The sequence below is a fragment of the Ctenopharyngodon idella genome, chromosome 10 (genome assembly GCF_019924925.1).
Source record: "Ctenopharyngodon idella isolate HZGC_01 chromosome 10, HZGC01, whole genome shotgun sequence".
Classification (NCBI taxonomy): Eukaryota; Metazoa; Chordata; class Actinopteri; order Cypriniformes; family Xenocyprididae; genus Ctenopharyngodon; species Ctenopharyngodon idella.
Window position 1 is genome coordinate 12,216,262 of NC_067229.1, and position 1,070,311 is coordinate 13,286,572.

General features: G+C 37.4%; 37 protein-coding genes, 3 long non-coding RNA genes, 1 other non-coding gene and 1 pseudogene across 103 annotated transcripts; 18 read left to right on the top strand and 24 right to left on the bottom strand.

Annotated features, from left to right (window-relative positions):
* Window positions 1-1,641: 1,641 nt before the first annotated feature.
* On the top strand, window positions 1,642-8,360 carry tmem161a (transmembrane protein 161A). The gene is made up of 12 exons (XM_051910698.1): window positions 1,642-1,791; window positions 3,877-3,980; window positions 4,063-4,146; window positions 4,236-4,333; window positions 4,424-4,580; window positions 4,725-4,876; window positions 4,979-5,039; window positions 5,130-5,273; window positions 5,371-5,484; window positions 5,728-5,902; window positions 6,047-6,143; window positions 7,234-8,360. The coding sequence occupies exons 1-12, from the start codon at window positions 1,789-1,791 to the stop codon at window positions 7,527-7,529; spliced, it is 1,485 nt and encodes a 494-aa protein (XP_051766658.1). The 5' UTR covers window positions 1,642-1,788; the 3' UTR covers window positions 7,530-8,360.
* Window positions 8,361-13,071: 4,711 nt separating this feature from the next.
* On the bottom strand, window positions 13,072-29,668 carry mef2b (myocyte enhancer factor 2b). Of its 3 annotated transcripts, XM_051909339.1 has the most exons (10): window positions 28,200-29,668; window positions 26,679-26,744; window positions 23,976-24,059; window positions 23,089-23,292; window positions 20,864-20,986; window positions 20,590-20,770; window positions 16,214-16,377; window positions 14,512-14,608; window positions 14,301-14,403; window positions 13,072-14,063 (listed from the first exon to the last, which is right to left on the bottom strand). In XM_051909339.1, the coding sequence occupies exons 3-10, from the start codon at window positions 24,027-24,029 to the stop codon at window positions 13,739-13,741; spliced, it is 1,251 nt and encodes a 416-aa protein (XP_051765299.1). In that variant the 5' UTR covers window positions 24,030-24,059; window positions 26,679-26,744; window positions 28,200-29,668; the 3' UTR covers window positions 13,072-13,738. The 3 variants fall into 3 exon arrangements, with proteins under 3 accessions (XP_051765299.1, XP_051765298.1, XP_051765300.1); XM_051909338.1 differs by lacking the exon at window positions 26,679-26,744 and having other exon boundaries at window positions 28,200-29,661; XM_051909340.1 differs by lacking the exon at window positions 26,679-26,744 and having other exon boundaries at window positions 16,232-16,377; window positions 28,200-29,469.
* Window positions 29,669-31,730: 2,062 nt separating this feature from the next.
* Window positions 31,731-34,861, top strand: tmem221 (transmembrane protein 221). The gene is made up of 3 exons (XM_051909341.1): window positions 31,731-32,214; window positions 32,820-32,905; window positions 33,878-34,861. The coding sequence occupies exons 1-3, from the start codon at window positions 31,925-31,927 to the stop codon at window positions 34,378-34,380; spliced, it is 879 nt and encodes a 292-aa protein (XP_051765301.1). The 5' UTR covers window positions 31,731-31,924; the 3' UTR covers window positions 34,381-34,861.
* Window positions 32,950-38,994, bottom strand: borcs8 (BLOC-1 related complex subunit 8). 2 transcript variants are annotated; one of them, XM_051909347.1, is made up of 6 exons: window positions 38,526-38,946; window positions 38,245-38,357; window positions 35,431-35,495; window positions 35,247-35,354; window positions 34,969-35,054; window positions 32,950-33,762 (listed from the first exon to the last, which is right to left on the bottom strand). In XM_051909347.1, the coding sequence occupies exons 1-5, from the start codon at window positions 38,560-38,562 to the stop codon at window positions 34,991-34,993; spliced, it is 387 nt and encodes a 128-aa protein (XP_051765307.1). In that variant the 5' UTR covers window positions 38,563-38,946; the 3' UTR covers window positions 32,950-33,762; window positions 34,969-34,990. The 2 variants fall into 2 exon arrangements, with proteins under 2 accessions (XP_051765307.1, XP_051765308.1); XM_051909348.1 differs by lacking the exon at window positions 34,969-35,054 and having other exon boundaries at window positions 38,526-38,994.
* Window positions 38,995-39,218: 224 nt separating this feature from the next.
* rfxank (regulatory factor X-associated ankyrin-containing protein) lies at window positions 39,219-51,076 on the top strand. 3 transcript variants are annotated; one of them, XM_051909344.1, is made up of 8 exons: window positions 39,219-39,553; window positions 39,693-39,804; window positions 39,909-39,974; window positions 40,058-40,158; window positions 40,238-40,363; window positions 40,473-40,539; window positions 40,614-40,694; window positions 49,236-51,076. In XM_051909344.1, the coding sequence occupies exons 2-8, from the start codon at window positions 39,714-39,716 to the stop codon at window positions 49,268-49,270; spliced, it is 567 nt and encodes a 188-aa protein (XP_051765304.1). In that variant the 5' UTR covers window positions 39,219-39,553; window positions 39,693-39,713; the 3' UTR covers window positions 49,271-51,076. The 3 variants fall into 3 exon arrangements, with proteins under 3 accessions (XP_051765304.1, XP_051765303.1, XP_051765302.1); XM_051909343.1 differs by lacking the exon at window positions 49,236-51,076 and adding an exon at window positions 40,784-40,991 and having other exon boundaries at window positions 39,223-39,553; window positions 39,696-39,804; XM_051909342.1 differs by lacking the exon at window positions 49,236-51,076 and adding an exon at window positions 40,784-40,991 and having other exon boundaries at window positions 39,225-39,553.
* nr2c2ap (nuclear receptor 2C2-associated protein) lies at window positions 40,950-43,790 on the bottom strand. The gene is made up of 5 exons (XM_051909345.1): window positions 42,813-43,790; window positions 42,594-42,684; window positions 42,396-42,501; window positions 41,566-41,634; window positions 40,950-41,324 (listed from the first exon to the last, which is right to left on the bottom strand). Exons 1-5 carry the CDS (start codon window positions 42,848-42,850, stop codon window positions 41,203-41,205), a joined length of 426 nt encoding a protein of 141 aa, XP_051765305.1. The 5' UTR covers window positions 42,851-43,790; the 3' UTR covers window positions 40,950-41,202.
* A 21,622-nt stretch (window positions 51,077-72,698) lies between the features above and the next one.
* ncanb (neurocan b) lies at window positions 72,699-198,931 on the top strand. 2 transcript variants are annotated; one of them, XM_051910685.1, is made up of 15 exons: window positions 72,699-73,088; window positions 107,915-107,988; window positions 119,722-120,114; window positions 123,365-123,539; window positions 124,814-124,941; window positions 125,846-126,139; window positions 126,479-127,243; window positions 130,778-131,857; window positions 147,817-147,930; window positions 169,428-169,541; window positions 181,580-181,738; window positions 183,747-183,829; window positions 186,828-186,972; window positions 192,386-192,568; window positions 192,659-198,931. In XM_051910685.1, exons 1-15 carry the CDS (start codon window positions 73,030-73,032, stop codon window positions 192,775-192,777), a joined length of 3,885 nt encoding a protein of 1,294 aa, XP_051766645.1. In that variant the 5' UTR covers window positions 72,699-73,029; the 3' UTR covers window positions 192,778-198,931. The 2 variants fall into 2 exon arrangements, with proteins under 2 accessions (XP_051766645.1, XP_051766644.1); XM_051910684.1 differs by having other exon boundaries at window positions 72,704-73,088; window positions 147,814-147,930.
* A 7,415-nt stretch (window positions 198,932-206,346) lies between these two features.
* hapln4 (hyaluronan and proteoglycan link protein 4) lies at window positions 206,347-214,574 on the bottom strand. The gene is made up of 5 exons (XM_051910977.1): window positions 213,645-214,574; window positions 212,983-213,091; window positions 209,213-209,575; window positions 208,813-209,115; window positions 206,347-207,868 (listed from the first exon to the last, which is right to left on the bottom strand). The coding sequence occupies exons 1-5, from the start codon at window positions 213,648-213,650 to the stop codon at window positions 207,513-207,515; spliced, it is 1,137 nt and encodes a 378-aa protein (XP_051766937.1). The 5' UTR covers window positions 213,651-214,574; the 3' UTR covers window positions 206,347-207,512.
* On the top strand, window positions 214,316-214,388 carry trnaa-agc (transfer RNA alanine (anticodon AGC)). The gene has a single exon. It is a non-coding gene; the product is annotated as a tRNA-Ala (tRNA).
* A 1,741-nt stretch (window positions 214,575-216,315) lies between the features above and the next one.
* On the bottom strand, window positions 216,316-233,766 carry tm6sf2b (transmembrane 6 superfamily member 2b). The gene is made up of 11 exons (XM_051910978.1): window positions 230,207-233,766; window positions 229,898-230,051; window positions 227,397-227,500; window positions 221,470-221,567; window positions 221,281-221,384; window positions 220,714-220,796; window positions 220,504-220,634; window positions 220,311-220,412; window positions 220,129-220,221; window positions 218,738-218,857; window positions 216,316-216,918 (listed from the first exon to the last, which is right to left on the bottom strand). Exons 2-11 carry the CDS (start codon window positions 229,981-229,983, stop codon window positions 216,709-216,711), a joined length of 1,131 nt encoding a protein of 376 aa, XP_051766938.1. The 5' UTR covers window positions 229,984-230,051; window positions 230,207-233,766; the 3' UTR covers window positions 216,316-216,708.
* Window positions 233,767-244,716: 10,950 nt separating this feature from the next.
* si:ch73-63e15.2 (protein strawberry notch homolog 2) lies at window positions 244,717-292,127 on the top strand. 5 transcript variants are annotated; one of them, XM_051908002.1, is made up of 33 exons: window positions 244,719-244,929; window positions 245,766-245,874; window positions 258,608-258,790; window positions 259,803-259,882; window positions 265,448-265,565; window positions 279,441-279,578; window positions 279,813-279,896; window positions 280,188-280,287; window positions 280,393-280,553; window positions 281,047-281,180; window positions 281,290-281,380; window positions 281,510-281,653; window positions 282,337-282,454; window positions 282,541-282,646; window positions 282,737-282,890; window positions 283,631-283,807; window positions 283,897-283,994; window positions 284,273-284,355; window positions 284,445-284,630; window positions 284,772-284,893; window positions 285,001-285,132; window positions 285,222-285,357; window positions 285,472-285,584; window positions 286,365-286,436; window positions 286,531-286,639; window positions 286,732-286,803; window positions 286,894-287,037; window positions 287,121-287,215; window positions 287,595-287,687; window positions 287,817-287,948; window positions 288,118-288,194; window positions 288,282-288,472; window positions 288,616-292,127. In XM_051908002.1, the coding sequence occupies exons 3-33, from the start codon at window positions 258,689-258,691 to the stop codon at window positions 289,431-289,433; spliced, it is 4,380 nt and encodes a 1,459-aa protein (XP_051763962.1). In that variant the 5' UTR covers window positions 244,719-244,929; window positions 245,766-245,874; window positions 258,608-258,688; the 3' UTR covers window positions 289,434-292,127. The 5 variants fall into 5 exon arrangements, with proteins under 5 accessions (XP_051763961.1, XP_051763962.1, XP_051763964.1 ...); XM_051908001.1 differs by lacking the exon at window positions 245,766-245,874 and having other exon boundaries at window positions 244,717-244,929; XM_051908004.1 differs by lacking the exons at window positions 245,766-245,874; window positions 258,608-258,790.
* A 1,239-nt stretch (window positions 292,128-293,366) lies between these two features.
* tjp3 (tight junction protein 3) lies at window positions 293,367-312,248 on the top strand. 6 transcript variants are annotated; one of them, XM_051907660.1, is made up of 31 exons: window positions 293,367-293,532; window positions 299,423-299,479; window positions 300,368-300,492; window positions 300,665-300,767; window positions 300,871-301,138; window positions 301,214-301,317; window positions 301,393-301,582; window positions 301,664-301,733; window positions 301,808-301,902; window positions 302,073-302,154; window positions 302,787-302,878; window positions 303,041-303,125; window positions 303,415-303,518; window positions 303,605-303,692; window positions 304,459-304,535; window positions 305,212-305,299; window positions 305,386-305,465; window positions 305,598-305,670; window positions 305,838-305,902; window positions 305,993-306,056; window positions 306,763-306,919; window positions 307,010-307,118; window positions 307,250-307,469; window positions 307,589-307,788; window positions 307,909-308,004; window positions 308,108-308,184; window positions 308,283-308,493; window positions 308,613-308,713; window positions 309,006-309,536; window positions 311,537-311,583; window positions 311,688-312,248. In XM_051907660.1, exons 2-31 carry the CDS (start codon window positions 299,432-299,434, stop codon window positions 311,836-311,838), a joined length of 3,801 nt encoding a protein of 1,266 aa, XP_051763620.1. In that variant the 5' UTR covers window positions 293,367-293,532; window positions 299,423-299,431; the 3' UTR covers window positions 311,839-312,248. The 6 variants fall into 6 exon arrangements, with proteins under 6 accessions (XP_051763620.1, XP_051763616.1, XP_051763617.1 ...); XM_051907656.1 differs by lacking the exon at window positions 293,367-293,532 and adding an exon at window positions 297,092-297,296 and having other exon boundaries at window positions 301,811-301,902; XM_051907657.1 differs by lacking the exon at window positions 293,367-293,532 and adding an exon at window positions 297,092-297,296 and having other exon boundaries at window positions 301,673-301,733.
* Window positions 312,249-313,671: 1,423 nt separating this feature from the next.
* On the top strand, window positions 313,672-331,929 carry arhgap45b (Rho GTPase activating protein 45b). 3 transcript variants are annotated; one of them, XM_051907662.1, is made up of 23 exons: window positions 313,672-314,114; window positions 315,383-315,779; window positions 318,513-318,656; window positions 319,183-319,267; window positions 320,695-320,767; window positions 320,953-321,013; window positions 322,604-322,738; window positions 322,915-322,976; window positions 323,075-323,185; window positions 324,186-324,266; window positions 324,355-324,522; window positions 324,643-324,780; window positions 327,164-327,354; window positions 327,455-327,576; window positions 327,718-327,816; window positions 328,178-328,279; window positions 328,362-328,525; window positions 328,596-328,784; window positions 329,171-329,308; window positions 330,235-330,473; window positions 330,589-330,826; window positions 330,974-331,067; window positions 331,323-331,929. In XM_051907662.1, exons 1-23 carry the CDS (start codon window positions 313,863-313,865, stop codon window positions 331,637-331,639), a joined length of 3,600 nt encoding a protein of 1,199 aa, XP_051763622.1. In that variant the 5' UTR covers window positions 313,672-313,862; the 3' UTR covers window positions 331,640-331,929. The 3 variants fall into 3 exon arrangements, with proteins under 3 accessions (XP_051763622.1, XP_051763623.1, XP_051763624.1); XM_051907663.1 differs by having other exon boundaries at window positions 313,674-314,114; window positions 331,326-331,929; XM_051907664.1 differs by lacking the exon at window positions 313,672-314,114 and adding an exon at window positions 314,138-314,642.
* A 284-nt stretch (window positions 331,930-332,213) lies between these two features.
* On the bottom strand, window positions 332,214-337,181 carry polr2eb (RNA polymerase II, I and III subunit E, b). The gene is made up of 8 exons (XM_051907665.1): window positions 336,999-337,181; window positions 336,651-336,825; window positions 336,443-336,558; window positions 334,197-334,277; window positions 333,388-333,446; window positions 333,177-333,255; window positions 332,996-333,069; window positions 332,214-332,307 (listed from the first exon to the last, which is right to left on the bottom strand). The coding sequence occupies exons 1-7, from the start codon at window positions 337,053-337,055 to the stop codon at window positions 333,004-333,006; spliced, it is 633 nt and encodes a 210-aa protein (XP_051763625.1). The 5' UTR covers window positions 337,056-337,181; the 3' UTR covers window positions 332,214-332,307; window positions 332,996-333,003.
* A 594-nt stretch (window positions 337,182-337,775) lies between these two features.
* gpx4a (glutathione peroxidase 4a) lies at window positions 337,776-342,583 on the top strand. 3 transcript variants are annotated; one of them, XM_051907666.1, is made up of 7 exons: window positions 337,776-337,901; window positions 339,178-339,272; window positions 340,786-340,930; window positions 341,006-341,157; window positions 341,861-341,885; window positions 342,021-342,080; window positions 342,231-342,583. In XM_051907666.1, the coding sequence occupies exons 1-7, from the start codon at window positions 337,836-337,838 to the stop codon at window positions 342,261-342,263; spliced, it is 576 nt and encodes a 191-aa protein (XP_051763626.1). In that variant the 5' UTR covers window positions 337,776-337,835; the 3' UTR covers window positions 342,264-342,583. The 3 variants fall into 3 exon arrangements, with proteins under 3 accessions (XP_051763626.1, XP_051763627.1, XP_051763628.1); XM_051907667.1 differs by having other exon boundaries at window positions 337,782-337,901; window positions 341,864-341,885; XM_051907668.1 differs by lacking the exon at window positions 337,776-337,901 and adding an exon at window positions 338,806-338,979.
* Window positions 342,584-343,584: 1,001 nt separating this feature from the next.
* Window positions 343,585-376,587, top strand: pip5k1ca (phosphatidylinositol-4-phosphate 5-kinase, type I, gamma a). Of its 2 annotated transcripts, XM_051911255.1 has the most exons (18): window positions 343,585-343,897; window positions 354,968-354,999; window positions 355,109-355,195; window positions 356,074-356,204; window positions 356,281-356,398; window positions 356,510-356,662; window positions 361,532-361,831; window positions 361,910-362,115; window positions 364,677-364,760; window positions 364,881-364,929; window positions 366,554-366,638; window positions 367,055-367,216; window positions 367,302-367,443; window positions 367,518-367,547; window positions 368,105-368,209; window positions 369,211-369,367; window positions 374,716-374,805; window positions 374,937-376,587. In XM_051911255.1, exons 1-18 carry the CDS (start codon window positions 343,786-343,788, stop codon window positions 374,937-374,939), a joined length of 2,046 nt encoding a protein of 681 aa, XP_051767215.1. In that variant the 5' UTR covers window positions 343,585-343,785; the 3' UTR covers window positions 374,940-376,587. The 2 variants fall into 2 exon arrangements, with proteins under 2 accessions (XP_051767215.1, XP_051767216.1); XM_051911256.1 differs by lacking the exon at window positions 374,716-374,805.
* Window positions 376,588-378,789: 2,202 nt separating this feature from the next.
* On the bottom strand, window positions 378,790-385,785 carry hnrnpm (heterogeneous nuclear ribonucleoprotein M). Of its 2 annotated transcripts, XM_051911257.1 has the most exons (15): window positions 385,519-385,785; window positions 384,495-384,670; window positions 382,481-383,162; window positions 382,294-382,387; window positions 381,904-382,173; window positions 381,666-381,819; window positions 381,510-381,559; window positions 381,358-381,418; window positions 381,132-381,230; window positions 380,992-381,033; window positions 380,542-380,613; window positions 380,322-380,426; window positions 379,640-380,223; window positions 379,290-379,341; window positions 378,790-379,183 (listed from the first exon to the last, which is right to left on the bottom strand). In XM_051911257.1, exons 4-15 carry the CDS (start codon window positions 382,357-382,359, stop codon window positions 379,020-379,022), a joined length of 1,719 nt encoding a protein of 572 aa, XP_051767217.1. In that variant the 5' UTR covers window positions 382,360-382,387; window positions 382,481-383,162; window positions 384,495-384,670; window positions 385,519-385,785; the 3' UTR covers window positions 378,790-379,019. The 2 variants fall into 2 exon arrangements, with proteins under 2 accessions (XP_051767217.1, XP_051767218.1); XM_051911258.1 differs by lacking the exon at window positions 380,992-381,033.
* An 857-nt stretch (window positions 385,786-386,642) lies between these two features.
* On the bottom strand, window positions 386,643-398,773 carry marchf2 (membrane-associated ring finger (C3HC4) 2). The gene is made up of 5 exons (XM_051911259.1): window positions 398,594-398,773; window positions 395,698-395,968; window positions 395,338-395,542; window positions 392,670-392,879; window positions 386,643-390,361 (listed from the first exon to the last, which is right to left on the bottom strand). The coding sequence occupies exons 2-5, from the start codon at window positions 395,871-395,873 to the stop codon at window positions 390,203-390,205; spliced, it is 750 nt and encodes a 249-aa protein (XP_051767219.1). The 5' UTR covers window positions 395,874-395,968; window positions 398,594-398,773; the 3' UTR covers window positions 386,643-390,202.
* Window positions 398,774-400,651: 1,878 nt separating this feature from the next.
* Window positions 400,652-405,426, bottom strand: rab11ba (RAB11B, member RAS oncogene family, a). 2 transcript variants are annotated; one of them, XM_051911260.1, is made up of 5 exons: window positions 405,260-405,426; window positions 403,688-403,883; window positions 403,063-403,256; window positions 402,894-402,974; window positions 400,652-401,848 (listed from the first exon to the last, which is right to left on the bottom strand). In XM_051911260.1, exons 1-5 carry the CDS (start codon window positions 405,297-405,299, stop codon window positions 401,703-401,705), a joined length of 657 nt encoding a protein of 218 aa, XP_051767220.1. In that variant the 5' UTR covers window positions 405,300-405,426; the 3' UTR covers window positions 400,652-401,702. The 2 variants fall into 2 exon arrangements, with proteins under 2 accessions (XP_051767220.1, XP_051767221.1); XM_051911261.1 differs by lacking the exon at window positions 405,260-405,426 and adding an exon at window positions 404,326-404,344.
* A 2,594-nt stretch (window positions 405,427-408,020) lies between these two features.
* LOC127521799 (interferon-induced protein 44-like) lies at window positions 408,021-437,675 on the top strand. Of its 8 annotated transcripts, XR_007932475.1 has the most exons (9): window positions 408,021-408,181; window positions 408,857-409,400; window positions 409,547-409,607; window positions 409,685-409,880; window positions 409,990-410,142; window positions 410,227-410,398; window positions 410,536-410,622; window positions 411,055-411,688; window positions 420,060-420,921. XR_007932475.1 is itself a non-coding variant. In XM_051911242.1 (8 exons), the coding sequence occupies exons 2-8, from the start codon at window positions 408,857-408,859 to the stop codon at window positions 420,243-420,245; spliced, it is 1,413 nt and encodes a 470-aa protein (XP_051767202.1). In that variant the 5' UTR covers window positions 408,021-408,181; the 3' UTR covers window positions 420,246-420,921. The 8 variants fall into 8 exon arrangements, 2 of the variants coding, with proteins under 2 accessions (XP_051767202.1, XP_051767203.1); XR_007932472.1 differs by lacking the exons at window positions 411,055-411,688; window positions 420,060-420,921 and adding an exon at window positions 437,533-437,675; XR_007932471.1 differs by lacking the exons at window positions 411,055-411,688; window positions 420,060-420,921 and adding an exon at window positions 433,063-433,264.
* Window positions 428,732-430,802, top strand: LOC127521803 (interferon-induced protein 44-like; annotated as a pseudogene).
* On the top strand, window positions 430,903-437,998 carry LOC127521800 (interferon-induced protein 44-like). 6 transcript variants are annotated; one of them, XM_051911246.1, is made up of 9 exons: window positions 433,229-435,111; window positions 435,235-435,296; window positions 435,797-436,308; window positions 436,426-436,480; window positions 436,565-436,760; window positions 436,870-437,022; window positions 437,092-437,263; window positions 437,355-437,455; window positions 437,533-437,998. In XM_051911246.1, the coding sequence occupies exons 3-9, from the start codon at window positions 435,798-435,800 to the stop codon at window positions 437,716-437,718; spliced, it is 1,374 nt and encodes a 457-aa protein (XP_051767206.1). In that variant the 5' UTR covers window positions 433,229-435,111; window positions 435,235-435,296; window position 435,797; the 3' UTR covers window positions 437,719-437,998. The 6 variants fall into 6 exon arrangements, with proteins under 6 accessions (XP_051767207.1, XP_051767208.1, XP_051767206.1 ...); XM_051911245.1 differs by having other exon boundaries at window positions 435,256-435,296; XM_051911247.1 differs by lacking the exons at window positions 433,229-435,111; window positions 435,235-435,296; window positions 435,797-436,308; window positions 436,426-436,480 and adding exons at window positions 430,903-431,051; window positions 431,301-431,813; window positions 431,927-431,996.
* A 553-nt stretch (window positions 437,999-438,551) lies between these two features.
* Window positions 438,552-542,305, bottom strand: rabgap1l (RAB GTPase activating protein 1-like). 6 transcript variants are annotated; one of them, XM_051911236.1, is made up of 26 exons: window positions 542,193-542,305; window positions 533,377-533,560; window positions 533,069-533,225; window positions 532,087-532,294; window positions 530,463-530,637; window positions 530,221-530,381; window positions 529,918-530,028; window positions 525,826-525,892; window positions 524,826-524,928; window positions 522,516-522,682; window positions 520,799-520,925; window positions 511,574-511,667; window positions 511,286-511,436; window positions 472,265-472,378; window positions 471,065-471,139; window positions 468,023-468,148; window positions 464,976-465,119; window positions 461,329-461,370; window positions 453,874-454,002; window positions 445,765-445,857; window positions 443,129-443,239; window positions 442,946-443,050; window positions 442,770-442,853; window positions 442,463-442,534; window positions 442,191-442,388; window positions 438,552-440,078 (listed from the first exon to the last, which is right to left on the bottom strand). In XM_051911236.1, the coding sequence occupies exons 2-26, from the start codon at window positions 533,512-533,514 to the stop codon at window positions 439,944-439,946; spliced, it is 3,087 nt and encodes a 1,028-aa protein (XP_051767196.1). In that variant the 5' UTR covers window positions 533,515-533,560; window positions 542,193-542,305; the 3' UTR covers window positions 438,552-439,943. The 6 variants fall into 6 exon arrangements, with proteins under 6 accessions (XP_051767196.1, XP_051767198.1, XP_051767199.1 ...); XM_051911237.1 differs by lacking the exons at window positions 438,552-440,078; window positions 442,191-442,388; window positions 442,463-442,534; ... (1 more) ...; window positions 442,946-443,050; window positions 443,129-443,239 and adding an exon at window positions 445,147-445,671 and having other exon boundaries at window positions 542,193-542,250; XM_051911238.1 differs by lacking the exons at window positions 461,329-461,370; window positions 464,976-465,119; window positions 468,023-468,148; ... (13 more) ...; window positions 533,377-533,560; window positions 542,193-542,305 and adding an exon at window positions 456,303-457,536.
* gpr52 (G protein-coupled receptor 52) lies at window positions 494,945-501,091 on the bottom strand. Of its 2 annotated transcripts, none has more exons than XM_051911251.1 (2): window positions 498,949-501,091; window positions 494,945-498,393 (listed from the first exon to the last, which is right to left on the bottom strand). In XM_051911251.1, the coding sequence occupies exon 2, from the start codon at window positions 497,911-497,913 to the stop codon at window positions 496,801-496,803; it is 1,113 nt and encodes a 370-aa protein (XP_051767211.1). In that variant the 5' UTR covers window positions 497,914-498,393; window positions 498,949-501,091; the 3' UTR covers window positions 494,945-496,800. The 2 variants fall into 2 exon arrangements, with proteins under 2 accessions (XP_051767211.1, XP_051767210.1); XM_051911250.1 differs by having other exon boundaries at window positions 498,484-501,091.
* A 19,108-nt stretch (window positions 542,306-561,413) lies between the features above and the next one.
* On the bottom strand, window positions 561,414-574,760 carry tdrd5 (tudor domain containing 5). 4 transcript variants are annotated; one of them, XM_051911020.1, is made up of 17 exons: window positions 574,709-574,760; window positions 572,935-573,171; window positions 571,470-571,889; window positions 571,172-571,338; window positions 571,002-571,085; window positions 570,864-570,920; window positions 570,395-570,563; window positions 570,103-570,281; window positions 567,843-568,057; window positions 567,553-567,762; window positions 567,386-567,452; window positions 566,420-566,617; window positions 566,177-566,320; window positions 565,624-565,737; window positions 565,413-565,553; window positions 563,434-563,581; window positions 561,414-561,993 (listed from the first exon to the last, which is right to left on the bottom strand). In XM_051911020.1, the coding sequence occupies exons 1-17, from the start codon at window positions 574,722-574,724 to the stop codon at window positions 561,803-561,805; spliced, it is 2,757 nt and encodes a 918-aa protein (XP_051766980.1). In that variant the 5' UTR covers window positions 574,725-574,760; the 3' UTR covers window positions 561,414-561,802. The 4 variants fall into 4 exon arrangements, with proteins under 4 accessions (XP_051766980.1, XP_051766979.1, XP_051766981.1 ...); XM_051911019.1 differs by having other exon boundaries at window positions 561,414-562,002; XM_051911021.1 differs by lacking the exon at window positions 574,709-574,760 and adding an exon at window positions 573,404-573,544 and having other exon boundaries at window positions 561,414-562,002.
* nphs2 (NPHS2 stomatin family member, podocin) lies at window positions 573,015-578,289 on the top strand. Of its 3 annotated transcripts, none has more exons than XM_051911024.1 (9): window positions 573,015-573,140; window positions 575,409-575,780; window positions 575,863-575,966; window positions 576,084-576,156; window positions 576,651-576,733; window positions 577,100-577,303; window positions 577,380-577,435; window positions 577,512-577,590; window positions 577,681-578,289. In XM_051911024.1, the coding sequence occupies exons 2-9, from the start codon at window positions 575,474-575,476 to the stop codon at window positions 577,945-577,947; spliced, it is 1,173 nt and encodes a 390-aa protein (XP_051766984.1). In that variant the 5' UTR covers window positions 573,015-573,140; window positions 575,409-575,473; the 3' UTR covers window positions 577,948-578,289. The 3 variants fall into 3 exon arrangements, with proteins under 3 accessions (XP_051766984.1, XP_051766985.1, XP_051766983.1); XM_051911025.1 differs by having other exon boundaries at window positions 573,067-573,183; XM_051911023.1 differs by lacking the exon at window positions 573,015-573,140 and adding an exon at window positions 573,468-573,567.
* Window positions 578,259-587,089, bottom strand: axdnd1 (axonemal dynein light chain domain containing 1). Its single transcript, XM_051911026.1, has 25 exons — window positions 586,333-587,089; window positions 585,843-586,015; window positions 585,668-585,771; window positions 585,474-585,576; window positions 585,302-585,387; window positions 585,159-585,215; window positions 584,927-585,035; window positions 583,606-583,727; window positions 583,386-583,526; window positions 583,199-583,303; window positions 582,976-583,096; window positions 582,311-582,412; window positions 582,055-582,221; window positions 581,897-581,966; window positions 581,560-581,794; window positions 581,260-581,476; window positions 580,990-581,083; window positions 580,431-580,630; window positions 580,253-580,343; window positions 580,040-580,141; window positions 579,868-579,951; window positions 579,644-579,757; window positions 579,466-579,557; window positions 579,260-579,390; window positions 578,259-578,447 (listed from the first exon to the last, which is right to left on the bottom strand). Exons 1-25 carry the CDS (start codon window positions 586,424-586,426, stop codon window positions 578,320-578,322), a joined length of 3,042 nt encoding a protein of 1,013 aa, XP_051766986.1. The 5' UTR covers window positions 586,427-587,089; the 3' UTR covers window positions 578,259-578,319.
* Window positions 587,090-587,439: 350 nt separating this feature from the next.
* Window positions 587,440-598,473, bottom strand: nrd1b (nardilysin b (N-arginine dibasic convertase)). 2 transcript variants are annotated; one of them, XM_051910501.1, is made up of 31 exons: window positions 598,348-598,473; window positions 597,945-598,147; window positions 596,854-597,055; window positions 596,701-596,782; window positions 596,466-596,619; window positions 596,301-596,374; window positions 596,113-596,208; window positions 595,902-596,024; window positions 595,750-595,807; window positions 595,589-595,662; window positions 594,538-594,607; window positions 594,249-594,326; window positions 594,044-594,164; window positions 593,870-593,928; window positions 593,711-593,765; window positions 593,505-593,609; window positions 593,291-593,414; window positions 592,551-592,637; window positions 592,341-592,460; window positions 592,199-592,250; window positions 591,907-592,057; window positions 591,702-591,829; window positions 591,456-591,618; window positions 591,341-591,372; window positions 590,118-590,256; window positions 589,967-590,014; window positions 589,807-589,859; window positions 589,637-589,720; window positions 589,339-589,546; window positions 588,229-588,318; window positions 587,440-588,049 (listed from the first exon to the last, which is right to left on the bottom strand). In XM_051910501.1, the coding sequence occupies exons 2-31, from the start codon at window positions 598,130-598,132 to the stop codon at window positions 587,819-587,821; spliced, it is 3,249 nt and encodes a 1,082-aa protein (XP_051766461.1). In that variant the 5' UTR covers window positions 598,133-598,147; window positions 598,348-598,473; the 3' UTR covers window positions 587,440-587,818. The 2 variants fall into 2 exon arrangements, with proteins under 2 accessions (XP_051766461.1, XP_051766462.1); XM_051910502.1 differs by lacking the exons at window positions 597,945-598,147; window positions 598,348-598,473 and having other exon boundaries at window positions 596,696-596,782; window positions 596,854-596,986.
* Window positions 598,474-599,099: 626 nt separating this feature from the next.
* rab3b (RAB3B, member RAS oncogene family) lies at window positions 599,100-607,333 on the bottom strand. Its single transcript, XM_051910503.1, has 5 exons — window positions 607,056-607,333; window positions 606,197-606,421; window positions 601,918-602,036; window positions 601,711-601,835; window positions 599,100-601,080 (listed from the first exon to the last, which is right to left on the bottom strand). The coding sequence occupies exons 2-5, from the start codon at window positions 606,419-606,421 to the stop codon at window positions 600,896-600,898; spliced, it is 654 nt and encodes a 217-aa protein (XP_051766463.1). The 5' UTR covers window positions 607,056-607,333; the 3' UTR covers window positions 599,100-600,895.
* A 3,620-nt stretch (window positions 607,334-610,953) lies between these two features.
* On the bottom strand, window positions 610,954-615,597 carry atpaf1 (ATP synthase mitochondrial F1 complex assembly factor 1). The gene is made up of 9 exons (XM_051910957.1): window positions 615,365-615,597; window positions 615,174-615,282; window positions 614,956-615,003; window positions 614,786-614,848; window positions 614,631-614,681; window positions 614,398-614,445; window positions 611,856-611,951; window positions 611,670-611,777; window positions 610,954-611,580 (listed from the first exon to the last, which is right to left on the bottom strand). The coding sequence occupies exons 1-9, from the start codon at window positions 615,571-615,573 to the stop codon at window positions 611,404-611,406; spliced, it is 909 nt and encodes a 302-aa protein (XP_051766917.1). The 5' UTR covers window positions 615,574-615,597; the 3' UTR covers window positions 610,954-611,403.
* A 578-nt stretch (window positions 615,598-616,175) lies between these two features.
* Window positions 616,176-643,791, bottom strand: frem1b (Fras1 related extracellular matrix 1b). 5 transcript variants are annotated; one of them, XM_051911054.1, is made up of 37 exons: window positions 642,563-643,777; window positions 642,340-642,440; window positions 640,062-640,370; window positions 639,891-639,985; window positions 639,462-639,742; window positions 638,445-638,644; window positions 638,041-638,364; window positions 636,433-636,541; window positions 636,227-636,358; window positions 634,003-634,347; window positions 633,769-633,911; window positions 633,484-633,680; window positions 633,273-633,363; window positions 632,993-633,160; window positions 632,519-632,727; window positions 632,320-632,413; window positions 631,933-632,185; window positions 630,998-631,192; window positions 629,482-629,667; window positions 628,786-628,982; window positions 628,478-628,703; window positions 627,819-627,963; window positions 627,179-627,320; window positions 625,851-626,046; window positions 624,883-625,147; window positions 622,755-623,169; window positions 620,701-620,902; window positions 620,473-620,617; window positions 619,699-619,828; window positions 619,554-619,626; window positions 619,297-619,446; window positions 618,898-619,172; window positions 618,049-618,096; window positions 617,056-617,235; window positions 616,806-616,921; window positions 616,605-616,690; window positions 616,176-616,526 (listed from the first exon to the last, which is right to left on the bottom strand). In XM_051911054.1, the coding sequence occupies exons 3-37, from the start codon at window positions 640,293-640,295 to the stop codon at window positions 616,339-616,341; spliced, it is 6,435 nt and encodes a 2,144-aa protein (XP_051767014.1). In that variant the 5' UTR covers window positions 640,296-640,370; window positions 642,340-642,440; window positions 642,563-643,777; the 3' UTR covers window positions 616,176-616,338. The 5 variants fall into 5 exon arrangements, with proteins under 5 accessions (XP_051767014.1, XP_051767013.1, XP_051767015.1 ...); XM_051911053.1 differs by having other exon boundaries at window positions 618,889-619,172; window positions 642,563-643,776; XM_051911055.1 differs by lacking the exon at window positions 618,049-618,096 and having other exon boundaries at window positions 642,563-643,779.
* A 1,742-nt stretch (window positions 643,792-645,533) lies between these two features.
* LOC127520503 (uncharacterized) lies at window positions 645,534-668,276 on the bottom strand. Its single transcript, XR_007932138.1, has 5 exons — window positions 667,766-668,276; window positions 650,372-650,586; window positions 649,231-649,577; window positions 646,103-646,357; window positions 645,534-645,846 (listed from the first exon to the last, which is right to left on the bottom strand). It is a non-coding gene; the product is annotated as an uncharacterized LOC127520503 (long non-coding RNA).
* A 4,400-nt stretch (window positions 668,277-672,676) lies between these two features.
* nfia (nuclear factor I/A) lies at window positions 672,677-840,232 on the top strand. Of its 10 annotated transcripts, none has more exons than XM_051908655.1 (12): window positions 672,677-675,077; window positions 713,945-714,473; window positions 784,603-784,668; window positions 791,033-791,107; window positions 798,116-798,233; window positions 800,015-800,142; window positions 802,355-802,405; window positions 809,446-809,574; window positions 817,050-817,213; window positions 818,474-818,639; window positions 818,945-819,036; window positions 832,620-840,232. In XM_051908655.1, the coding sequence occupies exons 1-12, from the start codon at window positions 674,982-674,984 to the stop codon at window positions 832,632-832,634; spliced, it is 1,629 nt and encodes a 542-aa protein (XP_051764615.1). In that variant the 5' UTR covers window positions 672,677-674,981; the 3' UTR covers window positions 832,635-840,232. The 10 variants fall into 10 exon arrangements, with proteins under 10 accessions (XP_051764615.1, XP_051764614.1, XP_051764616.1 ...); XM_051908654.1 differs by having other exon boundaries at window positions 672,694-675,077; window positions 817,050-817,228; XM_051908658.1 differs by lacking the exon at window positions 672,677-675,077 and adding an exon at window positions 708,596-709,496 and having other exon boundaries at window positions 817,050-817,228; window positions 832,620-836,663.
* On the bottom strand, window positions 702,688-707,324 carry LOC127520504 (uncharacterized). Its single transcript, XR_007932139.1, has 2 exons — window positions 704,845-707,324; window positions 702,688-702,866 (listed from the first exon to the last, which is right to left on the bottom strand). It is a non-coding gene; the product is annotated as an uncharacterized LOC127520504 (long non-coding RNA).
* A 28,992-nt stretch (window positions 840,233-869,224) lies between the features above and the next one.
* On the bottom strand, window positions 869,225-882,252 carry tm2d1 (TM2 domain containing 1). The gene is made up of 7 exons (XM_051907587.1): window positions 882,086-882,252; window positions 881,438-881,511; window positions 879,284-879,392; window positions 879,090-879,181; window positions 875,220-875,293; window positions 871,656-871,775; window positions 869,225-869,645 (listed from the first exon to the last, which is right to left on the bottom strand). The coding sequence occupies exons 1-6, from the start codon at window positions 882,217-882,219 to the stop codon at window positions 871,665-871,667; spliced, it is 594 nt and encodes a 197-aa protein (XP_051763547.1). The 5' UTR covers window positions 882,220-882,252; the 3' UTR covers window positions 869,225-869,645; window positions 871,656-871,664.
* On the top strand, window positions 882,250-1,000,197 carry patj (PATJ crumbs cell polarity complex component). The gene is given in 49 exon segments (XM_051907584.1): window positions 882,250-882,288; window positions 883,500-883,554; window positions 883,656-883,834; window positions 889,008-889,181; window positions 889,289-889,428; window positions 891,490-891,670; window positions 898,916-899,044; window positions 902,328-902,564; window positions 903,400-903,502; window positions 903,605-903,693; window positions 903,969-904,110; window positions 904,860-904,991; window positions 909,512-909,591; window positions 909,910-909,966; window positions 910,506-910,640; window positions 911,637-911,813; window positions 911,966-912,034; window positions 912,349-912,570; window positions 919,634-919,843; window positions 920,230-920,337; window positions 922,487-922,786; window positions 923,180-923,252; window positions 923,335-923,431; window positions 925,504-925,581; window positions 925,688-925,759; window positions 926,291-926,468; window positions 926,991-927,101; window positions 927,994-928,053; window positions 936,474-936,603; window positions 973,087-973,283; window positions 975,800-975,891; window positions 979,539-979,611; window positions 980,095-980,196; window positions 981,362-981,448; window positions 982,043-982,111; window positions 983,966-984,092; window positions 984,403-984,509; window positions 986,058-986,141; window positions 986,979-987,172; window positions 988,111-988,258; window positions 989,288-989,374; window positions 989,680-989,803; window positions 990,653-990,690; window positions 990,775-990,897; window positions 991,087-991,191; window positions 995,715-995,818; window positions 995,947-996,040; window positions 996,042-996,071; window positions 997,977-1,000,197. Coding segments are annotated over 48 exon segments (5,817 nt in total). The 5' UTR covers window positions 882,250-882,288; window positions 883,500-883,532; the 3' UTR covers window positions 998,124-1,000,197.
* A 248-nt stretch (window positions 1,000,198-1,000,445) lies between these two features.
* pdzk1ip1 (PDZK1 interacting protein 1) lies at window positions 1,000,446-1,003,369 on the bottom strand. The gene is made up of 4 exons (XM_051907588.1): window positions 1,002,495-1,003,369; window positions 1,002,239-1,002,353; window positions 1,001,418-1,001,495; window positions 1,000,446-1,001,140 (listed from the first exon to the last, which is right to left on the bottom strand). Exons 1-4 carry the CDS (start codon window positions 1,002,559-1,002,561, stop codon window positions 1,001,068-1,001,070), a joined length of 333 nt encoding a protein of 110 aa, XP_051763548.1. The 5' UTR covers window positions 1,002,562-1,003,369; the 3' UTR covers window positions 1,000,446-1,001,067.
* A 4,311-nt stretch (window positions 1,003,370-1,007,680) lies between these two features.
* On the bottom strand, window positions 1,007,681-1,013,872 carry tal1 (T-cell acute lymphocytic leukemia 1). 2 transcript variants are annotated; one of them, XM_051907586.1, is made up of 4 exons: window positions 1,013,716-1,013,872; window positions 1,011,481-1,012,076; window positions 1,010,622-1,010,713; window positions 1,007,681-1,009,387 (listed from the first exon to the last, which is right to left on the bottom strand). In XM_051907586.1, exons 2-4 carry the CDS (start codon window positions 1,011,942-1,011,944, stop codon window positions 1,008,948-1,008,950), a joined length of 996 nt encoding a protein of 331 aa, XP_051763546.1. In that variant the 5' UTR covers window positions 1,011,945-1,012,076; window positions 1,013,716-1,013,872; the 3' UTR covers window positions 1,007,681-1,008,947. The 2 variants fall into 2 exon arrangements, with proteins under 2 accessions (XP_051763546.1, XP_051763545.1); XM_051907585.1 differs by having other exon boundaries at window positions 1,010,592-1,010,713.
* A 1,520-nt stretch (window positions 1,013,873-1,015,392) lies between these two features.
* On the top strand, window positions 1,015,393-1,032,920 carry LOC127521774 (uncharacterized). Of its 2 annotated transcripts, XR_007932469.1 has the most exons (6): window positions 1,015,393-1,016,583; window positions 1,016,683-1,016,842; window positions 1,020,168-1,020,327; window positions 1,027,414-1,027,450; window positions 1,027,699-1,027,791; window positions 1,032,131-1,032,920. It is a non-coding gene; the product is annotated as an uncharacterized LOC127521774 (long non-coding RNA). The 2 variants fall into 2 exon arrangements; XR_007932468.1 differs by having other exon boundaries at window positions 1,027,699-1,032,920.
* A 2,053-nt stretch (window positions 1,032,921-1,034,973) lies between these two features.
* ier5 (immediate early response 5) lies at window positions 1,034,974-1,036,638 on the bottom strand. The gene has a single exon (XM_051909482.1). The coding sequence runs from the start codon at window positions 1,036,322-1,036,324 to the stop codon at window positions 1,035,488-1,035,490; it is 837 nt and encodes a 278-aa protein (XP_051765442.1). The 5' UTR covers window positions 1,036,325-1,036,638; the 3' UTR covers window positions 1,034,974-1,035,487.
* Window positions 1,036,639-1,038,834: 2,196 nt separating this feature from the next.
* stx6 (syntaxin 6) lies at window positions 1,038,835-1,044,551 on the top strand. Its single transcript, XM_051909483.1, has 8 exons — window positions 1,038,835-1,039,038; window positions 1,039,645-1,039,813; window positions 1,039,901-1,039,996; window positions 1,040,331-1,040,393; window positions 1,040,481-1,040,609; window positions 1,040,727-1,040,833; window positions 1,041,447-1,041,541; window positions 1,042,094-1,044,551. The coding sequence occupies exons 1-8, from the start codon at window positions 1,039,004-1,039,006 to the stop codon at window positions 1,042,168-1,042,170; spliced, it is 771 nt and encodes a 256-aa protein (XP_051765443.1). The 5' UTR covers window positions 1,038,835-1,039,003; the 3' UTR covers window positions 1,042,171-1,044,551.
* A 5,143-nt stretch (window positions 1,044,552-1,049,694) lies between these two features.
* si:dkey-121a11.3 (uncharacterized protein KIAA1614) lies at window positions 1,049,695-1,067,353 on the bottom strand. Of its 2 annotated transcripts, none has more exons than XM_051910879.1 (10): window positions 1,066,961-1,067,353; window positions 1,062,591-1,063,516; window positions 1,060,038-1,060,107; window positions 1,058,512-1,058,652; window positions 1,055,665-1,056,866; window positions 1,054,515-1,054,662; window positions 1,053,854-1,054,112; window positions 1,053,497-1,053,621; window positions 1,050,891-1,051,063; window positions 1,049,695-1,050,811 (listed from the first exon to the last, which is right to left on the bottom strand). In XM_051910879.1, exons 2-10 carry the CDS (start codon window positions 1,063,480-1,063,482, stop codon window positions 1,050,618-1,050,620), a joined length of 3,204 nt encoding a protein of 1,067 aa, XP_051766839.1. In that variant the 5' UTR covers window positions 1,063,483-1,063,516; window positions 1,066,961-1,067,353; the 3' UTR covers window positions 1,049,695-1,050,617. The 2 variants fall into 2 exon arrangements, with proteins under 2 accessions (XP_051766839.1, XP_051766840.1); XM_051910880.1 differs by lacking the exon at window positions 1,066,961-1,067,353 and adding an exon at window positions 1,064,462-1,064,796.
* Between the last annotated feature and the right edge of the window lie 2,958 nt (window positions 1,067,354-1,070,311).

Consider the following 1,070,311-nt stretch of genomic DNA (forward strand, 5'->3'; position numbering starts at 1 on the left):
GAGCATTGAACTTTATTCTTAACGACTGATTGGCACATATAAGAAGAGTGCAAGGGGCATACTCATGTCTTTTAGCAACACAATTCAGAAGGTCAAGTTCAAGCACATATCTCAGCTCTCTCAATGCGTGTGACCAATTGTCATGCAAGTCGCGTGAAAGCCATGTGCGTCTGCAGCCCTACAGGGTGCGTTCAGTCGAAAACAGTTCAACTGGTTGGATCCTCCATTAAAAGGCGTTTAGTAATTCAACAATTTTTTAAAAAGTTGAAAAAAGTGTGGGTAACAGCATAAGTTAACACATTATAACATGTGTGTTCATTGAAATATAAATAAACATGAAAGATATAAATCAAAGTTTCATGACTTGATTTTAGAGCAAATGCCTTTGTAATCATTCTTATAAATATTATTAGGTTTAGACAATCTGGTTTTGTTTGCAATGATGTCCTTTTGCCAACAAAGACATTAAGCAATTGGCCAATTTCTTTGCAAATGTCTGTTTGCCACAGAAGAACCATTTTGGGGTCCCAAAGAACCTTTAAGTCAACAGTTCTTAAAAGAACCTTTTTTTTCTTAGTACGGGGAACATCTAAAGAACCTTTTCCACTATAAAGAACCTTTTGTCCAATAGAAAGGTTCCATGGATGTTAAATGTTTTTCAGGGAGCCTTCGATGCCAATGAAGTACTTTTATATTTAAGAGGGAACTGAGGAAAAAATGTGGCAGAAATAAATGTCACTTTCCTTTTAATTGGAATGTTTATTTAAAAGCATCACGAACAATTTAAGTTTCAAAAATCAATTTATACTAGTAGTACTTCAGAAAATCACACTGCTTATTTTAGGTTTTAATCTGTTTCCTAGAACCAATAATGTGTTGATCTGGGCTGCATTTCCCAAAAGCATTGTAAGCCTAAGAAGAGATCGTTGGTGTCAATGGTTTGATCTAGATTCTAGGCTTACAATGCTTTTGGGAAACACAGCCTTGCATGAAGATGTTGCATGTAATGTAACATCAAGAATTTTATCTAATCTTCAAAGAACCATACAAGCATAGCATCTCAAGAACCCTATACAACACACATGATTCTTGACAATAAAAGGGATCAATTTAGCATTAATATAGCATCAGTAAGTTACATTCCTAATGAAGAATCAAAAATATCGGAGGTCAAGATTCATTTACAGGCTTAGCTGTTAGCATGCTGCACATCAACCATCATCACAGCTGTAGCAAACATAAATCCACAATGGTTAAATATTGCTGTTAAAATCACTATCAAATTTCATAAATATTTCCATTAACATATTGGCTGTTTATGAATTTTCCACAGTGAAATTTGGGTTGACAAGAACTTTTGACTACAGAAAGCTCACATTTTAGGGAAACCTTATACAAAATACCAACATCTAAAGAAAGTATTCATAATTACAAACCATCCAGATTTGAAAGGTATATGAAATAAATACGCCATTTGAACGTTTGTGTTGTCACAACACCTCTCCGTTTGTCGTTGCACATCTTGACCCTCCCACAGTTTTATTTCTGTCCTTGAAGAAAAACTAACGACATTTACAGTTCCATCACGAGGACCAATCGAATTGTGGATGCGTTGCCAGTTCGGCCAATAGAATTGCAGCTCTCATGCGGCTTCGACATAGCCCAACCAGAGCGAGCGATTGTAGCATACGTCATCAAAATACTCCTTCAGCTGTTCGAACACTCAAGTGTCACCACGAGAGCTGCTACATGGGACAGAAACTCATTAAGTAAACTCACCAAACGAAGATGGTTAGTATATATTTACCTTTTCAACCGGTAAATCGACTTGCACATATGCTCTTTTACACGACTGATTCGGTTGATTGTTGTTTTGTATCTTCTGTATTGAAATCATGTTAGCACAGTGATAGCTTGCAGACTTGTTTGTGCTGGACTGGTTGGTGGTATTTTGAATCCACTGTATTTGTCTTACTTGTGTAAGTGACTGTGGCATTGCAATTGCACCGTTTCTGTGTTTTAGATCTCAATAGTAGCTCTTTAGTGTTATGTAGGATGGTTAGCTGTAGCATGTTAGCTAACTACCCATGCCTCCCCATGTCTTGGGGGTTTGCAATGCCACCACCTGCTCACTTGGACAGCATTGCTCCAGTGCTCATCTTGAGTGACTGGCACAGGCCCACAGTCGAGTAGCTTTCGCTGTGAAGTGCTGTAAATATACTAGAACCAGAGTTAAAAGGTTCAAAACAAGTAATCTCCTGTAACATGCTGTTTATTAACACAAAATGCAATTACGACCAGTATTTTAGTTTGTAAAGTAAACAAAAATCGCGTTTACTGTAGTCCTTTTACTATGGAACTCTATGGGGCATGGCTCGTCTCCGTGACAAACGTTAAAACACACACTATTTTTGTAAGTATGAAAGCCACCAGACTTAAACATTATACATGTTAAAGCGAGACTAGTGTGATAAAATCACTTACTAACCTTGTCATTGCAAACGTAATTCAATTTTCAACTCATCTAATGTGCAATAAAGCCGACAAACACAATAGCTTTCCCGCTACACGCCCAAGAATACCAGAAGACTGTTGTTTACATGGAATTAAATACAAAGTATGTTCATCCGCCTGTCAGTAGTCCCACCTCTACAAGATTTACACTATTTTACGTAAGCAATAAGGTACGAGAGGCTGTGCTGTATCGTGAATAAATCAATCTTTTATAAAACGGTTACCACACAATACAAATATTAAAGCCAAAAATATGTATCAATGCAACTTTAATGAAGTAAACTTTCAATAAAAGCCTTCCTTCCGCCGGAAAAAAAATAGTCCCTGACTGTGAACAGCGACAGAAGTTACATTATTACGCCATTAGATGGCGGCAAAGACTCTTTATGAATGTGTCAGTCAGTAGCGAAGACTTTTACATTGAAAAGACTGAATTGTTGTGAACACCGAACAGCTGACAAATGTTTTGACTAGCGCTGTCAGTCACGGGAAAACCTCTTAACTGTTAAAAGGACAAGATAATACATCGGACATTTAAACAGATTTTTTATTACGAACATAGGACTGACCTGAAGGAAAATGCTAAATCTGAATGCAGATAATAAACTCGCTCACTCAATCTTTTTATCACAATACTCTTCTGCATAATACAGTAAGCTTCAATGAACAATATCAATTGAGAACCTATAGTTTACGTTGCTAAGAGTGGTTGCTAAGGGTCTTGTGTAGCGATACACAGAACCATTGGGTGACGCGGTCATAGCTGTGTTTTATGGTGAATAACACAGCTATTGCCCAATCAGAATCAAGGACAGGAACTAACCATTTTATAAAGCTTAAATAACACACATTTTGTATGGAGTAACTAATATAAGTGCTTTAATAAAACACATTGCTATTTTTAACTCTCCAGAAGGCCTTGACCCATGCCTCCACACATAGACATTGACAACTTAATATTCAGTAATATTTGACTGCACTGACACTAGTGGATGTGAACAAATCTTAAACTGAATTGAGCTGGAAGATGACACCAGCTGCTTTATAGCTGATTCAACTTCATTTCATAATTGACATCGACACTGTTATTGAACTGAATCGAATCAATATTGAACTGCCTTTAGTTTATTAATGACACTATTGTCTTTGTTAGAGCTGCTTTACAGCAGAATTTAATTGCATCATTGATAATTATTTTCCTGTTTGTCCCTGTGAAGCTGCTTTGAAACAATCTGTATTGTTTAAAGCGCTATTTAAATAAAAGTGACTTGACATCTATTGTAAAATCAGTATTATAAATGCAATTTTAGTTTGTTTTTATAAACTGTAAATGTATGAGTCAACATTATTTTATCTTTTAAGGCTCTGATGGGGGTTCAGTTGGTGGTGAGCTTGCTGGCGGTCAGCATAATGCAAAGAATGGCCCCACATCTCTCCTTCGCGCGCTGGCTCTTGTGTAACGGCAGGTAATAAATGCACTTCTTTTCCATGAAAAGATGTATAAAACATCCGGTTCTTTCTAATACCCCAGCCTGTTGGTTTTCTCAGCCTTTTCAGGTTCAAACATCCATCTGAAGGCGAGTTGTGCGCCCTCGCAGGGAAGCAGATTCCTAAGAACAGCAGGCGAGACAGGTGCGAGCTTGATTCAGTTCAACTGTTGCCACTGTTACTTTTCTGTTAAGGAATTCAGTAACTTCTGCTCAACCTCTTGCTGTTTCCAGAAGACAAAATGGACATGGAGAATCCAAGCCGCTCACAGTTCCAAAAGACATCGATCTTCGCTTGGAGAGTGCGCCTGTAAATGTCTTGGATGCGCTTGGTAGGTCTTGAACAGCTGTAACTAAGTTTGATCTGATTTTGCTTGAAGAAAAGCTCCTTGGATGATCTTAACCTTTTCTGTTCCTCATAGTTTTGCGGTTCTTTGTGGAGTACCAGTGGCTGATTGACTTCGCCGTCTATGCCACAGGGATCTACCTCTTCACCGAAGGCTACTATAGTGTAGTGGATGCCAGCAAGGAAGTCAATATTGCTTCCATCTGGTGTGTGCTGACAGTTTTCTTCTGCCTGTATCCTCCAACACTGCAGTCCTTTGGATTAACAAACCTGAAGCTACCTGAGAAATTCAGATGTGACTTACCTCATCCTAAAAAAAGAATATAACTTGTTGTAAAGTCTTGTAGGCTTGTCTTGTCCTTGACTGAAGTTCTCAGGAGGACGCTGCATCTTCTTATGAGCCACTACTTCCGCTCCGAGGAGGGCGGCGAGCGCTCTGTGTGTCTTGCTTTCGGCTTCTTATCTCTGCTGATTGCGATGCTGGTTCTTGTAGTGAGAGAGGACTACCTAGAGTTTGGCCTTGAGCCCGGTATGTGGTTATCTGACCTGTATTTCTAGAAGTGAAAGAACATTTATTGACCTGTCGCAGTGATATTTTTCCTTATCCATTTTTTTTTTTTTTTTTTTGTAGGATTTACCAGTCTTTTTGACAATTTCGAGGTCTTTGCCAAACAGCAAGGTTATGAGTGGTCGTAAGTTATACATTAATGGTTAGACAACATTAGACATGTTCTATATTCTTTTATCATTAAAAAATTGACAATATTTTAACATTTTAACAGAGTTCCCTTCACCAAACTATCAGTGAAGTTGGGTCTGGCTGTCATTTGTGCCTTTATTGGAGCTCTCCTTGCATTCCCTGGACTGCGATTGGCCCAAACTCACCTAGACGCCGTTCAGATGAATGCAGACCGTCCAATCATTCAGTAAGACACTCAATATTGCATTGTATAAGAACTGAACATGAACAGAAATTACAGCATTGCATTTTGATATGCCACAACAACTTGTTTTGCCTTTTAGGATCCTTTTGCACATGAGTTTTCTATCGCCACTGGTCATTATTGTAATGTGGATTAAACCCATTGCTCGAGACTTCCTTGAGAATGCCCCAATGGGAAAGACCTCAGTTACCTTGTAAGTTGAGCAAATTTTAATTATTTATTTTATTTTCAATCATTTATTTTGTATTTTAATGCTTTTTAGTATATTTAAAAATTCTTCTATTTATTTATTAATTCTTCCCCCATTTATGTATTTTTATATATTTTGTTTTTATATTATTTATTTCATATTTTAATATTTGTATTTATTTTAAATTATTTTTTAATTTAAATATTTGTGTATAATTCCTTTTTTTTTTTTTTTTTTTTTTTTCAGACTTTCTAGTTCTGCCTTTAACTCGGTACGTCTATGGACTATCGTGGTGCTGTGTGTTTTGCGGCTGCTGCTCACACGCTACCACCTGCAGGCCTACCTCAACCTCGCTCAGAAGTGGGTGGAGCAAATGAAGAAAGAGGCGGGGCGTATCGCTGCCATTGACATCCAGAGAAAGGTGGGCTTGAAATGCGAAATAACGCTGTTTTATGTATATGAAATATTACAAATCACAGAGTGGAAAGTATTACAGTTTACAATAAATTCACTTTAATGATGTAATAAATATGATGATGTATTGTTTTCAAACCCGTTTATGTAGGTTACTCGAATTTTCTGCTACCTGACTGTGGTCACCCTCCAGTACGTTTTACCCATTCTGCTTGTGCTTTTCTCAACTTTGGCACTCAAATCTTTAGGTGGGTCACTACACTCTCACTGGCAGTTAAAGGTACACTATGTAACTTTTGGCCCTTTAGTGGTTAAAAAACAAAACTGCATGCATTTTGCGAAAGAACATTGTTTTGGTTGTGCTTTGGCTCTGCTTGACTGTAAATGGTTAACTGCTTATAAAATAGTCACTACTAGGTTTAAAGTGGTTTTTCAAATATTACCTTTCATGCAGTGTGTAATGTAGCTGTCTGTGAATGTAAACAGTCTGCAAAGTTGTAAAGTCGAAGGTGCACGATAAAGTTATTGTCTCCTAAATGAAAGAATTGACTCTGAACCACCTAAAAGAGTTGTCAGGAATTCCAGTCTCACTTCTGTGACCTGCATACGTAATGTGGTAACGCATTTGCATAATGCCCGCCTATGGTCTTCATTGGCTGCCCGAGATCAACGTCTACTTTGACCCTCCTCAAACACTTTAGCTGGTTCATGTTGTGTATACATGTCGAGAAGACACAGTTTTCTGCTCCGCAAAAGCAAAGTAGCCGGAGCAACTTTTCTTTATTTACGGATATGACAAGACACGCATGGGCGAGTGACGTATGTGCGCAATTTCCAATGAAAAACATCTCGCTAGGTCTAAAATATAAACACTTATAGTCAATGCAAGAAGGAGTGAATGTGTATTGACTCATTATTTACATTTTGTTAATCTTGAGTAAAAAGTTACCTTTAAACAACGGTATTAATAATGTAATAATTAATTAATTAATAATAATAATGTAATTTTTAATCATTTAAATGACATAAATTTTAGTTTGTGAGCAAATCTTTATTTTTATATATTTTGTTTATAACTTTTTTAAAAAAAAATACTTTTTATTAATTTATTTTTTATATTATTATATTTATTTTATATTTTAATATTTTTATTTAGTTAAAATTAAAGTAACTTATTATATTTTATTTATTAATACGTGACTTTATTTTATATTTTATAATTATATATTACTTATTTATAATAATATTTTTAAAAATATTTTTCATTTACTGATTTGATTTTTCAATAATTTTCTTAAAGAATATTTAATATATTAAAAATTCCAATGTACCCCTCAGGTGACTTCTCATGGGGTCTTGGAGCAGAAACTCCGGGTATAACCCCTGCTCCCATAGTCCCCACCACCCCTCCACCAGCCCCAAGACTGGAAGATGACGAGGACATGGAAGACATGGAGGAGGACGTCCAGGCCACCGTAGCCCACCTGACCGAGCTGTTCAATGCCTTGCGTGGAGTCCTCACGCCCCTTTTCTTCAGGGGCATCTTTGCCTTTCTCACATGGTGGGTCGCGGCCTGTCAACTCATTAGCAGCCTGTTCGGCATCTATTTCCACCAGTATCTGATGCACAACTGAAAAGTGCCCTGAAATGAAGCTCTGTGCACTGAATCCAATTCTTCAAGGTACCGCAGCCTCAACATGGACAGTCATGCAAACACATCTGACGCACCAGCAAGATGAAGGCTGGCCTTTGGAACAAACGCTCAAGTTTGAACCGACTTAATTTTGCCGGTACCTTGTGTAAAATTTTGTTAGGTACAATCAAAGCAAAGATGCTAGTTAACTGTACGCATAAGCTGTTTAGATTTTCATCATCATTTTCATCAGCTCCTCAACAATCCGTCAAACACCATGTTTGTTTGTAAAAACTTTTTACCCTAAGAAGTCTTCAATCAAATCACATGCGTCCCCTGTTGTGGTGATCATTTCATTGAGATGCAATTCTAAGGGCCTGGCAGCTCAGGGATGTGGTCCGAAATAGAGTTTCTTTCACCAGCACAATATCGTCAAGTGAAAATGAAAACCTGTAAAACAGTTTAGCGCTGTAGTTAATGGACTTGATTGTTCAAAAATGAAATTTGATTTAATTTTATGCCTTGATGAATTTTTTAACAGAATGTTATGGTGTATTTTAAGTACTGTGTTGGCTAAATGGCTGATGACATGTAACATATAGCAGTCCTAATCATTTTGCCCATATGTTTCGTGAATAATCATCTATGGATTTTTAATTTGTTTGGCTGTTATTCTGTTGACTTGGTTAGCTACCAGTGATCTACACTCAGAGGATCAGAGGAAGTCATCAGGGATTCATATCATTTTAGAAACAATTTATTTATTCATTTTCTAATGTCAATCAACTTTCATTTGATTCAAAACAATAAATGATGATTAAAAAAATTGAAACATGACTGTTTGTTTTTCCATGACACTTTTTTTTCCCCATGATTTATTGATGTCTTTTTTTAAAAAAAAATAAACACTCAAAGGGTTAGTTCACCCAAATTTCTGTCATTAATTACTCACCCTCATGTCGTTCCAAACCCCTAAGACTTTCGTTCATCTTCGGAACACAAATGGAGATATTTTAATGAAATCTGAGAGATTTCTGTCCTTCATTGACCGTCTACACAACTACCACTTTTACACTTTAAAGTTCATTTTTTTAGAAACTTGATCGTGTTATAATAATGAACAGATTGAATTTAGGCTTTTATTCACATATAAACATTGCTCAGCGAACATAGACAAAAGCTCAACCATACATGCTAGACGCACGAAAACAAACCTTGTGGAAGCTCAAACGTGCTGCATAACATGAGAACGAACCTCATTGGTTCTCATACGTCAAGCAAACATGCTTGAGCCGCTGATATTTGTGTTGATGAATGTTTATATGTGAATAAAAGCTTAAATTAAATCTGTTTATCATATAAAGTGATCGTGTCTCTTCAGAAAATTTGGACTGAACCGCTCGATTCATATGGATTTATCTTTATGATCTCTTTATGAACTTTTTGAAGCGTCAAAGTGGTAGTTGCGTAGACTGTGAATGGGGAGACAGAAATCTCTCAGATTTTATTAAAATACCTTAATTTGTGTTCTCAAGATGAGGGAATGTCTTAGGGATTTAGAACAACATGAAGGTGAGTAATTAATGACAGAATTTTTATTTTTGGGTGAACTAGTTACTCAAAAATGACATATTGTAGTAAATAACTATAGTACTACATAAAAATATTTGTAAACAGTGTGTAGTCTTCTGTTAAGGCGCTAAATTGTTACACAATCATGATCATCTCAAAATAGCCAAATATTTATATAGTTTGGTCTATCACTAGTAATTAATTCTGCAATGTTAAGAACTAATATATTAATATTAATTATTATAATAATTAACATCAGTGCATGGTCTCATTCAACTGGCATGCAAATAGCACATTTTTCAGACATAATTGAATTTATGTATGTATGTACATATTTATGTTTTTGAATGAAATGCAATTTTAAGGATAAAATGGAATCTATGCCATAATGACACACACACATACACCGTGTGCAGAATTATAAGGCAAGTTGATTTTCTGATCACATTTTCTTTTTTCAAGCACATTTAATTCCAAACCACATCAATCTTAATAACTACTATTAATTTTGTATTTAATCATTTATAAGTGATACATAATTGTTCATGAAGGCTGGAAATGAAAAACGCCTTACATTCAGGTGTGCATAATTATTAGGCAGGTTTTCTTTTACAGATAAAATGAGCCAAAAAAGAGATTTAACTTTAAGTTAGATTTAAATTTAAGTCAAAAATTATTAAATGCCCACGAGAAGGATGCAATACTAGAAATTACAACGTTAAAGCATGATAATTGGACAGTGAAATGCTCATTGGGTAAGACAAAAACAAGTGGAGAAGAAAAGACACATTAACTGCAAAAGAATTAAGAATCAAGGCGAAGAATTAAGTGTAAAACCATCAGGAACCCTTTAGTCTCCAGCGCCACCATTTTCCAGAACTGCAGCCTTCATTTTTAGTCCATCTCTGCCAAATGGACTTCAGGGTTGGAGATGGACTACAGTCTTCATGTATTTTACATACTTTTTTAATATATATATATATATATATATATATATATATATATATATATATAATTATTATTATTATTATTATTAAAATTGTCCTGCTGGCATCAGAACCCATATTCCTGCTTTGGTTTGCTCAGGCCTGTAGTTTTGTGTCTGAAAGATGACATGATTAATGGCTGATAAAATGTGACTTCCACAGTCAGAACAGACAACGTCCCATTCAAAGGGTCAGATGGTCACATGTCTGACTAGTTTATTAGCTGGTATGTAAGAATATGACTGGTTTAAGATGTTTATGACAATATGAACTAATAAAATTCGTATTTCTTTTCTGTATTCAAACCTATGGACTGATGTTTCTTCTTTAAATAATTTTTATTATGGTACATCTAAAAAAGTCAACCAAAAAATTGGTTGTGTGTTTGTTAATTTGTACATGGCCCATATAAATGTGTGACATTTTCATTTCTTTACATACATATTATTGGGGGGATATTTGAGGCATAAATGCACCATTAATCGGCTGGTGCATTTGTGTCTATATCCTCTGTCTCGCCAATAACGTCTCATCTTGAACTCAAGACGGATATTTTTTCCCACGTCGGGTTGGCTGATGACACGTCTGGAGGCCGTGTCTGGCTTAATGAAGTGGAGGGTGACGGGGTTGACATATCTATATAATCACATTAATTATGTGCATCTGTCAGGAGGCCCAGTCTGAGACCCACTGCAGCCCTGGCTGTTGCTATAGGGACTGGACCGAGGACCATTCAGACGTGCCCCACAGACTCGCCCCATCGGCCCCCTGAGACCTGCCCAGACGTGACCTCTGTAGCCCTCTTTTCAACTGTGGTAGGGTAGGGTGTGCTGACGAGATGGAGAGATGGGTAATTTCAGCCAATTTTCTGTTTTTTAATAGCTCAAGGGGTTCAAGATGGTGTGGATGGGTGTCTGAGAAATGGGATTTGAATATAATTGTGCGTAGACATAGTGGAAGTGTTCGTATGATCGTTTTAATGGTGATTATAATCAGTATTGTGTATAGTAACAGAAGTGATCTGACAGACATAACATCAGCTTGAATACCTGATAACACACTCATTCTGTCTATTTTGAAGAGCTTCAGCATTGTAGAGATGATGTTCATTTCTTGCTATTCATGTGTCTATTGAGGATTTAGTGTTTATTGTGATTTCAGCATTACACAAATTTTTACACAGCATTTTTTTTTGGACTGTAATACACTTCCCAGCATTTGAAAACGAGGCTGCGAGGGATAAACATATGTTAAAGGTTCGTTTAATAGGCGTTACCTAAACTTTGTAAATTAAGTCAATTAAATATATATATATATATATATATATATATATAAATGTATTTCTATTTTCAGTTGGCAAAAACTGGTTTCTTATACACTTTATGCCATATTTAATTTGCAAATGAGGCTAGGGATAAACATAGTCATGGCCAAAAGTTTTGGCAGTGACAAATTTTGTGTTTTGCAAAGTTTGCTGCTTCAGTTGTTGTGGTGTTGATTTACATTGTTTATGGTGCAGAGTGATCAGATGCATTTTAAAATAGCAAGAAGCTTTATGGGCCAGAAAATTGAACTTTAATCCCAAATTTTACTGTTTTTTTGGCCCTGGCACAAAATAAATAGCTAGCATCATTTCACTAATCATATCATCAGCACATGGGAAAGTGTGAATGAGTACTAGTCAGGTGAAATCACTCTATCATTCTGATTGCGGACTGTTTCTATAAAATGAATGAGTGAAGAATTGCTTAATGGTATCAAAAAGTCCTGCAAAAGCTCCTAATGATCCAGAGGCATATGGTGATGATTTGTGCATTTTCCAGCACGATGGAGCACCATGTCACAAGGCAAGAGTGATAAGTGGCTCAGAGATCAGTACATTGTAATTTCTGGATTTGTGACCAGGCAACTCCCTGGATCTTAATGAACCTGTGGTCAATCCTGAAAACAGGCAGAAGTCCCCAAAATGTGATCAACTCCGAGCACTAATAAGGCAAGAATGGATCGCCATCAGTCAAGAAGCTGATATCCAGCATGCCAGAGCGAATTGCAGAGGTTATGAAGAAGGGTCAACAATATAAATACTGACACTCGGCAAATATTGAATGTTTTGCCAATAAAAGCCTTTAAAACGTATTAAATGTGTATCATTGTTTTCCAGTATACCATAGAAACGTGAAAAAAATAATCTACAAATAGGCCTACTGAAGCAACAAACTTCGTCAAACACAGAATTTGTCACTACCAATACTTTTGACCACGACTGTTAAGTCCTATCAATAAGTGTACCTTGAATATTAAAAATACGCCTTTGCAAATTGTTTTCAGTTGGCAAAAAATGTGGTTTCAGACGGTAATGCATTTTACGCCATTAGACTACTTAATTTAGAAACGATGCCAATGCTACTGTGTTTAAAGTTTTACCTTGATTTCGTTAAGTCAAATAAACATTAAAAATACGTCTTTCCAACTTATTTTCAGTGGGCAAAACTCCGGAAAACAGTTTTGTGAAAAGTAAAAGTGATTTATGATCGTGCAAAACCCTAAACAGACTGTCTCTCACAACCTCGTTTCCTTACCTGTACCATGGTTCTTCGATTAATAAATACCATGACAGTAAAACACCAATATTCGTATTGGCATTGTACTTGAAGTACTTCATGCCTACTACCATGAGAAATGCCCAAATTTACCTCATTATCATCGCCTCACTACATACAACTAGCCTAATAAAACAAATGCTTATTGGTCAATACAGCACAGTCGATAGTAACAGCAATTCTGTGTGTTCTAGCATTTAATAGAATTAAATTATTTTATGATAACTTAGGCCTATTTTAAATAATCATTATCTTTTAGTTCGGTGAGGCCCTCTAGTGGCCCCCAAGTGCATGAACCACTGATTTAAGTAAAAGAAAGTGCTGGCAAATGATGCTCTTATATACCAACATGCGTTAATAAATGTATGGCATACTACTCAAGATGTACAATTGAAATTCTTTAATTATTATAAAATAAAGGGTAGGCTACAAGGTGTCACGTCAACAAGAAGCATTCAGATGACTGATATAGTTATGTGCCGCCCTCTTGTGGACATTGCAACAAACTTCAACTGACAACACTTCAGAATGGTACATGGTGGTATACAGCATAAACACAAAATGATAACACAAGCACAAGTGAAAAAACAAGCATAGAAAATAAAATATTATGTAATATATAGGTAATGCCAGAAATAATGCAAATTAGCAAACAATTAGCAAGACAACATTGTTTTCTCATTAAAAAAAAACCCTTTGAAAGTAGAAATGCAGTCCGTTCTGAGTGAAGATCATTTACATGAAAATCATTTTTGGCTCTACAGTAATTTACACTATGTGGGGAAAACAGAAATCCCCCTTTTCAAACAGGGTCAGAGCTGATTTTTGAATGCTGCTCTGGTGAAGTGATAATATTATTACATTTTTTTACTGGTTCTGATTAAAACATCTGAATTACTGCATGTATATTTAAATTCGAAAAAATAGCTGGGAAAGAAAGTGTGATGCATCGCCTGTTAAGTAAAACAAATATAATGCATGTTTCATTTAATATGAAGATTGCATCTCCCAATTAAAAAAAAGAATTTAAGACATTAAAAAAGATGGGGAAATTATCTTATCCATTCATTACTGATGTCATGTTGTTTCAGAGGCTGATTGCTTTTCCCCTCTCCGGAGTCTCTGTTTGGACCAGGCTGACTGGAGTAAGCGCCCTTCTGTATCCCGTCCCTCTCCATAGCTGTGTATTCCTCCGAGGTCTCTTTGGGCTCTTCCATTGGTGAGTGCTGCAGCATGTGATGGCTGGGGGTCGTGGCTGAGAGCATGTGATCAGGAGAGGTGCGCTCTGATTTGATGCTCAGGTTGAGGGAGTGGTGTGGCGGTGAGGACGGGGAAGAGCACTGCGAAGGATAGGAGCAGCTTCCTCCTGATGCCATCCTGTGGACAGTGACAGGAACATGATGTGCAGAGTGTCTTTGTAATAAATAATTATGAATGAAAAATAATTATTTATAATTATAAACTAAAAATAAATATCAATTAAATAACATAATAAACTAAAATATAATTTTTTTTTTTTAAATAATTCAAAACATTATATCCTGTTTTATTATGTTATGTATGATTAATATGTGTAATATGGTAAAAAAAAAAAAAAAAAAAAAAAAGTCTCACCCAGGGCTGATCATGGACTGGTGAGCATCTTGGTGAGACAAAGGTTGCCAGGTATTCATAGAATTGCGTTGAAAGCCTACAGTGTAACTCGGGTGGCTGTATTCTAAGACAGAACGTGACCGTTAATGCTTTCTTTTAACCGTATTAACAGTATTTTTGTTACTGTATTATTATTTTGCAGACTGTGCTCTGAATAAAGATTGGGCCCCACCTGAGGCCCCGTAATTGCCCAGACTGTGCCCCAGTAAGCCTGTCTTCCCCATTGCCATCATGTGACCCCCAGCATGCATACTCTGATAGAGTGCTCTCTAGATGGAAACAAAAGAACAAACAACATTAGTTTATTAAAATGATATAAAAAAGTATATCAGTATCATTAAGTTATGTTATATTATATTATATATAATGAATTAATAATAGAATATAATAATTTATAAAATTGATATGACAAATATTATTATTAGATTATTATTAGATTATATTATATAATTATATAATATATATTTTATAATGCATTTATGATAAAATATACTTTATTAAAATCATTATTGCATTGTTATTTATTGGACATTTAAATAGAATTATATAATATAATAATTTATAAAATTGATATGACAAATATTATTATTATACAATTATATTATATTATATTATATTATATGATATTATATAATTATATAATATATATATATACTTTATAATGCATTTATGATAAAATATAATTTATTAAAATTATTATTGCATTGTTATTTATTGGACATTTAAATAGAATAATATAATATAATCATTTATAAAATTGGTATGACAAATATTAATATTACAATTTAATACTACATTATGCTATATTATGAAATGTCTATAATATAGTATAATATAATATAATATTTATAAAATTGATATGACAAACATTAATATTATAAATTAAAACTACATTATGCTATATTATGAAATGTCAATAAAACAGGAAATACACACACACACACACACACACATTCATAAATACAATGATTTATAAAAATGTATATGAAAAATATTAATATTATAAATGTATTATTATGTACTTCAACGAATTTATAATATAATATAATATAATATAATATAATATAATATAATATAATGGTAATACTTATTAGTTAATTTATTAACTAACATGAACTAACCATGAGCAATACATTTGTTACTGTATTTACTAATCTTCATTAAAGGGATAGTTCACCCAAAAATAGAAATTCTGTCATCATTTACTCGCCCTCAAGTTGTTCCAAATCTGTATGAATTTCTTTGTTCTGCTGAACACAAAGGAAGATATTTTGAAGAAAGTTTGAAACCAGGGCGCTTTGGGGCACCATTGACTTCCATAGTAGGAAAAAAAAAATACTATGGAAGTCAATGGTGCCCCAGAATTGTTCAGTTTCCCACATTTTTCAAAATATCTTCCTTTGTGTTCAACAGAACAAAGACATTTATACAGGTTTGGAACAACTTGAGGGCGAGTGAATGATGACAGAATTTTCACGTTTTGGTGAACTATCCCTTTAATGTTAGTTAATGAAAATAGAGTTGTTCATAGTTTGTTCATGCTAACTAATGAACCTTATTGTAAAGTGCTATATAATATAATATAATATTGAAATATTATGCTCAGTTATGATATGTCTATATTTAGAATTATCATACATTAAATCATATTTTTCATAAATAAATACATTTGATTGTACATGAGCATCTGCTTTATTAAGCTTTTTATAATGTTTATTAATGATTTATTTACACAAAATAAATAAAAGGAGTTACTAGGAAATGTCCTCTAAGATAAAGTTGCCTCTTCCACTATACTAAAGTTATGTACATTGACATATGTAAAGTTATGTATAGTGACAACAATACAGTCATTTCTGTGTATAAGTGAGTACTTTTGTAGACTCTCTCACTGCATTGGCCAAATTGCTGCGGGTTCCACACAGTCCGCTGTGAGCATCAATGCGACGTCCATCACTGGTCATATTCAGAGGGGGCGGAGTCTTCATCTCCAAGGCCTTGCTCAGGTTGCCATGAGAAAACATTGAGTAGCCCAGACCTTCAGAGTCATATGGGAAGTGAAAAACAAGATGTGGTTGAAATTATATTTTCAGTTTCTCTCTCCCGTTCTCTCTGTCACTCACTGAAAGGAGAAGTTTTCCTTCTTAGACATTGTTTACTCGCTATCTATGCTTGCCACCTGTATGGAAACACATTTTACTGATAAGTGTAAACTTGTCTTGATGTGATGGCTTTGAATGTCTTGCTAAGTCTGATTTCATATAGCTAGCATTTATGTATCTGATATACACACAATCAAATGTTTTGCATAATTTGACAAAATTACAGATTGATTCGAAATGAAAAAAATTCACTTTTTAAGTGACATTTTTCTTGATTTCTCTTTGTTTTCTTCACATGTTACATTTTCTATTTCATCACAAGTTTTAAGCAAGTAAACTTACTTTTGAAAACACTTTTTTATGGACAGTATTGATGGACAGTCATTTTTGAAAATTTGGATCAACATTCCACTCAATAAATATTGAAATTAATTGTTTTTCACTTTTTATGTAGATAGTTTTAAAATGTAATGATAGTTTTTTTTATCATAGATTTTCATTTTTAAATAAATAAACTAATAAAAAAACAAACAAATAATTGAAGAACATCTCATATTTCATCACGACTCACAATGTTGTCTCCTTGGTAAACAAGTATGCTAACTTTTGAAAAAAACGTTTTATAAATATTTAAATGAATTGTTTATTGTTACTCTTTATCGTATTTAAAAATAATAATAATAATAATATTTCTCAACATGGAGTTTCATTTTTATCTCAATAAATAAATGTTTAAATAAATAGCATTTCAAAAGTACACAAAGCATTTCAAAGACCATTTTAATGTGACCTTTTGACCCAGAAAAAGAAATAATGTTCATGCAAGAATCAAGCCCTGGGACATAAAAGCAGCCATAGTTCAAGAAAAAATCCTCGCACGTTAAAAAGCCTGAACGTCTACCTCTACATCAAACTATTTTGTATCTCTTTTCAAAACCACCGTCACAATTAGAAGCTGCATTCTGATGCATGTGACACTTCTGCTAGCTTTTAGCGCAGGATTCTGACCACAGGTCTCTTTGAGTAGAATATTCCTATGCCGCACTACTAATAGTAATATGGAGGCGCTGCATCAAAGTCCAGCAGGTGTGACATTCTGCTCAGAAACCACAGCTCTGTCTTCAGCTACTGTTTCATATGTGTGTCTGTATGTATGTGTGGTTGAGAGGGAGGGCTGTTTCACATGAGAACTTCCTGTGCGCAAATACTAAAATACTCGACTCAGGGAGCTTTCCCCACTGCCTCTTAGTGTAACACCATCCGACAATGACTATAATAAGTACAATACGGTAAACGGTTTTAGTGGTTCGTCTCTAAAAAACATTTGGTGGAACAGAAATACGGTTTATGAGGTACATATATAGTAGTTTATGTAGTTAAAACCACACTATGTAACTTTTTTTTGTTCGAAACAAACAAAATTTAAATAATGACTGAGTACCCCAACTAACAAGGAACGTTCTCAGAGCTTTGGATAATGTTCTGGCAAGGTTCTCTCAAAGTTATAAACAAACGTTCTTCTAGTAATCTGGTCTTTAATAATGTTCTTAAAACATTGTTCATGGAACGTTTTACTTCTGAAATGTTGTTGGACATTTGTCTAACGTTTTTGTAAATATTACTGCTAGTTTCAGAACTTTCAAAAGTAATGTTCCCATAATGTTTGCAAGATGATAAAATGGAATGTTTCCTTAAAGTTCGTATAACAACAACAACAACAACATTATTTTCATAATTTAATGGAAACATTAACAAAATGTTCATTAGAACATATTTTTGTTCACTGGGTACATCATAAAGCCATCATCCAAACCGTGTTTTGCCTTACGCTAAATGATTATGTTAAGCCTATAACAGTTATTTGTATTTTAGAGTTGTCGAGACGGATTTCCAGGGAAACCGTGCGTGTTTATGTCATATAGGTAAATAATGGCAAGAAGGACAGGCTAAGGCTATATACAGAAGTAGCTAGAATCCACAACAACTCGAAACTCGAACGAAAATAGACATTTGGGTGTTGACATGTTTTGTGGGCGGAGCCTATTGGCAGTAACAGTCTGTGGAAGCCACGGAATAAAAGTATAAAAAAATTTAATTTCGAGTTTATCTCTTCATTTTTTTCTTTTTTCTTTGATAAGAAAAATCAGAATTGCAAGATATAAACTCGCAATTGCGAGAAAAAACTCAGAACTGTGAGATAAAAATGTTCTAGGCTAGGTTTAAATGTTATCCATGTAAAATGTTATAGGTTTTAGTATTATTTCATGCTGTAACTAGAGATAATACATTGCCCACATATGTGAATATTATGTAGATCTATTGTTTACATCAAATCCATGCTTTAATGGTAGGGCTCGCAACCATAAACGTCTGTGTTTCACTTCAAAGGGCGATGACTCTGTCTGTAAAAATGAAAAAGACCATCTTCTTTTTTTTACATTTCGATTCTAAAGGCACAACAAGTCATTTTTAGTGGTCAGATCCTGTAAATATAGAATCACAGGTGTATCTATTTACCTACTTCTCACTCTCTAGTGTCTAGCACCCTGACGAAGGCCTGTTTGGGCTGATATGCACTGGTGTTTTTTAAGATGTAGCCCTGTCTTATAATAAAGGCTTTTTGCCTTTCTAACTATGCAAGTGCCTGGACGTGGCTTTTCTTGCTTTACCGCAGGATCTACCTACCATTTTTGATATTTTTATCCACTTCTGGAGCACCCAGGTGAAAAAAAGTACACTTCTATAATGAACTTAAAGTGCTCTATTTCCGCGCACTAATTTTGTACTTAATATCCTAAAAATTCTTCTTTAGTACTTCTTAAGATAATCTTAAGAACATCTAAGTGTACTCAACTGTGCTATTTTGAGACACCATGAAATATGAACTAAAATGTGCTTTTAATATACTATCTCTGTATACCTGTAATACCACTTGTAGTACACTATGGGTTCAAATGTACTATAAGTGGTATCTAAATAAATTTTTTAAATACAGAGATAGTATATTAAAAGCACATTTTAGTTCATGTTTAGTTTCATGGTGTCTCAAAATAGCACAGTTGAGTACACTTAGATGTTCTTAAGATTATCTTAATAAGTACTAAAGAAGAATTTTTAGTACATTAAGTACAAAATTAGTGCGCAAAAAAAAGAGCACTTTAAGTGCATTATAGAAATGTACTTTTTTTTTTCACCTGGGCACCAATAGTTTTGTTTGTGAGATGTGCCCCTGGATGATATATTTTCTTTGATTAAGTCATTTTTTTTCTCTTATTTCGTGGATTTTCCTCCACTCGTTACCACTTTTTCTGCCATCACAATGCACTACCAAATGGTCTATAGACCTTATGTAGCCCCACCCATTTTCAGTGCTGCGCTCGTTGTGTTTTGTATTTTTGTATTTCCACAGCATGAAGGTAACATCTTACGGATTTATGAGTGAACCGCTCATTTTAAAATCTTCTCGTTCTACTGACATTTGTTATGACATTCAAACATTACAATGCACATGATACGTTCCTTAACTCTACAATAAGTAAATCCACTTCACCAGTTAATTACTCTTCTACAGCGACGCCATAGAAATATACAGAACTACCGAAAAAACGGAAGTTCAAAGACAAAATTCTAAAGATGTCTGCACACTTGTTTCTCTGGCAGATAAGGTCTATATATAGCAGGGGTGTCCAAACTCGGTACTGGAGGGCCACTGTCCTGCAGAGTTTAGCTCCAACTTCCCCCAACACACTTGCCTGGAAATTTCTAGTATGCCTAGTAAGACCTTGATTAGTTGGTTTAGGTGTGTTTAATTGGGGTTGGAGCTGAACTCTGCAGGACAGTGACCCTCCAGGAGCAGGGCTGTTTATGTTGGTAACAACGCCAATCTCTAAAGCTGTTCCTATTTTACTTGCCTATAAATCGCACTTGCCAAGTTATAGTGTCCACCGTTATCTGATATGAATAGCAATTGTTATGTCTACTGCCAGCATTGCCAAACTTTTGTAATGGTCTTTAAAAAAATTAATTGAAGTTACATTGTGTAGCTTTAAATATAGAAATAGCCTTAATTTTAATAGTGAAAGATAAGTCTAGTAATGTTATCAAATATTTAGAAATGTCTTGGCTGTTTTAAATGTCATGGACCTTACCTGCATGTGGTCCCATGAGAGCTGGATGAGAGTTGGAGCTGACAGAACCGGTTGAGCCCGGCCTGGTGCACAAAGGTTTGTAGGACGGAGTCCGATGGGCACCTAGGTTTGGATTGGAGGAGTTGCTGTAGCCGTTTTCAGTACTTGGACCCATAACTTCTGAAGGGAGGAGTGATGGAGCCTGTGAATGGATTTATAACATTACTTCAGAAGAACACATATGCATTTGGTTCATTTTCGGTTCAGAAATTGTTTTCTGAAAGATTCTACTAACAAAATAGCGTTGCCGAGCGATGGAGAGGTCCATGCCGTCGTGATATTTCTCCATTCCCATCGGCACGCTGTCTTCATGATCAAGCTCCGAACTGTCCAGCCCCAAACCTTTCCTTCTCAAAGTCTGGAGCGCTCAGAAAGAAAGAGGGTGGAAAAGAGGAGAAAAGAGAGAATAGTATGAAATTGGGGTGAAGGAGCAGAAATTGGATCAGGGCATAGGCCGAATTCGAACCTCCATCTCCAATATGAGCACTACAGTTCTGCTAGGCCACAGCTCTGATATGATTCGCTGTTCTATAATTCTCTAATGAAATAGTAAAAGACATGTAAAAAAAAAATAATATAATAAATTTTACTGTATAATAGTGTAATGAACCCCCCCCCCCCCCCAAAAAAAAACCCACATGTATGTATTTTTAGTTTGTGAACCCCTTGCAGAATCTGTGAAAATGTGAATAATTTTAACAAAATAAGAGGGATCCTACAAAATGCATGTTATTTTTATTTAGTACTGTCCTAAATAAGAATAAGATTTTTACACATGGTCCACAAGACAAAAAAAAGCAAAAAAAAAAAAAAAAAAAAAAAGCTGAATTTATAAAAATGACTACTAAATACTGTGTGTGGTTACCTGGATGATCCATGACTGTGACTGTATTTTTGTTTTGTGATGGTTGTTTTTGAGTCCCTTGTTTGTCCTGAGCAGTTAAACTGAGCTCTGTTCTTCAGAAAAATCCTCCAGGTCCAGAAAAATTCTTCAGTTTTCCAGCATCTTTTTCATATTTGAACCCTTTCCAGCAGTGACTGTATGATTTTGAGATCCATCTTTTCACACTGAGGACAATTGAGGGACTCAAACACAACTTTTAAAAAAGGTTCAAACATTCACTGATGCTCCAGAAGGAAACATGACACATTAAGAGCTGGTTTGAATTGTTTTTGAAAGGTAAATTGTACTTAATTTGTCTTCCAGAAAACATGTACATATCTTCTGTTGTTTCCAAAGGGCAGTACTAAATGAAAAAAATTGATATTTAAACAAAATAAGAAAAATTTGGACATCTTCATCCTGTTCAAAAGTTTTCACCCCTGGCTCTTAATGCATCATGTTTCCATCTGGAGCATCAGTGAATGTTTGAACCTTTTTTAATAGTTGTGTTTGAGTCCCTCAGTTGTCCTCAGTTTGAAAAGACGGATCTCAGAATCATGCAGTCACTGCTGGAAAGGGTTCAAATATGCAAAAGATGCTGGAAAACTGAAGAATTTGCAGGACTTGGAGGATTTTTCCTGAAGAACAGAGCTCAGTTTAACTGCTCAGGACAAACAAGGGACTCATGAACAACCATCATAAAACATAAAAACAGCCGAGCGTGGATCATCCAGGTAACCGCACACAATATTGAGAATCAAGGGTATGCAAACTTTTGAACGGGGTCATTTTTATAAATTCAGCAATTTTTTGTCTTGTCGACTATATGTAAACATCTTTTATGTAAAATATCTTATTCAGGACAGTACTAAATCAAAAATAACATGCATTTTGTATGATCCCTCTTATTTTGTTAACATTATTCAGACTTTCACAGATTCTGCAAGGGGTTCACAAACTTTCAAGTAGCACTGTATATATATAAGTGCAACAAAAATATATAGGCTATTATTTTATAACTAATATATATATATATATATATATATATATATGTATACACACACACACACACCATTCAAAAATGTGGGGTAGGAAAGTTTTTTTTTTATGTTTTTGAAAGAAGTTTCTTCTGCTCACCAAGGCTGCATATATTTGATTAAAAATACAGTAAAAAACAGTAATATTATGAAATATTATTACAATTTAAATAATACTTTTTCTATTTGAATACATTCTAAAATGTAATTTATTCCTGTAATGGTAAAGCTGAATTTTCAGCATTCATTACTCCAGTCCTCAATGTCACATGATCCTTCAGAAATCATTCTAAAATGCTGATTTGCTGCTTAAGAAACATTCCTTATTATTTTCAATACAGGCAAATCTACATGATGTTCAGGCCAGCTTCATTTTGATAAAATTCTTATAGTACATCTATATTGTGCCTGTTTAAAATTGGGACTTTGTTTGGTTACGTTACAATTAAATTAAGCAAAGTGAAACCGTAGCGGTAGCCCACCTGATTTGTTGTATACTATTAATGAAAACGATTCAGAAGGGAGAGATTTGACATGTACCTCCAGTATGTCAGTGTTTGTACGGCTCTCGTGAGGTTCACTGTATTCGGTGTACTTTAACAGAACTTTGTCCATATCAGTGCTGGCGTACTGGAAAAGACGGTTAGTGCTGTTGAAGATGATGAGAGCGATCTCGCAGTCGCACAACACGCTCAGCTCGTAGGCCTTTTTCATCAGCCCAAATTTGCGCTTGGTAAATGTCACCTTGAAGAAGAGAACAAACCACAGGACTATTGTTACAGAAATGTCTGATAGATGCCACAAAGCTATGATGGTTTGACTTCTCACGCTGTGTCTTTTTGGAGTCTTTTTTTGGACACGTTGTCTCTCCTTTAGCAAAAGCCGTGTTTCTCACCTTGAGATCACTTGCCCTGGATTAAAATATCGCTTTCTGATGTTGAGCAAAAACTATATTAATCGTTAATCGGGTGTGAAAAATTTAGTCCTGATGGTCTGAAGAGAAACAAAGACCCATGTTTTTGTTTTTTTGGCCCATTTGCGGAAGATAAAGATATATGGATTAAAGTACAACATGAAATCAAAATCAAAAGAAACATGCCTGGTTTTAGCTTGCACAACTGATCGTTGCATATCAGTCTAAATGAAAAAAACTTTGTTTTATATTATAAAAAAATTCTTAATTTAAATATTAATTTCTTTGTCCCTAAAACAACATTTCGGTTGCCAAAACCAAAGCTGTGTGGGCGGAATAAAAAAAACAATATTCTCTTATAATACAGGCTAACATCCACCAATCAAATCATGTTAAAATCAAGCCCCAGCCTACACAATTTCCTACTAAATATTCAGTTTTACACAGAAAACATTTGAATGTTATTTCATGTTGAATTTAAACAGCGTATGAAAAGAGTGAAAAGAGTACTGACCTGTCGATTTCGCTGGTCAAGAATCCGAGATATCTGTATTTTCTTCCGCCCCATGATGCTTTGTGTTCGGAATGGGGTTTTTTTCTAAACCAGCAGATGGACAGAAATGTAAAAAAAGTCATTTATTATAAGAATGTGTGGCATGTGAAACACTTTTTTTTTTTTTTTTAATGTTTATATAATTTACAGAAAATAACACCCGTGAGAAGTAGAGCATGATATATTAAAAAAATACAATATATTTTCTGTAGTATTTACAAAAAAAAAAAAAAATACAATATACAATATATTTTGTAGTAAAATATTATATATCTATATGCACAACAGTTCACAATACTTATATTTCTGCAGAAACATATGTATTGCTTTTGTAAATATAGTGGGAACTGCTCATGTGTGATGTTCAACCAATACCAATTTCCACTCCAACTTCCCAACCAAGGGTTACGGACATTTGTGTACTTATACCCTCCAGAGGGTTAGCTGGGAGTAAAGTTAGCCCAGGCGCGCAGGCTAACACCCCCACAGTCTGGGTTATCCCAGCTCAAACATGAGCGTTTCCACAGGGCACGGGTTAAAAATATGTCATCTCCATTTAAAGGTAGAGTAAAGATAGCATTAGCGTTACAACCGCACTTAGAATAATAGTGTTTCAATGAAGGGAAAGTTCCTGTCCACCCCCTGTTCTCCCATGAGCGAAATGGACACCAACAGTTGATTTTTGGGTCGGGGAGGGGTAGTAAAGCTTCTTAGTTTAGGGTCGTCATTCATCAGAAACTGAAAGGTTTTAACCAATCAGAGATCACTGGTGATGCATTCCACAGATCTTAGCCTGGGATTGCTAGTAGCTAAAGCTAACAAAAAACAAAACAAACAAACAAAAAAAGAAAACATTACAATTCTCCACTCAACAAATCTGCTTTGCTAGTTCAAAGCACATTTGATGGTGAAGTTGCACTAGAATAACTATTTTTAAAGCTAAAACGCTAGTAGCTAACAATTTGGTGAGTTACAGTATTGTAGCATCTGCTGTTAGCTGCATTTGATGACACTGAGATTCTAGTAGCTGACATAAAAAGCAAAAAAAGAAAATATCTTCATGTATCTGAACAAGAATAATAGTCATTTTATGTTGATAAGAAGCACAATTCATTTGACACAGCAAAAAATCAAGATGTGTACGCTAGGCTTGTAGCTTCACGTAGGCCTATAAATCAGTGAAATACAATCATAAATTTGGCTTTGCTAATGTATTAGCTATCAATTGCACTGGGAAATGCCTTTCAGACCTAGGCCTACCCCTGCTGATTGTTAGCATAGTGGCTAACTGATAAGCTAAAATCCCCATGGCTTCAGCTAGCTTTTTTTCTCTCATGTTAGGCATGTGTAACCACATCTATTTTTAAAATCTCAAAGCCAATGGTTTACAGAGAGAGCGCCGCTGTTCCCACGATCCATGAGTGCCCGCTGCCCTCACACCCACCCCTTGGCACACAGGCAGACAAGTGGAGGAATCCTTGTTTTGTGCCATTATAACCATATAAAGAGAATACCAGTATGATATTCTCCGTACACCCACAAACACACACACCTAAAGGATTTGACAGGTGGCCTGCATCAGGGTCGGGCAGTTGGTCATGAGATATAAATGTAATGCGGGGAAGTGAGAAGCATTTGTGACAAGATCGCTATCACCAAACTATGTGTTGGGCTAAGTTTAAAGTTCCTCAAATTTGTCAGTGCATTTGTTGCTCACAAACCAGTGCGACTATAAGCGAAATTACAATGTTCATCTTTAACTCTGGTTTTCAGTGACTTGTCTCAACAAACTGATTTGTGATGCTATAGTAGACATAACCACAGACAGAAATGTCATGCACAACACACTCTAATGGCAATTCATAACTAATTTAAGTTTTGGTGAATTGGTGGCGCATTTGTACATTCTCATTTGTATGTTTTCATATGATCTGCTTATGCTAACCAACGGTTATAGGGTGAAAGTCGCACATTTTCATATTAATCAAATTGTACGAACCCAACATATATATGTTTGTTTGTATATATATATATATATATATATATGTATGTGTATATATGTATATGTATGTGTGTGTGTATATATATATATATACTGTGTATATATAGTACACAAAAACATTGTAACATTTTCTCAAATAGTACGAAATTATATGAATTTGTCACTAATTCGCCATATTATAAAATAGTTAGCTACATTTTCTCATGAGATGGAGTTTTCTATTCAGATTCAAATTTTTGAGCCAAGTGTGAGACAAACGCTGAATCACCTTTAGTCATCAAGCTTGATAATAAATCTCTCTCTATATATATACAGTATATATATAATTATCTACAGCAATGCTATGCTAAAACAAATGCATTAAGAAAACTTCTATTTTACTATTTTAAATAGATAATAATAATAATAAATTGTTACATTTATATAGCGCTTTTCTGGATACTCAAAGCGCTTTACATATGGAAGGGCGAATCTCCTCAACCACCACAATTACAAAGTGACAAAATGTTAAAAAAATTGTATTGCTCAATTTACTTTAAATTAGCTAATACATACAGAAAAAAACTTTTTAAGTGTAATTTACTGATTCAGCTGGACTGCACATGAAATTACATTAAACAACAAATTAAAAGACGTAGTACGTAACAATGCAACTATTGCACCTCTGGATCCTGTCTGCCCTCGTGTACATTCAGCTTCCTGTGAGATTCTCCCAGAGGCCAGACAGACTGTGGAAAAGCATACACACAAACAGTGGCAGTGTTACACAGCACTCGCTCTGGGGCCGGAGGGAACTAATTGCTGGGTCTCTCATGGGGCAACACCACCAGAACTCCAACAACAAACACCTTTGTAGTGACTAGTCAAAGCTGTTGGAGCAGGGGAACGCAAATAAATGAGCTCTAGAACACTAGAGTAAATAATTATTTGCTAATGGACGTCAAAACTGTTTCAAAACCATATGCAACTGGCACCTGTAGCATACAGACACTTCAGCTGTTGGTGGCTGAAGCCAATGGTTTGTATGTGCATGTATCGGAGGGATGAGAAACCTGTGTGAGCCAAAAATAGTAAGTAAGACTTATATTTGCATACCAAATGACAAGAGCAAACGGTCTAAGAAGCTCAAGAAGCAAAAGGAAGGCTACATATGCTTTCTAAATGTTTACAGTACAACATTTGTGTTTTTATTATTATTAAAATGCCTAAAAATAAATGCACATCAAGTCAATTTTAAGATATGCGCTGGACGTATGGTTTCTGTATTTTGCAAAATGCAGCAAGGTCCCTGGGGTTTAAAATTACATCCAGGTGCAAGAACATATATTAGATAATACAAATGTGTTTTGTGCAGAATTTCACCCTTTGGTTGACCTTTGTAGGCTGTTCAAGTGGAAAAGCATGCAACTGCAATGTCTAGGTTTGATTCACAAGGAGTGCCCACACTACAAAATGTTTATTTGCAAAATAAATAAATAAATAAATAAATAATCTGCAAAATCAATAAATATAATTGCATATCCCAAAAGAATAAACATCTTGAAATAACACTAAAATGGTAAATCTGCACTAAACCAGTGTGTTAAGAAAAAAGCGTTAATAACACTTTATGTAATAAATAAAGCATTCTGCGTTAGTTTCTCACATTCTCAAGGTAACACACAGATGGTGGCTTGATTAAAACTAGTGAGCGAATGAAAGGCCTTGTTTTTGTGCTAATGTTCTATGCTTCAAATATTTAATTGTATATATTTATTTATTTAACTATGATTTTATTTTGATATAAAATATTATGCAATATATATATATATATATATATATATATATATATATTCATGTGTGCATGAAATATAAATAAATTATATATATGTGTATATATATATATATATATATATATATATATATATATTGGACAGGTTGAACTATTTATAGAACTTTAATATTTATAATAATATATTCACATATTATATATATATATATATATATATATATATATATATATATATATATATATATAATTATTATTATAAATATCAATACTTCTATAAATAGTTCAACTTGGCCAATAACTTTCCTATTCCAGGGTGACTCATATGTAAGACTAAACGCAAAACTATAGTTAGCTAAACAGTTATATAGTTAGCCTATATATAAATAGATTTGAAAACAACAATATATTTTACCTGGTTTTGACAATTAAACAGTCGGTTGAGTCGTTAAGAACAGCGTCACCAGTCTGCAAAAGAAGATGAATCAGTTGAATGAGTTGGTTGAGTTCACATCACCTGATGATCGTCGAGCGCTTTTGACAACAGCTCATCTCCAGCTGTTCATACTGTAGCAGCATCTTGCAGAGAAAACCACGCCCTCTCAGCGTTTGCATTGGCTGAAAGAGACGCCAATCGTCTCCAGCTGTTCCTACAGCAGCGTCACCATGCAGGAAAATGGCACTCCCCTCTGGCGTTCCCATTGGCTGAAAGAGACGCCCATCATCTCCGCCTGTTTTCACCGTAAGCAGCAGCCGACTGCTTCTGAGTTTTGCACCCGCCTCTGTCGAGTTTAATTGGCTGCAAAATACGCCATCACTTTTATTCTGTCATTCATGGAATAAAAACCTCATCCGATACTCTAAATAGGCACTTAAATATTAAGTGTACAAGGATTATAGTTTAATGGTGTAGTTAAAAAAGAAGAACTAGTGCTCTCTCCATAAGAACGCTGTCGTTTATAATGTGTAGCACATTCAACGTTATAAAACTACCGCGATGAAGCCATTAAGCAACTTTGAATCACCTTATAGCCTATTAAAATTAATAACACAATAGAGACATGACCACATTAATCGAGGATTAAACTGAAGCTCCAAAGCTAGATTTTCTGAGCAACACTTTATAATAAACTTTCATTAAGTTCATTATATTATATTTCATTATATTTGATCTTATCACTGACACCCTAGAATATCTGGAGTTTTGGCCTGTCAAATTTGCTTCACATTTCATTTTTAGAAAATAAATAAATAAATAAATAAATAGTTAACTTATATTGCATGTATAACACTGTTCCAGAAAAATGTCACTTTCTAAAGATTTACATTGATAAAATAAATCTAAAATTTGCTAAATACCTCTATCTTATTTTATTAGCTATAATTATTTTTACAACAGGTAATCTCAATATATATATAGCCTAGTCGATTTCATGCAGGGGACAAAACTTCATTGCAAGTATAATTTCATCTCAACATGTAATGTAACTTTAGCTATTTCCATTTATAGTGTAAACTGTCTTAGCAGAGTTGCACAGACTACTGTCCATAAAAAGTGACAATAAGATGCAAATCTACTGTACACACTGTAAAGAGGTTACCAATATCTCTCAGTATTTCTCAGTGGCTTTAGTTCCCCTCTGAGACTTTAATCTGCATGTCATCTGATGCAAGAATTAGCAAGTTCATGTCATGCTCCTGAAAGTCCCTCAGCATCCCTCCTGCAGGAAGCTCAATGTTTTCGGATTCCCTCCAGTCTGGAGAGAATGTAAACAATGATTTTAAAAGGCATATTGAAAGATTAAAAGAACCATTAATATTAATATTAAAAGAACCATTTTTTCCACTATAAAGAACCTTTTGAGCAATGTAAATAAATATTGCAAAAGGTAGTTTTACAGTGATGCCACTAGTCCCCCAAAGAACCATTTTTACGTAGTGTGAGGAACATTTTAAAAATCTAAAGAACCCTTTTTTCACTATAAGAACCTTTTGTCCAATGGAAAGGTTCCATGGATGTTAAAGGTTCTTCAAGGAACCATAGATGCCAATAAACCTTTATTTTAAAGAGTGTGTGTTCTGTAAAAAGCCTCTGTGACCAAACTCAAATGTCCAATAAAGCTCTTTCTGATTATGAAATAGGTGAGAAAGTTAAATAATCAGACAGAATCATAATTTTGTGACTTATATCATCAGCCTAGTGATTTCTGGGTTCTTTAAAGCATCATTATAGGCATCAAACTAGTTATTTGTGGTACTATAAATGTTCTCCTATGGCAGTGGGGTGTAAACACTTTTTAACTTTATGTAAAGTGTATAAAAAATTTATAGTGGTTATTAATGTAATTATAGCCTACATAACTGGGTCTCAATCAAATAAAGGAAACTCTGGAAAGTGTCAAGTGTCAACTTGTCTTTTTTTTCCCTGAAACTTCTCACTTCTGCTTTTGACAGCATCAGCGGCCTGAAGTTTTTGTACATGTGGTGAGTCTCTCGGATTCAGAAATAGCCTCTCTGGTCAGCGTTCATGTTTAGGCGATTCTTCAGGCGATGTTTTTTTTTAGTGTCACGCTTATCACGTTAAGCACAGCGGCAGACCTAGAGTTCCCATCAGCACATTCTGAGCAAAAAAAAAAAAAACCCAACTGTGCATTCAGAGTTAAGGTAACAAGCAACATTTCACCTTTATGCAACTAAGCTTAAATACGATATGACACTGAAATATATGGCAATTTTTAATTATATTCATAAATAAAACATTCAGATTATTACTAATAAAGGCCTACCGTTTGATGCTCTTAATGCTTTTACACCTGTAACATACAAAAAGAAAAAAGAAAAAAAAAAGAGTGAAGATGACAGTTTTTCCGTTTTGATCAGGATGCTTGTATAAAATGTCACAATGCTCAGATCAACTTAAAATCAAGCATATTCTCAGAAATCAAAACATGAATGACTGTGATGTAAGCTATTCTTCAAAAAGCTTTCCATTGCCTTAACTAAGCGTGCTCTGGAGTGCAATACTCGTCTCTAAGGCAACCAAAGCAAAGCTTTATCAGTTTTAAAAGGGAGCAACTGCTCCTCTATTTGCACCACTTTCAAAACACATTAAAAAGACAATGCAGCCACTGGGTCGCGTATACCTTAGTGCTCTCAGACTCTGGTCTAACCATTCTTCCCAATCAATCTTTCTTGTCATGTAGTTCATTTTTGTGCAAAATAATGATTCTCTATATATACATATTTTTGTGGATGCTGTGAATATGCACTGTTTTATGGTGAACTTGTCATGCAAATTGGCCCATTTTACTCAAACCCATTGAATGAGGGGAAAAAAGTATTCTAGAAAGTTTATAGTCGTAAAATAAGAAAAACTAGCTTTAGAAAAATAGAAATAAAAAAAGTCATTTGTTGCTGCTGATGAAGTTTTTTTTTTAAATACTGTGTATTATAGTATATTGTATTTATTTTATATAGTCCTATAAAGCAAAATAGGGGAAACTTCGACCATATTCTCGATTGCGTTTGTTGACAAACAACACAAACTTGTTAAAATATATTAGGCTCTACATTTTAAGAACTAAATAATAATGAGAATAATACAAATTTATAAAAATTATAATAAAATAATTTTAAATAATTAACAATAATAATATTGTCATTACTGTTAATAATAACAATATTATTGTTTCGCTAATGCTGATGCACGCAAATAGACTTTAATTAGTGCTTTACACCTGTTGCATGCACTGGATAACAAAACTTAGATGGCATAGTAAGCGCATTGCTTCCTTGAGAGAAGTTTAAACTTTTCAAAGGCCAAATAAGTGCAGGACGAGTAAGTTGTGGTATGTCTTAGGCGAATAAATCCAAATAAAAAGTCCATTGTTGCATGAAAATGCTTCTAATCTGGGGATTTAAAGTGGATCACATGCTCTGACTGAACAACAGCGGCACGAGAGCACGCGCATTCCACAGCAGCCTCTCGCGCATCGTTTGTTTTGCGCCTCAAGAAAACCGCGAACAGAAAACATAGTGAGAAGATAGCGAGGAAAAGTGGAAAAACATCATTTTTGATGGACTATTGCGGGTTTAGGGGTTTGTTTGTGTAGAAAATCGGACTTTTATTCACTGTCGGACATGACGCATTCCTACAGTCAGCGTTCTCTCTTGGTACTCACGTTTTTAGGGATTTTATCCGCAATAATGTCCGCGTTATCCGTCATTTTGATTTGCCAGCTCCAAACGCAACAGGCTGCTATAAAAGATTCGCCTACTTTCGTGTCGAGTGAGATCACAGCCGTGTTGATACCTGTTTCTACGGTCCTCTCAGCCTTGTCCCTAACACTCAACTTGAGCTCAGTTGTTGTGTGTTTGCTTCACAGCTATTTCGCGACTGAAATATGCCGAGGAGAACCAGATACACAAAGGTAATGGAGAAACTTCCTATGTAGTTACTTAATAAACTAATTACAGAATATCGAACCAAGTGAGTGACATAAGAAAGAGCGATAGTACAAGCTCACTTTTCAAGCAAAACAATACCCAGAAAAGTTTGTTAGGTCTCAAATTATAACACAGTAATACTCTTCAGACAAAATTGGATTTGGAAACAAAAATCATTTGTGGTTGTAGAACTTGAGTGGAACATTTCCATAGTACATGTGATAAATCACACCTGAGTGAATGTGAGGTAAATTGACTTCATACATCCTAAAAATCACCTTGAAAGTCATTGAAATGAAATGACTCAGGAAAGTTCAGCTTATTTGTGGCTCAGGTATCCAAATACTTTTGGGGGCCATTGTATATCAAACATAACTGACATTTACTGGACCTTTGAATGTCATATTGAGCTCCAGAACCTTTTTCTAAGCTATAAACCAGATTTTTAACATTTTAAATGATTTCTGATTCAAAGTACAAAGGACTTGTTGCTTTACATATTCTATCAGGTCTTTGAAATCCGTCTATTTGTTTTGCAAATTGAGGTCCTGCTATTAGTCCTCACAACTTATTTTGTTTATATCCTAAGGGCCGATTGGTTTCTATTGGATAGCAGGATTGTCCGGCATGTGACCATTGGACTGTTTTGCCTTGGAGTTTCAGTTTACTTAGCTGGTAAGTGCACATGAAAACCGAAAAGTCACAGAAAAGTCAAAACATAAATTATTAAACTGAAAAACTTTAATTATTCAATTCAGAATATACACATTTACAGAACATAGAACAAGTAGATGTATGGTGCAAAATATGAATAAACTGTAACCAAAACACCCAAAGCAGCTTATAAATATTATACGCCAATCCTTACATCTTTTATACAAAAAGATGTCATCTTTTTCTTTTTGGCTCTTTAGTATGGAAGCCCATTTCCATCTAAGAGTAAATAAAATAGTGGTAACTACGATTTTATATCTTCCAGTTGTGACTTTATATCTCATAAATGTGACTTCATATGCCGCAAGGTAACATTAAATCTCACAACTGTGATATTTTCTTCACAGTTGCAACTTTATATTTCCCAATTGTGACTTTACATCTCACAAAGTTATTAAATTTTGCAGTTGTGATTTTTCTCTCTCTCTCTTGCAGTTACAGCTTTATATTTCCCAACTGTGACTTTACTTCTCACATTGTGACTTTAAATCTCATAATATAACTTTATATATTACATTGTCAAATTAAATCTCGCAATTGTGATATTTTCCTTGCAGTTACAACTTTACAACTCACAATATTACTGACCTTACATTTCACACTGTGACTTCGTCTCATTTTTAAATTAAAAATTAACTTTTTTATTTTTAACTCGTAAATGGTGTTCCATACTTTAAAGTAGCATCAATATGACGTGGTGGCACCAAGTGAAAGTGGCATATGGTTTCATCCAGTTCTTCATCAGTGATCAAGTTTATATCCCAGAGCTGTGCTTTTCTCCTCCATCCTTAAGCATGCCAGGATCCAAAGCTCTTTTCCTGTAAAAAACAACAAAAATAACAAACAAACAATATGTTAGTGTATATATTTATCATTCAGAAGTCATAGTATGGAGTGATTTGACATTAATATTTGATTTTTTCCCCCTCACAGCCATGTCTATTTACATGTTATTGGTGTTTGAAGTCGAGACCGGCATAGCCAGTGTGTGCGTGCTCTCCTCGGGTGTTCTCATTCTGCTACTTATCGTTATTCACTCCCTAATACGGGCCGCACATACAGCCAAACACTTCCGTAGGGAACACACCCACACCATGTACCACAACGACCCTGAAAACAGCCTTGGAATCCATACATCGAACCTAAGCATTACGGAAAAGCCAAGGAGGCAACACAGCTTAGCCAGCCTTCATAGACATTTCATCAACCCTGCTCACATCGATCCTAAATCGCAGTACTCACCATCCAACGGGCCTCACGTTCACTCTAGCGATAAGGATGGCTACAGTGGTGGTGGGAGCGGACGGACACACCGGACACTTTCGACAGACTCTGGCCTGTTTCACACACAGGCAAAACCCTGGAACGGCGTCAACAGCGAGATGAGATCTATACTAGCTCGCAAAGCCACGGTCAAGGATTCAACTTTAGTATGAATAGTATCACATCTATGTGGCTATATATGAAGTGCCATATATATATATATATATATATATATATATATATATATATGTAGCACTTTATAATGTCTATACATTATTGTCTTAGAAGGCGGCTCAATTATTTATGTGACATTTAAAGCAAAATATGTAAAAAACTATTTTTTTTTGTACACTTAATATCACCTTATAGGTGTTAGAAATCACACTAATTGTTAAATTTTAAAATAATATTGTGAAATTACTACTGAAATACTTGAGAATTTGTGTAGCTGTTATTGGATAATGAATGTTTTCTTTTACTTTTGCTTAAAATACATGTTTATATGTGTTTATTCAATGCACTGCAGCAAACGTGATGTGCTACAGAAAACTACAACTATAAAAATGACACTTAAATTACATATACTACATTATAATAAATTAAACCGATTTTAATTGGTATTTAAAATGTGTCATAATAAATCATGAAATACAATGACAAAGTTTCTGAACTTTTAACAACAATTTTGTATATAAACCACTAAATTACTACTAACACTGCATGTGTGATGTAGAAAGACACAAAAATGAAGCAAAACTAACCTTGAAGAAAGATTTCCATGAGTCAAGGTGGTGTGACTGAAGTGTGTGTGGGTGTATCATTTGGATTAATTGCAGGTTTCACATCACTGAAGCCACATGCATGTTTAAAAACAGAAAAAGTGAGCAAATTAAAAATGAAGCAATCAAGCAAAGAAAAACTGAAGAAAGCATGAAAATGTCACATTTACATTTAAAAGTGAAGTGACATATAAAACTCCAAAAAAAAAAAAGAGAAAAGAATAATAGTGAATGGATTAAAAATGGATAGTGACTACAACCTTCGTCCCTGCAAGCTGCTCATCTGTTCCTTCAGTGAAATGGCTTGGCGCAGAAGACCATCAATGTTCTTGAAATAGAGGCTACTATTTGTCATGCTTTTAACCGCGCTGAAAGAAAAACAGCCATGAAGTATGTACATAATATAAATAATCAATTTGTCTGTTTATGTATCGGAAATCTCACCTGCATGCATATTCAACAGTGTAGATTGCGCCCTGACTCTGCTCCTCCCAGCTCTGCATGTCTGTCTACAAATTCATAATTCATTACAACACTAAAGACAGCTTAGGATGTACATGTGTTTAATTGTTAAATATTATTTAGCTGGCTAACAAAATAATAATACTACATTTTAATTATAATGTGCTTTTCTCATACCTAAAGCTCAATAAGAACAGAGTGTAAATACAAGACAATAATAATAATAAAAACAAATGCACAACATAGAATAGAAAACACTAACACCCTATTAAAAAGCATAAGTCAAACTAAACAGTATAGACAGGGGTGCACATAACTTTTTTGGTCTGGTTCTCAAGGGAGCACCTGGAGATGTTGCTTGGTATTCACACTTTACGTGACACACTTATCCTAAAAGCTGTCCTCATCACTTTCGTCCTGGCTGCTCTCCTCACTATCTTCTTTTCTCTCGAACATGGTTGATGATAATAATGATTTTTTTTTTTTAAATAACATTAATTTTCACTTTAAGAAGGAAAGCACGGACCGAAAACCTGACACACATCCGGTTTCTTTCTCAACTTGTTCATTTATGACATAACCGAGAGGTATTTTGCCGAGACAGGTATTTTGACATAATTTTGTGTGTATGTGTCCGTTCAAGGGCAAGTAAACGCAAATGAGGAATTAATTCTGTGTTCGAGTGCTGTCCGTCTCTTTCTCTCTTGCGTGCGCGCGTTTCGGGGGTGTGAGGCTGTGCTCACAGATAACAGCTCGTGAGGCACGATTTTCGCCTCTTCTTCCGCTTTTAAAATCGTTTAAATGTGTTAATTGGCGAGACAAAACACGTCCAAATGATAAACTTTCACTCTATGATGGGTAAATTTAGCAGTTAATCCGCAAATCACATCCGTGCTGAACCGTTGGACCTTATCCGTACGGATCACGGATTAACTGCGATCCGTTGTACACCTAAGAACACACTTATCAAGATTGTTATCTTACCAGAGACGCAGAAAAATCTCCATCTCCAGTAAGTAAACGTGTCCCTGTGAACCGGTCCTCAAAAATGCTGGTACTCAAAAGCGCTTCCCTCCATGTTTCTGGTGCGCAGCGTTTATTTTTACCGCGCATGCGCACCTGCGTACCACTTATGTATACCCCTGAATATAGACTATTTTAAAAAAGAAGAGTTTTTAATAATTGCTTAAAACAGATGAGGTTGTGCTGAAATTGAAGTCTTTAAAGGGTTAGTTCACCCAAAAATAAAAATTCTGTCATTGTTCCCCCCATCATGTCGTTCCACACCTGTAAGAACTTTGATCATCTTTGGAACACAAATTAAGATATTTTTGATGAAATCTGAGAGGTATATGATTCGTCCATAGACAGCAATATAATCAACACTTCCAAGGTCCAGAAAGGTACTAAAGACATCGTTAAAATCATACGCTGTTTACGTTCAGCGCTTCCAGGTTCTACGTCAGAACGGCGACTCGTTATTGGCCGGCTCCTGCGTCAGCATCACAGTCACACCCGTGCGTTGTGGTTCTCACGTGAATGGCGTCAATACTGAGCCCGAGTTCTGACATAGAACCTGGAAATGCTGAACGTAAACAGCATTTGAGAATGACACAGAAGAGAAGATATTGTTGAATAAAGTCATTATTTTTGTTTTGTTTTTGAGCATAAAAAGTTAAGGTCGAACCACTGCAGTCACGTAGAATATTTTAATGATGTCTTTAGTACCTTTCCGGAACTTGAAAGTGGTGGTTAAATTGCTGTCTATGGACGAGTCATATACCTCTCGGATTTCATCAAAAATATCTTAATTTGTGTTCCGAAGATGAACGAAGGTCTTACGGGTGTGGAACAATGAGGGTGAGTAATTAATGACAGAAATTTCATTTTTGGGTGAACTAACCTTTTAAAGCCTTAGTGAATAATAAACAAATCAGTAATATATTACACTCCAGGACACTGCTTCCAGTAAAATCAGTCTGTGAATTTATAAGTGCTAAAGTTATAAAAGATAAAAATATGCTGCAAAAAATCATTTATAATATTTGTCGTAAGGCAAGTCAACACCTGAAAATCCGTATTTTTGAGCCATGTGTGTATTCTATATTGTATCAAATGGAAAGTGAAATGCTTCTACTGTGGCATTTACTATTATAAGAAAAAAAAGTGAAATTAGATTCTAATATAGAAGCTAAAAGGTTAATAACTCGCAAATATCTTTCAAAATTACCAAATGACAGTGTTTGGGCAAATGTACTGTCTGTATCCCTTTAATATAGGCAGTGCTGGGTAGTAACTTATTATATGTAATCTGGATTAGATAACTAGATTCCAAAAATTAAATAATTGTAATTAGATTATATTACGTTTTAAAATACTCATAATCAGAATACAGTTACTTTTTTATGGAATTCATAATTACTTAATATTCACAAAATGGCAGTATATTATTCAGAATTCAATGATTCTGCCTAATTCTTTTTTTTTTATCTCCTAAATTTTCCTTTCTCAAAAGTTTTGTAGAATTGCACACAGTCTAGTCAAGTGACTATGAGAGGCTGCACAGCATAAACAAATAAAATATTTCATCTTTTTTTTTCTTCAAATTATTCATTTCTTATATAGTTTAACTTTTTATGATTTAATGAATTATTTTATTAATGTAATAGATTACCTTACTAACTACAGTTTTTATTATGCAATTTGTATTCAGTAATGGACTAAAATTTGTAAGTGATCTACTCAGCACTGAATATAGGCAAAGCAATATCAATCAAACGCATAAAAACAACGCACCTTATGTTGCACGAGCTCTGGTAGGGATCTCCTGACGTGCTCTTGTAACCTATAAAGCGCTATAGACGGTTCATTGGCCAACACATACATACTCTCGGTGAATTTATCAGTCACTGTAGCAGAAATAAACAAAACAAGCGATCATTATTTCTTCGTCAGCTTCGTAACAAATAAGATTTAAACACATAAAAGGTGTTTAATAACCTCAGTTATGTAAATTAAATCTCATGAAACATGAATCAACATGCATACGAATTCTGAATCTAGCTATGGTACGTTACCTCTTTTTACTTTTAACTGCATTTCTTGATCCTCCATTTTTATTATTAATATACAAAAAAATAAACGTACGACATAAATTTCCTTCTGTATTATCACAGCACCGCTGTTTCCCTATGATTGTGCTCCCAAAACATCATCCGTAGGAACACCAGCCCAACAACTAGTTCCTAGTCACTAGTTCGAATCTTCTGAATTGACTCAACAAAGAGATTCATTCACTGAATCGTTCAGTTGCTCTTTCTGCAAATGTACTACAACATTTATGAGTCATCGAACGATTCGTTAAAAATACCGACAAATAAATATTATTGAAATTGTTTTTCAACTCTACTACTAAGAGATCCCAGAAAGAGTATATAACAATTAAAGCATCATAAGCGTTCCCCTAAACAAGACAATAAAGAAGATTTGTTTTTCAGCTGCTGGGCTGACTATTACAAACTCTTGAAAAAGCAAGCAAGCAAACAAACATACGCCATTTTATATAGTTACAGTGCATGGTTATCAATCACTGTACACATTCATAATTCTCCCAGCCTAATAAAGATTAAATTCCGATTAAAAATATCTACGCAGTGAAGGGGGCGTATTGATTCAATTGATCCGACCAATGAAATGCTTCTCCCCAGCCCGCACTCAAATGCTATTGGCTCCAGCTATAGTCAGTCTTTGAAGGCAGGAAAGCAGTCACGCGCCTTAAAGAGTCAGTGCGTGAAAGAGAACTCGAACGATTCTTAAAAGATTCATTCAATCCCCCCGAATCGATCACGAAAACCACTTCCAGCTACAGTTCCAACACTAATTGTTAAGGATGCGATTAAGTTTGCAGCCAAAAGTAAAAAATATATATTGAGAAAAGTACTTAATCAGACTTTGAATCTGCGGGTTTGTGTTGAGCTCAATGCAATTCTCCTATTTCAGTTTCACTTTTGCAAACGAATCAGGAAACAAAAACAGCATATGTGATCTTACAAGCCTGTGAAGTTTAAGATAATAGTATTTGCTCATAAAGTGTAAGGAATCGAAGGTAAGATACTCCTAAGACACATATTTTATTAATTCATATTGGTATTAAAAATATAGGCTATGTAGTAATTTGTGCTAAAATTGTTTATCAGAGTTAGGCTATTTCTCTCTATTATTTTTTAAATTGCGTACATTTAAAGCAGGTGTAATGATCAGTGATTATGGAAAACAGACTTGACGAGAACCACTCGACTACTCTGACGAACAAACAGCGTGGAAATGAAGTCACAGTCCGACCGGCCACTTTAGATAGTGAGTCTGTCACCTGCTTCGATATGCATGAAACGAATTTTTCAAATGCAGAAATGTAAATAGTGACTTTTTAAACATAATTGTGTTTTAATTATGTCCTGTAGACCTCTCAATTCATCAGCTGGCAGCCCATGGAGAGATTTCTCAACTGGAGATACATTTATCCAAAGGTACCCATAAATAAATAATACACATAAGGGTATCCAACACTTGCTGAAATAAATGAATAACATATGTATCGGTACTCTTGCAGATAGCTCTCTGCTTGACAGTCAAGATGAGAGAGGTTTCACACCACTAATGTGGGCTGCCGCATTTGGAGAGATAATGATGGTGGAGTTTCTCCTTCAGAAGGTGAGAAAGACACATTTTTTAGCCACCAAGAGCGGGCAATATATTATTATATTATATTATATTATATATCATATATCAGGGGGCAGACCCAAGAACACTTGCTCGGGAACGAGAAAGTGCCCTGTCTTTGGCCAGCGCAGGAGGATTTGCAGATATTGTTAATATTCTCCTACAACATGACATTGATATTGATTCCTATGACTGGGTATGAGCTTTATACGTTTTTATTTTGATGAAAATTTTACAAAAACTATTTAAATTTTTTTACACAACCATTACTGAAAAACAAATCATGCTTTCGATTTTGAACACAGAATGGTGGGACCCCTCTTCTGTATGCAGTTCGTGGTAATCACATAAAATGTGTTGAAGCTCTACTAAGTAAGTCTTTTCAAAATATTCACACATTTTGTTTTACTATTTGTGATGACAAACTAAAGCAAGTTTGTGTTTAGGACATGGGGCAGATATCACATTTGAGGCAGACTCTGGATACAGTCCTGTTGCCCTTGCTGTTGCATTGGGCCACAAAAAAGGCAAGTCATTCCTTACAGTATATTGATATGCAAATAATCCAGTTTATTTTATTAATTAATCAATGACGAGTCTATCAACTCATTTGCAGTGCAAAAATTTCTTGAAGATCACATTTTGAAGCTGTTTCGGGGACCAGTTTCAGTGCCTGAGAACACATGAAGCAAAGGACTGCTCTTACAATTATGCTTTTACAACCTTACAATAATGCTGCATACTGTAGAACTTTATTTTGACATGAAAGATAAAGAACAATCTGTTTTTCTACTTTTTTTATTATTAAAAAACACTTTTACATATATGCAGTTCATGTGTGTTGACCTGAAAAGGCACGTTAATATAATCTGTAGAACCTCTGTAGAAATTAGATGTGATCAAAAGTAGCATCAGTTGATGCGTTCCCTGTGAGTAGGTAGGAATAAACTCCACATCTAGAGGTGAAAACTTGGGGGAAAAGCTGGTTGGCATTCCCGCCTCTTCATACTTCCTCTCTGTCCTTTTCTCAAAACATTACAAAACCTTTTCCCCCAGGATGTCCAATGTGTAAACAATTATTCTTCCAAAAAAGTCAGCACTGTTTTCAAACACTATTTTCAGCCTCTGCACCAAAGGGGCATCTTGAATGGGAAAACTGTGGGTGAAGAGTCAAGGATTTTATATGCTTGGGATAAAATGAAGACGAGGGCAATTAGGCCATTGGCCAGGAATGGACAGAAAACAAGGTGTAGAAGGCCACTGCACTGGAAATGTCCACTGACTCTGGTGGAGTTCAAATGACAGTCAATCTGAGAGAATATGGTGATTAAATGCATTTATAAGTGGAAGTAAAAATGGAAGGTGCTGAAGAAAAATATTGCACCATGTGGAAGGATATTTGTAGACAGTTGTTGTCCTCTGGATAGAAGTCTAAAATATATTTGAGATCCTCTTCTTTGGCAGAACCTGTAGAAGAGAAAGCATTTAGATGGCTCTTACTCATATGAACATAACTGTTTTAGGCTTGTTTCAGGCCTGTAGGCCTGTATATGTGTGATTTAATCTTTAGTCCAATGATGAGCATTACAGTATTCTCGTAAAAGACCACAACAGTGGCACTTTTAAAGTAATGTCATAAGTGGTTTCTTCGTAGGCGTTTAACTGTGACAAATTTTACTTCCACAATCTTGCACATTCAGAGTGAGAATATTTAAGAAAAATTACCAACAAAATGCAGTGTGTGACATTTTGAAATGTAGGCTAAGCAACATCACACAAGCAATCAATTTCCTAAGGACAAAATCAAGTCGCGCCCATTTTTTTTATTTTTGTTTATTTATTAAATGCAAGTCAATTTTCAACGAGAAACTGACATGGAAAGCTCAACACATCAAAGCCATATTAAATCCAAGACATGCCAAGGACATTTTCTCTTGTTCGAGAAGCCGTTTCACTCGGATATAAGTCACAAAAGGGAAGAAAAGATGATCGCAACTTTCCGTTTCATTGACGTGTATGAAATTTTCGATAATACAAAATAAAACAAAAATAGCATATAAAACACAAAAAGCTCTATGGGACTTCTGTAGTTAATCACGATTTTTCAAAACAACGTAAATATCACAAAAAAAGTATTCCGTCTACTACCATCGCTTAACAACCTCGGAGCTCATGGTAGGTCTATCTCTCAAGGTGTTACCGCTAAAAGCTGTTGTTTGTTGACTGACCTTCTAATTTACAAGACTTTCCTGAAAACCCTCCTTGGAACTGTAGTCTGAGCTCTGATACTTTCACAGACTGTGGAAACTCCAAGACAACCCACTGGGATTCACCCTATTAAAAAAAAAACGTTAGTAAAAAGGGTTACAAGGATGAGAAAACCACAATTGTTAGGCAATAACGTCGCACCATCTCGGCAAAATTACCTGGTCAGAATTCCAGCACGTCTCCTCATTGGAATCAAACATGAACTTCTTTCCGAACTGTTTGACATCTCTGTTTAGCACAGAACTCACCCTGTGTGTAAGAAACCTCGTTTACGCTGTTGTTCCTACTGCGTTGTTATAGTATGTGTTTTACAAAAAAAAAAAAGTATAGACCTAGTTAATATTTATGTTACTAATATGAAACACCCACGTTTTTACCTGCTTTGTGTGTTGTTACAAATCAATGACTCTGCCATCTTCGAATCGACCTTTCAACTGTGGGCAAAATACAGACATGCGTAATTTCACGACAGTGAGGGCAGTGTGTAATTCGCTTCTCTACCGTTAGATGTCAGTGTCGCTTTTCCAATGGCTAGCCCTGAAGAGTCATTTCCTATGTGTCAATTTTGGTCTCAATTGCGCGTGAACAGTTCAGAACCGGATGAAAATATCATCAAGAATCCAATCAAACTCAACGGTATTTTTGAGCAGAATCATTTGTTAAGACAGAAGCAGCCAGTTAGGCAGATGCCAACATGGACATGTTGCCTTGGAAATTATGAAAACCAAGGTAATGGATAATATGACTTAGCCTACATTCAATTCAGATTCCAGATAACGCTGTTCCTTTTCTCTTTGACCTTTCTCTTGTCATTCCCTCTCATTTTAATTTTCCATATTGTTGAGTTCATGCAGTTCATGGTAGCCTAATATAAATACATTTCAGTTTTTAATCTTAAAGGACAGCTGTTGTCACTTGATGTCTGTAAAATCTGGAACCTAAAGCAAAACCAGTTAGGAACAACACTTAGAGTCTTAGACTGGAATCTTATGGTAGAAAAAAATGACAATAATTTTAGACTTGTTTATGGTTTTTTTTTTTGAGGCAATACATCCTGTGTATTTATGACTGTGACTTGATAGAACATTTGATGTCACAATCTTCTCTCTTATTTGCATCAGTTACAGCTTTAATCTAAAACTCTGCATTTGGCTATTTTTGGAATAAATGTTCTTTCTTGTTGTAAATAGAAGCAAGATCAGAGAAAGAGAAAATTGACAAGATTATAAATAGCTCCAGTTTGTTTGATTTGGTCTTAAAGTGCCATATTATGCTTTTTCGAATATTACCTTTTATGCAATGTGTAATGTAGCTGTCTGTGAATGTAAACAATCTGCAAAGTTGTGAAGCCGAAAGTGCACAATAAATAAAGTTATTGTCTCTCAAAAGAAAGAATCGACTCTGAACAGCCTAAATGAGTCGTTAGGAATTCAAATCCCACTTCTGTGACGGCCACACGTCACAAAGTAACACATTTGCCTAATGCCCGCTTATGGTGTTCATTGGCTGCTCACGAACAACTTCTACTTTGACCCGCCCTCAAATGCTATAGCTGGTTCCTGTTGTATACATGTCGAGAAGACACTGTTTTCAAAAAAGCAATTTCTCTTTGTAAACACTATGTGAATTGTCCAAAGATTGGACAATAGCCACTTTATTTGGACTAACTTGCTCCTCAGAATCACAGCCTGTACATATGATTAATTATTGATGTATATATTTTCTACTGGGTTTTCAAAATACTTAGTTTTGTCTATATTGTGTATGTCTCCAGCTAACTCACGTTTTCACTGTCTTACTCAAATACTTCTGCAAATCAGCTGTTGGCCACTATTACCTAAAATTGTGTCCATTAATGCAGATTATCTGTCGTTCTAACTAGTCTGAGTAATGATAAAGGATGGAGCAAGATTTGTTTTACAAACTTTAATGTTACATCAGTCATTCACGTTAGTGCTCGGCTAACACTATTATTGATACAGTTAATTATGCAGTTCCCACATGTGCTTCGCAATAAATTAGAAATATACACATCGGTTTGTTGATGGACATACACTTGTTAATGCTGATGTAGAGGAATTACAGTTGCAACATCTCATACAGTTGCAACATCTCATTGATGTGCAATGTATATTTTGAGAAAACGAAAGCCTTTTTTTGACCTTTGATGCATGTTAACCTGTTATAGGAGACCTCCAAAACAAAATTAATAACTTTTAAAATAGCATAATAGGAGCACTTTCTATCTGCACTTAATAAAAGCAACAATTGAATTCTGGAATACTTAGACTACACAAATCTTTGCTATACTGTATGTTATACAATAACTGTGAAATGGCTGGCAGTTATGTTATCAAAAACTACCTAATTGACCCTTTGCTAAGCTCCGCCTTACTTACTGACCAATCCTTACTTAGCAATTGTTGCCATGTGTCATGTTATAGACAAGCTTTTTCTCTTTTCCAGTTTATGTTAATGGTAAATCTGTGTGTTTTGATCATTTTAAGCTGAATTTTACAGAAATTATTTAAAAACAGAAAACATGCTGTTTTTTCCCCCTGCAAATTAAACTATGCATCAGCCCTCATTTCCAAATGAATATTCACATTTGTTTCAAGGAAAATTAATGTTATGTCAGAGCCAGGACCTGAACTCGGGTCTCTGGTGTGAGAGTCAGACTCTTAATCCTTGAGCCACTGGAGGATGTAGAAACCAATAGTAAGACGCACTTAAGAGAAGTTGAGATGCAGAATTATTTTAATAAAAGTTCAAGCAACAAAAAAGCCACAGCTGAAGCAAAAGCAGCAAAAAGTAATTTTCAAGTAACAAAACCAATCCAAAAAGGGCAGTCCGCAAAAATATTCCAAATATCTTAAAGCAAAAACCACCAAAGAAGAAAGTCCACAAAAAAATAAAACAAAGAAAGATATAATCCAAAGGCAAGAGAAATAAAAAAGTCTCAGAGTTAGAGAACACTTACTTGGGCAACTGGCTTCAGAACAACTAAACACCAAGCAAAGAGACTAGGAGACAGAGTCACTTAAATACACACAGCTGAACGAAACACATGTGAACATAATAACACTAATTACAAGTTGAGTAAGCTGGGCATGAGAGCACCATGAGGACCTCTAGAGGCCAAAACACAACACAAGCATAATACTGACAGGACCCCCCCCTCCCCCAGGAGGAGCTCCTGACGTTCCTCCCAGAAAGATCGGTTTTTATGAGAGTGGAAGTCCCGAATTAATTTGAGGTCCTAGATGTCTCTGGCAGGAACCCAGGAGCACTCCTCTGGGCCATAGCCTTCCCAGTCCACAAGATACTGAAGTGATTCTCGCACCCGACGGGAATCCAGTATTTGGTGGACCATGTAAGTTGGCTGGCCTCCAATGATGCAAGGGGAAGGGGGAGGTTTACCTGCCGGAGCAAAAGGAGAAGACAAAACAGGTTTTAGAAGAGAGACATGAAATGTGGGATTAATGAGTCGCTGGGAGAGTTTGCGGGACTCCACTCGTAAGGGAAGGTTTTTCTGTGAAAAGCCAGACTCTCTGTCCAAGACGCAGAGTGGGGGCAGGTCTGCGTCTAACATTAGCCTGTCGCTGGTAATGTAAAGAGACTCTAAGAAGCTTGTGTCGAGCCTTCTTCCAAGTCAGACGACAGCGATGGATGAACTGCTGTGCGGAGGGAACTCCAACTTCAACTTCTTGGTCTGAGAACAGTGGAGGGCCATAACCAAACTGGAACTCGAAAGGAGACATGCCTGTAGCCGAGAACAGTAGAGTGTTGTGGGCATACTCTGCCCACATATTGAAGGACGACCAGGACGATGGGTTATTGGCAGCCATGCACTTCAGAGTAGTCTCCAGATCCTTGTTTTAACCTCTCTTTGACCATTGTATTCAGGATGGAATCCAGAAGTTAGGCTCACTGTCGCCTCCAAAAGTTGACAGAATGCCCCCCAGAACCTGGAAATCTGAGGGCCTCGATCAGAGACAATGTCCTGTGGTATGCCAAAGACTCTAAAAACATTGTTAATGATCAGCAGTCTTTTTAGCAGAGGGTAATTTGAGAATTAATCTGCCAGCCTTTGAAAATCTGTCAACAATGACCATAATGGTGGTGTTACCTTAGGATGACGGGAGTCTGGTAATGAAATCCATGGAGAGGTGTGACTAGGGTCTTCGAGGTATAGAGAAAGGATGGAGCAACCCCTGAGGTGAGCAATGAGAGATCTTCCGCTGATTGCATGTGAGGCAGGCACTTACAAAGGTTTTGGTATCCTCCTTGATGGTCGGCCACCAAAACTGTCTCTGGAGGAATTCAAGGGTGTGAGTAGTGCCTGGATGGCAGGTCAGATGAGAGGAGTGACCCCACTGGAGAACCTGGGAGCGAAAAGCTTTAGGGACAAACAAGAGGTTGGCTGGCCCCCTTCCTGGGTCTGGTTCCCGGACTTGAGCTTGTCTTACAGTTCCCATCTTACAGGATAATGGGTGTGATAGGATCTTCTTGGTTACTGCTTGCATGTTGTGACAGAGCATCAGGTTTAATATTTTTGGAGCCAGGGTGGTAGGATATCATAAACTGAAACAGTTGAAGAATAGAGACCAGCGTGCCTGACAAGGGTTGAGTCGCTTGGCCTGCTGAATGTACTCTAGATTTTTGTGGTCAGTGAGTACTTGAAATGAGTGTTTGGCCCCCTCACGCCAATGTGTCCATTCCCCGAGTGCCAGTTTAACAGCCAATAACTCATGGTCTCCCACATGGTAATTTCTCTCTGTAGGTGTAAGGCAGTGTGAAAGGAATGCACATGGATGATGTCTGTTATCCTCCACCCTCTGGGAAAGCACTGCTCCAACACCCACATCCGAAGCATCCACCTCCACAATGAAGAGTTTTTCTGGAAGAGTAAGAATGGGTGCTGAAATAAAGTGGAGTTTGAGTTCATTGAAGGCAGACTCTGCTTCAGAACCCCAGCAGAAACCAGCACTATTCCCCTTAGTGAGATAGGGGTGCCACCACAGAACTGAAGTTCAAAATAAATTTGCGGTAAAAGTGAGAAATCACTGCACCTCCTTAACAGACAAGGGAGTGGCCCAATCAGTGACTGCTTGAACTTTCTGAACATATGAATATGGCCAGGCTTATTGATGAATCCCAGGAACTGTACTTGGGTCACATGGAATTCACACTTCTTGGTTTTGACATAAAGGTAATTATCGAAGAGGCGCCTAAGAACCATCCTGACATACTCCACATGCTTATAGATGGAATTTGAAAAAATTAGAATATCGTCCAGGTAGATGAATACAAACTGATTGAGCATGTCTCGGAGAACATGATTTATCAGAGCATGGAAAACTGTGGGAGCGTTGGTGAGGCCGAAGGGCATGACTAGGTACTCATAGTGCCCCATTGGTGTGTTAAATGTGGTCTTCCACTCATCTCCTTGTCTAATGTGCACACGATGGTAAGCATTGCGCAAGTCAAGTTTGGTGAAGATGGAAGCCCCCTGCACTATCTCAAAAGCTGTGGCCATAAGCCACAGCTTTTGCGGCCACAGCGGCAATCCACAGCGGCAATGGGTAACAGTTCTGGATAGTGATCTTGTTGAGGCCTCTGTAATCTATGTGGGGTCGAAGGCCCCCATCCTTTTTACCCTCAAAGAAAAAGCCAGCACCAACAACATAACACAAGTATAATACTGACATGTTAATAATAATTTAATGTTAATTAATTTAATTCAGGTCAAAGTAGACTTCAGCTATTGATTCAGGTCAACATAGAGGCCAGAGTAGCTGAAGAGTTCACAGTATAATCAGACTGTATGAGTTATATTGCTCAATATTTAAAGTTAAGAGCAGTAAACATTCTTGTGAAGAAGAAAATCTATATCTTAAAACTGATTATCTCAATTTCTTGAGTTCTGCTAACTTATTAGGGTGTACAGTGTAGTGAATGCATTGTAGAAAAGTTAGGAACAGTTCTTTTAAACTTACACTTAAAGTTGTCTCTTGTTATAATTGCTTTCATGTTAAGCTTCTCTCTTTTCAGTCAACTGATTCTGATTTGCAGTCTTTGCAGTTTTTAATCATGTTACTGCTTCATTTAACAATTTCTTTCAAGACAAATGGCAAATGAAATGCTTGCAATGCCACACTTCATTCCAGCTCATGTATGAGTAATATCTATTCAATTTTTACCACTTTATGAGCACACAAAGAACTCTTTCTAATGGGATGTTTTAAAGCTTGTCTTGAGGTTTTTTTTTTTTTTTTTTTTTCACAGGTCATTAGTGATGGGTGCTTTCAGAACACACTTTGTGAAGCTTTGAAATCTTTGTGAATCATTTCACATGATTTCAGGCTTTGTTACATCATAACTGTTTTAAAATGTTTCAAATTGTTAAAATTTAAAATTGTTTTGCCGCAAGGGGATGATCTCTGTGAACCCATAAACAGGTGTCTATATGGTTTTAGTTACCTGATAGTATAGTTATAGTTACCTGATCTCAGATCAAATTTATACTTTTGTAGACATTTAATGACACATTTGTATGATAAAAAGGAAGAGTTGTAGTTAAAAGTTCTCCACAAAACAATTTTATAAAATAACATATTTAAAGACAATTCATATTTAATAGTATTAAATGATTTGTTTATTGCATTTAATTGATCACACCTTCAATAAAACATTTGACATTGGTTCGTAAAAAGCTTCGGAACAGTGAATCATTTTACGAAGCAATTGGTTCAGTTGATTCAAAGTTTCGTAAACCTTTGTTTCTTCCATCACTACAGGTCATTCAAGGTCAGGACTTAAGAAGATTCATTGAAAATCAAGAGCAACAAAAAAAGAGTTTGTGGTTTCAAGCACAGGATTGGTTAGTAAAACATTTAGTGCTGTTTGAAAATATTGCAATAAATTACAGCCATTTTACAGTGAAATTCAATTTGTGCAATATGTTAAGCATGAAGAAGCCATACAATCTGTTATATTGCTGTTGATTTTCAATCATTGTTCTGTGTTGAAAATCACCACTCAAAGAATGATATATGGATGGCATTTTCTTTTTGCATGCCGTAGGTTGATACAATATTCACAGCCAATCAATTATTCTGAATGCCATTTGATGTCCCACAAGGCACTCTGTGCTTTAATAAGCTGAAAATAGCTCCAAATAGAAGACACATCTGTTTGCTCTGGAGCAATTAGCGATATGTCTGAGCCGTTCCATGGTTTTTGGCAAGTCTCGTACTTGTCCCCGGCACCAGAATTTTCTGCTTCAATATTAGCGCAACTCATAATTAAACCCTTTAGGAGCGAAGCATTTGCACAATATGCTCGGCTGCTTCCGTTACAAAGTGCAGTCACTCGTGCTTTATTCTCTTACAACTGCAAGCAAAAGATTTCGATTATTGTCTCTTTTCCAGTACATTGTCTTAGAGAGGCTGGCAGTCATTTTTCAAGGTGTGTGCTACTGCCAGCACTAAATTCGAAATAAGATTGATGGACGCAGAAAAGAAGATTGACGACGAGGAAATGTTCAGTATGTGCCCTAATCACTGTTTGTTAAATAGAAAGCTTTCAGTTGCTAATGGATGTTTTATTCTTTGTAATGGTGATGTTAAAGGGAAATCAGCTTTAAAATGTGGTTGTCAACTATAGGTATTTGCCTAGGTGCATATTTTCCATAACTGAAACGATGAAAGCAGTTTTCTTCCTGTTGGAGATAAAAATCACAAGACTGGTCTTGTTAACACCAGCAATGAGATTAAATGGAGTGATTCTGTCAATCACCAGAATTTCGTCCCCTTGGAATACAAGGTTCTATCTGACATTTTGGTCAAAATTGAGTTATTCACATATTCTTATTCTGAGACAACTTATTTACAGTATGTGATTTTTTTTTTTTTTTTTTTTGGTTTTGGGACTTTTTTTTTTAGAAAACAACAAGGTTCTGTCTACAAAGTCGAACTCTAACTTGTTTCTGTAAGGTTCTATCTATGAGCCATTTAGCACTTTGAATGCACACAAGAGGACCAATCAGGATCAGCTTTCTTTGTCATGTCACCAGACTGCTCCGTGACAGCGGAAAAGAGAGCAGAAAATGCGAAATCATTGAAAACTAAACAATGCCATGCAACGCGATGTTTATTAGAATCCTCATAATTGACTATTTTATTTATGATCTTGTCAATGACAGCAGCCCAAATTGCAGGGAATTTCAGTCTCTTTTTTGTGTTTTGCTTTAGCTATTGCTGAGAAGTTATTTTCATAGTTAGACACCACGCTAGCCAGCAGCGCTATTGAGAGGTAAGACTAAAGGGTAGGTTCAGGTTTTTCAGTCTATTTGCTGTATTCCAGTCATGTCATTGTTATACGAGAGAGGTTATGTTTTAACCTTGATCCATCCTGTGTACTTGTATTGAGCTGTTTGTAGCTATAAAGCTCTACGATATGGCATACCGGATTAAAGTGTATAAACTATGACATTAAGTGAGATGAAATGTTTAATTTCACATTGTTGGTAAAAACTGAGTTGTTGCATAGTTTAAATAATTTAAATATTTTAAATGTGAAATATTTTTAATTATATGTAGTCAGTGAAACATTTTTCAAAGTTTATTAAACTTTGCTGAAGCATTGTCTGTTTTCTTGCAGTTTTTTTTAATTGATGGGGTCTTAATTTAAAAAAATTATCCCAAGCTTTACTCACCCTCAAGCCATATGCGTCATATTTATTAATATTTATTATATATATTCTGACAGATGCGTCAGAATATTTATTAATATTTCTCTGATTGTGTTCATCAGAAAGAAGAAAGTCGTATATGACTTTCTTCTTTCTGATGAACACAATCAGAGAAATATTAATAAATATTCTGACGCATCCGAGCTGGGAATCAACACGTATGAGCTGAAGAAAGTGCCTCCATCCACATCCATCCATTATAAACACAGCTCCGGGGGGTTAATGAAGGCCTTCTGAAGTGAAGCAATGCATTTGTGTAAAAAATATCCATATTTAACTACTTAAAAAGAAAGTGTAATACTCTCGCTGTTCAAAATGCTTACGCTACTTCCTATGCCTTCCGTATTCAACTTACGGAAAAAACTTAACTGACGTGATGCCAGTTTACACTTTCTTCATAACTTGAATACGGAAGACGGTCTGACGGAAGCAATACATTTTACTTCATAACTTGTTAAATATGGATTTTTTTTACACAAACGCATCGCTTCGCTTCGCTTCAGAAGGCCTTTATTAACCCCCCGGAGCCACGTGGAATGTGGATGGAAGCACTTTCTTCAGCTCATACTCGTTGGTATTGCTCAATGCCATTATAAAGCTCGGATGCGTCGAGATTGTGTTTTTTGTCCCTCGTTTTCTTTATAAAAAGCAAACATTACGGTAGGTTTACAGTGGAAGTGAATGGGGCCAATTTTTTGGGAGCTTTTAAAAGCAGAAATATGAATCTTATAATTTTAAACATGCACTAACATTAATTCTTGTGTTAAAACTTGTATTACTTGAGCCGTAAAGTGGTTCAAATCATAATTTTTTACAGTTGTTTTAGGGTTTATGGTTTCGTAATGGCTACAAAGTTGTAAAATTGGTTAGAACTGTACACAGAAAAGTTCAGTCTATGTTTTTTCCCAATGAAAATCTCTCATATAACACTCATATACTGTTAAGTTTTGTGGCTATACTATTGAAACGGTGAGTATTTTGACGTTAACGGATTGCCACATTCACTTCCATTGTAAGTGCCTCACTGTAACTCAATTTTTTTCTTTTCTTTTAAGAAAAAGAGGCATAAGTTGAAATTCATTTATTCAATATTATGCCTCAAATCCTGAGATTAACTTTTGCTGAACCTGGGATATTTCTTTAAGTCTCCTGTTTCTCTGATTTTGATCCTCAGAAAAAGACTCAAGTTATCTCACATGTGCAATTTTCCTCTGGGTTAGATCTACAACTGGAGCAACGTCAGCTTCATCTCTATATAGTATAACTGCAGGGCTTACTATCACCTTTTGGCAAATGACAGACCTCAGCAGCGCTGTCCTGTTGTCAGGCCATTGCACTTTGTCATGGTACGTTGTGAATAGAGCAGTAAATCCCCTTGGCTATTGGTTCTACTGTAAAAACGACCTGCATCAGCAGGGTTTGTGAAGTGTGCCCACTTTGGTTTAAATACTCCACTGGTGCTCGACCTAAATCGCCCAAGGGCTAGTAGAAGAAGAACCTGCTATATTGAAAAATTTTACACTGCTCCATTTGGGACTAGTGCCAGGTTACCACTGTGATTTGAGCTGTTACAAAACATAGTGAGCTGTCTACCTAGACAGCATTTTAAGGCATCATCAACATGCCCCTCCTGATGCAAAGACAAAATTAAAAAATTCTTTTACAATTTCAACTGATATTTATCTGCTATGCACTTTTTATGCTTATTAGAGTATTGAGGTGCATTCACACCATGTTACCGTAATTACGAGATTCCGACTAACTAGTGGTCACGTCCTCGTACAACTCAGAATCGCAACTTGTGAATTCAGAATTTTCTGAGAGCTCCTTGTACGTGACCACTGTACCACCTGACCAAATTTTGGTGTTGATAGTGTTACCATAGAAACGCATAATTCAGAGTCTTGGAAAGTGAACAACTCTGAGTAGAACATCACGTATTGTCATCTCGTAATTACGGTAATCACGACATGGTGTGAATGCAGCATTGTGTCATTAGCTTAGCAACATGCTAACAGTTGTAAATAAAACAAAGTTTATTGGAGTATGTTTTACAAAAAAATACTTTTTCAAAATGTATCGTTTTGTGTTACTTGCCATTTCTTCATAATTATTTATTTGTTTCAAAGCCATTTCAGTTTATGAGCTTTTTGAAAACTATAACGTTATTGTCTCCACGTAAACTACAAAAATGTGAATTTGTGAAAATGGTGACATCATGCGCATGCGTATTACGTGTTCAGTCTATAGGTGTGTAGTGCTTCTTTACAAAGTGACATTGCCAACTACTGGCCTGGCAGAATAATACAGCATTTTTAAGTCATTTTCACGGATCTGTGTAAACAGGGATTGTTTTGACAATGTTGTTGCTGTAGGCGAAAAATGGTAAACCTTTTCTGTTTTTAGTACATCGTTGTCATGTAAATGTACCCTTAGAATACAGGTGCCTACCTAGGATGTAAGGGTGTGTCCCAATTCGCATACTTATGCACTATTCTATGATGTTTTAAGTACAAATAGTGCGGGCACAGAAAATTTCAAAAAGGAAAAAGTGCACTTTAAATACCCGGATGATGCACTAAATTAACGGAAAAAGTGTGGAATGTTGGACACTTCATGCACTCAACTGGCACAGCTTTAATTATGTTGCGGAGCGGGAGAGGGATCAGACTCCAATGTTTAATGACAAAATAAAATTATAAAATTCATACACTGGGATGCAACTGTAGACAGCAGCACAGCTCATTGGGCCTTCCATACCACAGATTCCTCATGCCTTTAGTTATTTTAGAATTTATTGAAGGACATAAGAGGTCATTTGTTGTCATGGTGATTCAATTTGCGTGTTGTTAAACCCTTGCGCTGTGCATGAGAGTAATGTGTTGCAGATCAAATGGAAAATAAACATCTAGAGTGCAAATTAAATTAATATGAGTGCCATTTCAAAGCGTTGTTTAAAACGTCATCAAGGCTGTTTTAGTCAAAAAACCCTTTTAACATAAAAGACAAATCATTTGCCGAACGCACTAAATTCTCACAAGGTCATGTTGTTATATGAACAAATTGACCACTGTGTTCTTTTTGAAGGTCTTTTTGTGTGCTTTTCAGGCTGTGCGTTGTATTCGATTACAAGTTTCTCCCCAATGCATTTTCTTTCTCAATGCCTTGAATGAAAACAGCTGCCTCTCACGGTCGCCTACAGCTGTGAGAGACAAAGGTGTGAATCCTTGCTAGTTTCGCACTGGCGCCTTTTAATTGAACTTCAGTTTAACCTTGCAAATTGCTTTTACTGCTTTTATCATAGAATTACACCTTGAATTAGGATGATTCCATCTTATTAACCAAGATGTTCACATATCATGACAGCAGTGAACACCTGGGTGGTTCAACATGCTCTCTGCATGAAATGTTTGTGGAGGACTGTTTGAGAAGCAGATAATACCATGCCATGAAAAGAGTCTACCTCTAATAGGGAGCCACTGGAACATTGTGAGTCTGTATATTTGTAGAGAGGTGGTGGTCTCGAAGTCCAACAGCTGCCAAAAGGACTTCATCATGTCAGGGTCAATTCAGTTGCTGCTAATTCAATTCAAGCTCTAATATTGTCCAAACCAATTGATTTCGCTTCTCAATGGATCCAATTTCACCTCATAAATGATCCAATTTCCATGCAAACTCCATTCAAACTCTTTCACTTTATATCCAATTTCTTCAGCTCATCCCCACATAATAGATGCATCTACGCTCTCATTGCAGCTCCTCAAATAAAATGATGAACCCTCCAGACACTTGGACCTGGTCTGTGTCTACATTTCGCATTGCTTTAGGAAGTCAGACAATGCTAGTCTTTCTAGTGAGTATGCCCTTGTGATTAATATCTACTGCATTGTGGGAACACTGTGATATTGCTGTCCATTGCAATGCAATATTTTACGTGTAACTGTGTGCCAATAATAACCGTGTTTGAGGAGGCTTTTGACCAGTACCTGGAGGCTATCTTGAGGGATTCCAATGATAGCGTTTTTTTTTTTTTTTTTTTTTTGACTGGCTGGGCGGAAAAATGACTTTTGTCAATATTTTGACTGTTTTGTTCCACAGTCTTCCTCTTTATAATCAACAGATAAGGCTACTATTAAAGTTGGCATGGAAATTAACCCTTTCTATTTTCTAAATGCATGTTATTGGTCTTCTTGTGAACGATTCATCCATGCATGTGTCATTTTTTTTTTTTTCAAAATGTCAACTTGATTTGTGGTGAAATGACAGTTTTCTCTCTGGTGACGTATGCTGGACTTCTCTGTTTCGTCTGCATAATCCCAACCCCTTTCTTACAATCTACTGCAAGCTCGCATTCAGATCAGCCTCCATCCAATCGATTGGATGTATTGAACTGAGACCATGACAATCTGTGTCTGTGTCACAACATGGAAGACAAGATCTGTGGCTACTTCCACTATATTTGTGACTTTAACCATAGAATAACCTAATGTGCTCTATCCTCTATTATAAGAGGCTACAATTAAATAGTTTAATTCATCTGATCTTTGATACCATGTCACTGAGTTAACCCAGCCATTTAACATAGCACTGGCATTTTGGTGGGGAGTCATCGGATCAATGGTTTGGAAATGTCACTGGACGTAAGACTGTGTATGACAGAAGAGGAAATTATTTGTTAGGCCATTCCTTATTCTCTTAGTCTTTCTGAGTCACGCTGAGCAATTTCCTGGCAGTAGGACAGTAACCCTTTGGTTGAACCAAAGACCAGAAGGATGTCTCATTCGTTCTTGGTAGCTTAGCAACATGCTGAACATCTTTCAAGTCTTCAGATGCAGATATGTAAACATAGTTTCAGGTGAATTTACATAACGCAAAGACGTTAAATCCTGATGTTAACACATAATTAGCTTGTCTGAGTGCTTCTCGAATGTTAAAACAGAAAGGAAAACACTTTTTTGCAGTTGGAAAACATTAAGTGCAGTTGGAAGAGTGTTTGCTTAACATTTTAGATAAATTTGGAGGTTTCAGCATTCTGGGGAAAAGTTTGTTGTACTAGTCGTGGAATCTCATCTTCAAAGAATCCCCTACAAAAAACACAATTGAATTATGGAAAGCAATGTGTTTATATGAATAAATAAAGTGCTGACTTAAATGACCCTTGAAACCAATACCAAATCAAATAGAATTGCACCCTTGTTACTGTAAACATATTTTCAACCAATTATGTCAAATATTTAAGACTGAATTTTAATAGGATTACGGCGTGACAATCCATGGCCCCGCAAATCTGAGGGCTTGGAACTAGATTAAGGCGAGAAATTGGATTGCCCGTTATATATATATACACACTATCCTTACGACTTCTCGGCAGCCCGACTTTTGGAGCAGGATTTGGAGAGAGACAAACTAACTGACTCAGCTGCATTTCATGGGAATCCAGTTATTGTTCATGGATCAGATTAAGTGAACAGACAGGTGTGTAATAGAACTCCAGGATCCCAAAGTCACAAAAAGTTCTTCTCACCAATGAATTCTTCAAAGAGAAACATTCAAGGACTATTCTGGCAACAAAGAACAAGTTAATTTGTTATGAGAAGGCCCAGACTTCATTTCTTTGCGACAACAAATGTTGTGCCGCTACTGTTCTCCATGCGGTGGAGTGCTTCATTTGTTGTGTGGTGTCAAATATATCTTATCTTGTTTTGGAAAGAATGAAAAACACATTATGTTCCATCGAGGTTGATATCGTGTAAATCCTTTCCCCATCATTGAGTGTAGTGAAACTCGTGTCTTTATCTAGAGTGGCCAGACACACTCAGACATCATGTATTACACCTGCTTGTTATCTTGTTGGGATCTTCTTGAAACTACTGTGTTACAATGAAAAGGATGCTTGACTGTAGAAGGTAAGAAGCTGTGCATTTAAAAATAGGCTCTAGTGCTCATTCAGGATCATCATTGCCAGGGATACCTCAGGAACTGTATAAACATGCTGCTAAGCATCTCATTGAAAGCAAAGAAGTCATATGGGTTTGGGACGAAATGAGGGTGAGTAAACAGAATTTTCAGTTCTGGGTAAACTGTTCCCTTAAAGATAGAGGTGAGCTTTAATCTTTTGATGGGTTTACTAAGCAACCATAGCAAACTATGCTGTTCTGTGATCCAGAAAGTCACAAACAGCTTCTCCAGGCTTATCTGATTCCAGTTTGCATTTCCGACGGATCATCACACACAGTAGCTTCCCTCTACTTTCGATACACATCGCCACTTATAGTTACGAACGCCTTGACACTCTCTGCAGTGCTTTGGTGGATTGTGTCTATTTTTTCCATTCTTCCACTTTTGCAGATAACTTCTCATTCTCAAGGCGAATGCTCACAAGGATCCATAGACTCATTACTATGAAAGAGATCAGGGTTGAAAGCATTATTGTTCAGGGAAAGGGACAAATACGTTTGACACCAGGCACACGGTTCAAACCGGCACACTCATTAAAGCTTGAGACTTATTCTGTTGCCTTTGATATGATGAGTTGTCCTTCGGAGACGCAATTTAGGCCCCATACAAACCGCAGAGATGTGTCTCTCTCACGCTATTAAAGACTAAATAAATCTCCCCTCGGGCCATGGGAACTTTTTTTTTTTTTACAGAGGGTTCCTTTGATTAGGGGTAAGCAGACTATACACATGACTAGCAAAACTGTGGCAGAAAGCCTCATTTGGGTTAAACAATCTCAAAAGGGAGTTGATCATTAAATTAAAATATGCCCACAATCTGTTGTGAAAACTATTCAGCAGAATAAGAACAATGTAACACAATCTCCAAAACTCATGGAGCTTTTATGAAGATGAAAAGATAGGGAGAAAGTTAACATCACAAGGCTGTAAATTCTGGACAATACAACAGACAGATAAATCTTGTAGGCCACACTATCAAAATGCAAACATTTGTCCATTTTTCCCCCTCGGCTTTCAGCCTGTTTTTTTTTTTTTGTCTTTTATTACGTTCATTTTGAAGTCTGTGTCGTGGCTTAGACATGTCATTTTTTACTCTCTATGTGAATTTTAGGAATGTCCTAATGGGTTGTGCAGGGACAATGCCAATTAGCTTACTGCTTTGTAGATGAAAGGGTGATTCAGATGAACGGTCAGGTTAACAAAGCCGTCAAAATGAAAGAGGAAAAAGAGGGAACAATCGCACTGTCATGGCTTTGAAAAGAGAATTGTCTTTGGGGGGTGTTTTGGGCATGTGATGTGACAGATCTTATTGTTATAATATCAAAAGCCCTGGAGTACCTCTCGAATTCACAGGGATCTATCTCTGAGGGCATCAACATCCTGAAACCTTCAAGTTTCAGAAAACATACTATACATATCCTATATATTGACCAAGCTGCTGTATGCCTGCTTGCTTTGTACCTGGTCCTTTTAGGGATAGTCCAGCCCAAAATGAGTGTTCTGTCATTATTTACTCACCCTCATGTCACTTCAGACCTGTATGACGTTTGTTCTTCCATCCATAGAACGCTAATGGAGAAGTTTTGAAGAATGTCTGAGCTGTTCAAGAGACTTTCAGGCTCCAAAAAGAGAAGATCATATGACTTTCGCACTATATTCCGAAGCCGTACGATAGTTATGTGTGGTGAACAGACTGAAATTTAAGTTATTTACTGAATCTTGATTGATATCTATAGTCACCATTTACTTTCCTTGTATGAAGAACAGCAGCTTGGACATTCTGCTATAAACATCAGTTTTATAAAGTCACATGTGTTGTTAAAGACATGAGGATGAGAAAATGATGAAAAAACTTTAATATTTATGTGAACTATCCCTATCGGCTAAAGAACATCTTGTCTGAAGTGGAAACAACTTCAGCAGCCCTTTAAGCACTTTAGAAATGTGTTTTTAGTGAGATGAAAATAACAGCAAAATACTTGAAAAATTCTGTGGGTTGCACTTAGAAACAACAACCACACCAGTAAATCATCCAAAGCTTGTGTTTGAGAAAGCAAATAAAAACACTGTAAACATTGTTATGCGCTATCTACTAAAAAAATATTGTAACAATATTAAACATGATATTTTTGAGTAGTTTTTATAGCTTGATTTCTTTAATGGAATCTACCTGAACAAATCATGAAAAAAACTGTGTCTATGACACAATGAATTTAATATTTTTAGTGAAATGTGCTTTTATTTTAAATTGATTCTCAATTTCGATTTTGAGTGAATGGAAACTATTGCTCATTGAACAAAGCAACATGCTTCATAATACACTGCTCAAAAAAATGAAAGGAACACTATGAAAACACATCAGATCTCAATGGGGAAAAATATCGTGCTGGATTTCTATACTGATATGGACTGGGTAATGTGTTAGGAACGAAAGGATGCCACGTCGTTTGATGGAAATGAACATTATCAACCTACAGAGGACTGAATTCAAAGACACCCCCGAAAATCAAAGTTAAAAAATGATGCAGCAGGCTAGTCCATTTTGCTAAAATTCCATTACAGCAACTCAAAATGGTACTCAGTAGTTTGTATGGCCCCCACGCGCTTGAATGCATGCCTGACAACGTCGGGGCATGCTCCTAATGAGACGACGGATGGTGTCCTGGGGTATTTCCTCCCAGATCCGGATCAGGGCATCACTGAGCTCCTGGACAGTCTGAGGTGCAACCTGGCGGCGTCAGATGGACCAAAACATAATCTCCCAGAGGTGATCTATTGGATTTAGGTCAGGCGAGCATGGGGGCCATTCAATGGTATCAATTCCTTCATCCTCCAGGAACTGCCTGCATACTCTCGCCACATGAGGCCGGGCATTGTCGTGCACCAGGAGGAACCCAGGACCCACTGCACCAGCGTAGGGTCTGACAGTGGGTCCAAGGATTTCATCCCGATACCTAATGGCAGTCAGGGTGCCATTGTCTAGCCTGTAGAGGTCTGTGCGTCCTTCCATGGATATGCCTCCCCAGACAATCACTGACCCACCGCCAAACCGGTCATGCTGAACGATGTTACAGGCAACATAACGTTCTCCATGGCTTCTACTTTCACGTCTGTCACGTGCTCACAGTGAACCTGCTCTCATCTGAAAAGCACAGGGCGCCAGTGGCGGACCTGCCAATTCTGGTGTTCAATGGCAAATACCAATCGAGCTCCATAGTGCCGGGCGGTGAGCACAGGGCCCACTAGAGGACATCGGGCCCTCAGGCCACCCTCATGAAGTCTGTTTCTGATTGTTTGGTCAGAGACATTCACACCAGTGGCCTGCTGGAGGTCATTTTGTAGGGCTCTGGCAGTGCTCATCCTGTTCCTCCTTGCACAAAGGAGCAGATACTGGTCCTGCTGATGAGTTAAGGGCCTTCTACGGCCCTGTCCAGGTCTCCTAGAGTAACTGCCTGTCTCCTGGAATCTCCTCCATGCTCTTGAGACTGTGCTGGGAGACACAGCAAACCTTCTGGCAGACATGTATTGATGCGTCATCCTGGAGAAGTTGGACTGCCTGTGCAACCTCTGTAGAGTCCAGGTATCGCCTCATGCTACCAGTAGTGACACTGACCCTAGCCAAAGCAAAACTAGTGAAAAACAGTCAGAAAAGTTGAGTAGGGAAAAAAATGTCAGTGGCCTCTACCTGTAAACCATTACTGTTTTGGGGGTCGTTTAATTGTTGCCCATCTAGTGCACGTAACTGATTAACAGCCCCCTCTGATACTTCACTGACCAGATCAATATCCCAGGAGTTTAACTGACTTGATGCTATTCTCTGATTAAAAAGTGTTCCTTTAATTTTTTTGAGCAGTGTATTAGTACATGCAGTTATCCACAACCTAACCATAAGCTCTACTCTTCTGCACAATGGTAATGATCAAAACTTTAAAATAACAGAAACTCTTTCAAATGCCAAACATAACTGAACATTAAACATTAACAGATATTTCCCATCAAAACATAAAATAACACTTAATTTCAATATTTACTCTCCAGGTAGGTATAGGTAGCCTTCTTTCCTTTATTTTATTAGCTTAATCGGTTCCTCAATTTAAGCCTTAAAACTGCTTAAGTTTCCTTAAAAAATGAGGAAAAAGTATCTCTTGGTTTGTTCTATACAACACAGAACCACAATTTCCTTAATAAAATATACATATTATTTTTAATTATCACCTAAATTGTTTCAGGGTGACAATTTTTAGCATGTTGCTATAGAGTTGCTAGGGTGTTCTGAGTGGTTGCAAAGGTGTTGCTTGATGGTTGCTGTAGTGTTCTGGGTGAAACCTTTGTAGGTGGGTAAGGAAAATTGGTGGGTAATTTTTATCCCATTTTAGTGATGTTACACAAAAGCAGTATTTTTTAAAGACTTGGCTCTTATAGCGAGAAGCTCTTAGAGAATGAAGCACTTGGGCTTTTTTCAGGCTGTTGTGCTTTGACCAAGCATAACTGACAGAAGTGTTTCCTCTGAGACAAGCAGCCTGAATTGCTGTGGCCATCCCCCTGGCTTTCACAGTTTCTAGCCTTGCTGGCTTAATGGGCACTACCGCTCTCACAGAAGCTGCTCACTGAGTCCATTCCACGTCTGAAAAGGACAGTCGCGTAGAATCACAGAGTGTTTCCCATTAACACAAGCTTTCCCTCACACATAATAGGGTGAGGCTTTTTTTAACCCTGCTGTTGTGAAATGTCAGCTTGACAGCTGTCGGATTGCTTTCATTGCATGATAAAGTGTAAACCATGAAATCCTCACTCGCTCAGGTATCGCTCTTGGCAACAATGTGTTTTGTCAGAGAATCTGAACCTCAGGAAATTTATTTCCAGATGTCCTATGGCTGCTTACTCCCTTTTTATTTGCCAAAGTCCTTTCAGCTGTTGAGAGATTGTTTTGGTTTACTTGGATTAAAGGTGTATAGCAGAGTTAAAAGAAGGCTTTATCGACAGCATCTGTGGCTTGCCGTTGCCAATTTCAAATCATCCTTTGTTTAAACAAGCAAATAATTGGTTACTGTTCTGGGTGAATTAACATCTGGTTTAATAGTGTATTTTTTATTATGCATTATTTGCATATAACTTGGCATAGACCGAGTAGTGATTTTATCACGCGACTCATATTAACACTTATATACAACAATTCTGGCTGTACCGATACAAACACCATTTTTCTATTTATTTTTAATTTATTTTATGTTATGACGAATAACTACTAAATAGCCGATATTAAAGGATTAGTTCATTTTCAAATGAAAATGACCCCAAGCTTTACTCCCCCTCAAGCCATCCTAGGTGTATATGACTTTCTTCTTTCTGATGAACACAATCAAAGATATATCAATAAATATCCTGACGCATCCGAGCTTTATAATGGCAGTGAGTGAGGATCAACGATTATGAGCTGAAGAGACTGCCTCCATCCACATCCATCCATCATAAATATACTCCACACGGCTCCGGGGGGTTAATAAAGGCCTTCTGAAGCAAAGAGATGCGTTTGTGTAAAAAAAATATCCATATTTAACAAGTTATGAAGTAAAATATCTAGCTTTCTGTATTCAAGTTACGAAGAAAGTGTAAACTGGCTTCACTGCAGTTAATTTTTTTATGTAAGTTGAATAAGGAAGCCGTAGGATGTAGCGTAAGTTTTTTAAACTGCGAGAGTTTTACACTTTCTTCGTAAGTAGAATACGGAAGGCGGTCTGTCGGAAGCTAGATATTTTACTTTATAACTTGTTAAATGTGGATATTTTTTTTTACACAAAAGCATCGCTTTGCTTCAGAAGGCCTTTTTTACCCCTTTCGGAGCCGTGTTTATGATGGATGGATATGGATGGAGGCAGTTTCTTCAGCTCATACTCATTGATCCCACTCACTGTCATTATAAAGCTTGGATGCGTCAAGATATTTATTAATATATCGATTGTGTTCATCAGAAAGAAGAGTGTCATATACACCTATGGCTTAAGGGTGAGTAAAGCTTGGGCTAATTTTCTTTTGAAAGTGAACTAATCCTTTAAGATAAGTTAAAAATAAAGTGATAAAACTAAAATTATTTATTTTAAATACTAAAAAGGAAATTATGCATCAAAGCATTTTATAATATACAGTGTGAAAAATAAAAATGAATATGCATTTTAAGATTTGCTGAAGTTTACATTTAATAGTTTTTAAATATTTAACTTTAGCGAGCATTTGATGACAGCAAAATGTCAAAATTAGTGGAAACGATCATGCATAACTGAATGTTCAGTATCTACCAATAAATTCAAAATAATCTAAAATATTGTCTGAAATGGTACCGTGCATCCCTAGTTATAATGTTTTTAAACTGTGTATTTTAAGGCTTATCCTGGTGCAATGCCTTGCCCCAGACTTCCGTTGTAAGTGCATTACTGCAAACATGGCTTTTGATTGTTTTTAGAAACTGTGGTAATCAACAGCATCTGTGCCATTAGAGCTTGACTTGTATTAAACCTGGAACATTCCGTTAACAAGTATGACACAAGAAGGGATAATTTGAGATGAAATCTCTTTCTGTTCTTTTAAAGATAAGCAATGTTTCCCTTGGGCAGGAAGCAATAGGACATCTGGTTGCATCTCCATCAAGGAGGCATAGCAAGAGACATATTTAATGTTCTTTTTTTAGATTTCAGGGCACCGTATGGGAACACATCTGTGTGACACAGAGCATGTTGTTAACAAAATGCAACTTAAAGGATATACTACATGCCTGCTTTCACTCCTCAGGCTTAAGAATATGATAAAGCTAGAGAGGATTTTTATCATGGGTATTTGTGTTTGTAAATGGCTGTAGGCATATATGTTGCATTGCTATTATTTGTAATTGTGTGTTTGCTTGCAGTGAGTCTGTGTATGTGTGTTTATGGCTGGTGGAATTAAGCTTTGCCCTCTGTGTGTAACACAAATCAGCCCAAGGACACTCTTTGATCCCGGCATTGTCTCAGCCTGGAGGTAAGGAAGAGAGTTTACGAAGCCTGATGGGTTAAATCTGCCAATTATGATTTCTTAGGCCAAAATCCACCCACATGGTTTGGCTTTTCCATCTGCTGTGAGGCCTGGGTCTATTCTGTATAATATATTCAGTGTGCTGCATTATGTCAGCATTAAAGATAATTGTTGTTTATTATTTCCTGATCCAAAGTTAGTTTTACATTATTTTCTTCTTTAAAGTAATACAGATGTCATCATTTACTCCTTTTCAAGTTGTTCTAAACCTCAATGATTTTGTTTATTCTGTTTATTTGTGTGCCCACGCTGCTCTTTTCCACACTGTAAAAAAGAATTGTTGGTTTAACTTAAAAAAGTAAGTTACCTGGTTGCCTTAAAATTTTGAGTTCATTGAAATCAAAAATTTGAGTTAATACAATGAAGTCGACTGATTTAATCAACAGAAACTCGAAATATTATGTTATCTGAACTACATTAATTATTGAAGTTGATTTGACAGAAGAAAAAATGTTGAGATAACATCATGAAAATAATTTTTTACAGTGCATATAATGAAAACATTAAACTGTTAAGCTATAAAAATCACAAAGAAGTACCATAAAAGTAGGATATGTTGTTACCGTATTGGTAATTGGCAGATATTAAAGATTTCAAATTTATTAATATCGGTTGCTGTTGGATATTTAATTATACATGCTCATTTGGATGATTAAGTGAAATAAAACCGAAATTGCGATTATGGCAATATACAAAATCTGCGATTTTATTAAATAAATATACAGTATTTGCTGCATTTTTGTGAATGAAGCGTGGCATTGTGTTCAGCTCATGAGCCAAAGAGAAGCTTTATTATTTGTATTATTGTATTTTTATTAAATACTTATCTTTTATTTTACAGTGAAATGTTACAATAGTATTATTTCTTATTCATTTGAATTTATTTGGTATAGTAATAATCATAATAAAATAATAAAAAATGATAAAAATCACATTTTAAATCACAATATATAAATCACAGGAAAATCGCAATTTGTTTTTTTTTTTCCCCAACATGTGCAGCCCTGCTTATAGTTAATCTTTAATAAATAGCTTTAGCAAAATTTTTACAGCTTTAGCAAATCTCAAAATGAATATAGGGGGTGTGAAACTTTTTGAACTTGTCCACTTTCAACCACTTCCAGAGGTAGTTTGACCAGTAGATTTGACCGGATTGCTTTTGTAGTGTAAACGCTCTTGTGGTCAAAATCCCATCTGGCTAAGCGTTCAAACAGCCACAAAAGTCCGCCTACTCTCCGCCTACTGACCTAACGTGTAAACATTATGGAGCGCATTAGCCAGACGGGATTTAAACTTTGTCAGCTGAAGACCTAAGTTTGGTTTGAAGACAAAAACATACCAAGCACAATGTTCTCTCATCATTACTGATTTCTAACACACATTCACAGCGTTCGGCCGGCCTTGCTGCTGTCAGAGCAGAAACGAAAGCTGATGCTCTCCGTATGTTTTTCCGTTGCCTCCAGGCAGGTTCATATGTAAATTGCGTGAGCTTATTTTGTCCATTAAATCAAAAGATCTGAAAAACCCATTTATTCACCCACCCATAGACCCTCCCTTTGAAGAAATCTGGACATAAGTGGTTGAAAGTGGACAAAAGAGATGGATTAAAATGCCAGGTGTAAACAGGTATGTGTCACCCTTGTCCACTTCTGATCCAATCGACCAAAACGCATCTTAAAACCAGGTGGAAACAGGGCCTATGATGCATTCTGGTCAATTGAATCACAAGTGAAAGATGCTAAATACAGGTGTAAATGGGGTATAAAACATTTTGAGCTTGTCCACTTTCTACCACTTACAGAAGTAGCTGAAAACGCGTTCGACCGGATTGCTTTCGTAGTGTAAACGCTCATGTGGTCGAACAGCCACTAAAGACTGCCTACTCTTCACCTACTGACCGAACGCGTAAACATTATGGAAAGCGAGCTAGCAAGACAGGATTTAAACTTTGTCCACTGAAAACCCAAGTTTGGTTTGAAGACGAAAAATGTACCAAGCACAATGTTCTCTCCCCACTCCTGATTTCTAACACACACTCACACCGTTTGCCGTGGTCTTGTGGCTATCAGAGCAGAAACGAAATCTGCTGTTCTCCATATGTTTTTCCGTCATCATGGGTGTGTTCATATGTAAATTGCACAAGCTTATTTTGTCCATTATATTGAAAGATCTGAAAAAACAAACAAACAAACATACATGTACCTGCCCAGACCCTCCCATCGAAGAAATCAGGACAGAAGTGTTTGAAAGTGGAATGTGTCTCCCTCTTCTACTTGTGATCTGATCGACCAAAACGCATCTTAATACCAGATGGAAACAGGGCCTTTGTGATGCATACATTCACTTGTTGCATTTAAAACAACTTTGTGTTTTAGTGTTTTAAAAGGCATTTATTTAGACAAAAGAATTTTCATATCGGCCATTTATCAGTTATTGGTACATGAATACAGTAGAATTTTTAAAGCCAAGTACTTATTCGCTGGAAATCTTCTCAAATGTCATTTGCACACAAATATGCTTCATATGCCAGTCTCATATCTGATTTTGATGTGCCAAGTGTAAATTTCTAGTCATAAAATCTAGCCAGTCATTCATATTCCATATATAGGCAACAGAAATAAAACAATTCTTATTCTTCAGTAACACAACGCAGCTTTGATAAAGGGCAAAGTCTCGGCAAGGTTAACACAGAGAGCACATCACGCCTGTTTTGTTTCTGTTGTTTATTTATTTTTAATGTTTGTGCTGGGGGATACTGTCACTCAGCTATTTGTGTAGCGATGACAGTTAAATAAATTTCCGGAGGATGTTTCCAAACCAGCAATATTTCCTTTTGATCATGTGTGCTGTGCTTACCTGAATTATAGCCTGACACAATGATTATTATAGACTGACTGACTGACTATAACAGCAGTAAGGATGACATCAGACAGATTTCATTGCACTGCAGCTTTTGCTTTATCTATTTTTATGAAGATTGTCAGCCATAGAGTTGATATGCTGAAGCAAAGGGGTGGGTGAGGTAGAATACAGTTAAACATGACATTTCATTTATTTCGTCGTATTTTAAATTCATTTAATGCAAATCTAAGCTCAATTTATAAATTTGTCTTGACTGCTGAGCACAGTACAAATCGTGACATTTAAACTAAGCTTTTTTGTTATTTAAAGGGATAGTTAATTCAAAAAATGTGTGTCAATAGTGTACACCATAGAACGAGGTTTAATTTATGGTATTTAAATAAAATGAAAATAATTAAAATACTCAAAAAAGTAAAAGTAATAAATAACAATGATAACAATCTTACTGCTCAATTAAAGGTTATTTTGAAACAGTTTTCACTCAGAAATTGCTGGTAAATTTCACAAGCAATTAAAGAAACAGCAAGTCACACGTTACATTTTGAAGTAGAAAGAGTGTTTTTTTGTAAAACGTACTACAGTATACTTTGCAGTTACTGTTTTATTTATTTCAATCCTTGTCCAATGCCTCATGAAAGCTGTAATGTCTTTAGATTTGCATGACTGGCACATTATTACATATACTTACCTGCTTTGGAGCCTGTGTAATTGCTAATTAGGCAGAATGGTAATCAGTTGTATGTCTTTTGACATTATGCCTCTTCACATTGGGGATATTTTCATTTATAAAGCTCTGTTAATGTGTTGTGGGGCATTTTTATTATGTTCGCCTGTAGATTTCGTTTAGTACCGCACAGTGGAGTGCAATTATGAGAGGTCTATATAGGTATGCAATTAAAAATCCAATAGACACCAATCTCGCACAACGAATCATCCAAAATGCAAGCCAAAGGCAAGCTGTAATTTCTCACCGCTGTAGTGTGTTTATCATTTACACCCGACGAGTCTCCGCATTTCACCCTCATCAATTATGGATCAGCTGGGCCCCCCATCCAAGCAGCTTCATTTCATTCTCATTAGGATCTTGTGCTGACACTCTTCTTTTCTCCACGGTCCATGGCTTCTCCGTGGCTCCCATAAAGGTCTTTAACCAGGCAGCCAACACGGCATCATTACCAGGCTTTGTTCCCCCATCCTCCCCCTCCAGCCGATGGCAAGTGACCAAGATGAGATGGGCGACCACCGTTAAGTGCTTATGTCAGTGGTTTCTGGGTCAAAGAGCTGTGCGGTAGACCTGGCCCCATGCCAGAGTCAAGTCAACCCCCCGCCAGCCACAATGTTAGTGGCTGTGGAGAAAGGTAAGGCTGTAGAACTGTAGATTTGCAGTTTCCCAACACAGTGGACAGTGGATAAATGGATTAAAGGGAAAATTAATGGATTTACAATCAATCAGGAATGTCCACAGTTCAGAGTCTCTACAAACTCTGCAGACAAGTATTCAAGCACAAATTTGTAAATAAGGGACTGATGATGGGAGCGATGATGGAGAGGAAAGTGTGGAAATTGTCAGTAAAAAAGAAATGATATTAAAATAGTCAGCCGGTCAACCATTGAAAGTCGTCCATATTGTGTTTTGTTTTGTTTTTTTCAATTTTTTTTCAATTATATTTTATTTTGAGGGACACTGCGAGGAGTCCTTTGTTCATTGACTATCACATGTCAGCTGTTTAAATAAATAAATCCTTTAATTTTTTATTTTATTTTAATTTTTTAATTATTTTTTTCCACTTTATTTAATTATTAAAACACTTTTAATTTCAATATTTTTATGTTTTGGATTTGTTTAATGCTGGTTTTATGTTGTATAGTGGCAACCAACGAAACAGGAAAACCAGATATTATTTCTTTCAAAAAACAATTTGGGTAAAAATAACATTTAAAAACAAACTTTGAAATGCTTTGAGTTTTATAGATACGTATATATTATTTTATTTAATTATTTATTTATTAAAGAAATCATATGTTTTATAAATCTGTTCACAGACCCCCTGCAGGTCTAAGAAGCTGCAGGGGGTCTGTGAACAGATTTATAAAACATATGATCGAAAACCATGCTTTAGAAGTTCAGACCCTTTTTTGATTATATTGTAAGACCAAATAGTACAAATTTGAAATAAAAGATCAAATAGTTACACAAATGCATTACAAGTAATGTGAGTTAAGTAATCAGATCATTTATTCAAGTAACTAGTAAAGTAAGGCATTACTTTTAAATTTACAACAACATATCTGAGTTACTTTTTCAAATAAGTAATGCAAGTTACTTTGTTTTCCCTTTGTTTTTCACTGACAGCTCTCCAGTCTCCACATTGAGAGGAATCGTGAGTAAGTGCAGAGGCGTTGTTGTGCTGTGTAAACATGACGGATCTTGTAGTTCTGGACTAAATGTGAACATGCATTTACTCATCTCACTTGCACAAAAACAGAGTTTCGGCCCGACGCAGTTATCATTTTCACGTCCTGCGCCACTGGTCTGAAAACAAGGTGTGTTCAGGCACATTGTTGGCGTATTGCTATTTTGAGGCAACTGAAAACGACTGTGCCATTGACCCACAAAAACCTGGTCTAATGTCAATGATGCAGTATTTTTTTGTTATTTAAAGGGCGCGTTAATAATATGCGCCTATAGGCGGGTGCACAACGTGTACACTCTGCTTGTTACACACACAGGGACGCGCAGCAGCACACAAACATGCCAAATATTAAAAATAATAGGATTATAATGTAAAAGATTATTATTGTGTACAAATGCCTACATGTCATAATGGATAGTCATTGCATGTATCAGAATTACCAATTTGCAGTAATGATGAATGAAACTGGCTAATTATTTGACCAATCGTGGCAATACACACATATATTAAACTGGTTCGTCAGGTTGAGGGTGTCTATATTCCACCATGTAAATAGTGAATCTGCCATGGTGCAAGCACACCTGGCTTTAAAAAGGCAAAGGGAGATGACACTCTGATTGGTTTACGCCCAAAACACACCCATGACTCATTAAAAGACATGACTCATTAAGAGCCCTGAGTGCATCTGTGCCATGCGCTTCAGACCATGCACTTAGATCGTTAAAATAGGGCCCTTGGTGTGAAAGTGCCTTTGCATTTGCCAAAAATAGAACTTTTTTTGTTATTAAAAAACAAACATCAAGCCCAGCACAGGTGAGAAAAAGCAGTGCAAAAGTAGTGTAACATTACTTTCCAAAAAAAGTAACTAAGTAATGCAATTAGTTACTTTAACTTTATAATAAAATAATTTTAGCTATTTTAATATATATATATATATATATATATATATATATATACTGTATGTATATATATATATATATATATATATATATATATATATATACTGTATGTATATATATATATATATATATATATTATAATGGACTAGATTCATACCCATATACAATGGTGTAGCGTAAATCCGTGTGGCCCCCCCACCGAACCGCAAGTCCGGGGGGAAGGGGGGATGGTTATTGTGGGGCCCCCCAACATGCATCCCTGCTTGCCCGTTCGCTACACCACTGCCCATACAGTATAAGTTGTATTGGATAAGCATCTGCGAAATGAATAAATGTAAATATTCAGAGCACATTTTAACACATAGTGTTTCAGCATTATTTTCTCCAAGCATCATATTCTGCTGTGTAGCAGTTATTATATGCATCTAGTTCCCCAGATAAAGGCAATGCCAAGTCTGTGCCTATTTTTGAATGGTTAGATCTTGTTCACTGCCTTTTAACAAACTGCTATTTTCCTTAGAGATGTTCTTGTAACGGGCTGCTGAAATCGGACTTGCAGCGATGATGGAGAGGAAAGTGTGGAAATTGTCGGTAAAAAAGAAATATAAGATATTAAAATAGTCAGCTGGTGAACCATTGAAAGTCGTCCATATTGTGTTTTTTTATTTTTTATTTTGAGGGACACGGCGAGGAGTCCTTTGTTCATTGACCATCACATTGTCAGCTGTTTAAATAATGGATTTGTGTGGCAGTATGTATTATGCTTTAGCCAGCGTCCCTTGACAATACCGTTTTGAGGGAGTCTGGAACAATAGGGCATTTTTTTTTTTTTTTTTTTTGGAGACTATCTGTTATATTTATGTCACCAGGGTATTTTCTCCCCATGCGGTTAGTCAGAGAAATCTTATTTCTCATGTTCATGCTTTTTTGGTTAGCTATAAAGCCACGGACAGCCATTATGAAGCCAATTAGCCTACTGTTTTAAATCCCCAACATTCCCCTTCAAAGAGGCCTGCTGCCAAGATTATATTTAGCTTATGATTGGCATTTATTCAAACATTCTGTATAAGAAATAATCTCTTTTCAATGAAGTATAATGGTTATTGTTTCCCTAATGTAAGCTAATGATCATCTGCAACATTTGAGGGCTTCAAAGCAAAAAAAGAGTGTTTTATTTTTCACCATAGACTGGGCAGGAAAAGCTGCTATGCTCATTATGGGATGCAGCATCACAACAGGAACACTGAGAAGAGGCTTTGCGGTTTGTTGTGATTTGTTTACACAGTAACATCTGTAATCGAATGACAGTGATAAATGTGCTGAATGACTGAACTGGGGGTAGTGTTAAGTGAGTGGGCTTCTGTGGGTCGGGTGAAATGTGTGTCAGTGGACCACGGCGTGGCCTCTAGGAACAGATTTGCAGCATCTCGAGGGACATCATTATTCTGTCATAAAACAGGGGGCAGGTCAGGTTTTTCAGAGCTTTTTCTAAAGGCTCCTCGTGACGCTGAGATGATTTATTCATCTGCAAACAGAAGAACTGGTAGATGGGACGGCATACAAAGAATGGCTATTCGTGTGGACATTTGTCAAAAAAGAGACAATGGAAAGATAATCTGACCGATGCAATAAATATACACGTGTAAAGAGCAAAGCTGCCAATAGAAATGATTAAAATGAACTTACAACAACAATACAAATCATAACTATAGATAAAACTATGTATAAAAATAGCCATTTTTAGGTGAATTTGGACATATCTTGGAAATGTATACAGTTTTTGTTGTTAAATCTGACATAGGCTAATTGTTTGGTGGAACAGGCTATTATTTGTTTGTAATGAACAGGTTAAATAGTCATTAAATGTTTGATCACATTATGATAATTTTATAAAATCTAGAGAAGATATTTGTGATAAACACTTTAAAAAAAAAAAAAAAAAAGGAATAATAATTTTCGTACAGTGTTTTGGCGATGCATTGCGTCCTACTGGCTTGAGCGGCGAATGGTTTCTATGGTTACCTCAAACGCGACTTCTGTTCGCTAGCGTCTGTTTTAGCGCATTATGACGTACTAGTAATAATATAACTTTTGTGTTACTTGGTGATTTAAAAACACTGATTATATATTCATTTATTTGCATATTTACAAACAATATACTTTTGGGGGATAATTAGAGTAGTAAGATCAACCCACCAAATTTTTCATAATTCGCAGCCTGTAAAACATAATAAATCTGCCCAATCAAATAACCAAACAAAGGACGGAATCGCTGATATATTGTGCAAAATATTATCCATCCCCCACCGAAGTCCACAGAGAATTGGCTATAACGTTACCATCTAACGCACACTCTTGCCTCAGCATCTGCTCCGTTCTTTTTGGTGAGGTGAGGTGAGGGGGGAAACGCTGTGAGCCTCCGCACGCGCTTTTGTTCAGTGTCTCCTCGCGACCGGCGAAGTGCGCGCCGTTTCGAGCTCTTCTCTGCGCGAGCGCTGCACGAGACGCAGGCTGAGGAGAAATATCGTGCTTTTTGAATTATTTTAACGAAGGAGTCAATTTTAACACATTTCTGAGGCTGAACAGATTTATACATTTTGAATGGTTTACCTCAGCGGCTGTTATCACCTACTCTGCTGTATCTGATGCGAAGCGGCATTCCTGTGGACTTTCTGAGGCGACGACACGCTTTACTTCAGGGAAGGTGAGAACAAGGGAAATTATTATGCTTAACTGATTGCGTCTTGCTTCATTATCAAAGTATAACGTGGTGAAGGATATTTTGTGTTCAGGACAGGTTACGTACAGCCCCCTTGCCAAGCGCAGTACCTCAGTGAGGACAGTCAAGGGGACAAAACCAGGAGCACTACGATATTGAATGTCTGTTCAGTGCAGAAGTCTATTGCAATGTTTTTACTGACATCATGTGTGTTCTGGTAAGATATCAAGTCTGTGAAGAGTAAAGCGCTAGTCTATATAAGGTCTAAAATCAAATATTTGTAGTTAATTACTTATCGTCTCAAATATTAAGAGATTTGGAAAGTATCTAGTATGATTAAATGTGTCTCTTTTAGATACCTACATTGCTCTATAGTAACATTATGTGCATGAATGTTCATGTGTGGATCTGGGGAAAACAGGACAAGTGACTCATTTTCCTTGCCTTGATATAACCCCCCACTTGCAAGCTGTCATTGATGTGAAGTGGTTAAAATAAACCCCATCAGAAACAGCAAGTGAGAATTTTGGGATGGAAAGGGACCCCGCATTGTTTTTCTCATTTGCAGAGTGTCAGCTGGATGCTGTTTAAAGCTGACAAGTGCTGAGCGCTGCCAGTCTTGTGCCCGCCTCGACGACAGCGTGTAGCTGGTGGGAGAGGAAGACAGACCCGAATTTCGCTTGGCATTCTGTCATGACTGTCTCTGTTGTCTCTGTTCGGTCTGAACCCCTGAGTCTCTACCTGACGGAGCACACCAGGTGCTTTTTGCATCAGTCTGCAACAAGTCTTGATGCTGACAAGAGAAAAGTACAACAGAGTGACTTGTGAATGTTGAAGATGTGTGTTATTTGTCAAAGAGCATCAGAAATAGAAAGTGGTGCAAGTTGTGGCTTCAGGTGCCCTGGGGAAATTTCAGGCAGCTGTTTGCAGCAAATTGGTTGCTGTGTGGTAAGGTTCTTAGATAGCGTTGCTTCTCTTCTCTTCTCTTCTCTTCTCTTCTCTTCTTGTGATTTTTAACTTTTTTCTTGTATACCCTATGTGACAAAGTTCGAGCCCAAGTTTTTGCAAATGAACCATCCAGCGACCACCAATGGGAATGCGGACAGTCAGATTTTGCGGCATAGTTGGAACTAACGGTACAAAGATTTACCAAAATACCAGTTTTTGTAATTGAAGCCATCCAATAGATGGAGCTTTCTTTTGTGTGTGTATTTTAATTCACCAAATAAACATATGGGTGTCTGCTGAGGCTATGTCACTAAACTCACACCCTGTCACCCTCAAGCAACCCTGTGCTGGTTGCAGCTATATCAGGGTGAGTGCTCCGATACGGCGGTTCCAGGTTCAAAGACCTTTCTTTCCAACCCTTAAGTCCCAGTGGAGCAGCGCAGGCTTGCCAAACCAAGCAGCCTTTCATGTTGGCTTCAGAACCTCGGTATATCTCCTTGGGGCATCCATTCTGCTCTTTATCTGAGCGCCCTCTTCTTCTCCCTGTATAATCATAAATGCCAGCGGAGCACCTCTGAGCATGTTGTCTCTTGAAGAAAAAGTGGAAATTGCCTTGGAGTGCAACCGTTTTGGCGTTGGGTGACTTTTAGAGGGCACTTGATTGATTCTCACATTTTAATAATGCGCGTTTCCGCTCGACTGCGTAGTTTAGTGCCAACAATCATATGAGGGGGGGCTGGGCTGACAGGTGGAATTGAAATTGTACTTGAATAGCATCCAGACAGCTAAATGCCTTTGAATTCCTGGAGATAATGTCCTTGTCGTAAATTAGCATGCTCCATGCTTAATGGACCAAGTCTCCTAAAATTACTCAGGAAATTTTTGCTAGATGCAATTTAGGGAAACTTCATGCTAGTTTTGTGTTTGTGCATAAGTTACGCTGAAGAATGCTGACTGCTTCCTTTGTGACGAAAACGTGACAAAGGCTGTGTTTAATTATGCAAAGTTGGCAGTCTGTAAATGTCTTAATTTATGCCTGCATTTATCCAGGTTGGTGTCTTACCGTGTGTGCACACGCTCTTGAATGACAGCTGACAAGAGAGAGTAGCTGTGTCTAATCCCATGAGCCAGAGGAACTGGTTGGCAGCTGCTGTCTCTACTACATGTGTCAGCCGCCAATCCGTCTTCACCCAAAGCCTGAATATTTATCGGCGCCCAGACCTGGAATACATTATTCATAACAGGCATTTGCCATCTTAAACAACGTAAATGAATCATGACACCTGGTCTGTGTTTTGCTGGATTCGAAATGGAACTGTAAGAGTTTAACTTCACAGAGGGAAAAGAAAAGATTAATTTTAATTTCTTTTCAGCATTAATTCTTTTTCTGTCTTGAATAGATTCCATTTGGCTCGCAGGTCTGCTAAGACAAAAACACACTACCTTGCGGTTTAAAGATTCATTTAGAAAATGTTTTATCGCTTACCCTGTGAGAGAGGTCCAGAAGGAAAAGAAGCTGATAATTATGCCAGCAATTTGCAGAGAGCTACTTGAGGAGCTCAGTTCTCCTTGTTTCCTGGTATTTTTATCCTGTGTTTTCAGCACTGGACAGTTCCCAGGCTTTGGCCATTGTGAGCACAGCTGCTGGCTGCTAATAAATGAACAAGACCAGCAGCATAGCTGAAAATTATATTTGCTCCAAGAAGAAAATGGCCTGTTCCTCTTTGCGTTTGCATTCGGGACGACAGCAAAGCTGAGAAAAGACTGATGAATGGTGGTTCACAGGACAAATGGCCTTGTGGCTCCAGCTGCATTCATCTTAGCCTCACAAGTGCTTGGAATGTTTTGGATTGTCCACATCCATGTGCTGAAGAGGGATGGAATTCATAGGATTTTTTTTTTCATCTTTTTTTTTTCTGTGGAACAAAATATATTTTTAAAAGGTTGCAGTGGTTTTTAGTCCATATAATGAAAGTCAAAGGGTGTCCAAATCAACACTGGGCCCCATTGATTTTCATTTTGTTGGCAAAAATGTTCTTCAACTTAAAGACAAAGGGCCCTATCATACACCCAGCACAATGTGGCGCCAGGCGCGATGCAAGTGTTTTTTGCTAGTTTCAGCCCGACGCAGTTATCATTTTCATGTCCTGTGCCACGTTGTTTAAATAGCAACTGCATTTGCACCCCACTGGTCTGAAAACGAGGTGTGTTCAGGCGCATTGTTGGCGCGTTACTATTTTGAGGCAACTGAAAATGACTGCGCCATTGACCAGCTAAAACCTGGTCTAAAGTCAATGGCACAATATTTGTTTTGTTATTTAAAGAGCGCGTTAGTAATGTGCGCCTATAGGCAGGTGCACAACGTACACTCTGCTTATTACACACACAGGGACGTGCAGCAGCACACAAACATGGCAAATATTAAAAATAAAAGGATCACAATGTAAAAGATTATTATTATGTGCATAAAGATAAAAATGCTTTGGTGGAATCCGACTTTTCCTGTAGATGGTCTGCTCGTGTGCTTTAACCTCGCGCACAAGCAGATCTGTTTCCTCGCTAGAGAAGCATTCAGTTTTTCTGCTTGCAAATTCCCCCGTGTAAATAGCGAATCCGCCATGGCGCGAGCGCAACTGGCTTTTAAAGGGAATGGGAGATAAGAATCTGATTGGTTTATTTCACGTTACCCCCAAAACAGACCCATTACTCATTAAGAGAATAGGGACAACCCTTTTAGGCCACTGACCATTTTCCCCATCGTTAAACTAGCAAAAGTGGATTCAGACACGCCATAAGTGCACTTGCGCTGTGCGTTTAGACCATGTGCTTAGATCATTAAAATAGGGACCAAAGAGGGGTGCATTTCCCGTACAATGAATTAACTCGCTGCATAACTAGTATAGTATGATGCATCATTGGAGAAACTAACTAGTAAGTCCAAAACCACAATAATGTCACACATCTATTGTTCAAACAATATAGAAGAAGTGTCATTAATGCCATCACTCAGGTGTCAGGGTAATAACTCCTAATTAATAATTCTGAGATCAAATTATTGTCAGTTTATTGCTGTAAATAATAAAATGGCATCTGAGGAATACTTCGCAATTTTTGTTGTTTTGCTTTATTTCCAAATATTTGGTTCCATCACACTCTTCAAAAATGGATTGACAAAATAAAACGCAGAATGAAATTCATAAATGTATGGAATAAAACATATAGATTGTACTGCTTGATAGCTTGCTTATTTCGCTTAAGAGTGAAACGATGGATCTAACCATTCGAGAGCTGTAGTTCAAACCACACACCTTTGCGATGCTGTTTGCGAATGTTCGATGGAACTATGCTTTCGGTAAACACCGAATCATTGAACCTTGTTTGTAACAATGGAACCATAGTTCGATTCTTTTGGGAAATAATCCCTTTAAGCATACAAATATTTACTGCATGACTGTACTTTAAATCAAGGAGGTTTGAGACGAGGAAACCCAGTCGCTCTGCGTGTCTTGCATTTATTAATCCTCTTCTTAGTCTCTTTGTCTATGCATTAGAAGCACCTCAGTAATCTTACAACTACTGTCTTTGCACCATGGGAAAAGCACAGGGAAATAGAATCTAATTAATTTCTTTCAAATCCCTGTATTCCTGGTTGGACCCCATCATTCTGTTTCCATCAGGCTTCATAAATGTAATCTGTGCATGCCATATCGTTCTATCAGAGATTAGTTTGCCTTGACAATGAGGTTTTCTCCTTGCCAGATATTTCAATATATCATTCATTAACATGGAAATGACTTTTATAGAGGTTCAGATTGTGTCGTTGGGTTCATACTATTGCGTGGTATGAGGAACAGTTCATTTTTTTCAGTTATTGATTCGCTCTGCTTGATGAGAAACATGTTGACGCACGTGAGCACGTATTTGTTTCTCTGGCAATGAATTTAATGGGATAGATGTTTGTAGATTTATTAGATTTCAGTGCATGCAGATACAGTGCATTGTTCTGTAGTTTTTCACAGTAACTAACTGCATCATGTTGTCCCTTTCTTTTGAGGAACACAAAAGAAGTAGTTTTCTCTCTTTTCTATGCAATTACAATGTGAAAACACCATGAATGTATCATGAAGGTAATTAAATGGCTTGGAAGACTGAATAATACTAATATTACTAGTTTTAAAAGTTTCTGTTTTAGTTAACAGTAACAACACTGTTATGAACTACCGGAGGTGAGTAAATGATGACAGAATTTTCATTTTTAAGTTAAGCAATGCTTATATTAAGGCCCTGCTGAGCTGCACCAGATGATTGAGATGTGACAGTTGAGGATTTTATGTCAAGACCTCTCTTGTCCTCCTGGTGTCAGACCACAGCTGGGATCAGCCGTTCTAAGATCAGTCTGTCCACCTTGACAACCTCTCCAGACTGAAACATACACCACTGACTGAACGTGTAAGTCTCAATTTGCCCAGTGCATCTCAGGTCAAAAGTTCTCACAGAGGTTTTTCTTCGCTTTTAGTGGGCTGTAATGCGATTTCCAATGCCACACTTGAGCGGTTTAACACAAAGACACAAATTATGGCTTTTATAAGATTTGTGTGTCGCCTTACGTCAGAGTCTGAAACTATGACACGAATCGTGCGTGTAGAGTCATTTAGAAGCTTATGTTCAAGTTTTTTCTACAGATGCCATGTTATTATAGATGAAGTGAAGGATGGTGCTTTGGAATTGCAATTTCCTTCTGAATTATTACACTGTTCTTAGTGATGTCATCAAAATAAACAGGCCTTCAGTCTTACTCTAGAATAAAATTGTTCATATGCTACTCTCATATATACAGGATGAAGGGGATTTGGCGGATTGGTCATTGACATATTAATACCAGAGAGCCTTTTTGCACACTTTGAAGTGCACTTGCCATGCACTTCTAGTTCACAACTTCAAAGGACCAACTTTAATGTCCTCACACATATAATCATAATCCAAAGTAGCATTTAAGATGCATTTCTTCCCACTTTTTTCATTTTCTCCTCCTTCAAAATGTGTTGTTACCATTATCTACAACCATTATTCTCATTAGTTAATTCAGAGTGGCTTTCTTCAGTGCCCTTCTGAGTGTCTTTTATGTGTGCACTACAAATGCAAAATATTAGGAAGAACAGGTCTCGGTATCCACCGCTGGTGGGCTCTCTGCCATTTCTGCCCACCTTTGTGTAATTAACAGGCCCTGAAATTTATCTCTGTCTAAGGTTTAATTATCTAGAGCCGATACTCCGAACTCTTTGACTTTTCTTATGGCGCCTATGCCAAGTGTGCTTGACTATAAGACAAGTGGAATACTTTATTTGCTCTTTTTTGCATCGATCAGGGATGTTTATAACAGTAAGAGGTTAATCTTAAAATCTTAAAATGTCAGTCCTGTTACCATTATTTTGTATGGTAAACAACTGAAAAATTTACATTAAAAATATTTTTTATTAATTTAAATAAAGCTGAAATATAAATATTAGTTTAGATATGAAGTTTAGAAGAACTTGGCAACTAATTAAAATAAAATCAGTTTAAGTTAATGTACTAAAATTACTAAAATTGAAATAAAAATAAATGTAGCTAAATAGAAATTTTTAAAATATAAAAAAGCAAAAGCACATAAAACTGAAAATAAAAAAATAAAAGTTCATTCAGAATATTAATTAATACTATAATAGTATGGAAATAACACTCTAAAATAACACTCGAGAGGGTACAAAACAATTTAAAAACACCAAATATTGTTTATTTGTGCGATAGAATGTTTATAATCTTCTAAAATTCACAGAATGACCCTCATGACACTTGGATCACAGAAATGAAATGGAACTACCTTGCACTTTACAAAGGAACCTTTTTTATTTTCTTACATTTCTTAAAAACACTACCAACCCTCCTGCAGTTTTGCCCTTTGATTAAATGCGTGAGTCTCCACGCCAGTGCTTGATCTAAATTCCACCTCATTTTCAGTGACCTTCTGACAGCAAAAGATCAAAGCGGGTCAGATTGTCCTTCATTTTCTCCCTATACTGTGAAGCAAAAGAAAGAACACTGATGAAGATAATTGGTGCATCTATTTTTCTTGTCAGTTAGTTTTATACAGCATTAATGGCAGGCTGATGAAGAAAATCCACTGCCCACACCTTCCCGTCAATCAATATGCAGGAATAATATCAGGGCCAAAACCAATGCAGAGCCACACATGGTATTAAGCTGAAGTACAATATCTATTGAACATTTCGATGCCATTTTTTCATTACTCAATCAGTGGTTAACGACAAATACTTTGGGCCACTTTGGGCTTTTTAGAGGACTGAAGCTCAATTGAAAGCAAAAATCTAGTTACATTGTGGCATTTACAGTGGAAGTGAATGGAGCAAGTTTTTGAGAATGTGAAGCTCATGATTTTATAAATGTGCTTACATTTATTCTTCTGTTAGAACTTGTGTATTGTTTGAGCTATAAAGCTGTTGAAAGAATTATTTTTAAAATCATTTAAGGGCATTATCATGGCAAAAACTGTAAAATTGGAGTTTAACGTTACATAGAAAAGATTAGTAAGGGATTTTCACATGCATGTTAACACTCATTGTTTGTGCCTTGTAGCTATACTATTGAAACAGTGATTATTTTAGTGCTTATGGATTGACCCCATTCACTTCCATTGTATCTGACTCATTGTAAAGGTGCATTATTGAAACTTCAGCAAATTTACACAGACAAAAAAGTCCATTGTCTACCGTCAATAGTGTGGCGATGTATGTCACTTTCAAACCAAGCAGCTTTCTGTCAACCAACTTTAACACATTGCGAAATCTGCGTGGGGAAATCTTTCGCCCTCACGAAAATTCAGATTGCGTGGATTTCTACTGAAATGATTGAAAATTCACAGAACAATGGTAAATCTGTCCAGACCTGGATATTTAAGAAAAGGAAGGATAAAATAAATTTTTGTTGTAATTAACATTTATGCCACACTACTGCCGGATGCTTTTATTTCACTGTACACTATGTTGTGCTCTCTTTTGTTGTTTGTTGATGAGTGAGAATTCATTATAGCATCTTCAATGCAGCAAAGAAACAGATTCATCTCCTTCTGGTCGTGATGAGAAGGTCAGAATGTTGCTTTGGGGAGCTGCTTAGGGGAGTTTAGCGTCTGAAATGCAATCACGCCGCTTGATTACACTGGCATTCATCATCGCCACACAAAGCTACTGTCCCTCTTCTCGTCTTGCAGTCAAAGACGTCTCTTCGTACAGTAGGTGCTACACATTCATAAATGCTTGATCTTGTAGATGGACCACTGGAATGACTTTTATGAATTAATTAACCACACTTGTGACAACCTACTCCCCGTACTTGGCACAAATGGGAATTTTAACAAAAAGTATGTAATATTTTCTGCTTGGTCCTAAGAGGTAGAGTTTGGATGACATTTGCTTTCCTTTAGTAGTGTGGCGATAGTAAAAGTCAGAGCTGAATGAGTGATTCCTTTGAGCCAGTTCTTTTTAGTGACTCTCACAGTGCATTATGGGTGTTCTCTAGTCGTAGAGTGTACATTGGTTGTACACTCATTTTTGCAGTGCATTGTGGGATTGAATGAGTGCGTTCCATAACGTCCACTATGGTTTCAGACACCACTACAAATGGCTGTTCCCTCAAATAGTGCCCTATTTAAGAGACTGTCCTCCAAAAAACGACCCTATAGGTCGTTTTCAAGCACCTTTTTACAACCTATATTTATGTTTTAAAGTCATGCGCCCTCTAGCTGGCATAAAAATAATGACAGTGTCGGGTTACGTCTGTCGTCATGAAATGTTCATTTAAATGCTTTTTACATGGTCCCATTTATCCTGTTTCCATTTAGCAAAACTCAATTTTTTATTAGTGACTACACCTACCCCAACCCTAAACCTACACTTTATGAGCACATGTGTTCCCTGGGATCGAACCCATGATTGCATGATCACATGATTGCATATTATTGTATATTGCAATGCTCTACCAATTGAGCTACACGAAACCCAAAATGTGATGCAGATAAAAGGGTACAATGCATTAAAATGAAAAAAAAAAAACAGAAAAGAAAAAAAAAGTGTCCTGTTGTCGATAGGGGCGCAACTTTAGTAAACGCTCCTATGGGTCGTATTTCAGGGAAGTGACAAACGACCTATATGGGCGTATTGGTTGGAGGACATGTTGCTATTTAAGGGTATAGGGGCTTATTTCAGACAGTTTAACTACAGTTAAACTGTTTAGTGTAGTCTGATTCACTAACATTGATTTAGGGAATTAAAAACATACAGTGCAACCAGTGTAATCTGATTCACAAATGAATGACTCTTGTGAGCTGCTTATTTTTTAGTGAATTAAACACATTTTGCTCAACCAGTGTAGTTCAATACACAAACAAATATCTCTTATGGAATCAGTATATTCCAATGAACAAACAAATGCTAACTTCAGCCAGTTCTTTTTGGTGAGTCAAAAACATACAGCACAAACTGTGTAATCTGATTTATGAACAAATGACTCATATGAGCTGCTTATTTTTAGTGAATTAAAGATGTACAGCTCAACCAGTGTAGTTCGCTGCACAAACAAATGAATCTTATGCAAAGAGTGCAGTCTGATTCACAAACAAATTAATCTTATGAGCCAGTTCTTTTTAGTAAGTTAAAAACATACAGCGTGAACAGTGTAGTCTGATTCACAAACAAATTATGTATATTTAAAAGCATATTAAACATTATATGTTTGGTGATGTTGTACTCATCCCTGCTTTCCTTCTCAAATCACAGTGTTATTCCTCTTGCAGTCACTATTGCAGTGAATTACATGGCCGCTTCAAAGGAAGTCCCAGTGCTAAGCTATAGGCCGTTTTATGAGGCTTTTGTCAAACTTGTATTTGCAAAATAGTTTGAGTGGACTCCCTTCGTGTTCCTTATGCTTCCTCCCTCACTTTTTCTCAGCCAGCACCACTGTTCGCGTTTAATTAGCCTGCGGGGAGTAGCCCTGTCTTCCCTCCTTTGAGCGGGATTATGTATCACTGTGTTGGGAGTAGAGCTGTTCTCCCTTCATTAATTATACACAGCATATCCAGCAAACCGTCCAGTTGCCAGGCCAATAAATAAATAAAACCCCCGTTATGAGATGATAAAGTCGACACGAAACCCAGCCGCTCGCAGCAGTCCGATTTTGCTTTTTAAAGTTTTAGACCGCCAAGCTGCCCGAACCAACTTCAAAATACCACTTTCTTAAAAAAACAAATGCATTCGCTGCACCGTATGGTATACTGAACATTATAATATCATATTATAACACCTGCTTGTTGATGCAAATATGCATATCCCATTTGTAATTCAAGTATAGTTTCCATCATGCACTTCCTGGCTGTTAGTAGCATGAGGAAACAAACTCTTTCAGAACATTTGAAGCATCAATAAAGACTGAGACGCTCCCATAAGGGGCTGAAACAGTTGGCGTCTCTGACAGGATGACATTCATCAGACCTGTTAGCGCTGGATTGTTTCAGGTTGCACAGACAGAGAGAGGAATCGCACGCTGTCTCCCCAGGCGAGTTGCGTGAAGAGTTTGGCGTGGAAGTGGGACTTCAACAGCGAGAGATGATTAACACGGATATCAGCTCGAATAGTTCTTGCAAAAAGTTGGCAGAGGGGAAGGTGAGGGACCATGTGACACGGTAGATTAAGGTTAGTGACTGGTGAAGGGCATTGAAATATTCCTTTGTTCAGTTCGCTTTCAAAGTTTAATAAGTGCAACTGAATATGATTGGTTGATATTGATTTGTGTAATACACAGGGGTGTCACACTGTTGCGGTTTATCCTGAGTCAGTCATTGCAACATCTCTGTTGTGTGCTAATGAAAGCTTTAAAATGTCCACCTCTTAAATAAAATCTAGAGCTGGGTACAAATATTGATTTCTTTTGAATGATCCTGAAAGATATTTATTCTTACAATCCCATGTTTGATCATTTATGACCAGTGTAGGCTGGTTTACAAGCTAATGACTGTTATGAATCGGTTCTTTTTAATGAATCAAAAACATACAGCTTGAAAACTGTAATGGTTCATGATCGAATGATTCATATGAGCTGCTTCTTTTTAGTGAATTAAAAACGCATCTTGACCAGTGTAGTCCAATTCATGAACAAATGACTGTTATGAACCAATTCTTTTTAGTGAGTCAAAAACATACAGCTTGACCAGTCTAGTCATGAACAAATGACTCTTATGAACCAGTTCTTTTTAATCAGTCACAAACATACAGCATAACTAGTGTAGTATGATTCATGAACAAATGACTCCAAGCATTTCTTTTTAGAGAAACAAAAACATATACAGTGTGCCCAGTGTAGTCTGATTAATGAACAAATGACTCTTGTGAGCCGTTTCTTTTTCACGAATCAAAAGCATATACAGTGCAACCAGTGTAGTCCGATTCACAAAAAATGGACTCTTTTAGAAGCTTCTTTTTAGTGAATAAAAAATTATCCAATGTGACAAGTAGGTATTGTTTGATTCATAAAATTATGACCTCATGACTCTCATGAGTCAGTTCTTATAATGAGTAATTCAGAAAGATTGAATCAGTCTTAAACTCTGCCCTGTATAATTTACAACATTAGCAGAGAGAAAATGTGTTTAGCATATGAAAAAGCAAAACCAACTATATACTGTAACTCAGTGGTTCTCAAACTGGTGTACACTTACCACTGGGGGTACGAGAACAAAATGCTGAGTTTTGCCAATCATTTAATTCTACCCACATTAAAATAACATTAAAACAGGGTGGGTATTTTTAACAGGCAAAATGCCATGAAAGGTCAAATACATGACATCCAATCAAATAACCTCATCTTTTGCGATCAAAACTGACTGCATCCACACCAGCAGTGTGCATATGATAGGTTGCGTGTAGAGTATGCTGCCTTAGCAAATCATGCTACATTACTGCCGTTCTCGACAATGTACCTTTGTAAAAGTGGGAATTTAGCACTTACTAGCATGAAGAACAAATATAGACACAGACTGTGCATAAAGATCGAAACTCTCTTTGATACAAAAACATACCCTGTGTGAGTTATTGTTTTTCATGTTGATAATACATTATACGAGCAAGAATGCAGTTTTTCCCAAATATCCACACGATTGCAAATGTGACATTGATTTTATACAACAGTTCAGCAAACAAAAAGGTTATATTAAGTGATGTACATTTTAAACAGTATTGTCAATATTGTTTGCTCTATTTTGAAACGAAATAATACTTCCAACGAAAGCCACAGCAGAACACAGCGGTGTTTCGTAAACAAACCTGCGGCTTTGAACAAATCGGGAGAGTCAATGATTCAATGACCCATTCATAAATACAGCCACTTGCTTGGTTACTGAATTAATGAATGACTCGATGACTCACTCATTAACACGGTGACTTACCTGCCACATACTGGTGGTTTTAGTTTAATATTTAAAAGTATCACTTCGTTTTTACCATCATTGAATATTGCCCTATTGAACATTTTTTTTTATTTAAAACATTATTTATTTTAAAAAGGTATTTATAAAGGTAAAAAATGCTCTGGAGAATCAGTTTAAGGGGGCAAATATTGTCCCCTAATAGAAAAGGTGTGACTGCAGTTTAAGTGGAAGAGAAGAAGGATGTTAAATGCCTCATGCGGTACACCACTCTAAAACTGCTGTAACTGGAATATACCCGAATGAATCTGAATCTAATCAAGAAATCTGTACTGATACCCAGCTTTAACAAGTACACTGTATTATTCCAGTTTGAACTGAGGTATCAAAACATGTGACCTCCACTGGAAAATTAAAATCCTGGAGGCATTTCAAGGCTTTTTGTGGGCTACTGCACTTGCCGGTTATTCAGATATCAAGGTTAACATACTGCTTGCACAAGTTTGAATACATTGTGGCGATAACTAAAGTTGACCTGAAAGATGAGGACTCATAATAATATGAGTAAGAAATATTCCTTTTCTGGGCATCTCTTCTGATAGCTCAAGGCTCATGGATACCTCATGACTTTCTGCCTCAGTTTGTGTTATGATGGAAATAATCAAGTGGGTGGGGAGTATGATGGTTGGTATAGCTGGTGGAAATCTGAGCGAATCCCTTGCAGCGTTACCATTCATCAGACTTCTGCACTCCCATCTGACACACTCATATGGTTCTCGGCAGGAGGGGAACAGAAAATCCAGGCAGATAGGTGAAGTGGGAGAGACTATGTATCATGTTATAGACAGTACCTGTCACAATCTGAGGTACCGAGCACAAGGTTTCCAGATTGAATTCACTTCTCGTTGCATTCCTTAAAAAATGCAGTTGATGAAGACTAGTGGTATGAAGTCTGGTCCCATTGCAGCATTTTTAGGCCAAGAATTGCCCTTTTGGACAGGAAGAGGCAATCTGATGAACATGTAAAAAAGTGCTTTTATAAAATGACGTTTAGGGGGTAATATTATAAGCAACTGCCTAGCAACACCCTAGCAACCGCCTAGCAATGCCCTAGCAGCACAACACTGTTATCAATAGACAATGGACCTGTTTTGCCTGTTTTTTGCTATTGTGACTGCACCTTATGACAGATACAACCTCAAAATGCAGCTTCCTGTAAACCAGTGTTTCTCCAGCACAATTACAGTAGATGACGCAGTAAGTGCAAATGTCTGATCGACAGCCTGTGCATTGCGCATTCTGTGTACGTTCGTCTGCCGGAAGCTAGTTATTTGAAATGATAAAGTTTTAAATATGGATATTTTTCACTTCAGAAGGCCTTTATTAACCCACTGGAGTCGTATGGATTATTTTTTTTATGGATGGTTGCATTATTTTTGACTTCAAAACACGGCCCCCCATTCACTGCCATTATAAATGTTGGAGGACTAAGGATATTTTTATATATATCTGTGATTGTGTTCATCTGAAAGAAGATAGTCATATACACCTATGGTGTATAGGATGGCTTGAGGGTGAGTAAATCATGGGATAATTTTTTATTTTTGGGTGAACTAACCCTTTAAAGACAGAACGCATTCACGGGGTCCCGTGAATGTGTAGATGTCCGGTAACAAATCTTCGTGTCAGATTTCCTAATCTGAGAAATACCAGTGTAATTCTCCATTGCAGTTGCTAAAGGAGATTAATTAAACACACAATAGGATTAAATGCTATTACCTCCAGTCCCACATGCTTTGGGATCAGGCAGCAGCATTATGAATGAGAACATCTGCCCTACCCTTCCACTCTCATCAATAACACTGTCTCTGTGATCAATGCAGCGCATGTGCCATGTGGGCCGCGCCGCTTGCTTTATATTGCATTAATTAGGCCAGAGCCTGAAACCTGTTGCGTGATATTTGGGTTAAAGACATTTAAATGACAAAAATGATGGCAGTGCATTTACAGTTTATAAGTGAATTTGATGTTTATCAATGTCCATAAGACCACATCTGTCCACTTTTGTCTACAATTAGTTCATTTTGGAGCCTAGTTTTTATGTAACCGAGTGCAATTTTGGTCTAAATGAGAATTGAGATGGGAACATAAGATATTAATTTGGCTAATATTGAAGTTACACTCATGTAAAATTATTCACTGGAATTGCCTCTTCTTTGTTATTTAAAATATGTCTAGCATTTAATATGAGGGGGGCTTTTTCCTAAATCTGTTTCACTTGCGCATAAGGAATCAAATAAAAAACTTTATTGCGAGTCCTAAGATTTTTACAGTCATCTGTGCGATATCCGTCCTGTGTTGTAAAGTAAAGAGACACTTTAAAATGATAAAGAGATGTCTTTTTAATATTCATTTGCTTGAAAAATAGCAGCCAGACTACTGTAAAGAGAGACTTTAAATGGGGACACGGCGTATTGAATTATTCCCTGCTCAAATAAAACAGGATCTGCACATTGTTATAAAGATTTAGAGCTCTGAATAAGGTGATATCACATCATTTAGATTCGTCGAGAAACTGCACTTTGTCACATTTAATGTGGAGCAGCTGTTTTCATGTTTGCAAATTTGTTCATTACCATTTTTGTCGCGAACAACCAAGACAAAGCCCTTGAGATGCGCTTGTAAAGAATTTGTTACCACTTTCTTGCTCTCTTGTTGTTTCTTGAACACTCTGTCTCTCTCGCTAACAATACCATTTCAGCGGTCTGAATTATTGGAAGAATACATTAAATCTGTTGACAGATGGCGTGACACCGTCAGACAGACCAGCATGTTGCTTTATGCTTTTAAAAATGTGTTAGAAAGACTGCCAACTTATGTTCCTTGACAAAAACCATGGCAAAGAAAAGTCAACACAATATTGCACCAATGAACATCTTTCTTTCTTTCTTTTTCTTTCTTTCTTTCTTTCTTTCTTTTTCCTTCTTTCTTTCTTTCTTTCTTTCTTTCTCTTTCTTTTACTTATTTTATTTTATTTTTTTTTTGCTTTTTCATTTATTTATTTTTTTTGTTTATTTAATAGTTTTTATTTGATTATATTAATTTATTTGCTATTTTTTACTTTATTTTTTATATTTGTTTTGTTTTATTTGCTTATTTTCTATTTTTATTTGAACCTTTTTGTATTATTTATTTTATTTTTTATTTATTTTTATATTATATTTATTTATTTGTTATTTATTTATTTTACAAACAATGAAATTATATTTTGAATCAAATATTTTTTTTACATTTTAATTTTTTAATTAATTAATTTTTTTATTTAGCAGATGCTTTTATCCACAGCATCCCCCGCCCCATAAATAACAGTTTTCATAAGGAATGTTTATATTAATTATTTTATGGCCTTATGCTAATTTGACTATTTATCTGTTTTTTTCCTGCGCACATTTTCTGTTTGGCTGATGTGTCAGAAGCAGGACTTTTATTTTGACAGTGCTGAGAACGCCAACACCTGAGGACACAGCACTCCCTTTCTTCCCATTCATTAATTTATGGTTTCTTTTAGTTACCAGTTCTGTCTAATACTTAATAAGATAAGATAATAAGATAATTAATAAGAGCTAAACAAAAGTAAACAGTATACAAAGAAGTATTATAGTGTTTGCTTTTATGTTATTATTAATCGAAAGGGGAGCGCTATAATACTTTCTCATTCACCTTCAGCATTCAGCAAATACACATTTATATAATTTAAACAACTTTGGATATCTAATAAACATTTAATTTCACAAATCTTGCAGACTTTGTCGAATCCAGCTGTAAGATCTTTTGAAGTGTGCATTTGTAGCCTGCATAAAAACGCATGTATTCTGTCCACGACGGTCGGTCCGTGCAAATTGAATGTGGACAGGAAAGTAAAGACAAGCTTTAAATCCTTGATTTCAAACTATGCTGCGCTATATTCATTTGGCCATTATGTCATATTCATGTCATTTTCACTGTGCTGTATGTAAAATTAGTGTTACCTTGGCTTTATTTGAAAAAATACGATTCCCAGACAGTACACACAAACTCACTAGATTACTGAGTGCCCTGTTGGTTACAGTGTTTACTTCCTATTTATTCATTTTTTTTAACAATTTCTTTATTTGTGAAAAATACTATAATAGACTACAGAGTCAAGAAGTTGCCATCTAAAGTTTATTTTACAGATTTATTTTTGAATTCATTGTTCCATGTATATTGAATTTATATTTTGGCCACCCTGCTCTCTAGGGAATCGGCCATCAAAAAATATGAAAATTAATATCGGCTGACCACTAATCTAGTTAGATGCACAGGTCATGACAGGTGTTTTCTTTAGTATATAAAGTGTGTATTATGCAGTAACTTGTCGGACTCTTTTTACTTCTCCTCCTCTCATCTCTCTCTTTTTCTTTCCCTTCATCCCATCTCACCTTTGAAAGCAGGCAGAGCTTGATAAATGCATTGGAGACTTTGATTCTTGTCACTAATTATTTTGAGAATCTTTTGAACTGTTTAAACCTAATTATTAGGATTTCTATGCCGTGTGGCTTCAAAAAATATACTGAGGAAAAACTTGCATTGACGCTCCAACACAGAAGATTTGGAAGGGCAGAAGGGCTGGATAAATTGTGCCCTTGGGAACAAAAGCCAGCAGTCAAGATTCTCTCACAAAGCCAGAAATAGTGCCCTGGATTTCTAGTGACTTACTTACTTGCGACACAAGAGGTCCATAAGATGGCATGTTTTGTCTGGCTATTGGTGTCCTAGTATAGTTCACCTAAAAATGATAATTCACTCGTTCAGAGCCTGTATGGCCTTCTTTCTACCATGGCACACAAAAGGAGATAGTTTGAAGAATGTTCACGCCGCTCTTAACCAATAAAAACACAGTGATCAGGGGCTGTTAAGCTCCAAAAAGGACCTTGTCTATCGAACCCAATAGCTTTGTGGAGAAACAGACCAAATTTATCACTGTAAATCCTGACATATGAAATAATTAGTCATAAAAATCTTTTTATAAGCTGAATAGTTTATTGAACATGTAGTAAAAATATAATTTAAAAAAAAGTTTGCATATGTGTTCTTTGTTGAGTATCATATTTCATACATCAAGCTTATATATAGTATAGTATGTATTAGAAGAATATTAAGCTAATATTTCAAGGAGGAAAAAAAACACCTAAATTTTATTCCGAGGCTCAAAATGAGTAAATATTTTGTGCAATTGCTGATATTTATATGACCAGAAAGTACGGTTGATTTCTGATAGTTTGTAATGTACTGTAAATCAGTAAGTATAGCAGAATACTTACAGGAAATGCATATACAGGTGCTGGTCATATAATTAGAATATCGTGAAAAAGTTCATTTTTTTATTGTAAATTATTTTAACAAATGAAACTTTGATATATTCTAGATTCCCTACATGTAAAGTAAAACATTTCAAAAGTTTTTTTTTTTAAATTTGTTGATTAGAGCGTACAGCTAATGAAAGTCCAAAATCCAGTATCTCAAAATATTAGAATATTTACATTTGAGTTTCATTAAATGACCATCCCTACAGTATACATTCCGGGTATCTTTTGTTCTTTGAAACCACACTAATGGGGAAGACTGCTGACTTGGCAATGGTCCAGGAGACAATCATTGACACCCTCCACAAAGAGAGTAAGTCACAGATGGTCATTACTGGATGGGGTGGCTGTTTACAGAGTGATGTATCAAAGCATATTAAATGCAAAGTTGACTGGAAGGAAGAAATTGGGTAGACAAAGGTGCACAAGCAACAGGGATGACCGCAAGCTTGAGAATACTGTCAAGTAAAGCCGATTCAAACACTTGGGAGAGCTTCATAATGAGTAGAATGAAGCCGGAGTCAGCGCATCAAGAGTCACCACACTCAGACATCTTCAGGAAAAGGACTACCAAGCCACTTCTGAACCAGAGACAACGTCAGAAGCATCTTACCTGGGCTAAGGAGAAAAAGAACTGGACAGTGAACAGTGGTCGAAAGTCCTCTTTTCAGATAAAAGTAAATTTTGCATTTCATGTTGAAATCATGGTCCCAGAGTCTGAAGGAAGACTGGAGAGGCACAGAATCCAAGCTGCTTGAAGTCTACTGTGAAGTTTCTGAAGTCAATAATGATTTGGGGGGGCCGTGACGTCTGCTGGTGTTGGTCCATTGTGTTTTATCAAGTGCAAAGTCAATGCAGCCATCTTCCAGGAGATTTTGGAGCACTTTATGCTTCCATCTGCTGACAAGCTTTATGGAGATGCTGATTTCCTTTTCCAGCAGGACTTTAGCATCTGCCCACAGTGCAAAAACCACTTCCAAGTGGTTTGCTGACCATGATATTACTGTGCTTTATTGGCCAGCCAATATGCCTGACCTGAATCTATGGGATATTTTCAAGAGAAAGATGAGAAACAGTCGATCCAACAATATACAGATGATCTGAAGGCTCAATAGTGCCTCAGCAGTGCCACAGGCTGATCACTTCCATGCCACACTTCACTGATGCAGTAATTTGTGCTAGGATCAAGTCATTTGCTGTAATATGTCCTGCCGATCAAGTATTGAGTGCACAAAAGAACATACTTTAAAGAACTTGAACTTTTCTGTTTTGCAAATCCATTTTTTGATTGATCTTAGGAAATATTCTAATATTTTGAAATACTGGATTTTGGACTTTCATGAGCTGTACGCTCTAATCATCAAAATTAAAAAAAAAAAACTTTTGAAATGTTTTACTTTACATGTAGGGAATCTAGAATATATGAAAGTTTCATTTTTAAAAATAATTTATAATAAAAAAATGAACTTTTTGATGATATTCTAATTATATGACCAGCACCTGTAAATATCAGTTGTCACTCTGTATCTCCCAATAATCTGTCTTTTTAAGATGATATTTAAATGGTTAATTTTATGATAAAAGTTCTGTAGTTTTTATTGTGAGGGGGCAAAACATACTGCACAGCAATACAATGATGATTGAGAGCTAAGCAAATTAACATTCCTCAAAAATGATGTATGGATAATCAAGTAAACCTAATTTGCCTCGGTTCAGTAAGCGTTCATAATATTGAAAAAGTTATTCTTTTGTTTACTTTATAAAAAGATTTCACAGCAAAAACACATGTGAACCATGACCTGAAGGTGGACATTTTTACAATTAATGCCTTTTATTAATAAAAAGAATAAACTATCAATCAGATGACAGAAGACATTTAGTATATTGTGTACAACAGGGTTTTCAGCAAGGTTTTGATCAATTTAGAGGCCTTAGAAATGTGCTTATCAAGTGGAAAAGAGCAGATATTCTCCCAGATATCTGCTTTAGTTTTCCACAGAAGAAAAGAAAAAAAGAAAGAAAGTCATACAGGCTTGGAATGACATGAAGGTGAGTAAATCATGCCAGAATTAGCATTTAAATCATCCTTTTAAATGAGCAATGAATTCTGTTCCATTCTGTATGCTGGGGAATACCCAAGACATGCCATTTATTTTGACAACGTCGCTCATGGCGGTTTGCCATACGTCCTCGAAAATGAGAAAACGTTGCTTTGTTGGGTGCTCTTATTAGGTTTTACATCAAACTGCTGGAGATAAGTAAATAAAAAGCTGCAAATGGAGCTCACACCGCTGCTCTCGTTTTCGCAACGAGTCGATGCTTCTGAATCAATATGGCACCAGGGGTCCATTATGTCTGACTGAGACAAAGAAATATTGGTATGACCCTTACACTTTTGAACGATATCGTTCTGTGTATTTTTTCCTCTTGTCTTCTTTCTCACCTCTCGTTTTCATTTGAAAATCCTCCTTTAACACCTCAGTCGCAGACTGGAGACATCTACAGCTTCATGAAACTCATTAAGAGCTTTAAGTGTGAATATTTAAATGAGCACGGATAATACAGCTTTTTGAGTCTTAATCCCTCTGTTTTGTCAACTTCTTTGTCTTGTTTGTTTTTGTTCGGATCTCTTGAAAACCTGTCCTCTTCCTGTCTCGCTTCCTCTCTTTTTATGTTACCCTTTCCTCCCTCCAAATCCATCACTTTATTTCTGCTAGATTGTTTGTCTTTCCCCTGCCAGCTCTTTTTCTCCCCGAGCGCATGTCTCAAAGAAAATTGAATCGAAGCGCTTGCCACAGTAGTGCTCGATAAATATATATAATGCATCGTTTTATATTTTGGTATGTCAGCAGCACGGCGTCAAAATAAGATACGGTCAGACTTTGTTATTTTCCGCCTGAATCTTCTTGCTTGTCGTATCAAAAATGCAATTCACTTTCTGGTCAGCTTCTTTTTTGATGTCAAATGTTTTGCTGTTCACCCCACGTGTCATAAATTCATGAAAAACAATTCAAAGCTGTCGCACACTGCTGCTATTCAGCATAAAAAGACATGCGACTTACTGTTGAGCGACGGACGTGTGCGAATGTGATTTTCGGGGTGGTTGGCCTCCGTCCCTCCCCATCTGTCAGAGTGTGTTGGAGGTCAGAGGGGAATTCCTTTTGTGTTTTGGTGTGATTTCGATTAGTTTTGTGTGATTTTAGGGGGGGATACGCAGTGGGCTCGCCATATGCTTGCCAGTTAATAGTTGGGGGATGACGGAGTCGTGTTTTCATAAAGGGATCCGGAGAAGTGGAGCGGGCTGAATGAATAAAAGCTGTTCTGACACCTGTTCGGAGAAACCAGCTCATATAAACACTCACACACACACCTACATGCTCCATTATTCCTGCCAGTTTAAGGGATTCAGTGCACCAGCAAGACAAAGCTGGCACTGGCACTCCAGTGGCTCAATCACAGTTTGTGGCTTCCACATTCGATGAACTCAAACAATGAGTGTTCATGAAATTACACTGATTATCCTTACAGAAATAGTTCATCACCATTTGCACACCTTTGTGTGGTTCCAAACACGTATGACTCTTTTTTTTTCAGCTGAACCCAAAAAGTGGCGCTCTTTTCCATATAATGAATTGAATGATTGAAAAGGACCATCAAAGTGATTCACATGACATTAAATAATAGCTTTTCATGAGCAACAGACTGAATCTAAGGTGTAATTTACTGAAATCTTCCCCTCCAGAGAGATGTTAAAAGCTGCAACTGGAATGAATCAGTCCACTTTGAATCATCATAACGAATCGTCATATTGATCCATTAGAAAGATTTAATTTAAAAAACAATTCATTTATGAATGGGATGTTGGACTTTGTGTTTTTTGGCACTTTTTTGATGTCAAAACTGGAGAAAAACTTGTTTTTTAAAGGGTTAGTTCACCCCAAAATGAAATTTCTGTCATTAATTACTCACCCTCATGTCATTCCAAACCCACAAGACCTTTATTCATCTTCAGAACACAAATGAAGATATTTTTTATTGGTTGAACCACTGTAGTCACGTTGACTATTTTAAAAATGTTTTTTCTACTTTTCTGGACCTTGAATGTGGTGATTTCATTATTTTCTATGGGAGACAAAAAAAAACAAAACACAAATTTCATCAGGAAATGTTAACGAAGGTTAACGAAGATCTTACGGGTTTGGAACGACATGAGGGTGAGTAATTAATGAAAAAAAGTCTCATTTTTGGGTGAACTAACCCTTTAAAATCTCACAAACATGGCATGTTTTCTTGCATTTTTGAATCAGTGATTTTTTACATGTAAACACAGTTATTGAGAGGATTTTTTCCCCTGCCTGTATCTCTTTTTTTTCTCATTACAAGCTTTACAAGGCAAAAATTCTAACTACCATAACTGAAGGTGTAAAAAGGTGGCTTCAGTTATAGGAAAGATCACAAAAGGATCCAAAAACCTGGGTTGGATCAATAGGAAGATGCTGCCAGGGCTCAATCTCTCACATAGCATATGTCATAATCTTTGCCTGATGTTTGCTGCAATGGCGTTTTGTCAATTTCTGTCTCGCATCTGCTGAATTTGGCGACATAACATGAGTTTCCTGCTGTAGAAAGGTTTTTTTCTGGTTTTTCATGTGCGCTGGGGAAAGCGTGGCCCTGAGTTCAAAGCCACAGTTTTGATGCGCGCTTCCTAGATGTGATTCAAAGCCGACAGTCTGGGAACTTTGATTAACTGAGGCACCTTTACAGTTCCAGTCAGAAGCAGGCAGAGCTGGGTCATTTATATCTGCTTTTTGTTGTTGGTCGTTTTCTCCCATGGCGGTTCTGGACTGAAAGTTCCTGTTTGCTAATTTTGATTCATTGTGGCGACTTTTACGTGACGCTCAAAGTACACACATGGCATTTGTACTGACTGCTCAGCATCAACATGTCTTACTCGCAGTGCTTTCTAGTCACTTTATTCCACAGGGAGGGACCTTGATGCACAGAAGAGCAAGTTAAATATTTCCCATCGTCGCCTGTCGAAAGTGTCGGCGTGCCTGAAAGTGCAAATTAAAAGCAGGAAATGTTTGAAATTGCCAGTGCCGAGCCCCCGCAATGTAAGCTCCCTGTCACCTCATTTTTCAAAGCTACAGCTTTGGCTCCAAGACGTTGAGATGGAGAAACTCATTTCATTTGGAGTTTCTTTTGGAGACAAGTCAGCTGTCTCGACCAGTCAAGCAGTTATTGCCAAGCTCAATTAGCTACTGGATTTCCCATTTGAATCAAGGGAAAGATGTAGTCAATCACTTTTAGGTTGCTGTTGGTGGTTGTAAAAAGGGGAGGACGCCTGATGCCACATTTTGTCCTTGACGTCCTTTCTAAGATCTATAAAAGGCAAATTACTCAATGGTGCTTGTTAACTGAAATCAATATTTTCATTTCACTTGGGTTTGGATGATTAAGTCATGACTTAGCAGTTTGTGCTCTGATGCGATGAGCTTTGGTGCTCATTTGGACAATGCAGGTTTGAATCCATGCCTCAAATCTCCTGAATCCAGCTTTTTTGTGCCCCTCAAATCTTGCCTTTTCTTATCTACTGTCAGTGCTGAGTACTAACTGAATATATGTAATCTGGATTACAAAAATTGAATACTTGTAATTAGATTACATTACATTTTAAAATGCTCATAATCAGAATACAGTTACATTTTTATTGATTACATGATTACTTAATATTTACAAAATGGCAGTAAATTATTCAGAATTCATTGTTTCTCCCTAATTCTTCTTTTTTATCTTTTTAATTTTCATTTCTTAAAAGTTTTGTGGAACTGCACACACACACAGACCAGTCACTAGTCAGGTGACTATAATTAGATGGAAAATTGAGAGGCTGCAGAGCATAAACAAATAAAATATTTAATCTTTTTTTTAGTTAGTGTTTTATTTTGATTGTTTTCAAATGATTTATTTCTTATAATTTAACTTTTATGATTTCATTACTTATTAGCTTTTCATAAATTTATGAACCTGCTGCAGTTCCTTCTCAAACCTCAGTCTGGGAAACCCTGATGTAATATAATGTTTAATGCACTTCATGTTGTTGGTAACAAAAAATAGAATCATTTTTCTTTCTCTTTGTATTTTTATATCAGTATGGTACAAGATTATCCTATTCAAATCAATGTTATAAACAAGTTAGGTCAAAAGTAATCTAAAAGTAATCAAAAATGATTATATTACCTAAATTGTGCAACGTAAAAGATTGTTAATAACTACAATTTCTACCATGTAATTTGTATTCAATTTATATGTAATCTATCCAGCACTGTGAACTATATCTACACTTAAAATTACAGTAAAAAAAAAAAAACTTTGTTTACTGAAATAATGTTAATATACCAAATAATTAATACATTCTATATTTATATACTAATAAGAAATAACTCAGGAGAAACAGAAAAAAAATAAATAAAAAAAATAAATAAATAAACATAAGCTGTCACAGAGATTACAGGGAATGTCAATTCACTTTTTTTTTTCTCACTGTACAGTGTACATTATTAGATGACTTGTTCTGTTCCACTTCCAAATTTAATAGTATTTTGCTGTAAAATTATGTGAAATGTCAAATTAGATATATTAATTCTTTTTGAAAATAGTAATTACTATTACTGTAATACTGAGTCAACTGAGTTAGGATCCATGTGCAGCTTTATTAACAGATATTCGTAGAACAAACAGGCAGGGGTCAATCACCAGAGTCAGGTACAAACAGGGCAAAGCTTAAAGACTTAATCGTTAACCAGGCAGTGGATCAGGACAGGCAGCAAACAGTATAATCGTAATCCAGGCAGACAGAGCACAGTAATCAAGGCAGGCAGCAAGGTATCGGTGACACCGGTCATGATATCCTATTGGACTGGGGCTATAACAAGTGTGGGTAAAATGATGGGTTCATTAGAAAGGGTAACTGCAGAAGATTCAAACTGCCTGGATAAAGCGTCTGCTTTGATATTCTTGGAGCCGGGCCGATAGGTAACTGTGAACTTGATTCGGGTGAAGAATTGGGTTGAGTCGTTTAGCTGAGCGCAGATATTCCAAGTTGTGATGATCAGTTAGCACCAAGAATGGGTGTTTAGCTGCCTCTAGTCAATGTCACCATTCCTCGAAAGCTGCTTTCATGGCTAGCAGTTCGCGATTTCCCACATTATAGTCCTGTTCTGCTGGGTTGAGTTTATAAGAGTAGAATGCACAGGGGTATAGTTTGGGTGGATTACCGTGTCTCTGGGAGAGAACTGCTCCGATGCCAGTGCTGGATGCATCAAATTCAACAATGAATTCCAGTTCAGTGTCAGGGTGGTGCAGAATGGGAGCCGTGGTGAAACGTTCCTTCAGCAGTTGAAAGGAGTTGGTGGCTGCCGCGGACCATGGTAGTTGACTTCCCCCCTTCCTAAGCATGGTGGTCAGGGGAGCTGCAATGGTACTGAAACCTCTGATGAAGCATCTGTAAAAGTTGGCAAAACCGAAAAATCGTTGGAGCTCCTTTACCGTAGTTGGTTGGGGCCAATTCAGTACTGCCTGCACCTTGGAATCGTCCATGGTGACCCCTTCTGGACTGATGATGTAACCCAGGAACGCGACAGAAGTTTGATGGAACTCACATTTCTCTGCCTTGGCATAGAGCTGGTGCTTGATTAGACTTTGCAGCACAGAGCGCACATGTCTCTCATGGTCTTCAAGAGAGTTAGAGTATATGAGAATGTCGTCGATATAAACTATGACCCACCGATTCAGCATGTTTTGGAAAACGTCATTGATGAAGGCCTGGAACACAGAAGGACTATTGACCAGCCCGAACGGCATTACCAAGTATTCGTAGTGGCCAGTAGTTGTGGAGAAGGCCGTCTTCCATTCGTCGCCCTCACGAATGCGGATCAGGTTGTAAGCGCTGTGCAGATCAAGTTTGGTGAAGTATTTGGCAGAGCGGAGTTGTTCAAGAGCTGCAGGTACTAGAGGCAGAGGGTAACGGAACTTGACAGTAATTTCATTGAGTCCACGATAATCAATACAAGGATGTAAACCGCCATCTTTCTTACTCAGGAAGAAGAAGCCTGCTGATGCTGGAGAGGTGGATGGGTGGATGAATCCTTTGGTCAATTCCTCTTCGATATATGCCTTCGTGGCATCAGATTCAGGTTGGGAGCGAGGAAAAATTCAGCCTCTAGGGGGCATTGTTTCTGGTAGCAGTTCAATGCCACAGTCGTTGTCTCGGTGAGGGGGTAGTTGAGACGCTTTGATTTTACTGAAGGCCTCAGCAAGATCGTGATATGCTGGAGGGAGCTCAGAGAAGATAGGTGGATGCTCTTCAATGGGAGCTATGGTGTCTTGGTTGGGGGAGATGGGCTGCATGCAATTGAGCAGACAGAAATCTGACCAGTGGGAAATTTGCTTTTCTGACCAGCAGACTTGTGGGTTATGTTTCTGGAGCCAGGGGAAGTATGAGTGGATTTTGTGGTGAGTTTATCTGGAACAAATGGATAGTTTCCTTGTGTAAAGCTCCAATCTGAAGAGAGAGATCTCCCGTGGTGTGATGAACATGGCCTGTCCCCAGGGGGCGTCCATCTAGCGCTGCCACTGCCAACACAGAGTCACATGGGATTAAGGGAATGTCATGAGATCTTGCAAAATCAGCGTCAATAAGATTAGCGGCAGCCCCAGAATCTATCATGGCTGTGGTAGTAATTATGTTACCATTTACAGTGAGTACTACTGGTAGTTCAGCATTACTGGAAGTGTGGAGATGTGTACTCACCGCAGACGGATTACTTTGGGCAGGACGAGTTGGGCATGATGCCCGTAGATGAACAGGCTGACCACAGTAGAGACAGAGTTTCTGACGTATACGACGCTCCTTTTCTTCGGGTGAGAGACGCATATAGCCAATCTGCATGGGCTCGGGATCCGATGAGGCTGAAGGAACAGCTGCGAGCGCGGAAGAATCCCTGGTTGGGCATCTAGAACGAATTAAATTATCAATACGAACGGACAGATTGATAAACTGATCCAGATTCCTCCCCTCGTCGTGACAAGCAAGCTCTGACTGAAGTTCTTGATTTAATCCTTTCTGAAACAACAGTTTTAGGGGGTCATCCACCCAGCCAGTTAGAGCATACTCCTTGGCAGTGCTTTTCCCCTGACAGAGAACTAACAACTGCTCCCCAGCTTCTTTACCTCCCTCAGGATGTTCAAGAATCTCACAAAATCTTTGCAAGAAACTGTCATATGTTGTGAAGGTCGGTCGGCCATCGCTCCAGACAGCTGTTGCCCATTCTAATGCCTTCCCCATTAACAATGAACAAACAAATGAAATACGGCTTACATCGGTGGGGTATAATGCAGGTTGTTGTCTTATAAACAGAGGGCATTGAAGTAAAAAGCCCTTACATTTGACTGGGGATCCATCAAATTTCTCGGGAAAGGCCAGGCGAGGGCTTGTTGTTGTTGTCGTCGTCATGGTAGAAGTGTTAATCACAGGAGTTACTGGCGTTTGGCTTGCTTCTGGAGCGGGGAGGCGAAAACTAATTCCAGCGTTTTGACTAATTCGTCCGTTAGCGAGGTCAAACGGTTCAGTTGTTGCTGATGGGCTGCGAGGATGTTAGCTTGTGCTGAGACTTCTGATGACAGTCGATATAAAGCCGCTGGATCAATTTCTGGTGAAGTTTTCTGTAATGCTGGGCAAAGCAGAGATGTAATCATTAACCAGGCAGTGGATCAGGACAGGCAGCAAACAGTATAAACGTAATCCAGGCAGACAGAGCACAGTAATCAAGGCAGGCAGCAAGGTATCATCACAAGGTAAACAGTCCAGGGTCATACACAGGAATATCATAAACAGGGATAAACGCTCAGAGTTGTTAGCCAAGGCAAAACAAAACTTCACAATGAGCGTGTGTGAGAGTGCTGGCTAAATAGTCCACGGGACTGGCTACAGGTGTGCGTGTAATCAGCACCAGGTACGGGATGATGGGAAATGAAGTCCATAAGAGAGATCAATACTCGGGTGATGGTGCCCTCTGGTGGCGATCGAAGGGAGCCACAGAGGCTTGATTTGTGACAATTACACAGAAATGCATACTCTTTCTAGTAGATTTTCAACCTTTGCAATAATTCTAATCTTGCATATTAGTTTGCATATAAATACTGTACAGTTTGCGTCTGTCAATATAAAAGCGTCTGTCGTTGCCTTGGTAACACAGCGGTTTACTTATGATATGAGATGTAAATAAAGACTGCGTTTTATTTAATTTTATTATTAATTTGTGTTTACGTCGCTCAAATAGAGCGCTTAGCCAGCTACAGAGAAACTGGTAGCCAGGCAACAGACAAGTGACCAATCGACATCACTTCACGGATCCTACCAGCACGATTCAGCACGGTTAGACAACCATGTCGAGAATTCCAGGCCGAGAACAGTTTGTAATCGTGCCGTGCCGTATCAGGCTCAAGTGGAAACACAACTGGAACTGTTCCTTACCGTTCTAAGAACCATTCGGCCCGACGGTGGAAAAGCAGCTATAGTATGCCACAGGTGTTTTCAAAATGTGCATCCATGCAAGCTTTTTTTTCAGTTCACAAACTATCTGTACTTTTTTTATGCGCACTTTGAAAGTTGCATACTTTTGGCATACTATTTTCAACATTCTATGATTTGGGGTGCAATAAATCTAATCTCACAAGGTGCGTCCCAATTTGCATACTATGACATTTTTAACAATGAGTAGTGTATTACCACAGAAAATCCCAAAAAGAAAAAGTGCACTTTAAATACCTGGATGGTGCACTAAATTAACGGAAAAAACTAAGTGTGGAATGTTGGACACTTTATGCGCTTAACTGTTGCAGCTTTAATTACATAGCGGAGGGGGAAGGGGCTGTTAGACTTCGATATTGAATGACAAAATAACCTTATGATGAGTACATAGTGCATAAGTACATAGTGTATAAGTGCATAGTGTATAGTGCGTCATTTGGGATGCAACTAAATACTATTTAGGACATAAATAAAGATGCAAATTGAGCCTATAAGAAAAGAGTTGCGCCTTCTGTTTTTACATCAGCCAGACATATTATTTCAGAAATATTTTCTGTGTCAAAATCTCACGATCTAGATGGTGAGAAAAAATGCACTTTTTTTTTTTTTTTTTTTTTGCTCAGCAGGGTGAGAGACTAGTCTGTGAACATCATAAGGACGAAAAGGAAAAAAGTGAAAGGAACGGACATCTTGACACTTTCTCAGCGAAAACAAACACCCGTTCCCTCATTCACACACTGGCAGCATCCTGCTATATTAAAGGCAATCAGTGCCCATTGAGATCACGGAACAGGATGTGTGAAAACCGCTTCAGTTTGTGTCTGTGGGTGACAGCATTCTTGCACCAGTGTTAATGTGTCGACCGCCTCTCTGCCCGTCTCCTGCTTAATTGCATCTTTTCATGTCAGTGAAATAAAACACACACACACACACACACACACACGTGTAAACACACACGACAGGCTTTCAGACGAAAGCAACACGCACCCACATGCTTGAAAAGTCCAGTAATGAGGTGAGATACAGATATTTCAATCTACTCAAATCAAATTTTTGACTAAGACAGCAATTATGAGTGCAAACATCTTAAATATTCATCCATTCTGCTGGCCAGGGAGTGGAATATCCCCAGTGTTGTGCATCTGACCATATGGTGTGCTTGAGTGACTAGTCTGAATGCATCTGCAGGAGTTTTACTGCACAGTCTCACAGTCCCAGATGGCAGCGAAGCCTCCGCATCAGTATCCAGCTTCTTCATGGCACTCTATATGTCCCAAATGCCAGGCTGGTTCGTGTTGCAATTTGTACTTCTGGATATGTAAATTAGACTTGCTGCATTTTTTAACCTTGGCAAAGGGATGCACAATTTCATAAGAAACTTGTAGCCAGAATCTACTGTTCATTATTTGTATTGTTTCTATCCTTCGTTCTTTCTTTCTATCTATCGTTCCATCCATCTATCTATCCATCCATCCATCCATCCATCGTTTCATCTGACTTTGATTCTTTCTGTTATTAGTTTTATGACTGTTGTTCGTTTTATGACTGTCGATCTTTCTGTCGTTCATATGACTGTCATTCTGTCATTTGTTTTATGACTGTCTTTCTGTTGTTCGTTTTATGATGGTTCTTTCTGTTGTTTGTTTTATGAGTGTTGTTCTTTCTGTTCGTACTTTGTCGTTCATTTTATGACTATTGATCATTTTATGACTGTCGTTCTTTCTGTTGTTCTTTTTATGATTGTAGTTCTTTCTGTCATTCGTTTGATGACTGTCTTTCTGTTGTACATTTTATGAATTTTCGTTTTATGACTGTCTTTCTTTCTGTTGTTCGTTTTATGACTGTCTTTCTGTTTGTTTTATGACTGTCATTCTTTCTGTTGTTCATTTTATGACTTGTTCATTTTATGACTCGTTCTTTCTGTTGTTCTTTTTATGATTGTCGTTCTTTCTGTCATTCGTTTGATGACTGTCTTTCTGTTGTTCGTTTTATGACTGTTGTTCATTTTATGACTTGTTCTTTCTGTTGTTCGTTTGATGACTGTTGTTCTTTCTGTTGTTCGTTTGATGACTTGTTTGTTTTATGACTCGCTCTTTCTGTCTTTTGTGTTATGACTGTTCTTTCTGTTGTACATTTTATGAATGTTGTTTGTTTTATGACTGTCTTTCTTTCTGTCGTTCATTTTATGACTGTCTTTCTGTTCCTTTTATGACTGTCATTCTTTCTGTTGTTCATTTTATGACTCGTTCTTTCTGTTGTTCTTTTTATGATTGTAGTTCTTTCTGTCATTCGTTTGATGACTGTCTTTCTGTTGTACATTTTATAAATGTTGTTCCTTCTATGACATGTTCTTTCTGTTGTTCATTTGATGACTTGTTTGTTTTATGACTTGTTCTTTCTGATGTTCGTTTTATGATTTTCATTCTTTCTGTTACTCGTTTTATCTGATTATTATCGTCTACAATCTGTTGTTCATTCTGTCTATCTGACATTCTATTTATAGTTTGTTCTATCGTTTGTTCTAACATTCTATCTTTATATGTAGCATTCTATCTATCTAGCTATTGTTTGTTTGTTTGTTTTGTCTATTGTCTATCTGTCATTCTTGTTTGTTCTATTGTTCTATCTTCCTATAATTTTATCATCTAACAATCAATCATTTGTCTGTTCATTCAGTCGTGCTTTTTGCTTTTTGGAACTGGGTCTACCAGCATAAACCCACCTACCCAGTTCCAAAAAGCATTTAGACCACATTAAGCTGGTAAGACCTAGTTTTTATAGGAGGCTACTGACGCTGAGGTTTCAAAGCCTTCAACCAGTCTGCAATGGCATGGAAATGAATGCTGGTCTTTGTTTTGTTTTCCTTTTTTCTTCTCTTTTCTTTTCAACCTTCAGCACCAGGTCACTCCACTGAGTGATTGACACTTCCTGTCTGTGTTGATACCGGTGTCGTTGCTAATGGCGACAGGCTGACCCACCATCTGTATCAACCATACAATAGACTATGTGAATGCACAGTTTTAGTGCTCATATTGTGGTGCACATTCTTTTTTCTTTTCTTTTGCTCTTTTTCTATTGCACACAAACACTCAGAAATGAATGTCTGTGATTCATTTATTTGTTTGTTTGGTGCATTTATGGTGCCCCTCAAGGCACAATGTGTTTGTCTTGCATCACAAATAGAGATCTGGGGGTTTAGACGTGAGCTTTTAACCCACTCGTGAATTGTCTTGGAGAAATGCCACAATTTGTAAAGACAAAGCAAAAAGATACAATAAACGTTTCAGGGAAGCCGATAAAAGACCCGCTTTGCAAATGTACCATGTAAAAGACATTTACAGGAAACTGTGTTATGTCTTGCCATGGGAAAAAATATGCTCATATCTCCTGTGTTTGTATTGAAGTGCGATGTGTATGTGTGCGTTTTGAGGGAGCAACACTTTAGCTTGATTCAAGACTGTGTCCAATAACTCACAGTGGCAAGGCTGCCAATGACGGATGCATTAAGATGTTTTGTAACTGTTCTCCTTGAGTTTCTTCTCATAGGAAAAAAAAAATCAAAGAACATTTTCTTTCGTTTCTCCTGTGATAATAGATGGGAAAAAAAAAAAAAAAAAAAAAATATATATATATATATATATAATGTATTCTATTTAAATACACATTTATATATATATATATATATATATAATGTATTCTATTTAAATACACATTGACTGTGATACTTTTTTCAGGTTTCTTTGATGAATAAAAAAGAACAGCATTTATTTAAAACAGAAATCTTTTGTAATGATATACACTACGTTCAAAAGTTTGGGGTCAGTATTTTATTTTTTTTTCTTTCTCTTTAAGAAAAGAGAAAGAGAAATTAATACTTTTATTCAGCAAGGATGTGTTAAATTGATATAAAGGGATAGTAAAGACTGATATTGTTAGAAAAGATTTCTATTTTGAATAAATGCTGTTCTTTTTAACTTTTTATTCATCAGTGAATCCTGAAAAAAGTATCACAGGTTCCAAAAAATATTAAGCAGCACAACTGTTTCCAACATTGATAATAACTGAGTATCAAATCGGCATAATATAATGATTTCTGAAGTATCATATGACACTGAAGACTGGAGTAATGATGCTGAAAATTCAGCTTTGCATCACAGAAATAAATTATATTTTAAAGTATATAAAAAATAGAAAACCATTATTTTAAATTGTAATAATATTTCACAATATTACTGTTTTTTTGTTGTTGTTGTTGTTTTTTTATAAATGCAGGCTGCTTAATATAAATGCAGGCTTAATGAGCATAAGAGACTTCTTTCAAAAACATTAAAAATAGGAATGTTTCCAAACTTTTGACCAGTACTGTATACACACACCAAGTCATGAAACTCTAGATGACGCAAGCTGATGGGTCCTTAACGCAACCTGATGATACATCATTAACAACATGGCACATGCTGATTGGTTCCTGTTGCATCTTCAGCTCAACATTTAAGTAGCTGGTTAGCGTTCACTATAGAAGAACCCTCCACCTTCCCCAGCTCCACCTGTATAGATCTATGTGTAATTCTATATATGATATTTGTACAGTATCTGTATCACCCAAAACCCTAAATATTCTGGTCACTAGTTAAGGTTGGGTCCCACCTTCAATGTAACTCTATGGGATTTTTTTTTTTACTTGTTTAATGTCCACCAAGTGGAAATAAGTAATGGTGCACCTCTAACCCCAGGTTTGAGCAGTAGTGATGCATGCTTTAGCCCTAACAAGACTGACTCCGGATGAGTTGATGGAGGCCAGAGGCTGTGGGAGTCTACAGAGGTCTGGCGTGATGTTTTGCCAGGATCAGAGAGCCCAGGCTGGGCAAGACAACAGCAGGATTAGAGCATGCCAGCGCACAATTGCCTTCCCACAGTGAAGAGGAAGTGGGCAGCATCTAAACCGTGCTTTTTCTTAAAAAAACCTTCGGGAAAGAAAATCTTTTACGATACAAACAGATTCATGGACTGAGCTGTAAGGGACTCTGTTTGTAGGCATTTATACGCCAAACCTTCCACCAGATCCTTTGTCTGCAAGCTTGTTGACTTCCTTTTGTTTGAGTATCGGTTTCTTTTAGTATGTGTGTGGGTTTTTGTTTGTGTACGCTCGCCTACCTCCATGTAGGAGGTTCTTGGTTTGTCATCTGTCACCTGCCTGTGACAGCCAGCGAAAACTGCATGGCTCCAACCTGCAGATACAATTACAAGATAGACTCCCATGATTCCTGGCTGAGATGTAAGTTATGGAGGTCACACAGACAGGAGCATACCGTAAAATATACCTTCCACCTGTTGGAAATGGAGAAAGAGGTATGAGAAGAAAGATACTAGAAGCTTTGATTGAATTGACATGCTGTCCATTTAACCCATTAAATGAGATCAAATTAATTTCGAGCAATTAATCGACTGTGCGGTCGCAAATGAACCGATTGTCTCATTCATTTTGATGCATCTCTCTATTTGTCCTTGCGCTCGTCATTGACTCAGCAGGTGAGCGGCCTGCTGTAACGTACACTGGTTATCCCTGTCCAATCTCTCAGACAGCGGCTTGTATTTCGCCCTTGGCTACAGCGAGTCGAATCTGCAGCATCTATTATTTACTGGTGGATCTTTGTCTCTCTCACACTTGGTTTGTACTGAAGACTTTCCAACTGTAATACTGTAGATTGGGGATGTCAGGCATTTAATCTACTTGGTGGCCCTAAAAAATTAAAACCTAGTTGAGTGATTTGTAAATGTGGGATCTCAGGTAGTCAGTGCGATCTGTCTGCCTGTCTGTTTATCCATTTGTGTATCTGTCATTCTGTCTATTTCTGTATTGTTCTGTCTATTTGTTCTGCCTGTCATTCTGTCTGTCTTCATTCTGTCTATCTATTTGTCTGTCCTTCTGTCTGTCTGTCGTTCTATCTATGTCTATCATTCTGTCCATCTTGTTTTTCTATCTCGAGATCATCAGCCAGTCCTCTGAAACTGCATTACATCAAAAAAACATGCTTTCCTTTGAAAGATTTACGAAAGTGATCTGTTGCGAGTTATTTCACTGCTGTTTACATCCTGTAAAAATGCTGTACTCTTGAAAACTGCAGTGATAGCTAATGATTGTGCTTAACATACAACATTCAAATGTAGAGACACCTCATTCAGGTTAAGTTCAGTACAAATGTTTGTTTGTTTGTTCAATAGGGCATCAAGACAGTTGAGACGCCTGCTCTAATTATTTTGACCTATCAAGCCTTTTATAGGTTTCTTGATTCCTATAAACTGAAAAAAGAGTGAAAATGCACTACCAGTCTTTGGTAGTTTGATCTTAATTAATTTTGACTTTATAGAAATGATAATTAATTCACCTCTCTCTGTCTTTTTCTCTGTGTTTGTCCTTTAGGATGCTGGGGGAGCTCCGCTTGACTGCGCTCCAGCCTCTCCTGGCTGTGTGTCTGCTCTTCACCCTGGAACACAGTGAGTCATTCTCTCCTGAATCTCAGCATTCATCTACTCTTATCTGTTCAGTAGTGGGAAGCGCAGTTGTCAATCAAATGCCCGCGTTGACTCAGTAACAACTTTTTCAAATGTCAATAATCCGAAACCAACAGCTGAAGTGAAACCTACCCTGTCTGTCTGTTGTCCATCTGTTTGTATATCTATCCGTCATTCTGTCTCTCTCTCTCTCTCTCTCTCTCTCTCTACCTATCGGTTGTCTTTCTATCTGCATCATTCTGTCTATCTGTCTGTCGTTCTTTCCAATTTTCTGTCTGTTGTTCTGTTTCTCTAGCTGCTCAAAACTAATTATGATCAAACTATCAAAGAAACTGCTAGAGCATTTTTACTCTTTTTTTTTTTTTGTAACATTATTTTTGGCGGCCTACCCTATTGAAAGAACTTGTCGTCGGTAAAGAGACTCAGTGTTTTCCCCTCTGCCATGTTCCATTAACACTCTGAATCGGGAAACGCGCCGGCGCGTTTTGCAGGATTTTTTTCACATTGCAGCGAAACAGACTTAAAATACTCCGTCATTTTTTGTCATAGAGACATAAGTAATATATCAATTGAAACTATAGAATATCTTCTTTTATTTGTGTACACTCAGAGTAAAAACAAAATGTTGTGCTTTTTGCAAAATAAAGAAAACTAATATGATGCGTGATCAGTCGTCTCCCTCTGAACGAAGTCCAATCTGATAGTTCTCAGAAAATGAACTGTAACTTAGTGAATACTAATCAGAAAAAAATTAGACTTATGTCTAAAGAAATGTTGGAATGTCAGGTTTTAAATCATGTAAGTCAAATTGAAAACAAATATTCTCTGTTTATGTAATCTGTATGAAAACAGAGCCATGTCAGATGCCCGTGATTCAGCTCATTATCCGCTAATGCAGCCACGCCCACGGAGGGAGCGCTATTCAGACGCAAGTTCTGAGGCAATACATGTATACATCATCGCAATTGTGTATTTATTATCTTTAAAAGTGTTTATGTGCATGTTATAGCCATGGTTAGCGATCTCTGGAAGCCTCTGTTAGTTCCTGGAATGTCACATGGCCTGTTCTTCTTTAGAGTAATTTGTGGACTAAAGGTGCACAGAGCGCCCTCCGGCTGCAAGTATGAATTGAAAACAGAGTATCCAGCGTTCACAGTGATGACAACAAATATTGAATAAATATTACTCCTCTGTATAGAAAATTGAAATAAACATATGAGAATCCATCAATATTTCTCCAAATGTGCATGCTTTTAAGCTAAAAGCCTGTATGAAATGCCATAGAGGTAACATGACTGTTCAGACGCTGTGCATCACAGAAATACATTATATTTTAAAGTATATAATAGAATACCATTATTTTACATTGTAATAATATTTCAAAGGATTGGTGTTTTTTCTGTATGTTTGATATACAGCATGATGAGATTGAGACACATAGGGTTTTTTCACATAGCCTACCTGACTGAAAGAGCTCATTATTATGCAGGTCATTAGCTCATTATGTGGATCTTTTGTCTTCTCAGGTGTGAATCACAGCATTATTCATGAAGATTCACGCCTCCACGCATACTGTGTTTCTTGACAAAAAGTGTCTTAGAAAATTTAAATCTCTCTATTGTTGTATATGAACGAATAGGCAGGATCATTTTTACATCATTTTGAAGCAAAAATTCTAGTCTACAACCTCCAATACCCAGAAGTCTTGTGAACACAGATTTAATTTTTTTTTTTTTTTTTTTGCCCTTATTTCATTGTTCAAGTTTTTTGATTTTTCAATAACCACGCATAAACGTTATTCCTTCAGAAATACAAACATGTACGTACATGTTGTTTACCTATTATGGTAGCCAAGTTCGTGCTGAATATAGTGTAATGACACTTTTGCCATTAATATGTTTATGAACACCTGAAAAAAGCACAAATGTCAGGGCATGTCAAAACTTCTCCAGGGCCCCAAAACAGCCTCAGACTCCAGAGGGTTAAGGGATAGTTCACCTAAAAATGACAATTCTGTCATCATTTATTCACCCTCATGCCATTACAAATGGTATGTCTTCATTTCTTTTGTCAAACAAAATGTTTTTCTTTGTCCATACAATGAGGGATGTTGTTTTTGGACCCTATTGACTTTCATTGTATGCACAAGAAGTTCAAAATATCATCTCTTGTGGTCCACTGAAGAAAGAAAGTAATAGAGGTTTGTAACAAGGTGAGTAAATGATGCCAGAATTTTCATTTTTGGGTGAACCATCCCTTTAAACAGTTTTTCTCTAGTCCTTTCATCTTGTGGTAATTACCGTCGCACACCTTTCCCTGACCAGGCACTGATGAGCCTTTTTGGACATTGGTGATAAATCCCCCTCAGCTGGATTCTGCTCTCCATTGCTTCCATCTGCAGTAAATAGAGAGTGCGCAAGGAACACTTTCATCTGTAGAAAGCCTCATTTCCTCACATTGCCACCTAAAGACTTGTCATCACTCACTCTAATACCTGTATTGGCTCTCAGTAGTGGCGATACCGTGCCCACGTGCCATGAAAAAGGAAGACACTGATGCAAAGCTTGTGCAGGCTGAATCCTACACCGTAAAAAGCCTTTTGTAGATGCAAGCGCTTCATGCTCAGCTGTGCGAGACCAGGTCCCAAGTCAGAACTTTGGCAAAGCTGTGTTGCATGCACTGTTTCATAGACCGGCCTCCTCTGATTTCAGGCAACACCAGGTTCTTATCGGGCACTTGCAGGGTTGGAGGCTGGGCTGTGGCCTCTCAGGAGCGGCAGCGGGAGTCTCTCTGTCCCTGACCTGCTTGCTACCATCTGCACCAGTTGCTTGGAGTCTGGTCTGGCACTTGAGGACCACCCGCACTTTTCTTTTTTAGCATCAGCAGAAGTGAGAGAGACAGGCTGCGCATAATATGCATAAAGATTTCCTGGCCCTCTCAGCTTCTCTCTCCATCGAAACCCCTCACATGGGATGCCCATGGTGTAAATAAGGACACTTTGTCACCATGAGTGTTAAATATTTTTTACTGCAGATTCCCTTATCTCATTGTCTACTAACTAGGGTAAGGTTGCACCAGTCCATCATGAAATCTATTTTAGTGATATGTAACATATGTAACATTTAGTGGTGTATTTTAATACGAAATTAGTTAGTACAACAAAGTGGAAAATTCAGTAATTCATTTATATTCATTTATTAAGTTATATTTCATCGCTGTCGGGAGGAAACCTTGTTTGTCCAAAACCGCTACTTTTCAGGAAATGAAAGAAAAAAAACCACAGTATTTTTTTAAATAATTAAACACTGTGTTGTCAAAGTGTGATATCGTGGTTTATATGTAGTCAGACACTTGCATGTGTCATTATATTATTAACATTCTACCAAAATCAAGCTCAAATGAAGTTATAAGGTTTTTGACCAGCCAATGTCAGACATACATGTGTTTTGTCCGTCATTAAAACTGACGCATCCAAGGCAGTAAGTGCATCACATTATGTTTTCATCAACTTACAGTTTACTTTAGCTATGTGGGCGCTCAGTTTTTACTGTCATTTGGCCAAAATCTCATCTTATAAAAGATGAAGTGCTACACAGAGGCTTTTTAAGACAGTACTGGCTATGACTCAATGACAAATTCTAGACTAAGACACTCTTCTTCTTATATATTAGGGGTGTAACGATACACAGAAGTCAAGGTTCGGTACGTACCTCGGTTTTGGGGTCACGGTTCGGTACGATTTCGGTACAATAGGAAAAATGGTCACACTTTAGTTTAGGGTCCAGTTGTCACTATTAACTAACTATTAACTTCTGCCTCAATAAACCCCTAATTACTATTAATAGTTTGTAAGGTAGTTGTTAAAGGGTTAGTTCACCCAAAAATGAAAATAATGTCATTTATTATTCACCCTCATGCCGTTCCACACCCGTAAGACCTTCGTTAATCTTCAAAACGCAAATTAAGATATTTTTGTTGAAATCCGATGGCTCAGTGAGGCCTGCATAGCCAGCAATGACATTTCCTCTCTCAAGATCCATTAATGTACTAAAAACATATTTAAATCAGTTCATGTGAGTACAGTGGTTCAATATTAATATTATAAAGTGACGAGAATATTTTTGGTGCGCCAAAAAACAAAATGGCCGATTTCGACACAAAAGATTCACAACGCTCCGAAGCTTAATGAAGCAGTGTTTTGAAATCGACCATCACTATATAAGTCGTTATTTTGTTTTTTTGGCGCAAGCAATGCTTCTGTTGTATATTTCTGCTTCTTCTTCTTTTTCTTTCTAGATTGCCGGAAAATTCCGTTAATGGGGGGAATGAGTTAAAATGTGTAACGCATATGTCGACATAGTGTACATTATGTCTAAAGGATTGAAATCTTGAACCATAAACAAGTTTACAATGGACAACTTCAGTACTGGAGGGCCACTGTCCTGCAGAGTTTAGCTCTACCATAAACAAACCTGAACAAGCTGATCAGTGTCTTCAGAATTACCAGAAAGCTACAGGCAGGTGGTTTTTAGCAGGGTTGGAGTTAAACTCTGCAGGACAGTGGCCCTCCAGGACTGAAGTGACCCATTCCCGATGTACAGTATTCAATCAGTCTGCTATTTCTGTAAATATTTAATTTATACCTAGTTTCAAGTTTAATGGTACTATGCTTAAATATTTTGTCATGCATAAGTTATGCAGCTGCTGCCCCAGTTTATGTGGGAGGTGGGTATATTTTTTGTTTTTGGGTACATTTATATTTTTTGAGGACTTGGATGAGGTAGCATTCCCGTATCACACTAAATAAATGTGCCATTACCTAGCAGAGAGCAGGAAATGTAGTCAAGCCTCTGGACTCGAGTATCTTTATGCATGTGTGTGTATTTGGGCAAGAGACAGGAAGGAAGACAGGGGATATTGAGCTCAGACACCCTGGGCTCAGTTAATATTCATGGCGCTGTGAATATGTCGGGAACCTCTGGGGGGTTTCCGGGGGAGAGCATCTCATGCGAGACGCTTTCAGAAAGGGAATGTCATTACGACGGCCCGCATGCGCTTGACACCATATAAGCACACCTGTTCATTTTTAATCCAATGATTCCACTTCTCAAACACCATTTTGGAGGCCGTATCTGCAGTGGCAGAGGATGAAAGACACAATTGGAGGTCCCACTTAAGAGTGGGAATCAAACAAACAGTCCTTATTCTCTGGAAATGGCGCATATGTAGATTTACTTCAAGGCTACTGGCTCCCACCGCGAACGTTTTCGCAAGTTTGTCACAAACGCTTTGGATACATGGACACATGCTTGTTTCGAGCTCAGTGGGTGCGTGCATTGCAATTGCTTGTACGCAATTAGACACCACAGGACAGTCTTGGCCTGTGGTTGAGTAACTGAAAGAAAGAGCAAAGGGAAAATGGGCAATTTGCCAAATGATGGCCTGTAAAAATGGCCACGGCACGAAAGAGAAATCGCAGTACATATATGTATTCGTCATTGCATTAGCTGTTCTTATGTAAACCATTTAAGGAAGTCCAGTAGTTCACATTTGCAGCCAAATTAACATCATAGAAGGCTGTCTGTCTTTTTTTCAAGGGAAGGTCATGTAAAGAAAGTAGCAGACTTCTTTATTAGTATTGGGTTTATTTTGGGTCTTTTAAGGTCTGTTCACACCAAGAATGATAACTATAACGATAACTATATTTGCATCCACACCAGTGAACGATAATGGTCTGTTTATTCTAAGCTCACGCGTTGCGGTTTCAGAATGTGTACAACATTTTGTGTTCTTGTTGCATTTACACGGCTTTAACCAGCAGATGTCCTCAACATGCTATGTTTCGAGTGAATACAGTAGTTAGTGTAATCGATCTAATCTAACAGTGAATTTAGCTGACGAAGTCAATAGTGTAATAAAACAACACATGGAAGCAAGACAATGTTGTCGAAAACTAGGGCTGGATACCTGAGGTAAATTTATGTTACATTGCTAGCCTAGCATAATGATGTCATCGTTAATACTTCTCACCATTTATTCCGAGGTTATGACCGATTGTTTTCCATATATTCATTTTCTTTAAAGTATCCTTGAAAAGGGTGGTTTGATTTGTCAAACAGTGGTGGCTTTTTCTGGACCTCTGCGATTAACTTCTCCGCAATGTCATCTGCCATTTTAAATGCGCAAGCCCTTAAATTAGAACGGATTCTGATTGGCTGTCAGTGTTTTATCGTTGAACAGCTGGAAATAAAATCGTTCTGAAAGTGATCCCAACGATATCCTTTCTCTGTATCGTTATCATTATAGCTATGGTGTGGACTCTGCTATTCTTTTATATTTAGAACGATTTTTAGAACTATATCTTTATCGTTATCTTTATCATTATCTTTATCGTTATCGTTCTTGGTGTGAATGGGCCTTTAATGTCTTTTTTGCGGTTTATTTTTTAAAATCCAACTTTTGTTAGCATTAGTTCCTGTTAGTCACCATTATTATTCCTTAAAATGTATGCATTCATTCATTCATCCCTTTTTATAATAATAATGATTATAATAATAACACACCAAATGGAAAACAAGCTGATTTATCATTGTATCAGCCGTTAACTTTACCTGAATTAATATAATAATTTATATAATAATAATATAATAATAATTATTATATTAAATAAATAATATAATATTTAAAATTTAAAATATAATTTTAATTAAATAATAAATAATTGTTATTTTTTTCTCATTATTATTATTATTATTATACACAACAGTATATGCAGAAAACAAAAATCTCCTGTCATTTTTAAGATGAAGGTTGTGTGAAGAAAGTAGGTAGCTTTTTCACTTGATAGAATTAGGCTCATTTTGGCCTTTTGATGCCATCTTATTACCTTTTTTTTTTTTATATCTGACTGTATTATGTTTTACTGTTATTAATTGCAGTGTTCCTTTCGTTCTGCTTGGTAATAAAAGGCCCATTATTTCATAAAATCCTTCAAATATCACTGTCGAAAGGAATGAATGAAATAACTACAGAAGGCATAATCGTCAGCATAACCCCAGCCTGCAATCGATCAGTCATTTTGTGGCTGCTGGGTAATTGAAGACAATAAGGCCACTGTCAGCAAGCAGCCAATTACATTAGCCTGCAGAAAAAGAAAGGGAGAAGGACAAAAACGTCCATGTAGGAGATGCGTACGAGCGCTGTTGCTTTGTGTTTCCTGTTCTGGGTTGATAAAGGCTTCTGACAGCACTTAATGCATTTCAGGTGTTCAAAGAGGATGGCAAATACTCAAAATACATCAATGAGGGGAAAAGCAGTGGCGAGTGGTCACTTTTTTATCCCTTTGTATTTTTTCAAACTCTTGCTTGCCTTTCCCCCCATAACCCTCAATATTTTTTTCTTTTTGGCTCGACCTCAGACGGACGAGGAAAGATTAAAAAACAACGGCAGAATTTCAAACAAAAGGATGATCTCCAGGGGGTTATGCTTGTAAAAACATTTCCATCTAAATGCAGATTTGGTATATTTTGCCATGCTTCTTACATTCATTATTTACCCATGTGGGACCAAAGCAATTTTTTATTTCTTGACTGCGAGGTGTAATTTGTTTTTTAAGGAGGTATCTGCATTTGATTTCTGGTTATTTAATGTGGCAAATTAGATCACGCTTGCACACAAAACATTACAGAAGAAACAATTTTTCACACGGTTGGCACAACTGCATCCGGAGAGCAGCGTAATTTACTACATATCTGTTTAAATGCATCTAAGAAACATGCATAAATGCAATTATAAGTGTTTGCATGTGGGCATTGAGGGTTTGGGGAGACAAAAAGCCACGCTCTTCAGTCTCGCTGAATTCAGGCAACAGGAAGGTAATTCAGTGCCTTTCCCTTATCGTGAGCATAACTTCCCTGGAGACGGAGGACAGAAAGGAAGGAAAGCATGGGCTTTGAGACAAGATCTGGCGGAAGGACTGGAGAGGAGGAGTCACATACAAACAAATTATAATTCATAATTTAGTGATTTCAGTTGTCCTGCTGCTTTCAAACCGGCAAACAGTTTTTGAAAATGCTTTTGATAATGTTATTAGATAATCAGCAATTTATAGTGTAATATATATAATACATGTTATATATTCTTTGGAAACTGGTAATATATGTATATATATATATACACACACTGCTCAAAAAAATTAAAGGAACACTTTGAAAACACATCAGATCCCAATGGGGAAAATATCATGCTGGATTTCTATACTGATATGGAGTGGGAAATGTGTTAGGAACGAAAGGATGCCACATATTTTGGTGGAAATGAACATTATCAACCTACAGAGGACTGAATTTAAAAAAAAAAACCCCGGAAATCAAAGTGAAAAAATGATGCAGCAGGCTAGTCCATTTTGCTGAAATTTCATTGCAGCAACTCAAAATGGTACTCAATAGTTTGTATGGCCCCCACATGCTTGTATGCATGCCTGACAACGTCGGGGCATGCTCCTAATGTCCTGGGGTATTTCCTCCCAGATCTGGACCAGGGCAACACTGATCTCCTGGACAGTCTGAGGTGCAAACTGGTGGCATCGGATGAACCAAAACATAATCTCCCAGAGGTGATCTATTGGATTTAGGTCAGGCGAGTGTGGGGCCCATTCAATGGTATCAATTCCTTCATCCTCCAGGAACTGCCTGCATACTCTCGCCACATGAGGCCGGGCATTGTCGTGCACCAGGAGGAACCCAGGACCCACTGCACCAGCGTAGGGTCTGACAATGGGTCCAAGGATTTCATCCCGATACTTATTGGCAGTCAGGGTGCAATTGTCTAGCCTGTAGAGGTCTATGCGTCCCTCCATGGATATGCATCCCCAGACCATCACTGACCCACCACCAAACCGGTCATGCTGAACGATGTTACAGGCAGCATAACGTTCTCCGTGGCTTCTCCAGACCCTTTTACGTCTGTCACATGGGCTCAGGGTGAACCTGCTCATCTGAAAAGCACAGGGCGCCAGTGGTGGACGTTCTAATTCTGGTGTTCAATAGCAAATGCCAATCGAGCTCCACGGTGCCGGGCAGTGAGCACTCCTCAGGTGATCATGATCATAATTAAAGCGATCAGATAATCAGATAATCAGTCCACAGTCTCCAGTTTAAGTCTATCTGAAACAACAAATCACAATTAAAGACAATACTAGGAATAATCACACATCTGGCAAAAAAACAAAAAAAAATCACAACAACAGTGACCACATGGAAGATATAAATCTGAAAAAGTGTATATATATAAATATATATATTATGAGAGAGAGAGAGAGAGAGCAGATTTACATTTGTATTTGTTTGCAACTCCACTTTCTTTCTCAATAAATAGTGTACGACCTTTCGTTGACCACCACTACTGATTCGGGACCATCAACAGAGCACACTCAAATCTAACCTTTCCTCTCGGCTAACCGATTTGCTTCGTAAAATGTTTGTGAAGATATGAGCCTTGATTCAACAAGAAAATTGCTGGTCCATTTACCCCTCGCATTGATGTTGTCAAGCCCTCACTCTCTAGCGTTTTCACCTATGTACAGTCCATTTCTGTGGGGACAGAGTATAAGTGCCGTTCCCGGCTGCAGTTAGATGAGTGGGCTGCCATCATTTCTACCAAGATAGTTGCTATTACTCCCTGCAAATGACTGTTGCCCGTTAGAGAGGACATTATCCTTCAGGCTTTAGCTAAATGTCATCATAGATGAATTTATGCCATCATATTTACTGTAAATATACACCGCAACAGCATGGTTAGGTAATGATGATGCTGTTTACTTTCAAATTAGCTGTGTTTGTAAAAATATGTAGGCCATATATATATATATATATATATATAACTGAAATGGGTTATAAGGCTTACAGTTTGGTCACTTAAAGTGAGATTTTAAAAAAGCTGAACAACAGTTATGTATCACTTTGTTGTTTATGATTCAGATTCAGAATTCAGTCAGTGAACACTTCCGATGTTCTCCGTGGTGACGAATCAAAACGCCTCTGATTGGACATTATATTTATACTCTCAACAGAACGTGTGTAAATGGTTATAATGCTCAACGCTGCGAACTGCACTTAAAAAGAAATCTGATGCAACGTGAGCAAATGTACTGTAAATGTAATGCCTCAATCACTTTTCATTCATTTCACATTTCATTTTAATCGTGACAGCCATAATAGATCTAACTTAATTGTGTGGGGTCATTTTTTGCCCCCTTATCTTGAAACTGGGGGGCATTTTTGTTCATTTTAGTGGCATTTTTGCCCCAAAAACCTTGTTAATTTCCAGCCCCAACTCCTTTTGGCATTCATACCACTTATGAAATATATCCATACTCTAAAATAGCTGAAGTAAATGAAAAAGCCCTTTAAAGTCAGGATAGAGTCACCCCCTGCACTCAGCTTCCCAATCTCTCTGCGTAATTATGGTGGGGAGTTGTTGGGCTGGGAGAGATGAAATTTCCCTGTGCTGTTAGAAGACTCCATTCTTTACATTTAAATCAAATCAAATAACGGCAGGGCAAGGCCAGACATGAGGTGCTGGGCAAAAGCCCACTCTAATGAAAATAAATCAATGAATTTTTGCGCTCTCGCTCGGAATAGTCGGCACCCTCTCTTCCTCCGCTGTACCTCATGTCATTCATTCAATCTGTCTTGCAGCAATTATATTCTCACCTCCCCATATGCAAGTGAGAACGATGACTGGGCGCTGCATTGCTTTGTGATAAGCTATGATGCAAGTGTACATAATAGGAATTGCGTTTCACTTGGGGATGAGAAAGAACCGTTATAGTGTGCTGTGCTTGGCGTTTTCCGTCTATGCATCAACCCCCTTTTTGCTCATGTCTCCTATTGATTTTTATTTTTATTTTTTTTCACCTCTGAGGCAAAAAGGATTATTACTAGTGAAATAACTCCATTTGCCTGTGCGGTTATACTGCTGCCAGTGTTTGCTGAATTTATAAGTCATACTGTAAATAAGGAGAGTAAAAATAATGAATTGTTTACTATTGTATAATGTATTAATATTGATTTTAGCTAAATAACTTTGTATGTCTCTCTTGAACAGCACAAATCTGTATTTTGCCTACTTTTATTGATAGTAGAAAGTAATATATTATATAAACAGGATACACTACCATTCAAAAGTTTGGGGTTGGTAAGATTTTTTTATATTTTTGAAAGATGTGTCTACATGTTTACCAAGGCTTCATTTATTTGATATACAATACAGTAAAAACAGTAGTATTGTGAAATACTATTACCATTTACCGTTTTCTATTTTAATATATTTTAAAATATTCTAATATGGATTATCATTCTAATATGCTGATTTGCTGCTCAAGAAACATTTCCTATTATTATCAGTGTTGAAAACAGTTGTGCTATTTTTCTGGAAACCGTGATACATTTTTTCATCCAAACCCAGCCATGTTGTTTGCTTTTTTTAAAAAAAGATATAGAAGGAGCCTATTTATTAGTAAGTTTTTTTATATATATATATATTTTTTTATACTTTATATTTTGCTATATTTTGCTATATTATGTTTATTTCTTGGTTATTTCCTACTGATTCCAGTTTTGAACTGCAGCCTCACGTTTATTATTGTGCCTATTGAGAAACTATTCATTAAAATGCTTAAATATGATCAGTTTTGTTGTTTTCCTCTTTCCTCAGGCACAGTGAGCTGTGACACTGTGGTTAACATGCGTAAAGTGACTCACCAGAGGGTCCAGGAGCCTCTGTCGGGTACGGCCCTCCTGCCATGTGTTTTCACCCTGCGCCCGAGTCCTTCTCACGAACCGCCCCGCATCAAATGGACCAAACTGTGGGGTCAACGTGGCGCGGACGGCCTACAAAAGCAGCAATCTATTCTGGTGGCTAAAGACAATATAATAAAGGTGAAGAAAGCCTTCCAGGGTCGCGTCACCTTGCCGGGGTACACGGAGAACCGCTACAACGCCAGCTTGGTTCTGACAGGCCTGAGATCCAGCGACTCGGGAATGTACCGCTGTGAGGTCGTGGTCGGCATTAATGACGAACAAGATACAGTGCCTCTTCAGGTCACGGGTAATGTAGCGCTCCACGGAATGCTAATCCACGCAGCTGTGATTATAGTAATTAGATTCACAGTTGACTTCTTTCTTCTTAACGCTTGTGTTTTGTGCAAAACTTGTCTCGCAATTAACTTTTTCAGTGGTTTTGCAGGCCTCTGAGTGAAACGCTCTCGCTGAATGACTTGATATATTATTTAATCTGAAAAACTGGTGTAATTACAGTCCTGGATTGGTTTTCCTGCACATCTGGTGACTTTTTCCATCAGATCAGACCAAGGAGGCATGGATCAAACAGCTGCTGCATTTTCTGCATGCTCAGATTCCTGCCAAAACCTTGATGAAGTTAGTCAGACTTCATTCGCTGCCAATATGCACTGCAGTGCTTGCATTCACACGAGGCTGTGGAGCGGAAATGTGCATGGGGCGAATTCATCAAACAGCATTTTTACGTGCATTTCAGTGCAAAATCCTGCATCTTGTTTACTAAGCAAACTGGTTTAACCAGGTGCTAAATGCACTGCAGTAATGACACTCCAGTTAAAGGGTTAGTTCACCCAAAAATGAAAATTCTGTCATTAATTATTCACCCTCATGTCGTTCCACACCTGTAAGACCTTCGTTCATCTTCGTAACACAAATTAAGATATTTTTGATTGGTTAAACCACTGTAGTCACATTGAGAGGTATATGACTTGTCCATAGACAGCAATATAATTAACACTTTTAAGGTCCAGAAAGGTACTAAAGACATCGTTAAAACAGTCGACATGACTGCAGTGGTTCAACATTAATTTTATGAAGCGACGAGAACACTTTTTGTTCGCAAAAACAAAACAAAACTAATGACTTTATTCAACAATATCTTCTCTTCTGTGTCATTCTCATACGTTGTTTATGTCCAAAGCATTATTGGCTGGCTCCTGCGTCAGAATCATACGCATGCGTCGTGCTGCCCATGTGTGCAGCTTTGGCCATTACTGAGCCAACATTTGGACATAAACACGGAAGCCTTCACTGTGCTTACTGCGTCACCTGCGTAAGGATAATGACATAAATGAATAAAGTCGTTATTTTTGTTTTGTTTTTGCACACAAAAAGTATTCTCGTCGCTTCATAAAATTAAGTTTGAACCACTGCAGTCACGCTGTTTGTTTTAGCGATGTCTTTAGTACCTTTCTGGACCTTGAAAGTGTTAATTATATTGCTGTCTATGGACAAGTCATATACCTCTCGGATTTCATCAAAAAATATCTTAATTTGTGTTCTGAAGATGAACGAAGGTCTTACGGGTTTGGGACGACATGAGGGTGAGTAATGACAGAATTTTCATTTTTGGGTGAACTAACACTTTAAGTCAGTCATTTTTTTTAAAGGCAAAAGTAGATGATCATTCTAGATTTGCAAAATTTCACTGAATGTGTAAATGTAAGCTAATGTAATAAAAATTATAATAAAAGTAATGTAAATATAAAACAAAAATATAAAAAACAAAAGGTATAACGGGTTAAAGGTCCAAATTGTAGTTTCACTGCAGTTTCAACGCGCTCTACACGATCCCAGCCGAGGAATAAGAGTCTTATCTAGTGAAACGATCAGTCATTTTCTAAAAAAAAATAAAAATTATATACTTTTTAACCACAAATGCTTGTCTTGCACTGCTCTGCGATGCACCACGCATTACATAATCACATTAGAAAGGTCACACGTGACGTAGGTGGAAGTACCACGGTAGGGCTAAAAATAAATTATTTTTTATTTTATTTTTTTAGAAAATGACAGATCGTTTTGCTAGACAAGACCCTTATTCCTTGGCTGGGATTGTGTAGAGCCCTTTGAAGCTGCATTGAAAATGCAATTTGGACATTCAACCTGTTGTACCCCAGTGAAGTCCACTATATGTAGAAAAATGCTGGAATGTTTTCCTCAAAAACCTTAATTTCTTTTCGACTGAAGAAAGAAAGAAATAAACATCTTGGAAGACATGGGGGTGAGTGAATTATCAGGAAATTTTAATTCTGATGTGAACTAATCCTTTAAAAATGCATTACGAGATTCCAGTGCATTATTGATACTATACAAGCAGATACTCATGTACTTTTTGTCAAAACAGAAACCTCCTCCTATGTGAGTTTGAATGGTTAATTAGCTCAGGCTCACCAATTAAAACAAAATTCCTATTACTGTTGCAAGCTTTAATGGAAATCGCAATAACCGTGTTACGTCCTCAGAAAATATTCTCGATTTTTTTTTTTTATTCCGTAATCGTGAAATAATTTAAATGCACAAAGGTGCAGTCTAATTAATTTAATAATTTTGTATTAATTAAACAAAGGCTGCATTATCTAACACAATAAATGAGTGAATTTTTGCTAATCTACAGAAATATTCTGTGATATTTTACAAACAATTAAAAAAACAGTTTAGCTAACTGGTCATATATCTGACCCTTCTCAGATTATGTCTTCAGGAAATGAGATGTGGAAATTCTGACCCCTTTTTTTAATAAGATGCAGCATCCCTCAGTGGACGAGAGTCCCACATATCTCATCCCCAGATGTTTGTCGTAGACAGTGAATATTTTTAAAAGCTCAGAGCCTGTCCTAAACTCCAGTGGGAAGCAAAAAAAGAGAAGTGGACGAAAAAAGGAAGGAAGCAAATAAAAAACGAAAGAGACGTCTTTCTCCCATGCCCCTTTGAAGTGGGGCGTCATGCGTAGCTGGCACGGTTGGGTAAGAAACGGGTTGTATTGCTCAGGAGACTAAAATCTTTCCCCTCAAGACGTTGTCTGAAGTGTTTCGCCATAAATTGGCCCACCTATCTTTGAGGATTTTCCTTTGTCCCTTTCACGTTTGTTCGTTCTTGCGGGATGGCAGCTGACAGTGGAGGTTATAGACGTGGAGTTTGGAGTAGAGGACGAAAAGGACTCCAAACCGATGTGAAATGGGAATAGCAGACGGACAGTTCAAAAGCAATCCCAGGAATCTCATTTCTTTGTACAGCGGACTGGAAGCCCGTCCTCTAACTGGTCAAAGAACTGGTGCTGGGATCTCATTTCTCACTTCTTTTGTACTATGTTCCTGTCTGTTGTCATTCTCAGAGGATTGAGGAATGGCGGAAAAGTAGGATTGAAAGTGAAATTCAGGAAATAAAGCCATTTAGCGAATCTCAAGAGTTAAACCTATAATTGCTTTTCATTGGGGAAATAATTTATGTACAGGTATAGTTCCCATCATGCACTTCACTCTCTGTTTTCTCCCACACAGGAGTGGTTTTCCATTACCGCGCGCCCCACGACCGCTACGCGTTGTCCTTCTCAGATGCCAAACGAGTTTGTGTGGAGAACTCTGCTAACATTGCAACACCGGCCCAGCTGCAGGCCACTTTTGATGACGGATACGACAACTGCGATGCCGGTTGGCTGTCGGACCAGACTGTGAGGTCAGAACAAGATTAGTCAGTTTTTTGTGAACCAGAATCGAAAACATGCATGTATTTTTAGTATTTAAGATGTCTTTGAATGTGGTTGTGTAATTCTGTTCCGAATTGTAACATTAATTTATTTTTATTTTTTATTAATTATTTAATATTTTAATATTTTTAACATTTTCTTTAGTGTATTTATAATATTTTATTGAATATTCTTTTTTCTTTTTTTTCCAACGTGACAATTTTATTGAATGTTTTTATTTATTTTTATTTAATTTTTTTAATTTTATTTCATTTTATTTTTAACTTGACAAAGTCCAGTATTATATTTATTATGGTTGCAACATTAAAAATGAAAAAAAAAAATAATACAGTTTACAAAGGTTACAGGTCTATAACATAAATAGTATACAAGGTATATGATAAAAAGTTTTAAAAAGATAGATTTACTTTACACTTGAGTCCTTCAATTTTGCTGACCAGATTCAGAAACTTTCACATATTTGGCAGTAAAGAGGTCTTTGAACATGTTTACATAATTCTGTTCCCCAGCGAATCTCTTAATCTTCCTTTTAATGTCACTTCTAAATCTATCACTTTGTAGATCTGAACATATTAGACAAAAAATATTAGCTGCCTTGCAGATAAATTGGTCCCCCTGGCATGAAAAAGAATAACGCAGCTTTCTTCCGAAGGAATCCTGGGCTCAAAGCGATTTAATAATCAGCCGTTCTAATTAATCGTAATATCTATTATGTATTGACTGTATTACAGTCCCATTTCTTCAGGCTTGCCACTTTTCCATGGCTGAACGTCAGGCGGCTATTGATTTCAACATTCATATCTACTGCATATTGTCAGCTCGTAATTGAGCCGCGAAGCCCAGCCCTCACCGAATAAAAGCGTGAGCGAGTTTTTCCCTCCCTGCCTGGAAGAACTCTAATTGGGCCATCTCCAGAGAAGCTTGGCTACACATCAGTGAAGACGCAAACGTGCAATTAGCGCAAGCGTATGGAGACATCAGAGATCTCTAGACTGGGATGGAAAATATGTGGGCTGTTTTAATGGTTTTATATAACTGACTTCAATATTTGGGCTGTGCAAGAACCCCCATTGCTATTTCTCTTCGGAAACCCTGGAGTGCCGTGTATAATCTCTTAATCAGACTTTAGCCGGCACCCCTGCGCCTTCCAAATCGATGCGCTTTCGAGTAATTGCACAGTTTATCTTACTCACTCCTCCCCTCTTTGGAAATAATTCCTGGTTTATTTTGGCTCCCTACCCAGGTATCCCATCCAGTCCCCTCGGCCTGGCTGCTACGGCGACAGGGAGGACTCACCTGGCGTAAGGAACTACGGCAGCCGAGCCCCCGATGAGATGTTTGATGTGTACTGCTTTGCCAACAGCCTGCAAGGTATCACAGATGCCTTCAGTTACAGCTCAGTCATCCAAAAACTGTGTCTTTAAATGTCCTCATGAGCCTCAGACGTCGTAGATGCATGTACCTGCTTGTGTCTCAACTCCCAGGACATCTAAGTAGGTCACCATACTTTCAGCTCAGCCCAATGGTTTATGCCACAATGGGTACAGTATAACATGGTCTCTTTTTAAAGTGCACATCCATGTGTTTCAGGCAGGAATGACAGTCCTGTCTCCTGCTATGTATTATTCCAAACCGTCTTTAAAGTTTAATGCCTGGCATATTTTTTTTAATTGACAAAACATAAAAAAATAATATAAAATTATGTAAATAATAATAATATTTTATTTTATTTTGTACTTTTCAATACAGAACAATACAATACAAACATCCAGTTTAGAATAAGGAAGAGAAATAAGAAAATACAATTTTAATAATACACAAGTACAAAATACACAAGAATGGAAGTGGTACAAGTATAGAAGATAAATGATATACAAAGTACTTAATATAAAGTTTTAAAAAGAGATTTTGGGCAAAAAAAAATTTTTTGCTTTAATTTCCCCCCCAGTTCTGTTAGTGTTTTAAAGTAATAACTTTGCTATTGTGAAAATAATTAAACACCACTTTCCCTTAAAAGCACTTCAGTATTTAACTTCACACTAGAAAAAAATTTATAAATAGTAATAAATAAAATAATATAATAAGTGAACAATACTAAGTCTTTCCTAAATCTTGCAATCACCTGTTTCAATGCTTAGATTCTGTAAACAATTTTATATATATACAATTAATTAATAAGCTTTATCTATAGTTCACATGTTGCAAACAGCAGCAGTCTTATGGGGAATAAGCACTTATACATAGTATGTGCTCTCCGTCTTTCCTGTCTCTCCAGGTGAAGTATTCCACACCAGTGTGCCGGAGAAGTTGAGCCTGGCATCTGCCTCCACTCACTGCCACATTCTGGGAGCTCAACTAGCCACAGTCGGGCAACTTTACCTGGCCTGGCAGGGTGGTCTAGACCGCTGCGACCCCGGTTGGCTAGCCGACGGCAGCGTGCGTTATCCAATCAACGTGCCCCGGCGTAACTGCGGAGGGGATGAACCAGGAGTACGGACCGTTTACCACAACCCCAACCGCACCGGCTTCCCAGACACTACTGATCTCTTTGATGCCTACTGCTATCAAGGTTTGTTGATCTAGTGGCCTTTCTCTGTTTCTGTACAGGCATATATTCATACAAATGTCTTTTTCTTTTCGTTTTTTTGACCTCAGTGATGAGTTGAAGAAGCTTTCTTTTCCACTTTAAAAGTTTCATAAAGAATTCTCTTACATCTGGTATATATAATTTTGGTAGCTTATTTCAGAATAATTTATACCCGTAACATCAAGAGTTTCACGAAAAAATCTGAAAAATGAATAAAATGAGGCTTAGGTTAAATTCATTTCACGGACTTCCGTACAGATATCTGCTTTGTAGTTTTTTTCTGTCAGTGCTGCCAATAATGAGACTATCTTACTCCTTCAGAGAAGAATTTTGAAGAGCAGGCGGCGATACTCCACATGACTCTAGAAAACTCCACTTTGAGCTCTTCAAGCGCTGAAGAGGTGCAGCTCCAAAGAAACGGAGTCTTCCCTGAACCTTCAACTTGGACCGGTCTGGTCGATCTGGAGAAGGAAGATTTCAAGTCCATCATAAACAACGAATCTTCAGAAATCTCAGAGGAGCATGTTGTAATCCATCTTGAACCTGAAGAAAGGTCTGTAGACTGGGAAGACGATCCCAAAGATGCTGTGGAGAAGCAGGAGAACCTTCAAGGAGGTTCAGCGAAAGAGGAAACCGATGATCCCGATGGTCCCTATGTATCTCCTGACCCATCCTCAACTGCGCCTTCCTCCTCTACGCAAGCTCAGACCAGCAACAGCGTCATTTCCAACTTTGTGAACACAATCATGAAGCCATTTCGGTACTGGACCGGGACTGGAGAGCCTCAAATACCAGCCACAGAGTCCAGTCTCTACAGAGGAACCTCAGAAATGGTCCCACCTGCCAGGACGAAGCCAAGTAGAGGGAAAACAAGCAAAGGAGGTGCTGATAATGCCATTGTGGAGCCAAATACTAAGGGACATTCATATGACCCTTCCTCATCAGATCCAGAAGAAGAGCTCCTGGAGCAGGAGAAGGAGGTGGTCCTAATGGCTGCACAGCAGGAGATAAAGAGTCCAAGCAATTCTCATATGGATCATCCATATTCACAGGCCTTCACAGACAGTTTCACCGGACCATCCAAAGGTACGACAGGCTCATTCAGAATTTATGCACAAGAGTTTAAGTATATAACATTATTCAAGACTTCTCTTCTTAATTGAAGTTTGTCTAAGGTGATGCATGTGCTTAATTTACTCCAAGTAGGGCTTAATTACATTTTGTATTATTTTAAACGTGTATTACATAGAACTGGGTGATGTGAAACTAGAGTTTCCTCTATTGTTGATTTCCCAGGTCAGTCTTATATTTAGGTCTCCTGTAGGTCATTGGGGGGTATAAGGGTGTTTCTTCAACTTTATGTCCCATGGGTTGATTTTTATTAAAAGTTCATAGACTTTTTCTTTTTGTAATATCAAGGTCATATTAAAACCATAATCTTTCCATACCTTCCTAATTTATTTTTTCTACTTTTAGAAGACTTGTTTAAATAGCTTTTGTTTAGCTGTTTCCCAGTTGCAAATTTTCAATCTTAAAATATGAAAATCAATCATAATGAATGAGTACGTTTAACATTCTGATAATCCAAACATATATTGAAATAAACATAAAGTAGAATATTTATTGTGTGAATATAATTTTATATTATTCTTTTCTATTTTAATTTATGTCTGTCCCTCAGTTGTGGTGTCATTTCCTCTATAAAGAACAAATTTGTTAGTATAGAAATTAAAAAAACAAAAGTGAGAGTATGAAAACTGTGTTTAAGTCTAAAGGTGACCGTAGTTGAAGAAACTCATGAATGCAAGTGAATAGAACAAAAAACACTCTACTTAATTTGTCATGAATGAAAACAAGGCTTTCAAGGCAAGCAGTACAGTCTGTTCAAAATGTCATACTGTCTTAATGTCCTACATTAGTTTTTTTTATTCGCTGTAAATTACTGGAAGGATGTTTTTGCAGTATTTCTTCATTTGAACCCAGGTACACCAATGAACGAACTGTACTTCTAGCCTTCAAATATAGCGTCCACTTGGTCCAAAAATGCCCTCAGCATACTATGTTCTACAACAACTTACGGTTGAATTTTTCATTGTTTCTGAAGAAAAACAATATGGCAGCAGTTGGTTCTTTAGGCGCAGCCATCGAAAAGGAAGGTTGCCAACATGGCTCGTTCTTTGGAATACGAGAGTTGGAGGGTCGCTGTAGAGGTCACAGTGCTGAGATGTATTCCTGCTTCCTGCTCTAGGGCTTTTAATGGATATCAATGTCTGTCATATCCATGCCAAGTAAAGCTGCATAGTAGGAGAAAGCAAAATGAGATCCAACCTCTGAAAATTTAGACCATTGCGAGCCTTAGGCTGGGATTGAAGCATGTCTAACCGGTGTCATTTTAGCACGATGGGTTTTGGCAGCAGTCCATTCTCAAGGCATCATCAGTACAAATATCCTCCCCGTGAACCAAATTCAACAGGGAACATTAATGTTTAATGCCGGGTGAAAATCCAGCTTTAGTCAGCATGCATTATTTACATCCGAATCTAATTAATGTGCTTTGGCCGAAAACCGCAGGCACGTCACAAACTCCAAGTCTCTCCCAATTATACGAGGCTTGATCATCGTCAGGGACAAAGAGTGTGTGTGAAAGGACTATCTGGACTGAATCAGGCTCTTTCCGTTCATTTTTCCTCCAGCAGAGGTCATTTAGCAGAGTTCAGATTCACTGGCTATTTCACCCTTCGCTGCATGCCGCTCCACCTCTCCCCTTGTTTCGGATTTCATTACATGGAGACTGTAGAGAATTCAGAATATCCAACCGTCTCTTATGTAAACTCGCTGCCCATGTCCTTTGAGTTCCTCAAAAAATTGTATACGGATAAATCTGTGCTATGAAGAAACTCTGAAATGCATACATCCTATAGAACAGGGTTCCTCAAATCTTGCCCTGAAGGGCCAATGCCCTGCAGAGTTTAGCTCCAACCCTGATCAAACACACCTGAACAGGGCAGCAAACTAATCAAGGTCTTCAGGATCACTAGAAAATCACAGGGCTTGAGCTAAACTCTGCAGGGCAGTGGCCCTCCAGGACCGGATTTGAGGAACCCTGCTATAGAACAATGTGTTCAAGTATATATTTTGTTGAGTCTCCAGATGCTTGAGGTATATTTCCACTGTATAAGTGGACATATTCAAGTATTTGCACACTTAAACCAAAAAATGCATAAATGTCATTGCATAAATCACAACATAACAAACCAATATCTCACAATTGTGGTTTTATGTCTCATAATTTTGTCTTTACTGTTGGGACTTTATATCTTACAATTGCCTTATAATTTGGGCTTTTGTGTCTCCAAATTGTGACTTTTTCTCCTAACTGGGACTTTATATCTCCCAATTGTGACTTTATATCTCATAAATGTGACTTTGTATCTCAAAATCGGAACATTAATTATTTCTCACAATTGCAACTATAGCTCACAGTTAGGACTTTTTCTCATAACTGGGACTGTATATATCACAATGCAACTTTATATCACAAAACTGTGACTAAAAATCACCAACAAATTGGGGGGGGGGCACTGTTTATAGGTAATTTTCCCATTGTTAAATCCAGTCTTGTTTTAATGGATGAATCTATTTAAGTAACTGCTTTTATACATCACTTGGACATGTTTAATACCATCACAGTCGTGTGATGGCAGAGAGTAATCAGTTATTCATATCATTAACTGCTCAATTACTTGGTTATGTAAATTGCACCACGTCTATGTGACACTGCAACAGCAGAGTCCTGAATTATTCATTATCATTTAATATTTCATGGTGTGTACCGAACATATGGTCTGTGAATATCTATTCTCGTGGCTTAAACACTAAGCGTTGCTTGTTTCCTTTAAGGCAAATCATGTTACCTAAGCAGATATCTGAATTATCCATGCACAAGTTTTAAAGTAAATACTTAAGCTAACCAAACACCTCTTCCACACAGCCAGCGAAATCTTTGTTTAGGACTGAGGATTGGTTTAGTACTGCAGTATGCTTAATGACGTAATAATAATAATGAGTCAAGTGCTTGCGGCATTTTTATTTTATTGCACACTTCGTTACAAAAATCAATATCTATTTGCTTTTTGAACGTAATGATTTGTGTCTTATTTTGCTAAGATTTACTGTTAGAAAGAATCGGGAATTACCGGCACTGGACAGGTGCTTGATGAACGAGTTCTTTGTGCCAGGGCAACATAAAGAGAAAAAGCCTTATTACCTGGATTGCTTTCAAAACGAATGTACATTTCATCCCCGTTTCAGCCGGGAGTCAAATGTTACCCTCTGGGAAGAAAGTAAAGGTCATTTTAGCTACGCTTGTAGTTCATTTTTCCTTTGAAACGGGTTTGATTAAAAGATAGGTGTGTTGAGACCGATAGATTAATTGCTGGATATCTCCAGGGCATTGACGGATAAATAATGACAGTTCTATATCGAGCTGCACGCATTAAAGTTAATTACCATAGTTCTGGGGCGGGAGTTAGCATATTTTGCCCGCTAATTAAACATATATTTAAATGAAACAATCTCCTCCCTAGCTATGTTAATCACAGAGTCTTGTCATCCCTGCAGGAGCAATTGGATCCGGAACAGCAGATCCGACTCTTTCTTCAAGTCCTTCAGCATCTAAAAGCTTCGGTTCAATGAGGAGCAGCCAACAAATTTGGGCGCTAAAGTCCTTGAAAGTCGCCCCAAGCAATAATAGGCATTTCATAACTCAAACAAGCAGTCCAATGGAAGCCAAAAGGGGCGTTTTGGAGATTATGACCATTCCTGTCTCCAGGAACAACCCTGAGAACTTCTCCGGGGAAGGGAAAGATTTGAACGAGGACAGTTATCCTATTCCCAAAGGTCCTCTGCCGTCATTATCTGCAGAGGATGAAAAAGATGCAGAGGGAAGTGGAGGGAAAGACATACCATTCACCCATGACAGCCAAATGAAAGGATCCGATGACCACGGCATCCCGCTGGAGACCACTGTCAAATGGCAGCTTACGAGTCTCCAGACGACTCAACCTACTGGTGCGTCCAGTTCTTCTGAACCTAAGCACATGGAACCGGCCAGCACAGCTGAGGAAGCCAGGGGGGAAATTGCGTACGTCCATCGGCCTATTGAAAAGCGCAAAAACAATCCCTCGAACAAAGTCAATGTGCCTTTCGTTAAACGGAAGCAAGATGTAGAGTTGACCAGGGCACCGGAAGTGCACACTTACAACATGCCTACCACATCAAGTCCTGTCGTTCCCAGCAAGGTCGAGCTAGCAATTACGTCAACCAATAGGATCCCCCCTTTCCAGTCTGGAGAAGAAACCACTACCGAAGACATTTTGTGTACTCCAGATCCAGCCATTTCCAGCACGTGGTTACCTGTGGTTCAAGAGGAAGTAGATACTCCACAACCGAAAGTTCCTACGATACCAACGACCCAAGCTGGACCTACGGTTCAGCCAACAAGTCCAGATCCAAACAATGCTTCGCATCAGGCTGAGTCCAGGTCAGGAGGGTCGGAGTCGTTTGTGGGGGCTCATGGCTGGATAACATCCAAACCGGTTCCTATGGAGGAGCCTTCATCCCAGACCACAGGAAGTCCAGAGAAAGACACCACAAACACAACTGCGGCTGGATGGAAAAACAGCCCCTCCAGAAGTTCAGGTAAATCAGTCTTCAGTTGTGTTGTTGGTAGAAGTGCAGAATCTAAAGGCCTGTTCACAACATGAACAACATTTAAGTGTTCTGAGGTTTGTTTGTTTAATGCATTACTCTGTCTTTTGTTTTTCCATTCTATCGTGTTTCTTTTTTCTTTTGCTCATTCTTTTGTTCTTTTTCTTCCATTCATTATTGTTCATTCTTTATTTTGCTTTTTATTTCTCTTTGTTCTTTCTTTTTTCACTTGTTTCTTTCTACCATTCTGTCATTTGCACTGCATTTCTTTCTTTTTCAGTTTATTCCTTCCTTTCGTTCATTTACTTTCTTTTTGTCCATTCTTTCTTTCCTTTCACCCTTTTTTGCTCTTTCATTTTTCATTTTTCCTCTTTCTTTCTTTCTTTCTTTCTTTAGTTCTTTCTTTTGCCCATTCTTTCATTTTATTTTTCTTCCATTCTTTGTTCATTATTACATTCTTTCTAACATTATTTCTTTCACCCTTTTTCTCTTTTGCGCTTTCATTTTTTGTATTCTTTCTTGCTTTCTTCTCATACTTTCATTCATTCTCTGTTTCTTTGTTTATTTCTTTAATTCTTTCTTCCATTATTACTTTCACTCTATATTTCCTTCTTTTGTTTTTTCGTTCACTCACTTATTTTGCTTCTCAATTCGTTTTTGTTCTTTCTTTTGTTTTTTTTCTTCCTTTTGCTAGTTTATTTCTTCCTTTTGTTAATTTATTTTTTTCTTCAATTATTCCTGTCTTTCTTACATTCTTTTGTTCTTTAGTTTTTTAAATTCTATCCTTAGTGCTTCCATACTTTCTTTCAATCTGTATTTCTCTCTTTTGTTCTTTTTTTCTTTTCTTTTCTTTTCTTTTCTTTTTTTTTTTTTGAGTGGTAAACAAACAAATTGCAAAGAGCTAAATTGCTGCAGCCTCAGAGTAATTAGAGGGTTAGGGCCAGTGCAATTAGAGATTCTCGGTAAGGCAGAGATCTTAGTCTAAAACAAATCAATGTTGACAGAAGCCAGTAGATGTGTTCAGTAATTGACTCTAGTCTCACTCGAGAATATATGCATGTTTAAAATGGTGCTCTATATATAAGCTCAACCTCCCCTTGTTCAAATCGATTTCTTAGGGTGGGAGTTTCAAGGGTCCAAGACCCCAGAAACGCACTTCAGCAAACAAAGTAATGATCTTGAAAGCAGCTTTATAGACCTCTGGCATGGAATGAATGTAAACAGACATGTAAGTATACAAAAGAATGAATCAGTTAACCTGACCACACAGACATTTTCCTGCTTTTGATACATTTTAAAGTATATAACAACAGAACAAAAGGTTTTTCAAGGTTAGATTTTGTCTGTCTGTTTAAAAAAATAATTGCTGCAGAGCTTTGAATGTTTAGCATATAAAAACTATGAAAAACTTTGGATTGCATGGCAACAGACATGACAAAACAGACCTCTCCAACAACTGTTTTCAACTGACAGTGCAGCTCAGGAAGAAACTAGCATTTGAGTGGATTTTTGCCAGAGGATTTCTATCCAAAAACCTGGTTGCTTTTGAGCACAGAGAGCAAAGAGTCCTGTTTGTCCTCCTTTTCCTCCAGCGCAGGTGGAAGTTCATAAGCCTTTTTAATCAATGATCTGCCGGTGGAGAGGCTGCTGTTCTCTGCCTCCCCCGAGGCCTTTTAGGCATCAGAGAAGTGGTTTTTGAAAAATAGCCGCCGTCACGGTAGTCATAACACCAGCACCAGACCGGCCTGCCCTTAATTAGGGAAGCACGTCGCTCTGCGATAAGACGAGGAGGTGCTGTGTCTTATGTGACTTTGCTGTTCCATCACTCTCGCTGACACGGCTTGGAGCTGTTTGCACATGGAAACAGACATGTTCATCGGTCTTTGTGCGACAGACAGGTGCACTCTACAGACTCACACACATATACTACATACGCTCTTACAGACCCACACTGTTTTATTCTTCGGGTTAATAACTGAATTACTGTGAATTTTTATTTTTTTTAATTTTTATTTTATATATATTTTTTGGTAACACTTTACAATAAGGTTCATTAGTTAACTACATTAGTTAACATGAACTAATAATGAACTGCACTTATACAGCATTTATGAATCTTTGTTAATGTTAATTTCAACATTTACTAATACATTATTAAAATCTTGTTAACATTAGTTAATGCACTGTGAACTAACATGAACAAACAATGAACAACTGTATTTTCATTAACTAATGTTAACGAAGATTAGTAAATACAGTGACAAATGTATTGCTCATGGTTAGTTCATGTTAGTTAATACATTAACTAATGTTTAACTAATGAACCTTATTGTAAAGTGTTGCCATTTTTTTTTTTTTATTAAAGCATATTCATTTTAATAAAGCATGATATACATGTAAACAGACATATTCATCAGCCTTTATGGGACAGACAGGTGCCTTAACAAACTCACACACAAGTACTACATACAGACCTACATTATTTTTGAGTAGGTTAATAAATGAATTATTTAGTGCAAAAATAAAATAAAATCCACAGTTTTATTTTATTTTATTTTATTTTATTTTATTTCGCATATACCACATACTTAATTCTTTTATCATGTACTTAATTTGCAACCGATTGTGTGCTACTGTTTTTGAAACTCTGAGCAAGACTTGCATTCTGCTCACTGCCAGACTCTAAATTATAAAGGTGTTCAGGCAAACAACAGAAAGCTTGAGTTATTATCCTCCAGCTCCTTAAGATGAATCACCCTGCTTACAAGGTAATACAGAATGAATATATGATCACTGTAGTAAATTCAGTGAGGAAAAGTTTCTAAAAACATCATCTGTATTAACTCACAGTTAGCATGGGGAAAAGTCCCGCCTTACTTTTTTTTCCTCATTAAATATTCTGTTTTTAGAATTTATTATTTTCCTATAATGCCACAGTAGTTCACTGCATGTACGAATCTGGCTTTATTAACATGTGAGTTACTCACACTAGCCCTGAAAGCCAGTTCAGCGGAGATAATGATTGCATCAGAGGCGAGGAAGCTAGAACGACTGCTTCCAATGTACCTTTCAGTCTCCATGGAAGCTATGCGTGCTGCATTCGGGCTTTGATCATGTGAGCGCCGAGCGCTACTACTGTTTGTCGACAAGCTAACAGTTGTACTTGCAGCTAACTGAGCTGCCAGGCTCTCTCCAGGCAAACATCACCCCCTCCTTCAGATGGTTTGTTTACTGTCTCACCGCCCACACGATCCACTGGGTGGTCTTATGTTTAAAGAACCATGATGTTTGTTATATGTGCGCGCACTAAAGCAGCTGTAAAAATCGAAATGTCAGCTCTTAGAGTGCAAGTGTTTTGATATATTTTTTAAAATACTAATTTAAGGACAGGGAAGAAAATGTTTCTGTCATCCGTTTATAGTTTTAGACTAGGCGAGATGAGAAAAAGAGCAGGAACAAGATTGGGACTCGAACCTGCATCACTCACATGAGAACTAAGGCTCTAAACATGTGCGCTATATCACTACACCATGGATCTAACAGCTTTCTTGCTTTATTAGCAGTGGTGTTTGAATTGGACAAGTTAAAAAAAAACCTATCAGTGCTTTAGAAATGACGCCTTAGCAACGAGGCTTGCTGTGATAGTTGGTGTTACCGGTGTTACACATGTTCGGACGTACACCAATTACATTGCTTGCCCACCGCCGCACCGTCCCCCACTGACATTTTGCTTTTTTTATAGAAATAAAAACCATTTAGTACAGTTGGATAGCGGAGGCTACAATTATAAACTGAAAGCGTCTGCTCTGCATACAGCGCGAGCTGCAGAGTCGCAGCACAGTGCAGCAGGTGTCAGATTTCACTTATCACATGACAAGAGCATGGAGGGATGACTGACAGCACGATGGTGAAGGATTTGGTGCGCAAACAGATCCTGAGCATCATTGGCAGATATCTTATCTTGTAAAATGTGAGATCTGTACCACCGTTCCCTATAAACAGTATACGTGATCGTGAATTCAAAAGTGAAAGTGAAAAGCGAGCGCACATTCAAAAGCAGATTGATATCGGCTCCCTAATGATTTTCCATTTGTTTTTGTCATTTTTATTATTTTTATATGTCTATGTAGTTTCTATTATTTCAGTTTTAGTTTGAATTCTTTCAGTACATAAAGTTAAACTAAATTTAAAGTTTAAGCTTTTTTAATATTTTATTTTATTTCAGTTAATATTTATTTAATAATAAAGTAGCATTTTTTTATGGTTTGATATTAAACTTTTGGTTTAATAATCTTTTGGTCATAAGCTATTACTCATCTTCCATCATCCAATGCTCAGCGTTTTCATAAACATAGTGCGAGTTCTGCCTGGTCGGAAATTGAACCAAAAGCCTGATGTTCCTGATATCCAACGGCCTCATTGTCAGCGCCGTCGAGCATGCGCTGCTGACCTGGATTGAGTCGGGAACACGGTGATGAAGTATCCTCTTATATCTGATTATACGTGCTGCTTCAGGTTCCCTGCCGACTGGGCTGTATCTTGCCGGAACTGAATAGACCAGACAGCTCCGACTCCCTCCACACCCCACTGAGATGCTTATTTTAGCAACATGGCATTTTATTCTCCCCTATCACTTTGAAAGAGAATGTGTTCCAGCATTTAATGTGCTTTATAATGTACATGCACGCAGATAAGCCGCCATGCATCATTAAATCTGACTTTCTTACATTTGTTTTATTTGTTTTGCGTTTTTTTGCTGCCAAAATCCAGTAATTTCAATAGGAATCTATTCGCCACGTTGACCAACAGAAAGCTACTTGGTTTGAAAGTGATTTCTGTGTGAGCTGTGCTTCATACATCGCTACACTATCGACAATAGACAATGGACCTTTTTTCCTGCAAAATTTCATTAATGTAATCTTCTGATGACAATAAAATTTTAATTTAGTTAGCATTTCGTCATGTCATATTCGTTAATTTTGGTTAGGTTTACTCTGACTAAAATGGCATTTCGTCATATTTTCGTCAACAGTATTTTTTCAAATTAAAACCATTTAATCATCGTCATTTTGTTTGCCGCATTTGTTTCTGTGCAGTTTTGTTGTTGTTGTTGTTTGTTGTCACATTTACTGCTGAGAAGTGACTTTCAAACAGTGCTTCATACGTTGCTACTATGGCAAGTCGTTTTGACTTTTATTCATTCTCACGATATGAATTCTTGATATCAACAATTCAATTCTTGATATCAGGAATTACATTTCCACTATTAACAATGGCAATTTTTGATATCAGGAATTACATTTCCACTAGTAACAATGTTAATTCTTGATATCAACAATCAATTCTTGATATCAGGAATTACATTTCCACTAGTAAAAACTAGAATTCTTGATATCTGTAATTGTATTTTCACTAGTGAAATGTCACCATAGGCTGCCATTCGAATTCAATTGTTGATATCAAGAATTGATTTCTTACTAGTTGAAATTCCAATTTCACATATCAGAAATACAATTATTACTAGTAAAAATCTTAATTTTTTATATCATTAATTACTTTGTTACTAGTGCAAATATCTATTCTTGATATCGACAATTGAATTGCTATTAACAATGTTAATTTTTGATATCAATAATTTGATTGTCACTAGTGACAATGTTAGTTTCTGATATTATGAATGTGATTGTTACTAGTAAGAAAGCCATTTTAGATATCTGAAATGATATTGATATCAGAAATACATTTTCAGATATCAAAAATGAACATTTTTACTAGTAGCAATTCAATTGTTGATATCAAGAACTGACGTTTCAACTAGTGTCAATTGAATTCTTGATATCAAAAATTCGTATTTTTACTAACAATGTAACTATTGATATCAAAAATTATGATTTTTACTAGTAAGAAATGTATTTCCGATATGTGAAATAGGAATTTCATCTAGTAAAAAATCAATTCTTGATGTCAACAATTGAATCTGAATGGCAGCCTATGGTGACATTTCACTAGTGAAAATACAATTACAGATATCAAGAATTCTAGTTTTTACTAGTGGAAATGTAATTCCTGATGCCAAAAATTGCCATTGTTACTAGTGGAAATGTAATTCCTGATATCAAGAATTGAATTGCTGATATCAGAAATTGAATTGTTGATATCAAGAATGAACACTGTTACTAGTGGAAATGTAATTCCTGATATCAAGAACTGAATTGTTGATATCAAGAATTCATATCCTGAGAATGAATAAAAGTCAAAATGGCTTGCCATATGCTACGCCATTGAAAACTGGCAATGTGACCGCACCTTACTCATTAATTCAGTTGGCAGTCCCATTAATAACTGAACTCAATATGTACAGGACCAGATGAATCACTCAGAAGAGGAGTGACTCCATATTTAGTAGTGGTGTATGAGGACATCTTGATTCCACTTCAAGCTTGCAGATGCGTTTTGTGCATAAACAACAGCAGCTTTATCAGAATACTCTTCAGATACAAACTCAGCAACATCAAATTATGTTCAGCAGGGCACATCAGCCGAGACAACCAGGAGATGGAACGGGAAAATGAAAGAAGGAGAGAAGAGGCACAAACAATAAGGGCTGTTGATGTGCCTAGCAGCCTGAAGCCTCAAGCATGGAGGAGCTTCAACCATTAACTGTGTGTCAGACTCTCCAAGTACTAACAATAGCACAGACACTCTTCTCTTTCTCTCTCTCTCACTCTCATCCCCTTCTTCCATATTTCATATTCATAGGGAGATGAAATCGGCTCTTGTCTCTTGTACCAAACTCTTGTACATCAGAGTTTTGTTTTAGCATCAGACCTATTAATAGGGATGTTTAGTGTGAGATTTTGAGTTATTTATGCAAATCTCAAGATGCGTGTGACACCAACAGGCTTTAATCTTTTCGTTGTAGTGCTGAGGTACGTCAAGACGGGGATATTATTGGAACGCCGTGGTGTTCAATGTCAGGATTATTTTAGGATTTTCATTGCCAGGATGAAGTTTAGTGCCTTTCTAGCTGAAATCTGACCTCAATTTGCAGGTTTTAAGTGTTTGAGGATTATGTGCCCGTAAGCGCTTTGAATCGTCTCTTTTTCGTGTTTCTTAACTTCTTGCATCTAAAAAAAGATTTTTGAAACCGCTTGCAGGTAAAAATCAAGAAAGAAGAGAACATCATGCTGTTTTGACATAGTGTCAACTCTTATTTCTGTGATTCACTTGCGTTTTTTAGACACCATAATCCCTGGCTGTAGGATTTTCAGCTAGTGTTTTTGTGTGGTGAGATTTACTGTAGTCATGTTGGCTCAGTGATCTCAAATGTTGGCACATCAGATTTGCTTTTAGCATTTCTACCTGAAGTGTGTTGTATATATAGCATAGTTGTCTGCTTTTGAGTGGAACATCTGCTGTTATAGAAACAGTGCTGGCAAGTAATGAAGTAAACGTAGCAACACAAAAAGTTTTCAGTAGTGACAGCAGTAGCTCAGCTATTTCAAAACAGTGTCGCTCTTCCAGTCATGACCACTAGTGGTTCATTCCAGTAAATTGGATCAGCTTACATAAATTAACCACTTAAAAAACAAGCTAGTTGTTTTTAGCTTTTTAGCTTGGAATGCTAAAGTTTCCAATCGTTTATCTTGTTATCGCTTTAGAAGCAAAGAATTACATCTTTATCACAGATTCCTTGATCTGCTTCAGATTTACAAGCCACCGATTGGACTCAACCCAGCAATATTTTAGCGAACAGCTGAACTTCCTAACTAATTACTCCAGTTTTGCTAATTCCTGCAAACTTTCTCTGCTTTTCCTCAGCGAGTGCTATCAGGATTTGTTCCACTGTGGCGCAAGTTACGTCATCCCACCATAAACGGCAACTCCAGCCTTCCTCAGCTTCATTCTTCCAGCAGCATTAAATCACTGCTTGCTCTGTGCCAGTAGATTGCTGTGGTCCACAGGGATGCAGAGTTATCTGTGTTGCGGTAGAAATAGGTCTGGGCTTCCCAAGGTGCACACTCAGCTTACCTCCACTGTAATTGCAACCTCACATTCAGTGAATGATGTGCGCTGGTGATTTGACCTCCAAGGCTCAGAGGATGGTGTCACGTATAAACTTTATTGCAAGAACCATGATAAACTAATTTAGAGAAATGTGAAAATCTGTAATTTGCCTCAGAATTGTATGTGTTTGTGTTTTTTCTTGCATTTCTTGCATTCACTTGTTTGTATTGTGACTAATTGTAGCATTTAATTTACTTAATGATGAACCACCCACAGCGGTTTTATTCACAGCAATAGTTACTGTGCAGTGTTTCAGTGAAACCGGGACAGCTCAAGTGCAGAAAATCTGGAATAATGTTTATTTCCAAGTATTGGTTAATTTATGTGTAACATAGTGTAGTTTCCACAATTCCTATGAAACTTAAATGCTGTATAAGCTTCAAACATAAACATAATAAGAGGAAGCATACAGACAACTTAGAAAAATGAATATAAGAACTATATGGCGGCTCTAGAAATGGAAGTCTCGCCTTTGAGTTAAAAGAGCCACTCAATTTTCTTAGAGTTTGTTTGCATGCATTGACTAGATGCGCCTGAAATGTTTTTTGCATGATTTGAGCAAAAGCAGCTACATTTATTACTTTTTTGTAAAATTTTAATGTTGATTTTTGAAATATATTATTGAAACACAATCCTGACAAACTTTTCTGGAGATTTCAGTCTTTCCTACATAGAAAACAGGTAGGCCCCTAAATTTAAATATGTAAATAGTGTGTAAATACGTGACCCGTGCTGTCAAAATGAGCCGGAATGCACAAGGGCTAATTTCGAGCTACAGGGAAAACAAGTGAAAAATGTCAATTTTGGTCTGAATTGAGGTTTTCACAAAAATGAGTTCATTAAGCCCTCGTCTAGCGATCCCAATGCTCCAAATAGCAATTAAACATCTAAAAGTATCTTTATTTGTATGTTTTCTGAGAGAAGTACCTTTCCTTTGACCATGAAAAATGACATTTTTGCTGCTCACTTCTGGAAGACTGGCACTTCCCTCAGCACAAGTTTAGTATCATTGTAAAGCGCAGCATTCCAACTTTGTGAATATTCATAGCGAATTCTCGATGGTATGAGTCTGATGTAATACTCATGCTGATGTAAAGAAAACGATCTTACTCGCACTGACTGACAGATCCGAAGCGCGTGCAAAAAAGACACCTCAGACAGCACGCGATCCCTATTTATACATACAGTATACACAGAATTACAGTATTTCAAAAAATCTGTCTTGGCGAGTATTCATGGAAACATTATCTGTTATGTCTTAAGTGAAGGTTTGGTTTACTGTTGGGGAAAAAACATCTGATGTGTAACATTATATTAGATACGTGTGGTACAGTAGGTCTTAATATATAGGCTGTCTGTTTCAACAATGTTAATCAAACAATTGTGGAATCATGGAAAAAAGTTTAATATATATATATTTTTCCTATAGATATGGGCTTTGACTTGGTTTGTGCTAAATGGTATTACCAGGGATTTTAAAGTGTGGTTGCTATGTGATTTTGTTTTGAAACCTTCAGAAAACTTTAACTCGATTTTTCTCAAAATTGACTTTGCTGACTCTGTCGACTTCAAACAGCTGTAGCTCAGTATTTTTTTGTCAGATTCCAACAAATCATACATCATTTTGAAGGTTTTGTAATAGAGAATGTGAGAATAGCAATAACTCATTTTTGAAAATTTGCTCATTGCAACTCACATATGACAAGCTTCAGTGAAAGACATTGTGGAGCCTGATCCATTTAATATTGAGAGAAATCATAATGCAAGGTGGTTGAAGGAATTTAATACTGCATTCAAAATATATTTACAAATTAAAAGCATGTGAACGCCATCACAAAGTCGTAATTGGAAACTCAGGATTTTCTTTGAGCATAGAGTTTTTGAGTTGGGGGTGTGAGAAAATATGGTGGACGCTATGGATGCAGTGTCTGTTTTAACAGTAAATTAAATTAATGAATTTACTTTTTTGGTTTAGAATAAAACTAGCTATGTTGTAAGTACAAAATACCATAGTATTGTACAATTACAACAGAATATAATAATATAATGATTCAGGTTACAGCGCCTTCATAAATTGAGTAAAAACATTAAAAAGCAAAAAACATGGTTGATGCGCATTGCAGAACTAATTTGTACAAGTAGAGTAGTTATTTATGTGTTACATGCATGCGCATTAACTGTAAAGACATAAAGTGTAAAATACTTAAATAAACTAAATTTAAGATGCATTTTTGATATTGAATATATTATTGAAACACAATCATGCCTGTTCAGAGTTTTCAGTCTTTAATACATCAGAAATAGTGCTGAGAGGCATTTTCAAGATGGCCGCCAAGTGACTTACCTTAAAGGGGCAGGCCAGAGTTTGTTGTTATAAAATACACTTAAATAAGGAAAATTGGAGGGGATGTGAAAGATCAGGGGGTGTTAACAAAATGTCACCTAGTGGACATGAGATGCAGTAAGTTCTCGCAACACTTTATTCCTTCAGAGAGATTTGTTTGTGCGGGCCAGTCACTATAATCTATCTATTGTTTTCAAGTGTGAAGATCTTGGAGGGATTTGATTGGATCTTACTGCAGTGAAGTCTGCAAGTATTTCTCCCTTAACAAGGGCCTCAGTGTAGCATCATAAACAGCTTGTTTATGAGAGAATGGAGAATGTACACTTAAGAGTCGAGGTGGTGAAGCACTGTATAAGTATTTTATGTTCCTAGAGACTGTCCCTCGTGGCTATGGACTGTGTTTTTAAGATTAACCGGCTGAGATCGCAGTTTAATAGGACGGCAGCTGCTTTGGAGATCAGTAGCTTTTTCTTAAAAATTCCAATTTCTACAAGTAGTCTTGTTATCTTTGTTTCAGGGTAGCTGTTTGGTTCAATACATAGTGAGTTTGGTTAGTACTAGAGATGGGACTGATGATTCATATGTTTGACACCCATTTGTGAGTCTTTTTTTTAAAGTGATTTATTAAAAAGTCATGCGATTCAGATGCTGCTCGGTACAAGTTGCAACATAGGCACTTGATGCATCAAAGCTCTTTTGTAATCAAGCGTTTATCATGGCAAATGGACTATTATCCACTTAACACTGTTTGTAGTGTAGATAGTGTGAGCAGTCGTTTTCATCTCAGGATGAGCTCCATTCAGGGTCCGCTGAGACCACAAACAGCGCATGGACTGTAGTAAGAAAGTCAGGGAGAAATAGAAAGAGACGGAATTGGGGAAGAAGGAACTATTTTAAGCTCGCTGTGTAATTAATCATAAGCCAACCACACGAAACAGAAAAGGCTTTTAACTGCTATTGCTCAACCCTGTTCCTTTGTTTTTTTTTTTATGTTAGTTTTTTTGCTGTTTAACCATCTTCCAGCTAATTCACTACATTAGCTACTCTTTTGTTTGCTCATTCACAATGTAAAAAGACATTTTACTATGCTTAGTCACTTCATACATCTTCATTTATCAGATCGCCATTCAATCTATTTACACCTGCAAAACATATATAAATCCAATCTACTATTCCAAATATAATTTCTATGATGATGCTAAAGGCAGTGAAATTTTCTGTTACTTTATTTTTAGTAAGTTTTATTTAATTTTATTATTTTTGTTGTTTTTAATTATTTTTGTTTAGAATTGTATTTATAATTTTTGTCATTATCATTTATCATTATAGTTTTTGTTGAAAGGATGAAAGAGAGTAGAAATGGGAACAGAAAACACCAAAGGCCAGATTCTAACCATCATATCTTAATGTGTGTTGATCGATCGTATAATGTATAAATATCTGATTGGTATGTACATTCAGTTTACACTTGCAAAATGGATCTAAGTGTTCTAATAATCTTTATAAAATGGATAGTTCCGGTCCTTGATTATGATTGGTTGAGCCACGTTCGAAGCCATTTTAAATTACTCTACAAACATACACCTGTGACCGCATTACATCAGTATTACTACTCCACAGTATATACAGATTTAACTTCCATTTAACTTCAAGCTAATGCTGAACAGCAAAATTTTCTCTTGAGCTCTGCTTTCATCCTATTTTGACTTAGTGTTGCTTTGTCCATGATTGCTTGATCACTTGCGTATTGTGAAACTCCTACATTTTCCATGCTAGTGTAATTCCATTTGGTATGAGTAAAGCTTACATTTGTTGTCTGAATAACCCAATGCATTTACATCTTAAACCACCTTCTGAGGTATTTCCACATGATCCACAACTTAGGGAACCAATCTCAGTTGGGACTAGTGATCTGTGCAGGAAATGGCCTACGTCGTGACTAATTGTTTGGGACCTGAATGTTTTTTCCCCTGCACCGTTCCCAGCTTAGTGACAAGAGCTCTCCATCCTCTCAGAAAACGATCCGTTTGACGGGATTTGGGAAGAAAAAGCTCTCGAGTGGGAGCTGAAGAGTTCATTTCATCATGATGATGACGAGGAGTCCTTGAACTCTGTCGCTCTCATAGAGTTGTGTGCAAGAGGAGGCAACGGTCCGGGCGGCATTCATTAAAATTGGTCAATGCGGATCTTTATGTCATCGTGCTCTGCTCCGAGAATTCACAATAGCCCAGCTGCCTCTCTCTGAGCCGAGCTGACTTTGAGAGCTCATGAGAGAGCGGGAGAATGTTTATCCGCTCCTTTTTGCTATGAAGCAGCAGTCACTCATGTGTCATATACTTGTCAATCTCAGCCATGCAACTAGGGGTTTCTGCTGTCTGTTGTCTTTGGACTAAAAGAGCAACTGACTCCATAATGCAAAATATTCACTGTTTCCAACTTTTGACTTTCATATTCTGTCCTTCATGATGTTCTTTGTCTATAGTTTTCATAAATATGTGGATTTTATATCGTTTTAGTTTACATTTGGTCACTTTTCAGTGTGAATGTGGCCTTAAACCAGTTTAACAAATGAATAATTTACAATAAAAAGGAAATTGGTCGATTAAAAAGGCTTTAAAAGTATTGTTAGTTCATGTTAACTATTGAGTAGGATAATGTTAATGGTTACACAACCTTATTAAAGTGTTCCAGGTACATTAAACATACAGGGCCCTATCATACACCCGGCGCAATGCGGCAAGTGTTTTTTGCTAGTTTCAACCCGACGCAGTTATCATTTTGACGTCCTGCACCACATTGTTTAAATAGCAAATGCATTCCCGCGCCCATGGACATGCTGGTCTGAAAATGAGGTGTGTTCAGGCGCATTGTTGGCACGTTACTATATTGAGGCAACTGAAATAGACTGCGCCATTGACCAACTGAAACCTGGTCTAAAGTCAATGGCACAATATTTGTTTTGTTATTTAAAGGGAGCGTTAGTAATATGCGCCTATAGGCGGGTGCACAACACGCATACACTCTGCTTATTACACACACAGGGACGCGCAGCAGCACACAAAAATGCCAAATATTAAATATAAAAGGATCACAATGTAAAAGATTATTATTGTGTGTATAAAGATAAAAATGCTTTGGTGGAATCCGGCTTGTCCCGTAGATGGTCTGCTCGTGTGTTTTAACCTCGCGCACGAGCAGATCCGTTTCCTCGCTAGAGAAGCATTCAGTTTGTCCGCTTGCAAATTCCGCCATGTAAATAGCAAATCCGCCATGGCGTGAATGCAACTGGCTTTTAAAGGGAATGGGAGATGAGACTCTGATTGGTTTATTGCACGTTATGCCCAAAACACACCCATTACTCATTAAGAGAAAAGAGACAACCCTTTTAGACCATGCGAATGGCGCGCCGACCAAAAGTGGATTCGGACACGCCCTAAGTGCACTTGCGCCGTGCGCTTTAGACCACGCGCTTAGATCGTTAAAATAGGGCCCACAATGCTTCCATGGATGGACTATCCTAGAATATCATGCACTTTCCCAACTAATCCTATACTAACTTTTATTCACGGAATAGTAAGTAAAGCCCTCTTTGTTCTCTTTATACAGAACATTTTCCTTATGATTCTGAAAGAAAACGTGCCGGGTGTCTACTGTTGCTATAGTAACGAACACAACTTTCATGCTCATCTGATTGATAAACCGTGCGCTCTTATTTCAGTGTTGTTAATGTTGTAGTTATTTCAGCAGTTTCCTTCGTACATTCAGTTTAACAACATTAAGTTATTTATCATTTATCGGAACTGTGCGTATGTATTTTAGACACTTACATTATGTGTTTGCTTCATCCATGCAATAAATGCGTGACCTTGAATAAGCGGGGTTTTACTTCAACTGCTCAGGTAATATCAATGGTATGACCCAATTCCGTAAACATTCAGTATTTTATCTTATAGAAAATAACGGTGAAGTTTCCACGCAATGAAAGCGTTTTATTTCAACAGTATTACCACGCAATGACTTGGGAGCTTGATCAATGGCTTGAGCAGTTTGACTTAAAAATGTGTCGATGAGATATACGGACGGAGCGCGAGCGCAATCCAAGTGAAGGTGGTAAAGAGTGCAGTGCAAATCTGTGAAGGAGAGCTGTGAGGGTGCGAATGACAGTGCACAACATCTCCATTAATTCGTGCATGTAGTAATTTAATGTTTATATATTTTAAAGCACTGAATTAAACGATTAATTCGATTCTTAGCTTTTTAAATCGATTATTGACTGAAAACAACGATTCACAATTCAAAAATACATTTCAAGATTGATGCATATGCATCATCAGGATTTGTAATCGATGCATCTAGAAAACGAGTGAATCGTTACACCCCTAGTATCTATCTATCATTTATCTATCATGGTTATGATTGTCCAGGCCAGCACTGACCATTATAAACCCGCCTGAACCAACATGCGTTTCATGCTGATTTTTCCAGCAGGGTAAACTGAGCTGAATGCTGTCTGTAAATATAATTAAATAGAAGACAAATGTTGTACGTACAGTAGCTACAGAACACAATCACAAACCTTGCCTTTAATCTGATTTCATACTTTGCCCGTGTAGCATTGTGTGTATTTTCGGTTTGCTTAAGGAATTGTTTACTTCTAGAAAAATCTGTTAGAAGAGAGAAATAAAACAAGCTGTCATAACATAGTACAGTTCATTTCTGTTGAAGAGCTCCCAAGGCCTGTAACAAAGTAAAACTTGATAAGATGTGGGAAGTCTGACGCACACGGCGCGTGTTGTGAGACCGTGTTGCGATTTATCTCCCCTGCTGTAAATAATTGCGTGTTTGGAATTATACCGGAGGAGACGTGGGGTGTTTGATGCACTGTCAGATTGCGTCTCGTGGTTGGAAACGGATTATAAAGCAGCACTTAATCAATTTCCAGTGCAAGTCGTACGCCGACGTCCTTGTAAAAGTTGCCCGTCCGTAAGTTGATGTAATTATGACTTAATCTGTGAAATTTTCCATTCATCACCACACCCCAAAACATTTTGCCGTACAGGTTTTTCAAGAGTCGTAGCTCACAGAAATAAAGTGTGTTTATGACCCAAGAACGGTATGGTAATGTGCCATAAAAATAGAGGAAAGCGTGCGCTGCTACTCTAGGCGATGATCGGATAATTTATGAAGGCCGGAGATCATCAGAGGCGGACATGGTGAATCGCATTGTCCTTCCCTGCGGAGCATCTGTCATGATGAACGGGGGATGACATCAAACTTGTGCTAATCTCTCACCTTGTTGAAAGTCATACTCTCAAGCTCCTCTCCGTTTTTTCAGTTGGGAAAGTGGAAGCTTTCTGCTCATGTTTCATGAATGAGGCCCAAACTTGGGTTTACCGCACATACGCACTACATTATCCAGAAACATTGAGCTTTGGTGCTCATATGGGAGATTCTGTTTCGAATCTGGCCGTAAAACGTTATATCTGTCGTACAATGTTTCAAACCTGGTTCTCTTCTTTGTGTTCTGTCTCTACAGCAGAAGATGATCCCTGCCAGACCAACCCGTGCCTGCATGGTGGGAGCTGTCTGACCGAGGGGGAAGGATATAGTTGCCTTTGCCCTCAGGGCTATTCAGGAGAGAGCTGCGAGATCGGTAAGTGGATTAAGAGAGAGGTCAGGGTTGGGACAAAAGAGGTCAAGGACATTTGAAGGAGCCCACAGCAGCTCTGGAAGTGCTCTTGAATTTATGCGTAGAGCTAAAATTGGATATAAAACCACTGCAAGCGTTTCTTTTGAGGGTTATTCCTTTGACCCCTGATGCAGAACCAATGAATATGATTACTAGCAAGTCGAAGACTTAAAATGTCCTCCAAGATTTAGTTTACCAGTGTCTCGATCAGTTGCTATCGATTTGTGTTGCTGTTGTTGTTTTTCATTTTTCCCAATTAGGGGTAATATAGGAACTGTAAGTGGTTTGTTTAAAAAAGAAAAGAAAAGAAATAGCAATAACAATTATGTATAATAATGATAATACTAACTACCTTCATTATTGTTATTATTATTAATATGAGTAGTAGTAGTAGTAGTTGTTGTTGTTGTTGTTGTTAGGGTTGTTGGTAAATATAACTTAATACACTTAAATATATTTACTAAATCAAATTAGAAATAATAATATATAGTAATAATAAGATTTGCCCTAATAACAATATTAATAATAATTAGTAGTGGTAGTTGTTGTTGTTGTTGTTTCCGTTGTTGTTACTAACTTGCGCATGCTGTGAGAAGATTTTTATGTATATTCTAGGGGCTCTATATTATCGATAAGCCCCCACCTTGAGTTTTCTTTTAAGGCGCCCGTTATTTTAGAGCATTATTTTAAATTCCCCCGCGACGGGACATTCTAAAGCGCTTAACGTGAAAAAGCTTAATGTGAAAAAGCTTAACGTGGCTTAATTTACTAAGACAGTGTTATTAACAAACCAAACTTAGTAAACACCATACTAATAAAGCATACTACATACAGAAAAGCAGATGAGCCCAGAATATGAACGCAACAAGTTTAATTCCTCCCATAAAGAAAACGCTTAACGTGGATTAATGTACTAAGACAGTGACATTAAAAGACCAAACTTAGTAAACACTATACTAATAAAGCATACTATACAGAAAAATTGGTTTGTGCAGAATTTGATCTTTTAATATCACCTATAGGCTACATTAAGCGATGTTAAACGTTTTCTTTATAACGGTTTTCTATGTGAGGAAAACGCTTAACGTGAATTTAAACGCGTTGCGTTCAAATTCTGGGCTCAACTGCTTTTCTGTACATAGTATACTTTATTAGTATGATGTTTACTGAATTTGGTCTGTTAATATCACTGTCTTATGTTAAGCGTTTTTCACGTTAAGCGTTTTAGAATGTCCCTTGGCGACGCGTCATGCAGCCACAATACGACAGGTAACGCGTTTATTTCGTTTTTCCTCTTTTATTCAAAATATTCACAAACTTTTTAACTATATCATGAATTATATGATATATTCCGATTGTCAAATATGTGGAAGTGAATGTGTTTTGATGTTTAACACCTTTATAATGATCATGTTAGTTAAAACAGAGGATCTGTCGGATTTACATCACGTAAATTCATCAATTTTTCCCAAAATACATAAATGTAAGTGGCTGGTAAACTGGGAGAAGAGAGTAAACTTTATTGTTTCATAATGTATCTGATATGAATAAAAAACTTCATCAAATTATAATTGAAAGGATTATTGCAGCTTCCATATCAGTGTATGGAATTTGCATTTAACAAACTATAAATGTCTTTTTTATATATAGCCTAGTACTTCATTTAAATGTCTATTTAAATGTCTGAAACCCCAAATAAACATTATGTGGTTGAAAACACTGAATAGTTGTGAAAAATGAAAAGCACTGAGCGCGTCCATCTCTGGCTCAGCGCCAGAAGCGCGAAAGCAGGTTTGAATTTAGCAGTGATGCACTGAACGTTTAATCACACTGGTGTAATCGCACGCGTTAAAGGGTTAAAATCGATCGCGTTTCGGGGGTGAAGGGGAGGCAAATTGAAACTGAGGGGGCACTGATCCGTGTATTATGTCTTAAAGAGACAGCAGCCCTTGCATTCCTGCTGTCTGAATGTGTTTTTAATGTTAATCAAACAACAAAAGAAGAAAATCACTCATTGCTCATAACTGAATAGTAACTGTAATTAATAATGAGTGATCTTTAATTTATACAGTGAAGATTACATGCAATGTTGTTTTACATTTTATTAGCTACTTTATTCAATTTCTGTACCTGAAAACTGGATACATGAAAAACCTAACTAATGAACCTTATTGTAAAGTGTTACCATTATTACTAGTTTATTTTTGTAATATTTGATATAACACCTAAAAAAATTAATTATTAAGTTGGTAAATATGCTTAATAAACTTAATATACTTAAATATATTAAAAACAAATTAGAAATAATAATAAATATTAATAATTAGCTTTGCACTAATAATGAATAGTAGTAGTTGTTGTTGCTGGTAATAAAATTATTATATATTATTAGTAAATTATTTTTTTAAATTTCATAAAACTCCTAATAATTATTTGTAGTATTTTCACATTTTTCACAATTCAACATATATTAATTATATATTACATATATAGCAAATATATTACATTTTGAAATGGCTTGAAAAAACTCAAGGGGTACTGGTAAATCATTTTGGCTATAGGGGTTCAGCTGACAGTAAAATTTGGGAACCCCTGGTGTAGTCGATCTGCCATGGGAGCTCTGCAGAGGAAGATAGTTTACAGAAGCAGAGAGCCCTGACAGCAAACTGCGAGGTGGCATGTACGGGAAGTGGCTGCATGATCTGACAGGGCTGCACACAGCTCATTCTTCTCTGTCAGACAAGAACAGGAACAGGTGAAGGGAGAGCTGTGCTGGAGGTTGGAAAGGTTTTGAGAAAATGAGAGCACACTCTGAACAGGAGGGCAAGGCTATGCTGTGGAGAAAGAGAGAGAGATAAAGAGGTAGAAAAGACAGGAATAATATATATGGAGTAGCTAGAACTGTACCCACTTGAAGAGAACATGAAATGACAGTGTTTATAAAGCACTTAACATTCATAATATGGTGTATTTCTGAGTAATAATATAGGATGGAGTTTTATCCATTCAAATTGGATTGAATCATGAAAAGAGGATGTTGCAGTTGCTCATATGATTTTCCCCACATATATGATAAAAAGGGCCTGGCATCCACCCATAACTCCCTATTATCATGTCAACAATTTTTTATTTTTTTATTTTTTAGAAGCAGAGAATTTGTTTTTAGAAGATAAATGTCATTTAGTCAAAATGGCCGACACACCAAAAATTGATTGTCTTAAAAATTTGATGTGTAAAACAAAATGACAAATCAATAAAAATGAAATAATGAATCAAAATTATTTTGGTATTTTCTGTAGATGAAATGCACCAAATACTGTGTGAAATGCATAAACAGTCTTGGACGAATTCAAGAAAATTCTAAATGGCCGTAAAATTTTAAGAACAACAATGACTAACAGATTCAAAGGGGATATGAAATGAACTGATTCTAGCTCACACAGTTCCAGAGTTATTAGCAAAAAGGTAAATCTGATCATTATTGCACCTCCTAATGTCTGACTGAAGTACATACAGCTGAGTGGGTGGGATTTGGGACCATCCTACCTAGTTCTACAATTACAGTCTTTGACAAACAGTTTTAGGGCTGAAAAATAAGGGAGGATGAGGAGAAAATCAGAACAAACACTTATAATATCACTTGTAATGCTGGCAACACTTGTAAATCTGTGCATTTATATTTATCTCTAACTAGACTTATTGTTGTATTAGGAGCACAGGACCACTTTTGTGGTCATCTTATGAACATTATAGACTGAACAGGCAGCTGAGGCCCTAATAAGGTGCCATTACGGAGCAGTGTCTGGATGTCAAAGGTCCCAGCTGTGTTATGGTGGAGAGGTCGAAGGTTATCAAAGCTGCATTATCCCTGGTCTCATTATCAATCTTTTCACGTTCCAGCTGCAGAGTCAATATGTGAATTATGCTAGACTACAACAGTCAATTTGTCGCTAGCACTTGTGCTAGTAATCATTACAGTGTGATGCTAACTGTAGTGTTTGCTAATAACCCGTTCGTTATTCAGTTCACAAACATGTTTTCATACTATTCTGCACTGCCTTAGGGATCCATTTTAGGTTTTTGACGTAAATGGCATTCAGAAGAAAACAATTCATGTTTATGTAATTCCGACACTTTTAGACGTCGCAAGTTCCTTCGGGTGATTTAGTAATTGGCTTTTCCTGGCTACTGGCAGAGCATTCTGTGTTAGCAGTGTGTGTGATATTAATTACAGCCAAAGGCACAAGGTTAATTGCATATTACTGCAAAATCTTGACCACATTTTGTACTAACCTAATACTTGATCCCTCCAGTCAACGTGTCATCCGACGAAAGAAGGGTGAATTATGTAGGGAAAGTGTTCTTTGATTCCCTTTTTGTATTCATATTCATTAGCAATGAAGACTCGCCTTACACCGTTTATGCTACAGACATGAATGATACTGTACCTCAGATTGGATGTTTTATGGAGGAAAGATGTACTTTTACAAATATTTGGATTGGATAAAACTTGGTGGAGAACGTGGGCAAAAAACATATATGTACTTATGTTGAACAAGGAACCCTGAGCCATATCTAGAAACCACAATATCACAGACTTAGATGGGTTCTTTTCGACTTACATAGCAACACCCTAGCAAATTTATTGCAATGCCTTAACAAACTCTACCACCGCTCTCTATCTTAGTAACAAAATGCATAGCTAAATGACACTGCAACACGTTATCCTTGGACTCCGTCCTTTGGGACTCAGGTTGTGCTCAGCAGTTTGGGAAGAAGCATTTAGGATCCTTGCATAATTTATTGACTGCGCATCTGCCGGGCAATTGAAACATTTATGAGAAAGAGCAAAGAGGCTCGCAGCAGGGACAAGATCACTTCCTTCAGATGCACCACATGCCAACATCAGCGAGATTAGGCTGTCCATCAATCTACAGGGGCCTCCCACTCCAGGTGATAGATGAGCTGGATTGAGACACGTCCTGAGTTTGGTTATGTTCAATAATTTAAGGAACTTGAAGAGTTCACACATTCATTTGAGACACAAAATGGTGGAGAAATACCTTGACAGGTTTGGATTGCTGTTCATACTGTTTGTAAGCATGAGCTACAACTCAAAACATTCTGCTTCTGGACACATCATCAGTTAAAGATGTTTTGTTTACAGCTTGTTAAAATGGATGTAAAATGCATTTATAGTTTGACTTCAAAAGAACTATATAAATGCTCCAGGTTCAAAACACGTTTTTATCGACAAAGAATAGTCGATTACCATAAACAATCATTTTGATGTATCCCTCAGTGTTTGGGAAAAAACGGTGATTACAATAAAAGTTTATGGGACAAAGTATTCTGGAGGGTTTTGGAGAAATGTAAAGCGATTACTTTAATTATTCCATACAAAAATGTGTTATTTGAGCTGTATAATGTAAATATGCTATTTATATACTGCTGTGATTAGCAGCATTATTTGAATATTATTCTCTCAGTTACAATTAAGATTGTATCTCTTCATTTTCTACATTTCAGAGTTAAAGGTCCACCACAAATCAGCCATGGTTAGATCAACAAATGAGTGTGGAGGTTACTCAATGACTTATGGGTCACAACTGCTGCAAAGGGGGATTGGGTGGTTGCTCGGTGCATTAAAACAATTGAAAAGCCAGATACAAATGCTGGCCGTCAGATTTATTCAGCCTGCAGGGTAAGTGGCTGATGTTTCTGGGAAGCTGAATAGCGCAAATACAATTTTACAGTGCAAATATAATGAAGTCATACTGAAGCACACCCATATGATTCAATACTCATTCACTTTGTTTCAAGCAGTCGATATGTACAGTCGACAGCTTATAAATATACACTACCGCAAACAATTGTAACTGGATCCTTTGCCTAAAAAGGGACAGAATTCCATGTCTTGGCACTCTCATAGATTTTAGTATTTAAAATGCCTTTATTTGTAGGGTTACATATTAAAAAACATCAACACGTATTGGCCCAAACAGGCATTCAAATATACACTACCATATACATTATACCGTATACATTATATATATATATATATATATATATATATATCTCCCACTCTTTCTCTCTCACAGTCTTCACTCTACTCCATTCTCTTTTTTAGTGCTGCTCTCTCGACCCCTGTCCACTCTGGCCTGTTGTTATTTGCCAGAAAGGCTGTATGAAAATTGCAGTGCACTTCCAAAATGGAGTGAAAGCAGCCCTTTCGGCCCCACAAGCCTTTTTCTCCAGTAATACATTGCATTTGCCTCAACCAGACTGCCATATATTTTCTCCACCCTTAACCTCATATGCATTTCCTCCATGGCTTAGTTTGGTCGCTCTGTCTACCTGATGAAATACGCAACATATTGGCAGACATGGAAACACATTTGAAACCAAGAAGTTTTTACTAGTGCTATCAACTGATTAAATGTTTTTAATAGCATATATAGACTGTAGACTTTGTATATTATTATTATTATTATTATTATTATTAATAATGATAATATAAATATTTATAAATTATTTTAATAATTAAGTTTATTTCCCCAGTTATTTATTTATTTCCAATAGATAGAAAGACAGAATGACAGAACAGGAGACAGATATATAGACAGATAGACATAGATAGATAGATAGATAGATAGATAGATAGATAGGGTTGCTAATAGGTTTATTTGGTATGATAGATTTTTATGAATCATTTTTATGGGTTATTATAAAATATTATAATCTTCAGGTTTAACAAATTGACAATTCTTTGTATATTGTTATATTTAAAATATCAAAATAAACCCTTCAGCAACCCTCTGTTGCATTGACATCAGATGCCATAATTGCATTTGAAAGATGAATGAAGTTTGGCCTATTAATACTTTTGCCCTATAACCCCAGAGAGCAACTTTCTTGTGGGACATTTCCCGAGAGGAAACTCAGCCCACTGCAGCTTCGGTGCGCCTGTTGATTGATGTCTATGTGGGCAAGCCAATCCCCCTGTGCCCGGTTGCTCTTTACACGAGATGATTGGCCCCGCCCGTCACCAGTGGCTCATTAAATCATCCCTTGGCACATTCTATCCTGCATGGAGAAGTGATCAACAAATCATTGACAATCATTCTTCATTTGCTGACAAGTACCGCGGCGCGAGGGGCTATGTGGATCCGAGCACCCTCGGGCTGTCAAAAAGGGCCGGCGCACACAAACAACCTCAGGTCCATCTGCTCCATCAGACTAATGTTGGCAAAGACAGGTAGAGGGCGGCCCAGTTGGCAGTCCAACAAGACAGCAGGGGGCGGGGCAAAAGAAAACACAGATCTGGAGATTAACGAGTTTTTATGAGTTTGGCTCACCAGGCGATCACAGAAGTTGTATACACCTGCTACTGTCCATAAAGTCCTGGACTGCCACATTGCTACAGTTTACAGCAGCTAAAGCCAAGCGCACACTTCCATACCGAAGCTCATCGCCCTTTTGTTTTTCAAGCTGGCAACAAAAAGCCTCGATTTGCACTCGTCACATGCAATAAAAAAAATTCACAAAAATTTGGCATTGTAAAACTTACATTATGGTTTTGAAATAAAAAAGGCATAACATTTATTAAAATAATTTGAAAGCAATTTGAAAGAAAGAAATTGAACTTGATATTATTCCATACATATTATTCCATACTTGATATTATTATAAATAAATATGAATATATAAATATAAATAAAATGTGACAACTTGATCTAAAATCTGTAAAAAAAAAAAAAAAAAAATAAAAATAAAAATTAAAAATCTACTTAAAGGTCACCTATTATGCTAAATCTACTTTTACAAGGTGTTTGGATATAAATGTGTGTTGGCAGTGTGTGAACACAACCACCCTACAATGATAAAAATCCAACCACTCCTTTTTTTTTTTAATCCCCATTAAAGGGTTATTTCACCCAAAAATGAAATAATGTAATTTATCACTCACCCTCATGCTGTTCCACACCAGTAAGACCTTCGTTCATCTTCAGAACGCAAATTAAGATATTTTTGTTGAAATCCGATGGCTCAGTGAGGCCTGCATAGCCAGCAATGACATTTCCTCTCTCAAGATCCATTAATGTACTAAAAACATTATTTAAATCAGTTCATGTGAGTACAGTGGTTCAATATTAATATTATAAAGTGACGAGAATATTTTTAGTGCGCCAAAAAAACAAAATAACGACTTATATAGTGATGGCCGATTTCAAAACACTGCTTCAGGAAGCTTCGGAGCGTTATGAATCAGCGTGTCGAATGCTCCGAAGCTTCATGAAGAAGTGTTTTGAAATTAAATTATTTTCATTTTGGGGTGAACTAACCCTTTAAACCAAAGCAGTCTCATTAGCAAGCCGTTTTGATTCTCTGAGTAATGTGACGTCACATTACTCATGCCCCGCCCATGGCCGCTAACTGACAGTCCTGTATTACCACAGTTTCCACCCTCATGGGGCGTTCACACCAGACGTGACTTGCGCGAATAAATCGCGCTATTCGCGTGTAGCTTGGACGCTTGAACATTTTGGGTTTACTCACTTCATTCGCGCGTGAAATTCACTTCACAACAGACGCGAATTCGCGTCATGAGAGGGGCTTCTGCCAGGCGGCTCCAGTCTCGTTTCTGCACACTTCCTCTGAATAAACACATCAACTCATCAGCGGGAAAGTAGTTGTAAAATACGGCAAATAAGCTCAATTTGCCAGCTTTAGCTAGCATGTAGTCTCAATATGTATATATATAGCTCAAATTGAGTAAAGAGCGTTTTTTTACAACTTACCAGATTGTCTGACCTCATCACTCACTTTCTTCCAAGCAAGATCCTTTTTATTCCTGTTTCTATAAAAGTACAAAGATGTATCGTACAGCGACGACGATTTCGTCCTCCATTGTTGTTTCGGATTTCTGCCTCCGCTCGCTACGTCGTAATCACGTCACTACTAGAGCAAGCTCGTGATTGGTTAACGCGGCGCAAATATTCGCCAAAGTTCAGATTTTTCAACTCGCGCGATTTGCGCGGATCACGCGTTACACGCATCAAACGCCCAAAACGCTCAATTCGCGCTGCGTCATTCATGCGAATCGCGCCACAGGATGTCTATTTGCGTCTTTGCATTGACTTAACATGTAAATCACTCGCTCTTAACGCTTCGCGTCTGGTGTGAGCGCACCATCAGCGAGCTGTACGCTGTCCGCCATTTTCTCCGCCATCGAGCGGATGTAGTGACATCAATGTCTAGTAAGTAATTGAGATGTTTTGTTGTTGGATGTAAGAGTGAACATAACAGTCTTGATTTACTGACATCTGAGCCGCTGAACGCAGTAGATTAGTTTTATTTTTGAAGGGAATGCACCACAGATCTAATATACACATACGATTTCTGTGACGTTGCCTGCTATTTATGTTCACAGACATAACTGACTGTGTTTATGTGAACTGTGTGTATTTGACAGTTTAAACAAAACAAAAAATGTGAAGGAGAAGTTACTCACGAGACTTGACGTCTGACATCCAGCTGTCTGTGTGTTTGTGCTTCAGACAAGTGCGCTCAGAAAACGATCCATTAGAAGTTTAAACTTCTAATGTGACAGTGTTCGCGATATAGATGATAATCAAAACCAAACAGATGTCTTGTTTGTATTTGGCAAAGAATCCGATCGAGGCAGGAACTGTGATCGTGGAGAGGGGGCGGGGCACAGCAGCTCATTTGCATTTAAAGGCACAAGCCTGTTCTTGACTGTAGTCAGAAATGGGTATTTACAACATGGATTTATAAATGATCTGTGAGGTATTTTAAGCTAAAACTTAACAGGCACATTCTGGGAACACCTGAGACTTAAATTACATCTTGTAAAATGGGCATAATAGGTGACCTTTAAAATTCTAAAAAATATTATACTAAATTATTCTTTAGACATCAACATTTTTATTCTGTTCTGTAGTCCTATTATTGTACAGGTTTCACAAATATTTTTTTTTAAAAGCATATAAACAAAGAAAGTAAACACTGCAACCAACAGAGCAGAAATTTAATCATTTGTTGTTGTTGTTGTTGTTGTGTAAAATGAAAAATACATAATATTTACTAAATTTGAAAAGCAATTTAAAAAAAAATGAACTTAATATTAAAAACAAAATTTTTCACAAATAGACAAATTGTTAAAAACATGAAAAAGTAAAGTGTACTGTGTACATACAGTACATAGTGAATGCGGGATTGTGGTCAATATGACATAAATAATAATGTTTGTCTTTTTATTATTAGACAGGACAATTAAAAAGACAGAGAAGTAATGAGGACCAAGAGAGAGAATAAAACAACACAAAAACAAATGTGCACAAGCCAGGGCAACAAGCTTCAGTGTAATGGTGGATGGTTGGCTTAACGCTCTACAGATGAGGGCACGAAATGATGTGTGCTGGCCTCTGATTGGATGCTGATTCAGCAGTGTCAGTCATCGTCCATGTGACAGTCCTCCGCAGTAGGATGGAAACAGAATTTGTAAAGCCCAGTCATTTACTGTACATTTGGTGACAAATTGATTTCCTATGAAGTCAGTGTCTGGGTTTTGGAGCCTCTTATCGCTGTGGCAGGTGGATGGACGTGTTGTCCTGGGAATGAGTTCTGGAAATGAATTATTGGGGGGGGGTCTCTTATCTCTGCTTTACCGGGACCACTATCATGTGAATGTGTGCCAGTGCTTTGAGCTTTCATGCCGTTCTGCGTTAAATCACAAATGCTTATCACAGATGTCTGTGCGGAAGAACGGAGATGCTAATGCTAATGCTAAAGGACTGCTAAACTTCACTGCAAAGTGGTTAGCTGTTATGTTAGTAACCTTTTTAGGTGTCTCATTAATCTGAGACCCAATTCGGAATTTACAAGAAAACCACATGAATTTAATTTATGAAAATTGTGATTTTAGGTGTGTAACATTTTTGGAACCAAATTTTTTACTTTAGCTTCCTAGCTATATAGCATTTTAAGGCGGTGTAGATCCATTCTCAGCATGAAGCGTCAAGTATTTATAATTAAAATACCTGTCTGTCTGTCTGTCTTTCTCTCTTACTTCAGCATCCTAGCTAGACTGCATTTTAAGGCATTGGAGATCCATTCCAAGCATGAAGTTTGTTCCAAAATGAGGGAATCAACCTTGTTACCTTGTAAGATATCTTGTTATTTATTTATTTTATTTTATTTATTGGTTAAGGCAACATTGCATGTATTTTTTACAGAAAAGGAATCCAAGAATGCATTGCAACAAAATCGACTCTGCTCAAATATTTATTTTTATTTCATCCAGTACCAAGAAGTATCAATACATATATACAAAAAATAGTATACACAAATATTGAGTAGAAATGGTCAATTTAATTGGATTTAAAAATACATAGTTTAATATTTTTTAGTTTTAAGCTTAGCAACATGCTAACATCAAATTCTATTGGAGTCACTTGAGATGTACAGTATATATGTGTGATTAACATGTGACAGTCATGTGAATACTGAGCACTCTATTAGTAAGCTGAAGTGAGAAATTCATGCAAAATATTCAGTGCTGCGGGGTCCCCGGGAGAAGGATTGAGAAATTGTGTGCTACACAGCTTCCTTGATCCTATTCTTCTGATCCAGGGTTCATCCATCTCCTGATATCTGATTGATTTTGGCGATTTTGAGGGAAGTAAGAGGTGACTTTTTTTGTTCCCACACGTCTCTATTTATATCCAAGTTAGTCAGCAATATCTGATCTCACACATTGATTAGAGCTTCGTTGAGTTTCAAAGCGTGCAGTGAAAATTCCCCACCTGGAGAAATATGGCAAATCTCCTCATTCCTGCGTGATCCCCCAAGCTGTGTGGATTGCATCACAGCCAGGGTTAGAGGGGGTTTACAAAATCCATCCTCAGCTGCGTAAGCCCTCAGGCCGTCTAGATTACCTGACTCGGTCGGGGGAACTTGAGCGCTGCATCTCACTCTATTCCTCTTGGTTTTTCTTTTTGCCACATTGCGCTCCTCTATACCCCCCCCCCCCACACACACACACACACACACTCTCTCTCTCTCTCTCTCTCTCTCTCTCTCTTGTTCTCTGTTTGAAGACAGCTTTGAGAGCAAGTTTGACCTCCCCACGCCAGAGAGAGAAGAGAGGCGCTGTCAGATCTGAGGAGCAACAGTCTGAAATGTTGTGACACCTCTGCTCATTAGCTCCTGCAACGCTCCCTGAGATGTTGCACTAGCCCTGTCAACAGTGGCTTGGACACTGCCTGACTTCAGCTCACTAAGATGCTGCCCCTAGCCAAAACCCAAGCACTTTACACTCGACCGAAACCATCATAATAAATGATCAAGATAACATGATCATTTCCCTCAAAACTGCATTTCCTCATTTCCTCAAAACTGATTTGTAAGTACACATGGCAGATGTCTATCTATCTATCTATCTATCTATCTATCTATCTATCTATCTATCTATCTATCTATCTATCTATCTATTTATCTATCTATCTATCTATCTATCTATCTATCTATCTATCTATCTATCTATCTATCTATCTGTCTGTCTGTCTATGTGTCTGTCTATCTATGTGTCTGTCTGTCTGTCTGTCTGTCTATCTATCTATTTATCTGTCTGTCTGTCTGTCTGTCTATCTATGTGTCTGTCTGTCGTCTGTCTGTCTGTCTATCTATGTGTCTGTCTGTCTGTCATCTGTCTGTCTGTCTGTCTATTGTCTGTCTGTCGTCTGTCTGTCTGTCATCTGTCTGTCTGTCATTTGTTTGTCTCTGTCATCTGTCTGTCTGTCTGTCTGTCTGTCTATCTATGTGTCTGTCTGTCTGTCTGTCTATTGTCTGTTGTCTGTCTGTCTGTCATCTCTGTCTGTCTGTCGTCTGTCTGTCTGTCGTCGTCTGTCTGTCTGTCATCTGTCTGTCTGTCATCTGTCTGTCTGTTTATGTGTCTTGTCTGTCTGTCATCTGTCTGTCTGTCATTTGTTTGTCTCTGTCATCTCTGTCTGTCTGTCTGTCTGTCTGTCTATGTCTGTCATCTGTCTGCCTATCTATGTGTCTTGTCTGTCTCTTATCTCTGTCTGTCTGTCTATCTATGTGTCTTGTCTGTCTGTCTGTCTGTCTGTCTGCCTGTCGTCTGCCTGTCTGTCTGTCTATCTATGTGTGTGTCTGTCTGTCTTTGTTGTCTGTCTTTCTGTCTGTCATGCATCTGTTTTGTGATTTTGCCCCTATATCTTTCAGACCACATTTGACTAAAGCAGACAACATGTTCATTTGGTCCTTTTAACCTTAATCAACTTTAATAACAGCAGTAAATCTTACTTGTATATAGATATCTATATTTATCTCAAAACTACTTTATCAATAACTGAATGGCTTCTATTGATTGAAGCACACCCATGTGGTTTGTGCAACTGAATGTATCAATCTTTTGGCATGGCAGTCGCTGTCAGTGGTCTGAGATCCCTTAAATGAAGAAATGTCAGAGCAGTATTGATGCATGTGAATGTCAGTCGTCATCTATCTATCTATCTATCTATCTATCTATCTGTCCTATCTATCTATCTGTCTGTCTGTCTGTCTGTCTGTCTGTCTATTTATTTAAAACACTGATTAATTAAAATATTTTATAACTTTTTTATTTTTAATATTTATTTTTATTTATTGCATTATTAGTATAAATATTCAAATTAATTAATCATAAAATCTGACAACCCTAGTAAAAATTAACACAAACAAACCAGAACCTGTTGCAAACCCAAAGTTATGATGAAATTAAATGAAACTCGGCTGAAACATGACAATTTCCAGGACTCATCATGTTAGCATTATTAGGAGGGTCTCAAGAGACTCTTCTTAGACGCAAATTGACGACTCCTTTTCATCAGTGTTCTGAAAGGAGGGTTTGTTCCCGCTTATTGTAGACCGCCGCCTCAGTAATAGCAACTTGAGGAAAAGATTACAAGTGCTTGGCAGTGCTCTGTCCTTTTACTCTTATATATTATTGTTTCATTTTTGTTTGCTCATCAACTGCTCCCATTTGCTGATTATCCCACTCCCAGGCACACTCCATAAAGCTATCCGCGCTGAAAAAGCCATTCTCGCACCGCCGAAAGCAATTACAATGAAGACAATCAACAGAAACAGGGCACACGCCTCTCTGAAAGAGTGTGATTTATCTTTCAAATGTTAAACAGTTATAAAATAATGTCACTGAAAGCTCAGAATTTCAGCGCACTCATTTTGAAAGTCATCGCTGACGACTGCAGCGATTCTAATCCTTTGAGGAAATGTCAGGGGTGTCTTGTCTTTGTCATACATCTTCAGGGCTCTCCTAAACTCCTCCTTCTCGGGGGAATTGGAGCACTTTGGAAAAAGTTTTCTGACAAGAAGCGGAAGGTCAAAACAGAAAAGTTGGAAATGGATTATATAAACATTGGGGGGGGGCGGATATATTGAATTTTTTCTTTGTGTCGAAGAATTTTAGAGTCGTCACCTTCCATGGTGTACTTTCTGAGTCTGCACAAAGCAGTGGAGCCAACAGTTCAGTGTCTGTACACGGACAAGATAGAAGAAGTGCACTTTGATGGCTTTGAGCAGAGGCTTCGAGGTGCAAACAACCCGAGGACAGAGAGGCACTGAGTCCCAGACAGCTGATGCATTGCAAATCGGCCACTGTCAGATCCGTTCACATTTTCAATCATTATTATTTGAAGCCAGAAGCACGGCGTGATAAAATATCATCTGAGAGAAGTTGTGGAGAGAGTCCTTGCTTTGTGGTATTGATCTTTCTCTTCTCGGAACGTTATTAGATTCTGATCCCATGAAAAAATGCTGGATGGATCATTTGGCCGTGAAATAGTTGATTGCATTTGAGGTCTCATTTATAAGGGAAGGGAGGACTGTTTACATTTTATTTGGCACGTCATTTACAAATGCCCCAGCAGCCGCTGAAATTGAAAACATAAATCTGGCCAATGCCAAACTAAGCATCTTCCCTCCAGCTCTTGGAAGCTGCGGAAAACACTCGAAAGCCAATGTCAGAAGGGACAGGGTTGAATGGCTAAGGCTGCCCTCAGCTGTACAATGTTTTCAGCACAAAATACTGGCCCTGTTTGTCTCACATGGCCTCTTTTCCTGTCCGGTGAGCTCTCGGGACACTTGTTTTACTAAGGCTGTTGCCAAAATACTGTTCGTCTCCAGGGTAAGAAAGATATACCCAGTCAATATGTGTGTCTAAAGAGGCCATTCAGGTGCAAATCCCAGTTGTCCATTTGATGTTTACTCAGCGTTAAAGTCATATGAGCACCATTTTTAGTTCATTTCAGACGCGTGTGGTTTTCTTTGACCAGTTTGATCCATTCCGGAGGATTTGCAGACCTGGTTGGGAACATTTTAGGTGAGCATCCTTGCATTGACAGAGTGATCTGAGAATCAGTGGGATAGGGATTTTTGAGAAATTTAAAACTGCTAAAATTTAATTTGATTTAAATTTAATGCAAAATATGCTTTACACAGAGTTTTTAGGGACTTTTAATGACTTTTCACAGACCTTTTAAATATAGTATTATTTTATATATTAAAGTCTGGCACAAAAAAAGAAATAACTTTAGTAAGTGACAGTGCTCCAATTGATTCTTAAATGTGTTTGATTCACTGAAAAGAACTGCTCATAAGAATCATTGATTCATGAATAAAACTACACTCGTCACACTGTGGGTTATTGATTCTTTGAAACGAACTGGTTCATAAGAGTCATTTGTTTGGGAATTGAATTACACTGGTTGTGCTCTTTATTTTTGATTCACTGAAAAGGACCTCTCATAAGAATCATTTATTCAGGAATCAGACTACACTTGTGTGATAGTATGATTGTATTTAACTGAAACTAAATGGTTCATGAGAGTCATTTGTTTGGGAATAGAATTACACTGGTTATGCTGTTTTGTTGTTGTTGTTTTGTTTGTTTGTTTTTTGATTCACTAAAAGGAACCACTTGTAAGAATCATTTATTTGCGAATCAGACATTTTTGATTTACTGAAAAGAACCAGCTCATAAGAGTCATTTGTTTGGGAACTGAATTAAGCTGGCCGTGCAGTTTATTTTTGATTCACTGAAAAGACCCACTCATAAGAATCATTCATTCAGGAATAAGACTACATTGTACATTGTACAATTTCAATTCACTGAAAAGTATGTGCTCATAAAAATGTTATAGTTGACTCCTGCATTGTACTGTAGAAGTGTACAATGTTTGAACGTATCAATGAGAGAAGGATGACTGTTACTCACATACTGTAAAACACAGTAAGTACAGAATAATCAAAACATTTAAGCAAACTAACTCATTTTTGTTAAGTTAGTAGAACTTAAAATTTTTGTGACAAGTGGAGCAGGGCCAGATTGGTGCACAGGTGTCTCTCATTAACAATCAGGTCACCAGCATCCCTTCACTCCCACAGTTCTCAGCCTTGCCCAACTCATCATACTGTTAATTACATACAGTTCATTTACATAAACATCACATTTAGATCTTGGTTAAATGTTAGATAGCAAATAACACATGCTATTTTAACTAAGAGACTGTCATAATATAACTAACATAACAGATCCCCCTGTAAATCCCAACATAACACAACATTAAACACCAATTTATGTCTCCCTATGTTAATCTTGTGCAAAAACACACAAAATAACATGTAATTTCAACATTATTAATACAATCTAACGTAAAGCATGCTGGGAATTAGAAATCTGCTGCAACTCAACTCAATCATATTAAGTTCAGCTTACTACAATGAAATTTTGAGTTCACTCAACTTTTTTTCTATTAAGTATAATGAACTTTCATTATTATTTGAGTGAAACAAACTCATTTCATTGAATTAATTTCACTGTTCGGTTTTACAGTGCACTCTATAATCCTGGGATTGGGCGTCTAGACATGCTCGAAATCAGCTGACCCTTTGACTCTGTGATAGCGCTACCACTGTGTTGCTTTGATACAGCGGAGCTCCACTTTCATCCCAGCATGTTTCTTCTACCTCTAAAACCTCATTAATCCAGCTATGGGTGTTTTATACTCCAGGCAAAGTGGAGATGATCCAGCCGCCCTCTGCCTTTGCCCTCTCTGCAGCCCAGGAGATACACTCAGATGGTTTGTAGGCTAGAGGCTCTCGTTTGCCAGCTGTGTCTTAATTGATTTTGCCCTCAAGCTCGGAATGAGCAGAAGAAATGGTTGCAGGCAGGTGGACTATTGGATTTAGAATATGTGTGTCTATGTCTGCATGCACCCCACTGACCCGGGTCTAATTTTATATGTGGATATCTATTTTTATGTGTGTAAATACAAGGATGAGTGTTTGAGAAGCTTTTACAATGGAAATTTTGTTTCAAAGCTCAAGAATTTTTAACTTTCTATATTTAGCAGTAGGCCTACCTGTTCTTCTGCTTAATGCCAAAAGCATGTTTGTGTTTGTTTATTTAAAACGTATACAAGTTATTTATTATTTATTTTTAAGCATTTTTAATATTGTTTCTATATTTAATTATATTTATGCAAAACTAAAATAAAATCACTGAATTATTATATTATATTATATTATATTATATTATATTATATTATATTATATTTATGCTGATATATTGTCATATTTCTTCAGGGATTTCTACATTTTATTAACCACAAATACAAGTTTGTTTAATTATATAAGTAATTTAATATAGTTTTTATATTGATATATAAGAATAAAATGTAATAAAAATAACATACATGCATACAGACATACATAAATAACTGTTTTATATTAAAGCTATATTATAACTCAAAACATGTCAATTTCATGTCCATTTATGTATTCCCTACTTTTTTGTTTAAGTTATTATGAAGTTTTTATTTTGATTTATTCTCAGTTGTTTATTTATTTATTAAGAATTTGTAGTTAAATATTTAATCTTTATATTTCTACAGTACGTTTTAATAACCACAAATGGAATATTACACCATTTTTACCTGGTGGTAAATAGATGCTTGATGAAAATCACGTTCGAATTGATAACCATAGCAACAGGAATCAGGATTAAGATAATTATTGGATGGAAAATCACAATATATATAAATACTGTCATTATTTATCACTTATTATAGACGGTGTTGGGGAAATTACTTTTAAAAGTAATGCGTTACTTTTTATGGAAAGTAATGTGTTACGTTACTTTTGCAGTACATTTTCTCACCCGTGCTGGGCTTGCTTGTTTGCTTTTTAATAAAAAAAAAAAAAAGTTCTACTTCGACAAATGTAAAGGCTCTTTCACACCAAGGGCCCTATTTTAACGATCTAAGCGCATGGTCTAAAGCGCACGGTACAGGTGCACTTAGGGCGTGTCCGAATCCACTTTTGCTAGTTCAAGGATGGGAAAAATGGTTGGCGCACCCGGTGCAAGGTCTAAAAGGGTTGTCTCTATTCTCTTGATGAGTAATGGGTGTGTTTTGGCTGTAACGTGCAATAAACCAATCAGAGTCTCATCTCCCATTCCCTTTAAATTCCCTTTATTTGCTATTTACATGGCGGAATTTGCAAGCGGAAAAACTGAACGCTTCTCTAGCGAGGAAACGGATCTGCTCGTGCGCGAGGTTAAAGCAGACCATCTACCACCTCTGGATTCCACCAAAGCATTTTTATCTTTATGCACACAATAATAATCTTTTACATTGTAATCCTTTTATTTTTAATATTTGGCATGTTTGTGTGCTGCTGAGAGTCCCTGTCTGTGTAACAAGCAGAGTGTACCTGCATATAGGTGCATATTACTAACACACTCTTTAAATAACAAAACATTGGTTACATTTTATTTACATTGGTTAATAAAATGAGATTAAATACACAAGTATATTTGTGTAATTTAACATTTAATTATCACAGGTTTTCTTATTATTCTGAGTTTGCATTTCACTCTTTTTATTCATTTCGAAGAATACTGAATCTGTTTTTTGCAAGTCAGATGAGTAAATGCATGTTCACATTTATTCTAGAACTACAAGAACCGTCATGTTTACACAGCGCAAACAACGCCTCTGCACTTACTCACGATTCCTCTCAACGTGGGGACAGTAGAGCTGTCAGTCAATAAATGGGAAAACAAAGTAACTTTTGTTACTTATTTGAAAAAGTAAATCAAATATTTTGTTTTAAATCTAAAAGTAATGCGCTACTTTACTAGTAACTTGAAAAAAGTAATCTAATTACATAACTCACATTACTTGTAATGTGTTACTCCCAACACTGATTATAGATTTACATATCTTAAATATATCACGTTAAAACTAGTGTTTTAAAAATCTACAAGATACAGTACATGGCATTTGGCTTAATGCACTAGGGGCACCAAAAACAATTTGGGCTACATAAGAAGAACCTCAACAGATTGCACGCCAAAGATTTCTAATAAAAAGCTGATGTCCAAGTCATTATGTAATTTGCACACTGCATATTTACAGTTAACTTTTATGGTGCATTAACTTGCAAAATGAGATTACAAAATGTAAAGTTTACTATCACAGCTGTCATCCTGAAATATCTGGAAATATGCCAGTGATGTTTATGCAAATGTGCTTTGTATGGTAACCTTTGATTTGAGTTAAACTAGTGTAAATAATGCAAATGGGTTTGATACATTGTTCTTCAGATTGAAAACCAAAATATATACAGTATCTCACAGAAGTGAGTACACCCCTCACATTTTTGTAAATATTTTATTATATCTTTTAATGAGACAACACTGAAGAAATGACACTTTGCTACAATGTGAAGTAGTAAGTGTACAGCTTGTATAACGGTGTAAATTTGCTGTCCCCTCAAAATACTCAGCCATTAATGTCTAAACCGCTGGCCACAAAAGTGAGTACACCCCTAAGTAAAAATGTCCAAATTGGGCCCAAAGTGTCAATATTTTGGGTGGCCACCATTATTTTCCAGCACTGCCTTAACCCTCTTGGGCTTCACAGGTTGCCACTGGAGTCCGCTTCCACTCCTCCATGATGACATCACGGAGCTGGTGAATGTTAGAGACCTTGCGCTCCTCCACCTTCCGTTTGAGGATGCCCCACATATGCTCAATAGGGTTTAGGTACCCTCAGCTTCTTTAGCAAGGCAGTGGTTGCTTGGAGGTGTGTTTGGGGTCGTTATCACGTTGGAATACTGCCCTGCAGCGCAGTCTCTGAAGGGAGGGGATCATGCTCTGCTTCAGTATGTCACAGTACATGTTGGCATTTATGGTTCCCTCAATGAACTGTAGCTCCCCAGTGCCAGCAGCACTCATGCAGCCCCAGACCATGACACTCCCACCACCATGCTTGACTGTAGGCAAGACACACTTGTGAGAAGACACTGAGTGGAACCTGTCCTGTTAAACCGCTGTATGGTCTTGGCCACCGTGCTGCAGCTCAGTTTCAGGGTCTTGGCAATCTTCTTATAGCCTACGCCATCTTTATATAGAGCAACAATTCTTTTTTTCAGATCCTCAGAGAGTTCTTTGCCATGAGGTGCCATGTTGAACTTCCAGTGACCAGTATGACAGAGTGAGAGCGATAACACCAAATTTAACACGCCTGCTCCCCATTCACACCTGAGACCTTGTAACACTAACGAGTCACATGACACTGGGGAGAGAAAATGGCTAATTGGGCCCAATTTGGACATTTTTACTTAGGGGTATACTCACTTTTGTGGCCAGCGGTTTAGACATTAATGGCTGTGTGTTGAGTTATTTTGAGGGGACAGCAAATTTACACTGTTATACAAGCTGTACACTCACTACTTTACATTGTAGCAAAGTGTCATTTCTTCAGTGTTGTCACATGAAAAGATATAATAAAATATTTACAAAAATGTGAGGGGTGTACTCACTTCTGTGAGATACTGTAAATGTAAAAATGCACTTGATCTTGTTCCAAACATCTGATGAAAATATGATATGAGAGAAACAACATAGATCATAGATGTATGTTCAGTTCTTGAAGAAAGATCAGCAAGGCACAGCAAATACATTTTCAGCACAACTGGCTGATTTATTCCCCCCACATATACAAACATTTGATATTCCCAGCTGGTCCGCTCTCATTTGAATTCTTTTTTTGCACAAAGTGTTTGTAAAAATGGTCCAGCTCATTATTATAGTGATTTTTGTCCACGTGTTGTACAAGTTCATTGCTGTAACCCCAGCAAGACATTTTACCTCAGTAATTGGAAATATAGCAATGTTAGGACATATGTTAGTTTGAAAATAGAAAAATAATGAGAACAGAATCGCAACTTTCTGGTGTGCCATTTTTATAACACCTGCGGTACTTTCTCGGCTCTGATGAAAAGGTAAAACAAGCTTAACACAATGTGTTGTTTCAGAATTTAATAATCTCTGTCTCTGTTTGTTCTCACAGATATTGATGATTGTCAGTCCAATCCATGTCAGAATGGAGGTACCTGCATTGACGAGATCAACTCTTTTGTATGTCTGTGTCTGCCCAGCTATGGTGGAGCCACTTGTGAGAAAGGTAATTAAATAACACAAATGCACACTTACATGCAAATTATAAGAATGATGACAGAGATTTTGGAGGTGGGGGAAATTCCTGGTCTGGAATAATCACCAGATAGCCCAGGTGAGTCCTGTCAAACTAAACAAGCTGCACCTGTACTGAGACCAGCAAATTTAATCCTGGTGTAATCCACAGCAATGTCAGACCTCCACAGCATGCTTGCTTTCTCCAGCCTGAATGTGTTTGCTGTACCATCCTATGGCCTTACAACCAAGCGTTCAGCTGCAAGGCAATGAAGCATGGGCGATCAATCCTGTCCCAGCCATGAGAGAGAGTAAGTGAGACAGAGAGGGAAACAGGAGTGAGAAAATAGAGGAAGCAGTAGGAGAGATGCAGTCGGACTTGCAATCGCTCTGGTGGAGCGAAACGCACCTTCACCCAAATCCTCCCCTCCAAATGCAGCCTCCCTAAGAGAGTGGGGGGAAGCCTTCCCATCATACACACACTTTATGTCTTGTAAAGTGGGCTGGAGAAGTGGGAGCAGCAGCCTGAAACAGGCTCATGGCTGGCCTTCTGGTGATGACAATGTTAATTTTCCATTAACATGCAGGAACACTTTCGGTGTGTAATATTTCATTTATTTTTTATTTTGTACAAGTGCTTATTTAAATGTTTGATTTTGATTGGACAAAGCATGTGGCAAAAGATTGTACAGTGCAACGATCAGTGCAAAAATCAATTTCAATTTCTTCAGAAGAACTGACTTTAAAGGTCTTCTAGTGATAACTTAAAAATCAGTTCTTCTGCTGCAGAAAATTTGTTTTACTACATTTAATGAATATTAATAAATGTGAAACTACTTTACATTTGTATTTATATCTGAAAACTGTGCCATAACTTTAAATCAATAGTTTTATGTTTTGACAGTTTTTAATTCAATTATATAATTTGCAGTGCTTCGTAGGAAATACTTGTTTTTGCTTCCGGAAGTAAAATTCCTAATAATTTTCTCCAGAAGAACTGATTTTTTTTAACTTATTTAATGAATAAATAAATATGAAAATACATTACATATGTATTTATATCTGAATATTGTACAATACATTCAAATATATTGTTTTATATGTATTATCAACAACTCTAAATCAATAGATTTATGTTTTGACAGTTTTTAATTTGATCGTTGCAGTGCTTCATTGGAAATACTTTTTGCTTCAAATCAAAGTTTGTAATGTCGTGTTGTTTATTTGGTTTGGAGGGCTACTTGGTTTGGTTCATATCTTAGAATTCTATAATGAAGATTTAGTTTTTTTTAATTCCTATTGAAAATGAATGGGAAAATGTGGTGGAGAAAGCGGGCAGGTACTACATATAGCCTATAAAATAAAATATATATGTTTAGAATTTTTTAGGTTATTTATTTTGCTATTAATGTATATATTTATGACATATATATGACACTCACTACACTGCACATCAGGCTTGCATCACCGCATTGTCACGATTTCTGTTAAACATAAATTCCTCACCTGAAATAGCTTTTTTAAATTACACCTTGAGAGGACCAATATGGATGTTTTGTGCGAGAACAGTGGTTAATGTACAATCACACACACCCCTTCAATAAGAATGATCAAAGAGGAGCTGAAGCCCGTGTCAGGTTAATTTGTTTGCTCGCCCAGTCTCCGGTGTAATGTGATTCAAAGACTGTCTGTTCTCATCACAACCACATCAGTCCTTTGAAGCTTACCTGCTTCCAACAGAAACCTCCAGTTTCCATGGCGACCACTAACGATGTCAATACACCTACAACACCACCAAACTGGCAGGTTCAGAGGCCAGCTGTTCGATACACAGTGTAGTGTGTATCAACAGACCCACTGAGCCAATTAATACGTTATGCTAATTGCAACTCTTCCGGATGCTCAAACTGAGGTAACAGCATTTTTAACACATTAAAACATTGCATTAAAACATTATAGCATTTCACAGAGATCCTTAATGTATGTTTGTGGGGGGAAAAGTCCTCCATTGTCTTTAACGCCAGTTAATTACCATGCAGCGTTCACTCTGAAGAAATGTAACTTTTAGCACCGGTAATTTTGTCTCAAATGCTTCCCTGCCGGTTCCTCCCTCTAAATCTACTCTTGTCAAATCTTCAGGAGTACATGTACCTGGTAATTTCTGCTCAACTGGCTTTCTTAAAATCGAACAAAAGAAATGCATAAACATGCATGGCGTGCTACAAACATCTTCTATTCTTTGTGTGAAGCTAATCATTTGTGAATTGAATAAAAAGCTGATTAGCATGTGACATGCTTAATTAATCCTTGTGCTGTAGAATGCACTTCAAAACGTGTTTCATGCCACTTGCATATGTTAATATCATGCAGTTGTTCAGTTCTATAACTTCTCTTTTTAAATCCCAATCCGTAACGTAAATATTTGTTCAGAGAGAACAGGAAGTGCCTTTGGATAAAGGTGCACAATCATGAGTGAGAATGAAGGGATATTAATGCTGCCTGTGGCTTGCCGAATCACATTTTAAACCAATGCTTTCGATGCACGAAACCACCTGCAAAACTCCCAAGACCCACACACACAATTTCGGCATATATCTCTCCCTTCCTGCTCAATTTAGTGACTGCAAGCAATTCCCACCGTATCTGTTTGACTGTGAAGTATTTGTTAAGTCAAATGTGTGGGGAAGATTTATGAGCTGGAGTCATGCCTGATGCTTATTAACTTAGACCCACCACAAAATCATTTTGTTGTCATAGTCGAGTTTGTCCTCGGCCTAGTGTGATGACATAAACATCCCAGCATATTTTGTTGTTCTCTTCACACAGCCTTACTATTAATCACAGGGGTTGGACAATGAAACTGAGGGGGCGTTTACATAACTCCTTTTCAACTAAAAATGGAAAACTATTTATGCGTTTGGCCATTGATTTACATGACAACAGCGTTTTGGGGTCCCGGAAATGCAAGCTTTTGAAAACGTGTTTCATAGTGCAATTTTTTTTTAAACGATACAGTTACAGATACAGATGTGTTCAGTCTATGGGCATGTAGTGTTTCTTTAAAAAGTGACATCGCCATCTACTGGCCTGGCATGAATAATACAGTGTTTTTAGTCATTTTCGCTGATCCGTGTGATCTAGGATCGTTTTGACAACATTGTCGTCTGTACGTGAAAACGCAAAGGAAAAACTTTTCCGTTTGTAATACATCGTTGTAGTGTAAAGTTACCTTGAAACTCTGGCCAATGTAGTGTTGGAGGTTTCACGTCTATATATGCATGGCCTGGTGGCCAATCTTCATTGATTTTATATTCTACTAGAATGTAAAATCAATGAAATAATGAAATAATAGAATGTAAAATCAATGAAGATTGGCCACCAGGCCATGCATATATAGACGTGAAACCTCCAACACTACATTGGCCAGAGTTTCAAGGTAACTTTACACTACAACGATATATTACAAACAGAAAAGTTTTTCCTTTGCGTTTTTCACGTACAGACGACAATGCTGTTAAAGCAGAGTGAAGGTTGACCAACATAATTGGAGACATATCAGAGTTCAAAAGGGGACAAATTATTGGTGCATGTCTCTCTGGCTCATCTGTCACCAAGACAGCAAATCTTTGTGATGTTTGTCGACATACCACCACATCGGACAAACCACATCCAACAGGAGTAACTGTTGACTCAAGAGGAAGCTGTCTGAAAAGGATGTCCAGGTACTAACCTGGATTGTAATAAAAAAAACATAAAACCACAACTACCCAACTCACTGCACAATTAAATGCACTCATCGGCTCTCCTGTCTCCACCAAAACATCTGGAGCTCCACAGAGTCAGTATTCATGGTCGGGCTGCTGTAGCCAAACCTTTGCTCATTCGTGCCAATGCCAGATGTTGGTTTCATTGGTGCCGACAGTGCAAATCTTGGGCTGTGGACAATGTGAAACGTATTGTTATCTGATGAGTCCTCCTTCGATGTCTTTCCCACATTTGTGGGAGTTACGGTGTGGAAAAGCCCCCAAAAAGCTTAATACCTGGACTGTTGCTGCCCAGAGTGAAGGGGTGGATCAGAGATGGTTTGGGCTGCAATATCATGACATTCCCTACTGTGCTTGATGGACACGTCACTGCCAAGGACTAACGAACCATTCTGGAGGACCATGTGCACCTAATGGTTCAAACATTGAACCCTGAAGGTGGTGCCATGTATCAGCATTATAATGCACCAATACGTGCAGCAAGAATTGTGACAGAAAGGTTTGAAGAACATGAAAGTGAAGCTGAACATCTCCCATGGCCTGTACAGTCACCAGATCTAAATATTTTTGAGCCACTTTGGGGTATCTTGGAGGAGCAAGTCAGAAAATGTTTTCTTCCACCAGCATCAAATAGTGACCTGGACACTGTTCTGGAAGAGGAATGGCTCAAAATCCCTCTGGCCACTGTGAAGGACTCTGTCATTCCCAAGACAAATTGATGTTGTATTGGCCGCAAAAAGAGGCCCTACACACGAGCATGCACGGTAATGCAATGCTGTTTGCTAACCACCGTAACAGGAAAAAGCAGAGAAAAAGAAGAAAAGGCGATCTAGATATGCATGTAATCTCTCAACCAGTGTTTCAACCATGGAAAAAATATCTTACGTAGCACATTTACCTCAGGGAAGTCATTTACTGTCCACAGCATGTTAGTTCACTAGAGAAATGAACTCTATGCACTATATTAGCTTATATATTCATTACCTGTTAGTAATGTCTTAATTATTTAATGTTTAAATAAATTTGTCATGAAAACAAGTTATGACAAAAACTGTGCAAAATATATTTCAAAAATGAATTGGAGTAATAATTTTATAACTAGATTTAGAAGTTAGTGCTAAACCTGAGTGTTAATTATTATATCTAAAAATAAATAGCAACTGAATTTAATAGTTTGGTCTCTGTTGTTAATTGTAACCTTTAATATTATAGTAATGTGCAAGAAAGAGCTCCCTGTATATATAGTTCACAGCATAAGCTTTTTTTTATTCTTAAGAAAATGTTAATTATAATTGAATTTATTTAAAGAGAAAGACACAAATTATTAAATAAACCAGTTTATTAATAAAAAGAAGCAATTTTATGTTTAGTTTTCTCCCCCCTGCTGTACCAAACCCGTACCGAACTGTGACTTTAATACTGAGGTACGTACCAAACCATCATATTTGTGTACCATTACACCCCTAATATATATATGTGACCTGTGCTGGCAATAGGAGTCGGAATGCGCACGGGCTAATTTCGAGCTACGGGCAAAACAAGTGAAAAATGTCAATTTTGGTCGAAAAAATTCACAAAAATGAGTTCATTAAGCCCTCGTCTAGCGATCCCACTGCTCCAAATAGCAATTAAACATCTAAAAGTATCTTTATTTCTACATTTTCTGAAAGGAGTACTTTTCCTTTGTCCATGAAAAATGCCGTTTTCCTCTGCTCGCTTCTGGACGACTGGCGATTGGTATCGTTGTAAAGAGCAGCATTCCAACTTTGTGAATATTCATAGTGAATTCTCGATGGCATGAGTCTGAACCAATGAAATGTGATTTTCAAACTAATGCTGATGTAAACAAATCGATCTTGCGCTGACTGACAGATCCGAGGCGCGCGCACAAAGACGCCTCAGACAGCGTGCAATCCCGATATACACATATACACAGAGTATTGTGTATATATCTTGGCGAGTATTCACGCAAACATTATCTGTTATGTCTTATTTGAACGTTAGGTTAACTGCTGGGGAAAAACATCTGATGTGTAACATTATATTAGATCCGTTTGGTACAGTAGGTCTTAATATATACTGTAGGCTGTCTGTTTCATTATTGTTAATCAAACAATTGTGAAATCATGGAAAAAAGTTGAATATATATATTCTTCCTATAGATATGGTTTTGGTTGGTTTGTGCCAAATTTGGTGGTATTACCAGGGATTTTAAGGTATGTTTGCTATGTGATTTTGTTTTGGAACCTTCAGAAAACTTTAACTCGATTTTTCTCAAAATTGACTTTGCTGACTCTATCGACTTCGAAACAGTTGTATCTCAGTCATTTTTTGTTGGATTGCAACAAATCATACATCATTTTGAAGGTTTTTTAATAGAAAATGTGAGATTAACAATTTATTACATTATTGCGACTCATTTTGCCAGCACAGGTCACATATATATATAATGACATGCCATGTAATGTCATATAATGACACACACTATTATGCATGTCATTAGGTATACCTCTGTAAAATTTTCTGGCTGATGGCGGTGATGCATCTGAGAACCATCATGTAGTCTCAATCCATTCTTTCATGCTAGAATGCAGGATTTGTCAATATTTGTAATAAATATTTGGCAGGTTATTTTTGTATCTGGCCGTGTTGACTCATATTGAGGGAAGAAATACACATTTTGTAAGAAAACAGAAGAAGCAGGAGCTTGCACTCAAAATAGGATGAATACCTTAAAGAGTTAAACCAATTCATCTAAAATAATTAACTGATACAGAATATTGTGAATATATTGCAGATGCACTTATAATGAGGTAGTTGAATATATTTTACCCCACATATCTAGAGCATTTTTGTGAAATTTTTCCCCAAGCACTGATTATGATTATTTTTGAAGTTTTCCTACAAGAGAAAATGGCTAGTTATTGAAGTTTGCGTGCTTGTAACAAGGTTAAACAATGCACCAATCCAACCTGATGGCAATTTCTTTTATCTTGAAGGAAGTTTTGTCAAGACTAGCAGATTGATTGACAGCTGAAAAGAGTGGTGGGAATGTTACATGCCATCTAGTCTGAGCTGGAGGGAGGCAGATCTGAAAATAATCAAGACAGACAGTGAGTTGTACCACTGAGGTCCTGCATCAACTAATATTGAGCACAGCTAAATTAATCATGGCCTTCTGGGTCTTTAGATAGTGTTTGCACTAATGAAGATTTCTTAATTATAACATCACATCAACAGGAGCGTGTGGTGAAGAGTGCTAAAGAGTTGAGTAGAGGAACACATTTCTAGCTTGTCTTTTTACCATTTTTTTTTTACAAGCAATTTTTTCTTTATGAATGGCAGTCAAAAACCCTGACTGCCAGTCAGTATATTTAATAATTGTATATTTGTATTTGACTTTAGGCTGTGGTCGGATTCTTTGTTTAGCCAATCAGAAGACACTTGCTGTCTGACAGTTATTTTGCATATTCCATATATGGCAATCAGGAAGTTGAAGGTCTGATAACTAAAGCATATTAATGAGGTTTAAGGTTCAAAGGTTCAAAATCATTAGCAGTTGTCGCATGTTAGTTTGTTGTTTGAGTAAGGTGGATTTTGAGTTATTTCAAAATGTCTAAAATCACTTAGGCTAGTATTATTTAGATCAGTGGTTTTCAATCCTAATCCTGGTGACTCACTGCTCTGCACATTTTCTATGGCTGCATCTGAAATCACATACTTCCCTACTGTGTATTGAGCGAAAAACAGTATGTGACAAAAGAAGTATGTCCGAATTCACAGTACTACTGCCTAAAAGAGTAGGCAAAATGTACCCAATGACCTACTACTTCCAGCGAGATTCTGAAGTGTGCATTCGATGTACACTTTACTATCCTGTGAGGCCACAGGAGAGGATTTGTGAATGGTGACACGACACAGCTGACAATAGTGATAAGGGCAACATGGCAAATTTAGTACGCCCAGTTTACTGTACATTCATACTTATTCAAAATAAGTACCTGCTTAAGAAAGCCTGCGATTTTGGACGCAGCCTATTTCTCTCTTATCTGACACGCTCAGTTCAGTTCATAGAGCTCTCACCTAATGAGCAGATTACCTGAATCAGGTGTGTTAAATAAGGGAGACATACAAAATGTGCAGAGCGGTGGGTCCCCAGGACCAGGATTGGAAACCACTGATTTAGATTAAATACTGTAATCAACATTGTCGAGTTGTTCTGGAGAGTTTTTTGGCATAGGTCTACGTCGATAGTCGATACGCTACCTAATAATCTGTGGCAGACACACTTAGGGGGACGAATCAAGCATTCATCAAGCTTCAGTCTTCATGCATCAGAGAGCCACAGCATAAAGATTTTTTTTTTTTTTTTTAAGGTTACCAATCAGGGCTGTGAGCCAGTGAAAATTTCTCCCTTCTGTTGGTGCGAATATGATGAATGCTGCAGAGTGTTAGTGTTACTGAGGCATCTCTCTGCGGCAAAGACCAGCTTGGATTTCCAGGCGGGATGATGCAAGTTACTGGTGGTTTAGTGCTAGATCACAGCAATGCTGGCATTTTAGGGTTCCTGTGGGTCCATAAAATATCTTAAATGAATTTTTCAAACTTCAAGGCCATATAAAAACTGCTTATGATGTCCCAAAGAGTATTTTACATTAATTATACTAAGTTTTAGTAAGGGTTGTGTGCCATCTCTGAATCTCTGATAGATAGATAGATAGATAGATAGATAGATAGATAGATAGATTGATAAATTGATAAATTGATAGATTGATTGATTGATTGATTGATTTTATGTGCTTTAAATTGTATGTAAATTTTTTTATGCACAGTTTAGGAAATCCTAAATCAGACCCCGGATGGATCCTATACCAGTTGCAAAGCCGTAAAGCCAAGCGTTGTAATGGGCTCCCCACGGACGGCCTATAATTGCTCTCAATAAACCAAGCTGATGCACCTTGTGGCTATGAGTGTGAGTGCATGAAACCCGAGTGCTTTCGGCTCGCATCAGCTTTAACAAGCGCCAGCCCCTTTAAATCAAGTGTGCCAGCAGCCCGTACCGTTGAGGCTATACGCATGCATCTCCCTAGAAGTTTTTTTTCTCACCGATACGGATGATCTCTGTACACGAACGGAAATGGCAACATGTTTGTCGCCCCTTGTTCCAGCATTCACCCCTCTGCTCTCACTCCATCACTTCCCCATCTGTGAAAGTGCACTTATTACTCCTTGCTCTGGGATGATCTTGACTGAATCATCCAAGACAGAATGAGGCGGCTGAGACAGTAATCTTCACTATCGCTTCTTGTGTCTACTTACGCTTACTTACGGCCTCCATTCTCGCAAAGAGCAAAAATGTGTTCCACGAAAATGGCGTCACCTGAAAATAAACCCCCCCAAATGCTTCATCATCAGGGGTGTCGAAAACACAGCACTAAAATATCACATTATGATGGGAATAAATGACCCAATCACTCAGTTGGAAGCACTTGCCCTTTTTATTTTTAACTGCTGCTCATTCACTTGCCGTGCATTAATCACGAAACGTTCCAACCGTCAGCGTGCAACACTCGGAAGGAGCTCCAGATAAACTATAAATGTCCGAGACAGTTAGCTAGCCTCTCGAAGAAGAGGCTCTGTATTTATTTATTTATTTATTGTTACTTATTTTAATTGGCTTTTTTGCCTGAAAATAACAGGACAGTGGAGAAGCAACACTGTGCCACAGCTCTGACAAAAACCTGTATTTGATAGTCTGAGTGGTTTTCTTTTGTTTTGCTTTGCTTTTTGCACAGCCTTTCACATCAACAGCAAAATATATATGGCAATCATTTTCTCTATTTTGATGAATTTTAGTTTATTGTTGCATTTAATATTTACCTTTAGCATTTTTTCCTTGCTATTCTCGACCCTATCAGACCTGCAAACCATTTTTGTTTCATGACCCACCAGTTGAGCCTCTCGAAGAAGAAACAAATGAAAAGGACTCCTCTCGGCCACAATTCCACAGGTCTCTTTTTGCAAATATTTGCGGTAGGACTGGTTTAATGAACGCAGGATATAAAAGCAAAGTCTGCCGTGAGCAATATCATCTGCTTTGAACATCGTCAGGCTGCTTTCTTCAAAGGATTGCAACCCCCACTAGGCTTTAGGGCGAAGGCTTTTAGGTGGAGGACTGGTGACAACCGCCCATTCCTAAACCGGGCTGGGTGCCAAGGTATGCCAACGGTGACTTGTAATGCCTCCAGCATCTCTATTCTTCCTGCGACTAGAGATAAGAGAGCAGGCTCTGCTGGAGCACACCAATTTGGATGTGTTCCCACTGTATTACAATACACTGTCAACAGTGCTGAATGGATCCGGAAGCTTGTACGCAGTGTGGTTCCGGTCTCTTGGACTGATCAAATTGCAATGCTCAACAGAGTCTACTGCTCTCTCTTTTCATTCTCCCGGTTGACAGAACTTTAATGCACAGAATGAAACACATTTAAATTCACATTTAGCATTGTTTTTTCCCCTGCTATTCTCAACCCTATCAGACCTGAAACCCATTTTTGGGTCATGACCCACCAGTTGAGAATTATTGTTACATTAAAGATTAACTCTCGCCTTAAAGATTAGCTAACGCGGTTTATCCTCCTTTGGGAAACTTGACGTGTGTTGCCTCTGTTCCAGCCTCAGCAGCAATGAAAAAGCAGCCAGTCTGTATTCTCCCCAGAGAACAGAAAGCCACTTGAATGCCAAAGCGTATGAGAGAGAATCTTTTGTTCTGGGCAGTATTTTCTTTCAGGTTAGCTTCAGGCTAGGTCCCTCTGACTCAGGTTAAATGGGGCTGCCCTCAAAGTTTAGCTCTAAATCTCTTGAATTAGTGGTAATCAGAGAATGCAAACATGTGGATGTGGTACAAAACAAGAAATACTATACTGTATACTGTATTATACTGTATTTAAATGAAAAGGTTGTTTTAGAAAACAACTCTGTTAGTAATATACCTAAACAGGATCCAAAATGTATTTTTAATTGTTACACCTGCAAGCGGCAGGTGAATTGAGAATATTGCATATTTGTACATTGTATGTTAATAGAATGCTAATGTCGTAAGAATGCAAAGAAAAAAATAGTAATTTTGTTGCTAATATTTTCATTTTGGTGACATAATGTGAAGAATATTTCATGTATGTGTCACCACATTATATAAAAACCTAAAAATTACATGAATAATTTAATGATAAAATTTCTGCTGTTTTATTTAGCTACCAAATCCAATTGCTATTCACATTTTTCCCTAGTAAGTGTAAATTTTGGACATTTGACTACTATATTGACTACTATAACCAGCTTTACCAAAGGAAACCTATTCTGGTTCACTAGCACAATCTAAGATAGTATTTGTAATGGAGAAAAGCAAATTATGGTTACATTTTCATTCTGATCAAGACAATGAGGAAGTAATGTGATTGACAGTTGGCGTTAACATTTCGGACACGTAGACCCATGGCAACTGCAGTGGTTGTGGCCCCTTAAATACTTTCTTGCGGTACATTCTGTTCCTCTGCCCTGTGTTCAGGCAGCTCTCGCACCCATCTGCATGCTAAACAGTTGCCCATACGGGCCAATTTGCAGCAGCCAATTTACCAACGTCGCTTTGAATTTGCTAGGAGTGAAAACGGCAGCAAAGTGCTTGCAGTTTCATGAAATGGGGAGTCTGGGAAGGCTAAAATCTTCCCCCTTAAACACAGAGACAAATGTACGAAGCCACACACGCTCAGAAAAGTACAGATTATCTGTTCGTCATGTGCCCAGATGCGGTAGAGTCCCAGAGGGTTAGAAAGAGGCAGTTCTGACAAGGATGTGACAGGGCTTAATTAGCCGTTGAACTTAGCGACAGAAGACATTTCTCTAGATTGTTGTAGCTTGAATAGATTAAGACGTGTTTTTGCTAACGCTAAACTGCTTATGCTCACAGCCATGGATTAGAGTGACACAACAAAGGGAGCGAATAAAATGCGTGGATGTGTCACTTCAGAGGAGCTAAAGTTGAGTGGGCTAGCATGTAGCTATATGTGAGATTATTGCTGAATGGCCTTTTTAAACACCATGACAAACCAAATACTAAGAAATTCATGCTAATCTTTCATTCAGTTAAACTCTCACTCACATTGTTATGCTAATTGTGATGAAAAATGCTAAATGCTAACTAGTAGCATTTTCGCTAATGTCTCAGATTCATTTCTGTGCCTCAAGCTCTCTTTCTCTGTCAATGCAGATACTGAGGGTTGCGAGCACAACTGGAGGAAGTTTCACGGCCACTGCTACAGGTACTTCACCCGTAGACACACATGGGAGGACGCTGAGAAGGACTGCAGAGAGCACAGCGGTCACTTGGCCAGTATCCACTCCACGCAAGAGCAGGACTTCATTAATGGTCAGTATCTGCTCAATTTAAACAAATGCACATATAAAGTTCTGCAGGTTCAATATGCTAGTGTACTTCTAAATCTTTTTTGTAACATTATAAATGCATCCTTGATGAATAAAAGTATTAATTTCTTTAATAAAAACGTCTTACTAACCCCAAACCTTTGAACGGTAGTGTATATGAATTTAAAATTTAAAGTCTTTCGTACAGGAAAATGTACCAAAATTTTGATGACTCATCCTGGACTACACATTTTTGTCTAATCAAATGCTTTCTAGAATAAAATTGTCGGTCCTTCTAAAATCAATTGCAAATGATTAGCCAAAACTTGCTGTTTTAACAGTAAGTACAGATAGGCAAAAGAACACTTAATTTCTCAGAATTGCATTACTTACTGAATTTCTATCAATAGAGTGCAACAGTCGGGTTCCAGAAGTAAAAATCCCATGAATTTTCTTCGTAGAGGAATTGGTTTTTATCAATAACTTATTAAAGTCAAACAGACCTACTGTGGACTACGAGATTAATTGATAATTTATGCTTTTGTTGAAGCTGTCAGCCTGCATTGTTTCAACTTATTTTTTTTTTAAATAATCATGTTTAACACCGGAATTCCAGGTATAAAATCTCCACCAATCACAGAATCGCGACAAGCAAATTGCACCAAAAGGACAATTGTTGTTGTTCTTTCCCTTATTCGCTCATAAGTACACGGTCTTGAACCTTTGTCTTTTTGTCCGATTTTCAAATTGTTTTTTCAAATCAAAGTTTATGATGTTGTGGTTTACTTCGTAGCTGGTTATGCTGGTTTGTTATATAACTCTTTTTATATGACTTCCCTATGGGAAAATTACTTCAGAAACCAAGGCAACTGAAAAAGTGGGAGGGCACTCAGTAAAGTTTCATATTTTTTAATCTCCACTTCCTGTCATTCAAATTCTGCTTCCTGTGGGGTCAGTTTATTTAAAATTCACACTCATGATTTGAAATGAAACCAATTCTTAAATTCTGTATTTTGTGAAACCCTGTTTTTATGGGTTATAAAACAGCCAGTAACTGTGGCTAATCTGTATTTGTTTTACCCAATTAGCTTTGAATAAAACTATTTGCATAGCCTAGATTCATTAATAGCAAGCCACATAACTAAGATAAGAGACAGGACTGCTGACCTCCCAAACTGCACAGATTGCATTATGTCTGCCGCCCCTGGTCGAGCCTAAATCCAGCGTAATGATGCTCGCCGTGGCCTCTCACAGCATGCTGTCTGCTGCTGTCTGCTCACAGAGCCACAGTGCTCACCAAAAAGTGTGTTTAATCGCCTTGAAAATGGACATCTCCACCCTTGCAATAAAGGGGGCACAGCCATTAGGAAGATTAATGGGCCCTGTAATGATGTTAATCAGTAACACCATGATTGAAATTCCATTACACCCAGACCCCAAAAAAAAAAAAAAAAAAAAAATCCTCACAAATGCATCTTGGGGACGATCTGATGGCTTCTGGCTTGAGCTTGAATTGTGATTGTGATAACACCATCAGTCGGCTCCCAGTGGCCCTGTAGAAGATATAAAGCAGACTACAACTTAAAGGGGAAGCATTATCACTGCATTTTATGACACTAAGTCCCTATTTACACGTAGTGTGAACCAGTTCTTCTAGGTTGTTGGCAAAGTCTTATGGCAAAAAAGAATGTTTAAATATTTAAATATTTTTAAATATGGTTGTCCTACGAAGCAAAACTTCGAAATTAATGCAGAAAATATAGTATGTTTTAATAGAAAAAAAAATAATAATTTGAAATGTTTTGTGCTTTAAAAACATTAGACTTGTTTTATTTAGTCATTAACATGTGAAGCATGTCCCTCTCTAGTGGTCCAGACCATGATGGACCTGTTCTGGAGAGCCAATGAAACCCATTTCTCACTGTCAATTGAAATCCGTTCCATAATTCAAAATATACTATGTTTTTAATTAAAAAAGAAATCATTTGAAATGTTTTGTGCTTTTAAAACAGGAATGAGCCATGAGAACACATGGATTGGCCTGAATGACAGGATGGTGGAAGATGACTTCCAGTGGACCGATAACATGGATCTGGTGAGACTGGCACAAAATACATAAAATAAATAAAATTTGCTTTGTACATTTTTATTCATATATTTAAAATAGACAATATTTATATATTGCAGTGCACAGTATAAATGAGTACACCCCCTCTGAAACTTAACAAATTTGGCAATTATTCTTTACTTAGAAGTCATGTTAGGGTTATTTATAGATATAATGTTCCAGCAAGTCTGCTTGATCAATTACCAAAGAAGCATGTCAAAATTATATTTTTATATTTTCTTATCAACGTGACAAAATGTTGTGTTGCAAAAATGAGTACACCCTCCTGAAAGTTACTAAATAAAACTAAATAATTTTTTCTGGTGTAACTTTAAGGCAATTTTTGATCCAAAACATTTAAAGATAAGTAATTTCTTGAGAAGCCCGCTTAATCATTCTCAGAATTAAAGGGTTAGTTCACCCAAAAATGAAATTTCTGTCATTAATTACTCACCCTCATGTCGTCCCAAACCCGTAAGACCTTCATTCATTTTCGGAACAAAAATAAAGATATTTTTGATAAAATCCAAGGGTTTCTGAACCACATATAGGCAGTGACGTCATTGCACCCTTTGAGGTCCAGAAAGGTATTAAAGACATCGTTAAAAGAGTCCATGTGACTACAGTGGTTCAACCTTAATGTTATTAAGCGACAAGAACACTTTCTGTGCGCAAAAACAAAACAAAAATAACGGCTTTATTTAACAATTTGAACTGTTGTCATATGTAGTTGACGCAGTGCAGGCTTCCGTGTTTACATCCAAACGCCGGCTCAGTATTGGCCAATGCTGTACATTTGAGCGTGCCTGTGATGCTGACACAAGAGCCAGCCAATAATGAGTCGCCATTCTGACATAGAACAGGGAAGCCTGCACTGCGTCAACTACATATGACAACAGTTCAAATTGTTAAATAAAGTCGTTATTTTTGTTTTGTTTTTGCACACAAAAAGTATTCTCGTCGCTTTATAACATTAAGGTTGAACCACTGCAGTCACATGAACTATTTTAATGATGTCTTTACTACTTTTTTAGACCTTAAAAGGTGCAATGATGTTGCTGCCTATGTGTGGATTAGAAACCCTCGGATTTCATCAAAAATATCTTCATTTGTGTTCCGAAGGTGAATGTGAGTAATTAATGACAGAAATTTCATTTTTGGGTGAACTAACACTTTAATGCTGACAACAATAGAAGCACTTGGGAGAGAACTGTCAGAAGACTTATTTCTTAGCACAAAAGAGGACAGTGGCACAAGAGGATTACCAAGTCATTGTTTTAAATGTGAAAATACAGCAAAGTAACACAGAAATTCAAAAACAATCAACTTGTGACAAGGCCCCTGAAATAATCAGGCCTTCATTTTAAGCTTTCTTTTAGTGATGAGTGATTTTTTTTTTTTTTTTTTGCTAGACAAAGAACAGGAGAAATTCAAAGCGAGAGTCTCAGAGCCAGCAAAAGCTATGAAAAGAGTGACTGTTTATCTCACAGAGTAAGATGCAGCCTGCAGAAGAGACATGCATGGTTGCTGTCCTCACTGGAACATGTATTTCTCCCAATCCTAACACTCTTGAGCTCCTGTGGGGGATTCTGTAGAGACGAGTTGAGCAACACTAGCCATTAAAGATCAGGGCATTTAAGGAGGTCATCATCCAGGAGTTAAAAAGGACAGATGTGATTATTTGTCATGAACTTGTACACTGTGCCAAGAAGGTTCAGAGCAGTATACTTAAAATTATGGAGGACATACTAAGTACTAGAATATTATACATTCATTGAATTAAATCTAGGGTGCACTCATTTCTGCAATCCTTCATTTAAACAAAATTGGCTAATTTACTTATTTTACAGATATTAATGACATATATTTCTCTGTTTTTATTATGTATATGTTTAATACATTTCAGTTTTGCCATCTTTCCATGAATTGTATTAGTGATCGTTAAGAAAATACATCTTTTGTATTTGTTCAGAGGGGGTGTACTCATGTATGCTATGCACTGTGTGTGTATATGAGAGAGAGAGAGATTTGTGTTACCATTTGCATAATCTATCTGATCATACTGCCTGCATTATCATACTAATCTAAGTGATTAATTGTACTGTATGTTCTGATACTTGTATTCTTCTGATACTATACATATACACACTGAACAAAACTATAAACGCAACACTTTTGTTTTTGCCCCCATTTTTCATGAGCTGAACTCAAAGATCTAAGACTTTTTCTATGTACACAAAAGGCCTATTTATCTCAAATATTGTTCATAAATCTGTCTAAATCTGTGTTAGTGAGCACTTCTCCTTTGCCGAGATAATCATCACCTCATGTTGCAGCATGATAATGCACGGCCCCATGTTGCAAGGATCTGTACACAATTACTGGAAGCTGAAAACATCCCAGTTCTTGCATGGCCAGCATACTCACCAGACATGTCACCCATTGAGTATGTTTAGGATGCTCTGGATCGGTGTATACGACAGCGTGTTCCAGTTCTTGCCAATATCCAGCGACTTCAATATCCATTAAAGAGGAGTGGACCAACATTCCACAGGCCACAATCAACAACCTGATGAGGTGGATGGATTATCTCGGCAAAGGAGAAGTGCTCACTAACACAGATTTAGACAGATTTGTGAACAATATTTGAGAGAAATAGGCCTTTTGTGTACATAGAAAAAGTCTTAGATCTTTAAGTTCAGCTCATGAAAAATGGGGCAAAAACAAAAGTTTTGTGTTTATAATTTTGTTCAGTGTGTATATATATATATATATATATATATAGTATCAGAAGAATACAAGTGTCAGAACATACACTCGTAACCATTTAGGTACCAAACAAGTTTATATGATATATTATATCAGACACATTAGATGTATCTGAAAACCCATTTGTAATGCAATGGATATGTAAGACGGTACACTAAATACCTAGTAAAGCCATGGGATTGGATTTAGCCCTGAAATATTCCCATTCCTCCTCCAGCAATATGAGAACTGGAGAGAGAACCAGCCGGATAATTTCTTTGCGGGCGGAGAGGACTGCGTGGTGATGATCGCCCATGAGAATGGCAAATGGAACGATGTGCCCTGCAACTACAACCTGCCCTACATCTGCAAGAAAGGCACAGGTGATGAGCGAGAGAGAGAGAAAGAGAGAGAGGAGGCTTTTGGAAAAGAGGACAAATACTGTACCGCTTTGCTTTATACCTCACTGTACTGTTTCCTTTATTTCTGACCTCCTTTTGTAAACTTAATTCACACATGTGCATGTTCTTCATGAGATGTTCCTCATATCCCTTCCTTAGATTTAAATCCATCCTGCTTCTTTAAAGGGATAGTTCTGTCATGTCATTCAGAACCCATTTGACTTTATTTCTTCTGTGGAACACAAAAGGATTCATTTTGAACAATGAACTGGTCACGCTTTACCATGCAATTACAATAAATCAGTGAGTTGAACTCAAGAACCTGATCAGTGATGATTCATGAACAAAATGGATCAACGATTCATTGAAAAGATTCGACTCACAAGAACGATTTGTTCTCACACAAAGCTATTATCACATGACTTCAGGAGACTTGAAATATAGTTCATGAGTCATATCAACCAATTTTGTGATACTTTTACATGCTTTTGTGTCCTTTTTGAAGCTTGAAAGCTAAAGGGATAGCCCTCCAAAAAATAAAAATTTCGTCATTATTTACTCGTCCTCATGTTGTTCCAAACTGTATTACTTTCTTTGTTCTGTGGAACATAAAAGAAGAATGCTGGTAACCAAACTGTTTCGTGTTCCCATTGACTTCATTGTATCGACAAAAAAATACAAAGGAAGTTGTATGGAAATCGAAACTGTCTGGTTACTAGCATTCTTCAAAATATCATACTGGTTTGGAACAACATGAGGGTGAGTAAATGATGACTGAATTCTCATTTTTGGGGTACTATTTTTGTAACAAAATCCCATATTCCACATTCATTCCCTTCCACTTTTTCTTTATGTCACTCTGAACTTGTCATGTCAGTTTGTACGGCTTCATTTTCAACAGTTCCCTCTTCACCAATTCCTCTCACGTCTTTCGCCATCAGACAAGGTCCTCAGCAATAACTGTCACTCATTTTGTTCTGAGGATGTGATGGTGGGTCCTCAGGAGGGCTGCGTGTTCAAAGCCTCGATCATGACATGACGGACATGACTGGTTCTCTTCAGCCACTTTTAGCTGTCTAGCTCTGACGCAGTCTGCTTCACCCACACCACTATGGACTCATTAGACTTGTTTTATCTGGTCATTTACATATGAAGCAGACTGAGGGTATGGAATCCATCGAGCCCGTCTGCCCTAGCTAGATTTAAAGAGGCACCTCTGGTTCACGAGGGCCAACCGGAGATCAGGTCCATCAGAGAATCCCTCTCAAGGGGTCCAGACCATGACGGGCCTGGTCTGGAGAGCCAATGAAACACGTTTCTCACATCCAATTGAAATCCTCACCTCCGTTCCATAATTCATTATTAAAAATCTGTTTGAGCTTATGTGGTAGGCTTACTTGGCACTTTATAAAAATTTGCTACAAAAAAATCCCCCAAACCAACAATCAGATTTCAAATGAGATGTTTAATTTAAAGGGTTAGTTTACCCATGAAATTCCTGTCATTAAGTACTCACCCTCATGTCGTTCCAAACCCATAAGACCTTTGTTCATCTTCAGAACACAAATTAAGATATTTTTGATGAAATCCGAGTTTTTTTTTTTTTATCTCCCATAGAAAGCAACGAAATTACCATATTCAAGGTCCAGAAAAGTAGTAAAGACATCTTTAAAATGATAAAAGCAAAAGAATACTTTTTGTGCGCAAAAACAAAACAAAAATAACGACGTTAATAAATAAAGTCGTTATTTTTGTTTTGTTTTTGCGCACAAAAAGTATTCTCGTCGCTTTATAACATTAAGATTGAACCACTGTAGTCATGTTGACTATTTTAACGATGTCTTTACTACTTTTCTGGACCTTGAATATGTGGTATTTTGTTGCTTTCTATGGGAGATATAAAACCCCTTTGGATTTCATCACAATATCATAATTTGTGTTCTGAAGATGAATGAAGGCCTTACAGGTTTGGAATGACATGAGGGTGAGTACTTAATGACAGAAATTTCATTTTTGGGTGAACTAATCCTTTAAATGTCTATATTTTTAAACTAAATATTTAATTGAAATCCATCATCAAATAAAATATTATATTTAATATACATATTTAAATGAAACAAGTCTTATTGGCTTTCCAAAGTAGGTCCGTCATGGTCTGGGACTCCTGAGATGCGTCCTCTGATGGACCTGTTCTCCAGGTGGCCCTTGTGAACCCTTGTGAACCTCTTTTAATTTTGCTCATTTAATCTTGCAAACGGGCTGGACGAAAGCTATTAAGTTCTCAGAAAATCACACAAGTACACATATACATTAACATGGTTATTGTAATAGTGTGCACAGGGGTTACTCTGGGCAACAGCCACTGATTTTAATCGATGGTGGGCTTGTTCAATTTTAACAAACAGTCATATGGCTGCATACACAGCTCAGCCAGCTGTCATTTGCAAGACCACCTGGGAAACATTTTCAACCACCCCCACCACCTGCCTCGCTGTCCCTTTTTGTCCATCAGCCCTCCCCCAGCCATTCTATCATTCAAACTGTCACCGCTATTGATCATGCAATCCCTCCAGTGAAGCCTTAATACAATAATAGAATCCCTTAAGAAGAGCATAGAGAAGCAATGCATGATATTAACTCATGAGATATGTGCTTTAAACAGACCTATTGCCAGTATGCTTCTCTTGTGTTGTAATAGTTTTTATGCTGAGCTACAGATATTGCTGGAGGTAAAGATGCCTGAATCCAAGTCTCAGGGTGATGCTGACTCAGTCGAAGAACCCCTATCTATGTCTGTGTTATTGAATCACCTTGACTTTTCCCTGCCAGTTTTGATATTTGGATGAATGAGGTGTGATGCATCTTTAGGCATTCGGGCACTCTTTAGGTGTGATGCATCTTTGGGCATTCTTTGGGCATTTATAGCACTGCTATAAAGAGCATGCAAAAACAAGTGAGAACCAATGAAATATTAATAACTGAGGCTTTTTTTTTTTTTTTTTGCATAATAAAATAAAACTAAATAAATAAATAAATAAATAAATAAATAAAGTCAAATAAATAACTTAAGTTCAGTGTTTTGGTCTTCCATCATATTTAAAATATATAATATATATATATATATATATATATATATATATATAGTTTTAATCGAACTTGTAAGGTCATTAAAAACAAATATCAATATATAATAAACATTTTAAAATAATATATATATATATATATATATATATATATATATATATATGTCTTCTCAGTGAAAATATATAATTCAGTGACATTCATACATTTTTAATCATGGCTTAGTTGTCCAAATACTTTTTGAGTCCACTGTATTTGAGTGTACAGTGTGTCCAGAATTGAGTATTGATTTTATGGTCTATTATTTATTTATAATGTATTGCTGAATCGGAATTGGGCTTGTGTGGATCGAGGACGGTTGCTTAGTGCCGGAGTAAGTTTTTTAAGTGTGACATTTGCCTGCTGTCCTCAAACTAGAAGGTCATATCACTTTCTCTCCAGACAAAGAAGCCCCCCCACCTGAAAAGACATACAACAAAACTCATCAAGCTTACAACCAGCCTGCTGACTTCCCAGATCAATTCCAGCTCATACCATCACTGATTAGGTGGCAATTCCTGCCCGTACTGAGCTACAGATAACCTGCAGTTCCTTGCCAGAATTGATTTGATTCACAGAGGTTAATGGCACGACTTGCTCTGGAGCATTTGATAAAGAAAATCTTATGTGAAAGGGAAAAACTAAAGTGCCAAGGCCATAAAGTCTGCTGGAGTGAAGACATTAAACACTCAAATCACAGGTCAGCTTTATGATGTTTCCAACCAAATGAACAAGCTGAGGTGATTATAGCGGCAGCCTTTGATTATAGCTTTGCTGTTCAGAGTGTGAATGTATGGGGAGCTGTATACCACAGGCTAATTGTTTGTGCCTGCGCCCTGATTGGTTCCCTGTGGTGTTTACTGGCCCACTGCAACAAAATAACAGACCGACTTGCAGCAGCTTGCATCCTCAGTCAAACGATACACTGAGGTTCAACTCCAAGGGCGCCACCTAATGAAAGCAAAAGGAACTGCAGTGAAACGAGGTTTTTAAACCTGTTTAATTAGTTAAATGTCACCACGAGGCACTGCTGTAGATGGTTATGTCACTGGGCTGTGGTGCTTTAGGGTTGAATCAGAATACAGCAGGGAATGAAGTTCTTTTTTTTTTCTTCATACTCCACCTCTGATTTGTCAAGCTATAAATCTCGAACATGAAACAGCATTTGAAACCCATTTCCTCTGTAATGTGGGAGTTAAACTGAGTATTCAATAAAAAATGTTAGGTGGGACTTGATTTTATCCATCAAGAATTGATTATATCTTTAAAAGTGGGATCTATCTGACAGGTGGTTGGGGAAAACATTTTATTATTATTATTATTACATTTTTTATTTTTATATTTTTTATTATTTGCAGTAAGATTCACAATAAATCATTCACAATGACACCAGGAACTATGGATGCATCACTTTATATTGTTTTTATATTATAAATAATTAATTATTTTAAAATACATAAATAAAAATAAAAAATACAAATTAATTTATTATTATTTTTTATTATAATTATTTCTAATTTATTATTTATAAATAAATATCAATATAAAATGATTTATTTATTTATTAAAATTAATATGTTTAATTTGTTTTATTTTATTCTATTCTAATTTTATATAAGTGTTCTTTTAATTTTTTGATGTATTTTTATTTTTAGCTTTGCCTCCAACTAACAGCAATTAAAAGTTAAGATGTAAAAAAACTAATTTAATAAGATTGTTAAATGTAATCTTTAGCAAATTGTAAAATAAAATAATTTTTCATACTGTACATTGTAATGTTGTGTTGTAATGATACCTTAAGCACAAATATTTTTTATTATAAATTATACTTTATATTATAATTATTTTGTATTTTGTATAATTATTTATAAATGACAATTTTATATAATAAAAAAAAAATCTTTTAATTTTTTGATCTATATATTTTTAGCTCTGCCTTCATCTAATGGTCATTAAAAGTTCATTTTTAAAAACACTAATTTAAATAACACTGTTAAATGTAATCTTTAGGAAATTGTTTAATAAATATTTGCAAAGTTGTGTTGCCAAAATTTACTAGCATTTAAAATGATTGATTTTAGCTTTTAGTGTTATATTTTTATTTTATATGAACAAAATAATATAGCCATCGGTTATTGCTCATCATCCTTACCATGAAAATTAAAGGAATATCTGACAGAATTGTAAAAATTTCCAGGAACATATATTAAGAAAGGATGTTGATCAAGATTCATTTATGTTTTCGTAATCCAACATTATTGTCTTTTTTTTGCAGTACTATGCGGAGCTCCGCCGGCCGTGGACAATGCTTTCCTGATTGGTAGGAAGCGTTCGCACTACGACATACACTCTGTGGTACGTTACCAGTGCGATGATGGTTTCCTCCAGCGCCACATCCCTACCACTAAGTGTCGTGCCAATGGCAAATGGGACCGACCCAAGATCATCTGTACAAAGTGTGAGTGTCCAGATTTTATTAGCTAAAAGTCAATATCAAGAACCAAATTACCAGATTCATTCACACTTGATTCTTTTCTTGTATTCTCAGCACGGAGATCTCACCGCTACAGACGCCACCACCACAAGTCCCACCACGAGCGCAGAAAGCACAAGAGGCACGGTTCAGGAGGTCATCGAGGTCAACAGGAGGGTCACGGCCATTTCTAACCAAATAATCCCCTCCTTTCCGCCAGCCTTTCACCTAAACCTCCTTATCTTTGATATCCGACGGCCTTTCACCTTTTCCCTCTTCTCGCCTGGGTCAGTCTACCCCCATTATGATCAGAGGGGGCACTGCTGGACCTCACAAGGACTATAACAATTTTACTTTTCCGTCTCTTTATCCGTTAATGTTCCATCTCATTTTAGTGAATCAACCGTGAGGAAAGTTCTTTCGTACCTTCAATGTAGAAAACACTCTAGGTAACTGTTTATGTATTTTTACATAAGCATTAATGGAGCGGGAGAGTTGGTACAACATGTAAATATTGTATTTCTTTTCAAAATGCAGGATCAAATCAAAACCGCCAGGAAATGCTTGGTATCCGTTAGCTCATGCAGTATTTCTTGACCGTTTTGACGTTGGTTTGCTCTTTGTAAGACATTAACCTAATTTATACAGTATTTCTGAGTATTGATGTGTTTTGGGTTGCGAGGAGTGGTGCTCATCCTGATTTTCAGTGCATAAACTGCGCAATTCACGCAAAAATAAAAAGAAAATTCATCCTCATGTTGTTCTAAACCCATACGACTTTATTTCCTCCATTGAAGCGCAGAGATGAGTGAATGGCAACATTTCAAACTTCAAAAAACTTCAAAAAAGCAGCATAAAATTAGTTGTTTTTTGTTTTTTGTAGCCGTACAATAGATATGTGCGAGAAACAAAGGTTTTTAATAATCAAAAGCCGTTATCGTTAATCTCCCCTCAATTGTAACTTTCACAAAAATGTGATGTTTGATGTCAATGATGTCAAATCTGGCAGCTTGATGACAAACGAGATTTCAGACCCATATCGGTGGAGTTCTCTGTGAATAATCATTTAAATTTCACATTTAATAAGAAGGATATAGAACACATATAGTCATACAAACCACTTTAATGATCATTTTACAGTACTTTTAGTCATTTTAGGAGCTGTTACAGCCCGGGTCTACATCCATTTTTATTGTATGGAAAAGAGCAGCTTGAACACTCTGCAAAGTGTCTTCTTTTGTACTCCACAGACAAAAAAAAAAAAAAAAAAAAAAAGGTAATACGGGTTTGGGAAGACATGAGGGTGAATAAATGACATACTTTTCATTTTTGGGGTCAAAATATTATGTTATGTTCTACAGCCCTTAACTAGCAATTAACACAGATAAATATCAACCCTTGACTGAATTAGACAAGATTTGACAAGAATTAGGTAAAATATGCCACTGTAAAATCCCCCCTACTAGTGGTCCCTCAATCTGTTATTGATAGTCTATGTCATGATCTCCTACTTTCTCACCCACAGAGGAGAAATTGTTCTGTCAGAGACTGTCGTCGAGAAAAAAAGCGAGAATTAGAGAGACGGAAAGAGAGGTTCGACTTGCCGGTCTTAATTGCACTCGGCTACATATACGGCACATCAAACTGAGCCAGTGACAAGGTACTTTTAACAGCCTCGGGGGTCGAACGCTACGCCTGTAATTAGCTTCTCAATGTGGCACAGTTGGGGAAGAAATAAAATAGGGATGGATTCCCATGAGTGGGACGAGAACGAAAACAAAGAATCCAGATGGTGTGATATCACATACAGGTTAGATGTTAAAAGTGCTCATGGGTAAATTTCAAAGGCAGGGATACCTCCAGCACTGAAGATCAGAAGGTTAAAAAGGAAAGGCTCATGCAGAAGAAAGCCAGTTGAGATTCAGCATTTGGCCTTCTGTTCTCCTCAGAGCGAAAGATGTGATCTGGGCTCACTGTGGTTTTATAACGCACACTTTTTTTTCTTACCTACCAGGTGCGTGTCCTGTTTTTCAAAGAGTACTGCGACAGCTGACTCAAAAATGAGGACTGCTCCTTATTCTCTGCCCTCTCAACTATCCTCCTTACTTTAAAAAAGGGCAGAGTCTTTATTTTGCAGAGCATTTTTTCTAATGCCGAGGTTTGTGCTTATCTCGCGCTGTTCCTCTCTCAATTTCCCCATGAGATTGCAAACGTAGCCCAGTTCTCCGCCAACTTCTTTTCAACGTCAGCGCTCCCTCATCATTCCTTCTCTACCTTTATCCACCTTTTTTAATGAAATATCCCAAAATTCAGAGACTGTGAAAAGCCAGTAGTCTGAATATCTGAACGATTAATCTTTTTTTTTCAAGCAAGCTTAATTAATGTTGAGGTTACTGACAATTTTTTTTTATAAAGAAGGAATTGACTTCAAGAAAAGGATGATTTTAATTTTGAAAAAAACTGTTTTTGAACATTTTGAAGTTTAGTCAAAACCAGAAAAACGTATTATAGGGTTAATTTCACAAAAACAGAAAAATCTAGGTCATATTTCACCCCAATTTAATAAAATTTGACTAACATTGTAGTAAAAGAAATAATACCATAAATATTGTTATAATTGTTATTTATGTTTTTTTATTCATTTTGTGAATATACACACTATATTGCCAAAAGTATTGGGACACCCCTCCAAATCATTGAATTCAGGTGTTCCAATCACTTCCATGGCCACAGGTGTATAAAATCAAGCACCTAGGCATGCAAACTGCTTCTACAAACATTTGTGAAAGAATGGGTCACTCTCAGGAGCTCAGTGAATTCAAGCGTGGTACTGTGATAGGTTGCCACCTGTGCAATAAGTCCATTCGTGAAATTTCCTCACTACTAAATATTCCACGATCAACTGTTAGTGGTATAACAAAGTGAAAGCAATTGGGAACAACAGCAACTCAGCCACGAAGTGGTAGGCCACGTAAAATCACAGAGCGGGGTCAGCGCATGCTGAGGCGCACAGTGCGCAGAAGTTGGCAACTTTCTGCAGAGTCAATAGCTGCAGACCTCCAAACTTCATGTGGCCTTCAGATTAGCTCAAGAACAGTGCATAGAGAGCTTCATGGAATGGAGATGGGATGAATTAGGGCGGAGACTGCGAGCCAGGCCTTCTTGCCAACATCACTGCCTGACCTCACAAATGCCCTTCTAGAAGAATGGTCAAAAATTCCCATAAACACACTCCTAAACCTTGTGGAAAGCCATCCCAGAAGAGTTGTAGCTGTTATAGCTGCAAAGGGTGGGCCAACTCAATATTAAACCCTACGGATTAAGAATGGGATGTCATTAAAGTTCATGTGCATGTAAAGGCAGGCATCCCAAAACTTTTGGCAATATAGTGTATATATATATATAAGCAATAAGGTACGATCGAGGCTGTGCTGTTTCATGAATAAGTCACGGCTGAAGGGCGTTGTTAGGCATGACGTGAAGCGGAGCGTTATTCACGATACAGCACTAGCCTCGAGTACCTTATTGCTTTTATAAAACGGTTACCACACAATACATATATTAAAGCCAAAAATATGTATCATGCAACTTTCATGAACTAAACTTTCACTAAAAGCATTCCTTCTGCCGGAAAAAATAGTCCCTGACCGTGAACAGCAACAGAAGTTATATTATTACACCATTAGATGGCGGCAAAGACTGTCTTTATGATTGTGTCAGTCAGTAGCGAAGACTTTTTTTACATTGAAAAGACTCAAGACACAACTGACAAATGTTTTGACTAGCGCTGTCAGTCAAGGGAAAACCTCTTAACTGTTAAAAGGATAGGATAATACATCAGACATTTAAACAGATTTTTTATTATGAACATAGGACTGACCTGAAGGAAAATGCTAAATCTGAATGCAGGTAATAAACTCGCTCAATTGATCTCTTTCTCACAATACTCTTCTAGTCTTACATAATACAGGAAGCTTCAATGAACAATATCAGCTGAGAACAAACAGTTTACGTTGTTAAGAGTGGTTGCTAAGGGTGTTGTGTAGTGATACCCAGAACCGTTGGGTGAAGCGGTCATAGCCGTGTTTTATCGTGAATAAAACACAGCTATTGACCAATCAAAATCAAGGACAGGAACTAACCGTTTTATATATATATATATATACACAGTATCCTTAAAGAAAAATATTTTTTTATTTTGGGGTGAAGAAGGACCATATTCTAAACAGGTTTTGCGTGATTCATTCGAATGCCTATGCATGATTTGCATTGAACAGGAGGTGTACCAGTGTTGTGCAATTTGTCTGTCAAAATTGGAGTCTCGTTCTGATACCCAGTATCCTAATAATCCATATTAGCTGCTAATGTACCTCTATATCACACTAATAGCTCTTTACAGCCCTCAGCTCAGGCTAGCTAAGGAAGGCAGATGGCTAACAATGTGGCAACTTAATTGCGAGCCTTGATTATAAAAATGAACCTCTAAACAAAGAATGTTCACAGCTGTCTTTTGGCAAGCATTCTGGAGAACCGTAAGAGGCAGCTGTGGGATTTTCTTGTGGCAAGTTCTCTGACTAATTGCCACAGAGCAATTGCTATCCCAGAGGTTGTTATGCTTGCTGCACCACCCCTTTGTAGTTACATTTGTGAAACATAGTGTTATTTAGGCTTGTTTGCATGACTCATTCAGCCAGATTTGTCAACTTTCTCACAAGCAAAATATGCGAAATACTCTTGCGCATCTCACAATAGCTGCCAACACTTTGTTTGCAATCTGCCGCTGCAGTCGAGTATGGTGTTTTTCCATTTACTCCGTTTTGATACAATGTGCACGTTGTAACGAGAGTTTAACCTTGTCCTTTTCGTATTCACATGATTGTTGGAGGTAAAGAGGAAGCTGTGGAGGTGAGACAGGAGCACGATGTCCTCTGTTTAATCAGGACTGCAGGTAATACACCACATCCATCATCACCTTCAGGAGTATCACAGCAAGAGTAGCACATCTGAATTTTTAGTGGGTTATCTTCGTCTGCTGGAAATGTCTTGGATTGGATGGTGTCAGAAAGGGAATTACCATGACAAAGAATGCCAGTTCATCTGCTGGTGGCAGTGCAGATTGTTCTGGAAATCGCAGCTGCTTAGTATACTTAACCCGAACCTCCAGCGTTCCCTGTTCACCTAAACCGTGCTTACATAGTCTGCCCTTTACCTCATATAAATCTCTATTGGCACATAATCCTATCTGTAAATTCCATCCCAGCCGGCTGTCATATCATTACAGCCAACTTTGTCATGCACATGGTTCTTGGGATGTTAGCGCTGTAGAAGAGGACCTTAAAAAAGATTCAGTGATACAGATTAACATATTGTAAGTTTTTTTTTTTAGGTTTCCATGCTCCATTGATGTCCTGTGTAAATGAGTTACACCTCAGATCATGAGACATATTGAGGAAAGGTGTGCTATTTCTTTTCTAAGTGGTTGGAATTTCGTGATAAAACTGAAAAGAAAAAAAAGTGTAAACTCACATTGAAGGAGAGACCCAAGCCATAACATCATAGAGACTTAAAGGTGGCGCTTTCGACTTGGTTTAGTAAATAACCACCCAAAACACCCTAGCAACCATGATAGCAATGTGTTAAATACCGCTCATCATTCTACCGAGTTTTGCCCAGGTAATTTCACATTTTATCTTGATATGGTTGTGTGTTTAGCTTTACATTGATATCCAACGTTTTCAAACTTATTATGAGATCATCCAGTCACATTTATACCTTTCGTGAAAAATTGTAGTTTTTGTTTAATTTTCATCTAAAGAACCAAGACTATAAGATTTTCATGTATATTTACAGTTAACGCTGTTATTTCTGTATATTTATTATTCAACCCAGCATTCCCCAGCATTCTCCTAAATTCATTCCTTCAGCAGTAGCAAAGCAACCTTTCGACACCACTCCTCAGCTCTGTGATGTACAGACTTTGTTTTCGATTCTTGACGTTTTCCTTCATTTTTTATGTATGTATGTATTTATTTATTTTTCACTTTTTTAAAATGAAATCTGGATGTGTTTGAGTCCCTGGACCTTAGTCACACAGGCTAATTCTCCGTCCGTTCTCCAATGCTAGGCAGAAAACACCACTGCTGCTGCATCAAACATTAAACACAATCTTCTACATTGAGATACTGTTGTTTTTTAAAACATTTTCTTCAGCAGGATGACCGAGTTAGGCTGTGTGAATGCTGTCCATGTGTGTTATTCAATATTTATTGATGTTCTTATGAATTCTAGTTCTGTCATTGTATCATATTCTTTACCAAACAAGTGTTCAATTAAAAACATTGGATGGGATTGGTAATATTATTTAATTGCTTTTATCTTTTGCAATTGTTTTTGTTGCAAATTACACTTAGTTCACCCCAAAAATGTCATTCCAAACCTGTAAGACCTTCTTACCCCCATAAAACACAAAAGGAGAAATTTTGAAGAAAGCTCACGCTGCTGTTTTCCATATGATGTGAGCATATTGTGACCAAGAAAGCCATACAGGTTTGAAACCTCATGAGGGTAAGTAAATGATGCCATGATTTATTTTATAGATGAATTATGAGGTTTTAACAAACTTATTACAGATGTGGCCTAATGGTTAGAAAGTCGCACTTGTAACCCAAAGGTCATGTGTTCGAGTCTCAGTACCGGTAGGAAGTTTAGGTAGGTACTCTAATTACCCACAACTGAGGTGCCCTTGAGCAAGGCACTTAACCCCCAATCACTCCCCGGGTGCCGCAGCAAAAATGGCTGCCCACTGCTCCGGGTGTGTGTGTGTTCAATACTCACTGCTGTGTGTGTGACCTTGGATGGGTGAAATACAGAGCACAAATTTCGAGTATGGGACACCATACTTGGCTACACGTCACGTCACTTATACACTTAAAGGGCACCTATTATACATAATTCACTTTTACATGGTGTTTGTAAATAAATGTGTGTTGGCAGTGTGTGAACGCAACCACCCTACAATGATCCACCCACTCCTTTTTTTTTAAACCCCATTAAACCAAAGTAGTCTCATTAGACATGCCGTTTTGATTCTCTGAGCAGTGTGATGTCGCACTGCTCAAGCCCCGCCCACAGCCGCTAACTGACAGTCCTGCATTACCATAGTTTCCACCCTCAGCGAGTTGTACGCTGTAAGTTGAGTCTCTCCATCAGTGTCCGACTCTGGTTTGAACAATGGCTGAACCCCGCTACTGACAATCATCATTTTGGTTGCGTGAGATTCTCCAGTTTTGTTGTTGTTGAATATCTGAAGCGCAAGCTGTTAAAGCTCCACCCTCTTCTGGAAAGGGGGCTGGGAGCAACTGCTCATTTGCATTTAAAGGGGCACACACAAAAACAGTGTTTTTGCTCACACCCAAATAGGGGCAAATTTGACAAGCTATAATAAATGATCTGTGGGGTAATTTGAGCTGAAACTTCACAGACACATTCTGGGGACAACAGAGACTTATATTACATCTTGTGAAAAGATGCATTACCATATCTTATTTGCTACTACAAGTGTTTTTTTTTTTTTCTTTCTCTTTCTCTCCATCACTGGATGGTTCTTCTTATCAAGCCATTGGCTCACAAGAAGTGTGTGGTGAATAATTCATACACGCTGTGTATCTCTGACTACCTCTGCTTTATCTCTTCATGTCAGATTCAAGGTCTTTGATGTTCCATCTTCGCACTGAGGCACAAGACATTGTAAATATTCCTGTATCTGCCTCTGTACAGAGCTATGATTCTCACGTTTAATAAACAGGCGAGATCAAGACTCAGAAGAGTAGAGAAACGCAACAAAACATGGTGTTAGCTATGCAGTATCAAAAGAGTTTTATTCATCCAGACATACAATTTAAAAATGAATTGTGTATAATGAAAAAGCACCCTGTTGAGATCAAGTTTCACCTCAAATAGGTCAAATATTAATAAACACGGCTCTTAAAGGAACAGTTTACCCAAAAATGTAAATTCTGTTAGTAATTACACCCTCTCCCCTCCCAAAAAAAAAAAAAAAAAAATGTGGTCCATGCGACTTATTAAATATATTCTGTCTTCTGAAATCTTCATGCAATAGTTTTGTGTGAGGAACAGGAAAAAATCATAAGGGTTAGTTCACTAAAAATTTTAAATTGCCATCATGTAATCACCCTCATGTTGTTCCAAACCCAAATGCTGTTCTTTTTTTCAATAAAAGGACAGTTCATAACTCCACAGATGTGGTCCGTACGACCTATGCACCATATTGCAAGTCATCTGAAGTCATACCATAATTTTGTATGTGGAACAGCATGAAATTTAAAGGGATAGTTCATACAAAAATTGAAATTCTGCAATCATTTAATCACCCTCATGTCATTCCAAGCCCAATTGTTCATCTTCAAAGCACAAATGAAGATATTTTTAATGAAACCTGAGAGATTTCTTTCTTATCAAAAGTCTATTCCACAAATCCGTTGATGCTTCAAAACGTTAATAAAGAGACTGCAAATGAAATCCATATGAATCAGGCTGTTGTAATGCTTTTCTGCTGAATAAATTCCTTTCTTGAAAAACATTTAATTTAGGCTTATATTCACATATAAACAATGATCACATACATAGAACTCATCAAATATTGAAAACACAAGCTCACGTAATGCACAAGAACCAATAAGGTTCATTTTCGCACCTCAAGCAAGTTCCACTGACCGCATCTCTCAAGTTTCATTAAAAATATCTTAATTTGTTTTTCAGAGATTAACAAATGGGCTTGGAACAACATGAGTAATTTATGACATAATTTTCATTTTTGGGTGAACTAAAAGGGTTAGCTCGCCCAAAAAAAAAAAAAAAAAAGACATTTCTGTCATTAATTACTCACCCTCATGTCGTTCCAAACCCGTAAGACCTTCGTTCATCTTCAGAACACCAATTAAGATATTTTTGATGAAATTTTGCATTAGTTTTTTTTTTATCCCCCATAGAAAGCAATGAAATTATCACATTCAAGGTCCAGAAAAGTAGTAAAAACATCATGAAAATAGTCAAAGTGACTGCACCTGCATGTGATGCTGACGCAAGAGCTGGCCAATACTGAGCCGGCGTTCTGATGTAGAACCTGGAAGTGCTGGACGTAAACAGCGTAGGAGAATGACACAGAAGAGAAGATATTGTTGAATAAAGTCATTATTTTTGTTTTGTTTTTGCGCACAAAAAAGTATTCTCGTTGCTTCATAACATTAAAGGGTTAGTTCACCCAAAAATGAAAATAATGTCATTTATTACTCACCCTCATGTCTTTCCACACCCGTAAGGCCTTCATTCATCTTCGGAACACAAATTAAGATATTTTTGATAAAATCCGATGGCTCGGTGAGGCCTGCATTCACAGCAATGACATTTCCTCTGTCAAGATCCATAAAGGTACTAAAAACATATTTAAAACAGTTCATGCAAGTTCAGTGGTTCTGCCTTAATATTATAAAGCGACGAGAATATTTTTGTGCGCCAAAAAAACAAAATAATGACTTTTCAACAATATAGTGATGGGCCGATTTCAAAACACTGCTTCGGAGCTTTACAAATCGAATCAGTGACTCGGAGCGCCAAAGTGATTTCAGCAGTTTAGCCGTTTGATAGGAGATCCGTCACTGATTCGATTCGTAAAGCTGTGTTTTGAAATCGGCCCATCACTATATTGTTGAAAAGTCACACAAAAAGTATTCACGTCGCTTTATAATATTAAGGTAGAACTACTTGCATGAACTGTTTTAAATATGTTTTTAGTACCTTTATGGATCTTGAGAGAGGAAATGTCATTGCTGTGAATGCAGCCTCGCTGAGCCATCGGATTTAATCAAAAATATCTTAATTTGTGTTCTGAAGATGAATGAAGGTCTTACGGGTGTAGAACGACATGAGGGTGAGTAATAAATTACATTATTTTCATTTTTGGGTGAACTAACCCTTTAAGGTTGAACCACTGCATTCACATGGACTATTTTAACAAAGTCTTTACTACCTTTCTGGACCTTGAATGTGGTAATTCCGTTGCTTTCTATGGGGGATAAAAAACCTCCTGGATTTCATCAAAAATATTTGTGTTCCGAAAATGAAGGTCTTACGGGTGTGGAACTAACCCTTGAAGTCGTTATACACTAAAAATCTTGTCACCTTCTGTATGCCAAGAAAAAACAGACTGATCTCACAAAAAATCATATTGAAAAAGTAAAATCATGTGGGTTCTGAATGACATTTGTTGGAGTAGATGACAGAATATTCTTTTTTGGCTAAAATGTTCCTTTAAAACATTTCTACATTTAACTGTTGAAACTCTATGTTCTCTGGTTTGAATAAATTCCAAGCTGGTTTAATTTCGCAGCTGTAGCGGGAGATCTTTCTGCCCGACTGATCTGCATGTGCTAGACTCTCCCAGCGTTCCAAGGGCAAGCTGTCCTCATTAGACGTCAAGCTGTGGAATCCAGTTAGTTTTGCTCTTAAGATGACCTAGGCATTTTTCCAAGTGCAAAAACACATTCCTGATTTACTGTGCTGCTATCTTTTGAACCAGTTACTATTCTGGGAGGGATATGAATTTGAAGACGTTTTTTTTTTTTTTTTTTTTGCTCAATAAATATTAAGCATCTCATCCAAGAACTTTTTCGCTGACTGAAGCTAACTGTGCTAATAGCATCTGAATTGCCAGATACTCCCGGATTTACTTTCTGAATGCGTTCCTCGTCGTGAACCGACAGCATTTTGAAAAATTGTGACAGTCAACTATCTTCGCACTCCTCCGGCGTGCTTCTCATTTGGGAAATGCGTTTATACAGTTGCCATATTAGCATCGTGAGTCAGTGCTAAGGTTAATTCCTATTCTTAAGTCCATTTATCATTCCAGTAGGTAAATTGATGAATACACAAGGTCTGCTAAGCCTTTGCAAGAGCCGCATTTAACAGGATAATGATGTTTGTGCAGATGGTTGCTGAGTCCTTAGCTGTGCTAATAGCTTTTTAAAGTACTGCAGGATGCAAAGCAGGCCAAAAATGAGTCGCAAACTAAATAAAAAAACATCCTTCTGCTCGAGTCCATCTGGGCTGCTGAGGGTAGATGCACATGGCCAGTGTACATTTGCTGTGGATCTACAGTTGACGATCCAGAAACATTCCTTCATTAGGCAGCTTCTGTATAACAGGATTTTCACACATTGGTGACTTCGGGGATAGCTAGTCTATCAGATTCCTCTTACTGCTTACTGGAAAGGCCACTTCTTAGTGTTTCATAAAGCAGGCTGTGGGTTTCATTGCTGCGACTGTAGTGTCCAACTCCTGACTTGACCTGAATCGATACATTGTATTCTTATACTTTAGACTAAAAGCAAGTACTTTGCTGGTGATGGGAACATATGCAAGACAAGATGGTGATTTATCTAAATACAACGTGTTCTAGGATCTTTTGTTGGTTCTGGACCTTAACCTAACCCCTAACCCTCAAGTGTCCTTCATATAGCAGCCCTTAATTGACAAATTTGGGCACAAAGGTGTGATCCCAATTTTTTTTTTTTTTTTTTTTTTAATAAATGTCATATCACTAGCATCTAAACAATCAATTTATGCATTTATTTTGTGATTTTTTGGGGGGTATTTTTTAATTTATTTACCTCTAAAAGTACCATATTTTTTATGTAAAATATGTTTATTTTTGTTATATTTAATATATTTTTAAATATTTAAAAAAAAAAAAATATTTTCATTCCAGTAAGTTCAGACAGCCAAAACCTCAAAATTTGGCATACTTTGGTGACATCTGTTGTTATAAAATAGCAAAATAGCAAAAATATCAATGGCCACAATAGCTGTAGTCTAAATCTATAAACCATTGTTGTAACAAATTTAACCTCTTAAGTTTTAGATTTTATCACAAGTTAAAAGTGTAGAATATTTTGGCATCTTTGTATAGTCTCACCCAACTCAAATGATTTATTTGTGTTGGGTGAGACTATACAAATATGCCAAAATATGCTTACAGACAAATATGACCATGCTATAAGGAAAAGACTAAGTAGGAGACAGAGTAATCATTTATTTCTAACAAAAAATATAAAATTTCAATAACTCAAAAAAGAACCAAACAGGTAAAAATAAACAATAAACCTAACAATTAACTCAATAAAAGTAAATGATAACAAACATTCAAGAATGTACAACGTTTTGCTTGGAAGCATCAACAAATCTTGCAGCAGGACTTGTTCTGACTTTGAAGTGTGTGTGTTTTCACAGTGGCTGATTGGCACATTTTAAAAAAAAATTGCTCAGTTATTGGCTTATTCAATTCCTTTGTGTATGTGTGAGTGGCTGTTTTTTATCTGATAAATTAAAAAAAAACACGCTCTGTTACAGGCTCATTCAACGGCTTTCAATGCAATGCTTTTGTATGTGTGTGTGTGTGTGTGTGAGTGAGAGAGAGAGAGAGAGAGAGAGTAGCTGCAATTTTTTGCAATGCTTGACTTTTCTTTTAAAAAAACATGAACGAAAATGTTCTCTTCTGTTGTTTCATATTTGCAGAAAAAAACATTACACCGTATTTTGTACATACTTTCCAGTTTTTAAAAATCACGTAACTTTCTTTTTCTCCTCAGGTCATGCTCAAGATCATATTCAAAAGCAGTCAATAAATTAAACAGCTGCATTAACCTTCTGCCCCTTCTTTTCCACTTCAGTCCGAGTTCTCTCAACACAAACCGGCGAGCGAAAACAGCATACTTGCTCTTTATCTGTACCTGCGGCCGCTTCCGATTGGAACAAATCAGCAGGATCCGTGTTCAAAGCTTCAAGGGACTAAACAAACAGCAAATGCTCACTGTTCACTGCTGGAGGCTTATTCAACAAAGCAAAGCCTTTACTCATTACCTGCCGAAATGAGCCAATCAGTGTTACAAACACTTCAGCCAGACATGATTCAATTTTCACTTTGTTTTTTTCCTTTCAGCAGGTAAGAAATTAGACAAATGTTGCACATTTTCAGTTCTGATTCAGTTCTGTTTGGCCAAGAGGACATGCTCAGTTGTTAAGTGCCCATTAATTTGGACATGTTCATGTTGAGGGAAGATCAGGGATTCAGTAAAAGCTAATGCAACCATTTGAATATAAATACTTTAAATTGTCTTTTTATACATGTTCCTCTTAGAGTAGCACAACATATGAGCTAATATTGTCAACTGTCCAATAAATTTTACTGTTTGTAAAGGTTTTGTGCATTTTTTGTGTTTCTAAGAAATAGTCCTGCTCCTTATATATTGAGAGAATTAAGTGTTTCTGGATTGTTTAAAATGCATTCAAACATGCTACAGGATGCCAAATGCAACCAGAAATGCTAAGCATATAATGAAAGCTATCAGAGTAAACACAGCCTAATTTCAGCAGTTTAACATGACTGTTGCTTCATTATAGCTGTTACTATGGAAATGTAAGGTTCACTTATGTTATTTTGGCAAAGCAACCAACATTTTCTCAAGTGTTTTTGCAGGCTGTAGACACAAAGCGCAGCATCACCGGGTGCTTGTGCCCAAGACAAACCAAAATAGCAATCTGCAATTTCCTAGAGCCATATTCAGCCATCGTCATGGTTACAAGCGACATCATGTTTTTCTTCCCTTTTTGTGTCAGAGGTCAAGCTTTTGTGTTCACAAGCAATTCTGTGCCCAGTATCCACAGTATTTAGAGCACTGAGAGGCAACGCAAACAGGTAAATAACTTTATTCTAAAATGCATCATCATTAACAATACTGTGCAATACTGAACGAACAGTGCAATTGTCAACCACTAAGAGGTAGTAAAGCAGCTTATATGTAAGTCTGTCATTCACAATATTTTAGCTTTATCAGTGTAATAAACATCTAAAAATATCATGCTTAATTCTATTATTGCTTGCAAGGTCATTCAAAAATTATCAAAAATGAGTGTTATGTGCATAGTAATTGGCAAAGCTAATCAGTTTTGCTACTTGCTTAGGTGGCAACAACTGTGAAAGTTCATTTTAATAAGCAAGCTAAGCCCAGCCAAGCTAGCCAGTTCATGCTAGCATCTGATGCGAGTTTTGTCCTTTATCGCTTTCTCATCATCAGGTCAGTGAGGGCTATTGTATAAAAGCTTGTTTTCACCATGGAATAAAAAAAAATTAAAAGATGATCACGACTTTTCATCTCACAATTCTGACGTTATAACTTGCAATTACGACTTTATATCATGCCATTCTGACTTTATGACTCGCAATCGTGACTTTGTATTTCAGAATTGCGACTTTTTCTCTCAAAATTCTTATTTTTTCTCGCAATTGCAACTTTATATCACACAATTCTGACTTTATAATACGCAATTGTTACTTTATATCTCGCAATTTTACTCAGAATTGCAAGACTTAAACTCGCAATTGCAAGAAAAAAAGTCAGAATTGTGAGATAAAAGGTCTCAATTACCTTTTTTATTTTTTATTCTGTGGTGGAAACAAGCTTCCATATTATTGCTAATTTGCTACACTTACTATAAGGCTAAATTAGCTCTCCTATTTTCTTAGCATTAATAAACGTTGCTTTTGTTTTCCTTGGGAAACAGCAAAAACAAAACAAATTGAAAACCTCAAGGCTAAGTTCTGCTTTCTCTGCATGCAGGGTATACTGTGAAACATTTAAGCTTATACATTGTGCCATAGTGATGTCTCTGAGGAAAAAAGTTGCTAAATTTCACAATGTAGAGATGATTGACACCTCATTACAATTGAATGAAAATATACAAGCTCAATTATGCCCCGAGTTCAGCGCTAGCCTAGCTGCCTAGTAGCCTAGCAAGTGTGCAAAAAAGCCTTTTCTGTCAAACATGAAAGCCAGGATGTAATTATTATTTTGCGCTTTCAGATACTTCTGGTGCTGTTGGCTGGTTTGGATGTGGTTTCTTTCGGAGCCTGTGTTGACTGGACATCAGTGTTTCTGCGGAAGCAGTAGACTCCATAGAGGCGGAACTTCTTATCAGGGAAACCTAGGTTTCGGACACCGGGTTCTAGGCCCCCACAGCGGGTTCGAGGATTGACAATGGGGTAACGAATGCTGCCATCTTCCACCCATCCTGCCTCACAACGGTCCAAGAGCTGGATTTTCCAAGCGGCATACAGTTGTCCGACTTTGGCTATCACTGCATCATCACGTTGACATGCCTTTACTGCCTCAAGGTAGTTTACCTTCTTAAAACGTTTGAGAAAGTAAACATGTCCTGCAACAGAAAACACAATTTTATGAAAGAAGCTATGAGAAATTATTGAATAGCTCACCATAAATGACTGAAATGCTGCAGTAGTGAAGAAACATGTTCTGGTTAAATGCCGCAAAAGTTCTGACAAAAATGCTCATGAAATCCTTACTAAAAGAAGACAATTTACTGTATCAAATCTCAAAATTTGCATCATGATTTCAGAAGCTAACGTTATCATGTTATCAAAAAACAAGAAAAGGAGGAAAGGACAAAGAAAGAACGAAACATTTCAGACTGCCACCTGTTTTTCAGGAGTCGTGTATTGATTTTCTGTTTGTTTATGTGACTGCTGACTGTTAGGACAGCACATCGTCTCATATTTCCCACTGGGCCATTCTGTAAATTTCCAGCAGCTGGTCAGTGTAGGGGTATTATTGAAAATTGCCCTAGCTATAAAGATTTCAGGACAAACTGTCCTCTCTAATAGCCCACTTGGGGATGAAAAGAAAAGCCTTTTGGCTCTCAATGACTCAACTGCAAGTGGGTTTGAAGATCCGGGCAAGTCTTGTGTACCCACTGGATCATGCAGCACTTAGTAACAAATGGCCTGAGCCTGGGCCAAAAATACAGTTTTCTTCCTGAAGAAAACTTTCAACTTTCAACTGCGCAAATGCCTATTATTCCCACAAGAATGGGACTCAAATGTCATAAAATGACTCTGCACCCCAGAAGCTGTATTAAATCATAGTTTCCCTGAAATTTGATTTGATTTGGCCAATTTTCCAGGAACTGATGCATTGCTCAGTTAAGACTCCTTCATTTGTGGCACTGGCACCATTTGTTGGACATGTATTAAATGGAAGGCAGTGAAAGGAGAAGCAGGATGAACTTCTCAAAACCTGGTCCAACAGCCTTAGGCCAAAAGTGGTTACTGAGAAGCAATCCCTCCCTAGGCAAGAACTCACCGTTGAGGTTCGAGGTAAAGCAAAAAGCATCATAGCGTTCGTCATCTTTGTGCCTGTAGCCATAGTTGCGGACACCGGGAGGGCTGTCCTTACGGCCACATTGGTCTCGAGGATGGGAGATGGGGTACTGGACCGAGCCATCCTCTAACCAGCCGGCATTACACCAGTCCAAGCCCTCCAGCCAAGCCTTGTGTAGTTGTGCATGGGAGGCCAGAATTGCATCTTGCTGTCGGCACACATCCTCAGCCTGGTGGTAGTTTAGTTTGTAGCGTCCGGATGGAGGGTAGTATGGAAACACAACACCTTTGAAAAGAGGTTCAGAGAAATTGGTTCAGTAGAAATATGACTCTTTATTCAATCTTAGTCACTACAATCAAAACACCTAGCCAAACCCCCTGACCTTCAAGGTCTAGATTGACAAATCCTGTGTCGTCCTCCATGTCATTGGTGACCTCACACTCATAGCGGCCATAGTCTTGCAAGGTGATGTTGTGAATTATAACCGAAGCGTCTCCTGGCCCTGCCCTCTCCAGAGACACACGGCCACGGTAGGACCCAAATACCTTCTGTTTTCGCCCCAGTGCTACAAACACGTCTTCAAACTGGAAAGCGTCAGAAACTTTTGTCCATTTGATGCGAATGCGGTGAGGGTCGACGTTCTCTGGTTCATGGTGGTAACGGCAGGGAAGGGTGATTGTGCCACCACGATGGGTGACCACCTTACCTGGAGCAGTCTGGACTATCACTGCCCCAGTATCATCCTCTAGGGAAAAAGAGAGAGATGTAAAGTAATCACTACACACATTGCACTGCATGCATTCAAGGTATCTGTGTGTTTCTAGGAATCAAACCCATGACTTTTGAGTTCCTAGCAGCAACTTCAGAAACCAGGAGGGCCACGTTCAAACCAAACTAGATTCAAGGTTCTGCAATTATATTTCTGTCATGACAACTCTCGGAGTGTTTGCCATGGTAATGGGTATGACAATGTTGGTATGTTTGGTCTTGGCGGAATAGATCTGCTACGCTGCTGCTGCTTTTAATGTTGCTGCTGCTGTAGGTTATTGCTGCTGCTGCAGGGCAAGTACAGGATTTGCTACTGCCAATTCATACACAACACGCTGCTGTGAACAAGTAAGACATGCTGTTGTACAATATAGCATACATGAATTACCTGTAGCAGCTCTATACTGGTGGAGCTGGGGAAGGTAGAGAGTTTCTGAAAGTGCGCTGCACTGCTAAGGCAAATGCTTCCAAAGTATTTTGAAGGTTGAGCACACAAGCTCATTGGCTACTGATACAGCAGGAACCAATCAGCTGTGCCCTATAGATTACGATGTGATTACAACCAGGTTGAGTTAAAGGACCTATTAGCCTGTGCCATCTAGAGTTTCATGACAGAACTTTGTATATCAAGGCTCGACAATAAGGACTGCCCGATGGCCCGGGGTCAGTGAGAATGACGCTCGGGACAGTTGACAGAACTGTCACTTCCCCGATCGGGCCAGTGCTGTAGGGGTGTGCGTTATATATCGTCTGTGACATCGTAATTGTTGATTTAACAATATGACATAATTGAGGATGTCCCCCACTTTACAAAAACCAAACAATAACACACCCATTGAGTGCACGCATACACTACATGACGTGGTCTAGTAGGTTAGACTAGTGCGCATGCATATTTAGAGTGTACGCATTCACTGCGTGATTTAGTCTATTAAAATGCATTTAGAATGCCCCCAGAATTCAAGATAACTGGCAAAAATGCCTCTGTATGTCTTTTATATGTATATAATTTACTATAGTTAACCTATATTACACGAAGAGTGCCATTTTTCTCCAAATATCAGCATGATTACAAATGTGATATTGATTTTATACAACATACATACAGTTTAATAAACAAGCAATTTATATTAATTGACTTACATTTTAGACACCAAATCGCTTGTTTCGCTCTATTTCGCCAACGGTCCACAGCATTGTTTTGAGTCTCTGAGCAACACTTCCTGAATGAATCAGCCGTTGTAATGAATCGGTTGAATCTCAATGACTTGCTCATTAACAGTGATTCGCTGCCACCTACTGGCAGGTTTTCACATTTAAAGTATCTTTTCATTTTATAAATAATTTCAAATAACAGTATTTAATGTTTTATATTTTCAGCATTTCAAAAAATTATTTATGCATCTGTAACTGCTCTTGACTGATTAACTTCAATAAAGTTTAATCTATAGTTATACATTAGATTACAATTTCTGTACCTGAAAATTTCCTGTTTAAGCCTACATAAAAAACCTGAAAAGCACAGTTTATTTCATTTATGTTTATTCTGTTGTATTTATTTGTGCTATTACTTGTAATTTGATTATTTGTTCCTATTTTATTACTGTTCACTTGTCTAACAATATTTAAAACTTAAGTGAGTTAATCTAGTAGCTTTTGGTGTCATAACCTTATTTATTAAGGTTACATCTATCAAAAACAATAAACAATAACTAGGCTTATTTTATAGGCCCATTTTCTTTTCTTTTACTTTATTAATTTTTTTATTGTGGGGCCAGTGAAAATTTTGGCAGGGCAAGTAAAAATTTGAACCACTGGCTCAACCGGGCCAGCAGAAAAAATCCTTAGTGTTGGGCCCTGTATATGTATATAAATTACAGGTGAATTCAGGTAAATTGGACCACTTTTTCACAGTCATTCTCAATGTCAAATAATGGCCCAATTTAACTGAATTCATCTGAATTCACCCTATATTTAACCAAGAAACTTTTCTTAAAGGTTTCCAGACTTTGTCGAATACTAAGGTTTGGGTGAAAATGAACCTGATTGTGAAACTCGGGACTGTCAAAAAGTATGTAATTTTGTGGTTTTCTTTTTCATGCAATTCATGTGCAAATAAGTTCATTTCCATTTCAGATATATCCACATCTGTCATTAGTTTTGTGGTTTGTCCTTTTCGATTGAGAGAACTCAACTGCCGTGTCAAATCAGCTTAAAATCTCCATTGTGTGTTATTATCTTTTAAGAGTGCCAGTTGTAATGCAGATGCAGCCTACCTGCTGAGTACCTTGGCTCTGTTACCTGGTACCTGTTGAGCTACAGGAACATCTGACCCAACTAAGACATATGAATAACTATGGCATCGAAAACAACACTGAAAATGCTTAAATCCTTAGCCGTTTCTTTTATTTCCCACAGAATCCCTTGCTTTTGTCTGAAGGCTGTTCAAAGGCACTTGAAGCATAGCTGGAACTGAAAGTGACGAGTGCTCCTCCAAGCCACCAAGTCTTAAGGGTGTGAACCATAGCTATCAAACAACACCTTTTCTAATAGCTATCCAAGATCTTCCTGACAGACCTTAAGGGCCGTAATCAGCCTTGACATCTGCTCATTTAAACTGTCAGCTGGAAACCTGGCACTCTGAAAAGTTTGTTACCAAAACACCTTTTCATTTGAAAGCAGGGTTGCCAAACATGTACAATCATTAATTCAGCCAGAGACAGCTAAAGAACCAGTATTTCATCTGAAGAAAACGAGTCTAAACTGAAAGCAATGTCACTGTAACCACAGACTTTTTGAAAGTAATTTGCAGCTGCCAAGTAAATGTTGGGGCCATGCTGTGAGAGGACAGCTAGTGCAACAGCTATTGGCAATTAAAGGCCGTTTTTCCTTGCTTAAATAAAAATGAATACCAAATAAAGAAAGAGACCTAGTGGACCTGAAACTGATTATGCATTATGTTTACTTGCTTTAGTGGCATCATCCTATTATATAAATATGTAAAGAGTACCAGACATTGCATATTGCTTGTATTTATCAAAGCCTGGAGTAGCCACTACAACTGGGGTTTGTAAGAGATTTTCTTTTAAGACATCTGGTGGTCAGCTACTGAACTTGAGAAGTGAGATTATACATTAAATGATGACTCTTGTGGGTGGAGTGTCTCTAGGTCAAAATTTACATGAAGTGCTCTGCATAGCAATGCACTTACACAATAATGGTATTTATTTGTTGGTTGCATGTTTAACATGGTAGCAGCAGAATGCAAGTAGGCGGTTGTCAGTAGGTATCATGACCTTGTTCTGATTACACTGCATTCACAGATTTGCATTACTTACATTGTGATCTGGGACATCAGTGTGGCACAGAAGAAAAAGTTCTTACCCATTACATGAACCACTCTCCTCCGTCCTTTTTCCAAGTCGGCTGGGTAGGTGGTCACAAAGGGTGAAAGGAACAACAGTGTGCAGGTAATGGTTTCCAGGCCCAAGATCTTTTAATAATAATAATAAATCATAAATAAAAATAAATATATAAAACAAACACAGTGAGTGAAAGAGAGAGAGAACAACTAGGCTTTGTTCATTTTGTGCACAAATTAGTTTGGTTTTCAAATCTTTAAAATTGTTTTCACTGATATTTTTGCATGTGACGAAATACAATCTGCATGTTCAAACAGTGTAGTAAATATCTGAAACATATGGATGCAGTTTGGATCAGGTTTTTTTCATGCTACAAAAACTATTTTGTTATGTCAAAAACAATCAGATTTTTTATCTGATCTGAACAAAGCCAAGCAGTGTTCGTTTACAAATGTGGGCCTTTATTCCATCTTCATTTATGTAACATGATCCAAACCACACATACACAATACTACTACTACTACTGCAGCACTGACACCAGCCCAAACACATTATATACTACGACACAGCTGACCACCATCATCCTCAACTCCTTACAGCATCTTTGAGCATCCCCTACCGCAATGCACTGCGCATTATCAAGGTTACAGAAGTAAAACCCACACACATGCAATCTGAACTCACCATCATCACGAAAGGACGCGTTTTATGTTGAGATGAGATAAAGTTATTATTGCTCCAGTGGACGGACGCGTCTTCTAGTGCAGCTGTCCCGTTCCTGACTCGGTATCACTGCAGATGTCTGTCGCGTCTCATCACACTGCTGCTGACGGTATCAGCAGTGGAAGACTCTCTCATTTACGGCTGAAGAAAAGTCCTAGGCTGTTGTAGTGTGACTGTGATGATAAAGACAGTCGGCCGATACGGACGTCATTTTATCGTACGCTATACTGTAAAGTTGTATTTGTATAGCTTCCTTTGTTTTTGGCTGCGTACGTTGCAGACCTCGTGAATTTGTTAAACTCGGTGCTTGTACCTTTTCTCGATAAGTTTATCTGGTAAATTATTTCGTCGTAAATATTTAACCTCAAATCTAAGGAAAACTTATTTTTTTAACCTCGGAGCCATTTCCCATGCAATATGTTATCTCGCTTTGCAAGTATATTTTGAGTCTGGATATCTGGTAAATGGAGTATGTTGTATAGTAAAAAATGTGTTAATATAATGTCTTGGCTATAATGAAAGAATATATATGAACTAATTTTCGTTTTAGACGAGCGTGTAAGAGTCGCATACAGTACTTAGTATTTAGGGTAAATACTAAGTACTGACAGACATGACGTCTCAAACAGGAAGGGGAATTAGCTCAAATGGTAGAGCGCTCGCTTAGCATGCGAGAGGTAGCGGGATCGATGCCCGCATTCTCCAAAGTTTTTTTTTTTTTTGCTGTCCGAAAATGTACATTAGCAGAAATGGTATTAGCAGATATTATTATGGAATTGGTATTAGCAGATATTATTATTATACCTAGATGTTGCACACACAGAAGAGGCGGTGTTTTCTGGTGGCACATACAGTATTTTATTTCTGTCACACTCTGCAAAATCAACAAATTATAAGAAAAATAATCAAAAAACTATAAGAAATTCGTTTTTGTTTCAGTGTGTTGAAATGGCTGGCAGTGTGATTTCTTCATATCAAGGTGAAACTCTCGTTCAATAAACTCAAGTTACACACACCCCTGATATACACTATGTCACAGAAAATGAGAACAATGTATTCCACCAAATACTAACTTACTGACATTAGCATTAATGTCTAGCATTAATTAACTATTTAACACTGGATGTAAATTCTCTTCAACAGCATCGTAACAGTCACCAAACAATGACAGAATGTTATATAGGCCACAAACGCCTTTAATAAGCAAATGTTACTCGACTATCTTTACAAACAACAGCCTACAATCTCGGACGACATCATTCTGTCACGTCGCAATCCCTCGCGCAGCAGCAGCCGCGGGTGCGCCGATGAGGTTATTTTTTATCGATTTAAAAATACAAGTACATTGTAAGTACAAAACGTACAAGTGACATTGTACGTTTTGCATATGCCAAGTAACGTTACATAAATCTGCCCATCTCGCTCATTGACAGCAAACTGATTCTTCAATTCTTCTTACTTTCGCTGCTAATGCTACGACTCTTCTTGTTTTCAATGTGTTCCTTCATTGGTATGTTCCTCATTTCGTTTTTCTCCTCTAATAGCAAATTTGCCCATTTTAATCCCTAAGTTTACAAAAATGGCTACTATTGGAATTCTGCCAAAGCGCGCGCTTGCAAGTGTTCGTTAACTGAGTACTCAGTATATAGTAGGTCTGCGCATGTCTGAAAATAATAGGCCTAATGACACCAAAATCATTGTATATGACAAAAAACATTATAGTTCAAACTTATATTTAATTTGATCCATTTTAATTTAATTTAAAAACAAAAATAAATTGTAAAACTGGAATTTATTTTTTAAATGTGGTCGGCATATCGTGGGCCGCGTGACATTCGTGACGGGCCGTGGGTTGAGAACCACTGGTCTACAATGTCCATGTAGCAGAACTAATCGTAGCCTGTATTAGCCTACTTAGGAACTAATGCACTGTCTATTTAATGTTTTTGAGCAATTAATTACAGTATTATGTGTAACATTTTATTGATGCCATTCATAGCTCGACTTCTCCTTTATTAAAACAGTATTATTATGATTATATTTGAAGTAATGAGAATTTAGAAGAAAAAAAAGTGTTAGGGTGAGTTGTCACATGTTTTAGGAGTTTTATATTTATTAATAATATTTGTTGGCCAAATAATATTTGTTGGCAAAGTGTTTTACTGTGGAAGGTTCCAGTGTGACAATATGACCTGCTATTGTTGTATGTGTTAAATTTGTTTTTGTTTTTTTTTGTTTTTTTTTTTTTATAGCCAAGACTTGTATGTCTATACAGAAATTGATTTAAAAAAAAATAAACCAAACCTAAGAAATATTCACTGGAGAAAAAGGGCTAGTTAGCCCAGTCTGCCCTATATATGTGATATATAATACATTATGTCCTCCACTATGTCAACACTGAAATGATCGGCTAGGTTAGTCTTTTTTGTGTAGCTTGACAGACTTCTTTTCTAATTCCACTGGAACTGATTGGATCCTGCACACAGTGCTGTTTGTGTGTGCAAGCAGAAATTTTGTGCATTGCTCCTTATCAGCATGAAAAAGCTGCTGAGCAAGTGTTGCTTTTAAGGTTAGCAGTTGTAGAACTCAACCCTGCTGACCTAATCATGTATATACAACGTATCCAGATGAATGATGATTTGTAGAGTAATTATTTATTACCTATGAGACCAGCCAATTATTCAAGAAAGAAGTTCTGACATTTATATAATTTAGGATGTAGCTGATATTTGTGTGGAACAGACAGATAGAACTAGGAAAATGCACTGGAATAAGGAAACACAACAGATCTTTATAGTAGTGAACAGAAGGCAAATAAACTGCAATGATAAAGGTCTTGTCTTAATTACCAAATTAACAGGAACCTACTGGATGTAATTGCCAAGCACTGTTGTGCCCATTAAATACAGTAAATCTGTTTTGACATGTTTTCTAAAGGATTAGTTCACCTAGTTTGAGTAAATGATGACAGAATTTCAAAATTTGTGTGAACTATCCCTTTAAAGTTGATGTTTTCTTAGTCGGTTTAACGCAGTTTCTTCTCATTGTTAGTTTGGCCCACAGGTGCGATGGAAAGGAAGTAGTCTGGCTCTCGTTTGCAACGCAGGGCAAGCAGCACAGGACCGACTGCATACAGCAGGTTGAGAAGGAGGATGGGCACCAGGACCGAGGTGGGAATCCTGTACATTTCTGCAGTGCGTGGGTGCAGGGATGCTCCGATATGAGACCACTGGCACTGCGGTGGACAGAAGCACAAGATGTTTTTTGTGGGTTAGGGATAAAACAATTCTCACCTGGTATAGATGATAGAATAGGTGAAAAAAAATCATTAAATTTGAAGGATGGACCAGAGCTTGTATATTATAGAAACTTAACTTGGGCCAGTACACAACCACCCAGTAATGCATTTCCTGTACAAAGATGTAACTTGATGCTTAACCACCCTAGTATTATGCATCTTTGGAGAAATGAACTAACTATACACAACTGTTTCCCAAAACCATAGTAAAATGGTCACACTTCCACTACTTTACTATTTTTGTTTCTATTGTTTTACTGTATTTGATATTCGATTCATTCGGGTCCTATCTTACATCACACTCTAGGGTTCCTTTACACATATGTGCACTCTTTAAAAACACTAATTGCTGACACGCTAAAATATACAGAATGAAATGCACTGTATCTATATATATATATATATATATATATATATATACACCGATCAGGCATAATATTATGACCACCTTCCTAATATTGTGTTGGTCCCCCTTTTGCTGCCAAAACAGCCCTGACCCATCGAGGCATGGACTCCACTAGACCCCTGAAGGTGTGCTGTGGTATCTGGCACCGAGATGTTAGCAGCAGATCCTTTAAGTCCTGTAAGTTGCGAGGTGGGGCCTCCATGGATCGGACTTGTTTGTTTAGCACATCCCACAGATGTAACTGATGCACACACACCTGACCATCCACGTGATGTAAAAGTAAACATGATTCATCAGACCAGGCCACCTTCTTCCATTGCTCCGTGGTCCAGTTCTGATGCTCACGTGCCCACTGTTGGAGCTTTCGGCGGTGGATGGGGTCAGCATGGGCACCCTGACTAGTCTGCGACTATGCAGCCCCATACGCAACAAACTGCGATGCACTGTGTATTCTGACACCTTTCTATCAGAACCAGCATTAACTTCTTGAGCAATTTGAGCTTCAGTAGCTCGTCTGTTGGATTGGACCACACGGCCTTCGCTCCCCACGTGCATCAATGAGCCTTGGCCGCCCATGACCCTGTCGCCGGTTCACCACCAGAAAAAGAGAAAATATCCAATGAGCAGCAGTTCTGGGGGCGAAAATGCCTTGCTGATGCCAGAGGGCAGAGGAGAATGATGGCCAGACTGGTTCAAGCTGATAGAAAGGCAACAGCAACTGAAATAACAGTATATATACCCTTAAGAACTGCATAGCAACACAAATCCAGCATATCCTAGCATTGTGTAGTTCTGGACAGCCTGACACCACTCATAAAATGCTAGAGTCTATATATTGTTTTATATTGCACTCTTGCACAGTTTTATATTGCACTTTTGTAAAGTTTAATGATGGGGACTCATTCAGGACCTTGACATGTATTTTTAGAGGCTTCTGCCTATGGGTAAGTAGATTAATAGACTGCAATGACATCCTCTCAGCTTTGAGGAGGCGTTCATTAGTATGTAGAGTTGGAGATCTACAGTGAAACTCCTAGAGAAACTACAGCGAAGCCCTGTTCTACTGGAGGTCTTTGATTAGGAATGCTGACTGCTCAGGCCTCATACTGGGAGTTAAAGGGGTGCTGGATGAACTTGTTCAGACCAAGGCTTTGATCGTGGTACTGTCTGATGGTGCCTTTCTGTAACATCAGCATACAGTAGATGAAAATCTCAGCCAGAAACTATGGAGGAGGTATACCTCAGATGTTAGAAAAACGTAGACGTATAATTTCATTCATTTCATTTCATGTTTTCTTGATTTCGTCTTACAGATTTGGCCAAATATTGGAGATGATTTCCAAGTCTTACCTGTAAAATGGCACCTGCAAAATATACCGTCCAATCAAGCATCCAAGTGCAGCCAGGTGTGCACAGCCCATATGCAAATGAACCTAGCATTGGAAGCGCATGGAATAGGAGCAGCAACATCTGGAGCAGAAAAGACATCATGCAACAAGTATTATTTCAGTCTGAGTGTCAACACTACATGCCTTGCCTCTACACGCCAGTGCTTTGATGGCAAATTAATGCGGTCCAACTCAATCCCCAAGGGCACCAGTGCTGCCGCAGCAATGCACTCCTGCTGAATACAGATCAGCCCGACTGCATTGAGTTTACACCATCATTCATACTTATTGAGGCTTAAAAACACAAACATCAAAGCATTACCCACTATTAGACCCTAAACAGAGCCTGTTTGTGTTGCATAGGACGTGGTGACTTTTGATGGAGTTACAACAAGCTGTGAAAGTCATGTTTGCCAGTCATGGAATCTAGATACACCTGTAGAGAATTTCTTTTTATTGCTTGATTTTAAATATCATTATATTGACAATGAAGGACTGGGGCCAAAAAAGTTTTCGCTTCTCAAACATGCTTATTAAAATAAACAAACAAACAATCAAATATATATATAGTGATTATTTTATGTTTATATTAAGTTATAAGCATTCTAAACTTTTAATACATTTAAGTTATATTAAAAAAGAATAAAATGTTATGTATATAAATAAACAAAGTGCTTATTTATATTAAGTTTCTATAATTATAGTTTAAATATTTAAAGGAATTTAAATCGAATCAATTTGAGAGGAAATAACAGTATAGAGGAATTTACTCTGCCCTATACATATAAATATACTCACCAACACTCTTGCTTCCCTAAGCGCACAGGTATTATGCGATCGAAGCAGGTCTCTGTCCCCTGTACAAACATGCGTGTCGGTGTGCCTTCATTCCTTATCAAACACATTACCACGCATGTCACACTCTCTCTGACACGTCTCCTTGTTTGAGTTGATGGAGGGGCTCAGCCAGGACTCATGGGTGGGATTAGCTTATCAAGTTCTCACAGCACATCTCCTGCCTGATCGATGGGCCACCATTGTGCCTGGGCTCCAGCTAGAACAAGGACTTTTGATAACCTATTGACCAAGCTAAAACCCCAATCTAAACAAAAACATACCCTTGATACCTTTGTGGAGGGATATTCTTGGACTACTACCCAAGGTGACAATAAGCCAGCCACCTTATTGAGTGCTAATGATGAGTAATACCTGTCTAGAAGGTACCGTACAGTCATTTAGAGGAGCTTAATGCTATAAAGCTTAGGGTATTAAGAAGCAAAGTATGCTTGAGGGTTGCCATAAGCAGATCTGCCTGAATGTGATTTCTTCCAGCATACGTGAATATGTGCTCACCATAACTTTGGGGAAGCCCACGGGATCCTTCAGATAAGGTTCATATTCTGTCACATATCTGTTGAGGATTTCCAACGGGCAATCAAGAACTGCCTAGATGGATAGAGATAGGAGTTTTTTGTCCCAACAGATTTCGACTGAATTAGAGATCATAACCAAGCATATGGTGACCACCAACTTACCAGTCCTCTAAAGACAGTGAATCCCATGGCAGCCACTAGATAAACCACAAAGAGCAGGTCCAGGGGGCGCCATATTAAGGCTTTTTTCTGCTCACGTTCAACCTGATGGATACAAGCACCATTGTTTAAATGTTACTGATCTGTGAGGAAAATACTAACTATTGACCAAGGTCAGCGGTGTCTGGTTCTTCACCTTGGATGCACCCACAAAAGGCATAGGCCTATCCCTTGGCCTGGAGAACAGGGACACCGCTCCCCATATGGGCACCAACAAAAAGGGCATGTTGAGCCAGAAGGCAGGACGGATCTCTGAGCCATATTTACCTGCATATAAAATGTATTTGAGAAGCATCTTATATAATGTTAAGCAGGAATATTGAATCTTTTATGTACTTTGACTCACCAACTACAATTCCAGGTACAAACACAATCATGTTGGCGCACAGTGATCCAGCCCAAAAAAGCCCCAATGTGCGATATTGTTTCCTGGGACGACAAGACACACTAATTTAGGTATATCAACCACCTTTTAAACATCACTGCATGAACTTTCATGTCATGTTCATGCCAGATAGTGTCACCACCTTATTTCTAGTTGATCCAATCCTTAAAAATGCAATAATTTTTTTGTGGTCTAATGTTTTGGTAGTCATGATGATTCAGTCTTATTAAATTTTTTTTTTTCCTTTTTTTTTTTTACTAAAACCTCTTAATTTAGATGTTACCACATAAAGCAACTTTTAAAAAATTTAAATAGGAGACTTAACATTTATTTTACTCTCCAATGGAATAGATATTATATTTTAAAGAAATCATATTAATTTATATAATTTATGGCTACTTTTTAAAAAAGCATAAAACATAATAATAATTTAAAAATATGTTCATCCTGCAGGATAATTCGGGTCTGAATAGGCTGAATTATGCATAGAGCACTAAATAGAGTACAGAGTAGAACTAAATTTCAGACCTGTTTGACATGCGGTGTACCAGTATCAGGTAGATGATAAAGTGCACTACACCATCCCAATAGCACATCATGATAGCATAGGGTGTGCCGAGATACGGCTCCCCCTGGAGAACCAGCGAAACCATCGTCAGACAGGTTAAGACCAGGTAATCGATAACATCAACTCAGCTTTCTCCTCACAGTACTGACCGTTTTCTGGTAGAACTCCATGAATCCTGAGGCGAAGCCATCATATTCTAGAGCGCTCGTGAGGTCAATGACACATGTGAAGGAAAACTCTGCAAAAACTGAACAAAAAAAAGTCTTATGTATACACAAATACTTATTTGTTCTTTTGTTAAGTATTGAAATGTATTGGTTTTTGGTTGCTGGCAACGTTTTAGTGTATGTACGTGTAGAGCTGCCCTTATGAAAAAGAAGTATACATTTTATGAAGTATACTTAATAATGTTACAGAATATTTTTAAGTATACTTTATAAAATAAATATACTAATAAAATGTATTAGTAGTAAACTTGTAAGTGTACTATTTCAATACTGCTTAAGACTAAATTGGCCCACTTTTCAGTATATAAAAGTATACATTTAAAGGGTTAGTTCACCCAAAAATGAAAAATCAGTTACTCACCCTCATTTTGTTACAAACCATAAGACTTTCCTTCGTCTTCGGAACACAAATGAAGATATTTTTGATGAAATCCAAGAGCTTTCTACCCCTCTATAGACATCAACACAACTACCACTTTCAAGACCCATAAAGGTAGTAAAGACATTGTTAAAATAGTCTATGTGACTAAAGTGAATACTTTTTGTATTTTTTGTAAAGGGAATGCTTTTTTGTTCTTTTTTTGGGTCTATGATGATGTTCACGTTGTAAACACAGTTCAGCGCTCCCGGGTTCTATGTGGGAATGCTGGCTCAGTACTGGCCAGCTCCTGCATTAGTGTCTGAGATTGACACAGAAGAGAAGAAATTGTTGAATAAACTGTTTTTTGTTTTTGTTTTTTGCGCTCAAAAAGTATTCTTGTCGCTTCATAAAATTCAGGTTGAACCACTCACATGGACTATTTTAACAATGCCTTTACAACATTTCTGGGCCTTGAAAGTGCTAATTAAATCGCTGTCTATAGAGGAGTCAGAGAGCTCTTGGAATTCATCAAAAATATCTTAATTTGTGTTCTGAAGATGAACAAAAGTCTCATGGGTTTGGAACAAAATGAGGGTGAGTAATTAATGACATACATTTTAATTTTTGGGTGAACTAACCCTTTAACTTTGGTCTACAGGCTCTCTTGAATACTACTGATGTTCAGCGGTCTCCGGTCACCTGCTTCTAGTTATTTTAGCTAATAGCTGTAGAAAAACTGTCCGTTATGATGCTTGATATTGCAAACTGTTATTTATCGTATTATTTTAAATTATTATCGTAATCAAACACACTGGTTTGTAGTGCAAATTATTTTACCATTTATAACATTTTGTTATTCTTCCAGTTATTTGTGAATCGAAAGTGCTCATACAATCACAGAAAATAGCTAAGGTGAATAATTGTTTTGTAGGCCACATAAATGGACTATTTTTAGTGGAAGCTTCAAGATACAGGTAGGATTCTAAAATAATTTTTACTAAAATTAATATACATGATGTTTACATTTGTCAAGTAGTGTAATAAGTGAAACAATGTAGTCAGTCACGTGATTGGCTGACTGTATATTATAGTATATTATCCCTTACATATTCTTAAATAGCACATACAATTAACGTTGTTAAACATGCAAAACTGGTCTGAAATAAAACAATAGAACATTTTCTTCCTCACAAAGTGACAACTGCTCTTGGTTATAATAAAAGAGGAATTTTTAATCACTTTGTTCCATATTATTTGCAGGCTTTACAAGAAAATGTTGGATTATCAGCTCGGCTTCATTATCACTTTCGAAACACCTGAATTGAAATGTTTTCGTCTTTAACTTTAAGCCTTCTGTGATGTGCCGTGAAAAAACCTCACTAATAAGATGTTGCAGTGCTCAACTGCTCTATCAAGAGTTAACCAGCCTACCTTTATTCTCGCTTTCTTTATTAAAAACATTTCACTTTTACCGACTATTGATTTCTAGCAAGGTGGAAGAGGATAATGATATCTGCTAGTGGAGGTGTGAACAAGAAATTTATATTTGGAGCCATTTGTTGGGTTTTTTCAGGTTTAAAGTGCAGCTGTGCCAAAAGGGCACTTTGCGGAGACAGCGAATACCCCATATGGCATTTCCTAAGCATCTGGGTGACAAATAATGAGTGGCAGGGGACATGAAGAAAGAAAAGTCTTAAGCATGGAGGCAAAAATAATGACTGTAAATGTCACCACTGAAAGCTCAGACACTGGATTTAAAGGAATAGTTCACCTAGACATGAAAATTCAGTCATCATTTACTTCACCCTCATGTCATTTTAAATCCGTATCCCAGCTAACAAAAATATATTCTAAAGAAGAGTCCACATCACAATTATAACGATAACGGCACTGAGAAACGATGTTGTTGGAATCACTTTCAGAATGTCCAGCTGATGAACAATAAAAACAATGACAGCCAATCAGAATCCATCCTGCTTTAAAGAGCTTGAGCATTTAAAGAGACGGATGACAAAACTGCAACAAAAATGATATCGTCCGCTGGTGTGGACGCTAATATAGTTATTGTTACAGTTATCTTTACAATTATCATTCTTGTTGTAAATGGGCCCTAAGAATGTTTTGCTAACATTCCCATTAGCCTAAGTTATGAAAACATTATTTCTGAATGTTCCCTGAATGTTCCCTGAATGTTCGAAACGTCCAGTTTTTTTTCATGTTTTAAAAACTTTTTTTTTTTCCCCCTTGGTTGTATGATTGTTAAGGGAACATTCCATTTTATAATTTTACAAACAGTATGGAAAAGTTACTTTTTAACGTTCTGAAGCAAGCAGTAACATTTTAAAAAAGTTAGACAAATGTCCAACTAAAACATTTCTGAAAAAAATGTTCCATGAATGATGTACAAATAAAGTTTTTGTTTTGAGAACATTATTAAAAACCACTTTGAAAAAAAAAAAAAAAAAAAAAAAATTCTATTAATCTTACTGGAAGAACATTTGTTCATAACTTTGAGAGAACCTTGCCAGAAAGTGCAGAGAATGTTCCCTATTAAATGAGTTCTATTTTCTGTGGAACACAATAGAAGCTTAGTGGAATGTTCATATTGCTCTTTTTCATAAAATAAGTGAAAGACAAAATGACAAAAAGCACAATACGTGATTGAATAACATAACATTTTCATGTCTAGGTTACCTATTCCTTTAATAATCTTCTTTTCCAAGCGAAGCATTCAGAAATATGGAATTTGCTGCTTATTGCGAAGGAAACCGAGGGTGTAAAAGTAAAGACAGGTGTGTTATTGTAACACAAATACTTTCCTTGTATCCAATTTCATGGTTGGATTCCCAGACTAGATATTGTCCACTGCTATTCTTCTAGCTTTCAAGAGTATCTGACTGACAGCTTCGAAGATATGACTGCTCAAAGAGAAGTGTTGCATTGCCGTCGGCCAAGCACAGATACAGTCTGATACTGACATTCTCCCTCTCTGTCTTTCACGCTTTCCTTTTTCTCCCCAAGCCCTTTTAATCCATAGGGGTCTTGGTTTAGTTTACCTGCATTACAGGTGTGATAGTGGAATTATCTTCTCTTTCATCACGGCAAGGGTGGAATGACATGCTGTGCCAGAACACATTGTCACCTCTCAGTCACTCTAACCCATAATAACGCCGCTATCTTTTTAGCATTACATTGCAAAATTGGACATTTTTCTACTGGAGTGGGAGATTGATAACACACAAAAGAGTTTGTGTTTATTGATTTGGGGATTTTTACACACGAAACTCTCTTTAAAACAGTTTTCGACCTTGTTTATTTAATTTGTCCACAGCAAACAACAGTGGACATACATACAGTGTCCCAAAGGAATTCTGTCATTCCTCGTGACAAACATTTTTGTCATTCCTTCTGACACTTTAAACATTTTTGGGGAAACCTGCCAAGCATTTTGTGTATTGTTTATATACACACAATTAAATAATATTTTTATTCTTAGACAAATAGGAAAAATGTCTTTTTTAGGGAGTTAATCCTTCTGAAGTCCTTCGTCAAGTCCTTCTGAAGCGAAGCAATGCGTTTGTGTAAAAAAAATATCCATATTTAATAAGTTATGAAGTAAAATACACTATATTGCCAAAAGTATTGGGACACCCCTCCAAATCATTGAATTCAGGTGTTCCAATCACTTCCATGGCCACAGGTGTATAAAATCAAGCACCTAGGCATGCAGACTGCTTCTACAAACATTTGTGAAAGAATGGGTAGCTCTCAGGAGCTCAGTGAATTAAAGCGTGGTACCGTGATAGGTTGCCACCGGTGCAATAAGTCCATTCGTGAAATTTCCTCACTACTAAATATTCCATGATCAACTGTTTGTGGTATCATAACAAAGTGGAAGCAATTGGGAACAACAGCAACTCAGCCACGAAGTGGTAGGCCACGTAAAATCACAGAGCGGGGTCAGTGCATGCTGAGGCGCACAGTGCGCAGAAGTCGCCAACTTTCTGCAGAGTCAATAGCTACAGACCTAAAAATTCGTCTGGCCTTCAGATTAGCTCAAGAACAGTGTGTAGAGAGCTTCGTGGAATGGTTTTCCATGGCTGAGCAGCTGCATCCAAGCCTTACATCACCAAGTGCAATGCAAAGCGTCGGATGCAGTGGTGTAAAGCACACTGCCACTGGACTCTAGAGCAGTGGAGATGTGTTCTCTGGAGTGACGAATCACGCTTCTCTGTCTGGCAATCCGATGGACGAGTCTGGGTTTGGCGGTTGCCAGGTGAACGGTACTTGCCTGACTACATTGTGCCTAGTGTAAAGTTTGGTGGAGGGGGATTATGGTGTGGGGTTGTTTTTCAGGGGTTGGGCTTGGCCCCTTAGTTCCAGTGAAAGGAACTCTTAATGCTTCAGCATACCAAGACATTTTGGACAATTTCATGCTCCCAACTTTGTGGGAACAGTTTGGGGATGGCCCCTTCCTGTTCCAACATGACTGCGCACCAGTGCACAAAGCAAGGTCCATAAAAACATGGATGAGCAAGTTTGGTGTGGAAGAACGTGACTGGCCTGCACAGAATCCTGACCTCAACCCGATAGAACACCTTTGGGATGAATTAGGGCGGAGACTGCAAGCCAGGCCTTATCGTCCAACATCACTGCCTGACCTCACAAATGCGCTTCTAAAAGAATGGTCAAAAATTCCCATAAACACACTCCTAAACCTTGTGGAAAGCCTTCCCAGAAGAGTTGAAGCTGCTATAGCTGCTATAGCTATATGGGATGTCATTAAAGTTCATGTGCACGTAAAGGCAGGCATCCCAAAACTTTTGGCAATATAGTGTATCTAGCTTCCGCCAGACCATCTTCCGTTTTCAGCGTACAAAGAAAGAGTAAAACTCTTGAAGTTCAAAAAGCTTACGCTACATCCTACGCCTTCCCTATTCAACTTACGGAAAAAATTTAACTGATGCGACAACAGTTCCATTTTTTCGTAACTTGAATATGGAAGGCGGTCTGGCGGAAGCTATCTAAAAATATCCATATTTAACAAGTTATGAAGTAAAATATCTATGTGGAATATGTTTATGATGAATGGATGTGGATGGAGACACTTTCTTCAGCTCATACTCGTTGATCCTCGCTCACTGCCATTATAAAGCTTGGATGCGTCAAGATGTTTATTAATATTTCTCAATTGTGTTCATCAGAAAGAAGAAAGTCATATTCACCTAGGATGGCTTGAGGGTGAGTAAAGCTTGGGGTAATTTTCATTTGAAAGTGAACTAATCCTTTAAATGTGCTATTTACCTCAGGTGTCTCTTTTTGAAAAAAAAAACTTTAATCGTGGCAAAATTTACTATGGTGAGTTTAAATTGCTTTCGCATTCAGTGCAGTAACAAAACAAGTAATTCATCCAGATGTGTGTGATTCATCCGGATGTGTGTGGCATATTTCAAGAGTCAACCAATCAAATCAGTGTCAGAGCTCATACCATAGAACAAATAATCTTTAGGAGGATTGTAGCGAGTAGCAAGGTAGACCATGAGAAACACTGCCACAAGAACAGCCACCCCGATTTCCAGAATTACCACTGGCCTGCAAATACACAACATTACAAACATGAGTTAACATCTAATTGAACTTTCTGTGACTGTCAATCTCTGTAAATAGTCAAATAAAATGTGGCCACGGTCAGATTTCTGCCTGTCAATTATTTTGCGCATTTCACAGCAAACAGTCCATATATGTACAGGGGAAGCTGAGAGCGTGAAAATGAACTTGAAATACTTCAGCTTGGAGTGGGAAATTGACACAAATTTCACAATTCGAGCTTGCGCTTCGATTTTCATGTTGATTCAATATCTATTCATTTGGATATAGCCTATGGTATATTACATGTTAATTTTTCTCAAGGAAAAGAAATCTAATGTTGTAAATTACACGGGGAACCCTGTCAGCTGGTACATTATTATTAAAAGTGAATTAATAACTGATTTGTAGGCCTATAGGCTACAATTATTTATATGCTAAAATGCCGTTTTTATAATAATAATGTTAAGATAGCGTAATAAAAAAAAATGGTAGCCTATTAGAGTAAAACCGTAATGGATATGTAAGTAATAGTGCATAATCCTCTCTAGAGTACATACGCTAACTCGCTAACTATACAGTTTATGGACAATGAATGGCTTTTCTAAGGTAAATTTAACGTTATCTGACACTATTTTCAATCTGTTTTATCCGCGGGTGAAACACTGATTGAGCGATTACATGAGATATGATACATTTCAGTAAGTTGTAGGCCTGCTGGTTCTTTCAACATACCCTCTTATGTCAATTCCTGTTTGTTTTTACTGTAACTAGTAAAGAGGAAGAGATGATCGGTTCACGTGCGCTATAGCTTTGCTTGAACTGAGGCGCTACGGCGATCTGTCACGCCCAGGTCATGCCACATAAAGAGCGCCAAAATGGTATTTATTGTTTTAATTTCGTAATAAAACGTACAAAATTTGAAGGCTGAGACTTTGTTTCATATAGAAAGTAACCTGCACTGTCTTGTCTGTCAGCGCCGTGTCCTCTTTTGTTCTGCAATGTGGGTAAAGCTTTTTGTCGCTGGAGGAGCTTTAACGATCTTGAAAACAGACATTTTTAGCAAGTAGGCCTATTATTGTTACTATTATCATTGTAGTATTAATGAATATTAAATATTTATTCAAGAATATACCTTTTCATCTTGAAGGACACCATGTTTGCATTCTTTAAAAAATTAATTTCTGATTCATTTTGCACAACGTCTTGTCCCCAATTACTATCCACCGTGTATTCGGCTATTCTCTTTCCTGTCTTCAGTAAGTGAGCAGAGATTAATGGTTTGGCAGCTAGGAGTGTAATTATTCCAACACCAGAGCACCAAATGAGATGGGAGAGCATGTGATAGTCATCCTGCCTTACTAAGACATAATTACTGTTGTATGAGCTATTCAGAGAACAAGTCTTAAGTCGATATGAGAGTCAAAACAGCCTTTAACAGATACTGTGGTTTTTGTTTATTGTAAATAAATATAAAACTGTATAAAATGGCATACAGTGAAATACCACTGAATTTCCATGACCTTTACAGTTGTTTTTGAGATAATTATCCAAATGACCCAATGATAATCAAATTATCATTGGATAATTTAATTAGTCTATTGTTTAAACCATTCAGATCAACTGTGAATCAGTTCAGCAAAAAGAAAGAATGATTCAGCAAATTGGTATCACTAATTGGCGTTTACCGTTGACTTTCAGTATAAGAATAGCAGAAACTCCAAATGAAAATGTTGCGAATTGTAATTCCAATTTCAGGCAGTCATATTTTAGCTTAAAATTTAATTGGGCTTCTTTTTGTGATGTTAAGACCAGCCTGGTGAGAGATGTGCACACAAATGTCTGCCAAGCTTGGTGTATAATTTTCTTGTCCTGTACTGCTATTTATTATTATTAAATTAAAGCTATTGTTTTTTTAGGAAGTAGTTCATTTAAGGCAGTAGCTTTAGTCTAGAAGAAATCAATCACTATTTTTCAACTCTGGTGTGAAAAACCCCCAATAAAATTAATTTTAATTTAAATCTATGTGATACTGTTGTTTAGTCAATAATACCATATCCTTTCACTGCCCTCAAGTGGAAGAAATAAAGAAATAATAGCCAACGCATTTGAGTAATAGATGATCAGCATGCTTAATTTGATGATTCATGCTAAATAAATTCTGTCACACCAGTCTACTAATTATTCTTATAGTATAATCTATGTTCTCCATATACAAGATCTAAATATGATGTACAGATAGACTTCTATAAAATAGGACTATGGCATTTGGTAAAATACAATTAATGTGACCAAAGAGGTTATTCTTAAAATTATTAGCACTGTGTGCTTTTCAAATAAGAATTTATTTTATAGGATTCTGTTAGCCTTGCAAAGAATTCAAGAATTTACAAGAATACTCACTCTTGAAATGCTGGAACGTTGTTCATAGTGTAAAGGACACCAAGAGCCGTCAGGGAAAACAGAAAAACGCATATCTCCTGTGCCATGATGTCTGCTTGAAATCTTTTATTGAATTATAATCAGTTGTTCAGTCCAAGGGTCCACAGCTGAGGATCTAAAAGTTGTTAGAGTCAGATATGTTGACAATATTAGCATTCATTTCTATATCTGTTACATTAAAATGTACACTTGAAAGTCTAGGGGACTTTGCAAGTCAATAAATATTGTGCAGGTCTCTTGAGTTATAGTCTAAAATAAACATCTACTTACCAAGGACACCCTCTCCAAAAATTGTGCATAACCCAATTTACAATGGCCCTGTGTGGGAATTGTAGGAGAATAATCGAGCCAAACAAAGGCGCTTTTTGGAAAAGTGTACATAATTTGATTTTGTCATACATTTACATAATCATGTTTACTTTTGGTCTAATTTGTCAAATGCTTGTGTGCCAAAAAAGGAAAGCTCTGCCAAAGCCGTGGCAGCCAAAGAGGCTTTTGTGTCGTTCTGTAAGCTAAAGAATGTACTTGTGAACAAGACTAAGGAGATTTCTAAAATTATTTGGTAGATAAAAACATTTTCTAGATTGATTAATATGGGACCTATAATTATTCTTACAAGAAGAATTTGTGGCATTGAATAGCATTAGTGCACTAACTATATTTACACTCACCGGTCAGTTTATTAGGTACACCTATTCATCTGCTCAGGTGTAACACAAATATCTAATCAGCCAATTACATGGCAGCAACTCAATGCATTTAGGCATGTAGACATGGTCAATCTGCTGAAGTTCAAAGTGAATGCACAACACATCAAATCTTAAAGTAGATGTTCTACAGCAGCAGAAGACCACACCGGTGCCACTCCTGTCAGCTAAGAACAGGAAACTGAGCCTACAATTCACATGGGCTCACCAAAATTGGATAATAGAAGATTGGAAAAACATTGCCTCAACTTGCCTGGTCTGATGAGTTTCAATTTCTGCTGCAACTTTCAGATTTTATGGTCTGAATTTGGTGTAAACAACATAAAAACATGGATCCATCCTGTCTTGTATCAACAGTTCAGGCTGCTGGTGGTGTAATGGTTTCTTGTCCATGGGTTCTCTATACTCAAATGGAGTCCAGAGTCACCAGATCTCAACCGAACAGAACAACTTTGAGATGTGGTGGAATGGAAGATTCACATCATGGATGTGCAGCCGACGAAATCTGCAATGACCGTGTGATGCAGTCATGTTGATATAGACCAAAATCTCAGGAATGTATGTTTTAACCTTGTTGAATCTGTGCCACAAATAATTAAGGCAGTTCTGAAGGCAAAAGAGGGTCCAACCCAGTACTGTCAAGGCGCACTTAATAAAGTGGCCAGTGTGTGTATACAATTCAGTACTATACTGCACTATACTATACTGTAATCTACTGGAATGACCTTTATACTGCAAAACAAAACTGTGGAGATAATGCTGCATTCACGTGCTCTCGGAATTATCGTAAATACAAGTTTAGGCTACTAGGTAAAAATTGCACATGAACGCCCTACCATTTCGAAACTTGAATGCGATGAGCTCGTAATCACGACTTCAGAAGTGGGAATTATTAAATTTCCGATAGCACGTGAAGGCAGCATGAGTCTACAGATAACCGTTCCTGCGATACACCATATATCCACTAGGGTGCACTGTAACCAAAGAGATGGCCAAACGCTTAAAATTTACAGTATATCTCTGCACCCTCTGCACTTACAGAGACACTTATTTATTTATTTATTTATTTATTTATTATTTTGGAGAACAACTAAACATAATTTAAGCAAAGGCAATCGCTAGCTCAAAACACACCCAAATTTGAATACTTCTTGTGAATCCAACTTTTGAATAATTTTTTATTTTAACTGAATCGTCTCAGGACAAGAGTGTTTTTATAGGCTGGGCCGGGGAAAGCTGTCACACGTGTTTGTTGTAATTTTATTTAACTCAGTAATTAAAGTTCATATGTTTATGCCAGCTTTTACATTATTAGCCTACTGTTTCATGCATTGATTTGATTTGTTCTTCATAATACATTTTAAATACATGAAAAACAATTAAATATCCTAACATTTAATTTAGTTATTATTATTATTATTATTATTATTATTATTGCTGAAGTAACAGTGCGTTCACTCGGGGCGTCAGCGTTGACGCTTCTTTTTTTATACTTTTATTTTTTAATGCAACAACACCACATACAAAGACAAGACAAAACAATAAAGAACAATATTACACAATAATAAACAATACAGAGGGTTATAGCCTAATACAAAAAAACATTACGTAAATCTTAGATATTACAGATTGACAAGTTTCCTCAACCTCTAATAAAGCAGAGTATATAGAGTACCTCAGGGATGACGTGTTTTTGTAGGCCAACCCGGAAGTTAGCGGCGCACAGGTTCCCTCGATCGAAACCAATGCATATTTCCCATAGACTTTTGGAAAATTGCAAAAAATAAGCTCTGTGTTTAACAAAGGGTTATGACACTTACACATTTTGTCTATCAAGATAATCTTAACAAGTTAACACAACATTTATACATTTTGAAGCCTAAATGAAGTCGTCAGATATAAAAAGCAGTAGGCTATAAACGGACTACAGCACACCATGGTCGCAGGATCAACGTCACCACCAAGCTTCCTCAAACTTAATTTAGAAAACAACTTTATTTAAAAACATGTTCGCTGATTATGATCTGGGTTGTGTATGAATACTTATCCACTTTTTCATGAGAAATGCTGTCCAAATGTCCTGTTTGTCATGATGACGTCTAAAGTCCCCACCAAAGGAAGTAGTCCCTTTTAGCGATTGGTTAGCAACCGCCGTTTTTAAGACACAATAAAGGTTTAAAAAATCTCAAGCGGGTTATAACTGGTGTGTTTTATGTCATAGATCAAAACGTGAAAATACTTAGAGGCTTTGTTAACCACAGACCTTATTTCAGGCGATTTAGCAAAAACCCCTTACAAAAGACCCATTGACTTCGGGGCGATGGAACCGGAAGTCCTAAAATGCTAACTAAGAGCAAACAGAAAGATTAGGAAACATTAGAACAATATGACAGAACTGTAACGAGTGAGTCAGTACATGACATCCTGTAAATGAAAAAAAAAAATTACTTGTTCAACGAGATTGGGGTCATTCAGGGGAAAAAAGATGTAAAGTAAAAAGAAATAAGAACAAAAATCAAATGTAAAAAGGGTCAAAATAATAATAATTAAAATAATAATAATAACAATCAACAGATGAATCTCAAAATGACTTCTTTTTCTAATAGTCTGTTAACCTTTCAGTAAACAGCTTAAAGTTTGTGAACAGATATTTAAGTCAAAAACATGACAATAAAGGCAGACCATTACCACTAGCAAGAAATTATGTTTTAATAACAAAATTCGGGAGGAGCAACGTTCAAATAATCAGACTTATCATCATGTCATTTCAGCCAGCTGTCAACAATCAGTAATCAACATATCTACCCAATCAGCATGAGTGAAGGCCTATATATAAACACAGTCGACTCACCCATATTCCTCGACAGTGTTTTCCAGCATTTGGTCTGCCAAATCAGTGTAATGTCAGAGATTCAACTCTTCCCTTCCGACGACGAGTCCCTCGTCTCCCAAGATTCTTCTTCTCATTCCACCGAGGTCAGGAGCACCTGCGCTCCACTGGACATTGTTACGGAATCCCCGGAGCCTCTACGCGGACGTCAGCCCATTTCCCGTACTCCACGATCGCCTTCTCCAACAAGACACCAACCAGCATCTCCAGCGTCTTCTTACGCCTCGGCCCATCCAACAATTCCTCCAAAAGAGAAATGGACAGTATTAAGTCTAAAGGCTGATTTATACTTCTGTGTCGGACCTACGCCAGAGCCTCTGCGCCGTAGGCTACGCGTCTGTTTTCTTTTATACTTCTGCGTCGTTGTCCGCATCGACGTGCATGCAGACCACTAGTAGGCAGTGTCCACGGTCATGTTGAGTATCAAGGCAAAAGCCGAAGAAGCAGCTTGTCATATACGTTGTCTGTCAAACAGCAGAGAAGCGGCAAATAGGTAACGACTTTTGTTGCAGTTTGACTGCATGTGTCCCCTGAAACAGAGTGTTTTTCATTCCTATGGAAGTTGAAAATGCTCACTCTTCTACTATTGCTCCTCGCCAGTTTTTTGACCAGCGGGAGGGGTTCTAGCAGACCAATCACAGCGCTTGCGGTCCGCGTAGAATTGACGCGTTGTTACATTTTTAAAGAGGTGCACGTCAGGCTACGTCGTAGGCTATGCGTGGTACAAACAGCCTACGCCGTAGCTACGGTGTACACTCGACGCAGAAGTATAAATCAGCCTTAAGGTAAGCGCTTATCAGCGCGGACGTTAATTTCTCTAGGAGAATGACCTGAAGCACAATTATACAATCTGTATGTGTCCTTGAAATCAACCTTACCTTCTCCCAAATCCACTTCTTCCTCCAAGATCGCTAAAGCGAGCACGAATCGCAAAGCCCTGTCTTCGCGTCCGCAGAAAACACTGTCTCCTTCACTCGCAAGACCAGGCCTTCCTTGCGTGTCAGGCTGTGGCAGCAGGCCTTCGGCAAGTTTGGGCCATGCCCCAGACTCCGCAGCTGCCAGGCCTAACTCTCCTCTTCCTCCAACGTGAGTATGACTCCGTTAGAAGCACAGGCCCAGCCGTCGCAACTTTTTTCTGACGCTGTCTTTAATCCTCCTTTCTGTCCGTGGCCTGCAGCCCCATCGTCAGACCCTAGCACGAGGCTGCCTCCACTAACAGCGCAGGTCCAGACGCTTTACTTTCCTTCTCAGCTTACCGCATTTCCTAACATCTCCATTCCTCCTCAGGCTCCAGGGGCTGACCTGAGCGGGAGGCTGCCTCCGCTAACAGCTTCTTTTCCTTCTAATACTATCCCCCAAACCAAAACGCCCTTCACTTTGTCCTCCGCAATGCAGATGCCCGTCCCACCAAATGCAACAGCTCTGGAACCTATCTCCGTTGCCAACAACATAAGGACACAGATTCTCTCAGGTGAGGATGTTGATCTATCTTCCCTACTATCTCTACTCCCCCCATCCGTTTAAGATCGCCAAATTGAAGTAGGTGACTTTTCAGTTACTTTAAAGAATTCGGCTGTTAATCCATCTCGCCTCCTTTCTTTCACTGAATCCTCGATCGCCTTTAATCGCTTCAGCGAAATAATTTGTTTCACATTTCCCCACAGGAGACGAGAGCTGAGCAATTATCTCGCGGTAATTGCTGAGCTTGCGTTGTCTTACGGAGGTTCTCATTTCTATACGTATCACAAGCTTTTCTCAGCAAAATGCGCCGTGCGTGTTTCCCAATGGAACCAGTGCCCTTACTGGGAAGCTCTGGACACAGAGCTTCACAACAGGGTGTTCTTGGGTTGCAGTAATATATCTTGTGCTGTCTGCAGATCACTCGCTCACTCCACCATATCATGTCCTTTGGTTAATCCTTCAATTCCCCCTTGCCCAGTTCCATCCCAGGAAAGATCTACGAGTTACGTCCCACGACCAGTACATTTCGACTCTTCAGCCAAGGATTGTAAGAAAATTTGCTTTCAGCTCCCGCAATCAAGTATGCATTAACTTCAACTCGTGGGGATGCTCACGACAGCGGTGCCGCTTCCTGCACATCTGCAATTACTGTGGCGGCGCTCATTCCCGCACCATATGCCCTGTAAAGAGATCGCAAAATAAAAATTCTAAAAATTACTTGTCAACTACCGTGAATATTTCTCGTCTGTCTGCCAAATTGTCTCACCACCCTGACACTAACTTTACTGAGTATTTACTGTCTGGTCTCGACCACGGTTTCAAACCCGGAGTGGAAAGCCTCCCCACTCAAAATATAATTTGCGATAATCTTCAGTCTGCTTTTGCTGAACCTGACACAGTGAGCAACTTGATCAAAAAGAAGTAGAATCAGGTTTCATGATCAGCCCATAGTCCAGGTGATTTGTGAACAACAATTTTCACTTTTTCATAAAAGCATGAAATTTGGTACACTTGTACAGTTTGGGGCCCTGAACATTTTCAGAAATGGAGCCATCACAAAAACGCCTCGTGGTCACCATGGCAACCATTTTACTTTCTGCCATAACCCAAGTATGTATTTTGTAACTTATCTTCTGAATCAAACATGATAACACAGAAAAAGTGATGTCTGCCCCTATGTTTTGATGGTCAAGGATTACAATGATACCATATAAAACATCATAAACTGTTCAGGTGAATAGTTAATGGTGAATTCAGTGACGTGAAGAGGAAATCACAGTAGGCTATCTGAGAACCTAGGCTAGATTTTATAATATGTGACCCTGGACCACAAAACCAGTCATTAGGGGCAACTTTCATCTGAAAGCTGAATAATAAGCCTTCCATTGATGTATTGTTTGTTAGGATAGGACAATATTTGGCCGGAATCAAAATATTGAGAAAATTGCCTTAACGTTGTCCAAATGAAGTCCTTAGCAATGCATATCCACTCACAAAAATACATTTTTGAGATATTTATGGTAGGAAATTTACAAAATATCTTCATGGAACATGATCTTTACTTAATATCCTAATGATTTTTGGCATAAAAGAAAAATCTATCATTTTGACCCATACAATGTATTGTTGGCTATTGCTACAAATATACCCGTGCGACTTATGACTGGTTTTGTGGTCCAGAAACTGAAGTTGCAGGCTGATCCAACTTGCATTAAGTTCATCACAGCAACTCATAATGTAAGTCAGTAGTGTGTAGGGCTGCACAATGAATCAAATTTCTAATCTTGATTACAATTACAGATGCCACAATTATGTAATCTTTCAAAAGTACAATTACAAAAATGTTGCTGTTTTTTCTTTTTACAGGTTATTGTTTTAATTTTAGTTAACATTATAATACCATATATTTTTACTCTTTTTAAATAAAAAAATAAATAAATAAAAAAAAAAAAGAAACCAAACCAATGACATTTGAGGCTTAATGTTAAGGAAAAGTAAAAGCTTTTCAGGAAGAGTGCAGCTTGCTTATTTTCATATATTCATTTCAACATGGCATGCAGTTGCTTCAAATAATCATATAAAGCTATTCAAAACATAATTCAGTGTAAACTGTGCTAATCGTAATTAATAATTACAATTACAATTTCAAGGGAATTATCGAAAATTATGTTTGTCATAACCGTGCAGCCCTAGTAGTGTGTATGGCCCCCATGTGCCTGTGTGCGCTCACAACATCTGGGCATGCTCCTGATTAGATGATGGATGGTGTCGTGGGGGATCTCTTCCCAGACCTGGATCAGATCTTTGGAAGCTCCAATACATAATGTCCAAGAGGTTTTCATAAGGTGATCATAAGGAAGTTATTTCAAACACTCACTGGTGTCTGAAAGTGAGCTTTTAGCTGAAAATTGTTTAAAATGTCTTAAATGTTGAAGTTAGCTGGTAGCCTGATATAATAACGTGGGAAATGAGCAGCGGTGTTGACCATCTCCTGACTCAGGTAAACTCTGCCTCTGTTCATGACCACTCCTCAAGCTTGAGTTGGCCCACTTTGGAACAAAGTATTCGGTGGGCCAAAAAACCCTGGCCGTTGGCCCCGAGGAAACCCAGATGAGGCCTGATCAAGCCCCGGAAGTGACAGTGGAAACGCGATTGGCCCTATCACGCTCTAGCACGCTCGCCTTTGGCCTGACAGTGGAAACGCAGCCAATGTCTCCATCACAGTCACCTCTACATTGACACAGAGCTGTGCATTTTAAGGAGGCTTTTTTTGTATTGCAGCCACAACTTAGGAGTGGACTAGCTTGCCTGTGGAAGTGTTGACCACAATGGTCTTCAATCGCTTGGGTCCATCCAACCCCGAACTGAGATGGCATATTTGGTGCCACCTCAAATACTTGTCCCCAACAGTGTCCTCCTTGGTAAACTGGTCTTTTGAGGTGCTGCACCAGTGCATCCTTAGATGAGGGGATTTGTTCCATTCCTCTTCCTTTCTTTGTGAACAACGCAAGATGAGCTTGATCGATGTTGAGTTGACTGCTGGTGTGATAATAGAGGAGAATTGTGAAGTGGTTCATAATGGAAATCACCTCCTCTGGAATGCTTTTTGGAGCCTTTGACAGGGCATTGAAGGCCTCTGTTGTCATGTCATCTGCAGTCCAAGTATCCTCTGTTGTCTTCTTGCCCCTGGTTGCAAATGTAGATGCTGTGTCACAGCCAGGGAAGGCATGGAACACAGAAAGGGTCTTGGATTTGTCAGGACCCAGAGACTTGGTAGTCTCATGGGCAGGTATGTATCTGAAGTTCTTGCCAGTTCCAAATGCCACCCACATCTCCTCAATGTCCAGCTCTGACATGTGTAATGGCTAGGACCGTGACATCTGTGTCCACAGTGCACAGGGTGATTTTTATAAATCCTTTTCTTGCAGAATCTGCCACGTCATTGTTACATGTGTTACATGTAGTTACTCCAGTAATAACTCTAAAGTATGCATAATTACATGCAACTAACCTTAAACCAAACCGAACCCCAATCCTAACCCTGTAGTAAGTACATGTAGTTACTTAATATTACTTAGCACTTAAATGTATAATTGCAGTGTAACAAAGACACCTTAAAATAAAGTGTAACCCTTTCTTGCTGTCTCATGGTACACCAGTTGTTAATGGTGACAAGCAGATTAGCAGATAGTCTTGATTCAGTGTACTGGTTGTAGGCCCATGTCATCAGGATGTGAAGATTACTGGCAGTTACAAATCAAGGCCCTTCTTGTTTTCTATGCCAACCAGGGGCAAGAAGATAGCATGGGATACCTGGAATCCAGATGACATGACAACAGAGGCCAAATCCCCCCAACTAAGTATGTACTGGTGGCAACAGACTGGGGTTGGTTGGACCCAAGCATTTGGAGATCACTGTGGTCAACTCTTCCACAGCCATGCCAGACCATCCTTAAACTCTTAAGCGGTGGCTGCATGAAAGGCTGCCGGTCTGCACTGCAAATATAAAAAGCTTCTTTAAAGTGAACAGCTCTGTGTCAATGTGGAGGAGACTGTGAAGAAGACTGAAGAATAGGTTCAACAACAAAACAATCAAACAAATGTGTTTCTGAAATAGATTTTTTGAAGTAAATCTTTGTGTCTGACATTCTTTTTAAGCTATGTTGCTACAGTCATATTGAATATTCTACTCTTTATAGTCACTGTATTGTCAGGGTTAAGGATTAAGCTTTTGAAACTCTACACAACATGCATGCAACAGACATGATATGTGACCCTGGACCACAAAACCAGTCATAAGTCTCACGGGTATATTTGTAGATATAGCTAACAATGCATTGTATGGGTCAAAATGATCGATTTTTATTTTATGCCAAAAATCATTAGGATATTAAGTAAAGATCATGTTCCATGAAGATATTTTGTAAATTTCCTACCATAAATATATCAAAAATGTATTTTTGTGAGTGGATATGCATTGCTAAGGGCTTCATTTGGACAACTTTAAAGGCGATTTTCTCAATATTTAGATTTTTTTGCACCCTCAGATTCCAGATATTCAAATAGTTGTATCTTGGCCAAATATTGTCCTATCCTAACAAACCATACATCAATGGAAAGCTTATTAATTCAGCTTGCGAGTGAAGGAGAAAGTTGACCCAAATTTACCCTTATGACTGGTTTTGTGATCCAGGGTCACATATTATAAAGTCTAGCCTAGGTTCTCAGATACGGTGATTTCCTCTTCACGTCGCTGAATTCACCATTAACTATTCACCTGAACAGTTTATGATGTTTTATATGGTTTCATTGTAATCCTTGACCATCAAAACATAGGGGTAGACATCAAATTTTCTGTGTTATCATGTTTGAATCAGAAGATGCGTTACAAAATACATAATTTGGTTATGGCGGAAAATAAAATGGTCGCCATGGCGAACACGGGGCATTTTTGTGATGGCTCCATTTCTGAAAATGTTCAGAGCCCCAAACTGTACAAGTGTACCAAATTTCATGCTTTTATGAAAATGTTTCACCTCAAATTTTGCACATATCACCTGGACTACCAGAAGTTTGAGCACGTAACACTGACGAACAAAATGAAGGTGAGGAGGAAAATGTGTTAGGGGTCTGTGTATCTTTTCGTCATTCGTTTTTTGATTTAATATAGAAATTGGAAAAATGAAAAACGCCACCTTTTTCGTTTTTCTTTTTTTTTTTTCAAACAAAACGAAAAACAAGAATTCAGCTTGATTTTTAGTTTTTTGTTCAGGGGTAGAAAATGAATAAACAACTTGAATATTTGATCTCTACATGTGGGCGGGAATGACCCCTTTCCGCTGATTGGTCAACCAAACATTAAACCGTGCTGTCATCAGTTCTTCTGCAGTTAGGCTATTCCTTTCACTTTTGGTGTGAAAGGGCCATTACATTTGCCAAAATCAAACCTTTTTTTACATTTAACCAATTTAAGTCCACATTCACAGTAGTGAACACACATCCAGAGGAGTGGGCAGCCGTTTTGCTGCAGTGCCCATTAGGGCACGTCATTTGTGGGGAGATGGTCCTCACCATAGGTCCTCACTGCAGAACATGAGATCCAGGGGGCTGGATCTAGATCCAACTCCTCCCACTTTACATATCCCTAAACCTACCCGTCTCTGCCCCCTGGATCTCTTGCGTTCTGCAGTGAGGATAATGAGTTACCCACAGTTGTGGGTAATGAGAGTGGAAGAGAGCACTGTTCATTCACTGTTCATTTACACTCATGTTAAGACGTGCTATTTTGCTTTGCAGGCAAGAAATTGACTTTATCTGTGAACCAAACCTGAGAAATGTTCACTATAGTTTTACATGAAGGAAGAACATGAGGTATTTTCACTGTTTTATTACTTTTTAGTGTAGTTTATTAAGGTCAAGGTCAAGGTCACTTTTATTTATATAGCACCTTTAAACAACATTTCTGCTGACCAAGGTGCTTCACAATAAAACAATAAAAAGATCATACAAAACAATCATACAAGAAATAGTAAGTATGAAAATCAACAACATAAACCATAAAACCAAATAAAATCAAGACTAAGATTTTAACTCACTAAGACTAACAGATCTAAAAATTATGAATAGGCCTGAGAAAAAAGATATGTTTTTGTACGTTAATGTACTTTAAAGTATGTAGGATGTATATTCACATACATTTTTATTTATCCAGAGTGTGAAAATCAAGTACAATTTCAAGTATATTGTGTGTCCCTCTTCCCATATTTAATATCTTACCCTGAATTGCCTGACTACAAACTAAAAGCATACAAGAAAATAACATCTCACATAATTTAAGAAGCACAAATCCTCCCAGCTATTTAAGTCTAACAGAGAAATAACCAGAAATAGGCCTAATGACATTTTTAATTAATATGATCCCACAAGCAGTAAATGTTCACATAACCCCATCAAGGTTGATGCGATGGTTGTCAGAATTCCTCCCTTACACCTCTTTCAGCAGCATTCCATAAGGCCGAATCGCGTTCTCCACAATCGCTTTTTCATTTTCGTGATTAGTGCCATGAGGAATCTCAATCAGCCAATAGTCCTGGCTTTTTCTGCACACTTTCCGCATTTTCGGATTGATTCTGTTCTGCAACAAGACTTTATATCTTTTTCCGGTTTTTTCACATGTAAATATCTTGCTGTATCTTTCAGCCACGTTGATATCGTTGGTGGAATAAATCCTCTTCCATACAGTTCTCTAAGGCCTGCTTCGTAGTTGGATTCAATGATGGATTTAGCCCCAATCATGCTGGTTCCATGATAGGATACAGGCCACTCACCATCCACAGAGTGACTCCTCCATCCATCCGTGCCCAACCAGGCATTTCCATTGGGATACTTATCCAGGACTTTCAAAGCAATGCGTTTCCACCCATAAGGGCGGATGTATGGTTCATTCCCACGTGTAAAAGCGGTGTCATCTTTTATATTTGTGCAATCATAATCAAACTTTCGGTCAAAGAATTTGTCCATATTCACAAATAGCTCCTTGCATGAACCTGTGTTGAGAATTTCCAGTGGCGTTGAGGCTTGGAGTAGGAAACTTGTGAGCTCATCACCCTTTGGCTTTTCCAAATCGGTGTAAGCCTTCACGGCAACACCTGTGAAGCTAGACAACGCCTGAAGTAGAACGCTGCTGTGCACTAGAGCCATACTTAATGAACAGGGAAGACAAAAAAGATGTGACGACTCGTCAAACAAACTCTTATTTATACTCAAACAGTGGAATGGGAAAGTGATTATTTGGAATTCCAGTTTTGCTGATCTTGACTAAACCAAGGAAGAGGAGCTCAAATTCCAACACACACACCACAATTTTTTTCCCCCCAAAGTCATCTAACTTCCTTCTAGAACAGTGACAAACATTCATGAACTATTTGTGCATCTGTCACATGACAAATAATGAAAGACTCATCATTAGTGTTTCTTATAATTTATCTTTGGATGCATTATAATGATTTCCTAATTCAGAATAAGTTCAAAGATTGCATCCTGAAATATAACATTTTAACAAATCTCAACTGAATGAATCAACTTAAAGATTAGCTAATTTTGCTGAACAAGACGGAAAGATCAAGTTAGTAAAATTAAAATTATCCAATGCATCACTACTGAGTACAAATGGTTACACAAACACAACTCGTATAAGGAGAGCTTAATTTATATATAATCATTTGAACTGCAATCATTGAGATTATCATCCTCGTTCTGATTTCAGAAAACATCTTTCTTGTTAATCTCTCTGTCTCTCTCTGGTCGCTTCTTTGACAATTGCCCCTCATGTCAGGTTGGTCTGGTAGTTTGGCCTGATCTTATTAGTGCAGAATTCTGTTTTCTTTTGGACACAGTCACGAGAGATAATAAATAAGTTTGAATACTTTATAAAAACATTATTTGAAACATTTCCCCTTGCACTACCAGAATATTAGCATTACTTTTTCTGTGTACATTCCAAACAATACTTCCTTTTCAGTTGACTTATTGTGTAAATGATGCCAGGGGCAATCACAGCAAGGGGCGACTAGCAACACATAAAATATCTACAGTTACACTTATTCAGCATTAAGCACAGAATAGTTCTTTCTTTGCGTATGAAAAAGAGGTGTGATTATATCACATTTTGGGAAATTTAAAGTCAGATACATCAACACAAAGTCACTGCATCAACATCTCTCATCATATAAGGGGGGGAGATTTCGACAGCTGTAAATTTTGCCATCGAATTCTGTTCCCCCTACCTCTCATGAGGTTCTAATATTTATCAAACTAGCTGGTTTGCAGTTCCCAATAGCCTTGTGGACAGTGTGCTGACATCTGGTGCTGTTGTGCACCAGGAATCCTGAGTTTGAGTCCTGCCTCATGGACTTTTTCGGATCCCGTCAGCCTTCTCTCTCCAATTTTGCTTCCTGTCAACATATTTCATATCATAATAAATGGCAAAAGGCAAAAAATTAACTTTTAAAGGGGCTATATGTAGAATTCAGAAACCCTTGTAAGCGACACCGGTGACCGTTAAGTGAACTGCAGCCAGCAACTTTTTGCTCGTGCTCACACTCGTGCACAAGTACAAGAGAATGAAAGTGACTCAATGCCCCATATACTAATGCAAAGTTCTTTTAAGCCTTGTCTGTGAAACTGGGGTTTAGTGTATTTACATGTGTGTGTACAGTTGAACCCATAGCCTTTCAAAGTATACTGGCATCTGTTGTTGTTGCAGTCTCCGGTATTTTTTGTTGTTGTTGCTCTGTCTCTCTAGTTTCGTTTTCTACTGTGAAACAACATACTACTCTGGTGACGAAATCTGCATCATGCACAGTACATGGACCCTCACGTACGTGTAAAACCTGAAGTATATTTGGCTTTTATTTTAAGTGTTTTTTTGCTTTTATATTGGATTGTGGTATTATATTTTAACAGATGCATTTCAGACAAATGAGCTATGTTCGTAACATGCTTCTCTTAATGTATGCTTGTAATCTGTATGGATAGTTGTGTAATGTTGAAAATAAATACAGTATTTTTTTTAAGAAATGTTTTTGCTTATTGCCTTACTGGTTTTAAAAATCTACAATTTTAATGTTGCTAAAATGTATATATAAAAGTCAGCTTATAGTTTTTCAAACTGAAATGTAATTTTAACTGGGATAAATTTTATCAGGTTTTTAATCATAGTTTTTATCAGGATTATTTAATTAAGATTTTATTTATTGAAACACCACTGCATATACTGCTTTCATACTGCTTTTATAAAGCTTTCATTTAGACAAAATCATGTTAAAATCAACATGAAGTCACGTGACAAAAAGCATAAATCCAACATATAAAAATCATATTATATGATATGAGACAAAAAACCTGTCATTTAGCTCTGTATCCACCAGGGCTCGCAACAAACGAAGAAATGATACCTAAAACAGTAAAACACTCTGAAACATTTTTTAAACAACATACAATTATATATAGTGTTTATTCGGACTATCTGACAAAAACACGACTATTTAGTTATTTCATGCGTCATTTGTTAATAATACCTCTTGCCAGCGAGAGACGCGACGCAAACGCGACAGTAGAATGCTCGCTTCATAATCCACGAATCATTTCACTCGGCAACGAACACGTCGTCTTTGATTGGCCATTGCATTGGGCGTTGACGTTAGAGTCCTGACAGACGCGTCGCGTTTATACACTAGTTGGGTTGACTCGCGTCCAGTCAGACGTGTCAGGGCAGCCGCGGAAGTATCGGCTTTCAGTTCAACATGGCTTCAAGTGTGACGAGCTGAGAAAAAAAACCCATCACAAAAACAGGGCCATTCTTTTTTTCACCACTCCCAAGGCGTCAAACGAGGGAAAAGACCTGGGAAATATATTCGAGAGCTACTTTTATTCAAGTAAGCAAGTCTTAAGTCCTGTTCCTGTCAGAGTTACAGAGTTGTTTGTGTGCCGGTGTCTAAATTGTCTGGCGCATGCGCAGTGCGTGTGGGTAACGCAGTCGGATTGTCAGTTACGAAAACGTCAAATTATTTAACGTTTAAATATATTTTTTGTGCTGTATTGTGCTATTTTATGCCTTTGTGTATTTATAAAAGTATTAGTTCGAACATTTGGTTAGTTTCAATGTCTGAAGTGCTGTTATAAAGAGTCACTGGGACGAGAAAAGTTTTGAGAGACGAACAGAAGTTCATTTAGTTGTGTTGCGTAGTAAAGAAATAAAATTAAATGTGTAAATACCTCTAATAAACAGGTTTTAAACTAGTAAAATAACTATTTGTTTTTATGTTGACCGTCAATTTCGACTCTTAACTGAAAAGTTTCTGTTAGGGGTTGAACTTTCTGTTTTCATTTGAGTAACGTTACTTATCTGTCTTTGCGTAAAGTTGATATTTCTTGTCAGTATGTTGAATGGATCTCTAATACAGTACGTAATAAATGTGACATTTCTAATTTAGTGGATGAAATAGGTTTATTAATAAGGGATGAGTGATATTGAAACCAAGAGTGTAAACCCTTCAGGCTAGAGCTGGGCTTGTCTGAACTCATATTGTACTGTAAATATATACATACTGTAAACAACTTGTTGTTTAGTTTGGTATCCAAGTGATTTTTCCCAGACCACTAATAAATCATTGGTATATTGTATGTTTCATAACTGTACCATAAATTTGACTGTAGCTCTTTCACTTCTCTGACTGGCCAGTCATTACTGGGAATTATAATATTTCCACAGAATTGTTCTGATGAAAACTAACCCTTCCATGGAAAGGCGATGAAGGGAGGATCACAGTTTTGGTGGATCACAGTGCCTGTCATTCGTTCTCAGTAAACTTTTTGGAGAAGTGAGTTTTAATAGTGTTTATGCCTTTATTTATTCTGGTCTTATCAGCCTTGTTGGTAAGATATGACAACGGTGTACACATGATTGTGTAACTGCAGAAGTCACGCAAACCTCCCTCTTCTTTCTTTGCCAGCAGAGTGTAGAGAAGTTCAATTAGAAGTCTCTTGTTCTCCAACGAATGACGCAAGCTGACATCACTTGGTCTAGACAGGGAAACAAAAGCAGTTATGGCCATGTTTTGTTTTGTAAAGACAGAATATCACATGTAAAATAAAACTGAAGCCTTGTTAGGATCATTTAGATTTTTTTGTATTACGACATTATTTTAATGTCATTTAAGCACCCTGGTCAGTGACAGATAAGGAATTGTTATAGATTTGTTTTTATTTTTATATTTTTTTTAAAATTTTTTCATTATGTGTATATTTAAACTTTATAAATAAAGTTTAAAATTAAAGTATATTAAATTAAAAAAAAAATTGCCAACTAAACTCTAAAAATAACATTTAAATTAAAAGTAAAAAAAAATAACATTCTTATAATTTTACTTATGTGGAACTAATTGTTCAATATTAGATGATTATCACATGAAACTGATATTTTTTTTTTAAAGGAAAATGCATGACTGATGAATTATTACCTAATAAATCTTCTGTAGTTTTTCATTTTATTAAAAAAATGTTGCTTTCTCCTTGACAGTGGCATCTAGCCTAAATGTAAATGGTAATCTTGTAAAAATGAAGACAAAAATAAATGTTTAGCAATTAAAAATAATTACATATAATTTATTCAGCCAGAAATAGTACAAATTATCCATCAAAATGTGACAGTTTAATGCACTTCAGTTTATGATACTGGTTATTTATTAGCTGTTCCTTTGTTAGTTTTGGCTCAAAGAGCTAGTTCGTAGTTTGGTGCACAAAGATCTGTTGTGTAGTACAGGGAGGGAACAAATCTCTCTAGCAGCGATTTAACTCAAGATAGTAGTCTGGGACACGGAATATGAACCCTTCCTGCTTCCGTTTAGCTATCTTGGATGAGTGTTTTCCGTTGTTCGGCCCCTATTGAATCTCATTCATGCGTTTCAGTGAGAAATAGTGCGGCTGTAATGTCATCATTGCTGTTTATGGTATATTAATATTACCCTATCAATGCAAGATTTCAGTTTCTGGAATTTAGGTAATGGTTTATGTATTAAGTGTGAATTAGTGTCAGGAAGAAGTGCCATGGGTGCATGTGTCAGCATGGGTTTCCGCCGGGTGCTCTGGTTTCCTCCACACAGTCTAAAGACATGCAGGTTAGGATGATTGGATATGCCAAATTGGCCGTAGGAGTGTGCGAGTGTGTTCCAGCACTCTCAGTGCTGGGTTGAGTCAAGAAAGGGCATCCAGGGTGTAAAAACTTGTGCCAAATCCGACGTGTGTGCAGATAATTCCGAAGAAGTGGACCCTGCAAATGAGCTGGACTAACACTATAAATAGATGGGTTTAGTTTAAAGGGTTAGTTCACCCAAAAATTAAAATTCTGTCATCATTTACTCACCCTCATGTCGTTCCAAACCCATAAGACTTTCGTTCATCTTCGGAACACAAATGAAGATCTTTCTGATGAAATCTGAGAGCTTTCTGGTGCTTCAAAAAGTGCACAAAGATATCGTAAAACGAATCCATATGAATTAAGCGGTTTAGTCCAAATTTTCTGAAGAGACACGATCGCTTCATATGATGAACAGTTTGAATTTAGGCTTTTTACAGTTGTGGGAAACGGAAGCTCAAGCATGTTTGCTTGACATGCAAGAACCAATGAAGTATATTCTTGTGTGTTACACAGTACATTTGAGCATCCACAACAACCAATGAGATTTGTTCTCGCAGGTTCAGTTAAGCTCAGTTGAGCTTCTGTTTATGTTCCCTGATTAATGTTTATATATGAGTAAAAGCCTAAATTAAATCTGTTCATCATAAAAAGCGATCGAGTCTCTTCGGAAAATTTGGACTAAACCACCTATTCATTTGGAGTAATTATTGTCATGACGCATCAAAAGACAATAAAACCCATTATAATCAGTGATATTGTCTACACTGGATGCGGCGCGAAGCAACACAACAAATTCCTGACAGTAAACGGATTCCCTGTTCTATTTTTGACATAGTCCGAGTGCTTTGCAATGGTCGGTTTGTCGCGTTCAGTGTAGACAGCTTTCAGCTGCTGCGGCGCAATACGAATCGACAACGGTCGCGTCTGGTGTAGACATGGTGTAAGAGTTCATCAAAAACATAGGCGGAGTTTGGGGGGTGGGCGCTCTCTTCTCGTTCTGTTCCCGCTAGTTGAGGCGTATGCTAAATAGCAGGCTAACTAAACTAAATGGATATTTATTAATCGTTTTTTTTTTTTTAAATAAACCCACAACCAAAAGGAGAGAGGGCTCTAACTTTGATGCTTCCACATATCAACATCTACGCAACTTGGAAAAGAGGAGGCTTCCTCTGCATTATGTAGGCCTAAGATGTGCTTTTGACTCTTTGTATGGCAGTCGTTCATTATAAATTTTAAATGTAGAAGATATGATACATGTAATTGTATGAAATGTAGAGTATAGCCTAGATATATAGCCACCACAGATATTTAGAGGGTCAATCCCTTAATCCTTTTAATACGTTGTGGCCCGTCTGTCGGTAGGTGCCCCCCCCCAAGCACAAATGTGAAACTCTGCCTATGATCAAAAAAATCTTCATTTGTGTGAACCAAAGTCTTACGGGTTTGGGACGACATGAGTGTAATTAATGACATAACTTTCGATTTTGGGTGAACTAACCCTTTAATTTTTTCCACTAATATTTATATTTTATTTTATTTCAGCTTTATTTCAATTAACAACAGAAGTGTTTTTAATAGTTTTAGTTTTAGATAACTATAATAACCCTGCATCCTGGTTTGTTTCAAAACCCCTGCTGTAGAGTGCAGTTGAAGCGCTGGTGACTGTTCCTCTACTGAGCGCTGATTGTGCCTATGGAATGTGCACTCAAGGAATGTTTAACTCTGATAGTGAAATTCAGAGCACGTACACCACAGCAGAACTAGATGTGACGTCTTCATGGTCTTCAATCGTAACATCTGCTGATTAGTGATCCATGTAGTTCCTGCAAAGTCGGTACTGGAAGTAAATGAGATTTCAAGGCATCATTTGCAGGTCTTCAGAAGGAGCGTTGTGTTCTGGGAAACCTGTGTGATGTGGAAAGATAAAGACTGTACAAAAACAGTAGCTGCATTTACATGGACCCTAATAATCCATTTGTAATTGAACTAGTAGCGCAGTTGAAATAAGTCACATGTAACCACGTGTTTTTACTGCTTGATAATAAATATAAGCAGCATGGCACAAAGCTTTGTGTGTTCATCGTCTCCTAATTAGGATTCAAAATAGATCAATATAAAGTCTGCTTTTTAAAACAAAGAAAAGAAGCAATGGTAGAAGGATGGTGCGTATGCACCGACAGCGAGAAGTGCTGTATATTCTTTAGGGCTGTAACGATACCCTCATGTCACAATTCGATACATACCACAATACTGAACTCACGATACGATTTTATTGTGATACTCCAAGACATATGGTAAAAAGGTTAACAAAAAAAAAAAAAAATGCACTGTTGATTAAAATGCTAAATTTGGTATTAAGAAAGTAGGGGAATCTTGAGAATTATTGAGAAATAGGGTTATGAAAGAAATAAGGAATGAAAGAAATAGTTTGAATAAAAATAAAAATACCCATATTGGGAATGAGAGTACTTCTGGAGTCAAATCCTCACATCCTCAGGTTCCTTTTGTATATAGTTGAGGGGAAAAAAAGTAGCAAGTAGCCAAAACTGATAGGTGGATTTGGCACACAAACTACCAACTGAGTAATAAATATACTCAGCTAAATGTTTATTGATTTACAAAAAATGCTGTATTACTATAATAGCAAACATTAAAACACTAAACTAAACACTAAAACTCTGTAAACTTGAAGTTTTCATTTTGGGTGAACTATGTACAATTCAGATTGTCACTATCCACGTTACATATTGTTGCATTTTTGTATTACGATATATTGTGACATGATATATTGTTTCATCCCTAATATTCATGCATTGAGCGCATGTCAAAAGATCAAATCTGATTTGAAGCTTGTGACATGTAGATGTGCACATCAACCCGATCACTTATTTAGCTTTCATGTAAACACTATGTTCGGAATGATTTGATTCTGATTGAAACAAAAGGTGTCCATGTAAATGTAGCTAATGTTGTTTAATGCTGATGATGTTATTGTTTGTAAGTGGAAGGGATTTTTAGAGTTGTTCTGAGGTCAGGAAGACTGGCTTCAAAATCTTGTGGTGTTTTGTCCACCCCCAGTTTTCCCATAGCTAGCCGCTCAATCAGTTTCTCTGTGAAGAAGCCCTTGTTTTCCTGTATAAGATCACTTCACCAATGCAATTGCATTTTCATCTTGAACAAATAGTTTGAGGATGAAGTCAGTGGTATTTTTAGTGATCCATCCCTGAATATCTGCCCTCTAAATATCTTTATTAGCTTTCCTTGGGTCTCTTTTTACAGTTTATGTAATATTATGTAATGCTTTTTTCCTTTGGATGCAAATTAGGGCTCTTCTTGGTTTTGACGGCACCCCAGGAACGTGCGTGTGGCTTGTTTTGCTGGATGCAGCCTTCTCTCTGTCATTTAGTCAGATCAGCAGAAGTGCGGTTCAGTGTTGGTTTCGTGACCCCAGGCAGAAATGAAGGCCCTCGGTTGACCGGAGTTGCTCGGGTTTGGAGGGGATTGAGAAGGCGTCACCCTCTGCAACTGGGTCAGAGTTGTGCTGGAAGAGGGCGGCAACTGACAGTAAGACAGCGGAGAGACCAGTGAGAGAAAGAAAAGGCAGCATACGTTTGTGTCACCATAGGTTTATTTTAAGCATATCTAAATGCATATTCAGAGAAACATGCCATTTGTTAGAACCATGAGAGGTTTTAAGAGCCCAGTGTTGTTGATCAGCTCCTGAATGTTTATTACCTTGTCTTGGTTTTCATGACTGGTCGTTTTTGTCACTAATAAATCCATATAACTAATATTTAATATTGCAAACCACAGTTTTGACTATCGGTTTGTTGTCTGGTTCATTTTTCTACAACAAATTAGAAGCTCATTAAAATTGTGCCGCATCATTCCATTCTTCAATTGTTGTTTTTTTTAATAAGAATTTTTTTTTTTTTTTTTTTCTTGGTTATGCAAATGTCCTTTAAAAGTTTGCTGGAGAATGCATCCAGTTTTTTTTATTAAAGTACTTTTTTTTTTTTAAATACAGATATTATCCTCCCAACCTTCCCCAAGAAATTTTATTCATGTTTATATTAATTCAAATCATAAAAACAAGTAAAACATAAATTAACATTAACATGAGTTTGTGGCGTGAGTTTCCATGACCATTTTTATTGGTGCATGATGCCATAAACATCACATTTGGACAAATCCAGTAATTATATATTTTTTTTCTCAGAAGCATTAGTTTTAACATCCTGATAACTTCAAAATTAAACATTAGAGCAGCGTTTCTCAAAGTGTGGGGCGCGCCCCACTGGTGGGGAATAGAGACATGACAAGTGGGACGCGACAAACGGGAGAAAATTTGGTCCTTTTTGTGCCCATCTCTATTAACCTTTTGAGCGGTACGGTCCCACATATAGGATTTTTATTTCTGTGCCCCTGAGAGTATGGTCCCACATATGGGATTTAGAGCGTTCAGAGACGTCACTTAACTGCCAGATTCAAATACTGCTTTCGCACTTTGGCTGGCGCTGAGCCAGAGACGGATGAGCTCAACGCTAGTCATTTATCACAACTATGCAGTGTTTTCAACAACAATGTTTATTTTAGGTTTCAGACATTTAAATATACATAAGTACTAGTAAAACAATACATTTAGAGTTTGTAAGATACACACTGATGTCTATGGAAGCAGCAATAACAATCAATTTGCAGACGTGTTTTATTCATATCAGATACACATAGTGTAAGTAACTATAAAGTTTACTCTATTTTTCTCGAAGATCACCGGCCACTTACATGGATTTCAGGAAGAATTCACGTGCTGTAAATCTGACTGACAGGACTCTCTGAACAGCTGTGCAAACAAACATGGCGGCGTGATCTCGCGTAATAGATCAAGATCATTTATAAAGGTTTTTAAACGACAAAACACACTCATACATATTTGAGAATTGGAATATCAGATAGTTGATGACATGGTAAGCAAGTTTGTGAATATTTTGAATAAAAAAGGAGAAACGAAATAAAAGCGATACATCTGTCATACAGTGTTAATGCGGCTGCGGTGTGTGACTGACAAGCATGACGCCTCGTCGCCATGGAAACATTAAGGGGAAACGTTCTAAAATAACGGTCGTGTTAAAAAAACTTAGCTAGAATATTTTAATTTAAACTCATTAAAGGGTTAATTCCTATTTTAATTGCATTATTATTATTTACTTTTGAACAAAGTCTTTTCATGTAAAGTGATAATATAATTGCACTTTTATTTTCTCTATTTGAAAGTTTCTAATGTTGTTATTTGATGTTGTGTTTTTAAAATGTGATGTTAATAAAATACATTTTATTAAATTTTAACAGTTAGTTTATTACCATTTTGCTGGGGCGATTGGGGACAGGTGGGGCTCGGAACCCTTCCCTACCACCAAAAAGGGGAATGGCAGAAAAAGTTTGAGAAACACTGCATTAGAGGGACCTTTTTAGTTTTAGCTTCGCTAATATTGGAAGATTTACTTCTAGACCGTGGCTCCAATTTGCTCTCATTTTCAACACCACATTTCTTCTTATTTTCAATCATGTATTATTTAGCTTAATGTTGCTGATGTGCTGAACAAAATGAATCATTAAGTCTTTTGGAAAAAGACTTCATAAAGCCACCAACTACGCATATCCTTTTTAACGTGGTTTAGCTTTGAATAGCCTCCATTGATTTTAGCTTCTGAATGACATTGGTAAACCTCTGAGATGGCTCTCTTCTTCAATGAAATGAAAGCCTGGTATGACTCACAATGACTTCTTAAAATTCATTCTGCTGATGCTTGATAATAGTAAATGTCCCACCCAGATAGACAATATTGCCTGTAATCATGATTATACAAAGCTATAAGCTGGGTAGGAATATAGAAATACACCTTAAGTAGTGTAGTTTTCTTTTGAATGAGTCATTTTGAGTATTATTACTGCCATGGTTACCATTTGCCTTCAGCTGTTTAGATTATTCACAGAACTCTGGAACAATCTGCCTTTCTGTTCCGTTTCACTTTGAATCTCTCTTTTGACTGCTTTAATTTTTACCACTAGAATTAAATGTCCAGTGTTAAAATACTTTCTCCTATCCTGGCTTTCAATAACAAAGTTTAACCATTTAAAGGTTTATTTTACCAAAGAGTATAAACACTGTGCCTCTGTGGTGCACAATACTCTACCAATCAAAAGTTTGGAGTCACTAAGATTTTTTTATGTTTTTGAAAGAAGTCTGTTATTCTCACCAAGGCTGCATTTATTTGATCAAAAATAAATTTAAATACAATTTAAAATGACTGTTTACCATTTTAATATATTTTAAAATGTAATTTATTCCTGTGATGTTAAAGCTGAATTTTTAGCATCATTACTCCAGTCTTCAGTGTCACATGATCCTTCAGAAATCATTATAATATGCTGATTTGCTGCTCAAGAAACATTTCTTATTATTATCAATGTTGAAAACAGTTGTGCTGCTTAATATTTTTTCGGAAACTGTGATACATTTTTTTTCAAAATTATTAAAAAGAACAGTATTTATTTAAAATGGAAATTGTTTGTAACAATATAAATGTTTTTACTGTGACTTTTGATCAAATTAATGCAGCTTCCTAAATAAAAATATTAATAAAAAAAAAGCTACAGTCCCCAAACATTTGAATGGTAGTGCACGTCAGTGTCGTATCAGTTATCTTTTTTAAAATTAATTCATATATTTTAATTATTTTTTAAATGTATTGCTATTTTCCCCTATTTATACATTTAGATTACTTTTGCAATTATCTAACACTCACTCAAACTTAATCTTTAAAAACTAATAATTTAACAACACTGTTATGTTGTAATGTTTAGCCAGTTTTAAAAATGAATATCCATTTTTCAATGTTGTGATGCCTAAATTTGCTTATAGAATTTAAAACAATTAATTTTAGTTTTTAGTGTTCATACTATTTTGTTTAAATAAATTAAAAGTAAAGTAAAGTAACACTTTATTTCGATAGTCCACTTTAGACATTCTACTAACTTTGCAACTACATGTCATCTACCTGTCTGGATATTATCTGGCAACAATTTATTTTTATGGTCCCCTAACAGACATTCTACTCACTATAAGTAATTTGGTTAAGTTATCGGCCTATCAGTATTAGCTGGAATTTAGAACATCATGCATCACTAGATGGGGGAGCTTAATTAAACAAAACAATTTTTTTAGCCCAAATACCCCATTAATCTTGCAGCATTTTGAATGTGACAGCACTAGCAGAGTAACTTTTTCCCCTCTTGAATATTTAATCTCTTAATCAATGTGTCTGGCTTTGCCATTGCAAACACGTTTGGCCGCATTTAGCATGCTTAGTTTGTTTCTCTAATTGCATTAGCTTCGACTGTTTCCAAACAAGTGTCAGCATGATTTTCCTCTATCTCCTGGGATCGTCTGCCCTCGCAAGCTCGGCTTTCCTAGCCTGTCATGTGAGACCCGTTGAAGTCGGTCTCTGTGGCCAGATAACACACTCGTTTGGCGCTTCCTAGTGTAGTCACCCAACAAGACCTTTACCCAGAGATGAAGGGCTGAGACAGACAAAGAGCAAACGAGGACACACGATGCATCTCAGTTTTGGCACCGGACCACATAAAGCAAAAAGAAGACAAAAACTATGCCATGTTTGCTGACCTCCTCTAAATCAGTGTTAAGGGGTTAGTTCACCCAAAAATGAAAATTCTGTCAACAATTAAATGTCCTTCCAAACCCGTAAGACTTTCGTTCATCTTTGAAACACAAATGAAGATCTTTTTGATGAAATCTGAGAGATTTCTGTCCCTCCATGGACAGCCATGCAACTACCACTTTGATGCTTCAGAAAGTTCATAAAGAGATCAAAAAACAAATCCATATAATCCTCATTTTCTGAAGAGACTCGATAATTTTTTTTATGATGAACAGATTGAATTTAGGCTTTTTATTCACATATAAACATTGATCAGCGAACATGAACAGAAGCTCAACCGAACCTGCTTGTCGTGCGAGAACAACGAGAATCCTCTTCCGTAAGCTCAAACGGAAAAGCTAAAATTAGTTTTATGATCTCTTCATGAACTTTTTTGAAGTGTCAAAGTTTCAGTTGCATTTCTGTCTATGGAGGAACAGAAAGCTCTCAGATTTCATCAAAAAGATCTTCATTTGCATTTCGAAGATGAACGAAAGTCTTAAGGGTTTGGAATAACATGAGAGTGAGTAATTAATGACAGAATTTTCATTTTTGGGTGAACTAACCCTTTAAATCACAACCCCTCCTTACTTGATTATATGCATAAACTGTTACAGAACAATTTCCTCCCTTCTAGATAATTTCATTCATCAGAACGTAAGAGGTTCATTGATCCAAGAACATCGGGGAACCTTGAGCTGACAAAATCTGGAGCTTTTCCCTTGTGAAAGCTCACGAGGATGAGCGACAGAGCGGATTACCGGAGTCACACGTTCCTGGATGACTTCCACGCGCGCCGGCTCACTGTGACACATCAGAATGTGAGCGGTGACCTTAACTAACTCTTGAGGAAAACATGGGGAACCCCTGATTGTGATCCATGCCACACCGCAAGCCTGAGGACTACTTTCCCTTACATTATGCATGTTTCCTTTTCTTTCCATTCCCTGAAAGACGAGAGATCCCATTGCGAGAGATCAGAGAAGATTAGAGGAACCGCGTGAGGCATCCATCAGGCCTTGTGCCTCAGGCACCCTGCTGTGGCAACAGTCTCATGTGCTGAGGTCACGAAATAATCTCCTTAGCTTTCGTAATTCACACCATCTGCAAGCCTCTAATGTGACTATCAGACAGGAACTTTTTGTCCAGACCTTAAAGGATTAGTTAACTTCAAAATTAAAATTTCCTGATAATTTACTCGCCCCCGTGTCATCCTATGTCTTTCATTCTTCAGTCAAAAATAAGTTAAGGTTTTTGGGAAATACATACATATACATATAGTGGACTTTAACGGCTATTAACGGGTTGAAGGTTCAAATTGCAGTTTCAATGCAGCTTCAAAGGGTTCTGCACGATCCCAGCCGAGGAATAAGGGTCTTAAATCCTGCAATGTTTTCCTCAAAAACCTTAATTTTTTTTTTCGACGGAAGAAAGAAACACATAAACATGGATGACATAGGTGTGAGTAAATTATCAGGAAATTTTAATTCTGATGTGAATTAATCCTTTAAACTTAAGTTCTTTTAGCTTGGTTGGTTTTGAAAGCCAAACCGAAGGATTTTCTTTCTTGTTTGAAGGAATTCCCCCTCCTTGTCTCCGCCAGTGCTGATTTTCATCCTATTTTTAGTAAATAATGAATCCTCCTAAATAATGAATCCTTTTATTGAAATACAGTGCGTTTAGATGCAACATGTTTGCAACATGATCAGTCCCAACACAGCAATTCTAATTAAATAATGTCAACTTTATCTTCAAACCTATTTTTAAAAAGGTTATTTATAGTAATAGTTTGCTGAATTCTTCAAGATTATTTTTCGCTAACTTCTCATTTCTTTTCTTTTTTACAGTTTATTTTTATACATTTGAAACAAATTGCAAACAAATACATAAACATTCCTTGAGAATAGCAGTGGCCCCATAACATACAGTATGGAGCAAAGAAAAAAGAAAGAAAACTCAAAAAATTATGAGATGGTCAAGTAAAAGGTAAAACAGGGAATATGTCCAAATTCCATACTGATTAGTTAATTTACAGTGCATCAAGATACATAATATCAAATATTGAGTTTCAATTGGAGTTTTGGCTTCCTTCTCTTTGAATACAACTTCCCAGTTTGTTTCCTTCAATAGGCCTTTTATGTGTTTTTTAATTTTCTGGAATGTTATTTCAAATAAACCAGTGTACGCTTTGTTCCTTGAAAATATCTATCCTGGGTGCTTTCTCATCTTTTTTTTCCCCTTGTCTTCCAGTAAAGATAATGGTGTTTTACTGGAAGAGGACATTTGGGAGCTCAATAGTAATCAGTATTGATTGTCTTTTGTGGCAGGGGGCTAGATAGATGGACACCTCCTCTTACTGGGATGCATTGACTGCCCAGGCATTCGATGGCGTACGAAATATGGATGTAACCTCTGAGTGTGTGGAGTGTTTTTAAAGACAACATGAAATCAAAATAATCTTGTTTACTTTCAGATGTCCCTGGTCTCATTATGCATGATTTATCAGTGCACATTATTAGAGAAAAACATATTGTATTCATAATCTTAGACTTTTTGCAACTTTTCTTTTCAGCTGACATAATCAAGGCTGTGCAGGTAGGGAAAAATAATATTAACCAATAAAATTAAATAATATTATTATTATTACCATTTCCTTTGTCTAAATGTGTGGTCCCATTTACTGTTGTTCTGCAAATTTTTCATGGGCGAGATCCGGTCATTTAGTTGGTCATGCAGATTCGTCACATTGACCAAGAGAAAGCTGCTTGGTTTGTAAGTGACTTCTGTATGAGTGGTGCTTCATACATCGCTCAATAGACAATGGACCTTTATTGCATGTGAAATTTTGCCGAAATTTGACTATTGTGACCGTGCCTTAATGTCCACTTAAATTTAATCTTTAAAAACAGGGATCATTTTCTAACACTGATAATAATAATAATAGAAATGATAATGATAGAAATGATAATAATGATGATAGTAATGATACTCAAAATGAATATCCTTTTTCTAGACTGTATATAATAATGTTGTGATGCCTCAATTCACTTATAGTTTTTTAGTTTAATTTATTTAAACAAAATAGTATAGAATTTTAATATCAGCCGTAACATGAAAATAACTATATCGGCTTGTTTATTGTTGCCTTTTGACTGTTCACTGGCATATTATCAACTTCCTAACAAGAAACACAAGTTGTTTTGTTCTTCAGGCTTCTGAGAATTTCCCTTGCATTTCATTTGTTGTCCCTTCATGTGATTCCAAGATGTTTGTTCTCTTAATTTTGAACTGCTCCATGTCTCAATTTTGTATGTTTACAAAGAACTCTATTTAAATATTATCCTTTTGTACATAACAGCCAGCACGTCTCTTATGTCTCAGGTCGCATAGTCAATGAAAGCTTTCATCAATGAAAGCCTTCATAAAGGTTGTCGTGTGAACCTTTACGCTCCTTTAGTTGATGATAATAGATCTATTCAGAGGGTTTGCAGAGCAGGAATGAATTATTTTATGTTATAATAATAACAATTCTGTCATCATTTATTCACCCTAGTGTTGTTCCAGATGACTATTTGTGTCAACTGAGTCTTTCTTCCTGTTGAGAGTCTTTACACTGACAGCATAACTGATTCTATATGGTCACCAACTTGTTTTTCCACCGTTATGGATGTGCCATGTCTACTGTGTTTGTGTACTCAGGTCATGGTGGGAAGACTTTGACCGGATCGCTTAGGTTTATACAGTGTGGGCTTCGGCCGTCATGTACGAGACTGCAGTCTGATGCCATCGCTCTCCATTCCGCCTGCTATGGACGGGCACAGCTTCTCACATTCAGACAGACCTCAGCTGGATGCCGGGGGGTTCGTCCTGCCCCCCCCTATGGTAACTCAGATTAGCTCTCTTTCATTTAGCATCATGTGTAAGTGTGTGAAAGTGGTCGCACCAATCACTAACATGACCTAGGTTCGAACCTTCAACCTTTTGGTTACCAGCCTGGATTGTTAACCACAACACTACACCACCCTCTCGGTATAGGATCAGCACATTTGTTGTGGCAAGACACAATGCTAAGCTACTGTACCTAGCCAAATACTCATAATCGTAATGTTCGTCACTAGTTTCCTTTTTCAAAAACTCGGGTCATTCATTCTGATATCTGGCAAAACCTCAAGACTTTGGTGTATGTGGGTGCCAGAATGACGTCTTTGTGGTGACAGAGTCATTTTAACAGTCGGTAGACACAATTCCTGATAAAGCGATGCTTTTTCTCGCTGTTTCATTCGAACACCTTTAACCTTGTACTGTGACAGTGTTCATTAAAATTCAAAGAAAAAGATGGTTTTAAACAGGAAAAAGGAACTGTAATGTCAAGATTTGGGCGGTGTTGGAGTACAGTGATGTCATCATGAGTTTAAATATTATTTGTGTAAATGAAGGGGGTTTCCTGTGGACACACATTTTGGATGTAGACAGAATGACTCACTATTTTTATGCAGGCTACATTTGGCTCTGCTCAACATTTTAATCGTTTTTTGTTTTGTTTTGTTTTTCCCGTTTTAGTTTCTGTTTGATTTGGTGTGTTCTTATTTTCGTTTTCACTTGGTGATTGTTAGTTTTAGTTTTTATGTGTAGTTTTTCTAGTAAATTTCCTTTTAAAAACGGCTTTAGTATTTATATAAATATAAATATGTTTAATGCCATCATTTTCATATTTTTTTTTTATTAGAATTTTAGTATAAAATTTTCATATCAGCTATTTTTTGGTTATCAGCCATAACATAATAGTTGTATCTACGCTTTTTAGTTTATTGTATCAGCCAGTAATTTAGTAGCGGTGCAATTCTACCTAACACCTAAACTTTCACCTCTAAACCTTTCACTTCCTCTATTTCAGAGCCACGTGTTTGCCAACAACCCTTGGAGCTTCCCCCATCAGACCTACAGCTTACCCTGTCCTGTGCAATCTGAAAACCAGTAAGTACCCAGACTTCTGTCTAATCATGATACCTGATAAGGATGATTGACTTGGAGTGTTTTCCAAACCTCTTGGAAACCTAAAAGTGAAGAAGAAACCAAAACTTTACTTAATTAGCATGTGTTCCTGGTGTTACTGTTCACGTTATTCCAAAGAAGAAAAAAAAACATTTTTGAATAAATGACTTTCGATTTTGGCTGCCCATATTTTGGTATGCAATGCCTTTTTTTTTTTTTTTTCAACTATCCAATCAATCCCTGACATTATCCCAGCTAGGCATGGGCTGGTTACCGGTTTCAAGGTATACCGCGGTTTGAAAACGTCACGGTTTCAAAACCACTCAAATTTTCCGTGATACCATTCCTGCGGTATGAGCTGTTTTTTATGTCTCGTCAAAGACAGAAAGTGCAGGAATCCCTCAGGCTGTGTGCAGGTAGAGAGTAACAGGACCACTCCCCCTCCGGTTGGTGCGAGTAGTCAGTCAGTCAACTGTGTGGATGGCCGAAGAAGGTGAACCCCTCGAAAAAGACGAAGGGGGTGGCTGGTAACTGTATGATGATTGAAATCGCGAAATGGCCTTAATCACTAAATAAACTGCAAAATGTGATGTTTTCTAATACATTAATTTCATGGACAGATTGCTTGAAACAGCACTGCACAAGCTTGCGCCACCATTTGCGGGACATTATTAACGTTTGCCAGGGTTCAAAGTGCCAAATGCGAGTAAAAATAGGCGCTGAAGCGGTGTTATTCACCAGTTGCCCGGTAACTTTTTAATGATTTTTGACGATGCATGGATGTGAGGATGTAATGTGTCTTAGTACGATCTTCAAATCGCAACGGTTGTGATGTAATTATTGTAGCTCAATGATTTAATGTTTGAAAGCAAGAAATGAAGACATCCATAAATGTTAGTATTGTAAATTTACTGTTGTTCTGTAAAATAAAAAGTAATATTAATTATTATTTATATCATATCATAATAACTATATTAATACTTTTTAATATATTCAGTATAACTATTAATACCTTCTTTTTTGTCTTTAGCTGATCACATGCCTGGCTCAACTTGACTTCAACTTTTTTGTTGTTGTTGAAGTGGAAAAAAATAGTTTTTTAGCCAGACATTTAAAAATTACACATTTTAGAGCTGTAACCACAGTACCGTGATAATGTGAAACCGTGATACTTTTGCTTAAGGTTATCATACCGTCAAAATCTCATACCGGCCCATGCCTAATTCCAACCTACATATGTATTTTGTTTCACTCACACATGCATCAGATTATGTAAGTAAAGTGACTTGCAAATGCCATTTGACGTTGTCTTTAAGAAAAGCGTGTTGCCATTGTATTGTGTCTACCATTTCCACAGGGGAAGCCCTTTTGCAAGTTGAGGCAGTGGTTTTCGGACTTATTTGGCGATAAAGGACTGTATTGCATTTGTAAGCTTGATACAGGATGTCACAACGAGTCTCTTCATGTCTACATGACCCAATAAGACACAAACTAAAACATCCCTAAACTTGACATGACATATGATAGGAACTTTATCACCCGGCTTGGTCTGTAATTTTAGTCTTCGCAGTGAAGCCCTTGCCACTCCATAATGACTTTTCCTAGAAATCTGTTCTGTTGCGACCCAGTTACACAAAAGACCTGACTCAGTGGGTTTTGTTTAAGAAAAGATTGCAAAGTTAAATGCCAACTTCAAGTTGACCCAAAAATAAAAATCCAGTTGTCATATAGTTTCCAAAACTTGAACTTTTTTTATTGCTGGAGGAACACAAAAGATGATATTTAAAAAAAATGTTATACAGTGAAAGTCAATGGGGTCCAAAAACAACACTGTTTGGACCCCATTGACTTTCACTGTATTAAATTTTTTTTTTTAAATATCATCTTTTGTGTTCCTCCAGCGATTCATTTCCTCCATTGACTTTCATTGTATGTACAAAAACTGTTTAAACATTCTATCTTATGCTACTTTTGCTATCAAAATGTCTGAAAAACAGCTCAAAGAATGTATACAATTCACCACGCATACTTCTCTAATGATGTGTCATCATTCGGGAACTGTTGCTATGTCTGATCATTTCATGTTTTCATGTGATCAGGTGCCATCAGAGGTCACGTGAAAGAAGGGGTGTTTTGTTTACAGAGACTGTGGGAAGTCCTCTCTGTATTTATAGCACACAGTAGCGTTTTGCCAAAGAAATATGGCACAGGGAAAAGAGGAGTACGAGATATATGTGAGCAAAGGTCAATGCGTTTGAAAACGTCGAAATAAGGGTCTCGGTTTTAGAAAGAATAACAGTTTGTGGTTGATGCTAGCGTCAGTGCTACATCCTGTCCACCCACTCCCTGGTGGAAAAAACATCGTGAAGCATTCACAGAATTTCATTGCTAGCTATGTGAGAACCTCTAATGGTGCTTTGAAATATATATATATGTGTGTATATATATATATATATATGTGTGTATATATATATATATATATATATATATATTATTTTTATTATTTTTTTTTTTTTTTTAAAGCATCACCTTTTGCAGACAGAATAGGAAAATACCAAACTTCATGGTTATCAGTTTATGCTTCATATTACATTCTTCCAGAGCAAGACACCAGATACCAATTTTCCCACTTTAATGAGTCATAGCTAAACAGATGATTCAAATCTCTTGGTGTTTTTAGTTCTGACAACATTGTTATTATATTATATTTTTAAATTGAAGCAAATATATTATTACTGTTGTTGCTGTTATTGTCATTAATAATAATAATTTGATGCACTATAATATTTTATATTTTAATATTCTAAATGTATTATTTTATATATATATATATATATATATATATATATAATATTTATATATAATATTTATATAATACTACTAAAATACTGTTCATATTATTATTTTTTTTTATTATATGATTAATAATAATGGCAAATGAAAAATAATGATATTAGGAATGATACCGATGATGATGATAATAATAACTAAAATTATTGTCATTATTATTAATTATTATTAATGATAAGAATACTTACTGTTAGTTAAAAATAAAACTAACAAATAATAATAATAATAATAATAATAATAATAATAATGGAAATAATAATTAAAATTGGATCAGTGATAGACAACCAGACAAGTAGGAATCTCACCGTTACAGTCGAAAATACTTCTGGTGCCATATTTAATTTAACACGATGAAAACAAGCATTGAAGGATAGTTGTACAGTCTGTTTAACATATTGTGTACCTGGTAGTTGAATGGGCAGCATATAAAGGTGTCTAGACTTGTATAGTGAATGTTGTTTACCTGATCGCCACAATCTGTCTGAAAGCACTAAAATAGTCAGACAAAAACAGAGGTTGTTTCAAGAGACTATATACTTTATTAGCATTTATTTACTAGACTGAAAATGATTTTATAGTCCATTTTCCTCCACCGTTTGCTGCAGATACAAGTGATTTTTCTCAGAGGGATATGATTACACAAGACAGAGACGGGGCATTATGGGATGGGTTCAGTGTTCCAGAGGTCAGTGCCGAGAGAGTCGTATTGTGTTGATGGAATGTGCCTGAATCGATGTGCCAAGCCTGCGGTGCAATATCATATGAAGGGGATTTCCATATAACCTCTGAGTCTGAGGATATTTAAATATGGACCATTTTATTTGAGGAACACAAATGCGCTGCACTGCAAATTCGTGGTTTTGTAATTAAAATGAATTAAATATTTACTTTACTTTATTAATAAATACCCCTGGTGTTATAGTGTAATGTAGTGCAAATTTGTTTTAAGAATCTTTTATTAAAATGCAACAACTTTCACCTGAAACAGTTACTTTTTATCTGTTGATGTAGCCAAGTCAGTATGAGCAAAATTTATATGAGCAAAGATTATAAAATTATATAAACCAGAAATATCATAGCCTAGCATGTTTCCATCCAATCAAATCCTGCATATATTAGGTACTACTTAATATTCCATTTCACTGATTTCAGATTTGCCATACACATTTCTTTGTTCATTAAAAATACATAACAAAACTATACTAATAGTATCAACAGTTATTGTCCATTTTGGTAGAATAATTTTTGCCAGATTGTCTTGGTTCAGTATGATGCATACAGTACCATTCAAAAGTTTGTGGTTGGTGAGATTTTTTTTAATGTTTTTGAAGGAAGTCTATTCTGCTCACCACGGCAGCATTTAATAATATCGATTATTATTGCATTTAATAGTTTTGATTAAAATTACAGTAAAAACAGTAATATTGTGAAATATTATTAGAATTTAAAAGAACTGTTTTCTATATGAATATATTTTAATATATAATATAGTTTATTCCTGTGATGATTTCCAGCATCATTTACTCCAGTCTTCATGATCATACTGATATGCTGATTTGCTGATCAAGAAACATTTCTGATTATTATCAATGTTGGAAACAGTTGTGCTGCTTAATATTTTTGTGGAAACATGATACATTTTCTCATGATTCTTTGATTTTTTTTTTTTTTTTTTTTTTGAAAGTTCAAAAGAACAGCATTTATTTGATATATAAATCATTTGACATTATAAAAGTCTTTACTGACACTTTTGATCATTTATGTGTCCATTTATGTATCCTTGCTAAATAAAATAAAATAAAATAAAAGAACAAAAACTGACCCTAAACTTTTGAACGGTAGTGTATATGTATATTATTCATCAAGTGGGTGCTTCTATTTTATGTTTTTATAATTTAATATAATTTAAAAAAAATTATAAAATTAAGTTACATAATCAGCACAACCATTTCAATGACAGATTGAAAATAATATACATTTTTCCTGTTACATAATTATTTATTTTGCACCATAATGCCTCTTTGTTTTACATTGTTCAACATTCTGTAACATTCTGTATATTTAGAAATGTTAAATCCCAGATGTTGAAAGTCACATATGCTCAATGGCAGCTTGCAGTCTAATATATCTTCCTAACTAGCAACGCAACAAAAATATCCACCTCGGAGTGAAGCTTCCTGAAATGTAATGTGGTGATTTCCTACAAAGTGAGAGACAGAGAACTGAAAGTGAATGTCACATGACGCGCATGACTCGTACGTATGGTAGTTAATGAATGAATGTCACATGATGGGAGGCCGTCGGTGGAGGTACTTTAATGATCTTAAACACACTGATACCTACAGTCTATTCAAATATACACATTTGTGAAACGCATAGTTCACACAAATTGAAAATGTAGTCATAATTTTCTTATTTTTTATGTACGGTCTCTTTAAATATGTGTTCTAATGTGTCATTCACATTGACTTGTTTATAATGTGCACTTATAAAAGTCATTGTGTGTATTTGTTTTTTTTTTATGTCCCATCCTGACTTTTTTCGGTCACATTGCTGTCATTAGGATGTGACTGTTTGTTTTCATGACACCAAAAACTGTGAATTTCCTCCTTCCTTTTTTTTGTTTACTCTGCTCGTGATCCGTCATGAAGCTAACTCCTAATGCTGCTCTTACATTCATTTTGTCTCATCTCTCAGGCAGCACCTTTTAAACGGCCAATCAGACATGCACACGGATTTGTTTCCCAATGGCCCCAGTGACTTCGACTTCGACTTCCCCGGCTTGGATCTCTCTCGGAATGGAGACCTCTTTCAGGTAAGGCCCTGCTGTTTGGGATGTTGGCGTGTCTTGAAGGCTTTGATCCTCCTCGTGTTGCGTTCACAGCTGATGAAATGGCGTCTAGACAGGATTAAGACTGTGTTTGTCATCTCACAAAGACTCGTCATTGATGAGCGGATATAGTTACATGGCTGTTTGAGAATTAAATATCTGTAGTATTTTTTTCTTTTTGTTGTCTTTTATAATTATCACAGTTTTGTATGTAAGTTTAAGTTTTCAGTTTTATCTTTATCTTTTTGAAGAGATTCAAGCACACAAAGTCTATAAATGGTGTTTGAGTGGATTAGACATAAAATTTTTTGCTACTAAATAACATTTTTTTTAGCTTCTGTAAAACAATCATGATTATGATTATTGCCATAAGCAAGCATTACCTATTTTGGGCAATATTGAGATCACAGCTATTTCACATAATCAGTCATTTATTGAACTTTAAAAAAGGGTCATGACATGGATTTTTTTTTATGATTTTAATATGTTCCTTGAGGTTCATTAAATTTTTTTTTGCACAAAAAGCTAGTTATTTGAATTTATAACATTTTAAATATAGATATTTTTGTTACAAAAACACATCGCTTCGCTTCAGAAGGCCTTTATTAACCCCCTGGAGTCGCATGGATTACTTTTTTTTTTTTTTTTTTTTTATGGATGGATGCATTATTTTTGGCTTCAAAATGCGGCCCCCCCATTCACAACCATTATAAACCTTGGAGGACTAAGGATATTTTTAATATATCTCTGATTGTGTTCATCTGAAAGAAGATAGTCATGTACACCTAGGATGGCTTGAGGGTGAGTAAATCATGGGATAATTTTCATTTTTGGGTGAACTATCCCTTTAAATTCTTTGTTTATAATGAGGAGGACATTTTAAGCTATGAAACTTGCAGGATGTTTTAATGGTACACAGACCTCTTATATGTCAAAAGATCAAGGCAAATTTGATCTCTCATGTCATGACCCCTTTAAACATATAGTTTTTCAGACAGGTGAAAAATATATTAAATGCAACTAGCCATATTATCATGTGAGTTTACAAAATAAATACACTTTTGCACAGTTGCACTCTCTGGTACTTTGTCACAAATCCATCCGTCGCTTGTACGAGTTGCCTGACATCTCAGTGTTTTGTGATGATTTTGTAATGATTGGAAGATTTTTTTTTTTTTTGGTGCCGCGTTTGGTACTGGATTGCCACGTCAGAACCATGTTTTGAAAGAGCAGGAGTGTAGAATGAGAAACCTTAACCCCAAAGAAACATTACAGCAAAAAAAAAAGCTCTTCATGTAAATATTTTTTCAAATATAAAACAGGTTTTTGAACAGGTTTTCCCCGTCTGCCATTGTTCCACTCTGCCATGCTTCCACTTTCATTTTTATGTAACAAATCATTTTTAAAAGAAAAGGTGCCTCCCAAACAGGACAGACCAAAAGACTCAAGCTGCCTGACATGATTCATTTCACTCATCACATTTGGACCTGCGTCCTGCCACCTATAAGTAGAACATAATGGGGATTAAATCTGGATCCACCCACTGTGTAGGAGTCAAGACACCAGCGACAAGTTTTCTGGCTCTGGGCAGCGCTGTAGCGCTTTAATCGCCACGCGTTCTGACACTGTAACAGAATCACTCAAGCAGTGGTTTCGGGTTCCCGCCTCACCGTAGCTAAGTTTAAGTGTTTGTAATATTACAGGAACATTACCTCAGTGACTAAATAAAGCTGTAATAAAATGACAAAAAATAAAGCTATATTAAGGCATATTGTCACCTGTTTGTGAGTGCGGGATGATGGGAAACTCACCAAAGAGAAAAACACTCAAGTGAAGAATTTAGACTGGATAATTAAGCCAAAAAGTATATTTATGGAATTATATTTATTGAATATTATATGAAGCTTGACAAATATTATTTAAATATTTTATAAATAAAAAATATTAGAATATTTATTATTTATTATTATATTATTTTGACTATATTTTATTTATATATATTTTATATGATACAGTATATTAATATTAATTATTAATATTAAATCATATTTTTTGCCTTTTTCCAATATTCAAAATATTTCTTCAATTTCAGAGAAAAGCTGACAAATATGATTTATTATTTAATATTAATATTAACATTTAATATTATTTAAATAAAATATTATTGTAATTTCATAATTATTACTTAATTTGGACATTTTTTTATTATGATTAATAAATAATTTTTCATATTTAAAATCATATTAATCATATTATCTTGAAAGTTAGATAAACTGACAAATAATTATTTACATATTTATTTAAATATTATATAAATAATCAATTATACAATTTTATTTAATATTATATTATTATTTTTGACTCTATATAGCAGAAATGGCTTTAAAATTTAAATAATGTGTTGTATATGTTTCTCTTGCTGTCCCTCCTCCAAGTTTCTCAATGTCTTAATGATTCATTGGAACAAACAGTTAAAAAACTGAATCTTGGAAATAAATCCAAATACCCAAATTTAATGATTTAGTGAGTTTAATTAGCAATGCTAAGGTCAAATAAAAAAGCACATTTTTATTAGTGTCAGATGAAATCTACTGTTTGCTTTGTCTAACGTCAGGGCTTTGGTCTAGTATAGTTGGATTTAAACGTGTCTGGGTGATTCAGACTCAAGAAAGGTGGATGGTGAGTAATACCCCCTCTGTTGTGGTTAGTGCCATGCTCTCCTTCAAGAGATCACAGTCATGGTGCCCAGCTGCTGCTAGGGAAGACACTCATGAGACAATGACAGTAGAGCCCTCCACTACTGCAGACTCAATCTGTAAATAAGCTTTCAAAGCTGTGAGCTTGTTCAGGATGTAGTTCCTCATCATGTAAAGCTTTTTCAGGATTTCCTCTTTTTGTTTAGACACGAGTTGTTGTTTACAGGATGTACGACCGTACAATCAAAATAAAGATGCACCACAAATCTTCTAGCCTCCCACCCACAGCTTGTTGCTCTATTTAAGATGCACAGGTTTGCTTAGTGATGGGTCCCTAGTTTTCCAATAACTGAGTAGTGATTTTGACTAGTTTATCCATCTTTTTTTTTAATTCTTTCTTTTTTTTTCAATAATATAAATTTATTATATTATACTATTAATAATACTATTAATTGTATTATTAGTATTATTTATACATTTTCATTATATATATATATAGTGATAAGTTTATATATTTTATATATATATATATATATATATATATAATTTATCAGTATTTAAATTCTATATTTTATAAATTTGATATATGCTGCATCATGTTTTGGACTTTTTTTTCTGCATTGTGGTGGATATTTATAATCTACATACAGTCAGGCTACATGTTAGCCTGGACAATGGATATTTTTGTGTATTTGAAGTTAAGGGTTTGTTGACATTAATTTATACTTTTTTTTCCCCCCTTTTTTTCTCATTATATATTTAAACCACATTGACATTAGGTAGTGGATGTGAATGATCACACAGCAATCTCACATCAACTCTTTTTAGCTTCTTTCTGTTGATCATCACCTGTCACATGTATTGTAGTCATGCACCTGCCCTGAGATTGTAGAAAAGTGTGCAGCTGTGCAAAAGCACAGAGCTCTACTGAACCCAGCCTAGTGCATGAAGAGACAGTGGCTAAACTAGAAAATGCACTGATTCTGTATACGCTCATGCATGCACCTGCATTTATAAGCAATACGAAATGTAGTAATGAATGCAGGTGCATTACAAATGCGCATAGTGATTTTTTTAAATGTATTTTTTTATTTTTTTTTCCTAGCACAGCTTTGCATTTTGCTTCTAATTGACTAAAAATATTATTTTTAAGGACAAAGGAGGCATTTTCATGAGCTAAAATATTCATTTGCTTCTCTGTTTCGTGAGTGGAAGCATTCCTCTTGTTTTTTTTTGCTTTGATGAACACGTAAGAAGTCACTGTGTTTCGCAAACTAAAGAAAAAGAGATCTTACCTGAACTCTACAACACAAGAGAATGTGAAACCGCAGGCCGACCACAAAGCTCACATCTACATGCATTTGCGTACTCCTGTCACAGGCACGTTTTGTAGGGCATGCATCATCATCGTCATCTCTGGGAGGGTCTTTGGAACGCCTTTTTTTCCCCCTCATGAACTACTTAAAGCATTTGAACACTCTGCAGAGATTCATTTAAATGTTCAGATGGCTTTAGGTGGGAGGTTGCCAAAATTAAATTGCTGTAAGTGGATTTTAGAGGAAACGTGCAGTTGTTAATTTAGCCTACACCATTTAGACTTAACTGGAAGCCATTTTCCTGTACACCTTCAAGGAAGGAAGATTAATCTGTTTATCTTCCTCATTGCATTTCTTTCATTAAGTGTCTTGGATATCTATTTTAAAAAGTCAGTTGTTTTAAACAATCAAATTTTTCCCAGCCTTGCATTGGTTACTATGTAAAAAAAAAAAAAAAAAAAAAAAAAAAAATATATATATATATATATATATATGCGTGTGTCTGTGTATATAAACTTTTTCATCACTTGCCCACCGTGGCACAGAGGCCATTTTTTTTTTCGTTTAACACGTTAAAAATATTTAACACAATTAACGAGGTATCCGTTTTTCTGCGTTATATGATCAAGCTCTAATTCATGCAAATACTTTTAAATCATTCAAGCACGACAAGACAAAGGAGAACACACTGTCTGTGAATGTCCTGCCTATGTGACACACACACAAAACGCGTGCCAGTATTGAGTTCTATTCCACGCTTGAACGAACCATAGCGCACACAAATTATGCTAAAATGTCGTTTTGTTGAGTGTCCTCATAAGAGCAATCTTAAATAAGTTAAAGTCTTAAATGAACGTAAAGATTTGTGAGAAAATGGGAAGTGTGTCAGATCCGTGTCATGTGCAGCAGCGGCAGATCTTAGTGTTATTAATGTTAATCAAAGAACAAAGGTAAGAGAGAGAATTACTCACTGCTCTTGACTAAAAAACTTAAACATTCTGTTCCTTATTTATTTGGTTCCACAGTTTCCACGATTTGATTTTCAGTTTTTTATATAAACATTGTGTAAGTTAGCCTATTTGTTGTTTTATATTAGGCCTAGCATTGTGTATTCCTATTCATTTTGTTAATAAAAGTTCTGTTTAATATAAGTGAGTTGTACTGTTTTGTTGTTGTGTTTTTCAGTAAGAATAATAACTCACCATTCAAGCAATTGCCACTAATTTGAAAGTGAAAGTAAAATGCACACGACCACACCGGCATTCATAAGCGATTAAAAAAAAAAAAAAAAAAAAAAAGGTGGAGGCCATGCCCCCTGGTGACACTCGTATTACCGGTGTTGTCACATTATGATTAACCGGTGGGAAAATGTTTTAATTCAATAAAATAATGTATTTATATACTTTAATATATAAATAATACAAAATAATAAGATATATATATTAGGGCTGTCAAGTGATTTAAACATTTTAATCTATTTAATTACATGATGAATTAATCTAATTTATCACAATTTAATTACACATCAATTTTGGCTGAGAAATTTACCTCCAAAAGATAATTTGAAGTCATTATTGTGTAAAGCATCAAAGAGACATTACAAAAAGTAGCTTCAGAAAGAATTTTTTTTTATTCAATTCAACATAGAATTTTTTACACATGAACTTTTGGACCATGAGGTTGAGTAAATGATGACTGAATTTTCATTTTTGGGTGAACTATTCCTTTAAGTTTTGTTTAATTAATATGGAAATATGAAGGTGGCGGTAAATGTCTTAATGTCAGAAATGAAACACTGCTGTGCATTGCACAGAGACGAACAGTTCTGCTTTGTCTTTATATTTCCATTGGCAAAATTGAACAAAACAGTCAATATTGTGTCTAAAATAACATATATATATATATAACTTCTTATTTACTTAACTGTTGTATAAAATCAGTATTGCATTTGCACTCGTTATATAGGCTATGGGACAAAAATAGCACTTGTTTAATATTGCACTCGTTACTCATGTGATATTGCTTAACTCATATGATCTAAATACGAGACATAAAACTTAAACGGGCATTTTTGCCCCCATACCTTGAATTTTAGGGCCAATGTTTATCAATGTTGATCATATAAGTTTATAGTGTCAAATAATGGCACATCTTTCTCATACCTCCCCCTCAGTGAAAGGATATTAACTGTGCTGGAAGCTAATAAGTGAGTCATGTTTACTGATATCTCCGTAATACTGATTCACACTGATTCACAGGCGCCATTCTGTCGTCGGGGCTACCGGTCACTGGCTACTTACGGCCATGATGTGCCTCCACAAGACATCGATTTCTATTACAAGCCATTGCGGGACTCCAAACTGATTAGGCTACCTTAGATGGCCTTTTTTTCCCATAAGCAACCCAGGCAGGTGTTTATTCCAGTCTGATGCGTTTTGGGAAACCAGCCAATTGGACATGACTTCATTTAGCATCTATGATGCGTTTAAAACCTGCACTTCAGTCATGAAAATATGACTGTTAACTGGTCTGCTCTGACGTAAAACTAATAGGCCTGATTGTTTTCCATTCATAAGTGATGAACACAAAAGGGCACAGCCCGGACTGAAATAAATGCGCTCAGCTGGGAGCCACTAAACATAATAATCATTAAATAATGATCTGCCAGCGTTAAACAGATCCAGTGCAGCCGCCACAGCGCTCTGGAGAACCGTAGCGCTGCACTGTTTACACTACGAATGCGGTTGAGTTACACCATGTACTGTAAAGAGGGCCTGACTGCCAGTAACTCTAGTCACTTACCAACAAAAGCATCATTTCCTGAAAGCTCCTCCCCTCCCCTCCCCCTCGCTCAGCTCCCCTCCCCTCTCAACCACCTTTAGCATTGAGGAACTAAACCACAATCAATATGAGTAAACCTCCATGCACATACCTGTCACTCCTCTTTTACTAGGAAGGGCACAGGGGTCTCTCAAGAGCCTAGAAACATACCTGTTGTGCCAGCGGGAGAGTTGTTATTCTTTCCGCCCATCCTACTTTGGGAATGTTGCAGCTGTGAGTGTGCCGGTTCTTTCTTCAGCACATGGAAAGGATCTGTTGTTTCCAGGAGGTGAATGATAGTGACTGGACCCATGTCACTCATGCAGTTTTGGACTAAGTTTTATGCACAGCTGGGACGTCCTCCGCCCAAGGTAGAGCATGTAAATCTCTTTAATATGATCCTTGTTAGAATTTTGATCACTTATATCAGAAATATATGATGTTACGGCGTATAAAAAGTCAGGTTTGATTGCCAGAAGAAAGACGTTGACCTAGTGCTCTACATTATTTCCTTCAAATTATTTCCTTGAACATATAAGAAACATCTGTCGCTGAGCTGTCAGTTTGCTATAAACTGCCATCATTTTGTCGTTTTTAATGATGGGTGTTTATCACCTGCATTTATTTGCAGTCATCTTGTCAGTGTTTACTATTAGTGATCAGCATGACAATCACAGTTTTTATGTTTTGTCGAGCCTTGCTTTGGTAAATTTTAAAAATAAATACTTCATGTAATTGTATATAAATATGAAATAATAATAAATATATTTATCTGTATAATATATTTTTCTCAATTACATACTTTTTATTATGTACTTTTATTATTATATTTGTATATATTTTTTATATTTTAATTTTATAATTTATTTTTTATCACTTAATGTTTTTTTATAAAATAATTTATATATATCATTTATTATAAATGTATTATATTAGATATATGTAATACATATAAAATATATTTTATATATAGATATTTTAGTAATGTACTTTTTATCATTATAATATGTATTTTATATAAATTATAAAATTTATATATTTTTTAATAATTTTATTTTGCAAAAAATATTGTGTGTGAGAGTGAGAGTTTCTAGATTGATCTTTTGCATACAATTTTGCATTTAAAGCATCACTCTGTTTACAAAAGATGGCTGTAACACTACAATAGGCATGACAATCACCACTGCTAGTTTCCAGTAAGAGGTGGACGCAGGTGATTTCTTGGATTTGGCTCAATTTTGTATTATTGCTCTCTCTCTCTCTCTCTCTCTTTGTTTTTTTTTTTGTTTTGTTTTTTGCATTAGTTTTGCAATCTCATTGCTGTTAAAAAGCATTTATGATTGCGTCAATCTCAGGAAGTGGACGAACCACAGCAAAAGATTTTGAAATTTGACATGATTTTTGCAGTGCACACAGATCTCTTAGTTGTCGAATGAATCTTAGATGAGAATGTCCTGTGTTGCATGAATTTATACTGGAGGGCACTTCCCTTTAATTCTGGTCATCATGATTTGTCTGTTATCAGAGGGGTTTGGGCCTCTATTTTGGGCCTGTGGCAGGGCGACACTTGTGTTTTACGGGAACAGTGTGATGTAAAATGCTGTTAAGGCACAATGAGCCTTCGCTTCCCAAACCAGCGACCTTCAGCGCTGCATGACATCAACCACATCTCCCTTTTGTACAGTCTTTTTTCTTGCACCTTTCCTTCTTTTTGTTTTTGTTTATTTCTTTCAGTTGTTTGTCTGACGTTTCGCTTTTCCATTCTTTTATTTGTCTGTTTCGTTTGACCATTCTTTTTTAATTTGTCTGTTCTCGCTTTCTTTAGGTTTGCATATGTTCTTTTGTTTGTCTGTTCTTTTCTTTGTTCATTCTTTTTTAGATCATCTGTTCTTTCTTTCTTTCCTTGTCCGTTTCCATTGCTTGTTTGTTCTTTCGTTTGTTTGTCCGATCTTTTAGTTTTTAGTTTGTCTGCTCTTTTATTTATTGATTTGCCTTTCTTTCTTTCTTTCTTTTTCTTTTTCTTTCTTTCTTTCTTTCTTTCATTTTCTCCTGTCCTTTACCATCTTTTTTTCTTATCTATTTCCTTGATCTTAATCTCCCTCCTAACTAAATGAAATAAATAGGACATAAAACGTATCAGGAAGCTTGATGTGGTAATCTGGCAGTGACGCTTTAGGCTTGTCTGCAGTTTTCCCGTCAGTGCTTGTTGGGAAGGTTCAATAAGTGTCATGTTGTGGTGTAACCTGACACATTGTCGTAATAATCAGGCTTTATTACAGTACGGGAATGTCAGGAGATGTTTGTGTGTATTTTTCCCCCCTTGTACACACAAGCTTTATTTGTCTTGCACAAGAGTGCAGCCCCCAGCTTGTCTTGCAGGTGCATCTTTTTCCTTATATTTCATACAGGAAACATTTACACAGACTTACAGTAAATGATGCATTTCTGGTGGTCCCCACAGATGAGCGCTGCCACCTCATCTCTACCGGGTTTGTCTGTTTCCCCCCGGCAATGATTTTCAAAGCTCTTTTGCTGTAAATCACTGGCTGAGAGGTTTTTTGTCATTTTCTTGTCATTTCCAGCTTCTGGTTGTTAAATGTTTATGCTGACAATGCATGGTGACGCCTGCTGAATGGAAAAAAGGCTTTAGGAAACTCTACCATCTTTGCCCAGCTCACCCCAAACCAAACAGACAATTCAGCATGCTTCAAAGAAGCCATGGTTTTACAGAGCACCGCATCCAAAAACCAAACAGAACTGAAATTGTCCGTTTACAAGGCTGGAAAGTGTCGAAGCATTGCAGGATTTTTCTTGGTGACTGCAGGTTATGGAGTTCAGGTTACCCTGCCTTGTGGATGAAAAACCATGGTGGGATCTAGAATGGATAGAAAACGAATCCTCAGTTTATGTGCCTCCTTTGTGACCACATATTATTCCTGTAAATGCAGAAGTGACCATGTTAAGACACAGTGGTCATGAAGTCACATGTTTTAAGTTTTAAGTAATAACTAAATTTGACGGTTGTCGGTCCTGTATTTGAGTCCTTAATACGGTTACGTTCACACATAGTATGTTTATTTACGGGAGTGACAATCGCATTCTATAACCGAACTCACACCCGTAAATTTTCAGGACTCACAACCACATTCTCGGAAAACCCGCGCTGTGTGAACGGAACCGGACTGGACGACTAGTTGTCTGTCACATCATACAGTGCGAGAGATCCGCTCTGCGCTGCACAAACGCGTCTACCTTCTGTTGCGGGTTTTCATGTGTGGTTTCGGTAAATTACAACGACGGCGATATGAGCTGTGTGTCATCTGAAGGTTTTAGATCCAGTCACTGTTCTCCACTGAGCCGCTCCTGTCAGTTTTGTGTTCTGCGCATGGATTTGACGGATGAACTTGGGTTCAAACTTGGATGTATCAAAAGTGATAAGACGTTTCAGTTTTATGGATGTTGCCATCTTTGAAATTACTTTGGTCACTGTCATTATGGTTACTGGTAAGAGAATACTGGCTTGACTCCCGTTGCACTTTCATACAGACGCTACTGCAAGTTGCCGTGTGAACGGGACATTTCGAGACTCGCACCTGTAAGTAAATCCGGTTATGAATCCCAAAATACATAGCCTATGATTGATTGACAATGAAGTATTTTACAACAAAAGTGTCGTTTAATCGGTCACTGGCTGTTAGATCGCACTATTTTGCATAATGTAAATGATATTATAAGGATATAACAGTAAATGTATTTTCCTTCATGGTAATTTTTTACTACATGGCATCACTGATCAAGGTTTTATGTGCAAAAACTTGGCTTAAACATGCCGAAATTTGTTGTTGATTATTTTAACTATCGATTAGTGGTTACAGCTCAACATAAGTATAATGAAAGATCAAAGAAACCAAAGAACAATGATGGATTTCACTGGGACAGTCAGTAAGTGACCCTCAAACCTTGAGGGTTGAACTGTTACTGTTTATTTACAGGCATTTTTACCTCGTGATCATGTGAAAGGACTCGATTTAGTCTGGCAAACATCCATCCTCTCGCTCAGAAACAAAAGATGGTCTCATTCAGCTGAGGTCACTGAGTTCATGTAAGGACAATCAGTAGAGGGGAGAATCAGTTCATTTTTGTACATATTCTGTGTGTACGTTACATTGACCTTTATCATAAACATTTTAAAAGGAAAAAAAAAAAATTCCATTGTTGATCAGTTTTAATATTTCTCATTTATTAGTTCCAGCGTTTTAGTTTTGCTGTTCTATTTAAGCAAATACATTTCAGGAAAATTGAAATGTTAACAGCATTCATCAATCCAATGCCACTCCGTCATCCTGAAGTGGGGGAATCCCTGTTTGCTGGCTCAGCAGTGGAGAAAAGGAGTGGAGAGCAGAGAGAGGAGGTGGCCTGGCCTTCCAGGAAGTCTCGCCTTGTTCCTTGTGGTTGCCCGAGAATGTACAAAGTCAAATTATGCTGTTGCCAGTTGCTAAACAATATCCAAAGTCATTTTGCTTAGAGAATTTTGTTTTTGTTCTCTCATTGGGAAAAAAAAGTTCACTTCTGGGATTTCTTTGTTCTGTTTGGCAGTGCTCTACAAACGTGTCCTCAAAAGATCAAAGGAAGCATAAAATACGTTACAACATGATTCGGATAGCAAATGACGACCACAGCTGTTTGATCAGTGTAAATGGGCAGGTTTGTGACCTCAGGTTTCAGAATCCCCCACTGATGTTTTTTGGCAGCACTTTCTGAAGCACCGTCACTACTGAATTGAGTGTTTCCTGGGTTTTCAGTGGGAGTAGAGCAGAGACGGTCTATATATCAGGTCCCTGATGGAATTTTGCCATTCTATATATGGGCATAAATGTGTTTTTGTCCGTTGTCAAGTCATTCTGTCTTCCACAAGCACTTCATCCTTCCCAGCACAATGAAATCAATGAGCAACATCATTTGAATGCGGAAAGACGTGTTAACCACTGCCTGGAGACTGGAACAGACTGTTGCTTAAACAGTTAGCTTATTATGATGTGAATTAGACTTACACTTTTACTAAAAGCTGGTTCACACTATTATAGTTATGCCAAAATTTGTTCTTTAAAAATAAAAAATTACAAAAAAAATAAAAATAGTGATATGAATGAGATCAGATAAAAACAAAGCGATGCATGATGGTCGAGTTTTCAACTCTCAGTTTCATGTCACTGCTTTTAATCTTTGTGTACTATCTCCTTAATCAAGTATAGAGGAAGTACATTGACTTTGAATTTGTGGCTTCTGACAGAACTAGTATGCATTTGTTTTTTAAAAACTTTTTTCATTTTGAAAGAGCAAGCAATAAAACTCAAATGTTCTCACGATACTGCCATGACCCAACTAACATCACAAACAACATACACACCTTTCATATTGCAACAAAGTCATGTTTCCCAGTATCTCTGAAACTGCTCGTGCACACTAGCAGTGATTTTATGCACATAATTGCAGGTATCTAAAGTATCAATACAATATTGTGAAGAAAAATCCTAGTGATATACCGCAAGACTGCATCAGCACAACCCAGAAATTTGAGCATGTTTCAGATTGTAAATGGTGTCTACTTCAATCTGACTCACTTTTCTTCTTAACATTTAGAAACTGTTCCCATTAATGAAATGGATGGAATACCATGGCCCCTGGCCACCCTCCAGTTCTTAGTTGTTTACCGTTCGCTGGTTTTCCTTGAACAGTGAAGAGTTCTTGGAAAATCTTGGCTGTACGGAGAGCGTCCCAGGCCCCTTCAGATCCCTCACACATTCCACTTGTGTACAACCACAATTTTACTACAAAAGCTTCTGATTAGCTGAGTGCATTGTCCTTTAAAACCATATCCAGATCATAATGCTGTAGTGTTGCCTGCGACATACCATCTCTGGACTTCATCTGCTTAATACACTTTGCAATTAATTAGATTGCTGGTTCAGTGGTTTAAGGTAGATTTACTGTACAAATGTTTCCCAGCCATCTTTAACCCTGATCTGAAGCATATGGTTCTTTATTGCGAAACCAGATAAATTTATGCATTTTAAACTGCATAATTTGTTTTGAATGTTCCGTAATCTCCACCTAGTATTAGCATGTGTTTCAAAGACAGATATTTTAAGAAGTTTCTTAAGGTCATTCTTAAAGTGTTAGTTCACCCCAAAATGAAAATTCTGTCATTAATTACTCACCCTCATGTCGTTCTAAACCTGTAAGACTTTCATTCATTTTCAGAACACAAATGAAGATCTTTTTGATAAAATCTCAGATGTCTGCTCAAACGTCCTGCGTAACACACGAGAATGAACCTCATTGGTTACGCGGCACATTTGAGCTTCCGGAAGAGGTTTGTTCTTGTGCGTCATTCATGTTCAATTGAGCATCTGTTTATGTTCACTGATCAATGTTTATATGCGAGTAAAAGCATAAATTAAATCTGTTCATCATAAAAAGTGATCAAGTCTCTTCAGAAAATCTGGACTAAACCATACAATTCGTATGGATTAGTTTTACAATCTCTTTATGAACTTTTTGAAGCGTCAAATTTTTAGTTGCAAAGGCAGTCAATGGACGGACAAACATCTCTCAGATTTCATCAAAAAGATCTTCATTTAGAACGACATGAGGGTGAGTAGTTAATGACAGAATTTTCATTTTGGGGTGAACTAACCCTTTGTGTTGTCATTTACCGTTGCTCAGTGAAATTTTGTAGGCGAAATCCAGTCATTTCAATAGGAATTAATGTGATTGGGAGTTTTTCATCAGGATGAAAAAATTCACCACAGATTTTGTTCATGTTCAAGTTGGTCATGCAAATTCACTGCACTGACCAACAGAAAGTAACTTCTGTGTGAGCGGTGCTTCATAGATCTCTATGCATTTTTGAGAATGGACCTTTTTTCTGCGCACTTTTAGTTTCCATGAAATCTTTTGCATTACTTTGGACCAAGTGGGCAATTAAACAGTGATTGGTAAATTGTTCTTGTTTTCTTTCCTCTCAGGACCTAGATGATCTGCAAATCTTCTCCCCTACGACCGACTCCTTATCCGTCTACACCAATTCTGACATCATCAGGACTGACATGGCACCTAATGTACCCACAATATGGGACATCAAAACACCAGCATCAGTCCAAGAGGTAAGGTTAATTCCTGACTGCAAATACACACTCAAATGCTGATGTTAAACGTAACTGATGGTTTATCGGTGGTTTTTGGCATTTGTGTTGAATTATTATTAGCATAGTACCAGAAACCACACCAGACACACCCACGAAATGAACCTTTGTTCCCACTCTGATAGTAAAGCATGTGATCTTTGTTGACTTTAACATTTTTCCTCTCTATATTCTGTTTCTCTTGTTCCTCATCAGGTGAATTCTAACAGGTTTCAAGGTTTAAACTCTTTGGATGACATCACTGCTATAATTAATACACCACCCATAGGAAGTTATCAGGTAACTCTCAATCAACAGTTAATTGTTCTTAAAAATAATAATTTAAATGAAAAATAAAGTAGAATTGTAATTAAATAATATAAAAAATATATTATTAGTATTGTAATTATTAATGTTTTATTTTTTAAATACATTTAAATACTTTTAAATATTTTAAATAAAAACATAAAAATGTAATTAAATAAGTGAGATTTTACCTCTGTAAGGTAAGTCAGTCAAACACCAAATTGTGTCTTTGTTACTCTTTTTGTTTTTTCTTCTCTATTTTAATCTTATCACGTGTTTACACAGAGACCCCAAACACAGCCAGAAGAGGAAGAGGAAGTCGAGGTGGAGGAGGCAGAAGAGCTGGGTCATGTTGACACCTATGCAGACTACAGGCCCTCTAAATGTGAGCATTGTTTTTTTTTTTTTTTTTGTTTTTTTTTTGGGGGGGGGGGCTATTAATGTCATACTGGAAGATTCATAACGTTTTTGCTCTGTTTTTCTGCCTCAGCCAAGATAGGAATATCCCACCCAGATCGAGTGGTCGAAACCAACACTTTATCCAGCGTCCCTCCTCCAGATATCACCTACACCCTGTCCATCCCAGAGACCACCATAAATGGCGGCCTGCTATCTGCTTTGCAGCTGGAGGCCATCATCTATGCCTGCCAGGTACCCCTGAATAAACTTTGCCTTTCTTTTCCCACAACATTGCCTTTCTTTTAAACCACATGCACAACATATTGAAAGGAAATAACGGACTGAACTCTTGCCATGTGAACTCACACGTATAGTCCAAAGTACCTAATAAATAATTTAATTTATTTCTTTATTTTTTGGCTGTTTACAAACAATTTTAAATTGTTCAGATCCTGCACTATTTATTTGTTTGTTTTGTTTTATTGAATTTCAATTATTGTTCAATTATTTTGATACATTCAGGTAAATGTTTTTTTTTTTTTTTTTTTTTTTATACTATGTTTTAAATGTTATACAGTATCATTCAATTCAGCATTGGCTTTTGTTTCTCACAAACCCCTCTGAAGTTCCATCACAAAGCCAAATTCAGCTTCAAATTCAACTCTTTGTCTGCAAATATTTTTTACTTTCTCATCATACTTGGTACAAGCAGGCCATTAATAGTCTTCTTTATAATACTCAACAGCAACATGAAGTGATTCTGCAGAACAACCAGCGGGCCGGATTCCTCATTGGGGACGGCGCTGGAGTGGGCAAAGGCCGCACAGTGGCTGGCATCATTTTAGAAAACTTTTTAAAGGGAAGGAAGAAAGCACTATGGTAAGCCATCTCCAGCATCAGCAAGCCCTAAAAAACCTGCACCATTGACTCTTCCACATCAAACACAGACTCTGGATCAGTTGCCTCATCCCTCTCATCTCTCCTCCAGGTTCAGCGTCTCAAATGACCTGAAATATGACGCAGAGAGAGATCTCCAAGACATCAATGCACCCAATATACAAGTGCATGCCTTGAATAAGGTCACTATTACTGCGTGGCTCAATATGGCAGCCCTGTTAATGGAGATTATGTTTCCAGTGTAGCTCATTCTCACAGACTTTCCCCATAGCTCTGCTCGACACATCTAACTGTAACTGTTTTCCGTGCAGATAAAGTATGGAGACACAGCTACCTCAGAAGGGGTCCTGTTTGCGACCTACTCAGCACTGATTGGGGAGAGTCAGGCAGGCGGCCAACACCGTACGCGCCTGAAGCAGATCCTAGACTGGTGTGAGCCGGGTTTTGATGGAGTTGTATCCTTCACCCTATAAAGAATTACGTGCATAAAGTAGATTTTTTGTTGCCCTTAACCCTTGCAAAATAAAAGCATTATTAAAGATAAAATAATCTTATATATTTTCACTTTTAAAATATTATACTTATTAAAATATTTATTACAGTTTTATCTGGAAAATATTTGTAATAATTATATGAAGTCCTTTATATGTTATTTTATAATATTAAAATATATATAAATAGAATTAATATCATTTAATATAATATATTAATATAATAAATATATTTTACAATATTTTTTTATATTTTTATATAATTTCCAAAATATTTTTTTCTAACCAGAATTAGAATATTATTCTATCAATGTCATCATTCAATTTAATTCAATACTATTTTCTTTGAATAGAACTTTTTACAGTAATATTTTTTCAAATCAGCAGTAGAGGTGTTGTTAGTGGTGTATTTTATTTAATTATTTTATTAATTTAAAATATATATTTTTATAACAAATGTATGTTATTTTGTTTAAAACCATTCTTATTTCTTACTGTTAAAATACATTTTGTAAAATTTATTTTTATCTGTGGACTTTTTGTGGGGTCTGTTTCCAACCCCAGCTTTGTTTTTTTTGACAATCGTCTGCAAAAAATGAAGGTGAACAATAATGTTGGCTTTACCCTTGACCACAAGCGACCCGTAGATTATATTTGATGAATGTCACAAAGCCAAAAATGCAACGTCCACAAAGATGGGCAAGGCCGTGCTGGATCTCCAGAACAAGTTACCGTTGGCCAGAGTGGTGTACGCCAGTGCCACAGGTGAGTCTCTGCACTGCAGAACACTGGCAGTACCCCATATTATGCCAAAGGTTTGCCATAAAATTGAAGGACTCTGTGTCTCTCAGGTGCCTCAGAGCCAAAGAACATGATCTACATGAGCCGTCTGGGAATCTGGGGAGAGGGAACCCCCTTTAGAACCTTTGACGACTTCCTCCACACCATTGAGAAGAGGTTTGTATAGGACCAAAAACTTGTTGCTGGCAAATATGAAAACTAATCTTTTTTTTGTACATGTAATCTGAATGTACTCTTCATGTATAGGGGTGTGGGGGCCATGGAGATCGTTGCAATGGATATGAAGGTCAGCGGGATGTACATTGCACGCCAACTCAGCTTCTCAGGAGTCTCTTTCCGCATAGAAGAGATCAGCTTGGATGATGATTTCAAACTTGTGTACAACAAAGCTGCTAATCTTGTGAGTTGCAGGGAAAATCTGTGATGCATTTTTTTAGGATTCTTTGGTGAATAGAAAGTTTTTATAACATTATAAATGCCTTGACACTCACTTTTTATCAATTTAATGCATCCTTGCTAAATAAAAGTATTACTTTTATATAATAAAAGCTCTTCTTAAAAGTATTTTTTTTTTTTTTTTTTAAATCATACTGACCCCAAACTTGTGAATTGTAGTGTACGTTGAAATTAACTATTTGAATATGGCATGGGTTGACTAGGGCTATAGGGATAGGGACTAGGACTGTTAAGCTCCAAAAACTTTCTGAAGCCATACCATACCATTATTAAACTGAAAATATATCCATTTACTGATAATCTTCCCCTGAAAAGACCAAGCTACTGCAGAGGGCAAGATTTTCAATGAACAATGGCTAAATTTCAGTCTGTTCATCACACAAAACTATTGTATGGCTTCAGAAGACATTGAATACAGTGCAATTGTAATATGAACCACTTATACCATACGTTAAAAGTGCATTTTTTAATATTGGAGCTTGCCATCTCCAGTCCCCATTCACTTTCATTGTATGAAAAAGAGTGGCCAGGATATATGGGTTTGAAACAACATGAGTGGAAGTAAACGATGACCGAATTGTCGTTTTTGAGTGTAAATGTAGTACAGCAAATCAAGTATCTGAATTGGTCTGTAAAATGGGACACTCTGCTGTGTGCGCATATCTGACACAATCTCTTCTGCAGTGGGCGGAAGCTTTGGCCGTGTTCATGCAGGCCGCTGACGAGCTCTGCATGAGCTCCAGGAAGTCCCTGTGGGGTCAGTTTTGGTCATCCCACCAGCGTTTCTTTAAATACCTCTGCATCGCCGCCAAGGTGCGCTGCCTGGTTGAACTGGCCAAAAAGGAGTTGGAAGCAGGGAAGGTCAGTCACATTAGAGAGCCTGAACTCATCCTGATAAAAGATTATTTGCTGCAATAAGCATTTTACACTCTTTTTTTTCTTCTCTCTAGTGTGTTGTGATAGGGTTGCAGTCAACAGGTGAGGCTCGAACCAGAGAAGTCCTCGACGAAAACGACGGACGCTTGGACAGATTTGTGTCTGCTGCCGAGTAAGTGAATTTTGGGCATCATTGAAATCTTTCTAAAATATACAGCCACCTTATGACTACTTCTTTCCAGAGTAGTGCTCTTGCAGTTTCACAATGATAAAAAGGTTTCTAAATATTTGTGTGACTGTGGTCATCTCACAGTCCATGTATCATTCTGAAACCTACAAGTAATTGTTGTTTGATAAGAACCACTTCCTTAAGCCATTGGCAATTACACAAAAACACTTTTTCTGCACTTTTTCTGCCTTAACATGATAACGTGTTTGTGTGTTCCTCAGGGGTGTGTTTCAGTCTCTAGTCCTCAAACACTTTCCGTCAGAGAAGCAGAGGAGAGAAAAAGGAGCGGGGAACAAGAGGAAACGTGAGTTGTGTTGCACACTAGTAAAGTTGTCCACACGTTGCCCCGTCTTTGCTTTCTGCCTCATGGTTTGATTGAACGTTCTCCTGCAGGTAAGCCACGGGGCCGACAGCCAAAGCAACCCCGACATGGCACTGATGTAGCTGGAGTTATCAACATCAGCGATGACAGCAGCACCGAGTCTGACGCCATGGACAGCGATTCCAACTCCTCACCTGACTCGGTCCAAGACAACAGTGATGATGTCATCTTTGTCGATCAAACTAGCTATCAAATGGGTATGTTGAATGTGTATTTTATTGCACAACTCATATTATTTTCATTTATCCTGATTTTTTTTTTTTTTTTTTTTTTAAAGTCGCTTACAGCACCTTTAATGTAAACATAAGCAATCATTTTTTGCTCTCATCCTTCCTTAGCACGCTTAGAGGAGATGAAACAAGGACTTCTCAACAAGATCGCTGAGTTAGGAAAAGAACTACCTCTCAACACACTGGATGAGCTCATTGATAAATTTGGAGGTCCAGAAAAAGTATCAGAGGTTATTATTTATGTTATTTGTTCTAGTGGTCCAAGGATGGTTATACCCTTAAAAACAAAAAACAAGGTTGTGTTAAAACGCTAAACATGCTTTGTGTATGCGCCCAGATGACAGGACGTAAAGGCCGAGTGGTGCGTCGGCCTGACGGCACTGTCCAATACGAGTCCCGCGCTGAGCAGGGCCACACCATCGACCAAATCAACATCAAAGAGAAAGATCGCTTCATGAATGGAGAGAAGGTGAGACCTTCTCAACAAGGAAATATGCTACCTTTAAACTCTGATTTCTTTTGTGCATCCGGTGAAACATTTCGCCTTAATCCCTTCAGCTGGTAGCCATCATATCAGAAGCGGCCAGTTCAGGGATCTCACTTCAGGCTGACAGAAGGGTGAAGAACCAGCGTCGAAGGGTTCACATGACCCTGGAGCTGCCTTGGAGTGCAGACAGGGCCATCCAGCAGTTTGGTGAGTAGCATTATCTCATGTCTACCAACTTCTGACCTTGTCATCAAAACTCTCTTTCCATAAACAGTGAAACCAAACCACAACCACTAACTGACAACACTTTGTGTTCTTTAGGTCGCACTCATCGTTCTAACCAGGTCACGGCTCCAGAGTATATCTTCCTTATCTCTGAACTGGCAGGCGAGCGACGATTTGCATCCATTGTGGCAAAGAGGCTGGAGAGCCTGGTGCGTCCCTGACATGCTAACTCCTTTTTCTGACTGCAAATGGTTCATAAACACTGTTTAACATGAATTATGGGCCATTCATGTGTTATGCTTATAATGGAGCGATATTGGAATGAGAGATGTTCCAACTAGGGATATGCCCGAAGCCTAAATCGGAATTCGGAAAGGCACAGAGTAACGGGTTCTACGGAGCCCCTAAAGGGACATGATTAGGCTTGCTGCGGTAGTCAGTTACATTACAGTACATCAGATTTCAATTGAAGATAGTAAGGAGAGATAACTGATGTCGGATGATTTGCTGCGCAACAGATCCTGAGCGTCACTGACAAATATCTTATCTTGTGAAATGAGTGGTCAGTACCAACGCTCTCTATACACAGAGTATGTGTGATCGTAAATTCGAAAGTGAAAGTAAAAAGCGAGCATGCATTCAAAAACAGTTTCAGTACCCTGGATATTGATATTGGCTCCTTAATACCCGCAAATTAAATACAATATAATTACACAACTATATAATTGCAAGAGAACGCAAAAGCATTGAAATGTATATTTTTCCTGCCATCTCATATTTTTTTCCCATCACCATGTCCTTTTAGGGGCCTCATAGAAGGCATAATTTCCTTTCCCAACAAAGTATTTGGATTTGGGCACATCCCTAGTTCCAAAACTCTGTTCTACTTCCACTCCATACTGGTCACATACTCTGTGTGTAAAATCTTAAAACATTCAAATCTCTCCTTTGGCGCTGACATTTCTAATCTTTGTGATTGTTTTTCACAGGGAGCTCTTACTCATGGTGACAGGAGGGCTACAGAGTCTAGAGACTTGAGCAAATACAACTTTGAAAATAAAGTGAGTAACTGTTTCAAAAAGAACAGTGACACTGCTAAATATACTTAGACAAGTCATGGACTAATCCGTGGTCTGTTTTGGCTGTTCTTCACAGTATGGCACCAAAGCTCTAGATAAGATTACCAAAGCCATCCTTGGTCAGATCGAAAGCAAGGTACCCCCTCCAAAGGACTATCCTGGTGGTGACTTCATGTTCTTCAGAGGTAAACGGGCTCTATTTGTGCATTACTCTGTTAAGATGTGGATCAGCTAGAACATTTATCTCACCAAAGCCAACAATGCCTCCCAATCTTAGATATGAAGCATGGTATGAAGGACGTAGGCATGCTGTGCACTCAATCACGCTTGGGCATCAACACTGAAAAAGGTGAAGTTTCCACAAGAGTCATATCACACATTTCTTCACAGGCACACATACACGTATTTCCCCTGACCATGTGACTCCTCTTTGTTTCAGACTGCAATATCACCAAGTTCCTCAACCGGATCCTAGGCCTGGAGGTGCACAAACAGAACTCCCTCTTCCAGTATTTCACGGACAATTTCGACTACTTGATCGAAAAGGACAAGAAAGAGGGCAAATATGATATGGGAATACTGGGTAGGCAGCACTTCTTCTGGTGGTGTGGTACTTTAAGTTTCCCTGATCTGCTTAGGTGACAACAAGTATCTGCTTTCTCCCAGATCTGGCTCCAGGCAATGATCAGATCTACGAGGAGACACAGGAGAAGTTTCTGACTGCGGGAAACCCTCAAGATGGTCAAGTTATCATGTATAAGGTCCGTCTTATTAAGAAGTGTGCATGAAAGTTGAAGACACACCAAGTTGAACTGATTCTTTAATGTAAAGGTTCATACAAAGCAGCTTTTTAACGGCTGAGAAATCAGAAAACACGCCTAAGGCACGGGTGTTTTATGCGTGACACACACTATCTCTTCCACCAAGAGCAACGTTTATTTGACAGCTTACGCAATGGGGACTGTTTTCCCAGCCGTTAAATACTTCCTTGACTGAGAATAAACCACAATGTGAGAACTTTCTCTTTTGCATAGATTTTGGATTTGAGCATAGCCAGAACATTGTCAGACATCTGTCCAACGATTATGGACAAGTTTGACAAACATTATCTCTGACAGAACTGTTTGTTTTGTTGCACAGATAAGTGTAGATCGAGGTATGCCATGGTTGGAGGCTCTCCAGAAGGTCCAAACTCTCAGCAACCCAGATGAAGGCTTCTACTTATCCCATAAAGTGAGTATTTGCAAAAGATGATTCCTTGGAAGAACCTTCCTGTTCAGGGGTGAAGGAGGGTTCATGTGTCATTAGAGTTCTTCCTTAGTTGTCTGATGTTGAACATGTTGGTGCCTGTCTCCTTTGCAGTTAAGAGGTAACTACCCATGCGTGCTGCTAGCTGTGCAGGGCCGGGAGCACAACATGATCATCTACAAACCAAACATTGGCAAGCAGGCCCAAATGGAAAGCCTTGATAAACTCCAACAAAAATACCACAAGGTGTGTTCAAACTATTCACCATATATGTAACATTCTCTAAATAAAATGAAAAAGGAAAAAGAGACCTTCCTGAATGTGACACACGTAGAGCTGTTGTGAAAACCTCTCTGCTGCCATCTAGCGGGCATTTACGACACTGTCTGAGTGAAGTTTTCTACTCTTGCTTCAGGTCACACCAGAGGAGGCACAGGATAGCTGGGAAAACCAGTTCACTTTCTCCTTCAAGAAATGTAGCCATGCTAACTGGTGAGAAAAGAGACTGTCCCAGCTTCTGACTTGGTACTAGCCAAACTGAGCTCAGAGAATCTTAATGTGTGTGTATGTTTCATGCAGGAATGGGAGATGCAAGAAGATAGAGGAGGGTCAGGAGTGCTTAATGGGCACTCGGTTGCGTCAGTACCACATGTTGTGCGGCGCTCTACTCCGTGTGTGGAAACGAGTATCTGATGTGGTTGCTGATATCACCAACTCCAGCATTCTGCAAATTGTCCGCCTCAAGACCAAAGACAGCAACAAACAAGTTGGTGAGTTAACCTGTTGACTCTTCTTGAGGATTTCCTAACTAGCAGATTGTGATGTTCTGGGCTGATAACCAAAAGGTTGTAGGTTCTGACCCTACAAGGACACCACTGCAATCATTTTAATCATTGTTCTCTCTGTCACCAAGGTATAAAAATCCCAGAGACTTGCGTGTCAAAGGTGCGTCAGGAGTTGCTAAGGATGGATGCCGAGGTGAAGCAGCGACGCAGAGAGAAGGAGCAGCAAGCGCAAGAGCAGCGTCAGGCTGAGGAGCGTCAGAGGCTGATGGTGCAGCATCAGCAACAAGAGTTCTTGTCAAATTTATTCACCCAGTCTTTGCCAGCTCCCAGCCTGCCCAGCTTACCCACCCCTTACATCTCCTTCTCCTCATTTCCTTCCCTAAAAAACCCCTTGGAGGAAATCCTGGATCTGACAGTTCACAGTTCCTCTCCCTCCTCCCAAGTTAGCACTCAAACTGCCCTGGGTATAGACAACCTCACCGGGCCACCCGAACCTTCGGTGGATGACTTTAACCTTGAAGCCTTTATTCAAGAGCATCAGCAGCAACAACCACAGCAGGAGAGCCAGTCCACACAGGAAAGCAGTCCAGCACGGGACACCGACCTGCTAGACATGTTACTGTCCTTGAACTCATTTATACCAACTTCTAGTCAAAATGTCCCTGCCTCTTCCTCTTTAGATGCACCTTTGTCAGTACCCATGGTCTTGTCAAGTTCCTTCTCTTCTTCGTTGTCCCAATTCACTCCAACGCTCACACCATCCTCGACTTCTTCCTCGTCTTCTTCCTCTTTCTCTCTCCCCCCTACAGACCAGAACATGCTCCCGTTACCGAACAGCCACTGCAGCTCTGAAGCCATTATAAATGTACGGGAAGTTTTGAACAGCATGCTGCAAAGTGGAACAGAACCACGCCAGTCCGTCATTCAGTACCAACAACCCGAGTGAGAAGCTTCCAGTCGGAGTCTCTTGTAAATGCACACCCTCAGGGCTGTAGTCTGACCACTGTCGGCACTCTGCTCCACCACTGGCCTTGGACCCACAAGCATGAGATTCTGCTTCACAAGATGGAGGAAGTTTGATGTTTGCTCTGTTCTCGAGTCAAGTATGATCCCTACACAGTTTTCCTTGAAACTGCATGCCAGAACTTCAGGAGAGTTACTAAGGTGGTCATCCCAGTTTCAACATCCTGAATTTTATACACTGGGGGTTTAAAGAGTATTGATTTACCAAAAATAGTTCAAGTCTGAAAATTATTTAAGGTTTGTATAGGTTATATCACTCAGCTTATTTTGGTTAAGTTCTTTAAGATGTTGCTTTAGATGGAGTATGCAGGAATGAAAAGATACTTAAGGTACTGTTTTGATTCATCACTGGAGGAACCCTCTGGAGAACCTCCAGGCACATTTGAAGGTGCCTCAGATGATCTTTTGAGTCCTCAAAGATCTTCAATATATATTTTAAATGCCTCAAAGATGTTCTTTTATAAAGGGGTCACTGGAGAAACTGTCTTCAGAGTTATGAACTGTTTGTATGTTCCTCATGGGGCATTCCTGACTCTCCATTTAAGAGTGTGCCTAGAAGTTCTTCAAAGGGTTCTGCCAGGGTGCCGACCTGAAGAAACCCGAATGGTGCCACAAGTATCTTTTTTCCTCTAGTATCATTTTTGTGGCCAAACATTCCGTGTGGGCCTAGCTAAAGTACAAACCTTACATATGCAAGACGTACCACAAAGTTCACTTTGACGAGGAGCTTAAGCTTTGTTTTGCGTTGGACAATCATCAGCTTTACATTTCCATGATGAACTTCTGTTAGACAAAACACTTTTCCTGAGGAGCAAGAGAACAGGCTACTGTCAAAATGTGCCTTTGGAACACACAGTGGAATGTAGACGTAAACACATACTCCTGTACCGTTCATGTGCAGATGTTTGTAATGTATTTATTGCCTTTATTTATCAGGCCTTGAAACAGTGTGCTAGTAGGAGAGCGTAACTACCTACAGATCCTGTGCAGCTGTCTCTCTGTTGTTCTAAAATAGAACAGTCTGTCCTGCTGTCCCCCATCTCGCAATGTAATGCAAAACGGTAATAATCTATTAGCTGACTGATTGGTTGATCCCAGAAGGGCTTTAGTCAGACTTCATCCCTGTAGTACAATGTTTTTATTGTGACCTTAAGATACTTAAGCGTTTGATGCAATGTGAAATGCATCCAGGGTACAGTTAAGAAAGGGCAATAAAATGTTTATCTAGTTGAATTTAAGCCCTTTATTTTATATGTTAATTAATAAAAATAAAAAAAGTTATGTTTTAAATCTTTGTAACATCTATAAGAATTACTTGATTTATTTTTTTATTTAATTTTAAAGGGATATGTTTTATATTATTGTTTCTATTTTATGTTAACGATACTATGATATTTGTAATTGTGCAGACAGAAGACAATCTGGCTAGCAAACAAAATGACAAACAATTCAAAGCAAAATTTTTGTGAAAGTTTTGCTCTGTTCTTTACTGCTGCACTGGATGGTTGAATATTTTTCAGTTTATCTTCATTCTTTTTTACAAATGATACATTCTTAAATATTTTCACTGCAACATTGAATTGAAACCCAAATATTAACTTCAAGAGTTCATAGCTCTATGGCGTTAAAACCACTCCCTATCTCAGGATGAAATTTATGAACAATTAGTTAAAGATGTTTATATATATATACATATATATATATATATATATATATATATAAAATATCTTTAAATCGGAAAAAAAATGTATCCGAATGTCTGCGTAAATATAAGGTTCTTGTATGTTAAATCCTGTCAATGACAGATCAAATATTATTTATTTATCCTTAATTGCTTATTCTCTGCACAGATTTCTTATTTTATTCTTTTCATTAAGGGAAATTCTTTCAGCCACATTTGCACTTGAAAAATTTTGTGTGAAATTATTCAGTTTCTCTCTCATGCAAATAGTTGTTACACATTCAGCTTGTAATTCCCATTATATTGAATGAAATTTAAGCATTTGCTTAATTGTTCCATAATATTTAGTCCATCTAATAGTTTAAACCTTACAAGTGATCCACTGTGTATCCAGTAAGTCTGTTTTCTCAGTGCCTCCCCAAAAACAGCCAATGAGAAAGACGAACACGGGACTTAAATTTCTGTTATGCATTCTAACAAAGCATCTTATGCAACAAAAGCACTATACGAAGTTTGTTTCTGTGTATGATTTGCACTAAAACAGCGTAAATGAGTTTCTGTCTGGTGTGCGTGATCTAGTGCTGCCAAGTTTGTTTGCTCATGGCACTTCATGGGAATGTTCAATACTGTAAACATCTCGATTCCTTGGCTTCGCTTTTATATCAATATGACATTTACATAATTTATTGCTATGAAAAAAAACATGCTACTGACTGTATCTTGAACCGTTTTATTCCTGTGTTCTTATTGGTTATGCTTTTGTCATTTTCTATAGGCCTATTTATAATTTAGATTCAATTGTATATATTGTAAAAACAAAATGTGCCTTTTGACTGTTTCTTAAAGAAATTGTTTTCTACATGTATCTAAAGAAAGGAAAATATTACAGTTCAAACTTTATTAACAAAGCAAAAAATAAAATGTTCAGATTCCTGAGTTTGTGTTTTTGGTGAATTATTTAAAATTATTGTATTGTTATATGTTTGTGAACTGAAATATTTGCCAATACAAACATTTTAGTTCACTGCTGACAGTTTTTTTTTTTTTTTTTTTTTTTATTAATTGTTTGTTTTTGTTTTTTGTTTTCCACATTTTAAGAGCTTAACTTAGCTGATGTTTTTTTGTTTTCCTCAAATATTAATGTCAGTTTATGTGTTGAATTATGAGATGTTTAGTGGTTGTAACTTTTTCATTGTTTAATAGTAATTTATTTTAATATATACATTTAAAAAAAAAAAAAGTTTTAGGAGACAAACTTCCCCTTTAGAAGTTTACTGGGGGCCCCTAGTGGTCACCGGTCCCCTGGTTGAGAACAATTGATCAAATGATTATTTAGGTATTTCAAAAGGATACCATCATGGTTTTACCATGGTACCAATGTAAAATAAATAAAAATACAGTAACACCATTATACCTTTTGAAAGTTTATCAAATGTCAATTAAAATTGTATGGGCTACCATTACACTTGACACCACTGACCAAGTTCAGTTCAGTCCTACTAAAGTATTTTCAAATGAGACTTGCCACAGAAAAGATAAGAAAAAGTTAATCATCACAGACTGTGTAAGGAACAAGCAAATACGGTGGTCACAATAGTGCATATATAATAGCGCATATATCATGTCTGGAACCTGTGAACACTCACGTTTTTCCCGGGAGTCTCCCGTATTTCACACCCATTTGTAAAAGAATCTTACCTTATTCCTTGTTTTGTAATTTTGTTTAGATATGAGGGACAGGGCTGAGAATTCATTTACTTGAGGATAACTAGCAGCTAACGCTAGTTATCAGATGTGTGATCGCTTTAATACCATGCTTTTCCCACTGGGGGCGCTATAGCGTAGGAGAAAAAATGCACTAAATAATAAAAATACTTTCTCAGAGGCATGTAAGCGTATATAACCAAACGAAAAATCTAAAATAAATAAATTAAAATATCTAAATTAAAAAATTATAGCAAAGCAGGTATTAATTTACGAACAAATTAAGTTCTTGTCTTATTTTAAACTGTTAGAATCTTCAGAGAATTTTACTCAATTTAGCCTATTTTTATACACTCAATTTTATACATTCCACAACCATTTGTTGAGACAAAGTGAAAATAAAATCAATATGCCACTGTAGTGTGTGTAGTAGAAACTAGATTAAAGACGAAACTGCCCAACCGACCTGTATTAAACCCCTCCCACTACTTGCAGGTACATGATCAGGTGCTGTATAGATGCAAGGGAATATAACGAAACCTTATTGATAAACTGCAGGTACTAGGCCCTGTAAGGCCTCCAATACGGAATTAACTGTGAATTTTAGTATTAGCTTTTAAAGGGGACACATAATAAGGTATGTGAGTCGAGAGTTTTCTTTCCTCCTCTGCTTTGTTGTGTTTATCGATTGTTTGCGTTGGTCTGAGTCATGTTTCACGTTTTGCTGAAATGTAAGCTGTTTGGCTGGACGTTACGCTAAATAATTGGCGACATGTGTCATGGACGATTCTGAATTTATAACTGGTAAATTAGATCATGTTTCTTAGGCTACATGTTTCTTATATTCTGCTATAGATACTTGGTCTTCGTAATAATGTGTTGCCTGATTGTTTTTTGCTAACAGACACTTTTGATAATTTACTGTTTCTACAATTTATAGCTATATCTTCGTTAGAAACGACTTTTAGAAAAGGAAACCTGTTGACAGCTATATGTGAATAATGTGGATGCACTTTTGTCTCACATTTGTCTCATTCATATGGGAACCTTTGTTAATAGTGGTTATTGTTGTTGTGGTTATAAGTCTTTTCATAAAGATTAGCTATGGCGATGTACTTAATTCTGAACCTTTATTTCTATATCCTGAAAATTTGTATCCACCGTGTTATTTAGCAATTGGAAATTCAGACTTGTTGACAGCTAAATGTGAACGTTGATGCACTTTTATTTGTCTAATTTATGTAAGAACCATTGTTAATTGTAAACATTTCCTAAACATCACAGCAATAGATGTCCGATTCGTTCGAATCGTTCTTTTGAATCGGATCTTCGGATCTTTTTATGAATGAACCCATTGAGCCACAAACCCTTTCTTAGCGACTCGTAGGCGTAGCAAAATCGTACTAAGTCAGTAAAGATTCTCGAGTCAGCAATTGACTGAACTGAACTGAGAACCGTTTTTTTTGGAAATATCCGTCTCTTAATTAACCAAGAACCAGTGAGTGACCTGAGAGTAAGATTTTTGAAGTGAACTAAAATGATTAATGGGCCGAAAACTGAGTTTAATAGCAGTACGTTTACATCATACTAGTACGTTTGCAGTGAAGTGGTACTTTAATCGATTCTTTTGTTCGAAAGAACCGATTCGCGGGACCAATTGTTGAAACAGTGCTGCAGCACCCTCAGACTCATCTGGCTTAACTGGTTATGCCACTCATTTGAGTCAATACGTGCTTTGTAGTTTCGCTGTGGTTTCGAGAAACAGCTTTCCTATTTATCCACATTTCTCTTCGATGATGTCTGTGAGTCAAGGATAGGCTGCTAGTTTTGAAAAGCACTTTTTGTGTGGTTAGTAGTATAGTATGTAATCCTATCAACTGTATTCAATTCTTTATTTGTCATTGTATGAGTTTTATGCTCTGAAACTGAGGTGTGTTGATGTCTTAAGGTTTAGGCCAGACTGCCCATACAAAAATGTTTTGAGCATGTTTTGCTAACGTTCCCATTAAGTTATCTGAACGTTCAAAATTTGCCAGGATGTTAGCCAAAGTTCTAAGAATGTTCCCTGTAAGCTTGATGTGTAAAAACAAACCATATGTTCTTTGTTTCTCAGTGTTCTGTTATGAAGCAGAACAACAAATGTAAACAGTTGTGAAGAACTGGGCTGGACCACCAGAAACCCATGGTCTCCTATTGTGGAAGCGTTAATGTTTAAGGGGGCACACCTTAACACAACACCATCTGACATTTGTGCATTCCTCCTACATTTCCTGTCAAGAGTGTTAGCCTGAGGGTGTGAAATGATTCCAGTAAAATGACCAAACTTGAGTTTTTGGGAAAAGTGTGCTTTGATTTCATCTCTTCCTAAATTGGTGTAACCACAGAGATGAAGCCCTCCTCTTTTTTTTATGGGAAATCCAGCTGTATTCCTCTAAATCTTGTTTTTATTGTTGTTGAGTGTTGTTCTTATAAGGTGTTCAGTTTTTAGCACGTTGCTATGTGATTTCTCTTGTGATATTGTAGGCTCTAGACATGGTTGAGCTCCGACCTTCAATGCAAGTCTGTGATTTTTTTATTTATTTATTTTTTCACCCATAAATTGTCTGTTAAATGATTTAAAGGGATAGTTCACCTTAAAATTGTACTCACATTCATGGTGTTCCAGACCTGTATGATTTTCTTTCTTCTGCGTAACACAAAAGAATATATTTTGAAGAATCAGAAACAGTTTTCATTACCATTTACTTCATTAACCATTGAGACTCAAAATATCTTCTTTTATGTTGCACAGAATAAAGTGGTTTGAGACAAATCACATGGGCCAGTGCAGATTTTTTGTTCAGGATCCATTCATTTATTCTAAAATACTTCCTAAAATAAATTCCTTTCGTAAATACAGTCCTTTAAATACATGTCATCAATGATGAGCATGTCTGTAATTTCTAAATTAAAGTTCATTTTTTAAATATTTTTATTTAAAGAACAGAGGGGGGAATAAAGACAAAAATATGGTGTGACTAAAATGCAAAAAAAACAGGAATTTATGTCAAAGAGAGGACCCCTGCGGACCCTCATAACTGTGTCAAGGTCAAGAAAAAGGTCTCTCAAAATGTTTACTTTAATGACAAGGCAAAGTTCAGGTTGTAAAATGTCATGTGGTGTGACCTCAAAATGTAATGATATTTTTTTATTTTTATTTTTTTTGTACCTTGATTTTGTGGTTTGTTTTTGAAAATAATGATTGTGTACACACATGTATTCAAGGTGTAGGGAAATATGTTCTTTGCATGTACTTGATATGTTATGTACTTGACAGTTGCACCACATGACATTTTTAGAGTTTTTAATTTGACACTTGTTGAAAATTATATACGTTTTTCGAAACCTACATGGATACAATGAGTACATTTCTAAGAATTTGGATATATATTTTTTTCTTTATTGTGGACAGTGTTATTATTGTTAACTAATAGTAAAACTATTAAATTACTTTTGAAAGTTGGAAATAAAATAAAACATTCTTTAAGAGGCACTTCTTATATTTTTATATAAATATATATATTTTAATATATTTTAAAAACCTAATAAAATGACAAAAGTACATAACAAAATTACTAAAACTAAAATGAGAACTGAAAATATAAAAATAAAATCGAATTCAATATTAATACATACTATAATAGTATATTAATAATACTGAAATCACAATTGTGGACTTTATGACACTGTCTGTCACTGACCCACATGCTGAAGTGTAAGTGAAAGCGTCAGTCTTTGTGTTCTACTTCCTCAAGGCCAATATATGCAGAAACATTCTCTGGGCCAGTGTGCATATTAAACATTAACAGACTGAGGTAATGATTGTCAGTGTAACCAAAGTGCTGCACAAATCAACGTCCTTCAGCAACTCGCTTTTGTGAGGGATTGTTATCAGAATGAAACATTGCTTTTTTGGGGAAAAAGACATTTTTAAAAACTGGATAAAGAATTGTATATAAACACATCTTCCATCCATCAATAGTCTTCATAAAGTGGCATTGCCTCAGTGAATGGAGACCATCTCAGCTAGATTTCCCAGTTCCTCCTTAATTCCTTGAGGGAAGATTAATATCAGAAAGTACCAAAGGATTTGTAGAGCTATAGTGGGCGGAGCTTTCCATGGGCTCAGGTGGGGGTTTGTAATATACACAGTTTGTTTTTTTCCCTCATTAACCATTCAGTAAGCCTATGTGTTGCCATATTTCCTGTGGGCTACAGAAAGTGAACTGCTCGTAATGTTCATCTTTAAAAATGGAGATATTATGTTGAAACAAATTATTTGGATACCCTGATTTGTGTACGCTCCTATTCTAATGAGGTGCTTAGTTCTGTCTGAAAATGGAAGTGAGATTTAAAGGGACGGTGAGTACATAATGTATCTAGTTGTTTATGCTAGTTGTTGAATGTGCTTAACATGAGCTGTCTTAAGTTTACTAAACAGCGTTATGTGTCATCTGAGCTGTGTAATGACAACTTTACGGAGAGGTAAATACTGACTTGCACCTGTTGACTCGAGTGTGTTGCTTTTGTTTCTGTGGAGTAAAATAGCCTAAATTACATACAGACTGTGTACTATAAATTGGTAAATGGTGTACTTATTTGTAGTACACTAATTGCTAGAGTCATGTGCTTTGCTCAAGGACATGGTTGTGATTTCAGTCATTTTCTAGTTGCTTACTTGCTGTTAACCTATGACTTAGCAGCTATGACTCTTAAAGAGATACTTACTCACCCTCATGTCATTTCAAACTCGTATGACTTTGTTTTCACATGACACACAAAAGGAGATATTTTGAGGAATGTCCTGGCTGCTCTTTTCAGTATAATGAAAGTGAAGGGGGACTGGGGCTGTCGAGCTCCAGCATGATGAAAATGCATCATAAAAATGGTCCATATGATTCGAGGATTGTGCTGGTTAAGCCCTGGGTATACTTAGTTTTTTTTATGCGTACGCGCACAGTCGAATGCACAGCCTTGGAAAGTATACTTCATTCGACTCGTACGCGTACACAGGCATTCGACGCATGCACGATTTTGAGCAATCTCTCGCCACAAATTACTACCCATGTAAACATCTTTCATGCTAGAGTTTCTAACCTCTATGCACAATCTCTCATCTATGTAGGCCTCAATCGTCGCTGTAGCGTTCCAGTCTGTTGTGTTTATGCAGATTTTCTTCAACTACCTTGTGAATCAACGGCCCTAGGCCACGGTTGCCACCTTGTAGATAAATTAATTACTGCCAAAAAAATTAAACGAATGTGTGACTTGTTACAAAACAGTTAAAAAAATCCAGCGGCACGTGTACTCAACGTCCTCAACGTGTACTCAAATGCGTACTCTTCTGTTGACGAAATTCGCGACGCACACACTGTACAATGACCCCCGCGTACGCATAAAAAGTGAGGTATACTTAAGTGAGTTTACATAAATTAAGGGAGTCTGGTGACCCATTCACTCATGTCTGTAGGGCTTTAGAGGTGGTGTGCAGTGATGTATTCATAATCATAAACTACAGCATAGTATGTTAGAACAGGTGTAGGATCACCGGACTGTAAGAGTCCAACATATTCCATGAAAGGAGTTCCCTAGAAAAGGGTAGTGCTGATATTTGCATCGCTGGTTTCCTCAGTGCAAACCACTTCCTTTATGACTACCGTTGTTGACATCAACAGTAGTCATAGTTTGTTTCATATCAAAAACCTACGCAATTTCAAAGTATTACTAGTGACCTAAAGCTATTTTGCGGAAACTGTGATACATTTGTTTCGTTTTGCTAAGATTGATCATCTTTGTGAACACAGACTCTCTCTGACCTTTGCTTGCTGACAGCAGCCAATAAAAACATGGGAAGCATTCCAGGAATTCTCTAGTCCAATAGAAACCGCTCTCAAAGTATGTTATGATGGTTGCAGTTCTTTGTTAGGGGACACGTTCAACAGTTTGGCTTCAAATCAAATGTGAAAAAATAAAATAATTCAATTTGAGTGCAAATATTATGATTCAGTCCTTGTTTTTTTTATTTACAATACAGAAATTAACTTGCATCAGCCGTACTAAATATGAAATATGAATTGAGTAGTAGTCAATGGTTGGTTTCAAAATCAAATGGCATGCCAGTGATTTTAGCCACTCAACGAATGTCTGCTGAGAGACGTGTATTGTCAGACTGTTTATTGGTTTTGGTGAGCCGTTGGTGAGGAAGTGTCCGGTATCACTGTTGTCACGCGCTGGCTCCGCCCCCTTGTACCTGTATGGCAGGAATTCAGCAGGTGGGAGCATGCTCAGCTAGAGCCATTCCTTCTCATGCTCAGCCGAGCTGACAAACAACAGCCGAGTGCTGGACGTCCAAAAAGAAGTGAGGCCCTCAAAAACTGGTGCTTTTCGTCTGAACAGTTTTCGTTTGGCAGTTTGTAAATGTTTGGATATTTTGTTGTTGTTTGCTTGATGTTTGTCAAATAAATGTAAACACTTCTTTATCATTTCAGAAAACAGACATGGAGGAGATGACGATATGGGAGCAGCATACGGTCACGTTATCGAAAGTAAGTTGCGGATAAGGGTTTAATTCGCCTTAGCCACACCTTATCTAGCTTTGTACAGGTGTGTCAGACAATGTGATACCAGGTTTACAGTTTCCCAAACAATTGAAAGTCGAGACTGATTGGAAGTTTAGTGAGCAATTGTGAAACCATGATTGTCGAAAGAGTTTTTTCCACCTGTCACTAGGACACACCCGAAATTGTGGAATGTCAAGTTTAGGGTCATGTGGTGCATTTCATCATCGAAAGATATTGCCTTTATTTAATTTTTTTTGTTTGTTTGTTTTGTTCAGTCTTTTTTCGTTCGCTTGTTTGTTTTAATCCATTTATTCATTTATTTGATCTTTTTCTTTTGTCTTTCGTGCCATTTATTTATTTATTTATTTATTTATTTTTTTTTTTTTTTTTGATTCTTTGGTTTGTTGTTTCTATCATTTGATTGTTCTCATTTTTCTTTTTCACTTGTTTTTTTTTTTTTGTTTTTTGTTCAGTTGTTTTGAAATTTTTTTTGCTTGTTTGTTCATTTGTGTATTTGTTTTCTGTTGTTTTTTTTTTTTCTTGTTCATTCTTTTGTGTTTTGTTTCTTTTGTTCTTTTTTTAGTTTTTGTTCTTTATGTTTTCATTTTTTAAATTTGTTTTCAACACATTTGTTCTTTATTCAGTTATTTTTGTTTTCTGTCTTTCGGTCTGTCTTTCGGTCTTTATTTGTCTTATCTTCTTTCTGTCTGTATGTCTTTCTTTCTTTCTTTCTTGGTAATTTCTTATATTCTTTTTGTTCTTACATTCTTTTATACTTTTTCACTAATTTGTTCTTTCTTTTTTTTTTTTTTTTTTTGCTTGATCATCCATTCTTTCATTCATTCATGTGCTTGTTTATTCTTTTGTTCACAGGATTCCAAGGTCGGCTTCGGTTTTGCGGTCTCAGGTGGACGAGACAAGCCCAACCCAGTAAACGGGGACACAGCAGTGGTGGTCTCTGATGTGCTTCCCAGCGGCCCCGCCATGGGCCGACTTCAGTGAGTACACGTCCACTCAGACATTCAGACCCACACTACTTCCTCCCACACATCCTGTGTAATCCTGTCAGACCTGTCAAGTTTGTGTACAAGATGGAAAAACCAACATACTCAAAACATATTTGGCAGATGTTTTTTTGTGATAGAGACTCACATGATTTATTGCCCACAGTACACGAGATCAGATAGTTATGGTGAATGGTGTTTCCATGGAGAACGTCACCTCACTCTTCACTATTCAAAATCTGAGGAACTGTGGGAAATTGGCAAACATTGTAAGTAAAAACATTACCAAAAACATTCATGAAACATAGCCAGAACAAATTTTTAGGTACATTTTTTTGCGGTTTAAAACAATTCTGTTTGTTCATTTTGTAGACTATAAAGAGGCCACGCACAATTCAGATCCCTGCGAGCAACAGACCTACTCGTTCTGCCTCACAATCAAACATACTAGACGATGATGGACCTCAATACAAAGGTCAGCGTGGCACTGACACCAGCCGTAACCGACGAGCTCGAAGCGTCACACCTGACCGCAACGGTCATGACCTCCCCATCATGTCCGGCTTCAAGAGGCTGCCCAGTCAGGAAGTGCAAGATAGACCCATCAGAACAACCCTGATCAAGAAAAAACCCACAGATGGTCAGACTCTCATTGCTTTGCATTGAGTAATTATTTGTGGTTCTTGCCAAGATTTCAACCTGTTTCTCTCTGCAGAGTACGGAATGAAGCTGGGGAGCCAGATTTTCATCAAGCACATGACTCCCACCGGTCTGGCTGCCAAACAGGGCACACTTCAGGAAGGAGATCTTGTTTTGAAGGTGAGGAGCAGGTTCTTTAGGAACCGTTCTATTGCACTTAGATGTTGTGTAACCTTTTTAACACTTCTCATTTAGATTAACGGCATGACGACAGAAAATCTGTCCCTGCTGGAGACCAAGCACCTGGTGGAGAAGTCTAGAGGTAAACTGACCATGCTGGTGTTGAGGGACGACAGAAAATTCCTGGTCAGCATTCCTGAAGTGGAGGACAGTCCTCAAAACAGTGCGGACGAGAGGAGGGAAGACAGCAGCTCCGAGCTGGAGGGTGAGAGTAGTTGTTTTTACAGCTGATCTAAGGCACTATTAACATGGGTTTTGATATTAACTTTTCAATTTTTGCCTGGAGAAATCTCAGACCTGGATTCTGACAACCCCACAAATCGAAAATCCCGTCCAAGAGACCGACGTTCTCGCAGGTGAACACCTCAACTCTGACCTGATCTCTTTTAGTTAAATGGCCTTTGCACTAACAGAGCTCATTGATCCACAGAAGTCGTGCCAATCCTGTGTCGAAACCACGCGAATCTCCCCCTTTGCGCTCTACGCTCACAAGACCACCTACCCAGTCGATGCCCCCTCGCAGAGGTGAGCCTTAGTGCAAAAACTCAGTGGCTGTCATTTATGAAACACAAGCAAAGCAATGAAGAACATTTTGTCAGATTAATTATCAATTGTCATGGTCAAGAGGTTTTGACCCATACTTTGCCCATAGTTGTTTATGTAATTAGCTGACTGATGCTTTGGCTTTTGTGCAGTTCCCTCAGAGTCTGAATCGGACCGCAGCAACTCGCCGCCATCTTCAAGACACGACACTCTCGATAACAGAGACCGATACAAGTAAACATGGTTTCATGTGTATTCAGCTCTGCAGAACCATAGTTATATGTTTTGTTTCGAAATTATGATGAAACTGAACTAATAAATGGCTTATAAAATTACCTTTTTATCTCTTTTATTTTGGCAGGGTTTTTCGTTTTGTTTCATTTTTAGTTTTTTTCTGTCTAGGTTTTTTTTTTTTTTTTTTTTTTTTTTTTTCCAGGTTTTTTTTTTTTTGTATTTTGTTTGTATTGTTTTTTTGTTTTTCTGCCTGTTTTAAAAAATTTGTAGTTATGTTTTTGTTTTTTGTTTTGATATTTTTCATGATACTGTTTGTTAGGGTAAGATGCATGGCTCACATTAGTTATTTTTTATCTAATTTTTTGTTGCTTTTTTTTTTTTTAGGGTTTTTGTTTGTTTGTTTGTTTTGTTTTTCTTATTTTATAGTTTTTTTTTTGTTTTTGTTTTTTCTCTCTGTTCTGTTCTGTCTTTTGTTTTGCAGTCTTTTTTCTGTTTAAATTTTTAGTTGTGCTTTTTTTTTTTTTTTTTTTTTTTTTCTTCTTCTTCTGTGTGTGTGTTTTTGTTTTGCTTTTTTCATGCTGCTGTTTGTTTGGGCGAGATGCATGGGTCACATGTTTGTTTGTCTGATTCAGGGTACTCTCAGGGATCTCCACACTGCCAAACCCTCGAGCCTCACCCGTCACGCAGAACTGGAGCTCCTCCACTGCCTCACGACCTCACAGAGGTCTGCCTCAAAATCTTCTAACACAACATAGATTTTACCATATTAATTATAAACCAGCTCTGGAATCAAATACTTCACCGAATGATTCAGTTAATGATATGCACAAACCTTGAAGACAACTGAATTTCTATAGTTTAATGACTGTTTGTTTTGTGTGACCAGCTGTTTCTGAGTCCGATTCAGACCGGAGCGCCTCTCCGCCTCCCAGACGTGAGAGTCCTAGACCTGAAAATCACTCCAGATACAAGTATGTGTCCACATCATGAGCAGTAGACACCAAATGCAAATACAATGTGACACATTAAGCACATTTTCCGTATCGACAAGTTATTGAATTGTTTGAAAGACAATCTCAAGTATGATTGGAAACAGAAAAAAATGTTCTTTTTCCCAACAAGTTTCATTCTTGAAAAAAAATGACCAGATCTGAATGATGTTCATATAAGTTAACAGTTCTCAAACATGCACTGTGATACCCTTTTTCACTTCATAGGTTTTCAATAATGTATTTACCATTGCCTCTTCTCTTCTCCCAGGGTGCTTCCCGATCTCCCTCCTCCAGGAATGAAGTCTTCCTCTCTTAGCATGTCTCAGGATTTCCCTCGCCGCATGGCCTCCCCTTACAGGCCTCCACCCAGAGGTGATTTTCACCCCATACAGCACTTCTTTTTCATTTCTGTATGCCATTTTAGCAGACTCATTCAAGAGCATGTCTTTTCCATACAGCTGCATCAGAGTCTGAATCGGACGATAGTACCGGACCTCAACGCAGACAGGGGACTCCAGCCAGCCAGGAGTCCCGCAATAGATACAGGTACACATGAGGGACGCCTCACTGCCACTTTTAATGCAGCTCGCATCGGACTCTTTCATTAGGGCCAATCATCTGCCTGTACACGATGAGACAAAAGTTTATTCTGTTGTTTTTCATTTATTTGCTTTATTTTTTTGTGTTGAATTATGTTGCTTGTATGCATTCATGTATTTTTCTTTCATTGTAATATCTGAAAATGTGATGTGTGATCTTTTAAAATAAAAGACACCAAATCAACCTGAGTTTTCTCCTGTAGTATGTTGATTTATGCCACTTGAAAAGGAAATATTGCTCCTAAGATCTAGATAATCTTGTATCTAATATCTAAATTCATAAGTATTCAATCAAATTATCCACATAATACGATAAGCACCATTTATAAACACATTATATAAGATTTTATTTATATTATTTAAGGTTATTTATATATATATTATTTTAAGGTTATTTATTCTCAACAACCAGTGGTGTAATAGAGATGGGGGTATCATAGATTTGGATCCAATGATCTTTATGATACGTTTAGTTTAGTACTTTCTTCTTGTCCATATGAATAATTAATTTTTGAGACTTGACCCTATAATTAGTTATGGCAGTGGATAGCCCACCCCTTTCAATGAGAGAGACCCCCAGAAACCCTGAGGTGAATATTTCCCTCAATGATTTAACATTAGTTCCCCCTCTCCTCAAGGACAAGCATCATTTAGTATCCCTTTATCCTCATTTTTTTTCTCTCACCCTCCCATCTGCCCTCTTTCTCTTGCAGGGCGACCCCTGAGGTCACTGCAGTCCCTGTAATGGAACCCCCAAAATGGGCGAAACCCTCAACCCCTGTACAGAGAGGTATGAGCGAATCATAAAGGGAATATTCTAGGTTAAATATTGATTCCATTAAAAATAATTTAAAATATTACACATTATTTTCTAAATATTAATGTGTAAATTCTGTAAGTACACATTATTATTTTCATATAAATTTTCCGTAATATATAATTATATATTGGTGGCATGAAATAATTTTTCTGTCTTTTTTTTTTTTTGTACCTTAATTTTAAGTATGAAAAATATTTTTTAAATATGAATGTGTATATATTAAATATTTCAATATCCATGTGTACGTTATTATGTTATTTCAATATTAAAGTGTAAATTACTTTAAATTCTGTAATTGTTCATACACATTTCACATTAATATTTACACATTAATTTTCCATGATATATAAATATGGCATGGAAATATTTTTTTTCTGTATTTTTTTTTTTTTGTATCTCAATCATAAGTATACATTTTTTTTTAAATAATAGATAAATATTAAATATGTAAATATTCATGTGTACATTATTTAAATTGTCATTTTTTTCATACACATTACAGAATATATACACATTAATTTTTCATACAAGTCATATTTACTAATTCTTTAGCGATTAGAATTTTAAATGATACTTTGCATTTTAAATTCACTGCCTTTGAGTTGCTAGCAACCCATAATGGTCTCTAATTTGCATATTCAATTAGCCCCTTCAGAATCCGAGTCAGATGCAAGTTACAACTCTCCTCCGAGATCACAGTCTCCAGTCAGTAAAAACTCAAGAAGCAGACAAGAGTAAGATATATTAATGCTGTTTTATTTATTTTTGATTATTATTCTGCATATAAATATAAATATTTGAATTTATTGTTTTGTCTCAGGGCTAAAATGCAAGTGCCAATCATCAACAACCGACAAGATCCCCCATTCAGAGCCTCTCCTGCCAGACCACCACCTGAAGGTCTGTATAGTGCACTTATTACATGTCTGAGTGGTCGTTGGAGAAATATGCCATGCATGTTGCCATATTTCTAGATCTGTACATCCTTTTTTTTTTTTGGTCTTTGTAATGTTGTTTTGGTTCATTCGGCAGATTCCTCTGAATCAGAAAGGGCCCCGTCACCTCTCAGGAGATCTGACAGTCCCAGCCGCAACAGCGATCACAGGTTCAGAACGTCTCCTATGATCTATATTTATCTAATCCACACTTAAGATTATATCATAGTGAAGGTCAGCAAACACTTTGGTTGCAACCAAACAATTCCTCAAGACATTTTATGGAATCAAGTCGCTTATTGGGTGAATGTGAATATCGATTGACTCTTTCTTTCAGTTACCCACATGCTAATGGCACTCTCCGCTCTAACATGTCCATTCCCAAACACACCACATTGAATTGTGAGTATCATTAGTCCAAAAACACACCCATAATGCATTGCAACTTACTGAGTGATTGTAGGGTACTAAATTGTATCTGTTTTATCTCAGCGAAACCTGTAGAGGAGCCACTTTATTCACTTCCTCCAGATGCAGTGCCAACACCAAACCCGGGGTGAGAAATGTAATGTTTCTTTGTATGCAGATCAAAGACAACACATGAGTGGGTCATATTTCACCCCAAAATTAAATGAGGAAAAATTAAATTTTTCTTCATGACAGTTCAAGACTTAAAAGCATAAAGACAAAACAACAATTACTACATGTATACATGATGTATAAATACTTTGTTCTTATTCAATTGTTTATATGTATTATATTATATATTTTATATATAAATGTATTAAATTATATATTTGATTATATTATGTTTTATTTATAATTAATTTTAAAATAAGCATAAATTAAAGATTACAATAAATATTACCATGGTTTATAAATACTTTATATTTAATTTATATTTTAATCATTTTATATTTATAATTAATTTAAATAAGCACAAATTAAAGACAGTAAAAAAAAAATAAACATAATGTATACATACTTTATACTTTGTTTTATTATTTTAATAATATTAATATTTATTGTTAAATATAATTTAAATAAGCATACATTTAGATTATAAAAATAAATTATTTAAAATTATTTTTATTTATTATTTATTATATTACATTTTTAATTTACAATTATTACAAAGTACAAAAACATTACCATAATGTATAAATTAAATTATATTTAATTTATATTGTTTTTATTTATATTTAATTAAATAATGTATCTTTTTTTTTTTTATGATGTTTTTTTTTTTTTTCCTATATCAGGTACAGCTCGGACCAGAACCACATCAGCTTTGTGAAAGAGGGCAACGTTGGGTTGCGGCTGGTGGGAGGAAATGATGTTGGCATCTTTGTTGGTGGTGTCCAGCCCAACAGTCCAGCCCAGAGGCAAGGCATGACAGAGGGTGATCAGATACTGGAGGTAGGACCAAAGAATCATGTACATGTCATACATGATCAAACCTTTCAGCTATATTCTCCATTCTTCAAGACTCTGTGTTATTTTTGGTAGGTAAACGGCATAGACTTTAACCACTTCACCAGAGAGGAGGCAGCTATGTACCTCATGAACATCCGTGCTGGGGAGCGTATTGATATTCGAACTCAGAACAAAATGGACAGTGAGTGCCTTTATGTTCTGATATTATAAGTCACAATTCTTTGCAGTATTCCAAACAAAAATGTCACATTGAGGAAGTAAAATGGATTACGAATGCCATTTCCAAATTAATTTCTGCTCTTGTCATCTCAGTCTACAAAAAAATTTTGAAGTCCAGCCTCGGTGACTCTTTCTACATCCGTACACACTTTGACCATGTGGCTGATAGCAGCGTCGGCTTGAGCTTTACCAGAGGTGAGGTGTTCAGAGTGTTGGACACCATGTATCACGGGAAGCTGGGAAAGTGGCTAGCTGTGCGCATGGGCAATGATCTACACGAACTGGACAAAGGCACCATTCCTAACCAGGCCAGGTTTGTTAAAGTAGTAGTTTTTAAGTCTTTCATCTATAGATATGGATAGTTTGTATGCTTGTATGTTACATTGCAGTTCCTACCTGTACTCTAGGTGTCTGACTCTCTCTCTGTTTTAGGGCTGAAACTCTGGCCAATTTGGAGCAGACACAGAGAATTAGTGCAGCCGAGCGCCAAGCCTCCGGCCCCAGAGCCGAATTCTGGAAGCTACGGGGCCTAAGGGGGGCCAAAAAGAATACCAGAAGAACCCGCGATGACCTCCTACAGTTGACGATTCAGGGCAAATTTCCAGCATATGAGAAGGTCCTGCTGAAAGAGGGTTAGTGTTTGATGGAGAAAAAAAAGTACCATTTCGTACGGATTGCACCCATTTTAATGATAGTGGACTATTACTGATGGAGTCTATGGTTATAACATGCGTTTGTTTGCTCATATGCAGCCAATTTCAAACGGCCAATTGTCATTTTGGGTCCTCTGAATGACATTGCGAATGAGAAGCTAGCCCGAGAGTTGCCTGATGAATTTGAAGTTGCAGGTATGAAAAATTGGATTTAGGTTTTGAGATAAATATTTTTTAATTTTTCAGTTGAAATTTCTTCTCTGTTTCCATTCAATGTTTCCATTTTGTTGGTTTGTAGAAATGGTAGCCAGGAGTGGAAGTGATAGTTCATCCAGTGTCATAAAACTGGACACGGTTAGGCGGATAGCAGAACAGGTAACCTTTTCTTATTATATATATTTAATGCTGTCAGTATAAGCCAAACACCAACTAGTTTTTTTTCAGTCAACTAAGTAACTTGCTTTGACTTGCAGGAAAAGCATCCCCTGCTGGACATTACACCCACTGCGGTAGAAAGATTGAATTACATCCAATACCATCCCATGGTGCTCTTCTTGGATCCTCATAGTCGGAAGGATGTGAAGGCCATGAGGCAAAAATACATGCCAGGCTCCAACAAGAGCTCTCGTCGCCTCTACGCTCAGGCCTTAAAGCTGAGGAAACACTATAGCCATCTATTTTCCGGTAAACCTTCAAAGCCTATCTTCAAAGTTTAAATTCTCTGCTTGAATCATTTCTGAAAATGCTTTCAGAAATTTATGTACTCTGAAAGGCAATCTCTGGTTTTTCGGATTCCTTCACAGCACGCATTGATCTTCAGCCTGGTGCGAATATGTGGTATGACATTTTGAAAGACAAGATTCGGCAGCAGCAGGCTAAACCTGTCTGGGTTTCTGAAGTAGCGGTAAGAGCCGTAGAGTGGCATAATGGTACGCTCACGTCTTGTCGAATTAATGTAATTACGTTACGTTAAAAACCTTACTTGTCTTTGCTGAACTTTTTGGAAACTCAAAACTTTGTGAATGCTCCAACTTGACCATTGTGACGTCATGCAAAACAGCCCAAAACCAACAGCTCTGAAACAAATCTCTGCGATCTCTCAATTGCAATAATTCTGACAAGACGTGAATGCAAAATTGGTGCAGAACCTGCATGTCATACTTGAATTGGTTAATGAGGATTTGGTCTTTGTTCAGTTGGAGGGAGGCGGAGAGGAGGAGCTTGACGCATTGAGTCGTGCAAACAACTCTGACTACCTCAGCGGTGCCAGTGACTACGAGGACACTGACGGTGAGGCCTTCACAGATGGCGAAGCCTACACAGACAACGAGGACCTGGAAGAGCACACAGAAGGCATCTCCAGACACCGTAGCAGTGCACTAGCCCGCTCCTCAGAGCCTGCCACTGGGCAGAATCCTAGTCCTGAACCTTCCTACAACCTAGAGCCATATTTGGAGGAAGAGCCTGAGTACACCCTACTTCCCGGTGAAGTACCTCCTATCCTCCACGTTCCAGAGCCCCGTTCTCCACGCGTTGCCGCTGGCTTTCCCCAACAAGAAGACGATGTCCCCTCGCAGCGCAGCTTCACGGATTCAGACTTCAGCACCGGTGAAATGGCCGCACCACCAACACCTTCCGATGTACCACCCAACTTCAGGGCACCAGATCCCAAAGAAGTCCAATCAGAGACCCCTCCACTGTCAGCCATAGAGGAGAAACTGCAACAGGTACCATATATACCTAATACCCACGCCAATGACCAATCGACAACATGTTTTAGTTAATTAGGACATGTCTCGAGTCTTGACCATTAACGCAGCAAGCCATATTATTTGAAAATTGTATAAAATAATCCCGAAAAAAAGCACAAACACGGCAGAGATGCCAAATTCAGCGGCTGGAATTAGCTGAGGTAAAGTGACGGCTCACAGACAGCAGCGGCAATTGATCTGTCACTCAAGTGACCATGCCCTTAATTATGCAGAACTTTAAGGCTTAATATAATTTAAACAGAAAATTAGCAGTATAGACCAAAACAACAATTTGTACCAGCTGTAAACATGTTTTTTTTCTACTGTAAAGTTGGCCATTTTAACATGGGGGTCAATGGGATTCTGCTCTCTTTTGGAGCCTGTCCCTAGCAGCCAGTCGATGAATTGCAGTTTAAGTCACTTCCGTACTAGTCAAGTAGGTCTGGTTGCTGGATCTACATCCTTAGTAGGACCAACAAAACCCAAACCCTTACACTAAACATAACCTACACCTAAAAGCAGACATAAACAATAGATTGATAATGTTCTTTATGCCCCGAATCCCAGGGTGACTGTGATTTTTTTTTTTTTTTTTTTTTTTTTTTTTTTTTTTTTTTGCCATATGGGTCAACATATTTTGTTGATCCTGGAACAACATTCCTGTCCGAAAATTTAGTTCTAACCCTATCTCTACCCCTAAACCTAACCCTACCCATAACTTATCCCTAAATTCAGAGGGAAATGAGAGGTGAATAACACTTATGTAGAAGCACCTAACCCTGGATGTAAGCCTAAACTTGACATAAACTCTAAACTTGTCTCACAAATCCGATTGGTTGATTGAAATGTTGATCCAGGAACATGTTGCACTTTGTGAAATCACGTTCACCTGATCCCAGAGGTAATCTTGACGTACCTTAGGAATCTTCCTAAAATCTGATTGGTAATCAGGTACCAATCTGATTGATTGGTAAATCCACTGAATTCCGGTTTGAGTGGTACGGCATGATTTAATCAAATTGGACATGTCTATGGACCAACAAAAGCCAATCCTTTTCCCTTACCCTAACTGTAACCTACTCTAAAATCTGATTGCAGGACTTAAAAGGATGTTGATACAGGAACATGTTCTACCTTATTAAAGGGTTAGTTTACCAAAAAATGAAAATTATATCATAATTTACTCACCCTCATGTTGTTCTAAACCCGTAAGACTTTCGTTCATCTTCTGAACACAAATGAAGATCTTTTTAATGAAGTCGAAGAGATTTCTGTCCCTCCATAGACAGCTACACAACTACCACTTTGATGCTTCAAAAAGTTCATAAAGAAATCGTAAAACTAATCCATATGAATCAGGCAGTTTATGAATTTAGGATTTTATTCACATATAAACATTGATCAGCGAACATAGACAGAATCTCAATCGAACTTGCTTGACGTGCAAGAACAAACCTCGCTGGTTCTTGTGGAAGCTCAAACGTGCTGCCTAACATGAGAATGAACCTCGCTGGTTCTCACACGTCAAGCAAACATGCTTGAGCTTCCGTTTACCATAACTGATGTGTATGTTGATGAATGTTTATATGTGAATAAAAGCTTAAATTAAATCTGTTCATCATATAAAGTGATTGTGTCTTCTCAGAAATTTTGGACTGAACCGTTTAGTAAAACTAATCCATATGAATTAATCTCTTTATGAACTTTTTGAAGCATCAAAGTGGTAGTTGTGTAGAATGTCAATGGAGGGACAGAAATCCCTTCGATTTCATTAAAAAGATCTTCATTTGTGTTCTGAAGATGAACGAAAGTATTACGGGTTTGGAACAACATGAAGGTGAGTAAATAATGGCAAAATTTTCATTTTTGGGTGAACTAACCCTTTAAGTCATGTTGAGGTATTTTATTACGTTTAATATTACATATCTAGAAATATTTGGTGGAGCTATTCATCATTTTATGCGTTGTTGTTTCAGGCCCGTATGGCAGAACCAGAAAGGAAATCTTCCCCTTCATTTATAGTGTAAGTATTTCTATTTGATCTGTCAACTTATGCTTGAGGAAGATAAAGTACTATATCAATTTTATTTTTTATTTTTAAATGCATTAATAAATCTTTTCTTTTAGATTGGCACATCATGAAGCCATGCAAATGCGGAGAACACAAATCCGAGGAAGCGACAGTGACAGCGATGAAAACGACAAAGATGATGATGATTTTAGTATTGACGATGATGAAGCTGATGACATTGAATGGGGACCTGCCACAGAGCTGTAATATAAACGGATCATACTAACATCACAAGCACATGGACACAGGCACATGGACCACTCATGTTTTAGTCTGGACCTGTACATTTACACAACCAAACTGGAAATAACTTCTTTTTTTGTGTGTGTGTGTTTTTTTTTTATCAAGTGTTCTTATGGACTTGTTATAGATAACTAGTCTTGGATTGATTTTGAAGATTTGTGAGCGGAATTTCTTCCTTGTGTGGGTTTCGTTGTTGTAACGGATGTGCTGAGGTCTTCCTCAGGATTATTTCAAAAAGAAATATTACCAGTTGTAATAAAGACCATTTGGGTATGTTTTACCCTTTTTAGTAACTGAATATATATTATATTTTAATTTTTTTTTTAATGTATTTTGAAATAAATGGAAAAAAGCATTAAAGCTGAATGGATGAATAGTGTTGGAGAGTGTATTGAAATTGACAAGTCTTCTCCACAATTTTCTACCGTTAATTTTCCTCAACCCACTTAAAGGGTCAGTTTGCCCAAAAATGTAAATTCTGTCATTGCTTCACTAGCGTCGCTTCATAAAACCGAGGTTAAACTACTGGAGTCACATGGATTATTTTTATGTCTTTACTACCTTTCTGGGGCTTGAAAGTGGTAGTTGTGTAGAATGTCAACGGAGGAACAAGAAGCTCTCAGATTTAATCACAAAGATCTTCATTTGTGTTTCAAAGATGAACGAAAGTCTTACAGGTTTGGAACAACATGAGGGTGAATAATTAATGACAAAATTTTCATTTTTGGGTAAACTAACTCTTTTAAACCGTAAAGTGGAATTCCCCTAGTGGAATCAAATGGAATTGCAACAAAACTAAATTTAAGTATGTTCCTTGAACTTTCCCCCATCTCCCACTGGACAGACAAACAGATAACCCTTACACAAACACATACAACATTATTTGAGATCATATTGCTTTGTTAGGTTGGTCAGGATGCACAAAAGTGGTTATAGTTGCAATGTTTTGAACACGCCACAGTGACACAGTTTTGGGTGAAATCAACCCACAAATGATATTATAGATAGTTATAATAGATCTGTTCAGTCAATTTGGTAGCCAACCTAAGAAGGCTAATTCACCATGAGTTCCCTCCTAGGGTGTCTCAATCAGCTCCCAAGTTCAGTAGTCAGGGCACGGATGATCAAGGATTTAAACGCTGTCTCATTTGCAAAATCCTTGTGCAAAATGAAATGTTGCTATTTAAAAAAAAAAAAAAAAAAAGAACAACCCACAATGCAGTGTAAAAACCAAGGAACAACGATGCTCACTATGTTCCCTCAACAGAAAATGTCACAGCTCACATTGTTCCCTCAACAAAAAATATCACATTTTCTGAAGCGAGAAACAAACAAAAAAAAATGTGACCCTTTTAAAAGACAAACAGTTATTTAATTACATTTTAGAATAAACAAATATTGCTGGACAGTGAACATAATCTAGTTATCCATAATTAATTTACAACTGAAATGTTGCAGAGATATGTAACAATAACATATATATATATATATATATATATATATATATATATTGCTATTGGTCGGCTTTCCTGGATTTATTTGCAAACTGAATTCTAATTGGCCTTGCATTACAAAGGTTGCTATGCTCTGTCTTTTTAAGACACGTGCTAAAACCTTAACACTATTCTTTTAACACTGGCATTTCATTAAAATTATTTGAAAGTGTAGTTAAAATCAGATCTTTTGCCAAACAAAAATATCTCAAGATATGTTTTGTCGCGAAAGTGGGCGGTGTTTTAATATTTAATTAAACAGCAGCAGGTGACAGACATTACCGACGTGGGTCAGTTGGCGAAATCTTATTTTTGCGAGTTAAAATGGTGAAACTCGCTGTATAAAGGTTGTTAGTATCATGACAAGCATGTATCATATTATCCAGCCCACATGTTTCTACATGGCAACGCAGTTTCACTTGTCAAAGGGACTGAGAGTGAAAAAACTGAAAAGCGGATGCGCCTCAGACTGATGTGTGTCAGTAGATTCAGTCAATGTGCGATCATTTTAGAGGAGTGAGACAGAAGCTCGAGCTCGGAGTGTGTAAACCTCGCATCAGCGCTTTGAAATGGGGAGCCGGGGGGTGGGCAGGGGGGTTATATCGTAAATTAAAAGAAATACGCGGCGGATCTAAACATCTAAAGCTTAAAATGTTCTCTAAAAGGACAAGAGAACTGATGAAGACGCACTCGATGTCAAAGAAGAGCCGAACAGGAAACAGCCCAGCGCCTCTCAACTCTCCATCAGTAAGTCGCACAGCATCTCTCGTCTTTTCCTCCTGCCAATCAAGTTGATTGACATTTCACACTCGCGCTCATGTTTTCGTGTCGTTTTCGACGTTGTCGAAACATGTGAATTTGATCAGTGTTTTCAAACACAAATATAGACTTTAAGTTTATTATTTAGACCGTTATGTTGCAAAGAAAAGGACGGACTAAACTTCCTCAGTGTGATATGGCGCAGCAAGGTGCAAGAAGTTCAGGTTTTGCCTTTCTTTAGGCATTTGTCATTTTCATTCTGGTTTCAGGATTTTCTTTAGACTTGATTAGTTTATTTTTCTAAGGTTTAATGGCGTATATTGTATTAAAATTATGATGTATGATGGATTACAGTGTAGAAAGTTAATTTTTAACGCACAGTAGCTGGAAATGTTGAAGCGTGGATCAAGTAGCAAAAGCTACAGTCCTTACGCGACGAGTCAGAGAGTGAAAAAATCAAACAGCAAATCTAAATTGGACATCTTGCCAAGCAGAACAAACGTCTGGCTCAAACAGGTGGGTTTTATTGAAAACTACTGTAAATATTTGTATGTTACTGTTGAAAATATGCATGTGTCGTGTTATATGTATCTACGGTTTTAGTAAATACTTGTACACAGTTGACAAGTCAACCAGAGGTTGTAAAATTATTGTACGTGTTGTCTTATGACCTCAATAATTGGCTACATGGAGTGTTGTTTTAAATAATTTGTCATGATGATCAAAGTGAACTGCAAAAATGTAGGTATATTCTTTAAAATGTGTATATTGTTATTTATTGAAGTGTTTTATTTTTATTTAAACATATATCTTGCTGTTGGTGATGGGGAAAGAATATAAGTAAGCTTCTGTTTGAATTAAATGTCCTTTTTTGGGATAACACCATGTTTGTGGTCTTTTGACACTTATTTATTTGTGTAGCGCATCATTTTTAGGTGTGTTCTTCGTTATATCCATTGAGCTACAGAAATGGTGTTTTTAGTTGCTTGTCCTTGTGTTCACGTTCACACTTTTGAGTGTTTGTGGGCCTGAGCGAGGCCTGTTAGTGTGGCATCAGCTCTTTGGGGTGTGACAGGAAGTAGGCCACAGTTACACAATCGCTCTTGTGAAAGAAGTTCTGTTTACTAACAGCCGTCTATTGTAGTCAGTCACAGATCTTGTGCTCTGTCCGCAAACCCACTTTCTACCTTAAAGTTTGCGTGCCATGTTTATCAGTTTGCTCACACTGTTTCCCTTTTTTTTTTGTCATAATCCAGCTCTCTGCTCTTCAAGAGCAGCCTCGGAAAGATACAGTCGATGGCACCTCTTCTTCATCCCACACGTCTTCCAGTCTGTCTCCATCCATCCTGGATGTCCCGTCTTCCTGTCCCGGTACACCTTTGACCCAGCACACTAAGCTGGTGGGCTGCCCGTCCCCAATGGGCACCCTGAAGCGGCCAACTTCTCTGAATCGCAATCCTAGTGCAGCAGGCTTCCCTATCCAGTCTTGGGTCTTCAGTAAGGGTGCAGGAAAATCTGTCATCGCCCAGAGTCCTTCGCCAGATACGCCCGAGTCCACAGTGGCTATTGAGGTGGAAGACATCCCATCACTGCTACGCATAGTGGAGCGGTTTGCTAAAGCTGTGGAGAAACTGAAAGATGTCGTGCTTGAAGGTAAGATGAAGATTTTGTTGGAGAGAATCTTACTTGACATGGATTATTTGGGGTTTAAGGATGAAAACATTTTTTTAAACATTTCCTATACATTTATTAAATGTTTCTTGGGATTTGTTTTTTAACTGAGATACGCACAACAGCACTCCATACTAATCCACCACATGACGATTTGCACGTCGTACCGCAAACATCACCTTCCGCTGTGGATCATGTGATCGCGGAGGAGTGAAAGGGGCGGGGCTGAGTTTGCTCAACAGGCCATGTTCTTCCTGTAACTGCAGTGAGCTTGAGTTCCTGTGGTGCGCCACATTGGTACAGGAAATGGTACTCTCAGAAGACACCCCGTTCTGCTCTCAGGACTCGTAAAGCAACGTCATTTAACTTCAGCAGGAGGATTCTTATAAAAAGCACTTTGTTGATACCATGATAAAGTAATGGTCATACCATGGTACTTTGAGATATTCTGTTGCAGGGTTTTTTAGAGTTTTTTTTAAAACTTAAAATATGATGACTCCAATATGAGGCAACCCCTTCTTAAAATAAAAAAGCAGCTATATATTTTTCATGTCTTGGGATCCATTTTGCGTTTGATAGTTATTTGTTTATATTTTTAATTGGTTTATTATATTTATATATTTTTTAATCATAGTTTATTAATTAAAGCTACAATTATTTAAATATTAAAGTTATTTAAATATTTAGTGTGTACTAAACTGATATTTCTTTTTTCAGTTACATATATAAATCTGAAAATAAATATTGATGAAATCAATATCAATTCAAAATTTATTTGTATCGAACTTTTCACAAAAATGTTGTCTCCTAAAAAGAAATTCTTTTCAACAATTCTTGAAAGTTGTGTTGCAAGTCATAGTAAAGAGAAAACACAAATATTTTAGGAATCAGTCAAAAACTTGTTTAAAACTAAAAATGTTATTGTCATTTATTAGGCAAATAACAAACTGAAGCAACTAAACAGTCTTTATTCACACATAATAACCCAAAAATTATATATTTTATTTTATTGTATGGCTTTGATAACAGCTTGCATTCTTGCTAGCATTGTTTTTATGTACTTTTCCACAGTTTCTGTTGTTATTGACTTCCAAATAGTTTCTAGTTGTTCCCAAAGACTTGCTTTTGATAACTTTTGTGCAATCTATCTTTGAATCCATTAAATCCCAACAATAATTATATTTTAGCATTAGAAACACTACTGTGACTAAAGAGCTTACACATACAGGTGTGGATTAACCATTACAGAATCATAAATTATTTTGGTAATCACCAATACTGTTAAAATAAAGTTTAGGGCAGCTGTGGCACAAATCTTACACTGGGTGGTGCTCTAATAAATTTAAGCACTAAAATATATATATATATATATATATATATATATATATATAAATTATATAATGTGTACGTGTGTGTGTGTATGTATATGTTTGTGTGTGTGTATTGTCAAAATACCATAGTGTTTTTGGTTAGAACTTCTTGCATTGAAAATTTCACTTAAAAAAAAAAATGTAAAGTGCAACTTAACTTTATTGTCCATTCTGTTTGTCACAGAGCAGAAATTCATCTTTGATACTGATATCATACATGTAAACATTTAAAGTTGTAAATATTTATGTATACGTATTGAGACAGACACAGAATTAATCAGAGTTACACTAACTTCATAATTCCTTGACACATATCAAGCATCCCATAATAATATTAAAAAGCTTAATCTGAACAGTAAATTAAAGTAGTGCCATAATGCCAAGCATTCTCTTGGATTAGTTTAAAAAAAAAGTTTAAATCTTATTTAAACATCCTTATTTCAGTAATTTTGTCATATTTTAGAAAGGTCCACAGTACTGCTTATGGCATGGGTTTTAGTGGTTGACCCATGCCACATTTTCCACCAAGCTTTTCTATCTTCTTTTTTCTTTTTCTTTTTTTGGATTTGTTGCAAGTGGCCTACTTTCTTTGATTTTTTTTTTTTTTTTTTTTTTTAAACTGTTGTTAATGCTTCCCATTGCTGTATAAGTTAGGTTAAAGAGAAACTCAACAATAACAGTTGTAGCCTAGGGGTTTTTTACTTAGAATTACAGTTAGGAGCCATGACTGGAGGAAGTGGCTTGTAGACGTGCCGTGGCAGACGAGAAAGCAGTGCAACACAGTGTTAACAAATGGTCTGTCTTGCATCATCTTGACTGTTTTAGGATCAGTGCAGATTTCTTACTCTTCCTGTCAGCATGACGTGTCAGTTAAAAGTTTATTTGGTTCACAAAGAAATATCCATGTCAGATTGTACCCTATAATCAAAAGAAAAATGTTGAGAAATTGTTTAAAAAATTTAAGCCTGTCAATTTATTTTACTGTTTATTTTATTTGTTCAGTTTTGTTGTTGTCAGTTTATTTAATTTTATTGATTATTCTTTGTATTTGTTAAAATATTATTTTTAGTCTAATTTGTATTTATCTTGTTATATTTTTTTATTTAGTAATATTTATTCATTTGTTAATTTTACTTTTTGATCATTTATATTTTGTTTTCTTTTTGTTCTATTTATTTATTTTATTTATTTATTTTAATTCTATTTATTTTATTTTGTTTGTTTGCATTGTGAAAAGCAGAGTTGTTCATCATTTGGCACAAATTAGACTACTTAAACTGAAATGAAAAGCTTGTGTGACTGTAACCTAATTTCAGCTGATAAGAATGGATGTTTTTTTTCTCAGACAAACAGGAGAACCGGCGTCCGTTGGCCCATGAGTGTCTGGGGGAAGTTCTGCGCATCCTGCGGCAGGTCATCAGCATGTACCCCCTCCTCAACACGGTGGAGACGCTCACTGCTGCCGGCAAACTCATCTCACAGGTCAAAGGTTAGAGCAATCACATATGCTAAAATACCAAAAAGGAATGTGACATTTGATTTAAAGGATGGATTTGTTTTTTATTTATGTCAGTAGTGCATCCGGTTTGTAGAGTAAGGGTACGTTTACACGACAAGGATGTACTAAAAATGGAAAAGTTTTTTTTCATTGTCAAAACGATCCACGTTCACACGGATCTGCGAAAACGATTAAAAGCGCTGTATTATTGATGCCAGTAGATGGCGACGTCACTTTGTAAAGAAACACTACGCATGTGCATGATGTCACCATTTTCACAAATTTGTGTTTTTGTTACGATACGATAATGGTTTCATTTTCAAAAATTTGCACTTTAAAACCCGTTTTCAAAAGTTTGCATTTTCAGGCCACCAAAATGACGTTGCCATGTGTAAATAAACGGCCAAAACACATAAGTTTTACGCTTTTAGTTGAAAACAGTGTCGTGTCAACGGCCCCTAATACATTTCTGTTGTTGTTTTAAACTAAACAACATAATTTTGTTTTTTTCCTTCAGGATACCACTATGAAGTGTGCAATGAAGCAGACAAGAAAGATTTTGAGAAGGCCATTGAGACCATTGCTGTAGCTTTTAGCAGCAAGTGAGTATGGAGAGCTCAATGTGAACTGATTACATGCTATCAGCGCGTTTCTGACTCGATAAGAAAAGATGTATAAAGTAGATGTGACTTTATATCTCATATCTACTTATGTCTCATCATTGCGACTTTTGCAAATTTTACCACACAATTACCTTTTTTACTCTGAGGATGAAAGGGGTTTACATATTTTGCAGTATGCATACTGTGCACTAATTTGCCTAATGAATAGAATACCTGGATGACGTATTACATTTACTGAAATGTGCGGTACACAGCTGGAGAACAGTGCTTGGAATACTGTATCCCACGATGCAATGTGCACAACTTTATTTTAAATATTGGATATGATAAATGAACTGGTAGTAATTTCAGCCACGATTTTCTCCTTTGAATAACTTGATCGAACTGCCAAGAGTGAGTCATTTTAACATAATTATTTTAAATATATATATTTTAAAATAAGAAGTCATGGAATAATCTTGCACACTTTATTTATTTATTTATTTTCAGTTTATTCAGGGCAGGGGGAAATTACACATTGTTCCTTTGGTATTTAATTTATTTATGTATTTATTTAGCTTTTCGATTTGCTCAGGTAAATGGCACATTGTCCTTTTTGTATTAATTTTTCCTTTTAGATTCATTTAGGGGGAAATTACACTTTGTTTCTTTGGTATTTATTTTTGTTTTTGTTTTTTTTTCTAAAAAAAAAAAAAAAAAATGTATGATTCATTCAAGGGGAAATAGCACATGGTTCCTTTTGGAATGTTGTTTTTTTTTTTTCCCTGTTTACTTTATTTTTTTTTTCCCAATCAAAATGAATAAATGTCCACAGTAACGTAGTGCCATGTGGCGTACTTTGCATGCATTATGAAATCATCTCTATTGAAATTTTCTGTTAGATCATTGACATTAATCGTAGCTCTACAGAAATAACAGGAAGTTGATTTGTGGCTTCTGCTCTCTTACACTAACAGCCCCAAACCCTCAAGAATCTGTTTTTGAGATCGAGCTGATAATTATCATCACCTGTAGTATTTTCGTTTTCACGTCTAGTGTTTTAAAACTGATTCCTGATGATGTTCTGCTGTCATATTCATTGTGATACACCTCTGAATGACAGCACTAAATGTTGCTCAAATGTTCATGAGAATATCTTGCATTAATTTCCTGTGGCCAAAACATTAAATCATGCACCAGTGCAGCATGATGCTGTTTTTGTGGCAAGGATGAAGTAAAGAGGAAGTTGTTAACCAACACTAACACTGGCATCTGATCATTTGCCCTAGTTATTATAGGCATTTTAGTCTATAATTAAATTGCATGTTGACTCAGTTTGCCTTTAACATTACATTCTGATACGATATTACGTTCAGAGAAAGCTGTGACGTTTTTAGTGTATAAACCTCATTTTTTTCTTTTCTCAGTGTGTCTGAACTGCTGATGGGAGAGGTGGACAGTAGCACACTGTTGTCAGTTTTGCCCAGTGAGAAAAGCAGGGTGAGTGTGTCAGTTTCACTGCCTGTAAAGAGCGGATGTTGGCAGCAGGTTTTGACTTCCTGAAAGTGCAGTTCTGTGATTAGTGCTACTGCTCTGTGACGCAGCTGTCCACTGAAATACAGTATGAATCACATGGAACACATAAGAAGATGTTTTATATATTTTTGTGTGTGTTCTCTCTTCAGTCTATGGAGAACCTCTCGGGTCATGAGCTTTCACACACGCGGAGTGATTCATCCGAGCTGGGTACATTTTGACAAATTCAGACATACAGAAAATCAAGTAGAAATGCACTGATGTAGAAATTATTTTAAAGATATTTAAAGTCTCCTGCAGAACATATACTTAAAAATTCTTATTTTTATAATATTGCATAATGATAATTATTATTAATTTTATTTATTTATCCATTCATTATAAGAAGGTGTCCTGCAGAACATATATTTAATAATAATAGTATGTACTTAGTTTTTACTTATTTTAGAACTCATAATTGTAAAATATAATATTTATTTAGAGATCTTTAAAAAGTCTCCTGATAAACTCGTTTAATATTAATATTTATTTTTTATTGCAATAAGAGAACTGCAGAACATATTTATAATAATAATTATGTATTTTATTTACTTTAGAACTTCAAAAAGTAAGAGTTAAAGGATTAGATCACTTTCATATAAAATTTTCCTGATAATTTACTCACCCCCATGTCATCCAAGATGTTCATGTCTGTCTTTCTTCAGTCGAAAAGAAATTAAGGTTTTTGATGAAAACATTCCAGGATTATTCTCTTTATAATGGACTTCAATGGTCTCCAAACGGCTGAAGGTCAAAATTACAGTTTCAGTGCAGCTTCAAAGGACTTTAAACGATACCAGACAAGGAATTAAGGGTCTTATCTTATCTATTCAACTTATGGAAAAAACGGAACTGGCGCCGCATTCATTCCGTAAGTTGAATAGGGAAGGCGTAGGATTTACGGCGTAAGCTTTTTGAAGAATACGAAAGTATGGTTTTGGCGGAAGCACTTGGAAGGCAATCATTTGTTTATGTAAAATATATACATTTAGATTTTTCCGAAAATGACTGATCGTTTTGCTAGATAAGACCCTTATTCCTCGTCTGGTATCGTTTAAAGCCCAATAAAGCTGCACTGAAACTGTAATTTTGAGCTTCAGCCATTTGGAGGCCATTGAAGTCCATTATAAGGAGAATAATCCTGGAATGTTTTCATCAAAAACCTTAATTTCTTTTCGACTGAAGAAAGAAAGACATGAACATCTTGGATGACATGGGGGTGAGTAAATTATCAGGAAAATTTTATATGAAAGTGAACTAATCCTTTAAATAAGAGTTCTTATTATATAATGATGACTAATAGAATATTATTACATTGTTATTATAAAATTTTTATTTATCCATTTGTTATAAGATAACTTGGTCCCCTGCAGAACATATATTTGATAATATGTATTTTATTTATTTAGAGATATTTAAAAAGCCTCCTGAAGAACATGTTTAAAATTATTAATTATAATATTTATTTTTATTATTGTAATAAGACAACTTTAAAGTCTCCTGCAGAACATATATCATTAATGTTTGTTGCATAACATGTATTAATAATAATAATAATAATAGAACTCAATAACAATAATAATTATGTAATATTAACTTATTACAATAAGATTATTATAATATTACATAAGACATGAGACATAATAGTAATATTAATAATTATTATTATTTCAAATATTAGATATATTTCCTTTGTTTTTCCCCCTAATGTGAAATGTTGTGTGTGTGACATAATTGTATTGCTGTGCATGTGTGCTGCAGCGATGAGCGCTGAGGAGGTGGACATTATCCTGCAGCGCAGTGAAGGGGGTGTGGACTCCGCTCTGATGTACGCTAAAACCATCTCCAAGTACATGAAGGATTTGATCGGCTATGTTGAAAGGAAGCTCGCATTGGGTAGGATCATGTGTGGTTTCAGTGATATGACCGCTTGATTTACATTTGTTTAGAAGTGTTATGTGAGAGATTGAAACAAATAGTTCTGATTCTAAATTCTGATCAGTTGATCCACGTTATGTAGTTATTTAGGTTTTACTTGTTTAATAAGTAAATTGCAATTGATATTTATCTAGAGCTGGAGTTCTCCAAGGGCTTACAAAGGATCTATCAGTCATGTAAACAGACCATCACACAGGTGAGATTTAATCATTGTCTGCAGTTCTCAGACTGTCTGTTGTTTGTTTTTGTTTGTTTGTTTTTGCCTCCTCATCCATCTTTTTTTGTGTCCATCAGCCACACATGCCCTTCTTCTCCATCTACTCTCTGGCTCTGGAGCAGGATCTGGAGCAGAGCTCTGGGATGCATCAGGCAGCCTCCACCCTGAACAACCAGACCTTCATCATGGTAAAACAGCACTGGGGCCATCTTTTGTCATCCTTTTCAACAACAACAACAACAACAATAATATTAGCTCATTATTATTATTATTATTATTATTATTATTATTATTATTATTAATATATATTTTATTATATCATATGTTAACTAATTATAGAATGTTATTTTTTATAAAAGAGATTTATTTTTAATGTTTAAGATAACTTTGTCTCCTGCAAAACTTACTTTATTAATATTATTATTATTAAATATTATTCATGTATTTACTTTAGAACTTTATATAATTTAGTTTTTTTTTTTTATAAGGGATCTTTAAAAAAATATTTGTAGAATATATTTATAATAATGTTTTTGTTTTTATTCATGTATTATATGTAATTGTTATTAAATATATGCTAATAATAATGAATAAATTGAATTTATTATTATTATTATTATTTAGTATTCATTATTAAGAACAAATATTATAATAATTTATAGCTAATTATTTGATAGAATAATTAAGTATACCAAATTAAAAATAATAGTATAATAAAAATAATAATAATAATAATAATAATAATAATGTATTATTTGTATTAGTATTATAATTTATAATAGTTAAATATATAATGTTAAATAATTGATTATAGTTATTTTAGTATTATTAATAATAATATATTGTTGTTATATTTAATATAATAATTGTTAAATATGAATTATTAAATAGTTGTTGAAAATAATTGTTGTTGTTAAGTGTTAATCGTAATATTATTAAATGTTAATTTTTGTTGAATAATGTTCTACATGATACTTTTTAAAGTTGTCTTGTGGTTGTTGTTGCTGTTATTAAATAATGTTAATGTTGTTGAATGTTCTGCATGAAGTTTTATTATTATTATTTAATGTAATGACAGTAATTATAATTTTTGTTCTAATTGTTCACTAATGTTTTTAATTTCTTGAAACCTGGAGCATGAAGTATTTTAGATTTCTGAAGAATTATGTGCTTTGTGTTCATCCACAGCCTCTGCTGCTCCGCAAACAAGAGCATGAGAAGAAACGCAAGGAGATCAAGGAACAGTGGCTGAAGGCCAAGAGAAAACTGGTAACAAGCCAGGATGTGTCTACAAACAGAGAACAGTACAAGATATTAGCAGCACGGGTATATAAACGTTGTGTGTGTTTGAACACAGATGGAGTGTGAAGTGAACTTGCGCAGGGCTAAGCAGGTCTACATGGCCCGCTGCGAAGAGTACGACAAGGCGAGGACTGCGGCTAACCGGGCTGAGGAGGAGGGCGGGAGCTCCACCACCAAAGCGGTAGACAAGAAGAAACGACTGGAGGAAGAGGCCCGCAATAAGGTCAGCATTCCCACAATGCATCTCCCTGTCGGTTATGCCACTTAAGATACTGTAGGAAAAGTTTTGCAAATTCATTGTTTGAGCAGGTTGTGTTTTTGAAACGGTGTGTGTTTGTCTCAGGCTGAGGAGGCGGAGGCCACATACCGAACCTGCATCGCAGATGCCACCACACAACACCAGGAACTGGAGCACATGAAGGTCACGGTTCTGCGGCAGATCCAAGAGGTCATCAAGCAGACGGACCAGACGATTCGTTCGGTATGTGCGTACATAAAGCTCAAAATGAACACTTGCTATATCAAATGTTAAAGGGGACCTATTATGCCCCCTTTTACAAGATGTAAAATAAGTCTCTGATGTCCCCAGAGTATGTATGTGAAGTTTTAGCTCAAAATACCCCACAGATAATTTTTTATAGCATGTTAAAATTGCCACTTTTTAGGGGTGAGCAAAAACGCGCCGTTTCAGTGTGTGCCCTTTAAATGCAAATGAGCTGCTGTGCTCGGCCTAAGAGGGCGGAGCTTCAAGAGCTCGTTCTCCGGTGTCAGGAGTCAGTCAGGATGCACTATAATGTCAGAAACTGCGAATATATGCTGCATGGAGATAGAACAGGTATAGTTTAGTTTAATTACGGTTATAACTTATATTGTCTTCTAGTTTTTATCCACTATATTAGTACAAGCCTGTTTACCAATGAGTTTTATAATGTTTATTGTACTTCACACAAAATATGAAGCGTCTGTTTTCACTCTAGAAAATCACTGTAAGAGCTCAATAAAACTCAGTGCAAGTGTGCATTAAAATATCCATAAACACTCTCTCTCCCTTGCATTATCAGCAACATACATAGCGAAGTACAGAGAAACACTCGTTACAACTAACAGTAAACAAATATATAAAGACCTTATGCTTTTTCAGGTGGTGCTTAATAAACTGGTAAACTTTATATCCATAAAACAACTCCGATGAACTGTAAAGTGCTCTCACCTTCATTACTGCTGTATCCAGTATCACTCTGGAGGATGTAAGCTGGATCACGAACAGTTTGTACTTATATATCCTTGAGTAACAAATTTTTAGCATAACCTCTGTTTTGTATTGTCCCTTTGTATTGACATTCGTTCACAAAGCAGTTCAGTGTAAAATGATTCGCGCAGACATAAACAAATTTCGGTAGAGTTGAGGGAGCATTTTCTTCAAAAACAAAATGAATCCACCTCGTCTTCAGCAGCTCAGATTTCAGGAGTAAATTGAGAGAGCTATGTGGATTAATCCATCCAGCTACAGAACACCTAAAACGCTTGGGAGACATTCTCGTTAGTGCAGCAATGGCGGACTTTGTACAACTGGCTGTGAACTCGCTCAGGGCGGGTCTATGTAAAAACGCCAGTGTCTGTCAACATTCGTGGGCGGGGCCTGTGGCTAATGTGACGTCACATTGCCAGGAACCTGCAAACGGCTTATTCTGAGACAATGCTTGTTTATGGTGATTTTTTAAAAAAAAAAAAAAAAAAAAGGAGTGGGTGGATTTTTATTATAAGGTGGTTGTGTACACACACTGCCAACACACATTTATGTCCAGACACCATGCAAAAGTGAATTTTGCATAATAGGTCCCCTTTAACAATTGCAACATAATACAGTGTTTAAATCGCATTATAAGAATAATAGTCAAACTCTCTCCAAGCTAAGTGACATTAGCAAATCAAATTGAAAATATTCAAATGCCCTACAAAACAAAAGATCAGTTACTGTTGCTCGTCTTAAAACAACATTCATCTTGTGGAATTTACCATCAGAATTTATACTTCTGTATTTTTTTTTTTTTTTTTTTTTTTTTTTTTAATTCCTTTAAGTCCTATAACATGAGATCTCCCTTTGAATAAACATTTCACAACAGAAAATGAGAAACAAAATCTCTGAGAAACAGATCTTTGTCTTTATTACAAGAGGTGTTTCACACACTTTTTTGCTAAATAATTCATCTGTCAAAACAATTTTAATTAAACAGTAAAATACAACAAATATTTTAGGATTTTAAAAAATACAGCAAATATAGAGACAGTATTTTAGCACAGCAAATATATTTAAAAAAAATTAATACATCAAATATATTTAAATATTAAACTATACTGCAAATGTATTAAGAAAATGTGTTAATACAGCAAATATATTTAAAGATTAAAAAAAACAGTATTTTTTAAGTATTGTTAAATACCCTCAATATGAAGGAAATGTTGTAAAATAGTATTTTTTTTTTTTTTTTTTTTTTTTTTTTTTAAAAAGCAAATTCATAAAGTAAATATTTTAAAATACAGCAAATTTAATATTAATATTTTAAAATATAGCAAATATAATATTTTTTACCAGTGATTAAACTGTATTTTAATATTTAATAAAATAAATATTTAATCAAATAAATGTAATATTTATGGCCAGTAAATACTCTCAATTATGGCATAAAGTTTTTTAAACTCTGAGGACATTTGTAGAGCTTGTTTGCATGCTTGGCCAATGACCCAGTCATGCATTACTTGGATTAAACAGACTCAAATAAATGCTGAAAAACAGCCAAAGAAAAACAAAAACAAAATCTAAATCCAGCTTGAGTGGGTTTTAACTGTGGAAAAACTCTTTCCAGGCCACCATCTCCTACTACCAGATCATGCACATGCAGACTGTAGCGCTGCCAGTGCACTATCAGACGCTGTGTGAGAGCAGTAAACTGTACGACCCTGGACAGCAGTACGCCACTCACGTCAAAGACCTTCAGATGAATGAAGAACCTGAGACACATTATGAGTTTGAGGCCTATTCTGCCTCCTCCAGCCAGTAAGAAACACTCCTTTTGCTTTCACACACACTTATCCAAAGTATCATATTTAATGGAACTGGAGGTAAATATTACATTAACGCGTTCTCTTGAATTCAGGCCATCAGCCAGAGCGCGTACCGACAGCGCTAACACTGATGCTCCGAGCAGTGCTGAAGTACCACCGAACACAGGAGAGGTGGGAGATACAAGTGCCTCTCAGAAAGATGAACAGAAGAGAGGTATGTGCATATAATATATATAATTTATTATTATTATTATTATTATTATTATTATTATTATTATTATTATTATTATTATAGTAATAATTAGTATTTAAAATAGGTATGCACATGGTTTTGATTAGTTTTCTATTGTGTCAGCTCGAGGTCACATGACCCACAAGTCCTGGGGCTCCACAGTGAGTGACACAGACAGTGTGGGAGGAGGAAGTGGCCTGGGATCCCCGACTACCAGCACGGGTACAACTTCTTTGCATGACTATATTAAACTTGCATATGTACTATATCAAGGACATCATATTTATTTATTTACACTTTAATAAAGGCTTGTGTTTGAAATAAACCAGGCTTATTAATTTATGTATTTTATTTTATAATGTATTTTATTATATTTTTAAAAGTAAGATTTATTTGTTTGATTGCTTGCTCTTAAATAAAGTTTAGGACTTGTGTTTGAAATTATCAGGCTTATTAATTAATAATAATATCTTTTTTTTTTTTTTTTTTTTTTTAAAGTAGTATTTGTTTGTTTTTATTAGTAACTTTTAGTAGTAAACTTGGCATTCCTTGGCGTTCATTTTTTTTTTTTTTTTTTTGGTAGGTGACATAAGTAAAATGGCCCGGACATCATCTACAGGAACTATGTCATCAAACGAAGATGTAGATGAGAAAGATTCAAATGTTTCTTCCTTTGAAACTCCAAGTAAGATACAACAGTGCACATGTTTTCCTTGCTAATCTGTGCCTGTCATTTAGTTTCTCACTGCCCGCTCAACATTTTGCAGATATAAACGGCATCGAGCCTGAGATTGTGGTGCCCACTGGGCCATTTCGGAACATCGGGTTGTCGAAAGCTGCTCAGACGCACAAACTGCGTAAACTGCGCTCCCCGTCCAAATGCAGGGAATGTGACAGCTACGTTTATTTCCAGGGAGCGGAGTGCGAGGAGGTGAGGTTTTGTGTTTACTCTTGTGTTTAAAATAAGCCAGGCTTATTGAAGTCTGATTTCCTCTCTGCAGTGTTTCCTGGCTTGTCACAAACGCTGCTTGGAGACTTTGGCCATTCAGTGTGGCCACAAGAAACTCCAGGGTCGCCTTCAGCTGTTCGGACAGGATTTCTCACAGGTGTCCGGCAACAGTCCAGACGGCATCCCCTTCATCATCAAGAAGTGCATTGCTGAGATTGAGAGAAGAGCGTTGAGAATGAAGGTACGCAGGAGACAAGTCAGATCCAGCAGGTCTCGGCCAAATAGAAATGCAAGATCATAATGATCTCTCTCTCTCTCTTTCTCTCTCTTTCTCTTTTCTCTCTCTCTCTCTCTCTCTCTCTCTCTCTCTCTCTCTCTCTCTCTCTCTCTCTCTCTCTCTCACTCACTCACTCACTCACTTTCACTCACTTTCACTCACTTTCACTCACTTTCACTCACTTTCACTCACTCACTTACTCACTTACTTTCACTCACTCACTCACTCACTCACTCACTCACTCACTTACTCACTTACTTTCACTCACTCTCACTCACTCACTTTCACGCACTCACTCACTCACTTTCACTCACTTTCACGCACTTTCACGCACTCACTCACTTTCACAGGGCATTTATCGAGTGAATGGGGTGAAGACGCGGGTGGAGAAGCTGTGCCAGGCGTTTGAGAACGGCAAAGAGCTGGTGGAACTGTCACAGTCCTCACCACATGACATCAGTAATGTACTGAAGCTTTACCTGCGGCAGGTGAGCCACCATTATATGTAAACATTTAGCAAAATTATTCAATATAATATTGTGGAGATGGCATTTTGGGGTTTTGTTTATTTTCTATAATATGAAAATTACATTTTTATTAATAAACATTTAACAGAATTTCTTTTTTCTTTTTTTTCTTTTTTTTTTTTTCCATCCAAATGTAACTAATTTATTAATAATATAATTTAATTTTTTATATATTGTATTTTATTATATTTGAATTTATATTACTAATAAAGCATTTTGGGGTTCCTCAAAGTTAACTAATTTATTAATAAAATAATTATTATATATTATATTCAGCTAATTTAACTTTTGTATATTTTATTCTATTAATGAAAATAGAACAGAATATGAATTTGTAGGTTCCCCCAAATTTAACTTATTACATTTTTAATATAATAGAATGCAATATATAAAAATGTGTGAAAATAAAATATGACAGAATTTTTGGGTTCCCCAAATTGTACTAATTTATTAATAAAAGCCATTTAATGTTTATATATTTATTGTATCTAATTATATTAAAATTAATTGTAACAGTGTGTGTGTGTGTGTGTGTGTGTGTGTGTGTATTTATATTTATATTTATAATATATATATATATATATATATATATATATATGATTTATATTCAAATTATATAAATACAGAATTTGCATTTGTAGAGTTCACCCAAATAACTAATTTAGTAATATTTATTAATAATAAACAAATTGCATTTTTTGGGTCCCCCAAGTGTTACTAATTTATTAATAGTATAATTTATTTTTGATAATGTATTTTATTATATTATTATACATATAATTATTAATTATATAATAACAAAATGCATGGTTTTCATATCTTTATCTGTATTACACATTCTCCGACAGTACAACATTTTTTTTTTTTTTTTTTTGTTTGTTGCTCAGCTTCCGGAGCCCATCATGCCCTTCCGTCTGTACAACAGTCTGATGGGTCTGGCAAAAGAAAGCCTGGCTGTAGTGGGTCCAGAGGGGGCTGAGGCCGGTAAAGGGCCCGACCTGGTGGACCACGGCTCTGAAACGGACCCTGAACTCTTGGCCCTCGTCGAAAGACTTAAAAATCTCCTTAAAGAGCTGCCCAAACCAAACACCAGCACTCTGCGCTACATAGCGCGCCATCTGAGAAGGTAAAAAGTATAGAATTGACTTTGCATATTTAAGGGCTATTTAACTTACCTCGGCAGACTCGATTAGCAGCCATTTATTAAACTTTTTAAATGTTTAATATTGCTCTGTTTTCAGGATTGCTGAACTGGAAGAAGACAATAAGATGAGCCCGAGTAATCTGGGCATCGTGTTTGGCCCCTCACTGATGCGGCCCCGGCCCTCGGGGGCCACAGTGTCTCTGTCCTCTCTGGTGGATTACCCATACCAGGCCCGCATAGTGGAGACCCTCATTGTGTTTTATTCTTCCATTTTCCACTCCGATTCCAGTCGGCCTGCATGCAGCAGCACAAACCGCGCACAATCCCTACAGCAGGTTTGTGATTTAATGTGCAGTGTTGGCTGCTGGGTAAAACCTCATGTTGTCTAATAAGTGATCAATTTTAATAAATTTTTTTTTTTTTTTTTTTTTTTAGAAAGTATTAATGCAGGAAAAAAAAAAGTAATGTTTTGGTCTGTGCAGGAAAACAGCATTGAAGAAGAACAATGTTTGAACCATGAACAAAGCATCATGGATGAATCTGGAGCTGCAGAATCAGAAAAGTTCGAGGGCCATGGTATTACATTACATTTCATTTCATTATGTACTTTATACTATTTATATTATTTTTTGAGTACGAAGTATTATGAGTATAATGTATTAATTGTGAGTATTAAGTGTGTGTATGTGTTTTATATTTATTTATTTATATATATATATATATATGTATATGTGTGTGTGTGTTTGTTTTTATACCTTTTTGTTTTATTTTGCCACGATTGAGTTACTGTGTGTATTTGTGAAAAATACATAATGTTGTATCATGTGTCAGCAGAGAGTTCTACAGGAACCCCTGGTTCTCTTGAACACAGTCTGGACTCCGATTCAGATCCAGACGAGGAACAGGGCAGAAGTGAACTGCAGCCCCCCAGCCCTACAGATCAGGCACTCGACGGGACCACCGAAGACCAAATGAGGCCGTCCGTCCTTCTGGTGAACCTGCAGTGCCCGTCTGGCTCAAACGATCCCCCTGCCCTCCCTGAGAGCGAGCCACCCGAGTTAGACGAAACGGAGGAAGTACCAACAAGCCCACTGGCAGCGTTAAATATCAATCAGAATAACAATACCACCAAAACACTTGCGCTCTGAGTTTATCCCACACTCAAGACCGCGGGAGTTTGTTTGTGATGTTTCTATGTATTTTTAAAGATGCGTTTTAATATTTAAAATACTTCACCTTAAAATCTTGCTACAATTATGCAGGGTTTTTTTTTTTTTGTGGTTTACAGCTTTGTTTTACAGTGGTATGCTTCTGGTGTCATCAGGCAACAATATTATGCATTGTATCCTATGAAATCACATTATACTCAGTTTGGAATATCTTATTAAATTTTTGCATGTGCTTATCTTTTAATAAAAAATAAAAAAATTCAAAATAATCTCAACTTTATAACCAATGCAAACTAACTTGAAGTCATGGTTACATGCAAATACCATGGTTGCCAGCAAGGAAGAGGTTGTTAACTTAAATATGTGTGTTGCAGTAAATAATGCTTAGTTCATTAGTGAACAACCGTTAACACGATCCTTTTTTTCACTGAACTTGTGGACGATGGCTTTCAGAAAGAAGGTGGTGAGTACTTTCTTTTCTCAGCTTATTCAGGACCAAATGAACAGGAGTTAATATGGCAAGCTGTCAAATGAAATGACACAGAGAGAGAGACTGGCTAACAGAACCATATTTATTAGTTAAAAAAAAAAATATTAAAGACAATTCAGACCATGTTCACTTTCAGCAGTTGGAGAAGATTTTGAACCTGTCAAAGAAAAGATGAAACAAATATCATTAACTTGGAGCAGCATTAACCAAAAAACATTTGTTAATTGGAATATATGTAAATAGAAATATTATATCACAAAAGAATGGAAACTGAATTCAGTTGCAAAAACACTCAACTTTGTTTAAAGATGAGGTGCTAATTAATAAAACTGGAATTTAAAAAAAAATTTAAAGTCTAAAACAAAATTACTAAAACTTTAAAAATAAATTGTGAAAAGAGTTTAATAATACTAAAATAACATTAACAGAATGGCATCTTGAATTTAGATCAATGCTGAAATGCAAATCTTGACTGGGGTATTACAGGGAACATGAGGGAAAAGACTTTCGATTCCCCGTTTCAGTTCCATACAGTCAGTAATACAATAAACATGCAAACTAGCAATAGCACATAATACAGCTGAACAAAGTTCAAAAATTAAGATCAAATGTAAAATAACACTGCATAGATTTTTTTTATAAATAAAATACAAATCCTCATTAAAGTTACAAAAGTTATTCAATCAAGACCAGTGAGTGATTTTCTTTCTTTTGTTCTTTGATTAACTGTAATGACAGACTGCAGCAGGTTTATTAGACTGCTGTCACTTTATCCCATACCACAATTGGAATCGATTTTCAATTCCCAACCCTACACTCTAGTGAACTACAACAGAAATACTTACTTCGAGCATTACTGGACCAATCTGTATGTGATGTACCGTCCAGCAGTTTCACTCGGTCTGATGATCTTAACAACCTGAAAAACAGGGCACAAGTCACTTACACCTGTAAACATCAAATATAAATGCTTAAACTATCAGATTTAGTTATCAAAAAAATCTGCACATTAGACTGATTTCCCACCTGGCCTCTTTTCAAGCCAAAGTAACGGGCAACAGGATCCCCAGCTTGAATTCTGGGAAGCTGGCTTTCCTTTAGTTTACTGAGGAGGTGCTGGTTAAGGCTAACCAGCAGTATCCGATCTAAAGCTATAACTAGATATACTTCTATGGTAAACCATTCAACTGTGTGTGTAGAGAAACATGACTATACGCTTCCAGGTACAAAAGGATACTACCGCGCCAGCAACTCAGTTACTTCCTCTTTAGTCATCACTATGTGCTCTGGAACAAGCTGAAAAGTATAAAATCACATTATTGCAATTAAAAAAAAACCATCAAAACATAATGACTAGTAACTAAAAATCTAAAACAAGCTTAACCCTCTGTGTTGTTCATTTGGATGTCACACGTGACAGAACACCTAAATAGATAACACTATTTTCAGTAAAATCAGTAATATATTTGTTTAATAATATTGTTTTATTTTATTTTGTATTTCATGGTACTAATTAGTATTTATGCATAATTACGATCATTTTCCCCTTTGCAAATACAAAAATTATTTTCTAATATTTTTTATTACTTTTCAATTAAAGCAGTATGTCATGTTTGAAGGCAAATTAGTGCCATCTGGTGGGAGTAAAAAAAGAAAAACTTATGTAATGCCATAGTGTAACAAAAAGGATTACAAGTTCTCTCATTGCTGTGCACTTTTTCTGCATCATGGCTGATTTGTAGATTGTGTGCACAAATTCTCTGTATTTTCATATTTTTGCATATTTCCCATTTCCTCATTTTTGACTGCGAACAATACTCTTTTTGTGTGACTTTTTTTATGACCATTTAGCTTTTTCAAATCAAGTCCACCATTTATTTATTTTTTGGTCACATAGTAACTGCCGCAAAAATCACAGAGTTTCATACCATTCCAATGACATAGCAGTTTTTAAAATTTCCACACAAAAAAAAAAGAAAAAAAAAAAAATTCAGTCTAAAATGACCTAACAACCCCAGAGGGTTAAAAATGCAGGTTTCTTCTCACCTCGTGTTCAGTAATGTTGATTAGAAGCTCCTGCTGAAGAAACTGCTCAAGTATGTACTTTGGTGCCATGTCTACCAGAGACTGAAATTTGAAAGACAAAACATGTTAAATGTTTTGAGTGATAGTTAATAGAGTGGTGCAGGGATGACGTATGTTTGTAGGCCAAAACCCAGAAACGAGTTTTAACACTTCCAGTTCCATCGTCCTGAAGTCAGTGGGTTTTTGGTTCACTTTTTCTTTCATCACATAAAATACATCAGTATTACCGGCTTGTGATTTATTTTAAAGCTTTTACTTGTCTCGAAAAAAAAAAAACGGTTGCTAACAAGTGGCTAAATGGGAATGCAGAGGTTGTCTGACATATTAAACGTCGTCAGCCAAACAGATAAACTACTCACTAGTCCTCTTTCACAGCCTCGTTGTGTTTATAACTGCAAACTATTTTACCTCGAACTTTCAGGGAAAATGTTTTTGAACATTGATTGAAAGTTGTCAGAAGCTTAATGGTGGTGGCTTTGTTATAGCCTACTTTTAGCTTTTGACTTCTGCCGATTGTATCTGGCTTTAAAACTCATAAAAGTGGTGTTAATTTAAGATTATCATGATGAAGAAAACATGCATGAATCATAAACTTTTACTGGTCACAGAGCTTATTTTCTGCAGTAATCCAAAATCCAATCCTATAGAGTGCATTAATTGCAACATTACAAACTTTTATTTGAAGCAAAAAGGTATTTGAAAATTGGACATAACCGAGTACTTAATAGCTTTGGTGAGGGAGAGAACTACAATCCCATGAAGCATTGCAAATGACAGTTGAATTAAAAACAGTAGGTGTGTTTGACTGACGGCGCTGTGCAAACTGATCGGTGTATAACAAAAATACCGCGAGAACGCTTAGAGCTAGCAGACAGTTTCATATGCTTTCAAATCACACACTGATCGGTCTGCACAGTGCCGCATAAAGCCAAACACAGCTGATTTATATCATTTGTGGCTCTTTATGGCTGCAATTTGCTCACTACAACTCTGATTGGTGGAATTTTCTGTATAGCATCATGGGTAATGTAGTTTTTCACACAAATTAAGCTGTTAAACAATTCTTTAAAAAATGTTGAAATGATGTTAAAGGGTTAATTCACCCAAAAATGAAAATGTCATTTATTACCCTCATGCCGTTCCACACCCGTAAGACCTTCGTTAATCTTCAGAACACAAATTAAGATATTTTTGTTGGAATCCGATGGCTCAGTGAGGCCTGCATAGCCAGCAATGACATTTCCTCTCTCAAGATCCATTAATGTACAAAAAACGTATTTATATCAGTTCATGTGAGTACAGTGGTTCAATATTAATATTATAAAGCGACGAGAATATTTTTTGTGCGCCAAAAAAACAAAATAACGACTTATTATAGTGATGGCCGATTTCAAAACACTGCTTCAGGAAGCTTCGGAGCATTATGAATCAGCGTGTCGAATCATGATTCGGATCGCGTGTCAAACTGCCAAACTGCTGAAATCACATGACTTTGGCGCTCTGAACCGCTGATCCGAAGCTTCCTGAAGCAGTGTTTTGAAATCGGCCATCACTATATAAGTCGTTACTTCGTTTTTTTTGGTGCACCAAAAATATTCTCATCGCTTTATAATATTAATATTGAACCACTGTACTCACATGAACTGATTTTTTTTTTAGTACATTAATGGATCTTGACAGAGGAAATGTCATTGCTGGCTATGTAGGCCTCACTGACCCATCGGATTTCAACAAAAATATCTTAATTTGTGTTCCGAAGATTAACAAAGGTCTTACGGGTGTGGAACGACATGAGGGTGAGTAATTAATGACAGAATTTTCATTTTTGGGTGAACTAACCCTTTAACAACCTCAGACCTCAAAGTAGGACTGTCTTAAATGATTTATAAGTTACTGTTCAAATAAACTGACCTATAGAGAATATTAAGGGAGTTTTTACTTCCGGAACCTGGCTATTGCCCTTTATAGCCTACTTTTACATTTAATTAGGCTTCAAAATTCATAAAAGTTGTTCATTTGTGAGGATTAAGATAATGAACCAAATGTATAAGAATCATAAACTTCTGTTGGTCACAGAGCTTCTTTTCTGCAATAATTCAAAAGCCAATGAAAAACGGGTTGTTGTTTTTTTGGCCTACAAAAATACGTCATCACTGCAGCGTTCTAATAACCACCCATAATGAAGTGAATATGCTTGGCTTGATCACCTGTTTGGCGGAGGGCGTCATGCCCATCTGGACTACAATAATGGCCCGAGTGATGTTTTCTTCCTGCATACGCTGGCAATACATCTTTATGGTTTTGATACCAACCTTTGGTTCCTCTGAAAGCAAGATCACAAATATGATGTAAGTAACCAGTCATGGACATCCGAAAAATATCTAACATCCATTAACACTTGAAGATACAACATACCAGGGAAGAACACAAACATCTGGTCGGTTGGATCGTCGTTGTGGGCGACCAGGACGGTGAGGTCGGTTCGTCGTGGTCGACCCTCGCTGGGTTTGTCTCCAAACTGGCTTCTGAATTCATCAAGAGTCTGATCCAGCTCATCTTGCGTCACCAAATAACCACGGTCGTGGCAAAGCTACACGGTACAGATACAGATCATAATAACATTGAATATTTTTGTTATTTGGATGTGTACTGTATTCTAAGAGATCCTAAATCATTAAACTCATGCGGTTCGGAATAAGCGAACAAACTATTTACGCAGCATGGCAGTTGTACTATAAACAAGTCATATTGCTTTTTATTTACCTGCATTATAGTTTTCCTAATTTTCCATAGTCTGTAAGTCTCTTCCTCATCATCCATATCGCGCTAAAAAGATGATTAATACAAAAATATTACGATCAAAACAGACCGCTGATTCGATCCTTCTACTGCACGTTTGAGTCCCGCTGATGGCGCGTGTATATGACGTCGGACATTACGCCACACACAGCCTAATGCGCACTTTGATTTCGTATGTACAAAACAATACGCACTTAACTTTTTTTGTATGCTTTTACTAACTTCATGTATTAAAATGTATTATTATTATTATTATTATATCATGTTAATAGCTAATAAATGCAATATTAAATTAGATTGGTGGTTTTTATTTCAAATTACAGCTATCCTTCATTAATTTATAGTTATCGATTTATTTTTTGAAAACAAACACGAAAAGAAAGGAGGTTTTGTAACAATCCAGAAACATTTCTGATTATCTGAAATTTCATGTGGGAAGTGCGTGTGATTTCAGCAAATAGATTCGTTCGAACAGTTCGTATCAAAGAACCGGTTTACAAAATGATTCATTGATTCCTTTGTCGTCCCTACCATCCTATCATTAAAGCAAGCATAATATATTCACTAAAACGTTCAAGTATTTCATTAACTGCGTTTTATTAGTATACTGGAGTTTATTGTAATTTCATGTGTCCTCTTATTTGACGTTCGGATCATTACGAATCAGACACCGAGAAACACTTCGAAGGAGTCGTTCTGTGAACTGGTACAACCCATTCAATGAAAAGAATCAACTCAAAGGGACGATTCATTTAAAAGTTGTGCATCACACTGGACTTTGCAAAGCGAAAAGAACAAAAAATGGGTTTTATCCATCGCGTCTTGCTGTTCGGGGCTTTATCGAGCAGTGGGATCATTGGTGCAATGGTATCGTAAAGTTAAATACTTCTGTAACTTACATTTGCTAATCTGATTACGTAATCTGGTAAATACGAGGTTATGTGCTGCATGTTTTATCATCAGTACACACACAGTCAGTCCTAATGTGCAAGATAAGATTCTAGTTTCACTGTATTTAGGTCTTTAGTCTTTGTGCCAGTTACCCTTGTCTGTTATTTAAATAATGCGCAATAACAACTATAGTAATCTAATCTTTTTTTTTTTTTTTTTTTTTTTTCTATTTTGGCACACATCACTAGAAACGTAGTTCTTTAAAATATGCTGTGAAATAGGCTGTTTCTATTTGAAATATGAACTGTATCAGTTTATATTTTTGTATCCATCCATTACAAAAACTTCACGTATCAAATTGTAATATTCACGATATATTGATATATAAAATAAATAGGCTATTATTAACAGAACATCATGTCCAAAAAATATTACACAACCTTGGTGCATGTCCAAAAATGCCATTAACAAATGCCAAAGTACTTTTTTGTTAGTGTTAATATATTCATGACTATTTTATTGAAATAAATGTGTCAAAACATTATTTTATTTATTTTTAGCCTATCCTTGCAGCATGTATCCGTCCCTGAAGGCAGTGTCTAAGTCAATATCCATATGAAATATCATGTTTACTATTCTACTACATTTGCAAAATAGTATAATTTATATAATGCATGCATCAGTGATTATCTAGTATATGGACCAAGTGCCATCATGCACATCATGCTATCGACTTTATCAGGTTGTGTAAGATTTGATGACCTTTGACCTCAAAAGGATTTACCATCAAATACCCCGCATGTAGATGAGCTACAAGCATGTAGTCAGCAAAAATTCAGCCTATAAGGAAGAAACAGCCACCGTGTCAAGTTAATGTTTATTTGAAGCCCTATATATGGGGGGTTTCAGTGTTCTGGGTGTTTCTTGAACATAAGGTACTTAGCAAGAGGATTTGATCGAACACGCTGCCTGCCATTTCAGTAGTTAGTACTGAAAGGCAGCCATGCGTTTTTTAGGCTCTGCTGTCGTTTTCTCCCTAGTGTTGCAGACAATGGTAAGAATGGTTTTGAAGTGTATGAATGTGAACACTGGACTAACAGGTTTTCAGTTGCAGTTGGAATTTAAATACTCAGATTTGTATATTTAATATTTGGTTGAGGGTGTTATAAGCTGTTGCTTTTTTTTTTCGTTTACGTGTGTAAATATATTCAAATATATCCTACTGTTTATGCCAGCTTGTTTTTTCTCTCAGTCTGGACAGCTAGAAGATTGGCAGACGGCCACATCCATTTATGACTTCACAGTCACGGATATAGATGGTAATGAAGTTTCCCTTGAAAAATACAGGTGAGAGATGGAAATCAGCATGTCAGAAATACAACAGCTTTTTATTTCACCTCGAGGTGTTAAGCCTTTTTGTTCAAGACTGAAATAAACTAAAATGTACAGTCTAGAGTAGTCAGTGCTAACTGATGAAAGTCAGAGACAGTTTGCAGTTTTTGGGCAATCAGAGTTGACATGTTTCTATGAAAGCCCATTTCTGCCACATAAGAGGAAAAACTCAACTGGTAAAAACTGCTTTGGTAAATCATAAAAATGAGATCAAGTCATAAATATAACAAAAAGTCAAAATTATGAGAGGAAAAGTCGAAATTATGGGTAATAAGATTTCATTAGTTAACTTAGTTAACTATTTTAGTTAACATGAACTAAGAATGAACAATACTTCTACAGCATTTACTAATCTTTGTTAATGTTAATTTCAACATTTACTAATACATGATTAAAATTTGTTAACAATATTTAATGCACTGAACTAACATGAGCAATCAATGAACTGCTGTATTTTTATTAACTAACATTAACAAAGATTAATAAATACAGTAACAAATGTATTGCTCATTGGTACTTCATGTTAGTTAATACATTAATGATAACAAATGAACCTTATTGTAAAGTGTAATCAAATTATGATATAAAAAGTCGAACATATGAGATTAATTGACAGTCGAAATTGACGTAAGTCACAAGTACATACTAAGACATAATAAGTCATAAATATGACAAAAAGAGTAACAGTTATGACAAAGAGTCAAAATTGTGAGATGAAAAGTTGAAATTATGATATATAAAGTCAAAATTATGATATGAAAATAATGAAATTTTGAGATGAAAAGTCAAAATTATAAGATGAATTGAGTCGAAATTGACAAAAGACAAATAAATTACAAAAAGTCAAAATTATGAGATGAAAAGTCATAATTATGACATTAAAATTTGAAAAATCAAAGTTGACTGAAAGTCAGAATTTGTGACAAATCTTGACGTTCATTATGACTTTTGAATTATGACTTTTTATCTCATAACTTTTTATTTAATAAATTTGACTTTTTCTCATTATTTCAACTTTTTATCTCATAATTATGGCTTTTTCTCATAATTTTGACTTTTTATCTTCTAATTGACTTAGTATGTCATAATTATGACTTATGAAATCTACTTCTAATTTTAACTTTTTACGTCATAATTGTAACTTTTATGTCATAATTATGATTTACCAAAGGATGATTTGAAGGATGAGTGTTGAAAATGGGCTTCCATAAATTTCACAGAAAATCGTATAGTGTATGATGGGCACAGACTTTTATATCCACTTGGAGGATATCAAACAAGTTACATGTTTTGAGCCGATTTTAAAAACAAATACTGTTTTCATTCATCATGCTTCTCTTAGCAATGAGGCATATGTTACATATGTTATTTGTTACAGTATCCTCAGTTGTTTAGTGTATGATGCATCGTTCCTTTTGCATCACTGATTTTGTAACACTAACAAAATCCCATTTACTGTATATTTCAGGGGAAAAGTTGTCATCATCACAAACGTTGCCTCAAAGTGAGGCAAAACCCCAGTAAACTACTCTCAGTTTGCAGAAATGCACGCCAAGTACGCTGAGAGAGGTTTACACATCCTGGCCTTCCCATCCAACCAGTTTGGACGTCAGGTACAAGGAGCAAAAACGTTTTTAATGCTCTTAAATCAAATCAGTTCAATGATCCAATAATATGTTTTTGTTCAGGAACCAGGAACCAATTCCCAAATCAAAGAATTCGCCAAGTCTTACAACGCAGAGTTTGATATGTTCAGCAAGATTGACGTGAACGGCGACACCGCGCATCCTCTGTGGAAGTGGCTGAAGGAACAACCCAATGGAAAAGGATTCTTTGGAAAGTGAGTTGCCAGATAGTTGTCTTGCAAATTATGTGTAAATAAAGGCTTATTTGGTATCATTCAAGGGATGGTCCAACCAAAAAATGAAAATTATGTCATATTTAGACACAGTTTTGGTTCCCATTGACTTTCATTGTTTTCTGGGGGGGGGGGTTGTCCATACAATAGAAGTCAATGGGAACTGAAACTGTTTGGTTACCAACTTACCAAAAGAAGAAAATCTTCTTTTATGTTCAAAAGAAGAAAGAGAGTCCAACAGGTTTAGAATGACATGAGGGCAAGTAAATAGTGACAGAATTTCTGTCATAACAACTCTCGGAATAGGTTAGCATGGTGATAGATATGACACTGTTAATGTATTTGGACGGAGTGGTGGGGGGGTGTTGTGGGTTTCTCCCTTGGCTGAAATCGCGTTCCGGAGGGGGGGGTCGATTGTTCTCCCGTGGTAGAAATTGCGTTCCGGGGGGGCAGAAATGGGAACGCAGGGGTACCGCGATGCGACCACAAAGGGCAATTTCACTTTCGCGATTTTTTTTTTTTGATCACTTTCGCGATCAAAGGGGCGATCAGCCTGCGCCATGTAGAGTTTCATGACAGAACTTGGCATTTTAATTTTTGGGTGAACTATCCCTTTAAAACAGCTGATGCTCTCTAACAAATTATATTTAGATGTCTATTGACTGTTGTTTTTATTCCATTATAGTAGCATCAAATGGAATTTCACAAAGGTATGTGCTTTTTGCCTTTTAATTATGCTAATTAAAAGCCTTTTATGAGTTAAATCTTGTTTTTTAAATAGTTAAATATTTTGTGGCTTCATTAAAATAAATCCTTAAAATCAGTATTTTGGGTTTTATTTTCAGTTCCTTATTAACCGTGAAGGCCAGGTTGTGAAGAGATATTCTCCACTGCAGGATCCAAGTGTACGTTGTTTAGATTCTACTAATCTTTGATTGTATTTTAGTCTGGATTGAGTCATAATCTAGGTCATGTTAGTGATTAGCTACAGTATCTAATTGTCACAGTGATATTGGCACAAAATATGTCATTTTTATCAGCTATTTCTCTTTTAGGTGGTGGAAAAGGATCTGCCCAAATATCTCTAAGGAGTATAATTAGCTGACTGTCAAATGACCCCACGCTGCCCTGCCGCCCCTCTTCATTCTCCCCGACTGACAGCTGGGTATCAGTGATGTCGTCTCACGGACTAATGATGGTTTGTTTCAAAACCCGTCTTGAGGAAAAAACAGACCTGATGCATTTGGCGTGCAATCCTTCCTGAGAGCATCATCTCTGAGCCGTCAGTCTGGAAAGAGACCCCCGTCCTTCTACTGCCCCTGTGCTTTTACATGAAATAATGTACATTTCTTCAGCACTAAACATGTTGTCATGGTGTAACATTTCTTAATAAATGCAAAGACACTGATTTTTGAAAATTTGTGGATGTTTTTTGTTGGTATTGGTGAGCTAGTGTTGTTTTAATAACATTGAGATACAATTATTTTATTTTGTTAGTTTATTAGTATATTTTTACTGTTTTTGTATTTTCAGTAGTTAGTTTAGTTAACTATAATACCCTGCAGTAAGCTTGAAATATTTTATATATGATTGCCTAGGAAAACTGAAAAGCCATCACTGAGGTAATGATTCTCTAATATAGTCTTAAATATATTATATATATATATATATATATATATATATATATATATAATACTGAAGAATATTTAAGAGATTTACAATAATATTTGTATTATATACGCTAACTGCTTCATTTAATGCAAATGGAGAATTCACTGAACACTCTGAACACTATTATTGCTGTTTGTTCATCAATTAATATTTTGTATTAACGACCATAAAAGTGAAAACAAAACAATGCTGATGGAATATTATATTATATATTTAAATATATGGTAAATAATTTAACACATTTGAATTATATCTTTTTTCTGAGCCTTTTGTCTTACATGCTTTATGAATTATGAAGATTCGCCAACAGAGAGCAGCAGCAGCCTCATCAAAACACTCAGCAGAAGTGTGATTCATTCTTACGAATCGATTCATTCGGTTCGCGTCAATGAACCAGTTAAACGATCAACTATGTTTCGAGCAATCGTTTTCTCAAAAAGTCCGTTGTTTATCACTAAGATTTTATTTAGATATTGTGTCAGAAGTTGTTTTCTAATTTCTGGCAAAAATATATTTTTCGTCAAAATACCACATTAGTTACAGCTAATGCTGTAAAACTCTAATAGTCACTGTAAAAGCTTTCAGAATATCTGTCATAATTTCTTTCTTAATTTCTAGTACCAAGTTACCACATCTGCTGACAAACAGCAAATCCAGTCCAAAATTATTTGTTGGAGGCTTTTCGAATCAGTTCATTTGAACCATTCAGTCTGTTCAAACCAATGATTCGTTCGCGAATCGAACATCCCAATCCTGTGCATGACAGCTCAGAGGAGAGGAGGACCACGACGCTCAGGAACAGTCTCCAATCTCCCACATTATTTTTTGTCAGCTAGTCAGATCCATATAGATTAGAAGGCAAAGCGGTGTATTGTTTGAAATATTCGCTATCATCGGTTGGCAGCGCTCTCGCTCGGAGGATTCATCCCGGGATTTTGAATGGAAGCGGAGGCTGAAGGGGCGGCCAGCTTGTCTGAGGCCGGGGATGGGAGTCCGTTATCCGGGGCAACAGCATCCGAGGACACAGGGACGATGGACGGCGGGGACGCGGGTAACTAACCACTCGGGGTTTGATTCGATAGACGGGTTAGAAAGACTTCAGTTCATGCAATCTCTTCTGTTTGATTCATAGGTGGCTGGGATGCACATGGATAGAGCTAGCAAGACTAGCATTCATGCATGGATAAGGGACACTGATGCATGTGATATATCATTCCTGCATCAGATTATTAGGATTCACATGCAGCCAGAGAGAGAGTCAGAGTGTGTGCAGTTATAACAGGCTATATAGTTTTATGGGCATGTTGTCAGGGTGGATGATTTGATATTACGAGTTAAAACCAGAATCAGCTCGCTAGTCATCAGCATAGCAGGGACACTGGGTAGATGACAGATGGGATGATGGGGGTTTCAGGTGAGAAATAGGGTAAAGGGTTGTATTGCATCTGTTTAGAATAAATGCCATAAAATGTTTATTGCATATGTAAATTTGAATGCACAAAAGGTGTTTTTGTAGACTAGATGGCATTTTACAATCAGTCTTTTGTAGACTAGATGGCATTTTTTTTTCTGAATGATTTATTAATGTCCCTTTTCTTCCTTAATTTATTTGAGTGTGCGCAATTGCTTAGTATGTCTTAGAAAAAAATTATAACTCTTAGAAAAAAAAGTAAGTAAGGTGTTACCATGGTGCAATGATGGTAAATTGATATTTAGCTATTCTTTTTTCACTTCTATTTTGCATTTTTGTTATTTTATTTATTATAAATAATTTAAAAATATTTTATCAATTATAAATATATATATATATATATATATATATAATTGGTCTTTTGTACAATACAATTCAGATTTTCAATTGTTCCTTTTTGATCAGTGACTTCTAATAGTGCAGAATCTTAAATATTTCTTATTAATTTGTCTTATTAATAACTTATTAATAACCTTTTTGTTTAACATTTTTTTAAATCCTAAAACTTTGTTTCTTCAAGGTTTAAATTCGATTTTGAAACCCACTGTATACCATGGTGTATTAACACACACACACACACACACAAATCCTTGTTGAGCCTTGCACTTGGTTCAATCTGATAATTTCAGATTTTCACTTTTAAAACAGAGTTACTTTATCTAACAAATACACTTGTTTCTGCCTCTAAGAGAATGTGCTATTTTCTTCTTGGTTCCCCATTTGTGTTTTTCTGGTGTTAATAAGTCACGTATTTGGCAATAAGTGCGTTCACATGCACAATATGCAGATAACCATCGAAAATCGCCTCATTCTGTAAACCCAGAAAGGAAAGAAAGCTGCATTTTAAATGATCAGTTATTTCTCTGCTTTTAACATCAATATGTAAACAGATATACACACAAAACAAACCAAAACAATTTTCTTGGGTTATTAAACATAATCAGTGTAAGACTGTGCTTGTAAACAAAAAATTATTGAAGAGCACAAAATGTGATCCGCTTCATAAAGTGCCTATGTTCAGTGGTATGGACTTAAGATTGACCTTTACATTGTGGTTACTGTTTTTCAAAGACATAAATGTCAACGCAATTGGCTCATAGTAAATGTCACACTCTCTTGTAGTCTCATCATCTACTCTTTAATTGCTAAAACTTAATCCAAACACTCCCTGAATTCCCCTGGCGTCTCCTGCCTCGGCATCCTCCTGTTTTCATTGGTTTGCTCCCTGGCGTCTCTCCCGTGTAGATATGTGTGGGAAAACATGCTAACTGTTGAGCACGCAATCACATGACACATGTTTATGGGGTCTCACAGTGGCCTGTGAGTCATTTTCTCACCTGAAGTGACATGGGCGCACTCATCCACCCCTGTTTTGTTCCTAAAATCAGATTAAATTTGGGCGAGTCGCAGGTTTTAATAGAGTTCTTTAACAGTGTTTATATCCAAAAATGTCGCTACCTCTCAACAGAATGGAATTAAATGTTTACATTTGTTAAACACTTATTAATTTTTCTAAAAATTTGCTTTAAGTGAGTGTTAGATGGCAAAAGTAATCTAAATGTCAATATAGGGGAAATAATGCACAGTTGAATATCCAAATTTTATATTCAACTGTGCATTAATTGTGTATTATCAGCCAATAACCAATATGATAACCAATATTGGTCACAATATGACCAATTAGAAGTATAGTAAATGGTAAAACCATTTGCACTACCAACCAGTGTGTTTATGATTATGATAATAAATTAAAATAATATGATAACAAAACACCAGTTTGCAATATCAAGCAGCATAACAGACTGTTTTTGTACAGCTAAAATGACTGGAAGCCTCACACATTCAGGTTAAAATTGCCGCGTTTGCTTTTACGTAAAAATGTAATACAGTTATAGTTTTTTTCAAAGCTTCAAGTATGAGCATTAATAATACTCTTTGCATGTGGTAATACAATTATTGCTCCTGTTTCAACCCATGAATGATAAATATCTGTGTTGCTGTTCTGTTCAGTGGCCGTCTCGCTCGGCTCATTAAGAACAGCACTGAATCGATGAAGGCCAAGATAGGAAAAGATCTTTATTATAAATTAATTATAAAACAGTTTTAAGGTTATTACCACCAAATGGACCGTCTTAAGCACCACTTCATTATTATCATGTGGTGGTAAATGTACACAATTAATGCATCTGTGAAATGGATTTCTCGGTTTATACAAATAACATCCCATGAGATGCATATATAATCAAACCCTATGCGATACTCAAATCTGTAATAGTGTTGTGCTCGCTGATATCGCTTTGCAGAACGGCAGGTCTGTCTGCACACTCCATCTATTTCCTCAACTCGTGTTATTCTAATAGCTCAGACTGCTGGGAGTTTTCAAGCTCTGGTGGGAAATGGAAAACAAGCAAGAATTGCATAATGGTGTCTCTCTGTATTCCTTGCCCCCTCCTCTCGCTCATGCCCCGAAGAGGATGGATCTTTTTATAGGCCTGCAGACCAGACCACAGTATTGGAAGACATTCAATCCCATTGGCACCTCAGAAGGAGTAGGGGGTCTTTTATGAGAGGATACGGAGTCCTCCATTGATGTATTTGTGTTCAAGGCATCGTAACCAACCATTGTTTACGAAGAGTTACCTTATGTATGTACAATCAGATAGAGTTGTCTAATCATTCACATGAACAGCAATTGTAACTCGTTCCCAGAATGTTGCCAAATAGTTGCTAAAGTGTTTTAGCACATTGTTGCGTTGTTGCTACAAAATAGGGTTTCCAAAAGGGGCGTTCCCTTTCGAGGGAACTCGCATTGCGTCGAAGACGCTGTGGGAACACTTGGCGTGATTGCGTCATGAATCACAGGTGAAATCAGTCATAAAGCATGCCCAAACAGTGCAGTGCTAGCTTCTGTATCTTCAGTAAGAGCTATATGTGAAATCGTATCTTGTTTGGTGTTGTTTGTCTACCTCCATTCATTATATTATTACATGGCGAGCAGACAGCAATTTAGGTTATGTGTTCCTCCCTGCCTAGGCTACATCACGGTTGGGGATACATACAATCTTTGCGTTGTTTGTTTGGGAGCGGAGCACCGAGGGTGCTGGCAGTGCAGACTGTAAACAGCTTCCACTACGAACGCTCCACTCCCGCCTGGCGCTCTTTGAGAAGAGCACTCAGGCTCACATTCCCCTGGGTTCGGGTCCCGCTGCTGCCGAGGCACAGCGGTGATCTAGATCCTGGGGATAGCAAATGGATTTATCAGAGGGGTTAGAGATGGTCCCAGCTCTATCTCTGCCCTCACCTGATAGATCCAGCGCCTTCTCTCAGTAACAGGAAGCACACTTTGCGGTTCCTTCCGCACTGAGTGAGGCACCAGTGCTGCAAATGTCCAGCTCTGAGGAGTTGGATATCGAAAGCATCGAGGCAGAAGATGTTAAGGAGTCGCCGCCTCACTCTCCTGCATATGAGGAACTGGTTGAGGTTATGATCGTGGAAGAGACCGGTCTCCTATAGAATACATAGTGCACAAACTACTCACTATTCCACTATAGTTGGCCATAATGAACATGGATATGGGGCAATGCCTAAGGTGGAAGAGACTGCATCACCCCTAAAGGCCCCGACACTGCTCACCAAGCCAGTCAGAACAGCATCAGCTTTGGTGGGCAAAGCATATAGAGCGTCTGGTCAGGCTGCAGCTTGCCTTCACATTATGGGCTTGCTGCAAGCCTACCAGGCTGATTTGCTAGGAGATCTTGATGAGGGTGGGCGTATTGGCCCTGACGCAGTCACAGAGTTGTGTCGGGCCACTAAAGAAATGGCCAGGTTTATCGGCCATGCTATGACAGCCCTGGTGGCCACGGAGAGGCACTTATGGTTGAATTTAAGCACCATTAAAGAAAAAGATAAGAGCAGGAGGCCAGTAAGCAGGCAGCACGTTCACCACTGCGTCTACAAGGCATACACATTCTGAACTACACCTGGCGATTGGTTGATATTAGCTCAGTCACATTAGCTAGCAGTTTGGCATAGAGATGTCGTTCTCGCTCAAATGGAAAGATTGGGGTTGAGGTCGAGCGCCAAAAAGAGTGTGCTTTCTCCAGCTCAGAGGACCACTTTTATAGGCATGGTATGGGATTCGACTACAATGCAGGTAGTATTGCAAGTATTGAGTCAATCCTGTCAGCAGTAAACTGAATAAAGCTAGGCCAGTCACTCACTGTGAAACAGTTTCAGAGACTGTTGGGTCTGATGGCAGCAGCATCCAATGTGATACCTTTTGGCCTGCTGTACATGAGACCCTTACAGTGGTGGCTCAGGACCAGGGGGTTTTCCCCGAGGAGCAATCCTTTTCACATGATCAAGGTCATCCTGTCGAGGCAGGGGCTGAGGCCCGGGGAATGGAGGCTCCACCCCGAGGTCGTAGAGCAGATATGGAGGGTGTTCAGCCAGGCTCAAGTGGATCTTTTTGCGTCTTGAGAGACTACTCACTGTCCACTTTGGTTCTCCCTCACACATCCAGCTCCTCTTGGACTGGATACTATGGTTCAAATGTGGCTGAGGCTACATCTGTACGCGTTTCCCCCGATCGCTCTGCTCCCGGGAGTTCTGGGGAGAGTTCACAGAGACAACGTTCGTCTCATCTTGTCAGCCCCGCGGTGGCTGGGCAGGGTATGGTTTTCGGATCTTGTGTCTCTCCTCGACGGCCCTCCTAGGGAGATTCCGGTCAGGAAGGCTTGTCTCAAGCAGGGGGCTCAATACTTCATCCCCGCCCAGAACTATGGAAACTGTGGGCTTGGCTTCTGAGGGGGCCCAGCTGATAGATTCTGGTTTCTTAACTGAGGTTGTTGAGACCATCCTCCACTCCAGAGTTCCCTCCACAAGGAAATTGTATGTCCTGAAGTGTAGAGTCTTCGCTTCTTCGCTTCGCTTCTTCCCACTTCCGTGGGACTTTGAGGCTGAGGCCTGCAGTAAGCACTAGGGTGCCGGCTTGGGACTTGGCTTTGGTGCTACAAGGCCTGTCCCTGGCTCCTTTTCAGCCTACTGAAGAGGTTCCAGTTGCTTGTCCTCCCGCGGTAGAAATCGCGTTCCGGAGGGGAGGGGAAATGCGTGCTTCGGATGAGTGAACAAATCTTCTCCCAGCGCGCACATAAGTTCTCTTTCGCGCCTTGCACTCGAATGTTTAAATTGGCAAGACTTAAATGAGTTTAGTTTAAACGCAGATAGCAACGTGTGCTGTTCAGGTTTCACCTGCGCTCGCGCGCTATCGACACCCGGGTGATGACAGCGTAAATGACTGGTCATATAGAGCATGCGGCACACACACTGAACAAAGTTTAGAGGAAGCCAGAATGCATATCCATCGACAGAAACATACATTAGCCTAACTCTGTCTGTTTTATTTATTTTCTACAAACCATATTATAGATGCGTATGCGTCGTTAGATATAAGATGAACCGTGGTGCAAGTGCGTGCCAAACCGAGTGTGCAGAACGGTACGGTTCGATTTTTTACCGAGAACCATTTCACCCCTAGTACACATACAACCAAGCGCACAGCCTTTCAAGCAAACACCATTTGATAGAGTGTGTAAACACGTGAACTAGACTTATTGTCCACTGTTTGCGCTGTTTTTTCCAGAAGTTATGAGCAATAGAAAAAATCTTGAACTTTGAATAATAGCATCTGTTGAATGGCTTGTTACTTGAATGAAATTTGCAAGAGGAACTCTCAGATCAGAAGTGAGCAATGAAAATGGTTTTGTGGCCTTACTGGTGGGTTTATAGTTTCTTGTTTCCTTTGGTTTGCTTTATACAGTTCTGTTTTTCAAGTTTATAAGCAGTTGTTCATATGTTGTCATGGTTTTGTTTCCAGTATTTAGATTTTTGCTATCATACCACATGATATCATTCACCCATAGTAGCATTTCTATATGCTAAGTCCTTGGTAAATTTAGTCTCATATAATGAATGTTAGCTTGAGGTGTCAGGTGACACCTCAAAGGTTCTGTCATCAAGTTCTTCATTCCAAGTCAATTTTGAGCTGGCTGTGATCACACCTACCCAAAGCATGTGGAATTTCAGGAGGTGTTTTGCTAATTCATTAGCACTGGAGATGTTTTGAGCTCTAACCCGTATTTTAGAAGTTTGTCAAGTTCATTATGGCTTGACCTAAGTTAAGAAGTGGCTGAACATCATCTCATAATAGAATAAGAATGCTATGTTGTTTACGTTTAGCCTTAAAGGGTTAGTTCATCCATAAATGAAAATGGGTTAACAAAGGCCTTCTGAAGCAAAGCGATTGGTTTTCGTAAAAAAATCCATATTTAAAACTTTATCAACTATAATAACTAGCTTCCAGCAGACATCCATACGCATTGATTTGTGGCGGAAGAGTAACCCCTGACCCGATGCATGACATAATGTCAAACGCGGAAGCGCAGAGGTTAAAGCAAAACAAAACGCCTGTCATGAAATACAAACCTGATTCCAAAAAAGTTGGGACACTGTACAAATTGTGAATAAAAAAGGAATGCAATAATTTACAAATCTCATAACTTATATTTTATTCACAATAGAATATAGATAACATATCAAATGTTGAAAGTGAGACATTTTGAAATGTCATGCCAAATATTGGCTCATTTTGGATTTCATGAGAGCTACACATTCCAAAGAAGTTGGGACAGGTAGCAATAAGAGGCCAAAAAAGTTAAATGTACATATAAGCAACAGCTGGAGGACCAATTTGCAACTTATTAGGTCAATTGACAACATGATTGGGTATAAAAAGAGCCTCTCAGAGTGGCAGTGTCTCTCAGAAGTCAAGATGGGCAGAGGATCACCAATTCCCTCAATGCTGCAGCGAAAAATAGTGGAGCAATATCAGAAAGGAGTTTCTCAGAGAAAAATTGCAAAGAGTTTGAAGTTATCATCTACAGTGCATAATATCATCCAAAGATTCAGAGAATCTGGAACAATCTCTGTGCGTAAGGGTCAAGGCCAGAAAACCATACTGGATGCCCGTGATCTTCGGGCCCTTAGACGGCACTGCATCACATACAGGACTGCTACTGTAATGGAAATCACAACATGGGCTCAGGAATACTTCCAGAAAACATTGTCGGTGAACACAATCCACCGTGCCATTCGCCGTTGCCGGCTAAAACTTTATAGGTCAAAAAAGAAGCCATATCTAAACATGATCCAGAAGCGCAGGCGTTTTCTCTGGTCCAAGGCTCATTTAAAATGGACTGTGGCAAAGTGGAACACTGTTCTGTGGTCAGACGAATCAAAATTTGAAGTTCTTTTTGGAAAACTGGGACGCCATGCCATTCGGACTAAAGAGGACAAGGACAACCCAAGTTGTTATCAGCGCTCAGTTCAGAAGCCTGCATCTCTGATGGTATGGGGTTGCATGAGTGCGTGTGGCATGGGCAGCTTACACATCTGGAAAGGCACCATCAATGCTAAAAGGTATATCCAAGTTCTAGAACAACATATGCTCCCATCCAGACGTCGTCTCTTTCAGGGAAGACCTTGCATTTTCCAACATGACAATGCCAGACCACATACTGCATCAATTACAACATCATGGCTGCGTAGAAGAAGGATCCGGGTACTGAAATGGCCAGCCTGCAGTCCAGATCTTTCACCCATAGAAAACATTTGGCGCATCATAAAGAGGAAGATGCGACAAAGAAGACCTAAGACAGTTGAGCAACTAGAAGCCTGTATTAGACAAGAATGGGACAACATTCCTATTCCTAAACTTGAGCAACTTGTCTCCTCAGTCCCCAGACGTTTGCAGACTGTTATAAAAAGAAGAGGGGGTGCCACACAGTGGTAAACATGGCCTTGTCCCAACTTTTTTGAGATGTGTTGATGCCATGAAATTTAAAATCAACTTATTTTTCCCTTAAAATGATACATTTTCTCAGTTTAAACATTTGATATGTCATCTATGTTATATTCTGAATAAAATATTGAAATTTGAAACTTCCACATCATTGCATTCCTTTTTTATTCACAATTTGTACAGTGTCCCAACTTTTTTGGAATCGTGTTTGTAGAAGTCTAAAAGAGAAGAGGAGCTTGAGTTTGTTGCACAGGCCTATTTGTTTAAATCGTGAGAGGCGTCTAAACTTACGCTACTCCTACATCCTGCATCATACATCACGTCACGGGTTACTCTTGTGGCACAAGTCGACTTGTGTAACTAGAGCCATATGGATTACTTTTATGATGAATGAATGCACTTGTTTTGGCTTCAAAATTGGGCCCCCCATTCACTGCCATTATAAAGCTTGGAAGAGCTAGGACATTTTTTAATATAACTCCGATTGTATTCGTCTGAAAGAAGAAAGTCATATACACCTTGGATGGCTTGAGGGTGAATAAATCATGGGGTAATTTTAATTTTAATTACTATCCCTATAAGTAACCTTTAAGAATTTAGGCTATTTTAAGGTAATTTTTGTAAAGCTTTAGCTCTGTTTAACACAATTTACCTTGTTTCACCAGATGTTTTATACAGAATTCCTTCCCAAAATCAATTTCTGAACCTTGACATTTATAACTTCCTTTAACAGTTTATACATTTTGTGTGTTAAAGATGTAGCTTAGTGGTTAGTGCATACTATATGCTCAGACACTGTCTCAAGTGGGCAGTCTGAATCTTAGTCATTTTCTGTCTTTTCTTCTGTACCTATAAATAAAAATAGAATTAAAAAACAAATTTTTGCTGGTCTAATGGTCTTTATTAGATATGTGGTTGACCTTGGGTAGTGGAGTATAGCAGAAATCCTACAGCATGTTTGCGCGCACCGGCTTGAACTGAGGCCAAACCTAACATCAGTGAACAGGGTCTAGGAAAAAGCTCTTTTATGGAGAACCACAATGTTGCCCAAACAGTCCATAACAGTTTCAGGAGCCCACATTGAAAGCTGGATCCAGAAATAACAGGAACTAACTTGGTCATGAGGCTTGTTGGTGTGGATGTGCTATTTCAGAGGTGAAATGGAAAATTGATTTTGTTTGGGACATTGCAGCCTTTATGTTTTTCCTAACTTCCAACTTCCTTCCATAGATGTCACAAAAACAAATTTACCAAAAATGGGAAGCTTGCTGGTGGAAAATCTAGCTGGTAATGAATTTCTAGCTGGTCCAAGTTAGCCATTAGCGCTGGTAACTGATATAACATCTTGGACTAGCAACAAACCAGCTTCCAGTTGGTTATGTCATCTTAGCTTGTCTACCACCCAACCATCTTCACCAGATGGTGATGCAGATGGTTGGCCAGCTTCAAACCTGCTGTCATTTTTCAAAATACAGTTATCAGCTCAAAAGTATAGTTCACCAAAAAATTGTTATTTACTAATCATCTTCCCTTCAGGGTAGCTGGTATTCCTGAAACTGTATCAGTGAGTCAACATGTCAAGAACTGATTCAGTCTGATTTGTGAATGAATCATTCTGAGTGGTTTCATATGATTCATTGAAGATCGGACTCAAAAGAATGATTCGTTAAACAATCAAAAGCTAATGTATTTAGGGCAGATGTTAAGATTTTCCCCTCCAGTTAGCTACTAATAATTTTGACTGGACCAAAAGTCAAGAACTAATTCATTCTGATTTGTGAACGAATTGGTTTTTGTGAACCATTTCAAATGATTAATTGAAGATCTGACAACAACAACAAAAAAAAAATCAGTAGAATTTTACAATTGTAATGTCTTATTTTGTTTTTTATTACCTTATATTTTTATTTAGTAATATAAATACTATTTTTTTTATATATAGCAATTTATACTAACCCAAATCGTGCAGTCCTAATATGAACCACTTTTATGCTTTCCTATTTGAAGAATAAAACCTCCAGACTCCAGATTCTTTGTAAAGGCATTGAATAGAATAAGCAGCACATTTCTCAAAATTTCTCCTTTTCTGTTCTATAAACAAAAGAAACTCATACAGGTTTGGAATGACATGAGGCTGAGTAAACGGGGGCAGAATATAAATTTTTGGGTTGACTTTTCCTTTAAGCTGTTTTTAGCTGGATTTTCCAGCATGCCCGTCATCTTCGTTTTGCTATTGCTTTCTCACTGCATGGCTATGAGCTGCTCTGTCTAGCGGCCAATGCCCTATTTAGAGCAGCATGTGTCTGTTGATGCCACATGTATATGCAAACTCCGAGAAAGCTTGTTGACCTTGATTGGGATGCCATGGAAACCGAGGAACTGAATGAGAGCGTGTGCAGATGCATCTGGGGCAACTGTGGGGTGAGAAGTACAGCTCAAGGAATCCAGCCGTCATCTTCACATGGTGTATTTTCATCAAACCATCTTTGTCAACAAACATCCTAGTCGCCGTTGACAGCTGCTGCTGATGCTTGAGGGGCGGCATTGGAATATAAATGGAGACTGAATAATGAAGTCAGCTGATGCTGTCTGCGCTTTAGAGGGTGACCTGTTGACTCTTGAAGTCTGTTTATAATTTCAGATGAACATCTCGTAATCATAGACACACAAATCTGGTTTCAAATCACGATCTTTAGGACTGACTGTCTGCATTTTCATTTTGCAACCAATGATGATCCTTTTATTTAGATGTTGTCAATACCCGGTTAATCACTATTCTTTTTCTTTCTTAGACACTATGTCAAAAAAGGCTTTCATCACAGAGGTACGTTCCTTTACCACATATCAAGAATATCTACTATTAGACTGCAAGCAAACCTGTTCGTGTAGGGAGTGCAGGTTGGTGGTATCTCATATTTTTCTTTTTATACCAGATGCCTTCATCGTCAGGCCAGCCGGCTCATGGGAAGAAGATCGGCCACAGGGGAGTGGATGCTTCAGGAGAAACCACATATAAGAAGGTACATTGCGCCGAATCAATTTCAACAACTTTTTCTAGATTCGATATTGATTCCATTTAAAATATTTTATTTTTTATTTATTTATTTTTTCAATGTTTTATATTGGCTAATATTTTATTTTTAATTGGACATGCTCATGTCCTCTCTTTTTACATTTAGATTGTTTGCCGTCATCTAACGCTAACATAAAATTAGTTAAATCAGTTTTAAAAACTTTGCTAGATTCGATATTGATTCCATTCAGATTATTTTAGTTACTTCTAGGGACACACTATATATATATATATCGGTATCATATCAGTCAATATTAGTTTTTTTTTTAATGTTTTCATTTTTTAACTTTTCAATGTTTTATATCGGTTGATATTGTATATTTATGCTTATTTTCTCTCTTTGCATTTAGATAACCATTGCCTCTAACACTAACCTAAATTTAATCTATGAAAACACTAATACTTTAATAACACAGTGAAATGTAATCTTTAGCAAATCTTAAGATGAATATCCGTTTTTCATACTATATATTTGATTTTTGTAAAGCCTAAATATACTTTAGCATTTAAAACAATTGATATTAGTTTAACTTATTTTTAATTTTTTTAATTTTAGACAAAATAGTGTTGATTTTTAAAATGTAACATTTACCATTTAATATATAAACATAATTGCATATAATAATAATAATATACAAACTAATTATCGGTTTATCTGCATCAACCAGAACTGTAATATTGCTAATAAGCTAGATCTGCAGAAATGTGGCACTAGGCGACATCAGAACAAAAAACGTAGATTAAAAGATCAATCTCTGGGTTAATATTTAAGAAAATATGTCTCTAGTCATTTATATCTGTTTTGTTTTTGTTTGTTTTTTTCAGACCACATCTTCAGCACTCAAGGGGGCCATTCAGCTTGGGATTGGCTACACAGTTGGCAACTTGAGTTCCAAGCCTGAGCGGGACGTCCTAATGCAGGATTTCTATGTGGTTGAGAGCATCTTCTTCCCCAGGTGAGCTATCTGTCTGAGGTTGAGTGTGGATGTAAAATTTCACATGAAATAAATGATCTTCTCCTTGATCTTCTAGTGAAGGGAGCAACCTGACACCAGCCCATCATTTCCCAGACTTCCGCTTCAAAACCTATGCTCCCGTGGCCTTTCGTTACTTCAGAGAGCTCTTCGGGATACGGCCGGATGACTATTTGGTGAGAAATATAAAGGCTAGTTTTTTATAATACATGCTTGGATTTATGTAGGACCACTGAAGAATCACTCAACCAGAATTCATCTGTATCTATATTTGTGTTCGACTTTAGTATTCGCTCTGTAATGAACCACTGATTGAGCTGTCCAACCCGGGAGCCAGTGGCTCAGTCTTCTATGTCACCAAGGACGATGAGTTCATCATCAAGACAGTTATGCACAAGGAGGCGGAGTTTTTGCAGAAGCTTCTTCCTGGATATTACATGGTGAGTTGCTGTATTTTGACTAATGCATTTTAAATTGGGTTCCCAATGTCCGATCACGATATCTAGAAAACAGGGTGTATATATTATACAATACATAATAACAGGTGCTTATATAATATTACTGCATTATATAACATTTTATTGACAGCAAATGATATGTAGCCTACATAAAACTACAGGTGCTGGTCATATAATTAGAATATCATCAAAAAGTTGATTTATTTAACTAATTCCATTCAAAAAGTGAAACTTGTATATTATATTCATTCATTACACAGACTGATATATTTCAAACGTTTATTTCTTTTAATTTTGATGATTATAACTGACAACTAAGGAAAATCCCAAATTCAGTATCTCAGAAAATTAGAATATTGTGAAAAGGTTCAATATTGAAGACACCTGGTGCCACACTCTAATCAGCTAATTAACTCAAAACACCTGCAAAGGCCTTTAAATGGTCTCTCAGTCTAGTTCTGTAGGCTACACAATCATGGGGAAGACTGCTGACTTGACAGTTGTCCAAAAGACAACCATTGACACCTTGCACAAGGAGGGCAAGACACAAAAGGTCATTGCAAAAGAAGCTGGCTGTTCACAGAGCTCTGTGTCCAAGCACATTAATAGAGAGGCGAAGGGAAGGAAAAGATGTGGTAGAAAAAAGCGTACAAGCAATAGGGATAACCGCACCCTGGAGAGGATTGTGAAACAAAACCCATTCAAAAATGTGGGGGAGATTCACAAAGAGTGGACTGCAGCTGGAGTCAGTGCTTCAAGAACCACTACGCACAGACGTATGCAAGACATGGGTTCCAGCTGTCGCATTCCTTGTGTCAAGCCACTCTTGAACAACAGACAGCGTCAGAAGCGTCTCGCCTGGGCTAAAGACAAAAAGGACTGGACTGCTGCTGAGTGGTCCAAAGTTATGTTCTCTGATGAAAGTAAATTTTGCATTTCCTTTGGAAATCAGGGTCCCAGAGTCTGGAGGAAGAGAGGAGAGGCACACAATCCACGTTGCTTGAGGTCCAGTGTAAAGTTTCCACAGTCAGTGATGGTTTGGGGTGCCATGTCATCTGCTGGTGTTGGTCCACTGTGTTTTCTGAGGTCCAAGGTCAACGCAGCCGTATACCAGGAAGTTTTAGAGCACTTCATGCTTCCTGCTGCTGACCAACTTTATAGAGATGCAGATTTCATTTTCCAACGGGACTTGGCACCTGCACACAGTGCCAAAGCTACCAGTACCTGGTTTAAGGACCATGGTATCCCTGTTCTTAATTGGCCAGCAAACTCGCCTGACCTTAACCCCATAGAAAATCTATGGGGTATTGTGAAGAGGAAGATGCGATATGCCAGACCCAACAATGCAGAAGAGCTGAAGGCCACTATCAGAGCAACCTGGGCTCTTGTAACACCTGAGCAGTGCCACAGACTGATCGACTCCATGCCACGCCACATTGCTGCAGTAATTCAGGCAAAAGGAGCCCCAACTAAGTATTGAGTGCTGTACATGCTCATACTTTTCATGTTCATACTTTTCAGTTGGCCAAGATTTCTAAAAATCCTTTCTTTGTATTGGTCTTAAGTAATATTCAAATTTTCTGAGATACTGAATTTGGGATTTTCCTTAGTTGTCAGTTATAATCATCAAAATTAAAATAAATAAATATTTGAAATATATCAGTCTGTGTGTAATGAATGAATATATTATACAAGTTTCACTTTTTGAATGGAATTAGTGAAATAAATCAACTTTTTGATGATATTGTAGTCAAATACTTATTTTACACAATATTTAATTTATTTTAGAACTGACACAGTGGTGAACTAATATTTATGTCCAAATATTAACCGATTATCTGCCTTTCAGATATTTGTTGGTGTATCACTAATACAGCCTTCTACTTTTTATGTTTCTAAGCTACAATAAGTTCACAGTAAATACACAGTTTATGTTGTTATTTTGTTACTTTTTGTGAAACTACATATCGGTTGGATAACGGTTATTTACTGATTTATCGGCTACCATTTTTGTGCAGATTTATTTTTAGTTAATTCTGACAATATATTATCAGTTGGCCAGAGCAAAGATAATCATCGGCCAGAATTTTAATAGTGTGCATTTTATTTGAAAATAATGGTCATCCAATGTGTATTTTCAATGTCAATCAAGTCACCTTTATTTATATAGGGCTTTATACAATACAGATTGTTTCAAAGCAGCTTTACAGTGATAACAGGAAAATGATGCATTTCAGCTGTTGTTCAGCCCGAGTCAGTTCAGTGTTGATTCAATTCTGTTGTAAAGATTATCAATTATTAAATTAGTTCATTTCATCTATAAGCAGTTCTGCAGAAAACAGTGATGCCATCGTCCAGCTCTGTTCAGTTCTCATACAACAGCATCAGTACAGTCAGATCAATAATATTGTTGAATATTAAGTGTCTCCAACTAAGCAAGCCAGAGTTCGACAGTGGCAAGGAAGGAACTCCATCAAGTGACAGAATGGAGAAAAAAATCTTGGGAGAAACCAGGCTCAGTCAGGGGGCCAGTTCTCCACTGGCCAACAAACAAACACTGTGTGATTATGATTCAGGCAGCATCACATGCCAATATCTGTAGAGCAGGGCAATAAATACTGCATGATATAATAGTTTAATGATAGCAAACAAGATGTAGCCTAGATAAAATGACTGAAGTAATTATTTTACACAATTTTCAATACAATTTAGAAACTGACACAGTTGTGGGCTAATATTAATTGCCAAATATCGGCCGATTATCAGCATGGCCAGTGTTTTTTGGAGAACTCTGCTATTTGCATTTTTGAGCTACAATAATTTCACAGTAAATACAGAGGTTATGTTGTTATTTGTTGGTATGTTATTACTTTTTGAGAAATAATGTATTGGTACATATCGATTATTGACCAATTTTTTTTTTTTTTTTTAATTATTGGGCAAAATGTCTTTGTGAATTTTTCACACATTTTTCCATTTTATTTTTAATAAATTTTGACAATAAATTATTGTTATTGGCCATAACGTGAAAAGGGTTATTGGCTTATCAGTATCAGACAGAACTGTAATATCATTATATGCTTTTTTGGAATTGATGGTTGACCAATATTGGTTTTCAATGTCCGATAAAATGTCTTGAGCAGAGTGGCTGATGGTTAATATAATGCTGATAATTATGATACAGTACATGTTATAATACAACATAATGATAGAAAATGAGATGTAGCCTTTATAAAATTACTTTATATTATATTCTATATATATATATATATATATATATATATATATTCTGCTACAATAAGGTTTAAGCAAGGCTAAAATACACAGTTTATGTTGTTTTTCTATACTTTTTGAGAAACATGCTTTCCAGCCTATTATCACATGCTGTCACAAATCAACCACCTGGTTAAACAACAACACTGCTGATTACCCAACAAGCTATTTTGAACTAATTTCTCCCCTGAGGTGATTTGTCTGCTATTTACCTAAATAACAAAATAAATGACACAATTAGCATTTACACCGTGCTTGTTCCAGCTTTCTGTCTCCATTGGACCAATTCAGTCCACAATTTAAGTACAAAAGGGTTTGGTTTCCAAGAGAACATGAGTTTTTCTTTCAGTAGATGATGCCTAAATGGGTTCTCAGTGTCAGCAGAGTCTGACCAGCGACCGGCTTGGCTTGTTCCATCCATTCAGCTGGAGCTAATGAGCCCATGAATAGTGACGGATCAGTTGTTGTTCAGCAACAATGCTGACCTTGGCCAGTTCGCCTACAGAAATCTGTCTTTAACAATGTCTGGCTCTTTTCCTCTTTCTGTTTCTCCTCTTTGATCATATCTTGTAGGACATGTCACCTTTGGGAAGGTGATGGTCGTTGCACAAAGCTCCTCTAGGTTGGATATCTGCTTCATTGCTTTGCCTTTGTGTGGTGCTTTTTTAGAGGATATAAACTCCAATCTAATTGGAATCAGGTGGTTTTACTACACTCTGGAACATTATCTGGCAAACTGAATGCCATTGCCTTGAGGAAGCCTTTTTTGGGGGGTTGAAATGGTGTGTCTTGATTCTGGAATGATGTTTACTTCAACCTAATGCATTAATGCTGTTATTGAAGTTATAGAAGTGGTCATCAGCAAACGTGTGGATTGCATGTGATATAAAAACAGGTTTTTGTATTAAACAGATGTGTGTTGTAATATTGACAATTTTAAGGAATAGTTAATTAAAAAAAAAAACTGCTATCATTTATTCATCATGCCGTTCTGAATCCGTTCTGACTTTTTTCTTCCGTGGAACACAAAAGAAACTGCTCTTTTCCATACGGTGACTGTGAACTTGGACGCCATCAAGGTTAAAAAAAGTGCGAGGGAAAGGCTGAAAAGATGAGCTTATTTTCTGTTCCGTGTAACACAAAAGAAGATGTTCTGGAGATTATTCAAGCTGCTCTTTCCATATGGTGACAATGAAACTGAATGCCATCGAGATTCAAAAAATGACAAAAAATCTAAATTAAAGTACTTCTTTTTGTGCAAAGGAAAAGGCAGAAAAGTTGTTATTTGCTGAATATCTCATTTATATTTTTCGTATTTAAACTTGCAAGTTCGTCAAACCTGACACAGCAAATTTTGGAGCACAAAATTTCAGTATCGGGTAAATAAATGATGACAGAATTGTAACTACTCCTTTAAAGAATAAATTCATTAATTGCACAATGCATGTAACCTACAAATACTAATACAGTGTTTTTCAACAGATTAGTACCATTGCATGGATGACTTGCATTTGGATATTAGTTCACTCTGACTGGGCATTTGATTTGTTTGTTTGTTGGATGTTTGTTTTCCTGCAGAACTTGAATCAGAATCCTCGAACCTTATTGCCCAAGTTCTTCGGGCTGTACTGTGTACAGTCGGGTGGGAAGAACATTCGAATGGTGGTCATGAACAACGTTTTGCCCAGGGTGGTGCGCATGCACCTCAAATACGACTTGAAGGGATCCACCTATAAACGACGGGCCTCTAAGAAAGAGCGGGAAAAGGCGAAGCCCACATTTAAAGACCTCGATTTCATGCAGGACGTACCAGACGGTCTCATGCTTGATACAGACACGCACAGCGCTCTGGTCAAGACGTTACAGAGGGACTGTTTGGTAAGTTCTGTACAGTGTGCTGGTGTCTACAGTGGATGTGTGAATGGGAGCAAATATTGATGTGGTTTTGGTGTTTAGGTCTTGGAAAGCTTTAAGATTATGGATTACAGTTTGCTGCTGGGAGTTCACAACATCGATCAGGCGGAGAAAGAGCAGCAGATGGAGGGATCTCAGGGCAGCAGTGATGAAAAGAGGCCGCTGGCACAGAAGGCGCTCTACTCCACTGCCATGGAGTCCATACAGGGAGCGTCGGCCTGTGGAGAGGAAATCGACACTGATGACACGTGAGAATGCACATTTTTTGCAGTAAAGTGGAGTAGATTGTATGTTTTAACTTTTTTTATTATTATTAGGGCCCGAGCACCAATGGTGTGAGGACCCTGTTGTAATTGCTGGGTCAAATATTCTTCTTCTCCGAAATGAATCGCATTTTTGTGGGCCTAAACATGCTCGAAAACTCATGAAACTTTGCACACACGTCAGAAGTGCTGAAAATGTACGTCTGATATGGGGTTCAGAATTAGGTTTGGCAAAATGGCTCCTACACCTACAAAATTTCAATTAAGCGCCCTTCGCTCTGAATTTCACATACAAGTATGAAATTCGGTACACACATGTAACAGCCTAATACCTACAAAAAAGTACCCGGGAGCAAAATCTGAAAACCCAACAGGAAATGAGATATTTAAAAAAAAACATCTGCAAAATTTTTGCAGTTTTTGCCATTTCCAGTTGTTGTACTTTAACGAACTCCTCCTAGAGCTTTAATCAGATCAAAATCATATTTGGTCAGTCTAATCTAAAGGCCTTTGTGACGTTAAATTACGAAGATCTGGAGTTTTCGCTGAAGGGCGTGTCCGTGGCGGCCTGACAAATTAGATGTTTCGCAATGAAACTGGAAGTTCTTGTAACTTGGGCATACAGTGTCCGATCTGCCCCAAACTTCACATGTTTTATTAGAGTCCTGGCCTGAAAACATCTACATGGAAATATTCAGTTACAGTCATAGCGTTACCTGCGGGTAAAGATGTATGCGATTTACGCCAAGAAACAGGAAGTTGTTGTAACTCAGGCATACAATGTCTAATCTGCCCCAAACTTCACATGTTTGAGAAGATTCCTGCCCTGAACACATCTACATGACAAAATTCAGTTATAGTAATAGCACCACCCACTGGCAACACGAAGTGTCGTGTTTAACACTGTGATGGACTACTAGCAACATACTAAAATATGCAATTGATTGCTAAAGCATGCTATTATCGTCATGAAACAGGAAGTTGTTGCACACAATATCCAATCTGCCTCAAACTTAACATGTTTGATAAGTGCCCTGGCCTGAAGACATCTACACGCCAAAATTAAGTTATAGTCATAGCACCACCAGTTGGTAGCAAGAATTGTGGCAAATACAAATGACTGACGTAGTCCTCCTATATTTATATACTTAAATGCATATTACCCACCGTGCTCTGTTTTCCTATGGCCATCGGGTGGTGGTGGCACGGGTGCGAGGGCCCTTTCATCGCTGCTTGCAGCTTTAATTATATGTTGAATTTATGTTTATAGAAAAGATGCCACAGAGTGAGATGTCATATCATGACCGTTGCAATGTGCATAGAAATTTTGTGTGCTCAAAGTCTAATGCAGTGGTCGGCAATAGGCGGCCAGCGGGCCAGAAATGGCCCGCCAGCAATAATATCTGGCCTGTGCCCGCAGCCAGATTATTTTAATAGCGGCCGGTTCTGAAAAAGATCTTCATCTCGTGGTGCCGTCTAATATTATCACCGTGTCTACACCAGACGTGCCGCGCCGCGCCGCAACAGCTAAAAGCTGTCTACACTGAACGCGACAAACCGACCGTTGCAAAGCACTTGGACTACGTCAGAAATAGAACAGGGAATCCGTTCACTGTCGGGAATGTGTTGTTGCTCTGCGCAGCATCCAGTGTAGACAATATCATTATAATGGGTTCTATTGTAGTGTCGCGTTGCACCGCTCGCATCCGGTGTCAGTGTTATATTCTTTGAAAACAGCAACAACTTCATTGCAGATAAGACCATAGTTGAACGCATAGTTGTCTTTCTATTCTTCTTTGTATGCCCTATTTTCGCTGACAACTTTCCTCTTTAGACTCTTTGATAGTGCCATTTTCTCTCACCAGCTAGCTAAAATGTTAGCATCACTCTGCACACAACGTAATAGTGTGTAAAAGTGTAAAAGTAGGCTACGTGAAATAATTATTACAATAAGCTAGGATCCGTTGTGTAACAATATATGTATTCCGCATCTCCCACATAACACACATATGTGGGAGATGCGGAATGGGTGTTTGCCAAGCTTTCGATTAAATTTCATATTTGAAATCACCAATGAAGTATGACAACAACTGTCTCATAAATTTTGTTTCTAAACACTCGAATCATGACAAAAACTGTATTTTTCAGGCTGGATCAAGCTAATGCGCATGCGCAGTCCTAAATGCGCGTCTCTTATGCCTTATTTCGGAGGTGCGCGTCTGACTGTTTCTATAGGAACCAGAGCTTCTAACGCCGCTGCAGTGACGCAATGACTTTACCAATCGGCGATTGGCTCTTATTTAGAAGGCAGGACTTATTCCGCCATATTGCGCGTTGCATTTTCTCCCATTCAAAACAATACAAGTGACGTGTCTTGTGTTATTCTATAGTCTTTGACTTCAGGAAACACTTTTAAGCGCTATTACAATTTTGTTCCCAAAGATATAGCTAAGCATTTCATTTTAGTATTTAGCAAGGTTTAGAATTTAGGCCCTGAAAAACTTTTATTTCATTTCATTTATTTTCTCATGTTTTTTCCCCGTCAGGATGGGTGGCATTCCTGCAGTCAATGGAAAAGGAGAGCGGCTGTTACTGTACATCGGAATAATCGACATCTTGCAGTCTTACAGGTGCTTGCGTCAACCTCTCCGACTCATGTCACTTATGATTTACATCATGAGGCGTGTGATTCATTGCTGCCAGTATGATTTAAAAGCACCATGGAGTGACTTTTTTCTTTTTCTGTTCAGGTTAATAAAGAAATTGGAGCATACGTGGAAGGCTCTAGTCCACGATGGGGTGAGAATTTTGTTGAATTTCAATGGCTGTTATCTAGAAAAGACCTTTTGAAATATATCAGCATCATTGTTCCATGCAAGTCGCTCCATCTCTTGTCACTTTGGATGAAAAGCTTTGGCCAAGTTAACATCCAGCTGTGTTTTGAGACTCTGTGGTCTTTGACCTTCACTATAATTCTTCCTACTTCCTTCATTTTTATATTAACAAAGCAGGGTCTGCTGTGGTATGTTAGCATGAATGGAGTTTAGTGAGAATTATGGGGTTTTGGAGGAAATGCTTGTAAAATGTGCACTAATTTGGGACCATTTTTCTCAGGGGATGTGCCAATTGGGCTATTGCTGGATATGAGACGCACATGCACATACCACACACACACACACACACTCATTTTCTCCTCAGCTCGGCTGTAAATAAAGGAGATTTCTCCAACCCTGCCTGTGACGCATCAGTCTATGCCATACTATGAATGGCTCAAGATTCATTTGCATGCTAATTAAGATATTTATAGTCCTAGAGCTGGTATATCTTATATACCAGCATCAGCTGGAAGTGTTAACTGGTGTCTTCATGAATAATGTATGTTGAACTGGAAACTTTAAGTTTGACTTAAAGGGGACCTATTATGCAAAATTTACTTTTATTAGGTGTTTGAACTCAGATGTGTGTGTGTAAACAACCAGCCTGTAATGGTAAAAATCTACCCACTTTTTTTATAATTCACATAAATCATAAACAGTCTCTTCAAATGAGCGTTTCCAGATTTTCTCATGTGACTTTTTTTTTTTTCCAAACCAGTTCAGCAAAAACTCCGCCCTGCAGCCGATTCTAAAGATTTTATTGGTCATGTCAATCACAGTACTGATTGCCTACACCAAACACTGATCCCTAAACCCGTCACTCTAACCTTAACCAACCACAGCAAAAAAAAAAAACATTGCAAATGTTCAGTTATTGGATGTACCAACGAACATAAGTCTCCATAGACTTTCGGCATCTGAGCTACTGAGGACACCGTGGTTGAATTTCTTTTATGAAGGAAATGTGCCGAAGAAAGTCGGTAAAGTGTTATATATTTGCACATATATTTTTACTGCTTCACAAACGAGGGTCAGTTCAACGCTGGATTTAAACAAAAGATTAACATGACAGTACATGCTAGTCGATGAGTTGAATCAACTTAACTCTACAACAACTACATAAATTTATCCACTTACTATTCAGAAACATCTAGTTTCGTTCTAAAAGTTGTAACTTCTTCCTGAGTCTCTCCATCAGTGTCCGACTCCGGTTCGAACATGTAAGGCTGAACACAGCTACTGACAATTTCTTACATTTTGTCTGCATGAGATTCTCCAGTTTTGTTGTTTTTGAGTATCTTAAGCATGAGCTGTTAAAGCTCCGCCCTCTTCTGGAAAGGGGGTCGGGAACAGCAGCTCATTTGCATTTAAAGGAACACACAAAAATGGTGTGTTTTTGTTCACACCCAAATAGGGGCAAATTTGGCAAGCTATAATAAATGATGAACAGTATTGAACTGTAAGTTTCCATTTTGTCAACTAGAATAAGAATGTATTTCAGATGTATTCAGATGGTTCACTTATTCGCTCTCTCTTTCACTCTTCAGGACACAGTGTCTGTTCACAGACCGTCTTTCTATGCGGACAGGTTCTTCAGGTTCATGAGCACTACTGTATTCAGAAAGACTTCATGTGAGTGAACTGATTCTGAGAATTTATATTACTGAATCACATAGATTCATTTCATGTTCTGCATGAAGAATTAATGATGAAGTAATAGGGATGCATCAATTTTAAGATTCTGACCGATAAGCTGATAAATATTTATTGTAATGACTGATAACTGATAAATGACTGCTATTTGGGCTATATAAATAAAAAATAAAACAAAAACTAAAATGAATCATTTTAAATACTTCAAATTAATTTAGGCATAATGTAGAGTATGAAAATGGATATTTACTTTGAGATTCCTAAAGATTACATATAACAGTGTTATTATTTTATTAAATAATTTGTGTTTATTCACCTACTTTCATGATGCTAATTGCCAAGACATTGAAACTATTTTTAATATTTAAATGCATTTGTAAACCTGTTTCTTTCAGCATTAAAATCCTCTCCGTCAAAAAGGGGTCGTGGGGGTCTAGCCGCAGCCAAATATGGCGGGCCTGGAGCAGCCTGGTCGGCCAGCCAGCTGCCCTTCGTGAGAGACGAAAACATCTACGACTTGAGAGGAGCCCGTAGCTTCCCCACACTGGATGATGATGGTAAACAATATGGGAAATACATTCTTCATTCTCAACTTGAGGACTTTTGGTTTTAGTCACATATTTAAATTCTGCCTGGTTTCAGGTCGGGCCGATGTGCTTCCCTGCACCCCTCCCTCATTCGAGGAGGCCACCACAGCCTCCATCGCCACCACGCTCTCCTCCACCACCTCTCTGTCAATCCCAGAACGCTCCCCCTCAGACACCTCCGAACAGCCGCGCTACAGGTAAGACCCTGTCTGTCGCTCTGTAATATTCCAGCATAGCGGGTACAATATAGTCTCTGTTCTCTTCTGTACAGGAGACACACCCAGTCCAGTCATGAAGAAACGTAAGTAAAACAGAGCAATATGTTGTAGTACATGTTGACTAACCTAAAATACTACTTTTTAGAAGTGAACAAAGACATTGTTTTTTGTTTTTGTTTTGTCTTGTTTTTATTTATTTATTTTTTTTGCTTGCTTTGTATTTATCTTATTTATTTTCTTCTGAAAGGAGTTAGCCAACTTTGGGAAACACTTTTTTTTTTTTATAGCAATTTTATTCCCGAAGGTATAGGTATACATTTCATTTCAGTACTTGGACTTTTGAGTGGGGTTTTGTGTGTGTGTGTGTGTGTGTGTGTGTATGTGTGTTTTGTTTTTACCTAATTTTTTTATATATATTTTTTTATTTAGTCTTTATCAGCCATTTTTCTTCTGCTATATACGATCACTTTTTGCAATGAACAAACCAAAATTAGTCTGAACAGACCAAATTTATGTTTCTTTAGCAGACTTTACAATGTTTATTCCCCTCTTGGGCTTGATCTTCTTAATGGAAGGGGAATGATTTGTTCTTAGTGATATTCGTATGGTTTGGTTGAGCCCTCTGCTGGTGTCGTTGTAGAATGCAGGATGAGGACCAGCAGACCATCACAGTGGAGGTGGAAGTGGAGGGAAGATACGACAGTGAGCCCACCCTCGTGGCTCCCCAGGTATCGCCGGAGAACAGGTACGCACTAAAAACTGAGAAACTACCTGCACAGATATGAGCACTTATTATATATTTACTTTTCAACACTAGATATTCTTGAACATGTTGAAAAAAATATGAGTTGTAATGGAATTAAGGGCAGTGATTTAAATGCAAATGCACTGTGTCGCTGAATGAAGAGCAGTGTAGATGTAAGATCAGGGGTATCATGGGAATGAGGAATTAGACATCTGCTCCATTCAGCTGAGCTCACCTGCTCAAGCTCCTCATAGTGATGGCAAAACTACACCATGGAAACTGCCACAAAGGAACATAACCAAACAGGAAGTGCTTAATGACACTGGCACTAAGTAACCAAATGTTTTTGTGCTTGACAGGACCAGTGTCAATATATATATATATATCTTATATATTGTTTATATATAAATTTTTTATTCATTATTGCAAATCTATATGACTTTGAAATTTTGAAGAAAGTTCATGCTGCACTCTTCCTTACAGTGTTGACTTAATTAAAACTATTAAAAATAATTTTCAGTAATTGAAATAAAGCTGAATTGAAACAAAATACAAATAAAAAACTTAAACTTAAAATACTATAAAAAAATTTGCTGATAACAAATAAATAAGTTAAAATTACTAAAACTAAAATAAAAATAAATTAAAGCTATATAGAAATATTTTTAAAAAACAAAAACTAATAAAACTGACAAAAGCACAACAGTTCTTAAAACTAAAATTAAAATGAAAACTGAAAATATAAAAAAAAGCCAAATCAAAATATTATTAAATACTATAATAGTATATAAATTATACTTGAATAACACTACATACAACAAAAGCTGTCAATTGGACAAAAAATCATAAAACTACAAAAAAAAGGGGCCCATAAGATTAAGGCTCTATATTCCAGCTTTTCTGAAATCATTCGAAAGTTTTGTGAGATGAACAGATCAAATTTTGTTTTATTTACTAAAAATCTTTAAATAATTTAATTTTCTTTTCTTTTCCACATGTAGTGAAGCTCAAGAGACGTTTCCAGAAGCCTCGTCCTTCTCCGTCCCAGCGAGCCCCAGGATAGTCGTAGAATCTGACAGCGCCAGTCAGGCCTCAGGCTGTACAAGTCGTGCCTCTGTGGACGAGGATGATGATGTGCCAATTACAGACATTTATTTTGTAAGCCCTTCACTCATCTGAACTAAAAATTTGTATCAAAAAATGCATGAGAACCACCTGATGACCTAATGTCAAAGCATAAAAGAACATAATCAGATGTGTCTGCACTGCAAAAAATAATTATTTTTGTCTTGTGTTCCGATGAAAGTATCTAAACGTCCTTAAAATGTGATAAATTTACTTAAAAAGCAAAACAGCTATTGCATTAAGATATTAAGACTTATTAATAAAATAAATCTTGAATTAAGTTTATTTTTGTAACGCATTGTCAAATATTTTTCTATTATTTTAAGCATAAATTTATTTATATATTTATTGAGGTTTATAGTTAAAAATCCGAGAAAAAAATTACTAATGCTGTAACTTTAAAATTCATGATATATTCTAAGTTTTGTATTTATGTATTTATTTACTTGATTGATTGAAGGATGTTTATGTATTTTTACTCGAATACAAGAAAAAATTGCCTGGGTCATATTTCATTTTTAAAAGAAAAAATAAACTATATGTTGCATAAAGAAAAATGAAGAATATTTTAGAACTAATAACTTTTTTTTTGCAATATTTTTATGACAATTATGAACATTCCCCCTCTAATTTTAACAATACTATTAAATGTCATGCTCAGAATTGCCATGCGGAAAACTAGGAATGCACGATATGTATTGACCACCATATCAGTATCGGCCGATATATGATCATTTTTAAGGTTATCGTTATCGACCCGATAAGAAAATTTGGCCGATATATTAAAGCCGATAAATAATTGATTATTATCTTCAGCTAAAATGCTTCAGATGCACACTGTACACCATGATGGTTTTGAATTGCTTGAAATATGATTGGAATCACCTCAAAAAAGAAAATACAGTTAAGTTTAACATGTAAGTCTGTTATATAAGCTACATAAAATTATAATGAAAATACTGTAAAAGAATGTTGTGAATTCTTTGTTCGCCCGTGTTTTAGCACCAGGAAGAGCATATCCACAACAGAGTTACACCTTCATGACAAGAATAAGTTCGCTTGTGCCCTCGCAGCCTTTTGTTTTGTGCAATTGTAAGTTTTAATATTACGTTTATTTTGTGTATATATCTGATTTATCTCATATAGGTTGCGTTTGATTAAGAATTAAAGTGGTAGTAAAGCGCTTACCATCTTTAGCTTCAGCGCACACAGCTCAAACAGCAATGTACAACATTAATAACTATGATTGGGACTGTCATATACTGTACATAACATTATAAAGAGAACAGCATTTTAATGAAATGTTGTGAATTCTTTGGGTTTAGTTGCCATCTTTCAGCCAGTATCCAGGAAGAGTGCATTCAGGAGTTAAACATTCTGACTAGCACGTATCTTAGTTCAAGTGCATTCATGTCATTTTGTGCAGATATAAGTTGTAATATTATGTTTATGTTGTATAAATATATGATTAATCTTATATAGGATGAGTTTGTTTGAGTTAATAAATTGACCCACTAACAAAGCGCTTCAATTTCCCCGTGTTCATTAACTCTTCAGCTTCAGCGCACACAACCCAAACAGCGATGCTTTTTCATTTTAGATGCCTTATTTAGGCATTATTTTATTTATTTGTAAGGCATTAGATTTTGTTTGTTTTCATAAAGAAAGTTGGCCATAGGAGTGTAAAATTAATTTTTAAAACATACACTGGTTCAAACTAGGATACTGTATATGTTTGATTTACGTTGAAGTGCTTGGGACGTGGCTTATAATGGTGAGACTTTTGTTTTTGTAATCAGGCTCTCAAAAATTATATAAAAATTAGAATTTCGATTTATCGGCAAATATATGGGTTATCGGTTTTCAAATATCAAGAATTATCGGTATCAGCCAAATTTTCATATCGGTGCATCCCTATGAAAAAATTGTATGTATGTATATATTATGATGCTATTTGATATACTTTTCATTTAATCTTTTTAATTTTTATTTAATAAGAAGAAAAATCATGTTCAGAGCTCAGAAAATCTACATGCATTATGAGAATGAAAATGAGGTTTGTTTTTTAAATGAGAATTTAATTGTCATGGAAATAATGTCACAATGATACTAGGAAAAGATTTTCTTCTTTCTAATATTTTCTTAATGTAAAAATATATTCATTTTGGGGTTAAACATGACCACGACATGTTCTTGATAGACTTTGTGAGATAGTTTGTGAGTAGTAAACAGTGCTAATGTGACCATTGTTGAATTAATGGTGACTAAAGGAAACGTCTCCAATACGGGACAGAAGACAGAATCTCACAGAGGGTCTCTGTTGGCACGTGGGTGGGTGGGTGTTTGTGTGCAGAGGTGTTAGGAGCTCCTTTAGCTCTTATTTTTATCTTCAGTTTCTGTACGACTGCATAAGACCCATTTAAATGAAGGGTACTTTTGTTTATTTCTAAATGCTAACGATATCATGATGTGTGTGTTAAGTTTGAAAAACACCAATACAATGGACACATTCTGGCCCATGAACGACAAAACAACTGGATGCATCCACGGGGATGTTTCTGAGTACAGCCAAGAAAACTGAGAAATGGTGATCATTATCATTTGTTAGACACATTGAGGCCCTTAAACTCAGTTGTATGCTGAAAAGAGCCCTAGAGACACACAAGCGCCACCTCTTGAATTATTCATCTATTAACACCCTACACCAGCTGCTCCGTCACTCTTTCCTCTTATTAATGGAGCTATCAATTTTTTTCATTTATCGACTGCTAAACTGCACTCCATCTCCTTGACTTTTTCCATTACCATTCTGCCATCTTTCATTATTTGTCTGCCGTCTCTGTCCATCTCTCTTTCTCTGCCTCTTGTAAGTTCTCTGATGGCAGCGTCTGTGTTTGTCAGCCCATCTCACACAGAAGAAGGCACAATGTAAGTTTTTATAGCTTAAAGCAGTTGAAACTAGTTTTAGAATTAATTGGCTCAAGCTAGCCTCTGAAGTTCACTGTGTTTTAGACTGTTATAGCTTTTTTTCTACCCTTTGACTATTAGAATTAAACAGGCTGTTTTTGTTACTGTACCATTAAGACTTTTATATCCAAAGGAGCCCACCATAATAAGTTTGAAAATGTTTTAAAAGATTTGAGGTAAACAATTGCAACTGCTCAGTTTATACAACCATATATGTCAAGTCACAGTCTCAAAGATTACAATACGTTGTTCCAACGTTGTGAAAATGCTTACATAGTATGGTTAGTACAATTTGCCATTATTGTCCACTTCAAAAACTAATTTTGGAGCCATACACATCTGTTTCTAAGACACAGGAAATAGGAAACACAATCAGGTGACATAAAAAGACTAAAATCACTCCTTTATTAGTTTACTAGCTGCTAACGTGATATTAGCAAGCTTTGTGCCTGTTTTATCAATGTACCTGGTCTTATTGTGCAGGATTTACTAGAAATGTTTAGAAAGATTTAAGGAATGTTTTATACACTGAAAAAAATAGTGCAAAAACATTTTATTGTGAAAAATTGTGTAAACGTCACAATTAATTACAAAGAAACATCAAATAACATAGAATTAGACAGACTGAAATAGAAACTTTAATAAATTATTTTTTACAGTGTAGTCTTTAGTCAAAATATAACCTTCCCTACAACTGAAATGACTTTTCTTGTTTGCTGATGTAATGAGTGGGTGGGGGAAAAATAATAGTAGCCATAGCCAATTATGTCAATGTTAGTTTTTTGCTATCCAATCAAATCCTGATGGATAAAATTCCTGCCCTATAGTATTTTCTACTAATTCTGTTTGAAAATACTTGTGTTATATAGTACTAAAGTAAAACATGTTGCAAATACCGTATTTACATTGTCTATTATAGTTTGTGATTCTGTTTTTCTTTCACTTCACTTATTTCTCATTCGAAGTTTCTTTCTTTTTTGACTCACCAGATTACAGCTTTTGTTAATTTAGAAAGTCTAGACTTTCATCTTTGCGCAGTGGCTACAAAAATATACATTCTGATAAATTTATAGCAAACAATATAGAAGAATAATTTTCCAGCCTTATTAATGTTAACAACAAATCTCTTACTTGTCTTTCTGCGGGGCTGCACATGACATGCGGAAAAATATTGTGGCCACGAATTAAGAATTTGTACACGCAACTTATTAATTAGTTCCCTCATTTTAGTAAATTGTGGCCACGTTGAACTAAGACGTTTACTCATTTTGATTTAAAAGGTTAGTTCACCCAAAAATGAAATTTGTCTTTAATTACTCACCCTCATGTCGTTCCACACCCGTAAGACCTTCATTCATCTTTGAAACACAAATTAAGATATTTTGATGAAATCCGAGGTTTTTTTTTTATCCTCCATTGAAAGCAACGAAATTACCACATTCAAGGTCCAGAAAAGTAGTAAAAACATTCTTAAAATAGTCAACGTGACTACAGTGGTTCAACCTTAATGTTATGAAGCAACGAGAATACTTTTTGTGTGCAAAAACAAAACAAAAATAATGACTTTATTCAACAATTTTTCCTCCTCCCTGTCTGTCTGGTAAGCAGTTGCCGCAGTGCTGCATTTCCGTGTTTACGTCCGAACGTCGACTCATTATTGGCTCCTGCGTCAGCATGAGTGAACAGCCATTGGCCAATACTGACCCGGACATACAACCTGGAAGCGCTGCAACGAAAATAGCTTAGCAGAATGACAGGGGAGAGACGAATTTGTCGAATAAAGTAGTTATTTTTGTTTTGTTTTTGCGCACTCGTCGCTTCTTAACATTAAGGTTGAACCACTGTAGGCACGTTGACAATTTTAACAATGTTTTTACTACTTTTCTGGACATTGAATGTGGTAATTTCATTGCTTTCAATGGAGGATTTAAAAAAACCTCGGATTTCATCAAAATATTTTAATTTGTGTTTCGAAGATGAACGAAGGTCTTATGGGTTTGGAACGACATGAGGGTGAGTAATTAATGACAGAAATTTCATTTTTGGGTGAACTAACACTTTAACTAAGTCAATGGAAGGAATTATTACAACATGGCCACGATTTAGCAAAACAAGGGAACAAATTATTATATTGTGCACACAATTTACTTAAAACGAGGGAACGAATTAGTAAAACGTATTAGCAATTCATGGGAACAAATTGTTAATTCGTGGCCACTATATACAATTTTTTTTTCACTGCATGTCATGTGTGAAGCTCTATATCTATCTCTAGCCACTGCATTTCTAATATTCCTCTCTGGCACTCTTGTCTTCCTGTCTGTCTTTCTTTTTCTCTGCATATTTCTACTGGCTGCCTCTGTGTGTCTCCGCCAATTCTGGCTCCCTCTGCTGTCTTGGTTGTGTACCGGCAGCCTCCAGAAGACAAAAGCTGGGTGTATTCTCCTCTGCACTTCAGCACAGGGTCTAAGACCCTTCCAGAGGACGAAGAGGAGAGTGAAACAGTAAGTGCATACCGTGTCATGGTCGTCCTGGGTTTATAATTCTTGATATTGACAGCTGACGTTATTCCTTGCGCATTAATTAATTTACACCTAAGGCTCAGTATTCAAACAATGTTAATGTGTCCCAACAGTAATCAGACCTCAGGAGAGAGGAGCAGCTACAAGATTTGGACTCTTCAGACTCGTCACGTTCGGAAGCTCTACTGGTCGGATGCTACTGTCGGAATTTTCGCAACTCCAGCTTCATTTTCGTCGTTCTATCACCCACTTCACAAACAACACCAAGCGAGTATTAATAGCAATGTCCAGATGTATTTATAAGTAAAAATTAATATATTTAATTATTTTATTTTGTTTAATTGTTTTTCATTCATTGTCTAATTTACATATTGTGAGCGTGTTCTACGATTTGAGCTCTGGGATGCAAGACTCCTCCTAAGAGTGGGCTGTATGCTATTTTTTTTATTATTATTATTCTTTTGGGCTGTAGGTTATGTGACCTTCATTAAAAAAAGAAAGACGTTTTATAGTTATGATTTATTTATGCTACTCTGGTTGTTAATGCACTTTGGTTATCAGGTAGCTTCGTTCGTTAGCTGTTGAAAAAATTCAAAATCATTTGTTTTATTTGAAATTAATCTGCATTATTGCAAATGACCCCAAATGACAGTTCATATTGTGTTCCATTTCTGGTGCAGTCCTTTAATACTAATTTTAATATATATTCATCAGCTAGCAATAGTTCAATGTTTAAGATTTTTTTTTTTTTTTTTTTTAAATACATTCTCCTATCCATAAAAGTTTTAATTAGTTTTAATTAATTAAATCTGTTCCATAGAAATCTGCAGATTTCCCCCCCAAAATCAGTACAAAGTCATCAGGGCTATTAAGATACTGTATGTTAAGCCGGAAGATGGGACCAAACTTGATATGTGGGAGGCCAAATATGTAAAACAACTTGTTACCATATCACAATCATTTCACTATCAGAAATATTTAGGTTAAAAAATTTTAAATTGTAAATCAATATGTATAGAAATTGTGTGTGTGTGTGCCTATGCATTGAGCGTGTTTGTGGGTTTGAGTAACTGAGTGTATCATTTTACAATGGAAGTGTGTGACTGATTCTTATAATGTGCAGTGGCCAGTTGCTATTAATATTGCTGTTGTATCTAAAATAAAAAGGCTACTGCAGCAATATATTTGTAAAGTGTAGCGCACACATATTTTGGTTGCCTTAATTATTTTTTGCCAACCTAAATACTATTGTAGTTATAAAATATTCACTGATTCAGTCTTTTTTTCTGGTTCACGAATGATAGTGTCTTAGAGAATTTGTACATAGATCTTTAAATACATATAAAATATATTTTAAATGTTATTTGAACTTTTATTTTGTATTTTATTTTACAAAAGATGTCCTATCCTAGGTCTACCCCCACCCACCCATTCTTCCAGCATCAAGGACATGCGCCATTTCTTGTAAGTCTAGGCTTTGTTTGTGTTGTATGTGTAAACTTTACAGTTCGAATTGTAAAGTCTATACGGTCTCAGACATACAACTGTATCAATCGCTTACTCTTCCAACAGTTGAGCTGTGTTTGTGTGTGTGTGTGGTCAAAAAGCTGTGTGCCCCCCTCAATATCAAGAGCATGACAAAACGTGAGTCTACTTACATCGATGTACAGCATAGACATTTATCCTACAAAAAGACCACAACCAATGGACCGATGTGTGTACATTTGTTCAGACCCTTAAAATAAATACAACTCTTGATTCACAGTTTTCTTGTTGATTTTTTTTTTTTTTTTTTTGTAAATTAGTTGTTTTTTGTGCCATTCGGATTTTACACAGAAGTTCAACAGAAAAAAATACCTCAAATTAAATGACAAAAACTACAATATAACCATGAATTTTTGGTTTTGATTCGGCAAGTTTTACTATTTAAAAGGTTTAAAAACTCCTGATATCTTTTGACCATAATGCAGCAACATAGTGTGGCCCAGATCCAGCCCACATCTGGTCTGCATGTAATCCACAATGTGGGCCGGATCTGGGCCACACTATGTTGCTGTCTGGGCGACTACAATAAAAGTTTTGCGCATATTTAAACATGAACGCCATTAAATTATACTAAAAAAGCACTCATGGTCCTGCTGATTTAAGAACACCAGGGGCCTCATTTATAAAATGTACGTACTCACAGATTTGATCTTAGAGTGTGCGTACTCTAAAAACCACGCCAACGTTCATGTTTATAAAAACGGGCTGTATCCAAAATCACATACTTCTATGGAGACAGAGTGCATTTAGGCCACGCCCACACCGGGGACAATCCAATCTTCTCCATTGACTTGACTTGTATTGCGTGAAGCTGCCTCCTTGTCATTTCTTGCTTCTAAGAAAAGACAGAACAATGCCTAAAAGCTGCTGTGTGACAGGGTGTACAGCAAACAAGCTACAAAACCCAGAACTAAGTTTTTATAAGATACCGAACTGTAAAAGCCAGCCTTTAAGGAGACAAAGGTGGACACAGGCAGTAAGTCGAAGCATCAGCAAGAAGAATGGGTAAATTGTGGGACCCTGACACTCAGAATGCCTACATGTGCAGTAAACATTTTGTCACTGCCAAGTCAAATATCCAAATGTCAGTTTTATATATTATATTTCCTGTTGCCGATTACGTTCCCCTCCAGTGGGCATAGTACTCAGAGTATTATGACACATTGCGCTCTGTCTCAATTGCCTGTATCCACTTTTGTGTCCTTACATGCTAATTTTTTTGGGGGGTCGACAGTTTATAAAAACTTAGTTTTGCTGTACACTGTCACACAGCAGCTTTTAGACATTGTGTTTTTTTGTTATAAGTCAGAAATGTCAAGGAGGTAGCTTCTTGCAATACAAAGTCAACGGAGAGGGCTGGATGGTTTCCCCCCCAGTGGGCGTGGTTTTCAGATGACACGTGCTGCTGTTTCTATGGAAGCTTGTTTCCACCGTAAAATAAAAAAGGTAATTGCTACTTTCGCTTGCAATTGCAAGTTTATATCTCACAATTCAGCTTTTTCTCAGAATTGCGAGATATAAACACAATTGTGAGGGAAAAAAGTCCCAATTATCTTTATTTTTTATTTAATGGCAGAAACAAGCTTCCATACTGGAATACTCTGCAGGTATTAGATAGAGTAATGGATTTGGATGATAAGTGGTACTCTTATGCTAATGACATTAATTAGGCAGCATTTAAAGGGCAGAGATTTGAAACCATTCAGCTGCGCACAATTTATAAATCATATATCATTAGAGAAATGATTATAACATTAAGTGTAGGATAGTTTCTACGCAACATTTTAAAATGAGGCCCCAGCATATTGATATTGCTTAACACTACATGAAAATGTAATAACCAGAAACCGGATATATAAATCAATTTCACAGAGAAATGGCTGAACCATTTCATGACCAACTTTAGTTGAAACACTTGCATCTTTAGCATTGTTAAAAATGTGTGCACAACTTTTACGATGAGTGTCAAATTGACTCCAATTGGATTAATGCAATACACTAGGGAAAAAAAAAAAAAAAAAAAAAAAAACCACTTTAAAATTAACACTTCACATGCATTACAAAAAAATTTATAAACTATTTAGCATTCATTTTTAAACTACCAATAAAGGCATCTTCCGAATGAATAAATGCAAGTACCCTCAGAGCAGGGTTGCCAGGTTTGCGTAACAAAGCCAGCCCAAGCGCCTTTCCATAAAAAAAAAAAAAAAAAAACAGACTTAGCAACACTGCCTCAGAGGGTAGTTTAGAAATTGACTATCTGCCGCAAACAATCTCAATACAATTTGTGGGCACATACCAGTGCCAACACTTTGCAGGAATGTTCCTGACCCTAAATTATAAGTCAGTTTTCACTAGCCGCACCAGAAGTGCAAAGATAATGCCAAACATGACTAAAAAGGACCACACAATATCACTATGTAGGTTCTCAAAGTTGAGATTTATTAGCAAACCTTTAACAAAGGCAATTTCTTGGAAAGCATCACAATAAAAAGTGGGGAGAAAAAAAAAAAATTTGGTCTCTAAAAAGTCATAAGCAAAACTAAAAGTGTACCATTCGGCACAAATACAAATATGTAACTTGACAAATTAATTGGAAAGCATAGTGAGTGGGGTGGAGGGATTCAATTGTGGAAGGCAAAAGATGACGATTATGCATTTCTGTCAATCCTGACATCAATCTCTCGCCCATTTAGCCGGTAGCCGTTCATGGTACGACAGGCTCGCTCTGCAGTCTCAGGACTATCAAAGCGCACCACACCACAGCCCTTGGATTTACCGTTCTCCATCTTTATGTCTGCATACTGCACAATGCCTGTTTGAAAAATGCACATTTCATTAACGATTAATCAATCAGAAATGTCGCAGAAAATTGATGGGTTTGCTAGATAGAGAAAAAAAAAAAAAAAAAAAAGACTCACCACATGAATTGAAAGTGTCCTTCAACATCTTCCAGGTGAAGTCAAAGGGCAGCTGTAAAAATAGACAATTACATTATAAATGTGGGGAATTTATACGTGTATATATACAAACATTTAAAAATGTTTTTATAGTCTTTCGTCAAATTCTAACTCCACAACTGAAAGGACTTGTCTGCTGATGTTACAAAGGCTGTGTGGGCGGGAACAAATAATATAGCCAATAATATCAACTTTGTTTATCCATCAGGATTTGATTGGAAAGCACAGTGAAATAACAGTTTGTGATCATACATACTCTTTTGTTTAAAGATATTAATAAGAAATGCAGAAAAGCAAGATCAAAAGCTTACATTTCTGACAAAAATCTGGCAGCCCTTCCTGGCATTGGCTCCACCAGCCCCTGGCCCTCCTTGTCCAGACCCACTGAAAGGAGTGCCAAAGTTGCCACGGTCCATATCAGCAGGTCTGTCAAACTGACCACCGACGCCACCAGAGCCCATACGATCCATGCTGGTACCCATGCGATCAAGGCCTGAGGAGGGAAAGCGGTCCATGCCACCGGAGCCCATGCGGTCGAAGTTTGAACCCATTCGGTCGAGGCCCGCGTTCATCCTGTCCATGCCCATAGGAGAGGCAAAGTCCATTCCGCCACTCATACGATCCATGCTGGACGGGCCCAAGCGGTCAAACCCACCAGGGCCCATGCGGTCCACACTGGAGCTCATGCGGTCAAGGCCTGATCCCAGGCGATCCATACTGGGCCCTAACCGGTCAAGCCCTGAACCCATTCTGTCAAAGCCAGTTCCCAACCGGTCCAGATCAGACATGCGGTCCATGCGATCCATTCCCATTCGGTCTAGTCCTCCCATGCGGTCCATGCCACCACCAAGCCGATCCATACCAGAATTCATGCGATCCATTCCCATGGTGTTTCCTGGCAATCAATTAAAAAAGCAAAATTGAATATAAAACTTTTTTTTTTTTTAAATGAAATGTTCGTTTAATAAATGTAAATGAGGAAAGATTAATTACCCATTCCTCGGTCAAAAGAGTCTCCGAAGTTGCTACGGGCCATTCCCATGTCATTACGGCCACCAAATTCTCTATCAAAGCCACCACCAATTCCACGATCCATATCTGCAATTAAGAAATAAAAATAAAGTTTCAAACTTAAAACTGAACAGCAAACAAGACTTAAATTTAAAGAAAAAAAAAAAAGAAAAAAAAAAAAAATAGCCGTTAACGCATTTACCATTCATTCTTCCCATTCCAGAGGGTCCAAAACGATCCATGTTGTTCATACCTCCTCCAAAATTATCAATCCCTGAAATAACATTTTAATTAAATTTTCATACTATATAAACGATGCAACGAATAAATAAACACGTTATAGAACTCAATTCTTAGTACATAAAATAAGCAGCGACTTATAACAAATTCTTTAAGATAAAATGCAGCAACTTAATTGAAAAATATATATGTAAAAACACTGAAGATAATTCAGTACTCTTCTGCTCAGGAGTTACTGCACAGTTAGTATGTAGTTGCAGTTCGGATACCACCCATCCAAACGAACTACAGCATACAAATCACACCCCTGCAGGTTCCTTCCAGATCCACAAAAATGTCCAAAACAGGCAAAAAAAAAAAAAAAAAAAAAAAAAAAAAAAAAGGCTGATGAGATGTCCTGAGAAACACATACCTCCCACTCTACCCATGCCACCAAAGCCCATTCCATCCATTCCTATGGAGAAAATTAATTCATGGAGAGGGGTGGGGAATGATGGTCAGTGTGTACAAGCAAAAACAATCCAAAAAGTTCAACAGGCAACATGCTTTTACCTCCTGGGCCCATGTTGCCCATTCCACCCCGGTTGAGCTGGGTAGCATCGATGGGTTGACCGCCGGGTCCCAGACCAAGACCGACACCGCTCAGACCACCTGCATGAGATTGTGGAAATTGGTTTAGAGGGAAGGGAGAGCAGCAGCAAAAAAAAAAATAAATAAAATAAAAAAATAAATAGACATCTCTTCAGATAGCAAACATGCATATGAAGTCATCACTTACGAGGAAGTGCTGGAGGACGATCTGGGGGCGCAAAGTCACCTTTGGGAAGGGATTTCTCATCCTGAAAAAACAAAGACCGGTGTGAAGGGGCAGATCTTGATGAGCTTACATTGGCAATATGATTGTATCGCTAAACCTATGTGATTACTCACCAGTTTGACGTGCATGACCCTGTTGAAGAGGAGCTGTCCATTGAACATGGCTAACATCCATTAAGGAAAACTTTAAGCATTGCACATTTTATATTGCACATTAAATAACCTTAATCCAACCAATACCACATATCAAAAGCTACTATGAAAGGATACAGACTGCTTGAACAGCCTCAATGGGCATCTCAAACGTAACCGTTCCCATGCCTCTGCTTTTCCCGTCCTTATCCTCCAGGATATCAGCACGCACAACCGCTCCAGCCATTCCGAACACCTCTTTGAGCTTCTTCCAGCCAACCTTGTAGTCCAGCTGTGTAGACAGATGCCATATGAATAGTCAGGGGTCACATTTCAAAACTTGAAGTTTGGTTACAAAGTGAATTCAAAGTCTTACATTGGCCACAAAAATGGTGCTTCCGATTTTTCCAGACTGGAGTCCATGGATGATCTCATTGGGAATGTTGGGGTTGTTCATGAGACTGGGAGGGATGTTGACCATTGGAGGAGCGCCAGGCCCTGGACCCATCCCCATGCCCATTCCTCCACCCATGCCGCCTCCCATGCCACCTCCCATTCCTCCACCCATGCCTGGGGGTCCACCGCCACCACCACCACCCCCATGAGCCCGATTAGCTTCACGCTGGGCAATCACTCCATCTGGATCCTGAGAAACACAGAGGGATTATTTATAGTTGGGCCGAGAAATTGAATGTCACCAAAAGACTGGAAATAGATCCTTTTAGCTATATTCTCCAAGTTTTATTCATCTACAAGATGCACTCACCTCCTTGACCTTGAGAGGACGGCCATTCATGACATGTTTGTTGACTTTCTCTACAGCCTTTTTCATGAGTTCTTCAGTTCTGAACTCAACCACACTTTGAGAAAAAAAAAAAAAAAAAAAGTTAAGAGTTGTGAAAAAGCAGAACTGACAAATATAAGAAATGATCGATGGGCTGAATGATACTTACGCACAACCCTTTATTCAGTCAGCACATCAGCCAGGATGAACGAACAAATAAAACAGGAATGAGAGAGACAATTAGCAAAAAGCCATAAGACATCATTGATAACTGACTCAGGAAACACTTAAAAATTCGGGCACACTAAATTGATAAAATATATATATATATATATTCATATAATACTTCTCTCTGTGGTGTTCACTTAGTGCAAAACAGTTACATTTAGTGCATAATTACATCCAAACTCAAAATGGCTGACAGGATTAATTGACGACCAGAATACACAACCGGCCTTCAGTTCTAATTACACATTCAAGCTCCATTTCTGTTGTTATCTCACTGGAGTCGCTCAACAAATCATTGACGCCATGTTATCCTTGTTTAGTTACTGAACACCACCTGAAGTCCGAAATGAGACTCGCAGTGCAATAAAGCTACCTCTAAATCAAACGAAAACCAGAATTACTATATAACTGGTTCCACTCAGAACCGCAGTCGGCGTCCATTTTTGTTCGAATGCCACCCAAGACAACACATTTTGAACTCTCAACCCAGTCCTGAACATCCCACATTAAAATCTAAGAGTACATGTAAGAACTCAAGCGGACAAAGGGAGGTTCGTCTCTTGCACTTACCCTTGATTTGCCTTCTCCGTCCATTAAGTGTTCCACGTACGTTACCTCACCCACTACAAATCAGATTCCAGACGACACACACCAAGGGGAGAGAAGCCGAGAGAACAATTGGGGTTTAGAGCAGACACAAACGGGGGGACGGTGAGAGTGAGCTCGGCCTGCGAGTCCAGAGCCTCCTCCCCCAGCACCTCAGCAGCACAAATTCTGGTACAGGTCTACAAGAAGCAAGCTGTAAAAGGTTTTAAGGTAAACTTCTTAAGCTGTCCTTGCTGGGATCCTCAACATCCAAGACTGACCAAAAAGATTTGACCTCCCGAGCCATTGAAAATTGGATGGATTGCCAACTATGGCCTTTGTTGGACGTCAATGAAAACGTCTGTTAATGTTAACACGTCTTCAGCTACCTCCAAAACATTCAACACACCTAAACCGTGTCGATAAGTCAAAAAAAGTAACTAAAAAATAATAGCTAAACCTAGATAATAAAATAAATGTTTTAAAATTACAGAAACTGGAACCTCATCCACCTGGAACCAACTTGGCTTCCCAACTAAACAATTGACATTGAGACTCTTGAATTTATTCGATTAGCCAAACCAGCTCCAACAAGTCCCGTTGGATGAACACTCAAGAATAGGATTAGATGCTGACTTTGCATCCGATGAGACTGCAAACCCAAACAAGGTCTAGTCTGTTTGTCAAAAACTACATCGAAGAACCACCTGGCATTTCTCCAGCAAGAATGTCTGTCCATAAGATAAAACAAGGACCAGCTTAAGAAGCTGCTTTACTCTGTAGACCTGTACCCCCAGAAATCAATCACACATCCATTTTTTTAAGGGCACAATAATGAAGATCTGCTGCAACAACATTCACTCTGGCAAACCTAAAAAAGAAAATGCAATTTAATTCTACAAGCAACAATTTCCACATGAAATTCCCCATGCGTAAATCATTAGGCATGGAGGGGGTACTACACATGGATTGGGAAAAATGTGACCACTCATGGGTTGTTCTGAAATACTATCCAACAGGTTAGGGTGAAATCTACACACTTTCTCCAAAGCCAAAGAGACCGATTGATGGCATCAGATTCATATGAATGGATTATACTCGATTCTAAATGTATGTGTATTTCGCACATAAGTTTAAAAGTGCCATCCAGCCACATTAGCAATCTTGAATAATTTAACATTTTCCACAACAGCCTTTTTCCTTCAAGACACTTTTCAAACAGCCTTTTTTTTCCAAGACCACTTCCCCATGATGGGATGTTTATCCTCTGACCTAAAGCAACTGTGTAGGTGGCCACCTTCAAAACCCCCAAAACTAAAAAAGGTCCCAACCTAACCAAGGACATACACCCAAGCAGCACAAAACCTTACCTTTTTCCTTCATGAGATCTTTCAGTGTTTGCCATTTAACATCATAGGGAATGTTGCTGACAAACACACGGTATCTCTTGTTGGGGTTTCCGTAAGGTTCAAATCGTCCCCCGCCACCACGCTTCTGGGGCCTCTCCTTTCTGGACTCATGGTTGGACTTGCCGTTCACTGAATTCCTGTATGGAAAGAAAAATGTGCAAATCAATAACATTTTTTCAACCAACAACAGGAGATAAAACTACATTTTATGGGAGCAGATCGTTTTCTATTTGTGTTCTATGGAGTTTGAATTTTTTCCACCCTAAAGTTTAAAGACTCAATTTGTGACGTTTTCTATGTTCTAGAAATAAAATGCATTTAAAGTGTAACATTTTGCCTAAATTAAGTTAGTTTGCGACAAAATGTTTTTGTAGTTACAGAAATTATACTTGCAAATACTATAAAAATATATATATTTTTTATTTATTTCCTGAATTCGCAGTTACAGAGATAGGTGAAACTGTTAGAAACTGTAATAGAAAATAAAATCTAAATGTACCATCAATTTATTGAATAGAAAATGTTTTTTTTTTAAATAAAAAAAACTTTAAGTGAAGGGTTTCTTAGATGTTAATGTGCTTAAAAAACAATTCATCATATCTAACGAGGGCAACAAACTGAACAGACATGAATTTAGAATTTAGGCCAAGCAACAAACAAAGGAGACTCGTCTTGTGCTTGTTACCCAACAAAAAGTCTTCCATAAGTAGTTATATGCTTTATTTCGTGTATAAAACACGTTTCACATTGTATGATGCTTCCTTAGCTCGATTCCTGCCGTTGTGAATTCAACGACTCTTTGTTTCAGCAGGATATGAACCAACCAAACGAGTTTATCCTTAAGGAATAAACGCTGGTATTTTACTGCAACTAAACTACTATGATTATGAATTGTTATTATTTTTAAAAATGCACTATGCATCTACTAATTTTCTTAAATATAAGCAAAATATGGAGGGGAAAAAACAAGTAGTTGTCGCGTTACCCTTGGCCTGGTTTCTCTGGTGAAGCCTCAGTCGACATTTTGCCTTCAGATGTTCGCCGTTTTCCTTCTTTTTCAGATTAAGCTGCTCTAAACCACTCAAGCTAGGTCTAGACAACGATAAACGCTAATTTAAAGTCTTAAAAACAATGCTCCGTCGCGTTGCTGTCCCGTTGAGGTGAGGTGTCGCCACTACCGCAAAAAGTATTCAGACGCTGTTTGAGTCCTTCACCTGGTGAAATGGCGGCGATGCTGAGGGGGCGAAGTTGATATTGGAGGCGAAGAGAGGCATGATGGGAAATGTGTGACGCGTTCTAGTTTAAAACTCCCAGCTTCTCTAAGCGGTCCTAGTTGTTGTCATAACCATCATATCATGACATTAATAGGCTGATTTCTATTTACAAACAGATTTCAACCTCTTCTTTTTGTTATCTGAAGATCTATGGAAATAAATGAAACAAATACGAAATTAAATGTTTAAAACCATATTCTAAACAAAGAGTGAAATAATTCATTATTTATTATTAAAATGACGGCTTTCCCGTAATTTCCACCACACTGAACAATTTTGCTCCAAATAATATATTTTCAGTGTCGATAAGAGTGTTTGGTAAAAAGTCTGAATTGAAATAGCCTATGTGTGAAGATGTGTGAACAGAATATTGTTGTCACTTCCATTCAAGCTTTAATATTGTCAAATTATGCATGTGTGGAAAATATTCATTTGTATTTAGTATACACATAATGCTAATTATAAAGGTATCTGTTGGCATGACAAAAGATTCTCCATGTTTTTTTTTTTGTTTGTTTGTTTGTTTTTAAATGTCATTTCTATCACAGAATGCTATTAAACAATGTGGTAGAAATGACACCTTGGTGAGAAAATTCATGACTATCAAATGCACGTAGGCACACTTTTGGACAGTAGTGTTGATTTTCTTTGAATTGCAATTCAGTTCAAATTTATCATCCTGTGGGAGGTTTTAAATTCCTATGAAATGTACAATGTAATATCAAAATGTAGAGCTTCAGCTCATATAAAAAATAAAAAAAATTAAAAAAAAATGGTTGTTGTAATTATGAATTGTGCGACCTTTCAGCAATCTCTAGAAAGAACAACCGCACAGTTATCAGATCCAGAGCATCATTTTTAATTTGCTTTGCACACTTTCTTGGCTGATTTAAAGCACCAACATATTTTGGTGAGGACAATACAGACATCTTTCTCTTAGCCACTGCACAACATAAACATTGTAGTATTTCAAAAGTTCAGAGTGATAAAAATCCTGTGCTCGATGAACAAATGAAAACAAAACAGAAGCAAAATGATATACAGTATGAATACATTAAAACACACACTGGCAAAATGAGAGATTTCAACTGAATCAAACTATGTGAACATGTTTACAATTAAGCTTTGGAAATGTCTCCTTTTTAAAACTGCAACAAAAGTTAAACCCCCCCTCAGAAATTTACAACAGAAACCGCATTTCCATTATAAATTAGTGAAAGTGCCATTGTATTTAAATAAGAAAGCATGCATTGGAGGAACAGATGGTTTCAGTTTCATTAAAAACAACATCATCTGAGCTGCTGAACTGCTCTTGCAGGGTTGCATATTGTGGCCAGCTCATTGGCATCCACTGCAAGTTAATAAAAAATAAAATTATGAGTTCAACATTGTCCCTCTACTCCTAAAGTCCTTCATATGCAACAACATCTACATCTATGTTTATATCATACAGGTATGGTTAAGGTTATAGGTAAGAATTGCATTGTAATATTTTTGAAATTGCACTCTTGATGTATAACCTTACATTGCAAAATAACCAGGGAATGGCCCAAAAAGTGAAGAAAGCAGGTGGAAGCACAACAATGAGACAGCATTGTTCAAGTTAGCAGTAAGCTGGTAAAGTTGCCTGTCCTTGGGGATCCAAGACCACTAGTTAAACCTCTTTGGTTTGAAATAATGGTTCAAATCAGCACAAAAGAGCAACTACCTTCTGAAAACACTGAGCAATGGGAAAGACGACGACGATGATGGATTATTCCTAAAACCCTTTAAAAATATAAAAATAATTAACCAATAATGCCATTATAGTTTGTGAATCTATTGCACAACTTTTTCCCCTTACCAAAAAAAAAAAAAAATTGAGAGGAAAACGTTTCCCTCCCATTCTCCAAACCAAAATGAGCTCACGGGAGACGGGGTGTCGGATGAATTTGAGGGAAAAACCTTTTGCATGTTTGAATTTCCAACTACAGAAGCACCTTTTGGTTTCAAACTCTTGTTTTTGGCACTGAACTTTGTCAGCGCCGCTCCGCCGCATTAACTACAAGCGTCTAATCACAGGCTGATCAGCTGCGTCCTTTAAAAAAGTGGTCAGCAAATAATTCAGACATTCATGGGCCTGTCTGCTCCACACACACACACACACACACACACACACACACACACACGCACACGCACACACGCACACACAACCCTGGACCTACAGCACACAACACTTCTTAATAACAGAGACATCAGTTTATCTACACATTTACAATTGAGACATCAGAATTTACAATAAAAGAATTCATGGACCTACATATTCTAGTTAGCTCATTTTATTAGCCTTAAAAGGCCTCAACTCTGTCATTATTGACTCACCCTCATGTCGTTCCAAACTCACATGCTGTTATTTTTTTTTATGTAAAACCCATAAGGAAGATTTCTGATGAATTTTCACCAGAATTTTTCACCAGTTTTCCAGAATGCCTAATTTTAAGCTGTAATTCACTGGAAAACTTTCAAAAATAAACTAGGCATGGCAAATCAGTTATTTCTGACTCTAAACATGAATGCAAATTAGATTTCAGAGCTTCAAGGAAGATTACCTCTTTATTTTCGTTCTGGTTCTCGCACAAAACGACCATATGGACTTGGAAACGAGCACATGGTTTATATGAACTGCTTTCATTGTGATCTTGAAGCTTGACAGACTAGGTCAATACAAATTGACATTGTACAGATAGAATGATTCCTCAAAATTGTTCAACAATTAAAACATCAGCAGTTAAGTTTGGAACAACATAAGGGTGAGTAAATAAGGACATTTTCAGGTGAACAATTACTTTAGTGACCTTTGCCGCCAAAAGTTTAAGCCTCAAACAATTTTGCACACTTTCAGACTTAGATCTTCCACAGAAAGTGCATAAGGCGCAAATAGTCCACTTTAGGAGTGGCAAATGTGCAATTATTACAACACTGCATATCCCAGAGAACCATTCCCTTAGGTTACACGTTACGTCACCGTAGGGAAACGAAAAGCTCTGACGGTTGGTGTTCTGCAGATTCTCGCACAAATACGACACAGCTAAACGACGCCTTTACTTGATACTGTAGTGCCATTCATAGACGACGGTTTTATTACTGGTCTGGCAATGATGTTTAACTTCGCAACTCCTTCTTCCTCTGTGGCTTGACCTGCATCTTTCACAAGATAAACTGCTACAAAATTCCAAGTATGCCATCCTTAACCTCAGCCATTTTATACTAACTAAACAGCACAAAGAGCCAGAGCTTACAAAATGCATACTGTAAACACACATACACATTCATCTTCATACAACACTCACCAAAAAAATGAAGGAAAAAAATTATTAGAGCCATTTGAATGTGATTCAGAACAATGAACTGTAGAGGTCTGTTTGCATCTGCACTTACCACAACTCAACAACAACAAATAAAGTTGCCACATATTTGCATTCCAAAAGCGTACACGTATCTACATTTTATCAGCTCACATCTAGGCTACGTTGTCAGAAAGTGCTACGACTTTAGAACCACCGTGTGCTGTTTTACGTTGTGTGGATTTGGAAAAACAGCCTTTGATTCATACGCGAACAGTCACCAATTTGATGAGATTTGCAAAATGAAATAGGCATGCATGAAAACCTGCGTGTGTCCACGGCAGAATCATGCCAATGGCGGCGTGTTATTGCACTTTTTTTTTCGTCAACTGCCTACATTTTGAACGTCCGCTACATCGCAGCAGAAATACATCAGCCTCCACATTCATTGCCCAGGCCACCTCACAAAGCACAAAGGGCCCTGTAATACTCACGTCAACTGAAGCTTAGAGCTTACTCGTTCACTTAGTGTGTATATATTTATACATTTATATTGACTAAATCACATAGGAGCCGCAAGGACTAAGTTCGCGAGATTCGCTTAGGAGCGACTCCGTCGGGTTAAGATGGAAAGTACATGAAGGTAGATGAGTACAAAAACAATACATCAAAAATGAAAGAAAGGTTTGGTTTTAAGCTTCAGCAGCCGTACGTATTTGAGTTGTAATCCCTTGCCGCTGTGCTCAAAGGAATTGTCTATACACATAAGTTAGATTTCTGATTGTTTCAAATACAATGCATACTGAACGTATGGGGCCTCAGCCTGGCTGTTCAAGCCCCCAAATAAATAAAAGGTTTTTTCAAACAACACACTTATAAAGGCTCAAAAAAACATTTAAAAGAGACTGATGAACAAAAAAATAAATGAAGTGCTCACATATCTAGATAAAAAGGATTAAATAGAAAAGAATGCATCCAAAAGTGCCGCGGCTCTAGTTGACGACGCTGCGTCAAGAACCGGAAGCACGCTAATACCACCGCGATCGGGCCACGTTCCCCCGCACCACGTCTCTCATACTATGGTCTCGTCAGCTGTCTTTTTCAGCAGCTTTGTGGAAAGCAAGGAATGCTGGGTAGAGTGTGCACCCTTGGTGTCAGGAATGAGCAAGCGGACTTTCTGATTGGTTCGTCTCCACTCGGAGTACAACTGACAGTGGTAGCGGAATGAGACCTGTAAAACAAGGACAATTTGGTTTTTACATTTTTGGTTTAATAACCAGGTCCTAGAGATTAAAATGGTGAATCTCATGAAGAACATGCCTGGGTGACATTTCAAGCCAAAATTTAAATTCTGGAGTATGAGAATCATGTCAGGGCAAAAGTTTTTTTTTTATTATTATTATTATTATTATTATTATTAAAATCATTATAAATTAAAGGCATTACAAAAAATATTACTACGTAACACTAAACAATTTACATTTGTCTAAAAATTACAGTAATGACACAGGGTTTTTTTTTGCATTATGACAATGAGCACAAGATTGTTTTGCATTACAGTAATGAGAATGAGATTTTTTGCCACTGCAGAGAGGAGGAACATTTACACCACGTGTCAATCTCCGCTCCTGGAGGACCACAATACTGCGTACACATAATACTGTGTAGCTCCAAAATACCTGCCTGGAAGTTTCTAGTAATCCTTAAGACCTTGGCTGCGTTTAAGTCCAATTTTTTTATTTCCTTCCCTCGCTAACTTCCCTTTGATTGATCCACTCGGATGTACGTTATTGCTTACGCTGCACTAGTGCCCACTACTGACAGAACCCTTGCAATGGGTTTAAATGGAACGCCCAAAACCCTTGATAGTCCGCTATAGACGTGATTTATTATTTACAGTTTTTCCTTATGAATTTGTATATGCACTATTCTACTGGCCTGTTTGTACGCTTGGGCTGTTGGAGAAAATTTTAAAAATTACACAAATGAAAATGATAATGCAATAAACTAAATCAGTCAGCTTAAGGTAGCTACAAGTCTTATGCGGTTAAAGGTTGCATTGGGGTCTATGGATCTGCCTGAAGTGTACATATTGAGTAGACTCGCTCCATCAGTCAAAATCGAGGGGTCGAGGGTCTGTCCAAATAAACTTCCCTCGCCCACTTCAAGTTTAACACACTTCAAAACAGCGGCGGGGATTCCCTCGAGGGAAAGTGCTTAGGAAAGTTGGCGAATGTTTGTCTAATAGTGGAGTTAAACGCAGCCCTTGAATTAGCTGGTTCAGGTGTGTTTAAATGTGGTTGGAGACAAACTCTGCAGGACAGTGGCCCTCCAGGAACTGAGTTTGACGCCCTGATTTACACTGTAAAGGAGCAGTTACAGTGTTGGGAGCGAGATTTTTTGCATTATGGTAAAGAGAACTAGATATTCTTTTGCATTAAAGTAATAACATTATATTTGTTGTATTAAAGTAATGAGTACAAGGTTTTTTACATTATGGTAAAGATGATGTTCTTTGCATTGCAGTAATGAAAACAATTTCTTTGCATTAAAGGGTTAGTTCACCCAAAAATCACAATCAGAGTTATATTAAAATATATCCTGGCTCTTTTTCAAGCTTTATAATGGTAATGAAGGTTTGAGATTTTGCCCAAAAAAGTGCATCCATCTATCATAAAAATAGTCCACAAGGCTCCAGTGGGTTAATAAAGGCCTTCTGAAGCAAAGTGATATGTTTTTTTAAGCAAAATATCCATATTTAAAACTTTATAAACCATAATAACTAGCTTTCAGCAGTCAGCCGCACACATCGATTTACAGTGAAAGAGTAACCCCACTCAACGGATGACGTATTGACGAACGCGCAAGCACAGAGGAGAGAGCAAAACAAAACACCTATCACGAGTTAGAAGACTAAAATAAGAATTTTTAAAGAGAAATATCAGAGGATTTTGATATAAGAGAAGAGGAGCTTAAGTTTGTTGCACAGCCCTATTTGTTTGACCCGCGAGAGGCATCTAAGCTTACGCTACTCCTACATTCTACGTCACGTCAGAGGTTACTCTTTAGGAGTAAATCGATGTGTACGGCTGTCTGTCGGAAGCTACTTATTATAGTTTATAAAGTTTTAAATATGGATATTTTTCTTACAAAAACCCATCAGAAGGCCTTTATTAAACCCCTGGAGCCGTATGGGTTACTTTTATGATGAATGGATGCACTTTTTTGGGCTTCAAAATCTCAAATTATCAAGCTTGGAAGAGCCAGGATATATAACTCTGATTGTATTCATCTGAAAGAAGATAGTCATATACAACTAGGATGGCTTGTGGGTGAGAAAATCATGGGAAAAATTTTCATTTTTGGGTGAACTATTTCTTTAAGGTAATGTGAATTTTAAACATTTAACACAAAGCATTTTTTCTTAATTATTTTCTTTTGATTTTGGGGTGAAATATGACCCAGACATGTTCAGACAAGGCAATTTATGCATTCTGAATAAACATGTAAACCCATTTGAATCTTTTGTAATACACTACCAGAGTCCAGAGGACGTAGATGGTGAAGAGTGCGATGGTCAGAGCGATAAGGCCGACTGCCTCCAGGCGACTGTTGAAGTGCAGGTGGTCCTGTGCGCCCCGTAGACACAGCCAGCCAGAGATGGCCGCCAGGGGCGTTATAAACAGGAAGCACACCATGTCACAGAAGAGGGTGCGCTTCTCATTCCGGGGGCCAGGGTCCCTGAGCCACTATTGAAAGATGATGTGAGGTTTAGTGATAATGAACTGAAAAGTGCCCAACAATGCTATTCAAATGTAAAGTAACTTATTTAAATGCATTGTTTGAATAATTTCTCAACTGAAAAAATGCGTAGCTTAACAATTAGACATGACAAGTCAAAGATATAAATAAATAAATAACTTTGCAGAAGAGATGGCATAAATAACAACAATAGTGATAATTAATTTTTAAAAAATGTATATATATCGGCCGATTCCGATTTCCATTTTTTTGTAAGTGTGATCTGCCGATACCGTTTTTTTTGCTGATTCTGATTTTCTTTCAAAGAACTATAATTGACTGCATATACAAACAACTTTTCTTCAATGCAAAAGTTTATTTAAAAAAAAAAAAAAAAAAAAAAAAAGAAGATTAAAAAAGTAAGAACAAATAAATTTCAAACAACAGCACAAATAAATGCAATAGAATAAAGAGAGATATGAAATAAACAGTTTTTCCAGGTGGGTCTAACAGTATATACAGTAGTCAACATTTGAAGTGGATCAAAAAAGTTCATCAAAGTTGTCCTAAGAAGAAGGTTTTAGGACAACTTTGATGAAAGGTTTTGAACCACTTCAAATGTTGACTACTGTATTCAGGTAAGAAATACTACAGAAATTAAAGTAATCAAATGTAAAATAACACTGGATAGTCTTCACTGTAAAAATTAAATACAGATTAACGCTTACAATTAGTTACAAACCCGATTCCAAAAAAGTTAGAGGCCTACTTCAGGTAGGCCATTTCAGTACCCGGATCCTTCTACGCAGCCATGATGTAATTGACACAGTATGTGGTCTGGCATTGTCATGTTGGAAAATGCAAGGCCTTCCCTGAAAGAGACGATATCTGGATGGGAGCATATGTTGTTCTAGAACTTGGATATACCTTTCAGCATTGATGGTGCCTTTCCAGATGTGTAAGCTGCCCATGCCACACGCACTCATGCAACCCCATACCATCAGAGATGCAGGCTTCTCAACTGAGCACTGATAACAACTTGGGTTGTCCTTGTCCTCTTTAGTCCGGATGGCATGGTGTCCCAGTTTTCCAAAAAGAACTTCAAATTTTGATTCGTCTGACCACAGAACAGTTTTCCACTTTGCCACAGTCCATTTTAAATGAGCCTTGGACCATGGAAAACGCCTGCGCTTCTGGATCATGTTTAGATATGGCTTCTTTTTTGACCTATAGAGTTTTAGCCGGCAACGGCGAATGGCACGGTGGATTGTGTTCACCGACAATGTTTTCTGGAAGTATTCCTGAGCCCATGTTGTGATTTCCATTACAGTATGTCAGTCCTGTATGTGATGCAGTGCCGTCTAAGGGCCCGAAGATCACGGGCATCCAGTATGGTTTTCTGGCCTTGACCCTTACGCACAGAGATTGTTCCAGATTCTCTGAATCTTCAGATGATATTATGCACTGTAGATGATGATAACTTCAAACTCTTTGCAATTTTTCTCTGAGAAACTCCTTTCTGATATAGCTCCACTATTTTTCGCCGCAGCATTGGGGGAATTGGTGATCCTCTGCCCATCTTGACTTCTGAGAGACACTGCCACTCTGAGAGGCTCTTTTTATACCCAATCATGTTGCCAATTGACCTAATAAGTTGCAAATTGGTCCTCCAGCTGTTCCTTATATGCACATTTAACTTTTCCGGCCTCTTATTGCTACCTGTCCCAACTTCTTTGGAATGTGTAGCTCTCATGAAATCCAAAATGAGCCAATATTTGGCATGACATTTCAAAATGTCTCACTTTCAACATTTGATATGTTATCTATATTCTATTGTGAATAAAATATAAGTTTATGAGATTTGTAAATTATTGCATTCCTTTTTTATTCACAACTTGTACAGTGTCCCAACTTTTTTGGAATCGGGTTTGTACAAAAGTTATTCAGTCAAGAGCAGAGAGTGATTTTCTTTGTCTTTTGTTCTTTGATTAACATGACAGACAGCAGCAGGAATATCAGACACTGTCACTTTAAAAGTTTATGCATGGACCCAATATACTGTTACACAACATGCATCTCTTTTTTAACTAATTAGGCTCCAAAACTGACTGTGTTTAACTGAATACTCACCAAGACGGACATTTTGACATAATTTTGTCTGAACGTTTAAACGCAGTAAGCCACTCATTTTGGTACTTGCGACTCAGTCTGTTTGAGACTGAGAACTGGCTTGTGCGCTCCACTAATATAGAAACCTGCGTGAATTAGTAAAATCTTACTAGTGAGAGAGAGAACACGCAGCTGACATTATTGCCTGCGCCGCTGGCAACAAAACGGATCGGCAAGCTGTGGGACTGACTGGCCGGTTATCATTTCTAATATAGCCTATAATGTACAGATGAGATGTACAATGGAAAAATGAGGCCAAGCCATGCAGACGTGGCTAAAGGCGTTAACCTTTGTTACCTCTGTGAGGGGTCGGGGCCGGCGCTCGATGGTGAACTCAGTGTGGCACAGCTCACAGTAGCTGGTGTTAGAGGAGGACAGCCACTTCTCCAGGCAGCTCTTGTGGACCGTGCCCAAAGTGCCTGTGCAGTCACACGGTGATAGAAGCCCCTCACTGTTGCACACATCTTGACCCTCATGGCAGATCCGACAAATTGGCCGATCACTAACAGAAAACAAAGTTAACAGCTTTTATCTCTAGCGGCATGTGACTATTTGTCAAAACTAATATGTTAGGTGTACAATTGTTTAAATTTCATGTTTAATATAAAACAAGGCTTTGTATTATACAAAATCTTGTTTCGGTTTTGATTTGTTTACCTCTGGGTGCCTAGGGCTTTGATAACAGTAGATAGTAGACGTCCATCCTTGGCCGTGACCTGGGTGACGTATTGGGCCCGGCGGTTGTCAGCCTCCTCCACGGTTTTCGACAGGGCAGCGTTGCCAGTGCAGTCACACAGGGAGCCTGGGAGGTGGCAACACTCCCCTGTGGTCATTTCGGGGCCGTCCAGGAGGGCGGGGGGCAGGGGAACACCGGGGGGAATCAGGGAGCAGCCTCGCTCCCACACCTCAAGTCACAAAGACCCTACCACTGCAGAGAAGAAGAACATTTACACTGTAATATTGGGGGGCAAATTTTGGCAAAATTGGCAATTGCCAAAAATGGTACATTGTCTTTCATCAATTATGTAGTGATGTATGAAGCACAGCCCACACAGAAGTCACTTTCAAACTAAGCAGCTTTTTGCTGGTCAACGCTGTGAATCCATGTGACCAAATTAAACCAATGCAAAATTTGCACGAGTAAATATCTCACCCACATGCAAAATTTCAGATTGTGTAGATTTCTATTCAAATGACTTGATCTCACTCATGAAAAATGGCTGAACAACAGAAAATGTGACTTCACCTTAATTATATAACTATCATTTTCGCTATTAACAAAATATTACGTGTTCAATACAAGTTCAGCTCAAGAAACAGCATTTTTGGAATAATGTTGATTACCACAAAACTAATTTCTGTTTCTTATAAAATAATGTATTTAGAAAGATTACATTAAAAACATACATTTTAACATTAGACGTTTTGATGTTAAATCCACTATTGTTTTATATAGAATAGTTCTATATAGTCTAGAATTTAATGCAATTACATCAGAAGTAACTAATTAAATTACTGAAAAATTAAGAGTAATCGATTACTTTACTTTTTCAAGGGAAAAGTAATTAAATTACAGTAATTAATTACTTATTAATGCATTCCACCCAAAAACCGATTATAATACACATACAAGCACACAAAAAAAAAAAAGACATTGAGGTTAAGTCTATTAATTGTACACTAAAGAAAACTTAGTCAGAGGTGTAAAGTACTTAAGTAAGTGTAATTAGTTACTGTACTTGAGTATCTTTTTGGCTACTTTGTAGTTGTACTGAGTATCAAATATATTGGCAACTTTTACTCTCTACTTGACTACATTTTTGAGCAAGTAAATATACTTTTTACTCCACTACATTTGTGATGAGTAATGCAATTACAAATTACATTTTTCATGGCAACTAACTTTTTCTGCAGCAGTTTGTTTCTGATTTAAGGAAGCGATATCACCATCTAAGGGCATTGAAGGTACTATATCTTGTGCATTTTGTCAGCAAGGCTACTAACGTGAATGTGAGTGCATTAGCAGGTAGTTGCTGTTTTATTTATTAGATGAGGAAATGACTGCAGCCGGTGATGAGGCTCAAACCAGCACATTCAGTAGACTTTGACTATTTAATTTTACCTAACATTGTTTTATTTATCTGCTATATTGACAAGACCGTTTTGAAGGATATTGGTTTACTTATGGCCTTTTTGTGCACTTGAGCTTAACTGAGACTTGAGAGTTTGTAGACGTTTAAAAGGTTGTTGTGTCGACCCTGATTTATTGCAACATTGAGGTGTTCAGTTTTATTTTGATTTTAGAAAATAAACTTGATTTCTCATCTTACAAATCAATTGTTTCTTATTTTCACTGGCATGTCTCTCAGGTGTTGTTGAGGGCTAGTGCATCTCTGAGCCTATATTCAGCATGAGTAAAATACTTAAGTACTGTTAAAATCATATACTTTAATACTTTTACTCAAGTCGTACTGGAATTGGTTACTTGTAACTTGTAGTGGAGTCATTTTTGATGTAAGGTATCAGTACTTTTACTCAAGTATGGTTTTCAGGTGCTCGTTACACCTCTGAACTTAGTGAGCTGCCTACCAAGACACCATTTTTGGGCACTATAGTTTTTGAAACATCATTTAACATCTTTTGTGGGATGGCAACTTGCTGGACTATGAAATCTAAGTATTGTCTACTGATCAAACCAGCAACATCATAACCTTTTCTAATATGGGAGACTGTATGGACAGAAAAAGAGACAAGAAAATGATCAGCATAAATGCACTGCCATTTTAGATTTAAATGCTCTCCAAGCTGCAAATTAAACACACATTTCTTCAAATGTGTCGCTAAATCTTTTATATATTTCAGACTATTCGTTTAAATAGAAACAGAAAACACAGAGCTGCTTCGGAATTTTCGTAAGCAGCTTTGTGAATAACCGACATCCGAGAAGTGCCTATTGTTATGATTATTTCTAAGGACTGTTCAATGCACATGTGGAGCTTTATGTGTTGTGAAGGAAATATGGTTTGATTTGAGAATCATTCTTTAATTTAAATACTTGTCTTTTTGGTCTTTGACAAGTATTTAAATTAAAGAATTAAACATGTATTTATGCGTTACTTCCTGTAATATTTCATTTTTCAGTTTTTGTGTGTGAACGTGCACTTTTATTCCCTGTCTTTTTTTGTTTGTATCCCCCCCGAGATATTAAATCCACTACTTGTGCTGCCATAGAGTCAGTCCACATTGAAACCATCTGATCTGGGCTGATCTGATCTATCAAGCTGTCTGACACTGGTCTTGGGTGGGCCTTTGGCACACATCACAAGCTGCAAATGAAACATAAATGTCCTCCAATTATAGCGCTAAATGTTGTATAGATGTCAGACCATTCGTTTAAATACAAGTTAAAACGATTCAATACATATTAAGACCCAGTCAGAGTGAATGTGGAATAATGCAGCTGCATTAGGCTGCTAGTTACATTAGCCATGTAGCAAAATATGCCATCAAAGCCTGGGATTACAGATTAAACCATCATTTCGTCTAATCTTACCTTCTGAATATCCATGCTGAGCTGTTGTCTTTGAAGGTGAATTCCTTTCGAAAGTGGCGCTTGCTTACAAACGATAAGGTAAAAGTACAAGCCTTGTTTTGGGTTTGATCCTTTCAGCAAACGACTCGACTCGGCTCGGCCTCCTACCGACGTCTCTGATTAGCGCCGTGTACGATAAGAGCGTAGAGGGAGGCGCTTCTGTACGCAGAGCTGCCTCGGAATTTTCGTAAACGGCTTTGTGAATAACCGACATCCGAGAAGTGCCTATTGTTATGATTATTTTTAAGGACTGTTCACTGCTCATGTAGAGCTTTATGTGTTGTGATGGAAATATGGTTTGATTTGAGAATCATTCTTTAACTTTATCATTTTAAAGTAAAATTTTAACTTTAAAAATACTTGTCTTTTTACAAATTGAATAAGTTTATGCCTTAAACTTAATTTAATATTTCATTTTTAGTGCTTAAGATACACTTTTATTCCTGTGCTTTGAAGAACTGTCATCTAAAAATCTTAATTTTATTTCTTTAATGAGAACAAAGTACCACACATCGTGACACGCAGTAAAAAAAAAAATCATAGGAATTTGTAGAGACTTAATTTTTTGGCCACCTTTCATTAATTCCTTCCCTCCTTTTTGGTTTATTCGTGGCCATTGTTTTTGAACAAAATTAATGTTTTTAGATAATGTGTCTAAGGTCAAAATATTTTGTGTGTGTGTGTGTTTAAGCAAATTATTAATTATTTATTTTTGCATGTAATTTTTATCAAGTCTTGAATTAAAAACACTTGAATTAAAACACTAGTTTAAAATCCTGAATTTAAAATCGATAGCAACTGTATAATGCTTTTTCTGATTAACAAAGCCACAAGAGGGAAAAAAAACATCAAAGCATCAATTTTGACATATGGCTAAAGCATTGTTATTTTAGTTTTTATTTTATTAGATTAATATTTTCAAGCTTTTATTTTTATATATTTTTAGTTTTCATGTTAATTTTTGTTTAATATTTAGTAATTTCATTACGTGCTTTTGTCATTTTACGTTTTTTTTTTTTTTAATTTATTTTTATTTCAGTTTTTATTTCTTCCCAGTTAATAATTTTAGTGCTTCAACAAACTTTTTTCAGTTTAATGCCAAGGCAACATTTCTAATTTCGTTTAGTTCAAGTTTTTCAAAGACTATATTTATGTTTTATTTTATTTCAGCTTTATTTTAATTAACATAAATGTTTTTAATAGTTTTAGGGTATGTTTACACGACAACAATGTACTAAAAATGGAAAAGTTTTTCCTTTGCATTTTTCACATACAGATGACAACATTGTCAAAACGAACCTCGTTCACACGGATCCACGAAAATTATTAAAAATGCTGTATTTATGTTGCCAGGTCAGTAGTTGGCGATGTCACTTTGTAAAGAAACACTACGAACACATGCTAGGCATGCACGACATCACTGTTTTCACAAACTCATATTTTTGTAGTTTACATAGAGACGATACTGGTATCCTTTTCAGAAATGTGCACTTTGAAACCCTTTATCAAAAGTTTGCAGTTTCAGGCCCTTAAAAGCCATTGTTGTGTAAAGGGGCCGTTTACATTACACCGTTTTCACCTAAAAATGACAACGCCATTTTGAGGGCCTGAAAATGCAAACTTTTGAAAATGTGTTTTAGAATTTTTGAAAACAATACTGTTACTACGAAAACATGAATTTGTGTGTGTTATGTGTTGTCTATAGGTTTTTTTTTGTTTTTGTTTTTTTTTTAAACAAAGTGACATCGCCAACTACTGGCCTGGCATAAATAATACAGTGTTTATAGTCATTTCGTGGATCCATGTGAACAGGTATCATTTTTACAACGTTGTCATCTGTACACAAAAAAAATGAAAAGTAAAAACTTTTCATTTTAGCACACTGTTGTCGTGTAACCATCAACAGACCAATGAGTCATGCCAACCATGGCGCACATGACACTTATTTTAGGTACAGACACGCGTGTCATGCTTTGACAGGCGTGTTGTGCAATATGGAGTCAAAAAAAGAAATCATGATTGCAATTCTGACAGTAATTTGGTTTATTTTCCATTTTGATGTAACCTGATAAAAGGCAAAACAACTGTTGTGACTTCATGGATGTGTAAATGTCACATAACCACACTTGAAAAAGGCATCTTAATCACAGTATGGGAAAACATAAGGCATTTCCAAAATAGCCATATCACTTAAAGTCAAACAATCAAATATATAGTGACATTTTCACAGACCGGAGAAACAACTGACCATCTAAAACACTGTGGACCATTGCATTTTCTTACTGAATATAATACCTCAGCAATGCAATGAAAAGTTTATATATATATATATATATATATATAACTGTTATTTGAATAATTTCTCATGAAATGCTTAATAGATGCATTCACATAACTGCTATATATACGGCAATCTGAACGCGTCGATCAAATTGCGCAAATTCACACCTGTCAGCCCTGGTGTAAAATATTGCAGAATAGGACTAAGGGTGTGATGCTTGAAATGTTTAAGAATTGAAATAAAGATGACAGCAGCCCTCCTTTGGTATCCACGTGATCCAAACAAGACGAATTCGCAAAACACACACTTTTATTCCTAAGAACTTGCCCATTCAAGCTCAAATCAGACATCCCCTCTGAGATCTGGCTCAACAGACGGCGGGCGTTTAGTGTGGATCCCAGAGAATAACCATCAGAGTGGCTGGAAGCCAAAGACACACTGATCCCTCACCATCCCTTTTCCGTAGGAGCGGATCACACGATCAGCGCCCGAATAATCACTTCCAAGAAAAAACATTTTGCCGAGCAAACATGACTTCAGACAGTGGATAATAGTAAAGAAAAAAAAAACAGGGACAAACAAACACACCCCCCCCCCCCCCAAAAAAAAGGAAAAGGAATGTTACCTAGAGATTCACGCTTCTAAGGGATGTCTAGAATTAGCGTGGAAATCACAACGAGGTAAAAAGAGGAAAGAGCCGTAGCCATAGCACAACACACAGGAGCAAAGCTGAGATAAATAGAGGGGAACTGAAGCCCAAGGGTTGGGGTGGAACCGGGGGAAGTGGGGTCACAGGTTCTGACAGCACTGAAATTTGTTGCCCTTTAACCCATCGGTAGTGGGCGGCACGCTGATGTCCACTACGTTGTTCCCAGGAGACTCGTCATGCACGGACCTGTCGGCGATCTGCTTTTGTGACACGATCCTATAGATTTCTGCAACAAAAAGAGCCGAGTTACGTTACAAGACATTTCATTTGAGATTCCCAATGGGAATGTGATAAAGGGTTAGTTCACCCAAAAATGAAAACTGTCATCATTTACTCACCCTCATGTCATTCCAAACCCGTAAGACTTTCCTTCATCTTCAAAACTTTTTTTGATGAAATCTGAGTGATTTCTGTCCCTCCATTGACAGCTACGCAATTGACAATTTGGCGCTTCAGAAAGTTCATAAAGAGATCGTAAAACTAATCCATATGAATCGAGTGGTTTAGTCCAAATTTTCTTAAGAGACTTAATCGCTTTATATGATTAACAGATTTAATTTTAAGCTTTTATTCACATATAAACATTCATCAACTCACACATCAGTTGCGGTAAACGGAAGCTCAAGCATGTTTGCTTGACCTATGAGAACCAATGAGGTTCATTCTCCTGTGTTACGCATCACATTTGAGCTTCCGGAAGAGGTTTGTTCTTGTGCGTCATTCAGGTTAGGTTGAGCTTCTGCTTATGTTCACTGATCAATGTTTATATACGAGTAAAAGCCTAAATTCAATCTGTTCATCATAAAAAGCAATCGAGTCTCTTCAAAAAAATTTGGACTAAACCACTCAATTCATATGAATTAGTTTTCCAATCTCCTTATGAACTTTTTGAAGTGTCAAAGTTGCATAGCTGTCAATGGAGGAACAGAAAGCTTCATCAATTTCGTCAAAAAGATCTTCATTTGTGTTTCTAAGATGAACGAAAGTCTTACAGGTTTAGAACGGCATGAGGGTAATTAATGACAGAATTTTTCGGCGTGGTCACATTTAACATTATTTGCAAATTTTCAGGCAATTTCAATAGGAATCCACGCAATCAGGAATTTCATGAAAGGGCAAAATATTTCCCAATGGGTTTGTTGATCAAGTAGATTCGCCACGTTGACCAACAAAAATCAGTCTCACTTATAAAATTGCTTACGTTTTGGTTGGCTAAATTGTTCCAAAATTTCACTAATGTGACTGCACCCTTAATCATGATCAGGACCCACCTGTTAGTATGTTTTTAAATGCCTCCTCCACATTTGTGGAGTCCAAAGCCGATGTTTCGATGAAGGAGAGATTGTTCTTCTCTGAATGAAACAAGACGAGAGATATTTTAACACCTTAAGCAGATCTGTTCTTATCAAACATCATGAAAATGCCACAGGAGAGGCTCACCTGCAAAAGCTCTGGCCTCATCGGTGGGCACAGCCCTCAGGTGCCTCAGATCGCTCTTGTTGCCCACCAGCATGATGACAATGTTGTTATCCGCATGATCCCGCAGCTCCTTCAGCCAGCGTTCCACATTCTCGTAAGTCAGATGCTTTGCGATGTCATAGACCAGAAGAGCACCAACTGCACCCCGGTAGTACCTATAAGAGAGATCAAAGAGATTTTTATATTTTTAAGGTTTATAGAATTAATATTGATTATACTATAATTAAATCATTTTATCAGTAACTATAAAATTATTTTATAGTCATTACAATTTTAACAATATAATTCTTAAATTACTTTAGTTATAAATTGTATATAATTGTTTTATCTTTAATCATTGTATATTATCAACTATATTTCTATGAAATAAATAAAATTAACCTTTTATTAAATTAAATTAAAATTATACTTCATACTTTGTGTTTTATACAATTATTAATTTTTATATATTTGTTATTGTTTAGTTATTTTACCTTTATTGTTATTATTGTAATTATTGTTGTTATTATAATAATATCACAAAAAAAGCATTTTTTATACCTTATTTGGGACCTGCTGTGTGTGCTGCCAGTGCTAATGTACTCACGCTGATGTGATGGCTCTGTAGCGCTCCTGTCCTGCTGTATCCCAGATCTGAGCCTTTATGGTCTTGCCGTCCACCTGGATGCTGCGGGTTGCGAATTCCACACCAATGGTGCTCTTGCTCTCTAGGTTGAACTCATTCCGAGTGAAACGGGACAACAGGTTACTCTTCCCCACACCAGAGTCTCCAATGAGTACCACTAGAAAACATAAGAAAACATGAGGCTGTTTCGAGCAAGGCTACAAACCTGATATCTAACTACGCTTCACTGCTGCTTTTATAAAAGTCATATTCAAAGGGAAGATATTACAGCCATCCATCACCATATGTAACAAAACATAAAATGAAGGCCAAAAAACATTAGAACGGTCCTGGAAAGTAGACCACAAACCAAAAAGTGCACCCAAAGCATATACAATGTCATCATTTGAAAAGCAGAAACACTAGATTAGACAGTCATCCTGGTTACTTCAACATGACGAGGCCAGAGAGATAAGAGAGAAGCCATAATCTACAAACACACACTTCCACTGTCATTTTCCCGTTGCTCCATTAATTCGACACCATAAAAACTGAAATATAGGCTAAGTCAAATTGTAAAAAGAACCAGAAATACATAGAAAAGATCAATCAGCTCATACTGTGTCTGTTGCAACGTGGTCACCATTCACTTTTTCTAGATGAAACCTGAAGTAATTCACAAAACAATTGTAGATAAACTGGAGAAACAGGTCAAAGATTTTTAACAAGAAATCTTAAGAATAACAAATGTGGCAAATCTGTGAAACCTCTACAAACACCTATCTGGGGTTTTCTCACTCATTCAAACTTTTTAAAGGCTCAGTGTAAAAACAGGAACCCAATGTTGAAAGGAACAAGACGTATTTGAATGGGCATATATATCTCCAAATGTTTTTAGACTGACGTCATGATCTACTGTTGTCAACTTCACATTGCATAGCTCATCTGTCAGCTTAATGATTTAACTAAATTACGAGTTGTAAATAAGTCCCAAATACGAAAGTGCTTACAATTGCAGGTTAATTACCAAATTTGGCCTGTTTGAACATCAAGAAGCGAATCTTGTGTAATAAACGACAAAAAGTTTCATATGGCCTAGCAACACAACCACACTAAATATTAAGCAACACATTACTAAACGAATAGAAAGTTACCAATTTAACAGATTTTGTTTATAGTTTAGGTACGAACTGCTTATATTAAAACAGATAAGTTAGTTTATTTAGTTCACTTTAGCTTTTTCTGCTGTTTGAGAGCTATGTAGCTGCTTAGCTAACATAATGCAAACTAAATTCGGTGAAAGCATAATGGTTTAGTGAATACTGTCGAAAGACTATGCAAATCATGAAAATCACTATTAAAATGTATTAATCAACTTTCAACTTTTGATTCTTTGAAAGTCACCGGTTAATATTTCGATAGCTAATGTCAGTTCACTAGCATTTCAGCTAAACCAGCTAGCTACAGTCATCAGGAAACTTGCTGATTTCTTTTATAATAAAGGAAAACAGAAAACGTCTATTCCTTCTCTTTTACACTATATAAATCACTGACCTTTAAACAAATAATCGTATTCGTCGTCACGGGTCCCCATGGTTGGTTTACCGCACCGAAATGTTGTTGTTAGGCGACGGATCTCTCTTGATTAGCGATGTCCGATTCGTAAACGAATCGCTTAAGAGTCGGATCTTTTTAATGGCCGTTTGAACCGGTTCACTAATCAGACTGAATTGATTCGTTGACAAACCGACAATATTGCCTTTTACGTCGGACAGAGTTGGTTTTGCAGTTTTTCTCAATCGCTTTGGCTCAGTTCTCTGATGAGACTTTTTTTTTCTCAAAACAATAAGTTCAGATCTCTGAACAGTTAGTTTCTTGTTCACATAAGATATGGATTTCTTATTGATTTAAGCAAATTGCATGTGTTTTGGCACGTATGCAAAAAAGTACAACTGTCTACAATTTGCACAATAACTAATTGCACATGGCTTGTTGATCAAAATTGATGAGTTGATTCTGTCAGTGAAATTGTCAGACTCTTCAACTTCTAAACATTCTTTCATCTTGTGAGCCTTCACATGCAAAATGAGCCATTCAGTTGTTAAAATCTGTCAGACAATCATGTATATTCCATAAATATCTGACATGGAATATTTGTATTGTCTGCTAAATTGACCTGTCATTGTAATGAAATAGGAATCACAATCAACCAATCAAGTCTGTAAGCATATATATGGAGTTTGTCCAACACAATCACTGCCATTTTTGAACATGGAGGAACCACAGTGGAACGCCACAACCCTAAACAGCAACAGCAGTACTGTATAAATACATTTGTATTCATACAGTACATTCATTTTTGTAGAAATGTTACATGTAAACTGAAAATTCACATGCAGTTGTGTTATTGTGCAAGAGCAATAGGAAAATAGAATGTGTGATATAAGAATGATATAAGAATATATGGTGGTGGTGGTGGTGGTGATGTTAGGGGAAAACTAAAAGACTTTCAAATCACATAAGACAGTATTTTATTTACAATAGAACATAGATAACAAATGTTTAAACTGAGAAATTTTACACTTTTATCCACTGAATGAGCTCATTTCAAATTTGATGCCTGCTACAGGTCTCCAAAAAGTTGGCATGGGGGCAACAAATGGCTGAAAAAGCAAGAAATTTTGAAAAGATTCAGCTGGACATCTAGCAACGAATTAAGTGAATTGATATCAGGTCTGTAACATGATTAGCTATAAAAGGGATGTCTTAGAGAGGCAGAGTCTCTCAGAAGTAAAGATGGGCAGAGCTGTGAAAGAGTGTGTAAAAAGATTGTGGAATACTTTAAAAACAATGTTCCTCAATGTCAAATTGCAAAGGTTTTGCAAATCTCATCATCTACAGTGCATAACATCAAAAGATTCAGAGAAACTGGAGAAATCTCTGTGGTAAGGGACAAGGCCGAAGACCTTTATTGGATGCCCGTGGTCTTCAGGCCCTCAGGAGACACTGCATCACGCATCGGCATGATTGTGTCAATGACATTACTAAATGGGCCCAGGAATACTTCCAGAAACCACTGTCGGTAAACACAGTCAGCCGTACCATCTGCAGATGCCAACTAAAGCTCTATCATGCAAAAAGGAAGCCATATGTGAACATGGTCCAGAAGCGCCGTCGTGTCCTGTGGGCCAAGGCTCATTTAAAATGGACTGTTTCAAAGTGGAAAAGTGTTCTATGGTCAGACGAGTCCAAATTTGACATTCTTGTTGGAAATCACGGACACCGTGTCCTCTGGGCTAAAGAGGAGGGAGACCTTCCAGTGTGTTATCAGCATTCAGTTCAAAAGCCAGCATCTCTGATGGTATGGGACTACAAACTCTTCAGCAGCTGGAAAACTATATCAGGCAAGAATGGGACCAAATTCCAACACCAAAACTCCAGAAACTCATAACCTCGATGCCCAGACGTCTTCACTGTTTTGGAAAGAAGAGGAGATGCTACACCATGGTAAACATGCCTCCATCCCAACTATTTTGAGACCTGTAGCAGGCATCAAATTTGAAATGAGCTCATCTTGTGCATAAAATTGTAAAATTTCTCTGTTTAAACATTTATGTTATCTATGTTCTATTGTGAATAAAATATTGGCTCATGTGATTTGAAAGTCTTTTAGTTTTCATTTTATTCAAATTTTAAAAATGTCCCAACATTTCCGGAATGCGGGTTGTAAAAATGAACAAGCAACTATAAATTTTCATTTTACATATTACTGTAACACATTTCTACAAAAATAAATGCACTGTATAAATACAAATGTTCATTTTCTTTTTGTGTACTACAGTATTGACTTAAAAAAAATAATAATAATATTAAATAATAATAATAAATAATAATACAAAAATAATGATGTCACATGAAGACTTCTCTCATCTTTGGAAAGAAGCAGATTGGCCTTGGAAAATGTTATATCTTGCCTCTGATAAAGGGTTGACCATCATTTGACAGGTTGCCACATTTAGAGATGGGTGAGAAAAGAAAGACCTAATTGTGAGAAACTGGGGGTGAATCTTACCAGAGAGTTAAGTCATGTGGTTATTGCAAAATAACAGATAAGAAAATGGTATAAGAATGGCACCCTAACCAGAGACGAACTCACATGTTCTGCAGGCATCTTGGCTTGTTGCTTTGTACAATAAAGTCTTATTTGACTTATGGAACTCTGCCTCTTGAGCTTTATTTTCAAGGAAGAGATGACTTTTCTCCACAACCATAGATGGATAGATACATAAATCAACATACACATACATACATAACATGTGGTCACTGTCCATTGGTAATTTCGGCTGATACCTTTAGTAGGCTATGTTATTAAGGAAAGGGCAGATAAGTGTTTGAATAGGAGGAGCTTCACATTCTGCTGGCGTGATCTTGTACGAAGAGCATTTCAGTGTTTATGCACAAAGATACCGCTAAAAGGTAAGCTTCATAGGCGATATAAATAACTTAAATCATGAATTTTAATGTTAAAAAATGTAAGCTCTATAATTTTAAACAAATTTATCGTAGGCCTAATGATATCGTTTTCAAACACGAAAGTAGTTTCTCAGGTCATAATATTTACCTTTTAACAAACTGTTATTACATTTAAATGATTAACTAAAAATGCATTCATTCAGTCAGTCAGTCAGTCATTCTTTGCCGTACAGATTTCAGTTTCGTTTCTAGTTAAACGGTCTAGCATCTGACAGAGCGTCAGCCTTGTATGCAAATATTGTTTGTTCCACCCTGAGCTTCATCTGCGATATGTTAGAAAATTATGTTAACGTAAACATCTTACAGTGTTAAAAATGTATTAGTTTATGTTGACGTGCATTAATTAAAGAACTGTTCGCTGTTATAGTCTAAGATAACAGTTAAGTGTGGTTACTTCTTTGAGAGTAAAAACTGAACGACAACCATTTTTTTAGGGATTATTAATTTAGCCAATACTGCTGCCTTTAATATGTATTCGTAAAGATAACAATAGCCTAAATGATTGACTAAAATATAAGAATCAATAAAAAATTAACAACAAAGTAAATTAAATTTGCATCTGTTATACGTAAAAGATCTGTAATTTATTTTTGCATGTCTTTTTGTCTTGTCTTAAAGATGAAAAAAAGGCTGGGAAATCTAAGTTCGGGCTCCCTCACTTCTGATTTAACAGAGGAGAAAAGAAAGCAGCTCTGTTCCTTGCTGGGGAATGTGGAACTGACTCTTCTCTACAAAGCTTCTGTTCATGGATATCATGCTTCTGTCTTCCACCAGCGATGTGACCGTCAGGGTCCAACATTACTTGTGGCCTACAACCGTTCAGGCTACATCTTTGGTGGATACACTAGTGTAGATTATACTCAAAGTGGAGAGGAAATTACAGATGAGAGCGCTTTCCTGTTCAGCTTTCAAGGTGTTCATCGTTCAAATCCTCTCTGCATCAAAATTAACAGTGCACGTTATGTACGTTATGATGATGCTGGAGGACCCAGCTTTGGCGAACAGTTATACTTTTGCTACAACAACCAACCAGTTGTGTATAGTAAAGGAGGGAGTGGATCATATTATAATGCGGGGTTTAATGCATTCAATTTTAGTCCTGCCACACTACGTGGGAATGACACTCAACTAACTGAATGTGAGGTGTACAAAGTGGAACAGAGTAAGTCATTTATCAGAAAAAAAAGTTTATCGCTTATTGTAGTTGAAACACACATGTAGTTGTGTACAGTAAATTATATAAGTTCAGAGTCCAGTATCTTAAAATGTACTGCTGTTAACATTAGTTGTATAATAAAACTTCCTCAGAAAAAGATCCTCAGATCAGTGCCAAGGTGAAGCCATGGAGGAATGTTCAGTGGACAGCAAAGTAAGTTTTCACTCAGTGTTATTTTGCTGCTGATTTCATACAGTAGTGTAACAATCCATTTGTGATCTCTGTTGTAGACGAAGAGACGAGCTCATGAAAATGATCAGGAATTATAAACCCATGCTGACGTCTGTGAGTCGGGTCAGAATCCTAATGATCGGTCCTGTAGGTGCAGGAAAATCCAGTTTCTTCAACTCCATCAACTCCATCTTCATGGGCCGCATGACCAGTAAAGCCATGTCAGGATCTGCAGGCACTAGCCTCACCACACAGGTACAGATTCAACAGGATTCATAGTGTTTCCTACAGAAGTCTCTCTTCAGGTTGAGGAGCAGCTCTTGATGGCTTCAGGTCTTGATGTGTTTCTCTTCTTGGTTGGTAGTTTCGCACATACCCAGTGAAAGACGGTCGTGAGGGAAAGCCACTGCCGTTTGTGTTGTGTGACACCATGGGACTCGAGGAGCAATCAGGTGCAGGACTGGATATTAAGGACATCAGCCGCATTCTTCAAGGTCACGTACCAGACCGCTATAAAGTAAGTGCACTCGTCTTCACAATGAATGAAGATTGAAGTATGAATGATAAAATGTTTGTTTCATGCTAAATCCTCTGAACTCAGTTCAACCCCATGACACCATTTCAACCGGATGAGCAAAAGACCTCCAGACCTGCATCTCTACAGGAGAAGATCCACTGTGTGGTGTACGTGATAGACGCCACCAAAATCTCCCTCATGTCCGACAAACTAGAGGAAAAACTTGCTGCCATACGCAGAAAAGTGAACTCACTGGGTAAGTGAACAACATTTTTAAATAACTGTTATATCAAAGATTCATTTTAATCTAGTGACTAACACTAATACTTGCAGTTTTTTGTATAACTCTTGTCTTATGCCATGACTGACTAATAGTTATTTACACATTTTCAGGTTTTGATGGCAAAAGTAGATGAAGCATGTCCTGATGTGGAGGAAGATCTTCAAAATGTTTATATCACTTCCTACATCAAGACGAAGGTGAGACATTCGGAAGGGCTTATCCTTATGCCCTAATCCCTTCAAAGGGTTTACTTTCCAGAGTGAGAGCTTCGAAGGCATGGAGTCAAAAAAACTTAACGAGACAATCAAGGAGGCGCCTTTAGCGCACATTTTGTATGTTGGTTGACCCCACAAAAAACACCCTCTGAACGATAGATTGTGCAAGCTGCGCCTTTTGCTAAATGTTAGTTTATTTATTTATTTTTGGTTTATCGCACCAAGGCCTTTTACGTTAAATATAATGTATACTGTGTCTATGTATTTGAAACATTTGAATGGACTGATAAAGGTAGCTGTAAAGTATTTTTTGTTGAAGTACAATGTCGTTTTGACCATAATAATGTACCAAATCTAACTCAGAAAAATATTACAGTAGTATAGAAAAATACTATACATACTGTACATTTATAGGTAAAATCGAACTTCGAGCCTCCTGTACCCATTCTGTGATGCCAAACAACTTCCCTGTGCAAAGGATCTTGAGGGCCCGTAGTGTTCATCAGTTGTACCCTTCGAGAGCACTTCAGTTTGGAACGACCCTTCAATATGGCGGCCATGATTGTTTTCACTCCAAAGTGCCCTTCGGAGGGCGATATATCCTGTTTGAAACGCACGGATAGTCACATGATCACATGAACACTTCCTTAAGGACTCACTTCACATCAAGGCACAAAGTCACTTTCCAAAACCTTCACCCTCTCTGCTCCTCTCTGGTGAAATAAGCTGCCAACCTCCACATGAACTCCTGAGAGCATCGCAACTTTTACAGCGTGGCTAAAGACACACCACTTCTGCAAAAACTTAACCACTCCACAACCTTAAACCAATATGCTTACACAAAAAAATCATATTTTTTTTCTGTTCTGCATTCCTCCTCTTCTCTACCTTGTTTCCTAATCTAATTTTCTAACAAACCTGGCATTGTATACTATAAACATTGTTGGCTCTGTGACAAATTGATTATGTTCCTCTATTGTTAGTCACTTTGGATAGAAACATCTCCTAAATGCATAAATGTGACTGAGATGTTGTTTCGTCTCTGCAGGTTCAGGAGGTGAGCTCTCGGTTGGGTGTGCCGGTGTCTTGTGTGTTACCGGTGAAGAACTACAGTCAGGAGCTGGAGCTGGAGCTCAACTGTGACGTCCTGCTTCTCACCGCTCTACAGCAGATGCTAAACTTTTCAGATGATTATCTGGATGATGCTGGTCCTATTTAGGACAATCTTATAAAGTGCTACTAGTGGAGTTTTTTCTCCCTTTGTAGCTGATTTAATGTTATATTTGTGTGTAATCTTATATTGGTTTGCTATTTGTACTACTTTAGATGTATATCTCTAGATAACCACAATAAGTCATTTTAAGATTATTCTGTTCTGTTTGTCTATGCCAATTCTTTCAGAATCATATATACCCATTCAAGAAAATGATAGGAAGTTCAAACAAAGAACTTATCACTTAAGCATGTTGCATTGTTGCTGTTGTAGTTGCTTGTTATATTGTTATGCCACAATAGATAAAAGTATAATAATAATGATGTGTTAGTACTGCAAATAAAGAGAAATACACACTAAAAACTGTATAAGCATTAAATATGTTTCTTTCGATAAATGGGAAATTTGTGATTCTGTTTGAAAGTTTTGTTAAAAAACTTAAAAAATAAAAATAAAAATAATTTATATACATTTTTATGACTAAATTACTTTTACTTCTGTATAGAAAAATATATTTAATTAAATATACTTTATGTAATGATAAAAGGATAGCCTATATTTTATCATTTTGGAACAACTGAATGATAAAAGCCTTGAACTACAGTCATGACGTTGCATATTTACCTACATGCTTAGACATTTAATACATATTAACTTTACTGAAACCCAATCACAGAACTAAATAAGCTGGAAAAAAATTACAGGGGCATTTCAGGGGCAATGTGGGAGATTTGTGGTAAATCTCTAGTGCTATTGCTGTCTCACAAGGTATCTACTATCCAACTTCATCTTACAGCTGCCATAGACATATAAATACATATTGGCGGGCAACTTGCCACAACACAGTCGAGTACACTTAGATGTTCTTAAGATTATATTAAGAAGTACTAAAGAAGAATTTTTTATATATTAAGTACAAAATTAGTACGTGAAAATAGAGCACTTTAAATACATTATGGAAATGTACTTTTTTTTTCCACCTGGGGTTGCAATCAACCCCCCGGAGAATTTACAAATGTAAGCTTTTCTAAAGATACAGAGTTTTTTTGTTTTTGTTTTTGTTTTTTTGCATCTATAACAGTTTAGTGGCAAATTAAAAGTGATAATGTCAATATATAATCTAATGCTTTTGAGTTATAGGATTTTTGTGTAATACAGCTGTGTCATAATTATTCAACATCTATTCAATGCTGCTGTCACTTATTTGTATGGTATGGTACAAAATTGTGTTAAAACACAATTAAGTCTTTGGAAACTCTGTAACAAAAATCAGTTAGCTTGTGCTGTTACACATACATACATTTATCCCATGCATGTGCTAAAGTTGCAAATATGGCCAAGTCAATAGAGCTCTCACAAAACCTATAGAGAACAAATTGTTTTATTACATTAGAAAGTCTATGACAACAAGTAGATTTCCAAAACACTAAAACTTCCTAGAAACACAGCTGGCAGCCTTATTCATGTTTACAAATTTGTTGTACCAGAAAACCTTTAAGGGTGTTGAAGAAAAAGCACAATATGAATAAGAGCAACTGAGAACAACCCTCAATTTACTACCAAAGACTTGCAAGATGACCTGATGAAAGGAGAAAAAAACATTTCAATAGAGAGTATAAGAAAAACACTAGATAAGCATGTTGGGACAGGTTGCCAAATGCCACTCTTGACCAAGAACATAAAAAGCCGACTGGAATATGCTAAAATTCATTTGGATAGACCTGTGGAGTTCTGGAAGAATGTTTTATGGAGTGATGTGACTAAACTGGAACTTTTTCCATGGTCAAACATAGAGGTGGTCCAGTCATGTTATGGGGGTGCTTTCCTGTTGCAGGAAGAGGATCTTGACTGTATAAAGGACATCATGAATTCTTTGAAGTATCAAGCCATTTTGGCTTGAACATAAGCAGAACATAAGCAGAAGCTCAACTGAACTTGAATAACACACAAGAACAAACCTCCTCTGGAAGCTCAAGTTCAGATGAGCTTCTGCTTATGTTCACTGATCAATGTTTATATGTGAGTAAAAGCCTAAATTAAATCTTTTCATCATAAAAAGCGATCAAGTCTCAGAAAATTTTGACTAAACCACTCAATTCATATGGATTAGTTTTACGATCTCTTTATGATCTTTTTGAAGTGTCAAAGTGTTCGTTGCAAAGGCAGTCAATGGAGAGAGGGAAATCTCTCAGATTTCATCAGAAAGATCTTTGTTTGTGTTCCGAAGATGAATGAAAGTCTTACGAGTTTGGAATGACATGAGGTGATTAATTAATGAATTAATTATTGTTTTAAGGGTGACCTAACCCTTTAATTTTATAAAGCGACGAGAATACTTTTTTGTGGGCAAAAACAAAACAAAAATAATGATTTATTCAACAATTTCTTATCTTCCATGTCTGTCTCCTACGCGGTTGAAATAGTAAACAGTGCAGTGCTTCCAGGTTCTACCTCAGAACGCCGATTCAATATTGGCCAGCTCTTGTGTCAGCATCACACGCATGCGTTGTGTGGCTCAATACTGAGCCGGAGTTCGGATGTAAACATGGAAGCGCTGCACTGTGCTTATTACGTTAACTGCGTAGGAGACTGACATGAAAGAGAAGAGATTGTTGAATAAAGTCATTATTTTTGTTGTAGGATAATCCCTGAACGAAGCCCACCAAATGAGCACAACACCACATTCCAAAGATCACAGCCGAATCCACACCGAACCATTAATGAGTCATAAAAATGAACCATGGTGCTAAACTGCTGAAGGAGACCGCTCTCCCATGCCTGCTTAATTTCAAACCAGGGTTTGTATTAACAGAGCTGATCAATAAAGAAGACCCTCCTTTGTTCTACAAACTTTAAGACCAGATGACTAAGCAACACCTGCATAAATCCACAACCTTATCAGGAAACGGAGACTTGCGGAGATGTCCCAAGGCACAAATCATCACAGGCCCACACAGTGACATTCTCCAAGACACCTCCTCTGCCCAGATGTCCCTTGTATATAGCCTATGTATCATGTGCAACTCTTATTAAGCAAACAAACTAAGGTTGAATTGCTATGTTAATTCTCTCAGGTTGCAGTCAAAGAAATAATGTTTAACGCTAGACATTTGGGACTCCATTCATCCTTCGTAATATCACAGTATCACAATTTCCCTGTCACTGTATGAATGAATGTGTGTGTTTTCGTTAGATTAGTTTGTTTGTCCAATAAAGTCGTGTTGATTTTTACATATATGTAAGTGTCTTGTGCTGTATGCTTACAAATTACTGCCTTAGGGGCCGTTCACATATCGCGTCTAAAAACACGTGAAAAGTGCGGCCGCGCCGCTTTCTCCTTCTTTCCAAAGTGCTTGCACTCCCGTGGCGTCTGTCATTGCTATGCAACCATGAACTGCGCTCTCCACTATGACGAGGAAGTTTCAGCAAATGATAAATTGTTTTCTAGCCCTTGCATTAGCTTTAGATATATTTATGGAGATGAGATATAAAAACCACCCTGTACAGCTATGATCAGCTGTTCGGCTGAGCTTTCGATGTTTTGTTACGTAAAGGCCGAAGCTGATCGGTTGGTTCTTGTCACATGACCTGCGGTGCGCTTGCGGCATTCTGAAAAGTTGAGATGTTTTCATCTCGATGCGCCTGGAAAATGCACCGCATGCGCGTCGCGACCGCATCACTTCCATTTTGAGCGCGTCTGCCCCGTGGCTACATTTAAAATAATGAATTTGAGCACGCAAAAGACATGATATGTGAACGGCCCCTTAAACTTTTTGTTACCTTGCTCATAAGCCGTAATCATAACTTTATATTATTGCCGTTGGCCACGGGATAATATTCTGTCCAGAATTGGTAAAATACTCGAATCTCAACTTATCGGTGGACGAATAGTTGATAAAGTATTAAATATTAAATATTAATTCTGAATCATTTACAAACCTGAATCCAAAAAAGTTGGGACACTGTACAAATTGTGAATAAAAAAGGAATGCAATGATGTGGAAGTTTCAAATTTCAATATTTTATTCAGAATACAACATAGATGACATATCAAATGTTTAAACTGAGAAAATGTATCATTTTAAGGGAAAAATAAGTTGATTTTAAATTTCATGGCATCAACACATCTCAAAAAAGTTGGGACAAGGTCATATTTACCACTGTGTGGCATCCCCTCTTCTTTTTATAACAGTCTGCAAACGTCTGGGGACTGAGGAGACAAGTTGCTCAAATTTAGGAATAGGAATGTAGTCCCATTCTTGTCTAATACAGGCTTCTAGTTGCTCAACTGTCTTAGGTCTTCTTTGTCGCATCTTCCTCTTTATGATGCGCCAAATGTTTTCTATGGGTGAAAGATCTGGACTGCAGGCTGGCCATTTCAGTACCCGGATCCTTCTTCTATGCAGCCATGATGTTGTAATTGATGCAGTATGTGGTCTGGCATTGTCATGTTGGAAAATGCAAGGTCTTCCCTGAAAGAGACGACGTCTGGATGGGAGCATATGTTGTTCTAGAACTTGGATATACCTTTCAGCATTGATGGTGCCTTTCCAGATGTGTAAGCTGCCCATGCCACACGCACTCATGCAACCCCATACCATCAGAGATGCAGGCTTCTGAACTGAGCGCTGATAACAACTTGGGTTGTCCTTGTCCTCTTTAGTCCGGATGACATGGCGTCCCAGTTTTCCAAAAAGAACTTCAAATTTTGATTCGTCTGACCACAGTACAGTTTTCCACTTTGCCTCAGTCCATTTTAAATGAGCCTTGGCCCAGAGAAAACGCCTGCGCTTCTGGATCATGTTTAGATATGGCTTCTTTTTTGACCTATAGAGTTTTAGCCTGCAACGGCGAATGGCACGGTGGATTGTGTTCACCGACAATGTTTTCTGGAAGTATTCCTGAGCCCATGTTGTGATTTCCATTACAGTAGCATTCCTGTATGTGATGCAGTGCCATCTGAGGGCCTGAAGATCACGGGCATCCAGTATGGTTTTCTGGCCTTGACCCTTACGCACAGAGATTGTTCCAGATTCTCTGAATCTTTGGATGATATTATGCACTGTAGATGATGATAACTTCAAACTCTTTACAATTTTTCTCTGAGAAACTTCTTTCTGATATTGCTCCACTATTTTTCGCCGCAGCATTTGGGGAATTGGTGATCCTCTGCCCATCTTGACTTCTGAGAGACACTGCCACTCTGAGAGGCTCTTTTTATACCCAATCATGTTGCCAATTGACCTAATAAGTTGCAAATTGGTCCTCCAGCTGTTCCTTATATGTACATTTAACTTTTCCGGCCTCTTATTGCTACCTGTCCCAACTTTTTTGGAATGTGTAGCTCTCATGAAATCCAAAATGAGCCAATATTTGGCATGACATTTCAAAATGTCTCACTTTCAACATTTGATATGTTATCTATATTCTATTGTGAATAAAATATAAGTTTATGAGATTTGTAAATTATTGCATTCCTTTTTTATTCACAATTTGTACAGTGTCCCAACTTTTTTGGAATCGGGTTTGTACATATTAATTCGGTTCTTATTCACTGTAATTCAATCACCTTTGAGTTATATCAAAGTCCCTTTAAGACAAGTCATTTCACTCGGCGGCCATCTTTGAAACGCCTTCAAGTGCAGCTCCTGTCACTTTGAATGGGGAAACATCAAATTCTCCAAAGCCGTTTCCCAAGCTTTCAATTAAATTTCATATTTGAAATCACCAATGACAACAACTGTCTAATAAATTTTGTTTCTAAACGCTTGAATCATGACAAAAAATGGTATTTTTCAGGATGGATCAAGCTAACTCTTGTCTTGTCTCTTGTCTCATTTCAGAGGCGCGCATCTGACTGTTTCTATAGGAACTGGAGCTTCTAACGGCCGCTGCAGTTACGTGATGACTTTACCAATCAGTGATTGGCTCTCATTTAGAAGGCGGGACTTATTCTGCCATATTGCGTGTTGCACTTTCTCCCATTCAAAACAATACGAGTGACGCGTCTTGTGTTATTCTATAGTCTTTGGTTATATTGATCCGAGTTCCCTTACATTGTTTTTGCGCACAAAAAGTATTCTTGTCGCTTCATAACATTAAAGTTGAACCACTGTAGTCACGTGGAGTATTTTAACAATGTCTTTAGTCCCTTTCTGGGCCTTGACAGTGGTAAATAAATTGCCTGTCTAAGGAGGAGTCAGAGAGCTCTCGGATTTCATCAAAAATGTCTTAATTTGTGTTCTGAAGATGAATGAAGGTCTTACGGCTTTGGAATGACATGAGGGTGAGTAAATAATGACAGAAATGTCCTTTAAGCATCAGAATCAGAAGAATGAGCTTTATTGCCAAGTATGCTTACACATAGGCTACAAGGAATTTGTTTTGGTGACAGGAGCTGTCAGTGCACAGACAGAATGACAGTGACAATAATAAAATAAAATAAGTGAATGAAAATAAATATATAAGCCTATATAAAAATACACAATATATAAAATAGAGACAATATGTACAGGATGTTGCATTGTTGCTGTTGTAGTTGCTTACATTCTTGTGCCATGAATAGGTTTATAGTATAACACCAGAATGATTAAAAAAAAAAAAAAAAACTGCATAAGCATTAAAAAATGCTTTTTTCAAAAATGTTTGATTCTGTGCTTCAAGTTTCTTTCAAAGCTGCAAGATTAAAATGAACAATTATAGGCTACACATTTCTATTACAAAACATTTGCTTTTATTAATTTCATATATAAAAATATATTTTATGACATAATTTGAAATGTCTAAATAATTAAATAATAAATTTTATTTAATAATTTATTTTCAACTGAACACATACTGTGGAAGTACCAAATGATTAATTTCCCTTTTCAAAACGTTTCTTATTTATCTAAATGCTAAAATAGATATGTTTCTTCTTTTTTTTTACTAACTAACTTTACATAACCCCAATCACAGAATGGAATTATAATATAACCATAATATAGTTTGTTATTCTTCTGGCACAATCATTTTATTAGCATAATATCTCACTACTTACTGGTGCGTCCAGGTTGCACTCAATTGCCATTGCGTTCATGTGCCACAGGGCAGCTACTGCGAGTAGATTTTCTGTCATATTTACAGGAATGTAATATGAAGAATGTACAAAGTAACATTTATCTTTAGCAACTCTGTATTATTATTTTCAAATACCTCAGTTCATCCATTATGGAGAGCATCTTAAGAATGATCAGTTTTCGCAGGATAAAAAGCCATCTCAGTGTGGAAGGAAGGCCAAAACGTAGAGAAAAAGATGCATTTTCAATTCGGATTAATTTAGATGTAGCCTTATACACACACTTATCTTAAGATTCAGATTAAAGTTTTTCAATTCACACACTGAATTATCTTGATTCAGTTCAACCCCATCACACCATTTCAACCGGATGAGCAAAAGGCCTCCAGACCTGCATCTCTACAGGAGAAGATCCACTGTGTGGTGTACGTGATAGACGCCACCAAAATCTCTCTCATGTCCAGCAAACTAGAGGAAAAACTCGCTGCCATACGCAGAAAAGTGAACTCACTGGGTAAGCAAGGTAACATTTTTAGATGTATGTTGCATAACTCTTATGGCAAATGTTCCATGACTAACTAATGGTTATTTACATATTTTATTTTTCAGGCATTCCCCAGATGTTTTTAATGACAAAAGTAGATAAAGCATGCTCTCTAGTGGAGGGAGATCTTCAAAGTGTTTATGTCAGTTCCTACATCAAGACGAAGGTGAGACATGGTCACATGATCACATCAACTGTTCTTACATGACTTCACAACAAAGCACAAAGTCACTTTCCAAAACCTTCACCCTCTCTGCTCCTCTCTGGTGACATGAGCTGCCAACCTCCACCTGAACTGCTGAAAGCATCACAACTTTCAAGAAGCAGCTGAAGACACACCACTTTTGCAAGCACTTAACTACTCCACATTATTAAACCAATGCACTTAGACCAAAAAAAAATCCTCTCATTTTTCTTCTCTGCATTTCTACCTTGTTTCCTAATGTGACTTTCTAGTAAACCTGGCTGGCATTGTATAGTATGGCATACTATGAACATTGTTGGCTCTGTGACGAATTGATTATTTTCCTCTATTGTTAGTCACTTTTGGATAGAAACATCTGCTAAATGCATAAATGTGACTGAGATGTTGTTTGTCTGTGCAGGTTCAGGAGGTGAGCTCTCGGTTGGGTGTGCCAGTGTCTTGTGTGTTACCGGTGAAGAACTACAGTCAGGAGCTGGAGCTGGAGCTCAACTGTGACGTCCTGCTTCTCACCGCTCTACAGCAGATGCTATACTTTGCAGACGACTATTTGGATGATGTTTGTCCCGTGGAGGACAAACCCAAATAAAGAGCTGTGTATTATAGATCAGGATATTTACCTCTTGATCAGCACAATAAGACATCTTAAGTTAGAAAATTATTTTGTTCTGTTTGCCTGTTCTAGTTCTTTTGTAGTCATAGAAAATCCATTCAAGAAAATGCAAATAAGGTACTGTAAAGTTTCATGCTTTTGTTAGTTGCTTGTTGACTGTTGTTCCACAATCAGGTTTATAGGTTATAATACTAGAATCATGTGTTAGGCCTGCAAATTAACAGAAAAAACATGGAGAATTCAGTATGCTAAAACTGTATAAGGACTATATTTAAAAATGCTTCTTTTGATAAATGGATCACTTTTTTATTATATGCTTTAGGCTTAAAGTGTCTTTCAGAATTGTGCAAGATTAAAATAAAATTAATTATACAAATTTTAGACTTTATTGTTTCTATATATAAAATGTATATTTTAATGAAATATGAATATAAATGAATTTTAAATTTAAAAATTTCTAATTAAATATTTTTTTTCCCAACAAAGCACATGCTTTGGATCACAATCGAATGTATGTATAAATAGGCCATGACAATGCTTATTTACCTACATGTTAAATCAGACATTTTATTTCTACACTTTACAACAGAATATCAGAACAGAATATTCTGAAAAAAATTATATTGACAAATAAAGTACATTTTTATCTCTAGTGCTGTTTTTGTCTCACTAGGTGTCTATGCTTCTTCCTGAGTTACAGATGCGATCAATTATGAGGATAATAATGACGAGAAGGTAATTTCTTTCACAGAGAAAGCGGACTGTGAAAGGTAAGCTATAGAGTCGACAAAATTATTTCACATTTTTAAGTAGTTGAGAGCTATAAGAACATGTACACGCAATTTCATTGCAGTGCTATTTCATCTCACTATTCTAAATCGTTAGGTTGTTTTTATCTTTTATTAGAACTTTTATAAGCTTTTAAAGATAAACTTGGTAATTTTTACCTAATTAAAACATTTTACACAAAGAAATGATTAGTAGGCCTATGTTTAAAATATATTTAACCCTCATGTTGTGTTCCAGTCATTTTGATGCAGAGAGGATTTTATTTTTTAGTGTTGAACCTTTTTAGAATTGAGAACATATGCTGACTGCATCCATCAAATGGAGCCCCTCTTGATAATTGCTTTATAGATGGCACTGTATGTCCCATTGCCAGACCAGGTGTAACACAGAGGATCCTATATAATGGTCACAAATGCATTCACAGTCTAAAATACCAGGCAGTAGCCATTCCTAATAGTTTGATTGCCCATCTGTACGGCCCTGTAGGTAAGTGAATAATTTGCCATCTTTGGAAACATTGTCATCACCTTTAAAATTGATTTAATAATAATAAAAAAAATCTTTTAACAGAGGGAAAGAAGCACGACTCTGGAATGTTGACATTGCTGGAACATCATGCTCTGTTTGTAGATGATCAAATGTGTGTGTACAGGGAACCAGCATACCCACTGAGTATGCATGCAAGCCCCATTTCGACGTGTTCACCTCACCCCTCAAATGATGGAATTCGACAAAAGAATGAGTGAAGTCAGAGTGTCTGTGGAGTGGTTGTTAGCAAACTACTTCAAGTTCATGGATTTCAAAAAAGAATTAAAAAATTTGTTTGAGTAATGCTGAAAAACTATGTTGTATCTGCTTTGTTAAAGCCCGCTGTAGTCAATTTTATCCCTTAAAATCTGAACTTTGATCACCAAAATGAGATATTTTAACACTTTTTATCCTTGAAATTTTTTTTTCATGCCTTAAAATAGCTTGAATGTAACTCTACACCCTTGTCTCAATTAGTATACACGGTTCTATGAATATGCAAATTAGCCCCGACTCATTCACACCAGTTCAGAGATCTACTCGTTGGCAATCATACGTTGACGTGATTGGTTACAAAGTAGTTTGTGACGTCAGAAACACCAACGATTTCTTGTGAGTTAAAATGATGAAATGTTAAAAAAAAAAGCAGTTTTTACAAACAGTCAAAGAAACTGTCACTTTATCTACTAAATTTGTGCCCTCATGTCCTGTAAAACATTTTTAAATCCTGCTTTGACTTTTCATACAAGGTTATGTATTCACAAAAAAAAAAAAAAAAACGTAAAATGCAATATGCTCTTTAAAGAGAACATACTCTGCAATGGTGTTGACTTATGAATTTGCACATGGTTTGTCTTAAACCATATTAAAAACACCACATATAAACAATATTAAAAAACTTTATTTTCATTACAGGGGGACCTTTTGACGTTCCCTCAGTGGCTGTTGCTAATGCTGCCTTCACGTGCTCTCGGAGCATGGGGGCCGGTGGACAGAGGAGACGCAGGTGTGAGAGAATACCCCGGTGAAGCCTGAGGAATGGAGGAGTCCGACAGAGCCAGAGGGGTGGAGGGCTGGAGCGCAGCAGACAGCCCGGAAGTCCGTGGCGATGATGTGGCGACGACTGACCCAGGTGGAGCTGGTGGGATGAGGAGCCAGGACGAGGCCGATTGGTCAACGGTCTGAGGTGGAGCTGAGGGCTTGGAGGGAAGAGGCTGAGCCAGGGAATCCCCATGCCATGGAAGAGCTGGTGACTCAAAGTCCCAAGGTGGATCCAGGTTGTAAGGTGGAGCCACTGGATGGGCTGAAGGACTGAAAGTAGCCAGCGGAGACGGGGTCGAAAGAATGGCTGGCTCTGGTGCAATAAAAAAAAGAGAGGAAGATTGGGTGCAGAGACAGACTTGGAAAGGGACAGGGATGGTAGCGGCAAAGGCAATACTGTGCTGGATTCCAGCAGTGAAAATGACGATTCATGGATTGGCAGAATTTCAAATGGCATCAGAGGTTCTTGGGTGGGAAACAGGGTGGGAAGCATTACCTCTGCACTCTAGTCTATAAGCCAATCATTCTCCTCCAGCTCCACTAACACTCTCACTGGCACTGATGATGATGGCCGGCTTATACACCTGGTCAGCCGGAACCTCAGGCTTCTTGGAGAACGTTACACCCCTAATACATACCATCTGGTTCTAAGCATTCCCCAGATTGTCTCTGGAAGATCTTCAAAGCCTTTATGTCAGTTCCTACAAGACGAAAGTGAGACATGATCACATGAATCATTCCCACAGGACTCAGAGTGACTGAGATGTTGTTTGTCTCTACAGGTTCAGGAGGTGAGCTCTCGGTTGGGGTGTGCCGGTGTCTTGTGTGTTACCGGTGAAGAACTAAACTTAGGAGCTGGAGCTCAACTGTGGTTAGGCATGTTTTGAAACATGGAAGCTAGTTTGAGCTGGTTTATGCTGGTCCTTAGCTGGTTTGAGCTGGTTTTTGCTGGTCCTTAGCAACTAGCTCCAGCTTAGGACCAGCTTAAACCAGCTCATGACCAGCTAAGGACCAGCATAAACCAGCTCAAATCAGCTTCCATGCTTCAAAACATACCTAACCAGCTGTTTTTTCAACAGGGAAGCACAATGTTCTCTCACCATTTCATAGCGTTCAGCGTGGTATTGTGGCTATCAGAGCAGAAATGAAAGCTGATGTTCTCCGTATGTTTTTCCGTCGTCTCTGGGCGCGTTCATATGTAAATTGCGCAAGCTTATTTTGTCCATTAGGTCGAAACATCTGGAAAAAAACATGCATTTTCCTGCCTATAGACCCTCCCCTCGAAGAAATCAGGTCAGGAGTGGTTGAAAGTGGACAAAAGGAACAGATTAAAATATCAGGTGGAAGCGGGTATGTCTCCCTTGTCCACTTGTGATCTGATCCACCAAAAGGCATCTTATTACCAGCTGGAAACATGGCCTATGATGTCCTGCTTCTCACCGCTCTACAGCAGATGCTCAACTTTACAGATGACTATCTGGATTATGTTTGTACCATCGCGAACCCCTTCCTTTAAATCTCTGCTGGTGGAGAGTTTTCTTTTGAGGCTGTTAACACTAATGGTTTTTCATTCACTAAGTGTTAATGAATAATTGTGTTACTGTCTTTTTCCCAGAGGCACGTATGATGCTCAGTTGTAGTATTTTCCTTTGCTCCTATGCTAACAAGTTTCACTGAAATTTAATTTGGAAATATTTCTTAATTTACAGAAAGATATTGGCTATTAAATCGAGCACGTTAAAGGACACAAGTGTTATAACCATCCCTGGTCTCTCCTAATATTATGTGAATGTGTATTATGTGTATCACTGCCCCTTTAAATCCTTTGTGGTTCAGTGTCAACGTCAGTGTTGGAAAAAAAAAAAATCTCCAAGATGAATGCTTTTATAGACACGTTTTTTATAACGTTAATATAACCTTTACAAACACACCAAAGCAAACATCAGTGCTGTTAAACATGAACCTTACTTGCTAGTCAAAGTCCACAAGAGAAGCAGAAGCGTTTGGAGGTTTCTTGCAAAGAGCGAGAGTTCTACGTAAACGTAAGTTACAAAGCTAGTTTGTTCATCGACAGCAACTATTTGAATATGCACCAAATAACTTATACAAGTACTAAAGTTTTCAAACTAAGTTATATGATATAAAATCAGTGTTTATCTTCCAGCAAACGGAACAAATTAGATTTTCAGTGTTTATTTTCAGTTTCGATTCTCAGGACATGACATGGGTAACGATGAGTTCATATAGAAGTTATAAGCGTCGTTCATGGATGTGCCAATTCAGAAGTTGTTCGATGGACACTGTCAAAACTACAGTAGGACGTGTGATAAATTTAGAGTTTGTAGTGTCTAATGGTGTTTTGAATGACTGATTCGTGCGATTACTGTTATACTTTACGTATCAGAAAGAATAAACTGTAAGTGGGTCAATAACGCTATTGAAGTTATTCAAAAATAAATGAAAAATTAAACTCATACAGACAGTGACTCAAATATTTCTATAATGGACATGTTTTACAATTCTGATTAAAAAAAAGTTTTTTTTTTTTTTTTTGTGATGCTTAAAAATATCTAGATGATGTGAAGTCCAGTTTACAAGTGTTTTTTGTGTTCCACTGCAGTTTTTCTTTTAAAATTATTTCCTATGTAAACATGCAGTCAACAGACAAGACCATTATTATTTTTAGAAAGTCTTCTTTTTTTAATTATGTAAAATTGACTTTTGATTTTGAATTTTGATTTCACTCCTGCATATGTCAGAAAAGACAGTCAAATCAAGAATTCTGCATTTCTCTGAACTGTATAAAACATTTTATATAAACTACATAATGACAGTGTAAGCATAATTCAGTTTCAATAAAAGCAAACATAAGTTAGAATCCAGCTTGATTATATATAACTAATTCAATAAAGCAAATATGAACATTTAAAATTGCTTAAATTTTGTTTACATACACTAAACAGTTAAGTTTCTCAAATGATAATCTTTTTATTCCTTTTATCAGTATTAAGCCATGTCGACACAAATGGCACTTTCTCCTAAGAAGGCAGAAGACTGCAATAAAGATTGTGTCAGGGTTGAGGGATGAAGCGAGGACTCATTTGCAGGAAGTTTTGGGCTTTTATTGGTTACAAAAATCAAACAAAAACTACCCCTTGAGGGAAACAAGGCCAGCAACTGGACAAGGCAAGACAAACAAGGGCAGGGCAGGACATGAGAGGTACATTCAACTACAATCTGGCACAGGACTGCAACCACAAGGAGAATAAATAGGCAGCAAATAAGACAGGTAATGAGGGAAAACAGGTGGAGCAACTGAATCAATAATCAGATAACAAGATAGGTGGGGTCAAGACAACAGACATGAGAGCACGCCATGTGCTCAGACAAACAAAAATACAAGCACATGCCCACTGAAAACAATCACAAACCATGTGCTCACACAAACCAAGATATCAACACAACTATGAGAAAAACTCACAGACTCTGTGTTCACACAAAACACAACGACATGAAAGTACCCGGTCAGTGTAAACACAAAACAGCATGCTACAAAGAACACAACAACAGAGTGCCTGGCCAGGGGGCGTCCCTTTAGAGGGGAACACCGAACACAAGACAGAAAAAGTTCAATGACAGAGACAAGGAAGGGAAGGAGTGAAGCCAAGTCAGTGCCAGCAGAACAGCCCAGAAAGTCCTTAGAAGGTCCAGAGACCAGGCAGATGACCAGGGAGGGTTGAGCCAGGAGGATCAAATGGGTCTGGAGTCCTGGCAGAAGGCCAGGGAGCATCAGGCAGGTCTGGAGTCCTGGCTGAGGACCAGGGTGGTGTAGGCAGCAAAGGTGGACAAGCCATGGCACACAGCTTAGGCAGAGCTGGCAGGGCAAGCAGTTTAGGCAGAGCTGGCAAGGCAAGATGCTTGGGTGGAGTCAGCAGGGCAAGATGTTTGGGTGGAGCGGCAGGGAAAGATGCTTGGGCAGAGCTGGCAATGCAGGGAGAGCAGATAGGTCAAACTTGGGCATGACAGGGACCAGGGTGAGGAATGGGAACATGATAAAGGATGATAGTCCCAAGGGGAGTTTTGCTAGTGTAGTGGGCATGGGTCTGGCCAGCCTTCAGGATGGGGACAAGAGTCATGGTGGAGTGCTCCCAGGGCTTAGGAGTGGGCTCTCCAGGCCAGAAAGGGGCTCTGGGGCAGCTATCAAACCAGCAGCTGGCTCTGGGACAGCCTCCAGGCCAGTAACATGCTCTGGGATGGCCTCTGGGTCGGCAGCAGGTTCAGGCTGGCAAACAGGGCTGGAAGAAGCCAGCTGAAAGCTGTACCCTGTGCAGGCACACAGGATAATCATGACTTAAAAGGTGAAGACTGCCCTTTTGGCCATGGCAGGACAGACAGGGATAATTGGTGACTCAAGAATGGTCTCTAAGGCCATGACTGACAGAGCAGGTGGTTCAGGAGAGACAGGTGCTAAAGTAGCTAACTGAGAGACATGTGCGGCCCATACACACATAACAGCAGCAACGTACAGGGAGGGGGCAGCCTCTTCGAGTAGTCTGCTTGAGGATGGCCATATCAGTGTGAGCAGGCTGCTCGGGGATGGCCTTTGTGGTCGTATCAGTGAGAGCAGGCTGCTCAGTGACAGACTTCGTGGCCATATCAGGGAGAGCGTGCTGCATCGTTGAACCCCAGCCCCTCTGCAGCACCACTGAACTCTGGGGCAGATTTCCTCAGATCAGTCCCATGTTGATGGAGGGAGCTCAAGGCCTTGAATTGGAGAATGCATTCGTAGAGGGGGCTGGAGAGAGTGGAGGCTGGTGGATGGCGTAAGTCCTTCTTCCTCCGAGTCCTCATTATGGCCAGATCATTCTGTCAGGTTTAGGGTTGAGGGATGAGGCGAGGACTCATTTGCAGGAAGTTTTGGGCTTTTATTGGTTACAAAAATCAAACAAAAACTACCCCGTGGGGGAAAACAAGACCAGCAACTAGACAAGGCAAGACTTGGCAAGGCAAAAAAGGGCAGGACACCAGAGGTACATTCAATAAGGATCTGGCACAGGACTGCAACCACAAAGAGAATAAATAGGGCAGCAAACAAGACAGGTAAAAAAGGGAGAACAGGTGGAGCAAGATCAATAGACATGATCAAAATCAATAGATATGGGGTCAAGACAAAACAAAAACACAAGCAAGTGGCCAATGAAAACAAAACAATTGAAAAACAAACCATGTGCTCACACAAAACAAGATATGAACACACAATTATGAGAAAAACTCAGACTGCGTGTTCACACAAAACACAACGACAAGAAAGTACGCGGCTGGTGTAAACACAAACCGTGTGCTACACAGAGCACGACAACACAAGAGCACCTGGCCAATGAAAACAAATCAAGTGCTCACAAAACAAGAGTGCACTGTGAGTGAATGAACACACAACCCGTGCACTTACATGAGAAACAAGACACGGAGCGCTAGTGCTTGAACCCCGACACCGGACTGAAACTGAACTAGACATGAGTGCCGGAATCCCAAGACCATGCTCCGAACATGAAACAAGGCACGCAGACAAGAGAGCGTGCAGCTCGAGCCCACTCAAGACCGCACACTTACACAAAGACAAGACAATACAGGAGTGTCAGGGCTCTGTCACAAAACCAAGAATAAACTAGACTGAAGTGACAGAACCCTAACAGATTGTATTTGGTAATAAAGATTGTTTGAAGAGATTTGTATTTTAACTTGTATTTTCTTTTGGCAGATGCAAAAAGCCAAAGTTAGAAAAGTCAGCACGGAGACCCTCACTTCTAATTTACCCGAAGAGCGAAGAGAACAGCTTTGTGCCTCACTAGGGAATGTGGAACTGACTCTTCTCTACAAAGCTTCTGTTCATGGATATAATGCTTCTGCCTTCCACCAGCGATGTGACCGTCAGGGTCCCACCTTACTTGTAGCCTATAACCGTTCAGGCTACATCTTTGGTGGATACACTAGTGTAGATTATACTCGAAGTGGACAGGAAATTAAAGATGAGGATGCTTTCCTGTTCAGCTTTCAAGGTGGAACCTGTAGCTATATCAAAGTTAACAGTGGATATAATGCACGTTATGATGATGCTAAAGGGCCCAACTTTGGCCAACAGTTGTACTTTTGCTACAACAATCAACCATATGTGCATTATCAAGGAGGGAGTCCATTCAACATTAATACCTCATCAATGTATGGGAACGACACTCAACTGAGTGAATGTGAGGTGTACAAAGTGGAACAAGGTAAGTCAATAATCAGCTTTATTAATGTATTTTACACACAAAATCATGTACAAATTAATTTCTCTTTAATATGATTAACTTAGTGTCTTTTAACATTACTCCAATAAAAAGTTCTATCTTTATCCGACAATTCCCAGAGCTTCAAGCCAGCATTGAGGAGAAACCATGGAGGAATGTTCTGTGGACAGCTGAGTATGTTTTTACTTTATCTCTCTTTTGCTAATTTCCTATTGTAATCTGAAATAATAAAACTGACTTCTGTTGTAGACGAAAAGATGAGCTCATGGGATCGATCAGGAATCATAAACCCCTGATGACGTCTGTGAGTCGGGTCAGAATCCTAATGATCGGTCCTGTAGGTGCTGGAAAATCCAGTTTCTTCAACTCCATCAACTCCATCTTCACTGGTCATGTGACCAGCAAAGCCATATCAGGATCTGCAGGCAGTAGTCTAACCGTACAGGTACACATCAACAGGACTTCAGGACCTGCTTATAAAACAACAATTGTTTCACAATGGTTACTGTTTGTTGGTAGTTTCGCACATACCCAGTGAATGATGGTCGTGAGGGAAAGTCATTGCCATTTGTGTTGTGTGACACCATGGGACTCGAGGAGCAATCAGGTGCAGGACTGGATATTGAGGACATCAACAGCATTCTTCAAGGTCAAATACCAGACCGCTATAAAGTAAGTGTATAGGTTCATGTTTCTGGGCTTGGAAATGTATATTTATTAGTAAAATTAATCTTTCATTTCTGTTACTCTCAATTCAGTTCAACCCCATGGCACCATTTCAACCGGATGAGCAAAAGGCCTCCAAACCTGCATCTCTACAGGAGAAGATCCACTGTGTGGTGTATGTGATAGACGCCACCAAAATCTCCCTCATGTCCAGCAAACTAGAGGAAAAACTCGCTGCCGTACGCAGAAAAGTGAACTCACTGGGTAAGTAAACATAATTATGCCAATCTTGTGACTAATCCAAAGTAGGTTGTTCATTGAGCTAACTGCATGTGACGTACCTCAACATTTTCAGGCATTGCTCAGATCGTCTTGATGACAAAAGTAGATGAAGCATGTCCTCTAGTGGAGGAAGATCTTCAAAGCCTTTATGTCAGTTCCTACATCAAGACGAAGGTGAGACATGGTCACATGATCACTTGAACCGTTCCCACAGGACTCAGAGTGACTGAGATGTTGTTTTGTCTCTGCAGGTTCAGGAGGTGAGCTCTCGGTTGGGTGTGCCGGTGTCTTGTGTGTTACCGGTGAAGAACTACAGTCAGGAGCTGGAGCTGGAGCTCAACTGTGACGTCCTGCTTCTCACCGCTCTACAGCAGATGCTTCGTTTTGCAGATGACTATTTTGATGACATACGTCCTGTGGAGGGCAACCCTATATAAAGTTTTTTTTTTTTTCTTTTCTGAGTTCTTGTGGCTAAGGCCAAATTGAAAGCTCTGCAAATCATTTACATAGCTTACGGAAAGCTAATCACACTGTAGCCATTCAATGTCATTTGCTTTTATGCAGAAACATTCAGTACTTTTATACTTGTGGTCTTAGTCAAATATGTCATTTACATCATTTACTCACCCTCAAGTTGTTCCAAACCTATATGAATTTATGTCTTCTGCTGAACATAAAAGAAGATATTTTGATGAATGTTGGTAACCAAACAGTTGATGGGCCTCACTGACTTTTAGTATTTTTTCCACCATATGCTTAAGTATTATTCTTTGGAATGTGTTGTTTACTACTGGTGAGTATTAAATATTTTTTAAAAATATTTTATTAGCAAATTCTTGTGTAATTTTAAATATAGGCTGCATATAGAGCAAAAGAGAAGAAATACAGTATTTTGGAGAAAATAACAATTCAGAAAAAAATAAACTGAGAAAATAACATACATTCCTCTTATTGTGTTGTTAAATTATTGAAATGAAAATCTCAGGGGGTAGTTCAAGTAAATATTTTAGGGATTTGGCTGACAGAAATACCAGGCCTAAAGGGATATTATTTATAGCATCTTCTGGAGTTAGATTGCGGGGTGATGTCGTTTGATTAGAGGGAAGAGAGTGACGTTACTACGCGTTCGGCTGCGGATGTGGAAGCAGCGTTTCAGTATTGTCTTCAGAGAGAAAGTGGACTGAGAAAGGTAAGATGGGCCTACATAGTCGATATGATTTTTAAGTAAAAACAAATATTGCGCGCAAATATACAATATTTATATACAATAAATAAGGCTTTGTATTTCATTTGAGCATATTTTGCTTTTAGTTTCAGTTTCGATTCCGGACAATCGGCTGAGCTTTCAGAACACAGTAGCCTAATTTGACTGCGCGTGTGTGTCAATCTGTGTAAATCACACAGAACTCAAATAATATATATCCTTTTTCTTGTTTAGATGTATACTTTTGGTGGTTCCGGAGCGACCAACACCTCTAAATTAACCGTAGAGCAAGAAAGGAGCTTTGTGGATTACTGGGGAATGTGGAACTCACTCTTCTCTACAAAGCTTCTGTTCATGGATATCATGCTTCTGTCTTCCACCAGCGATGCGACCGTCAGGGTCCAACATTACTTGTAGCCTACAACCGTTCAGGCTACATCTTTGGTGGATACACTAGTGTAGAGTATGCTCAAAGCGGGCAGCATATTAGAGATGAGAAAGCTTTCCTGTTCAGCTTTCAAGGCAATAATCCTATGTGCATCAACGTTAACAGTGGATGTAATGCCCGTCTTGATAACACCGGAGGACCCAACTTTGGCCAAAAGCTGTACTTTTGCTACAACAACCAACCAGCTGTGTATGATCAATCAGGGCTAATATATGATAATGCATTCACTTTTAGTCCTGCAACACTATATGGGAACGACACTCAGCTGACTGAATGTGAGGTGTACAAAGTGGAGCAAAGTAAGTCAGTCATCAGAAAAATATAGTTAATGATATTGTAAATTATTATTATAAACTCCAATCTCTTTCAATTAAATTTAAAAACTGACAGTTCTTTATATATTTTCCAACAGGAAGTACTCTGTCAAAGCTTCAGGTCAGTATCAAGGAGAAACCATGGAGGAATGTTCTGTGGACAGCTGAGTAAGTTTTTCTGTTGCTGAAATAATTAATAAAAGATAAAATTCCATTTTGATTAAATTAAATTTGTGATCTGTTTTGTAGACGAAGAGACGAGCTCATGAAAATGATCAGGAATCATAAACCATTGATAACATCTGTCAGCCGTGTTCGAATCCTAATGATCGGTCCTGTAGGTGCTGGAAAATCCAGTTTCTTCAACTCCATCAACTCCATCTTCATGGGCCGCATGACCAGTAAAGCCATGTCAGGATCTGCAGGCACTAGCCTCACCACACAGGTACAGATTCAACAGGATTCATAGTGTTTCCTACAGAAGTCTCTCTTCAGGTTGAGGAGCAGCTCTTGATGGCTTCAGGTCTTGATGTGTTTCTCTTCTTGGTTGGTAGTTTCGCACATACCCAGTGAAAGACGGTCGTGAGGGAAAGCCGCTGCCGTTTGTGTTGTGTGACACCATGGGACTCGAGGAGCAATCAGGTGCAGGACTGGATATTGAGGACATCAGCCGCATTCTTCAAGGTCACGTACCAGACCGCTATAAAGTAAGTGCACTCGTCTTCACAATGAATGAAGATTGAAGTATGAAGGATAAAATGTTATTTCATGCTAAATTCCTCTTTTAATTAAGTTCAACCCTACAGCACCATTTCAACCGGATGAGCAAAAGGCCTCCAAACCTGCATCTCTACAGGAGAAGATCCACTGTGTGGTGTACGTGATAGACGCCACCAAAATCTCCCTCATGTCCGACAAACTAGAGGAAAAACTTGCTGCCATACGCAGAAAAGTGAACTCACTGGGTAAGTAAACATATTTATGCCAATCTTGTGACTAATCCAAAGTAGGCTGTTCATTGAGCTAACTGCATGTGACGTACCTCAACATTTCCAGGCATTGCTCAGATCGTCTTGATGACAAAAGTAGATGAAGCATGTTCTCTAGTGGAGGAGGATCTTCAAAGCCTTTATGTCAGTTCCTACATCAAGACGAAGGTGAGACATGGTCACATGATCACTTGAACCGTTCCCACAGGACTCAGAGTGACTGAGATGTTGTTTTGTCTCTGCAGGTTCAGGAGGTGAGCTCTCGGTTGGGTGTGCCGGTGTCTTGTGTGTTACCGGTGAAGAACTACAGTCAGGAGCTGGAGCTGGAGCTCAACTGTGACGTCCTGCTTCTCACCGCTCTACAGCAGATGCTATACTTTGCAGACGACTATCTGGATGATGTTGATTCCGTGTAGGGCAACTTTTTAAATAAATGCTTTTCATAGAGTTTTTCCTCAGTTCCTGCTGAGATGCAGCCAGATTGCTAAATAGCATATAGGTGGCTTAGTTTCCATCTCTGTACAATAATGTATTTTAAGCCAGGAGATTGGTATATTACTTGTATTACATTTATATTGCAGCTCATTTAATGCAAGAATGCTGTAAGATCAATCATATCAAGTTTGCAGTAGCCTATAACATTACAAATTAGGACTGTCACAATGTTCTAAAAGAAATGCAGCTTTCCATGAGTAAAGTCCTTTTTGGAATGAGCTATTCCTTATTTGAAAGCAAAAACTATGTAAATCAATTCTGTATGGCTTGCTGATTGCAATTAAATATTATACTAAGTTATTGCGTTGTATCACAATGGAGGCCTGTATGATGCTTCTTTTTGCAGTAACAAATGCTCATTTTTCTCTGCTCTGAAACCAACAGGATTCACGGATTTATTTAGGTAATTTGCCCAAGGTTATACACAGATTTATCCTTGATATGCAACTTTCGACCCATAGGTGAAAATGTCAATGAACTTTTATGGTACTGGGGATATAATCCCAAAGTCTTTCACTGACTTGATTATAAAATGCCAAAACATTACCAATATGTTACCAAGATTACCAACTTTCTGTTTAGCATATCAAAATGTTTTTAATATATTTTATAAAATGGTTAGTTCCTGTCCTTGATTCTGATTGATCAATAGCTGCGTTTTATTCACGATAAAACACGGCTATGACCGCTTCACCCAACGGTTCTGTGTATCACTACACAACACCCTTAGCAACCACTCTTAGCAACGTAAACTGTTTGTTCTCAATTGATATTGTTCATTGAAACGTATTGTATTATGTAGAAGAGTATTGTGATAAAAAGATCGAGTGAGCGAGTTTATTACCTGCATTCAGATTTAGCATTATCCTTCAGGTCAGTCCTATGTTCATAATAAAAAATCTGTTTAAATGTCTGATGTATTATCTTGTCCTTTTAACAGTTAAGGGGTTTTCCCGTGACTGACAGCGCTAGTTAAGAGCATTTGTCAGTTACGTCTTGTTCCGTGTTCAGAACAATTCAGTCTTTTCAATGTAAAGACTTTGTTACTGACTGACACACTCATACAGACAGTCTTTGTCGCCATCTAATGGCGTAATAATGTAATTTCTGTTGCTGTTTACAGTCAGGGACTATTTTTTCCGGCGGAAGGAAGGCTTTTAGAAAAAGTTTACTTCATGAAAGTTGCATTATATTTTTGGCTTTAATATTTGTATCGTGTGGTAACCGTTTTATAAAAGCAATAAGGTACTCGAGGCTAGTGCTGTATCGCTTCACGTCGTGCCTCACAACGCCCTTCAGCCATGACTTATTCACGATACAGCACAGCCTCGAGTACCTTATTACTTACATATATATCATACTGTCCAATGGACAGCTTTCTTCATGTATATTACAACTCTTTAGGTGAAACAGGAAACAATACACAACTGAAAATTATATGTGACAGACATGGAGACCCCTGGTGTTCACTATGAACAGTTACTAATGTCTAATCAAAGAGAACCTGTTTGCTCATACACAAAACCAGGTGATGCATCGATGGGCGGTTCCCACACGACAAACGGGTACTTCTGTTTGTTCAAACTATTAGTGCAGTTTTTCCATCTCCCTCAACACACACAGTTTTAGAGACCTAAGAATTCATTAATGCTTTATTGATGAATTTCAATGCTAAAAACGTTCCTGTATTACAGGAACGAAGGAACTTGACAGAACAGGTTTGACTTGGGTGTAACATCCTACGAACAAGTGAAGCACTTCACTTGTGTTACTTTCACACAGTGAGTGCTCTACGAAAGGTAAGCTACATGTACAAATTATTAGAGTATAAAATATTACATAGAAATATTCTAAATTGGTTTTAATTGTGTTTTACTGATTAGTGTTCGGAATGCTGTGAAATGTATGTTTTGATCTGTCAGTTCATATAACTCTCTGTACAGTGGCAGTTCACAGAAGCAAAGAACAGCAAGTTTAAAGGAAAGTAAGTACGAAAAGAATAAAATTTAACTATGTATTAGTACATCAAACAAACAAGTTAATACACAAGCCACAAACGGGAAAAGTGACTTTTTTTTTTTCTTTTTTTTTTTACTTTTTCAACAAATGGCCACTCAAAGAAGGTACTTAATCTTCAGAAAATATTGATCATGAGCAGGACATCAAAATAAATATAAGCTGTTTTATTTTCCATTCATGTTATTGATTTTGCAACCCTGCTACCAAAATTTGGGACTCTAAATACAGTTTAAAGCCCTGATATGATCTAATTTGGGACCAAATATCATATATAATACTTTATAATTAAAGCAAAATATTGGTTTGGTCATTTTTTCTTACAGTAGATTTGGTAACAGGGTTGAAGGGTTAAGGTTTATGAATGCAGTGAGCACAAGTGTACCCTGTTAGTTGAATGTGCTGACTGCAAATATTAGCTTATGAAGCTCAAGTTTATATTTGTATTTGCATGTCTTTGTCTTTAAGGATGCATAAAAGACAAGTCAGAGATGATACCACAAACTCCCTCACTTCTGATTTAACAGAGGAGAAAAGAAAGCAGCTCTGTGCCTTGCTGGGGAATGTGGAACTGACTCTTCTCTACAAAGCTTCTGTTCATGGATATCATGCTTCTGCCTTCCACCAGCGATGCGACAGTCAGGGTCCAACATTACTTGTGGCCTACAACTGTTCAGGCTACATCTTTGGTGGATACACTAGTGTAGATTATACTCAAAGTGGCAGGCAAATTACTGATGAGGACATATTCCTATTCAGCTTTCAAGGCAAGATCCCTGTGTGCATCAAAATTAACAGTGGATATAATGCACGTCTCGATGATGCTGGAGTACCCAACTTTGGCCAACAGTTGTACTTTTGTTACAACAACCAACCAGTTGTGTATAATCAAGGAGTGAGTGCATTTACTGTTAATGTGGCAACAATGTATGGGAATGACACTCAAATGACTGAATGTGAGGTGTACAAAGTGGAGCAGAGTAAGTCAGTTATCAGGAAGTGTTTTTATATGCACATGTAGTCGTGTACAATAAGTTTTAGTCTTTTTAAATAATCTACTTTAATCTTTATTGTAAACATTTTATTTATTGTGCCAGGCTCTCAAATCAGTGCAGAAGAGAAACCATGGAGGAACGTTCTGTGGACAGCTGAGTATGTTTCTGCGCAATCTCTTGTTCGCTCAATCTGCGCAATCTCTTGTTCTATTGTAATCTGAACATGTGACCTCTGTTGTAGACGAAGAGACGAGCTCATGGAATCGATCAGGAATTATAAACCCATGCTGACGTCTGTGAGTCATGTCAGAATCCTAATGATCGGTCCTGTAGGTGCTGGAAAATCCAGTTTCTTCAACTCCATCAACTCCATCTTCATGGGCCGCATGACCAGTAAAGCCATGTCAGGATCTGCAGGCACTAGCCTCACCACACAGGTACAGATTCAACAGGATTCATAGAGTTTCCTACAGAAGTCTCTCTTCAGGTTGAGGAGCAGCTCTTGATGGCTTCAGGTCTTGATGTGTTTCTCTTCTTGGTTGGTAGTTTCGCACATACCCAGTGAAAGACGGTCGTGAGGGAAAGCCACTGCCGTTTGTGTTGTGTGACACCATGGGACTCGAGGAGCAATCAGGTGCAGGACTGGATATTGAGGACATCAGCCGCATTCTTCAAGGTCACGTACCAGACCGCTATAAAGTAAGTGCACTTGTTTTCACAATGAATGAAGATTGAAGTATGAATGATAAAATGTTTGTCTCAATTCAGTTCAACCCCATGGCACCATTTCAACCGGATGAGCAAAAGGCCTCCAAACCTGCATCTCTACAGGAGAAGATCCACTGTGTGGTGTACGTGATAGACGCCACCAAAATCTCCCTCATGTCCGACAAACTAGAGGAAAAACTCGCTGCCATACGCAGAAAAGTGAACTCACTGGGTAAGTAAACATAATTATGCCAATCTTGTGACTAATCCAAAGTAGGTTGTACATTGAGTTACCTGCATGTGACGTACCTCAACATTTTCAGGCATTGCTCAGATCGTCTTGATGACAAAAGTAGATGAAGCATGTCCTCTAGTGGAGGAGGATCTTCAAAGACTTTATGTCAGTTCCTACATCAAGACGAAGGTGAGACATAGTCACATGATCACTTGAACCGTTCCCACAGGACTCAAGAGTGACTGAGATGTTGTTTGTCTCTGCAGGTTCAGGAGGTGAGCTCTCGGTTGGGTGTGCCGGTGTCTTGTGTGTTACCGGTGAAGAACTACAGTCAGGAGCTGGAGCTGGAGCTCAACTGTGACGTCCTGCTTCTCACCGCTCTACAGCAGATGCTAAACTTTTCAGATGACTATCTGGATGATGTTTGTCACATGGAGAGCAACCCCATATAAAGGGCTGCTGTTATTTAATTTTCTCAACAATTCTGAGGCCAGATGCGTGTTATATATGATACGGGTTTAGACTAGAATATAGGAACACTGGTGTCTTGTCAATTGAGGTATTTTATGTTAGTTTACAACAATAATGGTCACTTTGTACACTTGTATTGTGTCAATTTATCAACCATACAATCAGCTTTAAAATGTAATAATGAAATTGTGAGAAAAATATATTTAAAAATGTCAACACATACACTGTTTGTTAATAGCTATTAAACATCACACTGACTGAGGTTGTCTACTGGACTGCTATTTAACATGCGCGTGATTTTAAGACGATGCGCCAGGATGTTTTAGTGCTTTTTATTCACTAACATTTTAGCGAATATGGACATTTACAAATAATTCTTAGGAACATTTGGGAATTTACCATACATTCGTATTCTGAACGAATTATCGCGATAAGTAGTATCGCGCGATACCACACATTTGGACGATTTGCCATAAGTGTGTTCAATTCATTCTTTACAGTTTACATAAAATTATTATTATTAATGTTAGAATTTTATTATACAAAAAAAAAAAAATTATTTCTGAATGTAGGCTATATAAATTTCTTAATTTTCACTGAGTTTGCATCTGAAATGGAGAAGTACTGCTTCGGGCGACGCGAGTTCGAATCCCGACTCGAAGTCCTCCTTTTGCTTTCGGTCTTCCATTGCACTGTCCTATGAAATAGAGGCCAGAGTCTAAAATATAACTTTAAAAAAAATTATAAGAGGAAACGTAAGTGAAGCCGAGGAACTAGCAGAAGAACAAAGTAAAGATAAATATACAAACTACAGTTGAATTGCCGTTACTGTTTATTGAAACAACGAAAGGTGTGAATCAAATGAAGTCAAACATGGACCAAGAACTATATATTTACTGTCAGATAGTTACTAGACAGACAACATCTGCAGGCTGGAACAGTGAAACTGAGGAACCGACAAACCAGATGCACAGAAGACACGTCTTCTGTCCTAAAGATTACGATATAAAAACACATGTAGCCATCCGCAGAAACCCACAGGGCAGCTATCAGTTCATATTAAACTGGCATCTCTTTCTTAATTTGTATAATTAGTTTGGCATTTTTTAAATCAGTTTCAAAAATTACAAAATAGGAGACAATAACATTTTTTTTTACATCAGTGTAAATATGGCAACTTGTTAGCGTGAATAAGAGCCATGCAGATTATTTCAATCCGCTTGGTGAAATATAACACGTATAGGAAAACTATTAATATGGAGATCCTGACAAGTAGCAGATGAAATGAATCGCAGTTGTATATTTTGTCTCCATATGGCTTTTAAGTTGCTCTGACACTAGCGATGCATCTGGCGACCCGGTTTGCTTTTCTCCTTAAAAAAGAAGACATCTTGACATGTTTGTGATTTCTGCATGGCATCTGTCACTGAATCGCTCATGTATATCTGTTAAATAACATAAAATAAACAATATGTGCAACTTGGCATGAATATCGTGTGGCCATCGCAACGTCTATGAACAGTCTATGGAAAACTGCGAAAATGGACGGAAAGGGAATGTCACTGCTTGTTTCCATACATGGTCAATTTTCTGTGCTTTTCGGTATTTGACATTTATAAAGAGGATATTCATATTCAAAATAGTAAAAAATAATGAAACACTTCTTTCAGAACTGTACAAGATTAAAATAAAAATCAACATTTAGTTATACATATTTATAAGCCAAAACTGTTACATTTATTATTTCTATATAGAAAAACAAAAAGATTTTTTTTTTTACTTTTAATTGTTAGCTGAATGCAGTATTCCCTCAGAGAAACCCCCCCAAAACAATTAGACCCTTTGAATTGACGGTCTAAAGGTCATAGATTATGTACTTGCATGCTAGAACTGACTGTTTGCCAACAAAAACTCCATCCACAGAAGTGGATAACTGGGTGAATATGGGTAAAAGTAATATATATATATATCACTCGAGTACTTGTTACTATCCACTAGGTGGCATCGCAAGCAAAGGAAATTGTAACAGTAGTAAGTGCATCTGGGTGGAGAGGTTTGTTCAAGTCCTTCATTAGTCCACGTGAGGGAATACTGCATTGCCATGTTGCGTTGCTAGTAGTGTTCATTAGGGAGCTTGTTTTCTACTCCGATCGGCCAAGTGGAAGGGTCACGCTCCTCTACCCTTTGGTTAAGCCCTTGGCGAGTCCTATTGGCCCTCTTTGGGTGAGGAGGGTGACTGGTTACTGGAGGAATTCTTGAGGGAGCCCAGTGTTTTACTGAACCAGGAGTTTTTGGCAGCTTGAACCTCAGTCATCAAAACGCCCCTCTGATGCTCTAGTTCCTGGTACATTACATAAACAAATAACATTGAAGTTACTGTAAACTGTGACATAGCTACAGTTAAACCAAAATTTGTTCAGACACCTTGAACATTTCATTCATTAATACAGTTTATTCACTATAATGGTAATAAAATATGACAAGATCTCAGTTAAAGAGTTAAACCGTGTCAGAAAAAAATAATCTTAATTATGTCAGATAACACTTAAGCAAAACATGGTCAGGTCAAAGTGTCAGAATAATTTTTGGTACCAAATTTTTATCAATTTTACTGGTAGTCCACTGTATGAAAATTTTTTGGGTATAATGTCACAGTTTACTTTATTTTGCTATCCTCACTTACATAAATGAACTATAGTGTCCTGCACCCACTAGTAAAAATGTATCAAAAATATCAAAAATGTCTGAATAATTTTTGGTTTTACTGTACATTTGTTACTGTAAACTGTGACATATATATTATTTCTCAGAATAACAAATGTTTAAGAATAGCATCTTAACAGTACACGATTAAACAAGTAAAAATTACAAGAAGTAAAAATTATGATATTAAAGCAAAAGTATGTGAACAAAGTCAAAATGACAAGATTTAAGTAAAAATTACATGAACAAAGTCGTAACATTATGAGATTAAAGTCAAAATTATGAGATTTAAGTTAAAATTACAAGAGTAAAGAAACATTGTGTGAACAAAGTCATAACATTATGAGATTTAAGTAAAAATTACATGAACAAAGTCGTAACGTAACATTGAGATTTAAGTCAAAATTACGTAAACAAAATCCTAACGAGATTCAAGTCAAAATTGCGTGAACAAAGTGGTAACATTTTGAGATTTAAGTCAAAATTACAAAGTCGTAACGTAACATTGAGATTTAAAGATGCAATGTGTAAAATTTGGGAGGATCTATTGACAGAAATGCAATATAATATACATAACTATGTTTTCAGTGGTGTATAAAGAAGACTTTACATAATGAACCATTATGTTTTTATTATCTTAGTCCAACCCTGCTCCTGGAGAGCTACCATCCTGCAGATTTCAGCTCCAACTCCAATCAAACACACCTGAACCAGCTAATCAAGGTGTTCAGGGTTGCTTGATAATTACAGACAGGTGTGTTGGAGCAGGGTTGGAACTGAAGTCTGCAGGACAATAGCTCTCCAGGAGCAGGGTTGGACACCCCTGCCTTAGAATGAGCCATTTTTATCTCATACACCGCGGGTCCCCCCCTCCATGATAAGTCGCAATTTTGCGGCAGCTTGTTTCTACAGCAGCCCTAAACGGACAAAGACTCTACAGAGCGAGTTTCATTACTATGTTGTTCTTCTAAATCGTTTGTGTTTTTAGAGGCAGCTTGCATCGTCACTACGTTGAATACGCACGAAGTAGTAGTAGTAGTAGTCGTCGTCGTTGTCTGGTTTATTAGAAGCAGAGACCGTTCTTTGTTAGAAGTAAGAGGAAACCTTATTGCTTGAATGGCTAACGTACTCTCTGCTGTCTCAGACAATGACACGAACAAAGCCGTAACATTCAGATTTAAGTCAAAATTACACAAAGTCGTAAAATTGAGATTTAAGTCAAAATTACGTGAACAAAGTTGTAACATCACAGGTTAGTCAAAATTCTGAAAATAAATTTTTTAAATTCAAGATAAAAGTCGAATTTATGTGAATCAAGTCGTAACACTATGAGGTTATAGTAGTAATACTTGGAAAATAAATCTTAAATTTTGAGCATAAAGTTACAAATTACAAAGTTGGGATATTATGAGAAGTTGCAAGGAAATCAATATCAAAGTGATGAAGTGAAAACATTACGACTATTCTAAAAATGTTACAAATAGTAATGTTATGACTTTATTATGTACTATTAACATGGCACTAAAACTTAGTGAGATACAACTATATCTATAACACTGATTTCAAATGTGTTTATTATAAACTAACAAGTCAAGAGTTTAGAACAAATTACTAGTAGCTAGTCACAAATCTCCCTTTAAACAGAAATATGTTGATTTCGACCTGCAGCTGATGAGCTGATTAGCTAGAGTAGCTGAGTCTATAAATCTATCTTCACCGCTATGATGTTATATATGCTGTGACGACTGACCTGGATCTTGCACTTGGCCTCCACCAGCTGGAGTTTGGTTTGTGCCAGCTCTAGTTCTAGTTCTCTCAGCTGGGCCTTGAGCGAGTCCTTCTCCTCATCCATGTCTGTGTCCCGGTTGTCCTGACTCACCGCCGGGATCTGCAGGGGTCCGTCTTTGCTGAACACTTCCCTACAGCGCTCACACGCCATCACTTTAGCCTGGAAGAACAAGATATTCTGTTCGTCACATACTCAATAGGCTGCATAAGAGCAGTCAAAGACTAGTTACCCACCTTAACTATATCCAGTTCCTCTTTTGTGGACGCTTGTTGTTTCTCCAGCCGCGTACTTAACTGGGAACATATCTAACACAAACAAAAGACCAAATTTCTTATTATACTCTATCAATCACAATAAATACTATAAAAGATGTAAGATCCTGAAGATGTGTTATTTTAATATCATCGTAAGTTTAAACTTATTTTATTTCAATTAGTTGCTTGCCAAAGAAACATTTCTAATTTTCATTACTATAATACCCCTGCCCTGAAATGTGGAGTGAATTTAGAGGATTATGGGATTTGGGACACTCAAGCAAACCTGTTTATACTCTGCTATGATGGCTGTGGTCTTCTTGATCTCCAACTCTGCTTTCTCCAGCTCTCTTCTGAACACTTCCTTCAGCTGAAAAGCAAAAACAGTCCCGTTCATGTCTATAGCAGGCAAGTTAAATACTACATAATGTCAGGGACATTTACAGTCCTTGATCCTCGTACCTGTGCCGTCTCCTCCTCTTGTCTTCTCTTCTCCTCCTCGGTCTCTACAAGACGTTGTTTAGTGTTGAGCAGTTCTTTGTTTAAAACATCAGCTTTGTCCTCGGCCTGAGAATGCAACACTTTTTAACACACAGGATCTAAACAAAAGCCAAATGTATAGCGTGTTAACTAGTGTAGAAATACCTGGTCCAGGTCATTCCTCAATGCTATCTTGCTGGTCACCAGTTCATGGGCAAGATCATCGTTCTCCTGCTCCAGACGCATGCTGGCCTCCTGTAGTCGGCGGTTTTCTCTCTGCAGGGACACATACACAGTTAATTTATTACTTTATATAGGGGGAACTCTTCCAGGTTAACAGACAGAGACTGAAAAGACTGCAAGGCTAGCTTTGCAAAAGCTACAAGACTTAAATTTCCTAAGCACTCACATGTAAGCATAACAAATGTCTATGAAAGAACATGATTGTGTAAACTGCACCATTTTGCAATACATGAATGCAACAAATTAAAATGGCATATGCTAATTTTGTCGTTAAAATTCTCCTATGGAACGTTTTAATATTTTTGACAGTTTACATTTTCTGTCACTTCTGTTATTTACTTTTTGCCAGCACAGAGAGCACTGCTATATAAAAATAATAATAGTAACTATATATGTATATATACATATATATATACACATATATATATAAAATAGTTACTATAATTATTTTTATATAGCAATGCTCTCTGTGCTGGCAAAAACTAAATAACAGAAGTGACAGAAAATGTAAACTGTTAAATACTACATATAATCTATATATACTATAATCTACATATAATACTATATATAATCTTTTACTACTATATATATTTTTTAATAAGATTTTTTTTAGTAAGAAAAATTTATAGTAGTAAACGATTATAATATCATTAAAAATTATAGATAGGTGATAAATATTAAAATATAATAGGAAATAAAGTAGTATAAAAACAGTAAAAAAAAAAAATCTAAAATAGCAAAAGATTGTAATAACAGTAAAAAATTAAATATAGTAAATAAATTAAGATAATAACTGCAAATAAATAATAGATGGTTAATAAATCAAGTAATAGTCAAATAAATAAAAAAAAAAAATGCACAAAATAGTAGAAGATTATAATTATAAAAAAATATAGATAGAAAATTAATATATTGGCAAATAAAGCTAACAATATTAAAAAACAATAAAATAAAATTGTAAAAGTTATAGATAAGTAATAAATTAAGATAAGAGCAAGATAAGATAAATGCATGTTTGTATATTAAATATTTTTAAAAAAAAGTCATTTAAATTATATTCCACATAACTCATAATTCAGTAGACTGGCCCTCCCACCTCCCAAACAAAAACAGGAAACACCAAAAAAGCTGCACATTGACTACAAGACACTAAAATGACACTATAGACCAGGGGTGTCCAAACTCTGTCCTGAAGGGCCACTGTCCTGCAGAGTTTAGCTCCAACTTACAACAACACACCTGCCTGGAAGTTTCCTGTATGCCTAAAAACCTTGATTAGCTGGTTCAGGTGTGTTTAATTGGGGTTGAAGCTAAACTCTGCAGGACAGTGGCCCTCCAGGAGCAGGATTGGACACCCCTGCTATAGACTAAGAGCCATATGTAAAGACAGTTAGATCACATGCTGATCTAGGATCAGTTTTTCAACATCCAGTCTTGAGAAATCACACTAAATGACCACAGTGTGACTTCTGCATTGCCTGATTAGAGAGCTGGCGTTGTCTCCCACTGCCTCACATGACACACATTTCCTTATCAGGAAGGGGAAAGCTGTCATCTGACTTCCATTTACACAAACACACACACATTGCTGGTTAGGTTGCGCACAGCGGTTGATGTAACATGGAAGGCTTGAGGCCATCGTGTTAAATGGATCAGAGAAACAAACACACATGCAGGCAGATGTTAGTAGCCAATGAGCGCTGGTGGGCTGAAGGCTTACCTGCACCGTCGACCCCAACACAGTCAACACTACAACCACTAGAACAAGAACCGCAGAGGCCTTCCCCATCCAGCACCGCCCGACACATACAACATCGCTTGTCCATGCTCCACCCCCCGCCACAGATCATTGGTTAAATGGGTGAGTGAGGGAATCTCATTGGTTAGATGGGTGAGTGAGGGAGAGGGTAAACAGGAAGTGACAGCAAGGAAACCACTGAGTAATGGAGCTTCCTTTAATAGTATGCTAGGTTTTTCAACACTGCATGTTGCTTGTGAAAGCACACATTCATAAAAATATTTAAAGAAAAAGTCAAAAAGTTATACATACTGCTCAGGATTACACATTTAATTTTTTTCCATGTGAAGAATATAAACTTAAAAATTTTTTAAAAAACTATAATACATTCAATAAATGCGATTAATTTAAATAAAAAAAGCATGTTTTTTTGCCTCTTAAACATTCCAGTTAATGTAAACATGACTCAAATGTGCCAACACAAAAGCTATGTGACAGCTTTTTTTTTTTTTTTTTTTTTTTTTTTTTTAATTTATGATCAAAAATAAACAAGGCACTTAAATAAAAAATGTCACTCTTTCCTTCATTAAAATGCTCAAAAAATAAATTAAAATATTTGGTGTACAAAACAAGAATCTACAATGCGAATGTTTGGCGAGCGTTTTGCTCTTTCCCTGCGATGTACAGCGTCTGTGGTTTCCAGTGCAGCCCGCTACACAGTCCTGAACTGAGACAGAGTGAGACGAAGAGGAAGATGAACGTAGGAAGTGAGGATGAGGACTGGAGAAGGGGGAGGGGGCTAAATCAGGTTCCTGCTTACCTGATATCTGTCTATGGGGTCTTCCTGCTGCAGTTGGCTCTCTCTCAGAGACTGATACTCCTTCTCAAACTTCTTCAACTTCTTTGTCGGCACCTAAAAAAGACAGGAAATCAGAGATCAGGTTTGTAAAACGTACACAATCACAAAAAAACATCCATAAACATGTTTAATACTGTTTAAAATAGTCAAAGCTTCCCCCCACCAACACAATTATACACACATTTACCATTAAAGTGTTAGTTCACCCAAAAATGAAAATTCTGTCATTATTTACTCAGCCTCAAGTTGTTCCAAACCTCTAAGACATTCATTTATCTTTGGAACACAAATGAAGATCTTTGAAATCTGTCCCTTCATTGACAGCCTACGCAACTACCACTTTCAAGCCCCAGAAAGGTAGTAAAGACATCATTTAAGTAATCCACGTGACTCCAGTGGTTTAACCTCAATTTTATGAAGTGACCCAAATGTTTTGTTTGTTTGTTACAACGTAATTTAAAATATTTACAGTGCACAGCATAAATGAGTACACCCCCTCTGAAACTTAAAGGGATAGTTCACCCAAAAATGAAAATTATTCCATGATTTACTCACTAACTATCCCTTTAAATTCAGCAATTACTCTTTTCTTAGAAGTCATGATAGGGTTATTTATAGATATAATGTTCCAGCAAGTCTGCTTGATCAATTACCAAAGAAGCATGTCAAAATTATTCAGAAAAATAAGATATTCTTACCAAAAGAAAATCTTTATCAAAAAAAAAAAAAAAAAAAAAAAAAAAAAAGTACACCCTCCTGAAAGTTACTAAATAAAACTAAATAAAATTTTTCTGGTCTAAGTTTGAGGTCATTTTTGATCAACAGGTAAGTATGTTGAACTAAAACATTTAAAGATCAGTCATTTCTTGACATTTAAAAGTGTTATATAGCCCACTGAATCATTAATGCTGACAACAACGGAAGCATTTGAAAGAACTGTCAGAAGACTTATTTTTTAGCAAAAAAGAGGACAGTGGTACAAGAGGATTACCAAATCATTGTTTTAAGTGTGAAAATATAGCAAAAGTAACAGATATTCAAAAACAATGGACTTGTGACAAGGCCCCTGAAATAATCAGGCCTTCATTTTAAGCTTTCATTTAGTGATGAGTGATTTTTTTTGCTAGACAAAGAGCAGTAAAAATACCAAGCAAGTGTCTTAGAGCCAGCATAAGCTATGAAAAGAATGACTGTTTATCTCACAGAGTAAGATGCAGCCTGCAGAAGAGACATGCATGGTTGCTGTCCTCACTGGAAGTACCTACTGTAGCCAAAGTCAGTTAGCCTTTTCCAAGGCTCACATTTACAAAATACAGACTTCTGGGAATCCATACTCTGGTCTCAAGAGACCAAGTCAATCATTTTTCCCACAGTAAAGTTCAGTGCTAGTAAAGCTCTTATATAGGGATGTATGAGTGCTGAAGGTGTGAGGAAGTTGTGCTTTATCAGTGCTGTCATGAATTCACACACCACTGTGATGTAATACAAAAACGTGAAACAGAAGATTTTTTCCAACATGACAATGATGATATGCATTCTCTCAAGGTGAAAAACCTTCTGTGGACATGTATTTCTCCAAATCCTAACACTCTTGAGCTCCTGTGGGGGATTCTGTAGAGACGAGTTGAGCAACATTCCCCATTAAAGATCAGGGCATATAAGAAGCTCATCATCCAGGAGTTAAACAGGACAGATGTGATCATTTGTCATGAACTTGTACACTCCGTGCCAAGAAGGGTCAGAGCAGTATACTTAAAATTATGGAGGACATACTAAGTACTAGAATATTATACATTTGTTGAATTAAATCTAGAGTGTACTCATTTCTACCTTAATTTAAACAAAATTGGCTAATTTACTTATTTTACGGAAATTAAAGACCTATATTTCTCTGTTTTTATGTTTAATACATTTCAGTTTTGCCATCTTTCCATGAATTGTATTAGTGATCGTTAAGAAAATACATATTTTGTATTTGTTCAGAGGGGGTGTACTCATTTATGCTGTGATAATATATCCAAATATATAAAGACTATTCACTACTATAAAGAATGAAAAATTATAAATAAAAATCATATATTAATATATTATATATATATATATATATATATATATAAAATGTTAATATGCTGATTTGCTGCTCAAGAAATATTTCTCATTGAAAACAGTGCTTGATATTTTGTGGAAACCATGATACACTACCATTCACTACAATTTCTTTTTTTTTTTTTTTTTTTAAAGAAATTGTATTCAGCATATTATAAAAGACATTTATTATGTTACAAAAGATTTCTATTTCAGATAAATAATTCTCTTTTGAACTTTCTATTCACCAAAGAGTCCTGAAATAATTTCTACAAAAATGTTATGCAGCAAAAATTGTTTTCAACATTGAGAACCATTTTTAATAACAGAGTATCAATAATAACTGAGCATATTAGAATGATTTCTGAAGCTTCATGTAACAATAATGACTGGAGTAATGGCTAATATGTAATTTTTCCACATATTTGGTAAGATACTGATCGACAAACAACAACGTGCAGCATTATGAGCTTCCAAAACAAAATGATGCTCTTACTACACTTCCTTAACTAAAAAGCAAAACCATCTCTGGAGCCTTTAAATGCGCAGCGCTCCTGTCCGTTGCTATGGCAGCATAGCCGGAGTTAGCATGGAGTCTCTGAGGGTGGAGCGCACTCAGTGAAGCCAGTCCTGAGGGGATCTCTTCATCCGGGTTTACTCGCTGCTTTACTGCAGGGGACTTTGTTTATTACACTCTTCATTCAGCAGGTCTGGGATCAGTTTTCATAAAGCCTTTCATAATTGGCTTCTTCATTTGAGTTTGAAAATGCTCTCACACAAAGCAGAAATGTGTATTGCCACCACAACAGCATTTTGAAGGCAAACAAAATGACACGACATGCTTGCGAAACGTGTAGCACATCAACAGTGTTCACACTTCAGAAAGTCATTTCGAGTCTCCATGTTTCTGCTTTATTCAGGTCCAAACACACAAAAAGACCCTTCTTTTTTTCTGTTATTTCAATCTGCATCACTTCTTCTGAACAGGAGCTCATTGTTGACCGTCACCCATGGGACCATACAGTGTGTTTGACCTCTGACCTCAGGATGAGGGTAGCCGGACCAAGAAACTGTTGCACCACTTGTGTTATCAATGAAGCCATGGTGGCACTCAAGTTTTTTTTTTTTTTTTTTGCAAAAGCAGTTGTAACAATGACGAGGCAAAAGCTTGTGCTTGGGTAAGCTTGACTTCTCCTTCTGCGAAAAAAAGGCTTCAAACAGCCACCTTTGCCTTTCTACTCCAGCACAAAGTGTCCGTTGTACTGTTCGGAGGAATGTGAACATGATACAAACTCTTCAGAACAGAGTGCACTAGGAGGATAAGCAAACAATTGATTCATAATATCAGGACAGCAAAAGAAAAGAGACAGGAAAAGAGAAAGGAGGGAATACAGTTGCTAGGGGGTTTTGGGGTAATGCTATAGGGAACTGGGTGTTAGGGCCTCGCTATGCGTTTTCTAGGGAGCTTTGGGTTGTTGCTAGAGTGCTGCTAGTGGTCCAAGTGCCCACCTCCAAGTCTATATGATATTATGGTGTCTAGATATCTCTTAAAGTATGTTTTCTCTCTATTTTATCAAAAATATGAAATACAGAAGTTTGTGCCAGTGTTTATAAATACTTATGGTTAGGCTTAGTGATGCTTGCCTTAGAGGAAGAGAGGAGTAGAAAGGAACAGGCACCAGCCTATTAATCTGACAGTCAGTGGTGCAGATAAGAGACCAGGCTTCATTAGACGAAGAGATGTAAGAAGAACGCGCAGTCCGGATGTGCTGTGTAGCCACAGACCACAGAATGACACGTTGAAATGGCACAACCAACATGGAAGTCAAATTCTCAGCACAAACATTCATTCGGTTTAACACTCAAAGCCATATAGATACGGAAAGTTTGTCAGGGAGATTTCACCTCAACATACATGGTCGGTGTAAATGACGAGTTTATATATACACAAAACACCTACACAGGTATGAATGAGTAGCTGATCTTCAGTTTCCATTCAAGTTGACGTTGACAGCTCGTTGTTTCCTACGAATGTGGATATACAGCAACTGAAACACGTCTCGATACTAAAATGAGTGATTTCCCACTAACTTTTACAGTACATATACTGAAAACTGCCACGGCAACTGTTTTACACTCAATTCTTGTTGCTACAAACAAAGAAAGAACTGCAAAGCTTAATTTTGGTTTACTGTAATTTGTTAAACCAGTGCATTTGCCCGGACAGTGTTTGAATATTCAGGTCACTAGCCTCATCTGAGTATTCAAAACATCTACTTGAGGGAAAAAAAAAAAAGTCATAACATGCAAAATTGCTTTAGGTCGACAGGCATTCGCTTGCTCCTGAACACAGCCATGTTCATCTTCTTACCAACACACACACACACACACACACACACACACACAGTATTTTCAACTCCGGACTTGGCATTCCTTGGAATAAGGACATAATGTGGAAAATTGTACAGCCTTGTAATTTCATTACATGACATTTCTCACAGAGCGGAAAGCCTGAGACAGTATCAAACGAACAAGCTCTACAAAGAAAAAGGCTTGTACAATGAGACTAGATGGCATTCTTTCTGCCAAATAAAAAAATAAAGAAGGTAAAACAACCATTTGAGTGAGACTTACCACCGGTTTAGGTTTGGAGTTGGCCACTAGACTGGCAAAGAAATCCTCTTCATTGATCTGATTGATAACATGAGCGTCGTAAGCCACCGTTATCGACACTTCCTGCATCATCTTGGCAAAGTTTCTGCGAGGAGCACTGAGTGAGACAGGTGAGCTTTGAGAAACGAAGGAGGGAGGGAGGAAGGAAGGAGGAGGAGAGAGCTGACAAAACTGCAGAGACCGGGACCAGTTGACAAGTTTCTTTATGGGTAAAAGCCGGCCCCTTGGGCGGGAAATAAATGCAGGGGGGAAGAACCATAGAGGAACATGCACTCACAACCTGGTTTTGTCTTCCAAGGATTTTGTATTCCGCTCAATTCCTTCAAAGAGATGAAGCTCTGTGCTTGTCCACAGACTCTAAATTGCAAGTTGTGCAGGGACGACTCTTACCGCCACGGTCTCATGGGTAGAGGTGGTTACCACTGGAAATATGAAGAGCGAGGCAAGCGGAAAAGGTTGAGAGGCAAGGGAAATTTGGGTTTGTCAGACAAACCACAAAAGGGGTCTTTTAACTCCCCTGGTAGTTCTCGCATTATCTTCTCATCTAACTGCCCGAGCCTTGTTTTTCCTCTTAAGAATTGAAGCCGGTCTGTTCCTGGTTTAATAAGTATCCAAACGCAAACATCTACAAGCCAAAGACTCAAGATGGCATGTGCTGGAGTTCTCCAAGGCTGATTCCTCTAAGCTGTTTCCATTCTCAAAGCATGTCTCCTTTCGATTAAGTCCCCTTTCAATATCAAGAGGATGTGAAATTTGGAATTTGGCTCGTAATCCGCGGAGGGGAAAGTTTGTACAGCTTGTGCTTTCGACGTGAGCAGGTGCCTGTGAAATCCATCACCCTGTAAGCTTATTACCCAGCGACTTGATCCTCTTTAAATTCACACCACTTCAAAAAGAAACGACCGCTTTGCATTTCCTCTTCTTGAACATGTGATTGGAAATGGTCGGGATCACGGGTGGCAGAAGTAATCTGTGCACAGCCTCATGGTGTGTGTGTCCAGGTCTGATACAGAGATACAGCAACGAGGCTTCCTGTCCTTGCCACATAATCTCCTCCCTCCCAGTCGTATCATAAAAAATATCCAGATGACATCCCAGTGGCAGAATCTTCTAGAAACCAACAAGATCAGTATAAAAAGGGGGATGGTGAGTATAAAAATAACAGTTTTGAGGTGGAATGGCAGTTTAAACGTTGTTTATCCGCCCAATCCAGCGCTGATTTTGGATGAAACACCTCATTGATCTGCTCTCCTGCCTGCCTTTCACTTTTGTTTGTAGAAGATAAAAAGGAGAGTGTGACTAAGTACACATTCGCACACAAGGGCGGCAATGAGGCGTGGTCAACGCAGACGCTGGGAGCAATGACGGTGCAGAACTCATTTACGTGGGCAAAACGCCACTTGGCATGATGACGAGAAAATCCAGTTGCAAAATAAGAAGGATCAAGCGGATTGTGCTTATGGTCTTCTCTCGGAAGGAATAAAAACAACAGATTTGAGCGAAATGCAAGTAGTCCAAACAAAGTGCATGGTGTAAATGTTGCAGGTGTAAACCCATCCGTCTCATTAGGGAGTGGAAGAGACGTGGATCAAGGGTGCATGTAGGTGGGTGTGGACTGTAGGGAGTTGAAAGTGCCATACAAGGGAAAAACAAAGGATGGTGATCCTACAGACGGGTGTAAAACGAAGCTTGTCTCTCTTCACTGAATCATTTGTAAGCTGATGAATGCACCTGTTACATCACCTCTCACTCAGGTGCTGGTTTCCCACAGAGTGCATCTGCCTCTCTGGTTTCTTATTTCTCTCTCGCTGTGTACTAAATTCTGCCAAATACATGGTTCCCTGTCCAATCTCAAAGAATAGTCAATTTAGCACTGCACATAAGATACTGATAAATAAAATAGTAGGAAGTATACAACATGAGTCAATCTCATGTAAAAAGTTTTTTGGCATTGCGAAATTATTATTATGATGAAAGTATATTTTGCCTTGAAATTCTAATTACTGGAATGTGTCCAGATGTAAGTTTTTATATTTTTTCTTGAATTTTCAAAATTCTCATAAAAAAATATGTAAAATATTACAGAAAATTACTAAGTTAAAATTAGCAAAAATTAAAAGAAGTACAAATACTAAACTGTAACATTACAAAATAATTTATTGTTTAATTTAAATTTAATTATTTATTAATGAAATAATTATTTAAATAACTTTTTTCAAATTAAAAATATATAAATATACATAAAATTATTATATATAGGCTGTTTTTATTTACATGAAGATTAAGCACATTTTATAAATATACATATACATATATATACATATACATATATATATATATACATATATATATATACATATATATATATATATATATATATATATATATATATATATATATATAGTATACAGAATGCACAGACAGCAAAGAGTGCATACTTAGTAGCTACATCTGAGAAAATATCCCTTTAACAACACTGTTTGGACAAAACATTCTCAATGTCGGAATTAATTGTAGTGTACAAACTGACATCTCCAGTTAAACACTGCGTTATACAATTACTGCATTACTGAAGCACAGCAGTGAGTGACTGGGGGCACAGGAAATCCTGCTGTTAGTGCATTTACAGAGAGGAGAGAGAGAAATAAAGGGGGTGGGATGAACCCAGTATCATCTCAATCTCTACCCCTCCTTCCTTCCTGAACATGCACACTCAACAACACACCCTTGCCCCAAACAAAAATAAATCTATAGAAGAGGCACCAACTCCAGAAGAAAGTGGGTTAGAGCGTATAGAAGTCCTGTGGAATGGGTTTGAGACAGAGAATCGTGTTTATCCTTGAGTTCTAACGCCACCTTGCCACAATGGAGCCTTGAAACGCAGACAAGGTCTCTGCATTCTCTGAATAACTGCATGCTCGGCTTTGTGGTGTAGCACTTCAAATTTCTCAAACAATGCAATAGCGACCTGGAATTGCATAATTTACTCCTTCAATACAAGTCTATACATTTTCACCTATTTCATCATCTGTCAGGCATAAATCTGACTGCTTAGACAACTAACAGCATACCTCTTCACTATAGACCACACAATCTGAAATATCATTCATGTTCAAAGCATAAAAAAGTAAATATAAAGTATAAATGTTTTAATATAATATTTATGGTTGTGGGTTTGTTCAAATCAATAGAAATCAACTAATACTGGCACTAAAAAGATAGTAAATGATAAAATAAAAATCTATTAATAAAGGCACATTGTTTCTGATGGCGAGTGCTTTTAAAGATGTTTTGAGTAGATTTTTTTTTTACCTTGATATTGCAGGCTTGCTCCATAAGGCGCCGAGCGTTCTCTGCCGCCCTGTAGCGTTTCGGGAGCTGGACCCGGAAAAATTTCAGTGCACCCTCAAAGTCGGCCTGAAGCAGGTCTTCCTTGGAGGTCTGCATGCAAACAGAAAAACAGAACTTGTTTAGGGTCATTTCAGGAAATTACCCTGACAAGCAGCCTGAAAAGGAACTTAGCCTGGTGATTATTTTCCGCATTGTGCTTATATTGTGCACATCCCTTTTGTGATGTCAACCTGACAACTGCACAACATTTAACAGAATTCATTATAATTCGTCATAATTTGTCAAATCTGATATTAAAACAATATTTGCAGCTACTAAATAAGTCCATCTATCCAATGACAAAGAGTAAGGAGACTTGCACAGTTGCAACATCATGACTAAGGAAGTACCAATATTAAGATCAAATAGGTTTCTGAACCACATATAGGCAGCAACGTCATTGCAACTTTCAAGGCCCATAAAGGTATCGTTAAAATAGTTCATGTGACTACAGTGGTTCAACCTTAAAGGAACACTCCACTTTTTTTTGAAAATAGGCTAATTTTCCAACTCCCCTTGAGTTAAATAGTTGAGTGTTTCCGTTTTTGAATCCATTCAGCCAATCTCCGGGCCTGGCGGTAACACTTTAGCAGCAGCTTAGCATAAATCATTGAATCTGATTAGACCGTTAGCATCTCGCTCAAAAATGACCAAAGAGTTTCTTCTGTAGTTACATAGTGTACTAAGACCGACGGAAAATGAAAAGTTGCGATTTTCTAGGCCAATATGGCTAGGAACTATACTCTCATTCCGGCGTAATAATCAAGGAACTTTGCTGCCGTACCATGGGTGCAGCAGGCACAATGATATTATGCAGCGCCTGAAAATAGGCTAACTACCTGCAACTCTGCAACTACACAAACTTAGTGCCGGTCACGTTGGAAGTTACTTAGCTGGGGACTATTTTCAGGCACTGTGTAATATCAATGCGCCTGCTGAACCCATGGTACGGCAGCAAAGTTCCGTGATTATTACACCAGAATGAGAGTATAGTTCCTAGTCATATCGGCCTGGAAAATCGCAACTTTTCATTTTCCGTCGGTCTCAGTACACAAAGTAACTACAGAAGAGTCAAGTTTTAAATAGGAAAAATATCGAAACTCTTTGGTCATTTGAGCGAGATGCTAATGGTCTAATCAGATTCAATGATTTATGCTAAGCTATGCTAAAAGTGGTACCGCCAGACCCGGAGATCGGCTGAATGGATTCGAAAATGGTAAAACTCAACTGTTTAACTCTAGGGGAGTTGGAAAATGAGCCTATTTTGAAAAATAGTGGAGTGATCCTTTTATGTTATGATGCAACTAGAATCCTTGTGCGCAAAAACAAAACAAAAATGACTTTATTCAACAATTTCTTCTCTTCCATGTCAGTCTCCTACGCTGTTTACGTTGTAGAGACTTCCGGGTTCTACGTCAGAACGCCAACTCAGTATTGACAGGCAAGAGAAGAAAAAAGTCGTTATTTTTGTTTTGTTTTTGCACACAAGAAGGATTCTTGCTGCTTCATAACATTAAGGCTGAACCACTGTAGTCATTTGGATTATTTTAACAATGTCTTTATTTTAACAATTTTCTCTGGACCTCAAAAGGTGCAATGACGTTGCTGTCTATGGGTGATTTAGAAACCTCTCGGATTTCATCAAAAATATCTTAATTTGTGTTCCGAAGATGAATGAAGTTCTTACGGCTTTGGAACGACATGAGGGTGAATAATTAATGACAGAAATTTAATTTCTTGCTGAACTAACCCTTTAAAAAATAAAATGTTTGTATGCTGCAAGTGAATGTATCACATTGAAGCATTAAAGCATTATGAAAAAATAAATACACATAAAAATAATAGAATGTTGTAAGTGACTTCAAGGCATTAAATAAATAAATAAATAAAAATATATTTTTTTAAAAAATTAAAAATAGTTTGCATGCTGCAAGTGAACTTAAGGCATCAAAGCATTTTTAATACAATAATAAATAAATAAATAAATAAATAAATAAAACGCTTTAAAATGAACATAATAGTTTGCTGCAATTGAACTCAAGACATCAAAGCATTAAATAAAAGCATAAATTAAATAATTAAAACACTAAAACAAAAAATGTTTGTATACTGCAAGTAAACATAAGGCAATGCATTATTAATAAAATAAATAAATAAAAAATATATTGCTAATATAATTACATCAAAAAAGACATTGTAAAACAATTGCCTTCAACAGGATGACAAATAAAGCCCTTTCCTACATAAAACACATACAAAGGTTAGACAAGCAGTCTGGTAAGAGTCACATATCATACAAAAGAAATAAACAAAGGTGAAGATGACTTCTATTTGCAGCAGCTGCCCCTCACCGCCAGCAGACGGGGTACAAACAGGCGGTGACCCATGCCCAGCAACCCCATGACTCTATCAGTACAGTCATTGACCGGCCCAGCCTTGTCCTCTCCAGCGCCCCCTTCCTCCAGCCTCCGCATGGCGGGTGGTATCTGAGCCCATAGAGGTGGTGAAGGCAAATCTCTCTCTGGGGTCAGAGGTGAAAGAGCCTCATGGGCTCCTCCAGAATCCCCAGCATCGTCCTCCCACAGAGGCTCTGGGGCTGACTTGGAGTCAGCCACGTTGACGTCCCGAGACGGAGCCCAATCTTGGAAAAGTTTAGTCCAGGCGGTTGATTTGGTAGCACTAAAGCAGTCTCGGTAAGTGCGACGGTGTCATTCGATCATGATTCGATGAGCTTGAGCATGTAGCATCAAAAACCGGAGGAGGGAGTCGCACTTATACTGATCCATTTTAGGGTCTGCAATGTAAACACTATTGGAGACCACGCCTAGTTTAAAAGACGCCAGAACCAAATCAAACCAAAAGTGGCTTTACATGCTTCAAGAGACATAAGGAAATAATGCTACAATCCTGGTATATCATTGGCCGGCTCCTCCCGAATTCCCAAATTTGCAATCTGTTGCCTGGCAACAGGCAGGAGGAGAGTCGCGTGGTGCTGTCGAGACAGCACGTCTTCCGTGTTTTGCTCGTCTTCAAAGGATCTAAGTCCTGGATCTAACGAGGCAGAAACAAGATGAAGTTAAGTGCCTCAGAGTTGTTGTCAGGTAGATTCTGCTCTCTGTCAAGGGTCCAAAATGCATCAAGAGGGTGGGAAACACGGAGTTGGATTCAAGCGAAGTCCTCGTTCTCGTCCAATTGAGCCTGCAGATAAGAGTAAACGGACAACACCACTTGTACCATCCTGTCGCGGTCAAGAAGTGACTGAAAGGACCATCCAGAATCCCCAACTGTGGGATGAAGGTGGTGAGATGTGAGACTGGGTGGTTGTTGTCTTCTTGTCTTCAGGCCTTCATTATTCCAGCTACAGTGGCTTCTCTGCTATGCTTTCCTGATCGAGCCAGTCAGAGCATCAGTAGGGAAAGTCAACGAGCGCATGAGAGGAAAACGGGGAGGGAGAGACGCGCACAGAGATGCTGTCGATGCTAGAAAAGGTGGCGGAGTGGCGGAAAGGGAGGAGGAGAGGAAAATAGGAGGGGCGTTGTGAGGGAATGGGAGACCGTGGACGAATGGACAGTGGACATAGTCGAAGATCCAACGCAACTCATGCTAAATGCTAATTGCTGCTGTATGCTTGCTAAGGGAAGAGGCGGACAGGCAGGGGGACATGTGGAGAAACAGAGTGCGGGGGGGGGGGGGGGGGGGGGGGGGGGGGTGTTGGAGCAGGAGGGACAGAGAGAGAGAGAAAGGAGGAGGAGGGGGGGGATTAGGAGCCTTCGGGGAGAATGTCGTAATGGTTAGCCAATAGGAGCGAGGCAGTGCAACCCCCTCTATCTCCCCTCATGCTCTCTCTCTATTAATGCACATCCCTTGCACACACATTCACATCATTCAATGCTCTGCTTCTGTCCACCTGCCTTCACTGTTTTTTATGTTTCCATTTAAACATAGTGGGAAAATAGCATAACATGCTAACAATATTTTTCACAAGCTCCCTACTTATGTATATTACAGGAAACATTACAATTTAATCATTGAGGAAATGACAATAAACATACTATGACAAAACCTGTCAAGAATATGCTTCAAGGAAATAACTAAAATAATAATTAATATATTAATTTAAACATGAGCCTAAAAACATTACAAAAAAATGGAATACAGTAATGAAAAATAATTACATACAATCTCCACAGAGAAATGAGACAAAAAACAAACATACATTCCAATGATTATAATAAAGTAATAAAAATGCTTTATTATATTAATTTTTTTAAAATATATATTATATATATTTAATATTTAAATAATATCTATCTATCTATCTATATCTATCTATATATATATATATATATATATATATTTAATATTTAAATAATATATATATATATATATATATATATATATATATATAGATAGATAGATATATATATATATATATATATATACACACACACATACATACATACATACATACATACATACACACAAAACATTTAATCATCTAATTAAATTTTCTAATGTAGTCTTATATTTTATCTTTTCTAATTTGTTTGTCTTTTACATATATATTTTAATGATGTATATTAACTTAAATAAAATGGAATTACATATAATTTAAATAACTTTTACAATCAACACAAATTCATGAATATCGATTACAAAATAATATTAAGATGCATTATGACAAAGAGAAAAGAGAATATCATATATAGGACTTACAATACAACATTTAGATGCATTATGACAATGGGAACAAATCTAAAAAATTGAAATGAATATAAAAAAATTAAAAAATTCACACCTGTGTTTAAATATACACCTAATGAGTCAAGTCACATTTATTTGTATAACACTTTTTACAATACACATTGTTTTAAAGCAGCTTTACAGAAAATCATGATGTTTACAATACCTTAATATCTTCATGCCCTATAGTTGCATTTAGCAGATTAGAACTGGGTGATAACGGTTTATATTTTTGAGATGATATAAACAATGACATGAGAGAACATTTGTCATGACTAATTACATAAAAGACATTGTTTGTCTTTAAAATGACAAATTATATCATCAGGCTTGTGTAATTCTAATACCCTGAGATTTGAGGTTTATTTACAAATATCCTCATAGTTCCTCTTCAATGAACACCTGGAGTTTGAAAAGCCTTAAAAAGAAACTAGAGAATACTATTCTGGTTGTCACATCTGCTGTAATTACAGAACAGGGAAGTGGAGTCTATTTCTCAACATTAAAATGGTGGATATATCCCCGTCTCCTCTATAGGTTAGCTCAGACACATTCAGGGCAGCACAGCCCGCTCTTGCAATAGCTCCATTTGTCATTCTGTCATTGCAGCTTACACAAAGGTGTGGCTTTGTGGATGAAGCTAATGTATTTGTGCTGAGAACACCATTGGAAAGCTTTGCAGCAGACAGTATTGGCCAACCGATAATGACACACCGCCTTTTAAATCGCAGTGGAAGTTAAATATACAGTACACTTTATACACAACCACTATAAGAGACTATGAAAATATTTGTAGTTTATAAGTGGATTTTGTTCCAAAAAGCATGTTTTCCCTTCAAATGTAATCAATTTTGAGCTTTGCTTGTAAATCTCTAAAAAGCACTTGTCCGCAACTATACTATAGTCCTAACACACCACAAACAGTGCTGTATCAACAGAGCCATAGTGGCATTACTGGGCTAATGACCCACAGCTGCATACTGTGTCATCCACCGTGTCGCCAATGATCAATAACGCCACAACAACAAACCCAAATGCACGCATACATCACTCCGACAGCAGCCATGCGGCTTGGATCAAATTTGTTATTATGTTGTGTTAACGAGCCAATGCATCTTATGAAAAGAAAAATGCCATTTGCAGTTAGAAAAAAACTGCACGAAAAGTGATAAACTGAGGTTATTTCCTGTTTACACAGCATTTCTTCCATTGTCCATGTGTCACTTATATATATATATATATACACACACACACACAGTGCTGGGTAGTAACTGATTACAAGTAATCTGGATTATGTAATTAAAGGGATAGTACTTTTTTTTCTTTTAAATTTAAGGAGTGTTTTCTCAACATTGCAAAACGACAAGACTAATCAGCACCTGATTGACAAATTAATTATTATTTGAATTATCACTCAGTGAGTCATTTATCCATGTATTACTGTCTTTGGAAGGATTTTGTCTTTCAAACGCATTAAAATATACAAATTCACATCATTTCATATTTGTATGCAATGCAGGGATATTGTATTTTTATATCGATATGGTACAAGATTATCCCATTCAAATCAATTTGATAAACAAGTTAGGTCAAAAGTAATCTAAAAGTAATCAGTTTATATTACCTTAAATGTGTAATGTAATGATTACGTTATTAAGTACAATTTTTGTCATGTATTTTGGAATCAGTAACCGACTACAATTTGTAAGTAATCTACCCAGCACTGAGTATGTGCATATAATTTAATAAATGGATTCAGAAATGTCAAAGAAAAGTACTTGATTACAATAATAAATATACTATCATAATATATTTTATATATAAAGACTGTGATATATATGTGTTATGTGTTTCAGTAATATTACTCATGGAAAATCATTTTAGTCTCATGTGTGTACATTAAACTAATGGATAGGTCTGTGAACAGCTGCATACAAACATTTGGATTTAAAAAAAAATCAAGGCAATATTTCTTCTGACCGGCAGAGGGAGACACACTCAATATGATTTTTTTTGTTGCCTGCGGAGCTGCTGTATATTCAACTAAAAGCATTAAATCTTCCACCAGTTTCCCCACACATTTTAACCACTGAATTTCCATGATTAGGATCAAAATTTCTGCACTCACAAACAGTGTTGTTATTGTTAAATGAAAATTAGAAATGTTGCCTTGGCAACTAACTGAAATAAGTTAAAGTTGAAGTACTAAAATGACTAATGACTATAGAAATATTTTAAAAACAAACTAATACAAATGATAAAAGCACATAAAATCACTAAACTTAATAATAATTCTAATTATTAATAAATATTATAATAGTATATAAATAATATTAAAATAACACTGCTCACAAAGATCAATTTGTAGCTAATAGTTTAAATCTTAAACTAGCGTAACTTATGGATTTTATAAATTTACATAAGCTTTCCAGTTGTTCATAATTAGGATGTTTTTAAAAACATAATAAATTTAAAGAAGATTACACTTACAAAGAGCAATTTCTAAACAATGAAATATTTAAAACCCAAGCATAACTAGATACATTTGCATTACTTTTTATGGATTTTATTTCTTTCCCTCACTTTTCCGAACCATTTAAAACAAAGAAATGTAAGCGTAGTGAGGTGCAGTACCTTCAGAAGAGCCAGCGCCACATTGAAGATGATGTTCAACCCCTGTGAAGACATTGAAAAAAAAAATTATACACACAAAAACAAATACAGAAGAATTTATTTGAACATCAAACCGCTTGGAACTACAAAACGGGCCACATACAAGGGCGTTTTATTGTAATAAAAACCATACAATTTGGAATAAATGGTTCGGAAGGACTGCAATGCTGTCTTTGCGCTCTACTAGCAATGGGAAGTGCGATGTCGAAAGCATTTGCATTTCCTAAAATAGCTTGAATCATACAAAGAGCTCAAATGTGTGGGAGTGACAGGAGCTGAAGGAAGAGGCAAACAATCTCGCTCGCACACGCTCAGGTGGACTGACAGGCAGGTTGATGTGCACAGGCACAGTGAAGGACGGCCGGTAGTTGAGGCGGAGGTGCTCTGTGTGTGTGTGTGTGTGTGTGTGTGTGTGTGTGTGTGTGTGTGTGTGTGTGTGTGTGTGTGTGTGTGTGTGTGTCAGAGGGGAGCAGGTGGCATCGCAGTAGCAAGCGGAGAAGCAATGCTGAAGTCAGCTCCGCATGGAAACACCCGTCTCGAGCATCGCTTAGACGACCCGTTCACATGGCAACACAGAGCTAAAAATATCCCGTGTTCTCTATTAATAACAGACAGCACAAAGTATCTCTTCCCAACAGGCTCTAGATGGCGCTAGGGGGCTAAATGGAAATTGCAGGGGGGATAATTGTGTGTCTGCATGTGTGTTTGTTTGTTGAGGGAGGGATAAGACTTTCCCCCTTGGCTTTGGAGATGAACTCTTTGGTTATGCAAGAAATATGATTTTAAAAGTCAAGTTGATTCACTACGATAGCTTGTTGGCACTAGTGGAACAGCATGTCAAGGTAAAAATAATGATAAAAAAGTGAAAAAAATGAATAAAATAAATATATAGACATTTTAATATAATATAAAAAATTTGCAGTAATTAATTTCTATTGAAAAATATTAATAAAGTAACTATTGAGAATAATTTTTGTGCGCAAAAAAAATAAAAAAAATAACGACTTTATTCAACAATTTGAACCACTGTCATACGTAGTGAACTCAGTGCAGGCTTCCTTGTTTGCGTCCGAACGCCAACTCAGTATTGGCCAAAGCTGAACACGTGAGCAGCATGATGCATGCGATGCGATGCTGAAACAGCATTCGGCCAATAATGAGCCGGCATTCGGGCATAAACAAGGAAGCTCTGCACTGAGTTCACTATGTATGACAATGGTTCAAATTGTTGAATAAAGTTATTTTTGTTTTGTTTTTGCGCACAAAAAGTATTCTCGTTGCTTCATAACATTAAGGTTGAACCACTGCAGTCATGTTGACTATTTTAACCATGGTTTTAACTAACTTTCTGGACGTCATAAGGTGCAATGACGTTGCTGCCAATGTGTGGATCAGATACCATCGGATTTCATCAAAAATATCTTAATTTGTGTTCTGAAGATGAACGAAGGTCTTACGGGTTTGGAACGACATGAGGGTGAGTAATTAATAACAGAAATTTCATTTTTGGGTGAACTAAACCTTTAAAATAACTGGTTTCAATTTTCGCATATTTTAAAATGTAATATATTCCTGTGATAAAAAGCTGAATTTTCAGCATCATTACTTTTTTTTTTTTTTTCATGATTCATTGAATAGACAGTTAATCAAACAGCATTAATTTAACCAGCATCTGACCCCAAACATTTGAACAGCAGTGTATTTATTTATTTAGTTTTTTTCTTTCTAGAAGTAGTGAACCAAGATTTGTTGATTTTAGATGGTTCTTGAAGGACTGTCTGGGTAAGGATGGGAAATAGAGGCTTGAGTTAATCGTTCACAAAATGTTTTGCTTTACAGTGTATTGCCATTCCTAACCTAATTCATTTTAATGTTGTCTTACTGAACAAATAGTGAATAAAAAAAATTTGATTCCTAGAAAGTTGCAAACAGATGAGTACGCAATTTTAATCTGTTATGGTGCATCGGCAGGGTTTAAAGAAAAAAAATACAATCAAATAAATATATACATTTAATATAATATAATATAATATAATATAATATATGAATAAACATGAATTAATTCAAAAGGTAGCTTGGCAATTAACAGAAAAATGTGTAGTGTTTTTTTTTTGTTTTGTTTTTTTTTAATTAGAACTACTTACAGGTATCTAGTTAACTAGTTTGAAAAGGTATATTTCAAACATTTTTTGCTAGTAACCTTAGTCCAAGTCCAACTGTTATTTAATCCTCAATAGCGCTTGCTGTGCCAACCCAACTTTGTTTCCCAATGGACTGATAACAAATCCTGTGAGCCCTTGGTCCCGGGAAATATTTAAAGGTAGCCAATCAGATTAGAGCTTGCCAAAGCAAGAAAGTGCTTTCCGGTTTTGTGCGCGATAGCATTAGATGATCAGTGAACGATTTTCATTGGATCAGTATATTGGGACAAAACGGAATACAAATAAATTGAAATGTAAATAGGGAAAGATGAGTGCATGAATAAGAAAGACTTCAATTATAATGAGTTACTCAAAAGTAGAGACAGAGCCTCAAAAGAAGGGAGAACACTAAATGAATTAGAGATGAACTGATAGATGGATACGGAGAGAGAGCGAGAGAGGTGTCTCGCAAGCATCTAACAGATTCTCATCATGCGATTCATTGACTGAGACAGGCTGAGGAAACTTTTAATTGTCTTGCCTCGGGCTACCACAGACGCTGAATGAAAGGAAAAGGGGAGAAAAGCAATGGGAAAAAAATAAAAGGAAAAGCTCTCAGAGGAGCAGAAAGGTCGAAGCGTTTCTTTTGGAAAGACACAAAGCCCATTTCTAAGAAGTCAAAGATGCTTGCTTTGGGAAATCTAACAGAGTTCAAGAAGTTTAGAAACAACTGAACTTTCCATCAGTTCCATGTGCTATTTAAAACCCAGCACAACTACACTATTTATTTAGACAGAAAAGAAATACATTTTAAAAACCTAGAAATAAAAAAAAGATTCAATCTGTTAACAGTTTTTCTTTAGGTTTAGTATTAGATATCATGAACTAACAAAGGTTAAAATAACAACAATACACAGTATATTTAGAAATTAACATTAACAATTACTAAATGCAAACTTATGAAACTTATGCACTTATGTCCTGCAATAAACCAGTGCCGTATCGAAATGTTACGCTTTCGTCCTAACCAGACACGAACATGGCAAGCAATGCACAAACAAAACTTTCGGTCTCATTTACTAATAAGTGTGCAAGTTGCGTTCTAGCACAAAAATTCCGGTGGATTCACTACAGGTCCGTATAACTGGTGCGAATGCATATCAATTTGTTCTTATCCTCATTTTAATGTTGATGAATCCAGTCCTGCATCTGAATATGCCTACTTCCCTAATATATAGTATGCAGTGTGTCAAATGTGTAATATGTCCGAATGCATAATATTGATTCTAAAGTAGGCGAAAAATACCCACTGATGTGTGGAATAAAGACAGTTAGCGAAAGACACCCAATGTCGGTGGCTCGATTTGTATTCATGTTGTGTTACAGTGACATCTCATTGGTTAAATGATTTGGTTAGGACACAGTTGCTGTAATTTTGTGATTGGACATTGGAGGAGGATTTATCACCTCGCACAGGAGCAGGTCGGTGATATGGAAAACCATGCAGAGAGGGAACTTGGCGGTAAACAGTGTTAAGAACCACTGGGACGCGTACATATGGGCCTCCAGGTTCAGGTCCTGGAAGTGAGACCACAGGTCCGGCAACTGCTCCTGGAAAGAGGAAGGAGAGAAACAGGGATGGTTAGTGCAAGGGAAATTAAAAGGCATTATAACTGTTTTAATTAATTGCGTTTATTTTTGGAAGCAAAGGGGGTGGAGCTTGGGAGTATGTCAAAACAAAAAGAAAAACAAACAATAGAAAGAATGATTGAAAAAAATTATAGAATTATAAATATAGAATGATAGGCAGACATATAGATATGTAGATTGAAAACAATAGACAGACAGACAGACAGATAATAGATAGATAGATAGATGATAGATAGATAGACATAGATAAATTGACAGACACAGTTAAACAGACAGACAGGCAAGGCAATTTATCTGTAAAGCACCATTAAAAATAACAGTTAGTTGACCAATGTGCTGTACACCTTTTAAACACGTACAAACATGCACAAAAAAAAAAAAAAAAAAATACATTACACACCAATATTAAACAGCACAGAGACATCTGACTACGCAACATTAAATGACAAAATATCACTAAATAAAAACCTACAAAAAAAGCCAGGGAAAAAAGATGAGTTTTCAAAAGGGATTTGAAAGACCCCAGTGTGGAAGCTGTTCTAATATTTAGCGGCAAACTGTTCCAGAGTCTCAGAGCCATCACTGAAAAAGCATGATCACCCCATAATTTACATTTCGCCTTAGGAACAGTCAAAAGTTTCTGGTCAGTGGACCTAAGTGATCTGGATGGTGAGTAAGGTAATAAATCCGAAAGATATGGTGGTGCAAGGCCATTTAAAGATTTAAAAAAAGTAAAAGATTTAAAAATTTAAATAGACAGATGGATAGACAGACAGACAGATGTAGACAGACATATAGATAGAACAAAATGATAGAAAACAATAGACAGACAGACAGACAGACAGACAGACAGACAGATAGATAGATAGATAGATAGATAGATAGATAGATAGATAGATAGATAGAACAAAATGATAGAAAACAATAGATAGATAAGGGCTTTTCACACTTGAAATGGTTAACCCTGAGTCATTCTAAACTTCTTAATCTTCCTTTGCATTTCACACTGCTCATAATTTACCCAGGGTTAACAATTAATCCTGGGTATTCATAAGCTGACATTTCACATTGTACATTCCTAAACCCTGGGTTAACGTTCTTATTTGCATTTTTGCAGTGTCATTGTCATTGATTGGATAAATGCAGCATGCGATTTGTTTACATAGCACTACCACTGCGCATCCTCGTATTGCCAACTGTACTATCGAGTTTATACTGAATGGACATTTCGGACTATAAAAGGTAAGAATGAAATGGTCTCTTCTTCATTCAAATTGTCACATTTCTGTCAGCATTTGACATTTTTCCTCACAAACGCTGAATTTACTGTTTATATACAATGCGCAGTGTTTCCAAGACTGTCTAAAGCATGTGAATATGAGGCACGCGATTGGTTGTCTGGTGCTAAGCATCTGGCTGTAACATTCTAACACCGCATCATTTTACACTGTACAAGTTTGGCACCACAATGTAGAGTTAACACTGTAAAAGCGGTGCTAAGGCTGCTCCGGAGCAGGGTTTCATAACCCCAGGTAAAAAGCAGTGCTAACCCTGCTTCTAAATTACAAGTGTGAAACGTTCCTTTACCCGGGGTTAAAAGCGCTGTTTAGAACGATGATAACCCGAGGTTAAGCGCGCAGTGTTAAAAAAGCCCTATAGATAGATAGAACAATAGACAAACAGATAAAATGACAGTTGGAGAGCTAGATAAACAGACAGAAAGACAGATAGATATGTAGACAGACAGACAGATAAAATGCTATATAGAATGTCAGACAGACTGACCCTTTTCTTTCCGCCTGGTTTTAAAGCATTTGTTTTGGGAGCGTAATACTATTGAACTACAGCAACGGGTCAAGAGTGCAGTTATGAAGCACCTTAAACAAACAGCATCTAAATCAAAGACCTACATGGGCTTTGATCTCCTTTTGCTCCTGCATTTATAAGAATGTGTTTGTTTTTAAACCATAACAAATGACTTCTTCTGAGGTTATGAGGAGTATCAGTATCATTGTTTTCCTGAGGGGATATTGAAGGAACATAAAAATAAAGTAACAGTGGGAAAACCCAACAGTGAGGGAGCACTTCTTTTTCTTTCTCAAGACACACTGAACCACTGTAAATCAAATCAATTGTTTGGAATTTGCAAAAATCACTTTTTAAATCTCATATTGCATATTCATTTTTTATTTAAAAAAACAAAACACACCTCTTTTCAACAAGCTAAGCTACAAAATTTGAGGTAACGTTCATGTCTATAGCAGGACAAAGTACATCTAACCAAAGTTAGGGGTTTGTTCAGATCAATAACCCTAAGTATGAGAAACAGCAACAGTGATGCTTGCCTCAAAAAAGTGTGTTACTCTATGTATTCAGAGACCAAGCAGAGAATAAATCAAAGAGGTAACCGACATCTACAAAGGCACATCTTAAATTAGCATCTCAAAAAGAGAGATAGGAGCTGGATAGGATCTTCCGGAGCAGGAAGACTGAATATTTTTCTGGGGTAAATTGCATTATTAGATCAGAGAGGTGGGAGCATTGGGTTAACACATGCTAAGTAAATGACGATGGAGGAAGAGATGGGAATCCTTCCAGAGAGTGCCGTATGGCAAGTTTTACGTGATCGATGCTAACACTCTTGCAGTAGCAGAGCTAGTCGATACTAACCAGGTTGGGTTTAGCGCCGAAAGAGGCTACTTCAGGCCTAATTGCATTTCAGCACAAAATTAAAACCCATTTTCCAGCGCATTGAGCCTAACAGCTTACAAGAGGGCCACCGCTTACACTCGAGACACTCATGAGAGGTGAATGAGGTTGTGTGCCACACGATCTCTCAACTAACACTCAAAGCAAGGCCAAACCTGCAGCAGGCGCTCCAGCTGGTAGAACTTGCAGTGAAGATCTTCAAAGTTGTTTTTGTAGAGCTCTCGGAGACCGTAGTTGTACATAATCTTCACCAGCACGCAGAAAGCTTGCTCCTCTGGCATCTATGGAGAAAAAGTCAGAGATATCGCCACAATATTTTAGATTCTTTCAGATGCTACTGATTTCTAGGGATCGAACACAACCAGCCCATGATGTTTAAATGTGTCAGCTGCAGCGTCTGTCCGTCTGCTTGTCTATGGCAGTCTGCTGTGATGAAATCAGAGTTTGTTTGTGTTTGTGAGACGGCGAGTGAGACAGACAGAGAGCCGGGTATTAAATCACACAGACAGCGTGTGTGTCCCGAGCTCAATGGGCTCCTGCAGGTACACGGGCTCCGTCATTAATATTCCTGACAGCTTCTGAGCTTCCTGGGCAAGGCCACGAAAAAGACACTTACACTATATTACAGAAATCCCCAAACGCACTCTAATATCAGGCCCCTTACGGGCCGCTGTCACAGAGAAAAAAAAAACGGCATCTTATTCAGCCCTCGCTTTAATTAAATATGGAATTAACCATTTCATCAATGTCCTTCCCTTGCTTCCTGTTGCTCTCTGCCTACTGTGACTGTAGCTCCTCAAAAAGTCAAAGATAAGGCACAACAAGGAAGCTTTTTATTTTCACTATTATTATTGCTATTATTTAGCTAACTACTGTAGCTAGTTATAAACTAGCTTTATAAAAAGTATAGTGAACACGGTCTCAAAAACACTGTTCAAATTGTTGATTCGCCATCGAAGTAGTTCAGCGTTTATGTAATGTCCGGTAAGAGAAAGTAATGCATTTCCGTCGTGGTGTAAATTCTGACAGCTTTTGAAATGTGGACAGCAGTGTCCAAAAAAAAAAAAATATATATATTTATATATATATATATATTATTGGCCGATATATCGGTGCATATATATATATATATATATATTATATATATATGCACCGATATATCGGCCAATAATCGGTATCGGCCGATAAAAGCAAATTTTCACACTATCTGCTATCGGCCGATAGATTAAAAACAGTCGATATATCCTGTCAATCAAAAGAGGGCAGGAAAATGCACTTAATTTTGGCTTTGTGTAAATTATATGAATTAATAACATTCAGAAAGTTAATAAATATTAATTTAATCTTCAGAATTTAGTTAATGTGTGTTAATATTAATTTGAGTAATGTGTTTATGTTTATAATTGATATCAGTTACTCTGAAACAAGTCGATGAAATGGAGAGAATAACATTTTTATTTGCATTTCTTTCTAAATATATTAATTAAAAATATAATGATTAATTATTAATTATAATGAAATTATCATTAATTTAAAGAAGGTATAAAAGGCAGAACCCCCAAACTATCGGTATCGCCAGATATCATTCCGAATAATCGGCTATCGGTATCGGTGGAGAAATTCAGTATCGGTGCATCTCTAAAAACAAATAATTAAAAACAAATATAAATAAACTAAATATTTAATCAAAAAATAAAATGAATAAAAATACATTCAAATAAAATAAAATAATAATTAATGAAACAAAACAAAAACAAACAAAACAAAAACACTAACCCAAAAGTACTTTTTGGGTTAGTGTCTCAAAAAATAAATAAATAAAATAAATAAAATAAAATGAAACATTAAAAACAAATATAAATACAGAATATCAGGGCTCAACGCTAAGGATTTTTTCTACTGGCCCAGTTGGGCCAGTGGTTCAAATTTTTACTTGCCCTCTCAAAATTTTCACTGGCCCCACAATAAAAAAAAAAGTAAATAAAAAGAAAAGAAAACGGGCCTATAAAATAAGCCTAGTTATTGTTTTCGTTATTTTTGAAACATGTAACTTTAATAAGGTTATGACACCAAAAGCTACTAGATTAACTCACGTAAATTTTAAATATTGTTAGACAAGTAAATAGTAAGTAGAACAGAATAAACAAATGAAATAAACAGTGCTTTTCAGGTTTTTATGTAGGCTTAAACAGGAGATTTTTAGGTAGCCTATAGAAATTGTAATCTAATGTATAACTATAGATTAAAGTTCATTAAAGTTAACTATTTATAAAATGAAAAGATACTTTAAATGTGAAATTAAACCCGCCAGGAGGTGGCAGCAAGTCACTGTTAATGAGCGAATCATTGAGATTCAACCGATTTATTAAAACGGCTGATTCATTCAGGAAGCGTTGCTCAGAGACACCAAACAATTCTGTGGACTTACTTTGGAACTATTTTCGTTGGCAAAATAGAGCGAAACAAGCGATTTGGTGTCTAAAATGTAAGTTACTTAATATAAACTGCTTGTTTATTAAACTGTACGTTGTATAAAATCAATATCACATTTGTAATCATGCTTATATTTGGATGAAAATGGCACTCTTTGTGTAAGATTGGTTAACTATATTAAATTATAGAAATATAAAAGACATACAGGGTCATTTTTGCCCCTTATCTTGAATTCCGGGGGTATGTATTTTAATAGACTAAATCACGCAGTGAAATCGTACACTCTAAATATGCACGCGCACTAATATAACCTACTAGACTACGTCATGTAGTGTATGCGTGCACTCAATGGGTGTGTTATTGTTTGGTTTTTGTAAAGTGAGGGACATACTCGATAATGTCAGATCGTTAAATCAACAATTACGATAACAGACAATATTTAACGCACATCCTACAGCACTGGCCCGATCGGGCAAGTGACAGTTCCGTCTACTGTCCCAAGTGTCGTTCAGACTGGCCCTGGGCCATCGGGCAGTCCTTATGTCAAGCCCTGAATATTTATACTAAATACAAAATATTTACAAATACTTATACAAAATATTTATACAAAATACTAAATATTTAATAAAAAAAATAAATTAATAAAAATACATTCAAATAAAATAATAAAATAAAATAAAATAATTAATGAAACGAAACAAAACACAAAACAAAAATCACCTCTCTTCAACTAGATTTGAAGTAAATTCGGGGTAAATACTTACATGCAGAAGTAATACGGCCGCCAAAAATGATTGGCCTTGGCAATAACCAATCTCCTCATCATACACAGAGTAAGCCTGTGGAAAAACACATCAGTTAAATATTGTGCACTAAAACAAAGCTTTCTGAAACTAATATGAAGGAAGACAAGGCTTGTTTTCATATTTATTGTTCATCAGAATGTATTGCTATTTCTTAATTTCTGAATTAAGACGTTTTTTTTTTTGACGTAATTTTAAAATATTAATAAAGTTTATTTATATTTATATTATATTAAATAAAGTTATTTAGAGAAAAAAAAATTTAAATCGAAAATAATGTACACAAATTACTTTAAAAGAACAGTGTTAGATGTATAAAATCTAGTCCTGCCCTACATTAATTAGCGCTAAATATTTTTAAATGAATAAATGTGTCGATTTAATGTTACATGTGTTGTGAATGCTGCTTCATGCTGTTTTTAAATCACAAGCAGTTATAATACTGCTTCGTCATATGTAAATGACTGGAAACACTGATAAACGTTCTTGGCAACACATGCCGCTGTGAGCTGAGGGGTTTTGTATCCAGGATTAGCTGGATTGAAGGTCTTTTGCACAATTTAGGAGCCTTTTAATCTGTCAGTGCCAATCAGCTGATGGAGAACCTCTTAAGACTCCTCACAAAAGAGATTTAACAAAGAGCAGGACCACCGCACCCCTTTTCTTCTCCACTCAACGCTTTTCTCCTGTTTTTCCATAACACATCGTTTTATGTACATTTTTTTATATTATTCTGGCAAGCGATATAGTTCTGGTCAAAGGTGTCCACGCTTTAAAACTGCTTCTTACATGGCTCATTCATTCAGATTTTAGAGCCAGAACCATCTGTTTAATTATATGGATATAGATGTTTGCTTAACTGGGTAATTGCTTGTTAGATAACTGCATTAGTTATTACTCCAGCTGCACTTCTAAATATAATAATGGATCCATGATGTGTAAACTAGCATTTTGGACAAGTTTCACCCATCTCAGGGACGTATATTTGTAACTGAGAGCAGGAAGAACGGAGGCGAGTACAGCACATGTGGCTGGTTATCTACCAAGGCCGTTACAGCAAAACAAAAGGTCAGTGGAAAGAGATGTTGCAGCGTGTCGTGATGCTTGTTACCAGACAGCAGGAGTGAGTCATGCCTGGAGGATGTGCAGCTTTCACCTCACCTTGCAGATCTTGTAAAGAGAATCTTGGCCATCGCCGCCCGTGTCTTTGAAGTAGTCGTGAGCAGGGAAGGTGCGATGGATGTCTCTAGTGATGACGGCTTCCTGGGCGGAGTCCTGTGGGTTGAATCAAGAGTTACAATCAGACATTTTTTGGGCCTTTTTATATTATCATAAAAATATTTTGTATTATTATTTTATTTATTTTTATTTTATAATTATTTTATATTATTTATTTTATTTTTATTTTATATTATCATCATCACTATTATATAACTTATAACACATAATTTAACTTATTGTATTTATTTAACTTATTATTATTTATTTTATAAATAAATTAATAAATATACTTTATTATTATTAAAAATATTTGTATTACTATATTATTTATAATGATTTGTATCAATAAATTAATAAATAAAATAGTGTTTAGTAATATTAGTAATTATATTATACAATATTTTTACTATTATTATTATTATTATTATTAAGTAATAATTAGTTATACATTTAAATAATTAAATTTAAAATAAATTAAAATTAATGTATAATAATAACAACAACAACAACAAAGTAATAAAAATATATAAATAAAATGGTTGTATAATAAAATAAGTATTAATTATTAGTTATACTTATGTAAATAAATATTTCATAATAATTTTTCATGATTTTATTATTTACTTATTGTTTATAATTATTCTTATAAATAATAGTTTTAATAAAACACTACAGTATTATAAGCAACCCCTTCAGCTGTGACTTATTCACGATACAGCACTAGCCTCGAGTTCCTTATTGCTTTTATAAAACGGTTACCACACAATACAAATATTAAAGCCAAGAATATGTAACAATGCAACTTTCATGAAGTAAACTCTTACTAAAAGCCTTCCTTCCGCCAGAAAAATAGTCCCTGACTGTGAACAGCAACAGAAGTTACATTTTCATGCCATTAGATGGCGACAAATACTGTCTTTATAAGTGTGTCAGACAGTAGCGAAGACTTTACATTGAAAAGACTGAATTGTTGTGAAGACGGAACAAGACGCAACTGAAATGCTTTGACTAGCACTGTCAGTCACAGGAAAACCCCTTAACTGTTAAAAGGACAAGATAATACATCAGACATTTAAACAGATTTTTTATTATGAACACAGGACTGACCTGAAAGAAAATGCTAAATCTGAATGCAGATAATAAACTCGCTCTCTCGATCTTTTTCTCACAATACTCTTCTACATAATACAGGAAGCTTCAATGAACAATATCAATTGAGAACAAACAGTTTACGTTGCAAAGAGTGGTTGCTAAGGGTGTTGTGTAGTGATACACAGAACCGTTGGGTGAAGCGGTCATAGCTGTGTTTTATTGTGAATAAAACAGCTATTGACCAATCAGAATCAAAGACAGGAACTAACTGTTTTATAAAATAATTTAATTTATTATTGTTATTTAATTATTAGTCATGGTTATTTATCAACAACAACGGCCCAAAATAAAATGCAATTTTTATACAGTTACTTTTGTGAAAATAAACCAAAACAGATTCTAGACTTTGTGGCCTTTCTGACACTTTTTTTTAAAGGAACAGTGACAGATACAACAGCAAATGTGTACAGGCAACAGTACAGACGAGGTACTATCATACATGTAGAGCCTGCACTGGAGAAGCTCAATTACTACCCATGTAATAGTCATTTTCTCTACGGTCTTTGATCTCCATCCATATTCCTTTGAGCTCCAATACAAACTTGAATACAAGGTTGAGCTTAACTGAGGACAGTGAAGGAGCACGTATAATGTGTATTTTGTCAAGAAGATTCCTTGAGTGAAGGAATAACCTTGTGTGAAGTGTTTACAGAGCTGAGATAGATTAAGAAGCGCAGGAAAGTGTCTTACTCAGCACAGCGCACTCTTCAAAGCTGGACGCAAATCGAATTAACAAGTCAAATGCAGACAGCGTTCCAGTCACATGATGGAGAACATGAACAGACTCTGACATGCAAAGCAGGGCTGAAATTCTGGACCAGAGCCAAGAGAGACACTTAAAAGCATCTACTCTGGACCAAACCGACTCCAGAATGAGCGTTTTGCCATGTAGAATTATGGGAAATGTAGTTTTGCAGCACAAGCCTGTCATAAACTGGCTGAATGAGCAGAATATTTATCAGTTGTCCTTCCTATCAACTCTTGAGTGAACAGATCGGTGGAATTCACGCCGTGGCAACATCAGACGGTGACTGCGGAAATGTCTCTGACAGGCTGAGTTGTAATAAGGTCCATTCCATTAACAGCGTGTGTCAGGGCTAATTAAAGGCATCATTAGTCAACTAATGCGAGAGAGGGAAGGACAGGTTTCCACCTCCCCTCACCTGTTTACACTGCGTCTGAGAGTTTGTTAAAAGGTGGACAGAATAAAGCCTGACAGACGATGAAAGTAAATCTTATGAATAAGGTGAATCACATGATTCTTATTTGCATCTAAATGGGCCTTCTATCTATCTGTCTGTATGTCCATCCATCCATCGCTGAATTTGACTTACTCTTGTACATCCTGATTAATGTAACCTTCCTTTTTCTCTTCAACACACGCTATGAATAATGCAGCCTTCTTTTCTGCCATTTTTCCATGTACATGATCCATATAAATTCTTGCTAATAGTACAGAGCACTGCACACCCATTTGTGTAACCTGCTTCATCAGTTTACGTTTATGCATGAGACAAACGAGGCCATAAAGGCCGTTTCCCATGAAGGTTACCACAGCATATGTGGAAGCGATAACATTGTGCTTTTTTTCTTGATGGATTAATCAAGAGCAAGCACAAACAGAACCATTACTTATTTTGGTTATATTATATTATACTGATATTTTTTAATTAGATTTTTTAATAATGTATATTATAACAATATATATAATAATATAGATTTTATATTATCAGGTCAAAAATGTTTTCATTTAATGTTTATATTTAATTTTAGCTTTATTTAACTGAATGAAAATGATTATAATAGTTTTAGTTAACTATAACAACGACAAAAAAAAAAAATCTTTATATTTCAAATAAATGTTGGTCTTTTGAACTTTCTACTCAACAAAGAATCCTAAATTTTTTACACAACTGTTTTCAACATTGATAATAATAATAAAATCAGCATATTAGAATGATTTCTGAAGGATCATGTGACATTGAAGACTGGAGTAATGCTGCTGAAAATTCAGCTTTACCATCACAGGAATAAATTACATTTTAAAATATATTAAAATAGAAAACAGTTATTTTAAATTGTAGTAATATTTCACAATATTTCTGTTTTTACTGTATTTTGGATCAAATAAATGCAGCCTTGGGGATCAGAAGACACTTCTTTTAAAAACAAACCAAAAAATCTCCAAAAAAAAATAAAATAAAAATAAATCACATTTCAATCCCAAACTTTTAAATAGCAGTATGTGTGTGTGTGTGTGTGTGTGTGTGTATATGAATATATTATATATATATTATACACACACACACACACACACACACATTCATATATTCCATGATTTGATTTGATTTCAATTCACAACTAAATATGAACAGGAAAAATCTCAATCGTCATACCAGCCAGCTGTTATCAGGTATCAGAAACAGCCATAACTTCTTGATCATTGCAACCCTAATAATAAGCTGCATGTCACACCATAGCAAGCTCTGACCTTTGCTCAGCAACGACCTTTAGATGAGAATATATAAAATCTGCATTTTTTACAGTGAGTGCCATATTGGTGTGTTTTGCAACAGCAACAAAAAGACTCGAAGCTGTAATTTTGTCACAGTATGGGGTTAATCACACCATGGTGTATGATTGAGTTCAGCGGGCTGTTTCACTGTTGCTCCCTTCCTCTCTTTGCATCCCTCCCTCTCACCCCCATCACTCTCGCTTCTCGCAGTGTGCATGAAAATGAAATGCTGCCTCATAAACTGCGAGTTAGTGACAAATGGTATTCATAAATAAAGCCAGAGATACAGGCTGCGAATGGTAATGTGGCCACTAAACATCTGTGAGGCTCGGCAATAGCAAAACCGTTCAGACCAGAGACCTAGGGAGGGGATAAACAAAGGGATGCAATCTGATTACATCCATGGCAAAAGCTTGCGTAAACTCACTGCCGGCCTCCCGACAGGTTTTGGTCTGTGCGCTGCTGTTGACTGGATGTGTGGTGGCAAATAACAGAAGGACAGTCAGATTTGTCCAGGCTCCTGAAGAAAGATAAAACCACTGACCTTCAGGGACATTGATCTGAGGGATCTTCAACACGGGTGGGAGTTTATTAGAAGGATGCAAGTATCCTGGGTTTGTCCTCATGAAACTAAACCAGCAGAGCAAGGCACTAGCTAGCAACGTAAAGGTTATGGGTTCAATCCCCAGGTATGTATAAACTGGTAAATGGCCAATGTTAAATCAAAATTTTAGTGAAAACTAAAAATCAATGGTTTTAAACAGTTAATTTACAGAGATTACATTTAACAGTGTTATAGGGATAGTTCACACAAAAATGAAAACTATCCCATAATTTACTCACAATGACATGGCGTACTACACGTTATAATGTAGGACATAGTAGTACATCATGGTGCAGCATAGAACATCATGTCATTGTGTACTACGTCGCGGAAGTTTAGGCTTTTTGGACTTAAGTCGAATGCGTATGGCTGTTGCACTGGAAGCTTGTTATTTTACTTTATAAAGTTTTAAATAAGGATATTTGCCATGTGGAGCACGTTTTATGATCGATGGATGCACTTTTTTGGACTTCCAAATCTCATCCTCCAATCACTGCCATTATAAAGCTTGAACGAGCCAGAATATTTTTAATATAACTCTGATTGTGTTTGGCTGAAAGAAGAAAGTCATATACAACTAAGATGGGTTGGAGGGTGAGTAAATTATGGGCTAATTTTCATTTTTGGGTGAACTATCCCTTTAATAAATTATTAGTGATGGCCAATATTAAAATTCTATGCTATAAATAATTGAAATTCTGAATAATATGTTAAAAGTTACACCTAAAACATGAAAAAAAAAAAAAAAGAAACATAAAAATTAATTAAATTAATAAGTAATTAATTTATAATTTACATTATTGAATGATGTAATAAAAATAAACACTAAAAACAAAAATCAACATCATTTTAAATGCTACAGCCAACACATTAATGTACAGTTTGAAAAATGGATATTACGATTCTATACTACAAATAAAATTCTATATAAATGAAAAAACTACAATAATAAATATCATTAATGAACGTTATCATTTAAAGCAATTGCTTTTCTAGAAAGACTAAAGATTGGGTATCACCTAGTATCACACTAATAAAAATGAGAGGAACTATATGCTTAGTACAGTTTGACATGCTGCCTTGTGTGAATTGGGCCCAACAAATGAGCTGCCACAAAAGGGCATCAACAGATGTGTTCTTTCCACAGTGCATTTCACCCTGAAGCTCTCAGGGCTTTCGCTCATCTCGTTAACGCCTCAAAATGACAGGCAGTACTGTACCTCAGCGCGTCCTAGAACTCTGAAAGCCGGTCGGTTCGGTCACAGCAACACCGAGGCTAAAAGCTCCAAGCAGAGTCTCCCGCAAGAACAGAGTGAGTCGCTCTGAAATCCGAGATGACAGCAAACAACATTAGTGCAAGCTGGACTGAGAGATGCAGCATGACAAGCTGGTGTGGAGGCGCAGTGAGTGAGACAGGCGCGCTGTCTCCGAGAAGCTGCCGTCAGGCTCGCTCAGTCACTCTAGAACTTTCCGAGGTGGGCACACAGTGCGAAAGAGCCTCTGAAGTTTGTGCCGGGCCTCCCACTGGGTTCTAAGCCAGTCAGCGCCGATCTTGTGCCGGTCTGACAACAAAGCGGCTGTCGCCAGAGCCCCACCCGGGGCGAGCTGACCTATTTCTCGGATGTGACACCAGGAGGAGAGAGTATATAAGTGCCGTGATGCGCTATCAAAAACCGAATCTGCTCCAAGTGGAGCAGTAGATGTTACTACGGGGATCCGAATCTGCTCCGTCAACTCATGATGCTGTAATATGCAACATTATAGGTCAAGCCGGGTCTGTGGAAACCGATTACATGATCTCATGCTGTTCAGCTGCGGAAGACGGAATAAAGATGTTGACCATCGTTGTTGTGCTGAATAGAACATGAAATAACCTGAATAGCAACATGAACAGGAAACTGAAGTCTTAAATGTCAATTATACTAGAATTTTGTTGAATTTTTTACACTTTGGTCCACTTATAATTGCACAGATATTAAAAAATTCTACAAACTTTTTCACGTTATGGCTGATATATTAAAATTCAATACTATATTAAGTAAACATTTTTTAAACTTTAAAAAAATGTAAATATTTTAAAAGTGCTAATAAATAAAAATACTAATAATACTACTAACAATAAAATACTAAACTAATATCAATTGTTTTAAACGCTACAAATAAAATGAGGCATCATAACATTATAATGTACAGTATAAAAAACGGATATCCATTTCGAGACTTTGTGAAAATCTGTGAGAAATGATTCTGAGTTGAATTTATATTAATAATCACAAATTCATTTCACGTTCTGTACGAAAAACTTATGATTATGTAATAGGGGTGCACCGATAAGCCGAAAAATATTTTCATGTTATGGCTAATAAACCGATAAATGTCCAATACTAAAATTCTACAATATTTTGTGTAAATTAAAAATATTCAGGCATCACAAGATTATAATATACAGCATACAAATGAATACATTTTGAGATTTCCTAAAAAAATTCTAATATCGGCCAATAACCGTCATGATACAGATATATGTGAACCTTCAAACTGATGTATGATTTGTTGGAATCCGACAAAAAAAAATGACTGAGCTACATCTGTTTGAAGTCGATAGAGTCAGAAAAGTCAATTTTGAGAAAAATCATGTTAAAGTTTTCTGATGGTTCCCAACAAAATAACCTAGCAACCATACCTTAAAATCCCTGGTAATACCACCAAATTTGGCACAAACCAAGTCAAAACCCATATCTATAGAAAAAAATATATATATTCAAATTTTTTTCCATGACTCCACAATTGTTTAATTAACATTAATGAAACAGACAACCTATATATTAAGACCTACTGTACCACACGTATCTAATGTTACACATCATATGTTTTTCCCCAACAGTAAACCAAACGTTCATTTAAGACATAACAGATAATGTTTGCATGAATACTCGCCAAGACAGATTTTTTTTTTAAATACTGTAATTCTGTGTATATGAGTATATCGGGATCATGCGCTGCCTGAAGTCCGGAACACGCCAAGCCGATGCCGACGAACTAGTGGCGACAAAAGCAGACCGCGGGGTTTAGCTCACGTCGGCAGCGTCTGGGTCAAAAGTTGCCCTGACACACCAAACCGACGCTCAACACCCGAAGGCCAGGTAGCACGTCCATTCTGCTCCTGCGTAAGATGAAATGCCTTTCCGTACCAACAGGTGGCAGTAGCTGAACAGCCAATCACAATGATCAGATGGCCCGACGAGCTCCGATGCCGATTCAACATGTCAAATCGGCCGAAAAAAAGCCAACGAGGACCAACTGCAGCCGACGGTGCGGAACACGCTGAGAAAAACTTAGTTGGCTGATGAACAAAAACTGCCTGACGGCCGACCGTCGGCTTGGTGTGTTCCGGGCTTGAGGCGTCTTTGTGCGCGCGCTTCGAATCTGTCCGTCAGCGCGAGTAAGATCGTTTTGTTTACATCACCATGAGTTTGAAAATCACATTTCATTGGTTCAGACTCACACCATCGAGAATTCACTATGAATATTCACAAAGTTGGAATGCTGCGCTTTACAACGATACCAAATTTGTGCTGAGGGAAACGGCAGTCATCCAGAAGCGAGCAGAGGAAAACTGCATTTTTCATGGACAAAAGAAATGTACTCCTCTCAGAAAACGTACAAATAAAGATACTTTTAGATGTTTAATTGCTATTTGGAGCATTGGGATCGCTAGACAAGGGCTTAATGAACTCATTTTTGTGAAAACCTCAATTTCGACCAAACTGACATTTTTCACTTAGCTTGTGCACATTCCTACTCATTTTGCCAGCACGGGTCACATATTGTGTAGCCTATCCCTTCTTATAATGTCAGCCAAGATGACTCCTTTTTACAGCTTAGTTTCTATAAATGTTCTAGGTGGACATAAAAAGTAGCTTTGCGATGAGAACGTTATATGTCTACATGCAGAAAATCCTCTTTTGTATGATAAAGCACATCCCCTGACCCTTTTAACCCTCCTTCAATGAACCTCGGAGTGGTGGAGGTTAAAATTAGAAGTGAGGGAAAAGGCGAGGCAGAAAAATCGCAGGTGATTGACAGTAGGAATATTACCTCCTCTATTTCTTCCCTGGCTGGAATCGGCGCAGTTCAAAGGGGGCCGTAATTGAAATTGACAAACTGCAGCATTAGCCTGATCACAACAGCCAACCTTGCAGCAGCAAAATAAAAGGTGCCTGAGAGAAGGAAGAGAAAGGGAAAAAGAGAGCGAGGAAGAAGGGCTGAAGTGTTCTCTATGCTTCGCAAGCACCAAGACAGATTAATCTTGTTCATGCATAATGCATGCCAGCGCGGTGTGTGATCGCATTGACGGCCGGTTATTAACTGTGTCACAGTGCGAAAACACACCCGAATCAACAGACCTCACATGCATATACAATCCATGGCTAAACTACTGCAAAAGACCGAAGACTTTGTGCAAAAGGCGATAAAAAAAAACTGTAATCATCAAAAGCTGGGGACTGACTGACTCAAGGCGTACGCTAACTTGAGTTTAAAAATGCAGTATTGAATACTTGAAGATGCAAATTTGATGATATCCCTTCCATTTGATCTAAATGTACACATTTTCTGGATTATGAGTTTCACAACTTTCACCAAATGTTGAGACTGTGTCACCAAGTTCATTAAAAACCAGAGAGCCTGCGGAGCTCCGTTCTGTCATGGCTCTTCGAGGATTTTTAGGTCTCCCGAGGGTCTGCAACATCTGGTCCTCAGGACAGACTGTTAACTCGTCTGTCAGTGTGCCGTCACTGCTCTTTTAATTGCCAGTGCTGTGTTGCATGCTAATTCATTGGGCACGCTAATGATCTAATTCGAAAGAACACTTGCAATAGCTATAGATACAGCAACTACAACTGTCAAAAAAGCAAAATCATTGATATCGATACCAGTGAGATTTTAAGATTATAGATACTAATTTAAATACCACAGCAAAAACTAGCATGTTATTGAACATTATTTAAACAGTACTAAATACTGTATTAAATAAAACAAATATTTTTTAATTTAAATTAAAACAATGACATGTAGTGTTCAAGTGATTCTCAATTAAATAAAACAAAGTTTTTCCAAGTAATTATTTAAGTAAACTAGGGATCCACAGAAATTTTGACCAATACCGATAACCGATATATTAGCTGATTTTAGACATCAGTCTACACTCTCTCTAAGTCTGGTCTCCACATGCTTTAATTGACACCAAACATCATACAAATCTATAATCTATCATACAAACTATTGCTAATTGAACTAAAACTGAAAAAAAAGAAAAAAAAAAGAATAGTAGATTAAAAAATTTTAAACTTTAAAACTTTGCAACTAACTGAATAAATGTAGGCTGAATATCTTATGATTAAAATATCTCTTAAGTATATCCCTATTCATACATTATTTACATTTTTTAGCACACCAGTGTGACTAGGAACATGAAATCGTCCAGCTATGACTTCCTGTTTCAAAGGAATATAAATATGAATGAGGAAATACAAAGGTCAAATTCCCTTAATCATCACAATAAGTAAAACCAAAGAATATAGTTCTGATATGCAGAGATTGTTGAGCTTTACAAATTAGAAAGTGGCTGTAAGAAAATAGCTAGAGCATTGATAATTGCCATTTTCACCATCAGGGCAATAATTAAGCTCCGTTTAAATAAAGATGTTATGAATCTGCCTGGAAAAGGATGTGTGTAAGGAGGAGAGTTTGAGTGGACAATGTCTCCAAGGAACACAGCTGGAGAATTGCAGAAAATAGTTGAGTCTCTGGGTCAGAAAGCCTAAAAAAAATTTATCAAACAGCACCTACATCACCACATGTTGTTTGGGAGGGTTTTAAGTTGGGATTCAGTTGGCAGAGACTACTGGAACTTCAAACGGGACCGGGTTTTATGGTCAGATGGAACTAAAAAAAAAAAAAGAGCTTTTTAGCAGCAAATACTCAAGATGGATTTGGTGCACACAGGGGTAAAAAGTACCCCTTTGTGAACAATGAAATATACTGCTGTATCTTTAATGTTGTGGGCCTATTTTTCTGTCGAAGGTCCTGGACATCTTGAATTCTTGCAAATACCAACAGATAAAAAAAAAAAAAAAACCTGACCGCTTCTGCTAGAAATCTTATAATGGGCCATGTTTGGATCTTCCATCAGGACAATGATCCAAAACAAACATCAAAATCAAAACAAACTGAGCACTGAGCACAAAACCAAACTTCTGCCATGGCCGTCCCAGTTCCCTGACCTGAACCCTACAGAAAATGAGTGGGGTGAACTGAAGACTAGAAACACCAACATGGAGCTGGGAATCTGAAGGATCTGGAGAGATTCTGTATGAAGGAATGGTCTCTGATCTCTTATCAGGTGTTCTCCAAACTCATCAGGCATTATAGGAGAAGACTCAGAGCTGTTATCTTGGCAAAAGGAGGCTGCAAAAAGTATTGAATAAAAGGGTATGATTAATTGTGTGTGTGTAATTAATTGGGTATGATTAATATAATAACCACCAAATAAAAGAACAACAACAAAAATCTTTACTATCGCACATTCAATACTTATGGCTAACTCTTTATTACATAAAAGTTCAATTGAAATAATACTAATATTGATAACATTGAAAAGTCATTTATCGGCTGATACCAATATGACAACCGATATATTGTGCATTTCTTAATAAAAGGGTAACAAAAAAAAAAAAAAAAATTTTCTTGGCAATACTATTGTTTGATTAATTTCACCAAAAATAAATAAGACAGTGGGTTGCCTGATGCACAAGACTGCTTGTTTGCATTTACTTAATGGCTTAGCGTAATACCAATACTGCAGAAAAATGTTATTGCTTTTTTATTTTAGTATGGACTTAACAATACTTTCAACATCTCTATCAGCCACTATGTAGGTTTTCAGTTGTGGAGCCTCGCAGAATGGTGGCTATATTTGTCTTTTCACCTGGGGACAGTGGATGTTCTTTACCTATCCATTTGTGATGTGAGTGCCTAGATGGAAGGTGCCCTTTATGCCTTGGGCCAGTTTCCTCTTTAGAAAACGTAAACTTTACTGTTATGGAAGAAAAAGGCCACACAGGTCACAGACCAGTGAAAAATGGGCGACGGCAACTAATGCATGACCCTTCAAGACATCCCAAAGAAATCTGAGAAACTGAAGTACTGTATGTGGATGCAGGCAGCACTTTACACATGGGAATGTAGGGAACACGTATTGGATGTGAAACTAACCCAGATGACCTTTGAGAAACCGACAACTTGAGAGGACACACTTAGATACAGGATGTGTCCCAAACGGCATTGCTTGATGTGTACTTGTGGTCTTCTGATGGCCATGTGTCCCACTTGACACTTTAGGTTTCATAAGGATGCTATGAACCCTCAAAGAACACCAAAGAAGGACCACAAGGGCAAAGGGCGACATTTGGGACAGGACCTCAAGAATTACAGGCTCCAGACGCCTGGTAATTCAGAGAACCGCTACTGATTAAAGTATTAGGAGGAGTTATTAGGATCAGCATCTCAACTCCTCCAAAATGGCATATAGATATTATAAGCAGAGAGTTTCTATTTTAATGGCTATTATTTTTCAGCCTAAAAAAAGGATACTCTCAAAAGTCTTCCTGAATTAAGTTGCCATAGCTACAAGACTTGAAGTCTTGGGGGCTGATGGGAAAAAAGCCCTGAGAGCTAGTGACAGGAACTCTCGTCTTGTCGATACTTCATTCAAATGAACAACTAATCCCACATTTACACAAAGAAGCAAAGGTAGAATCTGTTTCCAAGGGGAAAGTACGGACCCAGAAGATTCACCTCAGGTCAAGTAGATTAAACTATGACAGATCTGGCCGAACCCACAGAGATGATTGGAAATAAGAGCGTCGTCTCAGAGGGGAATAGGGCTTTTCATACAGTCGGTGATGAATTAAAGGGCTGTGAGTGGAGCCTGGCTGATAAGGGAACAGTGGTGTCGAAGCGATCCTTGATTGTTCTTGGTGACCTGCTTTTCCTCACAAGGTGTCAAGTCCACAATTTGACTCAATCTGTCTCGCTCCTTCAACCCAAACCTGTGTGACAAAGGGGCAACCTTTAGGGAAAAGGTACAACGACAATCTTTATTTCTCTCCACACGACCAATTTAACTTACTCCTTGTACGGTTCGGACCAGTAACCTTCTAGCTACCAGTCCTAAGGGATAGTTCAGCTTTTAAAAATTTAAATTTTGTCTTTCCAAACCTGTATGACATACTGTGAAACACAAAATAAGGTATTTTAAAGAATGTTTTAACTGTTTTTATCCAAACAAATAAAGTCAGTGGGGTCCAAAACAACATTGTTTTCACTGTATGGACAAAAAAAAAAACAACACCACATTTTTTCCCAAGTATTTTCTTTTGTGTTCCACAGAAGAAATAAAGTCATAAAGGTTTGGAACGACATGTGAGTGAGTAAATGATGACAAAATTTTTGGGTGAACTATTTCATCTACAGAAAAAACAAAAAAACAAAACAAAACTGTTGAAACATTCACATTTATGTACTTGTGACCTGCTTCCGAATTAAACAGGACATTCAAAATGTAACAAATCAGAAAATATCAAAAAGGAAAGTCAAGCAAGGGACGCAACAAATCATTACATTTTGATGAAAGACTACAAAGTATTTTTTCTTTGGAATAACGTTTTGTCTACAAAATTACTGATAAAAATGATTGTTAACAGGTTTTTCCCTCAACAGTAATGAAGACGAGATGAGAACTGTGCATCTTGGGGTACTTTTACACGACAACGATATGCTTAAAAAAAAAACGGAGAAGTTTTTCCTTGGAGTTTTCCGGGTACAGACAACACCATTGTCAAAACGATCCCCATTAATACGAATCCGTGAAAACAACTAAAAACGCTGTATTAGATAGCGATGAAACACTATAGACTGAACATGTAATGCGCATGTGCATGACGCCATCGCTTTCACAGATTCGTGTTTTTGCTGTTTACACGGAGACCGTTTTCAAAAATTTGCACTTTGAAACCCATTTTCAAAAGTTTGCATTTTCAGGCCACCAAAACGCCGTTGTTGTGTAAATGGACGGGCAAAACGCATGAAAAGTTTTCCATTTTTAGTTGAAAACGGTGTTGTGTAAACAGCCCCTTGGTATTAATTAAGCAATTTTAATTAAAACATACTATTGATGAAAATGTGACAGGGGGAAAAACAACACCGCAAAATAATAATGTTTTCTAAAGAACAAAATCTAGAAAGCATATGATTATTTCAAATAATCCAATCATAATCAATAATCTTGGAGATTGACCCACTTGATAAACTAAAGCAATCTGCTATTAGGTTAATTAACTCATCCAAACACATCCTATGCAGAAATTAGATTAATCTAATAAATACACAAAATAAATGTAATATAAAATACTAAAATGTTAATTACCTGACTAACATTAAATTATTTTTGGTCAATGTTAGTCTGACTAAAATTATTAATTGAATTCCTTTAAAATGTAATGATTCATTTTAGTTGACGAAAATAACATTTCAGTATTTTTTACGATTATGTTGTGTATCTGATCTGATGATTATGGCATAACAAAATAGAGTAAATATAAAACAAAAAAGTGACTAAAAAAATTTGTTCATAAGACCAGTAATGTGTAAACCAAGGCCAAAGCCAATTCTGATTTCATATCTCAATACGAGCTTCCAGACACACATAGCTACACTGCAATGGCAGGATGGATGAGTGGCAAAAAAGTGCTTGGAAAGTGAAGGCATTTGTAAATGGCTTGGCATGCCGTGAAGTCTGTTCAGAGGCAGCCTGCCAGAGCGTGGCAGGAGACAAGTCCAGAGAGAAAGGTGGAGAACGAGAGATAGAGAGCAAAGGTTTGCACAAATGAGAGAAAATTCAAGGGGAGAGAAACAAAAAAAGACAGAGGTCGGGGCCTCGTCTGGCTTGTCTGTGGAGACCTGCAGAGAGCGAATGCTGTCTCATTACCATCAGGGTCATTAGCTTCGGTCTGATCTCTCCGCAACACGCCAGCACAGCAACCCCCGGTAGAACATGTGAAAACACGCTTTCCAAAAGTGACACTTGTTCTGCCATTAAGTCATGAAGATCTCAAGAGCGCGAGAACAATTCCTCTGGGACACACGGTACGCTTTCCCCCTGTCCTTCTCACTCCTCCCCTTGTGCGTTTTCATAACCCGTTTGTTCACCCGCTAATGACATTAGCTGCCATTTCAGGCTCAGACACATGATCCCTTGGAGGTTTTGCATTGAAAACAATAGGGAGAGAAGTGGTGCTATGGGAAGCAAACGGGCCTGTGGATGCACGTCATCCTGCTCTCGATGATTTTAATTAATTTCCCATGATCAAAAGTGAAACATCGGTGGGGTAAAATTTCCTCGTGGTTTCCATGACAATGTAAGATGACTGTGTTCTCCCCTCCACATCCGAGGATTTATTTGAAGAATTTGCAACCCGGAATTATTAATATTCAAATATGCCCAAAAATAGACTGGCACAGAACTAGACTTTTGATATTCAAGTGCCGGGATTCTGCAAGCGCTCTCCAACCAATCCATTTAACAGAGACACGGAAATGGTTTTTGTTTTAACCTTAGCTCACACACAAGGGTCACAATAAAAATGTAATTTAACAACATATTTGTTTATATTTTTTATCTTGAAAAATGTATTTAAATTTAAAAATAAAAAAAATGCAATTTATACATACAATGACTTGAACAATCTTAGTCTATAATGAGTTACATTTTAATAAATATAAATTAATTTTTTTTTAAAAAATGCAATTTATACATAAAACGACTTGAATCATAGTCTATAATGATTTGTTACTAGTGTCCACAATAAAAATTATATTATATATTCTTATCTAATATATTTTAACATACATATATATATATATATATATATATATACACACACACACACACACACAATATACAACAATAACATCATTGACCCACAAGTGTGCTGCACAGGATCTCCTTGCCTAAAATAGATGCTCTTCCGTTACCCTCCAACTCCACCTCCTCCTTTCTTCCTCTCCCTTATCGTTCACAGGAACATCTGGAGATCTCCTGCCTCCACTGTGGCACCAGATGTCGTAACAGTCTAGCAACAACCACCTGAAAGCCCCATATCCAAAGAGATAGGACAGGAAAGGGCGCTGCACATGAGAACAATGTCTAGGCACTCATTTTCAGTTAAAATTAATCCACATCTCAAGGCAAGTCCAGAGCAGGAGGGGGTCCCATGGATGTTCTCTGGGGAAGGCTGCTTAGCCGCCTGGGTGGCCGCTGTGGTGCAGCCAAATGAAGTCTGGTGATACTCCAAGGACCCTGCTGGAGACGGAACGGATGTCTCACGGTATTTCATTTAGAGCAAGATATCCGAAATCCCTTGGAAAGCAACGTGGTTTAGCATCCCAGCAGAGGTGGCCTCACCTGAGAGAATGGGGGAAGTAAGTGTGAAGACATGCCAAGTTTGGAGCCTGCATGCTGGGGATGGCAGGTCTGCATGAGCTGCCAGGACTGAACAGCTGGGTTCACTCCTGAGGGAGCTGCAATGGCACTGGCATCAAGCCAGTGGGTATGAGCTAAATATATATTAGCCTTATAAACCAGGGCTCGACAATAATTTTTCTGCTAGTTCAGATTTTTATTTGCCCTGCCAACATTTTTTTTTTTTTTACCAGAAAAGTATGATCATTTTTTATTTATTTAGCAATGCATTCATATTCATATTTACCGACATCTACATCAACCAGCTAGATAGCATTATCTTGGCGACAAATTGGCATAAATAAAAAAAACAACATGCATCATTTTTTCCCCCTTACACAAACCTTTGCACGCACAGAAAATGTGACCAAACAGAGATCACTGGGGACAACTGATACAAAATTGTGTCCAAATCCAGCAGGACTAAAAATAAAATCATATAATTAAAAATTATTACACCATTCTGCTCTCCAAATTTTCAATCTGTGATGAATGCATTGCAATTTTGGATAGCTGGTACAAAATTTATACTTATCAATATTATACTTACTGATGGAAAACCATCTCAGCTTTGGAAACCATGGTCATGACGCACACACACACACACACACACACACACACACACACACACACAAAAAAAAAAAGAAAAAAAAAAAAGGCTCCTCCCCAACCTCCCAAAATTCCTCAGCTCCAGCATGTACAAACGGACAGATGGCGGTATTCTCGGATGGGCATGCGACCAGCCTAATAGTGAGGAGTGGACAGCTGTCAGTGAATGTTACCATCAACAGACCGCGGGCCATTCAGCTGCTCATGAGTGGGTCAGGGGCAGCAGGACAGAGTCGGAGAATCCTCAGACCTCACGGCTATATCGCTAATCATCTGTGTGGGATCTTTGTGCCGTATTGCATAATACATCAAAAACCATTATGCAGCTTCATTACAGATGAACAGATTAATCCGGGTAGGGTTAACAAAAGGAAGAGTTTTTCTTAGGTTAATGCCACTGGGAACAGAGCTGTGAGCAAAACTAATATGGGAGGACCAGGAATGGCTGTAACACTATCAGTTAAACCACTTTTTGAAATTTGGTACAGGGATGGAATCCCAATCATAAAGGATGACCATCATCAAAGTGGTTTTTCATGTGCTTGGGTTAGTTCACCCCAAAATGAAATTTCTGTCATTAAGTACTAACCCTCATGTCGTTCCAAACCCGTAAGACCTCCAAGAGTTTTCTTAACTCCCTATAGACAGGGACCAATGACCAATTTCAAGGCCCAGAAAGGTAGTAAAGACATCGTTAAAATAGTCCATGTGACTAAGGTGTTTCCTTCTCATTCTCCTTTGTGTTTACTACGTCAACAGCATAGGATAATGACAGGGAAGAGAAGAAATTGTTGAATAAAGTTTTTTTTTTTTTTGCGCACAAAAAGTATTCTTGTCGCTTCATAGCATTACGGTTGAACCAATGTAGTCACATGGACTATTTTAAAGATATCTTTACTACCTTTCTGGACCTTGAAATTGGTTATGACATTGCTGTCTATAGGGAGGTCAGAAAGCTCTCGGATTTCATCAAGAATATCTTAATTTGTGTTCTGAAGATGAACGAAGGTCTTACGGTTTTGGAACGACATAAGGGTTAGTAATTAATGACAGAAATTTCATTTTTGGGTGAACTAAAGGCTGATTTATACTTCTGCGTTGGACCTACACAAGAGCCTCTGCGCCGTAGGCTATGCATCTGTTTTCATTTATACTTCTGCGTCGTTGTCCACGTCGACGTGCATGCAGACCACTAGGAGGCAGTGTGCGCGGTCATGTTGAGGATCAAGGCAAAAGCCGAAGAAGAAGCAGCTTGTCATGTACGTTGTCAGAGAAGCTTACAAATAGAAGCGACAGAGAAGCGGCAAATAGGTAACGACTTTTGTTGCAGTTTGACTGAATGTGTCCCCTGAAACAGAGTGTTTTTTCATTCATATGGAAGTTGAAAACGCTCGCTCTTCTCCGATTGCTCCGCGCCAGTTTTTTGACCTGAGGGAGGGGTTTTAGCAGACCAATCACAGCGCTTGTGGTCCGTGTAGAAATTGATGCGTTGTTACATTTTTGAAGAGGTGCACGTCAGGCTACATCGTAGGCTACGCACACACAGCCTACGCCGTAGCTACGGCGTACACTCGACGCAGAAGTATAAATCAGCCTTAACCCTTTAAATGTTTCCCCGCCATTGACGGAATTTTCCAGCAATCCAAACAAACAGTTTTCACTGTTATACAGTAGGGGGCGCTATTATGCACATTCTGAAAGAGTACAGACTCTCCAGATCCAAAAACAAGCAAAGAAGCATAAACAAGCGACAGAAGATTGCTTATGCATATGTAAGCTAACGCGATCATCAAATATTAAACAGCACACAAAACAAAACTACCTGATGTTATCGAATGAAATGTCAACCCAGGAAGAGGTATAGGACTGTGCAAGCTTTGGGGGTGTTGATGGACTCGTTCTACTCCATCTATGTTTTGATTATCATTCTGAATCCAATCCAGACATAGTCTTTGACAAAAACATGATTTTCTCAGCTTTATGTTCAAAATGTTGCCTTTTTTTTTTTTTTTTTTAATCAGAGGCTCTGTTCTTTCCTTTGATATATTGTATGCTAAGATACTCATACAACAAAATAATCTAGGGGCTATAAACCTTTTGTAAAAATGATCAAAAATGCTGGCGATGGCAATGGCAACTTTGTATAAAAAAAAAAAAAAAAATCTTTGTACTTTACAGTAATTTTCATAGTTTAAGATTGAATTCAAACAGCTTTCATTTGTAGCAGATAAATGTGGGAAAATAGTTTGAGTCAAAAAAAAAAAAAAAACGAAACCATTCTAGTTGTAGAATCCTTTGGTTTTGCTCTTGAATGCGGATTGGTTAATAAAGTGCCCCAGATGTTCTATATACAATATTTTTAGCAGTTGACGTCAAAAGCAGTGTTGAAACAAATATTTTTGCGCAAAAAAGAATTACTTCGTAAAAATCATTTCTTGAAAACAACAACAAAACTAAACAAAAATCTATGAAAAAGTGACCGTCTGCATCCGTAATCGCGTCTGAGTAGGTACTACATTTACATTTGAATTTACTTCGCAACCCTTAAAAAAGTATGTTCTATATAGTGTGAATATGGGTAGTATGAATTAAATTTGGACATACTACCTACGTACTATCCGCCATGTTGTTACTGTCATGTAACCTACCAGCGTCAGCTGCGTCACTTCAATGCCATTCACAAATCCTCTCCCGTGGCCTCATGGGATAGTAAAGTGTCCATTGTATGTGCACTTCAGAATCTCAGCGGAAGTAGTAGGTCATCTGGGGACTTTTCGTCTAGGAATACTATGTATTCGGACATACTACTCTTTTGCTGTACTGTTTTTCGCACACTATATATTATAGTAAGGAAGCATCCAATTTTGGACGCAGTGCAAGACTACATTAAACAAAGTTTCTTGCCCAAAAGCACAATAACAATCTTTCATAGACTGTCCCTTGTGGGGTTACAACCCACAACCTTTCTGTTACTACTACAGATCTAACCACTAACCTATACCATGCACAGATGACAGCATGAAGAGTACCTGGGTGGGTCTGGCATCCTTTTAAACTCTCACTTTACACAAGAAGTACCAATATCCCTCTTAGAGAGAGAAGCCCTAATAAACAGCCATTAGGCCCAGAGACAATGGTGATTAGCATTGTGTCCAATGAGGTCCGGGAGTGCTTCACCTTTGATTAGCGACAGAAAGGGGCAGGTGTTCCTCCCGCTCACCATCATGCAACTCAGATCCTTTTGATGGAGGAGAATGCCTCTTGAAGCTGTGTGGCGGCACAGATTAATATTAAAAGGAATTCATAATATGGCACGCAGAGGATTTTCATAAATATTCACAGGCCTGGACGGTAAGCTCCACTCGGTTATGTCCATGAATATGGATGAAAGACTGGCAGGGTGAACAAATGTCTTCAAGTATACGAGAAAAGAAGCAACATCAAGAGAAATCACGAAATTGTTCGCTCTTACAGGCAAATGCTACTTTTGTGATGGATGTGATTTTGAACACCAGTAGCTGCATATTATTGGTGAGCTGTGACTTCTTTAATTGGGTGGTGTGTCATGTCGTGTCGTGTCGTGTCATGTCATGTCATGTCATGCCGCCCCCCCCCCCCAAAAAGAAAAAAAGCCCGATATGATAGATGGTTTTATTATAAGCGAGACGCTTGCATTCGCTCTAGTCTAGACAGAGTTTTAGCTACACAGTTGCTTACTCTCATGACACATAGCAACACAGCTAAAAGTAATTCTGAAATATGGGACCTTTTATAGGGACAATGATGACGATACATAACAGAGCATAGGCGCCAAAGCTGTTGTGGATCCACTTTCCCAAAACCCTCTGTAACTTGCAGATTTGAAGAAAATAAACGTCAAACAGTACGTATTACCAAAATTTTATCATGTAAGCTTTATGGTATACCTCAAACAAAGGAATTCATTTTAATTTATAGTGTTAATACTAATTAGCGAAACCACAAATGGCTTGAGTATGCAGAGCATTCACAGCTTATATGGACCACACAGTCCTGAGATATCCGTGGTCCTATATATTTTAGGGATATATATTATATATATTAGGGATTTCCCGAGCCGATCTCAAGGATTGGGATCGGGGCCGATTAATCTTTTTTTTTTTTTTAACTGATCAGTACTGGCTATCTTAAGCTCGATCCTTTATTTTACGTGCAGTAGGTGGCGGTATGCACCTTCAAGTGGGTTTGCCAAACGGTGACAGCAATTAAAAGGATTCAAGCTTCCTAGCACATTTGATGCTCACTTTTGTAAGGAATCATTTGAAAGTAATTTATTTATTGTTTATTTTTATCTGCCGTCAGACTATCTGAGACATTGCCATAATGCGTTGCTGTGCGTTGTGTCTTGCTTCGGACTTGACAGCCTGGCATTCTGACACCGTGAGTGCCATGTTTTCTAACCTTAAATCCAATTAAAAGTAACACGACAGATTAATACAAAAGGAACTGTGTAAAGCATTTTGTAAATATGTACTTAAAACTTTCACACACATCATGAGGATAGTATAAAGCCTGCTTTGCTTTTAGCACCTAACCTCAAATCTTAGTCTGAAAGTGCAATAAAAAAGGTCAGAGGCATGACAGAAGCATGACCGGAGTGCGGTCTAAAAATACATTACGTGGACCAGCACTCAGTTATCCTCAGCTCAACCTGCGCCAGCATCTCGCTGACATTAGCCTTTCTTGTGCAGGCTGCATCAGCAAGAGTCTCGAACAGAGGAGCCATAATGAGACCCTGAAACATGAAGAACCACACAACACCAACAAACTCGTGGTCCTGTTTCAAATAGGTGTACAAATTGTATTGGTATAAAAGTACACATTATTTCTAGGCTGAGTTAAAATATCCATTTAATTGCATCTTCATTTGAACAACTCAATATTGAATCTTAAATGTGAAAAATTACAAAATTACTTTTTCTGCATCAATGAGATTGAATATGAGATAAAAAAAAGTGTTTGTACAGCAAATTATTGCCAAGAATAATGTCTTTCTCACAGGCTGCACGCATTGAGCATGAGCAATGTAGTCCAATTCACACAAATGAACATACAACTCGATCAGCGTAGTCCGATTCACGAACAGTTGGCTCTTTTGAGACGGTCCACTTACTGAATCATGATAATTGAATAGATAATTGTAATGATAATTTTAAAGTTGAATTTAATATGTAATATCAATTCTAAAACATTTCAAAATAACAAATTACATCTGTTGATTAAGCTAACAGCAAAAAACAGAAACCAAGCGACAGTACAAAAAAATGCCAATAATTAACTTTTAACAGTCTGTTAGAAGTCTATTTTGTGTCAGGCCAAAAATAAAGCCTGAAACAACCTGTACTAAAACATTTGCCAAAAAAACAAGCCCTCTTTTGTCAGCGTCTGTGACAAGGCATGCATTACCTTCAATGTCGGCAAAGGGCAGTGCCCCGGAGCAGCTGTGCCGGCCAAACATCGTTTCACACGGCCATTAAGATGCGCTAGGCTCTCAAATCTCCCACAGCAAGAGAGGTACCACTTTTAAATTAAACCTCAGCCTGGTATCCACAGATATGAAATTGTCACTTCAAATCAAAGAGAAAAAGGTATTTGGGTTGAGTAACGATAAAGATGCAAGAAGGATGTCGTACGCATTTTAAGGTCACATAACAAGTGTAAGCAAGCGGAATGAGACGTACTGTTAGTGACCGCTGAGAGCACTCATGTTTTATTCATGCTGGTGCCAAGGTCCAAAGCCTCCCATGATCATGGAAACATTTGATGTGCTCATTAGATTTCAAAAAGGTCACTTCATTTTCCCCCTCGCTCTAACTGCACATGTGTAATTTCCCTTCTGAAGGGAGCTGTAACCTTTTTAGAGGCAGCCATCGAGTGCCAGCCCTGCTGCGCGTGCAGTCTGGGGCCACTGCGCTGGGATCGGTTTGCCCTGATGCCTTAGAGGACATGGGCAACTTAAACTTTGACCAGTCTCTACGGACCGCTCTGGAAACATTGCACAGTTGGTCGACATACTTTGAAATGGAGAAGGAATCAGGATCTTTACCAAGCTGAAATCAAAGAGAATGAGAAGTGATAAAATCCAAATTAACTACAGCCAAAAGATGCAGTCATCGCATATCAGTGTTTACTGTTCACATTTATTGTAATGGCAGCGACAGCAAAATCAAATTGTCTCACAAAAAACAAACAAAACAAACCTCTGAACTAAAAAATATATATATATTGTATTTTTATTCTCTTTTGTTTCATAATCAAGAAAAAAATGAACAGAAACATCATAGGTTTATCAGCAAAATAAATACAGGAATATACTGCTATTTCATCAGTTTCACATCCATTGGATGTTGAAAAATAAATAGTCAATTTACTCTAGGTTTTTAAGAATGAAAAAATAACACCCTCATCATTTAATCTGAACATAAGTGAGTCTATTCTTATTATCTTTTTCTTTTCTTCATTATCTAATGCACATCAACTAGCCTAGTTGTATTGTGTTTTTAGAGCTGTGAAGTTCAGCAAGTACAGGGCTATAACATCCACCAGCAAATAAAAGTTTACAAGCATGAACAAACAAATATGAAAAAAAAAAAAAAAAAAACCCAAAGAACATTTTTTTTATTAAACCACCCATACTCATTGCAGAAATCAATATGACAGTAAGTATTATGCTCCAGAGACAGTCACTTAACTGGGCAGTAAATCACTGGAAAAGAATTGGAATGTAAAAAAAAAAAAAAAAAAAAAAAAAAAAAAAAAAAAAATGGAATTATAATGTATAGACTAATCTTACAAAACAGAATAACGTAAAAACAAAAACTACATAATTTGTGTATGCCTGTTTTTTCTGCAGCTTTCATGCCAAAAATAGCTGTAAAATGTACATGTATTTGAATGTGAAAAACAATTAAATTCTCCCATCACTCATTTAAAACTCAAAAAACACTTAAAAATAAATAAATTACTCAACATATCTATTTGAAATAAAACTAAAAATGCAACTAAAAATATTTAATGAAAGGTTAATTAATAGACTTTAGACAAAGAAAATAAGTTTTGGACATTCACACATTAAAGTGAGTGAAAAAATCTCAGCTGAAGGTAATGTGAACATCAAGTTAAGTTAAAGCTGATCTGGCAAAAATATAAATTAAAAAATAAAACATGCTGTGTTGCATGTTTCTCAAAGGGTCACTGCAGGCAAATAGGTCTAATTACAAACAGCTAAGGCTTTACACCACTGGGGATCTAAACTACAGTCCACAACTATTCCAGGCATTTGTTGATATTGTGCGCATGTGGCATTTCAAGATTTCCTACAAAAAGATCAGATCTAGAAAGAAGAGTTTGAAAAAATAAAGACAGACCAAGCTGTTTGTCCTTTGCTACATCGCTTTTGACATGATTTGCCTGTGTTTATTTTAGATTCAAAACACACTGGACCATAAAAAGCCACTAGGAGAAGACCTTTGCTAAAATTAACTAGTTAACAAGGTCTTTAAGCTCTCATTCTTTTGAAAAGCAACTGTTTTTATAGTTACAGTCGCTACACAAAACTAATTCAACAAATATCAAAAAAACCAAACCAGCAACATGGGCAATGGGCCTAAAAATAGCAAGTGTGCTCGATATTTAGAAAGAGCTAGCACAAGCAAGAGCTTTGAACCCACCCCCTGGCTTTGTCTTGTTGATATTTTTCTCACAAACGCTCTAAACTGCATATCTCTAGGTTGTCGAACAGGTTGTGGCCCGTGACCGTTCAGTGGTATTTACAGGACCAAGGCAAGTGTCATCTTAATATTTAGAAGAAATGTAGATTACATGACTACTAGACAACTTCACCCTCACTGTGGATAGTTTCTATAATCACTGTGTAAGTTTCAGTTCAAGTTATAATTTGCATTAAAATCTGGGTCAAATCCTTTGCAACAACATTTAGCAGCGTAAGACTGATCCAAGTAAGCCTCTGCAGATCTTCAGATGGAGCAGGAGTTGGCTCTCTTCCTCGGCTTTGGCTCTCCAAAGTCCTTGTCATCATGAGTGCATGGGCTGAAAGAGCAGGAGGAGCAGAGCGTCTGCGAAAGTCTACGCATCCCCAGCCGGAATACACTGTTGGACAGGCTATAAATGACGCAGTTGCAGAAGCTGTTGCTAATTGCTAACCAGGTGGTCACAAAGGAGAGGGCAGGGCTGTCCAGCACATGGGAGCTCTCCAGAAGGAAATAGAAAATGTAGGGGAGCCACAGCATGTAGAAGACACTGGTGATGCGAAAAAGCACCATGGCATACCGTCGATCTGGCCCATGACCTGCGTGGTTGCCGCCTTCAGCAGTTTCCATCTCCTGGCTGGGAAAGCGTGCCCGTCGCTCGCTGATCTCTCGGTTGTGCTGCTGGCAGATGCGAAAGATGTGGAAGTAGGTGAAACAGACCACTAGGGCCGCAGGGGCGTACAGCAGGCAAACAACAAAGCCAGTGAAGAGTGCAGATGTTGGCCAAGAATGGGCACACCATTCAAAGATATCCCCATGGTACCCCGGCTTACCCCAGCCAAAGAAAGAAGGGAGAAACACTACGCAAGAGTAGATCCATATGAGTATGATGCAGCAACGAAGACGGCAGGGTGTTACCAGTTGGTTGTAGGAAAGGGGTTTGGTAATAGCCAGATAGCGGTCCACGCTAATGCAAGCCAAACAAGCCATTGAAACACTCTTGAGCACAGAGATGACGTAGCTGAACACCTGACAGGTGATTGGCTCTTGGACACCAGCTGGGTAATGGAGTAGCGAAAGGGTGGGAACCAGGCAACTTAGCCCCACCAACAGATCCGCATAGGCCATAGTCTGGATGAAGTAGCTGGTGGTGTAGTGGTGTAACAACGGGGCACAATGAAACACAAAGATTACTGTCAAATTCCCGGCGATGATGAGTACTGTCAGCAACACGATGACCGCAGTCTCTAAGACGCAAGCCTCCACGGCTTTGTTCTGTGCCCAGCTTAGGGGGCAGGAGTGGTTTAGGGACACGCTAAAGTGACTGCTAAGGCTGCCATTCGCAGTGGGGACCGGTTCGATCAGCCCTGACCAGTTCATTGTCCCGGACCTTGTCCACTTGTATAAGGTTCCGTTGTCCTAAATGCAGTACAGATGGCCTGTAACGTGATCCTGTGTCTGTGCCTTCTCAGTAATCTCTTCCAGCAGAACTCAATCTTCTGTCTTTTCCCCTTTACCTCGGTCTTTCACATGGCTGGATCTCAATGAAATGAGCATTGGCGAAAATCAATACAGTCCGTAAGGAGAAGAAAAAAAGGTTCCCAGTGCTCCTCTGAAATCAGTCATGCTTAGGAGCAGTTCAGTAATTATCAGACAGAGATATTTCCTCCACAAACTAAGGCTGTAGGATACATGAACAATCACAAAAGGTTTGCATGTCTGTGCTGAAGGCCAGACGTCAAAATTGTCCACAGCATCCGCAATGAAGTCAACCAATTCCTTAAGTTGTCCTCTCAAGGGTAAAATGTGCAGGATTGGAGAAGGGGTTGTTGGATAAGGAAACGAAGATCAAACGGTTTCCTGTGACCAGTGAAGACAATATAAGAAGGATTAAGCATCTTATAAGATAAAGGTAACAAAAACAATATCAAGAAAGTTCTTGGGTCATACCTACTCCTGAGTCCCACAAAACTTGAATTTCAAGAATTGCAAATGTCTCAAAAAAATCCAATCGTATTAGCTTGTCACAGAACAATAATATGCACCATGTTTTCCTTCTGGAATAGGGACCTCTTGGCCACTGAATCGACCCCCTTTGGGTTTCTATAGTCCGAATGAAAACACAGACAGACACTCTAGACAAACACAGGACAGCATATGAGAGTTGCCAGAGCTATCACTGCACAGAGCGCTGCTCATAGCCTGCAGGAGTCTGAGGCAAAACGGAACTAATCAAAATTTCAAGACCAGGTTCTGGGGGGGGCACAGCAATGGCTTTGGTCTTCTTTTCTCCCAATCCATTTACTTTTCATGAACTTTACAACGCATATCGGATAAAAGCAGAGCATGTAAAAAAAAAAAAAAAAAAAAAAAAAAAGGAGAGACCTGTGTTTTCCAAAAGAGATGGCTGCTTACATGAAGATGTCTCATCAGATAGTATCAGGACAGCATGCTGTGGGCATCCTGTCTGCAATCCACATGTTCTCAGTTTCCATCAACTGTTCCGTCCAAAGCTTTGCACATCACATGGCATGCCAGTCTCTGCATCTGATTAGTTGTACATGCCCAGCTTCTTTCTTTCTGAGGTAGACTTCGTCGTCTCTTCACCAACGTCCCTGTGACACATTCCGTAAGAAAGTCTCCTCTGAAACACTCAGTCCGTTAACAAAAGTGAAAGATCTGCGTATCGCTACTGTCCTTGTCAGCTTTCTGCGACCTGTGAGGCAAAGCAGGTTGACAGCAGTTCCCGCCGAGAATGCAGAGTGCAAAACGCACTTTGAAATAAATCATTCAAAATTGATGCAATTAAAAAGGTGAGAACAGTAAGACTTTGAACAGATCTAATCCAAACCGTGCGGCAAAGCAGAAATGAGCCGAGGAAAAGAGAGCAGCCCCTCACTGCTGGTGCTCAGAGATGCTGAGTGGCTCACAGTTTCCTCTCCCCCTTCGCAGTCTCGCTCTCTCTTCCACTGTGCCTCTCGATCACATTCGCTCCCTCCTTCCCTTCCCCTCTCACTATCTCTCCAACTCTCCTCCCTCCCCTTTTGGCGGCACCTGAGGTCTTCTTTCTCACACCACACCTCGCAGCACACTGCTCTCTCTCTCTCTCTTTCCTTCTTTCCAATGTTCTCCCTCTTTTCTCATTATCCTCTTCTTCCTGCACACCCTGAAGATGTTTCCCCATTCAAAAATAATCAAAGATTTCCATCTCTCCCTGTTGTCTCCTACAGCTCCCTGTTTTATTATCCCTCATCCTCGTTTTCCTTCCTGCTTCAAGTCACTTACACAGACCAGTGCCCAAGCGCAGCAATGCCTGCCCCTTGGTTACAGTTGCCAGGCATTTCAGTTAGCCAGGACCCTCCCTCACAGCAGATGACATGGTGCAACAAACAGGAACAAATTAAGAGGGGGGATTTTATTCCCCTGGAAGGATATCATACTCTAACACAATCACAAATGCAGATCTTCAGCAGATTTACTGACAAGTTTGCTAGACATAATTACAACAAGAGGAGCTCATAAAATACAAAGGGATTACAAGAATGACAGCCAATGTTTCCTGCACAGCTGCACTGCTGCTAAATGTTCAAGCCCTGTGGCAAAACAATTTCATATTTTAGCCGAGTTGTGAGCTTGCAGTCCTGAACTGAATGTGATGACAAAAAAATGGTGCCTGGAAAAAATAAACTAAACAGACAACACATATGCAATGAAGTCTATAATTCCCAGAGAAAGCTATCCTTTAGCATCCCCATTCATCTCAATGGGAGTTGCTTGGCTGACGCAAGACAAAGTGGAAACAGGGTTCCGTATTCAAGAGACCTAAATTACTGATTACAAAAATTGGTGCAAAAATAGTACTGGTTATTATTTAGCATGTTTTTATGCCAAATTAAAAAACAGAATTCTGCAGGAAACACTGGCACACGTCGGCGAAATTGATAAATACCATGATCCATAACTTGTGGAACAAGATACTACTGAACAAAAGTGGCAGCTAGAGGCCTGTATAAATGATTCATCACAAAGGAAAAGAAAAGGCTGGAGAAAACAATGACCATAATCCTCTTCATCTGTCGGTGCCTGAGCTTTTGATCCAAGTGACTCTGACTGTACAGGGACAGGCAGGGCACTCTGGCTCTCATCATTGCACTGGCTGTACAAGTACAGGTCAATATGACAGCTGGACTTGATTTGGCAACATTTACGGCAATAATCAGGGCTTTGCTAAATCCACTGCTTTCAAAGACAACATGAAATCAAACTGGACCCTATTTACATCATAATTTAATTTTAATAAATGCATCTGGTCTTAGTGTCCACAATTAATAAGTGCATGTTATTCCAAGTTTTTCAAATTATGACAGATTTCTCTGAAAATCCTTTCATTTTTTCTGAAATAACCAAGACCGCATGGGTGGAGAATAAAATTTTTCACCAATAATATAAAAGTCCAATTTTCAAGTGCTGTTATTAACTAAAACAATCTTAAAATAATTTCTGTTAATTAAAATAAATATGTAATAAAAATACATATAAATATTATATGAAAAACTAAGACTTAAAAACTTAAATTGCAAATACTGCCTTGGTAACTAACAGAAATTTAGTACTAAAACTGCTAAAAATAACAATGAAATAAAAATAAAGCTAAATAAAAATATGACAAAAGCACATAAAATTAATAAAACTAAAATTAAGATGAAAAATTAAAATATAAAAATAAAAGCAAATTCAAAACACACTATAATAGTATATAAATAATACTAAAATAACGCTTCACTTAATCCAATCAATCTCTATTAATAAAATAATGTCTCCTGTGAACTGTGGAAAATGAAATAAATCTGCATATAAATATAAAATAAAAATATTTATATGCTTCGAATGCTGTTTCATGTTGTTAGCAGACTAAACAAAAAAGATTTTTACTAAAGATCAAGTGTAAACAGCACTGCATCAAGAAAATTATCACCATAAACCTGACACGTAAAGTTCACTTACGCCTTATAATCACATCATAGTCGGATTCAAAAGTTTTCATCTTTACAATTTTGCACAAACATCTTGCAGTCAGTCCGGAGGCATGCGTGTAGCAGTGATTCAAACCTTTGCACACATGACCAGAGGAGACGAGTGCATGAAGTGTGTCTCTCAGTAATACAAACTGTCATTTCTGTGTCAGCAGTGAGCCGACCCTGGCGACACAGTCCGATACCACACGCTATCAAGGGGGCCGACCCCATCTATGCTACAGTGCAGATAGGGGCCAAAATCTATTCCAACATTACAGCGCCATAAAGCGAGGCATGTGTAAAAACAAATCCAAAATGCTTTCTCATTGGCGACTGGCGTGTCATTGCGAGAATGAAATGACGTTGTTTTGCGGGTTATTGATTCTCAGGGATGTGGAACGGGCGTATGATGAGGCCGCTAATAGAAGCCTTATAGTGCAGAGTGAATGGCAGCTCAGTCACTAGATGTTGACTGCATTAAGATACATGTCTGCCTGTGCTGGGAACAGAGGTCTATTGTGAGGGAGGGACAGCTGGTCGGAGGATACTGGGATGGTATTGTGGGCAAGTCTCAAACATCTCATATACTGGGAAAACGGCAGCTCACTTACTGGTCCAAAGACCAACCGTTGAGTACGCTGAAAAAAATTTGATGCATCGTAAAGCTAAATTTTGTGTTAACTAACAGTAAATATGAACGCTCCTTTATCACTGTGATAGGAAATCATATAGCTACATTTTTCCATTTTCCGAAGAAAAAAAAAGTGCCCTCCCCGAGGTGTTTCATTCAATATAGTTATATGGGATTTTTTAAACCAGACAATACTTCACAAAACCAACCGCACAAACAAAAACAAAACTATTCTTACAATTCCAGAATATGCACAAAATATTGCATTGAAATGATCCTCCATCAAAGATTTCATTACATGCTCCATAAAGACTGTAATCTACTTAAGGAGGCTTGTGAAGACTACATAATCAATCCCACGAGCCATTTGAAATGGAAGGTGGTACAACCGAGGCTTGTTGAAAAATTTATATTAATACGAAATGCTGGACACAGCCCAGCGATTTGTCTAAGTGGCTGAAAGGATCCTTCTTGGCATGAGACAGTCGGGATGTTTCATGCTCAGTTACAATCTTGTAATCAAACAATTTACTTCAGCCTAAGGATCCATGTGCCTCAGCTGAGTACAATGACTTACCATTGTGCTTTCACATGTGTCTTTAACTTGTGATTAAATAAGTAAAACACTTAAATCAATCTTATAAATTGTAGATTCATTAAGAAAAATGCATATTTTGCATAAAAGAAAATGAAGCCTACTTTGAGGGAAGAGTTATAATATTTATTTCTAATAATGTCATCAAAATGTTATTTTCAGCATTTTTTTTTTCTTTTTAAATCTTTTTAAGCCCTGACTCAAGAGAATAGCACCTTTTGTAGATCCCTCATGCATCAGAGAAGTAAAGGTTGTGAAAATGTCAGTTTCACGCTTTTGGAAACACCACACGGGTTGCATTTTCATTGATCCACAGCAAGGACAATGCACACTCAAGAGAGTGTTAAAACAACATATGGTCAGACACCATTACAGACAGGTTGGAAAGAAAAGGATCATGTTTTTGATGAGAAAAAAAAAAGCATTAGACAAGATAAAGAATCTGACTGATGTGAAACACCAAACAATGAACTCCAAACTCCCTAAATGGTTGTGAATCAATTCACGAAACTGAATTTCTAAATTAATTAATTTCAAATTAATAATTTACAAATGCAATTAAATCACATGTATTTGCTGGGGAAAGCCATAAAAAGTAGACAGACGGAAATAGCACCACAACTGTTATACTGACATGACCTGTAGTGAAGAATACATAAAATTAAATTAATGAATAAATTATACTTCTCCATGCCCCATAACACTCAAGGCAGTACAGTGTATGGTTAAAAGCCAGACAGGAGAAACTGTAGGATTTACGCTACCTGGCAAAATCTTTCCTCTCTCTCTTCCTTTTCGGTTTTTTCACTCATTCTTTGACTTCACTCACACACCATTCGACACTCTCTTGCACTGCTGAGGTATTTTATGGTGCCCGTTCACCATCATTCTCGTTGCCTGGCATTGATTATAGCGCTGTATTTCAGGAGTTGCTCCTAAAGCAATGATTATTGGCTTGCACATAAAGAAAAACCCAAGTTAACCAAAAAATATCTCCATCAGCATACAAAGGAGCATCTTGCTCACTACAATGTTGTTGTTGATGCAGTATTAAAATAAAACTCAAAGCCATGGGTGTTTCTATGCAGGGTTGCATGTTCAAAAAGCCATGGTGAGCGTTGGGGGTTATGGCTGGGGGGGTAGGGGGTCTTCTACCACTGACCAAACAGTAAATTGATAGTGGCAGGTCAGAATGAGGGCATGCAGGGATGTTCTGGAGTATCCTTACCTCCAGCTGACCTCTGGTCACCGTCATTACACTGCTCGAAAGTCATTTAGTCTTTTGACATTCATTTTAGTCAATTTAGAAACAAACCCTAGGAAACCCAAGGCTTGAAAGTAGAAACTGCTCTAGCTGCTGAATGCAAAATGACCTGCTTGGGCTTCGGACAATGAATTCATTTGCTGATAAATTTACCACAAGGCACACCACAATTTTATTATTTGTCTATAATATATATATATATATATATACACACACACACACACATATACATATATTTGTCTATTATATATATATATATATATATATATATGCCAATTAATATAAAAAGTAAGTAAAATAATTAGTAAAAATTGGTTTGCACACAGATATATTTTACATATATAATATCTTCACTCAATACATATAAATATGCTGTTCATGGTGGTTAATCAGTGTGCATTTATAAAAGTCGGCATGAAACATAAGTTGTGATAGCCTTTTCTTCCCTATTATGTTTCAAATATCCAAAAACGTAGGGCGGGACAAGGGTTGGGAATCAAAAATTTATTCCAATTCTGGAATCGGATACCGGTTATAAAATTAAAATTTTGATTGCTCTTATTGATTCCTTTATGTGCATTTTAATATGACTTTAAACCATTTAAGCACAAGAAGACCTGCGCACTGTTTTCTGTGCTGCACACACATGCAAAACGTGAGCCGCCTCTCATACTGAATAACGCGCGATACTGAACTGAGTTATTTTTCGTGAAAAAGAGAAGTGTCTTTTAGTGTCGTTTTGCACTTGAACAGACAAATACACACAAAAATATGTCAAAATATCCTCTTATACATATTGGTTGTCTTAAGTGAACGTAAACAGTTGACAAAGAAAATGCATAACAGTATATTGGATCCGTGCAGTTTTTAAAGCGACAGCAGCCTAATATTCCTGCTACCGTTTCTATAATAATATTAATCAAACAACAAAAGACAAGAAAATTCACTCGCTGTTCCAACTTTTGTAACTATATTTGTAATGTATATTTTATATGTAAATATTTTATATGGCTCCTGTCGATTGCTCCTGTCTGCCTCGCTGCTCAGATTGGTTTGCGTCTGTAACTCCGTATAGCTTTGTTTTGAATCTCTTACTTTTATTCATTGTTGCTTATTTTTTTTATTACCGTATATGTAATATTGCCTACCACACTAATCTGACGTCGCTAGCTTGTAATATTTGAATCTAAATCGCTGTTACAACGCATTTGCATTTGCAGCGCTAGCTTGTTAAACTTGTTAACAGTCGCTCGCGCGCTCCTTTTTCAACGCGTTCTTCAAACAGCTGTGGTAAGTCGGATCAGTCTACAAACACGGTGAGTCATGTCATCCTCTCCCAGCATTGCTACCTGTTCCATTTGCCACATGTTTACCATAGCTCTCTCTGTCAGTGATGAGGGATTTACATGTCATAAATGTAGGGAAATAGTCAGGCTGACAGAGAGAATCTCAGAATTAGAGACACGCATCCAAACTTTAATCGAGGATAGTAAGAATGCAAGGGCTTCAGATACTGTTTTGGATGCGACTAGCTTAGTGAACTCTGTACATTGTTCGGTTCCGGCTGTAGAGCCCGCACAGCAGGGCACTTGGGTAACGGTGAGGCGGCCTAGCCGCGAAAAACACCACTCTTCCGTTCCAATAAGAACATCAAACAGGTTCTCCCCACTCAGTGATACACCCACTGAGAATCCTGTTGAAAGTGCCCTAGTTATTGGCGATTCTATTACACGGAACGTGAAAATAGAGACACCAGCCACCATAGTCACATGTTTGCCGGGAGCCAGAGCACCTGACATCAAAGCAAATTTAAAAGTGCTGGCTAATGCTAATCGTAAATACTCTAAGATTATTATTCACGTCGGCACTAATGATGTTCGACTTCGCCAGTCGGAGATCACTAAAATTAACATTAAAGAGGTGTGTGAACTCGCAAGTACAATGTCAGGAGAAGTAATTTGCTCTGGCCCCCCTTCCTGTTCGTCGGAGTGATGAGATAGTTAGCAGATTATCATCACTCAATGGCTGGCTGTCTAAGTGGTGTCCGCAAAATAATATAGGTTTCATAGATAATTGGAAAAGTTTTTGGGGCAGACCTGACCTGTTAAAAAGAGATGGTATTCATCCCTCCCGGGATGGTGCTGCTCTTCTCTCTAGTAATATGGCACATAGTCTTAGAACTGAAACATGACAAACTGGGGCCCAGGTCAGAAAGCAGCAGACAAACTGGCTAAACCGACCGTCTGCTAGCTGCCTCACGTTACAGAAGTCAGAAAATTCAGATAACTCTCAACACATAGAAACTCTTACACCTAGATATTTTCAAATAGAGACTGTGTCTGTACCCCGAATTAGTAAAAACAAAAAACTTCCAAACCCATTTAATGGTAAAAATTTAATTGATGTTCAACAAATAAAAAATAGAGATAATAATGCTAAACAAATGATAAAACTCGGGTTGTTAAATATTAGATCCCTTTCTTCAAAATCACTTATTGTTAATGATATTATCAAAGATAATAATCTAGATGTGCTGTGTTTGACAGAAACTTGGCTAAAACCGGACGATTACATTACTTTAAATGAGTCTAGTCCTCAAGGTTATGATTATCGACACAATGCCCGTCAGAAAGGCAAAGGGGGAGGTGTTGCTGTAATCTATAGTAATATTTACAGTATTAGTCAGAAGTCTTTCAAATATAATTCCTTCGAAACTATGGTACTTTACGTAACATTATGTAAGTTGACATTTGTGCTGGCTACTGTATACAGGCCACCAGGACACAATACAGACTTTATCAAAGAATTTGCTGACTTTCTATCAGAGTTAGTACTAGCTGCAGGTAAAGTCCTTGTTGTTGGTGATTTTAATATTCATGTAGATAATAAAAAAGACGCATTAGGATTGGCATTTGCAGATATTCTAAACTCTATTGGTGTTAGACAACATGTGTCAGGACCCACTCATTGTCATAATCATACTTTAGATCTAATATTGTCACATGGAATCGATATTGATGCTGTTGAAATTCTGCAGCAGAGTGACGACATCTCAGATCATTATCTAGTCTCGTGTATACTACATTTAGTCAAGGCGGCTAAACTGCCTCCATGCCATAAATATGGTAGAACCATCACTTCTACCACTAAAGATTGCTTTATAAATAATCTTCCTGATCATTTTCATCGCCTTAGCATACCAGACAGCTTAGAAGACCTCGATGTTGCAACAGAAACTATTGCCTCTGTCTTTTCCAGCACATTAGACTCAGTTGCTCCTTTGCGTTTAAAAAAGATTAAGGAAATTAATCCAATGCCATGGTACAATGACCACACTCGGGCCCTAAAGTTAGCAGCCAGAAAAATGGAGCGCAGCTGGAAGAAATCAAAACTAGAAGTATTTCGTATTTCGTGGAGAGAGAGAATGATTGAGTACAGAAAGGCCTTAAAATCTGCTAGATCTGCCTATTTTTCAAAACTCTTAGAAGAAAATAAACACAACCCTAGGTATTTATTTGATACAGTGGCTAAATTAACAAGAAATAAAGCTTCAACTTCTGATGTTTCCAAAGAGCACAGCAGTAATGACTTTATGAACTTCTTTACTTGCAAGATTGATAATATTAGAGAAAAAATAATAACCATGCAACCGTCTACTACAGTATCGTGTCAGATAGTGCATTGTAGTGTCCCTGAGGAAAAATTCAATTCATTTACTGCTTTAGGAGAGGAAGAATTGTCTAAACTTGTTAAATCATCAAAATCAACAACATGTATGTTAGACCCTATACCGACTAAGCTATTGAAAGAAATGCTTCCAGAGGTCATAGACCCTCTTCTCAATATCTTTATCATTAGGATACGTACCAAAAACTTTTAAGCTGGCTATTATTAAACCTCTTATTAAAAAACCACAACTTGATCCTAGAGAATTAGTCAATTACAGGCCGATCTCAAATCTCACTTTTCTGTCAAAAATACTAGAAAAGGCAGTATCATCACAGCTATGTTCCTTTTTAGAAAGAAATGGTATCTGTGAGGATTTCCAGTCAGGATTTAGACCGTACCATAGTACTGAGACTGCTCTCATTAGAGTTACTAATGATTTGCTCTTATCATCAGATCGTGGTTGTATCTCTCTATTGGTGTTACTGGATCTTAGTGCAGCATTTGACACTATTGATCACAATATTCTTTTAAATAGACTCGAAAATTATGTTGGCATTAGTGGAATTGCATTGTCATGGTTCAAATCATACTTATCTGACCGTTATCAGTTTGTAGTAGTAAACGAAGACATGTCATATCGATCACAAGTTCAATATGGAGTACCACAAGGCTCAGTACTAGGACCGTTACTGTTCACTCTGTACATGCTACCCTTGGGAGATATCATTAGGAAGCATGGCGTTAGTTTTCACTGTTACGCTGATGATACTCAGCTCTATATTTCTTCGCGCCCTGACGAAACTTACCAATTCACAAAATTAACGGAGTGCATAGCTGATATAAAAAATTGGATGACCAGTAATTTCCTACTACTAAATTCAGAAAAAACAGAGATTCTAATTTTTGGACCAAAAACTTCTTCACGTAATAACCTAGAATATTGTCTAACACTTGATGGCTGCTCTGTTAAGTCTTCGTCGTCAGTTAGGAACCTAGGTGTGCTCTTTGATACCAATCTTTCATTTGAAGGCCATGTTACTAGCATCTGTAAAACCGCATTCTTCCATCTTAAAAATATATCTAAACTACGACATATGCTCTCAATGAAAAATGCAGAACAGTTAGTTCATGCGTTCATGACCTCAAGGCTAGATTACTGTAACGCTCTACTGGGTGGTTGTTCTGCTCGCCTGATAAATAAACTACAGCTCGTACAAAATGCAGCAGCTAGAGTTCTTACTAGAACCAGGAAGTTGACCATATTAGCCCAGTTCTGTCAACACTGCATTGGCTTCCTGTTAAACATCGTATAGATTTTAAAATCTTGCTAATTACTTACAAAGCACTAAATGGTTTAGCTCCCCAGTACCTGAGCGAGCTCCTAATTCATTATAGTCCTTCACGTCTATTGCGATCTCAGAATTCAGGCCAGCTGATAATACCTAGAATATCAAAATCAACTGCAGGTGGTAGATCCTTCTCCTATTTGGCACCTAAACTCTGGAACAATCTTCCTAGCATTGTTCGGGAAGCAGACACACTCTGTCAGTTTAAATCTAGACTAAAAACGCATCTCTTTAACCTGGCATAAACATAACACATTACCAATTTATATTTCCAAATCCGTTAAAGGATTATTAGGCTGCATAAATTAGGTCAGCCGGAACCGGGAACACTTCCTATAACACCTGATGTACTCGTTACATCAGAAGAAGAATGGCATCTACGCTAATATTAGTCTTTCTGTTTATCCCGAGGTTCACCGTAGTCAACCGGATCCGGGCCGTATCCAGGTGAGACCAAGGACCTGCACCTTGACACGACCACAACGCAGCCCTGAAGTATCAGCAGAGATTGAGTCAACTAGATCATCCCCTGTGAAGGCCTCATCGACACGACAGCCACGACACAGTTCCTCAACAACCGTCCATACCGGCGTGATGAATACGATCCTCAATTGGATGGAACTGAAATAAATACTTTTAATGTTGCGATCCTATTGGACTTATGATAGCAACCTGAATTGTAACAAAGCACTGTTGGCCAGAGGAGAACTGGCACCCCGACTAAGCCTGGTTTCTCCCAAGGTTTTTTTCTCCATTTTAACACCAATTTGCCACTTGTCTGCCACCTGATGTCACCTGATGGAGTTTGGGTTCCTTGCCGCTGTCGCCTCTGGCTTGCTTAGTTGGGGACACTTGACTTGACATTTTGATATTCAACAGTGCTTTTGATCTGCCTGCATTGACACTATTCTTTAAGAGCTGCTGTGCAGTCAAACAATGTACCAGATATCAATGTAAAGCTGCTTTGACACAATCTACATTGTAAAAAGCGCTATATAAATAAAGGTGACTTGACTTGACTAAAGTGCAGTGTTATTTTACATTTGATTACAGTTTCTGCACCTGAATACCTGAAAATCTTAAAACACTTTATTTCAATCGTATCTTTGTTCAGTTGTATTTATTTGTGTGATTGCTAATTTGTTTATTCTTTTGTTAATTACTGAGTGTTAACTTGTCTTTAATAATGCTTGAAATTTATATTAGTTAGGCTAGTTGTTTTTGCTATGGTATCTTTAAACCATAGGCAAAAGTTTGTTGTGTAAGTGTCCTTTTGCCAGTTGATTTTTATTCATGGTATTCAGCTAAAATTAAATGTTTTGCAATAAGACTTAGAATAAATTTGAATGATATCTAAGTTTTTTTTTTTTTTTTTTTTTACCTTATTGGAATCGAAATTAGGAATCGCCAACAAATAAAAAATAAAAAAAAGTGGAGAACAATAAGCATCAGAGCTGAAATGTGGATTACTGAAATCATTTCTTACCAAATTAGTGGCTGAATACCACAATCAAACTCTAAGCCACATTTCCGACTGAGTCTATAGTTGTTGGTTCAGTGTGGGAAAGTTCCAGTCATTGACCACGCTTGGCATGAGAACCAGTCTGACCGCAAGAACAACATGAAAGAAATAGCTATTCAAACATGTAAAAAAGCTGTAGCTTGCAAAAAGGGAACAGTCCTATCCCAGATAATCAGCCGTCTTAGACCTGTAGTTGTGCTGTAATCGCTCAAATTTGCTGTGACATTGCTTTTGGAAAAAGCAATTAGATGCGCTCTCAGCACCGCTAAAACATTTGACTAGCTCTGTTTCCATGAGTTCACAGGGTTAAACGAACATCTGAGCGAAGCATCAATATGGGTAGAAAATATGTTTTGTAAATAAACAGCCTGCTATACTAAGGCTCATCCTGCTGACAAAATGGAAACTAGTAAGTAAAGATCATCAATTTTACCCTTGAAAAACACAGTTCTTCAGACCGCTGCCTTTCCTCACCAAAAGCACTTTGAAAGACCAAAGCAGGAATTTCACTCAAAACCAACCAATGCGTACAACATGGTTCAACTTGCTGTTGAGCATTAGTTAAATTTACTAAAATAGCAATGAACAAAAAATAAAAAGACCTTAAATGTGGATTTGCGCCTGCATTGTTGAGGAACGTGTTCATGCTAGTTGGATAAAATTGGACTTTTTGAAAACAAAAAACAGCTGTAACGGTTGTCAACTCTTACCTTGGTGATGAGGATGCGGTATTGCTCTAGCAAAGCCTGATCGTTGTGGCAGCCAGACAGGAGCTGCCATACTTCAGCTCGTAAGGCCTCGGGGATCCCAGGCTTCACCAGAGCAGACAGACCCTTTGGTCGCGCCAACAGGTTTCCTTGCCTGACAGGTGGAAGACAGACGGTGTCATTGCAGCACAACAGACTTCGTTTTCTGCAGTTATGTTCAATATGGACTGTGCGCTCCAAATCTGGCCATACCACAAACTTAAATGTCTTAAGTCGAGCCAAAAGTCTTACCATCTCTTGAGGATCCCTCCCCAGGATTCCAGAATCATCTCGGGACAGTCCTTTGACACGTCTCCTGTCCCACTATAGATCTCACTGTCGCTATCTGTACAGCGGGGGACAAAGAAAATAATTTGTTACTATTTGTTTTTCCAATAATTAATATATAACGAGTTTGAAAAATTGTGACATTTTAATTTAAACATACTGTAGGCAAAAATATAACAAGAAAAAAAATACCACCACAAGATATTAACAATGCACTTAAGGGTGCTCTGATCAAGATTTTTGGGGATGATCACAGATTACCAATCACTAGAAGCAGTATTGGCCGATATGATCACAGATACAGATCACAGAAATAAATTACACTATTTTTAACAACAATGTATTTTAAGTACAAAAATTAACTGATGAGAAAGTATCATGAATTGACAACTTTTTATTTATTGGCAAGCAACACGTGATATTCCCTTTCTTAGAGGTGATTAGGAACAGCTTAGAGATTAATAAATATAGCATTCCTGTGAAATAAATAATAAAAATTAAAAAAAACAGAACGATCTTTATCAACAGAAAGTAATCAAATGTAAATAACACTGCATTACTGTCTTTACTGTATAAATTAAACAGAGATTAATCCTACTACATCTACTAAAGAGCAATGAGTGATTTTCTCTTTGTCTTTTCTTGACTGATTAACATTAATAACACAGATGGCAGCAGGAATATTAGGCTGCTGTCACTTTAAGACCGATTGCACAGATCCAATATACTGATACACATGCGACTATTTCCCAACTGTTTATGTTCAATTAAGACATATCCAGGGGCGGACTGGCCATCTGGAGAACCAGGAGTTTTCCCGGTGGGCAGTTGGACAATGTGGGCCGGCCTGCTGCTACGTAAATATATAAAGAACGAATTATAGTACATTTACGTATTCCGTCGGACCATGCGAAAGATCGCGCGGCCCACATGACTCAGAATGACTCAAAATGATTCAATCAAAAGTTTTCAGGCTTTAAATGCATTGTTTCTCCTTCTGGAGCATCAGTGAATGTTTGAACCTTTTTTAATAGTTGAGTCCCTCAATTGTCCTCAGTGTGAAAAGATGGATCTCAACATCACACAGTCACTGCTGGAAAGGAAGGGTTCAAATATGCAAAAGATGCTGGAAAATCAAAGAATTTGCGGGACCTGGAGGATTTTTCTGAAGAACATTGGGCAGTTTAACTGCTCAGGACAAACAAGGGACTCATGAACAACTATCAAAACAGAAAAACAGTCATGGATCATCCAGGTAACAACACACAGTATTAAGAATCAAGGGTACATAAACTGTTGAGCTGGGTCATTTTTTCATAAATTCAGCTATTTTTTATTTTTTTTGTATTGTGGACTATATGCAAACATCTTTTATGTAAATTCAGGACAGTACTAAATAAAAAAAAACCATGCATTTTGTATGATCCCTTTTATTTTGTTAAAATAATTAACATTTTGCAGATTCTGATTCACAAACTTTCAAGCAGCACTGTATATAAAGCTATTTTCGGCCCATAACGATCGGAGGCCGATCAATCGAGCACCCTTCAGAATGTAGCAAAATCTAAAAAGAATATGATTGTTTCATATAATCCAGTCTTAGTTGTGGATTGTTGTGGAATGATTCAATATGTAGCTGTAAACTAAAGCGCTTTGACAGAGGGTTAATGAACTCACTGAAACGCAACTTGTACACATGAAAATAATAAGATATGTTGACAACTAAAAACATAATATTATGTAATAATATTGCAAATGCATAAGAACTTGAACAAAGTTACGTGCTACTCAAAATGTTTAAGTAAATCATAAGACAGTGAACTAAGGCATAAAGAATTCACAATACTCTTACAATAGTGTAGTTTTGTTAGATGATACGTTTAAATGATAAAACATATGGGTTCATTTTGAACTTTATCGTCAACTAAAATTCCATTCCATTGACTAAAATCTGATGGACTAAACATATTACTAAATATTACTAAAAATATATTGTTTTCAAAAGACTATGACTAAATAGTGTGGTCACATTAGCAACATGTTTGTGAACTTTTTGCAAAATTTTGCGGGGGAAAAATAAAATTCATTATTCATTCACAATAGTGTAGTGATGTATAAAACACCGCTCACACAAAAGTCACTTTCAAACCAAGCAGCTTTCTGTTGGTTAACAAGAATTTGCATGACAAACTTGAACCAGTTGCAAAATCTGCTTGGGGGAAATTTTTCTCCCTAATGAAATTCGCAAAATTCCAGATCGCATGGATTCCTATTGAAATGACTGGATCTCGTGGAGGTAAATGTGACCGCACCTTAAAATTAAAAAACAAACTGGCGAAATAACACTGACTCCATCAATCATGGCTCATGGTGGGCATTCTGCTTAGAGAGAGATATTTAAATGTAACCAATGATTATTAAGAACTAAAAGCTCAGGTGTACTTAATTTTCTGTCTTGTGCACAGTAAAACGTGCAAGCATTTCAGCATGTACACACTAGTGGACCTTTCTTTTCAAGCGCTAAAAATCACTGTCCGGACGGTATCAGTGGATTGTACTTATTACAAAGGCTGCATCCAAAATCACATACTCTGAGTAGGTACTTATTTTGAATAATTACTTTGTGACCATTCAAAAAAGTATGTTCTATATAGTGTGAATGTGTATGAATGTAATCTGGACCTACAGTGCTTAAAGGGTTAGTTCACCCAAAAATGGAAATTATCCCATTATTATATGAATATCTTCTTTCAGACGAACACAATGAGAGATATATTTAAAAATATCCTGACTCTTCCAAGCTTTATAATGGTAGTGAAATATTCATATTTAAAACTTTATAAAGTAAAATAACTAGCTTCAGGCAGACGGCTGTACGCATCGATTTGCAGCGGAAGAATAACCCCTGACCCAACGCATGACGTAATGACAAATGTGGAAGTGCAGGGGATAGAGCAAAACAAAACACTGGTCAAGAATTAAAAGTCTAAAACAAGAAAATTTAAACAGAAATGTCGGAGGATTTCGATTTTGGGATTCAAAACACACCCCCATTTACTACTATTATAATGCTTGGAAGAGCCAGGATATTTTTAAATATATCTCTGATTGTGTTCGTCTGAAAGAAGGTATCGATATGTATAAGAGTCATACACCTAGGATAGCTTGAAAGTGAATAAATGGGATAATTTTCATTTTTGGGTGAACCCTTTAAATCTATTAGACCACCTGTCATAATAAAGAAAAAATAAAATATTTTAGGAATGTGCCAAAAACTGGTTTAAAATTAAAAAAATGTATTGTCATTTATTAGGCAAATAACAAACTGAAACAACTAAGTAGTCTTTATTCACACATAACCAAAAGTGTATCTATTTTATTTTGATTTTGTATGGCCTCTTTGGCCTTGATAACAGCTTGCTTTCTTGCTGGCATTGTTTTTATGTACTTTTCCACAGTCTCTGTTGTTATTGACTACCAAATAGTTTCTAGTTGTTCCCAAAGACTTTCTTTTTGTGAAACGTTTGTGCGATCTATCTTTGAATCCATTAAATCCCAACAATAATTCTTTTTTAGCATTAGAAACACTACTGTGACTAAAGAGCTTACACATACTAGTGTGGATTAACCATTACAGAATCATAAATTCTTTTGGTAATTACCAATACTGTTAGTTTAGGGCAGCTGTGGCACAAACCTAACATTAGGTGGTGGTCTAATAAATTTGTTAAGCACTGTACTATATTCGCCATGTTATCATTATCACGGATCAATTGATTGTTTCTTGGACTGAGATTGATTGCTTTCACCTGTGAATAATTATGTCTATTGCCAAAACGTTGGTATAATAAAGTATTTGCAAGTGAGTGTGAGGTTATATCTCCTTTATACATTATTACGTGACCTACCAACGCTAACTGCGTTGCTTCACTTCCATTCACAAATCCCCTCCCATGGTCTCATGGGATAGTAAAGTGTCCATCATATGCACACTTAAGAATCTCAGTAAGAGTAGCAAGTCATCTGTACTTTTTGCCTACTCTTTTATGTACATTGTGAATTCAGACATACTTCTCTTTTCACATACTGTTTCACCTACTATATAGTAGGGAAGTATGCAATTTCGGATGAGGTCTAAAACTACATCACAGAGACGGTCCACGTGCCGGAGCGAAACGAGGATAAGGAGCACTCAGAACTCACTTTAAGCTCAAGTCATGACCCTTTAGTGAGAGTCTACGCCCTGAGTCTCAAGGTACAAGATATGTACATTGTAGGCAAACATCACTCCTTCAACTCCTTGCAGGGCAGCACTTTGAATGACACCATTCAGGCATGTTAGGATGCTGCACAACTCCCATGAAACACAGTGTTCAGACGAAATTATAGAATTGTCCTTGCAGCATCCAGAAGAGCGAGGTGAGTTATACGCCGTACGCACCTGCATTAGTCAGGGCCGCGGAGTGCCAAGATTACTGTCACGCCTTGAGGTGATAAAGAAAATGTCTTGGACTTAATGTCTGCAAAGGTCATTAACAGCCGACCAGCAGACTCTCTGCCCATATCTCAAGGTCTGTGTCCACAAAATGGCCGCCCGTAAAGATGTTTGGAGAGAAAAGTGAAGGAATGCATCTGGTGGTGACAACTATGCAAGACCAAAAACACTGGTAATACTGTGATTAAATATATGGTAATTATGGCAAGAAGCATGTTTTATTGTAATGATCTTCAAATAAAGAACAAAAACACTTCTACTCCTAAATGCGGGGATGAATTTATGGGTCACTGAACTGAGGACTCACAAGGCACTGCTTTTTGAGCCCATTTACAATGTTCATGACCTCCAGCGAGAGTCTCAAATGCCGTACGTTTTACAATCCCCGATGTGAGGTCTGGAACACAGTGGTTTCTTTTGAAATGCTTTAAAAGGGCTTCTTTTTACATTTACTGCACAAGTACCTTGGCAACGTTGCAAGAAGAGAGAGAGATAGAGATAGGGACAGGGAGAGAGCGCAAGGGAGAGAAAGACAGACCAGCCTTGAGCAGAGCCTCTGTCGCAAGGTGACATGGCGGTTCGGTAGCAGATGTGGGCGGATGAATCTACTTTTCCATCTGGCTCCCCAATTGAGCTCAAAAATGGTAGAGAAAGCTGGTGAGGGCGAACACTTCCAAAAACAACAATGACTTTCTTGTACAGCCCAGAATAAATTGCACAAACCAAAAGATGAGATTCAATGAGAATGGCTGAATAAAAAGGAATCATTTGTTTATTTTGCAAAAGATCCACAGAGAAGCTACACACAACAAGTTTTGATTGATTAAATGCAATAGAAGGCTGAAAATATTTTGTGGTAAAGAAATTATGCATGACAATATATCTGTGACCATTTCAGTCAATTTTATCAATATTGCTCATTCTCTGGATTATGGATTTTAACGAACCACCTTAGGAACCACCCAGAATGCTTTAGCATTGTGGCATTGAGTTTTGCACTGGTATATTGATCATAAAATGTAAAAAAAAAAAAAAAAAACAGCAACAGTTGATGGTAGCTATTGACTTCCATAGTAATTTTTTTTCCTACTATGTCAGTCAATGGTTGCCGTCAACTGTCTGTTTACCAACATTCTTCAAAATATCTTCTTTTGTTTTCAACAGAAGAAACTCAACAAGTTTCATTTATAAGTGAGTAAATGATTACAAGGTTTTTATTTTTGAGTGAATTATCCCTTTAAGGGCGATTTGTCAGCTAGTCTTTGACAACTTTTCAGCTATTTAACATATGTTTATACATATGTTCTTTTTAAATGTTCATATATTCATACATTTTTCAAACGATTTATGAGTTACAACAGTCCAATTAGTTCTACATCCTTAATGTTATCAAATATAAGACCTGACCATGTGGAAAAAGTATTTGCTTAATCTATGGAAATCTATCCATAACAAGACATACTTGCATTTTATTCCAGCTTTGTTTTGCCAACATATGTAGTCCCTGTATTTATGCTTTCTAAAATACAAACAACCTCCAAATCTGGCAACCTTCAACTTTACCTATATTATGTGAAAAGTCTCCAGCTCCAAGTATATTATACAAGTGAAAAAGCTAAAAATGTTCTAGGAATATTAAGACAGCATTTGTGCCATAATGGACACCTAGCAAGCAGACAGCACCGCAAATAAACATTTAAAATATGCAACTATCACAATGTTAACGGATATTAGGTGGTAAATAACTCAGAATAGTCCTTTAAGTTATATTTAACATGCTACTGAAACCCATGTAATCATTATTCCATGTTGTATGAAAAAACCAATTGAGCAGAACCCAAGACAACAGAAGAAAAAAGAAAACACGGCCAGTTCCAGGTGGTCAGATGACACACAGAGACCGAGAGCCAATACCACTTAACCAAATTGGAATCCATTCTTCTGAAATGGGCGCTGATAACCACTTGAAAGCCGCCAGGGTTTCACATCTCCGGCTTGTGGCACCCTGTCAAAAACACAGGCCGTCTCCGCTTGGGGAAAAAGACAGACGGCTGATACACTTCACCTAGAGCTATGGGCCGAGACTAAATTAAAGCTTGCGATGGATTTGTGCTGCCAAACCGCAGGCAGGAAAAACGTAAGGGGCACGAATGTTGATCATGTTAAAATTTGGTGGGGAAAAATCTGGACGGATGATCTCATTCACATGATGTGTTAGCATTGACATTTAAAGAAAAAAACAGCATAACAAATGGCCCTGCTAAAGCTTTGCTGCCAAGGCAATCTGTTCTTTTTACGTCTGCATGTACATACATAAGTTCACTCTCTCTCACTCTGAAAAGCCATCTGAATAAGCTCAGAGTTCATTTTTCCCTGTATTTGTGAGACTGGATGGGGGTAAGTGGGGTATTTATATTTTACAGTATTTACATGTTATTTGTTACATTTTATTCTTTTATGTAACAACAGAGCTCACTTAAATATAGAAGTCTTAAAGGTACAGTAGCCACAAGCCTGTTTAATTCTTGAAGTCGGCACGAAATGGAAGTTGCGATAGTCTTTTATTCCCTATTGTGACGTATATGTCCGAGTGAAATGGCTTCTGTAATGAGAAAAATGTAGGGCGGGGCTTGATTTCATCCTTCAGGAATTGATTGGATCGGAGGAAGTTGGCTGTTGCTAACTAAATGGAGGCAGATCTGAATGGTTTCCAGTCAGTTGTGGAGGATATATAGTGAGTATGGGTGTCGCGATATACCGGTATTGACAATAACCGTGATATTCAAAACATGAAATATCTATATTGTGTTAATTAAGGGTGTGACAATATATCGGTATTGGCGATAACCGTTTAAATGTTTAAAATGAATAGTACACATATGATATAACATGACACGTAAATAACGCACCTGGTTGACATCCCAAAGTACAATAGGTAGTGGTATCGCACCTTAACGCTGCCATCTGTCAAAGCACATGCAATCACTTACTGCTCTTGACTGATTAACTTGTGTAACTCTAATTGATTAATCTTTACATTTTTGATTGCGTAGACTTTCAATGGATAGACAAAAAAGAAGTAATATTAAAAATATCTAGATGACAGTATATACAGTGTTTTTGGTATCGAAAATGGTATCAAATATCGATACTTTCGAGGTATTGTATCGAAGTTAGAAATTCCAGTATCGTGACAACACTACTATACAGAGAGTACTGTAAGTTGCAATTATTTTGCTAGTTATACTATTTTCATAAATTCCATAATTCCATAAAGTTATTCTCATATATTGAATTTTGATGCTGTGCTAAGCTAAAAACGGTTAGCATTTTAATCTCCTCTAAATGAAATCACATAGCATGGTCTTAAAAATGTTCCATAAACCTCAGAATTTTATCATTGATTTAAAGGGTTAGTTCACCCAAAAATGAAAATTCTGGCTTTTATTACTCACCCTCATGTCGTTCCACACCCATAAGACCTTCGTTCATCTTCAGAACACAAATTAAGATACTTTTGATGAAATCCGATGGCTCAGTGAGGCCTCTGTTGCCAGCAAGTTAATTTACACTTTCAGTGCCAAGAAAGGTACTAAAACATATTTAAAACAGTTTTGAATATTGTTTTGAAATCGGCCATCACTAGATATTGTTGAAAAGTCATTTTGTTGTTTTTTTGGCACACAAAAAATATTCTCGTCGCTTCATAACATTAAGGTTGAACCACTGTAATCACATGAACTGTTTTAAATATGTTTTTAGTACCTTTCTGGGTATCTGCAAGTGTTAATTATCTTGCTGGCAATAGAGGCCTCACTGAGCCATTGGATTTTTTCAAAAATATCTTAATTTGTGTTCTGAAGATGAACGAAGGTCTTACGGGTGTAGAATGAAATGAGGGTGAGTAATTAATGACATAATTTTCATTTTTGGGTGAACTAACCCTTTAATTAATTCTGACAATATGACAACAATCTGCCAAATGTTTTCTTTCAAATGAGTCTACCATGTTTGAAGTACAAAGTCTTAATGAACTATGTATTTTAATTTGGGTATGCTTTCTTGGATTTGGGTTCCAAATGGGGACGCAAGTTAACAGGTGAAGGTGTTAGTTGTGCTGTTAAAGCTTATTTATAAAACTGTTGAACCTGACAATATTTTCTCTCTCCTGGTTATTTCTTAGGCAGTGTCAAAGAATTGGCCAAAAAAGAAAGCAAAACACAAAATAAAGTAAAGATGAATTTGACTGATAACATTGTTTTTTTACCCCACGGTTTCTATAGATATCGCGATATATCATTACTGTGAATTCTTTTGGCCACGATAAACGTGGTGTGAAAAATATGATATCGTGACAGCCTTAATAGGGAGGTTAACATTTTATTAAAGATTACGAGGTATATGAATAAAAAATAAAGAAAAAATGATGTGCACAGATAAATAATTTATATTAAGCACTGCAACATTCAGTGAAAAAAACTAAGAATTGTCAATTTTGATTTCATGGTGACTTTAAAATCAGAAATGGTGAGAAAAATGGTCCAATAAAGTTAAATGACTAACATTGTAAGTAGACTTACAGACTACAAAAGTGTGGGGTTCCTTTAAAGGAGTTCACCTTAAAATGGAGGCCTCAAAATGGCAACAAACATAAAACACAGAAAAGCACTCTGATAAACTAGACGGTGACATACCTTCCTCTGGTTCCTCTTCCTCCGTGGGAGACTGCAGGCGGACACGTGTTCCAGCCGCACATTCTGTATGTTTCTGCAGGCTGACCACTTCATACATGGCATCTCCCTGGCTGCCCTTTACAGTGCCCTACAAACATATAGAGCAACCACATACTGCGTGTCAAAGCCATAGAGATGCATTACAAATACTTTGCAAGTGCATCACCATCAGTATCTAATAAAAAAAAAAAAAAAATATATATATATATAAAAAAATAAATAAATAAAAAAACACACAGAGAACACCAAAATGAACCTCATGTCGTTCCTAACCAGTCTGACACAAAACGAATGAAAATAAATAAGGGACTAAAAGACAAAAAAGCACCATAAAAATTCTTCAAAGTTCTTCAAATGCTTCAAAGCATTCAAAGTTAGCTTCACCTTCGCTACCGCTTCAGGGGAAATGACAAATACATAATTACACACGCAGGAGGAAATTAAAACAAGTGGCGATAGAAAAAGAGGTTTGCCGAGATTACACCCGTACTACTCTGCTTCAAGTCACTCTTACAAACATTTCTATTGACAATGCTTCCCTCGCGCCATGTGGCTCTTATGTAAACCATCGTTTCCATTTTTAATTGCAAAGGGGAACTGTACTACAGGCAAAGAATGATGTTTACAGCCAGAATAATTACACGCTAATTCCTCGCACCTAATGAGCAGCGTAAACAAATACGGAATAATAAAATAACGTGGAGAATGGGCTGGGTCTATCGCTAACGCCATAATATTATCTTTTAATTAGCTTTTAACTACAGCCCAGGCATTCTTTCTCTCTGCGATAAGATAGCTACGGAGGCAATCAGGCAGAGATGCAGGCTGCAAGCTCTAATTACTTGAGCATGATAATGAGCGCCGGGCCTCTTATTAAGCTACGAATTATACAAAGCCTCCATTTGCCGCTTCACAGCTTCCAGGAGTTACTGCTCCTATTCACCCTTCACAAAAGCTCACTTCCTTCCTCAAGGTTTGTTCTCCAATCTGTGCAACCGCTATATCGCAGTCTATAACTGTTCATAGGCGGTTCACGGGCTTCACAAGAAATGGGTGAATCTTACAAAGCCTGTCAAGATTGTTTCCAGGTCAAATTTCAACTCCTAAATATAAGAATTTTTATTTTGAAATCCTAATAACTAAAAGATTTTTGCCACCGTCACATTATTTTCATAACAAAGGTGATAATGTTTAATGAAATAAAATAATTGATGAAATAAAAGGTGTATATATAAATATATATACATAATTTTTTTTTTTTTTTTTTTTTTAAATATGTTCTCTGAACCCAGCTTAATATATTTCTTATTCTTATTTATTTTATTATAATTAATTAAATATATTTATTGGTGAAATGAAATGAAGAAGTGCATAAGATAAATTAAACACTGTAAACTCTAACGCTCAAAATAATTAATTGGTTTGAGTAGGACAAACTTAAATTAGTTCCATCAAATCAACTTTTATGAGTATTTAGCACTTTCTTTTTCTTTTATGTTCACAGAACTGATATTTTAAGTAAATTGGTTTGAGTTTTACGAACTTATTTCTTTTAATTTAGACAAACTTATGGGACTCGAAAGAGAGAGTAAATGTTAAAATTAAGTGTAAAACTTAATGGAAAGTCATCCAAATATTTGTGTGTAAAGCACTTGAGTTGAGGGGTTCAGGAGTGTACCTGTTTGAGCTTGAGGTTAAAAGTTTCAGAGAAGGCCTTTCTGCTGAAATACCAGAACCTCTCATTAGCCGGATAGACCCTCACTAGCGCCTCCATGAGGAACCGAACAGGTTCTACAACCTCGGTCACCACCAGGTCCACTGCCACCGTCATGTATACCTGCTTATCTGGAGGGGAAAAAGTTCACAGTTAAAGACAAAACTGCCTCGATGTAGGCGGGGAAAATATTAACCAGTAGCATCACAAACCCACTTTTCATTATCCAATCAAATTCAAACAGATAAAACCAAGCCCCGCCCACATTATTTCCCCATTGCATATTCTTCTCAAGGAAGTATAAAAGTTTCATGCATGTTTCATCTCATTTTCACTGAAACTAAGAGTCGAATTAGATTAGTACAGCAAAAAAGTAACATTTTCTAAAACTCTGGTTATACATCTCCATGTAAGTGTGGCAAGATGTAGCATTCTGGGAACTGCTATTCTCTCTCAGATGAGCCCTATAATTATGAAACAAACCAGACCGCTAAGAGAAACAAATAACAAATTATTAGTGAAAACCAGCCTGTTTCACACTAAGGGGTTTCATTATATCGATTAACAGGAAACAAGAACGGCAATAGTTAACAGATTTATGAGGGAAAGGCTGAAAATAGATTCCAATTACGATAGAGTCAGGTCAGAAAAGGTGGCGGTGAGAAAGATGGGAAGGTAAATAATAGAAGATCTGTGGTGAGTCCCGATTGAGACTTATAAACGGACACAAAACCACGACGAGGTTTGTGAAATGTTTTACTGAGAGTGTAATAAAGTGTAGACTTGAAATGAGAAACTCAGTTCATTCAGGTCGCTGAATTATACGTTATTAAAACTGAGGTGGTTATCTGAATCTACCAGACTGGAATTTAATTTCTAAGTAAACTCCATATAATTTCACAACAGAACATTAAAGCTGCAGTTTCACTGCTTCCAGTCTGGCCTCCTACCAAATAAACTATACATACACTATGATGAGGATTACTCATACTCTAGTCATTTGAGTCATTAAATAAAGGGGCCATTACTGCTTCCTGCTTCCAAGTTGGTCCACTCAGACATCCTGATATATATATTTTTAATCATTATGTTTTTTGTCATCATCATTACAAACAGCCTTGTTAATTGTCAATGAATGTTCAAATATTTTAGAGAGAATTTTGAATATTGTGTGTGTGTAATATATATATATATATATATACACACACATACATACATATATATACACACACACATATTATATATATATATATATATATATATTATACACACACACACAATTAAAGCATATGAATACATATGTATATTCAAAAGTATATACTTTAAATATATTTATATAAAACTGCATAACATTAAATTATAAAATTATATATTTTTTAATATTTTATGACTTTTTAAATAAAATTATTAAATAAATTATATAAAATTAAACATTACAATTTTTAAAAAGTATTTAAAAATATATATTTTTTAAATTAAACAATATCAATTCATAATATAATGTAATATAATAATAATATACATATAATATAATGTATGCACTATATAATGTATGTCTAACACACACATTCTATTTTGTAATTTATTAGTAGTTTTAGTTATAATTTAGAATAAAAATTATATAAAATTAAACATTTAGACACACACGGACATACATTAATAATTGTAACGTTAAATGTATTTCAAAATCCATATAATTATTATATATATATATATATATATATATATATATATATATATATATATTGGTATTCATGTTCCATTAAAAAGTTAGTTCCGCGTTTGGACATAAACACGGAAGCTCTGCACTGTGTTCACTGCGTCAACTGCGTAGGAGACTGACAAGTAGGAGGAAAAATTGTTGAATAAAGTCTTTTGTTTTGTTTTTGCACACAAAAAGTATTCTCGTTGCTTTTTATGGGAGATAAAAAACCTCTCGGATTTCATCAAAAATATCGATATGAGGGTGAGTAATTCATGACAAAAATTTCATTTTAGGGTGAACTAACCCTTTAATGAAACCCTTATTAGTCAACCTCTAGTTCAGGTCATACTGAGATGAAAATTTATTCAAACTGTATTGCTGTCAGTGAGAGATGCCACACATTTTGAACATGACAAGAAAAGCTGCTGGAGAAAAAAAAAAAATAGATGACAAAAAGTGTGAATTTCTGTGAAAACCGTAACTTGGTTACAGCTTGATGTGCAATGAAAAGAACTAGAGACACTTGAGAAGTGTTTCACAGTTTCAAAGGATTGTGTATTAGCTCTCACCTTTTGGCGTGTCCTCGTTCAGCGGCTGGAAAGCCGGAGTGTTCGGATCCCAGGTGCCAGTAATCACATACGCCTTCCCATCGGCACTCTTGCCCATAGACTCCTTCAAACACAACCACACAAAAATGATCAAGTTTTCATCACTTCTATAATAATTAGAGCTACTGGATTACATCAGAGTTTCATTAAATATGTTTAACAGTGGTAAATTTAAGATAGCAAATGCATTTATCTAATTTGACAAGCGTTTATTCATTTGGGTTGAAGGAAATTAAGGAGACAGACTCTTTTAATAGCTAATTAAATATCTATAAATCAAGCCAATATGGGACTTTTATTAAAAGTAAAGTCATTTGCAGTCTTTGCAAAGCAGAATTTCATTGAATATTATTAATACGCCACAAATATAAAATACAATCAAATGAAAAACACCTGCTATAGCATTAATAAGACATCTTTCTTATTGTTTTGTTTCTTTAGAAGAGGAATGGAAACAGCGTGCAGTATATTTTAAAAGGGAAAATATGTAATTAGTGTCAAATTGCAGCGATTTTGAGATTAATTGCGTTAACGAATCTAATAAAAATAATGGGATTAATTATGATTATTTTGATCTATTGATGGCTCTAATTTAGACATTTTTAGGCAAAGTATCAATTGATGACATTTGTCTAAACCATCCAGATGGTAAACAAGCTTCCTGCAGAAAAGTATTACATTAAGCCTTGTAAAATGTTGGATTCAAGAGTCCCTGTGAACCCAATTACGCTTGATTGAACTGCTAATTGTTTTTAGACTTGATGTGCAAATCGCCATAGCTTAACTTGCTCAAGGGCCTTTGTAAAATTATGTTTTTAATGAATAATAAAAAGCCTATATTTCCATTAAGTGTTTCTAAAATTGGCAACAGAAAGGTAACTGAAATGAGTCGAGATAAAAGAAATTAACATATAATATTGAGCCTGAGGGGGGTGGGGGGGACTCCAGAAACGTGTCTCACCATGTCAAGGAGGTGCATGTCACTGTTACGAACTTTCTGACCAGGACTCAGCAGCATCCCAAAGCACCTGGACAACAAGTAAATGGTTTAGATTGTGAGGAAGAAGAATTATATACAGTGCTCAGTGTAAATGAGTACATCCCCTTTGAAAAGTAGTCATTTTAAACAATATCTCAATGAACACAAAAACAATTTCCAAAATGTTGACAAGACTAAGTTTAATATAACATCTGTTTAACTTATAACATGAAAGTAAGGTTAATAATATAACTTAGATTACACATTTTTCAGTTTTACTCAAATTAGGGTGATGCAAAAATGAGTACACCTCACAACAAAAACTACTACATCTAGTACTTTGTATGGCCTCCATGATTTTTAATGACAGCACCAAGCCTTCTAGGCATGGAATGAACAAGTTGGCGACATTTTGCAACATCTATCTTTTTCCATTCTTCAAGAATGACCTCTTTTAGAGACCGGATGCTGGATGGAGATTGATGCTCAACTCGTCTCTTCAGAATTCCCCATAGGTGTTCGACTGGGTTCAGATCAGGAGAATCACTTTCACCCTGTTCTTCTTCAGAAATCCAACAGTGGCCTTAGATGTGTGTTTAGGATCATTGTCATGTTGGAAAAGTGCACGACGACCAAGGGCACGGAGTGATGGTAGCATCTTCTCTTTCAGTATAGCAGTACATCTGTGAATTCATGATGCCATCAATGAAATGCAGCTCCCCGACACCAGCAGCACTCATGCAGCCCCACATAAGGACACTGCCACCACCATGTTTCACTGTAGGCACCATGCATTTTTCTTTGTATTCCTCACCTTTGTGCCGCCATACAGTTTTGAAGCCATCAGTTCCAAAAACATTTATCTTGGTCTCATCACTCCAGAGTATAGAGTCCCAGTAGTCTTCATCTTTGTCAGCATGGGCCCTGGCAAACTCTAGGCAGGCTTTTTTGTGCCTGGGCTTTAGGAGAGGCTTCTTTCGTGGACGGCACCCATGCATGCCATTCCTCTGCAGTGTACGCCGTATTGTGTCACGGGAAATAGACACCTCAGTTTGGCTTTCTACTTCTTTAGATAACTGCAGTGAACTTGCATGCCGATTTTCTTCAACCCTTCTCATCAGAAGACGCTCCTGTTGAGGTGTTAACTTCCATAGACGACCTAGACGTCTCTGAGATGGTTGCAGTTCCATCTTTTTTTAATTTTTGTACCACTTTTGCTACAGTATTCTGACTGATAAGTAAAGCTTTGCTGATCTTCTTGTAGCTTTCACCTTTCTGGTGTAAAGAAATTACTTTCTTTCTCAGGTCTTGTGACATTTCTCTTCCATGTAGTGCCATTGCTGACAGCATGAAATGGGAAGTGGTTTTAACACCCTTTTATAGTCAACTGTCTGCTGGACACCTGTGTAATGAATAATTAGACTCACCTGTGGTTGAATTCTTGTTAAATTACACATTTGTAGTCTAAAATGTAGCTTTGCTCCAGAGACTTTTAGTGGGGTGTACTCATTTTTGCATCACCCTAATTTGAGTAAAACTGAAAATTTTGTTCTCTAAGTTATATTATTAACCTTACTTTCATGTTATAAGTTAAACAGATGTTATATAAAACTTAGTCTTGTCAACATTTTGGAAATTGTTTTTGTGTTCAGTGAGATATTGTTTAAAATGTTATTTTTCAAAGGGGGTGTACTCATTTACACTGAGCACTGTATCACATAATATTTTGACAGTGTGATTTGGAGCTTCGTTCATTATGTAATACACTATGAAATAGCAGCATTAGTTTTATCAGACAGGAGCTGATGTCACTGTGAGGTTTATTTAGAGTGTGGCAACATTTGTGATGGGCTCATTTTCATAGCAAGTCTCACAAAGTGAGGAGGATTGTCTCTACTGTGACTAGAGCGACATCAAGTGGTTGCACAATGAATCACACTTATCTGTTTCAACTCCAAATTCATTTATAGATCAAATGTATACATTTCATGTAATATGACATGTAATATACACACACACACACACACACACACACACACACACACAGTACGGTGCAAAAAAGTTTTAAGCCGGTTCTTTACATCTTTGGCTGTAGTGTGTCTGTAGGAAATATCACATTTCCAAACATTTCTTTTGCCATTAATTGTAATGATCCAGTGAGATTTTTGTAGGCACAAGGAATCTGACAACAGCCGGTATGGTCCACACGGAGATCTGATCTCAATCATTATTGAGTCTGTCTGTGATTACATGAACAAAGAGAAAAAACTGAGACAGACTAAATCTGGAAGAACTGTGGCCGTGTCTCCAAGACTCTTGAAGAAACTTACCTCCAAAGCTACAGTACTATGAAAAGTTTTAGGCACTTGTATAAAAATGCTGTAAAGTGAGGATGCTTTTAAAAATAATGTCATAAATAGATTTGATTTATCAATTAACTTCTATGAACTAAATCAATTGTGTCCTGGGTACACTGGGTACATACTGTGAAGTGCATTTTATATATATGTATGTGTGTGTGTATATGTATTTATGTGTGTGTGTGTGTGTGTGTGGACGGTGGATATATATATAAAAATTAAATACATAAAATTAAACACATTTATATATATATATATATATATATATAATTTGTTTCATTTTATGTGTACGCGTATGTATTAAAGATTTTTTAATTTATATATATATATATATATATATATATATATATATATATACACACACACACACACACACATCTTGGTCTTACATGATATTTCATCTAATAATTCCCATTAAAAATGTAAAAATGTGTCGGATTTTAAATACCTTGGAGTTATGTTAGACACTCACTTAACATTTGAAAAGCATGTTAAAAAAATTGTACAGTTACACCCCAACTTAGGAATTTTAAATTTATACGGAGTCAACTTTCAGCAGAAGCTGCAAGAATTTTTTTTGCACCCTTTGATCTTTTCTCATTTCTCTTACTGTATTACTTCATGGTCACAAGCAGGAAAATCTACTCTTAGACCTTTACATATTTTATACAAACGTGCTATAAAAGTGTTTGATAAGAAATCTGACAGACATCACCATTGTCTTATAACTCAAAAGCATAATCTTTTTTACCTTTAACAACTTTGTAATATTTCACAATTGCTGTTTAATGTATAAAATTGTAAATGATCTTGCACCTCCACCTTTAAAGACATTTGTTTCGTTGCACACCGATAACATAAGACAAGAGCCTCGTTAAAAGGTGACTGTGAAGCGCATTTTAGAAAAACAGATTTTAGTCGATCAGCTTTTTCTGTTAGAGCTGTTAATAATTGGAATAATTTACCAACTGATATTAGACAGTGTACTACCTTTGTGCAGTTTAAATAGCATTTGAAAAGATGATTAAAGGCAAGCCAGGTTTGTGATCATTGATTATACAATGTAATGATTTTTGAATATGTTATACATTTTGTATTCTATTGTGTTTATATTGTATGGTATTTTTATTGATAATTTGGTTTACTCCTGCCCAGGGACAGCAGATAAAATTTAGCTCTGTAGCTAATTCTGGGGCAATACTCTTTTATTGTCCATTGTCCCTGTCAAATAAAGAATTATATAAAATAAATAAATAAATAAATAAAACAATATAATAAATTACTATACAATAATGCAAATAAATTATATATTTTTATATAAATAATTAAATAATGTATATGTATAAATTAAATAATTTAATACATTGTGCAAATATGTATAAATAAATGATTTCTAAATAAATACATTATATAATTTATTTATATCTATGCCTAAAACAAGAAATGTCCCCTATTGTCTGCTTTTGACTAGCAATATCAAGTAACTAATTGTGGTTCATGGCTGTAACACCAACTATAGCCTATTGCCAATCTGTAGAAAAAACCCTTACGTGTGTTCCTCCACTTTCAGTTTCATTTTTTTGTAAATCATCTGCCATTTTTATGGAGTCTTTAAAGGCAAGACCCTGGCAGTCAATATAAAGCTAAATATGGTTCAGTGAAATGTCAAAACATCTGAATTTCTGACCTCTGGTGGCCACATCCCAGAACCCACCTCTCTATTACCAGCTCCTGGTTGTACATCTGCTGGACAGTGACAGACACTTTTTTATGTACACCCTGCCGCAGCTTGAAGTAATATTTATCTCTGTCTTTAGGTACTGGACTGCAAAATGTAGAGGAAGAGAGAGGGAAAACAAAAGTGAGAGAGACACGATTACACTTATATTTTGCTTGCTTAACCCAAATAAACAATAGAAAACAAATAATGCAACAGTTCATGAATAGCAACAGTAAAAACAAACAGAGCGAGACGTAGGCAGAACTGAAGCTTCTCTAGAAGTGAGTAATGACAGACCTGAAGTTTCCTTTGCCATCATCTTCTCTTACTTCTAGAGAAACGGTAAAGGTGAAGACGTCACTATCAGGGGAAAGTGGCAAGGCAGAGTCCCGCATATCTGTGGCAGCTTTTGAAGATCGCTTGAAGGCCGTTGAGAAGCTATAGAGGATGCGACTAACCTAAATAAGGAAAGGAGGTTGAGCTTAGTTGATTTCTGCATTTCAAGACTGACTCTGAACACTGAACATTACTGAACTCACAGCCTCTTTGATATGGCAGGAGAAGACGTGGATTTGAAATTCCTCTGAGCTGCGGTAGCTCTCGGTAAAGGAAAAGCAGTCGCTTTCGGCAGACCCCTCGTGTCCTCGTGCACAGAACAACACCTTATAGATGGGAAAAGATGCAATTTCTGTTCCTGTGACCTGGTCGACAATCCTAGAGTGGTTAAAAACATAAAAAAAAAAAAAATGTTATAACTAAAGTCGAGTGCATTTTGTTTTGTCCATTGTGATTCAGATCATACAATATGACCCCGAAAAGATCGCAAGACAAAGCCAAGGTATCACATAATCGGAAATCTTTTACAAAAAAAACGTAAGGTTTCTGGAGTCAGCAAAATAGGTCAAAACACTTTTAGTGTGACTGCTAACACTAAATAGGATATTTACTTATAAATATAGTCAAAATAAGTACTGAAGATATTTTAGATGTAGTACTTTAACAAATAATGATGTGCTAAGGCACTAAAATGTTGTTCAGTGTCACCAGAATAAAAGCAGCACATTCCATGTGCATCAAAGTTTGCTTAGCTAACTTAAGAGTTGGTTCTGAGGTTTACACAGCAGAAAGAGTGAGATGATCGATCTGAGGTTACACCACAGTTCCTGAGAAAAAGTAAAAAACACACAGGGTGAGAAAACAGAAGTGCTACACCACGCTTGCGAACCTGAAAGCAGGAGCTAAAAGCAGCTCATGTGACAGCTGTGTTAGTTCTTGACAGTCAAACACACACCATGAAGATCACAAGGACTCTTGTCTCTAGAAACTAGAGAGAAGTCACATTTTACACTCCCATTTAAATGTGGTTCGTCTCAGAGCAAGAAAGCTAAATGTGCTCAATCTAAAAGCTTTTATGAATCCTCAGGGGGAAGAAGTGCAAATAAACACATTATGACCGGTTGTGAGATGCATCTGATGTAATATACACAGTGGCGTCCAAAAGTCTGAGAAAACACTGAAAATTAACATAAATCTGCTAATCAAAATAAAAATGGAAAGCTTAATAATATAGTATTAAATTATTTAAAAAAAAAAAAGATAAATAAATCTGGAATAAATTAAATTTGAAAAAGAAAAAGAATCTTTTAAGATAAATGTAATGGGAAAAAATTTATTAAAATTAGAAAAATGCAGGATTATTCAGGATTTCAAAAAGCTATTTGAATCTGAAAGTAAACAAAGTTTTAGATTATAATATTTAATAAAAAATTGTAAAAAATCTTGTAAAAAATTGAAATTAGAAAAATCATATTACTATATATTAATATATATATATTTATATATATAGCTAGGTTAGATTAGCCTTTTTAGAAGATCATTGCAATGAAAAAATAAATACAATGTAAAAATGCCAAATAAATCTGGAATAAATGAAATAAATGGAGAAATCTAGAAACAAACTGAACTTTTTAAGATATACATGTATATAATACAAAATACAAGCTTTTTCACTGATCTGTACAAAAATTACTTTTAAAATCTGACATTAAGGTGTTAGAATATAATTTGCAATGAAAAAAAAGAAAAAAAAAGAAGTAGTAGTATTTTAATAGAAAAATACAAAATGAATGTTTTTAAACTAGTGGTCTATGGCAAATGACTGACCGGACACAACCGTCTGGGCCGTTGGGCACATGGAGGGTAATGGGGATGGGGATGGAACTCTCTGCCCGCAGGGTGGCCATGGCTTTCTGGGCCTCCGTTTCGTTACGTGGGGCCTTCACCCAGCCGCAGCCAAGATAGGACAGTTTACTGAACTGCACGCTGTCTTCCTCCTGTACTGTCTCACTCTCCAAAACCGCTGCCGACGCTTCTGTGGATATAGACAACGAAGTGTCAGTACAAGGTTGAAGAAACGTGTCTTTTTTTCTTTACAATGTGTTTTTATTTTTAAGATGTTATGCAAATCAAGTGTCTTATCCAATCAGATTTTAGAGGTGGAACAATGTGTTTTATGACAACTCATTCTTTTGTTGACATCATACTGCAATCCTCAAACAATAAACTTGTTTTATCTAAGGGTCCATTGTCAAGAGTGATTGAAAGAGGAAGTCTGTACAAGGTAGAGAGGAAGTGTGTTCAGAGCCCCCTAGTTTTAGCACTTGGCAACAGGAAGCAGATAGCTAGTTTAGATGGCATCCACTGAAACCCCTGTGTGCTCCTTAAATATCTTTTCTACATCTGCATAGTATTTCTAGGATTTTCTTGCATGTAAACCTGCTTACCAACATTTTAAGATATTAAAAATAAAAACCATATTGACTGCTTTGTATAAACAAATAAATAAAATAAATATTTATTATTATTATTATTTATATAATCTATTACATTGAATACATACAAATTAAGAACATTATATTTGTATCAAATATTTAAGATTAAATATAATGTGTATGTGTATATATATATATATATATATATATATTTAAATAATAGCCCTGAAAATGAATACTACTACTGCAGCTCTGCCTAATATTTATAGGTGTGCTTTAACAAGGATCAAAACAAATCCCAGAGTTACATGATTAAAACAGAGTTACTTCCTAGTTTTCTTGTCTGTTCGTTTGTTACTAGTGGAAGGATGTACCATGAGGGGCTGTGTCCAGAGTCAGGCTGGGTGGTCTGATCTGAGAGCTGAGTGCTGTAGGACTTCCTTTCTCTTCTGTAGCTCCTGGTCCATCACCAACATCATCCAACACCTCCTCCATCGCCCGCTCCAACTGCTCACTCCCATTCCACGACATCTGAGACAAAGAGATGGCAGATATTAAACATTCTTGATTATTTTCTACTTCATTCTTATTGACAGGATACTATCACATTAAAACAAATGAGTAATGCATGCTTAGTGCACATAGTATATGATGCTTAGCAGGCTGTAGAAGAAAGAGACACCTTGAGTCTGGGCCTCCCCTCTGAGCCGGAGGGGGAGCCCCCAGCAGTGGGCGGCACAAGAACAAACTCCTCACTGGTGACGGTTGACACAGATTCAGTTGAGCCGCTCACTCTGCCCAGAGAGGAGCTGTCATCCATGATAGCCTGGGACAGTCCGCCCGCTCGGCCCGCTGCTGCTGCAACCCTACCAACAAGACAGACCTGTTACACTGGGTACATGCTGGATTATATCATCTAAGACCGACTGTCAGGGTACTTTAACATCCTTAACTTCAAATATTGATTGATTGAATTGTGTTTTCTGCATAGGACTTCCTTGCATCTTAAAAGTGTATTGCCTGCTTTGCTAAATAGGCAAATATATATATTTCTTCAATATTATATAATATAAAATATCAATTATATTGCAAAAGTATTATTATAGTCTATGATATTTATTATATTATATTTATTTATTATATAGTATCCTGGAGAGCCACAGTCCTGCAGAGTTTTGCTTCAACCCTAATCAAACACACCTGAACAAGCTAATCAAGGTCTGAAGGGTTACTATGGCCTGGTCCCAAATGGCACCCTAAACCCTCACGGTCTTCCTCTGAGGCCCTGTCCCAAATGGCACCCTAAACACTCACGGCCTTCCCACGAGTCCGCGCTTTCGTGACGTAACGTCGCTTTGACTGTCGGGAAGAAGTCTGCCGCGAAGCTCGCACCAATGCGGGCTCAGCAAAAGTGCGCATCGAGGGCGCATATCGGCCGCAAAGGGCGCGCTCGCAAGCACCCTTCTGAAGCCTAAAATTGACAAATGGGACACCCTACGGTCTCGTGGACTTAACGGACACGCGCACGCGGCAGCCATTTGTAAGTCCATAAGACCGAAAGTGCATAGAAGTGTGCCATTTGGGACAGGGCCTGAGTCCACACTTTCGTGACGTAATGCCGCTTTGACTGCTGGAGTCCTCTGCGTAGCTCGCAGACTTGCGGGCTCAGCTGAAGTGTGCATCGAGGGTGTATAGTCGCCGCAAAGCGGGGGCTTGCGAGCACCCTTCTGAAACCTAAAATGATGAATGGGACACCCTATGGCAGGGGTCGTCAATTAAGTTTGGCATCGGGCCAAAAAACATTTTCGCCACTAGATGGCGGGCCAGAACATAGTCAAAGGATAATTTAAGAAATTAGTTGAAAAATGCAACTAGAATTGCCTGTGAAAGACGGTTACAGTGTCTTTTGTAACTGGTAGTTAGCTGTTACTCTGTGTTAAATCCTGTAGTACGACAGTCATTTACAAAAAGCCACATTTGTGTGGCGGTGTCCGGGTTTTACACTGGATAAATTAATAAAGCAGAGTAGTGACACATAACCTGGCAAGTATCTTCATTCACCAACTTTCAACACAGACCGCCTTGCTAAAACACACCTATGTGGGAGATGCGGAATGGATAAAAATAACTTGAATAAGCCCATTAATGGCATGTTCGAGTCATGCTCTTAACGAACTATGTTTTATTTCCTCTTTCCATATTGTGAATAATAAATGTGTAACATTTTAATTTGCTTGTTACACAATGGATCCTAACTTACTGTAACAATTTTTTCACGTAGCCTACTTTTACACTCAGAATTATTCCTTGGCATCCTCACGTACTAAACTGCATTTTTTAAAATAGTTTGTGTGCTGGAGGTACGCTATTACGTCGTGTGCAGAGTGATGTTAACATTTAAGCTAGCTGGTGAGAGAAAATGGCACTATTAAAGAGTCTACACTGGATGCGGCGCGACAACAAATTCCCGACAGTGAACGGATTCCCTGTTCTATTTCTGACGTGGACCAAGTGCTTTGCAACGGTTGGTTTGTCGCGTTCAGTGTAGACAACGTTTAGCTGTTGTGGCGCGTCTGGTGTAGACACAGTGATAATATTAGATCTATTTCAGAACCAGCTACTATTAAAATAATCTGGCTGTGGGCATGGGCCAGATATTATTGCTGGCGGGCCAGTTTTGGCCTGCGGGCCACCTATTGCCGACCACTGCCCTATGGTCTTGTGGACTTAATGGACACGCGCACGCGGCAGCCATTGTAAGTCCACAAGACCAAAAGTGCATAGAAGTGTGCCATTTGGGATTCAGCCTAGAAAGCTACAGGCAGGTGAGTTTTTATCAGGGTTGGAGCTGAACTCTGCAGGACTGTGGCTCTCCAGGACCGGAGTTCGCCACCCCTGATATATACAGTAGTGGTTCAATGGATCACAAAACTCACAGTTTGGATCGTATTACGATTTTTGAGTCACGGATCGGATCGTTTTCAGATCAGCAAGAAAAAAATATTTTGGGGGTGGGGGTAACTTTGCTTTCCATTTAATACTTAAAGCACACTTTAAGTACTCTTTCTTCTGCTGAACACAAAAGAAGGCAATGGAAGGCAATGGGGCGCATTAACTGTTTAGTTAACCATATTCTTCAAAATATCTTCTTTTGTGTTCAGCAGAAGAAAGATATTCATACCGGTTTGGAACAACTTGAGGGTGAGTAAATGATGACAAATTTCATTTTTGGGTGAACTCTCTCTTTAAATTCTCTATTGCCTCTTCTAGCGCTGGAATGGTTTCAAATCTATTGATCTACTCAATGTATAAACTAGCAAGACAACACACGTGCAAATTATAAACTTTCAGTCTGTGGTGGTTAAACTTGAAATTAATCTGCGAATCACATGCATGCTGAACCGTGGGTCCTGGTCCGTACAGATGACGGATCAACAACGATCTGTTTAACCCCTAATATACAGTACTGAGCAAAAGTCTTAGGCCACCATTAGATGTTGTTTTAGCAATGGTATAATGACCATATGTAATTATTTCTCAGTCTATTTATTAGAATATAACCAGAAAATACAGGAAATCAGTATGCAGTATTAAAAAAAAAATCAGGGAAAAAAACAAAACAAAAAAAAAAATCAGAAAAAACTGCTTCTATACGCTAAAGTAGCAAGTATTTAGTGACCTCCCCTTACACTTGAGCAATAGCAGGAACCTGGCTCTCTTAAACCTAAATGAAATGAAAAAGGACTGGAAGGCCAGGAAAACTTTCAAAATCTGATGAGAAGATTCAGAGTTCCTTCTCTGAGAAACTGGAAGAAGTCCAGGAGGTCACACTAAATACTGATTTTTGCTCAAAGAAGCCATTTTGTTTTCATTTTTGTACATATTTCCTGTGTTTTCTGTTTGTGTCTTAATAAAGAGATAGAAAAATAATTATATGGTTGGCCATTAAAACATTCATAAAACAACAAAGCTGGTAGTGGCCTAAGACTTTTGCACAGTAAATATATATATGCACAGTATATATATGTGGACTTGTGGACTTGGAGCACTGTGACTTGTCTATAAAACAAGTAAAAACACATTTTAATGATTGTGATTGCTAGGCTATGATTTTTCCACAACCACAAGGCCTTGATGACATCAACAGAAAAGTCACTTCAGAAGGTGAGAAAGTTATTATACTTCAAATGAAATTATAAAAACATTTTTCCTTTAGAATAGGGAACAGAATTATGCATAAGACATAGGAAATTTGTTTAAAAAAAAAAAAAAAAAAGTAAAAAGGGTCCATTTTGACATTTGACATTTCATGTCATCGTAGCTTCAAATAGTCAGGTTTAGACAGGTAGGAGCTAAATCAAGAAAAAAAAGTGGATCGAACAATCAATCTGCACTAAAGCACCAGTCACTTCTGAAGAATTTCACCAGTGTCATCTGAAAACGATATCACTCATCCAGCATATCGCACATGTTTTTGCTGATTCAACAAGCAAGCTCACATTTATCGAGGTATCATCTATCGGAGTGCATCTTCACGGCCTAAAGCAGCTCAGAGCAAAGACTATCAACTAAACCACCAGTGATGTTCACACCTAGTGTGAAGCTAATTTTCACAAGTCAGATCACACATTATAACAGAAGTGACATAATGGTCACACAACAGCGGTGGTAATTGTGATGAACTCCAATAAGCAACGAGCCAATAAAGCAACAGCAGTAACATTACAGTGGGTTCCTTGAGTTCATGTCAGGGGGTCACGCCACAGTGGGTGAAAAGGTCTTCACATTCACACGCAGAGCAGTCATGTGGCCATCATTCTCTGTCAATTACAGCCATTGAAAAATGAAGCGGATAAAACCGAAAGCTAACAGAAGGTCTCTGTGCGCCCTTAATTTTCATTATGTACCAGTTCCACACTCAACATAAATAAAGAATGCACTTAGCCGTTTGCCAAAGAGTACCAGTTAGTCATTCAAATTGAATTATAGAGCCGAAACGCTAAGAAAGACACAAACTTTAAGCAATTACAAACTCATGGTCATTATTTTGGAGTTACTATAAAGACTGCCATTCATTTCTTTGGATGTCCATTAAAGAATTATTGTTCAGTCTTGCTAAACTATATCACAAGTTTTCACAAAAGTCTAGAATTAACTCTGGTAGCTTTGTAAAGAACCATAAAGTTTTCATGCACTATATTCCAACACTTCTGAAGCCATTCGATAGCTTACTGTGAGGTACAAATGTTTACAAATATTTAAATCTCTTCTCAGTCAATCTCCATTCAGCTTTCAAACAGCATGCTGCGTTCGGTTAGGACAAACTCACTCCAAGATCAATGTTAACATTATTATACTTTATTTGTAGATAAAGGTCTATGGTTTTGCATAAAGGGACTTTATCTTGCTGGAGTTTATTGCTTTTTCTAAATCATGTCATCTTTCTCCAGGGTGTCTGTCAGATCACAACACTGGAGTAGAGAGCACTATGAATTGTTCTTCACACGCACAGTAACTGAAATTTAAAGGCCCACTGAAGTGCCTTGACACGCCCAACATTATTCAATGTGTTGATGTAGTTTCCACTGAAACAGAAAGACAGGGCAGGACATATCAAACAGTTACTACGCTTTTTTAAAATAGCCAATAGTGCACGTTAAAGCCACAGTTTCCTCTTAATTTTACCGTTTCTTCTCCTAATATCTCTATACCGCTTTAAAATATAGCATTCTATGCAGAATTCAAATAGGTCCGTTACATTTGTCTGCGCCAACTCGCACATATGATCCGCTCTGTGCTGACTTCATTCGCCCCAATACAAAGCATATTTACTGAGTCTGAATCGTTCCCTATCCCCCATATCCCCCTACAATACAAAAAGCAATGTGGAACATTTTCCCTTTTGTTTTATTTTTGTTTGTTTTTTTCACTAAATGTTCAGATTTTATAAAATTATTCTGCAATCATGATTTTTCTATAGAATAACTTTTGCTGTTGAATTATCCACTAACCTCATTTATAATAATATTTTTGCCATAGATTATGAATATAGCCTTGTCTTACTGTGGCAGTTTAAATCTTTGCAAATAAATATCTTCCAGAATTTGTTTTGACAGAGATGGTTGGTTGTTTTAATTTTTCAATTCCTCAGAAAGTGACCTGTGTGTGAATGCACAGGATTCTTGGGTGGGTAGGTGTTTAACCACCGGGGGAAGGGGGCTTAGTACATGGGAAATAACCCATGGGCGATGCCCCCTCCCCTGTGGAAACAGGCTTGGAAATAACTATACAATAATGCTTAAAATGTTTACAATTATAGTGATATATATATAGATTATCTATTTAACTGAAATAGTGTTGGAGGTTTCACACCTATCTATGTTTCACACCTATCACACCTAATTACCGATTGCATACAGAAAACATAAAACCACAACTACAACTCACTGCAGAGTCAATATTCATGGTCGGGCTGCTATAGATGAAACCTTTGGTCATTCGTGCCAATGCCAAATGTTGGTTTCTTTGGTGCCAACAGTACAAATCTTGGGCTGTGGACAATGTGAAACGTATTGTTCCCTGATGAGTCCACCTTCGATGTCTTTCCCACATCCGTAGGAGTTGTGACAGAATGATTTGATGAACATGAAAGTGAAGTTGAACATCTCCCATGGCCTGCACTGTCACCAGATCTAAATATTTTTGAGCCACTTTGGGGTATTTGGGAGGAGCAATTCAGAAAACATTTTCTTCCACCAGCATCACATAGTGACCTGGACACTGCTCTGGAAGAGGGAATGGCTCAAAATCCCTCTGGCCACTGTGAAGGGCTCTGTCATTCCCAATTCATTCCATGAATTGATGCTGTATTGGTCGCAAAAGGTACTAATAAATTATTGTGGTCTAAAACCAGGACTTTCAGTTTCATTGTCCAACCCCTATATATACACAATATATATATTTGATATATTTAAATAATATGGGCTACATACTATTAAAATATAGGCTAATCAGAACAATAATTTAAAATCCTAATTTGAAAAAACAATGTATCTATTGTATTGTAATCAATTATATATTCTGATTCGTTAAAAAATTTCAATACAAAAAAAAAAAAAAAAAAAAAAAATCAAACAAACATTCATAAAACTGACATCATAGTCCTTTAGCTGTAGTGATCAGAATTAAACACCACCCAGCTCTGCTAAACAGAGCCTACGTGTTCAACCAAGATAAAACTTGGGCAGTTAACTTATTCTAGGCGTGCATGATCTACAATACACACACACACACACACTGTAGGCCACAGCAGGAGAAACAGGCTCTTCAAACAACAGTTTGTCCTCAATGCTTTCTGTAACTCACGCCCATCATTTAAAGACAAAAAACAGATACTGTATCAGGTTACCAAAGACTGCGTTACTACAACACAGCATAAATCACATGCCACCATGATCCACACTGAACTACTGAGAAAAAGCCAAGTTTTTCCGGCTGTCCAACACAGTGTTGAAAGTTCAAAATGGTCTGATCTGATGAGTGCACTCCTGAGTTACTGGTCTCTCTGCCTGAGTTCTCCTACATGAAGTAATACGAGAAAATCTGCCCAATGACATCACCCAGCAGAAAAGGAAGAGGACAGTGCTTGGAGCAAACAGAGGAACTATATAATTAAGCAATAAGGTACAAGACTGTGCAGTACATAGCAATGGCTAATATTTATTTTTTAGTAACTTTTTAGTATTTATTTTAGTGTACATTTTTAGTTATTTTTGGAATTGGAGCCTAAATATTATTAACATTAATAATGATAATAATACTAACATTTTCAATATCAATATTAATATTTCTGACTTTAGATTTGTTTTAATAAGAGTTTTGCCTTTCTTTTTTTTAAACTGAATCTATAGCATGTTTTTCTCTGATGTACATGAAAAAATACATCACAATATAGAATATATAGCCTAATTGCTTTTATAAAACGGTTATTATAAAATTATATTATAATATTACATAATATATAAAATTAAAATGATCTATCATCTATCTAAAAAGTTAATACATGTTTTGAAATTATAATAAGTTTTTTTTGTATTGACTAATATTTTATTGTTCTGCATATTTTTAACCTAATATTTAGATCATCACCTAATACTAACTTAGATTACTTATTAGTTATAAAGGTGTGTTTTATGTATTATAAATATATAATATCAGCCATTTATAAATAATCAGCTATATGAAAATAATTAATCCCACCTGGAATGCTGTATTGACCAATCAGAAGCCAATGTCAATCACCATCACCAATGATGCTTTGCTTTCGCAATGATTTGTTATTGTGGTCGCATTAACTAATTTTCAAAAATTGTAGACTAATTATTACTAGACAGATTTTCCAATATTCTTCTCAGGCTTTTGATGAGTGATGGCCTTTAATGTTTATAACACAGTTGAAGAGTTCATGGCTAGTACCGGCTCCACACTGTTTTAAACAAACTGACATATTTGCTTAACCATCCCGAACCCTTTCAAACATTAGCCACACAAACTAGAAACCCTGAAATAATGAAATAAAGTTCCTTTAAATTATGCAAATCATAGTATTTTACATCATACTTGTTCCTTATAGTCATCTAAATGACTTGTTAAACAGTCTGTGTGTGTATATGTATGTATGCATGCATATATGTGTATAATATATTATATATTATATTTTACACACACACACAATTTACCCAATTTATTTTAAGGTACATTTATGATATAAGTTTACAGTGAATGTGTCACCTTAAAATAAATTGGGTAGACTGATTGATTGTAATTGTGTGTGTGTGTGTGTGTCTGTGTGTGCATTATCTACCTACACAATCTACCCAATTTGAGAGAAAGGTAACATATTTACTTAATATTTATATCATAAATGCACATGTACAGTGACATATGAATTGACACTTGTAATTAAGAAATTTAGTGTCAGTAACGGTATATATACAGTACAACAAAACAAAACCAGTTTTACCCAGCTGACATGTCCAGCTATTTAGGACAGATAACACTTAAATAAACACGAAGATGACTGCAAAAAAAGGTCAAAATATTAGCGATCTGACTAAACAGGGATTAAAAATAACAGACAGGAAACGCCTTCAACAGCACAAAATAAGGGTGATTCGTACAACTTACGTTTTTCATACCACACACACAAAACGCATCATAAGAGCTGGTTAAAATCCTTAACAAAATGTGTGATGTCAGTGAGAAGCAGCCTAAATAAACTGAAGCTAGTCAGTTAGCCAGTTAGCCACTGCTAATCAACAATTAGCTCATTTTCTGCCACTTTAACTTTAAAACATTCGCTTATGACCCTCAAAAGCTTTTAAACACACCGACATTGGATATAAATGAAACCCAAGAGCGTGTTCGATGTCAACGCGGACGTTTTCTGTCATTTTTGTGTTTGTTTTGAGTTTCCTGAGAGGGTAAAAATCAACTTACTTGCTGTGAGTCTGTCAGCTGAGGGACGCGCGTGCACACGCAGAAACATCCGCAAACCTCATCAGAGCTCGCGCCGCATTCACATGGCGCAGGCGACGTCATCACCGCCGCTGGAAAGAGTCACGCCCACCTCTTTAAATGAGCGCGTCAGTCCAAGTGGGGTGACAGGAGCACCTTCAGTTGAGTCACTAGTTTTCTTTTTTAAAGTAGGATAATAATAATTACATATATTATGTTATCGTATTATATTATTGTATTACGTTTCATTCAATAGCCTATATAATTAAAAGAAATAAAATGAAATAAAAATACATAAGCAAAAACACAACAAAAAACAAATGTGATTAATGCAAAATTATGATCAAAATGTCAATATAACAAATTCTAATAAACTCTTATTTCTGTGAAAAATACAAAATATAATAATAACGTATACAAAAAAGTGGTAGAGCCAAGATATTATTAATATAGGCCTATTAAATCTTTTTGTTATCATAACTGTTTTGCTTCTTTGCACTGCACAGAGTAATATGTATTCTTCATTTCTTTATTTGCTCACTGGTTCATTTGTAAAACATTGCTTATGTTCTAAAGACATTACAGTAAAAAAACATATGCCTAAACACAGAATTCAATTGCTACCAATTTCTATCATCACATCCTTGTCATTAACAGATAAAATTATGATGAAGCATCACAAATTTACATAAACTCAAACAAGTGGAATACACCCTGGGCCATTGTTTGACTAAATAAAGGTTTGGTGAAATCAAGTTTACAAATAAATACATAGACTATTTTACATATTCAACTTTTGCATGTAATAAAAAGAAAAGTATATCATAAATATATCAATACATTACATCAAACATCTCGTCATGGACACTTAAATCCCTCTACTGTACCTACAGTACGTTAAATTGAACTTGCATAGAGACCGCTAAGAAAATCGTTTAGTAAAAGGTGAAATCTCTGAACCTCTAGCGCCACCAAGTGGTATTGCAAATAATAAAATCAAATAAAATATGTTTTATATATGTTTGTAAAATAATTTTGTGGCACAATAAGTAAATGCCCAGAAAATGTGAGTTCTTGTGTAGGATAGCCCTCATACATTAGCCCATTACAGGAAGCCCAAAATGTCAAAATGTCTGAAAGGCCTTAAATCAAAAGCCCCAGACAGTTGTTGAAGGCCGCTTAGAAAACTAGGAGCCCTTACCTTCTAATGCAAAACAATATTTTTGTCTTGTTTTCCCGTAAAAACATTTAAACACCATTAAAAGTATCATAAGATGTTCAAACAAATCTTCATTTGTTTATTTAATGTTTGTTTTTCAAAATGTTTATTTTTTTCTTTAGTTTTATTTTATTGTTTATTTTTTGATATTTACTTTTGTTTGTTTTTACTTTGTTCCTTTATTCCTCCTTTTATTTTATTTTTATGTTTTTGAAAAATGGCAGATTTTTTTCTTGTTTTAAGCACAAATCTAACTTTAATCTAAACTACTGAAGTCTACTAAAACAAGAAAAAAATTCAAAATAAACTCAATTCAAGATATATTCTCTGAAAACACGCCTTATCTTGCACAGCTTTGATTCTTACGTATATTTATCTTGTTTTAAGAATGCTTAAATATTCTCATTTGAAAACAGGACAAAAATACAGATTTATAAAATATTTTTCAGTGTTAAAGGGATAGTTCACCCAAACCTGTAGGACATTCATTCTTCTGTTGAACACAAAAGAAGATATTTTGAAGAATGTCGGTAACCAAACAGTTGCTGGTCCCCATTGACTACCATAGTATTTTTATTTTTTTTTACATACTTTGGAAGTCAATGGGGACCATTAACTGTTTGGTTACCGACATTCTTCAAAATATCTTCTTTTGTGTTCAACAGAACAAAGAAACTCATACAGGTTTGGAACAACTTGAGGGTGAATGAATGATGGCAGAATTTTCATTTTTGGGTGAACTATCCCTTAGAGTCAAATAAATTCAGGAAGAACACATTTGTATCAATTTCTATAAAACATTATATATGATTATTGATTTCAATTTACTTCTAGACAGATACAATGTAAAAACTGAGTCATTGTCCTTTGGTCCCCATTCACTCTGTTCTGTCTATAACGCTCAGGTATACAGAAGAAACATTAGGGGTGTTTCTGGTGGATGCCACTGATCAGACATCAGTGCTTATGGCACGTGTGTTGGAGTAGAGGTCTGGTCGGCATCGAGAGCTCAATGACGCAGGAAGGGTGAGAGACAGGGACGAGCTGTTGTAGTGGGACGGCATGTAAGTGATCCGTTCGCCCCCGTTCCGCGTTTCGTCCATGGTGCTGATGTAAAATGGAGAGCTGTATGGGGAGCAGGAGGGGCAGAAGCTCTGCGGTGGCGTGGGCTCCGGTGACAGGGAGAGCGGGGTGGAAGCGATCCCGTCCACCCGGGACATGTTGCATGCGTTGCAGGCAAACTGGGGCTGTGGGCAAACAGCATCTGGATCGGATCCATTCTTCTTACAGCAATAATACTAGAAGCAGACAGTCAGTAAGAGAGTCAGGTTTACAGAAAATACAAATAATTGCTGGTTTATTACAGGAGCACAAACTTTTCCATTCAGTGTCACCAAAACCAGAGAAATATGGAATTCATTTAAATCTACAAAATAAGATAAAAAAAAATTAAAATAAAATAAAAGACAATTCCTTCACTGAATCAATTTAAATCTATCAAAACATAAAAATTATAATATAAAATGTAATTCATTTAAAAAAACTACTTCCTGCTCCACAATTGTTGTTATAAATCAAAAAATAAAATCAAGTTTATAAAGAATCTACATCCTACTCCGTCATTATTGATATTGTTATATATAAAAAATAAATAATTTATAAATAAGATAAAAATTCATTTAAATCTATCCATATAAAATAAAACCCAACTAATTCACTGTTTATATAAATAAAACAAATGCATGCTCGAAATTCATTTAAATCTACCAAAACAAAAAATTAAATGAAAATATAAAAGTTAATTAAATGTAAAAATCCACATTGTACCGTTGCACTAATGTTATCATATAAATAAAAATAAAAGCAATGGTTTATAAATAAAAAAAAAATTAAAAAAAACATTCTAGTCTTTCAAAGCAAAACAAAAATATTAAATGAAAAATTCTGCATCCTACTATTTCACCATTGTTATCATTATAAATAAATAAGATTAACAATTTTTATAAATAAATTAATTCACAATATTCATTCAAATCTATCAAAAAACAACAAAAACAAACTGCAAATTCTTTAAAATCTTTAAAAACAAAATTGCTAAAATAAATTATTAATACATTATCATTTTTATTTAAATTAAAAAATCTACATGATATAGTTTCACTATTGTTATCATTATAGCATATCAAATAAAAAACTAAAACTTAAAATCTGTTTTTTTTTTTTAAATAAAACAATTTATTCAAATCTAAACAAAAAGTAAAATAATAATATAAAATGTAATGTTATATTATTATAGCAGATGTTGTCTATTCATCTCTCCTTTAAGGCCTAAAAAATGAATAGAGGAAAATAACTGTCATTATTCTTTTGCCTTATTTGTCGAAACCACAGGTATGAATGACGCTCGCCTGAGGCGCGCGCGCACTCACCTGAAGGCGACAGTAACACAGCACGACAATGATACACAGGAGTATCACCGTTGCGAGAATTCCTCCGGTTATAACCACAGTTCCAGCTGTCATCCGACCAGATCTCCATGAAACTCTAGATGCAAACAGACAAAGAATGACTTTCAGACCACCTGTACAAGTGAACAGGCCAGATGACCACTTTGAGGTCAATTTCTTTGGGCGCAATATCAGAATGTCCGCAAGATGGCGCTGCAACAACAACAAAACCATCCATAGGGCCAACATTAATGTAGGAACTGTGCAGACAGACACATCGTCAGTGTTCGGTCAGTTAGAAGCTGTCAGTTTCATTAAGCACGTGCTGACAGAGGAAGTGTCGGGTCAAGCAGCCCGGCAGGATTGAGTTTGACCAGCACTGCAGATTTGATTAAGGAGCTGCACTGATGAAATGCAATCATGCAGTCGGAGGGGAGAAATGAAGCCTCACAGCGGGCTGACAGAGAGAGAGAGAGAGACACACCTGCTCCTCTCTCGCGCGCGCGCTCTCTCTCTCTCCAGCCACACCCATCGCTTATATGCCCAGACACATCTGCTCATGCTGTCTGGGAAATTACATCTATTTTTTTAATATAAGTTTGCTTGTTAGGAGCACTAGCCTTTTCATCCAAGGTCACAGAATGATAATTAAGTCCAATTTATCAAAATTAAATTAAATTAAATATAAAATAAAACAAAATATTTTAATATATATTTTTTATTTTTATATAAAACATAACTTACTATTTCACTGCTCAATGTATCAAGAACCAAATTAAAATAATACAATTAAAGGTGCAATATGTAAACTTTAGGAGGATCTATTGACAGAAATGCAATATAATATACATAACTATGTTTTCAGTGGTGTATAAAGACCTTACATAATGAACCGTTATGTTTTTATTACCTTAGAATGAGCCATTCATACACCGCGGGTCCCCTTACATGTTAAGTTGCCATTTTGCGCTGTCATGTTTCTACAGTAGGCCTACACTTCTATAGAGCGTGTTTGCTTGATTGACTACTCTCTGCTGTCTCAGACGACGACATACTTGTCCTGTGTTAGGCTTGGGAGGGTTACTTTAAAAATATATTCCGTTACAGTTACAAATTACTTCATAAAAAAAGTATTCAGTAACATAATCCAAGTACCACAATATGAAAGTAATGTAATCTGATTACTTTTGGATTACTTCAAGGTCACACACACACACATATATATATATATATATATATAAAGAAAGAACAAAAGAAAGAAACAGAGAAATTGGGGGGGGGGGGGGGGGGCAACTTTACTATAAATAAATTGCGTTTTTAAATTTAATTGTAATTATTTCTTCTCAATTTTTGCAAGTTTTTGTAAATGTTACACGTTCCATACTTTTGAATGGGTCTCAACAATAAAAATATTTTACAAATCTGATTAATTTTCTATTGCAATATTATTATCGTTGTTGCTTAAAAATATAAAAGTCACATCAGATCATAAACAAACTGAACAAGCTCGGATCAGACATTTCTGTTTATGTTTGTTCTGCTTTAATTTTAATGTTTAGCATTTTGGTTACTTTTAAAACCCATTAAAACTAAGCAATCATGTCTCATTTCCATAACTTGGGAATACACAGCCCTGAATATATATATATATATGTAAAGGGATATTCAGACATCTAGTGGCTACAGTATGGTATTACAGATTATTTTTTAGTTCTTTGAAAAAGAAAGTGTTTTTGTAGCAGGAAGGCAGAGTTTGCACTGTACAACCATGTTGTTTGCATTTTCTTCTTTGAAAACAAAATAGCAGCGAAATTTTCATGAATTGAAAGCGTTTATCCCCGCGGGAAGCATTGTTTCAACTAGCAGCAGTGATTCAATCTGCATCTGAGGAGATTGTAGACGGGTGTTATTTGCGCATGCACCAGCGGGTGGCTCACGTGAGTCATCACTGGCAACAGAACCAGGAAATACTGTATAATCAAGCAGCACTTAAAATGTGTTATTATGGCAAAATAATGATTTATTTAGTTTTAAATGAAACTAATGTAATCCTGATAGTATCCCCCCTTTTTTCAAAATGTAACTGTAATCTGATTACTACATTTTTTGACGTATTACAGTTACTGGATTTTTGTATCCTGATTACGTAACGCCGTTACATGTATTCCGTTACTCCCCAAACCTGTGTGTTAGCCACCGTAGCTTCTCTGTATTGCAATTTGCAACCTCACCACTAGATGCCACTAAAATTTACACACTGCACCTTTAAATGAAAAGACTATTCCTCAACCTAACGTTTTACTATATTGTTATAAATAAAATAAAAATTCATTAAAATCTAACAAAGCCAAAAAAACAAAAAAAACAAATGCATTCAAATTTATCAAAATTTGATCAAAAAATCTGCTGTTTTAAACTCCCTATCTTATAATTAATGTAAATAAAATATATAAAATATACATATATAAAATACAAATGCTATAAAAATCATTCATATCCATCATATAAAAATAAAAGCATTCAAATATATCAAAATTCAATCATTTTAAGTAATTTCTGATAAAAGCTCCTAAATGAATATATGTAAACGTAAACCATAACAAACAATAAAAAAGATACTAAAATATCTTTTCTAAAATAATTTCTCTCAAAATAAAGCAAAAACAAAATAACATCTACACATGCAAAAATAATATAATTAAACTGTTTTACTGTAGTTATATAATATAAAAAGCATTCAATTTTATCCGAGAAACACACACACACACACAGAAAGAGAAATGCATTCAAATCCATCAATAAAAAAACATCTCAGAAACCTTTTCTAAAATCAATTCTATCAAAATAAAGCAAAAAATAATAGTATAATACAGTTTTAAAAAATGCTCAAACCTACTTCCCTGCACTTTTCAATAAATCGCATGTGTTTTAATATCCTTAATTTGTAAAAGCATCTGCTAAATGAATGAGTGTAAAAGTAGATCTTTCCAGTATAAAGTATTTCATCAGCCTGGTGCAAAAAGCACAAACTATAATAACTTGACGATGGCAGTGAGCAACTCCTACCCATAAATCCAATTCCAATCATTCCTAGAAGACAAACATGTGGTGCATCTTTTAGCAATTCCACTCACCACATGAAACGAACAGCAGTCGGTATACGGGCCGCTTCGGCTCAGATTATACAGCAACAATACAAGAACACAAGACTGCTGAGGGGATAAGACATGCAGGCTAGCTGACACATGCATCAGTATTCGGACCCACCTGCAAAGATACTAAACTATTAATGAGCACTTTATGAATTATTATACACTGCTGTACTTCTTTGCATTGTTACAGGAACCTATAAGTGCTTAAAATGAAATGGAGCTTGACAGTTTAGAAGTGCAATTAATCTGGAGAAGTCGAGGATGAATGTAGAAACGCTAGTGGAAAGGCTGCAGTTTGTGTCATTATTCATATTAATAATACAAAGTATGTATAATAATATTACACTTTTTTATAGGGATGAGTATACATTTTTAAAAAAGTGCCTGCATAGGAATTCTCTCCAGCATTAAGCTTAGAGATGCACTGTGGTGCTGTGTCCCAGAATGCAATTGACTTCTACTTGACCTGAAATAATAACCTGAAAAAACATATTATTTAAAGGGCCCTGTTTTTTTTTTTGTTTGTTTTTTTAAATATTACCTTTCATGTAGAGCAATATAGCTGTTTGTGAATGTAAAAGCTACATGAAATTACATGATAAATGGAGTCATTGTCTTCTAAAAGAAAGAGTCGATTCTGAACTGCCGAAACAAGTCTTCACCAGTCTCACTTCCTGTTACAGACTTATGTAACAATGTAATAAGTTTGCATAATGCCAGCCTATGCTCTTCAACAGGAAGAGTTTGGTTCACGTTGTTGACATGTCGAGAAGATGCTGTTTTCAGTGCTCCAAATCCACTTTACATGCACTTCCAAAAGATAAGGATTTGCGCTGGAATTGATACGGAAAAACGATGCCATCTAAACTGTTCGCATCAGTATGGAAGCTTGTTTCCTCCACTGAATAAAAAATTTTAAAAGGTAATTGTGACTTTTTATCTTCACAATTATAAACTCGCAATTGCGAGAAAAAAGTCATGAATTGTGAGTTTATATCCCGCATTTCTGACTTTATAACATGCATTTGCAAGTTTATATCTCGCAATTCTGACATTATAATTCGCAATTCTGAGAAAAAAGTCAGAATTGCGAGATGTAAACTCGCAATTGCAAGTTATAAAGTCAGAATTGTGAGATAAAAAGTCGCAATTGTCATTTCCACACGCCCTTCAACGAAAACTCTAGATCTTTGCAATTTATCATCCCTAAAGCCTTAAGATTAGACTGACCATATATGATGATGTTCTGGTTAAATCTTTATGAGAAATTAATCACAGTGTAAAACATGCCATTTCCTGTTGCCCACAGGTGGCGCTATTATTGTAACTAAATATTTGCATGTAGATGTCTTCAGACCAGGACTCTAATAAATCATGTGAAGTTTCGGGCAGATCGGACATTGTATGCCGAATTACATCAACTTCCTGTTTCATGGCGAAACAACAAAATTTGTCAGGGCGCCACGGACACGCCCTTCAGTGAAAACTCTAGATCTTCGCAATTTAATGTCGCAAAGGCCTTCAGATTAGACCGACCAAATATGACGTTGATCTGATTAAAGCTCTAGGAGGAGTTCGTTAAAGTACAACGTCTGGAAATGGCAAAAAGTGCAAAAATTTTCCAGACAAAATACAAAATATCTCACTTCCTGTTGGTTTTCAGATTTTGCACCTTTTTTGTAGGTATTGGTCTGTTACATGTGTCTACCGAATTTCATACCTGTACGTAAAACGTGGTGCGAGGGGCACTTCGTTGAAATTTTGTAGGTGGCGCTATCGAGCCATTTTACCACGCCTAATTCTGAGACCCATAACAGACGTAAATTTTCACCACTTCTGATGCGTGTGCAAAGTTTCATGAGTTTTCGAGCATGTTTAGGCCCTCAAAAATGCGATTCATTTGGGAGAAGAAGAAGAAGAAGAAGAAGAAGCGGAATAATAATAAACGGAGCAATTCCAATAGGGTCCTCACACCATCGGTGCTCGGGCCCTAATAATGAGGTCACAATACATTTTTATGTAATCTTATTAATTTAGCACTTTTTTTATGAAAAAAATGAATGACTTGTATACAATATATACATATACAACACAGTATAAACAGTATGTGGGCATAAATATGCAATAATCTCCATGTTCACTTCCTCTCTAAATCTCATTCAGTGCTGTCCTCCTTTTCATACATCATTCCACAATCCTTTCTTTTCTTCACTAACCGTTTTCCTGTCGGTTCTTTTGTATGATGGCATTTGCAGTCACAGTCATGTGATCACATCCCAGCATATTCAATAGAAACAGGGATTTTATTTTATGGTCTGTATATTTTGGATGTCTTGTTGAGAGTGATAACGGTTAGTTCAATTACAGCCAACAGAGAGACTTGGAAATGTTTTTTCTTGTTGCCAGAGAGCTTTCTCATAAAAGAAAGTCATTCTTCCAAATGTGAAAGTTCACTCAAAAATTCAATTCTGTCATCATTTATTTACACTTATGTTCTTCTGAACCTATATGACTTTCTTTCTTCTGTGGAGCACAAAAAGAGATATTTTGGAGAATGTTAACGCTGCTTTTTTCCCCATATAAATAAAGCATATAGTGACCACAAGCAGTCAAGCTTCATTATAATAATTATTATTATTGTTATTATTATTACATGCACTACATGCTATTAGTAGTAGTAGTAGTAGTTGAATTGGTTTAATTATTATGATTATTATTTTTTTTAAATATTCCTTATCAGTTGTTGTTGACTACATCTTAATACCTTGAGGAGGATATAAAATGCAGAACTCAAACTAAATTTCCAAACTCCAAAAAATATATTCACCATCCATACTGTGCCCTTTGAAACGTTCATAATTTTGTGTCTTAGTAGAGTTCGTCAAAAGCTTGGGCTGCTTCCCTTTTCAAAAAACTGTCCAATCTCATATTTTTTGCCTGGTGTTTTTTATGGCATTCACCTCAGTTGGCTGCCTGTAATAGATATTTTGGAAAGCAGTCATGGTTTTAAAAGATTAAAGAGCAAAGTAAATATCAAATAAATCTAATATACTGTTACTTCACAAACCTGTGGATGGGCATTTCTTGTCATTGATTTTCATGAACATTTTTCATATAACCAACTGCTGGTGCGTTCACATTTACCATTGCTCAGCGAAATATCATGGGTTTTCACATAAGGTGAAACTTTTCCAGAAAGTTTGCTTTAGCAAGCTGTTTCCGAAACTCCCCAAAACGAACACAAAATGAATTTCGTTTTAGCCTGATTTTGTTCAAAATTACGTCACACCAATTTGTTCTTCGATTTTGCTTGAAGTGTATTGGGACCTTTAAAATGTAGACATTTCTAGGTGCAAGCTTGATTTTACATGTTTCAAAACACAATTAAAAATGCAAGTTGCACTTTCTGCTTTCCTACGGGGGGCACTAAAGTGCGCAACAGCCAGGTTCCGGAAGTAAAAACTCTAATCTTTTTTCTCCATAGGAAATTGATTTTGAACGATAACCAGACAGACCTTCTGTGAGCAATGAGGTTGTTAATCGATGGTATTTTCTTCCGCTGAAGCCATCAGTCCGCTTTATTTTAACTTATTTCTAAAATGATCGTGTTTAACAGTGGAATTCCTGGTGAAAAACTACATTACGCATGATGCTGTACAGAAAATTACACCAATCAGAGTCGAAAAAAGCAACACGCTCCAAAATAGCTCTTTAGCTCCGCCCACTCCCATGAAGCACTGAGAATGGTGGAATTGAGTCAATCTACACTCTCAAAATACTTAAATGTTTGTATAATATATGAGTAGTTTTATATTTCTCCATCGTTTTTAATTTTAACATGGGATTGTAGTTCTTTCCCTCACTAAAGGGTTAGTTCACCCAAAAATGAAAATTATCCCATGATTTACTCACCCTCAAGCCAGGTGTATATAACTATCTTCTTTCAGACAAACACAATCAGAGATATATTTAAAAATATCCTTGGTCCTCCAAGGTTTATAACGGTTGTGAATGGGGGCGCCGCGTTTTGAAGCCAAAAATAATGCATCCATCTATAAAAAAAAGTAATCCATACGACTCCAGGGGGTTAATAAAGGCCTTCTGAAGCGAAGCGATGTGTTTTTGAAAATATCCATATTTAAAACTTTATAAATTCAAATAACTAGCTTCCGGCAGACAACCGTATGCAGAATGAACAAATTAATCAATGTTTTTTTTTTTTTTTCTCAAATGCCCTTTTGTTTTATGGCTACGGATCTGTTGGTTCACTGTGTAGCCATGCTGGAGGAACTAAATGTGATTCGCAGACTAAGTAGTAATGTAATTTAAGTATGTAATTCTGTTATCGTTATTTCCAGCTGGCTATGCACCTCTGCAAATGTACGTGTTTATGTGAAACATATACTGTGTGGAAACTGTAATAGATAACTAAAACTCAATGGTCTTTGACAAAGGATCATCTTGTGCATGCGTCGTACATCTGCCCAGTTCTGCACGTTGTGGCTCGTTCAAATACAGTTAAAGAATAAACATGCTGTTTAAATTCAACAGTGACCTATAATGTAACAATCCGTATTCTGTTCTACTCTCAGAGTCGTGCTCAACAGTCAGAACACATACTGTATGAGCCTACACGTCCTCCACAATCCCATCATGCCTCTGCTTGTAGCCTGGGGGTGCATGTGCCTGTAACTCCAGGATTTATAGAGGTTTCATATGAGAGTCCCATTCCAAGGTCAATCCCAACTGTATTAGAGAGCAGCTCCAATTTCAGACAGGTTTAAACTACTGACCTCTTATTCAGCATTTAATAAGGGACAGTGCCATTTGGAAGTGTATTTCATTTCACACGCCAACAAACCAGGTGTAGGCCGCTATTAGTGATGTACAGGCTGCCGACGTGATAATATGGGTGTAGTTTTGAAAAATCATGGAAAAAGGGGAAAATCATTCTTTCAAAAAAGTGAAAAAGGATTATTGTGTTTTATCATCCTAATAGTCGCCCTGTAGGAGAAATACTCGTATATATAATATTTGTATTTATATTTAAATAATTAATAATTATAATTACAATTTAATCAACCTGATAAGCAATTAAAAATGGAAAAATACTAAATAAATAAATTATAATTAATAACTAAATAACACAAAAACGAAATAATAACTAAACAGATAAAAATAAAAACAGAATGTAATTTTGACTATTTTAAAATATATTTTATATTAATATTAAATGATTTAATGTATCATTTTGAAAAATTATTCATATTTATTATATATTTAAATAATTATTAGAATTAATAAATCATTTTAATAGTAATTATAATTATTTACACTGGAAAAAATAACAGTAGATTACTGCAGAATTAAATTGAGCTATTTTATAAATATTAATATATTTATATATTTTATATGAATATTAAATGCTTTAATTGATCATTTTCATCATTTATCATTATTCATATTTATATTTCAATCATTAATAATTAATCATTATACTTAATTATTTAATTTATTAATAATTAATTTTAATAATAATAAACCAATCACTGCAAAATTCAATTTTTATCTATTTTATAAATGTTATTTAATACACATTTATATATTTTATATTAAAATTAAATACTTAAATACTATAATTTATTTTACATCATAATAATTCACATTTATATTTCAATAATTAATAATTAATTATAATAATTATTAAATGTATTAATTTTCATAATAATAATAATAGAAAAAAAACGAAACCAATCACTGCATAATTTAATTTTGATCTATTTTATAAATATATTTAATATATAATATAGCCTTATATTTAATATTTAATATAGCCTATATAATATATATATAATATATATATATATATATACACACGTTAAATACTTTATTTATACAATATTCATATTTATATTTCAATAATTAATTATCATAATTATACCATTTATAATTTAATAATAATTAGAAAAAATAATACAACTAAACCAATCCATATAACTGCATTTAATGTTGTTCTATTTCATACATTTCATTTTATACATATTTATATATTTTATATTAATATTAAATCCTTTATTATTTTTAATCAAAAAGAAAAGAAAAATGTAATCTATGCCACAATAAAATGATAAATTGCTTAAAAAAAAAAACAAGAATTAAGTGTTTTAAATGCAATCCAAAGAAAATGCCACATTTTACGGGCAATATTGTCTCAAAATAGTTATAGCCATTTGGTGGTATAATCTCTGGCTCTCAATATTAGTTGTTGGCTCTATTATGAACTGGCTTTAATTCCTTTTTACTACACTGTCTACAGAGGGCTGGGAAGCAGCTCACTGCATTAACCAATTTCCAGCCTCTAGAGTCCATAAACCAACACACAGTGTTTGTATGCCAGCACAATGACCTTTGTAAGACTGATATCTTGTTACAACACATGTAACTCAGTGAATAGAATATGAACTCCTCACTTTTTACATAGCATTTACACAATAAGTGTGCATTCTGTATCAGTCTGTAACTAATGAATTATTTATGATCTATTTTATAAATAGTTTTAAGTGATGTTATCTTGTAAAGCAATCGACTTAGTATACACGTACTGGTTATGCATCATTGTAATCACAGCGTTTTTAAATGAGACAGTCACTGTCTTTGCAGAATCACAGTGAGCCTTCATCTTCTCAATAATTCAAAATAGCACTCCAACAACAATATTCTTCCATCACCGGGCAGTTTTGGTCAGGTATATATGAGCTCACGTGACACACTCTGGAAAAGCTCTTATTTTCGTGTGTTATCTGACAGATTGCATTTGTATTTTTGTTTGCCACAAAGCCCAGATGCAATCAGCATCTATTTTAGAAAAAGTCTCCTTTGAGATTAGTGCAAAAAGGGATGTAGATCCATGTAAATTATATGACATGTAATCAAAAAATATAGCATAGGGATCTAAATAGAGATTAAACCCCACTGTTGTCCAGTTGGACATGACATGATGATCCTGAAATAACATTTCTATTAGATTTAGGATTACGTTTAGGTTTAGGGTCTGAGTATTACACTTAGGAATGTGGATAGAATTAAGCAATAAACCACAAGAAGCAGTGGATTGCAGTGAATTTAGAACAGTTAAGGGGCGTTAGGCACGACGTGGAGCGAAAAGTCCCTAGCACCCCTGTAGCTGTTCTGAATTCACTATAAATCACGGCTTTACAGGGCTTATAAAACGGTTATTCCATATACCTCTCAAGGTTTCATTAAATAAGCACACAGACACAAAAACGTAATGCTAGTATCCACCTTATTCCAGCACCCCATGACGCTTTGCGCGAATTATGAGTGTAACTTCCATTAAATTGTAAACAATCAGTGAAAGGCTCGCTCTATGAATGCAATAATATGTTTTTAAACTGGGTACAATGAGATGGTACTACTCACCCTTCAACCATCGAACATTAAAAGGACATTTAAAAGTGTAAAAGCATCAACAAGGTACTTGAATAACCCCAAAAGCGTGATTCTTTCCACAGCAATAACGGACGGGTTAAATATCACTGTAGCAATATAAATCTGTATTATGTGGCACGCATTGCCTTAAAGGTGGGGTAAGCGATATTTCAAAAACGCTCTGACACAACAACAGATGTGTAACCAATCAGCATTAAGGGCCGTATGACGAGATTTGAAGAAACACTGCAGAAAGAAAAATGAGACAATACAAAAGAGAAAAGAATATCACTGGAATGAAGGGTTATGACTGGGCAAGGTCTTTAGGACCCGCGTTTATATTAGAAAAGCGCTGGAGAGAGCTAAGCGGGAAAACCTGAAAACAGATGCGGAGGCTGCTTTGATTCCGCTTCACATGTGAGTATCATGGAGTGTCATTGACTGTCTAGAGCTGCTGTGCTGTTGGCAACTAACAACGAACTCTTGTTAGTATTTACTATTGTGTATCATATGTTCATTTTGTGTGCTTTCTTGTCATTCGTTCATCATCTGCGCTTTATTTTTCGTGAAGCATTATTTTGTTGCGCATCAGCTGTGATAAACCATCATCCATTCTCGCATTGCATAACAGAGGCCAGCTAGTGAGAGCTGTGCAGGTCAACCTATCTCAAGAGACGCACTGATGGCCACTAGAGAATGTGTTTAGCGTCATTGTTAGAGCACTCGCCTCGCATGCTGGCGGGCGGGGTTCGACACGGACTCTGAGCAGGGTGGTTAGGATTGGAGGGTTTGTTTTGGAGGCGGAGCAATGAAGAGAGGGGTGTGTTTGTTTTGGCTTATTTCAAATATCAACAATGTCCAACAGCGTTTTTGAAATATCGCTTATCCCACCTTTAATTAAAATGTTCATTCACTTCAGCATTGCATTTAAAAGTGATTTCCATCATTTTGACAGATAATAAATTGTATTTACCTGTGAAAACAAACCTGGAAAGAGAAGTGAGCATTTGAGGAGAAAAACGAGAGATTCTTCATGCATTCCAGTAAATTATTAATGGGATGTATCGTAAATTAAATCGGGCGAACAGACCACAAATGTGCAGTATATGCTGTCCTTTTTCATAGGCTACTATTACAGCGGAATGCAAAGGGAAAAATGTCACGATAAAATACCAAGTGTTACGTTATTCTCATGAAGTCTGAAAATAAAACAAGAAGGAAAATTGACGGCTCATTCAGTCAAACTGACGGATAAGCTTTATTTGCAGGACAACCTTATGATTTGAAATGATTCGTTTCAGTCTTTTTGAATGGAAGTTCCCCAAACCGGAAGTGACACCCATAATTCAAAACGCAGTAAGCTTGTCAGGAATGGCCACAACAACTTGACTACAAAGTAGCTGAGCATTTCCTATTGGCTAGTGAAAAAATACATTTGTCCTTAACTATAAGCTACGTTATAAAGTCGATTCTTGTCTAAATATGTCGCTGCGGTTTGTCTTCTGTATAGTTCAAGAATTTTGAACCATATATAAGACCAGTCCCACATTTGTGTAATTAGACTTTCTACCAATATAAAGTAATGAAAATATAAATTAATACAAAATTCCCAAAAAAACTATGGTCATACAATACAAAAAATATTCCATCAAATTAATTTGGATAAAGAAAGAATCATCCCAATCTATTTTTTAAAGAAATATACAAATAAAACCCAACTGAACAAGAACCGCGACCTGAAAAGACAAACCCAATCCTACCTTCACTGAATGTCTTTTATGTTTGGAGAGAGGTCTGGAGACGAACGCTCGATCACACCATCTCTTATCCAAATAATTCCACACAAAGGGGCTAAAAACTTGTTCTCCAGACCTGAAATCTGTCAGGCTACATGTTTAGATCTCTCAAGCTTGCGGTAATGCCCATGCAAGAAACAGAACTAGAGAAAGGAGGAGTTACTCCCTTCGCGTGGAGAGAGACTGGAGGAGACGCGCGCACTGAGATGAAGCATCAGATGATGGATACACTCTATAAAGGTCAGAGGCGATCATATGTCAGGAAGAGAAAATCGACTAAAATGTTATCGGAAAGTCTCAAACGTATCGTAAAACCTAGATTAAGACATGTTCCACTTCTTTTAGATTTTATTTTGCAATATTACAATTGCAAGAGTGTTGCCAATAGTCAGTATTACGTCTGTAAATGATGTTGCTTTTATACAATAATTCATTAAACAAGTCGAGTTACTTACGTTTCAGACAAAAATTCGTCAGTTTGTTTGTATAATTCTTCTCCAAAAGAAGCCAAGTTCTGTGCATTAATGGAAGCATTCTAAGCATTAATGGAATTACGTATGTAAGTGGAACGGAGCGACAGCGATTTCCTCTCCCCCGCTCAAAGCGTTCCATAACCACGCCAGCTGTAGATCCAGTCCGGGTTTTCCGTAACCATTAATTTAATCCACCTTGAAAGAAACTTCCTGTGCCACCCGCTTCCAGTTATTGTAGCTGTACAAAAACTGCTTGATGTTTTATTTTAATATATAAATTACTGGGTTGTAGAGCAAATATTTTTTACTGCATCAAAATTTCACACACGTACAGGATTCGAAAGTTTCGCACATTCACAGGAAATGCTTATTCCACATGGAAAGTAAGGCGGATATCGCTGATTCTTGACGGAAATTTGTTTTCTGTTCATTTGTTGTTGCTATTTTGTTTTGAAACCAACATACAAGTGCGTAATTTAGTTTTCTAAAAACCTTATAGTTACTGAGGTGTATCTTGTTATTAGTCTTCTCTATAGCCTAGTTAGTAAGCCCACATATCGACTCTTTTCCAGAGTACCACAGGAAAACCAGGGGGTAGGAGAACAACATCTCTATGGTAACCAGCGGCATCTTGGCAGGGAAAAGGTCTGTGTGGGTCAGTTAACCAGGGTAATATGATTTTCCATGCAGCAGTGTGCTTTAATTCGATCCCTATCAGAGCTCCCTTCCCTCTTGCATTACGAAGACCCTCCTAATGGCATGAATTACTGCGTCATCCGACTCATGAGAAAGGTACGTCTCCGAATGCTCTCTAAGTATCAGTAAACGGCTTTCAAGTTTCAAAAACGACACAAAAGCATCATAAAACAATCCGTTTGGTCATGCTAATGACGCAGTGATTTTGTTTTGATGCTCCATAGTGGCAGAATACAGAGATTTGATGTGAAATGAAAAGTCCTTGTGTAATTTTTATGGTTTGTCACATGGATAACAAACAGAAGTGTCACCAACAAAAGTGACTCACTGCCTTGTTTTGCTTATCGGGTTCATCTTCCATTATTGGAGCTGGCAGAGGTTAGCAAAAGATATTAGAATTCATCAGCTGTGGCAAAGCGTATTATAAGCTTGAAGGAACAGGGAGCAGAAAGGCCCAGACTGCTTTTTGACTGCGTGTGATTTGATTTTATGCTTCATATTCAGCAAAATAGTGAAAAAATGCTGACATGCATTACATTTCATAACACGAACCAGTTAATGGAAATGCAATCAGAATATTCATGAAAGTAGTCACCTGTTCCTTTATTTGTGAATAATTTAAAATGACAGAAATCTGACAGACAGGAGAGTCCTAAGCCATATTTAAGGATAGTCAGCATGACATGTCATAATTATGAAAACTTTAAAATGATGACATACTAAGTCATAAGTCAATTATTACATTGCAATTATTGCAAGTTGGAATTGAGATATAAAAAAAAAAATAAGATAATTTTACATTTAAGTCATAATTATGAAATAAGTAAAATTATGACAAGTCAGAATCTTGATAAATATGACTTACCTATTCAATAAAAGGTTAAAATGATGACACACCAAGTAGTAATTATGAAAGTCAATTATGACATATAGAAAATGATATACTAAGATAAAATTGACAAAAAGGTAAAATCATGACACTAATTATGAGATAAAAAGTCAATTATGACAAGTCAAAAAAAAATTATTATGCCTTTTCAATTTCAACTTTTTGTCATGATGACTTTCTATGTCATAATTATGATTTCCTAAAGCACAATTTATTTTCTTGTGGCAAAGTGGCAGAAATAGACATGAAAAATCATAATTATGACAATTTACCAAAGTATGTTTTTTTTTTTTATGTGGCGGAAATAGGCTTCCATGATTCAGAAAAGCACGTTTCTTCAATTAAACTTCATTAGTTTAGTGTCCAATGCTAATTTGGTTTCTGCAACATTCAGCTTTTTTTCTCCCAGTTTAAATGAGGTAATATTCTTCGCTTCTCCAGCTGGTCTTGTTAAGATACCAGGCGTCTTGAAGAAAGCTCATTAAGATGCCATTAACAGTAATTGGACCAAACAAGGAAGATTCAGGACCGGCGGAGTGCTGCCAACCTGTACCCTTTCCTTGGCCGCTGTTTATGCAGCATGTTATGGATGCACTTGGTTACACGACATCCTGTTTGAGTAATTTAATATTTCAACAAGTTCAGTGGAGCGCGGATCCTCCCACGGAGAATGTTGGGTCAAACTAAATATGCAAAGGCGGAAAGCAAGAGTGGGTGGAATTGATCAAAGGAACGTAAACTAAAACAAACCACGGGTGTTGGAAAACCACTGTGTTTGTGTACAATATTGTGCGTTTTTCTAAACAATCCAGTGAAACTAGAAAACATCGGTCACGGTAAGATGAATAGCACATCGGAAGCACATCCATGCGTGTATGAGATCGTATCGGAAAAGAAAGTTTGACATTGTCTTGTCTTCGCAGGTCCAGAACGGCTAATTTTCTGTGAAAGGTCCCAGAAAAGCAGTTGGAGCCAGTAAATTTGCCTGTAAACTGCACTCACACAAATACAACAGCTCCAAAAACTATTCAGACACTTATGTCACACCTAAAATGATATTATCACAAAATAAACAGACACAATTTTCAGTGTATCCTCCTTTTTTATCCCATTTTCTTCTTTATAAAACTTTTTTTGTATATAAAAGAAACATTCTGAATTGAACTTTGAACAAGCAACTTAATAACAAATAAAACAAATGTCCAATTTGGTCCATAGTGCAAACATAAAAACATACAAAACTTTAGCATTGTGCACTCAAATAAATAAAAATAAAGAACAATCTGCTGCTGGAGAGACATTACAATAAAATGAACAAGAAATATATCTGCTCTGACGTGTCCTTTTGTGTCCTCCGCTGCTTGTATTATATCATTTGATATAAGTTGCAGCCAAATGAAAGAACAAAAGTTTCTGAACATAACGAAAGTCCAAAATAGGTTTGAAACCAACACGCACCGCTTCTGGCTGGTCAGACTATGTGGTTGGAGCGCCAGTGAAGGATGTTGGCCCCAGCGGACAGGCGCGCAGCTGGTCTTAGAGCTAACGGAGATGTGTGCTGCCGGAACGGAGTGTTTGGACCCTGTCCCACACAGACTGGACTGCTGAAGAAATGCATTATGAGGTGGGAAACCGGGGGCTGGACCGGATAAACAGGTACACCTGGAAAAACTAGGAAAACTAAGGGTGAACTGTATCAAGTCAAAGCAAACAGTGTAGATTCAACTTGCATATGAAAACATTTTTAACCCATTCTATTTAAATAAAAAAAAAAAAGCCCAAAAATATTACTTAATATATAAATCATAAAAATACATTTTATAATTTGTACTATATGTATAGTAGTCAACATTTGAAGTGGATCAAAAAAGTTCAAAGTTGTCCTAAGAAGAAGGTTTTTGGACAACTTCAATGAAAAGTTTTGATCCACTTAAAATGTTGACTACCGTACAGTATATCACCGACTTGCTGAATATGCCTACTTCCATACTATATATCGGGATGTCCAAACTTGGTCCTGGAGGGCCACTGTCCTGCAGAGTTTAGCTCCAGCTTGCCTCAACACACCTGCCTGGAAGTTTCTAGTAAGCATAGTAAGACCTTGATTAGCTGATTTAGGTGTGTTTAATTGGCGTTTGAGCTAAACTTTGCAGGACAGCAGCCCTCCAGGAGCAAGATTGGACACCCCTGCTATATACATTATGTGAGTAGAGTAGCATGTCTGAATTCATAGTATTCATAAAACAGTAGATGAAAACTGAACACTTTACTATACCATGAGGCTATGGGAAAGGATTTGTGAATGGTGAAGCAAGTCAACTGACGCTGTAGGTCACATGACAGTGACAAAACGGATGTAGTACAAATTTCATTTACCCTACACATACTGTATTCATACTATATAGTACATACTTTTTTAACAGTCACGAAGTAAGTTTCAAACCAAATGTAGTACCTACTATAGTAAGCAATTTCAGATGCAGTGACTATGAATGGGTCACTGAATCACTGGCTCACCCTATTTGTTAAAAAATGCGGATTCATTCAGTAATGAAACACTGCTGTGTTGCTCGGAGACCCAGAACAGCTCTGCTGTAGCTTTGTTTGGAACTATTTTCACTGGCAAAATTGAGCAAAAACAGACAATAGTGTGTCTAAAATGTAACATTCTTGTTTATTGAACTGTTGTATAAAATATCCCAGTTGCAACCGTGCAGATATCATATGCTATCATAACTATCATATAAATATAAGACAAATACACATGGGGGCATATCAAATCTTCAATTTTAGGGGCATTTTAACTACATTCTAATAGGCTTCATCATGCAGTCAGTCATTGCCCTGCATGTCTGCATGCAACTAAATTGCATGCAGTGTAATATGATGTACAGGTCTGGGCTGGTACAATGTGCGTTAAAATCATTCATTTTAATGAATAATTTTTTTCCATAATTAAATCACACCATTAACAGGTTAAATTGACAGCCATAATATATAGGTATATAGCAATAGCGTATATAGCAATATTTAATAAATAGAAAAATAAATTATATTTAGAAATTATATTTTTTGCTTTATGACAACAGTGATGTGCTCTACCTGGAAATATGCCGTTGATCTGGATCGGGCCAGGGGTGTGGGGGCTGGTGCATGTGGTTGAGACGGGCTTTGGTTTAGCTGGAGTCACACACATCTGCAGTTCACTCACTGTTGCTTGAACAGGTGGAGGAGTAGACACAATCTCAGGCTATGTAAAAAACAAAAAACAAAAACATGAATACTATTAAACTAACACAGTGTCTACACCAGACACGAGGAGCGCGACAAATAGAACCCTTTATAATCACTGATGCCCCGTTCTATTTCTGATGTACTTCATGCACTTGTGCTACTTCTAATACGAAGGACAAATAGATTTGCTAAGGCCGCTTTGTCGCGTCCGGTGTGGGCAGCTTCTATCTGTTACGGCACGACAGGACAACAATGGTCGGTGTAGACATGGTGTAATGTGGCAATGTAGATAATTAAATTTTTTAAATTGTTTAAAGTATCACCTCAATTTAAACCTTTTATTCAATTTAAACATTTTTTGCCTTTCTAATTAGTTCACTTCTGAATTAAAATTTCCTGATAATTTACTCAACCCCATGTTATCCAAGATGTCTTTCTTTCTTCAGTCGAAAAGAAATTAAGGTTTGAGGAAAACATTCCAGGATTATTCTCCCTATAGTGGACTTCAATGGGGTTCACCATGTTAAAGGTCCAAATTGCCGTTTCAGTGCAGCTTCAAAGGGCTCTACACGATCCCAGATGAGGAATAAGGGTCTTATCTAGTGAAACGATTGGTCATTTTCAAAAAAAAAATAAAAAAATAAAAATGTATATACTTTTTAACCACAAATGCTCATCTTGCACTAGCTTTGCGATCCGCACGCATGATGTAATCACGTTACAAAGGTCATGCGTGACATGGGCGGAAGTGCTGATCCAGTGTCTACAAAGCGAATGTGCAAAGATTAAGCCAAACGCCCTTTACAAAAAAAAAGGAAAAACAATAATATCGGATGATTTTGATGTTGGAGAAGAAAATTAGATTAATTTTTTCGCCCTACCGCGGTACTTTCGCCTCCGTCACGTGTGACCTTTCAACGTAATGCGTGGAGCATCGCAGAGCAAGACGAGCATTTGTGGTTAAAAAGTTTTTTTTTTTAAATGACCGATCACTTCACTAGACAAGACCCTTATTCCTCACCTGGGATCGTGTAGAGCCCTTTGAAGCTGCACTGAAACTGCAATTTGGACCTTCAACCCAGTGAACCCCAGTAAAGTCCACTATATGGACAAAAATACTGGAATGTTTTCCTCAAAAACCTTAATTTCTTTTCTACTAAAGGAAAGAAAGACATGAACATCTTGGATGACATGGGGGTCAGTAAATGATCAGGAAATTTTCATTCAGAAGTGAACTAATCCTTTAATAGTTAGTTAACAGTGAGAATTGAACCCTATGTTACCAAAGTCTTAATTGAAAAAATATTAATAATATTAAGTATTTTAGCAAGAATTAAATATTTTTTATGAAAATATTTCAAAATATTTTCAATATTAACAATACAAGAAGAATATTGGCAATTAAAGTATTTTAGAACTTATTTTAACACAAAAAAAAAAAAGCAATTTATACACTAGATTCTGAAATTTCATCCTGCAAATTGCTGAAAATGACTATTGCATGTCTCTCTTGTAGAAACTTGCCTTTTCCGATGAACGGTTCAGTTGAATGATTAAGCAGATGAACCTCTGCAGAAAGGCTAATTAACATTCTCATCTAATCAGCGCACAATTAAGATCAACTGCCTCCCAAAGGGCTCAGTGGGAGAACGGGGCTGTAATGGGGAATAATACGTCAGGAGATTAAATCTCCAGACGCACAGCACCTCATGTCATTCTGAGCGACGACTGTGTGCTAAACGCTGTGACTGTGAGGAATGAAAGCCTGGAGGTTTATTCATGAGCAGATTTTACCTCAGCTTTTACTTCAAAAAACATTTGACACTCAAAAAAGATGGCGTTCTTACTTTTGATTCGTCTTCTGTCTTGACGTCAGGTTTATGTTTCGTCTTATCTGTTTTGTCCTCTGCTGTCCAACCCTGATTCCATTTACTGCAGCGTAATGGGTTTTTACCCTGCAGAGCCTCAAACGGAATTACTTTCTCACTCTGAAAGAAAACATGAGGTTTAAAGAAATGAATCCAAAATATTATTGTACATATGTGGAATACGGCTCACTTCAGCCGCAGCGTTGACGTCAGGAACATTTATAAACTCGAGGGCAGGAAGGTCCAGGTTTGGGTCCACATCAATGGAGGAGAAGTTGCTTTCTCCATTTTCAGAGCTGGAACCCTGGAAAAAACAAACCAGAGTTCAAAATGAACACTCGCAAATTACTTTGGTCATTTGGCCACAAACTTTATTAGAAAGTTACTGTGATATAATAGAATGTTTAAATTAAATTGTTACAACTGCTTGTCTCACATTTGGAAGTTGTTTCGATGAGTGAGTTACATAAAATCGTCTACCAGATCATCTATGTAGAGATATGCAAGATCATTCCTTTTGTAAAACTGACAAATTCTGCATCAGAGTCACTTCTGAGCAAAAACCGATATACGTCCCCTTAAACAGCACCCATAGGACCCATAATATTCCTCAATTTACAGCCAGACAGACCTGCCCTCCATCAGCCCAGTTGAAGAGCACTGTAATTCATAGAGAGCTCGGGCAGGCTGGCTTACGGCCCATCAGTGCTGTATCATGACACTGGATGCTTGATTAAAGGTACCGTTTGAGAGGAGCTTGAAGAGCCATTTCCCTGAGAGCGGATCTCTATATCTGGAGAAGATGGGGAGGGTGTGAGAGACTCCTGTACATCCTCAAGCTGATCATCTCCGAAGTAAGACGTCAATGGATTGAACTGCTCTGACATCTAAAAAGCCAAAGGAAAAGAAACAAGCAACCAATGGAGACCAGATTTTTTTATCAGATTTTATGGTTATTGGGACTAAATGAAGATTTGTGTCCAGACCAATCCATAAGCAGTAATGCAGGGAAGGGCGTGGCCCTCTTTCTGTAGGGCGAGGTGAACGTAAACATCCTCCTCCGTGTTCGTGTCGCACAGGAAGAGCAACAGGAAGTTGTCCTGGTAGCTGTGAATGGCGGCCACCAGAGTGCGCTCACAGCACATCCTCTGGAAAGAGCTGATTGCACTCTGAGTCCAAATGCTCTGAGAAGAAAGCCAAGACATGATCCAGTCTGTATTTGAAACATCATCACTAGAACAACACTACTGCATGAAAAAAAAAAAAAATGTATAATATATATATATATATATACACACACACACACACACATATATATATACACACACATACATACACACACATACATACACACACATACATACACACACACACCAACAATTGTAGTGAGATTCACAAATAAATGACTCTTGTGAGGCGGGTCTTTTAACGAGTCATTCAAAAAGACTCACTCTGCTTCCAAAATCAAATTCTTCCCCGGATGACCTACTACTTCCACCAAGATTCTGAATAGTGCATTCGATGGACCCTTATTATCCCATGAGGCCACAGGAGAAGATTTATGAATGGCAGCGAAGCGATGCAACTGACGCTGCAGGTCATGTGACATTAACAACATAGCAGATTTACAGTAGTAGGTCCGAGTTTCATTCATACTACCATAATTCATACTATATAGAACATACTTTTTTTAACAGTCATGAAGTAAATTCAAATGTAGTACCTACTATTTTGGTCGCACCGATAAATTTAGCAGTTGGTTTGAATCAGCCTGACGAATCATTCTCTAAGAATCACTAAATTCATATTATTATAGTAATATTATACTTATAGTAATATCATATTTTTTATTAATATTTTGAATTAGCTATTATTTTTATATTTTCAGTTATTTTATTTTTAATTTAAAATGATTTTTAATAGTTTTAGTTCACAATAACAACACTTCTTACCGTAATGGGCCGAACTCCAGATAACATTGCTGGGACAGCCTGAGCCGGGAGGTCAGCATAACAAGCCCTGGAAAGATTTTCAGATTATACAGAGCAGCAGAGATACAAACATATATGTCCTAACACATGAAATGGCAGTTTTGATTTATAACAAATGATGAACTTACTTGAGAAATCTGAGGCTGTTTCGTTCTACTTTTGTGATGTCTCCGAAGTCGACGTAGTACACCTTTACTTCAGTACCACTGAACACCTCATGGATCACCACCCGGTAAAACCACATGTCTCTTGGGGCCACACAGCACACCTGACCCGGCCGCACATAAGCATCAGGTAGCCGGTATCTCTCCGCCACATCTGGGTAGGAGTAACAGCTCCTGGAAACAGGAGTTGGGCATGATTGGAATGACATACTACTCAATCCCAGCCCAAATAATGAAATTAGTCAGTGAGATACCTCATTTCTATCATCATGTTCTCCAGGGCTCTGGCCTCCTTGTTTTGGCTGAAGCGGATGTAGAAGTGGCTGGGTGACTCTGTCTGCTCCACCAGGACTGGCACCAGCTCTCTCTCCTTCCTGCGATTGGGCGGCTTCAGCTTCTGGCTGCGCACTGCGTCTGGAGGAACCACTGAGACATGGCTCACCATCAACTCTGGGAAAAGATCCCCCATCTATGACAAACAGCCACATACGCGTTGTGTGAAATGTCACATTACATCCTTATAATGTTTATAATTATAATGTTACATTGCATTTTATTAAATATACACAATACTTATACACATGTATTCCACACTTCATACATACACACATACATATAACTTTTCTGTTATGTGATTAATCATGATTAATCGATTTGCCAGAACTTACAGTTAGCAATTTTATTTATATATACACACACACAGGTGCTGGTCATATAATTAGAACATCATCAAAAAGTTGATTTATTTCACTAATTCCATTCAAAAAGTGAAACTTGTATATTATATTCATTCATTACACACAGACTGATATATTTCAAATGTTTATTTCTTTTAATTTTGATGATTATAACTGACAACTAAGGAAAATCCCAAATTCAGTATCTCAGAAAATTAGAATATTGTGAAAAGGTTCAACTTTGAAGACACATGGTGCCACACTCTAATCAGCTAATTAACTCAAAACACCTGCAAAGGCCTTTAAATGGTCTCTCAGTCTAGTTCTGTAGGCTACACAATCATGGGGAAGACTGCTGACTTGACAGTTGTCCAAAAGACGACCATTGACACCTTGCACAAGGAGGGCAAGACACAAAAGGTCATTGCAAAAGAGGCTGGCTGTTCACAGAGCTCTGTGTCCAAGCACATTAATAGAGAGGCGAAGGGAAGGAAAAGATGTGGTAGAAAAAAAGTGTACAAGCAATAGGGATAACCGCACCCTGGAGAGGATTGTGAAACAAAACCCATTCAAAAATGTGGGGGAGATTCACAAAGAGTGGACTGCAGCTGGAGTCAGTGCTTCAAGAACCACTACGCACAGACGTATGCAAGACATGGGTTTCAGCTGTCGTGTCAAGCCACTCTTGAACAACAGACAGCGTCAGAAGCGTCTCGCCTGGGATAAAGACAAAAAGGACTGGACTGCTGCTGAGTGGTCCAAAGTTATGTTCTCTGATGAAAGTAAATTTTGCATTTCCTTTGGAAATCAAGGTCCCAGAGTCTGGAGGAAGAGAGGAGAGGCACACAATCCACATCGCTTGAGGTCCAGTGTAAAGTTTCCACGGTCAGTGATGGTTTGGGGTGCCATGTCATCTGCTGGTGTTGGTCCACTGTGTTTTCTGAGGTCCAAGGTCAACGTAGCCATATACCAGGAAGTTTTAGAACACTTCATGCTTCCTGCTGCTGACCAACTTTATGGAGATGCAGATTTCATTTTCCAACAAGACTTGGCACCTGCACACAGTGCCAAAGCTACCAGTACCTGGTTTAAGGACCATGGTATCCCTGTTCTTAATTGGCCAGCAAACTCACCTGACCTTAACCCCATAGAAAATCTATGGGGTATTGTGAAGAGGAAGATGCGATATGCCAGACCCAACAATGCAGAAGAGCTGAAGGCCACTATCAGAGCAACCTGGGCTCTAATAACACCTGAGCAGTGCCACAGACTGATCGACTCCATGCCACTCCGCATTGCTGCAGTAATTCAGGCAAAAGGAGCCCCAACTAAGTAATGAGTGCTGTATATGCTCATACTTTTCATGTTCATACTTTTCAGTTGGCCAAGATTTCTAAAAATACTTTCTTTGTATTGGTCATTAGTAATATTCTAATTTTCTGAGATACTGAATTTGGGATTTTCCTTAGTTGTCAGTTATAATCATCAAAATTAAAAGAAATAAACATTTGAAATATATCAGTCTGTGTGTAATGAATGAATATAATATACAAGTTTCACTTTTTGAATGGAATTAGTGAAATCAACTTTTTGATGATATTCTAATTATATGACCAGCACCTGTGTGTGTGTGTGTGTGTGTGTGTGTGTGTGTGTGTGTGTGTGTGTGTGTGTGTGTGTGTGTATATATATATATATATATATATATATATATATATATATATATATATATATAGACATTATATATCAACATTATAAAAGTGCAACACTTTGTAAGTTTACTTTAGATTATTATAGAGGAGGGAATGATAATGGATTATTGCTAATGGCTCTCAACCTGATGGATGGTTTTATTGGTGACTCTGAGCTCAGCATCAGACTCTTGGGGGTCTATGGATTGCTCCACCTCTTCACGCTCCCAGGCAGACTCTGCACAGCTAAAGTAATAGGCTTTGCTGGAGGGATTCTGGGATTCGTCCGTTGGACTAAAAGTGGTGCCGTGACTCGGGGATAATTCTTGCAAAAGAAATATATCACAATCAAAGTCTCATTAAAGGTGATCGATGAATGTGAAGCACTCGTTTGTTTTTTTCTCTAATTAATGTGACACAAATAAGAAAGGGAAGTACCAGATTTAGTGGGTTGTGTGTCATTTGGTTTGAACTCCACGACCATCCAGTGGTTTTCACTCTCGTCAGCACCTCTTTGGATGGAAAATGTATCGCTTAAAGCACCAACCATCTCAGTCACGCTCAGAAAGCCACACTGGCTCACCGGCAACTCCTCACCATACATTCGCTAACAGCAAAAAACAGACCACAAGTTAGAATGGCGCCATCTAGCAACTCAAAAATAAAGCTGAGGATAAGATGTTGTAGTTTTCATAGTGATACAAGATTCTGACCATCATGTCATGGTTTATTTTGCGATAACCTCTGGCTGACAACATATTATATTTTATGCAAAAATAAACAAGCAAACAAAAAAAATTTTAATGCCCCCAAAATAGGTTTTATTTTCTGTACGCACAATACAATTTCTTAATTTCTTCTTCAGATATTACCTCAGATATGTTCTAGACAGGCTTTGTGATAATACCTTGTATTCTGTGGGTAGATTGTGAATGGAGATCCCATTGCCATTTTCAGCTACAACCTGAAATAAGATCCATATCTCATAAGCCAAGGTGAGAAGATGAGACATGAAAGGCTGAGTTTTAAAGCTGTTATGTCTGACCTTCCGTAGCTTATCTTTCAGCTCGCGGCTGACGGTGCCAGCGGTGCCCTTCTCGAGAATCTGCTGTCTGAGCTCCTCTTCAAGCTGTAAGAAGATTTACCCTGACAGTATTGATTTATTTATAGAAATATCATATTTACTTCATATAAGCGCTTAAACAATATCCAAACCTTAAAAATGGTTTCTTCAAAAGAGTGCTCTTTCTCCAAAAGCTCTGGTTTAAGAACAGCAGGGTCAGCAGGGGACAAGGGCGAATTTTGCTGGTTTGTCTCTGGCGGTGAAGTTGCTTTAGGACTGAATCCCACAAGCTTCTGCTTAGCCACCAAAGGAGACGGCACTGCAGAATAAAATAAAGAGCATCCATCATGCAAAAGATCATCAAATTAGGCTTTTATGTAATCAGTAGATCCGGACCAAAAATGAGTATGATCCTATCAATCTCCATAAATTCCAATTTCATATACATACACTTCTTGGAAAGACTCGGCATCAGATTTTGTGGCATTACGGAGCTTTTCAGAAGTAGTTGCGAGCCAGTGCGACTCTGCTGCATAATTATGAAATCCGTGGCAGCCGCAAGCATCTCGGAAATGGAGTAGAAGCCATATTGAGTGATCTGGAGAGGCTTTCCGAACTGTGCCATATACCTGGATTCCAGCTCTGATAATCTGACCGGCCCATGAGATAGTAATTGTTTTAGTTGGCTGCGCAGTTGAGCAGGCAGGGCGGGCTTTGCTTGGCCACGCCGAGGGAGAATAACGGGCTGATGGCGTGGGTAAGAGGTGTGGAAGTTCACTAGATTTCCCCTCCGATTGTTGACTTTGGGTTTGTGGTCACGTTGCTTAGACACCAGCTCTTCGATGCCTTTAGTGCTCTCATCTCCAATGGCTGCACATGGGGAAAAAAAAAAAAAAAAAAAAAAAAATTAACTAGGTGTAACAGTACAAAAAAAAAAATAATAATAATTACCTCAGCTTTTTAGAGACAGTTCAGTATCTTTTCAGTACAGCAAGGGAAAAACAAAACAAAACAAAAAAGATGTACATAAATATTTATTTTGTGGAACACTAATTGAGATTATTAGAAAAATAACCCATCTCTGTAAATTAATATAATGCAAGTGGATGAGTGCTTCAAAGTTGACACTTCAAAAACAACACATAATGATCATGACAGTAATCCATACAACCCCAGTAAATGAATCAATGTCATCTGAAGCAAAATAACAGGTGTGTGAAAAAAAAAAAAAAAAAAAAAAACTAATATTTTGAATATTTTGAAATTGTAAACCATCCATTCCAGCCAAATGTCATACATGTGTGCTTGACGTAAGCGTATTGTAAAACTCACGAGAGAAGAGATGGTCCTCTGTGTTTCCTGCATGAGTTTCACAACACGCTTTCATCAGGTTTCACAACATGCTAGCATTTATGTCCAGCGAACACACATTTGACAGCTGACCTGAACCGATGGTTTACAGTTTAATACGTTTACAATATTAGTATTTTTCCTCACTAAAAAAAAAAAAAAAAAAAAAACTAATAATAATAATAATAATAATAATAATAATAATAATATCTCTGTTTGTGTTCCAGTCAGAGAAGAAAGAAATTCATATACATCTGAGATGGCATGAGGGTGAGTAAATGATGAGAACATTTACATTTTTTTGGGTGAAGTATCCCTTTAACTAATATAAAGTCAAAACGAAGCAAAAGTATTGATAACTTATCTTGAACTCAGGGGCTTATTCAAATGTTTGTCCAATGAAATGCTCTCTAGACTGAGAAAGCCCCTCCCCCTAATACCAAGCACTTTGTATGATTTGCTACTTAAAGAAAATAAATTTTAGCATGAATATGCACTATAGACATTCTCCAGGCCACAAACAATGATTTACCAGCAAACAAAAGGGATAAAATAATAATATTACCTTTTAAAATTATGCTGCCATCAAGGTGGTACTCCAAGTGCACAACGTCCGGCATTTCCTTGACCATATCCAAAACAGTTCTGAATCCCAGTAGCCTGAGGGGAATGGGGAAGCCCAGCATGGTCTGGTAGTCTCTCTTGAGCTGCTCAGGGGTCAAGCCATGCTTCGCTGAGACCAAGAGAGAGCGGACATCCTTCTTCAAACCCGTGAGGAGCTGATCTTGGGTCATTCTGACAGCTAAAAACAGAAGTGGGACAGAATTTACTTACTAACAGCTGACAAAAACATGACAGTTTTTAAGTAAATATTAGTTCATGATGATGTCAACATACGAGCTAACCAGCGAAATAACAGACAAAACAAATCACTGTTCATTTTATTTAGGCCTATTGACAATATTGCTTTAACGCAACGTCTTTAAAAGCATACTTTATATGTATATTATTGTCGTTTATGGACAACTGATTACCTTTTGTGCAAGACAAACGCGTTTTATCGTTCCGTGCAGATGACACGACAGGCCACGTTTCTTAAAAAACGCGAATTTTGCATCACAGGTGCATTCAATGGAGGCGTCAGTGGAGCTAAGCGGACGTCAAAAATATTCTCCGAGATGAACTTTTAAAAGTGCAGGTGAAACTCTATTTCATTAGCGTCTCTGTGGGCAGATACAGCAGACTTCACGAGGCACGTGCTTTATCAGCATTCAATCAAGCTGCTCGTGCTGAGACCGCACTTTCTGAGTTCACACATAGCTTCAAATTGTTTCTGTGGAATACTTTTACTTTAATTCACGTGATTTTTTAAGTAGTAGTGTAATTTTCCATTTTACTTAAATTAAATAAAACTATACAAATTGTGATACAAAACGGGAGCCACGTGTTAAAACACGTCACATGCATGTATTATTTTATTTAAAAGTCATTTTTTATTTAAAAAATCTTTTTTACATAATTTTTTAAAGCAAATGATTATTATTTGCCAATTTATATTTAAATAAACTGAAGCATTTGGCAAAAAAAAATAAAAAATAGAGTCAGACTTATTAGCAAGAAAAAAATGATACATTTTGTCAGATTTAGCTAAATAGTTTATTTTTTAAAAGTCTTACTTTGTATATATTTATTGTTTTAGTTGTTTTATGTTTATTTTATCCTTAAAAATACACACACACAGAGAGAGAGAGAGAGAGAAATATTATACAAAGATCTTCAAAAGAGAATATCAACTAATGGTCTTTCTATTAGTAGTAAACTGAATAGCCTACATTTTTATAAAAGACAAATGTATAAAATTGTTGTTTTATTATTAATAAGTGGGTCATTGACGAATAAGGTTTTTAAAAGTGTAAAAAAACATAATGGAGATATAATTAATTTTAAAGTTTTATTAAGTGTTGACAATGAGATTATGTGGTTTTTATAATCAGTTAACACTCCTTTAGTCATTTTTTACAAGATGGACAAAATTTGTCACCAAAAAAGTCATTCGGTTTAACCAAAATTTCGGTTTTACCAAATGACACTTTGGTTATACTGAATGACGATATTTTCAAAAAATGCTAACAGGCTGATACTGTATCTAGCTAGTTAGTTAGTTTGATAGCTAGCTAACAAAAGGACAATCAAACATTTTATATTTCGTACAAATTTTAAAATCTTACAACATTTTCCATGTTTTATAGCGGTTGTACCGAATGACCTGATGTTTCGGGACATGCGTATGAACAAGTGAAAACATTAATTTTTCAAGTAGTTAAAAGAGAGTTAGTTACTTTGCTTCACGACCATGTGGTCCTTTGCAGGTGTCTGAATGATGTCACATCCTGTCACATGATACTGACTGCATGACTTGATCCAAAATGGTCCCTTTATATTGGTTACTCCGAATCACATCAATGAAATTTATTTTTCTGGACATTCTTTCTCATAACAAAGCAACGACTTCTACAAATAATTTTAATACCATTTTGCACTATGTTAATATATGATGTTTAAAAAAATCATGCCAGAATAAAAAATATATACATTTATTTCATTTTAAGATGTTTTAATCACAAATGAAATGGCTGTATTGGCCTTTGGACGGTTAAACCGAATGACCTTTTGACACTTCCAAATCTTTAAAATACCTTTATATGTAGCAAAATATAATTAAAACCTTTTGGATTCAATAAACAAGATCTAGTTGTACTTTGTTTTTTATTATTATTAAGGCCTTTGGACAAAAAAATGACATGTCACGTCATTGACCCATATATATTTTTCTTTTTCAGACAGATAGATAGACAGATAGATATATAGAGGACATTCAGAGAACAGGCGAATTAGACTTTTTGTAACATGTTATTTTACATTCAGTGCATCTAACAAAACTGCGTAGGAGGCTACCATTGTGTAAAATTCATTAGAAGAGTTCAAACACTCCCACATCCTCATAAACCTGCACAGGCCTAAAGAGATACTCCCCTTCAGAACACAGGAGCTGACCGGACACCAGATGAAACCTCACAACAGATGCTCCTCTCGTTGATCACCGGATGCTTCTCGCCGAGATGGAGAAAAGAGCAGAAACATCTCATCATTCTGCAAGATCTGTACGCACAAAGAGGGAGCCATCACCTTCTACTAAAGAGAGAAAAACCAAAGCACCCAAATCCGTCAAGCTCCAAGAGCCCAACAAGAGAAAAGAAAAACCAGAAGTAACAGAAGAAGAAAGTGGTGAAGCCAAAGAGGCTCAAATCATCTCCAGCAGCACTGTTGTAAATGTAGACAGCGTGAGGGAGCAAATAAAAGAAGATCGAGAGGAGTTATTGGGGTTATTGGAGACTGAGGGGCCTGGAGAAGGTAAGTTTGGACAAGAAAATCTCAAAAAAAAAGATGGAGAACCTGGGTTCTTCTGTCACTCATCATTCATTTTTCTCAAAAGGCTTGAAGAAGAGATACCTTGGAGTTTGTGAGCTGCTTCTCATCGTTTTGGTCCTGTCTGTGGTGATCTTCTTCTTTCCTATTTTAATCTGGTTCTGTCTGAAGGTATGCTTTCAGTTTTTGGGATTAAATATTACAAAATAAGATTTATTTGGTAACTCTGTTCATTTCCTATAACTATCACTTATAACCGTTATCATATAAAAAATTGTTTATTTGTAGATTGTGAGAGAACATGAGAGAGCTGTGATATATCGGTTGGGGCATCTATTGCAGAAGAGACCCAGGGGCCCTGGTACAACACTTTTACAGTATATTTGCAGTTTTTATGTGAAGAATTTATTATACATTTTTTTATAATAATGTTGATAATTAATACATCTAATTTTAAAATATTTTATTATTAACAGTCAGTGCTGTCAAATTAATTGCGATTAATCACATCTAACATGTTTGTAAATATATGTGTGTGTGTGTGTGTGTATATATATATATATATATATATATATATACAAACGTATATGTTAGATGTGATTAATGGATTTGACAACACTATTAATAATTATTTGATTTTAAAAAATTTATATCAATTTATCAGTTAATGTTACTTTAACATTTCCATGCTAATATCAATAATTAATAATTGTTACTTTAATATTTTAGTGTTAATATTAATTTTATTTTGCTATTTTAATGTTAATGTTAATATTAATTAGAAATCATTTTAACATTATTGTAATAATTTAATATTTTTGCATTTTATTACATGCATGTTTAATTTTGCCGCAGGGCTGATGTTTTGTCTTCCATTTTTGGATGTGTGCCATATAGTGGACATTCGTCTGAAAATACTGAAGATCCCTCCTCACACGGTAATGTAACAAAAAACCTCCATATTTTCTACATGTGAAAGTTTGCGTTGTATCTTCTGAGACGACCTCTAAGTCATTAAATTAAGTGCACTCTAAAAAGCTGACTACGACAAATACCATCCCACTGACGCACGTATTTAAACATAAGGGAGGCAGTTAATCGAAAACTAGCCCCCCCTCCCCCCCCAAAAAAAACACCCTTGAGTCTCTAGACTAGGCTTTCATGTAGCTCATGGGTTTGATTCCAGGGAAAACAACTGATAAAATGTAAATGTGTACCTTGAGTCACGTCAATAAAATTGCAATCCTGCAAAAGAATAAACACCTCTGTTTAACAAGCCATATGACATGTCATTACATCTTCAGGTGGTGACCAAAGACCTGGTGTGTACCGAAGTAAGTGCGGTGTGTTACTATTGTATCGAGAATGTGTCTGTGTGTCATTCCTCCCTCGCCGGTGTCCCAGATGTGCTGCAGGCTCTGACCCAGGTCTCCGTTAGAGAGATACTGGCCCATCATGCCTTCACTGACATTTTGCTGGACAGGAAACGGATGGCCCAGGAGATTCAGGTAGACCTCATCACATACAACACCTCATGAGAGCCTGAAATAAGAAGTTTTTATGAAGTTTTCATTTGTTGCGCAGGCTACTTTAGATTCGATAACCTGCAGGTGGGGAATAAAAGTGGAAAGAGCAGAAATGTAAGTACGTAAATAACAGATTAAACCCCAAAGGACGTTCCATCAAGTTAATCATAACGTATGTCCACTGTTGCAGAGAAGAAATCTGTCTTCCACCAGAGCTGCAACACAACTTTGCTGTGGAGGCCGAAGCAAGACGTCAGGCACAAGTCAAAGTAAGGCCATGTGTGCAAAATGGGATTCAAATCTACAACCCTATAGTTACCAACCCCGCTCTATAACCACTGCGCTTCGTTGTATCCCAGGTGATCGCGGCGGAAGGAGAAAAGGCGGCTTGTGAGGCTTTGAAGGCCTCTGTGGAGTCTCTCTCTGGTTCTCCGCTGGTCGTGCACCTTCGACTCTTGCAGCTTCTCCACAGTCTGCGCTCAGAGCAGCCCGCTGTGGTCCTCAACATACCTCCTGATGTCCTGACCCAATCCATCGACTTCGCCAGTTTGACCCGACCTGCTAATCAAGGCCTGACGACAGGTGACGGCTCAGAAGATGGTACCAAAGACTCACCCATGATGTAAATAAAATATGATTGTCAGTGTTTACTTATGAAGTCATGAACAGTTTCATGCGACTAATTTTACATGGGTATGCATGATATATTAGTACTATATCAGTTAATGGCCAATATTCAAGATTTTTTTAATTTATCAGTATGGGTCGATATTTAATTGTTCATGCTCATTTCCTCTGTTTTTATATTTAGATTATCTTTGCATCTTCTAACGCTCACTTAAAGTTAATATTTAAAAAACACTATAATTTAATTACACTGTTAAATATAATCTTATTCATTAATATGTGCAATACAAGTACACTTCAAATACAGATGTGTCTATTAAATACTTTATTATTTTGCCCCACATGAAGTCCGGTATTGTTTTTTTTTTAATTTAGCGTTTCTTGGTGCCTCTAGACAGTTTCGGGCTGGCCTCAGGTTTCTGATTTCTTGTCTTAGCTTCAGAAGTTGCGACAGGGGTACTGGGGGTCTTGGGTGCTGGTGTAACGTTCTTCTTGCTCACTGTCAAAAGGGTATATATAGGCAGAAAATAAAAATAGGTCAGTTCATATCATAATTACAACATTAACATTAATAAAAAAGGACAATTTTATTGGTTTCGTTTACTAATTTGACCATCTGTGAACTATATACCAGGGTTGCCAGGTTTTTACAACAAAACCTGCCCAATTGCTACTCAAAACTAGCCCAATCCCGTTTCAAGGGGGGTCACCCAGTAAAAATCGTGTCCTGTGGAGTAAAATCTGTGTTTTTTGGCAGGGTTTCCCTGGTAAAATTAGCATTCCAGGGGCTAAATATCACGTTATTGGGGTCGCTTCAACCCGCGGACATCCTGTTAAAGTAGCCCAATTCCGCGGGAAATCCACGGACTTGGCAACACTGCTATATACTGACACCTAGTGGTGTGGATGCAGCATTAAAATGTTGTAAAATGTTGTTAAAATTGGAAGAAATTACTTTAAAGCCCATTTTAACGACTAAGAATAAGAACTAAAAAGATCTTCCAACACAAATTAAGGTGCGGTCACATTTACCATTGTTCTGCAAATTTTCATAGGCAAAATCCAAAGTAGGAATCTACACGATTGGGAATTTGGGGGGGAAAATTTCCCCACACAGATTTCACAACAGGTCACACAAATGTGTCATGTTGACCAACAGAAAGCTGCTTAAATTGAAAGTTACTTCTGTGTGAGCAGTGATTCATATTTTGTTACACTTTTGACAATAGACAAAAGACAATGGACCTTTGTGCCCACAAAATATGTCTTGTTCGGTATCTGAAGTGTAAAGGTAGCCTCTGACACACTTACACTTGGTCTCCACACTGGGCCGAGCATGTAGCTGCCTCTCCAGATCTTGTATCTTGTCCAGAGCTGCCTGCAGGTCTTCCTCTGCCTTTAACGCTCGTACCTCCGCACTGATAGCTCGTGTTTCTACCTCTCTGGAAAATATAGCTTATGTAGAGAACTATAGATCTCATTAAAGAAAAATTTAAGATCACAATGCTAGTACTTACAGAAGCTCTTGCTGAAGAGTTCTCACTGTTTCTAATGCATTGAAGGCATCCTGGGCATTTTCAGTGTGAGGAGACAGCACAAGTTCTTCAGTCTAGAAAAGATGAAGATTTTGATGATTGATGCTTTACACTATGTAGATGGGAAGCTGATCACATGGAGACGATACAGTATACTCACCCCTATAAGTTGAACAGTGTCCTCTCCTAAGTTCTTCTCAGTGATATTGCCATCATGGCCAACTAATTTGATGACTGAGCCATTTTTGTCATGTCTGCTGGCCTTTTCATCACCCTGTGGAGGTGATTTGGTGGCATTTAATAGTGTTATTGAGTGCTAATCCATTGGACCAAGCTAGCTATGAGACTAGCAAGCAACAGCTTATATGAAAAAGTGTTAGTTACATATTCATCAGCTCTTTGGAAAGAATAAGGCCCGATGGCTGGTTCCTCTTCTTCTTCGGTAGGTTCCTCTGGTTGTTGCTCAGGCTACAAAGATGTACAAGGAAGATATTCACATTTTATACTACTTAGCATAGCTGTATTCTACCAGAGAGTCCATGCTGATGTCACTCACAGGCTTTGTTACAGTTTTTCCAGACAACTGCAGCTCTACCAGGCTTCCCTTCACATTTGACAGTAGTATCCGGCAGGTGTCCACCCACTCGCCACACTCTTTCTGAACAAACACAGTGCAGAAGACATAATGGCATTCCGGGCGGGATGTCAATCTGTATTGCTACTCAAGAAAGAGATCTTAATTGAGATGATCAGAGGGATTGCTAAGCACCTGAAGTTTGGCTAGTTGGTTCAACTCATTCTCTGTGTCATCCTGAGTCGAGTTCTTCCGGATCGCCTCTTCTACAATAGCCTGACAAGAGCTGCAGGACAAGTTGTGTAATGAATTTACGGTTAACTACAACCAGCTAAGGTGTATCCTCTCAAGATGTTGAGTTTAGTGGGGTTACCTTGTGATATACTTGGAAAAGTAGTCAAGCTTCCCCAAGAGGTTCCTAGCATCCTCTTCCAGCTTTTCAACAGACACGTTCACTATGAAGTTCAATTCGGGCGTCGGAAGATAAGGTTCCTGCTTATCCGAATGGACTGGCACCATTAGTAGCAGAAGGTCCACCATCCAGCGAATCAGCTTAGTGTGAAGTGAAGTTACCTGCCAATACAACATGAGATCATTACTCATGGCTTAGGGCAGGGGCATCCACTCCTGCTCCTGGAAGTCCACCTTACTGCAGAGTTTCACTTGAATCTTAGGTAACACCTGAACCAGCTAATCAAGGTCTTCAGGATTACTCTAAATGTCCAGGGCTTCAGGATTACTCTAAATGTCCAAGTAGATTGTAAAGACCATTGACTTACAATGCTTTTAAGAAACACAGCTGTCCTGCCCTAAGCCATGAGTGATGATGCTTGTCTTGTCAAACCCAGGTCAGTTAAACTCTGAAGGGAGGTGACTTTTCAGGAACCCTGACTTAGGGCATGAAAGAAACATTACACAGGCCTGGGTTGTACCTCGTCACGAAGCCTCATATTTTCACAGTCGAAAAAGTTTTCTTGAGAGAACATGAATTCTTTCATTGTCTTGAAGACATCATCCAATTCAATCCTGTCACAGATACATACAGGGAAATTGGACAGTTTAACCAGAAACATGAATCAAGTTTTGTGTTTCATGCATTTTGTTCCAAGTTTCTAGCCATGTAGATCATTCCAGTAGATTAACAAGGTACTCACTAGGTTTTTCAAGATAGCTATAATGTTTGTCCCTTGCATCTCTCTTACTTGGTGTGGGGTTTCTGTTTAGCCCTGTCACGTTCTAACTGTGTGCTGTCCACTAGCAGAAGAGCCTCCTCAGACAGATTCATCATGTTGCTGAGAGCTTCTTCCAACTTAAGCGAATCACCAGAAGACTGCTCCTCTGGAAGTTCACTCAAGGCCTTTAACTTTCTCGACCAGAACTCCATACTTTCAATAAGCAACATTAGCGTTGCGTGAATACCTGCATTAACAACCAAGAGCAGACATTGATATCCATTGGAGAAAAAACAGACTATGTCAGGAACCAAAGGCCTTGGTTCTCACCACTTTCTCCATTGATACGGATTCCCAGTTGATTCTGGAGTTCAGTGATGGTCTTTGCCAGCTCCCTCATGGCCTCCTGGCCTTTAGGTGGCACTCCATCTGCACCAGGATGTCTTCTAAAGAGCTGGAGACAAACCTCAATCCAGGACTCTTGTAGGTTTGTTAACATTTCAAGTGTTTCCTGACCAGACACTAGGTCCTCGCCTCCATAACGCTCACACTGCTGTGTCAACACCTATGGTTGGACATAGATAGATATAATTTTAACATTTAAGTAAAAAAGTGAAATAATTTTAGAAAGATAATTGAATAGGAAATATAAAAAAGGATTGCTAACCTTTGACCATTGCTTCAGGTCTTGAGACAGCTCATCTTCTGAAGATTTGTCAACTTTCATATTAGGGTTCCTAATGAACCATAAGAGAGCCAATAAAAGTCAATAAAAAAAATAAAAAAAATTCAAAGAAAAAAAAAAACAGAATTTGCTTCACTGACCTTGATTTGTCTTCATAAAATTTGTGCCACTTGTTAACGTTAGCGTTGACAGATTTGATGGTCTCACATTGGTTGCTTTCAGCCTTTCTGAGATTCTTCATGAAGTTAGTCATTTTATCTTTCCATCGGTCAGTCAATTCCATGATATGGGATACATCCTCAGAGTCCTATGAATAAAAATAACATGAATATAACCATTAGTTTACATGTTAAGGTCTTGACAGACTGAGGTAAGAGGTATTATAAGTGTTTGTACCTTTGTTGTTAGAAAACCAATGAAACGATCTGCAGTCTTGGCCCAGGTCTGCTCACTAATATTTAGCCGTCTGACCAGATGAAGTTTATTTATCTTTATTATCTGAAAGAAATATGTGAGACATTTAGACTCAAATATTATAAATTCTGTCAATACGAGAGTCAATTTTGAGTTAGTGACTTTAGAGTAAACAAACATGGCGGACAACGGGCAAGAAAAAAATGGCGATAATAATATTTGGACTGCTTTTTACAGAAAACTAGCAGAACTAAAAGAGAAAGGTTTGGATGAAGTCATTGAGATTGTTTTGCTTCCGTCTTGCGTCAGCTCCCTTCCTGATTTGGTATCGTTTTGTTCCACATGACAATCCACAGAGTATTTGCGCTTTGTCCTCGGAGTTCCCCCCACACAACATGATTTTTGATCGTAAATATTCAACATCTTGGATATTTACGATTTGAGATCAGTGCGGCCCAGACGTTCTTCCGAGCAGATTCAATCACTCTTAACACACCTCACACCACAGGAAAATCTGAAGAACCATCAAGATAATCAGGACTTTACCTAGGATTGTCGGAAGGGGACAATTGGGCCCAAAAGCGGCCCAATTATCTTGTAGTGTGTGAGTGCCTTAACATGTCAAGGAGAATGTCACAAATGGTCACCTTGACTGCAAGACTGTAGGTGGCTTTTCTCCAAAGGTCTCTTTCATCATATAGCTGGGACATCTGTCCTTCAAGTCTCCTCCTCTGCAGCTCATAAAGATCATGGTACTCTGCTACAATACTGCAGAAAATAAATGTTATTTCAACCAGACAGATCTAAAGTGTGAATCTGTAGTAAACACTCTGTTCACATATAAACAGGTTTAATGATTAATTCACGCACTTTGCATTGCGCTGTGACTCCTCCAGGGCTTTAGCAAGCTCCTCTTTGGCTTCCTCCGCCTCTTTGGACACATTCTCATCATGTTGTTTCAAAGAACTCAGTTCCCTTTTACAGGTTAAATATACACATGGTTGAAACAAACAAAAATCATACCCAATTGTCAATTTTTAAGTTGTGTTAAGCTTACATATTAAGCTTTGCAATGGAGCTTTTGAAGTGAATGATCTCTTCAGTGAGCCGGCGGTCTAGAGCCTTCTGTGCTAAGGTCTCTGTGTGCAGACCCTTCACCTGCCGTGGGATACGGTCGAGTAGAGACACATACCTCTGCCTAGACAAGTGGAAGAGGAAGTAAGGTCACTCTCTAATGAAAACACAGAGAAAAAAAGAGGTAAAACAGTGATGGAGACCTGAGCTTGGCGAGGAGCTGACCCCTTTCGGCACATTCAACGCTGACCTGCCGGATTAGCTCGTGGAATACTATGTTGTAGATGTTCTGCTCAATTCGAACCAGCTCCAGTAAATTTTCAACCTGAAACGCAATACATATTCTATAAAGATACACTTTTCTATTATTGTAAATCATTATATTTAGTCATAATTGTAAAAAATATTATTCTTAATTTACCAACCTACATGAATCTGAATGATACCTTTTATTTGTTTGTTTAATCCTATTAAATTGTTTACTTTTAAAACCATTAAAAACACATGTGAGAGTTTGGTAAAGGCATTTTGGTGACTATATTTTAGTTGTGTAAATTATTATTGTTAATATACTACAAGAATCTGAATTATTATTCATTCATTCATTCATTCCATTCAGCTACATTTTTTACACTTAAAGGGGTCATGATATGGATTTTTTTTATTATTTTAATATGTTCCTTGTTCACTTATAATGCTATAATAATTTTTTTTGCACAAAAAACAAAAACAAGTATATATGTGGAAAAACTTATTTTCAACCTTTATTCTGACTCTTTGTCTGAAATTATCAATTTTTAAGGAGTGGCTCCTTTAAAGCTTGTCAGTAAACAGCCACTGTTATGATTGGCTAATGTCATTGCATAGTAGTGTTGTCAAAAGTACCAATCACGATACCAAGTTGGTACACAATGGCCAATCAGAGGTGTTTACAAATCCACTCAACAGCGGTCAAAGCGTCATTTTTAAAATTTTAGTACTGACTTGGTATCGTGATCGGTACTTTTGACGGTACTTTTGACAACACTATTGCATAGGAAACAGAATCAACGCCCGCTCGCTATTGCATGTGAGTAAGTGTTTTGAAAAAACAAAGACAAAGCATTATGAAATCATTTATGATGCAGCTGCTGTCAGATCCAATACAGCTGGCTGCTTCATCTTTCAACAAAAGTTTCTTTGCAAACTCCCCATTACACTCTGCCTCGTTTACAAAAAAAAATGCTCAGAACAAACATAAACGCAATCCAGGACGCCATTAAAATAAACCATCCACTTGTTTCCGATCCTTCTGAAGTCTGTACAGAGACAGAAATGATCTGTTTAAACTGGACATGCCAAAGCAAACGTTCTTTCACTCTTCCATTTGTCCTGTTGTTTACAGACTCAAGCGTGTGGAGTATGTCAGAAACTGAATGAAACTTGCAGGATGTTTTAATGACACAAAGACCTCTTATATGTCAAAAGATCAAGGCAAATTTGATCTCATGTCATGACCCTTTTAAAAAACTCCTAAAAACTAACCTGCGAGAGTTCGGTTAGCTCTTGAAGCTCTTGATTGACACCTGCTTTTTCCAACATTTTGTCCATCACCTTCAATAACTGCATCACCTCAAGACGACCACTCGGTTTCCTAGTTGTTGTATAGAAAATATTATAAATATTTAAAATATTGATAATTTTAAAATGAATGAATTTTAAATTAATAAACAAACAAATAAATGAATGAATAAATAAATATGTTAGAGCAACTTACATGGCTGGAAAGACTCTTAGCTTCTTCTTGTCATCTTCTAGGAGAACTGTGAATTTGCTAAAAAATTAAAAATACATAAAGCAAACATTTAGCTGTAGTACAAAAAGATAGATATTCTTACTGACCAAAGCAGACTCACTTACTCATCATAGCACTGCAGTCCCTTAAGGCCTTTGTTTTTTATGATGTGATATTCTTCTGGGATTAAAGTTTCCAGAGAACTCACGTCCTTCAACCCAAAAACAACAACATGAAGTTACAACATGTACAAAGACACTGTGTGCATCAAATTCAGGTTATTCTCCTGTCACTTGCATTGTGATCTCCTTGAAACTGAGCAGAGCTTCGTTCAGCCATTGGTGGGAGAGACGCTCTGTCCCTCTGAGACACCAGAGCATCACAGAGAAAGGATATGTCTCTGTTCAGATTCAAACAAACACAGTGAGCTAGAAAATGTCTCAGTGTATTATGAATAAGCATATGTGTCATGTGTAACGATTCGTTCCAACCTTCCAGCTCCAGTCAGAGAGGTCGGCTGGTTGAGAAAGTATTGGTATTTCTTGCGTCTTGCGGGATGGTGCCACACTGCATCCGGGCGGTGCATTAAACATACCTGGTGAAAGAGGTCAAAAGAGCTGATTCAGTTACTAGAAACAATTTGAAAGGTACTCAAGCGCCACAAACCTTTAAGTCCTTAGGAGTTTTGGTTAATCTGAGGGGTCCGAGTCTGTCTTGGGGATATGTGGTGGACGTTAAAGTTGCAAGGAGCTCGTCTGGAATTAAATCGTCACGCACTTGCAGGCTGCTTCTGTCGTTTATAGGTGTCCTCTCCCTCACCTGAGGAAGCTCTGTGGCCACTAGACAGATAAATAACATTAATAAATAAGTAAATAAATAAGAATAACAGAAAAGGTTTGTAATGTGGCATATGTAAATGAATATTAGGAATAACAAAAAACTAATTTGGTGATATCACATGAATAAATTAATAAATAGGCTACTAAGAATAGTAAACATTAAGAATGAAGCTGAAATAAATTAATTAAATGAATAAATATTAAGATTAAAGTTGGTGATGTAGCATTAAAATAAATAAACACTCAAACAAATAAATATTAAGTCTAACAAAGGAAAAAAGTGGATGATGTAATTATTGATAATCGAGTTTCCTCACTGTTATTGACAGCAGTAGTCGATCTCTTCGTCCTGCGACTCTCGGGTTTTACTCCATCCGGAGGAGACGGGCTGCACTTGACAGACACCGACATACTGAGGCTGTCTAAACTCGCTGGACACTGTCTACACACAAATAACCGCAGAAAAGACGCAAACGCGAGAAAACATTAAACCTTCTGCCGTTATCCATACTAATGCTTCAGACAACGCATTTTCCGTTCGCTACTGTGCACGAGCTCCTACTCCAGTAGAGCAGCTAATAAAAGTTTGTTGCCATGGACGCGTCGCGTCTCTATGTAACTTTCCACAGTTACAAGATCACACTCGAGAGACTAACCTGAAGAGAATACTTTGATAAAACAGTTTTTATTCTCTCATACGTTTTTTGCTGTAGTAAAATTACGCCTTTTAAATATTCATAAGTTGTTTTATGAATAATTTAGCGGGTCATTGATGTCATGGCAGCCAAACAAAGCCTAAACTGGTTGCTGGCCACTGTTGTTGTCGATGCTAACTAAAACTAAAACTATTAAAAATAATTTTCAGTAATTGAAAAAAAAGCTGAAATAAAATAAAACATAGATATTAGATGTAAAGCTAAAACTGGATGGAAAAATTGAAATAAAATTAGGTTTAAGTACTAAAACAATTCAAACTAAAACTTAAAAAAAATAAAAATAAATAAAGCTTAGGCCTATAGAAATGTAAAAATAAAGCTATATAGAAATATAACTGCAAAAATAAATGAAAGCTATATAAATATACCCCTCCCCCAAAAATGAAAATTAAAGCTATATAGAAATATAAAACGCTATAAAAAAAAGTTATAAATATAAAAAAATGATGAAATTACTAAAAATTAAAAAACTAAAATAAAAACTGAAAATAAAAAATATTTAAAAATATTAATACTACAATAGTATATAAATATTAGCAAAACAACACAGTTAGCCTGGTTTTACTTTCTTTCTTTTTTTTTTTTTTTTTTTTTTACAAAAAGTCATTAAACTTATTAGTTCAATTTTTTTTATTATTAAAATGAATATTTAATTGTTAGACAGTTGAAACATACTAAATACCATACCATCCAAATATGACATAAGGCTTTGTGTCCACATCTATTTTTATTCACAAGGAGAGTTCCAGTTGAAATACATTCTTACTTTAAAAAAGTCTTCAAGCAACCACTCATCTTTAAATAAAATCTGTTATATTCAGTCTATACATTTTAATGATATGCACATATATTTATCCCTGATCACCTAACACGTGTATATGCTATTTAGATTTTTTTTTTTTTTTTTGTCCTCTAATATACATGGAAAAACTGGATTACTCCAACAACAGAGTTCTTAGGTGTCACTTGATTAAATGCAATACCCACTTATATTTAACGTAATCGATTATGACAGACAAAGTGTTTTTCCACAGTTTTCATAGAGAGGTAGCCATGGCTCTTCAATGTAGGTCACTCTGAGCGCACTTCAGTCTACTGGAGGAATTTTATGATAGGGGTGTAGACTGAGGGAAGACGTGAATGTGCGGATGTCTGTTATCACGGTGGCTTTGGCGAGGACGGGTGAAGCAGGGAGGAAGATCAGCTTCGACACGTTCCCATATGAGGAAGTCTTTGTTTCTGCATCCTGAGTCTCTGAGGCAGAACAGGATTGATCATCTCCGTGGGTTTCCTTCTCTTTCTCTCCGAATCCAACCACCTGCACAGATCATAGAGTCATTTGGTAGATGTTAACATGATCAACAGTTTCCTGTCTGATGCACCAAAAATAGTTGTGGTTTCATTTATAATGACCATTTTCTACCATCTCAATGACCCTTTAAAAATTCAAAAGGCCTGTTTATAATAGATTACAATAGAAACAAATAAATAACATACATGTATACTTAGTTTTCTACTGTTTGCGTGCCTGTGCTCCATGAAAAAAGATACCAGTTCCTCTTTGGTGACCTCTTTCAGGACTTCAATCTGTTGGGTAGAGTAACAATGTGATGTGATATTCTCACAGAATAAAAATCATCTTAAATAATGCAGAATAAAGAATAGGAATAGAAATGCACCGACATAAAAATGTAGGCTTTTATATATTACTATTGACAATGTTATATCTGACAACCAATAAATGGCCAGTTTTAAAATTCTATATAACTTTGTTTAAATAAATAAAACAATAAAAACTAAAATGAGTCATTTTATTTGCTACAAAAATTAAGGCATTAATAAATAAATAAAGACTACCTAAAAAATAAAAATGTGGATTGAATATTTAAAATAAATAAATGGCAAAAAAAAAAAAAAATGATGGCGATGTGGTCTAAATATATAAAATAAATAAATAAATAAACTAACAAAAATTGGTTGTTGAGGCACAAATAAATCTTTTTATTTTCAGTTTATTTTAATTTTAGTTTAACTTAGTAATTTTGTTATGTGCTTTTGTCATTTTTTTCAATTAGTTTTTTGGGATTTTATATTTCGATATAGCTTTAATTAATTTATTTATTTCAGTTTTTATATTTTTTTTATATTTGTATATAGCTTTATTTATTTTTTCAGTTTTTAGGTTTTTATATTTTTATATAACTTTATACCAAATAAATAAAACAAAACATTGAAAACTAAAATCAGTCATTTTCAATGCTACAAGTGAATTTAGGCATCACATTATAATGTACAGTATGAAAAACAATATACATTTTGAGATTTGCTAGATTACATTTATAAGTGTTATTAAATTATTAGTGTTTTTAAAGATTAACTTTAAGTGATGGCAAAGATAAATTAAATTAAAAAAAAAAAAAAAAAAAAAAAATAGAGGAAATTAGCATGACCAATTATCCAGTATGGGTTAATATGATAATCTGTAATGCTGGACAGCAACCGCTATGGTACCAGTATATATATCCTGTACCTTTAAAGAAGAATCTATGAACAATAAACTAGCATTTATAACATTAAAGAAAAAGAATATATGGACTGATTTCTCACTTCTTTATTGATCCTCTCAAAAACATACTGCTGCGTGACCACTTCAAACCAGTTCCTGTCCACTTCGTCCCCGAGTTGCATGTCTTCACACTCCTTCAGTTTGATCAGAGCGCTCACTTGAGTTTGAAAAGCCTCGTCCGATAAGTTAATCATCTTCTCCCCAAAGCTGACTAGAAAAGCTTCAATTTTACCTTCCACAAAGTCAGTGCTATGAGAGTACATGGCAAAAAGAATATGTTATTGATATTCACAGAGAAAATGGACTGGTTAAACATCTAGTTTTCCACATAAACCTTGCCTGAACTTGGTCGCCTGAGTCTCGACAGTCACTGAAAAGCCAAGGACACCGGAGGTGTTTCTGCAGATGGGATACACCTGATACCTGAAGGAAGAGTCAAATAAGATCCGTTGAAGCAGAAACATTTAGACATTGAAAGACAGTCTGAAGGACGTCGCTTTATAACTGACCCTAGAGTTTCCTTTGTCCTCAGGAAATCAAAGCAAGGTTCTTCCATGTGCATCTGGCAAACACACACACAAAAAAAACAAGTGCATTTAGGTATTAAAAAAAGAAAAAGAAAAGATGGACAATAAAAATACTTTCAGTTTAAGTGACAACCAAACTCACCACAAGCAGCTCCATCAGTGTATGTTCTCGCAAGTTCTTCAGTCCTGTCTAAAAAAAAAAACAATGTTAAGTGCAAAATTTTGGTATATTCCTTACATAAAGCTATGAAAGAATTTCAAAAGATCTAAAATATAGTCACATGGACCTGTACCTGATAATATACTGTGACTTCTGAGTTAGCGTCTGCTCTGTTGAGGGACTGGACTTTACATAAGTGGTGCGTCTGTGGTAACTCCACCACTCTAAACAGGACAGGAGGTGCAGCTGGAGGAGGTTTATACTGGAGTTTGCTGTTAAACACCAGGATGTTTTATTTTTTCAGTAAATAAATTAAATACATTTAAAAAGTGTTACTTAATTAAAAAAGATATTATTCTATAAATTCTACATGTAACTAACCCAGCAGTTCTTTTTTTTTTTTTTGCACTTCCTTCTGCACCTCATCCCCCATAATCTGATTCTTAAATATATAATTTAAATTTATACACTTTTTCTAAGTAGAACTTTTTCTAATTAAAGTGAATAAATAAGCAGTAATTTTTTGTTTTATTTAGATATTTATCTAAATAAATTATAGTTACATTTTACTTCCAAAAAGTAACCTGATAATGTAAAGCAGATTACATGTAACACGCTACCTCAAAATTAACAAAAAAATTTTTTTTTATAAAATATATCAAATTGACTTTTGTAAGTAGTAATTTTTGTAAGTAAATTGAATAAAAAAGTGATTTTATTTTGTTTTTTTTTTCTTCCAAAAAGTAACCTGATAACGTAAGATTACATGTAACACTACCTCAACATTATTAACAAAAAAATTATTTTATAAAATATATCAAATTAACTTTAAGTGGTACTTTTTGTAAGTAAATTGATTAAAACAAAAAGTGATTTTATTTTGTTATTTTACTTCCAAAAAGTAACCTGATAACGTAATGCGAATTACATGTAACATGCTAACTCAACATTATTAACAAAAAATAATTTTATAAAATTAACTTTTGAAAGTAGTACTTTTTGTAATTAAATTAAATTAAATTGAATAAAATAAAATAAGTGATTTTATTTTACTTCCCAAAAGTAAACTGATGATGTAATGCACATTACATGTAACACACTACTTTAACATTATTAACAAAAAATAACTTTATAAAATATATAAAATTAACTATTTGTAAGTAGTACTTTTTGTAATTATACTGAATAAATTAAGAGTGATTTCATTTTGTTATTTTATATCTAGAAAGTAACCTGATAACGTAACGCGCATTACATGTAACACATTACCTCAATATTATATAACATAAAACTGTTAAACTACATTCTACTTCTTCTATATTTACATTTAACAAATATAAAAAGAAGGCAACTTACTCTATAAAATACTGCAGAAATTCCTTGGATTCCTGTTTGTGCAAAAATGATATAAAAATGAGTGATTATAGAGTTAATACTTGCTCAAAATGACATAAATAGTCACAAGACTCACGGCGCTTGTTAAGTTTCCTTGTATGAGTCCTTCTATGTATAACTCGGCCTTGAAGTGATTTGCAAAGTCCATGAGATCAGCCACACTGAGGTCCGCCATAATGGCTTCATACTTCTGCATCACAGACCAGCGATAGTGCTCCAGGATCTGCAGTCGAACATCTCTGAAACATAGAAAGTCAGACTTCATCTGCATCTAATGATGCAAACACAGATCGCTGGTCGTTTGAGATCTGCGGTTACCCACTTTCCAAGTCGATCTGGCTTAATAAGGATGATGTAATAGGTTTTCTTCAGCTGCTCAATGAACATACTAAACACTTCTGGAGTGGTGCTGAAGTCAGCCAGATGGTCTACGATCAGGTTCAGAAGCAACTAAAGAATTAACAAAACTGGCAGAATTAGTTTGTTCAAATGAATTCAAAAAGAATCAAAGACACTATTCAACTCACAGGCAGTTTGTGGTTGAATCCTTTGAGTCTGATGAACAGGCCGTGGTCTCCAGGAATCAACTTATACTCCAGCTGAGCCACATCAGCATCGTATGCCGGCTCCGCCAGATTATGAGCCAGAATATTCACGAAAAGATCAAAGAGGACCAGACTAGCAGAGGAAAAAGACAATTCATAGTGTTCATGTAAAATGTGGCAGGTCTCCAAAGATGTCTTGCCTTTTTACAGTAGAAAGCAAGCAGGAAGGGATTGGAAGAGAATTATGAATAACATTTGTTGAGGAACAACTTACTTTTTAGGAGACTCCTGTATGAATGGAGTGAGCAGCTGGAAGCGTGCGTAAGCTATCAGAAAATACAGACACAATGACATAATTATGGATTTCACTTTGGGTTTCATTGGATTTTTCATTGGGTTACACATGATCAAGGTACCTTTGGGTATCTTAAACTTGTTGTCCTTTCTGAACCAAAGGCAGCCTCTCTCGTTGTCGATTATTTTGACTGGGAAATCCGAGTCAGGGCAGCCTGATGTTTTGAGGGTGAAATCCGTGGCTGTGGATGGGTAAGAACAGACGTGGATACAGAAGTGAAAACTGCTGCAAAGAAAGGAATGAACAGCCAGTGAATGGAATGGGAACTGACCTATAAACTTGTTCTCAGCTGGGAGGTGAAGGTCAGGGTTCAGCGGGAAATCTCCAGCCCATAGGTCACGGTAATCTTGTGGAATATCTGTATAGGTATAACACTTTATGATTATTAAGTCAAAAATGCGTGATATATATCAGTACCATATCGGTTATCTATCTATCCGTCCAACATCCATTATCCATCCATCCATCCATCCATCCATCCACCCACAATCCATTCACCATCCATCCATTATCCATTCACTATACATCCACCATCCATCCATCCATCCATCCATCCACTATCCATCCACCATTCATCCATCATCCACTATCCATTCACCATCCATCCATCCACCATCCATCCTTCCATCAATCCATTCACTATCCATCCATCCATCCATCCACCATCCATCCATCCATCCATCCAAAATGACAATTTTTTTATGTTTTATTTTTTATTTAAACAAAATAATATAGTGAAAGTGGCCATTTATTGGTTGATAAAATTATCAGCCAGGATTTTATTACTCTACTTCTATTATATCATATCTAATGAATATAAAAAGCAGTCAACTTTTTTTATTCTGCATTATTTGAGATTATATTTATTCTGTGAGAATATCTTTGTACAAGTTTATTTTTCAGTGTATTATATTTAATTTATTTCAGCCAACAGTATCTGCCAGAATATTAACATCTGTGCATCCCTAAAAATAAAGCCAAACCTTTCCCGGATCTATTGTTGAGGTTTACCTTCAATACTGTACTGCGTCCCAAACCACTTCTCCTTTAGCGGACAGAGACCATCATGTTTGGGTGACATCAGTAATATGTTGGCTGTCATTGGGGTCAAGAGTGTCAAAGGAGCTGCGATGACCTTCAACGACAGATATATCAGATTAAACATCAGAACAACGGTCATAAAATATTTAGCATTGTAAGTTTTGTCCAAAAGACAATGCCATGCCTCTGGGTTGTATTCAATCATAAGCTGGTCTCCACACAGGAAGTCCTCTTTGGGGAAAAGTTGCATGTTCTCACAAATGTTCGCCACAAACTCAATTGTTTCCGTCTGGTACAAAAAAACATAAATATGAGAGTTGAAGGCCTGCGACTGTTCTATCTATGAATTTAGATGATTTCACTCAAGAGAATTAAGGCAAAACAGGTCACCTGCTCCTGATAGTGAAACTCATTGGCTTCAATCTTTTGGATTTCCTCATAGATCCTGAGAAATCACATAACCAAGAGAACATTGAGGTTTTTGTTTCAAAAGGATTGAAGGACATTATCGAAACTAAAAAAAGAAGGTTTCAATGATCTGCTGCCCACCTCTGCTGAGGTCCAATGGACTGAAGCATCTTCAGATACTGGAAGACTGTATGAATGACCTACAACCACATATATATATAATGAGATATATAGATATAATGAGGAATAAAAGGAATCACACCACATAAAAACAACTGAGGACTTAATTGAGCCAACATGAAGAGATTTTCAGACCTGGAAGAAGTTCTGGAAGCCCTCGTCGCTCAGGGTGATTGAAACGCTGAAGATAGAGTAGGTGGTGTTCTGATCGAAACCCGTCTCACTGTTTCCTGCAAACAGACCCATAGCCCAGCATCTTCAGATGCAGAGCATTTCATTTGATTCTCATTTCATTCAAACTGATTTAATGATAAAAGTATGAACAGAAAGTCTAACTCACTTCTTTCTGAGTAAAGACAGCACACTTCCAGCTCCTTCATGACCAATCAGCCAGGAAATGTAATGCAGCGGTTTCACTCTACAGCCCAACATGTACAAACACAAACACTCTTTATTGCCATAAGCTAAATGCAAACTTGTACTATTGTGTCATGTTGTCTTGCCTGGTGGCCACCAGAATCTCATGCTCGTCTCTTAAGCAGAGTATACGTCACTGTCTTGGCCTCAGCAGGGTAAGACACTTTCACATGGTGGATAGATTTTGACAGCTGTCAGGATGTGTTACTGACCTGTAATGTTTGCCCTGAGGTGGAAGAGCCCAGCTGATGGTGAGCGCATGAATCTTTCTCACTGGCACCACTGTAAATGCCACATATAGTTATGAAAGCTTCCAAAAGTTCATTTCAATTCACCAACACAAGAGGCACTGAATCATAAATAATGATATTCAGTATGTTGTTTAATAATTCAATAGCATAAAATTAAACCTAAGTGATTAAAATAAATTCTGTTTAATTTTATTATTTAAATACAATTTATATAAATATATCATTATATTTAAATGTTATTGTATTAAAAATAGTTCTTAAAATTTTATTTAGTTTTAGAAATTATATTTATAAAACTATAATATAATATAATAATCATACAATATAATATTTTAATATTTCTGATAATATATTTATATAATTTAATATAACAATAATTCTTACTTGTAAATATTTGTAAAAAAAATCTAAATGTAATAAAATTAAGATAATTTATATTAAAATTATGTACTAAATGCATTCAAATATGCTTTTAATATATTTCACTTCTTAATGTTATTAAAATAACAAAATAAAAAAATAACAAAAAAACAATAATTTATAATTAAAATGTAATTTTATTTCCAAATATACCTTTGATAAAATCATTAAATACATATAAAATAATAACAAAAAATTATTTATTTTTTAAAATGTATATCAATATGCTTTTACTACTACTACAACTTATAATAATAACAATAATAATAAATAAAAAAACAATAACAACAACAAAAAACAACAATAATACTATTATTTTAATAGTAATACAATAATTTATTTTAATTTTCAAAAAAAAAAAAAAAACTAATAATAACAAAATAAACTTTTACTTTATCAGATGTATTAAATCTTTTTTAATAACAATAATATATTATAATTTAATATATTTCTAAATCATTATTATTGTCATATTAATTATTACTATAGATTGATAATATTAATAAAAACAATAATATATATATATATATATATATATATATATATATATATATTACATAATCTATACAATCCAACTGAAATCCAACACTACCTCGGTAAAGCTTGTTGAAATCTGGGGTATCAAATGGATCCTGAAGGTCTGAAAAATCCGCCCGTGGCTGGCCACTATGGGGAAAAAAATGAAAATAATGACATTAAAATAAATCCTGGGTGACATAAATGCCAAGAAATGTGACTGTTTAGCGAACGTACTTGTTTGGGATATTAATAAAGATCTCTCGCACCCATTCTTCCAGGGTATCAAGTGTCTCTATGAGGATAAAGTGTCCAAAATTAGACTCGTGATTTGAATATGAGGTTGGTACTGTTTATTAATTCAGAGACAAAAGATTTATTCTCATTACCTCTGGACTGCACAGCGAGCGTCATGTAATGTGCAGAGTAATACCTCCTCCAGAACTCTCTCAGACGCTCATAAGTGTTGATATTCTTCTCTCTGGGTTCGTTTTTTAGTGTTTGAGCATTTCCTGGTGAAAGATCAAGGGATGAACAAATATCATGAGCATCATTCTTTTGTTTGGCATAATCTCAGAACATTATGAACATGTGACTGACCCCAGAAGAACTTGCTCATCGGATGACTGGCTTTTGCTAGACTTCCAAACAGCATCTCTTTGCGGGTAGAGTCTAATGGTTGGGCCATCTGGTACTCTGTTGACAGGTTAAAGAGAATTTAGCTTCATTACATTCATTAACTTTAGTTAGCGTCGACAGCGCAGTTTTTGTGACATGTTTTTACTGACCGCTGTCTACGGCTTCCACCTCCCTGTCAACTGCATCAGGACTCATCAGGGGGCAGATGAAAAACTGTGCCCATCTGTGGACAAATAATGCAAGTGTATATTTTTAAAGGGGCAGTTCACCCTAAAATAAATAAAAATGTGATTGATAATTAATATTTAGTTCACCGATCCAGTGCTTCTTTGAAGTATTTCTTCTGAACATCAAATTGGAAGATGGTCCGCTCGCAGTCCGTGGAAGCGTTGTCACTTCCTCCGTGTTTTTTCAGGAAAGCATCAAAGCCATTTTCGTCCGGGTACTTCTCACTGCCCATGAAGACCACTGGAAAATAAATAATGTGAATAAAAAGAAAATAAAAAGGTAAAAAGAAAATAAATGAACGCTTGCTGTCAATCACCGCACTGTGTTCGAGGAAATGGGCGAGACCAGGTAGATCCGCAGGGTCACTGAAGCTTCCCACGCTGATACAGAGCGCAGCTGCGGACTGAGAGAATATATAAGATATTTTGTATTATATACTGAAAAATGAAGTAACTGTAAAGAACTGACAGTCACCTGCTTCTCTGAACGGCAATTCTTCTTCCTCTCTTCACTGCATTTATTCACGTCATTCCCGTCCTCATCAGCACCCTCAGTGTCACCATTCTCTTCCTCACTGGGATCTTCCTGTTCTTCGTCAGCTGGCTCTTTGCTACTCTCTGATTGGGTGAGGTCTGATATGAGCAGTGCTTTGAGTCCATTCCTCAGCTCAATGTACCTGGAAAAGGTTTAATTACTTCTTATCAGAAAAGAAAAAGCATTCAAAAATAAATATGTGTGAATTAGAAAGCATTTATTTATTATTAAAATAATAAAATAAAAAGGTTTTTGTAATGAATTAAAAAAAAAAAACATTTGATAATATAAAACAAATGAAATAAGAACTAATTATAACAAAATAATATTTTACATTTTACTTCATACATTTTAATAATTTAATATTTATCATTTTATTTTCAATATGAATTAAAAAAATAAATCAAACTAATAAAATAATAATTTACTTTATAACATTTAATTGATGTTTTATTAATAATAAAAAGGTAAAAAGAAAATGACAAAAGATTTTAACAATTTCATAATTTTATTTTTAAATGTACACTTGATAATATAATTTCATATAAATAAAATAATTATTTACAAAATTAATTTTATTTAATATTCTTTAAATATAAATAAAATAATATAATACTCGTATTATCAAATTATTAATATTATTGAATTATTAAATTAATAATAACAATAATCATTTTAAATGTATACTTTTATTTTTAAATATATATTTGATAATATAATTAAATATAAATGAAATACAAACTAATATCAAAAATAAACATTTACATTATAAAATGTATTCAAATGTATTCAAATATGGTTTATTATTATTATTAATACTATGTATATGTGAACAATAACAACATATTTAATAAATGTATTATCATCATAATAATTATTCATATAAAAACTGATAGCATTAATATGATAGTTGTTGTTATTATTAGGCCTATATTATTCCATATATATACACACACATTATTGTTGTTGTTGTTGTTGTTGTTGTTATTATAATGCTATTTTTTATTACAGAGCTTAAAATGTCTCGTTACCTGTATTTTTTCGGGTCGCTTGGTGATTTGATTATTATCGGGTCACTTTGATCAGACTCTCCGACACCGTCAGTTCCAGGCTGGGAGACTCGTGGTTCTGTTCGAGCTGGCGGAGGTTCTCCGGTTTCTGGAGCGGACACTTCACAGGCAGATCCACTGGAAGTTTTAGCCTTATTTGTTTGGGGCATTTTGACTCAAACACTCTGCGTATAACAAACCAAACATTAGTGTTCAAGCACTGACGTACACTAGATTTAACATGATTGACAGCTGTCATGAACAAACTTTACGTTAAAACTCCAGCAGTTACTAAACCATTCCAGGACTTGCGATAAGATAACACCACACACACACAAACAAACCTTTTTTAATAATTAAACTTCTGCATATTTAAATAACATACCTTCCTTTCTGTTGATGAATGGATTACGGATGTTACGCCGTTAACGCTCATGTTGAGCAATGAGCACATCTAATACACTAAAATCTCATTGGCTGATACAGCGTGGGATAAAAAACAAGAGCCAATGTGATTGGTCGAGCCAACCGGCGCTGTGACAAATGGAACAGGTTGATCTGGTTCTCATTTAACCCTACAGATCAGAACTGTTATTGTTAACTAAAACAAAAACTAAACCTAAAAATAATTTTCGGAAATAGAAATAAAGCGGAATTAAAATAAAATATAAGAAATATAAGATGAAAAACTTAAATTTTAGTACTAGAAATACTAAAATTGAAACTGAAAAAAAAGGCTATATAGAAATATAAAAACTAATAAAAATGACAAAAGCACAAATTATTATTAAAACTAACTAAAATTAAAATATAAAAATGCAATGCAATTCAATATTAATAAATACTATATTAGTACTATATAAATAATACTAAAATAACACTGCTACAGATGAACAAGTATTCATTGTTTAATATAAGACCATGAATTAAGGTTGTTTCTTTTTTAACACTGAACTTTATGCATGTGAAGAATAAGGATAATTCAAGTTTTTCTTTTGTGAATTTTGAGTAAATATAGTTTCAAATAAGTTTTCATTTCACTTCAGCAATTTTTGTTTGCTATCATATATAGTCTATTTGCTATAGTATCCTCATTATACTGGCCATCAGCATTAATGACAGACACTTGCATACATATTATCATTATTATATGTGATTTGTGCTTTTATTGTTACAAATTGCATCTAAAAGTAACATTCACAACTGTACAATCACTGTACGCCCCAGTGCAAATTGTCTACAAATCAAAATACACTGACAGCAAAGGTACAACTATATATTCCAGCAGCATAAAAATAAATATCTACTCAGGAAACAAAAAAGTAGCCTATAACATCTGAATTAAAAATATCTCATTTGGAATAATTTCGACTATAGTTACATAAAACACCCATACGTCACTTGATAAAAAACCAAGGTAGATTATACATACACGAACCCACAAGGATTTGCTACAAGTTTCTGAAATATAAACACATCCTGGCACGAGTTCACAATAAATCTCGACTTTCTGCTCGAGGATTTGAGCGAAGAAGAATAATATCTTTCGTAACAAACCGAATGTCGCCTGACTAATGTGCTGATTGTGTTTAGTCTATTATTACACACAACTGTTACATGTGGTTTCTGACAATACTAAGCTTAACATGAATTTAATGTCATATTTTTGTGCAAGACATGAATTTTATTTTGCGTATCTAATTATGAATTTACTAAACATCACATTTTTTTCTCTCAACATGAAGATAGCTTAAACAAGTGCTTATATTCTCAAAACACGTACTGTGCCAGCAGTTAATAGATGGAGTCCAAAATACAATGTGCATCTGCTTCTGATCCAATCAGATCAGAGCATTGAAACCACCCTGAAAACTCAATTTTGCATAATGGCCATTTTGCAAAAGTCTGAGTTTATTTGTGTGCCTTTTAACAGATTATCCACCATTTTACCTCCATTAAAGTACTACACTAAATATACAGTATAATTCATAAGATTAGCGAGATTGTGCCACAACAGATTGTGTTTTAAATCTAGTTTTGGCAGTGAACACTGAAGTTCTGAGAGCCAAGTAGTAGTTTTGTGCTTTGATCTAGTCCCTGCGTTAAGTTTCCTATGGACTGATTAGGTTAGAAGTGTACTATTATTACTGAACTACTTCACGTGTTTGACAGCTACAAACGAACAGGGGTGCATTTCCCGAAAGCAATCGTTAGCTAACTATAGTCACAAGTTCCTTCGTTACCAACATAGTTCAACGATTCGGTGTTTCGTGAAACCATAGTTTCAATGAACATACGCAAACAGCGTCGAAACCTTGTGAGGTTATAACTACAGCTCTCGACCTGTGGTTTGAAGTGTAGTTTATTGTTAGTGTGAAATTTTATTCATTTTATTCTATGTATTTTAGCACTGTTTTAGAAGAGTGCGTATGTCTTAAATGCGTAAGGGAATCTTGGATGAATCAAACAAAAAAAAAGTAAAATGAAGATAAAAATTTAAGTAGTCCTCAGATGCCATGTTTAGCATCTCGGAGATAAATTACGTTGTGGGAAAATTCCTGACTGATTGAAAACTGCATGTTAATGTGATTTAAAAAAATGAATCTCACATCAAAAGTGATCTTGAATCAGTTACTTAGCAGAAGTTATTTCTCCACAACCTGTGTATTGTCTTTAACTACATTTCCTATATTGTTGATCCAACGTGGTTCAAACAACAAAAGTGTGACTATGTTGCAATGATTTCGGGAAACAGTTGTGACTAACTAGTTAATTTCTCCAATGATGCTTCATACTATGGAGGTTAAGCAGTGAGTGACGTTGTTGCACAGGAAAAGCACCCCAGGTCGGTTCCGATCGGCATACAACAGAACGTTAAACCAAACAACATCGGATCCGCTGCTGATAGGTTGGCATATAAGTAGAGACAGAAATCAGCAACAATTCTGAGGTAGCTGGGGCGGCTTATCGGTTAGCCGGGTGGTTTTGGCACCGGTGACTATGGATGGATCCGTATCGACTCTCTCAGACATCTTCACGCAGATTATGTCGACTAAGCGCTCAAATACTTGTCTGACGTTGATGTTCTCCTTGGCGCTGGCTTCGTAGTACTCAAATCCTGCGAGAAAGAATCAAAATACAAAAAATCTGATTGAATCCCAATGAATCAGATTAGAGGGGTCCTATTATGCTTTTTTTTACATTTTCAATTTTCTTTAGTGTGTAATGTTGCTGTTTGAGCATGAAAAGGTCAGCAAAGTTACAGAGCACAAGTCAATCCAGCGGGAGTTATTCTCTGTATCAGTGCGCACAGTTTCAGATCAACCTGAAACACCTCGATCGTTTGAGTTTTCTTCAGGGAACAAACATGTCACAATATTCCTCATTTAAATAATTCCCGCCCAAGGCATACGCAAAATTAAGGGGGCGAGGACTGTGTTGAAACTTGAGGTTAAGGTAAGGGGCGTGACATTTCCCCAAACATGCTCAAAGCAGTTGACCAATCACAACACATTGGTCCAGTTGACCAATCAGAGCACACTATGCTTTTCGGAAGGAGGGACAAGAACTAAACAGAGCATTACTGACAGACTGGGAAAAGAGGTGTTGCAACAATGTAAAATATGTGAAAAAGAATGTTTTTTGGAACATTCCAGCATGAAAACATATTCTAGGAGACCCAAAATCAAAATCAAGATTTGAAAAAGGGCATAATAGGTCCCCTTTAAAAATTGGGCACATAACTTACCTAACTGGTCGGCCAAGTGTTTCCCCTTCTCCAAAGGCACCACCCTCTCCTCATCCATGTCACATTTGTTCCCCACTAATATCACCTGAGCGTTATCCCACGAATAGGTCTTAATCTGTGTTGCCCTGAAAGGAAATAGTCATTTATAGCAACTTTATCAGTGCATTATGGACAAAAACCTATGAATTCCGGAGTAAAACTGCTCACCAGTCCTGCACTGCATTGAAGGACTCTTCATTTGTGATGTCGTACATAAGTATGAAGCCCATGGCTCCTCTATAGTAAGCTGTAGTAATAGTTCTATACCGCTCCTGTCCAGCTGTATCCTAAAGACAACACAGAAAATCACAGACTTATTTATTAGGAATATCATGACATGCTTTGGAAAAATACAAATAGATTTAAGGCCATTCACACAAAGAACGATAGCTGTAAAGATAACTATAACAATATTAGCATTCACACCAATGGACGATAACACTTCTGTCGTCTGCCACTTTAAATGCTCAAGCTCTTTAAAGACAGGTGGATTCTGATTAGTTGTCCATGTTTTTAGTATTCATCAACTGGAAAAAAATATCATTCTGAAGGGGATTTCAGTATTATTGCTACTCAGTGTCATTATCATTATAGTTGTGGTGTGTACTTCTTGTAGAAGAAGGTCTCAAATTCTCATAGAATTAGAACAAACTTCATCGTTATAGCTATCATCATAGTTATCCTTAGGGTACTTTGTGTGAAAGGCCTTTTAGAGACCAGAATATCATGTAGCAACACATAGCAACGGCCTGGCATCCACCCACAACACCCTTAAATTGTGTCGCATCTCAATATGTTAAATGTGCGTTAAAAAAAAAATTATTTTGTCTGAGCCCTGGAGGTTATTCCAGAAAGCAGGTTGTGAGACATAACCGGGTAAGTTTATTCACAGTAAGCGAATAACCTCAACTTTCAGTTCCAAAAATGGAGGTAACTTTCAGGGTATGTAAGTAGCCATAGCAACTTACTCTCTGAACGTAACCTGCTCCGGAGTTAATTCTTGTTCAAAGTAATAAAAAACTGATTAAAGAAAGATTAAAAGATAAGTTTAAAAAAGATTACAAAACCACACACTAGCTGGCGATATGCACTAAGAATGTAAATCATCATTAAACAAAAGAAGAAAAAAGAAGTTCTTCTTAGCGTCTGTTTCCATTGTGACTCATGAATTCTGTGCTTGGTTGAGAACGTCTTTGTGTGGTCACAATTAAATTTCATACTCAGGTTGACTGAACTTACTTCAGACAGCAGTTTTGGAACCTGCATACCTCGAGTAAGCAAGGTTTGGGTTAATCAACCGAGAGTTCAGGGTATATGTGCTGGTAAGTTAAAGGGTTAGTTCACCCAAAAATGAAATATTATGTCATTAATTACTCACCCTCATGTCGTCCCAAGACATTCGTTTATCTTCGGAACACAAATTAAGATATTTTTTATGAAATCCAAGGGTATCTGAACCACACATACCGTAGGCAGCAACGTCATTGCCTTTTGAGGTCCAAAAAGGTATTAAAGACATCATTAAATAGTCAACGTGACTACAGTGGTTCAACCTTAATGTTATGAAACGATGAGAATACGTTTTGTGATGCTGACGCGGGAGCCGGCCAATACTGAGCCTGAGTTCAGACATAAACATGGAAGCCTACACTGCATTCACTATGTCAACTGCATATGACAACAGTTCAAATTGTTGAATAAAGTTGTTACTTTTATTTATTTATTTATTTATTTATTTTGACAAATAGTATTCTTTAAAGGAACATAGGCTCATTTTCCAACTCCCCTAGAGTTAAACAGTTGAGTTTTACCGTTTTCGAATCCATTCAGCCGATCTCCGGGTCTGGCGGTAGCACTTTTAGCATAGCTTAGCATAAATCATTGAATCTGATTAGACCGTTAGCACCTCGCTCAAAAATGACCAAAGAGTTTCGATATTTTTCCTATTTAAAACTTCTCTTCTGTAGTTACATTGTGTACTAAGACCGACGGAAAATGAAAAGTTTTGATTTTCTAGGCCGATATGGCTAGGAACTATACTCTCATTCTGGTGTAATAATCAAGGAACTTTGCTGCCGTACCATGGGTGCAGCAGGCGCAATGATATTACGCAGCACCTGTGACCCCCTGCTTGCACAGGGAGAGTGCCTTGCAACCATGGAGACATTTGTGAGAGACGCTGTGTAATATCATTGCGCAAAATATAGGAAAAATATAGGAAAAATATCAAAACTCTTTGGTCATTTTTGAGGGAGATGCTAACGGTCTAATCAGATTCAATGAACTATGCTAAGCTATGCTAAAAGTGCTACCGCCAGACCCGGAGATCGGCTGAATGGATTTGAAAACGGTAAAACTCAACTGTTTAACTCTAGGGGAGTTGGAAAATTAGCTTATTTTCAAAAAAAGTGGAGTGTTCCTTTAAGCTTCATAACATTAAGATTGAACCACTGTAGTCACGTTGACCATTTTAATGATGTCTTTAATACCTCTCTGGACCTCAAAAGGTGCAATGACGTTGCTGCCTATGTGTGGTTCAGAAACACTTGGATTTCATCAAAAATATCTTAATTTATGTTCCGAAGATGAACAAAGGTCTTAAGAGTTTGGGACGACATGAGGGTGAGTAATTAATGACAGAAATGTTATTTTTAGGTGAACTAACCTTTAATCTTGCTTTTTGGAATACCTGACTTGTGTATTGGTTAGCACACAACTAGTCTCGCGTAGCCAGATCTTCAGACTGACAGCAGAAGGTCTGGACTCTAACACAGCTTTTATTGGCCAAGGACCGCCCAAAATAATGTTTGACTGACATGTAACGCAACCAATCACAGTTTATTTGGTTCCGAGTCATGTTTAGGGGCACGAAAATGTAAAGTCGATGTCCCTACAATAACAGACCGGCGTGCATCTAATAAATTATTCATTCAAGAACATTGTGCAAGTTTACTGCAACAATGGAGCCACGAACTTCACATACTTTTAAAAATCCAGCGTTTAGTTGATCCTGGTAAGCGCTCATTGTCACGGCATTTATTTCCGGGCGGACTGTTAAAGAACGCAACACGCGTCTCCCGGACATCCTGTAGAATTCAACCAACCAGATGACGACTTCGAAACTCCTGAAGTGTTTCCAGATAAGTGTGCCATATGCATCAGACGTTCAGCCACCGGTCTGCGGGCGTGACGTCTGAGGCTGAGACTAGCACACAACAAACTACACATTGAGCTGTGATGCTCATGCAGGAGATGCAGGTTTGAAGCCTGAACACATTCCCTCTTTTCCCCATTATTTCCCGTCATCACTCAATTTTCGCTGGTTTTTTTTTTTTTTTTTTTTGCTAGGGTAGTTTTATTTTTTTACATAAAAATAAAGAAAAAGGCTAAAATATAATAAATAAACTATAAACTAATTTATTTTTTATTCCTTCCAATTATTTTCATTATTTTTCATTTATTCAGAAAAATGTAAAAATTACTACAATTATCTCATTATAAACTAATCTCAATTTATTATTTTTATTCAGTTTTAAATTGTATTTAACCTATATTAAACTATACAAAAGTACTAACTTTTGTTTTTTTATATATTATTTTTTATCCATTTATTATTTTAAAAATATAAAAAATAACAAAAAAAATATGTATACATACAAATATATACTGTATATATAAATATAAATTGTAAGTTAATCTTAAATTATTATTTTATTATTTTTTACTTTTCCAATTCTGAGATGCAATATAAACCTTGGTGGGACTTTTATTTATAACAGTGTGACGTATCATGACCTTCAATGCTCCATGAATGCAATAGATACTAAACATGTGGAGGACAAACTAAATGAAAGGTTTAGTGAAATGTTGTAATTTCTCTATTTTGGACCCATGATTATTTAAAGCCCATTTTGTTTTGTTTCACTTGGCACCAGTTTCCCTGCAGCTGTTTTGAATGAGAGCCTATTTTTAAACACCTTGCGATCAATGAGCCCAGATTATGAATTATCACAAATTGTGGCTGTGTCATACTTGTCACTCCGGCACTCGTGTGCTTTCAAACTCTCTGCCCACCCCTCTTACCCTCAGGGGCCGCTTTAATTGGCTATGAGGATCTCTCTCTGCCAGGGAGCAGTATGGAGTGCTGCTTCCATGACAACCAGCATCGATGATGCATATGGGGGGGAAAAAAGAAGGCGCTTGCTTTCTTTTCCTCCAGAAAAAGATGGCTCTCAATCACAGGCTGGTGGAAGGTGAATGTGGAGGGAAGAGGATGTGCAATTCACATGATACAGCTGGATGCAGTTTGAGTTTAATGATGTCAGCCAATCACATCAGAACAACAAACAATCTGGGTCTAAAAATATCATAATTTTCATTCACATATTGCATGATTCATGCATTATTAGGGATTCAATTACACCAATAAACCTGCTCCAGCACTCACCCATATCTGGAGCTTCACTCTCTTGTCATTCCTGTAAACTGTCTTCACCTTAAAGTCGATGCCGACTGTGCTGACAAAAGAGTTGCTAAAGGAGTCATCTGCATATCTGAATAAAAAGCTGGTTTTTCCTACACTGCTGTTGCCAATGATCAGGAGTTTGAACATGTAGTCAAAGTTCTGATCAGATCCATCTCTCTGCCCAAAGCGCTGGTCTGCTTTTGCCATCTGTGAACACGGACAAGAGTATAAATACAGGTTTAATGTTAGCCAAGAATAGACTGCTATCAGCCCTGTTACTGAGATGCAGTAGCATCTACTACAAATAAAATAAATATATTAAAATTGTAGGCTAATTAATGTAATAACATTTAATAAATAAAATAAATTTTAATAAGCACAATGTATAGGCTATATATACACACATACATTATATATATGTATATATATATATATATATATATATATGTGTGTGTGTGTGTGTGTGTGTTAAAAAACAGGTACACCAGCTGTATGTGTGGTCTATGTATCATCAAAACAAATCTTGAATGATGCATATGCCAATGCATAATTTTGCGCCTTCATCTCGTTTTACAGTGGCTTGTTTGGCAAGAACATAGTTAAAGCATCACAGAGTCAACATAACAGGTCCAAATACAAGTGATATTTTTCAGCTTTTACCATTCACAAGCACAAATATCATTGCATAATCAGAGGACGCTATTTTGACCACGTACAGTAAACACACGAGCTCATTCACAATTTTCATTGAGACAATAACGGCATCTTGACGACATTCACCGACAAACATCCATAAATGACAAGCACCCGTCAATTAATGGCATATGATGGAGATGCTCACCTCGGATGTAAGCGCAGCTCTCGTCTGGTGCTGTTCTAGGTGGGCGTTTATGGACGCTGCAGCACCTGACGACGCGTGTTCACTTACTCGACTGTTAACGCGCCCAGAACGCCTGCTTTACGCGCGTATTAACGCGTATGATAGCGAATGACAGCGGTTTAAATGGATATTTATTATCGGGTTTATTTGAAAGCGTGCTGTGTACATAGGGTGGGGCATCGGCGACATTTAACCGGCGTTAACAACGCTGTCGGTCTAATTCAGCGCTGAATGTAGGCTGAACGATTAAAATCAGCTTATAATCATACAGTGACACTTTTAATGCCACTACATTAGACAGAAAATTATAAAACTCGGCAACAACAACAAAATAAAATAAATTATAAAAAGGTAGCATACTTTTCACAAAAAAGCTTTAAATTTTAAAATAATATTAGCCTATCTTTCAAACCAAGCAGGGTTTTTTTTGTGTGTTTTTTTTCGTGGAATTTCGCGAGACTTCTTTTGCGAAGTTTGAGAATTCTTTCGCCCTCACGTGAAATTCTCGATCGTGTGAATGAGTGGATTCTACCTGGCTGCGAAAACAATTATGGAAGTATTTTCCTAACAAAATTAAAATGAAAATTCAAATGCTTAAAAAGATCAAATAATAAATAAAAGTTTCAAAACAGCTGCTCAAACGATAAATCTCAAATGCAATTTCATTTCCTCATTCGGGGAAGCATGAACTGTATCAAAAATCAAATTAAAACTAATTTGTATTTGATTTTTAATTTTCATTATCAACCCAGTATAAACCTGTCATAACTAAATCTATAATTCAATGCTCAAATCATAAAACAAATGCTCAAAATAAACATCGAAAATGGCAAATCAAATGCTCAAACGGACATCGCAAATAATAAATGAAATGCTCAAACAGATGATAAATCAAATGATAAATCAAATTCTCAAACTGACAATGCAAATGATAAAGCAAATTCAAATGAGGCGTGTCAATCAAGTGGCGTGTGGGCGGAGTTTTGAGGAGACTTTCTTGTGCGCAGTTAACTGCCACACTTGAGTAAAAAATATGATTCTGTAAATCATAATAATGAGAAACTTTCTCGTAATTATGACCTTTTCTCATAATAATGACTTAGTTTCTCATAATAATTAGAAACTTTCTCGTATTACTTCAAAGCATGCGTGGCACGCTAGTGACATCCGCTGGTCAAAACCGTGTAAAAGGCGTGAACACAGTAGGCATTGCACGTTCTGTAAAACAGTAGTTTTCGTTAAAGTCAGTGTAATATACAAAGTGTAATCTATAATCTATCTATCAATAAATAACATTATTGATAAATGATCAGTAGGCCTACGAGAACAGAGAACTGTCCGTCTTGTCTGCACTTTTTTCACTCCTCCCCTAACTGCAGCCGCCCACATTTCAGGCGAGGCTAGGCGCATCTCAAACAAGCCTTCTTTCTCCAGACGCGCGTCACGTGTGCGTGTCCACTGGCGCGGAGCAGAGCGAGTCATTCTATAATTAGGGGTACATGTCATGTCCATGGACTCTATTATCAATTTTACTAATTTTTCATTAACTTTTCACTTCAAGCAATGATCACTTTTATATCAGGAGACATTTCTAATTCATTTAATGCAAAAATCCAACAGATACCCATCTTTTATCTTGCAAAAATGGCATATTCTATACTGGAATTTGCGTTTTTTGTGCTGTCTTAATTTTTTTTTTACGGTTTGTTTTTGGTTAGCCAGGAAAGTTTTCTAAATGGACATAGAACGTTAGAATAACGTTCTACAAACCAAAAACTAACGTTATTTTAACATTCCTATAACGTAATGCTAACGTTCTCCTAACGTTATTCTAACATTCCCCTATCGTTATTATAACATTCCCCTAATGTTATTCTAACGTTCCTATAACGTAATTCTAATGTTCCCCTAACGTTATTTTAACATTCCTATAACGTAATGCTAACATTCTCCTAACATTATTATAACGTTATTCTAACGTTCACCTTATTCTAACATTATTCTAACGTTATTTTAACGTTCCCCTAACGTTATTATAACATTCCCCTAATGTTATTCCAACATTCCTATAATGTAATTCTAATGTTCTCCTAACGTTATTCTAACATTACCTTAATGTTATTCTAACATTATTCTAACATTCCCTAACATTATTTTAACATTCCTATAACGTAATGCTAACGTTCTCCTAATGTTATTATAATGTTAATCTAACGTTATTCTAACGCTATTTTAACGTTAAAATAACATTCCCCTAAAGTTATTCTAACGTTCCTATAATGTAATTGTAACATTCCCCTAACGTTCTCCTAACATTCCCATAATGTAATTCTAACATTATTCTAATGTTATTCTAACGATCCCCTAACGTTATTCTAACATTATTCTAACGTTATTTTAACGTTCCCCTAACGTTATTCTAACGTTCCCATAACGTTATTCTAAAGTTCCCCTAACGTTATTCTAACATTATTCTAATGTTATTTTAACGTTCCCCTAACGTTATTTTTATGTTCCCTTAATGTTCCCCTAACGTTATTCTAACATTAGAATAATGTTATTTTAACGTTCCCCTAATGTTATTCTAACGCTATTTTAATGTTAGGGGAACGTTAAAATAACATTCCCCTAATGTTATTCTAACATTCCTATAATGTAATTCTAACATTCCCCTAATGTTCTCATAACGTAATTCTAACATTATTCTAACGATTCCCTAACGTTATTCTAACATTATTCTAAAGTTCCAATAACGTTATTCTAAAGTTCCCCTAACGTTATTCTAACATTATTCTAACATTATTTTTTACGTCCCCTAATATTATTTTTTACATTCCCTTAATGTTCCCCTAACGTTATTCTAACATTAATCTAATTCTAACGCTATTTTAACATTAGGGGAACGTTAAAATAACATTCCCCTAATGTTATTCTAACGTTCTTATAATGTAATTCTAACATTCCCATGTTATTCTAATGTTCCCCTAACGTTCTCCTAACGTTCCCATAACGTTATTCTAACATTATTCTAACGTTCCCCTAACGTTATTCGAACATTATTTTAACATTCCCCTATCGTTATTCTAACATTATTTTTACGTTCCCCTAATGTTATAACATTCCCCTAATGTTATTCTAATGTTTCTATAACGTAATACTAAGATTCTCCTAACGTTATTCTAACACTCCCTTAACGTTATTATAACGTTATTCTAACGTTCCCCTAACGTAAAATAACATTCCCATAATGTAATTCTAACATTATTCTAATGATCCCCTAACGTTATTCTAACGTTCCCCTAACTTAAAATAACATTCTCCTAATGTTATTCTAACGTTCCTATAATGTAATTCTAAGATTCCCCTAACGTTCTCCTAACGTTCCCATAATGTAATTCTAACATTATTCTGTTATTCTAATGATCCCCTAACGTTATTCTAACATTATTTTTACGTTTCCCTAATGTTATTTTTACGTTCCCCTAACGTTATTCTAACATTATTCTAACACTATTTTAACATTAGGGGAACGTTAAAATAACATTCCCCTAATGTTATTCTAATGTTCCTATAATGTAATTCTAACATTCCCTTAACGTTATTCTAACATTATTCTAACGTTCCCCTAACGTTATTCTAACATTATTCGAACGTTATTTTAACATTCCCCCATCGTTATTCTAACATTATTTTTACGTTCCCCTAATGTTTTTTTAACATTCCCCTAATGTTATTCTAATGTTTCTATAATGTAATACTAACGTTCTCCTAACATTATTCTTACATTCCCCTAACGTTATTATAATCAAATAATTAAAGGGTTACCGTAGTGATTTGCAAAAAGAATTAGGTACATCAATACTGCCAAAATGTTAAGTTTTATTATGAATAACATCACAATGGAAGTGGATCCACAAATATCTAGTGGAGCCACCAATATCTAGTAAAGAGGACTTATTTTTGTGGGAAACATACAGTATCTAATGCATCTTAATCCTAATAATAAGCTTCCTTTTTGCATTTTAAACAAAATAATCATAAAACCACAAGATTACAGTATTTTGCGCCATATTCTAATGGGAACATTTACTGGGAGTTAAATGAGAACTAATCAGAATCTGAATCTGCATACATGGTAGCAGATATTTGTCTGTTAAGATGTCTGTTTAACTCATCAATGCTAAAAGGCAACACATTATCTTCTTATCTGGCTGCAGAGACTCTCGCGGGACTCCATACATAGTTACAGAGTGTTTCCTTCCCAAGGCGACAGTCCACATTAGGCAACACCATATTTAATGCCTTTGGATTAGTCTGTTGTGACTGCTGGTCCAACACCACTCTGTTCTAGTTCTGCTATCACAGACATGTGTTTAAACTCTTCTGGTTTGTGGTTGAAGGCCTCGACCAATCGGAAAGTCTCAAGCCGTTGCGATCCGTAAAACAGCTGCACCTGATTGGCCAAGCACTGTGCCTGGTGAACGGTCTGAAAGAGGTTTACAAAAAAGGTATTCAAATTTACATAGGCTGCTTTTTTGTTTTACTAACTTGTTTTTGTAACTTAATTTAACTTACCACAAATTTGATATCCATCTCAGCGGTCATCAGCACGATGCCTTTTTCCTTCTGCAGGTCTGTATAGTGGTATAAAATAAGATGGCTGGGTGCATTTTCTCCCATAGTCTGAAATAAAAGCCATTTTTAGTACCTAAGCCAGAAGACAGTGTGCAATTTATATTAAAAGATTTAAAAATATAATACCTGAACATTGATTAAAGATGTGAAGTGCAGCTCATGACCAGCCCACTGGCCGACAAAAAACTCATATCCCTCCTTCTGGGGTAGAGCATATAGAAACTGCGCAAAGATTGACAAAACACATAAATACTGAGTATTATTCAGTGAATTTCAGTTTAAGGCAATATAAATGCTGGTAAGCAGTGCTGGGTAGTAACTGATTATATGTAACCTGGATTACATAATCAGAATCCAAAAATTAAGTACTTGTAATTAGATTACATTACATTTTATGGCCCGGTTTCACAGACAGGGCTTAGACTAAGCCAGGATTAGGCCTTGGTTCAATTAGGACATTAAAGTAGCTTTTATAAATGTGCCCTAGAAAAAAAACATTACTGGTGTGCATCTTGAGACAAAACAATGGCACTGACATATTTTAAGATGTCAGTGCAAGTTGCTTTCAGTTAAAACAGCTACAATATGCATTTTGGTCTAGGACTAGCTTAAGCCTCGTCTGTGAAACCGGGGGTATATCTAATGAATTTTCCTTTCTAAAAAGCCTTATATACATTCGAAAGGTCTTCCAGGTTTGTGGAATTACACACATAAACCAGCTATTGAATACTGAGACCCACACAGCATTAGATCACATTAAAATGTACAAATTCACGTCATTTCATATTTACATGTAATGCAGAGATTCCCCAGCTTTGTCAGCTGAAACTCTTTGCCCTAATATATTTACTTAAAGTAAGCCTTTAGATTTTAAATTAATAAGTTAGGTCAATAATAAAATTAAGTCGGTTAATGGTCACATGACATGCAGGTAAACAAATTTTTTTTTTTTTTGAAAATGTTTTATTTTGATTGTTTCTATTTCAAATTGATTTACTTTCATTTTACATTTTTAATGATTTAATTACTTTAAACTTACAAACCCCCTGAAGTTCCATCATGAACCCCAGTCTGGGAAACCCTGATATATAGGTTATAACCCCATCCTTGACTTAGAGACAAACTAAAAAAAAAAAATCCAATTACATTTCTTTTTCCAAAGATGATTTCTGCCATTTTAGGTAGTTCTTATCATGCTGACATATGTTCAAGTGTTTGTTTTTCCAATAAGTTTGGTTTTAGTTATTTATTTAATTGGTTATCCCAGTTATTTAATGTCGCTGTATAAACAGCTGTGCTTGTGATTGAGTCTGCGGGAGCAAAAGTATGGTACCACCATGATACCACGGCTCTATCTCAGGAACAATACTGCGCAGACTCAGGCTCCAAATGATGTAATCAGCAACGACTGTTTCTGGGACATTTGGCTTCATTTTTCTACAGTGGAAGCAAGTGGGAACATGTTGTCCTTTTTTTTTTTTTTTTTAACAGTATGGTGTAAAACATTAAAGGCACAATATGTAATTTTTGGCCACTAGAGGTCACTTATTCAAAACAAAGCCGTAGCTTGATGATGTATCCCGTAGCGGGATGTGTTGTCTTCACATCTACAGCCGGTGGAAAAGAATCCGATGGAACGCGGGCAGAAATCATATTAAACGGATGAGCTAATGTATTAAAGATTTATTAACATTACTGTAGTATGAAGCAAGGTGTGGCTGAAAGCCGTTGGAGCGGAACGAGGCCGCTGGAGCGATTGCTAATGAGAGACGAGCGCGATACGCCTCGCGAGCAGCAGAATTTTTATTATGCCACAGTCGCCGCTTCCGCTTCTTCCGGTCAAGCGTAGGTAGGGTAAAGTAGCGTTGTTTATCATATTAGATACATTTGAGTGTGTTGAAAATGATGTTATAACGTTACTATGAGTGTTCGCTCGGCGGCTGCTATGAGACACTTACTGCAGTAAGCTAGATCATTATTAGTTATGGTAAAACATGGTACTCGTTGTAAATCAAGGAAAAAAGAGATTTAAAGAATAAGACTTACTGTGTTGAGCTATATAACAATGATTAGTTTTCTGTCGATTAATGTATCCAGTTCAGTTGCTCACCTGTCTAATAAAACACATAATATATTAAAGTGTCTTTGGTGTTTCTATGGTTTCTGAAAAATCAAACCGGAAATCAAGGGTAACGCAGGTATGATGTCATTGATAGGTGACGCACAGACACAGTCCGTGTCCTGGTTAAAATGGCTTATTTCTCTGAATTTAAACATTCTTGGAAACATTTGGGATAATGTAAGTACACAAGTCAACAAAATATATAACATTGTTCTAGCATTTTTTGGATATTTTAATCCAAAAATCTTACATATTGTGCTTTTAATTGAATTGAATGTCACATTGTTCTGGTATTTACTCAGTTCCCAACCCTATTGGCAAGTTTTATAGAACATTGTCACAGATATGATCAAGATATTTAAAAGACGAACTAAAAGATCCTCGCTCAGGACATCCATGACTAAAGCCACTCTTGAAAGCATCTACTGCCACTAAGTGGCCATTTAGCATTTTGCAGGGTTTATTGTTTGGTGGTATGACATTTTACTTGACCATTTAAAAACATGTACTTCAAGATTTTCTGTTTCAGAGAGGTAAAATTCTTACCGTTGGGCAAGATTTGGAACGGCCAAAAATAATATCAAATGTTGAGCCCTATAATAAAGAATTACAAGGTCATTCATCTCTGGTGAAAACATTATAGATCTGATACTCATCAAAATAGACTGAACTGCAGTGAAATAAAGCATTACATATTAAATTAAAAACAGTTTATTCTATTACCATTATTGTTACAGAAGTTAATGGACTGATAAGAGAACATATATAACAGAACTTACTGGTATAACGGCACTGATTGTGTCTTTCTTTGAGAAGTACTGCATCCAAAGCTGCAACAACAAAGTAAAGGATTTGATTGAGCCAAAAGTAAAAATTAATGTTTTTACAAATTATTTTACATATCAGTGCAGACTGTAAATATGTGTCGTTTTACCTCTGCAATTTCAGATCCGGATTTCCCCTGAACCATCTCAAGGTTAAGAATAGATCCTAATGTCTATTTAAAAAAAAGAAAAAAAAAGAAAAAAAAAAGTTGCAAATAATAAAATCCAAGTCTCAAAATCACAATATGAAATTACATACTAATTAGGCTTGATTTCTCACCTTATCTTTAGTGAAGCCCCCTGTTTCTGCTTTACCGCGTTTGTCCAACTAACAAATATGACAACATGAGCAAATTATATGTCTTTGTCTAATTTGAAACACTAGTTTGGAAATATAGGCTGATATGTATTTAAATAAATTGTATTTGAACTCATAATAAATTAGAATTAATTTAATGAATACATTTCGTGAAAATCAAATGTAAATGTGCTCATCACCTCTTTCTCCATATACTTCACGAATTCTGCTTGTCTGGACTGTCCGAGCGGCTCCGTCTTCATCTCACTGCGCTTCTCTAGTCGGGCTTTATATTCTTGAGGTTTTGAACTGATGTTACAGTACACAAACTAGATTAATGCTAGACAATATTGTACTATATAGAAACCATCAGCATTTGACAGCTCCTCACCTGCGCAGTTTCCTGATCTTCTCTTCATATTTACTATAATACGGATTTTCCTCCAACTCCGGTTCTTTCTTTATGGAAAACGCCCTGAACTGAGATGGCACAAGTCCTGGAATTAGCGGTCGGATGCCAGTGGCCCTGACCGCCAACATCCCACGGTACAAACATGACATTTGTACCATGGCCGCCGCCATCTTTTCCCCGTCCCACATATGTGAGTGTCCGGGCGGAACCACGTTTAATATATGCACTACATATATTAGTTCCTACTCTAGATTATTTTATGATGTCTCCTAATGCAAAACATTATTATTATTATTATTATTATACAGTTATAAACATATAATAGATATTATTAATAGGTATTATATATTATTTATATGTTTAATTATATTATAAAAAAAAAAAAACAAGAACCAAGAAATATATATGAATAAAATATATTGGTTCCTTGTCATTTTAATGTATATGTCCCTGTTTGATGTTGAAACCAAAATATATTATAAAATTAAAATAAAACAATAAAAGTGTAATTAAAAATAATGAATAAAATATATTGGTTTCTACCTTAAGGAATGGATTATTTTATGATGTCTTCTCTCAATTATACATCTCCATCCATCCATCCATCCATCCGTCTGTCTGTCTGTCTATCTATCCATCTATCTATCTGTCTATCTATCTAATCATAAAATCATAACATATTTAGTTCTTCTTAAGTTTTTTTGTAATAATGGCCTCTTTTTATTATTAATTCACCAGTCAAGTTTTAAAAACCTTTATACAGTCCACAAATAAACAACTCCATAAAAGGTTACATTTTAACAAATTTATTTTATATTTATCAATTGCATTTATTTTAATAACACAAGAAAGCATGTCATTGCAAGCCGAAATGTAATTAATCAGTGCTTTGACAGCTGAAATGCATTTTAAATCATTAAGAAAAAAAGACCATTATAAATTAAATATCTGTTTTAACTGATTTGTGCAGGTGCTGAACAAACGTATCTGTGTTCGGATCCATCAGTGCAACTTTGAGGAATCCATATCTTCTGGCTCTGAGCTAAAACACAGGCAGAGCTTGTGTGATCCTTCCTGAGTTTGGAGAATGTCAGCGGTTTTCCATCTATCCAGGACCACTGCTTTGGACCCCCTGTGAGCCCTGCACAAATATAGGGGAAATTTTACATTCAGTCTTTACAAAAAAGTACCGTACAGGATATACATCTCGTTTGATTACCAATCCAGAATGACTGCTTTCCAGCAAACTTCCATATCCACTTCATATCAGTCTTTGAGTGGATACTTGACAATTGACTTTCAAGCCTAAATGTTGGAGTAACAACATTAATATTTAGTAGTGGAAAAGGCAAATGCATATGTAGTATGAATCCATGCATATATATACATCTGTATATATAGAGAGAGAGGTATAACGTACAGCATGCAAGCCTGTTGTGCGCTGCTCCAGCTAGCAACACCAGGCCCCAAAACATAACAGTTCCTCCGGTAGTGAGTCCAGCCATTAGGACAACCTATACTAACAGACTTCTGAGACTTTAAAAAGAGAGGAAAGAATTATGTAAAGAAAGCTCAATAGAAACTTTGAATCTATATTGATAGATAAGACATACGGTAGGACACAAAGATACACAACAGTTAATTTACAGTGTAGGGTTAAGCTTTAATACCTTGTGTTGTTGCACTCCTGAATCAATTACAAAAGAGGCGGAGTCCCGCTGGGGAGTTTCGACTGATTCAGCGTCAGCGGCATATCCTGGCCAGGTCCAGATGGGAGTGATCTCCAGTTCAGAGTGGACACGAGGTACTGCCACCTTTTCCTCTAGTCTCACTGGGATCAGTCCATGGAACTAACGGATGAAAGAATGATAACACATTTTGAGTCCCTCACACGGCACATTATGATGTATGCATGTATGTATGAAAATGAATGAATGAATAAAAAAATAAAATGTAATATTAAATTATATTAAAATAAGAAATATTATTGGCAATATTCTAAATACTGAAACCAACAGATATATAAATATGAATAAATAAATAATACTAATTATTATTGAAAAATAAATGAATAAACAATACCATACCAATAAACAAATAAAACACTAAATGCATAATAATAGTAATACATAAATACAACAACCAGGTAATGAAATAAACAAAATACAATATTAAATATTAAATAAAATGTAATATTAAATTATAGTAATAATGTTATAAACACTGAAACCAATAGATATATCAATAAATATTAATAAATAAATAAATAATAATATTAAACAAATAAATAACACTAACACTAAATGCATAATACTACTAATACATAAATACGACAACCAAATAAATAAATAATATAATACCACTACTATAATCAAATAATACTACAATCAACCAACCTAAATAAATAAATAAACACTACTACTACTACATAAATAAATATTACTAAGAAATAAACAATGTGGAAATAAATAAAAATAAATACTAAGAATTAAATAAAGAAATAAAAACAATACTAAATATTTAATACTTATAAATAAATACTACTTATACTAAAAAAAGACAACCAAACATCCCCTCCCCCCCAAAAAAAAATCTAAACAAATAATACAACTAAATAAATAACACTATTTTCTAAACTAACAAGTAAAACAAATAAAACTTACTCTCCAAACTCTTTCTTGATTTCTGTTGTTCGTTTCTGACATGTGTGCCTAAAACCACAATCAGATGTTAATATTTAAAGGGATAGTTCACCCAGAAATGAAAATTCTGTCATTAATTACTCACCCTTATGTTGTTCCAAACCCGTAAGACATTTTGATCATCTTTGGAACACAAATGAAGATCTTTTTAATGAAATCGAAGAAGTTTCTGTCCCTTCATTGACAGTCTATGCAACTACCACTTTGACGCTTCAAAAAGTTTATAAAGAGATTGTAAAACTAATCCATATGAATGGAGTGGTTTAGTCCAAATTTCTTGATCGCTTTATGATGAACAGATTGAATTTAGGCTTTTATTCACATGTAAACAATTATCATTCACAAACCAATGAGGTTCATTCTCATGTTACGCAGCACGTTTGAGCTTCCAGAAGAGGTCTGCTCTCAACCGTCAAGCAGGTTCGGCTGAACTTCTGTTTATGTTCGCTGATCAATGTTTATATGTGAATAAAATCCTAAATTCAATCTGTTCATCATATAAACCGCTTAATTCATACAGATTAGTTTTATGATCTCTTTATGAACTTTTTGAAGCGTCAAAGAGTCAGTTGCGTAGACTGTCTATGGAGGGACAGAAAGCTCTCAGATTTCATCAAAAAGATCTTAATTTGTGCTCCGAAGATGAGTGAAGGTCTTACGGGTTTGGAACGAGTAAGTGAGTAATTCATGACAGAATTTTCATTTTTGGGTGAACTAACCTTTTAACTACTACTACTGTAATATTATTATTTTAATACCACACTAGGTATTAGATGAAGTTAATGTTGTAGCTGAGGTGACCTGGCTCACTCTGTGTCTGTTTCTGCCCAGGATCCTCAGCTGTCTTTGGCCTTGACTGTGAAAGACCTCCTGGTCCTGAGGTTCTCCCACACTGAAATGGCTGAAGTGAGTGCGATATGGGACGTCGCCTCTTGGCGGATAGTTCTCCCAATGGATTCCGCTCCTTGGGTCTGGAGTGTATTCCTCAAGTAGGGGTGGTTCAGGCTCTTGGATGTGTGGTGGGCTTTGGAAAGGATGTTGCTTCTCATCTTCTTCAACAACAAGGTCACCTGGATTACATTTGCCTGGAAGATGGAATTATTCTCAGGTTATATATATATATATATATATATATATATATATATAAAAAAAAAGAGCAGAATACGGGCTTGTAGAACTGCAAGATTTTAGAAGACGACTCCTTTCTACCATTTCTAGGATCCACAATCTCAACTGTGGCCTTGTTCCTCTGTCCCAAAACAGTGTTTTTTGGAGTCTTCAAAACCACATCAAATTTCTCATGGTTCTCTTCTAGTCCATCATCTTTGAGGTAAATGTTCCACATTTTGACATGTACACCTAAACTCAGACATAAAGCACAGATTAAGAATGTTCTCAAGATAAAAAAAAAAAAAAAAATAATCAAAAAGTACATGAAAACAGCTGAAGTTGGACAAGATAACCACCTGGATCAAACTGTATAAGACTGGCAGAACTGTGAGTGAAGTCTTTTCCAACTTTGGCTGTTCCCTCTTCCACCTGTAAGACAAAAGTATTTAATCAAACTCCATCTATGTAGGATAGTAAGGTTAGATAAGATATTTACCGGACCTGTATACCGATGTACGCTGGATCTTTGCTGTTCCCGCTGCGCACCACCTGCACAGCTAGAGTTCCTGCATTCTCACAAACACGATAACAGGAAGCAGACAGCTCCACACGAGACCACCTCAATTCCATCCTGTGTTGGCAGTCGAAAAAGCCAAAAATTACACTGGGTCTGAAATTATATTGTCTAGAATTCAGACAGATTCCCAATCATATTTGCAAATGTGGAATACAAGCTGTCAACTGTCCTACTTGTAACGAAAAAAATTAATATAACATTAATAAATACAGTACAAAATGTTTATTTATCTGTATCATTATTTATATTTTGTATATTTTTATTGTAATATATTATTATTTATTATATTATCTTAAATATTTATGGTTTATATTTTATAAAACTGCCAAAAATCATACCAAATGACTCACTGAATTATTCATTTTATAGAAAAATAACAGTATATTATATATATAATATATATACACACACACAGAAATCAGTGAGTCATTTGGTAAAATTTTTAGTCTTTTTTAAAGGTTCACATGTGTACTTTTTTGTCCATTTCAAGCAATCTTGGACCTTCCCAAAGTAAATTAAAAAGCATTTTTCTAATTTTAGAAAATACAGAATACAGAAGAGTAGTATTTCTCTCTTTCTTTTTACATTAGAAGGTTACTTATGCACCTTTAATGTTCAGTAACTGCACTGTACACATGTTAGGAAAAAGTTTAGTACTGATATCTAAACAAATGATCCATAAAAGAGAATATATATACACTTCAGGAAGCATGGTGTTTCCTGCAGGGTCTGTGACTTGGAACTCAAAGCTGTCTGCTGTCACTTCCATATCTGCAGCTATGACATAGCGCACTGCTTTCTGGTCCAGATCCTTCTGGGTAAAGCGTCCTTTGATATAGGCACCTAAAATAGGAAGAAAATTCATTATAATCTGGACACAATCTGTGAATATTAATAAGACATTCATCAGTGACCCGTGCACCTGCCTGTGAGGGCATTTTCAAGGTAACCGAAGTGTGGCGGCCTTGTGATTGTGAACTCGAGTGTGTCGTCGGGACTGTCTGGATCTGAGGCTTGCAGTTCTTTGAAGGTGATGTAGATGCCCTGTTTGCCACCCGGAAGATTCTCCACAGTACTTGGAATTCCTTTGTTTACAATACTGGGTGGTGTTTTGTCCATTATCTCTATCTGTGAAGATATCATAGCTCAGTACAATCTACAGAGAGCAGCCATTTAAACTGCATTCATGATACACTACCACTAGAGGGAAGCATTACAGTATACAAAGCAATCATTTCACAGCCATTGCTTACTGTAGTAGTTTAAATCTTGTTAAAAAAAAAAAAAAAAAAAAAAAGTTATCAAGTGCAAATGTAAATAAAATTTTATTAACAGTGGACCTAATACAAAAATTCAAAATGATAAAAAAAAAAAAAAAAAAAAAAAGATTAGTAAAAAACAAATGTTATTATAAATTAAATATAAAAATATATTATACATTATTTAGGGGAGACCAGGACTAGCTGTCAAACAACTTTTTATTACAATAAATATTTCTCAGTTTTATTTTTTAAGTCATAGCACTGTAGTTTAAATCTTGTAATGGTGTGTATTTGCTTTTTCCTTGTCTACTGATTTTGTAAATCTAAATACACACCTTATTTTAACACTTGTATTTATTTAATACATTTACTTTTTTCTTTTCTTTTCTTAACATTACTATAACATTTCAAGATGAAAAATATCTGATTTGTAAAAAAAAAAAAAAAAGCAAGTGAACAAAGCAAAAAAACAAAAAGCAAGTGCACTATTAGTTTTAAAAGAATTATTATATATACACACACATATATATTTATGTCCACAAATACTGACTAATAAACTGCATATATGTATAACATCAAAACATACAGTCTACATGACAACTTGCCATATAGCCTATATATATATATATATTGATGTTTAAAAAATGGCGCAATAGGCTACTAGCCTACATTGTCTACACGAAAAATCATCACTCAACTTAAGGCACCTTAAAACACAATTTGTGCTATTGTTGTGTCGTATGTATGTATTATCGTATGTAAAGTCATGTGAGGGGAGGAATGTATATTATTTATGACCATCCCGGTCTCAGGGGTCGGGCAGTTAGACAAGCACGCGCCGCATTTTTGCCTTAACTTTAGTAAGCAATGCGCGTCTTCAGCCAAGTGACGGTGTGCGCGCGCTCCCACGGGGCAGGGACAAAGTTTTCGGCTGATTCACCTGTGCAGGCGGGAGCGGTTTTCTCTCTCGGTTGCTCAGAGCTGGATGTGCTGGCCAGCGCGTTTGCCGCCTCGCTGACCGCTTCAACAGAATATTAAATTGGGGCGCGGGCCTCGAGAGAGCGACGCTGTGACATGGTGAATGGCACCGGACCTGCACGAGCACCTGGCCAACAAAGTCTTTCCGTTTAACATGCAATACAACAGGGAACGCATTGTTAACCCGTTGCTCTCCTGCTGGGCTCAGTGGTCTGTGTGGAAGCCGTTTATTTGACAGTTATGTTAACTATGATACAGAAAAGAAATCGTTTTCCTCACAGAAAAGTCCTGACAGAAGCTGTACGGCAAACTATAGTATAACGTAGCCTCATAATAAGTTTTATTATGATTTTAAAGACTATAAGAATAAATTATAAAATTTTGTTGCTTTTAGCCCAAATGTGTTAGCTTTGAGTCTATTTATATGCTATTGCTACCCCATAAAAGCTGACACTTTTCACCTTTATGAGATACATTATACACATTTAAAATGAGGTTTTTCTCATCAACAAAAACTAAATCAAAATATTGATTCTCCTCCCCTTAATGCCACCGAGTCACTATGGTATTTTGAAGTAAACGGTTTACCATGGTACTTTTTTTTTGTAAGAGGTTGCAGTAAAAATCTGTATTTTACTAAAGTAAGTTGTAGGTGTACCTATTAACATATTTTAGAGTATTTTCCTAGTTTTTATTTCTATTGGTTGTGGGTGAATATCCCCAAATAATAAACAGCCTACCTGTATGGTGAAAACAGCAGGTTCACTCTTCAGCTGTCCATACTCCAAATAACCTGCATTAGTTCCATCAGTAGGCTGAAAGGTGAACCTGTCGATCTTGGCTCGCCCATTTAGATGATGGTAAGCTAGATCCATGTTGTTGATGTCCAGTTGTGTGAAATGAGGCTTAGAGAGGGGTAAACCTTTCAAAAGCAACTTTCCATATTGTGGGCTTTGAATAACGATGTAGGTGAGATTCTCCAGAGCTGTGTCTGGATCAGTCAGTTTCAGGTCATTAGTGGAAATGGTCTTCATAGAGTTCTCTGTGAGTTCAAGGCCTTTGTTGATACTCAGGGTTGGTGGAATACGGTCACTGTGTTCCACAGCGAAAAGAATAGTACTGCTTCTGGACGTCACACCATTGGTAACGACAAAGCTGCATGAGAGATATTTTTCATCATAAAAGAGGTAGAAAAATTTCTGATATGTGTACAGTTTATTGAAGGTATAACTCTTTTGTCACATTGCTTTTGGTAAAACCATTATAAGCCACTCAGACATAACCATAACCTTTAACCATAGTAAAATCACAGTAACGCACAGCCTCTCATGCCTTATCGCTTTATTCTAAGGTCAGTTTTAGAGCATGTTCTGAGCTGCTGCCCTCACCCAACATGGTTGATGTGTTGGAGCAGAAAGACAGGACAGGGAGGGGTGCGAGTCGAGCAGAGTCCCCATTCTACCCTCTGCCAAGCCAATCTGCCTCCCAACACATATTGCCCTGAAGCTGATAATTGCCAGCCATGGTAAACAACACGACTGCCACCTCGCACTAGACTCGCAACCAAACACGCAGGTCCACTCTCACAGCCAAACTGGTGCAACATCTGGCATTGCCATTGTCCCATATTTGCTCGGTAATTGTGCCCAGGGATCCCTGTCTCTGACTACATCTCTTAGAGCCGTATAACCAATGCCAGGCCGAGTTATTACTCTCTTAATAATGGCCATTTATCATCAGCTGTCACAGCAGAGCAGAGGGAGACACAAGGCTCCCTGAAAAAAACAGTCTCCCTGTCTCTTTTGGCCCCCGCTGTCGGCCTAGAGTTTGACACACAGGTGTTTGCTCAGGTGTCTCTCCTGATCAGGGAGACCGGCTGTCGCAAGCTGCATTTTTTTTTGCTTCGAATTAACACAAATACAAGCTGTGAAGACACAAAAACCATTTCAAACAATAAGTCTGTTAGATATTATGACCGAGTTTTTCCCTAGTCTCTTGTGATTGTGTCGGAATTGCTAATTGAAAGTACTCAGGGCCCACATGACTGACGCTGTAGTGTCCATGTGCTGTGATTGGACCCCATACCACCCCATGCTGTGCTGACTGAACACATTGGCACAGACTGCTCCCTACCCTCTCCGAAGGGCCACTCGCCCCTCGTCAGGCTTGGCTCAGGAAGGTTTGTTTGCTCCCAGATGACCCAATGATGAAACCAAGCCAGAGTTTTGGGTGTCAAAGATTCACATGAGAAAGGCAGCACAGGTCAACTGTATGCCCTGACTGAAGTCAGCCTTCTGCCAAATTGGCTGGAAACCCATGCAAACAAAGCAAAAATTATCCTTTTCGTTTTTCCAGTCTCTTGCTTTTACATAATTTCGTATTAAAAATACAGAGGTGTTGCCGTCTATGAGCTAGACCAAATTGGGATGGATGAACACAAAGATAGATTGATAGATCGACAGACAGACAGATAGATAGTACAGACAGATAGTACAGACTGATAGATAGTACAGACAGACAGACAGATAGCACAGACAGACAGATAGATAGTACAGACAGATAGATAGCACAGACAGACAGATAGATAGTACAGACAGACAGATAGATAGTACAGACAGACAGACAGACAGTACAGACAGACAGACAGTACAGACAGACGGATAGATAGATAGATAGATAGATAGATAGTACAGACAGACAGATAGTACAGATAGATAGTAGACAGAACAGACAGACAGATGTATGTACATATGTCAAAACAGTTGGATTTGCCTTTAGTGAATATAAACAGGTTAGAGCAAAAAATGTATCTGTGCATTTGGCCTTACAGTCTATTATAATTTAAAAAGAACAATGAAAACCACTGACCTGAAAGAATCACGGTCAGCAAAACGGCTGTTGTCATGAGTGTAGCATATCCGGTTGGCAGCCACATCCATCTGGGAGAAGGAGAGCACTGGAACCCCTGGAATTTGGACCATGTGCAGGTGACCATGTTCAGGTGGGACTGATACAGTGTATATGAGCTCATTTGGCTTGCTTCCACTGTCTGCGGCCGTCAGAATGTCAGTGGTCAGAATGACTCTCTCCCCCTCCATCAAGGTCACAGGTTTAGTGATTAGAGCAATGTCACCTGTATGTGGCAAGAAAGTCAACAAAAGAGGCATATATATACACACATTTACATACATATTTGTAATATGTGTATGTATGTAAAGCTTTGAAGAATAGCGTGTTAAGTCTAAAGGAAGTTGTGTGCAAGTAAGCTTGCTGATGTTGTGTGAGATTTGTTTGTGACAGCAGGGACAGTACTGGGATCTAGGGCCTGGACTACAGATGTTTGGCCCCAGCTCTGTTAATAATTCATGCTGGGCGTTTAAAGGTGGCTCATCCTTTGTGGCAGAACATTCTCACCTCTGTTCCTCCAGGATAAGCCAGAACGGAGCCAAGAGGACAATGGCTACCATGCTTTCAATGTTCACCCAACTGGCAAAGTCATTTTGGCCATAGGGAAAGCCAATGTTTTTAATTATACATACACAGATTTAATCTGTCAACATAGTTGTTTTTTCTTGGACTTTGATTGAGGGAAAAACAAAAGCAGCGATGACTGAGTCACAAAATGTAAACTGGCCTGTCAGTATGCCAGGGCTATAAAGTCACAGGATTTGGACGGTCATAATATGTCACTGCAGTCTGCCGAACTTCATAACCCTGGTGCTTCAAAACTGAAAAATAAATGTGAGGTGTGAGCCTATGTTAAATTGTTGGTTTTGAGCCACGCTGAGTTCCTACTAGGTGTATAGTTATTTTATTTTGTTCACAATAAAACGTACCCTTTTGAACAGTGCGGACAGAGATGAAGAAACTCTGTGGAGGTGTTCTGTTTTCCCCATCACTGAGAACAAAGTGAAACCTGTCATGGCCTTTGAAACCATTAACTGTAGTGTGAGTGTACCACAGGCGATTCATCTCCACATCTTCCTGGGTAAAATTCTGACCTGGACTCAGATCAATCCATCCAGCTTCTGTCTGCAGAAAATCAAATTATTACATACACTCTTGAAGCACAGAGTGTCACACTAAAGGCTGGAAATGGAATACACTACACGACTTCTGCCCAGGTTTTTTAACTGATTTGAATTCTGGAGGAGTTTGCGCTAGTTGCAAAATGTCAAAGCCAGTCATTTGCCAGATATTTGAGCTAAATGAGGAGCATGTTTCTGTGCGAGTTTGTTATGTTTGGAGTGACTTGAAATTCTGGTAGTGTGTGATCCTCAGTGTGTCATGGCGTGTATGATGCCCACTTTTTCCTCTGTAAACATTTACAAAGTCGGCAAGTATATGACTAGTGTTTTAATTTGTTAAGATTCAGAAGTCATGTAGTGTATTCCAGTCTTAAAGGGTTAATTCACCCAAAAATGAAAATTCTGTCATTAATTACTCACCCTCATGTCATTCCAAACCTGTAAAATCTTTTGAATGAAATCTGAGAGATTTCTGTCCCTCCATAGACAGCCTACGCAATTGAAACTTCAAAAAGTTCATAAGGAGATCGTAAAACTCGTAAAACTAATCCTTATGATTTGAGTGGTTAAGTCCAAATTTTCTGAAGAGACTCGACTGCTTTTTATGATGAACAGATTGAATTTAGGCATTTACTCACATGTTAACATTGATCAGCGAACATAAACAAAAGCTCAACCATGCTGCTTAACCAATGAGGTTCATTCTCGTGCGTTACACAGAATGATTGAGCTTCCGGAAGAGGTTTGTTCTCGAACGTCATTCAGATTCGGTTGAGATTCTGTATATGGTTACTGATCAATGTATATATGTGAGTAAAAGCCTAAATTCAATCTGTCCATCGTAAAAAGCGATCGAGTCTCCAGAAAATTTGGACTAAATCGCTCAATTCACATGGATTAGTTTTACGATCTCTTGACTTTATGAAATTTTTGAAACGTCAAAGTTTCAATTGCGTAGGCTGTCTATGGAAGGACAGAAAGCTCTCAGATTTCATCAAAATGATCTTAATTTGTGTTCCGAAGATGAAGATGATGGGTTTGGAACAACATGAGGGTGAGTAATTAATGACAGAATTTTCATTTTTGGGTGAACTAACCTTTTAAGGAATAACAAAGGACTATTTGTCCATGCTAACCCTGAGTTGAAGGATGCCAAATCTGGGACCTGCATTGAGGATGTAGAGAATATGGTTGTTGGGCGTGTCATTATCTCCTGCCTCCAGCACTACACTGGAGATGACTCTCTTCTCCAGGGCCTCGACCTCCACACCTGCATTTCTAAGAAGAAAGATCGAGACGCTTTGGACACTAAAGGTACTGGTGCCAAGTCTGCATGCTAAAATCCGGAATCCTAAATAAATAAATACACAAACAGCTGCTTCTAGAAGGAAGGAACGCAAGCAGGACGGGCCTGTTATCCTAATCCATGAGGAGTTTGAAACAAGGAAGCAGGCATCTGCCAAAAAGACACATTACTTCTGCTGTTGTGGAGTTTACATGCACACCCTCAGATCTTGCTGATCTTAAAGGAAGAAGATGTAATAAAAATGAGCAATTTACTCAAGGATGTAAGTTAAATCCCAGTTACTCAGTCAGGGAGACAGATTCCCCAGCCACATGTGCAATACAGGTTGTGTTGACCCCCCCCTTCCATAAACCCCATCCAGGATTGGCCTCCCCCTTCTGTTCCTGTCCAGTCTCCACCACTAAAATCCCTCCCCCGTTCCCGCTTTCATCCGCCTTTTTGGCTCTGAATTTGTCCCAGGGCGTCCTTACTTTAGTAGCCATGGCTTTTCATCATTGACTGGTATGATGCGGACACACGCAGTCCCCTGGACTGTGTGCCCACCATCTGTCAACTGTATGGTGAAAGCGTCCTTGAGGGTTTCTGTGTCGTCATGCATATACATGATCTTCATTCCTATGGATCGACACAAGAGAGAAAAATTCAAAGTATGTTTTGGTTGATTAAGCGTTTAGTGACACTTAGGTTATAACAGTCACTAGGCACTTGCTTCCTGGTAGCCTTTGACTGATACAGCTAGTTCTACCACTACTATCAAGGAGGACATCAGTGTACACGTTCCATTTTGCCAACGACCTGCTCACCTTCGTTTCTATGGCTCTTTATCACTCGCTAACAAGCAAAGCTGTGCAGTCACCAAGTACCTCATGCACGGTGACATAATTGCGCAGAGAGCAGTTGGAAAGACTTTGCAGATGAAGCAGAAGCACCACAGGCACACTGTGACCTTTGTCTACTGCAACATCTGTTCTGCAAGCCTGGATACCCACAGTGAAAGGCACCGAGGGGTGGCTGGACCAGGGAAGTGACACTGTCCTCACAACCTTCCTCAAGAAGCAGATAGTGGTACCCCAGAAGTTAGGGGGGAAAGTTTTGTGGTACAACAGATCATGTGGATTCCAGAACTGACCTTGTTGTAGCTCCTGCAAGGTGAAAGACTGGATTGCTAAGGTTCGTTGGAGGACCTCTGGGTTCATGTTTTTGTAACGTTTCATCTCAAGACCATATATGCCATTGAGCAGTTTGCCATGGGTTGGGGGAACCAGGATGGTCAGGATAAGAGTATCTGCTGGAATATCAATGTCCACTGCATTTAGAATATCAGGACTGAGGTCTTTCATCCCTCCTTCCATGACCTATCGAGAGGTGTGGAGCAAAACAATAGTTAGCCGACAGTTTGCTTATCAGATAATTTTATCTCCAAAAACCGTATCTTACTGTGAAGTTGCTAAGCAGCAGTGATGGGGTCTCATCATTGGTAGGGTTGATGATGACGTAGAAGGGCAATGGTGCTGATCTCTGAATCCCATCACTGACACTGATGGTAAAGAAGTCTGCTGTAGGCTCCACACCCTGGTGCACCGACTGGACATAGTTGATGAAACCCGAACTGAGGTGGAGCTGGCTGAAAGAAACTTTATTTATACAATATGACTTAGTGGTCTGAAAGATAAGGTCTTATACTAGGACATTTAAAAAGGGCACAACAAAATATAAATTGTGATTTTGCCAAGTAGGTCATCTTCCTGCATTTTAGGAATAGAGTTAAGGATAGCGTCTCAGGGTAGGTGTTGGGACTTTCTGTGTCTCAATCTCTTAAATGCCATTTCAACAGTTTCAAACAGTTTTTTAGGTCTTTTTTTGTGTTTTTTTACAGAAAAAAGTCAAATGGTTTGGAACAAATGAGGGTGAGTAAATGATGACAGGATTTACATTTTTGGGTGAAATATCAAAAGTACATGTAAACAAGGTCACTGATTAACGTTAAGTTTGAAGTTAGGGATAGAGGACAATGTTTGTTTGACAGGAATGTTGTTCCATGACCAACAAAAAATGTTAATACATGAACATGTCCTGCTTGGCATAATTCACAGTAATTGGGTATGTTTACAGAGCCTCTGGAATACCACTGACCCACTTGGAGTCCAGCATTGCTTTTCTCAAAGCCAGGGGATGGAAGGGTGTTCTCCAGGAACCCATATTGTGGTGGGGTCACCAAGTGAAACATGAGCTGGTCTGGATGACTGTCAGGATCAGTGGCCATCAACACACCCCCACACAGACATGCACTGGCACCCTCATCTACCACAAACATGTTACCTGACGGAACAATATATAGCACAACGTACAGTAAGTAGTAATATTGGCAGTAATCATAGAGATCTCATTTTAGTCAGCTGAAAGTGCCTTCACAGAAGCATGCTTATTTTTTTTTCTCAAGAGTGTGTCCCAATATTTTTCTTCTTCCTCTAATTTACAGGCAGCTCCCCTCGCTCCCTTCTTTCCTCACGCCTGCTATGCCTAACACTCCCTCTCTTCCCCTGCACTCTCACTCGGCTCTCGGCCAGCCCGCTGCCACCTGGGTGTTGATAAAGCCATCATGCCAATGCTTACTGGCATCTGCTTCCATTTACTGCACTGATAAATAATGAATGGAGAATGGGCACTGATGAGGTTGTGCTTGGATAGAGCTCGGAAACAAGGGGAGGAATTAATGACCGCCAGTCTGGAGTAAAAGTGATAAAACTCGTCCCATAGCAAGGCAAGAGCTGGATTTTCCTTGTGTTCCTTTGCTTAAAGCTCTTATGCCAACCCAGTCTTTAGTCAATGCAAATTAATTAAATGACTACTTTTTCCTCACAAACCAGTCTAGATCTACTACACGGTGGCAACACTGGAAAATCCTCCTTTTTCTGATGGGGATTAACCGAATTAGGAGATTATAATTGTGATTGAATGAGAAAAGGGATAGAAGACACAATGGACATGTCGTCTTTTCCAAATGCGGGACTGTCTATTGTCTTTTCCTTGGTGTCCCTATTGTCCAGTTGTTCTCACGGGAACATGTATCTCTTTCTACTGTGGTTTTTCACCACACATGCTCTGCTCTCTCCCTATAATCCCAAACAGCTGTGTGTACGTCTGCCGCCCCACATGCACTGAAAACAAGCATGCTAGGATTTCCTGCGAACGTCTCACCGGCACCTAGCTGCCGTCTTCTGCTCATTGTCTTGCTCTGGTCACTGTTCTCCATTGATAACTGCAAAGTTTCTGGCATTAAGAGTGAAATCCCCATCTTGGCGAGACGTCTCCAGCACCCTGCCTCGAAACGTATGTACGGGGGAATGAAACGCTTGCATTAGTGACACTCCCTGAGCTGGGTGTGTAAGACTGCGATTAAGTGATACATTCACCAGTCTGCGGTCCATCACCTGCCCTGAAAAATTCCTGGTTGCTTGATTGCTTGATTTAAGCGGATTGTCATTACGATGAATTAATTACACCTTAGCCAAATGCTCTGGCGATTAAATCTAGATTAGAGAGCATCTTGTTTTAATCCATTCGGTCCCTCAACACAAAGCAGTGCCAGTATATGAAATGTCCTTTGTCCACTAAAAGATTTACTACAGGCCCTGTGGTAGATGTTTACCCAGTGTTATGGTTGGGACCTGGTTGTTGACAGGCATCACAGTGATGTTGAGGTCATAGACCGGAAGCGTGCCATGCAGGGGGACAGGTGGGGGGACAGCATCCTCCTGGCAGCAGCCATCCATTGTTCCAGCCTCTCCATCTGACACAATGAGAGTGACAGTGTCCAAGACAGGATCTGGTCCAATCTCACCACCTAGTGAATGGGGAAATGTATGTATGGTCATTTAATTAATAAAACTCACATTTAATTTACTATCAATCATTAGACATTCACTATAAGGCTCGTTTCAAATATCCGGCATCAACAGACATTTTTTAGGGATGCATGATCATTACCATCGGTTACTGTTTATATATAGCATATCTCAAAATAAATATCCATTTTTCATACTGTACATTATAATATTGTGATGCCTAAAATGCCTAAAACTATTCTGTGTTTTTTTTGTTGTTTTTTTGACAATATAATATAGTATCTATATAATATCTGACTTTTATTGCTATCGACCTTATTAAATCATTTAAAAAATATTAAAAAATATATTATTTTATATTTTATTTAAAAATATATGATTATTATTTTATATTAATAAATATTAAAATAATTTGGCTTATTAGTATCAGCCTGAATTTTAATAGGTTTTATTTATTATTTATATTATTATCAGGCTGATACTGATAAGCTATCACACTTTTTTTTTTTTTTTTTCCCAAACAATGGGTGAATATTTTGCTACATGATTTAATATTATGACGTAAAAGCCTATATTACAAAAGATCACTTTCATAAACTAACTTATTGCGCATTTTCATTATATTTTCATAAGACTATGCGCAGTACACCTGCATGATGTGTGAAACAGGCCTACAGTAAGTGACACCTAATTTTCATGTATCAAGTATCACTAACTAGCCTCCTGTCTTGGGTATAACCTGTGTGCAGGTAGAAGATGAGCCCATTGAGCACATCCAGCTGGGAGAACTTGTCCACGGTGACCCCATTTCGCTGTAGCACCCCACGTGCAGGTGTTCTGGCAAGCATGTATGTTAGCCGAGTGTCCTCGCTGTCAACATCTGTAGCAGAGAGGTACTCAACCGTAATTTGGACCTGACCCCCCTCTTTGCAGGACAGTTCAGCCCTCAAGTTGGAGCCTAACTGTGGGGGCTCGTCGTTCACGGGCAGGATCTAATAAAACAGGCAGATAAGAAGCACTAAGGAAGCATTTTAATAAGGGATTGCTGTATGGAAATACAATGCAAGTACAATACAATGTGTCAAACGTCAGTACAATTTTTGTTTTTGAAACAGAAGAAAATTACCTGAACAAAAAGCATTCCATGTGCAGAGTTGATTCCATCTGTGATAGTAAGACCAATGCTATCCTTCAAGGTCTCAGAGTCATCATGAATGTATCTATTGCCAAAGAGAGGGTATTGTAATGTTCAGCAGATTATAAAATCTTTCCAGGTTTTAAATCTTACAAAATTAATTTCTAGTTACATTTTTTTCAATTCATACCTGACCCTCAATGCTTTGAGGTCCTGCAGACTGAAGCTGTCTCCCACTAGCAGTGCCGTGCCTAACAGCTCCAGTCTCCCATGCTGGGGTCGAGTCTTCACATGTACCCTGAGCTGATCTTCTGAACTGTCCACATCCTGCACCAACAGGTGCTCCTCCATCAAGAAACTACCGCCACCTTCCTCGACCCTCAGCAAGTTAGTGAACATCTATGAATGAAGGTTTGGGAAAGTTAGACTTATGTTTTAAAAAAGGAAAAAAAACGCCTCTTGTCAAAGGCTATGGATCCATCTGAAACTCTATGGTTTTATGCTGCAATCTCAGTTGTCAGTTAGTAAAAACTAGCTGAATGAGGTAAATGCCATCATAAAGAGAGCAGATAACATTTCATCATCAAAAACATTCTCTAGAATGCTGGACCATAGTAACAAAGAAAATAATAAACCCTAATAAAATGAGGAGTAAGCAACTCACTTCTGGGGCCTGGTTGTCAACAGGTGTGACTGTGATATTGAAGGTGAGTCCTGTGAGAGCGCCGCCCTGCTGGTCACTCACAGAAAACACAAACTGCACAAAAAGAGGCTCAGGGCCAATATCCTCAATTGGAGGCATGTAAGCCACTTTGTGGTGGTTCACTGCATGCTGCATAAGACAACAATGATAACATCTTACTAAACAGACATGTATTACAATAGCATGAGTATTGCAATAGCGTGCAACCTTTAGGGAACTGATTTGTGTGCATGTTTCAGACCTGGGTAAAGGACTTAAGCACTGGAACCATTGCATCTTTTTTCATGGAGTTTGTGCTGTCAGTATAAAACAGCCTGCCTGCATCTGATAACCTGCAAGAATTTACAATAGAAGTAAAATTAACATGAAAAGACCCATATTCTTAATAATATGCTGTGCAATATATATACATATCATTATTACTGTCATAGGGAGGAAATGCATAAGCATACCTGGTGTTTCCTGGACTAAAGCAAGGATGAGTGATAACATACATAAGGTCAGTATCTGAATGCTCTGTATCTCTAAAGTGCAGATGGCTCTGAGTGATATAAACAACTTCGGTTTCCTTCACTGTGATGGAGCGAACCGTTCCGGAAACTTCCTCAGGCAACTGGTCCTTCACTGGAAACACGTGGATCACCACAGTCTATTTTAAAGGAGTTACAAAACAAACATTCCTGTTATAAATATTCACACTGAAATGGAAATTAATAAGAAAACAGATACAAAGTTACATGTCTGTCCGATAGATTCGGAGGCTGATGGACATCTGACAGGATGAAATCGAATGAGTCCTCAAACACTTCCTCCCCTGAGTGCTTGTAGTAGATTAGACCTTGAAAAAGGTCCCTCTGCAGGAAGCTCTTCACTGGGACACCTAGTTGACATGACATCATCTAATGTAAGTCACCTCAGATAAGTTGAAACTTACTGAAATATAACCCATGTTGGCATTAAATCCAACTGACCTGGTTCATGTGGAGAAGACTTTTTAACCAGCTGTCCCGCTCTGGGAAAAGTAATCAGCTGATATTGAATGTAGTCATCACTGGAGTCCAAGTCTGAGGCCATCAGCATGTACTCCTCCACCCTAACCATGCCACCTTCTTGGACCTCAAAGGCCACGTTATTGATTAAAAAAGGAGGGGTGTCATCTTTCGGAAGAACATAGATGGGGAATTTGTGTCTGATGCTGTGGCGGCCATCTGTGATTCGGAAGACGACATAATCCCTGGTGGTGTCGCTGTCCGAATGATGATAGACCACAACGCCCTCTCTGAGATCCTTGACCTTAAACATGAAGCCTTTTCCACCTTTGGATGAAAAAGAAAGGATTGGTTACAAAATATGGTTTGGGCCTGTTTCAATGTTTGATAAATGAAATTCCAGGTCAAGTTAAAGGGATAGTTCACCCAAAAATGAAAATTCTGGCATCATTTACTGTACTCATGTCATTCCAAACCTGTATGACTTACTTTCTTCTGTAAAACACAAAGAGGTTTCGAAAAATGTCTGGTTTTTTTTGTCCATAGAATGAAAGTAAATGGGGTTGAATGTTGTTGTTGTTTTGGACCCCACTGACTTTCATTTTATGGACATAAACAGTTTGTGTGGACAATAATGTTGACTAGTCGTCAATATAATCTGAAATTATTTTCAAACCCATCTATACTACTGTATAATTTGCATTTTCATTCATTTGGCTTGATGCAATTGTGAAAAGTAAGTTTTGTTTTTCGCCTGAAGGCACAAACGTTGGCTCTGGCTTCTCCCCATTGCGAAAAAATAAAAAGAAAGATGGCGTCCTTCCCAGGCAATGGCTGCTGCCCACAGTGAAGCTGAGTTTCTCTTGCTTGCCAGGGAGACAGAAGGGCAAGGTCACCAGACAGATTGAATGATGACTGGTTGCACAGCAAACCTAATTAGCAACTTTATCAGGGGGAAACGGCCACAAGTCCAATGGAGAAAAAAAGTAAGTAATTGGGCCCAAAGGTGGCTGTGGGCATCAGGCCCAAAAAAACAGTCTCCATATAGATACCTGACGCAAGAGGACATTGGGCGGCAGCTTTCCATTTGGCCGAAGGCTGACTGAAGACTTTCCCAAGGGTCGGAGTCCCTGAGTTCGAGGTCTACATGAGCAATTCCCAATCCACATCTAGGTTCTCCAGAGAGACCAGTGCATTCTGGACCAGAACTTGCTGTTCAGCTCAGTCTTTGTGTAGTAAAATGAGGTGCTTTTGGAGTGGATTTGGAGCCAAAGTTATGGGACGATTCTATTCTCAGCCAGAGGGATCACAAAGCGACACATCAACCCTAAAAACGTAAACACCAATTAAATAAAGGGTTTGGCTTAAAGCAGGAGCTGCTGTTTGAGTAGGCTGGAGGCTTCTGCTGATCAGGTGGTCTTCTGTCAGGGAATGACACAAGGAACGTGGCCATGGGCCTGGAAATCCTCCAAACCAGGAAACACAAAAACAACCTACTGCAGCTTTCATGGGAGAATGCATGCAGCAAAATACCCCATTCAATCCCTGAAATTGCTATTTGGCCAGTTCCTTCCAACAAACCAAAGATTTAGAGGAATAGTTCACCCAAAAAACTATTATTCATGTCATGTCATTCAAAACCTGTCTTTTTTCTTCTATGGAACACAAAAGATGTTTATGTAACTATATTTTGTTTTAGACTTTTTGGGTGAACTATCCCCTCATACAGAGCTTTTGAAACTCTGGAACATTCCCATGAATAAAACTTTTCAGATAGACACATGATTGTCACCAGTTCTCGAAGCTTGCTAAGATAATGATCTGAAGGAAGAGAAATGACCTTGTGTTGGACATCTGGCATGAAATGCCATAAGTCTTTACAATCTGCTTCATTCAGGGTCTGTGCAAACAAAAGTCTGCTGGAGTGGAAGGACAGCCGCTATAACTCTAAAGACATCTTTGGTCGACGGCCCCTGGCAAAGTGTCGCCGAAGCGTTTTACACCTGATTAGCAAACCCACGCAGGCCACCCGGACATATGTTTCTTGAATGATGCCCACATGATGAATGGTTACCACATGGATAGAGAAGGAATAAAAGAGCGGGTTTACACTTACCATGACAAATCAGTGAGACAAAGGTCTTGGGAATTGCATTTGGATTGGCTTATACTTTCAGAGAGGTGACAGATTAGTAGATTCCTTTACCTCTAACACTTAAGTGTCCATTAAGAGGGCCATCCATAGCTATCAGGGTGACGGCATCTATGTTGTCATTATCAACAACCTGTAGGTGCTCCCATGTGATTGGTCTTGATTGGCCTTCCAACAAATCCAAGCCTGTAAGGATAAACATGTTCAGCCTCATTCTCTCATTTAGAAGATGATTTATTTTAGCAAATGTGCTAACGTACCCATATTCCACGAGACTCGAGGGGCATTGGTCTCTGCAGTGCGGATAGAGATGTGCATCAAGATAGGAAGACTCGGCACGAATGAGCCATCGATGGCCTGAAACTCAACCTAGACAAGAAATGAAGTAAATAATAAATAAATATAATAAAATTTTGCTGAATTTTACATTATTTTAATGGAATTCGACATTTCATTTTTCTTTCTGAAACTCTGGTATGAAGTCATATTAAATATGAATTAATTATTTTGACAGATAAGATGCAAACAAACACAACAACAAAAAATAGTGTCAACAAGTGTACACTGAAAAGTACATATTTTCCAGATAATCTAAACAGTTTATAATACTTCTACACATTTATATATTATATATATTATTTTTATATATTATTCTAAATATTTAAAAATCTAAAGGTTTATAGTAATGTTTATGATACTTTTTCCACAGTATAAGGAAGTATTTTAGTATTATTTATTTACTATTATAGTATTCATTCATATTTTGAATTAGCTTTAAGTTTAATGTAAGTTTTAGTAATTTTGTTATGTTCTTTTTTTATATTCCTTTTAGCTTTAACCCTAAAACAGGCAATGTGTACCACGAGATACATACTCTTTAGTGTGTTGTTTGGGGCATAAGAAAGATTTTTTCATTAAATCCTTTTATTTAACACCTGAAAAAATCTTAACGCAATATATACAATATATAATTTTCTAATAAGTAATTTTGAAGACTTTGGTAAGATCTTTCTGGTGTGTATGATCAGGGTTGGAGCTAAACTCTGCAGGACAGTAGCCTTCCAGGCACAGGGATGGACACCCCTTTTCTACCATAAAATGAGCTGTGGGAAACTCTGCAAGAAAATATCTAGTTAAAACTCCAAAGATGTAGTCAACTAATCATAATAATATCAGTTTTACGAGTAAATATTAACATTGGCACATTTTTTAAAACTGACAACACAATCGAACCGACCCCTCACTCATCACCCCGGAATTCGCAATAATGCAATGACCAGTGCAGGGAGCCCAGTTTACCTTGAAACACCATTCATTGTCAATACTGTGGATAATCCCTTTTTTATCCCCTAAACAGGCAATGTATCTCAGGAGATACAACTCATAAAATCCAAACTACATCAAATATTTCAAAAGTAAAACATATCAAAAGGAATTTAAGTCCAGATGATATAAAAAAAAATGACATGAAATTATTTTTTTGCTGATCATTTTCCGGTCTTGCCTGTTTAAGGGTTAATTTATTTCAGTTTTATTTTTAGTAATTTTAGTACTTCAGCTTTATTTTAGTTAGTTGCCATGGCGACATTTCTAATTTTCATTCATATGTTTCAAGTTTAAGTTTTTCATCTAATATTTATATTTTATTTTAATTTCAATTAACAAAAAACTATTTTTAATAGTTTTAGTTAATAATAACAACACTGGTATAAAGGGGGTCTTTATAGAAATAATATATTTGTAATAATATAAAAAATAAAAAAAATAGAGTATTAGTCATGTTTTTTGATCTCATGTTTTGACAGGGGGAAAAAAAAAAAATTGCCTTTCAGACTTCCCTGAACAACAGTTTATCAGCACTTACTGACCTCATAGTTCCTCCTGGCTGTGTGGCTGCTGTTTGGGGGCTGATAAGCGATTTTCATCTCATTCAGGTCTTGCCATGAGAAGGATGATGCAGTTTTAGTGTGGTCGTCCAAATGAGTTATATATCCCTCTGCTGGTGGTTTGGTCACGTTAAAGATGAGTTGGGCCTGAGAGGTCTCATCATCTTTGGCATCCAGGGCAGCAGTGGTCATGGGGGTGAGGATGAACTGATCCACCTCCAGGATGAATGTAGACATGAAGGCAGCATGGGGGGGTTGGTTCTGCATGGCCCCCTGGATCAGTACAGGTATCCAGATACTCTCAGTCTAAGAGAGAAAAAGGGAAGGGGAACATTCAGTGGCCTGTGTTATGTTTTCATACAAGCCTGATTCTGATGTCGTTTTACCTCCAGCAAGGCTCGGGAGTTCTGGTCCCTAAACTCCACCCTGATTGGGATGTAATCAATCTCAGGTGATGGAGGACTGAGATGCTGGTACTTCAGACCTGAAGTGAGGAACTCTGCGCAGTCGGTCTTCAAGAACTCTACTTCCCTTGTGTTGTGGTCACACGCTTTATTTCCAGGGCAGGTGATTCCAGTATGACGTCCTTGAAAAGTTTGAATACAGATGTAATGGTTTTGTGTGGTTTTGGAAAAAAAATCTTTTACTTCACTTTTAAGAAAAAAAAAAAAAAAAAAAAAAAAAAAAAATCAAAAAGTGTCATGTGGTATAACCATTAAGTTCTCTCCATATTTTCATGTTAACATATTTTAATCATTAGTTTCAAAAAAGTTTTTAAATAAAAATTTTCAAGATAAAAAGTAATTTTTTTCTACAAATATAATTATTAATTCATTCAAATTATGTTTTAGGGTGTCATGACATGCCATTTTTGTATAAATTTTAGGCAATATTTAAAAAAATAATAATAACAACATTTATTTTTCATGGTAAAAAGTTTTTAGTTCAGTTTTTTTCTTTATAAATATCATGAATTATTAATTGATAAATCATTTTACATTTTTTTTTTTTTTTTTTTTTTTTTTTTAAATATGTTAAGAGAATTTTTATAGACTTTGACACACAGTCAGGAGGATCCTGTTCAATGTTTCTTTACTGCACGTTGATTGCACCACATGATTTGGTTGCACTTCATTTTACAGTACATGTACTTACCTAAGAGAAATACTGGGTAATATAAGGTAACTATAGGGGTTAAGGTGAGGTTTAGGGGTAGGTTCAGGGTTAGTACCTAGTTATTACCCAATTATTGTAATCACTGTAATAGGTACATCATACTGTATGTACATGGGGAACAGGATTGTAAAATAAAGTGCTACCCATAATTTTGTCGGTCGCACTACCTGACTTTGATTTGGCAGACAAAAAGCTTTTAAAAAGTTTCATTATTAATTTTGTAATACCTTTTCTTGGTCCAGCCTCAGTGGCTAACATTGTTTCAGGATCCTCAACGACCAGTTGACCAAGCATTGGAACGTTGATCTCAGGGCTGAGAAGACGTACCGTGCAGATCACATCAGGCTGGGTTTTAAAGGTAAGGACACTACTGTTGATGGCATTGGAAAGGCTGTAGAACTCAGGAACCACCAGAGGAACATTTCCAAGCTCTGTGAGGCTCCTCTGAGGTTCCACCACATGTACCTTTAGTAGCACAGTCTCAACAAAAGTCTGGGTTTCTGTAAACCTAAACACAGGCACAGAAAAAAGCATTTTGGTATGGAAATTACATTAGGCCGTGGAAACTGTTTTTTGCAGCTCTCAAAAGCCCTAATTGAAGTAACAGCCGTAAAATGTTGATGTTGGACAAGTATAATGACCACACAATGTTTCACCTGTAGACCCTCAGCATGACCATGTCCTCCTCAAGAAGAGGACTGCCATTGTGAACATATTTCACCTCGTCAGGTAAAAACTGGCAGTCAAAAACCTGGAAAACAATAAAATTAATTTTCCTGTTTTATATATAAAGCCACAATGTGCTGAATCTGGATTTGTTTTGTTACCTGAGGAGTCAGCTTCCCCACTCTTTGTGTGACAGGCTCGGTAAGCACCACTTCTACCTTACAGGCCTCAGATATCCAATCCTTGTGGAACTGAAGTTCACCAACCGTGACAAACACAGACTGGCCTCTGGCTACCCGAAGACCTGCATTTATCCGAACCAGACTCGAAGCTTGGACATGTGACCACAGATGACTCAAGGAGAGCAATGTCAAAGAGAGAATGAACACCCCCATCTTTTTGGTCAGTTGCTTGATATCTAAGATTATCTTCTTCAGATGAGCCGTCTTGCTTTCATTTCCAACAGTGTGCTGCATGAAAATAAAGAATGTGGAAAATAAACCAACACATAAGTATTAAATAGTACAATTCTTACGGTTGTTCATAATTAAAGGGTTAGTTCACCCAAAAATGAAATTTCTGTCATTAAGTACTCACCCTCATGACATATCGTTCCACACCCATAAGACCTTCATTTATCTTCAGACCACAAATTAAGATATTTGGATGAAATCTGAGGGTTTTTTTTTAATCCTCCATCGAAAGCAACGAAATTATTACATTCAATGTCCAGAAAGGAAGTAAAGACATCGTTAAAACCGTCGACGTGACTGCAGTGGTTCAATCTTAATGTTATGAAGCAACGAGAATACTTTTTGTGCGCAAAAACAAAACAAAAATAATGACTTTTCCTCTTCCCTATCAGTCTGTTAAGCAGTTGGCGCAGTGCTGTGTTTCCGTGTCTATGTCCGAACGCCGGCACATTATTGGCCGGCTCCTGCTCCTGCCAATACTGAGCCGCCGTTCAGACGTAGAACCTGGAAGCTGCAAAGATAATAGCGTAACAGAGGAGACACGGGGAGAGACGATTTGTTGAATAAAGTAGTTATTTTTGTTTTTGCACACAAAAAGTATTCTAGTCATAACATTACGGTTGACCCACTGTAGTCATGTTGACTATTTTAACAATGTTTTTACTACTTTTCTGGACATTGAATGTGGTAATTTCGTTGCTTTCAATGAAGGATAAAAAAAAAAAAAAAAACTCTCGGATTTCATCAAAATATCTTAATTTGTGTTCCGAAGGTCTTACGGGTTTAGAACGACATGAGGGTGAGTAATTAATGACAGAAATTTCATATTTAGGTGAACTAACCCTTTATTTAAGAACAATGACAGACTACATAGTGGACTACATTAAAAAAAAAAAAAAAAAAAAAAAAAAAAAATCACTTCTTAATGAGTTTGAGTTTTTCATTTTTCTTTTTTAACTAGTTGAAAAATATTTGAACACGTAGATAAGATATTATATAACATAAAATATTAGAGGTAAAATGTAAACTTGGCAACTAACTGAAATAAAATGTTTAAGTTGTAAACTACTGAACTTACCAAAGCTAAATGGACATAGAAATTAAAAAAAAAGAAAGAAAAAAAAGAAAAGAACATCATAAAATTAAACTTAATACTTAAAAAAAACTAAACAGATTAAAAAAAAAAAAAAAAACTAACAAAAATGACAAAAGCACACAGCAAAAATACTAAAACTTAAGTTAAAATGAAAAGCTAATTTAAAATAATGAAAACTATAGTATATGAACAATACTAAAATAACACTTTCACTCAAGCTGACACGCATCTAAAAGCATTTAAAGCTAAAACTATGTGGCAACAAAAGGGTTAATCAGTCTCATGCTGCCTCAGTGCTGGAAATGGAATCAAGCATCAAAGGAGCATGTGAACTGCAGTAATGTTGTTGTTTTCTATTCAGAAAAACATCACAGGTGCTACCAGACAAAGGTTTTGATACAAGTTCAAAGTTTTAGCCACATCGAACATTTCATTGCTCAATACAAATGTGAATGTGCTAAAGGACTGTTAGAGTTAAATATACACTTATCATGTGTTGTTAACACAGTCTTACCTCATGGTGCAAACATGCTCTCTCAAAATGGTTTGTAAATGTTTTGACATTCGAGAGAAGCTTCAAGCTTCAATAATTCATCTAGATGTTTTAAACCTGCATGTTTAAACATGACTCATGCACTCTTTTTACGAAAAAACACAGATGCTAACGTGTTCAGACAAATAATCAACCTCTTTCTGAGAAGACAATAAAAGGCTTTTAGAAAAGGTTGGTAACTAATAAGAAGCAACTGTTCGTGTTAAGAACCAATAAACCTGCGAGAAACAGGAATTTAGTCCTATTTTGCAAAGTTTTAATCTTCTAAAACACAGAACCGAAGATGGAGAGACAATACAGAAGAATTCTTAACATACCTACAGCTGAATCCAGAGTTGGCCTGTAGTTCCTTCAGTGTGTGTAGAACAGAACAGTTCAGCCCTCCTCAAACAGTGGAGGTTTACCCTCAACTGCCCCCCTAAAAACCACAAAGAACTGTTACCAAAACACAAACAGACCCTGAAAGAGAGATAAGGAGTCAGAGAGAAGAACAAAAGATGCAAGAATCAAGACTGTTTGCCTTTGCTTCTCACGTCCTACCTTGAAGCAGAGCAACAGAACTCAGCAGAGCGAAGGAAAAGACATGAAAAAAGGGGAGGAAAAGTTCAATCTCCTCACACAGGAAACGTGCAGACCAGTTCCAAAGGTTTCTACTTCTCACAAACCCAGATGTTCTTATCCCCTGAAGATGGAAAGACCCTCCTGCTCTCAAAAAGAGTAAGGTTAGATGAAAAACAGTGAAATTAGTAACAGCCTCTAGTAAGTTTTTAATTTTTCAAATGTCTGAAAGGCAACCCTGTTCGCTTTGATCTTTTACGGCCCTGCAGCCTTCGTGAAAGGAAATGGAAGTTGCGTTTTTTTGGCTGGGGAAACAGAAGTAACCTTAACACAAAGGTGTTTTGACAAACTGCACGTCCACACTTACACGATTCAAAAACACAGTCTACCCGCGTACACCTTCCTCTTGCCCCAGGCTGACCCATGGGACAAAGGCATGCCTCTTCCCTGCTGTGCAACTCCGTTCAGGCCAGACTGATAAATGTGGGCCGGTCAGTCTTGTCTACCCCCCGCTGCCTCTGCATGGGGGTGAGAAACTCAGTTGCCATGCCACTCACTCATTTTTTTTTTTTTTGGTTTTCAAGAAGTTATTCCAAAGGAAAACTAACAAACCGGTTAAGCAACTGGAGAATATTCAGTATTTCTCAAAATGATTAAAAACAGTGAAATGCAAACTCAATATTACACAAACCTGCAATAATTAAATATGTTCAATTACACAAATATCCTTTATGTATTTAATCTCACTTTATTAACCAATGCTGCTGTGCTCTGATGATCCAAATCAACCATAGGAATAAGCAAAAATGAAAAAACATCACATTTGTGTTTATCAGATATCTCTTTCACTAAGATAAGTTCTTACCCTACTTTTCCTGCTTTCTTTAGATGTTCAAGAGATCCAGCAGTGACTGCAGGAGAGCTTACGTTCTCATACATATATCAAAAGCCTCCAGGGAGCTCAAGTATTATAACACATGCTGCAATGAAAATACAGCTTCTTGTCCTGCCCTAGTTTGAGTCCTGCATTTCCTGCTTAATGACGGCACCCCTCACTTGCTGGATTCCTTTGAGTAGACCTAATTTTTGCTCTTTTTTGGTGTTTTTTGGCTGAAAAAACTAGTAAATATCCTTTGAGGATTTTAAAATGAAAATTACATATAAAATATGGTGATTTTCAATATCTAACTCCCTCTCTCTCTCCGACTCAGTGAGCGGTTGAGTAACAGATCTGAGGCCGCACGCAGACAGAGCCGATGGCTCCGACATGTCGGTTCTAATTAATCCAGTGCTGCATCCAATCAAGAATGTGTTGAGGCATGTTTAACGAGATCATGACTCAAAACACGGTCACTTGTTTCCAACTCAGCCTGAGCTGCTGGCTGAAATTAGTCTCTGTCTTTTGCTCCAAGACAACTTTCAAGGTGTTTCATGTTCTTATGTTTAGTTTTCAAGTGATCATTTCTGCTCTTTTGTATTGCAATGGCTTTTAACTTGGTCCAAATGGAATCTGCAGTAGTGTTGTTATTGTTAACTAAAACTAAGAATATTAAAGGGTTAGTTCACCTAAAAATGAAATTTCTGTCATTAATTACCACCCTCATGTCGTTCCAAACATATAAGACCTTCGTTCATCTTCAGAACACAAATTAAGATATTTTTTCCATAGACAGCAATTTAATTACCACTTTCAAGACCCAGAAAGGTAGTAAAGACATTGTTAAAATAGTCCAAGTGACTGCAGTGGTTCAACCTTAATGTTATGAAGCGATTAGAATACTTTTTGTGCGCAAAAAAACAAACAAAACAAAAATAATGACTTTATTCAACAATCTCTATTCTTCCATGTCAATCTCCTACACTGTTGACGTAGTACACACAGTGCAGCGCTTCCACATTCTACGTCAGAACGCCGGCTCATTATTGGCCGATGCCATTTACGTGAGCATGACGACGCATGCCTGTGATGCTGGCGCAGGAGCCGGCCAATAATGAGCCGCCGTTCTGACGTAGAACCTGGAAGCGCTGCTTGCCTACTACGAAGTGTCTACTATGCAGGTCTTACGGGTTTGGAACGACATGAGGGTGAGTAATTAATGACAGAATTTTCATTTTTGGGTGAACTAACCCTTTAAAAATCATTTTGGGCAATTGAAATAAAATGAAATATAAATATTACATGAAAAAAATGAGTAATGTCTTGACATCTAACTGAAATATGTTTAAACTGAAGTACTAAAATCACTCAAACTAAACAAAAAATAAAATAAAAAATAAATTAAAGCTATATTGAAATATAAAAAACAAAAGCACATAAAAAAAAAAAAAAAAAAAAAACCTAAAACTAAAATAAAAATATAAAAGAAGAAGCTAAATCTGTTCTGCAGCCTTTTATCCCCACATTTATAGCTAGGTCCAAATTTAATATGCAGCAGTGTTATTGTTAACCAAAATTATTAAAAATCATTTTCAGTAATTGAAAGAAAGCTGAAATAAGATAAATATAAATATTAGACGAACATTTTGACTTTGAAAATTAGAAATGTTGTCTTGGCAACCAACTGAAATAAAATATAAAATAAAATATAAATAAATTAAAATATATAGAAAAAATTTAATTACAAAAGCACATAAAATTACTAAAACTTAAAGTCATTAAAACTGAAAATATAAAAAATTAAAGCTGATTCAAAATATTAATAAATACTACTGCATAAATAATACTAAAACAACACCCATATTTCCTGAGCTAATTTCAGATAAAACTCTGAGCTAAGAGTAAGGATCAGGGGACATGTAAAAATTTGTGACTGATTGCATTTCAAATCTGCAAAATGTTGTGAAGTTATTACATGTGAACCCAGTTACAGAAAGTGGACCCTAGTTAGTATTAGCATTGGAGATAAAAACAAGCTTTGAACATGTATTATGTATTAACCCCTTCAAAAATGGCTTAACTTTCTGCAGTCTTTATTGCAGCGTAAAAAACAGCGCCTTTATTTTACAATCTCATCTTTGCGAATATGTTTGACACTGTCACAGAGTTGAGAGGATGCCAACAACTTGTATACGCTTTAGTTTTAATGCCATTTGAAGTGTCCACTCACTCCTGATATGTTCTGACTGCTACCCTTTCGCAGTAGCGGCACTGGCCGAGTGCCCACCTTGGCCTTGGGCAACTGTCATATTTGGGCCTTGACTTTTTGTCTGGAACCAAGTTAATGTAGCTTCTTGACCATTGATTCGGGAAAGGCAAGCCCAGTGAGCTGCAAAAAATAACATTTGGTTAGCGTGTGCACAGAAGTTTACAGACAACTGGCTAATTGTTATTTATGAAAATCTACATAAATGGTTTCCTACATTACATTTATGTGACAACATCCCATTCTAGCACAGTAATGTGCAATGATTATTGTGTTTAAAGGGAGTTTTGATCAATAAAGTGTGAGAAGTTGGCACAAGAGAATCACTTTCGTCATCGCACTGCTGGAAGAACTTTTTTAATTAACAGGTAATACTCACATTATCACTGGAGACTGGGAGGATGAGGATGTTGATTTTTGCGCCTCACGATCACAGGATCAAATAAGGTGATATTCCTTATTCGTTCAGCTAATCAACAGTAGTAGGATTGGTGATGCTGGCATGGTATCTGACCCTGAAGCCCAATGGCAGCCGTTTCACTGCACCAGCTTTGCCAGTTGTGAACAGATAATGCCGTCTTTGTGGTTTTCCTCACTTCCTTACAGATCTTATCGAAGATATTTCTTGTTGGAGCTAGATGCAATAAACAAATTGAGAGGTGCTTAATTAAAACCAAAAAGTTTTAATTAACAAGTTTATAAAGTTGACTCTGTTATTTCTATGAGATATGATGGAAATGCCTGAGATTAATTAGCATACTAGTGCCAGAGTAATGTTTTAATAACCCTAACTAACAAAAAGCTACATGCTATTATAGTGTTTTTGAGCATGTTAGCATTGTGATACCATGTTTTTGTTTGGCATTTACTGTAGTATGGTAATACTATTTGTTGTTGTTGAGATATATACACATACCGTTCAAAAGTTTCAGGTCAGAAAGAATTTTTTCTAATGTTTTTTTTTTCATTGATAAAGTTCAATTCAAAGTTCAGTTCAAAAAACGGCATTTATTAGAAATGTAATTTTTAAACAATTGAATGCATCCTTGCTGAATAAAAGTATTCACTTCTTTATAAAAAAAAAAAAAAAAAAAAAAAAATCTTACTGACCCCAAACTTTTGAACAGTACGGTATCATGGTAAAACTATAGTTGTGGCGTATCTTAAATTACAATGGTATTACCATTACAGCCACATTACATTCTTAAAAATAAAGGCTATTTATTGGAATCTATGGTATGAAGAAACTTTAACATCCATAGAACCTTTTCATTACACAAAAGGTTTTTTTATATAGTGGAAAAAGAACCTTTAATTTTAAAACTTGTACCATTTGTACTATTATCGCTAAATGGGGCCCTTTGAATGCTAACGTCCACCTGGGGATTGTGGGATCTTATAGGGGTTGCTCTGAGACAAGCCTGGAGTGTGAGAGCGACTCAACAGGCCACCAGAGGATAATTGACAAGTTCCTGCAGTGAGGACTTGTCAAATGTAATGAGCACTGATGAATCATATGTGATTTCATCATGTAAAGACAGAGGGATCAGGGATAAATGAAGAGTAAACCCGTAGAGGGTCTGCCCACAGTCTTCCCTGAGGTATCAGGTAAGGGATTCTGCTTCATGCTGGGTATTAGGAGAGCTATGTGAGAATTTTGGGAAGTGGGGAGAGGGGGCAGTGGTCTTGAGGAATCATGGGAGATGTTGACCATCACTGGCAGTAAAAAGGGAGTAATCCCATGATTATGCAAATGAGGCTGACTTTGATGCAAAGTGCCCCAGACTGGTCACTAATGTTCATGGCTCGTGAAAGGGCAACACTCCCTAGGAGAAATAACGCATGGTAGATGAGTGGATGAAGAGAGAGAGAAAGTGAGAGAGAGGTGGATTAGAGCAAGGAAACAAGTAGGGTTGCATGGACTCTTAATGAGAGTCGTAGGCGACTCCTCTAGCACAATACATTATCATATTTCCACGTAATTAGTTTGTTTTTCCACATGAAATGAAAAAGCGGGTCGACGGTGCATCCAGTGCTGGAGGGTTAAGATGGGGTGCCCACCCTGCATCCACCTCTTCCATTTGAAATGAACTATAACCCCACCAGATAACAACAACAACAACAACCCCCAACATCCATTCTGTGGCCATGACACATTCATATTTGGATAAATGTAATTAATGTACAGGGAGATTAAGTTTTCTCAGTTATGGATCTCATGAATAGTGTATGCAAGCCAATCAGTATGGGTGAGGGGCGTTTTAGGAAGGTGAGAGGATTTGTTAAAGTGAAACGCGAGCAGATGACTGCTGGCACTATAGCTCTATATCAAAGCCCATGAGATGCCTCAGGGCTCTAGATTGGGACCGCTTTACTTTGAAGAAATTCACTAAAACATTTCAATTGAACATAAATGGAAATCCCTTAGTGTTCACTCTAAAAAATAAAATACATACAACACTTGATAATATGTCTTGATTAAGGTGCATTGAGTAATTTCCCCCCTCAAAAATTTGGAAAAATGAATGAAGACTCATCATATTAGCCTAATAATTTTACTCTACATGCCTACTTATTTTACTCTACATGGAGTGGATCATCTCATTGATCAGCTAATTCTTGTTAACCCCATGTTATTCCTCATGAAATAAATCAACAATGGCTGACTGTGAATAGCATATTTCTATAACGGCATCCGTAAAAAAAGGTGTCAGTGTAAATTAATTTCCAGTTAAACATTGCAACAAAAAATTATTGAATATGCCTTTAAAATAATATTCAAGACGTTGTTATAAAGACACTGCCCATCAGTGAAAGATTTCATAGACATTTACAATAAAATTTGGTCATATATGGTTAAAAAAAGGAGAATGTTATTTGTTTCTTTTATCACTGGTGTTTCTTTAATCACTTCATTTGGAAAGGGTGTAGTTCTTGGTCTTATTTGCGTTCAACTATACGTCGAATTGGCGAAAGATGCGGCATAAGTCGTGTGTTGTGTTCTGGATAGAGGTCCGATGTGACAGCCACGCACAGATTTACCAGCGGCTACGGTAGCCACGTGTCTCCTTTAGTGCGCGCTGAAGCAGCAGCACAGTAACTTTGCATTAGAGAGAATGGCCGGAGTAAACTTGGCCACAGTCCTAGCGTCATGCCTCATCACTTACTGCCTAAAGAGGATGGAAGCTTCTGCCTTTGTTTTTTGAATAAATCTTAGATAAAGTGCATTAAACTTTGTCTGGATGAAAATATAGGCAGAGAGGCTTTATACTAATTGTATGCAAAGACATATTTTAAGAATCTAGATTGTAGAGTACATTTACTGATGTGGCACACTATAGTGTGCAAATAGGTAAAATTTAAATGTAAAAATCATGAATATTATGGATGTAATTGCATACATTTAAATAAAAAGGGAAACCAATTAGCCACAAGTTACAAATCTACATTTTATAAATAAACCATTGCAATCTCTCACTTTCTTTTTTGTTGCAGATTTACTCTCACCAGGGCGGGAGAATCTTGGAGGGGTGGCTCGCGCAGACAAGGGCAGCGTGGCGTGGGTCCAGAGCTCTGGCCACATCCCAGTTCAAGCTTAATCACAGTCTCTGGTCAGTACAAGGCCCCTTCCCTTTCACAGCCAGCTGACATCAGAGCGGTCTGGGACAGGGAAGCAGGGCTGGCTGCCATCCGCATGACTCTGCCTCTGTCCCTGTCCCTGGCTGCTCGCGCATGCCAGACAGGTGTGTAATCTTCAGTTGGAGACGATGGAGGATGGTAGGCACTTCAGATCAGCACACATAGCCCTGGCAAAGAGGGGGTCTGGGTGGGGAGGGGAGGTGGAGTGGGAGAACCTGCCAAAACCACAAGCACAGATTGTGTGGGAGAGCCAAGCCTGGGCCTGCCAAGCCTGGGTGACCTAGTCGCTATCTCTGTCCAGACGTTGGGTGTCTCAAGGTGTCAAGTGGCTTGTGTATTTGTGTACAATCAGAATGTAAATGCATCTTAGGTTATGCTGTCCATGTAAAGAAAGGAGGCTGACTCATTCTGATTAAAACAGCGAAGACAATGTTATACAGACAACCAGAATACGTCACAAGTTCAAAAATGCAAGATCATCAAAAGCCATTACTCCTCTAACATTTTTTTTTTTTTTTTTTTTTAATTTTCCATGTTCACGCCCACTTACTGGGATATATCTAATTTAATATTTTGGTATCTGTAAGTATCTGTTGTTTAGTATTTCTCCCTCACTAAAAGGGAAAAAAATAAAGTTGATACATTCAAAAGACTGATAATGTATAAAGACATCCAAGACAAAATGCAAGTTTCTTTGTTAATTGTTAAAATATATATATATATATATATATATATATATATTATGTACCTGCAATCTATGAAATGTTTGTCTTCAAATGACCTAGAAAGGACGAACTTGAGACTTTGACTCAGAGAGGCAGTTATAAGTCTCCACTGCGAATATGTGCTCCAAATAACATGTCAGTAATTATTGGCTACATGTCGTATACAATGTACAACTCCTATGATTATGATTACGTTTATGAACACTCGGGGTAAGTAAATAAATAAACAGTCTGATTTGAAGGCCATGTATGCAAATGAGTGAAGAAATGTCAAATTTGCATACATTTTCAGTGACCCCCGTCGCTGTCTCCCTCCCAGCGAACACTGCCATCTCCTCTGACAGCTCGGGCCATTGTCCAGACGCCCTGTTTTGAATACTGCATGTCAGAGAGAGTGAGTCTGATGCGAGGTGACAGCAGATCCAGCCTGAATGACTGACCGGCCACTGACACACACCCACACACACACCAAGGATGTGCTCTGGGCCTAGCTGAAGTCCTATAAGAAATACAGAATAAAAGCCACTCAATTATGCAAATGTTTCTGTTAATTTAATCAATTACATGTTGACTGTACATCAAAAAATATACAAGTAACCTGGAGGTCTCATATGCAAAGAGGCTTTTGACTGATGCTAGAACAAGGGGACAACAGCAATCTTATACGATCGTATGTGCATGGACAGGGTGTCAGTCAAAAACGTCTCTTTTAGTCTTGTTTTTAATACAAAACATTTGACAGTCATTTTATATATTAAATGCATTTAATTAAGTGCTATATTTAAGATCATGATTTGAGTTTAAAAACAATACAGGTTTTTTTTAATTGTTTTTTTTTTTTCTTAAATGGTTAAAAACTATACAGGAGACAATTTAAAGTCTCTGAACACACCTCGATTAAGGTGTTTTGCATTTGGATTCCCTCTGCTGGACCTCACTGGCAATGCAGCAGGATGAATCCTTGCGATTGTGCTTCATTTATTCAGACAGTCTATTATAGTCCGACTCTGATTAAATAAACAAGGAAGCAACTCAGTTGACAACTAAGTTCTTTAAAATGCATGAAGGTTTGGATTTATGGTATTTGTAATTTAGATCTGCTTAAAGTAGGCTAGCATTTCAGAAATGCAAATAAGAGGACAATGATTTGATCTGCACGATTAATATATTAATTTATGTCCCAGGTCCCCACCTTGCATTACACTATTTAATTCTGAAGTCTAGCCTAGAGCTAATGAATTTTATAAGCCAAATATATAAATGATAATGTTAAATTTCTGGTGGGCTGGTTGCCAAAAGAGAAAAGAAAATGCAAATAAGAAAAAAGATTTTGGTAACACTTTACAATAAGGTTCATTTGTTAACATTAATTAATGTATTAACTAACATGAACTAACCATGAGCAATACATTTGTTGATTGAAAATACAGTTGTTCATTGTTTGTTCATGTTAGTTCACAGTGCATTAATTAATGTTGACAAGATTTTAATAATGTATTAGTAAATGTGGAAATTAACATTAACAAAGATTAATAAATGCTGTATAAGTGCAGTTCATTATTAGTTCATGTTAACTAACGTAGTTAACTAATGTTAACTAATTAACCTTATTGTAGTGTTACCAAGATTTTTTTTTTTTTTTTTAAATGTACAACAAAATCGGTTCAATCGGTTTTATTTCATTTAATGTAGGCAAACCATCTGCCAGCATCTATATACTGCATTAAAAATATTGTATTAATTGTGTAATTTATTATATTAATAATTATATACATAATACTGTATAATATGTATAATAATTTAATGTCATTTAAATTATAATAAAAAAATCATTAAGTGAACTTATTTAATAATTTTACTACAAACTGATAATTGAAGCAAATAAAAATAGTTTAATTAAAAAAAAAAACAGTAATAGAATAGTAATTTCATATTTGTCGTATTTAACAAAAATATATTTCTTAAGAAATGTGGGCATTATTGAGTGTTAAAATCAAACTCTTTTAAAATTAATCAATATCACTTTTGAGAGGAACCACACATCTGTTTTATTTTTGCTTCAGGACATATTAAATTCTAAAACCCTTAAAATTTTTTTAATGTAGTCTAAATGTTTTTATTTTTATATTTTATAGTTTTGTTTATGATTTTCGAGAACGAGGGCATGTCACGCAAGCTGTCATTTTTGGCATATGACAAATTTGGCTGCTTCTACTAAATGTGTCAAAATACCATAGAGTTTGATTGGACATGACTTGACAAAAAAACAAAACAAAAAAAAAACAAACTACGTATGATTATACATTTAGTTTTATTTTTGCATTTCACATTTTTCCCCACTCTTGTTCCTGAGTCCCAACCATACTCACTATAGTTGTGTACTACAAGACATCTTACGGACTTCTGCCAAGTGCTTCGGTCTCTGCGCTCTCGGTTTGCAGAGGTGTGTGGAGCGGATATAATTTTATTTGACTGCTGCACAGTTCACCTGAGGCGTCAGCTGCTGCCTGACACACGGAGCATTTAGGGAGCTAACACATCTATTATATATATATGAAACCTAACTTGGCCACGAACAGCAGATGTTGCCAAAGACGCAAGTTTTCTTGTAGTCTTAGAGCAGGGAATTGCATAAATAGGACATGTTGGAAGCCCATGTACATTTGTATTGCTTGCAAATGGACATACGTGTGAAACACCCCAAGTAAGTAGACCCAAGGCCCTGGATGAGATAAGAAACAGCAGTGAATGTGGCTGGACAGTATGGGAGCGGAGATATTGGCCTCAGTTTGAAGACCTGGCTTTGAGCTGTGCGGACAGGAAACAGATTTCGCTCCTCAAACACAGCGTTTCTCAGCCAGATCCAAACTGTGGGTTCGCTGCCAGCCACTGTTCATAACCAGCCTGGCCACAATCACTGTGAAAACCCATTCTGTTTGTTGTGTCAATGTGCTGTACCAAAAAAAAAGAATAAACTTACAATCCTAAAGTGGGATAGCTAAGGGGGGTTGGGTTGCCCACATGGGACAGGAGCCATCTCAAGCTGGACAGGTTCCCCATCATATGGCAGTCTTACACACAGCACATGGTTCTTGCTGAACATGACAGCCACAACAATTCTAAAGCCAAAGACACCAAGCTAGTTCTCTGTGCCATTTTGGAACAGGCGGATGGCTTGTCTTCAGTTGATGACTCGAGATAGCATGCAGTGTCTTGAGTGCAGATCCTTTGTCTGAATGTTTGATGACATTGAGCCTTGAGTGGAGCCAAAGATGTCGTACAACAAAAAGAACAAAGCTGTTTCTTTCATAACTTATGGTTTATAAATAATATTTTCTCCATGTGTGGTCACACTTTGAGAGTTAAAGGCCCAAAGGAAAGAAAATTTTAAACAATTAGACCTTTTGTAGTATCTTAAAACAAGCTGTTTCTCATAAAGAAAAAAAGCCTTATATTATTGCCCAGAAAAATCCAGTAGTGACCCTAGTAATCTTACATCTCTCTTCTCAAAAATGCCTCAAACTGCTTTCTGTAATCAAAAGTCATAGATTTTAAGATAAACTCACAATTTTCTCTGTATATTTAGCTGAGATAGTGAAAAAGTATTTTAACATGAAAAACCCCTATAAAAATTAGAAATATTTAAAAAAAGTAAAGACATCCTTAAAAAAATGTTATCACGATATCTAAAAAATATTAAGGAGCACAACTGTTTTCAACATTGATAATAATTAGAAATGTTTATTAAGCATCAAATCAGCATATTAGAATGATTTCTGAAGGATCATGTGACACTGAAGACTGGAGTAATGATGCTGAAAATTCAGCTTTGCATCAAAGGAATAAATTACATCTTAAAATATATTCAAATATAAAACAATTGTTCGAAATTGTAATAACATTTCACAATATTACTGTTATTACTGTTTTTGATCAAATCAATGCAGCCTTGGTGAGCAGAAGAACTTCACTTCAAAAACATTTAAAAAACTTACTGACCCCAAGCTTTTGGATGGAAATGTATATATAAAAATGTTAAACAATTTTTTATGTATATTTATAAAACCTATATAAAATTATCTGAGCTTTTATGTCCATTTTAAATTTCTATACTTCTATACTCCATAAATTTCCATTTAACATATCTTGAATTTGCAAATATAGGCCCGGTTTCACAGACAGGGCTTAGACTAAGCCAGGATTAGGCCTTAGCTCAATTAGGATATTTAAGTAGCTTTTATAAACGTACCCTAGAAAAACAGTACTGGTGTGCTTTCTGAGACAAAATAATTACACTGACACATTTTAAGATATGCCAATGCAAGTTGCTTTCAGTTAAAACAGCTCAAACATGCATTTTAGTGTAGGACTAGCTTAAGTCTTGTCTGTGAAACTGGGGGATTGTGTATTTTTGTCTATTTTTTTCCCCTCCTAAAATGTAATAATTCTAAGATTTACTAAGAATTACAGCATAATCACAAAAAGAATACTGTGTGAACCTTTAAAGAATCTAAATGACTGGCCCTCCAGTGAATCTAAATTGTTGCAATAATCTCAGTATTATCAGGAAGTTTGATATTTAATTACTCTTTATGACCAAATCAATAATTCAGAGGATCTGCTGAAGAAATGAAGAACAAATCTTCATATACTTCATATGGTGAGAGATGCAGGTCTTCACACACCTTCAGAAAGGCCCTACAAAACACTGACTATTGTTACAAAACCATTATACAAAATAATGACTATTGTCAAACATTTAATAATGAAAATAATGAAAATGATCAAACAGGTTTCCCAAACACTCCCCATCTACAGTATCATTGTTTGGTCAAACAGATAGCCCCTCCCCAAAATCATGCAATTGGTCAATGTTGCTGTGCCGACAGTCACAGAGCCACAGTATTCACGCTTTTCTGAAAATTCTCTGTTTAGGAATAGCTTACTTTTAGTTGTCTCTATACACTAAATAAAGTATCTTCATCGAAAAATAGAAAAACACTGGGGAAAAAATGACAAATATCCTCAGCATTTGGCAAGTAGGGAAACAACAAGAACAAAGCCATGAATTTTTACTGGGGCCAAGGGCCGATTTCTAGCTCAAACGCCAAACCTAGAGGCAGTAGGAGGATGATGGGATTGCAGCAATGGCCAGTTGGAAGCAGCATTCAAGTGGAGCTGCTGAAGCCTGATAGCGCTCAAGCCAGCATAGAGTGACCAGGGCCAAAAAAGAAGAAAAAACGCTGGCCTTCTCCTGACACAAAACTTCAAAGATGACAACATGTTCTTGCAATTTTTAAAAAGCAAGATTACGCCGATTCTGATGGCGTGTTGGACTGTCTAAACATCTGAACCTGAATCCTTTTTCTATCTGCCTAGCCAGACGCTCCACCATTCCGCACCAGATTGCCAGGCCCCCTCTCTCCGCCACACATCAGTACCCAGCCTGCTGCCTGCTCCCTGAAGGATGGACCAACACCTGCTGTTGGCAGGCACTGCCTCCCCCTTCTTCGTTTCCCTGTGCACTGTCTTCATGAGCTCCAGCGCTTCAGGGTGAGATACCATGGGGAAAGAAAAGGCTTTTGGGAAGAAGGAGGGGTTCTGCGAGACCCTGCTTGCTTCGTTCTGTTGAACCGGCTGAAGGTTCTTCCTCTTCATTGCCCGAAGCCCCCAGTGTTCCGTCCATATGGTTGTCGCATCTTTTCTTTTCTGTTTTTTTTTTTTGTCTTGGTGGAATTACTGGATGGTTGACCTGACCTGCATACATTTAAGATGAAGGGGTGAAACTAACCAGAAAAAAAGAAAGAAGGAATAAATACAGCATGTGGTGAATACGCAGTCATGCGCAGGAGTCAATGAGCCCCCATCTTCATTGACTAATGGGTCATATTATTGTGCAATAATCCTGCTTCACATTAATTCATGGATATGGTTGTGTACTTAGTTCATTGAGGTTAAACAAAACTACTCATCAAAATGAACTTGCTGGAAAATTTCTCATCCTTATGTCATTCAAAACCTATATGATTTTTTTTTTTTGTGGAAAATACAACATGATGCACAAAATTTGAAATGGCACATATTTAAAAAATCTAAAACAAACAAAAATATTCCAGTCTGTTCCTCACAAATAACTTCAGAAAACTTTATAAAACTTAACTTAGTATAACACAATTTGTTTAAACTGCTTTGCCATTTTTGGTCACCATTCACTTTCACTAAATAGAAAAGAGCAGCGTTAACATTCTGCTGAACTTCTCTGTTTTGTGTTCCACAGAAGCAAGTCAAAAGGGTTTGAAATGATATGAGGGTGACTAAATGATAAACTAAAGCCCACATTTACAGTACACTGCAGGGCTTGATGCCCAATTCCAATGACTTTCTTCAATTTTTTTGACGACCAGCTTACATCTTTTAAAAGACCCATATCTGATATCTGCATTTACACTTTACACTTGGCGAAACAACCTAAGGCAGACGTACTGACCCGGAAAAGCTTAGGCCGAAAAGGAAGTAAAAATGGTACGTTTTGCAATGGATGCAGATGGAATGATAATACAAGCTTTTGCTTTCTGCACCATCTTTAAGGTCAGCAAAACACTGGTCTATTTAGGGCTGCAAAATTATTTGAATTTCTAATTGCGATTATGATTACGGATGCCACGTTTTTGTAATCGTTCAAAGACCAAAAAAATCCACTTACATTATTCTGCGTGTTTAAGAGGTCTGTTTAGAGTATGTTACATTGTGAGAGGCGAATCAGGACTACTTCAGAGTGTAAAAGGTCTAACCCAGCACAAAAGGAACTACAAGTGCCGTAATTGTACACTTACAGCCTATATATTTACTCCACGAACTAACTCTACAAACATGGAAAACAGTGATAGATGGACCTCTCCAACTTACTAAGAAGAAAATCCAGCACGACTTTGAGCGGACCAAGCGAAACATAATTATGTATTTCTGCTCGGCTAGCACCATTGGACATTAACCACACGGCAAAAGCTAATACTTTTTCAGGCTCAGGCGCTGGCTGAGCTGTTCTCAGCGCTGTCAAAATAAAAGTCACAACAACAAGCACAGTTTACGTCACTTCAGAGTTCCTACTTTTTTTTATTTTTATATTAAATATAGCTTGCAGTTTCTTCAATCAATGGTATAAAGCTATTCAAACATCATTCAATGTAAATTGTGATAATCGTAATTAATAATCGCAATTACAATTTCAAGGCAATAATAGACAATTATGATTTTTGTCATAATAGTGCAGCCCTAGGTCTCTTAAAGGGTTAGTTCACCAAAAAATTATATTTATGTCATTAATTACTCACCCCCATGTTGTCCCAAACCCGTAAGACCTTCGTTCATCTTCGGAACACAAATTAAGATATTTTTGATAAAATCCAAGGGTTTCTGAACCACACATAGGCAACAACATCATTGCGCCTTTTGAAGTCCAGAAAGGTACTCAAGACATCGTTAAAATAGTCTGCGTGACTACAGTGTTTACGTCAGAACTCTGACTCACTGGCCGACCAATAATGAGTCAGCGTTCTGACGTAAACACAGAAGCGCTGCACTGCGTTCACTTCGTCAACTGCATAGGAGACTGACAGGAAGGAGAAGAGATTGTTGAATAAAGACGTTATTTTTGTTTCGTTTTTGTGCACAAAAAGTATTCTCGTTGCTTCATAAAATTAAGGTTGAACCTCAAAAAGCTAAAAGTGGTTCTTGGCTCGTAATCATAGGGGAACCACTTTTGGTGTTATGTAGCACCATATCTTTAAAAGGTGCTCTACAGCACCTTTGTCAAATGGTGCTATGTAGAACCCATGAGAGGTGCCATATCGCATTTTATTTCTTCAACAAAATTGGTGCTAAACATCACCAACAGTGGTTCTTTGGCTCGTAAAGAACCTTTAAAGGGGCTTAACAGGTTCTTTGTACAGCAGTGGTGCTATATAGCACCTTAGCTACCCTAAAGAACCATATTTTTTTTAGAGTGTATAGGCTATTTTAACAATGTCTTTACCTTTCTGGGCCTTGGTTGTGGCCGTGTATAGGGAGGTCAGAGGTTCAGCTCTTGAATTTCATTAAAAATATTTTAATTTGTGTTCCGAAGATGAATGAAGGTCTTACAGGTTTGGGACGACATGAGGGTGAGTACTTAATGACAGAAATTTCATTTTTGGGTTAACTAACTCTTTAAGGGGGAGAAAAAAAGAGAAGAGGCCTTGATGCAGCCTGGGTGAAAGTAGCAATGATCAGTGCTGTAATGGCTATGGTTGGTGTCCACCTTTGACATAATTTGACACCGTCGCTTTTCCAATGACGTACGACTCGCAATGACGGGAATATCTGACCTGTCCGATTACACGGTCGATGCAAATGCACATATCTGATTCATATCAATTTATTTCCACATATGAATGATGCCTGAAACAGATCTGAGAATATCAGAATCCATGTGCTTTTTTTCTGCTTACACGTTCGTGGGCCATATCCGACCTGTGCCACATGGGAGGAAAAAAAATTGGAATTGGGTCACTTGAACCATTTTATGTAAATGCGGCCTAATACTTTTTTAATGATTCAATTCCATTTAACATATTTTTGGCATCCATTTTGATGTGGAAAAAAAGACCATGACCCTCATTCATAAACTAAACTAAAATAAATAAATAATAAATAAAATAAAATTACAATAATGTAATAAAACATAAATAAAATCTTACAGAACTGCCCGCAATTATAGTGTTTTTCTTTTATGATGTTTCATTAATGCATCCTGAATTATTCATGTTCATTTTGCATCAACATATTAAATCTAAACGTGAGCTAGAATAAACATGGATATCTAGATATTCTATGTCCAGGTCTTGTCTGAATATCAAATAACTGGGGGTTCAGTGACAAGATGGAGTTTCAGCAGCCTATCAATGGCACTATAAAGACAAGACAAGAAACCTAATGGGATTTTTGAGACCAAACGCAAATTTGAAATTCCAGAGTTCTTGCCAAAAAAAAAGGAAAAATATAATTTATTTTTTTCCTCCTGAGGCAATACCTCAGAAAGGCCATTGAGCTCTTGCTAAGAGCATCTGCTGGCCTATGCTAATTTCAGGCCTGAAATTTGGATGCCCAGTATGAAAGAGTCCTTTGGCTATATTTCATGCACGCATCTAGGTTAAAGGACATGGGGTGTTTCAAATGACCCGAGTAGACACAAAGGCCAATAATGGCCCTGATCTTTAAACCCCACACAGGAGGAACTAGGACACGTGATGGAAGAGAAAAATAGAGTAAACGTTTTAGCGTTCATGTTCATATACAACCGAAGAGAAAGAAAAGCAGACATTTGAGTCTTTACAAAAATACATAACCAATTAAGAACATGAACTAATGAAGTTAACTCATTACTGCTGGCAGCTCTCCTTAATCATGTAATTTAACCACTTATTACCCAGCATCTGTCTGAACGCAACGTAGAACAGCCGGAAAATTAGTACAAGAATATCTGACGTCAGCCATTGTTGCTTCAGCTTGGCTAAATGCAAATGTGCTCCTTGATTAATAACACTCATATTAAGCTGATGTTCGTAAAAATAGGCCTGCATTTACTTGAAAAGGTCCTTCCTACTATGCTAATACTATATATTAGTTAGATTTACTGTATTTCATAATACCATAATATCACAATTAAGTGAATAAAGTGGTAAATAAAATGACCAATTCTGCAAAGCACTTGTAAAATAAAAAAAGGAATTTTTAAAGAAATATTTCAGTTGTTTTCCCTGATTAAAATGCTATAGTCATCATGAAATCAAAATGATATTAGTTTTCTTGTAAAATTCATCAATGCATTTTTCAAAACAAACAAACAAAAAACAAACAAAAAAACATCGTAATTGTCTTTGTTTTGATATGTAACACACATTTCAAATAATTCAACCATTTAAATAAAAATTATAATTAATAAAGTTTAAGTACTTGAGCATGACCAAAGAATAGCTCAGATTTTTTTAAGCAATTTTATAAAAAGACTTCCTCAAATTATTATGCAAGCCAATTTCTAAAAGCAGCAAAGTTCAAAAGGTACTGCGTTGCAGTAATGACCCAAATACAAACACAGTTTCGCTTCGTGACTATGTTGAGCGATGTGAGCAGAGGGAGCGGTTTAGACGCATAATTGAACATTTAAAGAGGACAAGCTTGGGGTAATTACGCTAATTAAGAGCAGTAACTAATGAAGCCATCCCTCCTGCGACACAGTCACAGTCCCTCGTACCATTACTCGCCATTAATCTTCCATAATCACCTATGTCGTGCGTTAGGGACATTCAGACACGCAGCAAAGCATTATGTGACAGCCCGCCAATGGGAGGAACATTTCAATCCTTACAGTGGCTTATAACACTGTCCAACTGGACTAAAATGATGAATAAAATAGATTTTAAGAGTATCGTTTACAGACCAGGCATACTAATTCAGCATGGTACTGAAGCACTGACTGCCAAATAAACTGGTACACACGGTCTCTTTCCAAAGTGATCTGAACTGTTAACTGCAGGGCATTCTGGGCATAGACCACCACTCCAAAACAACCCTCAGTGGCTGCCTTCCAGTTTCTACTACTTTTTTTCCCACAGTTTGAAACATAAATGACAGCACAGAGCCAACAGTGTTTTACATAATAATGGACAGTGGCTGGACAACGGCCTTATAATTCTGGTAAAAAAGCTCACGTTATACACATCATTGAGAGTATGGAAGTACAATCATAGTCTAAGACAGGGGTTCTCAACCTTATGCAAGCTGGGCCCCCCCAAAGCTGGTTCATTGCAGTTGGGGCCCCAGTGCAACACCTTGCTTTACATGCTTTATTGTTGTTGTTATTATTATTATTATTATTATTATTATTATTATCAGTAGGCCTATTATCATTACTAGGATATTGCTATAATTGGGAATTGGCACCAGACCTCTGATATTAATTTATGCTTTATTATTGTTATTATTACTAGGCCTAATAGTAGGCATCATTTGCATTTTTTACAGAAGCTTGCAGGTAAAGGAAAGCTTTAACTGTAGCCTATCTATAAAACTATACGTTTTATACGTTTGCAGCCTCTGAAACTTCCGTCCGTCATAAAAATTAATTCGGATGGTTCGATTTTCTGCATTTTTCGCATCCGTAGCAAATATTTTGAGGGGTGTTTTTGACAATTGAGAGCCACCAAATGACGAATATGAAAAAACGAATACAGTTTCGGACTCAGTCAGGGTGCAAGGACCTTAAACTTTTGAGGCTTGCGCAGCTTCTTGAGGAGAAATCAAACAAATGAGCGCCGTTTTCTAAAGTCTATGAGCGCAGCACACACAAATAAACTAAATTGACATACTGCAGTTAAATTTAAAAATGTGGTGTTTTTATATTTATAACATTTGAATACAGTTCAGCAACATACATCACACGACCTGACGACTAAGAGAGCTGACAATTGACCATCACTTAATTTACCATCACCTCGCTATTGAAAATGTGACACTGATATGACAGTTCAACAAACAAGTTAATAATATTAAGTCACTTACATTTTAGACAAAATAATGACTGTTTTGGTCTATTTTAGCAGCGAAAAAAGATCCGATGAATCCAAACAAAGATCACAACATAGCGCATCTCACAGCAACACTCAATCGTGTTTTGAATGATTCAGTGTTTTGAACAAATCGTTTGAGTCAAAGATTCAATGACCCATTCACAAACATCTGTCTCATTCTTGATGAATCGGCCGTTTGAACGAATCGTGAATGAGCGACTCAATGACTCGCTTAATAAAACCGCTTATCACCTGCATTTGCGCTCACTATCGACAAACCAATCAAATTTGTTCAAAACTTTTTTTTTTAAATCAGTCCAAACACATTTTAATTTTATATGCAAAACTATAACTTTTTATGACAGTAGTTTAGTGATAAAAAAAATTGCACATTTTTTTTTTTCCAGGTTTTTTTCCCTCCCATCCTGTAGCCTACTCGCGCCCCCCCCGGTTGAGAACCACTGTAAGACATTATAAAAGGTAGGAAATGGATTAATGGTACAAAAATTAATAGCAGAAATGAGTTAAAAAAAGAGAGCACATTAAATGGACCCATCTGAAAAGAGTGTTTAGTGTGATTTGAGCTAAAAGAAGAAAATTTAGTGACAACTGATTTTGTCACTGAAATGCAATCCCCTTATCGAACAATACTTTTGTACAATACTTTTGTAAGAGAAGCTTGTGCTCACTATAGCTAAAGCATTTACAAATAGTTTTCCTTCTAACTCATTATTTCTATCTCCAGTTTTGCTTTCTCTTGCAAAATAGTTTTTCCTCCAACCAGTTTTGAGTTTGCTCACAAGCATTGTGCTCTAATGCAAAACCTTTGTATTTTCCTCCCTCATCATATTATTTCTATCACCAGATTTTTGTTTCCTTGCAAAAGTATTGCATTCCACTTTGAGTTTGTATGCAAAAGCATAGAAACATTTTTGGAATTTGAAGTGAAATGTTCCTCTTATCTCATGTCCCTTTAGGGGCTCACAGATACCCATTTGAAAACTGTCATTATTTAGCAGTCAACCAAAACTACACTAACTTTAGATACACAATTATTATTATTTACACTTTTATTTATGGGTCAATGACGTGGCGCGTCACTTTTTTGTCCAAAGGCCTTAATAATAATAAAAAACAAAGATATGACATCCAAAGTATGTACAACTAGAGCTCTTTTTTTTATTGAATCCAAAAGGTTTTAATTATATTTTGCTACATAAAGGTATTTTAAAGATTTTGAAGTGTCAAAAGGTCATTCGGTTTAACCATCCAATAGCCAATACAGCCATTTCATTTGTGATTAAAACATCTTAAAATGTAATAAATGTATATACTTTTTATTCTGGCGTAATTTTATAACACCATATATCAACATAGTGCAAAATGGTATTAAAATTAAGTGTAGAAGTCGTTGCTTTGTTATGATAAAGAATGTCCGGAAAAATGAATTTCATTAATATGATTTAGAGCAACCGATACAAAGGGACCATTTTGGATCCAGTCATGTGGTCAATATCATGTGACAGGATGTGACATAATTCAGACACCTGCAAAGGACCACATGATCTTGAAGCAAAGTAACTAACTCTCTTTTAACTATTTGAAAAATTCATGTTTTCACTTGCTCATACGCATGTCCCGAAACATCAGGTCATTCGGTACAACCGCTATAAAACATGGAAAATGTGTTAATATATTTTAAAAACTTGTACTAAAAATAAAATGTTTGATTGTCCTTTTGCTGGCTAGCTAGCAAGCTAACTTGCTAGCTAGCTAGATATCAGCCTGCTAACATTGTTTGAAAATATCGTCATTTGGTATAACCAAAATTTTAGTTGAACCGAATTACTTTTTTGGTAACAAATTTTGTCCATCTTGTAAAAAATGACAAAAGCAGTGTTAATTGATTATAAAAACCACAAAATCTCACAAAACTTCAAAATTAATTATATCTCCATTATGTTTTTTTTACACTTTTAAAAACCTTATTCGTCAATGACCCTTATACAACAGTGGAGGAAGTACAGGAAATAATGCAGCGAGAAGGGAGGGGAGGAAATCTCAACCCGGATTCAAACCTGCATTTCCCACATAAGCACCAAGGCTCAATGTGCCACAGAGCATGCAACAACCACTAAGCCACAGCTCAGTTAAATATTTAGTAACTCGTCTGCATTTTCTTTTCAGGCCTTAGGTTTCTCAGGCTACAGCTCAACACTGATCTTGGACAGTGATGCCACCTATTAACATTTAAACCTAGTGGACGGCTGGATGTAAGAAGAATCACTTTACAGGCCAGCAGTGGCAGTCTTTAAGCATTGGCCCTGGTGTTCAAGCCCAAGACTGTTCCAGCAGTCACCACCTGAATCTGACACCAGACCTGAAGGCCTGCACTGAGGTAACAAGGTGCTAGGGAAGCTCTCCAGGCAGCTAAAACCAGCCAACTAGACTGAAAACAAACTAAAGCAGGTTTGTTTAGCTAAATATATCAGTATATAACTTAGACACTGAAGGAACTTGCATAACTCAACAAAGACTGCAGGGAACACCAGATCAGAGAGCTAAAACACACTTTTGTTGTCAAAGCAGCAAGGTGATTTTGGAAATGTACCATCCTTTGGGTTTGTGAAAGGTGTTATTTCAGAACAGTGGCAATATCACAAAGTGCAGAGGCTTTTTTAATGCCGTCTCTTGGGGGGACGACGCTACACCAGGCCAGTGTGACTGCCAGACAGCTCTGCTTGTCTGTTAATCTGCGCTTGCTGTGAAAGGGGGGCAAGCGGATGGCGCTGCCAAACACGAGACGCACTGCAGATGGCAACACTTCCATATTCTGTTTCTTTTCTGGCCGACTCTCCTTCTCACCCACCGTTATTCATATGCATGAATATGTTGTGAATACAAGTATCATCACTTTCCCTATATTTCCTGTTTTGCTGATTTCCCCCCCTCCATCCATGCTTATCGGATGACAATTTTGCATTCGGCGAGGTTCGGACGCACTGCGTTTTTTGAAATGTCGAGTGTAAATGTCTCAAACGAGCACGATGGAGATGTTACAGCCAGAGCAAAGCATGCCCATGGCACACTAGCTCAAAGTGCTTGTGATGCCCGCATGCTTTTTCTGGGTTTGTGCCGCAGCACTGCGATGGACATCTGCTGGGGCTTGGTGAACATATGTTTCCACAGCGCTCCATTTCCAAAATGAAAAACATAATGTCTGTCCAATTAAATATGCAAAAAACAAACACCTTTTTAACTAGCTCAAAAGACATTTTGTCATTTTGAAGTTTAATATTTTGATTTCGTGACTCTTTGGGAACTTTTCTGAGATATGACTTTTAAAAGAGTTTCTGACCAGATATTATAAATTTAAGAGAGATTCAACTGTACTTTAAGCCTTTTTAAAAGTATTTTATTTTTCCACCTTGACATTACAAAAAAACGTTTGTTATTGGGCAGGTTGTGAAAAGTCTCATTCATTAAAATGCAAACATTGTATTTAAGCGAACAGTTAAAAGTAGCTTTTTTTATGCAAACATGTTGTATATACAGTAGATTAGATAAACAAATAATTCAAATTTCTAATAATTATACTTTACTCATCACCAACAGCGCAAGCTATTGTTATGATCCCAACCACGACAAAATTAATTGCATTGTTTGGTCCCAGCCAGTCCAGCATGAAGTCTGTCATTTGTCCAGTTAGCACATGGATATGATTAACTGTGGCAGGAGGCATGAAAGCGTTGAGCCTTACTGTAGGCTGATCAAATTAATTATGCTAAATAGTAAAAGAGGGAGAAGGCCAAAACTACATTGTTCGCTGTGATCGGGGCTTAGTCCATATACCAGCCGCTCAAAACCACACTGACAAGCAGTGTAGAAGCTACAGCTCTTTGAAATTAATACTATCATAGCATGCAATTTTCAATGTTTTATGTCACAATATGTGAGCCTGGACCACAAAACCAGTCATAAGTCACACGGGTGTATTTGTAGCAATAGCCAACAATACATTGTATGGGTCAAAATTATTGATTTTTCTTTTATGCCAAAAATCATTAGGATATTAAGTAAAGATCATGTTCCATTAAGATATTTTCTACATTTTCTACCGTAAATATATCAAACATGTATTTTTGTGAGTGGATATGCATTGCTAAGGACTTCATTTGGACAACTTTAAAGGCAATTTTCTCAATATTTAGATTTTTTTGCACCCTCAGATTCCAGATTTTCAATCTCAGCCAAATATTGTCCTATCCTAAGCATATATACATCAGTGTAACCATACATCAATGGAAAGCTTATTTATTCAGCTTTCAGATGATGTATGAATCTCAATTTCAAAAAATTGACCCTTATGAGTGGTTATGTGATCCAGGGTCACATATATAAAAAAAGCACCAAGATTTTGATGTATATGTGACAAGGAACATCAAGTTTTATCTCCTAAAAAATCTGGAACACTGTAAAATAATTGGTTGACCTTTCAAAAAACAAAATTGATTGCTTTAAAGTAAATATACTCTATTCAGCTCACATAAGTTCAAAATAAGTATTCACAGTAATAAAACTAGTAAAAAATATTGAATGCGTTATATAAAGGAAATGACTAGAAAATATTTACTTTTGTATGGAGAAATATAGTTTAACCAGTTCACCATTTCACACATAATACAAGTTCTAACAAACAACAGTCAAAGAGTTCAAACTTAACATTAACTACTATTACAAGTTCCTATGCTTAGACCAAGCATACATAATTAAATTATTGTTGACTCAAGTGATTATGTCCCACAGCCTCAATAACCTAATGAATGCATTAAAAGTGGGATTTCATTTTTTTAAAGGGTTAGTTCACCCAAAAATGAAAATGATTCCATAATTTACTCACCCTCAAGTCATCCTAGGTGTATATGACTCTCTTCTTTCACCTGAACACAGTCAGAGTTATATTAAAAAATATCCTGCTCTTCCAAGCTTTATAATGGGAGTAAATGGTACCTTAGATTTTGAAGTCCAAAAAGCACATCCATCCATCATAAAAGTAGCCCATACGGCTCCGGGGGTTAATAAAGGTTGTCTAAATTGAAGTGATGCATTTTTGTAAGAAAGATATCCATATTTCATATTCCATAACTTTAATAAACTATAATCACTGGCTTCCAGTAACGATACCATTCACTCCCATTATAAAGCTTGGAAGAGCCAGGATATTTTTTTTTTAGCCTAACTCTGATTGTGTTTGACTGAAAGAAGAAAGTCATATACACCCAGGATGGCATGAGGGTGAGTAAATTATGAGATCATTTTCATTTTTGGGTGAACTAACTCTTTAATGACTTTTTTGTCAAAACGACTCACAGAATGCCTGCTCAAGAGTTTAATCTGATAAGTTTTTGGCTTTGTTTAATTATGTTGTGTGTCAGGGGATCACCTTCAGTTGCCCACTGTCCTACTCGTCCCCTCCTTTCTACAGTACCTTTCTCCATTTTTCTTGATTTACTCTCATTTTTCTCTCCACACCTTATCTTGCACATGAGGCCCTCTGCCAAAATCTCAATATGTTGTGCACCTATAGTGACGATTTTCAATTAATGCCTCCATTCATCACCATAGTGATCTAATTCTGGATGTCCCTGTTCGAGAGGGAACAGTGTGCTACGATTTATTATGCCCTAATGGATACAGTAGCTCGGTTTACCTTGATAGACTTTTCCATTCAATCACATAAATTATGTCAAAAAGGCCTACAGAATCCTTTTTTTTTGTTGTTGTTTGTTTGTTTCTTTGTCAGCCAATTACACACTGACTGAAAGGCCATCATAACAATGTATCAGTTGTGTGTTTCTTCAACTATGGGTACTTTTACAAAATAAACTAAGTAGTTTACTTAATTTGTCCACTAACAATTTCCAACAGTGAACATACATTATTTTTCTTGAAACATCACGAGCATTTTCAGTGTCATACACAGCGTCAAATATTTTTTACACGTTTTGCATAACTTGACAAGATTCAAAAAATTTGGGAACAACGCACAATAAAATATTGTAAAGGGATATTTACCTTGATTCTTGAAGATGAAGAAACAGGAAGTATAACACAATATGGTTTTAGGCTAAAGACGCTACGGAAATCATTTATTTTATGGCTGCACACAGTAAAAATGGCGTCTTTTGGACGCCCAAGGACATTTAAGACACCATTACGAATCATTTCAAGTTATTCAACGCAGAGACAAACATTTCTAGGGAATATTCAGTAGCCACGAACGAAAAAGGTGTTGTGTGGATTTGTGCGCGTGCGCGGTACATCTGTTTCCCGCCCAGTGCTCTGCGCGTGAGAAACTTTTTACATCTGCCAAGCGTACTTGTTGTTAAAAGTGTTGTTTAACTGTTCATCGGAGATAGCTGAGATAAATCTTCATTTTAAGAACGTATTTGTATATTTAAGGTGCTTTTTTAATCTAAAGTTAGTTTGTGAATATATTTTAACTGACAGAAATGTCGCTTTTTTCGCGTTTTGTCAACTACGACGCGTTCCGTACACTGAGGTAAAAAGCATAATTGACGCTTTATCTGAGGTAAGTTACAGTATTTATTGCACACACTTATTTGAACTCGCATCTCATTTCATTTAAATCTATTACATGCCAAATGTTGGGTACACTTTCCCTACCATATTATTTTATAATATTGTGTTTTAAGTTTCAGGTACCATCGTCATACATTGATATTTTTGGACCATTTTTTACCATATTTTTTAAGTAGCCTACTTCTACATGTAAAGATATAACCTCCTGAAAACCAGGGGGAAAAGTTTTGTGAATTTAGTTTTTATTATTATTATTGTCATTACATTGTTTGGAGCATAATAAACGAAATGAAAAAAAAAAAAAAAACATTTTTGAAAAAAGATATTTTAATGTTATGCTATGTCTACTGTAGTGGTAGCACTGGACTCAGTTATTAAAAAAATAAAAAGGCATGAAAAGACATATATGGGCAAAAACAATGGGTTTTCTTTTTCATTCACCAATCAATTTTTAGGATTCAGGATTTTCTTTAACCAAACATTGTATAAAGATGATTCTCTACTATGTTATGAACAGAATGATTTGATATACTATTTTACTTTATGTGATATTTGTGTAAAATGGCCATAAATGGGTAGTCCCCTTCTATACATTGCATCTATACATTGTATCTAATTTGCATATGTGTTCTTGGGGCAACATGTAAAGAAAAAAGAAGTGTAATAATGGGAGTAATAATTGGCAATATTTTCATTAGAATATCTAATATTTCATAGGAAAATTGATATATAATTTCTTTCCCTATTCACTTGTTGTGTCTCCCAAAATGCCTGATTTACATGCTCTAAGTCCTAGTGTCCACTACAGCCCCATAACAATTTTCTAAGATGTTGATTTATGACAAACAATTTGAAAATTAGTCTAATTTAAATGATAATAACAAAATATTATCATATTTCCATAAAAGTGTTAAATTTGATCATTCAGTTAATGTCAGTCATTTTTAAATACCAAGGAGAGGGAGCATTTGGTATCACTGAACATTTGGTATCACTGAAAATCACTGAATGTGCTCTTTACAAGACATCCAGACATAAAACTGTGACACGTGCGTTGTCAGAGAAATTTGCTAAAATATAATGTCCACTAAAGTGGACAAAAGTCTGTGCTTGGGTCTCATGAGGATATGGCAACCCAAATATGTTTGGTACTGTATGTCATATGTAAATATATGTTGTATCTCATACATAAAGATAATTTATAAAAAATATATTTTAATTTTTTTTTTAAATAAATGAAAAATGTGTGTGTGTGTATATATATATATATATATATATATGAGATTTTTTAAATGACATTTTTTATAAATTATTATTATTATATATATATATATTTTTTTTTTTGCAGAACTGAAGAGATGGGGTAATCAGTGGGAAGATAAGTGAAGGTCAAGACAACAGTGCTGAGGATGCTGCTGGCTGACATGGGACATCTCAGTGACAGCTTTGGCCGCCATTCATCGCCATTCTATGTGATTAACTATGATGTGCCAGGATGGACATCACTGAGGCGGGTATATTGTAGGGCAAGAGCCCTGCACCACACAAACCGCCTATTGCCTTAAATGGCAGAATGGCACCACATCTTGTTTTGGGGAGATGCAGCACTGTGGCATTTGGCATACCTTATCAGCATTTGGCCGCTGTTCATAGTGTCTGCAGGGCTTTTTTTCTTCCAGCGTCCCAGTTTTTGTACTCATGCAACATAGCAAATCCTTCAAAAGTTGTATGTTTTTCTTGACTCAGCCATCAACTTTCCACTAACAAAATTGATGAATGCCTTCAAATGATGCATTATGATGTCTTTAAAGATTTGTGGGTATAAATAGCACTGAAGGACACTCCTGAAACACTCCCAGAGAAAGGTTATCTGCCAACCAGTCATTAATCTGTTGCATGGGGTTAATTGTCTTGGAGTTTGTTTCCGTGTCAACTCGGTAACAAAATGACCATCGCATTAAAGGCATTCATCAACTCCAATATTTAGAGGAAAAGTTGCCTGGGTGTGATTATAATGAACGTGAAGCTGATATAGCACATCTTGGCCATGTGTAGATGCTTGAAGCAGATGGTCCTCATGGCCGTAGCTCAAGCCTCTTCTCTTTACTCGACTTTCTTATCTCTGCCAGGCCCTTAGTCTCAGGCTGTGCGCTTCTGGCACCCGTCACGCACAATATTCCATTTTCACGCACACAGGATTTATCAACCATAAACACATCCATGTGCGTATTGGGACCAGCTGTCCCTTTCGATTCACATTCTTACTTTTGTGAATTTTACTTCCACACCTTTTTGAATCAATATTCGAACACTCGCACCAGTAAATGTCCGCCTTGAATAACGGCGGCAGTGTTTTTCCAGACACATGCAGTGTAGCTCCAGTAAATAGTTCTGGATTCCATTCTCATTGATTCCAGACAGGTTTTTTCCAACAATGGGTGCATTATTGGATGGTTTTCCCTGGCTTCCTCTGGCAAATTGAAACATTTTGGACCGCACTAGGGCAGACGACCATGCGGTGTGTTTCTAATTGGTGGAGCGCATTTGCAGCAGGTCCCTATTACTTTCTTTGTTTAGCGTTTGTCTAGCAGGCGAATTCAAGCGGAAGTTTTCCACAGTGGCATTAGGCTTCTATTTCTCTCAAGTTAATCTCTTATTGGGAAGTATTTCTGTCATCGCTTGTCTACAGTAGTTTAAGCTCTCATATCTTGGAGTGTAGCAGGCCTGCATGTGACATTTCAAAGACATTGTTGAGGTATCAGTCATAACAGCCGAGTAATATCAATGCTAACATGACCACAGATGACGAGGAACTGTTTATTTGGCTTCATGCAATTCCCTTTACAGTTTAATAACCTGGAACATAATGGCATCTGCCAACAATCAGAAGGGAGAATGCATGGAAATAAACACTGGTGCTTCCTGGTTTTGGCAAGGGCCTTAAGTTTGCTCTGCTGGACATTTTCTTTTGCTTATAGAATTAGGCTTTCTAGGATGTTAAAACTAGTTCAGGCCATGCACAGCAGTGTTATTCGTGCTAGTTGATCATTTTATTTATTGCAAGAATATAATAAATGACACATTTTCTATCTGTTAGATCAATGATTGATAAATTTGGCCTATTTTATATATATATATATATATATATATATATATATATATATATATTAAAGTTCTAAATGCATCTTATTGTTATTTCTATATTTGTTTTATTTATTTTTTTATTTTTTAAACAAAAATTCCATAACTCTGTCAATCGACTGCAAGTTGGCATTCAGATTTGGCTCCATCTAATCAACAACCACAAGACAGAACAGAACAAGTGCCTCTCCTATGTTTTTTTTTTTGTCTTTTTCGATAATCTGTTTCACTTGAATGCACATTATAATATGGAAGAAAAAAAAGCTGTCGCTACTTCTGTTTCTTTGTGACTTTAATGTTGTGAATTTGTTGATCTTTTATAAGCTCAGGTTATAGTTTCATTTAAGTATCAACTTAGTCTCAGATGTTTCTCCTAAAATTGTTTAGGATAGATATAAAACATTTGTCTTCTTACAGAAAGACCATTTTTGAAAGTCATATTGAGATCTCTCTGAACATTGTGGGTTTTTTCTGGAACTAAAGACACTTCTTTCCTTTTTTTTTTTTTTTTTTTTTTTTTTTTAGGAGAAATTGGGGACATGTTTTGACAGGTAATAAAACCGGCGTTTTCAGCCTGTTACTAATTTTACATTAGCAAAAAGTTAGTAAACATAAATATGAAGGCTATCAGAAGAAAAAAAGAAAAAAGAGGCATGTAATTCTTAACCAAGTGTGATGTGATGTACTACAGCATGTGGAAATGCTAAATGTGCATGAAGAGAATGATTTGTTTTGGAAAATGAATTTGTCATATCTACAATTTGAAAACAGTTAGTAGCGTCAATGTAGCGTGATTTCAGGAGCATGTCGTTCATGGTTTGCAGACTGCCGGCTTGCAGCTGGTGATATTTTTTCTGAGTTTCCCGCAAACCAGATCTTAATTCCAGCACATGTATGCTACACTGTAGATCTATTCTAAAATTCAGACCTGCCTTTGATTTGCTAAGTTTCCTGTTATAGAGAGTAACTGGCATTGCTAGGTGGCAGAGTGCTTTTCCATCTCAGAGCTTGTGCCAGATTAAAGAAAAAACAGATGTAGACAATCATGTTTTGGGGCATTTGAAGTAAAATAAGGTTAGCAAGAAGATGCCGTTGTGTGTAGTTTGATTTTTAACGTAGATTGAAATAGACTTTGCAAGTATTGAGACTCAGACTTTTAAAATGTTTATTGTTACATTATATATTATACATGTATCATATAGTTACATTGTTTATTGAACATACTTGAATACTGTTCTTCCTTTTTTGTTTTTGATATATATAGAAAATGAGTCAGCTATATATTCAAGTATGTTATTTTCCTCACCTGGACAAAGTTTATTAAAATAAGATTATTCTATGAGATGTCAGCGAAAGTCTCAAGAAACTTGAGAGCAAATTTAATCAAAGCAGGTCAGATCAGTACAAGAGTGCCTTCTACTGGGCAACAGAGGAACAACAAATTTTGTGTGTTAGTTTTTCTATTTCAGTAAATGATTTGTGTTAATATTAATATTTTGCACATAAAGGAAGGTGTTAATTTTATCTGCATTATTTTTTTTGGCAGTCATTCTGTAAGATAAGTTTATTTAATTGAAATTCTAAAATGCTAGATTCTGTAGACATCCATGTGCAATTTTTTATTTTCTGTAAATTATTATTTATTTGGAGAAATGTAATTTCAATATTGACAATTAAATAGGTTACTTAATAGGTTATGATTGCATATTTATACTCATAGATTTGATCCGGTGGTCCCATTCGCTTTATTTACATGCATCTCTCCTTATTTAAATGCTGTTTGGATCCACAAAACACTTCAGAAGCAATACCACTTAAACAGACAGCATTGTTGAAATGATTACCTCCCAAGCTTTCATAGTGAGAGGGCTATAATTGCATTCCTGTGCAATGTTAGCCCAGTCTTTGGCTGTGTGTGGACCCTGATGACCTGTGAGATGTATATAGTAAACAGTGCTTGCTGGCCGTATGGCACGGCTCCCAATCAGGGCTAGTGTCTAGACCCCTGCCGTTCTGTTCGCAGGATTATCTGCCATCATTTTTTATTTTATTTTTTATTTACCGAGCCCAGCGTTACTGCGGCGGACTTTAACAGTCACAAGTTTTATTTTAAGTCAGAAAGTTCACACTAAAAGCACTTAAAACTTATAGTCTAATAATATTGCCAATTAATTTAGCCATGTTGAATTTGATCGATGTTGAATTTTTTTTTTTTAAATCTTATTTAAAAGTAGTTGTTTTTGTTTCAAGCTGCTGTCTTAATTCCATAAGGCATTTTCATGCATTTTATTTTCAAGAGGCTTATTTTCAAATAAGCAAAATAGACTAAAAAATTTGATGACCACTCTTTTTAATCTGCCTATAGGCTTGCCGACCCAGACTCTGGAGTAAGGGTTACCTGTGGCGCTCCACTTCTCCTTTCCCAACAATGTTCCTAATATCTCCGGCTAAATCACATTCCTCAGCCAGCATCACAATGGGAGAACTGTTTGATGGTTAGTCTCTCCCTCTCTTGCCCATATCTCAGGTATTCCCCTTACTTAGGAACCTGAAGCACCCAGACCTCTCATAACCTCTGTCACTATATCACTTTTTTGCTTGGGAAATGCTTTTGAGAAAAGAGAATGCTTTTGAAAAAAGAAAAGTTTTAAAAGTTAAAATATATATATATAGTGACATTGTGTTTTAATAATAAAACAATTTGCAGAAAAAAATCAAATAATCTTTAAAAAATATTTTTAAAAGTTGTACTCGCATGCTTGATTTTAAAAATAAATGAATAAATGTTTTATTTAATTAGAAAATACTGTAGAAACTTACAGTGGTTATATGCGAGTGTAGCCTTAAATGATATCAGGATGGTCAACTTTGTTAATAATTTACAGTAAATAAAATAATTTGAACATTGTAAAAGCGGAACTGTCAATAAGTGTTGAATATTTCTGTTGGTGTGCTCGACTACGATTTGAAAATAAATTTGCCCCCAAAAAGAAACCTTTTTCCGGCATAGGGGGAAGAAGTCCAAAACAAAACATTGCATGATAGTCTTTAAGTAGTTCCATCTGTCCAGCAGAATTTCAGGCTAATAGCCTGTGGCGCATCAGTCCGTTCCCTTAACTCCCGCAACCTGACTCTGTCCTATTAAATCTCTCCACTCCTCCAAAAAAAAGTGAATGAAGGAGAAAAAGATCTTGAGCAGACCTAAGTCAACTAAATTGTGATAGTGATGATGATGGTGATGATGAGGGTGATGGTGGCGGTGATGAAGCACGAGCCCTAATTAAGGAGAAAAAAGGACCTCAGGCACTCAGTGATGTGGAAAAAAAGGGCTCATCATTGTGGTGTATTTTTTTAAGGACAGCTCGCTCTGTGAGCAGATGACTGCCGCTCACCTTGCCACGGGGTCTGCGTGAGATTGGTTCATTGTCAAGGATTTTTTTTACCCATGATTCCATATGGTATGGAGTGGGCTACATGTTGCCCAACATGCCAGTGCAAATGTTTTCTCAATTAGGTGTCTTATCTCCGGTGAGTGCACTAGCATCAGATGAAGCTTGCTGACAGCGTAATGGCAGCTAAAACCTCGGAAGGCTCCATCAAATGGCAGCTCTGCTACGACATCTCGGCCAGGACTTGGTGGATGGTAAGTTGGCAGCGACCGAACCTTTTTTTTTCTTCTTCTTCTTCTTTTTCTTTTACCTTTTTTTTTTTTTTTTTAAGAAAAACTTCCCTCCTTCGTTTTTATGCACACAGAACACACTTTGTTTTTTGAAACTCCTCTCTTCCTTTTTTGTCCAGTTGGTGGCAATTAGTTTTTTATTGTAGTTTTGTTCCACACAATAGCTCCTCTGTGGGTCCTGTCACATTTATCTTCTTTGTTTTCTCTTTAATGTACTCCTCTTTTATTGTCCACTTTGTTAAAGATGCCAGATAACAATTGACTTTGTTTTTTCACATACTTGAGTACGGAAAAATATATCCTCCTCGAAAACAAAAGCTCTTTTGTCACTTTCGCACAAGTGACATTTCTCATTCATTCATTACTTTTCTGCTGTCAGTCCATATCTGCAAACGAGACGTCCCGTGTGTGTTTTTTTCTTCTCCAGCGTCTTCCGCTTTCACTTGACAGAAAAGTTTTGCGCAGGAGTCCAAAGAAGGAGAAACAGGACAGGTCGTGCATCGATTCTTTTAATCCCTTGTTTACACTGAGGTTTTGTGGTGCACGCGGTCGCTCGCTCAGTGCTCAGTCGGTGCTCCGCTCCTCGGCTATGACACTCCGTCGCTGCAATTAAAGCATGAAGAGGAGAGAGGAAAAAAAAAACTCCAAAGTGTTCTGGGACAAGACGGACTCTGTGCCGGGGCAGATTAACTTGCTTGTTGTGGTCAGTGAGGCCAGACAACCTTTGACATAACTGTCGCTCCACCACAAATGAAGAGAGGTGAAAGTGGGAGAGGAAAAAAAAGTATGGTTTGTAGATCGCAGCAAGATGAGGAGGGGTAGGGATTCACAATAGTCTATTGTGGCCGGCAGTTACAAATGAGCCGCGTCGGGTACATGAAAGGCTTTTCAGAGTGTCCAGGGTTCATTAGGCAATGATTCATTAGCCCTGCTTGAACTTAAACAGCATTATTGCCTTCGTTATTATAATTGCTGTTTTTTTTAAAATACCTTCATGGTGTCCGAAAGAACTTTTTGTTATTGTTGCACACACTCGTTTGCCAACTTAAACACTAGGTAGTTGTGTTGCACGGGAACAAAAACTGTATTATTTGCCAGTTAGAGGAGCATAAACTTCAGATCTCGGATTGTGTCTCCCCCTCCTTTCACTTTCCCCCCTCACCCGGGTCACACAAGCTTGTCTCTCTGTATGACACTGCTGAGGAAAGTTGGTGAGAGAGAAACTGGAGTACATGTTTCTTTTACCGCCTTTATGGGAAACTACTTGAGCGCCCAGATTAGAGGAAGAGAAATGCTATATTCTGGTATCTGGGTGGAGGGCTTAATGGGATCGGTGCAGTTTCTGTGAAGTTGAGGGTGGTAATGTGCACACATTCTTCTTCATGATGCACACTAGGGCCAGGGCTGTAGAGGCACTGCGGGAATATGAGCCTGTGCAACTGCTTGGGGACTTTTTTTTTTTATCCCTTTAGTTTGTCTTTAATTTGTTAGATTTAGTTCTGATTTTTGAAATTTTGATGTTGTTGGTAGTTCAATTTTGCTGCTGAGTTTGTATGCATTTTATTATATATATTTTTTTTACGTTGATCATAAATTGCACTTCCTCTTATTAATTTGGCTTGCAAAGATAACGGGGAACAGAGATGCGTGACATTAGTCACATCTGTTGTGCTGGTCTTGATATGTTTTGCAACTTAATGACTACTTAACATTTTTAAATTCTTTTGTTGCTTTGCAAATCTTAATATAGCACACATAAAGCTTTTTAAAACCTGAATGCTAATATTTGCATTAAGGATATTAGAATATTAGTGTTTTTTTGTGTTTCTTTAGATAAAAGGAGTCGATATAGTTTCAAATTATGAAATCGAATTCCACAAATTCTAAATTCAATTTTGCAGAAATATTGTGAGAAAGTGAAATATACCTTACATATTCAAATTGTCATTAGTTACAGTATTAATGTTTTCCTAGTGCAACATATGGCCAAGTTTAGATCAGAAGATTTTGTATGCATTTGTAACTGCCGTATTGTATTTCCACACATACAGTAGATTAACAGTAATGCTGATTTTAAATGTAACATTTGTACACACACACACACACACACACACACAAACACACACAAAGAACTATTTTAAATGGTATAAAATAGGATTTAATATTAGTATTGTTTTGTTGCTGTTGCTTACCATGTTTTTCTTTAAAGTTTAAAGTATTATTTTTCTTTAAATAAAAATTCCCTACTGATCTCACTCTTAAAATTGCATTCAAGATTTTAATTTGTAAAAAGTAAATGCTTGGTTTAGTAATTCATTTTTCATTAGTTCATGTGGTGTTTTATGTATTTTTTTAAGCGGATAAAGGGAATGATACAAACATTGAAAGTAAAAATAAACTAGATTTTCATACATTTTTGTTTTTTCTGTAAGGTATTTTTAAGTGAATTGTAGTTTAATGAATGGATCAAAATGTGACCACCTCAGCCCTCCTTTTCTTTGCCCATTTCTGCTTTTACTTGACCAGTAATGCCTGAAACATCCAGACAACCAATACACTGCTCTGTTTACATTTATACTAAAATTAGTAAATTTTACATGGCTTTTTATTTGTTCATCTATCAGTTCTTTAGTTTGTCGTCACAGTTGGATTGTCAGAACATTTTAGTTTTTCAGTGGCAATTACTCATAAATTTGGGATAATTCACTTAAAATAAAATTTTAAATAATAAAATACTTAATGGCCGACATGCATGTTGACTTTTTTTTTTAAATTCCCGCTGCAATTAACACCGCTTGTTCTCCTGTGGTGCTTGAGCTTTTGAGGCAAAGAGGCGGACCAGATCGGGTATGATGTCCACTCACCAGTGCACTAATGCTGCTGTGATGGGATCCCTTACCACCTAAGGGGCTAATGGGATTTTATCCTCTGTACAATTGATGGGATTTTATCCTCTGTACAATTGGCACTTCTGTAATCTGCTTGTCAGTGAGCAGACACCCCCGAGAGGCACAAAATTTGAGGGTGAGAGTCGGAGGGAATAGGGTGAGGGCATAAAATCATTATATTATTGCTGCTGTAAGGGTCCACTGGAGTACGACGCCCGCAGAGCTAACGTCACAGATCAAATTAGGTTAAAAGAGAGACAAAAACACTGTCAGGTTTCATAAGCCCTCCGTGTTAATTCTCTTCGCACGTGCTGTTTAAATGTGTTCTGGGTTATTGCAATATATTGAAGCATTTGAATAGGACCTTATAATTATAATGTGATATAATTGCGCCCAGCTTATGTAAAACTTGTTAATTAAGGTCTTAAGGCGACCTTGAGTGTATATAATGGAAAATAAATTATTCATGAATTTGCCATTATTTCTTATATTGGATTTAGATTATTATATATCTTTTTATAGGACACTCCATGATTAGTTATTACATTTCATTACTTGCCACATCTTTTTGCCTCGTCCCCTTTATATTTTTTACTTTTCAAAAACTCCAATGAAATGCTGATAAACGTTCTGCAAGCACATTTTTTTGTCATTTAATTGTTTATTTAAAAGTATTGGAAGTGTTCTTCTGTTTTATAATGCCGAATAATGTGAAATAAGCAACCTGGATTGTTAGAACAACTCACAGCTGGAGTTAATTGTAAAAAGTAGTTAAATAAAAAAGCAGTCCTACTTTTAGGTTACTTAGTAAAGCGGTTTTATTTTATTGCACACACTTCGTAACGTAACGATGCTTTAAAGCGCTAAGACCACATGACAAAACCTGACACAAATCTATTGTGGCACTTTGTTTTACACAACGTCTCATTTTTGCCGCCTGTTGTCCGGGCAGTGTGTGCTATGTCGGAGTGGAAGATGTTTCTAATTTGGCCTCCACCGTGGACTACGGAGAAATGATTAGAGTGGAGGAAATTGGAGGATTAAAATTGTCTGCTTGAACTTCCTGAGCACCGCATGCTCTCTCAGTGTCTCTGCTCTGGGACTTCCAGGCCGAGCCCTGAAGCGAGGGAGCAGCTTCTCTATCCCACTCGCTCAGACCTCCAGAGCAGGGCTGGTGCTCAGGGCACACACTGAGCGTTCAGTGACTCTCAATCTGTTAATGTGCTTTGCGTTACCAGCCTGAATGACTCACTGCCCACCTGATGGAGTCGGAATTAATTTGTCAATGGGTGACGGAACAGCACCTTTAAAAACGCAATTCAGCGCTATCAAATGTTTGTTCTTTCTCTTGAGAGAGAGAGAGAGACCAAAACACACTATAATATATTTTTATATATTATACGAGTTACTCAGTAGGCAGACTTTCATTATAAAGAATTCTGATTTCAGAGTAGTTTTTAACTTTGGAGACTTTCTGCTTGACTTAAGCAAAGTCTCTAATATCCGTTCATATGTTAAATGTCTTTTGTAGAAAATGTGCCTGAGGGTATCTTTGCCTCTTTTGTAATGTAATGTATATCTGTTTCATGAGCCTAGTGTTTTATGCCCAGTTCCAAGAGCATGTATATTTCCTCCCCCCACATATTAAAACTGCCAGAAGCTGTTAAATGCGTGTTAGAATAAATTAATGCAGTGATGGGCTCTGAGAATATTGACAGGTGAATTTTAGCATTCTCTCAAGCTCGCACTTGGCACACAATTGTTTTGTTGGCTTTCCATCAAGAGATGCGAAGAAACAAGGATCAGATTTGGATGTGGCTCTGTGGAAAAAAAAAAAGGAAAAAGAAAACAACAGAGGAAGTAAAGGAAGCTGAATTTGGAGTCAGTTCAAGATATTAACTGAGAAACCTTTGTGTCTTATCAAATATGCTGGACCGTTTTGCAATGTTTTTCAAAAATAGGTGCTTCATGTTGGATTTCTACTGTTGTTCCTTTTGAGACCGACATACTTCCTCACTAAAGTTTTAGAAGAAATTACATCAATGACTATTTTAAGAATGCATGCAGGATATATTTTAATCCTCATATATTTTATATAAAAATAAATATTTATATAATATATTTATATAATAACATATATATATATATATATATATATAAAATCAATGCTATTATATATATATAATATAAATATAATTAATCTCATATATGAAATTTGAATAAATGTTTCAACTTTTTCAACACATTATAAACATTATGTATATTAAATGTATAATGTGGTACATTTCTCCATTATAGCGACATAGACAGGTTGATGGCTGCTCCCGGTGGCCGGCCTGTCACTGCTATGTGACACCTATACCCTTGCCAAGGCCAAATGGCCTTTTCTAAGCATGTAGAGTGAGCGTTAAGGACGATTTGGCCCAACTGCCGTAAAACAGTCCTCCCCATACATGCAAAGTGTCTGTGTTATTCTATATTTGACCTGATGCTATCAAAGCTGTTTGCGAGACGGTTCATCCTGTTGTCTCCCTTATACCTTCCCTACCTCCCCCTCTCTTCGATCTAAGCCCGTCTCTGTGTGTCTATGCTGTGGAATGAAAGGATCAATTGTGTGGAAGAGATGCGTGTGAAATCCCTGCTGTCTAGTGGGGGTTAGGGGTCGCTATGTGAGAAAAAGGACCCCTTTCTATTCCTGGCATGGCTCTGTGTGGAACGCCACTCTTGGCAGGGCAGCCCCCTCCCCGTCTCTGTCGCTCTTTCGCCCAAGTCCATCGCTTTTCTCGTACTCTCTCGCTCTCTATCTGCCCCTCTCTTTTTCTCTCCCTAGAGATCTATGGCTACTGGCCAAGACAGCTGGGTCTTTGGGCCAGTCTGGTGCCTTTTTCTTGCCTTGTTTGGGACAATAAAGAGTGAAGATGCTCCCTTCAGATGCTTCTTTTAGAGAGTTTAGGTGCACTCTTACTTTTCCATTGCACAAAAGGTTCTTTATAGTTAGATTTTTTTAGATTTTTTAAAATTGTTCTTCACAATAAGAAAAAATGGTTCTTTTAAGAACTGTTTGCTGAAAGATTCTTTGGGGAATGAAAATGGTTCTTCAATGGCTGTGAAAACCTCCTTTTTGGAACCATGATTTTTTTAAGAGTGTAAGATAGAGATCCCTCTTTCGGTTTTAATCCAGTAGATAGATCGACAACTGTTTGGTTTTATGTCATTTATACCCAACTGTGCGTGAAGTAACTAAATCCAGTGACTTTTCCAGTGCAGATCTCCCTTTCAGTACTTTTCATATACTTTATACAGGCTTGATGTATTAGAAAGGTTGATATCAGCTCTTGATGATGTCTCTGAGGAGTTTCTAAACCAGGTATGGATTGTGCCATGGCACTCATCCATTTATTTACCAATTATGGCCTGAACCAAAGTCTCTCATCTTTGCAGTTTGGTGTACTTTTTTTCTGCTTGTCTTTTCTACTTTTCTTGTTCCTCAAGCTGCAATCATCAGTTTGTTTATAAAGTTTTCGCTGTCATGTCTCACTTGATACTTGTCTTTCCGTGAACGCAGCGGCGGTTGTATGGCTCCGTACCCAAGTATGCAGAATGCGTGTTCCTTGGGAGTTGTCTTTTTTTTTGTCATGAAAAAAAAGGAAACAGATTCCAAAAACACCATCTGGTATTTGGAGGGGTATTTTTGCGTCTGTATCTGTGTGTACGTGTGTGTGTTAGGGGGGTGAGAACTGTTTTTTTTTTTTTTTTTTTTTTTTTTTTTTTTTCCTCATAGCCTTCATCTTGGTCTCCAGCCACCCATCGTTTTGCTGCCAAAAAAAGGTGTAAGTTGCCAATTGAAGGGGGAACATGGGTAGTATTTGTGGGTGCGGGGCTTCGCTGGTATCACTGGATCACGGCCAGAGCTATTATCCCTCCTAGTTTCTAACAGCACTACCACACTCACCTGCTCCAAAATATCTGAAGTGATCTCCAAACATTCAGTTCTTTGATTTATGACCGTAACCACTGAACCACGCCTTCCGTTGTAGAAGTCACAGTGCGTGATGTTTGCTTGTATGACTAAAATGTCTTGAAATTGACTAAAACAAGTCATCAAGTACCTGGCATTGACATTTATTATATTGGCAATCATGCTGAAATAAACAGTAGCACCAAAACGTATTTTGGACACTTAAGCCACACTTAAAAATGAATTCATTTCATTACAGTGCCATTTGCAAAGAAATGCAAGTGCATTTTCTCAGATATAACTTCACTTTTCCGAGCCATTTTTTGATTTCAGTGTGATTTTTAGTGGATGAAGAAACTATGGACAGGTTTCAGTAATATTTGACAACCGTAAATTGTCCCAATAATTTATCAATTTTAAATTGTACATCTGGTTTTTATGTATATTATATTATATTTAAACCCTTTTTTAAAAAAATTAAAATTCTTTTTGAAAATGTTTTTGCCTGAAATACAACCCCAGAATGTTTTATATATTACATTGTCATTTTTAAAAATTTAGTTACTTGAAAAATTAAATATTTAAATAAATACATTTAAAAAATGAAAATGAAAGGGATGTTTATGTAACATCTATTTCACAATTAATTAGAGTGTGGAATGAATTAGCTTAAATTGTCTGAACTTATTTAATTTTGTCTTTTTTTATTAATTTTATTTTAAATATACCACTTGGTTTGATATTTTATGTAATGCAATGCCACTCAAATAATAGAAACATAAAACTATAATATTATAACGGTATTATAAACGGTACATGTTTTATTTTAATATTATTTTTTTATTTAAATTGTTTAAGTTGTCTTTTTTAATTATTATTTTAATTATTAAGTGTCTGTACTTTTTTTAAATTATTTTTTATTAAAATTTTAAATACCACTTGGTTTGCTATTGTATGTAATGGAATGAGATTCATATAACATAAACATAACATGAATCTAAAATAATAATATAAAATGATATAATGATATATTATCTACATTTCCTCTGGTTGTGAAGGCCCAGTACTGTATGTTCCCACTTAAGCTATAGCAGAAACATGTGAGGGGCTTTTCCCGTGTTTGGCCTTAGACTCAGTTTATGCGCAAAACCGTGAAATGTGAACTGCATTTGTAGGGTGCACAGCTAGTTAAGTTGGGTGTAACAGCACTGCTGTGTATATGTCAGTGTGTAAAAGCATAAGAGGTGGATGCTTGTAGCAAAATTCAGCCTGAAACTATAATTATTGTTTCTTCTTTTTAGTAGTTTAATGTCCCTATGTGTCCTAGTCTAATTAGGACTTGTAAGAAGTGTTTATAGAAATTTAAAACTCATCTGTCTGATGTAGGGCCTGACTTTACAATCAATCAGATGAGTGGATGGTTACGGAAAATAAAATCTAGATTGCCACTTAATTCATTAAAAATATCTAGTTGGATTAGGCGAGATTACTGTTCAGCGAATGATCAGAGATGAGTGTGTTTGTTGGGTGACGATGCTGATGGAGGCAGGACACACAGAGGACAGTGAGTGTGCCTGCGTGTGAGAGAGGCAGTATGGACAGATGTCACTGAAATCAGGAGATTAAATATGATAAGACCACCAGTGCAGTCACCTCTGGAAAACATTGCTTGTTGCCAGATAATGAGAGAATTGGCCTACTTTCATAAGGTCAGAGAAATGTCACTTGCACATAGTCTACCTGTTCAACCACCGTCCACCTAATATTTACACAAGTGACACTAATTTTTGTGAAATGAATTAGATGTTACAAAACATTTCATTTTTAATTTTTAAAATATATTTATTTAAATATTTAATTATTTACAAAAAATTGTTCAAGTACTGGATCATTAAAAAAAAAAAAAAAAAAAAAAATGACAATGTAATATAAAAAACACCCTGAGAATGAATTTCAGGCAAAAATATCTATATCATCATATAAAGAGTTTGGTTCCAAAACGCGATAAACGCCATTTTAAAAAAAAATTGAGTTTCCACCAAAATCAGTACTGTATCTGGTCGGTATTGAAAAGTCATTTATTAATTTTGCGCAAAATGCAATATCCGTCATGTTATTCTGTCATGTTTTCTCCCTTTCTTTCCAAAACACGACAAACGCCAGTCTCCCTTCTCTGCAGAATGCGATATATCCGCTCAACCAATCACAGCGCGCCATTCCACGCATTGTAAACGGTAATGGCGGCGCTCTGAATACACCCGGCATCCTAGTTTTCCTTACCTGCTTTGTACTTTGTGATCAACAAAAACAGAAAAATTAATAATTTTGACGGCATTGACGAACATGTGGTGGATTCTGCAGTGGGGTTGAAACATAAGCCATCGAAATGTATTCATTTACGTGAGGAGATTAAGAAGATGAGGCACTCGAGAGTAGGAAAAATGCTGGCTGTTGCTTGTTCCACGACAGCTTCAAACTTCTGTCATGGTCCCCAAAACTGAATCATGAACAGTTTTTAAAAGCTGTTTGACCAAGAATGATTGTTTCTCGAATCTGGCATTGCTAGTTTTGATTTTAAACATCTGAAAACAACATGATTGTCAAAATCTGCACTGTCAGACAACTGAATGTATTTTTAGTCAAATGCCTGTATATAAGATTAGTATTGACAAAGTTCAGAGGCTGTCATATATGTGAATCAACTTACTTTGTTGTGTATTTTCAATATAAAAAATAACTTTTATATTGATGGATTAATTGCATTTTGAAAAAAATGTGTCATGGATTTATTGCATTTTGGGGGGAAAATAATGTGTTTTTATAATAAACCTTTGAAAATCAAAATCTAGATTTGAATTTTTAATGTTTTTATAACCAAAAGATGCTATGTGAAAGTTTGAAACAGAAAATAGTAGTTTTCATCTTGCACATTTTTACTCAAATTAATCAAAATGAATTTATAGCGTTTTGGAACCAAACTTTTCATATATACCGTTACCATAATGTTGCTGGCATTTTTTTAAAAGAAATAAAGCACACAAGTGTGTACATTAGTGATTTTACCACAGTTTTTAGGCATTCATTTTTTCACTGTTCTTAACACTCTTTAATTGTGTAAATATCAATGAAATGTACAGGCTCTTGGTTTGTTGGTTTCTAATAGTGGATGTATGTTATTTGCAGCCTGCATGTTAAAAAACTGAAACTTAGTGTGTCCTGTCCCACTCACCCTGCTCCGCCCATCTAATTAAATTGATTCAGAGCTGTGCCTTCCTAGTGGGGAGGCCCCATTACTTATGTCTGCCTGGTGCAGGGCACCTCATGACCCCCCTGAGCCTGTCGCCATGTTACACATGCTTCCAACAGGGGGTGCTGCTGACCCCATGACTCTGGGGAGGTTTAACAGCTGGTGGGGGCGTCTCTGGAGGCCAGCATCCCTCCTGCAAGCGTCGCGTTTAGGTTTACACTGTTTTGCATTTAAGTTTTTTTTTAAGTGCTAAACCAAATAGTGGTTAACGTGATGTCCACATAGGTTATCCTGTACGAGATGCTGTATTCCTGCTTGGATCCCTCTCCCCCTCTTTGGGCAGATTAAAATGAGAGCCAGCTGGAGCCAGGGGACAAGCTGCCACGGGCCTCTCCAAGGTGACCCCTGGCAAAGCTGGCAGCACATCTGTAGCCCTGATGCATCCAGGAACTCTGTTGCCCCCTCTGCAGCCGAGGGATGCTTGCAGGGACGAGCCAGCGAGGGGCCGGCTGTCCTCTTGCTGTCTGGCAAAGGCCACGCTGGAGGGCACAGGGGTGAGAGCTGGAATATGCTGAAGTTATGGCACTCATAAGTGCAGCATTTGGAATGGACCTGGTTCGACTTTCTGAGGTATAATTTTGCACACATTCTCACAGAGTTTGAGCTTGCCAAGTCTATATGTGCACATAGCACTTCAGTGGTATTTTCTTTCATGTCTGTTTTTATAGCAAAGAGCAAACGAAGCTTCCCATCTGTCCAGATGAGCAAGGCCACATTGGGCTATGCCAGTCTCAAAAAGACACAGATTGTCATGTTCCCTTTACCTAATAACTTTGAACAATCTCTATTTCTTTAACTGGCACACTTACAAACAAGGTTTTGATGCTGAGCCAGTCGTTTTTAGTGTAAACATTTGTTGATCGAATGCATCCTCCTCAAAAAACGATTTAATCGTTTAAAGTTGCATGGGTAAAGCAGCGTTGTAGACCAGTTAACAATCCTGCTTTTGGGTGGCAGCCAGACCCTCTATCCCTGAGTTTGAATGCTGCGGTGTGGTCTGGAGAAGGTGAGGGCGTTGCCTCCTTAAGTGGAGACATCCTCTTGCAATCAATGCACCCAGCCGGAATCCTCCTTACTGCAAATCCAAGCCATCCGCTGGCACACTCGGGTCCCATTTAACTCTAATTGTTTCCATCTTCCCATGTCTAAATGTGCTTCCCCTGACAAAGATCCTCTTCTTTTACTCTCTTGCCCATTAACTTGGAATATTTTACCTATAACCAGGGCCTAGTATAAAACCTTCATCATGGGCCTACCGGTGCGATCACTCAGTCGAAATCGTGATTAATTTCCCCACAGACCAGGGCCCAGAACAAATGTTTCCCCTTTTTCGGCAGCACTGCCTATGGCTCTTGCTGAATGTGAACTGTCTGCTAGGACACTGTAAATAATTGCTTCATTTTTCAGAACTTATCAGTTTCAGCTGTGTGTTATACACCTTGTTGTGGAGTGTCAGTTTCTTTTCATCCAACAATGAGGTGAAAAATACCCCACGTTAAGTAATAGTTTTTGTACATACTGGTTTTAAAACGGCACTAAATGTGTGCAGAGCAGGTGATGGCACAGGTGCGCCACTGACAAGCGGCTGAAATCTGAGCTATCTGTGGGAGACCAGCCCTGATGGTCGACTGGGAGCATTAATGAACCAGATTAGGTGTCCCAGCAGAGAGTGGGGGGTGGGAAGCAAACAGGCCTCTCTGTCCGGATCAGACGTTTTCAAGCAAGATCTAAACTCAGCATTTCTGTGACTTGCGCTAACATAAGGAGAAATGTTTGAGAAGAAAGAAAAGGTTTTTAAATAATAGACCAATGAAATGTGAGAGCCAGTGAAGCTTAGTGGGCTTGTAAACGTCAGTCTGGACCTGCGTCCAGTCCAGCTGGAGATCTCTGGTTGAGCGGTTGCTCAGTCTGGCCAGAGCTAATTTGTGTGTCAGGTTGGTCTGGACCTTGTCGTCTGTAAATATGAACGTTTCTTGCTGTGGCATTTGGTACCCCCTACTGGTGCATAAATGAACTTTGCCCGCTGTACAAATGAGAACAATAGTTCATGTTCAGTTTCCTAAAACTTTTGGAGAGGATGAGAAAAGAAGAAACTTAAGAAAAGAAACAAGTCCAACTGTCCTTTTTCTTCTTTTCTCAAGTGTTATGCATATGTATATTTAAGCCCCTTATCCTTATAGTGACATCATTATCACCTGACCTTTCCATGGTCTTGCAGAGTTTTGCCACTGAAACCTTTGCCAGATGGCGTCTTCGCTCACGACTCCATCGGCTGATTTCCTCTTCTCCTCACCCCTTGCACAATGCGGTGTCAGGTAGACACTGTAAAAGAGGTGCAGGGGGATAGCTTTTCACCTGCTCCTTCTGTAGGACCCCTGCTGAGAGCAAGCTGTTCACCCAGTGCCCTCCTTCAAAAGGCACCGGTGCACTGACACACCTGTCCTCCTCTTGTTCCTCTCCCTGTCCCCATATTCAAGGTACATGGACACATATTATTGAACATTTTAGGAGTGAACATTGTAAAAATAGAATAGGTAAAAACCTATTATAGGTCGTATCTATAAGTAGTACCATTTAAAAAAAAGAAGAAGAAAGAAATGCCTTTACCTATAAGGTGCATTAAATTGATTTAAAAAGCGACAATGAATACAATATAATGTTACAAAAGATTTATGTTTCAAATAAATGCTGTTCTTTTGAACTTTCTATTCTTTAAAGAATCCTGAAAAAAGTATCACGGTTCCCACAAAAATATTAGGCAGCACAACTGTTTTCAACACCAGGTGTAAATGGGAATGTGTCTCTCTCATCTACTTGTGATCTGATCAACCAAAATGCATCTTAATACCAGGTCTATAGTGCACCACTTTTATGACACTTTAAAGGGCCATTTTGGAACTTGGTCTAGTTCTTGTTCGCAGAACCTGATTTTACTAAGTGCAGCATGTTCCTGGATCAACATCTTTGTTCCAATGAACATTTCAGTCAACCAATTAATGTGAAGTTTAGGCTTACAACCAGGGTTAGGTGCTTCTGAATCAGTGTTATTCACTTATCTTTTCCCTCTGATTTTAGGGGGTTATGAGTAGGGTTAGGTTTAGGGGTGGGATAGGGTTAGGAATAAATTTTTGGACAGGAATGTTGTTCCAGGATCAACAAAATATATATTGACCCAGGAATGCGTCTAACTTGGCAAAATCAGGACATGCTTCTTCATTATATTTGAGATTGGCCAGGATGTTTTTCACCTTTTGCCTTTTCGTTTGGACCAACATGAGGCTGAGTAAATGCTGACAGAATTGTTTTGAGCAGGTCTGCCCACACAGGGAAGGGAAGGTAGCAACACTCCAGTGCTGATTAGTTGGCTGTTGTCTGAGGTGCACCTGGAGAAAGTATGTCTGGAAGATCTCTTCTGAGAGAGGATGTTTATGAGTTCTACAGGCTTGTATTGAGCAGGGCAATGGTGTATCGGAGCACGCGGTGGGGCAAGTACACGTGCAGGACTGAGAGAGAAAGGAGGGGAGCCAGTCACTGTTTAGTATCTTTACAGGACTGTAGCTAATAAAACTAAACTGGACCTGAGGGGAAGCAGCTGAACTTCCTGTAGCGGTTGTATTTATTTATTCGGAGGGTCCGTTTCAGGTCCCCTGAGCAGCCAGTAAACAAAGAGCTTTCCTCTGCTCCAGATTGCCTATTTTATTCTTATTTATTTATGATTTCCCTGAAACCACTTTAAGTTGCAACTTGATAGCTTCTAGCTTGTGAAAACGCTGGTTTCATAGAGATCCCAAAAAAAGATCGACTGGCCTGTCCCTTATTTCTTTTTTGGTCTTTTAATTCCGGCCCCTGGCCACTCACGCAAATAAATACCTTTCTTCTTAAACATACATTGGCTAATTAATCTATCCCATCTGCTTTGTGCTCTACATCACTTCCATGACACAGAAGTTTCCTGAAAGAGATTTGGCTCATGTTGCATTGATGACTCGGACACCATGAAGAAAACTGGAAAATAAAATTGAGCTAAATTTGCTGTACAAATAAACACAACCTGATGCTTTTCTCTTTTTCACATGTTCTGCAAGAAGATTTTTTTAAATAAAAACTGAAGTGTTCATAAAATTTTTATTTTTGTTATATTGTTGTTAAACTGATACCATTGGATGCTATTTTAATTCTTTCATAATGATGAAAGATTATTCTATTTAGTATTTATTTATAATAGTATTTAGAAATATGCCATTGTTTTCCTGTTGTTTAGAACAGATGATGCATCTGTGATCTTTGAGCATCTCTTGAGGAACGGCAGGTTTCACAGACAGTTGTTGCTGGCTGTTGGAACATCTGGTCAGCCAAATGAGGATTTGTCTTTATTCCCATTGGTAATGGGAGTGAATGGTATAGTTGTAATATTTAAGGGAAAAGTTGTTTTTGGAACTTTATTTAACCCGGAAACAGTGTTTGGGAACTTGCTCTGGGGCTTGCAGTACAACATTTCCCAACAAGGAAAAGAAAGTTAACTATATCGTGATGCATTATTTAATTTTAGGATGTGCAGTTTTTATGTGCATCTATAGATGATTCAGTTTTTTTTTAAATATATATTTAATAATATTTTCTTAATTAAACCTACATGCTACATGTTATTTAACATACACGTTCGAATTGCTTTTTAAACTTTTATTATTAGTTTTGTCTTCATATTTTACAGTTGCTACCTTAAAAATTTTTGTGTTTCTTATCAAAGCTAGGTGGAGCAATAGAGCCTATACATTAGTCAGAGGAAATGCTGTTGATCAGAAAATGTGTGTGGTGACAAAAGTGGAACATTGCAAGTATATATCCCTGTCATTTCCCTCTCTTTTTGAGGATAAGCAATCCTCCAGCAGACCCAGAAAGTGGCCTCGCACAACTGTTAGAACATGTGACATCACTCTGGCGGCTGTTTCTTCCAGAGGCTGGGCCTGAATATTCATGATGAGTGTATTCCCATGGCCCATTGGCTCCAGCTGTCCCAGTATCAACCAACACACATACAAACTAAACTAACTCAAGCCAAACACAGTGTGTGTGTTTTTTTTTTTTTTTTCACAAATACACTCAAACCACTGCCTAAACATGATCTGTATCACTTTCAATACTTTTTGGAATGACAAAATTTGTTTTATGGTTTAGAAAAATTATTTATTTTATTATTTATGTTTTAATAAATAATATATATATATATATATATATATATATATATATATATAAAATTTTTCTACTTTTAGAAATCTTTAGATTTTTACCAGCTATTTGTGTAAGGTTTTGCCTTGCAGAAAGGACCACAATACCAGAGTTCCTCAAATGTGTGTGTTTTTTTTTTTATTTATCTTTTACCCTTTAATGTTCCTTGATGGTGAGGTCTTCTAACGTCTTGCTTTTGAAGGTGGTCTCTGCAATACCATGCATCATGATTCATGCATGTCCTTCCATACCCACTCTGCCCTCTGCCGGGTCACTTAGGGTGTAGATAAGAGGCAGCGAGGGCTTGCAGGAGGCCGTAGCTGTAACCTGCTTATGAGTGATTTTGCCAGGCTGACAGATGGTGCTGGAGCTGTAGTCAGATGTGCCACATCCTTCACCGGTTCCCTGGCCCTGTCATAACTCCTCCAGCAATACACTTGGCCTCTTTTGCCTGCCCGCGTACATGCCTGCTCTTGCCGGGGACAGATTCAGTGCCAGCTGGGACTAGGACTTATTTTAATGTCCTCCTCATTTTAATTTACAATATTAGTAGATCATTGGTGGTAATCAAAGTCCCTTTTAAAACAAGTCAGGTTGCTCTAGCCATATTTAGTTCAATTCACAAATATTTGTAGTGAGCTTTTTACAATACATATCATTTCAAAGCAGCTTTACAGAAAATGCATGTTTAAGTTTAGAGTAATCTGTTATCAGAAGTGACTGTGTCAAAGTAATGTCCATATGCCAGAAATATACAGTTTTAAGATAATACAAATCATGCAGTTAGCTAACATCATTTGTTCATCTAGGCATAAACAATGAGCTCATTAAAGTAATTATTACAAGTTGTGTTGATAATGATTACAATATATATAAATTTTTCAGTTGTGTATGTTGATTCAGAGTTGGCGTCATCATCCGAAGTCCTCGCAGGAGTTGGCGTCATCTCTTCACAGGTGTTGGGTCATTTGAAGCCTACATAAGAGGCTGGATCCAAACTGGCATCCCACGGTAGAAACAGAAAAGCAAATGGAAAATAATTAGCGGATCTGCTGTTCATAACATTTCAAGCTATAGATAGTCATGTGCATTTGATCTGATATAACTGGTGTGCAAGGTTATGAGATGCATTGTGTGAATGCTTGGCTAAAGAGATGTGTCTTGATGTATCTAGATTTAAACTGGGAGAGTCTGAGCCCTGAACATTATCAGGAAGGCTATTCCAGAGTTTTGGAGCCAAATGCGAAAACAGTCTCCCTCCTTTAGTGGACTTAGATATCCTAGGTACAACCAAAAGTCCAGAGTTGTGAGGGATTGTAGGGCAGTAGAAGATCAGCTAAATACAGGAGCTAAACCATTTAGGGCCTTACAAGTCAGTAGCAATACATTGTAATCCATGCAGAACTTAATAGGTAACCAGTGTAGAAGATAAAATTGGGGTTATATGATCATATTTTCTTGACCTGGTAATAACTCTAACAGCTGCATTTGGACTAACTAGCTTGTTTTTTGAGGATGCAGGACAACCACCTAATAGAGCATCCAGTCTAGAGGTCATGAATGCATGAACTAGCTTTTCTGCATCAGTTCCGTAGCTTAGCAATGTTTCTGAGTTGGAAGGAGGCAGTTTTTGTAACATGAAATGAATGAAAAAGGTTATACTGGCAGCTATTACTAGTCTCAAAAATTCGAGTCAAAAATTGTTGGTCAGTATTACTATCAAATCAGGAATAGAATTTAACATCAATAGTGTCATAAAACAAGCCGATTTAGCTTTAAATTGCGCAACAAAACTGTCTTCAGCAAATGTGCATTTAGGAGTTAGACAGCTGATTAGCTCTTTTAATTGTAAGACGGGACTATAGACACCATGTTTGGTGTTACGCTTTCTCCTGTTGCCTTACAAGGAAAGGTATGTCTTAAGAGGGATTGACAGCAATGTATATGGCTGAAGTATACTTTGTTTTTTTACGTGTATGAAGTTGAATTCATACTCCATTTGTGCAAACCCTGGCGCTCTACACATGCACTAGGCATCCTTGTCAAGTGTTTGTGCTATTGTTTGAACGATTAAAATATTTTTGTATTCATTTAAAATAGAGTTGCGTAAATTTCTTATGTCTCATCAGTTTCTTTATTGTCCATGAAACATTTGCCTGTGTTACCACCTTTTGGACAAACTATTTAGTGCACAAAAAATGAAATGTGCATGTGCAACCTGAAAAATCTAGCTGTACGAGTACTATGCTGATGACGTAATTTGCATCACGGGCACTGTACGCGGACTCTAGCGTACGCATAAAAACTAGCTAGAGTATGCTCTGGGTTTAAGAATGCAGTGCAGAGGGGCAGTGATATGTCTTTCACTTGGCATCTGCCTCTGGATTCAGGCGCTTTTCTGTTTTCTTTAGTCTGCTGCCTTCAGGGTTGAGCTTGGTTCATCATTCATCGAGAGCAGGAGTAACTTTGGCGATAGATGGATGAACCAGAGGGAGGAGAAGGTTTGCTAAAACAGGACCCAAGCCATGTGCTTTTCATTAAGTTGTGCGGAAATAAGTGCTGACCCACTCCTTCAAGAGGGCACATCCATTTAATGCTGCAATGAAGAAAATTAGATACGGAGAGGGCTCAAGTAGCAGACAGAGCAAGAGATGGACCGTATGCGTGTACAGGAACGGACGGGGGAGCAATCAGACACACACACGGTGCGTCAGCTTTATTGAAAGTGAAGCTGAAAACTAAACACTTCCTTCAGCATTCCTCTCTAATTTGTCCAAGTTCTGTGTGGTCTGCCTCGGCCGTCACCTTTGCTCCCTTGAGTTTATCCTCATGTTGTTACACCGTCACACTTTCGCTCCTGCTGTATACAGTGTAGCTCATGTTACATTTTAAATTTTAGCAAGTTGTGTGTCATGAATCATCTTTCATGGTGTTTCATGGTGCTACTCATTTTATAATTTTAATATAGTCTTTCATATAGAGCGTATTTTGTTGCTGGGGGTCAATGAACTACATCTGTCCCTCTTTTTTATTCTGTTTAATATTAATATTGTATTATGTTTCTAAATTTAAATAACTATTAATTTTATTTAAATTATATTTATATTTAATATTTTATTTAGTATTTCCAATTAACCATTTGTTAGCACAATTTTGCATTTATTTAAAAAAAGATCTTTCCAATTTAACTTAATATTATTAATAAAAATACAATCATATTATTTATTACATTAATATTATAATATAGTATGATACATTTTATTTTTGAATTATATTTTTTTTTATATATTCAATTTATAATGGTATATTTACTTTTTATTTTTATATATTTATATATATATGTGCAACTCTCCCTTACATCCACTTTTTCATTCTGTTTAACATTAATTAATTTTACTATAATATCATATTTTTATTAATTAGATAATTATAAATTGTATACAGTCAAACCAAAAATTATTCAGACATTTTTTATATTTTTGATATATTTTTACTAGTGGGTGCAGGACACTATAGTTCATTTATGTAAGTGAGGATAGCAAAATAAAGTAAACTGTGACATTATACCCAAAAATTCTTCATACAGTGGACTACTAGTAAAATTGATAAAAATTTGGAACCAAAAATTATTTAGACACTTCGACCTGACCATGTTTTGCTTAAGTGTTATCTGACATAATTAAGATTAATGTTTTCTGACAGTTTAACTCTGAGATCTTGTCATATTTTATTACCATTTTTTAAACTATAGTGAATAAACTGTATTAATGAATGAAATGTTCAAGGTGTCTGAATAAATTTTGATTTGACTGTATATATATATATCTACTAATTGTTTAATATTTAATGTTTAATATTTTCAAATTAAACATTTGTTAGAGCAAACATTTATTTAGATACAGATCATTCTAGTACATCTTAAGCAACTAAGCTTTTCCTACAAATGCTTCAATACAGTATTTAAACTCTTTACAGAGTCGAAAAAGTACCGTAGAACAGCATGAAACTTAATCTAAGAGTGGCGTGAGACTGACGAAACTCGCACACACTCGCCCTGTTGCTCCTCTCCCACCCCTCACTAGGCTGGTGAAGTAAATGATGTTGTCGCTCTGTTCCAATTCTCCACCTGTATCCTTCATCCCAAGCTGAAGTCTTTGTAGGTTTGTACCCCTGCCATGTTAATCTTTCTCCTGCTCTGGCAAGGCAACCCCATTCATTTACCTGCCCATCCACCATTGCTCTTCAGGAGGCGTCAGCGGAACCCGTTTACACACAAAGACTCAGACAATAAAGGGATGTGGATGAGCTTACAGGCACTCATGTCACAATTAAATATATGTTCTGCTCTCACTAATATATCGTAGTCCAACATTTACAGTAAGGTTAACATATGTAGTTGCTTTTCTGTACACACACATATATAAAAGGAGCTAAGAGAAAGGCTGCATATATGATGTGTTTGAACATTATGGAATTCCTTCTTACATATGAGCACATCTGTTCTCAGATCATAGTGCTTCTGCGTTCAAAGACGTTGCTGGGAGTGTAATCTATGGGATTTAGTCTGGAAGCCATGCAATCCTGTCTTGACCTAAGGAATAGTATTAAGGAGAACTAGAAAAAGCCCTGTGCAGAGAAAGAGAGCAAGTTCATATTGCAAAGTTTGTCGTTGCTGTAGTTTAATATTGACATTTAATAAATAGAAAGGCTTACTTTTTCTTTTGCATATCAATATTAATGTGTTTTGTAGATTATATAGAACATAACAGTCAAAGTTAATTGCCCTATTTCAGTGTAATTGCCATCATTGACCATTAGAGGGAGACATTACTCTAAAACAGAAGTCAGAAGTCTTTCTAGCACATTTATGGTTCCAAATTTTTTGGGGGTGGGGGGTGGTTGTGTTTTTTGTATGGTTTTGTTTTATACTATAATGATTATTGTATAAATTTAAGATGTAATAGTTGTAAAAGATTTTGCTTATTTGAAGTCTTTCATTTGAGCTGTTTTAAAAATAGATTGACTATATATATGTATAATAGAGAATTAAAGGCCTATAAAATTAATTTAAATGAATAAATCTTAATAAATTTATATATATATATATATATATATTTTTTTTTTTTTTATTCTTTGTCACATTATATGTAATAAAAAGGTTTTAAACTTTTTTTTTTTTTTACTCAATCGTTTACATTTTTGTGTCATCCCCCCCTCTATGTGAGTTCACCAGAAAAGCATCCCTGTCCTTTTTCGCCCCTTCTCCTCTCTCACCGTATTAATACATTACAGTATGAACCACACATATCAAACAGAAATAAATCCCTCTCCTCCAGTAAATAGAGATAGACAGATCCACATGGCAAATGAAGACATTACACATATAGTTGCGAAAAGCGGATTTCACGTGTCTCTTTTTTTTTTTTCAGTGGGATATTGCCAGTGTGGGTTTGATAGAAGCACATGTTGTGGGGAGATAGTGAAGCCACAACAAAGGCGGCCTTGAGTGGAGGCAAGCAGCGGTGGTTCCCTTGGCAGGGCCGGGACCCTCTTCATCCCTGGCACTGTCGGCATGAGTTAGTCACACCGTAGGAGAGGGCCCCGAACGGCCTGTCTGTCGCAGATGGGCACAATAGGCCTGGCACTGCCTCATACCTCTGATCGTAGACATGAAAGCCTAATGATCGCGCATCAACCACGATACTCTAAAAATCATTGACTGTGGAGCGCGTCATCGAAATGACAGACGACACCTCATTGACGCTCTGTCTGCGGCTTAAGCTGGTTGTCAAGTTGAAAGTTAGACCGTTCTCACGTTATTTATTTTACAGTATTTTATACCGCAGGGCTGTTGAATGCTTGATTCTGATTGGTTGATGAACATTCTAATGTGTGCAGTTATTTTCCAGTAAACACACAGTTAAAGTAGTTCAAGGTCTATCGATCACATTATAGTTAGTGATCGGCCGATATTGATTTTTTTTAGAACCGATACCGTTAATTTGTGTTTATGTGCCAATAACCGATATGCAGAACTGTTTATACTTCTGTTTTTGACACAATTACCACACAAACTTACAACAAACTTTACAACATTTTATTTATAACAATCACTCCCTCCTTCCATAGAAGAAAAAACAAATCTTATTTATACACCAATAAATAGAGGGGTCTGAGAGTGCAAAAAATAAAAAAGTGCACTGTTACTAAACTGTTTTTGTTGAAAATTAGTAGTCTTTCATGTTAATTTTAATCTTCATATTACAAAAATAATTTTATTTATAAAAAGCATCAGCAGCAACACTAATGTTAACAATAAGCAAAATAAATGTAGAATGTCTAATGTTTTCAAATGGAGAAAATAAATTAAAGACAGGAGTCATATCAACTTTACAGAAATGTAATACTTCATTTTAAACTACAGTTTTAGTAGATTTATAAGCTGTTTAATAGGCTAAAGAGTGAAGAATAATTCGCTGGATAATGTTCAATAACTGAATAATATTCTCTGGAATACTGGAATATAACAAACAAAACATTTCTCAACTGGTATGCTATATCAGAATTATTAATATTGTTTTTGTCGTTCTAGATTATGAAATATCTGCTGACAAAGCGCTGTTTATCTATGCATTTACACAGAACTATACTCAAACTGTGATCGCTTGCGGAGATAATAATAATTAATTTCCATACAGTTGTGTTTACTTGGATGTTTATTAGTGAATTAATGGTTATATAGTAAATGTTTATATAATTACGGTGTTTTAAACAAGTGAATCTTGTTAAAAGTTACATGCGGTGGCCATGCTGGAGCATTTCCTGAGCATCAACCCACCGAGTGAACAACAAAATGCAGACGACTTCACGAGGCTAATGATGAGCACAGACAACAGAGAGAGAATTAAATTCAGCTGGTTGTCTCAGTATACTTTACCTGTGCATGCCGTTGTCTCGTCTCCCCTCAGATGCGCTGTAATGGCGATATCCGATTATGGTAAAATGCTTAAATATCAGGGAAAATATCGGTAAATCGATATATTGGTCGATCTCTAATTATAGTACCATATCACTTCGCCAAATGATTTCAAGGGTCTTTACAGCTGACAACAACAAATGAACCGAATCCCACAAACACACTGAGCAAGCAAATGTAACAAATAATATTACCTTTTATTATCTATGGAAAGCACAGTTTTTTCTTGTGCTTGAGCTGCAAACTTGTTTTTCGATAAAACTCAAAATTCAATTTTTTTGTTTAAATGGTTTGCAACTGCGAAAACTTTGCATTGTGGCTACATTACCACCGTGGGTGTGCATTATTTTTCAGTGATTCAAAAGCCTGTCAACAGTTATTCCTCCTTCCACTTTTGCCGCTTTATTAGACTGATATAAGAAAGACAGGAAATTTTTGAAGTGAGAGTGTTGAACTGGTATAATTGGCATTTACTCTTCGTTGCTGTAGTGATCAATAGAGTTCGCTTTTATTGTAGGATTTTCAATGGTGTAATAAATAATTAGCAATTACCCTCGCACACCTGTAGGTAATGGATAAGTGCGTAGGACAAAAGACCAAAAAAGTCAAAAATAAAAAACAAACAAAAGAAAGTCCGGCACACTATCAATGCTTGCAAAAGGATCAAAATTTGTTTATTTGCCACAACGTTTTGGTCCCATGATGAAGGTCATGGGACCGAAACGTTGTGGTAATGATTGGATGGTTGGATCAATGTGGTTTGCTATTGGTCGATCTCATGTGAGTGATAGGTTGTCCCAGTAATAGCGTCACTGCAAGAGAGAGGGTGAAGTTATTTGATTTACAGATTGAGGGTATATTAATTTAAAAAAAAAAAAAAAGATGTGCACGGATAAATCATTTATAATAAATACTGCAATATTCCATAAGAAAACAAGAATTGCTCATTTCGATTTCATGGTGAACTTGAAGAAAATATTTTCATAATAAAGCATCTTGATGAGAATTTTGCATGCTTCAATTTTAATAATGCATATATACACACACACGTCAAAATTCTAAATTTTGAAATACATCACATAATGTTATCTCTTATTATGCCAGCTCAAAAAAGATCTCAAATAAGCACAAAATTAAGGCCTTTTAGACCAATAAAAAAGGGGAAAGACAGGAAATTATCGAAGAGAGAGGTCAGTCTTGGACTGGCATAATTCGTGTCTACACATTGTCACTGTAGTGATCAACAGAGTCCGCTTGTATCAAAGGATTTTCAATGGCGTAATAAGGGAATTCACTTGGGATTGTCCTTGTAGTTAATTTTTATCTCCGTCACCTGTCGGTTCCTGCATGCTGAGAGCTGAGCGCATGTATGTTGGGAGAGGGAGTTGTTTCCATATCCAGCTGTGTGCTCCGAGCTGCAAATCGTTCCCTCTTCGTTTTTTTTCCCCACCAGCCAGGAACAGCTGTCAGGTGTCTCGTAGTGTTTTTTAAAGTGTTCAGGGTGGGTAGGTTGCCTTGCACATCTGTTTGTCTGTGTATGTGTGGCTGTTTGTGTGAGTGTGATGCCTTTGCATTCTCACCGTGACTCTCTCCATTGATTTTTGAGTCCTTTATGCGGCCGTATCTGCGCTGAATGAACCACGTATGCAGTGAACAGTGAGCACGCGGTCTGGTGTGCTCCTGGCGGTCTGCGCCGCGATCAAACAGAAGGAATGAGGGGGAGGGTGAAAACGTGTTATATATACCCAGCATATGCCTGGCTATTGCAACAGCTTGCATATGGACTGTACTTGCCTGGAGGCTTGTTTTTAAGAAAGACTCTCCGTGAGTTCTGGACATTGGTGGACATGTGTGGCATGATTTCTTAGAACGTTTTTTTTTTTTTTTTTTTGGAATTCCCGCATATTCAGTTTAAGGATGCACTGATTTTTGCTGATATATATTTTGTGGCGGCTGATAATCAATGTAATTGCCAATATTATTAACATTCTGTTTTGTTTACTTAAAAAATAAAAAATGAAGCATTTAATGAGAATTTTGTATGTCTCTATTGAAATAATTAATTAAAAACCATTTAACTGTACATAAAAATGATGGAAAATGCAGGATTCCCTCAGTTCTAGGAACCTGGAAATGTCTAAGAATAATAAATAAATTAATTATTAAATAAAGGCCTGGAAAAATAATTTAAATATTAATTTAAAAAAGTCAAGAAGTTATTCATTTTGGTATTAAATACATAAAGATTTGAATGTTCTGTGAAAATGGTTTAAAGCTCAGGGTTCCCACATTCATGGAAAACTGGAGATATCACAGTTTTGAAGTATTGATTTCCATGCCTGGAATTTTTTTTTTATTATTATTATGGAAAGTCATTAAATGTTTTATTTTAAATATATATTTTTATGCATAGCTCTCAAATATTTAATCAGCTAAAAATTACTTTTTGTGAGTGCAACCTATGTTAATTTTTTTTAAATCTTTATCCAGTAAGCATAGATACCTGAAAAAGTCATATGCGTTGTTATTAATGTTAAGTATACATTTTTTTTTTCTTTTCTAATTATACTCAGCTCTAAAATATAAACTATCATTCAAAAGTTTGGGGTAAGTAAATTTTTTCTTTCATGTTTTTGAAAGAAGTCTCTTTTGAGCAATTTAAAGTGCCCTTGCTGAATAATAGTATTAATATCTTTAAAAAAAAAAAATACTGAACCTAAACTTTTGATTTTAGAAAGAAATTGTGCTTTTTGAGTGCATTCTCTGTTTATTGATTTTTAAAAATCCTTATCCAGAAACTTTGGATATTCACCACTCATTTAATACATTTCAAATCTGTCAGTTTACTGATTAAATTGATCAAAATGGACCCTACTTCTGGTATCATCCTAATTAAATGCCAAAAATAAGGGAAAATAATAATAATTCAACAATATGTCTTTTATCCCTTTTTCTAAAATGTTTAATAAAAAATTCTGCAATTTAGTGTTTTTCTTTCCCACTTGACATTCATCAAATCATGCCTGTGTGGTTTTTACAGAAGAAGATAGTAACACACAGTCATGAAGATACTCTTCATGGCTCCTCGTGTGTGTGTGTTTCCTGTCTCCTCACACCGTCGTAGGGCCCATCTGTCTCCTTTCACTCCTCTTTATTCTCACAACTGCCTCTCGTCTTATCAAGGCCCCTGTCTGCAGCGCACCGCACTCATTAGAACCGTCGTAAGCACCACTCTTCATTAATCTACGCCCAATCGCTCTTTAAACACCACATCAGTCCTATTGTTCACAGTATTTGTGGTGCTTGGAGGAAACAGTTTTATTTATTGAACAACACAGCGAATGCGAGCCGAGTCGTGCCTGTTAGCTTGTGTTTGTGAATGAGGAGAGAGCGCTGTGCAGGCCTGACTCACAGATCTCCTGTGTGTCCTGTGTGTGTGTGTGTGTGTGTGTGTGAGAGAGAGAGAGAGAGAGAGAGAGGGTTTACTGTGGGCCAATCCTGGCCGTATTCCAGCGCTGGCATCTCAGTGGCAGCAGGTGGAGCCCACTGCTTCCAAACCAGCACCAGCACTCCTCCCCCACCCGTCTCACCCTTACCAACACAAACACACACTCCATGGATATATTCTCTCAACGCTGATTGAACAATGGGGATTTTTAAGTCGTATAGTTCTAAAAAATTTAGAAAATTCAATTATTTTTTAACAAAAATGAAATATTAAAGGAACATTCCAAGTGCAATACAAGTTAAGCTCACTCGACTTAAATTGTGGCATGCAGTGTTATTTTTGACTAAAAACAAAAACTTTAAAAAAAAATTCATTAATTGAAATAAAGCTGAAATAAAATAAAACATAAATAGTTGAAGAACTTAAACTTTAAAAAATTAAATGAAAAATAGAAAAGTATCCTCGACATCTAGGCCTAACTGAAATAAAGTAAGTTTGAGTTAAAGTACTAAAATTACTAAAACTAAGAACCTCATTAAAAATTAAAGCTTAATAGAAATATTATTAAATAATAATAATAAAAATGACAAGAGCACAACTTGCTAAAACACTAAAATTTAAATGAAAACTGAAAATATAAAAGTTCAAAATAACTATAATAGTATATAAATAATACTAAAACATCTCTGGTGGCATAATGGTGATACAAATATTTATTGCATCCCCGTTTCTTTAAAAAAAACAAATATCAAGGTTACAGTGAGGCGCTTACAAAGGAAGTGAATGGGGCTAATTTTTTGAAGGGTTAAAAGATAAATATGAATCTTATAATTTTACAAAAAGTACATTAATCAATTCTTCTGTTTAAACTTGTATATTATTTGAGCCGCAAAGCTGTTTAAACCATCATTTTACAGTTGTTTTAGGGTTTTCAGCATTATCGTGGTGACAAAGTTGTAAAATTGGCTATAACTTTACACAGAAAAGGTTAGTAAGTGATTTTATCACACTAAAATCATGTTAACACTCTAATTGCTTATGTCTGTACTAGTAAAACTGAAAATTGTAACACTTACAGACAGACATTAATTTCAATTGTATCTGCCTCAGATAAGTAAGTGATTTTTATTTTATATTTTCTCTAAAATATGTAAACACTATTATTTACATCTTTTGGCTATACTGTACCCTATTCATTTCTATTGTAGCTGCCTCACTGGCATTAAAGAAATTAATTTTTGCAGGTAATATACATTAACCTGTACTGAACTCAGAATATTCCTCTAAAAAAAACCTGCCATTTTATACATGTTTTCCATCCCCTTTTAAAAGTCACCTGTCGTTTTGTAGACATGCAAACTCTGAGTGTATTAAAGCATCAGCCTATTTAAAAGCACAATAGAGGTAGAGTAAGGGGATCCTCTGTCGTGTTTCTTGTTGTTTATTCATAAGGCCCGGCTTGGCAAAGCCCCGAAGGCAAGCTGCTATGGTGCTGGATAATGTTATTACCCTCCGGCTGCCTAAGCAGAACTGCAGCCCCAGATCCAGCGACTCCACACAATCCCCTCATCTACCCCCCATTCCACAAAAATCCTGCCCCACAGTGCCTATGTTCCAGGTGTGTGCCGTTTGAGCGTGGGGCTCCCGTGCTTGGGTGGTATTTACATTTGGATAGCCACCACGTTTATCATTCCCAAACACAAATCTTTAACTTGGCCTCATTTGGGTGAAAAGTGTGCACTTTGTCCTCTTTTAAATACAAAATGAGAAATATTTGTCAAGATTTCTTTATTGAAGTGCATGTGATATTTGACAACATTCCGAAGCGGTTTAAGTTCAACATATTGATGGACAAAGCACTCTTGCTGAACTGGAAGGAGGGCTCACGGTTACAGGCGCTCAGACTGGATATCAAAAGGACTTCTGTATAGAAAGATCACCCTCTTGTGGCTTTTAATGGAATGCAAGAAAAAAGGTGAATTAGTTACACATCTCCAGTTCACTCTCCAGATCATTCAGACTGAAGCCAGACATTAGTTTGAACTGTTATCTTTCGCTCTGCATTGGCTTGTCATTACTGAAATGTAGTACATTACTATAACTAAATATTCTATATATTTTGGACATCACAGTCATTGGATTAATGTTTTGAACAAGGTTAAAAAAAAAATGTTGATCATATGTATTATAATTAATTGTACAAAATAATACAGTAGTTATATTACAATTAATCTGGAATTATTATATTATTCTTGACATTTTCTACTTTTATTCATGCTTACCACACAAAATATATATCTGCTCTTAAAATGGTCTTGAGCAAAGCTTACTGATCCCCTTATAATTTGAATTATATTTCACAAGTGTGTCTGAAAAGGTAAGGTTGATTTGTTATTTTTATACACACACACACACACACACACAATTGGTACAAGATTTTGATGTTGTTTCGAGTCCTGTCAGTTCAGATTACAGCCTCTAGGTGGAGTCTCTACCTATATTTGATGCCTGGCTGGATAGAATGGAGGAGGACGTCGGGCTAAATTAATGATGATGAGCATTGAGCCCATTATAAATAATCATTTATATTCTAAATTATATTAATAATTATAATAACGACAACTATAATAATAATAAAATGCCTAATGGTTTTGTATGACACCATAACGAAATATGTTGGTAGGCTATTATATGCATGAGGTAATACGTTTATAAATATTTATTTTAATAATAATAATACTGAATGATAATATGATTGTTTATACCATTAATATATTATTTTTTACTTTTTGGCTTAAATGGTGGCATAATTTTATCTATATGCTATTTCTCTGTATCTATATTAATGGTATCGTAATTTTATGTGTTATCTATTTAATGATTTCTCCTCTTTAGATATTATTTCACTCACCTTTACAAAAACTACTTTCTTGCTCTTTTATGGCTTTTAATAGTTATTGTGTACGGTTACAGTGAAAGCGTATTTTTTCACGTCAGATTAAATCATCTTTATATGGATGTATGCATCTCTCCTCACTAACATTTTCCCTAGCTCATTTGCATTGTATGATTTATTGTTTTGTTATATACGAGTATGATTTGAGCTGGAACTCGTCAATTTAGAATTAGTTTTCAACTGACGCATCCTGTACAAAGAGTCTATACGGGTGATTTTGACAAGAATGCCTTTATGCAAACTACAATCATTTAAATATGTCAATATTTCGAGTTGCTTTAATTTATTTGCATATAAATTAAGACACGTGCTTTATAATGAGAAGTGCACGAGAATTGCATTTTCAAATGCAATATTGACATCTTAGACCTTCCGAGCATGTTTTATTTTTTTTCGTGATATTACAACATGCGTAATATAAAAAAAGAACTCGTTTTTTAAGTATAGTGGAAATTGTCATTCATTAGTTCCCGCAGCTACATAAATTTAGAAGTGATTAAAAGTGCTTTACTACTGCTTTTAGCTATTTTGAATTGGCCCATTAAAATGATAAGCAACATTAACTCATTGAAGCCTAACTTGCTGCATTATTTACTTTTTACACAATAATTTTAGCCATGTTGAGGATGTTTATTCATTAGATGGCGATCTAACGCTGAGTTTTATGCATTTTTACCCCTGAAGACTGTCGGGATGTTCAGAGAAACTTCAGCGCGCACTTTTTTTCCCCCCTCCCCACACACACACATACACACACACACACACACACACACTCATGCATACTCGTCTGGCAGCGATGTGCTTTCGCACCCGCTAAAGCCCGAACGGATTCTCAAATAAGACCTCGCAGATGTATTCATTTTCTTTTTTTCCCCTTTCTTGTGTTAATCTCGAATAAAAAAAAGTGATTTGTACTCACGTCCACCACTCAAGTTGAGGAGAAACTCCATCCAAGTGGATTAGGTGCCTTACCTGATTTGGTCCCGTGACTTTTTCCACACTTAAAAATGAGCAGAAAATGCATCATAAAACCCCAAATATGGTTTCTTTCGAAGAGTTCAATCCCTGTAGTTCGCTCCGTTGTCCTTTACACACTGCAGTTTTTGCTTCGTCTTTGCCACTCTGCCTCCAAAAGCTTTGGCACAGTTGCCTTGGCATTCACTACCTTCTCGTAGAACTTGGCAGAAAATGCTATAAAGGCGTCTCTAATGTCTGCCACAATTAAACGAGACAAAATTATGTGAATTTTAGAATTTTAATATAAATTAAATTCTTTTTATTATTATTATTTTATTTTTGGTTATCCGAGATTGAATGCTTGGTAACATTCGTCTTGCCTCATAAAGGATCAATGGAAAATAAACCTGAATAAACGGTGTAGGTTTTGTAACTCATTGTTTAGCTATAGACAACACGTCAATTTTTGATTAATATATTTGTACTTTTAATTACTTTTTTTTTTTTTTTTTTTTTTTAAATAATATCACGATTTGAAATAGGCATAGAGTCTGAATTAAATGCCATATTTAAACCTAAATCTCGTGTTAAAATTCAAGGTCATTCAGATCATCACGTTCAATGGCATTCATTTAAACTTTTCAAAGTGAATATGAGGTTCATGTTTGACACAGAATGTCATGTAAATTTCTGTTAAAAGTTTCTCTAATATATGTTGTCATTGATAGAAAATATCTACTAAACTGCTTTTTTGTTTTATAGTTTTCAGTTCACCTGACTCTTCCCGCCAACTTCGTGAGTGAAAAGTTCGTCATCGGGCCTATAGGCGCTGTTCAGCCAATCAGTGCTGAAATCAATGCGTAAATGTAAGTCTCTTGATAGCTGTGACGGGAGTTTTGAATTCAGACCTAGCACATTTAGGCCTAAGTGGGCATTTAAATATGCTCCACAATCAAATAATATTTAATTTCGAATTCTGAAACATAAAACTAATGTGAAAATCTGATTATTGGATGATTCATTGATCCAAGTCTCTTGAAGTTTCTAGGCCGCTTTTAAGTTTTATAAAGGCTGCATGATTAAATACAGGCGGTTCATGTGTTAAAATGAATGCTGCCATGCGACTCCCTTTTTATGACTTGACAAGCGAGACATCGAGAAACGTTTCCTCCGTTCAATAGTAAAGTTCCCATTCAAATTACAATTGCGGAGCTAAACCAGCGCAAACTGCTGAATCTGTTGCATCTGTTGTTCTAGGCTATATGGAGTTAAAGTGCACACCTGAGACATATCCAGGAGTGAAGAGGAATTTTTTTTTTTTTTTGGGACAACAGCAAGAACCAGTTTTTCTTTGCTTTACTACAAACATGTTGTGTTTAAGGATCATTTCATGAAATTAAACAAATAAACAAAATGTAGCCTATTTTTAAAGCAAATTTCTTTAGATATTTTAAATAGAAAACTTTATCAAAGAATGTCTTTAAGTGCTAATACATTTACCTCAAGCTAAATTTAAGAAAACTGTATAGGCTATTAAGATAAGTGACAGGATTGACAGAATTATAGCCTAGTTCATTTAGGAATCACTTCCCTTTCGCTCAAGGTCAAGAGTAGACAATTCAAAATGTTTGGAAAGAATAAATGCAAAATAACTGGTATTATATCCATTATTTTTCCTATTTAAATGTGTCAGTTTTGTAGTACAGCATAAAGTTTGAAACGACACATTTCAACGTCAGGTCTGACTGACCGTGTTGCACATGTTGAGCTTTTGCATTCCCGTCAGGCTGTCAAAACAAAACGGAAGTCTGATATCATGAAGATAAGCGGTCTCTCTATTCCCAGTCTAATTTATTAGTGTTCCGCGGGGCTGTTTACCGAGAAACCGAGTGTCAGGAGTGGTTGCTGTCACATGCGTGTGAAACTTGCCCAATAGCGACGTTGTGAGCTTTGAATTTCAGTGTTTTGCCCAATCACAGAGTAGCTCATGAAAACACCAGAGGGAAGGACCTGCACCTGCAGCAAGTTAGTGTGACTGAGTTGTGAGCATAATTAATATGCAGTTTCCTATCATTTCCATCATACATAGCGCTGTGTTAATTATAACCTATCTTGCATTTAACAAAACGCACCTTGGTGTTTGTTTCACTGTTTAATGCTCAGAAATCTCGACTCATGTATGTACATCAAATGCTTACTTTCTGGAATATAGTGTTTTTTTGTTTTTTTTTGTTTCCCTAACAGATTGATATCTCATTTAGAATACCATCCCGTCTTTCTGAAACACTTTTCTGTGTGCACTGAAATGGATCCTGCACGTTGCCGTTTTCTAGGGGGCGCCCGATTGACTTACAGCGAGAGTGGTTAATAATAAAACGGTGCTGAGTGCCAACCAAACTAATTACATGAACTAGGTTTTCTTATTAATGATGTTTGCACGTTCAGCACACGTGATTAGAAACATAACATTGCATTGGCAGTCGCTTGTCCATCAGTGTCCATATCTCAACTTGTTTTTAAATCATTTAAGTTGTTTAGATGACCCTCTTTAGGTTTGACATTTTTGAAAACATGCAGGGTTTCATTTTGTGTGGTCTGTTCCACTGGCTCTTTGAAATAGCCTATCAAAATCCCTGATATAAATATTAATAGGCATACGCTGTTAAGGAACCTGTCAGCCGCATATCAGTCTGAAATACGTTCATGACGGGGCTCACAGAAGTGAAAGATGATACTGAAAACATTGGTGCTTATAACTGGTCCGTTTCAAAATATTGTAAAACAATAGGCTACTGATTACGTGCAGATAGAAATGTACTTGGGGTCGAATAGACATATTACGTGAGCATGAAGAAAAAAAAACATTGGTTTATTTATTGCAGTTGTAGTAATAGAAAGAATGGTTTTTGGAGAATTATAAGCGATCTGTTCCGAGAATCCACAACCGCAAGATTTCGATGACGTTTTTTTCAGTTCATTTTAGTGAATCATAAACATTGCGCGATCAGTATAGTTCGATTACTGAATGATTTAGGTTCTTTTTACTTAATTAAAACACTCAGCGCGAACAATGTATTCCGATTCCAGAATGAATGACTCTTTTGAGCCGATTCTTTTTAGTGAGTCAACTACAAAGGCTACAGCGATTCCCATACGATTGACTCCTTTGAACTGGTTCTTTTAGTGAGTCAAAATAATTATCAATAAGTATGAATCTCGCGTACTAACTAGTTATTGCTTTCGTCATGTCCGACTCGAAATGAAGCGAGAACTGTAATTAAGGCTCGTGAAGCTTCATTCATTTACTGATTGGTTGTTCGTGTTATGCATTACGCATTTCCCTATAATCAGTTTTTTTTTTATTATTTTTTTTATTTTAGCCTATGTTATCACATTTTACTTAGTTTTTAAAAATGTATTTAATATGCAGGTAGAAGCAGTTATTTGATTGCACTTTTACTGCTTGTGCAAACGCACCTTTTAAATTAAATAAAATTAAATTAAACGTATTACTGATTTGTTAAATCTGGAATGATTTTATCATTTGACAACACACTACTGAGGGCAGTGAATGCTGTACGAACGTCTTATTTTTCCAAACGTTTCTTTCTCAAAAGTACTAATTTATTTATGTGTTTAAAATAAAGCGGAGGCAAATACACAAAAATCAGTGCATGAAATGTCAAAACATGTTAAATGCATTATCACACTTTCTGCATTACAGTACTTCATGTATATGAAGTGCAACGGCATTGGGAGTGCATATTTCTCTTGTCCCGCATGTGTATGGCTCTCGTACCGATATTGAGGGCGCTGTGCTGGTGGGAGAGCCCAAGAGTTTGAACGGCAAAAGTGAACGGGAGCTTCGTCTCAGCGGACTCGAATCGTGCTCTTCACTTTTTTTCCTCTCTCTCTCTCTTTTTCTCTCTCTCTCAGGTCGAAACTAACCACGACACAAGTGGCAGCTTTTGCAACAGGGGGTTTTAAGGATATTACAATCTTCCTAAGCATGCCGAGCCCTCCTCGCTGCTCGTAAATCCGCCTCAGTTTTGCTTCGCACCGCCACATGCCTCACGGCGGATGCAAGCGCGCGGCGCGGCGCGGCGCTATAAGAGACAGCGAAGAATGAATCAAACGCGACTTTTGTAACGCATCCGGACAACTTTTTCTATCTTTTTTTCTATTCAAATGACTGCAAGATGAAATAATCGCTCCTCTCGGCGGTTCATCACTACAGTTTCACTCATGGCTCTGTGAAATCTCCGTGTACTGTACTTCCATCCATCCGTCGTCGGGACTTTTCTCTAGGCTGCAGTTGATGATAATGCCGAAAGTTTGGATATACGGCTTTAACAGTACAGTACAGTAGATGTGTGTAACTCGAGGCGGGGTTAAAGTTCAGCTCTATGGAGCGCTGAAGCGTCGCGCGCACTTCGCAGAGTTGGAAATGTGAAAGCAAGAAGCAAGGCTTTATTTTCCCTCTCTCCCTTCTTCTCTGTCTCTCTTTTTTTTTCTCTTTTCATACACACATATACATACACACACCCCATACATTCACACATACACACCCTCACTCACACACACACACACACGCACACACAACATATACATCGCCAATTCAAGAGTTAAAACCGACAGATATGTATTCTCCGCTATGCCTAACACAGGTAAGTGACATTTTCGTCTATTATTAACTCTGTTTGTTGCATTTGAGCGGTGTCTTTGGCCGGGACAGCACGGATAGGGGCTAACCTTTGCTTAAGACAAGTAACTTAGTGTGTAGTAAGGCATTTCTGCTCTGACAGAGCCAACTGAACTACCACATGGTGGATGGCGCCCACCTCACACACATATATGTTTCTTTCATATGCACATTTATATACAGTTGTATTTTGTTCTAGCCGCTTTTGCGTAGGGAGAGATTTTATTTAGCAAGTTAAGCTTTAAATAGGGCTGTGCATGAAAGAAAACGATACTCTAAGCCTGCAGAGTCAACCTTATGCACGTTTGATTCGGCTACCCTGTTAAATATAAAGTTCTTTAACAGTTCTTACTTTCAGCAAAGAAACCCCTGTTAATAGGTTGCTTTGTTTTTTATGTATTTTTTGGGAAAGTTTTTGATGTTACATTTGTAAGTTTTTCAGATTAGTTCACTGGACTCTGGGTTCTTTAAAGCATCAGAAATCTAAAGAAATGCAAAATAAAAAACTCTTGCAGGACCTAAAAAGGTTCTACTATCACAGACTGTTTTTCTTGTTGGTTCTAATAAGGAACTTTATTTTTGAAAGTGTGGACATTTAAGTTTAAGACAGCACATAAACGTATGCACATTTAAAGAATAATCTGAGATCGGAATAGTCATATTTAAGTGCACTTTATTGTTAAATATCTATACAACTATGCCGTTTTCTGTATTGACTTTAGTTTGAACCAGCTGCCAGCAATAATTCTGCTATTTTATATTTTATTCTTCTCCAGTAATCAGAAACTCTTTGATTAGATTTTTGCAAACTTCACTGTCATATATATATATAATGTCAAAAACTTAACATTGATTGAAGTTGAGTACAATCTAAAAGTTAAGACTGTTTTAGCTTTGGTGCTGTCATGTCTGATAACCTAAACAATAAGATTATAAATACATAGTGCTGTTTGTTTGTTGCTTTATCGTACTTTTGTAATCGGCACAGAATAAAAACTAAAGTGGAATAAAGTTGAACAGCAACTGAGAGGGTTAAAGGAGGTTTAAAAAGAAATCCAGCCATTGTCTGAATCATGGTGGCAGGTGAATTGAGGTGACAGGTCTGGAAAAGCTGTAGTGTTATACTGTAGACTTGATATGATTTTAAACTGTTTGGTTAAATGTGTTTTGTTGAATGCACAAAACAAAGGAGAAGGCCTCAGTATTGTCACGAATAGGGCCGTTCTTTTGACCATGTTAGTTACAGTCTGTTTGGAGACACTGGAGAGGATTCATGCGAAAAAAGACAAATTATATGTAATGTGCACAGAAAGACGAGCTGAGAAAGCTCAAACTTTAAGTCGTCTTTTCATAGATTTGATAACGCAAGACTTAGATTTTAGTTGTTTTAGAGCTTATTTATTTCTGTTATAAATCCATGAAGAACCATGGGGAAGCTTTTGATAATTTGTCAATCACTATAAATGTGACACATTATCACTGACCGACACCTCACATAAAAACTCATATATCGTATGATATATAGCTCATATATTTTATTTACTTGACTATAAATATTTGTTGCTAACAATACTTATTAAAAATAAGCGACATGCAAAATTTAGAAGAACAGTGCAGTTTACAGTCTTACAAATTTTTTTAAAGCACTGTTTTTTTTTCTTTCTTTTAAATAAGTAATAATGCAAGTAATATGATAGTGATATTATTAAATATCTAAAAGTCATAGATGTGTTGAAGATAATTGAGACGAGCCATTGATTTCCTCACTGTTACGGTGTTAAGGCAGCATGAGGTCTACTCTCTCTCTCTGTGTGTGTGTTTGTGTGTGTCGTCTTTAATAGTCCTCTGAGTGCCAGAAAATCACGTCTTTATATAGCTTTCATTTCATAGTAAAATCCTTAAAATCAAAATAACACATTTTTCAACTCCTTGATGCAAAAATATACTTTTATCTCTTACGTTAGTTATTGAATAACTTTCAATGTATTAACATCACATTAGTTGTCTTTTTAGAGACGTGTGCATTCACATTGTCCGTTTTTCGTACTATTTTTACATGCGTTAAATCTCTCTTGTCTCTTTTGGCCACGAGGCACTATTGTTCCCTGCTGAGGCCTTACTATAGGACAGCGAGGTTCAGCTTAAAACACTTTAGGAGTCTGGAAAAACCTGACATGCTAACCAGACCCTATACTGACACTCAAGCACGCTCCAAAACGCAAAGAGCTGTTTGTTCTGCCACTACGAGTGTGTATCTTCCTAGAATTCAGTTTTTGTACATTGCTAGAATTATAACAAATGAAGAAAACACTTTCTGAAACATGAATAATTTGCATGTTAAAATACGATCTGTTGTGTATCATTCACCACATAATTCTAGCAATTGTTCCTTTTATTTAGAAACCTCGCTAGCGAACTGCAGAAAGTTATCCATGTTTTTACAGTAGAGATTTTCCTTATTGATTTTTTTTTTTTTTTTTTTTTTTTTACAAGAAGTTTGAACATGGACAAGTCTGCAACAGATCCTTTTTTTGAAATAAAAACATAATATACATGTATAAAAAGCCGCAACAATAGATGATATCAGTTATTGAGGAACAATATTTCACAGACTTTGGATTAAGTTACTTGGAGAGTCAATTGAAGGCAGATAAGGAAATTCATTCACTGGTTTAAATGAAGGATGAAACAATACAGTTTTTATGCCTCGGAGGCAAGGGAGTTTGATTCTTGAACAAGACAGGAAGGAAACAATATGATTAAACATATACATTTGCTTTGGTGTCTCACAGGAGACACACACATTGTTCCGTACACTATAATAATGATATATACTTATGCAAATCCCTGATTTCCTGTGGTGTAACAAAAGAGATATGGCAATATGTATCTATAGGGAGTCTGTTGTTGAGTCTACGACTAACACACAGTAATCTTACACAAACAGTACCATATTTATTTCAATCTGCAACTTAATACACATCCAAAATTATGCAAATGTGTTACATATGTGTATTTTTTGTAATATTTATTTATTTTTGCTTGATGGTATATTGTGATTATTTTTAATTACGATACAAACATTAGCAGCAGTGCTTGAAATTGGCCCGAGAAATTAATTTAATTAAGGTTCCTAAATTACACCGAATTAATTTTTAAATTTCTAAAGGCACTGGTCCGAGGCCCAGCGCGTTATATTCATATCTGTGCTTATTCAAATGAAATCTGCGCTCAGCACATAGTGCACTTTGCTTGCTTGCTGGCAGCCCTCTCGTACTCGCACGGTCGGTTTTGGGACACGATGCAGGGCTATTGCTGTTTGTGGAAATGTTATTCTAGTGATTGGCAGTCTGCCATTATTCTCTCTATGTAATAAAAACCCTGAGTTATTTTCTGTGTAAAATCCCAAATTATTTCATATTAGAAACCACACGTTATTTATTTGCCCAATTATTAGTGTTTATTTGTTTTTTCTTTAGGCAATAAAGAAATGGACATGCAAACCTACAGAGACAGAAATGCACATACAGTATAGGCTAATTATTATTTTGATAATTGCTCAGTTAAGCACATGTACAGTATTAAAAATGCTTAGTTTATGTAGTAATATTTCCTTAGGTGTATTGTTTACAGTTATTGCATTATGTAGCTTTCCTAAATAACTTCATTTCAGGTGATACAGTAATATCCTGTAAATATTAAAATATACTTCCCTTTGTAGATAAAAAAAAAAAAAATCCCTGCATGATTATATCCTCTGCTAGACTTTGAGTGTGTACAAAGAGATGCGTTAATATTGCGGCCAATATTTCGCTGGTCTTTTTGTCATTATATTATAAAAATTGATTTTCTGCCAGGTTTTGCACCAGCGGCAGGTGAAGGGATTCCAAAACCCTGCACAATCTGCCCCGCACACACTCCTGTGTGAAAACAACACACTCCTCACTGATAGGGAATGAAGTAGCACGGTTTTTGGAATCGTGTGTGCATTTTTATGGAGAACAGATAAAAATAGGCACTCCAATTTTCCTGGTCGGTTGTTGCTTTTTCTCGGCCCTGGCAGACCCCTAAAGACCAACATTCTTGCCAGAGAGCCAAGATATGTCCTAGACGAGCTTCACACACACACACATACACACACACTGCCCTGCTCGGTTCACAGACACACTCCTGCTGTTGAGGGCCGTTTTTCAAAATAATCGAATGGGATTTTATGTAGATGCACACGTTTAGCTTTCATGGTGTCTGCTGTGAAAAATTGGTTGTTATTTTTGTACTTGAAATTAAAACAAAAACATTTATATTTTTAAATGTATATTTTTATATAAATTTTTAAAGATTTTCTGAAACTTGAACTGTGTTTTTTATAGTGTCCATGTGGACTAATTTCTGCTTACTTGTCCTTCTTGGCAGGATGAATTCCATCCTTTCATTGAAGCACTGCTGCCCCATGTGAGAGCGTTTGCCTACACTTGGTTCAACTTGCAGGCCCGTAAGAGAAAATACTTCAAGAAGCACGAGAAGCGCATGTCTAAGGAAGAGGAACGAGCCGTGAAGGACGAGCTGCTCAGCGAGAAGCCGGAGGTCAAGCAGAAGTGGGCATCGCGGCTGCTGGCCAAACTCCGCAAGGACATCCGGCCGGAGTTCCGCGAGGATTTTGTGCTCACTGTCACCGGGAAGAAGCCTCCTTGCTGTGTGCTCTCCAACCCCGACCAGAAGGGCAAGATGAGGAGAATTGACTGCCTGCGTCAGGCGGACAAAGTGTGGCGCTTGGACCTGGTCATGGTGATTTTATTCAAAGGTATTCCGCTTGAAAGTACTGATGGTGAAAGGCTGGTTAAGTCTCCGCAGTGCTCGAACCCAGGGCTGTGCGTGCAGCCCCATCACATAGGAGTTTCCGTAAAGGAGCTCGACCTGTACTTGGCCTACTTCGTGCATGCAGGTAAGTCCCGTTTTGAATTCACTAAATCTGTTACATATAAGATAACATATAAAGATGCAAATGACACCAATGTGGGCACCAAAAAGTGTATCGCAAATTATGGATTGTACTTTATTTTATTTCATTTTTATAATACATCAACAGTCAATAAGAAAGCTGGGAAGAATAGGAAAAGTGCGTCAGATTTTTTCCATACGGTCTGTGCAACTCAAAATCGAATCCTCTGCTTCCTTTCTGCCACTTTTCACAAATAAATAAAAGAAAAATATATTTTATGTAAATACGTAGTTAATTTGAGAGTGAATTTTCTTTTTAATTCAAAAATATAATGACTTATTTGTAGTTATTTATTCTAATTGCAAAGTCACTGCGCAATATAAAACAGAACAACTGTCTGTGGAGTTAAAATTCCAGTGGAAAAGTCTGATGCAAATATCTGATGGAGCGACTGTTAATTGGCAGAAGGCGGCAGGGGATCCGTCTTGCACTGACAGCAGCACAAACACAAGCTTTCTCTTGGAAGACAAGAAGCGCACTTTGTTTCGCCAGGCAAACTGAGCACCTTAATTACATTCATTTCCTCTCTCGCACAAATTGTGGCAGTGAAGTCTGAGAGAGTTGGCAGCGTGCGCATCCGCCGTTCCTCGTGTTCCATACGGACTTGACTTATGCTTTGATGAGGTGCCGATAAAAAGAGTAAAAAACGCAGTGTAACCCGAAGACGGCGGAGATAAAGCCGTAAAACGTGAGCTTTAGCGCCATGTAGGAAAACCGTGGTATCTGGCAGACGGCAGGTTGCAAAACGGGAGCGTGTGAATCACTTTGACTTGGTGGGAACACAAAGGCCTGTAGCCTTTGAGCTTTTTGTGAGGATAAGTACGACACAGTCACAGAAACGCGTTTCCCCGCGGCCCGCCGAAATCCTCAGTTTTGATGTTCTGAAAGCCTATTCAGCAGGGAGCGTCCTGCTAACATCCTAATCTGCGAAGTTAGGTTTTCTTTTTGATTCGATGGTGAATAAGAGACGTCAGCAAGAGAACAAGAGGAAGAAAGACATGGGAGTCTCTCTCTCCTCATCTCTGACCTGCATAGAGGCCGATCAGGTTTCCTCCTCTGTCTTATTTAAAGCAGTGGAGCATTGCTGGAGCCCCCTTGATTAAAAGCCATCTGAAGAGAGCCTGACCTCATACACAGATGGTGAAAGTGGGGCTTCTGAGAGGAGCTAAAGTCAGTAATTAAATTTATCCCACAGTCTTGCCAGGGCAAAGGGGTGCAGGCCAGAAAACACACCCACTTCATCTAGACAATAACAGAGCTACCTATCGATATTAGCGGACATTGCTGGAAAAGAACATTTAAATTCAATCTAGGTAACCAGAAAACTCAAATAAACTAGCAGAACAATAGAAATAAGTTACAAGTTTTTCATTTTGTATTTCTTAATGTTTGCTTTAATTTGCAAATTTTTTTAAAAAATATTTTTCTTATATGTAAGTTTAAGTTTTTTTAATATTTCTTCAGTATTTTCACTATTGTTCAATATTTTCCATATAAAATGTAATATATATATATATATATATATATATATATTCTCTATAATATTTTTCCTATATGTAATGTTAAGTTTGTATTTTTCAGTTCTATCAATATTTGTCATTATTTTTGCACTACAGATACGTTTTTTTTTAATAATTTTCCAGTTGTATTCTTATAATATGTACAGTAAGTTTAAGTTTGTATTTCACAATTTTTGCAATGTTTTTCGATATTTGAACATTTTTGCAATATTTTCCATTATTGGATATATGTTTGAATATGTGTTTGAAAAACACTTTCTAATTTCAATAGTCATGTGGTTTATTATTTTAGTCAGATGTTATAAATCTCTTTACAGAAAGTAACATGAGAACTAGAAAAAGACACAAATGTGGTGTTCACTGAGGCCTGAGGACATGCAACCATGGCTAATTTACGGCAGGAGCACTCCACACGTGGGAGAGGTCACGGCTTAAGATGTTAGGGTCGTGACCCCATCTTCAAGGCATTTGACCTTCTAGATAAACATCCACTCCCATTAGCAGCCAGTCAAGCGGAGGGCAAGCTTTGGTTTTGGGTTGCCCTCTTGACCTCCTGTTAAAACAGGTGGTTTTGTTTGGGCCACAAAGTGGTGTGCCATTTAAACCAGCCGAAAGGGGCTAATAGCCGTGGAGACTCAGACTAGCATTACGCCAGTGATTGTTTCCTTTTAGATTTAGGTTCTGGAAGTACATGAAAATCGGGCAGTTTGTTTCTTTTTTTCTTTTTTTTTGCAGAGTTGTAGAAGTAATAGTTTTAAATAATTTAATATTTTAAGTTAATTTAAAAAAGAAACATAGAAACTTCTAGATGGGAGATTAAGATGAAGTTCCAGTTCAAATTCAGGTTTAAGTCTAAATTATTACCAACAACAAAAAAAAAAAGGCTATTGTGTTGTCATAGAGAATCAAATTGATGCATTAAAGGGTTAGTTCACCCAAAAATGAAAATTCTGTCATTAATTATTCACCCTCATGTCGTTCCAAACCTGTAAGAGTTTAGTGCAATGCAAATGAAGATCTTTTTGATGAAATCTGAGAGCTTTCTGCCCCTCCATAGACAGCCTACGCAATTGCAACTTTGACGCTTTAAAAAGTTCATAAAGAGATCGGAAAACTAATCCATATGAATTGAGTGGTTTAATCCAAATTTTCTGAAGAAACTCGATCGCTTTTATGATGAACAGATTTAATTTAGGCTTTTACTCACATATAAACATTGATCAGTGAACATAAGCAAAAGCTCAATCGAATCTGAATGAGGTGCGACAGAAATCCTTCAGATTTCATCAAAAAGATCTTCATTTGTGTTCTGAGGATGAATGAAAGTCTTACAGGTTTGGAACCACATGAGGGTGAGTAATTAATGACAGAATTTTTGGTTTAACTAACCCTTTAATAAGTACTTATTTTAATAAAAAACACAATTAGAGTTCTTTGAATTCACTGTCGTGATATATGTCAACTTAATGCAATTTCACTTGTTGTGAAATGTAGTTGTGTCTTATTGCAGTGTTTTCAGTCTCACTACACAATGGAAGGATACCGCTGGAGCAGATAGATAACAAACGCGAGACCGGGCCTGTGTGCAAAATTCCCTGCCAGGCTGTTAGATATTTATACTGGACTTACCTTAATTGACCCAGAGCTGCGTCGAACAAACCGTTTGCGTGTGTAATGTTTGTAAAGACGTCTGACCCACTTCTATGTGAGCTCTTAAAGAGATTTACTATACAGTGTGTCTTTCAAAACTAGTTAGCTTTGATGACGCATGCTTGAGGCGCCCTGTCATAAGTTTTGTAAATTCGTATTAAGTTCTGGGAAGTTGGCTGAAAGTTTTTGCAAGGGCCGAGGCAAAGCCGGTCAAGGGCTACAGTAAGCCGGCGGTTTGTAGAATTTTTTTTATTTTTTTATGCCAGTAACTGAATCTGCTGATATCTTCAGGCTGACTTTTGGCACATCTTGTGTTACAGCCGTTTTATATTTCTCTTCCTTTCCACAGGCTGAGGAATAACAATAATTTGGATCTATTTAAGGCGATTGTGGGATAAACCACAGCCTTTGTTGTGGTTACTGCAGTACACATTGTGGGCTGGGACCTCCCCACCCCCTCGCACCCATCCTCCCCTGCTTTCTGCTCGCTAAATCCCACCGACCAGCCCTGTTACTGCAACAATGACCATGCCACTGTGCTCTTTCACACAGTACCATTCATTAAAAATGAGGTTGTCGGCCATTCATAAAAATACATTGTCATGTTATGACTTTTCTGCCCTGATTGTGCACCCCTCCACCACACTGGCAGAGACACAGTGATGAAGGACCGGCTCAGATCCAATGATGGGATACAGCACAGTCAGTTTTAATATCATTGCATTTGACCTCCTTTTGAACCATTTTTTCCTGCTGCAATGTGATTGGATTAAACGAAGCAGATGGTTCTGGGATGGGAAACACTGTAAGATGTTTGTTGCACAGCCACTTGCCTTTAGTGGGTAAATTTCTCCTAAACCTGATTGCGAGGCAAATTCGTGTAATCCATTTAATGTGCATTGTCAGTGCCGATCTTTCCTCGCAGATTTGGACTAGTTAGTTGGCGCCCAACGCGGGGTTTTTAGATGTCAACAATGTCGACCGTACATTAATGCATCTTTTTCGTTGTCGACTATTGTTGTGCTTCTAAAACGATTGCCTTTCTTTCTTTTCCAATGTGCAAAAGATGCAAAATTAGTTTAAAATGCAGCTCATCACACTCCATTTCCTCGCTGACATAACGGCGGCCTGGGGAGCACGGTGAAGGGTTTAGAGAGCGGAGGCAGTGGGCAGTAATCTAGAGCTGGCGTGAGCGGTACACCTGTGCTCTGGGCTTACTGCTGTCCCCCTGTGTAGTGAGGCAGGAAAAGGTAAGGGGGGGTTGGCACCAGTCAATTTTTGCTAATTAGTTTTGTATTAACTCCTCAGTCGTCCCAGCGCTCGGCCACTGAGAGAGAAATAGGCCCCTATATGGGAGCTTGTCTATTTTTATTTTTATCCTCCTTTATTCACACATTTATTTAATGCTTCTCGTGTTGGAGTTGCTACAGATGACTTTGGTGTAAGAGAATGAGTTAAGTAGGCCCTTATGGAATACAAGCTTTTTGCAGATACTGTGAAAATTTGGATTTAAATAGCATAAAATGTGTTAGGTCATATGTGAACTTCAATTGTTGTCGAAATACCAGCAAATCAGCTCTGGAAGTATGTCAGCTTAAAATGTAAAAATGGTACATATTGATGTTTTTTGTAAACAAAGCTGTACGATTTGAATAGTTTGAGCATGTATGCAAACACTTTGTTTTTAAGAAGTCTGCTGTCGAAGCGTTTGAGCCATTTGCAGAGTTTTAAAAGAACCAATGCAATCTCTCCTTAGTGTTTAGTTTAGAGTTTGATCGGCATTTTAGTACTTATACATAAATGGTAGCAGTACGGATAAACGATGAAAAGGTATTGAATGGTTTATCAGGTTTTGTTTGTTTCTGCATTTATTCGCAATTCTAATTGTGTTTACCGTTTCTTTTTTTGTCCACGTTTTTTGTGAACGCATGGCTCGCAGGAAGCTTAGCGTTATCAGGGAACTGTACGCAGTGGCTGCTAACGGATCAGACTGTTTTAGACTTCCCAAGAGCAGACATCTCGTTCATTACAGAACAGCAACTTTAGCTAACTTCTGAGAATGGAGCCTTTGTGCGCGCATGCCATTCAACAAGAGTGCCATTGTCTTAAGCCCCAGCCGGCAGCAAACGAGGCATTGCGAGGCCTTTGCCGGGAGAAACTTTGATTGTATTAGGTCTTGATGAGGACTTCATCTGAATGGATAGCAGACAGCTCATGTGTGTCTTAAGTAGAGTAGGAAACAGTTTTTTTCAGCATTACTCTGCAACAACACCATAAATTTGTCAACTAGGCTGCATGTGACTCATTTGAATTGAGATTTTATGTTTAATAAGCTGTTAAAAGCAATTTAACAAAGGTAAAAGACCTTTACAGTCTGTGTTGGCTCCAATAGGAACCCAAGTGATGGGCAGGAATGTCCATTCAGCACCGAACGAACGTCGTAAAACAAATCCCAGCAAGCAAAAGCCTCTTAAACTGGGTTTAAACTGACAGACTGAGCTTGCTTCATCACTAAATCTCTGCTCAAACTGGATCCCTTCCTCGTCACGCGATGTGAAGATTGATCTGCTTTAAAGTGCCCAATCGGTACGTCACGGCCTATTGATCAGTGTGTTTGCAGTGTTGAGCAACGTGTGTCTGAATCTCACAAACCAGCACACTTGATGTTCATAAACCATTTCATAAACACAAATTCACCATGATATTTAACTGTTTGCCATAGTTGGCGCTCTAGTGGTGTCATGAAAGGCCCACTCCCACTGCCAAGAGAAGAATGCAGGCCCAGTGATTGAGGCACGGGGCGGCATTGTACGCCGGAATATAAAGGAGAGCGCAGACATGAAACAGGACAGCTGTGAGTGTCTGTGGGGGAAAGTTGCTACAGATGGTAAAAGAAGTGGAAAATAAACTACCGTATGGCTGGTAAAATATAGAAGAAAGGCTGGGGGTGTGCTGCCGTACAGGATCCTCTCATGTCGTTGTTGTGTGTGTGTTTCTGGGATTTTATGCGTGTCTGTGTTAAAGGGAATATGTTACCACAATTGCTTGGCTGTCCCAATACCCGTTATGCCCATCTGCTGCTGAGCAATGCACAGATTTATCGCTTTGCGTGGTCTGTGACTGACATGTGCTAGTCACGCAAAATCCCTTCCGTTTTCACTAAATTTCATTACATTATTTTTGGATTAGGGATGTTAGCGCAGTTATGGTGGATTTGAAGATTATACTGGAGTATTTTACTAATTTAAGGTGTCAAGTGTGCTTTTTAGAGCAGTATTTCTAACAGTATTACTGAATATAGTTGTATTTTAGACTTTATTGTAGTATTATGTAGTGTTATCATGGCACAATTGGACTTCAGTTTGCATTCAAGTTTTATCAGGGTAGGTTTAGACATGCTGTTTACCGATTTTTGTCACAGAGGGTGGGAATCTGTCTGATCTATCACTCCAACAAGTGAGCCGTTTTCCAATTACAGTGAACATGTTTAAGGGACTATTAGTAGTCAGAATTTTCACCTTTAGGAAAATAATCTGGACTATAATGCCCAGAAAAGAAATTTCAAATGTAGTAAGTAAAGATAGACGATACCATTCGTTTTTAAGCTCCTAATAACAGATATACTTTTGATTATTTATTTTTGCATTTTTGTGCAGTAAATTAATCACTAACAATCTAACAATGACATTTTTAATATTAGGAAAAATATTATGATGATGATTATTATTACTGAAAATAGTAGTAATATGATTTTTGAATAATATTATTAAATAATAATGCCTTATTATTATGTGTAGTAGTATTAGTATTTAATAATAATATGAATATGAATAGACATTATTATTATTATGTATGGCTATTACATAAAAAGATGAATAGTTGGTGAAAACATTATTCAAATTAAATGTTATATATCATTGTAACACCATTGTTTCCTGCAAATTTGGTACAATACTGTTATATTTAGAGACCTACTAGATGGCATTTATCAGTTGAATCAATATGAACTAATTACATAGAGATATCTGTAAAAAAAAATATCAGACAATCTGTACTTTTAAGTATTTTTTAAAGTTTGTCAGTATCTCTCATTCTGTGTATAATATATTTATTTATTTATTTATTTATAAATAGCAAAACTTTCTAGTATTTTTCTTAGAATTGGAGCACATTTTCCAACAATGAGGCTTATGCTCTGTAAGCAAGGTTATGTTTGGTATTTGTTGTGTTTTTTTAGGGTTTTTTTTGGTTTTTTTGCGTTCATATCGTCAGATGTTGTTTTTAATTATTGAATGCAGAGGGAGTATGGAATTGACTTTAAATTATTGAACTATTTATCCCCAGAACTGCCCTCAGTCCCTCCATCTGTCTGTTTTGCAGAAATATAAATAAATAAGCAAATAAAGAAAATAAGGCTATTGCACACTTCTAGCCAGACCCCGAGTTCTGGCACGATTCTGTTCCTTATTTCTGAGGCGCCCCTTCAGAAAAAAAAAACAACAACTCCCAATTAGCCTGCTTTGGATTTGGATAGAATGTAAACATGGTCCTTTTAGAATCACGTTTGGAGGAAATTCAAATGTCGTGATGAAAGTATGTAAAACATTTTAACATCCAACCTGCCCCTTTCAGTAGGCTGCCGTCCTTCAACTCCCAGGCCAAGTGCAGCAACATGGGAAGAGATATTTTTTGCCCCCACCATGTGTTTGGTGTTTTAAATAATGTACTTGAAATGATTTGTCTTCATTTATTCAGTCGGATACTAACGATACTCTTTAATTAGCGGTGATAAGAGCAGGATCTCTAAATCATTCCCTTCCGTTTAGTCGCTCCCAGACTCGCCGTATGAGTGAGTATCACTCATTAAGAAGAGTTTTAGGGGGCATCGATCTATTAGTCATGCATCTGAATTACACTAACACAGAAGTTTTTGTTTTCGCACCAACAAGGGATCGTCGGGACTCGTTAAATTGATCACGAAGCGTGTATTCTTCGAGGCTGCGTTTCACCCACACTTCCAAAACTGTTTTCACAGACAAAACAAAAGCACCACTTGATTAGCTGTGAACCATCTGGGAACGGGAAGCTGTGTGACCAAGCTAATTGGTTCGATTTGAAAAAGAATGGGACAGACCCTCTCGTCGCATGCATGTTTGAATGAGACCCCCTAACTGCAAGTTGTGTTCCTCACCCCTCCCTGCATCACTTTTGTTATACGTTCCCGGTGATGAGCTCCGGTCTGATGCGTCGGCGCTGGGAAACCTCTCGCTCGTGGGGTTTGTATTACTTCACAGTTGGGAAACAGCTGGCGCGGTAGAATGTGGCACTGTGTTGTGAAATATAGAATATTGTTTAGAGATTCTTTTGTCAGTGCTAGTCGAAGTTGACAATGTTATTAATGGGCCAACAGTAGTTGAAGGCACACAACATGTGATCTGTTGATAAGCGGAGGACTCAAATCACAGTGCCACCTGTTGGCCATGGTCGTTACAGTGATTTTACCACAATTTAAAGATGTTGTTTGGCAGACATGAACAGAAATGTTTCAGAATTTACTTGGCATGTAGTTACAAGCTGTTCCCTTCCAAGCTGTCAATTTCATATGCAAATGATTCGAATATCGCAAAAACTACTACAACTAAAGTAGAATTTAAATCCTGTGTGTTGAAGATGACCAAATCATGTCAATAGTAGTTAATCATTTGAGCGACTTATTCAGTCACGTGATGTCAACATACCATCAAAACTTCAAAACTTTTTTTTTTTTATCATATAGGAATTTATTCAGTAAAGGTAGTTTATGCGCATGTTTTTATACCGAAAAGAGTACAAATTATTTCTAATATGTGAGAAAAAATTTTTTTAACTCAAATTTTTTAACTTTTTTATCTGTTCACTTTATATTTATTGTATTTTTGCTGCAACTTCAATGGTAATCTGTCAGTAATCTTGGGCAAATTATTCAATCACAATATTTTGTGCATATTATGTTTTTTTTTTTCTTGTGCGTTTTGTATTTTTTTTTTTAGTTCAGATACAGAAATCTCTGTTTCCATTGAGCATTTTTAAAAATATATTTTAAATGTTATTTATTTTGATATATATGTTTCCATTTACTTTTTTATATGTACAGTGCTCAGCGTAAATGAGTACACCCCCTTTGAAAAGTAACATTTTAAACAATATCTCAATGAACACAAAAACAATTTCTAAAATGTTGACAAGACTAAGTTTTATATAACATTAGGGTTATGCAAAAATGAGTACACCCCACTGAAAGTCTCTGGAGCAAAGCTAAATTTTAGACTACAAATGTCTAATTTAACAAGAATTCAACCCCAGCTGAGTCTAATTATTCATTACACAGGTGTCCAGCAGACAGTTGACTATAAAAGGGAGCTAAAACTCCTTCCCATTTCATGCTGTCAGCAATGGCACCACATGGAAGAGAAATGTCACAAGACCTGAGAAAGAAAATCATTTCTTTACACCAGAAAGGTGAAGGCTACAAGAAGATCAGCAAAGCTTTACTTATCAGTCAGAATACTGTAGCAAAAGTGGTACAAAAATTTAAAAAAGATGGAACTGCAACCATCTCACAGAGACGTCCAGGTTGCCCACGGAAGTTAACACCTCGACAGGAGCGTCTTCTGATGAGAAGGGTTGAAGAAAATCGCCATGCAAGTTAACTGCAGTTATCTAAAGAAGTAGAAAGCCAAACTGGGATGACTATTTCCCATGACACAATAGGGCGTACACTGCAGAGGAATGGCATGCATGGGTGCCGTCCACGAAAGAAGCCTCTCCTAAAGCCCAGGCACAAAAAAGCCCACCTAGAGTTTGCCAGGGCCCATGCTGACAAAGATGAAGACTACTGACTACTAACTCTATACTCTGGAGTGATGAGACCAAGATAAATGTTTTTGGAACTGATGACTTCAAAACTGTATGGCATCGCAAAGGTGAGGAATACAAAGAAAAATGCATGGTGCCTACAGTGAAACATGGTGGTGGTAGTGTCCTTATGTGGGGCTGCATGAGTGCTGCTGGTGTCGGGGAGCTGCATTTCATTGATGGCATCATGAATTCACAGATGCACTGCTCTATACTGAACGAGAAGATGCTACCATCACTCCGTGCCCTTGGTCGTCGTGCACTTTTCCAACATGACAATGATCCTAAACACACATCTAAGGCCACTGTTGGATTTCTGAAGAAGAACAGGGTGAAAGTGATTCAGTGTCTCCTGATCTGAACCCAGTCGAACACCTATGGGGAATTCTGAAGAGACGAGTTGAGCATCAATCTCCATCCAGCATCCAGTCTCTAAAAGAGGTCATTCTCGAAGAATGGAAAAAGATAGATGTTGCAAAATGTCGGCAACTTTTTCATTCCACGCTTAGAAGACTTGCTGCTGTCATTAAAAATCATGGAGGCCATACAAAGTACTATATGAAGTAGTTTTTGTTGTGGGGTGTACTCATTTTTGCATCACCCTAATTTGAGTAAAACTGAAAAATGTGTAATCTAAGTTATATTATTAACCTTACTTTCATGTTATAAGTTAAACAGATGTTATATTAAACTTAGTCTTGTCATAATTTTGGATATTGTTTAAAATGTTACTTTTCAAAGGGGGTGTGCTCATTTACACTGAGCACTGTACACATAAAAGTGCATGACAAACCCAACGTTGGGATTGCATTATCTGTGGTAAAGGCAATCTGCCTTTGTGGCTGTCTGCCACATTCGTTAAATACACATTTCAGCAGATAAAAGTCAATATTCCAAGAAATGGTACAGGTATGGAGCACTTCCTGTGAGAGATGCCAGACATGAGCCTCCCACTCATAGCTGCAGCTCACATTTGCTGCAGGCCATGCTTTGCCCCACTGTTGGGTTGGGAGGAGCCAATGCATGGTTCAAAGTCAGGAGCACAGAGATAAGACAACAGTCAGACTGAGGAACTGTGTACTGTAACCAGCCCAACTGCTCCTTTTGTGGCCACACAGGCGAAAATGAGCAATTAGGATTTTTACCAGCTCTTGTCTATCACTCCATTCCGCTCAGAATATCTCATCTTATTTTATCTGACATCTTTTCTCTCTGTATAACATGTAAAGTTGCGAAATTTGCAGCATTTTTTTTAGTTCATCAGCTTGTATTTGTGTAGATTGCCTCTCTATCTCATTAACCAAGACTTTAAAATGTTCATTTTCTAGAGATGCACTGATATGGAGTTCCTTGGCTGAAAATGCTAGCTGCTAATTTTACTTTCTGCATTTTCATCTACTTTTAAATTGAAATTGCATCTTTCGCAACAGTTTTCGTTTATAAGCAACAAAACTTCACCTAGAATGATTAGCTGTAATTCCACTTTTGGTATTAATGATAATGATTTTTTTTTTCAGAATTATCTGTGAATAATATATAGACCACCACAGTTAGTATGTAGATTGTGAAATAATCTTCACAGAACAACATGCTAAAAACACTCAAAATGATGGCGTAAGAAACAAATCATTGCCCAGAATGATCAGCTGTAATTCCACTTTTTGCAACATTAATAATAATGACTTTTATGCAAATATCTGTGAATAATACATTGGCTACCACAGTTGGTATGTATGTTGTGAAATAATCTTCATGGAGTGACATGCTAACATGCTAAAAACACTCAAAATGATGGCGTAAGCAACAAATCATCGCCTAGAATGATCAGCTGTAATTTCACTATTGGCATCATTAATAATAATTTTTTCACAATTAACTGTCAATAAAATGTTGACCACCATAGCTGCAGTGCAAAACCCAAGCCCGAGATTGTCCTGTTGTCGTATCCTTTCTCCTGTGGCTGACACACACACACACACACACACACACACACACACACAGGGACAGGCGCTGCTCCGCTGTTTCTTCTGTCCTGGGGATTCTTCAGCCCGCCGCTCTGCGGCTTCCTGCTAATTAAATTCCAACGCTGTCCATTAGATGGATAGAGTGAGCGCGCTGCTGACTCAACACAGGTAGGGCAGCACGCTGTAATGGGAAGAGGAGCTCAAGTGCCCAAGCAATTCATTTGGACCCCATTTTACACATCCCTGGGTCACCATATGCTTTCAAGGGTGGAGAGAGTGAAGAGAGGGAGCGGAGAGGGGCGTATAAGCTAATGTCTTCCAAATGCTTTAATTCAGAAACAGACGCCACACGAAGCTGTGTCCTCTAAAACGCGTCGAGGTCGGAAACGCCTTCGCTTGCATTTGTGTGGTCAGCAGTGTACGGCATTGTTGGTATTTGAGGTTTTGTGTTGTCGCTAAACCAGCATAATACCAGCTTTTAAAAATGATTATTTTGGTTTTGCAGGCTGAAAATTGACCTTTTAACTTTTCTCTACTGGATTAGCCAGGAGGAGGTCATCGAAAGGGCTTAAATGAAAAAGCCTGTGACCAGTAAGGGAGCAAGCGACGAGATGAAGTCTGTAATTTGGTTGGTCAGAGTTTGGATGGAGTCCCAGACTGACTTGGTTGGATGCGGTGCTGGATACTACGCCAGGCATGGAGGCAGGGCTGTCGATATGTCATATGCTTTTACACACTTTCATGTCAACAGGAGTGTTTGCTTCAGTCAGAAGCTGAGTTAGCTGTATTAAAGGAACATGAATTGCCAGGGTTGTGTATATCAATTCAGACCTGAAATATCGCCCTCTTCTTATTCTAGATACAGCCCGAATTATTTGGCCTCTTATGGCCAGTAAACAGAACATATTTTCTCTCAGTGCAACTGTAAAAAAAAAATAAATAAAATAAAATAAAATCAGATATGATTATATTACTGCAATCAGACCTACAGAAATGTCTCTTAATTAAAAGCTTTGTTATTTAAAATACTTCTTTTGTTTTGTTTTTGAGAAGGGACTGGAAGTACTAATGGCAAACATTGATAGTAAGCGATTATGAAAACAGTTGTCAACAGTTTTCATTATTGACTTTTTTCATCCCAACCTGCAGCCCTAGTTTTGATTTACGCATACTTAAAAAAACGAATACCTTAACCAATAATGAATTCTTTTAGTATTTTAATGACACAGATTCCTTGTTGTGTTTCTTTTGCACTTTAGCCGCATTTACGCATTCCCATGAAAGAGTTAACAGGAAAGCTGCGACGAACAAAACGCTGGTTGAGCGGGCAAGAAACATCGAAAAATTAGAAAAAACAACAAAACTTTCCCTTTCCTCCTCTTTTCACATTAGCATGTGAATCGCCATTCATTCATTTATGTTCCATTATAACCTCATGAGTGGCCGTTTCTATGGGGCCGGCCCAGCGAGGGTTGCACACTGAAGCTTTGGCGAAGATTTAGTGTCAAGCGAAAAGAAGCTTCTTTTTCCATGCACACCTTTTTCTCCCTTCAGCATCGGTCAGGCCGAGGTGACATTATGCGTCAGGCTATCGCTCAGGCAAAAGCCACAATATGTCAGTGCCCTGCAGGGAAGCACAGGGCACAAGTGAAGTCATGGGGGTTCGGCGGGGATTGAAGAGGGGGGGTACAGCTGGCTCCTCCAGCCTCCCCATTCCCACACTCCCATTCCAATGGGCTGGTTTGTACTGGTATATGCTAATTCACCATTTGCCTAATTAACATCTCATTTGCATAACTTGTTGCATCCCCCCCACCACTTTTCCAAAACAATGCAGGCCGACTGAAGAGACCTAATCCTAAGCGTCTCTCGTCAAGATAAAAGCAATCTGCAATTTTAACAACCCTTTTCTGCTCCGCAATTAAAGCAGCCCATCAAAAACGGCCTGGTGTTCTTCGTTGAGATGCGTACGTCTCCTCTACAAGATGTAACGTAATGTGTACTAACTACACATCATGACATAATTTCATAATAGAGTATGTCGCACTCGATGTGGAAGGCTTTACCTTGACTCTCATACTAGACAGTCACCATTTTATAATGCTACCCTAGCTTGTTTTATCCATTTGTACCTTTCAGTGCTCAATGTTTTTCCCCAGTCGGGCCAGTGGTTCAGATTTCTAGTAGCCCTGACAACTTTTTCCATTAGCCCCAACAACTTTTGCTAGTAAATGGTAACACATTACTGATTGGTTCAAAACTTTTAAGCTGAAGAAGAATTTGCAAATGTTGAAGTTTGCAAGGCATAAAAATGCAAAAATCCTTATTGTTGAGCAATGCCTTCTATATTTAAAATTGTCTTGGGTGTGAAACATGTGAAAAGACTAAAAAGAAAAAAACAGCAGTGGTCTGTCTACTTAGTACCAAATGCCGGTTTGGCTGTGATAAGTATGGAATGTATAAGCATTCTTGTGATTCAAACCATATTGGTATCCTTTCGTTGCTGGCGTGCTGTCATATCCCGCAATGATGCGACAGGACCACAGTGCTTCTGGCTCCATATCCTTGACTTTCAGATAAACCTCAGCTTTTCTCCAAAAAATTGAGATGCGCACACTCCAAAAAACTCCTTTAATTCTTGTTTTTGGATACCATCTCTCGATGCGTAGGCCTCTGAGTGCTCGAGGTCATGTTCTAGCGTACGTACGTGTATGTCTCATCAATCAGAAAGCCGAGAGCATCGCTCGAGTTCGCTAGACAAAATAACTGCCGCGTTTGTCTTCTGTTGCATTGAAATTTTGTGCTTGTTTTTTTTTCACTATCCCACCGCTGCGGTTATCCCGGGGCGAATGCCACAGTAATATTTATACCCCAGAAACTTGGAGAGATACATTTGCTCCTCTGGCTTCACTTTACGAGTGTTGCACAAAGACTGGTGGTGCTTGAGGTTTTGGAAATGAAAGGGAAATGAGAGGGGAGTGTTCTGGTCAGGCCTGTATATTTTCACAGGCCTTCTGCACGAGGACCGCTGTGCTTCTCGGTGCTACCGCAAAACACATGAAGACAAGTGCTCGGTTCTCCACCCCCGCCTCTCCAGCTCCTGACATTTCCACAGTGATTCAATATACGGCCATTTGTAGATGGAACAAAGTTTGGTTTAAGTTTCTGCTTGGGATAGGCCTTTAGGTTTATTTTCTCGGGCCGCAGAAGTCCACAGGAGAACGAAGAGGGGAAGGAAGACAATGAGTCTGCGTGGCCAGGCCCAACAACCATAATTCAGCTGGCTCCCTGTTTGTTTTTGTCCATAGTGAGATAGCTTTGATTCCTCAGCGTGCTTTCATAACACCGAAAGTTACTGCACGCTAGAAGTTGAGTTAAGCAGTCCACGGTGTCTGCTTCAAGGGTTGCAGGAGAAGACGCTTTAGGTGCTGTAAGACCAATTAAGCAGTGTCTTTCATGACTGGCTTACGTAAACCTCCAAAAGCCTTTCTAGAGTCCAGCAGCTCTGTTTTTCTAGCGCTAATCAAACCTCAACACAAGCAGCTCAATGTTGTGATGTGTTTCACAATGACACTTCATTCAGTCCCAACTTCACACGGAAATAAAGCTCAGTTGGCTTCAAGGATTCGTCTTAAATTCACATTTTGTACGATTCTCTTTCTTTTGAAGATAAGATACATTAGCTTGATGGCTTCCACTGTGCCAGGCCTCGATACGAGACTTTCTTTTTGGATTAATGGGATATGTGGGGTCTGTTCAAAGCGGTCAATGGAATGACTGAGTCTTTGTGTAATGTGAATTCATGTATTCAGTTATCAGAACAGCATGAGTCATTGATCTGTTTATGGCTATATGATTCGGGACGGTCGTCCTAGCGAGAGAGGATTGTACTGTAAATATCCGTCAGCTCGACTGGGAGTATCCGAGGCAAATGCTCTCTTCCCCCTCAGGGGTCCAGCCTGAGACTTGACTCTATTTATGCACGGCTGGTGAGATGGACATGGCACCAGGATGACCGGTTCACCCTGGAGTGTTAATGCATTACGAACAGATGAATGTTTTGCTTGTTTGAAACGTAATTGGTATTTTCTCACCTTGAACTGCCTTAGTTTGTGACACAGCAATCTTTTTTTATCTTTTTAAAAATGACATCTTTTTATCTTTTTAATATACAAAGACAGTAAAAAACAAATTTATTGTTTGATTTTATTTAAATATATTATTGTTATAATTTACATTTTTATTTTATTTACTTGTATGTAAAATGTATTTATTTAATTATTATTATTATTATTATTATTATTATTAATAATAATAATTCTGATACTTGGTGGCTTCCCATCTAATTTGAAGTGTTAAGATGGTCCATAAATTGATTGGCTTAATCTAATTATATTTATTAGATTACAGATAATTAATTTAATGCTGGTTACTTTTTTAATAATTATATGATTATAATGATATATTTTTTCAAATAAATGAATTGCAATCGACTAAAACAACTTACATTAAACTAACAATAAAATATATATTTTATTATAACACCATTTTTATATATATATACATATACACACACATGTGTGTGTATATATGTATGTATATATATATATATATGTACACACACACACACACACAAAACAAATTAATATAAATTTAAAAAATATATTTATTTTAAAAAAGAAATATAATGATGAATGTTATAATAATACTACTTATTCATAATAATAATAATAATATTGTTATTATTCAGGTACTTCATGGTTTCTCCCAAATTGAGGTGTTAGGTGGTCCACAAATTTTATTGTAGTCCGCATCTAAAACAGTTTGACAGCCTTTCTCAACTACAAAGTCTTCAGATAAAGTGTTACCAGCTCACTAGCTCTTCCCCACTGTGCCCGGCACTGTTTGCGATTCATAGTTTCCTAAAAATAAGTGTTTGTATAAAAAAGCCCATAAAGTGAAACATGAGGACATGATTTGAGTCAGTGCGATGTCATTAGATTAAACTCCATAATTAAACCGAGCGCAGCAGTTGAGCTCGCCGGGGATGTCACAGAGGACAGATCCGCAACAAACAATGGCAAGAGCAAGAGAGAGAGAGAGAGACACCTCTCTGGAGTAAAGGAAGATGTTTGAGAAGATGCCGCTGTTGTCCCGCTCGATATTTGCACTATACAGAGGTCTGTATCCTCTCAGCTCTCACCTTATTTGCTCGGGAAACATGGAATTATCTCCTTTTCCCCCTCCGTCCCCCTGCGCAGCACATGATATTTAATCCGTCATCTTTGTTTTCAACAAACACGGCGCAAGCTGTTGCTGGCAGGCCATGAGGCTCAGGGCCCATCTGGAAAGCGGGCCGTGTGCAGGGGAATTAGAGGGGAATTTAAGTAGGGGTTTGCTTGGGAAAGCCTGATAACAGTGCGGTACCATGGCCTGTTGGCATCGCCGTGGCTTCTCTCCTCCCCCCTTCCCAGCCTGCAATGTATTATTGATGCTGAAGGTGGGGGGGGGTGGTTGATTGAGGCTTTTGTTTTTGTTTGTTGACGTTGCTGCGTCGTATTGTGTTGGGCTTACCGTTTCTCAATAGCGAGGGATGGCGGGGAAATCCCCTGGTTTCTCATTCTCAAGATATGGTGGAGCTAAAATGGCTTTGGTTAAAGTAGCAGCGGCGTATGTTCGATCGATCAGCTGGCATTAGATTTCTGTCCCTGTCCTCGCGCCGTGACAGCAGTCGTGCATGTATCTCACCTGCAATTACTGCGACAGCCTGTGATGAATGCGGACGCACCAGTAATATGTGCGTCTCTCTCAGCTGTAGTCGTTCCCATGACTCGAGCCCCCTTTCAGTGCTCTATCAGACACCACGCTACATGTTTCTCAATCTGTATCAGGATTAAATCGATAGAACATGCTGACGGTGGGCTCTTGAAGTCCGGGCTTTAGTTCGGATTCAAAGGATTAGCTTTTGATTTGTTGAAATTGATTGGAATTAGAATCATTGCGACTCGGCGTGCAAATAAATATGGAGCTTGATTCTCACGGTTTAATCCGGGAGAGAGAGAGAAAGATTATAACGGTTTATTTGAACATCTGTTAGCAATGAGGTTTCGATTGTAACTAGATTTTTTACCTTATTACAAGGGAAATGCTGTAAATGCCTATTAGATGACTTATAATCTCCATTCTGACAGCTACATAAAGCACATTAATCTCCACAATGAAATTACTGATTAAAATTTTCGATTGTGAATTTTTTATTTTTGTGAATGACAACAAAGACAAAAAAATGGATGGATATATAAAACGTTTGAATATTTGGTTTCATTTTGCACTTTCCCATCAAATAAATGTTTGATTATATTTATATTTATTACATTTTTTTTAAACTAAATTTTCATTGACTAAAATTTGAGAAAATCAAAGGAAAATTGACAAATTAATGACTGAAAACTGAAAACTGAAAAACTGGAAAAATATGCTTTAAAAAAAAAAAAAAGTCATGGATTCTGTCAATGATAATGAAGATTAGACAAAACATTTAAATTATAAACAAATAATTGGTTTCATTTTGCATTTTTCCTGTTAACTAAAATTATTATAATAATATATTTTTGTATTATTAATATATAATATATTATCATTTTATATACTAATAATAAATTATTATATAATATTATATTATTATTATATAAGTAATTTTTGTTGACTAAAATCTGATGCCCTTTTAAGTGTCATTTATAGTAAAATTTAATTAAAATGATTGAATATTAGCAATTTTAAATATATTTGCATCAAAAGACAATACACAGTTTCTCATTTTAGTTATTAACGTTAGCATTAAATGTTTTTGAGTGAAAAAGTTTATATTTTTATATTTTTTTAGCATAACCATTGATTCATTTCTTGGCTTCAAGTCTGTCGTTTCTACGCTTTCCGTGAGGTGCAAGAAATACCCGTCATGTGTTACATTTTTCGCTGCCTTGGGGCTCAAGCTACTTTTGTTCTTGTGGCACGCCATGCCAAGTTAACCCATCTGCATCATAGTGTTATCTCTGTGTTTCTGTCCTGAGCCTTCTGGCATTGCCAAGCCATTAAACTGTATCTCCACGCAGCTGAGCCTGTTCTATAGCCGTAATAGGCATTACAGCTATTTATTAGAGCATATTTCTGCTTTATTTATAAGTAATCGGTTGTGAAGGTGCTAGCTTAAAAAGAGAACCATATGTAGCACTCGGTTTTTATGCCGTTATTTCTATGATCTTGTTTTATTGACTTGTGTTTGTTCTTTTGAGGCTTGTTCAGTTCAGATCAGCTAGCAGTTCCTATAAAAGAGCCGTGTGAAGTAGTGGACGCTACGGTGAAGAGTCCTGCAGGGCTGTGAAACTTTAGAGGCATACGTGACAAATCCCCCAACCTTCTTCCCCCTTCTCTCACGCCCCTCCTTTTCCTTCCCTGCACTCTTTCACCCTAAGAGGGGATAAGTCTCTGATGAGAGCCAGACCAGTTTAGCCTGCCCCACCAGCAAAGCTTTTTCCCATCCTTCTCTTTCTCTCTCCATGTGTCTTCCTTGTTCGTTCTTTCTCGTTTGCTCTCATATGCATTGAACCTTTGTTTGCAGAAACTGGGTAAAGCAGATGCACTCCTCTGGAAGACGCCCAGCTCTTTTGGGGGCTGCTGGGAGCTGACTTTTTGACTGGTTTTACCCCTGCCACATGTTCCCTTTTGCGTGTGGGTTTACATATATTCATATATGCAAGTCATCGGTTAATTTGTGAAAGCTGAAATTTTACTTCACACTCCAAAACAACTTTCTCAAACACAGTAAATGTTCATGAAGAATGTCTAGTCAAATCGAGGCTGGTTTTGGGTTCAATTAATCTTTATCGGATGCACTTTTAGGGGGGTATTTATGCAAGACACATTCTCGTCTCTCGTTTTTATGTTATGCTATTTTTAACTTGATGCACCATCTTAAAAATATCCATAAGTGTTTGTCTATATATCCCTCGGGTAAATTTGACTTGAAAAGTTTTCGCTGAAATATCATCGCACACTCCAAAACAACATTCACAAACACAGTAAATGTTTAGGAAGAATGCCTAGTCGAATGGAGGCTGGCTTTGGCCTAAACTAACCCTTATCAAATTCGGTATTTATGTAAGACACATTCTTGCATTCAAAATAAGGTCTCGGGGTCTCGTTTTTACATTGCGCTATTTTTAACTTCACTTCAAAATATCCATAAGTGTTCATCTATGCATCCCACGGCCACAGTTGATTCATGAATGCTGGGCTAAATTTGACTTGAAAAGTCTTTGCTGAAATATCATCGCACACTCCAAAACAACTTTCGCAAACACAGTAAATGTTTAGGAAGAATGTCTAGTCAAATCGAGACTAACCCTTATTGGATTCATTCTTTTAGGGGGGCATTTATGTATGACACATTCCTGCGTTCAAAAATTTCAGTGTCTCACTTTACTTAAAAACATCTTTAAATGTGTATGTTAAGACTTGACTTTTCAGAGAGAGTTTTATCTAACTGCTAAAGCTCAGAATGTTAATTAAAGGCTAAATCTACATCTACATAAACTAGGTTATTGACTTGTCACTTGTTGGACCGTTGTGACCGAACGTGGTTCCACTGGCAATTAGGAAATAAGAACTCTTTTGAGCGTGTTTCCAGGCCATTTGGAGTCAAGATGATGCACTTTAGACACACTCTCAGACACCCATCGCTCACTGTAAATCCTAAGCACTTTAAGAATGCTCGCCCGTGGTGGGGGGTGGAAACATAAAAGCGGGATCAACAGAAGGGTTGCCTGGTAACAGTAGACAGCGGTCACAGTAGCTCATGGGAGCCCAGACGAGGCGCGGGGTCGACCCTGTGCCCTGACGTGACTCCCTACTAACTTCATATGCCGACAAACAGTCCTCGTCACAAACCTACAGGTTCAACGTGTTCAACGTTATTACTACATGCACTTTAACAGAATAATAATAATAATTATTATTATTATTTATTTAAAATATTAATTTGGTATTTATTATATGGTATAATTTTATTTATTTCAAGTTTTAGATTTTTATTTTATTCTGTTTTATTTTATTCAAGTGGAAATTTTATATAAATTTATATTTATTATTTTTTATTTAATTTTAATTTAGATTTGTACATGTTTCAGGTGTGAATGGGCAAAATAAAAGTCCTTATACTTTATAATATTATAATAAATTATTTATTTATTCATTTATAATTTATGTACTTTTCAGTTTCATTTTTATTATTTTATTAGTTTAGAAATTGATTAATTTATAATTATTAATTTTCTATGTATTTTTAAATTTATTTTTAGTAATGTATTAATAATTTATTTATTTATTCTTAGATATTTGTTTGTTTTTGTTTATTTGCAGATTTTTTTTGTGTTTGTTTATAGTTCTATAGATTTTCAACTTTTTAGTTGAATTATTTATTTTATTAATAATACATACTATTTATATATATATATATATATATATATATATATACAATTTACATTTTTACATGTTTCATGTTTCACTATATATTTTATATAAGGGCTTAAATATAACATTATTATTATTGATATCTGCTTTACCAAAACAAAACAAATAATAAAAAACAATAATTGTATTTTTTTGAGTGCCACTAATTTGGTCATGATACATCACACATCAGCCAAAAGAAGTTACATACAGTAATGTATTTATTTTAATCGGTTAATCAATGTGTTTACCATTATTTATGCTAGACATAAGGTGAATGTGACATTGGGCTTTTATTATAATATTTCTAGTGTGAGTTTGTGTCCTGCAGGAACAGGTAGGGTTCTGGAGCTGCGTGTGCATGTGTGAAAGCCATGCCCCTGCACTGCAACAGCTGGCTAGCCAATATTAAAACCCTGCTGTCTTCCACAGCACTGCTCTTCTCACAGCTGTGATTAGTGGCCGTCCGGTCTGTTCTGTAACCTTAAGCTCAAAGACTGGACCTCTGTGGACAGAACAGGAAGTGATACCAGTAAGTTAGTCTGAGATTATACATGGGCACAGCGAGAAGGGGAAAAAAAGCAAAGCCGATTGATTTGATAGTTTGTTATCATTGGCCTGGGGATCAGGATGCTGGCGGGTGGGGGTGGTGAAGGGGTGTAGCTGATCCACCCGGTAAGCTGATAAATATTTAAGAGCGTTTGGAGCCAGAGGATGGTACAGTTGGAGCTCCTCATCTGGGTTCTTTAATTAGGACGCATTCTGCTCCAGTGCCCTCTGCCTCCCGCATCCAGGGAGACGTGGGGTAGAGAGAGAGGGGCAGCGGGGCTGCTTGCCTGGACCCTCATCCGAGAGAGAGAGAGAGAGAGAGAGAAAAGATCAGCACAAGTCTGCCAGCGTCTGCTGGGTGACATTAAACATCAACAGATGCTGTGCACATATTGCGGGCTGAGATGCGGCGCTTCCACAGGAGGCCCTCTTTTTTTTATTTGTCGTAATCACAACATCCGTTCAAACAAATGACGAGGAGCAAAGCCCTGGAGTAAACAATTAAAAAAAAAATGCAACTGAAATGAAAAACAAAGGCAATGTCGACCACAAAAAAACCTACAACCCCGTCCAGCTGTGTTGCGCTCCTGTCTTGCGCTGACTATTTTTAATCAGCCTGATCGTGTCCATGTTTAGATGGCATAGCGGTGTAAAGCCACTGTGGATCTCTGAGGCAGAGTGATAAATACGACATCTCAGTGTCTGTGTAACGATTGGTGGGGATTTTCAGAGAGAGCAGACCTCTGATGTGTGGCGTACAGATCAGTGCGTCCCACCTGCTGCTGCTGTTGTCACAGACCTGCTTGATCACAGGGTTTGATTCTGCCCACAGATGGGCTGCTAGCTGGCCTTCTCTCTTTTAACTGCTCCACACAATCTGTCTATCTATCTATCTATCTATCTATCTATCTATCTATCTATCTATCTGTCTGTCTGTCTGTCTTCATCCATCCAATCGTTAATCCTGTCTATCTATCTATCTATCTATCTATCTGTCTATCTATCTATCTATCTATCTATCTGTCTATCTATCTGTCTGTCTGTCTGTCTGTCTGTCTCTGTCTCTGTCTGTCTATCTATCTATCTATCTGTCTGTCTGTCTTCATCCATCCAATCGTTAATCCTGTCTATCTATCTATCTGTCTGTCTGTCTGTCTCAATCCATCCAATCGTTTATCCTATCTGTCTGTCTGTCTGTCTATCTATCTATCTATCTATCTATCTATCTATCTGTCTGTCTGTCTGTCTGTCTATCAGTCTTCATCCATCCAATCGTTAATCCTGTCTATCTATCTATCTATCTATCTGTCTGTCTGTCTGTCTGTCTGTCTCAATCCATCCAATCGTTTATCCTATCTATCTGTCTGTCTGTCTCTGTCTATCTATCTATCTATCTATCTATCTATCTGTCTGTCTGTCTGTCTGTCTCCATCCAATCGTATATTCTCTCTGTCTGTCTGTCTGTCTGTCTAATCTAAAACTTTCAAACAAGATTTTATCAAGCTTGTCTAATTAAAAATGAGTTATGAATTTCTTTGAATTTCAACTTAAGTTTGACCTCCTTGTGTTTAAATTCGAATTGCCGTTTGAATTAAGTTCAAAAGGCATTCTCTGTTCAGTGCACAACCCTGCTCCTCACGTTGAACCTGAATGTCGCTGCCCTTCACTGCCACCCCGCTGTGATGACCTCACACAGTCACTGCGTCTGTAAATAATACTGCTGCGCATTGCTTTGAAATGACAGCGTCCCTCTGAGTCTCATAAATGATACTGTCACACGGCTTCTATTATTGAGGAGGCTTGTGGTACCACCTTCACCTGCGGATACACTGTCAGAGGTGGACACTGTTGCGCACATTGTGTAAATCTCCAGTAGCAGAGGCTCTCTGCTTCTCGGCTACTCGTTACAAGCCAGTCAGTGCGTGGAGAGTCTTAGTCAGGCTCGAAGCAGCGTTACACACTGCCAGTAAAGCTATCGGATGTGTAATTAAACAGAAGTGAACACAAAGGGCCCGGGCAGTGTGTGTGCATGTGTGCGTGCCTCTGTGCCCCGCCACGGAGCGCAGGTGGGTGGCAGGGAGCAAGGAGCTGCGAGAGGAGGCCAGGTTAAGCTTGCATTGCAACTCATGAATCTTTCAAATCACCCTGCTCAACAAGTGCATGCCGTTCTCCCTTTCACTAGCGCTCGAATATCATTTTTTAAAAAATAAATAACAGCTCAAAATGGAGGTATAGTAATTTAAGAACTTTCAGTAGCATCAGGGTATTGTGTTAAAATGAGGATAAGAAGGAAAGAAATAAATGCAAGCCGTATCCTTTGAGGTGTGCCCCTGACCTCCCTGCATCACTGTGGTCGTATTCACCGCCTCGACTGCAGCAATAAGAAGGCTTTATGTGCACTGAGCCCGGGGCCATAGCGTCAGGAGCTGAGGACCTCTGCACCAGGAAATGCTTAAGGGATCTGCTCTTTCGCACAGTCAGTCTCCCACGGACTCCGGGAGACCATTTTATCTCCAGTTGCTAGGATAACAACTCTAAGCTTCCAGCAGTCAGAAGGCCTGCCGGGCCCTTTTCTGTCAGACAGAAAGAATGCAACATTTTTTGAAGGGGTTTGTTATTAAAAAAATTATTTTAACGGTTCATCCCTGATCTGAGCTTTTTTTTTTTTTTTTTTTTGTTCCAAAATACATTTATAAAAAAATTTTTGGGGTTATATTTTTGGAATAGCCCAAGTTAGGGAGGGACGTATTGTTTGTCAACCAAAAGAAATGCCTTTTTCATCGCCAGGGTTAAAAAGACAAAGAAATCAAGGTTTGGCAGGGTGAGGTACTAATGAAATGCTAAAGTAGATAAATGAAAAGTGCGAGGGCCACGGCGACTCTGACAGACTGCGCCGTGCCAGGATTAAGTGGACTCCTCCTGTTCCCTTTGTGCACGTTTCACAGCATGCACAATTGGGTCCGAGTCGCAAGCACAAGTGCTCCGCAAAAAGCTGCACAGCGGCCACTTTCGGTCTCCATTCTTTGGCCACGGCGAGACACACTGGCCTGTAATTACTGGGCTCTTTCAGTCGCCCACAGACCCTTCACTCTAACCCAGACACTTTGACAACATCAGCCTAACAAGATCTGAGAAATACTGTACAACATTTTGTTAAACAGTCTGCCTGTTTATCATCATTTTTGTTTTTCATTCGTTCCTTCGTTCATTCTATCGTTCGTTCTAAGGTTCGTTCTATCTATTGTTCGTTCTATTTATCATTCGTTCTATCTGTCGTTCTGCCATTCTATCTATCGATCTATTGTTCTATCGATCTGTCATTCTCTCATTCTATCTATCGTTAGTTTGTTCGTTCTATCGATTTTCTAAAACATTCTAAAAACTTTAAAAACTTAAAAAAAAAAACTTTCTTGACAAATGTTGCTTTTCTAGTTAAATAACACAGTTATATGAATTAATTTTAATTTCATTCATACATTTGCAGTTCTGGATGATGTTTGCTACCTCAGTTTCTTTGCAGGAACTGGACTGGTATTTAAAAGACATTGCAATTTCATTCTAAATGGTGCACAACCCTGTTATGAAAACTTTGTTGTTAGGCAAAGGAGCACCGGACTGTTCTGGGCACACATGAAAGTGCAGCCCAGGTTAGTGTGTCACAGCCTGTGCTCCAGGCTGCTTATGTGGCCTACTTCCCACTGTGGTCAGTGGGTCGCCTGTCCCGGAGTGAACCCTTTCCACTCTGAGACCTTCTACTGTCTAATGATACTTAGAGCTTAATCGCTCTGGACTTTCCAATTACGCCAAGGCTTTAGCGCACCGCTCCTTTTGCAGCAGCAAAACACTGGAGTTTTTCTTCCCTGCTTTAATCCAGGCAGTGAAAACGGAGCCATTGTTGCAGTTGTGTCAGATTTACAGTAGTACAGTACATCCCTGATTGCGCAGCCTGTGGGCAGGGATTGTTCTCCCAGGAAAGAAGGGGAAAGGATGAGAGAGAGAAAGAAAGAGGCTGCTGTTGGCCCACAGGGACAGAGGGGTCGCGGCGGAGCAGACAAGAGGAACACACTTTTTTGTGGGGGTGTTGTGTTGGTGGAGAGGGGGGTCAGAGCGAGGGCAGCACTGAGGGAAGATGAAGGATACGCCACAGGCTGACAGCCACACAGGAAGTACATCACAGTCAAACCTAGCGAAGACCCCCCCAAAGTTCCCCCCTCCCTTGCATTGCCCCTAGCCCACTTTAGGATTTTCTCAGAGTAGTTTGTGCCTTGTGATCTTCACTCTGATATGATGGGGGAGGCGAGGGTTCAGTCGAGGAAATCCAAAACACAACAGTGGGCATTATTGTTTCAGATGATGTTAGTGTATATGTCAAACCGGCTAGAGACGTTAAACATACCTTTATAAAGAACAAAAGAGACGTGGTAAAGCTTCTTACACAATTACACACTTTATTTGATGTTCCTAGGGTTGTGCTAATGGGTTTCCTCTAGTTAATTTCTTTCTTTTTTTGTAATAAATGACGATTAGTATTCTAATGCAGTGGTAGACGTTTGCTTTGGCCCCTCATGCACCATTCAGAATTGAATTTCAGTTCTTGAATTTGAATTGTGGTCACAAACAAGATACAGAATCGCAATACAAATGTAAGGAAGTAGAATTAAAATGAACTAAATGTAGCTTCAATAAATAATCATTTTTTCAAAAAATAAAATAGTAATTTTTCCCTACATAAAGAAACTTTGACAAGACCAACTTTGAATTATGGTTTGATAAATCCATGTTTTGAAGTTTAAAAAAAAGTTAAAAATGTGTTTATACGTCTTTCAGATAGACATAAATCTGTTTGAATTACCTTCTATAAAAATTTACTTAAACTCATACTTTATATACATTTTTATCTGTATTTTATCTTTATTATTCTATATTATTATCTGTATTTTTTAATTTATTTTTATTTCACTGTCGATCTTTTTAGTCGATCTTCACTTCTTGGTTTATTTATATAGGCTATAAAGTCCGTGGGCCCTAAAATATCTCATGAGGCCGGACACTTATGCAAAAACACGTGTGTCGGCGCACGTGACTCAATGTGGGGCCTCCTGGTGAAAGTGCTTTCTGGGTGTTCAGGTCAGATTTTAACACCCAGGTCACGGGGGTCAGACGTGCCTGCTGTGGAGCAATCTGGGTCAGCGCAGCAGTGACAGAAAGAGGTGGAGAGGTTGTATGTCACAGGAACAGGTGGCCCTCTTTGACACTGTGCTTAGTTTAGAGCAGGGCCGGGGGAACCGGAGTTTATGACAAAGCTTCAGTTCGGGACAGCTATTTTATCCAGCAGCAGGTCAGCGCAACCGCTTTCCAGCTCGTCTGGCCTTTAGCTCGACTGGCTCATGTAGCTGTTTAGCCTTTATCACAAGCTGTGTAGCTAGTCTCTTTGCCTGGAGCTATTATTATTCACCGAGGGAGATCAGAGTGTGTAGGGAAGTGTTTGGGGGTGGGGATGCTCGCAGGAGTCCGCTTTGGCTTGCAGATTAACAACAAACCAAATCTTGGAGCGAGCCACTGTCCGCAGTAAAGAGTTGTGGTTGGCTCTGCACGTCGCGGGCCGTGGAATATTTGATAGGGAGACTGGGAGTAAAGCCATGCCTGGCACTGGCAGTGAACTTAAGAAGCCTGTAGGAAAGAGACGAGGAGTGAAAGAGAGATGGTTTTCAGGAGCAACTGTGGTGTGACCCAAACTCCACAGCTTTTCCTCTGTACACTGCTCAGTATGGCCTGGTGATTCCCTGATTCAATTTGATTCAGATTTAAGAGCTCAATTTGATTCTGATTCATAAGCTCTTGATTCAATTCTGATTAATTTTTGTGAATGTCATCTTAAGCTGGGTCTCATTTTAGAGGCTGCATCCTCCGGAGGTCGCATTTAAAGGCTGCATACACCAAGGATGTCTTATTTAAGAAAATTAACCATAATAAAATTGACTGTTATTCCTTGTGTGGTGTAAAATACTATAATTTCTTTCTTACTTTGCAATTTAACGGTTACTTTTCTTAAATGAGACCGCCTCGATGATGTATACAGCCTTCAAAAGCGACCTCCGGAGGACCCAGCCTTCGAAATGAGACACAGCATCAGTATGGCTGGGTATCGATTCTGATTCTTTTTGATTCCGATTCACAATCTTGATCAATCAGATTTCATTTGATTCACATATAGATTAGATTCAGTTTAATTCTCAGGTTTTCAATTTGATTTGACTATGATTCATAAACTGTTGATTTCAGTTATGATTAGATTCTGATTCATTTGGGTATATTTTATCTCAGGTTGCTGAGTATCGGTCCTGATTCTGTTTGATTCACAAGCTTGGTTTGATTAGGTTTAATTTGATTCTTATTTAGATTTGATTCATTTTTAGTTCAAATTCACAAGCTTTTGTTTTGATTCAGCTCCATTTGGGTGGTTATCGATGCAGATTTCCTGATTTGATTGGTTTCCACTTAAAAAGCTTGATTTTATCTGATTTTTCATTTGATTCAATTCCTATTCACAAGCTCTTGATTCCTATTTTGAATTTAATTTGATCCATCTTGGTATATTTTAATTGCAATGTCAGTTTTGCTTACATAATCTTACATACATATATATTTTTTTAATCTACTAATTCTGTAAATTATAAAGGTGCATTGTTGCAGACTCATTTACACCATTCTTTTTAAGCTATTTATTAAATAACTGTCCTTACTTCATAAATCATACTACACTGGTTACGCTGTATGTTTTTGCTTCTCTAAAAAGAACCAGCTCGTAAGAGTTGTATATTTGATCTTATTCTGTTGTTGGCAAAGTCTCAAAGCAATGGTAAGTCTTAATTTGATAAATCTTTATCAACAAATGAGCCTCATACTCCACACTCTGAGGTTGAACGTGAAGGAATATTCTTCTTGGTAAGAAAGAGATGTGGCACTGTCATGCCTGACAGCGGAGGATCAGTCAATAGACTCTCATTAACCTCATTTGCACTGCTGAGGGATAATAAGACTGCTGGTTCTTCCATCTGAAACCTGAGCTCCTGTGCATTTCATAGACTCACTTTTTTCCCTTAATGCTCAGGTTTATTTTTGGACCTGGTTTTTACTTGTTAATAAGGGATACAAAACAATGACCCATTCAGGGAGCTGTGTACGAGAAGAACTTGTATTGGTGGTCATGTATGGAAAAGGTGACAGTGCGTTATTCCTCATAGAGCTTATGTTTTTCTCTCAGACTCGCTGGAGGTTCTTCTGGGCATCTGAGTGTGCTGCTTCTTTCATAGCCAAAGTTTTTGTTTCGGTTACTTAGTCTCTTCCTGAAGGAGCTGCATCCTGGTGCAGAGAGAATTTGAAAGGTTCTTGAGCTGTGAGGAAGCCCCCTTCCATAGGCTGTGATCGTTAATGCGAGGTCGTCCCCCTTCCCAGCTTTCGGCCAGCATGTTATTTATTATTCAGTGAGAGCTATTACTGTGGATAAGAGGCTCCTCTCAGGCCTGTATCGATTGCTTTAATTGCTCCAAAACATTGTCAACTCTTAAGATAGATATTAAAGAAAGAGGCTTCCAGCATGCATGACAATAAGACACGGAGGAAGGGAGGGCCAAGTCAACGCCGTTCAAAAAATGTCCCTCGCTGCCGTGTTTCTCTGATAACGTAATCAATAACATCTTGTGAACATAAGCATTCGCTCTTGCCGAGAGGAGACTGGAAGCTGGTATCCAGCGCCTTCCCATACTGAATCGATGCATTTTGGAAAAGAGAGCTGCAATAGGATAATGACGTGAGCCTGTTTTTTTTTTTATTTATTCAAAAATACATAAAAAACATTTAATACACACACACAGGGCTTGACATTAGCATCCGCCAACCGGCCAAATGCGGGTGGATTTCAGCAGTGCCGTGTAATGCAATTACTCCTACTAGCCACTTTGGCTGGTTAAATTTTATATATAATATATACATTTTTTAAACTAAGTGCAAAGTAGTGTTGTCCAAAATATAGATTTTTCAATACATATTCCAATGCTTCCAATACTCATTTTGCGCAGAAGAGATACACGATACCAGCTGCGATTTCACACTCTCTCATCTCTCTGACAGCGAGCTGACACACAAACCCGCCTCCCCTCACTCACTTGTTTTATTTGCTCCGGATGAATATTGTTGGTGTTACAGGGTTTGAATTTTGGCATAGATTTTGCAGATTTTGTTCTCACACCCAAACTGCATGCACATAAAGTCGTCTCTCAGTACTGCTGCCAAATTATGAGATAGATTATATTAAAAATATCTATATGGCAGTTTTTCCCCATGGTATTGATGTCAAAATTGTAGCTAGTAACTTTGGAAAACCATACATATATATATATATATATATATAATGTGTATATATATATATATGTATATATATGTATATATATATATATATATATATATGTATGTATATGTATGTGTGTGTATTAAAAACTTGATATTTATGAATAATTCACTATATTTATAAGCTTTTTTTTATTAAAAGAATGGTTAAGATGTATTCAAGATGTAAGGAAAATACACCAAATTACATTTTTAGTAAATGTCATTAAATTACAATCTTTCTTGAAAGAAAGTGTTTTTCAAAATCATCTGAAACCAAAATGAATATAGAATTTGTTTTAAATATTTTTAAACAGAGTTTCCATTTCTTTATTGTGGACACTATTTTGACCCTGCTAGATCGTGACTTTTTTAAAGGCCACAGTGTGAAACTTGAAGACAACTGCATCACCTGTGGAGCCTCAAATCACCCAAAGTCTACGATCGTTAATCCAGGCAGCCCGTGCTAAGTCTGTATACCCAGATGGAGCGGCGCAAGCGCTTGCTGTCTGTCATGGCTCTTTGATCTGATTTCCAAACTGAGCGGAGGTCAGCTGAGGCTATGCGCCCAGCACGTTCTGTTGCATTAATGTTATAGCGCCTAACCACGATCAGAAGCAGAGACTCCCATGCCAGCCAGCATTGCTTATTACTACATGATGTCCTCATCGGTCACTTTCTGTTCTGCTTGTGTGTGTTGCACTAATGAAATTCCGAGGAGTGAGAGCACAGAAAAGGAAGAAGAGAAATAAAAGAGTTTAAATAGAATGGAGGAGGTGGAGATTAACATTGAGTCTCCCAAGTAGCACAGAGCAGCTTAAAACTGTGGTCCGTCACACTCGCTGTCTGAACGATTTAAGAGCTGCAGAAGAAATGCTAGAAAACTAGTGGATTAAATGCACAAATTTCAACTAATGTAACTGTGACTAAATCCATGCCGAAGTGTGTTGGTTTGATACGACTGTCGGCGTATTCAGTCAGTGACGCATGTCAAACGTTTAAGGTTAGACAAAGACCCCTTTGTGCACCAAATCTGGGTTAAAGGCGCACATTAGACCTTGCCTTATCAACTTGGTCATTTAATTGCATTACGTTCCTCGGAGGACCAGCCCTGATGGAACTCTGGCAGGCTGCGGTCCTTGATTAATCCCCGAGTTAAACACCGTCCACGTCCTGCTTGTGTTTGGCCTCCAGCTGGCTGCTGGACCCGTCCTGCTGCTGCCTCTGTCCTCGATTGCCTACTTTGAGAGCGAGAGGAAGTGCACAGGTGCGATTTACTAAAGGAAATCCATGGGTAATCCAGCAATCCCGTCTGATTAAAGCTATTAGTCTGAGTTCCCAAGACAGGACAAGATGGAGAGGCCCAGCTCTGTCCCTCAACCCTAACCTTGCACACTTCTGCACACACGCGCCCTAAAAGAGGCACTAAAGGGCGGCCGGCTCGGGTGGCACACCTGACCCCATCTGGTCGCACAGTGACCTCGCTCACACTTGGATTAGCTGGCACAAAGCAGAGTTCCCTTGCTCTGGATTGTTCTTACCCTGCAGCGCCCCCTCCTATTAGTTCTCAATCATATGGTCCATCGGTCATGTGATTAATAGCGGGTCAGCTGTCTCTAAGAGGGCCGGACTTGTGGAATGTCAGATAGTGGACTGTCCGTGGGGGGCGAATGGGTCGGGGACTCTCTCTTTCTCTCTCTCCCTCTCACTCCCTCTCACTCCCTTTCGCTTGCTTGGGGACAAAGTTAAGTGGCGTGGCTTACAGAGTTCAGAAGTGTGCCATGGTCAAGTTTCCAGACAGTTTAAACACCTTTAGCCTAGTCTCATGGCCATGACACTGGGCTGAACCGTTTGTTCTTGCTGTTTCAAAGGAGATTAGTTCCTAGTACAGAAAAAGCAGAACAATATATCAAACTCTGCATTCACAGTATGGTCTTCTGTTTTCCCACTGTAATTTTGATTTTGAATTCAAAGCTCAAAGTGCTCACCTTTCAAAACCTTTCAACATCACTTGCACTTTGAATTTGATAAATTTTTTGCTAGAAATGGTTGATAGTGATGTACTGGGGAAAAAAAATTATTTGCCAGAAATCTAAACAAATTCTAAATATTATAAATAAATATTTTTCATTAAATATTTTATTTAAATATGTCTGGTGGATTTATTCATTTGGTTTTATATGTATATATATATATTATTACAACACTCTACGGACACACTGAAGCTTGAATCGCCATTTTCTAGTAAATATTTTATTTTACTCACCAGACTTTTTACATGGAATGCAAGAACATTGTTTCCTGAATAAATCAACCATTTGAACAAATCAAATGAATGAATCTCAATAACTTACCCTGCGTCCCAATGTCCATACTATCCATCCTAAGTAGCATGTGAGATTAAAATAAGTGTCCCAAAGCATAGTATATTGAAAAAAGTATGCCAGAAGTCCCGGGTGGTCTGCTATTTCCGGTAGGTTTTCGAAGTGTGGATCCGTGCACACTATAACGGCTAATATTGCCCTCAACCCATTGCTTTTTGGAGGGGATTCACTTCAGAACTACAAACACAAGTAAAAAGTGTTCGAAAACTACAAAACATGGCGGATATGCGCGACCAACGGTTAAGTAGAGAGGTTTAGATAAAGGGGTTTGAGTGACTAATAATCAACATTTAAGCTGATAAAAAATATTTATGTAATGTTATCCATGTTATATTTCATCTGCAACAACAATGTGAACTTTTATAAAGATCCGTTTTACCTTGAAAGGTGCAGTAGGTGTTCTGGGAAATGCTAACATTAGCCTGATAGCATTGAAAGCATACGATCCCACCCTCCCTGCAAATTGCCGTCCAAAGCCACACCTCCTCTAAAACACATGAACGCACACACACACAGCTGCTCTTGGCAAAGTGTCACAAGAGATGCTGTTAAACTACCTCATGTCTCAAAGCACATAACATTACAATAATAATGAACGTAAACAACTTAGAGAGCTTGTACCTGACTGCTGCAGATTCATTTCGGTGTTAATACTGTTGACATGGAAACACATAATTCCGAGTCTGACTGAACAGCTACGGTTAGACGTATGGGTTGCCATCTCTTAATTTACGGTAGTGAGTTACGGTGTGAACGCAGCATTGTATTATTTCATTCGGACTGAATGTAATGATTGGATGAGCATTTTATGGTCCTACACCTTCCACAGACAATATATATTTATAACATAGTGATTGCTTTCAGGGTATGAGGAGACTTTCAACCAGTATAACAAAAAATGTTTCTGTAGAGAATCACTTATTGCACCTTTAACTTTTAAATGCATCGTTATGCATTAATATGAGGAGAGTCTCCGCATGAAAGACCCGCAGCTGGCAGATCAACGTGCTACTGCATTTCTCTCCGATACAATAGGAAATGAAATAACATGTGGAGAATGTTAACTGTAACAAGATGATTGACATGCCAGTTTACGGTGACAGGATGCGTGTAACTAAGCAACAGAAAGCAACCGTTAAAGACGCTATTTTATAATGTGATAGTATGTCCCAAAGCTTGTCTACTCTTCTGCTACACACTCAAAAGTATGTACTTTTTCTTCACAAAGAGAGTATATACTTTTAGCGCGTAGTATAAGTAGGTGAATTGGAACACAGCAATACTCATTTAGACATTTAACGCCACCTACTGGCAGTTTTAGTTTCTTATTTAGTGTATCATTTCATTAAAAAAATTATTTCATATTTTGGGGTTAGTTTGCACAAAAATTTAAATTCTGTTTATTTTCATTTACTCACCTTCAAGTCGTTTCAAACCTGTATGACTTTCTTTCTTTTGCGGAACATAAAAGAAGATATTTTGAGTATTGGTAACCAAACTGTTTTGGTCTGTAAATATATCTAAATGCCAATTCAGATGCAGCTTCTGAAAAAAGTTATGGCCATTTTAGCCTAAAAGTTTGTGTAATAAATTCTATGTTGAATCAAATTATTTCTTTCTAAAGCTACTTTTTGTAATGTCAATTTGAAGATTTTGTCATTTAGCACAATAATGACTTTAAATGATCTTTCAGGGATAATTTCTCAGCCAAATTTGATGTGCGATTAATATATTACTTTTTAATATAATTTAATGTATTTTTATAAGTTGGATTATTTTCTTATATAATAATCAGATATCAGTTTTATATTATTAGTAGTAGTAGTATTAGTATTGTGAGCCAGCAACAAAAATCTCTTTTTCAGTCATTGTTTGCACGAAATTTAAGCTTTTTCTCAAATGCTTTTTTAAAATGTAAAGTAACAATTTCCATTTTAAATTTTCAGCCAAGGATTTCAGCTTTTTTCTCTCTTTATGCCAGAAACCAAAAACTGGCCAAACTTTGGCTAAACATGGAAAACTTTCACACAGGTCCCATGAGAAAACATTGTTGTTTCTTCTCTCGAAAGAACATCACCAAGATGCTGTTTTCTTACATCAAGTCAACTCGATGAGGCTCAGAAGCACACATCAGCGGTTTCTACCCACTCAAACACTTTTAACCAACAGTCCTACAATGTTCTTAGCACTCGCTCTCTCCAAACCCAAAGAATCCAAAATATTTGAGAATGACCTTGTAGAGTTGCTTGTGTGAGTGCCTGGGATAATTTATATATAAAATGTGGGGTTTGAAAAATTGCCATTTCCATCTTTAGGTGGCCGGGGCTCTCCATTACTAAAATGGGCTGAGTCACCACACCATGTGAATCTTAATAAGCAGCCTGCCCACAGCCTGGACCGCCTTGTCTCTTTTCCCCTCTCTCTCTTTCTCTCCCTCCCTTCCTTTCCAGATCAGATGAAGCTGACTAGCTACTTTTTCTTTTACTCCCTTTGATTAATAGTTTTACGGATATCTGGACAGAGCAAAGTTTCTCAAACAATACCCGTTTCTGTTGGATATTTGTGTTGCGTTTTTGCGCATGTGCCATTGTTTCGGTTTCAATAATAGATTGCATTTAGTTTTTTTTATTAAGAGCCTTTTAAGAGTCAAAGAGTGCAACGTCAATGTTTAATGTCGATGTTTACTTTTTATTTAATGAAAAGGCTTTGGACTAAAGCGCACTATGCTTTTGCAAATTGCTCCATGGAGCTGGAGAAACGTGGCAGATTCTGATATGGTTTGAATTAGGTTGCTCTGTCTTGTGTTTGTGTGTGTTTTCGAGCGCGTTGGTGTGTGTGCACATGGCAGAAGGCATCGGGCCAGCCCCGAGACAAAGGGCTCTGGAAATGTGTCGAACACAAGCTGTGGTTTTCCCTTGTCTCCCACTTTCCCTTTCCCATTCGTGGCTGCCTCTCTGACCACACATTTCCCTTGTCACCGCAGCCTAAACGAGACCCAAACACAAACAGCCCCCCTCGTGCTGCACGTTTCCAGTCCCGAACCGATTGGACGTTGTTGAAAACGTATTTATTGTGAGCTGAAAGCAGGGAATACTCTCTTCGTTCTCAGCCCAGACAGGAAAAGCAGTTTCAAATCCCCTCCAACAATAATGAGCCTAACACTGGCGGATCAGCCGCCTTATCCCGGCTAAGGTCATTAGCGTGCCGGAACAAGTCGTTCTCTGCGCTGTAAGTACTTTACAAGGGAGAACAGCTGTTCAACAAATCGTTGAAAGTATTTCTGTCGTAGGTCTTTACTTAAGTAAGATATTTGATGGATAAAGGAGGCCCCATAATATCCGCAATTAATAGATAATTGCCATAATTTTCCTAGCGGTACTGCGTCATTGACATCTGCGTCCAACAGGCACTCCAAATTTGGTTCTCCACCCTGGTTGCTTGCTGCCGCTTCATATTTTTAGTTCTTTGTTGAGACGTTCCCATGTCATAAACATGTTTCCGAGGAAGTATTTGCTGTATTTGTCCCATAACATGAAAAGCTGCGTAATCCTACTTACATAGTAAGCCGTTCTGCCTTTAAAGCAGTGAGAGAGAGAGCGAACATCACAGTCGACTTTCCTGCTTCATCAGTTAGCATACGTTTGCCCATTTCCTCCGTTTGCAATAATGATTTAGCACTAACCCAAAGGAGCGCACTGGCAAAAGAAGAGACAAAAGCGTAACCTTGCTTAAGGGCTGATAGTGCAGCTGGACGTGCTTTGTGGTGGTTGAAGAAGGAGAGAGAAAAAATACAGAACAGAATGATGCTGATTGTGAATTTTTACAGATAATTTACAGTGCTTTATTACTCTATGTTCAGTGCTTAATAGTCATATTAATTAAATCTGAAATGACTTTGAACTTGGAATGAGTGTAATGTTTAATCGGATGAGTAGTTACACAGTGGCCGTTGCGTCCATTGTTTGAATACAGTGAATGTCTTTTAAATAACATTTCAAAATTAAGAATTATTATTATCATCAATATTTTAATTACATAAAAAGTTAATATTTATTATTATTAATAATGTGTGATTGTTAATATTTTTTATTAAATTACAATTCTTTTTTAGTCAATTTGTTTTCCTGGTTTCTCACTGGATTTTGATAATGTATTATTAATAATTTTAATTAATAATAATTATTAATAATACTTGTATTTGTCTTAATGATTAATAATAATAATAATAATAATAATAATAATTTTATTAAAATTACGATTTTTATGATGATATTTTGCCTCTCAATTATATAGGATTAATAATTCATAATTATTTTATTAATAATACTGTTTATTAATAAATTATAAATGGTCTAGTTGATATTCTGAATTCTTACTGTAACTCGATTATCATAACGCTGAAAATTGAAAATAAATAAACCCAAATTTGAAAATAATAAAATTATACTAATCCATAGTTTGCTCGCCACCTTGTTACATCTTCAGCAGCAGGTTCTCGAGCCCGGTATTATCTGTTTGCACGTGCGTATGTACGAGCAGAGGTGGTCGTGGCTCGGCACAGCCTGTTATTGTCAGCTCCTGTTGTACAGATGCGGCTGCAGATGGGACTCCTGTACCTGCCTGCATAGCTAATGAATCCGAATGGCATTCCCCCTTATAAAGCATAAATATGTAATTTGTTCAGCTGTTGTAATGAAATATGTATGTGTGAAACAGCAATTGTTTGGGTCATTAACAGCATGCCACTGTGTATTAGGAACTTAGTGCTCAAGAACAACAGGAAATAAGCAACATAATAGCTTGAAAAATTCATCAGAGGGAATGCATTGTGGACAGGGAGACAGACTGCATCCCGTCTCTGTCACACTTTGAGTATTCCGTCTGAACTGAGGGCATGAGGAGGAAGACAGAGATCCCTCGATCAGATGCCATTACGTCTGCTGCAGAGGAAGATGACACTGATGTCCTCTGTGAAACAGGACCGACAGTATCTGCGTCTTCATTCACATCCGAGCAGGTGTTTACCTGTTTGCGGTGAGCGACACTCTCAGACCTGACCTACGTCCGTCTCCAGACATGCGGCAAAAGTAAAAGAGCAGAGGTGCGAGATCGTTTCATAAGCATCTCTTTTAATAGCACCGGTCCTGTCGCGAGGCCACTCTGAAAGATAATCAGTTTGACCCGGCCCCTGTGGTTGGTGGAAGGGATCTATGGCAGGGTTAATTCCATCAGGCAAAGGCCTCTGGGAAAAGAACATTCCTCTGTGATCCTCTTTCATATGAGTCACTGATGCCTGGGAAGCCAGAAGACATGATGCGATTAGCCCCTGCACCTCTTAACGCCAGCGCCACTCCCCCAACAACAAAACAAACACACAAAAAAGGTACCCTCCCAGCTGGCATCTCTTGCCCAGCTCACCTGACCCAGGCTAATGCCTCCAGCTGGTTGCCGTACAGATTGCGAATCAAATTAAGTCGCTATAAGACGTAATCAGACTTTTCCAATCTTAATCTTCCCACTGGTAGATTGTGTCAGATTTTCAAGAAACCTTGCGAGGACACGCGTGACGGTCTGCCATGTGCATGTGTTACCTCCATTCTCTCCAAGCTGTTGTTTCAGAAGTGCATCTGATATTTGAGTATGCATCAGCTTTCCTAAATCATTTCACCATCGTTTATCTGCAGTAAAGACACCAAGATTATAACTTTAGTGATAAAGTTTAAAAGAATACCAAGTCCACACCACAGCTACAACCAAAACAGCACAGAGGAATGATATTATTGGAATCAGTTTCAGAAAGATTTTCTGATGATCGAGAAAAACATTGACAACCAATCAGAATCCATCCGACATGAGGCTTGAGCAAACAGAATTGTATCGTCCTTGGTGTGTGTGGCTTTTAAAGGTTCATGTGATTAAAACACGAGTCATCTGGTGATAATCATCATGTCGATGTGAGCCGAGTGGGTTGCTGTCCTTTACGGGCTGGGTGGGTTTGCCCAACAGCCACTTCTGCGCCGTCTTGTGCCCGTCACCTGGCAGCCGCCCTGTCCTGCTTTTTTCCCACTAGAACTTTAGCCCAGAAGAAAATATTTTTTCATATTCTTGCCTCGTATTCTTCGTATTCTTAACCTGGTGTGCAGGTCAAGATAGTGTGTGAGAGAATGTATTGGTAGAAACGCTCATGAATCAGCGGCATGGTAAAAGAAATCGTATTTCACAACATGTATTCACAATATATAGCGTGACTTTGCAGACTGTTGAAAATAATCTTTCTACTGAATGCGAAAACAGTGAATCAAACACACAAACACATACCATGCGACAGGTGTAGTAAGATTCATGAACAAACGACTCTTATGAGCCAATACTTTTAGTGAATCAAAAACTCTCAGTGGAACTAATATAATCCACTTCCTGAACAAATGACTCTTATGCACTGTTTCTTTTTAGTGAGTAGTCAGATTAAAATATGAGCCCTTTCTTTTTAGTGAATCAAAAACATACAGTGCAACCAGCAAAGTCTGATTCATGACCACATAAGCCAGTTCTTTTCAGTGAATCAAAAACATACAGCAGAACCAGTGAAGTCTTATTATCTAGCAAATGACTCTTATGAACCGATGCTTTAATGACTATTTCAAAAAGATCGGCTAGAATCTTTCTGAAACTAAACCCAAATCAAACTTAATCAAAATTGGAATCAATAGCTTGTAAATCTGTATCGAGACCTAGCCCTGCGAACGTGTTTCAGAGCAACCTGTTAGTATGTTTCTTTTGTCTTTGTGCAGTGTGTCTGTTTTGGTCTAGATGTTGACGCAGCATCCGTCCCGAAGTCCCCCCTGGAGAAGGGCTAAGCCTGTTAACGTTAGCGCTGTGCCATGCCAGCCAAAGGAAAGTGTCCTCCTTCCCCTCGGCAACTGCGCCTCAGCCTGCCGGACACAGCACAGTTAATGTTTTTTCCTGGCCCACTGTCAAAGTTCCCCCTTAACTGCCTGTACCAGCCAGTGCTCAACAAAAAAACAACCCTGCTTCATCTGTTTCTACTCAAAGCTGTCCCATTCTCCTCTTTGCCGTCTTTTTTTGGATTAAGAAAAAAGTCTATAAGAAGCATTTAAAAGAAAAAAGAGCATCAGGTTCGCTCCCTTTTTGGCAGACTTTTCCCCCCAGCCGCCATTTTAAGATTGGAGTAAGAGAGAAGCAGAGAAGGGAGGGAGGGAAGAGAGAATGTCGCTTCCAGCCCTCCTTACATGGCGGACGAATTTGCTCTGCTTCCTGACCAATAGGAGATGGTCTTGATCATGTGATATGCCACGATAGCATGGAGAGAGAGTCTCCATCTAGCACTTTGGCTCTGTCCCGTGTGTCTCCCCTCCTCTCTTTCTCTCTCTCGCTTTGCTTCTCTCTTTTAAACACACTCAACCCACTCATTACTCTTGTCACATTGCAATTAGATAAGCTAGTTTTTGCCTAGAGGTTGTTAGCGATCCTTCCCGTGAGGCTGGCAAAAATTTCGTTTCGTTGTAGGGATTCAGTGGAAAAGTTCAGTGCAGTCGCGCAGCTCTTGTGCCGTTCACATTCTTCATGTTTCATGGATTTCCCTTCCTGGCCTGCGTCCAGAAAGCAAAGGATGGGGCTAAGGTGGCGGGACGAGTGAGAGAGAGAGCGAGTAATCCTCAGTGGGACAACTTCAGAGGCCTTGAGACATTATCTATTTATATTTTTCAGACATTAAATGTAAAATTGTGCTGTGAATCTTCCAATTTGCAAACAAATGACTCTTATGGGTTCTTTTAAGTAAATCAAAAGCATACAGCACAATCGGTGTAGTCTGATTCTTGAATGAATGATTCTTATGTCTTAGTGACTTTAGTGAATCAGACACATACAGCATGAGCAGTTTAGCCCGATTCACAAACAAATGACTCTTATAAACAGGTTCTTTTTAGTGAATCAAAACCATACACCTCGACCAGTGTAGTCTGATTACTGAACAAATGACTCTACAGCAATCAGAAACATACAGTGCAATCAGTGCAGTCGGATTCCTGAGCAATTGACTCTCATGATCCGGTTCATTTTGGTGAATAAAATACATATATTGTGCAGCCTGAGTCTCAAAACACATTACTCTTTAGTGAATCAAAAACACGCTGTGTGACCGGTATAGTCTGATTCACAAACAAATGACATACCAGGGTATTCAGATTCAAATGACTATTACTGTCCATTCTAAATGCCACTATGCACTCAGAACAAGTGGTAAAATTTTTCTCAAAGTGCACGTGCATCCACCTGAACCCAAGGGTTGAACGCACAATCTCTTTTCCTCAACTTTCTTCCTTTATTTCTTCCTCTTTGTTTGCCTGCCAAGCCCCATCACTAGGATGGCTACGGAATTGTTTGGGAAACAAATTGGCTCTGTCTTTGGCTGGGAGGTGCAGATAACACAGGGTTAAGAAGTCAGACGGGGCACTCTAGTATTCCCCCGAAAAAAGAGAGAGGGAAAAACGATACACTGGGCCTGCAGATGTTTTGCTTCAATATCTGATCATCTCTAGTCCAATTTGCTTTAATCTCCCTCTAATGTTCAATGAAGTATTGTGTGGCGAAAAGGCATTAGGATTGATTTTTAATGGAGTACAGAATCGGATTGGAGTGGAACTGTCTGTTCTCTGTTTCCTCTGCGTCTCTTATCAATTTTAGTTTACTCTCATCTACTTCCAGTTTACAATTTTGAGTCTGTTGCATTGTTGCGTACGGCTGGCAGACCGCCGGTTCTTTAGCTGATCTTCAGTGGTGGCAACAAAGGGTTGTTTTTGTTTATGTGTCGAATTATATTACATTTTTTCCGACCAGCTCCGTCTCCAGGCAACGGCACACGCAGATGCATTTTAAATGAAAATAAAACCAACCATCCTTGTTTTTGGCCAATACCACTTTGCACGTCGAGAGAGGCTTTTCGTAACTCAACATTCAAATGCGTCACTTGCCTAAAAACACAAACTGGGAACTTTTCCAAACCCACCGCTTTCCTACCATTTTTCATGGCGCCAGAAAACGGAGGTGAGGAGATTACAAATCTGATGCCACAGATGAGGTTTTGGCAGCGTCTTTGCTCTCTCCCCTCCATGCTTACCTTTATAAGAAAAGCTTAACTAGAAATACCAATATGATCTCCCATGATCCTCTATGATGGATAATCGCCCTCTGCAGTGACCATCCCTACAATCCTGCTCCGACCTGATAGTAGCTAGCGGATGATCATGTGCTTTGATCTGTTCGTTTTACCTCGGAGCTTATGGCCAGAGTCCTCTTCGGTTGCGTTTGGTGGAGTGGCCCGTCTGCAGATGCCTGAGGTGCTTTAACCGTGGAGCTGCTTTAAGAGGATTACAAAGCCACTCATTAATATGATCAAATTCAGGGATTGATGGATAAGCCAGTGATGAGCACCTGTCAGCGAGGAGCGCCTCGGATAACGGTAGTGCAGTAGTACAATAAACTGATTTAATAGCTAAGCTGACTTTACTGATATAATGTTTTTGATAGATCGCTTTAGATACAATTAGTGTTGTAACGGTACCAAAATTCCAGTAGTCTGTACCAATACCAGTAAAATTTTACGGTTCTCTGTACCAATTTTGGTACCACAGGAAAATCTGTTGGAACTATTTTACTATTTTATTTAACTAGCCTATTTTAAAAACATATTAAATATGATGGCAATCATACATATAAATATTTGGAGTGTGTGTGTGTATATACCCTTAATGAAATACATTTTGAAATATAAAAAAATAAATAAACAAATGCTGAAACATCCATTTTGAAACAGACTTACGTGTTTATTTGAGCTATTCCTTCAGTGAAACAACACACTTCAGCCTGTAAAACTATGTAATAAAAATCAGTAAATAATGGTAACCTAAATAATAAGAAAGTTAAGTAATTATTCTAAAAAAACATTTGTTTTTTATTTCCACACAAAGATGCGTCATATAGCTGCTCTGCACTTTGAGAGGGATGTGGGACACGAGCAGGAAAGAGACCATTTCTCGATAAAAATATCTTTGTTTTCTCCTGATGTTACAAACAACTGACACTTGTTGTAAAAGGTCTGAAGAGCGAGTCTTATCTTCAGACATTCAGGCTATGTTTGATTTTGCGCTGCCAGAGAAAGCGAAACTAAATATCACCAGCGTGTGTGAAACGTGCTATACAAATAAACTTGACGCGCCTTATAAAGTCTAAAAACAAGTACAAACTGTGTTGAATAGAAATTGACGTGCAAGCAAAAAGGTTTCTTTCCTACTGTGTTTTTTTCTACTTTACCACAGTAAAGAATGCGAATATAATAGGCATAATTAAAAGCGAACCAAAGGAAGAAACGTTTATAATCCCTTGCGTGAGTGAAGATTTGGGAACAGAAACAGAGATTCCATGTTCAGTGGAATAACTAATGGAATATTGTTAAATTCTCTGCTAATCGGGTGACTAGATCACGATTTGCAAAACAGAATACAAAGCTTAAATGTATGGACTGACGTACCTCTCTCATTCGGCATGAACCAAAATGTTTCCATGGCTGCGGTGTCACATTTAATTGCTAACCTATTAGCCTATTTCTTCTGTAAACAAAGCTTTGTGCTTCACTCGTGTCATATTCACGTAAAATACTGGCACAGCCCTATCAGTGGGTACCAAATATACCCGGATACTCTGTACTCCCGGTACTACAGAAATGCTTGTATCATCACATTTTCAAAATTTCAGTACCGACTTTGTACCGAAGTACCGGTACTTTTGACAACACTAGATACAATATTTAATGTGACGAATGAACAAGCCTGTGATGTGCAAAAATATAGTTAACTGAAAATTGTTTGGGAATTTGTATTTTTTATTTCTCATTGGCTGAATGAATTACAGTACAGTATATTGAACTGCCTGGATATCTACCCCTTTAAATATGTAGTCCAGTACGGTTGGGTAAAGTATTTAAGGTACAGCTTTTGATTTGAATCTGATTTGCAAGCATTTTTTTGCATTTTTTTATTTATTTTTTATTATTATTATTCACAAGCTCTCGATTCATTTTGATTCTGATTCAGTTTGATTTGCTCCAGTCTGATTTTATTCATTTGGCTATATTTGATTTGATTCACTTTAATTCTGACAAACTTGCATTCAATTTGTTTCTGAATTTGATATAGTTTTATTCCGATACACAAGCTCGATTCGATTTGTTTCCAGTTTTGATTCAGTTTGATTTGGGTATGTTTGTTTTATTCTGATTCTAATTTCAATTCACAAACTTTCCTTCTAATTGATTCAGATTTTAATTGTTTAATTTGATTTCAGTTGTAATGTCTATATTGATAACAGTTGAAAGGAATTCTCTCTCAGCTAATGCTGTAAATTATACAGGAAACCTGCTACAGTATATTAAAAAATACATTTTATGAAAAATGAATATAATTATTTTAAATATTTAAAAAGCGGAATGAGTATATAAACCATATTTATACTTGCATTAAAAAATGCTGTCTAATAGAAAAATGTATTTTATGAAAATATTCATTAATTTCATTTTTTGAAAAGTAAAAGCTTAGAACAGCTATGAATGAGCCTATAAACCATATTTATACTTTTTTTTGTATTTTCATAAAAGGAAAAAAGAAAAAATGTATATCTGTTTACAACAAACCAATTATTAAAATGATTTTAATAAAAAAATATGTATTGGGGCCTTTGAAATGAACATAAATCTTTAAATATTTTTTTACCTGCCCTAATATTAAGGCATTATACTTTGTAGCGTGTGTCAGTGGAGGCATTTTCAAACTCCCAGGAAACACTGCTCATGGGTTCTACCCACAATCTTTCCTCTCGTTTCACATCTGGACCGTTCCATTCTCAGTCTGTATTCCCACGCAAAATGTGGTTCCCAGGATTAAAAAGAGGAGGAGGGTGAGGAAAAGAGGGAGAGCGCGAGAGTGATCTGTGGTCTAAACATGCCCAAACTCTTGAGTTTAGAGGCTGAGCTGCTGGGGCCAAAACTGGAAACAGAAGCCAGGCCTGGCCAGCCTGAACACGAACATGCCGCCTGCATGTGCGGATGGCTTGTGTTACTTCCCCAGCTCCATCCATAACCATGTCTAATAGCAACACGGTGGCGGATGAAAACCACAGCTTTTTTGGCAAGTGCCGAAGCCATCCTCCCAAAAAACCCTGACAAAAGTTTTTTTTTTTTTTTTTTTTTTTTTTTTCACGCTTTTCACCACAGACATGAAAAGAGACAAAGAGAAAAGCTTCGGGTTATGTAGAATAATCTTGAGCAAAATATAGATTTTTGTCCACTCTGCAACCAATGCATTTTAAATGAAATATTAATTAAAGGAAAAAGTTTAAGAGTCTCAAGCTCGCACACTTAAGCAGAGTTGGAGTAATGACTGTGGAAAGCTATTATTGGGCGCAAATGAGAGGGAGGGCTGGACCCAATTATGGATGGAGGTGCTGCATATTTGCTGATTTATTTGTGAAATGGCAGACAGGGTAATGACTTCACTGAGGCCCTGGGCCTCTTCAGTACGATAATGATTGGGGTCCTCAGACAGCCCACATTCTCCTTATCATTGACCACACGCACTCTCGCCAGAAGACGAGCTGCATATGCTGGTCACAGTTTGAAAAACAAATTCCAACTCATAAGAAAGAAAATCTCTTCAAGATTTCTTCTACGTGGCAATCAGAGCAAAATTAGATGTCTGTGAAATCAATTACATTTTCTGCTTCTCAGAAAAAAAACAGTAATCTCACTTGTCTTTTGTAGAGTTTAAGATCTCAACGTCACAAACTGTGCTCAGATTTGCCAAGATACTGCTACAATCAAAAACATGACTTTTCATTATGCTCAAATATTTCTCAACAAATTCATCACAGCAGAGATATCAAGATTGGCATCTTGGCAATTCTGAGCACAATTTTGACACATTGTCTATATGGATAGTATAGATCAGATAATATAGTCTTTTTTTTATTTTGATTTCAGACTTTGGTGTCTTGGCGAATCTATGAACAGTTTGTTGAGATGTCTCTATTGTGGACGTTTTTGCTCAGATAATTTATTCTTGGAAGATTTCATGAGAAATGTTTAATTTCATATTGAAATCTCAGATTTTGAGTGCAAACTTTGGTATCCTTGTGAATTTGAGCACAGTTGGAGACATTGTTGAGATTTCTCTATTGTTGACATCATTGCTCAGATAATTCTTTTTGGAAAGTTCATATTGAAATCTACAATTTTGCCTGCAGACTTTGGTGTCTTTGCAAATCTGAGCACAGTTTGAGACATTGTTGAGATCTCTATTGTAAAAAGCATCTCTCAGATAATTTCGTCTTGGAAGTTTTAATGAGAAATGATTGAGTTCATATTGAAATCTTGGTTTTTGATTTAGACTTTGGCAAATCTGCAATTCTGAGATTTCTGATGATCTCAACCATTTCTCCTCAAATTCTCCCAAGACCAAATCATCTGAGCGATACTATCCAGATTAATTTTACACTTTATCATCATTTGTATACATGTTTTATTTTTCCTAAAGAATTTGAGGAGAAACATCTTAGACAAAATTGATACTTAAATCAATGTAGAACTGTTTTGAGCTATAGAAGAGCAACCTTTGAGCAATAAAAATCTCAGTGTAAGCAATAATCAACACATACTGTAGGGCCAAACCTCATCCACACACGCTTGTTCGGTATCAGTTAACCCCACTAGACAAACACAGCTTGACCTCCCGTATGTCTTACGAATACGGCTCTCATTCATGAGGGATTAAGGAGTGTCGGGGAGAAAGTTTTGCGGTGGGCTTCAAGCCTGCTAGGCATTCCTTTTCATTTCTGCCGACTTTTACTATTGCCGTTTTCCCTTTTCGACATAGCTGGATAATGAGAGATCTGTAAAACTGCTGTAAGGAATTAAAATCCTTCACGTAAATGAGAAACACATGTACACGCTTCTCGGTAACAGCAACCCCAAATCACAGCAAGAGGGGTGTTTTTTTTTTTAAATATACATGTATATAATCACAGTGATAGCATGTGTTTATCTTTGGTTTTGGGTGAAGCCAAAGTGTTGTACCTTGGTATTTCAGCTTTTCCAAAATAGACTTTCTGCCGTTTGAGGGTTTGTCATGTTTTTTTTTTTTTCCCCTCTGATTATTTCATTTTTTCAAGCCAAACCGCAGATCCTTAAACCCTCCTCTTTAATTCATTTAGTTCAGCCTTTCAGAAGGAAACACAGACGAGGGACTCTGAAAAAGAGCGTTCCTGATTAATACGGGCTGGAGGATTAGACGTGCTCCCCGAGTGTTTATGAAATGCTGTGCTCCGTGAGGCCTGTGGTCAGGAGCGGACGGCACAGATCAGGAGAACGTAACCACTCTTTTCAAACAAAAACAGCAGGGAAGGGAGAGAGAGAGAAAGAAAGAGCAACACCTACTGTAGCAGCTCTTACTGGAGCTCTAGTAGACTAAAAGAGCTACTTTGTGGGTTCAGGTAAAAGCAAAAGTGGCTGTCTTAAAGGAGGAGAGTCTTGTTTCAATCTCCAGTGTAGAAATTTGTTTGAACAAACTATAGGACGTGTGGGATACACTGAATGGATTTCTTTGGTTTTAGATCAGTGGTTCTTAAATTTTTGGTTTATGAAGGATTACAAGTGGTCAGTGAGTTGATTGGCAAGTGATGCAGGTTTTAATATGGCTTACACTATCGTTCAAAAGTTTGGGGTCGATAAGATTTTGTTTTTGGAAAGTATTTCATACTGTTACAACCCTCTACAATGCAAGTAAAACACTCGCATATGTGACTAAATCTTCACTCTGGGCGATTAAGTATAAGTTTAGCATAGATATATTTTCACTTGCTGAACACTGTAGTTTTCACTCGCTGAACACTCGCTTGATGGAGAGCGACCTGTACTATTTCAATTCAGCTCAATGGATGCGCAGAGTACCTGTATTTGACGTACCATAAACTCTAGTCTGAAGGTGCATGACTCGCCATCGCTTTGCTGAGAGCGCTGTTCTCAAACACACAAATAGAGAGAGAGAACGAGAGTCTTACATACCACACAGAATCGACATGCTACATGTAAACGATATACATTGTTGTATTTTCCTGTCAAAATAACAGTTAATTTGGAATTATTCACCTTTTAAGAACATGCAGAAGAGTTTCTCCGGTAGTGGGCAGGACTAATGTGCAAGTGGCAATCTCATTGGCTGGTGCTCATCTATTACCGTACCTGTTTTGATTTCAGCAAATCAGTTTGAGCGAACGCTGACAATATTGACAAAAACGTGATTAATATTCATGAACCCAGCAGCTGATCAATCCTTAGTGCATTGTATATTGTTATTAGTAGTAGAATTAGTAGTAGTGTTATCTTTTAATAATAATTACTATTATCTATTACTATTATCTATTTTTTTTTACAGAAACACTAAATGACCAACAATATCTTAAGCACCAACACCAGTCCTAAGTTCAGTTAAAATGACAAACATGCATTCATTACCAATTTTTAGTTCTTATTACTAAACTTCTATCATTAAATAGTGCTTGATTATCATAATATAATATAATGCTTGATTGACTGATGTTAAGAGCGTACATTCAGATATTTAGGAGAAATCTCCTCATCCTATCAGTCTGGTGAATAAACTAAAAAATGTACTAGCCAGTGGAGATTCTATTGCCAAGATGTGCTTAGATGGTAGCTGTTATTCAGAAAGGATGCATTAAATTGTTCAAAAGTTACAGTAATGAATTTTACATTGTTACAAAAAAAATATGTAAAATAAATGCTGTTCTCTTGAACTTTCTATTCAGTTTTATAAATAATATAATATATGGCTAAAATGCCATTTAATTGTATTAAATTAAATGAAAACCCTTAATGCTGCTTGTTGTGGATACTTAGTAGAAGACGCCTCAGTTCACAGTTTTGTAATCAAAAACTAACATGTTGAGCTCACCTCTCAAGCCAGTGCATTCTGCAACAGACTAAAGACAGAATTGCGTGTGTTGTTTTTAATTCTTGATTAAAAAACGACATGCTGAAAGAAGCTAAAAGAGGATCAACTTTTGCACGGCCAGCTTAGTGCGCCTTTTTTATTCACGCTGTTAATTGGGGTGCAAAAGCCAAATTTTCTTCACACACTCCAAAATAGGTTATCAGAAATAGCGGCTTTTTATTTTGTTTGTCATTTTTTCCGAGAGGGACCTCTCAGTAATATGCGTCTTAATACATGACACAATAAATAAATCAATCCATAATGTTCCTTCCCCCTTACCCGCTATTAATAGTAAAGAGGACAGCTATGAATCCAGACAGGATTAAAATCTCTTTTGATGTGGTTCCACTTTTTTACAGAATGTGATTTTTATTTATTTATTTATTTATTTATTTGCTGTTTATTGCACAGAAACTTCTGAACGGAGGCTGATGATTTGGAAGTGTGTGAAACAATACAGAATACAAGCCTTAGAGAGAAATGTGTGTGTGAGCGAATGAGAGAGAGAGAGAGGGGCCTGGGGAGGATCAGAGAAGGAATTTAGCAGATTCGTGTGGATTGAATGATCAGAGGAATAAATGCTGCTCAAGATGGAGAGGAGAATCATTCGGGTGGTACAGCATTATATGCGAGAGATATGGTACAATAAAGCATGCGTCAGATATCAAAAGAGCATCCGTCAGTGCTTTATTCAGACTGAGCACAAATGTCGATCTGCCAAATGATTCTATTTGCTTGAGTGTCCTTTGATTCACTCAAAAGATGATTCGTTTTTTTCGACCCCGTTCTTTTTAATGATTCGCAAGCTGTTCGTAAATCACTGAAGTTTGTTTGTGAGTAAAATGATAAAGTGAAGATGTTAAAGTCATTATGAACTCAAACAGACATTAAAAATTGTATCTGGAAAAACAGATTCAAAAAGCATTTCATGTAGGCTGACAGAAAGGCACTGGAACACATATATTTAAATTAAATGAACTACAATTTCACCAAATTACTTGATTGATTTAACTTTTTTTTTCAGGTTTTTGGTATTTCCTTTCAAAAATGAACTGCACAAGGAACAGTTTTGATCTTCGCAAATTCTGTTTTGATTCATACTGTGATTTGTGATTCGAAAGCCTCTTTATTAACTGTTTTGCAGCAGATTTATAGCTAAGTTGAAACAATCTAGGTAGTTTCCCATGTAGTTTCTTGTCGTTCTGTTGAGGACACTGGAAGTGACACTGGAAGACCAGACGGACTCACACGGTGGAGTTTCGCAGTGAACGCCTGTGAGATTAGCTCCATTTACAAGCTGTAAGACTCTGCCTGTAGGACTCAGACAGGGAGAAGGGTTCGCCACAAAAGGATAATGGCCAAACATTGAGCCGTGGCTGAAAGAGCCAACCTGCCCCTCACTCACCAGGGGTGGAGGGGGACGTCTGGGTCACCCAGAGTCGCGCTGTGAGGATTTTAGGTAGCCGCTTGACCCCTTTAAAGGGCCTCTCATCCCTCCTTGTCTCCAGACTTTTCCCCTTTCGCCACATTTATCGATGGTATGGTCAAAAGTGGCTGCGTACGGTTCACAGTGGTGCTCTAATTATCGGCGGCATGTGAAAGCGCAGGCCACAGGAACTGGAGGAAGTTTCGGGAGGCTCATCAGCATAAAAAAGGAGGCTTGAAAAGGGGGCACACAATTCCACCGTCAGTGCTAAAACCAGATAATGATTGGGTAATGATAGCATATTGTACAGACCTTAGGCATGCGGGGCCAAAGGAGGATGAGGGGAGGAAGACTGTATTGCATTTTTTTTTTTTTTTTTTTTTTTTTTGTGAGGTGATAAATTCATACATTTTTCAGAACATTTTATATTTTTAAGATTCCATAATCTGGTCTAAAAGAACTTTATAATCCCCAAAGAACCAACTCAAGCACCCTATATAGCGAAAAATACTTGAGGAGGATCTCAGGAGCTTCAAAACACATTTTTTTTTTTTTTCTCCATATTTTAAGTTCAATACAAGTTAAGCTCAGCTGACAGCCAATATCATGTTAACGCTCATATTGTTTTGGCTTTACTATGGAAACAGTGAGTATATTAACATCATTTTAACATTACAGATTGGCCCTACTTACCTCCAGTGTCTCACTGTAACCCACATTTTGCGTTTTATAGAAAAGGTGGGAAAAGTTTTTTTTTGGCCGTAATCAACATTGTGCCTGAGCTTACCTTGTATGGAACCCAAAATACTCCTTTAGATGTCTGGAGAGCATTTTGTAACCATCATTTTTGCTGTTCATTGATGTATTTCCAATGTTCATTTCAACCGTTTGCAATAACATGAGCGCTGTTATGTACATTTTAAAGATTTGAAGCAGTATTAAAATTCTTTGTTGGCACTCGTTTTAATCTGAAACATTTTATTACGATCATGCATGATTTCATGATTTTACTGGCATTTATATATATATATGTGTGTGTGTGTGTGTGTTTTTCTGGAGGTCTTTGGTGTGTGTGTGTACATCAATGGAGCAGGGAAAGGGAGGGTACGTCTTCGCTGGGTGCAGACAGCTGTGAAGCGGGGCTTGGCGAATCCTCCTCCATATGTTCTGGGAGCATTTCACACAACCACAGAACCTGATTTCGGGCCCCCATAAACCTGGAACACAACAGCAGGGGATTTTGTTTTTTCTTTTTTTGTTGGAGATCGTTTTTAGCGTACAACTTGAAGTTTTTCTCATAAGTGTTTGCAATCGATATCCACATCCTTTTTTCTGCCGAGCGAGCTTATGGAATGGAACAGAGGGTACGCTGGGGACTTTGGGATGCCATGGTGATGGTGTCCCAGCATGGCGGAGGGCACACGCATAAAGGCAGCCTGGCACAGCTGGCATCTCCTTTTCGCATTTTCTGTGACTCTTTTACGGGTCTGAACCGTTAATTCAAAAAACAAGTTTTTTTTTTTTTCAGATGCATTTCGTCCTTCGAACCTTGAGGGAGGGCATATGTCCGACTTTGCGTGTGCGCGTATTATGAGAAAGAAAGGGAGACTGAGAGAGAGAGAGAGATCGACACCTAAAAAGGCGGCGACGGGAGCCATCTGCATAGGGCGGCGTGCCAGTGTCTTGCCAATGTGCCCAGACCACCTGGCCACGACGCTAGCCAAGTATGCCAGCCTGGGCCCTGTAGCCTCCAGACTGCTGCCCTCTTTCACTTCTTTGAAACTCCAGTGGCCCTGGAAACAGGGGCTGCTGCCGCTCCCTTGCCAGTAGCTTTGTTTGAAGTGAGACAGGCTGTGCGGTGCTGGGGGAGACCAGACAGTAAACAGTGCCCCCTTTCAGTACCCTCCCCACCCCCAAACACACACATACACTTGTCTTTGTGTGACTTGGTGCTGTTTTGGTGCACATTTTGGGGGTGGGGTGGATCTTTCTTGGCGACGTGGTATATTTTCTCAACATCACCTCACTCGATGCGATTTTATATTGTTTTTGCGCTGCCTGTGCTCGCATGCACCCCTCCTTCCCCCGTGCCCGCAGCCTTGGCATGGGCTCCCTGACAACCCTGGGAACCAGTGATTCCGAGTGGCACTCGAGGGCCGCAAACACTGGCTCTGCTGCCCGCTTCTGCCTTTGTTCTGTTTGTCTGCGCTTGAATATCAATGAGTGTGCACTTGTGTCGTTTATTCACCAAACATTTAGTCAGCGCCGACAGATTTATGTAAATGCTCGTTTGCAATTACCGAAGCGCACTTTGAAATTATGTACGCGCCGAATCGATAGCAAGAGGAAATGGGATTAGGTGGTATTTTAGTTTATGTTAGTAAATCCAGAATTAAAACCAGTTTCGTTTCAGACTCCATTACATACACATCTGAGAAGGGTCACAAACAGTTGGTTCCCACACAAAATGAACGTGTGAAAAGGAAATTACATTACAGAATGTGCCACAAATTAAGAAAATGTGAGTTGGTGCTTGTCAGGGCGTTGCTATGTGGTTGCTAAGGTTTTCTGAGTGGGTGCATGGCTCTGTGGTTGCTAGGAGGGTTATAGTTCATATATATATATATATATAAATAATTAGTGCTGTCAATCGATTAAAAAAAATTAACTAATTTCTCTGACATTTTTTCTGTAATTAATCGAGTTTTTATTGTTTTTATATTGTAATAATTTCAGTTAGTCTCCAAATGAATGTAGAAACAACTTAAAGACAGTATATTTTAAATATTTGTTTAATGCCATCTTTTTATGAATGAAGGCCAGTATCAATGATACTAATACTGGTACTGATGTCTCTATGAAATTATTATTATTTTTTTTAATTAATTATAAACATTTAACATTACAGTATAACTAAGAGCTATCAATTTCAGAATTTATTAGGCTTTTAAAAAATAACTTTTAATTTAAGTGAATTTAAAATATTCTTCACATAAACCCGTTATAATAAATGTCATATTTACCCGTGGCATTCATACCTGTCTAACAGGTAGGAAATGTACAGAAATTGAATAAAGTTATCACTTCACTGCATAAATTATAAATGAAATATAGATTAATCCTTATTAAAGCTACAATTTTCTCTATTACCTTTGTTCTTTGATTAACATTAATGACAGACATCACAGCAACTGGTTTATTAGGCTGCTGTGACTTTAAGACCTGCCGCTGCAGAACATGACACGGATCTCATTTTCTCACAACTCTTTAAGTTAATTTAAGACGTTATTTAACTCATTTAAGACTGCTCTTATGAGGATACTCAACAAAATGGGCATTATATCATAATTATGTGCTATTGTTTGTTCAAGCATATGAGCGCGTTCTCGTTTGTCTTGTGGCGCTTCAGTGGTTTAAAAGCATTTGTGTAAATAAGAGCGTGATCATATAATGTAACGCTAGCCAAATTATGACGGGAAAAATGGATGCTGCGTTAATTGCGTTAAAAAATTTAAGCTGAAAAAATTAATTGCATGTGTTAACGCGCTAATTTTAACAGCACTAATATATATATATATATATATATAATTTTTTTTTTTTTTTTTTTTTTTTGCAGAGTTTTCTAGTTTAGTGGCAGTCCAGTGGCATTTTTATATTTAATGCAGATATGTTTTAAAAGTGTTTAGTCACTTTTTCCCAATTGTGTTAGTTTTTTTTTTTTTTTTTTTTTTTTTTTCAGGCAACAAAAATATTTTTTTGTTTTTTTTTTTGTTTTTTTTTTGAGTTTCGTTTTGTTATTGTTTTAGTTTTTGTTTACAATAATAACACTCTTTGCTTAGTGCCTGCTTACCAGCCAAAGTCTCTTCGATGTTCTGGTCTCTTGAAATGGCTCTTGACCTTCCTTCGTTATAAGTCTAAAGGGTTTTTTTTTTTTTTTGCCCATTTTTATCATCCACATTGCAAATAAATGCAAGTATAATCATTTAGACAAGTAATGGCACACCTCTCCTCAACAAATCACTTGATTTGAACTATCATTCATGTATGGTTATGTTGGTCCTCCGTTGACCCTACCATCTGCTGATAACAGATCCATTTTACCCCAAGCACTCGCTCAGTGTGCCGACTGTGCGATAGTGAAGAGGAAAGGAGGGAGAAAGAGAAACAAGAGAGAAGTTCAGGCCCTGCGATTCCAGGAAGGCAGGCTTGTAACAGGTAGTGCCAGGCCGGAGGGGCCAGGTACGCCCACTGAAAGACTAATTGATTACTGCGGGAACTGCTGGGTGATAAATAGCCTGATGCATTGCCTCCCTCCAGAGACACTGTCCAAAGGCCAACTGAGGATATTCTGGTAAAAGGGGAGAGGGAGCAAAAGAAAGGGAGGAAAAGAAGGAAAGACTGTAAAGAAACAGGCCTGACATTGAGATGTTGCCTCTGCTGTGTTGCAACCTGGTCCGTGGGGTGTAATCCATACGGGTGACAGGGTGCTGAAGTCGGATCTAGTCATGAATTCAGGTTGTGATATTTGACAGCTCTAAAAGTGGCCTTATACAGGGTCTGGGAGTCTGCTTACATACGCACGCATTTATTCACCGTTTTGCACTGCAGCGTTACTCTTAAAATGTGCACCAAACATGAAAATTTTGTCATTATTGTTCAGAGCATGTATGGTCATGTATAATCCTCCAAAATTACAAAAAAATGGTTCAAACAACTTGTTTGCTATATTCCAAGTAATTCATTGCTTTAAACAGAGACACTCAAACTGTCTTAAAAGCGTCTCCTTTTGTTTTCAACTAAAGAAAGAAAGGAATTTGTGGTTGGAGCATCACAAAGGTTGATTTTGAATCATTTTGCGGTGAATGATCACTTTAAGACATGGTATTTTTGCTGGAGATACAGTACATTATCAGAGTAATGCATCTGAATCGGCCAGTGAATCTTTCAGATATACTGAGAAAAAAACACAGTCAAAAAAGAGGGAGTCCCAGAAAGCATGTAAAAATCCGGGGAGAAAGAAAAAAAGAGCAGTGTGCAGCGAGCGTTGCCCAGAAATCCTAGCTGCACTACTGCAAATTCCGTCTCAATTTCCCCCAGCGGAGATCGATACGTTGGTCGATGGGCTGGGCTGACATTGTCCACAGCTCAACAAGCATAACCAGCCAATACACACACGTCTGTAGATCTGCAAGTTCATTCAGTCACTATGACATTTACAATCCAATTACTGTTACTATTGTTTTATTACTAGATATTTTTAGGCGTAGAATGTTTTGGTCTAATCATTCAGTAAACATTATAATTTTTTATTTAAAAAAATAAAAATAAATGAAAATATAATAATAATAATAATTATTATTATTATTATTATTATTATTATTTGTATTATTACTACAAATAATAATACTAAATATTTAAATTATTATTAATAATATTTTTTAAATTATGCTAATTGGTAATGTTTGGATAGACTATAGATGTTTGCAAATCACTTGAGGTTTATGCATTTAGTAAACTTTTTAAATAATTTTTAAAATCATAAACATATAATATAAACAATAACAACTAATAATGATAATTTTTGGTTTCAGTCTACATATAAATAGAGTAAAATGTAATGCTGTTTTACTACTTCAGAGTGGGCACTAGTGTTAATTTTGTCAGCTATTTTTAAATTCAGCCTTAGTCTTAGTCCTGTGTCAGTCCCCAAGTACTTTTTAGTTTTTATCACATTTAGTCAACTTTGTCCTGTTTTTGTTCAGTCAAGTTTTAGTCGACTAAATGTCTGAAAATTTTTGTCAGTGAAAACGTCATGCTGTATAACGGTTAAACTGATAATCACAAATACTTTGCTCAAAAAGTATTTTTTAAACAAAAACTGGTGAAATTCCTAATAGTAATTCCAATAATTCCAAATTACATTAATGTTTTCTATTAAAACAACAGCAAAAAAAAGAAAAAGGAAAAAAGTATTGTGCATTTGAAGAGTTCATTTGCAAAAACGGATAACTCCGTTTTTATTAATTCTCACAAATCATGTTTTTTTATTGTGCATTCCGAGTAATATCAATCAAACTGCAGTTGGGTTGTATTGATTGAGTAATAACTCCAAAAAATACAGGTAACTTACAAAATTAAAGTTCATTGAAAGTATGTTTTTTATACATATTAAAAGTTTGTTTCTTAGCAAAAGCAGATAACTCCAACAGTCATTTTTTTGGCAAAAGCAGATAACTCCACATTTCAGTTAAAGCAAACCAAGTAATTGCTTTGTAATTGCATTTAAACCACACTCAAACACATGTGTGCACACAAACGCATGCACACACTAACAGATCAGCACACACATACACACACACACACACACGCATGCGCGCACACACAAACAACACAAGGACTTGCAGGAGTAGAAATTATAAATCCTCGATCACTTTTAGTCAGCTTTGATGAAACTCCCCTCAACTAGCACATCTTTTTGAAATGACTAGCAACCTTGTCACCTGACCTGAATACTGTGCGCTGATTCGCTAAAACGGACTTATCAGTTTCTGTACACAAACAACAAGGGCACTTGTCGGTTTCTGCTGTAAAACTTGAACTCGCGATGCCTTGACAGTGGGCAATACTGGCTTTTCTGACAAAACGTATTTAGGGTTCAGAACGTGCAATATGTGGAGAATAACACACAGCAGTCAATTAATTTTTTTTTAAAAGTCGCGTTTATTGGTTTTTGCAAATGAACACTTCATTTACTCTGCAGCCACAATATAGTCGAGATATATGTTTAGATTTATTACAGTTCATCGCTGAGAAGGTACGATGGCAGATTTAGTCACCGTAAACAATTCAGGCAGCTCGTGAAGGAACAGACTGACCGAATGACACTTCCATGTAAGCAGAATGTCTCAAATGGAGATTTGAGACTCCAGCTTACTTGTTGTTGTCGTTGTTTTCAGATCATTGGCGGCACTTTCGCAGTGTAGAGAGAGCATGGTTCCCAGATTGCAAATATTAGGTAAAACACCGGGCAGAAAATGTATCCTTTTAACAGAAAAGCTCTGATTGGGGGATTTAAAATCTTGACATCTGACAACCACAAGAATGAAAGCTCGTTAAAAACAGTTTTTCGACAAAAACAAAGAGAGATTTTGGTACAGTTTTTATTTTTCTTGTCTTAGTCATGGAAAAAACAGTCATCAACGAACATTTTTCGATATACATTTCGTTAATGAAATTAACACTAGTGAGCACTGTAGGATCTGAGCTATTGGGAAGTGTGTGTGGTCGGGGCAGAGCTCCAGACGGGCTCGTGGGCAACACACACAGTAACCTGAGAGACGGCGGTCCCTAACGGCCCCATCGATCTCTCCACACCACCCTTACCATACGCTTCTTCTCTCGCTTTTTCCCTTAGCTGACTAGTACCTGTAGCATTGGGGTTTTTTGAAAATAATTTGGTATTTCTTTCCACCAAAAAAAAAAAAAAGTTTATATATTCAGTCAAAAAATGACTGTTCAAGTTTAGCTTACAATCAGGAATGTTTTCACTTTCCAATTTAATTTTATTATGTTTCACTATTTCATAAAGTATAGTTTGACATAACACATGGAAACAAAATTGCAAAACATCTCTACATGATCGTACTAGCACTATAAAGGCTTGACTCAGTATGTAACAGAGCCTTCTAAAAGGAGACATGCCAGGACTCCCCTCTCTCCCTCTCTCCTCGACCCAGGGGGTTGCAACAATACAAGAAGCCCATTGTGTGGCTCATAGTAACCTTTCTCTGGTAACATTTTCTAGTTATCAATGACTGAGACGCAGAGAGAGGGGGGAGGCGGTCTCCACTCTCCTGCTATGAGTCGGCACTTTGTGTCTATGTGGGACTGACATTGGCTCCCCATGCTGGCATTCTTCATCAGATCAGAGCGACCCTGCAAGGCAGCGTGCCGCAGAAGGTCACGGTACAAAAGTGACATGGAGAAACCGTGAAGGTAGTAGGGATGGGCTATGATGGTCGACTAGTTGATATTTTAAATAAATATATTATAGAATATTTATACAAACCTTTGAAATTTATCATTTATCATTTTTAAATATATATATATATATATATATATATATTATTTTGTTATTTATTTTTTTTTATACAAATTTGATAACATTTGTTATTTTATATCTGTACATATAGAGGTATATAGATGTATATAATGGTCGAGCACCCACGGAAAAACAGACGAGATATTCTTCTTTCATTTTAACCAATAAAAATCGATTGCAGCTTTCAGACACGGCTTTCTTTTCATTTTTATAGTTCATTTGAAGCAGTTTCTATGGCGTTATTTTATTGACAAATGTCGAGCGTATTATTGTAACGTGAGCGCATCCATGTAATTCACGAGCACAAATCTCTCTGATAGAACGCAGATTTCTTTGACTCTCGCACAGGGCACGCTCAAACTTTGTCCTGTCACGAATCTCAACATGCTTTTTCTCTAGAATTATCTTTAATTATTTAATGTTGCCAGAAGATTTCAGCCACCAGACTTCCATGACTGAGTTATGAAATAACTTGTCAAGAAATTACAGATTAGCCTAATCTTTGTTTCATGAGACACCATTTTCAAGCTGATTTTAGTCAGCCAGTTCTCTAGTTAATTATTATATTATTTAATAGTTATTTGTTAAGTGCTTATTGTATATAGGTATTTTTAGCCCTATTTTATTTAGTAAACCAATGATCATGCAGTCCCTGCGTTTCTCTTCGTGAGACACAAATAACTTTTGTGTAATGAATTCATCAAACGCACCATCGAACGGAAAAAAACGTACTCGAAAAAACTAACACCAAATATAATACTGAGTAATGAGAATGTTATAATGAGCTCAGTTATCATTTGCTCATGGAAACAGTGGTGAATAATAATGTTTATATTTGGTTGGTACTGTATTTGCACATGCCTTTTCTCATTGCGTTATAGTGTAGTGTGGATACCCACCGGCAGAAACATAAATCGCTGCTTATAATCAGTAGTGTTGTTTTTAGCTTAAAAATAGTCCAACTTTTAAAATCATACTGAGATTCCTACAATAGGTTTGCTTCTGTTGCGCTTAGTGTAGATGTTTTTGAAAGCAAGAGCATGTTTCATGTAAATTTTCCCCTAGAAACTTGTGCAATCAGGTTCAGATGACCCCAAAATCAGTGTAATTATGCAGGGCTTCCAGTTAAGAGTCAATTTTGACAGGTTCAGGGCTTCAGAAGTATGTCATTCACATCTCTGGCTTTTCGATCAGAGCACATAACCGCATGTACAGTTCGTTTCCAAACAAGTTCAGAAGTGGAGAGTTGATGAAAAAGGAAAAGAAAGGATAAAACAAAAAGTGGCAGCAGTAATGCTATCCATTACAGCGCTATAATTATGGTAAGTGAGGCAGAACTGAATCAATATGGCAATTCATCAATTGCATTCCCAAACTATTTCGGTCTGGCTTATGTCATGCCGCTGCTGATGGCGTCCTTCACTGGCGCAATATCTCGGCCGCACGTCAAGGTTCCTCTCGACCTAATCCACTTTCCAGAGACGTCCATTATTCCACGGTGCTCTCCTGTAATGTTAATCATGCTTTCGTTAATTGATCCACCGTCGCTGCTGGAATTGCCGTGGGTGAGTGATTCCTTGAGCATCTTAACAGAACAACAGGCATTATAAATGAGACTCAGGCCTCCAGGTCTGGGCAGAGGTCCATGCACACACATGCATACACCACTGCAGTATCAGCCGCTTGCATTGCTGTAAAACAGGCTGTAATATGAAACGTTATATAGCTTGTGTTGTGAATTCTGTCTTATGGCAGTCAAGCAAACATTTACTGTCCAGCAGTGCCTTGTAATGTGAACTGTGGAAAAATTCCTCCTTTATGCAGACCACTTTTCATCCTGCTGTTTCAGGATGAAGTCTTCAAAAGACACATTTTGGCACCATTCAATAGTTAGGCTTAATTTTTGGGATTAACTAGAATGAGAGATTTATTTTTATTTATTTTTTTAATAAACTGTGGGTGGAAAAATTGAAAATAAATACTCTTATGCTGACCAATACTATTATTTATTAAAAAAAATTATTATAAAATTTGTTTAATCGAAGAATTGTTCTAACAATGACCAAATTGTAAATTTTCAATAAACAATTAATTATTTTACCCTCAAATCCAGACATAATTTTGAGAACATACTCTTTTTACATGCATGCAAATGATTCTGTTTCACAAATTTTCGCACAGATTGTGTTATAAAGCACAATATGAAATTTTGACCTTGTATTCATTCAGTTTCACTGTTGGTAGAACAGCAAAATGCTAATTTAGGCATTGTCTCTCTGATTATTTCTTTTTTTCATCTCAATTTTTCCCATGTCATAGTTTGTTCGCCATAAAAATGGCAAACTGTAGATTTGGCCGACGTGGTTACTAAATCCTGAGTAGCCTATTGTTCGGCAAAGGGTGGCAAGGGGGAATGGCAAGCGCTCAAATAAAGAGAGGGCACTTTTAAAATGGTTGCCAGAGCTTTTAAGATGGCTGCCAGGGTGTAAAGTATTAAGAGGAGTGAGGGTGTATTAGAGATAAATGGTAACATCTGCATCTCTGTGTTATTAATGAATCTCCCAAAAGTAATGGTTATACGCGCCTGCGTGTGTGGGATCGGACTTTTGTCTTTTTTCCCTCCTTTTTTTCAAATCAGGATGTTGTTGAACTTGGCAGTAAACTTCTTGGCAACGGTGTTTTCTGTGTCATCCAACAATAGGAGCAGCTAACGTGATTCTCTCAGTATTGCTGTGCCTGGCAGGACGATTTAGCAGCTATGGTTGGGATAAGCTTGTGTGGCGGAGGGAAAAAAAAGGACGATGAAGAGCGCCAACGAGTTGCTTTTAAATGGGGATTTTGGCACGTTTTCCCTTCCTTTTGTTTACATACGCGATTGCATTTTTAATTATTAGAACTATTGTGTTTGAATAGTCTGAAGAACAGTTGTGGCAAACAGACAATGAGTTTCTCACCTGACGGGCCTGATTGTTTCGTTTTGGGTTCCTGTTGAGAAGCGACTGTCTTAAAATGGTGGCAGACTGATCGGCACAAAATGGAGGCGGAGGGGAGGAGCGATGGAGTGGGAGAAGAGCGTGATGGCATTATGTTTCCACACGTAGGGTGAAAAATGAAATTCAACATCCTACATGAAATTGTCAGTTCTCATTTGCCTGTCTGTCTTGACGTGAGTTGGACGCTGTAACGGTTTCTCTTCCTTCAGCCATGATTGAGACAGCACACGATCGTTTTGTTTGTAGACGGCAACACATATCTGTTTTTCACGCCCTCCCTATTCTTCTACCAATTTTACTGTTAGTTTAAGGGCTGGAAGTGTTGAAATGACAACCTAGAGCTTTGGCTGGTATCTCCATGAATGCTTCGGGTATACGCCAGGGACTTGGACTGAGTCGCCGTTCACAACTGAGCATTTGTCCAAAGGCTTTTACTTCCCCAGCCTCTCGAAACGATTGCTTTTGAATTCTAATTCACGGCACAATTGCGCAGCATAAATAAAAATGACTCCGCTTCGGATGTCTAGACAATATAGAGCTTGTGTCAAAGCTTTGAACGTAGTGCCTTGTTTGTGGGCTGTGGGGAGATTGTTTATGCAACACTTACTGTATGTGAATTATGGACACGAGTGATTTACATGAAATTTAGAAAGTGCACAAGAACATTGTAGCACCAGAAGTATTGACCAGCTACATTTTGAAATTAGTTTTTATCATTTTTATTCATCGGATGAATTAAATCAAATCAATATAAAATGAAAAATCAATAAGGAATGTATTTCTTGGAAAATTACATGATTTGTCTTTATTTTATGTAGGCTGGTTGTTTTAGTTCTGTATCCTCATTATAGACAAGAAATATAACATGATGAATATAATAATTAAAGTATGCAGTTAATTATAATATTATACAATATAATTTATATATATATATATATGGTTTAATTATTAATTTTTTTTTATTTTTTATAAAATGATAAACTCTTAATCATGACTCAGACCTCTGGTTAGTTTTTTTGTGAATGTTTTGATTTTTGTTTTGTTTGTTTTGATGTGTGGAGTTCTGGGTGGCCACTTTTTCTAGCGGCCAAGCTTCCAGGGGGGTTTCCCTTAGTGAGAAGCGGCTGGAGAGAAGTGCATTGCAGGGGAAGTTGCGGGCTGGGTTGTGCATCCCTGGTGGCGTACGCTTCAGCCTTGGCAAGTGTCTTCCAGTCTGTTCCAAACATGGGCTTTGGCCAGCCACTCTCCAAGGAAGAGAGCAAGCAAATAGGGAGAGAGAGGAAGACAACCAAAGAGAGAGAGAGTGAAAAAGTTGGCTGCCAAATTGAATCACCCCATCTTTTTTTCTCCAAACGTCCTACTGCCAAGATCATGGAGACTTTCTATTTTCACTCATTCTGAGGGAGAAGGGAAGAGGGGGGTTTAAGACGAGGCTTCTCTGCCCACAGCGTTGTAGTTGGTATCGGTGGCCAGCCAAGCACACCCTCCTGTGCCATGAACGGTGAAAATGTCGCCCGCCATTTATTGATGCTCTGTGGATTTACTTAGGGTTGTATTTATGGGTAAAGTTGACAGTTTGTGGCCCAATAAATACAAGAAAATCTGTATTAAAGTTTAGGAACCAATTTTGTGGCTTTTAGCCCATGCCTGGTAGCTTTGATGCTATCTATATGCTAGTCCTGTAAGAATTAAACATTTAGTCTTTTTCTTCTGGACCAACAATAGACCAAAATACTGATGAATTATCTTGCACTATACAAATTTTGGCCAATCAATTTCTCTCTAAAATGAGAACATCCTCTCCCTCTAAATTAGCAAGTAGCAAAGCATTGTTTATCATTGCGTTTCTCCTTGGCACAAGCTGTCAGGTGTTGTTGTGTTGGACAGTAATGTAAAATAAAGGCTATTTTTGAAAACCTTTTGATATGGCCTGCCCCGTCTTCCTGTTTAATGGGAAGTACATCAAAATGGTGCCCCCTAACCATTTCATGGTATCATTAATTGGGTTTATTAAATTTAATATGGCACCTTTCTATAGTAGAGTTTGCTTTTTGTGACTCTGGAAACCTGTTTGTATAACTCCTTTGTATTGGGAAATGGTTGTGTAGTCTTGGGGAACTACACTCCCTGTCTGAGTAATGACTGTAGCAAGCATTGACACCTCCATGTCATTTGGAGATGGACTACCTGGCTACAGACGGTAGTTGTTGTAGAGACAGGTGTGTCCACGATCCTGACAGCAATGAACACTCTGCATGTATGTCGCACGTCTCCTTGCCGTCTGCAGCTGGAGCCTGTCAGCTGGACTCTTGGAGAGCGATGAATTACTGCATGCACGTACGTACACACATAGACTCCCGTGCCACAAAAGGACGGTCTCACGGTACTCACTGAGATTAGATCTCTGGCAAATGACAATCAAACTGACAACACTTTTTTCCGATTCAGAACCGTGTCCTCAGACACAACTCGTCTTCAGCAGGAAATCAGGCCTGACAGAGGTCAAACACAGGCATTCTTCTCTCCTTACAGTGCACATAGGCTCAGAAACAAGGATAACAATGCCCAAACTACCTATTGTGTTGTTCTCCTGGACCCCAGGGGCCACATGGAGAGCCCGGTTCATTTATTTTTTTTTTTTAGACTATATTTGTTGAAAGATCTCCACTGTCAGAACAAGGACAAACTCTTCTACCTGTGCCACCTTGTGTGTTCCACTAGGACAAGCAAGAGACGCTCTGAAGACAAAGACAGGATGTGTCTGCAGCTTGCGGAAGTAGGCATCGCAACAGCTTTTTGTTTGAAGTAATTTTGGCCTGGCTGTTTCCAAAGGTCTAATTTTTGCCTAATCACTACATTCTGGTATTTTAAATTCAGTCTCACTGTTGAAGTCTAATGTATTTCAGTTTGATTTTTGTTCTTTTCTTGTTTGGTGTTGCGGATATTCCCCTCTCCTCATACTCCCTTTGAGGAATCCGTGCTCACACAGACACTTGACCCACTCGCGATCTTTCTATTTCTCCACATCAGGGCTACAGGAGGTCGCGGTACACATTAGATCCCTGACAGCTTCGACTTCTCTCTCACAGCCCAGCTATTTAGAGAGGGAGAGAGTGAAAGAGAACTGCACAGGGTAAATTGAAAGTGGCCCCAGGGCTGTATATTTCACCATATCCCAGGGGAATTCTGGGATTCTGATTCTCTCTCTCCCTTCCTGGGAAAAGGCCAAGAACTTTTTCTCCTCCTCCTCCTCCTCCTCTGCTTGCCTTTCCTGCCTTTTCCTAGAAACTGTAGTTCATATCAGGGGAGTCGAGAAGCACAGTGCTCTGGAAGAAAGAAAGGGTTTGCCTACAGGCCAGGGGAATACATCTTTTCCCATAGAGGAGCTACTAGCATTGAGGATGGTCCACTTTTTCCTTCTCTCCCTCTGAAACATTTCGACCAGCCAGAGAGGGAGGGATGGAGAGACTAAGGTTATGTTCCAGTGCCCTGCGTAGTCTAGGAAGCATATATGTTTGGTCCGAAGGGCACTGCAGACAGCATAGAGAACAGGTGCACATCGATATATCACAGGAAGTGAAGAGGGAAATTTACCCACTAGTCATTACGCATCAACTTGATACTACACAAACTTTGGCTAAAATAACTGCAGAAAATAAAAGTTGCATATGATTCATCATTGTTTTCTACACAGTTTTTGTTTTTCAGAAGCAAAAAAGTGCATGGTGGATTATATTAATTAACAGAATCAATAATCTTCTTTTGTTAGCTTAGAAACTTGCTAAAGTTTGACGAAAATAACTAGAGTTAACGTAACATTATATAATTTTTTTTTTTTTTTTAATTTTACTCCGTATATTTGCGTGTTGTGTATTTTTATGGTTGTAAGAGTACCACATTGTTAGCTTAGCAGCAAGCTAACAGCACAGTTGCTATTTACAAAGTGTGCACTCATGAACTTTCCACATCAGTCATTAACAAGGTTACATTTGAGTTAGGATGTTACCCTTTGTAGACAGCAAGACACCTAGCTAAGTTTTGTAACAGAGCTATTGACTTTTCTATGCTAGATTTTTATTACACACCGTCCGTATCCTGCATTAGCTAATAACGATATCTTGTTCCCAATGCCCCCGCCAGTCCAGGGGGAACAAGGGTTCGAATAAGCCTGGAATGTCCCGCTTTTGTGTCTTGGTAACGGTAGCTTGGCAATCCAGACAGCTTGTCTTACACCATTAGCACAAGAGCTGATTTACAAGTTCAAGTAAGGAAACATAGCATTCCTTTATTGATAGCTTTTGTTATAGTCTGGTTTAGCTTTATATTTGCAGGGGGGAATTGCTCAAGTCACACTGACAAAAGAATAATTGAGACTCGGGAAGTTTTATTGCTTTTTGCTGGGTTGCAATAGTTGGTTTACTGTACCACAATGATCCCATAATGTCATCGCTGGGCGACCGCAGAGTGGTTTCTTCTCATTTTTACACATCCTGCTCTGGTGTATGAGCTTGACTGAAGCACATCAAAGCTGTTAGGGCTCCCTACTTTGGTCCTTGTCCTTAAAAGTGCATTCTGTATTTCTCAAAAATTACAGAAGAATGAAAGAAAACACACCAGTATTACTATTCAAAATCCAGACAGTATCTGTAAACACGGCCTGTAACACTATCCCCTCCCGTCTCGCTTCCCGGTCCTCCGAAAACAGCAGTGTAAACAAGCGACGCTCCACGAGAGAAGAAAAACAGTGCAGGCCTCAGCAACGGGCTGATCTATAGAGGAGAAGCAGAAGGGTCCTGTCTAAACACTGCCTCTTATTAAATACGGTGTGACGTAAAAGCGCAGGGGGAAAGGTCAGGGTTACTCAAACACTGCACATGGGCAGCGGCCCGACGGAAACAAATGGCTCTCTCCACTTCCCTATAGTCCTGATATGAAATGGTGTAGAAGTGGGTATACATACTGTATATAGACCACCGTTCAAAAAATTTGATTAGTAAGGTTTTTTTTAAAACTTATTCATCAAGGATGCATTAAATTTATCATAAGTGACAGTAAATACATTTTTAATGTCTTAAAATATTAAGCAGCACAACTTTTTTCAACATTAATAATAAGAAATGTTTCTTGAGCAGCAAATCAGCATATTAAAATGATTTCTGAAGGATCATGTGACATTAAAGACTGGAGTAAGGATGCTGAAAATTCAGCTTTGCAATCACAGTAATAAATTATATTTTAAAATATATTAAAACAAAACACAATTGTTTTAATTTGTAATAATATTTCACAATATTGCTGTTTTTACTTTATTTTTTATTCTTTAATCTCCAAATAATTGCAGCTTTAGTAAGCATAAGAGACTTCATTCAAAAGCATTTAAAAAAAAAAAAAAAAAAACGACCCCAAACTTTTGTCTTTTGGCATAAATGTCTTTTAAATTTAGTTCATATTCTCTCATTTAAGTTCATTTTCCTTTAAATGTGAAAACAAAATAAATATAATTTTAGTTCGACGATAAAATGTGTTTTTTCACAAAAAAGTATTTTGAACATTTAATCAAATATTCAAACATTGTTTTATATTAACTTTTGTAAAATTTTACATTAGAAAGCATTAAATTATGATTTACTCTTATTTGATTTACTCTTTCTCTCTTGCATTTCCTCCCTTTTTTCTCATGTCACTCACAATTTCAGGTTTCATCATGTTCTCCATCTGTGACTCATTACAGTTCCCAGAAATTATTTAATATTTTTTTCCCTTCAAGTCATTTTTATGTAATGTGCATCATGGCCCAAATATGCTGCTCTCCAAAAAAAAAAAAAATGTTTGCATTGCTGTAGCAATCGTTCCCTCTGACTTCCTCGGATAGTCCGGATAGTCTCGAGTGTGACCATGCAGGAATTTCGGCACCCACCATCTCATAATGTCTGTGGCGGACCAAAAGAAAAAAATCTGGGGGATGATACTTGTGGAAACAATGCTCCAATCCCTGGAGCTTCACCTTCCATTGATACTCCAGAAAGGCCCGTTTGTATTTCTAAATTAAGTTTCTGCCTCCTTTTATGGGCCTTCGTGTTCCTGAGCCCACTGTGTAAAGGGCCTTTTGAAAGCGGGGTTTTAACACACAATTGGATTACAGCAAAGCACTTGGTGAGAAAGCGGCGGGTTGGGACGAGCGGACCTGCGAGAAGTACAGATGGTTTAGCGCATGCATAATGAAACAGACCAGGCGGGGTGTGTGTGAGTGTATGAACGTGCCCCCCTAAAGCCCTCGGCCTGGCCTGGGAGAGGAAGAGTCAGAGGCAGGCCAGGGGGTATAGCGCTCCTACCCAACCTGCCTGCTGCCGCAAGCCGGTCCTAATGATCTAATTAGGGAATCACCTCGCCAACTAATTCAGCCACGTTCCTATCGGTTCGACACCGTGAAGCAACCTGTGCCCGTCTCAATTATCCCAGGCTGCTAAACAACGTCTTTTTACCTTTTTGATTGTTCGATAATGAATTGCATTGTCGGACCGAGGTGGAATAACACGTTGACTGAATCACTCCAGGTTGCTTTTCCTATCAGTTCAACACTGTGAAGTAACCTGAGCCCGTCTCAATTAGCCCAGGCTTGTTATCGGACGCTAAACGACGTCTTTTTTCCTCAGCGTCCCTTTTTAATTGTTCGATAATGAATTCAGTTGTCGTATCGAGGCAGAATAACGCGTTGACTGAGTCACTCCAGGTTGCTTTTCTTCTCCCACACCCGAGCGCCGTTCCCATCTTTTTGATGGTGTGAGAACAAAATTAGAGATAGGCAGGAACCATCCCTCCTCTGTCTTTCAGTCGGCGGCCCATAGAGTGGCTTGTTATGCTCTTGTATAGAGGGTTTAGGCCTGGTGAATGGGCCTGTTTGTGCATGGTATTTAGTTGTTTGTTGTTTAGTGTCTTTTTTTGTTGTTTATTTCAAGCGGGAGGGGTTTTTTTGTGTCACCCCTCGCTCTCTGAGGGCCCTCGACAGGGGGTAAATGCAGATGTGACACACAGAGTCTGGGTCTCACGCCTCATTTGCATATTTAATTAGCAATGGGCGCTGTGTGAGAGAGCACTTGGTCCACGGAGGGCAACTGGGAGAGTGTGTGAAAGTCCCCGCACACTCTCACCCACCCGGCACCCAGTTTCCCGGCCCCCTTCGTTGCGCTTTCACATATCTCTGGGCTGTTGCTGGGGCGGGGGGTGTTGCTGCGTGTTTTTTCTTTTTTTTTCTTTTTTTTACCCCCGTTGTTTCGGCCCACTCTTCAGATTGCCTTTGTTTTAAACTGTTGATGCAGACAGCAATGCTGAGCTGAATGCAAACAAGGCCCTAAATTGTTTACTTTGTCGAGGAGCAGATGAAGGGGCTGGCCAAACTTTTTCGCTTTCTTTTTTTTTTTTTTTTTTTTTGTGGTGGTGGTGGTGAGGGTCTGGGTTTTGCTTTTTCTTTTTTATCGAAAGTTACTTTTCCATGATTTATCGTTAACTGAAATTGTACAGTAATTTTTGTGCAATTTAGCCTTTTAGTTATATTTGTGCTCCAATGTGATGTTTTATTATATATTTTGCAAAAAAGTGAAGTGAGAAAAGTCATGATTCAGATTTGGCAGCCATTTTGTTTTGGGTGGTCACCAGCGCGACATAGGTAATATTTCTCCCAGCACGACTATTTTATCTCCAGTGTCAAATCAATACTCACCCCAGCGTCTAAATCATCCTAAAGGGTGTTTCTTTGCCGTTTTTGGCTGTCGTAGAAGAGTTAAAGTGAACGGGGTGAATCTTTGCGAAAGTTCCCTTACTGTCTAGGCACGAAGCATTGCTATCGCAGCTAATGGCACCGTTAAAGAGCACTTCTTGGGAGAAATCAGAGCCCATCAAATTTATAGGGCCTTTTTTATGCAGTACACCCAGGTCTGAAGGATTTCTCTCTCTAGACTTATTTCCATAAGTGCCTCGGCTGCAAATAGCACACTCAGTGTGAATTCACAGCCCAGGCCCCACTGTCGGTCTGACCTACCAAACCGCGTGCCAAAAGGACATTGGCTAGAGTACAGACAGACCTTTTTATTTCCAATAACTTCCCTTTGTGTCTGAATGCAAGCTGAAACTTACAGTTAGGTCTGTCAATTGATTAATGTAATCAAAATTAATGTCCTAATATTCGCTTTTAAATCACTTTAATTTGATTTATTCATATATTTCATTTATTTACCATATTATTTTTTTTATGTTGCAATGAATCACATTTAACACAGTCATTTAACGCCTAGAAAGACTAAGAATTTTTGCGACTTGTGTAGTTGTCTGTCTGTCTATGCTGGCAGCAGTCAGCTCTATTGAACCGGCAACATGGTGGCCTCTTGCATAAACACATCTGCATAGGGTTTCACCTGCACGGCCAGTGTGCGGTTGGCAGCCAGACTGCACGGTCAGCACAGGCATCCTTGGTACTCTTGTTACTCTGGACTAGACGTTTACTATCTAAGTCTTGAGATTCCAGAAACACAGATTTCAAGAGACTGTCAAGTGCTTGATCTTAATATGGTCATGAAACAGAAGTCTCACTTTCTGACTCTCTCTCTCTTTGTGTGTCTTTCTACAGAAACCGGACAGTCTGAAAGTCCGAACCAGCCCAGTGAAGGCGACATCAAGGACCAGCCAGAAAATGGTGAGTGTACTGCTCACGTTTCCCAACACATCCGGAAATATACATGTACATATCCTGAATGTTATCCAGGTTATTGGAACCATGGCCTAACTTAATACACATTCCTGATCAGTGTGTATTATTCTGAGAATAATTATTAATCATAATCCTAATCAAAATGAAATAAATTTAGCTAATTCTCGTCTGGCTCCATTCTGTTATGGTCCAATCGATTTCTGGCTGAAAAAATAAAGCCCTGCCCCTTTTTCCTCATTGAATATCCTGTTTTACTCATAGTTCTTGTTAGCCAGATAAGCTATAGTGGGAACTATAGAAAAAATATAGATAAATATAAATAATAATATATATTTATATATTTTATTATTGTACAATAATATATATATATATATATATATATATACACACATATAATTTTATATTTAAATAATAAAAATGTAAATAAATTATATATAAATATAAAAATATAGATAAAATCAAGCCACGCCACTTTTTTCCTCATTGTATGTCCTGTTTTACTCATAGTTCTTGTTAGCCACTTTAGCTATAGTGGGAACTGGTTTGCAAACCTTTTGCATGTTGTTTAAAATGCCAAGACTCGCTCTCTCCTCTGAGTAGATCAGCGTGAGTCTGTTTGTGAAAGCCCGAGGTGGGTGATTACTCTTAAGAGGATTGTGTTCACGTAAACTTGTGCGAAAAGTGGCGTCTTTCCAGTGTAGACGGAGAATTGTTCTAAACGGCCTCTTTTAAAACAAACACAGAGAAGCAATTCCGCTGATTTTGTGTGTGTTTACAAATTATTAGCGGACAATGAAAAAGTCTGTGTCGACTGATTTACAGTTTGAGAAAACATAAACATGATGATTGAATGGAAACAGTTGCCTGTTTGCTTGAGTTTAAACAGAGAATGATGTTGAAAAGTCCCGCTTTATCCTCCCACAACCCCCCTCTATCTTTTATGTGTGCGTCCCATAACACTGTATATAAGGCATATTTTCCTCCTAACTTAAAGATTATCGCAGATGTGCGCCATGAAGCTTGAGCTATTATTTCCACGCCCTTGTGTGTGACACCAACGTCGCCCTGTTTACTCAGATTAGAGGATACAGACAGATGAGTGTGTTCATCTCTCTCATCCTGCATGTAGCTGATATTATCTTTTCATCTCTCTCTCTCTCGTTGTTGAACTGAAGATCACCCCGTTGTGCCGATATAGGCTGCACATAATCACTCCACTAATGTCTTTTTTTCATATTTTCTCTCCTGCATAAACTCGCTCCATCTGCTATCTGTTGTATCTGTCGTCCGTGATCTTCGGATTATTTCCAGTTTTGATCCAAAGCAGTATAGGCCAGTCCCAATACAGAATTCCTGTCATCCTATACAATCTGAGAATCAGTACAATCTTTTTAATTCACAAACTGGTCTCAGATCAGCAGCTTGACCTACTTTCTGGAACTAAAAACAAAGTATCCAAACTGTAGTAAAAGACTTCTAACTTTTTTCACTTAAAGAGATATTTCACCAAAAATCATCATCGTCATCATTTACTCACATTTATGATTTTCCATATGTGAGAGCTACAGAAGAAAGGAAAATCATATTTTCAGTTCCAAAGAAAAAACACAGTTATACGGGTTTGAAACAACATGGGGGTGAGCAAATTGATGAATTATTATTTTTCAGTGAACTATCCAATAACTCCTTTCAGTGCCTGTTAAACACTGTCAGACGTAGCCTAAAGCTGTCACAAACTTCCACCTTTTCCCTGTCACCACCTCTATTTCTCCCTCTCCCTCTCCCTCTATTTCTCGTCCCCAATGCAGGAAAACATGACCAACATTTTTTTCCATGGTTTGTTTTTGCTGGTAAACCCTGACCCTTGTGCTCCATGCTACGTGCACTTTCACAAAGCGGGCTGCAGTCTTTCTGGGACGGGGCAGCCGTTGCACAATCCACAGACTATTAGATAAGGCCAGAGGATATCCTCTCCTTTACAAACCCAGGAGAGAGAGTGGGGAGGTAAGAAATCCATAACAGAGATATCAAGAAAATGGAAAAGAATGTGAGAAGGACATTTAATAAAAAATAAAAAAGCTAGTAAAAACGGTTAAATTGTTTAAAGCCTCTCGTAGGCCCTGTTTACAGATAGTTGATAAATGTCAAGTAGTGGATACTTCATCTAAATTTTTTTTTACATTTTTCGGTAACACTTTACAATAAGGTTCATTTGTTAACATTAGTTAATGTATTAACTAACATGAACTAACCATCGGCAATACATTTGTTACTGTATTTACTAATCTTCATTAACGTTAGTTAATGAAAATACAGTTGTTAATTGTTTGTCCATGTTACTTCACACTGCATTAACTAATGTTAACAAGATTTTAATAATGTATTGGTAAATGTTGAAATTACATTAACAAAGATTAATAAATGCTGTATAAGTGCAGTTCATTATTAGTTCATGTTAACTAATGTTAACTAATGAACTTTATTGTAAAGTGTTACCCATTTTTCTTATGTTGTTTTTATTCATAATTAAGGGACCATATCTTGCTCTACCTCTAAAACGACTTTCTGTCTCTGATGACATCATCAAGACCATGTGTGCTATTAGATACTCGCATTCACGTCTGGGTTCATTTTGGTACGTAATGCACACTTTTCACTATATAATCAACTCATGCCAGAATATCCTGTTTTACTCATTTTTGATTTCTTAATACACATCGGTGACTATTATTCTGAGAGTAATAAAAACTCCGTAATTTTAATCAGAAATAAGTAAAATGCTCCACGTCAAGTCACCTTTATTTATATAGCACTTTATACAATACAGATTGTTTCAAAGCAGCTTTACAGTGATAACAATCAACGATGCAAACAGAATTCAATTCTGCTGTAAAGCAGCTCTAAAATGACAATAGTAAACAGTCATTCAGGTGAAATCAGTTCAGTGTTGATTCAGTTCTGTTCAATAACTCTGTTAAGTTAATCAGTTATGAAATGAGTTCAATTCAGCTATAAAGCAGCTCTGGAGAAATCAGTGATGTCATTATCCAGCTAAAGATTTGAAACGACTGTCTTTGATGACATCCAGGCCATGCGTGCCATTAGGTCATGTAAACCAATATCAATTTAGGTATTGTTTTTGCTAACTTGCATTCATGTCTGGCTCTGTTCTGGTATGTAATGAGCACTTTTCACTATCCAATTAATTCCCAAATGATAGAATCAAGCCCCGCCCCTTTTATTATTGAATATCCTGTTTTACTCATTCTTAATTTCTTAATCACATTCCTGATCAGTGCAGGTTATTCTGAGAAAAACACTCTTCGTTATTCTTAATCAGAATGAAATAACTTGCTCTGCCTCTTTCTCAATGACTTTCCGTCTCTGATGACATCACCAAGCAAATAGCAATTTAGTAATTGTTTTAGCGAATTGTTTTCAAGTCTGGCTACATTCTGATACGTAACACACTTTTCATTATCCAATCAATACTCGATGGATAAAATCAAGCACCGCACTTTTGTCTCATTCGAATATCATGTTTTAAAATTGCATCTAAATGGGTTGCAAACCGTAAATAAACTAAAAGTTCATTAAAATGTTGTGGGGTAGTGACCAAATCACCTAAAATCTTGATGTTGAATAAAAAAAAGTTTGTTTTTGTCAATTACCCAGATACAGTATAGGTTTGCTTCCCTTGTGGCCCAGTGTAGTTCCACTCTGTGCTCTTGTTGCTGCGCTGGAGGCTCGTTGAGGTCTCGGTGCTGCTGTGAAAGGCGAGCCCTGGCCCCTCCCTACATGTGTGTGTGCGGCGCTAAAGTGGACACAGCTGGGAGTGATTATCCATGTTGAGATATAGAAGCCCTGCCCCTTCCCTCGCCCCTGCCTCCCTATATGAGGCACTCATGGAAATGCCCTCAGTGAACTCCGGGTGCATATGCTCCCTATACTGGAATTCTAGTGACGAAGGCTCCTTCGTTCGTTCACTCTCTCCCTCCTCAGCTCCATTGCGTCATCCCTCTATTTTCCAAGTAATGGTGCGCCTCACTTCAGCTCTGTATTATTGTTGTTTCACAGTATGTACAGCTGTGTGGAAACTTTGACTTTTTGCCTTTCTCGCTCTCGACCCTGTAGCCCACTGTCCTCGTCGCTTTGTCGTTTTGTAATCTACCTTGACTTCCTGCCATATGTCCTCTAACATACGTCTCCTCTCCTTCTGATACCTCCCTGAACAAACTCTATCTCACTTCTTCTCAATCTCAGGGGCATCTGTGCAGGAATGCTCTCCGGGTCTGCAGTCTTTTAGCTCATGTCAGCACTTTCTCTTGCAATGAGCCGTAGATATTACCCCTCCCTCTGTCCCTCTCTCTATGTCTCTCCTTCTCTCTCTCCCTCTCTCTCTCTCTCTCTCTCTCTCTCTCTCTCTGTTTTTATTATTTATTATTCTGCCCGTCCACATGCTATATGTCTCCTCATCCAGCCGGTCAAGACTAAACTTATTTCTATTGTTGGTTTTATAGCTCGCCAGCCACCGAGCAGCAGAGGAAGTTATTTAATAGCTAACATTACTTCCACTCAAGTTTTGTCTTGTCACCCCTTTCTATACATACAAGGGGGGCATATTCATTATAGCCATGGAGTTTCCCAGTGTGAGCTCTGCTACAGTTTGGTGCAGTAAAGGCTCAGGTATACTTCATTTTCCACGTTTCGCTCTGTCTCACGCCTAGTTGAGCGCGCGAGCCTTTCACAGTATACTCCTTTGGCCGTGAGCGTGAAAAGTCACGTTCTGCGCATGCGCCCTATCTAGTGGACTTTTCAAGTGCTCAAGTCACTTGCACATGCGCTCTTGTACGTGCACAGTCTGTGCAGTCACAAAAATTCAGCTGCATGTGGACGGGGTGTGTAGACAGTGTGTAGAAGTCCACATGAATGGCCCGTTCAAGGCACAAGCAAGAAAAACTTACTGTTCAGAGAGTCAAAGCTAGTACACAGTCTAGTAAATGTTGGCAACCTCTTTAAGTTGTTCTTGACTATGCCGATGAACATAGCGTCATGTGAAAGAAAAATTTCTTGCTTGCGCCGACTGAAAACGCACGAGAAACATCATGAGACAGGAGAGGCTCTCGGATATTGCAGTAGGCTACTGAACATTGGAAGGGCCTATTCATGTGGATTTGCATAAAACAGTTAAAAGCTTTGTCCATCGTGCCTGGTGGACACTGTTTAGCTGTTTTGACACTGTTTAGCCCTTCACAGTGGCATAGCCCTTCACGTATGATGCGCTCCACAAACTTCACGGAAAGGAAACCAGAATGGCAGAAAGCGGCATCCTGTTTTTTTCTTTATTTTACAAAAGTACAATGGTTTGTTTTTATTGTGAGTGTACACAAATAAAACGGAACCATTTCAAATGATGTCTCACTCTTATCTGTATGACCATAAATAACGGAGCAGCTGTATGAGACAAAATCATCTGGTATTGTGCCGATTTATGTTGTGGAAGTCACACTACTACAGTCCAGTGATGAAAAATGGGGGGGAGGGTGGGGATGTAAATGTACCAAACTCGTATCGAATCGTGACCCCAAAACCGAGATACGTTCCGTATTTGCACATTAACATCTTATCCTACAGTTCTTGCTTCTGCAACTGCTGCATTTCTATTGCAATCTAGTTACTTCTAATCTAGTGCATACCGTATGTAGCATTGTAAGCTTGTGTCTAACTTTTGATGAATAACCTTGCCAGTATCAGCAGTTTTTGACACAATATGTCAGAGCAGGTCATTATGGGATATGCAGTCCACACTGACTGCTTTTTTTGATTCTGTGGTGTTGAATGGTAGGAAATTTAGGGTCATCTGGTTGTCTGTGGTTGAATCCGAGGCTGATATGGGTTCCTCCAGAAGAGCAGCAGCCCGCAAGATGTGTGGCAGGTCCTTGCTCAGGCGTAGTCAGCACAATGAACACAGTAATTGTGGTCTGTCTGCTGAAAGAAGCAACCGACTTCTGTCTGCCGCACAAAGAATGTGTTTGACTGAAATACCACCACATATCATATGTAAAAACATATAAGATCATATAATCGTGATTTCTTGGGCTTCCTATGCATCTCTGTTTATGTGTGTGTGCTGCATCGCACCATGCCTCTGCCCCACTGTACTGCAGACACTAATGGGACCAAATCCAGATGTGCTTTACCCTCTGTGTCACTCTAAACACTCCCTATTCCCTTCCCCACTGGGACTGTGTGTGTGTGAGTGTGTTATTGACAGTAAGGTTATCTTTCCTGTATTTTGTCATGTTCATTCCGATAACAGTTTTTCCTCCTCTTTCATTTTGTCTCCTAGGGCACCTTGGCTTCCAGGACAGTTTCGTCACATCAGGTGTCTTCACCGTCTCTGAGCTCGTGCGAGTCTCACAGAGTAAGATCTCCTCAATTTCCTGTCCACTGAAAAAAAAATCCTATTTTTGTCTTATCTATCAGTTAAAATATCTGAAAGTCCTTAAAACAAGATAAATTTACTTGAGAAGCAACCCTACATAAGATACAATATCAATATGAGTGTATTTTGTCTTACTGCAGAGCTTTATTTGTTTTTTTTTTTACCTATAAACAAAATTTAAAAAGACAAAATATGGGTCAGTTAGGTTGATTGAATTTTAATGATTCCAATTCTGCTTATCGATTCCGATTCTTATCGATTCCTAATTTCAATTCCAATAAGGTAAAAAATATATCATTCATATTTATTGAAATTAAGTCTTATTGCAAAATATTTCATTGTAGCTGAACAAAAATCAACAGGCTAAAGAACACTTGCACCAGGAACTCTTGCCTATAGTTTAAAAATACCATAGTAAAAACAACTAGCATAAATAATATAAATTTCAAGCATTATTAAAGACAAGTAAACACTCAGTAATTAGAAAAGAACAAATAAACAAATTAGCAATCGCACAGAAACTGTAATCAAATATAAAATAACACTGCACTTTATAAATAAAATATACATTACAAATATAGTTACAAAAGTTATTCAGTCAGTTATTACACTATTACACTTATTAAAAAAAAAAAAAAAAAATCCAAAATACATAAAATAAATGTGTTGCATCTCATAAATGTATCATATATATATCAAGATTTTCTGATATTTATATTGAAAAACAAGTTAAACTGTTATAATTTCACTTTTAGCATTAAAATCTCAATTGATTGAGTTTTCATGAACATAAAAACATGCCAAGTTAGGTAAGTTCATAAGAAATAAACCTTCAGCTTGGCATTTTTAGGGATGTGAGGTTCTCTTAGACCTGTTTCTCCTGTACATGAGACCAGCAGCAGATTAAAACCACAACATCTGAAGCACCCTTGTTCAAACACCTTAAATTCAGTCCAAAGGTAGGATGAGGCTAGTGATTAACCAGTGTGCTGGAGGAAAGCTTCTCCGGTTTCTCACTGCTGTTTTCTGAACAATGGGCTGAATCCACTATCCCTCCACTCATTAGAAATCGAAACACCAGCGAAATGCAGCAGTCAGCTGAAAGTGCTTCAGTGCAGTGCGGTTCAACAGTACTTGGACTCTCTAAAGTACAAACTAAGTTTTTCTTTTGTGCAGCCTTTTTAATGTCTCTTTTAAAGCTCAGATTTTGTTGTCCGTAAGTAAACTGTACAGTTATGAGGATGCAGTTTTTCAGATGTTATATATTTTAGTAAAGTGAAGAAAGCGAGAAGGCAAGTATTTTCACAACTTGAGAAAACAAACAAGTAGAGCGAGAAAGTAATTCCCAGATTGATAGAGTGATTAAGACAAATTGCAGAAGAAGGAAAGCAGATTTTCCCGAGGAGGCATGTAGCAAGGAGGGAGGATGGGAAGGGAGTAGAAAACGTGACCTTTAAAAATTGCAGACGTCCACGGTGGAGAGTGACAGAGCGCAGCACGATCCATACGTGCCTGTCGATACCCGCTAACAATAGCCGATCCAAAGCGCCTGTCAGCACTCGCTGGAGCCTTCTGATCAAAGGTGCATTGATCACACTCCTTCGTGACCTAATCCCGGGCGAAGGAGAGAAGAAGAGGGTGTCATGGGGCCCGGGCAAAGAGCCCACCGTGGTCTCACCTCACAGTCTGCCTTCAAAAACCCTCAAAGTGCCTGCCAACGCAAAGACAGCGTCTGGAGAAAACAAACATTTGGGTGCCACCACATTCTGGCGGCGTGACAGCAGACGGGAGGAAGGAAATGCAGGGGTCATTGTGAGTCCAGCATGCATGTGTGAGGTGGTGCAAAAGGATGTGATGGATGTGGAAAACGATGAAGGGTATCGGGAGAGAGAGGAAGACAGATATTAAAACTCAGCCAGTACTGTGCTGCATCAGAACTCCTGGCGTATGATGGTAACAAGATTAAGGAATATGCATAATTGATCCAGCTCTGCAGAGAGATTGGCTTTTATCCTAACATCTGTGACACACTGAGAAGAAAAGCAAATGCTGGGTGGCATATGCTGGATGTTCAATTCAAATCAAAGTGTTCTGCTCTCTTTTTCCCATAATTCTCTTTATTCTACTCTCCTCTCCACAGTCCAGTGGCTTTTAGTCGGCAGGGGGTTGCCAATGTGGGTCTAAAGAGCATATTACACTTGAGTCCCACAGGAAGAAGAATTTAGTGAAGTGCTATTCAAAGAAATTCAACACAGGTAATGCATTCTGGGAAATTCTTCCACCCTGGCCCACAAAAGTTGTCAACAAAAACTTTGAATGTTTGCTTGTTTGAATTTTTAAAAAAACATTTGAAACCTTGAAGATAGATAGATAGATGATAGATAGATAGATAGATAGATAGATATGCATTTCCCAGAATGCATTACTTTTGTTGAATTTCGTTCAGTTCTGTAAACCCCCCTTCCTATAATTTCTATTATAATTCCAATTCAAGTTTCTTTGGGCCATGGCCCATTCGTTCAAATTCACACTCGTGAATCAAAAGGGAGCAGTTCTTCAATTCTGAATTTTGCAGTAATTCACAACAGTCCACAAATCACCTCAGCAGAAATTCTTGAAAACTCCACCTCATGTTCACCCTCTGCTGAATGGCGGGAGAGTTGACTGTCTCACCCTCCTGCATCAACCTCTTTCCTTCTTTAATGGGCAATACCATCTAAGAAGTTCAGCAGTCAGCAAAGCCCACAGTTAGCATAAGTCCTCTAACAGGATTGCTCCCGATGGAGTGGCTGTGAATTAAAGTGCTGTATGCATGCACACTCATGACTTTGGTAGCTTTTTGTGGAAGGCACCGAGATGATGCTGTTGATTGAAGTGAATAGGGTAAGTGCACCAGATTGGAAGATGGGTAGAAGAGGTGTACTGAAGTGGCCTGTGAATTGCCCAGAGGAGTTCCGTCGGGGCTTCTGTGTGGGAGCGTCTGGCAGATTTATTTAAGCGAATGGGGAAGGGGTTGAGTGCAGGCTCGTGCCCGTTCGGAAGATGAAAGGTCGTGATATTGAATGGACAACGGTCTGCCTTAGCTCTTCCCTGACTATACACTATGACCTTGGCTTTGTGCACCCATTACACAATTCAGTGGCAGCCCAATCGAATCTGCTTCTGTCGATCAATATCCTATTAAAGCACCACACAAAAAAGGAGAGGAAGGGAACGAGAGAGAGAAGGAGGGGCGGTCGGGAGTAGGGGAGAGCGAAATGAAAGTCTCCATAAAGTTAGCCGCTACAGCTACGTTTTTGTAAATGGAACTCCACATAATTGGCCAGTCGATATCAAGCTGGGGTAATTTCGGAGATTGGGTCCACCTTTCCATATCCTCCTCCCTCCCTCTGCTCCTCCTTCATCAGCTATTCCCTTCTACCTTCTTGAGTCTTACAGTGTCTGTGTTCTTAAACGTTCCCAGGAAGAGCCTCTATTACCTAGAGTTTGTTTTTTCGCTACAGCTGGCCTCTGTATGAAGTCAGACACTGTCACTTCACAGCTTGGCACACCATCAAGCTCAGGTGAGCAAGAGGACTTGTATGTGAGCCAGTTTTACTGTTGCTGCCGCCCACTCAGAGCCTCTCCAGAGGAGATTGCGAGGGCTACAGAAAGAGACAGGAGAGGATACAGGATTAGGATGAGGTTATTGTTATTAGTGCGCCTGCAAGAGCCTCGCAGAAATGTTGGCAAGCAACAAGGCAGTGTGGTCCAGGGGCAGGGACACCTGGAAATCCCTGGGTGAAGGCCGGGCGCTGGCACGCACCATTAAGCCATATGACCGAACAGGGGGAGCAGATGAATTATGGAGTAGGAGAGGGGCCGCCGCGGCAGAGACACTGCCGAGCAGCACCGGTGGGGATACGCCCACCAGTCTTGTCAGCACTGTGCCAACACTGGGCCAAAGCCTGCCAGTGGGCAGTGCCATCTGCAACGAAATACACACACAGGGATTGAATCTTATAAACGCTAACTTGCCGCGAGATGTCCTACATTTTCACGTTAATAAAGTTAAGGATAAAGATGATCATTGATGTACTTTAAGTGACATGTAGTGCACAATGATCATAGCACATAGCTCACTCGTTGCAGGTGTCAGTCGAGCAACCTGCTGATTATTAGTCCTGTTCTTCACAGTGTTTTTAACAGGAGTAGTAATATGCTGAGTCCAGGACTACATTCTCTTCTACTTCTTAACCTCTCTCAACTTGACACCGACCTACAGACTCCACCAGCAAGGTTCCTTCTGCCTTCTCTCCTCATTTGATTTGATGGGAAACTTTACGATGAACGCGTAAGGTCTGGCCCCATGCGAACCTTCTTCTCCAGACTGAGAACTCTGAACCTATGCTGTAGGTCTATAACCACACAGGAGCTGATCCAGCAGAAAACCCCACTGAAGACCTGTCAAAGCTCACCAACTTCAGACCAGCTCTAGATGAGATCCCATCACGCCACAGTCCTCTCGCTCAATAAAGCGATGAGGAGTAAGGCGGAGGCAAGACGGGGTGAACAGACGTCCAGGGTTTTTGAAGTTGATTGCTACTGCCTTTGTTGTCAAATGCTTCAATTTGAAAATCCGGCCTGAACAAAAGCCGATTTTTTTTTTTTTCTCTCTCTTTCTCTTCCTCCTCCCCCTGCTCTTTTCAAATGAATAGCCTCCCCAGCTTTTGTAGATGCTTTAGCGGCCAGTGTTTGGCTGGAGGGGAGGAGTATGTCTGTTTGTGTGTGTATGTTAAGAGGGATTTTCAACCCTTGAGACAAGAGACTACACCAAAAAACCTCTGCCACGTCCAGTAGACTCGGTCACTTTGCTGTCCCAACAACAAACTTCCTGTAACTTGCCGGCCATCAGTCTGAAACCTTTTGCCTGGTTCTCTTTTACTACACTTTTACCTTGCTATCTACAAAACTTACTACATGTTTAAGCAGGGATGCATGATATATCTGTACCGTATTTGTAAATATTAGAGATATTTAATTAATTCAAATTTGTATGTAATTTTAAAAATATTTTTATATTAAGATTTCCTTTTTCTGTCATGTAACAAAATTAAAAATAACCATAATTTTATCATAAATGATAAAATTACCTTTGTGGAAATCCCCCAAGGGAGTTTTTGTCAGGTTTAGCGAACTTGTGTGGCCGATTTTATTTGTCCCCGATGCATAGCTAAGTAAAGCCACACACTGCACTGCCATTCCTCTGCACTAAGTAAATAGAATAGATTGAAACATTTTGCTAATGTACTTTGCGCCCAGCAACTTGAAAGGTAAAGCAGTAAAGATCAGAGAGTGAGAGAGAACAGAAGGGAAAGGAGAGACGAGAGAGAGAGATCAATGCCGGCCTGATAGCCACAGGCTTCATTTGGAATCCTCCAAGCGAAAGCACTTGATAAAGCCTTTAAGAGGTAGAGACTGCGGATTACCTTTATGATTGATTTCCATTCCAGTCAGACAGACTGCAGTGTGGTCATTTTTCTACCCAAACTGCAGCAGCAGGGCCGGCCGCTCTCTGCGCGAGGGCGCGTTTGTGTGTATGTGTGTGTGCGTCGAGGGCCGGCTGAGTTACTGCAGCCCAGTGCCCAGGTTAGCTCTCACACAAATTACTTCACATCCTACTATTAGCCATGCAAATGCAGCCGGCTTTACTGCTCGTCATAAATAATCCGCGCCACCACTTCTATTAGAGCGAAGGACCGCCCCCACCTCCAAAAAAAAAAGTTAACATAAAGAGATGACTCAGAAATTATAGCACTTCCTTTCTCACTTCCTACGTATCCAACTTTTAGCTTGTTGGCTAGTGCACCGGCTCTCTCTCCCTCCCTTGGTCCAACTTGCCCCTTTAGCTGTGTCCTCTTCCAATGTTAATTAGGCAGCCCATTACCGTGTCTATCACAGTCTTCCACGCTGTCGTCCGCCCGACTCCCCACCACCCCCCACCCCCCACACACACATACATACATCTCTCTCTTTACGCCTGGGCCCGGCTTATTAGGTATGCAGGACCAGGGCCGCTCTCTTACACATTCGTGCTGTCCTCATCAAAAAAATAGTGGTCTCAGTCACCATGAATATAAAGAGGCATCACGGCTTTATGTACTGTATGACAAAGGCGTTTGATAGAGCGCTGCTCACCGATGACCTACAGAAAGGGGCAAGGGGGATTTGCAGCTTGTGGCGACTCGCTCTGGAAGGAAAGTTTTGTAACCAGTACAAGTATTTAAGTAATTGTGTGTTAACATTCTTTATATAAGTATCTATCTATCTGTCTGTCTGTCTGTAAGTAGGTCTGTCTGTCTCTGTCTGTCTGTTTCTATCTATCTATCTATCTATCTATCTATCTATCTATCTATCATCTGTTTGTCTGTCTATCTACCTGTCTGTCTGTCTGTCTGTCTGTCTGTCTCTATCTATCTATCTATCTATCTATCTATCGATCTATCTATCATCTGTCTGTCTGTCTCTGTCTGTCTGTCTGTCTGTCTGTCTATCTACAGTTATCTGTTTGTCTATCTGTCTGTCTATCTACAGTTATCTGTCTGTCTATCTATCTGTCTGTCTGTCTGTCTGTCTATCTACAGGTATCTGTCTGTCTGTCTATCTATCTGTCTGTCTATCTGTCTGTCTGTCTATCTATCTGTCTGTCTATCTGTCTGTCTGTCTGTCTATATATCTTTGAATTATTTTTAGCTAGACTAACATAAAAAAAAATGTGTTTGGTGTGAGCTAAATCAGCAGTTTATGATACTGTTGTTGTCAGATTTTATTGTTGACTTGTAATTGAAATGTAAGCTTGCCATACAGCCAAGATGGCTGCTGAGTAAACCAGCTTGCTCCAAAAAGGACTTAGTAAAAGTAGTAAAAGATCTGATGCTTCTGATTGTTCACAGTTATTGACTTTTATTCACAGTTACTGACTTTTGTTCTCTTTTTTGTGTGTGGCAGCGCCCATTGCAGCAGGGACGGGGCCCAACTTCTCGTTGGCAGACTTGGACAGCTCTTCCTACTACAGTATGAGCCCTGGGGCCATGAGGCGCCCCCTACCCAGCACTTCTTCTAGCAGGTACGCACTCAAAAGTCACGCACACACTCTCTCTCTCCTTCACTCGGAGTCTTAATTAATCAGCCGAGGCAGAGATTGATGTGTTGGCTGAGCGTTCGAAGAGGCTGCAGGAGTCTGAGCTACACAAGCTTCCAGCATATGTGTGTCCACCTGGAACCTTCTCCCTCTGCCACCCGCTCAGCCTACAGGCCAGTCATGTGCACACACATACACACACACACACAAACAGAGACACACAGACACTGGTCCCCAATGTTAAATCGCACTACGTGGCACCCCCCCACACGAGGTGTGTAGACAGATGCATGTATGTTTGGACACGTGTGTGTGCACAGCTGAAACGCAGCGTATAAGCGGTCACTGTGATTTCACTGATGGGGCAAATTTCGCTGTCACTTTTACATAACCCAGCATACCTAATCAACAACAAACACAAACGTACATAAACATTTGTGCGAATATGTAACATACACATTTGAGAATACAACAATCATCATGTGTATGTTCATTTTAGTCATTACCATGAAGTACATTTGTTGAATATGACAGAATGCACTCATCAGTAAGTGGACGTTACATTGTTTTTGGCCATCATAAGTGCCTTTGATGCAGAACATTGTAGTTTAAAGCACTAACTCGCAGGCTTTTGAGCCCATGTGTGCACGCTCACATGCATCTGTGTGTGTGTACATGTGTGCGTCTGCCCACATGCTTCAGTGGCCTCTTCAGCCAGGCCTGCCAAAGCAAACATCTGGAATAAGGACCCTGTGTGTGGCTGCATGCTAGAAACTAATTAAGCGATTATGAGTGAAAAACACCAGTAGGCCTTACATTAACAAATAAATGTCAGAGCTCAGCTTACAGCAGATAACTCACACACACATGACCACCAGCCTCCAGTGATTCCTCACTTCTTGAATGTGTGTGTGTGTGTGTGTGTGTGTGTGTGTGTGTGTGTGTGTGTGTGTGTTGTTCATGTTTTGTTTTTTTTATCCCGATGGGGACTTGCACACAGACTCATGGGGACTTGTGTCACCGTGGGGACCTAAATTGAAGTCCCTAATGAGGAAACAAGCTTATAAATCATACAGAATGAGAATGAGTTTTTTTTTTTTGTTGTTTTTGTTGTTTTTGAAAATGTAAAAATGCAGAAAATTTTCTGTGATGGGTAGGTTTAGGGGTAGGGATAGTGTAAGGGAATAGAATATACAGCTGTATGTACAGTATAACAACCATTACATCTATGGGGAGTCCCCACAAAGATAGTAAACCAGACATAATTCTACACTAATTATATCCATTCTAAAAAAAAAATTAAAAAATCTTTTATTGAAACATAACTTTTTTTGCCTCAAATAACCTTTCTGCTGTAAACAAAGCTGTATATATTTATTTTGATGGCTAAGTGTGCCAAATTATTAAATCTTTATCTTGATGCATTAAAACTATCAATATATACATTGTCAACATACATTTCATGAAATATTACAATAAATACATATCATATGTCAATAAATAAATAAATTAATCTCTTTAATAAAAGATGTATTATTTACAGAATAGTGTGGGTGAGGAAAAAACAATGATAATAAATAATATCATAACACTTTTCATTATCCAATCACATCCTAATGGGTAAAATCAAGCCCCGCCCCTAAAATACATCATATTAAGACATTAAATGCTTTCTGAATGCAGATTAATGTTGCCTATATCAGAATGAAATGCATTTGATTTTATTTATCTACTCTCTTTTTATGTCTCTTTTTTTTTTGTCACAGTTCTGCAAAGCGTATCAAATGCATGGAGGATGAGGTGGACAGCCCGGGAGAGGAGTCCTACTACCCAGGTCAGGGACGCTCGCCTGGCAGCGGCAGCCAAGCCAGCAGCTGGCATGAAGTGGAGCCAGGTAACCGTCCACCCTGAAAGCCAGCCTCACACAAACACACACACACACACACATATTCACACTCTCTCACACTGTGGGGTTGCGGGTGGAGAGCGAGTGATCGGATCTGCTGTGTGTGTGTGTGTTTGTGCATCCTGTGGTGTGTGCTGGTTGTGGGACGGCAACAGCTGTGTGGGGATTATTTCTGTTTCTTCTTCTTCTTCTTTTTTTGGGGGAGGGGTTTCAGCATCTCTGATCCGTCTCTACGGGTATGACATTTCGGAGATGGCACCCTCAAACTCAAATGGCACCTCATTTGTTTTTTCTTTTTTAAAGATTTACAGCGCCTGCCCCCCTCAGTCCATCTCAGAAGTTAACCATAGATGGCTTATAGATACAGACTCATTTAACTTCATATCCATGTGTCTACTAATAATGCTAACAATGTATGAAGGGTCCCGTAAGACAGCGTATGTGTGTGGGTTTGAATGTTGAGTGCTGATTCATCCTGGAATGCGTGCAAGTGTCCTATGAACCCCGCCGCATTGCCACAGAGCAGAGGACTGTAAATCTGTCCTGCTCCGAAGCATCTTCAATCAAGACTCGCTCTCCCTCCATATTAGAAACAGACACCGCATAGTGGACAGAGATAGAGCGAAAACATGCATCACATATTATAGCCAGGTCAGGACAGAGCTAAAACAGGGTATGAGTGGGCATGATTAAGAGAATCATTCAAGGAACTGAATGATTCTGATTCCAATTCCACTTAAAGACTCTAGTTCATTAATGATTCATTTACTGATTCTTTTGGTACTTAACAGTTCCAACAGGCATTTAGTACCAGTTCTCGAGCAAATGCAACGAAAGTAATGACTTATGATTCACTATGTCAAAAGGTAATTTGTTAATTACACTGATTACACTGTTAATTACACTTTTTTCACACTTTCCGCAGATTTTTAGAGGAAATCTGGGAAATTTACAATGAATGAATTTTAACTTGATAAATTTAATTAGAAATATAATATTTAAATATTATAGAAAATTCAATTTAATTGTAAATTATATAGTATAGAATATTTTTGTATTTCATCAATATATTAATACAAAAATAAAAAATAAAATAAATTATATAAAATAATGCATCTTGAATTTACATAATTATATTTTATGCTACTTAATATTATATTATTATATTATATTTTTAGATTAATAATATATTTATATGTTTTAAGTATACACATTTCATTTTTTTAACTGATTTCATATATTAACTATTTTAAAATATTTTTATATAATATTATCATAGAAGTATATAACATAAATAATGTTTTAAATATGTATAAAATGTTATAGGAAATATTTATATATAATATTATGGATGAAACGGTATGAAAGTTACACAATGGATTTATTAACTGGTAAGATTTTAAAACATTAATCTCATTAATCTTTTGCAGCGACTTTCTTTTAGCATGTTCTGCAGACAGGGTGACAATGCTCGATTAAGTTTCCCTCAGGACTTTTGTAAAAGCCAAAATTTGACCACACCTCAGATTTGGTCCTCTCAGAAGTATGAAAAATCTCCTGAGCGCTGTCACTGCCTTCCGCCATGTCTTCTCGTACAAAAAACAATGTTGTATGCTGCGCCTGAGTCAGACTGATGCTGGCTTGGCAGGATTTACCGCAAGTTTTCAAAATCGCGATAATCTAACATGTTTTTAATGATAATTAAATTTTAAACAATAATACTAACAACATTAATAACTATGATCAGGACTGTCATATTACATAACATAATTATGAGATCACTATTGTAATAAAAATGAATTCTTTGGGTTTAGTTGCCGTGTTTCAGCGCATTGTTATGGAAAGAGTGCATCCACAACAAGAGTTACAAATTCTGACTAGCACGTAACTTTGTTCTAGTTCACTTGAGCTTTCACGTCATTTTGTGCAGATTTAAGTTGTAATATTATGTTTATGTTGCATAAATATCTGATTAATCTCATAAAGGATGCGTTTGGTTGAGTTGGTTGTGTGTGTGTGTGTGTGTGTGTGTGTAATCTGAGTGTGTGGCTGTCTGGCAGGTTCTAGACACATCATATCTGACATGAATGGTTGAACTGCTAAGGTATTGCACATTTGCTTCTACACCTCTTATTCACCCTGCCTTTTTTGTTCTTTTGTTCCTCCTTGTTTCTTTCTCCTCCTTCCTTGTCTTTCAAAGCTGGATATAAACTGCGTGGCTCGCTAGCTAGTTCGTTCATCTCAAGACAAGGTAAAACTACATCAATGTTGTCACCCTTCATACCTCACCTTCCCTCCCCTCCCAAAAAAAGGAGCTCGTCCATTGTGCTGTCTAGTTTTGTCGTCGTCGTTGTTTCGTATCTTATTTTTTGGTGTTGTTCAATTCAGATGATTTTCTTTCCCCCACCAGCTTTTCCCCCCACAGCCACATTTACCGCAAAAAAAAAGGAACAGAAAAATTCTGAAGAATGTTTCCCGTGAAATGACATGCAACCCCCTGCCCCATGATATCCCTATGATTTGTATGTGTGCATGATGTCATCCACATCCATAAATGGTGCATCTGGAAATGTTGCGTTAACTGGTTAAAGTGACGTGTCTTTGTGTTTTTGAGGACGCAATGTCTAAAGAAGTTGTGATTATTATATTAGGGATGTGCAAAAGTATGTATTTTCAAAACTAGTCGTACAGAAGTCCTCATTTCTGACACATCCCTAACATATTTAAATGTGAAATAAGACAATACAAATGGGAAATATGGAGGAGTGCGATTTAGAGCTGTGTCTGACTATTAAGTGCTTTTCACAGTTGCTTCAGCACCAAGCAAGTGAGAGTCTGTTCCAGTGTGTGTTTGCTCGAATGTGAGAGGGAATGTGTGAGTAAACTAAGAGGGTGAGAGAGAAAGTGAGTGTGATTTGACCTCCGGATCACTCGCTCGTCCATGACAGGATCGCATTTCTCGTCCAATCAGCCGCTTGCATCCATTTTTCAGCCGTGGTGTTGAACATCAAAAAGAGTGTGACATCTCGAGCTCTTGTTATGCCTGCCATCTGTTTGATTTGTATTCCTTTCCATGAATTTACCCCGATTGTGTTGGTTGTGTGTTTGTGTTTATGTATGTGTGTGCGGGCCTCTCCTATCTTTATTTGATAGCGGAGACCTTCGCTATGTGTTAAAATTAGTCAGCCTTTCGAAAGTATGTCCGCGGCAGCAGCATGCTTGTCATTGCTCAGGTAGCGGGTGTCAGGTGATAGGCCGGTGTAGGGACCACGGGGTGACGTCTACCCGTCATTCTGCTCGCCCCACGTAGCCGAGTGTCAGCGCAGATAGAGTACTGCAGTCATAGCCCTCGCCAACTACTCAAAAGCTAAAAATAAAAATGTACAAATGATTTTAACATTCAATTTTAACATTTAACATCCAATAAAAAATTCAGTAATAAAACTCTTGAAAAAAAAAAAGAAAAAGAAAAAAGGGCCAAACCAAAAATGTCAAAATTTTTAGTGGTCTTTTAATGGTCTTAACCATTTTAAGCACAAATCACTGGTCAAGAAAATTAGCAAGAATATCAAATACTGTAGATAAAGTAACTTAGCATGGAATAGCCTTCCAGCTTTTTAATGGCTTTAAACAGTTCATGAATAGTTAAAAAATGTCCACCAGTTCGTTTGAGTTTAATGTGAGACCAAATATTCACTTTAGGGTTCATATCTGTACTCTGACAAAGGCCAAAACTTAAGCCTGAAGAACTTTTTCTCAAGCCACTTCTTGGTTGTCTTTGCAATTTGGGTTGACTTTTGTCTTGTTAATAACATCTGATCATTCCTCTTTAGATAACAATTTTTCTTTTGTGGGAAACAAGCCATTCTGCAATATTCTCCTGTACTCAAAGCATTAAATGACTTTTCTCAGTGAAGTAATTCACCAATAGCAGCAGCTAAAAAGGCTCCCCACACAATGACACCTCTTCCTCCATGCTTCACTGTAGTAGAGGTGCAGTTATTATTATATTTCTCAGCAGATTTTTGAAGACAGCGCTCTGGAGCATCACCGTGCAACTGGTGTTTCATTGTGATTCATCACTCCACACATAGCTTCCCATATTCTGCCAAAAACTTTCTGTCTTTGATGTTTTCCTGAGACAGTAATGGCTTTTTAAGTAGTGCATTTTCTTAAATTTGGCTAATTTCCTGACCAATAGTTTGTGGTTAAGACCATTAAAAGCTTAGTGTTAAGCCATTTTGGGCTTGGAACATTTTTCTGCCCAGGAGTACACACAAGCACACACACACACACACACACACACACACACACACACACACACACGCACACACACACATATTTATACAATGATCAAAATTAGTGAAAAATTAATATTTAATGTAGATAGATATTTAACATAATCTATATAAATTTAATTTAAATATTTTCACTGATTTTGTTCTATGTATATTTTAAATATTTTTCACATTTAATTAAATATATATTAAACATTTATTAGATGTTACATATTTATATTACATTTAAAAAAATAAAAATATAAAAAAAATTACTTTTTTTAATTAAACTTTTAATATTACAATATTAAAAATTATATTATATTATTATCTCATGTGTTGAGACTAGTTTGGGCAGATTCACTGCCGACTGCAGTCGGCCCAGCACTGATTGATGTGCCAGAGGGGATGGTGTGCTACGGGACGAGAGCGATGGAGAGCAGCAGAGAGACGCACTCAATACAGAATTGCCTCCTCGCCCGTCTGGGTTCCTTCAATTTGTCAGCCGTGAGGAAGGGAGAAAGGGAGGGAAGAGGAGAATCGGGCCAGGACCGGTACCAGTGTGTAATAACGCCTCGGAAGGGAAAGTGCTGACTACGGCCGGGCTTTGATTCCAACTGACAGAACCTTTTCAAGTGTTCATTACTCACTCTGAGACATCAGGCCCAGTCCACCACAAGCACAGACACTTGCACACACACAATCAAAGAGAACTGTCCGCCAACCCAGGGCTTTCATTCTGTTTTCTCTTTGGACTTCCCCACGCTACAGGCACCGAAATGTCCCCTTAAGAACCTTGCCAGAGCTCAATTGAAGAACACCGCTTCCTATATGCTGTGTAGCTGGTCCAAATGTGGTTATCAGTGGGTCCAGTAGCTGACCTGGTAGACCATGTTGGTCAGGCTAATTAGATTTGGTGGACCACCTTAGACCAGCAACAAACCAGCTTCTAGGGCTATTATCATAATAGAAGCGATCAAAACAACAATCTGTTTAAAAGCGACGTTAGCTGTTCTTGAACTTCTGAGTTCTTCTGCGACAAGCTACCTGCTGATGATGCTGAATTTAGTGCTAAACATCTCAAAACCACATGAATTGGACATGCCCTTTTTTCCAAAACCCCACCTTACAGAAAACTATAGTATAATCGAGTATAATGCCATTACAACAAAATAGGATTCTCGCATGACAAGCTAACTGCTAATGAAGTCGGATTTGGTGCTAAACTTGAACAATTTACTTCAAGTGCTCTGTGAACACTCAAAATGATTGACTGGCAATCAACGTGACTTTGGATAAGCTAAAATATAGATTAGTCAGTAAATAAGATACCCAAAGTGTTGATGTACATAAGAAATAGCATTAGCAATAGCGAATGTTATTCTGATCCTCTGCAGTGGCCTGTGACAGCGCGTGCATGTATATAGATGTGTGATTCCCATCCTATTATCCTTCGCTCCATTCCCTTTTCCACCACTTTCTGTCTGTTTATTCTATCAACGTCTCTTTCGTCTGTGTCATGGTCTTGGGTGAGTAGTGTTTTGGTTACATTGGGCTTCACATACATTTGATGAGTCCTTCCCAATGACACTGTATGTTTCCACTCGGCTCTGTCTTCCACCGCTGTCAGCGTACTCATTGAAATTGATCTTCTGAAGCATTCTGCACTGAACGTGTGAGTGTGAGGAGAAAATGAGAACAGTTGAATGGGGAATTTTGTGTGTGTTTGATGAATGAAGACTGGAAAATATTGGTAAGCTGTGCTAAATGTGCTTGATGGCTTCCTTAAAATCTTTTACCATATTCGTATTCAAGTAGCGATCATCTCTTCCTGGTTTCATTGACCTTTTAGATGACCTTTCCATGACCTAAAGTGACCCATTTAAGTTTCAAAGGGTTTTAAGCCCATCTCTAACGTATCATTGATGCTGGGAAGAGATGCTTTCTTTCTTTCCATCTTGTTTTCTCTCTCTTTCTTACGCCTGAAAGGGGAAGGAGTCTGCGAGGGCTGGAGAAACCAAGGATGACTTCTGATCACTCACATGCACACAGAAATGCACCAAAACACTTTCGTCTGCACAATTTACCTCCCCATATCTAAGAATAAGTCAAAAGGCAGAAAACTAAAACATATCACAGTAATAGTGGAACACCTTGTGCTGTGTGTTTATTATCGATCATTTACTATTTATTGCGCTCAAGCTATTATTTATTGATATTAACATTAATATTACCTTATAAAGGATATTCTGTTGCAATATTTTAATTTTTACTATTTATTATTATTGTTTAATTTTGATCACTATTATTTTTAATGGGAAAGCATTCAAAACATTATTAATAAATATTAACATTAATATGAATGTTTGGGATGTTCTCTGCAATATTTTACATTTTTCATATTTTTTATTATTGTTAATAGTAATAACAATAATACTAAAATTGCATAACAGAACATGCTAAATAAAAAGAATATAGTATTGATATTAATAATAATTAGTTTTAATAATAATGTTTTGAACATCTGTCCCACATATCTTGTTTTTCGTTAATCTTTCAAATTTTATTTTTTTTTTATATATTTTTATTTTACAAAGTGTAAATCTGATGGGCACTAGCAAGTAAATCAGAGCTAAAGATTTAAAAAATTCAAATTTCACAATTCTAGAATGGAATGCCATTCTTAAAACTTTTAAAAATGCCTTTAGCCTGCCTCTTGGTGCCATCAAATATACTGTGAGTTTACACAGTAAATCTCTCTAGATATAACTATAGACTAATTTAACCACAATTGACTCATAACAGGTCTCTGTATAGGGTCGTGGGCTGTGGGGCCGTCCCGTACACCAGTGCTGTGATGTACAGTGGACAGCGCGAGGAGAGTGAGGGCTGCCGGCTAAAACCATTAATACAACTTTAACCACACGTGATTGAATTGCACTAGTTAAAGTCATTTGCTAGCATCCAGATGAACTTGTTCCTCTGGGGGTGGTGGGGGTGTGAGTGGACTGCTCTCGGGAAGAAATAAGACCAGCGCTTATATCCTGTCCCAGTGCAGAAGAATGGACTAAACACTTTGACTGGGTGACAAATGGGACTGCGGTGCCTCCTAATTGCCCCTTCTATTTGCAGTTCATTCTTATCAATTTGCATTCCTAACCTCAAGAGGCTAATCGGCCATGGGATTCCCTCACGTCTGTCTATTTTAACCCCGAAGCGAGAGGTAGAGTGAAGCGAGGCAGTATGGGAGCGCCAATGCCGGAGGGAGGAGTTGAAATAACGTGGCTGTGCATGTACTAACAGACTTCAGTCATTCTCAGTTAGCTCATGTTAGCCTGTGCGTCTGAACTGTTGCTCGCATTAACCCCTGCCAAAGCAAGGCTGCCTGCCAGACTGTGAATGTGAATGCTGTGTGCTTTGCATCCTTAACTCATTTTCCCGCCGTGTCTGTTCAGCTTTCTCTTTCTTTTTCTCCACCACATACTCTTTCACTCATTTCTACGTCATTTCATACCGCTAGCCCATGGGTAAGATGCATAAGATACTTTAAATACGGCCTTTTGATTTTGTTTTTGCATTTCCAGGCGCCATTTTTACCATTAACAACTAACCTCACACTCATTGTATATCAGGAATACCTCATCAGAACTAATTTGACCCAACTGTTTAGTAATTGGGAGATGAGGAAAAAAATATTCCTTTAAAGAAATATTATGGGTTCAAAGCTATGGTCAACTACACAGCCCCTAAGGGCACATGGTGATTAAAAAAAAAAAAAAATAGGAGATAGGAGGAAAAATTATATTTCAATGCAAAATTTTGCATTCACTTTCAAAACATTTGTGTTCTCTCACAAAAATATTTCGTTCCCCCCTAGAAACTTTGCATTCACTTACAAAAACATTGAAATATAGTTTTTATATTATAGTTTCTGGGAAGAACGCAAAGTTTCTCAGCAAACTCAAAAGTTTTGCAAGTGAACACAAAGTTTTGGGATCAAACAAAGTTTGCAAATGCAAACTTTTTGTGAGCAAATGTAAAGTTTCTAGGGGGAACGAAATATTTTTGTGAGTGAAGGCAAAGTTTCTTGAGGAAATCAAAAGATTTGTAGGTAAAGGTAAAATTTCGCAGGGAACGCAAACTTTCTGTGAGTGAAGGCAAAGTGTGAGTAAACGTAAAGTTTCGTGGGGAACGCAAACTTTTTGTGAGTGAAGGCAAAGCTTCTTGGGGAACGCAAAAGTTTTGTTGGCAAATGTGAAGTTTCACGGGGAATGCAAATTTTGTGAGTGAAGGCAAAGTTTCTTGAGGAACACAAAAGTTTTGTGAGTAAACGTAAAGTTTCACTGAGAACACAAACTTTTTGTGAGTGAAGGCAAAGCTTCTTGGAGAACGCAAAAGTTTTGGCAGCAAATGTAAAGTTTCTCGGGGAACGCAATCTTTTTGTGATTGAACAAAGTTTCTTGAGGAACGCAAAAGTTTTGTGAGCAAATGTAAAATTTCTCAGGGAATGCAAATTTTTGTTGGTGAACGCAAAGTTTCTTGGGGAACGCAAAAGTTTTTGTGAGTGAAAGCAAAGTTTTCTCGGTGGAACACAAACATTTTGCAAAAGAATACAAAAGTTTTGTAAGACAATGCATTATAATACAATTATATTATAATTTTTTCCCCATCACCATGTCCCTTTAGGGGCTCCATACTCATATTTTTATCATGAGAAAGGTCACAAGGTCATGCCTAGTGTGCATGTCAGTTCGACATTTTAAAGTCAAGACATCAAGACACTACATAGTGACTTGAACTTGCGTTGTACTGGGACAGATTCACTGTTCGGCCCCATGTAGTGTATCCTGTGCCACACACCGCTGGGCCACTCAGTCTCCCCTGCTGTCTTGACCCCCATCCACTCACCCAAACAAACCACCCCACCCCTCCTATCCACTCTCTCTCCTATGCGCCAGCCTGTATCTCCATGACCTTGCGTTATTAAACTGCACTTATCAATCATTCTTGCCAGGGATGCCATCGCCTACCACATTAAAGAAGTCAGAGAAGTCTGGTTTCAGCAGCCCTGTGCCTTCGCAGACCGCTTCCCCCCGAACGGCATTCACACACCATCATCGACCTGTCATTACAGGACCCAGAGGTGAGGTCCCAACACCCCACCCTCCTCAAACTGCACCACTCTTCTTCCCCAAACCCCTAATCCCAGCCAGCAGGACCCCCACAATCCTTCAAATCCCCGTTTCCTTCACACCGCACAGCGTCCCCTTGTAAAATCAGACTGGATGAGCAGGAACCTCAGAGTCTGAACAAACTCTGTCTGTAGGGGCATTCACACTGACAGAGATTTGTTGTATCGAAGCATCTGGAGGTCATTTTTATTTTCAATGAAAGTTGGAGATGCAACCAATTTGAGTACAGCAACACAATGGGAATACTGGCCGGGATGTTTTTATTCAGTTTCATTTCACAAGCTCTCCATTCATTTTGACTCTGATTCAGTTCCGATTCATTTGGGTATACTGTAGTTACAATGTCTATCCTCTAATGCTGTAAATTATACAGCGATCCTTAAATTAAAAAATTAGCAACAAGACCCAGAATTAGCAGTTCAATTGATTTTTTTTTTTTTTTTTTTTTTTAGGAATCTTATAATCAACACAACCTGTTCTGTGAAACAACTGAAGTAAGCTTTAAATTGCATTCCTTGTGTAAAACTGTTTTAACTTTTATTAATATGTGTAATTAAATATCATAATAAGAAATGCAATTTAAAGTTTTCATCAGTTGGTTCACAAAGGGCCCTATCATGCACCCGGCGCAATGCAGCGGCAGGCGTGACGCAAGTGTTTTTTGCTAGTTTCAGCCCGATGCAGTTATCATTTTCACATCCTGCGCCACGTTGTTTAAATAGCAAATGCATTTGCGTCCATTTGTGCGCCCGTGGGCGTGCTGGTCTGAAAACGAGGTGCTATTTTGAGGCAAATGAAATAGAATGCGCCACTGACCAATTGAAACCTGGTCTAAAGTCAATGCCGCAATATTTTTTTTGTTATTTAAAGAGCGCGTTAGTAATATGCGCCTATAGGTGGGTGCACAACGCAAGTACACTCTGTTTATTACACACACAAACATGCCAAATATTAAAAATAAAAGGATTACAATGTAAAAGATTATTATTGTGTGCATAAAGATAAAAATGCTTTGGTGGAAACCTGGCTTGTCCCGTAGATGGTCTGCCCGCGCGCTTTAAACTCAAGCACGAGCAGATCCGTTTCCTCGCTAGAGAAGCGTTCAGTTTTTCCACCATGTAAATAGCGAATCCGCCATGGCGCGAGCGCAACTGGCTTTTAAAGGGAATGGGAGATAAGACTCTAATTGGTTTATTGCACGTTACACCCAAAACACACCCATGACTCATTAAGAGAATAGGGACATCCCTTTAGACCATTTTTCTCATTTTTAAACTAGCAAAAGTGGATTCGGACGCCCTAAGTGCACTTGCGACGTGCGCTTTAGACCATGCGCTTAGATCATTAAAATAGGGCCCAAAGTCTTTAGTTGTTCTGATTATTGTATCTTTATAAATTAATGTTTTGATTCACTTAAGATATTCGTCTAATAAGTCATTTATTCATGCATCGGACTACACTGGTTGTCTTGTTTTTCATTCACTAAAAATGTAAGTTTAGGAAATCTTTAGTTTGTTTGTTTTTTTGTTTTTTTTTAGGTTTTTTGGAGGCTTATTTTCTTGCCAGTAATTTTGCTGTCACTGTGAACTGGGCTTGAGGCTGTGTAGGTAAAAGTGAGGGAGAGTTATATTTGTAGCTTGTTAAAATCGGACAGTTGTTGACAAATACACAAAGGACGTGAGTGTGGTCACTTTACGAGTGCTACCCACAGTGTGTATCACCTCGTCCAGCTGCTTGATTTACATGAGTTTAATGTAAACACTTAACCGGATCTCTGAGTGTGACTTACACACGGGTTGGTTTTCTCAGAGAACGAGGCTTTATCAGAGGGTGTCCTGGATCAGGTTATCATGACTGTATTGTCACTGGCTGTGAATGGTTTTGTCATAGATAAGGACAGTTTTTAATCAAACCCCAAGCGGCTACATATTGCCATCTTTGCGTGGATGGGAGTTAAAGGAAAATAAACTCAAGATTCCTGAATTTACGACCTGTTGGCTGGTTTATAGTTTTCCAATTTGTAGTTATCAATGACCTCTATTCAAAAGTCAGGGTTTGTGTGTAAATTTACCTGTTTTTGCTTTTTCTCTATCATTATTATTCTGTATTTGCTGGATATAAAGCTAAACTGCTCACAGAACTGGGCCAAAGGGCCTGTTTCCAGCATGAATTACTTTGAATATGGTGACGTATTAACCACAGCTTAATTTGTGAGGCTGTTAGTATTAAATCACGCTTGGAAGTGGTATCACTGTCATGTGAATATTTTATGCCCACGTGGACGTGAGGCACAAAATGGATCGCGATTTAATATGCATATGCGCCGAGGCTTGTCGTCCCTTAAAGAGTACTTCTTAAAAGCTAAATCCATGAATCTATGATTGATTTAAAGTGCCTCCCTCTCTTTCAAGACGTTAGTCAAACCCGGTTTATGTGGTTAGGCGGGGCGGCCGGAAAACTTCTTTTTCTAAAACCATTAAAGAATATTTAAAACCGCCTAAATCTGTCCTCCCTTTCAATTGACCATGCGACTTCGCAACACTTGCTCTTGCCTCCTTTTTGGTGTTATTCAAACTGGGTGAAGTGGGAACCTGTTGCCTATTGCATAAAAAAGCCTTTTATTATCACCTTAGTTATTATTTTGATAATCCACCATTCAATGAAGGTTGGCAGCAATGGACCGGCGAGGAAAAAAGGTTGAGGAAAGCGGGAAAAAAAAAAAGATCAGTGAACCAACACGATTTGCAAAGTGGAACTAATCCAGAGCCTTTTCTATTACGTGCGGGTGGCGGCACAATGGCAACAGAGGAGCCGCGCTCAACCAGCTGCTGGAGTCTGCCTCCTTTTCAACTCATCATTATCATTTCCATATTTGCTTTGGGAGGTATGTGTCAACTGGACCCCCCTCAAACTAACTTTTAGGGCCACCCACTACCTCTGCGGCCTGCCTATGCCTCTTTTGTCAGCAGTGAAACCACGAAGTGATAGAAATAATGCAAACAGGTACTTTTTCCTTCAAACTTTTTTGAATTCAGACCAAAGATCAGGCTAAAGGTTGCACCTGCCGTTTGTAAAGATTTTTTTAAAATTTATCAAGTTCAAACTACTAATTGTTGTTCTTAATTTGGTTGTATATAATAAGAACCCTCCAAATTTGTGTTGAAATGCTGTGTGTCAATTTTAACACATTGCAGTTGTTTTTCTTATGTTGTTGTTGCTTGCCTTACATATCTGTCAGTAATAATACATTTTATTTCTTTTAAATAAAATAATTAGTATATTTAAATAAGTGTATAAATATGTAAATATTAATATAAATTTAGTTTAATAGGCAAAATATTTATTGATAAAAATAAATGCATAATAATTAAAAAAAATAAATAATAAAAGTAAATGATAAAACAAGTAATAAATAAAACAACTTGTATTATGTATGAATAAATAATAATACATAATAAAACAAATACTACAACCCGGAAGTTTTGCATATAAATAAAAAAAAAAATCCAAATTTGTATTGTCAATTTTATCTTGTTGCGATTGGTTTCATTTTTTAATTTTTTGCCTCATGTAACTGTCAACTGTAATAAATTTAATTTCCACTGCAATAAAATTAGTATATTTAAATAAATTAATACATATACATTAATCATTTTAATAAATATGTAATAAAATAAAATGTATTAATGCATTATTAATAATGAATAATAAAAATTAATACTTATGAATAATATATAATGAAACCAATACTATATAATTTATATACTATATATATATATATATATAATTTTATTTTTATTTTTTTTTGGAACCTGACATGCATAAGTAACAGTTTCGTGCTGAAGAGCGTTCGAGTCAACTCAGTTATTCTCATAATATTCTTTCTCATAAAATGCTGAGTGAACATAATACACATCTAAAGATCTCACTGATGATAGTCTGCCATTTTTTCAGCCATTATTCATGGTCGGAGGCTTCTGTAAATATATAGTTTGCACATAGGGTAATGTTTCAACTAAGTTTAATGGTGCAACTCTCAAACCTTTAGGCTAAGTTTTAACTTAAGTTACGCCCCAGGTTCTCTTTGACCATTAACACCATTTGATGCCGTGGTGTCACGCTCACGAGAACAACCTGCTGGTTAATAAAGCACAAAGTCATTTCTAAGGATCAGACTCTTCTCCTGGGGCTTCCGTGATCTCCTGGTGTCTATAGTTAAGACATGGCTATTCTCTCTCTCACGCTTGTGTTCTGGTATTAGTCTCATCACCACCCCTCTATTTCATCAAGCCTCTTTCTGCACATCAGTGGGGTTTTCCCCATGTGCTGCATGAATATTAAGGCACAGGAGACGGTGTCTCCATTTTAACGCAACTGGAAATGCTGAAGTCGGAATAGTTGACAGCCTTGAAAGTGAATTATGTCGTCCAGCAGCTTTGACAACTCGAGACATGGTCAAACTTTGTTTACTTGCAATTTTCCGTCCAAATAACCACCATTAAATGAATAAGAACATGACATGGGAGCAAGCCATTTAAGTAATTGGCTATCGTTCCACAACACTTAGATTCTGTCAGCGAGTGAAGAAGAAAAAAGTGGGTTTTTTTTCTCTGCACTAATTGACTGTGGCAATTTGCATAATTTACATGGTAGGTTTCGTTGTAGCTGATGTAAGCTGGTTACCAAAACTGTAACACTGATCTACAGTTCGTTTGGCTCTAAAGGACCGACTCTGTGATGATTTAAAACCAGAACAGGTAAGCGTTTGTCCTCATGAGGGCGAATGATTGACGACATTTGAAAAATGGTTTTGTTTGGCGAGGAGAAGCGTCAAGAAAGCGGTCCAGTCTCAACATGTTGCCTCCAGATAGATGTGGCGATGCCAGTTGGATCCACTTCTTAGAATAAAGGAGCAGAAACCATATGCTGCTCAAGTGTTTCATTAAGACAGCTCTTGGATTGCAGATAGTACCCACAAATTTCATGGAAAAGGCCGTTTAAAGCCATCTCTGGGATAGCTGGTTTACAAGTCCTGTTCTGGTTACGAAAATTAATGCGATAATTTCTACAGTTTTGTTTTATTGATTGTCTTTTTATAAGTAACATAATTTAAATTATTATTTTGTCATTTCATTTTAATTAATTTTAGTGTTTTACTCAGATTCTTGTCAAAATAACATTTTAGTTGATGATTAAGAAACCAAATATTCTAAAGTGTATATATATATATATATATATATATATATATATATATATATATATATATATGTATGTACACACATGCACGTTAATCAAAATGATTGCACATTTTTGCACTTTTAGCATATTGTCTTTGTTATTGTTGACAAAGTAATTAAAAGCTTCTGAGGATTTTTGTCTGTAATTGCGTTGACGAGATTACCACCGGCTATGCGACGTGACTAGCAGTTTTGTGTATGCTGAGGCTGAATGTGTGTGTTTGTTAGCATTTGTGCTAAGTACAAGAGTGTCGTCCACTCAAATCCTGACTCAGCCTTGTAAAGGGTGTGTCTCAGAGGGGGTCGGTCGTTGCGGCAGCGCCTCGGGCTAATCCAATACGCCAGGGACGGTAAAGAGACAGCGAACGTGTCTTCGCATCTCCTTCATAAAAGTTTGCGTCCTACCCCCAACAGAAAGAGCCAGGCCATGAAAAGACGGCATCTGGAAAGGTAAGACGGAGAACGACACCAAAAGAAGGGCAGGAGAGAGTCGTCCATTCCATTATTACTGTAAATACAATGGCTACATCGCAGCCCCAGCGTCCAGAGTTTCCAGTCACCCTCTATTGACAGAGCCATAAATCAAGGCCAGAGCTAAGTGAATTACTGCAGCAGGGGGCTGTGGTTTTAACAATGTTTATGTAGTATCAGCTTACCATCTCTCCTGAAAGAGAGCGAGAGATTGGAGAGGGTGAGTGCGGAGTCTTATTAACTCTGCTGCGATACATCACAGGCTTAAAGACCCCGCGCTGCCGCACATCCCAGGCATTATACTAATAACCAATAACCGAATATTACCTCTATTAAGAGCCGCCTAATTAGATTGTGCCGGTTACAATTAAATACTTGATAAGGTTCGATCCATTAAAGGACTGTCAGTCCCAGAGCGCTCCGAAGGCCTGCCAGAAAGGTGCGAGAGAACAGAGGAACGATACGTCACTGAGACATTTTATTAGTTGCATCGGTCGTAATAACGCAAAAGAAATCACAGAATGAGGATCTGGCACCCTTTTGGTATCAAGTACCGTGCTCTTTTGCTCTCTGTCTGTACGTTTTTCAAGTGTTGTTGACTGAACAGCTGGTTATTGCGGTGCTTTCCCATTGTTACGAACAGGTGCATGCATTGTGTGCGAATGCTTGCTGTCACAAACCTTTTGATTGAGAGTAGATACCACGTTTAATTTGATGTGGACAACAAAAAGACTGTGAGGGATAAAAGTACGGCCAGGTCTAATACGTCAGACTGTCTTAGAGGAATCCAAATATCCAAAAAAGAAAATTTGGTTATGGACGCTTTTCACAGACTGTGATGATGTGTTTCAATGGTTATTAACATTGTAAATCTTGCAACGTTTTTTATATTTTCATTTTTTAAAAATGTTATGTTATTTGTAATGTTATTTTACTTTATGTTTTGTTACCTTGGCACAAAATTACTGAGAAATGGTTAATGCAGCTGTATGAGTGTTACTAATACAACAGCCGATGGCAAATTTGACATCTTTGTCTCTGCTGATCAACATAATCAATCTATCAATATTTTTTCTTCTTTTGGAAAGTCATAGGAATGCTATTTTCTCTTTTGCTACTGGTGCAAATGGGAACACAAAAAGTATATTTGTTGTAGTGTCCATTCACCACTATATGACCACTTCCGCTTCTGAGAACTCCAGAAATATGAAAATGGCCCATTATTTACTCACCCTAATGTCGCTGTATGATTTACTTTCCAAAGAACCCAAAAGAAGATGTTTTTTCATCCTTACAATGAAAGTCAATGGTGTTTCAATGTTGTTGTTTTGGACCCCATTGACTTTCAGTATACGTATAGACAAAACAGTTGAAATAGTTCAAAATATCTTCTTTTGTCTTCCGCGGAAGAAAGTCATACTGGTTTGGAACGACATGAGGGTAAGTACTGTAGATATTCAACACTTTTCTGTCCATCACAGCCCAATTTTTATTTATATTAAATCAATTATGACATCTATGCATACTAAAGTCCCTCTGCGTCACCTCATGAAAAAAACACTCCACCTTTGTGTGTACATCCCCATCTGCATGAGCAATCCAACCAAGCACAAACCCACCACAATGTCCACATCCTTTCTTCATGGAGACCCTCTTCTCCATCCTTCTTCTCCCTCTATCCTTTTCTGACCAAGCTCCACTGTTTGTCTCTTTTCCAGCGAGTCCTCACGCCACGCCGTCAAGTCTTCATTTCCCGACGTCGCCAATCATCCAGCAGCCTGGCTCGTACTTCTCCCACCACGCCATCCGCTACCACCCCCAGGAGACGCTCAAGGAGTTTGTCCAACTTGTCTGCCCTGACAGTGGTCAGCAAGCTGGACAGGTGGGCTTCCTTAATGTAAGAAGGAGCATTTTTGTACATACACACACTCCCACTAATTCCATGTCATGTTTCGTATACCTGTAGTCACTTAGCTGGCTAACTGTCATTGTCTTGTTCGTAGAGACTTTTTGGTATTTTGCACCTTTGTTCAGTGCCAGCATGGCACTATGACAGGATGAATAGAAGGATTGTACATAAAACGAAAGTCTGAAGATGTGGAAACTCACATGAGATTAGCATTTACACCCTAAACATACTCTACTACACAACTATGTATGCTTCTAGCTACACATGGTCCAAAATAAATTAAGTTCATTATGTTATGCAAATAGGTGTTGCATTGTCAACGTTGCCACAAGAGGCACTATATTAGAAATTAGCATAAACTGTTGTCTTCTATGGTTAGTTTTTTACTTTTAGGTCAATTACTGTCATGGCGGACCTGTAATCTTGTTGAACAAATTAGCTAAAGTGAGTGAAAATGGTGACGTTTTGCCCTAACTACCGTAATAACGCAATTAGTGTACATGTAAAGAATTTGTTAACTGTAGCGCCCCCTTGAGTACTGACTTTTATTACTTCACATTCGCAACATATTTGCATACTTGTGTAGTGTTTCGAGCTTTTACAGTTACTGTTTGTCTAATTTGTGTCTAGATGCTGAATTGGTCATTGAGACAGAACTGAACTAAATCTGAATTCAGATTCATGTATACATTTCATTTGTGCGCAATTGCATATTTAAAAAACTATATATATATATATATATATATATATATATAAATGCTTACTATTATGTAATTTACATTATGTATGAATATTAATATTATAAACATATGCATATATTATATATTTGAAGCAATCTTAAAACAACATTTAACAAAGTTATCTAGCCATTTAAACTAAAAGTTGCATGACATTATAAACATGAAACAGAAGGTCCATCTTCTCCACAACATAGTTTTCATTGGGTTGTGCGGCTAATAAATCCCTTTCCCGTTCGATAGAGTAACCCAGCTCTGGGCAGACTGACGTGGCCCTGATGGGGAAGAGACAGTGTGCAGTTTGGGTCATAGATTATGAACGGTGAATTGTGCACAGCAGCAGAATTTTTATGACTGGGAGCAGCAAAAAATTGCTGAGCGCATTCTTCTGACACGCACGTGTGAGATGCTTCTGTTGTGCCTGCTGGTCATACGTGTCCGGAAGTTGATACTCGGGGTGCGTTTTCATGTTTTTTTATGTCCTGTTTCTATCCAGCCCAACGGGAGCAGTCAAGGGAAGGTACACAATCCGTTCCTGCCCACCCCAATGCTGCCACCTCCTCCACCTCCCCCGATGGCGCGACCCGTGCCCCTGCCCGTGCCAGACTCCAAACCTCCCTCGACCTCCACCGAAGGAGGGGGCAACTCCCCCACCTCACCAAGTGAGTACTCAACCTCCTCTGCTCTATTTATTATGAATAAATATAATGTATATATAATACATTTTAAACAATCCCAAAACCTCCCCCTCTGGTGTCACACATACTTAATACTCGAACCTAAACATAAAGATGTCAGATGAGCTTATCTACAGTGTTTTTTTGTTGTTGTTGTTGTAATGAATAGAATTTCCCATCAAACATGCGCAGTGTCCATATCAAGCCTTTGTCTTAACAGCTGTACTGCTCCCAATACAATATTGATATTCATTTTGTGTGTGTGTGTGTGTGTTTAATTCTCACCACAGCCTACTCCACACCGAGCACGTCTCCCGCTCAGCGCTTTGTCAGCGTGGGCCCCAGAGACCCCAGCTTTGTAAATATCCCTCAGCAGCCTCAGGTGAGTACATATGCACAGATCCGCTGAATCCCTGAAAGTCCATCAAGAGTGCTTGTTGTCTGTCATAATAGGCTTTCAGCACTGTTATTCCAGCTCATATAACTCCCTCGCTCACTGTGAGAGCTCATAGCTGATTTATTGTGTGTAATTGGCATGTTCAGACTCGGATTCAATGGCACGGTGACCGCAACCTTGATTTATACCCCTTGCACACGTACAGTCGCTTGCTTGCTACAAATTAGTTGTCATTTAGAACCATTTATAATTTGACATGACTACTACAACATTTGACCATTTTGAGGTTGTCAGGATCAGCCAATAAAAAAATTAAAATAAAAAACTTCAGTGAACATTTACACAATGTTTATTCTACATTTACTCAAGTTTTGTAATACAGAAATGACTTGGCAACTAGTACAAGAAAAAAAGCTTGTAGTTTTGGCTCTCCACTAAATCAGTTCTGTATTAATAATGAGTAAATGTTGTGTCACCTAAACTTTTGTGTCATTGCATTAGATATAAAATCTCAAAACAACTGCCATTTATTTCACAATTAAAACAATAAACACAATTTTAAAGCAAACCTTTTCACAAAGATTGTTTTGTATATCAAATGATAAAACAATGGATATTATACTAGTCTGTAGTTATCAGTTTTGTGCAGTTTTGTACATTAGGCATTTAAAACCCTTATCAGTCAACTTCTTGCTATTAATGTATTCACAAACGGACATCAGGATCACACTGTTAATGTAAATGAACTTGTGTTTGTTTTTTGCAGTCATGTAAATGCTAATGCATCTGAAATGCAGCCTGTAACCTTAATCTTCACACACACATATCTACACTGACAAATGCAGCCTATACTGCCAACTGCACTTGTGTAAACAGACAAAAAAGAGCATCAGTTACCTCTGTAAACGCAGCTATAACACAACAACAACAGAGATGATACCACACTCATAGAGAAGCACTCAAGACTGGATTGGATCAGAGAGAGAGAGAGAGAGAGAGAGTGTGTGTGTGTGTGTGTGTGTGATATGTCCGGAGGCCTGCAGCAGCCTCCCATCGATTTATTGACTGTGTCGCAGGCCGCAAGACACGCATCCCCCAGTAGAATGGAGGCAGGTGTTTGTCAGGCCGGCTGGGAGGGGAGCAGGGGGTTGTTATTATTTATTGTTTGTATTTATTTATTACTCCTGCTCGCCTCTGCCTCCCCTTCTCTCTCTTTCTCTCTCTCTCTCTCTCTCTCTCTCTCTCTCTCTGTCCTTCTTTCTATCACCTTTTCCTCTCTCCCTCCCCTGTTCAGGTGGAGGCTAAGGTTCTGTATTGGTATCTGTACATTTATTTATATATATTTAGGACTGCTACTGCTACTTATCTGTTGCTTTTTGCCTATTTGAGGGGTTAACAATTGGGCTGTATGTGTGTGTGTGTGTGTGTGTGTGTGTCATATATATATATATATATATATATATATATATAGACACATACATATACAATATATATTTATGTTAGGGGTGTAACGGTACACAAACATCACGGTTCGGTATGGGTTTGGTACAGCAGGGGGGAGAAAACTAAACATAAAGTTGCTTTTTTTATTATTAAACTGTTTTTTTGTTGTTGTTGTTTTTTTACAAATGTGCCTCTGTGTTTTAATAAATTCAGTTATAATTAAAATTTTCTTAAGGAAAAAAAAAAAATCTATCTCTGCTAATGCTGTAAACTATATAGGGAGCCCTTACTTAAACATTACTCTAATATTAAAGGTTACAATTATCAACAGAGCCCAAATTATTAAATTTAGTTGCTATTTATTTTTAGATATAATAATCAACACTCAAATAAATAAAAAAAAACATGTAAATGTCACATAAGGCAGGTTTTGCATTAACTTCTAAATCTAATTATAAAATTAATTTTCTACTCCAATTCATTTCTGAAATATAATCATTTATATTGTGTTTTCATGACAAATTTATTTAAACATACATTAAATAATCAAGACATGACTAACAGCTTAAGTAAATATAATCAATAGGCACGTCTCTAGATTTCATTTTTCTACTGAACTATCCTGCTGTCGACACTAAATGCCTGAGGTAAATGTAATGCAACGTTAGATATTATTCTCAAGATGTTTTATTGATATCTTTTCGCAGATGAAACACTGGTTGAGAGATTACATGTAAACATACCGATCATCGTCTCTTTTTCTTCTGCGATTTTTACTGGTAGCAAACAGCGTTGTATTACCGTGCGCGCCCCCTTCTGGATTGGAGTGTGGTTTTATAATATATATATTTATTTTCATTTTTGTAAGGAGCATTATAGTTGCAGTTTAGTTTTTTTGTTGCTTTGTAATCTTGAGTTTGGAATTTTATGTTAGTTAACAAAATATATATTTTTTTGTTTTCGTCATTGCTATTTTTGTTTGTATTTTTGTTTGTTTGTCCTGTTTTATCTTGTTTGTTTGTTTGTTTGTTGTTCAAGCCACTTCATTTTTTAACATGGTAAAACTGCAAGCGAACAAATAAACAGCCCAGGCACACCTTAATTGTTGCTGGCAGGTGTGAAGCTGTGCTTCTTTGCTAAATTCATTCTACTTATTTAAACAGAAACATTATCATTTTTACTCCATGCCTGAAGTTGAAATGGACTATAAGAAATAACTATAAGGATTTTTGCAAGCTACTTTTGTCATCCTATAGAAACAAGGGCAATGAAACTCTTAGATCAGCTGCGAGAGACATCTCCCGAGTGCCATCACCCACTGTGTCAGTGAACTCTTTGAGGCTCTGTCTAGCCAGACAGTGATTGGACTGTGAGTTTATATTAAAGCACTGTATGAGTCTCAGACTGGCCATATTGACGAGCCTGTGACCCCACGGCAGGGTTCGGTCGCACCATTTCATTGGCCTCATAAGCTGGTGCGGACCACCCTGGGGCGGGGAGGACAAAAGTTACCCGCGGTGGCCGGCGTGTTTCGGGGGGTGGGGTATAAAAGAGAGCGAAAGTGACGGGCAGACAAGAATGATGTGACCCTAACTGTAAACATTCCTAGCAGCCCGGCCATGGTAACCAGGCAGAGAGCGAGAGACGGGACAGTATGATGGAGGGCTCTGCCATGGGAGGAGGGGACGGGAATGAAAGAGAAGGGTGGTGGGAGGGTGGCAGCGCCCTCAGGGGATTGCTGCCATGGGAGCTGTTGGCGCTTGCCCTCTCAGATGGAAAGGTTGGCACCACATGCAGAGATATACGGACGGGGATTTGGGACCAGAAGCGTCATGCCTGTTCAAACTGAGGGGCCACTTTTTAGCCAAATGGATCTAGAAGGCAGTTTCCAAAACATTTGTGTAATGAAGGTTATTAACCGTGCATGATTATTAAAGCCATAAAAGTGTTTGCAGTTTTGCTTGATTATCTAAATATATAATAGCATAACATTACATATAATATAACATTATAAATTAATATAAATTTTGTTTTTTTTATGTATTAAAGGGATAGTTTACCCCAAAAAAAAAGAAAATTATCCCATGATTTACTCACCTTCAAGCCATCCTAGGTGTATATGACTATCTTCTTTCAGACGAACAGAATCAGAGATATATCCTTAGTCCTTCAAGGTTTATAATGGTTGTGAATGGGGGGCCACGTTTTAAAACAAACAAAAAAACTGCATCCATCCATAATCAAAGTAATTCATATGGCTCCAGTGGCCTTTTGAAGTGAAGGGGTGCATTTTTGTAAGAAAAATATACATATTTACATATACATATTTATAAATTCAAATAACTAGCTTCCAGCGGACGACCGTACGCATACTGCGCAAATCGACTTGCACCAAATGGGTAACCCATGACGTGATGTATGACGCAGGATGTAGGAGTATCGTAAGCTTAGACGCCTCTCGCAGTTCAAACAAATAGGGCTGTGCAACAAACTCAAGCTCCTCTTCTCTTATATCGAAATCCTCCGACATTTCTCTTTAAAATTTCTTTCAAAACGTGCCCCCCCATTCACAACCTTGGAGCAGTAAGGATATTTTTAAATATATTTCTGATTCTGTTCGTCTGAAAGAATACACACCTAGGATGGCTTGAGGGTGAGTAAATCATGGGATAATTTTCATTTTTGGGTGAACTATCCCTTTAATCATTTAATACATTTAATAAAAATAATTAATTATCCTCCTTATGTGATATTATAATATTATTATATCCACTATAATAATTGAAATTAATAATAATAATATATTAGCAAACATATAGTAAATAATGCATAAATAATTTGTATATAGTATATTGTTTAGTTGACTATTTGCGCGTTTATATTAATAAGTCATAAATCATAATAATGAGCCTTTAATTGATATATAATAGCCCAATCATCGCTCAAGCGCACGCATGAAGCTTGCCACAGGGCACCGGCAAACGTAATGATTATGAGTGTGACGTGAAAAAAAAAGAAGCAGACTCTCTAAACATTTTAATAATTTATTGATATGTTTTCAGCAAACGATGCTGACACACCTATGCACGTTTCATACGGATTACATAATCTGAGAATATTTATTTTCAATTTGAATTTGTTAGTTTAAAAGTAGATATTTCAAGCTTTCTATGTATATATTTCTCATGTCTGTGAGGCAAGTGTACGCTGAGTTTCGGTTCATTTTGTTACGTGCTCAAGTTCACTGAGACTGAGATGGCAGATAGGCTATTGCATCCTAATTGTTTTCAGTATTTTACAAAAGAACATCGTTTTGCTGTTATTGTGAGTTTACAGAAATAAATCTAGACCCTTTACAGTTTGCATTACTCTTATCTGCATGACCAAAATGACGAAGTATTTTAAGTTAAATGCAAGTGATCGCGCCGGCGCCTGTATGTTATGCAGTAAGCACGCTTTCCACACAAGCATGGATTGCGCCTAATAATAGCGCATATTTATCTAGGACTTGTAAAGCTGCTACTACTTGCATGTTTCAAGTGGCAAGCCATATTTTAGGCCAAATGTTTGGATTTCCTGCCATTAACGATCTGTCCCTCACGGACTGCATGACTTTGCCACTTCCTGTGGAGTTTTTTTTTTTAAGCAACTAACCGACTAATAAAATCTTGGTCGACCAAGCCTCTTCTAGTCAACTAATGGTTAGTCGACTATTAGGGGGCAGCCCTATTAGTTATATATTGTATATAATATATTATTGTGTTTGACAGAAATCACACTGCAGTTTTACTTCTTTTTTTATTTTTGTTTAAAAATTTTTTATGGTTTTAGTTTTAGTTAACGATAATAACCCTTTTATTGTATATATAAATTTGAAGCCAGATCTGCTTGCATGCTTGACGAAACCAACAATCAATCAATTATGATCAATAATTCAAATAAAACCTGCAAACAAAAACCTGCACAGGCCCGTATCTGATCTTTGTTTAATTGTGAAGCGTGCAGGGACTGCAGCCTGACCCCGGTCCCGAAGCGGTGCAGATAAAGCAATGATTCATAAACAGCGTTTTTAATCAGAACGTGCTGGGAGGAACTGAGTGTGATGGGGAGCTCAGATAGGCACTGCAGTGTGACACACACACACACAAACGCAGGCAGTAAATCGGCTCCATAGAGGCCGGGATGAGAACGCCGGCACCCTTGGCTTTTATTCGCTTCCTATAAACGTTAGCATGCGGGAGAGATAACATCAGTAATTGACTCTTGTCCTCCACGTCAATTTGCCGTAGTTAAGCATCTGCGGAGATGTCCCCACAAAACACGGCTAACGATTATTACACGCATTCATAATCAACGTTCATTCGAGAGACAAAGAAACCTCAAAAGGCTGCAGGGAAAGCAATGCCTCCTTAATAGTTCTGTTTAAACAAATTTTCACAGATATTGCCACACGCGTTTCTTCCCGAAGCCAGAAGAGGGCAGAGTGCCAGACTGCCGGACACACAAATTAATTACCCAAGATTGATTTCAGCTCTATGCTCCGTGTCACACCCCAGAAAATCACAGGCTGCTGTTTCTGTCGGAACGCATACAGGCTTCCACAAATCTGGAAAGGGAAAGAAGACCGACTGTTTCCCTCACACCTGTGAACATTGCCGCTCCACCGCTGCCGCGCTCTAATAATAAACAACATGAATATGTTTATATCCCCCTCAGGTGTGAGCTGTTTGTTTGGGGTCGTCTAATGGACTGCCGCGCTCCGTTTTCTTTTTTTCCCCATAGCGTCTGATGGCAAAATGTAAATAAATAATGTAGTAAATGTCTGCGGGGTCCCGCGGGGAGCTGTAATACGTGGCTGGGCGGTTTGGGTTTGAGATGGCTTTTATAAGCACTGCTCTCCAGGCCCAGGCTGGTTTGCATTACATGAGGCTGAATTCCTCTGAGATGACACTCATCCTCAGGCACTTTAGCGCGGCTGCTGACTCAGCACTCCTCCGACCTGATGAGATTACTCCTGCCATTGACAGCCAGTTAAAGGACCAGACCAAGATTCCCAGCCCCCCGTTTCTGTCGCTCTATCTCTTCTGATCCTTCTTCCTTAATCTCTTCCGCCCAACTTTCTCGTCTTTCTCGATCGTCTCCTTTTTGTTCTTAAAGGAATAGTTTGCCCAATATGAAAATTCTGTCATGTCGTTCCAAACCTGTATGACTTAAAGAAGACATTTTGAAGAATGTGCAGGTTGCACATTAATGCATAAGGATTGAGGCTTTCAGACTTCAAAGTGGTGCATACAACTTATCTGCTATATTCCCGGTGTTCTGAAGCTAAACAATACTTCTGTGTAAGGAATCAAGCTGTTATTCACTGAAAATCTTCGCCCTCCATGAGCTGTGACTGGATCATTAGTGAACTGAGTCAAGAGATTCAATGAAAAGACCCATAAAAGTGATCCATATGACTCATATTCCAAGTCATAAGCTAACTTTGTTCAAGAAACCAAACTAAATTCATGTTTCAAGAGAATTTGTTCATTCAGAATTGTTTGTGAACTGAATCAAATGAATTGTTTGTTCAATGAAAAGATCCAATTCAAAAGAATGATTCATTCACAAATCATTCAGACTATTTTTGTGAACTGAATCAAATGATTCAATGAAAAGGTCTGATTCAAAAAAAAATTGTGATTTGTTCACAATCATAAATTTCGGTCAGCTTCTCGAACAAAGTTAGCATATGACTTATGAAGACTGATATATCACGTGATACGTATGAATCACTTTTATGATACTTTAAGGGTTCCTTGCGTGAAAGATTTTCTCCCAATTCCTTGTTACTTGTAGTGTTCAAAATGGTTGTCTTTTGTGTTGCACCAAATATAAAATAAGTCAAACAGGTTTGGAATGGCATGGGGGTGAGTTTTTCAGTGAACTATCCCTTTAAGTCAGCTGCAGTCTGTCTCTGAGTCTATTAACCGTTACCGTTGCATTTCATTTCCTTTCTCCTTCCTTTTCCTCTGTCTGAAGTCTATTTCTGCATGTCTTACCTTGTATAGCTATAGCAGATGTGCTGCAATGTGTTTTTGGTGTATGTTATTTGCATGAGGTTTCCTCCTCTCCGCCCCTCTCTTTCATTACATTAATACAGCTTTCACCTTGAAGGCTTTCAAACAGGACACTAAGGCTATTGATGGGTAGACTACAGCTATCTATCCGTCAATTACAACCGCTGACGTATATCCTTTAAAACAAATCCCACTATCGCTGAGAGGTCCAATTCATTTTGGCAAATAAGCATATTGGGTTTGCTTCAATGAACTGGTTCCAAAATTTATATAATTTTTTAATATTATAGACAGATATGTGTATATATATAATAATGTATGCATAATTGTATGTACATATATGTGTGTGTGTGTGTGTATATATATATTCTATTTAAGTTTCTGATTCTCTTGTGTGGAAGTGAAGTTCTCCCTTACAGCCAAGTGACTCACAAGCTCTCAAATTAATCGTTAAAAAGAGACAGTTCAAAAGTACAATTCATTTGGGAAATGGACTCAAAGCCCCACAACAACCCTATATGGGTCTATGGCTAATGCTATCTGTAGGCCAGAACGTCATTGTAGTTGCATGGAAATGACATAATCCCATACATATCCTTCCTGCAAAAGCGAACATAAACGCCTGTGTGTTTGCTCTGCTTGGGTGGCTTGAAGCTCTGTCCAAACAGAACCTTTAGGAAAAAGAAAAGGTCCATTAAGAGGCCAATCGGAGATGATGTTTGCATGGATGTTTGAACAGACCAAGGTATCTACAGTTGCACGAACTTCGGCAGTGATCGCGGATCATCTTGTGTTTGCCCCTCAGGATGTTTGGCTCTCCCTTATACCACTGTTTTGTTCATTTTTGCGCTGAATTATGCTTTTTTTCACTCCCGATATCACTCTTTTCCCAGGCCTGTGCCACAATTTGGCCCCTTGAGAGATAAAGGAAGAAATACTGAGAGGTTCAATCCCACAATCTGGGATTGCTGTTATGTTTTGGTGTGCGCTGTGTCACAACACTCAAAGTATGGTCTTCCAGGGTCAAGATGAGCTATCCCACAAAGCAGCTGTTGTTAGGAAGTGATCCTTTTACACGTGATGTTTTATTGCGGGATACGTTTTTACACCAGTCTAAGTTCTGTCACCCCTAATTAAATCTTACCATCATCCATTAGTTGAGAGTCTATAAAACTGATACAGATGTGTGTGTGAAACTGCTTTAATTCCTCTGGCACTGCGTTCCACCTCACCGCAAAAGGACTTTTGAGAACTTTTTTGAGCGGAGAGCCAATTAAAAGATTCATTAGTGGGGCTTGCTAAGACCAGAATCATCATCATTATTGATTATACTTAGGGATTGGGATTTTAAAAAATATCCAATAAACCCATCCCACACCGTTTGTGCTATGGGCAAGTTTTGCACTGGAGCTCTGTATCATATTTATCATATTGCGCCCTCCAGAAGCTTGCGTTCTGCAAGTGAACGGCGTCTAGTGGTGCCATCCCAAAGGGGCACAAAATCACTCTCACGGACCTTCTCCTGGTCTGTTCCTGGTTAGTGGAATGACCTACCACACTCTATCCGAGCAGCTGAGTCTTTAGCCATTTTCAAAAAACTGCTAAAGACATATCTTTTTCGTCAACACTTGACCCAGTAATATTAGCACTTTTTATTTATATTTTACTTTTCTTTTTTTCTATTCTCTTTCTCCATCTATTTGCCATATATTAAAAAAAAAAAAAAAAAAAAAAAACCTTGTTACGAGCACTTTACTGATGAAACTGTGACTTGACACGGCACTTACATACTGTTGTACTCATGTTGATTTGATTGCTTCTACTATTCTCATTTGTAAGTCGCTTTGGAGAAAAGCGTCTGCTAAATGACTAAATGTAATATTGGTCAAACTCTGAAAAATTAATATTAGTTGATCTCTAGTAAGCATTTTCCACAGAATATGTCAAAATATAGTTTTGTTTGTTCTGGTTATGAAAGACCGCCCATATTTCAAACGTCAGGTTGTAATTTTACACTTTTTATTCTTTGTCTGCCTGTCTGTCTGGTTCTCCTCCGTGCTCCTGCGTGCTGCGTATCTGCAGACTAAATCACAGCTGTCAGCACACCCCCTCTGTGTTGTAACATAAGCCCACTGTCCACAAAGTTACGGGCAGTATCGGAGAGATGCTTACACGCTCCTGCTCTCTTTGCAGAACGCCGTCTCCTAAAGTCTTCTCAGGACAGGGGAGGGATGGATGGAGGGAGGGGGATGGGGAGGAAAAGTTTCAGAGCGGTCGAGCCGATAGACAAAGACACAAGGAAGCTGCACTGCACCGGAGCGCAGAAGTCCAGACTCAGCAACTTCTATTGATTAAAAACTAACCTTCCAGTTTCTCCGCTGCGCTTGCGGTGAGCAATAGAATTTAAACGAGCCGTAAGCCAGAGCCTTCCACGCCAATGTCTGGGACATTTCCAACCTGATAGAATCCACTCAATCTCGCAAATCATTTCATTGTTCTTAACTACATTAGATCATTTACTGCATTAGCCTGCTAAAGCTTTCAATGAAGCCTAGACAGTATATATAATGCACTATAAATGTATTTAAAATGCACATTATTATCTGTTATATCTGTTCAAAAATAACCAGTTAAAATATATAGCTATAATATGCACCTATAAACAATATATAGGTTTATGCATGAATACATAAATGCGGTAACAGTTTTAAAGTATTTCAATGTCTTTTGAATATTTTAGTAAAGCATTATAAATGGCTTTATAAAAAGTGTTTTTTGAGGTATGCTATGTAAATATTATATAATATTAAATTAAATTTACCCCATAGACCAAAAAATGACACTTTATGTAAAGTTTGTTTATATAATGCATTATTAAAATATTCAAAATGTATATAATTATTTTAAATTAATAATGTTTACATATACCTTAATCTTTCTTATGTATATAGTGTATGATATAACATACCAAAAATGTAATTTATATGAATATAATATGTACTTTATATTGATATAATCCATTATTAAAATATTCAAAATGCATGTAATTATTTAAAATAATTAAATGTTATTTACATACCATACCTTCAGTGTTAGGTATGATATGTATATAGTATATAATTTGACAAAAATAAAAAATGCACTTTATATAAAATCTGTTTATAATGCATTATTTAAATATTCACACTGCACATAATTTAAAATAATGAAATATATGCTTTTAGTGTGCATTATTAGATCTATACATTATGATTATAAACCAAAAATAAAAAATGCACTGTTTCTATAATGTATTATTAAAATTGCATTATATAAAAATGCATATAATTAATTAAAATAATTAAATATTTACATATCATACCTTCAGTGTGATGTACATTTATCATATCTATCTATCTCATGGTAGTGTGTGTATATATGTGTATATATATATATAGTAAAATGTGCAATAATAACAGAAAACAAGAAACTGAGTGTGCAGGGCAGTAATGTGCAGCCTTGTTTTGTAATTAGAAGGCAGTCCTTGAGCACTTCTCTCTGATTGGCTGAAAACTCAGTGGGCTTAATTAATCATGGCTGGTGATTGGTGGACAGTGTGTATGCATGATGAGCTGAGCAGTGGGAGGAGCATGTGAATCACTGCACACACTGAATAAATAGTGTGTGTATTTGCAGCAGAGGCCGGACGGGGCGGATCGCTCTGACAGAACGCCGGCAAGGAAGAGAATAGTAAGAAAGGGAGCAGGGAAAGAGGGATCAGAGAGGGAGAGAAAGAAAGAGGGATAAGGAGGCGCGAGGCCGGCCTTGCTAATGATAGTCACGTATACGGCTGTCTGGTTGTCCCTGGCAACCAGACATGATGTAACACCAGGATGAACTTCAACTTGGTGGGAGGAGGGAAGTTGGAAAGGGGAGGGGAAAACGGAGTGAAAAAGTGGGCGAGGACCGAACAACACTTGCTCACTTGCTGGAAACGTGAACAATGGAGCACAGCAATCAATAAGCCCATTTCACTGAAGGATTACAGGGTGCAGCTCGCTAACCTCACCACTCCAGTCCACAGACGGCCGAATTTCTCCGGCTCCGTGTGGCGGAAAGCACTGCAAAGGCATTCAGAGAGAGGGAACAGATGGACAGGAACAGGAAAAGAAACAGTGCTGTTGAGCTGAGCCCTCACAGTCAAACACCATCTCAAGACCTGATACATGAGACATGAGTGATCCGATAAGAAAAGAACAAGCATTTTCTGCTTTTCTTTTTGGCAGATACTGATGTTCAGGGTGTGAATTACAGGTTATAAACCCTCCAAAGAAAGTCAAAACAAAAGGTTTGGGGGATCTTAGTCAACATTATAACAACTGCATTCACAACAACTGATTTTACTTCAGTTGTGTGCTGTCAGGGCTTGACATTAACACCTGTTAACCCGCCAAATGCGGGTGGATTTCAGCAGTGGCGTGTAACGCAGTCACTCCTACTAGCCACTTTGTTGGGTTGAATTTTATCCATTTTTCTTTTACAAAGGCATCTGAAATAATAAACTAAGTGCAATGTAGTGTTGTCAAAAATATCGATTTTTCAATACATATTCCAACGCTTCCAATACTCATTTTCCGCAGAATAGATACACGATACCAGCTGCACTTTCTCACTCTCTCATCTCTCCGACAGCAAGTTGACACACAAACCCGCCTCCCCTCACTCACTTGTTTTATTTGCTCTGGATGAATTCAGATTTTGTGCTCACGCCTAAAGTGCGCGCACATAAAGCCACCTCTCAGTACTAAATTGAGTTCTTTTTCACTGCTTATTGCACTTAAACAGTCAAATAAACACAAAATAATGTCAAAATGCCAGTCTTGGTGAGTATTCATGTCAACACAGTCAGTTATGTTTTAAGTGAACTTGAACAGTTGAGAAAGAAAACATGTAACAGTATGATGGATCCGTGCGTCAGGTCTTAAAGTGACAGGAGCCTAATATACCTGCTGCCAAAAATGTCTATATGGCAATTTTCCCCCATGGTATCGATGTCAAAATTTTGTCCAGTGAAAATGCTGAGTGGTTAGTAACTTTGGAAAACAATTGTTTTTAATTAACATGCGCTGGTGAATTTTGCACAGTAAAACCAGGAACATGTATTAAAAAAGTAAATAAGAAAAAAGAAAAAGTAAGGTAAAACTATATTATTCTATTTATTATCTTAACATTTTCTCTTTATTATAGCTTTACATATCAAGTATATCTCAAGTGAACTTTATTTAATAAACAATATTTAGAAAATTATAAAATTGAAATGCTAAAATGAAGAATAAAATCCATTTGTTTAATAATGCATACATTATTGAAAAAAATACATTTTTGAATTTTATTTAAAATAATAATAATAATAATAATAATAAAAAAAAAAAAAACACTGTTTAAAAGTTTGGGGTCATTTTGATGCATTTGAATGTCTCTTCTGCTCACCAAGGCTGCATTTATTTGTTAAAATACAGTAAAACAGTAATATTGTGAAATATTATTACAATGTCAAATAACTGTTTTCTATTTGAATATATTTTAAAATGTAATTTATTCCTGTGATGCAACGCTGAATTTTCAGCATCATTACTCAAGTCTTTAGTGTCACATGATCCTTCAGAAATCATTCTAATATGCTGATTTGCTGCTCAAGAAACATTTCTTATTATTATAAATGTTGAAAACAGTTGTGCTGCTTAATATTTTTGTGGAAACTGTGATTATTTATTTATTTATTTATTTATTTTTGTCAGGATTCCTTGATGAATAGAAAGTTCGGAAGAGCAGCATTTATTTAAAATAGAAATCTTACTGACCCCAAACTTTTGAATGCTAGTGTAATAAAATTAAATAAGTAATATTTAAAAAATAAATAAATATAGTCAGATTGCAGCCCAAAAATGAATTAAATTAGCCAGTTAACACAATTGAAAGTTATTGGATAGTTCACACAGTGTTGATGATACTGCTTGTTCATTTAAATCATTGTGAACTTGCACACCAAACCTCACCGATGTGTTCCTCTCTGTCTCATTGCAGTGGTACCTGGGCTAAAGACTCCCGACACAGACCGGCCGCTCCCGAGGTCACACGACCACCCCCTCTGTCTCCCCTGAGTACGACCCGCAAACATGTACACCAGTCTGAACAGAGAGAAGCCACTTGCTGCCCCAGTACTGGACAGACCCACAGCATGGCTCCAGCAGAACCCCGCCAAGCCCTGGAACAAGAGGAACCGACTCAACGCGCTTACACCCACTTACTATATATCTATATAGTCCATATGTATTCTTCCATATGTATGGTTTACATGCCTATATTCATATATAGTAGCTGTCCAGCTCTTCTGAGGGTGGAGCTCGAAAAAAAAGAAGAGCTTTGTTTTCTCGGAAACGTGCACGTTTTTTTGTTTGTTTGTTTTTGTTTTGTTTTGTTTTGTTGTATTTTTTGGTTTACCCTCACAGATAGACGAGGAAAACGTAACATGACACAATCAAAGAGCTTCCCGCATCTGTGCCTGTGGTCTTAAAGAGAAGTCTGAGGCGTTTCGAATCAAACACAGTCTACGGCCAAGGGTCGTGAACCCACAACCACCTGGAGGTCGGAGCTCTGCCTTTCAATCACTCGTGTTTTGACGGATCGATCCGGTTTCGTATCGTGAACGTTGGAGGTTTCGCCTGGGTCAGATATACCACCAGCTAAAATCTCTATTGCGTCTTCTGGCCAGGACCATTTCCTCCCCCTTCCACCATCATCACCACCACCATCAACACCATGTCAGATCAAAGAACCCTTTCAAGGACTCAACCGAACCCCTCGCTCCCATTTTTTCTGTTGTTTTTTTTTTTTTTGTCATTTTGGGGCAGGCGATGAAGAAGTCATGAACGGTAATGTTTGATATCAGGTCATTTTACAGTATACTAATGGGAGATCTCCCCACTTGGAGGCATGTTCATATTTTGTGTTTTTCGTACAAAAATCATTGCGATTCTTTCTACTAAACCCCAGCGGAAGGTCTGTCGCACACCAAGGGCCGAGTGAAGGTTTGATCTTCCATAAACTTCAAGAAAAGGTTAACAGTGAATACTGATTTGAGGAAAGTGCAATTTTGTTGGGTAGATGTTGGATTGTTAAATATCTTTGTAAGATAGATCATTGAAGCGATTGTTGAAAAGTATATATATATATAAATATATATATTTTTCTTCCTAGTCCGTTCACACCTCCAGGACTCTAAAATATCGGGGTACAAAAAAAAAAAAAAAACGTAAAGAGAAAAATAGAACAAATAGCCTTGTGAGAAATAAGGGGAGCTGTAATTGATTTTTCTGTTGTTGTTTTTTATGTGTTTGTTTGTTCATCTTTTCTTAGCATTGTAGAACAAATGTCCCTTTAAGAAGTATCACCGTTTAAATAATCAGTTTTTAGGATTTCTGCTAGTTCATTTCCAAAACACTACAGCAATTGTTTTAATTTAACCGAGCACATAATGTATGCAGAAAATTAGCAGTTTGCGAAATCATGAACGTAAAGAAAAACGTAAAAATCGACTGCTTGAATCCGTTCAAATACGAAAGCAAGGGGCGAAATACTGAACCAACTTCCTCGCAAACACTTTTGAAAGTGTTGCGCAAAAATGTGAAGATCAAAAAATGCATCCAGCTTCCCTCGCATGCAATTTTGTTGTTTTTGAGTTTGAGTTTTTGTTCGTTTCCTGTACGAAATATATATATATATATATACACTTACAGTCTCATCCACCGTCGATCAAAGCTCAGTAAAGTTTAAAAAAAAAAAATAAAAGAAATAATAATCTGCATGTTCTAGTGTTAGTGACAAATTTTTACATAGATTACGTAGAGTTAAAGTAGTGTGAAAAATATTGTAATCCCAACATCGGGCACTTGCCGATCAACTATTTGTTTGGTCCCTTAAAAAAGGGTATTTTTACTGCTGTTCTCACAATCAACCAGCTAAACATCTCTCTGACTCTTCTTAGCTTGTCGTCATTTCGATAACGTCTCCCTTCCTCCTTTATTCCCGTCAGAACAATCATTTTCATGTCTCAAGAGCGACATACGCACTTCATTGTCTCTTTTCAAACTGCACGAACAATTCCACATCGATGTGCCTTGAGCGATGGTCTAGTTCTGAGTTATTGCACAAGCTGCAATGTGGAGACTATTTTTTTACGTTTTCACCCCACCTTCCACATGTAATAACTTGGAGAAAGTGAAATTAGTGCTGATGAAGGTGTTTGTTAATGATAATACGCAGTATTACTCTCCATTTAACTACATTTCGCCACTATCGGTCGTCCAATGCTTCAAAAATCCCATCATTTTCACTTCAATCAGTCGAAAGTCAATCATTCACCCTAGAAAACGTGTAACAGTGGTTTTATGTCAACAAGCCCTTTTTTCTCTGATTTAACACTAGTGTATTGATATTTATGGATGTTGCTGCAATTTCTAAATGACGACTACTTTTTCTTTTCAGTCTTCCTGTTTTTTTTTTTTTGTTTTTTTTGTTTGTTTTTCATTCCCAGAGATGATTAATGAGGAAAAGATTAATATGCAATACTTGCTTGCACTCATATGGTCATTTTTTATTTTTGTTTTCATTTTTTATTTTTTACCACCAAAGTGAGCACTTGACAGGTCAAGTGGCTGAACGTCAGTGTGCTTTTCATGGCCATGACACGAGAAAACGGCATTGATCAGCCTCACTTGGGTTTCACACAAATGATCATAAATGTTTTCACATGTTTTCGTTTTTTTCGGTCATAATCAAGCCTTAAAAACGAGGAAACTTCCTTTCCATCACAAACACACAAGCATGAACACGTCCAGGACAAAAAATATGCCCAGTTTTTATGTACATTTTGACGAAGTTCCATGTTATATTAATTGTTTACCTGTTTATTTTCTATTGCATATATCATTTAAGAAAAGAAAATTATGGGAATGAGTTTCCCAGGCATCTGATGTGATGGTTTAGTAGTTACACTTGTGTGGGTTGTTTGTTTTTTTTAGCGTGATTTTTTTTTTTTTTTTTTTTTTTTTCATTGTTCTTGCCTACCTTTTAAAAATGAGTTGGGCATTACTTTCTTAATCGTCTGCACTAAATAAAAAATAATGACAATTGTGATAATTGAGAAAAAAATACAAAAAAAAAAAAAAAAAGCTTCCAGGGCTTAAAAGAGCGAAGGGAAACACGATTGCACGGATATTTTTTTTTGTCACAAAAACCTTTGTTTAGAGCAGCCTGGCATCTAATCAGCAAGATTGGCTGTGTGTGTAAGATAATGACAGAATTGCACCCTTTTTAAAGAAAGAAAAAAAAAGAGAAAAAGAATTTCAAGCAATAGTTTGGGCAGTCTGTTTTGTTCTCGTGTTGTGTGTGTAATTTAGTTTTTTGGTACAACGTTGGAGAAGATGCGGGAGAAGCGAACAAACCGAATCGATTAGATACGAGAGTTAGGGCGGACGCACCTGAGTATGGGAGATTTGATGTTTGTATATTGTATAGTTTTATTAATTACACTGATTTTAAAGCTGCCCTATTTTATAATGCAGGACTTTTGTAACATTGATTAAATGAGGAAAAACTAGTGTTGTGAATTTTCTGATTGTTTGTATTAAGGCCACATAAATAGAACTGGTTTTGTTTGTCCTCTGGGGAACTGGATTTAAGTTGAAAACTTCCTGTTTCCTATTTTTGTTTTCTTTTGCTTTCCTTTTTGTATGTATTTAAGGACTTATTTCTTCTTTCGATGGTATAGAAGTACTCCTATACTTGAAAAGTGTAGGATGCCGAGGTGAAAACCCCATTGTAAATGGATGTTACAAGTATGCTGTATGTTTTGAAGGTTATTTGTTGCATCAGTGTTGATGAAGCTAAATCTAGATAATTCTGAAGATGTTGGTAAGAAGAGAGCGTTTTTATGCATTTTAAAATTAGTTTTAGGCAGAAGACAATGACATAGACAGCCAAAGGATGCCCCTATTATAAATGCATCTAGGCATCTTTTTGTGTTCACCATTCCATGCAGGAAAATAAACCGCTTGATATGCAACATGATTCTTTTTTCTTTTCAACTTCTTCATCTTTCTTCCACCACCCACCAGCGCACGCACACACAAAAACACTCGAGCGACGTTAAATGACGGGAAGGTTGGTCACAGTGGGGCGTCAATAAAGCCATTCCTCGATTTTACATTTCACCTAAAAGCGAGGCCTTCTGGTCCAACCGCGCACCACAACACACATGAAGATCGCTTGATGCTTGTTTAATACACTAAAAAGACATACGATTCCTCAAAAAAAGAAGAACTTTGACTTTTGTTCAGGATAAATGGACAATGTTCAGAAATGAGAATTTTTTTTGAGTCATGTATAACAAACAATTTTCGAATTTCCCATCCCATTTTGTCACTTTTCAATTTGGTTTAGGTTATACTGTCTCATTTTGTTTATACAGATTATGTAAAATAATAGTCATGATATCTAAACACAATCTGAATATTTTGAGATGGCATGTTAACATTTTCCCTTCAATAACATCAATTTCATGCTAGTCCTGAAACAGGGTTGAATAAAGGTCCCGCAGGCCTTTATTATTTTTATGTCCCCATTTTTGTGGGCCTTGTTGTTGTATCGCTAGCTTTCATTTGTTCGTTTAAAGCGGGAACAAAGCATTGGATGGTTTAAGGCAGGAATACGGCGTTATATCAGGGTAATATTCAATCATGAGACATTTTGAAATGTAAAAAGCCAAAAAACACAACAACTAAATCAAGTATACGTCCATTCACTGCTCTGGAGAACTACAGGTTTGACTACAGGTAGATCATTACTTTTTTCATTATGCTCAAACTCTTAGCAAACCCATATTTCTCTCTGGGGTTCGAATGGCCCCATAAAATCAAAAATGATCTGCAGAACGGAGCCCAATGAGGATCTTAAAGGGCCTGGGATGACATTCTGGGGCCCTTCGTATGGACAAACATGTTGTCAGCTTCATCATACCATGTATTTAACCCCATCATGCATCAGTGCCAGGTGGCTTAACTGCACCAACCGGTACCATTACAAGGTGCTAAATCTTGCTGAAGTGGAGGCTAACTGGAAACGAGCCTGCTTTCTGATAGCATAGCAGTGTAATCCGCATGACAACTATGCACTGACGACACGCTAATCTAATCAGAGTCTGGTACTTGCACCTTTGCCTTCCTCTTTTTTTAAGAACTTGTATCGAAATCAAAGGAATAATGAAACTAAAAGCAAACCAGCATTTTACCTGATGTATTTAAAAAGATCAAATGTAGTGCCTGTGAAAAACTGTATTATATCGCTCTCTGAATATCAAACCAGTTAACAGTTTGTAATCATTTCCATTTTCTCAACACCAGTAGCCTTTTCTGATTATAGCTGTTCAGTAACCACACACTATAAACTGCATGCGCCTCCATAACCAACTGATATAAACATGACTCGATGATCTAACCCAGCTCTGCTACCAGTCCACTTCCCAAAACCTCCAAGAAATTTCTCCAATTCATTCCGTTTGCGTGTTCCAAACCAGTTCGTCCTGTAGTATTATTGCATAATGAAGTCAAGGAAGTGATTTACATCTACTAAAATATGGCGTCCACCTAAATTCTAGGATTTCCAGGTCCATGTCCTGCTGTAGACCTCAGTATATCCATTATCTCCAACAACAATCATGAAGGTCTGTGTTTCCCGGTGTTTCCACACTCGACAATCGATACTCAGTGGAACTGGCATCTTGCTGTAGGTGCAATTCACACCGTCTCTCAAGTCCTGAAGTAAAAAACGAAAGGCTCTTTGGTGGGGATGAGAATCGTTAAGAATTTAATGATTCCAACTGGTTCCTTTAACGATTCTTTTAGTACTTTTAAGGGGAAAATTATTTGGTGTAAACTACATAATACACAATAATACTAAATAAATTAACACATTAAATTGATTTTGTTTTTTATACAATATTACAGACCAAATGCATGTGTATCTTTAACCATGTTCTTCTCATGTGAACAGCCAGTCAGCAACTACCGATTTAATTAGTTGTAAGCTGTATGTTTCATTCATTGAATCATTTGTTCGGGAATCAGAGTACACTATTTGTGCTGTTTTTGGTTCACAAAAAAGAGCCATTTCATTTGACTAAATCTTTCGGGAATCGGACTACACTGACGTTGAGCTGTATGTTTTCAATTAACTAAAATCCATTCATTTGGAAGTCAAATTACACTGATCACGCTGAACCACCTTACATTTGAGTCTAACTCGGGCATTTTCAACTCAAGATCCTCTTTTGTGTGGAGTTTACCGCCAACCATGATTAAACTCACCTGCCTGCAACTTTCTAGTAGTCCTAAAGATCTCGATTAGCTTGTTTGATGAGGGTTGGAGCAAAACTCTACAGGAAAGTGGATTTTGAGGGCCAGATTTGAGAATCCCTGGTTTGTGTATTTAGTAACGGTGTTGCAGCACCCCTGAATAAGTAGTACTTCAGTACAGAATTCGGCAGAAAAATTCATGTACGAGAACCGTTAACGGAACCGATTGAGTCCTCAAAAGACTGAAAACTGAAGGGTAGGGTTCAAACATTAGGTGGAGTGTTGAAATTTGAAAATAACTCTAAACGTGAGCATAGTTTGTGTATCTACAACATCCAGGGCCATCAAATCCAACCCCTTAGGACATGAGGTCTTCTAGTAGCCAATAATATCCATAACTAAATGGTTACTATTAAAGTGTTTCCTCTTTGTTGGTATTGATTATCAAATATCTTAAAAGGTGTTTTTGAATTTTAAAACCACATTTTTGGAAATGGATGTTCTTGTGTGTATAGTCCGAGGACCCTTGTGAACGTTCAAAATTAGCCAGCACTGCGGCCCTAATCATAAAGAAGACAATCCCGGTGGTTAGAGTGAAAGATTACACATAAATCACTGGTGTGATGTTACCAGACCCCTTCAACCAGCTCCACCACTCCAAATCGTCATGTCCATCATCATCCTTCGAATATCCAACCCGACCTCATGAGAAAACGTGACTATTTTACGAAGTGGCGGTGTTGTATCAATTCGTAAGATTTCATTTGTATGAAAAGTATGATTTTTTGGAAAAAATTAAGAAGGTCCACCCCTAAACTTCGTACAAAAACATTCATATGAATTACCCACCAATTCGCCAAAGCGTAAATTAGTTACAAACTGCCATGAGAGTGTTGGTATATCTCATACAGCTCCATCTCACACCGCAGAATCACCGTATACGTACTTACGTTTTAGATACAATCTAAAATAAAATGTAAAAAAAAAAAAATAAAACCTTGTGCCTCTAATACATTTCCTGAAGAAAACTTCACGTTGTATTGGTACCAGCTCCATTAACTAGTTCCATGGAGCTTCTGTATTTGAGCTGTGAATGATTTTGTTTGCTTTTCGGTTCTTTCTCTGAACTTTTCTCCTTGTTTTCTGTGTGTAGTGCCATGCCTCTTTCTCTTGGAGCCATTAGTGTCCACCTCCATCGACTCAATTACTAAAAGCAAGATGTGCATTTCCTATGCAACGACAAATGAGAGAGAAAAAAAAACAGAAATAAAAGACGCTAATGCTGTACACCACCGTGTCTGGCTTCATTCCTTCACAGGTTCCAACCCATCGCCGTCAAAACCGCCTCGGCTCTCTTTATACGAGGTATCCAGAATGAGTTACTGATGTGGATGGTTTGATGAGTACAAAGTGTGCAGTGTGTTGGGAGGCTTTAAGAGATGTTGTGTGTAATCCAGGCACTTTGTGGTTAGTTTGCTGATGCCAGCTGTCTGAGCGCAGATGGAGGCCTGGGCCGCACTGCCGGCGTTCCCTCTCATATGCCGGTGTCTCGTGTTCATGCCTCGTTTGATGTTGAAGTGCCCCGTGGCCTGCTCTCCGAGAGTTGGTTACGGCTCGAGGAAGTGGAATGAAAGCACGTTCAGCACAGGAGCTCATCGATTCCTTGAGAATGTGTGGAAATAAATGCTTAAGTAACATTAACAGATTCCAAGAGGTTTTAATGAGGAAGTGATGTAAATGTTTATACTGAGAGCATTTAACACAAATGAACTCTTGCAAATGGGTGTGGGGCAAAACAAGCCGTCATTATGCTACGGTGTTTTCTATTGGTGGCCATTAATATACAGTCATGAGACATTATAAAAATCTGTTGCATTTAAAAAAAATTTATTTAAATCAGATTTCAAGCTATATTTGCAGTATTCATTTTGATTAATATTATTATATTATTTATTATTATCAGTGTTGTTATTGTTAACTAAAACAAACCAAAAAAAAATTAGTGATTGAAATAAAGCTGAAATAAAATAAAAAATGTTGCCTTGGCAACTAACTTAAGTTTAGGTTGAAGTACAATAATTAATAAAACTAAAGTAAAACTGAAATAAAAAATAAAGCTATTTAGAAATACTTAAAAAAACTAATAAAAATGACAAAAGCACATAAAATTAATAAAATATAAATGGAAAAAAAATTAAATAAAGAATAATAAAAATAATTTAAAATACTTTTAAAAACTACAGTAGTAAATAATAATATAAATAATACTTAAATATGAATTTTATTAAATTAAAATTTTAATTAAAATTATTATTGTCAAAAAATTTGTAAAGTTTGAAAAAACTGCACTAAATTAAGGTTTTATAAAGAAAAATACCAATTGATTCATAAAATACAGATTTGAGTAGAAAAGGTTTAATTTTTTGTCATTTTGCAAACTGTCAACTAAAATATTTGAGTATCGACTACAATTCTATGCAATTTAACTGGCTAAAAATAATGACAATATGAAATATTCAATAAACCTAAAGGACTTTTTTCATATAAAACTATGAATAGAACAATAAATTGTACTGGGAAAAAATTGTAAAAAAAAAAAAAAAAAAAAAAAGAACAATTGTGTTTTGAATTATGCTTGTAAAAAAAATGTATATGGCAAAAAAACAAAAAAAACAATCTGGTTTCTATTCTAGTCTCTTTTGCTCAGATCTCTCATTCAAAGTAGGTATATGGGCTTTTCTTGCCCGCTTTACTGTCCACTGCAAATAGTAGCTAATATTGAAGTTATCCTTAGCAAACACTGCTAATACCAAGCACTGTATTTTACTGTATAAATCTGTTTTAAACACATACTGTATGTAAGAATGAAATGTAATGACACCCGAGGAGAGATTTCCCGCTCTTTTACAGCACAGCTGACACATGACTGACGTGAGCTGACTTTCGTTTGCGGTCACGAACGCCTTAATCGATGCAGGTTTGTGATGCCGTCACCCGGCAGACTTCCACCTCAGCAGAGCTGCTGACTGTACCTCTACCTCTCTCTCACTTTCCCTGAGAAGTGGTGTGACAGTGAACTTGGATTCCCTCAGGGGAACGGTGCAAGCGTAGGATTGGGTTACAGGGCGAGAGACAATCCCGAGACGAAACCGCAAGAGGCCCCGTGAATAATGCACAAGCAACACGGGGCTTCGGGTTTCCTCGCCGGGATCGGCCCGTCTGCACTCGCCCTGCCCGCCGTGCGAGACGAGCACACACCTAATCCCCCAAGGGGCCAAAGGTCAGGAGGTCAAGGCTTTCGGTGAGAAAGTCACTGCTACACGAACACCTCAGGTGAACACATATGTACGTAATCACTTTCTAGCATGCATACTTGAATTACACTCTGACAGTCCAGACAGACGCCTCAACTAAGGTGAATGCATCACTGACATTTCTTATGTTCTTTTTTTATGAATTCAAAGTGTGTTTTACCGTGGTGAATGTAGTACTGTACTATAAATTACATCAACACACACTTATTAACTGTAAATACTGTTCTGGTAACCTTGTTCTCCTCAAACGAATGATGACGTCAGCTGCATGTAAAAAGAGCAATTGTGCATCCAGATGTACGGAGCCCCGGACATGACATGCAGGAAAAAAATAGTAGGCTAAATCGTGCCACGATTTACTAATTCGTTCCCTCGATTTATAAATCATGCGCATGCAAACTTGTGTTTATAACATAAGAAATGCTTGTGCATTATTCACGGGAACACAAAGATATTTTTGATGAAATCTGAGAGCTCTCTGACTCTTCCATAGACAGCAATTCAATTACCACTTTCAAGGCCCAGAAAAGTACTAAAGACATTGTTAAAATAGTCCACTTGACTACAATGGTTCAATCATAATGTTATGAAGTGACGAGAATACTTTTTGTGCGCAAAAACAACAAAAATAATGACTTTATTCAACATTTTCTTCTCTTCCCTGTCATTCTCCTACGCAATTGACGCAGTGAACGCAGTTCAGCGCTTCCAGGTTCTACGTCAGAACGCCGACTCATTATTGGCCGGCTCCTGCATCAGCATCACACGTGACACGTGAACAGCATCGACCAATACTGAGCCAGCATTTGGATGTAAACATGTAAGCGCTGAACTGCGTTCACTGCGTTCACTGCGTCAACTGCGTAATAGAATGACAGGGGAGAGAAGAAATTGTTTAATAAAGTCACTATTTTTGTTGTTTTTGCGCACAAAAAGTATTCTCGTCACTTCATAACATTATGATTGAACCACTGTAGTCACATGGACTATTTTAACAATGTCTTTAGTACCTTTCTGGGAAAGTGGTGGTTAAATTACTGTCTATGGAGGAGTCAGAGAGCTCTCAGATTTCATCAAAAATATCTTAATTTGTGTTCCGAAGATGAACGAAGGTCTTACGGGTTTGGAACAACATTAGGGCATGTAATTAATAACAGAATTTTCATGAAGAAGACTTCAAAGAAGACTTTTTGTGATGTTGAAATAAAAAAATAAGAAATAAAAATGAAAAACTAACTTAGTTTATATATAAACTTTATGAATGAATCGACTATGTTTCCTTTCCTCTCTCCTCCTCTCATATTTTGCAGGATATGGAGCCCAGCGCCTCATTAAAACCATAGATCATAAATTGAACACTGACTTAGAGGGGCTAATCTGGGATTTAGAAGCCATTCAGTGAAAAAAGATAATTAATTTCACTCACATTCGTCGACCACATACTGGGCGAAGAGCTTAGTGAAGATGCACATGAATTAGAGCAAGTCTTTAGAAAGTTCTAGGTAATCCCATGCAAAATGACTTTAGGAACGGTGTTGTTGACATGGTTGACTGCAGCCTCCGAGCAGGACCGCTTCACACACATTAATGCAGTGAATAAACTAAACGCAGAGTAAAAGAGGCATACTGAAAAAATAACAATCTACTGCCCCGTGCTAAGCTGAAACTACATCCGTAACAATCATGAACAAGCAGCAATGTTTTCAGTGAGCACATTGCTAGGGGAAAAAAACAACACTGATTATAGCATTCATAACAACAATGAACAAAATGTGATGGAACGGGCAAAAACATATAATTTTGCAACAATGCGAAACCATACAGTCATATAATTTTGTCTTATATGGCACTATATTCTTAAAGAATATGAGTGCTGATGAGTGCTGAGGCTTACTGTATACTATATATATATATATAATTTATGTTTTCCTTTTAAAGTATTTAAATGCTCTTCAAATAAGCAGTGTTGGGATAACAATCAGTTATGTAATCAGATTACTTTTTTCAAGTATGCATAAAGTAATACATTACTTTTAAATTACACCAAAATATTTGTTACTTTTTCAAACAAATCATGATGGTTATTGTAGTTCTAGACTAAATTTGAATTCACCCTGAAGCTTATTAATTTTACTTTTGGTGTGAAAGGGCCTTTACATTTGCCAAAAATAGAACTTGCGTTTTTTTGTTATTAAAAGACAAACAAACGAGCCCATCCCAGGTGAGAAAAACTAACACAAAAGTAACATAGCACATTACTTTCCATAAAAAGTAACAATTAGTTACTTAGTAACACAAGTAACTAATATTACACAACAGTAACACAATATTGTAACCTATTACTTTAAAAAGTAACTTTACACAAAACTGCAAACACTTGCATTAAGAAACAAAATGAGCATAACGTAGTAGGCTATTTGTTTTTAGAAAACATATTTTGAATATAAATTCATTTAGTTTTGTTCCATTGGTTGCAATATAGAGAAGCTACGGTGGCCAACACAGGACAAATATGTCATTGTCTGAGACAGCAGAGAGAAGACAGTCAAGCAAACGCGCTCTTTAGAGCAGTTTGTCCGTTTTGGGAATACTGTAGAAACATGTCGGCGCAAAATGGTGACTTAACATGTAAGTGGACCCGCGGTGTATGTATATAGAAATGGCTCATTCTAAGGTAATAAAAACATAACGATTCATTATGTAAGGTCTTTATACACCACTGAAAACTTAGTTATGTATATTATATTGCATTTCTGTTAATAGAGCCTCCTAAAATTTACACATTGCACCTTTAAGCCACATCCTAAACAAGAATGATGCAACAAGATCCAGCGACTACTTTTTATGTAGCTTTTTTGTCCACAATAAAAGCGAAAACAGCCACAGCCAGTCAGAACATATTTGACAGAATAAGGGGATTTTGGACCAATGAGACTGCAGTGTGGGCGGAGCTATCCGCCTCAGATCAACAAACATGTTTTATTGCTCGGCTGTATAAGGGAAATTATCATTTCTATTCATATCATTGTGCACAATTGTGCACATTATGCACAATTATTTCAGGTAAAAATGTAAACTGAAAAAGTCAAATGAGTGCCAAAACACAAAAATTGCCTAGGCTATCTCTTCATCATTGGGTGTGGCATCAAAAATCTGGTCTCAGTTTCTGACTGAACGTGTGATAATCGAAGTTCTGATTGCGTGTGTAATAAGAAAACAAGCGACACTTGATGTTTGCGTTTCCACAAGCCATCAGCGTGAACTGCAGGGTGTCGTCATCCTGAAATTCAAAACAGATGTCACCTCATGACTGGATGAACTGTTTATAGCGAAAGCGACCAAAACATGTTCAAACAAGTCTATATTTCTCACAGACAGAAGGTGGAGTTCTGAAGTTTAAATAAATACATCAGGAAAAGGGGTCCGAGATTTGGCAAAAAATGCAAATCTGAAGGGAGACAAAGGCAGTCAAAGTTTATTTTTCTTCATTTGTTTGTTTAAATTTCCATATGGCGTTATATAAGATGGTTAAGTTAATTTCAGTCGTGTGGGATGTGGCGTCTAAAAAGTATTAGGCTAATCACTGGCGGCAAAGCAACAATTACACCTGTGCCTTTTGTGTTCAGCACACAAATGAAAGCTCCTGTCCCAAGTCCGTACTGCGTGTCCGGGATTACCGTGGCTCGTTAATCAAAAGGCTCCCGGCAGGACGGGGCAGGCCTCTCCGTGGCAGAGAAAAGTTCGCCCTGGGTGATAGCAAGCCTATTATCATATTATCGCCTCAGGCACTGCTATTAAACTGGAAATTGCAGACCAGGGTTTTTTAAAAAAAGGGACATTCATGTGGAGATCAGTGGAACAGCTTGTAGCCACTTCAGGCCTCTCTTGTCCACGATTTCCTCTTGTTTTGTCTACTCCTCCTCTGCTTTGCCGTCACTTAGTTGGACTGTTTTTTATTTATTTTTTTGCTGTGTCTCTTTCTTTGATTCTTTTGAACTTTCATCGTCAGTGTCTTCGGTTCGTGTCAGTTCTGTCAATTGGAAGAATTAGATGTGCTGTCTGGCATAACACCGGGTCAGCGGTCTGGCCAAAACCTAAAATAAATGAATGCTTCTGCCATTATAGTCTCTCCAACTGTCTCGTATCAAAGTCAAAAGCAGTAAACTCTCAGCAGAAATGTGCATAATACTCAACTGAATTCACTTAAAATCACATTAGGCTACATGGTAATCTATTTTATTCATTAATATTTACAAAATACTCAACTAAATGGATAAAAACCATTTAAAAAACCAGTCAGTGACTCTACTGATTTAAATCTCACAGTTAGTTGCTGTAGGTGTTTGATTCAGTAAGAAGAACTGGCTCGTTCGTGTGGAAATCGCACTAAACTGCACTTAAATATAAACTTTCTTATTTGGCATCAATGAGGAACCATTCATGGAAGCAGTCCTTTCTACAAAATGTTCTTTATAGTGGAAAAAAAGGTACTTTAGATTATTAAAATGTTCTTCAGACTAAGAAAAAACCACACACACACCCAACACCACCACCTCACCCCCTCTTTGGAACCTTTATTTTTAAGACTGTGATTGTGCTGTATGTTTTTGATTTGCTAAATAGAACCGACTCATTAGATTCATTTGTTCGATAATCACAATACAGTGGTTGTGCTGTACAACATTTTTGATTTACTAAATAAATCCTATTCATTAAAGTAATTTGTTCATGGACTCCACTGGTTGCACTGTATGTTTTTGATCCAAAAAGAATTGACCGTTCGCAAAGACCCGCCTCCTTTAGTTACTGTTGCTATGTCCGACAAGCCATGCCACACATCATGTTCTCACAGTGAAAAATACACCACGGAGCAAAGAGGACACTGACAACGTATCGACAGACAAGAGCAGGTTACTTTTGATATGAAATAAAGTCTCAAATTTTGTAATTTTTAAAGAAATTTAAACAATAAATACCATTCTGTGGCTCTTTAATGTGTCGTGACAGATCGCTGTAGCGCCTCAGATCAAGCGGCTCGTGAACTGATCATCTCTTCTTACTAGTTAATTTATATCATCAAATAAACATTAATGAACCACATTTTAACCACAGAAAGACGTCAGTACACATCATTTTTCAAGTTCAAGTCCACCAACGTTAATCTACTAACTCCTCTGACTGCTTTGTCGGACAAAATGACGGATTCGGCGTTATGATTGGTTAAATCGCCTGTCAATCAAACTCCTGGCGAAGGGTCATTTGGTTCATTAGAGTTGTTTGAGAACCGGATTGTGCTGTTTGTTGTTAATTCAATACAACAGAACTGATTCATTAGAGTCATTCGAGAACTTGCTCATTACAGTCATTTGTTCGGGAATTACACTACATTGGTTGCGCTGTATGTTTTTATTTACTACAAAAAGAACTGGCCCTCATTCAGGAATCGGTCTGTATTGGTCGCGCAGTCGGTTTCACACTGTAGATTCAGTGGAATTTATCTATTTTCTTCTTAGATTCAAACTCAAATCGATATTTCATGTAATTATTTATCTGCTATTCACGTTGGGGTTTATTTAATAGCCTATATAATAAGGACTAGCAGAATGTATATCACATTTCCCTCTCAAATGCACATCTAAATTTTATAGATTCTATGGCTTATATCACATACTACCATACCCCTTTGCCAAATGGCTGTTTTTTGATTTCTAAGTCCCTCATTGGATAAATTACCCAGTTTCTGGTCAGTGTATCACACATTACTTGAATAATACCCCTCAGAGGAGTCCAGTATCGAGTCCAGCCCACTAATGTGATACATGAATAGGCATGGAGGCATCCACACCTCCCCTGGCCACAGCTAAAGCGGAGGTAACAAAGCCCAGGGTGATGGAGGGCCCGAACCACGCCTGGCCCCATAACGAGCGGGTAATTAGCGAGCGGGATTACAGCCCTGCCGTCCACCGAGAAATTAGCATTAATCAAAGAGTTGGTCAGGAGGAGAGAAGTATTGGTCACACCGGGGTCTGATGGTCCTGCTGGACACTGAATGACAATGAGTCGCCTAAGGCACGGACGCAGCACGAGACCCTTTAATTGCCACCAGTGTTTTAGAACCGGGGCGACAATCAATGGCTTCCCATTGCTTAATGGTGCTGGGATGGGGAGAAAGGGGAAAGTGTGAATTCTGGCAGGTGCTGAGGCCCAGCGAACGGACTTCGGGGAAACATGATCTCACTCAATTCTCCATGTGCTGTGCGTTTGGTGAATAATGTGGTCGGTTATTTGCGTGAAGTTTATATTTGAGGCATGACCTTGGCTGGAACCTTTCAGTGATTATTATTCTGTCTCATGCTTGCTTTTGGCACGTAACAAAATACATCTGTATGTCGAAATGCTGAAAAGTCCCTTCAAAGTGTCCTTATGTAAACCCACTGGTAATGGTAATCCATGTGGTGATTTCCACGGTCAGCGTGTTTTGTTGTCACGTTTTAGCATCTGTGTTATGAATCAACACAGCAATTAAGATTTTGTCGCTTTGCAAACGTTAAATGAACGTTCGTATTAGCAACATTTTGGTGAAATTTCACAGGCATAAAGGTCCTTTGTTTATTATCGATAGTGATGTATGAAGCACAGCTCACACAGAACTCATGGCTTTCTGTTGGTTAAATGCAGCAGGCGTGGGGAATTATTTCAACCAGATTGTAGTCTGCAAAATTCGCCAAACATTGGTGACCACTGCTTAAAGTCACCATGAAATCATCAAAAAATAAATAAATAAATAAATAAATAAAAATGTATGGAATATTGCAGTATTTAATCTAAATGATATATTCGTGCACATATTTTTTTTTATTGATGTACCCTTGTAATGTTTAATCAGAATTAGTTTCCCTGTTGCACCTTTTCTCTTCTCTCATAACATGTTTACTGGCACAAGGGTGGGACAACCTGTCACTCACATGAGATCGACCAATAGCAAACTACAATGATCCAACCATCCAACCAATTCCTAAAAGACAAAATCAAGCTCCGCCCTACATTTTTTTCTTGTTCGAGAAGCCGTTTACTTGGACCAGGCATAACATTATGACCACTGACAGGTGAAGTGAATAACACTGATTATCTCTTCATCACGGCTCCTATTTGTGGGTGGGATATATTAGGCAGCAAATGAACATTTGGTCCACAAAGTTGATGTGTTAGAAGCAGGAAAAATGAGCAAGCGTAAGGATTTAAGAGAGTTTGACAAGGGCCAAACTGTAATGGCTAGACGACTGGGTCAGAGCACCTCCAAAACTACAGCTCTTGTGGGGTGTTCCCGGTCTGCAGTGGTCAGTATCTATCAAAAGTGGTCCAAGGAAGGAACAGTGGTGAACCAGCGACAGGGTCATGGGTGGCCAAGGCTCATTGATGCACTTGGGGAGCGAAGGCTGGCCCATGTGGTCCAATCCAACAGATGAGTGACTGTAGCTCAAATTGCTCAAGAAGTTAATGCTGGTTCTGATAGAAAGGTGTCAGAATACACAGTGCATCGCAGTTTGTTGCGTATGGGGCTGCATAGCCACAGATCAGTCAGGGTGCCCATGCTGACCCCTGTCCACCGCCGAAAGCACCAACAGTGGGCACGTGAGCATCAGAACTGGACCAAGGAGCAATGGAAGAAGGTGGCCTGGTCTGATGAATCACATTTTCTTTTACATCACGTGGTTGGCCGGGTGCGTGTGCGTCACTTACCTGGGGAACACATGGCACCAGGATGCACTATGGGAAGAAGGTAAGCCGGCAGAGGCAGTGTGATGCTTTGGGAAATGTTCTGCTGGGAAACCTTGGGTCCTGCCATCCATGTGGATGTTACTTTGACACGTACCACCTAAGCATTGTTGCAGACCATGTACACCCTTTCATGGAAACGGTATTCCCTGGTGGCTGTGGCCACAATAATGAGTTTGAGGGGTTGACTTGGCCTCCGAATTCCCCAGATCTCAATCCAATTGAGCATCTATGGGATGTGCTGAACAAACAAGTCTGATCCATGGAGGCCCCACCTCGTACCTTACAGGACTTAAAGGATCTGCTGTTAACATCTTGGTGCCAGATACCACAGCACACCGTCAGGGGTCTAGTGGAGTCCATGCTTTGACAGGTCAGGGCTGTTTTGGCAGCAAAAGTGGGAACAACACAATATTAGGAAGGTGGTCATAATGTTATGCCTGATCGGTATACATCACAATAGGGAAGAAAAGCCTATCGCAACTTCTGTTTCATGCCAACTTTAAAAATGTGTTCAACTGCATTTGCTTGCAGGATAGTTCCTGTATTTGATTTTTAGTAATTGCTTTCAAAAACAATTCGGCCACAGCGACATTCTTTCAATGTTTAATTGAACTGCGTTGCCTGGGCTAAAAATTAAATGTGTTCCCATGTTACACTAAAGATGGACAACTGAACTCTTCTGTATTTATTTACAACAGAATCCCTCAAAAAACTCACACTAGCATGAACAACCTCGGTCCAGCATCTGGCGGTTTGTGTATGTGTGTTTGCCTTGATTTATAGGTGGATGACCCACACGTCAATTTCACTGAGGTGCTGTATATTTACGTATGCTTTTAAAACCCCAAGCCAGCTGGCCGGTAATTATGTCCACTTTGGGTGATATTCTAGTGAGAAGGGATCCCTGCTGCGGTCAGCCTAAATCCAACCTGAATCCAGTCCACTGTAAACACAGCCGAAGAGCACAGAGACATCTCTCTGTTTATCTGAATGTCTACTCTCTTATGCTATCCATCTTGAGCCAGATTAAAGGATAACACATAAAATATGCCTGCTACCTGAGATATCACATAAATAGGTCTTCTGAGAAAATACACCTGTCTCTGTAGACCAAAAAGTCAAGGTTTGGCATGTTAGCATGACTCTGTTAACCCCTGCTAGTTGATAATGTAACTAAACAGCTGGAAAAGCATCTTTCTCCATTCAGAAGTAGTTGTGTTTTATATTGATGTAAGGTGTATAGCAAAGCAACTCTTACTGAGATGAATGGGAATGCTAACAGAGAGACTGCTTCAGTAATATATACTGCATTGCTGTGATTTTTTAAAAATCCTGTCAGAAAACTAGACAATCAAAAACATTCTCTGCCTGTCAATCATTTTGTGCATTCTAGATCAGGTTGGTTGACATGCGTTTAGAAAGCAGGGTCATTAACAGTGTCATGATCCCATTGTTGTTCCCCTGTTTTTAAGTTGAAATGTCCTTGACCATTGTTTCTATGTTCACTTCCTGTATTCAGTTCCTGTTTCCCTTGTTTTGCCTGCCTTGTTTGTTACCATAGCCACCATCGTTAATGTCCATGACAACTAATCACCAGCACCTGTCCCTAGTTAGTCACCTTGTTAAGCTTGGCTGCCCCTGCATGTATATATAGCTCTTGTGTTTCACTTGTTCTCTGTCAGTTGTTGAACCATGCACCAAGCACCAAGTTCCAGTGGCCACGGAGCTCCATTAGTGACCAGCATGCCCAGTTCTGATGATCGCTAGTCCTGTGTTTTCTGTACCTTCCCGTTCTGTGTTTTCCCTACCAAAGCCTGTTCACAACATGCCCGCCACACCTAAGCCTTCAGCCAAGATGGCCGCCATGCCATAGTCATCAGCTAAGATGGCCACCATGCCAAGAGTCATCAACTAAGATGGCCGCCATGCCAGTGTCATCAGCCAAGATGGCCCCAAAACCAGAACTTCCAGCCTTCACAGACACTACGCCAGAGGGTGTGCATGGGTGCCTCGCCAGAGTCTTCAGCTGGTCATGGTCATGGTCGCCACGTCAGTATTCCCGGTCATCATGAACGTTGCACATGAAGCCATTAAGGCAGCCCCTAGGCATTTGAGACTGGTTTCAAGTCTGTAGGATACACTGCTGATGTCGACGTGAGCAGCTGGTATCACTTCGGTGGTATCAAGTCTAGAGTTCACAGAGGTGGTCCCACTGACAATTGCACTCCCTGTTACGGCGATGGCCATCTGGTGTGTTTGGGCCGTGCACTGCACTTCAGTTCAAGAGTTCACTCCAGAGCCCGCTCTAACCCATGAGTTCGCTCCAGAACATGCTCCAGCCCATGAGTTAGCTCCAGAGCCCGCTTCAACCCAAGAGTCCGCTCCAGAGTCCATCTCTGTCCATGAGTTTGCTCCAGAGCCCACTCCAGCCCATGAGTTCGCTCCAGAGCCTGCTCCAGCCCATGAGTCCACTCCAGAGTCCACCTCAGTCCATGAGTCCACTCCAGAGTTCGCTCCTGTCCCAGAGTCCAGCCCCTGTTGAGACCACAGAGGTCGTATCTGAACTTCCTGTCTGCCTCGACACGACCACAGAGGTGGTACTTGATCTTCCTGTCTGCCTCGACACAACCGCAGAGGTTGTCCGTGAACTTTCTGTCAGCCCTGAGCTGACCACTGAGGCCAACCGGAGACACCTTGCCAGTCCCGTTATGTCCATGGAGGACGCCCTCAAGCTCTCTGTCTGCTCTGACATGGCCCCTGTGGCCAATGCTAACCTCTCTGTGCTTTGTTTCAGTTTTACCTAATCTGCCGAGGTGGTTACCAACTTCTCTAGATCCACTGTGGAGGTCATCAAGCCTGTCTGCGCTGTTGTGGTGGTCTTCTGATCTGCCGTGGGGGTCTTCAGTCCCATCTGATCTGCTGTGGTGGTCATCTGCTCTGCCGTGGTGGTCTCCAGCATCGTTGAGGTGGTCTTCAGCCCTTCTTGCTCAGCCTGCGCTGTCTTGGCCACCTGCTCACCCTGTGCCACCCTGGTCATCTGCCCGGCCTGCTCAGCCCTGGCCGCCTATCAAGCCCTCTCTGCCCTGGCCGCCTGCTCTACCTGCTCCACCCTGGTCATATGTTCAACTCGCTCCTCCCTGGTTCCCTGCTTTGCCACAGTCTCCAGGCCCTCTTTCACTCCACGGGTCTGGCCCGCCTTCTCTCCCCCGTTCCGCCTCTGCTCCACCTCCCTCCTGGCTCTGTCATGAACCCAATGTTGTTCCCCTGTTTAGTTTTTGGACTTTTAAGTTGAAATGTCCTTTACAATTGTTTCTGTGTTCACTTCCTGTATTCAGTTCCTGTTTCCCTTGTTTTGCCTGCCTTGTTTGTTACCATAGCCACCATCGTTAATGTCCATGACAACTAATCACCAGCACCTGTCCCTAGTCAGTCACTTTGTTAAGTTTGGCTGCCCCTGTGTGTATATATAGCCCTTGTGTTTCACTTGTTCTCTGTTAGTTGTTGAATGCACATTCTCTGGTTTATCGTGTTTTCTCCTGTTCTGTGTTTTCATTGTTTATGCCAGTTACTTTGTGTTCTATGACCTCGTGGATTATTTTAATAAAAACTATTACCTGCACATGGATCCGCTTCCCAGCCTGCTTCTTTACCTGCCTGAAAATCTTAACCGTAACAAACAGCACCTTTATTTTATTTATTAAGCTTTTTTCACACTACTTGCAATGTGATTTCACATTTATACTATAAACTACTTAAAATGTCTGGATTTATGCTGCTTTCACACCATGTCATAATAACAGCAGATAAAGTTCTGTATGCTTTTGATCGCTCTTGTGATACAGTCAGACACCATTCGGTCTGCACCAGTGACAAATTGACAAATCCGCAGTTTTCCAGAGGAATTAGGCTACTTTTACACTGTTGCTGCTGGCTGTTTTTTTTAGTCCATGGAGCTCGGTTTTTACACCCTGGAATGCTTTTGGGCTAGTTTTGGCCGTGATTGGGGTGGTTTTGTTACACAAACCTGGCAACCCTGGTCTGCACAGCAGTGCTTCAAGTCAAACACACCTTAAAGTTGCAGTGGTCAGGTGGTACAGCAGCCACGTGGTACAAATCGTAGCTCTCAGAAAATAACCGTTTAAAATTACAGTATACAAAATAAAGTTCTACAAGCACGAGAAGGCTTTTTACAGTTCAGAATCATTACGGTAATTATGACATGGCGTAAACGCACATTTTGTCAGAATTACTGAATAGAAAGTGTGCACATGTGGCATTTGCATTGAGCCCGAATTATGTTTTTTTTTTTTTTTTTTGGTAAACAAAGGGTTAGTATTACTTTATTTTTTATGTTACTTCACAAAAGCCTACAGTATATTACAAAATAGTTAACATGAAACAGGCCTTATTTTTTACCTCTTTGTACTATTTTTATTACCTCTTTGTACTATTATTTTATGAAAGCTTGTTTCCACCACGTAATAAAAAATTAATTGCATCTTTTTCTCTCGCAATTCTGTGAGTTTATATCTCACAATTCTGACTCTTTCCCACAAAATTCAGAGCTTATATCTTGCAAAAAAGTCAGAATTGTGAGATATAAACTCACAATTGCAAGAAAAAAGTCAAAAAGTCACAATTACCATTTTTATTTTTTTGTTCTGTGTGGCAGAAACAAGCTTCCATACTCACCTTTGCTGAATTTGGAACTGCATACTAGTGTACTACTCTTACCATGTCTTTCTATGGCAGGAATAGTAGGAGTAGCATGGTAGTATGCAATTCTGAAATCAGCAAGTTTTGCTTCTGCCACATAACAAACTGCAGGTGATTTTAGCTGTCTGATAAACTTCCTGTCCTCTCTTACTGCTTTTTTGCAGTAGCACGAATCCCCCTCAGTGAACAAAACCTGAGACATTGCAGCAAAATCCCAAAACTCAGCAAAGTCCACATCAGCAGTATCCCGAACAGGATCTTCCTATCTGAGGGAGCGACGCACAGCGGTGGAGGACACCAAGCAGGTGTGAGTGTGTGTGTGCGTGTCCCTCTGGTCAGGCATCATTAACTCTCCCAGTGGCCTTGGCTCTTAACCCTCCCCCATGCCTGGGGCCGGGACTGTGACGGCACCCTGACAGCGGGTGCAGGGTGTCGGGGCTGAGCCCTCATGGTTTGTGTGAGCTGTTCACGCTCCACTGATGCACTGCGGCCTGACAAATGAGAGCCCTACCCGTCTCTCCATATCTCTCCCCCATCCCACCACCCGTTTGCATTCTTACCCCGATTGAGTTACGCCACCGATGAGCAGTCAATAGAGTCAGTGTTTGGCGCTTTTGTGCAGTATCATTCCATTTGGAGATAGTGGCAGTGCGTGTGAGCGTGCTTGTCATATACCAAGTGCATCCTTTTTAGTCCGTAGGCTTTTGCCATTGTGCCCTTAATTGTTCAAATGGAGGATGTTGTTATATGAGGTGTCTCATATATTGGACTTGTCTTCCTCACAGCGCTCTATAAATCCCCTTTGGTTGACATACGACAGGACGCTGGAACAAAGCAGGACTGAGGCCAAGAGACCTCTTACTTTTGACAAAGTGTAGAAACACCGCCTCCTATAGGTCAAATGAAGAGCAGTATCTCAGTCTGCTTAGGCATCTTATGACTGCTGTTATAGCAATAAATAAAAAAAGAAAAAGATTGAAAATTTATGAAAATATAATAAAATTAGATATTACATGAATAAAAAAGCATTCAGACTTGCGATTTTTGGCTGGCAGACAATAAAATTGATGGAAATTCCCAAGATTTACATTGAAAGATAGAAATTGAGCCATATTTAGAGGCCAGAATATCATAGAGAGACATTTGTAGGCTTTTTTTTTTTTTTTTTTGACTTGGGCCAGTATAGCAACCCCCTGGCATCTTTTACACAGGAACTATTCAGAAAATAGTAGAAAACTGTGCTTTTCTTATCAACAAATCTCATGAAATGAAACAACCGAACTCTCTATCATTTTTTGAGCCTATAATAAGAGTGAACTGGTTTATGAGTGGTCTCCAACTGTTTCCTGATAGCTTTGTTGGACGCTCACAAACCTGTGTTTAACGCCTCTTCACCGGCCAAGCGATCTTCGCAATGAGCCTACTGTGATCCCCGGGACACTTTTCAGCATTTATCTTATTAACAGGAGCCATTCACATCTTTTCAGCCTTACTCATTGTTTCTTGTCTCTTCATTGCATTTCATCAGATGGATGCCAAATGTTGTAATGCACAAACCATTAGTGTTTGCAATGATCCAGGATAGTGACTCACGGGCCTTGTGTGAGTTGCATCCATGAGGACGGATATCTGAGGGAGATTAGAGAGGCGCAAACCACACATATACAAACTCACAAACTTGAAACCTGCGTGTAAACTCACTGACTGGCTGGGCAGCGAGAGGAAGAGGTGTTGCTGAACAGGTGCTGTTCATTTCACGCAGACTGCCCTGTTTTAAGTGGATTGGCAGACATGGAGCGGATTACATCCAACAGCCAGATAAGACTCTTTCCTCGTTGAGTTGAGTCAGGGTCTTACATGTGGGCTTTCTCTGTGTGCGTGTACGGAGTCCTTGTGCTGAGCCATTACGGTTATGGCTGTGTGGCTGATTATGCTCAGACATTATTCCGAGACTGTACAGCGAATATACGGGCAGTTCACATGACATATCACCACAATGACCGCAGTGAGCTGCGGTGTCACCATATAACACAATTTCACACAATAAATGAGTACATATTTATATTTTTTGCACTTGTAAAAGATGCCGGCATGATGCTAGGGTGTTTTCTGTGACATTTATAACATGCTCAAATCAAAAGAATACAGCCTCAACTGAGACTACATTGAATATTTATTTATTTATACAATTTTTAATTAATTTGCAATACAATTTTTAATTATTAAAGTATTAATATAATAATTATAAAAGTATTGCATTTATAATTAAAATGCATTTATAATATTTTCAGAACAGTAATATAATAATTATAAAATATTAAAATATAATTAAAGTAAAAGGTGACCAGAGTTCGAGTCCCGGCTTGTGGACCTTTCCCGATCCCATCCCCTTCTCTCTCTCCCACTTCGCTTCCTGTCTATTTACTGTCCTATCATAATGAAAGCAAAAAAATAAATCAATAAATCTAAAATAAAGAAGCAAAACCTAAAAGAAGTAATGTCCAGTCAAACTAACCCTGACACAAACCCTTTTTTTTTCATTTTTACATTTTTAGTGTTCTAAATGTTGTATATTTAAATATTTTTAAATAGTAATATAATAACTACAATGTACATTTCCTTAAGAAAATGTGAGTGGTGCTTGCAGTGGCAAAACTCGACACTCGGTTGCTAGGGTGTTCTGAGTGGTTGTTCGGGAGTTGCTAGGCAGGGTGTTCTGGGCGGTTGCTAGGTGGTTGCTATGGTAACCTGGGTGGTTGCTAGGGAGTTGCTAAGGTACTTGGGATGGTTGCTAAGGTGTTGCTAGGCGGCTGCTAGGGTGTTCTGGGCGGTTGCTATGGTAACCTGGGTGGTTGTTAGGGTGTTGCTATGTGGTTGGTAGTTGTCACAAATAGTTACTATGGAATTTTTATAAAGTTCTTAGTATGTTTTTAGCCTGATTTAACACTTAGCTAATCGCTATTAGCATGTAGCTATTCACTGCTAGCATGTGTAGCAATATTACAATTATAATTAAAACAAAAATAATACATATTTTATTACACTATATTTAAATATAATTTTTTTTAAATAAATAAATGTCAAATAAATATTTATTATGCTTAATATAATATTTAATAATAATATATACTTTGTTAAATATTTCTCAGTCTGCAGGAAGCGAATTGACAAGAAAAAAAGCTAAAAGAAATAATGACTAACCCTGACACAAACTTTTTTGGTATTTTGACTTTTTTTTTTTTACTAAGAAATCGTTTAATAAATTGGTAACATTTTACAATAAGGTTTCGTTTGTTAACATCAGTTAACTGCATTAGTTAACGTAAACTAACAATAAACAATATTTCTAGCATTTATCAATTTGAGTTCACTTTAATCTCAACATTTACTAATACATTTTTAAGATCAAAAAAGTGTGTGCCCCACACACACTCAAACCTCGAACACACGAGCTCTCCAAATGCCAGGCGGTGCCCGTCCATCCTGGCAGGGAAGCAGAGCATCAGCTGAGAAACTCACGGCTGAGCCAGCGTGAGAATATTGGACAGGCTTATCGGGTGACACGCCAGCGCCAAACGTGAAAATTAAAATAAAGGATTAGAGGAGGGGGGTTGGAAAGGTCTGGCCTCGATATTTATTTATTTCTCAATCACCATTTCGTGAAGCCTGTCACCTTATCATTAATTCCTCTTGACACTTTCGGTTCCAAGCGACACAACTGTAATTTCATGGGCTCGTGTAACCTGGGTGGGCATGCTGGGATGGTGGAGGTGGGGCGGCAGTAGATGTGTGTGCTTGTGAAAGAAGGTCTTCCTCTGCCAATATCAGAGCAAGTGGGCGTCGCTTTCACTAACAGACACACTCATGATGACGACCTGAGTGTATTTCAATAAAAATGTGTCAACTTTCAGTCATTTCAAAGGAGCCTACATGATTTAAAAAAAGCCTACCCATTTAACTTTCATAATCTGAGTGAAACCGTATATTTAAGAGAAAAATATATAAGACTTTATGGACTTATATTCGCAACTCTGTGTGTTGTTGTGGTGCCGCCAGCCAATCAGCATTGTCATGACGGCTTTTTCTTGCGGACATAGAGTGATTAGTCACATGACATTGATTACACTTTGATAAAAGATCACAAAGACAAACATTTTTCTCTCTAGAATAACGTGCACTGATGAATCATACACAATAAGACCAGGAACTGAATTAAGAAAATAAATAGGGTCATTGTTGATTTCATATTGACTTTTGGGATGACCAATGCAGTCTGGATGAAGTCTCGGGATATTCATCTTGGGTAAGCAGATTACTCTGAATATCAGATTGCATTCACATTACAGTTTAGTTTGAAATAAATGTTAGAAGCTGCTAAGTCTTACACAAAAAAAAAATAAAATACTGTGGCGCTACCATGGTAATACCATCATACTTTACATAAATATATACATATATATATATATATATATATATATATATATAATAAGTATGTCTATATAGAAGAAAGAAATTTGTTTGTATAAGTTAGGAACAATTAAGATTTTTTATGTTTTGGAAAGAAGTCTCTTCTGCTTACCAAGACTTAAAGTATTTGTTCAAAAATACAGTCAAAACTGTAATATTCTGAAATATTATTACAATTCTAAATAACTATTTTCTATTTTAAAGGGGTCCTTGATTATGATTTCACTTTTTTTAAATTAAGTTAGTGTGTAATATTGCTGGAGATATTTTCTTTTAAAGAATTCTCTGTTTAAGGACTACAACAAAAAGCTGCTAGGGACTGAAAAATCAGCTGTGGTGGGTAATGCCGTGAAATCACTAGCCAATTTGGCGGGTTACTTATTATGTTTATTCACTTTGCTGGGGAAGTTTGTTTAAGCCAAATCTGTGCAGATTTAGTGCAAATACTCAACTCGTGAGTTATCATGATATATTAAATACAGCGCATTGCGCAGAATCTGCGCATATCTGGCTTACTTGAACATACACATCATTGGCAACAAATAACAGCGCGCTTGTTCATTTGCATTGAAGCAATAGAGTACCTCAGGGATGACGTGTTTTTGTAGGCCAACCCAGAAGTTAGCGGCGCACGGGTTCCCTCGATCCAAAGCCTATGCATTTTTCCCATAGACTTTTGGAAAATCGCAAAAAATAAACTCTGTGTTTAACAAAGGGTTATGACACTTACACATTTTGTCTATCAAGATCATCTTTACAAGTTAACACAACATTTATACATTTTGAAGCCTAAATAAAGTCATCAGATATAAAAAGCAGTAGGCTATAAACGGACTACAGCACACCATGGTCGCAGATCAACGTCACCACCAAGCTTCCTCAAACTTTATTTAAAAAAAAACTTTATTTAAAAACATGCTTGCTGATTATGATCTGCGCTGTGTATGAATACTTATCCACTTTTTCATGAGAAATGCTGTCCAAATGTCCTGTTTGTCATGATGAAGTCTAAAGTCCCCGCCAAAGGAAGTAGTCCCTTTTAGCGATTTGTTAGCAACCGCCATTTTCAAGAAACAATAAAGGTTTAAAAAAATCACAAGCGGGTTATAACTGGTGTGTTTTATGTCATAGATCAAAACATGAAAATATTTAGAGGCTTTGTTAACCACAGACCTTATTTCAGGCGATTTAGCAAAAACCCATTCAAAAAAACCATAGACTTTAGAGCAATGGAACCAGAAGTCCTAAAATGCTAGCTCTAAAGGTTTTGCATACAAAAACACGTCATCTCTGAGGTATTCTATAACAGTGCGCTTGTTCATTTGCATTGAAGCAATAGCAAAGAAGCATAATAATGTGGCGATGCATTTGGTTAACAGAAAAGACATTATTATTTTCCAATATCCTACAACTTTAGCAGACCATAGCTTATCCTGAAACTGCTGTTTGGTGTTCTTTGTAGGGGAGAACAGGGGCGAAGTACCATTTTTCAGAAAAACTTAATTTTGAAAGATAATATTTAAGACAGAGATATATTTTTGCTGTGGTCAGTAACTCACAAATGTGGTCTATCAATATTCGGTGGTATTTTGTACAAATGTAGAATGACTTAAGCATAATTTCACTTTGAACATAAGTTGCACGTTGTTACTTTTTGAATCCTTCAGTTGGGACGAAAGTAACACAGGTGGGTCAAAAGTAACACAATACAAGATAGATTTTTTTTGCGTTACTCTTGTTTTTATTAAATATACCTGATTATGACATTGTTACTATGTAAATGCAAACATGTTTTTTCCTTTATCTTTGAAAAAACATGTACATTTTACTGTATTGATCTGTCCACCTAAAAAAAAAAAAAAATGGTGATGAGGATGAAAGAGGAAGGGAGGAGATGACTGGATAACAGGATTTTGTTTGAATAAGAAATGAATGTATGAAATCCAGATTTTATTTTGTATCTATATACATATATATATAAGCTGTGATGTAGTTAATCTGGTTTATTTATGGGGTTTTTTTGGCTAGTAGAAGTTCTGAATGGCCGGAAACGTAAAAGTTTAGTAGCCAAATTGGCCGGTGAGTGAAAAAGTTAATATCAAACCCTGGTTACAATGTCATCATTTTATGCCGGACTGCTTCACAAACCAGGGTGAATTCAATGCTGGATTTTCACAGAAGATTAACATGACGGCACATGCTAGTCGACCAGCTGAATCAACTCCACAGCAACTACATAAATTTATCCACTAACCGTTCAGAAATGTCCAGTTGCTTTCTAGTTGTAACTTCTTCCTGAGTCTCTCCAGTGTCTGACTCCGGTTTGAACAATGCAAGGCTGAACACCGTTACTGACAATCGTGAGATTCTCCAGCTTTGTTGTTGTTGAGCAACCGAAGTGCGAGCTGTTAAAGCTCCGCCCTCTTCTGGAAAGCGGCCGGGAGCAGCAGCTCATTTGCATTTAAAGGAACACACAAAAATGGCGTGTTTTTGCTCACACCAAAATAGGGGCAAATTTGACAAGCTATAATAAATAATCTGTGGGGTATTTTAAGCTGAAACTTGACAGACACATTCTGGGGACACCAGAGACTTACATTACATCTTGTGAAAGGGGATATTTTTTATTAATATAATTTAAAATGTAATTTATTCCTGTGATGCAAAGCTGAATTTTCAGCATCATTACTCCAGTCTTTAATGTCACATGATCCTTCAGAAATCATTCTAATATGCTGATTTGCTGCTCAGTTATTATCAATTATGACTGGTGTTTAATTATTAATAATGGTTTGTATTATCAATGTTATCAATTATCAATGTACAAAAACAAACAAACCAACAACAACAACAACAACAACAAAACACGGTACATTATGGTACAGCAATGGTATCAGATGGTAATAGTATAGTACTTTAAAATTTTTGGTTCTTTTTTGTAAGGAACTAGTGCTACCTTGGTTCTGTGCACCCCAAAAACGACTTTCAGTACTTTTTTCATAAGCATAGGTAATACAATCAGATCATGGCTTAAACTCTAAAGCAATCAGAATGTAAATCAAGCAGCAATGAGACATGACAGCACTGCTGCAGAGCTCACAACACGCCTGACTCCAAAATCACCACGACCTTGACCTGCATCCCACCGGACTGATCAGAGTGATTTAGGAAACGTGTGGAAAGATAGAACACGAGAAAGAAGGAAGGAGACGCTGGACTCACATACCTCCAGCACAGGAAGCTATTTATCATAACATGCTAGGGAGATATTGGCTCCATACTGAACCAATTAGGGCCGGGGCCTGTTTCATCATACTTCATAACCTGGGCTGTGGGGTTTTGGAGCGTGGTGCGGCACAGTAATTGAATTTTGATTAAACACACATGACGCGTGACCCTGAATAGCTATAGCGAGCGCCGGACGAGTTTGCGCAGGTTCTCCCAGCCAAGAACTTTGCAAAAAACAGGATGTACTTTAGAAGAAAAGGGGAAAGGTGGGGGGAGGTGTATAAAATGTTTGTAAAATTAGGGACAGCTGGTGAACAAAGATTTCTCTATTCTGCCATGGCGTCTCCGTCAGCAAGGATGAGCTCTGCCCGCGCCGCCGGGGTGTTTGACTCTGAGGTGAGACGGCTCGGTACGCCAGCGCCATGAATCTTCCCCGCCGACGTGCTGCGTCCACAGCTTGATTGCAGTGGGGCTGCGCGGGTGATGGGAGACGATGACTGACTGCATTTCTGCTGAGTCATAGACTGCGTCGAGAGCCTCTGCACGGTACTCGATTCGTTTCAAGCAGGCTAACCCAAACACACACACACAAGCAGATTAGCTTACAAGACTATGCTTGGATTGAAGGTCACACACACACTTCATAAACAGTGACGATTGAGAATCCGACCTGTTAGTGTGTGTGACCTGTACTTGTTTTTGCACAATAAACAATTCTCTGAGACTGTTTTGACACCATCACGCCATCCAAATGAGGCAGATGTCACTGTAACGCAAGAGGTTATGAGTGCAATTTGACACCGTTGAAGAAGAAACTCATTTTAACTGATTGCTTTTGCTCTCATGAGAAATTTCACCTCATGTTTTTCATTTTCTTCTTGGATTCCTGTTGCCGCCTTTAGAGCAAAAAAATAAACATTTAATTTTGAAATAAAGTTTAAAATGAAGTCAGAATTGTGAGATATAAATTCACATTGTGGTATAAAGTCACAAATGTGAGGTATGAATTTACAGTTACAAGAAATTAAGTAGAAATTACAAAAAAAACAAAAAACAGTAGCAGTTACGAGAAGTACAGTAGTTGAAATTTTGGGAAATAAAGTAATTGTGAGAAAAAAGTTGCAATTAAAAGAATTTAAAGGGTTAGTCCACCCAAAAACTCACCCATTGACAGCAATATAATCAACACTTTCAAGGCCCAGAAAGGTACTAAAAACATTGTTAAAACACTCAACGTGACTGCAGCGGTTCAACCTTAATTTTATGAAGCAACAAGAATACTTTTTGTTCACAAAAATAAAACAAAAATAACGACTTCATTCAACAATCTCTTCTCTTCCCTGTCATTATCCTTACGTATTTGCCACAGTAAGCACAGTGAAGGCGTCCGAATAACGGCTCAGTATTGGCCAAAGCTGTTCACATGAGCATCACGACATATGTGTGATGCTGATGCAGGAGCTGGCCAATGAGTCGGCGTTCTGACGTAGAACCTGGAAGCGCTGGACATAAACGACGTATGAGAATGACACAGAAGAGAAGATATTGTTGAATAAAGTTATTATTTTTGTTTTGTTTCTGCGCACAAAAAGTATTCTCGACGCTTCATAACATTAAGTTTGAACCACTGCAGTCACGTCGACTGTTTTAACAATATCTTTAGTACCTTTCTGGACCTTGAAAGTGTTGATTATATTGCCGTCTATGGACTAGTCATATACCTCTCAAATTTTATCAAAAATATCTTAATTTGTGTTCCGAAGATGAACAAAGGTCTTACGGGTGAATGAAAGTCACGAATGAGAGAAATAACTGATTTGTGGGACATAAAGTAGAAATTACTAGGAAAGTAGCAATTATGAGAAAGAGTTGCAATTGTGAGGAAAAAAAAACTCGCAATAACGAGAAAAATATCAGTTATAGGAAATACAGTAGTTGCAATATTTGGGTCACAAAGTTGCAATAAAATAAAGAAATAAAGTTGCAATTATGAGAAATAAAATAGAAACTACGAGATAAAGTAGCAACTGGTAGAAACAGTTGCAATTTTGAGAGAAATTTTCAGTCATGAGAAAAAAGTCGCATCAGTGAAAAATAAAGTCGCAATTATGACAAAATAAAGTATACATTACAGGAAAAAGCAACAATTACACAAAACTATTGTATTTGTGAGATATAAAGTTGCAATTAAAATTTTTTTTTTAACAATTTATTTTTTTTACTCTGAGTCAAACATTGATTTCAGTATGAACGCATGCAAAGCTTTGATCAGAAAGCATTTATCAAGGAGGCCAGAAATTGGCAGTATAACAGAGCTCCGTTACAGAAGGAATTTGTTCATCATTTTCTTTACAGGCTGTCGAGAGTGACAAGGACAGCTTGCTTGGCACAGTGTCAACCAGAAATGCTTGTCAATATCACGAGTGTATGAGCGCTCCATTCATGATTGCATCTGCACTTCAATGCACCACACTTTTAGAAACGAGAGAGAGAGAGGTTTTGGGCGATCACATTTCATGACTGTTGAATTCTGGGAAGGGAGCAGAGATGTTGCTCTCACTGTGGGATTTCGCAGCTGTGGACCTGTCCACTTCCTATCATGTCAAACACACAACCTTATGACTAGTGGCCCCAAAACGTATTTGGACACTGAAGTCACACTTAAAACTGTCTGAATATTATTAAATTTGAACTAACCAGTGTCATTTTTAACTTATGTGTGGCTAAAGTGTCTAGAAACCTTTGGGGCCATCGAATGACCTCACAACCTTCCATTTAGACTAATATAAAACTTTACAGGCCCCATGATCTCAGCTGTTTCCTGTTAGCACTGCTTAGTGTCATCTTGTCTTGCAAGTCTCTGCATATTAGATGTTTTAGGTGGACAGAATGCAATGACTCAAAGTTCATCCAGAGGCCTTTGACATTTCAAGGACAGCCATGTGAAGCAAACGTGTAACTCTGCCCAACACGCATAAAAAAACTTTAGTCATGTCTGAAAGTGTGTAAATAGTGTACTATATGGGGTGTTGGAAATTTTTTAGTGTAAATTAACTACTTAATTTCCTAAACTATTCATTCTTTTATACCCACAATGCGCTCCGATTTGCAGTTTACTCGCTTACGCTATTGTATGCACACTGCAATGGGGAGAAATGCTGCAATGCTGAGCTAAAAAATAAAAAAATAAAAAAATAAAATAATTATATATTGTGCCGGTACTAGTACTTTTTTCACTTTTTTAATTAAAAACATATGTTAATATATAGCAAGCAAAATGTATACAGTACACACTTGCGGTCTTACATCTACTTAAATGACGTATTTCTTGTATTTGGCCCAAGTGTTCAAGTGGGCATGAGGACCGCAAGCGTAGAACTTTTGATTACCTGATAGGACACATTTATAGTGTTGTAAAAATCCAAGTGTTTACAGAGCTTTATTTTGATTTTCAATACTAGGCATTTTGTCTGTTCAGTAGTCCCTATGTAATAGACAACACAATTTAGTAATTGTGGCGCTTCTAATTAAGTGATAAAAAGCAGTTCCAAATGTTGTACAGAACACACATACTCATCTTTGCACCAATAAAACGTGCAACATTTTCCCCCGGTTTCACAGACAAGAGAAAAGCCTAGTCCAGACTAAAATGCATGTTTGAGCTGTTTTAACTGAAAGTAACTTGCACTGACATATCTTTAAATATGTAAGTGCCATTGTTTTGTCTCGAGATGCACACCAGTAATTTTTTTTTTTTTCTGAGGGACGTTTATAAAAGCTACTTAAATGTTCAACTTGAACTAAGGCCTAATTCTGGCTTAATCTAAGCCCTGTCTGTGAAACCAGGCCTTTATGTTTTACTATCAAGTTAGATTATGTATAATATCTAATTAACTTAATTACAGTAGAATGTTTTCCTCTACATCTCACAATTTTGGAGCATGTGAGTTCCTGAATACGACGCATGATGGGATACACTTAGCCTCAAACACTGCTCCAAAGCGGCATTCAAGATGGTGTGGGTTTAGTGTGAGTTGAAGGATTAGTTCACTTCAAATGAAAATTACCCCAAGCTTTCCTTGCCCTCAAGCCTTCCTAGGCGTATATGACTTTCTTCTTTCTGATGAACACAATCGGAGATATATTAAACATCCTGACGCATCCGAGCTTTATAATGGCAGTGAGTGATACCAATGAGTATGAAGCTGAAGAAAGTGCCTTCATCCACATCCATCCATCCATAAACTTGTACTCCACACGGCTTTGGGGGATTAATAAAGGCCTTCTGAAGCATGCATTTGTGAAAAAAAAAAATCCATATTTAAAAAGTTATGAAGTAAAATATCTAGCTTCCGCCAGACCGCCTTGTGAACTAATCCTTTAAAGGCACCGAGCTTTGACGTTTTTAAGGCCTGGGACAGTCTTGCACACTTACTTCCTGTTGCGTGCATGCGCTCTCAAGTGGCCAAGACCGCAAGAGTGGGTATTTGGACAGGCTCAGGACACTAGGGCTGGGATAATAAATCGATGCATCACAAATCGAGAAATGATTCTGGATCGATTCTGAGATTTTCAGAATGCATCGTGATTCTCTCTCGAATCGATTCTGAGCTTAGTTTTTAACAGCAGATGGCGCTGCGTGCTTTAGAAACAGCCGCACTCTGTTTGCTTCCAATTCCTTCCACACACCACTTGAACCTTCTATAAAATAATCATTCATAAAGTCGAAAAGGTTGAAGCGAATTACAAGGGTGTTTGCAGTGGGCTGTTTACATTAATCTCGCATCATAAAAGCATTCTGAGGTGCAAGTACATTCTCAGACTCAGCCGAACGCATGAGCGCTCTTCTTCATAAGCATTTGAGCATGCAGTTAAAAACTAAGCTCAGAATCGATTCAAGAGAGAATCGCAATGCATTCAGAAAATCTCAGAATCGAGTGATGCATTGATTTATTGTCCAAGCCCTACGAGACACCCTAGGGTCTTGTGGACTTCGCATGCGACAATAAGTGCATATGAACTGTGCCAGTTGGGACAGGGAATAACTCTTATGTATTAACTAATTCAAGTGTTCATCTTTCTTGACTAATTTACTGAGGAAGTATTTACTGGAAACCGAAATTATTTTACACAGAGTAAATTATAATTTCATGAATGATTCAAATATTCGGTTATCACAAGTAAGGTATGTATATAGAGCATTTTCCAGTGCACATTTACATCTGCCACCAAATTCACTCACTCATTTTCGTTCTATCCTTATAGTGACATGCACCATATAGAAAATAGTGAATAAGTGATGGAGTAAGTGATTTTGGACCCATTTCCCACCTGATGCAGCTGCATAAGGAATCAATGTGGTCTGCAATGCAGGATTATTCCCCTTCCCCCTTTGGGAGTTTGTTGTTTTTGGAAGGGTAAATGAAAGGGAGCACCCCACGCCTCCCACGAACTGTTTCCTCCTCTTAATTTTTCTCCATCTCAAAGGGACCTAGAGCAGGAGAGGGAGAGATGGAGGTTGCACCTATAAAACACCAGGGCCGGATGAGGAATGGCCTCCTCCACACTGAGGGAGGGTGCAGTCCCAGAGCTGCTGCTCTCTCTTGTGGGAAGTGCACTATAAATCTCTGGTCTCTTATCCAGCTGGTCTATTGATAAGCCCTGCACTGCTGGAGAACAAGAAAAGACCTCGAGAGGAGAGAAGAGGTAAAATGGAGGGGGTTAGGAAAACATCTTGCACATGAATCGCTTTTTTTCTTTTATATTAAAAAGTTTGAGATCAAAGTTATCTTATTCTCCTTTTTAGGGAGACATTTAACCACATTGACAGCCATATGGTATGCTATACTTAATCTAAACAAATTCAAACTCTTATCGGTGCATTATTGTTATTGCACATTCTTATGGTTAAGGATTTGTTTAAATCCCTGAGCCCAAGTAGTAAACGTCAGGGCTTAACTCACACTGTTAGTGCTATGCACAAGAATGATACTTCAAATCGAACCATGCAATTGCTTTTCAAAGCGACTGAACATCTTAAAACCGAGCGAATCCTTGCTGTCCAGACTATTGTTTCATGGAGATTTATAGAGATGCCTAAAGCAGGCTCAGGAGAGCTTGGGCAGAGTCTCAAAGCAGCACTGGTCACCCGTCATCACGGACACTGGGGAACAGGCTAAATCTGTTTTTACATATCCAAGCAGAGTCGTACGTGTTGTAGCAAGGACACTGCAGTTCATAAGGAAGCATGCTCGTCCACACGTGCGCGCACACACATTGGCGTAGTCGGGCCTGCTCCGCAATCACTTCAGCGTGATGAAGAGCCTCTACAGGAGTCTGTATTAATGGCAATGTGACGGACTGAGGCAGGGCAGACAAGCTGACGCACTCAAGTGAAATTGAAGGAGCACTTGACATTGGTCTGACACAGATTGTTTGAAGATCAGAAGGGATAACGACGGGCCACTTTTACAAGAAACCTAAAAAAAAAAACCACCCAATATTGTATGATACCTAACAATAAGAGATTATTTTGACTGATACGGATATTATTTTTATGTAATGGCCAATACAAAAATGACAGCTGACACTAAAATAAATAAATACATATACAAATAAAGTGTCTGAATCTGAAAAAATTTACTTTTAATATCGGCCAATTCAGCCCAATGACATAAAATAATATCCGCTAATATTGGCCGGTTCCAATAGGGAAACCGATAAGTTGTGTATCTTTACTAACAGTGCAAAGTACCAAACATGCCAGCACAGAAAATTATATTAAAACTTTATTTACAGTGTTTAAATAACATCAAAACATCACACAACGTCCAAAGATGTGAAGCTAGTGTGGGCACGGAATGAAAAGAAACAACTGATGGACTACATTCCAGCAGCGTGACTCAAAGGAAGAGCTTGATGATTGATGGAGAGAGAGAGGGATGGATGGCATGTGGAAAAAACAGCTATGCGAGGTTCCGAGCAGAACTTGGAGCAGTGGGACCAACATTAGCTCAGCACATACATGAGTTATATTTGCAAACTCCAGAAGACATGGACTACAGTATTTCCCAGAGCATAGTTTGGCATGTTCATGTGTCTTTGTGTTTGGAAACGGCAAAGGCATATCCAAAGAAAAGATGGCATTTACATAACACGATCCTGTACATTTGGTGGGTCATCTCATTGAGATCCACCTGAAACAGCAGAATGGAAAGAGTTAGTTCTGTTTGGGAGCAGATCCAGGATAACACAAGCAAAAGATAAATCAGTCTCTTCCCACACTGAAGAAGACACATGTGGCAGGGAACGTTTCCAATGCTGAAATGGATCAGTGTCATTTTTCCTATACGAGGAAGAACATCATTCGGGTTTCTGGATTCATTCCAAAGCTGATGTAAACATGAGAAACCTATTTATAAAGGTTGAAGCATAAAAAAACAGAAAAAAGGATTAAGTTGTTGGTTCTTGGTATTTATTTGAGGTTTTCATGCCCTGTACAATGTCTGAAAAAATGTTACCTTTAGGGGTACAAGAGCTTGTCAGTAAGGTAGTATCCTCAATGGGACATCTTTGTACCTTTTTTGCAACTGAAAGGCTTGTAGTAGTACTTAAAGGGTTCCTATTACTACTCTAAGGTACTAATATGCACATTTTAGGGGTAGATAAGGTACTTTAAGTATACTGCCCCAGTTGCAAGTTTTTGTACCCTTAAAGACAATTTTTGCACATTTTTTTTTTTTCAGTGTACAAGGACTGCATTTGACTGGAGGTATTAACGTGAGCCACACAGGATGCTTTGTCTAAATATGGGTGTAGATAATCATAATCTGGGTGGTTTGGTCTAGACCAGCCCTAGATAATCTACATCTGGAGAACATTTATCTAGATCTACCTTGGGATCTTCTAAAGATCTTCTGGGCTGTTTTGTCTTGTTAAAGCACATGGTTCTATCATGAGAACTCTCATAAGATTTTAACATGGTAATGGATATGACAATGTTAATGTATTTGGTCTTGACGGAATAGATCTACAATGCTGCTGCTGAATTACCCTTAGTAGATCTATACAGGTGGAGCTGGGGAAGGTGGAGGGTTTCATAGGAACTCTGAAAGTGTGCTGCAAACTGCTATAGTGAATGTTAAACAGCCATTTAAATGTTGTGAGCAGCAGCTCATTGGCTGCAAATGCGACATGAACAATCAGCTTGTGCCAAGTAGTTAACGCTGAGAATATCATCAGTCGGCGTTAAGGACCCATCAGCCTGCGCCATCTAGAGTTTCATGACAGAACTAGGCATATCAACTAATTTGGATCAGGCTGCAAGGCAATAGCAAGGATGATGGTATGAGGTGATGGCCTGATATAATATATAAATTTATATAAGTCAAACACAGATAAACCTAGTCAGTGATAGTTCTCCAGTGAAAATGCCTCTGCTTTCAGACTAGACATGCTTCATGAAACTGTCCTAACAAGATAGAAGAAAAGAGGGGCAGAAAGACAAGGAGATGTGGCAAATAAATGATGTGGAATGGAGACCTTGTCTCTTCGGAGGCTTATGCTGGAACAATGTAAACACAGGAGAACAAGTAATGGTCTCCACATGGGTCCCATTCCACATAACACCCCTGTCACCGCCATTACCACTGCTGCAGCTAATGTTAACCAGAGAACCGAACTGGCAGGAAACAGAAACTGATAGGGGACAGACACAGATATAAGGAATCGTCTAGAACGTGGACAATATTTTCCTTTGGATATGGGGGATGTCTACAAGAGCGTGTGTGTGGGGTACCAGGACAAAATTCAACAGATGCAGCCATAATAAGTGCAATCTCACGACCTGGCTGTGTTTTCCCAACGTCCTCTCGGCACGCTTGACATTTAATCGCTCTCTCTCCCCAGAGCAGGGAGCCCTTTTTGGGGAACAGGAGAGTGAGGGGTGGTGGATGGGGGCTTAGAGCACAGCTGAAGGTGTCCTTGGTCTGCCAGTTTGCTTTGATACCTCAGGAGGTCACTTGAGATCACCACTGACCTTCACTCATCAGCGCATTATTAAGAAGTCTTTGAAAATTTTTTAAAATATGCCACTTTTCCCATACGCCCCTTATCCTGTTTTCTTGACACTGCTGTGTGACAAGGTTCATAACCCTCCTGTCCAACCCTGGATAAGTTTTTTACAGCTTTAACAAAGAAATCCTCACCTGGTGTCTTCATGGAGAGAGCTGCGTTCTTCTGTAGGTCTCGTTTGTTATCGAAAGACGGGTGAGGCGTGCCCCGTAGTAGTCCACGATGTAATCCGACCCATCTGATGGACCCACAATCTATACCAGAGCAAACAGAACGAGTCTCAAATGTCAGAGCGGCGTAGGGAGACCTACATAACAATGTAATCTTTCACCAGACAATTACATGATTCCACATTACACAATGATGAATACCAGGTGGGCTGGTTGGGTCTATCGTCCTCCTCAGATGGCTCATGCTTGTGCAATTGAATTATAAGACAGTAATGCCGAATTGGAAGCAATTTAAGTTTAACCCCAGGCAGTGCTGTAATTGAGGTTGCTTTCGGAGTCCTAGTGAGGAGGAGTGTCCCGAAGGACAGTCCCCAGATCAGAGTTTCAGCAATGAGCCTAGAGCCCAAACTGGGGCCCGTGCCAGTTCTGAGATCAGCTTCTATACGAGCAACATGCTTGGACTGACGCACAAAGACAGCGTAATGGCTTCCTGCAGGCGTGCGTGCCCAACACCTGGCCCTGCCGGCTCTGCTCCGCTCCGCTTTGGGACGGGATGATAATGAGAACACACATCTGGTGGAGGGAAAAAAGCGCCCACCAAACACAGACACTGTGTTCTACCATATCGAGATTAGCGCTCATCTGGCAGTGGCCCAATAAAAGCCATTTCTTCTCGCAATGGTATTGGCCGCGAGTTGTCTAGATTGGTGTGGCGGTCGACTAGAGTTTCTTAAACACGTTCATGTTCGCCATTAACTTTCGATCCATCAAACTCGTTTGATTCCTCCACTCTCGAACCTAAAGTTTCACAGTGCCGTTAATCTTGCATCATTACTTTCAAAAGGCCGAAATGTGGCGCGACTCGCATGGGGGAATATCGATGAATATAAATAACAGTAACATGTCCCTGGTGTTTATTCATTAGTTCTCAAAGAGAACTAAACATTTCCCGAACGACACAGCTCTTAGCGAAGGTAGTTTGCTGTATAAAATATGGGGTTTTAGAAAGGAGTGGTGTGCGCAAATGGGGTCCCGAGGGAAGGGGATACTCTTTATCAAAAGTGTCACAATTTAAAAACGAAGAGGCGCGACAGTCAACAGCTAATTGAGAATGTTAGCGCGTGACAGCTTTGGCTGCCAGAGGCACTTCTTAAAAGCATTGCTCTCCCAGGGCCTTCAATAAGACATTAAGAGAACAATAAACACTGCAGTGGCCCTGTTAATCAAAGCCGCCATGGCCATTTTATAAAATAAAGGCTTGGTTTATTTATCCACTGCGGCTAGGAAAGAGTGGGTATTTCTGAGAAGGAACACAAAACTGAAGGAGTCATGATAAACCAGCAGAAGCATGAAATTGTCAATGAATGGACAGGTATTGTTTTGAGGCAGTGTGCTGCCAGCGACTATGGATAATCAAACCAGGTACAGAGGACTTGAGGCACACAGTGTTTATGGAAGTCAGTAAATTTGAAAGAGATTGAAAGGCCAGAACTTTTAAAGCTTAAAAATGATGAAAAGTCTTGATAGACATCTTATTCTTGAGATGACCGATGAGTAAGGTATCGTAACACGCTGTCCTGTCGAAACATGTTGGAAAACATCAAGTCATTGTTCCCCCAGCGTCTATTAGTTCAGACACATCTGAACAAATCACAAAAAAAAAGCGGGGGACGCAAACATTTTCAACATATGACGCAGCAGCCGGAGGATTTCTAAAGTACGTGTAATAATTATTCCTGGAGCCATCTTTCAACATGCATAAGAGCTTGCCATAAATATCTGTCATCGGTGGCGTGTGGAAGTGGCAGCGGTGAGCATGTATAGTTTTATTCAGGCCTGTGAGGCCTAATGAGAGTGGAGAGGGTGAGGTTAGGCCTAACAAGATGACAAATGGAGCGTCTTTTTTCTCTTGTCAGGTGTAGGGGGCCTTTAATGGGGGGTTAGGGGAGTCCTGTGGGAGCGTGCGGCTTGGGACAGGAGGAGGAGGCAGTGGCAAAAACAAACGACGCTCTCATTAGCTCCTTTCATAGTGCTGGAGCCGCCGGAGGAGAGACACAGGTGCCACTGAATACAAACACAAGCATTCAAGTACAAGTCAGTGCCGAGTCTCTGTGTCTGCAGCTCATTTACGGGATTGTGGGTAAAGTGCCTCCCCTGGTTACAGCTCTAATATGCTAAATGTAAGGTAGTAATCATTTAGTACACGCTTTTATCCACAGTGACGTACAGTACACTTATTAAGGGTCTTAAGCAAATGGATGGATATTTTAACACAAAATCTATCTATCTATCTATCTGTCTGTGTATGTATATTTTTTTATTTAACAAAGTCAGTTAAGCAACATTCCCAAGAAAGTCTCAGTCTTAATTATTTTAAGACAAATATCATTCCTTTTCAAAACAAATAATATATAAATAAAAAACTTTTTTTTCAAGTATAAACCATATGCGTCTTGACTGCTTTTGTTAGAACCAACTAGGTCTGATGCAACACATTTCCAAACCTTAAAGCTGCAGTCCATAAGTTTTGCCTCTTTGTCGCCATCTCTGTTTGAAACCTGCAATTGCAGTTGTTTGCGGAATTATCATCTTTATGTGGGTTGTGTATCGTCATGGCTCCTCAGTGCGGGGGAATCTAATGTTTGCTGTCAGTCACCGGACCGGTGTGGATACTGTACTTTGGAATCACAGATTGTAGTCTTGAAGTATGACCAAAGTAAGAATTTTCACCGGAAAACACTGAACAAGTAAGTAACATGTCTGCCACTTTTATTCTGACCAACCAAGGAAAAAAAAAGCATTACAATAAATCGCGCTGCCAATGGTGAGTAAATCTAGCGATCGCTTAGCTCGGATCACGTCAAACCATGCAAATTATTATTATTGTTATACTTTGTTCTCAAATTGTTAATGTTAACAACATCAGCATTGCGTGACTACGTGTATTTAGTGTGTATTAGCGTAGATTTCAATCTCTGTAGTCTAATCTCTAACTTAATTTGTCATGCCATACAATCCGCCATCAAAATTATAAGTTTAATTATTCCAGCTGCTGTGAGAAAAGGCTATAAATGATCCGCCTCACATGCGATATAGCCTACTAGCTGGGACTCGTTCTTTACGTAAACAGACGTGACGCAATGACGCAAAGACAAACGGCGACATGCTCGAATTTCCCGCGAAAACCCACCAGTGCCACCTGAATTATAAAACATTATTACAAGCTTACCGTTGTGAATCGGGCTAAGGTAAGGAGATAGCTTTCAACACTGGCTGGTAACGTGCTTAATTTTTAACCAAAAAAAGTTACGGACAGCAGCTTTAAATAATTTTTTCTGCCCTCAGTGTAAGCAAAGTATGAAGCAATGAAATCACAGCCAATAAAAATGAAAACCCTGATAACTATTAAATTAGGTATCAATAACCAAAATAAAAGAATAAAAATGGATCAACTTTTGAAAAAAAAACATGCAGAAGAAAAAGTAAACTGTATAAATGGGCCAAAACCTGGAAAATAAAGTATCTTACCTGCATAGATATCAACATGAAGTCCACTAAGCTTCCAATTCCACAGAACCCCACAGTGCAGAATTTCAACAGGCCTGGGAACAAACAAAGAGTGAACCAAGAACATACTGAAAAGCTTACCATCATAACCTCTTTGTGTCCAAAAACACTTTCTCTATGGCTTCTCTGTATGAGCACAAGGAAAAACAATTTTGAGGGCAAAGCTATTTAATGTGCACCTAAGGAAATGTTGTTTTTGCATTAGTGCAGGCTGTTTTTAAGCCACTGTGCCACAGGCTGTAAGGTCAAATTATAATAATCAGCCAATTCGTAGAACTGAAATTGGCGTGTTACACGTGAAGAACTTTGTGCATTAAAGACTTACCTGCCTTCCAGCAAATAAGGTAGTACTGTCACTTAATATTCATGAGCCAAGTTGAAATTTATAATGTCCACACATAATTACCACAAAATAAACAATTTTGGTTTAAATTTAAGTAGGCCTACTTTAGATGTCGATTGAGAGATCATTTGAAACACACCATCAGGAGCCCATGAGATCTGCAGTCAATTAAAAACCCCCTTCCATCCTGCGATTCTAACATAATTGCTGCTAATCATCCCTAATATTACTTATAATTGGTCATTGAGGGGTTTAGGCATGTTGATTCCAGGACGGATATCAAAAAAGCCACCTGCAGAATGTCTTCTCAACAAGTCCAGGCCTTCCTTTGAGCCACACCTGGTCTGGACTGACCCCAGAGCTGCTGGGCTATTACGCTCTCAATGAACACGTCTATACATCTGACTCCAGCACGGTGTGAGCCTGCCTTTCACAAACTCCCGCGCTCCTCGCACAAAGAAACCAGGAACAAGGGGGACCTTCAAACGGCCAGGCCCTTTTGTCCTAACGCAGGTGCTTAATTGATCAGGAAGTCCTTAAAACGTGGAGAGAGGCAGAAAGACGAAGCTTCCCGCTGTATCCCGCCTAACCTTGGGATTTAGATGTACGACTTGAACTCATCTGCATGCGATGACGATAATTGCACAATGGGATAGACGAACACCATGAGATCTGATGGTAAAGAGAACTGTTTTAGTTAATTAGTTGTCGCATGCGGATTCGTTTTGTTAAAACAGTTGGAACTAAAAAAAAAGAGCAAGGTGTTCAAAAAAGGTCATTAATGTTTTTTTTTTTCACATGTTCTGAAAAGCAGCATGTGATCTACAACTCTGTAAGGACTGGTACTGTTGGCCTCACATGTGAACAGCATGTAGTTTTTATTAAGAGCGATCCAAACCTGTTTCATGACGTTAGCGGTGAGCTGGGATTTTTGTTTTAGGAGTTTATTTTCAAAATAGGCGTAGATATGTTGGGGACGGTTTATATTGTGGTCAAAGGGGAAGGTCTAGAGTTCTTCAAACTAACAAAAAGGCCAAAAACCACCAGTCTTTAAATCAAAATCAAAACTTTATTCAAACATTTTGTGGCCTTTTAGTCCATGTGTGATGGAGGGACTCCTAAAAATCCTAGACATATCTATGAAAGCTTGTTTCCACCACGGAATAAAAAAAATTAAAAGATAATTGCGACTTTTTATCTCACAATTCTGACTTTTTTTTTTTTTTTTCTCCACATAATAATTGCGAGTTCACATCTCATAACTTTGAGTTTTTTTTCTCAGAATTGCGAGATATAAACTCGCAATTGCGAGCTATAAAGTCTAATTCTGAAGAAAAAAGATTTTTCTCAAAATTGCAAGTTTATATCTTGCAATTCTGACTTTATAACTCGCATTTTTGACTTTATATCATGCAATTCTGAGAAAATTGCGCAAATACCTTTTTTATTCAGTGGCGGAAACAAGCTGGGTCTCCCTAAATTCAAAAGCATCTTTTTTATTTTATATTGCTTAAAGATATAAACCACTAAGAACCACAGGGTTTTTTTTTTCACATTTAGACATTAATTTAATGACAGTTAAACACTTTTCCCTAAAATTCTCTCCAAATTAACTTCCAGATGCTTTATTTTTTAAGTTTTTTTTCATAAACTGAAACTTATTAATATAAATGTGGTAATTATTTATTGCACTGTAGTAAAACTCTAATTGATTTTTAATATTATAACTGTGCCCTGCTAGTGTCACTTCCAAAGTCCAAAAACTCCAAAAACTAAAACTATTAGTTAGATGAAAAGATAAATAAAAAATTAGAAATGTTGCCTTGGTGGCTAACTGAAATAAGTAATAAAAGTGAAATAAAACAAACTAAAATAAAAAATGAACACTAAAAATTAATAAAAATGAAAAAAAGAGCAAAAAATGAAATGAAAATATAAAAGCTAAAATATAAATAAAAACTATAATAATATATAAATAATCCTAAAATAACACTGAAACAGAATCAATTCTTTTAGTGAAATTTGAAGAAATATTTTGTAAAATAAATGCTTACTTAAAGTCTGTAATTTTGTCTATATCTTATTTGCTATCGTTAAACGGTGTTAAAAAAAAAAAAAAAAAAAAAAAAAAAATCAAGATTATATCTGCCACCCTAGTCTATGTATTTCATTACCAGGATCGGCCTTCAAAAACACATATTGGTCAACCACTAATCTACAATCACATTGGCTACTGGCCATAAATATTATCTTCCTATTATTATCGGTATCAAATCAGATTTCCATGTCAGCGCTGACTATGTCTATATCTGCCTCTTAAAATCAATATTAGTGCAAGAAAAATATCAAGATCGATACAAGAAAATCAGTCTGTGTGATTCTTACTCAGAGAACATCTGGTGTAAAGGTGTGTCCTTGGAAAGGAGGCAAGAGATGATGTCAACAGCAGAACATCCAGGACTGATTCTGTCAGTTCTAAAGGTCCCTTGTGTTATAGTGCAGCACTAGCACAAGATATTTTCATGTGGGGATGTGCCTGAAGCCGAATAACGTATTTGTAAAGGCATGCATAATGGCTTCAAAACAAATAATGAATAATTCTGCCGAATAATAGAAAAAATATTGGGCTGACACAGTCACTCCTCGTGTTTGCGGAATAACAGGTGAGCCAGGGGATAGCACGAAATTATACATACACATCTAAAATTACTATGCAGTAATGAGTGTGTCAAGTGAATGAATGTAAACTTTATGAATTAATTGAGCGCAAATCAAATAGCCGTGTTGCCGTCTCCATGCATCTCTCTGAAATCAGAGCTTGGCAAGAGTAATATCAACTAAAATACTGCATCATACACATGTTCTACTATTTTATATGTGTATTTAAACCTTATGCGATATGATAGCTACACGAATAAATTAAATAAGCACAGCATGATCACAAATAAAACAGCCGTGTTGCCGTCTGTGTGTCTATCAGAAACCAAACCAGCTCTCTGAGAGTAATAATCAACTAAGGTACTGAATCGGGTTGCCCGAAGCAGAACAGCACTATGAGGCTATTGGCTCCGACAGTTAGAAGATATTTCAATAAATGTTATAATCATAATAAAAAAACTTTTTTTTTTTGAGTTATACAAGGCATATTTGTTCAATGATAACTACTACGAAGGAAACAGATAGGCTATACATTTAAAACCATGGACACAGACATCGTAAATGCACAAACTTCCGGTTAAAACCATGCTCACTTCCGGTTTTATCTGAATACACATACAAATAATTTTGAGGTTGTTACAGATACAGATACAAATATTGGCTCTGCTGCACACCCCTATTTTCATGAGTTATTGATGGGTAAATGGATGCCAGAAAGAGGTGATGTCAGGCAACGGCACACAGCCAAAAAAAAAGAGAAAAATGCAACGCTGGATCCATGGCCTAGTGACCTACACATTTAGCCAACAGTAAAGACGGTAGTTTCTTACCCAAGGCCGGGTATCCCAAGTAGAACCGATCCGCCCCAAGCCATCCCAGGAAGAGTGACAGAGCAACAGCCACTTTGTATGAGTAACCACTCCTAATGTAACACAAAATAAAATATATTAATAGATTACTTACAAAGAAAAATTAAATACATACTCAATGTAAGGCCATGTCATGAAGGTAAAGTTTGACTTACACATTTCGACATGGGACACTTTTGTTGAACCCAACCTCTTCACCGCTGAATTTGAACTGTGTTCCATTTGACAGCCGACAGCTGATGTTTGGAGCAGGTAAGCATTCCACTGCAATGACAACACAGCCTTAGATTCCTGATTTAATATATCACAAGTCATGTAGTGACATGTTACTGGTATCAGGCATATTCTGGCATTGTAGACCCATATATTTTTTTATTATAATATTTTTTAAATAAATAAATAAATATTATATATATATATATATATATATATATATATATATATATATATATATATATATTAGATATATATATATATATATAGTATCTCACAAAAGTGAATACACCCCTCACATTTCAGCAACCATTTTAGTATATCTTCTCAAGCGACAATACTATAGAAATGAAAATTGTATACACTTTAGAGTAGTCAATGTGCTGCTTGTATAGTAGTACAGATTTACTGTCCTCTAAAAATAACTCCAAATACAGCCATTATTGTCTAATTAACTGGCAACAAAAGTGAGTACACCCTACGTGAACATGTCAAAACTGTGACCAAAGTGTCAATACTTTGTGTGAACACCACTGTTATCTAGCACTGCCTTAATCCTCCTGGGCATGGAATTCACCAAAGCTGCAAAGGTTGTTGCTGGGATCCTCTTCCACTTCTCCATAATGACATCACAGAGCTGCTGGATGTGACACATGGTGCTTCTCCACCTTCCGCTTGAGGATGCCCCACAGGTGCTCAATAGGGTTCAGGTCTGGAGACATACTTCCCCACTCCATCACCTTCACCTTCAGCTTCCTCAGCAAGGCAGTTGTCATCTTGGCGGTGTGTTTGGGGTCATTATCATGCCATTCGGCCTAGTTTCTGAACGGAGGGCATCATGTTTTGCTTCAGAATGTCACAGTACATGTTGGAATCCATGTTTCCCTCAATGAAGTGCAGTTCCCCAGTCCCAGCAGCACTCATGCAGCCTCAGACTATGATGCTACCACCACCATGCTTGACTGTAGGCAAGACACAATTTTCTTGCTACTCCTCACCAGGGCGTCGCCACACATGCTGGACACCATCTGAGCCAAACAAGTTTATCTTAGTCTCATCAGACCACAGGACATGGTTCCAGTAATTCATGCTCTTGGACAGGTTGTCTTCAGCAAACTGTTTGCAGGCTTTCTTGTGAGCCAGCTTCAGAAGAGGCTTCCTTCTGGGACGACGGCCATGCAAACCGACATGTTGCAGTGTGCGGCTTATGGTCTGAGCACTGACAAGCTGACCTTCCGCTTCTGCAACCTCTAAAGTAATGCTGGCAGCACTCATGCATATGTTTTTTGAAGCCAGCTTCTGCACCTGATGCACAGCACGAGGACTCAACTACTTTGATCAACCCTTGCGAGGCCTGTTCCGAGTGGAACCCGTCTTGGAAAACCTCTCTCTATGACCCTGGCCACTGTACTGTAACTTCAGAGTGTTACTGAACTTCTTAAAGCCTAGGCCAACTTTGTGGAGAGCAACAATTCTAATTCTCAAATCCTCAGAGAGTTCTTTGCCATGAGGTGCCATTATAAATTATATATATATATATATATAATTAAAATATTATAATTTTTTTACATTACATTATATAATTTTAATATATTATTTATAAAATGTATATTACATACTACAGTGATAATATATATAATATTATAAACTATTTCTAATACAATATATATATTATTTTATGTAATTATATATTAATTATTATATATTTATCAAATGTATATTAACATCAATAATATATATACTGACACATAACATTATATATTATATTTATATATTATCTTGTAATATATGTATACTCTACACTGTTAATGTATGTATGTATTTATATAAAATAGATAAATAATCAATGTAATATATTGTATATTACAATAAATTATGCATAAATATTTCATATACATTACATATAATACATTAAAATTATTATACACTATATAATACATTGTTTACAGTATATATAATCTTGTACTCTATTTATACTCTACACTGTTATATATATATATATATATATATATAAAATGTAATATATGACGTATATATTACAATAAATTATGAACGTAGAAGCATTTTAAATAGTGAAATGTATACAGCTGACCCACCCCAGGCCAACCGGTCCTTGCAGTTTTCTGGTTCTTGAGTTGCATCATCTATTTTGGGTTCTTTACACAGATACCTAAGCACTGTTAAGGAAGAATCAAATGGTTTTTAAATCTTAAAGCAATCTTAAAGCTGATTTCCAATAGTCATTTCAAGTCACCTTTATTTATATAGTGCTCTACACAATACATATTGTTTCACAGCAGCTTCACAGTAATAACAGGAAAATACCAATCAATAATCGAATATGAGTGACATGAGCCATCACAGACAGGGTGGACATGATCATCGGTGGCATGTCGTTCATCATTATGTCCGTTTAACATATATAGATATAGAATGTAATTAATTTACGCATTTATATAATAAAAACACATCTGAAATACTCTAACAGGTCTAAACAGAGCAAACAGATATATGCTATGCAGGACATATTACCTATATATAACTATCACTCTAATCTATACACTATTAAATCACAAATCTAAACACCAAACCGTAATATTTGTACCGTAATTATGTTAAATAATGACTCGTATGTTAAATTAGCACATTTATATTATGAATAACCATCAATTACAGCCACAATGCTAACTAGCAGGCAACTGATTCAACGATCCCAATATATTTACGCAATTTTGAAAGGATATTGTCCCAACTGCAGTTTATCACAGTTGTCCACATCATTCCCCAGGCTGTGGATGACAGACAGGCAGAAGGTGAAGATGATCAGCGGCCGTGTTGCTGATCGAAAGCGCATCAAACTCCTCCAGTGAAACGCCATGTTGAACTGTCACGTGACTACTGGGGCTCTTAAAGAAACAGTGCACTACATTCGCCGCGCACATAGCACGTAAGTCTCTCAGAATTCTCTTATTTAACGCCTTTAACTTAATATATATACTTAGTAAAGCCGGATTGTTCTGAATAGCAAGTTTGCACTTAAAACCAAGTATCGGTTAAACTTATTCGCGGTGTTTGATGGCGATAATCAACTTTATAACCGGCTAACTGCGCTAGCCTGTGTCACATAATGGGGTTTTTGTATTGGGAAGCAGGAGTACGTTTTTGTATAATGTTGTATTTCATTCTTTTCAAGTTATGATTTTTTTCATTAATATTTTAAAACAACGCACTTTTCGATTGATAGAATGATTCTTTAACGTCTTATTTACACTGTCACAAAGTTTTACAGCACTGATTTCAGTGGTGACTCGGTGTTTTACGCTTATGCACCTGTTTGATTCCGTTTATATAATTTATATTATATGACATAATATAAATAATGCTTTAATTAGAGAGTAGAAATATAAACACATCTTTATCCTTCAGTTACATAATGATTATCTTGTGTTTAACTAAATAAAGTTCGCGGAAACTTGAATGATCACGCACTTCCTGGTTTCAGGTGAGGCTCGCGCAGGTGTAAACCCACACGTACAGGAAAAAAAAGACTCAATCTCAGCCCTAAACAACACTTGAAATGCTGGATTGTGTTTTATGAGGGAGTATAAGTCGACAAAGTTCTAATTTGTGTATGGATATTGTAGGTAAGTAAGGTAAATACTCTCACTTTTGCTTTGGCTGCTCACGTGAACAGAAACTGTTATCTGATATTATAAAGGATATTGTTATAGATTATAGACTTGGTTACTTGAGTCTTCAGTTAATAAGATGCCTTGATTTATCTTTGATAAATTAAACTATAAGTTAACTATAAGTTAACCATTGCAGGGTTCCCACTGTTATAGAAAGTGAAAAGTATGAAAGTCAACATTTAATATAAAAAAATAGGAAACATCAGTAGTGTAGATACATTTTTTTTAAGTTATGCTACGTTATTTACACACACACATATGTCTGCATATCTAATTTGAAAAAGTATTGTAAAGAGGTACAATGTTTACATAACAAATTTGATAATTTACAGTATTTGATCACTCTTATCCATTAAATTATGATTATTATGATTATTATATTTGTGCAAAGACATTGACATTTAAGATCAAAAAATGTAAGATCAAAATGGAGCTCAAACATATCCGTTTCCATCTACTTTCACAGATAAATCTGCACTGAATTATCGAGAGAACGACAATGTACGAGAACGTACCGACAGGTATCACTCATTTTGGTAATTTTCATCCAAGCAAGCATCCAAGCAGTACTGTATTTAATCCTTCTTTGCATGCTTAATATCTTGCCTGTGTGTGTTCTCAGTGTCTGCTTCCGAGCGGCAGCAGGTGCTCCAGGCCTTGGAAAGGCTGCAGTCCAAGCTGGTGCAGAGAGAAGAGTGGACCCACAGCGACAGGCTCGGCACTCTGAAGGAAGCCCTGCAGAGCCCTCTGTTCGGCCACATCCTCACCCTGCAACACTCCGTCAAACAGCTTAAAGACCAGGTCAGACTTGCACAAAATGTATAAGCATATAACCTTCAAAGAGACCCCTACTGTGAGCTCCAATGCCACAAACTACTTGTATATTTGTATCTGAATATTTTGTAATAAATTTAACATATGTTGTTTTTATACTTATAATTAATGACTATGGGCCAGATTTACTAACAGCTTGCCAGCGCAAAACCTTTTTTGGCATTAAAAACTACTGTCAAGATTTCAGTGGTGTCAAGTATTTGAGTAAGGCCCTGTCCCAAATGGTCTCCTCTGAGTCCACACTTTTGTGACGTAATGCCACTTTGACTGTCAGGTAGAAGAGCTCGCTTTACTGCAGGCTCGGCAAAAGTGTGCATCGAGGGTGCGTATCTGCCGCAAACGCTTGCATGGGCTCCGGTCTGTTCTGTTTATGCAGTTTTTCTTTGACTACCTTGTGAATCGACACCCCCAGGGCACGGTTGCCACCTTGTGGATAAACAAATTACTGCAAAAAATTAAATGCGCGGTTACAAAAATCCGGCTGTGTGCGTACAATACGTGCATACTCTTCTGATGACGAAATTTGATAATGGCAAAAGTGTGCATCGAGGACGTATATCGGCCACAAAGTGGGCGCTTGCAAACACCCTTCTGAAACCTAAAATGACAAATGGGACACCCTACGGTCTTGTGGACTTAATGGACACAAACAACTTTTACTCTCTACTTCATTTTAATAAGTATATGTACTCTTTACTCTAATACATTTGTAATGAGTAAATTTGCGATTAATTTCATTTTGCATGGCACCTAAGTTTTTCTGCAGCAGTTTATTTCTGCTACAAAAGAAGTGCTATCGCCATCTACAAGGCATTGAAGGTACTATATGTGCATTTTGCTCTTACTTACCCAAACTTGTCAACAAGGCTACTTTACGCAAATGTGAGTGCATTAGCAGGTAGTTGCTGAATTGCAGGTGTTTCATATACAAGATGAGGACATGGCTGCAGCCGGTGATGAGGCCGAAACCAGCACATCCAGTGCAAGTCTTTGACTATTTAATTTGACTTAACAATATTTTATTTATCCGTTATATTGAATAGACCTTTTTGAAGGCCCTTTCTAAGCACTTGAGCTTAACTGAGACTTTAGTGTTTGTAGATGTTTAAGAGGCTGTTGGGTCAATCTTGATTTATTGCAATATTGAGGTGTTCAGAAGTATTTTGATATAAACATGATTGCTCTCCTCGCAAATCAACTGTTTCTTGATTTTTACAAGGCTTAAACTAGTCCCAGACTAAAATGCATGTTTGAGCTGTTTTAACTGACAGTAACTTGCACTGACATATCTTAAAATATGTCAGTGCCATTGTTTTGTCTCAAGATGCACACCAGTAATGTTTTTTTCTAAGGAACATTCGTAAAAGCTACTTTAATGCCCTTATTGCGCTAAGGCCTAATCCTGGTTTAATCTAAGCCCTGTCTGTGAAACTGGGCCTAAGACCTTTACTCAAGTGGTATTGGAATTGACCATTCGCAAAGACCCGCCCCCTTTAGTTACTGTTGCTACATCCAACAAGCCATGCCAATCTCTCGCCACACATCATGTTCTCACGCAGTGAAAAATACATCGCAGAGCAAAGAGGACACTGATAATGCGTTGACAGACAAGACAGAGCAGGTTACTTTTGATATGAAACAAAGTCTCAAATTTCAAATTTTGTCATTTTTAAAGAAATTTAAATAATAAATACCGTTTTGTGGCTCTTTAATGTGTCGTGACAGATCGCTGTAGTGCCACCATCATCTCTTCCTACTAGTTAATTTATAGCATCAAATAAACATGAATGAACATCATAAGGAATGTTGTTTCAATCGCGGAAAGACGTCAGTACACACCATTTTCAAGTTCAAGTCCACCGATTTTAATCTACTAAGGCCCTGTCCCAAATGGCACCCTAAACACTCACGGCCTTCCTACGAGTCCGCACTTTCGTGACGTAACGTCGCTTTGACTGTCGGGAAGAAGTCTGCTGCGGAGCTCGCACCAGTGCGGGCTCAGCAAAAGTGCGCAGCAAGGGCGCATATCGGCCGCAAAGGGGGCGCTCGCGAGCACCCTTCTGAAGCCTAAAATTGACAAATGGGACACCCTACAGTCTCGTGGACTTAACGGACAATCGCACGCGGCAGTAAGTCCACAAGACCGAAAGTGCATAGAAGTGTGCCATTTGGGACAGGGCCTAACTCCCCTGACTGCTTTGTTGGACAAAATGGCGGATTCGGCGTTATGATTGGTTAGATCGCCTGTCAATCAAACTCCAGGCGAAGGGTCAGTTAGTGACTTGTAACTTGTAATGGAGTCATTTTCACTGTAAGGTGTTTCAGGTACTCTTTACACCTCTGCAAGATTTACTAAAGACACGCAGTGAAAAATTAGCACTGAAAAGGCATGGACACGGTTATTTTTGCGGCTGACCTTATTGCATATGCATTTGTTGGAGTTTGCCTTTCGGACGCAGCAGGAGAGTATGTAAATAAGTCACATAATGTGACTTACTTAGGTTTGCGGTAGTCAATTTACTGGTATTTACACTATTATTTGATGCCAAAAAGGCATGTCTTAACTCCTTTTGCGCTTGACATGCTGCGACAGTTGCTGTAGGAGGATAAAAGGATTACAATGTTAAAGCTTATTATTGTGTGAAAAAAAAAAAAAATGCTTTGGTGGAATCCGGCTTTTCCCGTAGATGGTCTACTCGCGCACGAGCTGATCCGTTTCCTCACTATAGACGCGTTCAATATTCCGCTTTCAAATTCTGCCTTGTAAATAGCGAATACGCCATGGCGCGAGCGCAGCTGGCTTTTAAAGGGAATGGGAGACGAGACTCTGGTTGGTTTATTTCACGTTACGCCTAAAATACACCCATGACTCATTAAGAGAATAGGGACAACCTCTTTAGACAATGCGGCGGGCGCGCCGACCATTTTTCCCGTCCTTAAATTAGCAAAAGTGGATTCGGACACGCCCTAAGTGCACTTGAGCCGTGCGCTTTAGAGACCATGCGCTTAGATCGTTAAAATAGGGCCCTAAATGTTCAGTCTATAGACGTGTAGTGTTTCTTTACAAAGTGACATCGCCAACTACTGGCCTGGCAGCATAATACAGCGTTTTTAATTGTTTTCGCTGATCCGTGTGAAAAGGGATCGTTTTGACAATGTTGACATCTGTATGTGAAACTTTTCAAAAATGCAAAAAACTTTTCTGTTTTTAGTATATCATTGTGGTGTAAACGTACCCTTATTTGGAATGCCAGAAGATGGTTTTCCTGGTCTTTAAGATGTTTCTGAACATATCGTCTGCTAAGCCACATTATTTTTAGGGTATGTGTTTGCACGTTTTTGAAAAGTTTCACACACAGACGACAACATTGTCAAAACGATCCCCTTTCACACGGATCTGCGAAAACAACTAAAACTGTATTATGCATGCCAGGCCAGTAGTTGGCGATGTTACTTTGTTAAAAAAAAAAAAAAAAACACCACACGCCTTTAGTATTTATGCATTCTAGTTAAATGCCATAAATAATTATGTTCAAAATTGTGCATCAAAATTGTAAAGAATCTCCAAGTTCAGATAAATTCGCAGTATGTTAATGTGTATCCATGATGCCAAATAAGGCTAGAAATCACATTATTTATTTAGACTCAAATAACTTTTAAAAATGAACATGTTTATTTTGCATCCATCCCAGAATGCAGGCCGGCGACCATGTATTTCTTAACCGCATACTCGACATGCTGAAAGTCCCTTGTCCCTATTTGTATTCAGTCTGAGTTTTTATTGACACAAGAAACCTCTTTACAATAAACAATCCGCACACCAAATTAAGATAATGGCAATAACGGAAGCTCGCCTTCATATTCTAAGTGCTGGGAAGGTCAGTCGTGCGCCTATGAATGCGTCAGGTGAAAAACCTATCAAGTATGTTGAGGCGGGCAACAGCCTCAGTTTCTATCAAGCCTTAATATCCACTGTCTCAGTTTGAGTAACTGCCTTGTCGGAGATGTATCGATGAAATAGGCTGGAACCTGCTCTGTCAGCCCGGACTAAATAAGCACAAGACTGATAAGTTCCCACAGTAAGAGTCTAAAGGTCATTAATACATTACCTGTTGGGAACTAGCGAATACTGCAGAGGAATGTATTGATTTTTTTTCTCCCTTTTATTTTTTTCCTTTCCTCTGCCTGTAGGACATGGTTGCTTCTCTACGGGTTGTTATCTTTGAGATGAACAGTACACTACTGTACATGGTTATCCCAAATTATTTGGACAAGCTGTATGAGAAAATGGTTGGGGAGGAAAAAAAAAAAAAAAAAAAAAATATATATATATATATATATACAACTGCAATTGTTGCTATTATTATTATTATTATATTTGTATTTTATTATTATTAGTATTTTTCAAATATATTTTAAACAAATGTATTCTTTCTTTTTTGTTTTCTCTTTGTTTCATTTTCTTTTCTCTTTCTTTTCTTTCTTTCTTTCTTTCTTTCTTTCTTTCTTTCTTTCTTTCTCTCTTTCTTTCTCTTTCTTTCTTTCTTTCTTTCTTTCTTCTCTCTTTCTTCTTTTTTTCTTTCTTTCTCTTTTTGTTTCATTCATTTTCCTTTTCTTTCTTTTTTGTTTCTTTCATTTTCTTCTTTTTTCTTTTTGTTTCTTTTGTTCTTTCTCTTTGTTTGTTTCTGTTTCTTTTTCTTTCTCTCTCTTTCTTTCTTTCTTTCTTTCTTTCTTAAACACCACTCCACTAAACAGATGTTTTGAAACAAATGCATAAATAGGTGCAATTTATTTTCAAATATATTTCAAACAAATTCATAACACAATTTGTCACAATGCACAATTGATATTTGGCTACATAACAAATTTTGAAACATTTAATTTGGTCTATAATAATAATCATAATAATAATAATTAATAATAATAATAATAATAATAATAATAATAATAATAATGGACAGTAATAACATTTAATGGATAATAATAACACTTGTAGTTGTGAAATAATAATAATAATAATAATAATAATAATTATTATTATTATTATTATTATTATTATCATTATTATTATTATTATTATATTTCTGCAATTTATTTTCCTTGTAGCATTAGAATTGACTTTGTCCGCTCTGCTTTGTAGTTAAACAGCTTGCCTCCAGACACGTGCAGTGAGTTCAGTTTCTCCAGAAAGGGCCAGCTGATCGTCAGTGCCAGTCGTCCGTCCAGTAGCCTGGGATCTGTGGTATCCAATGGTACAGCTTCAACTAACGCATCTTCTGAGCAGCTTCAGAGATGGATGCATGCAGCAGCAAAGGTGAACACGCAGCAGCAATGTTTATTGTGTCATGTGTCATTATTTACAGTTATTATGGATGGTGTATTCTCATCTGTATTAAAGCGTCTCTGGGTTGTTTAACGCAGGGCCGGAGGATGGAGCTCATCAGCCTGCAGAAGCCGTTGTCTGGAGGCCTGGGTTTCAGTGTGGTGGGCCTGAGACCAGAGGGGGTGGGCGGCCATGGTGTGTTCGTCAGACAAGTGCAACCAGGGAGCGTTGCAGACAGGTGAGACCTCTCTGCTTTATTCATACATCATATTTTCTTCAAATGTATTTTATGTTGTTTTAGATCATTTTCTTTTTGGCTACTCCTTTTTGTAATTGCAACGAGTTGTTTTGATGTTGAATACAACTTGAACAAGTTGTATTCTAAGGCCCATCAAATACACTAGGAGTCAAGACTTTGGACATGCTTGACTGAATTTATTCTTCCTTATGCTTCTTAAAATCTGCTTGATTTTTTTTTTTTTTTAATTATTAGTTTTGTAGAGAAATATAAATTGTACCAATTTATGAATTTGTTTCAAAGCTAATAATACATTTAAGCAAGCTGTTAAAGGGTTAGTTCACCCAGAAACGAAAATTATCCCATGATTTACTCACCCTCAAGCTATCCAAGGTGTATACAACTGTTCTTTCAGACGAACACTATCAGAGTTATATTAAAATATATTCCTGCTCTTCCAAGCTTTATAATGATTTTTGAAGCCCAAAAAAGTGCATTCATTCATCATAAAATTAATCCACAAGGCTCCAGGGGGGTTAATAAAGGCCTTCTGAAGCGAAGTGATGGGTTTTTGTAAGAAACATATCCATATTTAAAACTTTATTAACTATAATAACTAGCTTCAAGCAGACGGCCGTACTCATTGATTTACAGTGAAAGAGTAACCCCTGACCCAATGTAGGAGTAGCTTAAGCTTAGACGCCTCTCGCGGTTCAAACAAATAGGGCTGGGCAACAAACTCAAGCTCCTCTTCTCTTATAATCCTCCAAGATTTCTCTTTAAAAATTCTCGTTTTAGACTTCTAATTCGTGACCGGTGTTTTGTTTTACTCTATCCTCTGCGCTTCCACGTTCGTCAATATGTCAGGCGTCAGGTCAGAGGTTGCTCTTCTGCCGCAAATCGATGCTTACAGCTGTCTGCAGGAAGCTAGTTATTATAGTTTATAAAGTTTTAAATATGGATATGTTTCTTACAAAAACCCATTGCTTTGCTTCAGAAGTCCTTTATTAATCCCCAGGAGCCATATGGATTACTTTTATGATGGATGGATGCACTTTTTTTGGGCTTCAAAATCTCACGCCCCATTCACTACCAATATAAAGCTGGGAAGAGCAGGAATATTAATATAAATCAGATTCTGTTCGTCTGAAAGAAGATAGTCATATACACCTAGTATGGCTTGCGGGTGAGTAAATCATGGGATAATTTTCATTTTTGGGTGAACTAACCCTATTAACAACATTTTTAACACGATAATAATACATTTATTTATGTACTTATTTTAATTTGGATGAAATGGAAGATAATAACAACGATTGATTGATTGGATGGATGGATGGATGGATGGATGGATGGATTGATTGGTTGATTTGATTGATTTGATTTGATTGATTGATTGATTGATTTGATATTGATTGACTGGATTATTTGGATAATTGATGAAATAATAATGATATTATGCTTTTTATTTTATGGGATGAGTTCGATAATGGGTTATGGTTCGATAATATTATATATATATATATATATATATATATATATATATATATATATATATATAATTAGTAATAATATTACTCATTCATGTTATCGGTATGTATTCATTTATTAAATAAAGTAACAATATGGATAATATGGAGATGATGATAATAAGTTATAATAATAATAAAATTAATAATAATAATAATCATAAAAAAAATGGATAATAATAAAAATAAAAATAATAGTAATAATAATAAAATAGTAACAGTAGTCCTTACTGATGTTATTGGTTTATTTTTTTTTTTTAATATTTTTTAATAAAATAAATTAATTAGATAATAATAACAATATGGTTAATAATATGAAGATGATAATAGTAACAATAATTTTAATAACAAAAATAATAATTATTAATAATCATTAATAATAATCGTCATCATAAAAACATTTTAAAAATATTTATTTATTACTTACTGGATAAATTGGTTAATGAAAATAATAAATAAATAAATAATTGTGTTCTTTATTATTACGGGTATTTTGACTGACAAGTTAAACTGTGTTCATTCTTATCCTCAGGGATGGAAGATTGCAGGAGAATGATCAGATTCTTGCGATTAACGGGATTCCTCTGGATCAGAGCGTGACGCAGCAGCAGGCCATCGCTCTCCTCCAGCAACAGAGAGACCGAGTGGAGCTGGTGGTGGCCAGAGACACTGCGGCCAAACCCCGTCTCTCCACATCTGGACCCATTCAGACGGTACGGCTGTTTTAAATGTCACCGCATTGTGTTGTCCACAGTTTTTAACCAGGACTTTGTCCCTCATAGTTCTCTAGCGGTTGAGGAAGGTATTTTGAAATTAGCTTGCCAATTTTCAAATCAAATATGGCATGGCACTTGATGTCATCAAATGCCATTGGTTCTCTCATAACTAAACATCATGGTGTCAAACCGTCACCATATTTGATTAGAAAACTCCAAATTGTAGCCAGTGATCACTTCAAACTATGATTGAATGGGGAAAAACATCTGCATTTTCTGTTTTCTGAAAAAATAAACGCATTTGGGCTTGAAACGACAAGAGGGAGAGTAAATAATAACATTATTGGGAGATCTAATCCTTTAAGTTAGTAGCATCACTACTTTTACTTAGAAACATACTATTAGTATTAGCAGTAACTAATTTAGTTTCTTTTGGTAAGATTTCAGATACATTTTCAAAAGCATGAATGAGGTGCAGATGTCATTTTTGCCTTTGGCACGGTTTAATCTTACCTATTTAAGAAGCCCAATATTTCCTGAGGCCTAACAAACTGAGCTTGGTTTATATTGGTGATGTTTTGATTTCGACCAGTTACACTAACATATACAGATTATCAAATCCAGCCACGGAATTTATAACAAATTGCTTAAGCATCTTGATTTAACCTGCCTGAGCTATAAACAGTAATTCAGCCTAAGCTAAGAGCTTATTTATTTGTCTTGTTCCCATTATTATAATGTGATCCTCAGGAAAATAAAGCCCTTAAAACATCCTGTTATAATCGGAGCGTCTCTAAACCAAAGACAGAAGGAGATTTAAAATGCATAAACTTTCATGGGTTCACCCGAAAGACCTTTCTATCATTGAAAGGAATAAACTCGGAAGAGGAGAAAATGAGACTGGAAAAGACCAACAGCCAGTAGATGAACTGCATTAACCTAAGCCTCCAACAATAAACGCAACGCTTCCCTCTCGTCTTCTTTAATTAAGTACCCCAAACTTCTCAAATTAATGGCGAATGCACACAAAGCGAGTTCCTCTTGCTGGAAAAACGACAATAGTTTTGATTTGGTCTTTGCGTTGCAAGCCAGGTTGTGTACTTCTGCTCTGTTGATGCTTATTTTTCGATTTGAAATGTTTAATATCCATAATTCAAGGCAATGTCCTGCATATCGAAACCAGACTTTGGTTTAATTCATGTGCTGTTTCACTCGGGATTGTGTTTAATGGAGCAAAAGTCTGGTTTTCATCTGTCACCAGATGTCAACAAAGTAGTCTGTGTCGCTGAACTTGTTTATAAGTCAGATTAAGTGTCTGTTAGCTGTTTGTTGCGATAAAATAAAATAGATTTTATTACAAACATTACTCTACACTGTGAAGGCAGTGGAGGGTACAGGAAGATTTGCCAAGATGTGATATTGGTGATTTTGGTGATGTTAAAAAAATTTGTTTATATTTTTTTAAGGTAACCCTTAAGTAAACCTCCAAACGCATTTTTTCATTATTATGTTTAAATACCTGTCAGTCTGAGACTTGGGTATTACTAATGTCAGTCATCATATGTCAGCTTAAAAGCTTAGCAATGAAGACGTCACTCCGCAAGCATGTATTATGTCCTCTCACTAACCCCGTATTCAAACAGACCCCCACCTTCCTTTCCATTTCAATCTATTCTCTTATCGTTTAAAGCTGAGAAAATATTTATCTGTTTAAGATTGCTCAGACCCCAAGGGATCACTGCTCCGTTCCTTAAATGGAGGAGAGCAGGAGCAAATGAAGCAGAGGTATATTTTTCCTCACTTCCCCTGCCCTTCTATCTCTGTGTAGACCCAGACCTCCAAAGCCCTTGAAAATATCTTGAATCCTAATTATACTTCATTGGAAAGTTTCATGCAGGCAAGACACTGCTCTGGGATTCCCACTCCTGGAGGAATAACATCCAAGCCTTTTCCCATCAGAGATGTTTTCCGGCTTTCTCATTATAGGTCGCTAATGTATAGATGTTTATGTAAGCTTCGGTCTGAAAGAAATACAGCTGTTTGTGGAAAGAAATGTAGCTATATGTCTTATGTTTGGGTCATCAGTGTGGAGCATATTCAAATTCGCTGGTTCTGCAACACATTTTTTAGTCTTTTTGCAGAAGTATAATTTAAGTCGCATAATTGCAAGACAAATGCTTTAATCATGAATGTCTGGTCATTAGTGGTTCAACGGATCACAAAGCTCACGGTTCGGATCATATCACGGTTATTAAGTCACGGATCGGATCATTTTTCGGATCAGCGCAAAAAAAAAATTGGGGGGTGGGGGGTAACCATAAGGTGCACTTCAGTTCAAGACGCCTATGGGGTCGCTGGCAGGGCAATGGGCGACCACGGGCTCCCCAAACTATAGTCAGTGGGGGATGAACCGGGTCACTTCTCCTACTGACGGACTCCTTCCTATGCGAGGAGTGCTCTCTGGATAGAGAAGAGGAGGGGATAGAAGAGTCCCTAACTCTCCTGGGCATAAACTGCCTGAGAGCAGCCGACTGGGACTTGGCGGCCTGAAATTTGTCAACCACTGTGTTGACCGCCTCCCCGAACAAACCAGACTGAGAGATAGGGGCATCCATGAGGAACACCTTCTCCTTATCACGGATTTCCGTAAGATTGAGCCATAGGTGGCGCTCTGCAGCCACCGAGCCCGCCATGGAGTGCCCTATAGCATGCGCGGTATGTTTAGTGGCTCTTAAGTCCAAATCTGTGGCTCTGCGGAGCTCCTTAACTGCTTCCGGCGTCAGACCATCGCCCTCGTCCATATCTTTCAAAATATCCGCCTGGTAGGCTTGGAGAATGGCCATTGCATGAAGGGCCATGCCAGCCTGACCAGCTGCCACGTAGGACTTTCCGATAAGGGCGGAAGTAGTCCTGCACGGTTTAGATGGAAGGAGGGGGCGGGACTTCTGAGAAGGAGCCGAAGATGGAGAGAGGTGTGTAGCCAGCGTGTCTTCAATCACTGGAATGGTGGTATAGCCCTGCTCCACAGAACCAACGAGGTTGGTGAAGTCAGCGGCTGCCGCATTAGTCAAGCGGGCGGAAAACGGCTGCTTCCAGGATCTGGAAATCTCACTATGCAGATCACTGAAAAAGGGTAGCTTTCTCCGTTCTGGCCTAGAATTGGGGCCGCTCAAAAACCTCTCATCTAGTTTAGATGACTGAGATTCGCGGGGCTTGTCGGGCCAATCAATAACGAGCTTCTCTGTAGCGCACGAAAGCACATCGATAAGCTCTGAGTAGGCCGCAGAAGGCCGTGCTTCCTGGCTGCCAGGCAGGAGAGCGTCAGCTGAAGCAGGCCGAAATCTTCAAAGTCGGACGCTACAGTGTAAATAACATCGTCTAGCCTGAAGGAAACCGTCTCGCATGCCTCTGGGCTAGGACACAGATAATCATGTGAGAATTCGACCAGCAAAACCCCGTGCGTGTGCTCAGGAGAGGGAGGGAGAGAAAGGGCGAGGCCCGTCTGCTTGCTCTCCATGTCCTCAAGCTCTACATCCGAACCCCAGGTCGCGGATTCACGTGAGGCCTCGGTGGCTTCGGGAGCGTGACGGGAAAAAACAGATGACTTCTTCTCAAAAACCGCAAGTCTAGAACGGAGAGTTTTGAGAAGGAGATTTTTACAGAATTTACAAGCAGAAGCACTATGAACAGCCTCACGTGCGTGTGAAAAACCCAAACATTTAACACACTTACTATGTGGGTCGTCGCTCGCAATGAAGCGAGAACACGGCGGTATACAATGATGAAACTTAATGGCACTTCACCACAAGGAGAACTGAGTTCCACTATCGCAGTTGCTGAAGTGCAGATGAAGAAACACTCGATTAACAATCCAAATTCGGGTCAGATAAACCGTAGCAGAAGGGCTAAAATGGCAGCTTCGTGAAGGCAGAGAAATCTGAGGAGCAGATGGCGCTTTCGTCAGTATAGAATGGCGACAAAAGAGCGTCGGGGCGGCGCACGTGCCATCCGCCAATGAATTGGCATGATTCTATACGGGCTTCAGACAATCGGCACACCCAGAGGGCGTTCCCATTGTGTCATAGCTACACAGTGTCGAGTGAACCTAGGAAAGACAACATTTTATTTGTTTTTAGTTTACTGAAGGTGTCAGAAGAAACATTAATTTTGATCTTGACTATGACAGAGCCAGAGTTACAAGCAAAAATGTGTTATAGCGCCACCTTGTGGTCGAGTCTCACCAAATTTAATATACAGCTTAATTTAGCCACCATCTAAGTGTCTGCCATCCTTCGTAACGGTCGGCAATTCAGATTTGCCGTTATAAACATTTGAAGTTTGATTGGCTGCTGACGGCCATGTTTGTTTGGTTATTCAAGTAATATTTGAAGAATATGATACTATTTGCCCCAAAGAATGTGCATAACCATTTTCAACTTGATTGATCATATGGCTAACATATAGATGTTATGTAAGCTTCTGCCTGAAGAAAATATGGCTGTTTGTTTTAGCTGTATTTAATATGTTTGGGTCATCAGTGGGGAACATATTCAAATTTGCTGTTTTAAAGAGTTGGTTCACCCCAAAAAAATTTTATTACTCACTCTCATGTCGTTCCACACCCGTAAAAACTTTGTTCATCTTCGGAACACAAATTAAGATATTTTTGATGAATTCCGAGAGGTTTTTTTAATCCTCCATAGAAAGCAACGAAATTACCGTAAAAAAAATTAGCGTCGGCCGATACTGTGCCAGCATTCTAACGTACAAACCCGATTCCAAAAAAGTTGGGACACTGTACAAATTGTGAATAAAAAAGGAATGCAATGATGTGGAAGTTTCAAATTTCAATATTTTATTCAGAATACAACATAGATGACATATCAAATGTTTAAACTGAGAAAATGTATCATTTTAAGGGAAAAATAAGTTGATTTTAAATTTCATAGCATCAACACATCTCAAAAAAGTTGGGACAAGGCCATGTTTACCACTGTGTGGCATCCCCTCTTCTTTTTATAACAGTCTGCAAACGTCTGGGGACTGAGGAGACAAGTTGCTCAAGTTTAGGAATAGGAATGTTGTCCCATTCTTGTCTAATACAGGCTTCTAGTTGCTCAACTGTCTTAGGTCTTCTTTGTCGCATCTTCCTCTTTATGATGCGCAAAATGTTTTCTATAACTGAAAGATCTGGACTGCAGGCTGGCCATTTCAGTACCCGGATCCTTCTTCTACGCAGCCATGATGACATGGTGTCCCAGTTTTCCGAAAAGAACTTCAAATTTTGATTCGTCTGACCACAGAACAGTTTTCCACTTTGCCACAGTCCATTTTAAATGAGCCTTGGCCCAGAGAAAACGCCTGCGCTTCTGGATCATGTTTAGATATGGCTTCTTTTTTGACCTATAGAGTTTTAGCCGGCAACGGCGAATGGTACGGTGGATTGTGTTCACCGACAATGTTTTCTGGAAGTATTCCTGAGCCCATGTTGTGATTTCCATTACAGTAGCATTCCTGTATGTGATGCAGTGCCGTCTAAGGGCCCGAAGATCACGGGCATCCAGTATGGTTTTCCGGCCTTGACCCTTACGCACAGAGATTGTTCCAGATTCTCTGAATCTTTGGATGATATTATGCACTGTAGATGATGATAACTTCAAACTCTTTGCAATTTTTCTCTGAGAAACTCCTTTCTGATATTGCTCCACTATTTTTCGCCGCAGCATTGGGGGAATTGGTGATCCTCTGCCCATCTTGACTTCTGAGAGACACTGCCACTCTGAGAGGCTCTTTTTATACTCAATCATGTTGCCAATTGACCTAATAAGTTGCAAATTGGTCCTCCAGCTGTTCCTTATATGTACATTTAACTTTTCCAGCCTCTTATTGCTACCTGTCCCAACTTTTTTGGAATTTGTAGCTCTCATGAAATCCAAAATGAGCCAATATTTGGCATGACATTTCAAAATGTCTCACTTTCAACATTTGATATGTTATCTATATTCTATTGTGAATAAAATATAAGTTTATGAGATTTGTAAATTATTGCATTCCTTTTTTATTCACAATTTGTACAGTGTCCCAACTTTTTTGGAATCGGGTTTGTAGAAACTGGAAGCGCTGCAATGAAAATAGCTTAGGAGAATGACGGGAGAGACGAATTTGTTGAATAAAGTCGTTATTTTTGTTTTGTTTTTGCACACAAAAAGTATTCTCGTCGCTTCATAACATTAAGGTTGAACCACTGTAGTAACGTTGCCTATTTTTACGATGTTTTTACTACTTTTCTGGACCTTGAATGTCGTCATTTCATTGCTTTCTATGGGGGATAAAAAAAAAAACCTCTCGGAATTCATCAAAAATATCTTAATTTGTATTACTAAGATAAACAAAGGTCTTACGGGTGTGGATTGATGTGAGGATGAGTACTTAATGACAGAAATTTCATTTTTGGGTGAACTAACCCTTTAATCCTGGAACAGATTTACTGTGGGATTGTCAATTGTGTTCTGAACAATGCTTATATATTTTGTTTCCCCTGAACTAATGTGTATTAAGAAAGCAAACTTGGTCAGATTTGTTTTCTTGTTCGCCTTCTTCCAAACCACTCTCCACTGAACTTAATAGAGGTGAATTTCGACAAGAGTAAGTACTAGTGTCTAAAAAGGACTCAAGTGTTTCTTTGGGACTCAGAAAGGGACTTCTTATCTCCGAAATGGTTCTTTTGTCCTCACAGCGGGATGAGCGCTAGTCTAAAGCTTTGTTTCGAAAGAGCGACTGGGCGAACGGCAGAGGAGGGGTTTCATTAGATAGTGAGAAAATTGCAGAGGTAGTCAGCCGGCAGATAACAGCCTGGTAATAAGAGAACAGAAATGTACTGATTGCAGGTCATTTATATGAGCCCAAGGAGACTTGGGTGATTAGGAGTGCTGCTGACGTGAGATCACAAAGACTCTCGTGGGCTTTCCTGACCCTGACATTGATCAGCCACTGCAGGATCACACCGTTAACACGTTCATTAGCATTTCGTGCCCTATTACGACTCCGCCGAAGGATGTAGTCACAGGTCTTGGGTCTTCAATCGCTCCCTATTTGGACAATCAAAGGTGATTGAATGGATCTTTATTCTTTAAGTAGACGGTTTTGTGGCTCAAAGTAAATTATGACTGATGCCCACTGACCTCTTAATGTGTAAGACAAGACAAGGGATTGAAAACTGTCCCCTGTGTGTGTTTTTTGCAGGATCAGTGGGGACACGTGGAGGAGATTGAGCTGGTGAACGATGGATCCGGCCTGGGATTTGGGATTGTCGGAGGCAAGGCAACTGGAATGGTGGTCAGGACCGTGGTCCCAGACAGTGTGGCCCACAAGGTTTGTTTTTGCGCCTTTTACGTGTTTCGTCAGTGCATTTTTGGGGAAAATTATATGTAATTTCTGAACCATTAGGTCAAGTCAATATCTATGATTCAGCAGTGTTACACCCAATGCAATTTGCGTTAATGAATCATTCTTTTGAGTCAGATATTTTTTAATGAATTAGGTGAACTGACTCACAAAACTGGCCTGAATGACTGAACCAACATCTTATTGACTCATTGTACTGTTAAATTTTTTTTCTCAGATCTTAGAAATGATTCATATTGATCTGAGCAATTTGTTCTTGAATCAAACTGAATCGGTCTCATTGACTCATTGAACCATCTCTTCAGTCATGAATAATCTTGATTAATACAAATAATGTTTTTTTGTAGAATAACGGTGTCTGATTTGTGAATTAATCGTTGTTTTGTGTCAAATCTTTTTAATGAATCAGGTGAACTGATTCACAAATCCAGACTGAGCCAACAATTTACTGAACTCATTCTTTTGACTCTAATCATGTTTGATTCATGAACTAATTGTTCAGAGCACAAAAAGAGCATTTGTTCTAAATCAGTTTCACAGACTCAATGAACTTTCTCTCTTTCTTGTTTGAACTATTTGTTAATGAATTTAACTGAATTGGTCTCACTGACTCTTTGAACTGTCTCTTTTAGAAGTGTCTGAATAAATCATGTTGAAAAATTGACTGAATCAGTGCGAACAGCAACACAACAACTGACTTACTGAACTGAGAAACAACTTTTTTGGAAATGTCCAATAAAAATGAATCCTTTGTATTTTTGCCAAGAAATCCAATTTACTCACACACATTTATGGCCACTTTATTAGGTACACCTGTTCAACTGCACATTAATGCAAATATCTAATCAGCCAATTACATGGCAGCAACTCAATGCATTTAGGCATGTAGACATGGTCAAGACGATCTGCTGAAGTTCAAACTGAGCATCAGAATGGGGAAGAAAGGTGATTTTAAGTGACTTTGTAAACGTTACCTGGACTGATGAGTCGATTTCTGTTGCGACATTCAGATGGTAGGGTCAGAATTTAGCGTAAACAACATGAAAGCTTGGATCCATCCTGCCCTGTATCAAGGGTTTAGGCTGCTGGTGGTGAAATGGTGTGGGGAACATTTTCTTAGCACACTTTGTACCACATGAGCATCATTTAAACGGTACCTGACCACAGCCTACCTGAGTATTCTACAGTATTGTTGCTGACCATGTCCATCCCTTTATGACCACATTACACAACGATGGCTACATCCAGCAGGATAACATGCCATGTCACAAAGATCAAATCATCTTGAACATGACAATGAGTTCACTATACTCAAATGGCCTCCACAGTCACCAGATCTCAATCCAATAGAGCACCTTTAGGATGTGGTGGAACGGGAGACTCACCTCATGGATGTGCAGCTGACAAAATCTGCATAAACTGTGTGATGCTGTCTTGTCAAAATGGCCCAAAATCTCTGAGGAATGTTCCCAACGCTTTGTTGAATCTGTGCCATGAAGAATTAAGTTCTGAAAGCAAAAGGAGGTCCAACCTGGTATTGAGTGTATATGTGTGTGTATGTATTTATGCATACACACACGTATAAATATATATATATATATATATATATATATATATATATGTATGTATGTATGTATATATATATGTATATATATACATACCCACTTTGCGTCATGGCCGCATTATTTCTAAGAATTCAACGGCCCGTTGTCAATTATTCCTTACACACATATATGTATATATATTATAACTTTATATATAATTTAAATATAAAGATCCTTGTCTTAATGAGTGATTTGTCAATGTGGTATGTTACGAATGTTTAACTACATGTCAACATTAGGGGAACAGTTATACAATACAAAAGTGAAACGTTTTGAGAGTAGGGTGCGTACAGTATGTGTTTGCAGTAATTCCTTTTAGGAGACTTTTCTCTGTCCATTTATTCTGGAAAGCCTTTGACGTGGGAACTTGAAAAGCAGATTGTTCAATACACACCTACTGATGTCAGCTTTACTCTCTTCAATGCTTAGCCAGGAGGGACAGAGACTGGAAAACAACCTGTCCTGGTTTAGATCTCTCTCTCTCTCCACACACACACACACACACACACACACACACACACACACACACACACACACACACACACACACACACACACACACACAGACACAGACACAGACACAGACACAGACACACACACACACACACACACACACCCACACACCCACACACCCCTACACACCTCCTCTTCTCTCCCACCCAGTGTCCAGAGCAACAAACCCCTTCTTGTTCAAAAGGCACATTGCTTGCATTTCACACATCAGTGGATCTTATGCTCCAAAAAAGCTGTCAAAATCAGGGCTTTGTTATCCCTGGCGTTTCCCATTTCAACCTTTAATGGCTGCGGCGGGCTTCAATGCACCCCCGCTGTCCCCAGCACAGTGGCAGGAACAAGCTGCCGAGATTTTCCCTGCACAAGTTGATGTATCAAACGCCTTTCATGTCTCGCGCTTCACAAAGACGGCTGTTCTCCTCTCCGCGCTTTGTGTAATCACTCTTTAGTCCTCCCCTTCCTCTCGTCGCTCGTTTGGCCCGTCTGCCAGAGTCCTAGAAAGAAGAATACGTCTCACAGCTCAAGCGGACCGGAAAGGGCCGTGAGGAAAGGCCACGTAAGAGTGACACGGTTATTGTGGATGTTAGACTTTTGGCTCCTGCATCTGTGGATGATGGGAACAAATTAGGTTGTAAATGTGAGATTTGGCTCAGGCCTGCGTTTGGGAGGTAAATTATACTTTGGGGCCGGTAAAAATGACTTATAATGTGGCCTGCAGTTGTTAACTGAGTTTGTGTGTTTATGTCTTTGCTGGTACTCAAGTTGTTTGAAATATAAACATACATGTGTTATATGGATGGTAGAATTTCTAAATATTAAAAATAAATAAATAAATTAATTAATTAATTAATTAATATTTATTATTATTACTTTTTTTAATATAAAAAAACATTTTATTATTTTATGTTTAACACAATAAATAACAATCATTGGGAATAATGGGAATTACAAGAGAAACCATCTGGATGCTTTACAATATTTTTTTTGTTGTTGTTATTTTGTTTTTTTACATGACAGTAATTTGGGGAAGGTGGGGCATTCAGGGTTTTTTTTTTTTTTTTTTTTTTTTTTTTGGATGGATGGATTGATGGATGGATAGATTCACCTCATGTATGATGACTCATTCACTTCCAGGATGGGAGGCTAAAAACAGGTGACCACATCCTGCGGATCGGTGAGACGCTCACTCGGGGTCTGGCCAGTGACCAGGTGGTGCAGGTGCTGCAGGCCTGTGGTAGCCATGTGCGGATGCTGATCGCTCGAGACCCACTGGGGGCAGCCCAGCCTCCACCTCCACCTGCCCCCGCCACAGCTCCTATCACCTCCCTGCCACCTCTACCTCCTGTGCCAGCCCGCAGGGGCAGCAAAACGGTACGGAATACACCAGCTTTAGATTAAATCGGTGAATGGTTATTATGATGATTAGCTTTACCATACAATGTCACATATACTACATATTTTAATATTAAATTTTAGACTTACAAAACCAATATCATATTTCACCCCAAAACCAAAAGAAAGAAATATTTAAAAAAAAATATATATATATATTTAAAGTTATATTTCTAAAGAAAATATAAGGCAACGTTTTGAACATACATTTATTTTTTTCATCAAGACATTACTTCATAACAGTTAAGCACCTTTTCACCTACATTCTCATTGCTCTAATGCAAATAAAATACATCATAATAAATACACAAGTATTTAACTAACATAGTATTAGTTTTACCACCTTTACTTTTTGCAAAAATTGTTTAAATAAAAAAAAAAAAAACATTGTATTACAATAACAATCACCATTAGGAGAAATGAGAATCTAAGAAACAGAATATTAAGTAAAATAATCATTGAAATAATATTCAAGTAAAATATCTAGATGTACTACTGCCGTGAGAAATTAAAGGAAAACATGTACTTTATTTTGAATGAAAATAATGTTACAATGCAAAAAAGACAATGGATGGATGGATGGATGGATAGATAGACAGACAGACAGACAGATTCCCATTAAATAGATTGGAAAACCATAGATGGATGGATAGACAGACACACACATAGATAGACAAATAGACAGGGATGGATGGATAGATATACAGGTACAGATAGGGCTGAACATGTTTTCAGAAGATTCACCACATAAATGAACAATGTTTATAAACAGCATCTACATACAGTGTCAGTATCTGATCTGTTATTTATGCAGCCGAATTTGGAGGGCTACGAAATCCATGAAGTTGCGTTAAAAAAGAAGGAGGGCCAGAGCCTTGGGATCTCTATAATTGGATACAACGCTTTGACCACTGAGGGTAAGAAACAAATTTTGCCTAGTTTTTCCCAGAAACCCAACTACTAATCCGTTTGCTGTTAATTATTATTTACTCTCATCTCTCGTCTCTGTTGCATGTCAGATGCGGTGGGGGTCTACGTGAAGAACGTGGTTCCAGGCAGCGCCGCTGAGCAGAGCGGGAAAATCCATGTCCACGACAGGATAATAGCAGTGGGTTCTTAATCACTTTTTAATGAGCTCTACCTTAATTAGCCCCGTGTCTGTACGAGCGCTCTGACAGAACAGGACGCCAACTAAGCAAGACGTCTCTTTCATCTTGCATTGATTCACAGTTTAATAAGAGCGGGTTTGAGCGTGGACGCAGTCAGCTGTCATGCTCTCCCCAGCCTCACGCAAAGCTAATCAGTCCCTGTGAGGTGAATTGGAGTGCCTGGTTAGCTGGGCCTGCAGTGACTTCTTGATTGTCTTTGTATCTGTGTGAACAGTTGGATGGCGTGAACCTCCAGGGATTCACCAACCAGGAAGTCCTAGAGGTAATGAAGCGGACAGGTGATATCATACACCTTACCCTCATTAGGAAGATCACCTCGCCCAAGAGGACGACCGTAGAGAAATCACTAGATAAAGGTAAAGTGACGTGTTTGGAATTTGGATCGATTTTATCAATCATTATCAATTATTATCAATCAATTTAAAATAAAAATATAATTTCATCAAATATTAAAATTATATTTGTATTTAATAATAAATATTTCAACTTAAATAATATGTGAAGTTATTGGGCTTTCAAACTGCATCAAAACTGGAAATTCAAACACAAATATTTGTATTTAATATTAAATAATTAAATTTCACTTTAATGTTTCGTTAATTTTTAAGAAACTAAATGTTAAATTATTGGGCTTTCAAACTGCATCAAAACAGAAAGCAATGCAAATATGCAAAAATTCAATAATAAATCTTTGACACTATTGATTTTTTTTAAAAATGTACAAGTACAAATTAATATTCAATTTGGTATTAAATGTATATTTATTTATATTAAATATATATTAGAGATTTAGAATATTAAATGTCCTGTTCATGCTTGTCTCATATAGGAAAAATCTGTCCATACAGGACAGACATGCTGTTGACATGTGTGGGAGTGTTTGAGTTTCTGCCAAGTCATTTTTGTTGGAGCTTTTATTACTGTAAAAATAAGGCCTACTCGACATTATAGCTTTCGCTGTGTCAAATCTGACCGTTTTTATGATCTTCAGTAGTCTTGGATTGACTTACAATTTTACATTTTTTTTTGAATGTTTTTAAATTGCTGTTTCTGTCTGGTTACAAATATGATTCAGAATTAAATGTATATGTTTATATACTTGCAGTCCAGAGAGAGTCTTCGCGTGTGTCTCTGAAGAGATCATCTGAGATCAAGGCACGGGCGGATCAGAGGGGCTCTGTGGTGGAGTCAGTGGACCCTGCTCTGAGTGGGATCAAACAACAGCTGCAGGAGAAAAGTGAGTTACAACACGCAAACACATCCATTCACACACATACAGGTGCTCAACAATATTGGGCGGTTTCGTAGACATCAAATGATATGAGACCAGCCTGATAGCAGTTGTTCTGATTCTTTGTTTTGATTGGCTTAGTGGTTTACACTGATATGTTGGGTGCTTATGCTCTAATTAAAGGCCCAGTCACACCAAGAACGATAACTATTAACGATAACTATATCAGCGTCTACACCAACGCATAATATCATTCTGTTTATTCTAATGCCGGGTTTCGACTACACTATATTTTTGTCTGTTACAATAGTCATTGTGTCAGATTATGCGATTTTGACATCCAAATTCTTATGTCATGGACAAGAAACACGTCAGACTACATGTTACTTCCCGACCAATCATTGCTTGCCGTCTTTAATGACGTGCGTGATGTCATAGAGAAGACGTAACTAGCGACTGACTTCCTGAAACAAGAGCATACGCAAACAATGGCGGTGTGTTAGTTCAATGCCAATTCCAGTACTCACTGGGTTGCTGAAGCACCTCTGCTATTATTTGCCTGCATTTATCTTTTTTCGCTCTGTTGTGGTAGTAGTTGGTGTATAGTAATTAGCTGCCAAGCACCGAAGGTGCAATGGCACCTATAGTATTCATTGGCATTCTTATTATTCTTCTTCTTCCGCTCTGGGAGTCTATAGCAGCCCATAGAACCACCTGCGGGAAAGTTATGAAATTTGGCACACTGATAGAGGACAGTCCCAACATTTAACTACTGCAAATTTGGTGTCTCTAGATCCAAAGTTTCACTCATGTTTACGGTAATAACTTTTGAACCATAAGGGTTAGAAACAATTTTTTTCCCTCTAATTCCTTGGCTCAATACGATTTGATCGCACCCTATTTTCAGTCATGAAACTTTTGAACAGTTTGGCCAAAAATTATAAAACTGGTATTGTTAGATTCAGGATAGCATGCCGAGTCGAATGATATCCAGTTTTACCATATCGGCCATTTTGTAGCAAAATGCTGTATTTTTTTCGAACGCATTAACGGATCATTACCAAATTCTGTATGGGTCATCAGCACAATGCCCTGAAGGAGCCTGAGAAGTTTCGAGACGTATTCATAGATAATCAAATATTCATAACTTTTGATATGATTGACTTATTTTCATGGGAGTCATCTCCTTAGATTCCTGAATCCTTGCTGAGTCCAACAATACCTAACATGCTAAGTATTGCCTTATGGTTTGTGCAATGTTGGTTAGTCCGTAAGTCCGTTAGTCAGATCGAGACGAAACCACCGTAGGAAATTCAGAAACATAGGTCATGGCTGTACATTAAAGCCCAAATGCCAAAATTTCGATAATAAGTGGCAAAAAAAAAAAAGCGAAGTCGTGCATGGGTCGTTTTTATGCATGTTTATACATTTCTTTAACTCCTAAATGAAATTAGATATTTTCACCAAATTTGACACACTTATTTAAGGGCACACTCTGAGGACACATTAAAAAAAGTGGTGGAATTGCGCCTTTTGGTGACGCTAAAACTGAACAAAATATTAAATTGCCACTAACTACAATAAAGTATATGAAATAAAATGCTATATTTTACTAATGATTTTACTTCTAGCTTGCTTCTTTGTGCTTGGCCCCTTATTGGCTGCTTGCAGCTATATTATTTATAGTTATCATTCCTGGCGTGAACAGGCTTTTACACTGAAAGTGAGATCCGACCAGAATTTAATACAAATTTGGGGGTGGAGTCTTTTGGCAACTTAGCAACAACCTAGAATTAACTAGCAATTAAGCTACCTAGCAATGCCCTTGAAATCACCCAAACCACATTGTGATATGCATAAATACTTAGAACACCTTTGCAACGGCATAGCAACTGGTTTAAGCTTGGATGTACTATCTGGTTGAGTTTTTCCTTCAGGATTGCGGCACCTAAAATATAGTCCTGCCCATGCAGAGGCAGTAAAGCCTAAAGTTTTTCTGAGCTATTTTGTTTTTCTGGTTTAAAGAACTTACATCACGAAAAGTGAAGTTGATTGGCTGCCGTGGCTGGAGAGTACGAGTTTGTCATCAGTTTCTCCGTATTATTCATGAGAATAGAGTCATTTAATCAATCACTGCCCTGCATTATGCATGAGATCGCATTACAGCAGAGAATTCAAATGAGACAACACACGGAAAATATGACTAACAATATTTAATTTGTAACAACACGCGGAGCGTTTTATTTCAATTAATATTTATTTTAATTCAAGTAATGATTTTTTTATGGTTTAAGTTAACCATGAACCTTGTCCAGTAGTTGATTATAAACATAGGCGTCTATTGTTGTTGTGTCTCAAGTTGTTTGTTGTTGGTGGAGGATTTTACGTCATGTACAGTATGCTAAAAAATCAAAGTATACTTTGGGCTTTAGACTGAGGAATCTGAACCGGGTGCGCTCCCCTTCTGGATCGGGGTCAGGTTCAGGGCAGCCTCTACACTGCGCTTAGCAGGCATTGTTTCAGTTTTGCTAGCTGGCAGATATAAATATGGCAATAGGTGGACTGGAAGCGGAAGAGCAGGCCTTGGCTGAGGCCAAAGCAGCCCGGAGCTCTGGTTACATTCTGCCCTAATTAATCCGGACAAGACCCGGTACCTGCCAAACTCCTAAATAAAGCGTTCTGTTGCACTGGGCCAATACATGCCCAGGATAACAATGATTGGTTGTCAGGGACTCATTTCCCAAAGCTGGAATCATAGCACGTGTAAAATGATAGCCGCCCTCAAGTCAAAACACACACCGCTTTAATCATGCTTTCACCTCCAACTTTTTTTTCCCCCGTGGTCTTAGAAATTATACTGCCATGTGAGCGTGTAGATGTTTAAATATTTTCTTTATGGATAGTGCTCGACTGTTTTGGTACATTGATGTGACATTTGATAAGGGCGAACTGAGAGGTTTCACTAAATTTCACCCTTCGATTTTAAAGATAACTACCCTGGAAGTGCCATTAAATGTGTTTCTTTTGTGTCATGTAAAGTTGAAAGTCTCTGGAAACAGATGTGTTTCAGCCCTACTGTTAAAAAATGTGGACAACACGGACTAGTTGCTGCCGGGGTTTCTGCGCTTTTTCCAAGTTCTGTCACACCAGCCGTTTCGACCCATTAAAATCATTGCAAATGTTGACAGCGAGAGCGCTCAATCACAGAGACGCAGTGACAATCGGTCCACGTTGGTATAATTATAGTCCACAGTTGCTCCAGAAATGCCCACAGCAGTTAAAAACCACAGGAAGTACTATGTAAAACCTCATTTACTCAACTTTTGTTGGTCTGCAGTAACTTTTCCCATGTGATGCCCTCTATTGAATGTTGAGTGACGTTTGGATAGGGGCTGGACATTCTTTCTCAGTGTCAGCGGAGTTTTTCCTGATACATAAACATAACAAGCCATTGGCGTGATCAACATTTCCCCTGTTCTCCATATTTTCCATTGTGCCGCACCTGGGCTGCAGATGTTGGCTGGGGTTTGACGTCCCACGTGTAGAAGCGATGCATTGCTGTATTAATGTAGTCAAACATTTGTGATGAATGGTGTTGTGAGTGAGGCGTTAGAAATGCTAATTTAATCAGGTCTGCATCCCTTGCTCTCACTCACTCACTGACTTTACTTTTTAACGTAACATGCTTTAGCACAGTGGTTCGCAACAGTGCCTTAAACTCTTGAAAATGCAGTTGTTTTTTTGGCTTTTTGTATAAGTGGTCAGTAGTGAAGCTTATTTTTCATTGATTTTTGTTTTTAATAAAATACTACCGTTCAAAAGTTTGGGTCAGTACAATTTTTTTTAAAAAGAAATGTATATTTTAATTCAGTAAGGATGCATCAAATTGATCAAAAGTGAGACCTTTTACAAAAGAGTTGTATTTCAAATAAATGCTGTTCTTTTGAACTTCCTGTTCTTCAAAGAATCTTGAAAAACAGCCAAAACTGTTTTAAACATTAATAATAACAAGAAATGTTTCTTGAGATTTGTGTCTCTATTGTTTAAAAAAAAAAAAAAAAAAAAGTGGTACACCTAAATTTTACCTTATTCATGGCAAATACCTGTTAAATTTACAGCTTAGGCTACAGAAGAACATCTTTGTTTTCTTACCCAGAGCACATTTTCTCTGGAACCCCACACTACACTCACCCCATATCATAGTTAAGGGTCACAAGTGCCCATAAAAACTGTTCCACACATTTATTTGCCTCCATTGCCCTTTGGGCTTCCAGCCGATAGTGTTCCCTGGCGTCCCGTTGTCATTTTCTGCAGTATCACTGCTGACTCCTCTCTCAACTCTTGCCCTCGGCGCACTCTCAGCCCTCTGATTATATTCATCCATCAGCCTGACATCAATCCCATGCTAGTATGCGGCACCTGACATTAATGTCATACGTTTCCACTCACTCTGTCACGGACAGTGGGCACCCAAATGGCGGTAATTGACTTTAAACGCTGCTCTCATTATTGTGTGTGTGTTGTAGTGCAAGAGCCGGCCCCGCTGACGGAGATGGAGCTTCGCGCTAAATGGGAGCAGGCGCTTGGTCCGCATTACGATGTTATGGTAAGCAAAAACGAAGAGGAAGTAATGTTAACAGATGCTAAGTGCGGCTCTCAATTAAACATGAAGCAAACTGCACATCAGCAAGAACCGCCGGCACTTACGCATGCTGTGATAAGAGATGTTCGATCGACCAGCTAAATCTGGCTGTAGATTGCCTCAGTTGACTCCTGTTGGATTGGAGTTCATGTGCTGACATACTGTTGTTTGGGTTTATTTACCATAAAGGGAGTGTGTTGGCTGCACCAGGTTACCACTGTGGAGTTGTTTTGTTTTTGTTTCTGTTTGTTTTATATGCATTACATTTTTATTTTTTTACAGGTTGTACAGCTTGACCCTGTCATAGAAGATGATATTGAGCTACAGAAGTACTCCAAGGTAACGTGGAAACAGCAGTCACAATTTATGATTCATTCATTCATTCATTCAGCTCTATAGTAGGGCTGGGCAATCTATCAGATGTTCATAATAGTGGACATGGAGGCAAGTTAGTCACACACATAATCCTTCTTTGTCTCATGACTTGCAAGCATGAGAGCATTAAGATATTAGATGATTTTTTTAGGTCCTCACAAGTTAAGTTTAATTAATTTCCATTAATCAATTTGTTTCAATGGATCAGTTCATAACCCTGAACAATTTGTAGGCATGATCACACAAAAAGGTCTGTTGAAGTCCCCACCAAGCTTTTAATATTTTATGTTTTAGTGAAAATAAATGTAGGTAAATACAGCTATACAACCATGACTATTTGGTTGAAATGATGATTCTTTTTAATGGAGATGAATGACCATTTCAAGCCCTTTTTGAGCAAACACTTAAATATCAAGATATATATTGAATCTCGACCAACAACACTCAGTAGTGACCACAACGTGAGTGGGTCTTGTTCTAATTGTGAAATTATGTTTCTACAGCTTCTCCCAATACACACGATGCGCTTGGGCGTTGAACTAGACTCTTTTGATGGACACCACTACATTTCTACAGTGGCCCCTGAGGGCCCGGTGGCAAAACATGGGCTACTTCGACCAGAGGATGAACTTCTGGAGGTAAAGAAATTTTAAAGCAAATTAACCAGCATCTATAGTGGCGACGTGGGCCCTCCCTGCACCCTCTCTGTTTGGCATTATGGTTAGGTGGGCTCCCAGGGTTTGGCCAGCCTGCAGTTTTGCTTTTGGCTTGCTTTGGTGAGCCTCTTCTCAGTTGCCTTAATAACACTGACCTTTGCATCCTGCCAGCACCAAGCCTCCAGGAAGGCTTGCTGCTGCTGCTGCTGGCTCATAGATGTTCTAGCGGGAGGGCTCCTGAGTCTGACCGAGGCCATCTGCATGACTGTCCCCTGCCCTAACCTCCCCACTGGCCTTGCTTCCTGCCCCCTTCCCTCTAAACTTCCCCCTCCCACCTGGTCTGGTGGCCGAGGGCCGCTGTGCCTTCAACCTGTTGCTGTTGGCAGGACCGTGGATGGTTAAAGCAAGGGAGATTTGCAGGGCTGCAGGGGAAGTGGCTTATAGGGAGATGTGGCATACCTCAAGGCTCCATTCTGGGGCTAATGCATTTGTTGAGGAATCTTTTATGAAATCCCAAATTTCAGTGTAACCACTATCCTAATCTACTCCTCTTGGCCTTGCTAGATGCTTGGAAGCCCAATGGTGCAGCAATGGTGTGGGTGTGTGTGTGTGTGTGTGTGTGTGTGTGTGTAAGGGAAATCATGTGTGGAGACCATGGCTTCCTCCTGGTTTGGGCAGATGGCACAGTGTCGCCCCCACTCGCCATAGCAACTCCAGGCTTGCCCACTCCATGAAATGCCAATCAAAGATGACCAGTGGATGTCACAGAGACTATGTGATATAGTCACCGGCTTAATAAGCACCCCATATAATGTTAATACATTTTTGTCACACCCTTGTCAAATAAAAAAGTTACAGTTTATAAATGACCATATTTTTAGTACCCCTACTGACTGATTGAGAAAACCGTGCAGTGTTACATGTTCTTTATGTTTTTAATTGAAGTTTCTCCCAATCAAATGTGTATTGTATTTGCAGGTGAATGGTGTGCAGTTGTATGGGAAGTCTAGGCGAGAAGCGGTCGCTTTTCTTAGAGAGGTTCCTCCTCCCTTTACTTTGGTTTGCTGCAGACGCCTCACTGAAGAGGGCAGCGAATACCACCCTGAATCTGAAGAGTGGCACTCATCCAGCCCCTCAGCCAGCCTACAGGAGCAGGTAACAGAAACATACATGCACAGGGCCCAAAATTAACACTCAACAACCGCCAAATGTAAAAATTGACTTTGGCAAGTTACTCGGAATTGGCCGATACTTTAAAAAGAACTGCAAAAATATATATACTTGCTCATTTTGTGTTAATTTTACAGATTGAGAATAACCTCTCCATGTTGGCCAAAGATACAAGTCTACGCAACAGTATGAGGGAAGAGTTACAGGTTTGTCCATATCCTCTAATAAAACATTACTACTCAATTTTAGCTCAGTGGTTCTCTATTAAATTTGCTTCAGGATCTAGATTTTACATTAGACATCACGTGGCTCCAAAATTGTTTAATTATACAAAATTAGATTTATTTATTTTTTTTTACATCAAACTAGGTTAATGTTAAAAAAAAAATGTTAAAAAAAATTATGAGCATTTGATTGATTAATCGGCCTCATCAGAACAGACCTGAAACCCATTTTTGGGTCACGACCCACCATTTGAGGACCACTGCTAGCTCACCATGATTTGTGCTTTTCTTTTCAGGACCGTCAGGCATTGGCAATGGAGCGGGAGGTAGATTATGAGGGAGAGCCTCTAGAGTCAAGAAGCCCTGAGAGAGAGCAGATGGACAAGGAGAAGGATGACGAAGAAGAAAAAGAAGAAGAAGAGGATGAAGGGGAACTGGCTTTATGGTCTCCGAATGTGCAGGTGTTAAAACTAGAGAAAGGAGAGCGAGGTCTTGGCTTCAGCATACTAGACTATCAGGTGGGGAATTACCTCATTTCTTTTTTCTTTTTCTTTTTCCCCCTTCTTTTTTTAACCTTTTCCATATATTTATCTTTTTATTTTCTAAGAAAAATAATGGGGAAAAAGCTTTGCCTTTCAAGTGGAACTGGTTGCAAAGCAACAAAAAATAGTTAACTTTCAGTCTTGTTTTGTCAACTGCATGTTGAAATCAACACAGTTACCATGCACTGTAAAGTCGGCTATGAATTAATAAATATATGCAGTAAAGACAAGACCAATCACAATTCAGTATGTAAATAGATATATGAAAGTTGTTCAGTCACACTCACTTTACAAATATTATGATAATGTCTTCATGATCCGTTTTATTGATAGAATGTTCAACATTTAAAATGTAACGGATCATAAAGAAATAAAAGGGAGATTTTTAATCTTTAAACTAACTCTAAAGTTTGCAAAAAACAACAAAACAGCAAAAAATGGATAACGAATTAAAGGGTTGGTTCAACCCAAAATGATAATTCTGTCATTAATTACTCACCCTCATGTCGTTCCAAACCCATAAGTTTCGTTCATCTTCTGAACAAAATGACGATCTTTTTGATGAAATCTGAGAGATGTCTGTCCCTCCATTGACTGCCTTCGCAACAAACACTTTGATGCTTCAAAAAGTTCCTAAAGAGATATCCATATGAATCGAGCAGTTTAGTCCAATTTTTCTGAAGAGACTCGATCGCTCACATGTAAACATTGATCAGCGAACATATGCAGAAGCTCAATCGAACCTGAATGACGTGCGAGAACAAACCTCTTCCGGAAGCTCAAATGTGCATAACCGCACATGCATAACAGCATGTTTGAGCTTCTGGAAGAGGTTTGTTCTCGCGCATCATTCAGATTCGGTTGAGCTTCTGCTTATGTTCGCTGATCAATGTTTATATGTGATTAAAATCCTAAATTAAATCTGTTCATCATAAAAAGTAATCAAGTCTCTTCAGAAATTTGGACTAAACTGCTCAATTCATATGGATTAGTTTTCCAATTTCTTTATGAACTTTTTGAAGCGTCAAAGTGGTAGTTGCAAGGACAGTCAATGGAGGGACAGAATCTCTCAGATTTCATCAAAAAGATCTTCATTTGTGTTCCGAAGGTTTTACAGGTTTAGAACGACATGAGGGTGAGTAATTAATGACAGAATTTTCATTTTGTTCAAAAACGGTACCATTGATCCATGTTTTCTGTAAAGTGTGCCATTCATAATTTTCTATCAGCTTTCCTTTAAGCAGGGGAAAAAGGAGACCAGACTCAATCCCCCTTGACTTTACAGAAGTGCGATCATAGGAAACGTGTGTTGATGTCACAAGTCTTTGGACACTGAACAAAAGAAAGCAGTGAAACCTTTCCGACTATGGCCGCCGCTGTTTATCTGGCCCTGTGCCAACCGTCAAACCCTTTGCTCTGCTCACTTAGTACGAAAAGCTGCTTTCCTCCTTCCTTCATTAGCCCTCTAATCAGGGTTAGTACATAACTGCACGTTGATCCTGAATCAGAAGTGATCATGTAATGAGGCCACTTAGAATGCAGAACCTCTCCCGCAGACCTGCTCTCCACCGCTCCTGTGGGACGCCTCGTGTTTTATATTATCCAGCCATGGGTTCCAATTGATTTCATGCAGGGAAACGGTATTGGCAGGAGAAAAGCATGCTCATTCTTTCGCAACTTCATCAGGACTGTAATAAATGCCTGCCGCATCATGGCGAAAGTGGACGGGGATCGTGTTTTAATGGTAAGGTATGCTTCTTTCTCCTCGTCAGAGGCTGCCTTGAGTGATGGGCGCCACGGCGACATGGACAGAATTACATTGCTGCTTAATGGTGGTAACCTAAGCAGTGATCCCTTAAATTCTTCTTTTCTCTTCATCTCTTTGGTAAATGAAGGAATGAAGATGGAGGAGGGACGAGGGAACAAGGGACAGAGTCCATAGGCTCTGAGCTAGAAAAAAAAAATGTTTTGCTGACTCAAAGTCCTTTGTTTTCCTTTTTTATTACTGGTATGAGATTGTATGAAGCTACGCCAGTTTTTTTTGTTTGTTTGTTTGTTTGTTTTTGCAGCATGAACAAGTACAAACGAATTGCATCAATACCGCATTGATAGCCTGAATATGAGATGATCTCATCCCCACCAAAGCGAGAGGAGAAGAAATTCACAGTCCTGCAACTTGGATCATAGATCATTGTCATGAAGAGGCTGAAGTGCTAAAGCTTACTTTGCAGATCTTCTGGAGGAGTTGCTGGTGCACCCTGGGGTTTATTGGAAGCCATATTGACCTGTGCAGCTTCCCCTCGGTCGAACTCACCGTCTTCTTGCTCTGCACCAGCTGAGCCCCCTCCACCTAGCCCCGTATGTTTGCTTATCTGCACCAAAACGAACGCTTTTCAACCCCAGGGCCTGATGCATGATGGGTGGGAATTGATTCAGAGGAGGAGGGGGTGTAGGCACTTGCAGAGTTGTGAAAGAAGTGTTAAAATGTCCATAAATGTATGAGCTGTAAGGAATTGCCAGAAAGACGAAAGCGGGCAACTCCCACAATGCAATGATGGGTATGGTCTTCTACGGTCTTCTAATGGATGAAGAATCTCTCAACCTTTCGTCTTGACTTCTTTTCTGTTTCCCGCGGCAGACGAGCCAGGGTCTCTCCAGTCTGCAAGGGGGAAATTGATTTTGCCGCTCTCTCCAGTAAGAGGCCTGAGTTGATAAGGCCGCGTCGAGACCTGCAGACATGCTTGGAGCCTTAGAGAACCTTCAATCTCCCCCTCTTTCTACCGCCCTTCTTCTCTTCTCATCTCAACCGCTAGTATTACCCCCAATGCAAGGAGACCTTGTAACCGCAGCTAGATTGATGGGAGCCCACGGTCACACTGACAGCTGGAAACCAGGGAGTTTTTCTTCCCTAAATGACACCCCTGACTGCGTGAGTGACTTGAAGTGGCGACGGCGAAATCATTTGGAGTCACGGCTTGGTTTTTTGCTCTGACAAGAAGTAAGAAGCATTACATGGCAACATGAGAAGGACACCCTTGGTCCTCCTAGCCATCTTGGTAATGGAGATTAATGAAGGTCATCTTGATCTGAAGAGTCTTGAAGGTCAACTGATCCGAAGAGTCGAGCTGTGACGGTTTTGTTTAAGTGGGATTATACTCATGGCCATTTAAAAGTCGTTACTACAAGTTCTCACTAACAATTGAATTTTGCGTATGAAGTCATGGTGCTGGACTGAAGTTTGATTGAGCAGCTCTCCTGCAAAGGGTTCAGTGTAGATGTAAGCTGTCCAAAGGGAATGTAGCTTAACATAACCCTCTGTTTGGGTAGGATGTCGGCCCTACACCAGCTTCAAAAAAGAAAAATATCTCCGTTCACAAAAATAATAAACTTGTAGTGTAAAATTTATAGCATGAAGAACATGGAGAATTTGAACTGCAACATGTTCTCAAAAGGTCTACAAATGCCGTTTTGCAAGTGGGCTGTAAACTCTCGGTGTGCAAAACAAATTTATTTGTTAGTAGGTTGTGACTGTATAGCTCCAATAATTCTTGCTGTCCAAGGAGAAGAGATCTGAAAGAATGCATTTTTTTGAATAATTTCGATGGTTCAAAGAACCTAACCTGCACATCAATACAGCATTTAGTCTCATCCAGTGAATGTTTTAAAGGAGAGTCATAAATCATCCCGGTTTGTTATTATTTATTTATTGTTGTTTATTTATTCTGTGGCCCGAAGCTGCAGAAACTGACCAAGGGCTATTTTATTACCGTCGCAGGAAAATAAGCTACCAAATCGACTGCAGAACTCCATCCTGAATGTTAATACGTTAAAGAAGGATATACATTACACATTTCAGCCACGAACAATTGATGTAACATCATGTTGTAGTTTCTCAATGCTGTCTTCCGATATTAGGATCCAATTTGTAGCAGATCCAAGGGAGATTTGTTTGGATTTACTGCCATTGTCATTACTGCACTGTCTATGCCACCTGTTTCTATGTCAAACAGCTGCCCACAGCTGTAAGCTTTAAAATAAACAAAGGCTGATGCATTGTTCCTCCTCCTTGTGCCGAATCTTTCACATGACTTGCATCAAGGCTTCAATGCACCTCACAATATTAACATCATAGCTAGTAGTGAGAAAGCGGTAAGTGAATAATTGTCAATGCAAATAAAGTGGGTAACGTTCTGCCATGCATTTCTTTTTCCTCTGTTATGATATATTTCGAATTGGAACAGCAAAAGTTAAAATTGTCTGAACCTGGAGCCTCAAGTTACAGTGTTTGACCTTTGTGTGATATGCCGCTTGAGGTAACGCTGTAGCTTAACTCTTCGCTTCATAAAATCAAATGCATTGGGAAATATTGATGTGAGTCATTTAAAATGGCCTTATACCTAACTAAAGTTAGTTTTTAGCTTTCCAAATTCTTTTTGAAGAAAAGCGACATGAAGTGAGGTAAAGAAGACTATTCTAGTGGGATAGTATTGAGAAATTTAATTGTGCAATTTGCTTGTCCATGGAAGTGGCATCCTTCGTTCTTCTCTCAAGGCAACTACGGTCAGAACAACCAAAGAAGGATTAAAAGAGAAAAAGCAAAAGACAGACATCCTGGAGTTCCTGGTATTCTGTTCAGCAAGATTGAAGGTGAGGCAGAGCGCAGGAGCAAAACAGATGACTTGGCCTGCCGTTGATTCCTGCAAAACAGCAGATTTACTGTCCGCCTGACACCACGCTGAAGAATTTCAACCCGTTTGACAAGCAGGGCCAGCCAAGGGAACGCTTGGAGGAGACAGTAGTGAACCTAAGCCAGCAAGAAATATGGGAGATCCATTCCGGGCGCCAATGCTTATGCCCATCTGTTAGCTCGCAGAGAGTTTCGACCATTATTAAGGTTATGTAGACCACAGGAAAACATCATGACGGATTTGTTAGCGTTGCCCTAAACTGATTGAATCCAATTTTGACTGGCTATTTTTAGCTGCCGATGGTTGTGTGGAAATTTTGTAATGTGCAACACCAGCCAGGAATTTCTGGGTTGTTGTTTTCTTTGGATCCTGCGATGTTCCTCACACCTGTAACATGGAAGACAGCTACTCTCTCAGTGAGCCATGTACTGTACACCATCTAAATCATGTGAACACTCGGATGGAAACGAACATCCATAATGATCACCGTCTTTATTCCGTAGCAGGTGACGTATTGTCGTATTAGGAGCCCCTTGTGCTGGCCCGTTCCCCCTCGGCTTTTTCCCCCCCCATATAAAAGCTGCTCTACTGACATCACTGGCCATGTGGGATGAGAGCAGGGCTTGGAAAGCAAAGCATGCTTGGCTGGAACCCGGCAGCCGGACAATGCAGCCTGTGTCCTCCTAAAGCGCCAGCTGGAGTGGAACTTCAAATCCTCTCTCCAACTTTTTCCTGCCTTTTTTCCCCCTCATTCTTTCCCTTCTAGCAGGCCTCAGTTCCTCTCACTCTGAAATTGCTTTTCTCTTCTCATCTGCTTACTGTGCAGCAGTGGCTCACTGGGTAATCAGGGGGCAGTAATTGTTGGGCTTGCTGACCAACTTTTTATGGTTGGGCTTGGTGAAGTTTCCTGGTCCGCTGTCCACAGTTTCGCTCAGGGCCTCCACTGAAGTTCATTGTTAAAAATCCTTGTCAAAAATATGTTATCTCCTTGTTCTGAGTGGTCTTTGTGATCTGAACCTGTCTTTTGTGGCCTTGTCCGAAGATGTCAACTACAGAAGAGATTCATTTCAGAAATCTGCAAGGACTTGGTGTTCGGCCGGTCTTTTGACATGGTTGGTCGTAAATGTTCATGGGCAGATAGATGAGATTACTAATGACTGCGCTCCCGCTTCAGTTTTTACTCTCAAATAACTACTTGTTAATCACTTTTATATTGTCATACGCCACATAAAAGCCACCCATATGGGTCATGAAATATATTGTTGGAGACATCAAATCGGTTGAATTGCAGTTTTATGGTAGAGCTCCCCTGAGATGTGATTGATACTGTGGCACTTGGGTTATTGGAGTGGGAAGTTGGCCTCATTTGGCCTTTCAGTAAGTTTGTCACGTTCTTTCGGAAGTAGGTTTTAATGCGTGGGTCTCCGAGTCATTTCTGTTATGAAGTACGTTTTGATGTCACTATATATATATATATATATATTAGTGTGTATGTGTATGTATATGTATACAGTGCTTAACAAATTTATTAGACCACCACCCAGTGTAAGGTTTGTGCCACAGCTGCCCTAAACTAACAGTATTGGTGATTACCAAAATCATTTTTTTATGATTCTGTAATGGTTAATCCACACTAGCATGTGTAAACTCTTTAGTCACAGTAGTGTTTCTAATGCTAAAATAGAATTATTGTTGTGATTTAATGAATTAAAAGATAGATCGCACAAACGTTTCATCAAAAGCAAGTCTTTGGGAACAACTAGAAACTATTTGGAAATCATTAACAGCAAAGACTGTGGAAAAGTACTTAAAATGTACAATGCCAGCAAGAATGCAAGCTGTCATCAAGGCCAAAGGAGGCCATACAAAACAATAATGAAATATATACATTTTTTAGTTATGTGTGAATAAAGACTATTTAGTTGTTTCAGTTTGTTATTTGCCTAATAAATGACTGTGAAGAGACTGTGGAAAAGTACATAAAAACAATGCCAGCAAAAATGCAAGCTGTTATCAAGGCCATTTATATATTATATATATATATATATATATATATAATATATATAAAATTCAAATTAGGTGCTGCATAACAAGAATGACCACAGGAATGAAAGCTGCTTGTTTGCAATTTTTGATTCTCTGCTTACATCGGTTTAGTTTTAATTAAATGTTTGTGTTAAGATTTAAACAAATAAATTAAACTTTAAAAAGGCAGTCATCATGATGTGCCTTTTGACATGACTGTGACGTATAGGTTAAATCACGGTCACCATTGCTCCACTTCGCTCATGTTTTTCCCCCCTGTGTTTTTCTGTTTGTGTGTTTGCTATGGTCTGCATTGCCCTCTGCAGGACCCTCTGGATGTTGCACGCTCTGTGATCGTCATCCGCTCTGTGGTGCCTGGAGGGGTAGCGGACAATCACGGCGGGCTCCTCCCGGGTGACCAGCTGGTTTTCGTCAATGACACCCATCTAGACACATGCTCTCTGGCCCAGGCCGTAGAGGTTCTCAAATCTGCTCCGCCAGGGATAGTCTACCTTGGAATTAGGAAACCGCTGGTGGTATGTAATTATGGCCCCATACTATTAACATTCAGTGTTTACTTGGTTAAATATTTAAGATTGGTGGGTATTTTAAGTTTTACTTTGACTTGAGGATCATTACAGTGTCTGTTTCCATCACAATATGACTTTATTTTTTAATTTAAACTTTATCTCACAATTTTCCCCTTAATTTTTTTCCTGATGCAGCCTGCCATGTAAATCAGATGTTTACAATGAATGTGAATTGGATTACATTAACATAAGCATAATAAATGCTTGTTTGGCTTGTAGTTAAATAGTTAGCTCCTACCATTGACAAAAGACTACATGTCATATGTCCGTTTAGTCACTAAGTTTATTTTTTATTGATATTTTGCATTTCTTTGTTTCTATGAACTACACAGACAGAGGACAGAGGTAGTGGGCAGCAATCCTCTTGGCCTGTAGAGGGCGCCGATGAGCAACCAGTGGCAAAACAGGCCTTCAGCCACACTCTCCCATCTATGCCAGAGGTATTCAGAATATGCCTTAATTTCACTCGTTTTGCAAGCCATTAATAATTTTATTCAGCAAGGATTCATTAAATTGATCTAAACTGTCAATGAAGACATTAATAATGTTACAAAAGATTTCTATTTCAAATAAATGCTGTTCTTTTGAACTTTCTAATCATTAATACTTCAAATCATCAAAAACTGATGGGCAACTTTGAACTGAGTATAGTAAAACTATAATAAATGTTTTGACTACAGATTACATTTTTTAATACCATAGATATAAATGTGATCATTTTAGCTTGAGTTGGTCACCAGAAGGTTGTAGGTTCAAATCCTACAAAAAATGGGGTTAAAAGGATAGTTAAAAAAAAAAAAAGAAGTTTAAGACACCTGCACTAAACATCTGTGAACAGACTTATGTCCATCAATATGTAGGAAGGAAACCCAACTACAGTTGTGATTAACAGAGTATGAACTGAAGCGAGAAGGAAAAAGAGTGCGAGGAAAAAGAGGAACAAATGAGCGAGTCTCCTGAGAGGGATCTTTTTAGAGGTGATGCATGACCCCCTCTATGGGCCTTTGAAATGTACCGTATTATCCTTGAATTTTAGCAAAGATGTAATTGAGGCGGCCGAGTCAAGTGCTGTCGTAAATCTACTCAAAACGAGACTAATTGCACCATTAAGATTTTAGACTCTGCACATTTTTCATGGCAAATTGGTTCTGCTCTCTGCAAGAGTTGGGGGGGGGAAGGGGGATGAGTAAGAAAGGCGCTGAGTCGGCTTGTTGGAGCGACGCGGGGGAAAAGTGCGCTTTCAGCTCTTATGATCCGTAAGTGTGTGGAAGAGGGAGAGGAGGACAAGCTCCGGCACCCTGTTGCAGGGATAGAAAGAGCTGCTTTGTATGCAGCAGACAGACAGGAGGTGAGATGTCTCTACCTTACACGCCCCCTCCAACATCAGACGTTTCTGTTAGCGGATGATTTAGGGGGAGGAATGTTAAAAGGGGTATAAAGTAGCATAGGTTTTCACTATCAAGAGTTTCGGTATGGGGGGAATCGACTCAGAAACTGAAACAAAGTCGGACAAGTTTTCGGCCTTGTTTTGACTAAAGATGATGTTTTTAAGAAATGTAGATATAAATATGAACATTTTTGCTTGTATTTGGTTGGTATGGCCTTGTGGTTCAAGATTTTGATTGGTCTCCAGAGGGTTGTAAGCTCAAGTCCCACAAAAATCGGTTTATAAACTATTAGCAGTGTGTTGTTAAAGGGATTTTTCAATCAAAAAATTACCCTCTCAGAAAGCGTTACAAAGTCAGGCTATTTTGGACTGAGTATAGTAAAACTGTGTTTCATAAATGTTTTGACTTAAGATTAAATGTTTTTTAGCAACATTGATGTAAATATGAACATTTTAGCTTGATGGGTTGGTCACCAGAAGGTTGTAGGTTCAAATCCCGCACAAATTGGGGATTAACCCTGTGGTCAAGATTGATGGTTGATGACCGAAAAATTTTAGGCTTTGAAATTTTTAATTTTTTTGCTTCATCAGAATGGGATGACACTTGGTGACTTTTGTCGCATTAGCTATGTGAGCACAAAAAAATCATGGACATGATTCGGATATGTTAAAGGGTCAAAAAAAGGATAGTCACACTTGGCTCCTTCGTGATCAAAAATGACGAACATAGGAAATGAATGGGAAATACGAAAAAATATGAAAACTCAGAGAATCTTTTGGTGGTACAAACTACATTTCAGCCACTGTGCAGAAAAAAAGTGCACAGCAATGAAGGGGTGACACTCTAAAATGTTCAGGTTTGACTGTACCAAAAGTAATGCAAAAACTGACACTTCAAATCAACATTTCAAAAAAAAAAAAAAAAAAAAAGTAGTCTTTGAGAATGTTTTAAGTGTATATCACACCCTCATAATTCACACCCTCATGTCGTCCCAAAACTGACTTTCTTCTGCGAAATACAAAAGTATATGTTTAGCAGAATGTTCACGCTGCTCTTTTCTGTCTAATAATGGTGGATTTATACTACCAAGCTCGAAAAATGCACCATAAAAGTGGTTCATATGACTCTCCCTACGTTTTCTTAGCTTTGTGTGAAAAACAGATGGAAATTTAAGTTGAAAAGTCATGTTCTTTGTGGGTAGGACTTTGGAAATGACTCTGACTTATCTGACGACCTGGACGAGGAGCCAGAGCTGATCCTTGACGCTGAGCCCCGGTATGCCTCTCCCCTCACCACTGTTGATCTCCTGCCCGGCCTGGAGCGAGAGATGGCTGTGGATGAAGATGATGAAGAGCAGGAGATGGACACTATGAAGGATCAAGGGAGCTCCAAGGTCAAGGGCGCTAGTCTGCCTTCATACCTCAGCGAGAAGACCCGTTCCTGGGAAAAACCAACATCCAGCCTCTACCAGTTCAACACTCAAGCTGATTCACAAGAACAGGTGATGCGTAATGAAACTCTGATGCCAAAGATGATTTTATAGGGTTAAAAAGACATACAAAGTGTCCAAACACTTTGTTTACATTTGTTTTCATAACTGTAACACTGTAAATATATATATAAAATAATAAAAATAATCATCTTTTTTAGCAGAACATCAATTAGTTTTAAATCGTCACAATGCAACAAATACACAGAATTTTCTTAGTGCAAATTATTTATTTTCTATAGATTTTTTTTAAATGACCTGGATTGCTTCTAGACTTTCATTAGATTCATCCATAGCTGTCATCAAGTTCACAACGTTAGATTTTTATTTTTTTATGTAAGATCTGACACCTTTCTAAAATAAACTGTATACATTATTGAAACTCTTGTGTTGTTGCTGCCACAGTTCGCTGAGGTGAACGATGATCTTTGCACAAGCTTTGAGAAGATTCAGCTGCAGCTCTCACAAATTCCCCTCAGTGAGTGTTTGTCTTTTAAAACAAGGTTTAATTCAAGTAAGTACAGTTTAGTACAGTTTGATATTTATACGTCTGTTCTCAGGTCAGTCTGCCTCATGGGTGGAGGCAGCGGACAGCGGGCCAGACTCTGACTCCAGAAACGAAGGCTCAGAACTTACCTTGACCGACACTGATACTGAGTGAGTTCTCCGTCTGTAATAACATGCACACCTAACTCTATCCATCACTCAACTAACTTCTGTTCACTCACGAAATTACCATGTTGCCATTGGTTTATTTTTGAGAGTACAGTTACAGATAGCAGGTAATATCATGTCAATGTCATTTATGAGTTCTTAAATAATTTTTTATAGGGCCTATGTTTCTTTAAGATTGATGTCTTATGAGGAATTTTAATTACCATGTTTTCTAATAGATCCATAACGCCACCTGCTGGCGAAATGTGGTGCTTAAATTAATTGAACAGTTATAAAACTCGATTTTTTTGTAAGATGTAAAAATAAAATACTCAAATTAAACAGTTTGTGGTGTTAATCAGAAGTTAAGAGATTTATACTTTTTGAGATGATACAAGTATTAGAAAATGATCATGCTTATCTTAATTATGAAAATGAGCTACCACTGCGCTATAACCCAGGTGTGCTAGAGAAATTGAAGAAAAGTGAGAAACGGATATAAAATGCCATTTTGAGCTACGTTATGAATGGTATCAAATTAGTGTGAAACGCAGCTGAGTCTTGGCCAGCAGTTAATGATGACTGTGTGTGTGTGTGTGTGTGTCCTTTTGGTTTGTACACATAACATTTTTTTTTTTTTTTTGAAAATTAATAGCAAATTAAGTATTGTATTTACTATGCACAGTATTGATGTTTAGACTGGAAATTTTGTTTTTTATAAATAAATTGTAAATTTAAAAGATAAATGTATGTATTCTAAATTGCCAAAATATATTACATAACATCATTAATTATTATAACATTATTTATAAATAATAATAATTTTATACTATAATTATTTTTGATGTTGTAGATCACCTATGCAATTATATAATATATTTCATATAATAAATAATAATTTGATTTTTCATTTTTGTACATTCCAGCTTTGTTTACAGTATGTAGCTCGGTTGACCTTAATAGAGACAGGAAGTGATGCGTTGGTTTAATTTTTTGTATAAGAGATTTTAAGTCAAATAAGTCTGTTGGATAACTTCTTTATTCATTATTAATCTAATTCAAATCATACTTTATGCTTTCCTGCCATTACACTGAAATTCATTTGTTAAAGGGTTAGTTCAACCAAAAATGAAAATTCTGTCATTTATTACTCAACCTTATGCCGTTCCACACCCGTAAGACCTTCATTCATCTTCGGAACACAAATTGAGATATTTTTATTGAAATCCGATGGCTCAGTGAGGCCTGCATTGACAGCAATGACATTTCCTCTCTCAAGATCCATTAATGTACTAATAACATATTTAAATCAGTTCATGTGAGTACAGTGGTTCAATATTAATATTATAAAGCGACGAGAATATTTTTGGTGCGCCAAAAAAAACAAAATAACGACTTATATAGTGATGGCCGATTTCAAAACACTGCTTCAGGAAGCTTCGGAGCGTTATGAATCAGCGTGTCGAATCATGATTCGGATCACATGTCAAACCGCCAAACTGCTAAAATCACATGACTTTGGCGCTCCGAACCGCTGATTCGACACGCTGATTCATAACGCTCCGAAGCTTCATGAAGCAGTGTTTTGAAATCGATCATCACTATATAAGTCATTTTGTTTTTTTGCCACTTTATAATATTAATATTGAACCACTGTACTCACATGAACTGATTTAAATATGTTTTAGTACATTAATGGATCTTGAGAGAGGAAATGTCATTGCTGGCTATGCAGGCCTCACTGAGCCATCGGATTTCATCAAAAATATCTTAATTTGCGTTCCGAAGATTAACGAAGGTCTTACGGGTGTCCGAACGGCATGAGGGTGAGTAATAAATGACATTATTTTCATTTTTGAGTGAACTAACCCTTTAAATTCATGTTGTTTAATCAGGTGAAACATTTCAGAAGAAGTGTCACTTGCTTTTGTGAACTCGAGACTTTACAGATCTTTACGAAATCACTGTTTTCTTCATTTTACATAAACCCGATGAGTGATTCAGTCTAATATGACTCTGTGACTGTTATACATCTATGAGGGATTTGCGCACTCACTTTCTCTCTTGCTCTGCAGATCTGCGCAGCTGACTTCCTCTCACAGCAGGAAGAGAAGAAACCAGGGCGCTGCCGGTCCAATCAGAGGAGGCCACAGGTAGCAAATAAATTTTTTGCATTACTGATCATTGATACTGAGAATTGATGGTAATTTAAGAATGTTGGTTATTATTATAACTGTACTGTATATGTATTGTCCGCAGTAATCTGCCAGAAAGAGAGGAGGGAGAAGGTGAGGAGACACCTGCGTTCAGTCACTGGGGTCCCCCACGCAGGTAATACACACTACAAACACTGAATTTGTGTGAGCATCGAGAGATTTCAACAGAAATGTGCAAGTAACAAAATGGTGAAAATGAAAAGTCTATAAAAAAGTATTGACATAAATAATTGACAATAATAAATGTACAAGTTAAAATGTATAAGTATATTTTAATACTATATAAAAAAAATATTTTATTCATCAAAACCTGAAAAAATGGTTCAGCACAACTGTTTTCAACATTCATAATAATTAGAAATGTTTGTTGAGCACCAAATCAGGATATTAGAATGATTTTTGAAGGATCACGTGACACTAAAGATGAGTAATGATGCTGAAAATTCAGCTTTGCATCACAAGAATAAATTACATCTTAAAATATATTCAAATACAAAAAAAAAAACAATTTTAAATTGCAATAATAATATTTCACAATATTACTGTTTTTACTGTATTATTGATTGAAGAAATGCAGCCTTATTGTGCTGAAGAAACTTCATTCAAAAACATTATTTTCCTTTTTCTTTTTCTTTTTTTTTCTCAGAGTGGAGGTGTGGCCAGAGACGCAGGAGTCTCTGGGTATCAGCATAGTGGGCGGACGCACCGTTATAAAGAGGCTGAAGAACGGAGAGGAACTGAAGGGCATTTTCATCAAACAGGTGCTGCCAGACAGCCCAGCTGGACGCACGGGTGCCCTTAAAACAGGAGACAAGATCTTACAGGTCTGAGAGCCACACACATACATGTTCAGACACATTTGCTCTTAATACAGCTGTTACTTACTAGTACACAACTACGCCCATTGATATTCTGGTCTTTTCTGCTATCTAACCATTTTAAAGGGGCCATATTCTTTGTAGCATTTTATTTATCCCTGAATCTGCTTATAAAGATTTCTTGCCCCCAAAATGGTTTTTCTATACTGTTTTTGCTACTGAACCTTTAAGACAGTATGTAAATGACCAGTTTTATTATTAACTTCTTTGCATATAAAAACTACTGGCTTAATTAATTATCATTCAGTTTTCAGCAACTTGACCCTCCCAAATGAACATATATTGATATGTAAATGTGGGTGGGCATATGTTAATGAGCACATGGTTCTGACATCTTGGACTAAATAACCAGTTTTTTGCTAAATAATCAAGAAAATCCTGTTTTCAAATGCATGTCCCCTTTAAATCATCTCTTATCTCCCTCCTCTCTCTGTCCTTTGTCTATTTGTCATCCTCTGTGATAAATAGGTTTCTGGAGTGGATTTGCAGAATGCCAGCCATGAGGAGGCAGTACAGGCTATCAAAGCAGCGCCCAGTCCCGTAGTCTTCATCGTGCAGAGCCTGTGCTCTACTCCACGGGTAAAACTGCCATTTAAAATGCCATCATCTTCTCCTGCCACTGTGCACCTCAGATATGACCCCCCTGTTCACGCCTGAGTGCTCTCATTTATGAAAATGGGGCCAATTCATTTCCAGTTCAACAATAATAATTCCACTCAGTCGTTACTGAAGTCACTGGTAAATGACGCTGCACTCTTGGGCCACTTCCTGCCGCAGCTCTGCTGCTAAAGGTCTAGCACTCTTTCGTTTGCTTGTTAGTACCCTGTATTTTTCCATAATGTGCCTCTATTTTGTAGTAAACATTGTTCTTGCATCCTTTAACTGTGTCATCCAAGTTTTGTAACGTATGTGTCCTTGACTTTGCATAAGGAGAAAAAAGCACAAAATGTGAAGGGGAACATGTGCATTACTAAAGACCTACTGGATTATTTTTGTATCACAATATTGTGGTCAGAGAGCAGAGTATGTGCCTCTAGCAGATTCCTTATTGAGGATCTGTGTGATTTGAGGGAAGAAGCTCTTCCTGAATCTGTCTGTGTTGACCCTAAGGCTTTTGCACAATTGAGCAGAGCTGTTGTTTCATACAGTACAACTTAATGAATTTATGACCTTAGCTCGAATGTCCTGCAGGTTGGGTACTTTAACCTTAGCAACCATACAAGCACAGGGTCTTGTAGTGCTGTTCTCATGCCATGTGCTAATCCCTCCTGATTGGATGCTTTCAACAGTAATAGCGACACTAACGGGATGTCAATGATTGATGTCTTCCTCTGTCTGAGATAATTGATTTCATTCTCTCTCAGTCCCAGTCTGGGAACGCACAAATCTCTTGAGCTGATGTGTCCGGGTTTGTTATCTGTGAGGTTGACTTTCTGTGTGTGTGTGTGTGTGTGTGTGTGTGTGTTCACAGCCTGCTTCGGTGACGGCCTCCAGCATTAGACAGCACAAGGCTAAGAGGAAAGCAGCCCAGGTGAGTTACAAGACTGCGCTCTGCACAAGCTCACCTCTGATTTGTGGCTCTTTCACCTTCAGCTCTGGGATATGGCAAATAAGGCTGTACATTTTTGTGCATGTAATTATTAAAAGATGATGAGATCAAAATTAACACAATTAATCTTGCAAGTCCTATTATTTTAATCAAATTTGAATTATTTGATATATATATTTTTATTTTATTTTTTATATATATATATATATATATATATATATATATATATATATATATATATATATATATATATATATATATAATTATTTTTAATGCATTTATGCATTATATGATCAAAAATGTTCAATCATACATTTAGTGCTAATATATTTTTTATTATTTATTATTATTTTTATTATTTTTTTTATTTATACATTTATTTGATCAAAAACAACTGTAATAATGTTAAATATTATTTACATTTATAATATCTGCTTTCTATTTCAAAATATTTTCAAATATAATTTATTCCTGTAATGGCAAAGCTGAATTTTCATTATCATCCATTATTAATAACTGAGCACCAACAATAATTAATAATAATTGAGCAGCAAATCAGCATATTAATGTGACACTGAAGACTGGAGCAATGATGCTGAAAAATCAGCTTTATCATCACAGGAATACATTACATTTTACTATATTTTTGATGAAATATATGCAGCCTTGGTGGCCAAAAGAGACTTGTAAAGATTCCAAACTTTTGACCAGTATATGTGTATATATATACATTTAATTTATTTGAATCTTGAATATTGAGAAATACTTAGCTAAAGTCAAATTAAAAGGCAAGGATGTTTTAGACAAGTGAATGCTGTTATTTTATTTTTTAATTTAAAATAATATATATATATATATATATATATATATATATATATATATATATATATATATATATATATATATATATATATATATAATGTAACTGCTCTATCTAATTATAAAATTATGTTTTTACTCCAATTTGTTGTTGAAATATAATCATTTTCACAGTGTCTTGACAGATTTATTTAAACATACATTAAATAATCAAGACATGACTAACAGGTTAAGTAAAATATAATTAATATATAGGCTAATATAATGCATATATTTATCAAAAGAATTCATTTCTCTAGCGAACTAACATGCTGTGGACGCTGAATGTCTTGCCTGAGGTAAACGTAATGCTACGTGACATTGTTTACAAGCTGTTTTATTGATGTCTTTCTGCCGTTGAAACACTGATTGAGCAATTACACACAGATGTGAAACATTTCAGTAAGTTGTACTGTATCTTTCAACATACCTTCAGGTGTTCATTCATGTGCATTCTGTAACTAGTATTAAATTGGAAGAGATGATCGTGTTCACTCACGCTCCTTGCTGCCACTTGAACTGAACGGCATTTATTGTTTGAATTTCTTGATAAAATGGACAGAATTTGAAAGATGACACTTTGTTTCTTATCAAAAGTAACAAAACACGGAGCTTATTGCGATTATTTGTGGTTAACAGTACCGAAAATTTGTGGGTTGAGTATGTGTACCGTTACCCCTAACCAGTGTTGGGTGTAACACGTTACTAAGTAATGCATTACTGTAATTAAATTACTTATCCACTGAAAAGGTAAAGTAAGGGATTACTGTTCATTTTTAGATAATTTAATTACAGTTACTTATAATGTACTTGTAGTGCTGTAGTGCAGTTGCGCATGAGTTTGCAACTTCGCACCAGCTGCGTAGTCGCTGTCTGAAGATGTCGGCAGAAGCGAGTGGCTGTTTTGCAGAATGAAAATTTTCCAATTACTTCACTTTTTTTGACACAGGTAGGCAAGAACATTATGGTAAAATGTAAGCTATATATGTTCTAGGGAGAAAAAACTGCGCGCGCTCTCTGAGAGACAGTCTTCAGTCAGTGCGCTCTCAACCAAAGCGCACACACATAGCCGCCTCTCGTGAGTGTCAGATTTTCACGGTTTATTACACATAAACTTTCAAATACACACACAGTTATGTCAAAATGCCCGCCTTGGCGTATATTCGCGTTGGTTATGTGAATGTGAACAGCATGTGTAACAGCATATTGTCTCCGTCCATTAGGTCTGCGTGACAGCAGCCTTTAAAACATGCTACTGTCTACTATTGGCTGCCTGTATTATAAATGATAATCAAACAACAAAAGAAAAGCTTTAATAAGGATTAATATTATGTTTAATTTATACAGTTATGACTATGCAGAGTTATTTTATATTTGATTATTCAATTTCTGTGATATTTTTACTTACTACTATTAGACCTACCTTAAAAATATATAGCATTGTTTTGTTTGTATTTTTAAATATTTTTTACCGTGGTATCGACTTTGGTATAGAGTATTGTGCACTTTTGGTGGTATCTGTACCGACTACTAGATTTTTGGTATCGTGACATCCCTATTTGTTACTAAAACAATTTTAAGTATGGTATGTTTTAATGAAGCTAAAATGTTTTAGAAAGCTATAAAAAGCTAAACTATTCCATGTTTGACTCGTATTTAAATTATTAAAAGAGTTTCCGTTCTATTGTCTATCCGGTCAAGGTTTATAGGGATTTTAAGAAGTAATTAGTAATGAGTTGAATTACTTATTGAGTAATTAAATTATTTTTCAGACAGAGTAATTAGAAAAGTATTTTAAATACAATATTGATGATGTAGTTAGTAATTAATTACTTTTTTTAAGTAACTTACCCAACACTGCACCTAACACATATTATTAGCTGTTTACCATAAAGTTCAAATTGGCAGCATTCACTGCAATATGATTTGAAATTAAATATATATATATATATATATATGTGTATGTATGTATGTGTATATACAGGTGCTGGTCATATAATTAGAATATCATCAAAAAGTTGATTTATTTCACTAATTCCATTCAAAAAGTGACACTTGTATATTATATTCATTCATTACACACAGACTGATATATTTCAAATGTTTATTTCTTTTAATTTTGATGATTATAACTGACAACTAAGGAAAATCCCAAATTCAGTATCTCAGAAAATTAGAATATTACTTAAGACCAACACAAAGAAAGGATTTTTAGAAATCTTGGCCAACTGAAAAGTATGAACATGAAAAGTATGAGCATGTACAGCACTTAATTGGGGCTCCTTTTGCCTGAATTACTGCAGCAATGCGGCGTGGCATGGAGTCGATCAGTCTGTGGCACTGCTCAGGTGTTATAAGAGCCCAAGTTGCTCTGATAGTGGCCTTCAGCTCTTCTGCATTGTTGGGTCTGGCATATCGCATCTTCCTCTTCACAATACCCCATAGATTTTCTATGGGGTTTAGGTCAGGCGAGTTTGCTGGCCAATTAAGAACAGGGATACCATTGTCCTTAAACCAGGTACTGGTAGCTTTGGCACTGTGTGCAGGTGCCAAGTCCTGTTGGAAAATGAAATCTGCATCTCCATAAAGTTAGTCAGCAGCAGGAAGTGCTCTAAAACTTCCTGGTATACGGCTGCGTTGACCTTGGACCTCAGAAAACACAGTGGACCAACACCAGCAGATGACATGGCACCCCAAACCATCACTGACTGTGGAAACTTTACACTGGACCTCAAGCAACGTGGATTGTGTGCCTCTCCTCTCTTCCTCCAGACTCTGAGACCCTGATTTCCAAAGGAAATGCAAAATTTACTTTCATCAGAGAACATAACTTTGGACCACTCAGCAGCTGTCCAGTCCTTTTTGTCTTTAGCCCAGGCGAGACGCTTCTGACGCTGTCTGTTGTTCAAGAGTGGCTTGACACAAGGAATGCAACAGCTGAAACCCATGTCTTGCATACGTCTGTGCGTAGTGGTTCTTGAAGCACTGACTCCAGCTGCAGTCCACTCTTTGTGAATCTCCCCCACATTTTTGAATGGGTTTTGTTTCACAATCCTCTCCAGGGTGCGGTTATCCCTGTTGCTTGTACACTTTTTTCTACCACATCTTTTCCTTCCCTTCGCCTCTATTAATGTGCTTGGACACAGAGCTCTGTGAACAGCCAGCCTCTTTTGCAATGACCTTTTGTGTCTTGCCCTCCTTGTGCAAGGTGTCAATGGTCGTCTTTTGGACAACTGTCGAATCAGCAGTCTTCCCCATTATTGTGTAGCCTACAGAACTAGACTGAGAGACCATTTAAAGGCCTTTGCAGGTGTTTTGAGTTAATTAGCTGATTAGAGTGTGGCACCAGGTGTCTTCAATATTGAACCTTTTCACAATATTCTAATTTTCTGAGATACTGAATTTGGGATTTTCCTTAGTTGTCAGTTATAATCATCAAAATTAAAAGAAATAAACATTTGAAATATATCAGTCTGTGTGTAATGAATGAATATAATATACAAGTTTCACTTTTTGAATGGAATTAGTGAAATAAATCAATTTTTTGATGATATTCTAATTATATGACCAGCACCTGTGTGTGTGTGTATGTATATATATATATATATATATATATATATATAATATATATATATATAATATAATATAATACTTATCTAAAGTCAAATTGAAAGGCAAGGACACAAATATACAATTGGGTCCAACATTTTAGACTAGTGAATGCATTTATTTTGATTTTTTTATTTAATATCTTTTTTCTTTTTCTTTTTTTTTTTTTCAGAATGATATCAGATTAAATATGTATATTTCCAGGTTTAATTAAGTTTTTGAATTCCTTTTATTGTGGTCTCAGGCTTCTGGACCATATTTTATATCTGAACACATGATATTAGCCGCCTGTGCTAGAGCTCAAATCGGCAGCGTTCACTGCAATGATTCTCACTGGAACTGCAGTGTTCTTAATGATCCATTATTATGTTCCCGCTGCCTGTAATGTTCACACTCTGAGTCTCTTTGCAAAGAAGCTGAATGCTGTATTTATTATGTGTCCTTTTCAAGATGTCTTTGTGTCCACTAGTGTAACTGTCTAAGGCTGGTTTCCATTCACATCAAAGCACAACCTATCGCAATCTGTTATAACCCTCGCCGCATCCCAGAATCAAGAGAAATAATAAAGGAAAAGAGGACAAATATGCGCAAGCAAACCCATGTTTCTGAGAAATGGTGTCTCTTCCCGGGAGACCTGCAGAAGAATCCCAATTTGAAATCTTCTCGATACCTCTAGAGTCGCTGTGTTTTGATTAAAACAGTTTTTTTTTTTTCTAGCAATTAATTTGAAATTACGGTAATTTGCCTAATTGCTCCTTCAACCATTAGTTTCATTCGGTTCCCGAGGCTACGTGATTATTCACCACAATCAGAATGTGGGGCCCTCTAATTACACCCTGCAAATTTAATTAACTTTTCAGCTCGTATCTGAAGAAAAACTCTCACTGCTTTCTATTTCTGATGTTATGTTCCAAAAGAAAATGTAAATTTAGATTTGAAAAAGGAACTGCAACAGACTAAATACAAGAATTAATGTTTCCCATATATTGTGTGCAAAATTGTTTGTTTGCCAACATAGCAAAATTAGCCTCGGCTGCTTATACCTGTATTCACAGCTCTTGCACACATTAGCGGTCTTTCTCCCTCTATATCGTTTTTCCATCGTTCATTAGCTATTAATCAGCAGTAAGTGTGGCTCTCAGGAGCAGTGAAACATTATGGCATCCTTCTGTAAGCACCGCTAATAGCTGATTAATGCTAATAGATCTGTTAGAGGTGACTTATGTGATCTACAATAGCTGCAGCTTTATTGAGAGATGGTTAGCCTTGATTAGACACTGTTGTCACTGGTTAAATGTGTTATTTTGCATGTATGTTCAACATTTTCATATACAGTGTATTGTTAAACATACCCCTAACCCTAAAGTCCAAAGTATACTTCGGGCGTCCATGTTCCGCGACGGTTCGCGCACTTTCCGCATGATGTGATTTTCATCATCAGGAGGGTCCACAGAGCTCCCCCTCTCTGGACGTCATGAGTTGAGCTTGACCTAGTCCAACTTCACCTCTGTTGATCTAATAGGTTGGTAGGGTTAGGGGTTAGACCTTCTAGCTCCAACCATAACACCCAAATTACTTTGCACATGTGTGTTTATTGCCAGCGGGGGCATTAAAGGATTAGTTCACTTCAGAATTCAAATTTCCTGATAATTTACTCACCCCCATGTTATCCAAGATGTTTGTCTTTCTCTTTTCAGTTGAAAAGAAATTAAGGTTTTTGAGGAAAACATTCCAGGATTTTTCTCCATATAGTGGACTTCAACAGTTACCAATGGTTTCAAGGTCCAAACTGCAGTTTCAATGCAGCTTGGGCATTTGTGGTTAAAAAGTATATACATTATTTTTTTTATTTTTTTTTTTAGAAAATGACAGATTGTTTCCCTAGATAAGAAACTTATTCCTTGGCTGGGATCATGTAGAGCCCTTTGAAGCTGAATTGAAACTGCAATTTGGACCTTCAAACCGGGATCCAGTTTCCATTGGTTAAAATTTCAAATGAAGTTGGAAAACACTGCGTTATGATTGCAACGTGATCGGATCCCGGAAGTCCTATAGCTTTAGCCAAGCAGAATGTCATGTTACTCTGTGATCTACGCATTGTCTTATGTTGTGTTTGGGCTTATTCGAGACATGCAAAAAAAAAACACTCTGAACATTCTAGAAATCTTATAGAGACGTGTTAAAAATGAGTCAGAACACCCTAGAAATTGCATAGTGATGGACCAAAAACTACTCAGAACATTCTAGAAATTGTGTAGTGACATGTTAAAAATGACTCTGAACACCCTAGAAATCGCATAGAGATATGCTTCAAATGAATCAGAAACCCTAGCAACCACACAGAATCATGGAAAAAACACTCAGAACACCCTAGAAATTGTATAGCATCATGCAAAAAATTACTCCTACGAAATCACCCTACAAATCCCATAGCGACTACCATCTAACAACACCATAGCAACACTTTCAAAAACCTTCTCAGGAGACCCTAGCTACTTTATATCAAAGTATAGCAACACATCTGTCTACAAGAATGGACCATTGACCAATGAACTTGGGGGTCCAATAAAACCACAATCAGAAAATAGTAGGGATGCACTGATACTAGTATCGGTATCGGGCCCAATACTGCGCTTGTGTACTCATACTCATTAAAATGCTCCGATAATAACAACTGATACCACACAGCATGTACAGTACAGTGCTAGTGACAAAGAAACACTGACAACAGAGCAAACAGAGAGCAGAATGGATATATCAGAGAAGGATGTCTATGAATTAATAGAACGTGAGCTTGTCGAGCGCACATCCCTTTTTTCACAGACATCGCTGGAAAGTTTGTAGTTCGGTCGGATATGGCAATAGCATAGAAAGAAAAATGATGAGCATATTACTAACGTTAACTGAAAGTGAAGAGAGAGAGAGCGCACACTTCTGTTTCATGCTCTTGATTGCTGATCGTTCACTCAGCACACATACGTCATTCGAATTAAAACTAAATTATATGTGCAAGTAAAAACATGACCTGTTACATGATTTATGTATAACGAGTGGTTTCCTACATTATTACAGGAAGGTGGTACAGTAATCACATGACTTTTTCAAGAATATTTCTGTGCACAAACATCCGAAGCGCTCGCCCAGAAAGCTGCCTCTCAGACAGCGTGCGAATAGCCTATTAAATAGAGTTCTCTTTCATGTCTTCTTGCACTTGAACGTACAAATTCACACAAAATTATGTCAAAATGCCTGTATAGGCGTGTATCCTTGTGAAACATAGTTGCATCCCTAATAAATAGTTTGTTGAAAATCTATAGAACAGTGTGAGTTGAAGTGCCTTCATATTGAGATGTTGATGATAACTTCTGCGGTGACTTTCCACATATTATTCCCATGTCCATCTCCTGAGGCTTTTCTCCAACAATGGCAGTTTTACAATACCACTTCTCGTAATAGCCCCTTGCCTAATTTCTACCCGCTTCCATTTACAGCTTTCTTCATGCTCTTATCATCGTTCTCTCTTATTCGTGCTTTGTTGGGGTTTCTAAGTGGGTTTGCTCACCCAAATTTGAATAGAAAAGCTTTATAGAAGTAGCATAAAAGGGATCCATATGACTTGTGCACTATATTCAAAGTCTTCTGAAGTAGCTTTGTAGGAGAAACAGACGTATTATTATTTGACAACTGAATCAGTCTGATTTGTAAGCGAATCACTGGATGGGTTTTTTGAACTGGATTTAATTGAAAAGATTTGATTCAAAAGAATGATTCTCTTCAAATCATTCGCTTTTTTCTCTGTCTACAGTTTTCCCAGCAGCATTCATTTATATTCATCTGTAACTGTTTATTTGTTTGCCTGTGTCCTTTGTAGTGTCTTTCCACAGTGTGCTGCATTACTCTCTTTCTCACACACAGTCTCTTCTTTTCTCTTCAAGCATAAAGCAGGACAGACCAGTGTCCCTCCGCCCATGCGTCTCCCCCCACCCTACAGGCCCCCCAGCCAAGTGCAGGAGGAGGAGCAGGAAGAGGAAGAAGAAGAGAGGGAGGATGAAGAGCAGGCTAAAGGTGAGAGTCTGCTGATCGAGCCAATACATGCAACTAAACTGTATGTCCATTCGTCACTGGCTATGTTTGAAATTGCATACTACCATACTAGTCTACTATTTCTCTCATGTTCCATGAAGATATTTTGTAAATTTCCTACCATAAATGTATCAAAAAAAAATTTTGTGAGTGGATATGCATTGCTAAAGACTTCACTTGGACAACTTTAAAGGCAAATTGATTTTTTTTTTTTGCACCCTCAGGTTCCAGATTTTCAAATAGTTGTATCTCGGCCAAATATTGTCCTATCCTAACAAACCATACATTGATAGAAAGCTTATTTATTCATATAAAAATGTTGTGTATAAATTTTAAAAAAACTGACCCTTATGACTGGTTTTGTGGTCCAGGGTCACATATTAGGACTGTTATTTGGTTATTTAGTATAATTGTCATAATTATTCATCATCATCATAATAATAATAATAATAATAATAATAACTTATTATTATTATTATTATTAATTATGAATTATGAATTATGAATTAAGAATAAAAAGTGGTTAAATTATTAGAGAATAAATCAGTCTTGAATACATCGATATTTAATTTAATAAAAACATTAATAATAATAATAATTAATATTTGCTTAAATTGACACCCCTATCCATTATACAGTTGTACGATAAATTACAAAAAAAAAATATGTGTAGATATGTGTATTCATGGAATACAGTGTGGATTACGGCGGTCAATTCAGTGTGTATTTTAGTATACTTAATTATATCAAAATCATTATTATTATTTTTATCATTAGTAGTAGTAGTAGTAGTATTTTAATATTAAATTGTATCACACAATGCAATATATTAAAGATGACATGGGGTAATTTATTTCCATTATGATAACCAGGCTGAATTGCAGCATGGTGACGTCATGTGACTACTATATACTGTTTGAACCATTCATCATAGCGCATACATGTATTGCTATTGCACAATTTGCGCTATTATTCTATTCCAAACATAGCCAGTGTCTTAGGAAGTGACATGCAGAAACATATTATTTAAAAAAAAAAAAAAAAAAAAAAAACTGTAGCCATCCCATAAGGCGTTCTCATCACAGCGTCCCAGTACCAGATCTCATTCCCTCAGACTGAGCTGGCAGACTTTGTCATCGTCACACCGCAGCTCTAATCTCTTTCCACTTTGATGGTCCTCAATATGCTGTGCGGGCAGCGGCGTCTCCAAATCACTTTTTCATTCTTGTCCGCCACCGGTCCTTTGACTGGCTCTGTTCCTGGATGCCATCCGGAGAGCACTTCTTGTAAAATCTTGTAGTGTGAAATTGAGTCTGTGTTGAGGTGTGCTATATTTAGGAGATGATGAGTAGGATAGGGCCAATGAGTTACCAACTGGTTAGGTCCAGTTAAAGTGATATAGTGGTTGAAGATCCAGATTGGAAACTGAAGGGAGGTGGGTTTGAACCTTACAAGGGGAAATACTGTACATGACCTTTCATTATTGTGTCCATGAGTAAGACATGTTAACTTCAGGTTACACAAGGTTAAGGTTGCCGACCTTCAAGAATAATACAGAATCATTCCATAAGAAAATAGAATTGCTCATTAAATCCATACAGGATGTATTTTGTCAAGTATTTTTTGCATTTTGCTATAAATACTGAAGCGTTCTCAGCTGCTTGGATGCATTTCATTTGAGTTTCGCATAGTGTTGTTAAAGTGTCAATGTTAAAAATGACAGATTAGCATGAAAAACAAGTGGTATGTGTGTATTAGGATATTAAAATTAATCTATTTTTGCAACAAAAATGATTAAAAATACAAAGCTGCAGGCATACACTGTGACAGTGTAGCATTAGCTTCAGTTAGCATTTAGCTTCTCCATTTGTGCAACATATTATATCTTCAGTGCATGCAAATTGTTCGTAAAGTTATTTTAAATTTAAAAGGCAACATCTTGAGTACATGAAACATGGAACATAACCTTTTGAATTAGATAACTTGTTTTTCTTATTGTGTCCACCTCTTGTATAAGCAACTACCATTTAGCCAGCAAGGCTAAATAAAAAGTTTGGCAAAATCTACTTCTCAAGCTGTTACTTGCTAGATTCAGCTCATTATTTCACACATTCTCCACAATTCAGACAACAATGTGATGGTTAATGCATACAAAGCTGCAGGCATACAGTGTGACTGTGTAGCATTTAGTTTTTTTAGCATTTAGCTTCTCCATTATGTGCAACTTACTGTATCTTCAGTTCAGTTGTTCTTATAAAGTGATTTTAAATTAAAAGTCAACATCTTGAGCCTTTAAAAAAACTGTATGAATTTGAGTGCTTGAATTAGAATTGTTTTTGTTGTTGTTGTCTCAACTTCTTGTACGTATATAACCAGCTATCATTTAGCTAGCAAGGCTAAATGTAAAGTTTGACAAAGTACTACTACTTAAGCTGCTACTTGCTCATTTCTCCACGGTTCGGACAACAATATTGTAGATATTAAACACTTCTTAAGTCACTTTGGGTCAGCTAAATTCTGCCTGTGAAGCTTGTCTTCTGGTGAGTTTCTGGTATGGTGATTTTGATGTGCGTATATGTTTGTCCATGCTACCTTTCCATCTGTCAGTGATAAATTACTTTAGGTTACCTCATCAGCGGCTAAAGCACTTGCTTCTGTCAATCCAATCAAAGAATTTTTGATGGAAGTCAATACTTGAGCTTTACTGAAGGCCTCAACATGCTGAACTGCTTAAAGTTAGAGGGGTTTTTCTTTTTCCACTCCAGCGCGTTCAGGGCAACCTAGTCAGCAGTTTGCGTAATCCCTCGACATAAGAAAAGTCTGCTCGTGGATTAAGATAAGAGTAATATTGTGTCGGATTTATTGAATGTTGAATAAACACAATCTAAAAACTTTGCCTAAAACTTGTCGCAATAGGATTACGGGGCGTTTGCCTTGCAATGTAGGACATGCGATAAGACGACCTTTTATGTCAGGATTTGCTGATGCACATGCATTTTGTATTTTAAATTGCACACTATTACCAAATGGTTATTGCATAACTCATATTTGCTCTCCTGAGAATCCTTGTATGCAATTACGAATATTCTCGCATATTGTTAGCTGGACGTAGGGCTGCGTCTGCATCAGATTTATACTTGTTCAAGAATGAATGAATGCCGCCATCTGTTCGCATCTGTGGCGAAGGCAGGGGAGAAGGCTGTCTATTGTTTGAGGTTGAAACAGGGACCTTGAAGCAGCTATTTATCTCAGTTCAGAGCATCAGTCAGCCTGATGAATTTTAAAAGACTCGCAAGATGGTCAATGGAAAAATGCAATGAAGCCAAAAGGCACATTTTCTGTTCAGATCCATCTTTGGCAACATCAGTTTTAACAGTTGCGCTAAAGGAATGGTTTTGTGGTCTGGGATCCTCTGGTCTTTGTCCATCATCTGGACTTGATGTGTCACACTTGGTGAGGCAGACTAGAAATACTCCCATCTTCTTTTTGGACTCACATCCATGGACCATCTAATACATATTGCATTTTTCAGGGTATTTAGTAGTAGTAGGTCATTGGATAAAGTTGATGTTTGAGCTCCAGTGTGTCCCAGACTGAATGCTGATCAAAATCTGGCACAGTGAGACCACATCCACATCATTTACTGAGCTGAAAAACAGGAGGTGTCTATAGGGCGGTATTTCATGAGGTGTCTCTGGAGATCATATCTCCTTTAAAAGTGACTGGGTGAAAGATTCTCCATCAGTGTTTGAAGGAAAACACAACAGACCCACTCTCCATTTATTGCCAGTGAATTTCTTTTTTCCTCTCTCACCCTTGTTGATGAGGTGTTTTATATGATATTTTAATTAAAACAAAAGTGTTAAAATATTGTATTATTAAAAAAGTGGCCCTATTATGCCATTTGAAAGGTTCCTAATTCCATTTAGGATGTCTCCTACAACAGGTTTACATGCATCAAAGGTCAAAAAACACTTTAGTTTTAATATACATTGCCCCTTACCACATTTTTTCAATGATTCTCAAACGACTCGTCGGATGAATCAGTCTCTCTAAATCCCTCCTTTCCGCAAGCCTGCTCTGCTCTGATTGGCCAGATGGCCCAGTCTGTTGTGATTGGTCTACCGCTTACAGCTCCGAAGGCTTCCTAAAGCTCAGTGATTATACACACTGTAAAGACAGTAACGATGCAGTCAATTTTACCATATCAATCAAAGCGTGAGTCCGATTATGAAATATTGCAAGAACTAGTTATTCAGCCCAAACCTCCATCGCAAGGATGACTTGAGCAGGATGTTTCTCAGTGATACGCTACTCAGTTTGACATTCATTATGAGATGTTGCAACTGTAATTCCTCACCATCAGCATTTGCAAGTATATGTCCATATATAAATAAATTATATATATATATATATATATATATATATATAATATGTATATATGTGTGTATGTATGTGTGTATGTATATGTGTGTGTGTGTGTGTGTGTATGAAAGAACATATGTATATATATATTAATTCTATCTATCTGTCTATATCTCTATCTCTGTCTGTCCATCCATCCATCCATCCAGTTTAGAGTATATAATTTTAAAGTATATTTTTGTCAAAAACTGCCTAAAAATAAACATTTTGTCATCTGCATACGAGTATTACTACAGTACATTTAAGCCCACTCTTTTTGAGAAGATGGCGAGCAAGATTTTTGAGATTTGAGGGTGAACAAGACCAAAAGCCCTCACCCTGTTGATTTTATCACTAACTCTACTCATGTTCTTCACAATCTCTGATCAATCCAGTATTTCTCCTCTACTTTGCTTGTGTGCATGTATGAGTGGCCACTGCAGTCACTTCCTCTCCCTGCCTACTGTAATTACTGCTGCATGATTAATAACTCCAGTGATTCCAGGAGTCTGGCAGGCTGTCCGCTTCTCCTGCTGCGTGTATGTTCTCACACATGCGCACTCGTCTCTGTGCGCTCTAGTCTAGTATGCTGTGTGAAGCCTGTGCCGAGTGTGTCCAGGGACGGCACGTCAGTGGTTTAGTGCACTGGATTCAAATGGACTGCTGCCAAACAGCAGCTAACTATACAAGCATCACTGTCAGAGCTGCCGTCCTCCCTCTGCACCTCTATGGCTCAATCATTTAATTTCCTGTTCAGAGGGACCTCTCCTGTACTCCTGCCTTTATTTTAGCAGACATGTGACCATGATGACATCACTTCCTGTGTGTGTGTGTGTGTATATATATATATATATATATATATATATATATATATATATATATATATATATATATATATATATATTTATGTTTGCTTCAGATTTATACTTGTTCAAGAATGAATGAATGCCGCCATCTGTTCTCATCTGTGGCGAAGGCAGGGGAGAAGGCTGTCTATTGTTTGAGGTTGAAACAGGGACCTTGAAGCAGCTATTTATCTCAGTTCAGAGCATCAGTCAGCCTGATGAATTTTAAAAGACTCGCAAGATGGTCAATGGAAAAATGCAATGAAGCCAAAAGGCACATTTTCTGTTCAGATCCATCTTTGGCAACATCAGTTTTAACAGTTGCGCTAAAGGAATGGTTTTGTGGTCTGGGATCCTCTGGTCTTTGTCCATCATCTGGACTTGATGTGTCACACTTGGTGAGGCAGACTAGAAATACTCCCATCTTCCTTTTGGACTCACATCCATGGACCATCTAATACATATTGCATTTTTCAGGGTATTTAGTAGTAGTAGGTCATTGGATAAAGTTGATGTTTGAGCTCCAGTGTGTCCCAGACTGAATGCTGATCAAAATCTGGCACAGTGAGACCACATCCACAATGTGGATGAGTAAGTAATTAGTAATGGCTTTACTAATATTTATATATTATAGGGTGTCTGTTTGTGTATATGTGTGTGTATGTGTGTATATATATATATATATAATTTCTTTATTTACATCTGCTATGCCATTTATTCTGAAGAATAGCCATGCTATATTTTGATTCTATTTTTTTGTTCTTTTGATGATTAGCTGTCTGTAATGGATTGTCTGTGTGAAAGAAGGGTTTCAGAATCGCCTCCTCAGATTTCATGGAGTTGCTCAAACTGGCCCTGAATATTTCATTGGCTGCTCCAGTTTTCACGTCCAGGAGAAATCAGTCAACCTCTGAAGTCTGCATAGCATTTTGCCAAATCTATAAATCCTCCATGAGGAAAGTTGGAATCGTGCTTGAGTTTTTTTTTTTTTTTTTTACTTTTCTTAAAGCTGATCTGAAAAATTTCACTGCACAAAAAATGCTTTCAGATCAGTACACAGATGTTATAGCCTCAAACCGCACAAATAAATAAACTCACTGACCTGGTTACAGCTTTGCACCTTTATTGACCACTGATAGACACATTTTAGCCAGGCCAATAATTCTATATAATTGGCATCAGCCAATATAATGATTTGTTAAATTAATATAATCAAATAAATTAATCAGCATTTTTTTAATATTAATAAAAATAGTAATTTTTTCAAATGCTGAAAAAAATCATACAAGAATACTTGTAGTAGTAGTATTATGATTATTATTATTATTATTATTATTATTGCTGCTTTATGTAGACACTGTAGACTGATATTAGCCAGCCCAAAAATTCAATATAATTGGCATCAGCCTGTTTAAAAAAAAAAAAAAAAAAAAAAAAAATATATATATATATATATATATATATATATATATATATATATATATATATATATATATTATACACACACACACACACACACACACACACACACACACGAAAGCATTTTGAAATAATAATTTATCATTTCATTTGTAATACTAAGAATAAAACTTTTATTATTGTTGTTATTATTTGTTACGACCCAAAAATTCTTCGATTTGTCTAGGGACATTAAGGGAATGTAACATTCACGAAACTCTATAATCAAATCAAACAGTGGGCAAGTAGTGAAGAGGAGAACACCACAAGTTCAAACTGAGAAAAGACATTTATTCATTTTAACCCCCAACCAATATAACAAGAAATAGACTTTAAATGTGTTCAAAAAATATGTTTACAGTTAAAGCGTTAGTTCACCCAAAAATGAAATTTCTGTTAATTACTCACCCTCATGTCGTTCCAAATCTGTAAGACCTTCATTCATCTTCGGAACACAAATTAAAGATAGTTTTGATGAAATCCGAGAGGTTTTTTTTATCTTCCATTGAAAGCAATGAAATTACCACATTCAATGTCCAGAAAAGTAGTAAAAACATGGTTAAAATAGTCAGCGTAACTGCAGTGGTTCAACCTTAATGTTATGAAGTGATGAATACTTTTTGTGCACCAAAACAAAATAACGACTTTAACATTTTTTCCTCTTCCCTGTCAGCCTGTTAAGCAGTTGGTGCAGTGCTGCGTTTCCATGTTTATGTCCGAACGCCGGCTCATTATTGGCCGGCTCCTACGTCAGCATTACACGCATGCCTCGTGTTGCTCACATAAACGGTGTAGGCCAATACGAATTTGTTGAATAAAATTGTTATTTTTGCTTTGTTTTTGCGCACAAAAAGTATTCTCGTGGCATAAAGGTTGAACCACTGTAGTCATGTTGACTATTTTAATGATGTTTTTACTACTTTTCTGGACACTGAATGTGGTAATTTCGTTGCTTTCTAATGGAGTTAAAAAAACTACAACCTTGGATTTCATCAAAATATCTTAATTTGTGTTCTGAAGATGAACGAAGGTTTTACGGGTGTGGAACAACATGAGGGTTTAACAATAAACAAAAATAAAAAAAAGAAAACTTTGGGATAATATGGACTTACCAAATGAAATAATGAAGAGAGTGTTGCCAAATCAAATAACAAAATAAAACAAAATTCTTCTAAATAAAGGGTTTAAATCTTACCTAGAATATTCAAAACAAAAATCAAAGCAACATCTTCAGCGTGCTTCTCGCACACCCTAACTTAACTACTCTAACTAAACAAACTAAGCTTGGTGGCAACACTCCTAAACTAGTGAACTAATACGTCAAAATGAACTACATGAAGCACGATGTATGTCACGTGACATTGTACCCTGCTCTTGTCTCAAACTTACTGAACAGGTGAGCAAAGAGCACGGACACACTCAAATCAAATAACCAAAACTAAATGCAAGGGGTAGAACAAAGAATAAAGCAAATAAACAGCATAGAGGGTAACAGATCAAGCATACTTTGGGGCTACAAACATTTCAAAGAGGCGCGCACACGCACATACTGTACACAGCCCGGACCAACCCTCCTGAAAACAGATGCGACATCACCTTTTATACTTGCAGTGTGGAGGCGTCAATGGAGACTGACAGAAAAGGAAACCAATCAAGATCTAGTGGAAAACACAATGAATATAAAAACATAACTGATCGTAATATTATTAGTAGTATTAACATTATTAGTAGTAGTATTTTAAAATGTTGATTTCTCTTTTACGAGCACCTTTGAATACACTTTTTAGATATGTTTCATTCATATGCTTTTTATACTCCATCAAATATTTTCAGGTCATTTCTTCTTGTGTCTGAGCGATGAATGAAGCCTATTATAAGTCAAATCCTGTACTTAATATTCCTGGTTTTTGCGAAGGAACGTGACTCATCGCTCTAGCACATTGGCGAGCCGCCTCAGTCTTCTTCAGACCGGCCTTAATTAAGAGCCATAATGAAGCAGAGCTAATGAGAAGTATTCTCTGCAGTGTTGCTGTCAGTGTTATCTCTTCATATATGGATTAAACAAGAACGAGTGCTGAGTGATCAAGGAAACCTTACATTTACAGGTGAACTGTTTAGCTTTGTCTTCTTCTTCTGAAATATCAATGGCTATTTCTTTCTTTGTCTCTTTCAATCTCTCTTTCACCCCCTCTTCATCGTCTCATTCTTCTTGCCTTCCCTGGTTTTCTTGGCTCCAGACTGTGAGTGGCCCTTTTTTAGCGGTGGAGGGTTCAGTATAATGCACCAAACATCATTATTCATCAGACAGTCGCTGAACGCTTGACAGCTTATGTACATATATTTAAGGCAGAATGTCTTGCCTCAGCAGTCGCTGTCTGCAACGGTGGAATTTTATGAGAAGCAATGTCTCTAAAGCAGTTTGATGACCAGGGCACCATTAGAGGATCTAGTTGTCGCTAGGTGGGGGTATCGGCAGCTGTTTCGTGCTATGATCTCAATGCATCACAATATCATCATTGGATCACAACTGATACCAAATGTGCAAGAGAGACCCGTGGGATTGTTTATGTCTATAATAATTATCTATAATGTCTATGCAGTTCACTATGTTTTTGTCCAGCTTATAAAAACAACATTCAGAGTATATTCACATCCAGGGGTCCATTAAAGTACTGCAGGTGGTCTGCAGAGGATGCTGCAGAGAATTTTGTTACTTTTTTTATGACATTTCTAACTACTTTAATGGTCTGTTAAGCTTTAAATTAAATGCTATTTTGCATTGTAAATTAAATGTGATATTACATTATTTTATTACATTTTTGATTACATTTTATATTAAATATTATACACCAAATTATTTTATTGAATTCAATTTTATTTTAACATTCTTAAAGCTACAATATGTAGATTTTTCACCGCTAGAGGTCGCCTATTCAAAACAAAGGCGTAGCTTGATGATGCCAAGTTTGAGCGCGGATTCTTGGGAGATGTCGTCTTCAGTTCACAGCCGTTGGAAAAGAATCGGGACGGGACTCAGGCAGAAATCATGTTCATGGATGAGATTATTAATGTTACTGTAGTATGAAGCAGCGCAGGGCCGAGTGATGTTGGAGCTGAACGAGGCCGCTGGAGCGATTGCTAATGAGAGACGAACGCGTCACGCCTCGCAAGCAGTGGAGCTCTTATTATGCTGCAGTCGCTGCTTCCTCTTCTTCCGGCCAAGCGCATGAGGTAACACAGCGCTGTTTATCATATTAGAGACATTTTACTGTGTTGAAAATTATGTTATAACGTTACTCTGAGCGTTCGCTCGGCAGCTGCTGTGAGACACTTGTTGCACACTGAAGTAAACTAGATCGATTTTAGAATATCATTAATAAGATGGCTTGTGTTGAAAATTAAATGGCATGCAAATAATTTTAAAACGTATTGTATAATGGAGAAAATGCTGTATTAGCCATTTGACAAAATAGTTTTTCTCTGGAGCATGGTAAAAGCATGGTACTCTCGGAAAATCAAGAGAACTAGATTTAAACAATAAGACTAAACGTGTTGATCTATATATCAATAATTTGTTTTCTGTCTATAAATGTAACCAAACAGTTGTTCCCTTGTCTAATAAAACATGTAATATATTAAAGCTTCTTTGGTGTTTCCATGGTTTCTACAAAATAAAACCGGAAACCGAGGGTAAGCGGATATGATGCCATTGATAGGCATCTCCCGTACACATCCCGTATCCTTGTTTAAAATCCTGATTTTCTCACGATTTATAAATTGTCAACTGAACAAAATCTAAAACACTGGCTTTTACTACAAAAATTTTACATATTGTGCCTTTAAATTTTATATTAAACTAATAAAATGAAATTTATAATGTATTATAGGAGAATTTAAATTCAAATAAAAAGTTATATTACATTTTAAATTAAATGTTATATTACTTTGTAAATTAAATATTACATTATGAATCAAAATATTTTTATTAAATTAATGTTTAAATATATAATGGATATATATTTAAATACATATTTAATATATAATATATTATGGAAATAACTTTTAATGAACTATTGTAAGAAAAAGAATTAAAATACATCGATAAATGTTTTTTTTGTTTTTTGTTTTTTTTTGGCACAGCCTTACGATCGACCTTATGTGCTTTAGTTTTGATAATTTTTTATTAGTTGTAATTAAATTTGTGTGTGTGTGTACGCTGTGGGGATAAAATGTCCCCACAAGGGTAGTAATACCATAAATTTTTTATCTTGTGGGGACATTTTTTGGACCCAAAGAGGAAAACAGCTTATAAATCAAACTAAATCATTTTTGGTTTTTTTGTTTGTTTGTTTGTTTGTTTGTGTTTTTGAAAATGTAAACATACAAAAAGTTTTCTATGAGAGTTGTGTTTAGGGGTAAGGTTAGGATAGAATATACAGTTTGTACAGTATAAAAATCATTAAGTCTATGGAAGGTCATAAAACATGGAAACCCAACGTGTGTGTGTGTGTGTACATACAGTATATGTATATATCAGCATTATTTCTGCATTCTGCGCCTGGCTCACTAGATATACACTTTGCCCAATGAAAAACCCATATCAGTCCACTTCTAATGTTTAGAAAATGCACCAGTGTGAAAATGACTACACACTATTACTGACTATTAGGACCTGCTAACCTCGATGCAGCTAGCATAAGCCCTGACAGAACGCATTAGACATATTAAAGAAGGTAAAAAATAATGTGTGTTTTTGTTTTGCAGGCTAGAGAAGCTGATTGTATGGCCAGGGATTCTCCAATTGTAATCTGTATTCTCATCACGAGAGCTGAGGAATAAGAAAGCGTCAAGGACTTCTCTTTTCTGTCGTTTCCTCGTTGCTTCTGTTCTGTGGGAGCTGGTGAGAGTTGATGTGTCTTTCATGGGCCGAGAGGCTGTTGAATGTAGAGCGGTCTTAAGGTGTTTGTATGCCTTCTTGCTTGGTGATCAAGGTTGGTTGCATCACGTTTATAGTGCGTGTTGTGCATTTTCTGTTGAGCGTTTCTTGGTGTGGCTTCTTTGGTTTTCGGTGATGTCTTGCTGTCTTCTCATTTGGTTCAGTTTGGTCTCTTCATGTTCAGAGCTTTGCGGTTTCTCTTGATAGGCGATCGCCATCCGTACACTTGTTCATACCCTGCTGAAAAAATCAGCATGTTTTTGCTGGTCAAGCTAGTTAAGAAGCTCAGATGGAACATCAAAACACCAGTGCTGGCCATTTCAACAGGGAATTTTATCTATAATTATCTTTTATATAAATCAGCAAAAATAATCAGTATTTTTGATTGACTTATCCAATGTTACCATCAAATTACCTCAACGAAATTGGACAAACTTCCTTTGTGCTTTCTCTTTTCTCACTTTAACTTCTTTGTTACATTTATTTTATTTATTCATTTTTGTATCTTTTGTGGAAATCAGCAGAAATACTGATATAGATTTTGAAATGTCTTAAATCTAAAGAAGTTACATTTTAAAAATAAAGGTTCCAAAAGGGGTTTTCATGGCGATGACATAGAAGAACCATTTTTGGTTCCCCAAAGAACCTTTCACTGAACAGCTCTTAAAAGAACCATATTTCTTACTGTGAAGAATATTTGAATAATCCACTATAAAGAACCTTTTGTACAATGGAAAGGTTCCATGGATGTTGAAGGTTCTTTATGGAACCATTGATGTCAATGAAGAACCTTTATTTTTAAGAGTGTACCACTGTGGATTTGGGCAAAATATCTATTTATTTCTCTTTTTATGAATACAAATTTATTGAATAAAATTGAATGCATTTAATAATATTTTCCATTGTAATGTTTTGAAGTACAATAATTTATTTTCACATTATTAAAGACTTATTTTTATTCATATTTGCATTGCATGTTTGCAAAGCACATTGTAATAAACCATTTTACCTCACATCAGCTTGTGGTCTTTAAAAGTTCTTCATAAGTAAGCGAAATGGTCTTTTTCCCTTTCAAAGTCTACATTTTTGTGTTCTAAACACGTTGCATCTCATACGGGAGAGGCTGGTTTGAATCCAGCCTGCGTCCCATCCCTCCCCAGTCTCTGTCAATAACAGGTGTTCATCGTTTCACTTTCCAAGCACCTGCTTGAGAATGCCAACCACGCCATTATATTTTTCCCTTCAAGTTGACGTGTGAGTGACAGACCTCTTCCCAATGCGATTTTTGGTTTAGCAGGACGCCATGTCACAGGAGTGAGATAGGAGAAGTAAGAAAGAGGACTGGCAGAAACCTCTAAAGAGTCCCACATGAGAAGGCGGCACTCAATGGGCTGGAGTTTACACAGGGGACTCTCACACACAAAGGCCCTGTCAATCAACATAGCCCATCCATCATTTATACAAAACATCTCCGCTTAGAAATACAAAAAATAACCGTTTCATTTTTAGAGTTTTCACGGCTTTTAAAATTCTGTCATTCATTACCCTCACGTCGTTTCACACACGGAAGATCTTCGTTCATCTTCGGAACACAAATTAAGATATTTTTGATCAAATCTGATGGCTCAGTGAGACCTCCGTTGACAGCAAAATAATGAACACTTTCAATGCCCAGAAAGCTACTAAAGACATATTTAAAACAGTTAATGTGACTACAGTGGTTCAATCTTAATGTTATGAAGCAACAAGAATACTTTTTGTGCACCAAAAAAACAAAATAAAGACTTTATTCAACAGTATCTAGTGATGGCCATTTTCAGAACACTGCTTCATGAAGCTTCGAAGCTTTACAAATCTTTTGTTTCGAATCTGTAGTTCGGAGCGTGTATCAAACTGCCAAAGTCACACCCCCCAGTGGTGAACCATTGAAATTTCGAAATACTTATGATGTAACAAAGCCTAGTTTACTGAAATCATGTGACTTTGGCAGTTTGATACATGCTCCGAACCACTGATTCGACACAAAATATTTGTGAAGCTTCGAAGCTTCATGAAGCAGTGTTTTGAAATCGCCCATCACTAGATATTGTTAAATCAAGTCGTTATTTTGTTTTTTTAGCGCACAAAAAGTATTCTCGTCGCTTCATAACATTAAGGTTGAACGACTGTAGTCACATGGACTGTTTTAAATATGTCTTTAGTAGCTTTCTGGCGATCTGAAAGTGGTAATTATCTTGCTGGCAATGCAGGCCTCACTGAGCCATCGGATTTTATCAAAAATATCTTAATTTGTGTTCTGAAGATGAACGAAGGTCTTACATGTGTGGAACAACATGAGGGTGAGTAATTAATGACAGGGTTAGGTGAACTAACCCTTTAAACAATTCAATACATGCTAAATTCAATCAACCACTTTTGTGACAATTTTGATCACCACAGAAATTAAATTTATTTTGCCTCACGATTACAGTGATGTACTAGACGTTCGACCTAGAATGGTAGTCAAAAATTTATTTATACATCTTTGCACAGCAATTTAAAGTAATTATACTTTATTTAATGTAAGTGCTTTACTGTAATTGTGATTTTTACTTTTTTGATTACCATAGAAAATAATGTCCTTTTATGTAAGAAAACCAAAAAAGTAACAATCATCATGGTTTCAGGACGGCACTAAAAGTTCGTCCAACTACAGCAGTAGCAAAAAATATGATTTACACAACTTTTCATCTCAAATAATGTTTTCTTGATATATTCATTTAATAATTATATTTCTTCAGTATATAATTGTTATAATTAATGTAAGTGCATCAACAAATTATTTTTCAATTTAAACTGAATCAATTCAAACTGTTTACAAAAGTGGATTACTGTAATTGATTTTTGTTTTTATGTATTTATTTTTAAAGGGTTAGTTCATCCAAAAATGAAAATTCTGTCATTAATTACTCACCCTCATGTCGTCCCAAACCGGTAAGACCTTTGTTCATCTTCGGAACACAAATTAAGATATTTAAAGAAATTAATACATTTTAACTACAATGCATACAGTGCAATACTTTTTTTTTTTCAACATTATTTTCCGTAGTAATCAACAACAAATGCTGTTGTTTGAGCTTTAAGTTTGTACTGAACCCAAAAAATTTCTTTGAACTGATTCGGTTGCCCTTTAGCTCTTCTGTGAAGATCCTAATGGAACTGCGAGCCAATGATTCTGCTGGAAGCGAAACGAGATTATTATGACCGCGCAACCTTTGTCTTGTAGATCGAGTGCTTCCTTAGAAGCAGTGGCACAGAAAGAGATGTGTCAAGAACGCCTTTGTGATGCAGTGCCTTTCCTGCTGCTCTCTGGGCAGAAGAAAACGATCCTCGATCCATCAGCGCTGGCTCAGAGCCGGCCCTCGTTTATCTGGAGCGGGACATACTGATCTGGGACCAGAGATAGGGTCGTAATTACCACCGGCTTCTCCCTAATGCCAGAGTTATGAGCCTGCTCCAGTCAGCCATTAATATCGCAGACACACACTCACTTATGCGCACCCTACAGTGTGCCGCCCAACACCACGCCGCTGCCAGCAGTGTGAATGCTAACCCTGATAGCTCTGGCAGCATCCCAGTTACTTGATTCTTCGTCGAAACCGTAGTCCGTAGTGCTGATACTGCAGATACATTGAGCTGTGGTGCTCATTTTGGAATCCAGGGTTGAATCCGACTCTCTGTTGGTATGATTTTCTGTCTCTAATCTTCGATTATAAAAGAATACCTGCAAAAGCCCCAATTTTTAGGTTCTTACTGCCTTTCTCATGCTTTTCCTCTTGGTTTGTTGTTTCTCCACTATGAAGAAAAGCAGTAATAGTTTCTCCCTCTTGTCCTGTGGTTTCTGTGGCCTGAGCTGTCTGTGTAGTTGTGTATTTAGGACAGTTTCCTCCAAGCGAGTGGGTCAAGGTCAGTTATTCCAGTGTTTTGGAGTGAATCCCCAGCACTGTTTATTGGAGCAGTCTCTGGCGCTGTCCCAGTTTCCTCGTCTCCCAACACAAACCTGAGCAAAGATTTGGGTCTTGCACCAAAACAAATGCTTCTTTATTTTACAACTCACTCTTTTTTTTAGTGTTTGGATTGATTTGTGTTGGGTTTGATTAGGCACAGTGATGTGATGTAGCAAATACCAGTGGGAGATTTTGTTGTTTACATCACTTTCACACAATTTTATGGGATTAGATGGGACACTTTAGTGTGTATGAGGACGGTGTGCAATCAGTACTCTCTTTTTATCTGTAATGGTTGTGTTAGGGTGCCTGTCGTGCACACACAACTACCGCTGTGTTCTGTTTGCCTGCATTTAAAATAAATTGTGTATACAACATAAAATGGCTCCTGGTGATTTGATTGTCCTTTTGTAAAGAACATTGTTCTCTCTCCCCTAGTGTCCTAGTTTAAAGAACAAAGCTTCTGTATTCCTTAAAACACTAATTAAAGGCCAGAACTGCACAGTTCTCCCTCACGGCACTATGAAATTCCCCATCTGCCTGAAAGCAAAGTAACCAAAGGCAAGAGTCAAAACTTTCTGTCAAGCATTGTTCCATTTCTCGATTTGTCTTCCAGCATCCCCGCAGATAGTGAGATGTAGGCGGCATCAAATGCATAAGTCATACTTAAGAAGGCCATTGTAACGATGTTAAAGGCTCAGGGAAGAAAGTGAACATTTGTTTTTGACCAAAATTAAGCTACATTTAAAAGGGATAGTTTAATTATATTCTGTCCACCCTCAGTTTTTTCCACACATTGAAAGCCAATGGCACCCAAAGTTGTTATGGCCCTCATTGACTTCTATTGTATGGATGAAAACAGTCCTTATCTTTTTTGTGTTCAGCAGAGAAAGTCATACAGGTTTGTAACAACATGAGTGTGATTAAATTATGATAAAATTTTCATTTTTGAGACAATGTATCCATTTAAGTGTGAGTGTGTGTGTTTTCACTCTGATCTTGTCGGCCATGTGTTCAGACGGAGCTTCACGCAGAGTTGAGTGAGCTGTCTCTGTCTCAGTGGTAATGAATCAACCACACTCATTCAGTTAAACACCCACTCTCTCTTTCTCAGTTTCGACTCCCCATCTTCTACCACTCAAACCTGATCTGTCCCCTCATCCCCTGACCTGACCCCTCCCATCCCGCTCTGCTGTCGTTTTCTGCGTCATGGTAGACAGAGCCTTGATCTCTTTTCACGGTCACTGTTTGGCGTCAGCAGGGGGATGTCTTGATGCTTGAGTCTCCGACTAATGTGATCTTCAGTCCTGAAAATGGTATCGAAGGCATCGTAATGGTCCCAATGAGGTTTAACAATTGCCTTTACGTTGCTATCCGTCAATGAAAAACAAACCTGTGGCGTGTTAAGTAATTTGTAATGGTGACCAATATGCCAATACATTTTGTTGCAGCTGCAGGTCTCTAAGGTATTTTTGAAGCATGGCAATGCCGATTGTTTGCAGTCCTCCTGGATAGAACAGTTTGTCCTGTTTGTCCTTCATCACAATCGTCCTTTAGCTTTAGTATAATATTCAATTTGTAGGCGAGCATATCAGTATGCTCTGTAGAAATTGGTTAGACTGTGCATTTGAAGCATTTTGGACAAAGGTCAGAAACCTCTTGCTAATTTTAGTGACTAGATGTGTCATTTACAATGTCATTTTCCCGAATTGTAGTTACGATCCCGAAACAGCTATATGTTAGTTTTGAAATGTTGAATTCTTTGAATTTGTCTTTTCAGTTTAGTTTTTGGGTTTTCTCAGAGATTTTTGGTTTCAAAATGGTTTCTTTTCTTTCTTTCTTTTTTCGTTTGTAGTTTTTGTTAACTGTAATAACACTCCCAACATTTGTTCTCACAAAAACTTTCAGACATAGCATTATGAGAGTTGATTGTTGAAAAAGTCCATTTTCGTTGGCTGTTCACTAATACTGTCTCGTTCCACATTGCAGTCTGGCTACAATCTAAGGTTTTTCGCTGCACACTTCAAACTTCAAAGGTCAACAAGCTATATTCTTCTAGTTTGTTCTTGACATAAGGTTGCCCACCCTTGATGTAGGAGGAAAATAGCTCATGTACTTGTTGGGCACAGTTTAATGCTCACAGTTGTTGAAAACTGCACTGCAGGTGTAATGGACATGAAAACCAGACCACTCCACCATGATTGGGTATTGAGAAGCCTGTTTCCTCTTGAATGCCCAGCTAATTTAGTACGGAGAGGAACAGGCACTGAAAGCGATTAAAATCAAGTCTCAAATTTACTGCATCAGGCAGCTTGCTCTTTTCAGGAAAGAAAACATTGGCTGATCTTTAACATACGGATGTGGTTTTGCGATTCAAAATTTGTCACTGAGATGTACTGCCCAATTAAGACAAACAGGTTTGTCGCCGTCTGCCAGTTCGATTTGCCCCAGAGAGTGAGAGTGACTCATATTAGACACACTAGAAGAGAGCGAAGCCACTTTCCACTCTGAACTTGAATTGGCAATTCGCGAGTCTTATTTTGCAACAAATTGTCCTTCGCTGACTCAACCCTCCGGCTGTTCACATGTGGAAAAGAATAATAACGCTCTAGTAGCGGCATTAACTGGAGTGCGTGTGTGAGTGCGTGTGTGTCTGTGTGTGTGTGTGTGTGTGTGTGATGGCAGGAGAATTAGGAAAACGGCAAGGATTGGCAAGCAGCGCTTTGATCAATATGCTATTATCTGCAAAAAACGTCAGGGGCGTCTGACTCCCACCCCTCTCAATTGTGCATGGAATGCGAATAAATGATGCTGTACAGGAATTGCAATTAGTCACAATTTTCCTCGCACAGGAGCATTTGCATACCATGTGTCTCGTCTCTTAATGACTACACTACACACACGTTGCATAATTTATGCGCAAAGCCAGGAAAGGTTAGATAGATCATGACATGGAGAGGACTGAGACAATTTAGAGTAATTATTAAATCTAATGCAGGTTTATCTTCCCTTTATTTGTATATACATAAAGGTTTCTGGGAGAAAATGACAAGGGAAGGGGAGGGTTAGAGACGATGAAGCGTGTAAGAGTGTGTGTGATACTGAGCGCACACACACACAGCACAGCGCTGCTCTCCTCACCGCTCGGTGTGTTCAGAAAGAGCACTCACGCCGGCTCACACAACACCATGACTTCTCACCTTCGGTCAGTCTGGCTAACGGCAGCACACCGCTGACGGACACACGGGGTTGTATGGATACCGTAAGCTCTGGTGTGGAGGTGTTCTAAAGGATGGATCATGGTTCCAGGTCAGTGTCCGATTTGTCCTGCGCTGTTGCGTGACAGTAGGGACGGTATGTGTGGCGGTGTTTAACCTTTGTGTTTTGCATGCACCTGTGTGTGTGTGTGTGTGTGTTTTCATGCTCACTAAAGCACAGCAGGGCTTAAGTCAGAAGGGAGCAGTGCACAAACGGGATAATTCAGACTCTGTCAGTTTTTGCCGCACACACTTTGTGCTCTCGATTGGATTTTGTATAAAGTGCCTTGAGATGCAAAAACCTTGAGATGAGGTGACTCTCTCTGCCTGTCTCTCTCTCTCTTTCTTTCTGTTTGTCTGTCTGTATGCCTGTCTCTCTCTCTCTCTTTCTCTTTTTACCTGTCTCTTGCTCTCCCTGTTTATCTCTCTTCATGTGCTTGTCTTTCTGTTTGTCTGTCTCTCCCATTTCCTGTTTCTCTTTCTGCCTGGCTGTCTCTCCCTTTTCCTGCATATCTATCTGTCTGTCTCTCCCTCTCTATCTATCACTCCTCCTGTCTCTCTCTGTACCTCTCTTGCTCTCACAGTTTGTCTATCTTCTTGTGCCTGTCTCTCTCTCTTTCTGCTTGTCTCTCACTCTGTACCAGTCTCTCTCTCTCTGCTTGTCTCTCCTACTTCCTGTCTCTTTTTCTGGTCCTCTCTCTCTCCACCTCTCTCACTCTCTGTAGCAGTATTTCACTCTACCTGTCTCTCTTTAACCTGTCTCCCCCTGTTCTTGCATATCTCTTTGTCTGTCTCGCTCTTCCTGTCTCTCACTCTTCCTCTGTGTATCTTTCTTTCTGTGCCTCTCTCTCTCTTTCTCTCTGCTAGTCTGTGTGTCTCTCTCCCTACCTGTCTGCCTTTCTTTCTTTCTGTACTAGTCTTTCTCTCTCTGCCTGTTACTCTTTTTCTGTTCTGTGCCTCTCTCTCTATCTGTTAGTCTTGTTCTCCCTCTGTGTGTCTCTCTCTCTCTCTCTCTCTCTCTCTCTCTCTCTCTCTCTCTCTGTTGAATAGGGCAGCACTGTGGTAACCTGAGTCTCATGTGTAAAACACACTGTCCTATCTGTTTCAGATATCTTTACTTAGCTTTTTCTCAAAGTAAACACCTTGAGCAAAGGTCTCTCTCTCTCTTTCATGCTCATTTTTGCTCAACCTTTTCGTTCTGTACCTCAGAGTACTATAATTCATTCAGCGTTACGCTATTGGCTATTGTTTCTTGCTGCATACTCATGAAAGTGTCATTTTGAAATATGAGTGTGCCATGATTGAGATATTGACCCATCCCTCGTTCTCTCTCTCTGTAATCATTATGTTGAAGTGGTCGTCTTGTGAAATTAGATCCTCAGTCAGTTGTAAATGCTCATTGCACTAGGTGTATGTGACGCATAAAAGAATTTAAATTGCGGGAATGAGCTCATTAAAGCAGCATGCTCAAAAGTCTGTGTGCATGTGAGACCGAATGTCTCCACTAGGATAGGTAAGGTACATTGTGGGGACCAGCCCCAGCTTAATTAACATACAGTACTAAATGTTTTAATGAATATATGGAAATGCAGAAAGGTCTGTGTGTGCCATTTAAAGTAGGGTAGGGTAAATAAAGGAAAGTCCTCACCATGATAGAAAAACAAACTTGTGCGTGTGTGCGAGGGCTGTGTGTAAATTAATCCCAAACTGCACATTATGAGTAGGTCTGTATGTTTATATTTATATGGTTCATCATTCAGACCATAAATATAATCTGGCAGTTTGTGACAGTTTAAAGATCGATTGTGTCTAAGTGCTGTGCCCTTTTAAGTTCTTGTATTAGTCACACACAGTGTTTCTCCCTACGGCTCTGTTCCAAAAAACTAGCTGCCTTGGTGTTTACATACTACATAGGATATGTAAAAAAAAAAGTTATATTTATGGGCTTTTTGTGCCTTTATTTGGAGAGGACAGTAGAGAGCAGACAGGAAAGCATTGGGCAGAGAGAGGGGGGCAGGATCAGCAAAGGACCTCAAGACGGGAATCGAACTCGGGTCGCCGTAAACGCGTTTGCGCCATATGTCGGTGCACTAACCACTAGGCTATCGGCGCCGACCGGGATCTTGAAGGATTAGTTCACTTTCAAATGAAAATTACCCCAAGCTTTACTCAGCCTCAAGCCATCCTAGGTATACAGTATATGTTTTTCTTCTTTCTGATGAACACAATCGGAGAAATATTAATAAATATCCTGACGCAGCCGAGCTTTATAATGGCAGTAAGCGTTACCAAACGAGTATGAGGTGAAGAAAGTGTCTCCATCCACATCCATCCATCATAAACATATTCCACACAGGCTCCGGGGGTTTAATAAAGGCCTTCTGAAGCGAAACACTGCATTTGTGTAAAAAAAAAACAACAACAACCCATATTTAACAAGTTATGAAGTAAAATATCTAGCTTCCGCCAGACCGCCTTCCGTATTCTACTTTCTAAAGAAAGTGTAAACTGGCGTCGCGTCAGTTACACTTTTTCCAAAAGTTAAATAGGGAAGGTGTAGGACGTAGTGTAAGCTTTTTGAACTGCGAGAGTTTTACACTTTCTTCGTATTTTGAATATGGAAGGCGGTCTGGCTGAAGCTAGATATTTTACTTCATAACTTGTTAAATATGGATTTTTTGTTTTTACACAAACGCATCGCTTTGCTTCAGAAGAACCCCCCAAGCCACCCCACCCCACCCCGGTGCTGTGTGGAATATGTTTATGATGGATGGATGTGGATGGAGACACTTTCTTCAGCTCATACTCATTTTGCTTACTGCCATTATAAAGCTCGAATGCGTCAGGATATTTATTAATATTTCTCCGATTGTGTTCATCAGAAAAAAGAAAGTCATATACACCTAGGATGGTTTGAGGGTGAGTAAAGCTTGGGGTAATTTTCATTTGAAAGTGAACTAATCCTTTAACTACATAAAACCTCATTTGGAATGCGCTACATAGTCAACAGCTCCGCATGGGAGACTCTACTCAATTGATATGATGTGAGCATGTTGCTAAGCTAATGCTGTGATACTCTACACAAAAATCCATAGCACACATTAATACTGAACTAAAATGAAATATTACTTATACAGATAACATAATCAAATAATCAATAACAAACAACTTTTTATTGATACTTTAAGTATTGAATGAAATATAAGTAACACTTTGACTTTAGTTTATGGTCCAATTCTCACTTTTAACTGGTTGCTTATTAGCATGCATATTACTAGGATATTGGCTGTTTTTTACTACTTATAAAGCACATATTAATGCCTTATTCTGTCCATATTCTACATCTCTTAATCCTACCCAATACCTAAACTTAACAACTACCTTACTAACTATTAATAAGCAGTAATTAGGAGTTTGAGGCAAAAGTCATAGTTAATAGTTAGTTAATAGTGAGAATTGGACCTAAATCTAATGTGAGACCATAAGTATTTTTTAATTAAAAATTCTCTTGCTTTGTCTGCCCTGCTTTGTCTCTGTGATGCTCACCTGATACATGTGATGTTGTCTTGAAAGCTGGCCAAAACGGAGTATCTTAATTATGTTGTTTACTTTTTGAAATGGCCTTCTTGCCCTTAAAATGCTGCCTCTGTAGGCTGCTTGTTAGTTTAAGGAAAAAAAGAAATCCTGCCATGTTGCAGCATTGGTCTCTCAAGTCTCGCACAGACTGATCATTTGCTTTCCCCTCTTGAGCCATTATCAAAACATCATCTAACCCAGCCGTCACATGATTCTGAAGTGTTCATCTCGTCTGGTGCAGCGTGGAGAGCTTTAGCTGCTTAACAGAGATAGAGTGTGATGATGTTTTACTAAATAAATATCATTTTTAGCAGCTTTGCACTTTTCACTGGCTAAGTGTTAAGCAAACTCTCGCAAGATGTCTATTTAACAAAAGTTGCATTTAAAAATAGTTTGAGATGTTTTTTTTAATATGTTGATGTTTCTTTATTATTGTAACAGGATGTTTAAGCAGAACATAGCCTTGAATTTGCTACAGTACTTGCTTGTCAATTACAGGTGGTATTGGGGGGGGTATGGGCATTCTCTGAAGTGCAGGATGAGTCATCAATTATTTTGGTCTGTTTTGTCTGACAAGAATGTAAATTTGAAATGTGTATCTGATAAAAGTGACGGGTCAACATTTAGAAGTACATTAACACATAGATAAGCTCAAAGTTAGTAGAGATGGTCTGCAAACAAGTCCAGTTTTGATTTCATTAAGTCCTTAAGGACACAATCGGAATTGTAAATGTTTTTATTCTCAGACTCACTTGGGAAAAGTGCTGGTTGGTTGATTTTATGTAGAAGGGATAAGTGTTTAGGAGTGTGTGCGCCCACTGATTTGACTGCTGATATGAACACTGCAGTGACAGTGCGTCTCAGCAGGTAACAGATAGACATTGACCAGTACAATGTGTGTGTGAACAAATGAGGCTGCGGAAAGAACAACAGACACTGCAGTGCTGGTGCACGCACACACACGCTGCGAGCATTGACAGACGAAAATGCTCCATTTATGAAAGTGCTTTCTAAGAGTGTGTGGCACTGCAGGCACAGTGCAGAGATTTCACACACATCAAGAATTGCTGTATAGACAGAAAGGGCTTTAACCACAACCAGCCACCTGAGGAACTAGACTTTCTGTCTTTCTGTCTCGCTTTTTCCATCTGCTTTGCACAGCTCTTTTTCCCTTTATCCATTACCCATCCTCCTCTCGTTTCCATATATCTTTGTTTTTGTCCTCTTTGGTCACAGTTAAAAGGATAATTGGAGAGAGAGAGAGAGAGAATTTTTTTTTATATTTATTTTTTTTATATAGGTAAAGTTTAAAGAAAAATGTTCACTGAAAATTTGTTGACTCACCATGAGCTGGTAAAATGCCTAAAGATATTTTTCATTCTCTTTGTGAGAAATCTAGAAATCTCAGCATCAAGCATTACAGGCTTGAGAGAGAGCAGCTTATTTTTACTGCAGAAAAGTGCAAGGTTACACTGTGTGAGAACTGCAGTAACCAACTCTGCAGAAATGGTTTTTCTCTTTTATCATCCAGGACTAGATTTATTAAAATCTGTACAAGTTTTGACATTTTGTTTTTTGATGTGTGTTGTTTCAGCAACATGTTTTAGCAGGGTCTGGTAGCTGAACCAATCACAAGCTTTCTTTACTTCTATTAGGTAATTTAACCTGTCACAAGCTTTCTTACTCTATATCTATTACTTAAAGGAGAAGTGTGTAGCTTCTGCTGTGCTAGTCTTACCAAATGCAAGTACAATTTTACTGTTCTCAAACAGGTGTCTGTCTCTTATTGGGCTGATAGACAGATAGCCCCGCCCAAAATTCAAATCATTGGTTGAGCTGCTGTTGTTATGCCAGGCTGGTCAGAATACTCTTATGTTTTTCTATTTCAGGTGAATCAACTTACACATGGATTACTTACCATTGTTTCTGCATATTAATTATTCATACCTGCAAACTAGTCACTTTTAAACGCCGAAATTTCGGGGTGAAAACTGCGAGCACAATTAACCTCACAAGAATCGAAAATGGGCTACTTCCAAGACAACATGTTAAATATTTTCATAGATGTTTGTGAGCACGTGTGTGCGCGCCTCACACACATGTGCGTCATGTCCCCTCACTCAGGGATGGCCTATCAGATTATCCCACCTCCCTCCAGCAGAATTCAATCTAAGGGACAAATATTAAATTATCCCAAGCTGCACCTGCACGTCCCTCTTGATTATAACCTTCCCCACATATGCCACTGCCTTATCAACATCAAAGACCGATCTTACCTGTTTACCAGACCCATTTGGCTCTCAGTTTGAATAATTAATGGCGATTTATTATTATTTTTCAGCCTAAGATGTTTGTAGTATTAGACTTCAAAGGCAATGTAGCCCCTTCGTTTGCATTACGCTGTTTAATTACCTTGACGTGGCCTTGTCATTCATCTCTGTCCATTCATAACGCAGCCTTGATGGAGCCGAATGAAAATCCCTCGAGGACAGACCCTTCCCATAGACCTAATTGTATTGGTGCACAATATGCAACAAGCAAGTTTAGCTCGTAACATGCTGTTTGGGGATCAGGAGAACCTTTTATTGCACGTGAGAGTGTTTAGTAAAGAGCAGGCTGTTTACACACTTGTGTGCCAGCAATGGCATTGAGAGAAGAGAATGAGTGTGCCAGATTTAATGTTTAATAATATTAATTTATTATAATTAATGTTTTTTTTTTTTTTAAATAAATGTACCTTTTTGTTTTGCATCCATCACATTAAAAATAATAATGGAATGAAATAATTTAGTTATTACTTTTTATTTAATTTATTTTTTATTTACTTAAGTATTTATTTTAAAGTGTTAAACATTTTTATTTTTAAAATAAGAATTTTTTGTTTTAAAAATAATTATTTATTTCAGTATTTTATTATCTAAATATATTATTATTTTAAGTCATTATATTATTAAAAAAATAGACATTTTTAGATGTTTATCTCCTGTTCAAGCACAAGTGTAACTATGTTGAGAGCAATATATCTACCATTACAGTGCTATAAAATGACTCAAATTGCCCACCCATAGTGTGCGCAAGGTGTTGTTGCTCAGTGTTTTTGGCTGGGTAAATTGCAGAGACACTTTTCTTGAAGGGAGTTTTGGTGTATCTAAAAATAACACTATAAATAGGTGTATGTTTGTACAATGGAAAGAGAGACAGAAGGGGAGGAAGCGCTCCGAGCAAGGGGACATGTCAGAGACTATCATCATACAGTCAAGGTCCGGAGGGGTGTGAGATATTGCATTGTTCTTCATGTAACAGATACTTTGTTTTTGTTTTTTGTTTTTTTGTTTTTTTGTAATGAGACCTCTTTGTGGTGGAGGCATGTCGCAGTTAAGATATATGGAGATGGTGTTCTTCTGCTCATAAGCTTTCCAGCTTTGCCGAATGCCACGCTTGACCAAGAAGAGCATAAAAGGCTGACTTGAATATGCTTACATTTATTTGGATATATCTGTGGAGTTGTGGAAGAATGGTTTATGAAGGGATGTGACCAAACTAGATCTTTTTGGACCCATGGATCAGTGGTACATCTGTTGCAAAAAAGGCAAATCTTATGAGCAGAAGAACACTATCTCCATGGTCAAACATGGAGGTGTTCCAGTCATGTTATGGGGTTCTTTGCTGTGGCAGGAAGTAGAAATCTTGACTGTGTGAAGGACATCATGAATTCTTTGATGTATCAAGCCATTTTGGCAAAGATGGTGATGCCTTTGGTGCAGAGACTGAAGCTTGATGATCGATGGACTTTGCTGCAGGACAGCCGTCCCAAAGTATACATCCAAATCTACTAAAGCTTGGTTCAGGGATCAGTCGTAGAATGTTCCTGAGAGGCCTGTACAGTCTTCAGATTTAAATCTCTTTGAAAATATTTGGTGGAATTTGTAGAAAGTAGTGGTAACATGGAAACCAAAGACTATCAGTGATCTGGAAGCTTTTTCAAGTGAGGAATGGGCCAAGATTGCAGTAGAGAGGTGACAGAAGCTTCTAAGCACTTACAGGCAGTGTTTATTTGAGGTTATAAAGAATAAAAGATTCTGCACAAAATTTGACTTTTGGGGGTTGAATAATTTTGTACACGTATATTTAGAGCCATTTTGATTTTTTTTTTAATTATTTTTCTTCAACTTTACATTCTCAGAATTACTCAAATGTGTAATAAACTTTGTATAATAGTTTACTGATGAATTGTTTTTATAAAATGTTGTTCTCAACAGCAAAATGTCTTGCAGGTTAAGGGTTTAATAATTTTTATATATATATATATATATTAAATATGCTAAAATATTTACTATATTTAGTATTTACTTTGTATTTTGTAAATGTTTTACATTTATATCATATATAATTTTACATTGTCAAATCATATGTAATATAAAAATTAAATAATATTTATTAAAAAAATTTATAACATAACATTGTTAAATAAATGTATATTATGTATATAATTACAACAGAAAAGTATATAATACAAATAAATATAAATAAAAATGTATATATAAACCAAAAATTATTTAGACATTTTTTATATTTTTGATATATTTTTACTAGTGGGTGCAGGACACTATAGTTCATTTATGTGAAGATAGCAAAATAAAGTAAACTATGAAATAATTATTCCGACACTTTGACCTGACCATGTTTTGCTTAAGTGTTATCTAACATAATTTAAGATTATTTTTTTCTGACACAGTTTGACTCTGAGATCTTGTCATATTTTATTACCATTTTTTTAAACTATAGTGAATAAACTATATTAATGAATGAAATGTTCAAGGTGTCTGAATAAATTTTGTTTTGACTATATAATAAAATATAAAAATATTTTAAAACAACAAAAAAAATTGTGGGAGAAAAATATTAGTTGTGATATTACAAAGACGAGTTCTTTCTCTTTGTAATATGACAAATAATATTTTTCTCTCACAATTTTTTTTATGTTTTAAAATATTTTTATATTTTAAGAAGGGATCATCATGTTTGGTGTCAAAAAGTTTGAAACTGCCTGCGCCTTCCCTGATGTATAATTGAACATAGAAATCAAATATTTCCCAGCCCCTCATCCATGTTTTACCCTTCCCACAGTGCAGCTCATCAGTCTCAATCCTCAGTGCTCTCTAATTAAACTAGCAGCAGCTGGTCCACCTCCTCTACAGATGTGTCTGGTTTCACTTCACACATCTTTAGTTATCGTAACAATAACGTGCCAGTCAAGGGGAGCTTAAAAGTTATCACTTGTCAGTCAAAAACATACCTCTGAATGTCCTTGAAGGGTTTCTCCCACCCACGGAGTTCATAAGCGGGTAAACAGCGCTCTGAGGTTTGCAGCTCATCAATGGCCCTTTGAGAGAGATGAGAGTTAACAACTGGTATGATCTGTGCAGATGCAGCCACGCAGTATATAGCCTTGGTTTGAGCAAGCAGATTGATTTGAAGGCATCAGCCGTGAAAGAGGAAGGTAAGGAGTGCTGTGATCTCCTGAGGCCTTGATGAAAGACTAGCCATAGACAGATGTGAAGGTACGTGCAGATACAGCAGTGTGCTGTCCTGTTATCACACCACTGCAGAGAGAAATAGTTTAAAATGTAGTTTGTCTCAGTCATGGGGTGAAGCCAAGATGTTCTCCATTTAGACTAAACTCCTTATGAATCATTGGACTAGTCTGTATTAGACTGCTTTGCTAGATTGTAGCTACAGTATTCATTATTGGAAAACTACATGCAAGCAAAGCAGTGGTTCCCTAACTTTTCAGTCTGCAAACCATAATTTTTGACAGGTTGATATTATTTTATGTTAATATTTTATATTATTTTCATCTTCTATGTAAAAATGCTTTCATATATATAATTCCTTATATGAATAATTTCACACACACACATTTCATATATATACTTTTTCAAGCCAGAGGTGTGAACGACCAGACTAAAACGGGGGTTTCATGACACTTTAAAGTTCATCTTTAAAAACACTAATTTATTACCATTTAATGGTAAATGTTATCTTAAGCAAATATCTAAATGAATATACATTTTCATACTGTACATTATAATGTTTTTAAAACTTTGAATTGCCTCTCTTATTGTAAGTGCCTTTGGATAAATGCATCTGCTAAATGAATAATTTAGATGAATAAATGAAGTTTGGGAACCACTGATATGGAGAATGAACACACACAATACAGGTACCACAGTAAATAATAAATAACATTTTAGTGTCATAAGGGGCATTCGCACCGGAGGAACCTTTTCATAGTTCCTAGAACTATTGGCTGAAGTACCCGGATTTTGCCGTGTTCACACCGGAGGAACTAGGAATGATTTTTGTTCTAGGAACTCCTTTTGGGGGAACTAAATTAGCTCCTACTTCAGAGTAGGGTCTAAACCAGGACTATAGGAACTATCAGTGACGTGAGTGTACTTTGATTGGTCAAACATCAAACACCGGCACCCAGCATTTTTAAAGGGGTCATATAATGCCACTTTTACAAGATAAAATAAGTCTGTGATGTATGTGTTTTAGCTCAAAATACCCTACAGATCATTTTTTATAGCATGTTAAATTTGTCATTTTTTGAGGGTGAGCAAAAACGGTCCGTTTTTTTTTTTTCTTTGTGCGTGTCCATTTAAATGCAAATGAGCTGCTGCTCTCAAAAGGGGGCGGAGTTTTAGGAATTCATGTTAGCACTTAGCAGCGCCTCACATTACCTCAAGCAGACTCACTGAAAATGTCTGAAACTGTTCAGCCTTTTATGTTCAAAACGGAGCTGGACAATAATGGAGAAACTCAAGAAGTGACAACATTTTGAATGCAACAGGATGCTTCTGAACGGTTAGTTGATGAATTTATGTAGCTGATGTGAAGTTAACTATCTTAAAGTCATTGATTAGCATATTCTGTCATGATAATCTATAAATCGCTCCCGTGGAAACTGTTGTAAGATGCTTACAGAGCCAGAGAATATATGCTGCATGAAGATTGAACAGGTATAGTTTAGTTTAATTACGGTTATAGCTTGTCATTTTGTCATCTTGCTTTTATGACATGCTATTGCATTTGTGTTACATACTGTAATGCAGTAACATGGCCTCACCCCTTTGTTGCGTGTTCTCAGGGGCAGAGTTTATTTAAATTTTAGGGTTAGTGATGTCACCAACCCAGGAAGAGGCTTGTTGTAGTCCCTACAAGCCATTTGTTGTAGTCCTTAAACAGAGAATTCTTTAAAAGAATTGCTTTGAACTTTGAGTGTCGTAACTTTGCAGATGTTGTTTGTGCTCAAGCAGCACACTAACTAAAGTTACGCACTAACTAAAGTTAAAAAAAGTGAGATTTGCAATGAACCACCCCTTTAAAAACCCTTGTAAACATATTTACTTAACGAGCATGGAAAACAGCGATAATGGCATTTACCTGTTGTCTGCAGGGTTGTGTTCTTTTCTCATCCTCAATGATATGTAATACTGAAAGTTGTCATAGGAGATCTTGTCTCTTAGCTCCACTTTTTGCTCTTTCAGTCGTGTAAATTATGCATTTACATTCCATCTCTGTTATCACAAAACCTATGACACACAACAAACACAACTCCGATCACGGCATCTTCAATCCACCGTTTTTTAGCGTCTGTAAATGCCGCGCTTAAAGACGCCGCTGTCGGCCGTCTCACAGTTCCTATTCCCGGTGCGAATGCAGGCAGGAACATGGCCCGGAGGAGAAATTAGTTCCCGGTGAACTATCCTAGTGGCTACTTCCTATAACTGAGTTCCTAGAACTATTCGGTGCGAAATCCCCTATAGTTGGGGTCCATGCCATAAAAAGGGTCCTTTATGAACAAATAGAACCATAGGGAGCAACTGTGCTATTGAATTTCTGTGCGCTGTATTTGTGCAGTGTTGAATAAGGCCATGTGCCCTTCTCATTATTGTAGTTTATGCACACCGTCTGGCACACAAAGTCCTTGAGCTTATGCCAATATCTCTCTGGCACGACTTCTCCCTTGGTGAAGATGGAGGGTGACCTGTAGTGAGGGTCTGGACAATGGTAAAGGGCCAGTATTAGCAAAACGCTCTGTTTTTCCTCTCTTTTTCTGAATGATGCACTAATGGGTCACCATATGCCAATCTGAGCACCTGGTCATACATAGTTCCTGTCTACTGATTGCCTGAAACTGTGTATTTATATATTTATAGTTATTCATTTTATGTATATACATGTGTAAATAAATATGTATATATTTGTATATTGTATTATTATTATTATTAGTAGTAGTAGTAGTAGTAGTAGTAGTAGTAGTAGTAGTAATAATAATAATAATAATAATAATATTTTTGTTGTATTTTTTTATATATGTATGTGTATGTATATATGTGTGTGTATATATATATATATATATATACACAGTACAGTATGAATAGCTGTCTATGAAGTTAATGGCTTTTTCCAGCATATAGGTGTAGTTACAGCTCCAAAACCTGGCAAACCTTGACCCTTTGGTCTCCACAAGTCATTTCTGCTTGCTGATTGGCTGTCTGACCTCTAATAACTAGGCAGTGCTACACGTGTGAGCTGCTGCTGGATTCATAGGGATAAAAGTCTTGAAGGTGACCTCGTTTTTCGGATGAGACGTTAAACCGAGGTCCTGACTCTCTCTGTGGTCATTAAAAATCCCAGGATGTCCTTTGAAAAAGAGAAGGGGTGTAACCCCGACATCCTGGCCATGTTTGCCCATTGGCCTCTGTCCATCATCATGGCTCCGAATTATCCCCATTTATGTAATGATTGGCTTTATCACTCTGTCTGCTCTCCACCAATAAGCTGGTGTGTTGGTGGTGCAGTATGGCTGCCGTCGCATCATCCACGCTTTGAGTGTCGAGAAAAGCGCTATATAAATTTAATGAATTATTATTATTATTATTATTATTATTATTATTAATATTATTATTATTATTATTATTATTATTATTATTATTATTATTATTATTCATGGTTCTTGAGGAGATTGTCTCTCGTTCCTCTAATAGATGGTGTGGCTGCCTCAAGGTCATTCAAATGTTAGTACAGTATTTGCTATCATGTTAATAGTTTTTGCTGTCATTTTTCCTTGTACCACATCCCTATCTTTCACAGTTGTCATTTCTCACTGCGGTCTTGAATAACCCAGCATCGATCTTTCATGTCTTCATGCTGACGCAGCTGATCTGAACGCAGCCCTTGTTTGTTGTGCATTATAAGCCTCTTACTTGAGTGTCAATGATCAGCTGAGTGAACTGAAGCAACTTGGATGGGTCAATAAAATGACAGGGTTTATCCTAATGCATAATGAATTTTCTTCAATTATCATTCAGTCTAGGGTGCCAATGACAGCCTGACTCCTGACATCCTAGATGCTAAGCTCGTGACTTTTAAAATCGACTGGTCTGATTTGAAAAGTGCTTACACTGTAGTATGAACAATAATTTTTGCTTTCTATGTGCATATGTATATGGAGGTGTCCACACTCTTGACCATACAGATTCAAATTTGTCTTGTTACAATAAAATGTTGTATTAAGGCAGAATCCTTTATACTCAAAGCGTAATGTTACAACTAAACTAATGATTGAAGATCTAATAATTGCTGATCCACTGACCTACAAAAATACAAAAATATTAAATATTAAATGTCACAAGTTCATTTGAGCACTTGAATTGGTTGGCAAGAATGATTGTTCCTTTAGATCAGAATAATGAGAACATTTATGTTGCTAATGAGTAAATTAGTGTGCTATTGACCTGCTCTCCAGATCAATCCATCACATGTATATATTTGACAGAATGTGTTCATGAAAACAGTAAAAGTTTATATTACATTATTTGTGCATAAAACAAATTTTATTCAAGATATTGAAGTTATTTATTAACATTTATATGTAATTCTATTATTTCTTAAGGAATTAATAAAATGAATTCATCACGGCACCTGTTAGTGGGTCGGGATATATTAGGCAGCAAGTGAACATTTTATATTAGAAGCAAGAAAAATGGACAAGCAAAAAGATTTGAGTTAGTTTGACAAGGGCCAAATTGTGATGGCTAGACGACTGGGTCAGAGCATCTCCAAAACTGCAGCTCTTGTGGGGTGTTCCTGGTCTGCAGTGGTCAGTATCTATCAAAAGTGGTCCAAGGAGCAAACAGTGGTGAACCGGCTACAGGGTCAATGGCGGCCAAGGCTCATTGATGCACACAGGGAGCAAAGGCCGGCCTGTGTGGTCCCATCCAACAGATGAGCTACTGTAGCTAAAAAACCCTCCGTAACTGGCAGATTTAAAGACAATGACAGTCATTTGACAAATAAATAACAGTTACATACGTATTACCAACATTTTATCATGTAGGCTTTATGGTACACCTCAAACAAGGGAATTTATAGTAATTTAGTGTTAATGTTAATTAGCAAGTCTATGAATGGCTTGGGTATGCAGAGCATTCGCAGCTTATGTGGACCACACGCCCATATATATATATATATATATATATATATAATATATAGAGAGAGAGAGAGAGAGAGAGATACTTATTCGTAAGCTATGTACAGTATCTCACAGAAGTGAGTACACCCCTCACATTTTTGTAAATATTTTATTATATTTTTTCATGTGACAACAATGAAGAAATGACACTTTGCTACAATGTAAAGTAGTGAGTGTACAGCTTGTATAACTGTAAATTTGCTGTCCCCTCAAAATAACTCAACACACAGCCATTAATGTCTGAACCGCTGGCCACAAAAGTGAGTACACCCCTAAGTGAAAATGTCCAAATTGGGCCCAAAGTGTCAGTATTTTGTGTGGCCACCATTATTTTCCAGCACTGCCTTAACCCTCTTGGGCTTCACAGGTTGCCACTGGAGTCCGCTTCCACTCCTCCATGATGACATCACAGAGCTGGTGGATGTTAGAGACCTTGCGCTCCTCCACCTTCCTTTTGAGGATGCCCCACATATGCTCAATAGGGTTTAGGTACCCTCAGCTTCTTTAGCAAGGCAGTGGTCGTCTTGGAGGTGTGTTTGGGGTCGTTATCATGTTGCAATACTGCCCTGCGGCCCAGTCTCCGAAGGAAGGGGATCGTGCTCTGCTTCAGTATGTCACAGTACATGTTGGCATTCATGGTTCCCTCAATGAACTGTAGCTCCCCAGTGCCGGCAGCTCTCATGCAGCCCCAGACCATGACACTCCCACCACCATGCTTGACTGTAGGCAAGACACACTTGTCTTTGTACTCCTCAACTGGTTGCCGCCACACACGCTTGACACCATCTGAACCAAATAAGTTTATCTTGGTCTCATCAAACCACAGGACATGGTTCCAGTAATTCATGTCCTTAGTCTGCTTGTCTTCAGCAAACTGTTTGCAGGCTTTCTTCTGCATCATCTTTAGAAGAGGTGTGCGGCGTATGGTCTGAGCACTGACAGGCTGACCCCCACACCCCTTCAACCTCTGCAGCAATGCTGGCAGCACTCATACGTCTATTTCCCAAACACAACCTCTGGATATGACGCTGAGCACGTGCACTCAACTTCTTTGGTTGACCATGGCGAGGCCTGTTCTGAGTGGAACCTGTCCTGCTAAACCGCTGGCCACCGTGCTGCAGCTCAGTTTCAGGGTCTTGGCAATCTTCTTATAGCCTATGCCATCTTTCTGTAGAGCAACAATTCTTTTTTCAGATCCTCCAAGAGTTCTTTGTCATGAGGTGCCATGTTGAACTTCCAGTGACCAGTATGAGAGAGTGAGAGCGATAACACCAAATTTAACACGCCTGCTCCCCATTCACACCTGAGACCTTGTAACACTAACGAGTCACATGACACCGGTGAGAGAAAATGGCTAATTGGGCCCAATTTGGACATTTTTACTTAGGGGTGTACTCACTTGTGTGGCCAGCGGTTTAGACATTAATGGCTGTGTGTTGAGTTATTTTGAGAGGACAGCAAATTTACACTGTTATACAAGCTGTACACTCACTACTTTACATTGTAGCAGAGTGTCATTTCTTCATTGTTGTCACATGAAAAGATATAATAAAATATTTACAAAAATGTGAGGGGTGTACTCACTTCTGTGAGATACTGTACATAGCTAAATGTAAATGTATTCTTAATTGTTCCTCTGGATGCATTAACGAGAAACATTTTTTCAGAGCCCCAATGCATAAACCATCAACAATAAACCCTCTAACACTTTTCCTGTTTTGCAGATGAGGCGTAAAATCAGCTTTTAATGGACTGGAGCAGTTATCAGACCCTGTCTATTTTGACCTCCCTTATGTCTCTCACTTTATCTCTCCTCACTTTCGTCACACAGAAGGTGTGACACTCTTACTTCATCCATTTGCCGAAGTTTTATGTCACTGCTATCGTCCTAAAGCTTTTAATTAGGCCTCTCACATGATAGCGGTGCTCTCTTAATGCACCCCCAAAGAGCTACACTGCAGTATAACGGAAACAGGGATGAGCTTTCATAGTGCGAAAGGTCACAGATATACACATTCCCCTCATGTACATTCGACAGCTGTGGTTTTAATCAGAATGGCTGCCGAAGCTTGCCGTGCTGCTTTAAAGAGCCACAGTAAGTGTCGCGTGGGATTATTGAAGTTTGAAAAAAGACTTTAAAAGGTATGAAAAAGTTGTTAAAAGTACGAAACATCTTCACTGACCATCTGCCAATGTCTTCATTTTGTTTAAGTATCTGAAACCAGCCAACAAATTGACAAGTTTTCTTTGATTCCGTATTGCAGAGTTTCCTCACGGTTTCTCATCAGTAAAGTCCTAACTGATGGTCCACTGTGGTTTAAAAGTGCCAGCAAATCATCTCCATCTGAAGTGTTTTGTTTCTGTATGCCCACCAGCAGCACCTACTGTACACTGAATTTTGATAACATGAAAACTGAAGAACCCTCAAAAAATCTTTCCATCCATTGAAGTCTTTTGAGATTCATGAGAAGCAGCTGGCTTGGAAGATTGATCAAATGTTCCCGGTGCTCAAGAGTCCAGTCACTACTTTCCTGGCTCACTAAGTCCTGGCTCAGCCGCCATTTCCATAACAGTCATATAATACAGACTTTAGAGAGATGCGAGACGGCTAAAAGCAAAGTGAGACTTTCACTTTGTCCCTTTTGCATGTAGTGCCGCAGGATGAACGAGACCTAGTTTTGATGGAAGCTTGTGTTAGGTCAGCTAAGGGGCCGTTTCGTCCAGATTAATATGCTGCAGTTAAATGCTCGTGGTGGTTAAATGCTGCAGGTTTCTTCTCTGTCTTTCTCGCAACTGTTTGCCAGTGTGTGAACATAAATCGATTACGTGAGCCCTGTAAGTCTAAATGTAATATCACCTGAGCCTTGAGCTGTAAAAGATTCATTTTTGTTCTCCAGTCAACCTGGAAAATCTCTAGCGCCTGAAATGCATCAATGTATCGTTTTTTCATTCTTGTCAGAGTAAATTAAAATGAGTCTACTCAACCTCAGCAATTGAAAGGGCTCTTGAAATTCCCGTCTGCAGATGCTCATTTTTGACTTGTTGATTGTTTCGAAGAAATAGAGATGTGTCTGCGTTCAAAATGACCCCAATTTGAGCGCCACAGCATGCATTATTTGCGATCAAGAGGAAGCAGTAAATTCACAGTAGTTTAGAATAAATAGATTTAGATTGTCATTAAATTAAAAAGCACTGCATATTGTGACATAAAGTTTAATTGCACGCCACACTAGGCTGAGTTCCCGGATGAGATACAGAGGACGTTCTTGAAATGAAAAAGGGCTAGGTCTTCGAGCCTTGAGGCTTTTCAGATTGCATGTCAATACTGTTTACTATACTCTGCCTGATGTATAGATGCTCATATAAACAATACCTTTATCTTTGTCCTCTAGGAAAGTAATTGCTTTTTTTCCCAGTCCTATTCCCTATCTGATGTGTCCTTTCTCCATGTTTGCTTCAGAGGTGATCAGGCAGAGGTATGCAGACCTGCCAGGAGAGCTGCTGATCGTGGAACTGGAGAAAGATCGGAATGGCTTGGGCCTCAGCCTGGCCGGGAACAGGGATCGCTCCTGTATGAGCATCTTTGTGGTGGGGATCACCACCGGAGGGCCGGCCAGCCGCGATGGACGCATCAAAGTGGGCGACGAACTGTTGGAGGTGAAACACACATGCATACAGTCAAGTGTTTGTAGTGGTGGGTGTTGAATTGCTAAGCTGGAGCTTAGAGAAGTGAACATCTTCAGCTTTCAAACAAACTTCCAAACAGTATTTCTTTATCAAAGCAGAAAACATAATATTAAATTATTTGTTCATTAGCAGTCATTATAATTGATATTAATTTGGTATTAATGAGTATCTAATAAAAATAAAATATTATTATATATACGCTACTGCGCAAAAGTCTTAGGCCACCACCAGCTTTTCTGTTTTATAAACCAAAATTGACATTTTTCACTTGTTTTGCCTGTAGCTCGAAATTAGCCCGTGCGCATTCCGACTCCTTTTGCCAGCACGGGTCACATATATTAAAACAAACTGTCCCTACCAATTTTTAAAACAAAGTGACTCTAAGGTATGGTGAGGTCCCAATGAGGAATTATGGGTCTGGGCTCAAGATTTAGAAGCTATCTATCCCTCTCTCTTTCATTTTTTTCTTTCTCTAGGTAAAAGCCTTTTCCTGTTGAGCCCCTTGTAATCCAATGGGGAAATGGTGGTTTCCATCAGTTTCATTCTCATTCTCGTCTAATATTGAATGATGCATGGGTCATCTGGGTCAGTCTCATACAGGCAAAATCACTTTAAACCTTGAGAGACATGGTGGCCAGGCTCGCTGTTCTGGTTCTGGTTCCACCTGGTTCCTCTATCTCTTTCCATACCTGTTTATACCTGGGCCTGAGCCATTAATGTGCAAACGAGAAGTGTAAGGTTTTGCCTCAGATGGCCGGATGAATTTCAAATGAAGCCACCTGCCCTCAGTTTCACTATCTCTGTCTGCTCTTGCTTATCACTTTCTCTGCCGACCTCTCTCTCCTGCTCGCTTTATCTCTCTAAGTGTTGCCTCAGCTCCTTCAAACCCCAGAATCTCACCACAAGACACATTTCAATGCAAAAGTTGAAACGGCAATGTACAAGACTGATAACGTCAGTTCACTTTTATGTTTGTATACACACAATTCTAATGTTTTTATTCATGAGTTTAAATTAGAATTGGCCACACCCCACAGGAAGTTGAATTTGGAATTTAAATGACAATAAACAGTTTTTCTTTCATTTAAAATAGTCGATTTTTGTAACACAATGAAAAATATTAAAATAAATATTTTAAACCAATAGTTTTAACAAATTATGGCTGTTTATTTCCTGATATGAAGAATACATTTTATTTCTCAATTTATTGAACATTTAAAAAAAAAAAAAAAAAGCAAATCCACAATTGAATATTTAATCGATTTATTGTTTATAATATATAGAACATTTTGGGTAATGTATTTGACTATAAAATTATTAAAAATCATTTAATAATTATATTAATTATATTTATTTATGAAAAATAAATTTAATCCAAATTTTTGCAGGTGATTAATAATATAATCTAATATTTCTGGAAATAGCCCACATGTTTTGTGTATTATAATATTATTATGAGTAATTTAACAAGAAAAAATATTAAAAACTACACTAATTGCCAATCAGAATCCTGTTTGCTACTTCAAACTATATTCAATTTAGTATCAATGAGATTTATTTTATTTCTATGTTTTATATTATATTTCTATATTTTATTTCAGTTAATGTTTTTTATGGTTTTGGTTTTAGTTTCACTTATCTATAATATCTCTAATTCAGAAAGCCATTCGCAATTCATTTCTGAATGAACTGCTGGTCCTCCGTATTGCTGCGTCCCACAATAAATTCTCCAATCTTTTCCAGTCCAGGTGGCATTTTGGTTTCCACGTTTGTTTCCTCCTCGGAATTACCTATCGATTTAGCAATTTGGTCGACATGTACGAATGCCGTATTTTGCTGTGGAATTCGAGGCTCAGAGCTGTTGCTCGCTGACCTTTGTCTAATATCTATCTCCATTAGACGTGAACGTGCTACGGCATTAGTCACGATCCACTAGTGCTTCAGCTAATGATTCTGTCACAGGTGATTGGAGACACAAGTCAACCGCTCTCAAATACGTGTTCACAAACTCAGATGCAGTTAGTTGTAACCAGTTCACAATGTGTGCTGTCGAACTTACAGATCTTGCTAAAGAAACTCTCATAAAAAAGTTCCATGGTATTACCACAGGTTTTTAGTGATGGGGTTCTATAGTAATACCATGATTTTCCTTGGAAGAAAAGGTATGTGAACCCTTTCATTTACCTAGGTTACTGCATATACATTGGTTATGAAATGACAAACATTGCTAAAGATGCTGAGTACCATGGTATTACTACAGGTTTTTTAGGTATGTGGTTCTATAGTAATACCATCACATACTTTTTCCTCCATTTCCTTTGAGTAAAATGGATGTGAACCCTTTCAATTTACCTAGATTACTGTGTATAAATTGGTCATGAAATGAATACAATATAAACATAATTTTACTGTTTTCAATGACAAATCATGGTTTTGTCTGATTTTTTTTTTTTTTTTTTTTTTTTTTTTTTTTGTGCTTCCATCAGATAAACAACCAGGTGTTGTACGGCCGGAGCCACCAGAACGCGTCGGCCATAATAAAAAGCGCTGCATCTAAGGTCAAACTCGTCCTGGTCAGGTAAGAGTCCTTCCGAGACAACCCTCAGCCTGCTGTTTTTTTCACACTACCATCTGTTCATTTGTAAAAATGACTCTCATTTCAGCTTTGGTATAATATAATTAAAAATAATGAGATTATGAATTTATGTTTAGTTAATGTGTTAGTTTTTACCTCTGGGGTATTGAAATGTGCGATTATAATATCATAATCAATGATTAATTTATTGACAGATCTAAAATTTTAAAAGCGCAAAATGTAGTGCATTATCACTCTCTTGAACTTGAAACATGTTTGCAGAAACTGACATTCTTTCCTCCTCACAATTCAAACCAAGCAATCTCACTTGCCCAAAGATTTATCATCTGAAATCGACGAGTAGATTGCTTTTTTTTTTCTGACCAAACTCCTTGATCAGGCTGAAAACCCAAGGCACTGTGGATAATTAGGATCATAAAGCAGGCTTTTAAAGAAGGCAGTGGCAGTCTGTGTAGAATTGAAGCAATCTGAGTCAGTGCCAGTACTTTGAATAAACTTTCACATCTGTAATGAACATGAGTGTGAAATCCATGTGTTAAGATGTTGATGCAATTATGTCTGTGTATTGGCTGTTGACAAATAGCTTGGACATGTTGGAGACAACACTTTTCACATTAAGATTTCAAGTTAAATTTATATGAATATATATGGGAAAGTCAATATTTAAAGTACTGAAACTAGTTGCCATTTCCCCCTAAGTTTCTCAGTTTTAGCTTTGTTGCCGTTCACTTGCATGTTCCTGCATTGAAAATAAATTTTGTAAGAGTTCGATATTCCCTGCATATTCCAGTCTCTAAATTAACAGAAAAAAAAAAAAAAAAAATATATATATATATATATATATATATAATATGTGTGTATATATATATATATATATATATATATATATTGTTTATGCTAATATAATAGTTTTTTTTTTTTTTGGTTTGGCTTTTGTTTTATTTTGTTTTGGTTTTGTTTGGTATAGTTTGGTCATTTTGTTTGGTTTTGTTTTGGTTTGGCTTTTGCTTTATTTAGTTTTGTTTTTGTTTGGTTTAGTCATTTTTATTTTGTTGGTTTGGTTTAGTTCCATTTTATTTATTTTTAATTTTTTTGTTTTGTTTTGTTTTGGGTTTGTTTGGTTTGGTCTTTTTATTTTGTGTTTTGTTTTGTTTGGTTTCGTTGTCTAGTTTGGTCATTTTGTTAAGGCACAATAACTTGACGTGACTACCAATGGCAACAACAAAGTTTACAAGATCCGCAACCTGATACAGTTGGATAAGATTATTTTATCATATTATTTATTATTTTATCTGTACTCGTCTATGTCAGTGTCACAAAACCCATTTTAATTTATTTTAAGAATGTGAAAAATGTACTTCAAATAGTTGTCTAGCATTTTATACTTATATCATGTTATATCTGTTTCTTGTCACTTTGAAGAGTAGAGTCATCATTCCTAAGTACCGAATCAAACGCATGCTAGTTTCTGTGTATTGGCAAACCTTACAAGAGCGAGGACATGTGACATTGATACATTTGATGTGATCATTGATGGCATTTTGATAGCAGTATTTCTGGAGTTGTCCTTTCATCCCATATAGGGAGTGAGGAATGATATGGTGTAATAGACTGTACCTGCTATAGCCTATCACTATATAATGTTGATAACATAGAGATATTTTGAAATGCAATACAGTGTAAAAACAACACAGCCCTTCAGTCCATCATGAACAAAAGCTGATTCTGTCATTACAGACATAATCTGAGACTTGCCATATGTTTCTGTCAAGATCTTGTGTTTTCATATGAGTATTTGTTAGCTTGACCTTTATTTGACTGGTTATTTTGTCAGGTTTGCTGATAATGGCTGTGTAAAGACACTAATATATCCTTGCTATCTACAGCTCATTATCAGTCAGTGGAATGTGACAGCTCAATTTACGGATAACAAAACAAATGTTGATGTGCTACTGAATATTAATAGATTGACTTTAACAGACGCACAGTTTGCATTGCCATCAGTCTAGTTGGTGAGATTTGGTATAATTTTTGTAATTCAGACTGGTCTGAAAGCCATTGTAAATGATTTGTATTGTGTCAAATGTCATTTGTCAACAAATGATAGAATGTCATGGAGAAAAGCATGTTACCATGGCAACATAACTGGGCAGTGGTCAAGACTGAAACGTGTCCACCAGTGACGTGAATGGCAAAATGTCACAGTGTCATTGTTGATGGTTACCAAGTTGTTTAGCAAAGGGATTTTGGAGCTGAATGAAATCAGGACTAGTTTCCATGACCCTAGTTAGTTCAAATTTGGTGTTTTCGATCTTCCTTTAAAAGGGGTTACTTGGAAACAAGCTAAGAATTGATTGTTTCATAAATTCTGATCATTGGCGTCAAACTTACCTTGACAAAAGCACAGTAATTGGAAACGGGTCGCTTAGTGTGCAAAGACAATAATGCCAGGGTGAACAGAAGGAGGGATGTAGCGAGTTATATTTCTCATCAACCCAAGATCTTGAGGAAGAGGCTAAGAGGATTGATAGTGCAACATCTCAATTCATCTGCCCCATCAGTCCTTATCGATCTGAGTGGAGAAAACTGCCAAGAGACATGTGGGAACATGAAAGGTAGAGAGCAAGCGGTACCAATTTTGGCGTCATCGACAGGATGGGATTCATTTTTCTTGGACAAAAGATTTCTCTCTTTAAAATTCCATCACAAATAAGATGTTCTGCCGGTAAAAATAAAAATAAAATATTCTATTTGAATATATTTTAAAATGTAATTTATTCCTGTGATGCAAAGCTGAATTTTCAGCATCATTACTCCAGTCTTCAGTGTCACATGATCCTTCAGAAATCATTCTAATATGCTGATTTGCTGCTCAAGAAACATTTATTATTATTATTATTATTATCAATGTTGAAAACAGTTGAAATGGTCACAATCTTCAGGATTCTGTAAATAGAAAGTTCAATGAACAGCATTTCTTAAATGTATTTATTAAATTTATTAAAGCATTTATTAAATAAAAATTGTTTGTAACATAAATGTCTTCACTGTCACTTTTGATCAATTTAATGCATCCTTGATGAATAAAAGTATTAATTTCTCTCTTTTTTTTTTTTTTTTAAATATTTTTTAAATGTTTGAATCTTATTGTTCCCACAAAAATGTAAAGCAGCAAAACCTATTTTCAACATTGATAATAATAATAAGAAATGTTTGTTGAACATCAAATCAGCATGTTAGAATGATTTCTGAAGGATCATGTGACCGGAGTAATGATGCTGAAAATTCAGCTTTGCATCACAGGAAAAAATAACATTTTAAAATATATTCAAATAGAAAACAGTTATTTTAAATTGTAATAATATTTCACAATATTACTGTTTTTACTGTATTTTTGATTAAATAAATGCAGCCTTGGTGAGCAGAAGAGACTTCTTTCAAAAACATTAAAAAATTGTAATGTTTCCAAACTTTTGACGGGTACTGTATATAAAAATTAAAAAAAAAAAAAAAATACACATTATATATTTAATTTTACTTTATGAATATTTTTGTAAACATGTTCACTTTTAAGGATGAACTGACATGTGAACTGATGTAAACTTTAGATTTTTTCTGTCTGTTGATAGGAATGAAGATGCTCTCAATCAAATGGCTGTCGCTCCTTTTCCTTCCCAGCCTTCCTCATTCTACTCCAGTGAGGTACGATACATTATAAATAGTCACCTGTTAAACATGTCTTTTGCTTAGGCTTGAACTGATTTTCTCATTTATTTAGATATTCAGTGTCTTTAAAAACTGCAGACAGTTCTGTAAATAGTTATAAAATGGCTTTGAAGTTCCTTTGACAATTAAAACAAATTTTTTCAAAATCATGATCCAAATAACATTGAATAGGTGCCATGATGTGCCGCTTTTTTGCATCAGGATTTTTTTTTAAATAATTTAAAAAATATTACAAATTAATACATTATTATACAATATAAATTACTGAATTTAATATTTAAAATAAATATAGGGATCAATATTAAAATTAAATATAGGGATTTAATATTAATGTATTTATATTGGTATTATTGTTTGTCATTATTATATCAGATTATATATTGTTATATTAATATTCATATTTGTTAAATACTAAAAATTAGAATTATAGGAGTACTGATTATAGAGCTCTTGTTTCAGACACATCAAAATACTCCAGCAGTTTCAGTTCCAACAGAGAAGCCACAGTTACCCGAAAGCCTCCCTCTGAGCAGAAGCTCACCTGAACCGCTAATAGTCAAGGTGAGTCCTCGCCAAATCAACACCCTCAACCTTTTATGTAAGGGTCAGAGGCCATGAATTGCTAATTTGAATACATTTTTATCACTTTTTTTTATATAATTATACAAATAATAATAATTATTATACATAAAGATTCTATTAAAATACTGTTACAGTGCCCCTATTATGCTTTTTTTAAAGGTTCCTAATTTTGTTTTGGAGGTCTCCTATGGTTTACATTCATCCAAAGTCAAAAAAGACTTTAATTTTCTCATAATATATATTGCAGCATCACCTCTTTTCTCACAGTGTCTAAAACAGCTTGATAAAAGATTTGGGCTCTCTAAACCCCTCCTTTTCGTGAGCCTGCTCTGCTCTGATTGGTCAGATGGCCCAGTCTGTTGTAATTGGTCTACCACTTACAGCATCTGTCGGAAACGAAACACCCATTACCATAACTGAATTACAGCTCCAGAGGCCTCCAGTGCTTGATACACAATGATCAACTACACACAGCTACAATTACAGTGTTTGAGGGCAGGTCAAAGTAGACGGGCAGCCAATGAAAATCATAGGTGGACATTATGCAAAAATGTTTGTGCTGGAAGTAACACTGGAATTACTGACGACTCATTTCAGGCAGTTCAGAATATTATATTCTCTTATATTCACAAACAGCTCAATTACACACTACATGAAAGGTAATATCCAAAGCATAATTGGGGCACTTTAAGTCAAATAGAGTCCAATAAAATTGTAGTGAAAAAAAAGTCTTATAAAATGGGTTATTTCAGTATGCCTTGCTTGTAAGACAGTGTTTCTGACTTTACAACAGATATGATGCAAGAACGTGGCAACCTATTGCCATCATTATGAAAACAGTAATGACTGTTGACTCAGCGTTTTACAACTCTATTCCTTCTCCCTTCTTTTTTATCCCCTCATTGTCAGTCTGAGTTTGAACCAGCTGTTGCAGACCTAAATGTGGATTTGTTCCGGTAAACAAACAGTTGAAACTGCCTCGCGGGCATTTGGCTCTAAACAGTAGCTCATTGTCATCAGCTGCCTCTAGCCTAACTCTGTCCTAGATGGAGGCAGCGACTGCAGTTTTGACCTAGTTGAAGCTCTGTGGGGAGCATCTAGGCCTGACGCTTTATTTTACCTGTTTGCTTGACTCCTCATACAGGATCAACCCAGCATGGCGCCGACCGTGAGCCCCACGCAGAGAGATCAGACGCTGAATAGTTTTAGAGATGGAGAGTCATCCTTAAAGGTGAGGAACAATCTCAACCAGATGTTCAATGGCATGCTACCTTACTACTTGTACTATTTTTGCAAAATGTATACTGTGCTTAGTATACTATGCCAATTTACTGTATGCATTAAAAACCCAGATTTATTTCTATTTGTTATAAATACATTTATAATTTATATTGCTTATTTGTATTTATAAATGCATTTATATTCATACATTTATAATTTATATTATTATTTATTTATTTATTTATTTATTTGGTTTCAAAAAAATTATTTTCATCATTAAATTAAATTACATTTTGAATGTCAGATTTTCATTTTGGCCTATGAACACCTCTTTATTTATGGAAAATGGTAACAGACATGTATTTCCAAGGTAACAGACAGGCACCACTCACTGAGTTAAACATGCAGTATAGTAAAGTCATGAGAAAACAACATAGCATACAGTAGTTCAAGAAATGTATTGTATCGCCAGTAATGCATTTCCATCCTTTACTCATGAATCAAAAAGTGCCATGAATGTTTCATAATTGTTCCATTAAATTTTGCTTGTGTAGCCCTGTTGTACTGAGCGATAAAACTAATTAAGGTATATTAATCATTTCAGAAGCTGAAATCCTCAGAGAAAATATTGGAGTCTCCTAGTGAACAGCCGCCCAAGCCTCATGTAGAGCAGGTGTGTTTGTTTACTTACATGTGTATGTTCGTTCGACACAACTGCATTTGCAACACATTTAACTTTTTTAAAGTTAATATTGTATTTAACTTCCTTAAAGTCAACATTAATACATTAATTTTGAGTTCATGTTGATTTTAAACGAGTTGCATGTACGTTGGACAAGATTTTTATTTCTCTAAACTCAGTGGTGTATAGTAACAAAGTACAAATACTTTGTTACTGTATTTAAGTACAGTTTTTGTGTATTTGTGACCCTGGGTCACAAAACCAGTTATAAGGGTCTATTTTGTGAAACTGAGATGTATACATCATCTGAAAGCTGAATAAATAAGCTTTCCATTGATGTATGGTTTGTTAGGATAGGACAATATTTGGTTGAGATACAATGAAAATCTGGAATCTGAGGATGCAAAAAAATCTAAATATTGAGAAAATCGCCTTTAAAGTTGTCCAAATGAAGTCCTTAGCAATGCTCATCCACTCACAAAAATAATTTTTTTTGATATATTTACGGTAGGAAATTTACAAAATATCTTCATGGAACATGATCTTTACTTAATATCCTAATGATTTTTGGCATAAAAGAAAAATCGATAATTTTGACCCATACAGTGTTTTGTTGGCTATTGCTACAAATATACCCGAGCGACTTATGACTGGTTTTGTGGTACAGGGTCACATTTGTATTTTACTTGAGTATAAATATTTTTGTTGACTCCTACTACTACATATTAAAGAGAAATTTGATACTTTTACTCCGATACATTTGTCCAGACACTTTTGTTACATTTGCAGCTACAAGGTGCAAAAAACAATGGAAAGCAATCTTTGCTGATCGGTCATAGCGAAATCCAGTTTTCAAATGAACCTTTTGATCAGTTCACAAATCTAAATCTTGAGAAGCACAAGCACACAGAGCAATGTGTAACAGCTCTCCACTGGCGATCTAAATTGAATATGCTATTTTAATCTGTGTTTATCAAGGTAAATACGTCTTAACATTTTGAAATTGTGTTGCGTGTTTACGTATGTGTGATAAGATATGTGAGCGAACTATCCCGCCGGTGGTAGTGATGATAAAGATGAAAAGCTTGTTCTTCTATGTAAATATGCGTAGACGGACATCTTTGACCGTTGCTCCTCCTTATTTCCACTGTCCTGCATTTTGTGTTTTTAAAAGACCAAACACGTCTGAATGAATGCATTCATCTTACTGCAGTTTTATCTCTAGATAGTTTGCTTTAATTTGTTGTATTATGGATCACAGTGCATTTGTAGTAGGACACTCTCATTTGAATCGTTCAGTTCTTGAGTTAAAGAGATAGTTTACCTAAAAATTCTGTTATTTACTTACCCTCATGTTAATCCCAACAAGTATGCATTTCTTTAGTGATCTAAAGAAGAAATTCATACAGGTTTGGAACAACACGAGGGTCAGTAAATGATATAATTTCATTTTTTTTTGTGTGTGGACGATCCCTTTTTTTAACTCTTACATACCCTAACACAGAATCTCAGTTAGGTTGCCATCGTTACAATCACCTGTGCTGTTATTTATAAAATTTACCTGTACTTTTAATACTTAAATACTTTTAGTATCAGTTACTTTAATACTTAAGTATTTTTCTTATGAGCAACTTTTACTTTTACTTGAGTCAATTTCCATAACGGTATCTGTATTTTTACTTGAGTAAGACAATAGGATAGTTTATACAACACTGTCTAAACAGGTGCCAAGACATGGAAGCTCTGCCCAGACAAAACATGGCAGCCGTGTTAGTAAACAGTCTAACCTCTGTGTCTCTGTTTCTGTGTTCCTGCCGACTCGTCCTTGTCCTGGACCGTCCTCAGATCACCAGTCTTCCAAAAATCCTGAGGAATTCCACCAAGCCCTCAGCAGGTTCTCTGGAGGTCACCTCCTCGGGATCATCCGTGCCAGTCTCCGGCACCAGCCCCGACTTTGAGTACTGCAGCAAAGGTGAAACACGCCGAGTGTCACAAATAGTATTGAAAACATGTTATGTTGTTAGTTCAATTTTCATGTTTTTATAGACTTTTTGCGCTGCAATCTGTGGTGCCCAAATGCATGTTAAATTAAAGTTGAAATGAAAACAACAGCACTGCCATGTGGATTCGCCTCAGCCTCTTTGAACACTGACAGTTTTTTTTTTTTTTTTTTTTTTTTTTTTTTCCAAAAAAGAATTGATTTTCTGTTTTGCTCTGAGCGTTTTTTAAAGCACACAATATGAAAGAGTTGTATCATCTTTATCTTTCTTTCTCTGTTTCAGACCCTGCTACGTGTCCCATAGTTCCAGGACAAGAGACGGTTATTGAGATTTCTAAAGGTCGGTCTGGACTGGGTCTTAGTATAGTCGGCGGCAAAGATACCCAGCTGGTACGGTATCAGAAGTAAAACGTTTAAAACGCTTTCGAAATATAAGTTTTTGTTTTGTGTGCGTGTATTGCTTTATTTTTTTATTTTTGCTTTATTTTATCATTTTTGGGGTTTTTTTGTGTCTTGTTTTGTCTGTTGTATTTTAGTTTTTTTCTTTTTTTTTTTCTTTTGTATTTATTTTGTATTTGTTTTGTCTTTTGTATTTTGTTTTTTGTTTATACTTGTTTTCATTTTGTCCTTTTGTTTTTCTATTTTTTTTTTTTTTGTCTTGTTTCTGTATTTGATTTTAGTTTTTCTGTATTTTTTGTTTAAAATTTCTGTTTAGTTTTTTGTTTAATGTAAAAAAGTGACTGAAATTGCATATAGCACCTTTAATTGAAGGACATGCATCAAGAGATCATTTTAATGTCAGTTTGTCAAAATCAATCTGACGTCAATACAACATTTAATTTTTTTATTTATTTGTTTGATTTTTTTTATTTTTACATGCATTTGGAGCTGTATGCCCAGAATGCCGTGTAGACTAAAATGGTAGACTAAAATGCAGCGGTATTGAACAAAGCAGTATGCAGGTATCTCGAGACACATTTTTATGGTCCAGGCTTGTTGCTGAAAATAGCAATAACAATTAGATTTTGGTAGTTAGGGTTTTTTTTTTTTTTTTTTTGATAGAATGGTGCATTTGCTACTATGAACAGTATGTATGCTGAAAGAAAACAAAAATGCATTTATGCATACATACCCTATATTATCTGTTCATTGGTTCGTTCAACTGCCGATACAGCTGTCTGCAGGCACATCTTAGATGTGGGCCTGGTCAAAGTATCAGGAGGGTGTGTGTTTGTGACAGGACTCATTCTCTCCGGTGGGCCGCAGGGCTGCATCAGAACAGGCAGGTCATAGCGGGAGCTTTTTGTCTGTCCTGATTTTCTCTGCCAGACTGCAGAGACGAGCAGCGCCTTGGGCTTTTATCAGCACACTGCCACATCGCCATCATAATTCTGCAGCACTCCTGCACTGTGGGCTAGTTTAGCTGTCAAAGGCTTTCTATGAGTCAACAAAACCAACTCTCGGGCCCCACAGGTTTTTAGCAGTGTGTGTTTTTATATAAAAGGATTTTATAGGTGATGGGGAGCAGAAATCACACGCCCTCATGCCGCTCCATACCATACCACTCCATACCATACCACTTTCTTTCTACTGTGGAGATGTTTTCAAAAATTTGCTGGTTGCTCTTTTCCATTCAATTACAATAGATAGTGACTGAAGCTTTCAAGCTTCAAAAAAAAAAAAAGCAAAGTACCATAAAAGAGGTCCATATGACTCTTATTACAATTCTTCTGAATTTTGTGCAGTGAACAGACCAAATTTTTTACTACCAAAAATATTAGTATATTAGTGATATATTAGAAATATTAGTGATAATCTTCCCCCTCCAGTGAGCTGTGAACTGGCCCTTTAAGAAAGATGTGATAGGAACTCGTAGTTTCTTTCTTTTATTTGTTACCATATTCCTCCTCTTCACACATACTTCTCTCATCTTTTCAGGATGCCATAGTGATTCATGAAGTGTATGAGGAGGGGGCGGCGGCGCGGGACGGTCGACTCTGGGCCGGAGATCAGATTCTCGAGGTTTGTTTATGCTAGCTAGAGCGTGTTGCAAGGTTGTCAAGCGGGACGCCCCTTTGTAATGACACTGACAGCTGGTCTGCCTTGAGCAAAATGGAAATTTGATGTTGGTTTGAGGCTTGGTGTTATTGTGAATAATAAGAATAGAGGGATGTGACTAGGAGTGTTTGCAATAATTAGATCTGAGCAGTAGTTCTCTGTGCTTAACTTAGACAATAGCGCCATCTTCTGGGCATAGAGTAGTGTAGAACACACAACTTATATGAAGTATTATTTTACAAGTGTTGTTTTATAGTATTATTTATGTAGGCTACTTTTATTAATATTTTGAATTAGCATTTATTTTTATATTTTCAGTTTTCATTTTAATTTAATGTAAGTTTAAAATAATTATATACATATATAAATAATATATTAAATAATTATATAAAAATTTAATTTTTATTGCAGTTTTAGTAATTTTAGTACTTTAACTTATTTCAGTTACTTGCCAACGCAACATTTGTAACTGAAGGGGGTTTTTTACGTTTTTTTTTTTTTTTTTTATCTGATATTTATATTTTATTTTATTTCAGCTTTTTTTCAATTACCAAAACTGATTTTTAAGTTTTAATTTTTGCAATTTTACAGTAACAATATTGCTCAGAGCATACTGTACACAATACTATATCCAACAATGCAATGTGCTCAACTTTGACCTTCCATTTTTGTATGATGAATGAACCAGAAATGTCAGCCATGATTTCTAACTCTTTCTTTCTCTTTATTTGATTGGACTGCCACTGTTAAACGGTTTATACATTTTTAATATAATATAATGTAATATGGCGCCACCTACAGGTAAATGGAGTGGACCTGCGCAGCGTCGCTCATGAAGATGCAATAGCTGCTCTACGGCAAACACCGGCGAAAGTGCGGTTGACTGTCCTGCGTGACGAGGCACAATACAGGGACGAGGAAAACCTTGATGTGTTCCAGGTTGAACTTCAGAAGAGAACCGGCCGTGGCCTGGGCCTGAGCATCGTCGGGAAGAGGTGAAGGACGCACGTGTTTTTCTTATGAGGAGAACGGGGGAAAAAATGAACAATACAATAATGAAAATGAAATAAAGAAATAAGATGAGCAATACATATAGTCATTGTAAAATAATTTAATAAAATAAAATGCATGGTATAATAATAATTTTAAAATAAAATAATACAATGCACAAAAGAAATAATTTTCTTTAATAAAATAAAATAAACAATATAATAATAATGTTCAAATAATATAATAAAATGCACATTACAATTATAATTTATAATATGAAATAATACAATAATAATTTTAACATAAAATAAAACAAAATGCACAATGGAATAATTTTATAATAAAATAATAAAATTAAATGCACAATACAATAATAATTTTCAAATAAAATAATAGAATGAAATGCACAATACAATAATAATTTTAAAAGAAATAAAACAAAAAGCACAATGTAATAATTTTATAATAAAATAATAAAATGCATAATATTGCGGAGCCTCACACATGACATGCGGGGAAAAAATATGTATATTGTGGCCACAAATTAATAATTTGTTTCCACAACTTAATAATACGTCAACATGTTTTACTAATTTGTTCCCTCGTTTTAAGTAAATCGTGCATACAATATAATAATTTGTTCCCTAGTTTAGTAAATCGTGGCCACGTTGTAATAATTCGTTCCCTTGTTTGTGATCAATTAAAGTGAGGGAACAAATTAGTTCTGTGTGACCAGGATTTACTAAAACGAGGGAGTGAATTAATAAATCTTGGGAACAAATTCTTAATTTGTGGCCATGATATTTTTGTCCTCATGTCATGTGCATGGCCCTGTACAATACAATAATAACTTTTAAAAAAAATAAATAATAGAAACATTATTTTCTTCAAGAGTGGGTATCTCCTTAACTTCCTCTTTCTCTTTTTCTCTCTCTCTCTCCAGAAATGGTAAGGGTGTGTTCATCTCTGATGTGGTGAAGGGCGGAGCGGCAGATCTGGACGGCAGACTGATGCAGGGTGATCAGATCCTGTCTGTGGATGGAGAGGACATGAGACAGGCCTCGCAGGAGACCGTCGCCGCCATTCTCAAGGTGAGCTCTGCTCGAATCCTAAAAACCAAAGCCCAGCTTACAACACATTCCAAAACCAGATTACATGAGCAGATTTAGATGGAGCGGCAGCTGCTGTATGCTGCCACTAGGTGCCACTGTGAATGTCCACTCCATTTACCTGCAGGGGGCGCCATTTGATTGTGTATTTGAAGGTCGTTGAGGTCTTTTCTGTATAAACAATGTCTGAATTCTTATTTAAACACTGAATTTTACATATCTTACCATTATAATGGTCAGGGTAGACATCATGTTTAGTTATATTCAAATAAATTAAAGGCTATGATGGATAGATATAGTCAGCTTACAGGTCAAATGAAATTTGGCATCTACCCCACCCATTTCATTTGTTATATGTGGTTTAGACGCACGATCAGACTAAAACACATTTCATTCAACGGTTTTTGGTCTCCTCTAGTCTTTTTTTCAGTTTAAACAGTAGCATCAGATCAGTTTATCACCGTTTGTGCTATGGTCAGCTTAGATGTCAGCATATCAGCTTTCCTCAACAATGTGCGTGAAAGTGATATCAAACAATAGCCCAGCCTCTCTGTAAGTTTTGAGACATTGAAATTAAAGTAACAACCAACACTTTTAAGGGCTTTTACTTGGTTCACTTTAGCATTCCCCAGTGATTTGTACAGATGGAATCTATCGTGTATTACTTGTGTATTACTTTAGAAGTCACTTTTGAGAGTGTGAAAATGCCTCAACAATAATGTTGTTTTGAAAAGGACAAAAAGAGTCTCCGTAATTGTGGGAAATATTGGCCTGAATGAGGTTGCATTGAGCCTTTGTTGTTTGGTTGTACCCTCCCTGTGGAGTTCAGCTCGATGGGGTTGGCTTGAGTCAAGCTCTCTGGATAAGATGTCGTGTTGTAGAATCAGGTCTTTGCATGTATGTGAAGGTTCTCGAAAGTATGTGAAAGTGTGTTTGAGAGGATATGAGCAAGAAGACGGCCCACAATGCCAAACTCTTGTGTGCGTCAACGTGTGTGCTGTGATCCTGCAGTGTGCCAGGGGCAAGGTGCTGTTGGAACTGGGCCGACTGAAGGCTGCCTCCTGGATCTCTTCCAGACGCACCTCCCAGGGAAGTCAGGTGTGTAGCCCGCGTCCGACACCTTGTTGGGCTTCCCTGCCACGTCTTAAAAACCAGCATGCCGAACTCTAACCCAATCGATAGTGCATGTTAGCGGACGGGCGAACGAGCAGTGTATGGCTGTGGGCATCTGTTTGTGTTATTCATCCATATTGCCTGAAAAAGCAAGGGAGTCTGTGTCTGCACGTCAGCATGCACTCACATGTCACTAACCAAGATGTATGCATGTGCGATGAGTCGATGACATGAGTATGTTCTATATTTGTGTATGGAATAGCACCTTCAGCTAACACTTTCTCCTTTAGATGAGCCACGTGAGCGCCAACAGCAGCACCCCAACCCCCACACCCCCTGCTGTGGCCCCGCTCCCTTCTCAAACCCTCAACAACAACAGCCGAAATTTCACCGAGCCCAACAATAAAAGCACAGGTACTTCTTGCACCACATTAGCACTGAAAGTGCCAAGAAACAGCCATAAAAATGCTATAAATCAGCCTTAAAACAACACATTTCTTATCTGTCGACAGCTAGCGGTGGTGCTTAGAAAGTGTCGCTATAAACAATTAAGAGTGTGCTTGTGATTTGTTTTCTTCTGTTGTTTGAATAGAAATGGTTTATTCTTAGACTTATTTAAAGTTGCTTTCAAATTTACCATTGTTCAGTGAATTTTCAAAGGCGAAATCCAGTCATGTCATTAGACATCCATGTGTTTGGGAATTTTGCGTGAGGGCGAAAGATTTCACCATGCAGTAGAAAGCTGCTTGGTTTGAAAGTGACTTTGTTTGTGATCTGTGCTTCACATATCACTACACTATTGACAATAAAAGATGTAAAAATAAAAATGGCCTTTTTTTGCTCCCAAATTTTGTGAATGTGATCACACCATCACAAGTCATCTTTTAGCAAACACTTTTATTGCCATCGAGTGGTAGCTCATGGTTTGCTTGTTGCGGGGTTCAAACTAGTGATCTGAGAATATTTTCAAAGGCTGATATAATGCAAATAAATACTTTTGTTGGGTTACTGTAGCAGTGACTAACTGACACACATCAGCCAAGAAGATTTAGTTAATGTCAGATCCAAAATAAATGGATATTGGCAATTTATCTGGATATATTGTGTCTGTTTCCAATCTACATGACCACTGTTGTGTTCCTCAGTAAAATTCTTAGGAACTCATAATAGTTGAATTTCTAATTAACGAAACTGGATTTAAACATTTCAAACTCTTGAAAAGTTGTTATCCGAAAGTTAGTGTCTGACATTTTAACCCTCCAGGGACAGAGCCAGGCATTCGGACAGTGGAGATCACACGGGTAAGATTGTTTACCTCCGAACGCCTCTATGTAGTGCTCAGGAGTTTCATTTTTAGTGCAACAGTGACTTTTTTGCTTTCTCAGGGTCCCACCGACGCTTTGGGTGTCAGTATAGCAGGCGGTAAGGGCAGTCCGCTGGGCGACATCCCCATCTTCATTGCCATGATCCAGGCCAACGGCGTGGCAGCCAAGACACATCGCCTCAAAGTACATCAACCTTGCTTCTCCCATTCCTTTCTGTTGCTCACTTTCCACTTTCATCCTGTGTGAATCAGGCTGAGAGTTATTGATTAAGCATTATACAGTGATTTGGGTGTGAAGGGCACTGCTGGGGATTGAGTTTGTATCCATGTGAATGGATTTTAAGCAATTTTTCCTTTAATGTAACTCTCTTAGGTAGGCGACAGGATTGTGAGCATCAATTCTCAGTCTCTGGATGGCTTGACTCACGGAGACGTCGTAAATATACTGAAGAATGCTTACGGCACCATCGTCCTCCAGGTACACATTCAACTCAATAATACTGTTTGTTCATTAAATATGCCTACTTTCAGATGTTTACTTGCAGCGGCATAGTTCATGATGTAGACCATGGCAAACAAAGCGACCAATTTCAGGCTAAGTACTTTTGGACCAAAAACAGACATGTGCATTCTTGCGTTAATGTTGCGGTAATTTGAAGATTTTCTTCAAATTATTGCTCTGATATGACAGTAGTTGACCTGAAAGAGAAAACATTCTATAGCTATAGACCTTATGCGGCGGAGAAACAAGCCATCTTTCAAATGTCCATTTTTGCGGTAGCTCTGTATATTTCTATGGCATCGCTGTTGAAGAGCTGGTAAAGTGCATTTACTTATTGTAGAGTTAACGAAAGTTATCATTGAGCATTGTAATATTTGAAGTGGATGCCCTAAGTGGTTCATTCATAAATCTGTAAGATCTTACCTTCATGCTGTGAAAATACAAACGGAAGACAGAACACAACGAGAGCAGCGCTGAAAAGGGGCGGGGCTACATAAGGTCTATAGCGCCCCCTTGCCTTGCATTATAAATTCTGGCACGTTTCGCAACAGACCGATTTGTGAAACCTAGCTTGATTTGCTTGAAGTGTTTTCATTTACATACTCACTTTGACTGTTCTTCTGCTAAAGAGTTTGATAAACTAGTTCAATAAAGTGCCAAGGCTGCCACTCGTGCACCCACAATTCAAATTAGCTACAGCGTTCTCGCTCGCTGACTAGCTAATGAGGGAACTCACATTAGGTAATGTGATTTGAAGACAGTGAATTTGTTAACAGGATCACGGCAGACAGTCCGTGGGTTGAAGTCGAGCTTTAAAGAAGCCGCTGGCACTGAACAGACCCTCCGACCCGTCTGGTGTGGTGCGCGATATACCCCACATTTATTTCAAATGTTTTAGGAGTTGTTTGGTGGGTTTCTTCTTAATCCCCAGAAATTTCCCGTAACCCACCACCAGTTTGATAATAGCACCTTAAGTTTGTCTGTGGAGTTCGTATATAGGAACTGTTGGTATTGTTGGTAGATATCAGATACCAAACTTGCTTATCTAAGAATACCATGGTATTACCATGGTACTTTTTTGTAAGTGGTGTATTGTAGCTTTTTTGCATGTAGGTGCGGTCTCAATGATGTGTGTATACACGCTTGTATTGTGTGTTGTTATTGCTATGCAGAGCCGCTGTGTGTATATGCTCTGTACGGTTATCAGTGTGTGTTAGCAGAGCCGGTGTATTGAAGGACAGTGTGCTGTGTATATGTGTGAGTGTGTGTTTGTTTGGACTCATGGTTGTGTGTGTGTGTGTGTGTGTGTGTGTGTGTGTGTGTGTGAGTGGTTGGTGCTGTGTCACTGGGCTGTTATCAGCCGTGTGCAGCTGTGCGGTGGTTGCACGAGGGTTGCCAGATAATCCCAGTTCTTTATGCAAATGTGCCGTTATCTGCACGGTTCCAGGAGGAATGCACAGGGCTTTTAAACAGGGGAGCCCAGCCTGCAAAGCCCTGATTACAGCAGCTCAGAGAGCAATTATTGTTTAGCTCTCTCTCTCTCTCTCTCTCTCTCTCTCTCTCTGGCTGCTATATGTTTAATTGGACATATGTAATGCCCTATGCTATTACTCATGTCACAGAAATCAGACAATTTGATATTATTTTTTTTGTTTTTTTTCCACATTTTTTAGCCCCTGGAAAGTCATTCTGGCTGTGATCATGTGCTTTCTTTGAGAAGTTTAGTGTTGCACCCTACTGAAGTATTTATCTTTCACAAACTCTCCCATTTTGTCTCTGGTTTTCTCTCTTTTTTTAATTATTTATTTTTTGTTGCAAACAAACTTCTATTGGCGGCCATTTACACGGCACTGTTTTCAACTAAAAACGTGAAACTTTTTATGTGTTTTGGCCGTTCATTTACATGACAATGGTGTTTTGGGGGCCTGAAAATGCAAACTTTTGAAAACGGGTTTCAGAGTTTTTGAAAATGATATTATCTCCATGTGAACTACAAAAACATGAATTTGTGAAAACGGTGACATCATGTGCATGCGTATTACGTGTTCAGTCTATAGGTGCGAAGTGTATCTTTACAAAGTGACATCGCCACCTACTGGCTGGGCGTGAATAATACAGCAATTTTGATCGTTTTTATGGATCCGTGTGAACGGGGGTCATTTTGACAACGTTGTCAAAAATGCAAAGGAAAAACTCTTTTCATTTTTAGTACATCGTTGTTGTGTAAACGTACCATTATTATTACTCCTTTTTAGAGTTTTGTTAAAATTCCTTTTTTACTGCAAAGCAATTGAGAAGGTGCTCACTGCAGAGCAAATGGGTGAAGCTTACGTTAGCTCCCCCTCGCTAGACATCCAGCGAGGAGGAGCGAATGTACAACCATACCCTAATCCTACCCTAACCCTACCCACAACTCTATCTCTCCACCCCATTCGACGTCCAGAGAGGTGGAGAGTTCTATCCCTCCACCCCACTGGACATCCAGAGAGGAGGAGCTGGCTGTCATAGACTCTGCAGTGAGTACCACTTGAAGCAATGTGCTATAAAACACTCTGAAAAGTGTTAACTACTCAGACCACCCTAGCAACAGCATAGCAACACCTTAGCAGCATCATAGCAATGTGTTAAATACTACTCAGAACACTCACAGGAAAACGCATTGTATAGAGGGTATGCACGTGACGTCACCATCAACCGTTATGACTACGGTTACACCCACCGAGTGGCAGCATTGGTTTTCAGCGTGAATGCCGCGAAAAACACACAAAACGCATCCAAATCGGGAAAGAGCTTTGCAACTGACTGTACAAATAGCTTTGACACAAAATCTGAGGGATATTTTTACAGACTGTTGAAAGCTACAGAAAAAAGAAGCAAATAGGTCACTGCAATTCACAGAAACAGCTGGACTCCAGGCAGAGAAACGTGGATTTGCAGTTATCATTTTGTGTCAAAATGTTGGATTTTGGGGTAAAATCATACCCTATATATCGTATTGTTATATATTGTGTTGACAACTCATCAATTAAATATTTATCATCTTATATTCTGCATAATTGGGGGTTTTTAAATAAACACTGACAAAGACTATACAAGTTTTAGGGCTGGACGATATGACGATAAATATAACATTGATATAAGTGATCGCTCCGATTTAGACCTACCTATATTGTAATTGCGTTCACAGGCAGATTTGCTTTATGCATTTCCCCGGCGTCGAAATCAGGCACATAAATGTCAGGAAACACGATTCCTGGCTGCATGTCAATATCCATGGATTAGATTTCTTTGGAATAAGGAACACTTTGGAGCCCAACCTTTAGTGTAATTGTTTGTTTTACTCACGTTTTCGCAGTTTCCCCTATTAAATCCAGTAATGCAGCATGCTCTTTTGCCACTCAGTCCAGCTGAGGGAGCGTGTTCCGGCGGGAAAGTGACGTCCATGCATACCCTCTATTGCAGTGTCATGGCATCCACTTAGAACACCCTAGCAACAGCATAGCAACACCTTAGCTGTGTCATAACAACATGCTAAAACTCCTCGGAAAATCCCTAGCAACTGCTCAGCAACACCCTGGCAAACACCCAGAATGACATCTACCAACTGCATAGAACAGTCTGGATATTAAATTTTAAATTTATTTTAAAAAAATACTCAGCAATTTATCAGTCATTTATAGGCTGTTTACGCTGACACCCTAGCAACGTGGCAGAGAGTTTTGTATGGACAATAACTACTCTTTCTTTTCAAGCTCTTTTTTTTTTAATCACTTATTTTTTTCTTGCTTGTTTTTTGTTGTTGTTTTTATCAATCTTTCTTTTTTCTCACTCATTTTTCTCTTTTTTATCAGTCTCTTTTTTCCTCCTGTCTTTTCTTGCTCTCTTTTATCACTCTTTTTTCTTTCTTTTTTTCTTTCTTTTTCTTCCTGTCTTTACCTTTCATTCTTTCTTTCTTTTTCTTTCTTTCTCTCTTTCACTTTCTTTCTTTCTGTCTTTGTCTCAGTAGGTGTAGGTGAGATAGCGACTGTGATGACTTGGGAGTGTCTCACTGCTGTTGTTGTCTCATTCATTAATTAGCTTCTGTTTATTGTTGTGTATTTTACTTTTAATTGCTTCGCCGTTAATTAAATATGCAAATTAATATACCACTGCCCTCATAGCCAGCCCAGAGTTTAATGGAAGAGGAAAATGTAAATGAAATGTGACAGAAAAAAGGCATTTTTGATTCTGGTGAAGGAGACAGATGTTTGATGAACAGCGCCCAAGCGATCATTCGCCCACAGTCGCCAAGAAGAACATTAAAGGACTGTTAGGATGCATTTCAGTGCCAAACACACACACACAACATAGAGAGCCGTTTTCTGTTATCTACAGGCAGACAGTCATTTGTGAAAACACACACACAAGTCTGAATGGAAGAAAACACCTCCAGTAGGTTTCAAGACATTAAGTTATTAATTTTATTTTAACGTTTGACGGTGTCCATCTGTAATTGACAGGTGGTGGCTGACACCAACATCAGTGCCATAGCCAGTCAGGTGGAGAGTCTGTCTAGTAGCTCCACCCCCAGCACCAACCCAGAGGTCCGGCCAGTGGAACCAGAGTGAGTGACATCACCGTCCATTAGTCACATGGCAACACTCTCACTTCTGGTTTGACTTTAAACATTCTGCTACAGTAGTCTCAGTTGATTGCATATGATTTTGTTCTGTGTTTGTGTGACATTAACAGGACGCCCAAGCCAAAGACCATCACTCTGGAGAAGGGCTCAGAGGGACTGGGCTTCAGTATCGTTGGAGGCTTTGGGAGTCCACATGGAGATCTTCCCTATCTATGTTAAAACAGTCTTCAGCAAGGTAATTCCTCTAGGATCATCAGGTCCTGTCTTCATTTCCAGATGAAATGAAACTGAATGCACTTGGACACCTGACATCGGCCACTAGATTAGAAATTCATATCAGAGCATGGCCTAGTGAGAAACACATGTGCTCTGATAAATTGAGACGTGTTGCTCATGTGGGCAACACAACTTTAAATTGCGCTCACAATACATCCCATTCCCCCATCTTTTCTCATTTCAAGCCCAATAAAGTGCATCCATCCATCATAAAATTAAAAATAAGGTTTTTAAAGAGAAATGTCGGAGGAGTTTGAGTTTGTTGCCCAGCCCTATTTGTTTGAACCGCGAGAGGCGTCTACTCTCACCTAAGCTTACGCTGCTCCTACATCCTACGTCATACGCCGGAACTCAACTCTCTCGTGAACAAGCGGACGGCCGTTACCGGAAGCTAGTGATTATATGCTGCGTTCACGCCACCTCGTATTTACCTGAATCTTGAGATGATAACACGTGACATTGTATTCGGAGCTGTTCACGTCCTTTGACTGGGAATTATGCGTTTCTATGGCACCACTATCAACGCCTAAATGAATCTACAGAGGTCAGGTGGTACAGCGGCCACGTGGTACATGTGGGAGCTTTCAGAAAACTCCCAGCTTACAAGCTGTAATTACGAGCTCTACGAGGACGTGAACGCTTTTTACGAGCCAGAATCTCGTAGTTACAGTAATTACGATATGGCTTGAATGCACCTATAGTCTATAATGTTGTAAATATGGAAATTTTTCTTTAAAAAAACGCATCACTTCACTTAAGAAGACCTTTATTGACCCCCTGGAACCATATGGATTTAATTTAATGATGGATGGATGTGCTTTTTTTTCCAAAAATATATAAATGTATTTACTTTTATTACTTATATATATATAATTATAGCAGTGTTATTAACTAAACCAATTAAAAAGTTATTTTCATTATTTGGAATGAAGCTGAAATAAAACAAAATATAAATATTAGATGAAAAGCTTAAACTTAAATGAAAATTTGAAATGATTCCTTGTCAACTAACTGAAATAATAAGTTGAAGTTGAAGTACTAAAATTACTGAAACTGAAAGAAAAATAAACTATAGTTAAATAGAAGTCATTTAAAAAAAAAAAAAAAAAATGACAAAAGCACACAACAAAGTTACTAAAACTTAAAGTACAATTAAAATGAAAACTGAAAATATAAAAATAAGGGCTAATTTAAAATATTAATAAATAATATAACAGTATATACTGTTATATTATTTATTAATATTTTAAATTAGCCCTTATTTTTATATTTTCAGTTTTCATTTTAATACTAAAAGAACACTGGTATGTAGTATCTGTTTAAGCAATATAAATGAAGTAATATTGCTTTTTTTATACAGGCTGTTAAAATTAAAACATTTGCAGACAGTTGCATATTTTTCTTAAATATGTTCAGAACCCTGCATATAGTATCTAACTGTACTGCTCTGTTTGTGCTGTGGCCACCAGGGTGCAGCACAGAGCTCTGTTTCACACAAACATATCCAGAGATAAGACACTTTATATTCTCCTAGAAACAATGCATGTTTTGTGATATGATTTGATGATGACTCAACCTCTCTGGAGGTCTGTGAATGTCCTGCAGGGGTCCTTGGAAATATAAAACATTGCATATTCTTTAAAAATATCAAAGTAATATGTAGTTTAAATATTATTTATAATAATATTTATATATGTAACAATAATAATATTTAATGTTATATATAAATGTAATTTAAATATATTTTTTTAAATATTTTGGTACATTTAATGATCTGTTAAGCATTATCGAAAGTAATAATGGTCAATTTTGGTCATTTAATTCTGTAAATGAATAAATAATCCTGTCCCCCTCCTACCTGCAGGGGGCAGCGGCGGTGGATGGGCGTCTGAAGCGTGGCGACCAGCTGCTATCGGTTAACGGAGAGAGTCTGGAGGGCGTCACACACGAGCAGGCAGTGGCCATACTGAAGAAGCAGCGGGGAAGCGTCACACTCTCTGTGCTCTCCTAACAAACACACTAAGGACTACATCTACTGAAAAACACACACATTCCATTCACACATCTTAAAGAGACTCTTTGCATCAGCAACGGCCGTTATTCGGCCGCTTTACTTCCTGATATGGAGACTGTTTGCACTCGATCATTTAAACTGCACCTGTTACTGTTTGTGCACCTGGTATAGAAATCAATTAGAAAAATTCTCATAAAGGGAAATTATTGTAAAGTCTTTGTCTTAGTCATGGACCTGTAGCCTCTCCACTGCGAATGCGAGCGGTGAATTATGGGGCGATATTATGATGAATTTGATGAAATGAGTGCTGGTAACTCAAGACCAGGAGGAAAAATTACTGTAGTAGACACACACTAACACACACGCTTTATCATTTCAGTGCACATACGACAACTTCTAATGTGGTCGTCCTGATTTTGTTTTGTGTAGTTAAAACGCATACATACTCGACAAACTTATTTTTAAGAAATTAGATGTTTTTTTCCTATAAATGTGTAGATGAATTCATGAAGAGCGTTAATAAGGGACGATAGATGTGCCTTGAAACAGGCAGATCAGACTGTGCTGGGATGTTTTGTTTAGCTAGTTTTTAGAAATAAGGATAATTTCAATCAAATCTTTACATTGCAGGGTAGTTTTGTGAATATTTCAAAAATTAGTTCCAAACTCGTATGACTGACTTCTGTGCAGCTTAAAATTAGATATTTTGCAGAATGTTCACGCTGCTCTTTGCCGTACAAAGAAAGTGGATGGGGACTGGAAGTTTTGAACTTCAGAAATGACAAAAATAATCATAAAAGTATCATAAACGTTGTTCATGTTACTCGTACATTACGGTTCAACTCTTCGGAAGTCGTACACTAGCTTTGTGTGAGGAATAGACCAAAATTGTAATTAGTTTTTCACTTACAATCTTCCCTGAAATTAAATTTTCAGACAGTTCTTCACACAAAGCTATTATATGGCTTTAATTGTTGTTACATTCCCCCTACCCATCTAGCAGTCCAGAGGGGAGTAACAAAGGAAAAAGCATAAATAAATGAGTAAGCAATAAAAGAAAAGGGAGAATTTTGTCCTTTTTGGAGTGCGACTGTCCTAGTCCCCATTCACTTTCATTGTATGGAAAAAAGCAGCGTTAGCATTCTTCAAAATATGTCCTTTTAGGTTCCACAGAAGAAAGTAAGCCATACGGGTTTGGAATGACATAAATAATGATCATTTTATTTTTTTTGAAAACTAGTCCACTGTATTATGTTGCTATTGTGTATCGAGATTTCAAAAATGACAGAAATCCTTATGAATAACATAGTTTTTTATTACATTTTTGTAATTACATTTGTAATTCAATTGCACACCTTTGTCATTTCATTGTAAATATGTAATTTATTTACTTTTTAGGGTTTTTTGCATCGCTTTTGTCTTCATGAAGATGTCTCGCATATCCTAATTTTGACACCGTGTGTGTCTGTGTGTCACAATATGAGGATATCCTGTGTCAGTCTCTGTCCTAGAGGAAGTGTAGCAGGCTCTTGAGAGACTATCAGGCCTCTCCAGGTTGTAGACGGCATATGGAAGCCTCGTCCAGGCCGTCTCCTCCACTAGGATTTCGTAAGCACATCCTCATACTATGCCTCTTGAATTCTCGTGCCATGTGGACAGTGTGTTCTGAACTGTCCAGCGCTATGTCCCTTTAAAAAGATTGCCTGTCTTCCCCTTTATTCTTCAAGAAAATGCAACATCCCAGTCTGCTACCTTCCGCTAGATCTTTATATTTGGGCTGTAAACCACAAAAAACTGGCTTGAATCATATCGATTCTTCAACTCACACTAAGATGACTCAGCGGTCGAGATTAACACCTTTATATCGGCCGTTTTTCTGTCAGTGTAATGTTTTTAAAGTCCAAAGATTCCCTTTAGTTAACTTCATACATTAGATACAGATCTTAGCCTGAAATAAAGCTGATTTATTAACATTTACAAAATGATCAAGTGGTTATTATGGTCTGTGACTTTATTTTGGACAAGTAGAATTTATCTGAAGTGTCAGAAAATAAAATTATTTTAATTTTAAGTGTCTTTTGGCTTCTAAATTCTCTGTGGAAAACAGAGAGAGTGCCTGTTTAAAATATTTGACTGTAAAATTATTTTATTTTAGGTTTTATTTGAATTTTTAATGCACAAAATAACTTCACACTAGCCATTTCTGCATTAGTTTACACTACTATTAAAATGTTTGGGGTCAGTAAGATTCATTTTATTGAAAAAGGATGCATTAAATTGATCAAAAGGGACAGTAAAGATATATAATATTACAAAAGATTTCTATTTCAAATAAATGTTGTTCTTTATTTTCATCATGAAGTGTGTCATGGTTTCCACAAAACTGTTTTAAACATTAATATGAAATGTTTCTTGAGCAGCAAGTCAGTATATTAGAATGATTTCTGAAGGATCATGTGACATTGAAGACCAGAGTAATGATGCTGAAAATTCAGCTTTGCATCACAGGAATAAATTACATTTTAAAGTATATTAAAATAAAAAGCAGAAATTTTAAATTGTAATAATATTTCACAATATTATTATTTTTACTGTATTTTTGATCAAATAAATGCAGCCTTGGTGAGCAGAAGAGACTTCTTTCAAAAACATTAAAATTCCTACCCACCCAAAACTTTAGAGTGATAGAGTATATTGATTTTTAATATTATTTTTTAAAGAAATTTGCACAACAAAGATCTGTAAGATACAGAATGTCTTAAATTATGCTAAAAAAAATTGTTACATCGAGTTAAATATCTAGTTAAAAATCAACAAAAATCACTGCTAAACTCTTTTACAAGAAAGAGCTGTGTCAGCTATTAAAATGATAACTTATTACAACAGAGCATATGGATAACATGTCCCGCTGACTCTTCTAACTCTTGACATTTCCTTGAAATTACATTGCAGTCACTTTTTCATCAGTTTGGTGAACAATCACGTTCTCAGATGCATTAGGGCCGTCACTGCTCCTGAAAAACAAGTGTCAGTTCCAGTGTTTAATAGCAAGTCCTACATTTCCAAGGGAATAATCACTCCTTTTCCATTAATTTTAATCATTAACATTAAATTAAACATAAACATCAGATGAGGCGTTTCTTCAGGTTGAACATGATTTCAGGCCATATAAACAGTTCTCATGAGCATTATCAGTAATGATAGTTTATCTTTTATCCCAAGGATGTGTCTATTTATAGTATTGAATCACTCTGAGCTTTATAACGGCTGTATTTGTTGAGGTATTATTACCTGACTGCATCAAGACTGATTTCACGGGTTGATCCATTAGTCATGGCGTATTCAGTTGGTATGACTGCTTCTGGTTTGCTTTAGTCAAAAAGAAAAATGGATTAAAATGTGATGTTTACACATTTGGGAAACTAGTTGTTAAAAATAAAATTACAAGTGAACTATATATATAAATAAACATGTTTATGAATTACTCTTAATGAGAAAAAAAATAAGGAATGTACATTAATAAAGGTTCTTACTGGCTTTTATGGTTACATGAAGAACCTTTATCATCCATAGAAACCTTTCCATTTCACAAAAGGTTCTTTACAGTGGAAAAGGGTTCTTTAGATTATTAAAATGTTCTTCACACTATGGTTCTTTTAAAAACTCTTTGCTGAAAGGTTCTTTGAGGAAACCAAAATGGTTCTTCTATTGTATCGCTACGAAACCCCCTTTTGGAATCTTTATTTTTAACAGTGTATAAGCAATATTCCATTACTTAAAAAGATAGTTCACCCAAAAATGAAAATTCTGGCAATATACAACAGTATGCACTGTCATGACTGACTTTCTTCTGCAAAACACAAACTATTTTGATAAATGTGTTTGTTTGTTTTTTGGTTTTTTTTACCCAATTGACTTTCATTGTATGGACAACAGCCGTTCTTCAAAATAGCTACTGTATCTTCTTTTGTGTTATGCAGAAGAAAGTCATACAGGTTTGGAACAACATGAGGGTGAATAAATGATGACAGAATTGTCCCTATTGGCTACCTTTACTATTAAAAATGCTGCTGGTTTCAGTTCGGCGTTGAAATATAGACGCAACGGATTACCTTGGAGTTTCACACCAGGCTTTGTTTACAAGGAAGGTGATGAAGACGAGGAAGAGAAACACACCAACGGCAATGATTCCCGTAAGCCAGTTGGGCAGAGCTTGTTCTGCTTTCTCTAAAAGAGACACGTGATAAAACTATGTTAAAATACCTTAAACTATTGAAAATAAGGGCTGGATCTCACTTTTATGTGCTTAGTGATGCTTTTTTCTAACTCTCTAGATTTCCCTCCGAAAGAAATATGTGAAGGCTTTACCTGTTTGAGCCGCAACTAGTCCCAGTGTGAGCAGAAGCCAGTGAAGCACAGTGATTGGTTTTCCCATGTTTGTTCCTCTTTAGATGCGCAAAAAATATGTTGAAATGCTGAAATAAGGACCTGTATCCCTGCTTTTCTCTAACCAGGAAACAGTTATCTGTACTTCAGTGGAAGAAAAAGACAACACCCAGTGGTCTATACAAGTCGAGTCAATCATTTACCCACTGAACAGAGATGTGACCGGTGCGTGGAACATATCTGATTACATCTGATTAAACTGTTATCCCAGTCATATCAATATCAGCTACATAATAAATACTGCTGTTTTGTTCTCAAGATGACGGTAGAGTTGTTAATCCAGTGGAGGAAGTCCTATCCCACCGTGCAGATTTAAGAAATGAAGACGCTCCATAAGCCGTTAATGTGAGTCTTTAGATTTCCGCGATTACGGAATTTGTCTGGTTAGCATTCCATGGTTTTCAATTAGTAACAGATCATTGAAGGGCTTTTTGAAACATTAAAGCCACCAGTGCCACTTTGCTCCTGTGGAAGTTACAGTTTAGCTAGAGAAAACAAGCAAAGCTTTATAATTGACGCAGATCCATGTTTTGACCACTACACTTTGGGTGTCCATTAATTTTTTAATAATTTAACAGTCAATTATTCCACATTTATCCTACCACTACTTATTAATAAGGGGTTTATCTCAGGAGAAGCGTTCCTGCAGCGTGAATGGTGCATGGCACTAGCAACGCCAAGGTCATTGGTTTGATTCCCAGAAAATGCTTGAACTGATAGGCTATACTATGTTATACAGTTTATCTTTATTGGCATCAATGGTCACATAAAGAACCTCTAATATCCATGGAACCTTTCCATTCTACAATTCTAAAGTGGAAAAAGATTCTTTACATTTTTAAGAAAACACTTTTTTTTTTTTTTTTTTCCCCTCAATGTTCAATGTACTGTAAGTCGTTTTAGATAAAGTCAAATGCCAAATGCGTATAAGAGCTACTTCTCAAAGCCAGGTGCACATATAAATGTCTGACTGATGTGATCACAGAGTGATCCTTGCAAAGAAAATGCACATTGTGTAAAATCAATAGTTTGTACCATTCATATCATAGCCAATACTTTGGTCCAAACTGTCCCCGTGGGATCTACACCAGGGGTGTCAATCTCAGGGTACGTTTACATAACGATATGCTAAATCCTGAAAAGTTTTTTTTTTTTTGCATTTTTGCGTACTGACAACACCATTGTCAAAATGATCCCCATTCACACAAATCCCCAGAGAACGACTTAAAACGCTGTATTATTCATGCCAGGCCAGTAGTAGGCGATGTCACTTTGTAAACAAACACTTTGCACCTATAGATTAATAGTCTCAGCCTCAGACGTCACGTCCACGGACCGTTGGCTGAACGTCTGATGCATATGGCACACTTATCTGAAAACACTTCAGGAGTTTCGAAGTCGTCATCTGGTTGGTTGAATTCTACCGGATGTCCGGGAGACGCGTGTTGCATTCTTTAATGGTCCGCCTGAAAACAAATGCTGTGACGCTAAACCCCCTCCTGGACAAGCGCTTACCAGGATCAACTAAATGCTGGATTTTCAAAGAATGTGAAGTTCACGGCTCCATTGTTGGAGTAAACTTGCACGTTCTTAAATTAATAATTTATTAGAAGCACGCCGGTCTGTTGCAGGGACATCGACTTTACATTTTCACGCCCCAAACATCACGTAGAACAACACGAGCTGTGATTGTTTGCATTACATGTCAGTCAAACATCCTCTTGGGCGGTCCTTGGCCAATGAAAGCTGCGATTGAGTCCAGACCTTCTGCCATCAGTCTGAAGGTCTGGCTACGCAAGACTAATAGACTAAACACATAATACACAAGCGCATGACGTCAGTTTTCACAAATTCACGTTTTTGTAGTTTACACGGAGATGATAACGGTAGCCTGTCGTTTTCAATAACTTGCACTTTGAAACACTTTTTCAAAAGTTTGCATTTTTAGGCCCCCAAAATGCTGTTGTCATGTAAATGAACGGCCAAAATGCATAAAAAGTCTTACATTTTTCGTTGAAAATGGTGTTGTGGAAACGGCCCCTCGGTTTCTGGAGAGTCACTGTCCTGAAGAGTTTAGCTCCAACCCTAATTAAACACACCCGAACCAGCTAGTCAAGGTCTTCAGGATTACTAAAAACTTCCAGGCATGTGTTTTGAAGCTGAACTCTGCAGGACAGTGGCCCTGAAGGAGCAGAGTTTGACACTTGTGATGGACACGACTGTGACACCATATTTCTGACATTGCCAGAAGTTTGTTGGAGGGTAAGGTTTATTGCAAAGGCAATTAATTGGCTGTCGGTGAACAAGTCACAACTAAGCCATCAAAGACAGCCAATTTTAGTCTTATGACAAGAAAAATCTTTTAAAACCCCCAAAATTTGTCTCAAGTGGCCTCTTGAATGATGCAAACAGCAACTACACAAGCGGCATTTTTCATGGAAAAGATCTGTCGGCATGACAAAAAAAAAAACATTTTGTTTAAAAATTACGAACATTGCAAACTTATATACAACTGTAATGCAGCTGCCAAACCTAGAACTTTTATAGAGCAATAAATATTTCACGCAGACAAGATATTGCTGTTTAACACCTCGCTTGACTAACCAACAAGTTGATGAATGACTAGTTTGTTTGAACTTGAGGGCATTGCTGACTGTCTTTGTCCTCTCTTATTAAACCACAATAGATGAGTGTACATGAGAGAGCGCTCTTGAGGTGAAGAGTGACAGAGCAAATGATTAACAGACCAAAACAGAGAAAAAGAGGCGGAGTTGGATGAAGACCACGATCCGCCCCTCTGGACTCAAGGGACACATGAGCGTCTCGCAGCCCAGAGGAAATTAGCACTGCTTTAAATGCGCTCTGCCCACTCATTAACACCTCGTATAAAATACCGGCCAGCTCCCCAAGGGAGCCACTTCTACCGATGGTGTGGTAGATAGCCATGAGAGACACCAGTGGAGACTCTTTCCACTGGCCCGTCCTGCCTCTGAGAACCAGACCTTTGGGAGGTTCACTGGGATGTCCTTGTCCCAGAAGGAGGAGCGTCTTAATTGAATACTCTCTCCCCTTGTCTAGTTATCTCAGTGTAATGGTGGTCTTTATCAGTCGGTAAGCATGTCTTTTTGTTGTGATTGGATCCTTTGAGATCCATCCAGGTTGAAGCTCTGTAGCCTTCAGTTTGGGGCCACTGGTGGGAAAAAGGCGGATAGCGACTACACCGCAGTTAATTAAAAAGGGAAAAGATGGCGTCAAAAATCCCTGATTGAATCCGTACCACCAGCCCACTATTTCAATAGTGAGAGCATTGGCATTTGAGATGAATGAGGGACTTAATAGAATTAGAGTGTTTTGATGGTGTGTTTAATCTCTGGTGGGATACACACAGGCCTGTGTCATGTGGCTTTAGTATTCATGGGAAGCAGACACCATTGAAGATCTTACTAATCTTCAATGGACAAATAAAACTCTAATTGAGCAGCACAGAACTTGATATTGAGCCCACAATTTAATTGTTTAGAGTGAGATTTCCCCAATGAGATAAATGAAACATGTTTGTGTTAAAAGTTACGTCTGATAATTTTGATTCAGACCTGTAATGTAACTTATTTATGTCTTACTAAAATGACAATCGGTCAGTTTTACTGGTAGTCCACTGTATGAAGAATTTTTGGGTATAATGTGTCATAGTTTACTTTATTTTGCTATCCTCACTTACATAAATGAACTATAGTGTCCTGTAAATATATTGGTTAAATAAGTATTACATTTATAAATATTTTATACTACAATAATACTATAATATTATTACATTTTAAATACATTTTATTTATATAGACCAGATTTATTATTTTAAAATATATTATTATATAATATTATAAATTTTAATAATAATTGATATTAATATAAATATTGACTGATTGATTAATTGTGATTTTTGGTGAAAAGTTTTTGTCAAATCACCATAAATAAATATTATGTTGATTTTTAGTGGGGGGAAAAACACAATTAATTAATTTTATTTGGTTATGTTTTTATCAAATACAATATTTACAAACTAATATATATATATATATATATATATATATATATATATATATAATTTATGTAATGTATGTATTTATTTATTTATCTATCTATCAAGCACCATAAATGAGTAAAATCTTTAATTTTATGTATGATGATTTTTGTCATTTTTGGAGCCCAATGTAACAAATGATAACCAAATTTTCATGTTAATAGTTGCTATTCATGTTAAATAATGTAAATTAATGTTTCTCTCTCTCAGAGCCAATGTGTATTTGTTTGCACACTACCCCCTCTTGATATGAAATGGAGTTACAGCCTTTTAATGATATAAAAGCTCTATTTCCTTTGTCTGAAATGTCTCTCATGTCCTTTAGCTGGTAGGATGGAAAGCGTTTGACAAGGTCGTGCACGTATGTGGGTGTGGGTGTGGATCAGTGATTGGTCTGAGAACTGCCCTTGGATCAGTTTTTCACAGTCACTGTAGGGTCCCTTGGGGCTAGTAGACCGACCAATGACTTTTTCATTGGCTTTGATTCTTATCAGCCTTTCAGACTCATATTCCCAGGGTTCAGACACCCATAGACACCCTGCTATGACCCTGACTGTCCTTACACCCTCAAAAGCTCAAAATAAGATAGGCTTTTTCTGTGTTTCTGACGTATTAAGTGCCTGCAGTATGTCTTAGACAGAATCTAAATCTTATTGAAGGTATTTCATGTTATCACATCCCGCTGTAATCATTTTTCATGTCAGGGATTTAACATTTTGTTCCTTACATAAAAATACATTGTATTTTTTATTTAAGTCCCGGATAGCATGAGTGATTTGACAGTATTTTCATATATCCAAGATTTTTTTTCTGTTTAATCCCTGTCTGCTGTGTTTTTGACACTTCGTAAAACGCTCCACTGGATATTTTTTTTTCCTTCTCTACCTTTACAGTTGTCATGGCAACAGAAACGGCTATTATATTTCAGACATTTATATGAACGTAATGTCCAGTGGCCAAGCACTGCGTAATATCTGACACAATAAATTGTCTTTTGAATGCAGCATTTTTTATATAACAATAGCACACGTTTTCAGGTTTGTGTTTTTTATTTTTGTGGGTTTTTATATAAAATTTGTGAGATATAACATTGCATATATTCATAGATAGATTTTCACCTTACAACAAAGGTCTTTCTACTAAATATCACATTAAAATAACCATTTTTTGTTTGTTTGCTCATTTAATACCCAATAAAAGATTTAAAGGTACCAAGACTGGTTACTCAATCCTCTGCTAAAAAGCAGATCAAGTTCATACAAGTTAAATAAAGTGACAGAACGTTACTCAATGAATGCGTCATTGCGAGATGGTCGGGTTGGAGGGGTGTTTAAGCCAAAGAAACGAATAAATGAAGGGGAGATGGAGATGCGAATTAATGGTGTACCATGATCACAATGCAAAAGAACAGTCTAAAGGAACAAGGGTCATCATTACAGACACACGACATTATCCCGGTTTATGTACACATTCTTGTACCTCCTCCACCATTTTTCTCGAATGATTGTGTTTCGAAACATAATACCGAAAAACCATTTACAAAATGGTGATACTTTTTCCCCCAAATAGCGTTGTTGCTATTGCCGGTGACGCTAATAATACTTAAAGGTCATATTCCATTGAAATTCCCAGTATGTACACATTTGTCTCAAAGATGCTGCACAAAGCCAAAGCCGGGTCATCATTACATCATTTACTCACCGCTCTAAACCTTTATATCTTCAGCAGAAACAGAAAAGAAGATATTTTGAAGAATGTTTTTATCCATACAATGAAAGTGAATGGGGTCCCATTGACTTTCATTGAGTGGCCATTGCATGGTTCTTCGAATATTCTTCTTTTGGGTTTCACTGAAGATAGAAATTCAGGTTTGGAATGACATGAGGGTGAGTAAATGATGCCAGAATTGTCATTTTTGGGTGAACTATTCCTTTTCTTGGACTTGACTTCTCCAAACGCTAATTTTTGTTGTAAAGGTCCAGCTGTTTCCAATGACCTCCTTACCAACGGTGTACCTGATGAGGTGTGGGTACCATTCAAACTTCTGTTTTCTTATCGTTTTCAGGTGGCGATCCTGTCTAAACAACCAAGTGTGGACTAAAAATCTACCTGACATTTTCCCCCGTACCAGCTTTTCACCACGGAGGGCACCTTAGCATCGAAGCGCGAAGAGAGGAGCTTAACAGAAAGTCTTACGTAAGAATATGCTTGCACACGACATACGCTAGTTGAGGTCCATGAAGCACTGCGCCCTCTCAAACTTGGGGCTTCAGAAAAGTCCGTTGATGCCAACTCAGTCATCGCTGGGTGTTTCCGTCCAGCGGGAGGCTGGAATGATGTAGTCCCCTCGCCGAAGACCTGGACTCCACCGACGAGTCCTGGTCCTCGGTAAAGCTCTCCGGGCTGGCGTCCCCGTCCAGCAGGCTCCCGCAGCTGGAGTTCGGGCTCAGCATCTCCTGGAGGAGGTCGTCCCGAACTAGAGTCGCGTCTCTGGCATCTCGGTTGGCCCGGGCGGGGGCATCACCCCCCACCATGTCGTCCTGGTCGTTAAGGAGCTTGGCCAGGAAGTTGATGTACTTCATGGCCAGGCGGAGGATCTCGTTCTTGCTGAGTTTCTTGTCGGGAGGGTGGGTGGGGATGAGCTTGCGCAGCTCTGCGAAGGCACCGTTCACGTTCTGCTGCCGCCAGCGCTCGCGGCTATTCGTGAAAATCCGTCGCACAATTTTGGGCTGCGAGCCTGCGAAAGCAAAGAAAGTATAGTTAGGTTAAATTCCTTCACATCCATTTGGGGTTTCAAAATTCGCGTTTTAACTTTAGAGGGTGAGTTCTTGTTCATAACAAATCAGCAGCGTTTAACGACACGGTTGAGAGCTTTAACAGTGGTTTCCTTGTGAACACACCTAAGGTGTTCACTCACTTCTCACTGATAGATTAGCTCTTTATCTCCCCCTATTTAGCCAAGAATTAATTAACCTTTCTATTATCTATGGCATTTTACATTCAATTATCCAGGGCCATTTCTCATCCTAGACAGCTCTGTTGGAACAGGGCTATCAATGCTTCACTTTTCCTGATGCACCAGTGACTTCATATAATTACACTTATTTAAATGGATTCCCAACCTCTTGAGTTAAGGAATAATTTAAAGCATTTTTCGCAGTTTTTGTCTTAAAGCGGCAGCAAAGGCAGCGTTACATTTGCTGCTCTTCTATATCATCTAAGAACATATTGTGTCATGCATACAGCGTTTTCGTCTCATTAGAGTCCCACATCCCAGTCTCAGCACTCGCACCCAAACACATTGCCTCATATTTGCATTTTTATAGGCAACTCGCAGCTATCTCTTGTGTGCATACACTGATTTTTTTTTTTTTTTTTTTTTTTTTAGGGGGGTTGGTTCCATTTCTCTCTTACATGCTTGATTTCTGTTTTAAATCTTTTTTGTTTCACAACAAAATTTTGTGTTTAGTTTATTTTAAGAGGAAATGCATTTTCATGCAATCCAGTATGATTTTCAGTGATGCAAAGATGTTGGTGACATTATGGAAATGGTCATTTTAGCTAATTAATATTTATTTTACATCATTTTAATTTGGATGTGCAACTAAAGTGACATTCCTTGCAAAAAAAATGTTATATTAAAGTGCATGAAAATTTGGGATTGTTAATTCGCAGATAATTTGTTAGAAAATGTATTCAAATTATGAATTTTAATTGTACAGATAATAAGTAGCCTATATAAAGACAATCTGAAGATATTTTGTTTTAATTTATCATTTTCATTTTTTATGTTCTCTCTTCTGTTTTTGCAAAAATGACTAAATATTTTCTTTTACTAAATGGTGCATTATGTCATTTAAGGTGTTGAGAATGAGACTGAGATGATGGAGGGAAATTAGAAATGAGAGAAAAGAGAAAAGCACAGCCAAAGAGTGGCTTACCATACTTAGAAAGATCTAAAATGCTCCTACCATCGCTGATTTCAACCTCATAAGGTGCAGGTCTGCGTTTCACTCGACTGCTGGGATACATCCCATACTGATCCGCTTCTCCAGCAAAACCACTGAGGACAAACCCACACACAATTCAGTATGTGTGATTTAAGCAATTGAAAATATGAAAAATGGCCCTAAAATGCAGTTTATTTATATTTATATACTTCAAATGTCATTAAATAGAATACAATACAACATAATACAATAGAATAGAATGAGAAGATAAAAGAAAGCACTCAAATACTTAAATTGTAGAATAGAATAGAATAGAAAAAGCTTGAAAAAATCTTTAAAAATACATTTAAATGCATTATTTCTCTTTAACATGTTCCATTGCTGATGGAGAAAACGAAGTAGTTTTTAATATAGAATAGAATAGAAATGGGAAAAAAATAAGTATATATCTAACATATTGTATTATCAAATCAGGAGAAAACGATCTCTGATAAACGAAAAACTAAGAAAAAGATTTATAGATAAAGATTTATTTATATAGGCCCTAATTATTTATTTTATACGTTATATATGTTTCAGGGTCATTCAATATACATTTACCGTTAATAGGTAAAATAAATCATTGCAAGTTAACTTTAGGTTCTGATGGCATTATAGTATAGGCTACCGATCATTTCAGGCATCATAAATCATATATACAGCTTATTTTAAACAGGCTAGTGCAAGAAAATGTCAAAACGAGAAATTAAGGAAGATCTTTCAAAAATAAAAATATCATGCACAAAAAGTCTGAATTTAATGCATCTAAAAAAAAATCCATATTTAAGTTTATGTATTCGTTTCATATCCTACTTTACGTGATGTGTAAAAGTCTTGTTACCTGTTAATAGTGGCGAGCGGTTGCGTCATGTTGCTGTAGAGCATCGCTCGTGCCGGGAGAGGGAAAGCGGGCGGACTCAACTGCACCATTCGAGTGTCGCTCAGCGGGTCTCTGGGAGGCAGTGGCAGTGGAATCGGTGGTCTGCACAGCTCGGTGGTTTGCACCTTATGGCTGATGTCTGCCTTGAGCTCTCTGCCTTTTATATCTGCGCTCCCTCCTCTCCTGGACAGCTCGATCACCGCCACTTCCTTTTTTAGCTCGGTGGCGTGGTGAGCTGTTTCCTTGGCAACGCCATTAAGGACGCGGCGCTCCTCGGGGAGGTGATGCTCTCCTGTCTCTGCTGTCGTGCCTTCCTGTTTCCCGCATGAGTCCCCCTCCTCGGGCGCGGTGTCGCGCGGGGGAGATCCGCAGCCCTCAGTGCTCGGGCTGAGCGGAAATTGCTCGGATTTCAGTTTTTCCATCATCCTTAAGTCCAGATCCCCCAAAAAATCCAGCTGTTTTCCAAAAGCTTATATATATATATATATAGTGGTATCCAAAGGAAATTGTAATTCCCAACCAATCCAGCGTCTGTTTAGCTTCTCATCGGAGGTCACCTGTGAAAGCACACACCTTTATGCACATTGATGGAGCGGAATTGAACGCCGCGCATCCTTTCTGTCCTCGGTGCGCGCGTGACTGGAAACACTGACAGTACAGTAATGCAGCTCAATGACAGCACGTGTCATGTGTGTCTCACAGAATTGCTGCCATGTAAAGGCCTGTGCGATCAATTCTAGACGTTTTTGCTTGTAAGAATATGAGGATAGACAAGCAAGTTTGCCTAAATGCACAAACTAAAATATTTGATTTGATTTCATAGAGTTTTCATCAAATATCTTTTACGATAGTGTCTTTTTTCCTGTACTTGACCTTGGCCTGTAGCTATCATCATTCTGCTCATGGTATCTGGAGATAAGCGTATCATACCGGTGTCTTAGTTGGAAAAGAGCTTATCTTTTGCAAACATTGTTCTACATTTATTTAACAGAAAATAATCTGCATAATTATTACAGGACGTATTCAATAACACCTTCCCAGATTAGCATATTTAATCATATCCTTAAACGGCCAACTTTAATATTATTGTTATTATTTTAACATTACTCATTACTACAATTCATCTAGCTTATATTAACATAATTTCATATAGGCCTATATGAATATGGAATCATATTAGCGTATTTATTGGTGGTGATATTACTGTCAGTTATGCGTTGTTTATTTATGCGCCTTTTCGTTTTTTATTGAACCTAAAACGAACATTTTTACAATAGGAACTGCGTCTATTTTGAACCTTTTATTATTATTGCATGTTTTTAATGTTATAAATATGTAAAAATATATATTAACGTTTTATAGTAGACTGTTTGTTTATAATGCCAGTTGCTCGCTGTTGCAAACATTTTTTACACGTTAATAATAGTTTGTAATGTTTTCTTTTTCCAACAGTGGCATCTATGACTCTTAATAATGTTTTGCTTATTTTGTGTGTAAATATATAGACTACAAGATTGCTAAATATTAATACGTCATTCCCAATTTACACACTCTTACACACACTATGTCTCTCTGTTTACTCCGTATATAGCTATTTAATAATGTATATTCTTATATTTATAATGTATTCAAGTGCTCAGAGTGTTTTAACAAAACAAGCTTATTACAGCATTAATAAATAACCATATCTGACGAAAAGAAACATTCTTTGTACCGTCTCAAATCCTATAATAATTCGACACGTGATTGGCAACAAACTTGAAAAACAAATAATACATATTTACCGTATTTAGTAACAAATAACCCGCCCAAAATGTCAGCTTTAGTTTAATAAATGAAATATCGATGAGATTAGTTCATTTATTGGTGGAGTTATGGTGGCTATTATTTTTAAGCACTAAACGGAAAAGAGGAAAATAGCAGCCGTGAGGAAAATCGAATCGAAATGAATCGAATTTCTTAACTTTAGATTAAAAGATCATGTCCAAAAAGCCCTTTAATTATAAAATAAGTGCCAAATCGATATCTGCATTCTGCAGGCTCAAGGGCCTATTTGCTCCAAGACCGAATACAGCCAAATAAAAATTCTATAAATCATACCTGACTTTATATTAATCATCTGGCGTCGATAGAAAGCCTAATTATGACCTGCATTAGTATCAAAGGAGCGCAGAAACACCAATATTCGCCTCTTACCGTCGTCGGGCGGTGGATGTTAGTGTGTGCATGGAGCCATTTTGTGGAGGGTCATCCATGTCTGAGGTTTTAGATGCACTGAAGTGCTGTGTGGAACTGGAAGTGAGGTCTATATAATTCCACATCACGTCCAGCGCGCGCCTCTCAGTATGGGGAGCGGAACACGGGCGCAATGTGGCCAGGCGAGATAAGAGCGCAGTGGCGGCCACTGTGCGGTCGATAAGCCCCTAAACCCATTATTTATGAAATGATTCATTATTATTTTGCTTTTTATCGAGGGCAAATGCGAAGAGAAAAATATAGACTTATATTGTGAATGGATATGCATAAAAAATAACTCAGCAGATTGAGGGGGAAAAAAACGAATGCGTAATATTGTTGAACTGCTTCAGGGCTCAATCAGAAATTAATTATGCGGCCAAAAGTAACACATTTTCAGTGATATCGGCTGGGGATGTAGGGTTGAAAAGTACCATTAGCGGCTGTTTGTTTTACACATTTCAGCGTTTTCGGGCGTTCAGATTAAACTGGAAATCTTGTAAATACCCTCCCTCACTGAGTAAAACATGTTAGACAGGTTATAAAGGTAGACAAACGCAAATTATAAAGGCTAAATATTGTGAAATGCTATTTTTAATTATTATTTTTTTAGGGGACGTTCGATGTAATTCTTCAAATTTATTTATTAGCCTACACATTTTGTTTATAGAACAGAACAAATAAATGTAATTATTAAGGATGCACAATATATCATTATGGACAATAGTATCAGCATTATATTAATATCTGCATCGATCTGAATTGGACGATGTTGTAAGCAGATTTCTGATATTTGATATTTAGGCTCTCTTTTCTTTGTTAAATTCGAAATAATTCAAATTTTACTAGTTATTATACGTTTACAATGTTTGATGCCTTGAACTTAAAGCATGTAAAATTTTAAACTGGAGCTTTGAATGCTTAACATTTATTTATAAAAAAAATATACAATTTCATATATTACACTCCTGGGCCAAAAAAAAAAAAAAATGGCTAAGCCCAAAATGGCTTAACACTTAGCTTTTAATGGTCTTAACCACAAATTATTGGTCAGGAAATTAGCCAAATTTAAGAAAATGCACTACTTAAAAAGCCATTACTGTCTCAGGAAAACATCAAAGACAGAAAGTTTTTGTCAGAATATGGGAAGCTATGTGTGGAGTGATGAATCACAATGAAACACCAGTTGCACGGTGATGCTCCAGAGCGCTGTCTTCAAAAATCTGCTGAGAAATATAATAATAACTGCACCTCTACTACAGTGAAGCATGGAGGAAGAGGTGTCATTGTGTGGGGAGCCTTTTTAGCTGCTGCTATTGGTGAATTACTTCACTGAGAAAAGTCATTTAATGCTTTGGAGAATATTGCAGAATGGCTTGTTTCCCACAAATGAAAAATTGTTATCTAAAGAGGAATGATCAGATGTTATTAACAAGACAAAAGTCAACCCAGATTGCAAAGACAACCAAGAAGTGGCTTGAGAAAAAGTCCCATCAGGCTCAGGTTTTGGCACAATCAGAGTCCAGATTTGAACCCTATAGTGAATATTTGGGCTCACATTAAACTCAAACATTTTTAAACTATGAACTGTTTAAAGCCATCAACATTGAGTGGAACAACAATATAAACTCTTCTTCCTGTAAAAAGCTGTCTGCAACTTGGGGAAGGCTATTCCATAGTTAGTTTATCTACAGTGTTTGAATTCCTGACCAGTGATGTGTGATTAAAATGGTTAAGAGCATTAAAATAATATATTTTTGGCTTGGTCCATTTTTTGCCCAGGAGATATAAAATAAAATATTTATTTATTTATTTATTTTTATTATTATACACAGTAAAAAAAAAAAAAAAACGTTGGGTTATTTTATTAACCCAACCGTTGGGTTACACATATTATGTGTATACACATTTTCTCGTTTTATGTGTTTTTTTATATACATACAATAAATAAATCTATACTATATTGGCCATCAAAAAGTAATTGTTAGTATGGGCCAAAATGTCTAATTTATGCATCCGAATTCTTTAATTTATAATAAATAAATTGTGACAGGCTAACAATAACTAGCTTGACGACTTCTATAGCCTATATTTGTAGCCCAATGTGCTCCTAGATATTCAGTAAGCAATTCAAGAGAAAATATGGTACATTACGTCATAATTTTGTCAATCTAATGTTTTTCTCTGCAGTTATCTGCAAATGTTTGAGTGTATACTGAAGATGTGTCGGGGATGATGAAGATATGAAGCCCATTAGTTCGCCATCATCGTTGTCAACACATTTACTGCAGTATTAACACAGATAACCGTAATTGTCAACATTGGAGAGGGGTGTCAGGTATAGAGGAGAAGGCGGTTGATAATATATCTTCATGAATGAATGTATGAAATACACGCAGAATAATATGTGGGAAATCAGCTCCATCATCTGAGAGCCTTTGATCTCGGGCCTTTGTTAGTTCATTGCCACGGATTTTGAGTGATTTGGGAAGGATGCCCTGCGAGACTCGCCAGAATTTGGTGTAAACCTCAAAGGACCACCTTGCGCAGAGCGATAAGACGGTATCAGTGAGCCAACGACCCTGGGTTCATCCATCAGACAGGGATGAGAGCCACTGGGTGTACTAGTGCTGTTTGGCAGACACTACCACCATGACAGCTTCCTCCCATGACGAGCTTTTCCACACGTTTCCTCAATCCAATATAAATCTGCTCTAAATATACCCGCACTATTTCCAGGTGTTAATAATAAACACCCAGCCCGAGAACATTACATTTACCCCTTCAAGATGCAGACTAACACCCTCAAACTGACCCTTCAGACTTGAGGTAAGTTCTCGTTGAGTTCTTCAAACTTGTAACGAATAGAAATGTTCGGCTATCTGAAATGCTAGTTATCTTAATTTTTACTCGTTTCCCCATAAGCAGGAAAGGGGTTGTTCTGTTCCACCCGTGTTGTTTCTAGACTCATGATCCGTCGATCTTCACTACCTGTCACGATTCTCAGTGCTCAAGGACGAACTAGTCGTGTAGGCTATCTAAACGCGCTTGTCACGACCAGCTTCCTGCAAGCCTCCCTGATGAACGGGTGAGTTATGGGTGTTTGATTGCAACACTGCGCGAATCACGTCGTTAAATTATTAGGCTATTGCTTTACAAGTTACTGTATAATAATAATAATAATCAGAGTGCCCCCACCACGCCCCAAAGGAAGTAAAAACAAAATGTCGGGGGACCTTAACGTTTTTATTTCAATTTAGGCTACATATTTAAACAGTAAAACAAAAGTTTAAGTAACCAAAAATAAGATAAACATAGTTAGAACGCGCTTAGTAAATAAATAGGTAACTAGTTGTCGCCTGAGGTAAACATTGCATCTGTTCGCTGAGAGCGACAAAACAAATAGGCTAGGCTATTGTTATTAATTATCACTTTAGTCTATTATAGATAGCCTAGCTATATCTGCACATCACAACTAAATAGGCTAATATAAAACGACTGGCCGATGGTCAGTGAAATGTGCAAGGGACACAAAAAAATGGGTTTGCCTGAGACAAACCTCCAACCGATTGGGCGCCGAAAATTACGAACATTAATAACTCGAGCCAGGTCATTGCTTTCGCCCAGTATTAGCTGCAGTCGATAAATAGCCTAGGTCTTTTTTAGTATTTTTTTATTTTGGAAAACACACGTCAATAACACAAGTGTACAACTGTAGCCTACTTCTGAGGAAGAAATAAATGGGGGGGAAACATTTGTTGCTCTGTCTATTGGTGATATGTCAGTTTTTAACAGATAGCTAACAAATCACAAATAGGTTAAAAATTTAGCATAATACTCAAACAAAAAACGTGATTTGTCTTATTTAATCATTAATTTGTTTTGTTCATTTATTAATTCGTTCAATCGTTTTTATGAAATGCCACAATAAAACTCATAATCAGTAGGGTAACTATAACATGAAGTTATAACATGTAGTTCAGTAAGTGAGTCGGATAAATTCAGTAAGCGCTCTGACTGAAGTGCTTTTGATTCGCTAAGAAAGGCTGGCTCATGAAAGTCAGTCGTTTGGGAATCGAACTACACAGTATTCTCTGTTGTATGTTTTTTGATTCAGTAAAAACAACGGGCACAAATGAGTCGGTTGCCACTGGTTGCCCTGTTTGGTTTTGATTCACTTTAAAGAACCGGCTTATAAGAATCATTCGTTCAGGAATCGGACTACCACTAGTCGCGCTGTATGTTTTTGACTCACTGAAAATAACCTGCTTATAAGAATAATTTGTTCGGGAATCTCATAAGGCCTATATTCCAGACTATGGCTGTGTCCGAAATCGCCCCCTATACCCTTAAATAGGGAACTATTTGAGGGGACAGCCATTTGTAGTGGTGTCCGAAACCATAGTGGACATTATCGAGTGCACTCATTTAATCCAATTGTGCAACCGATGTACACTCAACGGGTAGAGAATACCCATAATGCACTGTAACGGTCGCGTCTCGCCAGTAGATGGCGCCTGCAGCTGATCATCTATCCATCCATCCACACGCTGGTCCAATGTGGGTACAGTGTAATATCATACAGGTATAAATTCCTTTTTAATTGATTATTAAATTGTTTAATTAAGGTTTATACATACTAGTTTCCATGACAGAGTTCAAGATAAATCTTTGCATTACTATTGGAGTTTCAAAAAGCAAGCGACAAACTATGCAAAAGCGGCAGCCCTTCCGGCACACTCAGTGTCCGAATTCACTCACTCACATTTTCATTCACTCCTTCAAGTGGACTAGTTAGCGGAGTAATGTAGGGAATAGTGTATGAGGGTATAGGGGGCGATTTCGAACACAGCTTATGGCTGTATCCGAAATCGCATACTTCCCTACTATCCACCTTATTTTTCAGGTAGGCCATTTGTAAATTTAATGTGTCTGGCTTCCGGTGTCATTTGCTTCCAGTTATTTTTACAGTTATGCTGCTTGATATTGCAAACTGGTATATCTTACCATATTATTTTAATTTATTGTCTTAATAAACACAATGGTTTGTAGCGCAAATAATTTTAAAGTTTACTGAACTTTGATATTCCTCTTGTTATTTCCCAATAGCAGCTAATAAATAGGAAGTCTCTACACATTCGCAGAAAACACCTCACTTCCGCGTTGAAAAATAAGTGGATAGGCAAAAAACAGTAGGCTATGTGACAAAAAAGTATTTGAGAATTCACAGTAGCTACTCACAAAAAAAGAGTAGCCAAACTGTACCCGGATGACCTAGGCTACTACTGGCGAGATTCTGAAGTGTGCATATGATGGACACTTTACTATCCCATGAGGCCATGAGGATTTGTGAATGGCAGCGAAGCAATTGATGCTGGTTGGTCACATGATAATGACAACATGGCAAGTGTAGTATGTCCAGATTACATTCATACTACACACATTCATTATATATAGGACATACATTTTTTTTAGCAGTCGTGAAGTAATTACTTATTCAAAATAAGTACCTACTCAAGAGAGTACGTGATTTCGGACAGAGCCTTTATTCACTATAAAGAACTGGCTAGTTCATTCAAAACTTAAAAAGAGAGAGAAGTTTATAATGATGATTACGCTCTCTAATGGAGGAATTTGGTATTGGCAGCATCATACATTCTCAGAAAGTGTCTCTGCAAATTTTCTCGATGCTGCATCGCCCCCTTATGGTTAGACCCTGTATGACATACACTCTTTAGTTAGCCTGTGTATTTCTGTAATGGTAGCTGTTCACGTGGAGAAAATAATGAAGTACTGAAATTATGCTCGTGTTACTGGATATAATTTATGTAAAAAAACAAAACAAAACAAAACAAAAAAAAAAAAAACAGGAAAAAGGTTAAAGGGATAGTTAACCCAAAAATTAAAATCTTGTCATCATTTACCCTCAACCTGTATAAATTTCTTTCTTCTGCTGAACACAAAAGAAGATATTTTGAAGAATATGGGTAACCAAACAGTTAATGGGCCCCATTGACTTCCATAATATTTTTTTTCCACACTATGGAAGTCAATGGGGCCCATTAACTGTTTGGTTAGAAAGAAATTCATACAGGTTTGGAACAACTTGAGGGTGAGTAAATGATGAACAAATTTCCATTTTTGGGTTAACCATCCCTTTAAGAAAATTCTCTCTTTTTTTTTTTTTTTTTTTAACATTACAGGTCATTACTTCATCTGCTTTATATGTAGTTTTGTTTATATGCTACTTTTGACAGTTTAAGACCTAATAATATTATATTACTATATAGAGATGAAAACTGTGAGCTTCTCATTCTGTACAAATATTAGGATTAAGTTATTTTTTATGTCAAATCAGCTGTGCTTTGGTAGACAAGATCAATAATTTACTGTGCATGTTTTGTGTCTTGCAGGTACCCAAAATGTCCACTAGATAGAGCTATTCACTAAGCTCCTCCTGCATTTGTGTCCCCTCTTCAGTCCGTATAAGGTCATGCAGTTTGTCTTCACTGAAGAGAGGAGCTTTATGGAAAGTTGTTTTCACAAGGAAGACATTCTTTCCACTTAAACCAGGTCACGCCACCCCTCTCTTGACATATTTGGCTTGTGCAACCTACATGTAGGATTATGGACAAAGTAGGATTATGGACCTTCATAGAAGACATACATTAAGTCTAGCTATTGACAGATTTTCATAGTTTGCCTTTTTCAAAAAATCCCCAAGTGCAACATTGGCAAATACTGCTTGATTTGTGTATGACACAGACAAAACTCGAGGATATTTAAGTTATATAATCTATAGCCGGTTATTTCCAGTGCTCTAAACAGTGTTCTTTTGTATCTCTGAAGGTTTTTGTGCCAAAGGGCGGCTGCTGAATCTCTCGTTACAGAGTCAGCAGAATTAGTTGCGTTTGACTTGGACTTTGATCTGGCTATTGCACTGCAGAAACTCACAGCTAGCACAGTGTAAGTGACACAACGTCATAGAGTGAGAGCAAAGAAGAAATGAGGTCATGAATAAACAGAAGTGAATGGGGTCAGTGTGCTGTTTTCTCATCAGGTCCTACTACAGAGTATTTTTTTCAGAGCCTCGCTTGGAAAGAGGTTGAGGGTGTGTTCCTGGCCTTGTGGGTGGAATTGCTTGATTCACAGCTGTAATTCACAACATCAGCCTGCACAAAAATTAGTAGCCATATTCATTACAAAAAAGTACTATGGTAGTACCAGGTGTTAGTACTGAATGATTACCATATTCATACTCTTGATATTTATATCCCTTATAAAAAAAGTAATGTGACTGTACCATAGTAATATTAAGTCATGCGAAATAAAATCACAGGTTTGGTCTGTAGGAATTTCTCTTTGCAACTGGAGAAATCCTACACCTGTTTACATTAAACATGCCATATGCGCATTCCAGGTATTGTGGGTCATTATGGAACATAATTGTGTGATGGGGGTTTAAGTGTAGGAGGAAAATAACGAAGGATGAGATCATAAGCGAGAGGAGTGTGTGTCGTGGCTACAGATGTGAGCTATCGCTCTCTCTCTAGCTCTTATCTCTGCAGGTTGAGAGAGTGATTCATCCATCAGCTCGGCGGGCGGCTCGGTCTGCTGTTTCTCTGCTCTATAAATACACATCCCACGCTAAATTTGATGCCGTGGGGGCGCTGCTGTCCAAGTAGAGTTACCTCACAAGCGTGTGCATATGGGTCTTTCACCTTTCCACGTCAAACTCTGAATCACCAAGCCAGGTCACAGCATTCTTTTTTTATCACTGCGCATCCTGGTGCATTTTCTTGGAGCGGACTGGTGTGCAGAATCGAGTCTATTTAAAACACAAGGTTGACTGGCTCTGTGTGGGGGAGGCAGATGTGTCACATTGCTTTATGTTCATAGATGATCTGCCATATTAGCATGCCTGCACCCAGACAGCCTCTGATTATGTTTTGGCTGGAGGCGTGATGAAATCGCGTGTATTGGTCTGTGAACGCAAATGTATGTCTGAGTACGCGCATCTCAGGTGTTGAACCTTGACCTCCGGGGGGTCCTCTGGCTCCTGGTCATGGCGAAATTAAGGGACTGTCTGGTAGGGGGGTCTGTCTGGGGCCAGACTGATTTGAAGTGATGCTGTTTTGACTGCTGTATAGTTAGCCCGGAGGGATGGTTTTTGGACACACTTATAATGAAGGACGTGTCTTCTACCTGGCAGACATGCTAATGCAGAACACGTTAGTTATCATTACCATAATAGGAACAAAAGCAAAGGGGAGCTGTTGTCATCGTCCGCACATTTCTTTTTGGCACACGACATTTATGACTTCATTGGTGACTGCTTGAAAGCAGATCCATTTTTGAGGCATTACATCAGGACCATCCAGAATCATGATTGTTTTATGTTCCTGTAGCTCAATTGGTAGAGCATGTTCCAAACGGCACTGGAGTCATGGGTTTGATTCCCAAGGAATGCACCGTCATAAAGTATATATGCTAAACTTGCATAAAATGTCTACCAAATGCACAAACTTGAGCATTTCTTCCTGACTGATTCCGTTCCTGACTCTTGCGGCGACATCTGACGTTTGTTCCGCACCAGAGGTGTGCCTGTACTAAAGGCACTTTAAGCTATCACGTTCAGACAAAGTATTCTGGGCAGTGCTAGGTGTAAAGAGATTATATACCGTATGTGTTTTATCCTCCTCGTAAATGCGACTGTCTTTGAACAATAAGGCAGCTTGCTGGCAGGAGGTTGGCCCCCTTTGCCCCCGGGGTGTATGTGGGGGTTGGGAAAAGCTGTTGGAAGTATAAAAAACGAGGAGGTGGCGGTGGAAGGGGGGCGACCATGCTGTTTGTGTATTGTGTGATGACGGAGGTGGTGTGTGACATGAAGGGGTAAAAAAAGGAGTCCTAGAAGGGGTAAGTGGGGAGTGGGGGTTGCTGAAGAACCTCCGGCAGGAATGTGTTTACCTCACACGCCCTGCCCCCACTCATCCGTGACCCCCGTCACAGTTCCCAGGATGGGGTCCTGATCTGGGGGATGTGTCCCCTTTGTCTTGCGGTTTTTGTCGCTCTCATTACCATTTGACTTCTTGAGGGGTTTCGAAGCGAATGGAGTTAAAGTTTGGTTCACCCTAAACAAGCAGTCCACAACATTCCCAACAAATCAATCCATGCGGAAAAAAAATTTCATCTAAGGACATTTGTCTGTAGCTAATTGACCCCCCCCCCCCCAATAGGATTCTGATATCCGTTGAGATGTGTCATAAGCTGGAGTCACATCTCTGATTCACCCGTGTGAATCCTCGATTTCCTCTTGGGATGAATTTACCAGCTTCTGCTTTCTTCCCCTCAGAGAGGAAGAGCAGTTGGTGGGCTAATATCTGGCGTACCTCAGGGCTCACACTAACCCTCAGAGTAATTGAAATAATAACGCACACTGCCTGGAGCACCCAGAGTGATTACACTGTTTGGGTTGCTAATTCCACTTTCCCCCGCGCTCAACTACAAACACGGTAATGCACCGGCCCGCCTCAGTACTCTTGTTTGTTGTTGTTCCGCAGCTTGACGACTGCGATCTCTTCCACCCCCCGGGGAGACTGTGGTGTTCTTGTCTGCTAAATCTCCAAATGACCATGGTGGTACAATGCCTCCTTTTCTTGAAAGGATAAATTGTTGTTGAGAAAGGTTGCTTGATAAAAGAAACTACTGTCTTCTAGTGCTAAAATGTTGGTTGCATCATAGCATGTTTTGCTAACTTTATTAGCAAGATTATCTACAAATTTCTTTTGTCAAACTTAGAAGTTTGTTGCAATTCATCCTAACTAGTTATCTAGTCCTTTCAATGCTTTAAAATTAGTTCTAGTTAGCCATCAAATACTGCTAGTTTATAAATTAAATCACCATTGTTTTGTAAAAGAAGTACTTAGCTCTGATTATTTATTGTTACTTTTAGCTAGTTACTCCTCAACATTGCTCTAATACTATATGTTTTGCTAACATTTTAGCAAGAAAACCTTCTAATTTCTTTTGTTTCCATTTGTGGTGGAACCTAAACAATCACTTGACGATTATGACATGATTTGCTACTGATGAGATGGTAGAAGGGCGGCACCCAGGGTACAGGTCAAGCCACATGACCGTAAAGTGAGCTCACCTCACTCAATTATGTGCTTTGTGCTCGTTCAACCAGTTTGGAGTGTGACTCCTCATAGAAACACACCTTTGCCTCGGGCTCTTGACTGTCTCCACATCCAGTTGTCAACAAACTTGTCTTTTCTCTCACAAGCTGCGTTGTTTTGAAGGTTGTGGAGGAGTGGCGATTGTTTTGACGTTAGATTACAGATTTGGGAATGTCTTTTTATTGATAGCAAGCAATGGGAGGGGAGCTATTATGTAATTGTTAATGTTGATAGTTAGTGAGGTTTGTGAGGTCTGAAAGACATACATCAATTTTGAGGTGTGTAATTCAGGGGGCCGGATTGCTGTTGTGCCTCCGGCTAGAACCAATGCAACACACGCTTGCAATGACATTAAAACATCCTTGCTCTAACATCCTAATGCTGTTTTCTCTCTCTCCGCTCTGTTTACGAAAATAGCAACCGCCATACAGGGCCAACAGCTTCACACAAACACACACACTGAAACTGAATGAAGCAAAATAAACACAATCAGCTGTTCACTGCACTGGGCAGTGTGAGGCTCAGGGAGGTTTCGTATCACTCCCTTCCAAACATTGCCCCACTTCTGTCCTGGTTATGTAATTTCAAGGGTAATAATATAGGACAGAGTGTCCTCGCTGCTTCGGACTTATGAACAAACAGATAGGAGGGGTGATAAAGCAAGGGATAGCAAGGAAGTATCTATCTATCTATCTATCTATCTATCTGTCTCACACATGCACACACACTCACATTCTGCTACTGTAATGGACAGATCAAATTAAATCTGACACCCAAGGATGTTTTCATACATACAGTAGCACCACCCCTCCTCCACGCCACACAAAGACACAAACAAAAACATGCGTTTCCAACACCCTCACCCTTCTCACGCACACGCACGCGGATGAATCCACAAACAAACAAACGAATCCATACTCAGGCCAGATTTGCAGCTGATGTCAAACAAGGCCAGCAGCCCCTCCCCCCACCAACAACAGCCCCCACCACAGATTCACTGAAGTCATGCTGGGACAGCATCTGCCATCACCAATACCTCCACCCCCCGTTCCTTCCAAATCTCCCCTTCTGCTCCGACATCCCCCTTCCATCACCTTTTGTTTCCGCTCCACACACACAAAATATCTGGCCTTTTATTGCCCAATTTGTCCTCTATACAGACTGTCCTCTTTCGAAACATTCTTATTAGCCATAGCACCACACATACCTTTACAGAATATACTGTGCTGGAACCATGGTACATGACCTGTCAGATAGTAATACCATAGTACTTTTTATATACCATGGTATTTACATTAGTGTTCAAAAATGGCAATACCATGGTACTTCACTATTTAATCTGGTACTGAATGATTACCAAATTTATCATGGTATTTACATGGCACTTCAAACAATACCTTAATACCAGACCCAACACACCATTGTGGTACTATAGTGTCATTTTAAGCACTTAATTTAAAAAAAAAAAAAAATACTAAAAGGTACTACAATTGTATTTTGAACATGTACCGTGGTATTTTGGACATGATTCTATGGTACTACCATGGTATTTTAAATGTGATTCCATGGTACTATCAGGGTATTTTGCAAATGTACTGGTATTTTAGATATGTACCATGGTATTACTGTGGAATTTTGGACGTGTGCCATGGTATTACCATAGTATTTTAGATGTACTATCATGGTATTTTCCACATGATACCATGGTACTATCATTGTAGTTTGGACATGCACCATGGATGTATTATGGTGTACCATAATACATGATTTTCAGCACCATGCTATATTTTAAAGTACCATGTGATACCATAAATGTACCATAGTACCACCACAGTACTTTCTGTAACAGATTGCCATGGTACCATGTCCAAAATACAACAGTATCATTAGAAATATCATGATAATATTATATGATTTTGTTAATTAGTTCAAAAAATACCACACTATTACTATCCAAAAACCATGGTACATGTCCATAGTATCATGTCCAAAATGACAAATGACATTTGTTAATGACTTCAAAGAATACCTTGGTATTACCATAGTACCTTGTCCAAAAACATGGCAATGGTATGTTTTTTAGTGTATGTTATCACGTGTCAAAGAAAGGCCATCACTCTTTTCTACTGTACTCAGCAACTGTTCTTTGTTCCCGGCCTGACACACAACTCTATTTTTAAAGTGGCACCTTCCCATCAGCTCCAGTGGGTGGTCCAGGATTTCCTAATTGTGATCAACTTTCAGCCTGAGCTCTTGCTGGAAGGTTCTGCTTTCTGGCTCAGTCTGGGTCTTGCATGTAAAATCCGCTAGTCTCCTTAGGCATCTGTTGACTTGGCATGTAGCAGGAAATCGCAGCGAGCAGGGCTGCGTAGCCATAATCTGCTGGCCTCCTACGGGTCACTAGAGCAGGAGGCTAATAAACGGGATTGTGTGACCTGCTGGACTGCCAAGCACTGTGGGAAACACATTTAAGAGGGGTTTTACGTCTATGTTATACGTAAATGCTGCAATGTCTTGGACACATATGTTCCATCTTGATTGTCAAAATGTGAATGAGAAATGACATCTCCTCAACAGTTCTTTGATAGTTTGGATGGGGTAGTTAAAGGGCGGCGCTCATTCTAAACAGGTGTTGAATGAGATAAGAACATTTTGGTCTACAACAGGAGAGAGAGACGACATGGTGTCCCCTCTTTAGTGTGTTTTTTCTCTTTCTTAATATGTTAAAGGATAATTTAACCCATTTAACCCAGTTTTACTTGCACAGCTCTTACTAGCTGGCCTCCATTACACTCACTCCCATCCGGGCCACGGCACCAATGTAGCCCCTCCGGTTCTACTCCACCTGATCCGAGCGGGATTCAAACCAGCGTCTCCAGCATGGGAGGTCGGCGCGCTGTAGGGGAATTTACAGTTAAAGACCCAAAGACCAGATATGATGAAGAGTTTAAAAATTAAATTGGAGAAATTTTACTGAAGAATAGTTTGCAGTTTCATCAGCAGAAGTCAGCTTTAACACTCAGCAAGGAGTTCGTAGGCCGCCCTGTGTACATATTCAATACAGCAGCAATTATACTCTAACAGAGTCCACTAACTATGTCATTACTTCAGATTGAATGATTCTGATTGGTTAAGAAATAGATAAAGTTAGAAATTGTCCACACATGGGTTGATAGACATAAGCATGCTACCATAGATTATACAGATGGCAAAAAAAAAACAAGGATGCTTAAGACCGCAGTCTCTAGCGTCTATCACTAGTGCGCCTCATGAAGCCAGGGGAGAGAGTTTTACTTGCACAGCTTACTAACTGGCTTGCGTTACACATATATCAAACCAAACATTACAATTTTTATGAGGAACAGACCAAAATTTGAGGTGTTATCTCCTGAAAGTACAGTGGCCATCTCTATTGACTTTCATTGTATGGAAAAGAGCAGCATGAACATTCTCCTAAATGTCTGTTTTTTTTTTGCCACAGATCAAAGAAATTCATACTGGTTTGGATCAACATAAAGGTGAGTAAAAGGTGACCAAATCTTTATTTTTGGGTTAACCATCTCTTTAAAAGGGTTCTTCATTGGTTCCTTGCATGACCTTAGGTTCACCAAAGACCCTCCTCAGCATTTTTGCTATATAGGGTTCTTAGGTTCAAAGGTTTTAAAATATTTCTGCTGTGGCTTTTGTCTGTAAAACCTTTTGGTACTAATCTAACCTTTATTCCTGTCAAGATCACATTGTTTCTCCTGTGTTTGCTTCACTTTAGAAACAGTCGCCAAGTCAGAAGCAAAAGCTGTCTGCTCCCGAATGGGTCCAAATGTTTGGAGTTTCCTCAGTGGCAGGCCAGAGAGAGAAAAAGGTGTCCTTTATATTCTCACTGTTTCCATACGGCATATGGTCTTATAATAGGTGGAGCCGCTCGCTGCCTGGACGGAGATCACTTTACTGAATTGTTGCTAAGCACTACAGTACAATGTTTTCTTTGTTTTGACAAAGCATACTGATAGTTTTCATTACTACACCCCAAAAAGAGTTTACCAAATTTCGACCAAGTTTCATAAAAGTAGTGAGTATATGATGAGCACCATTTTTATTCATAAAGTTCAGATAGGTATGTTTTCATGAATGGGACGAATAACTGTAAAACTATGCATAGCGTTCTAGCTCCTTTGTGTTTATTGTTGTGGCAGCTGCTGTTGGTTACTAAGCCACTTTGACTCTCCAGCGCAAAGCTTATTTTGTCTCCCTGGTAACTTTTGCCACACAAAAACACTTACTGTTGCGTCAAAACCAAGAAAAATTGTGGATCTGACCTTGATTTTTGGACTTATTTAGATATATATGATTCTGTGATGTCATTACAACCCAGAGGCAAAGTTCCCATCAAGGAATATTTATGATATCCATTACTTTTAAGGACAAATGGAAATGTAGACGCAAGATTTAGTCACTGAACAACAACAAAAATCACCTCGGCTTCATATCACATTTGGATGTGTCCTCTTTAGTAAACTTTTGTGTGAGTCACGGTGAGCAAATAAAAAGTCCTCTGAAGAAAATTTCCCTTAACTCTAAACTGAACTTTGACCATTTTCAAGGAACTAACCCAGTGAGAAAACTACAAAGGTATTTTTACCCATGCAGAAATGTTTATACTTCCTCTTTTTTTAGTGCTCTGGACTCATAAAAAGCTTTTAACAGATTTAAACATAGATTTTATTGGTACAAACCTTTTGCAGTAAAAATTTGCCAACCTCTAACGTGATCAAAATCAATTTTGATTTGTTCTACACCTCAACCCTAAGTATGAAACCTTTCCTAAATAGTTAAAAAATAAGGTAAATGTGACTCTATATCTCACAATTGTGATTGTATTTCTGCCAGTTGTGACAAAATCGCATAACTGTGACTTTGTCTCACAATATGATTTTATTTAATATTTATTTTCTGACAAGTATCTTTTTATCTTTTACTCTCTATTTAAGAAAAAATGCAACACACACTCTAGAAGAAAAAAGTTTGGACTATCTTTTACTCTCTGGCAGAAATGGGATTGCATAGTTTTAAACTTGCACCTAAGCAACCACATAGCAATACCCTAGCAACTGCACCTTCGCAACTGCATAACAACCTCATAGAAACATGCCACAACCAGAACACCTTAGCAACTGCACAGTAATGTCCTGGCAACCGGCCAGATCACCCTAGCGACAACATAGCAACACCCTAGAAACTACACCTTAGATGTAGTAGAACATGTTGAAACACAGAACACCTTAGCAACTGCATAGCAAGACCCTGGCAGTTTCCCAGAACACCCTAGTCAAAACCATTCAGACCACCTTAGCAATTGCATAGCAATATGTTGGCAACCACCCTAAACACCATAGCAACCGCTTAGCAACCTGCTAGAAAAATTCAGAACACCCAAGCAACTGCATAGCAACACCCTGGCAACCACTTAGACTAATAGCAGTGAGTTTTACATGGGCAACGAAGTAGTTGCCTTTTATAAAAATAAAAAAAATCTAGTTACAAATCTGTAACTAAATCTGATGTAAACAACATCAGTGTCTATTCGAAAAGAATTACTGTGTGTGTGTTCATGTTTGACTAACGTGAAATTTCTCACTATTTTCAGACCTGTCTACGGCATGGCTCCTGTTGGGACAAATGACCCTCCTGTAACGACAAAACATGAGAAAGTTACACCAGCCTTTTTTCTCATAGCGGCCATCTGTCTGCTCTAATTGCCCCAAGCTTCCTTTGCTCTCAACATGCCCCAGCTTGTAGCATTTAAGGAGATATCTAAATGTTCAGGCCTGTTGTCATTGCAAAAGCCTCACATATCAGTTCCATGAGTGCTTGCTATCCGTTTGTAGAGTCTATAAAGCTTTTGGGAACTGCAATTAAACGCAACCCCACGCCCAACAGGAAACATACATCAATGTGACGTTTTGCGCGTGTAGTTCGTCTCTGGTCTTCTGGCCCGGTCCTTCAAGGTGGACCCTCCCCCCAAACCCACAACTCCACGACAACACCCCCTTCCTTCACCATCCCAGGCTGCTCCTGTTTCAGGAAGCCCGGCCCTGTCACTGATCCCATGCTGGCATTTTTCCCAGGATACCCCTCCCCCGGTCCCGTTTTCCCTCCAACCACCCCCTTCTCCTCCAATCCTCGGCACCCTCCCCCACCCAAATCCTTTTCCCCTCCTGTCCTCTGCCAGTTTCCCAAGATAAACAAAGACTTCAGTTTGTCTGGGCTCCGGCAGGGGTCAAATGGAATGAATAGCGGGGCCGTAGCGAGGGCTCTTTCTCTCTCCCCTCCTTGAAAAGATCACTGCCGAATTGTCTTTGTGATTGTGCTCTTGCAGGGGGGAAGGGCGTTGAGTCATTGTAGACCAGTTTGAAAGTTCTAACTGCTTTGCGGTTACAACTTTCAGTTCCCTGTTTGGTTTTATTGCACTGGAGCTGTAGTTTCCCTGTTTATTTTGCAGTCTCACATAAACGGCCTAATCTGAGATAATCCGTATGACGAGATGCCATATTTTGTTATTACTGGCAAACCGATCACAATAAAGAAAATACAATATGCACAGATTTCATATTTATTTTCTTCACTACTGGAAGCACGTCTGATCTTTTGGCGGATGACAGATGGTTTGTTAATGTTTTGAAGGCTTCTGATTAGGTTCGGTAATTCCTGCACGTACAAAGCTGATTTGAATGGACAATGACTCATTTAAGCTGTCGCATGAATATGGGAGAGTTCATGTATTGGTTTGTGAGATTATTCTCACACTTTGCGCCCAACCCCCTCAGGTAGTTTTAGAGGAGTACTGTTTAAAGACCTTAGTTTACTCTAGGTGGATGAGTAGCATTGTGGAGACTGATGAGATCATTGACGAAATGCTTTGTGGGACACTCCGGTTGATGTGTCAATGCGGAGATATCCATCTTGCTGAATGAGTGGTCAAAAGTTTTCCTGACTTGCTGTTTGCTTTGAACAAAGGAACTTCTGGGGTAGATCTTGTCTCTACTTGTATTCAGACGGGTGTTTTGTTCAGGCATCTTTCTGCCCTGCTCTATGGGACTGACCATGTTAGACAGGGACACGGCATGGCTCTTAGCACACAATAAATCACCTATACACCTAAAACAGTCCTTGACATCTTATCTTTATTGCTTGATGGTCTCTTTTTGTTGTTCGGAGCTATTATACAAGTTTTGCTAATTAGCAAGTCATTATCACTTTTAATAATTCTAATGCTTTCGGTTAGGGATTTGACGCTAAGTAGTGAACTTTGGTTTTGATGTTACTTTTCTAAATGTTCATACTGTTGATTTTTGCTTGGCCTATGATAAAATGGATTAAAAAAGTCCTATAGATTTATATTTAAGTGGGTGTATGATATTAATGGGCTAAAATATCATAACATGTCTTTATATGGTTTGTTATAGAGTCTTTAGTCAAGTCGTCTAATGTGACACAATGTGTAATCAAATATTTGCGTATTAAAAAATGGGTGTGGTCATATTTACTGTTGTTCAGCAAATTTTGGGGGGTAAAATCCAGTCATTTCAATAGGAATCCACACGATCTGGAATTTCTTGTGAGGGTGAAAGATTTGTGCATGCAGATTTCACAACAAGTTCAATGAATTCGCTGGGTTGACCTACAGAAAGCTGCTTGGATTGAAAGTGACTTCTGTGTGAGTGGTGCTTCAGGCAACGCTATACTTGACAATGGATCTTTTTGCCTGCAGGATTTCGCTAATCTGACCACAACTTTGTGAAAACTGGATTGGTATGATTTCAGTCGAACATTGAGCATTTATATGACATTTTAAAAAGACAAATTATTGTTTTAGTCCAACTGAAATAGAAACTTGGCCTAGTAAGTAACCACCCAGAGCACCCGAGCAATAGCATAACAACAATTCAGAAAGCTTAGCAACACTGTGGCAACACATTTTTTTTTTTTTTCATAAAATAAAAATCTTGTTGTTGCATTATCATTTGGCATGAGTCTGATCTGCCACACGATTACCTGATAATTTACCAAAACTTTAATCAGATCAACATTCTCTGCTTTTGACTCAACATTCCAGACCCACATGCTCTCCTACTGAATATCGGCAGGAAACGTTTTCACAACTTTGCTCTTTTCCTCCCACCCCCCACCCCCTTTCCTTCCAGGACAGAGGAATGCAGGAGCGAGAGGCCAGTCCGGAGAGGACAGCTGGATGTGTTTAAGCATGGTTTGTGAAGCAGCCAGTGATGTTGCATCACATGCGTCAAACGTTTTTAGATCTATATGTTGATTTTGGATTAGATTTCCCAATGCCAATAATAACTTTAGGTATTACGTTATTAAAGGAACTGCAGAAATTTGAGGAAAAGTCCACCCCAGCCAAGAGTTACACGTCAGGCCACGCCCTCGTCATCTGCTCCAGCTCTGTTGCTGTTCTGTGCTGGTGTGGTCAGCTGACTTGGCCATGGCTGGGATTTGAATGACCCACATTTCTCAAACGAGCAGGGCGAGAGAGCAGCTTTACTCTTGCCTTCTGGTCTTTCTCGAGGGAATGTATCTATCAATAGCTGCCCATGTCTGTGTGAAAGAATGCGGCCACACCGGACACCAAGCTGGTTCTGCTGGAGCCAACGTCAGCTTTCAATGTAGAGAAAATTGCTCACACTTTAAAAAGCTGAACATACTGTTAAAAAACTTAAGGAGCCTTTTGTACCTGACCTTTACAAATCACTTTACCCCCAGTGAATTTCAATGACTTTTCCAGTTTTCTAGTTATTTGTGATTACTGGAGAAGGATTTTAAAATAATTTTATTAGAGATTCAGTTTTAAAATATTATATATTATCATTGTAATTATTATATTTTAGATGCTAAATTATAAGTTCATTTTAAATGATTTTACATGTATATTATAAATTGTATATAATGTGAAATATTATAAAGTTATAACCATAACTTTTGTATACTCATTATATTTATTTTATATTTATATTACATTTATTTAATATTTATTATTTCCTGATATTTTCAGGAGGTTTTCCATGACTGTGCATGGGACCCCCCAAGCTTTTATGGTGTAACCTAATGTAGTTCAGTTATATTTATGATTTATCCATTATTTTATTTTAGATAAACTGACTTTTCTGTACTTAGTACTATTTTACTTCTCATTGACTGCATTCTTGCCCTGTGAATTAAAGGGATAGTTCACCCAAAAATGAAAATTATCCCATGATTTACTTACACTCAATCCATCCTAGGTGTATATGACTATCTTTTTTCGGATGAACACAATCGGAGATAAAAAAAATATCCTTGCTCCTCCAAGCTTTATAATGGTTGTGAATAGGGGGCCACATTTTGAAGCAAAAAAAAAAAAAAAAGGAAATCCATACAACTCCAGTTGGTTAATAAAGGCCTTTTGAAGCAAAGCAATGCATTTTTGTAAGAAAAATATCCACATTTAAAACTTTACAAATTCAAATAACTAGCTTCCGGCGGACGGCCGTACGCATACTGCGCAAGTCGACTTGCGCCACAAGAGTAACTCATGACGTGATGTATGACGCAGGATGTAGGAGTATCGTAAGCTTAGGTGCCTCACGCGTTCAAACAAATAGGGCTGTGCAACAAACTCAAGCTCCTCTTCTCTTTTATCAAAATCCTCTGAAATTTCTCTTTAAAATTTCTCCTTTTAGACTTCTAATTCGTGACCGGTGTTTTATTTTGCTCTATCCTCTGCACTTCCGCGTTCATGCGTCAGGACAGGCGTTCTTCTGACGCAAATCAATGTGTACGGCCGTCTGCCGGAAGCTAGTTATTATGGTTAATAAAGTTTTAAATATGGATATTTTTCTTACAAAAACCCATCGCTTCGCTTCAGAAGGCCTTTATCAACCCACTGGAGCAGTATGGATTACTTTAATTATGGATGGATGCACTTTTGCTTCAAAATGTGACCCCCCATTCACAACCATTATAAACCTTGGAGGACTAATGATATTTTTAAATATATCTCGGATTGTGTTCGTCTGAAAGAAGATAGTCATTTACTCCTAGGATGGGTTTTGGGTGAGTAAATCATGGGATAATTTTCACTTTTGGATGAACTAACCTTTTAAATACATTTCTCTATAATTACTCATATAAAATGAAACACTTTTTGAGCATGGAGTCTTTTTCTCATTGTAAATTATGAATCATATCTCCTCTATTAATAATGTAAGACTGCTCAAGTGATGTTGCTGCATGAAAAATGTGTAGACGTCAGTGATTCTATTATGACTGTTCTCTCTTGTAGGAAAAAGGCATGTCATGTTGGATAGCCTGGGACCAAAGACAGGCCCTGCGAGAAGAGACTGTAGTCTGCGCTGAAACTGAACCTTGCATACCACACATGCTTTAGGGGCACAATAGCTCTCTTTAAAACATGCAGTAAAAATTGCCTGGAAGTATTGCAGTGGAACAGCAGCTGAGCATTCTTGTTCTTCTCAAACTTGTTGGATCACTTTGGACCAGCTAAATAGTTTAGTTTGAGGAAGCTGCATTTTAAATATATAAATATGTGGTGTGAAGTACATGGTTCCCACACCTTTTGACCAATTAATTTCCTGGAGTTTAATACATTTCCATTTATGATTATGGAATAATCATGTTATATATATATATATATATATATATATATACACACATTTATATTTTAGATTGCACTCATATTGCATTTTTTGACAAAGAAAGTCTATTATTATGTATTTATATATTAAATATTTATATTCACATTTACTATTTAGAATCATAGTAATTTCTATTAATTTCTGCAAATCAATTTTAAAATTCTTCAATGTTTTATCACCGTGGGAACCTTGAAAACAGCTTTTGGGCTGGAATTTCAATTCACAATAGTCTGAATATAATTTGCATAAAAGGTGGATGAGGTGTCATTCTAGTCATGTGACTAGTCACGATCTCAACTTTTTCACTCATGAACAGAGAGGACAGAAACAATGTGTCATTTCACATTTTTTAATACGTGAGCACCACGTAAATTGTCATACCAAAATACATAGATTCAGAATGCGACATGGGAAGCAATATATACACAGACTCAAATATTACAAAATGTACAGGTCTTTATAAAACAAAGACATTAAAACAGTGGCCTAATCCTCGTACAGTCAAGTTTGGTGTGATCGACCCTGAATCGTTTCGGTGACAATGTAATATTGACCTTCATGACACGTTTGCATATGTTGTAATACCACTCGCTCACATGGCTTTTGAATCGTCTGAATAGAGAGTTCAACACTTTAAGGACTGTAATCCCAAGAAGTAGCACCAGCATTCAGGTAGTTCCTTCACTAGAAAGGCATGCCCGGACATCTTACAGGCCAATTTGAGCGTGTACTTTGGTAGCACCACTCATGCTTTCTGGGAAGTCCCACACTACGATGTTGAGCTCAGGCCTGACCACGTGTTACCAATGCACGCAGGGCAACCCGGATAAGAAGTACAGTACAATACAGTTAGAAAGCTACAATCGCCGTACTCCAAGGGTTTAGGTTCTTCAACATTTGATCGCAGCAGATTTGACCACTATCTTCTGCCTCAGCCTCGGGTTTAGCGCTGTCCTTGCTAAGAAGTCCTGAGAAACTGGAACCAAATATCGTTATGAGGTTGGACACGTTACTTGTGTCCATCTCCTCGCCTTCCTCGTCCTCTTTAGCGTTTGAGGAAGCAACTTTGGTCCTTTTTTGAGGCGAATCGCCACTTTCCGACTCCTCCGCGCTTCTTTTCCTGTTTGAACAAACGTGCGTTTTGGGTGCTTGATGTGATTCCCCGTTCGCTACAGGCGTTGACTGACGTTCTGCCTCTGTACTGTCTGAGGGACTCTCCTTGGGTTCGTTGATGGTTTCCGGTGGTGTTTCCGATGAAACGTTACCAACAGAGTCCAACGAAGGGTTTAGGTTTTGCTCTTGTTGTAAAGTGGAAGTACAATCCGCCTGGTCTGATTTAACCTCGTCGTCGTTTTCGCGATATTCCCGCTCTTTTTCGCTCGCCTCGGGCTGTTTATTCTGTTCAGGTTCTTCTGGGCTCTCTGCTCGGTCACATTCCGTTGTAGAGGGAGGGAATTTCTCCCGCTCTGAGTCCATAATGTCCCATTCGTTCCCTTCGCGTTCGCTTTGAGCGTTCAGGCACGCGCCGCTGTAGTAGTCACTCAGATAGACCTGGCGCGCGCTGCGAAGGACCAGCGATACCAGGAGGTTTTTGTGCAATTTAATGCCGCCTCGTTGGATGCGTGAGTTGTAGATTTTCCCTAAGGAAATACTCATAATCCGGTGGGCTTCCACTTTGTATTCCATGGCTTGAGTCGACACGCTAAAGTTCACAAACGGTACAAAGTTCGCCGAGCGTTTCACGTTTGATTTCTTCTCAGGATTCTCCTCAAAACGTTACTGTGAGTCGACCAGCAGTGCAGAAACACGTTTGTAAATAACGCCCAACAACTTCCCCCTTCCTGTAGATCAAATCGTCCCTTGTTTTGTTGACAAAAGCCTCATTCTCATTCACAAAATACAATATCGGTATTATTGAGTGAGTGCAGGATATCTCATTACCTCACACATTCTCTTCAGCACCCAACAATGATCTAGGGAGGAATGAGACCGTTTCTATTTTTAACTTGCTTTTATACTTCAGCGTCAGCGACTACACTAGCCAATCACATCTCGAGTTGGGTTCTGCCACAGTTGTGAATCACACCCCGCCAAATAGGCGATGACCAATAGGAGAGCGCTTCGGCGATGAGTCATATTTAAATACTAACGTGGGAGAACTGTTTAAAGGGAAAGAAATGTTTTCAAGCTAGAACAGACATCTTTTTTTATAATTCGCTGTGTGTATTCAGCTATTTTGATTTATATAATTAAGATTAACTATTTAAATCACAACATCGTTTTCGTAAGCAAACAGAATCAAATAACAGGCCAAAATCGACATATACAAGAACGTAAACATGTTTTACATGTCACTGAGCTTTTTCGGGATAGGATCATTATTTAATATATTTAGTTTCTAAATACATCGTTTTAGATCTATACATTCCTGTATTATTATTATTACACAGTTTCCACATAGCTTCTCTTCTTGTTTTATAAGAAGGAAAAAAAAAGTTACTTCCCCTTTAATTTTTTCAACTGACTTCCTCGACTGATGTAATGGTTTGTCTGCTACAGTCGTGTCACATGACTCTATTGTGCAAATCCATTGCGGTGTCTGGGCAAATGTGAATGGAGCTGTTAGTGGGGGGAAGGGCAATGTTTTGTTTGAAAAAACAGTTAGCTGCTACTCATGAACTACAATGAACAGTGCGGGAAATTTTACCCTGATGATAATGCTTCTTAATAGCGATACTTTCATTAGCCTATAATATGTATGTAATTTTTGATCAGTAGGCCTAATCCTTGCCCGCGTTGGTTTGTGAGTTTCTCTGCATTAAGATGTGGGTCATAAACAAACCTGACAGGAAGAGCGGGCTATGACGTAAGACACTTTATGAGATCGTTTATATAAACGATTACAGCCATGGCTACCGCACAATATCTTTGTGAAATCCTTGGCTTCAAGTGCCTCAAAACATAATTCACATTATGAATGTATCTTTTATTGACAAGAATATGAAAAAAGCCTTATATACTGTCAGCTATAAACCAGCATCCAGCTGTATATTGCAGTTAGTACAGGGATACAATCCATATAATGTTGCTCATGCATATTATCTCATCTATTCCTAATTTCCTAATTCTTCAGTCAGGTTTGCGTGTTGATGGGAAACTGGCAACTGATACTATAAATAAAACTAGAGTTGATTAATAATTTATGCAGCTTTACTTGCTAAGGCGAGCTGAAGTGTTTCCAGCTGGTTTGCTGGTTTTACATCATACACAATGTCCTCTTACCAGTGGACAGCATTGGTGTAGATAGTCAACTAATGAGAATGCGGTGTGCTGTGATGAATAATGTATGAAGCACGGTGTTTTAGTAGGCAGATGAGGTGCATAGCTACATTGATTAAGAGAAACCAGTTAAGAGAAACTCAGTTACTATTATTGTACATGTTTTCAAATGATATTATTATTATTATTAATAATGTATTTTAATTTTTAATATCTGTAACATAGTATATCTAATATAATATCTATATTTTAAAGTTATGAGGTATTTAATTCATGTAATGTATCAAAGTAAACACAGAGTTCAAGTAAATAAAGGTAGAGTAGTGGCACTACAGTACAGTTTGGTATCAGATGTGGTATCCTTGTTACTTTCATGTGGTACCATGTAATAAAATGTTTAAAAAATAGAGAAATTGTTGGACATGTACTATGATACTATCATGGTATTTTTTAAAGTAAGTTTGAATACAAAGTAAATAAATACCATAGTAAACCAATTTCAGTACCACAATATATTTTAAACCACCTATGATATTTACCATCAGGAATCATCACAATACTACCAATCTATAGCTACATGGTACTACCAATAATAATATTATTGTTATTATTATATAGGCCTAATGTATATAACAATAGTGTATTATATACTATTGTAATATTAAATAATAATAAAGCAACACTGTCTTGGATATAGAGGTGTTGACATGTATAACTACATTTTTATACATTGATATCTAAATTAAACAATTTTTGTTTATAATTACAAACATGGTGTTATGCACATTTTAACATACCTGTGCTTTCTGGGGCAATATTGCTTTGTTCTTTTACTGCAACAAACCAAAACAACCCACGCAAGAGCACGCTGGTGTTTATTTACCGCGAGCGGGGCGTGTGCGCGTGTGTCTAGACGCTCAAGGACCCGGATGTGATTCCGCCGAGCAATGGCGGCTGAGCGGATCCGGGATCCGTCCCACATGTAAACAACACACTAAGCGCTCTCCTTTGTTAAAGAAAAGCAAAACCAGCCGTGATCAGGAGCATGAGATTTTCGCACAAAAATCGACTCACCTGAGCACAAAAATGTCGATGGAAGATCCGTTTTTCGTTGTGAAAGGGTGAGTTTATGGTTTAGATCCGTTACTGTGGGAGAATATCATATATCGATTTCGGAGAAATCGGATTATTAACTCGAAGTGCTATCCTATGATTATACTTTTCTGTTTACAAATGTTAGCATTGCGTGTGAACACTTTGGCGAGTTGTAACACCGCTTAAAACAGCTGTTTCAGTATAATCGTTATCTTGTTGCCATGGCAACCGTAATTATCGATTTCCGCCACTATTATATCATACCATTAAATCAATATTTAGATTGTTTTCCTTTTAAGTGGTATCGGGGTATGGTAACAAACATCTGCTCTTTGCTATATTACAGTTACAAAAATGTACCATGCTACTACTATGTTTTTTGAACATGTACCATTGTATACTTGGAAGTACCTTGGAGTGCCATGTAAATATCATGATAAATGTCAAAGTACCATGGTATTTCCATGTGATACCACCCAAAATAGGGAATTATGGTACCATACCCCAAAATTACTTTGTAATACTAAAGCATTTTTGTTTATGTATCAAACAGGATAGTAGCATTGTCATTCTTCAAATAATTTTGGGTTCCTCACTTTAATAAAGTGTTTTGATGGATTGCTTTTCCTTAGAGAGGTGCAGAAGGCTGTGAACACAGCTCAAGGGCTTCATCAGAGATGGATGGAGCTGCTACAGGACCCGGGTGGAGCCAGCAAGGAGGAGGTGGACTGGACCACCAATGAGCTGCGAAACAGTTTGAGGTCCATTGAATGGGACTTGGAGGACTTGGATGAGACTATCAATATCCTTTTGTTTCTGGTAGCCAATGTTTGGACTTGACGTGATTCAGATGTTTATATGTTGGTTGTAGCCTTAACCCAGTGTTCAAGTATTGTGGAGGCCAATCCAAAGAAGTTCAATCTTGATGCGGTTGAGTTGGCCAAGAGGAAAGCCTTCATCACTAGCACAAGGCAAACAGTCAGAGTGAGTAGATTTGAGAGACTTCATACCAAGAATTATAATTATATTAGTGTCCACACTAATGTATGATAATGTTCAGTTTATTTTAAGTATTGGCTATCAATGTTTTTATCGTCCATCAGCTGGAGAAAAAATAGTTTTGACAATTCTAGTGATATTGTTCCTCTATGGTGTTATCGTTATAGTTGTGGTGTGGACTTTGCTATACTATTCAATTTAGAACTATTTTTAAAACTATATCTTTATCGTTATAGTTATCGCCCTTGGTGTGAACAGGCCTTTACACACATCTGCACCCGTGGTAGATGACTATCTCTAATGGATTTTCATTTTACAGGAGATGAAAGACCACATGACTAGTCCAATGGCTGTTACAGTGTCAGAGAGGAAAAATCGACAGGTTTGTACTTAAGCTATGGAAGTAAGGGTCAGATTATGATTTTATAGTTTGGGTATCATGTCATGTCATTTTATGTTCCCATGTTAGACTTTAATGGGGGATGGTGGGTCTCGTGGCCCAATCTGGCAACCCAGTGCTGATAAGTATACTAGACTGGACAAGGAGCTGCAGACGGCAAACTCACAATTCATTGAGGAACAACAGACCCAGCAACATGTACGTGTGTATATATACGTCATACCACAGTTAACAGGTGATTATCACATGATTAACATATTCTACAATATTTATGAGCACTTATCAATGTGTTTTATTTGTGTGTGTACATGGCAGCTAATAGCAGAACAGCAGGATGAGCAGCTAGAGTTAGTGTCGGGAACTATTGGCGTCTTGAAGAACATGTCTCAAAGGATCGGCCAAGAGCTGGATGAGCAAGCTGTGTAAGTCACTTCAAAATTGGTAAAGTCAGGTAGGAAACACACAACAGTTCTGGTTCTCGAATCTGATTGGCTGAGAGCCTTTTACAGCCATGCAATATTCTGCTAAATCACACGGAAACCGTTTCACGGTTTATATCACTCCGCTTATTTCTGCTGGATCTATACTGGCAGCATTTCTCACAGCGAGCTTCAATGGCTGAAGCGCAACCCCACTTATTGCGAAATTTGTTTCGATGTTTTTGGATATAAATATAAATAATATGTAAATGTAATTATTTATGTTTTTTTAAATTTTATATATATAAAATTCTATTATATTTAATTTTAGAATATATTTAGAATATTTTTGAACATTTATATATCAAATTTATATGAATATAATAATATTTCTATAAAAATTTTGTATTAAATATATTTTTAATAATTCTGAATTTGTGAACACGTTTATATAAAAAATGTATATAAAATATATATATATTTTAACTTTTTTTTAAAAATCAGTTTGTGTCTACATACAGTACAATGTGCACACACATATGCATTGTATTGTTTGTATATCAATTAAATGTATTATTTATCCTTTTTAAAATTTGTGTGTCTGGCCTATTTTCAGAATGCTGGATGACTTTTCTCATGAGATGGACAGCACTCAATCCAGGCTGGATAATGTCATGAAGAAACTGGCTAAAGTTTCTCACATGACCAGTGGTGAGTAATACTGCAACGGAAGAGCAGACATGCTTCATTTACTGTCTTGCATGGTTAAAAATGTCTTTCTCAGAATACTTTCAGGAGTCATTGAACTGAAACCTTTTATTTTAATATTTGACATCCTATTTATTTTGTCTATACAAAATAATATTATAAATAATATTTTTTCTGAAACAACAGTTTTTATGTATTCCAAAAGCAAAACGTTCTGTCATAATTCATAAAGCTAGCACTTTATTTAGAAAGAAATCCATCATGCGTTTGCTGTTAAGAAAACCCCTTGACTTCCTGTTGTAGCTAAAGGTGATTGGCCACAGTGCTCTTTATATGGCAAAGCATGAACAGGAAGTCAGACTTCCGGACCTTTTCAAATGAAGCATTTTGTTGAGAAGCCAAGAATTAAATCTGAACCTCTCCTGAATATTGTGGGAACATTTTAAAAACGTTTAGTTCTTCTTTCACCATAAAACCTCTATGGCTATATGGATTAGCTGTTGATAACCTAAATATGAGTGTTTTAACTCATTATATTCTTGCTTGACCCCGCAGATCGAAGACAGTGGTGTGCTATCGGCATTCTTCTGGCTATCCTGTTTGTTGTGATCATCCTCTTCATTGTTCTGTGAACAGCACTCCGCTACAGCTCTCCCGCCTGCGTACGTTCACTCCAACTGCTTGGAAGGGAGAGAACGAACAACAAAACCCTTTCGCCTCCATCTCTAGTCCATCATACGGTAGAATTCTGCTCCTTTTTTGCTTCCTTATAAGTAGCCCAGACTGAAAACAAACACTAAGCACGGGCTGTTTTTTTGCAAACGCATTCCAGTTTAGGCGATAATACGATCTGAATCATTTCGTAAGAGCTGTCATAATCCAGGGTAAATCATTTCTTTCAAATGGACCATGACTTTTAACACTTAAGCAGCTAAAATAATTAATAACAGTTTATTTTTTTTCTAGTGGTACTAGAAAATATTACACTGCTTTAACAGTTTAGACCACTGTAACTAATCAGCACTAACTATAAATTTACTAAACACTGGAGTTTAATGAACCAGATACTGTTTAAGCGGGTATGTGACTGATTATACTAATGAGAATTAGTTATTTACTGTCTGTGTTTATTTCTGTGTGCGTGGTTTACTTTTTTTACGTTACTAGTGAGATTTATTCACATGCACTGCGCTTTGAAAATGGATGGAATCGTGTTTTTAACGAAAACGTTGATGTTAAAAGCTTCGGATAACTGCCTAAAAGTCTCCGAATAGGTTAGCAAGTGAAATATTAACCTGATTTACAAAAATTCTGTAGTGAGCATCAAATGTGTAAATTGCGTGACAATTGGTTATTAATCTGTAGAAAGTCCAAAAAAAAATCACTTCAGATGGAAGTGAAGTTTTGGACCAAATGCTAATTAAAGGGATAGCTCACCCAAAAATTTAAATTTTTATCATTTACTCACCCTCAAGTTGTTCCAAACCTGTATGAGTATTTTTTTTTTTTTTTACTGTTGAACACAAAAGAAGATATTTTGAAGAAGGTAACCAGACAATTCACCGTAGCCATTGGCTTCCATAGTATTTTTTGTCCTACTATGGAAGTCAGTGGCTACCGTCAACTGTTTCGTTGCCAACATTCTTTAAAATATCATCTTTTATGCTGATAATTTTTCATTTTTGGGTGAACTATGCCTTTAAGTCCTGTGAGGTATAGGTCACTATCTAGCCAGTGCCTTAGCACAGAGGAGGGTGAAGTTACATTTCATTTTAGGATGCCAGGCACGCGTGACAACTTCAGGTTTCAGAAAGTATGTTCAAACAATATCTATCATTCATATTTTTACAAATTGACGGTTTGCGGTGTATTTCTACTGCTAACTCAAATGGCGGTATGAAGCAGCAGTCACTAATATGAAAATTATTGTATTTTTTGTTGTTGTTTGTTTTTGTTTTTTTGATAGCACAACACTACATATTCTGTGTAAAACTTGTATCTTACTGGGTATTATTTGTATAGTTTTTGTTTTGTTTGTATTTTGTTTCAGTGATCTCTTGGGTGAATCACACAAAGAAATGTTATATTTCACCCCAAAATCGAAAGGAAAAAAAATGTGAAATTACATTTTGCATAAGAAAATAAATACTTTTTTTTTTTTTTGCATTATTATATGTCATGCCAATTAAGCACATTTGTCATTACTGTAATGTGAAAAAATACATATTTTTATTTAATATAGTAATAAAACTAATCTTGTCTGGACAGTTATATTTTTTATTAAAACAAGCTTAAATTTAAATACATTAAATATTATCTTGATGTATTTTTTTTTTTTTTCACATTATGGTAATGAGAATTGTTAATTGGCCATGAGAAGTGCTTAATTATAATGAAAATAATGTCATAATGTGGGGGAAAAAAATTATCCTAAAAATAGGCTTCATTTTCTTAAGTCAAAATATAATTGATTTTTTTTTTGTTTTTTAATGTGAAATATGACCTGGAGGTGTTTTTGACAGACTTTGTCTGATTTACCCTTTCTGATTTTGAGCAATCACACCACTTGTTTTTCAAAAGCTCGAGGAGACTTTACAGTGTTTTTATCTCTCATCATTTCTGTTGGCCCATATAATAGTGTTCCAGCTGATTCTGACTGCACTCAGTCACATGATGCAGTACGTCGGCTCTGATTGGTTCGAAGTATGAATGAATTGATTATGCAATTTTACGATACAAATGAAAATATACAATTGCACAGTTGTCACTGTTTTTGAGTCGCAGTGACGGAGCGGAGAGATCAAGGTATGAAGGGGCTCATAAACGCTGTTCTTCCTGATTGTGTGAATTTCAATTGTACGTGTTTGTTTGCAGTGTTTGTTTGCTCCTGAAGAGAATGCAAGTATTTTTTTACCCCTCATTGTTTCTCCTCGTCCCTCAGAAAACTGTCAAACCACCCCTCAGTTTGTCACTGTGTGAAACTCTGAGCCCCATTAAAATAATCATTGCAAAATTGTGTTGGATTGAATTCCTGTTGATGTGTGGAAATGAAAGTGATCAGAGTTAGAAAATAAATTAAAAATCAACAATTAAAAAAAATCTATCTATTAAAAAAAATATGAATTGTTATTAAAGTGTGTGTGTGTGTGTAAGTGGAAAAAAACAAAGAAATTAACAAAAAATATTATTAATATTATTTTTAATATTTAAAATATATATGCACATGTACATATATATAATTTGATTTGTATTTAATTTCTATTTTATTGATTGATTTATAAGAAATATAAAGTATATTATAAGAAGTTTATTAATTTGTTTTTGTTTTGTACAATCTGATGGAAGAGAGATGTTTATAGAGCTTAATATGTATTGATCCTGAAACATTCCTCTGAATGAGGTTGTATTTTTCTACTGGTTGTGGTTGTAATTTGAAGAAGGTGACGTGCTCAGATCAGCGTCTATCAGAATATTGGTATTGATTATTGTGTTGACGGTGACCGTCATCATGTGAGCGGTGCTCTATTGATCCACTAATCCTGCAGGCAGGATGGACCGTTCCATAGAGGCCAGAGAGGGGCCATTCACCATGATCTCATGACAGGTGGCGTTTTTCTCCTCTGTCTCCCCTTCCTCCCTCTTTTGTCTGTCCCAGTAATGATTAGAGATCAACACCTGAGTCCAGCAGTATTGAGCCTCCAAAGAGCCAAACCAGAACGACGGTAACTTATGGGGGTCTTCAACGCTCCCTTACATTGAGGTGTTTTAGAGGTCATGTTTATACAGATGTTAAATTTGTTGACCAAATTGAGAAATATGACTTATTTTTATTCATATTATGAACATGAAAAATAAATAAACTATATATATATATATATACACACACACACACACACACATATATATATACACGTATATATACACACATACACTCACACATGTATAGATACTATTATTATAACATCTAGTTTTGAATATTATACTAAAATAAAATAATACAATCCAAAATATTTTATGCATATGCCATTTATTTTTGATACTATATTTGCATATGTGGTGTTAAATATGTACTACTCATTTATAATAATTCTAATAATATTAATATGTAAATAAAAACGTGCATATAGTACAGTATTATTATTGATATTTCAGCATTAGTATTTTTGCATATTTAATATTTAAATATTATGCACAAATATGTTTTACTATAATAAAATGTATATTATATATTTTTATTATGATTACTATTATATTCTATAATATGATCTGAAATACTATATATATATATATATATATATATAAAATCAAAATATTTTATATATGCATATATTAGAGCATTACAGGATTATTATACTTAAAACAGTTTTTTATATCTACAATTTTCTCATATGTGATGTTAAATATGGACTGCCCATTTATAATAATATGTAAATAATGCTTTTCAAGTGTGTATATAGTATATAGTATAATGTTAGATTAATATTACAACATTAATATTGTTTTGCATATAATTTAAAAAAATATATAAAAAATATTTTATTTCATTTATTAATACAAAAATATTTTATTTCATTGATTATAATACATTTTTATATATTGTGTATTATTTTGGTTTAATATAATTTATATTATCAGGGATAAGTAATATATAAATATATGTGTTTGTGTATAGTAACGCATTAAAGGATTAAAATGGCAGCAAATAAATATTTAATTTAATTAATTTATTAAATATGTATTATTTTATATTGAATGAATACTAATATTTTGGCATATAAAATATTTACTGGAATTTGTATTTTAATAATAGTCAAGGAGAGTTGTAGTACATAGACTAGAATTTTGGGCTCCAAATAGTGGTGATATTTGTGGGTTTGCATAGCTGGAGTGGTTCTAATGACGGATTTAGAGCGAGACAGAGTGTGTGTGTGTGGCAGGGAGGCGGCAGGTGCAGGATGCAGGTTCCGCATTGGGCTCCTTTATCCCGCAGTAAGTGGAGGGGACAGCTGAGCTCTCGTACCCGTGGGGAGGTGGGGGCAGGGCTGAGACGCACCCCTCCGCCAGCTGAGCTCATTAGCATCGCTACACACAACACAAACACAACATAAACCTGCACTTGAGAGCAGCGATCATGCTTATAAGGGTGTAGAAAGCCTATAAACCTACCCTGAGTCCTTTTAAACAGCTGTCATGAGCTTTTCTTATAGTTAACAGTGACACAGCTATGAATATTGAGTAATGAAGGGTGTAATTGCTTAAAGCCGAAGCCAATATAAGCATCTATAAAGACAAGAATGAGATTGTGCATCTTGTTTAGAAGAGGTTTGTTATTAGTTTTGTAACCGTTTTGTCTTGTGTACAATAAAACTGAGAAAAATGTATCTAGGGAACATAATATGGTAAGAGACTTGGAAGTGGGATCTTTTGACCACCCAGAATACTCTAGCAACCATTTGGAACACATTTCATTACTTATGTAAATGCATGTTCTTTGTTTTTAATTTGTTTTTTGTGTATGTGTGTGTGTTATAAATGTTGGTGACCAGGATGGAATCAATCATGGTCTAATCAATAAGAAGGACAGGCGAGATATTGACCAGCGCACACGCCTCCCATTTACCTCCACCCTGACAGCTGGAGGAACCAAGACGCTCTTAGGGGCCGTTCACACAGAACGTTTTTCCATTCCACTGCGCTACTTTTCCGTTGTTTTTCAATGTAAACGCACTGACATCTGTAACCGCTGCGCCTGCTTGCAGTGTCTCGCGCATGACGCGGCATTCTAAAACTGGCGCTCAAGTTAAAAGAAGTTCAACTTGCACGTTTACATGATAACAATGTACTAAAACGGAAATGTTTTTCATTTGCGTTTTTCGCATACAGGTGACAACTGTGTTAAAACGATCCCCGTTCACACGGATTCCCAAAAACGACTAAAAACGCTGTATTATTCATGCCAGGCCAGTAGTTGGCGATGTCACTTTGTAAAGAAACACTTTGCGCCTATAGACTGAACACGTAAAGCACATGATGTCACAGTTTTTACAACTTCACCTTTTTGTCGTTTACACAGATACAATAACACTATCGTTTTCACTATCATCGCATTTGAAACCCGTTTTCAAAAGTTTGTGTTTTCAGGCCCCTAAACACCGTTGTCGTGTAAATGAACAACCAAAACGCACAAAAATTTTTCAGTTTTTAGTTGAAAACAGTGTTGTGTAAACGGCTACTAAAAACACGTTTTTCCAAGCTACAGTGCTACTTTTCCATTGATTTCAATGTGAACACACGTTAGATGGACATCTTTAACCTTTTTGCTCTTGCTCGTGTCTTTTGCAGCGTCTTGCGCATGACGCGGCATTCTAAAAATGCAGGGCTCAAGTTAAAATAATTTAACTTTTAAAAAACGCGTCTCTAGACCTTGCTTTTTTCATTCCACTACGGGGCAGTTTACACAGAACGTGTTTTTTGCATTCTGCTACTTTTCCATAGTTTTCTTAAAAGTTGTACTTCTTTCAACTTAAGCGCCATGTTTCTAATGCCTTGTTTCCACCGAGCAGTACGGTACAGTACAGTAATTCCGAACTGTACCGTACCACTTTTTTGGGACCCTTCCTTTGGGGTACCTAGCACAGTAGTCCGGTACTAAAGGGTGGAGCTAGACACACTGCAGAATGTTGATCAGTTGACAGAGAATCGTCACTTGTGCGTGCTACAAGGGGAATGACAACAAAAGAGGCGCCATTTTTTAATAAAGTTGAAACACAGTACCGTTTCTTCTTGTGACAAACAGCCAATGCCGAGAAGAAAGAACAAGATCTGCCGTATGTCCTTCCTTGTTGTTTACTGTGGGTTTCTTCTTTGCGCGAGAATGACATCGATCGCTACTTTCTGTCATACACCACGCCTATCAAGTAAGGGTACTGTTGGTGGTGGAAACGCAAGCCGGATCAGAGTTTACTGTCCCGAATCGTACTGAACTGTACTGTAATGTCCTGTACCGCTCGGTGGAAACGAAGCATTAAACACCATCTTGGGGGCCATTCATACAGAATGCATTTTTTTTTGTTTAAAAATGCAAGATGCAGGGTAATGGAATGAAAACAAACGCAAGGTCAAGACACGTTTTTTGAAAATTAAATTTCTTTTAACTTGAGGGTTACCTTGTACTCTTGTACCCTTGTACAGTCAACGACGTCTGTCTAGCACATTTACATAGAAAAACAATGGAAAAAGCAGAGTAGTGGAATGAAAAATGGTCCCTTAAAGTCACCATGAAATCAAAATCAACAATTCTTGCTTTTTTTTTTGTTTTGTTTTTTGAATATTGTAGTATTTATTAAAAACGATTTATCCGTGCACAGCTTTTTGTTTTTACTTCACCTGCCCTCGTAATCTTTATCAAAAAATCTTCCCCTCCCTCTTGCAGCGACATATTTTCTCTTCTCTGATAACATGTTTACTGGCACGAGGATGGGACAACCTGTCACTCACATGAGATTAACCAATAGCAAAACACCACCATACAACGATAAAATGAATTCCCCACAGACAAAATCAAGTCCCGCCCTACATTTTTTCTTGTTCGAGTAGCCATTTTACTCGGATATACATCACAATCAGGAAGAAAAGATTATCGCAACTTCCGTTTCATGTCGAATTTAAAGGAATATTTCTGGTTCAGTACAAGTTAATCTGAATCCACCGATTACCACAAAAGTTAATTTCCACTTGGTCTTTGTTTTCTTAAAAAAATGGAGGTTACAGTGAGGCACTTACAATGGAAGTGAATAGGTTTTGGTTGATTAAAAGCAGAAATGTGAAGCGTATAATTTTATAAAAGCACTTACAATAATTCTTCTTTTGAAATTTTCTTTGAGCTGTAAAGCTAGTTAAATCATCGTTTTTACAGTGGCTATACAGTTTACGGCATTATCATGGCAACAAAGTTGTACAATTGGCTATAACTTTACATGGAAAATGTTAGCAAGAGATTTTTTAGTTCCCTCTCATATTGTTTACATCTTGTGTTTATACAATTGAAACAATTTTCATGTTTATGGATTGGTCCCATTCACTTCCAAACTAAGTGCCTCACTGCATTTCTGGTCCTGCTAAAATACTAACAATATATGAAGGAAAGAAACAAGCCATCCCACAAAAGCCAGTTGTTTTATTTCATAGTAACACATATAAATAACTGTAACAAAATACATTAGGTTGGTAGCTTTTTGCGCAGCACGTACCGTAATACTGATATCCTTCAGGACAGCACACTAATGGTGTCAGGTTGCACTGTAGAGGCATACCAATGTGCTGCCTCATGGAGAAATATCGAATCAATTTACTAAAGAGCATTTAGAGCTGATGATCAATGCGACTGCAGCGTGTGCAATGAGTTCTAAGAGAGTATATAAACCTCTTTTGACTGTGTGCAATATAGATCTGTGTACTTGTCAGCAGCATGGAGAAGGTTTAGTACTAGAACCGATGGTATGAATGCGAAAATGACGGCTTTCAATGAAACAAAATGTTCAGAAGGAGGATAAACATTGATGTTCATTGGTCTTTTTTGGCAAACACATTTAGACTGTCCTTCATTACAACAATACTTGAGTTTAGCTTTCAGTACGTGAAATATCTTTGTCCTTCATACATAATTGTGCCACAGATATATAATATTCTGTTGTAATGATATAATTCAATAGTACCATTCTGGTAGGAAACAACGATCCAATGAATGTTACTGAATATGGTATTTTTCTGAGGTACCACTGTAAATTAGCCATAAAAGAGGCTTCTGGGATGAGTTCACCCAAAAAATGAAATAGGATTGGAACAAAATACATGAAAAGAAACCCTTCATTTTGGGTAACTATCCCTTTAATATGGACCGTCACCCATCATTGCTTAATAGCAAAAATAGCAAAAAAATCCAAAGGGCGGTGAAACGTAATACTGCCGTTTACACAAACTCATCCCTGACTTTATTTCTGACGCTCTTTAGCACAGTGTTCGATTGCGTCGACTGAAACAAAACACTATCAGAGTCGTTCTGGCTCAGTCTGGTCTTCAGTTAGCGCTGTAGGCGTCTATGTCGTAGTACGCGGATTGAAGCTGTACTGTTTTGAGTCATTAAACGAGTCACCAGGTCCAGACTGAGTCCCGCCACCTTCTCGCCGTTCACCTCTAAGATCTCGTCCCCGACCCCGAGCAGCCCCGCGTAGAGTTTCTCCATATTGCTGTCGCCCATTTCTTCAACGTACACCCCTTAAACATAAAGCGAGTTAGTCTGAAACGTTCCGACTACGTCAGAAGTGCATGAAAATGAGAGCGAGAGGTCACTCACCAGAGTCTGGCCTGCCTTTTCCTCGTGAGATGAGAAAGCCAAAGGGGCCATTGGGGGGTCTGGAGAGCTCCAGTAAGATGGTGCCGTCGGGGAAGGCCTGAGCCACGCGTCCCACCGGGCGCACCGCACTGGGCCGCCCCACGTCCTCTACACTCAAGGCACGCTGAAGACCCCTGAAACACACACATACACAGATTTATCTACCTAAAACGACCACAGAAATGCAACATAAGTATTTTACTGCAAGATTATATGGTGAGTTACTTATTATTTACTAATTACATTATATTATGATTTTAAATTATGCTCATTCAATCAGTTGGTATATAACAGTGCTAGAACTTTATTTTTCTTAGGAAAATGTGAGTGGTTCTTGATCGTTAAAGTTGCTACCACTACGCTAGGGTGTTGCCATGGTGTTACTAGGTGGTTATATTTTTAAATTGTATATATGAGTGTAATTTTATATATTAAAATAATATATTAAATATGTTAAATAAATAATTATATTAGTATTTATTTTAGATAATCATATTTATAATATAAGAAAAAGAAAATATGTATAAACAGACATCCTTCTCTGACAAATTATCTATACCATGGAATTCCAAGGTACTTTAAAGAATACCATGTATTTTCAACTGTGAAGGCTGAATAAACAAGACACAACCAGAATAGAGATATCCTTATTGGCTCTCAAGGAAGATGATGTAAGCTGCAGCTTTGCTCCAGTCACTGAAGCTGGAATTTCCTCTCTGGCTATCTCTCCTTCACTCAGACACACATTCACACACTCATAAACACCACACACATCCACAGGCGCTATTGAATCGCAACGCCGGTGACAAACATGCTATCTGGCACTGTGAACAACTCAAATACACTTAAAGGGCAGTGTCTAGTAATACTAGGCTGAATATAGCAGCAGCATGTAGACAGGTGATCATTGCCAGCATTCCATGTCTTTCTTTGGCAGACACACACACCTCTATTTTTATCCTTCCTCCCTCCCTCTCTTTTTATTGCTGCTGCTGACCCAGTCAATGGAAAATACTTATCCTGTTGCACAACACGACAGCTGTCTGAATGTTACAGGAGCACGAAGCATGCTCCGCAGAACATGTCATGCTTGAAATTGCCATCGTTCTTTAGACTAGAAGGTTACAAAGAGGTAAATAGGCAGATTTAATAAGACCGAGCGATGTGCATGTACATGAAATAATACTTACAAAATATTACGGGGATGGTATCAGATTCTTTTTTGTAAATTATTATGGGATTATTTATTTAAAAATCTGTTAAAAAAAAAAAAAAAAAAAGTGTGAAAATAATATATATTTACAGTATATATTATATATTTAAATATAAAAATATAATATTATTAATATTATAATGATAATAATATTATTATTTATATTATTTATAATCAGTTAACACTGCTTTTGTCATTTTTTTACAAGATGGACAAAATTTGTCATCAAAAAAAGTTTAACCAAAGGTTTAACCAAAAATTTCAGTTTTACCGAATGACACATTTGGTTATACCGAATGACGATATTTTCAAACAATGCTAACAGGCTGATATCTATCTAGCTAGCTAGTTAGCTTACAAGCTAGCTAGCAAAAGGACAATCAAACATTTTATATTTAGAACAAGTTTTTTAAATATTACAACATTTTCCATGTTTTATAGCGGTTGTACCGAATGACCTGATGTTTCGGAACATGCGTATGAGCAAGTGAAAACATAAATTTTTCAAGTAGTTAAAAGAGAGTTAGTTACTTTGCTTCATGACCATGTGGTCCTTTGCAGGTGTCTGAATGATGTCACATCCTGTCACATGATATTGACCGCATGACTTGATCCAAAATGGTCCCTTTATATTGGTTACTCCGAATGACATCAATGAAATTCATTTTTCCGGACATTCTTTCTCATAGCAAAGCAATGATCTCTACACATAATTTTAATACCATTTTGCACTATGTTGATATATGATGTTATAAAATCATGCCAGAATAAAAAATATATACATTTATTTCATTTTAAGATATTTTAATCACAAATGAAGTGGCTGTATTGGCCTTCGGACGGTTAAACCGAATGACCTTTTGACACTTCAAAATCTTTAAAATACCTTTATATGTAGCAAAATATAATTAAAACCTTTGGGATTCAATAAAAGACATCTAGTTGTACTACCTTACATACTTTGGATGTCATATCTTTGTTTTTTATTATTATTAAGGCCTTTGGACAAAAAAATGACCCGTCTCGCCATTGACCCATATAATATTTATATTTGTTTATAATTATTTAATATAGTAATATTGTTTTAAATAAAATTGTCTTCATTTCATATTTTTAAATAATGCAACCCTTAAAAAAAACCTCTGCAATATTCATGTCTCAAGAATTATATTTGTCAAAATTGTGAACATTTGAAAAAAAAAATTATATTCAATGTCAATGCAATTTAATTTTTTTTTCACATTGCATTATTATATTATATTATATTATATTATATTATATGTTGTTTGGTGTAATTTAAAGTGATGCATCATCTTAGTGTGTTATTCATTTGTATGTTGTATAAATGTTGTACCTGGTTAATACAGGACTACAGGGCTGTTCTCCTGGAGTGTATGCAGAGGAGCGGTCTGCTTTCTTCTTGGGAATGTAGAGGTTTTGAGCCGATGAAGATCTCCTCAGCTGGAGAAATGGAGACCCCTAGTGGTGAGAAATGATGCAGTCAGTACCACTCACTATATATTATCACTTTGAAATTTAAAATTTAAATTAATAACTGTATATACTGTCTTCGATTGTAATTAATATCCATTTATAAGAAACACCGATCATCACTGATCAGCATTGATCATCAGCTCTAAATGCTCTTTAAAAAAAATGTGATGTTTTTTGAGGGATTTCTAAAGGTCATACAATAACAAAAGATGCTAACCAGCCGTATGCTCTGCAGTGAGGGGGCTTTCTTCAGCTGGTGGTGGTGTCTGTGTGTGGGGCTTGGGGAGGTGGAGGGTGATGTTGGCCGAAGGTTTTGGTTCGAGTTTGAGTTGGGTTTGGGGTGCAGGCTGAGCTGATCCATGCTGCTGGATCGCCCCTTTCCCAGCAACCCCACACTGTTCAGCCCCATGGCAGAGAAGAACCGCCGCAGGGAGAGTTTGGGTCGACCTTCCCGGTGCTCCACATCCGTCCCCGCTCTAAAAAAAACAGGGCAAGTCATAACAGGTTATTTATACATGTTTATACATGTTACATTATATATATCATGATTTTTGATAATGGTTTTGTGACATCTGTATAAATGTTTATGCAATTGTGATTCTCGGTCGGTAGGTGGCAGTGTTGTAGTAGACAAAAAATCAGTCATAAGTAAGTCTGGACCACATCTCTCCTGACCTACTTTGAGCCTGAATTGCCAAAGCAATCTGTATGATTGTTGCCCCGGAAATTAAATTGTTCGGCGAAAGGATTTAACATTTTAGTAAAGGATCTGGTTTGTTAAAGTCCTAACCAAAAAAGATTACAGAAAAGGGACGTAGCCGTGGGTAAGGGCATAGCATACTCATCATTTCCACCTCTTTCTTTCCCTCTTTACTCACTGTGAAAAGTTTGGACTAGGTGCCCTGTGATGCACTGGTCTGATTGGCCCTCTGGCATGTCCATCACTGAGATGAGTCTGTGTTGATTCAGCATTGCTGGATGTTGCATCAGATCCTAGTTGTCCAGTAGTCTGGTGCTGTTCCACATCTGAGTAAGCATAGAAAACGTGGCAGTGCATATCAAAGGATGATTGATGAAACATTCTATGTAAATTGTTAAATATGATGATGAAAGTATTATGATACTGTTAAAACTGAACTGTTAAGTATAACAATATTACATAGTGATGCATCTCATGCTACTGAAACTTAAATGTCAGAATGCATTTACAAGTAGCGTCACACAAGATGGAAAATTGTTGAGGGGGTGGAAAAAGACTGGGAGAGTAGTTGCTGATCGCACTAGCAACTGGCCCACTGTGGGATTACTCCACTAGGACAGTATGGATCTGCTGATCTGGACAATCCCCAGTGGGACAGGAACGCAGTGAAGAGAAGCGCACACGTCCACAGGTGACACCTCGCTGACTGGAGCAGAGCTTACAGGTCTACCTGGAATTACCACTTGATTCTGGGAAAAGCTTTGATTAATTTTTAGATTACATTACGTAAGCGTGCATCTGAAATCTAACCTTCACAACGATAAATATTAGCTTTATCCTTTGCAGCGTGAAGCTCAGATATGTATTAAAAAATTAGGAGGTTCTATTAGCTCTATTACAGGTAGTGCTATTAGTGCTTTACGAATTGCAGACTTTATGCTATTGTTTATTTTTCTGAGAAACTCATTTCCAGCTAGGCTAAATCTTAGTGCTAGTAACCAGAAGGTTGCAGGTTTGAGTCTGTCAAAGGGCGATAACCATTGTGCCCTTAAACAAGGCACTTACTCAAGGTTTCTTTTGGGGGGTTGTCTTTGTATGTGTATGGCAGGGGTGTCAAATGAGAGCCACTGTCTTTCAGAGTTTAGATTTAACCACCATTAAACACACCTGAACCATCTAGAAACTTCCAAGCAGGCAGGTGTGCTGGACTTCCAGGCAAGTTGCAGCTAAACTCTGCAGGACATTGGCCATCCAGGAGCAGGTTTAGACACCCCTGGTCTATGAATAAACCATTGAATACTGTTATTAGCCCATGTAGTTAAACTAACCTGTTGACCTTTCCTCCCCTTGTATGGGTAGGTTTCGAGCACACAGAACTGGGCTTGTCCTGAGTAAGGGTCCAGGGGTGACCATGGCAGATCTGTCCTCCCAGTAACCCAACCCAGAGGAAGCCTGCTCCTGAGGACAACTCTGCACAATGCCCCCTGCCTCTGTAGAGTCCAGATGCACCAGGTGGTACTCTGGCGAAGACATGAGTGTGACGGTTCGCCGACCATTAGAACGGTCTTTGGAGCTGGATTTCAGGGCAGATTTTTTTGGTTGAAGAGGTGGAGGGGTTGGCTGGGGAAGGTGGGAAGTGAGCGGTTCTCCTTTTGGAGGCAACGGAGGTGCCACAGGACCTTTGCTGGATGTGTGGCTGCATACGGCTGGGATTCTCTGTCCATGTAAATCCGTGGCATAAGGGTTGAGTGGCAATGCTACTCCATTCGATAGACACATTTGAGTCCCATTGGGTGTGAGTTTGTTGCAGTCCGGAGGTGTTGGAACCCTCAGGCCATTGACGTACAAGGGTTCCTGCTTGCTCTCGAGTTTCCGGACCTTCTTCTTCAGCTTCTGGAATGTTCCTCTACTGCTCACATTATCCACAGGACTGCAATGTGTTCCATCACTGTGGACAATAGCGGGACTCGTCCCAATGTACGTCTCCTTAATCTGTTCAATCCGGACTAGCCGGTTGGGAAGGGTGGGAGCAACCCAACATGGTATCTTCTTCCCTTCTACTTCCCCGTTAGGTACGGACAGCGTATTTGAGGTCAAGCTAGGCTCATGGGGTTCATTTAGAAAGGTTCCACAAGAGTTGCACTGCCTGTTTTCTGTCTCCGAACCTTTGCCATTTAACAAACTCTTCTTGGCTTTTGTCTTCCAGAATATTGAATCCTTCGAGCCATGTCCTGACTCTGTCTGTCCATTGATGTAAGATGACAAGGTGGGTTTGGACACCAGCAGGCCCTGTGCTCTTTCTCCAGCCCTGCGCCGCTGGCGTAGCCGCTCCAGGTAGCGCACCTCGGCGTCCTTCTCGGATTCGTCTTCGAAACGCACGCGAGTTGGGGACTGGCCGTGTCTCCGCCGGGTTCCGCCCACTGAGTCACTGCTGGAGGAGTCACTGAGGTTTCCCGAGAGCACCGCCACGCCCTCCTTCCCGGCAAGAGGAGCCTGGTGTAAGGGTACACCAACCCAGGAGAGCAACTCCCTGTATACACATGCACATATATGAAATTAGTTGCATTCCTGTGCACTTAGATACTCAAAGAAACGGATGCATGCCAAAGTGGCCTGCAGTCTATCTCTAAGCATGGAGACATGGGCAAATTCCTGAGGAAATTTTCCCTCTGCTTTGGCTCCACTGTGCACATTCCTGACATGCTTTTTTTACTCCTTTTAGGAAGGTCGTCTTTTGCACACCAGACATTTTGATATCACCAGGTCTTTGTTAGATATAAGAAAACCAAAACTAGTGCCTTTCTATATACACTGTTTGCTAAGATGTGGAATTGCTGGAATAGTAGTCTACAGGTGTATTATTGTGCACTGGGACTTTTTATGCCCATTAAGCATTGTGCACTGTTCTGAAACCTATGGGACTTTTTACAGCCGTGAGTTTGTCTTAAACATTCAATCTCAAGAGAGGCAGTTAAGTGTTAAGTTTAACCCGAGCAAACTGACAGCAGTGTAATCAACATCACCGAGCTGTTTTCCCCATAAGGGAGAGGCAGGGAGGGAATTAGGGAGATGGAAAGTAACAGCTGGCAGACATGACAGGTGTAGCGGAGCAGTACAGCAAAGCAGTTTCATCAAAGCTCCCATTTAAATAAAAAAAAAAAGAGATAGATTTTTCTGTCAGTCACTAATTCACTATTATTAATTATTATTTTTAGATCCAAGCTAGAATATGGACATACAATTTGTATTTTTTATTTGTTTTTGTTTTCTATTTAATACATCAAGTACAGTAATTTAATTTCTTATTTATACATTTTAAATATTACTTTTTATTATTTACATATATTTGTTAAAACATTTATATATATATATTTTCCCTCTTTTCTCAGTGCGTGTCAGGTTTTGTTGACGTTTAAAATTGCCCTAATCTGTTCCGGATGCTGCCATGCAATGCACGCCGCTTGTCTTCATACCAAACAAGGATACAGACGTTTGGGGCGGATCGCCCATCTGTCTTTGTGTGAAAGTGCTGAGGTAGAGAACAGAGCGCTGGATGGGGAAGTGGGATTTAGAGGCACCAGACGTGTGTACATGTTGTATAATTCAGGTTGTCTTATATAACACATGGCCGGCACAAATAGAGAAGAAGAGTTTGGAGGAGGACGCTGGTACACTTAGTTTAGAAGTTTAAATTCAGGCTACCATTAGCTTCCTGCTGCTTCACTGATATTATTGAATGGGCATCTTTGTTATATTATTATATAATACTCATATATCAGTTTCATTCAAATACATAGAAGATGCAACTTTATTTTAATTATTTTAATCATGCCATATTTTATGCCGTATTAAAAGGCCAGGCTAAAATAGAAAGCAGCACCTGTTGCTTCTGAAAAGAGATCTGCCAAACACTCCTCCCCCCTTTCTTTTATCAACTGCCCGCCTCCAAACGGAGCAAAATACAATTCAGTCCAGCCCCAAATAATACAGTTTAAGATCTACATCCCCCATACAAATCCTCAAGTGTGAGCAGGCGAAGGTTTCCTTGTTTTGATATGAAGAGACCCATGTAGACACCCTCCCCTCCCATGATGCCTAAGCCTCTAAACCCCAACCCCCCAAGCAGAAACCCCAACAAGCCGAAGACTAGAGAAAAGGAGACTGGAGAAACTTACGGGTTGTCCCTCTGGACGGGTAGGATGGTGTGGTCGGCTTTGATAGGGTTGGACCGGGCCTTCATACGCGCTCTCTCCAGCAGTCGTTTGGCCTGCTCGTGGCGAGGGCTCAGCGGAAGGTCGTCGGCCAACACAAAGGCCCTGTGGGCAGGCCAGAGAGAGACAGAGAGAAAGAAACACGTCAGCTCCTGTGCGGAGTGGGGGGATTAAGTGGAGCAGGCCGTCATCACTAATTAGGCTGACGGTTGTTGAGTGTGTGTTGGGTTTGTACCTGATTATGATGCGCTTGATGGGCTTATGCATATGTTTACATGATCAAAGGTCTGAATATTACTCTAAAATAGAAATATGGCCATACCAAGATATAAAAAGAATGTTTGGGTCATTCTCAGGAACTAGTATGCCTCAGGACTTACTACTGATGTAATTCAAAGGAAACTGAACTTAGTCTTGTTATTTAATTATGTAAAATCTGTTTAGTGTGTAATGTAAAAAATTTTTTTTTAAGTAATAATAAAAAAGTTTGTTTTTTTATTATCAGCCAAGTTTGTAATTTGTCTGTCACTAATTCACTAATTTATTTATTTTTAATCCAAGAATTTGGATTTGTTTGTTTTTTGCTTTTTTCATCTTTTGTTTAATTCAAAGGATTTTTTTTAAACTAAAAACACCAAGTACACAAAAATTAAAACCACAAAAGAGTTTATATGAAGTCATCAGAATCAGAATGTATGGGTCTTTCTCAGTAACCGGTATACCTCAGGACACACTACTGATATAACTAAAAGGAATATATGATACTGATATAATTTAACAGTGTCATTATTTAATAGCTTTAACTCTGTTTAGTGTGTAATCATAATGAAAAATTTTTTTTTTTTATTTTATAGAATTTTCATAAAATACTTTTAAAAATACTACTTAAATTTGGCTTTTATTGAAGTTCAAATATCATTCTTACACTGTTAATTTTTTTTTCTAATATAATGCTTTATGAAAATGTGTCTGTTATTTCTTTTCAACACTGTTATGTTTCTTTCTGTTATCTTTCTGACATATCTACATGAGCACATTAACAGTCTTTTTGACCATATGGTTTCTTATAATAACAGTGATCTGTTTTTTAAATAATATTTAAATTAACAAAGGTATGTTCCTGATTTTTTTTAATGAAACATTTTTCAAGAATTACCCATGTTTTTATATAAGAATTGATGGCATCTTTATTAGTTTGTTGAAAAGAGCTGAGCTATTTCCTTTGTTATTCAACTCTTAGGTGGAGTTTGAAAGAGAGGCAGGAAGAGCCAATGATATGATCTCGTTCCTCTGCTTATGAAAACCTCAGCAGCTGTTTTCTCCTGAGCTCACGTTCCCATTTTCTGTATCTTCCACATTTAAAGAAATTGAGGAAAACTACTTTGGAGAGCCTTGGGCAACTAAAATAATAAATCTCTAATCAGCACTGTGAGAAGCTAAATATACAAGTGTGTGAGAATAATGTGAGAGCATTAATCTGTGCTGCCCACCTTTGGCTGTGTTCACTACCTTGGAGCGATATCCCAGAATCCCAATCACTGTCATTCAGGCCACAGAAATCTGTGGAAACAGATACAGAGACATTTGGGGTGCAAATTACTGGGGGTTTTGACCTCCCTAATTAATTTTGACTTGATATTAAATATATATAATATACAGTGGCAAGAAAAAGTATGTGAACCACTTGCAGAATCTGTGAAAATGTGCAAAATTTCAACAAAATAAGAGAGATCATACAAAATGCATGTTATTTTTTATTTAGTACTGTCCTGAGTAAGATATTTTACATAAAAGATGTTTACATATAATCCATAAGACAAAAAAAATAGCTGAATTTATTAAAATGACCCAGGTCAAAAGTTTGTGAACCATTGATTCTTAATACTGTGTGTGGTTACCTTGATGATCTATGACTGTTTTTTTTGTTGTGTGATGGTTGTTCATGAGTCCCTTGTTTGTCCTGAGCAGTTAAACTGAGCTCTGTTCTTCAGAAAAAATCTCCAGGTCCCAAAAATTCTTCAGTTTTCCACCATCTTTTGCATATTTGAACCCTTTACAGTAGTGACTGAATGATTTTGAGATCCATCTTTTCACACTGAGGACAACTGAGGGACTCAAACACAACTATTAAAAAAGGTTCAAACATTCACTGATGCTCCAGAAGGAAACACGATGCATTAAGAGTCAGGGGGTGAAAACTTTTGAACAGGATGAAGAGGTCCAAATTTTTCTTATTTCGCTTGAATATAATTTTTTTTTTCATTTAGTACTGCCCTTCGGAAGCAACAGAAAATACTTGCATGTTTCCCGGAAGACAAATTAAATACAATTTACCTTGATCTTCAAATTCCAAATGTTTTCACCCCCCATCTATTAATGCATCATGTTTCCTTCTGGAGCATCAGTGAATGTTTGAAACTTTTTTAATAGTTGTGTTTGAGTCCCTCAGTTGTCCTCAGTGTGAAAAGACGGATCTCAAAATCATTCAGTCACTACTGTAAAGGGTTCAAATATGCAAAAAATGCTGGAAAACTAAAGAATCTGCAGGACCTGGAGATTTTTTTCTGAAGAACAGAGCTCAGTTTAACTGCTCAGGACAAACAAGAGACTCTTGAACAACCATCACAAAACAAACAAACAGTCGTAGATCATCCAGGTAACCACACACAGTATTAAGAATCAGTGGTTCACATACTTATGAATGGGGTTATTTTAATAAATTCAGCTATTTTTTTTGTCTTGTCGATTATATGTAAACATCTTTTATGTAAAATATCTTACTCAGGACAGTACTAAATAAAAAAATAACATGCATTTTGTATTATCTCCCTTATTTTGTTAAAATTATTAACATTTTCACAGATTCTGCAAGGGGTTCACATACTTTTTCTTGCCACTGTATATAAAATAAATATATATATATATATATATATATATATATATCAAATTAAATAATTTACATAATTAAATACAAATATTAAAAATATGTTTTTTATTTTAATAAATAAAATAAATAAATGTAATTTCACTACAGTGTAGCATCTACTTCAAGTTGAGTACAAATGAAGCGAACAAATGAAGCGTCACACCGTCTTTGTTTTTCCCATCTCACAACCTTTATTACAGTAAGTTGTTTTTAATCAGCGTAATTCTCATTCTTATCCTTCTGTCTCCTCATAACTGGATTATCCAGCTCTCTCATCTATATGACCTCTGCTTCATTAGAGAGGTCATGTGCACCTGTTGCATGTAATGCTTAAACGTGGAGACAATGACATCTCATCAGACGTGCACTAACGTCACTTAACACCTGTCTGATAGCCTTGGATTAACTATGCATTATATCGTACATTACGTTACAACGGATAAGGCTGATTACATCTCAGCTTCCGGAAACAAGATGGCAGTTTGAAACACCAGGTTATTAAAAATGTGCTCTTTGTATTCATGTTGATTTTATATAGTTTTAAAAATCTTTTAAACCATTTTCAAGAGTTTCTAGTCTAAACATGTCATGTGGTGTCACCATCCAGTAACATTTACATACACATCTTATTCATTATTAATTTTTATTTAAAAAAAGTAAAAAACATTTATGTAAAAAGTATTTTTCGACCTGAAGTCATTTAAAAATAAAAAGTTCAAATTATCTGACTTTATATTTAAGAGTTATTGAACTTGACACAGTCAAGAGGCTCTGCATGGGTCTTCTATGATGTCACTTCCTGTTTATGTTTTGTTTTCTTTTTTTTCTGAATGTTGGTTCGACCTCATGACTGATTTACCAGACAAACGTTTTTTAAAAATTATATTATTAAGCAACGAGTCAATCAGTTTTGTTATTTTTTAATAAGTAATAAATAATAAATGCTTTTTCAAGAATTTCATTATATTTCAGAAATTAAAAACTTGTTCATCATAGCAGAGGTTTGTTAAAGTCATGTCTACGAGTCTGAATTGCATTTTTAACATATTTTTGAAGAAATTAATAGATTGAAACAAAAAAAAAATTGTCACTGAGCCACTGTAACGGATCTCCATACCTCTACCGCCAATGTGCGTCGGGTCCTCCAGCCTCTGCCCTAGTGCAAGGTCTTTGTTCTGGGCTTTCTGTAGCATCTGTTTGAGAAGGCCACGGTTCATCTCGACCCTCTCGGCCAGGGACAGCGCACTTCCACTGCTGCACATGCTCTCCAAGCTGTCAGCCCGCCAGAGTCCACATTGTCCCACCTCGCCATGACTGTACCTGCGCAGGTGACTCTCCAGGCTGTCAGACCTTTGGAGTTCCCTTGGGAACTTGTGGCCCATTTTGGAGCCAACGGCCCATGGCCCTCCATTTGGTCTGTTTTTCCCAACAGGAACATCCCCGTTTGGAACTGGCATCTCTGGTCTAATGGACCTCCAGAAATACTTTGGTGGCATCCAAGGTTTATCGGATGGGGAAGCGTCGTCTTGAGGACCGCAAACATCGTTTGAAAGATTCTCCAGGCTTGCTCCTTCTCCAAGGCCACGGGGAATTGCCAACAAGTTTTCGGAAGAGATGGGATTGTAGTCGAGTTCTACCTGAGGCTTGGGGTCTCCTGTGAGAAACGTCAAGGGCTTGCGAGTTTCCCCGTCTTCATCGCTGCTGCTGGAGCCCCAAGCATCAGTGAGGGCGTATCCCAGCATGAAGGTCCCAGGAACCACCTTCTTGTCCTGGTTCTTACTTCCAGGTTCTTTCCAGACAACTCTGCGCTCAGAGAGAGCCTTGACCTTGGTCTGCAGCGCTGATACGGCAGAGCCTTGAGTTTGCTGATCTGAAGGCGAGGACGGGGAGCCAGGCTCTGGGCTGGTGCTAGAAGGATACCCGTCCTCTGGCTCTCCGAGGTGGATGTCAGTGTTTTGGGATGGGGCAGGCAGGGGTTCAGCATCCTCAGAGGTCACTGCTTCCTCCATGGTGAATCAGAGAGTCAGTGGAGCATTATGGTGGCTGAGGGGATGGAAAGAAACAAAAACAAGAGAGAATCATTGACTAATAATTGCGTGGATTATTCATATTTGTATGCACAGGAGAGCTTTTCACAAAAAAATGCCAGCCTATTTCACAAAGGTGCTTACACACATGAATTTGTTCTTAACCTCATTCTAATGTTAATGAATCTGGAGTATTATAATAAGAGACTGCATACATTTAGTAATTTGCATAAAACATGGAAAAACCATCTCCATATAATGGCTTTCTGCTAAACCTTTCTATTACAGCCTTTCAAAAGTTTTTGGTGAATCATAAATTGTTCGCAAACATTCATACACAGATTTCACACACAACTTGTGCATACGCATGGTTAGTGAATGAATCCCAATGTTTACATACTTAAATTGAATCTTTTATGAAATAAGTCATAAAACCCCTATGGTTTAACAAATTTTGTTTACTTGAGAAGTAACACTACAACACTGCATAAAATATTAAGACTTGTTTTCAAAGAAAGTATCTTTAATGATACAAGTTTAATTTTTTTTCTGCAGACTGATTGAATAAATGGTGAATTTCCTGTGAAGTATTTTTCTTACCACATTTTCTTGCATTACTATCTTTGCTGCTGGCTAAACTTGTAAAAGATTTGGTCCAGTAAGAGAAACTGACCAGCTATAAACACAGGGAGAAACTTCTACAAAGTTACGAGGCTCAAAGTTCAATGCAAAGGGAGATATTTTCTTTTACAGAAATCGCTTTTTAAGGACTACAACAAACGGCTGGTAGAGTTGTTGTAGTAGACTCGAGTGTTGTTACCATGTGGTAATTTTACGCCGGATTGCTACACAAACGAGGGTCAATTCAACACTGGATTTTCACAGACGATTAACATGACGGCACATGCTAGTCGATGAGTTGAATCAACTCCACAGCAACTACATAAATGTATCCACTAACCATTCAGAAACGTCCAGTTGCTTTCTAAAAGTTGTAACTTCTTCCTGAGTCTCTCCAACAGTGTTCGACTCCGGTTTGAACAATGTAAGGCTGAACATCATTACTGACAATCGTCATTTTGGCTTCGTGAGATTCTCCAGCTTTGTTGTTGTTGAGCAACCAAAAAAAAGCTCCGCCCTCTTCTGGAAAGTGGGCTGGGAGCAGCAGCTCATTTGCATTTAAAGGAACACACACAAAAATGCTGTGTTTTTGCTCACACCAAACAGGGGCAAATTTGACAAGCTATAATAAATTACCTGTGGGATATTTTGAGCTGAAACTTCACAGACACATTCTGGGGACACAAGAGACTTATATTACATCTTGTGAAAAGGGGCATAATAGGTCCCCTTTAAATAAAAACACAACAAAAATACTCATTAAGATTAAGATTTTCAGTGCAAAGAATTCAGTGTAAGCATTAGCATTTTTGAGTGATAGTTGCATGAATTGAGGGAAATAATTGTGTGCAAACAGGCTGTTATTAACACATATCACTTACAGCATGATATACTGTATTTGGCATTTTAAACTGTCTCTTTGAGGCCATTAGTAACCACAGAGGGTTTAATTGTCCTCAGACCAGTGGAAAGCACATTCTTCATTCAACTGAATTTTTGATAAATCACTTTCTGTTGACAAAAAGAGTTTCACAGCTTTCATTCTTTCCAAACAGCTCTGGCCAATGCTTGACCACAGTATCTAAAAAATGTCCACAGTATCTAAAAAATCTAAAATGTCACAAACAACTGCCAGTATGTCATTGTGGCATTGGAACTGGATTTTCCCAAGGCTGAGGGAAAGTAATAATGAATATTTTAGTGTGTCACATAAGATTCATCTGTTCTACTAACTACTAACGCCACTGATGTAGAACAAATAGTTTCGCCAGTAACCGATACAACACGCTAACCTGTTCTGAGAATACTGTAGGGCTTGTTGACACATTATCCCCATTTTAGCTTTTGGCTTAACAGCACTATCCTGCTTTTAATCCTTCAATTGTCATTTAACAAAACACAATGCTATCAAACTAACATCTGACCGCTCTTAACTTTTAATTAATAAACCCATTCAGGTGTTAGAAACATGCACTTGGCAACTGATCTTGCCATTATTTAGGACCGGAATGGAAAAGCAAGTTTGCTCTGAGGTAAGTACACGAGCGAGTGAGTTTTCTGGGAGATTAATTTAATTTAATTGGTCCTCTCTTAATTAGGACTCCCGTTGCTCCAGGTACTTCACGTTTGGATACATAGACGTTATTCTGTCTGAAAACGCACACACAAGATAATAAAGAAAAATCTAAACAATTTTAATCACTTATTAAGTTTTTAAAACACTAAAAAACCTGTTCATATGTTCAAGTGTTCAAGCTGCTATATTTACAACAAAATCTAGCTGTTCAATGACTACAGATGGCAACATATTTGACTGATGATAATCTTGTAATTTTCAAAATATGTTTTTTGTTGTTGTCGTTGTTGCTGTTTGTTTCTAACAACCAATGAGGGACAAAAATATAGTCTGAAGGTACAGGATAAAAATTTATAAGGGTTCCTGGACCTTCCAGTCATGATTTTTTTTTTTTTTTAATAAATAAATGAAATTATTATTATTATATAATAATTGTCTATATATAATTACTATGCTCACAAAAAGTGATTTCTAGCTAATTAAATATCAAAAAATAAATAAATAGAATGTACAAATATTCACTATAGAAGTTTCCATGATTTTGTTCCATGACTTTTTAAAATAAATTAGTCAATACATAAATAAAATATTATGCTCACAAAGAGAATTTTCTAGACAAACATCTTTGAGCTGAGCATAAAAATAAATATAGAAACATTCACTAGCCTATATAAATTTCTATGATTTTGTTCCATGACCTTTATTTAGATAGATAGATAGCCAATTAAACACCTTATGGAGTCAAGCATAAAAATAAATAGACTATAGAAATATTCACTATAGAAGTTATTTCCATGTGCTGTTTTTAAACTCCAGTGCCAAAAAAAAATGGCTGGTGATGAGAAAACTACAGGAAATGAGACCATTTCAAAGGAATGAGTAATAAAATTCATGCATGATGCATTCTTGATGTTTTACTTTGTGCTCAGGTCATTTGCTACAGTTCTGCTTCTGCAGTCTAAAATAATTTCGCTGCTGGTGTTGAACCCCAAACACATGGGGGTCACTCTGTGTCGGACCAGGAATGAAAACAATCATCTCGCGCGGGACCACTTCTCTCATCTGACATTTATTTAACACTGGGGTTTAAAGAAGCAAGGGCCAGGAAAACAAAACGCCATCCGAATTCAATGACACTCACACAGGTGGCCATGAAAGCTGCACAAACAACTTTTAAAGATCACGAGAGCTGTAAATCTGACAAATCACGTCATCGCACTCATTGAGAAGAAAACAAATAAATATCTTCTTCAAACATCTTACCTCCTTCGTCCTTCTGCTGTCTATCTTCCACAGCAGCCATATGCGCCCTTAAAACCCCATTTTACGATTTTAAAAATCATGCTCAGCTACCAGGAGTCAGCAAAAACTCAAGCGGCCAGTCAAATCCCATCTTGCTCTAGTTTCTGCTTTGCTTTCAGTTTTGAGCGTCCCAAATCTTCCCTCACTCTCTCTCTCTCTCTCTCTCCCGCTCCAGCTGTTTTGGGCCAGCTCAAGTGTGCTCGGCACACTCCCACTTCAAATTTGGCCTACTAAACAGCTGCGTTTAAAGTACCGGCTATCATTCACTCCTCTCGCGTTACAGAGCAAGGACCAACTGTAAAACTCGACTACATGTGGAAAGATCTCTACGTTGCTATGGAGACCGTGGTGGCCACCTTTGAGAGAAACTGACCTGTAAAACTTTGCTATTGGTGGAGCGGCCCGCGTAGCTCCGCCCCCAATTAGGAGGAGCGTAATCCTACCCTTGAATTTGGGTGGAAAGGAGATGGAAGAATTCTTAAATGCTGAGAGGAAGTTCGCGAGTCTCCAGGCACATATTCCAGCTGCCAAGGAATTTCCTTTGTTGATTGTGAGCGCGCGCCCGCTGATTTGTGCCCGTCTTTATGTTTAATACCCTAGACATCTCCGTTACCTTCACGTTAAGAGAACTTTTGGCATCTGGTTTGATTTTTCAGCACGTACACCCATTAGAAGTCAGTCAAACTTATTTTTCTTCCAGTAAGTATAAATCCCTGATCTGAGGCCAGTTTTGAAGCAAAGCCAGATGTAATAGAGAGCAATGGGCTGGGTCTTGAACTTCATACACAGTTGAGTCCAAGGACGCATAAACTGCAAGGCAAAAAAAAAAAAGAATAGACCTTCTTATTTGTGCATTCCTACGACACAGACCCAGCCCTGCCTGTAGCGAGAAGTAACCCAGTAATTCAAGCATGGACAAAATACACTTGCAATCACTGTTGCTTTAAGCAAAAGCCATTATCTGGTTTTTAAACGTCCTATCACATTCACACACACCTTGTAATTACATGTAAATTAGTTAAACGAATACAGGGGGGTGCTGAAGGGAGCTTTAAGGTTTTCCTGGGCCAACTGATGACTTAAAACACAAGGACTTACATCTTATGTCTTGCAAGGCATTTATATATATATAATTATATATATATATATATATATATATGCACATATATTTACAAACTTTTATGTGAGATGCGATTAATCGTGATTAATCATTTTGACAGCACTAATATATATATATATATAATTTAAATATAAACCATTAAAATGTATTATAATTTTATATTGTATGTAAAATATAACAAATATAGTTTAATATATTCTCTCTCTCTATTTCTCTCTACATATGTATATAATAAAAATAATGTTTTAAAAGCCCTTATATAGCCTTAATACACACATATATATATACACACACGCACATATATATATATATATATATATATATATATATATATATATAATATAGTTTTATATGCAGTATTGAAATGATTTATTACATTTTTAAATTTATGCCACTTTAAATGTAAAATAATAATTCATTATATAATATTATATAATAAATAATATTAAATTCAATTATATTTTATTGTATATAAATTCATAAATGCTTAAATATAATTTAAAATCAATATATAATATAATATAATAAATTAATAAATAATGTATATGTATTAGCCTGTAAAACTATATATATATATATATATATATATATATATATATTTAAATTCAATTATATTTTATTATATTTTTAAATTTATAAGATATTAAATATTCAATATTAATTACAATCACTATATCATATTTTATAAAGATTTATTTTTTTAAAAATAGTTTGTTATATAAGTTTTAATAACTTATCAAATCCAAAGTGATATAAGTTGATTTGATGATACAACTTTATTAGCTTTATTTGAAATTTTGCAGATCTACAAAATACTGTAAACACACCGTTGGGTTAGCTATTAGTTTCATTTGCATTTAGTTTAAATCCTAAACACATTATAGTACTCACATTATATGAAATGTAACAATAAAGCATTGAAAGATAGTTCACTTAACAGCACAAGCACTAATGTAAAGTTCTGTGACACTTACCTGTCAGTCACTTGAAACGTGCATAACTAACCATCACGGTATTTCCAAAAGATTAAATACATTTGCTATACTTCCTCCAGAGCCATATAATCTTCTCTACATGAAGTTTGCAGTGTTTTAAGTTCACAAGTTCCCCATACATTAGTCCCATGGGGGCACACAATTGGTTCGGCCTGTTAATCTGTCCAAAGATTAAGACAAAACAAAATCCGCAACAGCCAACCACTGGCGAGATGTTGTTGCGTAAATCACTTCAATCTGCCTCCACGAGCCTCCCCAGTATGAGTGAATGAGGCTCAGATGAGATTATTTCATGGAGCACTGGAATGAGCTCAGCTGCAGCCAGAACCGCAGAGCCAGAGGTCACAGCAGTCTGGGGACAGCAGTGCCAGGCCAGCCGTCTCACACCGGTGGTGGGGTGGAGTTAGGTTTAGTGCTGGGGTGGGGTTGGGCACTGGTTAAGGTAGAGCTTATAGTAGGCTAATTGTGAAGGGTAGGGTTAGTGGTTGGGGCGGGATATGTGATTGTCAGCTCCACCCTAACTTTGGGTCTGAGGATGCTGTCCTCAGACTGCTGTGACGTGTAGTTCTGCGGTTCTGCAGTTAGATATAGTATCTCATGCCAATGACTTTTAATGTCACCTGCTCTGATCCCAGCTGTGAAAGTGACAACCATCCACAGGTTACAGTCGGATTAGATTCGGCATATCTGTTCTCAGAATAAGTGAAGAAGTGTAACTGTAGGTAATGTTGCACTATATTACCATAAACTTCTGAACTGGATCACAAAATGGTTTGTATTTTGGTTTGTTGGTGTAAATGTAAACGTGAAGAGATCAAATGCAATCTTGATTTGTAAACTGGGTTCTGGGTTATAGAGGCTTCTGTAATTCAGTATCATTTCGTTTTGACCCTTATTCACTAAGCTGTCAGAGTGAGAAAGGTCACTGGGGGAAACACTGAGCTGGATAAGGCTTAGGAAGGCAAATGCAGTGTGATGTGTAACATGACGATAACAGATGCTAATGCAAAAAAACTTAACCTGGTTACTTATCATTTAAAAAACAATCTATACTTGGGTTTGTGCATAATTGTTAGAGTAGTGTACGTTTTCCTTTGCGTGAACATTAAATGCACCCAATTTCCAGTGAAACCGCCCCATCTAGTGGTGACATGTTGTATCTGATCTGACTGTTTTTAGCTTTTATGTTGCTTTTCA

What these genes read in the sequence shown, in the direction of transcription:
- mef2b (XM_051909339.1), bottom strand. Translation starts at nt 24,029, where the DNA reads ATGGGGCGGAAGAAAATACAGATATCTCGGATTCTTGACCAGCGAAAT. An exon ending in CAAACACTGACATACTGGAG is followed by an intron (nt 20,987 to 23,088) that starts GTACATGTCAAA and finishes TGAGCGCTCCAG; the next exon opens with ACTTTGAGAAGGAAAGGTTT. An exon ending in CAGTCCATGATCAGCCCTGG is followed by an intron (nt 14,064 to 14,300) that starts GTGAGACTTTTT and finishes CACTGTCCACAG; the next exon opens with GATGGCATCAGGAGGAAGCT.
- pip5k1ca (XM_051911255.1), top strand. Translation starts at nt 343,786, where the DNA reads ATGGAAGCGGAGGCTGAAGGGGCGGCCAGCTTGTCTGAGGCCGGGGAT. An exon ending in GATGGACGGCGGGGACGCGG is followed by an intron (nt 343,898 to 354,967) that starts GTAACTAACCAC and finishes TTTCTTTCTTAG; the next exon opens with ACACTATGTCAAAAAAGGCT. An exon ending in GAAATCGACACTGATGACAC is followed by an intron (nt 362,116 to 364,676) that starts GTGAGAATGCAC and finishes TTTCCCCGTCAG; the next exon opens with GATGGGTGGCATTCCTGCAG.
- atpaf1 (XM_051910957.1), bottom strand. Translation starts at nt 615,573, where the DNA reads ATGTGGGACGGGGAAAAGATGGCGGCGGCCATGGTACAAATGTCATGT. An exon ending in GGGGCTTCACTAAAGATAAG is followed by an intron (nt 614,849 to 614,955) that starts GTGAGAAATCAA and finishes TTTTTTAAATAG; the next exon opens with ACATTAGGATCTATTCTTAA. An exon ending in GTTCCAAATCTTGCCCAACG is followed by an intron (nt 611,952 to 614,397) that starts GTAAGAATTTTA and finishes ATCTTTGCGCAG; the next exon opens with TTTCTATATGCTCTACCCCA.
- si:dkey-121a11.3 (XM_051910879.1), bottom strand. Translation starts at nt 1,063,482, where the DNA reads ATGGAGGAAGCAGTGACCTCTGAGGATGCTGAACCCCTGCCTGCCCCA. An exon ending in AGGGGAGGAAAGGTCAACAG is followed by an intron (nt 1,054,663 to 1,055,664) that starts GTTAGTTTAACT and finishes ATGCTTACTCAG; the next exon opens with ATGTGGAACAGCACCAGACT. An exon ending in TGTAGTCCTGTATTAACCAG is followed by an intron (nt 1,051,064 to 1,053,496) that starts GTACAACATTTA and finishes TGTGTGTTTCAG; the next exon opens with GGGTCTTCAGCGTGCCTTGA.
- tm6sf2b (XM_051910978.1), bottom strand. Translation starts at nt 229,983, where the DNA reads ATGGCACAGGAGATATGCGTTTTTCTGTTTTCCCTGACGGCTCTTGGT. An exon ending in TGGAGTTCTACCAGAAAACG is followed by an intron (nt 221,385 to 221,469) that starts GTCAGTACTGTG and finishes CTGGTTCTCCAG; the next exon opens with GGGGAGCCGTATCTCGGCAC. An exon ending in GTACACCGCATGTCAAACAG is followed by an intron (nt 220,797 to 221,280) that starts GTCTGAAATTTA and finishes TTGTCGTCCCAG; the next exon opens with GAAACAATATCGCACATTGG.
- ncanb (XM_051910684.1), top strand. Translation starts at nt 73,030, where the DNA reads ATGCGAAGCGGCATTCCTGTGGACTTTCTGAGGCGACGACACGCTTTA. An exon ending in CTTTGCCAACAGCCTGCAAG is followed by an intron (nt 124,942 to 125,845) that starts GTATCACAGATG and finishes CTGTCTCTCCAG; the next exon opens with GTGAAGTATTCCACACCAGT. An exon ending in AGAGCAGGACTTCATTAATG is followed by an intron (nt 181,739 to 183,746) that starts GTCAGTATCTGC and finishes CTTTTAAAACAG; the next exon opens with GAATGAGCCATGAGAACACA.
- nrd1b (XM_051910501.1), bottom strand. Translation starts at nt 598,132, where the DNA reads ATGCCCCAAACAAATAAGGCTAAAACTTCCAGTGGATCTGCCTGTGAA. An exon ending in CAAGTTTAAGATACCCAAAG is followed by an intron (nt 592,251 to 592,340) that starts GTACCTTGATCA and finishes ATTTTCTGATAG; the next exon opens with CTTACGCACGCTTCCAGCTG. An exon ending in ATACAGGAGTCTCCTAAAAA is followed by an intron (nt 592,058 to 592,198) that starts GTAAGTTGTTCC and finishes TTCCTCTGCTAG; the next exon opens with TCTGGTCCTCTTTGATCTTT.
- tmem221 (XM_051909341.1), top strand. Translation starts at nt 31,925, where the DNA reads ATGACGCATTCCTACAGTCAGCGTTCTCTCTTGGTACTCACGTTTTTA. An exon ending in GGAGAACCAGATACACAAAG is followed by an intron (nt 32,215 to 32,819) that starts GTAATGGAGAAA and finishes TTATATCCTAAG; the next exon opens with GGCCGATTGGTTTCTATTGG. An exon ending in AGTTTCAGTTTACTTAGCTG is followed by an intron (nt 32,906 to 33,877) that starts GTAAGTGCACAT and finishes TCCCCCTCACAG; the next exon opens with CCATGTCTATTTACATGTTA.
- hnrnpm (XM_051911257.1), bottom strand. Translation starts at nt 382,359, where the DNA reads ATGAAAAAGGCTGTAGAGAAAGTCAACAAACATGTCATGAATGGCCGT. An exon ending in TCGTCCTCCAGCACTTCCTC is followed by an intron (nt 381,231 to 381,357) that starts GTAAGTGATGAC and finishes AATCTCATGCAG; the next exon opens with GTGGTCTGAGCGGTGTCGGT. An exon ending in GCCAGATTTTTGTCAGAAAT is followed by an intron (nt 379,342 to 379,639) that starts GTAAGCTTTTGA and finishes CTATTTTTACAG; the next exon opens with CTGCCCTTTGACTTCACCTG.
- rfxank (XM_051909343.1), top strand. Translation starts at nt 39,714, where the DNA reads ATGGAAAACAGACTTGACGAGAACCACTCGACTACTCTGACGAACAAA. An exon ending in TGGAGTTTCTCCTTCAGAAG is followed by an intron (nt 40,159 to 40,237) that starts GTGAGAAAGACA and finishes ATCATATATCAG; the next exon opens with GGGGCAGACCCAAGAACACT. An exon ending in ATGTGTTGAAGCTCTACTAA is followed by an intron (nt 40,540 to 40,613) that starts GTAAGTCTTTTC and finishes GTTTGTGTTTAG; the next exon opens with GACATGGGGCAGATATCACA.
- tal1 (XM_051907585.1), bottom strand. Translation starts at nt 1,011,944, where the DNA reads ATGATGGAAAAACTGAAATCCGAGCAATTTCCGCTCAGCCCGAGCACT. An exon ending in CCGCTCGCCACTATTAACAG is followed by an intron (nt 1,010,714 to 1,011,480) that starts GTAACAAGACTT and finishes GTTTGTCCTCAG; the next exon opens with TGGTTTTGCTGGAGAAGCGG. An exon ending in TTTAGATCTTTCTAAGTATG is followed by an intron (nt 1,009,388 to 1,010,591) that starts GTAAGCCACTCT and finishes TTGCTTTCGCAG; the next exon opens with GCTCGCAGCCCAAAATTGTG.
- nr2c2ap (XM_051909345.1), bottom strand. Translation starts at nt 42,850, where the DNA reads ATGGCAGAGTCATTGATTTGTAACAACACACAAAGCAG. An exon ending in TGTAACAACACACAAAGCAG is followed by an intron (nt 42,685 to 42,812) that starts GTAAAAACGTGG and finishes TCTTACACACAG; the next exon opens with GGTGAGTTCTGTGCTAAACA. An exon ending in CGTGCTGGAATTCTGACCAG is followed by an intron (nt 42,502 to 42,593) that starts GTAATTTTGCCG and finishes TTTTTTTAATAG; the next exon opens with GGTGAATCCCAGTGGGTTGT.
- marchf2 (XM_051911259.1), bottom strand. Translation starts at nt 395,873, where the DNA reads ATGACCACAGGGGAGTGTTGCCACCTCCCAGGCTCCCTGTGTGACTGC. An exon ending in AAAGCCCTAGGCACCCAGAG is followed by an intron (nt 395,543 to 395,697) that starts GTAAACAAATCA and finishes GTTTTCTGTTAG; the next exon opens with TGATCGGCCAATTTGTCGGA. An exon ending in TCTACGTCCTCTGGACTCTG is followed by an intron (nt 390,362 to 392,669) that starts GTAGTGTATTAC and finishes CTTGTTTTACAG; the next exon opens with GTCTCATTCCGCTACCACTG.
- borcs8 (XM_051909348.1), bottom strand. Translation starts at nt 38,562, where the DNA reads ATGGAGGATCAAGAAATGCAGTTAAAAGTAAAAAGAG. An exon ending in ACTGTTGAATATGCATGCAG is followed by an intron (nt 35,355 to 35,430) that starts GTGAGATTTCCG and finishes TTTTTCTTTCAG; the next exon opens with CGCGGTTAAAAGCATGACAA. An exon ending in AGCAGCTTGCAGGGACGAAG is followed by an intron (nt 33,763 to 35,246) that starts GTTGTAGTCACT and finishes TGTTTTTTACAG; the next exon opens with GAAAAGAGCTTTGGATCCTG.
- ier5 (XM_051909482.1), bottom strand. Translation starts at nt 1,036,324, where the DNA reads ATGGAATACAAAGTGGAAGCCCACCGGATTATGAGTATTTCCTTAGGG.
- rab11ba (XM_051911260.1), bottom strand. Translation starts at nt 405,299, where the DNA reads ATGGGGACCCGTGACGACGAATACGATTATTTGTTTAAAG. An exon ending in ATACGATTATTTGTTTAAAG is followed by an intron (nt 403,884 to 405,259) that starts GTCAGTGATTTA and finishes TATGTTTTCTAG; the next exon opens with TGGTACTCATTGGAGACTCT. An exon ending in TACAGAGCCATCACATCAGC is followed by an intron (nt 403,257 to 403,687) that starts GTGAGTACATTA and finishes TCTCTCTTATAG; the next exon opens with GTACTACCGGGGTGCAGTTG.
- nfia (XM_051908654.1), top strand. Translation starts at nt 674,982, where the DNA reads ATGAAGCTTGCTGACAGCGTAATGGCAGCTAAAACCTCGGAAGGCTCC. An exon ending in CCCAGCACTTCTTCTAGCAG is followed by an intron (nt 798,234 to 800,014) that starts GTACGCACTCAA and finishes TTTTTGTCACAG; the next exon opens with TTCTGCAAAGCGTATCAAAT. An exon ending in CAACTCCCCCACCTCACCAA is followed by an intron (nt 818,640 to 818,944) that starts GTGAGTACTCAA and finishes TTCTCACCACAG; the next exon opens with CCTACTCCACACCGAGCACG.
- frem1b (XM_051911053.1), bottom strand. Translation starts at nt 640,295, where the DNA reads ATGGGGGTGTTCATTCTCTCTTTGACATTGCTCTCCTTGAGTCATCTG. An exon ending in GTCTTCTCCACATGAACCAG is followed by an intron (nt 633,912 to 634,002) that starts GTCAGTTGGATT and finishes CATGTCAACTAG; the next exon opens with GTGTCCCAGTGAAGAGCTTC. An exon ending in CTCAAAGCATTGAGGGTCAG is followed by an intron (nt 632,414 to 632,518) that starts GTATGAATTGAA and finishes CTTTGGCAATAG; the next exon opens with ATACATTCATGATGACTCTG.
- tdrd5 (XM_051911019.1), bottom strand. An exon ending in AACATGATGATAGAAATGAG is followed by an intron (nt 567,763 to 567,842) that starts GTATCTCACTGA and finishes TCCTGTTTCCAG; the next exon opens with GAGCTGTTACTCCTACCCAG. An exon ending in AACAGCCTCAGATTTCTCAA is followed by an intron (nt 567,453 to 567,552) that starts GTAAGTTCATCA and finishes AAATCTTTCCAG; the next exon opens with GGCTTGTTATGCTGACCTCC.
- LOC127521799 (XM_051911242.1), top strand. Translation starts at nt 408,857, where the DNA reads ATGAAAAAAAGGCTGGGAAATCTAAGTTCGGGCTCCCTCACTTCTGAT. An exon ending in AATGTTCAGTGGACAGCAAA is followed by an intron (nt 409,608 to 409,684) that starts GTAAGTTTTCAC and finishes TCTCTGTTGTAG; the next exon opens with ACGAAGAGACGAGCTCATGA. An exon ending in GCACTAGCCTCACCACACAG is followed by an intron (nt 409,881 to 409,989) that starts GTACAGATTCAA and finishes CTTGGTTGGTAG; the next exon opens with TTTCGCACATACCCAGTGAA.
- LOC127521800 (XM_051911244.1), top strand. Translation starts at nt 435,780, where the DNA reads ATGTCTTTGTCTTTAAGGATGCATAAAAGACAAGTCAGAGATGATACC. An exon ending in GCACTAGCCTCACCACACAG is followed by an intron (nt 436,761 to 436,869) that starts GTACAGATTCAA and finishes CTTGGTTGGTAG; the next exon opens with TTTCGCACATACCCAGTGAA. An exon ending in GTTCCTACATCAAGACGAAG is followed by an intron (nt 437,456 to 437,532) that starts GTGAGACATAGT and finishes TTGTCTCTGCAG; the next exon opens with GTTCAGGAGGTGAGCTCTCG.
- rab3b (XM_051910503.1), bottom strand. Translation starts at nt 606,421, where the DNA reads ATGGCAAAAGCAGACCAGCGCTTTGGGCAGAGAGATGGATCTGATCAG. An exon ending in TTCAATGCAGTGCAGGACTG is followed by an intron (nt 601,836 to 601,917) that starts GTGAGCAGTTTT and finishes ATTTCCTTTCAG; the next exon opens with GGCAACACAGATTAAGACCT. An exon ending in ACACTTGGCCGACCAGTTAG is followed by an intron (nt 601,081 to 601,710) that starts GTAAGTTATGTG and finishes TCTTTCTCGCAG; the next exon opens with GATTTGAGTACTACGAAGCC.
- arhgap45b (XM_051907662.1), top strand. Translation starts at nt 313,863, where the DNA reads ATGTGCGATCATTTTAGAGGAGTGAGACAGAAGCTCGAGCTCGGAGTG. An exon ending in GTAAACAGACCATCACACAG is followed by an intron (nt 322,977 to 323,074) that starts GTGAGATTTAAT and finishes TGTGTCCATCAG; the next exon opens with CCACACATGCCCTTCTTCTC. An exon ending in AGGGAGCGGAGTGCGAGGAG is followed by an intron (nt 328,526 to 328,595) that starts GTGAGGTTTTGT and finishes TCCTCTCTGCAG; the next exon opens with TGTTTCCTGGCTTGTCACAA.
- tm2d1 (XM_051907587.1), bottom strand. Translation starts at nt 882,219, where the DNA reads ATGGCGTTTCACTGGAGGAGTTTGATGCGCTTTCGATCAGCAACACGG. An exon ending in AGTGTCCCATGTCGAAATGT is followed by an intron (nt 879,182 to 879,283) that starts GTAAGTCAAACT and finishes GTGTTACATTAG; the next exon opens with GAGTGGTTACTCATACAAAG. An exon ending in CTTGGGATACCCGGCCTTGG is followed by an intron (nt 875,294 to 879,089) that starts GTAAGAAACTAC and finishes GTTTGTTCCCAG; the next exon opens with GCCTGTTGAAATTCTGCACT.
- rabgap1l (XM_051911236.1), bottom strand. Translation starts at nt 533,514, where the DNA reads ATGGATGACAGCTCCTCTCTGGGCAGAGTGAGCGGCTCAACTGAATCT. An exon ending in AGCTGGAGCGCCTGCTGCAG is followed by an intron (nt 465,120 to 468,022) that starts GTTTGGCCTTGC and finishes TCCTCTTTCCAG; the next exon opens with GAGCAGTTGCCGGACCTGTG. An exon ending in AGGCCAAGTGCAAGATCCAG is followed by an intron (nt 440,079 to 442,190) that starts GTCAGTCGTCAC and finishes GTAATGTACCAG; the next exon opens with GAACTAGAGCATCAGAGGGG.
- axdnd1 (XM_051911026.1), bottom strand. Translation starts at nt 586,426, where the DNA reads ATGTCGGTGTCTGTCAAGTGCAGCCCGTCTCCTCCGGATGGAGTAAAA. An exon ending in GGACTGCAGTGCTATGATGA is followed by an intron (nt 585,216 to 585,301) that starts GTAAGTGAGTCT and finishes TTAATTTTTTAG; the next exon opens with CAAATTCACAGTTCTCCTAG. An exon ending in ACACTGTTCAACTTATAGGG is followed by an intron (nt 579,558 to 579,643) that starts GTGAGTATACTG and finishes CATCTTTTCTAG; the next exon opens with ACTGAAGAACTTGTGCTGTC.
- tjp3 (XM_051907655.1), top strand. Translation starts at nt 297,273, where the DNA reads ATGGAAGTGAGATTTAAAGGGACG. An exon ending in CCCGCCATGGGCCGACTTCA is followed by an intron (nt 300,493 to 300,664) that starts GTGAGTACACGT and finishes TATTGCCCACAG; the next exon opens with TACACGAGATCAGATAGTTA. An exon ending in TTAGGCGGATAGCAGAACAG is followed by an intron (nt 308,185 to 308,282) that starts GTAACCTTTTCT and finishes TTTGACTTGCAG; the next exon opens with GAAAAGCATCCCCTGCTGGA.
- tmem161a (XM_051910698.1), top strand. An exon ending in GGAAAGACCTCAGTTACCTT is followed by an intron (nt 5,485 to 5,727) that starts GTAAGTTGAGCA and finishes TTTTTTTTTCAG; the next exon opens with ACTTTCTAGTTCTGCCTTTA. An exon ending in TTTGGCACTCAAATCTTTAG is followed by an intron (nt 6,144 to 7,233) that starts GTGGGTCACTAC and finishes TGTACCCCTCAG; the next exon opens with GTGACTTCTCATGGGGTCTT.
- pdzk1ip1 (XM_051907588.1), bottom strand. Translation starts at nt 1,002,561, where the DNA reads ATGGGAAAACCAATCACTGTGCTTCACTGGCTTCTGCTCACACTGGGA. An exon ending in ACTAGTTGCGGCTCAAACAG is followed by an intron (nt 1,002,354 to 1,002,494) that starts GTAAAGCCTTCA and finishes TGTCTCTTTTAG; the next exon opens with AGAAAGCAGAACAAGCTCTG. An exon ending in ATCAGTCTTGATGCAGTCAG is followed by an intron (nt 1,001,141 to 1,001,417) that starts GTAATAATACCT and finishes CTTGTTTTTCAG; the next exon opens with GAGCAGTGACGGCCCTAATG.
- hapln4 (XM_051910977.1), bottom strand. An exon ending in GAGAGTGGTTCATGTAATGG is followed by an intron (nt 209,576 to 212,982) that starts GTAAGAACTTTT and finishes CTTTTTCCCTAG; the next exon opens with AGGATGATACTGGGGCAGTG. An exon ending in TGTCAATCTAGACCTTGAAG is followed by an intron (nt 209,116 to 209,212) that starts GTCAGGGGGTTT and finishes CTCTTTTCAAAG; the next exon opens with GTGTTGTGTTTCCATACTAC.
- gpr52 (XM_051911251.1), bottom strand. Translation starts at nt 497,913, where the DNA reads ATGAACTGGTCAGGGCTGATCGAACCGGTCCCCACTGCGAATGGCAGC.
- si:ch73-63e15.2 (XM_051908001.1), top strand. Translation starts at nt 258,689, where the DNA reads ATGCCATCGCTCTCCATTCCGCCTGCTATGGACGGGCACAGCTTCTCA. An exon ending in TCGTCCTGCCCCCCCCTATG is followed by an intron (nt 258,791 to 259,802) that starts GTAACTCAGATT and finishes CCTCTATTTCAG; the next exon opens with AGCCACGTGTTTGCCAACAA. An exon ending in GGAATGGAGACCTCTTTCAG is followed by an intron (nt 265,566 to 279,440) that starts GTAAGGCCCTGC and finishes CTTTCCTCTCAG; the next exon opens with GACCTAGATGATCTGCAAAT.
- polr2eb (XM_051907665.1), bottom strand. Translation starts at nt 337,055, where the DNA reads ATGGATGATGAGGAAGAGACTTACAGACTATGGAAAATTAGGAAAACT. An exon ending in TCAACATTACTGAACACGAG is followed by an intron (nt 333,447 to 334,196) that starts GTGAGAAGAAAC and finishes TATACTTTTCAG; the next exon opens with CTTGTTCCAGAGCACATAGT. An exon ending in TTGGCTTGAAAAGAGGCCAG is followed by an intron (nt 333,070 to 333,176) that starts GTGGGAAATCAG and finishes CCTGTTTTTCAG; the next exon opens with GTTGTTAAGATCATCAGACC.
- nphs2 (XM_051911024.1), top strand. Translation starts at nt 575,474, where the DNA reads ATGCTTCTCGCCGAGATGGAGAAAAGAGCAGAAACATCTCATCATTCT. An exon ending in GAAGAGACCCAGGGGCCCTG is followed by an intron (nt 576,157 to 576,650) that starts GTACAACACTTT and finishes ATTTTGCCGCAG; the next exon opens with GGCTGATGTTTTGTCTTCCA. An exon ending in GACGTCAGGCACAAGTCAAA is followed by an intron (nt 577,591 to 577,680) that starts GTAAGGCCATGT and finishes GTTGTATCCCAG; the next exon opens with GTGATCGCGGCGGAAGGAGA.
- stx6 (XM_051909483.1), top strand. Translation starts at nt 1,039,004, where the DNA reads ATGTCGATGGAAGATCCGTTTTTCGTTGTGAAAGG. An exon ending in CCGTTTTTCGTTGTGAAAGG is followed by an intron (nt 1,039,039 to 1,039,644) that starts GTGAGTTTATGG and finishes GCTTTTCCTTAG; the next exon opens with AGAGGTGCAGAAGGCTGTGA. An exon ending in AGGACTTGGATGAGACTATC is followed by an intron (nt 1,039,814 to 1,039,900) that starts AATATCCTTTTG and finishes ACCCAGTGTTCA; the next exon opens with AGTATTGTGGAGGCCAATCC.